Source organism: Hypanus sabinus, chromosome 11, assembly GCF_030144855.1.
Source record: "Hypanus sabinus isolate sHypSab1 chromosome 11, sHypSab1.hap1, whole genome shotgun sequence".
NCBI classification, from domain to species: Eukaryota; Metazoa; Chordata; class Chondrichthyes; order Myliobatiformes; family Dasyatidae; genus Hypanus; species Hypanus sabinus.
This window is the reverse complement of record NC_082716.1, coordinates 49,679,838-50,833,270: the sequence shown is the minus strand read 5'-3', so window position 1 is coordinate 50,833,270 and position 1,153,433 is coordinate 49,679,838. Positions and strand designations below refer to the sequence as shown.

The window sequence follows — 1,153,433 nt, the reverse complement described above, 5'->3', positions numbered from 1 at the left end:
ATTTATTGAATTTGCCCATAAGAAAATCTCAGGGTTGTATATGGTGACATATATGTACTTTGATAATAATTTTACTTTGAAATTTGAATTTATCTAAGGAAGAAGGTACTGGCAATGGAGAAGGTTCAGATAGGGTTCATGAAAATGAGCTTGGAAAAGAAAGGGTTAAGACATCAGGAGCATTTGATGGCTCTGGGCCTGACTTGCTAGAATTTGGAAGAATGAGCAGGGGTGGAGCTTATCTCACTGAAATCTACAAATATTGAAAGGCCTAGACAGAGCGGATGTGGAGAGGATGTCTCCTATAGTAAGGGTGTCTAGGACCAGAGGGTACAGCCTCAGACCTGCCTTTAGAACAGAGGTGAGGAGGAATTTCTTTGTGCAGAGAGTGAAGAATCTGTGGAATTCATACCACAGATGGCTATGGACACCGAGTCATTGAGTATATTTGAAACGGTGGTTAGTAGGTTCTTGATTGGCAAGGATATCAATCCTGGTCTGATCAGGGACAGTCAGCATGGCTTTGTGAAGGGCAGATCGTGCCTAACAAGCCTGATAGAGTTCTTTGAGGAGGTGACCAGGCAAATAGATGAGGGTAGTGCAGTGGATGTGATCTACATGGATTTTAGTAAAGCATTTGACAAGGTTCCACACTGTAGGCTTAATTAGAAAGTCAGAAGGCATGGGATCCAGGGGAGTTTGGCCAGGTGGATTCAGAATTGGCTTGCCTGCAGAAGGCAGAGTGTTGTGGTGGAGGGAGTACATTCAGATTGGAGGGTTGTGACTAGTGGTGTCCCACAAGGATCTGTTCTGGGACCTCTACTTTTTGTGATTTTTATTAATGACCTGAATGTGGGGTAGAAGGGTGGGTTGGCAAGTTTGCAGACAACACAAAGGTTGGTGGTGTTGTAGATAGTGTAGGGGATTGTCGAAGATTGCAGATAGGCATTGATGTGATGCAGAAGTGGGCTGAGAATTGGCAGATGGATTTCAACCTGAAGAAGTTTGAGGTGGTACACTTTGGAAGGACAAACTCCAAGGCAGAGTACAAAGTAAATTGCAGGATACTTGGTAGTGTGGAGGAGCAGAGAGATCTGGGGGTACATGTCCACAGATCCCTGAAAGTTGCCTCACAGGTAGATAGGGTAGTTAAGAAAGCTTATGGGGTGTTAGCTTTCATAAGTAGAGGGATAGAGTTTAAGAGACGCGATGTAATGATGCAGCTCTATAAAACTCTAGTTAGGCCACACTTGGAGTACTGTGTCCAGTTCTGGTCGCCTCACTATAGGAAGGATGTGGAAGCATTAGAAAGGGTACAGAGGAGATTTACTAGGATGCTGCCTGGTTTAGAGAGTATGGATTATGATCAGAGATTAAGGGAGCTAGGGCTTTACTCTTTGGAGAGAAGGAGGGTGAGAGACATGATAGAGTTGTACAAGATATTAAGAGGAATAGACAGAGTGGACAGCCAGCGCCTCTTCCCCAGTACTGCTCAGTACAAAAGGACATGGCTTTAAGGTATGGGGAGGGAAGTTCAAGGGGGATATTAGAGGAAGGTTTTTCTCTCAGAGAGTGGTTGGTGCGTGGAATGCACTGCCTGAGTCAGTGGTGGAGGCAAATACACTGGTGAAGTTTAAGAGACTACTAGACAGGTATATGGAGGAATTTAAGTGGGGGTTATATGGGAGGCAGGGTTTGAGGGTCGGCACAACATTGTGGGCTGAAGGGCCTGTAATTTGCTGTACTATTCTATGTCAAAAGTTACAGGGAGAAGGCAGAATGGGGTAGAGGAAGATAGAAAAGATGAACAGAGTCAATGGCCCAAATGGCCTTAATTCTGCTCCTATGTCTTGTGGTCTTATGGTCTGTGTTGTTTTGTAATGTCCTGGTAATTTGCCGTCCCAGCTGTGACCTCATTGGCAGAGTGTAGGTGCTTGGATTACCTGCCTCAGTGTCTGGGATTTTACCTGATCTTCCTGTTTTACCACCATCAGTCTCCTCCAACGGCCCATGTGTTTTAGCTCAAAGTATGTCACCTCCAGGTTTTTACGTGCATGCATCAAAGTTGATAGCAAAAATGGCAAATGGATCTGCTGATAAACAAACAGCTACATATGTTAAAAGTCTTGAGTGGGATCTGAAAGTGCTGGAAATACTCAGCAGGCCATGCAGCATCTGTGGAAGGAGAAGCGTTATTACCATTCCAGTACAACAGCCTTTCAGTACGGTCCAGATCTAAGCAATTACGTCTCTCCCCAAAAAATGCTGTTGAGGACTTACTGCATTTTTATTAAGTGAAGCCTTCTTGTGTCAGCTAATACCCCTTGTACTTCCCCATGTTCGCATATCACCTGCTAAAGCACACGAGGCAGCTTTGCCCATGGAAACCAAGAGTGACCATGGCAGCAAGATTAGTCTTCACTTGGAGATGCTGAATGTCAAAATGATGGGAAGTTCTTCAATTTGAAAAGATTGCAGATCAAGACAAAATTAGTGGAACTGATGATAGTTTGTGATCAGACTAGGTTCTGACAGTCAGTGGAATCTAGACCAACTTTCTTCAAAACTGATCTAGTCTCATCATCAATTTTCAATCAATTCTACGCTGTAGTCTACTGGGGCAGAAGGGTGAGAGCAGCAGATGCCAAGAAGATCGATAAGGAAGGCCGGTTCTGTTCTGGAGGTGGAACTGGATTCCCTGCTGGTTGTGTCTGAGAGGAGGATCCGGAAGAAGCTACGGAGCATTATGTACACCCCCTGCATGACACACTGGACAAACAGAGGAGCACTTTTAGTATCAGACTGATTCCACAGAGGTGCCCCTCTGAACGCCACAGGAGATCCTTTCTCCCTCTGACTATAAGATTCTACAACTCCTCATTTAGTGTGTAAGTATATGGTTTCATTGCACATATTGTATTTTTTTCATACCTCAGTGCTTACATTTTGCATTTTAAACTATATATTTCTGACTAAGCAACATTGCTACAATAATTTCCTTCCGAATAAATGAAGTTTTGTCTTATTTTATATGATGTGCAAACATCATTACACAAAAATCAGTATAAAGTTGGATACAGAGGATGGTTATCGCTTCATACAAATAGTTAATAGTTAATAGGTCTCAATCGGTACATTTAATATCAGAAACATGCATATAATACACATCCTGAAATTCTTTTTCTTCACAAACATCCATGAAAACAGAGGAGTGCCCCAAAGAATGAATGACAGTCAAATGTTTGGACCCCAAAGACCCCCAGCTCCCCCTCCCACACACAAGCAGCAGCAAAGCAATGACACCCCTCCCCACCAGCAAAAAAGCATTTACACCATCCACTGGGCATCAAATGTGCAACAAAGCATCAATAAAGACACATACATGCAGTACCCCAAAGTCTACTCATTCACCCAGTAATTCGACATAACACTGGCTGTCCCTCTCCTTAATAAGGGAAAAAGGGATGTCCCTGCTAACCGCAGCAACTTTGTGTTACTAAATTTTGATGCAATATATATCAGAAAGACACTAAATCAAATGGATGCCTATCTCATCTCTTGTGTGATGTTCTGATTTTAAAATATATGTTTGCTTTACGTCCATGCAAAATAGTTTTGGACTTTTTGAACTAGTTTTGAATTGTTGGCATAAAGATTCTCAGTAGCAGGAATTCAGTGCAAAGGGACAGTATGGCATGGCAGACCATGTGCACTAAAACAAATTAGAAAAATGCAGTTCTTTTAATATCAATGCAATTGTCATGGAATTGAAATATGAACCAAATTCCATACAGTACTAGCATTCAAGAGGCTCCTGGATAGGCACATGAATGTGCAGAAAACAGAGGGTTATGGATTATTGCCGAAAGTGAAGAAGTTGATATAGTTAGGTATTTCATTACTAGTTTAATTAGTTTGCTACAACATGGTGGGCTGAAAGGCCTGATGCAAAGTTGTAATGTTCGATGTGCTACATTCATAATTCATGTCACGTCACTTTGACATTGCAACTGAATTTAAATCAATTACAAAACTAGTAATTTAGGAACTTTCAAGAAAGACAATGTTGACAATTTCTTCATTCTGGAAGAAAGGCAGCAGTGTGGAAGGGTTTGCAGAATTATTTAACCCAAAGACATCATGTCAAAATCCACCATTAGCTAACTATTGTGAGAACTGAACCCAGAGCCATCTGACACAATTATGAAATGTGCAGATTAGAATGCAAGTGAATGACTTTTGCTCTGTCTTTGCTAGAATACATATATCTGAAGGCTAATTATTTTACCTCACTTCCTCCTCCCTTCATACTTGGGGAATCAAACCCTTACAGATCTACAGGAAAAGTAAATCCTAACACTAAAGTAGAGGACTTGCCTCATGAAATGAAAACTCTGAAGCATTTCAAAGAAAATAAAACTCACGGAATTGCACCATAGCCGCTCTAATATTATGACTTATCAGGGAATACAAATATCTGGAGGTATTATTAATTCCTCGAGTTTCTACTTTTCTTATTTTCTTTTCCGGTTTCATTTAAAGGATCTGCTTTCAATTAGCATTGGGTATTTCATGCTGCTTTCTCCTTACAGAGTGTCCACTATTTTTTCACAAAAACCTTTATAAGTCATCTGAACCAGATGGTTTTTAAGCACATGCAGATTACTTTTTGTCAGTAGGTATTGTTTGGTAATTGTAGAACCCCTGGGATTGTTGTTAACCCCACACAATGGGCTTTATTAGATCAGGGTGGGGGGCCATGGTTACAAATTTAAAACTGAAAAATGTAACCCTATTCTAACGTGTTGCACCTCTTGGGACACTTTAACATTTTATGACATTTAAATTAAGCTCCCACAATGCGATGACTGTAGGTTTGAGCAGCCAGCTGCAGTGATGAAAAGAACATCGACTTCCCCCTCCACTTCTACACTAGTTCTCAGCACCTCTGTGAATCCTGCTGGACATAATCTTGGAGCCATGAATGACATCTTCTCCCCTTTTGCTTCCAACTCCTGTCTTCAATCACAAACAAAAGAAAATCTGCAGATGCTGGAAATTCAAGCAACATAAACAAAATGCTGGAGGAACTCAGCAGAACTCACCAGGCAGCATCTAAGGAAAAGAGTACAGTCAACGTTTTGGGCTGAAGGGTCTCGGCCTGAAGCGTCGACTATACTCTTTTCCATTATACTGCCTGGCCTGCTGAATTCCGCCAGCATTTTGTGTGTGTTCCCAAGTGATTGGTAGGTTCTGAGGCTTTGTAAGACATTAGGAAGACCACATTTGGTCTGATCAATTTGCGAGCAATTTTGGGCCCCATATCTAAGGAAGGATGTGCTGACATTGGAGAAGGTCCAGAGGAGGTTCTCAAGAATGTTACTGGGAAATGAAAGGGTCAACCCATGAGGAATATTTAATATCACTGGGCCAATACGCACGAGAGTTTAGATAGATTGGATGTGGAGAGAATATTTCTAATTGTGGGGAAAGTCTAGGACCAGAGGGCACAGCCTTAGAATAGTTAGGATTTAGTACTGAGTTGCAGAGGAATTTCTGTAGCCAAAGGGTGGTGAATCTGTGGAACTGCTTGCCACGGGCAGCTGGATATATTTAAAGTGGAGGTTGATAGGTTTTTGATTAGTAGGTCTGTCAAAGGTTATGGGAAAAAAACAGTAAAATGGTGTTGAGAGGGGAAATATATCAGTCATGGTTGAGTAGCAGAGCGGACTCAATGGGCTGAACAGCCGAATCCTGCTCCTATGTCTTATGATCTTATGTCTTATAATTCTCAGCATCCTTACTTTCAAAGATCACTGCAACTGATTCTTGCAGCCTTCAGACCTCTCCCACAGGATCTCACAGACTGGCAACAAGCCAAAAGGGGAGCAAAATTAAGAACCCATAGAGGCCCAGTTGTTAAATCTGGATCTCTGCAACTTCCAGCTTTACTGACCCCTTTCTCACTATCCTGCTCCCACATGCTTCTTCATAAGTATCATGATCTTTGTGTCTGACTAGGCCGAATATTTCCTCATTTAATCTATGAATTATTTTCTATCTCTGGGGTAAAACCTTGTCTTGGTCAGTTCTGCAGGTGATGTGGTGATATTGCCCTGCTGACCACACCCCCATTAGATGCCCACATGATGACCCTTCATTTCAATACCATGCAGATGAGGGAAAGAGAACAAACACAAGAATGTGATGTGTTGAAGAATAAATTATTCAAAATATACTTCCTTTGGTAAGCTAAGTTACACCATTTGCTGATTTTCTGGAAAAGGCAAATTTGCTGTCCAATCTTTCAATGATGCAGGAACTCAGCAGGCCTGGCAACGTCTATGCTGGGGAATAAACAGCTGAAGTTTCAGCCCGAGTCCCTTCGTCAAGACTGGAAAGGAACCCCACCTTCTTATTCCAGCTTCCTCCCCCTTCCTTTCCAGTCCGGATGAATGGTATCAGCTTAAAACATCGATTGTTTCTTCCCTACCATTGATGCTGCCTGACTTGCTGAGTTCTTCCAGTAATTCGTGAGTGTTCCAGTATCTGCAGGATCTACTACTTGTGTGTGATTGGCTTTTACTCTTTGGACCACTGTGCTGGAGTTTTAGAACCTGGCTTTTACAAAGAAGTACAAGAGTAAAATTGTTTCAAGCAAATAAAATTCTGTATGAAAACCAACTCCTCAATTAAAAATCTTGCCCTATGCATTATTTTGGGCATTTTTGATTTCCCTTGACACAGTTAAGGGTTGATAGGGTGTGATGTAAGCAAGGTGTCGGATTAAATAATCGAAGGACCCTCATATCCCCTGTATAATTCCAGTAAGGACTGGGTTCATGTCCTCTGTATTGCTCAGCAACTTAACCTGCACACATGGCAGAGAGCAAATACGTGCCGCAGTGTCAGATTGCTTTCAAAATAAAATGATCCTGAGCTATTATTTCTCCCCCTCCTTGCCCTGAGGACTAAACTCTAGACACTAGCCATTCCCAAGGAGAGAATTTTAAAAACAAATTTGAACAGTGTGTTGTTGAGGAAAATATTCTAAATGTTATCTTTGCCAGTATGGAATGCAGAAGATAGGAAATAGATTGATAGATTAAAATCACTGCTCACCTGCCTCTCTCTCTCTCTCTCTCTCTCTCTCTCTCTCTCTCTATATATATATAGAACCTTTTCCAGCACAAATATTTTTTATTTCAAAACTGAACTTATTCAAAATAAAAAAGGTAGACAAAAGAAGAAACTGTGCAAAAAAACTTTTACATTCATTGCCATTACATTCACTAGTGTAAACTTTTTTTTTCTAATAAACAAACATAGCACAAACAACTTTTATTGCACCCACCCTCCGGAGGTGCTATATTCTTTTCATAGTTGAAGGGATTCTGCATCTAAATTCTGCCTTTTCAGGTGCATGAAAAAGGATCCCAGATTGCCGTCCATCCCCACAGAGAGTTAGGGTTGGTAGCACCAAGTTTCAGTGCGACCCTCAGCTCTTGGAGATGTAGTCTCATCCTACTTCTGTTCCTTCAACCTGGAACAACTAGCAGTGAAATGTTCCGCTTTATATAGGCATTCTCTGCACTGCATTCTACTTCTCATCGCAGGCAGACATCCAGCTAGCACATAGGAACGAAGTCCGGTGATCAACAAGAATGAAGCAGCATATCCCGATACCTGTCAGATCATGGCAGGGGGCTTTAATCAAGCAGGATTAGAAAAGTCCCATCCTAACTACTATCAATGCATCACCTACAAAACCACACTCATCCACTGCTACACCACCATCAGGAATGCCTACCGCTTCACCCCTCACCCACACTTTATCAAATTTGACCACTTGGTTGTGCCTGTTCTGCCCGTGTACAGACTGAAGGGTGGGGCCTGGTAAAAGACTTTGAAAGGCTAGATGCCAGGAATAGAGGAATGAATTTGGGATTGTATCAAGACAATGGATTGGACTGTGTTCATCAATTGTTTTGAATAAATACGCTGAAGTTGTCACTGAATTCATTAGGACATGTGAGTGTGTACCTAAGCAACATTCCAAGTCTTCCCAATTTGAGATTGGGTAACATAAGTGATGAGGCACCCAGATGAAGTCAATGCATTTTATGTGCTCTTGACAGGGTGAACTATGGCACACTCATGTGAGCTTCTACATGTCCAGATGACCCTGTAATCTCTGTGTCTGGAGATGATGTCTAGACATCGTTCAAGAGGGTGAATCCACAAAAAGCATATCTAAACAAGTATTAAAATCTGTGCAGACCGACTGGCTGGAGTATTTACGTACAAAGTCCATCTCTCGTTTCTACACTCCAAAGTTCCCACTTAATTCAGAAAGGCAACTGCTGTACTGATGCCCAGAAAGAGCATGGTGACCTGCCTCAGTGACTGCCATCTGGTAGCACTTACATCAACCATGATGAAGTGCTTTAGGTGTTAGTTATGATGCAGATCAACTTCTGTCTCAGAGGTGACCCAGATCCTCTGCAAGTTCCGCTTGTTCTTCACTCCACGCCAGGCTGTATGAACAACAGAAGCTCGTATGTCAGGCTGCTGTTTATCGACCACAGCTCAGTGTTCGACACTATCATCCCACCCAAACTTATCATCATCAATCTTCAAACTTGAGCTTCTGTACTTCCTTCTGCAACTGGATACTCTAATTTCTAAACAGTAGACTTCAGGTAATGAGAAATAGCAACATCTCCTCCTCACCGGTCAGCGACACAGATACATTTCAAGGTTGCATGTTTCGGCCCCTACTCTCCTCTCTATAAATAAATGACTGTGTGGCTTAGCATATCTCCAAAGCCATCTTCAAATTCACTGAAAACACTTCTACAGTTGGATGCACCACAGGTGATGTTGAGTTGCCTGCATGAGTGAGATAGTATAGCTGGTTGAGTGATGCCAGAAAAACAATCTCTTGCTCATTGGTAACAAAACTAAAGAGCTGACAGTTGATTGAAGGAAGGGGAAGGAGGATGATCATGTATCAGGCACATTGAGGGATCAGTGATGAAGAAAGCCAGCAGCATTAAATTCCTGGATGTTAGCTTATTAGACAACCAGTCCTGGGTCCAGCACATAGATGCAATCATAAGGAAAGTTCACCAGTGTCTTTACTTCCTAAGGAGATTTAGCAAGTTAGGCTTGTCACCAAATACTCTAACAGATATCTACAGATGTACTTTTGACAGTATCCTGGCTGGTTACATTTTGCTCTGGTATAGCAATTTGAATGTTCAGGAACACAAGAAGCTCAGAGAGAAGTGGATTCTGCCCAATACTGCCCACTGGCATATTCCTCCCCACCATTGGTAGTGTCTACTTGAGACACTGCCTCAAGAAAGCAATATCTATCATTGAAAGTCCCTACCATCTGGGCCATCTTTTACAACTACCATCAGGCAGGAGTACAGAAGGCTGAAGTTCCACACCACTAGTTTCAAGAACAGCTTCTTTCCTTCAGCCATTCAGTTGTTGAACCAGCCAGAAAGAACCCTAATCACCAGTACAATTTAACAACATCAGTCTTATCACCTCACACTAAAATGGACTTCTTTTTAATTTTAATTGTGTGCTTTTTTTGTAAAAATTGTGCCTAATTTATGTTTAATGAATGCTTTTCTTGTAAATGCTGCTTGTACGATGTTCTGCACCTTTGACGCTGCTCAAAGCAGGTTTTTCATTGCACTTGTGCGTGTATGTGTACATGTACTAATGACAATAAACTCAAAATACTCCTGGAGCCAGGAGTGTGTCAGTGTGCAGCATTCCCTTACAGACATCCAGTAAACCCAGAAAATCCAAGAAAACTTGTTGAGACAGTGGATGGATAGCTGGACCCTCAAAGCACTTTTTGGTGAGGCTGAGTTAGCTATGCTTCCCGCCCTTTTAATCACTACTTAGTGACTGCTGCCTGAAGGCATAATTATACTGTTTATGAAGAGCTGATTTTGTTCTGCACTGCACTCCTGACAGAGCCTTGCCTGTGGAGGTAGGGAAGGGAAGATCTTGGTAATGTAATGTAATTTTCATTTCAATATTTTGGTTGACGAGTAGAAGCTGACATTGTTACAGGCTGCTTTGCACCTGGTATTAGGGCATTCCCATCCAAATGAACATCAGATATTGTGAGTAGGGCATTCCTGACTTGACATAGGAGAGTCTTATTTTTGAGTTGATCTCAGCTCTCTATGCAATCTTAGACTCCCCAGTGCCAAAGCAGTTTCTGTCTACTCTATAACCCCTCTAAATGCATAATTTCCAGAAAAGTACACTACTAATATAGTAACTTACAGCATAAGCACTTTCACATGATTTATCTGTTTATTCATTTACATAACTTATAGTAATTTTTATGATTTGCACTGTGCTGCAGTCACAAAACAAATTTCAGTGATAATAAACGTGATTCTTATTCTGAATCTAGAACTTTCATCCTCAGTCTGTAACATCTGATATAACAATAGCTGGTTCTGAAATTTACCTCTGTTAACTTCAAAGTAACTGAATATTGGAAATGAGATATAATGATCAAGCTCTATTATGAATTATTGTTTCGTGCTTGCAAAAGAAAATAAATTTCTGTGTGACCCCTGAGCTTAGCCAATTTCTTGGTCAGGTGATAAAGTGTCTTCAGATCTATGAACTTTAAGCATATTTTTCTGTTATAGCCATCTCCTAATGTCTGCTGGAAGGCTGTAATAATGACACTGGTTGTTGTCCCATTATAGACAGTATATCATGGAAGATTTACTCTTTATATGTCACTGCTAAGTTTCATGCTCACATTATCCTTAATAATAAACTAATACTTTTCCCGATGTTAGCCTAACTCAAAATTCCCATAGTTTCCATCATACATATTAGCATAACATTCACCATTTTCAAATTTAAAGTAACATTTCATTGGGGACTTCTTCATCGAGCATCTTTGCTCCATCTGTGTAACAGCCAAGATCTTGGGTGGCCACTCATTTTAACACCACTTCCCATTCCCACACAGACATGCCTGTCTATGGCTTCTTCTCCTGCCAAGTTAAGGCTAGATGCAGATTGGCGGGTCAACACCTCATATCTGTTTTGATGGTCTTAAACCTGATGGAATCAACAGCGATTTCCTGAACTTCTTTGTTGCTGCCTTCCACTTTAGTTTTATTTCATTCCTCATCCCTTCTGTTTCCCCTCCCCCTCCTTCCCAACCCGCCCATCACCCACACCTTCCTTTCTCTGGTTCCCCACCTTCTCCCCTTCATTCCATGGTCTACCGTCCTCTCCAATCAGACTCCATCATGTTCAGCCCTTTGCCTCTCCTACCTATCACTTTGCACTTTCTCACATCACTCCCACTTCCTGCCTCCACCGACCTATCTATCTTCCCCCCTCATCTGAATTCACCTATTACCTCACAACTTGTGCAGCTCCCCCTCCTACCATCCTTTATCCAGGTTAAAGGGTTCCAGTACTGATGAAGGGTATCAGCGTAAAGCACTGATTGCTCATTTCCCTCCATTGAACCAGCCGAGCCTGTTGAGTTCCCCTAGCATTTATTGTATGTTGGTCAATACTTGACATTGGGATTTAAATATCCCTGGTCGAATATAAGGTGTTGTTCTTCCAGTTTGTTTATGGGCTTCATCCTGGCAGTAGAAGAGACCAAGGATAGACAGGTCAGTGTGGGAATGGGAAGGCAAGTTGAACTGGTCTGCAACTAGGATCTCAGGATAGCTATTGTGGACAGTGTGTAGGTGTCAGCACTTAGAACTGCCAATTTAGAGGAGGCTATTTGAACTCTCTGGATTTCTTGTTTAGTAACAAAACCTTTTTATGCCAAGACCTGCAATCCTTTCAGCGAGCCAGGAAATCAGAATTCCCCTATTTACACATACTTTAAGATGTTTCCTGAGTCTTTAGAAGTTTGTGTGACCTGTCACTTATATCAATATATTAACACAGTTAATTGTGTTCTATATTTGCCTCGTTTATCCTGTCAAGCAGATTTGGAGGCTGTCAGCAGCATTGGAACAGCTGCATACACACAGGATTAGTGCAGTTATAATTCACAGGGTGATCCATAGAAACCAACAATGTGAATAATTTCAGCACATCCCAGGACAGGTCAACACGGCAGCTCCAATAACAACCATTACCTTTTGCCCTAGAGAAATGCCGACTACCTCACTTATATCCAAGCACAGCCAACGGTTACTGCTGCATTCTAACTGTGATAAGGAAAAGATTCAGTTCTGTTGCATGAAAGGGTAACATATGCTATGTTGCAACAATAAACAAATTAATCAAGATCATTGCCCAAAATTTACTTAACCTGATGTGCTCTTCAATTAGATGGTATCTTCCTTAAATAATTTAACTGACATTGCTATGGGAATGGAATCAATAAATATTCCATGTGACCTCATATATTTTACTGAAATGCCAGAAGAGAAATTCTTTTAGATATATACGATAGTTGTGGTATCAGTTCTTGAAAGGGAGATTTTGTTTAAAGTTATGCTTGGCATGCAGTTTCAACTGTTAAAGGCTACTGTGGCATCTTTGCAAAGACAGCAGTAACTGGATATCCTGATCACACATGCTGAAGGCAAATTCTGATGGCTTGGCAAGACTCCAGAACAAACACTGTAGATTTCTACAAAGAACTCCAGAGATGTGTGATCTGTGCCAGACTGTCATTAGTTCTGGATAGATGAGAGCTTTGGGTGGTCAAGGATGAATTGGGTAGGATTTGAGGTTGGACAGGTATTGTTCAGTTTTATTAATTGTCCTTTTGGTATAAGGAGAAAAATTTCAGAAACTTTGCTGGGGAGTCATTTGGTTATTAAGTCACTGGTGGCAATTGTAAAGCAACACAGAAGTAAATGAGGTAAGTAACACACACAAAATGCTGGAGGAACTCACAGGTCAGGCAGCGTCAATGGAAAGGAATGCAGGTGACATTTTGGGCTGAGACACTTCATCAGCCTGAAATGTCCACTCTTTATTCCTTGCCTGATACGCTAAGTTCCTCCCGAATTTTGTGTGAGTTACTCTGAATTTCTAACATCTGCAGAATCTCTTGTATTAGTAACTCAGGAGACACTCTAGTTGCAAATTGATTGAGTTCATGTAAATTTCACAAACACAGGAAATTCCTAGGCTTTTCTTCCTAGTCCAGTATCTCTGAAGACTTCCAAGGTGTATCTCTGAGCCATCATCTCTTTCCCACCGCATTTTATATCTTATCATCTGGAGATGGGATTGAAATCTATAGGAAAACTGTTAGTACTCCTATTCCTACCCACCATCACTCTAAACGTGTTCATTGGCCCTGCACTGTCACATAGCTGTACTATGCCAGTTAAAAAGAAATTTCAATTTTATTATCTTCAACCCCCCACATGAGTACCCCTTTCCATGGATTTGATCTCCCTTTCCAGCCATTTATTCAATCTCCACTATTCAATTTGCATTTGTGGCATTTTATTTGAACTGCAGCTTAATATCTAATCCCACATCTCATACTTCCCTTTTTGAGTGAAGAAGGGCAACATGATAGTTTTTATTATGTGTGAAATGTTCATATTAAAAAAAATCACAATGTGAGTATCATAACCTAGTTATCATGATTATTGATGATGTAGAAAGAAGGGTTTGTGTTTCACGTTTGCAAGTAATACCATCCAAACTTCTGGATACTGTTGCAGAGCTGTAATTCAGTCCCCTGAATCTATTAATTTGAGCTCAGGGTCATGAAGTGCATGAGTATGCCACACAATCCGAAGAATCCAGTACTCAAGTAGTTAACTGATTCTGTCCAAGGCTGAGGCTGTCTGCTGTAGATTCAATGTTAGTGGCATTAGGGCTGTTGAAGGACAGTTTCTGTTCAATAGCAAAACATTAGGGACTTTCCATAACTCTACAGTCAAAGTGCCTGTGTGCATCTGTCTGTGTAGGTAATTGTGTGGGAAGGCAATTGTTTTGCTCAGTATACAAAGTGACCTTGAAAGGCATATGAGAGAAGAAAATTGGAGACAATAAGTGCCTACAAGTTTCTGGTTAATGTAGTACTCTGATATTTCCATAGCAGCATGACTTGAGAAGCAGCCTGGGGAAAAATTTATAACAAATATTTTTTAAGGTCTAAAATATTAATATTACAGAATTAATGCTTTTTCATCCTAGACATCCAGTGACTGGAAGAGTTGCTTTTAATTCAAGTAGGTAAATGATAAATATCATAAAAGCTCATCTATGGAGATGCAGCAGTGTACAGATTGTCAGTTTTATATGAAATTCAAATAACTGCAGATACAGAAAGCCTGAAATAAAAGCACAAAATGGTGGAAACACTCAGCAGGTCAGGCAGCATCTGTGAAAAGAAAAAAAACTTAAAGTTTCAGATCAAAGATATTTTCTCAAAACTTGAAAAGAATGCTTGCCAATAATACAAGAGGGTACCAAAAGATTTTTTCAAATATATACAGTAAAGAGTAAAAGAGAGGTGATAGTGTATATTAGACAGCTGGGAAATGATGCTGGTGAGGTAGTACTGGGAGACAAAGAAATGGTGGACTGTTACAATGAGCAAAGGAAGCGAACCCAAGTGCAGGACACAGACACAGAGATTCAGTTTGGATGCTTACACGGGTGTAAATGCCAAACAGCAAACAGGAGGGATCTTAACACAGAACCCTGATATGGAGTCTCACAGGTAAACCTTGAAACTGGAACTAAACTTAAAACAAACGGTTCTAAGCGGTCGGGAAACATAGTTATCTCACAGGAAAAAGACCAACGAACTGGCGACTAGTGGTTGTGATGCCAGAGTTCTTATACTGCAGTTCTTGATGGAATTCAGGTGTGCAGTCATCAAAGCGAATGAGAAGCAATTGGGAAATTAACCATCAGAACCATGGCACAATCAACGGAAATTACGAGCAAGATAGGGAATAAACGATTGGGACCATGACATAGACAAACATAATATGTACCTTGCTGTAGAGGAAACTAGCAGTACAACAGAAATTTGAGAGTGTCAGGGTTTGGAAGTGAGTATATTTGCTCTTACTACGAAGAACATGCTTGGGTAGCTGAAAGGTCTGAAGGTTAATAAGTCACCTGGACCAGATACACTGCACCACAGGGTTCTGAACAAGTTAGCTGAATAGATTGCGGAGGCATTACTAATGATCTTTCATTAAATGATTCCAGAGGACTGAAAAATTGCAAATAGTACTCTACTCTTTAAGAAGTGGGGGAGACAACAGACAGGAAATTATAGGCCAGTTAGTGGACCCCAGTGGTAGATGAGATGTTAGAGCCCATTATTAAGGGTGATGTTTTGGGGCACCTAGAGGCACATAAGTTGAAGTCAACATGGTTTCCTTAAGGGGAAGTCTTGCCTGACAGATATGTTGGAATATGAGGAAATAACAGACAGGATAGACAAAAAAGAGTTAGTGGATGATTTTCAGAAGGCCTTTGACAAGATACCATGCATGTGGCTGATAAAGAAAATAAGAGCCCATGATATTACAGGAAAGATATTTACATGGATAGAAGATTGGTTGACTGGTAGGAAGCAAAGTGTAGGAATAAAGGGGGCAGGTGACTAATGGTTTTCCATAGGGATTGGAGCTGGGACCGCTTCTTTTCAGATTACATCTCAATGGTTTAGATGATGGAATTGATAGCCTTTTAGCCAAAGTTGCAGACAATACAAAAATGGATGAATGAGCAAGTGTTGATAAAGGTTAAGTCAGTAGCAAGGAAGGCAAATGGAATGTTAGCATTTATTTCAAGAGAACTAGAATATAAAAGCAAAGATGTAATGGTTAGACTTCATAAGGCATTGGTCATACCACACTGAGTATTGTGAGCACTTTTGGGCCCATTATCTAAGAAAGGATATGCTGGTGCTGGAGAGTGTCCAGAAGAAGTGTATGTGATTGATCCCAGGACTAAAAGGGTTAACATACATATGAGGAGCATTTGTTGGCTCTAGGCCTGTACTTGCAGGAGCTTAGAAAAATGGGTGGAGGGGAAGTATGATCTCATTCAAACCTATCGAATAGTGAAAGGCCAAGAATAAGTGGATGTGGAGAGGATGTTTCCTACAGTGGAGAATCTAGGCCTAGAGGGCACAGCCTCAGAATAGAAGAACATCGCTTTAGAACAGAGTTGATGAGATATGCATTTGGTCAGAGAGTGGTGAATCTGTGGAATTCATTGCTACAGATGGCTGTGGAGGCCCAGTCACTAGATATATTTAAAGCAGAGATTGCTAGGTTTTTGATTAATATAGGTGCCAGATATTATGGGGTGAAGGCAGAAGATTGGAGTTGAGAGAGATTCTGATTCTGATTCAAATATATCAGCCATGATGAAATGGTGTAACAGACTCGATGGGTCGAATTGCCTAATTCTGCTCCCATGTCTTATGATCAAGTCAGTTTTAAGATATAGAGAATCTCAGGGAGGGATATACAAGTTGGATAGAATATCTGTGATATGGTGAGTCAAGGATGGCGATGGATTAATGGGGGACGTTAGAGTGGGAAGCTGGATACAAGGGACTATAATCAGTTGCAAAATGCTGAGCTATAGGGCATGCCAAGTAGGTCAGCCTATACCAATATCATAGATAGATGACTCAATATAAACCAACCATGCAGCCCCACTTCCTCTACCTTCGTTGTAACTACAGTGCTGGCATTAAAGTCAAGGGTTCCTGAAGCCCATTTTGGAAGCGAAGACAGAATGTGGACACCTTATATGGAAGTAAGGTTAAAGACTTATGCAGAGCCCAATCCTTCAATCTATGTTCTCATTGCATGGGAAATGATGTTTTCAGGTTCTATACTGTTGGCTGCAGTACAACTTCTACTGTTACTGAAAATGGTCTCTTATTTGTTGGCGGTGATTCTTTCATACATTATGGGTTTGTTCCCAGAATAACAGGCAGAGTATAACTTAGTTGCAGCATTGGTGAAGTTGTATCCCAGTCCTTCTGAGGTAAGAAGAGAAAGAAAGAGAGTGTTAATGCCAAGTATTGCATCTGCAGCATGACTATTTATGGTGCAGCGCTGCAGGGGGTGGGAGGTGGGGGTGGCCCTTGTGGAATAAAGTTTGAAGCTGTGTCTGCAACAGAAGCATGGAGAGAAATGAGACATGCTAACTAAAAGTTTGAAATTAAAGTTGTTTATATTATAGGCAAAGTATATTGTGAAGACTAACATGATCTGGATAGCATTATTTGCAAAGAAATGTTTAAGTTTCAGTCTTACTAATGCACACAATAATTATTGGGCTTTTCACTCTTGTGTAACAGTAATCTTTACTTAATCAATCAAAAGCAAATATTTATCTGAACTGATGTTCATTTCACTGCTTACTAAGACTGTACAGTCTTCTTAAATTCTCCATCTGTTCTTAATACTTCAATTTTTTAACACCATTTCTCTCCTCCTCCTGTGTTGACAGTTTCAAAGTCACCCAGAGTCCTACCTTATCACTTCTGCTGGAAGTTCATTGACTGAAAAGCTTACTCTCCTTCTCTCTCCACAGATGTTGCCTGACCTGTTGGCTACTTCTAATATGTTCTGCTTTGCTTTCAGATTAGAACATTCTGGCATCTATGTACAAGTACAGGCGTGTTGGTGCATGGCCAAGTGGTTAAGGCGTTCATCTAGTTATCTAGTTTGAGCCTTGGCTGAGGCTTGCATGTGTGTCTGTGGTAAACTATGTATACCTGTCTGGACACACCCCTCTGCTGACTGCTCCCGTGGCTCCTTCCATAGAACTCTGTATAAAGGCACTGCTCCCCCCACTTAGTCTTTGAGATGCTGTGCTTCGTTTTGCTGCTAATAAAAGCCTATCGTTCACCTCCCGTCCCCGAGAGTTATTGATGGTGCATCAGTGTCCTTGAGCAAGGCACTTAACCACACATTGCTCTGCGACGACACCAGTGCCAAGCTGTATGGGCCCTAATGCCCTTCCCTTGGACAACATTAGTGGCGTGGAGAGGGGAGACTTGCAGCTTGGGCAACTGCCGGTCTTCCATAAAAAAACACCTTTCCCAGGCTTGCGCCCTGGAAACTTTCTAAGGTGCAAATCCATGGTCTATCGAGACTAATGGAGGCCTACACTACTACTACAAGTACAGGCAGGCAGAGAGGCTTCCTGCATTCAGCTGCCAGTTAAGATTCTGTACTTTCCAGCAGGCATCACTAGTTTGTCACCAAATGCGGAAATCTTGGGGCATTGAAATCATTTGCAGCATAACCAAGCAGCATGTCTGCTGAGATCAGCTGAAGAGAGTGGCGGCTGATTCCAGTGCTAGTCTGCAGGATTCATAACTAGACAATATACCTGAGCCAGCAAAGGCTCCGAAGTTGGAGTCAGGTCACATTTTCCAGGCCTCAGTGAAACTTTAGTAAGATGTATCTGCAATTTGTACAGATTATTTAAAGCATGATGCCATACGCTGGATTTGCCAGTGGCAACCTATCTTTGTTATCACATTCCGCATTTAACCATATTACATTGCCAGGCCTTGAAGATGCAAAGCTGAGCCTCAAATGTAAGCATAAGAATGGGTAATCAGTTCTTTTTTTCTGTCCATTGAGTGTCGAGAGGGATTGCAGAAACTGGCAGTGCTGTAACCTCGGTTTTACTTATGAGTTAAATATCAGAAGGAAGAAAAGAAAATGTGGATAAAAGTTAAAATGAAATGCACAAATTGCCACAAAATGCTGCAAAGTCTATAAACAGGCCTTTTGCTACATAATATGCAGTGGAGAAACAAATGGTCCTTGGAACAAATTTAAAAATATCTAATTTCAGTTTTGACAAATACAAAACACATTCCTGTCAATTTCTGTCAACGGCGCAGAAACAGATCACCGTGTCCAAGCTGCTGACAGAATTTATTTCTGTCAATTTCTGTCACCAACACTTGATCCATTGTCTCCTGTGCTTTGGAAATTCAAGAATGCATCCATTTTGCGTGGTTTAAAAAATTTGAAAATATCCTGATAATCACTGGCTGGGAATTTTTTGTAGCACCCCTCCTGATGTGTTGCATTGCTGGAGGAAGTGTGGTGGAAATAACAACAACCCCAAGGCCATTAATTAACCTTCATCATGTGGTCTACAGAAATAAAATAACACTTCAATGCAACAATGAATTGTCACCACAGCAAGCACTTCAAACCAGCCTCTGGTGCAGACCCGAGATGCAAATGTTAATTTATGATTTCATCCAATAACTAATCTGGGTCTGGAAGGTAGTGCTTGAAGTGTGATGAAGGGGAAGTTCTCAAAGGAAAATATGCCTTTGTTAATGCTTCTGTCCAGCTGTCTTGAAAGATGATTTTAAAAAGCTGCTGATAGCTACACACACAAAATGATGGAGGAACTCAGCAAGTCAGGCAGCATCTATGGAAATGAATAAACAGTCAATGTTTTGGCCCAAGACTCTTCTTCAGGACTGGAAAGGAAGGTGGGGGAGTTGAAGGATGATAAGAAGGTGGTAGGTGAAGCCAGGTTGGTAGGAAAGATAAAAGGCTGAAGAGAAAGGAATTTGATAGGAGAGGAGAGTGGACCATAGGAGAAAGGGAAGGATGAGGGGACCCAGGGGAGGTGATAGACAGGTGAGAAGAGGTAAGAGGCCAGTGTGGCGAATAGAAGTTGAGGGAATGGGAAGGGTATTTTTTTTACTGGAAAGGTTGAAGGGTAATTATTTCTGAACCTTGTGGTGTGAAGCTCCTGTACCTTCTTCCTGATCACAGCAGATAGTAGAGAGCATATCATGTGTGGTGGGGGTCTCTGATGATGGATGCTGCAGCATTTCCTGCAACAATACTTTGTGTAGATGTGCATGACCTGTCATAGACTCGGCTGTATCCACTACTTTTTGTAGGATTTTCCATTCAAGGGCATTGGTGTTTCCATACCAGAATGTGATGCAACCAGTCAATATACTGTCCACTACACATCTGTCAAAACTAGATGTCATGCCAAATCTCCACAGACTTCTAAGAAAGTAGAAGTGTTGCCGTGCTTTCTTAGTAATGGCAGTTGCATGCCAGGCTCAGGTCAGGCCCTCCGAAATAATAACACCAAGGAATTTAAAATAAGGACCTATCAGTGGTGTCAACAGAACTCTGCGAACTAAATAAAAGTACAGAAGGGGTAAGCAGAGCAGCCATTGTTGGGAGTAGACCAGTGGCAAGAGTAAAAGTGACAGGCATTGGCTCAAAATAGGCTTCAGCAAAGAAGAGGAGGCATCGGCTCTGTGTAAAGTGTCTGTTAAGATTTCCCTTTTTTCCCCTCTCTTGTACCATTTAAAATGGTTGTTGTGTGCTCTTTGTGCCAGATGTTGGAGAACTGGGAGACCCAGAGTATCCCGGGGAACTACATCTGTGTGAAGTGCATCTGGCTGCAGCTCCTTGAAGACTGTGTTGGGAATCTGGAACAGCAACTGGATGACTTTTGGCTTGTATGGGAGAGCAAGGATATAACTGATCAAAGTTACAGGGAAGTAGTCACCCCAAAGTTGCAGGAGGCGAGTAGTTGTGTGACTGTCAGGAGAAATGGAAATAGGCAGTTAGAGCAGAGCACCCCTGTGGCCATTCCCTTCAAAAACAAGTATACCACTTTGGATACTATTGTGGGGGATGACCTCTCGGGAGAATGCCACGGTGACCGGGTTACAGGCACTGAGCATGGGTCCATGGTGCAGAGGGGAAAGAGAGAGAAGAAGGGAGTGGTAGTGATGGGGGATTGGATAGTGAGGGGAACAGACGGGAGATTCTGTGGACATGAACAGGATGGTATGTTGCCTCCCAGTGCCAGGATGGTATGTTGCCTCCCAGTGCCAGGGTCAGGGATGTTTCAGAACATTTTGGAGAGGGAGGGGGAGCAGCCGGCTGTCTTGTACAGATTGGTACTGATGACATAGCAAGGAAAAGCAAAAGAGCCTGAAAAGAGAATTTAGAGACCCAGGTGGAAAGCTGAGAAGCAGGACCTCCCGGGTAGTAATTGCTAGATTGCTGCCTGTGTCACGCACCAGTGAGGGTAGAAACAGGATGATTTGGCAGATAAATACATGGCTGAAAAGCTGGTACAGGGGTCAGGGCTTCAGGTTCTTGAATCATTGGGATCTTTTCTGGGGGAGGTAGGACCTGTTCAAAAGTGACGGGTTGAACCTTGAACCTGAGGGGGACCAATATTCTCATAGGCAGGTTTGTTAGGGCTGTTGGGGAAGGTTTAAACAAATTTGGCAGGGGGGGGGGGTGGGAATCAGAGTGATGGGATAGGACGGATGGTAATAAAGTAAAGATAATGTGCAGTCAAACTGTCAGGAAGGGCAGGCAGGTGATGGGACTTATTTGCAGCCAGCAGGCTGAGTAACAAAACATTCGGGATGCAGAATTAGAAAGGAAGCAAATATGGTACTCAAGGTGTTGTACCTAAATGTGAGGAGTATAAGAACTAAGGTGTTGCACTACTACAGATTGCCAGGTATGAAGTTGTGGCCATCGCTGACTTGTGGCTGAAGGATGGTTGTAGTTGGGAGTTGAATGTCCAATGTTACATGTTGTATCAGAGGGATCAGAAGGTAGGCAGAGGTGGTGGTGAGGCTCTATTGGTAAAGAGTGGCAGCAAATCAGTAGAAAGATATGACATAGGATTGGAAGATGTTGAATCCTTGTGGGTTGAGTTAAGGAACTGCAAGAGTAAAAAGACGTTGATGGCAATTATATACAGGCCTCCCAGCAGTGGCTGGGAGGTGGACCACAGATTACAACAGGAAATAGAATAGGTGTGTCAAAAGGGCAATGTTATGGTAGTCATGGGAGATTTTAACATGCCGGTTGATTGGGAAATTCAGGATGGTAATAGATCAAAAGAGAATGAGTTTGTTGAATGTCTAAGAGATGGCTTTTTGACCAAGACATAGGAGCAGAATTAGGCCATCAGGCCCATCGATTCTGCTCCGCCATTCAATATGGCTGGTGGGAGAGTTAGGACAAGAGGGCACAGCCTCAGGATAGAAGGGCACACTTTTAAAATAGAGATGCAGAGAAATTTCTTTAGCCAAAGGCTGGTGAATTTGTGGAATTTGTTGCCACATGCAGCTGTAGAGGTCAGGTCGTTGGGTGTATTTAAGGCCGAGATTGATAGGCCCTTGATTAGACGTGCCATCAAAGGTTATGGAGAGAATGCTGAGAAATGGAGTTGAGGAGGAGAAAGAGAAAGGATCAACCATGATTGAATGGTGAAACAGACTTGATAGGCCAGATGGCCTAATTCTGCTCCTAGGTCTTATGGTCTAAAGTTGCTGACCCTCCCCACCTCTGATTCTCCAATGAGAACTGGCTCGTAGTCCTCTTGTTTCCTCCTCCTGAAGCCAATAATCAGCTCTTTGGTCTTGCTGACATTGAGTGAGAGGTTGTTGTTATGGCACCACTTGGCCAGATTTTCAATCTTACTCCTATATGCTGACTCATCACCACCTTTGATTCAGCCTACAACAGAAGGTCATCAACTAACTTGACTATGGCATTGGAGCTGTGCTTAGCCACACAGTCATCAGTGTAAAGCGAGTAGAGCAGGGGGCTAAGCACACAGACTTGTGGTACATCTGTGCTGAGGAGAATGTGGAGGAGATGTTGTTGCCAATCAGAACTGACTGAGGTCTGCAAGGTGTAAAAGTGTGGATTCTTCCATCTATTCCCAGTTTTCCAGCTGAGTCTAATTTACATTTATCCCATATGCCTTTTCCAGCAATATTTTAAGGTGATAGTGAAAGTTTATATCCTATATTTTTGAGGAACTCCAGACACTGGAATCTAGAACAAAAGCTGCTGGAAGCAATCAGTGAGAGCAAAATACAAACTTGAGCATAGCATTCTCTAATTTCTGGTAACCTGCTGTCCTTCTGTCTTTTTCTCTCTTCTCCCAACCTATCCAGTTCCTCCCATATGTGTCCAACCTGCACCCCCTCCAGAAAATTCCCCAGTCACCCTGTTTCTTTCATTCCTCCACTTACTTCATCTCCCATCCTGCATACTCTCCTTCCTCTGACTTCCCTCCCCATTGTTCCCATGTTACCTTCTCCCCCTCCTTTATCTGGTTTTGTACCCCACAATCCTTTCCTATCAGATTCCTTCACCCATAGCCTTTTGTTGCCTCCACCTATCACCATCTCGCTTCTGCAGCTTTTTCCACTCCTCCCTCCTCTATCAGCCTATCACTCCATCTCACCTGGATCAACATACTGCTTGCCAGCTTCTACTCTTGCCCTTCCCTAATTTCCTTATGCTGGCTAACTCCCCATTATTCTTTCAGTTGAGATGAAAGTACTCAACCCAAAATATCAACACTCTTCCTGATCTTGACAGCTCATTGTTTGCTCTCGTTTTTGGTGATACAGGTACATGGTCAGATCAAAAATGGCTGACTCATAATTCATAGGATGGGTGGTGTTGGGTGCTATTATTGAGAAGACCTCATTGAAAATGTTGCTATTAGTGTGAGAATAATGTTCTTCATCAAAATGCAACACAAAGCTAATGCCGGCTCTGCTAAATTGGAATTCAAGACAAGAACTTATCTTAACGATGTGATCAGTAGCCCGAAACAGGCCTCTCCAGTACATGTTAGGGAGATCACCAAGTTGTTTTTTTTTATTAGCCTTTGGCTCATGTATATATATTGTGTTTGGTGCTTAATTGATCTCTTTAAAGTTGCTGAAGTCCAGGGGGAATGATCTGCCACGTGCTGAAGGACTTCGTCCTGACTTGAAAGCTTTTTGCATGACTTTGCTGCTCCCAAACATGGTTCTATAAACAGACATCACAAGACAAGGAAGGCAGGGAAGTATTGATGAATGCCAATTCAGCCATAAATGGACTACTGTAAGCATAAGATTTTGTAGATGCTGGAAATCCAGAGCAACACATAAAATGCAGGAGGAACTCAGCAGGCCAGACGGTATCTATGGAGAGGAATTCACAGGTGAATTTCTGTCCAAGACTGTTCATCAGGACTGGAAAAGAGCAGAAACCAGAATAAAAGGTGGGGGGAGAGGAAGGAGTACAAGCTGATAGGTGAGACCAGGTGAGGGGGAAGGTGGGGGAGAAAGGATGAATTAAGAAGTTGGAAGGGATAGGTGGAAGAGGTAAAGGGCAGAAGGGTCGGGGAGAGGTCAGTGGACCATGGAAGATGGGGAAGGAGGAGGGGCAGCTAAGAGAGGACATTGGCAGGTGAGGAGAGGAGAAGGGGAGGAGGGAGGCCAGAATGGGGAATGGAAAAGAGAGAATGGGGATGGGAAGTTATAGAAATCGGTGCTCAGACCATCAGGTTGGAGATACACATAAACAGGTGTTGAGGAGATGCTCCTCCAACCTGAAAGTGGCTTCATCATGTCAGTCAAGGAGGTCATGAACCGACGTGTTTATTGTGTCCACTTCTGGCTGCCAAACTTTAGGAATGACATGAAAATGCAGAAAAGATTTACTGGAATGATTGCAGGTATAAGGAATTTTAATTACCTGGACAGTCTAGATAATCTGAAGTTGTTTTCCTTGAAGCTCAGAGGAGATTGTGGGAGGATTTGAGAGAGATATGTAATATCATAGGGTGTCTGGACAGAGTAGATAGAGAGGAACTGTTCCCATTGATGGAAGGATTTAAAAACAGAGAGGGTAATTGGTAAAAGGACCAAAAATGCCACAAGATAAAACTTTTGTTTTACTGCTGTGCATGATTAGGATCCTGGAATGCACTGCCAGGATTTCGGTAGAAGCAATTCAATTACTTCATATATAATACAGATAAGTATAGCACTTGAAAGGAACAAAGGGAGGAAAGCAGGGAGAAAGCCTTTTTACAGGTGACCACATATTTCAGGTCAATTTTCGTACCTGGATCTCATTGGGGTATTTTACAGTAGATACTAGTGATTCAGTAAAGAAATTTGCCACTAGCTCTAGCTACTTTCTACCCCCTCCCTTAGAAGACTTGTTTGCCTTGAAGAGGCAGAGACAAAATTGAAGCAGTGCAAACCTCCCTTAATTTTCAAAGTTCAAAAAGTTTAAAGTTCAAAGTAAAATTTATTATCAGAGTACATATATGTCACCACATACAACCCTGAGATTCTTTTTCCTGCAGGCATACTTAGAAAATCTATAGAACAGCAACTGTAAACTGTAAGAATCAGGAACTGTAAACTGTAAACAAACTGTGCAAATGCAGATATAAGCAAATAGCAATTAATAACAAGCATGAAATAACAAGATAAAAGAACCCTTAAGTGTGTGTAGCTATCCCCTTTTATTCAATAGCCTGATGGGTGAGGGGCAGTAACTGTTCCTGAACCTGATGGTGTGAGTCCTGAGGCCCCTGTACCTTCTACCTGATGGTAACAGTGAGAAAAGAGCATGGCCTGGGTGGTGAGGATCTTTGATGATGGATGCTGCTTTTCTACGGCAGCGTTTCATGTAGTTGTGCTCAATGGTTTGGAGGGTTTTACCTGTGGTGGACTGGGCTGAATCTACAACCTTTTGTAGGATTTTCCACTTAAAGGCATTGGTGTTTCCATACCAGGCCGTGATGCAGTCAGTCAGGACCCTTTCCACCACACATTTATAGAAGTTTGCAAGGTTTTCGGTGACACGCCAAACCTCCACAAACTCCTGAGGAAGTGGAGGTACTGTCATGCTTCCTTCACAATACTATTTATATGATGGGCTCAGGACAGATCTTCTGTCAGAGAGACACCCAGAAATTTATAGTTACTGACCCTCTCCACTTCTGATCCTTCGATGATTACTGGCTCATGTACCTTTGGTTTCCCTCTCTTGAAGTCTACAATCAGTTCCTTGGTCTTATTGACATTGATATTGTTATGACACCACTCAGCCAAGTTTTTATTTTCTTTCCTGTATACTGATTCATCTCCCCCTTTGATACAGCCCACAACAGTGGTGTCATCAGCAAACTTGCGTTTGGTGTTGGAGCTGTACGTAGCCACACAGTCGCAGGTGTAAAGCGAGTAGAGCAGGGGGCTAAGTACACATCTCCGTGGGGCTCCTGTGTTGATGGAGGTAGTGGAGGAGATGCTTTTGCTAATCTGAACTGACTGGGGTCTACAAGTGAGGAAATCCAGGATCTAATTGCACAAGGGGGTATTGATGTTCACTGATTAGTTTTGAGGGGATGATGGTGTTAAATTTTGAGCACTCAGCTGAGGCACGGTTAGCACCAGATGCCATTGAGTTAATTAGTGGCATGAAGCTGAAGCACAGGAAAGTCCCACATTGTATGGACTATTAAATTTGTTGATTTACGTGTTGAGGAAATGTGCAATTTAAAAAAAAACTCTATAGTTCCATTGAATTTTAAAGGGCTATCTGTCTCACTAGACTTTTTACCAGGAAGGCAAGCTGAAAGACAAAGGAAATGAACCTGCTCCGCTGGCTGGTTTTGATGCCCAGAAAACAATCACTGGTTACCTGAAATTCCAAGGAGTTATGTCTTTTCCGTTCCTCAAATGCAGTAGAATCAGAGCCAGCCTAGGCTAATTCTATCAAATGTGCATTAACGTTCAAACACAATACTGTTAGAAATTCTGGAAAATCTTGCTGAATATGAATTACTTAGGGGGCTTAGAGAAAATTCCTTCCTGCAACAGCTTTCTAGAGTACCTGTGTGTGACATGAACATCGGCTCAGCTGTCATTGGGAAAGTCAGTTCTTCTGAAATACTTCTGATAGGGCTCCGAGACATCCTTCTACCTATTCCCAGATTCCTGTTGTGGTCACTCCACTTCTTGAACCATAATATTTTTAATGTGCCTGGATTGCTTGCTGAAATCAGTTCAATCTTTTATTCCTGAACTATGACTACCCTAACTATGATATACTTCATGGTAAAATAGCAAGCTGAAATACAGAGTCCCACATATATGGACATGTAATTGGGTGGGATGTGATAAACTGAAGGACTTATGAACTTCATCACAGCATCTCAGAGGAACAAATAAGTTGTGCCTCTTACACCCCTTTCAGAGAATATCCCAATTATTTCACAACCATTTGAAATGCAATCATTGTTTTTGTACATTACAGGCATTTTGACCATAGCTATAGTTCCCAAATAGCAATATGATAGTCTTTTCATGTATTTGTGGGGTTTTTTGGGCCGTCACAGAAAGGCCAGTCTTTATTACCCCTCTCTAACTGCCCATGAGAAAGTAGCATTCAGTTTTCTTCTTCAACTGATGTTGTTCTCAAGGAGGTATCCCTGATGAGAATGCTGTTTCAAGATTTAAACATGGTAATGACAAAGGAAGAGGAATAAATTAGAATGGTGCAGAATTTGAAGATGGTGGTGTTCTCGTGTAGCTGCTGCCCATGTGTTCGTGATTTGGGAGGTGCTATTAGAGTAGTCTGGGCAAGTAAGAGCAATGCATTTTATAGATGGTATTCTCTATGGCCATGATGCTTAGCTGTTGGAGATAATGAATTATCAGTGTAGTTGATGGGATGCTGGCTAAATTTGCCTCCTTTGTCCTTAATGTTGCTGGGCTTCTTGAGAATTGTGCTAATTTCACTCCAACAACCTGATGATTAATATCAGTGAGTACACAAGGAATAAACTTTCTCTGCCTTTCCAAAATAATACCATGGAATCAATTAGTAATGAAGACCAGTGCTCAGTTTAATCCCTCATTAGAAAGATGGGATTTCTAATCCTGCAATAGCCCTTCAGGCCTGGACAGAAATGTCAGCCAAGAGCTTTCTGTTTAAGTCTCCTTAAGGAGGAGAATGCAGTTATGATGGTTTCCAGTTCTTTACTGATATGGATGAGCTATGAGTCCTGAGGAATGAGTAAACTGGCTTATCTCTGCACCGTTAAACTATTCACTCGGAAATGCTACTGAAAGGTTCAAAAGATAACACAAGGGAGCTTCGTAAAAAAAACCATTAGTGTATCAGTGCAGGAGTACAGCCAGCCACAAAACCATGTTAAGCGGTTCTGAGAAATGCCAGTAGATAAAGCTGGTGCCAGGTGGCAACTGTTTCTACAAATATGTCAAGGTTTGTTTTCATTTGATTCTTCTTTGCACCAAGTGACTCTGATATGCAGAGAAAGGAGCCCCATATCCAATATAAATTCTGACAGCATAGCCACTGATGGCTTATAATTTGAATCTAGCATCCGGCCACCCTGATAAGTCCTAACTGAATGCACGGAGGCAAGTTATCGTGGCTTCAGTGAAAGAAAATATTTTGGTGCACACATTATCATGAGCATTTTAGTCAATATTTCCCAGTCCAGTCATTCAGTGATAGGAGAAAGCAGAGATTTACCATAACCAAAAAAAAAACTGATAGATGACTTCAGTAAGAGTTGAAGCTCAAAACATTGATTTTAGTGGAAGAGTTATTAGACTTTCTATTCTTATGATTTTGTTATTTTCCCCTTTTCTCATTGTAAAGATGCTGATCTGTGGTGAGGCTGGCTTCTTTCTATACCTTATGCAGATTATTCTGTGTTTGGAACCCTGCACCAAAGTTGCTTTGAAGCACAACTCTACCTGAAAAGATTTTAATGATACTGATCAGCTTTGGAGAAATTTAGCCAATTTCCTGTCTTGTCTGCCTGGAATTCCCAAAGGCAGTTTTACTGTATGAAGGTCAATGTTCAGATCTCAGGACTTGTAATTAGATGGGGTTTTGTTCAGTGACAGAAACATATACATACAGACTGCTGAGCAAATTTGCATCCGAACGGAACTTTATCACAGTGATGCAGACCATGTAAACTCAGCTGAAGGTTTACCAGTAGAAACTCGACTGACTGCATCAGGGAAAGAAGCCATTAAGCCCATCTGGTCCCAGAAGCGCAACCTCAATCCTTGTCTCTTTATATTCTCGATAGCTCAACAACCTATTCCCTCTTATATTCACATCATCTCCCCTTTTAACTCTTTTTTTGCCAATAGCTTACAAAGTTCAACGTTCAAAGGAAATTTATTATCAAACTACATATGTTTCACCATATACAACCCTGAGGTTTGTCTTTTTTTGTGGGCATACTCAATAAATCCATAATTAAATAATAACCATAATAGAATAATGGAAGACTGGACCAACTTGGGCATTCAACCAGTGTGCTCAAACCAATGAACTGAGCAAATACCAAAAGAAGGAAACAATAATAATAATAAGCAATACATATCGAGAACACAAGATGAAGAGTCTTTGAAAGTGAGTTCAAAGGTTGTGGGAACATCTCAGTGATGGTGCAAGTGAAACTGCACAACTTATCCTGTTTGGCTCAAGAGCCCGATGGTTGAGGGGTGATAACTATTCCTGAATCTGGTGGTCTGAGTTTAGAGGCTCCTGTCCTTCTTTCTGCTGGTAGCAGCAAGAAGAGAGTATGACCTGGGTGATGGGGGCCCTGGTGATGGATGTTTCTTTCCTGGGATGCTTCACGTAGAGGTGCTCAGTGGTGAGGAGGACTTTACCCATGATGGACTGAATCATCCACTACTTTTTGTAGGGTTTTCTGTTAAAGGGCTTTGGTGTTTCCATACCAGGCTCTGATGCAGCCAATCATTATACTCTCCACTACACATCTATAGAAGTTCATCAAAGTTTTAGATGTCATGCCAAATCTTTGCAAACTCCTGAGGAAGTACAGGCACTGCTGTGCCTTCTTTGCTGGGCCCAGGACAGGTCCTCTGAAATTGAGGAGTTTAAAGTTGCTGACCCTCTCCGCTTTTGATCTTCTGACGAAGACCGGCTCATGGACCTCTGGTTTCCTCCTCCCAAAGTCAATAATCAGCTCCTTGATCTTGCTGACATTGAGTAAGAGGAAGTTGTTATTGCAACACTCTGTCATATTTTCATTCTCTGTCCTATATGCTGACTCATCACCACCTTAGACAAAGGCCTGTGACAAAGGTGTCATCAGCAAACTTAAAAAATGGCTTTGGAACTGTGCTTAACCTCACAGTCAGAAGTGTAAAGTGAGTAGAGCGGGAGGATAAGCACTCAGCCTTCTGACGCACTTGTGCTGATGGAGATTGTGGAGAAGTTGTTGCCAATCTGAATTGACTGGGGTTTTCAAGTGAGGTAGTTGAGGAACCAATCGCACAAGGAGGTATTGAGACCAAGGTCCTGAAGCTTAATGATTAGTTTTGATGAGATGATGGTATTGAATATTGAGCTATAGTTGATAAAGAACATTCTGATGTATGCACCTTTGCTGTCCAGATGTTCAAAGGTTGAATGAAGAGCCAATGAGAAGGTATCAGCTGTGGACCTGTTGTTCTGGTAGGCAAATTGGAGTGGATTCAAGTTGCTACATAGGCAGGAGTTGATATGTTTTATCACCAGCCTCTCAAAACAGTTCATCATATTGGATGTAAGTGCTACTGGGTGATAGTCATTGAGGCAGGTTACCATGTTTTTCTTAGACACCAGTATAACTGAAGACTGTTTGAAGTAGGTGGGTAGCTCAGACTGCCGAAGCAAGAGGTTAAAGATCTCAGTGAACACTCCAGCTGGTTGATCAGCATAGGTCTTTAGTCCTTGGCCAGGTACACCATATGGGACAATAGAGATGGTTTATATTTGCTAATTAACCGCCAGCACATCTTTGGAAGATGGAAGGAAACTGGATCATCCAGGGAAACCCTCATATTCACAGGGAAAATGTACAATCGCCACACAGAGAGCACCAAAAATCAGAATTGCTAGAGTAACTGCTCATGCGCTGGGAAGTCACACTTACTTGAGCATTTGATGTGCAAAGAATTCATTTCAGCTACGATTCAACTTGCACTTGAAAGGGCTGTTAATGTTTACTGAACAGACTGCCTACTGGACAATAGTTTCAGGTGAGATAACAGAGGCCTGAGCTGCTGATGGAACTGCATTTCAGCACAACTTACTAATTCCATGTGGAGCGATGGAGAGTGCTGGGGTAAAGAAAACTAGCTGTTTGGTACTCAAGATGTTTTTGCCAGTTACACAATACAGGCAATTTCTGTAAATTTAATTTGGGTCACAGCATTTTTATGTTATAATTTCAGTTAAATTATTCTTCAGTTAAATCTACTGTAAAGCATACTGAAAGCTAAAAGCAGAAACCATTAGTCATAACTATTGTTAGCTAAATTTTTGGATTCAGTTTTAATGTCCATAGGCAATATGTAAAATATTGCCTACATACACAAAATATAAAAATATATATGATTTCCTTTTAATAACTTGTATTTAAGAATAATTTGACAGAGGAATTTCAATGTTGCAATGATGCAGATGGAATGTGATTTATCTCCCAATTTGGGATTCACTCATATTCAAATATTGCATAACTGCTCATTGCTTGGAACAACAGACACCTTGACACCAATCTTGGTCCACTGAGAGAGTACTGGGCCGGAGATGGTCTGTTTAAATAACAAGTGTGTGCACTTTGTTCTGGAGCCATTAACTGGAAGACGAACATCATCTTCTAAGGGTGTGTTTCACTGTCCAGAATAAACTGGTCTGGCAGTTCAGTGACTCCCCCGTAGAATTAGTAAACATCATCTGACCATTTGGCTCACTATAACATAGAACTAACACACTATATGGTCATTAGTGCATAAGCCATCTATTTAGAGGTATTGTGGACTCTGTGACAGCTCCAAGAATATTTCAGGAAGCAACACCTGTCTTATTAGGATTCACTAAAGCCTTAAACCATCAAATAGAATTGGCTATGGAGCATCCTCCTTAGATTCAGCTGTCCTTAGAAAATTGTCTTCATGATGACACACAAGTCATGATATTTACCAATTAAATGCAATGGAACCAATCTCAGTGGTGTCAAACAGGCTATATCTTTGCTTCCAACACTTTTCATGGTTCTTCATCCATTGACTATCACAAATCACAGACCTATGATATTCAACATAGAGAAGGCGTAGTTGGGCTGGATTAAGAACTTCAAATCCATGCATTGGAAGCAACAGATCCCCAAATCAGTGGCAGAAGGAATAGACAATCTCTTATATACCCACCCCAACAGGTATCTACTGCCCTTTCTATAAAGAGTCTACAGTGTTTAGGGATACAGTGTAGAACAGGGCCTTCCAGCCCAATGAGTCTTACCACCCAGCAACCCACCTATTTAACACTAGCCTAATCACAGAGCAATTTACAATGATCAATTAACCTACTACTGGTATGTCTTTGGTGAAAACAGGAGCCTGGAGGAAGTCCACGTGGTTCACTGTGAGAATGTACAAACTCCTTACAGACGGCACCTGAAATGAACTCAGATCTATAAGAGTGTTGCATTAACTGCTATGCTACTGTGGCGCTCACATTAGCCTCTTCTGACAGCCAAGTCTCATAAAACTGGAGTGGAGGCTAGTTATCCTTGATCCAGAGGCATTGTCAGAAAAGACAAGGAAAATGTTTGCACTGACTGCTGGAAAACTTGAAGGAAAGGAAATTGCATTTTGCAGCAGATAAAATGAATGCTGTTCAGAAAATATTCTCCTAATGTGATTAGCTAGGAGAACAGTTGCATTTTAACCTGGCAGAAACCTGAAAGAGAGGCAGTCAGATACTTAAGGGAACTTATCTGTTCCTTTACCAATCTGACCCAATGGCCTAGAATTTTATTATGTAGACAGCAAGGACTTTTACCCAAGCAAACATTAAATGTGAAAGATCAAACGTCAATAATCATTTAACCTTTGTCTAAATCATTAAACCCTTTTGGGGTCTGCAAGTATTGTTTCTTTTCTTTTTCATGTTGGGGAGAGGAGTTGATGTCTTCTTTCATCAACACACATGGTCTTTCTGTGTTTAATGGCTATCTGGAGAGAACAAGTATCAGAGTTGTATTGTACATGCTTACTCTGACAATAAAATGAACCTTTGAACCTTTTTGAAGAGTAGATGCTTTTTGTTAAAAGAGATATTCAAAATTCTGCAGAGATGCAGCTTCCTGATTATTTGCAAATGCAAGAGCAATCAAAGCTTTCTTCATATGCACCAATAAAAAAACTGCCAATACAATCTCAAAATGTGCAGGCACCATTTGATCAATGGGATATTGTCCAATACTTTCTCTTTATTTATTTTAGTTGCTGTTGATTTCTTAATTATTAGGACGGAAAAGTAAATTTTGGAATCAATCTTCCAGTCTCTGCAATACTAACTGACATTGGCCAGGACACATAAAGCAACTTCACTGTGCTCCTGAGCACAAAGTGAAAGATTCCTTTGGGGTTCCCATTCCTATTATGATCCATTCAAACTTGGTGTCAATTTGTTGTGAGATGGGGAAAGATTCAATGCTAAAGTATACAGCAGGATTCACCTGTAACAAAGATACCAGAAAACTATTCAAACCTCAGTGTCACCTCTGTTCTGCAACTAGTGCCTAAGGAGCAGAAACGGTGGTTTTGAAAGCAAACATAAAAGATAAAGAAGGAAAGTATAAGGGAAGAAAAGCTCGGCAAGATTGGCTGGTATCCACTCCTTCTATTTATGGGTCTAGATGAAAATAATTCCCATTTGAACAAAGACTTCAGTTCACAAATAAAGCCAACTTGGACTTGATCCCAGAATAGATCAGGTCCAAATGAGCAGTACGAGTACAGGATGAACTGAGAGCAATGCTTTAAGTGCTTTTGCTTGGAACTGCCACCAATGTATACTAATGATTTACTGGCCTGTAATATAATGATAGCTTGCTCCTATCACTTCTGATGACTAACAGCATTAACCCATTAAGGATATGTTTGCTAGAAACTGGATTTCACTCATATTTAGAGTTCTATATGCACTGAATTTTGTTAACGGCCAATTAGTTCACCAGCAATGTATCACAAAATTGACTAAAAACAGGTATAAAAAATGTCTGGGAAGGTATGCACTCATCAACATGTTTTAAAACAGGACCTACAGGGACCTCAACCAATGTACTGTACTTGTAAATGATTGCTTGCATGCCAATAACAAGAGGATGGTAATCCTTAAAGGTACATACCCCATTAGAGGCTGACAACAGGAATGCAAATTCTGTCTGCTAGGAAGGAGAGCTAGATAGATCCTGGATTCACCAGAGGGATGTTGAGGTTCCAGTGCTTCAAATAGACTCAAAGTCATATAGCAGTACAGCAGATATACAGACCCTTCAGCCAATGAGACCATGCTGACCATGTTGTGCACCTAGCTAATCCCACTTTTCTGTGTTCAACACTTATTCCTCCAGGTCCCTCCCTTCTGTGTACCTATCCAACTGCTTTGTAAATGATACTATTGAACCTGCCTCAACTACTTCCTTTGGCAGCTCTTTCCACAGTCTTACCTCCCTCTGCATGAAATAGTTCCCCCTCTTAAATTTAAATTCTTCCTCTTCAAGCCTAAATCTATGCCGTCTAGACTCCTCTACCTCTACCCAGTGGAAAAGGCGGATATTGTACATCTTCCATAATTTTAAACATTTTTAAGAGGTTTCCCTACCCCCACTTTTCTCATACATTCCAAGGAATGAAGAGCTACCTGACCAACCTCTCCCTATAACTCAGGCCTTCTAGTCCTGGCAACATCCTCATAAGTCTTTTCGACATTGTTTACAGTTTAGACATATCTTTCCTATAGCACAGTGACAAAAATTGTATTCCAAGTGTGGCCCATCCCGACTGCTGAAGGACAGAGTACTAAACACCCTTTCCACCACTCTGCCTAGCTGGGACTCTGCTTTCAGCGAGCTATGCGCTTGGACCACTTAGTCCATCTGTTCCATTACAGTCTCTTTTGCCCTGCCATTCATAGTACAAGTCCTACTCTGGTTTAACTTTCAAAATCTATCTCTGCACACTTTTCCATATTGGAATTCATTTTCCACTCCTTGGCCAACTTCACTAACTGATCAAGTTTCCCCTGAAATCTACAATAAACTTCATCACTATCAACACCAACTCTTAATTTTGTGTCATTTATAATCTTGAAGATCAAGCCTTGTGTATTTGTAACCAAATTATTTCTATGAATAACAAATAGCAAGGGGCCCAAAACTGACCCCTGTGGTATACCATGAGATTCAGATTAATTTACTTATCACATGTACTTTGAAACATACAGAGAAATACGTTGTTTGCTTAACAACCAGCACAACCTACAGATGTGTTGCTAGCAGCCTGCAAGTATCACCACACATAGTGGAGTCAAAATTGCAGGCCAACAATCTTCAGAGAACAATACAAGCAACAACAACATGAACAGCAACAACAAAAAATGTCCCTTTTCTCTCTTCCATGCGCCAACACACACACACACACACACACACACACACACCTCTAAACCCCAGGCAGGAGCCTCCAGAGTCTGACTTCGGACACGTTGACCCAATGGCTTTAACCATTGGACCTTGCCCTTTGGGCTTGCTGACTCTGGTCTTTAACTTTTGGGCTTTGACCTCAAGTTCAATTATCATCCTCAGCTTCCTATCTCTGAGCCAATTTTGAATCTACAAACGGTGCTTAACTCTCCCTGGATTACAGACTGACCTACTGGATCAACCTTCCAGACTGACCTACCAGTCCGACCTACCACGTGGGACTTTGTCGAAGGCCTTGCTAGAGTACAAATAGACAACTTGCACTGCCCTAACCTTATCTACCCTCAGGTTACCTCTTCAAGGATCTCTCAAGGATTCATCAAACACAATTGCTCTCACACAAACCTATGCTGATCCCTCTTGTTCAGACTCTATCTGTCCAAATGCAGTTACATCCTATATCTCAGAATTCCTTCCAGCAGCTTCTGTACTACTGCTGACCAGCCTATCATTCCCTGGTTTGTCCTTGCTACCCTTTTTAAACAATGGAATGACATTAGCCACCATCCATTCTTTAGGAACTTCACCAGTTGCTAATGATAAACAAGCATCTCTGCAAGTGTTTATGTGGTTTCTGCTCCAGCCTCATACAAAGTCCAAGGATGCAATCAGTTAAGCTCTGGGATTTATCCACTTTGATGTACTGTAAGGGTGCAAATACCTTCTCCCTCATTATATGATTGTTCTCCAAAATATCGCCTTAAATCCTGAGCAGCCAAAGTTTTTTCCTCAATAAACACCAAAAAGACATGTTCAATAAAAACCCCACCCATCTCCTGCAGCTCAAAACGCAGGTAGCCCTGTTGATTTCTGAGGGCAATCAACTCTCTCTCTCTTGCCACTTTCTTACTCTTAATATACTATATGTATAGAACCTCTTGATATTTTTTGAACATTACCTGCCAGGTCCATTTCATATCCTTGGTTTACCTTCCTGATTTCCCTCTTGAGTGCATTCTTAATCTTTTTATAGTTCTCGAGGAATGCACTCATGCACGAACTAAACCAAATGTGTGTTTCCTTCCTTTTTTTCTAGAGCAGAGTGTTAACACCTCTCAGCAGCCAGGTTTTCCTAAATCTGCTAGGTTTGGCAACGTGCTTCCCTTTGGCTTTTCTAACTCATTCTTAAAAACTTCCATGCCACTCATTCCTTCCTTTCAGACAGATTGTCCTGCTAGATCCTACTTAGTTCCCTCAAAATTAGTCCTGCTCCACCTGAGGACACTAACCTGTGGAGTTGATCCATCCTTTTCCATTGCTATCATAAAACCAGTAGAATTATGTTGCTAGAACCAAACTGCTCCCTGACTGCCACCTCAGTTACTTGCTCTGCCTCACTCCACAAGAGGAGGCTGAGTATTGCATCCCTCTTTATATTGACTCAGGCAGAATTGCTAAGAAGTGAGGTATCTGCACCAGGAGAGTGGTAGAGCAGTAAGCTGCCTTAGAACTCCCCTAAGCATGACATGGCTGACAAGCTGTTAGCTTGTAGTGAATGTCCTTTAAGCATAGAATAATGCCAAAAGCAGTTCCATGATTTGCAGTATATGTAAAAACGAGCTGTATAGCCAGTTAAACTGCTTCTACTTACTCTCTTACATCCATGCACTATTAACGTTCCCAATTTTTCACCATCCATACATAACTCAAGCTTCCAAAGAGTATGTAAAGTATCCTCAATGTCCTACATCTCCTCCAGTTAGACAAACGGTCCAAAAAAAATAATAGTTTTCTGGTGCTCTCTGTAATCTGCGAAGTAACATTTTATGTTGATTACTACTTCCTCTTTGTTTGATTAACTGTTCATATTGTCACGACCCTGTGCACTGCTGCTGCAACATCACAGTATATTTGCTGCAGCTTACAAGGCATGTCATTGACAAGGTGAGGAGGAGATGGTGAAAGAGGAGACAGGGGGAGGTGCTCACTGATTACAATGAAGGAGGTTATACTTTGAGTGGGAGGCCTGAGGCCCGCAGAATAATTAGTCTGCTGAAGCTGCCTGTAATCTGCAAAGAAACATTTCATGATGATTGCAATTTCCCTTTTGATTAGCTAGGAAACAGGTTCTTAAAGAGTTCAGGCAGATTCAAAAGTATCATTTAAGAAAGCAAAGGAAGCAAGCAAATGTGGTCATGGAATAATAGAGGCATTGAGAAGATCTGTATGGATACAAGCCCTTCAGCCCAATGAGTGAACGCTAACTATGGTATCCACCAACATCTCCCTATTTCCTGTATCCCATAAATATCTGAATCCAACCCCTGTGTATACATCTTAAATGATACCATTGTATCTACCTGAACCAATTCCTCTGGCAGCTCGTGGCATATACTCACCACCTTCTGTGTGACAAAGGTCCCTTTTAAATCTTTCCCATCTCATCCTAACCTACTCCCCCTAATTCTCTATTCTCTTACCCTGGAGAAAAGGTTGTTACCTTATCTACACCTTTCATGATTTTAAACATTTCTATGAAGTTATTCATCATTCTCTTACATTCCAAAGAATAAAAACCTTGCCTATCCAACCTCTCTTTATAACTCAGACACTCAAGTCCTGGGAATATCCCCACAAATCTTTTCTGGACTGTCTCCAGTTTAACCACATCTTTTCTGTGACAGGGTAACCAAAACTGTACACAATTCACCAACAACATGTACAACTGCAACACTATGAGGGGTCCTCTTTAAATGTGAAGATAAAACTTCAATGACCATTTTAACCATTGTCAGTGTGTAGTTTCTGAAAGACTGTGCAGCCCAACTGATGGAGATGCTAACGGATATATTCAACATCTCTCTGAAACAACCTATAGTCCCCTCGGTTTACAAGGTGGCTACCATCATTCCAGTGCCAAAGAAGGCTACAGTAACCTGTCTAAATGACAATTGTCCAGTGGTACTTACATCAACCACTATGAAATGCTTTGATCACTGGTCATGGAGCACAGTAAAGCCTTTCTCCTGGCTACAGTGGAGCCTTTCCAGTTCACGTAATGCTCAAATTGATCCACTAATGATGCAATAGCCTCTGCCCTGCACTCTGTCCTGTCCCACCTGGAAAGTGCCAGGTTGTTTTTTATAGTCTTCATTTCAGCATTCCACACATCGTACCCCAGAAACTGATGTGAAAACTGTCCTAGCTGGGACTTAACACCTCCCTCTGCAATTGGATACTAGACTTCTTAAAAGTAAGGCTGCAGTCAGTCCATGTGGACAGCAACGTCTCTAGTCCCATTACACTGAGCAGTGGTGCTCCCTGAGGCTGAGTGCTCAGCCCACTGCTGTTCATACTGTTGACGCATGACTGTGTCACAGGATTCAACTTAAACCATGTCATCAAGTTTGTGAATGACACAAAAGTCTTTGGTCTTATCAAGAACGATGATGAGATGGAATATAGAGAGGAAGTGGAGCTTTTGGTGGATTGGTGTGAGAAGAACAGCCTAAGCCTGAATGTGGAGAAGATAAAGGAAATCATTGTGGACTTCAGGAAAGTGCAGACAAAACATCTCCCTCTCGAATACCTGGCTTCTCTGTAGAGACAGCTCAGTGCACCAAGTTCCTGGGAGTTCACATCACAGATGACCTCACCTGATTCCTTAACATCACCTCCCTGAACAAGAAAGCATAGCAGCGCCTCCACTTCCGAAGAAAATTGAGGCAAGCAAGGCTCCTGCAGCCCACCACCTTAACTTGTTTTACAGGAGCACCCTTGAGAGCTTCCTGCCAAATTGCATCTCCATCTGGTATGGGAGCAGTCCAGCATCAGACATGAAGTCCCTACAAAGGACTGTGAGAACAGCTGAGAGGATCATAGGGATCTCCCTACCATCCATTGAGGATGTTTATCAGGAGCACTACTTACACTGGGCCCTTAGTATTATTAAGGACCACACCGATCCATCCACCATCTTCTTTGACTTTCTACCATCAGGCAGGAGACTCGATGCATAAAACAAGAACGGTCAGGATGAGAAACAGTTTCTTCCCCCAGGCTGTTGGGCTTCTGAACTCCTGGTCACATCGTATTAAAAGTGTCGCTGGTTAATCTGTTCCATCCTTTACAATATTCAATATTAATGGACTTTAGTTTGTTATTTATGTGTCATTCATCTGTAGATTTTATCCTTACTTTTATAAGTTATCGTGTGTTATGTGTTATGTGCTTTACACCCAGGTTGAAAGAAACATTGTCTCATTTCTATATACATGATATGGTTATATATGTTATATACATGTTACATAGTTAAATGACAATAAACTTCATGTGACACTTAACTAGATGCAAATTTCATGAAATAGTCCAAGTTCCATTTTGAAGGAATCTGAGGGACAGGAGGGGGAAGTGCAGAGAGGAGTGTAGTCACAGGGAAGCAAGAGGGCGGGAAGGAGAAAGAGTGATGAAGTTGAGCACTGTTCATCATTATTTTTGAAACCAAACTGCAAGGTCTCATTCTGCGACCAGTAAGGGATGAGTAAATTTTGTTAGAGGGATACACACCATAGGGAGATACATCAGGTGCTGAGAGGCTACATTGGTTACCAGGTGAAGGGAATTTTTTATTCTAAGTGAAAGAGAGCAGCTTTCCAGCAACCAGACTGAAGTCTCACAGGGACATTGCAATATAATGCTGAAACCTGTTAATCCATATACAAGACCATGAAATACTAAATACCAATGTGTAAATAGAAAAAGATATATTTTCCATTGATATTTAACTCCATTTGCAATTGACAAAATTTTTTCAATGTACTGACACTAATGAAATGCATTTTATGCAACTATGAGGGATGATTGATAAGTTTGTGGCCTAAGGCAGAAGGAGTCAGTCCAGCACATTTGTTTTTCAACATGGTCCTCTCCTACATTTACACACTTAGTCCAGCGGTCGTGGAGCATACGGATCCCTTCTTTGTAGAAGTCAGCATCTTGGAACTCCAGAAGTGGTCCACAGCATGGGGTGATTGATAAGTTCATGGCCTAAGGTAGAAGGAGATGAGTTATTACCTTCAAAATTTCTGCATAATCAATCAAAGAGTTGAACTGCAAGTGCTCCTTCTACATTAGGCCAAGGAAACAAATCTCAGGGCTGTGAATGATGAGTTTGATAATAAATTTATTTTGAGCTTTGTATACACTGCTATGCCTCACCTGTTTTTTATGCTATGGATCTTAAGCTAATGTGCCTGAGCATAAGGTTAATTGGTATGATGCTCTTCCATTAAGCTTATCGTCTTATTGCCATGATTGTGAGAGAAATACACTTGTATCACTGCTGCAGAATTGGTCTGGCGACGATTGTGTGTGTGACTTCTGATGCAAAGTTTGTTACTACCTGACTATGACTCATCTTTGATTATTCAGCTCTTAGAAAGTTTATCATGGACATTGTTGAGTGTTATATCCGCAGCCCCCTCCTTTGTGAGAATCACAAGAGCACTAGTTGAGGGGGGGTCAGTAGACCCAGGAAATGGGAGAGAGAGATGTGCCGAATACCTCGTTCCACCGCGATGCAAAATAATGCGACATTGACCATTGTCTCCTGGAGACCACGTTTGTGGATTGGGGACTATGCTACGTGCAAGCCCTTGGGCAAAGTGGGCTGGTTGAGAGAGAGATTGCATCATCCCAACCTGATTGACATCTGAGACCCCCTGAGGAAGTATAAAAGAGGGTCTGGGGGAACAACCCCTTCAGATGCACCAGAAGAAACGCTAACGATCCCGTAGTAGCGGGAAGCCATTTGAAGGTAGCCACGTGCAAACGATTCTGCTGCTGGAATCGGTGACTGGAACCACGGAAACCAGATTTTAGCTAACAACAGGGAAGCCCCCTCCCCTGATTCAACGGATTTGCTTCTTAAAAGAACCGGGCAAGTTTCTTTTCTCACCAATCTCTCTCTCTCTCTCCAACAAGTGAAAACCCAGTGGTCCTCAAAAGGCTGAAGCCTGCAGGAACTGAGTGACTTTTATATTTCCATCGGACAATGTATTATCCCCTAGACAAACGATTGAGCTGTTTCTTATTGATGGTTATTATTAGACCCGCGCTTTTAGATTGAGTAGTGACGACATATATTATCTGGATGTTTGTATTAATCTTATTTTTGTGCCCCTTCATAAATAAAGACTTTTAAAAATAGTACCATCAGACTTCAACGGACCTCTCTATCTTTGCTGGTAAGTGATCCAGTTACGGAATTTCATAACAGTTGGGGGCTCGTCCGGGATTTGACTCCAAATTGGAGGGCCAGTGAATCGGGCTTGTAGGTCCAAAACTTGGATCTGGTTACGCGAGTAGCCAGACGGGAAACCAGCAAAGATGGATGTGGGTGAATTTATAGAAAACCCAACTCTGGAGGCGCTGGAAGTGGCCTCCAAATGGGACTTGATAAAATTGGCGAAGGAGTTAAACCTCGCAGGGGTGAGGTTGTCATTGAAAAAGTGGGAGGTGCAAAGGGCAATAACTCAGTATTATATTGGGAAGAATGTGTTTACAGCTGAGGTATTGGAAAATATCCCTGAAAAGGCTCAGTTAGAGTTGGAGAAATTAAGGTGGGAATATGAAATTAAGTTAAAACAGCTGGAAGCAACTGAGAAGGAGAAGGAAAAGGCCGAGAGGGAGAAGGAGGCAGAGAGACAGAGGAAACATGACTGGGAGATGGAGAAGTTAAGGCAAGAGCAACGAAGTCAGGGGTCGGACCGAGAGGAACGGTTTGATGTCAGTTGGGCATTGAGGTTAGTACCCCCGTTCGAGGAGATGGATGCTGATAGTTATTTCTTGCTTTTTGAAAAGGTGGCAGTGAATCAGAAGTGGGTGGCGCTGTTACAAAGTGTGTTAAAGGGGAAGGCCCAGCGGGCATATGCGGCGTTGTCCACGGAGGGGTAAGGGGAAGAGAAATATGACCAAGTAAAGGCGGCCATTCTCCGGGGTTATGAGCTAGTAGCTGAAGCATATAGACAAAAGTTCAGAAATTTATGAAAAGGGTGGAATCAGACGTATACCGAGTTTGCCTATAAGAAAGGTGTGCTCTTGGACCATTGGTGCACCGCAGAAAAAGTGGACGAGGATTATGGGCGTCTCAGGGAGTTACTTTTGATTGAGGAATTTAAAGCTTGTGTTTCGGAGGACACCTGGATGTATTTGAATGAGAAGCCGAATAAGTCCATTTCAGAATTTGCTAGGTTCGCGGATGAATATGCCCTAACCCACAAGACAACGTTTTCCTCAAATAAAAGTTCCCAGAGAGACCGCGGGAACGATCGAGAAAGTCCAACGAGTGAGGCAGAGGTCCCAACGGGAGCTAGCAGTAAGATTGAGGGGGAAAGGGAAGACGGCCAGAGGTTTCCGGGCTTGACCTGTTTTAATTGTGGAAAGGGAGGGCATATTGCATCTCGATGCTTTGCTCCGAGGAAAGAGATAGTAAAAGGGAAAGCCGCAGTCCCTATCGGGTGTGCCGTGGTAATCAGTAAATCGACAAGAGAGCCCCGGGTAGACAGAGTACGAGAAGGGTCTGAGACTTGTCTGACCCTCAGAACCGTGTATTTGAGGAAGGGGGAACCACCAATTCCCGTACGAATCTGGAGAGACACGGGGGCTGAGCTGTCGTTGATCAGCAGTAAGGTACTAGAATTTGGTTGAAAAACGGGCATGGTAGCGGTAGTGGGAATCAGTAAAAAGATAGAAATGGTGGCCTTTACATGAGGTCATTATGGATTGTGAGCTGGTGTCTGGACCTGTTGAAATAGGGGTGCCATCAGAGTTCCCGAGAACTGACGCGGACGTCCTTCTCGGTAACGATTTAGCAGGTGGTAAGGTTTGGGCAGCCATGATGCTGACCCGCCGACCGGCGAGTGTGGTGGCCCCGCCCCTAGAGTCCCAGATCTATCCCACATGCGTGGTCACCCGCAGCCTGTCGAGAAAGGCAGCTGAGAACAAGAGCAGTTTAAATCTGGCCAGTTTTGATTTGGCCGAGACGTTTCTACCGACCCTGTACCACGAGGGTTTAGAGGGTGGTAAAACGAAGAGTGGTAAAGTGAAAGAGGGTAAGGGAGAGGGGGTAGATCTGCCTTTAGTGAGGAGAAAGGTCCTAGAGGCAGAAAATAAAGATGAGGAACTGATAGAGCGGTTAAGAGGTCCAGAGTTGGACATGGATGATCTGTCTGGTTTGGCAGAACTGTTTGAGGAAGTTGAAACTTCTAAAGGTGTTCCCGATAATGAAATGAGGGCAACCCTAGATGAAAAGGGTGCTATTACCTCGAAGAAATCTGCTGGGTTGGCAGATGAGGTTGTTTCAGCCCGCGGGGTTGAGTTTACTCTGGAAGGGAGTTGCCCGGAGAGTACCTGGGAGAAACGGAGGAATTTAGAATTTAAAAAGGGTACAGGTATTGAAAGCCTGGAAGAGGCCAATGTCCCATTTGAGTGTGTCCAAGATGGGGATGCACGTGGTACTGAACCTAGTAACGGAGCTCAGAAGAAGTCTGAGGTACTTGGTTCAGTGGAAAAAGGGTTAACCTTGGTAACCATGGGAAGTGGGAGTTCCCAGGTGTTTGTACTTGAAGGTGTGTTCAAAGTTAATGCCGAATTTAAGAATGGGGAGATGAGGATTATTATTGAAGGAAACGGAAAGTCGGTAGTTCCCAAGTTGAATGAAGAAATTGTAAACCTGGCAGATCGCTTACAGAGTGAGCCGGGAGATAGCGGGGCCCTCCACTCTATTGTTATGCCAGGATGGGGTGTGAAGAGGCCGAATTTGAAATACTACTTGAACGAAGAGTTCGAATTAAAAACCAATAGCCTGAAGGGTCCTGATGAAAGGGCTAGCCACCTGGGTAAAATTAAAGAATTGGGTGGAAATGGTCTAAGTTTGGGACACGGTGTTGATAAAATAACCCTTATGAATGAGGCGGGCGGGAGTTTACCACGCCAAATTACTCAAGTTCCCCACGGGGGGGACTCACCGGAAAAGAGGCAACGGTTAACGGGGATGCCATTTTAAACAGCAAAGCAGGTTGTACGGGTTTGCGCCAAAGCCTGTGAATGATAAAGACAGCCCCTTTGGAAACCTGCCAGTTAAGTAAAACGACCGAAACGATTAGTATTCGCATAAACTTTTGTAGAGGCACATAAGCGAAGATCACAACTCCTTAGTTTTGTTGCTGAAAAAAAAAAATAGGTGGTTATTAAGTTGAAGTCTGATGCTACGAGACTTTAGGAAGGTACAAGATGTTACAATATTAAAGGAAATGCCACTGTAATCGTTAACCATTTGGATGTTGAATTAAATGTATACCTGTATTGCTCTGTAGTGACAAGAGAAGCTTGTGTATTGTGTTAGATTCAAAAATCCTGTAAGACTCTGTAAGAATCCTTTTTTAACCGCTTGTAAAAATCGCCTTTAAGAGGGGAGGTGTTATATCCGCAGCCCCCTCCTTTGTGAGAATTGCAAGAGCACTAGTTGAGGGGGGGTCAGTAGACCCAGGAAATGGGAGAGAGAGATGTGCCGAATGCCTCGTTCCACCGCGATGAAAAATAATGCGGCATTGACCATTGTCTCCTGGAGACCACGTTTGTGGATTGGGGACTATGTTACATGCAAGCCCTCGGGCAAAGTGGGCTGATTGAGAGAGAGATTGCATCATCCCAACCTGCTTGACATCTGAGACCCCGTGAGGAAGTATAAAAGAGGGTCTGGGGGAACAACCCCTTCAGACGCACCAGAAGAAACGCTAACGATCCCGTAGTAGCGGGAAGCCATTTGAAGGTAGCCACGTGCGATCGATTCCACTGCTGGAATCGGTGACTGGAACCACGGAAACCAGATTTTAGCTAACAACGGGGAAGCCCCCTCCCCTGATTCAACGGATTTGCTTCGTAAAAGAACCGGGCAAGTTTCTTTTCTCACCAATCTCTCTCTCTCTCCAACAAGTGAAAACCCAGTGGTCCCCAAAAGGCTGAAGCCTGCAGGAACTGAGTGACTTTTATATTTCCATTGGACAATGTATTATCCCCTAGACAAATGATCGAGCTGTTTCTTATTGATGGTTATTATTAGACCCGCGCTTTTAGATTGAATAGTGATGACGTATTTTATCTGAATGTTTGTATTAATTTTATTTTTGTGCCCCTTCATAAATAAAGACTTTTAAAAATAGTACCATCAGACTTCAATGGACTCTCTATCTTTGCTGGTAAGTGATCCAGTTATGGGATTTTGTAACATGAGAAAGTGAGCCTTCGGGGATGCTCAGAGAGTGAGGCTTTGGAGAAGCAGAGTAACATGAGGGCAGTTGCATGGTGTTCCACTGCGTCCTTTTCTTTGAGAGCCACCTGTTATGTGAGGCATTGAAAGGGATGTGAAGTAATAACTTTTGTCAGGAAGCATTGCACAATGTTAATTAGAACATATTGCTGAGAGCTGAATGAAATTCTGCTTTAGCTGTTGGTGGCTCCCTTCGCTCTCCCTTGAATGTCAATCTGATCAAAATGTTGTTATTACTCATGAGTGCTGTAGTTATATTTCCTGCTGGTTTTGAGAGTTCACTCATCTAGAACTGTTGATGAGATCCAAAGCCAAGAAAAAGAATAAAACCGGAACATGAAATAAACTTCATCCAGTGAAACCACACAACTAAAAAAAAATTCAAAACCCAAAAGTATATCCCAAAACACAACTAGGTAAATGGTTTACCCAAGAGCATTTGAAATGCTGATAGGAACGATGACCAGTCAGTGAAAGTCAGCCTGAGATAGGTTGTCAACAAATTGTTTCAGCTCACCTTAACACCTCACTCCTGAACATGATAACTGTGCTATTATGTGTATACATAATAAAGAACTTCAGTTCCCAATGGGCAATGCTTGTGGTTCACACGGAACCGAAAATACATGGGTGTTTATTGCACACACTCGGGCTGGAGAAATAGCTATTGCTATAAATGTGTAAATAATATTGTTCTCGTGTTTTTACCCATGCTGTTTGGCTTTACCAAGGATAAACATAGCATGGTGTCAGAGTTGGCATGATGTCAAAATACAGACAGTAAATGAATACCGTGAGCGACGGAAAAAAGAGATACAAATACACAGTGAGTGAGGTCGACCAAGGAGGTGGCATAGCTGATTGTGTCCAGAAGTTCACCAAAAGATTCAGGTGAGAGAAGGCAGAAAAATTCTGTTATGCACAACTTAAGTCCTTCCACACCTATGTAGTTTTTGAGCAACATACCGGATAACTGGAAACACTTCAAACAGTGATTCAATGTATATTAGTGGCGAGTAGAGCCGGAGGGTGGATGAAAAATTGAAAGTGTCTACTTTTTTGCTTGTAATTGGTGAATATGCTTTGGACATCTATAGCAGCTTTCAAATTGATGAGATAGCCAAAATGCACCTGTAAAATTTCACTGGTCTAGATTTGACCAGGGATCACCCCTGAAGAAGTTGGCAGAGTTGTCATTGAAACGCCAGTTATAACCGATACCCGCACCCTGCTGTAAACCTGAGAAATGTCTGCTCCTGACGAGACAGCCTTTATATTGGACTCTCTGATGAGAAAATTTGAGGAGTATTTTGTCCAAGTAAAAAGGTCAGGTTAGAGAGTTATATTTTCCTGTGACTAGAAACAAGTTGTTAGCTCTGGTCAATACTTTGCTGAGCTTTTTACACTATGTAAATCCTGTGAGTTTGGAGATTTGAGAGACGCACTAGTCAGAGACAAAATAGTTTGTGGAATCCCAGATTCCACAAAGAAAGCTCAAAGAAAGCTTGCTCCGTGAAAAAGATTTAATGCTGGGAAAGGCTGTGAATATGTGTAGGGCAGTGGAGACCACACGAACAAAGCTGGGGCAACCAAGATAAAGGTGAACATGGTTGCTGAGGAAATAGAGGAAGTGTTTGTGGATTCCCCTGCAGACTGCTGGTGCTGGTATAATAGAATGGATTGTTCCAGTACTGTGAATGAGACAGTAATTCCATTTGAGCTTGACACCAGAGCCCAGGTAAATCTGTTATCCATGGATGATTAGAAGATTCTCAAAGTAAAGAGCAAGATTTGCTCAGTGAAGTTAAGTGACAGGCTATACTGGAGAGAACGTTCCAGTAAAAAGGGGCAGTAAAATAGTGATCTTCAGGCACAAGGGGCAGCACCTAAAGGAACAGCTACAGATTGTAGAAAAGGGAGTACAGCCAGTCTTTGTTCTGAATGCATGTGAAAGGCTCAACCTGGTAGGAAGAGTTTTTGACATCGCTTCACAGGTAGCCATGCAGCATTCATGGAAGAGTATGCAGATGTCTTTGAGGGAGTCAGATGCTTACCTGAGGTAAATTGAGGAACTCATTACAGCATCCATGAGAGCTCAGAGAGCTTATCCAAGAGAAGCACAAGAACTCCACCTTCCATAGATATCTGTACGAGCTACAGTCAGAATGCCAGTGCTGAACAGAGTGATCATGATGACAAAGTTGCCAGACTTGCTTCCACATCATGCTGTTTTGGTTCAACATCTGTTTCTCATCAACTTAAAGTTAAAGACTGGAAACCAAAACTATCTCCATGATCCTCTCTGAAGTTGAAGAGGAAAAATAAAATGGAAGATGGGGTGACCACATGGAGCCATAGTTCAGAATATCAACAATTGTTCAAAACAAGCCAACAGGATGAGATGCTATCTATGATACATAGCCAAAAGAAGAAGCTCTGTGAATTGAGACAGAATTCATTGGAACTTGTGCAACAACTCACTGATTGCATGGATGTAGTCCATGGATCCATTATAAGGCACAGGGAGTGAATTATGGTCACACAGCAAGAACAAAACAGAAATGAACTGATACGATCTTGAAAGAAGGATGCAAAAGAAATAAACCTATTGAACAGAGTCCTCAGAAAGACACTAATATTAACACAGCAAGTGAAAGTAATACAAGTGTGGAGGCAAATAGTGGACCAGAGAGTACTGAGTGAATAAAGGACTATATTTGCTCATTACAATTGGTTAATGTAAATATCTGTGTTCAAAAGCTCATTACAGTTGAAGTTAATAGAAATGTTTTTGTTGGAGAGGATGATTGTTTCTTGCAGGTTTATGAGGACATAGTATTGTGTTTGTTTTTTTCTTTGTTAATGGAGAAAACGTCTTGAATATTAAAAATATGAGCACATAATAAAGAATTTCAGTTCCCAGTGGGCAATTTATGTGTTTCTTGTGGAACCAGAAAAGATGTTGATGAGCTCCTTACACATGCTCGGGCTGAAGAAAAAGCCATTGCTGTGAATCTGTAAATAAAATATTTCTAGCATTTTTACCCATGTTGTATGTCTTTACAAAGAAAAAACTTAACAATAGTATGTAAGATTTGAGCAGAGGGTTGATATGGATAGGAACAAATGGCTGATGCTTGCTATCAGTCCTTCTTGGTGGTTGCAGGCTCTGATTTTCTTGTGGTGACATTGCTTGTGGCTGCGCTGATGCTGGAGGTTAGTTCAGTTGGGGTAAATCAAACCCTTGCAGGAGGAGATGAAGGCCCAGCTCTGTGCTTGATAATCTTCCCAATGAACTTGTTGTGCTGTCAAGAGCACATGGCTACAACTGGTTGATGTGGCGACACCGGTGATGTTTGTTTATGATAACTTTGTAGAGCACTTTCCCTATTTGTTTGATAATCTTACTTGATATCCAGTGGTCGTGCCCATTGCAGGACTGTCTGGCCAACTCTGCAGCTCTGAGTTTGAATGGCCTGTGGCTGCCTTTATTCACCTGACCATCTTCTGTCTTGAATTTTGACATTTTGGAGCATTACATCCAACACTGTGCGGTTTTCTTCCCAAAAGCACTTCAGCTGCAGACTTCCCCTTGAGGCTTGGACATTGTGTAATGCGATACGTCAGCAGAAATGTATTGAGCGTCTCAGCCGATGCTTCTTCCCTTCTTGATTTCAGAAGTGACCATTTGAAAGTATCAACAACCCTCTTCGTTTGGTTGTTGGACTGAGGATGATATGGGAGTGAGTGGATGTGGATAATTCTGTTGCTCTAGAAGAATGCAGCAAACTGCAGCGAACTGAACTGAGTGCTATTGTTGAGAAACAATTGTTTCTGGCAGCCCAAAGTGGCTAATGATCTGCAGCAGATGTTGAGCCTCTGTTGTTGTTGACTTCATAGATAAGACTTCTGGGCATTTGGAAAAGGCGTCAACCAGGACAAGACAGGTACACCCATATGTACTCGACTCCAAAGTCTGGTGGCCTGAGGCCATGGTTGGGGATCGACTCTACTTGGATTCTTTATCACCAAAGAGCACTGTGTATTCTGCTTGCACGTCGATGTGATGTCTTAGGTTCACCAGGTTGATTCCAGAGATGAGGGGGTCAGACTATGAGGGGAGATTGAGTCGCCTGGGACTGTACTCACTGGAATTCAGAAGAATGAGAGGATATCTTATCGAATCATATAAAATTATGAAAAGGCTAGATAAGGTAGAGGCAGGAAAGTTGTTTCCACTGATAGGCAAGACTAGAACTGGGGACATAGCCTCAAGATTCGGGGGAGTAGATTTAGGACAGAGTCGAGAAACGGCTTTTCTCAGAGGGTGGTGAAGCTGTGGAATTCTCTGCCTAATGAATCAGTGAAGGCCACCTCAGTAAATATATTTGAGACTAGCTTAGGAATTTTGCATAGAAGGGGAATTAAGGGTTATGGGGAAAAGGCAAGTAGGTGGAGATGAGTCCATGACCAGAACAGGCAGGATCTTATAGAATGTCAGAGTAGGTTTGACGGGCCAGATGATCTATTCCTGTTCCTATTTCTTATGTTCTTATGTTATGTTCTTCGTCTATGCCCAGCCAGTACATTGAGTTCCTTGCCAGAGCTTTCATTCAATTGATTTTCATATTGTGTATTGTTTCAATACTCTTGGTCGAAGTGCTCATGGAATCACTATTCTGTCTCCAATCAATAGGCAGGAATCCATGTTTGAGAGCAATGCATGAAGTTGGTCGATGGATATGACATCTTCCTCAATCTTGATTGGCCATCTGTCAATGTGTTATTTGGAAATACACTGAAGAAGATGATCTGCAGTTGTTTCTACTCTGAACTTGTCAACCATGACTGGAAGATCTTCAGCAGCATCTGATACTACATGATGGACGTCACAATCAATTGAAATCACAGCCATAATGGTGCCTTTGCTTTCAGTAACCTGCTGAGTCATGAGTCAGGAGAGGGCATCTGCCTGACTAAGTTGACATGAACTTGATTTCAAAATCACAGGCTAATAACATCATTGCCCACGTTAGTAGATGGTTAGCTGTATACATAGGATCCCTTTCTTAGACTCAAAGATGGACAACAGGGGCATGTGATCAGTAAGGAGAGTAAGGTGTTTGCCATAAGCATCTTGTGGAATTTCTTCATAGAGAAGATGATTCCCAAAGGTTCCTTCACTATTTGTGCAAAGTTCCTTTCTGCTGTATGCATGACAGCCTTTTCAGAACCATCAGGGAAGATCTAGGATATAATAGCTCACAGCAGGATGTATCCTTCATCAATGATTGGCAACAATTGGTATTGTACTGTGTTTTGTACTGGTTTTTCAGGACAGAGGATGAGCTTTGCATCTGGACAAAGACTGAGTTCTGATTGCAGTTTGGTGCAGCAACGTAAGTCTTCTTGAAACTCTGTTGCATAGCGTTATTGCTGCTGTTGTTGTATGGTTTCACATATAATGAGGAAGCAGAGCTAAGTAGTTATGGTGCCCAATGGTGACTCCTTTGCTTGCATCTTTGAAAACAGCTCTATTCCCATATTGAGTATCTCTATTTTTCCCTTTCAGGTTTCTTTTGAAGACCCTGACCTGGAGTTACATGCTGACTATGGTTCTTTGCAGGAATGGGACCTGCTCTCCGGGTTCCACAATCGGCCACTATTCAGCATGCCAAAGGCTTGGCCTAAGATTTCAGCATGGATTCAGAAGCCTGGGATCTTGAGGAACTGGAGACGGGCGGATCAAGGGTCAGTGTCGCCACAGGAGACTCATGTGTCATTGGGGCGTCGGAACATCTGCTGTGTGATTTGTGATCTTCAGGCACTGAGCTCAGAAAAAGCAACATAACGGACTTTTAACATTGTAAACCAGACAGGCAGGCAGACAGACAGACAGACATACTTTATTGATCCCGAGGGAAATTGGGTTTCATTACAGCCGCACAAACCAAGAATAGTGAAGAAATATAGCAATATAAAACCATAAATAATTAAATAATTATGTTAATCATGCCAAGTGGAAATAAGTCCAGGACCAGCCTATTGGCTCAGGGTGTCTGACACTCCAAGGGAGGAGTTGTAAAGTTTGATGGCCACAGGTAGGAATGACTTCCTATGATGCTCAGTGTTACATCTCGGTGGAATGAGTCTCTGGCTGAATGTACTCCTGTGCCTAACCAGTACATTATGGAGTGGATGGGAATCATTGTCCAAGATGGCATGCAATTTGGACAGCATCCTCTTTTCAGACACCAGACGTCAGAGAGTCAGAGAGTCAGAGAGTCAGAGAGTCCAATTTCACCCCCACAATATCACTGGCCTTATGAATGAGCCAGCATGTTGTTTGTTATGCCCTCCACTCATTGAAAAATGGAGTCACCTCTTTCTCCCTTATTAGGAGAGAGAGAGAATTATCGGGTGAACAATGTAGTCTTTGAGGTAACTGTAAGTCTGTGTCTTTGCTATTGCTTTGCTCACACTTGAGTGCTGGTAGCGGGTGTGCTTTATTTTTGCCAGTGGGGGGAGGGGGATTGTTGATCGCTGCTGCTTACACACAGGAGGGAGGGGAGCTGGGGGGGACTTTGGGGTTCTAACATTTAACTGTCATTCATTCTTGGGGCACTCATCTGTTCTCATGGATGTTTGCAAAGAAAAAGCATTTCAGGATGTATATTGTACACATTTCTCTGACATTAAATTGTGCCTTTGAACCTTTGATGGTGGTACAGTGTCAACATGATCTGAACGGCCAGTGTCTTCATACAGATCTCATCCAGAGGGACACTCCAGAGACCAAGCTTGTCCATCCAGTCAATGCCAAGGACATTCAAATCTGGCTGGACTGTTAGGTAACACATAGTTTTGACTTGGTTATCATTCAGCATCACCATGCAGTGAGCTCGTCAATCAGCTGAAGGGTTCCACTTGATTCACTACAGGCAGAGTGATGAGTTGATTTGACTGCTGGGCACCCAAGGGCCTGCCACATGTGTTTGGAGATAATGGTGATGTCTGATGCTATATGGAATTGTAGTTGTAGATTGTTGATAAATGCACTAACATATCATCTCTTGGCGGGGTGAAGTCAACTTTGATCATGACCATTTATCTCCTTGTAGATTTTGATGGCTTTTGAAACTTCTTGTGTTTGTGTTTTACTGGCCTAGAACACAGTGAAGGATGGAAAAGCCTTCTTTGTGACCATGGCATCGGCATTTGCTGAAAATGTTTTTCTTGTACTGGAGGTTTCTTGCGTAATACCACGCACCACAGTTTCAACACCACTAGTCTCAGGCCTCCAGTCAGAGAGGGAACCATCTACAACCACTCTCTGGCTTCCCCCACAAAGCCAATGTCTAACATAATTAACTACCTTATCTTGAATGCCAAGCAACTGAACCTTCTTGATCAGCCTCCTACATGGAACCTTGTCAAAGGCCATGCTAAAGACTATGTAGGCAACATTTACTGCCTTCTCTTCATCAACTTCCCTGGTAACTTTCTCAAAAAACTCTATAAGATTGGTTAGACACAACTTACCATGCAAAAAGCCATGCTGACTATTTGTAATCAGTCCATGTCTATCCAAATACTTATATATCTGGTCCCTTAGAATACCTTCCAATAACTTCCCCACTACTGATGTTAGGCTCACCAGCCTATAATTTCCTGTCTTATTCTTAGAGCCTTTCTTAAATGATAGAACAATATTAGCTATCCTCTAATCTGCTGGCACCTCACCTGTGGCTAAGGATATTTTAAATATCTCCACTGGGTCCCTGTAATTTCTTCAATAGCCCCCCACAGGGTCTGATGGAACACCTTGACAGGACCTGGGAATTTATTCACCCTAATTTCCGTCAAGATAGCAAACACCTTCTCCTCTGTAATCTGTATATGATTCATGATCTCACTGCTGCTTTGCCTCACATCTATAGACTCTCTGTCTATCTCCCAAGTAAATACAGATACAAAAAAATATCCATTTAAGGTGTCCTCTTTCTCATTTGGCACCACGCATAGATTACTAACCTGTTCTTCCAGATGACCAATTTTGTCCCTTGCTATTTTTTTGCTTTTAATATATCTATAGAAGCCCTTAGGATTAGAGCAACCTCATGTTCCACAGGGACTGGTGTTGGGACCGTTGCTTTTTATGATATATGTCAATGATTTGGACTATAGGATTAATGGATTTTTGGCTAAATTTGCCAATGATACAAAGATAGATGGAGAAGCAGGTAGCATTGAGGAAACAGAGAGCCTGCAGAGAGACTTAGATAGTTTAGGAGAATGGGCAAAAATGAAATATAATGTTGGGAAGCGTATGGTCATGCACTTTGATCTAAGAAATAAATTAGCGGACTATTATTTAGATGAGGAGGGAATTCAAAATGCAGAGGTGCAAAGGGACTTGGGAGTCCTTGTGCAGGATACCTTAAAGATTAACCTCCAGGCTGAGTCAGTGGTGAAGAAGGCGAATGCAATGGTGGCATCCATTTCTAGAGGTATAGAATATAAAAGAAGGGATGTGATGTTGAGGCTCTTTAAGGCAGTCGTGAGACTACACTTGGAGTACTGTGTGCAGTTTGGGCTCCTTATTTTAGAAAGGCTATACTGACATCAGAGAGTGTTCAGAGAAGATTCAAGAGAATGATTCCAGGAATAAATGGATTAAGGTCTGAGGAACATCTGGCAGCTCTTGGGCTGTATTCCCTGAAGTTTAGGAGAAAGAGGGAGAGCTCATAGAAACATTCCAAATGTTAGAAGTCCTGAACAGATTAGATATGGCATAGTTATTTTCCATGGTAGTAGAGTCTAGTACAAGAAGGCACAACTTCAGGATTGAAGGACGTCCATTTAGAACAGAGATGCAGAGAAATTACTTTAGTCAGAGGGTGGTAAGCCTGTGGAATTTGTTGCCACGAGGGGCTGTGGTGGCCAAGTGAATGAGCGCATTTAAGGCAGAGATAGATAGGTTCTTGATTAGCCAGGGCATCAAAGGGTATGGGGAGAAGGCAGGGGAGTGGGGAATTGGATCAGCCCATTATTGAATAACAGAGCACACTTGATGAGCCAAATGGCCTACTTCTGCTCCTATATCTTATGCTCTTATGGCTTCTTTTAGCCCTCCTGGCTTGCTTCTTAAATGTTCTTTTGTGGTTCTTATACCCCTCAAGTACCTCATTTGTTTTGGCTTGCCTGTACCTGCTACGTACTTAATTCTTTTTTAACCAGGGCCTTAATATCTCTTGAAAACCAAGGCTCCATAAACCTGTTATCCTTGCCTTTCATTCTGACAGACAGATACAAATTCTGTACTCCAAAAATTTCTCTTTTGAAGGCCTCCCACTTACCAAGTTTGCCTTTGCCAGAAAACAACCTATCCCAATCCACAAATGCCAGATCCTTTCTGATGCCATCAAAACTGGCCTTTCTTCAATTTAGAAATTCAACTCAATAACCAGACCTATCCTTTTCCATCATTAACTTGAAACTAATGGCATTATAATCACTGAATCACTACATCACTTGGCCAACCTCATCCCCTAATGGGAGATCTAGTATCACTCTCTCTCTAGTTGGGACTTCTATATGCTGAAAGGGAAACATTCCTGAACACATTTGACAAGCTGTTTCCTATCCAGCCCTTTTACAGTATAGAAGTCCCAGTCAACAGATGGAAAGATAAAATCACCTACTATCACAAGCTTATGTTTCTTGCAGCAGTCTGTGATCCCTCTGCATATTTACTCCTCTGAATCCATGGACTATTGGGTGGTCTATAATATTATTCCATTAATGTAGAATTACATTCTTATTTCTTATTCCTCAGTTCTGCCTATCAATCCTTTCCTATTCTTCAGTTCTGCCAATAAAGCCTTTTTTCGTCAGTTCTGCTGATGAAGCCTTTCTTATTCCTCAGTTCTCCAGTCTGTCCTGACTGTCCACTGTCATGACATTTTCCCTGACAACTAAATGCCCCCGCCCCCTGTAATTCCTCCTGCTCTATCATGTCAACAACAATGGAACCCTGGAAAACCTCTGCCCCTCCTGCAACTAAGACTCACAAATGGCTACAATGTCCCAATTCCACATCTGATCCATGCCCTTTCACCTGCCTTTCCTACAATATTCCTTGCATTGAAATATTTGCAGCTCAGAACATCAGTCCCACCATCCTCAACATTTTGATTCCTGACCTTGTATGTAGTCTTAACATTAGTCCCCACAACCTCTCTACTAACTGTTCTGGCACTTTAGTTCCCATCCCCCTGCAACTCTAGTTTGAAACTTTTGTACCTCGCGACCCCCTCCCCCCCACCGGCCCATAACCTTCCCACTACAATAATATTTCCCCTCTAGTTCAGGTGCAAACCATCCCTTCTGTGCAGATCACACTGTCCTTGGAAGAAAACACAATGATCCAAAAATCTGCAGCCCTCCCTCCTGCACCAATTCCTTAGCCACATTTTATACTGTGTGATCTCCCTATTTCTGACTTTAGTAGCATGTGGCATGGGCAGCAATCCTGAGATCCTCACCCTCCAGTTAAAGAATGCTGTGGACTCAAACTGAGATGTCCCTGATCCTGATAACTGGTAGGCAACAAACCCTTCAGGAATCTACAGATCCTCCTGTCTCTTCCCCTAACTAACAAATTCCCTGTCAGACAGACATGCTTTATTGATCCCAAGGGAAACTGGGTTTTGTTACAGTTGCACCAACCAAGAATAGAGTAGAAATACAGCAAAATAAAAACCAGAAATAATTAAATAATAATAAGTAAATTATGCCAAGTGGAAAGTGGAAGGTCGCCACTTCTCCCTCCTTTCCTTTTGAGCTACAGAGCCACTTTGTGGCTTTCCTCTGCCCGGTCATCCTCCGCCCCCTCACCCCCAGCAATATCAAAGTGGTACACCTGTTGTTGAGGGAACAGCCACAGCAGTGGCTCTGCACTGGCCTCCTATCTCTTTGCCACTCTTGATGGTCATCCAGTAACCTATGTCCTGCACCTTGAATGTAACTACCTCCCTGTGTGTCCTCTCTATCAACCCCTTGGCCTGCCGAATGATCCAGAGTTCATCCACTTCCAGCTCCAACTTCTTAATGCAGATTGATAGGAACTGCGGCTGGATGCACTTCATGCAAGGGTAGTCATTAGGGAGATTGGAGGACTCCCTGTCTTCCCACATCCCGCAAGTGAAGCAAGAGGCCGGCCACTCTGTTTAATTCTATCTTATTTTTATCTGTCCTTGCCAAATGCCTAATTATGTGCAAGCCAATGTCCCCTTGGGAACTGTGGCACGCAACATGTGCTGACTGCTCCCATTCACTTCATTTCAATATTCTCTCTACGCAATCCAATGACTCCTCAGGACTGCGGCACACAAAGTGCGCTGACAGCTCCCACTTGCTTCTTTTAAACTCTCTCCCTCCCTCTACATAATCTGATGAGGCCCCAAGCCAGAAGATAGAACATGAAATAAACATCTATTTAATAAAGCCACGCAACTGTAAAAATCTCAAGACCCATCAGTTCATCCCAAAGCACGACTACTTAAATAGTTTACCAAGATCATTCAAGGCATTGATAGGATCAGTGACCAATCCACTGGGATTGATTGCCAGCTGACCAATAGGCAATCGTTGTTCTGGTTTACCATAAATTGAGCAGGGATCCAAAGGGTTTGTGGCAGATTTGTGCTATTCTTACAAGATGACAGGTCACAGAGTTCAGATCTGGGAGCAAGCTATTTCATATGTTGCATGTCATGTCAACACACCACAATAAATACCTGTGGATATATATATGATGAAAACTTGATATTTACTATTTGGATCTGGATTCTGTGATGATACAAATAGTTGGGTGTGAAGGATTACAGTATGTGAAAAATTCTGTGATGGAAAGAGCCTTTTATTTCTATAGGGTGGACCATGGCTTTGCATGCTTAATATGAAAATTATCTATACATTAGGAGTCTGAGAATTGTCTTGAAAATATTGCCTTCCTCATTCACTTCCTTCTTCTTTTGCCTCTGTAGGTCCTTGTCCTTGTTCCGCTTCATTGTGCTTTAGAATTGTTCTTCTTCCTTCCTTTGCAGCTATCTCCAAAAGGCTAGGTTATGGTGCTTGCCTCGGATAAGGTAATGACACCACATCAACCTGGACCTTTCCATCAACAAGGAAGTTAAAGCTTTAGATACTCTAAGGAAGTTGTCACTGAGATTTATGGCATTCTATACAAAGACCTTTGACCAAGCCCTTGTGATGGACTGCTCTTACCCTCAGGGTCTAAGTCACATTGACTGTCAACTTTCTTAGCATCAGGTTGTTAAAGTGACCACTATCAATGTCTGCTTCAGCACATACATCATGGAGATATTGTATTGAAAAGGAATGATTTCAATCAGAATGTCATTTACTGGGATTTGCTGGTAGTGCTTGTTTCCTATGAGAGCTGGCAGCTACTGACAATCCCTGCATGCCCAAAAGAGGTCCAATTAGTAATTTAATATTTTCATCAATGGCAGCAAGATCAGAAAGTCCTGGAAAAAAATCAAAAGGTCAGGCAATGTCTGTAGAAAGAGAAACAGAGTTCATGTTTCAGGTTAATGAAATATTGTTGGAGCAGTGTTAGTTCTAGCATATTGTCAGTAACATTGTTTCTCTAGCCTCAAATTTTACCTGACCAAATGAGAGTTCATGGCATTTTCCATTTCTATTTCATATTTCCAGCATCTGATACAGCACAGTGATTTTCTTTATATTGCTTGCATAATGGACAGATTGCTATGGGATATGAGAAGGATTTTCTTGGAACTACAGATCCTTCTTCCTGAGGTTCTGCATCATTGTCTGCATCACACCAGGACGATCTTCATACAGACTGAGCGGATGTGGAGACTTATCACCATATGTTGCATGCTGCGCAATCGAGCAAACTGAATGCAGCAGAAGAGAAGCATGGAGCCTCAACATGCAAGGGACATGAGGCAGAGTCTGAAGGGTTGCAGAAATAGAAGGAAAAAAGGAGGATGAAGGTAACTGGGAGATGTCTATGCCCAGCATCTGCAACCTCATCTCTTTGCTGGGCTATACAGCAGCAGCAACACAGTCTATGAGACTCCCATGTAGAACAAAACTTTAAATTCACAGAAGCATTGCGTCACTGACCAAAGAAACAAACCTCATTATGCCATGATGATCTCCAAGTACCTGTTCTTTTTATTAGCACTTGGTCCAGATTCCTCTATACGTTGCTGATTCAAGAGTTCATTGAGATACTTATTAAAAATTGTGGAAGTAATTGCCTCCACCTACTCAGGCAGTACGTTTGCGATTCCAGATCCATATTTCCTCCGAGACTTCTTTACAATGTTGTGCTTCCATGTTTGGGGTGTGTTGGTCTTATTTAATGAGGTCCCTCTGTTCCTTAGTACTCCCTAGGACTTTACCATTCATGTATGTCCTAACCTTATTTGTCATCTCAAAGTGCATGATCTCACACTTATCAGGATTAAGTTCTATCTGGCAACATCATATTCATCCTAAGAAATGATCAATATCATTCTGTAGTCTACAAATAAACAACACACTGATTTTGTGTCACCTGCTAACTTACTAATCACATCTTCTGCATTTACATCCAAACAGTAAAGTCCCTGTCCTTCAGGCTTCCCATTTCTAAAGGAACTCCCCACTTTATTTGTCCACCTGCACTGCATTTTCTCTATAAAAGTAATGTTGCATTCTGCATTCTGTTGTTCCCTGCTTTTCACTGTATCTTGGTACCTGTGACAATAATAAACCAATTACCATTAACTAATAGTCACTATCACCCTCTATCACTCCCCTAAGTGACATTAGATTTACTGGCCTGTAACTAACTGGAACATCCCTGCTGTATTTCATAAATAAGGCGACAACACATTTGTTTTCATCCTGTCATTTGGCATTTTACAATGTTGCCTTCAAAACTTAAAAAGAAACTCACTGTCAAGTCCCTGGCAATCATTCCCCACCCTGGAGTGCCTCCTCAGATCCTGGAGATTTATCTCACTGAGACATTTAATAAAGGGTCCTTTTTAATGTTTCCCTCCCCGAATTTTCCAACTTTGTTCTCCCTAGTAAAAGCAGATGAAAAATATGATCTCTGCCTGAACACCTTGAAGGGAAGTTCAGGAATGACCTAGCTGCTTTACACAGCATGACAAGTGAATTTGAAATTAATTTTTCATGTACTGATCAGGTTCTTAGCATCCAAGGGTTAATTTTTCACTTTGGCAAACAAGGAACACAGTCAGATCGGACTGACTACCAATTACAAATCCTGGCTGTCACACACCCTGCCCATTGCATAGATTTAGTCACACACCCCACCCATTAACTGACCCAGTATTCCTCAATTCAGCCCACAACACTGCACGTCTGGCCTGTTACTCATTGATTATTAAGAGGTCCACCCATCATATGTTTTGCCTATTCACACTCCTCATTTTACACCCCTATTACGCAATATCTTTGACATATTCCTGTTGCTCACCTTGGTGTGGTGTGAGATTCTCTTAAGAATCTCTGTTCAGGCCTATTACGTGCAGATTCTTCTTCACCCTATCCATTGTACACTGATCTTCCTAGTGGTCTATTCCTCACTCTACCCATTACACCACTGTTATATTCTTCTCTATCAACCTAACTGTTACTTATCCCACTTACATAACTTCCACACGTACTCCATCATTCATCCCATACCCATCCTTTACTTCCTTATGACACAGATAGTCCAAGCTGGCTCCCAGTGAAAAAGTCACACCAGTCACTTCTACTTATGACTCTTCAAGTCTGGACCTTATTCTCCTCATCTGCCCGTAAAACCCCCTTAATCCTCTTCCACTTACCCATGGCTGTATTTCATTAGGAGCTGGAGGAGATTTGGTTTGTCACCTAAAACACTCAAAAACTTTTACTGATGTACCATGTAGCATTCTGACGGACTGCGTCACTGTCTAGTACAGGAGGGACGACTACTGCACAGGATTGAAGTTGCAGAAAGTTGTAAAATTAGTCAGCTCCATCAAGGGTACTGGCCTCTGTCAGTTTCCAGGACATCTTCGAGGAGCGAGGCCTCAGAAAGGTGGCATCGATCATTAAGGACTACCATCACCCAGGACATGCCCACTTCTCATTGTTACTGTGAAGAAGGAGGCACAGAAGCCTAAAGGCACACACTCAGCGATTCAGGGACAGCTTCTTTCCCTCTGCCATCTGATTTCTAACCAGACGTTGAACTCATGACTACTACCTCACTTTTTTAAATTATTTTTGATTTAGTACTATTTTTAAGTAAACTATTTTATATATACTTATTGTCATTCATTTAATTTCTCTATATGTATCACGTGTTTCATTGTACTGCTGCCTCTAAGTGAACAAATTTCACGATATATGCCAGTGATACTAAACCTGATTCTGATTCTGATAATTTACAGCAGTGAATTAATCTACCAGTGCACTACTGGGATATGAGGAAAACTGGAGAGTCTGATGGGAATTCATAAGGCCACAGGGAGAAGATGCAGTTCCAGATAGATTACATCATACTGTGGCATGCATTTTGCACATCTGCTCTTCAGCAGCATGCCATCATACAACCACCCTCACTCTTCAGAGGTTCACCCACACAGCCAGTACTCCCTCCCCCCCACCCTTCACATGTCCCATCAATGTTCCTTTCAGCTACACTCATAATGGAAAAGAAAACTGTGAGATGTCGAATGGGCAGCCAATTTATGACTCAGTTTTGTGCCACTGTCTCCATCATTCACCAGTCCCACACGTTCAGCTGTTGTAATGGCCAGTGACTGTTCTGCTGTGGAATGCAACCAAGTGTCATTCACAATAATGGTGAGGCAATGGAATTCCCCCAGCTGGTGTGGGGAAAACCAGAGTCAGCTTTCCTGCAGGCCAGAATGAGAGGCTTCTATAACTGGGCAGAAACAAAGGAGCTGGTTGTGGACTACAGGGGGAATGGAGACAGGCTAATATCAATGGATCTTGGGTTAAGAGGGTGAACAGCTTTAAGTTCGTCAGCATCCACATCACCGAGGATCTCACGTGGTCCGTATGGGTTGTGTGGTGAAAAAAGCACAACAGCACCTCTTCCACCTCAGACGGTTGAGGAAGTTTGGCATGAGTCCTCAAATCCTAAATCCTTTCTACAGGGGCACAATTGAGAGCATCCTGACTGGCTGCATCACTGCCTGGTATGGGAACTGTACCTCCCTCAATCGCAGGACACTGCAGAGAGTGGTGCGGACAACCCAGCATATCTGCAGATGTGAACTTCCCACTATTCAGGACATTTACAGAGACAGGTGTGAAAAAAGGGCCCGAAAGATAAATGGGGACCTGAGTCATCCCTACCACAAATTGTACCATCTGGGAAATGGTACTGCAGCATAACAGTTATCCATAGTCATTTCATGGAGCCAGAAGAAATAGTCCCTTCTGCCAGGATGGACAGATCTATTAGTTTTTTTGAGGATGTAACTTGGCAATTTAGACATAGAAAAAAAGCAGTGGATGTATAAATAAATTTACAGGAGGTAGTCAGTATGGTAATATATCATAATTTGTGGTTCTGAGTGTATTTTTTAGGAGGGATGTAAGATTCATTAATTGGTAAATTATAGGGATTTTAGATGAGTGGGAGATTTTCATCTCATTGAAGTCATGTTAATGTTAATCGTCAACAACATTAATGCCAATTAAATGTAAGTATTCATAAACATCTGGATGCCTTTGTTAAAAAAGTCAAAGTTAGCGCAAGACATGGCAAGTCATTAGCAATATTGGCCTTCATTATAGTGAGGAATCGACTGGTACAGGGAGGCCTAATATTCTGAAAGGAATGGCTGGTGACTAAAACAGAATCATTAATTCTTTTGATAACTTTGGAATATTATCTTATTTAAATCTAGCAATATTACTTGAGTTAAATCAACCACTATAGGAGACAACAGGATTTTGCTTCCAGATGAGCTCACTGTCTTCTTTGTTCACTTTGCTATCAAAACATGGAGGAATCATCGTGAACTCCCACATCCCCCAATGATCCTATGATTTCAGTCTCTGAAGCTGTCGTGTGAGCACAAATCCATGAACAGCATCTGGCCCAGATGGGGTATGCGGCTAAGTACTACAGTCCTGCGCTGATTAACTGGCTAATGCATTCTGCACAGAGATCTTTAACCTCTTGCTTCAGCAGTATGTAGTACTTGCCTTAAAGCAGGCTTCAGTTATACCGGTGTGCAGGAAGAGCATGATGACCTGCCTTAATGACTATCACCAATAGCACTTAAGTTCACATTGATGAAATGTTTTAAGAAAATGATGATAAAATATTTACTCCTGCCTCAGAAGTGACTTAGATCTGTTCTAATATGCCTACCGGAGCAAAAGATCCACAGCAGATGTCATCTCATTGGCTCTTCACTCAACCCTGGAACATCCGGACAGCAAAGGTACATACATCAGGATGCTCTTTATTGATTGCAGCTCAGCATTCCACACCATCATCCTCTCAAAACTATATCAATAAGTTCCAAGACTGTGGCCTCAGTAACTCCCTATGCAATTGAATCCTGGATTTCCTCACTTGCAGATCCCAGTCAGTTCAGATTGGCAGCAACATCTCCTTCAAGATCATCTCTATCAACACTGGTGTTCCACAAGGCTGTGTGCTTATAGTCCCGTGTTCAACTCTCTTTGAACTTATGACTGTCAGGCTAAGCACAGTTCCAATGCCAATTTCATGTTTGCTGACGACACCACTGTTGTAGGCTGAATCAAAGGTGGTGATGAATCAGCATATAGGAGGAAGATTCAAATCAGAAGACAATGACCCAGTCTTCATCGGAGGATCAGCGATGAAGACAGTCAGCAAATTTTAACTCCTCAGTTTCAGAGGACTCAGCACATAAGCAGTGCCTCTATTTCCTTAGGAGTTCGCAAAGATTTGGCATGACATCTCAAACTTTGACAAACTTCTATAGATGTGTAGTGGAGAATGTATTAACTGGCTGCATTACAGCCTGGTATGGAAATACCAATGCCCTTGAATGGAAAACCTACAAAAAGTAGTGGATACGACCCAGTCCATCATGGGTAAAGCCCTCCCCACCACTGAGCACCTCTACACAAAGTGTTGCAGGAAAGCAGCGTCCATCGTCAGGGACTCATCATCCAAGTTGTGATCTTTTCTTGTTGTTGCCATCAAAAAGGACAGGAGCCTCTGAACTCACGCCACTAGGTTCAAGAACAGATATTATCCCTCAGCCATCAGGCTCTTGAACCAAAGAGTTCAAGCTGCATTCACATTCACTTGCCCCATCATTGAAATATTCCCACAACCAATGGACTCACTTTCATAGACTCTTCACCTTGTGTTCTCAATATTTATTGCTTATATATTTATTATTATTTCTGCTTTTTGTATTTGCAGTTTGTTGTCTTCTGCACTCTGGTTGAACGCCCTGGTTGGATAGTTTTTCATTGATTCTGTTATAGTTATTATTCTATAGATTTATTGAGTATGCCCACAAGAAAATGAATCTTAGAATTGTATATAGTGACTTATATATACTTTGATAATAACATTTAATTTGAAGTTTGAACTTTGAACATTAATAATCAATATTTCAAGCATATGCATTTTCATTCTATTACCTTCTGTTTTTTTTATGCTTTTCAGTTTTTAAAAATATTTGATTATATATTGTATTATAAAATAAATAAATACAAACAATTTAATTTCTTTTGGAATGACCTTATTAACAGCCTGGTGATAACTTTGACAGGTGGTTAAGCCAGTGAGTCCAAATTAGCCAGTTATTGAAGTTTCTCAACTGACTGCCACTCAGTACATGAAGCAATTTGTAAAAGGACAACCTGGCCATCTCAGAGGCAAGGGATTTTCAATATCCAGGAAATCCATAACCATATATTCAGAAAAATGATGCATGAATTTAGTCCTTAAAGCACAGATGGCTTCCTCCTCACTACAAAATCTGAGCCACAGAGTCCTTTGTCAGGAAGAGTTGTCCTTGCACATATAGGTTTTTGATCTTTTCCCAGCTGCCGATATTGTGAGGTGATAGCATTTCACTATATGAAGTAGGAAGAGGAAGACTCAAGCCTTGGAATATTTTTAATATGTTAAAGATGCCAGTAATTAATACTGATTGGAAATGAGAAAGGGAAAGTGATAGAAAGAAAAACAAATAAGAACTTTAAAGAATATCCAATTTAATTTCACCCTGAATCCCTACATTCTTAGAGGCTCCTTTTCAGTACTAGAGAACTGAATGTCACAATTAGCACTAAACACCCTGAGAAATGGTTATTTTTCACTTGTAATGACAAGACTTAATTTATGATGCAAAGCTTGTTTGTTTGTAACTCCTATATATTGTATATCAATGGAGAAGTAGATGACAAGATGCTACTTCCATGAAGTTATCAGCAGAGAGGAAAAACACTGCTCAGCTATTTTTGGAAATTGACATTTAAATATGCATCTGATCCTCTACTCATGTTACTGAACCGTATAACCATTACAATAATCATCAACTCTATTCGTCTCACAGTTATTTTGGTACCAAAGACTGGCTCCAGAAAATATACAAATCCTCTTGTTCTGGAAGATATCTGTTATTGATTTATTAGAAGTATTTGAACAAATTCTGGGACTCATTTACTGAACTGTTAAGGTATTTTCAACCTCATCTTATTGAGTATTTGGATTATATATGTGATGTTCAGATTGGTTAACATTGTCAAGAGCACAGAGCCACAGGGCATTTCCACAGAAAGAAGTCACAGGATATATGACTATTGTTATTACCTGTAATATCAATTTTGGATAAAGGAACCAATGGTGAATCTTCAGTGAGTAGTTAAAAGAGCCAAGATCCTTTCAGAATTAAAATTGGAATTCAAAGGTATAGTGCGTGCATGCTGTTATATTTTATAACTTCAATACACTAAATTAATTGACAAGAAAACAAAGAAGTCTGAAATGCGAATCCAACTTAATTTTTAAAAAATTAAGCAAGGTGCCCACGGAAGTGTCACCTTTTACATATAACCCGTAATGAATTATATAAATGAAGAACACTTAATCCAACAATATATTTGCAATATTACTCAAATATTAATGAAATACTAGATACACAACACTCCTCCCTTCATACTCAACTCAATAGAGAATGCAGCTCAGTATACTGTGTAATTCACAGCATAGAAGTTTTTACATTGTCCCATTCAGGCCCAAAGATTTAATCACTGTGGAGGATTTCTTACTCTTGTGGGATAATATCTTTCCTGACAAGGGGAGCCACTCTGTTCGACAGGTGAGACTTGTGGCTGTAAGACTATTTCAGGTGATGGGGCCTCCTCTGTGGTGGTTGACTCTGAGATTGCTGGAGGTGGTTCTAACAGGTCTGGACACATTTCTTGTCCATTTTCTTCTTTCTAGAATGTGCTTCTTGATCTTGGGAAAGTGTATTGAGTTCACTGGAGTATTCTCTTATTAATTCTTCTATTGCTCACTTTACAATCTGATCTCTCCTCTTGGTTTCCTCATCTACAAAGTAGATGAATCATCTCCTTTTGTATCTCCATTGATTCCTTTCTTTCTGGCCTTCCATCCATCCAGCTTGGTTTTGGTCTTTGCATTTACTATTACAAGCAGCTTTTTGTCTCGCTCTTGAAGTTCATACAATAACCTTAATACACACAGAGTAGATTCTGGATCCTTATATTCACAAAAGCAGAATGCTTGCAATTTTTCTGAAGCTCCTTGAACTCTCTTCCAGCTTAAAATCAATCCACATTTTACAAGTAACTGCCCGATTAACAAATCAGAAGCTTTCTCAGGTATGTTGCTGACAAAATCTGTTGTGGTCAGATTAGTGCTTTCATCACTTCTAGTCTTCCTTTGAGCAGCATAGTTCTTCCTTGCTCAAATATTCTTTCCAATCAAAGACATGGAATTTGACTCCAATATCCATTTCCCCACTGTTCGGCAATGGTTCATGATGTACGGCATGGAGACAGTTGTGGCGTCATCCAGTACCTTTCTTAATTCACTTTCAGTTGACTCTATTACAGGGGATGTGGCATACAAATGGCGGATGGATTGCCAACTATGTTGTAGTTGCCTCAGACAATCATGCCCCTCAACAATGCTGGCCCACCTGTTTTTACCACATACAAGCCCAATGTGGCTTGTTGATTGCTATATTTCATTTCTACGTATGTTACTCTCACAGGAGGTATCTCTTCTCCAGTACAAGCTCTTAGTTGGATATCTGCAGGCTTCCATTCAGTATCTTTGAAATGCCATACAAATTCATTTTGTGGAATGAGTGAAACAACTGAGCTAGAGTCTAAGTCCATTTTAATTAATTTGCCATTCACTTCTGATGTAAGCCATATCGCTTGTCTTTTGTATACTGTACCATATACAGTATTGGAACATGCCTATCTTTCAATGAGGTCAGCTATTCCTGTTTTTTTTAATGATTATTATCACCCTGCTCTCACTGTTTATGAAACTGTGAATTCTTCTATTTCCAGCCTTTTTTAAACTCGATCATGTCTCCCCTTCTGAAGAACATGTGTTGTGCTGCTTTTTCTTACTCAACCATTTCTTTGCACTTTAAAAGAAAACTTGAACATCTTGCTGTGCTTCATCAGGTAGGTAGTATTCTTGGGTTCATTTTAAAAGTACCTCGCTTGCACTATTATGTTTTGTGACTCCAAAACATTAAACTAATTGAAAGGAAATCAAAGAAGTCCAAAATGTGAGTCTAACTTCATTTTTTAAAATTTTAAATGAGGTGCAAACACTTACAGGGTAGAGTTATTATGTATGTAATTCATTTATTTTTGCATATAACCGGTAATGAATTATTTAAATGAACAAGAATGCTTAATCAAACTATGTATTTGCAGTATTACTCAAATATTACTGAAATATTAAATACACAACCCATGTACCCTCCATATAATATTAGATATAATGATGCATCACTAAACTTATAACAAAACATATACCTTGCTTAATTCTCTCTTTTCTACCTCACTGTCAGCATGGGCAAAGTTCAGGCAGTCATTTACATTCAATATACAGCTTTTCCCTTTTGAATTGATTTGCAAATTAATATTACAAATAGATTTAGTACCTCCTAAGTCTCTTTGATTTTCTGAAAACAATTTTCATTGTTAATATTTGATTCTCAACCTCTCTAACATTATTCTGTCCCAATGGCAAGAGGGTATGTTACAGTGGGTATGCAAGTAGGAGGGACTACCCCAGAAAGTCTACAGTTTTGAGATCAGACCCAATGAAAGCTCAATGCAATCAGTAAACATAGGCAGGGAATGGTCCTCATTGTTAAAAAAAAACTGTTGTCCCTCATGTGATGTATCGATTCTCCTCCATGCTGAACAACATCTAAAAGAAAGTTATAAAAATTACTCAGGGAAGGGATTTCAATATCCCATCATTGAGTGAATTGGTAGCATCATCACTGCTTGAGTTGAAGTCCTAAAGGACATGGCTGCCAGAAAGAATTTTAAGAACATACACGTTATGAGGGAGAGGAGCAGGACACTCAGGATCAGAATACTACCATGCTGTTTAAAACAGCTCTCTCCATGGTTTGAGACATAATTCCATTTTTGCTTCCCTTTCACTCTCTCCTCAAGATTTGATGGAACTAAACTGAGTTGTTTTCTGAGTGATCTAAGCATTAATAAGTCAGCAGGACAATGATCCTTTGTGGAATATGCCAGCAAAAATATTTCTTAATTGAGATGGCTTCATTTTCATTGATATCAATACTTTGTAAACTTGCTTTCCATACTGTTGTTTTAGGAAGGAAACCCCATTGGTAAAGAATTCATGTTACACCACCCTTTGAGTGAAGAACCTGGCGCTGATGTCCTTTTTAAAGCCCTCACCTCTGATTTTAAGTTTATACCCTCTTGATTTCAGCACCTCCTCCCAGTGAAAAAGAATATGTGTTTTTACCACGTCTATGTGTATCATAATCTTATATAACTCTATCAGGTCACTTGGCAGTCTCTTACGTTCCTGGGAATTAAGTCCTGGTCAATGCAACCTCTCTTTGTAACTCAAGTCCCCAAATCCAGAGAACACCCTGGTAAATGTGATTGATGATTATTTCATTAAATAGAAATGTCATGTAGGATCCGTTCAAAGAAAGTGCCAAAGCTATTGTGGCAAGACGTATCTTTAAATGAAACTATACTCAAGGACAGCCTCGGTTGACTCACAGTTCCTAATTCCTAATATGTAGTTCATTATAACTTATGAGGGTTTTGAATTATTGTGATCCTGTAACTTTTGCACAAATTTGCTAAACACTGTTTCTTTTTACTTGTTTATATAATATACCTTTATGCAGAGAGTAGTTAACGGACAATAGTTTTCATGTGCTCCATTGTTGCAGGCTCATTCTCACCAGTACCTTCAATTTCCACTAAAAAACATTTATACGGAATCGGAACAAAAACTAAGAAGTTTCGGGAAACATGGTGACGTAATGGTTAACATAACGCTAAAGCAACAGTGACCTGGCATACACGAGGAAATCTGCAGATGCTGGAAATTCGAGCAACACACATAAAATGCTGGTGGAACACAGCAGGCCAGTCAGCATCTATAGGAAGAAGCACTGTCGACATTTTGGGCCGAGACCCTTTGTCAGGGCTAACTGAAAGGAAAGATAGTAAGAAATTTGAAAGTGGGGGGGGGGGGGAAGGAATGTGAAATAATAGAAGACTGGAGGGGGTGGGGTGAAGCTAAGAGCTGGAAAGATGAACTCTGCCTCCTCCGGTCTTCTCCTATATTGTCCAATTAGGATTTCTTTGTTTGCTTAAATTATTCCTTACGGGTTATATGTGAATGTCTGTGAATTGTTTATGTCATCACATCACCATATCATAAGTATACACCTCACTAAAATTAAAAACAAAACTAAATGTACATTAATTATCATCACCTCCATATTTTTTCTTTCAATTAGCTTTATATTTTGGTGTTACTAAATTAATAGTGGGAATGAGTAATACTTAAAAAGAAGCATGACTCCCTTCCCATTGAAGTGAACCCTTGTTTTTCGTTGCAAGGGGAGAAAGACAGTTGAGCTAAAAAAGAACAAAAATGGACAAAGTTCATGAGTTCATAGAGAATGAATACCAGGTAAAAATAATAATATATTTAAAAAAAAGCAGAAGTGGCCAGCTCATTGAAAAGATAGATGTGTACAATTGTATGAAAGATAACTGGGGGATGTATACTAAGCAAATTCAGCAGTATTTTAAAACAAGTAGAATGGCCCTAAATAAATGAGAAATGAGTGTCAGTGTTGCTGCGTATAATCGGTGGAAAAGCATTCAGCTTGCTTAGAGGTTTGACTGTTCCAACCAAACCACCTGAAATGAGCTTTGCTGATATCATGCCAGTAAAGCAGGAACACTTAGGAGTGAAAATTTTGTTGATTGCAGAATACTTTAGGTTCCATAAGTGGAATCGAAAGGAAGGGGAGTCCATTTCAGTGTATATAGCTGATTGAAGAGATGTCCGAGCATTGCCATTCAGTGATAGGCTTAATGATGCAATAAGAGATCATTTAGTTTCTGGATGCTTACAAAAAAGCTTTCAGAAACAGCTCCAAACTGAAGCACAAGTCACATTTAAAAGAGCAGTTGAACTTGTATCAATGGAAAAAGCAGGTAGAGATGCAATTGAATTGCAGTTAGGAGCGAAAGTGAGGATGAACAAAATTACAGAACAGAAACTGGCCTTGCTGAATGAACTGTGTTACCATTGTGGCAGGAGTTCATGCACACCAGAATGCAGGCTTAAAGACAAAACGTGAAGAGAATGCAACAAAGAAGGACATATACAAAGAGCATGTCAGGCAGACAAAAATAAATGTTCTGCACAAAGAAGAAATAAAGATAAAAAGTCAAGTTGCAGTTTCAAAAAGGGCACGAATCTGCATGCTGTTGATGAAAAATGGTGAAACAGGACTGGGTAGCGTCGAGGTTTACAATGTGAAAACTAATAATAAGTGAGCAATATGGTGTGCATCACAAGTGAACGGCAAATTAATTAAAATGGAATGGGACACTGGCTTGACTGTTTCGGTCATTTCACAAAATGAGCTTAAGCACCATTTCAAGGATACCGAACCAAAAGTCCAACCAAGAAATTATACTGGAAAAAGATTATTCCTGTGGAAATGGCATCTGCACCGGGGACAAAGAAGAACCAACAAGCCACTTTGGGTTTGTATGTGATAAAAACAGCAGGCCAACATTGTGGGGCCATAATTGGCTGACACAATTACAACTTGATTGGAAATCCATCCACTATTTGCATGCCACATCTCCTGAAGTAGAGTCAACTGAAAGCAAATTAAGAAAGGTACTGGATGATGTCACAGCAGTGTTCAAGAACGGCATTGGAAAACTCTAACACAGTGATTTCCAATGGGCATAGTTACATGTCCTAAGGGGGTGGTAGGGAAATAGAAGTTGGTGGGGGGCATTCAAAATTCTTGGGTGGGCGTCAGTAAGCCCCTGACTGATGGAGACATGACTGATCATGTCAACTCGCTGCCATCCTCAACTAAGATAGGCATTCCCAGTCTGTGTTAATTTTTTATTTTAATTTAGTGCCAATAATGATGTAAAGATGTAAGGCACAGTCTCTGTAAGTCTAAAGGTGGTGAAACCTCAAATTCTAATCCTGCTAAGAAACAAAAACTATGGAAAGTGCATCAATATAATGTCACATATAATTTTATTCCATTCTTGTCAAGTCAGCAATGCCCCATGTATCTTATTTGTAATACTGTACTGTCTACTTGAAGCCATGAAACCATCAATATTGCAGGAACACTTCTGTAAAAGACACCCTGAAAAGGCTACTTATGGTATTGCTCAGTTCCAGAAGATGTAAGAAGCATTTGAAAAGTATTGCACACTCAAATCTTTTACCTCGAAAGCTAAAAATGACCTTGATAGTTGTCCCATTGCTTCTATAACATTTCCAAAATGATAACAAATTGTGGGAAATGTCAAATTGTGGGTTGGTAAAAGATTAAGAATGCCTGCTATGTCAGAAATGGTGACTACTGCTCTCAAAATGGATACCAGTATTTAAAAATCAACTCCACTGCGTAATAACTCTATACTTCGTCATATTGATGAAATGAGTGAAAACGTTGAATATCAACAATGCATGGAGCTACAAAAACAGAATTTGGCATACAACTGGATGAGTCAACTGTTCAAGATGAGGCATTGCTACTGGCAATGGTTTATCTAAAATTGAAAAGTTTACAAAGAGATTCTCTTTTGCAAAAAGTTGAAGACATATCAATAGAGAATCAATCTATGATGAGCTCAAAATATACATTCAGGATAGATGTATTCCAATTAATGCATTCCTGTGCAACAGGTGGAGCACCATATACAGTGCCTATAAAAAGTATTCACTCCCCCCCCCAACCTGGAAGTTTTCATTTTTATTGTTTTACAACATTGAGTCACAGTGGATTTAATTTCCTTTTATTTTGGCACTGATCAACAGAAAAATACTCTTGTGACAAAGTGAGAACAGATCTCTACAAAGTGATCTAAATTAATTACAAATATAAAACACAAAATAATTGATTGCTTAAGTATTCACCCCCTTTAATGTGACACACCAAATCATCACAGGTGCAGCCAATTAGTTTTACAAGTCACATAAATAGTTAAATTGAGTTCACCCCTGTGCAATCAAGGTGTTTCAATTGATTGTAGTAAAAATACACCTGTATCTGGAATGTCCAACAGCTGGTGAGTCAATATCTTGGCAAAAATTACACCATGAAGGTAAAAGAACACTCAAAACAACTCTGTGAAAAGGTTATTGAAAAGCACAAGTCAGGAGATGGATATAAGAAAATTTCTAAGTCACTGAATATCCCCTGGAGTACAGTTAAGTCAATTATCAAGAAATGGTGAGAATACGGCATAGCTATAGATCTGACCACAGCAGGCTGTCCTCAAAAACTGAGTGACTGTGCAAGAAGGGGACTAGTGTGGGAGGTCATCAAGAGACCTATGACAACTCTGGAAGAGTTACAAGCTTCAGTGGCTGAGATGGGAGAGACTGTGTACCCAACAACTGTTGCCTGGGTGCTTCACCAGTTGCAGTTTTCTAGGAGAGTGGCAAAGAGAAAGCCACTGTTGAAAAACTCACATGAAATCTCAACTAGAGTTTGCCAGAAAGCATGTGGGAGACTCTACAATCAGCTGGAAGAAGGTTCTATGGTCTGTTAAATCCAAAACTGAGCTTTCTGGCCAACAGACTAAATGCTATGTTTGGCATAAGCCAAACAACGCAGATCATCAAAAACACTCCATCCCTACCATGAAGCATGGTGGTTGCTACAAAATGTTGTGGGGATTTTTTACTGCAATAGGCCCTGGAAGTCTTGTGAAGGTAGAGGGTAAAATGAATGCAGCAAAGTATGGGGAAATATTGGAGGAAAATATGATGCAGTCTGCAAGAGAACTGCAACTTGGGAAAAGATTTGTTTTCCAGCAAGGCAATGACCCAAAGCGTAAAGCCAAGGCTACACAGGAATGGCTTGAAAACAACAATGTTAATGTCCTGGAGTGGCGAAGTCCAAATGAGAATTTGTGGCTGGACTTGAAAAGGGATGTTCATTTATGATCCCCATGAAATCTGACAGAGCTTGAGCAGTTTTGTAAAGAAGAATGGGAAAAAAATTGTGTGTCCAGTTGTGCAAAGCTGATATGGACCTATCCACACAGACTCAGGCTGTAATTGCTGTCAAAGATGCATCTACTAAATGGTGTCTTGAAAGGGGTGAGTAATTATGCAATTAATTATTTTGTGCTTTATATTTGCAGAGATCTGTTTTCACCTTGACACAAAAGCATCTTTTCTGTATGTTCTGTATCAAAAAAGCCAAATTAAATCCAGCCTGCTTCAATGTTGTAAAACAATAAAGCATAAAAACTTTCGGGGGGAGGGGTGAATACTTTTTAAAGGCACTGTATGACTGGTCGTCATGCTGGTTTAGTGACATTTATGTTTAGTGCCACTCTCAGTATCCTCTGAATGAAGACATTTCTGCTAATGTTTCCCTTAAACTTTTCACCTTTCACACTTCATCCCCCCAACCTCAGTGGAAAAAGCCTGTTTGCATTTAACCTACTTATACCTCTCATAATTTTGTATACTTCCATCGAATCTCCCTTCGGTCTTCTACAATCCAAGGAATAAAGCCCAAACCTATTCAATCTTTCCTTGCAATTCAGGTCCTCCAGTCCTGGCAAAATCCTTGTAAATGTTCTCTATACTCTTTCAACCTGTACTCTTTCCTGCAGGTAGGTGACCAAAACGGCACAAAATACTCCAAAGTAGGCAAAAACAATGTCTTATACAACTTCAACAGAACATCTGATCTCCTGTGCTCAATACTTTGATTTATGACAACCAATGTGCTAAAAGCTTTCTTTACTAACCTACCTACCTGTGCCACCATTTTTGATAAATTATGGATCTATATTCCCAGATCCCTTTGTTCTACTGCACTCCTCAGTGCCCTATCGTTCACTGTGTAAGACCCACCCTGGTTGGTCGTACTGAAGTGCAACACCTCGCACTTGTCTGCATTAAATTCCATCTGCCACTTTGCAGCCCATTTAACCAGGAGTCTCCTAAACTGTGACCTTCCTCATTCTCCTGCCCACATTTGCTAGTACTTGCTTAGGGTTAGCAGTCATTTTGCTTAGCAATGCTGCCCATTCCTCAAACTGCTGCTGTGGTCACCAATTCCATCTTCCTACTTGCCTCAAAGGATAATTTTGGGTTCTTTACATACAGGGCCTTTCCCTTTTTCTCCACAAAAGGTCTGCCTTTTACTCACTTGTAACCAATTTGTAATGTATATGTGTATGCTTATTCTAATCGCAAGGGATATCTGAACTACCTTTCAAGAGGGTGAATTCTTGCAAAGCGTCAGGCTCCGGTAGTGCACCTGGCAGGCCATTGGAAACCTGTGCCAAACCATTGGCTGGAATGTTCAAGGACATCTTCAATCTCTTGGTGCTGCTGTCAGAAGTTCCCACCTGCTTCAAAAAGGCAGCAATCATACCAAGCAATTTACCCAAGCAGGGAAGGATAATTTGCTTCCGTGACTATCACCCAGTAGCAGTCTTATCTACTATGATGAGGTGGTTTGAGAAGTTGATAATGGCTAGAATTAACTCTTGCCTAAGGAAGGACCTGGACCCATTGCAATTTGCCTACTGCATTATAGGTCTACAGTGGATTCAGTCTCACTGGTTTTCCACACAGCTGTATACTGCCTAGACAATAGCTATATCTATGTCAGGCTGCTGTTTATTGATTATAACTCAGTGATCACCATTATCATCCCTTCAGTATTATTCAACAAGCTCCAAAGTGTGGGCCTCTGTACCTCCCTCTGCAACTAGATTCTTGACTTCCTCATCAGGAGGCCACAGTCAGTGTGGATCAGAAATAACCTGTCCTCCTCACTGACAATCAACATTGGCACAACTCAAGGATGCATGCTTAGCCACTGCTCTTTTATCTCTATACACCCATCTGTGTGGCTAGGCACAGCTCAAATTCCATCTATATATTTGCCAATGACACAACTATTGTTGGCAGAATTTCAGATGGAAAAGAGGAGGTGTAGAGGAGTGAGGTAGTTTCTTGAGTGGTGTCACAGCAATAACCTTGTGTTCAATGTCAGTAAGAACAAGGAACTGATTGTCAACTTCAGGAAGGGGAAGTCAAGGCAATACACACTAGCCTTCATCAAGGGATCAGAAGTGGAAAAAGTGAGCAGCTTCAAGTTTCTTGGTGTCATTATCTCTGAAGATCTATCCTTGGCCCAAAAGATTGATGCAAATAAGAAGTCATGCCAGCAACTGTATTTCATTAGGAGTTTGAGGAGATTTGGTATGTTACCAAAGACTTTAGCAAATTTCTACAGGTATACTGTGGAGAGCATTCTAACTAGTTGCATCACCATCTGGTTTGGAAATGCCATTACATAGGATCAGAAAAAGCTGTAGAGGGTTGTAAACTCAGACAGTTCCATCTTGGGTACTAGTCTCCCCCCACACTGAGAACTTCAAACAGTGATGCTTCCAGAAGGTGGTATCCATCATTAAGGACCCTCTCCATCCACGATGTGCCCTCTTCTCATTATTTCCAGCAGGGAGGAGGCATAGAAGTTTAAAAACACACACTTAATATTTACAAGCAGCTTATTTCCCTCCACCACCATATTTCTGAATGATTTATGAACCTCTGTACACAATTTTGTTTTCATTTTACATTATTTATTTTTTAAATTTAATATTGTAAATTATAGATTTTGTATATTTTACTGCTGTATAGCAACAAACCATGACATATTTTGATGATAGTAAACCTGTTTCTGATTTTTCTCCCCCCACCTTTTAAATCTGCTCCTGTCTTTTTTCTTCTCCTGTCCTGCTGAAGGGTCTCAGCCAGAAACGTCAATGGTACTGTCTTCCATAGATGCTGCCTGGCCTGCTGAGTTCCTCCAGCATTTTGTGTGTGTTACTTGGACTTCCAGCATCTGCAGATTTTCTCTTGTTTGTGATCAGACTTTTCTGTTTCTGATTCTATAATGAATAGCTCAGCAACAAAGAGAATGGCTAATACATGTTCACCTTGTTTATTCAAACTCTTCACTTACCCTGAGCATGTGCATATACACATCACACTTTGACAAATGTTACAGAAGGTCAACAGCTAAAGAAAATCCAAATCTTCACCTCAATTCCTTTTCAGTTTTTTTGATTGCTACTCAGGGCTCACAAGGCTGGAGTAAAGTAAAATACTTTCCCAACTGGAATTAATTTCAAGTAATGCAATGAGGAAAAACTACTGTTAGTAAAATGTTTACAAACTGTGTGGGGGTTCTGAAAGAGGCAACAAAGCTCTTTACTTTTCATTTGCTTTTCTAATGATTCGCTGCTGTTAGCACTTCACTGTTGTGAATAAGCAAGCCCAGTTTTGCTGAATCAGGTATTAACCTCATAAAGAAAACCTCCTCCATGACCACTATCTTTATTTCTTTTCCAGTACTTGCCATTTTATTCTTTCCAGCTGTACCTCCTGTACAAAACACATTTGTTTCTAATTACCTATGGTTATTTCCTGCTGGAACACTTTTATTCTCGTCTAGGCAAGGGATTTTTATAAGGAAGGCAGAACACTCTCCTGCTTGTAACTCTGAATATCAGTGTCAGATTATCAGTCTTCAAGTTTTTGTGCAAGTTATACATAAAGTAGTGTTTCCTCTGTGCTGCATTGACAATTGTTCAGTCACACAGAGGAGCTCTACTAGTGGTCCCAGTATGTCGTCTACTGTCCACTGCATCAGACATTCCAAAGGTACCAATGGTCCAGGTTACCAATTTAGTGCCAGTGTCAGCAAAGCTGTTGACAATTTAATGCTATCAATGCACTTCAATTTACAAACTGGATAGACACTAGTTGCTGAAGGCAATGAAATTAGTATCAGTCTAATAGTAAGTTTATAAGCATGTTCACAGACATAAACTCAGTGGAAAGAAGCTCCCACTAAGCATCTGCTGACAATTAGCCATCAATTTGCACTAATTCTAGATTAATCCTATTTTACCCTTTCAGTTCTGATGTTCCTTTTCAGTTCACTTCTTTCATTGTTGTCAATTTATTTCAACAGAATATTCACCTTCACGGCTTGGTGCATTACAATATAGTACTTCTTCTACAAACCTGTTATTTACATGACCAAATCTGACTGCCATTTTGTTAGCTGTTTTCTTTATCTTTCCAGTGGTAGATATTTTCTGCAATATGACAAAATATGTATTGTGAATCTGCTAAAAAGACCATGGAATGAAATGTCAGCTCCCATTTGGGTAACCTGCAAAATCTATCAAGAAACTGATGATAATAGATTAATTCTGATGAAAACAATTGGTTTGAAACATAAACTGTTTCCATCTCTACAAATGCTGCCTGACCTGCTGAGTATTTCCAGAACTTTCTATTCTGAGCAGCAGCTGTAGATTTTTGATTTTCAAACAAAAAAAATAGCTTGTGCGTTTCACACTGAATCATAGGCAAAAGCTTTGTTGGCCTTGTTCCCAACAGCTGCTTCCTGCAGAGATCACAGCTGTCACATCATTGCCACATGGTCTGCTGGGAAATTAATCAGACCTCAAAGAACACTCTCCTTGGCAGCCACAGCACTGCAGCATAAATTGCTGTCACTGTAATTTGGTAAAAGGAGAAGAGGATGGCTTTGGGGTTGGGTGTGACTGGGAGCATAGCACTCTGCTGTGTATGTAAGCACCCTCCATGCAATGGTCTGTTCTGATCTGCCCTTGTGACCTCACGATACTGCAGTTTACAGGTTCTTCAGGAGGTTAGTGTCTGCAGCAGTATGCATTGAGTGTGTGTGACATAAAAATGCCAATATCTTTAGCTGAGAAGCTTGCGGACTCAAATGAACACAAATTAATAGCTTGACAGAAGACTCCAGAAAGGCACTGATGTTTATGTTGACCTGTAGGATTTGTTTATGTGATGACAAAATAACAGTAGACACCCACACTTTAACAGCCATTTGGTTTTTGTCAGTAACTGGTGGAATGGCCACACCACACCAATAACGTAATTAAATGTTTACCTGACATCAGACATGCCAAAGTGGTCCATGCTGAGTCAACAACAAGTCCACAAATGAATGCTTGCACTAACTATCACCTGCAAAGAGTATGTCGGTGCAAGTTAGAAGTTGTTTTTTTTCCCTAATAAAATAACAAGGCCAAACGAAGACACCAATGAAATTTTAGTAAAACTTGATCTAAAACAATGGGATCAATTGTGGTCTTTTATTTGTAGAGATGGTAGAATGTGGTTTAATTTGTTTTCACATCAAAAGGAAACAATTACTACAAATGAAAATAGATTTAATGTAGATGTGGCTTTAACACACTACTGTATATGTTAATTATGTGGAGGTACTGAACATATAAAGCAATATATATGTCTACAAACATCATCATTTGTTCTGTCGTGCATTTCTTTGCATAAGATAATTCATTTCTGCCTTTCAATTAGTTGAGGGCATTACTCTAAACAGATTTGTAGGGAATGCCAAATTTTCAGACTGTAAACTGCTTAAATCAAATTTTCTCTGTGCTGTGCTATTAAACTTTCACTAAAGATAAATTTAAAACACAAAGCTCCCAGGTCATTTTGTCCTGCAGGAGTATGGAGTGTTTTGTGTATTTTATTAACACACTGGAAAATATTGCAACAAATAATTGTTTTATGCTGTGGCATAGTTTTATTTTCTCTCCAAATATATTTTGCTACAAAGATTTGCCTCTGAAGTTATAACAGATGTTGGCAAAAATGATTTCTTTCCCTCTCTCTGGGCAGTTTTTGCTGAGCATTTTCACTGAGGACAAATCACATTTGAAACAGATCATATTCCATGAAAATGTGCTTTGCTTTAGTTGCATTTGAACCAGAAGATGAGATATTTTAAATTGTCATTATTTTTAATTTGTATCAGGATCTCTGGTTTTCAACAGCTTCATGCCATTAAATTAATGCTTACTTTTTTTCATTCCAGGAGATGACATTCTAAGGGCCTCGCTGCTTCTTTGCAGCAAAGACATAATATTGATTTTTTTTATGCCACAAAGTAACTTGATCATTACTGCATTCAATTGACTGAGATGTGCTTGAAAATGATTAATGGATGATTTGAGTTTTGAAAAATAGATGGGGGGGCAATTAAAAGAAAATAATTTGTTCCATTAATTTGGATTACTATGTAAAAAGGGAATTTGGAACAATTTATTTTTTATCTGAACCCTGAGTTGAGATTACATAGTTCTGTAATCATTCCTTCCTAACATCTGTCTTTTGGAAACAGTCTGGGAAGAGTGACAGTGACTGGACACTGAGGGTTTTCAGAGAGAATCATGGATTTGTAGAGCACAGTAAAGATGGTAACACTGAATGATTAATATTTTTTCAAGAACCAATGGTGGGCAAAGGAACACTTGTGGATACTATTTATGCAGGCTTCCCAACGGTAACTCCAGAAAAGACTTTACTAAAGTTAAGGCTCTTGGAATTATTAGCAATTTATTGACTTAACTAATGGAGTGGCTGTTGAGCAAAAGGCAGTAAGCGTGTAGAATAGACAGGTTGGTAGAATATTACCAGACATGAAAGCTGTAATCTCAAATATTTGTATCAGAACTTGAACTATTCATCTTATTTCTAAATGACTGAATTAATGTATTCAACAATAGGTTCAAAAAGGATATGACGAATTGGCAGCTCTGGTGACTTTTATCAAGTTAGCACTGTGGCGGAAACTTAATTGAATATTTTCAGTCCTATTCCACTATTATCATCAATTGCTGACATTAATTTGCAAGCAAGAATCCTTTGTGAACATTGCATGGGGAATTAAAATACAATGCACTGAGAGAGACCATTAATCAATAGATATCGGTCCAACTTCAAACAATCCAAATTTATCAATGTTGGGTGGCAAGCTGGAAGTCCCTCCACTACCTCAACTTCTCAAAGATCCAGTGCTGTCACAAGCTCAGTTCTTCTGATCATCTCTTCAACTCTCCACCTTATTCCCAATTCATCGTCACATCCCTTGCTCCTGATTATATTCCAGATTCCCAGTCACATACCATTACTTAGTTACAACACCACCTTCTGATTTTATTCCTAGTTCATAGTCACAACCCCCTGTCTTGATCATGTCCCACTTCCCTTGACTCTGAATCAAATCTCTGACTGTAGATCTCAACTCCAATTCCTGATCTCATCTCTAATTCACAAGCAAATCCTTCACTCTCCGTTACATCCTGGCTCTTAATAACACTGTGACTTCTGACTCCTAAACTCTGGATCTACCCCATACCCCTGATATTCCCAAGACCTGATCACATCCTGGATTCCAGATCTCATTTCAAAATCCAAATTTCATTTCCATCTCCTGATCACACCTTGATTTAAGGGCACATACACAACTCACAATCTCGCCTTGACCCCCAATCACATCCTGACTTTCAGTCTCTGCTGTAGGTTCCCTGTACTTTCACAGTCCCCAACCTCACCCTGGCTTCCAATCAGAGTGAACTGACACAGACTCTTACTTTTTATCCATCATGGAGTCTGCCTGGGCAGTCTTGGATATGGGTGGACTGTGAATTATTAGAAAATCTTTGTGGTAAAGTTATGAACCTTACTAAAACAGAAAATGATAGAGTTCTAGACCTCTTCTTTGATAAATGGCCCCAGTTGTTCATTGACTCTGGACAGCAAATCTAGTATTTGTCCAATTTTGTTCAGATTATATGCGAGTCACCAATCACCCAGGATCTCACTGAGTAGTGCAACAGGCTGTGTGGATAAATAATCAACTCCAGTTCCTCTGTTTTCCCTGTTCTGATGTTTATACAGCCATCTTTATCTTGTAAAGTTGTGTGGGTAATTTTGACTCGGAGCTGGTTTCCAGTGATTTAATTTCCTATTTGCTGGTGATAGCAGGACAATTACAGTGACTTTTATCCAATTGTTTAAAGACGCTGGTTCACCACCTGCCCTGAATGAGTCACCAGTCAGTGGTGAGGAAACAAAATGGTGGTGCTGGTTATCTGCCGGCTGCCATATAGGTGGTGGGATAGAATTGCAGTCACTTCATCACTGGGTAGAGTGAGAGGATGGAGTTCATGGCCTTCCTTTTTGGCTCCTCAAGAGCTTGCATTGGTTTCTATAACATTTCTACTCTTGCTGGTCTGCCCTTGTCCTGAAGATAGACTGCTTCCTTTCTTGGTCTAGATACCTAAACCACTGATATTCTGTTGACTTCCTGAAATCCTGATCAAATAAGTTCACTCAGGTCCTGACTGCTTCAGTACACCTGCCCTTACACTTCCTCCCTCACCACCATTCAGGGCCCCAGACAGTCCTTCCAGGTGAGGCGACACTTCACCTGTGAGTCGGCTGGTGTGGTATACTGCGTCCAGTGCTCCCGGTGTGGCCTTTTATAGATTGGTGAGACCCGACGCAGACTGGGAGACCGTTTCACTGAACACCTACGCTCTGTCCGCCAGAGAAAGCAGGATCTCCCAGTGGCCACACATTTTAATTCCACATCCCATTCCCATTCTGATATGTCTATCCATGGCCTCCTCTACTGTCAAGATGAAGTCACACTCAGATTGGAGGAACCGGCTGATTAGCCTCCAACCTGATGGCATGAACATTGACTTCTCTAATTTCTGTTAATGCCCCTCCCCTTCTTACCCCATCCCTGATATATTTAGTTTTTTCTCTCTGCCCATCACTCTGCCTGTTCTCCACCTCCTTCTGTTGCTCCCCTCCCCCTTTTATTCTCCCTAGGCCTCCCATCCCATGATCCTTTCCCTTCTCTAGCTCTGTATCACTTTTGCCATTCACCTGTCTGGCTCTCAGCTTCACCCCACCCCGTCCGGTCTTCTCGTATCATTTCGCATTTTCCCCTCCCCCTTCTACTTTCAAATCTCTTACTATCTTTCCTTTCAGTTAGTCCTGACGAAGGGTCTCAGCCCGAAACGTCGACAGCACTTCTCCCTGTAGATGCTGCCTGGCCTGCTGCGTTCCACCAGCATTTTGTGTGTGTTGCATGACAGCTCTCCAACCAGCAAAATTCTAGAGGTTTACAGTTGGACAAGTTCAAGATCCATGTGAAAAGCAATTTGCTCCATTTCAATTCCTGCTGAACTGGAGATATCGCAGGTGCATTAATGTCAAGCCTACCTTGTAGTTGCAGTGTTATGTTATTTACTGAAGACCTATGCATTACTGTGTGCAAGTCTTTATCTTCCTGAGCTCATGCAATAACTTCCACATTGAGAGAACACTGAAAGTTTGCAGTGTTACAATGCAAGAGTGCTTAATTTAATTAGTTAAACATGCTGTGACCGAAAAGCTTCACCACAATAGAATGAGGGCATTTTACTACAAAGGTTTGTTACCCATCAACTGTTGGCCTCCGCCCACAAACAACACTCTGTTCATCCATTCCTAAACCTTATCAAAGTCTGTGTCAAAGTGGCAATGTAGAACAGTCAGATCAGTAGCATCTTCAAACAGGATACATGCTCAATTTCTTCACAACGCTGGGCTCCCAGTGTCAGCTTTACTCTTGTGGGAAGGAAGTTCAACAGGAAACAAAAAGCAGAAGGAAAATTGTTCTTGGACACCAACCACAAACATTCTTCTGATTGGTTCATTGAAAGGAATAAATTTTCTCCACCCATTTGGATGTGGATATACAAGGCCAATGGAATTGATCTAAACGAGGTTCAAACATTTCAGTAAATTTTGGTATTTATAAATAAAGATAGGAACTTAGATATAAGAAACCAAATTGTAATGATAAAATATCTCATTTAAGAATCTACAGAATTATCAACATATTTGCTTCTGAAATCTCTGTTAAACTTCTGTTGATAATTTTTATAGAAAAAGTGATATAAAAGTATCAGCACCAATTTTTACTAGTATATTACCATTAATCATTAGAAAAAAGTCTGTACTTTTTGAGTTATAAAATTGAAACCGTGTTAAAATTTACTGGGTGTAATGCTTCAATGGAAACAATTATGTTAAATTACACATTGCAATGGAAAAATGTATTGGTGCTGATGAATTATCCTAATTTGCCTCTAAATATCTTTCTAATAACATACAGCTTAACGTCCCTTAAATCTTAAAACAAAGGACAGATTGAAGTAAAAAGAAATCTGAAAAATCAATCTGCAAATTCTGTTTAAAAACATGCATCTTCTGCAAAATAAATCGGATTTACAAATATTCCTTCAAAACAATTTGATACTCAGTTACTAAACTTTTGGAAATTGAAATGTACAGTTCCTTAATAGCTAATTTGAAACATTTGAAAATGTATTGTTCGCTGAATTTTAATTAGTTGACTGAGGATTTCCAGCACTCGGCTGTTAAAGGAAGCTGTGGATTTCGGTTCTCCAGGTTTTGGTTTAGGGTTTTGGCTAGGTATAGCTCAAATACCATCTATAAATTTGTTGATTCTACCATTGTTGGTAGAATCTCAGATGGAGAAGAGAGTGAGATATACCAGTTAGTTAAATGGTGCCATAGCAACAACCTTGCGCTCAATGTTAGTAAGACGGAAAAACTGATTGTGAACTTCAGGAAGGGTAAGATGAAGGAAAATGAAACAATCCTCATAGAGGGATCAGATGTGGAGAGAGAGAGAGAGAGAGCAATTTCAAGTTCCTGAATGTCAAGATCTGAGGATCTAACCTGGTCCCAACATGTTGACAAACAAAGAGAAAACCTGCAGATGCTGGAAATTGGAGCAACACACACAAAATGCTGGAGGAACTCAGCAGGCCAGGCAGCATCTATAGAAAAGAGTACAGTCAACACTTCGGGTCGAAACCCATTTGGCAGGAAACTATGAAAATCACTTACCTTCTCTCACCTGATCTCCTTGCCCATCCATTGCCTCCCTCTGGTGCTCCTCCACGCTTTTCTTTCTTCCATGGACTTCTGTCTCTTTCACCAATCAATTTCCTAGCTCTTTACTTCATCCCTCCCCACCCCCCACCTTTTAAATCTACTCCTCAGCTTTTTTTTTTCCAGGCCTGTTGAAGGGTTTCGGCTCAAAACGTCAGCTGTACACTTTTCCATAGATGCTGCCTGGCCTGCTGAGTTCCTCCAGCATTTTGTGTGCCACCCAGCATATTGATGCAGCTATAAAGGCAGCAAGACAGCGGCTATATTTCATTATGATTTTGAAGAGATTTGGCTTGTCAACTAAAACACTGAAAAAAATCTCCATAGATGTACCATGGAGAACATACTGATAGGCTGCATCACTGTCTGGTATGGAGGGGTGGAGAGAGAAGCTACTGCACAGGAGCGAAAGAGCTGCAGAAAGTTGTAAAATTAGTCAGTTCCACCTTGGGTATGAACCTCCGCAGTACCCAAGACATCTTCAAGGAGTGGTGCCTCAGAAAGGCGCCACACCTTTATTAAAGACCCTAATTACCCAGGGCACGCCCTCTTCTTATTGTTACTGTAAGGAAGGAGGTACAGAAGCCTAAAGGCACACACTCAGCGATTAAGGAACAGCTTCCTCCCTTCTGCCATACAATTCCTAAATGTGCATTGTCGCCATGAACACTACCTCACTTGTTAAAAATGTATATTATTTCTGTTTTTGTATTTTTTTAATCTATTCAATATACATACTATAGTTGATTTACTCAGTTATTTATTTTTTCTCTTTCTATATTATCATGTATTGCATTGAACAACTACTGCTAAGTTAATACATTTCACGACACATGCCAGTGATGATAAACCTGATACCCATGGTTTTAGAAGGTATGTTGCCGGTTTTGGCCATCTTTGTTTTCTGATAATGTGAACTAAAGAAATACATTTGAGATCACCCCAACTTGAGCAGAGATAAAATATAGTATGGTACTTATCTGCATGGACCTTCAACCTGAACCTGGAAGTTTATTGTGAGACAAGTTGATGAGTATTTGCTGAAGAATTTAATTGCCTGTTTAAATATCTCTTAAATGTAGTGACTGTATCTGAATCCTTTCATGAGATCTTGATGTCAACTAGTCTCTGTGTTGGGGAGAAAAAGCTCTCCACTCAAATCCCCTTTCTGATATCTTCCTTTCACATTAAATCTATGCACTCTTGATTGTGGTATTCCCAATAAATATTTGACTATTTAATGTATCTATAGAACTTTGCTTTGTCTCTATTAGACAACTTTCCAGCCCCTTTCCCTCAAGGGAAAAGAAGTCCAGCCTGTCGTGCTACAATCCAGTCAACGTTCTGGTCTCCTCTGCACTCTCTCCAACATAACCACATTTTTCCCATAGTGAGGCGACCAGAATTGCACTCAACAACCTCCAGACTCCAAAACAGTTACTTTCCCCAAGCAATAAGGATGATCAACACTAACCCAGCCCATCACGATCCCCCCACAAACACCACTTCAACATTTCCTATCAGAGTCACTCTTATGTCTATTGTAATTTTATTGGCATATAGTCAACCTATGTATATAAACGATCTGTGTATTTACAGTTTATTTATTGTGTCTTTTACTTATTGTGTTTTTTTTGCGCTGCATTGGATCTGGAGTAACAGTTATTTTGTTCTCTTTAACATTTGTATGCTGGGAATGACATTAAACAGTCTTTATCTTTTTTCATGACAGTGTAGTCTAACCATTGCTTTGTAAAATTGCAACATGATGTCACAGCTTTATGAAGGCAAGCATGCCATCTGCTTCTTCACTGTTCTATTTGCTTGTGTTGCCACTTTCAGTGAACATGAACTTGATCCCCAAGGTCCCTCCATTCATCAACATTCCTTTGAAGCCTACACTTACTGTACATGTCTTTCCCCTATTTCCCATCCCAAAATGCATCAGCTCACACTCCCTGGGAATAAATTTCATCTGGCAATGTTCCACTGAACATTCTGTCTGATCTACACTCAGTGGCTAGTTTATTAGGTACACCTGAACACCTGCCCGATAATGCAAATATCTAATCAGCCAGTCATGTGGCAGCAACTTTATGCGAAAGGCATGTAGACATGGTCAAAATGTTCATTTGTTGTTCAGAACAAACATCAGAATGGGGAAGAAATGTGATTTAAATGACTTTGAAAGTATACTGATTGCTGGTGCCTGATTAGGTGGTTTGAGTATCTCAGAAACTGCTGATCTCCTGGGATTTTTGCACACAACATTATCTAGAGTTTACAGAGAATGATGTGAAAAGCAAAAGAAGAAATCCATTGAGTGACAGTTTTGTGGGTGAAAACCCCTTACTATAAGAGAGAGGTCAAAGGAGAATGGCCAAACTGACTCAAACTGAGAGGAAGGTGCTAGTAACTGAAATAACAATGCATTACAACAGAAGAGCATCTCTGAATGCACAACATATTGAACCTTGAAGGGTATGTGCTACAGCAGCAGAAGACCATGAACCTACTGTCGATAGTCACTTTATTATATACATTAGATATGCTCACTGTCCACAATACCAACTTTTGTGCCATATACAAACATACCATATCTCTTATGTTCACTAACAATGGTTGCAGCACTAATCCCAGTAGTACACCTCTAATTACTGACCTCAACCTAGAAAAGCATTTGCCACTAAGCCAGATGTAATTAACCAGACCACCTTTGATCCCGTGTGCCTTAACCTCTGGACCAGCCTACCATGCAGGACCTTGTCAAGTGCCCTACTAATGAGCATAAAGACAAAATCTACCAACCTGCATTCTTCACCTCAAACGTACTCGGCCAAATTAGAGAGTTAGGATTTCACTTGCATAAAGCCATGCTGAATATCCTTGATCAGCCCCTGCTTTACTAATAATGATCGTATCAGTGATGTAAGGCTCACCAGCCAGTAGTTACTTGGCTGATCCTCACTGTCATTCTTAAATAAATAAAGGAACACCCTCACCTATGGCTGAAAAAGATGCAACCATCTCCCTTGGGGAACCAGCTGTCTCCTCCCTATGTCCCATTGCAACCTGAGATTCATCCCATCTGGCTTTAGAGATCTATCAACCCTTGTACTTTCAGCTTATAGAGAGAGGAGGTGCAGCGGCTAACGGACTGGTGCAGAGCCAACAACCTGTCTCGGAATGTGAACAAAACAAAAGAGATAGTTGTTGACTTCAGGAGGGCACGGAGCGACCACTCCCCCCGCCGAACATTGACGGCTCCTCGGTAGAGATCATTAAGAACACCAAATTTCTTGGTGTTCACATAGAAACATAGAAAATAGGTGCAGGAGTTGGTCAATCGGCCCTTCGAGCCTGCACTGCCATTCAGTATGATTATGGCTGATCATCCAACTCAGAACCCTGTACTTGCTTTCTCTCCATACCCCCTGATCTCTTCAGCCACAAAGGCCATATCTAACTTCCTCCTAAATATAGCCCATGAACTGGCCTCAACTGTTTCCTGTGGCAGAGAATTCCACAGATTCCCCACTCTGTGTGAAGTTTTTCCTCATCTCAGTCCTAAAAGGCTTCCGCTTTATCCTTAAACTGTGACCCCTCGTTCTGGACTTCCCCAACATCAGAAACAATCTTCCTGCATCTAGCCTGTCCAATCCCTTTAGAATTTTATACGTTTCAATAAGATCCCCCCTCAATTCCAACGAGTTTAAGCCTAGTCGATCCAGTCTTTCTTCATATGAAAGTCCTGCCATTCCAGGAATCAATCTGGTGAACCTTCTCTGTACTCCCTCTATGGCAAGAATGTCTTTCCTCAGATTAGGGAACCAAAACTGCACACAATACTCTAGGTGCGGTCTCACCAAGGCCTTGTACAACTGCAGCCCCTGCTCCTGTACTCAAATCCTTTTGCTATGAATGCCAACATACCATTTGACTTTTTCACCGTCTGCTGTACCTGCATGCCCACCTTCAAAGACTGCTGTACAATGACACCCAGGTATCGTTGCATCTCCCGTTTTCCTAATCAGCCACTGTTCAGATAATAATCTGTTTTCCTGTTCTTGCAACCAAAGTGGATAATCTCACAGTTATCTACATTAAATTGCATCTGCCATGAATTTGCCCACTCACCTAACCTATCCAAGTCACCCTGCATCCTCCTCACAGCTAACACTGCCGCCCAGCTTTGTGTCATCCACAAACTTGGAGATGCTGCATTTAATTCCCTCGTCTAAATCATTAATATATATTGTAAACAACTGGGGTCCCAGCACTGAGCCTTGCGGTACCCCACTAGTCACTGCCTGCCATTCTGAAAAGGTCCTGTTTAATCCCACTCTTTGCTTCTTGTCTGCCAACCAATTCTCTATCCACATCAATACCATACCCCCAATACCATGTGCTTTAAGTTTGCACACTAATCTCCTGTGTGGGATCTTGTCAAAAGCCTTTTGAAAATCTAAATATACCACATCCACTGACTCTCCCCTATCCACTCTACTAGTTACATCTTCAAAAAAATTCTATAAGATTCGTCAGACATGATTTTCTTTTCACAAATCCATGCTGACTTTGTCCAATGATTTCACTTCTTTCCAAATGTGCTGTTATCACATCTTTGATAACCGACTGTAGCATTTTCCCCACCACCGATGTCAGACTAACTGGTCTATAATTCCCCGGTTTCTCTCTCCCACCTTTTTCAAAAAGTGGGGTTACGTTAGCCACCCTCCAATCCTCAGGAACTAATCCAGAATCTAAGGAATTTTGAAAAATTTTCACTAATGCATCCACTATTTCTTGGGCTACTTCCTTAAGCACTCTGGGATGCAGACCATCTGGCCCTGGGGATTTATCTGCCTTCAATCCCTTCAATTTACCCAACATCACTTCCTTACTAACATGTATTTCTCTCAGTTCCTCCATCTCACTAGACCTTCAGTCCCTTACTATTTCCAGAAGATTATTTATGTCCTCCTTAGTGAAGACAGAACCAAAGTAGTTATTCAATTGGTCTGCCATGTCTTTGTTCCCTATGATCAATTCTCCTGTTTCTGACTGTAAAGGACCTACATGTGTCTTGACCAATCTTTTTCTTTTCATGTATCTATAAAAGCTTTTACAGTCAGTTTTTACGTTCCCTGCCAGCTTTCTCTCATAATCTTTTTTCTCTTTCCTAATTAAGCCCTATGTCCTCCTCTGCTGGTCTCTGAGTTTCTCCCAGTACTCAGGTGGGCCGCTTTTTTTTGCTAATTTATATGTTTCTTCTTTGGACTTGATACTATCCCTGATTTCCCTTGTCAGCCACAGGTGCACTACCTTCCCTGGTTTATTCTTTTGCCAAACTGGGATGAACAATTGTTGTAGTTCATCAATGCGATCTTTAAATGCTTATCATTGCATATCCACTGTCAACCCTAAAGTATCATTTGCCAGTCTATCTTAGCTAATTCACGTCTCATACCTTCAAAATTTCCCATCTTTAAGTTCAGAACCTTTGTTTCTGAATTAACTATGTCACTCTCCATCTTAATGAAGAATTCCACCATATTATGGTCACTCTTACCCAAGGGGCCTCGCACGACAAGATTGCTAACCAACCCTTCCTCATTGCTCAATACCCAATCTAGAATGGCCTGCTCTCTAGTTAGTTCCTCGACTTGTTGCTTCAGAAAACCATCCCGCATACGTTCCAAGAAATCCTCTTCCTCAGCACCCTTACCAATTTGGTTCACCCAGTCCATATGTAGATTTAAGTCACCCATTATAATTACTGTTCCTTTATTGCACGCATTTCTAATTTCCTGTTTAATGCCATCCCCAACCTCACTACTACTGTTAGGTGGCCTGTACACAACTCCCACCAGTGTTTTCTGCCCCTTAGTGTTATGCAGCTCTACCCATATCAATTCCACATCCTCCAAGCTAATGTTCTTCCTTTCTATTGTGTTCATCTCCTCTCTAACCAGCAATGCTACCCCACCTCCTTTTCTTTCCTGTCTATCCCTCCTGAATATTGAATATCCCTGGATGCTGAGCCCCCATCCTTGGTCACCCTGGAGCCATGTCTCTGTGATCCCAACTATATAATATTCATTAATAACTATTTACACATTCAATTCATCCACCTTGTTACGAATGCTCCTCGCATTGACACACAAAGCCTTCAGGCTTGTTTTTACAACACTCTTAGCCCTGATACAATTATGTTGAAAAATGTCTCTTTTTGCTTTTTGCCCTGGATTTGCCTGCCTGCCATTTTTACTTTTCACCTTGCTACTTTTTGCTTCTACCCTCATTTTCCACCCCTCTGTCTTTCTGCACTTGTTCCCATCTCCCTGCCACATTAGTTTAAAGCCTCCTGAATAGCAGTAGCAAATGCTCCCCCTAGGACATTGTTTCCAGTCCAGCCCAGGTGCAGACCGTCCTGTTTATACCAGTCCCACCTCCCCCAGAACTGGTTCCAATGCCCCAGAAATTTGAATCCCTCCCCCTTGCACCATTTTTCAAGCCACATATTCATCTGAAATATCCTCCTATTTCTACTCTGACTAGCACGTGGCACTGGTAGTAATCCAGAGATTATTACCTCTGTGGTCCTACTTTTTAGTTTATCTCCTAACTCCCTAAATTCACCTTGTAGGACCTCATCCCATTTTTTACCTATATCGATGGTACCTTTGTGCATCACGACCACTGTCTGTTCACCCTCCCATTCCAGAATGTCCTGCAGCCGCTCAGAGACATCCTTGACCCTTGCACCAGGGAGCCAACATACCATCCTAGAGTCTCGTTTGTGGCCGCAGAAACGTCAATCTATTCCCCTTACAATCGACTCCCCTATCACTAAAGCTCTCTCACTCCTTTTCCTTCCCTCCTGTGCCGCAGAGCCACCCATGAACTTGGCTGTTGCTGCCTTACCCTGATGAGACATCTCCCCCAACAGTATCCAAAACAGTATATCTGTTTAGGAGGGCGATGACCTCAGGGGACTCCTGCACTACCTGCCTACTGCTACGCTGTCTAGTGGCCACCACTTCCCTTTCTGCCTACGTAGTCTTTACCTGCGGTGTGGCCAACTCACTGAACGTGCTATTCACGACTTTCTCAGCATCACGGATGCTCCAGTATGAATCCAATCGCAGCTCCAGGCGCTCAATGCGGTCTGCCAGAAGCTGCAGTTGGACACACTTCCTACACACATAGTCGTCAGGGACACTGGAAGTATCCCTGATTTCCCACATGCTGCAAATTCACCTGGTGGAGAATCTCACCTGGTCCCTCCTCACCAGCTCCATAGCAAAAAAAAAAGACCAGCAGCATCTCTACTTTCTGCGAAGGCTGAGGAGAGTCCTTCTCCCACCCCCCCATCCTCATCACTTTCTACAGGGGTTGTATTGAGAGCATCCTGAGCAGCTGCATCACTGCCTGGTTCGGAAATTGCACCATCTCAGGTCGCAAAACCCTGCAGCGGATAGTGAGGTCAGTTGAGAAGATCATCGGGGTCTCTCTTAAACTACGTTTATACTACATGCTGGATCCGCAAAGCAAACAGCATTATGAAGGACCCCATGCACCCCTCATATTGTCTCTGCTCCTTTCTGCTGTCTGGGAAAAGGCACTGAAGCATTCGGGCTCTCACGACCAGACTATGTAACAGTTTCTTCCTGCAAGCTATCAGACTCCTCAATACCCGAAGCCTGGACTGACACCTTGTCCTATTGTCCTGTTTATTATTTATTGTAATGCCTGCAATCTGTTTTGCACTTTATGCAGTCCTGGGTTTGTCTGTAGTCTAGTGTAGTTGTTGTGTGTCTTTTTTCTCTTTTTTTTGCGTAGTTCAGTCTAGTTTTTGTAATGTGTCATGTAACACCATGATCCTGAAAAATGTTGTCTCATTTTTACTATGTACTGTACCAGCAGTTATGGTCGAAATGACAATAAAAGTGATTTGACTTGACTTGAATAACATCTAACAAATCCTCCCTCTTCTGACTGACCTGCTCTAGATTATCCGCAAACCCCTTCCTGAGCTCATTATTTTCCGTGTCCTTCTCCTTGGCAAACACAAAGGAGAAGTATTCACTTAGTCCTTGCCAACTCACCTGGTGCCACAGCTAGATTGGCCTTTTGCTCAGAGTTAGTTGTTTCCTTGATTATCTCAGTGTTCAGGATGTTTGATGAAGTGACAATCAACCAGTGTGCTTGGTGCTGAAGGTGTTAACCCCTTGATTTCTGGAATTGTGCTCATCCAGGCAAATGGAGAGTATCCCAGATACTCTTAGTCTGTGCTTTGTGCATGGTAGGAGCACTTCATTGAGTCACCCACCACATGATAGACAGTCTCTCATCTACTGCCACAACAGTTTCTGGTAAATTGTGACTTCCCTCACCTCCTCCGCAGAACATTGGTGATAGGAAATGCAAAGATGTTAATACAACAAATGTTATTGGGAAATACTCTTGTTGGAAGCTGTCACTGCCTTATGTTACAAATGATAGCCAGCAATTTACAACCATCAGTCAGAATACCCACTTCTAAACTAATATGAAAGGAAGGTCATCGGTGAAGCAGCTGGAGATATCAATCCAACTCGACCTTGGCAAAAATCTTGGGATGAAATTCATTGGAAAAACATTTATTTTTAATTCCAAATAGGTTTGTTCACTCACTTTCTGAAGGAGTAGAAACGGCTGCAGCACTTGCCACATCCTTCAGCACTGATTCTAACTATTGGTGTAAACAAATCTGCCGACAGTACTGTCATTTTTTTTGTACCACCATCTTGCTTTTCCATTCAATTCTATCATTGTGTTTTGGATTTTAGCACAGCTGTTCTTCCAAGAGTACTCTCAAATCTCTGTTTCTCCCATCAACTATAAATTTAGAATATTAGAATTTTTTAGAGCAGAAATTAACTCTTTCATCTACCTTGTCCATGCCAATTGTAAGGCCTATCCTTGTTAATAATCCTATTTACCTGTGTTAGGCCCATACCCCTCCCTCGACACCTTTCCTATCAATGCACCTATCCAAATTGTACCTTCTGATGAAACCTGAAAGATGGTCCTTACTCACATCATCCATAGATTACCCTTTTCACAGGGCAATTTACAATGAACGTTTAACCAACTGGTACATCTTTGGACTGTGGGAGGAAACCAGAGCACCTGGAAGAAACCCATGTGATCATGGTGAGAACCTACAAACTCCATACTGACGGCACCGGAATTGAAACCCAAACTCCAGTGCCACGAGCATCATGCTAAATACTGCACTTCCTTGAGATTAATTTTTCTGCCGAGATTCACAGAAAAACAATGAAGTCCAATAGAATCAGTGATAAACTACACATAAAGATCGACAAGCAACCGATGTGCAAAAGAAGACAAACTATGCAAATATAAATAAATAATACTGAGAACGTGAGTTGCGGAGACCTTGAACGTGAGCCCATTGGTTGAGAAATCAATTCAGTATTAGTGTGAATGAAGTTATCCATGTTGGTTCAGGAGCCTAATGGCTGTAGGGTACTAACTATTCCTGAACCTGATGGTGTGGGACCTAACACTCATGTGCCTCCTTCCTGATGGCAGCTATGAGAAGAAAGTATGGTCTTGATGGTTGGTGTCTTTGAAGATGCTGCTTCTTGTGTCAGAGATCCTGGTCCATGTGCCCAAAGGTGAGGAGGGCTTTGCCTGTAATGAAGGTTTCAATAGGTAGATTTAATGTCAGAGGAATGCATACGATGTACATCCTGAAATTTACAAACATCCATGAAAACAGAGGAGTGCCCCCAAAGAATGAATGACAGTCAAACGTTAGAACCCTAAAGCCCCCCCAGGTCCCCCTCCCACCCACAAGCAGCAGCAATGACCCCCCCATGAGCAAAAAAAGCAATGACCCCCTTTCCCCACCAGCAAATACCAACAGCACCCCCCATCAAGCACTGAAGCGTGCAGCAAAGCACCAATAAAGACATACTTGCAGTATCCCAAAGACTAATTATTCATCTGGTATTCAACATAACATAGGCTCTCTCTGTCCTAATGAGGGAAAATGAGGTGTCCCCATTTCACAGTGAGAGGGGAGACATAACTCGCTGATTTATGTTGTTAAAAGTCTGTTGCTTCGCTTCTTCCGAGTTCTGTGCCCAAAGAACTCAGGTCTCCAGGCACACAGGCAGCAGCCAGCTTGTTGTTTTCAATCTTCTGTCTCGCACAACACACCAGATTTCTGTGGCGGCACTGTCCTCAAGTCGGCCCAACTCCAGAACCCTGAAGGTGTGCTAGTCTTCTAGGCTGTGTCCTTGGCATATTGAATAGTGCCTAGTCGTGAGACCCCAAGAGCAGGTCTCATTTCCTCAAAGAACCAAAATCAATGTAGAACTCCAGGTCAGGGTCTTCAAAAGAACTCTGAAAAGCTGTTTCCGAAGATGCAAGCAAAGGAGTCGCCATTAGGCGCCATCATCGTTCTGAGCTCTGCCTTAGTGTAACAGCTACAGAGAAAGTGCAGCAGCTAGACAACAAGATAAACCATAATCAGGTAGATTGTGAGGTCAAGAATCAATCTCATCATACTAGTAAATCATTCAATAATCTTCTAAGAGTGTAGAAAACTCATCTCAATTTATTCAAAAGTCTTTTGCCTGTGTCCTATTTTGCATAATCAAGCTTGACTGTTGCTTCTATCCTTTTGGTCTAATTCAGATCTTTGACTCCACAGCAACAATTTAAAATTCTTTCTTTGGCTTAAATCAGGGGTGGGCAAACTTTTTGACTTGTGGGCCACAAAGGGTTCTAAAATTTGACAGGGGGGCCGGACCAGGAGCAGATGGACGGAGTGTTTTGGTAATACACCTCATAAGAGAAAATAAAATATCATGGGATATGTAGAAAACATGTGCTTTAATTTCAATTGAAAATGAACAAATGCATTACAACAAAATATCTGTCTTTGAAGTCCCATGGCATTTAGCTATTTATTGAAATGACTTTTAAAACACTGAAAATTAAATGAATAAAATACAGCTTTTTTTAATAGTAACAGTTAATATTTTAAAGCATTGAAAATTCTGTTATCCTTCAAGATACTATCATCATCACTCTCCTCCTGACTGTCTTTATTTCAAAAACAGTAGGAGATGCAGGTCCAGTTGTCCTGCTCCTTCTTATTCAATTGTCCCCTGTGCCAAAACTCAACAACGACCAGCACAAGGACAGAACAGTGATTTATATGCCAGTATGCCAGTATGCGGAGCGCGTTATTTGATCTGGAGCACATTTTTTATTTTGAGAACGTACGTGCACCTGCGCACTACTCATGTCCATCACTTAACAGAAATGACATGTAACATGTAAGGCTTATTGAAAAAAATATTTTCAAATGCATTTTTTACATAACACAACAAAGAAACTTATTTTTAATTTCAGTGGGAACAGTGTTGTTGGTCTCCCTTTTTAGCCAGCGCATCAAAGTCTGGATTTAGTTTTGTTGTGGCGATTCTCAGGATGGATCTGAGGTGTTGGTCAGTTAACTTGGATCTGTGGCTGGCTTTGTTGATGTTCATGACGCTGAACGCCTGTTCACACAAATAGGTCGAGCCGAACAAAGAGTAAAGTGCAAATGTGGAGTAATACGCTGCACCTCAACAAAGGTCAATGTACATAGAGTGCATCATCTATTGGGAAAACGCCAGAATTGCGGGGGAAAAACGTTAACAAGGTTTATTAATATAATTTCATCAAGTTCTGCGGGCCGGATTAAAAAGCTTAACGGGCCGCATATGGCCCCCGGGCCGTAGTTTGCCTATGCCTGGTTTAAATACTTCACCACTCTATTTCTCCGAATCTTCAGCCTCAATTTGAAATCCATAATTGTAATGGTGCTTTTTCATAGTCTCTTCACATAACTTCTTGTCTAACCCTGAGTTCTTGAACACTCAACAATATATAACTGAGTATCAAAGTAATTACAGAGACACTTAAGCTAAGATTATTATTTCTAAGTGTGAACAGGTAAACTAAAAGTCAAATTCATAGCTCATTCATTCTAGCATAATGTGTTCAACTGGAATAATCATGACAAATTAATGTTATTGATAATTTTGTTCAACATTTGGAAAGTCTATAATAACTTTTAATCCTATTAATTATTATTTTCATTCTCTATTAATTAGTGTTTTGTCTTCAACACTTCCAAGCTATTTTAGTTGCCTGCTCTGCTGTCTTCGGAAGAGATATAGTCATATTGGAGTATGATATATGGAGGAGTCCATTACTCCAAAAACTGGATACATTAAGAGAATAAAAATAATATTATTTTGGCAATTAAGTGGAGCAGATACACCCAGGCCGATTAAAACAGCTGTCAGTTTTTGCTATGCACTTTTTTTTGTGTCGTGTTGATTGCCAGTATAGGGGTGGGTGTTAGGAGGTGAAGATAGACTGAGATCTGTAATATAATGTAGCCTTGACGTTGCATCCCATAAGTCCAGACCTGTTTTGCTAAGTCCCTAGTTACACAGCAACAATTTTAAAACCGATCCTAAGCATTAAAACTAGCCTGTACTCTCAAATATAACACCACTCCATATCTTACATCTAGTTGGTTTCAGATTTGTTCCAGAAAAGTCTCGATAGTCTTGGGTCCTCTGGGTATAGGGTGTGGTGTTAAACAAATTCACCAAGAACCAGGATCTTCTGCAGACGTTTATTCCAAAGACTTACTCCAGAACAATCTACAAACAATGATGCAAGAACACCGTGTCATTGAGTCATGGAGTTGTAGAGTTTGGAAACATGCCGCTTCACTCAACTCATCCATGCTAACCAAGGTGCTTAACTGAACAGCCCTACTTGCCTGCTCTTGGCCCATATCCCCCTAAACCAGTTCTATCTATGTAATCATCCAAATGCCATTTTAACATTGTAGTTGTACTCATCCCCACCATTTCTCCTGGCAGCTTATTCAACATACTCTCTACCTACCATCTGTGTTATGTGGGGGGTGGGGAAAGTTGCCCCAGGTTCCTTTTAAATCATTCTTATCTCACGTTAAACCTATGCCCTCTAGCTTTGGAATCCCCAACCCCAAGAAAATGACCGAGACCATCATGACTCTATACGGTCACCCGACAGCCTCCTGTACTCCAGGAAAAGAAGTCTTGGCTATCCAGCCTTTTCCCTATAACTCAAGCTCTCAAGTCCCAGTTTGTTCTTTGTAAATCTTAATTGTACCCTCTCTAGTTTAATAAATTCCTCCATACAGTGCGGCAACCAGAACTGTATGTGATAATCTAAGTAGGAGTTGGGGGTCTTATGTTGCAGTTGTACAAGGTGTCGGTGAAGCCACATTTGGAGGTGCATGTTCAGTTTTGGTCACTCTATGATAGGAGAGAATGACAAAAGGAAGAGTATAGAAAGGTGTTGTCAAGACTTGACAGACAGTGTTACAGGAAAGTTTGGGTGGAGTTGGAACTTTATTCCTGGAGCATAAGAAACCAAGCAGCGTATAAAATCTTGAGGAACATCGATAGTGTAAATGCACTCAATCTTTTTGTCAGGGTTGGGGAATCAAGCACCAGAGTGAGAGGGGCAGTTTTCCACAGAGATTGTGGTACATATATAGAACTAGTTGTCATAGGAAATTTATTGAGAATACAATAATAGCATTTAAATGGCATACGGACATCTACACAAACAGGAAGGATTCAGAGGGACCCGGGTTGAGAATGGGCTTAGATGAGCATCTTGGCTAGCATGGACAAGTTGGGCCAAGGAGCCAATTTATATTTGAAATCACTCCAGGTTTCAATTTCTTGTACATCTGTAATATCATGTCCCAAATGTTGTAACCAATAACATGCTTCGTAAGTTCATTGTCTTAAAGAAATAATTACCCTTTACAACCAATAGTTTATAGGCTTCAAGGCAAGAATTGTTGTTTCATGTTATATTATTGACTTGTATATTTCTTATAATCAGACATTGACATTTTGTTATCTCAAGTTCTGTATTACCATCTCAAAAACAAAATATTTTTTCCTAAAAATGTCATGTTTATGAACTTCTGCTCAGATAGATCTGATCTGATAGGTGAGTATTTGCCTCAATGATTTTTATCCCCATGAGGAAAGAGATCTGTATTCAAATGCAGTACTAATATTTAAGAGGTTGCTCCTTGGGCATGAACCTTGTAAGTCAGCTAAAAGAGCAAATCAAAAGTTTGTCCTCATTAGCAGATATCTCTTCAAATGAATGTGAGTTAACTTTAACATTCCTGAATCCTTTGTACTCATATGGATGTTGGCAAGTTTAAAAAAAATCATAACTTCTCCCACCATTTTAGTACAGATTGCTGACCATTGGATATTACTTTATATTTGAAAGAATGTGGAACATTTCATAAATGGTGTAAGATATTGTCATTAAAACGATTGAAGTGGGTTTGGAGCTTCCCCTCCGAATGACTGCTGTGTAGATTAGTTCTGCTTCAATAGCCTTGTGTGTGGGCGTTTGTGTGGTTTGTGAAAACAACTCCAGAAAGAGTTAGAAAGAAGGTGGTAGTAAATGTCAACAAAATACGCACAAGCAGTATGCATGGCCCACTGGCAATATGTCACCTCACTTACTGAAAGGCCAGAACAAAATCCGTGTGGGTTTTCAATGTTGGGTAGCTCAGTGGGGATCCCAGTATGCATGACATCACATTAGCACGCACATCCTCAGGAAGCTGAGGTTGACCTCATAGGTCAACACTACGATTGGATTCTACATTTAAGAATGAGAAGCAAGCATTTAGTAATATGGTTTATAACTTCTAAGTCCAATTATTGCCTCTATGTCTTGAGAGCATATTTATTGTAGTCATCAGAAAGAAGAAAAGCACAAAAATCTTCTGAACATTAGATAAGTTTTCTTTCCTGTTCTGCTAACTTCTGAAAAAGATGATTGTGGAATTACCTGCTGACAATATTGACGGTTGTAAATTCTGTGACTAAGGCAAAACTTGGGTGTTTCCAGCTTTGTTGTTCTTCTGAAGAAGGAGTCATACTGACTTACCTCTTCGCATATTCCAGCAGAATCTCCCCAGGCTGCTGCCTATTTAAATTGATCATACTGGAAGGCTGCAATTCTCCAAAGAATGGGCTGTGAATATCTACATATTGATATAGAGTTCAGTGAGAATTTGTGCCCTTGGCAAAAAAGACTCACATTTGACCCTCTGGATGTGTTTTGTAGATACTCGTGAAGGTCGCTATTCATGCAGATTTCCTGCCCATCTTCCAAAACACAGTGAACTTCTATAGTTAATGGCTTCTGATTATGATTCCCATTTTCATCATAGCATGGGGAATACTCCAAATGTACAAACATTCAAGATTCAGAAATCCAAAGCACATTTATTATCAAAGAATGTGTAAATTATATAGCTTAAAATTTGTTTGTTTATAGGCAGCCACAAAACAAGAAACTCGAATAACGCAATTTAAAAAAGACCAAAGACCTCTGCACAGAGGGGAAGAGAGAGAGAGAGATACACACACATTGTGCAAACCATAGAAGCAAGCCAACAACATCCTGAACCCGATGCACTCCTGGAGCAACCTGAGTAGGCCCAAGCCTACTGTTCAGTTCTGCTACTGTATTTAACTCAATATGTTGCCTAATTTTTAATCTCTTTGAAGACCCTGCCTATGGGCAGCACATGGCACGATTAACTGAAATGCTGCCTCACAACCCTGCTGAAAAAGGTTCAATCCCATCCTCTGGTGCCATGTAGAGTTTGAATGTTCTCCTTGTAACTGTGTGGTTTGCACTGGTGCTCCTGTTTCTTCTCAGATCACTAAGACACATAGGTATGCAGATTAACAGACCATTGCCAATTTCTCCTGGTACCTCTAGAACCTGGAGAGAGTTGATGGCAATGAGTGAGTGAAGTATCGGTTACTGGGAAAATCAGTGACAAGAGATAGCTCTGTTAGCTGACAAAGAGTCACTGGGTTGAAATGTCTTTTTTTCCTACATCCTACGTAACTACAGAAATACAAATTATTTGTTCTTTGTTCAGTGGCTGCCAGTTCCTCTTCCATCTCCAAATTTTTTTCTTTACTTCCTTTATATTCCTTTATATATGGGTAGCTTATCAAATGCCTTGCTGAAATCCATATACACTACATCTACTGCTCTACCTTCATCAACGTGTTTAGTCACATCCTCAAAAAATTCAATCAGGCTTGTAAGGCACAACCTGCCTTTCACAAAGCCATGCTGACTATTCCTAATCATATTATGCCTCTCCAAGTGTTCATAAATCCTACCTCTCAGGATCTTCTCCATCAACTTATCAAATACTAATGTAAGACTCACTGGTCTATAATTTCCTAGGTTATCTCTACTCCCTTTCTTGAATAAAGAAACAACATCTGCAACACTCTAATCCTCCGGAACATCTGTCCCCATTATGATGTAAAGATCATTGCCAGAGGCTCAGCAATCTCCTCCCTCACCTCCCGCAGTAGCTTGAGGTGCATCTCATCCAGTCCCGGAGACTTATCCAACTTGATGCTTTCCAAAAGATCCAGCACATCCTCTTTCTTCCTGTCAATATGCTCAAGCTTTTCAATCTGCTGTAAGTTATCCCTACAATTGCCAACATCCTTTTCCGTAGTGAATACTGAAGCAAAGCATTCATTAAATATCTTTGCTCCTCTGGTTCCATACACATTTTTCCACTGTCACATTTGATTGGTCCTATTCTTTCATGTTTTATCCTCTTGCCCTTCACTTACTTGTAAAATGTCTTGGGGTTTTCTTTAATCCTGTTCGCCAAGGCCTTCTCATGACCCCATCTGGCTCTCCTAATTTCATTCTTAAGCTCCCTCCTCTAGCCTTTTAATCTTCTAAATCTCTATCATTACCTAGTTTTTTTGAACCTTTTGTAAGCTTTTCTTCTTGACTAGATTTTCAACAGCCTTTGTACACCAAGGTTCCTGTACCCTACCATCCTTTCCCCATGTCATTGGAATGTACCTATGCTAAATGCCATGCAAGTATCCCCTGAACATGTGTCACATTTCTGCCATATATTTCCCTGAGAACATCTGTACCTAATTTATGCTTCCAAGTTCCTACCTGGTAGCTTCATATTTCTCCTTACTCCAATTAAACACTTCCCTCACTTGTCTGTTCCTATCCCTCTCCAATACTATGGTAAAGGAGATAGAATTGTGATCATATTCTCCAAAATGCTCTCCTGCTGAGATATCTGATATCTGACCAGGTTCATTTCCCAATACCAGATCAAATACAGTCTCTCCTCTTGTAGGCTTATCTACATTTTGTGTCAGGAGACCTTCCTGAAGACACCTAACAAACTTTACCCCATCCAAACCCCTTGCTCTGGAGAGATGCCAGTCAACATTGTGGTTGTGACTAGTGGTGTGCCTCAGGGATCTGTACTGGGTCCAATGTTGTTTGTCATATACATTAATGATCTGGATGATGGGATGGTAAATTGGATTAGTAAGTATGCAGATGATACTAAGGTAGGTGGCATTGTGGATAATGAAGTAGGTTTTCAAAGCCTGCAGAGAGATTTAGGCCAGTTAGAAGAGTGGGCTGAGTGATGGCAGATGGAGTTTAATGCTGATAAATGTGAGGTGCTACGTTTTGGTAGGACTAATCAAAATAGACATACATGGTAAATGGTAGGGCATTGAGGAATGCAGTAGAACAGAGTGATCTAGGAATAATGGTGCATAGTTCCCTGAAGGTGGAATCTCATGTGGATAGGGTGGTGAAGAAAGCTTTTGGTATGCTGGCCTTTATAAATCAGAGCATTGTGTATAGTAGTTGGGATGTAATGTTAAAATTGTACAAGGCATTGATGAGGCCAAACTTGCAGTATTGTGTACAGTTCTGGTCACTGAATTATAGGAAGGATGACACCAAAATAGAGAGAGTACAGAGGAGATTTACTAGAATGTTACCTGGGTTTCAGCACCGAAGTTACAGAGAAAGGTTGAACAAGTTAGGTCTTTATTCTTTGGAGTGTAGAAGGTTGAGGGGGAACTTGATAGAGGTATTTAAAATTATGAGGGGGATAGATAGAGTTGATGTTGATAGGCTTTTTCCATTACGAGTAGGGGAGATTCAAACAAGAGGAGATGAGTTGAGAGTTAAGGGGCAAAAGTTTAGGGGTAACACGTGGGGAAGCTTCTTTACTCAGAGAGTGGTAGCTGTGTGGAATGAGCTTCCAGTAGAAGTGGTAGAGGCAGGTTCGATTTTGTCACTTAAAAAAAAATTGGATAGGTATACGTACAGGAAAGGAATGGAGGGTTATGGGCTGAGTGCAGGTAGGTGGGACTAGGTGAGAGTACACAAAGGGCACGAACTAGAAGGGTTGAGATGGCCTGTTTCCGTGCTGTAATTGTTATATGGTTATAATATTTGGGAAATTTAAAACTCCCACCATAACAACGCAGTTATTATTACATCTTTCCAGAATTTGTCTCCCTATCTGCTCCTCTATGTCCTTGTTACTATTGGGTGGTCTATTAAAAAACACCCAGTAAAGTTTTTGACCCCTTCCTGTTTCTTATCCTTTTCCATAGGATTGTAGATACCATTCAAGTGAGAGGGATTTAACTAGTACTTCATTATCCTTCTAAGCTGTAAGGTTAAGGGTCAGGTGCAAAGTGCTTCCAAATCCTCACTTCAGCACCTTACTACCCCAATTGTTCAAGTGAGACAATTTTGGGGGTTAGCGTTTGAATAGCGCACCTGTCTCACCTCAACTGTGACTCATTGGTGGCTCCATAGAGACTGCCAGCCATCACTCATCTCTTGTCAAACCATCATCTTTACTTCTCCCTCCCGATATATTATTGTGCATTTCTGACATTTTCTCTTTTTATTTTAGATTTCCAGCATGTACAGTAATTTTGTGTACTGTGCTTTTGTGCAACATTTGTGATTCTGGTAACTACAAAAGAGAATTCATCCATCAAAGCCCCTCTTACCATTATATCAGTGACCCATTATACCTAAATCTTGTGGATAAAACAGCAAATTTTCAATATAGTCTCTTCAAGCAATAGTTATGAGAATCAGGAAAGTCTTGAATATTTGGGTTCATAATGGGGAATTTTTGTGGCTTCTTTTTGGTTGCTGGATGGTTTGTTAATTAAAATGGTTCACGGGTTTAACTAATGATTCATTTGTTAGGTGTTAAACTTACAAAGGTTCAGCCACCAACTATTTGCATGAAGTGCAACAAAGCAACTTTGAAGCACACCTACAAACAATTCCTGAGTTCTTTTAGTGTAATTACCCTTTGCAGAAACCATTGAACTTGCACGCTGCAATCAATATTTCAACAAGAAAATACAGCCTGATTTTCAAAAATAATAGAATGCCTTTTGGATTAAAAGACCATATTACATAAATAGGAATAACAGGATTTTATTACTATCTAAAATAAAGAAGTGCAAGTGCTGAAAATTGGAATTAAGAGCCAAAAGTGAGGGCAACATTCAGTTTCCACTGAGAGACAAGGAGAGTTAACGTTCCAAAGACCACCTTCAGGCTTTTTATCACAAACGTCAACTTTGTTTTCCTTCCTCAAATGTTGCCCAATTTTCTGAGAGTTTCCAATGTTTTCTGATTTTATCTTCATTCTTAATTTTTCACTTATTATGGATGACATTCTTATGTCATAAACTCTTGCCCTATCCCACCAGTTCAACACAGCATCCAGAGTTAGTGGCATAGTGACTTATAATGAAGAGGATTAGCCTTTTGATCCACTACTTCAGGTCCAGATCTTGAATAACAATACGATATCCAACATCTGATGTTTTATCACATTAAACCAGCACAAGGAAACCTTATGGTAATTATTCCCCTCCCTTGGCTAACAAATCAGTACAGTTCTATGTTGAACGCGACCTCAAAGAAGCACTGAAGGTATCAAGACCTCTGAGGATAACAAGATGTTCACTTTCAAAGTAAATTTATTATCAAAGTACATATATGTCAATATATACTACCTTGAAAATCATTTTCTTACAGACATTCACAGTAGGACAAAGAAGTACAACAAAATCACTGAAAAATATATACAATTAAAGATGGACAAAAAATCAATGTGCAAAAGATGAACAGTACAAAAACAAAAAGAAAACAAATAATAAACAAATTTAATAAATATACAGAGAACATGAGATTTGCAAGTGAGCCCATAGGTTGTGGAATAAGTTCATAATTGAGGTGAATGAAGTGCTGGTTCAAGAGACAGATGGATGTAATCTAATATCTGTTTCTGAACCTGGTGGTGTGGGACCTAAGGCTCCGGTACCTCCTTCCCGATGGCAGCAGCAAGTGGAAAGTATGGCCTGGATAGTAGCGGTCCTTGATGATGGATTCTCCTTTTTGTGTGGCAGTTCTCTTATTGATATGCTCTGTAGTGGTAAAGATTTTTTCCTGTGATTGAATGGGCGTAGTCCACTACTTTTTGTTGGCTTTTCTGTTCTTTGGCATTGGTGTCTTCATACCAGGCTGTTATATTAATGGGTTGATTGCAATGGCTATCAACAAGAATATCTCAGAAGCTGCACTACTGAGTGAGGTGGTCAAAATAGAAAGGGCACACAATGCTCAAAGGGTCGGGCAACATCTGTGGAAAGATAAACAGAGGGAAATTATATCAAAGATCATTTATCAGAACTGGGTAAGAGAGATGATCGGGGGGGTTTCAAACTGAAGAGAACTTGTTGAGAGATTGTAATTTGTAACATGTTTATTAGTGTTATAAGTACCAAGGCACACCGTAAAATACATTTTGTATGCTATTAATACAAATAAATTAAAAACATGTAGGGGCAAAACATCGGGATGTGTTATGATTACTGCTACAGAGAAAGTGCAATACAGCTGGACAACAGAGTGAAAGGCCATAAAGAGGTAGTTTGTGAGATCAAGAGTTCATCTCTCTCATTCAAGAGTCCTGTATCACTAGGGTAGAAGTTGTCGTTGAGCCTGATGGTGCAAGCTTTCAGTCTTTTGTCTCTTCTGCTTGATGGGAGGAAACAGAAGAGAGAATCTCCGGGGGGGGGGGGGGTGGTCTTTGATTATGTTTTCCCAAGATAGCAGGAAGTAGACAGAGTCCGGAGTCTAAAGATGGGAGGCTGGTTTTCACGATGGATTGAGCTGCGTCCACAATTCTCTGCAATTCTTTTGCAGTCTTGGGCAGAGCAGTTGCCAGTCTGGAGCTCACGGGAGGTGGTAAACCATTACAAAAGTCAAAACGCCTTTGAGCTCGCTTGCTATGTTACAGATACAAATCACAGGATCATAGTCGCAGAGGCTTGCAGCTTGGAAGCAGGTCAATTGGCCCAGCTTGTCCACATCAACCAGTCAGCAGCCCTCCATGTTAATCCTATTTCCCAGCGCTTGCTCCATGACTAAGTATTTCAAATGCTCATTGAAGCCATCCTTAAATACGACCAACAACCCAGGTTCAGTGACAAGATTGGAGCAGTTCAACGAAAACAATGGAGGAATTCAGCAGGTCAGGCAGCATCTGTGGAGGGGAATAAATTGTCAGAGTATTGACCCAAGACTCATAAGTGCTGATATAATCCTGACATAAGACCAGGAATAAGTGAATGGCCTGCCTGCTGAATGTCCAAAGCCTTTCTACCATTTACAGAGTGTATGTTAAGGTTAATACATTGCAGATGTAATAGAACATGGTGACCGTGAAATGATCCTTTTATGGGGAAAAATAAAAATGCAGATTATTATTTAAAAAGCACTGATTGGAAAATATTGATGCACAACAGAATTAGCCATGTAAAATAGTTAGGAAGAAAAATGGTACACTGGTGTTCATTGAAAAGGATTTTGAGTACAAGATGCCTTGCTATGTTTGTACAGGATCTTGATGAGGTTACACTGGGGGTTTTATATACAAGGTGGATCAATCAGGCATGTATGCATTTTAGAGTGTTTTATAATGTATTTTATCATTCACCAAAATGAAAGGGAATATTGTTATGTTTTGTAACTCCGGAAATTAATTGAAAGATAAATATGGGGAGCCTGGGGATAAATGTGTCGACTTTATTTTTATTATTAGTGAAGAGCATACATATGATTTGGTGATGTGATGACGTGTGCTATTCATGTACTTTTACGTAAAACCTCTAATGAGTTATGTAAATGAGAAAGAATGCTTAATCAATCAATATATTTACAATGTTACTGAAATACTAAATACACAACTGATCTCACTGAAATAGTTTCAATACTATCAGTGAGTGACGGGCTAGGAATAAAATGAAAGGAGCTTCCTCTGGCTGGGTTCCAAGGGTCACAGGTTCAAGTTATGGGGTAAGACCAAACCAGTGACCATTTCTATCAAAGACAAATAATTGTCACCAAATTCTTCTCTGAGTAGCATGCACTCTGACTTCAACTACATCGATGTACCTTCACTTTCACTGAATCTGAATTTTGGAACTTCCCACCCAATGATAGTGTGGGTGTGCTTTTACCACAAGGACCTAGCTAATCGCCACCTCCTTGAGTAATCAGCATGGACAGTATCTTTTGACCTTGCTAGTGACGCCCACATTTCATAAACGAATAAAAAATCCCACTAATGAAGGATGCTAGTGGACATCTGATTTCTAGAGTTAACTGTGGTTAGTGTGGGATGCTCAAAAATGTTTCTGACTGGAAGTAAAGAAATGTTCTGAGAGTCAAGATATTTCTGCACAAAATGTTGTAGCATAGATAACATGTTGCTTAGAAAGGGGTGAGTTGGATTTCAGTATCGACTCATGTAGCTGCATTCAAACCAACAATGATGGCAATCTGCAGTTGCTGGCATGTGGAATCTATCTCATAATATATTTTCTCATTCACAAAATGCGCTGTAGTTACTCATCTCTGCTGCTTCAACAGCACCTTCCCAACACATAATCTCGATGATCAGGAAAGATGAGGGCAGCCAAAACAGGTCGCCAACACCTGCAGTTTTCCTTCCAAACCACATACCATACTGATACCACAGAGAAGTACTTGCAGGACTGCTCTGAGACGATGGACTGGATAATATTCCGGGATTATCTTCAAGTCTGAATGAATCCACTATAGTTGTCACTGACTTCGTCAAAACCTGTGTGGATGTGTGTGTGCCTTTGAGAACACACCGTTCTTACCCAAAACTAAAGTTGTAGATGAACCACTGAGGACTAGATCTGTGGTATTCAAGAGCAGTGATCCAGGGCTATGCAAGAAGTCCAGGTAGATCTACAGAAGGCTATTTTAAGAGTGAAAAATCAATTCCAATTGAAGTTAGAGATACAATCAGGGCAGGGTTTGTATGCCATTACGAAGGACAATGTGAAACCTAACATCATGAATAGTTGTGGTACTTCACTTCTAGATGAGCTCAATGTTTCTAATAGACACTTTGATAGGGAATATTAAACGGCATCAGTGTGAATCTCGGCAGCATTTAGTAATCCTGCGATCTCTGTCTCGGAATTCAACATCAGAACATCTTTCAAGAGGATGAACCTTTGCATGGTGTCAGACCTGATGGTGTACCTGGCAGTGCCCTGAAAACCTCTGCTAACCAACTGACAGGGGTGTTCAAGGACATCTTCAATCTCTTACTGCTGCAGTCGAAGGTTCCAAATTGCTTCAAAAAGGGTGACAATTATACCAGTGCTCAAGAAGAGCAGGAAGAGATACCTCGATGACTATCACCCAGTGACACTCACACCTATTGTGATGAAATGCTCTGAGAGGCTGGTTATGGCTAGAATCAACTCCTGCCTGAGCAAGGAGGTGGACCCACTGCAATTTGCCTACCACCACTATAGGTCTACAGTGGATGCAATTTTACTGGCTCTCCACTCGGTACTGAATCACCTGGACAACAGTAATTTCAGATCGTGATGAGGAGACATACAGGTACAAGATATTTAGATCAGCAGGTTGAGTGTTGTTGCAAAAACAGCCTTGCACTCAACACCAGTAACACCAAAGAACTGATTGTGGAAAGGGAAGTTAAGGGAACTCACACCAGTCCTCATTGAGGGATCAGCAGTGGAAAGGGTGAGCAGTTTCAAGTTCCTGGGTGTCACACGTCTGAGGATATGTCCTGGGCCCAACGTATTGATGCAGTTACGAAGATGTAGCTATGTTTCATTTGGAGTTTGAGGAGAATTGGCAAATCACCAAAGGCACTAGCAAATTTCTCCAGATGTACAAAGGAGAGCATTCTAACTGGACGCCTCACTGTCTGGTACGGAGGGGCCACCTCAGAGGATCAGAAAAAGCTGTAGAAAGTTGTAAACTCAGCCAACTCAATCATGAACACATTTTGAAAGCCGATGCCTCAAGAAGTTGGCATCCATCATTAAGGACCACCATCTCCCAGCATGTGCCCCTTCTCATCGGTGCCATCAAGGGGAAAGTACATGTGTCTAAAGTTCAGGAATAGCTTCTTACCCTCTGCCATCAGATTTCTGAATGGTCAATGAATCAATGAACACTACCTCAGTACTTTTTCCTTCTCATTTTGCATTACTTATTTAATTTTTTCATTTTTATCCATACTTATTCTAGTTTATAGTTTTTATCATTATGCATTGCAAAACAGCAAATTTCACAACATAGGCTACTGATTCTGATCTGCCACTGAAATACCAGTGTAGCAAAATTATCATCAGAAAGGCAAGCACCAGCTTTCTGCAGTACATCCTTTGGAAATGATGCAGTAGGGATTTGGAGAAAGCTACAGGATGAAGTTTAGGTGGGCTGTTCTGTGCTTAAGTTGCTTGGTATCATTTATTGCCTTGGCTGGGATGGTTTGTTCCAAAGCACAGTCAGTGCTCTGACTCTGGATCCTCCCCAGTGATCGAAGAAGATAAGAGAAATGAAGGTAGAAATGTAAATGCACAGGTGTAGGCACAAGAAGGAGTTGATCTGATATGCTGCTCTTATGCAGTGACAACAGTATTTAGACATTAGGACATTGAGGGGAAATGCTAAAGTACCTTAATTGTGCAACATATTTCACCCCCTGACCACCCACACTGAGAAGAAAAAGGACCACTTAAGTTAAGAGCAACATGCACAAAATCCTGGAGGAACTCAGCAGGCCAGGCAGCATTTATGGAAAAAAGTCCAGTCGATGTTTCGGGCTGAAACGTGGACTGTTCTTTATTCCATAGATGCTGCCTGGCCTGCTGAGTTCCTCCAGGATTCTGTGTGTGTTGCTTGGATTTCCAGCTTCTGCAGATTTTCTCTTGCTTGTGTCTTACGTTTATGCTAAACAGGAAAGACCAACAGTCAACAGGTCCAGTTTATTTTTTAGTTTCTGACAGTAAAAATTGGAGCAATGGTTTGCAGAGGTGTGGTAACAGTAAAGCAAAAGGTATTATTATGGTAAAATCCTTTGGGGGTTTTTGGGTTAGGAGATGGTTTTTTTGCTGTTTGTTTCTTCCCCACATTTCTCTCCTTAAGAAGGCTTCCTTATTTGCTGCAATATCAAAAATCCCCACCAGCTATGATGGAATCAAGGTGGTGAGCTGAAGTGAGTAATGAGTTGTATAGACCTTCAGTATTATGAGTGAGTTTGCCATCTTTCATCATTACTCCATTCACTGGTATGCATTTTCTGTTATTTAGGCTAGTGGGAAAATGGAGACATCGCTCTCTCCCTTATTAGGGAGAGAGAGAATCTGCAGTATGTCAAATACTGGGTGAAACGCTAAGTCTTTGGGATAACCGCAAGTCTGTACCTTTGCTATTGTTTTGCTCACACTTGAGTGCTTGGTGGCAGGGCTGGTTTTTTATTTTGCCAGTGGGGGGAGGGGGGGATTGTTGCTCGCTGCTGCTTAGGCGCAGGAGGGGGGAGCTGTGGGGGGTGACTTTTAACTGTCATTCATTCTTTAGAGTACTCCTCTGTTTTCATGAGTGTTTGTGAAGAAAAAGCATTTCAGGATATATATTGTATACATTTCTCTGAAATTAAATTGTACCTTTGAATCTTTGAACCTTTGAAGTTCAATGGCAGTATTTTTGAAATCCAAGAGTTCTAATATTAATTTGAAAATATAAACAGAAAATGCTGGAAATAAATAATAGGTCAAACAAAATCTGTAGTGGGCAGCAAATTCTGCTCTCTGACGATATCTCATATTGTTCATATTTCAGAATTTTCAGCATTGGCAATAATTTGTATTTAAATTAAGTTTAATTTCAGGTAAGTAGTGGGCCCAGCAACCACTAATGCATTTTCACTCATGGAAAAACCCTAGTAGAGATATTCAAAATGTCCTGATCAACAGGTAAGGTACCAGAGAATTGGAGGATAGCTAATGTTGTTTCGTTGTTTAAGAAAGGTTCAGGGAATAAGCTAGGAAATTATAGGCTGGTTAACCTCACATCAGTAGTGGATAAATTATTGGATAGCATTCTAAGGGCCTAAATATATAAGTACTTAGATAGAGAAGAACTGATCAGGGATAGCTTTGTGCATACTAGGTCGTGTCTAACTAATGTTAGAGTTTTTCACGGAAATTAGCAGAAAAGTTTATGAAGGCAAGGCAGTGGATGATCTCTACATGGATTTTAGCAAGGTCTTTGACAAGGTTGGTCAAGAAGGTTCAGTTACTTGGGATTCAAGATGAGGTAGTTAATTGGATTAGGCATCGGTTTTGCAGCAGAAGCTAGAAACTGCTAGTAGATGGTTGCCTCACAAACACCAGAAAAACTGGAGAAACTAGAATTCCAAAGGAACAAGAGTGGTAAAGTATGCAGCATTTTGACACAGCCAGTAGTTCAAGTCTGGAATGAACTGCCATGGAGTTTCAATTGTAGTGCTTGAAAGAGCTGGATAAGTATCTGGAAAGAAAGACATTGTGGGGTTATGAGGACGGGGTAGATCATGCGATGAGATGAATTGTTCTAATGCAGAGCAGGTACAGATGATGTCCTTCTCCTGCAATGTAGTCATTCTCTGATTCCATGAATGTCAGCTGTTACCTTTACAAGTGTGTGAATACCTGAATCTGGAAAATGCTTTCAAATAGATAACTTATTGCTTGAATGAGAAATTCTCTGGTACAATAGACTTTTGATGCCTTTTATGAGTAAAGTAGAAACAGAATATCTCAATGTTTATAATCTGAATGAGTCAAAATACTCATTTTGGTATCTGAATAAAACCTGGTTCATGCACATTTTCTTCAAAACTTTTATCAGATCATGTCTTAGCAAACCCTGGTCATCATGCTTCTTTTTAATATAGCTCTCTTGGCTTTGGTTTGTAAAACTTTGCTCTGGCATTCTTTCCCACACTCAAAATGTCACAAGAGTTAAAGCAGAGTTTCTTATTTGCTGCATTCATTAAGTGATAACCAGAGGCAAGGGACTACCCCAAGCAGCAATGGTAAACTACATCCAGGACTCTCCCACTGTTTAGGCAGTGGGTTGACAAACCAAGTGGTACAGTGAGGCAACTGATTACTGTATTCTAGAGCCCTGTTCAGATCACTTCTCAGAACCATACTTATCAGCGCAGTGAGAAAACTTTTTTTCAAATTTTGGGGAGAATGCAAAGCAGACGAAATGCTTTTTATTTTATCACAATGATGCCAACTGAAACACTCAGAAAAACTGTTTTCACAGAAATACTGCGAATATAAAGCTTTTTTTTTTAAAGAACAAACAGTTCAAGATTATCTCCCATCACAGTTTTCACTTACCAAGATTAATTGGAAAATGCAAATTTCTATTATGATGATTAAGTCAGGAAGTAATATACAGCTATTTAAAAATTAACTCTTTTTGATTTAAAAAAAATAGCAGCAGACACAGGAAAGATTGCAACCTGCACTGAAGTGCCATTGAACAAGTTGCAAGATGCTTAGTATGCGGAGATAGAAGCTAGCAGACGCTAGTAGTTTGTTCAGCATACGGTCACTCTGATGCAACAGAACCATGCTTGGAGCATTCTGGTCAAAACAAATGCCATGGAAAATGCCTCTAAGGGGCAATCAGAGATGGACCCTTCCAGACAAAGCCTGACAGTTGAAGCTGCAGAGAGGAAGAGCACAGGCGCATGAGAATCAAATACCAATGGCACAAATGGGACTGCAGAGGATGTGTTCCCCAATGGTTGCATTAAATGTGCAGGTTTCTCCAAAAGGAGCAAATGCATTTATCAGTGAATATGAATGATGATCAGCCTCAGGAGTTACAGGGACATCCTGAGGGACAGGTCCCAGTAAAGCAGGAGGTAAGCCTGAGAGAAAGCACGGCACAGAATCAAAAAGACGTCTTGAGACAGCCCATCGTCATTGTCCAAAGCAGATGTGTGGGAGATGCTGAGCACATCAGCATTGAAGAAAAGATCTCAGAATGTTATGAAACCTGAAATATGCTGACGAGTGTTATTATATGTTTTTGCATACATAAATGCTCAAAGGTAATTATACATGTGTGTGAAATTAGCCATCTTAATGTGCTTATTGATTATATTTTTCATCACTGATTATCCAATAATTCTTACCTTAGAAACTGATCATATCATAACTGACAGAAACAGAAGTAAATCCTGATTCTTAGATACACTACAGTTGTCCAAGCTTGATGCCATTACAATTATCCTGGAAAGAGGACTGGGATAGTTTATTGCTCTGATGATACCATCTGAATTTAAATTGGTCTTGTAACAATGATTGTGTAATTGAATGAGAGAAATATTCTGAGAGATCTAATTTAAGGAACTGTCACCATTTATTCTTTGATAATATCCATCCTGCATATAAAAAGTATCCATTATTAATGCAAAATACCAATGTAGTTTATATAAAAAAATCCTTATGAGTTTTGTCATCTTCGCTCAAAACTTGTTTTAAAAATTTAGTTTGACCATTCATTGCTTCATCAATGACCTTCCTTCCATTCTATCATCCAAACTGGGGGTGTTCACGGTTGAGTGTACAATATTCAGTTCTGCTTGTTACTTCTAAGCAAATGAGGCAGAAATACCTGGAGGCATCAGGACCAAGGCAACATTCAGACATGAGCTGATAACTTTTATCTCACAAATCTCCCTGGCAACAGACATCTCCATATCAAGAGACAAATCATCTAAATTTGAGTCCCAAAGAATAAACTTCCTGGGGGTTAATCAGAAGCTTAAGTGGACCATCCACATAAATACCGTGGCTGCATGAGGAGACTGGAGGCTGGGTATTCTGCAGCAAATGTCACATGGACCAGAGTGTGACAAAAATCTTCTCATTTGTCTGGATGAATGTGGTTTCCAGAAATACTCGAGAAGCTTGAGACCACCTCAGACAATACAGCTCCAGTAGATTTTCAGTGACCTCCACCACAAGAAAGGCAAGGACTACAGGCCCTCAAGTACATCACCACCAATAAGTTGCATCCTAAGGCATATGTCATCCTGACTTAGAAATACATTACTCTTTCTTCATTATCAGTAAATCACGGAAACCATTACAGACAAACTCTTCTCCCTCCTGTCATCTGGGAAAAGGCTCCAAAGCATTCGGGCTCTCGCAACCAGACTATGTAATAGTTTCTTCCCCCAAGCTATCAGACTCCTCAATACCCAGAGTCTGGACTGACACCAGCTTACTGCCTCTACTGTGCCTATTGGCTTGTTTATTATTTACTGTAATGCCTGCACTGTTTTGTGCACTTTATGCAGTCCTGGGTAGGTCTGTAGAGCATTTTTTTCTGTGTTGCTTTTTACGTAGTTCAATGTACAAACGTGTAGTTTTTGTACTGTTTCATGCAGCACCGTGGTCCTGAAAAAATTTGTCTCATTTTTACTGTGTACTGTACCAGCAGTTATGGTCAAAATGACAATAAAATGTGACTTGACTTGACTTGAAGTTGCAGCACAACAACACTGTGAGAATACCTTTGTCAGAGCACTGCAACTGTTCTACAAAGAAGCCTCCTTCCACCTTCTCAAGGGCAATTGGGATGGAAAATAAATGTGCACAGATCTCAAAGCATTAAAAAAGTTAATCTGGCAGTTTTAGCTACACGAGAGAATGCAGATACTTGAAATCTTGACAAATGCACATAAAATGCTGAAGGAACTCAATGGGTCAGGCAGCATCTATGGAAGGAAATAAACAATCAGGCTGGGTCCTGATGATGGGTCTCAGCCCAAAACATTCACTGTTTATTTTCCTCTATCAATGCTGGCTGACCTGCAGACTTCCTCCAGAATTTACTTTGAACTTTGCGCTTTGAATTTTTCAGGATTATTGTCAAGTGCAGTAGGGGATGAATATTACACCTTTGTCTCTACTTACACACTGCCATGGCCCTGCCGCTCCCCCACCCCCACAATGTTCCAGTATCATTGAAAAGTCACCTTTATCTCATCTACGAGGGGTGATTGATAAGTTTGTGGCCTAAGGTAGAAGGAGATGAGTTACACAGCTCTCGTTACATGCATGTGCAGTTGAATTCTTTGAGTGATTATGCACAACGTTTGTTAATAACTCATCTGTTAATAACTCATCTGGGGTGATAAGTTTGTGGGCTAAGGTAGAAGGAGATGAGTTATTAACTTCCACTCAAAGAGTTGACATTCACGTACATGTAACGAGAGCTGTATAACTCACCTCCTTCTACCTTAGGCCACAAACTTATCAATCACCTATCTGCGGACACTTTCTGGAGGTCCAATATCTGTATGCTCCACGACCGCTGGACTAAGTGCGTATGTGTAGGAGGGGACTATGTTGAAAAATAAATGAGCTAGGTTTTTTAAAATTGACTGCTTCTACCTTAGGCTGCAAGCTTATCAATCACCCCTCGTATAACAAAATGCAGAACTTTTCCACAAAAAGAAAATAAACAATACTAGGCTAGAAAACTGTAATAAAGTCTACCTTAGCATATAAGTTACAGCCGTTTTCTAACTGACTGAGACAGGACTAGTTTTGTTTAGAAATAAACATAGGTTATGCAAAAGTGGAAAAAGCTTTTTTTTAAATATTATGATTATATTCTGTTACACTTTGATTAAAAGTTAAAACACAAGTCTTGATTATTGAGCAATTCCTTCACAAGTGCAAGGGAGTTTGACGTGTGGCTCTAGATCTTTACACTGTTAGCTCAGAGAAACAAAGTGAATGACTAGCACTAAGGGAGAGAGTAAATCAGCCATTATGTAGATGGCTGTTCACAGTCTGACTTTCTTTCATCTAGTAGCCAGAACAGCTTGTGGATTTATGCATAAGAACTGCCCACTGAAGCTCTCGGTATTCGATATTGGAAGATTAAAAGTTCACTTGCAGATCAGGTGGTTAATAAGAGAAACAGCTATTGTCTCAGTTTGAACTTAAGAAATATTTTTAAAAATATTGAACTTAAGGTTTGATTTTGAATATGGCAGGTCAACGGATGAGTTAAAATAAATTACTACAAAAGAACCCCAGAATGCAATTTGCAGGTAAACTTCACAGTTGAAATTTGGGATAAGAATCAGAATCAGTATTTGCTTTATTATCACTGATTTATAAGTCATGAAATGCGCTGTTTCAGGGCAGCAGTACAGTACTGTACAGAACAATACAGGAAGAATATATTGAAATTAGTGTAAGGAGTTGTGTAAATGGGTGCTTGATAGTTCATGCACACCCAGTGGGTTGAAGGGTCTATTTCTGTTGGTCAGCTTAGCTCTATGATGCTCTATTGACTATCCCAGTATTACCTATCAGCTTACCCATAAATTGGTCACAGCAGGGTACCAGATTCCATTGCTCAAAGGCATGCAGCTCTTAATGAAGGCAGGGGAATAATTCTGAATTATTTTTCCTTGTATGACTTTTAGAGATTCTTTTCAATGAAGCCCAAGTTAAGTAGTAATAAATACTGAGCTTTTTAGTGTCGTTTAGAAATCTGACAAAAGGATGAAGAAGTAGAATATTCATCTACGCATACCATCAAAATGTACTCTCTCTCTCTAGAACTCTACCCAATTAAAAAAGTGCATTTCATGTAGAGGTGTGTCACCTTATTGTGTATATCAGACAGCCACAGTCATAACACACCTGGTAACATCCCATTCTTCACTGGGAGAGTGCTTGGCTACAACTTCCATAGGGTGACCTTATGGAGTTTAGAACGTAGCAGTCTTTCTAGCATGTTCAGCCTCTTGACAAGATCATTGCTAAGATGTTTCTTCTACCGCTGGAAACGTTTCACAAGGCCCTCCATTGACTTTACAGTTAAAGTTAGTTGTAAATATAATTAGCATCACTATTTGTGACAATTATTTCACCCCAAATGGTCCTTTTCAGGACCTAAAATACCAGTTGGACTGTTTCTCTGCTTAGAGCCAAAGAAATACATGATTTTCAATTGGCTAGAGTTCTGGAGAGGCAGAATATTTTGATGGTATACATAGACAGATATCCTATTAGCAGGCACAGTTAGGAGATCAGGCTATGCTAATAGATTTTAACAAATAGAACCTACAAGAACTGGAACAAAAGATAAGCAATCGCCAAAGTAGATTTCTGCTCTTTGTTCCACTAAAGATTCTTTGATGTGGAGCTAAAATTATTTCTCTGATTGAATAACTTAACCCACCAACCTATTGATTTCAATTATGTATTAAAATGGGTTTTCAGCTTTTTAACAAATGAAATGTTAAGTAGTTGGATCGATGACTTACCTGGGATGGCCTTTGTGCACCAATATTTTTTAAAGTAAATGATAAAATATTACAAAGAGCACACTCACTTAGATTAGTATGCATTTTACGTTATACAGCTAGACTTTCTGACAATGAAATTGAACAACCTGGTAAAGTTCTTTCAACCATTTTTGAACTAAAGGGAAAGAACAATAGGCTGAATCACAACCACATTTTGCATAGGATAGGATTTGTTTGACTAATCTTTCAGAGGGTAACTGAATATATTGATAAGGAAGTCGACCGGCTGGATTTCAAGCCTGAAAACCTGAAATGTGTAACTTCTGAGAAGCCACACAGTTGTTACGTTGGGCGGCACTCTGGCACAGTGAGCGCTCTGCTGCCTCATCTTTCCAGGAAGTCACTTTCAATCATTCATAGAACATGGACAATAGAACAGTACAGCACAGGACAAGACACTATGGTCCACAATGCCTATGGAGACCCTAACTAATTCCATCTGCTTGCATGTGGTCAATATGCTTCATTCCCTGCCTGCTCATGTGTTTGTCTAAATCCCTCTTAAGTATTGCCATTGTATATGAGACTACCACTTTCCCTTGCCAGCATGTTCAAGGCACCTGCCAGTTTTGTGTAGAAAACTTAACCTGTTTTAAAGATATACCCCTCTTGCATTGCTATACCTCCAGCATTTGACTCTTTCATCCTGGGAAAAAGACCCTGACATCTGCTCTACCTACTCCTCCTGAGATATTATGCTTCTATCATGTCACCTCCTCAGTCTCTGATACTTCAGAGAAAGCAATCCAACTTTGTCCTACCTCTTCAAATAGCTAATACTCCCTAATCCAGGCAACATCATGCATCCTCTGCAACTTCTTTAAAGCCTCGACATCCTTCCTGCAATGCTGTGACCAGAAGTACACACAAGAATCCAAATATGGTCTAACCAAAGATTTATACAGTTGCACCATGACTTGTGTACTTTAAAGTACTCAACACCCAGACAGAACATGACAAGTATCATGTATCCCTTCCTTACTACCCTATCTACTTGTTTTGCCACTTTTCAAGAGCTGTAGCACTTATCAATACTGCTAAGGCTCCAACTATTTACTGTATAATTTCTACTTACATTAGACCTCCCAAATTGCAACACCAACACGTTAACCTCTATCCATAATCTGTTCACATTTCCATCTGGTTTATATCCCTCTGAATCTTTTGAGAACCTTCTTCACGAACCACAATTATTTCAATTTTTATGTCATCTGCAATCTTTTTAATCAGCTCATCCACATTTTTGTCAAAATCATTTATATGCATCCTGGTACTGATCCTTGTAGAGCCTCACTGTTCACAAACCTCAAGCCAAAATATCACACCTTCACTACTAACCTTTCTTTTCTGAGGCCAAGCTAATCTTGAATCCAATCTACCAAGTCTTCATTGATCCAATGCGATCCTTTATGATCTGTATCAGCATGCCAAGAGGGACCTTGTTGAAAGCTTAACTGTAGTCCATGTAAACACCACTTACTGCCTTTTTCAGTATTAGAGAACTTATTATGTGTGTGGTGGGGAGGGGGGAATGGGGAGTTTTGCTGTTGTTGTTTCATTGCTTGTTGTGATCTGTTTTGTTAGTGTTCGGTGCTGTTCTGCCGAGCATTGTGGGCATGTTATGTTAGCACCAAAATGTGTGGCAACGCTTGTAAGCTGCCCTCAGCTTACCCTTGTTCAAACACAAGGAAATCTGCAGATGCTGGAAATTCAAACAACACACACAAAATGCTGGTGGAACGCAGCAGGCCAGGCAGCATCTATAGGGAGAAGCACTGTCGATGTTTTGGGCCGAGACCCTTCGCGAAGGGTCCACCAGAATTTTGTGTGTGTTGTTTACCCTTGGTTACGTTGGTTATTAGCACAAATGATGCATCTCACTGTATGTTTTGCTGTTCATGTGATGAGTAAACTTGAGTCTTGAATTCTGATCCTGAACCATACACAATTTCTTTTTTCTTTTCAACTAAATCTGCAGCATCTCTCATCATCTCAAACCTTGAAATTTTAGTCTTTTTTTTCACAAGAACATGTTTGGTTTGAATTCTGAACAACCGGCCTTGAAATGACTCTCACAAGTCATATGTTGGCCTGTCCACTAACAGCTATTCCCAGTCTGCTCTGAACAGCTCTCGCTCAAGCCTTTCTCCAGGGTCAAGCTGAAAATTTGTGGAATGCTGGAGGGACTCAGCAGGCCAGGCAGCATCTATAGAAAAGAGTACAGTTGATGTTTTGGGCCAAGACCATTCAGAACTGGAGAAAAAAAGATGTGGAGCAGATTTAAAAGGTGGGGGGAGAAATAGGCATATTTTCATTGAAATATGTCATGAATTTTCAGGCTGAGACCCTTCAACCTGAAAATTTATGGATTATGATTACTGTTGCACAAATGCTGTCCTATTGAAACTCTGAACAGCTGGCCAGGTTTATTTCCCAATATAAGGTGTAGTATGGCTATTCCTTGGCTGAACTAATACAGCGTAACAAAATACAGCACCCCCTTCAAGATCAGGGTTCAATTCCACCATTCTCTATAAGGAATTTTACGATCTCTCTGTGACCATGTGGGTTTCCTCTCAAAGTGCCAGTTGCCCCCCACATTCCAAAGACGTATGAGTTAGGGTTAGTAAGTTGTGGGCATGCTATGTTGGCACTGGAAGCATGGCAAAACTTGCAGCCTGCCCATCCTAGCATAGCTCAGACTATGTTGATCGTTGTTTCCGAACAATGTATTTCACTGTATTTTTCGATGTACATGTGACAAATAAAGCTAATCTTTCTTTTAAACACGGAACATATTCTGCCTCATCTATGACTCTGGCACCAAGGGAGTCCCAGTTACTGCTAGGGAAACAAAATCACCAACTACAACTACCTGTTGCTTTTATTTTTCCATAATCTACCTACATATCAGTCCACCTTTTTCCCACTGGCTACAAACAGCTCACAGGAATCGAACCTTGCCTTAACCTTGGAAGGGCCTGGATATGCATTCCTAGGGTTCAATGAAGCAGTCAAATATAGCAAGGAAAGTGTTCCAAAGGAAGGAAAGGAAGTAAGGAAGTGCCATGCCAAAGGAGATAACTACACTCATTCTATTTCTGGTGTTCCCACAACCAATGGTCTGACTTTAAGGACTATCTTGCCACTTCATGCTCTTTCATTTCATGTTATTTAAGACTTGTCATTTATTGATAATTATTTATATTTGCTTTTGCACAGTTTGCTGTTTATTGATCCTGTTTACAGTTACTGTTCTATAGATTTGCTAAGTATGCCCACAGGAAAAAGAATCTCAGGGTTGTATGCAGTGAAATGTATGTACTCTGATAATAAATTTTACTTTGAACTTTGAACTGAATGAGACTTACAAAGACTCTATTAGAGCTATTGCATCATTGATGATAGCACATATGGAACAAGCACAAGGGACAAGTTATGTGACACCCAACCTGTAAAATTCTTCATGGTTTTAGATCTCACCTAGTGCACATCGGAACAATGGAGTTATTGTACGGCATTCTCTGTACATAGCCAATTCAGCAGCCTGATATTTAGGGAAATACTCATTGGCTTTACTTCAGATAAAGAAATATTGACGAATGTGATGCATCTTGTTGATGGTTTAATCCATAATTGATAATAGAATGGGAAGACAAGATGGAGAGCATAGTATCTTCCATCTTTTAAAATTTTGGAAACATTTTTAATGAAGTGCAACATCAAAAAGGATAACATCAAACTAAAAAGAAGCCAATGTCATTTAATTGGTTCTTCACTCAACCCCAGATCACCTGGACAGCAAAGGTGCATACATTGGGATGCCCTGCATTGACTACAGCTGAGTATTCAATACTATCATCCCCTCAAAAGTAATCAATAAGCTTCCAAGACCTTGGCTTCGATGCTGCTTGTGCAGTTGGATCCTCATGGGCAGATTTCAGTCAGTTTGGATTGACAACAACATCTCCTTCACAATCGCCATCAGCACAGGTGCACCACTAGGGTATGTGCTTAGCCCCTACCCTGCTTGCTTTATGACTGTTGTAGACCTCAGCTTCGCTTCAAGGATCTCTGCAAGCATGACATGAAAGCCTTAAAAATCAATGCAGAGTGCTGGGAGGATACGGCAGATGACCACAACAAATGGCGAGGTACTCTTCAGCAACACCTAGAGCAAGGCGAAGGAGTGAGTTTGAGGAGCGGAGAACTAAAAGGAGAGCACAGCGGACAGCAATTCCACGACGCCCTGCACATGCAGCAACTGTGGCAGAGCCTGCCGTTCCAGGATCGGCCTCAATAGCCACAGTCAACACTGCTCGACAAACCAGTGACTACCAGAGGCACAGTACCCATGGTTGACCACGACCGATGGAGGCCACATACACATGTTTGGTGAAGCACAGCTTCAAAGCTGTATTCAAACTTGCTGAAGACAGTGCTGTGCTAGGCCAATTCAAAGGTGGTGACAAATCTGCGTACAGGAAGGAGATTGAAATTCTGGGTGAGAGGTGACACACAACTTCTTACTCAATATCAGCAAGACAAGAGAGCTGATTATTGACACTAGGAGGAGAAAACTGGAGGTTCATGAGCCAATCCTCCTCGGGGGGTCGGAGCTCGAGAGGGTCAGCAACATTAAATTCCTTGGTCATCATTTTAAAGGACCTGTCGTGGGTCTAGCAAGTCAGTGCAATTATGAAGGAAGCATGAAAACACCTCTACTTCTGCAGAAGTTAGCGAAGATTAGGCATGATATCTGAAACTTTGGAAAACTTCTATAGGTGCGTAGTGAAGAGTATATTAACGGGCTGCATCACAGCCTGGAATGGAGACACCAATGCCCTTGAATGGAAAATCCTACAAAAAGTAGTGGATATGGCCCAGTCCATCCTAAGTAAACCTTTCTTCACCACTGAGCACATTGACACTGAGTGCCGTCACAGGAAAACAACATCCATCATCAAATACCCTACCACCCAGGTCATGTTCTCCCCTCACTGCTGCCACCTGAAGGAAGATACAGAGCCTCAGGACTCTCACCACCATGTTGGAACAGTTATTACCCCGTAACTATCAGGCCCTTCAACCAGAGGGGAGAACTTCACTCAACTTCTCTTACTCCATCACTGAATTGTTTCTACAATCTATGGACATATTTTCAAGGACTCCTCATCTCATGTTCTCGATAGTTATTGCTTATTTATTGTTGCTTTATTTCCTTCTTTTTCATTTTGTATATGCACAGTTTGTTGGCTGCTCGCCCTGTTGGTGCAGTCTTTCATTGATTCTCTTATGGGTTATTGCATTTATTGACTATACCCGCAAGAAAATGATTGTCAGGGTTGTATATGTACTTCGATCATAAATTTACTTCGACCTTGGAATTTTTGAACTTTAGTAGTTGAGATGGATTGTTTTTAAAATGGTTGCAGGGTTTCTCTGCGACAATCAACAATATCACGAGTTGTCGGATGAACCTAGTTAGGGGCCAAAACAAAACGGATAAGAAATATGAAAAATCATCACTGGACAACCAGCAGAAACTATCCAAACAGGAAAACTGTAAAGTGGTACACACCAAGAACAAAAATAAAGCATAGGAAATTATTTTGGATGGTAAACATTTTAATGCAGTGACCAGGGAAAGGATGTAGATTAGCACAGATCCTCAAAATTGAAATAGTCAGGTTGAAAACAGGATATAGTAATCAGATGTGATAGTAGGAGGAATCATTCAAAGATGAAGGGATGCTGATGGAGACAATGTTTAGGGATACTGCGTGCAAACTTAATAAAGAGATGGCACTGGAGAATAAATGATCAGATATAAGGAATCAGAACTACAGGGAAAGATTAAAACAACCATAAAGATAGCTTCCAGCTGTAAGTCATTTCCGGTAAAGCTTAATAGAGATATTTCACACAATGAAAGAAATTGACAAAGTTACAGTATTTCACATAATTTCTGGATATACTAGAGGCTAACTTTAGATAAGCCCAAGATTTATACTGGCGAGATTAGAAGAGTCATTTTTCTTCCAAATGGTTTGCAGAAGATAGTGATGGATGTTAATATACAATTACAACATGAAAAATTTGAGATCATTTGGTTAATATAAATGATAAAGTACGAACATGGAGTATATTTCTGAAGAAGGCAGACTGATGTCTATTGAGCTTTTTAATGTGAGCTATCAAAGAGGGGCTTAACTTTGTGAAAGGAAGAGGTCTCATTAGGTCTCTTGCCCTAATGATTATATTAAATTGTAGATTTGGTAGTCTGAGAATTTTGGGTAAAATTTAAAAAACTGAACGCAATCTCTGTCTACCTCTTCATTGTTAGTGCAGTTTCCTCATTATCTTACGACTAAAAAGCACAAGACACAAGTAAGAGATTACTAGTATAGAACCCCCAAATGCATAATGTCACCATCCAGTATTTTCAATGGTATATGTTACAAGCAACATCTCGAAAAAGCAATACACCTTTTAGCTTCTCTGGGTCTGTAAAGTGCAGAGATGAGATTAACTACTGATCAAGATGATATCACTTTGATTCTTCTTTAAGCAAATCATATTATTATAAATGTCTTTTACCGTGTTTTCACATATTCCTCATTTTAAAACTGATTTTTCACGGACTGTTTTTCTGCCGGGCTCTGTCTGTTTACAGCTGATTGAAATGTCTGTGTGCATTTCTAACAGCACAGGGCAAGTTAAATTTGAGTTTGCAGCTACAAGAAACAGGCACTTACAGCCAACCAATGGCAGAAAATTAAGGTCCTGTCAGGGCTGTTGCCTGATATAATTAGGTCTTGGCCTATAGGTTATTTAGGGCCAGTGGAATGTTATTTTAAGAGCTTTTAAGCAGATTACCCACCTCCCTTATTGCAAGACAGGGTGTGATCAGCTTCAGGTTAATCAGAGGTAACGCTTCTTTCTTTTATCAAATTAATACTGTTGCTGCTATCTTTAATAACATTATCATTAGTTAATATTGACTTTAATAATGGTTTTTGCTCAAAGGTCACACATTTACCAAAGTCTGCACAGGCAGAATTGAACATGTCTCCACAAACATGTTTTCAGCAGTTGTCATGTGATTGAATCAAGGGCAGAACCCTGTCAGTTGTTTGATGTAAGAGTTTATTCATGTAGCTGGGCTGGGCAGAATTTCTAACTATTAATTTAGAGGATTGCAAATTTATGGGCATTGGATTTCTAAATTTCCACATTAGAATCACGTCTGAACATGTCCTGTATTGCAGCAAGTGCAGACACATTTCCCTGGAGGGATCACAGATAGTGCTGAGGACCAGACTGACGTTCTCCATCTTATTCCAATTATAATGCTCTCATTGGAAACCCAGCTGAAATCAACTAACTCAGCATATATTACCACACATGGACTTTGAGTGTGACTTGCAGTATAGCCCTCAAGTGTAGAAAGTGTGATAATTACCTCCTTTGCAGCCGAGTATTGGTGGGAAGTGAGCTAGGAACCAGCTGAGAGAAGAAAAGAGATTGAATCTTGATTTGTACAGCAGGGTTTCCCTGGGTAACATCACTAATTGATCCATTATGAGCGGCTAAAATAAACTAAGGGAAATAAATGAACTAGTTATTTCTAGGGGAATGATGAATGATGATAACCTTTAACTTAATACATGGATGTTGGTTTACAGATGATAAATGTTCTGTGCATTATTTCACTCATCCTGATAGAGGTACAGGAGCAGAGTCTAAATTTTACTGCCAGGAGATGAACCAGGCTTTGTGATTTGGTTACAATTACTGCATTTCTTTTGTGTCTGTCAGGGGTAACTGAAGAGAAAATTGGCCAGGATGTATAACAGCTGGTATGCTCACTTTTGCAGAGCCTCATTTCTTCTTTTATCTGTACTCCATATACTGAAAAATTAAAGAAGAACAGAACATAAAGAATTCTTATTGACATAACTTTATAATGATTCCTTCAATGTAAAAACAAAGTGGTATTGTTTTACCATTTTAATTGATTTGCAGATTTGAAAATAGTATCTTGTTCTTTGAAAGCACATTTAAGAATAGGTTATATACTAGAATTATGTGCAGCATTAGCTGAGTGAACAAGAAGGTTGATAGTTCAAGGAGTTATTGCATAGGTTGCTGAACAGGTTTTGCATGTGTGGTAATGTGTGAGTATTCCAAATCTCTTCAGCGAGAAGTGGCTTGTATTAGTTACAACACTGGCATTTACAGACACCGTTTAGCACTGGTGGTCTGGGAATGAGAACCAATGAATCACTTATTCGTCTTTCAACTTTTAAATACAGGTTATTGTGCAAGCACAATTTTTACTGCGAATGCAAAACTACAGACATCAAAGAGAAACAGTTTGCTGCTTACAAGTAGTTCTTAAAAGCTGAGGTATCAGAAAACTTACCATTTGAGCTTCAGAATTTTAATCATAACCGCGAAAAAGCAAATCAGTCACTGCAGCTGAGGAGAAGGCCAGGCAGTCACCTTCAAGTAATGCTATTTATGTTCTAATAGATAAGACCTAAAGTGTTGATTTATTTCTTCTCTTTACACATACAAAGGACTTTTTTTCTTATTCTGCTGCTTTTAATTTCATATTTCTTTCATTTTTGATATTTGATTTATATAAACCTTAACTTCTTTAGGGCTGAATTGCCCTAACAAAGTTATAACTTCAGAACCCCCCGCACCCACCACCAGGGATAGTGTTCCTCCTGTCCTTAACTACCACTCCACTAGCCTCCGAATCCAGCACATAATTCTCTGTAACTTCCACTATCTCCAGAGGGATCCCACCGCCAAGCACCTCTTTCCCTCCCACTCCATTTTCCGCTTTCCTCAGGGATCACTCCCCATGTGACTCCTTTGTCCATGTGGTGAACTATGTGCCTGTCGGGACACGCCCCTGCTGACTGCTCCTGTGGCTCCTCCCACAGGCCCCTGTATAAAGGAGATCTGAGGCCTGACGCTCGGCCTCAGTCTCCAGGACATTGTATGATAGACACTCACTCCTGGTTCCTTCTTCCAGTCAATAAAAGCCGATATCTCGCCTTACGTCTCAGTGTGAGTTATTGATGGTGCATCAGTCCACTTATCCCTCCCCATTGATCACCCTCCTGGTACTTACCCTTGCACGTGGAACAATTACCTGCCCCGTCACTAACAGTCAGGGCCCCAAACAGTCCTTCCAAGTGAGGCAACACTTCACCTTAGAGTCCATGGGGGTCATCTACTTTATCCAGTGCTCCCGGTGTGACTTCCTGTACATCGGTGAGACCCAGCATAGGTTGAAAGACCGCTTTGTCAAGCACCTTTGCGCCATTTGCCACAAAAAGCGAGATCTCCCAGTGGCTACCCATTCCCATTCTGACATGTCAGGCCATGGTCTCCTCTGCTGCCACAGTGAGGCCACACTCAGGTTAGAAGAGAAAACCCTTATAATCTGTCTGGGTATCCTCCAACCTGATGGCACGAGCATTGATTTCTTGAACTTGCAGTAATGCCTCCCACTTCACCATTCCCCTTTCTTGCTTCCCTCTCACACCTTCTCTTCTACCTTGCCCATCACCTCCCTCTGGTGCTCGTCCCCCTTTCTCTTCTTCCTTTATCTTCTGTCCTCTCCTGTCAGATTCCCCTTTCTCCAACTCTTTGTCTTTTTCACCGGTCAACTTCCCAGCTGTTTACTTCACCACCTCCCTATCTCCTGGTTTCTCCTATCACTTGCCACCTTGTACTTCTTCCTCCCCTCCCCCCACCTTCTTACTCTGACTCCTTCTCCCTTCCTTTCCAATGCTGATGAAGGGTTTTGGCCTGAAACATCGACTGTTTGCTCTTTTCAATAGGTGCTGCCTAGCCTGCTGAGCTCCTCCAGCATTTGTGTTGCTTTGGAATTCCAACATCGGCAGATTTTCTTGTGTTTGTGCTGTATCATGTCTAGTTCAGTTTCCGAGCAAGAAGTAATTCACCGTTTTGTATACACTGTTATGTGCAAGTCTTATATGTTTATTTTTATTATTTATTTATTGAGATATAGCACGGTATAGGTCAGAATGGCCCTTCAAGCTACACTGCCTAGCAACCGCCAAGATATCCCTAGCCTAATCATGGGAAAATCTATAATGACCAATGAACCTATCAAACAGTGGGTCCTTGGACTGTGGAGGATACCAGAGCATCCGAAAGAAGTGCACATGGTCATGGGTGAACTTACAGGCATTGGCTGGAAATGAACCTAGGGCTCTGCCACAGTAAAGCATTGTACCAGCCACCACACTACTCTACCACTCTGCTCTTAACAAGGTTGTGTATCTAGGAGCCTTTTAATTGCAATGATATTTTATTCTGAACCTTCGGTAGTTCTTGCCTAAGCATAGTTCATTGTATTCCCCTAAGCAAACTCAATGGGTCCTAGGAGCAAATTCCAAATGTATTAACCACCATCCCCAATCTATCTGACATTTTTTATGTCCCATGTTTCAGAGGCAATACTTCTTTTCTGCTTAGTATCCAGGCAAACAGAAGTACAGTAAAGGATTACAATAGAGATTCATTACTAGGCATGGTGGCTGCTATGATGTTTTATATCACCATGAGATCCTTCCCTTTTCTAACAATAAATTAAATACACACTTAATCAAGTCAACATTCAGGGCTTGTTCCAGCAAATATTGCGAAGACATGTTGCAGTTTAAAAACTGGCTGTGTTTCCCTGCTGTCTGGAGCCACCTCAAAACACTAAGCTTTACTACCAGGCCTAAAGCAAATGCCCAAGAGAGAGAAGAATGAAATAAAAGATTAAACTCCCTTTGTCATATTAAATACATAGGTGGTCTTTTGTTTTGGAAAGTCAAATGAAACCATTGCCAGAACTCCCAATTAACACTTACAGTAAGATTCCATACTTTGTTTCACTTAATAATTCAACAAGTTGCATTTCACAAGAACATAATCAGGCAGAAGGTGAGATTAGGAGGGGTGATTAAAACTTAATAAAAGGGATAGAGTTGAATAGGCTCTTACTAGAATGGAAAGGATACACAGGGGAAGTAAATCGAGAGTTTAGAATCCGCACAATTGAAGGCAGTGAGGGGGAAGAAATGTTTGAGACATCTAGTAATTCAGTACTGGAGGAATAAAGAATACTCAATAGTCCCAGGGCTGGGTGAGTTATGAAGCTAGCCGGAGACCCAGTGAAAAGATCTGAAAACAAGATCGAGGATGTTGATGAGCCGACACTAAAGGTTGGCCAGAAAGAGCAGAGCCAACTGGTGTACAGATGTGGCTGTACACCTTGGGTACTAGCCTCTGTAGTACCCAAGACGTCTTCAAGGAGCAGTGTTCTGAAAGGTGGCCTCTCTTATTATGGACCCCCATCACGCAGGACATGCCCTCTTCTCATTGTTACCATCAGGAAGGAGGTACAGAAGGCAGAAGGCACACACTCAATGATTCAGGAACAGTTTCTTCCCCTCTGTCATCCGATTCCTAAATGGAGATTGAACTCATGAGCACCACCTCACTTTTTTATTTCATTTCTGTTTTTGCACTATTTTTTAATTTAAATATTTAATATCCATATATATGCTAACTGTAATTGATATACTTTTTTGTATGTTATCACGTATTGCAATTGCAAGGCTCTCAGTACCAGTAACTGTGGGGATGCTGAACAAATTACACGACATATGCCGGCGATATTAAACCTGATTCTGATTCTGTAGATAAAGAAAGAGGAAGCAGAGTACACTCAACCGCCATCAACCCATCTGACTTTGATTTTTTTGAAATGAATGGCAGGGACAATGCTGGAATCCACAACAGAGGATGTCATATTAAGAAAGCTCAAGGTTGAACAGAATCCTGCTCCTACTGACCTCATAGTTCGCACAACCCCGACTCCCCAGACCACACTTATCTCTTCCCCTGGCTTCCTGTCAGATCCCAATGGTCCTCCCACCAGTCCCCAGCCTTACATTGTTCCCAGCCTTCTCTCTCTTGACACCAAAATTGTTTTCCAGCCTCCTACCACTGTCTCTGTCCTACAACTACCAATCCCTACTTTCTCCCGTCCCACTGCTCTCCAGAATATTTTCTTGTAGCATTAAGGCATTCTTACACACATCAGTAATGCTAGGAGATAAATTTGACAGGCAGTGCATTTAAACTCTTTTGATCTTTGTCCTGGTGATATCTGATTTCAAAGCGAAGGGCTTTTATTCATTTATTTATTTATCTATCTATTTGAGATATAGCATGAAATGGGCCCTTCCAGCACTTTGAGCTGGGCTGCCAAGCAATCCCCTGATTTAATCCTGGGACAATTTATAATGGCCAATTGACCTACCAACCGGCACATGGGAGGGAACTGGAGAACCCACAGGAAACCCAGGCTGTTAGAATTGTTTAGACTTAATTAGGGATTTCCCAATTCAAGAAGTGAGATTCAGAATGTAAATAATTTTACTGTAAATAATGCTGTGATTATAAAATGGGAAATCCTACTTTGTACTTCATTAAATATGACAACCTATTACTATAGACAATTTTTTATGATTTAGATCACCATGCACTCTGGATCACTAAGTGGTCTGGACTGTTTGTTGTTTATACGACAGCAATAGATGCAAAATTATCTTTTCAAAATTTTATTCTAGAATATCAACTGAATATTTTAATTTTCTTCTCTAAATCCTTCCCAATGGCAATAGGCCATTGAGTTAGGTACTAACAAAGACAATGGAATCAGCAAGATAGGCTGATATTACTGATAAGGTGTTATGCTTTCTATCAGTGTAAAAACTTATTTTAATAAATCATTTTTGATACTCTGAGGGGTATTGCAGTAAAGCAGTGCAGCCAGCTACTAATATATCTTTGGATGGACAATATATAAAGTATACGTGTTGTTAAAAACCTGGACTCCTATAATATTATTAAAGCATAGCAGTAGCATATTCAGAGCAGGCAATTAAATTTTCTGTGCTTTGTCTGTTTCTGTGTTGTATCCCTCTACAACTAAACAGGACCGGTCTTCACAGTGATTTATCTTTAGAGTGCAATTACTGAACCAGATCTTGATATAAATTATGGTTTCAAAGCTCATAGCCTAACTGAATAATGCTTCGTCCACTTATTGGCAGTTGATCTGAATTAGTATTGAGTCCCTGTACAGTTGCACGAAAGAGCAATGCTTTTACAGTGTACAAATTACTTGTTTTTTGCCTTTGGAGTCTACTTTCCTTCAAGAACATTCAGCTACAGATGGTGTTTGTATTATGCAGATGAATGTCATTTTTGCGATTGAATTCAGTTCAAAAAGTGTTTTATTGTTTGTTTTGAAACTAATAGTTATTTCACTGTCTTCCCATCTGACGCCAGTTGTCTCCACCAGAAAAGTTTTGATGTGGAGCTGGCTACGATCAAAATTTCCCTTAAGCTGTTCTTGATACTAGAATTTACTTCAGCTTTCTGTTTCTGTTTAGTACTCTAACTGCTTGGTTAGTTTGTACAAAAGGGAAGCAGGAAGTCTGACATTAAAACTCAGAATTAAATTGTTCTCTGGGGATTTTGTTCATGTACAAATTCTACCTAGGGTTTCTACATAATATATTCTTGTAATTCAATATTTATTCTGTTGAATTGCTATTATTCGGACTTAAATAATCTGCCAAGTTCCAGCATTAATACTTTTCTGGAATAACTGTTCTATGTGATCCGTTTAGTTCTTCCAACGAGTTCTTCTCCCTAGTTCTTTCCTGTGTGAAATAGAGATGTTCTGGCCACCACAGACAACAAGGATGTAATTGGAAATCATCATTCCTGAAAATTATTGACACTGCAATCTACAAGACTATTGAACAGCACCATTGGTTGTATTGTAAGCTTTGTGATAATCATACAAGAGTACTATCAAACATCTCTTTGCTAAAAATAACTTCCCTTTTGATGATTTTGCATGATTTATCTCAACTCCCTCACATCAAAAAGTTCCTGAGGTGATTTAAACCAGAATCTGAACAGGTCCATAGCAGACCAAATTCCAATGCAGAATGGTGTTAATGGTTGTGACATCGACTTAACACGTCTATCAATCACTACAGTACTGCACCTTATCACCAAACTGTCTGCTAGAGTGGAGCTAATCTACAGGGCAAATGGGGAATTGTACAGGTTCTGTTGCCTGCACTCTAAAACTAAGGACAGAACCAGTTTAAGTCATTGAACTTGAGGATTGTGCTTGTAATGCATGCATTCAGAGGCTGAGCTCCAAACCAACATTTCCATTTTCAGTGAAGCACGTAACAGAACAATCTTATTACTTAATATCCTAAAAAAGACACCTCTGTGCATTTGTTCTACAACACTATCTGCTGATTTTAAAAATTTGGGAAATTATTTATTTATCTTGGGAGCTGTTGTAACATGAACAAAGTCACCGGTGAGACGTAGCTGGTAGATAAATTTTTTATTCAACAAAATGAGATACAGATCTGAAGATTGGTGGCTGAAGTTATTTCCTATAGGTGCTAACCCCAAAATTGCTCTAACTGTAGCCATCTTCTAACAAAAGCAGACAGAGATGATGAAATTCACCATCATGTTGAATCCCTCAGTGCAACCTTTGGCCATCTGAATAAAAAACAACACCAAGCTTATTGTCTATTTGGCAGCAATGATCCCCGCCCTTCCTGTATGCTTGTGAAACCTAAACTAATTGCAGAAGATATCTGATTGCACTGGAGCGAAATCACCAACAATATCCCCACAAATCCACAGACAAACTAAGTGAACAACTATCAGCGCCCTTTCACAGGACAACATTCCCATCACTGATATTCTAATTACTTTTGGATAGCTCTGATGCACAGACAATATTACTTGCATTCCTGACCCCTACTATAAGAAACATCTTCTCCATGTCCACTTTATTGAGGTTTTTCAGTATTTGATGTGCTTTCATGAGGTCCCCCTCATTCTTCTAAATTCCAGTGACTAGAGACTCAGAGTCACCAAACAATCTTCATATGCCAACCTTTTCATTTCTGCGATCATTCTCGTGAATTTCCTCTGGACTCTCTCCAATGCCAGCACAACTTTTCTAAGATAAGGAGCCCAAAACAGCTTACAATGCTCCAAGCATAGTCTGACTAATGCCTTATAAGACCTTGGCATTACATCCTTGCTTTTATATTCTAGTCTTCTCTAAATAAATGCTAGCTTTGCATTTGCCTTTGTAACCGCTGAATCAACCTGCAAGTTGACCTTTAGTGAATCCTATACAAGGACTCCCAGGTCCCTTTGTCAAGTCAAGACAAGTCAAGTCAACTTTTATTGTCATTTCGACCATAACTGCTGTTACAGTACATAGTAAAAATGAGACAACGTTTGTCAGGACCATGGTGTTACATGACACAGTACAATAAACTAAACTGAACTACGTAAAAAAAAACACAGAGAAAGCTACACGAGACTACAGACCTACACAAGACTGTGTGAAGTGCACAACAACAGTGCAGGCATTAAAATAAATAATAAACAGGACAGTAGGGCAAGGTGTCAGTCCAGGTTCTGGGTATTGAGGAGTCTGATAGCTTGGGGGAAGAAACTGTTACATAGTCTGATCGTGAGAGCCCGAATGCTTTGGAGCCTTTTCCCAGACAGCAGAAGGGAGAAGAGATTGTATGAGGGGTGCATGGGGTCCTTCATAATGCTGTTTCCTTTACAGGCGCAGCAAGTAGTGTAAATGTCCGTGACGGCAGGAAGAGAGACCCCAATGATCTTCTCAGCTGACTTCACTGCAGGGTCTTGTGATCCGAGATGATTCTGAACCAGGCAACTTTGTATCTCTGATTTCAGAATTTTCTCTGTGATTAGAAAATAGTCTCTACCTTTACTTCTTCCACTGAAGTGCATGGTCATACACTGTCCAATACTATACTCTATCTGCCACCTCTTTCTCCATTCTACTTAACCATTTAAGTCCTTCTGCAGAATTCCTGCTTCTACAACACTACCTGCCCCTCCACCTATCTTTGTATTGTCCAGAGATTTGGCCATAAAGCCATCAATTCTGTCATCCAAATCATAGTGTGAAAAGAAGCGGCCCCATCACCAGTAGCCACCCGCAGTCAACCAGAAGAGGCACCCTTTATTCCCATTCCTGCCAGTCACCAATCTTCTATCCATGTTAGTATCTTTCCTGTAATACCATAGGCTCTTAACTTGTTTGGCAGCCTCAGGTGTAGCAGTTTGTCAAAGGCTTTCTGAAAATCCAAGTACACAACATCCACTGACCCTCCTTTACCTGTCCTGCCTGTCATTTCCTCATAGAATTCCACCAGATTTGTTAATCAAGATTTCCCCTTAAGGAAGCCATGTTGACCTTGGTCAATTTTATCATGCACCCCAAGGATCACTATGGAAGCATAGCGGACAGTGTAATGCTATTACAGCTTGGCATGTTGGAGTTTGGAGTTCAATTCTAGCATCCTTTGTTTGTATGTTCTTCCAATATGAGCATGTGTTTCCTCCAGGTGCTCTGGTTTTGTCCCTGCAGTCCAAAGACATACTGGTCAGTAGATTAACCGGTTATTGGAAATTGTCCTGTAGTTAGGCTAGACTTAAAAAAGGGAGTTGCTGGGTGTGGTATGGCTCACTGGTCTGGAAGGGCCTGTTCTTTGCTGTATCCCTAAATAAATTTAAATAAATAAATAAATAGATAGATAGATAGATAAATAAAGAAAGAAAGAAAGTACTCAAAAACTTCAGCCTTAATGCTGGACTCCAACATCTTCCCAACCACTGATGTCAGGCTGGTCCATAATTTTCTGTCTTTTGCCTCCCTTCCTTCATAAAGATTAGAGTGATAACCCAGTCCTCCAGTAACTGGTGATTCTTGAAAGATCATTAATAATGATTCCATAATCTCTTCAGTTAACTCTTTCAGAACTCTGGGGTATAGTCCATCTGGTCTAGGTGAGTTATCTACCTTCAGATCTTCCAGCTTCTCAAGCATTTTCTCCTTGGTTATAGTAACTACAGCAACTGCTGCTCCTGACTTTGTTGAAATTCTGGCATACTGCTAGTTTCTTTCACAGAGAAGTCTGACACTAAATACTTAAGTTTGTCCAGTGTTTCTTGGTCATCCATTGCTATCTCTTCAGGATCTTTTTTCAGTGGTCTGTTATCTACTCTTGCTTCCCTTTTACTCTTTACCTATCTGGAAAAACTTCTGGTATACTTTTTTTTAACTATTTTTAACTTAACTTTCTATTCAATCTTTTCTGTCCTTATGATTTTTTTAGTTGCCTTCTGTTGGTTTTTAAAAGTTTCCCTGTCTGCTAACTTCCCACTTATTTTTGCTATATTGTATCCCCTCTCTTGCTCTTATATATTCTTGTCTTTAATTTTCCTTGTCAGTCATAGTTGCCTCATCCTCCCTTTAGAGTAATAATTCTTCTTTGAGATATATTTATCCTGCACCTTCTGAATTGCTCCCAAAAATGCCAGCCATTGCTGTTCTGCTGTTGCTCCTGCCAGGGTCCCTTTCCAATCACTTTTGGCCAGCTCCTCTCTCGTGCATCTGTAGTTCCCTTTACTCCATTGTAAAACAGATACATCTGATTTTACTTTCTCTAGTGGGCTCTTAAAAAGCCAACTCATAGGCATTCTGTAATGTTAAGGGTTTGATCAGTAAGTTTATGGATGACATGAACTTATTCATCTATATCAATGTTATTGTTCATCACCTTTATCAATCATCTGAATGACAATGTGGTTAACTGGATCAGCAAATTTATAACCATATAACAATTACAGCATGGAAACAGGCCATCTCGGCCCTTCTAGTCCGTGCCGAATGCGTACTCTCACCTAGTCCCACTGACCCACACTCAGCCCATAACCCTCCATTCCTTTCCTCTCCACATACCTGTCCAATTTTACTTTAAATGATAATATCAAACCTGCCTCTACCACTTCTACTGGAAGCTCGTTCTACACAGCTACCACTCACTGAGTAAAGAAATTCCCCCTCGTTTTACCCCTAAACTTTTGCCCCCTAAATTTGCAGATGACACCAAGATTGGGGCTGTTGTGGACAGTGAGGAAGGCTAATATGACTTGCAGAGAGACCAATAAATTGGGCTGAGAAAATAGCAGATGGATTTTAATGCAGACAAATACAAGATTTTGCACTTGGTGGTAGGACCAACCCAGATAAGTTTTATACAGTTTTAGGGCACTGAGAAATGTGTTAGAACAAAGAAGTCTGGGAATTCAGGTCCATAGTTTGTTGAAAGTGGCGTCACAGGTAGATAGGGTAATAAAGAGAACTTTTGGTACATTTGGCCTTCATAAATAAATACATTGAGTACAGGAGATAGGATTTTATTGTATGTTGAAGTTGTGTAAGATGTTGTTCAGGCCTAATTAGGAGTATTTGGTTACCTACCTACAGGAAAATTGTAAACAAGGGTGAAAGAGTACAGAAAAATTTACAAGGGTGCTGCCGGATCTGGAGGACCTGAGTTATAAGGAAAGATTGAACAGGTTAGGACTGTATACTTTAGAATGCAGAAGATTGAGAGGAGGTTTCATAGAGGTATACAAAATTCTAAAGGGTATAGATAGGGTAAGTTGTTTTTTTCCACTGAGGTTGGGTGGGACTATAACTAGAAGTCATGGGTTACGAATGAAAGGTAAGAAGTTTAAGGGGAACGTGAGGGGAAAATTCTTCCGTCAGAGGGTTGGGAGAGTGTGGAATGAGCTGACAGCACAAGTGCTGCATGCAAGCTTGATTTCAATGTTTAAGAGAAGTTTGGATTGGTACAGGAATAGTAGGGGTATGGAGGGCTGTTGTCCTGGAGCAGGTTGATGGGAGTAGGCAGTCTAAATGTTTTCAGCATGGACTAGATGGGCTGAAGGGCCTGCTTCTGTGCTGTACTTCTCTATGGCTCTATGATTCTATGGCAGAAATGTTGATAATGTGAAAGGTAGCCTTAGGCTGCACAGGGATGTCCAAGTGTTGGTGAAATGAGCTGAAAAATTGCAGACGTGTTTAATCCAGAGATGTGTGAAGTGATTCATTTTGGGAGTACCAATAAGTCTAGGATGTATATAATGTAGGATCGTAAGGAGCATGGATGCCAGAGGGACATTGGATTACATGCCCATAAATCATTGAAAGCGCCAACACAGGTAGTGTAAAAATTGGATATTGGCATTATTGGCATTCAGTACAGAAGTAGGGAGGTTATGCTCCGGCTTTATAAAACCTTGGTCAGAGCACATCTGGAGTGTTGTGCGTACTTGTACTCACCATGCTATAGGAAGGATGTGATAGTGCTGGAGAAGGTGCAGAAGTGGTTCAACAGGATGTTGTCTGGGATGGTGCAGTTCATTTCTGTGGAGAAACAGGAGAAGCTAGGCCTATCCTCCCCAGGGCAAAGTAGAACAAAACTGAGGTCTATAACTTCATGAGAGATACTGGTAGGGCAGACTTTGGGTTTAGAGCAAGGAAGAAGAAGCTTAAAATGAATCTAAGTGGAAGCTTCTTCACCCAGAGAGTGGTAAGTACCTGGAATGCACTGCCTGAGAGTGGGTAAATTTAGGTTACTGACAGCATGTGGTCTAGATGTCCACAAAACATGCTACAGCTTAGAAGGCTATGGGAAATGAGATTAATAAAGAATGGTGCCTGCTGTTTGGCATGTTTATATTGGATTAAGTAGCCTGGTTCTGTACTATACTACAGTATAACTTGATGATTGTGCCACCTCTCAAACTATCCACCTCAGTAAGCACTCTGTCATTATCTGCAGAACCCACAGTCACCTTGTCTGCCATCTCAAAACCTACGGGACTGGAATGGAAGCAGGTAATCTTCAATCCCAGGGGACCACCTGGCAGGAAGAGTTACCACCGGGGCTAATGCAGACTTAGAAAGTGTTAGAGATTTGTAGGTTTATAGTTTGATCATTCTTGCCTAAATCACTTCGGCAGATGCAAGTCTGAAAGTCATATTTGCCAGCAGTCTAATAGGCAAATCATAGAATTATTATAGAAGGACAGTCTGCAAAATACTCAGGCAAGTAAATGGAACAAATCAATAACTGGACAGTTATGGACAATTATGGACAAAATTCAATTATAATTCTCTTTGTTCCCTTTGTATATAACTACTGAGTCATGCTGCAGTCACAAAATTTGCAAATATGGACAGTTCCTCTTTTATGGTTGTTCTTTTATAAAAATAGAGGAACTTACCCTTAATTCAAAAAAAGGAACCACACAGCAGGCACTTAATAGAGTAGTGTCTGTAGTGTTTGTTTGTTATCTGACATCTGAAAAAGGAAGCACATTACTATGAAAAGTCTTTGACCTTAAGTGTTAATTATTTCCCTCACTATAGATGCTGCCTAACCTGTTGACTGTTCCCAGTATTTTTGCTTTTATTTCAAATTCCAGCATCTGGAGTATTTTGCTTTAGCATTCCCATGAATATGTCTACTGTGAAATCTATATCTGATTATACACAATGGGGTGTATGCACTCGGAATGCTAGATTAGGAAGCCACTGAAAAATGTTCATGAAGACCATGATGTGAAACTAACTGTTGATTGTAATCCATGCCTTTTACCGAGTTCATACAGTTTGATCGTTACATTGCTTTCATTGTGCATCTGTCTCTATCAGTACCATTCATTAATTGTCATTGCTGTGAGCCCAACCTAGCACCACTTAGCTAACACCAATAAAAACCAGCCTGCATTAAGTAAAGTCAACCTATAACATGCATTGTTACTGGAGCAGCTGTTAATAAGCATTCAAAATCCAATATATATCCAGAAGATACCAAAATAGGCAGGTCTGGCAGTGTCCATTGTCTGAGGAACTGAGTTAAGGTCGTAGGTCAAAAATCTACCATCACATTTGATTTTCATTCGAAAATTTAAGTGGTCAGACTCAACGTCCGAAGAATGGGTTCCATTCTTTAATATTGTTGCATAGGAGTCTTGTTACAGGAAGGGGTTTGGGAGAATGTTCTGTTACTGTGGGGGGTAGATAATCATTGGAAAATACCCTCAGAAGGAAGGGGGGCAAATGATATTAAAAGTCATCAATGATTTGAACATGTCTTAAGAAATTCAATCGCCATATATAGTCATGGTCAAAGTCAGTGAGTGTGTTCACCAAATGCAGCACTAACCTCATACACAGCTTAATTCTTTATATCAGCATCCTTCAGCTGCCAATAACCTCAACCAGTCAGATCTCTCTATCCGCATCCCTCACCTGCCAATAACCTCTACCAGTCAGATCTCTCTATCCGCATCCCTCACCTGCCAATAACCTCTACCGGTCGGATCTCTCTATCCGCATCCCTCACCTGCCAATAACCTCTACCGGTCGGATCTCTCTATCCGCATCCCTCACCTGCCAATAACCTCAACCAGTCAGATCTCTATATCCGCATCCCTCACCTGCCAATAACCTCTATCGGTCGGATCTCTCTATCCGCATCCCTCACCTGCCAATAACCTCTATCGGTCGGATCTCTCTATCCGCATCCCTCACCTGCCAATAACCTCTACCGGTCGGATCTCTCTATCCGCATCCCTCACCTGCCAATAACCTCTACCGGTCGGATCTCTCTATCCGCATCCCTCACCTGCCAATAACCTCTACCAGTCAGATCTCATACATGTCCTTGAGTGCTCCAGAGTTTATAACAGTTGGTGAATTTATGAAGACAAGTTATTTAAATCTGTTTTGTCAATCTATTATTATCAACAACACAATTATTATTTTGTTCTTCATCTTTTGTGTATTTTTGGGCTGCGTCGGAACCTGAGTTACAATTATTTCATTCGATTTATACTTGTGTACAAGGAATGACATCAAACATTAAACAATCTTGAATCTTAAACAATCTTGAATAATTTTGCATCTAGAAGCTCACAGATGTTATAATCATATTATTCAGAACACCAAAGGGATTCCATAGGATGTTATATGATCTATCACTTTTGATAAGGAGATCTAGAAAAAATATATATTTTTAAAATGAGAGCCCAGTTAACCATTTCTTCACACAAAGCCTGACAGAATTTTTGGATTTATTCTCCAGCCACTCTGTAGAAGCAAGGTCACTATGCCAGCTGCTGGAAAAATATTATCTGATGGCCAGGTTTGTGAGCATATGCTCAACTAGCGGGGAATAATGGCACCTTGGAATCTTCAAGAACAAACTCAGTATCGATTTAACAGGATTAGAAGTTTGGGTAATTGGAGTTAGAGAATAATCAGTTGGAACATACTTTCTTCTCCAATGTGAGTTGGTGGCATGAAATTTCGCATCGCAAACGTGAGAACATTTGCAGATGCTGGAAGTCCAAGCAACAGACTCAAAATGCCAGAGGAACTCAGCCAGCCAGGAAGCATCAGTGCAAAAGAGTAAACAGTTGACATTTCGAGTCGATGTGGCGTTAGCTACGAAGAATTATATACTGGGCGCAGAGGCTAGTGGGATGGTGGGTGAGGAAACCAGGAGCAGAGATGGGGTGAAGTAAGGAGCCGGGAAGTTGATTGGTGAAAGAGACAAGGGGCTGGAGAAAGGAGAATATAATAGGAGAGTGTAGAAGAGGGAAGGGGGAGGAGCACCAGAGGTAGGTGATGGGCCGATAAGGAGATAAGGTGGAAAAGGAAACAAGAATGGGGAATGATGAAGGAGGCAATGGGAGAAATTACAGGAAATTCAAGAAATCAATGCTCATTCCATCAGGTTGGAGACTACTCAGACAGAATATAAAGTGTTGCTTCTCCAACCCGATTGTGACCTCATTGTAGCAGTAGGGGAGGACTGACATGTCATAATGGGAATGAGACGTAGAATTGAAATGAGTGGCCTTGGGGAGGTTCCATCATTTTTTGGCAGATGGCACATAGATACTTGGTGAAACAGTCTCCCAATCAATGTCAGGTCTCATCAATATACAGGAGACCACACCTGGCCACTGGCTAACACTTTCAAGGTAGCTTTGACAAGCTTCTTGCGAACAATGATGCAGCCTTCATTATGTAGGGTCAGGCTCACCCTGCAGAGGACAAATCTGCAGTTGCCTCCTGCTCCAACCATAACATAATATAGATTCACCTCATTCTATTATTAACGTTCTCCTGCTCCACAACATTGGAAATGCACTGTTTTCAGCATTTATGACTTCATGCATCAACTCTGCACAAAAAGAGAGATAGCACATTTATGTAGTTTATGAGGAAAGAAGAGAAAATTTTCCCAAACTTTAGCAGGAGTGCTATTACAGAATCAATGCACCAAATCAAACTGAGCTAGCAGATTTAAATACAGCATCAAGTCAAACCAAGCAAAGTTATTGGCCCAATTCTTCACATAAAATAGAACAGCACGGCACTCAACAGGCCAGGCAGCCCATCGTGTTGTGCTGATCTTGATGCCAATTTATACAAAATCATAAATAGTTAACCTATTTGTCATTCATGTTGCCCCATCCCTTTCATATTTATGTGTCTAATTAAAAGCCTCTTAAACTCCAGCAAACTACCTGATTCTACTGCTAATCCTGGTAATCCATTCCAGGCACCTCCCACTCTCTGCATAAAAAACTTGCCCCTAATGTCACCCTTAAACTTTATACCCCTCTAACCTTAAATGTCTGTCTATGGAGCTTGACCTTGGAGAAGATTCCAACTGTTTATCCTATCTATGCCTCTCATTATTTTGAAAATCTCTGTCAGCTCTCCCCATTCTCTGACTACAAGTAGAACAATCCAACCTTCCCTTTTCAGCTCATAGCTTCTAATCCTGGCATCTTGCTGGTAAACCTGTTTTGCACCTTTTCCACACTTTCTCTGTGTTTTCTGTGGTCGTGTTCCCATTCCTTTTCATCTGCAGGTCTTTATCCATCAAGAGAGGTTAGAAGTGAAAACGCAGGCTGGTATTCATCAGTTTAATTCTCTCTAATAACACTGTTGCTGGGTAGGATTGATCCTTGTTCTGTCTGCAGGTGACACTTATAGTTTAACCTGAGTCCGATGTTTCCTCCTGCTGCCTCACTAGGTCTATGCACATTCACAGGTGTCATTTGTCAGAAGCACCACCTGTGGCCTATCCACCTGGGAGTGAACCCTGACTTTTCAGGCAGCTCTCTTACCATGAGTTGGTCACCCGGCTGTGGAGAGCTATCTTCCCTCCCTCAAGCTTTCTGTGATCAGTAGTATGTTGCTGCTGTTTTGCTTGATCCCTCAACGTGTTAACCTGGCTGCAATGGTCCTTCGCTCTCCCAAGTAAACTTAATAAGTTATTGGCCCTAGCAGTTCCTTTCTCTTCTGTTGCTGTCATCTCATGATTCTCTGTTACCTTGTTTGCCCTTATATCTACACACTCATTCTTTTTTTTTGCTCCTTGCTCCCCCCTCTCCGTTGTATCTTTACTTTGATTGCTATTAACTCTGCAGGAAGCCACACTGTTTTTAACACTTCTTGACTGAGCCTGGCCCTACCCTTGGAACTTCCTGACATGATTCATGCACATTGTCATGTATCCTGTCCCTGCATGGAGCCTCTGCCTTTCTGTGGGCTGTGTTGTCTGCTCTGGGGATAAGACATGTTCACCGTCCCTGTCTTGCCCATGTTATTTCTTCCTTTCTTGAGTCTATGATAGCATTTGCTTTACTTAGTGTGACTATCCCAGGACAGAACCCTCATTGTTTGGACAAACCCTCAAATCCACAGGAAGCTGTTCTCTCTCATCTCGTACCTGAGGCTCACTTCTCTCTGCTCTCATTGATACAGCTTCTGCACTGGTCATTGGCAATGACAGATCAGTTCTCGATGCTGACCCATGACTCCATTGCTGGCCCCATGTGTGTATCTGAGGATGGCCACTACTGGCAATGGAGGCTGCAATCTGCTGTTTGATTGAACTGGATACTGTCCTCATTAGCTCTATAATCTGATTGGTAGTCACAGTAGACAGACTGGGTGCTGATGGGGTGGGAGATTGCACTCTGTTGTGGTTTCTGCCTGTTTTGGTGAACAAATCTCCCACATTCCTTCTTTTAAATGGCACTGCACCTGATAGGCCATAGCTGTAAAATATCTTCTCCTTTACTTTTCTATGTCCAGGTCAACAGTTCGTTGCTAGGTGCCATGATTGCAGGCACACAAAACAAATCCTCTGTGATGTCTCAGCTAATTCCATTGTAATCACTTAATGACTTCTCTCCCCCCCCCCCCCCCCGGTTTATCTCACCACCCCATGATACTATCACTGGGTAGATCGATCCTACTGCTGTCCCCAAATCTAAAATCCTGGTGCGTTGAGGCCGTAATTCAATATTTTCAGGAAGACTGAAACATCTCCCCCAGGGGTCCAACCCTGAATACTCCTGTGGTGAACTACATATACCTGTCTGGACACCCCCCCCCCCCACCCCGCTGACTTCTCCTGTGGCTTCTCCCACTGATCGTGGCTCCTCCCACAGACCCCGGTATAAAGGCGATTGGGGACTCCACCCCGGTCTCAGTCTCCAGGATGCAGTGTAGTGATCAATTACTGCTTGTTCTTTCTTCCAGCCAATAAAAGCCTATATCTCACCTCACGTCTCCAAGAGTTATTGATGGTGCATCAACTCCTCATCTACTTGATAGTTACACTCTGCATAATCCATGGCAGGCTCATCAGTTCTCTAAACTGCTGACATCATCATTTTCCAGTTATGCTCACCTCCCCCCAGTCGCTGCCTCAATTCCCTCTTAAAGCAAGGATATCTCCCCTCGTTACTGTCATTCTTGCTCGTTGCCCCATGCACCATCCCTCACTCCCTGGGCCATGGTCCCACAATTTCCTCAGGCATTTTGCTTTTACCAACATGTGTCTAGCTTTTGGGTGCTTCTGACGAGTTTCAATCATTTCTTCAAGCTTACGACAGAATTCTGAGTTCTCACAAATACCTTTAAAAGAGGGCAACTCTGATAAAAATATTTCTTCCCGGGGGTGAATGGTTTATGGATGGTGGTAATCAGAGTCAAGGGGTCATCAGGGTTCTTCTCCTGCCATCATCTGACCTCAACAGGTGCAATCCAACAGATATATCTGGGTATAACATCTCCCTCAAATATTTCCACACTAGTTCCCAGATTAAACAAAATATAAGGGGTGGAGAAGACCATAAGACCAGAAGATATAGCAGTTCTGTTAGGTCCACAGACTCTGCTCTGCTATTTGATCACGGCAGATCCATTTCTGTCTCAATCCCATTCTCCTGCCTTCTCTCCATTACCTTTCACATCTGCCTTTCAAAAATCTATAAACCTCCACCTTAAGTACATCTAATGACCTGGCCTCCACAGCTGCAACCAACTCCACAGATTCACTACCTCCTAATCTCCATTCTAAATGGACGTCCCTCTTTTCTGTGGCTGTGCCCTCAGGTCCTCGACTCTCCCACTATAGAAAACATCCCCTCCATTTCCACTCTATCTAGGTCTTTCACCATTCAATAGATTTCAATGAGATAGTACCTCATTCTTCTAAATTCCAAAGAGTACAGGCCCAGAGCCATCAAATGCTCCTCATATGATAAGCCTTTCATTCCTGTAAACATTTTCGTAAACCTGCTTTGGACCATTTCCATTGTCAGTACATCTTTTCTCAGTAAAGGGTCCAAAACTGCTCAGGATACTTCAAATTAGACTTCCCAATGCTTTATAAAGCCTCACATTACATCTGCTTCCTCAACACTACCTACTCCTTTACCTATCTTTGTATCATCTGCAAGCTTGGCCACAAAGCCATTAATTCAGTCATCCAATTCACTGACGTAAAACATAAAAAGAAGCAGTCCCTACGGAACACTACTAATCACTGACAGCCAATCAGAAAAGGTTCCCTTTGTTCCCACTCTTTGGCTCCTGCCAATCAGCTAATGTTCTATCAGCTAATGTTGGAATTTTTCATATCATACCATGGGCTCTTAACTTGTTAAGCAACCTCATGTGCACCACTTTGTCAAAGTTATTCTGAAATTCCAAGTACACAACATCCACTAATTCTCTTTTGTCTATCCTGCTTGTTATTTTCTCAAAGAATTCCTACAGATTTCTCAGGCCAGATTTTCGCTTTAAGGAAACCATGCTGACTTTGGCCTATTTTATCAAGTGCCTCCAAGTACCCAAAACCTCATCCTTAACAGTCGACTCCAACATCTTCTCAACCACTAAGGTCAAATGAATTGCCTTTTATTTCCTTTCTTCTGCTTCCCTCCCTTTCTGAAGAGAGGAGTGACATTTTCAATTTTCCAGTCCCCTGGAACCTTGGAAGAATCTAGCGATTTTTGAAAGATCATTACTAATAACCCAACAATCTCATCAGAACTCTGGTGTATAGTCCATCTGGTCCAAGTGACTTCACTACCTTCAGACCTTTGAGCTTCCTGAGAAATCACAAATGCACTCACTTCTGTCGCCGACACTCTCAAACCTTTGGCATACTACTAGTGTCTTCCACAGTGAAGAGTGATGTAAAATATTTATTCAGCTCGTTTGCCCATTACTACCTCTCCAGCATCATTTTCCAGTGGTCTGATATCTACTTTTACCGCTGTCTTACTCTTAAAATATCTGAAAAAATGTTTGGTATCTTTCCTCTTTGATATTATTGGTTGGCTTGAATTCCAAGTTTTACCCTTTTTATGACTTTTTTAGTTGCCTTCTGTTGGATTTTAAATGCTTCCCAATGCTGTAACTTTCCATTAATTTTCATTCTATTAGGTTCCCTTTCTTTTGCTTTTATGCTGGCTTTGACTTCCCTTGTCAGCCAAGGTTGTGTCACCCTGCCTTTGTTATGATTCTTCTTTTGGATGTACCTGTCCTGCACCTTCCAAGTTGCTCCTAGAAAATTCAACCATTTCTGGCCTGCATCATCCCTGCTAGTGTTCCCTTCCAATGAACCTTGGCCACCTCCTTTCTCATGCCTCTGTAATTCCATTTACTCAACTGTAATACTTATATATTTGACTTTATCTTCTCTCTCTCTCAGATTGCAGAATGAATGCTATCCTATTTTAATCACTGCTTCCAAATGGTTCCTTTATCTTAAGCTCCCCAATCAAATCCAGTTCATTACACAAAAGCCTAATTCAGAATAGCCGATCCCCTAGTGGGCTCAACCACAGCGGCTCTAAAAAGTCGTTTCATAGTCCTTCTACAAATTCTTTCTTTATGGATCCAAAATCAGCACCAACTTGATTTTCCCAATCTACCTGTACATTGAAATCCCCCTTGACTATCATAACATTGCATTTTCTATTTCCCTCTGTAACTTATAGCCAACATCCTGGCTACTTTTCAGAGGCCTGTATATAACTCCTATCAGGGATTTTTTACCCTTGTAGTTTCTTAACTCTATCTGATAATATACATCATCTGAACCTATGTCACCGCTTTCTAAGGGTCTGATTTCACTTTTTACTAACAGAGACACGCTACCCTTCTGCCTACCTGCCTTTCCTTTTGATACAACCTGTATCCGTGGATTTTAAGTCCGAACTGTAATCTACTTTCAGTCAAGACTCAACGATGCCCACAGCATTATACCTGCTGATCTGTAATTGTGCTACAATATCATCTACCAGTATATTCCATATACTGAATGCATTCAGATATAGTTTGTCACCTTTTACAGGTTCATCCCCTTGTAACACTGCAACTCATTCTATAGATTCATCTGTCAAACCATCCTATTCTTACCCTCACTGGAGTGTGGCACAGGCAAAAGTCCAAAGGTGACTGACTACCCTGGAGGCTCTGCTTTTCAGCTTTCTACCTAGCTCCCTAAATAATCTCATCAGGACCTTCTCCCTTTTCCTACCTATGTCACTGGTTAAAAGTTAACCTGTAAATACTTAAAAAATAGAGTGTGTGTATTCTGCAGTTGTCTACTTGTGAGCCACTGAAATCATGATGCCTGTTTTTTTGCCTTTCGTATAAAAGTCTATTACTCTAAAGTTTCAAACTTATTCTTACAAACACACAAGTACCCTCACAAACAAATATGCTACTATAGAGTAACACTGAACATGTCTATAAGAACCCCTCTGTATCCTGGGCAGTCAGTAACCACCTTTCGCAACTCATGGCACTGTCTCACAAAGCTACCCAAAAATGTCTGGTCCCTTACACAGACACATGTACACACCCCACACTTTTATATCTACCAGTTCAGCTTGCTGCCATGATCCTGTGGTTGTTGGCCTGAACAAATTGAAGCATAGGTTCTATTCTTAAAAATATTCACGCCCTTAGACCATTGAAGTTTATGGACACACACAGAGGGTCACAAACGTATCTCAGACTCGTTCCAGAATCTTGTAAGTGTGAACTCAGTCACCAGAAGACACTGAAATTGGTGATGTAGAAGTCCTTACTCATCACAACAAGCAGGCATCATTTTGGAGACACTCTTAGGAGAAGCTCACAAGCTCAAAGTGTATCACATTTTTTATACTCTTAAGGTCAATGCTAACCGTAGGTGATATAATACAGTTTCAATAGATACAATAGTACTGTTTACTTCAGTTTACCATGCTTCCTTTCAATTACATTTCTTCAGTGAGAGATAGATCTGAATGTTCTAATACCTTGGCTCTGACACTTCCCCACTTCCCTGAATTCCCTCAATGTGCAAATTCCTTAAACCCACAGTTGATGCAGGGTGATTAACAAAAGCCCATCATCTTAATGTATGGCTGATGCTTATGCAATTCTGTCTGAACAGCAGCCTCTGCTTTTAACTTCAATTTACTACTTGCAATTTACAAAGAACTGAAGACTATTTGCAAGCTTCTTGGCCTTTTTTACATTTACAATAAGAGATGAACCCTGTTTTTTGTTTGAATTAGTATCTACTATATTTACATAATTGCAGAATGCTCCCTATCATGTACCATCAGGTCCACGAGACTTAACCATTTTAATGCTTTTCAGAAGATGCAGTACAATCTCCTTCAAATATCTCAGCATATTAACCTACCCTCACCCCCATATCATATAATTTTTTCTCCTCAATAAATACTAATACAAAGAACTTCTTTAGTACCTCTGTCTCCAAATTTCCTCCTTTATCTTTGAATGGACCTACCTTCCATGTACTTTTTCTTAATGTAAGTTCAAAATGCCTTAGGATTATCCTTAACCCTGCTCACTAATAGCATTCTATAAATATGTAGTGGAGAGTATACTGACCAGTTGCAACACAGCCTGGTATGGAAACACCAACAACTTGTCTGGAAAAACCTACAAAAGGCTGCGTATATGGTCCATTCCTTCCTGGAGAAAGCCCTCCCCATCACTAAGAACATCTACACAGAGTGCTGTTGCAGGAAAGAAGCATCGATTATCAAGGACCCCCACCATCCAGACCATGCACTCTTCTCTCTGCTGCCATCTGGAAGAAGATACAAGAGCCTCAGGACTCACACCACCAGGTTCAGCATCAGTTATTACCCCTCAGTCATCAGGCTCTTGAATCAGAAGGGAAAACTTCACTTAACTTCACTTGCCCTATCACTAAACTATTCCCACAACCTACTAACTCACTTTCAAGGACTCTTCATCTCATGTTCCTGATATTTATTGCTTACTTACTTACCTATTCATTCATTCATTCATTCTCAGCTCAAGCTGGTAAAACCCGAGGTGCAGCCAGAGCCAAGCACACTCATTTCTTAATTGCTACCAACTTTCCGACTACCCTAGTGGCATTTAGTATTATGGCTTTCTGGATATTTACATAAATATTGGCCTAATTGTTTAATGCTATTGTGTAGTGACTTTGGGATGATGCCAGTTGTAGATATTACAATCGGGACAATGCCTTGTTCATAGTCTTTCAATTTCCTCATCTTATTGCTGGTGTTTTTCACATAGATTATTGTATGTTTTGTTATTTGGAATGGTGATATCTATTAAGTAAGTTGCTCTTGGTTGTTTATCCTTTATAATTATATCAGGATGATTATTATAGATTATCTCTATCTGTAATAATGGATCAGTTGTAACATAATTTTTTGGACACTGACTCTAAAACTGGATCGAGCTTGTATTTATAGTAAGGTATGGTTTTGTTTGAGATTGTATTTTGAAACAAGACTTTGGTGAATGATATTTGCCATTTGATTTTTTTGCCCGCTTAAGTAAATCAGATTGAGTTAAACTGCTGCCAGACCCTGCAATGTGTTGGATTGGTTTTGGGTTCTCTTGGCATTTTCTAAATTTATCATCTTGAATTGGTTGGTCTTTTATTATGTACTTTTGCTGATTTTTTTTTTGTCAACCACCTGCTCCTCTATTGCCACAAGAAACCCTTCTAGTTCTGGGAAGATGTCTCCAATTCTGAGCCAGGCGTTCGACACTTCCTCTTTGATATCTAGTCTGCTCAGATCATTGGAATGTCTTCTGTGGAGGGTTAAGCTCTTCTATTGATTAACTTTTCTTCAATAGTGGTAGTTTCTTCACTTTTCTGAGTTGTGCTTTAATTTAATTTTAGAGGTGTGTACTTCTTATCAGAACTGCATACTGTATGCTTGCATGGAGTGTGGAATCCTGTTGCTATTAATGAAAGTATATCCTTGGAACTTTTATCTGACTGTTGTGTAAGTTTTTTATGCCCGATATTCCTCTTCCTCCTTCTGTCCCAGGGAGGGTTAACCTAAGTACAATCGAGTTCAGGAAAGCTCCCTTAATCAGTATGTGAGAGTCATAACAAGAGGGTGTATGATACTGGATCTGTTATTAGGGAATGAGACAGGGCAGGTGACAGAAGTTTGTGTAGGGGAACACTTTGCATCTAGTGATCACAAGGCTATTAGTTCTAAAGAAAATATGCAAAAAGGGAGGTGTACTCCATGGGTTGAGAATCTAAATTGAAGAAGGGCCAATTTTGTTGGTATCAGAAATTATCTGAAAAGTGTGGATTGGGACGGGCTGTGAAATGGCAAAGGAGTACTTGGTAAGTGAGGGCCTTCAAAGGTGAAATTTAGAGAGTAGAAAGCTTGTATGTGCCTGTCCGAATCAAAAGTATAGATAACAAATGTCGGGAACCTTGGATTCAAGAAAAATTTAGACCGTGGTTAAGAGAAAAAAGGAAGCGCTTAGCAGGTGTAAGCAGCTAGGAACAAATAGGGTGCTTATGGAGCATTATAAATGCAAAAGAACATTTAAGAAAGAAGTTGGGAGGGCTAAAAGTAGGCATAATGTTCCTCTAGCAGATAAGATGAAGGAGAATCTGAAGAGGTTCTGCAGATATGTTAAGAGCAACCGGATTGCAGGAATCAAAACTGGTCCTTTGGAAGATCAGAATGGTTATCCATGTATGAATACAAAACAGATTAGGGAGATCTTAAATTTTTTTGCATATTTATTTACTCAGTAGACAGACACAGAGTCTATAGAGTGAGGTAAAGTGGCATCTACTTCATGGACCCTGCAGTGATTACAGAGGGCAAGGTATTTGCTATCCCAGAGGCAAATCAGAGTGGATAAATCCCAGACTCTGACTTGGACCTGATGGGAGGCAAGTGTATAAATTGCTGAGGCCCGAGCAGAGATAATTAAATCATCCATGATGACAGGAGAAGTACCAGAGTATTGGAGGATAGTCAATGTTGTTCAGCTGCTTAAGAAAGTCTTTAAACATAAACCAAGAAGTTATAGGTGAGATGAGTGGACAAATTCATAGCAGATGCAATTTAATGTGAATAAATGTGAGGCTATCCACTTTGGTTGCAAGAACAGGAAAACAGATTATTATCTGAACAGTGGCCGATTAAGAAAAGGGGAGATGCAACGAGACCTGGGTGTCATTGTACACCAGTTATTGAAGGTGGGCATGCAGGTACAGCAGGTGGTGAAGAAGGCAAATGGCATGTTGGCATTCATAGCAAAAGGATTTGAGTACAGGAGCAGGGAGGTTCCACTGCAGTTGTACAAGGCCTTGGTGAGACTGCACCTAGAGTATTGTGTGCAGTTTTGGTCCCCTAATCTAAGGAAAGACATTCTTGCCATAGAGGGAGTACAGAGAAGGTTCACCAGATTGATTCCTGGTTTGACAGGACTTTCATATGAAGAAAGACTGGATCGACTAGGCTTATACTTACTGGAATTTAGAAGATTGAGGGGGGATCTTATTGAAACATATATAATTCTAAAGGGATTGGACAGGCTAGATGCAGGAAGATTGTTTCCGATGTTGGGGAAGTCCAGAACGAGGGGTCTCAGTTTAAGGATAAAGGGGAAGCCTTTTAGGGCCGAGATGAGGAAAAACTTCTTCACAGAGAGAGTGGTGAATCTGTGGAATTCTCTGCCACAGGAAACAGTTGAGGCCAGTTCATTGGCTATATTTAAGAGGAAGTTAGATATGGCCCTTGTGGCTAAAGGGATCAGGGGATATGGAGGGAAAACAGGTACAGGGTTCTGAGTTGGATGATCAGCCATGATCATACTGAATGGCGGTGCAGGCTCGAAGGGCCGAATGGCCTACTCCTGCACCTATTTTCTATGTTTCTATGTTTCTATAGGCCAGTGATTCTGACATCAGCTGTGAGAAAGTTATTGGAAGGTATTCAAACAGATCTGATATGAAACTATTTGGATAGACTTGGACTGATTAAGGATAGGCAGCATGGTTTCATGCATGGCAGGTCATGTCTAACCAATCGTATAGAGTTTTCAAGGCCATTGAGGGTGTCCCACATGGGAGGTTGGTCAGGAAGTTTCAGTCATTCAGCATTCAAAATGATGTAATAAATTTGCTTTGTGGGAGAAGCCAGAAATTTGTAGTAGATGGTTGTCTGTCTGACTGGTGGCCTGTCAGTAGTGGTGTGTTGCAGGGACTGGATCTAGTGTTGTTTGACATCTATATCAATGATCTGGCTGATAATGTGGATAAGTGGCTCAGCAAGGTTGTGGATAACATCAAGATAGGTACATGGATGGTTGTGGTATGGAAGGCTATGGTCCCAGTGCAGGTCAATGGGAGTAGTGCTTTTGGCACTGACTAGATAAGCCAAAAGGCCTATTTCGTTGCTGTACTTCTCCATGACTCTATGACTGTACATAGAGAACTCTAACATTTGCCATTTAAGTTCCTATTTTTCTTTCTAAATTTTCCAAATTGGTTTTAGATGAAGATATTATGCCAAAAGTGTATGTTAATATAGGTATAGCAAAAATGTTGATTGCCTTTGGTATATTTTTACCACTGAGCTCTGTTCAGAAGATTTTCTTAAGCCGTGAAATAAATTCTGTCAGAAGTTTTCCCTTTATTGCACTATGATCTATTTTCTTTGCTTGTTAGTATTCCAGATACTTATATGTTTCATTTTCATCTATTGCACCTTTCTTTATGTTTAAGGTTTTGTACTTATCTAGTCCAAAGTCCAAGTTTATATCTTTCAAAAATAGTTATACTATTTGAATTAATTGCTTTAGCTTTTCTGATGAAGGAGCATATTATTTCAAATCATCCAAGGTTTAATTTGTTTGGTTGTTTCTGATTTGATAACCATTTTTAATCTGATTCACTGAATTAGGGAGCAGGTTTAAAGCTGGATAAAACCATAGTGGGCTTAGTGATGCCCCTGAAAGTGCTCAGTTTATTTCATTACTGGAGGTTCTTCTTTATAGGAGTTAATAGAGAGAGTGATTATAGTACGCCAATGTGTCATCAGATATTGAAAGAATTTTACAAATATTCTTTGTAAATATATATATATGTATATATTAAGATCTTTTGTTAACCATGAGTCTGGGACAAAATCAAATGCTTTTTGTTAGTCAATATAAGAACATGAATGATCTCTGCTCTTCCGCTGGGCTTGATTTAGAATTACAGAATCTATTATCAGTTGTTCTTTACATCCTTTCATACCGTTACATCATAATTTCTCATTTTCTGTAAGTATATTGTGGTTATCTAAGTGAGTGGAGATTAATTGCAAGATGCATGATATTACTGTTTTGTATATAGTTATTATTATTCTCTAAATTTATTTTTTTCTCGGTTCATGTTCGTGAAATTTGAGGTATGGACATAGCCATGCACACTCATTTCTCAATTCCTAGGAACTTTCAGACTATTCTAGTGGTGTTTAATACTGTGGCTTTTTGAAGAGTTACACATATATTGCTATGTAACCCTAATTGTTTAATGCTATTGTGTTGTGACTTTGGAATGATACCCATTGTAGGTATTACTAGTGGGACATATTATGTTCCATAGTCTTTTAATTTCATCTTTCAATTCAGCATATTTCTGGTGTTTTTCACTTTCTGATTTCTGTAACTTATGTGTCTTTGGAATGGCTTTATCTATTAATTAAGTTGTTCTTGTTTGTTTACACTGTGTTATTATATCTGGACTGTAATAACAGATTGGTTGTCATATAATTTGTGGTGTTCTGACTCTAAAACTGGATTAGGCCTGTATTTATAGTAAGGTATGATTTCTTTTGAGTATGTATTTTAAAGCAAGATTTTGGTGAATGATATTTGCCACTTGATTGTACCTGTGTAAAAAATCAGATTATGTGAAAGTACAACGGGATTCTATGCTGTGTTGGATTGTTGCTGGCTTTCCTTGGCATTTTCTACATTCATTATCTTGAATTGAATTTATTACTTACATCCTTTATATTTGAGGTGTAAAAATCTTTATGTTACATCTCCATCTAAATGTGCAATGTGCAATTTATAGTAATTTATAATAACAAGCATTTACAACAGGATAATCAATATAACGTAGAAATACATTTATGTCAACATGAGTTAAGTAGTCTGATGGCTTGATAGAAGAAGCTGTCCCAGAGCCTGTTGGTCCTAGCTTTTATGCTACAAAGCCATTACCCGGATGATAGCAGCTGGAACAATTTGTGGTTGGTGTGACTTGGGTCCCTAATGATCCTTCAGACCCTTCTTATACAGCTGTTTTTGTAAATGTCCTGAATAGTGGGAAGTTCACATCTACAGATACGCTGGGTTGTCTGCACCACTCTCTGTAGAGTCCTGCGATACAGTTCCCATACCAGGCAGTGATGCAGCTGGTCAGGATGCTCTCAATTGTGCCACTGTAGAAAGTTCTTAGGATTTGGGGGTCCATACCAAACCTCTTCAAATGTCTGAAATGAAAACGGCACTGTTGTGCCTTTTCCTCCACACTGTCAGTATGTACGGACCACGTGAGATCCTCGGTGATGTGTATGCCAAAGAACTTAAAGCTGTTCACCCTCTCAACCCCAGATCCATTGATGTCAATAGGGGTGAGCCTGTCTCCATTCCTCCTGTAGTCCACAACCAGCCCCTTAGTTTTTGCAACACTGAGGGAGAGGTTGTTTTCTTGAAACCACTGTGTCGGGGTGATGTCTTCTTCTCTGTAGACTGCCTCATTATTATTTGAGATTAGGCCAATCAGTGTGGTGTCATCGGCAAATATAATTTGGTCTTTTATTATGTATTTTTAAAAATAATTTTTTTGTGTGTTAACTGCCTGGCCTTTTATTGCAAAAACAAACCCTTCTGTTTCTGGAAAGAGGTCTTCAACTCCGAGGCAGACGTTCGATGCTTTCTTCTCGACATCTAGTCTGTTCCGATCATGGAGGTGTCTTCCATGGTCATGTTGTTCCATGGGTTAACTTCTTCCTCAAACATGATAATTTCTTCATGGTTCTACATTGTGCTCTCACCTAAGCTAAGTAGTGTGTACTTCTTATCAGAATTGCATATGCTCACGTGAATACTGTTTCCATTGATGAAAATACATCTTCAGGAGCTTTATCTGACTGTTGTGTAGATAGTTAATGTCTGTTATTTCTCTTTCCTCTTCTGTCCTAGATAGTGTTCATCTCAGTGCATTTGAGTGTACATACAGCTTTCTGAAATTTGTCATTTCAGTACTCATTTTACTTTGTAAATTTTCCAGATCGGTTTTAGACCAAGCTGTCATGCCAAACAAAAATGTTAATATTGGTATAACCAAAGCATTTATTGCCATTCTTATATCCTTATGGTTGAGCTCTGTTTGGCAGATTTCTTAAGCCTTGAAGTAAATTCTAACACAAGTTTTTCCTTTATTGCACGTATAATCTGTTTTCTTTGCTTGTTGATACAGCAGATACTTATGTTTCATTTCATCCATCAGTTGTAGTATATCCTGCTGTTCTGTTCTGTATTCTACTAGCTCTTTTGCACCTTTCCTTATGTTTAATGTTCTGCACTTATCCAGTCCAAAGTTCATGCTTATATTTTTTGAAGATAGTTCCATTATTTGAATTAATTGCTTTAGCTTAACTGATGAATGAGTTAATAAAGATAATTATAATAAGTATAATAATACATACAGTAAAAATAAATATATACTAATATTATTATTCTTCTTTTTCTTTCTTTTTGTATTTGCACGGTTTGTTATTTTTTGCACATTGATTGTTTCTCCGTCCAGTCGGGTGTAGTTTTTTATTGATTTTATTATACTTGTTTCTTGTATTTATTGTGTAAGCCCACAAGACAATGAATTTCAGGGTTGCATATGTTGATGTATAATGAATTTCATAATAAATTTAGTTTGAAAGTTGAACATTTCAAACTTTGAACAGTCTACAGCCTTAAATAACACTGTGTTTAGAATGAATAACATTGAATAGGGAAGATATTAAAATAAACTTTGCACATATCTTGATAAATACATTTGATACAGATAAAAACATATTAAACATTTACAATTTCATGTAGAACACAAAACATAGAACATAGAACAGTACAGCACAGTACAGGCCCAATGTTGTGGCAACCCTTTAACCTACCTTAATGAACTGTCCATCTAACCATTCCTCTCAAATAGCACTTAATTTTTCTTTCATCCATGGGCCTATCAAAGACCCTTTTAAATTTTCCTAAAATATGTGCCACTTCCACCATCCCTGGATGGTCCTCGCACTTTCTTGTGAAAACCTACCTCTGACTTTCCCCCTATACTTCCCTCCAAAGATCTTAAATGTATGCCGCTTCATAGTAGCCATTGCCACCCTAGGAAAAAGTCACTGGCTGTCCACCCTATCTATGCCCTTTCTAATGTTATATATCTTATTGAAAATTGTTTTGTCAAAATGTCCTCCAAGTGATGCAATAAGTGATGCTATCTGAATAGCCTATTTGAAACAAAAGTATTTCTGAACATTTGGAATAAACTGCATGAACTGCAGTAGATCTTTGTCTACTGTCAATAGAGATTATGCCACATACTTGCAGACATACATTGTATCCTATTCAGGTCTATTGGCTTTAGTTTATTTAATCAATATATGTACATATACAGATTTTTAAGGAAAATTTCACATTTAGAGTGCTGCTTCTGCTAACTAAATAAGTTACTTGAATAAAATAACTTAAAATGTGCTCCTGTAAAATACAAAACTCAGGGTTTATACTGCTGTAATTATATTATATTGAAGATAATAGCCAATTGATGATACTCATATTTCTGGAGTTCTTAGTTTATTTCCATTTAGAGAGAAGGTTTGCTTCTTTCCAAGTGAAAAATTCAGGCTTTTCTCAATTGTGGATTTATGGTTAGCATTCTGGGAGTCTGAAGAACAAATAAATGCAAGGAATTCTAGCCTAATTATCTTAGGTAATATCTTCCATTTATAGTGTTGACTCCAGGACTAATGCATTAATGTTACTTCAAAGGGTATTGTCTGAATCTGATAAGGTGGCTGATCAGCAAGTTTTGCAGATGACTGCCATCAATAATCTGGCTGTACCCAAGTCAAGAAGTATATCACCCCCATATCAAAAATGTTATTATCCAAGTATAAACATTGCTTGAAGAAAAACCTGTTGTAGAGTTCCTAGTTTATTGAACACTGCTTTAGCTCTCAGAGAAATGGAATCAGGTTATCTTTGTGTTATCATCCTTTGTACTGATTCCAGCTTCAAAGACCAAAGATGTTACAACCATTGCCCCAGATCAAGGTTATTTCAGTGACTGCCTGTTTAAGAAAACATACAATTAGCTAGAGATAAATTTCCAGCATTTGCTTTTGTACTTGTATAAACATCTAATTTTGCATTTAAGCACCACATTACAGGTCCCCAAAATAACGTGATTACAATTTTCAGGAAAAGAGTGAGGTTGTCATCGCACTCAATTTTCTAGTATTTATACTTTAATTAGCATCACTCAGAAAGTCTAGTCATGAATATATTAATGTTTGTGGGAGCAATGTAACTTTGTTGCTGTATTTTTTGCATCAAAATAGTGCCTATGCTTCTGAATTTCTCCACTAGCTGTTAGATTCTGCAAACGTTTGAGAAAAATGTTATGTGAATAGCTATTTTTTATGTTTTTAATTGTTCCTTTGAGCCTGCTGTCATTCAATGATGATATGTAATAATTCTATTTTTCTATTCTTCCTCTAATATTTGATTCCACCCTTATCAAGGGGGCCAGAACTACACACAATGCCATAACATTTCATTGTTTATATAGTCCAATCACTCCCTTGGTGTATCTGGTTATTAAACTACTTTACAGATACAGGGATAATCAGGTTCCCCTATATGCCAGTGCTTCCCACTTAACAGCAACAAGCATCCTGCTGGAGGAACTCAACGGATTTGACAGGATCTGTAGGAGAAAATACATTGTCGACATTTTGGGTTGAAACCTGCATCAGGACTTTCCCTCTCCTCCACCTTTTAAAAATTAATCTTCCTTTCTATTTACCACGTTTATACTTTCGCAAGCAACATGCTAAATTCCATCTGCTAATTCCTTGCCCAGTCATGGAAGACCTTATATTGTTGCATCATCCCCCTAGTTTAGCTTTATGTTATTAACTAAACTGAATACATTACACTTCATCACAGGCACTCATACATATACATAACTGTGGGCCAGGCTAGTTACAGACTGCCATCCTGAAAATTACCTTCTTATCCCCTATCTCTGTCCTCTTATCCATCTAGTGATTTCCCAATTGTTGCAACCACATGAGACCTAATTTGTTTAATTAACCTTGTACATGGAGCTACGTTAAAATCACTTGAAAAATGAAATATGTTGCATCCACTGGGTCCTCCCTATCAGCCTGCTAATTATAAATTCATACAACTTAACAAATGTTCCAAACTAAAATTCACTCTGTTAGTTCTGTATTGACACTGCCCAATCATATTATTATTATATTTATTGTGTTTCCATTAACAGATTCTAAAATTTTCTCTCTTATTCATGTTGGATTAACTGGCCTAAAATACTGGTCTCTCTTTTCCTCTTATTTTAAGAGTAGATTTGTGTTTAGTACCTTTACATCTGCTAAGGCCATCGTAAAATCTAGCAAATTTTGGAAGATCAAAAATTATTGTTAATTCTTTTAAGTACTTGACCCTACAAAACGTAACAATTTAAATGTCTATTAGAATTTTGTGAGGTTTAGAATAGGTTCTGTGGTTCAGTTAAAATCAACTCTTTTTTTAGTTCATTTTGACCTTTTTCTTCACTCTGAGGAATATGTTCTGTTGGAGTGTAATTAGTCCATTAATCAAGGATGATTAAGAGCACATGATGAACGTCATCAACAAAAAACCTCACAGAATATTTGTCTTTGGTCCAGGATCTCGAGGGATACTAATTTTATTGTGACAGCACAGAAGAAATCAAGCTAAGATGAAATGCTCAAAGAGACCAGTTGTTACTTCAACATTAAACCTGGAATCAAAATTAGTGTGGACTTAAATACAGAAGAGCAAACAGCCTCCACAGTAGCTAAGTTTTCTATACTTCATGGAATATATAAACCTGACATCAAATTCTCTTTGCAGCTATTTAACTTTCAAAAAAAATGTTCTACATTAAAATGAATAAAACTCATTACCAAGCCTACACGATAATCAGAAAAAAATTGGATTGAATTAAAATTCTTTTTAAGTGTTATTGAATAATAAAACTTTATTACTTTATTTAGTCACATGTCTAGATTCCAGTTATAATCTCAAATTGGCCTACAAACTGTAAAATTATTACTGGATGTCTCACCCTCTTGGCAAATGGACCATTACCAATAGGAACCAGCAACAATTCAATCATTGTGACATCAGTGTATCACCTTCCTAGGAAATGATAATTAATTATAATGGAATAAGGCAAACATCCTGTGGTAGAGGCAAAATTAATTAATTTGTGTAAGATTCTAAGACAGCAAAAGGAAGTCTTCATAATGATACATTCAAGTATACTATTATCCATTTGCAATCTATTTTCTTAATCAGCATAAACACATTCTTGGCATATAGCATAATCTGTCACAAACACATGGATTTCCAAAATTCAAATCATTAACCATTAACCAAACCTGCTCTTCCATTTACAATAAATTGCACTGTGATTACAATAGATTGCACAGTGATTACAATAAATCACTGTGGTATATCTCATGCCATTTACAAGCACACAACAGAGGGTAGTAATTCCAAGTTTGCAACTACTTATGATTATTATTAATTATAATTTGTTAGAAGTGGCCTCAAATATTGGATGAAGCATCAATAAGATTATTACTGAGATTTTGTTTTGCACTTATTTTTTCTCCTGTCACTTCCATGTTTATGGTTGATATGACTGACATGATATCCACACTTAAGTGAAGAATATTTGATTCTTGACAAAGGGTCTTGGCCTGGAACATCGACTGTACTTCTTCCTATAGATGCTGCCTGGCCTGCTGCGTTCCACCAGCATTTTGTGTGTGTTGCTTGAAGAGTATTTGAGTTCGTTTCCCAATTGCCAGCTCACAATTTTCAGATTTGGAGCTGCTTCTGCTGGCCTGATAAAAGAATCACCCCTCTCTCCTGAAACTGACCTGAAGGAAGGGTAAACATTGTTCTAAATCAATGGCCAGTAATCTGTATGTACAGTACTTCACTCACCAGAAATTTCAGGACGAGTGACCCCAGACTCAACCACTTGACTCCTCATTGCTGTTGAGTGATGGTTGTTCCAATTACATGAGAAGCTCTCCTAGATTTCCAAACATTTCAAAACCATTTTTTGTGTCTTTTTTCCGTATCTAGCAAGCTAGTGAGGAAACACCCTTTGCCATGGCAGATTATCAACAATATTTAAATGTGACACAGATCTAGATGTGGTTTTGATGAAGGAATGGCCACTATACCAAGCATGCCACCATTCTAGATAGAGTCTCATCATGCCCTGTGAGATACTTGATCTTTGAAATTAGGAAGTATATGAGTTGTTCCTGGACTGTCAATATCAATATTCCTAATGATAACTCAGCTGCTCTGCAAGTGGAGTAAGTAAACATGATTATCTGGCTCATCAAAGGGTTGTCTTGTTTGTAGTCATTGAACATAGAATCATGTTCTCAGAGTGTCTGTTGATGCTAGAATATCAATGATTCTACTAGAAGTATCACCACTTTATCTTACTGAGTAGACTTTACATTGCCCTCAGGTACATGGATAAACCTGTCTCCCTGACCAAATAGATTTAAACTGAAATGCGGTATTCCCAGTATAATATTAACTTAAACTACCAAATGAAAAATGCCAAAACAAAAGATACAAATACCTGCCTGCTCTCCTATCATGTCTTTATCCTCCTCATACTTTTATATAAATCTTAACTCTCTGCATTTAAAGTTAACATTTTTAGCTAATCTATTGTAATACCCTGGTTAAGGTTTCTACTGCTAAGCTGTGAGGTAGTTTATCGTGCAAACACAAGGAAATCTGCAGATGCTGGAAATTCAAACAACAACACACACAAAATGCTGGTGGAACACAGCAGCATTTTGTGTGGGTATTTTATCTTGGCAGCTTTCTCAAAAAGCAGTGTGCCATGCTGGAAAACGTGCTAAAGACAGGACAACCTGGGAATGTGAGTCATCCAGTCAAGTTTGGGAGATGTGAGAGAAGGTTCTAGAGAGCTCTGGGGAAGGGTTTTCTGAAGGACAGTAGTCTGGTTCGGGAGCAGTGAGTGGGACTTTGAGGGAAGATGCCATTGGAAGGAGAACCCCTGTTGCACAAAGTGCGTTGTGCAGATGAATGGCTCCAAGGAGGAAGGGACAATACTCCTGAGAGAACAAAATGGTTCAGGTTGGATTTTGAGTGAAGTTTGGAATATGGTGAGTGCTTTCACACAAACTATGTGTCCAGTGTGTGAGTAAAAGATGACTCTAGTATGAACTCCAATTGTCAGTGCACATTGTACTGGGTTAGCTGGAATGGGCCTTTTCTTTTTTTCTTCCTATTTACTGTTTGATAAAGCTGAAATTGGTAAGTATACTCACTTTATAACTTTACGCAGTGCACGATCTGCTGACCAATTATTGTGTATGGGCAGTATTTACACAGTATTCGCTCATGTTGAGGTTTCTTTAATCGGAATATCCCTACGTTCCTGTTTGGTTGAACCCCGAATCATACCAACCATAGATGTATATTGCTTATGAAAGGTGGCCTTCACGCCACTAAGTCACGAGGCTGTTAGCAGAGTTGGATAACAAGCCAAGTTTGTACACGAGCCCAGTGAGAGGGTTACACTATTATGTTTTTATTTAGTTATTTGTGCTTTTGGAAGAAGCCAAAAGGTTTTCATTTGGTACTTCCCAGGGGTGGAATCATGTGACCAGTCACAAAGCTTCAGACTCCTCTTAAGCACATTTCTAAATAACTGTAAAAAGATGCAGGGTAAAAATTAGTTGGTTCACTTCCACACCTGCAGATGGCAAAAGACTTTAAAAAGGCTATGAGTTCTTGAGGTAGATTTTAAAATTATTGCTCATATAATTTCTTTTTGACTTGTCTTACTTGGGATCAGTGTTAATTGCTTTCTTTCTGCTTTGCTCAATTCCCATTATTGATATGAAAGGACTTCCTACCAGAAATCTTGAATCCTTGAGAAGGATAAAGAACAGGCTCTGACATCTGCTGTAATAAAACCGACAGGATTGCAAATCACTATGCAGATAAGAATAAAGAATAAAGGGGGAAATTGAATGTCCTGAGCTACCAACACCTGAATGAAGGGCATCCCATACATATCCAAACACTTGGAAACTAGGGAGAGGTATGGGGATGGATTTACCAGCTGCTGTATGGGTTGAAGACACCTTCTTCAGGTGGGAACAGTACATTTCTGTGTGTCTTCTCTCCCCAATGCCTGCACCTCACTCTCCCCTCCAACACACACACACACAATCTCGCTCTCTCTCCCCCCGCCCTCCTCTCCCTCCCCTCTCCCCCGGAGAGCTAAGCAGACTTCCTCACTGAGTCCCTGAGGCTGGCCGGTGACCATTCTTCCTATGCCTGCTTGCTCTCCCATCACACCTGCTTCTGTGACCCTTTCTAACACTCTGGTTTTGTTCACTGGACTCAGGTGAGTCAGAATGCAATGAAAATCAAATTAGAAATGTTTTACATCCTAAGGCAAAAATTACTTTCACCTGTATTTTGTTTTAAGGTTGCAAGTATTGATTTGACAAGTTGAGGGGGTGGGGACCTGGAAGGGTGAGTTGAGAAAGTAATTTCTGATCCCTGAGAAATGACATTTCACACATTCTGTGTGATGTGATCATCTCAGACTGACTCTTCTCATATGCTGGGGACCTCAGATTCTTGAATTTAGTTTTTACAGATGTTTGATTTCTATTAATAATTTCAAGCTCTTCATCAGATATTAAGTCACACTATGAAGATGCATAAAAAGAGACCACGATGTGCCATACATGTGAATGAGATAAAACATATAGAATGGTGCAGTATGGAAAATGGACCTTCAGCTCACATGTCTGTGCTAATTTGACAAATCGCATCAATCTCTACATTCTCTCTTCTCCATGTTAATCTCCATCTGCTATTTCTCCACCCAAATTTCCAACAGACTTATACCTTGCTGTATCCTTTGACAGTCTTTATCATTATCCACAATTTCTCCAATTTTCAGGTTGTGTGCAAACTCCCAAATCAGATAAACTGTGTTTTCATACAAATCATTTATATTTCGAACAACAGATGTTCCAGCACTAATTCTTGTTAAGGTACAGAAGCCTGAAGTCCCTCACCACCAGGTTCAAGAACAGCGATTTCGCTTCAACCGTTCTTGACTCATCCTGTACACACTTAACCCCAATGCGATCACTTAGCACTACAATGGATATTGTTTTATTTTGTTCAAATTGTTTCTTCATCATATAATTTATTTGGCTGATTTTAGTTTTCTCATGAATGCTGTGTATCTGATGCCTTGTGCATGTGATGTTGCAGCAGGGTGGTGTGCATACAACGTTAGACAAGACCACTGATTACAGAGCTCCAATTAAAATAAAATTAGTATTAAAATTACATTTCCACCAATACTTTTTATCTTCTATGACAAAGCCAATTTTGTAAGCCATTTACCAACCAATCATAAATCCCATGTGACTTCATCTTCTGGATCAGCCTACCATGATGGACAATGTACACAGCCCTTCATTACCTCCTGAAGAAAACCCTTGAGACCTGTGCTGTACAAAACCATGCTACAGCTTTAAAGGAATAATCCAATTAGTTCGTTTTCCTGCTCTTTCTTCCTTTGTTGAACAATTGAAAGTGAATTTAATGTATTTTCTTCTGCCACAATTATAGAGCATTCCAGGTTGTAATAACTTAATGGGTAACGTTATTCTTCCCCAAATGCTTCCATTTCTTTTGTCAAATGTCTTAAGTCAGTGTCTTTTGGTTTCTGGAACAGATTTCTTCAATTTATTGCATGAAAACTTTTCACAATTGAGAATGTTTTGATAAATATTCTCACTTAAAGAACATCTCCAATTTCACAAACTTTTTTTTATATCTTTGATAGCATTCTAGTTTTATTTTTTCCTGCATCTTCTCTGAAATCCTGCTTGTATTTTCTAAGGCATTGTACATAGAATGAGACACAAAATTCCGGATGGGCCATAACAGAAATTTTTAGCACAACATACTACTTGTGTACTTAATGCCTCTTTGTAAATATGCACACTTAATAGTCTTTTTCAACATAATTTCTTCATCCCTTTTGAAATGCACCACCTCACTCACTACATTCTAACGAAAATGAATGATTTAATACATTACCGCATGATTTCTTTCCATGTCACTTCGAAATCCATTACTTAGGTTATTCCAGCTCCAACTAGCACCCCCCCCCCCCCCAGTGCCCCTTGGCACTTGATTCGATATGCCTGGTATTCTTCAACTTCCCCTCTCCCCACCCATCAATCATCCTGTCCCGTGTCTTGCAATTCCCTTCCCCATCCTTTACCCTTATTCAGTCTTTCAACCTGAAATATTGACATCTCCTTTCCCCTCACAGATGAAACTCAACCCACTGACTTCTCCAGCAGATTGTTTGTCTGCAGTTTGTTACATCTTTACTAGATTTATGCTGTACACGTGTCAGGGAAATAAAGATTTTTTTTGAATTAAAGGGTTGATGGTGGGCACAATGATTTTGTGCTTTAAAATTCTGCCAGTGAGTTCCATATGAAAGTTTATATGGAGTTCATGGGATTGCATGTTTTGAGGGTTAATTCACTGGGCAGAAAACAGAAATAAGCAGATCAATTCCAAACTTGTAGGCCATAACCAGATTACAAGATCCAGCGTGGGCCTCAGCCATATCAACGACAGGGAAGAGATGACCAAGATGAACTTATCAAGGTTCCTTATTGATATGAAGCTAAGTAGGAAAGTGAGCAATGAAATGTTCACAAAAATACCAAAGGGATATGGATTTGTCTGGCAAGTAGACAAGAATATGTTACATGAAAAATAATCACTTTGTTGGGAACAATGAAAAGGCAGAATATTTTAGAATGGTGTGATACTGGGCGATATTAGTATTTACAGAAACATCAGTGTCCTAAGACATGAACAACAGGCAGTTATTCTGAGTCCGATAGTAATAGACAGCAAGAGGACACAGAAAGATGGGCAGAATGGACAGAGAAATAGGAGATATAGCATAGAAGAATGAAGTGATACATCTTTCAAGGAAAAATGGAGAGAGAATACAGAGTAAACAGCACAGTGTGTTGGAATAGAGTCTCGTGTATATATACAGATTTTTTTTGTAATTCAAATTTTTATTATTACTTATTCTTATTTTACAAAGCACCACAGCATGTCATAGAGCAGATACAGTACAGCATATTTATACTGCCATCACATGATAGAAAAACATACAAAACTAAGAAACAGAAAAAACTTCTAATTTAAGTTTAAATTAACATACAACCACACGTCTTGCATATATTTTTAAATGTGGAGAAGAAAATTAATTCATAAAGCACATAGGATTCTGAGCCTCTAAACTAAACACATACATTACATTATTTCAAGCCTGTATAAAATATTGGCAGAGCAAAAACTGGAGTATTGAATCCAATACCAGCCAACGTGCCTTGGATAATGTGAGTAGTCCTAGAAATGGTACAAAAGAGAATTATTAGAATGGTTTCAAGGATAAAGGTTTTCACCTACTAAGTTTGATCGGAGAGGCCAGAGCCGTTCCCTTTGGGGCAAAGAAGCTGAGAGGAAATTTGATAGGTGTACTTAAACTTACTGGCTTTACATAGAGTAAACAGAGTGATGTTGTTCCCATGGGTGGATGACTGAAGGACAAGTTAACACTGATACAAAGTGGATATGTGAGACCTTATGCAGGAAAATGCTGTCCGGGAGAATGGTAGAAACAGAGTCAATCAGAAAATTTCAAAAGTGTATTGGAGACAGCAGGGAGAAACAGGAAGTGGAACTGAATGGTTGATCAATGTGGAGCTAGAAGTGCTCAAAAGGTTGAATGGCCTCCTGTGTCTGAACTATTCTAAAATTCAATGCAGCAAGCAATTATGAAAACCAAATTGAATGTCAGCTTTTTGTACAAAGGGAGCATAGAAGTAGAAGGGAGAAATTTTTCAATGTTACTTAAGTACAGTAGACACAGAACTTTTTATGTAAGTGTACTAGAAATAATGTTCTGTAAGGATATTTTGTTGGTCATGGAGTTATACAGTATAAAAGCAGACACCTTAGTCTGCTGTCTTCATACCAGTCTTTGTGCTCACTTGATTACATTAAGTCCATATCCTTCTGAGCTTTACTCATTCAACCCTGCCCACATCCCCCTGAAACGTTGTTACTGTCAAGTCACCACCCCTAGGGTGTAATATTGAACAGAAAAGGCCCTTCCTTGATGAGTCGTATTACTGTGGAGCCGATAGAGGAGATCTCTTAGACTGGAGTCAGTAGGGGCATGGGCAAAGATGAGAGAGAGTGTTTTTGTGTATGGGAAACCAAGCCAGTCGGCATGGCTGCTGACTGAAGATAAAGCCACAGGCCTGTAGTCAGTAGAAAACAGAATCCGTATGGTGGGATGGGGGTTGGTGAAAAGAGCTGTGCAGATGCAGTGTTGGGGAACAGAAATTAACAAGGGTTAGGGAAGAACTCAGTCAGATACAAGAACAGGGACCTTAGAGATAGCGTCAGTGAGTTTTGCTGTGTAGGAGTCACAGCAACAGAGCATGTGAGTTCAGGCTACCTCTAACATATTGAAATGTGCCTCAGTTCTCTTCCTTATATCTGTGGTATCTGAGGTCTGTGGTGATTGCAGGCATTATCTATGAAGCATAAATCTGCATGGGATATCAAATTTCTCGATATGCGCCACCGCTGAATGCCCAATGACATTTAGTGAACTGGTTTTGATGTAATTCAATCACATATTACACAAGAACATTATGGAGAAAAAGAATCTAAGCCAATGGGTTTTGTGTAATTACTCTTCATAGTTCTGGCCTTATTACTCGGGTAGAGATACAAATGATTTGTAGCAAATGTACAAAGGTATATTTTAATCCCCCTTCACACTCTCACTGTGGTGCCACCTATGGCTTCCCTTACTGCTTCAGGGAAGCCCCATACATTACTCTGCAAAAGTCTTAGCACACACATACATATAGCTAGAGTGCAAGACTTTTTCACATTACTGTAGTAATTTTATGTTAAGAAAATGACATATATAAATGATGATAAACCTGATTCTGATGTGGGTCTCTATTGTGGGCTGGGAGTGGGAGGGATGCAGGAAGAAGGGAATCAGGTTTGGGAATAGGGGAAGGGAGAGGGAATGGAGCGGGAAGCACCAGAGAGACATTCTGTAATGATCAGTAGGCAAATTGTTTGAAATCAGATGACGTTGCCTGGTGTTTCAGGCTGGGTGTGTCTCTACTGGTGCCATACCTGCCCCAGGCACTCCTCCTCTGCCACTGTCCCACACCCCTCCCATGGCACTCCACCCTTGCCAGTCCCAACATCCTTTGCTCCTTCCAGATTTACAAACTCACTCTCCACTCCATGTTAACAAATGCAGTACTGTGCAAAAGTCTTAAGCACCCCACCTGTGTGTATGTGGCTAAGAATTTAGCACAATACTGCATGTTTTAATTGCTGGTTAATCACTTGCTCTGTATTTATAACAGATGGTCAGTTCTGTGGTGGGTTATCCATTTGTAATAATTATTCAGGTTCTTGCTGTCCACAGACATTGTCAGATCTTTTGGGCATTTCTGCCCTGATCCCTTTGGTTTCATTTCTCAGCAACAGCTCTGACTGCATCTCACAGCTTTGTTTATATTCATAGAGAAAGGAGCTTAAAGTTCTAAATACATCATGTAGACATGATACAACCTTGAGATTCATCTCCTTGCAGGCAGCCATAAAACAAAGACACCTCAAAAGAATCCATTAAAAAAGACTGAAAAACACGTAGTGTGCAGAGAGAGAAAAAAATCATGCAAACAATACAGTAAGCAAATGGCATTCAGAAGTGGAGTTTTGTGAAAGACATGAAGCCAGGCATCAGAGCAGCTGGAGCAGAGCACCGCCTCGGTACAGCGCAGGTCTGAGTAAAGGTTGTGAAGCAGAGAGCAGAGCCAGGCTGAGCAGGCCTGTCCTTTGCCTCTGGACCCAAAACTTAGACCTTTTCAATCTGGCCCAGCGCTTAAATTGTGCGAACATTTTGTCATTCCTCGCTCTCGGACCACCCAAGGGCCTGAACCCCGCTTTGGGCCTGGACCCAGCCTTTCCAATTCAACCTGGTGCTTTAATTGATCAGAATTTCGGGAATTTCTTCACTCCCATCTCTGCTTGCCTCCACCATCCCTCCTCCTCCTCATCCTGCATCCTCTCACACAGCCTCTCCATTGTTAGCGGTGATCATTATCAATGAAGTGATATTAATATGTGTGTGGCATCCGTTACCCTCGTGAGACCATGGATCTGCGCCCTCTCCAGGATGCAGGCCTGGACGAGGTTGTATGGAAGACCGACAGTTGCCCATGCTGCAAGTCTTCCCTCTCCACGCCACTGACATTGTCCAAGGGAAGGGCAAGGGCCGATACAGCTTGGCATCAGTGACGTCGCAGGAGTTGCCAGAACGAGGATGAAGACAACATTGGACTGCCTTAGGGACTCGAGCTCCAGATTTGTCCTCAGGATTTACTCCCGAAGACTTTCCCATAAGTGGGTATGGCCGCTAGGCAGCGGAGGTTTGAAATCAGAGTTTTCTCTCTCTTAAGTGGATTGCCTTCCCGGGCTGACGAGTTCCTTCTACGCCTTACTAATATGGTGTTTAGTAATTTACTTTGTTTTGTGTTTTGCTGCTAATAAGTAGTCGCTGGGCATTACCAGCGCCACCTTAAACCAGAGTCAGAGTTGAGATGGTGAATCAGTGATATATGAGGCCAGCACAGTAGTTAGCACAACGCTTCACCACTCCGGCTGCCCAGGTGCCCCTTAAACATTACTCAACTCCCGCTACTCTCAATAAGGAGTTTGCACATTCTCCCCATGCCTGCATAGGTTTTCTCTGAGTGCCCCAGTCCTCCCACATTCCAAAAACATATGGGTCGGGTTAGTGAGTTGTCAGCATACTATGTTGGTACCAGAAGCACAGCGACACTTACGGGTGCTCAGCACAATCCGTGCTGATTTAATTTGATGCAAAGAAATTCAAGTTTATTGTCATTCAACTGTAAACATGTGCAATGCCCTGGTTCATATTTTTACTGTTATGCTGTATGTATTTCATTTAGCAATTCTGTGAGAGCTGTTTTCAGCTTATTCAGGTTACTGTTGAAGATAAAAGATGAACAGAAATGTGTGACATCCAATTAGGATGCTCGAATTAAGGGGGGGGGTTTCTTTGGTGAGGGGCACTAAGGTTGGTCTTAGGCTTTTGTCTGAGAGGAGATGAAGAGGGAAGATGCAGGACAGAAGAGGTCGTAGGATTTGACCTGAAGCAGGACCATGATTCGACGAAGCCAGGGGTGAGATCGATTGAGGATCAGTGACTATGGAGAAATGTAGACCTCCAACTTGTGCACATTTGACTGTTTTATTCAAATGGGCCCTAGAATATTACTGCTCAATACAGGCCCTTCAGCCCACAACGTTGTGCCAACTTTTCTCTTTTTGTTCTTTTCTTTACTAACCCTTTAGTCAAATTAAGATTCATAAATATAATTCCTTTAATCTTATGTGGTGTACTATCTGTTACTTCGTGGCACTAATTTGTAACTAAATAGCAAATTACACAGCATCCACACAACCCAGAGTTTGGAGTGGGAGAGCGCCTCTATCTCACGAGTTTGGTGGGTCTTGAGAGTGTCTTCCCCAGACTTAGACAGCCAAGGAAACCAGGGCGATACAGCTAAATGAAACAACATTCCTCTAGGATGAAAGTACAAAACACAATACATATTAACAGATATTAAAAGTATTCTTTCAGATGTACAAGTTAATAAAATGTGCATATATGACATATAATTAAATATATGACAGTATAATGCTATTGTCACTGTCCTAAATGATGTGTACTGGGTGGTAACAGAGATCAGAAATCGTGCATCCTGGGGGAGGAATCAGTTACACAACTTAACTGTCCTTGTTCTTATACTGCAGTACCTACTGCCTGATAGTAGCAGGTCAAAAAGATTGTGAGATGGATTGGAGAGGTCCTTCACTATGCTGAGGGCTCTGGTAGCACATTACTTCTGGTATATGCCCTGGATGGAGTGGGGAGAGGGGAAGAGACCCTGATGATTCTCACAATCTGTTGCAGGGTCTTGCGGTGCGATGCCTTGCAATTCCCATACCAGACGGAGATTCAGTTGGTCAGGACACTCTCGAAGGTGCTCTAGTAGAACACAATAAGAATGGGTTTGGGAGCCTCGTTCACCTCAATATTCTTAGGTAGTGGAGGTGTTGCTGTGCTTTCCAGGCTAAAGAGGTGCTGTTGAGAGACCAGGTGAGATCATCTGTGATGTGCACTGCAAGAATCTTGGTGCTCCCAAGTGTCCCTATGATGTGCAGTAGGGAGTGGCCAACCTGCACCTTCCTGAAGTTCATAATTATCTTTTAAATCTTGTCCATGTTGAGACTCAAGTTGTTGTGTTCACACCAGTGCAGAAGCCACTTAACTTCTTCTCTGTATGCCAATTCATTGTTGCCAATGAGGCCAACCACTGTTGTGTCATCAGTGAACTTAACAATGTGGTTAGTACTCGATCTAGCAGTGCAGATGTGAAGTTTACTCTATAGTCTGATGTAGAGGTGACAAATAAAGCTAATTTTTTATCTTTTTAAGTAAATGATCTGACTGAAAAGTTACATGAGTGGCTTAGTAAGCTTGCTGATGGTGGTGCTGTGGATAGTATAGAAGATCAGCAAAGGACACAGGTGGGTGTAGATCAGTTGCAGATAACCATATAACCATATAACAATCACAGCACAGAAACAGGCCATCTCGGCCCTCCTAGTCCGTGCCAAACTCTTAATCTCACCTAGTCCCACCTACCCGCACTCAGCCCATAACCCTCCACTCCTTTCCTGTCCATATACCTATCCAATTTTACCTTAAATGACACAACTGAACTGGCCTCTACTACTTCTACAGGAAGCTCATTCCACACAGCTATCACTTTCTGAGTAAAGAAATACCCCATCGTGTTTCCCTTAAACTTCTGCCCCCTAACTCTCAAATCATGTCCTCACGTTTGAATCTCCCCTACTCTCAATGGAAGCAGCCTATTCATGTCAACTCTATCTATCCCTCTCAAAATTTTAAATACCTCGATCAAATCCTCCCTCAACCTTCTATGCTCCTTCTACGCAGTGAAATAGAACATGGAGTTCAACCCAGCAGAATGTGAAAGTTGCATTTTAGGAGCTAAAATGTGAAGGAGCATCACTCTATTAATGGTAGTGTTGATGTGCAGAGGGGTCCTGGAATCCAAATTCCCAGCACTCTGAAAGTGGGTGCACAGATTGATATAGCATGGTAAAGAACACATACGGGATGCTTGTCTTTGTTAGTTGAGACATTGACTTCGAGAGTTAGGAAGTATGTTGCAGAGTTGTAAAACACTAGTTAGGCCATAAATTGCTTTCAGCTCATTATAGAATCAAGACTTTGGAGAGGGCGCAGAAGAGACTTATCAAGATGCTGCCTGGATTAATGGGCTATAAGGAGAGGGTGAACAAACTTGCATTATTTTCTCTGGAGCAGCGGAAGCTGCAGGAAGATATGACAGAAGTTCGCAAGATTATGCGAAAAATAGGTAAAGTAGAGAGCCAGTAGCTTTTTCCAGGAATGAAATGTGTGATACCAGAGGGCATGCATTTAAGAGGAGAAGGGGTAGGTTCAACGGAGATGTGTGGGGTAAATTTTTACACAGAAAGTTGTGGGTGCCTGGAATGCACTGCCAGCGATGGTGGTGGAGGCAGATACGATAATGACATTTAAGGTAGGAACATTGGCACATAAGTGTGCAGGGAATGGGACATTGTGCAGTATGTGCAGAAGCAGTTAAACACAAAAGGTATCTGCAGATGCTGGAAATCAAGAGTAACACATCGAGGATGTTGGAAGAACCCAACAGGCCAGGTAGCATCTATGGAAAACAATGAAGTGTCAAATTTTCAGGGCTGCACCCTTCATCAGCACTGGAAAGGAAGAGGAAGAAGTTAGAATGAGAAAATAGGGGAAGGGGAGGTACAAACTAGAAGGTGATAGGTGAAGCCAGGTGGGAGAGGAAAAAGGGGATGAAGTGATAAGCTGGGAGGTGATAGGTGGAAAAGGCAAAAGACTGATAAGGACAGAGTCTGACAGAAGAGGTGAGTGCACTTTGGGAGAAAGAGGAGGAGGAGGGGCACCGGGGGAGGTGATAGGCAGTCAAGGAGAAGAGAAGAGGTAAGAAGAGAGCAAGGGTGGGGAATGGAAGAGGAAAGGTGGAGGGGGAGAATTACCAGATGTTATACAAATTGATGTCCATTCCAGTCGCTGGGCTGAGACCGTTCATCAGGGCTGGAAGTGAAGTCAGTATAGGAAGGTGGGAGGAGGGGAATGACAGGAAAATTGGTGATATCAGTTGAGGGGGAAGGTGTGTGGGTGAGGGAAGAGGTTGAAGTAAGAAGTGGGAGGTGATGGGTGCAAAAGGTAAAGGGGTGAAGACGAAGGTATCTCATAGGAAAAGCCAGTGGACAACGGAAGAAAGGGAAGGAGGAGGGGAATCAGAGGGAGGTGCTGGGCAGGTAAAGAGAAGAGAAGGGGTGAGCGGGTAAACAGAATGGGAAATGGATAAAGAGAGAAGGAGGAAAGGTGGAGAAAGCAATACCATATTGACTTTTGATGAGCTGTTTTATTTCCTTTCGTTTCAACTGGAGTTAATTTCCAACTGTACGTACAGAGACAACACTGAACTGCCTCAGCATGGGTGCCTCCAGAGGTACCAAGAAAAATTATGCAGGACGTCTTCCACTGTCTTCCCCTAGAGGCCCCAAGAGAACAGAATTACACAACTGCTAAGAATGATGCCACTGTATCAATGGACAGTAATATAAGAGTGTGCAATGTCACAGATGGATGAAAAAAAACAAAATCTGTCTCTTCTCATTGAGTTTTCAGCCCTTGCCTCACAGTTGTACTGGTGACCACCCAGTTCGGAATGAACGTGACTTTCACCCAAGTATCGACAATGGGTTGGGGTTTCTAATCAGCCTATGCTCACCTGTGAGCAACAGAATAAAAAAACGCCACTCTTCACCTTGTAGATTTCTTGATGTTGACATGCTGGTACATGTAGTCCCAATCCTAAATGGCAAGGCCTGATACGGCATCAGGGCCTACCTGATTTAATGCCAGCAGTTTGGCAGGCTGATGCAAGCCCCATCCACAAGTCTGCTGAGAAAGCATTGACAGCTGGCAAAACCACACACCCCAGGATATCAGAGCTGTCAAAAACTATGAATGTTTCTAGAGATTCCTGTTGTTAGAAGCATTGCAGAACTGCTCCCATTTATTGAAGCCATACAGAACATTGACAATTATTAAAATTGTAGAAGACAATAAATAAAACAAGGTAGTTAAAACATATAAACAAATAAAGTCATCAGAGCAAATGCATGAAAATTAGTTTATAATTCCTCTGCTCTCCCAGAGTAATCACAGAGCCATGAAGAGAGACAGCATGGAAATAGGCCTGTCTGCCTATGTCTGTCAACCATCAACCAGCTACTTATACTCATCCTGTAGTGTTCACATTTTATTCTCTCCACATAATTACCAACTCTCCCAGGTTATATTGCTCAGCTGCACATCAGGGGCAATTAATAGTGACCACACAGCTTTGGAGTGTGAGAGGAAATGAAAGTGTACCTGGAGGAAACACTGTGCATCACAAGGGAGCAAACAGACTCCACACAGTCTGAACCCAAGGTCAGAACTGAACAAGTCTCTGACACCACGAGGCAATGGGTCTATTAGTTGTGCCACACCAACAGTCATCTCTCTCCTTTTATCCTACTCCATACCTGGGGTGGGTACAGAGACCAAGTTCTTGAGTGTAACTGGTGAAGAATTAGAGCAAATTTGTGCTTCAGACCCTAAACATTAGAAGTTGGAAATTTACCAGAAGCTCAGAATCACAATCAGAATTAGAATCTGGTTTAATATCACTCATATACATCATGAAATATGTTGTTTAATGGCAGAAGTACATTGCAATATGTAATAAAATGATAAATTGCGAAATGAAATACATATATTTAATTATATATAATTAATTAAATGCAAAGTAGTGCAAAGAGATCAAAAGATAATAAAGAATAGGGAAGTGGTGTACAGGGGTTCACCTGGTGATAGCTAGAAAGAAGGTGTTCCCAAACATTGAGCGTGTGTCTTCAGCCTCCTGTGCCTCCGCCTTGGTGGCAGCAATGAGAAACAGCTAGCAACAAGAACAACTGGATTACTCAGTTTTTGGTAATGTGGTGAAAGAATATTGCCTAATTAACTTTAACCGACATGCAACCATTAATGCCCACAGATCATAATTGCAGGCAGATAGAATCTCTCCTTTCCTTCTTACTCAGAAAGACAGCAACTAAAGCCAGAAGGCACAGAGGTGAAAATCAACCTAAAACATTTATTTTCTTTCTCTACAGACGCGAGCTTACTTATTGATATTCCTACCATTTTCTGATTTTATTCAAATTAAAATATATCGACCTAAAACATTTCTTTCTTTCTCTATGAATGCGAGCTTACTTGCTGATATTCCTAACATTTTCTGATTTTATTTCTGATTTTTATTTTATTTATTATTATTTAAAAACCCAACTAACCCATGCCACCCAATTACACCCATGTGACCAATTAATCTGCAAACCCATAAGTCTTTGGAACGTGAGGGAAACCGAAGCATGCAGAGAAAACCTGTGCAGTAATGAGGAGAACATACAAACTTTGTACAGACACAACTCTGTGGAACTGAACCCAGGTTGCTGGTGCTGCAAAAGTGTTATGCTCTCCTGCCGCCCCAAGATTTCCAGCATCTGGGGATTGATCTTTTGCTTTTTGCCAGTGCTGCAAAAGTTAAAACTTCTATAATAGGTGAGAGAGCAGCTCTATTATGAGCTTCTAGGAAATGCAATTCACTTTGAAATGTGTTTAGCTCATCCATTTTTGGGCTTGACAAGTAAGTTATCGATGAACAATAAATGAGGTATATCTTTCTTGAAATACACCCAATTTTGAGTATTCAGTGCAACAGAGAATCTGAAAGCAAATTAGCAGGAGAACAGTGTTGCGTTTGTTCCATTCTTCATAACCTGCAGCTGAGACTGAGCCGAGTTCAGACTGGATGATCTCCTAACAACCATTTACAAAACATGGTAATGTCACAGCACCTCAGATCCACTGAAAATATATTCTACAACAGACTGCGAGTATTTCTGGAGTACTTCTCCTGTCTTTTATTAGGCTCTATTGACAGCCGTGCAGTCAGTTGGCAACACCCTATATTCCCTTCCCACTTACTGCCTTCCCCTTAAACCATTACTTCTGATAGCTTTACCTGCATTTAAGGACCATTTCTCATTTACATTTTATAGTTGGCATCTTTAAAATTTAAAGTACGTGTATGCAAATTGGTGTGTTTTGTTTAAACATGAGGCAGACAGCGTAGGTTTAAGATGAGGAGCATAATGCTTAGAGGGTGATAAGAAGAGTTTATTCACTCAGAGGGTGGGTGTAATCTGAAATGCACTGACTGAGAGAGTGACGGAGGAGGTGGTTCTCTCAACATTCAAGAAGATTCCAGATAAGCATGTCAATTGCCGGTGCATGGAAGACTACTGACCATGTGCCAGTAAGTGGTCTTATTCTAGGAGGGTATGTTGTCGCATCAAGGTCAAGTCAGATCTGTTGTCATTTGCACAAGTACAGGGAGGTGCAAGTGCAATGAAAAACTCGCTTTCAGCAGCAGCACAGGCACAGACAGTACTGTGCAAAAATCTTCGGCACATATACATAGCTCAAGTGCCTAAGAGCTTTGCGCAGAACTGTGTTAATTTTATGTACCCCACAAATTTCATTCCATATGTGAATAATGATAAACATGATTCTGATATGGGTCTTTTGAGCATGGGAAGGGGGCAGGGAGAGGGGAATCATGGTTGGGAAAAGGGGAAGGGGGAGGGTGGGAGTGGAAAGTACTAGAGTGATATTCTGTAATGATCAATAAACCAATTGTTTGGAATCAAGTGGCCTTGCCTGGTGCCTCAGGCTGAATGTGTCTGTACCTTTGCCATCCCCTGCCTCTGGCACTCCTCCTCTACTACCTGTCCCACGCCCCTCCTGCAGCACTCCGCCCTCGCCATTCCCAACATTCTTTGCTCCTGCCAGATTTACAAATTCGCTCTCCGCTCTGCATTGGCAAATGCAGCACTGTGCCAAAGTCTTAGGCAGCCTCGCTATATAAATATATGTACCTAAGATGTTTGCACGGTACTGTATATTCAGACAACACACAGGACATAAGCTATACAGAAATTGCACAAGTAAGTGAAGAAAAAGACTGTTCGAAACAAGAGATTGGTGCAGAAATTGCAATCAGAGTGCAAGAGGTGGACCATTGTGTTTCTTCGCTGAGGTAGGATAAGGGCTGTGCAGATTAGGTAGACCAGTGTGGAGGGCCTCTTTCTCTGCTTTACAGATGTATGATTTTACTTAATTGTAATAAGCATTTGGTAAGTGAGAAAAGGTTTTACAATGCAGAACCATTCCTTTAATTTAACTGTGGAAGTCCCCGTCTCCTGTGGTTCTGGGACAAAGATCAGTAGGAGGTCCTAAAGGTCACACAGAAAGTAGGTCACTGGCTGTACGCATTTGTTCTCAGCCTAGGTGGAAGAGAAGTTGGGAATGGAATGACGTCACATAAAATTTGGCACTGAAACACTTCACTCTTTTTTTCCTTCTGATTCAGATCAACAAAACTAAAAGGAGCAATTTAAACAGCACAAAACAAATTTGACAGAATGCATCAGTCAAGGTTATCTCATCTATCACATTTTGAACTCAAACATTATCAGCCTTTACTGATCTTGATTACAAACTTCTTTTATTTATTTGTATGATTTTAAATTACTTCAAAGGCAGCTTACATATGCTCTGACTTGGGAATACAATATCACACTTTGCAGACCAGGTCAAAAACAGTGGTCTGCCTCCAAAGGGAAAATTCAAAACAGATGTGTAACAAAGAGCATTCTATAATACACTGGGTTGTGAAATGTCCCTGAGGGAGAAAAATAAGCAAAAACAGCATGATCTCTTAGCAACATGTGCTACAAAGTAAGCAACGGCTTGGTTGGCATCTGGAATTTGAGGGTTTTTTTCTTGCTCTTTGCACTGGAAAAAAATAACATTGGCATGTTTGGCCAAGTTAACATTTTCTACTATTGATTATAAATATACAAAACTTTCTTTGTGTATATTTGGACCAATTGAAAATCAAGATTATGTTGTATCGGGAAATTGAAATCAATCGTGTGTAGTAAACTAGCGCAAACATGGGGTTGTGGGGTTCCCCTGTGGTTTTTCTTTGTGATTGAAAAAATATCTCAAATCAACCCAGTCAACTAAAAGTAAGGGTGTGTGTATGGATCAGTGATATGTAATGATTTTGTGCTGTTTTCAAATGAAAGGAGAAAGGATACGAGTAATACACTTCCCCATTAGACCACAAACTTCATAATCTCTTTATCAACCTAAATATAACAGACTGTAACAGAAGCAGGTCAAGAATTGTCAAATAAAACCTTTCCCTGATTCCTGCTCTTCATTGATTGCATCATCTACTTACACGCTGTTGAAACGTGCTTCATATGCAGCAGCAAAGAGACTGAAGTCAAAATTATAATGCAAGTTATCTGAATTAAAGGGTTCGGAGAATATACATATTCTCCGGTCTATTGTTCTCCAGATAGCAATACATGGAAGTTCAAGACTGGCAGTATTTCCAGGCAATAGAAAGTAATACCCGCTCTGACCCTCGAATGTCTATTAACGTACTTTACACAGGTTTCCACTTGTCATGTTAGTCAGTGGATGAGCAGTTGGAGGCTGAGGTTGGAGCAGACACTAAATAGATAATATAAAAATTAAATGAGAAATAACTAATTGAGTCATCATCTGCAAGTCAGTCGGAGTGAAGAAAATGACATGACTTAATTCTCTGGAAATCTGGTGGATTAGCATGTATTCAAATTCTTGAGTGATAACAACAATATTTGGAAAGCTGTTATCACCTATCCCTAAAGGCAGATGAAAAATGGATCCCTTATCAAGAGCTGATAAATCCAGTGGAAGGATCATCCAAATAATAAAGTTTGAGGAAAATAAATTCCACTTGCAGAGTAGTAAGTGAGGTAAAATAAATGGCACAGCTTGGCATTTCTGTTAGAAGAGGATGTTGAGCCCAAAACCCGATTGGCAGCAATATGAAAATGTAGCTGATCCCTTGGACTGTTCAAATTGGGAATTGAGGCCCCCAGCTTCCAGGTTGAAAATCCTTGCTGGGCAATGTCCACCAGGCAAAAAAGTTTCTGTTGTTTGTGTTAATTGAGCATTTCAATATCTCAGTGAAAAGTTTAGCATAATATGCAATTACTGCTCTCAAATTTCATCCATTGAAAAAGAATAATATACCTGCTTCTGATATTACGCAGATTAATTCTGAAAGTGGTTTTCAATGGAGAAACATGGAACCAAATTTCAGAAACATAGTTTAAAACACGTTTTTGGTGCACTTAAATTATACAACAGTGGGCAGTTTTCTGCACTACTATGTCTTATTTTACAGTGAGATATTCTCTGATGTGATGACTTGACCTGATAGTAGGATCATGCAAAAATTTAACACAAAAACAGCCATTCTTCACAAAAATTACATAAATTAGACATTGCACATTTAGACAGAGACATAACATAAAGGTTTTTACTCCTCATGTAAATGAAGGATGTAAGTAATAAAGTCAATTCAGTTCAATTCTTTTCTTGGGCGTTTCACCTTAATTTCAAATTTCTATTCAAAGCAGGGCTAATTAGCTTAAAGGACCAAATGATAGGCCTCTATGAAAGGCAATTCTGTAAGTAATCTTTTCTGTAGAAAAACTAAAAACAAAAATCAGTAAGTTATTAATAAGATGCTGATTATTCATGATAATGCAAATTATTAATAGCCTATTATGGAGCAAGAGTTTGATTGTCAAAGTAGCCAACCTTTTTCCTATTTGCATGTTTTCTGTGGTATTAATTACCGCATAATGATCCACAGAACCCTTCATGTCTTGGAATATTTTTAAATGTGACTAATCAACTTTCTAACTTGATGCTCCTGTTCAAGAGAATGTACAGTATCAGAAACAGGAAAAGGAACAATTATTCTGAGAGACTACATGGAATTTGAGAACAGTAATTATTTGTTGCACTTAACTTTATGATCAACTCAAAAAGTAAAAAATTGACTTAATTAATTTACAGTGGGGTGCCATGGTAACATAGAGGTTAGCACATGCTATTACAGCTCAGTGTGTCGGAGTTCAGAAGTTCTCTGTAAGAAGTTTATATGTTCTTTCCCTGAGCACATAGGTTTCCTCCAGGTAATTGGATTTCCTTCCACATTCCAAAGGCATACCGATTAGGAGTTTAATAGATCATTGTAAATTGCCCTGTGATTAGCGAGGGTTAAATTGGTGGGTTGATGGGTGGTGAGGCTCATTGGGCTGGAAAGGTCTGTTCTACTCTGTATCTCAAAATAAGTAGTCATATTGAACTTCCAACATGGTTAGGGAATCTCCATAGAATATTTTCCCAACAAGTAATATGGTTTTGGAAATGCTTCACAGATACTTTATTTTCTGCATAAATTTTAAAGAATTGTGAAAATACTTTGCAAAAGGTGACATTTTTATTTTTTTCCCAAAGCGTGGCACTCTAGAATATATGATGACTAAAAGTTTCAAGTCTGTCTACATATTTAGAATAAAGAAAATAAGAACTAATCCTTTTCTTTTATAGATTAGATTAAATAAGCAGAAGTTGTTCAGGACCATTTATTTGGATTTACTGAAAGATGTCTTAGCAGGTTTGGTACTAGGGAAGGACACAACCATGTTCTGTGGCAGCTTAACAACACCCAGTGTCCAACCCAGGTCAAGACACAAGCTTTACCTTTGGTTTTGTTTCCAACATCATTACTCCTATAATTCTTCCCTCGGAAAACCCCTTTCTCATTACTCATTGCTCCTGTTCTCACAAGAAAGTTCTTCTGCAGTCTGAAAGTCTTTTCCTGAAAAATCAGTAATAAGCCCTGAATAATGTTGGTAATGGGGCAAAGGATATTTCAAAAGATGCTTGATCTTTCTGGTTGAAGACATTCACGGCATTCTACAATGCTAAACGCACTGTCACATTTTTGCAATAGATTCCTTCATTAAGGTTTAAATGCTTGGATACTTGAACGACAAAATAATTCTATTTTCATGAGAGTGAAGTCAGAGGCTTTGTCCTCAGTTGTCGGTTCACAGCAAGCTTGTAATCTCATTTAATTTTCTAAAACTCCATCGAAAGATTCCACCTGTATTTGATACAGAACGCTGCAGCTGGAACAACTCATGATTACTGGTCCACCAGTGTGCTGGGACCATTTAAGGAAATCAGACAGTCATTCAGAGCATTACATATAGTTCCTGTTAACCCTTAGAACTCTCACTGGCCCTTGCTGCTTACGTAAGTTTTAAATTACAAAATATTAATTGGCATGATTGTCTGAAAATGTTGGTTTTGATTAGCCATAGAATAGTGATTAATTCAGAAATAAGAAGCTTGAATTTTTTTTATTCCCCTACCCCCAACCTATTTTATCTCCTTAAATCAACAATTTACCATGTGAACACAATTTCATGGGTGGCAGTATTTTACCCCCTGGCAACTTTCCATCTGTGAGTTCAATATTACAACTCCAGATGTCCTAATTTGGTGAAGGCTAGATAATAAGTTTTCAAAGGCCATAAACAGCACTTATCAAAATCATTAATAATAAGTCTGTGACAAAGGTAATTTATATTTCTCCACAGAATATCTCCAAGAATTCCATATCCAATTTTCCTGTTGTGTGGGACTGCATTGGCCAGACAATTAGACTGTAGGACTATATCTGTCCAGACAAAACAAAAGAATCACATGGGAAGATTTCCCGCCCCACCTGCTATGTCTGGTATCACCCAAGAATCCATCTTCAGTTCCTTTCTGTGTAAATTATCATCAACCACTCTGCTCTCTAGTGACATCATCTAAAAATACAGTTTTGGTTTCCATATATAGGCTGAAAATACATTGGACACATTGAGAATTTTTGCTACCTTAAAGGCACAAATAAATTGCTGTTGAATTTGAATTCTTCCTCATTTACAATGGCTGGGTAATTTCCAGTGAAGGGAGGATAGATCTTCCACCCACATGCTCTTCCCCATTAAATGACTCTGCTGGGGAAATCCCTGGACTAACCTGGAAAGTTCCCCATGTCTCAGAGTAACACAGGATCTTCTACATTACATGGCATCACTTCAAGTTATTGAGGCCACTTCAGAGGCATCTTGGTGACCAGCAGAAACCATTAAAAAATTAATGTATCTCTAGAATTTGGAAAGTTGGTGCAGATAGCTGTTCTTTTATAGCTGAAGTTGTGTCCCTGGTATGTCTCAGTTTTTCTTTGGAATCTTCAAATCTTATGAAGGGCTTCCCTCTTCATTGGCACTGTCATGTACAGAGGAATCAAAGGAAGCAAGACCGTGGGAAACTTCAGTCATTACGGCCTTCAGATGAGTGAAAGTGGGCCATACAATCTCTTTGTGAGCCATCATTTTTTAAATTAAGTTTTTAATAGGACCTCTTATCAAAGGAGCCTTGAAAAGCATGGTCAAAGTATCGTACAGGTGTGGGATTGTTCAGGCATATGAGGCAGCTGGCTGTTGGAGGTGAACCTGTGGTGATGCTGATGACTCTAGTTCCCTGTTAATTAAATCTCCTACTGATTCCACTCCGATTAGCACCCAGGGGCATTTGTGAGTGTGATCCAAACACTGAGCCACAAAGTATTTCAGGATTATTAACATTGCATCTCTACTCCTGAAAGGCACAACTCTGCGTTGCCATTGTGAAAAATTAAATGGAAAAACCATACATTTGTTTGGTGCTGCTTCCCAGCTGTAGGCTCCTACCTGACACTCACCACGATAAAAAACAGATGGTGCTATGTGCAAACTGACACTGCAAATGTGCAAAATTTATAATGTTGCAAATATAATCAGATTTTACAATTACTCTAGTGAAGTGTCATCAGGGATTCTCCATAATTCTGGCAGATCTATGTAAACGTTGTATTTGCTTTCATTCTGATTTTTACCCATCATACATCAATGCTACAGAAGATGATTGGTTGAGCCTCAGGAAATTTAAGGCTAACAAATGAACTGGGGTGGACCATGACTTATTCTTGAAATAACAGCTTGTCTTCACAGTTTAGTTTAGAGTCAAGTATATTATACCCTCCCAGCTTCAGACCCTGAGCTCTGCTAAATTGGTTTATAACTGTCTCAGAGCGGTAAGGTAATTACTGGTTTCATTGTCCAGTAGATTTGACGGAAGGGAATAATGAACTACTTTATGTTCCCTGCCTTAACTTAGGTTAAAAGTATGCATAAACTGCAATGCCCATCTCTCACCCGCAACACAAGGTGAAACATTTGTGTAATTTCATCATCAATGGTGGACACTTGGATGAGGTTCTGAAGGACCAAAAATGCTCATTAGAAGTATAGCAAAATGAGAAGGAGAGAAACGTGTGGCCATAAGATTTGGTATATCGCCGAAGACTAGCAAATTTGTGCAGACGTACTCTAGAAAGCTGCCTTGTTGCCTCAGTTGGATGCTCCAATGCACAGTATCAAAGGAAGTTGTAGACGGTTGCAGACTCAGTCAGTTCCATCCTTTGTTTGCACTGAAACTCATTAATAATTTGCAAGCACGAGCTCTGATATTTAGTGTTGCTGAGAGTTGTCCGCGGTTAGAATCTATTTACTTATTCAGATACAGAACAGAATCAGCTCTTCAGGCCCTTTGACCCCCTGGTTTAACCCCAGCCTAATCACAGGACAGCTTACAATGACCAATTAACCTACTAACCCGTACCTCTTTGGTCTGTGGGAGGAAACTGGAGCACTCGCAGGAAACCCACGTGGTCACGGACGGAACGGTCAGCACTTTAAAGTCAGCAGTAGGAATTGAATTCGGATCACTGGTACTGTAAAGCGCTGCAATAACCACTGCACTACTGTGCCGCCTCAATAAGCAGCTCAAATGCTAACCTGTGGATCCCAAACAAAACCAAATAATAACATCAAGGGCAAAACTCTTCCCATCATCGAGGATATCTTCAAAACATGGTCCCTCACCATCTGGGACATGACCTTTTCTCATGCTGCCATTGGAAAGGTGCTACAGGAGCACGAAGAATCATACTCAACTTTCTAGGAAGAGTTTCTTCCCCTCTGCCATTAGAGTTCTGAATGGTCCAAGAAGCATTTCTCCTTTTCACTATCTATCTGTTGTAAATTCCTATGATTTTTAAAAATGTTTTGCTCTGTACTGCTGCCATAAAACACACATTTCACAACATACTGTATGTCAGTGATAATAAACCTGATTTTGATTCTGATGTGCATCGGTAAAAGTAGTTGCTGAGTTGTGTAGAAAAAATTGCCCTAGTGATTTTACGAGATATTTAACTCACTTTGTCATTGGTAATATACTGCATTATTCATTTACAGCTCCATGGATTTTACTTCAGAAAAGAAATTAAATCAAGTTCTCAATTAGTGCTATTATCAAATCAGTGTTGAACAGGTGACATTGAGTTCGAAATGCGAACTTCATTTATAAGGCAGTAATACATCTATGCAGTTGCACACAGATAGATAAGTATCTAACATATCAAAACATAGATCTGTAATATATAGAAATCAGAATAAATAACCACTCCTTCTAAATTTAAACCAAGCCAGTCAAAGATCAGAAGGTATAAATTTATTTGAAGCTTATGGAAGACCAAGACAACCATAAACCAAAGTGTGGACGGTTCAACTGAACTTGAGGATAGTTAGCAAACCCACAATTATCTGTGGCTTATTTACATGAACCCTCTGTGTTATACTAACTACATCCAAATCATTAAATTGACCATGTGCCATGTTTCGTCATTTTGTTGGCACCTCGTGTATTTAACTTTAATACTGGACTATTGATTAATTTGCACAGAGCACTCATTTAAAAAAAAATAATTGTGCTGCCCTGCATATGCGTTGTATCAATTTGCATTTGGGACCATCTGGTTTTCATCATGGTGATTGTCAAGTATGTATCCGTGGCTATGACTACCACAGCAAACCCAGGTGTAAGTTTTCTGCACTAACTTCTCATATTATTCAGTGGTACTTGCTGGGAAATGCCAGTAATTCTGTGCTGAAAAGCCACTATGATATTATTGAACTTGATCTGCCAGGGATTTCTCGTAGCTTTCTGACGTAGGGTTCCTATGGACTTTAGTGTTAGAGCACAAACTTGCTCAATGTTGTCGCAGCAACTAAGAATACAACTATGATGTATAGTCTATGAAAGCAACCAGCTCAATCTGCTTACTGTTAGATGAGATATTACAAATTTTGCATGAAGTACATTTGATCTCTTTATTAGGACAATACACCAATCCCATTGCACCTTTATATTGAACTTCAGTGAATAATTTATGAAAGAAAGGATAACCTTGTACTGTACTCATGTAGTACCCTCATGTCCTCAAGACAGCCATTTGGTCCCTTTTTGAATCACATGAGCATGACTGCTAAGAAACTTGCAAAAGTCACCAAAACAACAATGTGCTGCTAGCCAGATAATCATTTTCAATGCTGCTAACTCAACGAAGTTATTCTCGACAGTACCAACACAATGCCCCTGCTCTTCCTCAAGTCAAGACTTGTTACATCTATCAAAAAGGGAGAACAGTTTAATCCTAATACACGGTTATCATGTGTCCTGATTTGGGCAGCATTCTCTTTAAACTTTCGGATTAAGTGAGGATAGATTCAATGTTAACATTGACGTGGCAGGTAGGCAAATATACGTACTACAAAGAATTCTATTTCCATAAGATATTTCAGGAGATTCCATTAGAGTAAGGTGGTCTCATAAGATCCAAAGTAGGATTGGCCACATTTAGGGCAAGGCGTAATGTTAAAGGATATGAAGCCAGCACTAGCTCTGGCCACCAAGAGATTTGGTTGTCTTTGTTGATTCAAGTGCTTGCTGATTTATATTTTCCTATCAGTGACTAGTGATTTGACAGTTAAGTTGCCATTGATAAGGTTCTAAACATTATTTATGTAGAATACATAACACTACATATACTCTTGTACAGTTTATCCAGATCATCAACCACTTCAGCCTTCCTCTTTTTTTTCTCATTAAACATTTGATTTCTCTCTCCTTAAACATTAATCTAGTCTCTCTAAAGTCTCTGAAATTGTGCTCCATGTGGGTAGTCATTAATTGTCAAATTGTACTTACTCTACGTAGCCCTGTCAGTGTGACTATCCTTGAAGCCTTGCTGCTTTAGCTGCTGCCCCATGAATCTGTAAGCGGGAGCTAGGCCTCAGGCAGAAGCTCCTGAGGCCTCACTTCAACACTCCCAGAACACAGAGGCCAAAAAAGGCTGTTATTTTGAGATCAGGATTTCAGAAGAGAGTTATTTCTTTATCCAGAGAGAGTTGAGAATGTGAATCCTTCCACCTTCAGGAACAAGTGTGGTAAACAAATTAGACCATGTTTATACAAACAAACATGGTACTTACAAAGCAATCCCATGCCCTGATGTTGGCCTTTCTGATCACATCTCCATAATGTTAATCCCAGCATACTGACCACTGCTGAAAACCGAAGGACCAGACAAGTGGACCATCACCTAGTGAAGCAATCTCTATGCTTCAGGGCAGTTTTGAAAGGGCTAACTGGCAGAGGTTCAAGGAAGCCGTAACAAATGGAGAAGAGACAAACCTTGAGGAATATGCTTCATCTGTCATTGGCTACATCAGTAAGTGTGTAAATGACACTGGTACCTCAAGAAACATCATCTTACAGCCCAGCCAAAAGCCCTGGTTGAATGCAGAGGTGAGCTCCCTACCTAAAACCCGAGACACTGCCTTCAAGTCCAGTCACAAAACAGCTCTCAAAGTAGCCAAAGATAGTGTGTATGGCTGTCAGAGGTTACAGCGGGACATCGATAGGATACAAAACTTGGCTGAGTAGTGGCAGATGGAGTTCAACCCAGATAAGTGTGAAGTGGTTTATTTTGGTAGGTCAAATATGATGGCAGAATATAGTATTAATGGTAAGATTCTTGGCAGTGTGGAGGATCAGAACAACAGTTTGGCACAGACTATATGGGTGAAGGGCCAGTTTCTGTGCTGTAGTGCTCTATGATTCTATGACATCACCAGCTAATCAGCTATTTGACCTTGCTGATCAAACAGTGAGAGTATGTTCAAAACAGCTTCTTCCCTTCTGCCATCAGATTTCTGAATGGTCCATGAACTCTACTTACCATTCCACTTTTGCACAAATTATTTTGTTTTTATTGTAATGTAGAGCTTTTTTTCTGTTTCGCATGGTAGAAATTTGGTGGTAATTTTTTTTATGTCTTGCACTTTAGAAATTTTTTAGTCTCTGGTGACATACCAATTTTCCTCTAATCCTGAATGAAGCATAGCCTCTGATATGCCTTCTCTGTGATTGCATAAATAGGTTGGGCCAGGATAGATTTCTGAGATGTAAAGCCCAGGAACCTGAAACTGCTACAGATGTGCAGTGGAAAGCATTCTGAATGGTCGCATCACTGTCTGGTATTGAAGTTCCAATCATCAAGATTGCATGAGGCCACAGTGCGTTATACACTCAGCCAGCAATAGCACCGTCATGAGCCTGCTCACCATCAAGGTCATCTTAAAAAGGTGATACCTCCAGAAGGCAGCATACGTCCTTAAGGGCTCTCAACATCCAGGACGTACCTTCTCTTCCTTACTACCATCAGGCAGAAGGTACTGGAGTCTGAACATTTTAGGACCAACTTCTTCGTCTGTGCCATCAGATTTCTGAATGGTGTATGAACTCATCAACACTACCGCATTATTCCTCCTTTGCATTATTTATTTTAGTTTTTTGCTGCAACATACAGCCCTTTACTTTATATTTTCTTTGTCTTGCACTGTACTGCTACTACTGGACAACAAGTTCCATGACAGATATCAGTAATGTTAAACCGAATTCTGATTCTGATTCTATTTGCCTCAGCCTAGAGAGGCTCACATTGAAGAAAAAGAGAGAGCACAATCTCCCAACACTGCCATAACTGTTCGGCTCTGTAACCCAGTTCTTCCAGAATTAAATCTCTGTGCCTGGTTTACAATTGTATTTGTGTTTTTACCTTGTAAATCTACCATTGATAGTTTATGTGTGTTCCCACTTAAACTCTTAATGGTTTATGTTTGTTCCCATTTAAATTCTGATTGTTCAAGTATTGCAACTCTTATTTTCCCTATCAAATTGAAAATCTGTGTTGTAAAATACTGTGCCAAATCTACATTCATTCTTCAAGTTTATCAAGTTCTTTCCTGCAGTCCTAATTAATAATAACTATTTCCCCTACTTTGTGCAATCTGTATTTTTTTCTAGAAATAGTGCTTTTTGTTCTTAAACATAAATGGTTACTATAAGATTCGATCAACTTTGGTCTCCACACAGATCCTTGTCGAAACAAGCATTTTTTTCTTCTGCTACTTTGCATGACAGTCCTTTATCCCTACACTCTGTATACTGCCTTGAAGTCTGCAACCCTTTTATTTGCTGGGTATTTGTTTTAAAGGGATACTCAAAATCTCAGGGTTATTGCTGCTGTGTCAGTGGAGAAGACCTCTGAAATAATGGATAGTCTATCAAGACAGCACTAACATATTCCTTGGAGTGCAGGAGAATGTGGGACAACCTTAAAGGAGTGTTTAAGACTATGAGAGTTGTAAACAGGGTGGATGGTAAGAATATTTTGCTCAGGGGAGGGGAGTCTAAAACTAGGGTACATAGATTTAGGGTGAGAGGGTGGAAAAATTTAAAAGCAACCTGAGGGACATCTTTTCACACAGAGGATGGAAAGAGCTGACAGTGGAAGTAGTTGAGGCAGGTTCCATAGTATCATTTAGGAAACTCTTAGATAGGTACATGAGGGGCAGTGCCTAGATGAAATGGGCCAAGTGGAGGGAATTTGAACTAGCTGTTTGGCATGAGCTTGTTCCAGGGTTAATTATAAGCAGTTTTCTCTGCATTAACTCGAGTGCAAAAACATCTTTCTTTAAATATGGAGATGAAAAGCAGATGCAGTACTCCAGGGGCTGTCTCACCAGTGTCCTGTAAAGTCAGATTAATGTTTCTCTATATCAATACTCCTTTCAATTTTAACCAACATTCCAATAGACTTCCCAATTACTTACTGTGCCTGCAAGATAATCCTTTGTGTTTCTTGTACTAGGATCATCAGATCCTTGTGTTTTATAACACTTTATAGTCTCACTTTCATTTAAATAATAATTTGCTCTTACATTCTACCTTCCAAAGTGCACAACCTCACATTTTTCCACATTATATTTCATCCACCAACTTCTGGTTCACCCTTCTCACTTAATTTCTTCATCGTCCTCATTACTTATTTTTCGATCAACAGCAAACTGGCTGCAGCACACTTGGTCAACTTCATTGTTAACCCACGTTAATGTTAATTTCTGAATAAAACAATGTAATTGCAACATTGAACTGATTACTTTTGATCATGATTTACTGTTCTGCATTTGATGGTTTCCCAGCATCAGATATCAAATTAAGGATGTCAGCTATCATGAAATGTACACTCCAAGTCTTCGTAGCATTAAATGGATCTCCCAGAACGAGGTTGGTAGTCACAAGAAGCCAAGGGCCACAATCGACATCAAGTTTCATCCAGCCACCCTGGGATGATGCCTCTGGGGTTCCAGCTTTGTGCACTGAGGAAGAAGAAATCTAATTTCTAAGTAATACACTGTTCCACAGTATGATCGGTAAGATAGTTAACCCTAGGGTAGATTTAAATTGGGGTAATTAGAAACTGGAACAAAATTTCTGAGATGAACTCTGACTTTGAATCATGTAAGACATACTAACAAGACAAGGATTTGGCATGTTCTCAAGTTTTTATCAAATTTCCCATCAAAAAAATTCTAAAGAATTTCTTGACCCTTCTTTGGTTGCAGGATCACCAAATTACATCTAATGGAATTCATTGTGTTGTTGCACCTCCTTTTGCCTTCCCTATTTAAAAATTATATTATACTGCTTAGTGAAAGAAATATTTGCATTTACATAAAGGCCCTCGTGTTAAGGAAAAATTAAGTACATCTGAAGTATAAAAAAGTAGGATGTCATGATGTAGTTAATGCTGAAGCCAATTCACATGAACAGCCATGTGATACCAGACACTCTAATTTTAATTGTGCTGATTGAGAGATAAATGGTGGTCAGATGCGTGGGAATAGTATAAGAAACAGGCATGATCTCCGCTTAGCTTTTCTTCTGAAAGATTCTATCTCTAGACATACAGCATTCAGTCAGTATCACATTGATGTGTCCATCTGTATTTCGACAGTCAGGTGTTCACTGTGGAGCATAAGCACAAAATATCTTACTTATGGGCAAGGTCATAACTTACTATCGGTTAATGCTGCTGAATCAGGCTATCATGGTTTATTCCAATCCTTTCAAATTTGCTGGTGGCCTTCATTAAGATAGAATTTGGCTCTTCTGCAAGAATTTGCAAAAAGGAATGATGTAAAGAAACAGCTATAAATTTTGAAAGATAATGACACTAACAAAGTTGTCAGAAAAGTAACAGCAAGCTAAGTATCTCGAACAGAACATGCACTTCCTGGTAACTCCTGAGTGACTTCGCATCACTTATGCAGCAACCAGTAATTTAATCATGTGTCTTCAATCATGGCATGTAGTAGAGGTATGAGTCAGCAGTAGGAATCGATAGATTCAAATAATAGGGCCCATTGCTAACACACTTAAGGCCAGTTTTGTATCATCTGCTTGATTATCTATATCCAAATCACTACCAATTGCAACACCGAGCAATATCTGCCCTTTCTAAATGATATATTGTCATGACAAACCACCAACAATATCACCACCCATTGCTTTTATGCTGCTCACCACCTTGTGGAAATACAACTCTGGATTCACCCACGCCAGGGGTGAAATTTTATTTAATATATCAGAAAAATCAGTGTCAAGTTCTTGATCACTGTCTTGTATTATGTAAAATGTTTTGTTTTGTGGCAGCAGCCAGTGCCAAGATTTATAAATTACGAAATAAATAAATAACGCAAGTGAATGGAATAATGAGATTATATTAATGGATTCGCTGACTACTCAAGAGTCCAATGGAAGAGGGGAAAATGTTGATTTTTTGATTTGGTGAGTATAGATCTTCAGACTTCTGTACTTGATGGTAGTAATGAGAAGATTTCACGTCCCAGATGGAGAGAGTCGGTAATGGTGGATGCTGCCTTCTTGATGCACTGTCTCTTGAAGATGTCCTCAATGGTAGAGGTGGTTTGTGTTTGTGATGAAGCAACTTCTTATGGTCCTGTGCATTAGAGCCTCCCTACCAAGCTATGATGCAACCTGTCAGAATGCTCTCCACTGTGCATCTAGAGAAATTTGCAAGAGTATGAATGCAATGAATAATTTGTTACTCGAGCCCAAATAATGCCTTACCTGTTAGGGAAGGAAAAATAGCTTACAAACAACTTCAATTCAACAACTTCTATGTTTCTATGCTTTTAATTCCACTTTATATGGAAGTCCACATTCATGCTAGGGAACTAACGACACAAACTAAAAGTAACTACTGGAGATCTGAATCAAGATAATCCTCTGCAACACACACAAAATGCTGAAGGTACTCAGCAGGCTAGGCAGCAACTATGGAAAAGAGAACAGCTGACGCTTGGGCCAAGACCCTTCTTCAGGACTGGAGAGAAAAAAGATGAAGAGTCAGAGGTCGAAGGTGGGGGAAGGGGACTATGAAACACAAGGTGACAGGTGAAACTGGTGGGGGGGCAGGGTGGGTGGAGTGATGAAGTGAAATGCTAGGAACTTGATTGGTGAAAGAGACACAGGGCTGGAGAAGGGGAGATCTGATAGGAGAGGACAGAAGACCATGGAAGAAAGAAAAGCGGGAGGAGTACCAGAGGGAAGCAATGGGCAGGTAAGGAGATAAGGTGAGAGAGGGAAATGGGAATGGGGAATGGTAAAGGAGGGGAGCATTAATAGAAGTTCAAGAAATTGATATTGAAACCATCAGGTTGGAGGCTACCCAGACGGAATGTAAGGTGTTGCTCCTCCAACCTGAGTGTGGCCTCATCTCAATAGTAGAGGAGGCCATGGACCGACATGTCAGAATGGGAATGGGAAGTGGAATTAAAATGGGTGGCGGATGGAGTATAGGTACCTACACTTTACAAAAGAGGGGGGCAAAAGCTTCTTTACTGTGGATGATCATTTTAAAGAGGACGTAAGTAGAAGGAGGTGAAGGAAAACTGGAACCGTTAGATATACAATTCTGCTGATGCTGAAAACATGAAATAAAACCAAGCTGGTTAGAAATATCCAGCGGCTCAGACACCATTGAGACTGGTTATCTCAAATTGTTGATATTTTTATCAAATCTAAAGGGCTATAATGTGGAAAGTCTGAAGATACTGTTCTTGAGCTTATATTTGTTCAAGTAATGTGAGAAGTTAAGAGTAGGGAGAAAAGAGGAAAAGAGTGGGTGCAGAACAGAGAATTAATGTGACAAGCAACTGGAAGCTCGGGATCATCCCTCAAAATGAATGGAGGTGTTAATCCGCTTTTGGTTTCTACATTGAAGAGAGGTTGTTGAAGTCTACATTGATATTGATAAATGGCCTGAGGAGATAAATACATAGTTTGTCATCTACAGCTAGGATATTAGGACACTATATCAGATATACAGTCTTACCTTTTATGAGGTAATTATGTGGATTACTGTATCACATCTGCTGTCACTTTCCTTTGACCATTGTCAATTGCCTGTAATGTCCATTCACTTCAGTTTTAGAAGAACCTCAGAAAAACAGCTCATCATCAAATGCTGCCCTGATAGCAAGAGCAGTAACAAGTTAACTCATCTCTAGAGTTGTTCTTTTAATGTAGGTGGTGTTGTGTTTGGCAGTTTGACACTTCTTTTGCATAACCTATCTCCTGAGGAAGGGTTTCGGCCTGAAACGTCGTCACTACCTCCTCCCATAGATGCTGTCTGGCCTGCTGAGTCCTGCCAGCATTTTGTGTTTTCATTTATTTCCAGCATCTGCAGATTGACTCGTGTTGCCTATTAACTTTCTGAATTGTTTTTATTAGCTTTTGGCCTATCACTGGTCCCCAGTTTGTTCTTTGCCCTCATCCCTTTACAGGCCTGGGCAATAAACATTTCAGTCATTGGCACTAAATGACAGTTCAGCAAAGTTTTCACTTTAAAGAGAGCAACAAAGGCTTGATTTTCTTTGCTCTTTTCCCAGTTATCCAAATGAAATACGTCAAATTGTGCCCAGACTCTCAGTTCCATTGGCCATGGATAGTCATGTGGCTGGATTCAGCTTTATTGAGCATTGATGTTACCTGAGTGTGTGCTGGCAGCTTATCCGAGCCTAACATACTGTATCCCTTGCTTTCATTTGTTTAAAGGCAATTTTGCTTCTGAGAGTCTCTCTGTGCATCAGAGGATTTGAACTATAATGTGATGGGTAAAGGAACATTTGTAGCAAGAACCAAATAAATTTAGTATTACAAATTAGGCTTTAAAATAAATCAAGTAATGCAGAAACCATAGTTACACCTATTATATATGCAAAAGCATATCATTAATACTAAACCCAGTTCTCCCAATGCTTATTCCAAACTAGTCAAGACTTCACCAACTCTCCTCGGGTTACTCCAAGCAACATGTGTAATGCCTGAGGGAATTTGCTTTGTTGATGAAAATCACCGAAGGGAGTTTTCTTGGGAAGCTATTAAACTGTCCAACCTTGCAGTGCACTTGGCTGAAAGAGATGTTTAGTTACATGTTGAATGGTATGCTGTTTGTATTAAAGTATAATTACAAGCTTTTCAGTTTTTGTTGGACCCCTCCCTGTTAATGAACTTAAAAAATTGTTTGCAGGTTCCAAATGGTTTATCCAGTTTATTTTATATCTTGTTGATTACCGCTGTTTCTAGGCAAAGCCACAAGCTGTAATCAACAGAGCATGATTTACCCTTTCCACACAGTCACACAACACTCTGTCAAAGTGCACACTGACATTAGTTTCAGTAGTTGCTAGTTTTCAAATCATTGTGGTAAATAATACCACAAAAAGAAATTCACAAGTAGGTTATCTTTTGAGGATAGCTTCAGTAGTTCAGCTCCATGTTTTAACATGTATTTTTTTTTTAGTTTTAGTCAGAGGTACAGGCATTATGGTTGGTATGGACTCATTTCTAAACTGCTAATTTTTTCAACCTAACATTGCATAATGCTTTCAATACACGTGCTGTAATTTAGCATTTGTACATTTAATGAACAATTTGTAAATGAATTGCAAGTATTCAGGAGCAGCACAGTAGCACTGTCCCAATGGTCAGGGCACTATCGCTGTGGAGTTGGGACAATACCCCTGTAACCACTTGGATTTCCAATGGGTACTCCAATTTCCCTCGCATTTTTGAAGCACAAGTTTTGATAAGTTGATTAGCCACTGTAAGTTATTGTTATTATGTAGATGAGTGATAAAATCTGTCAGGAGCTAATAGGAATGTGGAAAAAAATGGAAACAGGGTGCAAGGAGATTAGCATACATGGTGCTTGATGGCCAGTACAGACTTGGTGTGCTGAAAGGCCTAATCATGTTGTGTGACTCTATGACACTACATATATTTAGTATCATGACTATATTTATGTTATGAAAATAACACCTGTTAGTAATTTAGAAAAATATTTCAGTTCTCCCACTAATCCTCCTCAATGTTAAAATGCTTGGCTGCCCTCTATCAGGCAAATGAATAGCTAGGTAATTAAATATTCCAAATGCCACAACAGCCTGAGTTACACCAATAACATGCAACAATGTTTTAATTTATCCAAAAATTTGTGATTCAATCTCTGGACACAAGCTTTAATTACTTCTTTGCTTGTTAATGTGTTAATTACTTTTTTTTATAAGATTTATTTTTAAAAATATTCTAGTTTAATTGAACAGCTTTTAAAAGTCTCTGCAAAGGCATTTACAAACTTTGCAATAGTCTTTGTAGTTATTAAGCTATGAGAGTGCTCTTTGGCTAGGCCCACAAGATAGGCTGCCTGAGGCCTAGTTGATCACAACTCTCTCCTCCTGAGGGATGTTAAAGGCAGCAGGCTGGGAACTAGATGACTTAACCCCATGTCCTGTCATCTACAGGAAATTGATAAAAAAAAACAAAGCATAAACAGAATTATTACAGAGCTTCACTCTGTTTTCTTTGTGAACCCAACCGTAACTTCCATGGCTGTATATACCTTTACAAAAGACTTCTGCAGTCAACTTTGGACTTCAAATAAGACAAATAATGAAAAGTCAGGAGTCAGGTACGAGGGCGGATGTGGTGATTTTTTTTTACATTTGTATTTTTCATGAGCAACAGAGTGGTGTGAAAACCATAAAAATATTTTTTCTGTTTAATATTTTACTTTTTTTCTTATTATTTTCTTATTTATATTTTCAGGGTAATTTCTTATTCTTTCTGCTACATCTAGTTTAATATCCAACACCAAGAGATATTTGTGTTGTTATTGAGGAATTTATCAGGTAATGGATGATTTAGGGAGAAAAACTACCAAAGAAAGAGATCTGAAGCTTCTCCTTTAAGTATTGACGAAACAAAATGCTCTGATTGTGTATTCCTGTTTATTTTTAGTCTAACCCCTTTTCCTATTGAAATATATGGTGAAAGACTCAGTCGCATTTCTACTTTTAGAATTTAAGAGTACGGTGTAAATGGGGAAGGGGGATCAGTCCTGATGAAGAGTTTTGGCCTGAAACGTCGACTGTACTTTTTTCTATGGACGCTGCCTGGCCTGCTGAGTTCCCCCAGCACTTTGTATGTGTTGTTGGCAGGATCAGGTTTTGCCCAAAATTCCTCAATGACCAAGACTTTCTTTTCATTTTCAACAAATTCCAGGATTTTGAGTCATCATTTGAGAAAGCCTGAAAGTATCCCAAGTTAATTGTTCAACTGGACTTCTTAAAATCTCTTTTTGCTGATTGAATGTATCTACCACCTGGCCAGTTTCTTCCCACAGATAACTACACTGGTGTCCCTAAACTGTAGGGGGGGAAGGGAGAGGAAAATTAAATGCCTTCTCTGTTAGCTATTTGGAGCCCTATCATGGAAATTTTTTGTTAGACATTGATTGAAGACAGAATTGAGTTTAGCTGTGTTATCTCATGTGTGTCAATTAATTAGTATCTCTTCAAGGACATTTCAGTCTCTCACACCTGCGGTCAGAGGTTCCCACCTGCTTCAAAAGGGCTACAATCATACCGGTGAACAAGAAAAATAGAGTGAGTGGCCTCAACAGCTATCAACCTGTGGCACTCTCATCAAATGTGATGAACTGCTTTGAGAGGTTGTCATGGCTACAAGCAACTTCTGCCTTCAATCTTTTTGGCTCTCCACTTGGCCTTGGATCACCTGGATGTTAGTAATACCTACGTCAGGCAACTGAATACTTGGGAGATCTCAGTCAATGTGGATCTCCTCCTTGCTGACAATTAACATTAGCACATGTCAAGGATGTGTGCTTAGCCTACTGCTCTGCTCTTCCTACACCCACAGTTGTGTGGACAGGCACAGCTCAAATGCCATCTATAAATTTGCTAATGACTCAGCTATTGTTGGCTGAATTGCAGACAGTCATGAGGTGTGTACAGGAGCGATATAGATCAGCTGGTTGAGTGTAATCTCAACAACAATCTTGTACTCAGTGACCAAGGAATTGATTGTGAACTTCAGGAAGGGAAGTCAAGGGACGACACCTGTCCTCATTGAGGAATCAGCAGTGCAAAGGGTGAGAAGTTACAAGTTCCTGGGTGTCGAAATCTCTGAAGATCTATTCTCTGTCAGACATATTTATACATTTACAAAGAAGGCACAACAGCAGCTATATTTCATAAAGAGTTTGAGGAGACTCTTGCAGATATCTACAAGTGTACCTTGAAGAGCATTCTGAGTGGTTGCCTCACCATCTGGTATGCAGGGCCCACTGCACACAATCAGAAAAAGCTACAGAAAGTTGTAAGTTCTGCCAGGTCTATCATAGGCACTGGCTTCCCCAGAGGACACCTTCAAAAGGAGATGCCTCAGAAGGGCAGCATCCATCATTAAGTACCCCCATCACCCAGGACATGCCCTCTACTCTTTCCTACCATCAAGGTACAGGAGACACACTCAACGTTTCAGGACCAGCTTCTTCCCCCCTGCCATCAGACTTCTGAATGGACAATGAAACCATGAACATCACCTCATTATTTCTTTCCTTTCTTTTAGCATTCCTTTTTATTTTTTTTTATGTATGCTTATTGGAATTCACAATTTTTTTATCATGTATTGCAATGCATTGCTGCCATAAAACAACAAATTTCAGGACATATGCCAATGGTATTAAGCCTGATTCTGATTCCCCCCACTTGAAGCATTGCCATACGGTGAGGATTTTTGAAATCTGTACACCCAGCATCAAAGAGCCCTTTCATGAGAGAAAATAAAATTGGGTAGAAAAATTATTTGACAGTGCCCCGAAATGGTCCTGTGCAATAGCAAGCAGTAACTTCTCTGAACTTCACTGCTGCAGCTGTGTACACAAGGACACCAGGAAGATTTAACTGTTTAAATATTCTGGTTTTCTGTAGAATTTACTTTTGACTTGGGCTGGGTTTGGCATCAGAGAAGTTCTGAGGGAAAAAAAAGAATCTGATGCCAGTGACATTTCAATCCAAGGAATGCTGTGTGGGAGCAGACTGCAGTTCAATCTATCTCAGAACATTTGGCCACCTCTGAAGTGTTATTAAAGTGACAATTTTGATGTGTCATGTTGGAAAGGTCAACGAAAGTGAAAGAAGTAGGCCACATAAGCAAGGAATTTGCTTATCAAGTTTCCTGACTGTGCTGTGTACGATTTGTCCCCAGCTGCCCACAAGCCTTCTCGGCTAAGCCCTCCAGGGACTTTCGTTTGTCAAAGAGAGCAAGTTGTGCACATCTGATACTGTCAGTTTGGCAGTGGAACATTTCTCGCTGTATTTCCAAATCTCCCTACCCTGAATCAGCATACAGACAAACAATTAAAGGAAGATTCCCACTTTGGCAGCTGAGTCACGTGAAAAGCTGGAATTGTTTACAATCACATAAAATGTTTCCCTCTTTAAAAGAAAGTACCATAAAGTCCTTGTTTCAGAAAAACCTCTTTGTTTGTAACTGAGAATTTAAAGAAACAATTCCCACAAAATATATGAACCACTTTTTGTGTGATTGATAATAATGCACACAAAGTTTTAAACAGCAATAGAACTGAATAAATTAAAATGTTCTTGTTCACCCGGCACATCGTAGAGCCTCATGGGTAGAGGAAAAAAAGAATCTAGTTACATTCATGTGGCTCATGAAACAGGTGGATGGCTGTTCCTCGAACATGAGAGATTTGTTTTTCAGGAAAAGGTACATAATATTTACAGTTGTCAACCAAGAGAGATTTTACACATTAGATTGATATTGATATTTACAGAAACCATGCTGAATGATATAATTCACTTAACCCTGGACGTGATCAAGTCTTTGGATGATATGAAGATAGGTGGAGGGGCATGTAGTGCTAAGGAAACAGGGAGTCTGCACCTGCCTATTCACCTCCTCCTTCAACTCCATTCCGAGCCCGAATCAGTCCTTTCAGGTGGGGCAACACATCATCTGCAAATCCATTGGGGCCATCTACAGTGTCTGGTGCTCTCAATGTGGCCTCCTCTACATTGGTGAGACTGAATGTAAATTGTAGGACCACTTTTCTGAGCTCCTACACTCCATCTACAAAAAGCAGGATTTCCCAGTGAGATGAGACCACACTCAGGTTGGAGGAACAACACTTCATATTCCATGAGGGTAGCATGAATATCATTTTCTACAGCTTCTGGTAATTCTCCTCACCTGTCTATCACCCCCACCCCCCAGGTGCTTCTGCTCTTCCTTCCCTTTTTCCCATGGTCACTGCTCCTCTCCTATTAGATTCCATCTTCTTCAGCCCTTTACTTTTTCCACCTGTCACCTCACAGTTTCTTACTTCATCCCCTCTCCCACACCCACCTAGCTTCACCTATCACCTTATAGCTTGTAGTCCTTCCTCTCCCCTTCTTATTTTGGCATCATCCCTCTTCCTTCCCAGTCCCGATGAAGGGTCTCAGCCCAAAAAGTCAACTGTTTATTCCTCTCCATAGATGTTGCCTGACCTCCTAAATCCCACCAGCATTTTGTGTGTGTAGTTAGGGAATGTGCAGAAGGACTTTGACAGAGTAGGAGAAGGGGCCATGATGGAATGATGGAGCAGGCGTGATGGGCCAAATACCCTAATTCTTCCTCTATATCTTATGGTCATATGGTCCTATGGTCTTTCCTGGATCATAAAAGAGGATTTTACACAGACCAGGACTTCAGGAACTCACTCAACAGTTTTTAAAGAAATTATTAATGTTGAGAAACTGGGTGTGAGGGTTGTCAAGGTTGTTGTAGGAATCTGTGAAGTTTGTGGTGGAACCAGTTTTTGAAAGAGTCTTAGTATTTGATTTATATTTTAGTTTATTTTGGACTCTGCTTTTGCAGATCACCACCAAGTCCATGTTAAATATAGATAGGGAAGGTCAAATATTGCATAGAATATGGTATTTCCCACATTCCTGTGACATATTGTTGAAGGATGCTTAGGAATAGTAGAAATGTACGTGTCAATGTGTTATGCTGAGCAGAAACAACCAATGCCAATTGTCCAGCTGACATGCAATCTGAGAGGACTTCCACTGTTTGGTCATTGTTTCTATCAATGTCACCAATGTTCTTGGATGTGCTGTTGAGTTTTGAATTTTGAGATTTTTGAAGTTGTGTGGTTTTACTGAATAAATGTTTATTTATTGTCCCAACTTTGTTCTGTCTCCTGGCTTTGGGCCTCATCAGAAGTTCTCGGCGAGCAAGCACAACAAATTGGTGACGAGATGCTGTATTATATCAGCTTGGTCATTTCAGCAGATGACATACATGCAACTTCATAACAGCGGCAAGCTCAGTTTGAGGTGCCCCAGCTGAAGTTAGTCAAAACCTTGACCAGCAGTTATCAGTGAGTCCAATGACGTTGGTATCAAACGTTGAACAGAACTCATGCTAGTCAGTTGCATCCATTGCCTACTTCAGGTTTGATGCCACTTCAGGGGTCACATTTGAATCATGTTTCAAATGTTACAAAGGCATATTCTGGGTTGAGTACGCCAGTGAAGATGATTCATAGAAGACTTGCCCTCTGCTCTGAAAATTGGGTACTGTTGAACATGAACATTATTTCAACTTCATTCTCTCTTAGATCCTGCGTGACCAATCATTTGACGAAACCATCCAACAACTAGGAAGCATTTCTGGAGAGCAGTCATCTTTTTTCAGTGTTTGCTACCAGTGCCTAAAACTTGAATTGAATTGACTTGAATTGACTTTATTATTTACATCCTTCACATGCACGAGGAGTAAAAATCCATTAAAGACATTAAACAGGACACCAATGACTTCAACACACACGTCAGTGTCAGCAGGCATAAATGAGAAAAGTTTGAGTTGGGTAACTTGACTGAATCACAGTTCAATTGTCAATTTTTTTTTCAGGCACCAGGCACTGGCAATGCCACATTGCAAACGGCTCATGGCTAGACAGGAGCAAAACCCTGAAATGACTCTACAAGCTGTCATTCAATTTTTTCAGTGTTTGTTCAACCTGAAACATGTTTCAAACCTGGTCAAACAAAACCATGTTAATGCACTTTCCAATAGCCCAGACATCATCACTCAACATCCAAACACAACTTGTTTGAACTGTGGTGGATGGCATTATACAAGAAACTGCAACTACAAGAAACACATTTGCAGCAAATGCCAATGCCATGGTCACAAAGAAAGCTTTTGCCATCTTTCACTGTGTTCTAAGCCAGTAAAACACAAATACAAAAAGGAATTTAATGGTCACGTTCAATCAGCCTGGGCCCCTACCAGTCAAATCAGCTCATAGCTCTGCCTGCTGTGTGTTGCATAGAACCCTCCAGGTGATTGACAAGCTCACTGCATCGCAAAGCTGAACAGTAACCAACTCAACAGTGTGTGCTACATAACTGACCAGCCAGATCTAAATGTTCTTGGCACGAACTGGATGGATAAGCTTAATCCCTGGACCATCCCTCTGGATGAGGTCTGTATGAAGACATTGGCCGTTCAAACCATGTTGACACCATACCACCTTCAGTATGTGAGACCATACAACGACAACTGCAATTGCGCTATGCAGCTCCAGTAGTCATTATCAAGAAAGCCAATAGTAGTGAGGTTGTGTGAAGACCTCAACTGGTTTCAGTGCAGCTCTGGAGACACATCAGTTCCCATTACTGGTGCGGTAAGATGTCTTCACAAAATTGAATGATGGTCACTTCTTTGTGAAGTCAAACTAGGCTGAAGCCTACCTCCAGGTAGGAGTGACAGAAATTTCACAGGAGCTTCTCACCAATAAAACACGCAAGGGGTTGTTTTCCTTCCTCTGCCTGCCTTTCAGAGTAGAGGTGGCTCCTTCAGCTGCCCAACAGTTTATTGACATCCTGCTGAGAGGTATTAATGATGTTGCAGCTCACCCTAATGACATCATTGTGATGGGCACGGACCTGACAGAAGTATGCCAATGACTGGATCACATTTTGAACAAACTACAAGACTTTAGATTGAGACTTCGGGCAGAAAAATGCAACCACCAGGCCTCCTCAATCAACTATCTGGGATTCATCATAGATGAGTACGGTCATCACACAGATCCTGAAAACATCACTGCTCTCTTAAAGATGCCTCTACCATCAGATGTTAGCACTTTATGATCATTTTTGACCTTGATCAGTCATCATTCAGCAATTCTCCCAGCCATGCACCGGCTGAGAGAGACACTAAATGCCTTGTTCAACTAGGGTGCCACATAGCAATAGTTCGAACATTACCAGGAGGCTTTTAATCAGCTGAAGAATATGCTGGCATCTGACCGTCCTTTGACATATTTTAACCAAGAGTTACCAATCATCATCGTAACAGATGCTTCTAACTATAGGGTGGGAATGGTTATGTCCCTAATGTCCCTGAAGTTTCTGAAAAAGCTATCATGCATGCAACCACATTACTGGTGGCAGTAGAAAGAAACTATGGATGAAGAAAGAAGAAAACCTTGGGAATAATCTTTGCTATGATGAAATTCCACAAGATGCTTATGGCAAATGTTTCATTCTCCTTAAAGATTCAAAGGTTCAAAAGTCCAAAGGTTCATTTCATTGTTGAAGTCTGCATGTACAATACAACTCTGATATTTCTCTTCTCCAGAGAGCCATGAAATACTGAAAGACTATACATCAACTCCCAACATACGAGAATGGAAAAAAACCAAAACACACAGATCCCAAAATCCCCCGCAGAAACGAACAGCAACAATAGCAACAAATCTCCACACCCATAGAAAAAAACAATGATAATAACAATTCTAAACCCTCTTACGCAGAGGAAAACACAGTGACAATAACAAGCCCTGACCCCCTCACTCACAGAAAAAAACAGTGACAAGAACAATCCCCAACCCCCTCACTCACAGAAAAAACGTCACAATAACAAACTCCAAATCCCTCACTCACAGAAAAACAACAGTGACAATAACAAGCCCTGACCCCCTCACTTACAGAAAAAAGTGACAATAACAATACCTGACCCCCTCCCTCACAGATAAGACAGTCACAATAACAATCCAGACAACTGCATACCAGGTCAGATTATCAAAATGAACGGGGCAAGTGCTCTACGAAGTTATCATAGAAGGACTTTGCTGGTGTCACCACATCAACCCGTTGCAGTTGTGTGCTCCTGAAGGCACAACAAGTCCGCTGGGCAGGTCATCAAACACAGAGCTGGACCTTCATCTCCTCCTGGAAAGGTTTGGTTTACCACAACCAAGCCAACCCTCAGCTCAAATCATACAGGTAATCATCTTCAAAAGGAAGGTGTTATGATGAGCCAAAATAGGCAACGCCTACTGGTCAGCTGACAACCAATTATTTGGCCTAGCACTTAGATCGGTCAAACCTCGGGTCTTTCCTCACTCTTGGATATGGCTGATTTTCACTGATTGGCTGTAGTTCCTATCGATGTCTTAGGTAAACCATCTGTATAGTTGTTTTTTGAGATTTTTGCAGTTGTGTGGTTTTACTGAATAAAAGTTTATTTCGTGTTCCATCTTTGCTCTGTCTCCTGGCTTCGGGTCTCATCAGTAGTGCAAAGCGAGCACACACAACGAGATGTATATTAATTGTCTTTTGTTAGTTTTCTTTGGGAATCGTAAGGGTTCATAAGGAAAATAGGATGTTTGCAGTTTTCACCATGATTAAGTGTAGCATACATACCCTCTGAAAGGAAAGGATATACTGGCTGTGCTGCATTTGGTCAGTGCTATCTTGCTGCTGCCAGCATTTATTTGCATTGTATATTCCCTCAGTGCAAACAAAATAGCCATTAGTCTGAAAATGCCTGAAACAACGCCAAATGGTTACTCATGTCATCTATTACACAGGGGGAAATGAGAATATTGATCATTTTCAAAGTAATAGAATCATTACTCTATACAGTAACAAATACAAGACTAAGTCTTGTGATTTTGTTTAGTGTTATTGAGGTTTGCTGAAGTCTTAGCTATACTTCAAAGGACTGTCTAAATAGTATTTCAAACCATTGAATTTGGACTGGGCAGACTTCAAGAGCCAAATCCAAAATAAACAGTGAAATATAAATATTAAAACCCTTTCAAAAGCTGTGTCTACCACAAGCTCATGGACTCCCATAACTCCCTTACCAAAACCTCCCACACAGCTTCCTATAAACATTTTTTCCTTGTAGTCTCTCTGCCTCTGGTGCATCTGTTCTGACTGCACCAGCGTCCACACCAGTGCTTCCAAGATGGCACAATCTCTCCCTGGACTGAAGTTCAACAGTGTCTGTTTTATTACCCATTCATTTTCTCACACCTCCTCTCCTTCTGAAAAGATCAGGGACAGGTTTCCCAGTGTCCTCAACTTCGACTTCTTCACATTGAACTCATTATCATCCAACACCTCCAAAGAGAAGCTATCCTTTGGTGTTGCACAGGGTCACTCTTCCATCTCCCTTTCATTGCATCTGCAGGAGGTACAACACCTACCCCTTTACCTCCAACCGGCTACACAGGTCTTCAAACACTTTCTTTTAGATGAAACAGCCATTTGCCTCCAGTACAGTGCGCTGTATTTAGTGCTGAGTGTGGTGTCCTCTGTACAGGAGAAACTAAGTGCCTATTGGCTAAACGGTTCTAATCAGTACATTAGTATGAACCCAAGTCTCAAGATCCTTACCATTATATATCTCCATCCTACTTCATAGGAACATAAGAACAAAATAAATAGGAGCAGGAGTAGGCATCCGGCCCATCGTGCCTGCTCCGCCATTCAATAAGATCTTGGCATCTCCATCTACTTGCCTTTTCCCCATAACCTTTAATTTCCCTACAATGCAAAAATAAAACCCTTTCTATTCTGATGTTCTTGTCTTTGGCCCCTTCTATGTTCTAATGAAACCCATCGTACAAAATAAAAGCAGAAAATGCTTGAAATACTCAGCCAGTCAAGACAGCAGCTGTGGAAAAAAAACAGTTAATGTTTCAGGTCTGACACCCTTAATTACAAGTGAGGAAGAGAAAAACAAGTTAGTCCAGGTAGCAGAGAAGATGAAGGAGGGCAATGAGTTAAATAAAAGGAATTTCTCTTATACGGCGTGATTACATGACAGTTAAAGAGCAGTTAAGCCCCAATGCCCATGTAGTGTTTTGCAAATGTTATAAGACTGGTGTAATGTTGTGAGTGTGGCCAGTACGGATGTGCTGAGCAAGCCAGAATATACAAATGAAACCAAAAGGAAAATTCAGGATGGCAGGCAAAAATGGCCAGCCCTAACAGAAACAGAAAGAAAGTGTAGATTGCCTAACACTGGAGAATTTGATCTTCACTCCTGTTGGTTGTAATGTTCCCAGATGAGGTGTTTTTCTTTGAGCCTGCCTGCTATTTCCATTTTCTGACCAAATTTCACAACATTACCGAGACTTGCTTCTCTCTTGTTTACAACTTGTTTCTCTTTTTCCCAGTTCAGTCTCAGATCTGAAATGTTTACTGTTTCACTTTCCGCAGATGTTGTTTGACCTGCTCAGTGTTTACAGCATTTTCTGGCTTTTTTATTTGTACGCTGGAAGGCTTCAGAGGCCAAAGCAAGAACATCTGAATAAGAGTGAGATGGAGAATTACAACGGCAAGGAACTGACAAGTTGAGATCTTGCTTATGTACTGTATGGAAGTGAGGAGATGAGATGCTGTTGCTGTTCTTCAAGCTCACGTGGTGCCTCTTTGAGACACACCATGGGGCTAAGTGATCAGAATGGGAACAGGATGCAGGCGTTTAAAGCTCATGAGGGTATTCTCCACAACAATTATCCTGTTTGCATTGGATTTCCCCATTAAAAAACAGAAGACCGCCTGAGAATCGAGTGCAGTTTATTCAATTAGAATGGATGCAAATAAATTACTGCTTCATTTGAAAATAGTAGTGAGAAACCTAGGCAGCAGCAAGAAAGGAAAAAAAAGAGGACGGGTAGGGCACACAGATGTGCAAAAAGCTGCAATGAAAAAAGGAGTAGTTATTGATGATAGGAACCAAAGCGCCTTGGTTCCATTAGATTACTGAAAGATGAGGGAAGCAGATATACCTGGTGGTTGCAACATATTACACCATTGATAAGGTTCAGAAAATGTACCCATTTTGCTTCATATACTAAGATAAAGCAAAATGAAGGGAGATCTTTACAAAGAGATGAATGAGCAGCTTGGGGTGTATTTCATTTAAAAAAATTTAGTATTCTGTGAGAAATTGGTGGAGAAAGAAGGGAGAAATTATTTTCTTTAGTAAGTGGATGAGTAATCACTGGTCAAAGGTTTAAAGTAATTAACAAAAGCAATAGCATTATGCTGAGGGGGACAATTTCTCTGCAGAGTGTTGTTGAGATCCAAAATTCAGTCACTAAAAGGGTGGTAGTTCAGGTTACACTGCAGCAAGTTGATTAAATGAGCATTTGAATCGAACTAACTTAAAGGACAAGGATGAAAGGAGGCCTTCAAAATGAATAAAAGATAAAGACAACAAGTGTAGGGAATCTCAATTTTCAGGAGATATTGAGGCTCCAGTTAAGACAAAAATAGAGGTGCATAGCTGATGCACCATCAATAACTCTCGGAGACGTGAGGCGAGATATAGGCTTTTATTGGCTGGGACAAAGAACAAGCAGCAAATGACCATCACACTGCATCCTGGAGACTGAGACCGGGGTGGAGTCCCCAATTGCCTTTATACCGGGGTCCGTGGGAGGAGCCACAGGAGCAGACAGCGGTGGGGGGCGGGAGGGGCGTGTCCAGACAGGTATATGTATTTCACCACATTCACCCCCCCCTTATTTTAAAAGAGAGTTCGCATGGGGCGAAGATTCTTACAAGTATATTTACAGGTTAAGTCTATCAGGTGGTCGAATCTGTCGCTGCGATCTACGTAGCACCGGCTGTGATTGCACATGTGCCGGTGGTGATTTCACCGGAGACGGTGGCTGTGCTGGTTCCGGCCTAACTGGAGGTGTCAGCCCACTAGGCATAAGTGATCCCTCATGCGTTTGCAAAGCGCAGGGTATATGCGTGTGCGAGACGCCCAGTATAGGAGTGTTGTGTGGAATCTGTGTAGGGCTCGGTGTGCGCGGTGTCACCTCGGGTACAGGGTTCATAGTTACCGTGGAGTGTTCGGGGTAGTGGTCTGCTGCTCCTGCGGGCGCCAGGTCGTGGACGGAGACCGTATCCTCCCACCCATCAGGTAAGACCATGTAGGCATACTGGGGGTTCGCATGTAGAAGGTGAACCCTCTCGACCAGCGGGGAGTATTTATTGCTCCTCACATGTTTCCGGAGCAGCACTGGCCCTGGGGACATCAGCCAAGCTGGTAGGGTGGTCCCAGTGGCAGACTTCCTGGGAAAAGAGAATAGGCGCTCGTGAGGGGTGGCATTGGTGGACGTACATAACAGGGAGCGGATAGAGTGGAGTGCCTCCGGGAGGACCTCCTGCCATCGAGAGACCAGCAACCCTTTTGACTTAAGGGCTTAAAGTGTGGCCTTCCACACTGTGCCATTCTCCCTCTCCACCTGTCCATTTCCCCGGGGATTATAGCTCGTGGTCCTACTAGTAGCAATGCCCCTAGCCAGCAGGTACTGGCGCAGCTCGTCACTCATAAAGGACCCTCTATCACTGTGGATATAGCAGGGATATCTGAACAGAGTGAAGAGCTCGCGCAGGGCTTTTATGATGGATGTGGCAGTGGTGTTGGGGCAGGGGATGGCAAAGGGGAACTGCGAGTACTCGTCGATAATGTTAAGAAAGTAGACATTGCGGTCGGTGGAGGGAAAGGGGCCCTTAAAGTCAACACTCAGTTGCTCAAAGGGGTGGGTGGCCTTGATAAGTTGTGCCTTTTCGGGACGGTAGAAGTGCGGTTTGCACTCAGCGCAGACTTGGCAGTCCCTGGTCATCGTCCTGATGTCCTCAAGGGAGTACGGCAAGTTCCGGGCTTTCACAAAATGGTAAAATCAGGTGACCTCCGGGTGGCAAAGATGTGCATGGAGGGCGTATAGCTGGTCGAGCTGTGTGCTGGCACACGCTCCCCGGGATAGGGCATCAGGGGGCTCATTGAGCCTTCCAGGTCGGTACAGGATATCATAGTTGTAGGTGGAGAGTTCTATTCTCCACCGCAAAATCTTATCATTTTTGATTTTGCCCCGCTGTTGGTTGCTGAACATGAACGCAACTGAGCGCTGGTCGGTCAGCAAGGTGAACCTTTTGCCAGCAAGATAGTGTCTCCAGTGCCTAATAGCTTCCACTATGGCCTGGGCTTCTTTCTCCACCGCGGAGTGCCGAATTTCAGAGCCTTGGAGGGTGCGAGAAAAGAATGCTACTGGCCTGCCTGCCTGGTTGAGGGTAGCAGCCAGTACGAAATCGGAGGCGTCACTCTCTACTTGGAAGGGAATGGTCTCGTCCACCACATGCACCGTTGCTTTGGCAATGTCCCCTTTAATGCGGCTCAAGGCCACGAGGGCCTCGGCAGGGAGGAGAAATGTGGTAGACTTGACCAGGGGGCGGGCCTTGTCAGTGTAAAGGGGGACCCATTGGGCGTAATAGGAAAAGAAGTCCAGGCACCGTCTGAGGGCTCTGAGGGTGGTGGGAAGAAGGAGTTCTAACAGGGGGCGCATACGGTCAGGATCAGGGCCAATGACCCCGTTCTCCACGACATACCCAAGGATAGCGAGTTGGGTGGTTCCGAACACACCCTTGTCCCTGTTATAAGTAAGGTTCAGGGCTTTGGCCACTTGGAAAAATCGTTGGAGGTTGGCGTTGTTATCCAACCAGTCGTGACCACAGATGGTGATATTATCCAGATAGGGAAATGTGGCCTTCAGTTGGCACTGGTCCATCATCCGGTCCATTTCCCTCTGGAAGACCGGGACACCATTTGTGACACTGAAGGGGACGCGCAGGAAGTGATAGGGCGGTGTAGGGACGGTCCTCTGGGCGGATGGGGAGCTGGTGATAAGCGGATTTCTGATCTATTGTCGAGTACACCTTGGACTGAGCTATCTGGTTGACCATATCCGTGATGCGGGGTGGGGGTACACATCAAGCTGCGTGAACCTATTGACGGTCTGGCTATAGTCCACGACCATCCTATTTTTCTGCCTGGTCCGAACAACAACCACTTGGGCCCTCCAAGGGCTTGTGCTTGGTCAATGATCCCCTCCCTGAGCAGCCGCTGCACCTCCGACTGAATGAAGGCCCTGTCCCCCGCGCTGTACCTCCTGCTTTTAGTTGCCACAGGTTTACAGTCGGGGGTCAGGTTGGCGAACAGCGGTGGGGGAGGGATCTTGAGGGTGGAGAGGCTGTAAGTGTTGTCAGTAGCGCAGCTGTCGGCATGGTGCTGGGTGGGATGTGTGGGTCGGTGTGTGTGTGTGGTCAGTAGTGGGGTATATGACGAAGTCCCACAAAACTGAGGATTCCTGACAGTGAGTGGTGGGAGGGGCCCGTCATATGCCATAGTCACACTTTTGAGGTGGCTCTGTAAGTCCAGCCCCAATAGCACAGGCGCGCACAGTTGAGGCATGATCAGTAGCGCAAAGTTCCGATATTCTGTGCCCTGCACCACCAATGTCACTACACAACCCACCCGGATGTCTGTGGAATGCGACCCAGAAGCCATGGTGACCCTCTGGCTTACCGGCCGTGTCACGAGTCCGCAGCGTTGCACTGTGGCCGGGTCAATAAAACTCTCAGTTCTGCCCGTGTCAAACAGGCAGCTAGTCCTGTGCCCCTCCACCAGGATGTCCATCATTGGCCTTGCAAGCTGGTGTGGGGAGCTTTGGTCGAGGGTTACAGAGGCCAGAGTTGAACCGCCGTCTTGGTGCCCGGTAAGCACCGGTGGGTAGGGGCGGGGCATGTTGGCGCCGACAAAGATGGCCGCCCCCATGTTTTGCACGAGGAGGGCAGGCAAGATGGCGGCCCCCATGCCTCACACGCAGCGCTGCCCGACCCCGCTCGTGGTTCAGACTTACAGACCCTGGCGAAATGGCCCTTCTTCCTGCAGCGGGGGCAGGTCGCTTCTCGGGCTGGGCAGCGTTTTTGGGCTGCTTTTTGAGTTCACAGAAGTAACACTGAGCGGACTTGTGACTGGCAGTGGCGGGTGGCGGGGTCTGCAGTGTCCATGGAACCGGTGTGGGATCGCACGGCTGGATAGCGTCAGCGTTGTGCAGAGCAGCCTCCAGCGTGTCGGCCATCTCGATCGCCGTGCGTAATGTAAGATCGGCATTTTCCAGCAGCCACTGGCGCACGTACACTGACCTGATCCTCGTAACGAAGGCATCTAGTACCAGGAGCTCCACATGCTGTTCCGCCGTCAGTCCTTTGCAGTCGCAAGTTCGCATGAGTGTCTGTAGGGCTCGGAGAAACTCAGCGCTTGACTTGTCGGGTCGCTGTCGCCGCGTCGCTAAGCGATGTCTTGCATAGACAGTGTTCACCGGCCGCAGGTACTGTCTTTTTAGGGCATCCAGTGCCTCTTGGTAGGTCGGCAGGTCCCTGATAAGTGAGTAAACTTTGGGGCTGACCCTTGAAAGTAGGATTCTGTGCATAATAGCAGGCTCAGTCACACGAACCTCCTCCAAGTATGATTGGAAGCATGCAAGCCAGAGTTCAAAGGCAAGAACTGCTTCTGATCAAGGTCTAATTTTTCCGGACATAAAATGCTTTCCATGTTTTAAAACTTCCAGCCATTAAATTTGATGCACCATCAATAACTCTTGGAGACATGAGGCGAGATATAGGCTTTTATTGGCTGGAAGAAAGAACAAGCAGCAATTGACCATCACACTGCATCCTGGATACTGAGACCGGGGCGGAGTCCCCAATCACCTTCATACCAGGGTCCGTGGGAGGAGCCACAGTCAGTGGGAGGAGCCACAGGATCAGTTAGCAGGGGGGGGCGTATCCAGACAGGTATATGTAGTTCACTTCAATAGCAGATGTAGGCAAGTAGGAACAAATGAGATGCTTATGGAGTACAAGAAATACCAGGGAATATTTGAGAAGGACATAAAAGAAGGCATGAGGTTGCTCGAGCAGACAAGGTGAAGGAAAATCCTAAGGGATTCTACAGATATGTTAAGAGGAAAAGGATTGCTTGGGACAAAATTAGTCCTTTGTAAGACCCAGAATGGTAATCCATGTGAGAAGCCAAGACAGATGGTTGACATCTTAAAAGCATTCTTTGCATCTGAATTTATTCTGAAAACAGATACAGAGTCTTAAAATTTGAGGCCAAGGGGCATCAACTTCATGGACTTGTACAGATTACAGAGGAGGCAATGTTTACCCTGAGGCAAATCGGGATGGATAAATCCACAGGATTTGACAAGGTGTTCCCTCAGACCCTACAGGAGACAAGTGCAGAAATTACCAGGGCCCTAGTGGAGATATTTAAAACATCCTTAGTCAAAGGAAAAGTACCAGAGGATTGGAAGAGAGCCAATGTTGTTTGACTGTTTAAAAATGCCTCTAAATAGAAAGCAGTGAGTTACAGGCTGGTGAGTCTGACATCTTTTGAAAGAAAGTTATTGGAAGGTATTCTAAGGGACTGGACATATATGTATTTGGATTTACAGTAACTGATTAAGGATAGTCAGCATAGCTTCGAGCATGGTATGTCATGTCTCACCAATCTTATAGAGATTTTTGAGGAAGTTACTAGGAAAGTGGATGAAGGCAAGGCAGTAGATGTTGTCTACATGAAATTTAGTAAGGCATTTGATAAGGACCTGCATGGGAGGTTGGTATAAGCAAGTTCAGTCACTCAGCATTCAGGATGAGGTAGTAAATTGGATTAGACATGGCTTTGTGGGGGAAGCCAGAGGGTGGTCCTAGAGAGAGTTGCCTCTTTGTCTGGAGGCCCCTGACTAGTGGTGTGCTGTGAGTATCAGTGCTGGGACCTTTGTTGTTTATCAGCTCACTCAATGATCTGGATGATCATGCGTTTAACCTGATCAGCAAATTTGCGAATGATACCAAGATTAGGGGTGTCGTGGGCAGCTATCAAGGCTATCATGGTTTGCAGAAGGATTTGTATCAGCTGGAAAAATGGGCTGAAAATGGCATATGGAACTTAATGTAGACAAGTGTGAGGTTTCACACTTTGGTAGGACCAACCAGTGTAGGTCTTACACAGTGAGCAGTAAGGCACTGAGGAGTGTGGTAGAACAAAGGGATCTGGGAATACAGGCCCATAATTCATTGATAGTGGTATCACAAATAGATAGGGTCATAAAGTAAGCTTTTGGCACATGGGCCTTCATGAATCAATGTATTGAGTTCAGAAGATGGGATGATATTGGAGAGGCCTAATTTAGAGTATTGTGTCCAGTTTTGGTCAACTACCTACAGGAAAGAGGTAAACAAGTTTGAAAGAGTGCAGAGAAAATTTACAAGAATGTTGTCGTGTCTAGAGGAGCTGAGTTATATAGAAAAATTGAACAGGTTATGACAAATTTCTTTAAAATATAGAAGATTGAGAAGGGATTTAACTGAGATATACAAAATTATGAGGGGTACAGATATAAATGCAAGCAGGCTTTTTTCCATTGAGGTTGGGTGGGGCTACAACCAGAGATCATGCCTTAAGGGTAAAAAGTGAGAAGCTTAAGGGAAACATGAGGAAAAACTTATTCACTCAAAGGGTCATGAGAGTGTGGAATGAGGCACGAGCACAAAACTTTCCCAATGACCCTAAGTATAAGGTGGTGCAGGACACCTACCATATCATGAATGTAGAAGGCAAAGTCTTCCCAAGAGTTTAAAGAGAGTGATGCTACATTTGTGTGTGAAAGGGCTCCAAATGTGGAGGACTATAGTCCCATGTAGATTGTTGGGAGAAGGCAGTTTAAATGGTTTTCAGCATGGATGGGCAGAATGGCCTGTTTCTGTTCTGTACTTCTCCTTGACTCTATGATGGAAAAGATATAGTGTGAGCCTAAAGTGAACGTTTTTCTTAAAGACTCCAGCCTATGAATGAAGGGTTGAAAGAGATTTTTCTAATTTGTAAGATCACATGACAGATTATATGCCTCTAGATAAAGAGGTGTCCCTTTAGAACAGAGATTAGGAGGAATTCTTTTAGTCAGAGATTGGTGAATCTGTGGAATTCTTTGCCACAGGCAGCTGTGGAGGCCAAATCTTTATGTATATTTAAGGCAGAGGTTGATAGATTCTTGATTAATCATGGCATTAAGGGATACAGAAAGAATACAGGAAATTGTGGCTGAGAGAAAAAATGGGTGAGCCACGATGGAATGGTGCAGACTCATTGGGCCAGATGGCCTAATTCTGCTCCTATACATTAGGGTCATACTGTAAGATCATATACTTGACCAGCTGCTATCGTTTGGTCTCTCTCATTGGAGCAATGGTTGGTATCTGAAGAAGAGCGGCATAATGCAGAACTTTGAAAGAGTGGAGAGAGAAATTGAAAATTAAAGATAAAAAAATGGAAAATGTGATCATGAATATTCAGTACAGTAGATCTATAAAGATAGCGTTTGCTCAGTTGTCTATCATTTGAAGTTTAACTGTCAGGATTTCGTGATGTAAGCACACAAAGACTGACTCAGTTTCAAACATAGTGTGCAGCAGTCTCCAGTTGTGTTGCTGATCAGGGCAGCTGGCCACAGCCTGCTTCAAAATGAAGGATCGGATGAAACTGAAAGGTGGCTGTTCTACCATATTTAATAGAAGATCATAATGATAAATTTAAACTAAATGAATCCACTCAACTAAAGCAAAAGCAGTACTTAAGGGTGTTGAAGCAGCAGCTGGTAAGTATTTGCCCTTTAAGGCATGTTTTGAACAGTAGTTAGAGGCTTTTGTTAGGTTATTTATTTCATTTCAATGCAGGTTCTATTTGTATAGAGTTCTGTTGAATATACTATTAGATTATAATAAAATATTAGCTACAACTATATCAAATGTAGAGCTGCATCAATTAGCATCCATCCTGTCGATGTTAACCACACCAAGATCCAGGCCACTGATCATTCTCAGGTGACGTTGGAGTTTCGTTTTGGACAGGGTATTTCCTTCCATAATCCACTTTAGCACATCTGGCCTTTTCCTAGCCTCAAACCTGTACATAATAGACACAACATTCACGCCTATTTCTGGTCTCTTCAAATAAATTGCCAAAAGTGCAACCTACGATCATCATGGAACAGTTACTGCAGAATCAAGATCACATGCTTCTGCTGTTTTGTCCCTCTCCTAACATCAGGCAAGCTAATTAGCAGCTTCAGAGTTGACTAAGTTCTGCTCAAGCACCATTTAAAGTCCATAGAGAGTGCTACATGTGGTAGTGAATGCTCTCTTTAGTTTTCTGCTGCTCATACTGCTGTTCCCATTGCATACCGTCTTCTTTCCGTTGAACAGCAAACAATTTCCTGTTATTAAGGAAATTAAAGGTCAACATCCACAGTTATAGAAATAACATTTTGCCTGATAGCAACACACACAATACGGCTGGAGGGACTCAGCAGGTAGAGCAGCACCTATGGAAAGTATTAAACAGTCAATGCTCAGGGTCAAAACCCTTCTTGAGGACAAAAAGGAAAGGGGAAAGAATGCTGAATAAGAAGTTGGGGGAGGGGAATGAGTACAAGCTACATAGAAAGTGCCAGGTGAAGCTAAGTAAGTTAGGGAAAGGGGATGAAGTAAGAAAATGGGAAATGATGTGAGAAAGGTAACGTGCTGAAGAAGAAGGAATCTGATAGGAGCAGAGTGAACAATGGAAGAAAGCAAAGGAGGAGGAGCAACAGGGGACATGAAAAGCAGATGGGGAGACGAGAATAGATAAAAGGGAGCCTGGGTGGGGAATGAAAGAAGAGGGAAGGGGGAGTGGGGAAGATTACCTGAAATTAGAGAAATCAATGTTCTTGCTATCATGTCTGAGGCTACCGAGACACAATGGTCCCCCATCTTACATGGATCAGTTTTACACGGATTATTAAGAGCTGCTGGGGGACAAAATTGGTATTGTTTTTGCCAAACAAAGAGCCAGTCCGAGCGATGAGATCCTAGTGATGGAGCAAAGTGATAATGGACAGGGGCAAATATGGATTCAACACGATAGAAATATGATAGCCTAGATTTCCATAGCTCCAATGAAATTGACAAGTCACTTTGGAAAATAGGACAAGATCCAAGCAGACTCTGTGGCCATACTGCTGAACTCTCTTCTTACTATATATACATCCCAATGCTCTCATGAAATTGGCAGAGCAAGGCTAGAACAATCAGCCCAGTAGTCATTGTCTAAACCAATGATCAATATGAAATGTTCTGGAATACTCAACAAAAAGAATAAAATTGGGCCATATGGGACCTTATAGGAAGCCAACCTGTAATCATTTGGTTGCTGGGATGTAAGGGCAGTACATATATGAAATGCAAGAACTTAGGATGTTTGAGAACTTCAAACATTCAGCTCTCTTGAGAGATAATTTTTAAGAATTCATAACTTACTCTGGAGATGCTGGATGTTGTGTCTTATTTACAGGAGCAAAAGAAATAGAAAAATAACTTTTACTTCTGATGCTTAATAATTTATGTTAAAATGTGGATTCTACTGAACAATATTTGACTCATTAAGAACTGTAAAAAGCTGAAACTTTAAAAAAATGTTGTAACTGTACAAGTACCTCTATAAATGTATTGTTCATCAACTGCTTTTATTACCCTGTCGTACACTACTTACTAACATTGTTCACTTCAGTAGCTGAGATTTCTGACATAAATATTTGACTTGAGTCCAATTTATAGTGAGACCTGTTGCTTGGTTGCTTGGTTTTTATGAAAAATAATGCTACATTTGGAACAACCCATGTAGATCAGAAAATTATGGCAACATTTCAACATTTCTGAATATGTTATAACAGTTGGAATAAAGAATTGAAAATGAAAGGGAGTGAGGATTTCAAAACTTCACCTTCAGTATTAGTTGAGTTTTCACTTCGCCTGTTGTTTCTATTAAAAAGTCAGTAGAGGTATGTGATAAGATGAAACATTGGATGCGCTATGAATAAAGCAGTATTTGGGTGCCCTGTTCAAACAAATCATTTTCGTCAGAATTTTTCCATTGCCACCTTAGTGTTTATATTGTGAATTCTAAACTCATTTTAGAACTTGGCTGTACTATGTTACACAGATGCTCTGCTGAGATATTGGTATATAATGGAATGTAAATCTTAGAGGCAGTCTGCCATTAAAGTGAGTAATAAGAACTCAGAGAATTATTTGAAGCACAATGGATAAATATCAATCAACGATCTTCCCTCAGTCAATAAAATCAAAACTAAATAATGTGGCCATTCACCGTGAATCATTGCACACTGTAAAATATTACTGTTTACAATCTGATTAGGGCTTTAACCATTGTAACAGCAGGAACTCCACTTCAAAGTATTTTTATTATATCTGTAACATTTTGTGAAGCTTCCTGCTGAACTGATAACATAACTTATAAATGATATACAAATGGGACTTTCTTTTACCTTTGTTATTTGTATTCTTTTAATGGGCTCAGCTTTCCAGTTTGTTCCCTATTTGGGCTGATCATATCCATAAACCTAGAAATAAAATATATTACTGGATGAAAGGGAGCTAACAGAACTAAGACCATCCTCTTGTTAGACCTTTTCAACCATCTATTATTCGTCTCTTTCCCAGTTCTGACAAAGGGTCTTCAATCTGACGTACAAACCATGTTTCTCGTCCGCGGATGTAACTTGTCTCGCTGAATGTTTCAAACATACTTAGTTTTTGTTTTAGACTTCCCAGATCTGCCGTCTTTTTTTCTTCTGATTTTTTATTTATCTTCAGCAGGCTTGCACTCTTTTCAGCTAGCATTCAGTAAATTCCTCATTTCTATTCACTTATCATCTCTCAGTGCATGGGGAGATTGAAAAAACTGAGGTCATTGTAACACCATCCCCTCATTATGATATCAGCTCTCTTAACAAGTACCAGGAATTGAATTTGAGTCATTTCTGGTTGCTGTGGGTCAGTGCATGATCACATAAAGCATTTACAGGAGAGGTTGTAAAATTGTAATTATTCATCTCAGCTGGACCATGCTAAAGTTGCTTACAGATTTATTGCCTACAAATGAGAAATGGGGAAGAAAGAGAAAGGTTGATAAGGATTTCTATCTGTAATATGTCTGGAAGGTGGGTTGAGGCAAAATTGCAACCAATTATGTTATCTCCAAACTCTTAAAGCACTCACTGTCAAGGTTCCTTCCCAAATCCCAGAGGGCTGTCCACATCCAGAGAACGTTGCCACTGTGGGGTTCAGTTTTGTGGAAAATTCATAGGTGAGATGGATAGGGCAGGGTGGGAGAAATGAAATATTACTCCATTGGCAGGGATCTGATGAAAAATGAAAGCTCTGGACTTAATGCCTATATGCCTAGACATCCAAGACCCTAACTTAATCATAGGATGGAGTGGGGTGGAGTATGTACCAGGTTAGACTGTGGCCCAATTAATTTTGATTGAGATTGTAAAGCTACAGCACAAAGAAGTAAGTAATAAGTTAATGTTTTTGTTTATTTTATTTGCATTATTAGTTGATAGTACATGTTTTGAAAATCAATATTTTTAAAGCAAGTTCATTGTTACATTTTAGTTGCTTTTAAATATTTCCAAATTTTCAAAATGTTATAGAGTTCTAACACATTTGATCGCAAGGCTGAGCTCAAAGTTTCCAAGGCTCTTTCAGTGGTGGCAAGCCATCTCCAGTGTGATTTTGAAAGCTTGGTTGCTGTTTACTCCGAGATGTTTCACTATGCATGATCACAGCAATGTGATCAAGTATATACAGAGTTTCCAGTAGGAAGGATTTCCAGCATAATGAGATTAAGATTCCTTCTACTTTTGTCCTTTTTTTCACAAAGTTACTCCAGCACAGGTGGGTAGCAGATGTATACCAACACACATGCAGAGTTACATTGTTTTTGGGAGGAGATGGAAGACAACAGCAAGGCAAAATTCATCCTTTTCCTGCAGTGTTGAAGAAATAATCAATCATATGACAGAGACTTAAAGGGTCATACAACCCACTCAATTTCCCAACCATTAAGCAGCCATTTATTCTAATCTCACACTAGTCCCATTTTATTCTCTCTCCACCACCCCGCCACCCAATTCCTTTCAGATTCTTTCTCTCAACCACATAACAAGGGCAATTTACAATGACCAATTAATTAGCCAACCCACATACTTCCTGGGACGTGGGAGAAAACTGGAGTACCCTGAGGAAACCAGTGTAGTCCCAGGGAGAACGTACAAAGTCCACACAGAGAACGGCAAAGGTCACAGATTGAACTTGGAGCATTATCTTGACCAACTACACCATTGTGCTGGCCTTGGACATGCAGTTACATACAGACCAAAAACAACATAGATAACAGGTTTCCTTCCTTGACACACATTACTGAACAAACCCAAGTTTTACAATTTGCTTTTTGTATCCTTAATTGATTTACTGAGTTTAAATACACACTTAAATTCACAGTATTTAATTCACATCCTGTGAGCTTCTCATCCAAGTTATAATCAGGCCAGCTTACTTGCTTGATCCATAAATTGTGGATAACAGCAAATGTTAAAAGCCCAGGACACCTTATTTTATAGTAATCATTTTCCACAGGTTATAGTAGTCTGTGTCTTCAACTTTCTTGCTGAAGGCTATGGATTATGCTTTGCTCTGAAACATAATCAGTAAAAATCTGTATGAGATTGATAACATTACACTGGACAGAAATTTTTTTGAAAGTGTTGCTTCCTCAGAATTTTTTTTGTTTATGATTGGCCGCTTGAAGCAGAACACAAAAATAATTTCAGGCTACTCGGATCATGTAGGAATTTGGAGAAACAAGAAATTAACTTTTATTGAATGTAAATGCATAACGGTGCTGAAGCTTTTCAATAGTCCAACTAAGCTAAACACATTTTGTTGATGATCTTCATTTGTACTCAGTGTCTGAGGCTTCTCGCTTAAGTGTCCAACAATAATTAGCCAGTATTAATCGATTCCAGTTGCCCTGATACTGTTTCTCCATGACTGCAATGTCCTGGTGAAAGCTTTCACCATACTCGCCATTGACAGTGCCAAGATCTGTACGGAAAATTCTAAATGGGAATGCAGAAAATGAATCTTTAGTGACATGTTACATTTCAAGGTTTTGTATGCTTGAAGCATGTTGTCAACCAGCTGCATGTAGTCTGGTGTTCTGTAGTTGCCAAGAAAATTTTCAACAACATCCTTGAATGCCTTCCATGCAATTTCCTCTGGTCCCACTAAAAGTTCTTCAAATTGCCTATCATTGACGACCTGCTTGATACGTGGATCAACAAAAATGCTTTCCTTAATCTCAGCACCAGTTATTCTATGGGAACATCTGTCTCAAGTATTGGAATCCTTCACAGAATTTGTCATGCCTGATAAAAGCACATTTCGTTGTTGCAGTCTTGAACCCAGTGTTACTGCTTTTGCCTTTGACAAACCCAGATGTCTGACCAGGAATTTTAACTCAGATTGAGATATCAGGTGAGGCTCACTCAACATCAAGTGTTCAAAATCTCTGTCAGTATCAGTCTCATATTCCATTCCTGTCTTGTGCATCATGGCAATTTCGTCTGCCTCTTCGAGACTCCATGTGTCTGGTGGCTTTGGTACTGGAAGACGATTATCATGCAGTACAGGTCTCATGGATAAAGGGAGATTGTGGTTTTCAATGGATCTCTTGTTTTTAGCAGAGAAACCAGAAGCAGTGGTCAAACAGAAATAGCAGTTTTTCACATGATTGTTCTTCTCTCGCCATAATTTTGGGACAGTGAACAACATTGACTTCTGAATACCTGTGAGCCAAGCTCTAAGATCAACATTGTGTGTTGCATAACAAATGAGAGGAGCCCAGGCTTTGTCTGGTTACCAATTTTACATCCAAATTAGAACTCACAGGCTTTCTTAATAAGAGCAGTCATGCTCTGTCTTTGAGATTTAAACAAATACTCATCACAAATATCACAGGAAGTATTGTGGCTGTTGCAACATTGGTGATACATTTTGCTATCATGAAAGATCCTAAAAATACAATTATTTTATTATAATGAGTACACACATTATAATAGAGCATGCATATCAACGTGATTGCAAACCAATATGCACGTAAACGCAATGTATAGAACAGTGTGTGTGTGAGATGCTTTTATAGCCATTCTAAACCCCTTCCTGCCATGCAGCACATGCCCAGCCTTGCCTGGACAAGATAGAAAACATTTTAATTGAATTGAATTATGAATTGAAATAACAAATATCTGCAGTTTTTAAAAATGGTGCATGATAGGGAAAGTTCATGATGCTTTTCATGATCAGCAGCCCAAAATCTATGAGATACATGCAGAAGTATTCAGGAAGCAAAATCTTTGTTGTCCAGTATTATTGATAGTTGAACAAATGTTTAATAAATATGGTTGTATGATTACATTTGAAAGATTTGCTCAGTGTTAATGTCATAATGAAACAAAAATCAAATAACTGTATTGAAACATTGACTAATCTCCCTGTTAGATGATTATTAATTCATTTATTTAGAAATACAACACAGAATAGGCCCTTCTGGCCCTTTGAGCCGCACCCCCAACAACCCCAGGCCTTATCATGGGACAATTTACAATGACCAATTCATCTACGTGGTTCATCTTTGGACTGTGGGAGGAAGCGGAGCACTCAGAGAAAACACACACCTTCCACAGGAAGGACATGCAACGACCCTTAAGGTGGACCCTTGCATTTACATATATATCCATTTGCAATCACGTTGACGCACAGAGACCCTTAAGGAGGACCCCAGGATTAGACTCTGAACTCCAACGCCCTGAGTTTCTAAGTGTTTTCTGTGGCTCTAGTTTAGATTTCCATGATACACTGTTTTCCTTTTTGCCATCCACTGCCATATAGCGCTCGAATATGGATTCACATGTGCAAATTCCTTCATGTTGAGTTACTAAACCCAGCTGGGCTGTGTGACGTAGGTTCAATCTCAGCATTAAAGTCCAGCTGTCTTCCCACAGGGAAGGGTGGGGTGTGTGGCAGCAGTTGTAACGTTCATCTTGAAACTACTCCCATGCACATCTTTATGATTAACATCCTGGGTGGCTGGTCAATAACGTATGTCCATTGTCTTTCACTGATTCTCATATGACCTAATGAGGAAAAGGAGCTCAGAAAGCGAGTACTCTCATTTAATACAGAAAGTTTTGTAGGTGTGAAATGTCAAGCGCTCAGAAAAAAAAAGTTTGCAGTTCTAATTATTCACACTTCAGCTGTAATTGTGTACTCCCATATTTCCTTTTGGCATAGAAAGAGGCCAAATGGCTCACAGACCAAATTTGCCAGACAGAAAGCTCGCCAGCAAATTTTCCCTGCAACTTATTCTCTCCACATTCCTAACAATACCCGTCAAATTCCAGCATTCACCTGTACACTGGGGGTTCTTTACAGTGGCTAATTAATATGGCAGCCGGTAAGTCTTTGGGATATGGGAGGAAATGGCAGCAGCCACAAATTCCACACAGACATCACCAGGGGTTAGAATTGTAAGGCACAGCTCTACTACAAGGCTGCCCCTGCCATGTTGATGTGGTGGTTTTGTATTTAATATCCTAACTACTACATCAATGAGTAAATTTGTAACTTATCACTATTTTCATTAATCTCCCTCACATTCAGTTTTATGATACCCTAAGCATCAAATCCGCCTATTTAATATCAATGACAGATACTGTATAAATTACAATAGTGTAGGAAATGGAGGAATAGATCAAAGGGCAACTCTATAGAATGCATTACATGTACTGTAAGTAGTTGCAATGTATTATCTACAGGTTTAGATTGAGGTAATCCTCTCCATAAATGTGATAATTGCCCACCTTGAGTTCTTGCCAACTTTTTCACTGCTGGAAAGATTAGTAAGATTTCTACAATGAGTTAGCTGGAGTTCTAAAGAACAGTATATTGAAAAAAAATAGATAATTTAATAGGAGATTATTAATATTATGTGCCTTGAGCTGATCTATTTGCATCTCTGATTATTAATTGCAGAATATATGAATGTTATTTTAAAAACTGGTAATAAAAACTAGAACTGTACCAGTGGTAAATTACAAATATACTTTGAAGTGAAATAGTACTTTTTAATTAAATACACTGTAAGCTTCAGATCCCTATTTATTTTATCTATGGGGCATAGTACATCCTAGTAAACATTTTAAAAGCTTTCTCATGTAGAGACAGAACAACCTTTAATATTTTACAGATTTCCTCATGCATTAATGTGGAATAGTGAGGCGTACATGGATAGCTCCAGTCAATGGAAAATAAATTCAAAAGTTAGGTTAAGCCAACAAAGGTACTTAACAGAAACCTTAATAATATTTTCTCCCTTTAATCCTGGACTAGTTAAGGTAATTTATTCAAAAATTCTGTTACCACAGTCTCCTACAAAATTGTTCGTTATGAACTTTAACTTTCATAAAGCTTGCATCAGGCAAAAAAGCTCAGCTCTTAAAAGGTAGCAAATTTCTTCCACAGGATTGTTTTTAATTAAAATTTAAGTCCTAAAACCAAAAATGTTAAGGCCATATACAAATCAGTAATGGCCAATGAATTAAATTTAATTAACAAACTAACAGTCTGCAAATATGTGTAATTTTGATTATAATGTGTTCAGTAAAATGTTCAAAAGGGAAATATGATAAACTAGGATTCTAAATTTAAGCAGGATAATAAACTATACAGTTTTGTTAAGGACACACAAAAGTAGAGAAGTGGCAGAGACTCCAAAAAGAGTTTAATAGGTTAAAGCATGTTATATTTAAAAGGCTTAGGTATATTTGCCAAAACGGTCATCAATTGTAAGAACAATGTAGTTACAATGTGCATTGTAACTACATGCAGCATAAAAATAGTCAAGTAGTTTCACAATGATGGTATCAGAATTGAATCAGGTTTAATATCTTTGGCATATGTTGTGAAATTTTTTGTCTTTGCAGCAGCAGTACATTGCAAAACATAATAATAGAGAGAAAAAGCTATGAATGACGGTAAGTATATATTGCTGTTCAGTCATTAAGTCATGTCCGGCCCTTTGTGACCTCATGGACCATAGGGTCCATAGGGCTTTCATGGCAAGATACGGAAGTAGATTGCCAGGCCTTTTTTCCATGCAGATACTGCTGCTGTCCAGGTTGGGACCTGGCTGAGTTTGAGCCCAGGACCATCTGCCTTGAAGTCTAGTGTTGATGTCTCTACACCACCAGCCGGCCCATACGGTATATTAATTAGTTAAATTTAATAAGTAGGGCGAAACTAAAAATGTAAGAAGTAGTGAGGTACAGTTCATGGGTTCAATATCCATTCAGAAATCGGATGGCAGAGCGGAAGAAGCTGTTCCTGAATCATTGAGGGTGTAGCTTCAGGCTCCTGTACCTCCCACCTGATGGTAGCATGTCCTGGTTGATGGGGATACTTAATGATGGATGCCACCTTTTCGAAGCATCGTTCCTTGTAGATGCCCTGGATACTATGGAGGCTAGTGCCCATGATGGAGAAGACTAAGTTTGCAGCTTATTTCATAGTCTTGTTTCAATGGAGGAATCCATCCAGACCATTGAGTTCCTGGCACAGCAATTCTATTAGTCTCATTTTTTCATTCTTCCCTCCTATTCTGACAAATTATTCACATAAGTGTACATCCAGTTCCCTTTTGAGTGCCCTGATTGACTCTGTTGCCAATACTCCTACATACAGGCCATTCCAGATCATGACTCAACCTTGCATTAATGTTTCCTCAACATTTCCCTTTTGTGTTTTGATCAAACGAATGTCTCTGATCCTTAAGCATCACCTAATGGTAATAGTGTACTTCTATTATTTATTTAGAGACAAAGCGTGAAATAGGCCCTTCCAGCCCTTTGAGCCACAACCCCCAATTTCACCCTAGCCCAATCTCAGGACAATCTACAATAACCAGTTAACCTACTAAGTACATGTTTGGCCTGTAGTGTGCTGTAGATTTTCTATGTTTACTAACTGGTACATCTTTGGTCTGTATGAAAGAAACCAGAACATCTGGAGGAGACCCAGGCAATCCATGGGGTGGACATATAAAATAATTACAGAGAGCACCAACTCCAAACTCTGAAGCCCCAAGTTGCAATAGCATTGCACTAACCACTATGTTATTGTACACAACCTAAAACAAAACATACCAATCGTAGCGCTATACACTGCTAGTGTATTGGGTTACAAAGCAATTTAGAGGTAAGGGGACAGGATGGGTGAGTGGGGCAAAGCTAGCTTTCTTTGTATAACATGGATTCAAGGGAAAGAATGGCCTCCTTCTTAGCTATACCTTTTCTTTGATCAAATTTCATCCAAATCTGCACATTTTTGAGGGGATCCAAATTTTATCATATAAGTTAAGATAAAGGTAAAGTAGTTTTTTGGTCAATTACTCTGAGTCAGATTAACATCAGAAAAAAATAATTTCATGTTCCCATCCCAAGAGAGAAAATAATGTATCAGGGAGAGGGACTCATTAAAATTAATATAACCTGCAATCATGAAAATACTAATGGCAAAAAAATTAATTTCTTCAGGAACAGGTGTTTTCATCTCAGGATATAAAGAAAGCAATTAAATCATGCAGATTCCCTAACCTTAATCTGCCAACAATTCTCTTGTTTCGGGAGTTAATCCTGTAGATGCCATTTTGCTATTGAAAAGAGCTAGGAAAGGGAAATCAAGGGATTCCAGAAGAGGCAATAATCCTAACAATAATTATGGGGAATTTTTCAGAATCTAGTAACTATCTTGCAAAGTGACTACTATGCAAATTGTTAACTGATTATAGAAACCTAGCAATAATATATAAAGGGATGTTAAAAGCTGATGGAATTGATTTAAATTTTTGAAAGGATGAGTAAAGTAGTTGATGGGGAGCCATCTCTGGGTGTGTTTGATACAAACATTAAGAAACTCTCACAGAAAGCTTGGTTAGCTAATCTTGAAGCGCTGGGAATGAAGATAAATTATTGGCCTTTTCTTGAAATTGGCTGAGTGGCAGTAGAAGAGAGCATGGAAAATAAAATAGTTCATGACTAATGTTCTGCAAAGATTTGTATGTCAATGTCAACTACTCATGATACTTATTAACAACTTCTATAATGGGAAAGAACATCTCTGAAAATAATTTACTAATTAGACCAGTATCATAAAGATAGGCAAAGTTGAACATATTAACTTCATAAATGCATTAAGGAACAATATCTAGAAATCTTTTGCAACTTCAGGTTCCTCCACCTTCAGTCTGCACTTTCCAGTCAATGGCAAATTGGCTCTTCCATCCAATGAAATTATTGTATCTTCATACAGAAAACTACAAAGAGGCAGAAAATCCAACAAATTGGTTTCAATTCAGGTAAATGTAGGGTCACACATTTATACCCAAAATGAGTATCAGACTAGTTTGTAAATGGTGAAAAGTTGGAAACAATGAGTGTCAGAGGTCCACATGCATTATAATGTCACTGGAAGCCATGAAGACATTCAAACGTGCCGTGGAATGCTATTCGCTATATTTTAGGTGATACTACAATGAAATAAATCCTTCATTTGACCAACCTGGAGCATAGTGAATTATCCCAAGGTGTGGTATTTTGCCCTTGGTGGATCTGTAGAAGAGACAATGGAGATAACAAAAACTAATGAAGATGCTGGAAAGTTGAAACTAAAACCATGCCTGCTGAAAACACTCAGCAGGTCCAGCAGTACCTGTTGAGAGAATACAAGTCAACATATTGGTGGCAAGAAGGTAAAGAACACTCCAGGCAAAAACCTGAATGATAGCCAAACACATTGAGTCAGTTTACATCTAGGGAGACAAAACCTGCAAGTTGACACTTCAGGTCAAGAACCTGCCTTGGGACTGAGAGGGAAGAAGGGAGATTGCAGTACATATGGATGGGTAGGTGGGATGGAGGCTCATAGCTGATGGCTGGAGCTAAATGGGGATCGCATTTGAGGCATTGCACAGAACTGGAAAATATTATTTATGGACACAATCGATTGCAAAGAACACTAAGAGCAAATAAACAACACGTTGGCCATGTAGACAAGTTAACATGGAATGACCTCTGAAGAGAAAGGAACTAGATGTTTTAATGCACGTAGGACCATCTGCCTATTTCGTAGGAATTGTAGGAATCCTTACATTCACAATGAATAAGTGTTTTGTGGGGCCTGAATCAGTGTGAAGGAATTTAATGCAAGTGGCTGTCTACCCAGTCTGCAAACTTAGACAGTGATGTGGGAAGATGTGTGAGCAGGTTAACTACTTGAATAAAGCTCAGTTATGAAGTGGAATATAAGTTGCAGTAGTTATGAATTGTGCAAATACATACTCATCTCCAAACCACTGATCACTCTCTTGTACTCTTGTAAGCTTAAAAATTGTTTACCCAAATATATACCATTTTGTATTTATGCCTCAGAATAAAATTGGCCTCTTTGTATTGTAAGCTTGGGTTCACCCACAGAAAGATCACATTATTCAGGACATCCTCCACAGTGCAATTAAATCTTTTAATTAATTGTACAGTTGCAACATACTGAATAAATTTAACCTTCATTCTCAATTGCATAAACAAAATCTACTTTCAATGTTTAGCTAAGCTGTAAAATGTGTCAAATGTGTGAAATATTATCAACAAAGTTAGCAGGACATTCTGTACCAGGAAAGACTGTGAGTGTCTGAAGCATGCATGTCTGGAACCAAAATATAGCAAGGCAAACTTGTATTTTCTTTCCATCTTCCAAAACAAATTGTGAATGTTCTATGGATACAAATCTAGCTGTTAGTAAATACACGTTTAAGTAATGCCAACGGAATACTTGAAAAGCTGAAAGCTAAATTTAACACTGAGAGAAGACTTGATGTGCAAATTCTTGAAATGTGATAGATTTGTGTTGAAGTGTTGATTATAACAGACATGGCATCTCAGTAAAAATTCATGCTTTGGGAGGCTGAGTACTGTTGAAAAGCGGCTGATGGCAAGGTCAAGGCTTAGAAGTACCACGGTCTTTGTTGAATAGACTGTACATTCACTGGTGTGCATTGTAACCCAATTGGGCTCTCTGTTGATTTGGTTCCAGAGATTAATGAGCCAGTGAAATTACCCCTCATTCCACGATAGTGGCAATGAATTAATGAGCAGTTGATAGGCAAGTATAAAAGTGAATAGGGTACACAGAAATAAGGAGAAGAACAAGACACATGGAATTGTTTCCCTGGAGCCTGCATGGATTTGATGGGCAGAATGGCCTCTCTCTCTCTCTCTGCATAATTATAAGTTTAAGATCAGCTGCCTGTTTTGAATCTCGCCCGTTGAAGTTGTGGGGGAGGAACGGGTGAGGTCAATATTAACCTTTACTGCCTTAACTCACATATGACAAACAGCCATTTGGATGAGGTACCAGCAGGCTGGAAAGTTGTCAGGAAATCTGTACAAGAAACCGATTTACTCAAGCTCAGAACATATTTTCTGTCACACAGCATCTGCTGAACCATATCCCAGCTACAGTTACACTTTCAGATGAAGAGCGGAGTAAACTGATGAAATAGCTTGCAAAACTTTTAAACGTCTTTATAAAATTTCCAAATTTTAAGACCAATTAACAGTTATGTATGATGTTACTTTTCAAGAAATTTATTAATTTAAATGTAATTTGTGGGTGTGAATGGTTATAAATACATGGGACCACTGAGTCACTACACAGAATGTTAAGATAACCCTCCATTAGATACTATTCACTAAGGATGAAGTGCAACACTTACCCAGAGACCAAAAAGAACACGTTAACCCTATCCAATTCTTTAGCCTTGTCATTTCTCCAAATATCTTAGTTCTTGGCTCAAAATAGCTACATGTCAGCCATGGATCAGTTGCTACTTTCTCCCCCTTCTGTCAAAAGATCGTGGCTTCAGGTTCCACTCCAGCAACTTGAGCACAAAATTTGTCTTGATATCCCAGTGTCACATATCACTGAGATGTTCTCTATCAGTGGTGGTGTTAACCAGTGATCAGGGAATGTGTAAGTTATCCATGGCACTACTTGCAAGAAAGTTCTCCTAGTTTTGTGGCCAACGTTTATTCATCAATCCTAGGTACAGAGGAGATGTCAGGGGTAAGTTTCTTACGCAGAGAGTGGTGAATACATTGAATGGGCTGCCGGTGGCAGTAGTGGAGGCAGAAAGAATAGGGTTTTTTAAGAGACTGCTGGATAGGTGCATGGAGCTTAGAAAAATTGAGGGCTATGGGTAAACCTAGGTAGTTCTAAGATAAGGACATGTTTGGCGTAGCTTTTGGGCTGAAGGGCCTGAATTGTGCTGTAGGTTTTCTATGTTTCTATATCATAAAAATAGATAATCTGGTCAATATCTCTTTGTATTGAGTAGAAATTTGCGAATTGCCTGCCATGTATCATGTATTGTTGCAGTGCACGTTTCAAGTTTTTAACTAGTTGTAAAGAAATCTCCAAATTTGTAACTATACAAACATAAGTACTGATTTCAACAAAAAAATCACTTCATAGAGTACCTTTAATGTAGCAAGAACATCGAAATACTTCACAGAAGTGTTATCAAACAAAATCTGGACAACAAGCTACCAAATGAGATATTGCAGCATCTTACAAGAGGAATGAGCAACAGAGATTTTGGGGTTAGAACCTAAGGATTAAATGTCATGACTGCATGACATGCACTTGACTTGGAGGCCAGTATGGGAGAAATATATTACCTGAAAGACCAGGCTAGAGGAAAGTACCAATATAGAAAAAGGGGTGAAGCAATCAGGAATCTAGAAATTAGCCTTGAAAGGTTTACAGTTGTGTCTTTGCTTAATCAGAAGCCAATATATGGTAGTTTAACAAGTACATGGGTAAAAACAAAAACAAAGAAACTCTGGAAAACCCAGCAGATCAGACAGATAACATCCACAGAAAAAGAATAGTAGGATGGCACTTAGGTATGAGTTGGGACCTGAGCAGCAGAATTTTGAATGATCTTGAGTGTATTCAGGTTAGGATTGGAGTGCACCAGAATAGATTAAATCAACCAATAACAAAAACATGGGTTTTCATCTGCAAAATTAGCCTGGAGTTAGCCAGTGTTACAGAAACTGAAATAGGCCATTTTAGGCTTTGGTCTAAATATCTATCTCCATCTCAGAATTAAGTATCATACTAAAGCTCTATATTATCTGATATACCTTTGGATGGTCCCAAGAGAGTCAGAGGGAGTAGATAGCTCAGGAATGGAACTGGCAGTGGAATTAGTTTTCTTCATCTTTCACCAGAGAAAACTTCTGCTCAGCAAGTATGGAGTGTTAGACAAACAGTCTGATGATATCAAGACAGTGAAGGTCTTCAAGATACTCAATGCATGACGGCAGGTCATCTGTCTGATGCTTTGCTTTGAGCTGAATGAAAAATTAAGGACTTCTGTTCTATAAAACAAGAAACTGTTCTTCGAATAAATCTTAAGCCTGAAGGTTTGGTCATGAAGACTTAACTCAACAAAGAAAACAAGCTTTTCCTTGTTTTGAGATGGCACAGACACAGCCATATGGATCCAAGTTTTCACATTGACATTAAGCTGAAGAAGGAAACAGCAATTTTATTAGATCTAATCAAGGTTTGGTTTTGCTGCTCTTGGCTGAGTTTGGGTCAAATGGTACAGAGAACGTTACTTATTTTTTAAGACTTCTAAAATTCTTATTTATTCCCTTTTCTCTTCAGCCCTCACTGAGTCATACTAGAGTATGGTTCCAAGGTGGTAAGCAGCTGTCCAGTGCTTCATCTAACTGCCCATCGTTCATGTGTGAAGCCAGTCAGTGGCAGCTGGTGACTTCACAGTGGTGACTGGAGGAAGCCAGGAAGGGTGGTGGAAATATCACAGCCCAGTCTGATGCTCATCCAAAAGCTACATTTGTGCACTTTGTGCAGGGTTACTGGGTGTGAAGGATTAGGATACTTCCAACTTATTTTCCCACATGTTGCAATGTCCACCCCTGAATTGATTCTCAGAAAAGACAGTTGTTAGACTGTCTCAGCCTTTAATGGGTTCTGTGGTTCAATATTACTAGAGAGAATTGTGAAATTCTAGTTCAAAATTTCCTTAGTTTTTGGCTGTGACACATTCAGTTGATTCTCAGAAACCTGAAAGCAACTCATCCCTGACCACTTGTAAAAGTGAGTGGCCAACTAGAAAGTCGGAACATAGACTTCCAAGGATTTCAATTCTTTCTGAATACTGATCATAACTGCCAGCTCTCGTAGTGATACGACCATTCTGTGTCTCGCAAAGAACAGAAGTGTCAGTTCTAACTCTCCCCCTCCGGCAGGAAAGAAATGAGTGAAGTAGTTAGCATGGAGCAGCTCTGTTTTCTGGGCTGGTCTTACAAATGCTGATATTAATATCACAGTTTTGCTGGTGGACAAGTTTCCAGTAGGAGCCTGTTAAGAAAAGAAATGTGGCTCTATGACATATTTGGAAATTAGATAGAATTTTAATATAGCCTGAAGAAGGTCAACCTGTTAGATGGATGCTGAGAAACTTGCATGGTTACTGATAACACATTAAGAAAAAAATCATCTTAAAAGAAGTCCTATTAGTGCAAGTGCATAGGTTGTCGAAAGCCCGATCTCAACAAGACAGGGTGGCGAAAAAGATACTCAGAATGCTGCCTTCATCAATCATGGCACTGAATATAGGAGTTGCGACATTACATTGCAGTGGTATAGGTCATGGGTGAGGCCACACTTAGAACACTCTGTACAGTTTTGGTCACTCTGTTCTATGAAAGATATGGTTAAACTGGAAAGAATGCAGAAAAGATCTACAAAGATGTTATCAGGAGCAGAAAGCCAGAAATATAGAGAGAGGCTAGTCAGGCTAGTGTTACGTTTTGTAAACATAAAACTAATTGAAAGAAAAACAAGGGAGTCCAGAATGTGTGTACAGTACATTAGTTTTACTTTTAGTGAGGCGCATGTACGACATGGTGGTGTGATGTTTTATGCCATTCACATACTTTTACATATGAATTATGAAATTTTACGTAATGAAATATTTAAATGAACAAGCATGCTTAATCAAACAATATATTTACTGAAATCATAGTCTCTTTTCTTGGTAGAACAGGAGAATTAGGGGTATCCTTATAGAGGTTTATAACATTATGAGGAGCATAATTAGGTGGATAGCAGCAGTCTTTTTCCCAGGGTAGAGAATTCCAAAACTAGGGGGCATAGATCTAGAATGAGAAGAGAAAATTTTAGAAGGGTCTTGAGGGCAACTCATTCATATAGACAGTGGTGAGTATATGCAACTTCCACCATTTGGAGGAATTGGTTGAGTCAGGCATAATACTATTATTTGAGAAGCAGTTGAAGAGGTACATACAGGAGTGTCGCTTCATGCGATATGGCCAAAAGCAGGACAGTGGGACTATATAGGTGGGCACCATGGTCAACATAGACTCGTTGAGCCAAAGGCCCTATATTCATATTGTATTGATCGATGACTCCAGCATCCATGAATGTTTCTATTACCTCCAATATAAAAAGTTAACATCTACCGTCAATTGTCACCTACAACATTTAGATACTTAGCACTTTTAATATGAAAAAATGTTACAAAACACCATGATTTGACATAGAAGAAGATATTAGGTCAGAAGAGGTAAGGAACATCTCAAAGGAAAAAACTGAGTTATAGAGGCACAGGTTTAGGAAAGGATTTTGATAGCTTAAATCTTTGGGAGCTGAAGGTACAGTGCCATTGGCAGATTGATTTCAGTCAGTGGCTTAATCATGAGCCAGGATTGGAGGAGCCCAAATTGTCTGAGACTGTTGTGGCTTGTGGAATTTACAGAGATTGGGAAAGTCATTGGCTAGCAAATATGAAACTAAAGGTAAAATGTTAATATATGCTCAGGGATAGTGGATGAATGGGAATTTGTGAGAGTTCTGATACAGGCAGTGCTGTTTCAGATAAACCAAACTTACCAAAAGTGGAAGATGGGAAGATAGGCAAGAGATCATGGATATAGCTGAGTGTGAAAGGCAACATTCAAATGAGACCAGGCCATTATAGTCTTCCAGCCTCTAAATCAAATTCCCCTATATAATTGTTCCTGAATCCCACTGGGCCTCAACCAAGAGTTACTATTAATTCTGATAATCAGGAATATAGCAAAAAACAGTCAATCCTGTGACAGGAATTGAGGGAAATTTGTGGGCTTTGGTGGGAACCCTATAAATTGAACCATCATGTAATTGTAAAACAAATCATGAAATAGATATATTTTCCCCATCACCAAATGGAGGAAGTGGCATGTCCTAACAAAATAGTGAGCCAACTTGTATAAAAATGTGACCTCTTTTGGGTACAATGGAATTTCCATTGGCATCAAGTTATGTGATCAGAGCAAAGCTATTTAAATGTTTCAGACAAAACCATTTACAGATGCAAACCTCAGGTACCCCATTGTGTAAAGGAGTCACTGGGCCAATTGCTGAGCTATAATGTCGGCAGTATTAATACCAGAAATTGAGTGGCTTGTGCGTGTTTTTTTAAATCTGTTAGCACATTGTCAGGTTGCTACATTAGAGATTGTATCTTATTCTGAGGGAGGATTGGGATGCAGAGCTTGTTCAATAACAAAATGAAAGAAAAGTTAGTGAGACTATTTCATATGTTTGAGTATTATATCAGATATCAGAAAAGACAACATCCAGGAGAATTTATGGAAGAGTTAATATTTGAAAAGTCGAGCTCCCAAATTCAATTTATTGAGTTTCCAGGTAGCATAACTGCAATGATGATGAATGATGCCTTCATTCCTCCTATTCAAGGTCTTGTCTCAATGATATCATCAGCTTTGTAACAGAATATTAAGTAGACATGCCAGGATCTGCACTGTCTGTTTTCAAACAGTATGGTACCGGCAGAAAAGCTATCTTGCCAGAACAGTCTAAAGAATTCTTCTTAGAAAGCATGGTGGGTCAGGAGGAGAACTTTCCCCACGGATATTGCAAGTGTTCCTGGGTCATACCAGTTCAGCCTCTTTCATAAATGAAGGGCCCCATCTTCATGTCAAATACCTCAATAATAATCAGGGATTGTGACTCTTATCTCAAAATTCCAGGGCATGTCCCCCAATCAGATTATGAACATGACTAGACATTTAGAAGTTTCCAAGATTTTTTATTGAACTGAGGTTCTGTGTCATGTGGTGGCAAGCTCTGCAAAAATCCCTCACCTTGTGTGTTCCAATCTTAATACTGGATAGAAACAAGTAGAAACAAAGCACTGACCCACCTTAATCAGATGATCACTGAAACAGACAGCAATATGCTCACTCTTGTAAGAGTAATGCTTAGTTCCAAATCTCGGCTTTTTGTCCATAATCTTGTAATTTTCTCATGCTGGTATTGGTCAAATCCCTTCTAAAGCTACATGTGAAATCAGCTCCCATCTTTTCAGGTAGAGTATTCTAGATTCTATAACAAAAATAGAAAATAGTTCTTCCTTTGCTCTTTCCACATCTTGTGACAATGATTTTAAAATGGTGGCTTCTTGACAAAAAGAACAATCACATTCCACCTCCTATAAACCACTCGTCACCATGTATATCTCTACTGGCAGACTTACCCCTCCTAAAGAGAAGTGTCATAACTTTTTCAGCCCTTCCTCATAAATGAATTTCTCTGGCCATGACAATCCTTTGGTAAACTCATTCTGCTGCCTTTCTAAAGAGTACAGTCCAGAGTTATCCATAACACTATGCCCAAAGTCTAGCTGTCAAATTTAGCATGATTTCTTTCAATTTCTATTTCTTCCTCCTCTTTATAAATGCAAGTACGTCATATGTTTAATTAATCAATGTACAAAAATGTTCTATAGACATCTACACAGAGAAAAAGAGAACAGGATTTTGCATAAAAATCTTGAAATTTGGAATTAAGATGGTCAGACAACAAAAAAAATCTTTATTGATCATGAATGAAATATTAAATAATTACCTTGTAATGGGTACTGGTGAGGCCAGATCTGGAGTACCATGTGCATTTCTGGTCTCCTTACTTGTGGAAGGATATACTGGCTTTGGAGGTGGTGCAGAGGAGGTTCACCAGGTTGATTTCAGAGATGAGGGGGTTAGACTATGAAAAGACATTGAGTCGCCTGGGACTGTACTCGCTGGAGTTCAGAAGGATGAGAGGATCTTATAGAAACATATAAAATTATGAAAAGGGATAATAAGATAGAGGCTGGAAAGTTGCTTCCACTGGTAGGTGAGACTAGAACTTAGGAACATAGCCTCAAGGTTCTGGGAAGTAAATCTGGATGGAGATGAGGAGAAACCGCATTTCCCAAAGAGTGGTGAATCTGTGAAATTCTCTGACCAATGAAGTACTACCTCAATGAATCTACCTCAGTAAATATACTTAAGCAAAGTTGAACATAATTTTGCATAGTAGGGGAATTAAGGGTTATGGGGAAAAGGCAGGTAGGTAGGTGGAGATAGGCCTATTCCTGCTATTTCTTATGTTTTTATGATCTTATGTGCCTTATATCAGTCTTTAATAAGAGGATATTGCTGGAGACTTAAAAGGTAAAGATAGTTGAGAAAGAGGAGGTATTAAAAAGCCCTTGAAATGGCTAATTCATCTGGTGCAAATACTTCTCAAAATATCAACTCATGTTTGGTTTTTGTCTGTCTTGAAACATGAAGCAAGTGACAGCGCCACTTGCTTCACTTGCTAAGGTATTGTGAATGGAAATGAACATTATGGAATTATCAACAAACTTTAATATTTCTGAATTTATGATGAAGGATTATTGTTGATGAAGCAGGTGAAGAGGGTTGAATTTAGGACATAATCCTGAAGGTGTCCTTAAGTAATACTATAACTTGAGGCTGGGATAATTGACCATCAGTAAACACAGCCATCATTGTTTCAGGTTATGACTCCAACACTTGGAGTATGCTCCTTTGATGCCTATTATCTTCTAATTTATCAGGCTGTCTTGATGCCACACTCAGTCAAACACTGTCTTAATTTCAAAGATAGTCACTCATGCCTCAGGCCTGGAATTCAGCTCTTGGTCCATATTTGTGTCATGATTATGATGAGGCCTGGAGTTGAGTTATCCATGCAAAATCTGAATCCATTATTACAGAGTGTTGTTTCTGAATTCTGCTTGTTAGAAACCATTGTTTGGTGAGTTTGTGGGTTTATCAAGTGATACTATCTGTGAGTCTGGTGGTGTATCTTACAATTGAGGAAGAAAATCTGTTTATTTACTTGGACAATGTGTATGAGGTTGAGGATCCTATCCTACATCCAAGTGCTTAGCTATTTGCCTGAATTCTCCAACTGGTGCTTCACAGAATATCTTGGGAAATGCTCATCCCCGGTATCTTTCTGCATCATCCTCTCAGCTGGCATCTGAAAAATGGAGACACGCTTCATTTTGTGTTATTTGTAAGCATAAATCACCTTCCCTTCAAGGAATGCTACAAATGTCGAGGTAACCACACTCATTTCTAAATCCAGTAAAAATGTGATGAAGACTAGTCAGTTGCTGCAAGCACAGCAGTGAGTACTAAGCATGAATTTCTCAAACTATCTCCACCTAAAATAATCACACATTAATTTTGTATTATGAGTTCTTCAACAGTATCAGATCATAATCCAATATCCATGCTTATACATTTACATAATGTTTTTGGGTTCGATTCAATGTTGTCTGTTAATCTTTTCTCATAACCTGGCTTTATCTACTGTACAAACATTCTCAATTCCTGTCCCATACATTCTGTAATCTTCCTGCTAACTAACTGAGCTTTACCCCTGGCATTTGTCAAAGGCTTCTTTTTTCTGTTTTATTTCAACTTTTATTTCCTTTGTCAATCAGGCCGCATTAACTTTGAATGCTCTCTGTGATTCCCTGAAAGGAATATGCCTAGTTTATAAATGTACTTTCTCTTCACTGTAAAAGGAACAGAGATAAAGTCAGGCTGCTCTCCAGAACTAACCAAATTCTGAATGGATTTGTTGTCAAGAGCCTGGCTGAGGCCCTAAAGAGAGAATTACAGGTTCCAGAACAGAAGAACAAGAAGACAAGTTGACCTGCTGGACTCCTTTTCCTAGTCTGCATTTTGTAACTTGCAACTCCTGCTTTTTTTTAAGTCTCTGTTCTCACACTCCTACTGCTCCCATGTACTTACTGACCAGATAACCAATACACACTATGGTCACCCTGGTCTTACCTTATCCACTGGCCTCCCTACAGTTTGACAAACTTATTTTGTCCCTGTTTCCATTCTGATGAAGTGTCTCCAACCAGAAACCTTGACACTTTTCCCACAGGACAGGCTTCATCTGCTTAATATTTTCAGCACATTGTTTTTGTTTTAGGTTTCCGGAAAACTGAATTGTTTTGATTGTCTTTTCTATTGTTGGCCAAGGTTCTATGCTTCTCAAGGAGAAGAGAATAGTGAGACTATGTTTGAAATCTGGCCATTGGACAATGTTAAATGTGCACCAGCTGTCACACTTAATACAATTTAGTAGGTAGGATTTGAACATCAATTGAATGTTCAGTCCTTGTATTAGTGACTGAGATTTGATGCATTAATCACATGGCCTAATCCTGCTCCTGTCTCTTTTGCCCTTATGCTGATAAATTTATATAAAATGCAGTTTTCTTTCACTTCTAGATATTACAGGGTCTGTACCAAACTGCTTCTGAAGACCTTCCTGCACTATGCGTCTGGTGGGTGATTCATGCATAAGTTAAACATCCAGTAAGCAACACAAACAGAGGTTTAATTGATCTTATTTCTTCTGCCTTCTTCCTCTCTGTCTTATCTCACCAATTTTCTCCCCTCCTTTTTAAATTGAGGTGCTAGGAAGTTCTAGTGCTGCAATGAAGCCTTATAATCCAGAAAGGGGATTTGCTGTCTTCTCAGACCCATCAAGTTTCAAGCAGCCTACAACAGAGAGACACATTAATGCAAGGAAGGGTTTGGCGTATGCATTTTATGTGTTAAAGTCAATCACTTAGTAGATTTTGTCTTTTGCTGTTTAATTGTAAGTCAGGAACCTCATCGATGTACAATTCCATTGCCTAGGTGCATAAAGACTAACTTACTATAAACGTAGATGCATCTTTAATGAGAGCAAAAGAGACCAGAAATAAAATCTAGCATGGTGCATAAAATTCAGAGAAGAAGTGGATACATAAGAAATACAAACATTGAAATATTGTTCCCCTTTTTCTAACAACTTCCATTAAATTTGTGAAAGAAAATGTCATTGTTTCCTTTACTGGTGAAGTACCCTCATGTCAGAATTTCACTCATTTGTGATATGAACTAAACTTAATGCATATAGTTAAGCCTTATACTTACTATTGGAATAATATTTATAATGGATAATAAGCATTAATCAATCTCTTTGGCATTGCCCGGTAAAAAGTACAATCTTTAGCATTTGAGGAGAGATAGTTTTTAAGTTTCTAAATTTAAATTTAAGAAGAACTTTTATATTCTTTCTTGATCCAATCATTCAATTTACTTTTCTGTATTTGATTTGACATTGAACTTCCTCTTTCTAATCCACATTCTTTCTCATTGGTTCCACTATTTATTTCTCATTCTTTCTATATCTGCAGCTAAGGTCATACCCTGCTAGTTAACCTGTTGACTTGGGTCTCAGATGCTTTATTTACCTCATCAGTTTGGATTTACAACAGGTTTGTTAATAAGTACTTGTTGGGCTGAACAATCTAAAAAACATCAGATTCCTGGCTTAACCAAACTCCGGATTTCCAGCAGCTGAGCAGCTCTTGTGTTGTTGACTTGCTGCTGCAAAGTGAAGTCTCTTCGAAGTATATCTTGATGATTAAATTTTCTCTTTGATGTGAGTTCAGTGAGACCCTCTCTCACTGCTCCCCCTCAGAGCTACACCTTCCCCTCCCCTTACCTTCTTGTTCTGGCTTCTTCCTCCTTCCTTTCCAAACAAGATGAATGGCCTCGGCCTGAAACATTGACTCTTTCCTCCTTTCCGTAGATGCTGCCTGACCTGCTGAGTTTCTCCAGAATTTTGTATGCGTCACTCTGGCACAATATAGTTGCCACTGGATGCTGTCCAAGTTGCATGCCATCTTGGACAATGTCTCCCATCCACTCCATAATGTACTGGTTAGGCACAGGAGTACATTCAGCCAGAGACTCATTCCACCGAGATGTAACACTGAGTGTCATAGGAAGTTATTCCTGCCTGTGACCATCAAACTTTACAACTCCTCCCTCGGAGTGTCAGACACCCTGAGCCAATAGGCTGGTCCAAGACTTATTTCCACTTGGCATAATTTACTTATTGTTGTTGTTGTTGTTGTTATTGTTGTTGTTGTTGTTGTTGTTATTATTATTATTATTATTATTATTGGTTTTATATTGCTATATTTCTACACTATTCTTGGTTGGTGTGACTGTAACAAAACCCAATTTCCCTCAGGATCAATAAAGTATGTCTGTCTGTCTGTCTGTCTGTTCATCCCCAACTTAGAAGGAACTATAAAATGTGTATCAACAAACAATCATCTGGTGAAGCTCAGCAGTTTGAGCAGTATCTGTGGTTGGCAGTGGGGGATGAGCTGTTAACATTTCAGGTCAAAACTGCATCAGGGTTATTGGTTTTAATAATCTTTACAAAAATTCTCTAAGGGATACAAAGAAAGTCTCACTGTTTGCAATTAATTCAAGCCACCATGAAGCATCATCGTTTAATTAGCCTTTGGAGCAGCAGGACATCATTTCTTGTCCTGCACCCAAATTTCTCAGTTCATACTAATTTTAACATTTTTTTGAAAATTAGCTTGTATGCTATATCAGTACATGGAGTTCCTGTGTGAGAAGAGATTAAGCAGCTGAGGCCAAGTATCAGTAAAATCTTAAGTTTAATCACTATCAAAGTTTTATTAATCTATTATATTCCTTCAACAAAATCGATACTGAAATTCACTAAAATACATAAGGTTTTTCATACAGTATCAGTTCTACTCAGTCTAATTAATCACAAACATTTTTCCATCTCATTCTTTTGAGGCTCATGTTTAAACTCATTAATTTGTCTGTGAAGTATTAGGAGAGCAAAAGTGAGTTTAGTTCTGCAGAAGACAAGACTCTAGCCTTTGAATTTTCAGTTTTGTGCTTATCAGAGATCAACATGTTAAGGTATAGAAATAGAAAACATTTCTCCTTAGACACACAGCTAAAACACATTTCAAAGACACAACCCTTTGGCATGACCTATTATTTGCCTAATTTCACAAATGCCCTTATTACTTTCTCAGCACGACAATGTTTCTGTTTCAGTAGTCAGCTTGTGACTTTTCTAAATAATTTGCCATGACTCCCTATATTTTTCTTTTTCTTTCTCTGCTCCACAAGTTTCCGTTAATCCAGAGATCTGTGTGTGTACCCTAACTTACACGGTCTAGTTCAGTCTTTAGTTCTGTTTTCATTTAACTACAATAACACCTGATTCAGTGAAACTTCAGATTTACAATGCCCCCGTACAGTACATGTTTAAATCTATCCATGGCTTCACCCATTGTGATTTTATTCACTTAGGAAGTATGTCTGTCTGTTTGTCTGTTAAAGATGAAGGCACATACAAAAAATCAGGACAATCTTATAGAAGGGGGAAGGAATAAAGGGAAGAATAGCCCTTATCCGATATAAGCCTTCAGTAGAATTAATTTTCACCTACTTCACTAAGTAGCAATGCTTGAGATAACTTTGCTTCTGTACTGATTTCCTGACATGCCACCAAGCAACAATGTTAAGATGACACTGCTTCTACACTAGTTTGCTGGCATACTACTTCCAAAAACATATGGTTATGAAGAAGGTTCAGAGCTGCATTGCCATTAACGGTTAAGGTCATGACTGGAGGTCATCTCATCTGCAGCAGTTTGCAGTGTGCAATGTACTGTTGTTTTACGGACTTCATAAACTGGCTTTTAACTGTGAAAGCAGATTTCATTATGTTCTACCTTAGCAAAGTGCACCAGGCTGATTCAACATATAACTTCACCAGTTATCCAAGCTATCCAATGATACAGAACATTATTGACTGTGCTAACATCACCTTGAGGGCATTTCCGTATCATTAGGAGGAGGAAAACTCATACAAGGAGGTACAGCTGGTGAGAGACCATATCAAGCACATCATGATCTTTGGCATCCAGATAGCAGTTGTAACCTTTTCATTTTGCACCAGCCTGCTGTGGGCTCCATTAAGCCATCATATCAAACCAAGGATTGGCTTCTGAGTGTTAGGTCTATTCTTTGACCATCTAGTTCTTAGCTCTGTGTAAAACTCACACACAAAAGTATACTGTACAGATGACAAAAGACATCTTGCTAACTGTAAATTTATTGAGCAACTGTGGAAGTAATCATTGGAACACTGACAACAAAATCTGTGGCTAGTAGTGGGGATAAGAACACTGAAGAAAGACAATGCTCAAATCTAATTCTTCCCACATCGATCTCAACCTCACCCATGTGCAAAAGGACTTGGGCATCCTCGCAACACACAAAAAGTGCTGGAGGAACTCAGGAGATCAGAGAGCTTTAGTCTGTGGAAATGACTGAACAGTCGATGTTTTGGGTCACAACTCTTCATCAGGACATGAGAGTCCAATTGCAGGCTTCTCTAAAGGTTAACTTGTAGGTTGAATTAGTAGTGAGGAAGATAAATACAATATTAGGATTTATTTCCAGAGGTTTAGAATATAGAAGCAAAGATGTAATACTGAAACTTTATAAGACACTGTTCAGACCACGTTTGGAGTATACTGAGCAGTCTTTGGCTCCATATCTAAACAAGGATGTGCTGGCAGTGTTGATAGTCCTGAGGAGTTTACAAAAATGATCTCAGGAATGAAAGAGTTAACATATGAGGAGTATTTAGAGGTGCTGAGCCTTTACTCACTGGAAAGAAGAATAAGTGGAGATCTCATTGAAAGGCCTAAACAGAGTAGACATGGAGAGGATGTTTCCAATAGTGAGAGAGTCTGAGACCAGAAAGCATCAAAAAGAATGTATGTGTTCGCCCTCTCAGCCCCAGAACCATTGATGTCAATAGGGGTCTCCATTCCTCCTGTAGTCCACAACCAGCTGCTTTGTTTTTGCGACATTGAAGGAGAGGTTGTTTTCTTGACACCACTGTGTCAGTGTGATGACTTCTCTGTAAGCTGTCTCATTATTATTTGAGATTAGGCCAATCAATGTAGTATCATTAGCAAATTTAGTCAGCAGATTGGAGCTGTTGGTGGCGACACAGTCATGGATATACAGAGAGTAACGGAGGGAGCTTAGGACACAGCCCTGAGGGGCACCCGTGTTGAGAGTCAGAGAGGCAGAGGTGAGGGAGCCCACTCTTACCACCTGTCGGCAATCTGACAGGAAGTCCAGGATCCAGCTACACAAGGCAGGGTGAAGGCTGAGGTCTCTGAGCTTCTTGTCAAGCCTGAAGGGAATTATGGTGTTGAATGCTGAACTGTAGTCCAAGAACAGTATTCTCACATAAGCATCCTTCCTCTCCAGATGTGTGTAGAGCTGTGGCTATTGCGTCACCTGTTGATCAGTAGGCAAATAGTGGGGGGTCCAGTGTAACGGCTGCAGATGTAGTCCTTGACCAGCATCTCAAAGCAATTCATCCCGATGAAGGGTTTCGGCCTGAAACGTCGTCACTACCTCCTCCCATAGATACTGTCTGGCCTGCTGAGTTCTGCCAGAATTTTGTGTTTTTACCTCAAAGCATTTGCTTATTATTGAGGTGAGTGCGACAGGTACAGGATGCACCTATTAAGTGTCATTGAATGGAGGTTGACAGATCAGTATGGACATCAAAGATTATGGAGACAGATCAGAAAAATGGGGTTGAGAGGGAAAATAAATCACTTGTGATCAAATGGCAGAGAAGACTCGATGGGCCAAATGTTTTAATTCTGCTCCTATGTCTTATGGTCTGATGGCCTATCCCACAAAGATTTGATTGATTCACCAAGGATGATACATGTAAGCAATTCTCAGACTCTTTCTTCCCACCTCAGCATAATGAATGTCTTCTGATTTTATGTTTTGCTCTCAGATGGCAAAAAAAATCAACTTAGCATATTGCTATTGAACAGCAAAGCCAAATATGCCATCACTTAATCTGATATTCCCAGTTTCCAGCTCAGTTATAGGTGACATTTTACAAGGGAGAAAAGACTGGCTCTGGGCAAGGAAACAGCTTAGGCATAAAGGGGCCTTTTTTTGGTTGCAAAATGTAACAAGGGCATGACACAAGGATCAAAGTTGAATCCTCAATGTTTTATGTTTTGCATCAGTTACTTGAATGAGGTGTTGTTACTAAATTTTATATATTTATAAATATGTGTGTGGCCTATTTCAATGGTGTACTAGAGATTGTGGGCTACATAAAGGTTAGGACTTCAATCAAAGTGATTATTGGAAGGTGAGTATCGGGAACCCGGCGGATTGAGAGGTGATTGAAACAATTAGTATGCCCACAAGAAAATAAATCTCTTGGTTTGTTTATGGTGACATACTGTATATGTACTTTGATAATAAATGTACTTTGAAATTTACTTTAGTATGGTTGACAGAAGATGAATTTTGAAGAAGGGTTAAACTGCGAGGGTTTGAAAAAAAGAGCATTGCCTCTCTTTAATGGTCTTAGCTTTACTATTGGCCAAAAGTTTGATAATGGGTGCCCCAACTAAAGCTAGAATTCTCTCCCCTGCAGGTACAGGATAGTATCAGCTGACCTTCATCACTGAAAGTCACTTGATAATACTTCTCTCACCCACATGGGGAAAATGCTAACTTTATTGAGGCATTGATTTATACTCCTTTGAAGTGTTCAGCACCATGCATTTCAATAATATCATACATTTGGTGAGTATCAACTGATAATATCTCTCTAACTCCCATGGAAAGAATTGACATTGACATGTCTTTGACCCCCCTCAGACCTGAGGTGAGAGAAATATTAACTGCTGACTTTCAGTGATGAAGGTCAGCTGATGATACCCTCTACCTGCTAGGGAGAGAATTCTAACTTTAATTACGGCACCCGTTATCAAACCTTTGGCCAATAGTAGAGCCAAGGCTATCAACGAGATGCAATCCTCACTTTTGAAACCTTTCAGTTTAGCTCTTCTTCAAAATCATCTTCTGTCAACTATACAACTAGCTTCAATATCTGTTCAATCTGCCAGTTTACCCATACTCATCTTCCAATAACTCTGGAAATATAAATAGTATCCTGCTTGCAAATAGGCTGCATTTCAAAAGTAATCAATTTTCATCAACTCCATGTGGGACATACAAAATGATAGAAGTATGGAAGCGAATTTATTTATTTCCCTATTTCTATCCTGCTCAATTTCTCCACTTCAGCAGTGAAGACCTCCAATATGGATCAGAAGCATTGGTTGCCTCCTCACACCTCTCCCTTTCATTCCATTCAGCAAGATGGAATGACGTAGACAGTTGCTTATCCACAATGCATCTTGCTTTTGACAGGCCCAGACTGGTTTTAATCAGGACAAGCTGGCATCAGTGTAATTGCCACTTATGAAAGTGGATCCAGTAATAGAAGGACAAGCCAATCAGAGGCATTGGATAGATGCTGAAATCATGATAAGGAGCATGGAGCATGCATTTCATGCATCATCTTCATGGGTTGTGGGTTAATTAACAATATGAGAGCATTTTCCAACACTTCAATCTATTCTGCATTGCCTTTCCCATATAATTCTCTTCTTACTGCAGAGAAATGTTCTTAAGGGGCGCTTCATCACTTGGTTGTTCATTGTTTTTACTTGAGAAACTACCTCAACATGCTGGAGGGAATTTGTTCAACCACTGATGCACCATTCAACCTCAACCTGCTTTCAAATAGGCCTATGTTTCTCCCTTGGGAAGTGACAAAGGGACAAACTACTTGAACTAATTCAGATCATGTTTGGGTTGAGGCTTATTATTTTGTTGGTCAATGCTGCAAATTATACTGGAAATTAATCAACAGAATTCATGGTAGCTCAATAATGTTTTGAGGAGGCATCACTATCCCTTAATATTGTCCTCATGCACAATATTCAGTCTTACCCAATTTGAATGTATGAATATAACAGAATTTGAGAGCAGAAGGTACAACTATGTCTTGTAAATTGCTACTTTTGTGTGAGTAGACCAAGCTTTGTATTTTGCAGTAAACATCATACCAATATGCATATTGAATTTCTGTGTATAGATAGATGAAGCATAGCCAAATTTTTGACTTGGAAGGCCAATTTGAGGTTGAAAAGTGAGGTTGTGCTCTGTAGCAATCTCTTGGCGTGTCAAAGGATGTGAAATACTCATTAAATAACACTTGTGCAAAGTTCTATTGCTTATACAAGAAATTTGCAATCATTAAAACAAGTCTTGCCTGGAGGACTGAAGCTGCTTCTGTCTTAATTAAAGGGTTGAGACTTCTCTGGAATACTGCTAGACAGTACAAGATATCCAACTTCCTCTCGTTCAGGACCTCCTTTAAGATTTTATCTGTGGGCTATTGATCTTATATAGTCCTTGGTAATGTTCTCTGTATAGCACTCACAACCAAACATCTAATCAACACCTATTCCAAATAATCTGACTGAACTCTCAAGAATCCACCCAAATCCAGCAGTTTGATTCTCCTGATCATTTTCATGAGCGCTTCCCTTATAGTGTCCACAAACTGTCTTGTTATCTACCCAGTACATCTCTGAACCACCAGTTCCATCCCCAACTCATCTGTTCATCTGCCAGGCACACCAAGTGATCTGCTGAAACCTCTCTAACAATATTGTTTTCCAAATCTTGGATAGTGTGGAATCAGCTATTGTATCATGGCTGCAGCCCTCATGTGTTTCTAAATGACACACAAAATATTTTTGCAGACCAAATATTGTCTGTGGGCTAATGTTTGGACACTTGTGATATGATGCACTATGATAACATTTTGCAGTCATATAATTCTGAAAGAAATAACTATTTTGATTGCTTCTCCGGAAGAGAGTCCAAGTAATGGAATATTTCCTATTGCAGGCTATGAATATGTATTCATGAGGAAATCTGCAGATGCTGGAAATTCAAACAACACACACACAAAATGCTGGTGGAACACGGCAGGCCAGGCAGCACCTATAGGGAGAAGAACTGTCAACGTTTCGGGCCGAGAACCTTCGTCAGGACTAACTGAAAGGAAAGATACTAAGAGATTTGAAAGTAGGAGGGGGAAGGGGAAATGCGAAATGATAGGAGAAGACCGGAGGGGTGGGAAGAGACTAAGAGCTGGAAAGGTGATTGGCGAAAGTGATACAGAGCTGGAGAAGGGAAAGGATCATGGGACGGGAGGCCTAGGGAGAAAGAAAGGGGGAGGGGAGCACCAGAGGGAGATGGAGAGCAGGCAGAGTGATGGGCAGAGAGAGAATAAAAAACAACAAACAACTAAATATGTCAGGGATGGGGTAAGAAGGGGAGAAGGGGCATTAACGGAAGTTAGAGAAGTCAATGTTCATGCCATCGGGTTGGAGGCTACCCAGCCGGTACATAAGGTGTTGTTCCTCCAACCTGAGTGTGGCTTCATCTTGACAGTAGAGAAGGCCATGGATAGACATATCAGAATGGGAATGGGATGTGGAATTAAAATGTGCCAATTTGCCAATCACCTTTCCAGTTTTTAGCTTCATCCCACCCACTCCAGTCCTCTCCTATCACTTCGCATTTCCCCCTTCCCTTCCTACTTTCAAATTTCTTAGTATCTTTCCTTTCAATTAGTCCTGACGAAGGGTCTCGGCCTGAAACTTCGACAGTGCTTCTCCCTATAGATGCTGCCTGGCCTGCTGTCTTCCACCAGCATTTTGAATATGTATTCATATTTGGATGCAGAAAAAAAAATTAGAATTGGCTGATCAATCTCAAAAGATCATCCCCATATATGTCAATTTGTTGTTTTCCATTTCCAAATGACATTGTTATTCCTTCTTTTCTCCTTTCCCTCCCTGCTGCTCTTGTACTTGATCTCATTCTTGCATGACAGCATCACTTGCAATGCTCTGGGTGGCTTATTGGATTATCTAATACTGTATTCATGAAGGACATGTTTACCACCCTCTTTTGCTCACAGGAATAATGTGGGAGAAGTAGAATATTCATTTGCCGCAACTTACAGTGCATTTCAGTTCTCGAAGGGTTAAAATTGTAATTGTTACTGGCTTTTCAGAACAATACTGTTTTACTGCCACTTTATTCCCTGTTATGATTTTTTTTACCAGAAAGGGACTGAAGTTAGATGATAATGTTGGTAATGATGTTAGCATTAGGTGGATGATTTCCCGGTCATCACAAGATCTGCAGTGCAATGAACTGCTTCCAGTTTCAGGCCTCTGTCCAATACTCATCGGTCTGATGCAACATTGCAGGTTGCACAGTAATGCTTAATAAATAAAGATGGTGACTTCATGCAGCGTGTCTTATCAGCTGGAACTCTGAGCTTTCTGGATGGTGGCTGGCTCTTTTGTTTGATTCAAGTATAGATGAATCTGTTTAAAGATCTATTTATTTATTTTATTAGAGATGCAGCACAGTCACAGGCCCTTTAGGCCCACAAGCCCACACCACCCAATTACACCCCTGTGACCAGTTACCCTACTAACCCATAGATTTTTGGAATGTGGGAAGAAACCGGGAGAACATATAAACTCACAGACAGCGATGGGAATTGAACCTAGGTCACTGGCGCTGTAATAGTTATGCTGACTGTTACACTACTGTGCCACCCCAACAGTTAATGCTACAGCAAAAATTTTCCGTCTTCATGCTTGCAGCTCATAAAATTGATGTGCTTGCAATTTATTTCTATTGAACTAATTAAAAAGAGATTTGGATAAGTATATGGATAGATGGGATATGGAGGGCTGTGGTCTGAGTTCAGGTTCACAGGACTAGTCAGGCTAATAGTTCAGTAAGACCATAAGACATAGGAGCAGAATTAGGCCATTCAGCCCATTGAGTCTACTCTGCCATTCCATCATGGCTGATCCCGGATCCCACTCAGCCTCCTCACCATAACCTTTGATACCCTGACCAACAAGGAAACAAACACTTTTCACATTAAGTATATACACAGTTTTGACCTCCATAGCTGTCTGTGGCAGAGCATTCCACAGATTCACTACTCTCTGGCTAAAAAAAATCATCCTTATCTCTGTTCTAAAGGGCCGCCTCTCAATTTTGAGGAAGTGCCCTCTAGCTCTGGACTCCCCCACTATAGGAAACATCCTCTTTACATCCACCCTATCTTGTCCTTTCAATATTTGGTAGGTTTTAATGAGATCACCCCACATAGTTCTAAATTCCAGTGAGTACAGACTCAAAGCTGCCAAATGCCCCTCATATATTAACCCCTTCATTCCCAGAATCATTCTTGTGAATGTCCTCTGTACTCTCTCCAATGACAACACATCCTTTTGGGCCCAAAACTGTTGAAAAGAGCAAGGATGTCCTTTTGCATTTGTACAGGGCCCTGGTGAGACCACACCTGGAATATTGTGTACAGTTTTGGTCTCCAGGTTTAAGGAAGGACATTCTGGCAATTGAGGAAGTGCAGCGTAGATTCACTAGGTTGATTCCAGGGATGGCAGAGCTGTCTTACGCAGAGAGATTGGAGAGATTGGGCTTGTACACACTGGAATTGAGGAGATTGAGAGGGGATCTGATTGAAACGTTTAAGATAATTAAAGGATTTGATAGGATTGAGGCAGGAAATATGTTCCAGATGTTGGGAGAGTCCAGTACCAGAGGGCATGGATTGAGAATAAGAGGTCAGTTGTTTAAAACAGAGTTGAGGAAAAACTTCTTCTCCCAGAGAGTTGTGGAGGTGTGGAATGCACTGCCTCGGAAGACGGTGGAGGCCAATTCTCTGGATGCTTTCAAGAAGGAGCTAGATAGATATCTGATGGATAGGGGAATCAAGGGATATGGGGACAAGGCAGGGACTGGGTGTTGATAGTGAATGATCAGCCATGATCTCAGAATGGCGGTGCAGACTCGAGGGGCCGAAAGGTCTACTTCTGCACCTTTTGTCTATTGTCTATTGAAAATACTCCAAGTACAGCCTGACCAGTATCTTATCGAGTTTCAGCATTATCTCCTTGTTCTTGTATTTTATTCCACTTGAAATGAATGTCCACATTGCATTTGTCTTCTTCACCACAAACTCAACCTATAAATTAATCTTCTGGGAGGACTCCTAAGTCCCTTTATACTTCTAATGTTTGAATTCTCTCCCCAGTTAGATAATAGTCTGCACTTTGTTCCTTTTACCAAAATGTATTATCATATATTTCCCAACACTGTCATATTATATTTCCCAACTTTTTCTATATTACATGCCCATTCCTTGGCTTTTATGCAGTTCTTAACTTTCCTTGTCAGCCATAGTTGCCTACCTTTGCCATTTGAGAACTTCTTGTTCTGTGGGACATATCTATCCTAATCCTTGTGGACTATTCCCAGAAACTTCAGCCACCTCTGCTCTGCCAACACCCCTGCCAGTATCCTCCTCCAATCCACCTGGGCAAGCTCCTCTCTCATGCCTCTGTAATTCCCTTTATTCCATTATGATTCTGATACATATGACTTAAGCTTTTCCCTCTCAAATTGCAGTATGAATTCAATCATATTATGATCACTGTCTCCTATGTGTTCCTTCACCTTAAGCTTGCTAATAACATCTGGATTATTACACAACACTCAATCTAAGATAGCTTTTCCCTGAGTAGGCTCAAGCACAAGCTGCTCTCAAAAGCCATCTCATAGGCATTCAACAAATTCCCTTTCTTATGATTCAACAGCAAAATGGTTTTCCCAATCCCTTTGCATATATCCCTTTGCAAAGTTCCCCATTACAATTATGTCATTACTTCATTACATGCCCTTTGCAATCTCAACCCCACAGCTTGGCTACTATTAGGAGGCCTATATATGATTTCTATAATGGTTTATTTACCCTTGCAGTTTCTTAACTCCACCCACAAGGATTCAACCCTATGTCACCTCTTTCTAAAGATGTAATTCCATCTCTTCCCAGCAGAGCCACGCCACCACCTAAGCCTCTCTGCCTGTCCTTTAGGTACAAAGCATAGCCTTTGATGTTAAGCTCCCAACTATGGCCTTCTTTTAGTCATGATTTAGTGATGCCGACGTCATACTGACCAATCTCTAATTGTGCCATGAGTTTTCCCACCTTATTCCAAATACTACATGTATCTAAATACAACACCTTCAGTCCTGCATTGTTCTCCCCTTTGAATTTTGAATTTTGCTTCTCTGATACAATTTAACTCTTTGCACTGTCTGCATTTGCACCCAGTCACTGCCTTGTCCTTCTTTACCTTCATATGACACCCATCATCTACTTGTAAACCTGCTGGCTCAACTTCAACTCTATTGTACCAGTTCCCATCCCCCTGCCACATCCAACAAATCTATCAAACCTGCCCACAAGGATATTGGTACAGTCTAGATGAACCAAAGGGCCTATTTCTGTGCAATAGAACTCTATGACTATCCTGTTCTCTTTGTCTCTCTCTCAGAGGAATTTTCAGCAGATTTAAGTTTGCTGACGCTAATTGCAATGAAATTGGCTATTGGAGGACAGATTAGGAATGCCTATGATTTCACTTCTTTGAACACTGAGCAAAAGTCTTTACACTGTGGTTTTCTAAAAATAAATGACAATATCTTAGATTTTTTTAAATTTGTACAGTCCATGCTACTTTAAAGACCCATGTACCGTTTGTATTTATATGGACTAGTTCACCAAAGCATCTGAGACAATGAATTTGTACACAGCATCAACAAGGCTAAGATCCTCGATCAACCAGTCCCTGTTATTCTATGACAATAAAGCTTCAAGGTGATATCTGAGGAAACACACAGCAGTTCCCATATCTCAGTAGCCACATATCAGTAAAGGAATCATTACAATGCGACAGTGCAGCATTTGGTCGATTGAGGAAGAAGTTATTTGAAAATGAAGCCTTGAAAACCTCAAAATAGATGGACTGAGAAAAAAGTTTCAAGGATGTGTGGTTCTGAAGAACTGCATAATCTCCTCTGGCTCTGGGAAAGCTCTGGTCAGCGCCCATTGAATCTATGTTCATAGATTCAGCCTAACTGTGACAGATAATCGCTCCTCTTTCATGTTTGCTTAGCTTTCTTTCTAAATAGCAGCTGCCATTTTAAAGGTCACAAATACTTGTAAGTAAATTTCCAACTATATTTCTTCATTAACTTCTGGTTGTAAATGGAAGCCTGTCTTCAGTTCTTAATATGTAAATAGAAAGCTTGAAGATTAAAAATAACATTCTTAGTAGAACAGTTTATGAGGGGTGATTGATAAGTTCATGGTCTAAAGTAGAAGGAGTCAATTTTAGAAAACTTAGCACATTTATTTTTCAACATAGTCCCCTCCTACATTTACACACTTAGTCCAGCGGTCGTGGAGCATACGGATCTTATACCTCTAGAAAGTGTCCACAGCAGGGGTGATTGATAAGTTCATGGCCTAAGGTAGAAGGAAATAAGTTAAACAGCTCTCGTTACATGCACATGCAGTTCAACTCTTTGAGTGATTATGCAGAAAGTTTGAAATTAATAACTCATCAGTTAATAACGCATAAGGGATGATTGATAAGTTCGTGGCCTAAGTTAGAAGAAAATGGGTTATTAACTTGTAGAACCAGATAGGTTCTACCATTTAATTTAAGACTAACTAATGTGTTCACAGTTGAAAGGTTTATGTACTCATAGGTTAGCTTTACAGCATGAATGGTAGTTAGCAAAGATCTATGTCTATGCTTTTAAACTGTTTGTGTTAAAAGGGCAGTGCTGTGCAAAAGTCTTTGGCACCCAAGCTGTATATAGGTGCCGAACACTTTTGCACAGTACTGTATTTGTCAACCTGAAGCAGGGAGTGATTTTGTAAATCTGGTGGGAACAAAGAATGTTGGGAATGGTGAGGGTGGAGCACCATGGGAGTGATGTGGGACAGGTGGCGGATAAGGAGTGCCAGGAGTGGGGCGTGAGCAGGTACAGACAGCACCCAGCCCTAAGACATCAAGCAAGGTCATTTGATTCCAAACATTTACTGATTATTACAGAATTTCTCTCTGGTGTTTTCCACTCTCTCCTCTCTCCCTTCCCTTTTCCCCATCATGACACCCCTCTCCCTGCCCCCTTCCCACTCTCGGTGCATAATAGAGACCTATATCAGTATTTTAAACTACAGTGCTAGCTGGAAGTATCTTCTTGGTAGTGAGGGGGGATCTGCCACTTGAATAGTAAGTATTGGCAGCTAAACTTGCCGTGAAGCAAAATAAACTAATCTTTGAAAATTGGGTAGTAACAGTATAATCTCCCTTTAGTGAGAGTACTCGTGGCTATTTTAATCTGATAGGGTTTAAAGTCTTTGAGTTTAGAACTTCAAAGTCAGCAAATCCAGTACCAAGACATGTCCTGCTGTGTTCCTCGAGTACTTCAGTACTTCTTGGGTTTGGAGCATTCATTATAAAGAAAGCGAGATAAACAGAGGGAATAAGGCATCATATATATTATTTATATGTTACATACTGAAACATTATGTGTGTGTGTATATATATATATAAGTAAACACTAACAATAATTAAATTCTGAAGAACTGAGATCCAAATTAAGAGTCATATTGATATTCTGATTTTAAAAAGACTCATATACAACTGAGTCCTAAATTTCTCTGCCTTGTTTAATTGGTAAATGCTGCAACTTAATGCCCATAGATATAGTTTTCAATGCCAGCTCAGTGATAAATCACCGTTTCCTTTATGCAGCAGGACAGACAAACAGTCAACAGCTTCTGGATTTCAGTGTTTGTGCATGTGCAAACTACAGAAGTTGCTGTTGGATTCATTCCATAATAATAATGCCAGCACCAACTATGGACTTACAGTTACGTAGTCATAAATGGAAGCATAGACTCTTACTTGTAGTTAATTTTGCATTTCAACCGATTGCTGTGCAATTCTATTAATCTATAGTATGTGGAATGAAGGAGGCCTCCGGTTAACCATGCAAACAATTACTTTTGTACTTTTGATGTTTGTTTACAAGTAAACACAAACTATAATTTCAATCAATGTTTTTGAACGGATGATTCCCAAGTATGTTAACAGCTACTAGAGAAAATAACTGAAAGTACTTTCAAAATTAAAGGAAGGGGAAGTTTAAAAAAAAACTTCTAATGTAAATAAAGGAGTCAGTGACTCAGCAAAGTATCAGTTGCCACTACTTGCAAGGACACTGAAGTATTTCCTTAAGCTATTTTTTGCTGGAGAAAATCACTTGCTGTACCCTGCAATTAATCATCAGCAACTCTGCTTAAAAAAATAACATAATGCATTTTTATCTTTGTGTGTGTACACCTTTGTCTGCATTTCTGCCTCATTCTGTTTTGGCTAGATTTCATACCCTTTTACCTTCTGCTAATTTATCTAAATTCCTAGCTAATGAATTTTGTAGAAATTAAATGTTTCATGATTCTTTTCCAATAATATATGGTGTTGAGGTAAAAGATGAACTATGATATTATGGCGCTCAGAGGGGTGTGGTCGACAGCTCACCCCAGCATTCCTAGCGGTCAGTGCTACTTACTGTTCTTTTTTTAAAATACAAGAACAATGGTTAGATGTTAAAGTTCATTTATAGTTACATTTTAGCCTGGGTTACACAGTTGTTCGCTTGCGTATTTGTGGGTCACCCTGACTGTAACGGGGTGGGGGGGGGGGGGTGATAATCACCTCTCCTGTCTGTATGTGACGGGGTTGGTTTCTCACTGAGCGATGGCACTCTGTCTGTTGTTGTGCCTGTCGCAAGCGTCTGCAGTAAAATGGCAATATGTCCGGCAGAGGAAAAGGAGGCAAAGAACTCAGCAAAGGTGGAGCCAAGCGGCACCATAAAGTGCTCCGTGACAACATCCAGGGCATCACCAAACCGGCCATCCGCCGTCTGGCTCGGCATGGCGGCGTCAAGTGAATCTCCGGTCTGATCTATGAGGAGACCCGTGGTGTTCTGAAGGTTTTCCTGGAGAATGTGATCACCTACACGGAGCATGCCAAGCGCAAGACGGTCACTACCATGGATGTGGTGTGCATGCTGAAACGCCAGGGCCGCACTCTCTCTGGGTTCGGAGATTAAGGAATTCCCTTGGCTCTAAATACAGCTTGTCACAAACAAAACCAGGTCGTTGTCGCCATTACTGTCCTTCGTAAAGAAGTTCTTTCAGGTCAACGCCTTTGACCATAGGACCATCAGGCAGTCATCAGCAAGTAAGGTCCTGCAGGAGAAGGACGTGATGGACACAGTGGGGTGGTTCCCTGAGCAGACTGTCCAGTTCATCTGTCAAATGCCTCATCGTCAGACCTCACCAACAGGCACCAAGACCTCACCTGGCTGTTGGTGAGAGGGGCCCTCCCAGTCTGATCCCTCCTGTACACCCGGAACATCGTCTCCACACCCCTCTGCCCACGGGAGGACTGCAGTGAGGAGGAGTCGGTGACCCACCTCTTTGCACACTGTGGGTTCGCGGAGAAGGTGTGGAGGAGGATGGAAGGGGCTGTGTTGTGGTTCATCCTCAGCAGCTGCGTAACAGAGGACTCTCTGATCTACGGGCTGTTCCCGGGGACACACACGGAGAACAACATCCAGTGCTGCTGGCAGATCATCAACTCGGTGAAAGATGCTCTTTGGTCGGCCCGAAACTTGTTGGTCTACCAGCACACGGAGATGTCCGTGGGGGAATGCTGCCGACTGGCACATTCTCGGCTGCAGGAGTACGTGCTGAGGGACGCACTCAAACTTGGTGCAGCCACCGCAAGGGCCCGGTGGGGAAGGACCACAGTCTAGGGTTCTTCTCCCGTGGGAGTTGAGGGGTACGGGGGGGGGGGGGGGGTGTATACCCCTAAACAAGTGTATGTAAATATGGAATAACAGAGTGTCACGTGGGTGGCGAAAAGAGAGAAAATGTAAAGACAGCAATGGAGACAGTTGTAAAGGATTGAAAGTCATTGAATGGTTTATTGTATATAATTTTATTTTTGAATAAAGTATATTTTGTTTAATAAAAAAATAAAGCCAGCAGTGCCGGACTTCAGAGCAAAGGCTCCTGAGTTCGAATCCAGCCGGCTCCCTTGCCCGCCTTCCATCCGTGCTGGGTTGAGCGTCAAACTAGCAACTGGGCCTCGTAAAAATAAGAAAGCCTGCTTAAAAAATATAATACCAGCAGTTGAGATAAACAAGCTCTTCTCTTTGTCATTTTGGACCGAATGCTTGCCACATTGACATCAGGAGTGGGACTAGAAATTGACAGCAAGATTGAAGAGCTTTGATGTTGGACTTAAGACCCAGGGAAGAAGTCAAGGGCCCAACCAGTATGCCTTCCTCTCATCCCTGGGCCGCACTCCCGAATATGGGACAACCACCCAGAGTGATGACTTAGGAACTGAACAGCTTACCTTCCCAGGGAGTCCTGATGAGGTGAGTGCACCCAAGCTCCCCAATCCAGGAGACACAGCAGAGGGTAACACCCACCTTCTTCGCGGCCCATGGCGGGGATCCCTGGACAGACAATGCAACAGACACAAGGCCACCTAGAAAGAAGGGGATCAACAGGCCCCAGCAATTAACCCCACAAGGTTCACCCTGAAGCTCCCCAGATACAATGGTATCTGCTGCCTGGAGCCTTGCCTGACGCAAGTCAAACTTGCTACATGGCACAACAGGTGAAGCCTCACCAAGATGGAGATGCACCTTGCCCTGGCCATAGAGGGAGATGCCCTGTGAGCCCCAGCTGAGCAGTGTACCTACAGGGCCCTCGGTGGCACTTTGGACAGAGGCCATTGAAGGAAGAACTGGGCAGCAGGCAGAACCATGTGTGAGAAAGCCTGAGGGTGTTCATGGCAGAATTCCACCACAGTGCTCTCAGGAAGAGCTCTCCCTCCATGCTCTTGTCAAAGCTCTGACGCTGGAGTGCCTTCGGCAGCACGTTCACCTGACATCACTATCAAAGCTGGCTGAAATGGAGAGGGCAGAAGCAGCATTAGTCCGCATGCGGCGAGGTCCAACCTGAGCCACGCCGCCCTGCCGCACGCCACAGAGCATCTTTCAGAAAACGCCGAGCGGGTGGCATTGCCCAAGACCTCCAGCAGAACCCCTTCATTATCGCTTCTCCAGCTAGACCGGTTGTGTGAAGATCAAGGCTTATGCATGGACTGTATGGCGGAGGGCATCAAATTCCATGCGGGGTCAACCATCACCATCATCCATATGGGTGGACAATGACAGTGGTGCGGCTGACTATGTTCACCTGTGACTGTGCGGTGAAGAGAGGGAAGAGGAGGCTGCACATCACTGTGGGGATAAGCACAGTCTCACAGTCGCCCACCGCTGTGCAGCACACCTCGCAGTGGGTCCGACACAGCACGGTGGAAGCAAGGCCAAGCTGCAGGTGGTGACCCATGGTGAGGCAGACATCCCCACCATTGACCAGCAGGAGGTGAGCAGTGAGCAGGAGAGTGATCCCACGCTGGCTTGGGTGAGGGGATGGCTGAGCATGGGACAACGGCCAAAGTGGGCAGAGGTCCAGAGACAAAAGCCTACATTCTCAGTAGTGCACTACCGGTTGCTATTTCAGCAGTAGCAGAATTCCAATGGCGACAGACACCTCCTGGAGCTGGTGGTCCTTCGTGGTCTCTGCACTACAGCACTGGTGGTGGGGGGCTGGCCATTTTGGGGTCACAAGGACTTTGGGCAAGCTGTGCCTGGGTGTAGACAGGATGTGGAGCTGGTTGGGTAGTTTACGTCCCAGAGGAGCCTGGCCACCAGTCTAAGGTGCCAATGTGGCATTATGGGTTTACTGCCCCACCAGGAAGACGGCACTGTTCCCCCAGGCTTGGAATCCACTGGAATGGGCAGGAAGAGGTACCCATCTGCATCTCCAATGTGGTATGCTGGGTGCAGTTGCTTGAGTGGCATAAGGCAGTCATGCTGCACCAGGACCAGCTGGCATTGTATCGGCCCTTGGTCACCACCAGCCCAGCGAGGCTGAAGGAAGGAAATGACACACTCTGGGTGCCCTGCCTCTTGCCTCTGATCCCTCAGGTGGGGGCAGTGTGGTTCTCTGAGGGCGTGGCCGACAGCCTGCCCAGCATTTCTAGTGACCAGCGCTACTTATTTTACTCGTTTTAAAATGCAAGAACAATGGTGAGATGTTCATTTATTGTTTCATTTTGCTGGGGTTATACAGTTGTTTGCTTGTGTGTTTGTGGGTTAGCCTGACTGTAAGTAGGGTGTGTAATAATCACCTCTCCTGTCTGTCTGTGACTGGGTTGGTTCTCACCAAGCAATGGCGCGTTGTCTGTTATCACAATAAAACCAGCAGCTGAGGTAATGAGCTCTTCTCCTCTGTCATCACAGACAGGATGCTCGCCCTAATATTACTGAATGAGATTTAAGATGGCACTTGTGAAACTCAGTAACTTCTAGTTGGTGACCAATGAAACAAAGAAAACAACCAAATGCTTCATTTAATCACTCTTTTTTCTGATAAACGATCATCACAAACAATAGTCTGTAACTTCCCTTTGGTCTTGGATGCAATTTGATGTGGCAGAGACGAGGTGAGGTTGCTAAGAGTGAGAAAGAACGATCGATTTAAGCGCTGGGCTGAATCAGAAATGTCGGGTACAGGCTGAATCGAGGTGGTGGGCTCCGGGCCCCGAAGTGTATTGTTTGATTTAAGCGCCAGGTCGATTGAAAAGTTTCGGGCCTGAGGCAAGAGACAGGCTGGTTCAGCTTGCTGCTTCTCAATGACTACTCAGCTCTGTGCTGAACTAAGGGTCTGTGGATGGACTCTCTTTCTGGACTTCAGTTTGAATACTATTTGATTGATTTTATTTTTGCATTTTTTTTCTGTACATTTGGTAGTCAACAGTCTTTTTTAATAGAATCCTTTTGGGTTTCTTTGTTTTGTGGCTGCCTGTGAGGAGATGAATCTCCAGGTTGAATCATGTATACATACTTTGATAATGATGTTCTTTGAAATTTGAAAACTTTGAATGATAGCGCTAACATATGATGCCAGATATTCCTGTTTCCCTTTCTAATGTTTTTATATTCTTACATTACAGGAAACAATTTAATAAATTCTTTTTTTTTTCTCATTTAGTTTCATATGGAGCTCAGATTATTTGAGGGTATAATTGTTCAGTCCCTACAGTGGAGACATTTGGGCTCAATAAATGTCCAATACCATACCAAGCATCTTAAATACAGAAACACAAGAGATACTTCACTTGCTGGAAATCCAGAGTAACACACAGAATATGCTGGAGGAACTCAGCAGGTCAGGTAGCATCTATGGAGAGGAATAAACAGTTGAAATTTTGAGCTGTGATGTTGCATCAAGACTATTTGTCTTAAATACAGCCCTGATTATTCTCTGCCTTACTTGTGCAATTAAGTTGGACTCTGACATGCAGTAGAAAACAGCAGGATTTTCTACTGAGCCAGAACCCTGATCTTTGCTGTCCAGAACACAGGGATTCTCAACAATATGGCCTCTTTGGAGCAATAGTTTATCAGTTGCCTTTCTCTGGTTGATAGGGAATTTACTCTCACTGAAGTTTCAATGATGACACAATAACTTTTTAGTCTTCTTGCAGGAGCAAGAGCAGAATCACACAATAGTCCCCTTCAGACCAGTGAAGTTGTCCAGGGATTTTTGAATTAACTATGGTGTTGCACCGTTACGTTCAGAATTTTCTTGTGATTTTAAGGTTTTTACTATGTCCCAAGTCTTCCAGAATTTTCAGCAAAAGTGCCATTAAAAAAGCTGGACTAATGTTACTGGTTTGACCACGTTTTAATTCGTAACTATTGCTCAGCACTTACTGCTGATTCATGGTTTCATATTGAGTGCTTTCTTTCTTGCCTTTTGATATGTAGATTTCGATGGTATTTGTCACTATTCTGCAAATACGCAATTCGGAGCAATAACTTTACATTAAAAGACTTTGCTTATTTAGGATGTCATAGGATCAAGATACTGAATTCTATCAAGGGCAATGAAAATGTATTCAGTCGATATGTTTTATTAGATTGCTAGTCGGAGATGGATAACAAGTTCTACAAATGGTCAATGATAGGAATTTATTTTAAAATATCGCTGAGAGACTAGATTGTGTAACAAGAGAGCTATGAATGGTAGTGAACCGAACCCTGATCCTGACTCCGATCCAAAGGTGAAATCACAAACAGTGGTACTAGAAATGGAATTCCTACAATTGAGCACTGAATTACAGCATGAGGCCTTTGTGTACAGACTTCCTCTGAAGGACTGTGGCAGGCAATAATTGGCAGTCTGAGTCTTAAATTAACTAGTCTGCAATGAACCATACTCTGGAGAACTGGAGTGCCAAACTTGGATGCCTGCTGCTGTTCAGTTGGGACCATGGCAGATTGGGCCTTGCTTCAGTATGAAAGCCAGCACACTGCCCTGCAGCTTAATTCTGCCAAAGCCTTTTAAACTCTTTTTAGATGACTGATAATCAGACATCAAAATCAGCACAAATTAATTAATATATTAAAAAGGTGTGATTCAAAAGATCAATAAATAATAAAAATACTAAAAGTCTAAAAAACTGTAAACCCCTAATATGCACTTTTCTCATCAGTATCAAAGCCAGTCAGAAGTTTGGATCAGCTTGCATGTTGGTCAGCTCTGACACATCAAACAACTTTTTCACACTGAAACTGATACATGCATGGAATGAGCTTGCAGAAAAACTAGTAAAGGAGGGTATACTAATACTTAAAACACACTTGTACAGTTGTATGGATAAGAAACATTTAAAGAGATGATGCTCAAATGTGAGCAAGTGTGATTAGCTTAAATAGGCATGGATGAGTTGGACAACAAGGGCTCTGTCTGTGTTTTATGACTGATTTTTTCCCACATTAATCATGCATCCTCCTATGCCTTGCCTATTTAAGTGACTGTCCCAATGTCTCTTAAACACAGTGATTCCACCACTGGCAATGAGTTCCACACACCAACAACTTTTTGTATTAAAAATATACTTTCCTTTCAAATAGTCTTTAGATCCGCTGCCTCTCACATTAAATATATGATCTCTTGTTTTTGATACAACTACCAATGGAAAAATATCTGATTATCTACTCTGATAATGTAGTCATGTTCATTTAGGGATAACAAGTTGAACCTGTCCAGTCTCTCCCCATTACTAAAGTACTGCAAGTAAGCCAACATCCAGGTGAATGATCTCTGTAATTTCATCAGTGCAATCACTGCCTTCTTATAATGTGGCTCCTAGAACTGCACACATCACATTAAGTATGGTTTTACCTGTGTAGGGTTTTCACAAATAAAATGGCAGAGGTGTTTATGTTTAAGAAAAACCATAACAACTCATTTATTCATACCAAAAACTGAATGCAAAGTGTGGTAAAAGTCCCTTACATAATTCCTCATCACTTCGGACCACCCTCTTAAAGTGAACCCAAGCCAATGTTGGTGGTTGTGAATTCTGTACGTTTCCACCAATTACATCACTCTAAATCAGTATTTTGTAAAGTTGCAACATAATGTACAAGCATGAGAACATCTACAGATGCTGGAAATCCAAGCAACACACATAAAATGCTGGAGGAACTCAGCAGGCCAGACAGCATCTATGGAAAAAAGTAAACAGTCAATGTTTCTGATCCATGCCCTTCATCAGGACAGCATTTTGTGAATTGCAACATACTGCCCCTTCTTTCGTATTCTGTGCCCCGAACTATAAAGGCAAGTAACTATATGACTTCTTCACCACTAGTGTTACCACCTTTAGGAAACAATGGATTAGAATTCAAAAGTTTCCTCTGTTTATCCACATTCCTTTGTTGATATATTCTATCCCTATATGACTTCCCAAAATACAAACTAGGGATAATTCTACAGCAACCAAGATTTTTTTGAAGCATGTCTATTTATATTATAGATTACATTTAATGCAATAAACCTATAATGAATTTCAACTTAATTTTTAAAACATTAACTCTGCAAAAGTTGGCATTGTTACAGACAACTCCTGTGTACCTGACCACCATTGTTCCAAAATGTAAACATTTTCAGAGAAAATTTTGTGAACATCCTGCAACAAACACTTCACATTGCAGTGACAAAGCCATGAGATAAGTAATTACTAATTTCACTGTACAGCAGATAAATCTGGCACGTACGTTTTCTACTGGTTGTGGAAACCTCATTTCAAAAAACCTCGGATACTTTGAACATCAACATTGAATAGTTGCTTTTCTTTTTGAAGTCTGTTAAAATGTTTACATCTGGGTGAATATATCTATAAGATCTAAAGAAGTTACATTCATTCACCAGGTATATACAAACAAATATTACACAACAGTTAATTATTAGAAGGAATGTATAATCATCCCAGATCTATCTGCACATGTGGGAAACCATCGTATTGTCTAATTGTAAAATGAAATTTGATAGTTTTAGTGGTTTAAGAATGCTTGTAGATACTAGAATAGTTATTAACCTTAAATTTGCTGGTGACATTTGTGGATGATCATGAAGCTGACATTCATATCAGATGTAGAATTAGGAAGGATACATTAGTTTTGACGTAGCCAAATGCTATGAAGGTCAGTTGTTCATACATCAAAAAAAGTACAAACTGCAATACAATTAATCATTGAAAATGAACATTTAGTATTCAGGACAGAGCTGTACCATACTCTGTTTTCCTGTGACTCATTTATAAAATGGATATAAATTGAAATGTTTTATTAGCGTCTTCTTTAACCTTATTCTGAAAGAGAATTGAGTGGCTGACATCCAGTTCACATTGCAATGGGAGACTTTGAATATGTTAGCATTCTTGGACAACCAGACAGCAATAAAATCTTCACTTGAATGTCTATTACGTTGGACATCAGGAAGAACTGGAAATGGATTCCAACTCTGTTTAAAATAAGTAAACAGGATCATGAGGTGAACATAGAATTGGGCTGCCTTCTGTGAAGAATAGCCAGGAAAAATTCAATGTTTAAGGTCACATGAACAATGTTTATTTGGATGATTAAACGAGAGCATATTGAATAAACAGAGAAAGGACATGAGTAAGATTGAAATATAATTCATAATAGGAATCCATTTATCTGGGTTTTCAAATAAAACTATACAAATTGCAAATCCATCTTCTGCTTTTAAGAGCTTCCACATCTGCAGATGCTGAAAATCTTGAACAACGTGTACAAGATGCTGGTGAAACTCAGCAGGTCAGGTAGTATCTATGGATGGGAATAAGTGGTCAGCATTTGGGGGTAAGACCCTTCAGAGGTCCTTATACTGTCCTGACATAAGATCCTTCATAAATGAATGACACACCTCCGAATGCCCAAAGCCTTTCCACCATTTGCAGAGTATATGTTAAGACAGATGACAGATATAATATAATATGGATAAATGTGACGTTACCCATGTTATTGTGAAAAACAGAATGCAGATTATTATTTGAAAGGTGCTGATGGACAAATATTAACACAGGGTCATGAAGGGTCTTAATGAAGGGTCTTGGCTCAAATCTTGACTGTTCATTTTCTTCCATTGATTCTGCATGACCTCATGTGTTCATTAAAACCAATGTGGTACAATAGACTTGGGAACACTTGATTATTTTGCCATGAATTAAGACTACCGTTCTAGTGCAAGAAGACCCTAAGAAACAGAAGCCATTCTTCCCTCACACCCACTCTACCATCCAAAGGGCTTGTTGCTGATTTTCTACCTCAACATCATTTTATAGCACTGATCACGTGTTCCTCAGTTCGCTTAATATCAATATACCTATTGATCTTTATCAATAGATTTTGTTAAAGAAGTTTCTCCTCATCACAGTATAGAATAGACAATCTCGTATTTTGAGATTGACATAAGAATGTAGAAATAGGAGAGAAGTAGGCCATCTGGTCCGTCGAGCCCGCTCCACCATTCAATAAGATTATGGCTGATATGGCCACGGACTCATCTCCACCTCCCTGCCTTTTCCCCATAACCCTTAATTCCTCTACTATACAAAAATCTGCTATGTTAGCTCTGCTCCTTGATATGCCACCCCGTCCCTGGTAAAAAAAAAACAAGTACTAGTCAACCCTTGCAAGAACTTTTCTACATTTCAGTAAGTTCACTACTCACTCTTCAGACCTAAAGAGAGTATCTGCCTAATGTGCTCTACCTTTCCTCACACAATAAATCCAGTATCCCTGGAATTATACTACTAAACATTATTGCACTCCCTCTATTAAAATGATATACTTCTTTAGAATGAGAGATTAGACCTTGTAATTGTATTATCATCAATGAACTACTCATTTTTCTCCAAATAATGGAAGTAAGGTCATCAATGAAACAGCTGAAGATAGCTGGACCTGTGACCCCGTCCTGATGAACTCCTATAGTAAGATATGGGGGTGCAGGGAGTCAGCTCCACTAACTATCTCTTTTTTTGTGAGTTGTGGCTCTACGTACTGAAATGCCTTTCTATTGATGCCTGATGTCTTCAGTTATATCAGAGCTCTTTGGAACCACACTTAGTTAAATGTTGGCTTGATATCATGGAGAGGCATTTTCACCTTAACACTGGAATTCAGCATGTTAGTCCACTTAGGCTTTAGTAATTGGAGTTCTAACATTTAACTGTCATTTATTCTTCGGGGCATTCCTCTGTTTTTGTAGATGTTTGTGAAGAAAAAGAATTCCAGGATGTATATTGTATACATTTTTCTGACATTAAATGTATGTACTGAACCTATTGTATGCAGCAGTGTGATTTTGACCTTAATCCTAGAAAACTATGGAAATTATGGAGGTGGTTAGTGACTGTCTCCTGACTGTAAATGACACCTCCATGTTCCTGACAGAAGCAATAAAAGACACCAAATTACTGTATATGAAAGCCACAGCAACCCTGCAGATGAAGCATCACACATGTCAGATCATGGTACGGTTAAGTCCAATTCTGGATCGGCTTCAACTTTGTGTCTACGACACTCATGGTCAAGTTGTCGGTCACACCATGGACCAGAAGGCTGGCCAAGATACATGGAAAATGAATATAAACTGCTGACCCCAGAAAATGTTGAGGAACTAAAGAGGAGATATGCAGTTTGAAGAAGCATAGAACTTCTCTTTCACTCCCTGATGCAGCTATGCAAAGCAATCATGGAGATCTTCAAAAGGTTCTTGATTCTCAGATATATTCAGTCATCCAGATGGAGTCGGCATGCAGAATCTGTAGCTCCCATAGTGAACGGATGTGTAGGGGGGATGTCAGAAGTAGATTTTTTACACAGAGTGTGGTAAGTGCATGAAAAGTGCCTGAGGTAGTTGTAGAGGCAGATATGTTATGGACATGTAAGAGACTCTTAGACAGGCGCATGGATGAAAGTAAAATAGAGGGCTATGCAGGAGGGAAAGGTTATATTGATCTTCAGTAGGTTAAAAGATTGGCACAATATTGTAGGCCAAAGTGCCTGCACTGTGCTATATTGTTCTTTGTTCTATGAATATTTAATGTAAATGCAGTACTTCAGCAGAGGAAGACTGCTAAATAACTTCATGACTCCTATAGAAGAAAGCAATACAATCATATTTTAAAATAAAACTATTTATACCTAAATGTCAATCTTGCATGTTCATGTTCCATGGCTCATGTCCCAGAACAATTATAAGTCTGAAGTTTACTGCTTTACATATATTTTTATTAAGTTGCTTTTATGAATTCTTGAGCTATCCATCATAATGATAGCATTGTTGTCATAAATTTTGTCTAATAATATGAAGACATTTTATTATACAAAAATGCCTATTTATAATATGGAATAGATTCATTCCTCTTCTTATTGTTATCTCAAGCTAATATCACAATCCTTGGAGTCTCCTCACTGTGCACAAGCATATTAAATTTAGATAGAGCATTTAAAAAGGAAGCCATCAGAATTGACTTTAATTTTGTAGAGTTGCTGTCAAAATTCAGTTGATTTTAATGGAGTTTCTGTACATTATTTATTAGTCTTTTAAAGGAAGGCAGAATATACAGCAGATGGAATTTAATTCTGACAAGATGAAGTTCTTGGATTTTTAGAACTCAGATAGGGTCAGGACATACTTAGTAAATGGTAAGGGAATAGGTCATGTTGATAAACAGGAGAATTTCAAGTCTATATTTCCCTGAAACGTGGATAGGGCTATGATGAAGGCATATGGCAATAATTTGTTTTATAACTTGAGGTAAGGAATAGAGAAGTTGGGATGTTATGTTACATGTGTGAGACGGCTCTTGAATTTTGTGTGCAGGCTTAATTGACACAATATAGGATGGATGTGGTTGCATTGGAGAGAATGCAGAAGAGATTCACCGGAAGATTTCCTGGACTGGAGAACGTTAGTTATGTAGAGATATCAGATAGGCTGAAGAGATTGTTTTGAATGGAGTAAAGGAAGCTGAGGGGTGACAAAATCAAAGTATATAAAATGTTAATATGTGTAGGTAGGATAAATAGAATATTTTCCATGATAATGCTATTAAAAGCAAAGGATGAGGTGAGGAAGGAATTTTAAAGGGGATTTGTGGGGAAAGCTTCTTACATAAAGGATGATTGATGTCCAGAGCTGACTGTCAGAGGAGTCAGACACAATTACCATGTTTAGGAAACTTTCTGACAGACTCAATAGGCAAGGCACAGGAGGATGTGGACGTAATATGAGCTAATGGGATTAGTGTGGGTAGGCTGAAATGTTGGCATAGAGGTGATGGCTGAAGCACCCATTTCTGCATTATAGTACTCCATGAGGGAATTATTTTGTTAAATAAATTGCGGCATATATTATGCAAGGTGTTTGAAGCCTCATTGCCTAGTGATTTTGATAATGTTGTTAATTAGCTTGGGGAACAAAGGCAAGTAAGGACAGCACTCTTTAAAGAGTTGTGCAATTTGCTGTAATAGGTGATTTATTATTCTATGCTGGTCTCAAGGACAAGTAGAAGCTGGGACGAAAGCCAATATAGGACAGTAAAATACTTTTACCTGGATTAATTTTTAATTTAAAGAAATCACTTAGTTCTGAATATTACCAGAAGAAGAATGCCACCTCATATTACCATAAATGAATTGCAGTAACAGCAAAGCTATTTGCATTACCATTTCCTGCAAAGGTTAACAGTGATATACCACATCAACCTCATTAAGCTACCATAATATTTGCTTGGACTGGATTTGATCTGAAATAATAACAAAACTTTCAGAGGGCAATCTTTGAATTTGTCTGACTTGTAACCTGTGAGAGTAGCTTGCCAACTCGTTTTGGAATTTGTCTGATTCAAGGCAGTATCAATGAGAACCACAAGTGATGGGTTCTACTTGCAATAGGTGATCCAGTCCACTTCCCAGGAAAGACTGAACTGATGGTCTCATTTCTCAAGAAAAAAGAAATGGAGACTATAGATAGAGGTTTTTTAAATCAGGAAATGCTTTAATAGGGGAGATGCTGAAATTAGGTTTCCGTTCTCTAGGATACAAACAATCTAATATAAATAATGTATAAGAATGTCTCTAATAAACTAATAAGTAATTCAGGAATAACGTCTTTGCCACTAAAGAGTTAGAAAGTGAGTGTTTCACATTCTTACTATTCAGCGGCAAAGACATTGAAAGACATAATGGGATTTAATTGAAGTATACGTCATAATGGCACTCGGGGAGCATGAGCTGGATAAGCATCAGTGGAAATGGCATAGAAGGTTATGCTGATTGAAAATGGATTGGACAAGGCACATACGAACTGTGAATAATTGTAATAGCCAGCTATGCCAACATTTTGTTTAGAGCTGAATGTTCTGTTTAATCTGTTATGGTTTACATGGCAAAGTTCAGAACACAATTCTAAATTTTTATCATCTTGGCTTGATGGCTCCACAGTTGGCTTTGATGCAGAAGGCTTATACTCCATTCTAGCATGTTCCTGAATTCAGGTGAAGCCAGCATTTGAGCAAAATGTGCTTATTCCCTCACACAATTAGTAAACGTCCTGTCAATGCAATAGTCACTTTATTATTCTAATACTCTACCAGTTAGCTTCCAAGCCTGCAGCTACTGTAAATGCCAATTCATTCAAAACAACTCCAACTCCTTTTACAGGGAATTTCTTCCTTCAAATGATCACAGGCTTTCAGTGTTAGTCCTGAGTTAATGGTAATATTCTTGCCTGTAAGTTATGCGGTTAAGTTCCAAAAACATTCATTCATATGTATGCGGTCTTTTACAACCTGGTAAGGGCCTGTACCCTTAAACTAAATATCTAAGTAACAGATGCCAGTCCTGATGAGGGTTTTGAATAAGAACATCAACTGTCCAGTTCTTTCCACAGATACCCAACATACGGAATTCCTCCAGTACGTTGTGTGTTGATTCAGATTTTGGGCCTCTACTGTCTCTTATCTCTAAATGTCAGTGAAACTTTTTTTTCAATTTTTCAAATGCTTCATAATTGTCACACAGATATTTTGATTTATTTCATGTGACACTCACAAAACCTTTATCAGGGTCCCTTTATTATATTCCACTGTGGATCATGTAGCATTATATATCACAACAGCCTCTCACATCTTATAATCAATGTAATCTCAGCTGCACTTTTAACAGTCATTAGCACTGTTTTCAATCTACTGATGCTACAGTATGTATTATTTAAAAAATGGTACTGAAAGGATGTAATTTCACTATAGTGCTCAGATGACATCCAGAAACCAGTTGAGTTTCTTTCTCCTGATTTATGATATCATCAGAGCCCCTTGAGAAAATTATAACTCTGATTACTCACTGAACCATACCTAATTAAATATGGATGGACAATCATAATTTTTCTTTTCTCTCGATTTTTACAGTATAATTCTGTTCATGTTCCTGATACGTCAAATTACTGTTAATTAACTCTAATTGGAACACTCTAGAAATGTTGTTACCTTTATTTTCTAACTTGTACAAAACACTGATAACCTTTTAATTATATTACTACTTGAAGCCATTTATGAGTTTAATATGGCAGACTTTATGCATGGTATAACCTGAATGCACATTGGTACTCACATGCTCTTACGCACGTGCAATGGAGAGCAGCCTAAAGTGCTGCATCACTGCACGGTACGTAGACTGCACTCTGGTGGACAGGAAATCTCTACGACAGCCAAAACTGTCCAAAGTGTTACTGGAACCAGCCTGCTTACTCTCAAGGTCATATATCCAGAAAGGTACTGGAAAAGGGCCTGTAATGTCATGAAGGCTCCCACCCACCCTATTTTCAGACCTTTCAGGCTGTTGTGTTGAATGGATAGTTGCCACTGCAGATCATACAATGACCTCATGTTACAATGACCAGATTTCCTTTTCATTGGTGCTTGATGCTGTCACAACCACAGATTGGGCAATTGCGCTCGTGAATGCGCACGTATCCGCCTATTATATTTCATTGTGATAGTATTTAACTCCCTTCATTCCGTTGCAGTATTTGTCGAGACTTGCATGTAGCTATGCACGTAGCATTCTGCCTTGCCTGAGAAATTGGACTGTCGAGTCAACTGAGTCTGAAGACTAGTGGTATTTGTTTAATTCTTAGTTGCTCTTTTCAGCCACAGTGTAGGTTTTGTTTTCCATTTGAGTGTTTTAGTCAATAGCCCTGTTTGGCCTCGCGTTTATTGATTTATTTTTTTCTTTAACGTTGTTCGTATTAAAGTCTGTGAGCTATCAACCTGCTTCAGTGTCTCTCTGCACTTGGAACATATCCGAACCTGGTGACAGCAATTCCCAACCACAGAAAGATGGACCCAGCAAGGAGAAAGAATCTGACCTTGGCCATGAGATTCATTGGTCAGAGTGATCCGTCGAGGCAACAATGTTCTGTTGGATTCCTATGTATAAACTCTTGTTTCTGTCGCCAGTGTGACAGAAGGATCTTGCCAACTAATGGACCCAGCAAAGTTTGAACAGTGACATTTTGACATAGGTGGCTTGAGGAGAGGGTGCCTTCTATTCTCAGTGCAGGTCCTGAGAGTCCCAAATCAGCATACTGAGCTTCTCTAGTCTACATTGAGTTTCTCCGGTATCCATTCCAAGCTTTTCAAGTCACAAGTACCCAGGTTCCCAGCATTGTGGGCCCATGACTCAGGTCTGGATACAAATGAGCGCTTCAAGCAGGCTTTTCAATTGATTCAACAAATCATCATTCAACAGTGTAGATCCTGGTAGAGTCCTACTCCAAAAGCTGATCCCTGGCTGGAGTGTGCGAATACTCAAGTAAAGTAACGATATCAGGAGTTCTTTAGCTTCTTGAGGAAAGTCATGGTACAGACTTGGAAAATTGAACTTTCATGTAGCAAATTAAAAAGATCTACAGAGAACCAGCCAGCTTAGTGATGAAAGAAACCTGTCTATGCTTTCTTGGTCTGTAAAATTGAGAGTATATCCTAATTGCCTCTGGAAAATTTGTGAAAGATAAAACACTGAGCAAGATTTGAAAAGGTTCCTTCTCTAGGTTTCAAGTTTCATAGTTTCAAGGTTTCCCAAGGACTTTTATCTATGTTCCCAGGGTTCACTTTTTCTGATCATTTCCAAGACTTATTCAATGTGTTTAGGGTTTTTCAGTGTCCTCCCCATCTCGAGGACTCCCAAGCCCGAGGTTTCTTGATCTAACCTGAGGCTCCCTGGCTCTCGGCCCTTCAGGATTCCTCAGACTCTCAGTCTGTTAGATCAAGAAACTCAGGTCTCTTGATTTTCGGGTCTTTCTGGGCCATCAGGTGCCAGCGATAGGGATGGGGGTCCTGTAGGGTTCTTCAGGCCTGTGCAGGGCATCAGAGGGCACTGGGCTCTGAGGTTTTTAGAGCACCTGAACTGGTTAATTGTTGCTTAACAGTTATTAATGGTTTTAGAGTTTCTTGGGTTTCTCTTGAGCAACTCACTCTTTGTAATTTGGTTTCCTGGTGCTTTCTGCTTAAGTTTGTTTATTTTGATAAGTCCAGATTCTGTGTTATTTTTATTCTTGAAATGGATGCTGGATTAGTTCCAATTGAAGGGTCCTCTCTTTAAGAATGATTTGTCTCATGGTGTCACTTGGTCGAGCTACCTCTCTCTAAGCTCTTGTTTCTGTCTCTACATGGAAGTCTTTGGCTCCAATATTGGCAGGGCACACCATGGCACTTATCTACCAGCATCACTGATGGATGTGTTGGACAAGTCCCTCATTTGGACTTTCAGCAGACACAGGTCTGTGGCACCTCAGGGGCTGCGCCTAAAGGCGGGGGGTGCCTGTCACACCCATGGATTCGGCAGCACAGCAGATTGGGCAATTGCACTCGTGAATATGCACGTGTCAGCTTATTATATTTCATTGTGATAGTATTTATCTCTATTCACTCCGTTGTAGTATTTGTCAAGACTTGGACATACCTGAGCTTCGTTATCTGCATTCTACCTTGCCTGAGAAATTGGACTGTCCAGTCAACTGACTCTGAAGACTAGCGATATTTGTTTAATTCTTAGTTGCTCTTTTCAGCCACAGTGTAGGCTTTGTTTTCCATATGAGTGTTTTAGTCAATAGCCCTGTTTGGCCTCGCGTTCATTGATTTCTTTTTCCTTTAACATTGTTCGCATTAAAGTCTGAGCTATCGACCTGCTTCACTCCGCACTTGGGTCATATCTGAACCTGGTGATAGATGCATTGAAAAAGTGACTTCCTCTTAAGTATATGTAGCTGGGTTTGTTTCCTAACACGTGCAATGTAATGGGTTAGCTTCATTTTATTTCTTCCACTACAAGTTATGTAATATTCCAGGTGAATAACACTTATATTGCACCCTCAACAAAAATTTAACAACCCTGAAGTAGCTCACGGAAGCCGATGATTGTTGGTGCCATTCAATGCTGCTGCTGGTCTTGGAGTCAGCAAACACTCAATTCAATATCCATTGTAATATGCCTTCTGTCTCCTTAAAGAAGAAAAGCTGCAAAGTTTCCTTCAGAGTTTGCAACACGTAAGCAGCTGCTTCACTTATGATATCTGCAAACGGATGAGTTGAGAGCATTGTGCAAGATCAATGTGTCATCTCGGGTTTTTACTGGTTCTCTTTTAACAAGCAATAACCAGAAAATTAACAAATGTCATGTCCACATTACTAAATGACAGTATCAAACACCTCTAGCTAAAAAGTACAGGAGCATTTCCTATCAGACACATAACCAGAGGTTCCCATTGAAGGAACTTGTACATTTGCCCCATTCTGAATTGATGCCAACATAAGACATAATGCTAAAAGCAATTTCCAGTTTAAATTAACCCAGGCAATCCTGAGAGTACAAAAGGCCAATATGAAGTCCATAATGCATCCTTCAGCAATTCTAGTTCAGCAAGTTTGGTTAAAATTGAATTTGAACTTTCATATTTAAAGGACAGAGTTCCAATCAAGGTAAAGGTCCCAGCCATTAAAAGCTTTACTTATTGTAATCTATGCACTGTTACAAATTTCTCAGTCTTGTATCATAAATGCATGAATATATTAAAATAGAATGAGTTATATAGGGATAATGGCTCATCTACACAAACATATTACAGTACCTACAAACAAGAAAAAATCTGCAGATGCTGGAACACTGAGCAACACACACAAAATGCTGGAGGAACTCAGCAGGCCAGACAGCATCTGTGGAAAAAAGTACAGTCGACATTTCTCCAGTACTATGTGTATATTACAATAGTCTTTGTTGTATTTAAGATAGTTGTCTTTTCCATATACCAGCTGATCTAACCAGATAGGGAAAATGTTCAGCTTTCCATTCTGCAATCTAGGTCTCCATTGATCTAGGTCAACCATGGATGTTATGTCCTAGCTGTCTACATCGAAGCTGATACTCAAGCCAGTATGCAACCCAGGCAGTACCATATGGAGAGAAAACTGTTGCCCTCTCCGCAAAGCTGATGAATTCAAAGGAATGGCAGATACCGGTACTGTTTGGCACCAGTGGCATTGCAAGAGTTGCCAGTCAGTGTTGAACCCAATATAGGACCGACTGACTTTGGGACTCCAGAATTTTCCTCTGGGTTTGCTCCAGTAACTGTCCCTATAAGTGGATATAGCCAGCCACAAGGCAGTGGAGGTTTGAGATCACAGTTTCCATTCTCTCAGGTGAGCTGCCAACCACAGCTGGTGAGCCCCATCTCTCTGCAGCGACTGGTCTTAAGTTGTCAGTAGCCTGTCTTTGCCCCTTCTCTTGTCAATAGAAACAGTTCTACCAGGCTGTGTAGCTAAGCGACATGGGAAGGCCAGGAGCTGGGCTTGGTTGTCAGTGGCTATTTGAAATACATGCCATTAGGAGCACTTAATAGGCAGTTGGAGCTTATCCCCATTGCCCCCACCCTGGCTACGACAACCTTAAGGAACCAATTCTGCAATGCTGCACGCAAATTTTGAGATTATGGAGCTATTGATTGCTGTTCTTTTGATTTCAATATAGAATAAGAAAACTTTTGGGATAAAAGAACAGGAATTTATGGTATTCATGGACAAAAGGTTATGATATGTTCACAGGAATTCGTTAATCGTGAAATCTAATTACCCCTTATCAGATAATAATTATGTGCCAAATATTCAAATCAATTTCATTTTCACTGTGTTATATGAGGTGATGCTTGTCGTTTTGTGGCAGTACAGTACAAAGGCATAAAATAAAATAAACTACAAAACAAGTACATAGTCCAAAAGAAAATAGTGATCATGAGATCATGGACCATTCATAAATCTGATGGCAGAGGGGAAAAAAAGCATGAGTAAAGGTCTTCAGGCTCCCGTACCACCTCTGTGAAAGCAGTAATGAAAAGGGAGCATGCTCTGGATGCTGACGGCCCTTAACTTGGATGCCATGGTAGCGTAACAGTTAGTGCGTCACTAGTACAGCTTGGGGCATTCCGGAGTTTGGAGTGCAATTCTGTTGCATTCTGTAAAGAATTTGCATGTTCTCCCCAGGAACGGCACGGGTTTCCTCTGGGTGCTGCGGCTGTTCCCTCCTACAATCCAAAGGCATACGGGTTAGTAGGGCATTGTAAATTAGGCTAGGCCTACATAGCTGGGCTGCTGAGCAGTGCGGCTCATTGGGCTGGAAGGGTCTGTATGTCTAAATAAATAAAGACACAATGATGAATATGATCTTGTTGAGATACTACCACTTATATCTTCCAATATCCTCAAATTATGTTAATTATATTGAGTCCCGTAGACTCAACAGGCCCTTTGGCCCATTTGCTCCACACCTATATAATTTAATCTGTATATTCCCATCAAGCTACAATAGTACCATAGCCCTCCATACTCCTACCATCCATGTACCCACCCAAAACTCTCTTCAACATTGAAATCGAGCTTGCATGCATCACTTCGGCTGACAGCTCATTCCACATTCTCACGACCCTCTGAGTGAATGAGTTTCTCCTCATGTTCCCCTTAAACTTTTCACCTTTCACCCTTATCCTGTGACCTCCGAGGTTGTAGACCCAACCCAATCTCGGTGGAAAAAGCCTGGAAAAAACCTTATCTATACCACTAATAATTTTGTATACCTCTATCAAATCTCCCCTCAATTTCCTATGTTCCAAGGAAAAAACTCCTAGCCTATTCAATCATTCCATTTACCTCAGGTCCTCCATTCCCTGCCACTTCCTTCTAAATTTTCTCTGTACTCTTTTTACCTTATTTAAATATTTCATATTGGCAGGTGACCAAAATTGCTCACGAAACTCCAAATTAGACCTCTCTAACATCTTATACAACTTCAACATAATATCCCATCTCCTGTACTTAATGCATTGATTAATGAAGGCCAATGTGCCATAAGTCTTCTTTACGACCCTAGCTACCTGTCACGCCACTTTCAACGAATTATGGACCTGTATTCCCATATCTTTACAGTCTACCACACTCCTCAGCAAACTACTGTTCACTCTGTAAGACTTATCCTGGTAGGTCCTACCAAAGTACAACACATCACACTTGTATGCATTAAATTCCATCTGCCATTTTTTTAGCCCGTTTTTGCTGTTGAAGCATTCAGATGTATCAGTATTACAGTGGAGTAAAGGAAATTACAGAAGCATGAGAGGGGAGTTGGCTGGAATTAATTGGAAAAGAACACTGGCAAGGCTGACAGCAGAGCAACGATGGCTAGAATTTCTGGAAGCAGTTTGGAAGTCACAGGGCATATACATGCTGAAGAGGAAGAAGTATTCTAAAGGCAAGAGAAGTCAAAGCCAACGTAAAAACCAAAGAGAGGACATGTAACAGAGCAAAAAACTGTGGGAATTTAGGAGACTGGGAACTTTGGAGGTACATGATAAAATAGGTTGTAGTCAGCATGGTGTCCTCAGAGGAAAATCTTGCCTGACAAATCTGTTGGAATTCTTTGAAGAAATAGCAAGCAGGATAGACAAAGGAGAATTAGTTGATGTTGTGTATTTGGATTTTCAGAAGGCCTTTGGCAAGGTGCCACACATGAGGCTGCTTAACAAGCTATGAGCCCATGCTATTAAGGATAGATGCTGCTATGGATAAAGCAGTAGATGATTGGCAGGATGAAGAGGATGCAAATAAAGGGAGCCTTTTCTGGTGGACTCCTGGTGACTAGTGGTGATCCACAGGGGTCTGTGGTGGGGATGATTATTTTTAAGTTATATGTCAATGATCTGGATGATCGAATTGATGTCTTTGTTGCAAAGTTTGCAGACAATACCAAGATTGGTGGAGGGGCAAGCAGTTTTAAGGAAATAGGGAGGCTACAGAAGGACTTAGTTTAGGAGTATGGGCAAAGGAGTGGCAGATGGAATACAGTGTTGGGAAGTGTATGGTCATGCACTTTGGTAGAAAAAATTGAAAGGGTTTAATATTTTCTAAATTAAGAAAAAATGCAAAAATCTGAGGTGCAAAGACATTTGGGAGTCCTTGTGCAGGATTCCCTAAAGGTTAATTTGTAAGTTGAGTCTGTGGATAGGAAGGCAAATGCAGAGTTAATACTTATTTCAAGAGGACTAGAATATAAATAAATCTAATCAAGGATCTAATGTTGAGACTTTATAAAGCACTAGTGAGGCCTCACTTGGAGTATTGTGAGCAGTTTTAGACCTCTTATCTTAGAAAGGATGTGCTAACTCTGGAGAGGGCTATGAGGTTGACCCAAAAAAGATTACAGGATAAAATGGGTTATCATATGAAGTGCATTTGATTGGTGTATTCACTCGAACTCAGAAGAAAGGTGGGTAACCTAATTGAAACCTATTGAATGGTGAAAGGCCTTGACAGAGTGATGTAGAAAGGATATTTCTCATGATGTTTGTGTCCAAAGCCAGAGAACACAGCCTCAAAATAGAGGGGCATCCTTTTAGAACAGCTATAGAGTGGTGAATCTGTGGAGTTCGTGGCCACACCTGGTATGGAAGCCAAGCCTTTATGTATATTTAAGGCAGAGGTTGTTTAATTCTTGATTGGTTAAGGCAGGAAGGGATATGAGGGCAGGAGGGAAGACAGGAGATTGGGCTGAGAGAAAAAATGGATCAGCCATGCTGAAGTGGCATAACAGACTTGATGGGCCAAATGGCCTGATTCTGATCCTATGTAGTTGCGTGCAACGGGCTACTAAAGAAACACATGGAGGCAGAGAGAGCTGAACTCAGAATGCCTTTACTGATTCAAAATCGCGCACTTTTATCTCCCCTCCCATAGTCCCCTACGACCCGAGGGGCAGACGTGACGTCAGACTGTCCCCGGAAGGTCCGCCCCGAGTGGGTAGTTCCAAACGTGGTACCTCATGTCTGCCAGCGGCTCCCGATGGCAGTTCGAGTCCCACGTGTGCCACCCGCCCCCCACCAGAAACGTCCATCGGAGGAGTGCAGCCCCCAGTCTGTGTGGTAGCCTGGGTGGCCGGCCTCACCGGCGTGGTGTGGGTCCCTCACTGGTTGCTCAATGTCCAAGTGCGCCGGTTTGAGGCGGTCCACTGTAAAAGTCTCTTCCCAGCCACCCACCTCCACCACACACATGGTTCCATTGTGCCAGATCACCTTGAAGGGTCCCTCGTACGACCGCTGTAGAGGTGACCTGTGCATGCCTGTGCCTGTGAATAAAAACATACTCACAGTATCGGAGGTCTTTAGGGGTGAAGGATGGCGTGGGACCATGCCTGGAGGTCGGGGCCGATGCCAGGGTCCCTACCTTGTCCCGCAACCACGTTAGCACCGCTGCTGGAGTTTCTTCTGAACCCTGGGCCTCTGGTACAAACTCGCCTAGGACTATCAGGGGGATGCCGTAGACCAATTCCGCCGAGGAGGTGCCCGGGTCCTCCTTGGGGGCTGTGCAGATGACCAGTAGGACCCAGGGAAGCACATCTGTCCAGTTGGGGAACCCTGAGGCGCGTCATCAGGGCCGACTTGAGATGCCGGTGGAATCGCTCTACCAAACCGTGGAACTGGGGATGGTACGCTGTGGAGTGATGCAGCTGGGTGCCCAGGAGCTGTGCCAGTGATGTCCACAAACCAGACGTGAACTGCGCCCCTCTGTTGGAGGGGATGTCCATTGGGTGGCCGAACCTGGAGATCCAGTTTGCAATGAGCGTCCTGGTGCAGGACTCAGCGGACGTGTCTGTGAGGGGTACGGCTTCCGGACATCTGGTGAACCTGTCTACCATGGTAAAGATATACCTGGCACCCCGGGAGGCTAGCAGGGGGCCGACGATGTCCATGTGGATGTGTTGGAACCTCCTGGGCTGGAACTGCTGGAGGGGAGCCTTCACGTGTCGCTGGACTTTGGCGGTCTGGCAGTGTACGCAGGTCCTGGCCCAGTGTCCGACCTGTTTGTGCAAACCGTGCCAGACGAATCTGCCCACTACCAGTTTGATGGATGCCCGGATGGACGGGTGGGCCAGGTCGTGCAGCGTGTCGAACACCTGGAGCCTCCACGCTGCTGGAACCACGGGTCGGTGTTTGCTGGTAGACACATCACACAGGAGTCGATCCACTGCCAGCCTGATGGAGACATCTTCCAACTGGAGCCCCGAAACAGCGGTGTGGTAAGCCAGGATCTCGGTGTCCGATCATTGTGCTTCCACCAGCGCTGCGTAGTCTATTCCTGAGGATGATATGCCTACTGAGTGGAGGCAGGAGCGAGACAGTGTGTCGGCGACGATGTTGTTCTTCCCTGCGATGTGGCGGACGTCCATGGTGAATTCTGAAATAAAGGACAGGTGCCTCTGCTGCCGAGCCGACCATGGGTCCCCTTGGCCAGTGTGAAGGTGAGGGGCTTGTGGTCCGTATACACAGTGAACTCCCTTCCCTCAATGAAGTACCGGAAATGCCGGACAGCCAGGTAGATCGCTAGCAACTCTCTGTCGAAGGCACTGTACTTCACCTCTGGTGGCCGTAGGTGCCGGCTGAAGAAAGCGAATGGTCGCCACTGGTCCTCGACGAGCTGCTCCAGGACTCCACCAACTGCCATGTCGGAAGCATCGACTGTGAGTGCTGTGGGTACATTGACTCTCGGGTGCACTAGGAGGGCCGCCTTCACCAGCGCCTCCTCGGCCTGCTCGAACGCCTCCGTGGACTCCACGTCCCATGCCACTCCTTTGGCCTTGCCAGCCATCAGGCAGAACAAGGGTCTCATGATGCGGGCCGCCGCCGGCACGAACCGATGATAAAAGTTGACCATCCCTACGAACTCCTGCAGGCCTTTGACCGTGCTGGGCTTGGGGAACTGGCAGATGGCCTGGACCTTGTCCGGTAGGGGAACTGAGCCATGTCGGTTGACTCTGTGGCCCAAGAAGTCGATCTCCGTCAGCCCAAACTGACACTTCACCGGATTGATTTGCAGTCCGTGGTCACTCAGGTGTGGGCAGAGCTGGCGCAAATGTGCCATGTGCTCTTGGTGTGAACTGCTGGCCACCAGGATATTGCCCAAGTAAATGAAAATGAAATCCAGGCCGCGTCCCACCGAGTCCATGAGCCTTTGGAAAGTTTGAGCTGCATTCTTGAGATCGAAAGGCATCCTCAGGAACAAGCCGAACGGGGTGATTAGGGCTGTCTTGGGCACGTCGTCGGGATGCACTGGGATCTGATGGTATCCCCTGACCAGGTCGATTTTTGAGAAGATGGTCACTCCGTGCAGGTTCGCCGTGAAGTCCTGGATGTGGGGTACCGGGTATCTGTCGGCAGTTGTGGTGTCATTGAGCCTTCTGTAGAATCCGCAGGGCCTCCATCCTCCTGCGGACTTGGCACCATGTGCAGCAGGGATGCCCGCGGGCTGTCTGAGCGGCGTACGATTCCCATCTCTTCCATCTTACAGAACTTCTCCTTGGCGAGGTGGAGCTTGTCGGGTGGGAGCCTGCGAGCTCGGGCGTGCAGCGGGGGTCCTTGTGTGGGGATGTGGTGCTGCATGCCGTGCTTGGAGTCGGCCGTGGAGGGCTGTGGGGTGACTATGTGGGAATTCCACCAACACCCCGGCGAATTCATTACCCGCGAGGGTCATGGAATCCAGGTGGAGGGCCGGTAGCTTGGCTTCTCCGAGCTGGAAAGTCTGGAATGTCTCGTCATGGACCAAACGCCGGCCTTTTAGGTCAACCAGGAGACAGTTGGCTCGTAGGAAATCTGCCCCTAGTAGTGGCTGTGGCACCGCTGCCAACGTGAAAGTCCAAGTGAAACGGCTGGACCCGAAATGCAGTGAGATAGTTCGTGGGCTGTACGTCTGAATACTGGTACCATTTGCAGCAGTGAGTTCGGGGCCTGGGACCGCATTACAAGTGTCCATGTTCGAGGGGGGAGTACGCTGACTTCGGCCCCGGTGTCTACCAGGATGCGTCGCCTGGAGTTTCGGTCCCAGAGGTACAGGAGGCTGTCTCGGTGGCCAGCCATCGTAGCCATTAGCGACGGCTGGCCCCGACGTTTCCCGGAAAAGCACATGGTGGACGGCAGCGGCACACGCCTGAGCCCCATCTTTGGTGATAGAAACACCATTGTTCCGAACTTTCGTCTTTTCCCCCATGGGTCTCGACGGCTTCGGTTGCGGGGCCTGGGCTTTGGGGTGTGCAATCATGGCTAGGCCAATGGAGGCTGCTCCATGTTGCTTGCTCTGCCAAAGGGTGTCTGCTTTAGCCGCAAACCTGTGAGGGTTGCTGAAATCTTCACTCTCGAGGAGGCGAATGTCCTCTGGCATTTGCTCGAGGAACAACTGTTCAAATAAAAGGCACAGCTTATGGCCGTCCATGAGCACCAGCATATTGTTCAGGAGCTTGGATGGCATGTGGTCACCAAGGCTGTCCATGTGTAGGAGCCAGGCGGCCTGTTCACAGCAGGGGAGTCCAAAGGTATGTATCAGGAGCGCCTTAAGCTTAATGTACCTGTCCTCCGTTGGTGGCTGGCGTGGGAAGTCGATGATCTGGCCTGCCGTCTCCTGATCGAACATGCTGACCACGTAGCATTGGCTATAATGTCTCTGATATTGAACTGGGCCTCAGCCTGCTCGAACCAAACGTGGGGCTGAGTGGCCCAGAAAGTCAGGAACTTCAGAGAGACCATGCTGTGTGAGTTGCTCAAACTCATGGCTGGTCACTGAGTCACCAGCTCCAGATGCCATCTGGAACGTCGGGGTCACCAGTGTAGTTGCGCGCAAAGCACTACTAAAGAAACACACAGAGGCAGAGAGAGCTGAACTCAGAATGCCTTTACTGATTCAAAATTGTGTGCTTAAATCTCCCCTCCCATAGGACCCTGCGACCAACGAGGCGGAGACGATGTCAGACAGTCCATGGAAGGTCCGCTCGAGTGGGTAGTTCCAAACGCGCTACCACATGTCTGCCCGTGGCTCCCGATGGCGGTTCAAGTCCCACGTGTGCAGGCCTCCACACCCATATCTTATGGTCTCCTGGTCTTCTCTGCACAGGATTCACGAAGATGCTGCTTTATTTTTTCTAATCAAAGGCACATCAGTAACACTGTTTTTACACAGTTATCATTAAACCTGAAAGGGATTTTGAATTAACTTCATTTGATACAACCATTGTTGGCAGAATCCCGGATGGAGATGAGAGGACATACAGGAGCAAGATATACCCACTAGTTCAGTGGTGTTGCAGCAACAACCTTGCACTTGGTCTTCAGAAAGGGAAGGATGAGGGAAGACAAACCTCCTAGAGGGATCAGGTGAAGAGTATGAGCAATTTCAAGTTCCTGGGAGTTAGTTTCTCTGAGGACCTAACCTGGTCCTAACATATCAATACAGCTATAAAGGAGGCAAGACAGTGGCTATATTTCATTAGGAGGTTGAGGAGATTTGGTTTGTCACCTAAATCACTCGAAAACCTCTACAGATGTAGCCTCTGACTGGCTGCATTATCATCTGACATGGGGGGGGGGGGTTGCAGGTGGGTTATTGCACAAGATTAAAGTAAGCTGCAGTGACTTGTAAAATTAGTCAGCTCCATCGTGGGTACTAGCCTCTGTAGTATCCAAGACATCTTCAAGGACACCACCACCCAGGACATGTCCTTCTTCTCATTGTTACCATCAGGAAAGAGGTCCAGAAGTCTGAAGACAAACACTCAGCTTTCTGCCCTCTCCCATTTGATTTCTAAGTGGACCTTGAACCCGTGAACACTATCTCACTACTTTTTAATTTCTGTTTTTGCACTACTTATTTAATTTAACTATTCAAAATATATATATACTTACTATAATTCAGTTTTGCCCCTTGGTATTTGTCCTGTATTGTACTGCTGCCACTGTTAACAAATTTCATGATATACGGTGTGGTAGTGATATTAAACCTGATTCTGATTGATAGGACAAATATCTTCTGGTTTCAAATAACATTAGCCAGCATCAATCCAAATTCTAGACTCAGCTGGATTCTAGAAGAAAACTATTTTGAATACAATAACACCACTCAGAGCCTATAACATTAATAGTGAATGCAAGGACATGGGGAACAATGTAAAAGGAATTAGAGTCTACAATTATAATGTCATACTGAAGAATATTGATGTTGACACTGGATGTCTAAAATGAAAAAAAAACATTTTTAATTCTATCAATATTGACAATCTCCACTAAAACATATTTAAATTATTTAAAAGTATTGTGAATGATTGTCATCCATTATAAAGTTCCTATTGGTCACAAAATGCAATAAAACAGGCAGAGAGAATATATCCAAATAATTTCTATTACCAAAGCATTTCTCATTTAATATTATTTATTTCTTCTGCAAAATAATTTAGGAAGAGCAAAAAAAGCATACAATTTTGGAAAAAAAAGGAAGGACCTGATGGAAAAAATAAGTCTATTCTGTGGTTATTCTTAAATCATACATATTAATATATTTATGGCTTTAAACTCTCTACAATGGATCATTTCAAAAGAATTGTCCATGCTGTACGGTAAAAGCATGAGGCAGGATGGTGGATGCAGAATGCTCCAATTCCCGAAGGACCAGCTGAAATAAATGATCATTGCCAGAGCTGCATTGGCAGCAGTTGCACACACATACACAGTGCAAGATGAAATGAAGTGGTAATGTCTGGGAAACTATATAAAATCTATATAGTATAGTGAGACTATAATTATCCAGTTTTCGGTATTGCTATATGAATGTGTGAACTCTAATGTCTGGCCTAAGAGAATAGCATTTTGCTTTCCAATTGGGATTTCTGCTGAACTATACAGTCAAAGTTATAAAGGCTAATTGGGGGAATGGCATATACTTAGCAGTCATACAAATGCACTCAAATAGCCTCTGACAACCAGGTCCAGCTCTTGGCCTTCACATGTGGCTTAGCCCAGCAGAACTGTTCCAACTGACAGGAGAAGGGGCAAAGGCAGGTTACTGGCACCTTAAAACCAGTTGCTTTGGGCAGATGGGACTCGTCAGTCGTGGTTGGCAGCTCATCTGGGAGAAGGAAGTCTCCGATCTGAATCCTGTGCTGCCTTGAGGCTATACCCGGTCATGGGGAAGGCTTCGGGAATAATCCCCGAGGGAGAATTCTGGAGCTGGAGTCCCTAAGGCAGTCCTTCATTGAGTCCTACAGATAGCTGGTGCAGCTCCTTTAAGGGTTCAGGATGGTTTCACTAATTGGTAATCATGTTTTGGCTACCAAGAATTGAGTATTTGAGAAAGAGCTGGACTGAGGTTTGGTGGGCAATTGGAGGCCTACTAGTGATTTTGTCTAGTGTTGGTTTTGTGCTCAGTTTCAGTTTAATATCATGTCTTGAACCTTACTTCAGAAACTCCAGCACTTGGGTCCAAACCGTCCTTGAACAGGACTCCTGTCACAGGTAGCCAGGATCATAGCAACATGAGTAGCTGTGCTGCACAGGAGGGCAGGAACAAGAATAGATAGGGGATGCCATGGTAAGTAGAACAGAGAAGAGCTTCTGTGGACTCCCTAATGATGTGTTGCTTTCCAGGTTGATGCACCAGCAATAACTCTAGGAGACTGGAAGTGAATGATAGGCTTTTATTAACAGTGAAAAGGGAGCACAACCATGTTGAAGACAGAGGAAGGAGCAGTGCTCCAATCGCCTTTATCCAGGGGTCTGTGGGAGGAGTTACAGGAGCAGTCAGCAGAGGGGTGTGTCCAGACAGGTATACATAGTTTACCACACAGGTGTAAGAGTTAAAGATACATTTAGAGCATCTGCAGGGTATTCTGGAAGGTGAGGGTAATCAGCCAGTTGCCATGAAGCATGTAGGTAGCAGTGATACAAGAAAATAAGCTGCAGGAGGTCCTAAAAGCTGAATTTAGGGAGCTGGGAGATTAGTTAAAAAAGGACCTCAAAGCTAATAACTTCTGGATTGCTCTCTGTGTCATGTGCTAGTGGGAATAGCAGCATAGTTAGGATGGATATAAGGCTTGAACAGTGGTGTGATGGGGGGGCGGGGTTCATATTCCTGGAGCACTGGATCCAGTTCTGTGGGAGGTGGGATCACTACAAACCAGATGATTACACCTTGGCAGGTCCGGGATGGAATGTCCTATTGAGATTGTTTGCTTGTTTGCTTGTGCTGTTGGGGAGGGTCTAAACTAATATGGTAGTAGATGGGACTCTGGGCAGAAAGGTCAGAAGGATGCATCCAGAGACCCAAGGTAAGTTTAGGAAGGAGAAAAGTCAGAGTGGAGTGCAAAACAGTCAAATGCACACAAAGGTTTCTTGATTCTGAAAAGACAATGAGTGTAAGGGCACTGTATCTGAATCCAAACAAATCAATATCAAGAAGTATGATTCAGTGGTCATTAGAAGTGTGGTTGAGGGTGGAAATGATTGGGAATTAAATATCCAAGAGTATCAGATAACATGGAAGGATAGGTTTGAAGTTAAGGGAAGTGGTGCAGCAATCTTAAATAAAGATGAGATCAGTGTGACATTGACAGATAATACAAGATGGAAGGAGGAGAATGTTTTGTCCATCTGGGTAGAGAATAGGAATAGCAAAGGAATGGTGGACATTGCCTATAGACCACTGAATAATAATATTGCTGTAGCACAGGCAATAAACTAAAAATATCTGACACATGGTAAGAATGGAATGGCACTTGTCATGAGAGACATTAACTCGCACATAGATTGGTTAAGATGGTAGAGGCAGCATGTTAGTGAACAAACAAGAGGAATTGCTTTCATAAATCTGATCTTGTGCTTTCATTGGTCAATCCTGTAATGAAGGTTCCTCTTGAAAAGAATGATCAAAGTATGACTGAATTTATCATACAAGTGAAGGGTGTAAAAGTTCAATCTAAACCAGTAATTTATGCCAAACTAAAGGAGACTACAATGAGATGAGGGAGGAACTAGCTTGTGTAACTGGAGCTACAGGTTATATGGTGGGACAATTGAGGAAGAGTGGAAAACTTTCAAAAACTTTTTTCACAGTGTTCAACGAAAATATAATCCAGTTAATTGCAAGGACAGTAAAGGTGGAGAGAGCTGGTCTTTGATAACTGGAATCAGAATCAGGTTCAATATCACTGGTGTATGTCATGAAATATATTGTTTTATCTCAGCAGTACTTTGTAATACATATTGAAAAAGAACTACAATTTAAAATAAGAAATATGAATATAATAATATATTAAGTAGTGCAAAAGTAGTGAGAGAGTGTTCATGGGTTCATTATCATTCAGGAATCTAGGTGGTGGGGAAGAAACTGCTCCTAAAATGCTGAGTGTGTATCTTCAGCCTCCTGTACCTCCTCTGATGACAGCAATGAGAAGAAGGCATGTCCTGGGTGATGGGTGTCCTTAATGATGGATTCTGACTTTTTGGAGGCAATGGTCATTGAAAATGTCCTGGATGCTGGGGAGGCTAGTGCCCATGATGGAGCCGGTATCGTTTGCAATTTTTTGCAGCTTTTTCTGATCATGTGCATGCCCCCATGGTGATGCAACCAGTTAAAATGTTATCCATGGTGCATCTGTATAAATGTGTGAGTCTTTGGTGACATGCCAAGTCTCTTCAAGCTCCTAATGAAATATAACTGCTATTGTGCCTTCTTTTTAATTGCATCAATCTGTTTGGCCCAGGAGAGATCTTCATAGAAGTTGACACCCAAGCACTTGAAGCTGCTCACTCTCTTGATTGCTGATCCCTAGATGAGTACTGGTGTGTGTTCCCCCAACTTCCTCTTCCTGACGTCCACAATCAATTCCTTGGTCTTACCGAGTGCATAGTTGATGTGGGTAAAGCTCCCTTGGAAATGAGAAGGGAGATTAATATTGGGTAATATGGAAATCGTCAAGGCATTGATCAACTACTTTCTGTTAGTTTTCACTGTGGAAAACACATCTAACATGGCAAAGAGAGAAGTTATGGATGGGATGGGCAGCGAGGACCTCGATATAATCATTGTCACTTAACAGGTGGTGATGAGCGAAGTCAAGAAGATGAAGGTAAACAATTCCACTTGTCCCAAGGTACTGAAAAAATGGCGGAATTTATGGTAGATGCCTTTGTGATAACTTACCAGAGTTCTCTGGATGCTGGGAAGGTTCCAGCAGACCGGAAGACAGTAAATGTCATGGCGTTGTTTAAAAAAGGATGTAGGAAAATATCGGGTAACCAAGAAGAGGTTAGCTTAAAATCTGTAGTTGGGAAAATGCTTGAAGCTGTCATGAAGGAAAATGTAAGGAGGTATCTGGATGGCACAGCATGGATTCATGAAGAGCAGGTCCTGTTTGGCAAACTTACTGGAGTTCTTTGTGGACAGAATGAGCACAGTGGATGGTGGAGAACAGATGCATGTTGTATACTTGGAAGTTGTTTGATAAAGTGCTGCTTACAAGGCTTATCTATAAAATAAGAATGTGTGGAATGATATTGAGGATTGGTTAAGGAACAGAAGGCAAGAGGTTTCAGATAAATGGGTGTTTCTCTGGTTGGCATCAGTGGTGAGTGGGTTGGTGCAGGGATTGGTTGGAAACTGTTCCTGATATATTAATGATTTGGAAAAGTAAATCAAATGTAGTGTATCCAAGTTCACTGATGATGCTAAGTTGGGTGGCAAAGAGTGGGAATAAAGCGGTCCTTTTCTGGATGGCTGCTGATGACTAGTGGTCAGAGGTTGGTGTTGAGACTGCTTCTTTTCACGTTATATTTTTATGATTTGGATGATGAAATTGTGGCCAAATTGGCAGGCGATTCAAAATTAGGTAGAAGGGCAGATAGTCTTCAAAAAGCAGGGAGTTTGCTAGTAAACTTTGGTAGATGAAATAAAGGCATAGACTATTTTCTGAACAAGAGAACATTCAGAAATCAAAGGTGCAAAAGAATTAGGGAGTCCTTGTGCAGGATTCCCTAAAGGTTAGCTTGCAGATTGAGTCAGTTGTAAGAAATGCAAATACAATTTTAGCATTCATTTCAAAAGGTCTAGAACATAAAATCAAGGATGTAACGCTGAGGCTTTACAAAGCATTGGTCATACCACACTTGGAATATTTTGAGTAGTTCTGGACCCCTTACTTAAGAAAAACTGTGCTAGAAATGGAGACTGTCCAGAGGAGTTCACAAGAATTATTCTGGGAATGAAAGAGTTAATGTATGAGTGGGCCTATACTCACTGGAGTTTAGAAAGTTGGAAGGGGGGAAGTGGAATCTCATTGAAATCTATTGAATATTGAAAGGCCTAGTTAGAGTGGATGTGGAGAAGATGTTTCCCATAGTTTGGGGGGTGGGGGAGCAGTCTAGGTCCAGAGGGCACAGCCTCAGAATAGAAAAATGTCCCCTTACAACAGAGATGAGAGAAAGTTTCTTTCGCCAGAGGCCATATTTAAAATTGAGGTTGATAGGTACTCGATTAGTAAGAGCATTAAATGTTATGGAAAGAAGACAGGAGAATTGGGTTAAGAGGGATAATGTATCAGCCAGAATTGAATGGCAAAGCAGACTCAATGGGCCAAACAGCCCAATTCTGCTCCTATATTATGGTCTGATGACCCACCAAGAGATATAGATAGGTTTAGTGAGAGGGAGAGATTCTGGCAAATGGAGTTCAACATTGGTGAATGCAAGGTCAATCACTTTGGAAGGAAAAACAGAAGATCAGATTATTATTTAAATGGTGAGAGTTGACTTGGGAGTCGGGAGTGCTTGTGCTTGAATCACAAATGATTAAAGCCACATGCAATTTTGGCCGCCTTTGCTAGGGGAATTGAATTTAAGAGCAGGAAAGTATAGTGCAAATGTATGGGCTACAGGTGAGGCCATACCTGGAGTATTGTGTGGTCTTGGTCTCCTTACTTGGCTTTGGAGGTGATGCAGAGGATGTAATGAGGGTGATTCAGGAGATGAGGGATGAAGAGAGGTTGTGTTGCCTGGGATCATTCGCACTGGAATTCAGAAGAATGAGGGGGGCCTAATAGAAACTTTTAAAATTAAGAAAGGGATGGATGAGATAGAGGCAGGAATGTTCTTTCCACTGGACTAGAACTAGGAGACATGGCCTCAAGATAGATTTAGGACAGAGATGAGGAGAAACTCCTTTTCCCAGGGAATAGTGAAAGCTGTGGAATTTTATGCCCAAGAAAGCAGTAAAGGCTACCTCATCAAATATACAAGGCTCAGTTAGATAGATTTTTGCATAGCAGATGAATTAAGGGTTATGAGGAAAAGGCAGGCAGGTGGAGTTGAGTCCATGGTCAGATCAGCCATGATCTTATTGAATGGCAGAGCAGGTTCGATGGGCCAGCTGGTCTATTCTTGCTCCTACTTCTTATGTTCTTACAGTATTTCTTTGAACTTTACCCACCTCTGAAAAAAATTAAAAAATTCAAAAGGAGAATAATAAAATTTTTGAAATCATAAATAAGAATAGAAATTGTGCATTTCCTGTATCTGTTTCTTCATTAAAAGCTACCGTAGATTTTGTTGCTATGGATATCTGTTTTGAATTTCTAGTTTTTTAATCAACCTCTGCCTCTCTTCTTGAGTTATGTCATTCTTCCCACTTGTTATTGCTGCACCTATTCTTTGAATGATTACTCCTTCTTAATTTTATCAATCCCACCCACGCACAAATTTTATAGCAATTTTGCCTAATACATCTATATTTTACTAAATTATATTAAGAATGTTTTCTGAATTTCAAACTTCTGTTCTTGCTCTATCCCAAATTTCCAAAGCTAGATGTTCTGCTTTGATTTCAAGTAATTCAGTTAATGTGGAAATGCATGCTGTTTTCAAGTTATTAACTGAAGACAGTATGCCAAGACTGGGATGGGGATGAAGTGATATGCATAACACATAAAACAGTCAATTTCCTCAGGAAGCAATGCCTTTTTAAAGAGTGAATGTAACAGAAACCACAGATACAGATTTTGAATCTTTTATTTATCACAGATACATCAAAATCTACAGTGAAATGTGTATTTGCATTAACAACCAACACAATCTAAGGATGTGCTGGGGACAGCCCACGATTATCACTACACATTCCAGTGCCAAAACGTCATGCCCACAATGTTCTGCAGAATAACACAAGCAACAACAACGTAATGGCAATGCTGCTGAGTTTGTTCATGTCTTTTTTTTCTCTCTCTTCAAACTTTATATGAAGTAATGTCCTGACCAAAAATATAAAGGTGTTTTTTTTTGCATTACTCCTTCCTTCTGTATATAGTTACTTTTTATCATGAATTAAGTCACTTTTTGAAATAAAATAAAGCTGACTCCTGATTGCATTGGAGGGAATGTAGCATACTGCATGGAGCCAGGTCCTGCAGCCAGATAGAAATTGTGGTGCAGCAAAGGAGCCCAGACAGTGGTGCAGCCAACAAAGCCACTGCCTCACAGCCAGAGACTCTGATTAAATCGAAGCCTTCAATGCTGCCTCTGTGGTGTTTGCAAGTGTGTGTTTCCCCAATAAAAGCAGCAATAAAAACTATCTCTTCCCTCAGAAAATGCAGCAACTGCTAAATAGTTACATGTAAATTCAGCGCATAAAGTGGATCTCAGTTATTTACAATACCACTTTGGCCACCAAGCCTATTTAGAGTTGTAGAATCATAGAAAACAACCGCACAGAAATAGGCCCTTGGCCATTCAGCCCATTTAAAAGGATTAGTTCCATCAACCTGCACCCAGACCTTAGCCCTACATACCTCTCCCATCCATGTATCTATCCAAACTTCTCTTAAACTTTGAAATTGAAATCTCATCCACCACTTGTGTTGACAGCTCGTTCCATACTCTCACCATACTCTGAATGAAGAAATACGTACAACAAGCTGGAGGAACTCAGTAGGTCGGACAGCATCCATGGAAACTAGCAGTCAATGTTTTTGGGCCTGACAAAGGGTCTCAGCCCGTAACATTGACTGCTCGTTTCCATGGATGCTGCCCAACCTGCTGAGTTCCTCCAGCTTGTTGAACGTGTTTCTTTGACCCCAGCATCTGCAGTGTACTTTGTGTTCTGAATGAAGAAGTTTCCCCTCATGTTCCCTTAAACATTTCACCTTTCACTCTTAACCCATGGCCTCTAGTTGTAGTCTCAACTAACCTCAGTGGACAAAGCCTGCTTGCATTTACCTATTTATACCCCTCATAATTTTGTATACCTTTATCAAATTCCCCCTCAATCTTGTATGTTCTAGGGAATAAAGTTCCAACCTATTCAATCTTTCCCTGTAACTCAGGTCATCCAGTCCCAGCACATCCTCTATATTCTTTCAAACTTATTTGTATCTTTCCTGTAGGTAGGAAACCAAAACTACACACGATACTCCAAATTAAGCCTTACCAATGTCTTGTAAAACTTCAACATAACATCCGAACTCCTGTACTCAGTACTTTGATCTATGAAGGCTAATGTGCAAAAAGCTTTCATAATGGCCCTTTATATCTGTGACACTACTTTCAATGAATTATGGATCTGCATTCCCAGAACCCTTTGTTCCACCACGCGCCTCATTTACCTGCTGTTTACTGTGTAAGACCTACCCTGGTTGATCCTCCCAAAGAGCAACACCTCACACTTGTCTACATTAAACTCCATCTGCCATTTTCAGCCCATTTTTCCAGTTGGTCCAGATCCAACTGCAAGAATGATAGTGTTCCTCACTGTCCACTACACCCCAAGTCTTGAAGTTATCTGCAAATCTGCTGATTCAGTTAACCTCATTATCATCCAGATCATTGGTGTAGATGACAAACAACAACAGACCCAGCACCGACCCCTGCAGCACTCCACTAGTTACAGACCTCCAGTCAGAGAGGCAGCCCTCTAGTACCACCCTCTGGCTTCTCCCACAAAGCCAACGTCTAATCCAATTTACTACCTCATCTTGAATGCCAAGTGACTGAACCTTCTTGATCAACCTCCCATGCAGGACTTTATCAAATGTCTGGCTGAAGTCCACATAGACAACATATACCATCTTTCTTTCATTGACTTTCCTAGTAACATCTCTGAAAAACTCTATAAGATTGGTTTGACATGACCTACTGAACACAAAATGATGTGGACTATCCCTAATTAATCCCTGTTTATCCAAACATTCATCCAAAGTCTCTTAGAATAACTTTCCCACTACTAAAGTCAGGCTCACTGACCTATCATTTCCAGGTTTATTTTTAGAGCCTTTCTTAAACAATGGAACAACATTTGTTATTTTCCAATCCTCTGATACCTCATCGGTTGCGAAGGATGATTTAATTATCTCTGCTATGGCCCCTGCAGTTGTTGCATTTGCCACCCACAGGGTCCAAGGGAACACCTTGTCAGGCCCTGGGGATTTATCCACCCTGATTTGCCTCAAGACATCAAACACCTCCACCTCTGTAATCTGTATAGGTTTCATGACCTCATTGCTGCTTTGCCTCACTCTATGGCCACTGATTCCGTCTACTGAGCAAATACAAATGCCTTTAAGATCTCCCCCACCTCTTTCAGCTGCATGCATAGGTTACCATTCTGATCTTCCAGAGGACCTGTTTTGTCCCTTGCAGTCCTTTTGCCTCTCCAAGAGTACCACAACCTTGTGGTCTGGAGGTTTGTGTGTCTCAATGATCCAGAGAACAATGCTGGCTGGAATCAGGGCTTTATGCTTTGGCTCTTGGCAGGGTCACCCCTGCCCAATAGATCAAAGGGTAGAGTCCAGACTAAGACTGGTCCACTGGTCCTCCAGGTTCCAGAGGTGGAGAGTTTCAGCTTACGGCTAACAACCCGAATTGGTTAAACAAAATAGATATGGAAACAGCAATGAGGAATCTTTCTATATCTGAGTGCAACAGTATTCCTGAGTCTCCACCTGGGACTGACAGTGGTTAAAAACTGAAAGGAGGCAACTGCATGTTGAAGGAAGCGCTGAAGACCATCAGAGATGAAAAAGTAAGTTATCCTTTTTCTCTTAACATACCTGTAGAGGCCCTTAGGATTCTTCTTCACCTTGTTTGCTAGGTCTCCTGACTTTTTTCTTAAGTGTTCTCTTGCATTTCTTATATTCCTCAAGTACCTCATTTGTTCCTAGCTGCCTATACATATTATGCATCCTTTTTTTTTAACACGCCTTCAATGTCTCTCAGAAACCTTTTATTCTGACAGGCCCTAGAGAGAATGGTCCTGGTTCAACCGAATCCCTGGTTGGATCAGCCCTCGATCCCCTATGGTTTGCCCACCAGGGGCACATAGCAGTCAACGATGCTGTCATTTACCTGCTTCCATTTGGATAAGCTGGATGGCACTGTGAGGATCATGTTTTCATTTCTCAAATGCCTTCAATACCACTCAGCCCTCATTGTTGGGGGAAAAGCTCCATTCAATGCAGGTTATCACTTCCATTGTATCCTGGAAGAAGGACTACCTGGCTGGCGGAGCACAGTTTGTGTGGCTTCAGAACTATGTGTCTGACGTGGCTATAAGCAGCTCTGGGGCCCCAAAGGGGATTGTATTGGCTCCCTTCCTATTTACCCTGTATACCTCAGACTTTAGATACAACACTGAATCATATCATCTGCTGAAATTCTCTGATCACTCAGCAATAGTTGGGTGTATAAAGAGTGGACAGGGGAATGAATACAGGGCCCAGGGGGAGGACTTTGCCAAATGGGGCAAGCTGAATCATCTGCAACTCAACATCAGTAAGACAATGGAGATGGTGATGGACTTTAGGAAGACTAAGCCTGCTCTGCTCCCTGTTACTATTGATGGTGACAACGTGGGTGTGGTGAGGACCTACAAGTACCTGGGGGTGCACACGGATTGCAGACTTGAGTGGAGCACCAACACAGAGGCTGTGTACAAGAAGGGCCAGAGTCGCCTTTATTTACTGAGGAGACTGAGGTCCTTTGGAGTCTGCAGGCATCTCCTTCACATATCCTACCAGTCCGTTGTTGCCAGTACAATCTTCTACATGGTGGTGTGCTGGAGCAATGCAATCAACATGGGTGAGGCCAACAGGCTCAATAAACTGATTAGAAAGGCTGGCTCTGTTACGGAGTCAAACTGGGCACACTGGAGGCTGTGGTAGAACAAAAGACACGATGGAAAATCCTGGCAATTTTGAACAATGCTTCTCACCCTTTGCATGCCACCTTGGCTGAACAGAGGAGTCAGCCTATTGTTGGGGAAGTGGTAACCCCTCCTGTTAGACTGTTAATAACCTCTGTTTACCAGAACTCTGTTTAAGTTCTGTTTAATTCTGTTTTTTTAAAAAATTATTTCTTACTTCTCTTCTAATATTTGTGTATCTGTACACTTTAAACCTACTGTGACATAATTTCCTTAGAGAGCCATGAAGTATATATCTATCTACAAACTTTATACTCTCAAAATTTCACTTTTGAAGGCCTCTCACTTACTAAGTACACCTTTACTAGAAAACAGCCTGACCCAGTCCACCCTTGCCAGATCCTTTCTGATATCATCAAAATTGACTTTTCTCTAATTTAGAATCTCAACCCAAGGACCAGACCTATCCCTTTCTGTAATCATTTGAAACCAATGGTATTATGTTCACTGGATGCAAAGTTTTCTGCTTCACAAATTTCTGTCACCTGTCCTATCTCATTCCCTAATAGGAGATTAAGTATCACACACTCTTTTGTTGGGACTTCTAAGTACTGATTAAGGAAACCTTCTTGAACATATTTGATAGACTTTATCCCATTCATTCCTTTTACATATTGGGAGTCCCAGTCAATATGTGGAAAATTAAAATCACCTGCTATCACAAACTTACGTTTCTTGCAACAGTCTCCAAACTCTCTATAAATTTATTCCTCTAAATTTTGCAGACTGTTAGGTGGCCTGTAATATAGCCTCAATAATATGGTCATACTTTTCTTATTCATTTGTTCCATCCACAAAGCCTCACTAGACAAGTTCTCCAGTCTGTCCTGACTGAGCACTGCTGTTAGATTTTCCTTGACTAGTAATGCCACGTCTCACCCTTTAATCCCTTCAGCTCTATCATGTCTAAAACATCAGAATTTTGGAATATTGAGCTGTCACCCTTTCCCCTCCTGCAACCAAGTACAATATCATAATTCCACATGTTGATCTGTGCCCTGAGCTCGCCTGCCTTTTCTACAATAATTCTTGAATTGAAATACATGCATCTCAGAACAATAGTCCCACCATGCTCAACCTTTGCTTCCTGACTTTGTCTGAGGTGTTAACAACATCTATCTCCACAACCCCTCCACTATGTGTACTGGCACTCTGATTCCCACTCCACTAATTTAATTCCCCCCTCACCCCAATGCAATACTAGCAAACCTTCCTACTAGGATATTAGTCCCCCTCCAGTTTTGGTGCTAACTATCTCTTCTGTACAGTTCCCACATTTTCTGGAAGAGACCCCAGTGATTCAAAAATCTGAAGCCCTCCCTCCTACACCAATACTCTAGCTACATGTTGAACTGTATCATCTTCCTAATTCTGACCTCATTAATACTTGGCACATGTAGCAATCCTGAGATGACAACTTTGGAGATCCTGTCCCTTAATTTAACACCTAATTCCTTGAATTCATTTTGCAGAACTTGGTGTCCCTCTTCCTAAACATGCTTTTGGTACCAAAGTGCACTATGACCTTTGGCTCCTTACTCTCCCATTTAAGAATGCTGAGGATTTAATCCAAAATGTTCTGGACCCTTGCAGCTGGGACACAACATTACATTTCAGAAATACACACAAAATGCTGGAGAAACTCAGTAGGCCAGGCAGCATTTATGAAAAAAAGTACTCGACCCATGTATTATTTTCCATAGATGCTGCCTGGCCTGCTGAGTTCCTCCAGCATTTTGTGCATGTTGCTTGGATTTCCAGCATCTGCAGATTTTCTCTTGTTTGTGATTACATTCGGGAATCTTGTTCTCAGAACAGAACAGAATCTCCTTTCTGTTACCCTAACTAATGAATTGCCTATCACCACAGCTTGCCTCTTCTCCCCTTTCCCTCTGAGCCACAGAGCCAGACTCAGTGTCAGAGACCCCACCACTGTGACTTTCCTCCGCTACGTCACCCTCTTCCAACAGTATCCAAAGTGATCTACCTGTTGTTGAGGGGGATGGCCACAGGGGTACTCTGCACTGGCTGTTTAACCCCTTTCAGCCCCCCATCACCCTGTTTCCTGTGCCCTGCATCTTGGGTGTGAGCACTTCTCTATATGTCCTGTCTATCACCCCTTCAGCCTCCTGAATGATCTGGAGTTCATCCATTTCCAGCTCCAACTCCTCAACACAGAGTGTTAGAATTTATGGGAATGATTACATCACCTCCAAAATGTCTGTAGCTTTGTCATTATATACAACTTTTAATTTGGTAGTGGATACTTAGCTGCTTCTGCTTTAATTATTCTTTTTAAATAGCTTTCTGCATTTTAGTCTTTTTTTTCTCTTCAGTTGGCTGTAGTCTCAGCACTTCGTGGGCCTTACAGGTTGCAGCTAAAGTTGGGAAACATTGCATGAGTCGGATACAATTACAGTTTCATTGACAACTTAAGTGGTATATTTGGTCTTGACAGCATATAAAGTGCTCTTGCAGATCACACCACTCCAGATGTCAGCAAACACTTGTTTTGCTGCTCCATTTATTCACAGACACTGCAGCTATCTAATTTAGAGATAAATTCAGATAGAGGCTGTTTGTTTCTGTAAATATTAAGATCACATTTTTTTTCAAAAACTGTTTTTCACTTCTACATTCAATCTTCTTTCCCTTTGTTTTTCTATTTTGTTTATATTTTATATGTATATTCTAACTTCCAAATCTTTCTGTAGAGTGTGCTGTCTTGTTTTGGCCTTTGGTGATGTTGTTTGATCATTGTTGACCACAAAATACTGGATATTATCTTTACATTGCATGCCAACTAATGCTATCCACGTTGGGAAGGAATCAAAATGATAAATAATTTATTTGGTATTATTGGCATGATAAATATACTCTAATGCGCTTCTCCTTGATAAACCTGTAAAATATGTATATCCTGCTACATAATTTAAGATGTTGAAATGCTGTACTACTGGTTGCAGAGGCTGTGGAGGCAGTCTTTTCCTAACAAGTCTTTCATTGGAGCCTTGAGCTTCTGGGTGCAGGATCTTAGTACGTCCTTGCAACAAAGGGCTGCCAAAGATGCAGTGATAGTGTATACCACCCACAATCTGCTTGTTCCTCAGTCTGCGAAGGTACAGGATGTTCCCTTGTTTTTGCATGCTCTTGGTACTGGATAACTAAACGGTACATAATAGTTTGCACATGCGCTTCCAGAGACTGTGGGGACTTTTTCAGTCTCTTCTGGTTTCATCCCAAATTGAAAAGGCATGCAGATTGACTGTGTGGCTTTGTTGTAGAATCTGGGAGAGGATGGATTAACTGGCACATGGGAAGAGTAAAATGGAATCACCATTAGATCACAGTAATTGGTTGTTTTGTGATTTGAATGTGATTGGAATGTGGAAAGGCCTGATTCCATTCCGTGTGACTCTATAACAAGAGCAGTTCAGAGATCACCTCCAGTGTAGTGTTATTTAAAACCATTTTTTGACAACTGTGCAGTGATAAGTTAAAATATGGCAGTGTTAAGTGTTTGCCAATCTTCACTGGAAACAAACACGGTTTTTAAAATAACTATGTTGAATTTTTACGTGCCAGAATGTATTACATTCATATTCTCATTCACATTTGTACTTAGATACAGCATGGTCACCAGCCCACCTTTCCCTATAAGCCCGCACCACCAATTGCACCATTTCTGAAGACTCATCATTGAAAATGCCTCTAATGCAGGTTCCAGACTAAAAGCAGTATCAGTAGTTAACAATTCCTGGGCCATTAAAAAGGCCAGTGCTCTGAGTCGGCAGTCTCTGAGATCTTTCCTCTTACTATTTCTACTAGCTCTACAAAAATGAATTGTGAGTTGGTGCAGTTTTCACAAAGTGAATCTATCGTATCTGGGCTATATTTTTTTTGGAGATAGAGGAAATATTCGAATCTGTTTACTCTTGCCTCGTCATCTTGAGAATAACACAAGGGGAGAAAAGTTCTAAGATTTATCTTCTTTTCAGAGATGATGGACCAGATGTTGCAGCTGTAATAACAGAGCAAATGTCAACACTCACTGTTATTACTTTTAGAGACTGACAGAAGCTTCTGGATTGCATACAGGTTCACTTATAAATGAAAATCTTGAGATTTCTATTGATGATACCTTACACCTTGACAGGGGTTGCTGTGGTGTTCTCTACCCAGAATCAGTGAATTAAAGTTAATTAAACTTTTTATGCTGACTGTTTTTGCTTTAACATAAGTAAAAATGATACAGCATATTGTATGTTAAATATCTGAATTTTAAACAGTATGCAGTCATAATTATAGCAGAGCAATTATCACTAAAAATATTTTATCCACTGGGGTTTAATTTCTCAGGATAATTACTTCAAAATTCCTTGAATTCTCCAAGAGTAAAAAGTGATTCATTTTAAGTTTATACAAACGTGTATTTCAGCCTCTACTTTCTGTGTATTTCCCAGTATTTATTTTGCTGTGTGTGAAATGTTACATGAAAGTGATCTTTTTTTACTTCCATTTCTGAGAATTATACAATCCAAATGGCTCTTCCATTTAATGATATCCATGACAGTGCATGCCCTGGATCCTTTACAGAAAGTACTAGACTCTGATTTGTCAAAACATATCCACATCAAAGTGCCAATTTCAAACAATTAAACAATAAACAATAAACTATGGGTGTTCTGCAGTTATGCATTTACCAAGTTTTACAAGTGTAGGAAAGTAAAAGTCTACAATACAAAATTCAGCAGTCCATCTTATAGATTGCCACTATGGACAAATACAACCCCAATTTTCCTGTTTTGCAAAATCAAGATGAAAGGTTAAATGTGCTCATGGAATGAATTGTCCTGATATGATATGAATTCTGGTGAGAGTCCTTCAGCTATTCATTTTCTCCCTTCATCCTGCACTTGTGTACTTAGCCAGTCTAGGGTAACATTAGTATAATGTGATGCATTTGGGATTTTAGGACCTTGTAATAAAACTGCCAAAGTCTGCATTACTTCTTTTAAGAGGGAAAAAAATCTTTATTCATCATTTTAACCTTTTGTATATTAAAGTAGTATTTCTGCAACAAAATGAAAAAATATAACAAGATTAAGACTTTTCCATTTTAAAAGCTTTGAAGGAGGTGAGAAAACACATAAAACAAGTGCGTCCAGTCTGAAGAAATGTCAGCATGAAATAATTCAGTCTGGGCAAAGTTCACGTGTATGTGCGGAATACTAAGATTATAATGCAGGGCATTTTATCATTTCTGAGAAAATCCGCAATATTTCCTAGACTGCTATTAATCAGCTCAGTAATAAAAGTAAACTGTATTAAAAGTGAAATGTAAGTTCACAGCATAATATTAGGCTGTATTTCTAACACTATTTTATCACTTTACAGAACATCAAAGATAATAAAATGTGCAGTTTCCCAACTGCTTTAACATTTTAGAAAACATGTTTTGAATTTCTATTAATTCTTCATAGAAATATATACGATGGTACATGATAAAGACTATCAGTAATCAATGTACCATCATGAACCAATTTATATCTTTCTGTGATATCAGAAATTTTTAATACATTTTGAACACGGATTTATCAGATGATGATGTATCCTATGATCCTAACCATTTTTTTTTACTCCAGAACTATGCAGATACACAAGAGAAACCAAGGTATGAGTGAGGAAGACCAATTCCTGAAGAACAAATGAAGTGGAGCTGGAGGGACATTTGGGACCAGAATTGACACAGGTGAGTGAAAATAAAATACAAAAATATAATCAGAGAACTCAAGGAGATGTGCAACAAGAACACAATTAATGCAAAAAAGGCAAGGAGCTTGAACAAGAGAAGTACTGAGGGATGATGAGAGGTACAGCTGGCAATCAACATAAAACTCTGTAGTTCGGAAATGGGGCTTGAGATTTGAATAATGAAGTTAGAAGCAGGAATATTACCTGGACACTCAATAACCTGATGTTTTTCGTTTCCCTGGGGTGAAAGATGATAAGCAGCCATTTCTGGGTCATTTTATCCTACTTAGAACATTCAAAAAACACTTCCTGTTGAAGGTCACAGAATTATATCAACTTATTTGCATTACATCACTGGATTTATTGGTGATCTTTATACTGAGGGTCTCTAGTTATGGTCTTCTCCAGAAGTTAAAGCATTTTCTCTATATCCATGCTATCAAAACACTTCACTGATTTAGACACATCCGCTAGGTCTCTTCAGAGACACAACAGATTGCAGATGCTGCACCTGAAGTAACACAAAGGGAACTGGAGGAACCAAATGGATCAGGCATCCCCTAAGGAGGGAAATGAATGACCGATGTCTTGAGTCATGAAGTCAGAGAGCAAGACAGCATGGAAACAATCCTTTTTGCCCAAATGGTCCATGCTGACAATAGCGTTCTCCCCACTAGTCCCAGTTACCCACATTCAGACCATAACCCTCCAAGCCCCTCAGCTCCGTGTACCTGTCCAAATGTTGAAATAGTACCTGCATTGTCCACTTCCTCTGACAGCTCATTCCAGGTGCTCTAGCAGCGTTTATATAAAGAAATTGCCTCTCAGATTGCTTTCAAGTCTTTCCCCTCTTTTCCTGTATCTCTGCCCTTGAGTTTTGGACTCCCTAACCATAAGAAAAAGATTATGACTATCCAGTTTATCCAAACTCCTCAAGATTTTATAAATTTCTGTTAAGTCACCTCATATTCTCCTGTTGTCCAGGGAATAATAATCCAACATAACTCATCCCTCCCTATAGCTCAAGAGCTTATCTGTTGGCCATACCCCAGTAAATCTCTTCTGCATCCATTCCAGCTCAACAATGTAATTTCTACAACAAGTTGGACCAAAACTACATAATTCTTCAAATGCGGCCTCACCAATGACTTACTTCACTGAAGTTTCATTTCCCTACTCCTAAACTCGATGTCCTGACTGAAGGCCAGCATATTGAACACCTTCACCACTCTGTGTCCTTGCGTGGCCACTTGCATCAAACTGTGCACCTGTATTCCCAGCTCCCTCTGTTCCACAACACTCGTCAGTACCTGCCATTGTATAAATCCTACCTTGGTTTGAATGTCCAATATGCATCAAAGGGGAAAGGCTTATTTACCATACAGAAAACATTCACTGTCCTACATTCATCTCCTGTGCCTCTTTGGTATAACACCATAAGATAAAGGAGCAGAATTAAGCTATTTGGCCCATCGAGTCTGTTCCATCATTTCATCATGGTTGATCCAATTTTCCTCTCAGCCCCAACCTCCTATCTTCTCCCCATATCCATTTATGTCGTGAACAATCAAGAATCTATCAATCTCTGCCTTAATTATACATAAATCTTGGCATCCACAGCTACCTGTGGTAAAGAATTCCACAGATTCACCATTCTCTGGCTAAAGAAATGGCTCTTCATTCTGTTCTGAAAGGGCACCCCTCTATTCTGATGCTGTGTCCTCGGGTCTCAGACTCTCCCATCATTGAAAACAATCTCTTCACATCAACTCTATCAAAGCCTTTCACCATTGACAGGTTTCAATGAGGTCACCCCTCATTCTTCTGAATTCCAGCGAATACGGGCCCAGAGCCATCAAATGCTCTTCATAAGAGAAGCCATTCAATCCTGGAAATATTTTTGTGAAACTCTTTTGAACTCTCTCCAGTTTCAGCATGTCCTTTCTAAGACAAGGGGCCCAAACCTGCTAACAATACTCCAAGTGAGGCCTCACCAGTGCTTATAAAGTTCTAACATTATTTCCTTGCTTTTATTTCTAGTCCTTTCAAAATGAATGCTAACATTGCATTGTCTTCCTCACAGACTCAACCTGCAAATTAACCTTTAGGAAATCCTGCATAAGGACTCCTAAGCCCCTTTGTAACTCAATTTTTTTTTTGTATTTTCTCTGTTTAGAAAATAGTCATCCCTTTCATTACTTCTACCAAAGTGTATAACCATACACTTCCCAACACCGCATTCCATTTACCATTTCTTTGCCCATTCTCCTGATCTGTCTAAGTGCTTCTGTAGTGTCTCTGCTTTCTCTTATGTTTTGGTCTTCTCACATATTCCAGGGATGTGAAAATTGATTAATTTGTTGTGGCAAATTACGCATTAATATAGATAAGTGGCAAAAGAATTAAAGGGGAGTTCATGGACATGTGAGAGAAGATGTTTCAGGGCTACAAAGAAATTATAAAAGGAGAATGGGATGGATACGTTGCTTTGTTGGGAGTTAGCACAGGCCAAATGAAGACCTTCTGTACTGCAGCAAGTAAACTTGTTTTGGTAGTGTCATTGTATCTTATGAGAGTTAGAAGAGGCGATGGTAGGATACGGGATATATGGGGCTGCAGGACTAATTTTGACTGCTGTAGCTAAACATCAGTATAGATGGATATTTGTGTCCTGATGTAATAGATAAATAGATGTTTTGTATACTAAAAAGTCACTCTTTCCAAATGAAAAACAGTAGATGAATTTCATAATGAAAGGTAATAGAACAACAGGGATGTACGTTTACACTGGATGTAACTATTGAAACCAATGGCCTTTAATCGCCAAAGCCCATAACCAGGAGTGGTTCAGTAGCACTCGATTGAGCATGTAAAATCCTCAATGATTTTTGCAAGAGGGGACTTATGGGAGATGGTGATAGAGCCAATGTTAAGGAAGAATCTATCTAACCTCATCAATCTACTTGTAAACGTCTTTTTCTGCAGTAAGTACACCCATCACTCAGATATAGTGAAGGGAGCATAAGAGATACTGTACCTGAAATAAGGTGCCAAGCCGGTAATCTATCAGGCAGGGCAATGTGTAAACTAACTGCAGAAGCAACTTGCAATACAGAGTTAAATGATTCCAACCCAATAAATCTGATAAAAATATGCACTTATAAACATAGGATAGTTTACAAAATAAATGATTCTTGTAACATACCCATGCTCAATGACATGAAGCTCAGCAAAAGAGTACAAAATACTGGATCAAATAGACAATTGTTGACTCAGATCTAATGAAGTGGTTCAAAAGATTTGTTATAGCTAGAATTAAATCCTGCTGAGCAAGGACCGGGATACTTCCTCATTATTCCTTTTATGTATTGTATTAACTTACACTGCAGTTTACAGTAATTTTCTTCAGCTACCACAAAAACCAAGTTTCACATCATATAAGACTGTGATAAACCTGATATTGAAACATCTTCAGCCAGAAATAAACCTTCTCAGTTTCCTGAGACCTTCCAACTACACACCTATCTGAAACACTTAACTCGAGCCAATTCAATTCACACTTTGTGAAAACAAAATTTGATTCACAATTGAACTTGACAGAATACCAGTTGCTGTTTAGAAAACATGCTCCAAGATAACCAAATCTCTATACATGCTGATCCTAAGTAACCACACCATTTGTATTTACTAACACATGGGGAAAATTACTCAAGCATGTTACAATCATGGTAAAAAGGCAAATCCAATAGTCAATTATCATAAACACAGGAAATTCTGTAGATGTTCTATCCATCAGAAGACGAATTTCTCGGTGGCCAACTATTTTAATTCCTATCCCTATCCCATTCTGAAATGTTGGTCCACGGCCTTCTGTTTTGCCACGATGAGGCCACTGTCAGAGTGGAGGAGCAACACTTCATGTTCCGCTTAGGTAGCTGAAAACCTGATTCCCTGACCATTGATTTCTCCTTCTGGTAATTTTTTCCCCTTCCTTCTTCTTCTATTCCCCACTATGGCCTCTTACCTCTTCTCCTCACCTGTCTATCACCTCCTGTTGCCCCTCCTTCTGCCCTTTTACCCATGGTGCTCCACCGAAACCACTCTGTCCTGAAACCTGTACACATAAAAGAAACTGGTGAGTTTTAAGGATAAACAATTCATAGAAGATCACAGATACTTCCAGTGGCTCGAGTGAAAAGCATCACATGATGAATTACTGTCTGAACACAGTGATGGGAACAGCACCAGGCAAGGAACAAGCGAGACTAGCAAAATATCCACAAATATTTATTAATCTCAATGGCTGGCATTTATTTATTGAGACACAGCATGGAAAAGCCCTTCAAGCCTCACCACCCAACAATTCCAATTTAATCCCAGCCTAATCATGGGACAATTTACAATGACCAACTGGTACATCTTTGGACTGTGGGAAGTGTGGTGAAGTACGTGTGCCTGTCTGGACACGCCCCCGGCTGACAGCTTCTGTAGCTCCTCCCACAGACCCCTGTATAAAGGCGATCGAGGCCTGGGGCTGGCCTCTTAGTCTCCAGGATGTAGTATGGTGGTCACTCACTGCTGGTTCCTTCTTCCAGTCAATAAAAGCCGATATCTCGCCTTTATGTCTCAGGGTGAGTTATTGATGGTGCATCAGGAAGAAACCAGAGCACCCAGAGGAAACCCATGCAGTCACACAGATGTACAAACTCCTTAAATTGAACCCAAAGCACTGTGCAAACCACTATGTTACCATGCCAGCTGAGTAGCAACACACTTAGTACAAGAGTCTGGCATCTAGGGCCACAGTCTTAGAATAAAGGGCATCCATTGTAATCAGAGATAAGGAGGGATTTAACCAGAGAATTTCCAAGCAACACAAACAAAATGCTGGAGGAACTTAGCATTTTGTGTGTTGTTCAGGAGGAATTTCTTCAGCCAGATGGTGGTGATTGTGAAACCTGATGCCACAGAGAACTGTGAATGCCAAGACACTAGGTATTTTTAAGCCAGAGATTGATAGGTTCTCGATTGGTGAGGGTGTTATGGGGAGATTACAAGCGAATGGGACAGAACAAAAACAAACATGATTGAACAGCACAGCAGACCCGATGAGCCTAGATATCTAATTATGTTCCTACATCATATGGTCCCTTACCCAGTCTCAACCCAAGCAGAATATTGGATGTATGAAAAATTACGAATTTGAAACTTAAAAGCTTCAATGATTCAATACAGAAGTAGATTATACTGCGTGGTTCTGCCTCACCGCAATTTTGAAATTAGGATTAGAAAACTGGAGGGTTAAAAGCAAGTTTGGACTTTAGTTAGTAGTTCCAGTGCCGAGCGGGTGCACCGGGCCGATACAAGTCACAGGGTCGATGGGCTTTCCGTAGTGCGCAGGAGCCGGCTGGACCTGTCCTTTCTCGGCCGCCGACCACGTCCCCCAGGTATGTGATTTCCGTGAGAACACGTCCCACGGGAATGTGACTGAGCCGCCGCCGCCAGCGCGGGAGCGCGTCCGCTGCGTGCACGCGCACCTCGCGCTCCGCCTCGCCATTGCCAGTGGGAGCCCGTCGCCACTCGCCCCCGTCTCCCCGACCCGCGGCGGGCCGGAGCAACGCCCGTCCACCACTTCCTCTGTCGGCTGCCGATCAAACCCTGTTGTACTCTTTCAGACCAATATTTCAGATTTGGCCTCAGCGACATATTATACAACTTTAACGTAACATCCAAACTCCTGAACAAAATACTCTGATTTATGAAGGCTATTATTGTAAAGCTCTCTTTACAACCTTTCCCCCGGAGTTGCTATTCTCCTCCCTGACTACTAATTGTTCTTGCACAATATTCTGTATACTGTACTGAGAACTTGAAATAATAGAACATGCTACAAATATTAGGCATCTAGTAACAATGAACGTGTTGCTTAACTCACTGTGGCTATTGGACAGTTACCAATTCCCAATCCAGGTGGTTCACTCCTCTCCTGGAGTAGGACATGGCTGTTAATGAAAATTGAATTAGATGGGCTTGATTTTGAGGAGAATGCATTGTCAGAAGATCCACTCTTAGTCAAATGGGATAGTAATCTTGCATATGGTCTGACTTAGACGTAGGCAGGGGTCAGGGAATGTTCTGTAGCAAGGACATGTTGTGTGGCACTGCATAGTGCTAAATTGGATTGACTCGTAACATATTTGGCAGGTTATACTGGGCATCCATGTGGGTGTTTGGCAGCATACATCGCAATCTGTAACTTTGTGTTCTGGTACAGTCTTCACTTTGCCCTTATTATCAAGCCAGGGGATCTGCTGTGATTTAGTGAGGAATGCTGGGAGCAGAATCATGCTTGTCAAAAAATGAGGTGCCAATAGAGTGAAACTAAAGCACATGACTGCAGGCAAGCATTAAAAATAGAATAGAGTAATGCTTTTCCAGTAAATAGAGCAAATTAAAAGTTCTGGCACGTAAAAATCTGCTTGCAGTGGATGGCTGAATAGTTAAACAAAGGAGATCATATCCTCAATAGTCTTGTGTCCAGTCATTAAATGATAAAACCAAGCCTGAAATATTCACAACCATGTTTATTCAGAAATGGCAAATACATTACTAATAACACCTTTACTGAATTAAGTTATGGTAAATTAACACCACAATGACGAGGTGAACCATGCTGGTACGTTGCAGAATTGACATAGTTGGAGTGAGCCATTTGGAGAGGAGAAGTCGAGGCAGGGGAGTCTCATTGCCCATACAACTGGCCAGCCCAGATAGACTGGAAAGACAGGGTGTTGGGATCAGAGGCAAGATTTGATTTTGCTTGCTCTCCTGTGATGTCCACTCCTCTCTCCATGGTGCTGAGGCTATTAAGTCTGCCCCAGCTGCCATGCTCTGTACCTGCTAATCTGATGAACTAATACCAAGGCTTTGGGCCTTCTCCAGCTGCTCCGGGGTTTGGATCTAAGGAGTCATTTTGGTTTGGAATGTTGTTACTCACTTCTACTGTTTGCATGATGTGTGTGTTTTTTTCCTTTCTCTGTGCATCAGGTGATGGTACTTACTTTTTAAAATTGGGTTCTTTCAGGTTTCTTGCTTTGTGGCTTTGAGCAAAGAAATCTCAAGGTTGTGTAATTTATACATTATTTGATAATAAATATACTTCGAAACATGATCTATGCTTTATCCTGAAATCTCAATCAACACAGGAGCCAGTTATCAGTTAATTCACTCCAGTTATTATAAAGAGTACCAAATGCAGCAGTTGCTTTGGGTCCAAACCACATAAAGCTGAGCTCCAGCATAAACTTTGCCTTGAGCCAGGCTGTTCCACTTCAGTTACTACAATGGAATCTACCCAACAAATGTGGAAAACGGCCCAGATAAGTTCTGTTTGTATAAAAGCAGGATACATCCAATCAGGTCAGTTAAGTAGCAACTGGACTCCACTGAGTTGTCAGCAAAGTAACGGAAAGTGTCACGTTGTCATTGACAGTCATATCTTCAGAATCAGGTTTAATATCACTGGCATATGTTGTGATATTTGTTAACTTTACGGCAAAGAAATATATGCTAAATGTGGAGGGAAAAATCTGAATTACAGTAAGTACATATGTCTATTAAATAGTTAAGTTAAAATAAGTCATGCAAAAAAAAACCCCAAAAAGTAGTGAGATCACCTTCATGGGTTCAATGTCCATTTAGAAATCAGATGGCAGAAGGTAAGAAGCTGTCCTTGAATCACTGGGTGTGTGTGTTCAGCCTTCTTACCTGCTACTTACCTACCTACTATGTGCAGTTCAGCTACAGACCTCATTACAGCCTCAGTCATAATGCTGTTTCACCTTTGGAATTCAGATTTATTCATATCTTGATATAAATGATATCTTCATTTATAATTCCTCCAGGCTTCATATACTTGATTATCACAGATGAAGAAATGTTTAACACACCCATTGCTTATGGTGCAAAGCTTATGTAATAACTTGTTTTTGCATGCCACCTCTTTCCTTGAGTCAACACACATTTGGCAAATATGCTTTTTTAAAGCTGTTTCTAAACATGTTTACACAAATGCAAGTGTCATATGAAGAAGTTCGCAGTCGATGCAAAAATTAGCCATGGTGGTTGATATTGAAGGAGAAAGATGCAGGTTGATGGTATACAAAGGGAAGGAACTTCAAAGAAGTGTAAGGTAATAAATGTGGGAAAGGGAATATACAATAAATGATTTGATACTTTGAAGTATGGAGGGAATAATGGATTATGGATTGCATGTCCACACATAATTGAAAGTAGCAAGACAGGATGGAAAACTGATGAAGAGATATACAGTATTTTGTTCAAATTACAGAATATAAGATCGATATAAGATTAAGATGGTGCTGATAAATGGTGACTGCGTGTAGCTCCAACGAGAATCATCAAATATTCCTGTTTATGATTACTACAGTTGAAATGCATAGTCACAGCCACAAGTACTTCAGTAAGCAGTGTCATTTGAACACGTTCAAAAAATCCATTGATACTCAAAATTGGCATACCCCAGATGGTAGACTTTGGTAGTGAATGCAGTTCCCCTTTAAGGGAACAGAAGCAGGGATGGTGTGCTGGGCTACAGGTATGATTGAAACGGAGAGGCTTTAGAGTCCCAATTCCCAACTATTCTGCTGGCGATTGTCCAGTCTCGGAGATTACATTTGAAGACTGTGGTGGTTCTGTCGTAGTTCTGCTCACCTGACCTGGAATATCTAGCAGTCAAATATCATCCTTTTTATCTCCCAGGGGAGCTTTTCATCATCATCCCAGTAGCAGTGTACATTTCACCAGTGTCTACTGTCAGGCAGCCACTGGAGGAGCTGAGCAATGTAATCAGCAGGCATGAAATGGCACATCCTGATGTCTTCTCATCATTGTAGGGGATTTCAACCAGGCCAACTGGAAGAAATCTCTGGAACCTGAGGAGCTACACCTTTGACCGCTTTATCCCTCCATCAAGCAAGCTTACTGTGCCTTCCCGTGCCCATACTTTGGAAAGTCCTATCACCTGGCTGCACTTATATTCCCAGCAGAGATTAAAGATTTGCAACACCATTGGTGAGGACCAAGAGGTATAGGCAAGGGAGGCAGAGGAGGGCTGACAGGACTGCTGTAAGTTGGTGGACTTAAAATGACCCGTGGAAGGTTATTTTAAGAGTGAAGAAACAAATCTAATTGACGTTAGAGATGGAATCAGATGCAAGTCAGTTTGCAGGCTGTTACAAAGTGAAACCTAATATCATGAATGGCTTGATGCGTCACACCTAAGTGGGTTTGATGCACTTTGAAAGGGAGAATAAAACTACACCTGCGTGAATCCTTGCAGCATCTGGTGACCCTGTGATCTCTGTCTCGGAAACTGACATCCGCCAAGAGGGTGAACCCTCGCAAGGCATTATGCCCTGGTGGTTTACTTGGTAGGGCTCTGAAAACCTGTGCCAGCCAAATGGCAGAAGTGTTTAAGGACATCTTCAATCTCTCACTGCTGCCGTTGAAGGTTCCACCTGCTTCAAAAGGGCGACACTCATTCCAGTGCGCAACTAGAGCAGGGTGACTAGTGGCAGTCACATCTACAGTGATGAGATGCTTTGAAAGGTTGGTTATGGCCAGAATAAACTTCTGTCTAAGCAAAGACCTGGACCCACTTCAATTTGGCTATTGTCACACAATAGGTCTACAGCAGATGCAATCTCACTGGCTATCCACTCAGTTTTGGATCACCTGGACAATAGTAACACCTCTGTCAGGCTGCTGCTTATTGATTACAGCTTAGCATTCAACACAATCATACCCACAGTCCCGCCGAAGGGTTTCGGCTCAAAATGTCGACTACTTTTTTCCATAGACGCTGCCTGGCCTGCTGAGTTCCTCCAGCATTTTGTGTATGTTACTCGAATTTCCAGCATCCGCAGATTTTCTCTTGTTTGTTCTTATTGCCAGGCTCCAAAATTTAGGGTTCTGCATCTCCACAACTGAATCCTTGACTTCCTCACTGGAAAACCACGGTATGTGTGGATCAGAAATAACATCTCCTCCTCATTGACTGTCAACACTGGCAAACCTCAAAGACGTGTGCTTACCCCACTGCTCTACTGTCCCTACAACTACAACTGTGCGGCTAGGCACAGCTCCAACACCATCTATGAATTTGCAGATGACTCAAATATTGTTGGCAGAATTTTAGTTGGTGTCAGGGAGATGTACAGGGGTGAGATAGATCCACTGATTGAGTGGTGGTGTAACAGCTATGCAACCATGCACTCAATGTCAGTAAGACCAAGGAATTGATTGTGGACTGCAGGAATGGGAAGTCGAGGGAACATACACCAATCCTCATCAAGGGATCAACAGTGGAAAAGGAGCTGGTTCAGGTTCCTGAGTGTCAACATCTCTGAAGATCTGTCCTGGGGTCCAACATATTGATGCAGTTACAAAGAAGACACAACAGCAGCTACGTTCATTAGGAGTTTGAGGAGACTTGGTATGTCACCAAAGATGTGCAAATTTCTGCAGATGTATTGAGGTCAGCATTCTAACTGGTTAGATAACCATCTGGTATGGAGGGGCCACTGCACAGAATCAGTGAAAGATGCGGAAAATTAGCCAACTCCATTATAGGCACTAGCCTCTTTCAGCGTTGAGGACACTTTCAAAATGCGATGCCTCAAAAAAGTGGCATCGATCAGTGAGGACCCTCATTACCCAGGACATGCTCTCTCTCATTGCTATCAACAAGGAGAAGGTACAGGAGCCTACAAACGTACAACATCTTAAGAATAGCTTCTTCCCCTCTGCCATCAGATTTCTGAATCGTTAGTGAATCCATGAACCTTATTATTTCTCTCTCCTTTTTGCACTACTTATTTAACTTAATATTTTGTATATACATTGTAATTTATATTTTTTTATAATTATGTATTGCAATGCCTTTCTGCTACAAAACAACAAATTTCATGACATGGTGCCAGTGATGTTACACCTGATTCTAATTCTAATTGTGTCATTTTGTCAATAAGTATAAACACAACGAAGGCAACACGAGTGAATCTGCAGATGCTGGAAATAAATAAAAACACAATGAACATGTGTAAAAGGAGCAGTTGGCCTGTCAGTTCCTTACACACTTTCTTTCAATAAACTTATGGTTTATCTGATTGTAACCTCAGCTCTACATTTCTTGGTTACACATGAAAACCTTTCACTTGCCTGTACATCAATATTATATTCAATTCTACCTTAAAAATACTCAGTGATTCTGCTAAAACTACAATTCCAAAGATTCACAAATCTCGTGTGTGGGAAAAAAATCATCATCTTTCTTTTATTGGGGAATACTTCATTTTTCAAATAAATATAGGGTCCTCTCTACAACCACCCTTTCAAGACTCCTTAGGATCTTAACAGTTTGAGGCTCCTCATCTATCTTCCAGCTTACAGTGAGGACAAACACAGTTTCTGTCCAACCATTCCACGTAGATAACTTGTCCATTTCAATTATCCAGTTAGGTCATAGATAGAGGACTGAGTCCATCTCTGGTTATCACGTTAAGTAAAAGCTGTGAAGATGAACAGAAGTTTTACAAGAGTAGAGAATTTCCATTATGAGAAATGATTGGCTAGGATGGAGTTATTTACTTCGGAGCATTGTAGGTTTTGCTAGGTTTATAGAGAGAGGCAGAATTTACTCTCCTTAGCAAAGACATTACTAACTAGGGGCATATATTTAAAAAAAGTTGAGGAAATTTATTCTAACTGAAAAGTTGCAGTTTCTGGCAATTCAGAATAAAATACACAAAATGCTGGAGGAATTCAGCAGGTCAGGCAGCATCTATGGAAAGGAATAAAGAGTCAATGTTTTGGGCCAAGTCCAGTCATCAAGTATGTGTGTTACTGTTCATTTAAAAAGTACTTTGCTGAGCCTCTTCTATGCTGTAATATGCTATATTTGATACATTCTGTAATATTTTGATTTTAAATAGAACTCCCTTCTTTGGAGCTTTCAGTTTTCCATTTCTTGCCTCCAGGAGGTCAATTGGATCTATTTGAGGATATTCCCAAAAATGCACCTTTTGTTATGATTGTCAAGTTGCTGTCTCCTTAGCCTTGCATGGTGACTTGAAAGTAACTTGCCCCCACCCCACCCCACTGCTAAACCTGAAGGCCAAATTTGTGCCCTTTAAAAGGGAACAGTACAACAAACAAAACTATCTTAGGTTGATTATTGACCATTGTTTGAAAGATTCAAGTTAAATGGCAAACATTTACCATTCCATATGCAGAATGCTGCTTTATTGTAAATGCAGCTGATGAATTAAGTGCTGATAACAATCTGATAACAATATTTTGCTAAACAAATTTCAAAATTGCTAAACAAAACAAATTGGAGGGAAGATAATTTAATTCAGTAAAGCAGTTTCAGTTGAGTATTTATTATGGAATTTCCTCTATACCGCAGGTATATTTCTTTGTTCACAGACTGGTAAAGCTGTATTTATTCTCCATTTGTAGCTGTTTCAAGGTTGTGGTTGTTGACTCACTGCCTTTATGATCATTGTGCTTCCATAACAGTGTAAAATAAGGACCTTCAGATATTGATTCAACTTGATTTATGTTCAGGTGAAGATAATAGGTGACTTGGAGAGAAACGTGGTGTGGTTAAGATATGGATGTTCCATGATAACTTTGTTCTTTTCCTTTTCAGTGTAAAGCTTGTGATAAAGGGAGATAGTAAAGGTATAAACTTTCACACTTCCCTTTAACATAAATCAAATGAATTTAAGAAATCATGAATTTATTTTCAAGAAATACTGATCTGTTTTCCATTTGAAAGTTTCATTTACTTTAAGGCTGTAATATTTTAGGAGTGTTAATTCGGCTTATTTGTTGATCTTAGAGAGAAAAGATTTCAAAAGCTCCAACATTGCCCCAGCTTTGAATGTTCTCAATTGAGTGGGTTGAAATAAGAAATTAAACATAGATCCTCCCAGCTTATTAACTCCTGACTTGTGTATTGCCCAAACAGTACATACAAACAAGGTTTTTAGAGATCAGTGGGATTGATTTTTGTGGTGCTGCAGGGCTGCCAGCATTCTCTGATGTACAAACTTGCTTTAGGACCTTACTTTTGACTTGCAAATTGTTCACGTTACAAACAGTTCTCAGGAATGGACTCCTGTCTTAACTTAAAAGCTTTTTCTTCTTTTGAAAAACCAGACACCTCTCAGTTAGAATATTGAAAACAGCTAGGAGGACAGCAAATGTTATCACTTTACAATCTAAACTGAAGGCAGCTATTCTCATTCTAAGCAAGAGAGTCTGATGATGATGTATCAAAGTCAGACTACCTAGTATACTTGGTTCTTAAAATACACTTAGGACCATATATACTAGAGAGTATGATTAGTGAACCATTTTGAAACTACCGAAATTGATGATAATCTTTGAAAAATTCTCTCGCGTGCCATGGTAATTTTGAGAGATCATCTTTGATGAATGAATTAGTAACAATAATTATGGACTTTTTTAAGGAAAAAGGACGAGTCCTGTTTCTTATTTATGTGTATTCATTGTTTTATATGAATAAAAGTATAATAGAGACAGAAGAATAATTTTGGAAAACCTGTTAAAATATTATTCATATTAATCTTTTAAAAGAGACATGAAAAATAATCCCTTTTGTAAATAGTGTTATTATTATAACTGCTTACTGTCCAAATCATCCAAAGTTGCATGTTCTTGCAACCGTCTACCTGGCAGTAAGCCAGCATGAGACATGTCTTGTGAAAACATCTCATTGCTCACAAAATTCATTTGCTGCTTCATTGAGCAATAAAGGTAATTATTATGTATCTTTTTATCATAGGTGGGGTTTAAAGAATTGAGTGGGCGGCTCTGCTTGCCGTGTGCCAGTAAAAATTTCTGCATGCCATCTTGGGCATATGTGCGTAGGTTCACCGCCCTCACAGGTGTTTAGCTGAAGGATAGTACAGACTAGTTGGACTGCCTGAAGAAAAAAATTAAAGCAGCTGACCAACAGGAAAAAAAAAGATTTACTGTGATATATATTGCTTAAAAATGCCGAGAATAAGTATTTCCCTCGTTAATGGTTTGGTGAAACAGCTGAGTGACAATGACTAGAAATATCCCAGGATTTATTCTCCAGTCTGTGGTCTCTCAAACTTGGCATTTATGTGATGTTGGTACAAAATAGTTAAACTTAAAGTATTGCTGCATGAGGTACAAGGAAAATAACCAGATTCACACTACTGATTTCTCAGTGACCCCTGCTGGAAATGATATATTTAAATTGTTGTTGGGAAAAGAGGATGATACTTCATTTTAATATTCCCAACTTGAATAGCCAAACATCTTAGGTTTGAAAAATTCTGATTTGGCTAAGGTGCTGGTAGGTGACCAGCACTTGTGTGTTCAGCATCAAAGGAAAAGAGAGAGAAAAGAATCAGTAAGGATAAATAAAATGTATATAAAATAAACAGCAAAAATATTCAATGAAGTGCAGGTACAAAGAACTGCAGAAATGACATGTAAGAAATTAGCAACTGAATGATAAAGAAGAAATTGAGGAACAGCTTAACTGATAGTTATTCAGAGAAATTGAACATAACCCATCAAAAACAATACCAGACATTATTCCAAGAAGAAAATGTAATCAGCAGTATGTATCATAAATTCATTAGATTAAATTATTACTTCATAGTCTTTAGTCAAGGAAAACATTAAAACAGTTAAATAAGACTTTATTAAAAGTTACTTTATGAAGAAATACAGATATTACAATGAAAATTTGAGTATGTTATTGGTTGAAAAATTGACACAACGTACTGAGTCTTCAAAATAACAAACACCCCACGTAGGCAGACTGTTACAATCAGAAGGACACTATCTACAAAATGGATAAATGCAAGCATGTTGAAATCCTTTACCTGTGTTTAAAGTGGACACTGATCATTTTTCCATGTTCTTACTCTTGGTTAAGTTCTCTTACAAGGCAGGTTTTGGCTGCACCCAGTGATACATCCACTGAACAGAACACCTGCGTTAAGGACTGTAGCTTCCTTTCATGTAGTCCCTGAATGAACAGGAGTATTCATCCCAACATTAGATTGAAAAATTTTGCAGATCATTGCTACTTTGAACCATTGGAAGTCCAAGTCCTCAAGAATTTTCTCCTTGACACATGTTTGAGAAAAGTTGGAACAGTAGCTTATATCTTAACTGTATATGTACTTTGCTGATAGGCAGTCCTCCACGTTGTCTCTGAGGCCCAGCATTACTACAGTGGGGCATAAGCAAGTCATGATTGAAACTGGCCGCTGTAATCTTTTGCTGCAATACAAAATTCTAATAGGTATCAATGACAGATGTGGAAATTAAGTTACAAGCATTAGGATTTGAGTTTTATGTTCTGGGGATTAGAGTTTTTGTGCTGTCAGGAAGATTCGACTTTGTCTTTTTTTTTGCATTTTTCATGAGTTTGGAACCAATAAAGTTCTGTTTTTTTTAAAGTCAAGCCTGGTTTTGCATGGTAACAGTAGAAATATTTGAAGTATGAAAATAAATGTAGCTGCACAAACTTGAATACAACAATGCATGTAAAGTTAAAATGAATAGATTAATTCTTTCTGTTAAAATAGTGAATATACAACAGTAAAACAAATTTGCTACATATCCATCTGGTGCTATCTGTATCAGTAATTTATAACCAATTTGTTCCTTCTGAACTTTTCAATGGAAGAAGATAATCTGTTTTGGAGACACAGGGAGATAGTTACGCTCAAGGTGCAGGATGCAGGTAACTGGGTGACAGTCAGGAAGGGGAAAAGGGATAGGCAGCCAGTGCAGAATACCCTTGTGACCGTTCTCCTCAGTAACAGGTATACTCTTTGGGTACTGTTGGGGGGAATGACCTAGCAGAGGAAATCCAGAGCAGTCAGGTCTTTGGCACTGTCTGGCTCTGTGGCTCATAAGGGAAGGAGAGAGAAAAGCTGAGCTGTTGTGATAGGGGATTCATTGGTTAGGGGAACAGACAAGAGGTTCTGTGGATGAGAATGAGATTCCTGAATGGTATGTTGCCTCCCAGGTGCCAGGGTCAGGGGCATCGCAGATCGAGTCCACAGCCTTCTTAGGTGGGAGGGTGAACAACCAGAGGTCATGGTCCACATTAATATCAATGACATGATCGGAAGGGTGATGAGGTCTTGCAGGGTGAGTTCAGGGAATTAGGTGCTAAGTTAAAGGACAAAACCTCCATGGTTGTGATCTCTGGTTTGTTATCTATACCACGTGCTAGTGAGGCCAGAAATAGGAAGATCATACTATTTAGCATGTGGCTAAGGAATTGGTGCAGTAAGGAGGGCTTCAGAATTTTGGAACATTGGGCTCTATTCTAGGGATGGTGAGACCTTTACAGAACAGGTGGCTTGCACCTAAACTGGAGGGGGATTAATATCTTCGTGGGAGGGTTTGCTAGCACTGCAAGGGGGTAGAGGGGTGGGTAGTGTTTAAGCTAGAGTTGCAGTGCAATGGGAATAAGAGCACCAGAGCAGATAGTGATGGTTGTGGGGAAAATGTTATTTAGCCTACGTACAAAGTCAGGAATTGAAAGGTTGAGTATGGTGGGACTAATGTTCTGAGTTGTGTATAGTTCAATACAAGAAGTAGGAAAGGCACATGAGCTTTGGGCAGGAATCAGCATGTGGAACTATGACATTAGTGAGACTTGGTTGCAGAAGGGGCAGGACTGGCAACTTAGCGTTCTAGGATTCCGTAGCTTTGGATGTTACAGAGCAGGAGGGATTAAAGGGTGAGAAGTGAGAGAAAATGTCACAGCAGTGGTCAGGCAGGACAGACTGGAGAGCTCACCTACTGAGGCTATATGGGTGGAAACTGAGGAATAAGAAAGGGATGACCATGTTAATGGGTTATATAATAGACCACCCAACAGTTCACAGGATTTGGAGGAGCGTATTTGTAGAGAGATTGCTGGCTGTTTTAAGAAATATATTGTTCTGATAGTAGATGATTTTAATTTTCCACATATTGATTGGGACACCAATCAATTAGATGAGATAGAGCTTCTCAAGTGTGTTCAGAAAAGTTTCCTTAATCATTACATAGAAGTCCCAACTAGAGAGCGTGCCATTCTGGATTTCCTGTTAGGGAATGAAACAGGGCAGGTGACAGAATTTTGTGTAGGAGAACACTTTGGATCTAGTGATCAGAATGCCATTAGTTTCAAGATAATTATAGAGAGAGTATGGCTGGTTCTGGAGTTGAGATTCTAATTTGGAGAAAGGCAAATTTTGATAGAATCAGCAAAGATCTGGGGTGTGGATTGGGCCAGTTTTTTTTCTAGCAAAAGTGTATTTTAAGGTCATGAAATGTATACAGATTACAGAGGGTGGGACAACTGTGAAATTCATTTCCAGTGATGGCTGTCAGGTCACGTTATTAAGCATATTTAAAGTGGAGGATGGTAGGTTCTTGATTACTAAAGATGTCAAAAGGTATGGAGCGAAGGCAGGAGAATAAGGCATAAAACAAAATCGGCCTTTATGGAATGGTAAAGCAGACTTGATGGACCAAATGGTCTAATGTTGCTTCTTTGTCTTATGGTCTTGTGGACTGCGCTAGATCCAACAAAATGATTGTGAATACTACTACCAGAATACTTTCCATCTGCTATCTTCAATTCTTAAATTAATGGAGAATTTACCTGTTTGGATACATTAGTTGAATATGTTCCATTAGTATTTTCAATCTTTAAGTTGTCTCAGTACCATCTAAAATGTCATATTTTCATGCATTCATCAATGTCTTTAATTGTTCATCTGCTTGATTAAGTAATCTTGCACTTAGATATATACCGTACCATTAAATACATCTGGACTAACCTGACTCCTTGCTTGTTTATTATCCAATGTTTGTTCACTTGTTTTTCCAAGTTCACTTAGTAATCTCTTGCCAACCATTTCAGTTCTGCTTTTCTCTTTGTAAAATCAATGCTCAACTTCCCACTCCCACTGCGACAAACTTCTTTAAACACTCTACAATAACGTCAGCAAATCTGCCTGTGAAGATGTTGGTCCTTATTGGGATGCAACTATTGTGGTTTGTGCAGTTTTCATCTTCCTCAGAATTGGTCCCAAAATATTTGAGGCTAAATATCTCCTTCCTGAATGAACTGTTTCTGTGCCATTTATTCACCTTCCCTGTCCTATTTCTTTACTTACTCGGCATGGGGAACAATTGAGATATTCCAATTTTTGGTCTTGTAAGACCTCAGGCAATTAGTGTGTATTCTCTGAGCAGAAACCTTAAAAAATCCACCTGCTACACTTCATTCACCTTTTGGCATTGGCGTAGACCATGATCTCTGACAAGTCTCTCTCCCTCTGCAGAATGTTCTGTAGAAATTTAGGAACAATGCAATGGAAATGGGATCTCTGTTTGTCATCTGCATATGCATGCATTCCACACAGCTATGAAAGCTAATCTTCCTGTATTTATACCATCTGATTTTTCCAAATATCTCCGTCTGCCTCTGCTGATAATAATTAACAGGCAATCTTCCTGACCACCTTTGTGATGGCACAAATGTCACCAGCAAATAGCCTTTTATCACTGATTAGAACTATAAAATGAACTACACATCAAGGCCAGTTTAATTAACTGCTAAGTTATCTACATTATAAAAAGAGATTTAATGCTAAAAGTTAGAATTGCCCCATCGACCCAAATCACTGATTTGTTTTTTGCATGAAAAGTAATGCCTAGAAGTTGTCTTTGAACACCTTACTTGTGCAGCAGTCAGGCTATAGCATGTAAACAGGTATTGCCACTTTACACAAACATGCAAATCCATTCCTCCACACAATATAACAGCATAGTGAGACAAATTGTAAATGTAATCATGCTGTGTGTAGAGGGGAGGGAAGGGGCAGATTGCTTTCTTAGAAAATGGGCCATATTATGATTTTCATTAATGTGAAGGCACACTATCTAAGCATGCTCCAAAACAAAGCAACCTTTGGTGTTTATTTTTTTTAACTAAGTTAAGTGAGAGCAAATTTTATCCCATATGTCAATTTTTTTGGGCAGTAATTTATGAATTCTGTAAGGACTAATTTCAGTTCCTGAGTGCCAATTAGACTGGGGTTGCCTGTTATGGGTACTTAGCTGAGTTGCCCAGAAATTTACTTACATTTGATTGCATTGTTAGCTACTGTTCTGTTACATCGCTGGCATTTAGGGCATCAATGAAGGTCCACCATCTCCCTCTGGTCAAAACCAGTTTTGTTTTTCGTCTTGGCAGTGTTCAGGGCTTCCTTCATCATGCCGGTTGCTTCCCCTCGGTTTTCACTACTGTTAGTCATGTAAATGTCAGGTGGAGACTCAGGAATATCGTCATTCCTGTTTCCGTAACAATTTTTTTTCAGCCCTGAGCTGAAATGCGAACCCAGAGGACCAATAGACCACTCTTAGTCTGACTTCTACCCTTTGACCTGTTTGACCATACCAAGAGTCAAAGCACAAGGTCCTGACTCAAGCCAACATAAATCTCTGGGTCATTGAAGCATGCAAGCCTCCAAGCCCTAAGACAAGGTTGTGGATTCTCTTGGAAGATTATTTTAGTGTTGTGTAAGTAAAAGTCAACCACATCAGGGTTGCAAGAGTGATTGATACACAAAAAAAAACTCTCAAGATAAAATTTTGGAGAGATGTAAATTAGCCTAGAAACATCAGTTATTGTACTTTGGAAAAATATCCAGTTGTCTAACTAAAATTTTATATTTTGCTGGAGCAAAATGCAATAACTGATGTTTCTAGACAATTCTGCATCATTCCGAAGTTTTTTTTTTGACAATTTTGGTTGTGAATCACCCTTACAACCCTAATGTGGTTGACTTTGGAGTAATGCAGAGTTACAGTATTTATGTTGTCCTGGCTATCATACTAGAACAATGTTGTCTTTGGGACACTTGGTTGGTATATAATTGTGCTTATTGGAGGTCTTCCTTGCTTGGCAAAATTCCAATTAACCTGCTGCTCTCTCTCCCATAATGCTCAATAATTTCCAAACCAACTACTATCCCGTGATCCACCTGGCCCACTGAAAATATTGATCATTGATTAGAATGGTCAATGGCCCATCTGATCTTAATTCTAAAATTCCCAATGTACCCCTTTAAAATAAATAGTTTATTGATATGCTCCCTTCAAACAATGCTGCCTTATTTTCCTTGTTCCTGCTTCATGGTATACAAGTATGAAGCACAAGGCTCCTTTTCCAACAGTGCAGATCTGATTTCCCACATCCACTCTTTTAGCCACAGCATAAATTGGATTGCCTACAAAATTGTGCAACTCTGGGCCTCTGGAGGAAGTGAAGTCTTCTGTAAAGGGACAATGGCCAAAATAATTGTTGCCATTCAAATGACATACAAAAATTTCTGTGATTTTTTAAAAAAAATTAAGAATAGCTCTTTACTAGTTATACTTAAATATTCATTTCTACCAAAGCAATACCATGACTACTCAGAACATGCCCTCTTTTCATCACTACCATCAGGGAGGAGGCACAAGAGCCTGTAAATCCACACTCAACATTTTAGGAACTTTCTTCCTGTCTGCCACTAATTGTGAATGTTTCATGAACCCATGAACATGGCCTAGTTATTGCTCTTTTGCACTATGTAACTTCTCGTAATTTGTTATGTCTTTCATTGTACTGCTGCCACAAAACAACATGTTTCATGACATGTCAATTGTAATAAACCTGATTCTTATTCTGACAAGAGTGTTCGACAAATGGTTAACATATTCATTTAGGGAAGTATCCATATTTCAGTGGCTGCAGCTGGTGCGTAAGAAAATAAATTTCATGACAACATCCAAAAAGCTGCAGAGATTAATTTAGAAAATCCTTATTTTTTTATAGAACATAGAAATTTACAGTACATTACAAGCCCTTCGGCCCACAATGTTGTGTGGACCGTGTAACCTACTCGAGAAACTGACTAGAATTTCTAAGCTTCATGTACCTATCTAAGAGATCTCTTAAGTGTCCCTATTGTATCCACTTCTACCACTGCCACTGGTAGTGAATTCCAGGCACCCACCACTCTCTGTGTGAAAAACTTACCCCTGACATCATCTTGGTACCTATTTCCAAGCACCTTAAAGCTATGCCCTCTCGTGTTAGCCATTTCAGCCTTGCGGAAAAAAAGCTGGTCATCCACACAGTCAATCCTCCTCAACGACTTAGACACCTGTACCAGGTCATTTCTCATCCTCTGACACTCCAAGGAGAAAAGGCCAAGTTCACTCAGCCTTTTCTCATAAGGTACGCCCTCCAATCCAGGCAACATCCTTGTAAATCTCCTCTGCACTCTCTCTATTGTATCCACATATTTAGTATTCCTGTAGTGAGGTGACCAGAACTGAACACAGTACTCCAAGTGGGGTCTGACCAAGGTCTTATATTCACTTATTTTTTATGAATTAAGTACAAAATTAAAACATAACTTGTCTTCTAAAAATCAGGAGCTCATTATGACAGTTCACTGTTGCAAATAATAAATAGTTGTATGAATTGGGTCTAATTTATTTCTGTCCTCCAAATGATCTGATTGATACATTGTCTTCCATTTGTGCATTCAGATTTAAGTAGTTTTTAATGATAACTACCCAACACTGAAAAAAGTCACAGCACCAAACTGTTACATTACTTGAAAAGCTCATTGTTGACATAAGAGGTTCACAGTTGCCATGTATGTAGCTTTCGAGTTTCAGCCAAAACTACTAATTGAGATTATTTTGAAAAAGTTGGACTTGGAAATTCTTTCTGGAACTTATTGATTTCCAAACAAGGGCAGAAGCAGAAATGTCTGTGAGAGGTTTTATTTCCAATGCACAACACCATTCCTGGGTTCTGTCCATAAATGAGAAGCTCTGTGTTTGAGATGGCCTAGTATGGATCCAACATTCTGAACTTTTATTAGTGCCACACTGTTTTTATGTTATGCAGTAACATTTCATATGTATAACTGACAATGCTCTTTGGTCTGTAGTAGGAGTGATATCACTTGTTGAGCAACAGGAAACAATTTCGTATTTTGAAAATACTCTGCACTCCATCCTTTGAAATCTTAAAGGAGTGACTTCAAAACATAGATTGGAGTTTAAAGAATTTTGGTTTTGTTCCTTCAATAGTCTATGTGTCACTTTTGCATGGCAGTTATTTTCAGTACCTCAGTCTGAATGCCACTAGATAACTGGATTTCCAAGGTAAATGTAGCTGTTTGGCTATCAGGCTTTGGCTTTGGCATCTTGTGCATTGCCATCGTGTGTCACCAGCAAACCACGGAAGTAAATCAAAAGTAAAATACTGCGGATGTAGAAAATGTGGAAATGCTCTGAAGTCAGGCAGCATCTGTAAAATTAAAAATAATTAATATTTCAAGTTGATAAACTCGCTTTAGTTTGACCATCAACTTACAACTTTAACTCATTACTTTTCTCTTTTTTTTCTTTACTTGATGTGTTGAGTATTTCAGGAATTATTTGTTTATGAATGGAGTTGAGATTAGGGTGAAAAGAAGCACAAGTAATGGAGGGTGATCAGAGTTGTGAATAGGTACCAGGGATTTAGCAAGGGAGCAGTGAGGAAGCAGGTGAAACCGTGAGAAGATAATGTGTTGAATAGCAAGGAGATAGTGGAGGACAGAGAGATCTAAAATAGTTATCCATCTAAAACATGACAAAAATTTGATTATGTGTGGTCAAAATAAAACATGCCTCTTGAGATTAGTTCTCCGAAGCAGCGTGGATTGTAAATTTGACCTTCTCTGCTAGGATTTGCACCATCAATCTACCCTGTTTTTTTCATGTTACAATGAATTTGCAGTGAGCTGTGAAGCACACAGTAACCTCCAAGAAATACTTTAAAAGGATAAACAGTCCAGTTTTTATCACTTCCCAATTTTTATCAATACACCATAGAAAGCATCCTGTCTGGGTGCATTACAGCTTGGTATGGCAACAGCTCAGCTCATGACCACTAAAAAAACTGCAGAGTTGTGAGCACAACTCAGTAAATCAAGGAAACCAGCGTCCGATCTACGGACACTGTCAGTACTTCTCGCTGCCTTAGAAAGGCAACCAGCATAAATAAAGACCACGCCCACAGTGGCCGTGATCTCTTTTCCCTTCTCCCATTGGGCAGGAAATATTGAAGCCTGAAGGCGCATACCAAGTCTCAACGGCAGCTTCTACCTTGTTGTTATATGATGATTTGAATGATTCCCCAGTATGATAAAATGGGCTTTTGATGTCAAATCAGAGAGAATCTGCAGATGCTGGAAATCCAAGCAACACACACAAAATGCTAGAGGAGCTCAACAGACCAGGCAGCATCTATTGAAAACAGTACAGTTGACATTTTGGGCCAAGATCCTTCAGCAGGACTGGAGAAAAAAAGATGAGGAGTTGAGATAATGGTGGGGCGAGGGGAAGGAGAAACACAAGGTGACAGGTGAAACTGGGAGATGGAGGGGTAAAGTAGAGAGCTGGGAATGATATCACAATTTACATTGTTAAGTTCTTACACATTATTCTTCTGCCTACACTTTCTCTGTATCTGTTACACTTTATTCTACATTCTGATACTGTTTTATCTTGTACTACCCCTGTGCGCTGTGTAATAATTTGATCTATATGAACAGTATGCAAGCTAAGCATGTGACAACACTAAATTCCAATTTCAAAAGCGCTCACTGAGGTAAATGCCTTTCCTTTTCCAACACTCACTTCTAACAGGTCTCAATTCAAAAAGATTTATGGAGTCCATTAACTGTGATGTCACCAATCTGGCTGAGCAGCCAGTCACAAAGAAATTTCAGTCAGCACATTGAAAAGCAAAATGAATAATTGATTAACTTTTAATTAACTGTAAAATATTATACTACTATGAACAGAACATACATATGGTTATCGTGGAATATAAAATATCATAAGTAAATATTTAAAGTTTCATTTTAAAATCACTTTGCGTAGAAAATGGATTGTACAGAGGTTTGTCCTTGTGAGTTTGTGGATTTATTTTCATAAAAATAAAATATAATTTAAACTTAGATTTATCAGATGGATCATGTCTGTGAATTTTGTTCTCATTCCTTCATGCACAGATCAATCAATGTGTAATGCATGCCTCGGCAACAGTTAGTTACTTTTACTGATGCCTGTATAGTCCATGCCAACCAAACAAATCATTCATCTATGACTAAGCTTTGAAAGCACCTAATAGACTTAATCATTATTACTTAAAGGAAAGGTATCAATAGCACCAATCCTCTGCTTACAACACAGTAATTTTATACACAGTAATTTTACAGTACAGTTGATAATTATATTTGCCTTGTATAACAGATGAACATTTATTTATCATATATAGGCATCCATTAGTCTCGTGAGATCATGGATTTGCGCCTTGGGAGGTTTCTAGGGCGCAGGCCTGGGCAGAGTTGTATGGGAGACTGGCAGTTGCTCAAGCTGCAAGCTTTCCCCTCTCCACGCCACCGATGTTGTCCAAGGGAAGGGCACTAGGACCCAAGCAGCTTGGCACTGGTGTCGTCGCAGTTAAGTGCCATGCTCAAGGAAACAATACGTTGCTTCAGCTGAGGCTCGAACCAGTGACCTTCAGATCACTAGACTGATGCCTTATTCACTAGGCCGCGCACCAGTACATTTATTCATTAAGCTTGTTATGAATTTACATCACTGAATTGGAGTACCAGAATGAAGAACAATGTATTGTTGAAATTATTTTTTTTGAGGACTGCAATTATGCCTTACTTTAATAAGCATTTGAAATTTTTCATGATAATTTCATTTAATAGCTATAAAAGCTTATCCATAGCTCCTTTTGAAATGCAGCAACAACTTTGGAATTATAAATTATCTGTAAATTTATTACTTCCCTGGCTTCCTCTTTTTAGTTTGAGTAAGGAACATTATATGGAACTTTGACAGGAATTTCAGTAAACTAAAAGTAACAAAAATGAGATATTTTATATTATCCCATCATTACTTTATTATAAATGATTTCTCAAATGTTTCTTATTTGTGACTTACTTACTTCATAGATTGACCAACATGCGCTACTACATGGGGATTGATGTTGGGACTTCAAGTGTGCGGGGAGCACTTGTAGATCAAAACGGCAAAGTGATGATCCAGGCTGAACAACCAGTCCAGATCTGGGAGCCACAACCAGATTACTATGAGCAGTCCTCTGCTGAAATCTGGGCAGCATGCTGTACTGTTTCAAAGGTACATATAAAAAAACTGTGGGACTTTATTGAACAAAAGAACTATTCATAGAATAAACTGTATTTTTGTAGTACAGGAATCCAGCACCTTGTCTACTCTGTTTAAGTCATTTAACTCTAACACTATAGTTTTATGTCAACTCTCAATGCATTTGTAAATATTAAATTCAATGATACATGTAATCTTAATCCTTACACCAGCTGGCATGAGGTACAGTACATGATTATTAATGCAGAATTTTGAACTTGCTCTTAAGTGAGCAATTGGCAAGTAGTTTCATCTATAAAACTAAACTTTGCTGACTTGATATGTTGACCCATTATGGTTTATTTTCTGGATGAGTGGAGGCACTAGAAAATAGCACTGTTATGATTATTTCTCAAACTACCTCAATTTTTTCTCTCAGTGCTGTTCTTCTACATTCTATTTAATTGTTTCTCAATGGCCAGAAATAGACTTTGTTACCAAGAATAATGTGTTTACTCTGGAAAGTGAGAGACCGGAAATGATGCCCACTGCAGTGATTCCATTTGTTTGTCAGGTGTTTCACAGTTTCTCATCTGCCAGAAGGACCAGTACACTTCAGGGCTGGTTTTCATGAACAAATTAAATAAAACAACAAATGTAATCAATGTATAAAAAAACAAGCACATTATTGCTTCTGATTTATTTGTGACATTGCTATGTAGTCTTTCAGTGACTTAATCCTAAACTGGTGTGCCAGGGCCAATTTTTAGACTCAGTCATTTAGTGGCAGTACATATTGTATTTCAGTAATTCACATGTAAATGTGAACCATAAAATGGTTCTCCCTAAAATGGAACCATATTTTAACAGGATATTTGGGAAAAATGATGCCCTCAGGATATGAAGCCTGAAATTTGTCTTTGACTATATACATAGTTATAACTAAATATCAAAGTTAGCAGTCTTTCGATCTCCATTGCTTTGCAGTATGCTGCATATTTTCTCCCAGCAGGTAATTTCATGTGGATTTTAAGAGAAAATATTTCATGGATAGAACATGAAGAGGAGAGACTGTGGAGGAAAATGGGGAGAAAGTACAGCCGAGATTTATTCAAATAATGCAAAATTTTGTGATAAGAATCTCTACTGTTTGGAATTACAGGCCCCCCCCCTTTACAAAGGTAGAGCGTTCCTATGAAACCTTTCTTAAGCCGAAATGGAGTAAAGCAAAGAACCATTAATTTACATGGGAAAAATTTTTGTAAAAGCAGAAATCCTCTTTGTAATGCAAAAACAGGTTACTAATGTAGATCTTTTGTAAAAGTGAAGTGGTGTAAAGCGAACATTCATAAAGCAGGGGACACTTGTATTTAGATATCTGCACAGGTGAATTAGGAAGAACGTATTAGGGAGAATTAAATAAAATTTCCAATCAGTATATAAAGAAAAATATAGAATATAATGGCAAAAACAGCTTTCAGTTTTATTAAATTTCTTTTGATCTTTCAGAAAATAACTCAGATGGTTGATTTGAGCCATATCCAAGGCATTGGCTTTGATGCCACCTGCTCTCTTGTTGTACTTGATGAAAACTTTGAACCTCTAGCTGTGAATACAGAAGGTAAATATTGTTGCTTCATATCTGAAAGATATATATCGATCTATTATATAATACCATTCAAAATATTTCAAAGGCATGGTAGCTGTAGTTGTGCTGCAAAGTTAACAAATTTCTCAACATATGCTGGTGATATTAAACTTGGCTCTGATCTTGAACAGTGTTATATTACATAAGCAGCTTTGCCAAAAGTTAAAAATCTATCATTAGAGTCATGCTGTGGAATATCTCCTAGAAACTGGACTGCACAGTGTTGTTTTCCAGTTATGGAAAGAGATTACATGCTTTGTGCATGGTAGGTCATATCTAACCAATCTCATAGAGTAGCTGTTGTCTACGTGGTCTTTAACAAGGCATTTGGCAAAGCCCCACATGGGAGGCTGGTCAAGAAAGTTCAGTTGATAGGCATTCAAGATGAGTTGGGAAATTGGATTAGATATTGGCTTTGTGGGAGAATCCAGGAAGCGGTAGTAGATGGTTGCCTCTCTGGTTGGTGGCCTGAGCCTAGTGGAGTGCCGCAGAGATCGGTGCTAGGTCGGTTGTTGTTTGTCATCTATATCAATGATCCGAATGATAATGTGATAAAATGGATAAGCAAGTTTCTGGATGACACCAGGACTGAGTGTGTAGTGGTCAGCGAGGAAGACCATCAAAGCTTGCAGTGAGATCTCGATGAATTGGAAAAATGGGCTGAAAACTCACAGATGGAATACAATGCAGGCAAGTGTGAAGTGTTGCACTTTGGAAGGACAAACCAGGGTAGGACTTACACAGTGAGTGTTAGGGCACTGACGACCACAGTAGCACAGAATAATCTGGGCATACAGATCCATAATTTCATTGAAAGTAGCATCGCAGGTAGATAGGGTCGTAAAGAAATCTTTTGGCATATTCGCCTTCATAAATCTCAGGATTAAGTACAGGAGTTAGGATGTTATATTGAATGTGTATAAGACATTGGTGAGGCCCAGTTTGGAGTATTGTGTGCAGATTTGATCACCTACCTTCAGGAAAGATGTAAATCAGGTTGAAAGGGTGCAGGGAAAATTTATAAGAATGTTGCTGGGTTTGAAGGAGTTATAAAGAAAGATTGAATAGGTTAGGACTTCATTCCCTAGAGTGTAGAAAGTGAGGGGATATTTGATAAAAGTATACAAAATTATACATCCCTAAGGATGTATAATTGGATTGGATTTCAAGATTTAAGAGAAATTTAGATAGTTACATGAATGGGAGGGGTATGGAGGGCTCTTGATTCAGGTACAGGTCGATGGGACAAGGCAGATTCATTGCTCAGCACAGACTAGATGGACCAAAGGCCCTACTTCTGTGCTGTGGTGCTCTATTACTCTAATTCTATAGATTGGCAGGATTGCTATAAACCCATCCAAACCATCCTAATTTTTCTACTTATTACCTACACTAGGGATAAATTATGGGAACCAATTAATCTGCCATCCGATGTTCCTTTGGGATGTGGGAGAAGCTCGTACCTAGAGAGAGAGCAAGCAAACTTCACATGGATGCCCCTGAAGGTTGGGGTTGAATTCAAATAGAACTTTGAGACAACTGTACCAGATCAGTGCAAATCAGTTACTTGCTTCAAAATCAGTCTTAATGCTGATGAAATTGAAGTGTTAACCAGGCAGATTTAGTAAAGAATGAATCAATTCATCATATAATTTCAAATCTTGCATCTTCAAAGATTCACTTCATTGCCAAAATTAATTCTCGCTTTTACAGTATTGAACATCTAAATATGTTTTCTAAGACTTTCAATTGCTTAATAATTAAAAAAAATCCAGATCACTTATACCACTGTCTACATTTATTTTTTTTAAAGATTTTGACTAAGGAGTTGCCTTTGTACGGCATGTGGTAAATGATTAGCAAAGTTTTTGACAATGTGTTTGATATTTGGATTACAGCTTTTTTTGACATATGGAATTATGCTATTAAGGTATCTGTCATACTATGGTTTTAATGCTTTTTTGCTACATATGATGCAGGGGTGAACAATAGGAATGTTATCATGTGGATGGATCATCGAGCGGTTGATCAAGTAGACCGAATAAATAAAACTAAATACTGTGTGCTACGTTATGTGGGCGGAGTGATGTCCCCAGAAATGCAGCCACCAAAGCTTCTTTGGTTAAAAGAAGTAAGTCTTTATCTTTAAACTTTTTTTCTTTCTAGCAATGTGCTTCACACAGGTAATACAATAAAAAGATTGTAAGTGCGATCTTTATTACATGAATACAATATAAGTGAAACAAAAGTTCATAAAATATGGGTCATAAATATTCATGTTCTTTATTTTGCTCTAGAAGGCAACCTTGCTAGACTTATTATTTACAGCCATTTCAGCAACATGTATGATTAAGGAGAAAATTTAAATCATAAGCATTTTGCATTTTGAGCTGTAAACCTTCCAGTTTAAGATGACGCTGGTGAAATACCCCAATGCCTCACTGACAGCAAAAAAAACTACTAACTACTCTATTAATCACACTTTTTTCTGGAAAAATATCACTGCAATCGATAGCCAATTGAAATCACTTTCGGATTTGAGCTTTTGGACTGCATGTATGACCTGAACTTTTTGGGGTGTGAACTGAAGTCTCAAAGATGCAGGACGGGTGCAGCGCAGCCTGCTGAGGCCAGACGAGGCTCAGGGCCCAGCCTGAGTGTGAGGATAAGCTAATGTTTGACCATTGCTGGAGTGGACTTGGAGATGATTGGAAGTGCAGAACCAAGGCAAGGCAAAGAAGGACCAAGTCCAAGAATTAACCCAGCCTGTAGCTCACAGACACAAGGCTGCAGATGCTGTAAAGTAAAACAAAAATCAAACTGTTGGAGAAACTCAACTGATTAGGAAGCATCTGTGACTGTAAAGGGGTAGTTAACTTTTTGGATCAAGACCCTGCATCAGTGCAGTGAGTGTATGGTGTTACGTATCCTGTAACTGGATAACCTACCAGCAAAGATAGAGAGGTCCATTGGAGTCTGATGGCACTATTTTCGAATGTTTTTATTCATAAAGGGGGGCACAAAAGTAAGGTTAATACCAACATTCAGAACATATGCATCGGCAAAACTCAATCTAAAGCGCGGGTATAGCAATAATCATCATTAAGAAATACTCTCGACTGTTGTCTAGGGGATAATATATTGTCCGTTGGAAATATAAAAGTCACTCAGAAGTCTGCAGGCTTCAGTCTTTTTGGGGAATCGCTGGGTTTCACGTATTGTAGAGAGATTGAGGAGGAATGGAAAAACTTGCCTGGGTCTTTGATGAAGCAACTCCGTTGAATCAGGGGAGCGTCGTTTCCCTGTTATTAGTTCGAAGTCCTTCTCGGTATTCTCAGCCACCCGCTCCCCAGGCAAAGGAGTTACGGAGCGCACGTGGCTTTTGAATGGCTTCCAGCTATCACGGGAGCGCTGAGCGATGGAATCCTTCTGGTGCGTCGCTGGGGTACCGCCTCCTGCAGTCCCCTTTTATCTTGACTAGCCGAGTTGTAGATGTCCATCAAAGTAGGGTGATCCAATCCCCACCCCCACATTGCCCGAGGGTGTCCATATCCGTGGTAGCTGTCACGTAGCAGGGTCATGCCCTTCACACAGGTGTCTCTAAGAGCAATGGCCAAAACCGTTACATTGTCTCTCATTTTCCTGGGTCCGAGACCCGAATTAATAGTGCTCTTGCGATTCTCCGGAAGGAGGGGGCTGCTCCCGCCCCTTCGGCCCCTCAGAGCTGTGGTACATTCATAACAATGGGAAGGTAACTAGAACCAGGATGCTGCCTGAATTAGAGCCAACGTCTTCTCGGGATAGATTGAGCAAGTTAGGGCTTTTCTGTTCAGGTGAAGCTGGATGGGATGTGATTTGATAGAAGTGTACGAGATGTACGAGCCAGAGACTTTTTTCCCCAGGGCAGAAATGGCTAATTTGAGCAGACATAATTCCAGATGATCGGAAGAAAGTTTAAAGGAGAGGGGTGGATGTTAGAAATATGTTTTACACAGATGGAACATGCTGCGGGGAGGTAGTATGTAGACGCAGATACATTAGGTACATTTAAAAAACTCTTAGGCACAATAATGAAAGAAAACTGAAGGCTATGTGGGAGGGAAGGTTTAGATTGACTTTAGAGAAGGGTTAAAGGTCGACAACATTGTGAGCTGAAGGGCCTGTACTTTGCTGTACTGATCCATGTAAATAGGTGAGAAAGAGCGGTGTGGTTGGGGCTGGTACACTGATGATAAGCAGAACCAGGTAAGGAGGGGGATGATGGACAGATGGAACTGGAAGGGAAAGGTGTTGAAGAGTGTGGTTGGGAAATCAGTGGCTGTGGATTATGTAGGCAGATGAGGGGGGAAAAAGGGCAGTTAAACCCCAAGTTACCTGGAAGATGTAGGTTATTGAATCAAGACAAGAGAGGCATTTCTGGTTTAGCCTTAGATCCTGGCCTAGATACAGCAAAGGAAAGTTGATGACTAACATTGTCCTGAAATGTTAATTCAGCTTTTCTCTCCAAAGTTTCTGCTTAATCTCCTGAGTATTTCTAGTATTTTCTGTTCTTTTGACAAATATTGGCCTCTTTCTAGATAGATCTAAAAGAGCAGTTAGTCAAGTCATTTTCCATTTTTTTCCTCTATTTATTGTCATGTGGGCACCAAAACAACATGTCAAACAAAAATTTGGCATGACTTTGTTCTCAGATATTCTGACAGGAGAGGGGCCATTAATTTTCTTTATGTATTTTAGTGTTATTTTCTTTATATAGTATTTTTACTGTTAATTATAATATTTTAGAAGTGTTTTAGTTATTTATCTCACTTTTTAAAAACCTCTTTAATGTTTTAGAATGCCAAAGATTGTGAATATTTGATAACCTTGACACCAGAGAGCTTTTCATGCTCAATCTGGCCCACATGTTACTTTCACCTCCTGTAATTGTTTTTTTAAGTGGGTGGCTCTTAGCATCCCATGAGGTCGCATGATCTGTGGGATATGACCGGGACTCAGGCAGCATAGATTACTTGCTCATGCATTCAGCAGGTCTTTTCCACAGTCTATAAGTGTCTTTGTTGATTAGAGATATTGCAAATTAGTGGAAGTACAATGCAAGTAATTTGGAGACACAAAAACTTCTAAATTAAAAATATCAAGTACATCTAGCCCCTTAGCTTAGTACAAGCAGTAGTCTCCTCCAGACAATGCAGTAGGTGAAAGGTCAGATAATCCAGCATCTGACCTTCAGCCTTTTCTCTACTTATGTAGTTCTGGCTGCAGGAATAGAATCCTCAAATGAGCTGACATGAGCTATATAGGTAGCTAGCATTTTCCCTTGGTGCCATTAACTAGCTGTCAGTGTGATCTGACTCATTAGTTGCATTCAAAGCTAAGATTGATTTTTGGTCCACAGAGGAATCAAGGATTATGGGGTTCAGTCAGTAAATGGAAGTTGAGACGAAAAATGTGATGAGCCTTGATCTTTTTGAAGGGCAGAGCAGGCTCAAGGGATTGTAAGTTGAACTGCTTTTTCTTCTTAGTTTTTTTCTTTATATTTTATTGCTTTTTCTTGGGTCATTTATGGAGCAAAGAAATGAACAAAAACTGAAGGGAATGAAAGAAGCTGAAAGGAGAGTGGAGGAGGTGACAGGATTTGGCTAGACGAGAGTATGAACACTTTCCCATTTTCCCCACTGCCGTCTCTTCTGTGTCTTTCTTCCTACATTTCTTCTTTCTCTCCTGCACAACATTACCTCTGCATCACTGTACTTACTTCCTCTTGTGTTTTTCAAGAAAGGCTCTAAGAATAAACCGGGAAATTATAGGCCCGTGAGCCTGATGTCAGTAGTGGGTTAATTATTGCAAGATATTCTAAGAGACAAGATGTATAAATATTTGGATAAACAGAGCTTGATTAGGAATAGTCAATGTGGCTTTGTATGTGGTATGTCAGGTCTCATCAATCTTTTAGAACTTTTTGAGGAAGTTACCAGGAAGGTTGGTGAAGAAAAAGCGGTGGACATTGTCTACATGAACTTTCACAGGGCCTTTGATAAATTTCCGCATGGGAGGCTGGTTCAGAAGGTAAATTTGCTTGGCACTCAGGATGTTGTAGTCAATTGGATCTGACAGTAGCTTAGCAGAAGAAGCCAGAGTGTAGTAGTAGATGGCTGTCTCTTTGACTGGACGCCTGTCTGCACAGTGCTGGGTCTGTTGCTATTTAATATCTATAATTAATGATTTAGATGATAATGTGGTAAACTGGATCAACAAATTTGTAGATGACCCCAAGATTTGGCGGGGGGGGAGGGATGTAGGTGGCAGCAAGAATGGCTATCAAGCTTGCAGCGTGATCTCACCAAACTGGGAAAGTAGGTTGAAAAATAGCATGTGGAATTTAACATTGACAATTGTCAGGTATTGCAGTTTGGGAGAACAATGCATGATAAGATGTATACAGTGAATGGTAGGGCTCTGAGTTGTGCAGTAAAACAAATGAGCTTGGGGGGCAATATAGATCGATAATTACTTGAAAGGTGCATCACAGCTAGATAAGGTAGTAAAGATAGCTCTTAGCACGTCTGCTCTGATGAAGTGCTTTGAGAGGTTGGTCATGGCCTGAGCAAAATCTTGACTATCACCACAATAGGTCTAAAGCAGGTGCAATCTCACTGGCTTTCCACTTGGCCTTAAATATCTTAGACAATAGCAGTACCCATGCCAGAGTGCTGTTTGTGATTACACCATCATACCCTCAGTACTAATAAACAAGCTCCAAAACCTTAGCCTCTGTACTTCCTTCTGCAGCTGGATCCTTAACTTCCTCATTGGGAGACCACAGTCAGTGTGGATCAGAAGTAACATTTCCTTGCTGACAGTCAACACTGGCACACCTCAAGGGTGCGTGCTTAGCCTACTGCTCTACCCTCTCTAACACCCACAACTATGTGGCTAGGTACAGCTCAAACACCATCTATAAATTTGCTGACGATATAACTATTGATGGCAGAATTTCAGATGGTGATGAGAAGGCATACAGGAGTGAGAGAGATCAGCTGGTTGAGTGGTGTCGCAACAACAACCACATGCTGAACATCAGTAAGACCAAGGAACTGATTGTGCACTTCAGGGAAGGGAAGTCAAGGGAACACACACCAGTCCTCATTGAGGGCTTAGTAGTGGAACAGTTTCAAATTCCTGGGTGTCAGTGTTTCTCATTATCTGTCAGCATTTTAATCAACTAATCAATATATTAATGTAATTACAAAGAAGGCACGACAGCAGCTATATTCATCTGGAGAATTGGGAGATCTGGTGAGACACCAAAGACACTTGCAAATTTCTACAGATGTACTGCGGAAAGCATTCTTTCTGGTCTCATCACCGTCTGGTACAGAGGGGCGACTGCACAGGATCGAATAAAAGCTGCAGAAAGTTGTGAACTTGCCAGTTCCATCGTGGACACTACTCTCCCCAGCATCCAGGACATTTTCAAAAGGTGATGCCTCAAAAAGGCAGCCTCCATGATGAAGGACCCCATTATCCAGGACGTGCCCTCTTCTCATTGCTACCATCAAGGAGGTGGTGCAGAAGCCTGAAGACATACATTCAATGCTTTACAAACAGCTGCTTCTCCTCTGCCATTAGATTTCTGAAATGGACAATGAACCCATGTACACTATGTCAATATTTTTGGTTCTCTTTGTACACTACTTACTTAATTATTAAAATATATTTCTTATTCTAATTTATAATTTTATTATTATGCATTGCAATATACTGCCGCAAAAGAACAGATTTCATGACATAGGCCAGTATATTAATCTGTTTCTAATTCTGATTGGCCTTCATAATCAGGGCATTAGGTCCAGGAATTAAGATGTTTTGTTGAAGTTGTTTAAGATGTTAGTGAGGCCAGACTTAGAATAGTGAATGTAGCTCTGGTCACATACTTATAGGAGAGATATCAATAAGCTTGAAAGAGTGCAGAGAAAAATTACAGGGATGCTGCTAGGACTTGAGGACTTTAGTTATAGGGAAAGATTGAATAAATTATCACCTTATTCCCTGGAGCACAGGAGAACTAGGGGAGATGGTGCATGTGGAATGAGCTGCTATTGGTTGCAGTGAATGTGGGCTCAATTGTAATGTTTGAGAATAATTTGGATAAGGACATGAATGAGTGGTTTAGAGAGATGTTCGGCACAGCCAAGAAGGGCCAAAAGGCCTGTTTCTGTGCTGTAATGTTCTATGGTTCTATATGGTCCTATATGGTCCAAGTGCAGTCAGGTATGAAAAGGCAGAAAATTGGGTCAGTATAGACTGGGTAAGCTGAAGACCCTGTTTCTGTTCTGTAGTATTCTATGATTCTGTGACTCTATGCTGCTGGACTTGTTGAGTTCCTCCACCAGTTTGCTTGTTGCTTTTGCCTTTAGATGCTCTATATAGTCGGGTTTGAGCACTGGTGGTGCTCTGGCTTTGCTTCAGTATGTTTGTTCTGATTCTATATGCCTTTTGCAGGAATTCAAGATATTATTTCTTAACACCACTGTTTATCTACGTAAATGTTAAAATGTTCAAAAATTGTATATCAGTATTAAGGTGTTGATTGTCATTTCTAATTCTAATTAAGTGGAACTTCCAAAGAATTTAATATTACCAATATTTACATAACTGCACAAATGCAACAGCAGAAATGCACTTGCTCGCAAAGGAGCTCGGGCAGGGAATGGGAGGAATAGCGGCGAACGTACCTGCGATCCACTTTACCACAAACCCAAAGGTTGGCTGCTCAATATCGACCTGCAATCCGATTAGATCCCCTTTAACCTGGTCAGTGCAATGTAGGCAGAAACACTACTCACATCGAATCAGGACATTAGATTTGTTGTCCTATAATTCAGTCGAACAATTTTTATTGACTGCATGCTCTTCTGTATTGACTGCATGTTGAATGGTTTTAGTAATGAGGAGACAGTGTGTTATAAGTGACTGGGAACAGCTGACAATGGAACTGACTACACTTCTTTGAGTTTGTTTTCATATTCAAGCTATAAGTGAGATGTATATTATTTTAATTCCCATAAATTATTTAACCAAGTATAGATCACAGAAGCATCTTGTTTATATTGTATTCACTGTGGTTGTGAAAGCAATTTATTTTGTTAAATATATTGCTTGACTGCAACTATTGTTTGCAATAATTACTGAACTATATTAAATAGAAATTTAATAACATGTTTATGTTTAAATTTTGGAGTTAAATTGATCCCAGGCCATAAACAACATATTAAGCCTTTCATGTTGACATATGGATTGTAAGTGTTTGTCAGATGCAGGCTAAGATTTGCTTCTTTTTGTTTCTTACTATCCTATCCAGAATAAGTTTTTTTTTCTTCATCTGGACCTAATAATGCCTGCAGCTGTGTTAGTATGTGCCAAATGTGAACTAGTTTCTGTTTGCTTTGAGCAGCTGGAGTCTTCTAACTTTATAAACATAGAAAAGCCACAGTAACATGGTTCAGGATGTGAAAAATCAACAAAGATAAGGGCCTAACCTTAGTCCCTTAGAGAAAACCTTGCATCAATTCTCCATGGGCATTTCTGAGCATAGTACAAAGCAACACAATGAGAGAGGTCCCAGGTTTGATCTCTAATCTGTGCTGAGGTCAGTCAGAGAAGGATTTTGAGTACTACATTTTGTCTTATTATTTGTTGTATTAACCAATCCAGCCTGGTATAAAGTCCCCTGTATGAATTGCAGATGTGATGAAACTTCCACTCTTTTGGTAGTTACATCTATGTTGTACTTTCTTTTAAACAAGCACATTGTGTTGTGATTTCAGGTTGTATACTGTATACATTCCCTGATAATAAATGGAACCGTTTGAACCATTTGGGCATATACTGTACTGTAACATAATTAGATTAGGAAGCTAAAAATTTATGTATTCATATGACCTAGTAAATGTAATTTGGGGCATAAGCTTACAGTTCTATTCTTAGAGCTGATCTTGTGAGAGTTACTGTGAATATATGAACCTTGCACATTCACTATTATTGATGTGCTAACAAAATTATATCTTGTGTTAGATTAGGATCTGAATTGTTATTTTTCTTGTAGTTTAATTTTATACTTGCTTATATGTTTGTTTAATCACCTGCTTAATCATGTGCTTACTAAAGTACCCGTGGCTGCCAATGTGGATTTCAGTTGGAATAGTCCTAACAGGAATATTTGATGAGCTGCACACAAAGCGTCATCTCTTTTGTGGGTTTGCAGGCCATTACTGCCTTCAAAGCAAAACCTAATATCATGGATGGCTGTCATGCTTCACTCCCAGATGTGCTCAACTCTTTTTATGCATGCTTTGAAAAGGAGAATAAAACTATACCTGTGCGAATCCACGTGGTATTTGGTGACCCCATGATCTCTGTCTTGGAGGCAACATCAAAATATCTTTCAAGAGGGTGAATCCTTGTAAAGCGTCAGGCCCTGATGGTGTACTTGGTAGGGCACTGAAAACCTGTGCCAGCTAACTGGTGGGAGTGTTCAAGAACATCTTCACTGTTGCGGTTAGAGGTTCCCACCTGCTTTAAAAGGATAACAATCATACCAATGTTCAAGAAGAGTAGGGTGAGCGGACAAACAAGCTCCAAGACTTCCAAGACCCCCATCATCCAGGACATGCCCTCTTCTCATTGCTGCCGTCAAGGAGGAGGTTCAGGTGCCTGATGACACACACTCAACATTTCAGGATCAGCTTCTTCCCCTCTGCCATCATATTCCTGAATGAACAATGATCCCATGGATGCTACCTCACTACTTTTCCCCTTATTGCTCTTTTTTTGCACTACTTATTTAGTTTATAACATATACAGATATACTACACACACACACACATATATACACACTCACACTTGTAATTTATAATTTTTAAATTATGTATGCAATTTATTGCTGCCGCAAAACAACAATTTTCATGATGTATGGTGGTGATTTTAAAACTGATTCTAATTCAGATTCTACTTGTCAGTAAATTATAGTGTATTGCTCTTGTACCTATGTAGCTTCTTTGTAAGTCTGAGATGTCATGGCAGAGTAAATTATAACTCTCAATGTTGTTTCACAGACTGTCCTTATTAGAGAAGACTCCCAAATCTAATCAGTTCAAACTAGCGTGCAGTATAAAGGGGAAATACAAGGTGCAGTGCTTTGATACTGGCCTTCCTGCTTTTCCTCTTACTGCTATTCTTTGCTGCTACTCTGTGTTTTACATTTTACTTCATGTTACTTACCTTTCACGCTGTTTGAAGCTGACTCTGTCTTACCTGTACAATGATGAGCATCCAATATAACAGCTCTAACCATAAGATCTGTACCTCATTCTTGACTTCCTAAGAATCTTTTGGACAATATCATCTCCAGATCCAGCACTTGCTGTTTCTTAAGTGTTTCAGTCACAACAGCTGGGTAGTTAGATCTTTTTGTTTGTACGATTACTTGCAGTGGGAAGAATCTGGCGTAGGATATCTCCTAGCTTTCTAGGATTGTGATATACAATTGTACTAAACAAGGTGTCAATCTCCTCCTTCCAGGGCTGACAAGTACTTCACTTTCTACATTGACCTCAAAGTCAAATAGGGAAATTGACTACCATTTCCAGCTTCTCTTTTGTGTGGGATGACTACATATGTATATTGTCAACAGATTATCCAGAATACTGGTCAGCAGAGAAGGAATTACTATTTACTGAAATCACTGAAACAAGATGCCAAAGCAGCTTTCATAGTGTCTCCTTGTGACATTCAATTTTACGAATAAAATGGAATGCCCAGTCAGGAGCAAATGAAACCCTGTGCATAACAAGCCATCAGCATCCACGTACCACTCAATGTAGCAGAGTTGTGGAGGTGCTCCAAGAGAGAGTCAAGTGTTTGGTAGCTCCTACCAATGCACCTTATATTTGTAGTGGTGTACATTATGAAGGAGACATGGAATAGATGAGATATGACATCAACAACATTTGCGTTCAGTTAATGAAAACCACAGTGAGGAAACAGCAAAGGAAAAAAATCCAATTAAACACATTGAGGAAGAGGAGCAAGAGCTGAGTTCATCATAAAATAATTGTGTGACTTGCCTGTTTTCCTAAACTGAAAAAGTACACTGCATTTATAATTCTTGTTACAACATTCACCCTCCCTTAATTCTATAACAAAGAACATTGAAACCATTCAGTCAGCTCATATATCAATGACAGAAGCTGACTTAGTGTGACTGAGTGTGGACTCAGAAGCTGACTTAAAACCACATTGCAGACTACAGAGCCAAAAGTGATCAAGATGACGTATTTCTTCCCCAGTGTAAGAATTGATTTCATTTTGCCTCTAGTTTAGTGTCAATTCATGCTGCATTCATATAAAGTGTATTAAGTTAACTGTTCCAATGTATACCTCCCCTAGCGGCCCAGGAAAGGTGGTGGATGGCTGTTACTCATGCCAAAATATTTGAGATACTTTGATATTTGATATTCACAACTTGTCTTTTCTTTGGCCATTGAATGGCAAATGACAAACCCTTGTGTCTTGGCTCTTTTAGTCCTTTTAATCCAGCTAATTCCATGATACTGCACATGTTCAGCTGGAGTCTTCACATTTTTAGTCTCAACACTAAAGTTCCTTGGAAGGACTAGAGTTATATAACACCTAGTGAGAGGAAAACGCATCGTGTACTGGACAATAAAAATAGCACCAATGCTGTCTTCTCAAGATCCTCCAAAGTCACTGGAATGAAAAGTCAGTGTCTCCCAGTCCAGCATCCACATTACTGAGGCCCTAATTCTGGAAATGGACTCAAACTGCATTGGACATCCAGGCAATGGCAACTGTAAGACTGCAGCTTTTCAAAAGTACTATTTTCTTAAAAATGTGAGGCTTAGTAAGATGATGAAATCTGCTGGAAAGATGTGCAGAAGTAATGCTTCATGACCATGGCTGAGAAGTTCCTTCCCAAAAACTCTAAAGAATAGCGCAGTATGTTTAATTTTAGAAACCTATTTGACTAATTTAATAAAACCTTGGTGTCTGACTGTCTGCTGTGAATTCAGTTCCTGACTTTTTGGCATGATTTAGATATCCTAACTTCGGAGAAGATAACAACAGTAGTACTCAAAATTGGGTTTTAATGGCATTTGTCTGTAAAATAAGCACTTCTATTTACTCACAGAACAAATCAACATTCAATCAGTAATAAAGACTGTCTCATGTGTTTTTACTGTATTTCCTATGGAGGTCAGAGTAATGATCACTGGCTGAAAAGATTACAGGGAAATAAATGGGAAATTATAATTGACAGGATTGCTGTCACTGGTAAATCTATACCAGTTGCTGGTATAAATTTAGTGGTCCATTTGGCTTCCTTCCATGTTATAAGGAAATATGATGTCTTTGGTGTAGAATCAAATTGGCTTTTGCTAATCACTGCTACTTCACATGGTTTGTTGCTTATTACTATATTAAGGAGATAAAACACTCCTTTATGAAAGTGAGAAAGCTTCATCTGCTCACAGGTATGTGCATTTTCCCGCATTGCATGCTTTTTCCTAGTGCAGGTAATCTTAGATTGCACTCATGTCTTTACAGAAATGTCCCTGACAATTTCTGTCAAGACCACCTGGCTAAAAAGCCAGAATCAGAATCAGGTTTGTTATCACCGGCATGTGACGTGAAATTTGTTAACTTAGCAGCAGCAGTTCAATGCAATACATAATCTAGCAGAGAGAGAAAAAATAATAATAAATAAAATAAAACAATCATAAGTAAATCCGTTACATATATTGATTAGATTTAAAAAATGTCCCTAAAGATGTCCTGGGTACTTTGTACTAGTGCCCAAGATGGAACTGACTAGAAATACAACCTTCTGCAGCTTCTTTCAGTCCTGTGCAGTGGCCTCTTCATACTAGATAGTGATGCAGCCTGTCAGAATACACAATACAACTATAGAAGTTTTTGAGTGTATTTGTTTGCCTGACAAATCTCTTTAAACTCCTAATAAAGTATAGCCGCTGTCTTGCCTTCTTTATGACTACATCGATATGTTGGGACCAAGTTAGATCCTCAGAGATCTTGACACCCAGGAACTTGAAGCTGCTCACTCTTTCCACTTCTGATCCCTCTATGAAGATTTGTACGTGCTCCTTCGTCTTATCGTTCCTGAAGTCCACAATCAGCACTTTCGTCTTTCTGATGTTGAGTGCCAGGTTGTTGCTGCAGCACCATTCCATTATTTGGCATATCTCATTCCTGTACACCACCTGAGATTCTACCAACAATGGCTGTATCGTCAGCAAATTTATAGATGGTATTTGAACTATGACCATCCACATGGTCATGTGTATACAGAGAGTAGAGCAGTGGGCTAAGCACACACCCCTGAGGTGCGCCAGTGTTGATCATCAGCGAGGAGGAGATGTTATCACCAATCCACACAGACTGTGGTCTTCCAGTTAGAAAGTCGAGGATCCAATTGCAGAGGGAGGTACAGAGGCCCAGGTTCTGCAACTTCTCAGTCAGGATTGTGGGAATGATGGTATTAAATGCTGAGTTCTAGTGGATGAACAGCATCCTGACAGAGGTGTTTGTGGTACCTAGGTGGTCTAAAGCCACATGGAGAGCCATTGAGATTGCATTTGCCATTGAACTATTGTGGCGATAGGCAAATTGCAGTGGGTCCAGGTCCTTGCTGAGGCAGGAGTTCAGTCTAGTCATAACCAACCTCTCAAAGCACTTCAGTACTGTTGATGTGAGTGCTACCAGGTGATAGTCGTTAAGGTAGCCCACATTATTATTCTTTGGCACTAGTATAATTGTTGCCTTTTTGAAGCAAGTGGGAACTTCTGCCCGTAGCAGTGAGAGGTTGAAAATGTCCTTGAAACTCCCGCAAGTTGGTTGGCCCAGGTTTTCAGAGCCTTACCCAGTACTCCATTGGGACCTTCCACCTTGTGAGGGTTCACTCTCTTTAAAGACAGTCTAACATCAGCCTCTCAGACTGAGGTCCTCAGGTGCAGCAGGGATCTTCACAGCTGCAGTTGTGTTCTCCCTTTCAAAGCATACATAGAAGGCGTTGAGTTCATCTGGTAGTGAAGCATGGCTGCCATTCATACTATTGGGTTTCCCTTTGTAGGAAGTAATGTCTTGCAGACCCTGCTAGAGTTGCCGTGCATCTGATAACGCCTCCAACCTCATTTGAAATTGTCTCTTGGCCCTTGAAATAGCCCTCTACAATTCATACCTGGTTTTCTGGTACAGATCTGGGTTGCCACATTTGAATGCCACAGATCTAGCCTCCAGCAGATGACGTACCTCCTGGTTTATCTATGGCTTTTAGTTTGGGAATGTACAGTAAATTTTTGTAGGCATGCACTCATTCACATAGGTTTTAATGAAGTCGGTAACAACTGCAGCATATCCAGATTCAAATATGAATCCTTGAATACAGTCCAGTCCACTGATTTAAAGCAGTCCTGTAGGCGCTCCTATGCTTCCCTTGTCCATACTATCTTGGTTCTCACTACTGGCGCTGCAGTCTTCAGTCTCTGCCTGTACTCAGGGAGTAGAAGTACAGCCAGTTGATCAGAATTCCCGAAGTGAGGGTGTGAAATAGCACGGTAGGCATTCTTGATGGGGTGTAGCACTGGTCCAATGTGTTGTTTCCTCTGGTATTGCAAGTGATCTGTTGATGATAATTGCTTAGTGATTTTTTCAGACTGGCCTTGTTGAAGTCTCCCAAAATGATGGGTTCCTTGAATAAAGACCGTGCTCCTTGAAGGCACTTACTTTCACCAGCCTACATATCAGCAATTTCTGGGGAAAAACCTTCAAACCTTCTTCCTACTATTGCAAAATCCATTCACCTAGTAGCAATACTTCCCCAGAATTTGTAGAGTACTTCCTGTTTTATGTTCCTTTAAGAGCTGACTGCACAGAAAGCTAAACACTTGCAGTAAATAGCTGAAAATGTTGTAGTAAATAAGTGTTATACTTGAGTCCTACAGCAGCAGGTTCAAGAATAGCTTCTTCCTTCAACCATTTGGTTCCAACCCAACCAACAAAAGCCTAATTATGCTCCTTCTCATAAAAAAGTGTATAACGTATGTTTAATGTACGTTTTTCTTGTGAACGCTGCATATATGAGTTTACGTGCCTGTGATACTGTTGCTAGTAGGGTGTTCATTGTACCTGTGCATACATGCACTTGTGCATATGACTATAAATTTGACTGACTATGAATCGGGTGCTGTCAGTTTCAGTGTTACACAGGGAAACATGCCCAGATTTGTGGATCGTGTTCTTAATGTGACTTTCCAAACAGCCTTAAGTTGACCCACAAAGACACATCAATGTCATTAAATGGCAGTCATGCAATTTCTACACCTTTATCCTTATATTTAACAATAAAAATAATCCATTAATACGTGTTATGTACTTACTAAGATTTTGCTTTGTTGTTTGACTGATACGTGTGCACAACTCAATGGGTGTAGACTCCTTTCCAACATATTTATTCTTCTTTTCAAAGGTCAAAACACCATCTGGTGAATTTTAAGGTAGTTATTGGACTGATATTTTTGAATGTTGAAACCTTGATAAATGCTTTTGAAATGTTCAGATGTTCAATTTATTTTGCAGTATTTTAAATTCTGTTGAAGCATATTACCGTATTATAGAATTGAGCACACAGAAGTTAGTACAGCAGGCAGCCACCACTGTTGTACAGGTTTTATTCGTTGTCAATCAAAGTTAATGCATCCTCCATAATTTAACATATGTTAAATCGTTTAAATTTAACACATTCATGAAGGTGGGATGAATGCTAATCATCATATCTATGATACAAGTTTCAGCAACTGTTCATGGGCTACTTACAAGCAGAAGCTGAAATTAGGTTTGTAGTCTTTTTTATTTGGTATTAACATATGACAGAAGAAGATTCCAAACGAATAGAGTAAAATCGTTCTTATTGAGTTGAGATCAGTCAGAGGCAGTAAAAGTTAATAACAATGCAATGTACTCATCTTGAAGAAAGCTGCCCTTATAAATTTTAGCACCTCCCAACTGTCAGTTTCGGCATTTCCAATGTCAACTGGTTTTCATGCCTCTTTTTTTTTGAGGATCTCTGGTATCCAGCTTTTGTGTTATCGGGTGAGCTGAGCAGCCAATATTCAAGAAATTGCCAGGAAACAAAGTAGAAAATATATAATTCTACTTTTGGGAAATCAGAGATTCATTGGCAGTGGTTTTGGATTTTTGTGTTTAACAACAATCTTTTTAGTGGGTTGAACAGCATCTGTTGGGGGTGAAAGGAATTTCCAGCCCAAACCCCGCATCAGGACAATACTAGGGTTTGAGCCCACACTTTGGCAATTCCTTTCCCCCCTCCTGGTATTATTAGACTAATTGAGTTCCAGTAGCAAGTTGCTTGTTGCTCCAGATTCAGGCATTAGAACCTGGGCCTCTGTATCTCCCTCTGCAATTGGATCCTCGATTCCTAACCGGAAAAACACAATCTGTGCCTGTTGGTGGTAATATCTCCTCCTCAGTGGCAATCAACACTGGCACACCTCAGTGGTGTGTGTTTAGCCCACTGCTGCACTCTCTCTACACCCATGATTGTGTGGCCAGGTGTAGCTCAAATGCCATCTATAAATTTGCTGATGATAATACTGTTGTTGGCAGAATCTCAGATGGAGATGAGAGGATGTACAGGAGTGAGGTATACCAGTCAGTTGAGTGGTGTTGTAGCAACAACCTTGCACTCAGCATCAGTAAGCCCCAAGAGCTGTTTGAGGAGTTCACGATGGGTAAGACAAGGGAATACTGTTACGAAACCCCGTAACTGGGTCACTTACCAGCAAAGATAGAGAGGTCCGTTGAAGTCTGATGGTACTATTTTTGATGGTACTATTTTTAACGGTATTTATTGATAAAAGGGGCACAAAAATAAGATCAATGCAAACATACAGATAATATATGTCATCAATACTAAATCTAAAAGTGCAAGTATAATAATAATCAATAAGAAATAGCTCTATCGTTGTCTAGGGGATAATGTATTGTCCGATGGAAATATAAAAGTCACTGTTAGTTCGTTCAAGCTGCAGCATTTTGGGTTTAAGAGAGAGACGGGTTAAACTTGCCCAGTTCTTTGATGAAGCCAATCCTTCGAGTCTTTTGGGAGTTGGTTTCCCCGTTGTTAGCTAAAAGCCGTTTTTCAGTGGTAAAAGCCACCGGTTCCAGGCAAATGGAACCAAATGCACGTGGCTTCCTCCCAATGGCTTCTGCTATTACGGGATCGCTAGCGTTTCTTCTGGTTCGTCTGAGGGGCTGTGCCCTCAGACCCTCTTTTATCCTGACTCACATGATCTCAAATGTCAATCAGGTTGGGGGTCATGCAATCCCTCCCTCAATCAGCCCACTTTGCCTGAGGGCTTCCACGTAGCCCAGTATGGCAATACACAAGTTTGGCTTCAAGAGACAATGGCCGTGTCCCGTAGCTTTATATCGCCGGGGAACGCGACATTCCGCATGTCTCTCTCTCATTTCCTGGGTCTCCTGACCCAAATCAATAGTGATCTTGTGATTCTCCCAAAGGAGGGGGCTACAGGCGTAACAATACGAACAAATCCTCATAGAGGGATAAAAAGTGGAGAGAGAGAGCAATTTCAGCTTCCTGCGTGTCAAGATCTCTGAGGATCTAACTTCGTCCCAACATATCAATGCAGCTATAAAGAAGGCAAAATACCTGCTGTATTTCATTAGGTGGTTGAGGAAATTTGGTTTGTCACCTAAAACTCTTGAAAACTTCTACAGATGTACTGTGGAAAGTTGTAAAATTAGTCAGCTTCATCTTGGGTACTAGCCTCCATAGTAATCCTAGACATCTTTCAGTGCCTCAGAAAGGTGGTGTCCATTATTGAGAACCCCCATCACCTAGACCATGCCCCCTTCTCATTGTTACCACCAGGAAGGAGGTACAGAAACCTGAAGGTACACACTCAGCAATGCAGAAACAGCTTCTTTCCTGATTTTGAAAATAGACATTGAACCCATGATCACTATCTCACTATTTTGCTTTTGTATTATTTCTGTTTTTGCACTACTTTTAAATTAACTGTTTATTATACATATATATACTTACTGTAATGATTTACTGATTTATTTATTCTCTATATTATCATGTATAGCATTGTACTGCTGCCCCGTTAACAAATTCCATGATATGTTGGTGATAATAAACCTGATTCTGATCCTGATCTGCAGCCCTTTGTATCTCTTCAGTGTAAGACATATCTCTGGTAGAGATGTTGTTGCTAGTGTCAGTGTGTTAGGAACAACTAATGGCTACAGTTTTGTTGTCATTGAATTGCATAATCTGACCTACACATTTACCTTTTCTTGATGGTTCTATGGAAGCCAAAAATGAGCCAGAAGCATCTTATGTGCTTTACCACTGACTCAGCACCAAGTTCAGCTTTGGAATAAGAATGCACCGAGCTGCGGCTTGATGCATTTTGATGTCTGGCCATTCAGCTTTATTGCCAGTGTTGGGTTGACAGATGTAACTTTTGAATGTGTTTATTGACCTTCATTAAAAACCTAAGTGCAGATCAGAGAAATGGTTACCTTTCTTTATTGGATGCTGTATTTTAATTAATTCATAATACTTTGTGTTTTAAAGTAATTTACTTTCTGAAATATTGTTTTAATTATGTCAATATATTGAACTTCTTTATATTTTTGGTTGAATGACTGTTTAAAAACAATATGAAGATCAAAAAGCCATTAATTCAATTCAATTTCACCTATGGAAATGCCATTTGAAGCCTGGTCATTCTTTGATTTTTGATTTGCATTTTAGGATGGCAGTTTGGCCTCCAGCTTAATTTAATGCTCCCGAGCACCACAAAAACAAAATGCAAAGCATGGGTAGATGACCATGTGGAAGATGGTTCTGCCCAGTGTTTCTTTATTCATATGATCAGTTTCCCACTTGGACTGTATTCAACTGTAATATGCAGAACATTGAAGAATGATTAAAATTTTGAAAAATGTAATGGCTAGAAACTCATTCTGTCTTAATTGCATCAACACAGTATTTTTCCAGAATATTCAGTTAAAACAAAATAATTTTTTTTGCTAGAAGTTTTGAAGGAATGTGATTATCTTTATGTTAGTTTAATCTTTACATTTTTAATTGTGATTTAATATACTAACAAATGTAGATATCTTTCTAAGTGGATTAATGTAACAGTTTAAAAAACTGTGATATTTAGTTATACTGTAAATATTCTGCACAGCAGCACCTAAAGTATAAGAGACCAAAATATCTGCTAAGTATCACATGGAAAGGATATTTTCTTGTTTTAGAATGAAGTTAACTGTATTTACTGTTTGAACTTGACAGAAACTGCGAAGCATTTGCTGGGAAAAAGCTGGTCATTTCTTTGATCTCCCTGATTTTCTGTCTTGGAAGGCCACAGGTGCAACTACAAGGTATTTGTTTACATAAAGTCTGGTATTGCTGCAATAAAGATTGTTCATTACTCCAGTGGGAACCTTCAGGGAGAAAGAAGTAAACCATGCCAAAATGGTTGGGGGTGTTGCAGATGTAGTTTTGGCAATTTTCCAGTTGGACATTCTGAAACTAAGCCAGAAGATGAGATCATCCTGAAGCTTGAGGACAAGTTAATCCTGGACAATGTGCCTTAATTTGACAAAGTAAAGATTGTTCAATGAAACAGTCTTTCTAAATTCCCTCATGGGGTGTAGAGTGGGGGTAGAATTTGCAGGTGATGTGGATTGGACCCATACTATGAAAGAAAGCTGCTGTTCTCTTGGCTGACATTTGCAAACTCCCCCCTTCCACTGCCTGGCATGACTCAGTGTGTCTGCACTCTCAGTAAAATAGTGGTTTCATGTGAAATATGAGAGGCATATGCAGTTTTCTATTTCAAGAAAATGATCTCAAGGAGTGAATGTGTTTCTGTTAGTTCTTATACACAAGATCAGGATGAAATGGTTTAATGATGGGAAGATGAGAGCAAACATTGATACTTGTCACCATATGTAATGTTACCTTCTGAGCAAACAAAATAGTAACCGGGACAAAGAATAATTGTAGGTTTGAACAAAAACAAAACAAACTATTTTTGGAAATTCTGTTGTTGCATACAAGTATTTTAGAGAATATTTGACAGCTTTTTAGAATAAAAAAAATTGAAATATGATTCAAACTTTGGCATTTCAAGAAAACAATGAATTTTTATATTTCACTAATGAAGTTACTCTAACTTTCAAAATCACTCTTTTATGCAAGTAAGTATATTACAATTTTGTAACATTGCTGAACGTGTAATTGTCTTTGTGAAGCTAGTATAAGTTCTGCTGTGTGCCAGATTATAGAGCCCAAATTTTAGTTGACATTCCAAGGCAATACCAGCAGAATGTTGACCATCAAATGAATTTTCAACGAGTCCTTTTCTCCCTTCACATGTAGATTTAAAAACTCTTAGACACTAACCAAAGAAGAACAGAGCTGTGCAATATTTCCCGAGTGACACCTTGCCTTTGACTATCATTATATATCTTAAGTATATCTGGCAGACTGTCCTTTAAAATTCAAGTAAAATTATTATTAAAATACATATTTGTCACCATATACAACCGAGATTGATTTTAAAGTTCGAAGGTTCATTTTAATATCAGAGAATATATGCAATATACAACTTGATATTCTTGCTCTTCACAGACATCCACAAAACCCCAAAAATGAATGATAGAAACATCAAAGCCCCGAAGACTGCCTCCCCCTCTCTTATTGACCCTCCCCTCGCCCACTTGCTCCAACAGAAGCACCAACCCACACACTCCATCATGCAAGTGACAGCAAAAGCCGTCAAAGAGACTTTGATCTGGAGTCCATCCAAACTACAGTCCGTAACCCAACATTTTGGTACCTCAAACAGGCTGTCTCTCTCCATCGAGGGAGAGAGTGGTTGCTCCTGCAACAATGAGAGCAGAGACCAGCAAATCGCTGTACAGATGTTACAATCTTCTGTGTTGCTTCTCCAAGAACCCTCCCCTGCCCTCCCAAATCGTCTCGAGGACCGACGAGCTCTCACTCACCATCAAGAGAGAATGCGAGAGGGAGAGGGCTTCCTTTAGTGCAGGATCCTTCTTCTGGTAACAGCCAGTGATCAGCAAACACACTGTCTGCTGCTCGATGGTTTGGTCTCCCACGATGCCTCATTCGGTGAAATCAGGGAGGAACTGTGGCATCCACAGGGCCATTCCCCGAAGATGTACCACTTCCAGGCTGTTCCTGGAGATAGAAAAGCGCTAGGCCGCAGACTAAAATCCACTGCTTGCGAAAAACTGTAGTTTGAACTGCAGATTCCTGACTCTGACAGAACCCCAAGCACCCTGAAAAGAAAGGAAAGGCATAAGAGAAGAAGAATAAGCTGTTTCTTGGACAAAGTGGAAGAAGTTGCCTGTGTCTGTAAAAACTGCTGGTGCCATCTTTCCTTGCTCCTCCCTCTTGTGTTATAGGTATTCCTAGTAAATTCAAGAAACACAATAGAATCAATGAAAGATCACACCTAACAGGATGAATGAGGGACCAATCTACAGAAGATGACAAACTGCAAATACAAGAAGAAATAGTAATAATCATAATAAAAAATAAGCAATAAATATTAAGAACAAGAGACGCAGAGTCCTTGAAAGTGAATCCACAGTTTGTGAGAATGGGTCAGGGATAGGGCAAGTGAAGTTGAGTGAAGTTAACCCCTCTGGTTCAAGAGCCTGTTGGTTGAAGAGCAGTAACTGTTCCTGAACCTGGTGGTGTGAGTCCTAAGACTCCTGTACCTTCTTGATGGTACCTTCTCAATGGTGGGGAGGGCTTTGCTTGTGATGGACTGGGCTGTATGCACTACTTTTTTGTAGGGATTTCTGTTCAAGGGCATTGGTATTTTCATACCAGGCCATAATGCAACCAGTCAATGTACCTTTCACTGGACATCTGTAGAAGTTTGTCCATATTTTAGATGTTTTAGAGTGCGATGAGCAGGTTTGAGCCCCTTATCTAAGAAAAGTTCACTGGCATTGGAGAGGGATCAGAGGAAGTTTATGAGAATGATTCAGAGAATGAAAAGGTTAATGCATGAAAAGTTACTTATGGCTCTGGACCTGTACTCACTGGAGTTTAGAGGAATGAGTGCGGATCTCATTGAAGCCTATTGAATATTGAAAGACTGACAGAATCGATGTGGAGAAGATGTTTCCTATAGTAGTGGAGTCGTGGACCAAAGGACGCAGCCTCAGAATACAGGTCGTCCATTTAGAACAGAGATGAGGGGGAATTTCTTTAACCAGATGGTAGTGAATCTGTGAAATTCATTGCAACAAGCAGTTGTGAAGACCAAGTTGTTGAGTGTATTTGAAACGGAACTAGGTAGGTTCTTGATTAGTAAGGATGCCAAATGGTTATGGGGAGAAAGGAGGAGAATGGGTTTAGAAGGATAATAAATCATCCAGGATGGATTGGCAGAGCACACCTAATGAGCTGAATGGCCTAATTCGAATTCTATATCTTATGGTCTTATGGCTTACCAATTCCCACTCCCTCTTTGCCTCCAGTGCTGTGCTCTCTTCTGACTCCCTCCCTCTGAATACTTGTTCATCCTCGCTGAAACAGAACAGCCAGAATACCTCCTGGAATTCAACTCCTTTTTCTCTTTGTCACCTCCCTTCCCATTACAAATCGACTGTTCTAAAGATGCCTGCCCACATCTAGCACTGTAAGCCTGGTCTTGTGCAAGGAAGGCCAGGTAGCATGCATGTACACACCATCTGTTGTGACTGAAGATTTCCACTTTGGTTGTAACTGATGTTTGATACTGTGGCTTAGTACTAAAATAGTTGTTGGCCCACTGCATTTGTGCTGATCCAATGGATGCACTAAAATTTCTAGGCTACTGTAATTATCAGTATGCCATTGTTTCTGCAGACTTGCATATTCAAATTAGTTTTACTTTTCTTGCATTATATCAGTGACTAAGCTCAAAAACACTTTAACTCCTGAGCACGTTGGTATATCCTTAAAAAATACCATGAAAGGTGCTATGTAAATGCATGTTCTTCCACTGAAATAAATGACCAATGTATTATTTAAATAAAGTCATCTTTTAACTGCTCTTTCCAGGAGTGTTCACAAAATATTGACACAAAGCTACAAAAGGAGATGTCAGGACAAATGCTTGCTCAAAGTGTAGACATGGTTTGCAGTAAGAAAGAGAACTAGATGTTTAGAAATGGATTCCACAGCAACAAAATACACAGTTATTGATAATTTAGTGATTAAAATGTGTTTGGGCAAAGATGCAGACATCAGGATGATCTGTATCAACTGTAGCTATCATCTCCTCAGAACTAATCAATGAGCTCCAAGACCTTGACCTCAATACATCCTTGTGGAATTGGATCCTCGATTTCCTCACTTGTAGAACCCAGTAAGTTCGGATGGGCAACAGTATCTCCTCCACGATCTCCATCAATACAGATACACCACAAGGCTGTGTGCTTAGCCCCCTGCTCTACTTGCTTTACACTTATGACATTGTGGCTAAATACAACTCCAATGCCATATTCAAGTTTGCTGATGACAACACTGTTGTGGCCTGAATCAAAGGTGGTGATGAATCAGCATGAAGGAGAGACATTAAAAATCTGACTGAGTGGTATCATAATGGCAGCCTCTCAATCAATCTCAGCAAGACCAAGGAACTGATTATAGACTTCAAGAGAGGGGAACCAGAGCTCCATGGGCCAGTCTCATCAGAGGATCAGAGCTGGAAAGGGTTAGCAGCTCTAAATTCCTAGGTATTGCTATTTCAGATGATTTGTCCTAGGCCCAGCACGTATGTGGAATTAGGAAGAAAACTTGGGAGCACCTCTACTTCCTTAGGGGTTTGCGGAGATTCGGCAAGACATCTACAAATTTGACAAACTTCTGTAGATGTGTAGTAGACAGTATATTGTCTGGCTGCATCAGAGCCTGGTATGGAAACACCAATGCCCTTGGATGGAAAATTCTACAAAAAGTAATGGATTTGGCCCAGTTCATCACGGGTAAAGCCTTCCCAACTGTTGAAAGCATCTACATTAAACACTGTCATAGGAAAACAGCATCTATCATCAGGGATTCCCACCACCCAGATCATGCTCTCTTCTCACTGCTGCCATCAGAAAGAAATTACAAGAGCCTCAGGATTCACAGGATTGAGGGTTACTATCCCTCAACCATCAGGCTCTTGAACAAAAGTAGGTAACTTCACACAACTTCATTTGTCCCATCATTGAAATGTTCCCTCAACCAATGAACTCACTTTCAAGGACTCTTCATCTCATGTTCTCATTATTTATTGCTATTATTTATCTTTGCATTTGCACAGTTCTGCATTCTGGTTGATTTCCCTAGTTGGTCTGTCTTTCATTGATTCTGTTATAGTTACTATTCTATGATTTTGTTGAGTATTCCCATATGAAAATTAATCTCAGGGTTCTATGTAGTGACATATATGTACTTTGCAATAAACTTTACTTTGTATTTTGTACATTGAAAGATTGGAGGTACTACACCAACAAATTGTGCATAACCCATGTTGCAGTTGAAAAAAATGTTGAATTGGTAATGAATACATCGCTGTATGGTCTTTATTTTTGTTCTTGAAGATAAGCATTCAGGGGGTTCTCTGCACACCATTGTTGTGATGTGTGGCTACTTGAGTTACTGTCTGCTTAAACCACTCTGGCCATTCTCATTTGACCTCTCACATTTAACAAGAATTTTTGCCCAGAGACCTGCTGCTCACAGGATGTTTTTCTGTTATTCACACCATTCTCTGTAAACTCTAGAGACTATTATGTGTGGGGTGCCATGGAGCATAATGGTTAGCGTGACACTATTACAGTTCGTGGCGTTCTGGAATTTGGAGTTAAGTTCCAGCACCGTTCTATAGGGAATCTCTGTATTTCTCCCCTGTGGAATGCGTGGATTTTCCCCGAGTGCCCTGGTTTCCTCCTACAGTCCAGAGATGTTATAGTTAGTAGGCTAATTGATCATTGTAAATTACTCTGTTGTTAGGTTAATCTGGATAATGCCTGTCTGGCATCAACAATCATTCATGGTCAAAGTCACTTCAATCACATTTCATCCCCACTCTGATGTTTGGTCTGAACAACAACTGAACTTCTTGAACATGTCTACATAATTTTATGCATTGAATTGCTGCCCCATGATTGGCTGATTAGATATTTGCGTTAATGAGCAGGTGTACAAGTGTACCTAATAAAGCGACCACTGAGTGTATATTTTATTACTAAAATTAAGTTAATTCATTCATTTATTTCTTGTTCATTTGTAGTATCAGTTCAAAATGCATTCTTGTGATGTTGTCATTGTGTTTTTGACAATCTAAGTACTCTATATGTCTGAAATGAGTGATTTTGTGCAAATTGATGCTTTCATTGCTTTTGAAAGTCTTGGCTTTTTGTGAAGATAAAATATCTGTTGTCACTAAAAAAACAGCATTGATTTTTGTGTAATCTAACTGTTGCTTAATTCCCATTGGAAAATGCCTCACTAATGTGATATTTTTGACATTGTGTGCCCAATGCTTGCACTACTTTGGCACAAAGGGAAATACATAAGCATTCATAAAATAGAAAAATAATGTAAAAGTGATTAAAAATATACATACATTTCACCAATTATACCAAATCAATAATTATACTTGGGAGCCATTTGACATCACATTAAAACTTTTAAATTGCTTTCCATCTATTATTTTTGCTGCATCTGTTGGGTGCTAAGTTTGGACTAAAACTAAATTAAGGATCATGAAATGTTTTATTAAATAGGGCCATTCTTGCATTAATAAATCATTATTGTTGTTTCTTCCATTTCTAAGTACCCAGGTGTCACCCGCTTTACGAATGTTTGCTTTACACCACTTAGCTTTTACAAAAGACCTACATTAGGAACCTGTTTTCGCATTACAACGAGGATTTTCGCTTTTACGAAAATTTTTGCCATATAAATTAATGGTTCTTCGCTTTACGCCATTTCTGCTTAAGAAAGCTTTCATAGGAACACTCTATCTTTGTAAAGGTGGTGGGGGGTGGACACCTGTAATGCACTTAAATACTCACAGTCTGCCATCTCATTCATTCATCACCTGTTGGGAAGCAAGTTAGTGTATCAAAGTGTACTCTCCTTATTGGCAGAATGTTTAAGAATAGAAAGAAGGGAATGGAAAATGTTAGGAAGGTATGTGTGGGTAAGGAACAGGTAACCAGTGATGGAACAGGTGGAATTCAGAGAGAGCAGAAAGGTGAAATAAGGTATTGTACTCTGATGGGGTATCCTGTATTTTGTAATGTGCCAGATTGAGTTACTGTCTGGATATTGCCATTGCAACCTGCGCAAAATGCTGTAATCTTTCTTAGAGATGTTTCTGAGCAAAAGAGAAACAACTGAAAATCAGTGAAAATAAAATTTATGTCCCAACAGAGATCATATATATGCTCCTGACTTGCTGTGTGATTTACAACTTGTTTAACTGGGTAGAGCTCAAGGAAAGTCATCAAGGGTGACTCCTTGATTCAGTTTCTGCTTGATCAGTCAGAAACTGTTGCCATACACATTTATGATCTTATCCTGTATGTGAATGATGACAGGATGATGGCATCAATGCAAAGTTAAATCAGTACAATAAGCATTCAGCGCAACTTTCTGATGGGTAGAACTTTGACAGAAAATGGGTGCACATGTTAAGATCTGCACTTAAACTTTTTGTGTACAATTAATGCATATAAGAGATGTATTTTTTCAATCCTACTTTTAGCCTTTTATAATTGAATATTTCAAAAGGTTCTCTGCAAATTTTCTGATTTTTTTAAATTATAGAGATGTGCAGTTTCAGATAAACCCTTTAAGCTTTCTGATCTAGTACTCTACCAAAGTGGAGTCACTGGCTAAAAGTTGTGTTATTTTTGGCTGAGTGGAAGTCTCTCTGAGAGTCCAAAATGCAGCTGATATGGCAGTTGAGTTCCTGCTGCGTTTTATGTGTGTAAGAATTTCCGATGTTGTATTACAGTAAAGTACTGCTGTTAAGTAACAAACATTAATCGAGTGCCATATTTGCTTACAAAATAAAAGTAATTAGAATTTAAAATTTTGGACTGTGTCGATGTACTCTGAGGACATAGTATTGTGGTCAGTGTCTTGAATAGGAATATTTGTGTAGCTAATTATCTGCAACAGAATATGCTGTACAAAAGGAACTGTCCTTACACATTTGCAACTGCTGGTAAGTGATGTAAGAGATAACACTTCTGTATCTCATGTTAATTCATCTTTATCCTTCTTTATATTGGAAGCAAGCTGAGTGAAGGTTTGCCAGATTTGCCTCCTGATAATTGTGTCCTCCGTGATACAATTCTGTGCAGCACCCCAACACTCTCTGAAACTAACTTCTAAGTTTTTGATCAACACATTTTTTTCTGAATACAGTCTGAATCCTTATCTGCAGGTTCTGCATGCGCTGATTCAACCAGCTGCGGATTGGGAAAACCGAGAAGTTCTCTCTCCAGCACTTGTTGTTTGAGCATGTACAGACGTTTCTTTCTTGTCATTATTCCCTAAACAATACAGTATAACAACTATTTACATAGAATTTACATTGTATTAGGTATTTTGAGTAATCTAGAGATGATTTAAAGTATACGGGAGGATGTGCATGTTTACCGCGGATCGGGAATTGAAAATAAACGGAAGTTCTCTAAGTCAGAACAGGTACATTTTCGGTATTATTTAGCATCAGTAAAACGTTTGTCTCAGTATATAGTATACATTTTACTTTTCTATGCATATAAAACACTTAAAAACATATGTATTTCAATAATTAAACCACTGCATTGGTTAGTAATAGTTGTAGCTTTCATCGGGGCATGGCCTTTACATGCTCCATTATTCTCACTTTGTCCTTTAAAATTGTTCTGATTGTTGACCGACTATAGCCTAATGCTTTTCCAATGACCGATGGCATTTCACCTCTTTCTGATAACTTTATTATTTCTACTTTATTTTCAATCGTGATCGTTTTCCATCAACAGAATAGAAAGCAGCCGCGGGCGGCGGGTCCTGAGCTCTGCCGGGTCTGAAAGTCCACCTGCACTGAGACAGGTTAAATAAGGTTTGGAGCTCTCCCGGGTCCTAAAGTCCACCCACACTGAGACAGGTTAAATAAGGTTTGGAGCTCTCCCGAGTCCTAAAGTCCACCCACACTGAGACAGGTTAAATAAGGTTTGGAGCTCTCCTGGGTCCTAAAGTCCACCGCACTGAGACAGGTTAAATAAGGGGCTTGAGCATCCATGTTTTTCTGGAATCTGCGGGAGGTCCCAGAACCAATCCCCCGCAGATAAGGAGGACCGACTGTACTTGTATCTTTTTTACATTAGGGATGGTGTTAATGTTGGTAATTGTGTTAAGAAATGCAATGGCTCGAGAAGGTATTTTACTATCATCTTGGGCATCCAATGATGAAATAAAACTAGATGAAAATAATTTTAACAAAGACAAAGGTCTCGCTCTAATTAAGAATCTGAATTTGATTGTAAACAAGGTGGGACAGCTGAAACCTGATTGGATGAGGAGTAACCAATCTGGCGGGATAGATGTTGTAAATGTCACTGAACTAGACATGCACAGACATCATCCGTGATGAAGATGGCAGAGTTTATTATCAAAACGTCAGTTAAAATCTATAGCTGTACCCGGCTGGAAACCCAAAAAGAGTTCGTCCGTCAGGGCCTGATAGTCTGCATCCCAGGGTACTTAAGGAGGTGGTTCTGGAAATCGTGGACGCATTGGTAATCATTTTCCAATGTTCTATAGATTCAGGATCAATCCCTGTGGATTGGAGCGTAGCTAATGTTATCCCACTTTTTAAGAAAGGAGGGAGAGAGAAAACAGGGAATTATAGACCAGGTAGCCTGCCACCAGTGGTGGGGAAGATGCTGGAGTCAATTAGAAAAGATGACATAGTGGCACATTTGGATAGCAGTAACAGGATTTACGTCAGCATGAGTCAGGAAATCACGAAGGGGAAATCATGCTTGACTAATCTTCCGGAATTTTTTGAGGATGTAACTATGAAAATGGACAAGGGAGGGCCAGTGGATGTAGTGTACCTGGACTTTCAGAAAGCCTTGGATAAGGTCCCACATAAGAGATTAGTGGGCAAAATTACAGCACATGATATTGGGAGTAGGGTACTGACAAGCATAGAAAATTGGTTGGCAGACAGGATACAAAGAGTAGGGATTAATGGGTCCCTTTCAGAATGGCAGGCAGTGACTAGTGGGGTACCGCAAGGCTCGGTACTGCGACCGCAGCTATTTATAATATACATTAATGATTTGGATGAAGGGATTAAAAGTAACATTAGCAAATTTGCAGATGACATAAAGCTGGGTGGCAATGTGAAATGTGAGGAGGATGTTATGAGAATGCAGGGTGACTTGGACAGGTTGGTTGAGTGGGCAGATGCATGGCAGATGCAATTTAATGTGGATAAATGTGAGGTTATCCACTTTGGTGGCAAGAACAGGAAGGCAGATTACTATCTGAATGGTGTCAAGTTAGGAAAAGAGGAAGTACAACGAGATCTAGGCGTTCTTGTACGTCAGTCAATGAAAGTAAGCATGCAGGTACAGCAGGCAGTGAAGAAAGCTAATGGCATGTTGGCCTTCATAACAAGGGGAGTTGAGTATAGGAACAAAGAGGTCCTTCTGCAGTTGTACAGGGCCCTGGTGAGACCACACCTGGAGTATTGTGTGCAGTTTTGGTCTCCAAATTTGAGGAAGGACATTCTTACTATTCAGGGTGTGCAGCATAGGTTCACGAGGTTAATTCCCGGGATGGCGGGACTGTCATATGTTGAAAGATTGGAGCGACTGGGCTTGTATACACTGGAATTTAGAAGGATGAGAGAGGATCTGATTGAAACATATAAGATTAGTAAGGGATTGGACACACTAGAGGCTGGAAACATGTTCCCGATGTTGGGGGAGTCCAGAACCAGTTTAAGAATAAGGGGTAGACCATTTAGAATGGAGTTGAGGGAAAACTTTTTCACCCAGAGAGTTGTGGATCTGTGGAATGCTCTGCCTCAGAAGGCAGTGGAGGCCAATTCTCTGGATGCTTTCAAGAAAGAGTTAGATAGAGCTCTTAAAGATAGTGGAGTCAAGGGATATGGGGAGAATTATGGGGAGAAGGCAAGAACAGGGTACTGATATTGGATGATCAGCCATGATCACAGTGAATGGCGGTGCTGGCTCGAAGGGCCAAATGACCTACTCCTGCATCTATTGTCTATTGTCTATTGTCATATATGCTGGGAAAGCACTAGATCTGAAGGATGAGGGGGATCTCTGTGAAATCTTTTAAAAGTTGAAAGGCCTAGACAGAGTAGGTGTGGAAAGAATGTTTCCCATGGTAGGAGAGTCTAGGACAAGAGGGCACAACCTCAGGATAGAGGGCACCCTTTCAAAACAGAGATGCGGAGAAATTTCTTTAGCCAAAGAGTGGTGAAATTGTGAAATTTGTTGCCACATGCTGCTGTGGAGGCCAGGTCTTTGGGTGTATTTAAGGCAGAGATTGATAGGTTCTTTATTGGACATGGCATCAAAGGTTATGGGGAGAAAGCCAGGAACTCTGGTTGAGGAGAAGATTCAAAAAAAGGATCAGTCATGATTGAGTGGCGGAGCAGACTTGATGGGCCAAATGGCCTAATTCTGCTCCTATGTCTTATGGTCTCATGGTCTTATAGATCTGTAAAACCAAAAGCTTCTTTAATTCCATTTTATAAAATTTTAAATCACAGAAAGAGCTAATTTGTCTCTATGCTGCCAATTTTAAAAAGGTATCTAAATTATCCCAATCTCTTGCTGTTTCCCAGAACCTGATTTTTGAGAGCTTTAAAGTGCCAAAGGCCCTTTGACCTACAGTATTACTTTTATTGTAACTATAGTAATTTTATTTTCCCTATTGAACATTTTTCTCTGGGAATGACTGCTTAGGGTTTATATAATGAAATCCCAGTGAAGAAGTACAGCAGGCATTTGAGTTTTCTACCAAACTCTCTTATTTCTACTGACTAAGTTAGACCAGGAGGGATGGATTCCTATGTTACCATTATTAGTTTCTGGTGAATAAGGATTTACTCTAGAATTTGTTCTGGTTCAGTGGGTTTAAAATTTGATATTTAATAGAATCAGAGGGGTTAAAATTTCCGGTGCTGTGGTTCAGCTCCTGTGGAAATGCAGAAACAAGATAGGCTGTTATCAGTCATCATATTTAAAACATTTGAGGGAAGCAGTGTTAAGTTAGCAGTCCACAGATAATGTGTTCAAATAAGTGCACTTAATTTGTAAGAAGTTCAATAGCAGCTGTAGGACCAGCCTTAATCTCTTGGCTCCATTTATAGTGATGAAAGCATGCTATTCTGCATCTTCACCTTCTAAGTTTGGGTTTTCTCAAAATTCACTTCTTTAGCTGAATTTTCTTGTTAAAAGAAAGCTGTTGTTTCCTTTTTTGGTTTAACCAAAAAAGATTGGTATTTGCCTAACATTCAGAGTTAAAAGTAAAATTGGGCCTGTAATTTCTTCTGTTGGTAATGTTAGTAAAAATGCATGCAAGAGAAGGGAAAGAAAAGACAGAAACCTGCTGTATGTGCTTGACCACTGTTGTAAATCTGGTTTCCATCCTTAAATATGTTCATAGAGATGAACAAAAACATTATGACTGGATAAAGCCTATTGAGTCTTTATCAAGAATTATGTAAAAAATAAACATGCAGAATTAAGGTAGGATGTACAAGGAAGATGTGCGATCCAACCTGTTAGAAATTATGTTAGTTTAATTAAAAAGAACATTTCTTGTTATCAATAGTGATGAAGTGTTTGTATAGTATGATAATATTATATTGACTAGTCTATGTTTTGTTTTGCACTTGTCAAGGAGGCAAGAAGCAAATATGCAAAACAAATGGGAAAATGCATGATTCATGATTTTTTAATGTATTTTGCTGAAAATTGATGAGTAAATATTGGTCCTTGTTTTCCAGCTCTAAATAGTCACTATAGTTTTGGCCACTTGTTGTATGTATCCCCTCCTGATACTTGCTTCTGCTAACTTCAGTGGAGCTAAATATCACGTGAAGAGTAAAATGACAGCTATTAACCACATTTATGCTGGTGCCTAAATTCAAATTTCTAACTGTGGTCCTGTACTTTATAAATTACCTTCATACTTTTTATCTCAATTAACATGTTTACTTTTTCTCTGTGTGCAAAATCAAAGTGAAGAATTTTAAGCCCTGTAAATGAATAGATTTGGAAGCTGATATGTGGTTAAATATTTACATAGAAGTTGGCTTTGAGTCAAATACCCTAGACAGATTTGACAAATTTTTGTATTTAAAAGTAACACACAAGACTGCTATAGGAAAATGTCCTCTGTAGAAACATGGAATCAATTTAAATATGTTAATCTCTTATACTAAAACATTGATGTCAGTTTTGGAATCTGGCACAAGTATTGTAGCTATGCAGGTACTTTCTTAAGGGTCTTTGTGAAAGCTTTTCTACCTAAGAATTGCTTCATTCTTTCTTTGGGAAAGCTTGGACCATTGCACTTAGTATCTATTGCTTTGAGGCTGCCTACTTGATGACAGTATTCAGCAGTGGCCAGAGCCTTGGTCATAATGGATGCTATGAGAAGGGATCTTTTACTTGGCCAACTTGGCATGAAATTGCTGAGGTTGCCACAGTCCTCTTCATTAGCAAGGCCAACAAGGACAGAGGTGATGATAATGTTATCTTCTTCAACCACTGGGATTTTCTGGTAAAAGAAATGTGACTATGCTGTTATGGAGGAAGTTCCAGTGACCACGAAGACATGCCATTGAACAACTTGAAAGCAATGGTTGCACGAAAGGTTCTGAGACTAGGCAATAAGATACGAGATGAAGGAAGAGTGGTAGAATTTGACAAGATCATGCGTGGTAGGTTAGTTTGGAAGGTTGAGACTCATAGGGTCGAGGTTGAGATGGCTAATTGTATCTAAAATTGGCTTTACTGACAGGAGATACAGGTTAAACGTAGAAGGATGCTTTTCTGATTCGATGTATGTGACCAGTGTAGTACCACAGGTGTTGGTATGGGACCTTTGTTATTTGAAATACAGTGCATAATCATGATTTTGATCTGAATGTAGGAGGTATGAATAGTAAATCTGTTGATGAAATGAAGTTTGATGAGTCAGTTAGCAAGTTTCTGGTTTTATAGATAATGAGTAAGGTTGTCTTAGATTATAGCAGGGTATAAATCAGATGGAGAGTTGGGCAGAAGTGAAGTGATGCATTTTGAGAAGTCAGATAACACTAGAACATCTACAGTAAGTGCAAAGATGCTAAGGGAGTGTTACTATCAGAGGAATGCTGGGTTTCAAGACCATAATCCTTGAAATTGGCAACATGGGTAAATAGAAATGGGCATACTTGTCTTCATAGATAAATGCATGTAATATAAAAACTGGGATATTACAACTTGACAGAATTGATTGGGCTGCACTTGGAGCACCTTGTGCATTTCTTGTCACCTCCTAAGATTGCACTGGAGATTGCAGGAAAGTTTCACCAGGATACTACATGGATTGGAGAACTATGATCATGGGGAGGACTTGTTTTCCTGGAGCAAAGGAGGCTGCGATGTGATCTGATAAAGCTGTATCAAATCACAAGAGACATAGATATTGTCAATAGTCTGAATCTTTTTTTTCTCATGGCAGGGTTATCAAAAACAAGAGGGAATCTGTCTAATGTGAGAGGAAGGAGTATTACAGTGGATTTGAAGGGAAGATTTTTACATAAAGTGGTTGATATCAGGAACTCACTACCAAAAGAGATTGTGAAATCAGATAGTCACAATGTTTAAGAGCCATGTGGACAAGCACTTGAGTAGGCAATTCATAAAATGATATGGCCGAGTATGTAAAGCCTAGATGGACCGAAAAGGCATTATGGATGTGGTGGGTTGAAGGACCATTCCTGTGATCTTCTGAATGCTATAACTGATGTCCCAGCTGTAAAAACTAGCCAGACTGTTCTTATAGATTTGAAGCATTGGGTAGCCATCAAAAAAGGAATATATCAAAATGTTGCAGTGCAGTCTGCAGATGGTGCATTCTGTAGTTTTGGTGCATCAGTTTAGTAGAATAGGGTGTCAGTCAAGCAGGCTGCTTGTCTTCAATGCTTTGGAGCTTCTTGATTGATAGTAGAACTGCACTCACCCTATAATCAAGCTGTCATGGTCTGGTCTGGAGCCCGTATTCCGGGTCTTGATCTGGTCCGCAGATTCTGGACTCCGGGTCTTGCAGCCGTCCCTCCCGTCACCCTTAGGATCAATTAGGATCCTCTTGGCTTAAGGAGGCACACCTGTTGCCTATTCAGCTGGCAGGTGTTTATAAGGGGTCCTGGGACTGAGTCCAGTTGGGGGGTTGTCTTGCTCTTGACTTGTTACCCTGCTTGGAACCTGTTTGGCCTGTTTATGCTGATCCCGCTGCTCTGTCCGGTTTGCCTAGTTTGTGCTGCTCGCCTGTCTGTCCTGTCCTGACCCTGGTCGTCCTGTTTCTCTGCTCCAACCCATGTGTCATGTTTGTCCAGCCTGTGCTGTTCGCCTGGTCTCGTTCTGTTCCTCCCGGCTTGGAGTCCCCACTGCTCACCTACTAGTTCTGCCAGTCTGTTCCCATCATCACCTTGGACCTAGTTCCCTTTTGTTCCCTTGCCTCTGTTGGGTAAGCAGGCCGGACTGCTGTTGCCTGGCAGGGGATATTCTGTCCCTTTTCTACCCCTCTTCTCTGGAGGGGTGCCCAGGATTATGCGGCCTGCCCTGAGGTCTCTGCCCCTTCCTACCCCTTGCTCCCGAAGGGTTGCGCCCCACACCTGCCCAGGTGTTCCGCGCCTTGCCCAAGCCTCTGTGTTCCTGCCTGGGAGGCAGCCCTGCCCAGGAGTGTGTGGGTCACCCAGGGGGCTCTCCTCTGAGCGCCCCTTGTCCCTCAGACCCATCCGCTCCCTAGCCAAGACCCTGCCTCGCCATGAACTCCGGGATCCCGCCTCGCCTGCCTGAACCCCAGTGTTACCTCTGCACGCCATGTCCCCCTTGCACGCCATGGTCTCCCCATCTTGTTCTATCCTTTAGTTATTCCTGTCCTGCCCCTAGTACTTAAGTGCCTGCGTCCTGCACTTGGGTCGATTCCATGTCCCCCTGTGACGCAAGCATTCCTTTGGACTCCTTGTGATTTTAACTTCCCAAATATTGACTGGCACTTCCATAATGTAAAAGGATTAGATGGGATAGAGTTTGTCAAATGTTTTCAGGAAAGTTTCCTTAATTGGTACGTAGAAGTTCCAAAGACAGTGTGCACAATACTTGATCTCGTATTAGGGATTAAGGCAGGGCAGGTGACAGAAGTTTGTGTGGGGGAACACTTTGCATCTCGTGGTCACAGTGCTGTTAGTTTCAAGGTACATATGTGTGGTGAACTACATATACCTGTCTGGACACGCCCCCTGCTGACTGCTCCGGTGGCTCCTCCCACAGACCCCGGTATAAAGGCGATCGAGGCCTGAGCCCGGCCTCAGAGTGAGTTATTGATGGTGCATCAATATGGAAAAAGCTAGGTCTAGTTTGCAGCTTGAGACAGTCAATTGGAGAAAGGCCAATTTTAGTGGTATCAGAAATGACCTGGTAATTGTGGATCGGGGCAGGCTCTTTCCCGGTGAAGGAACACTTAGTGGGAGGCCTTCCAAAGTGAAATTTTGAAAGTACAACGCATGTATGCGCCTGTCAGATTAACAGGTAATAATAACAGGTTTAGGGAACCTGGGTTTTCAAGAAATATTGAGGCCCTGGTTAAGAAAAGAAAAGGTGCGTAGCAGGTATAAGCAGATAGGAACAAATGAGGTGCTTATGGAGTAGAAGAAATGCAAGAGAACACTTAAAGAAATCAAAGGGGCTAAAAGAAGGTGTGAGGTTGCTCTAGCAGACAAGGTGAAAGCGAATCCTGAGGGCCTCTACAGATATATTACTAGCAAAAGGATTGTAATGGACAAAATTGTTCCTCTGGAAGATCAGAATGGTTGTCCATGTGTGGAGCCAAAAGAGATGAGGTAGATCTTAAATGCATTATTTGATTCTGTATATACACAGGAGACAGACACAAAATCTATGAAAGTTGGGCAAAGCAGCATCAACTCCATGGACCCTATACAGTTTACAGAGCAGGAGTTGTTAGCTGTCTTGAGGCAAATTAGGGTGGATAAATCCCCAGGGCATGACACAATGCCCCCTTGGACCCTGCGGGAGGCAAGTGCAAAAATTTCCAGGGCCTTAGCAGAGATATTGAAATCATCCTTAGCATCAGGTGAGGTACCAGAGGATTGGAGGATAGCCAATGTAGTTCTGTTGTTTAAGAAAGGCTCTAAAGATCAATCAGGAAATTATAGACTAGCGCGACTGACTTCAGTAGTGGGAAAGTTATTGGGAATTGTTCTAAGGGATCGGATATATGAGTATTTGGATAGACATGGACTGATTAAGGATAGTCCCCGTGGTTTTGTGCTTGGTAGGTCATGTTTAACCAATCCTACAGAGTTTTTAAGGAAGTTACAAGGAAAGTTGATGAAGGCAAGGCAGTAGATGTTGTCTACATTGACTTTAGCAAGGCATTTGACAAGGTCCCATATGGGAAGTTGGTCAAGAAAGTTCAGTCACTTGGCATTGAAGGTGAGATAGTAAATTGGATTAGAGATTGGCTTTGTGGGAATGGTAGCAGATGGTTGCCTCTCAGACTGGAGGCCTACAACTACTGGAGTGGTCCTGGCAAATCCTAAAATGAACAGCAGTGAGCAGGTTACTGGAATAAGGGCCAGTTTAAGTGAATAAGTTAATCTGATAGCATTGTTAAAGCTACTATCAATTACTTTGTTGATGCTTGTAAGTAAATTGATGGTATGGTATCAACTGGAATGGATTTGCATTTCTTTTTGTGGACAAGAGACTTACCTGGGTGATATCCAAAATTATAAGGTTGAAGCCAATGTTGAGACTGTACTTGAATAGTTTGACTAAAGCTAGTTCTAATGTGTTCAGACCTACAGTTGAATGTTTTATTTTTTCATTGTCTTTCCCGAATCCAGTGTTCTCAGCCATTTTCTGATATTGCCTGGAATAAAGAATGCTTTTGTGTTGGCAAGGACCTTAGGAAGAGATTGAGACTGATCATTTATTCTACAGCCTAAATATGGTTTCAAATGATTTAGTTTTGTCTTTGGCACTGACATGCTGGGCTCTGCCATAGTCGAAGATTGGGATGTTTTGTCTTCTCTCATTAAATCATTAATTGTCTACAGTACTTCATGACTTGACTGCAGTGATTTCATCTGATCTATTGGATGTGGAATTACATTGGCTTATCTGTTGTATAACATATTTGCTGTTTAACATACATATTTTACAGCATCTCTCTGGGATAAAAGTATAAGAATGCTTGCTGCTATCATCCTATCCTTCTCCATTCTTCATTGACCGAAGATTGATCCCCTGGTTTGATTGCAAATGTTGAATCAGACTTATGTCAGACTATGAGGTTACAAATTGTGGTGGCATATATTCTTTGTGTTATTGATAATCCATGACACCTCATGATTTACCATTTTTAAGCTGTCCTGGGTAGTGTTACACAATATCTTGGAGGATGTCTTTGGTGTGAAGGCTGGACTGTGCCTCCATAGAAAATGTATGATTTTCACTTTGATTAATGCTGTCACTGACAAATGCATGCTTAGCTGGTAGATTGGAAAGGATGAGGTCAATTAGCTTTGAGAACCTTGCTTACACAGTGCAAAATATGTGAAAATGTTAATGGACGCATTAGTAATTTGAAAGACCATAATTATCGATATTGCATGCAGTTTTACATTACATCATGTAATTTGTTTTCCTTCTTACTTTAAGATATGGTAATTTGCAGTATTCACACCTTTTGTGAAATGTAAATTATGTTAACATCCTTCGTTTCACCCACCACAGTATCCTTAAATAGACATGGTAATTTTGTAAATGCAGTTGCATGTAATTAATTTCAAATTTCTCCGTACTTGAGAGTAATGAGGTAACTCATAAAAGTTGGCACCATTTTAGACACAATTTTCTTTTTACTTGCAGTATCTGATAAAGGTTATGGACATCCTAATATATAGCGCAGAGCGGATATATTATAACTTTGCGTCTTATTGAAATCTGCACTAAATCAAATTTCATCCATTATTCTTTTTTCCGCCCACTGTTTCCATTTCATTAGTTGTCAATGCAAACTGCCAGAAAATAGTGACATTATAAGCAAAAATGCCATTTTTTATCAATTCATAAATGAGTTTTAAATAGCATTTTCAAAATGTTATTTTTCTTAGATGAGAATCCATGTGCAAAACCCTTTTGGTTTTTCTTGGATACAGAATGAATTATCAAACCTAAAATTTATGCTGCAGGGTGAAGTACTATTTCTCTCTCCATAAGGAATAATATGTAGCATTACCTACAGACTCATTGATAATATCTGGGTCAATCATTGTTGGATGGACTGTGCTGCATCTATGGTCAAACTTCAGTAATTGTTTTTCCAATCATTTGGCATTCAGCTCACCAAGTGCTATTGCGCATCCTTTTAATTAACAAACAGGGGCTCAGGATTCCCATGATCCCTTCAACATGCTAGCATTAAAGGTTCTCACATTCCATTCAACATACTAGATCCCAATAGAAACTTCAGCATGCTGTGGTCCAAGGCTCCCACACCCCCTTCAATATATTGGGAACCCAGTTACCAGCTTTCCTTTAAATTTTCCAAGCCCCTTATCCTGAGCTGTCTTGAAATTCACCTGGTGCAGTTTCTTGCATTGCATTTAACCTTACTGGGTTCCTCAGAAACTTTATTAACTGTGTCTTGTCGAAAAGCAGTGAATGAGAAATGTGTAAGAGTATCAATTGGAAATGAAAGGACTAAAATGTAAAAGCAAGAATGCAAAGCTCAGACATTGGTCAGACCATATTTGGGGTATTGTGAGCAGTTTTTGGCACCATTATCTAAGAAAGGATGTCGTGGTACTGGATGGGATCCGGAGGAGGTTTACGAGAATGATCCTGGGAATGAAAGGATTAATGCATGATGAACAATGGCTTTAGGCCTGTACTCACTGGTGTTTAGAAGAATAAAGCTGGGATATCATTGAAACCTACTGAATATTGAATAAGGCCTAGGTAGAGTGGACTTGGAGAGGATGTTTCCAATAGTGGGAGAATTTAGGACCAGAGAGCACACACTCAGAATGGAAGGACATAGATGAGGTGGGATTTAAAACAGAGATGAGGTGAAATTTCTTCAGCCACAGGGTAGTAAATCTGTGGAATTTATTACCATGAATGGTTGTGAAGACATAGACGTTGGATATATTTAAGTGAGGTGGGGGGAGGGGCTTGATAGGTTCCTGATTAATAAAAGCTTTAAAGGTTATAGGGAGAAGGCTGGGGAATGGGGTTGAGAGGTAAAATAAATCAGCCATGATCTCGTGGAATGGATTCAATGGGCTGAATAGACTAATTACGCTCATATGTCTTGCTGCCTTACTATTATTATGTTTCTTGTTGACCTTTCTGTGCATTGTCATGTTGTTTCATTTATTCAAATCATGCAGAATGAAAAGGTGAAATGCCAGCTTATTCATACTAAAGTGAGAAAATACCAATGAGTTAATTTTTTAATTATACCTTAATTTATTTTCTGATAACGCTAAATCGTCATCTAGGCAGAGAAATTGAAGGTTTCATGAAAGTTTAGCGGTTCTTCTTCTACAGATGTGAAGACAAATGTGCAAAGACTCTTCATTATAATCTTCTCATGTGAAAGCTTTTTAAAAAATTTAAACTACATTCACAGTGGTCACAGTGACATGAAGGCGCCCTACTTCATTCTTTTTTCCTGTTATTTCTACAGTTCAAGGGAGATTGTTTTATATTACATTCTCTCTCACTTCTTGTTACAACTCTTCCTTTCTAAATTGAAGCTTCATTCTAGTTACTCATGCAGGTATTATTTACTGTCCTTATTTCATGTGAATTTCCTTCTTCTTTCCCGAGTTTATATTGGTACTCTTTTTCTTCCATTTTTTTTCATGTTTGCGTTCTTCTCCCTTTTACAATGAATTTAATCCATCTAGCCTTTTCCCCTCGTACAAGCTCCCACACTTTTCAAAAACAGGTTTCTCAATTTAATGATACCAGTATCATTAACACTGGTTAACATTGGTATTCTTCACTTTCCTCAGCCTCTTTCCATTTAACATTGGCACTTTCTTTGTTTCCTGGCTGACATGTATTCTTAATCTTTCAGTTTCTTCTTGTCACCTTCATTCATATCATTCAGCATCTTGGGACAGCAGTAGATGGAAAACTTGCAGTGTGCTAGTTGCAAAGGAGCCAGAAACAACACTGAACACCGAAGCTAGAACCAACAGTAGTTGGGACAAGCAAATACTACAATTTTTTATCCACTAGTGTAGATAATCAGAAACAGCACTAAAAAGGCTACCTGTTGTTACGAATTGGAGGTTCTAATCTTACATGAAATAAGAAACGTATTTGATTTTCCTCTTTCTAAGCCTAAAAGCTGTGATAGTTAGGAAAATCTGTATTAAATAAAGATGAATAATTAAAACACATTTGAAGAATTTTATAAGTAGGTGTTGCTGTGCCTGGATCAAAATGAATTGACCTACTACAATAATTTAGTATCTGGCTTGGCAGTTTCTTTCTGGATTGCTGTTACCACTAAGATCACAAGAAAGGGATTCAAAGCCAAAGCTCAAGTGAGAAGTAAAGTGAAAGGTGCCTGGGGGATTTCAGGCTAGACCAGGAACAAAATATTTTAAGTAATTAAAAGGCATAAAAAATACGCCAGTGCCGGAAAACAGAAATGAAAACAGAGAACGTTGGAAGTACTAGTAGGAGGTAGAGCATCTGTTAATCTTTGCTCATTCAACAGCATTGCTGCCTTAAACCACTATTCATTCATCATCTCTGTCTTCACTGACCTACGTTATTTCATTTACAATATGTTTCTTTCATGGTGTTTTCCATTCCAAACTTCATAGCATTCTGCAGTGCTATAACCTTCATCTTTGGTTCCACTGATGTGCTTTCACTTCCCTACTGTCTCACCAAGCAACATACACAAAATGCTGGAGGAACTCAGCAGGCCAGGCAGCATCTATGGAAAAAAATAGAGTCGACGTTTCAGGCCGAGATCCTTTGGCCTGACTGTGTGTGTTGCCTTGATTTCCAGCATCTGCAGATTTCCTCTTGTTTATGTCAAATCAACCGGTAGTTCCAGTTGCTTTAGCCCAAAAGTCTGGAATTCCCAGTTTAAACTTTTCTGCATCAAGAACTCCCTCATTTTTTTGGAACTTTCCTTAAAACTCCTTTGGCAAGTTTCAATCAACCTTCCAAATATTTTATTCTTTGACCTGGCACCCATTTGTTTAGAGTATGGCTCTGTGAAGTAACTTGGGCTTTGTAATGCGAATGACTGTTATCATGGTAAGGGTTTCATTCCTTGAAAAGAGTCTATATCACTATTTCCCATTATGAAAAACAGTGGCATCTACAATGTGCTGAATTTTTATTTACTTTTTTTTAACATAAAATTCATATGAGCACATTTTTATTCCAAATCCCAAAATTTTTGATAAAATTTGTAAATTATGTATGGGCAAATTTCCATTATATTAATGAGAGTACATGACAGTTGCCTGTAAATGCAGTGGTGGTCTATTTCAATGTACTCCATTGACGAAGCACAGCAATTAAATTTGAGACTACCTTCAATCTATTTATGTCTAATCTGCAAATGTAAGGAATTAATTTGTTGACTAAAATTTTACTAATGGCACAATCAGCATGGCTAGAAAGTTCTTGCCAGATATAATACACATTACAATTTCTCAAATGGACTCAATATATGGATTTATGTAAATTATACTGATTACAGTGCAAGTTTTCACAAATGCCAAATATTATATACACGTATGTATTGACAATTTAGTGACATGATATATTGATTCAGAGAAACAGAAACCAAATTCCCCAGTAAGTTGCATAATTAGCAAAGGATCTGAAGTCAAATTCTGATAGGATATATGGATAAATGGCAGGAATCTTAGAAGTGTTGATATACAGAGGGAGCTGGGAATGCAAGTTTATTATTCATTGAAAGTGGTCATACAAGAAGGGCAGTGAAGAATGTATTTTGTATGCTTGTGTCCATCAGCTGAATTATTGAGAATGAGAGATGGCATAATGTATCAAGTTACAACAGTAACAGAAAGTTGTAAATACAGCTCAGTCCATCACGGGTAAAGCTGAGCACATTTACACAGAACATTGTCGCAAGAAAGCAGCACCCATCATCAGGAACCCCCACCCAGGCCAAACTTTCTTCTCGCTGCTGCCATCAGGAAGAAGGTACGGAGCTCACACTACCAGGTTCAGGAACCGTCTTGGCCAGAAACATCGACTGTTTATTCATTTCCATAGATGCTGCCTGACTGTTGCTTTTTTCATATAAATTTTGTTTTTGATGTTTGTATTTTGTCTTCTGCAAAAGTGGTTCTGCAGAAAAGAGCAAACGTTAGATTTCCAAACATTCATTTTCCAAAAATAATGTTACAGTGAAAGTTTTGTATTTTGTTAAAGATACATATTAAGCAATAGACCACTTTTTACATAAAACTTGATTATTTTGTAGGTATATAATCCATAACAATTAGGATGCTAATGATCAATGACATGATAAACTAAAACGGATGAACTCAAACAAAAACATTTGTAGAATGAATCAAACTGGGTGACAGACCACCAAACTAAAAGGTGAGGATGTGGCAGATGCGACTGTTTAACCTTCAAAAAAATCAATTCTTACACCATGGCAGAAGTGAACGAAGTACCAAGACGCAGGTGGTCATCCTGTGTGAACAAGGTCTCTCTCAAGCAGAAATTTTGTGGCAGACTGGAGCTTCACGATGTGTTGTCCAAGCTCTTCTGAAGAAGAACAAAGAAACAGGCAAGTTGAGGACCAGAAATGCAGTGGTAAGCTATGGAAGCTGAGTGCAGCAGATGAGAGATACATCAAACTGTTGTGCATTCTAAATCAGAAGAGGTCCAGCATGGATATCATCTCTGAACTCAAAGAAACCACTGGAATCCAAGTAAACCCAGAAGTCTTGTCAGAAAAGTACTTCATGGAAAAGTTGCTGCCAAAAAGCTATTCCTTTGAAGTTGAAACAATGTCAAGAGATTCAACAATGCACAAAACACATCGATTGGAGAGCTGAACAATGGCAGCAAGTGCTCTGGAATGACTAGTCAAAATTTGAGATTTTTGGCTCAAACAATTGGCTGTTTGTCCATAGAAGAGCTGGAGGGTGCTACACAGATGAGTGTTTGCAGCCAACAGTGAAACAGTGGAGGTTCCCTGCAGGTTTGGGGCTGCAATTCTACAACTACAGTTTGTGATCAGGTCAGAATTAATGGAATCTTCAATGCTAAGAAGTACAAGCATCTACCATTAGATGCCATGAGAAAGGCATCTGATCAATCCCAACTTCATTCTGCAGCAGGACAGTCACCTCAAATACACGACCAAGGTCATAAAGAGCTACTACATCTCCAGGAAAACAAAGAACAGGGAATTTTGCAACAGATGGTACGGTCTCCACAGAGCCCTGATCTTAACATCATTGAAGCTGTCTGGGATTATCTGGAAAGACAGAAGCAAATGAGACTGCCAAAATTTACAGAACAACTGTGGCAAGTTCTTTAAGATTCTTGGTACAACCTACCAGCTGACTTTCTTAAAAAGCTGCACGGCAGTGTGCCTATGAAAATTGAAGCAATTTTAAAGGCAAAGTTGGTCAAACCAAATATTGATTTGATTTAGTACTTTTACCATTTACTGCTCTCTGTAGTAAATGTATTGATATTTAGAAACTTTTCATTGCATTATTTTTGAAAGCATCTTCAATTTGCTGAATTTTTTTACATGTGCTTAGGACTTTTGCACTATACAGTACACAGTCTCTAATTTCAGGACAGGCTGTCTTCAGCCTCCAGAGGACATGTGGATTTACAGATTTAGGGTTGAGGTCATTGGGCCTCAATTTACGATCCTCCATTTGGCCTTCAGACTTCGATCTGGACCTCTGATTGACCTTTGGGTTTTGATCTGAGTCAGCTATTGACCTTTGGGCTTTGATGCTAGGAAAGGTTTAGAGGGATTTGAGTCAAATATAGGTAAATAGAAAAAGTTGACGAAGATCCTTCATCAGCATTAACGAGTTGGACCTGTTTTTGTTTATGGGTCAAATTTTAATGCTTTATAGTAATGACTTTATTTTCTTCACCTGCAAGTATCATAAGGTATTACTATTATCACCAAAACTTTTGGAGTATAATTCCCCTCAATAATAATACTTTTAATTTTTAGTAGTAATAAACCTATTTAGGTTGTGCATGGTGATAGCATTGTTTTCCTTCAGTTTTTAAATTGATATTGTCTCTTTCCTGAACAGAAAATTTTGCAGCCAAGTGGATTAAAGGGTGACCCAAAGTTTTGCCTGATAGGAGAATAATTCAGATAATCAGACTATGATGGTGGAGTTATGCATCTGAACCACATTTCTGCAAGTGTGGCTTTTGTAACGCAGGGATGGAGTGACAGATCTGCCTAGGTGCTGTTGATGCTCTTTTTTACAAAACACTTGTGTTTTCTTTTCTGCTCACTTACACATTTGTGTATTTTATTTATATAATTTGTATAGGAAAAATTACCACAAGGGCACAGATATAATCTGTTTATAATATTAAAAAAGTTATAGATAATGTTGAAAATGGGAAGGAGTGATATACAGGATGATTCCTATCAAATTTGGAGTTGAACAGATAAATGTTAAATTAAATTTAATATTGATAGACAATAGACAATAGGTGCAGAAGTAGACCATTCGGCCCCTCGAGTCTGCACCGCCATTCTGAGATCACGGCTGATCATTCACTATCAATACCCAGTCCCTGCCTTGTCCCCATATCCCTTGATTCCCCTATCCATCAGATATCTATCTAGCTCCTTCTTGAAAGCATCCAGAGAATTGGCCTCCACCATCTTCCGAGGCAGTGCATTCCACACCTTCACAACTCTCTGGGAGAAGAAGCTCTTCCTCAACTCTGTTTTAAATAACTGACCTCTTATTCTCAATCCATGCCCTCTGGTACTGGACTCTCCCAACATCTGGAACATATTTCCTGCCTCAATCCTATCAAATCCTTTAATTATCTTAAACGTTTCAAACAGATCCCCTCTCAATCTCCTCAATTCCAGTGTGTACAAGCTCAATCTCTCCAATCTCTCTGCTTAAGACAGCCCTGCCATCCCAGGAATCAACCTAGTGAATCTACGCTGCACTTCCTCAATTGCCAGAATGTCCTTCCTTAAACCTGGAGACCAAAACTGTACACAATATTCCAGGTGTGGTCTCACCAGGGCCCTGTACAAATGCAAAAGGACATCCTTGCTCTTGTACTCAATTCCCCTTGTAATAAAGGCCAACATTCCATTTGCCCTCTTCACTGCCTGTTGCACTTGCTCATTCACCTTCATTGACTGATGAACTAGGACTCCTAGGTCTCTTTGCATTTCTCCCTTACCTAACTCTACACTGTTCAGACAATACTCTGCCCTCTTGTTCCTGCTTCCAAAGTGGATAACTTCACATTTATTCACATTGAATGACATCTGCCAAGTATCTGCCCACTCACCCAGCCTATCCAAGTCTCCCTGTATTCTCCTAACGTCCTCTTCGCATGTCACACTGCCACCCAGTTTAGTATCGTCAGCAAATTTGCTGATATAGTTTTCAATGCCCTCATCTAAATCATTGACATAAATCGTAAAGAGCTGTGGTCCCAATACAGAGCCCTGTGGTACCCCACTAGTCACCTCCAGCCAGTCCGAGAAACACCCATTCACTGCTACCCTTTGCTTTCTATCTGCCAACCAGTTTTCTATCCATGTTGAAACCCTGCCATGAGCCATGAGCTCTGATTTTACTCATCAATCTCCTATGTGGCACCTTATCGAATGCCTTCTGAAAATCTAGGTACACAACATCCACTGGCTTACCCTCGTCTAACATCCTTGTTACACCCTCAAAAAACTCCATCAGATTAGTCAAGCATGATTTGCCCTTGGTAAATCCATGCTGGCTCGGCCTAATCCTATTACTGCCATCAAGATGTGCCACTATTTCGTCCTTAATAATGGACTCAAGCATTTTTCCCACGACTGACGTTAGGCTAACAGGGCGATAGTTCTCCGTTTTCTCCTTCCCTCCCTTCTTGAAAAGTGGGATAACATTAGCCACTCTCCAATCTTCAGGAACTGATCCTGAATCTATTGATAAATGTCATATTGAGTGAAAAAGTGTGCATCAGTCATCCATTGCATGATGAATTAGCACTGGGAGAATATAAAAATAACCTGGAGTCTACTGTAGACTCTGTTTTTTCATTGTCTAGACATGATGGTGCAATAATTAAAGTGAATAAAATGTGGGAACACAGAGTTTGAACAGTTGGAACAAGGTTTCTTTAATACACTAGTCAAATTAGGACTGTGCAAAGTTTTTTTACCAAGCTAAAAATGGAAATGTATAGGTTAGACAGGTTTAAAGAAAAATGAATTCAAGTGTAAAGGAGGATGAGCTTCAATAAAAATGTTAGATAAATATATCGTCTAGAAAAGCATTTCTGAAGCTTATAAATTTTAATCATATATATCCTGCAAATCTAGCAATTTACCACAGAGTAATATGATGAGAAGGTTAATTTACAATAAAATAAATATTGTTTCTCCTAAATTTGAAAATGTTTGGAATATCTTGACTGGATATATTGATAGATGTATTCACATTAGGAGACTAGACAATGGAAATGTGTGTTAGCTGTGAGGGTCTGGCTAGGTAGTATAAATGACCTCTTTTTAACTTATCGTGTTTCACTGTCCTTATATTTTGTCTCAAAACAAGAGTTATCAATCTGGAACATCCACAAATGTTCAAGTGTAAATTTAATTTTGATTTGATTTTTAAAATAAGAATGTATGCAGTACCTTCACCTTCAGAATGTCTGAAAATTCATTTTAACAATTCTGAAATATTTGAACCAAACATGGGAGCTCATGTAAAATATCACTCCATTAACACCATTGAGATAAATGACCAATTGATTTATATTTGATGGTGTTCATTAAGGATTAAACGACACTGGATAAAATTTCCTGATGCTACTTACATCTTTGGATCAATATACAAGATCCTCTCAGGAGGCTGCTTTTGTCAGGAGTGTACCGAGCTTCGCAAAAATACTAGAATAAAAATAAAGGAGAAAATTAAGTGTTTTAACTGGGTGTGCTGCACCTTTCTAAACCATGATGGAAAAGCAAAATCATCTCTTTACATCTTAACATTAAATGTCATATTTCTTTTTCTTTCTATCGCAAATAGCATGTAATACAAACACCAGGCAGCATCACTTTCACTACTTCACCGCCTCTCATTGGGATGACCCTTTTAAACTTTCCATCTGTATTTTGTGCCGGGCTGAGCTGTACATCTGATCATGTTTGACACACACTCAAGCTTACCCCACATTTTCCTTGTTATTATTTTTACCATAGGGTTCGCACTTGTTCTTTGATTTGAGATTGTTCTCAGAAAAGTCTTGTGATCTTCTGCAGTTACTTTCTGCTGAAGGTCTCCACATAGGAAATAATTATTGTAGCACATCATGTGACATCATATAGAAGATCTTATTTTTGAAGTTCCTTAATTTTGCTATTTCTCCCAGTTCCCAGGCATTCCAGTATTTTTCAACATAGGAAAGAACAAGTTGTTTCAGTTAGTTTTAAATAGTGTTATTCATTTGGAATCTTGGGTTTCAATTATTTTCTTATTGTAAGCCATGAAAAAATAAATTTTGCACACAGAGTATGGATTTTTATTTATGAATGATTAAAAGAACAATTTTAGTTGGGCATTATATAGCAGAAGTTTATATCCATACATACTTGATTGTCAGTAGATATTAGCCACTGAGTGTGGGAAAATGGAACTTTACTAATTAGCTAGTTTCTATATGAAGATTCTAAAGAAAATGTTTTTAACAAAGACATAAAAGGGACTGCAGATTCTGGAATCTGGAGCAACTAACAGTCTGCTGGAGGAACTTAGTGGGTCAGACATTTTGGGTTGAAATCTCAGGTCCTGATTCAAATTTTTGAACTGAAATGTTGACAATTCCTTTCCTGCCACAGATGCTGTTCAACTTACTCAGTGCTGCATTGGTATTTACCCTTTATGATCTCAGCAAAAATGGTAAGCATTTTTGAAAATCTAGCAATGGTATACAATAACCCTTCCCTGTGGCATACAATTACAAAGTAGTTAAGAACAAGAAATAGGAGCAGGAGGGAACATTTGGTCTGTTGAGACTTTTCCATCATCCAATAAAAGATCATGGCTTATCTGGTGATTAACTCACATCCATCTATCTGCCTTTTCCTCATTGCCCTTAACTCCCCAGTTATGCAAAAATTCAGTTTAACTCTCTTAGATATTTTGAATGAGGTAACTTCTACTGCTTCCCTGTACAGATAATTCCATAGACTTACTACTCTCAGGGTAAAAAACAGCTTCTTCTCATCTCCATCCCAAATCTGTTTCCCCTGAATCTTAAGGCTTTGTCCTCTAGTTTTAATTACCAGTGGAAACATCTTTCCTGCCTCTATCTTATATATCCCCTTAATAATTTTATGTTTCCTTAAGGTCCCCTCTCATTCTTCTGGGTTCTAGTGAGCATAGTTCCAGGTCACTCTAGCTCTCCTCATCTCTGGAATCAACCTCATGAGCCTCCTGTGCACTACCTGCAAAACCAGTATGATCTTTCTCAAGTGAAGAAACCAGAAATGCAAACAATAGTCCAAATGCAACCTTGCCGTACCTATACAGTTGTAGCATAATCTCTCTGTTCTTACATTCAATCCTTCTAGCAATGAAGGCTAACATTCCATTTGCCTTCTTGATAGCCTGTTGCACCTGCAAACCAACCTTTTGCAATTCATGCACCAGCACTCCCAATTCCCTCTACACAATAGATTGCTGTAATCTTTCACTATTCAATTAATAATCTGGTCTTCTATGTTCCTTCCAAAGTGGATGGCCTTGTGTTTATCAATGCTGTATTCTATCTTCCAGACCCTTGTCCACTCACTTAACCTATCCGCATCACTCTGTAGACTCTCTTCATCCTCTGCACAGTTTGCTTTTCCACTCAGTTTAGTATCATCAGCAAACTTAGGTTGTGCTACACTCCTGGCACTTCCTCCATATTGTTAATGTATATTGTGAACAGTTGTGGGCCAAACATAAACCTCTGGGGCACTCCACTTACCACTGACTGCCAACCAGAGAAACATCTCTCTCCCTTCTATTGGTTAACCAATCTTCCATCCATGCCAATACATTACCCCAACAGAACTTCCCACCACTTGCATGATATTCCAGTTTACGAAATTTAATACTTATCTCTGATTTTTTCTTGCATGATTTGTAAGAACTTTGTGGCAGATTGTCTAAAGAATAAATGGAAATAGCAAAAAAAAACTTAGTTCCTTGGAATCTCCTGGATTTCTTACTTTTCTCAGCATTTATAAGAATGGAGATGCAAAGATATCACACAACCATCTTGTAACTTATACCAGATAGAATAAGTTAATATCAGGGACCATCAACTGATCAATAAAATTCCAACATTTAATCTGATATTGAAAGTGTGGGATCTTTGTGTTCTTTATTAAAATTCAAAGGTGACAAATAACATGACAAATGCTTATTTTTTTTAAAGATATAACTGGAATCTTAGTTCTTAGTATATCGACACATGGTTTCCACCTTCTAACTGAACAAAATCCTTACTTTTGAGGCAAGACTATCTTATAATAATCTCATCTATATAGAGCATGGTTTCTCATTTATCTTGCTGTACTCTTTAGTGACAATACATAGATTTCAGCCTTGAAAGAGACTGAGGCCACCCTTCCTTTAACTGATAGCACTAACATATCCCAAGGCAAAAGCTATTCAAATTTTCCATAGTAGCATGAAGCCAAGAAGAAAACTACTGAGAAATAGACTAAGATAACTATTAGGTCATTTGGGCAGCATTTCAGAAGCAAGATGGATGTTGATAAAATGTTTTTTGCTCTATGTTAGCCTTCAGTAGAACTGTGTAAGTACAAATGTTATTCGTCATTGGATATACTTAAGATATGTGGCACAAGTTGTACTTGATAACTCTGTTTCTTTAGTGTGAAGTAGTGGTTCAAGTTTCATATCATAAATTTAGAATTTTATTGTTTTCCCTATTAGCATGGTGCAGACTGAGTAATTTTCTGAGAATTGCAAGTCACTGATATCAACTAGTTTTGACTGATGTCATGCTTCCACATTGTAACAAGGAGATAAATACTGAATCAAGCTACAGATGTTTTTTTTTCATAAATCTGTGTGAACTCTTGGAGGAAAGCAACATTCATCATCAGGGACCCCCACCACTCAGGTCCTGCATTCTTCTTGCTGCAACCATCAGGAAGAAGGTCCCTCAGGACTCAAACACCAGGTTCAGGAACAGTTATAACCCTTCAACCATCAGGCTCCTGAATCAGTGGGGATAACTTCACTCAACTTCACTTGCCTCAGCATTAAAATGTTCCCACAACCTATACACCCATCTTCACTGCTTATTTGTCTCATGTTCTCATTATTATTATTATGTCTTCTTGTATTCTTACAGTTTATTGTGTTCTACATACTGACAAAATGCCCTTTTGGTGCAGTTTTTCATTGATTATATTATGGTTTTTGTACTTATTGAGTATGCCCACAAGAAAATGGATCTCAGGGCTGTATATGGTGACATATGTGTACTTTGATAATAAATCTACCTTGATACTCCAACTCAAGACCTGAAAAATGGCAGCAGAGGAACAGAGATACCAAACTGAAATTGTAGGGAAGGCTAAGGAGAAAACTTTATCCCTTGCAGAGTTGTCTAAGACCAGATGACATAGGTTTAATGTTCAAAGGAAATTTATGTCAAAGTGCATATATGTCATCATATACCGGCCTGAAACTTATTTGCTTGTGGGCATTCACAGTGGAACAAAGAAATACAATAGAAATGATGAAAAACTGCACACATACCAATATGACTGACAAACAACCAATGTGCAAAAGAAGTGAAACTATACAAATACAAAGGTAAATAAATAAACAAATAGATAGATAGATAAATAACAAACAAACAAACAGAAAACATGAGTTGTAGAGTCCTTGTAAGAAAGTACATAGGTTGTGGAATCAGTTCATTGCTGAAGTGAATGAGGTTATCCAGGAGCCTGATGGTTCAAGGGCAATAACTGTTCCTGAACCTGCTGCTGTGAGACCTCCTTTCCAATTGGCAACAGCGAGAAGAAAGCATGGCCTGGATGATGGGGGTCCTTGATGATGTCTAATTTGAGGACTAAAAGATTTAGGGGGATTTCAGGAAGAATTTTTCCAGCTAAAGGGGGTTTGTAATGTGGAATGCACATCTGAGAAGGTGGTAAAGGCAGATAATCTCACAGCATTAAAGAAACGTCAGTTGAATTCCCAAGGAATAGTAGGTTACTGACCAAGTACTGGTGAATAGGACATGGATCGATAGAGCTTACTGGTTATGATTGAAATGATGGAGTGAAGGGCCTTTTTCAATCCTTATGTCTCTATGAAAAGTGGATGGCTGCATAAGAGTACAGTACTCTTATATGATCACAGACAGGAACCACAACTGATGCAGGAGGAATTGACCCGAGAGACCAGTGTCTAAAGTGAGCTTCATAGCCTAGACCTAGTGTTTCAAGAGGTCATCCAGGCCAGATGTGTACTTAGTAGCCCATTGCTGTACATACACAGGCATGTCATTGCCATGACACAATACTTACACATCTTGCATATTACACATATTAACATAAATGAATTTACTAACTGACCATCGTGCCGCTGGCATTTAGGGAAGCAGTGAAGATCCTCCATCTCTGGCAGCATTCAAGGCTTCCTTCATCATGTTAGTAGCTTCCAATCAGTTTTCAGTACTGTCAGTCATACAAATCCCAGCTGAACACTCAGGAATACCAATGCACTCAGATTCTTCATCACTGTTTCTGTAACTATTTTGTTAGGGTTGTTAGCCCTGAACTGAAACCCCGAAACTGGAGGACCGGTGGACCACCCTTAGTTTGGCCTCTACTTTTTGACCTGTTTGCCATGGGTGACCGTACCAAGAGCCAAAGCATAATGCTCTGACTGCAGCCAACTTAACTCTCTGGGTCATTGAGGCATGCAGGCCTCCAAACCCTATTACAAGGTTCTAGTCTTCTTGGAGGCAACAGTAAAAGAATAAACTTGCTATAGAAAAAGTGCAGTGAAAATTCACAAGATAGGTTCCTAGAACAGCATGTTTCTTATAGTATAAGTAATTGGTTATACTAGACCTTTATTTTCAGGAGTTTATAGAATAGGAGATAACCTCATTGAAACATCTTACAGGGCTTGAACGAGAACACTTTTGTGTTAGCTGAAAAGTATAGAATTGGAAATAAAAGAAAGTCATAAAATAAAGAGGGAAAAACAAATGGCCACAGTAATTAAGGGGGTCAAGCAGCATCTGTGGAGGGAACAGAATGGTCGATATTTTGGGTCTAGAGTCTGCATAAGGACTGAGAGCAAAGAGGGATGATAGTCAGTATAAAGAGGAAGGTGGGGTGCAGGAGCTAGAGAGGACTATGGAGAGTACAGCACAGCAGTGGGCCCTTTGATCCGCAATGTTGTGCTGAACCAGTTAAAAAGTAAATTGAAAAAGCAAAAATTAATCCCTCCTACCTAAACAATCTCCATATCACTCCATTGTCCTCATTCATGTGCACATCTAAACATCTCTTAAAAGCCTCCACTCTGTTTGTCTTTACCACCATACCAGACAGCACATTCAAGCATTCATCACTCTGAGTGAAAACTTACCCCTCTGGTATTAAGCATTTCTACCATGCGAAAAAATAATCCTTGTCTACTCTATCTATGCCTCTCATAATCTTATAAGACTCTATCAGATCTCCCCTTAGCCTCTATAGCTCCAGAAAAAGCAACCCAAGTTTGTCCAGCCTTTCATGATAGCTCATGCCCTCTAAACCAGGCAGCATCCTAGTGAACCTCTTCTGCACCCTCTCTCCAAAGTCTCAACTTCCTTCCTATAGTGGAGCAACCAGGAATGTATACAATACTTCAGATGTGGCCTAACCAGAGTTTTATAAAATGGCAATATAACCTCTTGACTTTCGAACCCCAATAAAAGCAAGCTTTCAATAAGCCTTGTTTACAATCCGATCCACATGTGTTGTCACTTTTAAACAGCTATGAACTTGGACCTCAAGATTTCTCTGCTCAGCAACACTGTTAAGGGTCAGTGTGCTATCTGCTTGTATTTGCCCTACTAAGGTGCAACACCTCACATTTGTCTGTATTAAACTCCATCTGTTATTTACCTGTCCCTATCTACAACTGATCTATATCGCGCTGTAATCTTTGCCAGTCTTCTACACTATCCTCAACTTATCAATCTTGGTATCATCCGCAAACTTACTAACCCACCCATCTACATTTTCAGCAAGGTCATTTATATACATCACAAACAGTAGGGGTCCCAGCACAGATCCCTGCAGGACACCGCTAATTACAGACTTCCAGCTTGAATACGTCCCTTTGACCACTACCCTCTGTCTTCTATGCACAAGCTAGTTCTGAATCCAAACAGCCAATTCACCATAGTCCCCATGCATCCTAATCTTCTGGATTAACCTTCTGTGAGGGATTTTGTTAAATGCCTTTCTAAAATCCATGCAGACTCTACTGCTTTAGCTTTATCACTTCTCTCTTCAAGTTGTCAAAGAACTCAATCAAGTTGGTAGGACATGACTTATCCCCACACAAAACCATGCTGGCTCTCCCTAATTAGACAATGGGCTTCCAAATGCTCATATATCCTACCCCTAAGAATTCTCTCCTGCAGTTTCCTTGCAACTGACATGAGACTCACCAGTGTATAGTTTTCAGGCTTTTCTCTTGTTTGCTTTTTAAATACAGGGATAACCTTTAATATGATAATACTATCATATTTTGATTACTGTCTCATAAGGGTTTCTTTGCCTTCAGCTCCCTAATCAATTCTGGATCATTACATAAGACGTAATCCAGAATTGCCCATCCCCCAATGGGCTCCAGCAAAAGCTGCTCTAAAAAGTCAAGTTATAGGCATTCTTCAAATTCCCTCTCTTGGAATCCAGCACCAACCTGATTTTCCCAATCTACCTACTATGAAATCCTCCATGACTATTGCCAGTTTGTCCTTTTCTCTTGCCTTTTCTATCCACTGTTGTACTTCGTAGCCCCTTTCCTGCCTACTGTTCAGAGGCCTGTATGTAACTTCCATCAGTTTCTTAACTCTACCCACAAGGCTTTTACATCTTCCAAACCTCTATTGCCTCTTTCTAAGGATTTAATTTCATTTTTTTTTTAACCAACAAAGCCATTCCACCCTCTCTGCCTACCTGACAATCTTTTTGATACAATGTGTATCCATGGATGTTAAGCTCCCAACTATCTTCTTTCAGTTACGACTCAGCAATGGCCACAACATCATACCTGCACATCTGTATCTGTGCTGCAAGATCATCTACCTTATTTTGTATACTGTCAGCATTCAAATATAACACTTCCAGTCCTGTATTAATCAACCTTTTTGATTTTGGCCCCCCCATACACTTTAACTCATTCCATTGAATGCAATTTTGCCATATCATCTGTCTGTCCTTCCTCACAGTCTCACTACACATTACATCTAGTTGTTTATCAACTGCCACATCCTCAGCCCTATCACTCTGGATAGCATCCCCTTGTAAGATTAGTTTAAATCCTCCCCAACAACTCTAGCATACCTGCCCACAAGGGTATTGGTCCCCCTCAGGTTTAATTAATTTTTTAGAATCTTTTTATTGGAACATAATCTTCTACAGCTATAAGATGATACAAAACTGCAACAAATTAATATATATACAATTGATAAAGCTGAAGAAAATACAAACTAATGGTAACATATAAAAATGAAAAAAAAATTATATGTGAAGAAAAAAAAGAACCCCATCTAACTAAGGAAAAAAAACCCACTGACTACAAAAAAAAGGGAAAAAACCCATTAGGAACCAACCCCCGGAGCAATACGTCTTACCATCCTCTATGTATATATAAAGAAAAAGAATCATCAACCGCCAATTTTTATATTTATTTATTTATATAAAATAAGATTGGAAGGAAACCATATAAAATAATTCAAATTAAATGATAATATTTGGCAAAAGAGTGCCATCTTCTCTCAAAATCAAATCGTGGATCAAATGTTCTACTTCTAATTTTTTCAAAACTGAGACATAACATTACTTGAGAAAACCATTCAATTAATGTAGGGACAGAAGTATCTTTCCATTTTAATAAAATAGCCCTTCTTGCAAATAATGTAATAAATGCAATTGCATGTTGATCTGAAGATGAAATACCCTGAATATGATGCGGAACTGTTCCAAATAGAACACTCGATCTATTAGGTTGTAAATTAATTTTCAGAACTTTAGAAATTGTAGAAAATAACAATTTCCAAAATGGTTTTAATAAAGAACATGACTGGAACGTATGTGACAAAGTAGCTACTTCAGTTTTAAACCTATCGCAGTGGTTATCTATACTAGGAAATATTTTAGTTAATCTCTCCTTTGTTAAATAATAACGGTGAACAATTTAAAACTGAATTTAACAGTGATTGGCACATATAGAAGAAGAATTTACGTTTTTCAAAACTCACAACCAATCTTCATTAACAAAGGTCATGTTAAGTTCTCTCTCCCAATCTTGTTTAATCTTTAGTGAGAGGTTCTCTTTTTGCAACAAAAGTAAATTATAAATTCTGCTAATAGAACCTCTCACTAAAGGATTCAACTTCAAAATGGTATCCAACAAATCAGATTCTTGCAAATATGGAAGCTTAGATAAATATTGTTGTAAAAAATGTCTAACCCGAAAATATTGAAAAAGATGTGTATGAGTGAGAGAATATTTGTTAATTAACTCTTCAAAAGTCATCAATCGACCATCACAAAATAAATCTGTAAAAGAACAGATCCCTTTATTTCTCCATAGGAGAAAAATGGGATCAATTATTGAAGATTTAAATAAAAAGTTTCGATATAAAAAACTAGACAACTTAAATTGTTTAAAATTAAAAATATTGTGAAACTGAAACCAAATCCGTAAGGACTGTTTAATAACAGGGTAAAGATTTAAATTTGGAATTTTAGAGAGTTGTAGAGGTAATGGAGCTCCTAATATTGAAGTTAAATGAAATTGTTCAACATCTTTTAGTTCCAAATCAACTCATAGTGGTTTTTGGCTCTTGTCGAGCCAATATAGCCAAAAACATTATTGTCTAATATTAACAGCCCAATAATACAGTCTTAAATTAGGAAGTGCAAGTCCACCATCATTTTTAGATTTTTGTAAATGATACTTATTAATTCTTGGTCTTTTATTGTTCCAAATAAAGGAAGAAATAAGAGGGTCAGTTTGATAAAAATATTTTTTAGTTAAAAAGATAGGTATATTTTGGAAAATATATAAAAATCTAGGTAAAATCATCACTTTCACAGCATGGATATGGCCTATTAAAGAGAGAGTAAGTGGATTCCATCTAGAAAATAATTGTTTCATGGAGTCCATTAAAGGAACTATATTAGCTTTATAAAGATCTTTATATTTTTTAATACCTAAATACTTAAAAGTATTAACAGTTCTAAAAGGAATATCATTACATATAAAAACAGGGACATTTAATGGGAACAGTTCACTTTTATTCAAGTTAAGTTTATATCCTGAAAATTTACCAAAGTTTTTTACTGTTTCCAAAAGATTAGGAATTGATACCTCAGAATTCAAAATAAACACCGAAAGATCATCTGCATAAAGAGAAATCTTATGCATGGTTCCATTCATAGAGATACCATGAATGTTTTTGGCTTCACATAGTGTTATAGCCAAAGGCTCCGATACAAGATTAAATAATAAAGGTCTTAATGGACATTGCTGTCTAGTACCATGAGAAAGTGAAAAAAAGAGGACCTGAAATTATTAGTAATAACAGTGGCAATAGGATTCTTATAAATCATTTGAATCCACCTATTAAAATTATTACCAAAACCAAATTTTTCTAATACTTTAAACAAATATGGCCACTCAACTCTATCAAATGCCTTTTCTGCATTGAGAGAGATAACACATTGAGGTTGCTTAGATATTGGTGAATATATAATATTCATCGATCTCCGAACATTAGAGATTGAACATTAGAACATTAGAGTAATGGCCTTTAATAAAGCCTGTTTGATCCATAGAGATGATTTTAGTTAAAATATTTTCCAAGCGGTTAGCCATTACCTTAGAGAGAATTTTTGCATCCACATTTAATAGTGAAATAGGTCTATATGATGAACATTCAGCAGGATCTTTATCTTTCTTAAGAATTAAGGAAATAGATGCCTCATAAAAGGAAGAAGGTAAACTACCTTTCTCAAAGGATTCATGAAATATTTCTAATAGATACGGAGAAAGTAATCTTTCAAATTTTTTGTAAAATCCTACCGAATAACCATCAAGTCCAGGAGCTTTACCTGATTGCATTAATAAAATAGCTTTCTGAATTTCATGCTCGGTAATTGGAGCATCAAGCATCTGTTGATCTTCAGCAGAAATTTGAGGAAATTTAATCTTATGTAAAAAAGCCTCCATTTTGGAGGAATCTGCAGGAAATTGAGATCTATAAAGATCAGAATAAAAATCTTGAAAAATATTATTAATGTCTTCCTGGTTACTTGCTATATCTCCATTATTTTTATGAATCTTTAAAATTTGCCTTTTAGCTCTAGCTGCTCTTAATTGGGAAGCTAAGAGCTTATTATTTTTATCCCCGAAAATATAAAACTGACTTTTCAATTTAAGCAAATATCCTTCAATAGGATATGTTAATAATAAGTTACATTGTGATTGTAATTCTACTCTTCCTTTAAATGAAACAACATTTGGAGAGATTGCATTAATGTTATCTAATTCTTTAATCTGTTTAGAGATTTTATCTAGTACTATTTTTGTTTGTTTCTTCAGTTTAGCTATATACAAAATAATCTGACCATGTAAATAGGCTTTTAATGTATCCCAAATTACTAACTTTGAAATGTCTCCTGTGTTATTAAAGAGAAAAAAATCTTTTATCTGAGTTTCAATAAACTCAAAAAATTCTGAACTTTGTAACAAGTGTTCTGGAAAATGCCAAAATGGTCTTCTGGTAGAAGCGACATCTTTCAGTTCAAATATTAGGTTTAAAGGAGCATGATCAGAGATAGCAATTGCATCATACTCACATTTCTGAACATTAAATAGAAGTCGAGGGTCAACTATAAAATAGTCAATTGTAAAATATATATTATGAACATGTGAGAAAAAAGAGTATTCTCTATCATTAGGATGCATTTGCCTCCATATTTCAATTAGACCATAATCAATTAAAAAGGAGTTAATAAGTGATGCCGAACAATTAGGGAGTTGATGTTTGGGTGATAACTTATCCATTAAAGGATTTAAACAAGTATTAAAATCACCACCCATTAGTAACATATATTCATTTATATCAGGTAACAGAGCAAAGACAGCTTTAAGAAAAGAGAGATCATCTACATTTGTTCCATAAATATTAACCAAAATCATTTTCCTATTATAAATTAATCCTTTAACAATCAAAAATCTACCATTAATATCAGCTATATTGTCCTCCTGATTAAAAGAGATATTGGAATCAATAAAAATAGAAACACCTCTAATTTTACTCTGAGAATTTGCATGAAGCTGAAATTTCTTCCAAGATTTAAAAAATCGATTCTTATCACATAACCTGATATGCGTCTCTTGAGCAAAGATTATATCAGGGTGGAATCGGTTAATAATTTTAAATGTTTTCTTACATTTAATAGGATCATTCCAACCATGGACATTCCAATTTAAAACATTTAACTATTTAGATATCATCATGAGACTTTGTATCTAAAAAGAGTAGTTAGATGCTTGTCAGGATAAGATAATCGAAAATGGTGGAGATGAACAACAATAATAATAATTTGTGTATGCTCTGGGATTCCATAATGGGGATAAAAAAATGAAGAAAAAAACTCACCCAAACTAAAAAGCCCAGAAATAAGTCAATGTCAATCGACACAAGCCCCAAGAAAAGCAAAGAAGCGATAATAAACTCCACTTACCTAAATAATTAAAAAAAATGAAAAAAGGAATCTCTGTCTCCCTCTACCGAACATAAAGCTGATTACAGTCAACATGAATCTCAATATAATTAAATTGAAAGGAACAGTGTTTTTTTTGTAGACCAAAATGACCTTTAATTTTGAAAGTAACCTTTATAATATTAGATAAGGGAAGAAAAACACATCCAAAACAATTCTTGAACTATTTGCACAAAAGAAAAACAATCACCATCTTAAAATTATCCAATCTATCTTTAAAATGTAAAAAAAATCCAAGTAATTACTTAAAAAAATCTTTACAGAAGTATACGGAACAAAAAAAAACAGATAGTTCATTTAAATGCTGCAGAGAAAAAATTCTAGATGGTTCAAAATTATCTACAGTTTTTCAACAGTTCTCCCGCTATGTCTTCTGAGGTTAAAACCATCCAAACCAGTCTTTTTCAGAGATAAAAATGCATTTTAAGGTAAAGACTTTCTATAACCATCAAATCTTCCAATTTCATCACTCCTTATGCCACGAGACAATCAAACTGTTGTAGATCATTCAAACTTCAGGCTTCAGACTCGTCATCAGACTCGTCAAAGAGTTAATAAAATGCAATGCTTTGTCTGGATCATCAAAAATACGAGCTCCAGAATTTTTGACATAAAGCCTTAATTTGGCTGGGTATTGTAACAATGGGAAGAGTTTTTTTGATACGCTAATCTCATAGCCGAGGTGAATCCAGCATGCTTCTTGACAATTCCGCGTGGAAAATCTTCAAAAAAGCGAATCTCCAAACCTTGAAATTTAAACAACCTTTGTTTTCTTGCAAGCTTAATAATGCAGTCTTTGTCTCTAAAATGGAGAAAACACACAACAATATGCCTGTTTTTACCTTCATCCAAAAGTTTTAAAGCACCAGTTCTGTGAGCCGTTTCAATCTCCTGGAGTTGCGAACAAACCTCCGGAAATAAAGACTGAAACATTTTAGCAAAATAATCCAGTGTGTCGGCAGATTCTGATTACTCTTTTAATCCAACAATTTGAATATTATTACAACGCGATCGAACTTCCAGATCCACAATTTGTTGTTGAGCCTTTTCCAAACGAGAAGAAAGGACAGTTGCATTTTGACTAACTTCTTTAAGATCGAGGCTCAGAGAGTCAATTTTTTCTTCAAATTTCTCTTTTAATTGAGTTATTTCAGTACCAATACTGCTGATTTGAGACTCTAATCTCTTCACCCAAGAGGGTTCTTCCGAGAACTCATCAGCTTTTTTAGACTTTCTGTTGGCTGGGTCCAGATTTTGCCTGGTGCCTCTTAAAGTAACCATAATTATAAATGTTGCTGTGCAGATCCGACTGAGTAAGTTGAAATTTCAAAGTTTAAGTCAGAAAAGGGAGAGATTAAAGGCGGACAGAAAGCGACTGTGTCTTACATGTCCGTGAGAATATTTATGGCCCTGGTTTAGGTCTAACCCATTCTTTTTGTACAGGAAGAGATCCTAATGATCCAGAAATCTGAAACCCTGATCCCTGCACCAATTCGTCAGCCATGCATTGATCTGCCAAATGATCTTATTCTTACTCTCATTGGTGCATGGCAGAGGCAGCAATTCAAAGAGGTCCTGCTGTTCAACTTTCTACCTAACTCCCCACATTCTCTCTTCAGGATGTCCTCCCTTTTCCTACAACTCACAAGTTTATTTTTGTTTATTTTTATTTTATATTATGTTTCTATGTCTTTGTTTCAAAATAAACTGAAGCAAAGAAGAATTTTCTTCAGTAATGAATTTTTGGAATCCTGTATTCAAAAGGACAGTTTAGATTAGATATTGCTTTTATTCAAAACTGAAATTTCTGTTGGAGGGACTACCATTGCATGCTGCATGTATGGTTTAGTTATAAGTGGCTACAACATAAATGAACCAACTACAGGTTCATGTAAGGCTTGGATTAACTTCCTGCTTACGGATGAATCTACTGTAACTGCAGAACTTTAAGATGATCATTGTCACCTGACACTTCCTTTCTCACTTCCTGCTCCTGCTCCAGAGCGGGGTAGTAAGGCTCTACCCTTATGACTGACTGACAGCAAGTAATAAGTAGGCATAAGACTTGTCCGGCAGAGTACAGGAGGACATTCTCTGAGAAATTGTTACAGGGTGTCATGCTGTCTGTGAAGGATCAGGTGGCTTATGGCATCCAACTCAAACTGGATACCTGAGTGAAACTGCAGCCATGCTCATGAGCAAGGACTAGAGAAGGGGTTCCCAGCCTTATTTATGCCATGGACCAAAACCATTAAGCAAGGGGTCTGTAGACCTTAGGTTGGAAACCCCTGTACTTAGAGCAAGGAGGTAAAGCTGAAAGACTTAATCTTTGATCCTTGAGCTGCACATCTGTTCAGCACTGTGACTGAAACATGGCGGACATAACAGGCTGTCTGAGAATGGTTGTGCTACATGCACTTACTTGATGTATAGAACTGGCTGTCGCTATTTTCTGGTGATAGTCACCCATAAACAGTAAACTCAGGGAATGATGGCATTTGTGTTTCAAGAGGAGCTGCAAATTACTGTATGGATCATGGGTGTGCCAGAATCAGTTATTCCCAGTTTCTTCAGAAATTCTTTAATCCTGACACATCTATCCCATACTTGAGGAGAAGGAAATAAACTGATTTTTGATAGAGTCAAAAGCATTCCTTTGGTGTATATGCAAGATGTCAAATGTGATGAATATCAGATACTACTTCTGGAAGTTCATGATGGGCCATCTACGGATGTGTGGTTGGATTCCTGCTTTGAGAAAATAAATCGAATTTCAAAAGTTCCAAGTAAATTTATTATCAAAGTATGTATATGTCACCATATACTGCAATGAGATTCATTTTCTTTCAAGCATTCATAGTAGAACTGAGAAATACAATAGAATCAATGGAAAAACTACACATAAACAAAGACCAACAAGAAAGGCAAACTGTGCATAAATAAATAGAACCATAGAAAACCTACAGCACAATACAGGCCCTTCGGCCCACAAAGCTGTGCCAAACATGTCCCTACCTTAGAACTACCTAGGCTTTACTCATAGCCCTCTATTCTTCTAAGCTCCATGTCGCCATCTTGGGGTCTCTTAAAAGACCCTATCATTTCCACCTCCACCGCCACCGCCGGCAGCCCATTCCACGCACTCACCACTCTTACAAAACTTACCTGTGACATCTCCTCTGTACCTACTTCCAAGTACCTACAAACTATGCCTTCTCGTGCTAGCTATTTCCACCCTGGGGAAAAACCTCTGACTTTCCACATGATCAATGCCTCTCATTATCTTGTACACCTCTATCAGGTCACCTCTCATCCTCCGTCGCTCCAAGGAGAAAAGGCTGAGTTCACGCAACCTATTCTCATAAGGCACGCTCCCTAATCCAGGCAAAATCCTTGTAAATCTCCTCTGCACCCCTTCTATGGTTTCCACATCCTTCCTGTAGTGAAGAAATAAATAATGCTGAGAACATGAGTTTTAGAGTCCTTGAAAGTGAGTCTACAGTTTGAGGAATCAGTTCAGTGTCGAGATGCCTAGTGTTATTCATGCTGGTTCTGGAGCCTGATTGTTGAAGGGTAATAAATGTTCCTGAACCTAATGGACCTAAGACTCCTATAACTCCTTCCCAACAGCAGCAGTGCAAAAAGAGTATGTCCTGGATGGTTGAGGTCATTGATGATGAATGCTACTTTCTTCTGACAGTGTTCCTTGTAGTTGTGTAGTATGGTGTGAAGGGTTTTGTCTGTGATGGACTGGGCTGTGTTCACCACGTTTTCTAGACTTCTCCATTCATAGGCATCGGTGTTTCCATACCAAACCACGATGCAACTCTCCACTGTGTACGTACAGAAGTTTGTCAACTTTTAGATGACATGTCAAATCCGCACAAACTCCTAAGGCAGCAGAGGTATTGTTTTGTCTTCTTTGCGATTGTACTGATGTGCACTACTGACACTATAAACATTGTTGCTCAGGCAGCTGAAGGTTGAAGTATGACTCCTGGAAAGCTGTTAATGATTGGCCCTCTGGGGCAGACAGTCTTCTTCTCTCCTTCAGATTTTTTGGTGCCTTCACCTTATGACCTCTCTATTGTTGATGCAAACCTGACCTCAGAGATCATTTAGACACTGCCAATAACTTCTAACTGGAGTGCTCTGGCCAGGAAATGAAGTGACTTTCATTCCAAATAAGTCCACAATAAACTTATTATTGACTAACATCCATTTGACTATCAAGGATCCGTGATATATGTTTAATGTTAAGGCCTGGTTTCCTGTGTTAACTACACAGCCATGATTCATTTTCACAGGGAATCTACCAATAGGCTATTAGGTAGAGACTGCTGTCCAATTTAATGGCCATGTGCTCTGTGATGATGTGTCATAGGTAAAGAAGCTCATGATCTTAGTTCACATTATGAGCAATTAGCATCGTTAAATTTGAAATGTGCCTACAAGTCTGTGGATTTGAAAAAAGTATGTTCAAATTCTCACTCCAAATTTGGTAATTTGCCCAGGTTTCTCATTCTCATCTTTAGATGAGACCAACTAATTGCATGCGGAAATCATGATCCTTCAAAGCTAATTTGTAATTTATGCAGTTTATGTTTAAATTCTCTATTTGTTGCTCAGCATCAGGTAATGTCACCTACTTGTGCTGAAAGTACAAGCTAGAAACTCTGCAGTCAGTTCTGTTCACATTATCACTTCTATGAAATGGAAGCCAGAGTAAGCCTGCTCAGACAGACAAGATGATCATTGTTCCTTTATTTCAGAATGACTTTTCTGCAGTTTCTCTTTATTCACTTGATATTCAACGAACTATCACTTTCAGGCTTAAATGCACTCAGTTATCAAGTCTCCAAGGTCCTCTTCCTCAGAGAATTCCATAGATTCATCATTGTCTGTGGGAAGCAATTTCATTTTGGAATGCCTGATCCCTTGTTTTGAGATAGTTACTCCTGGTTCAAGTGTCCTCCGGATAAGAAACATGACCCCAACATCTACCTGTCAAGTCCTATAATTCTCTGTGTTTCAATCGGATCATCTCTAATCTCTCTCGAGAGAATCAGAATCAGACTCCGGTTTATTATCACCAGCATGTGTTGTGAAATTTGTTAACTTAGCGGCAGCACTCAATGATAATATAGAAAGAAAATAAATAAAATCTATCAACCAATTACAATGAGTATATACATATGTGTATTGAATAGATTTTAAGAAGTGCAAAAACAGATATATATATATTTTTTTTTAAAAGATAGGTAGTGTTCATGGGTGCAATGTCCATTTAAGAATCATATGGCAGAGTTCGTGGGGGTCCTGAAGAATGGGCGTTGCCTTTCTGAGGCACCATTCCTTTCAGATGTTTTGGGTACTATGGTGGCTAATACAGAAGATGGAGCTGACTAATTTTACAGCTTGTTACAGCCTGTGCAATAGTACCCCACCCCCATACCAGACAGTGATGCAGCCTGCCAGAATGCTGTCCATGGTATATCTGTAGAGGTTTACCATTATTTTAGTTGACAAACCAAATGCCTTTCGACTCCTGATGAAATATAGCTGCTGTCTTTCCTTCTTTAAATCTGCATCGATACATTAGGACCAGGTTAGATCTTCAGAAATATTGACACCCAGGAACTTGAAATTGCTCACTCTCTTTTCTGATCCTTCTATGGGGTTTGGTTCTTGTTCCCTCGTCTTACCCTTCCCGAAGTCTGCAATCAGCTCTTTAGTCTTGCTGACATTAAGAAGATGACCAGACTGCTCCATATTATCCTTAATATTTCAAACACAAATTTTTTGGTTGGTGCCCCATCCCAGTCCACCATTCCACATCCCTTGATGCCTCTCAATGGTGAAGATTCCCTATTTTCTTACAAATACTGATCATTAATGAAGATTATACCCACCCAATCTCCCCTCCAACCTTAAAAAGAAAATAAAGTTTTGGTCATCCTCTTTGGTTGATTCCTCTTCCATTTGTTAAACCTGGGTCCGAAACATTTCTGGGAATTCAACATATTCCAGCCCACTGACTTTCCTCTGTAACCATGTTAGGCTCCTAGTCTCTGCTTGTCCTGTCAACCTTCCCTCACCTGTCCTAATTTGGTCACAGATAGCACTTTTTACATTATGAAAAATATGCAGCAACTTCTCCTTGGTGTTAGTAGCTTGTGATCTTAATGGCCAGTGAATGGTCAATAATAATCATTCACTGCTCTCAAATTTAAGGGTCATCATACCCTTGATCTTTAAAATGACCTGCTAAAGGGTCTCGGCCCGAAACGTCGATAGCGCTTCTCCCTATAGATGCTGCCTGGCCTGCTGCGTTCCACCAGCATTTTGTGTGTGTTGTTGTTTGAATTTCCAGCATCTGCAGATTTCCTCGTGTTTGTTAAGTTTAAATGTTCTTTTTTTTTGTAATATATTTTTTTATTGAAGTTCATCAAACAAATATTTCCATAAGATGTATTTCAAACATTGTACATATATATCATATAAAATGTCCAACTTAAATTCAAATCTGTAGCTCACCAATATTAAGTGATCAATCTTTTTGAAAATAAATTGGAACATTGGGGTCATCGTCTCTTAGATTTAGAAATACAAAAAGCCTTCTTGAAAAGCTGCAAGACTGTTTACTCAGACTAAATAATTAGCTGCTTAAAGTTGGAAGACACCAGTTTTTTTTTACTCAAATTGTTTTGAATCTTTACAATTTTCTACCCTGGTGGGTGATGAATCAATACTGAAATCAATTGAACTTCTGATATGAATTAAGTCAAGACATTACAAATTTCAGGGCAGTTGATATGAATCTTCAGCAAAGTTCTTATTGAATGGCACATTAGCCTTGCTGGTTCATATGCTAGTTTATTTTTTTTTATTTTCTTGGATTTTGTACCATCTAAAAAAGTAAAACTTCAAGTGCCATTATGAAGGTTAATGAAATGCATGAATAAACATCTATCCATAGGTAATATTTTTACCAACTTAATCAAAATGCCAACTATGTGTCAGTTCACATCAGTCACCTTTCTTTCCTTTATTACTTAAGAAGTTAGATGAGTACTAAAATATGGACAATAGTACTTAGATGATTGGCAAAAATGTTGAAATGAAAAGTGGATTGATCATTCATTATTCATGAGACCAGACTGTATAAAATGGCTCTTTACTTACCTAATGGAGAATAGTGACAGATCCTTTGAAAACAAAGCTGTATTTGGTTTGAAGCCAAAAGACAGTATTCCCTTTAGCATTTCCAGACAGATGGATTTGAGATGGTCAATAATTAAACAAACTGTCTATAATGTAATGTATGCATCCTGTTCATCAAATAATTTGAGATATTTTTGTTGATTCAAAGGCTCAAACTGTTTCTTGTTTGAAAGCAGAAAGAATTTTGGGTGTTTATAGTTAATTACCAATTGTATTGTGTTTAGTTAGTTTTTTTAATAAAGCACAGTTGTGTGGAATTTAATACTTCAGAGACTGAAAAATCCATTCCTACTGTTTCTCATTCCTGTGCAAAACAGCCACATTACTCTGAATGATTTGTTGACTGGTCAACAACAGAACCTAAAATTACAAAAATGTTTTAAAGTCACCTATTATGATAATTCTGTTACAATGGGTGGTATAATCAAGATACAACATACATCTATTGGGCTTTCAACTGGTCTTGATGAGAAGTTACTTGTAGCCTTGTGACTAAGGACACAGGATGTAGAACACAGCCAGCTAAATAATGGATTAGAAATTGCTATTAAACAAATGGTTAATGGTGGAATATGTGAAAGTGTGTCCCACTAGATCACTGCAAAATCCACTGTTACTTAGTTCCATTAACAATTGCAAACTTCATTGCATGATATAGTTAATACTGAGTAATATGCAAAACTTCAGAAATGATGTTCCAATGATAAATCAGCTTACATTAGGTTATTATGTTGTTTGCCATTTTAGTAGGATAAATAAGGACAGCACTTATTCTGTGCAGAAGAGCAAAAGGATATAGATTCACAAATCATTAAAAGTAGCAACGAGTTAATAAAGCCATCAAAGTGCAGGCCTGGGATTCAAAAACTGAGAAATTTTGTTAAACTTGTGTTAGACCAACATCAAAAAGATATTGTGCATGAGAGAAATTATGCATATCTTTTATGCATGATAGCAGAACTAAACAGGTGGCAACTTAGCACGTTTCTGTAGAAGAGGAAAGACCAAAAGTAAATGTGGTAGATCTTCACTACTGATTTGAATAGCATTGTCGGTGGCACAGTCGTTAATGCTGCTGCTTCAAAACTCTAGAGATCTGGGTTTGATACTGACCTTTTGTTGTCTGTATAGAGTTTACATATTCTCCCTGTGATTATGTGAATTTCTTCCCATATTCCAAAGATGTGCTGGCTACAGTAAGTTATCACTTAGTGTGTTAGTGGCTGGAAGGATTGAAGTGTTGATGGAATTACATAAGAACAAATAAATTCCAAGGAAATTACGTGAAGGAGAATTGTTTTTTTTTCCTTTGGGATCTGGCATGGACCTGGTGGGTTGTATTTCCTTTTGCATTGTCATTAGAAAAAAAGCAAGATATTTCAGGAATAGTAGTTGTATATATAAGGGAAAACAATCAAAAGCATTGTTTGGCTTACATGGAGTCTAATCACCTGAGCAGCTTCGTTGGGATGAATATTCTTTTCCTGTGTTGCAAATTCTGTGTGATTAGTACAGTTTACATTAACGCTAGTCAATAATGATAAAGCAACATCTGTTTATGACTGTTAATTGCTGGAAGCAAATCTGCAGTCAAATACAGACAAAAAAATACTAAGTGGTAGCAAATCAACCACTACACTCCTTCTCCCCCCCCCCCCCCCCACACACACACACATGGAAATTATTTTCTGTTTCCAACTGAAAATTTAGAGAGTGACAAAATAAACTTACCACCATATTCAGGAAGAAGTGGGGAGGTACCAGATGATGTTGATAACTGTGTGGAATCAACCAGAACACAATAAAATAGAAAGAGTACTCAGCCTATCATCTATCAGGAGCAGGATTAGGCCACCCAATTTCCCTTAACAACTTTTCAAAGTGATTTTGTTTGATCTCTCCCAGGCCTTTTCTGTGCTGTTTCCTCATGGCTCTGTTTCTCAGTCCTTCAAAAATTTATCTTTATCCTTTTAATATATAGCCTCTGCAACTCTCCAGGGAAGACGATTCCAGAGATACACCATCATCTGTGAGAAGCATGGCAAAAGTAACATCATCATTAATATTGATGATGTCTATACCCTGATTAGCAATCAAACAAATGGATGTTTTGGCTGGGAGTCAAAATGGACAGACTAGATATCAGTGAATGACTTTCTTCTGACATCCCAGAGTCTGACCATCTATAAGATACAAGTCAAGAGCATAATAAAATGCCCGTCCACTTAATTGGATGTGTGCAACTCCAACAAGATTCAGGAAGCTGAACATCATGAACATTTGTCTCTTCCACTACTATTGTGCCATAGCTACAGTGTGTACTATGTAAAAAATGCTTTCTAGTTACTCATCAATCTACATTAATAGGATCTCCCAAACATACGATTTCTATCATCAAGAAGGACAAAGGCAGGAAGTGTATGGGAACAACACAACTTGCAAATTCCTCATTGTGGCACTCAATATTCTGGCATTCTTTCTTCATCACCAGCTTTATGTCTGAAAACTCCAACAAAGCATCCCTTCGGGATACTTTCTCTCGAACAATGACTCATTGGCAATGATTGTTTACATTGTTGCTTCTGCCTATAATCCGTAAATAAATTATACAAAAGAATGCTAGAAACCAAAGGATACCATGAGGTATCTTACAATAATTGGGAAATATGTGAGTCTTGGAATTGTTAAGGAAAGTTAACATGGAATGAATTTTTAAGATCAGGAGATTTTGCTAAATAAGTTGTTTTGCCAACTATCAAATGAAGCATATAGTAAGGCAAAAATTATAAACTATAATTTTCTCAACCTTATAAGAAAACAAAGTTGCCCTACAAATTTGTTAGCAAGGGATTGTGCTTATTAGATCAGAACCACATGTACTGTTCTGTACCTCATTTTTAAACATACTTTGACTTGCCTGAAATAAACAATCAAAAGGAATAATATGTTACATTACAGGTGCAACATACATCAACCAGACGGTGTCTAAAATTAGGAAACAAATTACAGCAATTATTTGGCATTCCACTGAATGTGCTTCATGAGTTTATTTTGGGAGCTGCTAACTCAGTGATAGAAAAACTGAGAGTGGTAAAAAATTTTGCTGGAATGTGATAATTATCAATCACTACCAGAGCTGTAGTCTGATTTTTTTTTTGCTGGCATGAAAAATCAATAAATAACACAAGTTTTCATTTCAAAATATGTATCTGACTTATGCTAAGTGTTGCTGATTCTGTAACCATGACACTAAAACCTAATTACTATTTCATGATTTATTCTGCAACAACATTTCTCTCTTACTGTTTAACAATTTATTCTGCAACAGCATTTCTCTCTTACTTTCGTTCTACTTTTTCCTCCTTCCTCCATTTACACTCCAATTTTCTCTGTAATCACACGCAGTTGTAACTATTTGGATGTGTTCTACTACTTGTAATGCACTGTTTTTCTATTCTATCTTTTAGACTCTCCTCATAACCCAGGCCCTCGAGGAGTATAACACTAGCAGCCATAGGTTTAAGTGACAGGACAAATTTAATGGGTATCTGAAGGGCAGGTTTTTCACACAAACTGTGCTCATTCCATATAGTATTTGTATATACCGGAGGAAATGGTAGAGGTGGGTACAATTACAATGTCTAAACGGCATTTGGATAGATGCATAGACTGGAAGGATTTGGAAGGATATAGGTCAAATGCAAGAAAATGGGACTCCCTCAGGAAGGTCCTTTGGTCAGAATGGACAAAAGGCCTACTTCCATGCTGTGTAATTCTGTGACTATAAATGTGATCCATTTCTAAGTCTATCTTCTTTTCTTCCCATGCTTCCCATCCATTTCCCACACTTCCCTTCTCAAATTAAAATTCTTATCTTTTTATGTTTGCCTTTATGGCCTTGTTCTGTGTATTCTTTTCTGACCCTGCAACCACAAATTGGGTGCAAAGAACATGTTTTCCTTTGGGCCCTTGCAAGACGTGATTCCTGCATTCGGGATAATGTGGCTGCTCAACTTCATCAGGTTGCATGGGATGATTCACTGTAATGTTGTTGCAATCCAAAGGTGGCTGAGCTAGCCATGCAAGAGATCAATTCCCCAAGAATTAGGATAGGATTTCATAGAAACATAGAAAACCTACAGCACAATACAGGCCCTTCGGCCCACAAAGTTGTGCCGAACATGTCCCTACCTTAAAACATGTCCCTACCCATAGCCCTCTATTTCTCTAAGCTCCATGTACCTATCCAAAAGTCTCTTTAGAGACCCTGTTGTATCCGCCTCTGCCAACATTGCTGGCAGCCCATTCCACGTGCTCACCACTCTCTGCGTAAAAAACTTACCCCTGACATCTCCTCTGTTTCTACTCCCCAGCACCATAAACCTGTGTCCTCTTGTGGCAACCACTTCAGCCCTTGGAAAAAGCCTCTAACTATCCTCATGATAGTCCCACAATCCATCTTAGCCTAGAAGTAACTAGAACTGCCTTGCTGTATTGAGTTGCTAGAATAGAATATGAATTTCAAATGGTTACCAGTAAGGGTATTTACTGAGTCAGAATGCTGATATGAGTTTAATGGTTCTGTGCATTTTAGCGATATCATAGCACTGTAGAATCGTAAACTGCCTTGTTCCTAGTGTTTTCGTTTGCCAAAAATCAATAACACAATGCCATTCAAGTTCTTATCCAGCTAATTTTCAACTCTAGTGAGACTAACTTGAGGAATGTAATTCCAGACCCCAGTAATAGTTGAAGGGAGTTTCCACATACCCTCTCATGTTAGATTTAACTGATCCAGTCTTAAATGCGAGGGCCAGAATTATGAAGCTTGTTGAGACTAAATGAGGTAGAATGCTCTTGGTTATACAAGTAGATATAAATAAACTGACTAGATGGACACAAAGTGCTAAATCTGAAAAACTGTGAGAAAATTCATTTTGAGAGATGACAAAGGATAAGAGAATACAAAATAAGGACGTGGAGAACCATACTCACAGTGCCTGTTCACAAACTTTTGAGGGTAGCAGGGCAGTTAAATAAGACAGGTAACAAGTCATGTGGGATCCTAGCCTGAATTGGATGAGGATGCATTAAATCTTCCCTCAGCCTCCTCTATTCCAGAGAAAACATCATCAGTTTCTCTTTACAACTACAATTTCCTAGACCTGGCGTCATGCTTGTAAAATTTTTCTTAACTCTCATTATCATATCCTTCCAGTAGGTTAGTGACCAGAACTGCTGGTGGGACTTTAATTATTTTCTTATGAATGCTGTGTACTGTTCCATGGATCATAGTTACTTCTTCTACTGATATTGGCTGTTATTTTTTTCAATTCCAGATTTTTTTTATTTGCATGATCTTAAATTACCAGCTCCCATATTGAGATCTGAAACCAAGTCACTAATCAGTACTATGCATGTAAACCCAGTAGCTTAACCACTGTGCATAGAGGTTAAGTTACTGGCTAATATATATATTGATGATGGCTGACAAAATAGAATATAGAACGTAGAAATCTACAGCACATTATAGGCCCTTGGTTGTGCCGACCATGTAACCTACTCTAGAAACTGCCTAGAATTTCCCTACCACATAGCCCTCTATTTTTCTAAGTTCCAGGTACCTATCTAAGAGTTTCTTAAAAGACCCTATTGTATCTGCCTCTACCTCCGTCACTGGCAGTGCATTCCTTCCACCTAACATAAAATAATTGGCTGTTTAAATGACTGACCTCTTGTTAGTCAGTCTATGCCTTTCTCCCTTTTTAAGAACAAGAGGAATAGACAGAGTGGACAGCCAGTGCCTCTTCCCCAGGGCACCACTGCTCAGTACAAGAGGACCTGGCTTTAAGGTAAGGGGTGGAAAGTTCAAGGGGGATATTAGAGGAAGGTTTTTTACTCAGAGAGTGGTTGATGTGTGGAATGCACTGACTGAGTCAGTGGTGGAGGCAGATACACTCGTGAAGTTTAAGAGACTACTAGACAGGTATATGGAGGAATTTAAGGTTGGTGGGTTATATAGTGGGGGCAGGGTTTAAGGGTCGACACAACATTATGGGCTGAAGGGCCTGTACTGTGCTGTATTGTTACATAGAACATAGAACAGTACAGAACATTACAGGCCCTTCGGCCCACAATGTTGTGCTAACCCTCAAACCCTGCCTCCCATATAACCCCCCACCTTAAATTCCTCCATATACCTGTCTAGTAGTCTCTTAAACTTCACTAGTGTATCTGCCTCTACCACTGACTCAGGCAGTGCATTCCATGTACCAACCACTCTCTGAGTGAAAAACCTTCCTCTAATATCCCCCTTGAACTTCCCTCCCCTTACCTTAAAGCCATGTCCTCTTGTACTGAGCAGTGGTGCCCTGGGGAAGAGGCGCTGGCTGTCCACTCTGTCTATTCCTCTTAATATCTTGTACACCTCTATCATGTCTCCTCTCATCCTCCTTCTCTCCAAAGAGTAAAGCCCTAGCTCCCTTAATCTCTGATCATAATCCATACTCTCTAAACCAGGCAGCATCCTGGTAAATCTCCTCTGTACCCTTTCCAATGCTTCCACATGCTTCCTATAGTGAGACAACCAGAACTGGACACAGTACTCCAAGTGTGGTCTAACTAGAGTTTTATAGAGCTGTATCATTACATCACGTCCCTTAAACTCTATCCCTCGACTTATGAAAGCTAACACCCCATAAGCTTTCTTAACAACCCTATCTACCTGTGAGGCAACTTTCAGGGATCTGTGGACATGTACCCCCAGATCCCTCTGCTGCTCCACACTACCAAGTATCCTGCCATTTACTTTGTACTCTGCCTTGGAGTTTGTCCTTCCAAAGTGTACCACCTCGCACTTCTCCGAGTTGAACTCCATCTGCCACTTCTCAGCCCACTTCTGCATCCTATCAATGTCTCTCTGCAATCTTCGACAATCCTCTACACTATCTACAACACCACCAACCTTTGTGTCATCTGCAAACTTGCCAACCCACCCTTCTACCCCCACATCCAGGTTGTTAATAAAAATCCCAAAAAGTAGAGGTCCCAGAACAGATCCTTGTGGGACACCACTCGTCACAACCCTCCAATCTGAATGTACTCCCTCCACCATGACCCTCTGCCTTCTGCAGGCAAGCCAATTCTGAATCTATCTTGCCAAACTTCCCTGGATCCCATGCCTTCTGACTTTCTGAATAAGCCTACTGTGTGGAACCTTGTCAAATGCCTTACTAAAATCCATGTAGATCACATCCATTGCACTACCCTCATCTATATGATTGGTCACCTCATCAAAGAACTCTATCAAGCTTGTTAGGCACAATCTGCCCTTCACAAAGCCATGCTGACTGTCCCTGATCAGACCATGATTCTCTAAATGCCCATAGCTCCTATCTCTAAGAATCTTTCCCACCAGCTTTCCCACCACAGACGTAAGGCTCACTGGTCTGTAATTACTTGGGCTATCCCTACTACCTTTTTTGAACAAGGGGACAACATTCGCCTCCCTCCAATCCTCCGGTACCATTTCCGTAGACAACAAGGGCATAAAGATCCTAGCCAGAGGCTCAGCAATCTCTTCCCTTGCCTTGTGGAGCAGACTGGGGAATATTCTGTCAGGCCCCGGGGACTTATCCATCCTAATGTATTTTAACAACTCCAACACCTCCTCTCCCTTAATAGCAACATGCTCCAGAACATCAACCTCACTCATATTGTCCTCACTGTCATCAAGTTCCCTCTCATTAGTGAATACCATAGAGAAGTATTCATTGAGGACCTCGCTCACTCCCACAGCCTCCAGGCACATCTTCCCACTTTTATCTCTAATCGGTCCTACCTTCTCTCCTGTCATCCTTTTGTTCTTCACATAATTGAAGAGTGCCTTGGGGTTTTCCTTTACCCTACTCGCCAAGGCCTTCTCATGCCCCCTTGCTCTCCTCAGCCCCTTCTTAAGCATCTTTCTTGCTACCCTATATTCGTCAATAGACCCATCTGATCCTTGCTTCCTAAACCTCATGTATGCTGCCTTCTTCCACCTGACTAGATTTTCCACCTCACTTGTCACCCATGGTTCCCTCACCCTACCATTCTTTATCTTCCTCACCGGGACAAATTTATCCCTAACATCCTGCAAGAGATCCCTAAACATCAACCACATGTCCATAGTACATTTCCCTGCAAAAACATCATCCCAATTCACACCCGCAAGTTCTAGCCTTATAGCCTCATAATTTGCCCTTCCTCAATTAAAAATTTTCCTGTCCTCTCTGATTCTATCCTTTTCCATGATAATGCTAAAGGTCAGGGAGTGGTAATCACTGTCCCCCAGATGCTCACCCACTGACAGATCTGTGACCTGACCCGGTTTGTTACCTAATACTAGATCTAGTATGGCATTCCCCCTAGTCGGCCTGTCAACATACTGAGTCAGGAATCCATCCTGGACACACTTAACAAATTCTGCTCCATCTAAACCCTTGGAACTAATCAAGTGCCAATCAATATTAGGGAAGTTAAAGTCATCCATGATAACAACCCTGTTATTTTTGCACCTTTCCAAAATCTGTCTCCCAATCTGCTCCTCAGTATCTCTGCTGCTACCGGGGGCCTATAGAATACCCCCAATAGAGTAACTGCTCCCTTCCTGTTCCTGACTTCCACCCATACTGACTCAAAAGAGGATCCTGCTACATCACCCACCCTTTCTGCAGCTGTAATAGTATCCCTGACCAGTAATGCCCCCCCTCCCCTCCCCCCCCCATCCCTTTTAAAGTACTGAAATCCAGGAAAATTGAGAATCCATTCCTGCCCTGGTGCCAGCCAAGTCTCCATAATGGCCCCTACATCATAATTCCGTGTAGGTATCCAAGCTCTCAGTTCATCACCTTTGTTCCTGATGCTTCTTGCATTGAAGTACACACACTTTAGCCCTTCTACCTTATTACCTTTATACCCTTTATTCTGCTGCTTTTTCCTCAAAGCCTCTCTATATGTTAGATCTGGCTTTACTCATGCGCTTCTTTCACTGCTCTATCGCTCCGGGTCCCATCCCCTTTGCAAATTGTTCTATAAGGGAAAGAGGTAGGAGTGATTCTGTTGGTACCTCATGGCTGTGACCCTTTTCCTCAATGCCACTTGACTGTCATTTTTGTTTTTACATCGGGACATTACATTAGGAAACGTCCTGTCCCTGTCCTTAGGCATGACATGCACTACATGGGAAAGTGGGAGGTGGTTGCTTTACAAAGGCAAAGGTAGTATAGTTTGACAGAGTGACTTAGAATGGAAGTGTTATAGCAGTTAGTGATGCCATCTCACAGCTGCGGTGAGTCTGGTACATTCCCCGCATTGTGTTTGCATGTTCTCCTACTAGCTGCGTGGGGTTTTCCCTAAGTGTTCTGGTTTTCTCCCACATCCAAAAGATGCTACATTATTTGACACTGTAAATTAGACCTAGTACAACTAGGTGCTAAGCAATCGATTCAGAGGAATTGACAATTATATGAGAGGAAATGCACTGTGGGAAATAAGATTGGTGAAATTGCTGGTTGCCAGCAAGGAGGTGATGGGGGCAGAAAGAACTTCATAGTAATATTGTAGGCAAAGAGGTATAAGCCCTCCTTACTTACCCTTGTTGCCTTTCTTGTTTATAAACTATTAATCAGGATTGTTAGTCGCTCTGGCAACAGGGAAGAAAGGTTCACTTGACAGCTTGGTTTCTTTTTCTAGCTAATTTGTATTTTTGAAAAATCATTTTCTATAGGCCAACCCAATGCTTCTTGCTTATCACATTCTGAAGGAGAATCATTGGCATGATAACTCTGTTTCTCATTCCCTGTATGCTGACTGACCTGCTGAATTCTTTGGGAGTTTTCTCATTTTGTTTTGAACCCCCTGCATCAGCAATTTATAGCTCCAAATCTTGGCCTGGCTGTTATTGTATTTAAATAGATTTGTCACTGAATCAGATTGCTATATTAAAAGGCTGGGTGGTGGGGTGGAGATACGTCTCTACCAAAGGCGGTGTAAAGTGCTGCTTCCCTCCACTAGTCTGCAGGCCACCCTTGGACAAAGCATAGCACCTGCTTAGCCACCCTGTTCAGGGTCATATGAAGCAATAGGTGCAGGTGGTGGATGATCGTATGAGTAGCTAGTGCTTATCATAATTCCTGATTATGTGACCACTGATACCAGGCAGACCATCCCTGAAGAGAATTGATAATGACACTGCCCAGAAAAAGGCAATGGCAAATCACTTCTATAGGAAAATTTGGCAATAATTATCATGGTTATGGAATGACCATGATTGCCCATACCACACAACTTGGCAGGTAACGAAGACATATTAAAAAATAACAAGATGGTGAGGGTCTTATATAGAGAAACTGCTGGAAAATCTCAACAAGTCAGGCAACATCTGCAGAAAGAGAATTCAGTCAATAACTGAGATTTTCAGCTAATATAGTTCAGCTTTAATTTTCCTTTAAGAACAATGAATTGTTGTGGAACTAAACTTTCAGTTCCTGGGTATTTATAAGAAGTGTTTATCAGTTTATTGACAGTATGACTGCAATATTTAGAGTGTCAAATGTTCAATCTCCAGTGAAAAGGAGAATGCAGCACCAGATGGCAAGGCTTCCCTAGAGTGCAGGACCTCACACTCATGTTACTATCGAACAACTCTCAGGCGTTTGTCCAAACTGTGGCAGACCAAACAGAATGAAATAATAAAGGTGAATACTGTATGTGATATCTTAGCAGTGTCTACAGCCCCTTCATTTTTATAGCCTTCACTTTGTTGCTACAATTTTAGGGAGCAGGCGAATGAAATGGCTGGATTCCAAGATGTGAGGGTTATTGATACCAGCAGAGAATCCTTAACAGGCAAAACACTTTTGGAGATACACAGATTAGGAATGCTGAAACAAAGTCTGCGATCCTGATTTGACGGTTGGAGAATTGCTGCACAAGCCCAACATTGTATCAGGAATGAATTGGATCGGCTATTTAAAGCATCCAGAATTATAGAGAGAAATGCTGTCTAGTTAAATAAGGTAAATGATCTGCAAGTGGAAGAGTTGGCAAAAACAGCCAAAGTTAATGTACAATCCCATTCCTTGATTTGTATAGAGCCGTAAAGGAGTAGTTTTCTCTTTAGAGATCAGTAGAAAACTGGAGAAACAGCCATTTGCTCTTAAAGTGAAAACCATTTCTCTTTAATCTTCTTAATGATATATCGGTCCTGTGAATGACATCGTTTGATGTCATCCCTGTCAATGTTATGTCACACATTTCAACAACAAATGCAGCATTAATTTTTCTGCTATTATGGAGTCAGCCTTTACATTTGAAGTTGTCCCACTGTGCTTGTCTTCTTATTTATGAAAGTAAAATACCTGAAAGATACCAACGAACATCATAATCTGATAGTTGCAGAGGAAATAATCTTATCCAATGGTGATGTATTCAAGTAACTTGCTATGTCATAATGGTAAATGATGTTAATTCAACAATCAGCAATAGATTTTGACATGGATAAAATTCGAGAGTATAAGGAAATACTAGAACAATGTTTGAATTTCACTGCCAGTGAAGAAGACAATATTATCACATCCCATAGTGGGTGATATTGACTAAATATAATATCTCCAGGCTTTTCCCCATTTATTTAAGATAAATATTTTATCATTGGATTTTATATGAGTACAAAGAAATATTCAGTCTTGATTCTCATTCTTGTTTTGGATGCCCAGTTCTTAATAATTAGGCCTACTGTACTTTGATTCATAGATTTAATTTAACTATGCTAGCTGATTTTCTACCCTATTTCAAAATTCAAAGTACATTTATTATCATAGTATGTTCGCATTATTCAGTCTTGAGATTGGTCTCCTTACAGACAGCCACAAAACAAAGAAAGCCAAAAGAACCAATAAAAAAAGAAGATTGTCAAATACCCAGTGTGCAGGAGAGAAAAAAAAACAAATTATCCAGACATTCAGGACAAATGCGAGTCCTTAGACACAAAGCCTGCCACAGCTGGAGCAGGCCACAGCCTTAGCCTCAGTTTGGTGCAGAGCGAGTAGACATCACAGAGCCTGGAGCAGGCCACAGCCTTAGCCTCAGTTCAGTGCAGAGCTGAGTAGACATCACAGAGCCTGGAGCAGGCCACAGCCTTAGCCTCAGTTTGGTGCAGAGCGAGTAGACATCACAGAGCCTGGAGCAAGCCACATTCTCAGCCTCAGTTCAGTGCAGAGCTGAGTAGACATCACAGAGCCTGGAGCAAGCCACATTCTCAGCCTCAGTTCAGTGCAGAGCTGAGTAGACATCACAGAGCCTGGAGCAGGCCACATTCTCAGCCTCAGTTCAGTGCAAGGCTGAATAACAAAAGTTAGACTTTCTAACATGCTTATTCTCTCTGAATTACATTCAGCTAAATATGTAGGATGCTAATTTTATACAGAAGGATACCCTGGACTTTATTAACCAAACATCAGGAAAATGGAAGATGGTTGAGAGGATTGTGGTCAAACTTAGAAATACAGAAACAAGTAGCATATGTTCTTACATTTTAATCTTATGTCATCTTTAACCATGTCAACCCTTTAAATCACTAACTCTTCCCCAATTCCCATGCTTGGTACCCTACCGTATCATAGTTGAGTATCCTGACTTATATACTGTTGTTGTCACTGTAGATTACTCACACCTTGGAGCCCTCTAATGTGCAATAGCATTTGCAATTCTTTTTAATGGGAAGAGAGAGAGAGAGACAACAGGTATATTGGAACACATTAGCAGTCACACTTGAAGGCAGAGGGGAATTGAAAAAAAAGAAGCTGTTTGAGCTGATTTTTTTCATCAACAAGCAGCGACCTCAAAATTCTTTCAAAATAAAATCGTCTACCCTGTGAGGTAAATGGAGGCTGTTACAAGGTATTGTGCTCCACAGATGTTTTCGGTTTGATCTTGCAGTTTTTTCCCCCCGATAATCATAAGTGATTTGGTTTGTCACAAATAAACATAAAAAACACTGGTCTATGCAGCCTGACTTTGATGAGTTTTTCCACCATTTTCTGTCACTTGTAAATTTGTAAATCATTTATCAAAATTGTTTATGATAATGACTCAGTGGAAAATACTTTATCTTAATTCTGCTTCCTTTACCTTATTTTCTAGATCTCTCTGTACCTTGGTTTGTAAATGGACATACTCTGCACAAACGGGCTGGGATGACTGCTTCTGGAAACAAATTGGACTCGAAGATTTAACAGTCAATAATCATTCTAAAATAGGTACATTGCAATAATAGTTGTTAACATGAATGTGTTTCTTTGGGTATTTTAAAATGGGATATTTCGTACTGGCATGCTGTTTATCATATAATAGAGATGTGTGGTTTGGCACTGTTGCTATATATAGTTCTTATAATGAAATAAAATCCCTGGCTGATGCCTTGAGTACAGGAGGTTCTCTGATATACTTGTGTAAGATTGTTTTAGGTTCCCTCCAGTTGGCTGACCCAGGGAACATTTTGCTTTATTTAGAATGTTAGAAGCCTGTAGATCCATTATTGGTCCTGTAATCTAAGCTTGCTACTGAAATAAATGCAATTGCACTTCTGCAAATCAAGATTAACCTTTTGGCTGAAATCTGGGCTTAAACTTTAATAAATATTCAGTTTGCTTCAAACTGGAAAGTCAAAATGAAAACATAATGCCTTTCTAATCAGAATAATGTGTAAGTAATATGATAGAGCAAAGGTTAACACATCAGCCACAATTTTGCATTTGATTTTACTTCATATCTAAAGCTAATAGAAAATTACGGCTATTTTTATCGTAACTGTGATACCCATATAGCCCTCACAAGAATAATTTTACACTGCTTTCATATTTGCTCTTGCAGCTACAGTACTTTCCACTCCCATTTGATGCTGATGCTAATATAAAGTCAGAATGTGATTTTTAAAAGAAGTGACTGTTATTGCAAAGAAATATGAAAAAAATGCAAATTATTCCTTTTATGATCTGACTTCCTGTCCAAAGGGAGGAATGAGATTCTCTTCAGTTTTAGGATATTTGTCAAAAAATCAGAGGTAACTAATTATAGCAAAACCAGGAATACTGTCAATATACTTTTGGATATGCAAGATGAAAAGCACAACTTGAAATAGGAATCTTCAGAGCAAGACAAGATGTTCTTTGCCATATTAAAAATAATCTAGTACACTGTATGCTCACCTCTTATGCATGGGATTTGAGACTGGACCAACTAATGAACATCTTCTGTTTTTGCTGGCTGAAGAGAGTCTGTTGTGAAATTAACTTGACTAACATCTTTCCAGCTCATTGTCTATAATTCTGGAGAAGAAATCATTTAAAGAATTAGTAAGTACACTTGATATAGGGAATGGGAAAAATACATCAAAAGTTATTTTAGCAGAGGTATAGGGTGTGAGTCACAGATTGCAGCAGAAGTATAGGGTATGAGTCAGAGAATTATTTTCATCCCAAATTCCCTGTAGGTCTCTTCTTCTATGGGTTTATTTCTCACTCAACACCCACTCCAACTATCCCCTACTATTCGTCACTGTTTTGTTCTTCATTGCCCCTTGCCCTTTAAGGGAAGTTATTCATAGAGTGGATGAATCTTTTCATTAAAACATAGTCATAGAAAATAGGAACAGTGCACAATTGAGCTCTATAGAATAGTTCCATCTTTCAGTAGAGTAATAGCTGATCATCCACTTCAGTACCCTGTTCAGCTTTCTCTCCACTTCCCTTCTCCCCTGCAGCACTAAGAAACTTAACTGTTCCCTTTTGAACATTTTTAACGACTTGACTTCCAGTATCTTTTGTAGTGGAGACTCGCACAGATTCACCACTCTTCAAGTGAGGAATTTTCTCTTAACTTTTTTTTTAATGGCAGAACCAATATCTTGAAGTTGTATCTCCTGATGTACTATTTTCCAGTCACCAGGATCATATTCCCTACATCTATAATCTGTCCCAATTATATAGGTTTCTCTGAAGGCTCCTTTCATTCCTCTATATTTCCAGGAATAGATGATGATGGGATAGATGACTTTGTTACCAAGTTTTCAGATGATACGAAGATTGGTGGAGGGCGGGTAGTGTTGTTGAAACAGGAAGGCTGCACAAGGACTTTGAGAGATTTGGAGAATGGGCAAGAAAGTGGCAAATGAAATACAATGTTGGAAATTGCATGGTCATGCACTTTAGTAGTAGAAATAAATGTGCAACTATTTTCTAAACGGGGAGAAAATCCAAAAATCTGGGATACAAAGGGATTGGGAAGTCCTTGTGTAGAACACCCTAAGGGTTAAATTGTAGGTTGAGTTTGTGGTGAGGAAGGCGAATGCCATGTTAGCATTCATTTCAAGAGGTCTAGAATACAAGAGTAAGGATGTGATGCTGAGGCTTTATAAAGCACTGGTGAGGCCTCACCAGTGTGGACAGTTTTGGGCCTCTCACCTTAGAAAAGATGTGCTGGCATTGGAGAGGGTCCAGAGGAGGTTCACAAGGATGATTCCAGGAATGAAAGGAACGTTTGATGGTTCTGGGTCTGTACTCATTGGAATTCAGAAGGATGAGAAGGGATCTCATTGAAATCTTTTGAATGTTGAAAGGCCTGGACAGAGTAAGTGTGGAAAGGATGTTTCCAATGGTGGGAAAGTTTAGTACAAGAGGGCACCGCCTCAGAATAGAGGGGTGCCCTTTCAGAATAGAGATGCACAGAAATTTCTTTAGCCATAGGGTGGTGAATTTGTGGAACTTGTTGCCACATGCAGCTGTGGAGGCCAGGTCATTGTATTTAAGACAGAAATTGATAGTTTCTTGATTGGACATGGCATCAAAGGTTATGGGGAGAAGGCCGGGATCTGAGGTTGAGGAGAAAAAAAAAGGATCAACCATAATTGAGTGGCGAAACAGACTCAATGGGCCAGATGGCCTAATTCTGTTCTTATGTCTTAAATATGGGCCTAATCAAATCAATTACTTATTATTTTATCAGTTCAAACTCCTGAAATTAATCATTGCTTGTGCTCTGTCCATGACAAGGAAGGCACTAACTCTACTTGAAGTCTCTTCAAAGCCCATTTGCAATGTATCACTTGCCTTTTTGGCTGCTTTGTCATTGCTTTTAATGACTGATGCTTACGAACACCTTGGCCTTGCTGTATCCCCTCCTATCCCAGTCTATCATTATTCAGATAATAATCTGTCTTTTCATAATCAAAGTGAATTACCACACACTTGGTGACTTTATACTGTATCTGCCAACTTACCTGTCACGCATTAGAGCTTCTTTATACTCTAATCACCCTCAAATATCATCCCATCACCCTGCTACCAGTTTTGCAAAACTGGAAGTGATACATTTAGTTCCTTATCCAGATCACTGAGATATGTTGATGCTACTGTGAGTAACTGTGGTCCAGGCACTGATTCCTGCAGCTCTTCCCTTTCATCCCATCCCATGATGGGATTAATTTTCCACATTAACTTCTAATGTAGGGCCTTATTGGAAACATTCTGGAAGTCCAAATACATTACATTCTCTTGTGTCCATTCCATTAGTTACATCCTCAAAACATTCCAGAAGATTTATTCAGAATAACTTATCTTCCATAAGTACATGCTCATGTTCAAGTTCAATTATCATTCAACCACTCATGAATACCCATGAATACAGCCAAACAAAACAGTGTTTCTCTGGGGTCAAGGTGCAAAAAACAGTACCAACAGACGTACACAGCACAAGGCACATATAGTACTATAAGATCGCCGTAAACATACTGTCACACAAAAAAAAGACCATGTCTCTGAGTTCATGAATGTTATCAGCAAGAGCAAGCCCACAGCAGTCTGTATATGAATATAATCCAGATTGACTTCCACTGAGTGAAACCAGTGAACCAGATTGCAGCATTCCACGTTACCAATGTCCTACAGTAATCACAACAAAAATTACTAAGACAGCGACTTGCATAGCGCCTTCACGCAATGATTCTGTTGCTTCTCTGTAGCAGGCAGCGACGTGGTCTTCACCAGGTCCTTTTTAAGACCATAAGACAGAGGAGCAGAATTAGGCCATTTGGCCCGTTGAGTACTCTGTCATTTGAGCATCTTCTCCCTTGTAATAGTAACTGGATTCACTTCTCTTCCCTCACACCTTTAACATCTGACACACTGCTGGTGTCTTCCACAGTGAAGACTGATGCAAAATACGCATTTGGTTCAGCTGCCCTCTCCTTGTCACCCGTTATTATTTCTTCAGCCTCATTTTCTAGTTGCCCTATATCCACTTGCCTCTCTCTTTTATTTTTTACATACTTGAAAAATCTTTTACTAGCCATTTTGATACTGTTTGCTAGCTTGCTTTCATATTTCATCTTTTCCCTTCTAATGATTCTTTTAGCTGCTCTCTGTAGGTTTTTAAAAACTTACCAATCCCCTATCTTCCTGCTATTTTTTGTTTTGTTGTATGCCCTCTCTTTTGCTTTTATATTAGCTTTGACTTCCCTTGTCTGTCATGGTTGTACTATTTTGCATTTGAGTATTTCTTTATTCTTGTAATACATCCATCCCGTACCTTTCTCATTTTTTCCAGAAAGTCACGCCACTGCTCTCTGCTGTCATCTCTGCCAGCATCTCCTTCCAATTTACTTTGGCCAACTCCGATCTCATACCACTGTAATTTCCTTTACTCTACTGAACTACTGCCATGACAGACTTTACTTTCTACCTATCAAATTTCATGCTGAAATCAATCATATTGTGATTATTGTCTCCTAAGGGTTCTTTTACCTTAAACTCCCTAATTGCCTCTTGTTCATTACACAACACCCAATCCAGTATAGTTGATCCCCTAGTAGGCTTAGTGACAAATGGCTCTAAAATGCCATCTTGCAGGCATTCAACAAGCTCACTCCCTTGAGATCCATTACTATCCTGATTTTCTCAACCGACCTGCACATTGAAGTCTCTCATAACTATCATAACATTGCCTTTTTGAAACGCATTTTCTATTTCCCTTTGTAAACTGTGGTCAAAATACCAGCTCCTGTTTAGAGGCCTGTATATAACTGCCATCAGGGCCCTTTTACCCTTGAAGTTTCTTAACTCAACCTACAAGAATTCAACATCTTCTGATTCTATGTCACATCTTTGTAGTGATTTGATGCCATTCTTTACCGGCAGAGCCATGCCACTCCCTCTGCCTACCTTCCAATCCCTCTGATACAATGTGTAACCTGGGACATTCAGCTCTCAACTACAGTCATCCTTCAGCCATGATTCAGTGATGGCCACAGTATCATACCTGACAATCTGTAATAGTGCAATAAGCCTTATCCGCCTTATTTCTTATATTCTGTGCATTGAGTGACAGTGTATTTGCTACCCTTTGTGATCCCGCATCCCTAATGCACTGATACTCACCCTGCTGGCTGCAATTTTGTCCTATCATCTGCCTGCCCTTCCTCACAATATGACTGCACACTATCTTTGCTTTAGGTAGTAGATTTGCCTTTGCCACTCTATAGTCTACAAGTACTGTTCCACAGATGTTTGGAAGATGACCACAATTGCATGTATTATTTCCAGATCCACTTCATAGTTCAGCTGGATGCAGATAATCAGACCTGATGATCTGTCAGCCTTAAATCCAGGTGTTTTTCCCAGCACTTTTTCTTTAGTTCTCCTCTTTATTTTGATTCCTGCCTGTCACCAAGCCCTGATTTCCTAATATATTTAGGTAGCTATTTATATCCTTTTTTTGTGAAATGTTTAATTCTTTAACCAGTTTTTTTTTCATCCCTATTATAATTTCCACTGCTTCTGACTGCAGAGGACTTGATCCTTTTTTTCTTCACACATTCCTTGGCCTAGAGCCCTGAAAGTTAGAATGCAGGTAAAACAAATAAGATATTGGCCTTTATTGCGGAGAGATATGGGCAAAAGTCTTGCTAAAACAGCTGAGGACTTCTGCTATACCACACTTGGAATACTTTATCTAACTTTGAATATTGGAAATCATCCCTGGGTGGCAAGAGACTTAGCTGAGGTTAGTTAGTACCCAAGTGCTGGAGTATCTGAAACCAGAATTGAGGCATGATACGAGACTGAAATGAAGACTGGGTTCTAAACTGGACACTAGATGAGAATCCAAAGTTGAGCTGATGATTGAGCACTGAACCTCAGTTCAGGTTAATTAAATGGAGTTTTAGGTGTTAGAGCATCTAAATCCTGCAGACTGGCAAGGTTGGATATGTGGCGTAACAGCCAGATGCTGTTTGATATTCTCTCAATTGGGGGAATCAAAAATTAGATAAATTTCAGGATTAAGGGATCCAATTTAAAATTGAGATAAAGAAGAATTCCTTCCCTCACAACACTGTAAATCTTTGAGATGCTGTATCCTCGAGAGATATGGATGTACAGTCGGCCCTCCTTATCTGCGGGGGATTGGTTCCAGGAATCCCTGTGGATACCAAAAAACATGGATGCTCAAGTCCCTTATTTACCTGTCTCCGTGCGGGTGGACTTTAGGACCTGGGGAGCTCTGAACCTTATTTAATCTGGCTCAATGCAGGTGGACTTTAGGCCCTGGGGAGCTCAGACCTGCCGCCCGCCGCTGCTGCTGAATCCGCAGTGATTCTGTTCCATTGATGGAAAACGATCACGATTGAAAATAAAGTGGAAATAATAAAGCGATCAGAAAGAGGTGAAATGCCATCAGTCATTGGAAAAGCGTTAGGCTACAGTTGGTCAATGATCGGAACAATTTTAAAGGATAAAGTGAGAATAATGGAGCATGTGAAAGGCCCTGCCCTGATGAAAGCTACAGTTATTACTAAGCAATGCAGTGGTTTAATTATTGAAATTCATATATTTCTTAAGCATTTTATATGCATAGAAAGGTAAGATGTAATCTATATACTAAGACAAACGTTTGACTAACTGACGCTAAACAATACCGGATGTACCTGTTCTGACTTATGTGTAAATCCGACCTAAAGACTGCTTGTACTTTAAATCATCTCTAGATTACTTATAGTACATAATACAATGTAACTGCTATGTAAATAGTTGTTATACTGTATTGTTTAGGGAATAATGACAAGAAAAAAAGTCTGTAGATGCTCAAACAATGAGTGCTGGAGAGAGAACTTCCGGGTTTTCTCGATCCGCAGTTGGTTGAATCTGTGCATGTGGAACCAGCGGATAAGGAGGGCCAACTGTATGTTCATTCCTTGAATGTTTTCAAGTTCAAGATAGGTGGACATTTGAACTATAAAGAAATTAGGTGTAATTAGGATTAGCCAGTGGAGTGGAGTTGAAGTCAATAATCAAAGTCGTAATTTTATAATTATATATCAATGCAAATTCAATGACTGCAAAGCTTCATTCAGCCTCATATTCTTATGTTATTATACTCCTGATAGTCATTGCCTTTTCAAGTTCATGTGCCAGAATTATAGATTTTGCAGGACTTGCTATATTGTCTTTTTCTTATCAAGCAAATAGGCTAATGACATTAAAGGTTTAAATTTTATACAGTACTACTATGTATACAACTAATCTCAATTAAGAGTTTAATAAATAGCTGTTGCTCTGAATCATGATTTAGTACACATTGGTTTTAATTTTCGTATAGAAGAATATTCGCACTCATAAGTTTACAATTCTACTTGGAAAATTAATTTCAGAACTTAATGGATATTTAGCTGAGATAAAATCCATGGTAGTCTACAGCGCACATTGACTGTCCCAAATAATAATATTCTCCAATTGGGAAAATATTGCAGTAAAATATTATGCTTTTACAGTTGTGATTTTTTTGCTTTCAAGGAATTCTGGAACAGTCATGCTGGAATATCTATTCCATGGTTTAACTTTAGATTGGTACATATTTTTTTACTGTAAGTACACAGCTGACCTGCAGTTAACAGACTTGTTATTTTGTATGAGAATCATTCAGTATTAAAGTTCAGGAACAATGAAATGCACATTCTGTTTTGTACACCAGTTGAATTATTTTATAAAGTGCAGGCATGAATTTTCATTGTATGTACTTAACATTTCTGAGAAGCTTGAACCTTCATACATTTTACTTATGTAGGATTCTGAAGCAATAAGTTATTACTTGTGAATATTATTAGCAGGATTATATGAAATCTGAAATAAAGTGAGAAAGCAATCATGTTTAATGTTGCAAAGGAAACAAAAGGAATCTCTGTGATAGAGAATCTACCATGATCACAATGTCAGAAGAAGTTGAAAGGACCGAAAGGCTTACTCCTGTTCCTTTTTTAATATTTGTATGTGCTAAATCCACATCTACATCAATGGAGCTGTAGTGGAGCATGTATCAAGCTTCAAATTCCAATGATATCACCTGGTCCCTTAACTCCTCCATCCTGATCAAAAAGGCACAACAGCGCCTTTATTTCCTGTGGAGCATCAAGAAAGCTCACCTCTGTCCCAGGATACTGACGGACTTTTACCGCTGTACCATTGAGAGCATACTCACCAACTGCATCTCAGTGTGGTATGGCAATTGTCCTTTATTGGACTGCAAAGCACTCCAGCCTGTGGTGAAAACTTCTTAGTGGATTATCGGCACCCAATTGCCCACCATTGAGAACGTCTACCATAAACACTGCCTGGGCAGGGAGAAAAGCATTATCAAGGATGCATCTCACCCTAACCATGGACTTTTTACTCTCCTCTCATCCGTTAGGCGCTACAGGAGCCTCCGCTCCCGCACCAGCAGGCTCAGGAAGAGCTTCTTCCCTGAGGCTTTGACCCTGCTGAACCTCACATCACAACGCTAAGCAATATCGCACTCATATTGTACTGTCTCAGTACTTCTATATTTGTGTGCTGTAGCACTTAATTTTTATTCACAGTTATTTTGTAAATAACACTATTCTTTGCATTTCTGGTAAGATGCTAATTGCATTTCATTGGCTTTGTATCTGTACTCGGGACAATGACAATAAAGTTGAATCTCATCTAATCTAATCTAAATGCAGATAAGGAGAGAATAGGTGAGAACGGAGTGCAGGAAGTGCAGCAAGCGTGATTGCTGGTTCTGTAGAGGGAAAATCATGGCTAAAAACTTACAAGGCTGTATTTTCTCCCATCCTGCATTTAGGCATTTACTCTATATAGTTTCTATGACTCTGTTGTAGCTGCTTTGCTGATGAAACTTCCCATGCCAATGCTTTTTGAATGGCTTCCTTTTCTGAAGAAAGATTGGGCAGGGTAAGCATATAAGCACTGGAGCTTAATAGTGTGAGAAGGGTTTTAGCTAAAAGATATCAGGTTCTGAAAGATCTTGACAGGGTGAAAGACAGGCCTATTTTTCCTCTTTAAATATTATTGGTCTTTGGAACACTGTTCTTCAAAGGACAATGGAAGCAGAGTATGAACATTTTAAGGCAGAAGTAGATAAATTCTGAATAAGAAAGGGGTTGAATGATTATGAGGTAGGTACAAATACAATGTGATCTTCTTGAATGGTAGAGCAGACTGAGGGGTTTGCTCCTGATCCCAATTTGGATAGTTGTATATACTTTGGGTCCCAGCTGTAGTTGTGTTTCCTAAAGTCAAAATGCCATTTAAGTTGTTGGAAAGAGTAAAATAGATGTTAAAATGACGTTAAGCAGCAAAATGGATACCCTATATTCATCAATGGATATCCACTGTCCCTTATATACAAAGTAAACATATCTTGGTTTGGGAAACAATTAATAGCTGTAAGGACTTCATTTCTTGAAAGATCAGGGTTAATTAGTCCAAAGGTATCCAAACAATATGTGAATTCCTGAAGAACGATGATATTAGACACTCCAGTCATTGTCATTTATGGACAGAGGGTCATTTTCCAGGGAATTAGTACCCCATTCTCAACAGGTAATTTTCGCCGTACTCTATCATTGATATCTGCAGATGCTGCTACAACTTCTTGCAACAATTGTGTGGAAGTGCCCTAAAATCTTAGCTGACTTCAACTGAATTTATAAATGCACCTTTCATCCTCTCAGCTACAGTACCTCAACTGCATATCCACAAAGCACAGGTTTTGATCTTGGGGTATCCATTCCTTGCCCATAGATATGTACCTTTTAAACGTACATTTATCAATATTCAGTAGTTCAGTCTATTTTTGTACTGTGTCATGCAACACCATGGTCCTGAAAAATGTTGTCTCATTTTTACTATGTACTGTACCAGCAGTTATGGTCGAAATGACAATAAAAGTGACTTGACTTGACTTGATTCTCCTTTAAAAAATGACTTACATTGGTATATTGCTTTTTTAAGTCAACGTCCTTTAGAGATGTGGCAACCATTTTGTTTTATAGAGGTTTCAGAAGGAGCAATATGAATATAACCAGCTAATCTGTTTCAGGGATATTAGCTGAGGGATAAAAATTGTCCAGGACCTTGAGCTGAACACCCCAGAGCTTTTTATTGATTTAACTGTAAACTGCTATACTCGCAGGTCTTCTTTTCTACAAAGTTTGTTGATTTTCTAATTTGATGCGAGCCATACACTTTAAGTGTTCACTTCTCCTTAGCAACTGTTCATTTTTATTGTGGTGGGTGAACTGTTTAAATTGTACGGTTCCATCCGTCCAACAGAAGAAAGCTGTAAAAAAAATCTTGTTGGTAGAGTGTTTCAATGAAGATTGAGGCTCCTCTGTTCCATTGCAATCATCATAATTATTGGATTATTGGTGTCCCAACTCTATTATTTACAATAAATGAACTGGAAATATAAATTGTTATGATTACATTGAGGTGGTGGGGTGGAGATATGTCTTTACCAAATGAAGTGTAAGGTGTTCCTTTCCTCTGCTAGCCTGCAGGTCACCCTTGGGCAAGATGTAACACCTGCTTAGCCCGCTGATCAGAGTCTCATGAAGCCATGGGAGTGGATGGTCGTGTGAACAGCGGGTACATAGTACATATCACAAGTCCTGGTTGTGTGACCACTGATGCCAGGCAGACAATCTTTGAAGAGTATTGATTTCGGCTGGGCTCACCCGTCGTGTAAAGGCACTGCCCAGAAGAAGGCAATGGCAAACTACCTGTGCAGAAAAATTTGCCAAAAATAATCATGGTCATGGATAGACCATGATCACCTACATCATAGGACATGGCACATAATGATGATGATGATGACGATTATGTAACATGTCCTAGATGTTATGAAATTAATAATTCCAAAATAAACATTCCTGGTGTAAGGAAACTGAAATTCTTATAAAATATTGTTAGTTTAGTTTAAATGTTGATGAAGATTATAATGATTAGTGACATAATGTTTGAATTGTAGGCTATACTGACAAATTGCTTAAGTCTTTGCTTTGTGAGACAATATTTGTGCAATATTTTCTTCATTGACATTTTATTAACTTGGTCATTTCCTTTGAGTCAGCAATAAATTTTGTTTCTAATTTCACCAGTGTAAATTAAAGTTGCCAGACAGTATAATGATCAGTAACCGGTTTAAACAGGGTTGCTCCTGATCTTGTAAAATTTCACAATACTTCTTCAATTCTAAGTGGTATTTTTTTTGGCAGTAATAAGTGCACGTTATCTATCTCCTGACTATGCTATAAAATAAACATAATGATAGATGCAAGGAATCAGCTGCAATTAAGAGTGCTTAATAATTCTACTGCAGATTTTGGATAATGGATTAAAAAAAATGATGAAAAGAATAGTTGCTTCTAAATACTCCACAGTAGTATTTTGGCTCTTCCAAACAGTATCACATTAAGAAAATTGAAAATCTATTGAGTGCTCAGAGCTGAAAAATCAAATCAACTTTTACCTTATTTTCCAAGAACAAAGGTATGTTGCCCTTTTCCAATCCAGATAAAGGGTCTCAGCTCAAAATGCCAACTGTCCATTTTGCTACACAGATTCTACCTGATCATTTAATTCCTCCAGTGTCTTGCTAATTGCTTCAACTTTTGGCATCTGCAGTCTCTTGTGTTTCCTTTGATGAGTTGGCATCGGGTTTCTCTGTCTGAAACCAGCAAATTGACCTGTTAACTATATATAATACACCTATCAAAAATACAGCTTTTTTTCACAGAATCTGTTAGAATGCATTCGGTTTAATCTGCACATAACTCCTTTTGCCACTGAACTGTCCAAATGTGAGTCCTGTGGCCCGTCTTTCTGTGGCAGCTGTAAATCTGAATAGTCTGAAAGCTCACTAACAGCTGTGCTTTTTTTTAACAAAACTTTTAGAATTGGTATTTAATATTTAACTTATTGGAAGTTGTTGTTGTGCCATTCACTTTAGATCTTTTTATCTCTTTAGCAGCAGCTCATTTTTAATGTGGTGAATGAACGGCTTAAATTATAGGGTTACATCCTTTCAACAGAACAAAGCTGTTAAAAAAACTTAGTGGTAGAGTGTTTCAGTGAATGGAAGTGATTGTTGTACCATTTAACAAACTTGGTTCTTGACAGTCTCTGCCTTGGCAGTCTCCAGCACTTTTACCCCTCTTGCAAATTTTCAATAAAACAACACAATATATTGTCACAGAGAATCTACACAATTGTGGCAACTGCTGATATGAATAACGAAGTTTTATATAGACTAATATTTCAGAAGTTAAATTGTTTCCAATTATCTTTTTACTAAGTTAAGAAGATTCTTGAGGAATGAATAACAGAGGTGAGATTCTGTGGATACAATAGAGACCTGGAAGGTATGTTGCCTCCCAGGTGCCAGGGTCAGGGATGTCTCGGATTGGGTCTACCATTCAAAAGGGGAGGGTGAGTAGCCAGACATCTTGGTACAAATTAGCACCAATGACAGAGGTAAAAAGGTTGGAGGTCCTATTAATTTCTAAGGTAGGGACATGTTCAGCTCAGCAGTATGGGCCGAAGGGCCTGAATTGTGCTGTAGGTTTTCTATGTTTTTATGTTTCTAAATCTGAACCTCTGTCCCCTACACCAGTTCCTCAACCATGCATTCATCTTTCATATCATCCTACTCGTACCCTCAGGGGATGTGGCATAGGCAGCAATCCAGTTATTATTACCTTGGAGGGTCCTGTTTATCAGCTTTCTACCTAGCTCCATAATATAGCATGCAAAAAGCAATGACTGATTGGCAAAGAATTAGAATAAAGGGAGCCTTTTCTGGTCGGCTGCCAGAGACTAGTGGTGTTCCACAGTGGTTTGTGTTGGGACTGTCAAATTTATGGACAATATGAAGGTAGGCAGAGAGGCAGATAGTTTTGAGGAAATAGGCTACAGAAGGACTTAGACAGATCAGGAGAATGGGTGAAGAAGTGGCAGATGGAATACAGTCTTGGGAAGTGTATGGTCATGAAGAAATAAAAGGTTAGACTATTTTGTAAGTGGAGAGTAAATTTAAAAATCTGAAGTGCAAAGGATCTTGGGAATCCTTATGCAGGATACCCTAAGGGTTAACCTGCAGGTTGAGTCAGTGGTGAAGAAAGCAAATACGATATTAGCATTCATTTCGAAAGGACTAGGATATTGAAACAAGGATCTAATGCTGAGGCTTTATAAGGCACTGATGAGGCCTCATTTAGAGTATTGAAAGCACTTTTAAGCCCCTTATCCAAGAAAGGGTGTACTGACATTGGAGAGGGTTCAAAGGAGGTTCACGGAACTGGTACGAGTTTGAAGAGCATGAAGGAATACAGGGAGAAGGCAGAAGATTGGGACTGACAGGGAAAATAGATCAGCCATGATGAAACAGCAGAGCAGATTCAATGGGCCAAATTACATAATTCTGCTCCTATATCTTATGGTTTTATGGTCTTTTTTAAGATGGAAGACAATGGCCACAGAGATCAGAATTTACAGATTAAATTGGGTAAAATCTTGCAAGTAATCACAGAGGAATCTGCAATATATATAGGTAATGAGAGAAGTGTCTAATTCATTTACATAAGTAACTTCTGATTTCCGGGAGAATCATTTCCATTTGGTGTTTTGTAGAACCTCTCATGATAATTCATATAAACCTGGATTTTACTGAGTGGATTACTGTAGAACAGGGCTTTACAACTTTGGGTCCACAGACCTCTTGGTTAATGGTAGGGGTCCGTGACATAAAAAAGGTTGGGAACCCTGTTGACAAGGTCTATTAAATCTCTTGGGCATCACGTGTTGTAATTTTGTCATAAAAGTATATGACATCACTGAAAACTTTCAAACATTACTGTATGAGTACTATACTGAAGTACAAAACTAAGGGTGGGAATTTAAGCCTGGAGTGAAAGAAAGTGTGCAAGGCAAAAAGAGTACCTCATTTCCATTTTTATAAGGAGAAGAAACATTATAGTTAATGAGATCACTGGTGGATATGCTGTTATTCTAGGGCATGTTGGAGTCACAAATGCGACATTTAAGCTCTTCTAAAACATTTAAATGGATAAAGCGCCCAGGGTGTGATGAAATCTATTCCAGGTTAATGAGAGCATCAAGGGAGGAGATTGCCGGGGCCTTGTCAGGGATATCAAAATCCTCTTTAGCCACAGGCAAGCCCTAGAGGACTAGAGAACAACCAGAATGTTATTCTTCTCTTTGAGAAGGGCAATAGATACAAAATGGGAAATTGTAGGCTGGTGAGCTTTATATCAGTGGCAGGGAAATTACTAGTGGAGATTCCCAGGGATAGGTTTTACTCACATCTGGAAAAACATAGGCTTAATAGGAATAGCCATCATGGGCTTGTATGGGGTAAGTCATGTTTTACAAATGTTTGAGTCTTTGAAGAGGTGTCAAAGATAATTGATGAGGGGAGAGCGATAGATGTTGTATACATTGACTTTGGTAACACTTTTGATAAAGTCCTTCATGGTAGGCTGATTCATAAAATGAATGCATATAGGATCCATGGTGACTTGATAGAATCGGTTTAGCAAATTGCTTTTGCTATGGAAGACAGAGGGTAGTGGTGGAGGGTTGTTATTCTGACTGGAGGTCTTGTGTAAGGATCAGTGCTGTTCACGATATAAATAATTTGAATGAAAATGCACACGACACAAGAAGGGGCAAAGTGGTAGAGAATGAGGATGTTTGTCAAAAGGATTCACAGGATATCAACCGTTAGAAATGTGGGCGGAGGAATATGGCAGATGGAGCTTAACCTGGACAAGTTCGAGGTGTCCTCTTTGAGAGGTCAAATGTAAAAGGAAAGTATACATGAAATGGCAGGATCCGTAAGAGCGTTGATGTGCAGAGGGATCTTCGAGTGCAAGTCTGTAGTGGCAACACAAGTGCATAGGATGGTAAAGAGGGCATGTGATCTACTGTCCTCATAGCTTGCAGCATTGAATATAAAAGTAGGGAAGTCATGTTGCAGCTGTATAAGACTCAGATTAGGCCAAAATTTTGGAGCCTTGTGCATTGTTGTTTGCTGCAGAAAGAATGTGAAGAGTTTGTAGAGGATGCAAAAGAGGTTCACCAGGATGTTGCCTGGATTAAAGAGGAACACACCCAAAATGCTGGAGGAATCAGCAGGTCAGGTAGAATCTATGTTGTCATTTTAGGCCATAACACTTTATCAGGACTGGAAAAGACTATCCAGACAGAATATGAGGTGTTGCTCTTCCAACCTGAGTGTGGTCTGATTGTGCCAGTAGAGGAGGCCATGGATCAACATTTTGGAATTGAAGTGAGTGGCCACCAGGAAATCCTGCCTTTTGTAGCAGATGGAGCAAAGATGCTCAATGAACTCTCGCCAATGTTGACTTCTTTGTCCACTTCTTTGTACCCACTGATCTCTGTCCTGGAACTTATCGCTGAGGGGAGACAAGTGCTACACCTACCCCTACAGCTCTTCACTCACCATTATTCAGGACTCCAGTCGCAACCCTTTACCTGTGAGTCTGTCAAGGTCACCTACGGTATCCGGTGCTCTCAGTGTAGCTTCCTCCACAACGCTAGTTTCTCACCCCCTCTGGATTTTCTGAGTTCGCTGAAGTTTCAGTAACTGGCTTATAATTATTTTTCCTTCCTTTTTAAACAATAGTACACGTTAGCAGTCTACCAATGCTTCAACACCACTCACACAGTTAGGGATGTTTAAAAAGAGCTTTGGCAAATTATTCCCTTGTTTCTTTAATATCCTGCGATACATCTCATCTAGACAAATAATTTCAACACTTTTAAAGGTGATTTCATCCGTTAAAACTTATAATCAATATTTCATATACCTCCTCCTAATGTTAGCAGTTGTATCAGAATCCGAATCAGGTTTAATATCACTGGCATATGTTGTGAAATTTGTTGTCTTTGTGGCAGCAGTAGAAAGCAATAAATAATAATAGAGAAAAAAAACTGAATTACAGTAGGTATGTGTATATATTAAATAGTTAAATTAATTAAGTAGTGCAAAAATAAAAAAAATTAATAAGTAGTGAAGTAGTGTTTATGGGTTCATGTCCATTCAGAAATTAGATGGCAGAGGGGAAGAAGCAATTCTTGAATCGTTGAGTGTGTGCCTTCAGGCTTCTGTACCTCCTTCCTGATGGTAACAATAGAACAGGGCATGTCCTCTTCATGTCATCTTAAAACTTTGTTTTTTACCCATCTCTCTGTATTGAGCAAATTTAAGAACTTCATCATTGGCATCTTCTTCCATGTCACTTTAATGAATTGTAAAAAGTTAAGGCCCAGCTCAGATCCTGGTGGCACATCACACATTATATTTTGCCAACCAAAGCAAGACCCATTTATGCCTACACTTAGTTTCCTGTTTGCCAGCCAAACTTCTGTCCATGCCAGTATGTTATGGCCTACATCATGAAAGTTTCCATGTAAAGTTTACAATACAGCTCCCTTATTAAGTACCTTATGGAAACTAAATATATTCACCAATTCCCTAGATCCATAACACGTGGTACTTTTTCAAAGAACTCCAATAAGCCAGTCAAATATAATTTCTCTTTTTCCAAATCATATTGACTTTGTTTGATTACCTCGAATTTTTCAGTGTTCAATAATAAATGCCAAAGTTCCAAGTTCTATGATTTCCCTTTGAATCTCTACTTCCCACACACACACACACACACACACACACACACACACAAACAAACACACACACAGACCCTTGTTGTGGAGGAGTTCCACCATTTTGTGAAGCTGCCCTTCATATCCCCTCACTGGACTGTTTCTTAGCTCTGTATCACGTTGTGACAGAGTTTGGCAGTGAGATTGTGAGAACAAGAAAAAAATGGATTGTGATTGAGGCAGAATAAAATAAGAGGACAATTTCAAAAATGGACTGTAGTCTTTAAAAGATGTTTGTGAAATGTTATCTCATAATATTTATGATCTTACAATGAGTCATTTCCTGTGTGTTTGAATCACAATAATATTTAAATTAGCAATCGAATGTGAAATAGCTGGTTCAGGCTTAGCACACATCCATATTGTCACAGTTATAGTGCACTTGCTCCAGAGTTCTGTTATCAATGCTTTGTTATTATAATAACTGGCAGTAGAAATTGGATAACTAAATGAGAAGACATGCAAATATGATAGCAGAAATATATAATTCTTCTTCATTTAGCTATTCATTTCATAATATCCTGCCTTAATTCCAACTTTCTTTTTCTCAAAGCCTATGGGTTTTTTCCCCAAAATCTAATATTTTCCTAATGGAATGCAGTCCCTGTGTCAGTACTTTCTGCACATGTTGATAAATCTATCCTATAAGTTAAAAACCTTAAATGCAGTGAAGCTTTTTTATGTTATATTTAATTTTTGGAGTCCTTTTGACATGCATAAGTGTCCTGAGCCCTAAATGAATACTAGCATTTTGAAGCAACTTTGAGTACTAACCAGGATGCCCATCTGCTTCCTGTAATTCATTATTAGGGTATTTGCTTATACTGAAAAGACCTGACATGATGGGTCTCTGCAGTTGTATTTTTTTCATGTAGAGATTGCCTCAGGAGTGAGATGTCTTGTATTAAGAGCTTGTTTCCCAGTGCTTCAATGTGGTCAACTGCAGCATAGCCCACTGCATTCACAAAATGGCTTTGTAAGGTGCTGAGGCCTTCCTCCTATGTCTCCCTGCCTATCAAATTGGAACCATTAGTGGAGCAGTTATTTTTTGTCAATGTTGTTGGCTTTCTAATGTGTCCAATAACACATTGGATCAATTGATAAATTTAAAACAGTTAAAAATCAGAATCAGGTTTAATATCACCGGTGTACGTCATGAAATCTGTTAACTTAGTAGCAGCAGTACATGATAATATGGAGAAAATAATTAAGTAAATCAATTACGATAAGTGTGTGTGTGTATATGTATAAAATTTAAAATAGTGCAAAAACAGAATTAAAAATTAAAGTGAGGTACTGTTCATAGGTACAATGTCCATTCAGAAATTGGATGGCAGAAGGGAACAAGCTGTTCCTGAATCACTGAGTGTGTGCCTTCCAGTTTCTGTACCTCCTTTCTTGATGGTAACAATGAGGAAGGAGTATGTCCTGTGTGATGGGAATCCTTAATAATGGATGCCGCCTTTCTAAGGCACCGCTCTTTGAAGAATTGTTGGATATCATGGAAGCTGGTACCCATGATGCAACTGACTAATTTTACATGTATATTTGACATCAATATATTTAAATTGATAAATTTACACAGCATTTTAAAGATATTTCCCTCACACACTAAAATCAGTTGTAAACTTTGAGACTGTCTGAAATAAATAAAGGTTGGCAGGGTAGCATACTGGTTAACACAATGCTTTACAATACCAGTGACCCAGGTTGAATTGCTCCCACTGCCTGTAAGGAGTCTGTATGTTCTGTCTGTGGCCGCATGGGTTTCCTCTGGGTACTCTGTTTTCCTTCCACATTTCAAAGATGTACGGTTGGTATGTTAATTGGTCATTGTAAATTGTTCTGTGATTAGGCTAGGGTTAAATTGGGGTTGCTGGGCAATGCAGATCAAATGGCTGAAAAGGCCTATTCTGCACTGCATCGCAATAAATATAAATAAATAAATAAGCTCTGCTTCTCTTTTCCCTAGCAGTAGGTGTCTCCCATTAATTTGAATATGTCTTTCATCAGGTTTAGCCTATCATGGGTTGAGTGGGCAGGTTGCAAGTCTTGTCAGTTGGGAAGTCTGTGATGATTCCTGTAGCCCCTGTAGGACCCAACTGGTCCAGCAGAGAGGCAACTAGCAGTCCAGGGCAGGGTGGAAGATATCATTGCCAGATCAGGTCCACATCATTGCTGGAGACCTTTGTAGTGAAGCAGGAAAAAACTTGCATTACTGCTAGAGTGAATTTATTTAATTTTATTCTGGAAGTTCCAGACTAAGATGAAATAAACTTCCTTACCTTTTGCTTCTTTTGCCAGTACTTCATCACAGAGCATTCGTATTTTTTGTCTTGTATTCAACCAAAGCCCAATCATGAAAAGCTACTGAAGTTAACATCTTGGATTAGCAGTTATGTAAACTGGGAAACACAGAGCTATGGAAAACCTGATATATTTTTTTAAAGTATTCCTTTGGAGCACTGATTTGTCTCAAATGCTTTAAGATTTTATCCAATCCAGCCAGATGGGATAAAGCTGTCTCAGACTGCAATTGAAGCCACAAGTGACATTTATGCTTTCCTAAACCATCTAAACTCATGACACAAACTACCTTCCAACTCTGTTCAGTTATTCAGCAGGAGTTATTATTTACACAGCTTGGTGGCAAGATTATTAAGTTTGCTGTCCATCGGATTGGTATTATTGAATACCTGATTTACAAATCTGTGATGCATTGAGTACTTTTTACAGGTAGAAATTCTGTACCCTAATTGGTATTCTTGGCAAGAAATGACAGGTTAAGAGTCGTGCATCACGTATCATATCTTAGCATTTTATTTTTCATTTTGATGTAAATGTTGGCTCTGAAATTATATGTTGGATATTCATCAATGCAAAATTCCTCACTGTATGCTACTTTTGTTATAACATGAATTATTTTGTTTAAATGGGTTAAACATGTATTTACAACTGCACAAATACACTCTAATTGTATTTGATTATGTAAATATTAGACAGAATTGGAAGATACCTTTTTAATGAACTGTTCATCATTGCTACTTAGCAAATGATGCTAAGATCTGTTTCCACAAGTGTTGCTTTCTCATTTGTATTTTTCCAAATGGCCGTTTTTCAAAACCAAAGCTGGCTAACCTAGCTAATCATACAGGACCATGGAGTTATGGAGATGCCCTCAAGCAACTGCTATGGCTGTCAATCAATAATAGGAGCACTAATTGAACTTCACATACCTAATTCAAGATAGGTAGAGTAAATATAGTGTTCAGTTCTGACCTTACTAACCCAGCAAAGACATAATATCACTAAACAAGGCATGCTATTTATCCATTAGAGTATCAAAAATCCTCTATCAGGGTTTAGTAAAAGAGTTAAAACACTGCTTGAATGACTGCTGGAGATGGAAAAAATGAGAAGATGAGTTCATATTTTATTCTTCATTCTTATTTTGAGATTCCTTCATTGCCATCTCTCAAATAAGAAAGTGGACACACCGACTAAACCGAGATGTGTAAGTTAATTGATATATAGGAAATGATAAAATAGCTTAATTACCCTGTCTGTCTTAGTTTTATGAACGTGCATTGCCAGCATTGAACAGTGTGATTGAAGCCATGCAAGAAATGTTTGTGAGGAGTCAAGCAAAGTCAAAAGATCTTTCCAATAAGAATAAAAGCTTACCAATACCAGCCAGGTTCCAGTTATACACTTGAATGGACAAACCTCTGCAATTCAGATACAGTAATCTACTATCCAAAATGAAGTTATAAATTCATTTGCATAGAATATCCCCCAGGTAAATTGAGGTGAGATTGGATTTACAGAACAGAACTTAAATCCAGCATAGATATGAGTGCAGATTTTTTTCGTACTGACTTTGTTTAATTGTGGGATACAAGCCCTTAATCTGAACTGGTATTTACTTACTGTTAAGTTTTGTAATCTTGGAACACACATTCAGCTTTTCCACCCAGTTCTGGTTCCAAAACAAGTTTAAGGATATTTTGTTATCGCATGTTGTTTGTGATGGATACAAATCTCTGTTGCCATGGAAAAAAAACCACAACTGTTTTATTTAAAGGGTGGAGCCTTGAAGGTAAAACACCTTCAACTGGCTCCTTGCCATTCTAATGCAGTTGTTTTGCTCTACAGCTCTTACAACTTGACATTGTACTAAACTAAGCTTGAATGGATTTATATATCCTGATTTCCAAAATTAAGTCCTTACTATTATTTTGTTCACTTTGGAGAGAGTGTCCATGTTCATTAAAAAGTATAAATATGCTGTATTCTCAATTGGTAAAAACAAAAAAAATCGTGAAATAAAATAAGCTGTGCTTGAAATAAGAACTGGGCTACTCTGCATATTCAACATGGGAATGTACTGTATATCTAGATCTCTTCTCTAAGGTTCCATTTAGGAAACTGTGGTGTGTGTGTTGTCCAATCACAGCCAGGATATAAGATGTATAGTTGATTTTTAAGTTGAGCAAGCATGCTCCTTCCAACAACTTACACAAATGACTTCCGAAATTCCAGTCACCTCTCCCAACACTTGCCGTACATTGCATCTGGTGGTCTTCATGTTAAGAAATCAATGTTAGGCTGCCCTGGAGGTATCTGCAGTTCAGCAGTCTCATTAGCTCAGGCTTAGGGTTTAATATAGTGTATATTACAGGGACACCCATCACAGTACAGATATTGCTTCTGATGTTCAGTTTTTTCTGCATACCTGTTTTTGGTCAGTTTTTACTGTAGGATAATTGTGACACAGTTTTAAAACACAGAAGCCATGCACTACACTAAGCCATTGGCCCCATTGTATTTATGCTTGACGAGAAAGCTATTGAATGCAATCCAGCCTACCAAAATAGGGCTGTAGCTCTACAGATTATGGCTCCTCCATTACAAATCCAGGCACTTTTTAAATGTAAGCAAGAGAATATCTGCAGATGCTAGAAATCAAAGTAATACACATAAAATGCTGGGGGAACTCAGTAGGTCAACAGCATCTATGGAAAAGATGGTTGTGTCATACTCCCTTTAGAATGCTTCTTCATGTTTATGATGTATCTAGCCTGTGCCTTCCAACTTGCCCCCAGAAATTCTAGTCACCACTGTTCTGCCATCATCTCTGCTAGTGCCCCCTTCCAATCAACTTTGGCTAGCTTCTTTCTCATGCCTATGTAATTCCCTTTACACCACTGTAACGCTGATATACCTGTATTTAACTTTATCTTCTCCCTCTCAATCTGCAGTGTGAATTCTGTCATATTATGATCACTGTCTCTTAAGTGTTCCTTTACCTTAAGCTCACTTAAGGTAAAGTGTTGACACCAAGATTGGGTTGGCCATGATCTTATTGAATGATTAAATAGCCTCCAGGTTCTGACAAGGCAAAAACTGCTTGTGTTTTAAGTAAGTAAGCATAGGAAAAAAAGAGGAATGGCAAATAAAATCCGAAGTTCATTCAGTGGCAGGAAGAAGAGGGCAACACAAGAATCACTACAGATGCTGCAAGTCTGGAGCAACACACAAAGGTGCTGGAAGAACTCAGCAGATACAGCAGTACCTACAGAGAAAAATGGACAGGCCAGATGAAAGGTCATTCTAAATCATCAACTGTGCATTCCCTCTGTTGGTGATATCTGACTCAATGAGTTCCTTCAGTGCCTTGGTGTTTTGCTGCAGGAGGAAAACAATGTTGATTGTCAGGTAATTTTGCTTCTTGAAGGCTTTTACCTCAAGGCTCCATTCTCAGTTCCATCCTTCCTGTCATACATTTTAATGACTTAAGTTTATATGCATGGAAATAATAAAATGTTTGTAAACAATACACAAAATACAGTTAGCAGATAGGAGGAAAGCTTTCAACATCAGGTAAATATACTTTGTGTGATTGGTGAGTGCAAATTACTTACTCCCTGGGAGGATGTTGAAGGGAGAAACCCTCATACGTTTAAACACACAAAATGCTGGAGGAACTCAGCAAGCCAGGCAGCATCTATGGTAAAGAATAAACAGTTGATGTTCTGCGCTGAGACTCTTCATCAGGACTGAGAATGGAGGCTTGTGAATCCAGCACTGGTATCAGCCTTTGAGAAGCAAAATTACATGACAATCAACATTGTTTTTTCCTGCAGCAGCACAGAAAGGCACTGGAGAAACTCAATGAGGGATGATTAGTGTGAAGTACCATGATTGGCAACCTTTTAAAAACCAACAGATGCCAACTAAAAAGCCATAAGGAAAGAAAAAATGACATATGAAAATAAGCTGACCAATTATATAAAAGCGGATACCAAGGTGTTTTCAGATATATAAAGAGTAAAAGAGAGGTGAAAGTTGATATTGAAGAGCTGGAAAATGACACTGGAGAGGTAGTAATGGGGACAAAATCGATGGGCGATCTTAATAAGTATTTTGTGTCAGTCTTCATGTGGAAGACGCTAGGAGTATGTTAGAAATTTGATAGTATCAGGGGACAGAAGTGAACATAATTGCTATTACTAAGGAAAAGGTGCTTGGGAAACTGAAAGGTCTGAATGTAGATAATTCACCTGGACTGGATGGACTACACCACAAGGTTCTGAAAGAGGTAGCTGAAGAGATAGTGGAGGCATTTGTAATGACCCTTCAAAAATCACTAGATTCTTCAATCATTCCAGAGGACTGGAAAATTGTAAATGTCACTTCACTCTTTAAGAAGGGAGAGAAGCAGAAGAAAGAAAATTATATGCCAGTTATCCTAAATTCAGTGCTTTTGGAGATGCTGGAGTCCATTATTAAGGATGAAATTTCAGGGTTACTTGGAGCACATGATATAATAGGCCAAAGTCAGCATTGTTTTCTGAAGGGGGAATCTTGCCTGACAAATCTGTTTTGAAATTCTTTTAAGAAATAGCAGGATAGACAAAGGATAGTTATTGGATATTGTTTACTTGGATTTTCAGATTGCCTTTGACAAGGTGCTGCACATGAGGCTGCTTGACAAGACAGGAGCCTATCGTATTACAGGAAAGATAGTAACATGGATAGATTAGCTGAATGGCAGGAGGCAAAGAGTGAAAGTAAAGAGGGCCTTTTCTAGTTGGCTGCCGTGACCAGTGGTGTTGGGACTGGTTCTTTCACATTATACGTCAATTACCTGTATGACAGAATTGATGGCTTTGTGCCAAGTTTCAATAGGTACATTTAATGTCAGAGAGATGTATACAATATACATCCTGAAATTCTTTTCCCTCGCAAACATCCATGAAAACAGAGGAGTCCCCCAAAGAATGAATGACAGTTAAATGTTAGAACCCAAAGATCCCCGTCAACTTCCCCTTCCCACATGTAAGCAGCAGCAAAGCAACCACACCCCCCACCGAGCACTCAGCATGCAGCAAAGCATCACTAAAGACACAAACTTGCAAAGACTACTCTGTCACCCGGTATTTGACATACCACAGGCTCTCCCTTTCCCTAATAAGGGAGAAGAGATGTCCCCATTTCACAATGTGAGGGGAGATGTAACAAAACAATTTGCTGAATTGTGGTGTTAAAAGACTTTTGTGTCGCTTTTTCCCAGCTCTGTGCCCAAAGAACTTGGGTCTCTGGGCACGCTGCCAGCAGCCAGTTCACTGCTTTCAATCTTCCGTGTACTCCCACGACACATTAGGCGGCGATACCAGCCTTGAATCCGCCTGCCTCCAGAGCCACGAAAATCCGGCTCCCTGAAGGCACGCTTACCTTCCAGGCCACGTCCTTGGCATATCGAAAAGCCCTGAGAGCAGTTTCCATTTCCAAAAAGAGCTGAAGTCAGCATGTAACTCCAGGTCGCTTCTTCAAAAGAACCTTTGAAAGGGAAAAAAGAGATGTCAACGATAGAAATAAAGCTGTTTCCGAAAATGCAAGCAAAGGAGTTGCCATTAGGCGCCATCGTTCTCCTAAGCTCTACCCCCCCCCCCCCCCCCGAGCTCTATGTTTGTGGCTCATACAGAGGTAGATGCAGAGGAAGGTAGTGATCAGGAAGCAGGAGGTATTTAGAAGGCTTTAGACATATTGGGAGAATGGGCAGATGGGATATAGTGCAGGGGAGTATATGGTCATGTACTTTGGTCAAAGGAATAAAGATACACACTATATTCTAAACAGAAAAAGTAATAATCAGATGTGTAATAGAACTTGGGTATCCATGTGTAGAATTTCCTAAATGTTAACTTGAAGGTTGAGTCATGGTAGGGATGGCAAATGCAATATTACCATTTGTTTCAAGAGAACTAGTATATAAGGGCAAGGATATAATGTTGATACTTTATGAAGAATTGGTGAAACCACGCAGAGTATTATGGACGGTGTTAGGCCTTTTATCTAAGAAAAGAACAGTACAGCACGGTACAGGCCATTCGGCCCACAATGTTGTGCTGACCCTTTAACCCTGCCCCTCCCCCATATAACCTTCCACCTTAAATTCCTCTATATACCTGTCTAGTAGTCTCTTAAATTTCACTAGTGTATCTGCCTCCACCACTGACTCAGGCAGTGCATTCCACGCACCAACCACTCTCTGAGTGTAAAGCCTTCCTCTAATATCCCCCTTGAACTTTCCTCCCCTTACCTTAAAGCCGTGTCCTCTTGTACTGAGCAGTGGTGCCCTGGGGAAGAGGCATTGGCTGTCCACTCTATCTATTCTTAATATCTTGTATACCTCTATCATGTCTCCCCCATCCTCCTTCTCACCAGAGAGTAAAGCTCTAGCTCCCTTAATCTCTGATCATAATCCATACTCTCAAAAACCAGGCAGTAACCTGGTAAATCTCCTCTGTACCCTTTCCAATGCTTCCACATCCTTCCTTTAGTGAGGCAACCAGAATTGGACACAGTACTCCAAGTGTGGCCTAACCAGAGTTTTATAGAGCTGCATCATTACCCCACGACTCTTAAACTCTATCCCTCGACTTATGAAAGCTAACAGTTCATAATCTTTCTTAACTACCCTATCTACCTGTGAGGCAACTTTCAGGGATCTGTGGACATGTACCCCCAGATCCCTCTGCTCCTCCACACTACCAAGTATCCTGCCATTTACTTTGTACTCTGCCTTGGAGTTGGTCCTTCCAAAGTGTACCACCTCACACTTCTCCGGGTTGAACTCCATCTGCCACTTCTCAGCCCACTGGGAGAAGGTCCAGAGGAGGTTCTCAAAAATGGTTATGGGAATGAAAGGGTTAAGATTTGAGGAGTGTTTGATGGCTGTGGGCCTGTACTTAGTGGAGGTTAGAAGAAAGAGGGGGATTCTCATTGTAACCTGTCAAATATTGAAAGGTCTAGATAGAGTGGATATGTAAAGGATGTTTCCTATTATGGGTGAATTTAGTACCAGAGGGCCCGGTGTTCTGCCCTTGTCTCTCTGGGGAGAGGCTGTTGGAATAGCATGGGAAAGTAACTGTGATCTGTTTTATGGACAGTAGACACAACTGCCACTGTACGTTGTTGGAGGGAATGAATGTTTAGAGTGGTTGATGAGGTGCCAGTTCAGTGGGTTGCTTTTCTTGGAAAGTGTCAAGCTTCTTAAGAGTTGTTGCCACTGCACTTATCCAGGCAAGTGGAGAGTATTGCATCATGCTCCTGACTTGTGCCTTGTGGATGGTGGAAAAGGCTTTGGAGTGTCAAGAACCACATGCCACAAGATACCCAGACTCTGACCTACTCTTGTGGCCACATTTATGTGGCTGGTCCAGAAGAGACACCAGTCAATGTTGACTCCAGAACACTGATGCTAGGGTGTTCATTGAGGATGACAACATTGCTGTGGCATTTTTCCAAAATAGTTTTGGAAGGGTTAACTGTATTATGGCTTAGACTGGGAACCTACAATCAGTGAAAGTTAACCACAAAAGGTTTTAATATGGATCTTCTCTGTTTTTCCTTTTAAAAATAACTAAGACATGTATGTTTTCTGACTCTTGGTTGAAGATAAATTACACTTACAAAACATAAGACATATGAGCAAATTTAGGCCATTCAGCCCATCAAGTCTGCTCCACTATTTCATCATGGCTGATCTTATAACCATATAAAAATTACAGCATGGAAACAGGCCATCTCAGCCCTCCTAGTCCATGCCGACGCTTACACTCACCTAGTCCCACTGGCCCTCACTCAACCCATAACCCTCCATTCCTTTCCTGTCCATATACCTATCCAATTTTAATTTAAATGACAATACTGAACCTGCCTCTACCACTTCTACTGGAAGCTCGTTCCACACAGCTACCATTCTCTGAGTAAAGAAATTCCCCCTCGTGTTACCCTTAAATTTTTGCCCCCTAACTCTCAAATCATGTCCTCTTGTTTGAATCTGCCCTACTCTCAATGGAAAAAGCCTATCCACGTCAACTCTATTTATCCCCCTCATTATATTAAATACCTCTATCAAGTTCCCCCCTCAACTTCCTACACTCCAAAGAATAAAGACCTAACTTGTTCAACCTTTCCCTGTAACTTAGGTGCTGAAACCCAGGTACCATTCTGGTAAATCTTGGATCCCACTCAACCCCATACACCTGCCTTCTCGCCATATCCTTTGATGCCCTGACCAATCAGGAAACAATCAACTTCCACCTTAAATATACATAAGCCCTTGGCCTCCACTGCAGTTTGTGGCAGAGCATTCCACAGATTTACTACTCTCTCACTAAAACAATACCTCCTTACCTCTGTTCTAACAAGTCGCCACTCAATTTTGAGTCTGTATCTTCTAGTTCTGGATACCCCCACCATAGGAAACATCCTCTCCACATCCACCCTATCTTGTCCTTTTAGTACTTGGTAGGTTTCAATTAGATCCTCCCACATTCTTCTAAATCCCGGTGAGTACAGGCCCAAAGCTGTCTAACATGCTCATACGTTAACCCCTTCATTCCTGGGATCATCCTCATGATCCTCCTCTGGACTCTCTCCAATGACAACACATCCTTTCAGAGATATGGGGCCCAAAACTGTTGACAACACTCTTAGGTGCAGCCTGACTAGTGTCTTATAAAGGCTCAGCATGTTCTCCTTGCTTTTATATTCGAACATGTTTTTATACTGCTAAAAATAGCTTTATATGCACTGGATGCTTCCATTAACCAAATGATTCAGTTTTTGCCTGTGTGCCAATGTGAATAAGATTGGAGCTAAGTCCAGACATATCTTTTACCTATTCCTGCAACTTATCAAACAATTCCTTGCTAAAGGCATGCAGTATTAGGGAAAGGTATTTTCATCAAATTGTGCAAGATCTAAGTACTTAACCCACAAAGATTTTTTTATTACGATACATTGTCCAAAACCATTTAGTGACACATAAACAAGGATAATATACCTTCCCTCTGCAATTGGTGGGGTGAAAAAAATGTAAAAGGTGCATATAGAATGTTAAAGGAATTCAGAAGGGAAATATATAAACACAACCATTGGAAAGGGGAGCGAAAAATCTCACAAAACTGACCTTACTCCTTAAATGGAAATAAAAATGCCTTTGATCATTTAACTGAAAAAAATTTCATCCTAAATTGATTTATCCAGCCAGACAGACTGAGCGCTTTTCCAGTTAACAAAACAAATATTCCGAGTGACATGAAAACCCATCCAGGTGACTCTGATGAGTAGTCCAAACCTCAGACTAATGCCTTTTGCCAAGAACATTTCTCTAATTTATTCTTGGGAGGTGGTTGTCTCTGGCAAATTGAACAGTTATTTTCCATCCCTTGTTTTCCCCAGCGGATAGCAAAAGGACTTCACATTGAACCACGGCAAACCATGGGGTTGAAAACAGCTGAGCCACTTAAAAGTCAACCAAAATGGTATGGAACTGGAATTGTATACAGGCCAATCTGGGTTAATAACAGGAAGAATTTCCTTCCTCAGAGGACACTAATGAAGTCATTGGTTTTTTAGAAGAATTTGACAGCTTCAGTTGATGGATAGTGGCCCTTTTATTTTGAGATACTTTTGGATACAGTGGAAAAAGAACTTTTTAGTTCTTTTTATAATGTTCTTTTTATAATAATTTTTATTATGAAGAAATGGTTTGATACTAGTTAATTATCACTGAATCTAAGTAAAACTAAATTCATAATATTTGGAAATCATGTATCAAACTCATATAGTAAACAGAATAAATGATGTTGAAATTGATAAGGTATCTGAAACAAAATTTTTGGGAGTGGTAATAGATAATAAATTAAGCTGGAAACCACATATAAATTATGTCAAAGCAAAAATGTCAAAATCTATTGCAATACTGTACAAAGCACAAGATTTCTTAAATCAGGAATCTTTGTATACATTATACTGTTCACATAGTCCCATACATGACTTACTGTGTGGAAGTATGGGGAAATACATACAAAACAAATACAAACTCAATTTTTCTACTCCAAAAGAATGCCATACAGATTGTAAATAAGACGTTATTATGAGCCAACCAATCCACTATTTATTCAACTAAACACTTTAAAATTCAGAGATTTCGTAGATTTTAAAATAATATAAATTATGTATAAAGAAAAAATGGACAGTTACCACAAAGTATCCAAAGATTGTTTAAAATGAGAGAAAGTCAACATGATTTGAGAGAAACATGTATATTTCAAAAACAAAGGATAAGAACAAATGTAAAAAATCATTGTATTTCAGTCAGACGGGTGAATCTATGGAACAGTTGTGGTGAGAATTTAAAACATGCACCACATTTAACAAGTTTAAAAAAGTATTTAAAAATAATTTAATGAACAAATATAAAATACATGATTTAAAATGAAAAGGAGTAATGTAAATAGATTCTTGGAATTGGATTTTGTGTTAAAAGATCATGAAATGTTTTGTTTTGATTTGATGATTGACACCAAATATGTTTTTGTATAAGTAAGAGGGGTTGGCGTAATGAGGTCTAGCTTCAGCCTATACTCTTTCGGTCTGTTTTAAAGATTTTTTATTATTTAATTTTGTCTTATGAAATCATCGTTATGAAATCATTGGTGAAAATGATGCTTTTTGTTATGTTTCTACTGACCAAAATAAAATTTCATTCATTTCATTCAGATTTAAAAAAATAGAATAAAGATTCTCAAATGGTGGCATCAAATTATGTTACTAGATTAGTAATCCAGAGTTAATAATTACTCAGAAATATGCAATCAAATCCTACCATGATTTGGGTGAGTGACAGTCAAATCACACACAAAAAGATCTATATATTTTCAAAAAATTACTGCACACTGATTTGGCACCTCATTCACTGTCTTAACTATTTTCTCACTCCACCATCAGCACATCATACTTGCCACCTATATCCTCTGCAACGTTCACAATGACAACTTATCAAGGCTTCTTTGACACCATTTCATCAATGCTTGACTTCAACCATTTGGGATGACGAGGAGAATAATTGCATGGGAGCATGACCATCTGTAATTCATACACTAACTTGACTTGGAAATATATCATGGCTACTTCATTTCATCGAGTCAAATTCATTGAACCTTTACCACATGGACTGAACTGTCTATATATTTATATAGCCTGGAAATAGGATCTTCAGCCCATCTTATCCATGTCAACGAAGATATCTGCCTCAGCTAGTCCATTTGCTTAAAATGTGCCCATGTTCCTCTTATCTTTTTCTATCCACGTACCTGTCCAAATGTCTTTTCAGTGTTGTAATCTTACCCAGTCTACAGCTTCCTCTGGAAATTGTTTCATATACCCACCACTCTCTGTGTGAAAAGGTTGCCCTCAGATCCATTTAAAAACTTTGCTTTCTCACCTTAACTCTATGTCCCCTATTTTAGACTCCTCTACTTCCAGAAAAAGACTGTGAGCACCTATTTCAAGATTCAGAATATATAAGGTCACCCCTCAGACTCCTGCAGTCCAAGATAAAAGTCCCAGTCTATCCAAATTCTCTTTAAATCTCAAGCCCTTCAGTCCTGGTAACATCTTTGTGAACATTTTCTATACCCTTTCCCGTTTAATGACATCCTTCCAAGAGCTGGATGACTAGAAATGCTTACAATAGTCTAAATGCAGTCTCACCAATGACATGTATACCTACCCATTGCATTGACCGATGAAGCCAAGTGCATCAAATGCCTTCTTCACCACTCTGACTATCTGTCTTGCCACTTTCAGGGAACTATGTACCTTTCCCCTAGGTCTTTCTGTCTGTTGGGTATTTAATTTTTCAGTAATATTTGAGTAATCTTATGTGTGTATATGTATGTGTGTGTGAAAAGGCAACCTTTTCACACGGAGAGTGGTGGGTATATGAAACATATATATTTTGATTAAGCATTCCTGTTTGTTTAAACAATTCATTACGGGTTATATGTACAGTGGTGCTAAAAAGTTTGTGAACCCTAATTTTGCATAAATATGACCTAAAATGTGATCAGATCTTCATGCAAATCCCAAAACTAGTTTTGCTTATATGATGAACAATATATTGGAACATTTAGAACGAATCCACTGTTGATTGCAAAATTCATTAAATTTCTTAAGTGGAATCAAAAGGAAAGGGAGCATAAAAGGAAGCATATGCTGCTGAATTGAAGAAATTGTCTGAGCTTTGTAAATTTAATGATGTACTGAGAGATTATTTAGTTTGTGTAATCTTACAAGAAAGCATTAAAAAAAGGATACTATCTGAAGCACAGCTTACATTTAAAAGCACAGTTGAAATAGCTGTATCAATGGAAAGAACAGCCAGAGTTGCAATTGAGTTGCAGTCAGGAATAAAATTGCAACGTCTAAACAGAACCATGCCTGGCTGAACAGATTACAGTTCTGTTGTGCAGGGGCTGACATACAGAAGATCAATGTAAGTTTAAAGGCAAAACTTGCAGAAAATGCAACAATGTAGGACACAAATAAAGAGCATGATGAGCAGACTAAATAAGTGTGCTACACAGAGAAGACAAAGATAAAGATCAAGTTTCAGTTTCAAAAGGAGCACTAATCTGCATGCTGTTGTTGAAAAACCTGATACTAATAATGAGAGTGATACAGGACTGACTAGCCTTGAGATTTACAATGTGAAAACTGAAAATAGACAAGCAATACAGCGTATACCAGAAGTGAATGGCAGTTTAATTAAAATGGAATTGGACACTGGTTTGGCTGTTTCAGTCACTCTACAAATGAGTTTGAGTGGCATTTCAAATATACTAGAAATTGTGGCTGCAGATATCCAGCTAAGAACCTGTACTGGAGTAAAGGTAACTTCTGTGGGAATGACATTCATGACAATGAAATACAGCAACCAACAAAGCATATTGAGCTTGTATGTGGTAAAAACAGGAGGAACTGCATTGTGGGGGTGTGAATGACTGAAACAACTACAACTTGGTTCGAGATCCATCCACTATTTGCGTGACACATTACCAGCAATTAAGCCATAGGAAAGCGAAATGGTGCCACAGCAATGTTCAAGGATGATTTTGGAAAACTCAAACATATCAGGGATAAAATAGTGTTAAATGAAAACCTGCATCCAGGTTTTGTAAAGCCCGTCCTGTTCCTTATACCATCCATGATAAAGTAGCCAGTGAGGTAGATCACAAGGAGGCTGAAAGAACTCTTTCCAAGGTTGAGTGGAGCCCACTGGCAATGCCTGTGGTCCCAGTTGCCAAGAAGAATGGGTCTGTCGGGATCTGTGGTGGTTTTAAAGTCACCATCAGCCCAGCACTGAAAATAGATCCAGAATGAAAAGCCAAGAAAAGGAGAAGAAAAGTGTCCAGGTCCATAAGAGCTACTTCCTGCAGTCTCAGTCAATACCTATAACCATCATGGAGGAGACCCCAGAACCTGAGATTGTTTCACAGCCACAAGTCTCAGCCGCCAAGCAGAGTGATCCCTTTGTCAGGAAAGATGTTATCCCACAAGAGTAAGAAAGCTTCCACAGTGATTAAATCTTTAGGCCTGACAATTTAATATTTGCTATGATGTGGATATCTATATATAATAGTATATTATATAACATACTATGTGTATAGTTGAGATGCGTTCTCTATTGAGTTTGAGTCTTTAGCTAAGCAGAGAAGAGTGTTGTGTATTTAATATATTGGTTCATTAAGTATTCTTGTTCATTTAAATAATTACGGGTTATATGAATAAACTAGACAACCGGGTGACCCGTTGGGGCACCCTTTGAGAGAAAGGTAGTGCAGTCTGATGTGATGTGCTTTGGAAATTAAAGAAGAAAAACTCAGTTTATTAAAGAATAAAGACGTGGAAAGACAAATATAGCTCCTCCTCATTTAACGAAGAACACTTTTGATGGCAACATTTCTGGTTGATCTGCCACCCTTCAAGAATACTCTAATGTTTTCATTTCTTTATCCCTGGCTTAAAGCCACATACAGCTGAACATGCTGGAATACCGGTTTCTCCAGATAAATCAACACATTCTCCATGGTTTGGCCTTGCACCTTATGTATAGTCATAGCAAGGCATGACTATATTGGGAATGGCTCCACTGAAGAGGGACATCTTCCCCTTCTGATAAATTGAGAGTTATTCTTGAGATCATGACAATGTCATTTTTTGAATGCACCAATGTTTATCTTTGCTATGAGGAGATTGTCATGCATTTCTTCCACCATCATTTGCATTCCATTGCAAAGCCTTGGTGGATCCAAGTTCCTCATTGAAATGATGGGAGATCCCCTCCAATTCCAGTTTATGTTGTGGCAATCCAGAGAGTTCGACCGAATAAAGGAATTCTGTTGGAAAATGAGTGGCATTAGTTCCTTCACTTACGGCATTGAAGGAACACTATTCTTTCATGATTCCAGCAAGCATCTAATGCATGTGAAGTTTATTTTTTTGCATCATTTCATTGAGAGGAACCAAGATAGAATACCTCGAGAACAGTTCTGCAGGATTGTCGAATGTCGGGTAGATGATATCAATGCATTCTTCAAATAGAATGGCAGAATTGTATCTTCAGGTAATTCGATTTCATTGTTTTCATTTTTCTCAATCTTGTGTTCTCCAACATCCAATAAGAACTCATAATATTGTTCTTCTCCCTCACTCAATCGCATGTTTCTCTTCAATTGAAACTTGAAGCTTCTCCATAAGTAGGATTTTTTATGCATGGATTCTCCACATCAGCATCATTTCCTCATTTCACAACTGCTAGAAGCTGACAGAAATTGCCACAACAAATGGTTAACATACCCCTGAAAGCCTCATTCTTGCATACATCACGAAGAGTCTGGTCCACAGCTTTGAAGCTCTCCATCCTAATCATGGGGCACTCATCCTAGACAATAAGCCTTGCATTTTGGAGTAATTTTGCAGTATTGTGGTTTTTATCGATGTTACAAAGGGCATCTTCATTGACTTTGAGGGGTATTTTGAATGCACTGTCCTACCACCAGGCATCAATGTTGCTGCAATACGTGATGATGCTACAGCAATAGCAATACCTCTATCTCCTTAACTTTAGCGAGAATCAAGTTGATGACAAATGTCTTGCCTGTTCCTCCTGGTGCATCAATGAAAATCGTTGAAGAGAGATTCCTTTCCTAGCAGTTGCACATATATTCATATACTTCTCTTTGCTCATTACTCAATAGGGGCTCCTTCTGTGAAACAAATTCCTGCTGTTTTTTCTCTGTTGTATTGCAATTCAAGCAATAATTCCAGATTACCAGCACTTTGAGTAATAGTACCGTTTTTTGGTGTTGGCAAGTTATATTCTTCAAGTGTTTTGCCCAAGTTCTCAAGTTTCTCTTGGAAATATAGAAGAGCTTGTCCCTGGTGCCTCTCATCGATCATGATATTAGGATCATTGATAATTCTGCTCTCCATTTGTAAGAAATCTTAAGACATTGCATTCTTGAACCTATTCCATAATTGCTGTGGATTGTTGATTTCAGTCTCTCATTGCTCTGGGCATTTTTGTTCTCTCTGCTTCTTCCATAGTTTGCTGCCAATGAGCATCAGCTTGCAACAATCCTCTCTTTCTGCAGACGTCTTGAATGATGGAAGGATATCTCCATCATATGTTTTCAATGATTCGAAAGATACTGGTCCCTTTATGTGATGATGAAGAAGAAGCCTCAAATAGTAGAGGTCACCACTTCATGGAGAAATGATATACATTCGACCCAGAACATTTGCTTCAAAAATCCCAGAGTACTCCTCCACTCTTTTCCCCATTCTCCTTCTTACCCATCTCTTATTAGTCCAAGTGTAGAATCTGGGAATATCCGCATAGTACAGGGTTCTTGCAAGTGGATCACGAGTGCAAAGATCCATGAATGCTGTTAAAGTGGTTCTTGCCTTATCAACATTCAGTTGCACAACAGCATTAACTCGAAAGAATACTTGATGCTGTTGGGGAAGGTGCTCTTGAAGGTGAACAACGGCTGGTTCCCTCTTGTGAATTAGAAATCCAAGTATCGATCTAACAGCTTCAGAGAGCCCCATATATCTACCTGTCAAATACTGTGTGATTTCGTCTTCTCTATTCACTCCAAAAATTGCCTGATCACTCCCCTTCATGGTATACTTCATCACATAATTGATGGACTTGACAGATGAGCATTTTTCTACATTTAGATGACAATTGAACAGCTTCAATAGTTGGGCATTATAGGGGACCACCCATTCAGAAGTTATAGTTCGACTTTGTCGTTCCACTTGATGACCTTCGAATCCTCCCAGTTCCACAGACCGTCTCCTATGCACGGGATATGAATCATCCCCACACCTTGTATGCTCAACAAATGGCTTTGGGTACCTCTTACTGCATGTACCGTTTTGCCAACATGGTGATTTAGTGGTTCAGTACGGACCATGTATCATGTGCTTCAATACCAATTCATGCAGCTCTGGATCTTCATTTGGGTCTGGTATTTCTGCTTGCGCGCATCTATCATAATCTTGTGGTCTCGGCTTGGATGCCTCACCGAGCCACAGCAGACAGTGCAAATGAGGCAAACCCTGCTTTTGGTATTCCACACTTACAATCTAAGCGATACACCTACCAAAGAGCCCATCTGTTCCAGTGAGGTACTTCATAAACAACTGTCTATTCAAGTCAAACACTCTCGCGATTAAATCTGGCCGATTGTTTGGTTGCTGATGCAAAAAAAGATGCTGTCGGATTTTAGGCCAGTTTGGATTGCATGTCATTGTAATGGACAATGAAGCATTACCATACTTCCATATGTACATCATGGCATCCTGACATCGTTCCATCATGTATCTTGGTCCACCGACAGAGGCTGATGAGCCTTCCGATGTTCCTGAAATCATCACCATCATTCCGTTCATCAGTCAGGCCTCTGTACGTTGTTGATCTCAAGGTTGCTTGATTCATTCGGATGCAGCTCAGCATGTCGTCTTCAATCTTAGCAGCCATATCGACCAGGTATTGTTGGAATAGATGTCCTCCTCTGAAAACGTTATTAAATTCATCTTCATGGTTCATTATTCGATTGGCATAGTAATGCATTGCCATCAGTTTTTTGTTGTTCGTCATTCGGAGTTGATGGTGCTAGCTATTGTCTCCAAGTGGAAAGAAAAGTACGTATTGAAAGCTGTCATATGAGCGATGGGTCGCTGATGTAGTGCAATATTCGTTACACTACATACACTGCGAATATTACAAGAAATTTCTAAATTTTTAAGGAAGTAATTTCCTGAGATAATGTTAGATATTTTATGGCATTAAGCCAGTTTTTTTTGTAATGAAGAATATCATCTTTGTTGGGTTTTTCTGAAGAATAAGTGGGGAATATTATAACAGCCAAAATAAGACAAAATAAGTTCATGATAAATGCATTGTCTGGTAATGGGTAAGCTGTAACTTGGCCAAGATAGTGGATTTAAGAAAGGTAAGTCTACTGTTTGAGGTCTGTAGCTCCCAATGATTTCTGATGGAAAATGCACACCCATGTTTGGTGCAGAGAGAATGAAGCTAAGATTTGAGCAATGAACACAAAGTGTTGGATTAAGGTACCCCATGCAAGGCTTACTGAGAAAGTAAGGAGGCATGGGATCCAAGGGGACATTGCTTTGTAGATCCAGAACTGGCTTGCCCATAGAAGGCAAAGTGTGATTGTAGATGGGCCATATTCTGCATGGAGGTCTGTCACCAGTGGTGTGCCTCAGGGATCTGTTCTGGGACCCTTCGTGATTTTTATAAATGACCTGGATGAGGAAGTGGAGGGATGGGTTAGTAAGTTTGCTGATGACACAAAGGTTGAAGGTGTTGTGGATAGTGTGGAGGGCTGTCAGAGGTTACAGTGGGACATTGATAGGATGCAAAACTGGGCTGTGAAGTGGCAGATAGAGTTCAATCTGGATAAGTGTGAAGTGGTTCATTTTGGGAGGTCAAATATGATGGCAGAATAGAGTATTAATGGTAAGTCTCTTGGCAGTGTGGAGGATCAGAGGTATCTTGGGGTCCGAGTCCATAGGTCGCTCAAAGCAGCTGCACAGGTTGACTCTGTGGTTAAGGTGGTGTATGGTGTATTGGCCTTCATCAATCATAGAATTGAATTTAGGAGCCGAGAAGTAATGTTGCAGCTATATAGGACCCTGGTCAGACCCCACTTGGAGTACTGTACTCAGTTCTGGTTACATCACTGCAGGAAGGAAATGGAAGCCATAGAAAGGGTGCAGAGGAGATTTAGAAGGATGTTGCCTGGATTGGGGAGCATGCCTTATGAGAATAGGTTGAGTGAACTCAGCCTTTTCTTCTTGGAGAGATGGAGGATGAGAGGTGACCTGATAGAGGTGTACAAGATGATGAGAAGCATTGATCATGTGGATAGTCAGAGGCATTTTCCCAGGGCAGAAATGGATGCCACAAGAGGACACAGGTTTAAGGTGCTGAGGAGTAGTTATAGAGGAAATGTCAGGGATAAGTTTTTTACTCAGAGAGTGGTGAGTGCATGGATTGGGCTGCTGGCAACGGTGGTGGAGGCAGATACAATAGGGTCTTAAAGAGATTTCTGGATAGGTACATGGAGCTTAGAAAAACAGAGGGCTATAGGTAAGCCTAGCAATTTCTAAGGTAGGGACATGTTCAGCACAACTTTGTGGGCCGAAGGGCCTGTATTGTGCTGTAGGTTTTCTATGTTTCATGTTCGATTTTCTAACTCAGCAGGTCAGGCAGCATCTATGGAGGGAAATGAGCAATCGGCATTTCAGGCCCAAGCATTTTATGTGTGTTGCTCAACATTTCCAGCACTTGTAGAATCTCTTCTGTCTCCCTGAAGATTGATTTTGATGTATTGAGTAGATGAATACTTTGTGGGTTATCATTATCTGATTTCAAATGAACAATTCCAATTGTGGAGGAACCAGGTGCTGCTGCAAATATGAAACCATGCCCTAATGAGAAATAAATACTTCAGACAACAAGTGACTGCTGTACATTATAAATTGAGTTGAGGAGGTTAGTGTCTCTGCTTCACAGCCTGACTGATTTTTCTTCCACTAATAGATTATTATTTGGATATAGGGCTTGCAAGTACTGTGTTTTTTTAAGTGGAACTAATAATTGTTTCCAGTAATCAAGGCACTATTATGTTGCAAAACACCTCAGGAATTCAAAAGTTAAGGGAGATTTTGCAAGAGAAGCAGGTGCAAATATCCAGTTTATGCATTTCAAAAATGTTGACATCAGTAAGTTCCAATAACTTATCTAAATGCACCTGTCTCTGGTGTACATGAATATGATGCTTGTTCTGCTACCCACAAATTTCTTTTTCTGTCTGATCCAGGGAATCACGTGTTGTCTCCTGGAAGCCGAGTCGGAAATGGCTTGACATCAGTTGCTGCTCAAGAACTGGGATTACCCAAGGGAATTGCTGTGGCAGTGTCTTTGATCGATGCCCATGCTGGAGGTTTAGGTATTCTTAAAAATAGCAGTTACAATCTAATTAGTGAAAGATTTTAATATTATTTTAAGGAACATTATTTTATTGGATCATTTCATCAACTATATTTTTCATTAATCTTAAGGAAATTGTTCTTTTTAATGATGGTGCAACATTAAGAAAAGGATGAAAGCTGAAAGTGTTATATAACAGAATTAAAATCATGGTAAATCTGGGAAGTATAATGGAACCATACTTTCCAGATGTTATTAGGTGTTCAGTTATTTATCCCTTTCAGGATCAGTGTTGCTGTAATCATATGCCATGGGCTAAGAGGAATGATAGCAAAAACAGATGCATTTAGTAAACACTTTGTTGTCATAATGGAGAGATTATAGATTCTGAATGAAGGTTCGAGAATGGATTGATTTTCTTCATAATCTTGATGAATATGAGGCACATATGCAGACGTATGAATTTATGTGTGGTCTACAGCTCTGGAAGAATTTAAGCATTTAAATTGCTTTGGACATGTTTATATACCTGTTATTAACCAAATAACATTACATGTTCTTTCACTGAGCCATCAGCACAGGCAATATATACACTTTCAGTGTCTTTTCCATTTGTGCCGCACCGAAAAAATCAGGTACAGACATCTTCAGTATATATATTTGCTTTGTCACTACTTAGTAACATGTACTTGCATTGAAATCTTTTATGTCTAAAAAGAGCTGTCCTCATGTACTCTCTGCTATCTTCAGCATCTGACAACTTCAAAGACTTGGATAGCTTTTCCCATAATTTCTAGGTCACCACTGCAATACGTTTCTCTGTAATAGGATCTTTCCCAGGCACCACCAGGGAAATTTGCCAGGTAGTTCAGACAGCAGATCATTTCTGTACAAAGTAAGTGACTGATGCCTTGAATACAGGAAAACACCTTCAAACTTTCCCAGTAGAAAGATGATATTAACTCGAAAGGGTACAGAATATTCATTGCCTGGCAGACTTTACAAGTTCATTCAGACTGTTATATATAGAACACATGCAGCTTTCAAAGCTCCATACTATAACTCCAAAGCACAAATCAAAGACAGTGATCCACTTGTTAATATGTTAGAATTTTTGTGCATGTCAATGTATATTTATAAGGAAAATCCATGACTTTTAAAAAAATTTGATAGTAATTTACAATGCCTGATGACTTTAACAATTCTCAGAGAATGATTAGACCAGTAGTATTTTTTGTAGCCTTGGTTCTTGATTCAGTTTGGACCCCCTACCCATCACAGAATAGCAGGCACCTTGGTGTCCATTGTTAGTGCATCATAGTGATGTTTTGCATTGATATTTTTTAGTTATCTGAAATTGTCCACACAAGTTACACACAGTTAATATTTACTGATTCAAAGATAATTGAGAACATGGTGAGAAAGTTGAGACTCAAGGTACACAATAGAGTTTGAACGTAAGATTAACATGGACTGAGCGAATTCAAAGATGTGAAAATTGGTTTGGAATTGTGAGGGGTTGCAATTTTTCTCCAAAACATATCTTGTTGCACTATATTTCAGCTAACATGGAACGGAAAATGTTTGGCGAGAATGAGTTTTGATATGAGAATAAGTGTAATGTTCAAGGACGTTACAGCAGCAGACAGAGTTAAAGGAGTCAAGTAGAATTAATAGCAAACAATAAACTGTTGGAAGAATTCAACAGGTGAGACGGCAACTGTGGAGGGGAATGGATGATTGGCATTTTGAGTCAAAACCCACCATCTGGACTGAAAGAGTAGCAGGGAGATAGTCAGTATAAAGGGGTGAGGTTGCCTGTGTAGAATACAGACAGGAAGTATGTGTGAGGCTGGTGTTCTGTGCTCAGTGTTAGATGTGGGAAATCCTGGAGACTGCCAGCCTCCCGGATGGCCACATCTGCGCCAGGTGTATTGAGCTGCAGCTCCTTAGGGACTGTGTTAGGGAACTGGAGATGCTGTTCGATGACCTTCGTCTATTCAGGGAGAGTGAGGAGGTGATAGAGAGGAGCTCTAGGCAGATAGCCACACTGGGGACTTGGGAGGCAGATAAGTGGGTAACAATCAGGAGAGAGAAGGGTAGGAGTCAGATGCTAGAGAGTACCCCTATGGCTGTCCCCCTTTACAATAAGTACTCCTTTTTAGTATTGTTAGTGGGGACAGCCTACCTGCGGGTAGCAACAGTGGCTGCACCTCTAGCACAGAGTCTGGCCCTGTGGCTGAGAAGGGTAGGGAAAAGAAGAGGACGCCACAGTAGGGGACTCTATAGTCAGGGCGTCAGACAAGCAGGAAAGAAACTCAAATGGTAGTTTGCCTCTCAGGTGCCAGGGTCGCGGATGTTTCTGATCGCGTCTACGATATCCTGAAGTGGGAAGAACAGCCAGAGGTCATGGTACATATTGGTACCAACGGCATAGGTAGGAAAAGGGAGGAGGTCCTGAAAACAGACTACAGGGAGTTAGGAAGGAAGTTGAGAAGCAGGACCTCAAAGGTAGTAATCTCGGGGTTACTGCCTGTGCCATGTGACAGTGAGTATAGGAATAGAGTGAGGTGGAGGATAAATGCTTGGCTGAGGGATTGAAGCAGGGGGCAGGGATTCAGATATCTGGATTATTGGAACCTTTTGTGGGGCAGGTCTGACCTGTTCAAAAAGGGTAGGTTGCACTTGAATCCCAGGAGAACCAATATCCTGGCAGGAAGGTTTGCTAAGGCTATTGGGGAGAGTTTAAACAAGAATTGCTGGGGGGTGGGAACCAAACTGAAGTGACGGAGGAAGAAGCGATTGGCTCATAAATCGGGAAAGCATGGAGACAGTGTGAGAGGGAGGATAAGCAGGTGATAGAGAAGGGACACGCTCAGACTGATGGTTTGAGATGTGTCTATTTTAATGCTAAGAGTATCATGAACAAAGTGGGTGAGCTTGAAGTGTGGATCAGTACTTGGAGCTATGATGTTGTGGCCATTACAGAGACTTGGATGACTCAGGGACAAGAAGAGGTCAATAACTTGACTGGGTGTTTTTTATAGACCTCCCAATAGTAACAAGGACATCCAGGAGCAGACAGGGAGACAGATTCTGAAAAGGTGTATAAATAACTAGGTTGTCATGGTGGGAGATTTTAATTTCCCAGATATTGATTGGCATCTCCCTCGAGCAAGGAGTTTGTTAGGTGTGTTCAGGGGGGTTTCTTGACACAATATATAGATAAGTTTACAAGTGGAGAGTCTGTACTTGATCTGGCATTGAGAAATGAACCTGGTCAGGTGTCAGGTCTCTCAGTGGAAGAGCATTTTGGAGATAGTGATCACAATTCTATCTCCTTTACCATAGCATTGGAGAGGGATAGGAACAGACAAGTTAGAAAAGATTTTAATTGGAGTAAGGGGAAATATGAAGCTATCAGGCAGGAACTGGGAAACATAAATTGGGAACAGATGTTCTCAGGGAAATGTACGGAAGAAATTTGGCATATGTTCGGGGATATTTGTGTGGAGTTCTGCATAGGTACATTCCAATGAAACAGGGAAAGGATAGTACTGTACAGGAACCATGGTGTACAAAGGCTGTTGTAAATCTAGTAAAGAAGAAAAGAAAAGCTTATGAAAGGTTAAAAAAACTAGGAAATTATAGCAATCTAGAAGATTATAAAGCTAGCAGGAAGGAGCTTGAGAATGAAATTAGGAGAACCAGAAGGGGCCATGAGAAGGTCTTGGTGGACAGGATTAAGGAAAATCCCAAGGCATTCTACAAGTATGTGAAGAGCAAGATGATAAGACGTGAGAAAATAAGACCAATCAAGTGTGATAGTGGAAAAGTGTGTATGGAAACAGAGGAGATAGCAGAGGTACAGAAAAGGATCTTGGTGATTGTAGGGATGACTTGCAGTGGACTGAAAAGTTTGAACATACAGATATTAAGAAAGAGGATGGGCTGGAGCTTTTGGGAAGCATCAAGTTAGATAAGTCACCGGAACCAGATGAGATGTACCCCAGGCTATTGTGGGAGGCAAGGGAGGAAATTGCTGAGCCTCTGGTGATGATCTTTTCATCATAAATGGGGATGGGAGAGGTTCCGGAAGATTGGAGGGTTGCAGATGTTGCTCCATTATTCAAGAAAGGGAGTAGAGATAGCCCAGGAAATTATAGATCAATGAGTTTTACTTCAGTGGTTGGTAAGTTGATGGAAAAGATCCTGAGAGGCAGGATTTATGAACATCTGGAGAGGCATAATATGATTAGGAACAGTCAGCTTGGCTTTATCAAAGGCAGGCCGTGCCTTACGAGCCAAATTAAATTTTTTGAGGATGTGAGTAAACACATTGATGAAGGTCGAGCAGTAGATGTAGTGTATATGGATTTCAGCAAGGCATTTGATAAGATACCCCATGGAAGGCTTATTGAGAAAGTAAGGAGGCATGGGATTCAATGGGACATTGCTTTGTGGATCCAGAACTGGCTTGCCCACAGAAGGCAAAGAGTGGTTGTAGATGGGTCATACTCTGCATGGAGGTTGGTAACCAGTGGTGTGCCTCAGGGAACTGTTCTGGGACTTCTACTCTTCATGGTTTTTATAAATGACCTGGATGAACAAGGGGAGGGATGGGTTAGTAAATTTGCTGATGACACAAAGGTTGGGCGTGTCTGGATAGTGTGGAAGGCGGTCAAAGGTTACAACGGGAGATTAATAGGTTGCAAAACTAGGCTGAGAAGTGGCAGATGGAGTTCAACCCAGATAAGTGTGAGGTGGTTCATTTTGGTTGGTCAAATATGATGCTAGAATATAGTATTAATGGTAAGACTCTTGGTAGTGTGGAAGATGAGAGGGATCTTGAGTCCGAATCCATAGGACACTCAAAGCTGCTGCGCAGGTTGACTCTGTAGTTAAGAAGGCATACAGTGCATTGGCCTTCATTAACCGTGGGATTGAGTTTAGGAACTGAGAAGTAATGTTACAGCTATATAGGACCCTGGTCAGACCCCACGTGGAGTACTGTGCTCAGTTCTGGTCGCCTCACTACAGGAAGGATGTGAAAACCATAGAAAGGGTGCAGAGGAGATCACAAGGATGTTGCCTGGATTGGGAGGCATGCCTTATGAGAATTGATTGAGTGAACTCGGCCTTTTCTCCTTGGAGCAATGGAGGGTGAGAGGTGACCTGATAGAGGAGTACAAGATAATGAGAGGCATTGATCGTGTGGATAGTCAGAGGCTTTTCCCTTGGGCTGAAATGGCTAACACAAGGCGGCACCAATTTAAGGTGCTTGGAAGTAGGTACAGAGGAGAGTTGAGGGGTAAGTTTTGTATGCAGAGAGTGGTGAGTGCATGGAATGTGCTGCTGGCGATGGTGTTGGAAGAGGATACGATAGGGCCTTTTAAGAGACTCCTGGATAGGTACATGGAGCTTAGAAAAACAGAGGGCTATGGATACCCCTAGGTAATTTCTAAGGTAAGGACATGTTTGGCACAGCTTTGTGGGCTGAAGGGCCTGTATTGTGCTGTATGTTTTCTATGTTTCTAGAGATGGTAAGAGCTGGCTAGCAATATGTGGATCCATGTGATGAGTGGTCAGTGGCAGATGGTGTCTGGTGAGGAGTGGTGGGCAGATGTTGAAGATAGGGACCAAGTTTTTAGGTGATAAGTGAAGTCAAAAAAAAGGCTGCAGATTACGGAATATGATATGACAGGAGGGTGAAGAGTGGAACCAAATAAGGGAGGAATGCTGGACAGATGTGAAGAATGGGGAACGAGGATAGAGGATTCAGTGGGTGGAGGGTACAAGTGAAGAGCAAATGGGATAAATGGTGAAGGGAAAAGAAACTAGGTAAGGGGGGCTTGTGATGGTTTTGGAAAAAAGGGAGATTGTGAGAGGACCTGGACCAATAAGGAAAGTGAAGAGCAGGTTATCTGAAATTGGAGAACTTTATTCATGCCATCAAGTTATATACTACTCTGGTGGAATATAAGGTACTGTTCTTCAGGGGATACATTGAATGTATTTGACCTCATATGCATGCCCAAAGACCTGCATGTCTAATACATAAAAAACCTGACAAATTTTATGAACGACACAATCTGTGTAGTGACTTTCTTTTAGATTAAATTAAACTAATAAATTTTTCTTACAAAAATCTTACTGTGATGCCAAGAAATTTTGATGCGCCTGGACATGTAAAAATGAACGATTAAACAGTACATCTGGATGTTATACACTCTCTAAGTGAGAATAATCATCGAAACGTTTCACAGAATCTTAATACTTGTTAGTTTTGTTATAAATTGTGGAGAGTTTATTCATTGCTGGAACTTGATCTCAGTTGTGTCTCATTCTGTATTGTATCACTTAAAAGTATTAAGTGTTCAAAATAACGTGACTAAGTGTAATGTGAAACAAAACTATCCACTGGCCTTGGGTTATATTGTTCTTAGTGTTTCTGAGTTCTGATATCAAGGTTACTGACTTTTGGTTTCTGTCCCAGAATGATTCACCCACAGCCACATTACTCACAGAGTACCACTTGTTTGAGGGACTCACCCTCTGTCTGTGCTACTGAGGAACAGAGCTCCCTTTCCTATCTGCATATCTCGGACAGGATGCAGAGGCATAGAACACTACCACTGATAACTGCCTGCAGGGACTGGTACTACCACCTGGGATTACAAAGAATAGGACATTATTTCAGGAGACTTTCTTAAAAAAAACAGCTTAATTTACATGCTTCATGCTTCAAATAATGTCTATTAATAATAGTTTATCATCTCCCATGTGCAACCTATTCCTTTTTATTTATTTTTGCATGTTCTTCTTTGTTTTTAATGTAGCCTTAAAATTGCTCTTTGTTTGCCCCAAGTTTAAGCAGCACTGCTGACCCAAGGCAATAAAAATTGTGCAGGGAAGGGAATGCATACTGACAGCACATGGAATTTTTATTTGTTATTTTCTTGACAATTAGGCTGTACTCAATCTTTCTGAGTACAAAAACATCAAATTTCCAAAGTAGGGTTTGAAACAACTTTTCTTTTGCCAATGTTTTGATGCTTTGGAGCATTTACAGTGTTTGATATTGCACTGAGTGCAAGTTTTATTTCCTTTTACTCCAAAGTAGGTATTAGAATGTAATGTTTTGACTCCTATTGGATGAGGAAGAGAAAATTTTACAGGGATCATCTGATCTCTGATAAAGTGAATTTGCTTTAAAATTGAATAATTACACCAATCCCAGTGCCATGGATGGAGGAGAATCCTCAAAGGAGAGAGAAATTGCAAACTCCGAAAGGGAGAGTTTGCTTGAGGATAGAATAATTCATGGCATGACACTGCAAATGTCAGGAACATGAAGTAGATATCAAATGCGTAAAACGTGTAATAGGAGCCGAGTCTTCACTGGTATTTAATAAGGTTCTTCGAATCAGAATCAGATACATTATCATTGACATAAGACATGAAATTTATTGTTTTGCGGCAGCAGAACAGTGCAAAGACATAAGAATCTGTAAGTTATAGAATTAAATAAATAGTGAAATGAAAAGGAATAGAAAATTTTCGTAGATTCATGGACTGTTCAGAAATCTGAGCCACCACAGTACTTAATAATCCTAACAATTGGCATATGGAATATAATCGGTAACTGGACAGCCACAGCTGATAGGAGCAGAGTATTCCAAAGATTTAATAATACTTCAAGTGAACATATTGTATCTTTCCCCACCTCAATCCTAGGTACCTGGTTACTTATTGTGAGATTGAAATTTGAGCTCATAAATAAGTATTTCGATGTAGTACTCGGCACCTAGTCAGTGCACCTCCTCCAGCTAGAAAGACCACCAAAATTGGGTGATTTACTATCCGAGTAGAAAATTCGGGTTGAAACAAATTCTTATTGGAATTCTAAGACTTTTCTTCTTCTTCATAGACAGTCCCTAGGAATTGAGGCTGGCTTGCTTTGATTTCAATTTTATGCCCACACATTTGGTTGATGATGCCGATATTGGAACAGCTGACTTCCACAGATAGGGCAGGAAGTAGCCAGTGGGGGGACAGGTGGATAACCTTTCAGGTGTTCTCCTTCCACTGCTTATGCAGGTCTTCTGTGTGTACATTGCATGGACTTGTGGTTCAGAGTACCTCACAGAAAGCTGCTTATTAAGTGGTTGTGGACCAGATACTCTCAGGTGTTAGTGTGATGTTGCATTCCTCAAAAGAGACTTTGAGAACATACTTCAATATTTTTCTCTGTCTGCCTGATAATCTCCTCCTTCAACAGAGGTCAGAATGATATATCAGTTTTGGCTGTCTGATGTCAGGCATTTGAACGGCTTGTCTTGTTCAACATAAACAACTGAGAACAATTATTAATTTGGAATTTTTCTTGGTAACGGATACTGCTGTCAGTATACTTGTCCTTCCAATAATTTTAGATTTAACAGGGTTGAACATCTACCACCAGAAAGCCAAGTGAAAATCCCAAGCTCCTGTAGAAAATGTTTTGTTCATTCTAAAGTGGGAGGGCTTGTATTGCACGGTTGCTAACCTTTTGATGTGATGGGTGGAATGGTAGGAAGTGGGTTAGCAAACAGTTCTCTTATGTGTCATGCATAAATGTATGCTGTTTATGAAGTGAAAAGAAAAATCTTCCTGCAACACTTGTCATATATGAAGTAGAGATAATAGTAATGTTGCTATTACACCAGCTGTCCATAGATAGGTTTTTGCTGACTTAACTGGCGACTACATGATTATGAGCTTTTTTGTGTTTAGATAAATTTGCAAATTTACTTATTACGAAGAACCCCCACCCAAACATTCAATTCACAATGAAATAATTCAAGAAAAGAAAATGTTGATGAAGACAATGGAGTTGATGTAATATTAATAGGCTTCCAGAAGGTTTTGATGAAATGCCATGGGATAAAAGGCAACCTGTAAAAACAGTTTTCTTATGGAGTGAGAAGAGAAAATCAAGTTGAATAGTTGATTTTCAGACAAAATTATTTAAATTAAGAAATTTTGTGAGTATAGAGTAGAAGGTAAAAAGATTTCAAAAGGATAAGGACTCAATAAGTTGGCAACAGCAAAGCTGATGGGATATAGAATGGAAAAGTGTGAGGTTACACTAAACCAGGCAAGCAAAGGATTTGTTAAGTGATAAGAGCTTGTACGAGCCAGTATGCAGGCGCAGTGCTTGGTTAAAAGTGCAAATGATATGTTAGCCGTTGTCATGGAATGATTTAAATACCAGAGTAAGTAAGACTGTTTTGCAATCACTCAGAAAATTGGTGAAACTGCAGTTGAAGTATTACGTGTAGTTTTGGTTTGTTTACCTTAAAGTCTCATTTGCCACAGAGGGAGTACAGTATTGCACCTGAGGAAAGTTCACATAGTAATTATAAAGTATTACAGTAATTATAATACTTTTCAGCATCAGAATTTTGGACTTTAATTTTTAGTAAGTTGTTGACAGTTGTTAGAATTTTTCCTTTGATATGACATGATACACAATATTTTGTAGATTAGCTCAAAAAAATCCTACTTCAATATATATAAAATTTAGAAAAGACAGTAAAATGTGAAAGTTGTTGCAGGAGCCGAATACATTTTCAAGGCTCTGTATATAGTGCCTTCATAAACTCTGAATATTTCTAATCTCTTCATAGCCAATGAAGAATACAATATATTGTACAAAACTATATGCTGTAATAAGCTATACAAAAAGTATTGTCATTATTGGAATGTGCCCAACAAACTTCCACAAAGAGCACTATTGATAATGACTGGATAATATGTTTTACTTATTGAAGGATAAATATTAGCCATGATACCTGATTTTAATTACAAAGCTCAGGTACCAATGTCTTCCAAACTTTCTCAGTTAGGAGAAATAAGCTAAAGTTCTTTGAAATATGTTGAACAGAATATTCAAATGTTGCCCACAAGTCTCTGAGCTTAATGCATTGATAATCGTAATATCAGTCTCAAGCTCTTCGTGTCACTGGGCTATCTATGCCACAGCATTCTTCATATATCCCATGACAAGACAAACACCCTTTACATTTGCTATATATGAAAGAACATCTAATAGTAATCACAAACCGACAGCGTCCTGGTAAGTCAGTTGAGAATCAAACACAATGTGAGAATAGTAGCATAGCAAATGTGTTAATTTTGTAACTTTTCATAGTTGTGTGTCTGGTTTCCCTAGGTGCTCCAGTTTCCTCTCTTATCCCAAATTTGCGTTCTTTAGTGTAAATTACATACTGTAAATCATCACTTTGTTGACTGGGAAAAGAAGATGTTGAGAATAAGAGAATCAGAGGGAAGTCAGTGAAATCTGAGGGAAAATAGATTACAAAGGAAATTTATCAGGGAATGGGGTTTATTTGGATTGCAGGCATAGATACAGAGGGATGAATGGATTCTTTCTGGGTCAAAAAAGATAAAATGGGTTGCTATTCATTTGGAACAGATGGAGAATTTAACCCATTACTCTACACAGACAGCAAGGATTTTTGACATTGCTATTGAGCATCTCACAAGTTTATTGTTTTGCATCAGCTTTCACTGTGGGAGATAGTTATTTCTCCCTTATAGTTTTCAGAATCTTTTGGTTTTTCTTAAATCATGTTTCACAACATGGCTCCTGCAAATTCAAAGTAATTTTTGCAAAGAAAGATTCAATTAAGGAAAGTAAACTGTATTACAGAATTAAAGTTTGGCAGTGAAAAAATTGAATTATCAGACAACTTGAATGATATGACTAATAAATAAAATACTGCATATTTTCAGGGAAAATATTTGCAATCCATTGTTTATATAGGTATATCCACGTTACCTACTTGCAGTTGATAAACCAGAATATTACTCATATTATAAACAAAAGAGATCCTGCAGATCCAAGAATTCTAGAGCAATACACACAAAATGCTGGAGGAACTCAGCAGGTCAGGCAGCATTTATGAAAGTAAATAAACAGTTGACCTTTCGATCCAAGAACCTTCATCATTTGTCTTGAAAAGTAATCTTTTATTGTTTGCATTCTATATTTAATAGACATGCTAAGATATTCAGGCAAATTATACTTGCAGCATTGAGATTATTTTGGGATGTTGACACCATTACTACTGGAGTTTATTTTGCCCTTTTGTCTACTTATGTTTCTGGTGAAATGCTCTTAATGTACTATTCTTTTGTGTTGTAACTCTGAAATACTGTGTGAGATGCTAATGGAATAAAAGTTGTCCAAAATGCAAGAAAGTAGGGCTGATGCAGTAAGTATAATGTTTTGCGTTGATGTGGTGGGCCAGATCGTCTGGTTCTGTGTTGTATGAGTGTATGTATTTCAACAACATTTTATCAGTTTTTCAGGTAATGTGTTTTGTTTCCATAGGTGTGATTGGAGCAGATCTAAGAGGTTCCAACTTGCCTTGTGAGAACAAGCCAATAACTTCAAGGCTTGCTCTCATCTGTGGAACATCCTCCTGTCACATGGCGGTAAGGAATTTTATGCTGATGAAAAACTAATTCTAATAGCAGAATCAGAATCAGGTTTATTATCACTGGCATGTCTCATGAAATTTGTTAACTTAGCAGCAGCAGTTCAATGCAATAAGTGATATAGAGGGAGGGAGGGAAATAAATAAACAAACAAATAAATAACAGTATACATATATTGAATAGATTAAAAATTGTGCAAAAAACAAATAATATGTTAAAAAAGTGAGGTAGTGTTCATTGGTTCAATGTCCATTTAGGAATCAGATGACGGAGGGGAAGAAGCTGTTCCTGAATCACTCAGTGTGTGCCTTCAGGCTTCTGTACCTCCTATCTGATCGTAACAGTAAGAAAAGGGCATGCCCTGGGTGCTAGAGGTCCTTAATAATGGACACCGCCTTTCTGAGTCACCGCTCCTTGAAGATGTCCTCGCTACTTTGTAGGCTAGTACCCAAGATGGAGCCGACTAAATTTACAACCCTCTGCAGCTTCTTTCAGTCCTGTCCAGTAGTTCCCCACTCCATACCAGACAGTGATGCAGCCTGCCAGAATGCTCTCCACGGTACATGTATAGAAGTTTTTGAGTGTATTTGTTGACATACCAAATCTCTTCAAACTCCTAATGAAGTATAGCCGCTGTTTTGCCTTCTTTATAACTGCATCGATATGTTGAGACCAAGTGAGATCCCCAGAGATCTTGACACACAGAAACTTGAAGCTACTCACTCTCTTCACTTCTTATCCCTCTGTGGGGATTGGTGTGCATTTCTTCATCTTACCCTTCCTGAAGTTCACAGTCAGCGCTTTCGTCTTACTGACGTTGACTGCCAGGGTTGTTGCTGCGGCACCACTCCACTAATTGGCATATCTCGCTAGTTAATGAATAAGCATCTGTGTTCACCAAAATAGAATGAAGGTATTTATGCAATGGTTTATCATTCAAATATTTAATCAGCTAACTACAAGCTATTTTTCTAACAAGTAAATTAATGTATTATAAATTCAGAATTTGACTATGTGTCATACACTTAGCTAATATATAAATTTAATTTCAAAATACAGTACACAAAAGTTTGAAAATGTATAGGTGGCAAAAAGCAGCAATGACTGACGTTTACCTTTCTTACCAGTTTGCCAAACCTGCTTTCATTAATGACGAGTGAATACAATTTTGGGAATTGTGAGATGGTTTGTTAATTGATAAATACTGGTGATGCACTAAGCTACGCTCAATTAAGACTTCTAGAATTTAATTTAAAAAGTTAGGGATAGATAAACAGAGTTCCAAGTGAAAATGTATGTTTTTGTGGGTATGTGCTATGTAGGCTCTGTACACTGTTTCCCTGTTTACCAACTGGGTGTAACCTGCTGCACCAAATATACAACAGCTATCGCTGAAAAGAGTGAAAATTAGAAGTGAAGCAAATATGATCAACCCACACTGTTCCAAACTCCAGAGCAGGGTTTCTCAACGGGGGAGGCCACAGAGCCCTAGGTTCCGTAAGAGACTATAACTTTAAAAAAAATCTTTTTTTTTTAACTTAGCGCAATGCACGATGCTAGTACATGTAGTGGTGGGCATTGACTGATGCACCATCAATAACTCTCTCTGAGACGTAAAGGCGAGATATCGGCTCTTATTGACTGGAAGAAGGAACAAGCAGTGGTTGACCACCATACTACATACTACAGACTGAGAGGCCGGGCTCAGGCCTCAATCGCCTTTACTCCAGGGTCTGTGGGAGGAGCCACAGGAGCAGTCAGCAGGGGGCAGGTATATGTAGGTATAGACAGGTATATGTAGTTCACCACATTGACCAAGCAGCCCTGAGATAGAAGAGGAGAATTCTAGGCCTAGGGCTAGGCCTGCGGACAATTCTGATAAGAGTAATGATGAAGAATTACCATCTTCTGAGACTTCACTGCACTAGTCCAAAAGTAGACACCAAAAATATCCGTCTCTACAATGAAAGCTACTTATCAATGGGATTTACATGGATTGGTGATCCGCGTTGCCCTATTCCATTGTGCCTAGTCTGTGTCAAACTTAGAAATGTAGCAGTGTCTCCAGCAAAATTGAAAAGACACTTAAGTACAAATCACAGTCATATAACATGTAAAACTGCTGATTATTTTAAAGTCTATTAGAACCTCAGAGCAAACAGTTTAAAGATTTTGAAAATAAAGTCACAGTGAGGATAGAGAATAAGGAAGCAAGTATTTTCATAGTTTTAAGACCAGTTTACTGGAGAATATTTAAAAGACTGTGAAAACCTGGAGAAAGAGCACACCAATCTCCTGCTCCATACAGAAAACCAGTGGCTTAACAGAGGAAGAGTTCTCAACAGGGTGCTCGAGCTGAAATCTGAATTGCAGGAGGACTTTCAAGAAAATAGTAGGCCAGATTTTGCTGAGTGCTTTGAAGGTGAAGAGTGGCTGCAGAAACTAGCCTACTTAACAGACATTTTTCACCATATGAACTGTTGAACAAGTCTCTACAAGGCCCTGGAGAAAATGTTTTGACTTCAAATGACAAGATCCTTGGATTTAAAAGGAAACTGAATCTTTGGAAAAATCATGTTGCAAAAGGAAATCTTGAAATGTTTCCACTGCTGCTTGGGCTTGAGAGTGAGGAAGGATATCAGAAATCTCAAGACTTATTGAAAACCACCTGTGAGAACTTCAGAACAAAATTTAACAGTATTTTTTTCTCCCTTTCAGCACAAATGTATGAGTGGATGAGGGATCCTTTCTCTGAATCTTCTGCTCAGCTTGATAACTTGACTTTGATATAAAAGGGAGAAGTTTGTGAGCTGCACTTTGATCGTGCACTCAAGATGAGATTTACTGACCTGCCCCTGGACAAGTTCTGCATTTCTGAGAAAGAAAGATATCCCGCGATTCATTGGAAAGCAATGGACATTTTGCTGCAGTTTTCGACTTCTTACCTTTGTGAGCAAGCTTTTTCTTGTTTAACAAGCATCAAGAGCAAAGATAGAAATCATCTTATTTCAGCTGAAGGTGAAATCTGTGTGGGGTTATCTCAAGTTCAACCCTGATTGAGAAATTTATTATGTTTGCCTAATCAATTTTCAAAATCTATGAAAGGGAAATAAAGAGATTAATTACCAGGAGCAGTAGATACAATAATATTTATGCAGGGATTCTCTGAGACCTGAAGATTATTTCAGGGATTCCTCCGGGACAAAAGGGTTAAGAAAGGCTGATCTAGAGAGTGTAGGCAAGTCTTTTCAATTTTTCCTCATAGAACACTTGGCCAACCCAGGAATCAAACTTTCTTTCATTTCCTGTAGCACAATTATTTCAGTAAAGCCATGATAATCCAGCAAATTTGGAAACTTTTACTGCTGATTGACTGGCAGATTTTCTAGACAATTGGATATTATTTCTCATAACACCACTAACTTTTAATTCACTTACTTTTTTCAGTGTTACACAACATAATAGACAATAAAGAGTGAACCGGGTGCAATAAAAGGGAATGAAGGAACTACAGGCTGGGTACCACAGAAGCTGCACAGTAACAGGGATCCTGGTGATTGGAAAGGCAGTGTAGGAATTGGAGCACAATGACTAAAAAGGGAGTGTCAAGGCTGAGGTCCTGGTGAGTGGAAGGGGAGAGTACGAACGAACCAAGGTCCCAGTGAGTGAAAGGGGAGAGTAGGAACCAAGGTTCCAGTCAGTGGAAGGGGAGAGTAGGAACCAAGGTCCCAGTGAGTGAAAGGGGAGAGTAGGAACCAAGGTTCCAGTCAGTGGAAGGGGAGAGTAGGAACCAAGGTCCCAGTGAGAGAAAGGGGAGAGTGTTGTGGTTTCTCGTGCCCCACAAATGACCAGGAAAAGCAGAAGATTCTTCAAGAAGGGTTAAACTTTAATTTGCAAATCAAAGCTGAGACAGTCATTGAGCTAGTTGCTGATTGCCCACCGATCCTTGGACATAGCATGTTTTATAGGAATCTCCTGGTTTAGTTGCATTAGCATATGCAATCGGTCTATAGTTGCATACCACACGTACATCTGCCCCTATTGTTTCTACCCATTAACTTAATCATGTCCTAATCTACATCTCTTAGCTACCTCTCATTAACACACCGGTGTCTTCTACATTCTTAATATTTTGTTCTCCTAAATTGGGTACATGCATAGCAAATAGCAAACTCAGATTACATAATTTACATCTCTTAGCTTCCTCTTATTAACACAACATTGTCTTCTACATTCTTAGGATTTCATTCTCTAGCAAATAGCAAGTTGCAACTTTTATACTCCAATAAGAGTAGGAACCAAGGTCCCAGTGAGTGAAAGGGGAGAGTAGGAACCAAGGTCCCAGTGAGTGAAAGGGGAGAGTAGGAACCAAGGTCCCAGTGAGTGAAAGGGGAGAGTAGGAATCAAGGTCCCAGTGAGTGAAAGGGGAGTGTAGGAACCAAGGTCCCAGTGAGTGAAAGGGGAGAGTAGGAACCAAGGTCCCAGTGAGTGAAAGGGGAGTGTAGGAACCAAGGTCCCAGTGAGTGAAAGGGAAGAGTAGCAACCGAGGTCCCAGTGAGTGAAAGGGGAGTGTAGGAACCAAGGTCCCAGTGAGTGAAAGGGGAGTATAGGAACCAAGGTCCCAGTGAGTGAAAGGGGAGTGTAGGAACCAAGGTCCCAGTGAGTGAAAGGGGAGAGTAGGAACCAAGGTCCCAGTGAGTGAAAGGGAAGAGTAGCAACCGAGGTCCCAGTGAGTGAAAGGGGAGTGTAGGAACCAAGGTCCCAGTGAGTGAAAGGGGAGAGTAGGAACCAAGGTCCCAGTGAGTGAAAGGGAAGAGTAGCAACCGAGGTCCCAGTGAGTGAAAGGGGAGTGTAGGAACCAAGGTCCCAGTGAGTGAAAGGGGAGTGTAGGAACCAAGGTCCCAGTGAGTGAAAGGGGAGAGTAGGAACCAAGGTCCCAGTGAGTGAAAGGGGAGAGTAGCAACCGAGGTCCCAGTGAGTGAAAGGGGAGAGTAGGAACCAAGGTCCCAGTGAGTGAAAGGGGAGAGTAGCAACCGAGGTCCCAGTGAGTGAAAGGGGAGTGTAGGAACCAAGGTCCCAGTGAGTGAAAGGGGAGAGTAGGAACCAAGGTCCCAGTGAGTGAAAGGGGAGAGTAGGAACCAAGGTCCCAGTGAGTGAAAGGGAAGAGTAGCAACCGAGGTCCCAGTGAGTGAAAGGGGAGTGTAGGAACCAAGGTCCCAGTGAGTGAAAGGGGAGTATAGGAACCAAGGTCCCAGTGAGTGAAAGGGGAGTGTAGGAACCAAGGTCCCAGTGAGTGAAAGGGGAGAGTAGGAACCAAGGTCCCAGTGAGTGAAAGGGGAGAGTAGGAACCAAGGTCCCAGTGAGTGAAAGGGAAGAGTAGCAACCGAGGTCCCAGTGAGTGAAAGGGGAGTGTAGGAACCAAGGTCCCAGTGAGTGAAAGGGGAGAGTAGGAACCAAGGTCCCAGTGAGTGAAAGGGAAGAGTAGCAACCGAGGTCCCAGTGAGTGAAAGGGGAGTGTAGGAACCAAGGTCCCAGTGAGTGAAAGGGGAGAGTAGCAACCGAGGTCCCAGTGAGTGAAAGGGGAGTGTAGGAACCAAGGTCCCAGTGAGTGAAAGGGGAGTGTAGGAACCAAGGTCCCAGTGAGTGAAAGGGGAGAGTAGGAACCAAGGTCCCAGTGAGTGAAAGGGGAGAGTAGGAACCAAGGTCCCAGTGAGTGAAAGGGGAGAGTAGGAACCAAGGTCCCAGTGAGTGAAAGGGGAGTGTAGGAACCAAGGTCCCAGTGAGTGAAAGGGGAGTGTAGGAACCAAGGTCCCAGTGAGTGAAAGGGGAGAGTAGGAACCAAGGTCCCAGTGAGTGAAAGGGGAGAGTAGCAACCGAGGTCCCAGTGAGTGAAAGGGGAGAGTAGGAACCAAGGTCCCAGTGAGTGAAAGGGGAGAGTAGCAACCGAGGTCCCAGTGAGTGAAAGGGGAGTGTAGGAACCAAGGTCCCAGTGAGTGAAAGGGGAGAGTAGGAACCAAGGTCCCAGTGAGTGAAAGGGGAGAGTAGGAACCAAGGTCCCAGTGAGTGAAAGGGGAGTGTAGGAACCAAGGTCCCAGTGAGTGAAAGGGGAGTGTAGGAACCAAGGTCCCAGTGAGTGAAAGGGGAGTGTAGGAACCAAGGTCCCAGTGAGTGAAAGGGGAGAGTAGGAACCAAGGTCCCAGTGAGTGAAAGGGGAGAGTAGCAACCAAGGTCCCAGTGAGTGAAAGGGGAGAGTAGCAACCGAGGTCCCAGTGAGTGAAAGGGGAGTGTAGGAACCAAGGTCCCAGTGAGTGAAAGGGGAGTGTAGGAACCAAGGTCCCAGTGAGTGAAAGGGGAGTGTAGGAACCAAGGTCCCAGTGAGTGAAAGGGGAGAGTAGGAACCAAGGTCCCAGTGAGTGAAAGGGAAGAGTAGCAACCGAGGTCCCAGTGAGTGAAAGGGGAGTGTAGGAACCAAGGTCCCAGTGAGTGAAAGGGGAGAGTAGGAACCAAGGTCCCAGTGAGTGAAAGGGAAGAGTAGCAACCGAGGTCCCAGTGAGTGAAAGGGGAGTGTAGGAACCAAGGTCCCAGTGAGTGAAAGGGGAGAGTAGGAACCAAGGTCCCAGTGAGTGAAAGGGGAGTGTAGGAACCAAGGTCCCAGTGAGTGAAAGGGGAGTGTAGGAACCAAGGTCCCAGTGAGTGAAAGGGGAGTGTAGGAACCAAGGTCCCAGTGAGTGAAAGGGGAGAGTAGGAACCAAGGTCCCAGTGAGTGAAAGGGGAGAGTAGGAACCAAGGTCCCAGTGAGTGAAAGGGGAGTGTAGGAACCAAGGTCCCAGTGAGTGAAAGGGGAGTGTAGGAACCAAGGTCCCAGTGAGTGAAAGGGGAGTGTAGGAACCAAGGTCCCAGTGAGTGAAAGGGGAGAGTAGGAACCAAGGTCCCAGTGAGTGAAAGGGGAGAGTAGGAACCAAGGTCCCAGTGAGTGAAAGGGGAGAGTAGCAACCAAGGTCCCAGTGAGTGAAAGGGGAGAGTAGCAACCGAGGTCCCAGTGAGTGAAAGGGGAGTGTAGGAACCAAGGTCCCAGTGAGTGAAAGGGGAGTGTAGGAACCAAGGTCCCAGTGAGTGAAAGGGGAGTGTAGGAACCAAGGTCCCAGTGAGTGAAAGGGAAGAGTAGGAACCAAGGTCCCAGTGAGTGGAAGGGTGCCTGGAAGTTAGGGCCCTGATGAGTGGAAAGACATTGTGAGGACTGGGACCTCAGTGAGTGAAAAAGGAATGTATCAAACATGACCATGATTCAGATTGGAAACAGTTGGCCTCCTGAATAGTGGATGGTGTATCACTGAGGCTGTGCTCTATGTGGTCTACCCATATAGGGAGATTATACCTAATCCAGCTGAGGTCTAAAAAGGGTCTTATGTAATTTTAGCAAGATATTTTTGTTCTTGCACCCAGGTCCATTTGCTCTAAGCACTTCATTTGACCTCCGAACTCTTGTAGTACCTAAATGTTATTGCAAGATTTGTGTACAAGGAATTCCATGTCTCTCTGAACACCAACACCTTTTAAGTCTCTCACAATTTAAAAAAAAATCTCTGCTTTTCTATTTTGCTATCAAGGTAATGACTTAACGTTTATTCTTATTATGTATACCTTCCACCATATCTTTTGTCCATTTACTTATCCTGTCTATATTATCTTGAGCCTCTGAATCTTTAGACCTGCCCTCTTAAACACATTTTGTATCAGAGACAACAACTGAGTACCTTTTTAACAAATCAGAGTGAAGTATTCTGAAAATAAACAGTGCATTTTCAGAACCAGGAAGTTAAAGATATAAAAGTGAATTAATACAAAATCAGGTAGAAAGGGGAATATAAAAAAAGAGAAAGAATGTACTAAGAGAAGAAAAAATAGGGAAAGCTTTTAAGACATAGTTTTGAAGATTTGAATCATGTAGTACCATGTTCTTTTGCTTCCTTTTACTATTACTATTCTTTTACTATTTATTTTTTGAAATACAGAGTATATAGTTGAATTGCAGCTGGATTGCAAAATCCAGTTTCCTTTCTAGACTTTCATGCACCTGAACACTATTGCAAAGAACATTGACATGCATCCTTTAAGTAAATTACTTCTCTTGCTCTCTCTGATCCCTTTCTTCAACAGCTTCTCAATCCACAATTTTGCGAGCCTTGCTCAAATATCCCTCCAGCCCATCCTGTGAACTTTTCACCTGAACTGACCACATCCACCTCCCCAACTGCCAAATGGAAAAGCCCATTTACCAGTCACATTCCACAATAGCCAACTCTGTACTCCAACCTGTCATGCTTTCTAGCTTCTGTCCCACAGCAAACTCCTATTCTTACCGGTTGCCACCAATCACTCTCTTCCCTCATCCCTTCTGATCCCCGACACTCCCTTGCTCCTTATCTTCCCTGTCCTGCCTTCCCCTAATCGAAGTCTTGGATTGACCTTAGTTTCTTTGCAACAGGGAGCTTGAGGGGAAAGGGTTTTCATCATTGATTCAGTTTCAAATGTGGTTTGGACCTTAAGAGGCCACTAAATTTCTCAGTGACAGATTCCTCAATTCAGATGTTTGCAAAGCTCTATTACGATTATAGGGGGATACCAGTTTCAATCTGATAGTTAAAAATAACTAGTGATGATTATGTTTATGCTAGGATTTCATACAACACCATCTAAACCAAAGCTCGAGAAGGTTCTAATCAACATATTGCATGAAAAATGGTACATAGACCAATACAGCATAGCAACAGGCTTTTCAGTGCACAATGTTGCGTCAAGCTAAATAAATTAGTAATCAAGTGCCCAAGTAAACTAATCCCTTCTGCCTACACAATGTCCATATCTTTCATTCCTACACATTGATGTGCATACCTAAGAACCTCTGAACGCCCCTATAGTATTAGCCTCCATCACCACCCCAGGCAGTGCATTCCAGCCATTCACCATCTTGCGTAAAGCACTTGCTCCGCATACCTCCTTATCCCTGCCCACCCCAAATGCACAGCCTCTGGTGTTAGACATTTGAACACTGGGACAAATCTACTGGCTGTCTACTCTATCTGTGCCTCTCATAACCCCTGTCACAACTCCCATCATCCTTTGCTGCTCCAGAGAAAACTACCTAAGTTTGTCCATTGTCTCCTTACAGCACATGCCCTCTAATCCAGGTAAACTTCTTCTGAACTCTCTTCAAAGCTTTCATATCGTTCATATAATGGGCAGTCAGAAATGAATGCAATACTCCACATGTGGCTTTACTAGAGTTTATAAAGCTGTAACATAACTTCCCAACTTTTTAACTCATGGTAACCATGCTATATGCCTTCTTTACCACTCTATCAACCAGTGTTGCCATTTTCAGGGAACTTGGAGCTTAAGATCTCTCTCCTGAACAACACCTTTAAAAAGTTTTGCCATTACAGTGTTCTGTCTCATTACATTTGATCTCCCAAATGCAATACTTCCCATTTTAAACTCCATCTGCCATTTCTCTACCTATATCTGAAATAGATTTGTATTGCACTGTGTCTTTTGCCAGTCTTCTATGCTATCCACAATACCACCAATTATTGTATCATGTGCAAACTTACTATACCACCATCTGTGTTTTCATCCAGAGGTCCCAGTATGGATCATTGTGGAACACCACAAGTCACACCCTCCAGCCGGAATAAGCCCCATCAACCACTATCCTCTTTCTTCTATAGGTAAACCAGTAAAAATTTTAAATGGCCTTTTCACTGTGGATTACTGGATCAGCCTCCCATGTAGGGCCTTGCCAATGCCTTACAATCCATGTAGATAACTTCATTATCTTCATCATCTTGGAAAAACTCAATCAAGTTAGTAAGGTATGATTTGCTTCACACAAAGCGATACTGACTGTTGCCAGTTAGGTCATGGATTTCCAATTGCTCATAAATCCTATTCCTAGGAATCCTCTCCAGTACTTCTCTCACTGACATGAGACTCACCAGTCTATAGTTTCCAGGATTATCCCTGTTTACTTTCTTGAATAATGGAACAAGATTTGCTACTCAACAGTGCTCTGATACCACACTTGTGGCTAGAGAGGAAGTAAACATATTTGTCAAGGACCCAGCTATCTCATTCCTTGCCTCTCTCAGTAACCAAGAGTATACCCCATCAGGCACTGAGGGGTTATCCACCTTAATGTTTAATATTCTTTCAGGAGCAATAAGATGTGATTGCACTGAAATGCCTGAACATCAATTTTATACGGATTTACAAAAATGTTGCCAAAATGGCAAGATTTTAGATTTAAGGAAGACTGGAAGTGCTTGTTTGTTTTCATTGGGACAGACAGAGTTGTAGAAACCATTAATTAAGATGTATAAAATTATGAAAGGCACAGACATACAAAATAGGAAGAATCCATTTCCTTTAGCACAGAGTCAAAAACAAGGTAGAATAGATTTAAAAGGAAGGAGAGAGAAATAATTTCAAAAATGGGACGTGAGGGACTCACTGCCTGAAAAGGTGGTAAGTAGCAAATAATAAATATTTAATAACTATTCTGACATGTTCCAAGAGCCTTCATTTCCAGGTCTACCAGGTGGTGGACAGTGGGATAGGGTTAGGTAGTTCTTCTTCAGCTGGAATTAACACAATGGCCAATGTCACCTTTGGATTTATTTATTTTGTATGACTATTCAATGAAAAAATGGAACACCATACTTGTAATAGTTAATTTCAGTGCAGTAATTAAAAATCATCTTGTTGTTAAAAATATTCTTAAATTAAAATGGACAAGCCCTTACATCCTGTGTCTGACTTACTTTGTATGTACGAACAAGCAAAGTAACTTAACGCTATTCTGCGTAGTTGAGTAATGAGTCACATGGCATGACAGCAAAGCCCAGGGTAGAACCTTTCTACTGAAAACAACGCTTGCATTTTGTTATTTGAATATTGATCTGCACTTATCTGAAGTTATGGCTTAATATTTATTCTCACTTAATTCTACTAATTGCCAAATGCAAAAGGTTCTTAGTTGTAATGCATACTTTAGGTGTGATTTTTAATGTTCCTGCCACACAGGTTTGCAAAACCCAACAATTCAAGGTCATGTTTTGTTTCAAAGTGCCCCAAGGCAGTGGTGATAAATGCTTGGAATTAATTTACTGCAATCAGAGGCATGTCTGATCAAGCTGGTGTTCAGACTGCTTTTGATCAGCTTCAGGCGTAGCCAGCCTTAATGTATCACTAACAATCACACCTTTGTAAAATGATCTGCAAAACAGAGCTGCTCTGTACATGAACTGATGGGCTTGTATTATCCTAGTCAAGCAAATAAAACTGTGTATTGATTAAAGTAGCAGGAGTTTGAAAAATGATAGGGCAACAATTGAAGACTTTAATGATGAGACCATTCGGCAAATCCTAGTTCTGCTATGGATTTTAAAATTCAGTAAATTCAAGTGCTGAAAATGATTTAGATAAATTCATTATTTCTTAGTGCTCTTTACTTTCTAGTTGATTGTGTGAGTGACCTGTATCTTGTATCTACTGGACAGCTGAAAACTACAAATACCATATTTCAAGTGAGAAATGAGGCAAATAGAAATTACAGTTATTCTCTGTCCATTCATAGCTAGTAATTGTTTTTAATATTTGCAAAGTTAGATGTATGCCTTTAGAATAGAATTTTTATTTTTTTTTACCATGTAAACATTCAGAAATCCAGTTGAATGTTTACATTAGTTAGTAACTAAGTCCTTAAAAGAACTCCTGGGGGTATTTAGCTGTGAAAAGCACGGTTAAAATTACGGTGCTGCTGCAAGATGGAATAAAATAGCTGACATGTAGAGACATCACTGTCAACCATTTGGTTGGTGTGGTGGCAGGGACCGGGTAATGACAAGTCTCAGTCAAGTATATTCCTGAACTTTGAAGGTAGGTAAGCCACTAAAATTATACATCCAGAAATGACAGTCGAATACTCTGAGAAATCCATTTATTCTCAACCTACTTCTGAAGAAAATAACTTATTCACCTGCTATAATCAAAGTATATTAAAACGTGTCAAAACTTAAAAGTACCATAGAAATGTGGACTCTGTCATTCCGTAGTTCAAAATCTTAGAAATTTTATTTCAATTTACTCAACAGTAATGAATATCAAGAGTGGGGTAAATTGGAAAGCTAAGCAAAAATACCCGGTGGCCACTTTATTAGGTACCTCCTGTACTTAATCTGGGTTACTGTTGCCTTCTTGTTAGCTTGAAACTGACGTTCTCCTCTGACTTATCTCATTAACAAAGCATTTTCACCCATAGATCTGCCACTCACTGATTTTTTTTTTGTTTTTGCACCATTCTTTGTGAACTCTAGAGACTACTGTGCATGAAAATCCCAGGAGATCATCAGTTTCTGAGGTGTTCATACCACCCCATCTAGTACCAATAATCACTTTACAGTCAAACTCATTTAGATCACATCTCCTCCCCATCCAGATGTTTGGTCTGAATAACACTTGAATTTCTTGACCATGTCTACATGCTTTTATGATTGAGTTGCTGTCATGCGATTGGCTGATCAGATATTTTCACCATGAAAAAGATATTTTAGTTTATTTTCACCACTGCCAAATTAAAACTTTCTCCATTGCTCGTGTTTCTCCAATAGTGCCATTTTGCAGAGGTTCATGATCATTATGAAATTTTCAATTCTGAAGTCCTGTCAAAAGCACAACCTACCATTTGTTGAAAGCAACATCCAAGGCCAGAAAAGGAGTGATATTGAGCATGAAAATAAAGGTTGATTGAAAATCGCTTTACCTTCCAATCTAAAACACATAATGTCTCAATAAAGATTTAGGCACTTACCATTCCTTATACATTTTGAAGTTTTATTTCTCAGTTCCTAAATTGTTGATGGGGATGTAATAGGCTAAATTAGGTAGCCCCCACAGTTTATCCTGTTGAAGCAGACTCTGCTCTTTCTACCAGTCATGCAACAACCCAAGAAAAAGGCCTATTAATGCAATCGTGTGGAAGTCTTGAAAGAAAGACTGCCTCTTGTACAATCGCACCCAACCACCATTTAAAATCTAATTAAAACTAACCTCCGGATTGTTAGAAATACATTCTATCTAACACTAATGAGATTTTCTTACTACTGCTGAAGATATGTTCAGTTGTTGGAGGCTTTAGCTGTAATGCTGAGCTCCAATTTGCAGTTCCAGTGTCAAATAGTACTACTGGATCTGCCTATTCTGCCTATTTCAACCGATGCCTTTACCACTACAGCAGTCAATGCGTTGGAGGCCACAAATGTGCACCTGTGATTTGTCTTGTCACTGGTAGTACTGCACGTAGCAGATGTGATGTGGCTGAATTATGTATCTACAGTATTTAAAAATAGATGAAAAGTTACAGGTGACAGGTGAAGAAGTAATTAAAGGTGTTTGAATGCATTACTCTGAAGTGAATTATGTGTAACAAATAGGTGTAACAAAACCTGAAGCCATATTGTATAATCGCTCAGATTGGAAACAATTGGCCTTTGTAACTTTGAAACTGATAATACTCTTGAAGACAGTATTGTACATATGTGTGGGTTAGAGTAAAGCTGCAATCTTCAAAAAGCTTCAAGTATACCACTTCAGAAGTTAGAGAATGCCAGTTAAGTGATGTGCCCTTCCGCTTTTATCCATTGTGACTACGTTATTGGCTGAATCAGTCGTCAAGTTTGTTGTGTCGTCAAGTTGTTGTGTCGTCAAGTTGTCAAGTCTGAAGTGAATTATGTGTAACAAATAGGTGTAACAAAACCTGAAGCCATATTGTATAATCGCTCAGATTGGAAACAATTGGCCTTTGTAACTTTGAAACTGATAATACTCTTGAAGACAGTATTGTGCATATGTGTGGGTTAGAGTAAAGCTGCAATCTTCAAAAAGCTTCAAGTATACCACTTCAGAAGTTAGAGAATGCCAGTTAAGTGATGTGCCCTTCCGCTTTTATCCATTGTGACTACGTTATTGGCTGAATCAGTCGTCAAGTTTGTTGTCGTTTAACTATATGCATGTATATAACATATACTATAACCATATAATGTATATAGAAATGAGGCCATGTTTCTCTGAACCAGGGAGTAAAGCACAGTAGTACACAAAACACATAATAACTTATGAAGGTATGAATCACACATAAATAACAAACTAAAGTGCATCACTGCCCCAAGAGGTCTTTTGAAATCTGAATGTTGTATTTTACAGCCCCCTTCCTTCAACAGTGTGCAGGACAATAGCAATATTATTTTAGTTAACAGAGCTTTGATATGATATCTACCCAGGATAGGAAGGTGGTAGGAAATAATAAAACATCTTTCATATAATTTGTATCATAAATGCCTGTCATGTAGTAGAGTGCCAGAGATTTTGAAAGTGTTCTTTTTGTGCACCTCCTTCCACGTGGTTTAACTCCTCTGATAACAGACCCACCAACCAGTTTGGACATGCATCTGCCAAAATCCCAAGCTCTCTGACATTAATGCTGCTGAATGCCGAGTGTTCTGGTCAGAACTGCTGGTGTTTGCCAGCACCTTTTGGGAGAACAAACTATAGTGCAGAGGTGGATTTTGTGCAATAGTCCATAGACTCATCTTCCTGCATGCAATTTGGTAACATTCTAAAAAAACTTTGCTTAAATTATCATCAGATGTTCAAGTTGCCACTTCAGAATTCTGTTAACCATTTACACCCTTAAAACCTGTTTGTTTAAAGAGATAAGCTATTGGTTTTTGATGGCTGTTATTAATTTTCACTCAGTCATTTATGGCAGAAAATTAATTAGAGATGAATGGTTGAGAATGCGGCTGTGCTCCAGCAAATCTGAGTACATTACTGCCTTAATTTTGAGCCTGGTGACTAAGAATGTAAAGGTAAATTAAATGTAGCTGGTAAGATAGTTGAGCAGTGCAAAACAAGGAAATTGTTTTAAAGATATCAAGTCTATTAATTCCACTGTGTAGCATACAATGTTGTGATGCACAGAAGGTGCCAGTTATGCACAGTGAGGTGCAGTTTCTGATGTCACTTGAACAGAAATAGTTCTGTGTTTACCATAGCAATGTAGACCTTGACTGGAACACCGAGACCTGCTTCAGCATTAATTTATAAAGTGCTGATATTAGCTGGTTTGCTGTCAGGTGTCTGAGCTGCCCATTGCCTTCGAGGTAAATTCACAAGTTCCTTTCTGTTTCCTCTCCATTGCTTTACATTTGGTGTCATTTTGTCATATTCCTCCGCTAATACCCTGCTCATATTTATTTCTCTGCCTAACCTCATGATGTTGTCACAAAGCTACATCAGATTCAATGACCTGGCACAATTGGTCAAAGTCAGAGGACACATCTTCAAACGCTTTATCCAAACAATAGCTTCACTAAGTTGATGCACTGCTCATTCACCTCACTAAACTCACTGTATATTACTTACTAATCAAAATACTCTGTCACACATGATAGCTAATGTTTGCAAGCTCTACCATACCGAGGCAGTTAGAAGTGCTGGAAGCTAATCATTGGCACATGACAGCTGCAAGTTTTGTAAGTTAACTAAGATGGATATTCTAACACCCAAACATTGGGCATTAAATATCCATATTTTATGCTGGCAATTCTTAAGGCAATGTCATGTCCATTTTAGTTAGCATAGCATAATTATATATCAATTAGCCTCAATTAACCTAAGTAGCTCATGTTAGAAACTGTTTGTCTGCAAGTCAAATGAGGTCAAGTTGTTTGTTCGCTGCTGCACGCAACGGGTGTCAATTTGGGAGAAGTATTGGAGGATTGCCAGTGTTCTCCAAAATATACATCAGCATGTAACAGCACCTTTACAAAAGAATGTCCAAAAACAAAAATAACAAAGCAACCAGTTAATTACTATTTTTTGCCAATTCTGTTTTTACTTAAGTACACACAAATGATGAGTGATACTAACATTTCTTATCATTGTGGACAGTTGCATGATTATTCAAATATAGCAACTGGGTACATAAGAATTTATAACAAGACTGGACCTTGTGTATTTCTCGTATGTGCCATACAGTGAGACCATAGAAGAATTTGATCTTCAGAGGTATCTCCACTTGGCTGTCTAGCTTCCATATTTGATTATCCCATTGTCCAAATGTCTTTCTATTTCAACCTTCAATATATTTGATGACTCAACAGCCAAAGCTCTCTGGGTTGAAAATTCCCTCTAGGCGATTGAATCTGATGCACATACTGTTCTATCCTTCTTTCACAGTGAAGGAGAGAATAGTTTCGTCTGTTGTTATATTGGTTGCTGTCATAGCTTCGCATGGTGTGGAAGTGCTTTACCATGATCTCAGAACATTGAGTTTTCATCCCTTAAAAATGAAGGGTTCCCTGATCTTGCAATATCTTCATTGGGCAGTTTAAATATCAATGAAAGTCACCAATTACAAATTGTTGACTTCATTATTTAAACCTAGTACTGAAAGTTGAACTCCTCAAATGAGCTGCATTTGAGAAATGGTTTAATGCATATTGCACAATTTTTATTCTTCTACTACTGAATATTACCCAGCTTTTATTACAGATTTTAAATGTTTGGATTATGCTGCTTGAAAATAGAACAGCAATGTTTGAAGATATGGATTAAAGGGGGATTTGAGACCTCATTGTGGATTACCATAATTTGAATTCCAACGGATGCTAAAATATACAGCTGCAGGTTTAGCACTCAAGTGCTGATTGGGTGCAAAATTCATTCAGCAATATAATGTGTGCTGTTTGTACTTCATCTAATGAAGGAGTCCCTTTGGATCAAGGATGACTTTCTGAATTTCAGTTGGTTCTGATGCAGTTAATGAGGCTAATGTGGGAGCTGCAGATCCTTTCACAGATGGAACATGCAATAGTGAGTGCTCCCACTGTATGGCCACGAGTTTCTCAACTGCTTGTCTTCCAATTTGAATGGTGATGATCATAAATACATGTTGCTCTTCTTCAAGAAAACCTTGAGCACACCCTTGAGTCTTTTTCTCTGTCAAGTTATGTCTTGGTATAAAATGTTCATTTCTTGAAATTGGGCATAAAAGTAATGAATCTTGTCCAGTGCAGCTGACTGGGTGTAGAAGTGACCTCAGCGCTTGGAGAGGACCCTGACATTGGTTCACATGCCTCAGTGAATGAAGAAGAGTTTGTGAAGATAGCTTTGTTGTTATTTCACCAGTACTTTGACATAATTGCTAGAAGTAGTTCAGGAAGCGTATAGGAAGACAAATACCCTCCACTAACTTGTCCCTACTGCACAATACTGTCCTATTGACAATAATGGTTCATGACAAGGCCATGCAAGATCCTTAACATTTGACTGTGGACACATTTCATTTCATTCCTTATATATTGTCTATGCTGAGCCTAAAAAAAACTTTGATTCCTTTACCAAGATGGCAACTCTAACTAAACATTAGGTGAAACTGGCACTTAATATTGACAATATTTTTGATACCTGTCTTTGAAATTAACTAACATTTCATTCAAGCATCCCTAGTAGAGAGGTTGTTATTCAAGTAGCATATAAGAGATCGAACTCTGGTTAGATCTGCTTTCTGCCAGGCTCAACATTCCCAAATTAAAAAACCTTAAATGCAGGGAAGATTTTTCACTTAGCTGATGAGTTCAAGTACAGGGGACATCATGGGATAGGCAATTAAAGACAAAAACAAGTGGAAATTTTGTCTCAAAGAGGATGGAGAATCTTTGGAATCTACCCTAGGGGCCCAGAAATCATGTTCATTAAAAACAGATTGATAGATGGCTGGAGATGAAGAGAATCCAGGGATATAGGTGAGTGATATAAAATGGTGTCGAGAGAAGAGTAACCATAGACTTAATGACTGGAGATGCAGTGTTGAACGGCCTGCTATGGCCTACTTCTGTTCCTAGTTCTTACATGCTTAACTTCTAAAGTGAGGTCTGTGTTAACTCAATCTGAAATAAACATCGACTGAAGTGTAATGGTATCATTTATCTGGTATTTATCAAGGTGGTTTAAAATAATAAACGACTTATCATGTTACTTTGGCAAAAAGCAGCAGTATGGATGAACAATGTCCTGAAAGTAACAATGAATTATATCACCAGTTAATCTGTTTTTAAAATCCTATTATTGGAGACTGGGATTTAGCCACCGAGTTCTTTTTTAAACAAAGGCATGAAGATATTCTATCACTTCTTTGATCATTGATATAAATCTTTAACATTTTGTTGAGCCACTTGAAAAGTCAGATAAATTTTCATTTAATTGCATATCAAAAAACACTGAGTTATATTGAGACTTTTATATGGATATCCAGTAGTGACAACTTGTGGAATACGAAATCTAATTTGATTTTCAGCGTTCATGAGCAGCCGCAAATGAGTGGATCCATTACAGAGCACAAATTGCCTAGTTTAGAAGGCAGCCAAATTCCCTTGATCCACCACAAAATGAATAAAAATGTAACTTTTTTCAAAAATCTCTTGCTATGAATAAGTTAAATTTGATTTTATTTGTGTGCACATCATTAGAACTAATCAGTAAATTTAACATTACAAACCAAACCTAATGTTGTAAAGGGACGGTGCTGCAGCCACCTTTTGGAAAGTCCGCTGCCATTGTGGCATCAGGAGTGCCATAGTGAAGTGGGTTTGTATGAACCAGATTAGTTTCTGAGCCGGTTGTGTTTGTTTACTCAAACTGAAAAAAAGGGCTGCTGCTTCTAATAATTTAATGCACCATTCAATAAAGTACTTTGGTGTCAGCTTTCTTTATGTTGTGTATCTCAAGCCCACACTTAAAGATTTAGAAATAAAAATACTATCATTCATCAAACTGTGCTGATGGGATATTGCATGGAATACAGGATATAAGTTTGTGATTAACACAGGTTTTAAGATGCAATCATGATTCCTTTTGCATAACAATTGAAGAGGTTCGAGGAAGCAAAAGAGATACTAGGTAATTTTGTTTTCCTACCCTGAATATTTGGCTAAATTATCAACATTTTTAATTTGGGCATTTCTGTAGAGGTGATTTTTTTGAAGTACAGGTTAGATTTAAAATGTTAAATGGTATGCATTTTTCTATTTCAATAAGCATCCTTAATTATATGTTTACACCTACAAGCAACAACTTTCAGGACTAAAGTAGAAAGCATAGTGTGGGCTCAGCAACTGACACTCTATTAATGATATAATTTAATTTAATATTAACATTTTCATCTCTATCCTCAGATTAGTAAAAGTCCCATATTTGTACCTGGTGTTTGGGGTCCTTATTACTCTGCTATGGTTCCTGATCTATGGCTAAACGAAGGTGGACAAAGTGCAACAGGAAAACTGGTAAGAAAATTGCTGAAACTGTGGTGAAATCTTGAGAGAGATTTTTTGCGTATTTTGGTTACTTGCTGAAATATCTATACACTCTGAAGGTCAATCATGGCCATATATTTTTTACTACATATGACAAAACTATTTTGGATTAATAGTAAATGGTAGAAATTTTATTATTTCAACCTTCTGGATTAACAATCATTTCTACAGATTAACAACATTGCTGCTCTCATCTGTCTATGTACCTTTAATTTTTTTAAACAAAAATCTCTTTACCATATAACAATTACAGCACAGAAGCAGGTCATCTCGGCCCTTCTAATCCGAGCCGAACACTTACTCTCTCAGCCCATAACCTCCATTCCTTTCCTGTCCATATACCTATCCAATTATTTTTTAAATGCCAATATCGAACCTACCTCTACCACTTCTACTGGAAGCTCGTTCCACACAGCTACCACTCTCTGAATATGGAAGTTCCTCCTTGTGTTACCCCTAAACTTTTGCTCTTTAACTCAACTCATGTCCTCTTGTTTGAATCTCCCCTACTCTCAATGGAAAAAGCCTATCAACGTCAACTCTATCTATCTCCCTCATAATTTTAAATACCTCTATCAAGTCCCCCCTCAACCTTCTACACTCCAAAGAATAAAGACCTAACTTGTTCAACCTTTCTCTGTAACTTAGGTGCTGAAGCCCAGGAAACATTCTAGTAAATCTCCTCTGTACTCTCTCTATTTTGTTGACATCTTTCCTATAATTCCTATAATTTAACTAAACTGTCTTTCTACATCACGTGTTTTCTATTTTTCTCTTGTGTAACATGTTAATTGTATTGCAATATTTAACCACCTCTATAGATTCATAAGTGTTAGTTATGCCTGGAAATTAATTAATCAACCTTCAGTGGTGCCAAATAGTCTTTAATAAATAATACTGTGCCTCAACATTACTAATATTCTGTGGTCATTTAATATCATCAAGTAGCCATGAAAATCTAGATACTGAGGCCATATTTTGAATGAATTGTATGGAATTGTTTGCCACACGGAGCAGGGTGTCAGGCTTGCACAGCCAGGCACCTCCTGATCTTCACCAAGCTAACTGGAATTACCTGTCACTCATTCTCCACTCATCACCTGCAGCCTATTTAAACCCAACTCTCATCCACAGTCCCTGTTCACACATCGAACCAGCCAGCCTCAGCCAGTTGCTTCTAATCTTGTTGCCTTGTTGTGTTCAGTATGTGTTCCCTCTTTTGAAGCCCCTCAGGCAAATTTTTATTAAAAATTTTTGCTAACTGCTAGGTCATTTCCACTGCTCTGCTTTGGGTCAAGCCTCCTGTACATTTCCTGCCAGGGAATGAACTTTCAATTAACACAGCAGGGTATACTTGCCTAAAGAAAGTTGTCTGTTCATGTGAGCATAAAATATAGAAGCAGCAGGATCTGTTCGTCTGTTCACTACTCTCTTTCAACTCTGCATCTTGATACAGCAATCCTGCAACAGTCAATCTCCTCCCACTGAGCCCCAGGTTCTGGGGTCCAAATGGTTCAACAAGTCCCGAACCCACTACCATAATTTCTTGTCCCAGTGTGTCTTACACTTTGAGTTCCAACCATCTCTGTGTTTTACAGACCGAGATAAGATTGCCTTTGTCATCTCTCTGTTCACTGGGTGAGCTCTGACCTAGGCCACCACTAACTGGAACAATAAGTCACCATTTGCAATAAATATGAGCTATTCACTGCTGACATTCATCAGGTTTTTGACCATCTGGGAAATGGAAGAGGAGCAATGGATAAGATACTTAACCTGCGTCAAGGCTCATGCTCGTTGCTGAATTACACCATAGAATTCAGGACCCTCGAGCAGAGTGCAGCTGGAATCTGGAAGTGCTGATGGCCCAATACCATCATGTCCTCTTGGAGTATTTGGAAGATGAGCTGTCTGCCCTCATCACTCTGGCCCTCCAAATTGAGTGCCCCTCCAGATCGTCAGCCAGAACCTCGGTTCCATTCCCCAAAACACTTCAAGCTGCGGTAACTTCATCATCAATGCTTTCAGAAGCCATGCAGTTATGGAGAGCTTCCTTAGCCCCCAAAAATGTGAGTGTCAGTGGAGAAACAATATGTGCTTTTATTGTGGCTGCCAATCACCCACATAACAAATGATCACTGTGTCCAGGAAATGGCACCCACCAGGTAAAGACAAGGGGCCTTTTTATTTAGCTTTCCCTGGTCCCTTGTTCCAGCACCTTAGCCCAACTCACACTTTCTGTCCTCCTCCGCACCCCAACAGCTCTACACACACAGGAGGCTTTAGTGGATTCCAGTACAGCAGGCAACTTTCTAGACTGGACTCTGTGTGTGCAGTTTAGACTCCCTACCGAGCCTATCTCTCACCCCTTCTGCATCACAGTCATTGACAGACATCCTTTGGAGTCTTGAATGGTCAGAATGTACGTGCAGACTACGCATGCGAGCATCGGAGAACACTGCAAGTCACCTCAATTCCTCCTGATCAACTCACCCAACACTCCTCTCATCTTGGATTATTCTTGGTTTTCCATTCATGACCCTCGCTTCGCCTTGTCATCCAGCCGACTCCTGGGTTGGGGATCCACCTGCCTGCAACTTCAGTTGACTTCACCCTGTAAATCCAAGGAGAGGGAGGTAAAAATGGACCCCACTGAACTCCCATAGGAATGCCACGACTTAACCATTGTTTTCAGTATAATGGAGGGCAGCACCTTGCTGTCTCACAGTGCACATGGCTGTGCAATCGACCTCCTCTTGGGCACCACCACTCTGCAAGGCTGCCGGTTCACCCTCACCGCTCCTGAGACCCAAGCCATGATTGACTACACTGCCGAAGCACTTCATTTCACTATCTAGTTTCAAGCCAGTACAGGGTTTTTATTTGTCAGAATGAAAGATGGTGTCTCCGTGCCTGCATTGACTAACCTGGACTCAACAAAGTTACCCTCTCCCTTTTATGGATAGCACAAATCACTCTGTAGGGCTCAGATCTTCATCAAACTGGAGCTACAGAGTGCATACTATCTGGCAGTGGGATGAATGGAAGATCGTGTTCATAACACCCATTTGCCACTCTGAATACTTGGTTACTTGGTGATGCCTTTGAGCTTTCCAACAGTCCAAGCAATTTACAAGCCTTCATTAATGAGACCCTATGTGACATGCTACACTGGATTGTGTTTCTCTACCTCGACAACTTCCTCATTTTCTCCAAGGATCCCTAAGACCACGTCTGTCATGTCCATTCAGTCCTTCATCTTTTCCTTGAAAAGCAACTGTACTGCAAATTAGAGAAATGCCAGTCCATACCCTTGTCATTTCCTTCCTGGGTTACATCCTTTCACCTCAATGCCTAACTATAGACCCAGAGAAAGTGCACCCATCGCTAAATAGCTCCAACCACGCTCACTCAAATAGCTATGGTGCTTCTTCCACCACAGTTTCATCAGAATCTACAACCAAATAGCTGCTCCTCTCATATTCCTCACCAAGTCATCTACTTCACAGGTAACCTGGTCTGCTGCTGCAGACACGTTCAAGGAGCTTAAGAGATGCTTCACCACCACTCCTGTTCTCCACCATCCAAGCCCTCCAGACCTTTCATGGTAGAGGAGGATGCATTTTTTTGTGGGCACCAGGGCCATCCTCTCCTAGTGAAGACCAGACTGCAAGACACATCCTTGTGCCTTCTTCTTGCACAAGTTCAACTTGTGGGGCCGTCTTCTTCGATCAATTCAACTTCACCATCTCCTACTGACCCAGCTCCAAGAGCGCTAAGGCAGACTCCCTGTCACAACAGTTGACCCAGAGAAAATAGAGGTCAGACCATCATTCCATCCTCACCCCAATCTTCTGGGACCTTGAAAACCAGATCTGCCTGACCCCACAATACAAGACTGATCTGGCCAGCACACACCTGACAGCCACATATACATCCAGCAGCCATGTATTCTGGGGCATTCCAGTGGGTCCACTCTTCAATCCCCTACCACCCACCCACTCCCCAGCCATCCATACCATGATAAATTCTGGATTTTCTGTGACACTGGTTCTCGTAGTCCACCATGATCGCAGGTATATGTCGGTTCATCACTGCGTGCCCTCAATGTGCCCAGTCTAGTTCCTCGATCCACGTAGCTCTCTGGGCTCCCACTGCCTTTCCCTGTCCACTGTTGCCCCAGTCCCACATTGCCATGGACCTCAACATGGGCTTGCCATCTGCTGATGGCGCCATGCTGATCATGCTGTGGACTGGTTCTTCAAGGCCACTTCATTGCCCTTCCCAAGCCTCCTTCAGATGCTGAGATAATGGACTTGGTTCTCCAACTTGTAGTTCGCCTCCACAGCTTTCCTCAGGACATTGTGTCATACCAGTGTCCACAGTTTGACTCTCACTTCTAGCAAGGCTTCTGCTCCCTCCTCCGCATCTCACCGATATTGTCCTCTGACCACGAACACATCTTGTTCTCTGGCAATCGCAGACCAAAGGTCAATTAGAAAGAGCTAGTCAGCATGTGGAGATGTTTCTGTGATGCTTCATCACCTCTACCCCTTCCACATGTAAGAAGTATCTGCGCTGGGCCAAGGTTTCCCACAGTTTACACACATGCTTTGCCAAGGATATGTCACTCTTTGAAGGGCTTTATAGCTACTAATGGAGGAGCCAGTGGTGGAGGTCCCATCCGCCAGGACCCTGGCTTGTCAATGACGGAATGCTTGGAAGAGGCCACAGAGGATCAACCTAGCTGTCAGCCACACCTCTTGCTGCCAAGCTAACCACCATCTGCAAAGGATGGGCATAGACAAATCCATTATCTCTGGAATTACTGACTATCTGACAGATAGACCTCAGTTTGCACAGCTGGGTAGCTCTCAGTCTGAGATGATGGTGAGTGGTACTGGAGCATCACAAGGGACTGTCCCAGCGCTGTTTCTGTTCACACTGTTTACCTCAGACTTTCAGTACAAATCTGAGACTTGTTACTTGCAAAAGTTCTCTGATGACTCTGCAGTGTTTGGGTGTATCAGAGATGGGCAGGAGTGAGGACAAGTCTGTGGAGTGGTGTAGAAGGAATCACCTGCTCCTGAATGTTGCCAAAACCAGGGAGATGGTGATTGATTTTAGGAGGGAGAGGACTATGACGAATGCTCTCTACATTCTAGGAGAAGAAGTTGTGGTGGTGGAGGAGTATAAATACTTGGGTATTCACCTCGACAGCAGACTTGATTGGAAAACCAACACCAAGGCTGTTTACAAGAAGCAGACTCTATTTTCTAAGGAAACTCAGATCCTTCAATGTGTGCAGGATGTTGGAGATCTTTTACCGGTCTGTTGTAGTGAGTGCAGCTTTATGTTCGGCGAACAACATCGGTGCTGGTGAAGCAAAAAGACTAAATAAACTCATCAAAAAGTCTGGATTCATCCTTGGCTACAATCTGGACTCTTTTGAGTTAGTGATGGAGAGGCAGTCACTAAACAAACTGTTAACTTTTATGGACAATCAGGCACATCCTCTCCATGACCTACTGAATAAGCAGCAGAGTACCCTTTCAAACAGACTCATTGAGCTCCGCTGTACCAAGGATCGTCACAGACAATCATCCTACCAGATGCGATAATCATATACAAGAATTCATGTCTGTGTGACAACAGAACACAGATCATAATACTATAGTCTGCTTTATATTGTTTATATCTGTTTATTATTTATTGTAACGTTTGCACTGTTTTTGTGCACTTTATGCAGTCCAGTGTAGGTCTGTAGTCTAGTATAGCTTTCTCTGTGTTCTTTTTATTACATAGTTCAATCTAGATTTTGTATTGTGTCACGTAAACCATGGTCCTGAAAAATGTTGTCTCATTTTTACTATGCACTGTACCGGCAGTTATAGTTGAAATGACAATTAAAGTTGACTTGACTTGACTTGATATTGTTCTGTACATTATTATTACACGTTATTGCACATTGGTGAATTATTATTGTGTATATTATTATTCTATACTTCACTGTTAGTTAGGTCTGCACACTGCTCAGTGTGTTTTTAAATTTTGCTGCTGTAACAAAATAATTTTCCACTCAGGATCAATAAAATACTCATTATTTTATTATTATCATGATGATGATGATGATAATAATAAAATAATGAGTACTTTATTGACTGACTGTGTCTGACTGTAGACCCAAGAACCACACTTGTGTGCCCACTCTTACAAGCTCTCACCCAATTCATTGATCCCTTCAAGATTACCCATCATAGCAATCTGGTCATTTACCATTTCTAGTTGTCACTGTCCCTAAGGATCACAACTACCTTCCATGCCTCAAGCCCATTGTTTTTGGACCACTCAACCCACCCAAACCTATAACTGTACCTCTGGAATTTTGGATGGTGGAAGCTGGTCCAGTATACACGGTTCAGTGATTGATGGATTCACATCATCGAGGATGAGTTGTGCATACCTCATTGACTGGGAAGGGTATGGCCTGGAGGAGAGTTCTTGGGTGCCATCCAGTTTAATCTTGAATCCATTACTCCTTAAGGAGTTCCACTGGACCCATCTGGATAACTCTGGGCCATTGGATGCTGGTCTTAGGAGGGAGGGAGCGGTGCGCTGTCCTGTCAGGCCTGCACAGACAGGCACTTCCCAGTCTCCACCCAGCTAACAGGAATCACCTGCCACTTGTTTCCAACATCACCTGCAGCCTATTTAAACCTAGCTGTTGTTACAGTACATATACATACATCGAACCAGCCACTCTTAACCAGTTGCTCCTAATCTTCAGGTACCTTGTTGCCTTGTGTTTTTGCTAACTGTTTTCTCTTGTCTTGTAGCCCTCATGGCTTGTTACTTTGTAGTTTATCATTAAAGTCATTGCTCACTGCTAAATTGTCTCCGCTGCTCTGTTTTTGGGTTAAGCTTCCTCTACATTTCCTGACACAATGTGTAAATAAGTTGCTATGGTTAGTATAAAATGGTGAAAGGAAAATTAATTTAATTTCATTTCATTTACTGAAGTACTTATAAATGCTGCTGTTTTAAACTTCATACCGCAGGAGGTCATGCTTTTAAATGTGTAGCCCTGAGCTCTTCTCCTTTTCTCTACCTCTCTCTTAAGATAGTTAGTAAAGCCTAAATAAAAATGCGTCAGTTGTTGTTTAATAGCCCTGCGAAATCTCTTGGGACATTGTTCTAAATTAATCATGTAGTGTAAATGGAAAATATTGTTATTTAAACAAGCATGTTAGCCATTGATTAAGGTTGAATTGTTGGTCAAGATGCTGTTTTCCCATCCCTAGGATTTTAAAATAGAGACAATGGATCTTTGATTTCTACCTTAAAAGGTGAACAGAAAAATATAAAACTCTGAAGATCTAGCATCCTCTATTTCAGCACTAATTATTGCTTAAGGTTTGGAGTGAGACTTGAACTCATAAACATATGGTTTAATAGCAGGATTAACAATGTGGAGACAAATAAATGTTTTTATATTGGATTTTAAAGTTATATTGGCAATATGTGAGAAGATTTTCTGTCCTTCAACAACCTGAATCAAAAAGATAAGATTACAAGTATGACATGAGAATATCAATGTAAATTGCTTGCTCAATCCATAGACAATGTCTTGAAACACAATGCTTTTTCTAATGGCAGACATAAGAGTTCAACCAATGGAGCAATGATTTTGCTGAACTAAATTATGTTAGGTATGATTGATGGAACAATATGAATCATTGTTGAAACAAAAAGAATTTGAAGATTGGCTCATATACATTGAAAAATCCCTCAAATTTCACACATAGTAACAGTCAATCCACTTCACACAATCATCATTATTGTATATTGTAAATATGCTGTTTTCATCTTGAAACTTAATATGGTTACTTATTCAAAGGTGTTCAAAGATCCTAAATTTCAAAAATTCAACCAGAAAACTAGTTTTGTGCTGTACATGAAAAATTGTTTATAACAAACTTCAAGACACTTCCAAAAAGCACAGAAAAGAATTCTCCATTCATCAGCCAATAGTGCATATAATTATTTGAACTTTACAGATCTCATGTATTCTGAAAACTAACAACTTTCTATTATGTGCATTTTTGTCTTAGATAGAACACGTTGTTAAAAGTCATGCTGCATTGCCAGAGCTGGAGTCCAAAGCCAAGGCCAGGTCTGTCTCACTCTTAGAGCCTGGTTAAAAAGGTTATTGAATGCTCCTCCTCTGAATGAAAGTTTTTCTACTGTGCAGGAAAGTGTACTTCATTGCAAAATACAGCATACAGTATAAGTGTACTTCATTGCAAAATACAGCATACAGTATAAGTGTACTTCATTGCAAAATACAGCATACAGTATAAGTTTGCATTAAAGTTGTATTTTCTTTATGTACAGTTGGTCCTCCTTATCCGCGGGTTCCGCATGCGCGGATTCAACCAACTGCAGATCAGGAAAACCTGGAAGTTCTCTCTCCAGCACCTGTTGTTTGAGCATGTACAGACTATTTTTTTTCTTGTCATTATTCCCTAAATAGTACAGTATAACAACTATTTACATAGCATTTACACTGTATTAGGTATTACAAGTAATCAGAAATGACTTAAAAGTACAGGCAGTCCCCGAGTTATGAATGAGTTCCATTCCTGAGTCTGTCTTTAAGTCGGATTTTAGGTCAGAACAGGTACATCCGGTATTATTTAGCGTCAGTTAGTCAAACGTTTTTCTTAGTATATAGTACATATTTTACCTTTCTATGCATATAAAACACTTAAAAAAACATACATATTTCAATAATTAAACCACTGCGTTGCTTAGTAATAATTGTAGCTTTCATCGGGGCAGGGCCTTTCACATGCTCAATTAAAATTATTCCAATTATTGGCCGACTGTAGCCTAACGCTTTTCCAATGACCAATGGCGTTTCACCTCTTTCTGATCGCTTTATTATTTCCACCTTATTTTCAATCGTAATCGTGATTATTTTCGTGAACAGAAACACTGTGGATTCAGAGTGCGCCACTGGGTCTTAATGTCCACCATACTGAGACAGGTTAAATAAGGGACGTGAGCATCTGCGTTTTTGGTATCCGCGGGGGGGTCTCAGAACCAATCCCCCACGGATAAGGGGAGCCGACTGTAGTTATATTTTGAACCATTTTTTAAGACGTGAGTTGGACTGGCAAGACCAATGTTTTGTGCAAACTATAATCACAACAATTTGAATTTCATATCCAAATGTTTTGAAGTTGGAATAAAATGTTGTTTTGATCTAAAATGGTATACAGGCTTAGTCACAGCATGTTTGTATAGCATTCATGCAAATGTCCAAGGAAAATTCATATGAACATGCTAAGCATTAGTTCACTAGCATTTCCAAAAGGAATTAATGACCTTATGTATATGTCTTCATATATTGAGAATGGCATGTGAAGCATACCAGAAGACCAATTTTCTGCAAATATACTCCTAACATAGCTGTCTCCATGAAACGAAAGCAGATCAGGAAATAATAGGCCTATTAGCAACTTTCTTTGAGACATTAATTTTCCAACTTGCAGCCTCATAACAAACTCTTAAGTGTCCAATGTAATATGAATGTGATGAGATCATGCTTCATGTAATTGTCATATAAGTATGTTCAAATCTTCTTCTATAAATCATCCAACATTTTCTGTGTATTTAATAATTTCTTGTTTATACACTTTAAACTTTTTCTCTCACCAGTCACATCCAGTTCTATTTAAGCATTAGGACAGTTGGAGTTGGCCTTTTTAAAAAAAATTCTTCTTTTGATGAAGGCCCAACCAGTCCCTGTCCACTTCTGTCATCCTTTGGCTGAAATTAGATTAAGCAATTTCACTTTTGACTTTATTCACTTTCACTAAGTAAGCAAGATGGACTTTATTAGTCCTCCCCACATCAGTCTTTTCATATGGATCATATTGTATATTGTTGTAGTTCAACTCGTCACCTCTCTCAACTACTTTTCCAATATGTTGATTGCTATATTGATACTGCTTCATTCCAAATGCTGCTTCACCACTCTGAGCAAGAAAGACCAGGGATTTCCAAGTATCAGAGCAGATGTGTGTATTCTCAATGAGGCTTTGAATCTTGTTAAATCTTAACTTCTCTGTACCTGATAATCTCTCCCTATCAAGGGCTCAGAATAGAGTCTGTTTTAGCAGGCTGATGTCAGGTGTGCAGATACAGTGGCCTACCCAGTGGAGCAGAGTGATTGAAATGAGGACCTCAGTGCTTTGTTAAATTCAATTGTATGCCATCAGATGTTGTGATGATTAGTAGGAGAGGAAACACAAGATGTTTTATTGTTGGTGAATGTGGAAGTGAGCTTGCAGTAATCAGTATTACTCTTTGTTCTGTTTATAACTATCGGCCAGAAAGATAGCAGCTAGGTTGCTTCCTGTCTTACTCTTCATATTTAAGATCTTTAGCTGCTAACTGTGGAGTTGATGACAGGTTGCTTATGGTTGTGATACTTAAGAGTTCAAGGTAACTGCTACAGAGCATTTATATTATATGATAACTATCGATGTATGGATGATGCGTGTGTGGGTTGTTCTCAGATGGATTCCACCATGTCATTAACAGAGGGCCTTTGTCGCCCAACAGACAAGTTTACTAGGTAAAGTTGCAGCTGGCGCAGTAGACTACAATTAGAACGAAGACACTGGCTGCTGCCTGCCTTCTGGCATTGACCTGCTTCATTTGTTGCATAGAACACTCCAGCTATACGAAGGGAGTGAATCTCTGTTTCAGTGCAGTTGATCTGCACAGAGTTACTGACACACTGCAACATGAGGTGCCCTGCAATCCGAGCAGCATTAGCTGCTCTCTCACCTCCTGCTCTCCTGCAGATCACAACAAAATGTACTCGGCTCTCTTACTACAGAGAGAGACAAAAGACAGCAAATAGCATGGTGTTACATAAACTTTGAGCTCTTCCTTGGAAAGAGCCTGAGGCATGTAATCTCATTGTTGTAGTTCTTGTAGCTCTGTGGTTATAGCTGTGTCTGCACAAGCAGCAGGGTTTGTTCAGAATGTCTTCAGTAAAACTTGGACATGAAAGAGAACTACTCCCCAATTCCTCAAGTAGATATGGCATTTTCCCCTCTTCCTCCTGCCTGTTTCAAAAATTTATCCTTCCCTGAGTGCCCTCTGTCTATGCAAGGAATGTTTAGAAGTAAATAATTTGTGAAGAAAGTCCATCAATACCTGCCACACCCTCCCTGCAGTCTGTAACAACTAAGTCAACTATTGAAAGCTCCAGGCATATTGAATTATAGTAATAAGCTGGAGTTGTAAATCATCAATTAACTGGAACAATCTCTTCAGAACACACTGTTGTTGCTGGTGAGTGGGACTTTGATGTTAATTCAGGTGGAGCTTATTGAGAGGTTGGGGAGGAGAGCATGGCAATTGTCTTGAAGTGTCTTGTGAGTGAAAAATGTATTCACTCATCCATGGAAAGGTATTAGTGAGAACTTTAAGCATCAAAAGTTGTACAGCATGTGCTGCATGTGAGTTATATACAATACCATGGCCTATATCTTTAGTATCTTTATATCTTATATTTAGTAAGCATGCAGATGATACTAAGATAGGTGGCGTTGTGGATAATGAAGTAGATTTTCAAAGCTTGCAGAGAGATTTAGGACAGTTAGAAGAGTGAGCTGAAAGATGGCAGGTGGAGTTTAATGCTGATAAGTGTGAGGTGCTATTGTGCCTACTTCTGTGATAATAGTGCAGTGTGACTCACTGATAAAATTCGATTTAAAATATGTAGTTCAATATATACATTAATACATTATTAAACTTAAATGGTATGTAATATTTTACAGCATGGTTTTACCTCAGAAGAAATAGGAGGTGCATTTTAGACTTGTACTTCACTATATATGCAAACAAGAGTGGTAGTAATGACAGAAAAGGAGGACTCAGGACTCATACCATCAGGTTACGGACAGTTATTACCCCTCAATCATAAGGCTTTTGAACCAGAGGGGATGACTTCACTCAACTTCTCTTGCCCCATCACTGAAATGATCCCACACGAACGAGAACGCTTCATCTCATGTTCTTGATATTTATTATTTATTTATTTATTATTGTTATTTCTTTCTTTTTATATTTGCACATTTTGTTGTCTTTACACACTGATTGAATGTCCAGATGGGGTGGTCTTTCATTGATTCTATTATGGTTATTATTCTATAATGGATTTATTGAGAATGCCCACTAGAAAATGAATCTCAGGATTGTATATGGTGACATATATGTACTTGGATAATAAGTTTCCTTTGAACTTTTGTGATTGTTTAAAGTATCTGTTGAAGAATTTATGCTGTCAGTAAATTCCACCAAACATGAAAACCTTATTCATGAATAAGTTATGAGGTCTTTTACTCTTTATTAATCAGGCCAGTATTCATTCCTAAATTTACAGTACTTCTCAATACTTGCCGAGACCTGTGGATGATACATTTCCAAAATTCCAACCACTGTTCATTAATGTGAATTCAACTTCTTTGGGGAAAGGCTGTGAGAGCAGTTTGTTTATTTTCCAAAGGAGCACCCCATACCATTAAATCCAATTCATGTGAGTGACTTAACATAGAAGACCTTGATAGCCTTAATTTCCAATTGCATCTATGTTAAAGATTATTTTTGGCCACTTTGTTTACTTTCATTCTTGATCTACTATATTTCTCATGATCAATTTAAATGCTACCTCTTACAATTAAGGATAGAAAACAGTCACAAATAAATGCTCACTTAATTTTCTGAGTGCGGACCTATAGCAGCAAAATTATCAGGATTATCAAAGGTACTTTTCATGTACGCTATTGAAAACCTGGACTGCATCATTCACTTCTAGGAGTGTTTATCTTGCACAATTTCTCATGGCCTCAGAAAACATTCTACACGCTCTAGAAAGCTCACTGATGTCTCTACTTTCTGAGAAGGCTGAAGCAAGCTGGACGATGTATGTCAATATTCATGATCTTCTACATATGTATAGTTGAGAGCATTCTAATATGCTGCATGCCTATGAGGTACAGAAACTGCTATGCAGCATGTAGGAGGGCTTTACAACAGGCAGTCAAAATTGCCTAGTGCATCGTCGGCACCAGCCTACCTGCCATGAAGGACATATATACAGAAAAATGCTGGAAAAATGCCAGAAACATCATGAAGGATCCCACCCACTTTCCTCATGGATGGTTTGTTGTATTCCCATCAAGGAAGAGGCTGTGCAGCATCCACACCTGGACTACAAGACTCAAAATTACTTCCCCTAAACTGTCAGGCTAATCAACAATTCCACACATTAACCAATCCACCACCACTACATTATTGATGTAATCTGTAATCTGCACTTGATGTGATACTCTTAGCATCACCTTATGTACATACGGTCTATGTATATAAGCTAACTTAATGTGTTTCTGTTCATTGTGTTCTTTATATTTATTGTGTTCTTGTGCTGCATCAGATCCAGAATAACAGTCAATTCCCTCTCCTTTACCCTTGTGTACTGAAAAATGACAATGAACTACTTTGAATCTTGAACCTTGATAGCACAATTAAACCTCATGACCCAGAATTTCCTGAAAACCTTTACATACCACGTGTATAGTACAATACCAATTCCTGCACAGAAGATGAAGAAAATTATTAAATAAGTTAATTTTGCCAGATTTTTTCATACCTGAATATCCCAAATCATCTGTGTTGATGAAAAAAACCTTGTATTTATTTCATTTGTAACTGATAACTACAATTATGTCATCATAATTTAAAATAATTAAAAGATGAATAATTTATGCAGTTACATTTTAAAAATGTTGTGTATAAATGTTGATTTGGTGACTTCAAATTTAATTTTCTTACAAAAAGAAGAATTAATTGAAGGATATACTATGAAGTATCACAATTTCCTTGACTTCAAATCACTTACATTTCAGAAGATGGCAGAAAATTTAGCATTTGTGCTTTTTTGCAAAATTGGCATAGAAATTGTTGTAAACTTTGGTATGATTTCTCAGTTATTTTAGATTTTGATTGAATAATCATACATATACTTGAAAGTCATAAAACAGCACGCAATACAAAAGAAGTCTTTCTGCAGTCATGTGAACAAAGGTATACAGTGAAAATTGGACTGCAATGAGACTTATCTTCAACTCTGAGATCCCTATAATAATAAACATTGATTTATTTGAATACTCTGTGCACCAGGATTTTGTACTCTTGGAAATGCAGTTAACAACAAATTTAACGCATTTGTTAACCAACATCTTAAAGTGTATTAGCCTGCAATAGCCTTCACAGTTACAAAACTTTTTAATACAATGTTCACAATTATTGTAGTTGATTATAAGTTGGATATTTTTATCTATTTTATTGAAGTATTTTCTCTCAGTTTATACCACATTCCACAAGATGAACTGTTTAATTTTTGTGTCAAGCAGGTCAGTAGACAGAACAACTGGTGAAGTAAGATATAAATTGGGTTGCCAGTCTTTTTATCTTTGTTTTCTTTCCTCCTGTCTGAATAAAGTTCTCTTTTAATCAATCCAGGTTACGACGTGCCTGTACCATGGTTATTAGTGTTGGGTGTAGGATGGTTGTTGGGTTGTTTGAAAAATGGAACATTCAACAAACTAACTTGTCAATTCATTGAGAGGGTAATAAGTATGAATAATCATTTCTAGAATAACTCCTTAAATGCAGCAAGAATTTTTGTCTGAAGCAGATATCATCTTAAATACTACAACTTCAAATAAATTTGAACATTTTAAAATAAACAGTAGGGAAGACACTTCACAGAGGACACACAGTGGATTCTGATTAATTGAGCCATCAGTTAAATGGGGAAGCCACTTATTTAGGACATTTCTTGGAGAACAAACATGAATTAAGAAAATATCTGGATTCCTTTTGTTTATTTGGGACACCGTGCCACTTAATTGGGACAGGCACTGTTGCCGAGCCATCAGTTGTGTGCACATGCGTGGCCGTTAGACACTACACAATGCTTAGAGTGAACAGATTTTAAATAGTGCCAGCTGCGTGTGTTTCTGTTCAAAAAGTAATGATATTTTTGTCACTGATAGCTGGAAAGAAATAAGCAGTAAGACAATTCAGAACTGATGTGCTCGCTGTGGTTTCAAGCATCCAGGCTTGGAGATGCCAGAGATGTCCAGGAGTGAAAATGAAACAATTTCACTACCTCAACATGTTAGAACTATGAAGAGTTTGAAGGTATCGAGACTCATCTTGAATGTTACAATGAAAATTAAGATTTGGAGGCTGCAATCACAAAAGCATTGTATGAAGGCAGTCTGTTATCTGAACTAGGTCTGTTCTGATTTTGTTCAATCAAACAAAAGGATGTAGCAGCATACACTGGATAAATTCCATCATCAATAACTATTAAGAACTAATGTGCGGTATTTTAGTACTGTAGTACTTCTGGTAATGTTCTAATTTGTTCTGTATTTCATTTAAATACATGATTTTTTATTAAGTTAAAGAATAGTTTGGTTTTCTTATATCTTTTCAACTATTTCCATGAAAAGTTGGCTATTTGGGTCAATATGTAGTGGTCTCAATGATGAATTAATGGGAACCCACTGTATTTCGTTCTTGTGCATATTTGCATTTGCATACATGCTTTAAATGTGCCTCACTGACTTTAGAGTGTAAACATGGGCTCTTACATTTTTTTTTCAATGTCAAATATAATCTCAATGTTAAAAAATCTCATATAATTTTATTCCCAAAATGACAGCAATTAAATGACCAGTTTTATTCTTGGCTTATTACTGAGCAATGTTATAGTTATAAATGGTTGATTTCAGAATGTTTTCTTTTCTTTTAGTGGGAAGAATGTCTATATGTACTTAAACTGTCACCTGGAGTCCATTAAAAAGTGCTCTGCTGTGGGCATGCTAACAGAAGATTTACATGTTTGGCCAGATTTCCATGGTAACAGATCTCCCTTAGCAGATCCTACCCTAAAGGGCATGGTAGGTATATTTCAGTGTTACAAAGACGCCTTTTACAGCTTTGGTTTGAAACAATGACAGAGTTTTCTGAAATATTGTATAAAATGTGTTTCTAACTGCCAATTTGATTGATTTTTGTTGACGTCATTTCTTTTTGCCAATGTGTGCTGACATATTTTATTTCATTAGCTGCCTTTTCCGATTTATTAGACGTAAGATTGCTGTCAGTTTCATTATTGTTTTCTGCTAATCCAGAATATCTGAGTTTTTTTTTACTTTTAATGTGGGGTTTTTTCTGAACAGCTAAGTGGGAGAGTAATAGTTGCCTTTTTCCTTAACAGCATTGAAGATGTAAGTTTTCAGAGAACAATGGGCGTGACAGGAATGTGATTAGATTTTTTGGTATTTGTCTTATTTATTTAGTATTTCTGTCAAAGGCCCTCTCATGTGTTTGGCCTATTGAGAAAAGCAAGGATGTACATGTTTGAATCACCTGTTGAATCATAGTCTCCTAACAAACAGCTGAATTCTAGCAGCTCAGGATTACTAAAACATAAGAAGAAATAGCAGCAGAAGTAGTCATAAGGCCTCTTGAGCCATTCTCTATTCAATAAAATCCAAACTAGTCTAACTTTATTACTTTCTGTGGCATGAAAGGACACCATGGACAAAAGCATGTCTCTCTTGTCCTTGACACCTTCAATGATTCTGCATTTAGAGATATCTGGAGTAGATCATTTGAAAGGTTCATGATCCTCTGTGTAAAAAAAATCTGTTTCATCTCCATCTTAATTGAACAACCAGTGCCCTTTGATCTAAACTATGCCTTCCATTTCTGGGTTCCTGCATCCAAGGAAATATCCCATCAGAATCTTATGTTTTAATAAGATTACCTCTCATTCTTAAATTTGCAGCTGAATATGGGTCTCACCTAGTAGCTGTAGTGCAATTGCTCAAGTTGAGTAAGATGTTCTCCTAAGGAGTTGTCTATTTGGTGGTCCTCAGATGACTGTAGATGTTAATAGACAATAGGTGCAGAAGTAGACCATTCGGCCCTTCGAGCCTGCACCGCCATTTTGAGATCATGGCTGATCATCTACTATCAGTGTCAGTCTGGGATCCATATATTCTGGCGCAGTGTGGACACGGGTAAGTGATGGCTGTGGTTAGTGGTTGGGTCATTCAGTTGTTCATTCTCTCCTTCCGCAGTTACTGCTTTTTCTCTGTGGCATAGCAGATGTTACTCTCGTGTAGCACAGCTCCCTCTCAGAGATTTCCTCCAGGTGCAGTGTCTTCCCAGTGTTTAGACTTAATGCTGTACTTCTTCAGGCTGATTTGGATGTTACTTTGAAGTGTTTCCTTTGCCCACCAGGGGTTTGCTAACCTTCCTTCAACTGGGAGTAAAGGCTCTGCTTAGGGCGACATGAGTTAAGCATCAGGATGACATGACCTATCCATTAGAGTTGGTGCTGCTTTATCGTGCTGGAGAGATGGTTCATGTTGGCCTCCTCTAGTACACTGGTGTTAGTGCTTTTGTCCTTCCAGCTGATCCTCAAAACCTTTTGTAAGGTTCTTTGGTAGTATTATTCCAGGGCTTTCAGGTGCATATTGCCGGTGGTCCATGATTCAGTTCCATACAATAATGTAGGAAGGACAACTGCTCTATTGACTAAAGTTTTGTTTGGACCTGTAAATCGCCATCTTCAAAGACTTATTTTCTTATTCTTGAAGAGACTCCACTAGCCATACTCAGATGGTGGTTGATCTCTTGAGTCATTTTCTATCTGTTTTTGAGGAGAGAATGCTGCCATGGTAGGGAAGGTGGTCTACATTTTCAGGGGCAATATCATCAACTTTTATGGAGGGATGGATAAATTGCTGGTTGGGCAGTGGCTGAGATAGGACCTGTGTCATTTTCATTTTCAAAACAAGACCCTACGCTCTATATTGCTTGGCAAAGACGTTCAGGATACACTGGATGTCTCCTTCAGAGCATGTTGCAATGGTGTTGTCATCTGCTTCATAATAGTGATGGTGCTGCCCTTGTTCTTGGCCTTGAGCTGGTTGAGGTTGAAATGCCTGTTGTTCATTCTATGCATGATTGAGACTCCCTGTGGTAGGTCTTGGCCAGTGAAGTGAAGGATAGGAGCAATAAAGATGGCAAATAGGATGGGTACAGTGATACAGCCCTATCTGACCTGTCTTCACAGTGAAGGGTCCTGATTCAGTGCCACCATTTCTGAGTACTGTGGCTGACATTGCCATCACTCAGTAGCTGCAGTATTCATAAGTTCTTGTCAGGACAGCCATATCTTAATAGGATACGCCAGAGAGCTTGACTGTCTACTGTATCAAATGCCTTTGTCAGATCTAAGAAAGCCAAGTACAAGGGTTGACTTTGTTCACGCCATTTTTCCTGTCATTGGCATTGCCATGCTGTGAAGGTTATGATCTGTGGCACCTGTAGCTGGACCCTGACCGTGATCTGCCAAGGATCGTGTGGTAGCTGCCCATGGTTCAGGGTCTCCAGTCTGCTTACCCTACTTGAGGAAGGGGCTGGAAAAGAAGTCCTAAAAATAACCTTCCTCAAAACCTCCTGACTGGATTACTGTACCCTGAGGGATCACCATATGTGGTCAGACAAAAAAGAAACCTTTTGGAGCCTGGAAAGTACAGACTAGGATAGATAGTGCAACCTGTGATCAACCATAAAGGAAAACAGTGATCATCGCCAGAGAACTGAGGAGATTAATTTAGGTACTCTTTCTGAAACCTGTCTGGCATACAAAGGGCAACTGAAGGAGGGAAAGGGTGCTTACATGTTCTTGGGGAAAGCCTACGAGCCCAGGATCCATGGTGTTATGCCTCACGTAATTAACCACCTCAAAAACTAATCCTTTATTCCCAGGAGTCAACTGATGAACTTTGAGCTTCCTCCAAAGTAAATATAAGAAAGCCTAAACTGTAGACAGGATTCCCAGTATCATCTCGTCAATGTGAACATGCTCTTCTACATGTATTCTCCACCAACTTTGCAATGAAGGCCAACATTTCAAATTCTTTTCAAATTATTTGCTGTGCTGCGTGTTAGCCTTCTGTGTTTTGTGTGCAAGTAAATTCAGATCCTTTTGTACTGCGTTCTGATTTTCTGTTCTTCCTACCAAACTGGATAATCTCTCACTTCTCCCCATTATATTCCCTGTAGCAAACTTTACCTCCATGCCTACCCTTTTGCACCCTTCTTGCATTCCTATCAGTAAATCTCAGCACTTTAAACAATGTCATTGGTATAAATTGTAAATAGCTGAGGCTCCATCTTTGATCTCTCAGGCACCATATTGGTAAAGTTTGCTGTCTGAAAATAGTTCATTTGTTTCAACTCATTTTTTTTTCTTGATTAGCTAGTTCAGCCATGTTAATATATTACTCCCAGTGCCATTATATTTTATGTGACAGATCAATATATGTTTTTCGGTGCTTCAAATGCACTGAATCAGAATCAGGTATAAAATCACTAGATATGTTGTGAAATTTGTTGTTTTGCAGCAGCAGTACATTGCAATACATAATAATTAAAAACTATAGATTACAATAAGTATATATAAAAAAGAAAATTGCATTAAAGAAGTTGTAACGTTCTCCTTCGGGTGTAACGAAACGCCGAATTTAACGTCCGGATAAACCACAGCCAATGCAAACCAGATCGCAGTAAGATTAACCATTTACTGTTCACTCTTCACATTAACATATGGTGAAAACTGTTGATAAAACAATACAAGATTGATACAGTATTTGTTCCTTCCTTAATATCACATTTCAAGTGTAAATACTTGCAAAGGTGACTATAACTACATTACACTAAGGTGCAGTATACAGGGAGAGTTTACCTGCTCCATTGACTACTTTAAATACACTTCCATGCAAACTATCCGCGACTCTTTAACTAACGAAAGCATAAACATTATCTACCGTCGTTACCTCTAACAGGATCAGCATTAACATCTTAGTTCAATATATCGATTATCTATTAACTTACAGCGTTGCTCTCACTGTGATTTCTCATGCCTGCAAAACTGCTTCTGCTCAGGTGAGCCTCGTGGAAAGCCCCCACCCTCGCGCTAATTTCAAACCGGTGTTTTCCCACAAGACGCGGCGAAACCGGATGTGACGTCATCACATGCCGATATATTTTACATGCAATGAATATACTTTAAACACTTCTAATTCTAACTAGAAAATACTATTGAATGAATCACTAAGCGAAAATATTATAAACTAAATAACTGTCGTAAAGACAGCACACTCCCCGCTTGACCTTCGTAAGGTCACAATGAGCAGAGTACAAAACTTAGTCTCTTAATCAGTCATTGGGTAGAAGTAGAATAACTTCTGTAACTGGCCCTTGGTAAATTTTCACATCGCCTTGGTCGGTAGTCTTCAATTCGATCTTCCTGACATGTCCATCCCCGATAGGGAATGTAGCAGTGATTCTGGCCGTTGGCCAGCTGTTGCGAGCGACTTGCTTGTCCCTGAGCAGGACTAAGTCTCCAACTTGAAGATTCCTGCGGGGTTCTGTCCACTTTCGTCTCTGTTGCAACGAGGGTAGATATTTCTGTCTCCAGCGGGACCAGAACTGATTTGCCAGAGCCTGGACTTGTCTCCATTGCTTTGTGTACAAATCCTTGTCTGAGAAGTCTCCTGGTGGAGGAGGTGCTCCTGCCTTCTGCGTAAGGAGCGTTGATGGCGAAAGTATAAAGGGGTTTTCTGGGTCAGAAGACACAGGTAGGAATGATTGTGCGTTTATAATGGCTGTGACCTCTGCCATTAGGGTGCACAGTACCTCGTGGGCCAATCGGGTGCGTTGCTGTATCTCAGGTTTCCTTTTCCAGGTTTTCCGTAAGGACGTGAACCGTTTGACTGCCTGCTCTTTGTTATCTGGTGAGCGCTGGCGTGGTTCTCTGATTGGCAATGGGGCAACCCCATTATTTGCTTCATCTCTGAAGACCTTGGTGTCTTTGATTTTTAAAGAAATGGTATCTTGAGCTGATTGTGCAAGTTTGTTGTCATACTTCGTTAGAGCGAAGACTGACTGGCCCAGCGACTCGTCGCTTGCCTCGCGCTTGTTAACGCCTTGTTGTGCTTCCTTGATGCACGGGACACTCGGGCAGGGTTGAAAGATTGAATGGCGGCCACTCTCTAGCACATTGGTCTTGAGTGTGTTAACCATCGGTTTGTGTACGTCACCGAGACACACCTCTCCTATCACCACCCAGCCCAGATCCAGACGTTGCGCGAAGGGGGCGTTGAGTGGTCCATTGATCTGCTGCCTAACCTTGTGTACCTGGATAACATCTCTTCCTAATAGCAGGAGTATTTCCGCTTTCGGATCCAGTTCTGGGATGTGTTTGGCGATGTGGTGGAGATGCGGCTGGTGTAGCACCGCACTTGGTGTCGGGATCCCAGCGCGGTTATTCATGATTTCATTGCACTCTAAGAGCGGAGGGAGACAGATGACGACTTTACCATCCAGGGACTCGATCTGGATGCCTTCTGCCTTCCTTCCTTGGGTTTCCATGTTGCCTGAGCAAGTTTTGAGGTAGTATGGGAACCGCTCACTCTCAATGTTGAACAATTTAAAGAACTCTGGACTGACTAGTGAACGATTGCTCTGATCATCCAGAATCACATAGGCTTTGATGGCCTTGTCTTTGGCTCCTTTAGGGTACACCTTAGTGAGGCAGATCTTGGAACAAGAACGACTTGACTGAGCTTGACCGCAAACTTCTGTACAGTTCGTGCTGACAGCTATTGACCTAGAGTGAGCCTCTCCCTCCCCGCCGTCCTGTTGTGGGGGTGAAGGAGCGCTCTCGGTTTGTGGTGACAGGTCGGGATGCATGGCCTCGACGTGATCTGGGCTGCCACATTCCGGACACTTCACGGCGATCGTACACTCTCTGGCGAGGTGAGAGGTTGAGGAACAGCATCTAAAACATATTCTTTTCTCCTTGAGAAGAGCCGTCCTCTCTTCAAGGGGTTTTTCCCTAAACATTCTGCATGCTTTCAGGGGGTGAGGTTTGTTATGCAATGGACAATACTTGCCAGGGTCGTTGTTAGTTGTAAGGGCTTCGGTCTTGAGCACTGACACGGGTTTATCAATGTTGAAAACATTCGAAACGGATCTGCCTGGCTTGGTGTAAATCGAACTGCTTCCTGGACCTACAAGGCTAGGGTCGTTTCGCCTCTTCGCCTCCTTGCACACAAACCTAGTGAGGTGCTTAAAGGGAGGAAATCGACCATCGTGGTCTTCCTTGTACTCTGAGGCAACAGTCAGCCACTTGTCCTGCAGCCCAAATGGAAGTTTGTCCACAATTGGTCTAATCCCGGATGGAGTATCTAGGAATACTAGACCAGCTGAATAGCCATCTTCTTTGGCGCCTTGGATCTCCATGAGTAAATCTCCGAATTCTCTTAACTTAAAGTGATCTTTGGCTGACACCTTAGGAAAGTTTTCCAGACGTCGATATAGCGCCGCTTCAATAATGTCGGGGGCCCCATATCTCTCCCAAAGTCTCTCCCACGCTTCGCTTAAGGCTAGCTCAGGTTTGTTGATGTACACTGAACGCATGCGTCTCACCTGGTCGCGTGATTCTTTCCCCAGCCATTTCGCCATAAGGTCCAACCTTTGGGTTGCACTGAGCTGGATCCCGTCAATCACGTTGGTGAATGTGGAGAGCCAAGCACGGTAATTTTCGGGTTTATCGTCAAACTGGTACAGTCCCGAAGTGACGAGATCCCGTCGTGCTAAATACTGCAGCATGGGATCGGCTGCAAGCGGCATGCGGGCTGGAGAAGTACGTTGACGCCTATATGACTGAGAACGCACGTTTCTCATGGAATTTGCCATCCTGGATTCAACCTCCGCGTCTCTTCGCATCGAACTTTGTAACTTTGGTGTCAAAGTATATCGGTTGTCAGCTCTTTCATTCTTGACTTCATCGCGGGGCCGCGAGGGTAAATTCTCTTCCTCGTAGCTGGGGAAGTTATCGAATAGGTATGGAGAGGGGAGACGGGCCTGCCTGTCTGCTTGATATTGTACATAGTCGCTCGTGCGTTCCAGTCTGGTCCTTTCTAAAGCAGAACTTGTTTCGGTCAGATCACGCGACCCTTCAGCTTCTTCTATGTACTCTGCTTCCACCATGGCAGCTTCTCCTTCTCTTTCTAGCTGCAGCACATGCAACTCTGTCGATATTTTTGTCATTTCCAACTGGGTTTCGGCTTCTCTGGCAGCCTCTTCTCTTTGTCTGGCAGCCTCTTCGGCTTCTCTGGCGGCCCTTTCTTTCTGGATTTCGGCTTCTCTGGCAGCCTCTTCTCTTTGTCTGGCGGCCCTTTCTTTCTGGATTTCGGCTTCTCTGGCAGCCTCTTCTCTTTGTCTGGCGGCCCTTTCGGCTTCTCTGGCGGCCTTTTCTTTCCGGATTTCGACTTCTCTGGTGGCCTGTTTCATTTTCAAAACTGCTTCTTGTTTGGCGTAATGCAGTCGCATCTTGGCGGCTTCTGCCTTGGCTCTTGCCTGTGTGGACTTACTTGATGTTGTTCTACTGCCCTTGTTGCTGGGCGCCATCGACTTGATCCCGGATCGAGCTGACATTGCAGCACTTGGAACACCTGATAACGCCCGGGTGGGCTTACTTGATGTCGGTTTACTGCCCCTGTCGCTGGGCGGCGTCGACTTGATGCTGGATTGAGCTGACATTGCAGCACTTGAAACACCTGATAATGCCGCTTTTTCACTGTAACGTTCTCCTTCGGGTGTAACGAAACGCCGAATTTAACGTCCGGATAAACCACAGCCAATGCAAACCAGATCGCAGTAAGATTAACCATTTACTGTTCACTCTTCACATTAACATATGGTGAAAACTGTTGATAAAACAATACAAGATTGATACAGTATTTGTTCCTTCCTTAATATCACATTTCAAGTGTAAATACTTGCAAAGGTGACTATAACTACATTACACTAAGGTGCAGTATACAGGGAGAGTTTACCTGCTCCATTGACTACTTTAAATACACTTCCATGCAAACTATCCGCGACTCTTTAACTAACGAAAGCATAAACATTATCTACCGTCGTTACCTCTAACAGGATCAGCATTAACATCTTAGTTCAATATATCGATTATCTATTAACTTACAGCGTTGCTCTCACTGTGATTTCTCATGCCTGCAAAACTGCTTCTGCTCAGGTGAGCCTCGTGGAAAGCCCCCACCCTCGCGCTAATTTCAAACCGGTGTTTTCCCACAAGACGCGGCGAAACCGGATGTGACGTCATCACATGCCGATATATTTTACATGCAATGAATATACTTTAAACACTTCTAATTCTAACTAGAAAATACTATTGAATGAATCACTAAGCGAAAATATTATAAACTAAATAACTGTCGTAAAGACAGCACAGAAGTAGTACAAAAAAGAAGGAAGTTGAGGTAGTGTTCATTGTCTATTCAGAGATCTGATGACAGAAGGGAAGAAGCTATTCCTGGACATTGAGTGTGTGTCTTCAGACTTCTGTATCTCCTCCCTGATGATAAGAGGGCATGTCCTGGGTGATGGGGGTTCTAAATTATGGATGCCACCTTTTTGAGGCATCGCTTTTGATGATGTCTTGGACGCTAGTAGACTTGTTCCCATGGTGGTATTGGCTGAGTTTACAACTTTCAACAGCTTTTTCTGATCCTCTGCAGCGTCCTTACCCCCCCCCCCCCGCCCACATATCAGATGGTGATGTAACCAGTTAGAATGTTCTCCATGATACATCTGTAGAAATTTTTGAGTGTATTTGGTGACCAAGTTCTCCTCAAATGCCTGATGAAGTATAGCCATTATTGTGTCTTCTTTGTAATTGCATCAATATGTTGGGGCTAAGATAGATCTTCAGAGATACTGATATCCAGGAACGTGAAACTGTTCACCCTTTCCTCTGCTGATTTCTTGATGAGGACTGGTGTGTTCCCTCAACTTCCTCTTCCTGCAGGCCACAATCAATTCCTTGGTATTACTGATGTTGAGTACAAGATTGTTGTTATGACACCACTCAACCAACACACTCACTCTCTCTCACTCTCTCTCAATACAATACCTGCACCCATTGACTCTGTGTCGGCATGGCTCTTATACTACGAGAGACAATTATCAACACTCCCAACCCTATTCAATGGAGAAACTCACCAACAGTTTCTCCAGTTCTGCTATGGTTCTTGGCCTGGAGTGAAGCAGGGTGGTCCCTCAGGGATTGCAAAAAAAAAAGAAAGGGTCCAGCACACGTGGCACCCTTTATAGTGCAGCAAGGCCAGAGAGTCCCACCCAGGTAATTCGCAGGAAGGCCAATGGCTCGGTGCCAGCAGAGTTAAGCTGATTACAAAGGCCAATACAAGGCTAATTAAAGGGGCCAGTAGTAAAGTGTGCATTGATGGGCAAAGAGGGGTCAAACCTTGATTGGCAGGTGGTGTGCCTTCCGACCAGCTAATGGGCAATGTTGTCACATGACAGTCACAACCCCTCCAATACAGTAGATCATACCTGGACTTTTATATAGTTCTGGATTATTGGTCCTGAATGCCACAGATCTAGCCCTCAGCAAACTACACGTATCCTGGTTCATCCATGGCATTTGATTTGGTAATGCCTGGTATATTCTCAAAGGCACACACTCACCCACACAGGTCTTGATGAAGTCGGTGACAACTGTGACATATTCATTCAGACTTGAAGGTGGATCCTTAAATATTGTCCAGTCCACTGACTCAATGCAGCCCGATATGTGGTCTTTTGCCTCCCTTGACTATACCTTCTTGGTCCTCACCTGTACACCTCCAAAGTGCGGGCATGGGATGGCACAGTAAATGTTCTTGATGGTGATATAACAATGGCCAAGTGTGGCACCTCTGATTCCACAGGTACAAAGTACAAAGTAAAATTTACTAACAAGAGTATATACAACATATGTCATCACATGCAACCCTGAGTTTTTTTTTCTGTGGGCATACTTAACAAATCTATTGAACAGTAACTGTAAACAGGATCTGTAAACTAAGCGTCAGGAGCTGTAAACAAAACAAGCTGCGCAAATGCAGATATAAATAAATAGCAATAAATAAATAAAATGATAACAACATAAAAGAGTCCTTAAATGAGTGTAGTTATCCCCTTTTGTTCTACAGCCTGATAGCTGAGGAGTAGTAACTGTTCTTGAACTGGTGGTGCGAGTCCTGAGGCACTTGTATCTTCTACCTGATGGCAGCAGTGAGAAAACAGCATGGCCTGGGTTGTGAGGATCTTTAACAATGGATGCTGCTTTTCTGCAGCAACGTTTCACGTGGATGTGTTCCATGGTTGGAGGGGGGGGAGGGGTTTACCTGTGATGTACTGGGCTGAATCCACTACCTTTTGTAGGATTTTCTGCTCACAAGGCATTGGTGTTCCCATACCAGGCCATAATGCAGTCAGTCAGCACACTTTACACCACATCTGTAGAAGTTTGCCAAGTTTTTTGATGATATGCCATATCTCCGCAGTCCTAAGGAAGAAGAGGTGGTGTCATGCTTTCTTCATAATTATATTTACATGATGGGTCCAGGACAGGTCCTCTGAGATAGTGACAACCAGGAATTTAATGTTACTGACCCTCTCCACCTCTGATCCTACGATGTTTACTAGCTCATGGACCTCTGGTTTCCCTCTCCTGAAGTCTACTATCAGTTCTTTGGTCTTATTGACACTGAATGAGAGGTTGTTGATATTACACGACTCAGCTAAATTTTCAATCTCTCTCCTATATGCTGATACTGTCCACAACAGTGGTGTCATCAGCAATCTTGCATATGTTGTTGAAGCTGTACTTAGCCACACAGTTATAGGTAGAGCAGGGGCCTAAGGAAACATCCCTGTGGTGCTCCTGTGCTGATGGAGATTGTGGATAGATATTTTTGCCGATCTGAACTGACTGGGGTCGATCAGCGAGAAAATCCAGGATCCATTTGCACAAGGGAGTATTGAGGCCCAGGTCTTGGCTTTTACTGATTAGTTTTGAGGGGGTGATACTGTAATCAATAAAGAGCATCCTGATGTATGCATCTTTGCTGTCCAGATGTTCTAGGGTTCTATGAAGAGCAAAGAGCTGATGAGAGTGCATCTATTGTAAACTTGTTGCTTTCAGTAAGCGAACTGGAGTGGATTCAAGTTGTCACTCAGACAGGAACTGATGTGGTTCAACATCAGTCTCACTTACATCACTGTGATGTAAGTGCCACTGGGCAATAGTCATTTAGACAATTTACCACACTCTTCTTGGGCACCGATATGTTGGTGGTAGTTGCTTGGAGACTTCTTCAAGCTGGCCTGATGGAAATCTTGAGCAATAACAGGGAAAGTATCATTTTGCACAGCTTTGTGCCTGCTTGTTACATTGCTCAGCTCCTCCAGTCCTTACCTGACATTGGCCTGAGGTTGGTGATAGCTGATAAAATGGATGGTGTTTGGTTACTGGATTTTCCAAGTCGGATGACCAGGACTGAGATGGAACCACGGTGAGTTCATCCGAAAGCATACCCTGACTCCTCTGCCTTTAAAAGACCATGCTGTCTTGTCTTTGCAGAGAATGGTGAAACCATTGAGTTGCAGTGCTGCGTCTGAAATGGCAGGCAATAGCTGTTTCTGTGAAGCAGACAACACAGCAGTCCCTGATATCCTTCTGGTTCAGCAATCTTGCTCTGAAAATCTTCAGTTCTATTTTTCAGAGACTGTACATTCACTAGGAGGAGTGGAAGTGGAAGTCTAAGGCCTCTGATACTTCAATTGTACCTGTAGACTGGCACGGTGTCCCCACTTCCAGTTTTTCAAAGGGGAACTGCACTCACGGCCTATCAATTTTGATAGATTTTTTAGAACTTCTGAAACAATGTTGCTTACTGAACTACCAACGGCTGTGAATGTGGATTTCACTGTATGGACTCGTTCTCCTTCATCCATCTTGCTCTTTGCATTCTCAAAGTATTTTGCATCGCAAAGACCTATTGATGCTGCTTGATTGTATGAAAATTTTCTAAGTATTCTGCCATTTTCTTCTCTATGTCCTGCTGATTTTTCCAATGACAGATGTCAGACTCGTAGACCAAAATTAGAAAAATGAAACCCCTTCCTGGTTACCAATGCTTGATTTAAATCCCCCCCCCCCATCTAACAGATTGAATTTAAGACAGGAAGATTAGAAGAGAATAAACAAATTATGTATTTTAAAAGTGTGGTGGGGTGGTGCTATGTATCTACCAAAGGAGGTGTAAGGTTCATCTTCCCTCTGCTAGCCTGCAGTCACCCTTGGACAAGGTGTAAGCACCTGCTTAACCCCACCCCCACCCCAATCAGGGTCACATGAAGCCATAGGAGCGTGTGGTGAATAGTCATATGAGTAGCTGGTGCATATCACTAGTTACGTGACCACTGTTGCCAGGCAGACAGTCTCTGAATGGATGATGTAAAGACATTGCCCAGAAGAAGGCAATGGCAAACTACTTCTGTAGAAAAACTTGCCAAGAGCAATCATGATCATGGAAAGACCATGATCACCCATGTGTTCTGACACAACACATAATGAACGAATATTTTAAATAGCTGATGTGGATGGGGGGGTTCTTGTCAATTCTCTCCCCGCGCCATCCCAGTTGTGTCTCTATTATGATTAGGTATTCATTTAATTCAATGGCAAGTTTCCCACAAATACATGTTATAGTTAATCGTGTTTGTCTTTTGATTGAGAGTGTTTCCAGCAGCTAAATCACCATAACTGCTGCTATTTGATGTGTACAAAAATTTGTAATTACCAAAACAGATGAATTTTAGTAATATGACAACAGTTGGACAGTAGTATCAAAATCTAAACAGGGGTAACTTCAGCAAGGATAACAATATCCACTGTTTGCTTCTAAAAAACAGAATGCTAAGTTTTTTAAAAAATCACTTATTCACATTAAACTTAAATGAGTTTCTTCAAGACAGAGATTTTGATTACTTAATGAGAGGTGTTTAGTCTTGTGGAACAGGAAAATAAATGCGCATTCCAGAAATCTCCCTGGAGGTTTCGAGATACCATTTTACAAAACTCTAATAATGCAACAATTTTGAAATCACATACCTGCTCACCAGGTGTGGTTTGCCATGCTCCATTTCAACTCACCAGGGTGCTGGTTCCCTGGTCGAATTTAACCCACTAGGAAATAGTTTGTTCACAAATATTAATGATTTGTTGAAGAATGTAGGCATGATTGGGATGGTTGTAAACGACACCAAAATTGCTGATATGGTGGACAATAACAAAAGTTGCCTCAAGTTACAACAGGATTATAGATCAACTGGAAATATGGGAAGGGAATCCGCATAGATAACTTCTTCTTAACTCTTAATAATTAAGTCTTTGTCTGTTCATGTATAGCATTTTGTAAAATTCTATTGTTTTTTTCCTGTAAATGCTTGAAAGAAAATGAATCTCAGGGTAGTGTATGGAAACATATGTGTATCATACAGTAACTATATTATATATATGATTACTTTAAACTTTGATATGGAATTTAACTTGGACAACTGTGAAATGATGTACCCCAAGGTTATGAAACAAGTAGCTGGAGAGTGGAGGCATAAGTAGTGATAGTCCAAGATATTTTGTATTGTGGGATAGTTCTGGAAGACCGGAAAATCACAAATGTCACCCCACCTCCACATAGAAGGGAGGGAGGCAAAAGATAGGAAATTATAAGCCAATTAGCCTGTCTTTAATGATTGGTACAATGTTACAGTCCATTTTTAAGGATGAGGTTTCAGGGTACCTGGAGCTACTTCGGGATACTTGATAAAATAAGCCAAAGTCAACATGCTTGAGAGGAAATCTTGCCTAACAAATCTGTTGGAATTATTTGAGGAAGTAACAGGCAGGATAGACATAGGAGGGGTAGTGGATGTTATTTATCTGGATTTTCAGAAGGCCTTTGACAAGGCACTGCACATTAGGCTGCTAAACAAGATAGGAACCCATAGTATTATAGTGAAGGTACTAACATGAATAGAAAATTGACTGGTAGAAGGTAAAGAGTGGGAATAAAGGAGGCATTTTCTGGTTGGCTGCTGATGACTAGTGGTGTTCTGCAGGGGTCAATGTTGGGTCAGCTATTTTTCATATTATTTATTAATGATAGAATTCATAGCTTTTTGGCCAGGTTAGTGGATGATACAGGAAAAGTTGGAGGGGCAGGTGTGTTGAAGAAGCAGAGAATCTGCAGAAGGACTTGGACAGATTAGAAAAATGGGCAAAGAAGTGACAGATGGAACACATTGTAGGGAAATATATGGTCATGCACTTTGGTCGAAGGAATAGAAGCGTAACTGCTATCTAAAAGGAGAGTGAATTCAGAAATCAGAGGTGCACGTGCCACTGGTATTACTGGTGCAGGATTCCTTAAAGGTTGAGTTAGTATTAAGGAAATCAAATGCAATGTTAGCATTTGTATCAAGAGGTCTAGAATATCAAAACAAGAATGTAATTCTAAGACTTTATCAGGCATTACTCAGATCATATATGGTATATGGTGTGCAATTTTGGGCCCCATATCTAAGAACAAATGTACTGGTATTGGAGAGGTTACAGAAAAGGTTTACAAGAATTATCCTAGGAATGCAAGGGTTAATGTTTGAAGAGCATTTGATGGCTCTGGCATGTACTTGCTGGAGTTTAGAATAATGAGGGTGGATCTCATTGAAGCCTGCATTATGTGAACATGGAGAGGATGTTTCCAATATTACGAAAGTCTAGGACCTGGGGTCACAGACTCAGAATAGAGAGACATCTGTTTTGAACCCAAATGTGGAGGAACTTCTTGAGACCAGAGGATGGTGAATTTGTAAAATTCATTACCATGGGTTGCTGTGGAGGCCAAATGATTGGGTATATTTAAAATGGAAGTTGATAGGTTCTTGATGAATAAGAGTATCCAAGGTTACAGAAGAAGGCAAGAGAGTGTTGATAGGAAAAATAAATCAGCCACAATCAAATAGCAGAGCAGACTTGTTGGATCAAATGGCCTAATTCTGCTCCTATGTCTTGTGTAGATATGTTTCCCTTCTTCTGTTGGAGTACTGAGTATGAGAGGTGGGATGTCATGTTACTGTTGTACAAAACATTGGTGAGATGATGAATGGAGTATTGCACACAGTCCTGGTCACCATACTTCAGGAAGGATGTAATTAAACTAGAGAATATACAGGAAAGATTTACAGGAATATCGCCCGGACTGGAGACTTAAGTTAGAGTAGAGTTTGGATAGGTTCGGACAGGACGGTTTTCCCTGGAGGGAACGAGATTAAGAGCTGATCTTACAGAGGTATTAAGATTATGAAGGACATAGCTAGGAAAGATGGTACAGGGGTTTAAAAATAGAGGGCATAGATTTAACATGAAAGGGGAAAATTTTGAAAAGGACCTGAGGGGGAGTTTTTCACATCAGTGATGGGGGTGTACAGAATGAACCGCCAGAGGAACTGGTAGAGGTGAGTCCAGTTACAACATTGAGGGATATGGGCCCAACAGAGACAAACAAGGTTAGTGTCAATAATTCGTCAGCTATTTTTGTGCTGCATAACTCTTATCACCTATGAATCAATATAGAAAGTGTGTTGAGATATTAATGGGTCAATAATCAATTGTCCAGAGAATCTGCTGGTCTAGCATCACAAGAATGTTGAGAATGCAAGATGATCAGAATTTTACTTTATTTGAATGCAGTATTCAACTTCTAATCTTTCCACCCAAGCTTTTCCAGTTGTAAGCTTTTGCTGTTAATTTCATGTTGATTATTAAGGAGTAGCAATGCCCCCCAAGAGGCCTTTTTTAAGATCATTGTTTCCTGATTAACCCAAAATGAATTTTAAAAGGTAGCAATTGTACTTTTGAACTAAGTGGCATTTCTCTCTTTCATCAACAGATAACCGGATTAGCACTGTCCAACAGTATTGATGATCTTGCTAAGCTATACTTAGCAACAATTCAAGCAATAGCAGTAAGGTTTTACATTATTCTATATTTTGAATACTGTGTAAACTTCCACTGAGTAATGACATTTTCTTATTATTATCTTCATTTTTTAATAGTGATCATAGAATAACAGAATTAATTGCCAAAAATCAGACCGCAGGTACCTAAATTCACCAAATGCCTGCTAGAAAGTTTCTGCCACATTTATCTTTATGGGACATCTTTACTTCTAGTTTGCACTACATCACTGTAGTTTAAAAACCTGAAGAAATTTGGCAGGATAAGTAATTTTTAAATACTTATAAGGGAATTTTGTAACACACATCCATATCTCGGAGCAATTAACAATGCCGGAAAGTCACATTACAAAGGCTTTACGCCCATTTAGATCACAAGGTAACTAAAAATGAGAAATGTTATTGGTCCTAGTTCAGTACATGGAACCAGACATTGCTTCTTGGATGATTCCAAAATATTAATGCCACCACTCTGGATTTATTGATGAATCCTTTGGGAAGAATTTCCTGGTATCAGTTCTAAATTATGTTTGCACTAAATTATGCTTGTTGAACCTCAATAGTAGTTTATGCCTAATTGGTAATTGGAGATAAGACTAATTAAAGATTGATTTTTCTTAAAATTATTAGAATTCTAACTTCCTTCACTAATACTATTTATAATTATTACACCATCCTGGTCTCATCAGTGTGGATTCTGACATTGTCCATTTAACAATTGCATATCAATGGTACTTGGGCCAAAAACCTAGGGTTTTTGCATTTATATTTTTCAAAAATATGAATCTAAAACTAAATAAGCTAAAGTGTGGAGTTTCCACCTGTAAACTTTTAACCCCTTATTTCATTCAGACCAGTTGCTTGCAGTGAGTCAGAATGCGCTGCAGTCTAGCCAGCAATAACATAGAGATAGACTGTGGATGTGGCGAATGCAGTGCTGGTCAAGAGCATATGCATCTGAATCCTTGCTCTTCCCTCTAAGTTCACTGGGATTTCATTAGTTGGTGAGCTGAGGAGCTGGACATACTTCTTTCAAAAAAAAACAAATTGCTGGAAGAACACAGCTTCCATAGAGGAAAATAGATATCTGTATTTTGAGACGAGACCTTTTATCTGGACTAAAAGTATAAAGTGACTCCACTTGGACACATTTTATATCTCGTCTACGATCTCATGTCAGCCATTGCTGGCATTTCTCAGTGAAAGAGATAAAATTCTAATGCGGCTTGACAGGATGGGTGCAGGAGTGATAGTTCTCATTACTTGGTTGTCTAGTATTAGGGGCTATAGCCTGAAAATAATGAGAGCTGAGCTGAGAAAGAAATGTCTTCATAGAAAATAGTGAATCTTGGAAAGTCACTACACATGAGGTCTGTGGAGATTCAGTCACTTAGAATATTCAGAACAGAAAATTATAGATTTTTAAATAATGAGGGAAGCAAGAGATATGGGATTTGTACAGAAATGTGGCATTGAGGCAGAAGATGAATCAAGATCTTATTGAAGGGCATGCAGGTATGAGGTATGGTCTACGATTGTTGCTCTTTTCTTAACAGGTCACCAGCCTTCATTTGAAAGGTTTAGGTTAGCTTTTTGAATAGTTTTCATTCTTTTACAGTGTATTTAAATTTTTATTTAATTAGCAACCATGTATTATGCTCCTAAATATTTTCATTCTTCATGTTAAATATCTCTGATTTGGAGAAAATGAGCAGGGCTTTAGAAAGCAGAACAATAAATTGTATACCAGAATCAGAGTGGTCAGCTATGTGTGGAACCGAGGGAGATGGGAGAGATTTTGAATGATTTCTTCTCTTTGGTATTCACTAAGGAGAAGGATATTGAATTGTCTAAGGTGTGGGAAACAAGTAAGGAAGTTATAGAACCTATGACAATTAAAGAGGTGGAGGTACTGGCGCTTTTAAGAAATTTAAAAGTGGATAAATCTCCGGGTCCTGACAGGATATTCCCCAGGACCTTGAGGGAAGTTTGTGTAGAAATAGCAGGAGCTCTGACGGAGATCTTTAATATGTCATTAGAAACGGGGATTGTGTCGGAGGATTGGCGTATTGCTCATGTGGTTCCATTGTTTAAAAAGGGTTCTAGAAGGAAGCCTAGCAATTATAGACCTGTCAGTTTGACATCAGTGGTGGGTAAATTAATGGAAAGTATTCTTAGAGATAGTATTTTTTAATTATCTGGATAGACGGGATCTGATTAGAAGTAGCCAGCATGGATTTGTGCGTGGAAGGTCAAGTTTGACAAACCTTATTGAATTTTTTGAAGAAGTTACGAGGAATGTTGACGAGGGTAAGGCAGTGGATGTAGTCTATATGGACTTCAGCAAAGCCTTTGACAAAGTTCCACATGGAAGGTTAGTTAAGAAGGTTCAGTCGTTAGGTATTAATGCTGGCGTAATAAAATGGATTCAACAATGGCTAGATGGGAGATGCCAGAGAGTAGTGGTGGATAATTGTTTATCGGGATGGAGGCCAGTGACTAGCGGGGTGCCTCAGGGATCTGTTTTGGGCCCAATGTTGTTTGTAATATACATAAATGATCTGGATGATGGGGTGGTAAATTGGATTAGTAAGTATGCCGATGATACTAAGGTAGGAGGTGTTGTGGATAATGAGGTGGATTTTCAAAGCTTGCAGGGAGATTTATGCCGGTTAGAAGAATGGGCTGAACGTTGGCAGATGGAGTTTAATGCTGAGAAGTGTGAGGTTCTACATTTTGGCAGGAATAATCCAAATAGAACATACAGAGTAAATGGTAGGGCATTGAGGAATGCAGAGGAACAGAGAGGTCTAGGAATAACTGTGCATAGTTCCCTGAAAGTGGAGTCTCATGTAGATAGGGTGGTGAAGAGGGCTTTTGGAATGCTGGCCTTTATAAATCAAAGCATTGGGATGTAATGCTAAAGTTGTACAAGGCATTGGTAAGGCCAAATTTGGAATATTGTGTGCAGTTCTGGTCACCGAATTATAGGAAAGATATCAATAAATTAGAGAGAGTGCAGAGACGATTTACTAGGACGTTATCTGAGTTTCAGCAATTAAGTTACAGAGAAAGGTTGAACAAGTTAGGTCTCTATTCATTGGAGCGTAGAAGGTTGAGGGGGGATTTGATCGAGGTATTTAAAATTTTGAGAGGGATAGATAGAGTTGACGTGAACAGGCTGTTTCCATTGAGAGTAGGGGAGATTCAAACTAGAGGACATGATTTGAGAGTTGGGGGCAGAAGTTTAAGGGAAACACGAGGGGGTATTTCTTTACTCAAAGAGTGATAGCTGTGTGGAATGAGCTTCCTGTAGAAGTAGTAGAGGCCAGTTCAGTTGTGTCATTTAAGGTAAAATTGGATAGGTATATGGACAGGAAAGGAGTGGAGGGTTATGGGCTGAGTGTGGGTAGATGGGACTAGGTGAGATTAAGGGTTCGGCACAGACTAGGAGGGCCAAGATGGCCTGTTTCCGTGCTGTGATTGTTATATGGTTATATAGAGAGCGGTACAAGCAAATGTGAAACTTTTTTTTAGTTGTCTCACCCACATTTACACATGTAGAGAAAATATGCACAATGTTTTTGAAGTGGAAATGTGTTAACAATGCATAACAATACATAACAATACATAACAATTTAATTACATTTAGACTTGCTCAATTCATTCATTACAAATTGTCTATTGGTGGAAAATTAAGAACATGCTTTTATACCAAAGTCTTACTTGAGTAATCTAACTCTTGTCCAGCATATCAAATTAATTCACCTCAATGGAAGCTTACAGTTTTTTCCACAAAATAATCGGACTGTCCTCCCAGTTTATCTTACTATCCTTTCTGTGATATGAAACATTCACAACCTTATTCAACTTTAATTGCTGAATAGGTCCCCACCTTCATAGATCTGTCTAAAGCCAATTCAGTATGTTCTATATGACACCAATAAAAGGGCTGAGAATTCACGTGTTTAAAAGAAAGTCCACAGAACCTATTTAATTCCAGCTGTAGTACTAAAGACCTGCACTCCAGAACTTGCTGTGACCTTGAACCAAGCTATTCCAGTCAACTTATAACACTGACATCTACGGAACATTATGGAAAATTGCCCAGGTTTGTTCAGTTCATAGTGACCAGGATAAATCCAATCAAGCTGGTAACATCTATGACCATCTTGCTACTACATTTGCTCAGGAGGTACAGGAGCCTTAGATCCCACAGCACAAAGTTCAGGAATGGCTCCAACTCTGCAATCATCAGGCTCCTGAATCAGAATTTATAACTTCACTCAGCACAACTCTGAACTGTCCAAAACCTAAAACATGTTCTTAGCAATTTTTTATTTTTTATTTGCACAGTTTGACTTTTTCAAAATTTCGGTTCAAAAACTTTTTCAACCAAAATGGGTGTTTGCCATTCTTTGGTTATGTATTTTTTCATACTGTATTTCTTTATTTTCCTGTAAATGTATGCAAGAAAATTAATCTCATGGTACCATACCATAATGTATATGTACTTTGATAATAAATTGACTTTGACTTGGAATCAATTGCATTGCACCAGACCTCACCAACTCATGGTCCGCATATGGACCCAATGAGGTGAATGATGAATGAGTACATTTGAGCACCATCTGGCCCACTGTGGCATCAAGCAGCCCCAGTAAAAGTGAAATAATCAGGCAGCAAGAGCAACGCTTTGATAGCACTGTATTTAAATTGATCATTGTATTTTCTTTTATCCAGTTAGGAACCCGCCATATTTTGGAAACTCTGCAGAATGCAGGACATCAAATCAATACCCTCTTTATGTGCGGTGGATTGAGCAAGAATCTCCTGTTTGTCCAGATGCATTCCGATATCTCAGGTTAGTAAGCATGATGACCTGAAGGTAAAGAAGTAAGCTTTCCTGAATCACTAAGACATATGCAAGAGCTACATAATCAAATTCAAGTTTATTGTCATGCAACTGTATACATGTACTGCACCAAGCAAAGCAGTGTTCCTCTGGACCTAGGTGCAAAGCATAGTATATATAATTTACACACAGCTTAAAGTAATAACACCACAAATATACTGCAAATAGTAAAATATGTTCAAGAAGATTGACATTTAGCATAAGGTGCATTTACAATACAAGTTTAAAAAGTAAACAGTATAGTCCTACTGACACTTCATACATGATGACACCTGGATAGTGGCAGGGAGTTCAGTAGTCTTAGAGCCTGGTTCTCAACCTCACAGTCCTTGTCATAATGCTATGGTCCCTGCTGCCTGATGGTAGTAAGCCAAAGAGATTGTGGGATCAATGGGAGAGATCCTTGGCAATGCTAAGAGCTCTGCTCCTGGTTAAGATATTTTGGATGGGTGGAAAAGAGACCCCAATGATCTTCTCAGCAGCTCTTGCAATCCTTTGTAGAATCTTGCAGTATTAGATTTATGCCATACATGCTTCGTGTTGAGGCTAAAAAGTTCCAGCTTAGTCTCATCTGACCATAAGACCGTCTTCCACATCCTTACAGTATTTTCTAAGTGATGCTTTGCAAAGTCTTTAGTGGACAGGATATGCTTTTTTAGACTTACGTGTGGCGTAAGTCTAATACTGTGCATCAGCCAGGTAACACCATCGCCTCTGGTTCAAGTAGCATCATGCTATGGGGATGGCTTTCAGCAGCAGGGACTGAAAATCTGGTCAGGCTTGGTGGGTATATGATTGCTGTTAAATACAAAGAAATCCTGGATGAAAACCTACTAGCCTCTAACAGAAAGCTTAAACTAGTGAGCAGGTTTGACTTTCAGCAGGACTGGCCCAAAGCACCCTGCCAGAGGAGCCATGGAGTGGTTTCAAAAGAAGAAAATTGATGTTCTTGAGTAGCCCTGTCAGAGTCCTGACCTTAACCCAATCGAACATCTTTGGCAAGACTCAGGATGGCTGTCCACTGCTGCTTCCCAACCAACCAGGCACAGCTTGAGCAATTTTACAAGAGGAATGGACAAATCTTGCGCCATCACAATGTGCAAAGCTAGCGGAGATTTATTTGAAGAGTCTACTGTCTGTAATAGCTGTGAGAGGTGGTTCAACTAAGTACGCAACAAAAGGGGATGAATACTTTTGAACTGCTGACATTTCAGCTTTTGAATACTTAGTTTATCTTGCTTTAGAATTTTCCCTGTTTTTAGGGCTCTATTGTGAAAAAAGGTGCATGTTATTCATGATAAAAAAAACATTCTCAGTTAAGTTGATCAAAATCCTTAGCTGTAAAACTCATTTACGTGAACAAAGGATTGGGGCCTGAATACTTTTACAAGGCACTGTATGAAGCAAGGCTGGCATCATTTCTGAAAGGGGAAAGGTAGGATGAACCTTTCAGGTCAATAACTTTCTCTGTCATAACATGAAGATGAATAAGCTTTAAGGAAGTTCAAAGAAATTAAAATGAGAAAGGATGCAAATATTCCTTCTCATCAATACTTCTATTCTGCATTCTTTATTACAATGTTATCAACAAACACATGTTCCTTTCCTCACTTCTTAAAATACCATGGTGGTGCCTGATCCAATTCCTCATCACCCAACATCTGCTTCTCATTTTCTTAGCAATTTTAGATTGTGAATGCAAGATGATAATGAATTGAGACATTGTGAAATTTTGGGAGCAGAGCACGAGGTGACCTGAAGTCAGTACAGGATTGAAGCTGAGAGATACTTGGAAGTCATTAGAATAGCCAAATAACCAACCTTGGAGGTAAGAAAATGGTCAAATAGTCCACTATGAATTAGCGAGTCTGATTTTGAAGTTCTGGACAGTAACTTCATGGTAAACTAACATACACTACATCAGTTTCTCTTTTTACAAATGCTTCCTGAGATGGAGAGTATTTCTAATATTTTCTGTTTTAAAATCAATCTTCTAGCATTGATGGATAGTTTTTTCTTTGCTAATACCTCATATGTCTCTAGCAAGGGAAAATCTGCAGGTGTTGGAAATCCAAGCAACATGCACAAAATGCTGGAGGAACTCAGCAGGCCAGGCAGCCCCTATGGAAAAGAATAAACAGTCGATGTTTCGGGCCGAGACCCTTCAGTCCTGCTCGAAACATCTCGTCCTGAAACGTCAACAGCACTTTTCCGTAGTTGCTGCCTGACCTGCTGAGCCTCTACAGCATTTTGTGTGTGTTGCTTCAAATGTCTGATTGTTTTCTGTAGTGACTGTTTTGCAATCCTGAATTTGGCAGTGACTATATCTTTGGTTTTAATAGAACAAGAAGATTGTATTTTCTATTTTAAAATTGTTATCATCCAGTCAAAAACACTTAAAAGGAGTGAAGATCTGCTTGATTATATGCGACTACTTACAGGAAACACCTATACTTCACAAGGGTTCTTTGACAGACTTTGTACTTTATTTCTGCACTTTAGTGTTTATAGCTTAGCAAACATCCGCTGTTCCTTTACAATCCAAAGTTAGTATAACAGGCTGAATTGCGTGCATCTGTGCACTGCCAGCACACTATGCCATCAATTGCTGTATATTGTTGCTCAGGGTCCTGGACTATTTATATTTTTTGAGTGGATATGCTTCTTTGCTCAATACTTTGAATGTTTGCTTACTATTTTGAATGTTTTGCACCTTGGCCTCAGAGGAACGGTGTCTGGTTCAGCTGATTGAATGGTTTGAATGATAATTAAACTTGATTTGATTTGATTAGAATGTAGAAATTAGAACAAAAAATCTCATTTTAAAACAAAATGTTTAAAAATAATGATTTGGCATTAAGTTAAAACCAGAGGTTTTGATAATGCTGAAAATTCTCCAGTTATCCAAACAAAACTTAGAACAAAGGTCCTGATTTTGAGACATGGAAATCCCCACAAAGCAAACCTGGAATTCAAAGTGCAAAGGTCAGAAGCCAAAAACTCTCCTGTCTGATCCTGTTTTAAAAGATTAGCAAAGAGTAAATCTGGAGATTCAATTTCTCTCTACATCAGCAGACTACTCTTTGATGCTGTTGCAGTGTTATCTATTTAAGAAGTGCAATTCTTATCCAAACAAACAAAAATTCCTAATAGTAATTGAGATTCATTTCTGCTGATATATTTGGGGAAGCAAGGTAGTTATCCTGGGAATATATACAGTAAAGAACGTTTTTTGAATGCTAATGATACCCTTTAGCTGCGTTGGGGGATGTTTTTTCACTTGAGTTATTTTCATTTCTTTCAAAGTTAACTTTTAAAGTTCCTTGCAGCTAATTTTTAACTGAACTAAAATTAAAATACTGAAGAAGGAATGAAAATTGAATTTTAAAATGAGTAAAAAGCTTGAGAATTAAATATAATTAGCTAAATGTTTTAAAGCAATAAATTTTAAGCAAAATGCAAGAATTTTTTTTTCCCAGGGGAGCATTAATCATTAGACTGTGGACTATAATTGAGAATGATCTCCAACAGCATATGTTTTTAATCAAGATTACATTTATAATTAAAGGAATAATTTTGTTTTAGGGTAGTTAATTGAAGATCAAATTAATATTGGTCTACATTTTGAATTTCTATATAAATCTGACAGTTTTCATTTGTTTTTAAAAGCACTAGATACAGAAATTCAGAGTATTATGCATATTTTTGGGGCTCTAAAGTTAGTTTTCAAATGGTGTCTCATACAAATGTGCACACCTCGGGGGCTATTTACAGCTGGAGATATACTGGTGAAGAACTTGGTACACACACGCAATTGACTGTATAAGCAGACCCCTCAGCAGGAAAACAGCTGCACATTGCTACATGAAGGAATTATTAACTTCCTTTTCAATAGTGGAAATTTCCTTACGATATATGAACTGGATTGTGCTGATTGCTTGCTGATGGTTCCATGGAGAACCATTTGCTAGTTACAATGTTCAGGTTAACATGTTCCTGATTTCGATTTGCATTGCGTTGGTCAAGACCACAGTGAAAATCAAATATCAGTGCACTCGACTTCCCTTTACATCATAAGACTCAGCAGTGAGTCCAAAGATGGAGCAGCAAGTACTGTGTTGAGAGGCCTAATACGCTGCTTCAGGCTGTACATTTGAATAGGGTCACTGACATGAACTGGAAAAAGTAATTGCAGCTACATGATTTTTTTGGTAATTATTTATTTTACTCAATGTTAATTTATTTTACTTAACTTCAAAACTTAAACTTTTTTAAGATCTTTTAAAATTATTTATATCTTATCCAGCCATTATGAATTTTTTTGTTATCATGTGCATTTAGAAGTACGTTAAAAGATCTGTGGTGGCAGTGAAACATTAAAAGTCAATCAGGCTGGCCTGGCTTGGAATCTTGGGGTCTATCCCCTGAAACCTCGTTGTTCCTTGCGGGCTGCTCCACCACAGAGAATGGCCGTGGTAGTGACCTCCAGCTGAATAGGTGAAGCCACAGGGATAGAATGTTCAGGCTGACATTTACATGCAATTGTCTAGATCAATCACAAATTGGTGACGCATTAATTGAAGATATCATCAGTGGACCTACTCCATTCACTAGCTCCCAAACTTCTCCAATGATCTGAAAGTGACTCCTTTTTTCATAAACTTGTCATTTTGACACAAAACATGCATGAAACCTCTACATGCTCAGTTCTACCATTATTGAAACACCTCTTTGTTGTATTAGCAATATTTAAAAGCCACCTGGACAGCTGCATGGATAGAAAAGATTTAAAGCACAATTGGGAAAATGTGGGGAAATGGAACTAGATTAAATAGGAATCTTGATCAGCATGAACCATTCAGGCTGAAGGATCTGTTTCTGTGCTATATGACTCCATGACTCTGCCTCAGGCAGTCTGGTTCTGAAACAGTCTTCATTATCTCATTAAACATTAAATCGGTTTAATTATTGTACTCCTCATTTCCAAATCCCTTTATAGCTTCACCCCACTTTTCTCCCAGAAACATACTTGTGCCCCTCCATGTTTCATCCCGTGATCATCTCCAAGTTCAATCAGAGCAAATTTGGCAGCTGTGCTTTAAACTGCCAAAGCTATAAACCTTTGAATTCCCCTGAAAAGTACTCTGCTTCACAAACACTCTTTCTTCCTTTAAGACACTCCCTAAATTGTACCTGTTTGATTCATTCCATCCAGTATCTCATTTGGTTCAGTGTCATTTTCTTTTGAGAACACTTACATGAAACATATTGGGATGTTTTACTAGGATAAAGTTGATAGTAAATATGTTGATTTTGGAATAGTTTTTAGATTGTTACTGCGTGATTTGTCATTCTACAAATGTTTGGTACTTGCTAGAACTCTTTGAAGTTGCTCTAGTCTTTAGGCAGTGTGGAAGGTACTGAAGGTCTTTGACCAGATGGACCAAGACTTAGGTACACAAGTAGCATGTCTCCTTAGCTAAGAATGAGATGATGTAACACAGAGCAGAGCAAACTACAAACCCCATTCAGAAAAGTTGGGATATTTTCCAAAAAGCAATAAAGACAAAAATCTGTGATATGTTAATTCACGTGAACCTTTATATAACAGACAAAAGTACAAAGAAAAGATTTTCAATAGTTTTATTGACCAACTTAATTGTATTTTGTAAATATACACAAATTTAGAATTTGATGGCTGCAACACACTCAACAAAAGTTGGGACAGAGTTAAAATAAGATTGAAAAGTGTACAGAATATTCAATTAACACCGGTTTGGAAGACTCCACATTAAGCAGGCTAATTGGTAGCAGGTGAGGTATCATGACAGGGTATAAAAGTAGAGTCCATCAAAGGCTTGTTCTTTGAAAGCAAGGATGTTTACCATTGTGTCTTTCCTTTTAATAACAGTTTGTAAGTGTACAACTAAGCAGAGCAAGGTGGGGCATGGCACCCACTGACTGCATCAATGAGTGTGCACCTTTCAGTACATACCAAGTACTCCCTAACCAGAAACCCTGGATGAACCTGCAGATTCACACTGCTGTAGTGTAGCTCTGTGGAATTCAAGACTGATGAATCAGAACTCTATAAGAAGTCCAGGTACAACCTGTGGAAGGCGATCATGAGAAAGAAAAGGCAATTTCATGTGAAAGTAAAGACACAATCAGATGCAAAACAGCTGTAGCAGTTTGCATGCCGTTGCTTCCTATGAGGCAAAATCAAACAGCATAATTGGGAGTGATGCTTTCCTCTATGATGAACTCAATGCCTTTATGCAAGCTTTGAAAGGTAGAATAAAACTACATCTGTGCAAATGCCCACAGTATTTGTCCCAGAGACCAACATGAGAACATCCTTCAAGATTGTGAACCTTTGAGACATCTGTGCCATCTATGACTGGAGTGTTCGAGGACATCTTTAACCTCTTACTACTGTAGCTGGAGGTTCCCATCTACATTGAAGGGGCAGCAAGAAGACCAATGTGAGCTGTCTCAATGATTATTGACTGGTAGCACTCACATCTATTGAGATGAAGTGCTTTCAGAGGTTGGTCATGGCTGGAATTAATCCCGCTATATTCTTCCTGCCACCACAACAGGTTTGCAGTGAATGCAATCTCATTGTCTCTGCTCAGCGAACATCAGGATGCTGTTTATCAATTACAGCTGGTGTCCTACACTATCATCCCCCAGTACTATTTAAATATCTAGGTCTCTATACCTCCGTCTGCAACTAGATCTTTGATTTTCTTTTCGGGAGACTACAGTCAGTGTGAATCAGTAATAACATCTCATTGTTAACAATCAACACATGTGCACCTCAAGGATGTATGTTTAGCACACTACTCTATTCTCTCTTTGCTCATGACTGTGGCTAAGCACAGTTGAAATGCCATCTCTAATTCGCAGTTGATACCACTGTTGTTGACAGAATCTCAGAAGGTGACGATCAGACATACAGAAGTGAATTAAATCTGCTGGTTGAGTGGTGTCATAGTAATAATCTTGAACCCATCATCAGCAAGAGAAAGGAATTAATTATGGACTTCAGAAAGGGGAAGTCAAGAGAACACATCTGAATTTTCTTTGAGGGGTCAACGATGGAAATTGTGAGTAGCTTTAAGTTCTTAGGCATCGACATTTTGGTGGATCTATCCTTGGCCCAATATATTGACGCAATCATGAAGAAGGCACACCAGCCACTTCATTAGGAGTTTGAGAGATTTGGTATGTCATCAAAGACTATTGCAACGTTCTACAGCCATATGATGGAGAGCATTCTAACTGGTTGTAACACCGTCTGTTATAGAGTTTCCAATGCACAGTACTCAAAAGCTGCAGAAGATTTCAGATTCAGCCAACTCCATCATGAGCATAACCATCCCACCATTGAGGATATGTACAAGAGACAGTGCCTCAGCAAGGAAGCATCTATTAAGGACCCTCACCTTCTGGGACATGACCTCTTGATATCACCATCAGGGAGGAAGTGAAGAACCACATGCAGTATTTTCAAAATAGCTTCTTCCCCTCTGCTATGAGATTTCTCAACTGTCTGCAAACCCATGAACACAATCTCATCATTTCTGTTTTGCACTATTTTCTATTTGTGTACCATATAGTGATTTTTATGTCTTGCATTGTATTGCTGCCACAAAAAAAAAAATTATGACGTATGTCATTGATAATAAACCTGATTTTGATTCTGTCTTGCATTAGAATGGAAACAGTTCTGAGGAGGATGTTGATCAGCATTGTTATTTTCAGTATTAAGTTCAAATTCAAGTACAAGTTCAGTTTATTGTTATTCAACCATACATATGTGTACCACCAGATGAAACAATAATCCTCTGGACTAAGGTATACAACACAGTGCTATAACTCACACACCTAACCTAAAGTACTATTACCACTTGTAAATTAACAAATAATAAGGTGCATTTATGACACAAGTTAACAAGTATCAGCTCAGCTTTGATGAGTGAGAATTTTTCTCCATCATCCTTACTATTAAATAGCAGGAATAAGAAACCAAGACAACTACCTTCCTGTTGAAGTGCAGTGAAATGATCGCATTTTTAAAACAGTGCAGCAAGACATTCGAATTTGTGACATCCGAATAAATGGTAGGGCATTGAGGAATGCAGAGGAACAGAGAGATCTAGGAATAACAGTGCATAGTTCCCTGAAGGTGGAGTCTCATGTAGATAGGGTGGTGAAGAAGGCTTTTGGAACACTGGCCTTTATAAATCAAAGCATTAAGTACAGAAGTTGGGATGTAATGTTCAAATTGTACAAGGCATTGGTAAGGCCAAATTTGGAATATTGTATACAGTTCTGGTCTCCAAATTATAGGAAAGATATCAATAAATTAGAGAGAGTGCAGAGACGATTTACTAGGATGTTTCCTGGGTCTCAGCACTTAAGTTACAGAGAAAGGTTGAACAAGTTAGGTCTCTATTCATTGGAGCGTAGAAGGTTGAGGGGGGATTTGATCGAGGTATTTAAAATTTTGAGAGGGATAGATAGAGTTGACATGAATAGGCTGTTTCCATTGAGAGTAGGGGAGATTCAAACGAGAGGACATAATTTGAGAGTTAGGGGGCAGAAGTTTAAGGGAAACACGAGGGGGTATTTCTTTACTCAGAGAGTGATAGCTGTGTGGAATGAGCTTCCTGTAGAAGTAGTAGAGGCCAGTTCAGTTGCGTCATTTAAGGTAAAATTGGATAGGTATATGGACAGGAAAGGAGTGGAGGGTTATGGGCTGAGTGCGGGTAGGTGGGACTAGGTGAGATTAAGAGTTTGGCACAGACTAGGAGGGCCGAGATGGCCTGTTTCCGTGCTGTGATTGTTATATGGTTATATGAATTTCTTTAAAGCACATATTTTTCTTTGCAAGAGGAGAAAGACATTCAAGTTTAAAAATGGCAGAAAATGGACAAATTCACTGGTTCATAAACGGTGAGTATTAGTTGATAATAATCAAATTATTAAAAAGAGCTGAAATGGCTGGCTAGATTGGAAAGATTGATGTATTCAATTGCACAAAAGATAACTGGCTGATGTACACTGAGTGAATCAAGCAGTATTTGGAAGCAAATAAAATAGCCAATGAGAAATGAGTGCCAGTTTTGCTGAATGTAGTAGGTGGAAAAATATACAGTTTGCTTAGAAGTTTCACTACTTTAACCAAACCAACCAAAATGAGCTTTGCTGATATCATAAAAGTATTAAGGAACATTAAAAACCAAAACCATTGTTGATTGCCGCATGCTTTAGGCAGAGATGCTATCGAGTTGCAGTCAGGAATGAAAGTGAACATGAACAAAATTGCAGGATCTAGACAGAGGCTTCCCTGGCCGAAAAAATGGTGTAAAGGGCTCACATACAGCAGACCAATGCAGGTTTAAAGACGAAACTTACAGAAAGTTCAACAAAATAGAACACAAAATAAAGAGCATGTTAGGCAGACGAAAATAAATGAACTACACAGGAAAAGGAAAAAGCTAAAAAAAATCAGTTGCAGTTTTAAGAAGGGCAGTAATTTGCATTAAAATTTTCATTACAATGGAATTGGACACTGGCTCAGCTGTTTCAGTTATTCCACAAAATGAGTTTGAATGGCATTTCAAAGATACAGAAGAATGAAGCCTGCAGATATACAACTAAGAATTTATATTGGAGAAGAGATAACTCCTCATAACAGTGAAATACAACAATGAACAAGCCACATTGGATTTGTCTGTGGTAAAAACAGGAGGGCCAGCCAGCATTGTGGGACTGTGATTGACTGAGACAACTACACCTTGATTGGACATCCATCCACCAGTTTCACGCCACGTCCTCTGCAGTAGAGGTAACTGAAAGCAAACTAAGAAAGGTACTGGATAATGCCACAACAGTGTTCAAGGATGGCTTTGGAAAACTCAACTGTATCAAGGGTAAAATAATGTTAAATAAAAATGCCATACCCAAGCCCATCTGGTTTCTTATACCATCAACAATAAAGTTGCCAGTGAGTGATATTACATGAAGGAATATTTTCCAAGGTTGAATGAAGCCTGTGGGCAATGCCAGCAATTCTAGCAGCAAAAAAGAATGTCTGTCAGGATCTGTGGTGATTTTTAGCTGACCATCAACCCAGCACTGAAGGTAGATCAGTATCCTTGGCCCAGGTTAGGGGATATCCTTGCAAACTTGTCTGGAGGGAACACTTCAGTAAAGTGACTTGGCTGAGGCCTACCTACAGATGGAGATGGAAAAAGAGTCCAAAGTGTTTCGCACCATAACTCACAAAGGGCTTTATCGCTATAATAACCTTATTTTTGGAGTAGCATCTACAGCTGCACTCTGGCAGAAAGCTGTGGACCAGGTGCTGCAAGGCTGCCCAGGCACTCAGTGTTAACTGGATGAGATCATTGTTACTGGTGACAAGGAACATCTCCAAAATCTCAAGACTGCGCAGTATTAAAAAGGTTAGAAGATTACGGGCTCGGAGTACTATGTAACAAGTGTGAATTTTTAAAACCAATCTATGACCAAGTGAGCTGAGAAAGTGCAAGCAGTGATGAATGACTCAAGCCCAAGGAACATATCACAGTTACAGTCCTTTTCAGGATTTGTCAAGTACTGTAACAAGTTCCTACCAAACCTGGCTACTGTGCTCCAGTCCTTGAACTTACTACTACAGATTGGGAAGAAATGGCAATTGACAAGGCAGTGTGAGGTGGTTTTCCAAAAAAAAAGCAAAGGTAATAGTGACATCAGACACAGTGCTCACACATTATGATCCACATTGTCAAGTGGACATGTCTGTGATGTTTTGCCTTATGGTACAGATGCAGTAATGTCATGTTATGAATGATGGAAGTGAATGGCCCATAGCCTTTGCATCGCGTTCCTTTACTGCTGTAGAGAAAAAATCTGAACAGATTGACAGAGAGGCCTCGAGTCTGGCTTGGGGTGTGAAGTATTTCAACCAGTATTTGTATGGGAGAGAGTTTAACCTCAGTGCTGATCATCAACTACTGGTGTCCACTTTCAATTTGCAGAAGGGTGTTCCAGTAACAGCAGCAGCATGAATGCAGAGATGGGCTCTGTTTCTTGGAGGACACAATTACAATATTGAACTCAAGAGGACAGCCAATCATGGTAACGCTGCTGGATTATCCTGTTTACCCTCAGAAAAGGAAGTAACTGAAAAAATTACAAAGGACGACACTGACCTTGTTGTATTATCACTAATGCAAACGTAAAGTCTCCCTGTAACGGCACAGATGATCCAAAGAGAAGCCAGAAAAGACTCCGCACTGTCTCAGGTCTACATGGCCACCCGAAATGATATGTTGAGAAGCCTCTTCTCAGGGAATGGAGTTCCAGAACACATAGTGACAATAGACCACAGTATGTTGCAAAACAGTTTCAGTCGTTCCTGAAATGAATGGAATAAGACATATTAGATCTGCACCATACCACCCAGTTACAAACGGCTTGGCAGAAAGGTTTATCTAAAGTCTAAGGAACACAATGTGAGCAATGTCAATGGAGCACACTACACTAACACTGAATCAGAAGCTCACCAATTTCCTCCTTGCATAGCAGAATGCAGCACACTCCACACCCAGAAACTCACCAGTTATACTGTTCCTGGGTTGCGTCTTGTGCTTACACTTGAATCTCCTCAAACCCAGTCTAAGGAGTATGCAGATCAAACAGCTGATTGAATGCTCATCAAACAAGGAGGTTTGATGTTTCACTCCTAGGCAAGCAGTCCTGGCGAGGGACTACAGAGGTGATCAAAAGTGGGTACTTGGAAAGATTAAGGACAGAACTGGACCATTCTCCTGCACAGTGGATGTCATCTAGAGACGGCGCATCAATTGATTGAGGAGAGCAGTCAATTGTTAGAGAAGAAAGGTGCCCAGAGTGGTCAGAACTACATTCTGCAGTCCCAGAGTCAACTCCTACAACCACCACGGAGAAGGCCCCAGAACCTGATACTGCTTCATAGCCAGCAGTCTCATCTCCCTTGTGAGGAAAGACCCTATCCCATAAAAGTAAGAAATCCTCCACAGTGATTAAATCTTTACACCTGATTGGGAAAATTTAAACTTTCTATACTGTGGATATGTATATAGTTGTTGTATATTATAGTAGATATACTGTACATATGTTACATATTTGAGTTGAGTTGCATTTTATATTGAACTGGAGTTTATAGCTAAGCAGGGAGGATTCTTGTGTATTTAATATTTAATATTTGATAAGGTATTCTTTCTTGTTTACATGATGCATTGCAGTTTATATGTGAAAGTACATGTGTGGCGTACATCATCATGTCACCACGTCATAAGTGCATGCCTCACTAAGTAAATCAAAACTAAGACACACATCTCCCACCTCCATGATCTTCTTTTAATTGGTTTTACATTTTGGAGTTGCAAACCATAACATCAACACCTCTAACAATTCAGTATTATAGTTTCCTCTGGTACTATAGTAAATTGAGTTTTAACTTAAATTTACTGATTCAGAGCATACCATCAATGAGCTAAACTAACTGTTCACATTTTCAGCTATGTTGGAACAACAAGTTATTTGTTAATATAAAGAGAAAGAAAATGATTCAATGCTATATATGAATGAGTTGTTCTATGTTTTTGGCAGTTAGCTACACAGTACTTCAAATTTTATAAAGTACATCAAGCTCTCTTGACTAGACATGTGTTGTCCACTAAGCCAATTAAGGTTCCCAAGATATAATTAGACATTGACTACAATAAAAAGAAGTAGCATCTGAAATGCACTTCTACTGATTGATGCACTTAGCTAATGGCTCAGATAGCTGCCTTTCCTTACTGCACCAAATTCCGGAAAGGAAAAAAGGGATCCATGTCCTTCTTGTTCACTCCTCATCATGTACAGAGGATTTGCAATCTGGAGCTGGATCTGCACCTGTAGCTGCTGCAGGCCTTTAAGTATCTTGAATGACTTATGATGTGTATAATAAGATCCCAGCTTTCTTCGCTGCTTTCCAGCACAAATACAGCTCAGGTGTGTGGTGTTCTAGGGAAAGCTTAGGAACAGGAAAATCAAAGGCAACACAAATGAAACTGCAGATGCTGGAAATAAATGAAAACACAAAATGCTGGCAGAACTCAGCAGGCCAGACAGCATCTATGGGAGGAGGTAGTGACGACGTTTCAGACCGAAATCCTTCAACTGTCAGATAAAAATACAGAAGGACTCTGTTCAGCCCATTCAGCTCTTTGAAAGTGTTATCCCCAAAGACTGTATAAGACATCACAATATAGGGGCTCTCAGTTATTGTCACTGTCTTCCAGTTCATACTGTTTAACTTCAAATGCCATGTTTTGTCCTCAAATGCATTCTGCTGTTTTGATGCATTTTAATTTAGCTAATTAATCACAAACAAAACCACAGTCAGTTCTTATAGACCCATTTTATCTGCTAAATAAAATATTTCCCCTACAGTACTATTGTGCAGTGTGTCTCTGTTATAAGAATTCCTTTTGGTATTGCAAATTTTGGACAAGGATATGAATGATCATAATAATGTGTCAGACAGTCAGTTTACTCCACGGACATTAAGTAAAAAAGAATGAATGGTATGCTTTCACTTATACAGCATCTTTTATGTTGTTTTTTGGTTACTCAAATTATATAGTGAATGAAAATTTTTGACTTGTAGTCACTGCTGCAAAGTTAGAAATTCAGCAACCAGTTGGTGCACTGTGAACTCTGTTGTTTAGCATTCTGATCCTGGTCACATAGTCTCCTTTACTGCTATAGAGTCGTAGAACACAACAGCACATTAACAGGCATTCAGCCCATCTGATCTATTCTGAACCATTAATCTGCCTAGACACAGCAACCTGTATCCAGATCTTAGCACTCCATATCCTTCCCATCCATGTCCCTATCCAAATTTTTTTAAATGTTGAAACCAAACTCATATCTACCACTTCCACACTCTCACCACCCTCTGAGTGAAGACATTCCCCCTCATGTTCCCCTTGAATATTAAATCTTTCACCCTTAACCCATGACCTCGAGTTCTCGTCTCACTCAACTCTGGAAAAAGCCTGCTTTAATTTACCCTTGTTATACCCCTCATACTTTTGTATCCCTCTTTCAAATCTCCCCTCATTCTTCTACACTCTCAGGAATAAAGTCTGAACCTATTCAACCTTTCCCCATAACTCAGGTCCTCAAGTCCTGGCAACATCCTTGTAAATTTTCTGTGAGCTCTTTCAATCTTATTGATATCTTTCCTGTAGGTACAGTAGGTGACCGAAACTGCAGACAGTACTCCAAAATAGGGATCACTAGCAGGTTATGCAAGTTCAACATAACATACCAACTCCTGTATTCAGTACTTTAATTTATGAAGGCCAATATGCCAAAAGCTTTCCTTATGACCCTATCTACCTGTGGCATCACTTTCAATGAGTTATGGATCTATATTCTCAGATCCTTCTGTGTTGACTATTATAGAATATTTTAATTCAATTTAAGAAAGGAGTTCCATTTTAATATTTCTCTGAAAGACAACAATTCTGGCAATACAGCACTCTGTTAATTCTGCCACAGATTGTAATCTTGTACATGCCTCACTGTAACCTTAACAACTTTTGCTTTCTGTGACTCCACCATTTTTTTTGTGTTGTCTAGAAAATTTCTATTCAGACCACAGACACTCAAACCCAGGTGATTTTATATATATATATATATATATATATATATATATATATTAGAAATAGTAAAGATGTTAGCATCAATCCCTGTGGTACACCACTTTTATTTATTTTGTTCTATTTATTTAAAGATACAGCACAAAATAGGCCCTTCTGGCCCTTGGCGCTGCTGATTGGCCCATTGATTTAACCATGGCATAATCACAGGACAATTTACAATGACCAATTAACCTACCAACCAGTATGTCTTTGGATTGTGAGTGGAAACCAGAGCACCCAGAGGAAATACACGCACACACACACACACACACACACACACACACACACACACACACACACACACACACACACACACACACACACACACACGCACACACACAGAGGAAGGAATGTACATACCTGCTAACAGAGGACAGAGGTATTGAACTCTGAACTCCGACACCCCAAGTTATAATAGCACCGTGCTAACCGGTATGCTATCTTTATGCTTCACTTGTACAATTCTGGTCAGAAAAACACCCATCCATCACAAACCTCTACCTCGTATGCAGTCTGTCAATAACCTTTAGAACCAATATGCCTTAACTTTTTGAACCAGCCTTATCATGTAAGATCTTGTCGAAAGCCTTTATGAGGTCCATACAAAACAAGGCTACTGCATTGGCTTCTTCAGTTTTCTTCATTACCTGCTCAAGAATCAGAATCAGACTGGTTAGCCATGATCTTCCCTGCACAAAGTCATGCTGACTTCTAATCAATCTCTGTCTTTACAAGTGAACATAAATCCTGCCCTTCCGAATCTTCTCCAACAATTCCGTTAACATTGATGTAAGGCTGACTGGTCTATAGTTTCCAGTCTTATTTCACGTTGAGTTCATTTCATGACCCCTTTGTTCCCTCCTAATTCCTTTCTTGCTCTCTCCTGTATACCTTAAAGTATGCATTCGATACCAGTTTAAAATATGTGATATACCCTTCCTTCTTTTCACTGAAGAAGTTCGACTACCTTTTGTTAGCAAGGGTTTCCTGAACTTAACATCTTTCTGTCTCCCCCTTACAGGGACATGTTGACACTGCACTCTGTCTCTCTTTTAAATGTCTTCACTTATTAATCATTGTTGTCCCACTTACCGCTGCTCCCAATCTTCTTAATCTACTTATGCCAACACCAGTCTTCTACTATCGAAACCTACCTTCACCCACCTTTGGGACATAAATTGAGGAATAACATTATTTTTATCCAGGACTAACTTGAAGCTTACCATAGTTGGCAAATGGTCCCTCCACAAGCACCTCTATTTCTTTTCTATCCTAATTCCTTAAGATAAGGTCCTTCAAACCCTAGTTGGTTTCATAGATGATGTCATGATTATGTAATAACAAGGTAGAGCAACTATATTAAATGTGCAATATTTATCAGACGTGCACTGTGCAGTCACAGTTCCCATTTTATCAGAATTAGTATAATGCTACTATGTAATATGTATAATTATTATTATCATGCAAAATATACTTTTTGTCCAGGGTATGACCGGGAGACAGGAAACTGTAGAATGCATGAAATGCACTGTCAGCCCTACAGGGAGGCTTAAACTTGTCTTTGCATGTGGCTTTTATCAGATTGTTTGAAGAAAGATCTCTCACAATACCCCTATCTATCATTAATCATGTGCTGCAAATTCATTTTGGATTTAAGTTGTTTAAGCAGTAAACCATATAAGTACTCTGCCCTGGATCAATAACACAATTATTCAAGCATTGGCATAAAAGAAATATTTTAGCTGCAATTTACAATTAAGGCACATTCTTTCTTTATTTTGCTGGACATATGAACAACAGGTGGGAGTACAGTGGGAATGTTTGGGGTACTCTATAATCCTAAAGAAAACAATGCAGTTGGACTGATCTGGTCTTTTCTTTGCCCCAAGAGAACTTACCAATTTTCTTTATCCTATTGCCAGAAGTGATTCTATTTATGCCGGTCAGGAAAACAGGAGCGGAAAGAGTTTTGGCTTCGATTTGTGGTTATCAGTTTTAAGCAATATACAGCAATAGATTAACTTGTTGCTGGTGGTTATATGGAATCAATTTATCCTTTGTTCTACTTTTTCTTTTCAAATTCATCAAATTCTACGTTGCTTTGACTTCCATTACCTCTAATATTATTTAGCATATTTTAGGCATGAGGAAAAGTAAAAGCTATAAGCACCGGGCAATGTGATATACTCACTCTCTAACCAGGGTTCCCAACTTGGGGTCCATGGAGCCTTCGGTTAATAGTAAGTCTCCTTGGCATAGATGCTACTGCTCTAAACCCTGCAGTGGTGGATGATGATTTAATAAAGGCATACCCCCATACCTGGGAGCAAAGAGCAAAATTGAAGCCATAGATTTTACATAGAAACAAAGAAACATAGAAAACCTACAGCACAATGCAGGCCCTTTGGTCTATAATGCTGTGCTGAACATGTACTTACATCAGAAATTACCTAGGGTTACCCATAGCCTTCTATTTTTCTAAGCTCCATGTACCTATCTAGGTGTCTCTTAAAAGACCCTGTTGTGTCCGCCTCCACCACCATCACTGGCAGCCCATTCCACGCACTCACCGCTGTCCCCGACATCTCCTCTGTACCTACTTCTAAGCACCCTATAACTGTGTCCTCTCATGTTAGCCATTTCAGCATTGGGAAAAAAGCCACATGGTCAATGCCTCATCATCTTATACACCTCTATTAGGTCACCCCTCATCCTACGTTGCTCCAAGGAGAAAAGGCCAAATTCACTCAACCTACTCTCGTAAGGCATGCTCCCCAATCCAAGCAACATCCTTGTAAATCTCCTCTGCACCCTTTCTATAGTTTCCACATCCTTCCTGTAGTGAGGTGACCAGAACTGAGCACAGTACTCTAAGTAGGGTCTGACCAGGGTCCTATATAGCTGTAACATTACCTCTCAGCTCTTGAACTCAGTCCCACGGTTGATGAAGACTAAATAACCGTATGCCTTCTTAACCACACAGTCAACCTGCTCAGCTGCTTTGAGTGTCTCATTGTTACTGTCAGGAAGGAGGTACAGAAGCCTGAAGGCACATACTCAGTGATCCAGGAACAACAACTTCCCCTCTGCCACATGATTCCTAAGTGGACAATGAACCCACATATTTTATATATGCTATTTCTGATTTGCACCATTTTTAATCTATCCAATATACTTACTGCACTAGATTTATTTATTTATTTGTTCTGATTTGTGATGTATTGCATTGAACTGCTGATGCTAAGTTCACAAATTTCACCACACATGCCAGTGATAATAAACCTGATTCTGAGTTTGATTCTACATTCCGTGTACTATGCAACGTTCCTTGGCTAAAGCCCACATACTAGTTTGACTCTCAATGAATGCTGTATGACAGAGGGGTAAAACTCGCTTCAAGCAGGAAATATCATACCAAAACTGCCAGGAAAAATTGGCAGGGAAAATGTCCTGCCGAAGGGCTTCGGCCCAAAATGTCGACTGTTTGCTCTTTTCCATAGATGCTGCCTGGCCTGCTGAGTTCCTCTAGCATTTTGTGTGTGTTGCTCAGATTTCCAGCATCTGCAGGTTTTCTTGTTTGTGAAGGGAAATTTTAAAAATGTGTCCTCTTGTGAAGGTTGAGCAGTTATTTGGTAACCAGGATTTTTGAAACGCTGTTAGAAATTGGGTCCTACTGCATCAAAAATTCACATTTAGATGGCAACCTGTCTCACAGAAACATGGATGCTCCCACACAAAAATAGATGCTAGAAGAAAGAATATTAGGATTAGCAACTAAAGCCTCAAAAGACAAGACTGAGATGGAGAGACAGAGCTGCTTGCAATAGATCCGCAAGAAAGGAGACTTCAGGAAGAGCAATAGGACTGGAGAATATTGCAGAAAAGCAGGAGCAAAGAAGCTGAGAAATTTTCATTTAAAGCACAGAGGGACTGGAAGCCAATGTTTTTATAGGGTTAACAGGTCAGGCTGAGGCAGGTAAATTTACTGACGTAGAAGATGGTGTTGCTTGTGAGAAAGAAGATATGAAGTTGAAGTTCAAACTCAAATTGGATATCAAAATTGTGCATTGTTTGAACCTGAGAGCTTGGCGTAAGCTGGAGATGGAATGAGTGAATGAAGTACAAATGATTCTGGATTTCAAAGTTGATGGAAGTTAAATCCAAAAGTCTCAAAAAGAGATAGCAAAGAGTGATTAACAGCCCACCACCCCTTCCCCCATTGATTAAAATGTAGGCAACAGAGCAGATCAATAACTTGAACATCCGGCCAACACTAAACACACTGCTTGTTAGCTGTTTATATTGTATCAGCAAGCTACCAATATCTTCCAGTTAAAGAAGTTGGACAATTATTAAAGCTTGCTTTCATCTCTTAAACCATTGTACTTGGAGCAGGAGCCTGCAGTTCTGACCTGAGTAAATATGAAGGGTGGCACAACTGGGATAAGGTGGGGATCCAGTTTTTTCAGATGCACCACTAGAGGCCAGGGTGGAAGAGGTGAAAAGCAGGAGAGCTTTCATTCTTTCCCATGAGATCAAGAGCTCCTCCTGGGAGAGGTTCAAAATGCATTGGTAACAGATAGCATCTGAGTCACACCAGGATACAAGACTCGAAGACAATGTAATTCTGCAAGGCGCAACAACCTTTTGCAAATGGTTATAATACATCTTTGAGAACCATAACACAGCTGTCACATTACTAGCTTCAGGCATAGTTCAATTCACCACATTACCAGCACTCAGCTGCCGACATTCCATCAGTCCCAAATGATACTTAGTGTTTCTGTGCTATGCAGCTTAGCACTTTGGAAGGCACCCACCTCACACAGGTTGTACACATTGCCAGTTTTCCTACCATGACAACAGCATCACCCAAACAGATTGTACATCTCTCAGCAGTGCAGTTCCCTCTATTTTGTAGAATAAAATGATGCACAACCAAAGGCAGCAGGAGATAACTAGTGGGGACATTTACATCTCAACTCTGAGGAAGTTACTGCTCTGGTTATGATAGGTACAGCTATTACTAATGCTGTCTCCATCGCTTGGATTGAATCTGTAATGGATGACAGTATTTCTCACATCCCACCCCACCTCTGCCCACACACACACTGCTGACTTACAAGCCACAGATTGTGTAATCAGTCACCTCCTACTTCTTCCTGCTGGCTTCAACATCCTTATAGTTCATTTTCTTTTTCATTTTAGACACCCAAGGATTACGACATGTTCTATTTGCCCTTTGTTTATTTTCATAATCACCTATATTCCAGAAGTAGTGTCTGCTAATGTACCCACATGGTGAGCAGCTAGTTTAAGCAACTGCTGTGATATCAGCTAATAGTCTATCATCGTCTGCATCATCATTGCCACATGAAAAGCCACTAGAAAATGCCAAACACTTGCGGAATCTTAGCAACAACAAGAGGAAATCCAGAAGCAAGGGGTTTGGAGTCAAAATGTAAGGATTCTTATGTATTTATTTATTGCTTCAGTAAGACTAGAATACTGCAACCTTTTCACAGTAGGAGTGTCAGACATTAGCTCAAAGGAGGCTTTGGCTTGAAAGAGGCATTGGCTCTGGGTAAGTTTCTGTTAAGTTTCCCTTTCTCCATATCCCTTGCTGTATTTAGTGTAGTAAATGGCCATTGTGTGTTTTTCGTGATGGATGTTGGAGTCCTGGGAGACCCAGGGTCTCCAAGGGAGCTACATCTACATGAAGTGCATGCAGCTGCAGCTCCTTGAAGACCGTCGTAGGGATCTGGAGCTGGAAGACCTTCAGCTCATACGGGAGGGTGAGGAGATAATTGATCAGAGTTACAGGGAAGTTGTCACCCTGAAATTGCAGGAGGCGAGTAGCTGGGTGACTATCAGGAGAAATCAAAATGTGAATAGGCAGTTAGTGCAAAGCACCCCTGTGGCCATTCCCCTCAAAAATAACTATACCACTTTGGATACTGTTGTGGGGGATGACTTCCCAGGGGAATGCCATGGAGACCAGGTTACTGCCACTGAGCATGGGTCTGTGGTGCAGAAGGGAACAAGGGAAATGAGGGCAGCAGTAGTGAGAGGGGACTCAATAGTCAGAGGAACAGACAGGAGATTCTTTGGACTTGAATGGAACACCCAGCTGGTTAATTGCCTCCCATGTGTCAGGGTCAGGAACATCGCGGATTGCATCCACAGCATTTTAGAGAGGGAGGGAGAGCAACCAGATGTCTTTATCCATATTGGTACCAATGACATAGGAAGGAAAAGCAATGAGGTCCTGAAGAGAGAACATAGAGAGCTAGGAAGAAAGCTCAAAAGCAGGACCTCCATGGTAGTAGTTTCAGGGTTGCTACTTGTGCCACATGCAAGTGAGGATAGAAACAGGATGATTCAGCAGATTAATGCGTGGCTGAGAAGCTGTCGCAGGGGGCAGGATTTCTGGTTCTTGGATCATTGGGATCTCTTCTGGTGGAGGTATTATTTGTACAAAAGTGACAGGTTGCACCTGAACCTGCGGGGGACCAATATTCTCGTGGGCAGGTTTTCTAGAGCTGTTGGGGAGGGTTTAAACTAATTTGGTAGGGGAATGGGAAATGGATTAAAGGGACTCAGGATAGGACAAATGATAAAAAAGCAAAGATAGAATTCAGACAGACTGTCAGGAAGGGCAGGCAGATGATAGGACAAAATTGCAGCCAGCAGGGTGAGTACCAGTGCCTTAGGGATGCAGAATCAAAAAGGGTAGCAAATGTAGTACTCAAAATGTTATATCTGAATGCACGGAGTATAAGAAATGAGGTGGATGATGTTACGAAACCCCGTAACTGGGTCACTTACCAGCAAAGATAGAGAGGTCCATTGAAGTCTGATGGTACTATTTTAAAAAGTATTTATTGATAAAGGGGCACAAAAATAAGATTAATGCAAACATACAGATAATATACGTCGTCAATACTAAATCTAAATCAATAATAATAACCAATAAGAAATAGCTCTATCGTTGTCTAGGGGAAAATGTATTGTCCGATGGAAATGTAACAGTTACAGTTAGTTTGTTCACACTGCAGCGTTTTGGGTTTAAGAGAGAGGCGATTTAAAACTTGCCCAGGTCTTTTATGATGCCAATCCGTTGAGTCAGGGGAGTGGGTTTCCCCGTTGTTAGCTAAAAGCCGTTTTCCGTGGTTCCAGCCACCAGTTCCAGCAACGGAAATGAACGCATGTGGCCTCCTTCAGATGACTTCCTGCTGTTACGTGGTCGCTTAACATTTCTTCTGGTGCGTCTGAGGGGCTGTTCCTACAGCCCCTCTTTTATCCTGACTCGCAGGGTCGTAGATGTCAGTCAGGTTGGGGTTGATGCAATCTCTCCCTCAACCAGCCCACTTTGTCTGTCTCAATCCACAAATTTGTCACCAAGAGACAATGGCCATGTCCCATAGCTTTACATCGCTGGGGAAACGAGACATTCTGCACATCTCTTCTCTCATTTCCTGGGTCCCTTGACCCCACCCAACAGTGATCTTGCGATTCTCACAAAGGAGGGGGCTACGAACGTAACAGTGATCATGTTGCGCTGTTACAGATTGTCAGATATGATGTGGCCATCGCTGAATCGTGGCTGAAGGATGGTTGTAGTTGGGAGCAGAATGTCCAAGGTTACACTTTGTATCGGAGGGATAGGAAGGTAGACAGAGGGGATGGCATGGCTCTGCTTATAAAGAACAGCATCAAATCATTAGGAAGATGTGACATAATTCTTGTGGGTTGAATTTAGAAACTGCAAGGGTAAAACTGATGGCAGTTATGTACAGGCCTCCAACAGAAGCAGGGATATGGACCGCAGAGACCAAAAAGGGAAGGCATACAACAAAGCAAGAATTAGTGGGAAATGGAGGATTGGGAAGCTTTTAAAAACCTACAGAGAGCAACTAAAAGAACCATTAGAAAGGAAGAAATGAAATATGAAAGCAAGCCAGCAAACAATATCAAAGTGGATATTAGAAGCTTTTCCATGCAAAAAAAAAGAGAAATGAGAGTGGATATAGGACCACTAGAAAATGAGGCAGGAGAAATATAATAAGGGGTACAAGGAGATGGCAAATGAACTGAATGAGTATTTTGCATCAGTCTTAACTATGGAAGACACGAGCAGTGTGCTAGATGTTGTAATGTGTAAAGGAAGAGAAGTGGGTACAGTTACAAGGGAGAAGATACTCAAAAAGCTGAAAGACCTAAAGGTACTTAAGTCATCCAGACCAGATGAACTACACCCTAGGGTTCTGAAAGAGGTAGCAGTAGAGATTGTGGAGGCATTAACAATGATCTTTCAAAAATCATTGCACTCTGACATTGTGCCAGAGGACTGAAAAATTGTAGATGTCACTCCACTCTTTAAGAAGGGAGGAAGGCTGTAGAAAGGAAATTATAGACCAGTTAACCTGACCTCAGTGGTTGGGAAGATGTTGGAGTCAATTGTTAAGGATGAGGTGATGGAGTACTTGGTGACACAGGACAAAATAGGAGAAAGGCAGCATGGCTTCCTTCAGGGAAAATCTTGCCTGAAGAGCCTGTTGGAATTCTTTGAGGAAATTACAAGTCAGATAGTTAAAGGGGATGCAGTGGATGTTGTATATTTGGTCTGTCAGAAGGCCTTTGGCATGGTACCACACATGAAGCTGCTTACCAAGTTAAGAGCCCATGGTATTACAGGAAATTTACAAACATGGTTAGAGCATTGGCTAATTGGTAGGAGGCAGCGACTGGGAATAAAAGGATCCTTTTCTAGTTGGCTGGCAGTGAGTTCCGCAGGGGTCCATGTTGGGACTGCCTCTTTTTATGCTGTATATCAATGATTTATATGATGGAGTAGGTGGCTTTGTTGCCAAATTTGCAGATGATATGAAGATTGGTGGAGGAAACAGGAAGGATGCAGAAGGGCTTAGGCAGATTAGTAGAATGGCCAAGAAAGTAGCAAATGAAATAATGTTTTAAAATGCATGGGCGTGCACTTTGGTAGTAGAAATAAATGTGCAGATTTTTTTCTAAACAGGGAGAAAATCCAAAAATCTGAGATGCAAGGGGAGTTAGGAGTCTTTGTGTAGAATACCCTAAAGGTTAACTTGCAGGTTGAGTCAGTGGTGAGGAAAGCAAATGCAATGTTAGCATTCATTTCAAGAGATCTTGAACACAAAAGCAGCAATGTGATGCTAAGGCTTTATAAGGCACAAGTGAAGCCTCACCTTGAGTATTGTAAACAGTTTTGGGCCCCACATCTTAGAAGAGATGTGCTGGCATTGGAGAGGGTTCAGAGGAGGTTCACAAGGATGATTCCAGGAATGAAAGGCTTATCATACGAGGAACATTTGGTAACTCTGAGTCTGTACTCACTAGAATTTAGAAGGATGAGGGGATATCTCATTGAAACCTTTCAAATGTTGAAAGGCCTAGACAAGAGTAGATGTTGAAAGGATGTTTCCCATGGTGGGAGAGTCTAGGACAAGAGGCCACAGCCTCAGGATAGAGGGGCACCCTTTCAAAACAGAGATTTGGAGAAATTTCCTCAGCCAAAGGGTGGTGACTCGGTGGATTTTGTTACCACAGGCAGCGGTGGAGGCCAGGTCGTTGGGTGTTTTTAAGGCAGAGATTGATAGGTTCTTGATTGGACACAACATCAGAGATTATGGGGAGAAGGCCAAGGAGTGAGGTTGGGGAGGGGAGAAAAGGATCAGCCATGATTGAATGATGGAGAGCACTTGATGGACCAAATGGCCTAATTCTGCTCCTATGTATTATGGTCTTATTATGGTCTTTTCAGTCTCTATGTCAGAGGAAGTATAAATTGCCTTACAGTCAAAGACAAAGTCAAGTTTCTTGATAAATGAACAAGTACATGAAAGTAAATCAGCTGGCCAGTGGTGTAGTGGCATCTGAACCGAACTTCGATGTGAGTGGTGCGAGGTTCAGATCTTCCTGGCTCCTTGCACACTTTCCATCTGTGCTGGGTTGTGAATCAAGCTAGCAACTCGGCCTTGTAATGAAAAGACAAATATGCAAATGAAATTGGAAGATTGTCACCCAATGCACCACAAGGTGTGGAAAGGAACAACAACAACATCAAGTCAAGTCAGGACACTTTTTATTGTCATTTCGACCGTAACTGCTGGTAAGGTACACAGTAAAGACAAGACAATGTTTTTTCAGGACCATAGTGCTACATGAAACAATACAAAAACTACACTGAACTACATAAAACAACACAAAAAAAGAACTACACTAGACTACAGACCTACCCAGGGCTACATAAAGTGCACAAAACAGTGCAGGCATTACAATAAGTAATAAACAAGACAATAGGCACAGTAGAGGACAGTAAATTGGGGTCAGTCCAGACTCTGGGTATTGAGGAATCTGATGGCTTGGGGGAAGAAACTGTTACATAGTTTGGTCGTGAGAGCCCGAATGCTTCGGTGCCTTTTCCCAGATGACAGGAGGGACAAGAGTTTGTATGAGGAAAGCAAAGATGAAAAACTTACTTGCAGTGGCATCACAGGTACATTACATTAGAGGCACAGCATTTGCAAGAAAAATGTAAATTAAACATACATTATACAAGAAGAACACAATTAGAACAATAGTCTGTAGAATCCTGTAATGATTGGATTATATAATGAAGTGAAGAGAGAAAGACTTATCAATATACTCTCAAGTTTAAAAGAATGAGCAATGACCATAAAAGATTCTGAGAGAGACTGGCAGGATAAGTGCTGGGAGACGGAGAATCTGGAGCTCATAACTGTAATCCTGGGATAAAGAGATTGCCCTTTAGGATTGGGGTGAGGAGAAATCGGTTGTTTGGAGAATTGTAATTTTGAAACCCTCTATCATAGTGTGTCTTGGGTACAAAGTCACTGAGTACATTCACGACGGGGATCAATAGATTTTCTTTGACTCAGAAAATCCAGCAGTAAAAAGGGATCAGGCAGGAAGGTGAAATTAATGTGAAGGATTTTGTTTGGTAATGGAGCAGGCTTTTGTGCAAAATAGCCTACTTATATTCTCATAAACTTAAACCTAAATTACAGACAAAGCTTTTAATAAAGTGTAAAATACTCCAAATATTGAATGGGCCAATGGAGAAAGTAATAGGTTAACTTTTCAGAAAAATGTCCCTTCATCAGGAAAAGAAAAAATTCTGAAAAATGCATTTTTAAGTTACATGGAAAGACATGAATTAGACAGAACAAATACACTACTTGTGGTAGAGATCAAGGGTTTCTAGGTGGCACAACTCACGATTATTTTCAGTGCTATCTGGTTTGTCATTCTGTGGGAATTACAGACTGATATGAATGAGGAGAGCTCAGAAGCAAAACAATAACATAATATGGAGACTTTGAGTCCCTGGTGGCAGGAATGAAAGTTACACACTGGCTGCAGTTGTAAAAGGAAATGGTTGCCAGAAATGGAAAAGCAAGAACTCAGTGGTGTAGATGTCCTTTGCTCAAAGGTTTGATGATAACATTAGAGTTGATCTTGGGTAGGCTGAGCGCTGCAGTACTCATAGAAAAATTCAAATGGTTAATGTTGTGTCAGCAGATGATACATTATTAATTGAAAAGTGAATAGTTGCAGAGTCTGCAAATTTGAAATAAAAATAGAAAATGCTGCAAATAGTCAGCATGTCTAAGAAGGGAGAAACCATTATATTTTTAGTTGATGGCTTTACATCATAACAAGGCAAAATTAGAAAAAGAATGAATTAAGTTTTGAGACCTTAAGTATTACCGTTGTTTCATTCTCCACAGATTCTAGCTAATTTGTGAGTGGTTCCATTATTTTATATATTTTTTAGAAACATAGAAAACCTACAGCACAATACAGGCGCTTTGGCACACAAAGTTGTGCCAGACATGTCCCTACCTTAGAAATTACTAGGCGTACCTATAGCCCTCTATTTTATTAAGCTCCATGTACCTATCCAAAAGCCTCTTAAAAGACCCTATTGTATCCACCTCTACCACTGTTGCCGGCAGCCCATTCCACGCACTCACCACTCTCTGAGTAAAAAACTTACCCCTGACATCTCCTCTGTACCTACTCCACAGCATCTTAAACCTGTGTCCCCTTGTGGCAACCATTTCAGCCCTGGGAAAAAGCCTCTGACTATCCACACGATCAAAGCCTATCATCATCTTGTACACCTTTTATTTCAGATTTCCAGCAGCTGTAGCATTTTGCAATTATATTTCACTGTATTGCTTATTTATATTTCTGTAGTTTAGCCCTTATTCTAATCTCTCACTTATTAAAAATCTTATCCATCACTTGGTCATTTACAATGTCACTGGTCTGCTGGGTGACCTGTTACCTTCAACTCATTTATCTGCAGTTTGTCTAATTGGCCCATCACTCTGATCCTTACTGTTCCCCTCGCTATAGAGTGGAAATACTCATTTCCTCAGTTACCTCCATGGTTTTATTCCCTGCAAAATTACAACACCAAGACTTTCTCTGTAGCTTTATAGTGCCTTATAAGCCCTGGCACTTTGTAAGTTCCTTGCTTTTATCTCAGCATTGGCATCAGAGGCTTTGTTCTCCAAGTCCTGTCTTACCAGGCTTCAATTCTTACTGTCATAAATATTATTCTCTGAATCAATTCCATCAACTCTATCTTTAAGATTCCCAATTCAAAATTCAAATTTATACAAATCAAAACATACAGTGAAATGTATCACTTTTAATCATCTTCCCATCACCTTCTTCTACAGCAGTGGTTCCCAACCTTTTCTATGCCCCACACCCCTAGGAAATGCTTGATTAATGTTTGCACCCCCTACAAAAGTTAGATTGTGGCGACCCATTTCCTGGCGCATCCGAACCGACTCACAATTAGATAGCCTACGGGGGTTTGCGAGCACAGAGCTTTGGAGCCTCTGCGCCATGGGGGGCTGGTTGAGGGAGGCTTAAAAGTGAGGCTGAAGTTTTCGAATAAAGTTTTTTCCTTCGACTGCAGTTACCGACTCCGTGTCGTAATTTTAGCGCTGCGTGTAGCACACCGCTACAAGATCACATTTGAAGATGAAGAAATCTAATTTGTAATTTTTGAACCACATACAATACTGCGGGTGAACAAATTGAACTTAAAAAAATAAGCTTTTAACTCAGTGCATAAAATGCAAATGTAAATTCAGCAATTAGATTCTAATTTAGTCAGAAAACATCGTAAACAGTAAAATCACTCCCAATTGTGAACATAAAATTCAATGACTTCTTTGCTCCTGCTTCTCATTCATGATTTTGTCAAAATGTGGAACTTTCTTGCTAACTGCGATCCGCAGGTCTGCCTGTGGATTCAGGCGATTCCTAGATTTTGTCTTGATTGACAAAAGAGAACTGAATCCAGATTCACACAAGTAAGCTGTTGCAAATGGAATGAGGACACGCAGTGCTTTTCCACCAAGTCTTGGGAACATATCCAGAGCTGCACACCAAAACTCCTCCAAACTCTTGCTTTCAAATTGCATTTCAAGAGCTCGATTTGTCCGCAAATCAATAAGATCTTCTTTCAGCTCTTCATCATCTGAAATTTTCTCCAAATTGTAGGAATATGGATTCATGATCCATTCTTCTGAAATCTTCAGGTCTCCAGCAGCAAAATATCTATCAAATGATTCTGACAGCATTTCCAAATGAGCCACAATTTCTTCACGCACAGTAGGAGTTACGGATCCAGCATCATCAACCATCTCTTCTAGTGAAGGAAAGTTTGAGAGACTGCCTCTTTCCATCCTTCGACACCAAAGACGTAACCTTTCTTTGAAGGCATTCAACTTTTGGCTAAGATCAAGTGGAGTTCCCTTGGGATACACAACGATCAAAAGGCAGAGAAGGTTTTGCACTGACGCAGGGGTGGATCCTAATACTAATTGGCTCCCAATCTAACACCCCTTTCCAGCGACAACAACGACAGTTGTGAAGAGGATGGCTGAAGAGAACAGCGCATCGGCCCGAGGCCTGGGCATCAAGAACACTGTCTGGCTGACAGTGTGACACCAGAGCGAGGGCAATGGATTTACCAGAGTGACCTTCATCCAGAAGGTCCTGATGGATGGTTGCGGTTTCACGATCGACGACATCTACTGTGTCCAGGACTTTGCTGGGTTCTTTGATGTCACCTTCCGACGACCCGCAAGGTGGCAGAAGTTGCTCCAGCTGTTCCAGGAGAAGGGGAGAGAGGCGCCACTGTCGCTGCTACAAGCACAGCCCCTCTTTGCTGCCACCCAGCAGGAACGGACTGCCACCGTGCACGTGTTCAAACCGTACGAGCTGGTAGCTGACATCCTTACATTCTTCGCTCGGTATGTGGAGAGCGTAGGAGCTTCTCTGGACATGAAGGACATCCTGGGGTTCTGGACCAGCAGGCGGCAGGTGAAGGTGAAGCTGAGGGTTGACTCCACGGCTGTGTCATCCACCCGCCCTCGGTCTTCGCCATCGGAGGGAACCGAGGCTACCTGGTCTACGCCGGGCAGCCCAGGCTGTGCCGCAACTGCGGCAAGGCGGGGCACGTCGCAGCCCAGTGCAGGGCTATCATCTACAAGAACTGTAAGGTGGAGGGCCACCTCACCAAGGACTGCACGCAGGCCAAGTCCTGTAACATCTGTGGAGAAACCACTTGTACAGGGCCTGTCCAAAACGTGCTGGCACCTATGCACAGATGACCAGGGGAGGTGCTGGCACTGGAAGGGCCCCGGCAGGATCGGATGTACCCTCCACCCCTCCAGAGGTGACGCCCGAAGCAATGGAAGACGCCAGCAGAGGAGAAGGCGCAGCCACCCCGAGGGCCCCCACCCCCTTGCAGACCCTCCAGGACTCTCCACAGGAAAAGGAGGAGGAGTCCATGGAGGAGGGGAGAGTCAAGGGGGAGGGAGGCTGGAGCGTTGTGGGCAAACGAAAGAAGGCCCAAAAAGCTCCGGCCAAACGACAGAGGGTGGAACTGAAGGAGCAGGTGAAGAGAAGGGCAGGGGACCACGCAGCCTCCAGCAACCTGTCCACATCAGACGAGGAAGGAGCTGAGGGAGGCCAACAGCAACCCCAGAGGACAAAGCGGCGGGCAAAGCAAGCGGAGAGGAGGAGAGAGTGGGGAAAGTCTGCTGGCCACCCCCAGGCACAAGCACAGGAGGCGGAGACCACCAGAGACCCCCAGTTCCGGGAACCTGGGAGCGGAGCCATGTATGGCGCCTGGCAGCCTGAAGGGGCAGCAGGCCTGGGAGACACCAAGCCCCCAGGCACAGAACAGGAACAGTCACACCCAGGGGAGAACAACCTGCAGTTCCTGAGCCCACAGAAGGTGAAGGACTTCACAGAGGCTGTGGGCACAAAGGCTCAGGACTGCGAAGGTAAGCACAGTGTGCTTCTGAAATAAGGAACTTTAAATGGCAGACATTTCACTGGCATCTGTCAATGTGCGCAGTCTGAAGAGTACTGGGCCATGCGTCAGCACGCTGCAGTACTTGGACTCGGTAAAGGCCGATGTGACCTTCCCCCAGGAGTGCGGACTGCCACACCTCGGCAACTACTGGAGGTGGTCGCGTTGGTGGACCCGGGGTCTGTCGGTGTGGTCAGGGGGTAACGACGGTCGCGCTTCCGGCCTGGGGATTCTGCTACGGGGAGGCAACTTCACAATCACCCAAGTCAAAGAGGTGGTTGCCGGGCTCCTCCTTGTAGCAGATGTCAAATAGCGGGGCACTCCGCTCTGGCTGATCAACGTGTACGCGGCTCCCACGGCTGCTGGTGGCAGCCCAGCCGGTCGTTCTGGCCGGAGACTTCAACTGTACCATTGGTGCGGCTGGACGATCCGGCAGCGCCGACAGCAGGCTGGACGGTACCTCCAGACTCCTGATGGATACGGTAAAGACAGCCAAGCTATGCGACGCCTTTGGCGCCCCCACAGGTGGAGCTCAGCCGCAAGCCACCTGGACACGATCGGATGGCTCAGCCCATTCCCGGATCGACTGCCTCGCCCTGTCAGAGCCCCTCACGGTCAGAACCACCGACGTCACGCCGGTGTTCTTCTCTGACCACTGCCTCCTGCGAGCCACCTGTCACCTGCGGGAGGACCAGAAGGCAGGGAGGGGGCCGTGGAAGCTGAATGTCAAGCTGCTGACCACAGAGAACATTGAGGAACTAGAGAAAGAGTACACAGGTTGCAGAACCTTGAAAACCTTCTTTGATTCCCCGGTTCACTGGTGGGAAGCCACCAGGAGAACATCAAGAGGTTCTTCATACGCAAGGGTATCCAGAAAGCAAGGCAGGGGCAGAGGGAACTGCGTAAACTCCAGACAGAGTTGCAGCAACTCCTCCTTCTGCAGTCAAGGGGGGTGGATGTCAGGGAGGAACTGCGGGAGGTGAAGGGCCGGCAGGCCCAGCAGTTTGCCACCGAGTCCTCCAAGATCATCTTCCGATTGAGGGTCCGAACCGTGGAGCAGGACCAGACGTGCTCACGATTCTTCTTCCAAAAGGTACACAGGGGAGCTCTGTGACCCACAACCTTAAGGAAGAGGACGGCTCAGTCGCGTCCTCGCAGACAGACATACTGAGGATCTGCAGGTCCTTCTATGCCAGTCTGTACGGAGAAAAGGCCACAGACTCCACAGCCTCCCGCAACTTCCTATCGTCTATCACGCAGGTCTTAGACGACGGCAAGCGAGAGAGCCTGGAGCAGCCGCTGACCCTGGACGGGCTGACTGGCTCCGTCCGTTCCTTTGAGTCGGGTAGGACTCCCGGAAGCGACGACTTACCGGTCAAGTTGTGTTCGGCTCTGTGGAACCGGATGGGCCCCAACCTGCTGGAAGTGTTCAACGCTACGCTTCTGGCAGGCAGCATGTCAGAATCCATGAGGGAGGTGATGCACCATCAATAACTCACACTGAGACGTAGGCGAGATATCGGCTTTTATTGACTGGAAGAAGGAACCAGGAGTGAGTGTCTATCATACAAGGTCTTGGAGACTGAGGCCGAGCTTCAGGCCGCAGGTCTCCTTTATACAGGGGCCTGTGGGAGGAGCCACAGGAGCAGTCTGCAGGGGCGTGTCCCGACAGGCACATAGTTCACCACATTCACCCCCCCTTCATTTGAAAAAGTCCTCATGTAGCGAAGGTTCTTACAAGTCAAGCCGATCAGGCGGTCGAATCTGTCGCTGCGATCTACGTAGCACCGGCTGTGACCGCATAGGTGCCGGCAACATTGGCGATTGCACAGGGGACGGGGGTTGTGCGTGTTCTTGCCCACTAGGCGCCGGTGATCCCTCATGCATGTGCGAGGCGCCTGGTATAAATGCGTACGAAACGCCCGGTATACAAGTGTCGTGAGGAGTCTGTGTAGGGCCTGGTGAGCACGGTGTCAACTCTGGTGCAGGGTTCATAGTTACCGGAGAGTGTTCAGGGTAGTGGTCTGCTGCACCTGCGGGTGCCAGGTCGCGGATGGAGACCGTGTCCTCCCGCCCATCAGGTAAGACCACGTAAGCATACTGGGGGTTCGCATGTAGAAGGTGAACCCTCTCCACCAGCGGGGAGTATTTATTGCTCCTCACATGTTTCCGGAGCAGCACTGGCCCCGGGGACGTCAGCCAAACTGGTAGGGTGGTCCCAGTGACAGACTTCCTGGGAAAAGAGAATAGGCGTTCGTGAGGAGTGGCATTGGTGGACGTACATAACAGAGAGCGGATAGAGTGCAGTGCCTCAGGGAGGACCTCCTGCCATCGAGAGACCGGCAACCCTTTTGACTTAAGGGCTAAAAGTGTGGCCTTCCACACTGTGGCATTCTCCCGCTCCACCTGGCCATTACCCCGGGGATTATAACTCGTGGTCCGACTGGTAGCAATGCCCCTAGCTAGCAAGTACTGGCGCAGCTCCTCACTCATAAAGGAGGACCCTCTATCACTGTGGATATAGCAGGGATACCCGAACAGAGTGAAGAGCTGGCGCAGGGCTTTTATGACGGACGTGGCAGTGGTGTCGGGGCAGGGGATGGCAAAGGGGAACCGTGAGAACTCGTCAATAACACTGAGAAAATAGACATTGCGGTCAGTGGAGGGAAGGGGGCCCTTAAAGTCAACACTCAGGCGTTCAAAAGGGCAGGTGGCCTTGACAAGTTGTGCCGTGTCAGGACAGTAGAAGTGCGGTTTGCACTCGGCGCAAATTTGGCAGTCCCTGGTCATCGTCCTGATGTCCTCCAGGGAGTACGGCAGGTTCCGAGCTTTCACAAAATGGTAAAATCGGGTGACCCCCGGATGACAAAGTTGTGCATGAAGGGCGTACAGCTGGTCGAGCTGTGTGCTAGCACATGTTCCCCGGGATAGGGCATCAGGGGGCTCATTGAGTCTGCCAGGCCGGTACAGGATATCATAGGTGTAGGTGGAGAGTTCTATCCTCCACCGCAAAATCTTATCATTTTTGATCTTGCCCCGCTGTTGGTTGCTGAACAGGAACGCAACCGAGCGCTGGTCGGTCAGCACGGTGAATCTTTTGCCAGCAAGATAGTGCCTCCAGTGCCTAACAGCCTCCACTATGGCCTGGGCTTCTTTCTCCACCGCGGAGTGCCGAATTTCAGAGCCTTGGAGGGTGCGAGAAAAGAATGCGACTGGTCTGCCTTCCTGATTAAGGGTAGCAGCCAGAGCGAAATCGGAGGCATCACACTCCACTTGGAAGGGAGCGGTCTCGTCCACTGCATGCATCGTAGCTTTGGCAATGTCCGCTTTAATGCAGTTGAAGGCTGCGCAGGCCTCAGCAGAGAGGGGAAACGAGGTAGACTTGACCAGGGGGCGAGCCTTGTCTGCGTAATGGGGGACCCATTGGGCGTAATAGGAAAAAAACTCCAGGCACCGTCTGAGGGCCTTGAGAGTGGTGGGAAGAGGGAGCTCTAACAGGGGGCGCATACGTTCGGGATCAGGCCCAATAACCCCGTTTTCCACGACATACCCAAGTATAGCAAGGCGGGTGGTACCAAAAACACACTTGTCCCTGTTATAAGTAAGGTTCAGAGCTGCGGCCACTTGGAGAAACCGTTGGAGGTTGGCATCGTGATCTGGCCTGTCATGACCACAGATGGTGATGTTATCCAGATAGGGAAATGTGGCCTGCAGTTGGTACTGGTCCACCATCCGGTCCATTTCCCTCTGGAAGACAGAGACACCATTCGTGACACCGAAAGGGACGCGCAGGAAGTGATAGAGCCGGCCGCCCGCCTCGAAGGCGGTGTAGGGGCGGTCCTCTGGGCAGATGGGGAGCTGGTGATAAGCGGATTTCAGATCTATTGTCGAGTACACCTTATACTGAGCAATCTGGTTGACCATATCCGCGATGCGGGGTAGGGGGTATGCGTCAAGCTGCGTAAACCTATTGATGGTTTGACTATAGTCCACCACCATCCTATCTTTCTGCTCAGTCCGAACAACAACTACCTGGGCCCTCCAAGGGCTTGTGCTCGGCTCAATGATCCCCTCCCTGAGCAGCCGCTGCACCTCCGACTGAATGAAGGCCCGGTCCCCCGCGCTGTACCTCCTGCTTTTGGTTGCCACAGGTTTACAGTCGGGGGTCAGGTTGGCGAACAGCGGTGGGGGAGGGATCTTGAGAGTGGAGAGGCTGCAAGTGTCGGTAGCGCAGCTGTTGGCCTGGTTCTGGATGGGATGTGTGTGTCCGTGTGTGTGTGTGGTCAGTAGCGGGGTATGTGAAGAAGTCCCACAAAACTGAGGATTCTTGACGGTGAGTGGTGGGAGGGGCCCGTCGTATACCATAGTCACACTTTCGAGATGGCTCTGGAAGTCCAGCCCCAATAGCACAGGTGCGCACAGATTAGGCATGACCAGCAGTTCAAAGTCCCGATATTCTGTGCCTTGCACCACCAAAGTCGCTACACAACCCGCCCGGATGTCTGCGGACTGCGACCCAGAGGCCAAATGGAACCTCCGACTGACCGGCCGCGTTGCAAGTCCGCAGCGTTGCACTGTGTCCGGGTGAATAAAACTCCCAGTGCTGCCCGTGTCAAACAGGCATCCAGTCCAGTGCCCCTCCACCTGGATGTCCATCATGGACCTTGCAAGCTGGTGTGGGGCGCTTTGGTCGAGAGTCACAGTGGCCAGAGTTGGATCGCCGTCGGGGTACCCGGTCAGCATCGGAGGGTCGGGGGCGGGGCATGCTGACGCCGACAAAGATGGCCGCTCACATCCGGGGTACCCGGTCAGCATCCGAGGATCGGGGGCGGGGCGTGCTGACGTCGACAAAGATGGCCGCCCACATCCCGGCATGCAAGATGGCGGCCCCCACGTTTCACCCGCAGCGCTGCACCCCGCTCGAGGTTGAGACTTACAGACCTTGGCGAAGTGGCCCCGCTTTCCGCAGCTGGAGCAGGTCGCTTCTTGCGCTGGACAGCGTTGTCGAGGATGTTTCTTTTGGCCACAGAAATAACAAAGCCCGAGTTTCTGACGGGCCACAGCCGTGGTCTGGGTCGGGGAGCGCGTGGAATCGCGACTGGCGGCGGCGTTGGCGAATTCGCTCCCGGGAGCCGGTGGTGGCGGGGTCTGAGGCGTCCACGAAACCGGCGGGGAATCGTGCGACTGGACAGCGTCGGCGTTATGCAAAGCAGCTTCTAGAGCATTGGCTGTCTCGATCGCCGAGCTTAAGGTAAGATCTGAGTTCTCCAGCAGTCGCTGGCGCATGTACACTGACCTCAGTCCCGTCACAAAGGCGTCTCGCACCAGCAGCTCCGCATGCTGTTCTGCCGTGAGCGTCTTGCAGTCACAAGGTCGGACGAGGGTCTGTAGTGCTCGGAGAAACTCAGCGCACGATTCGCCAGGCCGCTGTTGCCGGGTAGCTAAACGATGTCTTGCGTAGACGGTGTTCACCGGCCGCAGGTACTGTCGTTTGAGGGCGTCCAGTGCCCCTTCGTAGGTCGGCAGGTCCCGGATAAAGGAGTAAACTTTGGAGGAGACCCTCGAGAGTAGGATTCTGTGCATAACGGCGGGTTCAGTCGCACGAAGCTCCGCCAAGTACGATTGGAAGTATGCAAGCCAGTGTTCAAAAGCGAGAGCTGCGTCAGGGTCCTGAGGGTCCAAATCCAACCGGTCCGGACGCAAAACGGGTTCCATGTTTTAAAACTTCCAGTCAATAAAATTGATGCACCATCAATAACTCACACTGAGACGTAGGTGAGATATCGGCTTTTATTGACTGGAAGAAGGAACCAGGAGTGAGTGTCTATCATACAAGGTCTTGGAGACTGAGGCCGAGCTTCAGGCCGCAGGTCTCCTTTATACAGGGGCCTGTGGGAGGAGCCACAGGAGCAGTCAGCAGGGGCGTGTCCCGACAGGCACATAGTTCACCACAGGAGGGAATCATCACCCTCATCTACAAGCAGAAGGGGGAGAGGGAAGGCATTAGAAATTAGAGGCCCATCTCACTCCTGAATGTGGACTACAAGATCCTGTCCAAGGCTATCGCCAACAGGGTCAAGTCTGCACTGGAGCAGGTGATCCACCCGGACCAAACCTGTGCTGTACCGGGCAGGTGTCATGGTTTCTCGTGCCCCACAAACGACCAGGAGACGCAGAAGATTCTTCAAGAAGTATTACACTTTAATTTGCAAATCAAAGCTGAGGCAGTCATTGAGATAGTCGCTGATTGCCCACCGATCCTTGTACATAGCATTTTTTATAGCAATCTCCTGGTTTAGTTGCATTAGCATATGCAATCGGTCTATAGTTGCATATCACAAGTACATCCGCCCCTATTGTTTCTACCCATTGACTTAATCATGTTCTAATCTGCTTCTCTTAGCTAGCCTCTCATTAACATACCATTATCTTCTACATTCTTAAGATTTCATTCTCCTACTAAATTGGATACATGCATAGCAAATAGCAAACTCAAAGCTGACTACATAGTTTTTGTTACACAGCAAACAATGCAACTTTTATACTCCAATACAGAGAAAGAAGACTAAGAGTCCACGCACAAAAGCCCCAATAAACTCAAGCACTTATTCCCAAATCTCGGGTTAAACTATAATTTTCTGTGCCAAGACCTCAAAGTATTCTCTCCCTGTTACCCTGGGCCGCTGAGCCAAAAACCTGTCCCTTTGTACCTGAGACAGGGAAAAAAACTCAGAAACCCTTACAATCTACTCCCACACTGTCGTTTTGCTCTTGTTCATCCTGCAGGTGTTGTAGGCTGTAACGATACATTTTTGGTGTTTCTTTCTCCACTAAGCTTGCTTCAGTAATTGCCACGAGCATCGGAAATTGTTTGGTTGCAGCACACACTACAAGAGACTTGAGACAAGGAAGAAAACAGCACAGCACAAGCGCACAGCTCAACAGTACAATACTGACAATTATTGCCATTTTAGTCAGCCATGCTCCCCATCCTCCGAGTCTACGTTCTAACCAGTCAAATAACTGATGTCCGAACCCTGCATTCTGTGCGCATACCTTGCACTGTGACAAGACAAAGTCCACTGAAGCCTGTAAATAAGGTGACCAAAAACCATCCTTCTTTATTTTCTTTATCACTTCCCCCTTGCACAATGGTCAATCCCATGCGCTTCTGAAATCAGAATCGTCAGTAGAGGGGTGGGCGCTACCAACAAACCGTCTTCATGCTCCACAAGCCTTCCAGGTTCTGCTTGGCCCCCCTTCGTCTCCACATTGTCTGTTCTGCCAAAGTTGCCTTACCTTGTATTTCAATTAGGTCCTCTACCACAGGTTCTGGAGCTAGGCTTACCTGGGGGGCAATGACAGCTGATGTACACCCAGACGCTTTTCTGGCTGCCTTGTCCGCAGCTTGATTTCCCTTTGTTATTACATCATTTCCCTTTTTATGTGCCTGGCATTTTACTATAGCCAATGCTTTAGGTTTCATTATGGCTCTTATTAAGTCCAGAATTTGCTGACAATGTTGTATGGGATCTCCACTGTTTTTTTTTTAAAACCTCTGTTTCCACACTGCCCCTAACAAATGGCATACTCCATGAGCATATGCCGAATCAGTATAGATGTCTACTTTCTCACCTTCCATCATTTCACACGCAGCTGTCAGGGCTTTGATTTCTGCTAGTTGGGCAGAACACAGTTGGGGACAGGACTCCATCCTAATAATCTTATAGCTCGACTGATCCTGCTGCACTACTGAGAACCCTGCATGATTTCCATCATAGTCCCTATAACAAGAGGCATCTACGAACAGAACCTTTTTATCTGCATCCTCTAGTGGTTCTGACCGTAAATCTGCTCTCAATTTGGCAAATGTCATTGTCTTCCCTACACAATCATGGGGTTCTCCTTCATAGCCCAAAGGGACAAAATTGGCTATATTACTGGTAGCACATCTCTGTATAGTTATGTCTGGAAATGTCAATAGCATCTGGCTGGCGTCAGCACAAATTTCCCTCTTTCCAGCAATTCTGCTACTTTGTGGTGTGTGTACAGAGTCACAGGATAGCCCAGGATTACAGATGATGCTTTTTCATATGCATAGTACAGCACCGCCAATCCCTGATAACCCCTGAGCCACCTCATCTAGTCTTGTACTGTAGTATGCTATTGGCTGCTTTGCTTTTCCTGAGCCTGTCTCTTGTGTTAGAACCACTGTGACATAACCCTCCTGTCGGTTGGATACATACAAATGAAAAACCTTCTCGTAGTCAGGCAAAGCTAATGCTGGTGCTGACTGCATTTCCTGCTTAATAATATTGAAAGCTATCTCCGCCTCTCCATTCCACTGTAAGCCGTTCTTCAAATTTGTATGACCTGCTTCTTTCATTATCTTTCTCCAAGGTGCCACAATCTCAGCATATTCTCCTATCCAATCTGAGCTGTACCCTGCCTTCCCAAAAACATCATCATCTGTCCTACAGTCTGGGGTTTTGGGGCCTTAGTTATTGCCTCAATCTGATCTGGTGCTATCACCTTCACTCCCTTGAATATTACCCTGCCTAAGTATTCCACTTGCTGCTTGCAAAATTGCAGTTTCTTTTTGGAAACTTTATGTCCTCCGTGCGCCAGCTTCTCTAACAGAGTTATAATGTCCTGCTCACACTGTTCCTTACTGTGGGAGCAAATCAACAGGTCATCCACATACTGTAACAATGTACTTTCCAATGTTATGCCCTCTAGGTCTGCCTTCAACACCTGATTAAAAACGTGTGGTGAATGTTTAAACCCTTGCGGCATTCTGGTATAGGTATACTGAGCACCTCTGTAAGTAAATGCAAACAGATACTGATACTGATCGGCTAGAGCAGGGGTCAGCAACCTTTACCGCTGAAAGAGCCACTTGGACCCGTTTCCCACAGAAAAGTAAACACTGGGAGCCGCAAAACCCGTTTGACATTTAAAATGAAATAACACTGCATACAACGTTTTGTTTTGCCTTTATGCTATGTATAAACAAACTATAATGTGTTGCATTTATGAAATTGATGAACTCCTGCAGAGAAAACGAAATTACATTTCTGCATGCAACAAAAACATTTTGAACTCCGAAAAAAAGACGTTGGGTTGAAGGTTACTTTTAAGTAAAATACTCAACGTCTATTTGAGTCCTTCTTGTATTTATGAAAAACGCCAAACTTAAATTTGCCGCCAGCAGCAAACCAAAAATAACGTCAGCCAGCTGTCAACCTGAAAAATAAAAGGACTATTTCACTGAACAATGAAAACATATGAATATACGTAAAATAATAGGCAATTAAAATATATATCATACTTGTTCAGGTTGACTCACACCTGACAATGCAGTCGTATTCAGTAGGGATGGATCGATGCTTAGGGGAGTGACCGGGAAGGATAATGTGTTTTTTTCCTCTCTGAACTCACAGAAGCGTTTCCCAAACGATGTTTGCATTGCGATGATTGCAGAATGTAAATACTCCGAATTTATCATGTCGTGACCTTGTTTGAACTCTCTCAAATTGGGGAAGTGAGACAAAGTGCCTTTCTGTAAATCTCTGGCAAGCAACGTCAACTTGCGCTCGAATGCCAAAACATCCTCCAACATGTGCAGGGCTGTACGTCCTTACCCCGTTGAAGAGCTGTGTTCAGCGTGTTCAGGTTCGCTGTCATGTCTACCATGAAGTGTAGCTTTTCCAGCCACTCTGGCTGTTCCAGCTCAGGAAAGGTGAGCCCTTTGCTGCCCAGGAAAGTTTTCACTTCTTCCAGACACGCGACAAAGCGTTTCAGCACCTCCCCTCTGGACAGCCAGCGATAAAAACACGTTGTAGCGGTGTGCTACACGCAGTCAGTAAACTGCAGTCAAAGATAGCTTTATTCGAACTAAACAGCCTTGCTTTTAAGCCTCCCTCAACCCGCCCCCCCATGGGCGCGGATGCTCCAAAAGACACGTACTCACAAACCCCCGTAGGCTATCTCCCTTAGCCTGAACGCTGGCTAATTGTGAGCCGGTTCGGATGTGTCAGAAAATGGGTCGCCACAACGTCTTATTTAGATTGTACAAGATCACCATAATCTTCAAATTTAGATTTACATTTCAAAAACTAACAAACTAACATAAAATACATTTTAATTAAATACTGACCATGTAGCGGTGTGCTACACGCAGCGCTAAAATTACGACACGGAGTCGTTAACTGCAGTCGAAGGAAAAAACTTTATTCGAAATCTTCAGCCTCACTTTTAAGCCTCCCTCAACCTGCCCCCCCCCCCCCCATGGCGCAGAGGCTCCAAAGCTCTGTGCTCGCAAACCCCGGTAGGCTATCTAATTGTGAGTCGGTTCGGATGTGCCAGGAAAAGGGTCGCCACAACCAATTATTTCCCAAAGCAACAGGGAGCCGCAGCACAGACGTAAAAGAGCCACATGTGGCTCCGGAGCCGCAGGTTGCCGACCCCCGGGCTAGAGGAATGCTGAAGAAAGCCGAACACAAGTCAATCACTGAAAAGTTACTTGCTTCTGGTGGAACATTAGTCAAAAGCGTGTGTGGGTTGGGGACTACCGCTGGCCAGTCCTCTACCACATCATTTACCGCTCGCAAATCAAGCACCAATCTCCACTTAGATTTATCTGCTTTTAAGACCAGCAGCAACAGGGTATTGCATGGACTGTTGTTTTAAGCACTCCTATTTCAAGCAACCCCTACACTGTCGATGCTATTCCCTCTTCTGCTTCTGGTCTTAGAGGGTATTGTGATCTCCTGGGTGGAATTGCTCCTTTTTTTAGCCTTATTTCCACCGGACTAGCTGTTTTTATTTTCCCTACGTCCGTGTCATGCTGTGACCACAGAATAGATGGCAACTCATCTAACCTTCTGTCTTTCTGCTGGCCTCTTTCCTTTCCCAGCAATGGCATGTGTGGTTGGGGAGTTATTTCGACCTCTCTCACTGTCCCTACCATATCTACACTTACCATTATTTTAATGCAATTGTTGTCTTCTGATATCCACACCTCTGGCGTGACTTTCCTCCAAACTGTTACGGTTTCAGCACTCTTAACTAAGGGTCCTAAGTCTTCAGACTGATATCCCTTGTTTACCAACAACGTTACGTGGGGTGCAGCCTCCGGTATCCTGTGCCATTTTTCTAAAAAGGTGTTCCACTTAACTTGTAAAGCTGCCCCTTGCTTTCCAATTATCACAGCCTTCCCTTCCAGGTGTTGTTGGGTACATGCCTCCAGGTGCCATCTCTCCTCTAACTCCCTGTTCTGAGTCTCATCAAAAATCACTGTACAATGTAGTTCAGATTTGGGCATTACAGCCCTGGGTAATATAGCCTGCACGCCCTTTTTCCATTTTGCCCAGGTCTCCTGAATCTGATCTGCGATGTTTCCTATCCAAAAGACATTAGCCTTCTTGTCTTCTCGTACTATCAATTGAGCCCCTGCTCTTTCCACACTCAGCCCATTTCTGGTGCATTCTAATTTTAATACCAGTTTTAATAAGACATCTCTGCCTAATAAATTAATCGGAGTTCTGTTAAATACTAGCACTGGCAAAACAATTCCTTTATTTCCCATTCTCAACTGCACTGGAGCTATGCACTGTGTCAACTGTGTTTTCCCCAAGAACCCTACCATCTTAATAAACTTTCCTGACATGGGAAGGTGAAGGGCATACTGTGGCTATACACAAGTGTATGTGGCTCCAGTATCTATCATCATTGGTGTCAGTTGCCCTTCTAACATAACCTGAACAATGGGTTCCTCGTCTGCCTCCCTTGTTATCATTGGGTAATGTCCCTTCCCACTCGAGTTCTCGGGGCACCCCTAACACCTCGCTTAGGGGTTCACAGTTGCGTATCACAAGTACACAGCAAACAATGCAACTTTTATACTCCAATACAGGAAGCTCTCAGACAGCCTCGCGCTGCTGAGGGACACCATCGCCTACGTGCAGGACAGGGGAGTGGACGCCTGCCTGGTCAGCTTGGACCAGGAGAAAGCCTTCGACAGGATATCGCACACGTACATGGTGGATGTACTCTCCAAAATGGGATTTGGGGAGGGAATCCGGAATTGGATCAATCTGCTCTACATGGACATCTGTAGCACAGTCCAGGTCAACGGGTGGGAAACAGACAGCTTCCCCATCAGGTCTGGAGTCAGGCAGGGCTGCCCTCTCTCCCCTGCCTTGTTCGTGTGCTGCATAGAACCCTTTGCCGAAGCCATCAGGAGGAATGGGGGCATAAGAGGGGTGACACTGCCAGGCAGTGGAGGGACCCAAGTCAAAACCTCCCTGTACATGGATGACGTCACCATCTTCTGCTCCGATCCGAGGTCAGTTCGCAGGCTGATCAGCATCTGCGATCAGTTCAAGCAGGCGTCGGGGGCCAGGGTCAACCGCACAAAGAGCAAAGCCATGCTCTGACAACTGGCCTGACCGATCCAGCGTCCCCTTCACCATCAGGGCTGATCACCTGAGGGTGTTGGGGATCTGGTTCGGAGGGGCCAAGGCGGGCAACAGGAACTGGCGGGAGCGGACTGCCAAGGTGAAACAGAAACTGGGGCTGTGGGGAGGGCGCTCCCTATCGATAGCAGGCAAGAACCTGGTCATCAGGTGTGAGGTGCTCTCAGGGCTGCTGTACTTGGCACAGTTGTGGCCAGTCCCCCGCTCCTTCAGCTCAGAAATCACCCGAGCCGTCTTCAGATTCGTCTGGGGATCCAAGATGGAGCGGGTCAGACGGACCACCATGCACAAGTCCCTGGGGCAAAAACGTCCCCAATGTCACCCTCACCCTGATGGCCAGCTTCGTGTGTGGCTGTATCAGGTATCAGGTTGTGTGTGGATCCCAGGTACGTGGGCACCAAGTACCACTACGTGCCCAGATTCTACCTGTCGCCCTGGCTACGAAGGATGGTCTGGCCCCTTTCCTGCGCAACACCCCTGTCAGCTGGTCGTTGCCGCCATACCTGTCCTTCGTAGAGAAGTTCTTTCAGGTCAACACCTTTGACCACAGGACCATCAGGCAGTGGTCAGCACGTAAGGACCTGCAGGCACTGCAGGAGAAGGACGAGATGGACACAGTGGGGTGGTTCCCTGAGCAGACTGTCCAGTTCATTTGGCAAAATGCCTCATCGCCAGACCTCACCAACAGGCACCAAGACCTCACCTGGCTGGCAGTGAGAGGGGCCCTCCCAGTCCAATCCCTCCTGTACGCCCGGAACATCGTCTCCACACCCCTTTGCCACGGGAGGACTGCAGTGAGGAGCCGGTGACCCACCTCTTTGCACACTGTGGGTTCGCGGAGAAGGTGTGGAGGAGGATGGAAGGAGCAGTGTCGAGGTTCATCCCCAGCAGCTGCGTAACAGAGGACTCTCTGATCTACGGGCTGTTCCCAGGGACGCACACCGAGACCAACATCTGGTGCTGCTGGCAGATCATCAACTTGGTGAAAGACGCTCTTTGATCGGCCTGAAACTTGTTGGTCTACCAGCACACGGAGATGTCCGTGGGGGAATGCTGCCGACTGGCACATTCTCGGCTGCAGGAGTACGTGCTGAGGGACGCACTTAAACTCGGTGCAGCCACTGCAAGGGCCCGGTGGGGAAGGACCACAGTCTAGGGTCCTTCTCCCGTGGGAGTTCAGGGGTGGGGGGTTGGGGGTATACCCCCCGAATGTAAATATGAAAGAACAAAGTGCCACATGGGTGGCAAAACATTAGAACTTTGAAAATGTAAAAACAGTAATGGTACCAACTGTAAAGAATTGAAACTCTTGGAATGGTTATTGTATATAATTTTATTTTGGAATAAAGCATATTTTGTTTAATAAAAAAAAACTTCCTAGGTAACACTGATGAGAATCCTCAACTCTGAGGTGTAACTCCTAGGTAACACTGATGAGAATCCTCAATGCTGACTCAGGCAGTGGGAGACTGGAGTGAGTTTACGTCTCTCTCAACTCGGGCAGCGGGAGACTGGAGTGTGCTTGGGACAAACGTTACTACCACTTCTCAAGGCACACTGGCAGCTGGCTGAGTGATGCCTCGTGACTTGTCACTCAAGGACACAAGCCACTCTTTGTCGCACCCCCTAGGGGTGCGAGCACTCCAGGTTGGGATCCCCTGTTCTACAGCTTGATGATTTCTGCCAACCACATTTATTTTTATACCTAAAGCCACTGCATAAATGCAGATAGTTTGTTTTTGTTGATGTGATAGAAATTGTTGGCAAAATGCTTGCTTTGCAAATGCTGAAATAAGACTGCTCATAACTATGCAACAGTTGATGAAGAGTAAACGTAAATGTCACTATAAATGTATAAAATAAACAAAATCAGAAGACCATAAGAGATTGCTGCAGAATTAGATCATTCAGCCCATCAAGTCTGCTCTGCTATTTCCTCATGACTGATCCATTGTCCCTCTCAACCCGTAACATTTCCTTCTGCCCATGACCTTTAATTCCCTGACAAATCAAGAATCTATCAACCTCTTCTTTAGATCCAACCAATGATCTAGACTCCACAGTCACCTGTGGCAACGAAGTCCACAGCTTTCAAACCCTCTGAACAAAGAAATTCTTCAACATCTCCATTCTGAATGGTGTCCCTCAATTCTGAGGCTGTGCGCTCTATTCATAGACTCCCTCACTATAGGAAACATCCTCTCCACATCTACTATGTTTTGGCCTTTCAACATTCAGTAGGTTTCAATGAAATCCCTCCCACCACTCCTCATTCTTTTAAATTCCAGCAAGTACAGGCCAAGAGCCGTCAAACTCTCCTCATATGGTAACCCTTTCATTCACAGAATCATTCTCATTAACACCTCCTCTGAACCCTCTCCAATGTTAGCACATCCTTTCTTAAATAAGGGATCCAAAATGGAACACAATAGTCCAAGTGAAGCCTCTTCAGTGCCTTATAAACCCTCAGCATTATATACTTGCTTTTACATTCTAGTCTTCACAAAATGAATGCTAACATTGTGTTAGCCTTCCACACCACCAACTCAACCAGCAAATTAACCTGCAAGGAATCCTGCACGAGGACATCTAAGTCCCTTTGTGCTTCGGATTTTTGAAAATAGGCTGTGCTTTTGTCCCTTCTACCAAAGTGCATGACCATACACTTACCAACACAGTATTCCATCTGTCACTTATTTGCCCAGACTCCTCATCTCCCAGTCCTTCTGCAGCCCCCCGCTTCCTCAATACGACCTGCCTCTACAACTATCTTAGTATTGTCCAACCATAAAGCCATCAGTTTAATCATCCAATTCATTGACATATAACATAAAAGGAAGAAGTCCCAACACTAAACCCTTCAGAAAATCTTTAGTCATCACCAGCCAACCAGAAAAGGATCCCTTTATTTCCACTCTTTGTTTCCTGCCAATCAGCCAATCCTCGGTCAGTGCTAGTATCGTTCCTGTAATACCATGGGTTCTTGTTAAGCAACCTCATATGTGGCATCTTGTCAAAAGCCTTCTGAAAATCCAAGTAGAGAACCTCTACAAATTCTCCTTTGTCTATCCTGCTTGTTATTTCTTTAAAGAATTCCAACAAATCTGTCAGGCAAGATTTTCCCTAAAGGAAATCATGCTGACTTTGGCCTATTTATCATGTGCCTCGAAATACCCTAAAATTTCATCCTTAATAATCGATTCCAACATTTTTCCTCCCATTAAGGTCAGGCTAACTGGCCTATAGTTTCCTTTCTTCTGCTTCCCCTTCTTCTTGAAGTGATATTTTCAGTTTTTCAGTCCTCCAGAACCATGCCAAAATCTAGTGATTCTTGAAAGATCATTATTAATGCCTCCACAATCTGTTCCACTACTTCTTTGAGAATCCCTGGGTTCTGATCCAGATGATCTATCTACCTTCAGACCTATCAGCTTCATGAGCTTTAGTACATCAGCCAATGTGTTTTAAGGAATGAGTACTACTGAAAGTTGTAGTTTATACCAAAAAGTTAAATATTCATGAATTACATCAAATAGATTCAGTGTGTTCCTTGTTTCATGGAATCCTGGTTAACCCCTTCTGTACTGGATGCAGCAATTTGGATCGACAGGTTTACTATACACCGTCAGGATAGATCTATAGAGTCTCTCAAAAGCAGAGGTGGAGGAGTATGCCTCATGATCAACTCTTCTTGGTGCACAAATATATCACTGCTTTCCCAATTCTGCTCAGCAGACCTGGAATATCTGGCAATTAAGTGCCACCCATTTTACCTACCACAAGAGATTTTTGGGATCATTTTGGTAGCGATATACATTCCACCTCAAGCAAATGTCAGTCAGGCTTTAGATGATCTGAGCAATGGGATCAACATACATGAAACAGCGCACCCTAACACCAAAACCATTGCTTTGAGAGATTTTAACCAGGCCAGTCTGAAAAAATCACTAAGGAATTACCATCAACAGATCACTTGCAATACCAGAAGAAACAACACACTGGACCGGTGTTACACCACCATCAAGAATGCCTACTGTGCTAGTTCATGCCTTCACTTCGCGAAGTCTGATCATCTGACTGTACTTCTACTCCCTGAGTATAGGCACAGACTGATAACTGCAGCACCAGCACTGAGGACCAAGAAGGTATGGACAAGGTAGATTTTCTGAGGGCTGTTTCAAGGGCAAAGAGACAATTTGGAGGTGACATCAGATGCATGGCAACTCTGGCAGGGTTTGCAAGACATTACTTCCTCCAAAGTGAAACCCAATAGCATGAATGGCAGTGATGCTTCACTACCAGTTAAACTCAATGCTTTCTATGCCTGCTTTGAAAGGGAGAAAATAACTACAGCTGTGAAGATTCCTGCTTCACCTGAATGCCTGAGGCTGATGTTAGACTGTCTTTAAAGAACGTGAACCCTCACAAGGCAGAAGGCCCCAGTGGAGAACCTGGTAAGGCTCTGAAAACCTGTGCCAACCAACCGGCTGGAGTATTCAAGGACGTTTTCAACCTCTCACTGCTATGGGCAGAAGCTCCCACTTGCTTCAAAATGGCAACAATTATACCAGTGCCTAAGAAAAATAATGTGAGCTGTCATAATGACTATCGCCCAGTAGCACTCACACCGACAGTGATGAAATGCTTTGAAAGATTGGTCATGACTAGACTGAACTCTTGCCTCACCAAGAACCTGGACTCATTGCAATTTGCCTATCGCCACAATAGATCAATGGTAGATGCAATTTCAAAGGCTCTTCACACGGCCTTGGATAACCCTGGACAATACAAATACCTATGTAGGGATGCTGTTCATCGATTATAGCTCAGCATTTAATACCATCATATCTGTAATCCTGATTGAGAAGTTACAGAACCTGCGCTCTGTACCTCCCTCTGCAATTGGATCCTCAACTTCCTAACCAGAAGATCATAATCTGGTAGTGTTCACAGGTTCAATTTCCATTTAGGAATTGGATGGCAGAGGGGAAGACACATGTAGCTGAATCATTGAGTGTGTACCTCCTACCTGATGGTAACAGTGAGAAAAGGGCATGCCCTGTGTGCTGGAGGTCCTTAATAATGGACGCTGCCTTTCTGAGACACCGCTCCCTAAAGATGTCCTGGGTACTTTGTAGGCTAGTACCCAAGATGGAGCCGACTAAATTTACAACCCTCTGCAGCTTCTTTCAGTCCTGTGCAGCAGACCCACCTCCCCCCCATACCTGTCAGAATGCTCTCCATGGTACATCTGTGGAAGTTTCTAGTGTATTTGTTGACATCCCAAATCTCTTCAAACTCCTAATGGAGTATATTTACTGTCTTGCCTTCTTTATAACTGCATCAATAAGTTGGGACCAGATTAGGTCCTTAGAGATATTGACATCCGGGAACTTGAAGCTGCTCACTCTCTCCACTTCTGATCTCCTTATGAAGATTGGATGGTGTTCCTTCATCTTACCCTTCCTGAAGTCCACAATCAGCTCTTTCGTCTTACTGACCTTGAGTGCCAGGTTGTTGCTGTGACACCACTCCACTAGTTGGCATATCTCACTCCTGTACACCCTCTCGTCACCATCTGAGATTCTACCAACAATGGTTGTATCGTCAGCAAATTTATAGATGGTATTTGAGCTATGCCTAGCCACACAGTCATGGATATAGAGAGTAGAGCAGCGGGCTAAGCACACACCCCTGAGGTGCGCCAGTGTTGATCATCAGCGAGGAGGATATGTTATCACCAATCCACACAGACTGTGGACTTTCGGTTAGGAAGTCGAGGATCCAATTGCAGAGGGAGGTACAGAGGCCCAGGTTCTGTAACTTCTCAATCAGGATTGTGGGAATGATGGTATTAAATGCTGAGCTACCGTCAATGACCAGCATCCTGACATAGGTGTTTGGGTTATCCAGGTGGTCTAAGTCTGTGTGAAGAGCCGTTGACATTGCGTCTGCCATTGACCTATTATGACAATAGGCAAATTGCAATGGGTCCAGGTCCTTGCTGAGGCAGGAGTTCAGTCTAGTCATAACCAACCTCTCAAAGAATTTCATCACTGTAGATCTAAGAGCTACCGGGCTATAGTCATTATAACAGCTCACATTGTTCTTCTTAGGCACTGGTATAATTGTTGCCTTTTTGAAACAGGTGGGAACTTTCGCCCATAGCAGTGAGAGGTTGAAAATGTCCTTGAATACTCCCACCAGTTGGTTGTCACAGGTTTCCGGTGCCTTACCAGGTACTCCATCGGGACCTTCTGCCTTGTGAGGGTTCATTCTCTTTAAAGACAGTCAAACATCAACCTCTGAGAAAGAGATCAGAAGGTCATCAGGTGTAGCAAGGGATCTTCACAGCTGTAGTCATATTCTCTCTTTCTAAACAGGCATAGATGGCATTGAGCTCATCTGGTAGTGAAGCATTGCTGTCATTTATGCTACTGGTTTTCGCTTTGTAAGAAGTAATGTCTTGCAAACCATGCCAGAATTGCTGTACATCCGATTTTACCTCTGAACTCATTCGAAATTGTCTCTTCACCCTCGAAGTAGCACTACACAAATCATACCTGGTTTTCTGGTACAGGCCTGGGTCGCCAGACTTGAATGCCACAGATCTAGCCTTCAGCAGATGACCTACCGCTTACCATTAGGGTGCGCTGTTTCGTGCATGTTGATCCCACTGCTCAGATCATCTAAAGCCTGATTGACATTGGCCTGAGGTGGAATGTATATAGCTACCAAAATGATCTTGATACTCTTCCATGGTAGGTAAAAAGGACGGCACTTCTGCTAGATATTCCAAGTCCAGAATTGGGACAGCACTGATATATTCGTGCACCAAGAAGAGTTGATCGTGAGGCATACTCCTCCACCTCTGCTTTTGAGAGAATCTATAGATTTATCCTGATGGTGTATAGTAGGTTTAACCCATCGATCCGAATTGCTGCATCTGGTACAGAAGGAGTTAACCAGAATTCTGTGAAACAAAGGACACACATGGTCCTAATGTCCCTCTGATTCAGCACCCTAGTTCTGAGATCATCGATCTTATGGTCTAATGTTCCCAATTTAGTCAGGCAGATGCATAGACCAAGACGGCAGTGGAAAAGCAAGACATTGAAGATGTGGCAGTCTGGAGCAATATACACCTCCTGGAGGAACTCAGCTATTCTGTGGAAGCAGAGAGAAGATCCTGATGTATGGCTGCAGCTTGAAACATCAATCATCCCTCTGCCTCCACAGATACTGCTTGACCTGCTGAGTTCCTCCAGCAGTTTGTTTTTCACTCCAGACCAGGAGTGTCCCAGTTAATAAAGTCTACTTGTAAGCTTTCTATTTGGTTTTCTCCTTGTTTCATTGGAAATTTACAGCACAAGTTGTAGATTGCACAATTTTACTCCAATATCTGCCAGAAAGGCAGAAATGGCTGCTCACACATCAATGATGTCATATTTTGTGCAAATAATGTTGCAGAAATGATACTCTCTGCAAGGATAGATTGAGACTGGGTGTGCTCTGTCCATTTTCACAATGTGTAGGATTGCAACCAGAAGTGAATTAAAGATATACACCAAGCAAATTTTATGCAGAAAGCAAGCACATATTTAGGTTCAATTCCCAGGCTGTTATGTTTTATCCCCATTGCCCTGCTGTGGATGATTGGCATAGAACTTTTCTCAATAACATATTTTGTATTGGTTCACTTGATATACTGCTGAATTGTGAGTGCTTTTACTCACATGCTTGAATACAGTTATATTTACACTGACTTTTCATTTGCTTTGCTTCTATTTTTGTAGATTTCTCATCTGCTAGGCGCTCAGTATGTAAGAGTTCAACATTTGAAAACAGCAGTGGTGGAATTAACACCTTGATCAACACTTAAATTCAAATGGATTACAATAATATTGGCTGGATTCTATGGGGAAATCTGAAGAGTTCTGCATGGAACTACTGGAATTTCCTCTTCTAACTGGCAAAAGTTCTTGCTTTTTGCGTGTCTTTGGCAATACTGGTAATTTCTTTTGTGTGCTCCAGAGATAGAGTACAAAGTTACAGTCGCAGTGGATGTTGTTGACTTGGATTTTCAGAAGGTTTTTGACAAAGTGCTGCACATGAGGCTGCTTAACACGATAAGAGACCATTGTATTATAAGAAAGATACCAGCATGGATAGAAGATTGGCTGATTGACAGGAGGCAAAGTGTTGGAATAAAGAGGCCCCATTCTGTTTGGCTGCCAGTGACAAGTAGTGTTCTGCAGTGGGCAGTATTGGGACTATTTCATTTTCAAGCTACGGTATATGCCAATCATATGGAGGACAGATATGATGGCTTTGTGGCCAGGTTTGTAGACTATACAAAGGTAGGTGGAGGGGCAGGTAGTGTTGAGGAAGCAGGAAGTCTGCAGAAGGACTTGGACAGATTGGGAGAATGAACATATGGAATGTGGTGCAGTGAAGTGTCACTTTTGTAGAAGGAATAAAGGTGTAAACTATTTTCTAAATGGGAAGAAAGTTCAAAAATCAGAGGTGCAAAGGGACTTGGGAGGCCTTGCACAGAATTCCCTGAAGGTTAATTTTCAGGTTGAGTCAGTGGTGAGGCAGACAAGTGCAATGTTAACACTCATTCTGAGAGGAGCAAGAATGTGATACAGAGGCTTTATAAGGCATTGGTCAGATCATACTTGGAGTATTGTGAGCAGTTGTGGGGCCCCTTTCCTAAGAAAAGATGTGCTGGTATTGGAGAGGGTCCAGAGGAGGTTGACAAGAATGATTTCAGGAATGAAGGGGTTAACGTATGAGGAGCTTTTGATGGCTCTGAGCCTGTATTCACTGGAGTTTGTAAAAGCATGAGGGTGGGGGGAGGTCTCATTGAAACCTATTTAATGTTGAAAGCCCTAGGACTGATTGGATGTGGAGAGGATGTTTCCAATAGTAGGTGAGTCGATGACCAGAGGGATATCCATTTAGAACAGAAATGAGAAGGAACTTCTTTAGCCAGAGGGTGGTACATCTGTGGAATTCATTGCCACGGATGGTTTGGAAGCTAATCACTGAGTATATTTAAAGCAGAGGTAGCTAGGTTCTTGCTTAGTCTGGGTGTCAAATGTTGCAGGGGGAAGGCAGGATAATGGGTTTGGGAGGGATAATAAATCAACCATGATGGAACGGCAGCGAGACATGATGGGCTAAGTAGCCTAATTCTGCTCTAATGTCTTAAGGCCTTATGGTCAGTTATGCTGGGGAATCCTTTAGATTCTGTACTCAGAATGTGTTAAAACTGGCCCAGGATCACCAGATCCTTTTTTGACTCAAAAATGTCTCCTTCATTGACTTCAATAGAGAAAGGCCACTATGTGCTAATGTATTAGTGCTTTAATAATCCTTTAATTAATTTGAATATTTTAAACACATAGTGTTAAATATTAAATGTCTTAGTTTCATATTTGCTTACATTTCAGTAATTCTGAATGTGCAAAACATTCAGAATCATTTATGCTCTTTTGACAGCCATCTTTGTTAGGAAGGCAAAGTTAAACTGGTTGTCAGTTATTTTATGTTCAGGATTTTGGTGACTGTGGCTTGTTTTAGCCCCTCAATATTTTTTCTTTAATTTAAAAATAAATGTTATAAATTCGGAACAAGAAGGCAGCGGGAGAGCACCTAAGGATTTCCAGCGGGAAAACACTTTGAGTTCTCGGGGGAAGAGAGAGGCCAGACTGCACAGGCGCGTGACGTCAACCAGTTGAACGTGAACAGTTTAAAAAGAAGGCAGCCATATCCAGCGGGCAGCGGAGTGAGAGGCAGCAGAGTGAAAGGGCTTTGGCGGTAACGGGACGAGGTGAGGCAGTTGTTGATTGCAAAAGGAGGTAGTATGTGTGTGAGGCCAATTTTCTGTGGTCGGTGTCAGATGTGGGAGATCCTGGAGTCTCCCGGTGTCCCAGATGACCATATCTGCACCCGGTGCATTGAGATGCAACTCCTAAGGGACTGTGTTAGGGAACTGGAGCTGCAGCTCAATGACCTTCGTCTGGTCAGGGAGAGTGTGGAGGTGATAGAGAGGAGTTACAGACAGGTGCTCACTCCAGGGTCACAGGGGACAGAGCAAGGGTCACAATCAGGAGAGGGAAGGGGAAGAGTCAGGTACAAGAGAGTACCCCTGTGGCTGTACCCCTTGACAATAAGTACTCCTGTTTGAGTACTGTTGGTGGTGGGGGGATGGGACAGCCTACCTGGGGGAAGTGACAGTGGCCATGCCTCTGGCATAGAGTCTGGCCCTGTGGCTCAGAAGGGTAGGGAAAGGAAGAGGAAGGCAGTAGTGATAGGAGACTCTATAGTCAGGGGTTCAGACAGGCATTTTTGTGGACGCAGGAAAGAAACTCAGATGGTAGTTTGCCTCCCAGGTGCCAGGGTCCGGGATGTTTCTGATCGCGTCCAAAATATCCTGCGGTGGGAGGGAGAACAGCCAGAGGTCGTGGTACATATTGGTACAATGACATAGGTAGGAAAAGGGAGGAAGTTCTGAAAGAAGCCTACAGGGAGTTAGGAAGGAAGTTGAAAAGCAGGACCTCAAAGGTAGTAATCTCGGGATTACTGCCTGTGCCACGCAACAGTGAGAATAGGAATAGAATGAAGTGGAGGATAAATGCCTGGCTGAGGGATTGGAGCAGGGGGCAGGGATTCAGATTTCTGGATCATTGGGACCTCTTTTGAGGCAGGTGTGACCTGTGCAAAAAGGACAGTTTGCACTCGAATCCCAGGGGGACCAATATCCTGGCGGGCAGGTTTGATAGAGCTGTTTGGGAGTGTTTAAACTAGTTTGGCAGTGGGGTGGGAATCAGAATGTGAGTGCAAGGATTAAGATAGAAGGACAAGGGCATGATGCTAAGAGTTCTGAGTTGATGAGGAAGGACAGGCAGGGGACAGAACATAATTGTAGCCAGTTAAAGGGGTTGAAATGTGTCTGTTTCAATGCCAGGAGTATTAGGAACAAGGAGGATGAACCTAGAGCATGGATTAGTACGTGGAACTACGATGTTGTGGCCATTACTGAAACTTGGTTGGAGGAGGGCAGGATTGGATGATGCAGGTCCCAGGCTTCAGCTGTTTTAAAAGGAATATGATGGGAGGTAGAAAAGGGGAAGAATGACATTGCTGGTCAGTGATAGTATCACAGCTATAGAAAGGGAGGACGCTGCAGGAGGACTGTCCAAGGAATCAGTCTGGGTGGAAGTCAGAAATAGGAAGGGATCAATCACTGTGCTGTGAGTAGTCTGTAGGCCCCCAAATAGCCCTCGGGACACCGAGGAGCAGATAAGCAGATTTTGGAATGGTGCAGGAAATACAGGATAGTAGTTATGGGTGATTTCAACTCCCCTCATATTGACTGGCACCTCCTGACTGCAAGGGGGATAGATGGGACTAAATTTGTCAGGTGTGTTCAAGAGGGACTCCTGACATAGTATGTGGACTGGCCGACGAGAGGAGAAGCTATACTGGATCTAGTTCTGGGTAATGAACCTGGTCAGGTGACAGACCTCTTGGTGGGGGAGCATTTTGGTGAGAGTGACCACAACTCCCTTAGCTTCAGCATAGCTATGGAAAGGGATAAAATCAGACGAAATGGTAAAGTTCTTAACTGGGGAAGGGCTAACGTTGAAGGGATGAGGCAGGAACTAGCGAGAGTAAATTGGAAACAGATGTTCAAGGGTGAAAGCACAGAAGTAATGTGGGAGAAGTTTAGGGACTACTTGAGCTGGGTTCAGGATAGGTTTGTCCCACTGAGGCAAGGAAAAAATGGTAGGAAAAGGGAACTGTGGCTGACGAAACGTGAGGCAACTTGTCAAGAGGAAAAAGGAAGCATATGTTACACATAAGAAGCAGGAAGTAGAAGGGGCTTATGAGAAATATAGGGTAGCCAGGAAGGAGCTAAAGAAAGGACTTAGGAGAGCTTGAAGGGGGCATGAGGCCTTGGCACATAGGATTAAGGAGAACCCCAAGGCATTCTATGCGTATGTGAAGAATAGAAGGATGATGAGAACGAAGGTGGGACCGCTAAAGGATAAAGAGGGCAACATGTGCCTGGAAGGAGAGGAGGTTGGGGAGGTCATAAATGAATACTTTGCTTCAGTATTCACAAGTGAAAAGGATCTTGATCAGGATGAAGTCGAAGTAGAGAAGAGGAGGTTCCCTTTGTAAAGGGAAGATCGTGCCTCACAAGCCTGATTGAGTTTTTTGAAGAGGTAACAAAAATAATTGATGAGGGTAGGGCAGTGGATGTGGTCTACATGGACTTTAGCAAGGCATTTGACAAGGTCCCTCATGAGAGACTCATCCAGAAAGTCATGAAGCATGGGATAAGTGGAACCTTAGCTGTTTGGAGAACAAGTCATATGAAGCAAGGTTAGCAGAGCTAGGTCTTTTCTCTTTGGAGCATAGAAGAATGAGAGGTGACTTGATAGAGGTCTACAAGATTATGAGAGGCATAGATAGGGTGGATAGTCAGTACCTGTTTCCCAGGGCACCAATAGCAAACACCAGAAGGCAAATGTACAAAATTAGGGGAGACATTAGGGGTAAGTTTTTTTTACACAGAGGGTTGTGAGTGCCTGGAATGACTTGACAGGGATGGTGGTGGAGGCTAAAACATTAGGGGTATTTAAGAGCCTCTTGGACAGGCACATGGATGAAAGAAAAATGGAGGGTTATGGGGTAGTGTGGGTTTAGTACTTTTTTTTAAGGATTATATGGGTCAGTACAACATGGAGGGCTGAAGGGCCTGTACTGTGCTGTAGAGTTCTATGGTTCTATAAAAACATATACAGCAAATACAATACAATCAGCACACATTTTACTACATCCACAGTGTCTCACCTAAGGACAGCATGTATGAATGAAATATCCTGCCATGTTCAGCATCTTATCACTGACAAGTTGACATCAGGTATTCACTTTAGGGCAATGCTATCTTTTCTCATTAGGTTGTTAAATAACAAACAGATTTTGAGTTCATTATGAATAAATGAAGATAAAAGTGCAAGTATAAATTGTGCTGAGGATTAATATAAGACAGGGTTTCTTAAACTGTACTCTTGTTCTGTATTGCACATAACACAGACATCAAAATATCTTATTTAGGTATGCCAGTCGTCCTTGCCGAGGAGGTGGAATCAGTTTTAGTGGGTGCTGCTATTCTGGGAGCCTATGCCTCAGGGGACTTTAAGTCTATTCAGGTATGGTTTCATGAGAAAATTTTGTTATTTGTTTCATGTTGAAAGTATTCCTATTGTTGGGTCTATCTGTATCATATACACAACTATTCAATGTCCAACTAATGATCAGCTGTTAACTACTTGATTTTCATTGCTGAACACAGGGCATTCTAAAAGTGAGTGACATTACTTGCCATCCTCATTGTTTCTTCTTAATGGTTATTAATGAGGTTTGTGACAAAGGAATGCCCTGTGGACCTGTGTGTTCTTGTGAACTGTACCATAAAATAGGAGTTCAAAGTAATGGCTTATTTTGCAGTTTCATCCACATTAAATTTCCAATCACAACCTTGCAACCAGGTGCCAGTTGGACTCAGTATTTCTCTAAAGGGAAGCCTCTAAGTCTAGCCAGCCTGAGTTATTTGAGTACATTACCCAGCAGGCAATGACACAGCAAATAATTGGTACAAGTGCCTGATGTGCAACTATACAATTAAGTAATGGTTGACACTGCAAAGGAAAGAAAAGTACAGTATTAAAAATTGAAGAATATTGAAAATATTACAAAAAAAACAAGGTGTTATAGTATTTTGGATAGTTATGACCTGCCAGAAGAGGGATTATCTCTTTAAAAGAAGCTGAAAGGGATATTGGAGTGTGATGTTTTTCAAAAGACTGAAAGAACAGAAGCCCCTTGTGCTTTTGCTGTTTACAGATACCTGACACCAGCTGACATCTGTTGCCCTTCTCTTCTAGTGGAAGCTTATGGCATTTAACATTTACACATGTACACAGTCCAGAAGTGCATTGATATAAAATCTCATAGATCATTATCGTAAAAGTAGCTTGTGAATCCTGCCAGACTTGGCATAGTCTGCAGATGCCACAGTTTATACCATGCTTAGTCACTGACGATAACATGATATCTAACAAAAACAAAGAGTGTAATGTGATCCAATATCTGCCTTTGCTTTAAAATACAAGGTCTTTAGAGGTCTTGGTAACATGTATAACTTGGTAACATAATTTAATTTAAGTTTGAAGAAGTCCTCCACTTTTTGAGATTTTCATTAATTTCCTAAAAATTTAAGGTAATTTGAAATGTTTTATTGCTCTGTATAGTACAAAGCATGCATTCACAACACTATTTTAGAATTTACATATATACTACAATAGTTAGAAAAAGAAGCTAGGGATAGTGATTTGTTTTTAAGTTTCTCCTGAAAGTATATTAATATACAGTCCTGAAATTCATACAATTCCTCTACAACTTAAACCAAATAGTGCTTGTGTTTGAACCTGGCCATAACTATTGGGAGGGCATTCTAATAAGTAAGAATATCTTCACTCATGCCATTTCATAAGGAGGGGGAAAGCATTTGACATGGGTGGAAAATGGAAACCAGCTTTGCCCATCTTTAGCGAACATTACCAAAGCCAATTTACTGCCTGAGACCATAATTAAAAAATATTAAACCATTCAAACACCATCAACAAATAAAAATACTGTATCCTTTGAATAAAATATCTATGGAAGAAAAAAATTCACTATACGGACTGTATTAAAACTGGACTGCACTGAGTGTGAGATCTGGACAAAAATGTCGACTGCACTGCTATGCTTCATATTCCGCAAAATACAACACAGGGTGACACACCTTTGGACATTTCCAATCCTGACGCATAAAGCAGTTTTAACCAACATTGGCAAGAAAAAATAACAATGGTTAATGCTGAATGACTCCTGATATGAACACCATTTAACAAGTGTAACCTATTATTTGGGTAGAGTACTTGTTCAAGCTAAGGACTCGGAAAGGCTTAATCAAGACACAGCTAAAGCTAGCCTGAGAAACTGAATTGCAGACTTAACGAAAAACAAATATCCATTGACCTTATACTGATTTTACTGCAAACCAACATATAATAATCTTATATTTTGATTTTCTAACCGTTTCAATATAAAGAAAGCCAAAGCAGTGCAAAGGATTTCAAATTAATAGTAATTCCAGAAATTCTGAGACATGATGGTATCTTAGTTTTAATGTTTGTTCTATCAGCCAGTGTTAATTTTTACTAAAGCTATATATCTTTGAGTCATAGTGAATAGTGCATTCTCTGGTTCAGTGGTAGGTCCTCCTAAATTCTTGTGTCACTAAATCATCATGTAAAAAGGACCATCTGAGCAGTGACACAGAGAAAAGATAGATTATGAATTTTTAATGAGAAAGCTATGGTGAACAGTGAACAAGAGATGGAAGGAAGCCTCTCAAATTCCTTACTTTTACATGAAGCTACTTTCAGAAATTTTGCTTCTATCCTGATTTTAATTCCTTCAAGTGTCCTCTGGTATTGTTGATAACCTGATGCCCTGTTATTTACAAAGTACTTACTGTTATACTTTATAACTCCAAAACTAATTGAAACAAAACTCAGGGATCTTGAGGATAAACGTGTATTTTAGTTTCCTTTTTCACTTTACTGAGCCATGCACCTGTGACATAGTGGCATAATGATGTATGCCATTCACATATTTTTACATATACACATAATGAAGTATGTGAACAACAAAGAATGCTTAACCAAACAATATTACTGAAATATTAAGTACAAAACACTCCTCTCTGTTTAGCTATAAACTCCAACTCAATGTAGAATGCATCTCAACTCAAATATGTAATGTATTGCTCTCTTACTGTATATAGAGTAAGACAATGAGACAATAAGATACAGGAGCAAAATTTAGGCCATTTGGCCCATCGAGTCTGCTCCAGCATTTCATCATGGTTCATCCATTTTTTCCTGTCACTCAATCTCTTCTCTTTCCCCTATATCCCTTCATGCCATGACCAATCAAGAATCTATCAACCTCTGCCTTAAATGTACTGAACATAAAGACTTGGCCTCCACAGCTGCCTGTGGCAATGAGTCCCACAGATTCACCACTCTCTGGCTAAAAAAATTACTCCTCATCTCTGTTCTAAAAGGATACCCCTCTATTTTGAGAATGTGTCCTCTGGTTTTAGACACTCCCACCATAGGAAACATCTTCTACATATTCACTCTTTCAATGCCTTTCACTATTCAATAGGTTTCAATGAGCTCACCCCTCAATCTTCTAACTTTCAGCAAGTGCAGGCCCAGAGCCATCAAACACTCTTCATATGACTAGCGGCTTAATCCTGGAATCATTTTTGTGAATCTCCCTTGAACCTTCTCCAGTTTCAGCACTTTCTTTCTAAAATAAATGCTCAATACTGCTCACAATACTCCAAGTAATGCCTCACCAGTGATTTATAAAGTCTCAGCATTATTTCCTAGTCCTCTTGAAATGAATGCTAACATCACATTTGCCTCCTCACCACAGACTCAACCTGCAAATTAACCTTTAGAGGACCCTGCAGAAGGACTCCCAAATCCTCTTGTGCTTTGTAATAATTCTTAAAATTTGGTAATTGTAACCCTCCTAAATCAAATTTCCATGTCAATTTTTCCAACAATATTTTTGACATCTTACTTTTCCAAAGGAGTTTCCTCACACATTTACTTAACTCTTGAAAAAACATCTGCGGTAATTGTATTGGTAGTATTTGGAATAAGTATTGTAATCTAGGGAATATATTCATTTTTACAGCATTGACTCTACCTATTAATGTTATTGGTAACATCATCCATTTATCAAGATCCTCTTGAATTTTTTTCAATAATAGCAAATAATTTAATTTATATAAATTCTTTATATCATTATCAACTCTTATACCTAAATACTTTATACCATTTATCGGCCATCTAAATTGAGTTATTAATCAACATTGACTATAATCTCCTTTAGTAAGGGGTAGAATTTCACTTTTATCCCAATTTATCCCAACATTATTTTTACTAGGCGATATTGAAGGAATAAAATTGAAATCTAAATTGAATAAATATCAGAAAGAATTCATAAAAATTGCATTGGCAGTAGCCAAAAAGGCTATTGCAGTTACTTGGAAATCGGATTCATACTTAAGTATAAGTCATTGGAAGAATGAAATTTTTAGCTGCATTCCACTTGAAAAAATTACTTATAATTTAAAAGATAAATATGAAATATTTCTGAAAATTTGGCACCCTTATATACAAAAATAGGATTAAATATATAGGTGCTCCGAAGATAAAATTGTATCTGGGGAAAGAAATAAATATACATTTTAAAGCTATTATGAACTCCATGGAGCATGTGGGGATCTTCCGATGTCCAGGCATTCTTTCTTTCTTTCTTTTTTCTTTCTTTCTTTCTTTCTTTCTTTCTTTCTTTCTTTTTATTCTCTTTTTTTCTATAGGGATATGTTAGGGGGGAGGGGTTAAGGGGAGGGGGGAAGGGTTGATAATATTTTTTCTTCTGTAACCTATTTGAAAATTCAATTAAATTTTTTTTTAAAAAAAGAAAAGGCTCCCTTTATTCCCACTCTTTGCCTCTTGCCTATCAGCTACTACTTTATCCATGCTAGAATGATTCCATCCAGTCTTCCAGAACCATTTCAGAATCTAATGAAATATCATTACTAATGCCACCGCAATCTCTTCAGCTACCTCGTTCAGAACCCTGATTTGTACATCATCTTGTCCAGGTGACTTCAGTACCTTCAGGCCTTTCAGTTTCCCAAGAGCCTCCATGTGATCTAGCTCACTGCTTACTTAATCATGGACGGAATAAGGACCCAGGCAGGCTTTATAAAATTAGGTGTGGCATTTTCATTGAACACTATTTTACCTTTGACATGTTTGAGTTTTCCAATGCCATCCTTGAACACTACCATGGCATCTTTCAGTACCTTTCTTAATACAGTTTCAGTTGACTCTGCTGCTTGGGATATGCCATGCAGATGGTGGATGGATCGCCAATCAAATTGTAGTTGTCTCAGCCACTCATGGCTCCACAATGCTTTTTGACAACATACAAGCCCACTGTGGCTTGTTGGTTGTTATATTTCACTGTTAACCAGTGTCATTCCCACTGGAGCTATCTTTGCTCCAGAATAAGTTCTTAGTTGGATATCTGCCGGTTTCAGTTCAGTATCTCTGAAATGCCACTCAATCTCATTTTTGGAATGACTGAAACAGCTACGCCTGTGTCCAGTTTCATTTTAATTAATTTGCCGTTCACTTCTGGTGTAAACCATATTATTGTCTCCTGGTAATTATCACATGGCAAATCTCAAGCCTACGCAGTCCTGTTTCACTCTCAACATTATCGGATTTTTTAATCAACAGTAGGCAGATTAGTACCCTTTTCAAAACTGCACCTTGAGTTTTTATCTTCTTCTCTTCCCTGTGCAGTCCATTTGTACTTTGACATGCTCTTTGTATGTGTTCTACCTTGTTGCAAGTTTCACCTTAAAAGCTGCATTGGTCTGATGTATGTGAGCCCCTGCCATAACAGTAAAAGGCAGGTTTCTGTTGAGATGTTGCCCTTCTGTTCATGCTTACATTCATTCCTGACTGCAACTCAGTTGCATCTCTGCTGTTTCCATTGATACAGCAATTTCAACTGCTCTTTTAAATGTGAATTGTGCTTCAACTAAGAGCCATTTGAGAATGCTTTCTTGTAAGATTCCACAAACTAAACATTAAGACTATCATTGAACTGGCAATACTCAGAATATTTCTTCAATTCAGCCATGTAAACAGAAAAACACTCCCTTTCCTTTTGATTCCACTTAAGAAACCTAAAGTTTTCTGCCATCAATGATATTTTTGGTTCTAAATGTTCCTGCATTACTTTCATGATATCAGCAAAGCTTATTTTGGCTGATTTGGTTCAGGCAATTAAACTTCGAAGCAAACTTCCTGTTTTTCCACAAATTTCACTTAGCTGAACTGGCACACCTTTTTGTCATTGGCTATTTCATTTGATTCAAAATACTGCTCAATTCATTCAATATGCATTCCCCAGTTATTTTTTTGTGCAATTCAACAAATCTTCCTTTCCAATGCAGCCATCCATTTCTACTTTTTTACCTTCATTTATTATTATGAAATGGTACTCACTTTTCAGCACACTTCTCTCTTAAAAACAAGTACCCCATTTAGGAATAAATAATTATAGAACATAGTACAGCACAGTACAGGCCCTTCAGCCCACAGTGTTGTGCCAACCCTTAAACCCTGCCTCCCATATAACCCCCTACCTTAAATTCCTCCGTATAACTGCCTAGTAGTCTCCTAAATTTCACTAGTGTATCTGCCTCCACCACTGACTCAGGCAGTGCATTCCATGCACCAACCACTCTCTGAGTAAAGAACCTTCCTCTAATATCCCCCTTGAACTTCCCTCCCCTTACTTTAAAGCCATGTACTGAGCAGTGGTGCCCTGGGGAAGAAGCACTGGCTGTCCACTCTATCTATTCCTTTTAATATCTTGTATACCTCTGTAAGGTCTCCTCTCATCCTCCTTCTCTCCAAAGAGTAAAGACCCAGCTCCCTTAATCTCTGATCATAATGCATACTCTCTAAACCAGGCAGCTTCCAGGTAAATTTCCTCTGTACCCTTTCCAATGCTTCCACATCCTTCCTATAATGAGGCGACCAGAACTGGACACAGTACTCCAAGTGTGGCCTAACCAGAGTTTTATAGAGCTGCATCATTACCCCACGACTCTTAAACGCTATCCCTCGACTTATGAAAGCTAATACCCCATAAGCTTTCTTAACTACCCTACCTACCTGTGAGGCAACTTTCAGGGATCTGTGGACATGTACCCCCAGATCCCTCTGCTCCTCCACACTACCAAGTATCCTGCCATTTACTTTGTACTCTGCCTTGGAGTTTGCCCTTCCAAAGTGTACCACCTCACACTTCTCTAGGTTGAAATCCATCTGCCACTTCTCAGCCCACTTCTGCATCATATCAATGCCTCGCTGCAATCTTCAACAATCCTCTACACTATCCACAACACCACCAACCTTTGTATCATCTGCAAACTTGCCAACCCACCCTTCTACCCCCACATCCAGGTCATTAATAAAAATCACGAAAAGTAGTGGTCCCAGAACTGATCCTTGTGGGACACCACTAGTCACAACCCTCCAATCTGAAAATACTCCATCCACCATGTCCCTCTGCCTTCTGCAGGCAAGCCAGTTCTGAATCCACCTGGCCAAGCTTCTCTGGATCCCATGACTTCTGACTTTCTGAATAAGCCTATTGTGTGGTACCTTGTCAAACGCCTTACCAAAATCTATGTAGATCACATCCACTGCACTACCCTCATCTATATGCCTGGTCACCTCCTCAAAGAACTCTATCAGGCTTGTTAGACATGATCTGCCCTACACAAAGCCATGCTGACTGTCCCCGATCAGACCATGATTCTCTAAATGCCCATAGATCCTATCTCTAAGAATCTTTTCCAACAGCTTTCCCACCGCAGGCATAAGGCTCACTGGTCTATAATTACCCGGACTATCCCTACTACCTTTTTTGAGCATGGGGACAACATTTGCCTCCCTCCAGTCCTCCGGTACCTTTCCCGTGGACAACGAGGACATAAAGATCATAGCCAGAGGCTTAGCAATCTTTTCCCTTGCCTCGTGGAGCAGCCTGGGGAATATACCAACAGGCCCCAGGGACTTATCTGTCCTAATGTATTTTAACAACTCCAACACCTCTTCTCCTTTACTATCAACATGCACCAGAACATCAACCTCACTCATATTGTCCTCACTGTCATCAAGTTCCCTCTCATTGGTGAATACCGAAGAGATGTATTCATTGAGGACCTCGCTCACTTCCATAGCCTCCAGGCACATCTTCCCATCTTTATCTCTAATCGGTCCTACCTTCACTCCTGTCATCCTTTTGTTCTTCACATAATTGAAGAATGCCTTGGGGTTTTCCTTTACCCTACTCACCAAGGCCTTCGCATGCCCCCTTCTTGCTCTCCTCAGCCCCTTCTTAAGCACCTTTCTTGCTACCCTATATTCCTCAATAGACTAATCTGATCCTTGCTTCCTAAACCTCATGTATGCTGCCTTCTTCCACCTGACTAGATTTTCCACTTCACTTGTCACCCATGGTTCCTTCACCCCACCATTCTTTATCTTACTCACCGGGACAAATCTATCCCTAACATCCTGCAAGAGATCCTTAAACATCGACCACATCTCGTTAGTACATTTCCCTACAAAAACATCATCCCAGTTCACACCCGCAAGTTCTAGCTTTATAGCCTCATAATTTGCCCTTCCCCAATTAAAAACGTTCCTGTCCTCTCTGAATCTATCCTTTTCCATGATAATGCTAAAGGCCAGGGAGCAGTGGTCACTGTCCCCCAGATGCTCACCCACTGAGAGATCTGTGACCTGACCCGGTTTGTTACCTAAAACTGGATCTAGTCTGGCATTCCCCCTAGTTGGCCTGTCAACAGACTGTGACAGGAATCCATCCTGGACACACTTAACAAATTCTGCCCCATTTAAACACTAATCAGGTGCCAATCAATATTAGGGAAGTTAAAGTCACCCATGATAACAACCCTGTTATTTTTGCACCTTTCCAAAATCGGCCTCCCAATCTGCTCCTCAGTATCTCTGCTGCTACCAGGGGGCCTGTAGAATACCCCCAATAGAGTAACTGCTCCCTTCCTGTTCCTGACTTCCACCCATACTGACTCAAAGGAGGATCCTGCTACATTATCCACCCTTTCTGCAGCTGTAATACTATCCCTGACCAGTAATGCCACCCCTCCTCCCCTCCCCCCCCCCCATCCCTTTTAAAGCACTGAAATCCAGAAATGTTGACAATCTATTCCTGCCCTGGTGCCAGCCAAGTCTCCGTAATGGCCACTACATCATAATTCCATGCATGTATCCAAGCTCTCAGTTCATCACCTTTGTTCCTGATGCTTCTTGCATTGAAGTACACACACTTTAGCCCTTCTACCTTACTACCTTTACACCCTTTATTCTGCTTCTCTTTCCTCAAAGCCTCTCTATATGTTAGATCTGGCTTTACTCCATGCACTTCTTCCACTGCTCTATTGCTCTGGGTCCCATACCTCTTGCAAATTATCTTAAACCCTCCCAAACCATGCTAGCAAACCGAGGATATTGCTCCCCCTTGAGTTCAGGTGCAACCCATCCAATCTGTAGAGGTCCCACTTTCCCCAGAAGAGATCCGAATGATCGAAAAATCTAAAACCCTGCCCCCCACACCAACTCCTCAGCCACGCATTCAACTGCCATCTCCTCCAGTTCTTACCATCACTATCACATAGCACTGGCAGCAATCCTGAGAACGCCACCCTTGAGGTCCTGTTCTTCAGCCTTCTGTCTAGTTCCCAAAACTCACAATTCAGGACCTCATCCCTCTTCCTGCCTATGTCGTTGGTACCAATATGTATCAGGACTTCTGTTTGCTTTCCCCCTCGTAGCAGAATGTTGTGCACCTGGTTAGTGACATCCTGGACCCTGGCATCTGGGAGGCAACAAACCTTGCTGGTGTCCTTCTCACAACCACAAAACCTCCTGTCTGCTTGCCTGACTATAGGGCCCCCAATGACAACAGCTCTCCTCTTCTCTGTCCCACCCATCTGCACCATGGGGTCAGACTCAGTACTTATTATTCAGGGGAATGGCTATAGGGGTGCTCCGCACTACCTGTCTAGTCACCTTCGCTTTCCCTCCGACTGTCACCCAACGACCTGCTTCCGGCAGCCTAGGTGTGACTACTTCCCTGTAGCTCTCTTCTATGACTGCCTATTCTCCCTTACGAGTCAAAAGTCATCCAGCTGCTGCTCCAGATTCCTTACACGGTCTTCCATATTGCCCAACCGCATGCACTTCTGGCAGATGTGACTCTGTGGGAGAGGGGAGTTCCCCCACGTCTGCCACATCTCACATGGGAGGCACATCACTGTCTCAGGAGGCATCATAAAGCCCAACTGGGAGTAAGCTCGTCCTCCGCCTCTTCTCGTCAAAGCCTGTCAAGTGGCCTCAAAGCTCCACTCCTTCACTGGGCCACCCACTCACTGGCCGCTTCTCTTGAGCTACCCCTCTATTTATTTGTTTGAGCTTTTCATACTGCTTTCTTCAAAGCAATTAATAATTTAATGGAGGTTTTGGTTCCTTTAAGATCAGTGAGGGGCCTGATCTCCTGAGCTCCTGGTTATTCTCTTCACATATATCTTAACTTGTGTCTTTGTAGAGTTTCCTTTGGTCACCCTGAAAATCCACATTTGTGAAATAGAAGTACACAACTTATTTAGGAATCAGAAGTGGAGCTTTCATACCTAACTTCCAATCTGGTTGAGTAGATAACCAAGTTTCACTACCTCAATGCTTGTGACACTGTTTTTAGCCTGAGGCAATTGCTAGTACAGTGTTCTTCCTGCTTAGTTTGGAAGCTTAGCTTGGTAAAATAAATTTTTGCTTATTTTAATACCCCTGACTGGTGGTTCTTTAATTAAAAATAATACCGGGAAAACTCATAGAAATTTCAGCATTTATTCAATTCACTCCATAAATTGTCAGGAGCATATGAACTTTCAAGCGAACAATGCAGACCAGGTCCTCCAAGAGGACCATAACCTTGTTGTGGTTTGAAGGCTTATGTTCCTCAATGATCTGCAGAGCTATGTTGGCTGGAGTCAGGGATTTATGCTTTGGCTCTTGGTAGGATCACCAATACCAAACAGGCTAAAGGGTGGAAACCAAACTAAGAGTGGCCCACCAGTCCTCCAGGTTCAGGGCTTCATGTCAGGGCTAATAACCCTGACTGGTCAACCAAAACCATTAGACCATAAGACATAGGAGCAGATTTAGGCCATTTGGCCCATTGAGTCTGTTCTGCCATTTCATCTTTGCTGATCCATTTCCCATGAAATATTATGGAAAGAGCAATGAAGAATATCAGTCTTCACCCGGGACTTACATGGCTGACAGTAGTGAAAACCAAGAAGACGCTACTGGCGCAATGAAGGAAGTGCTGTACACTACTAAGATGAACACCAAATGACCAAGGGCAAAGAGAGATTGAGGACCTTCATTACTATCCCAAACTCCAGTGGCATGATGGGCAGTAAGTATAGAAGACCACAGCTTCTCAGCACAGAGTTTCTGGCTGAGCTATGATGTTGGATTCCTCTTAAAAGTTCAGAAGCAAACCGTTAACTTCTTGCAGTTTTCCAGCAATTAAACCAGGGAATCTGATGGGGGCTATGTACCAGGTTACTATGGTGCTTGTTCTGTGACATCATTCATTTGAATGGGGGGAAACTGCAAGTAAACAAATTAAGTAGCAGTTAACTTTTATTTGTTTTAATAAACTTGATTTTTTTAATTAATCTGACATTTTGTGGTATATTTCAATGTTTAAACTTATTTATTTTTGTGATTATGACTAATTTCTAATAGTTTCTGAGTATTTTGAATGTTTGCTGATAGTTTCTGCCAAAGCATTACTGTGGATGGGTCTTGCCATAATGGCTTGAGGGCTCTGTACTGGGCAAGGTGACATTGACCAAGTTGGACACAGTTACTGCTGGAAGATCCACTGCAGCTAAGTAGGTACCCGGAGGGCTCATTTGCTGCTGTCGAGGAATTCCTAGCGAATAATTAGAGATGATTTTCTAGTAATACCAATTTCATCTGTTCTCTTGGTCTAGAGCAACTTTAACTTCAAGGTAAGGTTCCCAGTACAAATGATCGAAGTACCTTAGTGCATGTCTGAATATGGGAGCCAGTCTTCAGACAGTGGACTTGCTTGTCACCCTGAATGTCCTATTAATCATTGACCAAAGAAGCTGATGAACAAAACATATTTGCTTAATTGATCCATTTATTTATTCTTCGGTCTGTTAGTGTTTAGTGTAAAAAATTTAGGGGGAAATTTTGTCTTATTACATTTGAACAACATTGAGAAAGGAATAGAACATGGAAAATATAACAAAAAAGTACAGATATTTTCAGTGCAAATGAAAGATTGATTTGTGTTCCATTCAAACATTCCTGGCAAGCGTACTACACACTTGGTGCTAATCTGTGTCCTTTTATCTAGACCAGTAGTAATCAGTGTCACAGTTTTAATACCTCCCTTTTCACTCCTGTAAGTAATCAATCACTCTGTTTATTTGTTTGGTTCTTTGGTTCATTAACTATTTAGTCATCTCTATTTTCATCAAATACTTTGCAGATGAATCTATGCATAATCTCTGTGAATGCGTATGTGACTATTTCCAAAGGATTGTGGATATTTTAACTAATGACCAGATTTGATGTAATCCCTCACCATGTGAGAGATAATGCAGAGACCTTGACATTCCTTCCACTGGCATTTAGGGGCTTAATGTCTATGACAAAAAAAACACCTCTAACATTGCAAAAATTATCTATGTGAAAGATGTCAGTTGTTGGATTTGCCTTTGTAACAACTTGCAACACACTATTGATTTATCATTAACTAAGCATATTAACACCACTCAAGACCAGAAAGTGGAGTGCAAATGACTGTAGATGAGTATGAATGAAGTAGGACAGGTTAGATCAAGGTGCTTTTCAAAGTATTCTCTTATTTTAGGCAGTACAATTCTGCATGAAAATCCATAGTCCAGGTAGAAAACACATATAATTTGTGTGGTATATTAAGAACAAGAATCACACATAAACTTCATAACCAACTCATAATGAAAGAAGAGCATTACCCATGAATTTAGGTGACAAAGGAGACATCTTAACGTGCAAAGGTCTGTCCCCTGTAATTTACAAGATGCTGTAGAGAACATAGACTCAGCCAGCTCCATCACTGGCATAACCTTCCCCACCATCAAGAACATCTTCAAGAACCAGTCCCTCAAGAAGGTAGGATCTGTCACAAAGGACCCTCACTATCTGGCAGAAGCCCTTTTTTCACTACTATCATTGAGGAGGAGGTACAAGGTTCTGAAGACCCGTGCTCAATAATTCACAAACAGCTTTTTCCCCTCCACTGTCAGATTTCTGAATGATCCATGAACACTACCTCATAATTCCTATTTTTGCATTATTTATTTCTTTTATAATTCATAATAGTTTTTATCTCTTTGCACTGTACTGTTGCTACAATTTTTTTTTTAAATCATGTCAGTGGTAATAAGTCTGATCTAATTGTGAAACTGACATGTAGTCTTTGGTCAGAATGAATGTAGTTCAATGTGATTCAGTCTTTACTTTGCAATGAGAAACCAGTAAGTTCAGCAACCAAATCCTTGTTGATCACTCACCAGATTTTGCACCAACATCAAGACTGATAAAATTTGGGAAGTATGCAGTGAGGGGAGATTCCTTGATTTATTCAATGAATGGGAGATCACAATGGGTGATTATCTTCTTATATTATCAGCGCAGCCCAGAGAATGAACTTGCAATGGTGGACATGAAGAGCTTGTAAAATGTTGTTGGCATCTTCAAGTAGTGCCATTCCTTTTTCAAGACCACATTCTACTAATTTGCTACATAGAATTATTTGTGGAAGCTGCCACACCATTTCCTTCAATGAAGCTACTGTACTTTAGGATGTTTGAGACAGATATACATTAATGTGGTCACGGAGTGTCCTTTTCGCAAGGAGGAGGAAGACCTAGTGTGACATATCTTCACAGGAACCAGAAGATTAACATTAATGTAAATGTGTAAAATGTACAAAGTAGAGTAGCCAAAACAGATTCTCTAGTTAGGCTACATTTTGAATACTGCATTCAATTCTGATCACCCCATTATGTAAAAGATGCTAAAGCTTTAGAGAGGGTTGCAGCTATAAGAACAGGGCATAGTCTGAGTGGTTGTGGTCCATGATGATGGTTGCTACTTTCCTGTGGCAGCATTCCTTCTAGATCTGCTCAGTGGTGGGTAGGCCTTTGCTTATGATGGACTGCACTTTATCCACCAGTTTCTGTAGGCTTTTCCATTCTTGGGCATTGGTGTTTCCACACCAGGCCATGGTGCAACCAGTGAGCGTATTCTATATCTGTTGAGGTCTGTCAAAGTTTTAGATGGCATGTGAAATCTACAGAAACTTCTAAGAAAAGAGAGACACAGTTGTTCCTTCATTGTGATGGAATTTATGTGTAACTCAAATCCTGTGATCTGAGAACTCTTAAGAAATTTTAAGTTACTGACACTCTCAACCTCTGATTTCCAAATGAGAACCAGCTCATAGGTTTCTTCATCCTAAAGTTAATAATCAACTCTTCACCTCTGCGGGCATTCAGTGAAAGGTTGTTGTTGTGGTACCATTCAACCAGATTTTCAATCTCGCTCCTATTGGAATTGATATTCACTTTCCAGAGCCCAAGGTTTAGTGCTAAAGCTCAGCTTTTGAGGATGCTGCATGACCTTTCCAAAGGTCAAATTGGTGGTGATAAGTTAAACCTTCAACAAATATTCTTTGCTCAGCTTTCTGTTGTAAACAAGGGCCACTCCCCAGTTCTTAATATAAATTGCAAGCAAAAATCAGTTTGAAGTTGGAAGCACAGCTTTGTAACATAAAGTGACCAGCATGCTTGTCTCCATTAGCCAAATACAAGACGATGGGGTTATGTAATGTAGCACCTCAAACATGGTTACAATTTGGGATGTTTGGGTACTTAAGGGGTCAGCCCTCACAGCATTAATTGTGGAAGACCATCTGTGTGAATTACTTCGTCCCAGCAAAGGTATCTGGAAAACGTCACATGCAAATGATACAATCTGGTAGAGAATTGCATAAATATCAGAAATATGGGTAGATTGACAAGAAGAATGACAGGAAGATGGGGATTATAGGAAAAAGAACTAGAATTCATTACTCAACCTTTGGGTTCTACAATGGACAACTTGTCCGTCTGCAACTCAGTGCTATGTTCTAATTCATAAGAATTGTACCATTGCTTAGAAATCCATTGTAGTTTATAAATCTTTTGTAATTCAGAGATCATTTATAAATTAGAAATCCTCCGTGAGTGTTAAATGTGTATTAAGAAATACCTGCCTAAATTTAAATGTATATCATTAAAAATAAAATAAATTGTGTTTAAACTCTTTGTTAGCTGGAAGTATCTGCTCCTTAGTAGGGAGGAAGAACCCACCATTCAAGCAGTGAGTTTTGGCAGCTTAAAATTTCAATGCAGAGACCCCCCTTTGTAAAGGTACCTATATATATAAAGGTCTTAACATTTTCTTTTGAGTTTCAGACTTTGTGGAGAGGGATCCCAATATCATCATACTAAATGGCTGCTTTGGAATCACATTTGATTCGGCCAGCAGTAGCAGAGTCATCAGCAAACTTATTGGAGCTGTACTTAGCTATATTTTAAGCAGTATACATTGCAAGACACTATTGAACCATTTTATATTTTTCTTTATGCATTTTATGAAGATTACTTAAACAAAAAAGATTGTTACCATATTATTCTAACTCTTTAATTATCTGTGTTCTGAAAATCAATGATCATTAAAAGCAAAGTGAGAAAGTAACTCATTAAGGTTCTTAGTCACAGTACAAAACTACTTTAGAGCTTCCCCTTTTATTCAGGTTTAGATCCATTGTACATTTATTTGCAATAACTACACAATAATGCCACCTGCTGTAAAGTACTTAAAATTACAGGTACTTTTTTTTGCCGGAAGCATTGGAAATTGAGCACTGGAATTAATCTATCTTTATTAACCGAATTCAGGCTACATGCAGAATTTGGGCAACAGCTATATGAGCATAAATTCAGCAACCAATTTAATAAGCCCTGAGTGGTTTACTGCCGTGGTGCATAACCATTGAGTTCAATTTTGTTAGTAGCTAGCACCAGTGTGAATGTTAGCAGCATTGATCACATCCTGAAATTCAGGCTATGGAGTTATTTTGAAGACTATTGCACATTGCTGGGAAGAATACTGGAATGTAGCTATCCATATTTTGTAGTACAACTTGATCAAAAAAAAAGATAAAGAAAAGTTGTTTACCCACTGGGGCCAGGAAATTCTCCAGGCAGAAAATAAGTAACAATCTGTGGAGGCAACAAATGAGTTAAATATAAAACATTAAGCACAAGCAAGTTTGAAGACTGCACACTGCCATTGCTAAACAGACGCTAGACAGCCTTTTGTATATTGCAGCCAGATACCTTAAAATAAATATCAGGATGAATAATTCATGACTGCTACCTGCATATTAAACAACTATCAACCTAATCATTCTCAAGTGATTAGAGACCAGCAAGATATTCAGGCAGCAAATCTGTTGCAGTTCTTGTGCATCTCCAATTCTTACTAGAAACTCTGGGGCAAAGTGTCTATAAATGGTGGATCCCTGCATTATTGGGAAGATCCCAAATGAGAAAATAATGAATCCACTTTCCTAGAGAATAGACTATTTTTTACCTTCTTTATGCAGTATAATGATGCAAATTGTAATATGTCTCTGATTTTACCATTACAACCTGGATGGGCCCAGAGACAAAGAAATTAAATTTTTAGTGCTATGGCAATGTGATTCCAGTTCTGCTTTCTGGGTGTAATGCTTAATAAATCTTTCAAGGATGAAAACCTCGTGGCATTATTCCTCACCAAGCCGAATGTGGAATTGTTCCCTAAAATACCTTAATAGGTAAGCATTTCTGTTAAGCACCTTTTTTAGACCTCATTCTCCCTGTTGCTGCAAGTTGTCCTGGTCTGTGGATTTTTTACTTCATTCCCCCTTGGGTAGTGTGAGCCACCCATGTCCTGATGTCTGACAAAAGCACTCTCTCATGTTTCCCCCCCCCCCCGACAGCAGTGAGTCAGCAATTCTCCAACATTGAGATTTGTAGAGTCTCAGTTACTAAGTTTGTTTAAAACAGAGAACATAAGAACCAGAAATAGGAGCAGGCCATTCAACCCCTTCACCATTCAATATGATCACGGTTGAGTTTATTTGTTTGTTTGTTTGTTTATTGCGATTGTTTGTTTATTGCGACTGAATAAGTCCTCATGGCTCTTTGAGCCGTGCTCAATCAAGGAACAATTTACAATAACCAACTAACTTACAAACTAATACGTCTTTGGACTGTGGGAGGAAATCAGAGCATCTGGAGGAAACCCAAGCAGTCACTTGGAGAACATACAAGCTCCCTACAAAAAGCAGGAGGAATTGAACCGAGATCACTGGTACTGCAAAGTGGTGTGCTAGCAACCATGCTACCATGCCTTCCCAGCATTACTTTCATCCAATAATTCCATGTCGCCTGATTACATCAATATCTAAAATTTATTGATCTGTCTTTTATATATGTTGCTGCCTCCCCAAGTGCTCTTGATCCGCTGAGAATTTTCAGCATATGCTTTTTTTTAAATTTGTAACAGTAGATATCCAGTTGGTAGCCAAACCTTACTCTTCCCACTGTTACCTTCATACAGAGAACAGAGAAGGTGATGCTGGGAAAGAAAAAGCAAAATCCCACATGGGGATTTCTGTTATTTTCTATCACAAACCTTACAAATATTGGACATAAATATGAAGAGTGTCACCCCATTGTCTGTGTTTTCCTTGCATAGATCCTGTGGTGTGCCCCAGCTGAGATGAGTTGAGCCAAATGGAGTAACCAAACTGAGAATATTCTAATCTGCAGGTAGAAGATGCTCCCTCAAATGGCAGGGACAGGAAATTTGATTATATCCTTGTCTGTTTATTACTGATCATTTCATCATAAATTCTTTCTAAGAAATTACTTAATTGTTGCCCCGAATCTAGCTGTTTACTTTTAGAAAATTGTTGTTTGATAGTGAAATTATCAAAATAAGTCTAGTGCTACGTGATTTACAAAGCAACACACAGAAAATGCTGGAGGAACTCAGCTGGTCAGGTAACATCCATAGAAATGAACAAACAGTCGACGGTTCCGTCTGAGACCTTCAGGACTCTCTCACTACTCTGTAGTTAGTTTTCTCAAATAATAGCAAATCTACTTTTTTTATTCTAAGGTGAATTCTGCCAAATGCTACAGATTAAGCACCCCTTATCCAAAATGCTTGGGGCCAGAACGGTTTCAGATATCGGATTTTTTGTATTTTGGAATATTTTCATCCGCATAATGATATGGCTCAGGGTTCAGAGTCTTGCCATCTTCAGAAGTTTTCTGATGACTCTGCCATAGTTGGATGCATCAGTAGGGGAGATGAGGCGGAGTACAGGGCTACGGTGGGAAACTTTGTCACATGGTGCGAGCAGAATCATCTGCAGCATAATGTGAAAAAGACTAAGGAGCTGGTGGTGTACCTGAGGAAGGCTAAGGCACCGGTGACCCCTGTTTCCATCCAAGGGGTCAGTGTGGACATAGTGGAGGATTACAAATACCTGGGTATACGAATTGACAATAAACTGGACTGGTCAAAGAACACTGAGGCTATCTACAAGAAGCGTCAGAGCCTTCTCTATTTCCTGAGGAGACTGAGGTCGTTTAACATCTGCCGGACAATGCTGAGGATGTTCTACGAGGCTGTGGTGGCCAGTGCTATCATGTTTGCTGTTGTGTGCTGGGGCAGCAGGCTGAGGGTAGCAGACACCAACAGAATCAACAAGCTCATTCATAAGGCCAGTGATGTTGTGGGGGTGGAACTGGACTCTCTGATGGTGGTGTCTGAAAAGAGGATGCTGTCCAAGTTGCATGCCATCTTGGACAATGACTCCCATCCACTCCATAATGTACTGGTTAGGCACAGGAGTACATTCAGCCAGAGACTCATTCCACCGAGATGTAACACTGAGCGTTGTAGGAAGTCATTCCTGCCTGTGGCCATCAAACTTTACAACTCCTCCCTCGGAGTGTCAGACACCCTAAGCCAATAGGCTGGTCTTGGACTTATTTGCACTTGGAGTAATTTACTTATTATTATCATTTAGTTATTTATGGTTTTATATTGCTATATTTCTACACTATTCTTGGTTGGTGTGACTGTAACAAAACCCAATTTCCCTCGGGATCAATAAAGTATGTCTGTTTGTGGACCCAAGTCTAAACATGAAATCTATTTGTATTACATATGCAGCTTATACATATACCCTGAAAGTAGTTTTATATAATATTTTAACAAATTTTGTGCATGAACTAATAAGCACAGATAATAATCACCATGAGTAATGCACAGAGGTCTAGCTATGTTGACCGCTGAAAACCAACTAGCTCCAACAAGGCGCCACTCAGAGTATGTGAGCTCACTTCTCAGTACTGTCTGTGGTGCGTAGAGACCTGTGCATCTCCTGGGAAGCTTCCCAGTACCTTGTGGAAATTTCCAATTGTGGCGATATGTCAGTGGTCAAAAAAACTTTCAAATTTCTGATGTTTTCAGATTTTGGATTTTTGGATAAAGGATGCTCAACCTGAAGTAAGTTGACCCAGGCAAAACTGTCAGGTAGCAGCTAAACACCTGTAGATACAAAGATCAGAAGTCCATAGTCTCCAGATCTCCATGCATGTTACTATAATATTTCCTGAGCGGAACACCTTCAGAATCAGAACCAGTTTCAGAAATCGCCTGACAACGTTAGTGTATGGTGTTAGTGTGACTCTTCTTTCTCCTGATTATCCTGACCTTCACTACCCAATGATGATTGGTGGAGTACAGTTTCCCAGACTGCACTCTTTCTGTAGGGCAAGCTTATGAATGATGCATTACAGGACCTTGATGTGGGAAATTCACTGATGGGTTTGGTAAGGAGTTCCAGTACTTGTCCACCATATTTCTGCTTTAATATCTCTGACAAGACAGTGTCTCTCATTCCACCAGGTTGCAGTTCCTAATGCAGGTTGCTGCACTGATTTAAGTTTACAGGTTAAAAAGAAATCTCTGACTACACTACCCAAGAAAAACTGAAGAATCTGAGATTTGGCCTGTATTATTCCTGCAGTGGGTGTATTTTGTCACCGGCAAGCATCTCTCCTGATTGCATTGTATCTGTTGGCACAAGTCCTGCTGATGCTGGTTCCCGAGGATTTTGGTGCTGTCCTCTTCTTTGGTTGTTGCTGCATCCAAACAAAATTGGAACGATAAACAATACAGCTTTCTGAAGGTACAAAATGTTTAAAAAGGAGGTAATGAAGTGATGTAGGCACTCGGTCCTAGCAATCCAATTGTGACATGAGTGTACAGCACTGCAGAATCCCCTTTGAGTACTGCATCAAAGGCTTTGAACAGATTATAGGCAGGATTTCCATTTTAAGAATAGCACTAGGCTCTTGAATTGCATCTTAAAGCAGCTGAGCACACTTCATTATTGAGTTTAGAGTGCTGGAAACACATGAGCTATTTGGCTGTAAGCACTCTAACATCAGTGTAAACAGAAGGTGTGGTTTTGGTACTCAGCCTAAGGAGGATATTGGATATTTTAGTAAATGGAAGTCATTTTCCCCTTGCTAAATGCCTTTCCAGAATTGGAAAGTTAAGATAAGTAAAAAAAATTCTTGACATATGCCAGTGATATTAATTCTGATTCTGATTAAGTGATAATCATTTTGTTTTCAGCCAGTAGCTGGTGAGTTTGTATCTTTTTTCCCCCACAGTTGTTGATGATAACCAGTTCATTCTTTATCTGTGAATTGTGGGCAGTGGAAAATGCACATTGTGATCGTGTCAGGCATTTCTGAACAGTTATTATTAACGTAGAATGACACTCTTTCAAATCAATTTTATTTTTGTACTTCATTTCTCTTACTTTTAACTGAATGCTAATTGTATATAAAAGGCAAAACGAGTGAATCTGCAGATGCTGGAAATAAATAAAAAAACACGAAATGCTGGCAGAACTCAGCAAGCCAGACAGCATCTATGGGAGGAGGTAACCACTACAGATGAAGGGTTTCGGCCCAAAATGTCGTTATTACCTCCTCCCATAGATGCTGTCTGGCTTGCTGAGTTCTGCCAGCATTTCGTGTTTTTTTATTTGCTAATTGTATATAAAATATCTGTTTTCATTTATGTAGGACAAAATCAATTATTTAGCAGAATTGTATTCCATCTGCAGCTGTTTAGGAGAAAGCATGTTGTAAGATAAAATGAACTCCAATTTACGCCCATACTTAAAAATAATTATTACATATGGATTACAGTGATTGAAGCATTGATAATTTTCTGAATAGTTCATGATCTGCACAGAGGATAAATTGCTAATGTCATAGTTTTATTGCTGCTAATGTAATACAGGGATACCCACATCCCACAACTAATTGTGAACTTGCCTATTTATGACTTAACCACAATAGATTCAGGGTGGGTGGGATAACAATGCAGCCAAGTACCACACTGTGCAGTGACACCTCAGTAATTATAACACTTGAAACCTCATGTATCGGAGCCTTCTAAATTTACTGGTGGTTGGCTGTATATCCAAGCACTCTGCCTCTCTCTCCCTCCTCACTGCCACATCCCTGCTTCTGGTTCTCTCTACACAGTCCACTAAGTAATTACCATACACACTGTCTTGTTCCTTTCAAGCCTGCTTGAGCCCTGCCATACCACCTTCCTTTCAAGTCTGTTTGAGTTCCATGATGTCATCTCCCTTTCAAATTTGCTTCTCAACCATCTCTCTTCCTTCAAGTCTGATTAAGCTGCACCTTGCCGGAACTGCACCCCGTTTACCAGATCATCCCGCTGCTTCTGCAATTCTCCCTGCCACCCATTAACTCTGTGCCCAAAGAAGTTCACTCCGACTTTGCTCTGCTTTCTTAGCCTGTTTGCATTTCACCCTACCTGGTGTGCTGGCTCATCACCCTAATCATCCTGCAACACTTCACATATTGTTACACTTCTAGTCACCCTGCTTCACCCTGTAGCGATTACTGTTGCTATTTCCTTGGTTCATTGTTCCTTCACTCTTTGCATCCATACAGCTGGTTTGCCTCACAGGTCTGCTTGACTAATCTCAGGTATTGCATGTGTCTCACCCCTTGATCTCCCTTTCGGGTCCGTTGAAGTCCACCGGCTTTCAGGTTTGTTTGAGTTCCACCCTGCCTGGTCTCTTTTAGTTTCCAATATCATTTGTAAGGTACTTTTATAAATATTTAGTGCTGAATGATCCTGATTCTAAAAGGGGAGTATCTTAGATACTTAACTCATTTGTTAGGAATAATAAAAGATAATTTAAATCAAATCTATAACAAATAAGTTGTAATCTTTTCAGGTGTATTTGGTGCTGACAAATCTGAGAATTTGAATAGATTTGATGACTTCCTATTTTTGGCACTTCATCTATCTGATGATCTGAAATATCTGTAAATTGTAAAGACAGAGATTCTTCAGGTGGATACCCAGATTTCTGGTTTGAATTCCCTATAGATCAGGTTCGGTACTGCAAGCACAAATTCATAAAGTTAGCTCTTGGGTTTCAAAAACATTTTTTTTTTCATTAATGGCCCTCTCCAGAGATCAGCTGATTCCCAAAAAACAGATCACGTCAGACAGTCTTTATTGCCATTGAGCTTCAGACTTTGAAGAACCATCTTTATTTTCTCTGTTTAAGAATGAGAGAAGTAGTTTACTTATGCATCAGAATGAGGAATGAATATTTTCAAGGTCTGTGGCAGTACACAAATAGCCCTTCAGATAAGTGTTCATATCTTATCAATATCAAAAAATGTAGCCCAAATTACGAAGACCAGTATAGATTAACCTCAGGCCACAATACATTCTTTGAGAGTAAGCTTGGTTAAATTGGTTGGTGTATTATATTGTCTCATGGGCTTCTAAATACTGGCATGCATCATTTTTGTCATTGTTTTCATTTTCTCCAGACAGTTATTGAGATTACTTGAGCTAAAGTAGAAGTAAAATGGCATTTTGATCTTTACCAACCAATGGCATCTTTGTTCCAGCACTGGCAATAGCAAGCTTGCTTTGGAATACTATGCAACAAAGACACAGTCATCATGAATACTCTCTGTTTATACCAGACTCTCTTTTTGTCTAAAGTATTTTTGAAGTTTTATTTTCTTCCCAGAGTTTAACCTTGGATTATAGCCAGTCAGTCAAAATGTCATCAGAAATTTTTATAGATTTTTTTCCCTTTTCAGAATAACAACAGCTACTTAAGTGAAATATTGAGCTATTTAAAACTAAAATGAAAAGAAAGGGAACTCTCAGACAATGATTGGTTTGTAATTGAGATGCTTATTATCTGTTTTTGCACAGTCTTTAACTCTTTTATCACTAAGAATTTTAGGAATTTACTTGTTGTTTTATTACAATAAACAATTAAAATCATTTGATCTATTTGATCCTAATTCATAAGGAATGGGTTAAAATCTCCCTGAGGCATATTATTAAAATATGAAAGGTACACAATAGCTTGTTGTAACGGAAAATTGATCAGGATCAGATCTTGCAGCATTTGTTTCTCAATATTTCATTTATAATTATCTAACTCCATGTAATACACCAAGAGGGAAGTCATAGACTACAGAAAGCTATTGAACAGTTTTGAAAGATGGGTGGAACAATGGCAGATATAATTCAGTTTTGAAATTTGCAAGGTGATGTACTTAGTGAATACTAATTGTCGGTCGGACATACATACACCATGAATGGTATGATTAGGGCATATTAAAGAACAGATATACAGATCCAAATATCCCTGAAGGCAATAGCACAGGTTGATAAGGAGACGAAGGCATATGAGATACGTCTTCATTAGCCAAGACTTAGAAATACAAGCAGCGAGGTTATGGTACAACTTCATAAAGCATTGCTTAGGCCTTGTACAGTCCTGGTTGCCACAATGGAAGAGGCATGTTACATGGAATGGGTGTTTAACTTAGGAGGATAGAATGGGATGTGTTTGTTTTCCTTGGAATCCAGGGCAGGAACCTGAGAGGGGTCCTGAAAGCCGTATAGAAAATTACGAGGGGCAGAGTAGATTAGAGGAAACTTTCCCCCGTAGGAGTGGAAGCAAAAGCTAGAAGGCAAGTTTTACATAAGTGAAAATTTTCAGCTAGAGGGTGGTTGGCATCTGGAACACACTGCTTGAGTGGAAGAAGTAATTGTCAAGTACATACAGTACATTTCACCAAATACAAGATTGAGATTCATCCTCCTGCAGGTCTTTACAGGAAACTAAAAAAAAATTAGAATCAATGTAAAAAAAAATGCATAAACATACAAAGACTGACAAACCACCAAGGTGCAAAAGAAGACAATCTGTGTAAATAAGATAATACTGAGAGCATGAGTTGTAAAGAGTCCTTGAAAGTAAGTCGATAGGACTTAGAATCAGTTCGTTGTATTGGTGAATGAAGTTATCCATACAGGTTTAGGAGCCAGATGATTGTAGGGTAATGACTATTCCTTTATTTTGTGGTGTGGAACCTCAGGCTTCTGTACCTCCAGCCTGATGGTAACAGTGAGAAGAGGGCATGGCCTGGATCGTGGAGGCCTTTTGCTGAAGGATGTTGTGTTCTTGTGGCAGCACTCCATGTAAATGTACTCAGAGGTGGGAAGAGCTTTGTCTGTGATGGACTGGGCCGTATCCACCACTTTCTGTAACTTTTTCTCTTGCTGAGGATTGGTGGCCCCTATCAGGCTATGATGCAACCAATTAAGGTACCCGCCACTCTGCATTTATAGAAGTCTGTCAAAGTTTTTGGTGACATACCAAATCTAAGTGAACTTCTTAGAAAGTAGAAGCGCTGTCATGCCTTCTTTGCCATGACATTTATGTTCTGGTGGCAGGACAGATCCTCTGATATGTTAACACCAAGCATAGAGGGCTATCAAAAAATCTAACATTTCAAATTGAAACTTAATAATATGCAACAATATCATAACTTTGAGATAGTTATGAGACTTGTTGAATATACAAAAAATATATAGTGCTCAGAAAATGTGAATAAAAATTGAGATGCATTTGAAGCCATATTGGATGGCATTGAAAACAGAAGCTAGAATTACGATACACATTAAACATGCTTCCATTGCAGCCTGATCAAATTTGTCTGCAGCCTCATTAGAATAGCTTCAGCAATCGGGCAGTACTAACTGTGCTGGTTATTGCCTAGCGCAGGTATTGATAGAGTCCATTACCACCAGCTCAGGTGAACCGGCAATGACTAAATCTTGAAATCTTGTCTGAATCTTTTAAGGAGATGAGTTTTGGTCATAACTTGTGAAGCAAGTCATTCCACAGGTATTAGTTTCCTGGAAGATAGTCAAAGATGGTGAGAGTGGGTACCCAAGTTTTCCAAAATAGTTTCCAAAGTCTTTACTAACAAGATTGAAAGGAGGTGAGAACTCCTGTTAAGCTGAGTATGGATGCAGGGAGAACAAGTACAGGGATGGTATAACTGTACAGGGTACAGGGTAGGGTATAGGGTACAGTACAGGGATGGTATAACTGTACAGGGTACAGGGTAGGGTACAACTGAGTATAGGGTACAGTACAGGGATGGTATAACTGTACAGGATACAGGGTAATGTATAGGGTACAGTACAGGGATGGTATAACTGTACAGAGTACAGGGTAGGGTACAACTGAGTATAGGGTACAGTACAGGGATGGTATAACTGTACAGGGTAGGGTAGAACTGAGTGTAGGGTACAGTACAGGGATGGTATTACTGTACAGGGTAGGGTACAACTGAGTATAGGGTACAGTACAGGGATGGTATAACTGTACAGAGTACAGAGTAGGGTGCAACTGAGTATAGGGTACAGTACAGGGATGGTATAACTGTACAGGGTACAGGGTAGGGTACAACTGAGTATAGGGTACAGTACAGGGATGGTATAACTGTACAGGGTACAGGGTAGGGTGCAACTGAGTATAGGGTACAGTACAGGGATGGTATAACTGTACAGGGTACAGGGTAGGGTACAACTGAGTATAGGGTACAGTACAGGGATGGTATAACTGAGGAGCACATGATGAGGCAACGCTCAGCGGCCTGAGTGCAGAGCTGCGTGTTTAATCATCTCACATGCGCTTGTCAGTGAGCCTTCGAATGCCATTTCCCACCAATTCATGCAGTATTCTGAACAATGTAGCTCCATCACTCAACCAACCAAGACTGAGACCTCACTCTTATCATTACTCCAAATTCCACACCATACCTTGCAATTTGCACAATTGCCAACTTGTCACCCATACCCTGCACTTTACTCTGTTCCTCACTAGCACACTAAACTCTCTCCTGAAAGAAAACATGACATTAACTGGCACCGATAGCATTAATTTGACTGGGAATGAGCTTGGATTTAATGGCTCTTCATCCTGAATGATGCTGCCCATTACAGGAGGAGTTATCCAGTTACTGTTCAGGAGGCATTGCAAATGAAAATATGTTCAGGCCTGATTCTTTCTCACATCCTACAACCCTCTCATCTTAATAGTCTCTTCTGACTCACAAGTTTCAGCAGATGGTATTAGCACACACTTTTCATTTGTTTCTCTCTACCACCGTCACTCACTGTAGCCTCTACTCTTGTCCCTTTTTGCTTTTTAGTTAGCCAAGCACTCACCAATGGTGAGCCAACAGCAGCTCAGCATAGGAGAGCATTGAAGATGGCACACCATCATTCAATCTAGCATTTGCATCTTAGGTGCTAACTCACTGGTAAGAGTTCCACTGTGTAGATTGTCCCGCTGTATGAATGTGTGTGTAAATCAAGAGCCAGGGTCAGAAGATTATCCTTGTCTCTAAGGAGTTTCGACAATGCGACTCAAAGATGAAAGACGCAGCAGAATATCACAAAAATGAAAAAGTTGTGGCTTTTCCCTGATCTCAGGATTCATAATCTCAGAGCTCTGTAGTCTACTGGCAACAAGATTTGTAAAAAGCTTAAACTTTAGGATACAGTGTTAACTTTGGTTATACCACTCATTATAGATTTCTGAAGCTGTTACGAATTCTCCAATTTGGTACTTGCTTACAACAAATTCCCCTTCAAATTAACTGCAAGCGCAGTTGATATAGTGCCTTTATGTCCCAATGTTGTCCCAATGAGTTTCACAGATGGTTGAAAATGGTATGAAGTGAGGACAGCTGCCAGTTGAATGCTTTTTTTTTATTAATGTGGTATTTATAACTGCTGGCCACATACAGTAAAGTTACTTTCATTTTTCAGGCCACTTCTCCTTTACTGCCCAAAAGGAAAAGAGGGTTGCTCATGTTTTAGTAAGCCCAGAAAATTACAGTGAATTGGGCCCTCAGTTAATCAAATCACTACTTATTTAGAACAACTCTTTAAAAAACAAAAACTAATTGGGAAAATAGCCACGATTCCCTTCACTGCTGCTGAAGTTTTTAACTAGTTTCAGTCCCCTGCACTTGAGTGGCCATTAATCACTAAACTGTATTTTGAGCAGACAGTTTTAAAATAGTATCAGTTGCATGTCTTTGTGTTCGAAAAGCAGTGTTTTTTGTACTGAAAGTTCATGAGCAAGACAATTTGGAACTCCTTTGCTCATTGTGATTTCAAGCATTTAGGTTTAGAGATCCCAGAAATAGCCAAGGGTGAAAATGAAATGATTTCACTATTTCAGCAAGTTAGGAACTATGAAATATTTGAAGGTATTGACCATCATCTTGAATGTTAAAATGAAAATTAAGATTTGGAGGATGCAATCATCAAAAGCATTATATGAAGGCAGTCTATTATCTGCAGTAGATGGCTGCGCTGATTTTGTTCATTTACAGTCAATCAAAAGAACATGGCAATGTACACTGGATGAATTCCTCCATCGATAACCATTAGGAACTACAGTTTTATAGTATCGTAGTAGTCTTGTTATTGTTTTAATTTGTTCTATATTTCATTTAAATACATAATTTCTTACTCAGTTAAACAGTAGTTTGTCTTTTTTTGTATATGTTTTGAACTATTCCCCTGAAACTCCAGCTAATTGGGGCAGCTGCTTAATTGGACCAAAATGTACTGGTCCTGATGTGTCTCAATTAATTAAAATCCACTATACTCCCTTAGAATTGAAACATAATTTGGCTAGGTCTACTCAGCATGAAAGACCTATATAAGTATTGTTTACTTAAGAAGAAACCAGCAACATAGTACAGAGAATAATTTGGTCGAGTCTTAGCCTGGAATAATTATTTTTATCAGATAGCATTTCACCTGGACTTGTAGCACAAAATAATTGAAAGAGAAACTTGAGAACCACTGCCAATACGGTCACTACCTACAAACTCTTAAATACAACATAAAGACAACTGCAAACTCAAGTAATTAAAACAATGTCATCTTTCTCCACTATGCTCCCAATACTCTTAAGTGCTCTAACAGTGTACTGCTAAACCATTAATTAAAAACACATCTTGGAAATAATGATCAGCAGAAAGGAAATAGACTGTATTTTAATTCAAATAACATATAGGTTAATGGTGAATGGTTTTCATCCAACATTTATAATAAATTTATATGCCAATCTATCAGACAGTATAAGATGACAAAGGATACAATAGTTACTAATGCTCATGCCACTCACTCTTTTCATTATACTGTATTAGTTCCTATGTCAATTGATTGATGGTAGTGGCCAACGACTTCAGGTGGTGAATGGTGACATTTAATAATAGGAAGGTTTGAAAACTTATTTCTTGTCATAAAGAAATAAAAGTGGTTCTCCAAAGAAACAAGTGACTCAGATTTATTTTGCATTTTAAACAAACATTAATGCATCTTATAGGTTATGAAATATATATAACAATGCAAAATCAAAAAAAGCTGGCATATTTAAGTCAGGTAGCTTCTGTGGAGTGAGAGGCAAAGGTAATATTTTGAATTGGTAATGTTTTATTCTTCACTTAAAAGGAAGATCTTAGAACTTCTTTTAACAGGGAAGGCTTATAGATAGTGTCCTAGAAAAGGTGTGCTTTTTGAGGAGTTCGAAGTGTATTAGGGCCAAGAGCAGTGCAATACACAACACTTCACACATCCCAATGTATTAATCAGATAATCCAGTGACCTCAGCTACATTGCTCCCTCTCCCTCTGTCTCTCTCTCTCTCTCCTCCCCCTCCCTCTCTTCCCCTCCCTCCTCTCTCCTCCCCCTCCCTCCCCCCCCCTAGCATCTGTCAAGGCAGGAGGATAGTTGGTGTTTCAGCTTGACACCTCACATCACAGTCCCGACCTAAAGCATCAGTCATCCCTTTCCCTCCTTAGATGATATCTGACCCACTGAGTTCCTCCAGCAGTATGTTTTTTCATTCCAGGTTCCAACACCTGCAGCTTTTGTATCTCCATATAATGAGAAACCTTTTTTTTTCCCCAATGTATTCAACAGGAAGCTATGGAAAAAATGGGAAAAATTGGAAAAATAATTCTTCCAGACCTGGAGCAAAAGAGGTAATTAAGTTTTAAATCTTCATTCTTTGAGTTATTTTTCATTTTACTCTCATTTGTGAATATTTCCCAATCAAGAGAACAAGTAGTCCCATTTGCTGATGCCTGATACATGATACGCTCTATGGCACAGTCATCAGTTTCATTACAGAGATGGCAGAACTGCTTATAAATAGGTTCAGAGCCAGAAGATAGGAAACAGGGAGAGTAACATATAAACTAATGGGGGCATATCAAATGATCTTTTAAGGGGGAGGGATATATAGAGCAAAGGAAATATCTGTAATTTGGCAACACTCAGATTGAGTGGTGATGTTAATGGAGCAACTGGCTTGATATATCACTGAGAAAATAGGAACATATAAAAGCAGTAAAATAATAGTAAGAGCTGTAGGAAGTATACAGCAAAACAAAGAGTGTCAGCGCAGAGAGAGAAAAGCTGAGTAAGTATTATGGACGGATAACCTACAGCAGAACTGTCCTGTTCTAATACTAATAAAAAAACTAAAGTACCAGAATAACTGTTCTGATACTAAGGGAAATAGTATATTACCTCAAACTTCTGATTTTATATTGAGTCCCAAAGGTTGCAATGTTGCTAGATGGAATTTGTAAGATTGAACTTGTATTTAGCTTCATTAGAGCAGCACAGGATGCCACGTTGGTTAGGATTCATTACAATGAAGAGCTTCATCTGTGGGGATTGATTAGGTCCCTAAGTAATGTGAAGGGAGGAGATGAAAGGGCAGGTGCCATGAGAAGCTGGAAATGGAAGAATGGACCAAGGAATCAGGAAAGGAAAGGTCCCATCAGAACAGTGAAAGGTGAGGTTAGGGGAAAATATGCCTTATGCGAGAATCTCATTGAAGGCAGTAGAAATCATGAAGGTTGAATGATGGAGAGTAATGACCTAGAAAACTGTCTGTGCTGTAGGAGAAGGAGGTGAGAACCGAGGTGTGGTTCCTCGGTTAATGGCAGTCACAGTTAAGGGAGAAGGAAATACATCTCAGAGGTACCAGGACAATTGAATGGAGTCCTTACAGGGTGGCTGTTTGGTGTTCTGGGCTTGTAATGAACATTTATCACTCCCCTATCATATGTGATAGAGAGAGATCCAGAAAGGGAGAGGAAATGTCAGAGATGGATCATGTGAAGATGAGAGCAGGGTGGAGATTGGTAGCAAAAGTAATGAAATTTTCAAATTTCACATACCTCACAAAAAGGTTAATATAGCGTTGAAATACACTGCATATTTAATCAAGTGAGTGTGAGTGGAGGAGAAGTTGTTCAATGTGAAAATGTCTGGACACTGGAGCAGGGATCCACTCACAGACCCAGTACTGTGCACACAGTGATATTAATTGAGTAACAAATCCCAAGGTACAAACAAAGTCAGCATCAAAGTTCAGGTAGAGATCAAAACATCTAGGGAAATCCAAAAACCAAAATCCAGAAACAGGCAGAGTCAATATTCAGAAAGAGAGTACAGATACAAATGCTAGAAGGGCTTAGGAAAATTCACTAGTACAATCTGGCAACAAACAGGTGAAAACACAGGACTGAAATACACTGAGCAATAAACAGAGAGGCAGATGATAGGTGGCGTACAATGAGACACAAGTGGCAACAATACAGGTAATAATGAGAAACAGGTGAGAGACTCAGTAATACAGGAGCTGGAGTGGAGCAGGAGCACATGGCAATACAAAACCACAGACTGACAGCTAGGGGCAAACATACAAAAAGAAAGAGTTCAACTGGAGGTACTGACAGAAAATCAGATTAGTCTAGCAAATGCATTTATTAAGGAAGGACTGGTTGGGTACTCTGTTCAAGGAAGAAGCAGAGACCTCTGCAAGACAAAGATCAGTTTGAAGAGATTGCACATCCATGATAAAGGTGAGATTTTGAGACCAGCCAATTGGAGTCAGAGTGGTGACTGGCATCAGTAGTGTCACTAGTGTTTGGGAAGGGATTGGACCAGAGAAGAATGGAAGGAATCAATATAGGAAGAAATAAGTTTAGTAGGAAAAGAGCAGTTGAAACAATGTGTTTGCCCAAATAGTTCTTAATTTTAATCTTGGACAGAATGTAGAAATTGGCTGCATTGGGTTGAAAGATTGTAAAGCTGAAGGCTGTTGGAGGGAATATTCTCTGAAGAAATAGGGTCTGTGAATGTCTGAGACAACATCGCTTGATGTTCAGTGATGAGGTAATGGTCCTGAGGGAGGTACTTCTGAGCTAAAGTTTGGTCTCTGCTAGACCGAAGTCAGTTTGTCAGATCACAAGAACATCACCTTTGCATTGAGAAATACAGCAGTGAAGCAGATCCTTCAGCCACTGTTGTCTATAACTACACGTGTGTGTCTGTAACTAATTCCATTTCCTAGCACTTGGTTAGTCATCCACCATGCCATGGTTTGTCATGTGCTCATCGATATACCTAAATGTTGTGACTGTACCTACCTCCATCACCCTTTCAAGTGGTGCATTCTGGATTTTAGTCACTCTCTGAGAGAAAACAATCTTCCTCAAGTCCTCTGTAAATCTTCCTCCTTGTACCATAGATCTTTGCCTTCTGGTTTTGAAGATCTGCTAAAAGGCTAGTTTTTCATAATGTTGTAGTTCCCAATCAGAAATTCCCTTCATTCTTTTTCATTTAAAGGAAAAGAGCCCAGTCCATCTAGTTTCTCTTATAACTGAAGCACTCATCCTTGGCGAAATGCTGATGAATTTCCAGTTCCAATGCACAATCTCCAGTGAAATTATGTATTTCCTATAATGTAGCACCAGAACAGTACACAGTATTTTAGCTTTAGCCTAAATTGCTAAATTATTCTAAATTGCCCTGGATCTCATCATCTCTTTCCTTTTGTTAATGGTTATGATAATGATATCAGGGACAATATTAGTCCTCCAGTCTTACCAGGTTATTGACCATATGTTCTATCACTGCTATAACCTTTCAGCTATTAATCCCTTCCCTTCACACATCCTTTCTCTAACGTAAAACTTACCAACTAACTTGTTTATTCTCTTTCCTGATTTTGACAGAGACTTCAGTCTGAAGTATTAATTTTGCTTCTCTTCCCACAGATACAGTCTGACCTGCTGGGTGTTGCCAGCATTATCTGTTTTTATTTCAGATTCCTAGCATCTGCTGTTTTGGATTCCTTTTACCAGAAGATCCTATGCCGTTTTTTGCACATATTCATCCCCAGGGACAGGAAATGAAAACCGAAAACTCTCATTGGATAAAGAGATGGTTAAATGACCAAAAAATAAATAATGGTACAAATAATAAGATAAATTAGACACAAAATATATACCCAAAAGAACTGTGAAATATTATAATAAAGTAGCAGTGATGAAAGTTATGATCAAAACTCTGGCAATACAGAAGAGTTAACACTGTCCCTATAATGTGTTTCCACTTGCATAAGTCCCAACTATATGATCTATCCTGTACAGCTTTGAGTATTAATAGCATGTTGATAATAAATATACATCAACAATACATATTATTGCTTGCCTCCTGGCATGTGATCCATAGTTGTCTAATTACAGGATCAATTAGTGGTTCAGGCAAATAAAGGTTTGATGGTGGAAACTAACATTATTAATAATACTTTAACAATACAAAACCTCAGAAGTGTATTACCAAGAGGAATGTATACTTACTAAGAGCAGTGCTTCAAATTATGGAAAAGGAATGGGTATCAAGCAAAGCTTTGTAAAACTTGCAGAGTTTTACGAGGGAATTTGTAGAGATGCTCTAGGACACACAAGAATGAAGAGGTCATCCTCTGTTTCTGCACGTAATTACATGGTAAGTTTGTGAAAAGAGTTATTGTCATTAAAACCCTTCAGGATGCTCTGCTATGAGCATTACTCAAGACATCCAAACAATATAATGCTTTAATTTTTCTAAACCAGAAATTAATGAATGTCAATTGTTATCAAATTAGCTGTCATTAAGACTTTTTATACTGATTTGGTTTAGACGATTGCACATATGAAGATCTTTCCCAATTAGCTTTGAAAATCCCATTTCTTTTACTATGAGTATCTTTTTGAATTCTTATCCTCTGTAAAGTTACCCTCACATATTATTTCCACAATTACTTAAGGTTCATCCCACACACCAGGATACTACAAAGAGCTGGTATAAACTCAATCAACCAAATGCTCTCCCTCTGTGCCATTATGACTCTGTAACAAAAATGCTATTACTGCATTTTTCTACCTGGATGTAGCCAATTGCTGTCAATGCTGTCATTGCCACTTCTATGAAGAGCCCGCAAATCAAACAAGAGCTGGCAACTTGCTGCAGTGAGAAATAGAAAAATAATTTTTCTTCAAATGTCAATTTAGCCATCACATGGATCAGACAAATTACATTCAGGAGGAAGTTGCCATATGTGATGAAGTTAGACATATGCAAGTTATTTCTTACCTGTCTTCTTTAAAATGGTTATTTAATCACTTTTACCTTGACTTTCTCCATGCTCCCCCTTTGTTTAGAAAATCCCTTGATCTTTGCTTGCAACACAATGTGATTAGATTTCTGATATCAAGGGTCTCTAGACCTTTTTCTTCTTCTTTGGAAGTAAGCAAACTTCCCCAGTAGAAAGCAAAGTTGGTCTGTCTGCCACAATAACATCTGATGTAGTGAAACAGGTTTTCATCTGATCAATCACATAAAACCAAAGGAATTTCAGCTCTGTTTCAAATTTCATCTTCACAATCTATCAAGTATAAAACACAACACTTCTAAGCCCTTTGAAGTGAGATTATCAAACATATTTAATTGCACTCCAGACATGTACACAATTTACAATGGGAAACAGATGTCCTTGGTACAGTGCTGGATATCCTGGCAGATGATAAAACTCCACATCCTGGTATCATTTTTACAAACATGTAAACCACACAGATCTTTTTTACATAATGGCACAACATAGTTTATTAAATCAGGGAAACAAACCCATTTAATCTCTCAAGCAATTTCTGCTAGCAATTTAAAGTTCATTACACTGCTCCTAAAGTTTCTCAGTTTCCAACTATCATATAAATTGCACAATCAATAATGTCAATAAATGAAAAATAAAGTGATTTTAGACCTTTGATACAGTATTATAATCCATTTGATGGTTGGTTATCATTTGAGTTTTGTTGTTAAATTGAACCTCTTTATTAGACTTCAACCTAATATGAACCCGTTTATTAGATTGCAGTTGAAATTCATTTCCTGCCCACTGGCTATTTACTCTTCACAAAATGACTTTCATGTATCTTTCATGCCTTTTATAGATAATAGGTGCATTTACAGTTTTGGTTTTGTGTTCTTTATGTTGGTTTCACAATAAAAATTGCAAATAGCCTGAAGCATTTGAGTAAAAGTTACACAGCCACTGAACGCTACAAAAAACTGCTGGGACAAGGCAGTTTTTCAACCACCATTGAAACACAACACAGGAAACATCTGGGGCCCAAACTTCTGCAGGCACGCATGTTGTGCATCATTCCCATGTGTCTGCTCATCTATGCTGCACAGAGGAAATCTCAAGGGAAATGGGTTTTAGCCTAAGGACCAATAAAGTTTGTCTGGTATTGTTATTTGCCTGCTATAAATATGCCCAATCATCAAATAGAGAAACACATTTCTGTAATGAAATATCATTTAAATCACATCGGCAATTTTTTCTAAATGAAACAATCAGACCAAAACAACCAGAATCACTTTAAGGATGCTATTTTTTATTATTAAAATAGTTTTACTACATTTTTGTAGGTATTATGACAACAAATATAAAGTCTTCCTGAAGCTTGTTGATCACCAGAGGGAATACAGAACTATTATGCAAAACGTCTGATTGTCCCAGCATTCTAGAGAAAATGGCCAAGTGAAATTCACTCTTTCCAAGTGAAATTACTATTACTAGAGCACTGCCTTTATTCTTTATGTGAAAGATTATACTGCGTAAAATGTAAACTTAAATTCTGGACAATTCAGTTGGAAAAATGTATATTGGATATGTTTAATAAAAAAAATCATTTAATGTAAAAACTGTTAAAATGTGCAAGCAGTTTCACTTTTGTTATAACATTAAACTATCTTGTAAATCAGAGGTTCATACCAGGGAGATTCACACAGATGTCATGTTGTTCTCTGAATTGGGGTTCAAGCTGCATATGCATTGAAATTGTAAATGTACACAAAAACATGTTCAATTATTGTTTGCCATTGATTTATTATTTGGAAGAAAGGACTTTACAAGTTTATAATAAATCAATGCTGAAGGTCTTTAAATGTGGGAAAATACAACACCTCTTTTAACACTACCCCCATATTAGGAGCAGGCTTGGTTTGCTGGGATCCAGGGGGTATTCAAAATAATGGATAGGACACCTCATACTGCTCTCCCAACACATTTGTGCCAGCAATCAATATAATTGTAATGTTTCCTGCGATTTTTTGGCCATCTACATGCAGACTCTTCGTTACATAATTGTCAGGTTGTTAAGACCTGACACTATCCAATCTACAGTTTACAACAGCTGTACTGAAGCCTGATCACTCCCACCTTCCTCTACCCCAGTGATTAAAACCAGAGGAGGCCCAGGTAAACTATTACTTTTATTTCTGTAAAGTTGTCTTGTTGACTGAGAAGAATATCCCTGCAGTCATGGATCCATGATTTTCTGCTTTGCTCCTGTCTTTAATCCACTGGGAGAAATTAGAGTGTGTTGTCTGAGTTTACAAGGCAGGAAGTTCACATGAGCCTCCTGTTGTGCTTCTCTGTGCACCAGGCACATGCTTGCATACTTAAGGCTTGATTTCAGATTGAAACTAAAGCTGTTCATCTATTTCATAATTTCAGAGTGAAAACACAAAATTTGGAAACATAGTCACTGGACCTCAGACAGTGGATTATGATCAGGCTCTTGAGGGTTAGTCTGGCCCTATACCGACCACCAAAAGGCCACTCTCCTTGTTGTCCCTCTCTATGACTGATATTGTTTAATACTTCAATGTGGAAGAGAGCAGATTAGGCTAACTGAAAGTAATGGAAACCACTAATTTCTTCTTCACTCGTTCGCCTGCCCTTTCCTAGTACAGTGCTCCCATTGTGGGCACTTTGAACCTGGTAGATACACTCAAGATACATTGAGTGCCATTGGCAAAGGAAGTTGTTTCTGATGGTGAAGTATTGCAGGGTGGATTATCGCTTGGTTAACTTCTTGCTGAAGAAATCCATAACTCTAAACTCTGCACTGGTTTCATTCCTGCACAGCATAATCCTTGAACATGCTTCTCAACAGCTTGTACTGTCTCGGTAGCAGTAATGGAAAGGCAGAATTGAATGAAAAAGCAACTTTATCAAATGGGATAAAGTTGTTTATCAAACCATGTATGAGAGAAACAAATATGAGAGTCAGCAAAGGGACCTTGTTAAGTAATCTAAACCTGTACTCTGAGAGGCATTTAATTCACATCAGGAATTACCATATCGATAATAATGGTGGCATTCACAACTGTAGTCACTGAAGTATTGTATAACAATGAATCTATTACTGACATCAATACAAAGACAATTATTATTCAAAAGTTAGTGAGTGATAGTCAAAATGGTGTCAGGAAGTCTGGAAGAAATTTTCATCTAAAAATAATATATTTGCTTCCTGATAAAACAATAAAATCTATGTTTACTTGGATCTAAATACCTTTAGGACCTAAAATCAGTATCACAGAATATTTGATGAAAAAATGGTGAATCTCAAAGACATTAATTGCAGATACAAGTATGAATGTGTTTCTTAATTTCCTCCCTTACCCTTGTTACTGTTAAGGCAGCCAAATGCCTTTTTAATACTCCAATAGCAGTACGGTGGACATCACTGGTACACTACTGTAATCATGGGTGCTTGCTATTATTGTAACTAAATGCATATCAGAGTTTTGGATGAGCTCATGGCAAAATTCAAGCCACAAACAGAGCCCCATTGTAGTCAATTTACACAGGTTTCCTGAAACATGTTCAAGTTCAGCTGGCCTGCCTGAAAACAGGAACAGTGGCATGAGAACAGCCAACTGAGTCATGAAGTATGCAACTGGAACAATTTTGTGGGTTTGCCTTTTTAAAATTGGATAGAATTAGAATATGGGTGAGAACCATGAAGTGTGGATCATAACTAATATCAATATCATTTAGTCTGCATCTTCCTGATGTGGTTCGATGCCTCTACTCAAAATTAATGGCTTGGCAGGATCAGTGATAGGAGCTGAAAATCCAGTTAGTTTCCCTCTGTCAGCAGGGCCATGATAGATGAGAAATGCAGCCAGCAGCTGACTTGGGACATAATCACCAAAAGATTTAGACAGCAAGAGCCTCATTTATACATTCACCAGCCAGCTTTCATGTTGGGGATGCAGTCTCCTAGGAGTGTACTGGGTCACAGTGGACACATGGGGATATTTTCTTCTTTTTAGCACTCTGATTTATAAACAACAATGTTGTATGAATTGGACAATAGAAGTCACAAATAAATACTACCTTATTGTTTTCTGTGTCATCCTCTGCCTCTTCATTCACGCCTTTCCTAGCTTTTATTTTATTAAAGTTTCCCAGTAATTGCCAGGCTCACTTCCTGAATGGACAGCTACTCCATAAATTGCTTCTTCAATTAACTCCAAACCTTCTGGGTACCTTTCCTAGATATTTTCCGACTTCATTGTGACTCATTTGCTTGGAGCATACTGACAGCATGGCTTCATTTTCCTGTTTTACTTTCCAAAAGGACCAGTTTGAAAGTGAGCTTAACACTCATATAGAACTATAGAGCACAGGAACGGCCTCTTCAGCCCAGTGCCAATCTGAACTAATTCCATTTGCCTGCACTTGGTCTGTATCCCATTATTACTTGCCCATGTATCAGTCTAAATGCTTCTTAAACGTTGCTATTGTATCTGTTTCTCCTACCTACCTTGGCAGCATGTACTGTCTGTTAAAGAACTTGCCTCATTAATCTCCTTTAAACTTTTCCCCTTTTACCTGGCTTCCAGTACTTGACATTTCTACTTTGGGAAAAAAACTCTGACTACCTACCCTATCTATACCTCCCGTAATTTTACATATTTCTATCAGTTCTTCCCTCAGCTTCTGATGCTCCAGAGAAACCAACCCAAGTTTGCCTTCTTGGACCAAATTCACTCAAAATTTCAAAATAATACTCGTTTTTTTTTTGGTTTCAAACAGATGTTATTAAATAAAGTTAATTATGGAATTAAAACATTTTCATTTTGGACCTTCAAGGTTTTTAAAAATGGATTTTATACCTATTAGTCAAATGCATAAATAGTTTCAGATTTATTAACATAAAAACAGTTTAGAGCATCTTGTTATTTTTTTACAAACAAGGATATTAAATACTAAGCAATGGTAATATTAAAAATGTGTGTACAGGTATCAATTCAAATTACTAAAGCATATTTACAGTTTTCCTTGAACATTTGTTAGAAATGGTTCACATATTAAGTCTGGTTAGACGCTGAGTTGTGGCATTTGTTCAAGTCGCTTCCTCTAGCCCCATCTGCTGGCAAATATTAATCATACAGAAAAGCAACAGGATTACAACTGTCAAATCATCAAAAGTCCTCAAGATCCCATTGAACGTTTCAGGTATAATATCAAGAGGAGAAGTAAGGTGGATGATGGCTCCAAAGAAGCATATTGCAATCCTTAAACGGAAGATCCACACTAATCCCGCCATCGTCAAGAGCCCTCTGAAGGCCATCTGGAGCAAAAGTGGCATGTCACAGACATAATCTGCAAACTGATCAAAAGCATTAGATATTATGGGGAACAAGAATGAAATGACAATGAGCAATAAATAAATTACAATTAGGAGTATTTAATGGTGAATAAGAAAATGGTAGCAATAATAAATAAATATTTTGTGTCTCTCCTTGCAGAGGAAAACAAACAAAAATGATAAAGCTAAAAAGTCTAATGAGAATAATAGAAATTGATGATAATGGACAGAATTTACTAATGAAATTCAAAAGCTGTAAGTTATTAAAACCTGATTATATGCATTATATGCATTATATCCCAACATTTAAAAGGTGAATTCTAGAAAGCTCAAGGATTCCAAATTCTATAGGTTCTAGAATGTTCCCGGCATAAAAAGTGTTGCTGCAAAACCTGGAGGTCTGCGGAGTTGATCTCTTTTCTTAAGGATGTACTCAAAGAAATTATGCATTCTCTGTTCACTAACCATGTCAATTTCACTTATTAGGTGATTTTCTAAATGATCTGTTTTCTGCCTTCTTATCTGAAACCTTTGTAACGCACACTTACTTCAAACAATTGAAAACCTCATTGTGCTTAAAAAATCTTAGGGTCCTATGTCACTCTTACAATTGTTATTTAGATCATCAATTGCTGGTTTTACCAGTTCTTTAGAGTAACAGGTGCAGAAATACTTACATATCTGCATTGTCCATGAACTCCATTGACAGCACATGTTCTAGCTTCCCTAAAGAATATCCTCCTGTTTGCTTCCCAGCTCTCCATATTACCACACCATCTCCACTCCTCCAGATTTTTGCTCCATATCTTGTACATATCAGCTAGCAGCTACACAGACCACTGGCGCTGTGATTATAATATTTACCGTAAGTGAGGCATACTCTATCCAGAGATGTTGTCTGACCCATGAAGTATTTTGAGGATTCTGCATTTTTATTTTATATTTCTGTCATCTGCAGTGCTTTATATTTTGATTAAAGAACAAGTTATTCATGCATGCAGGTTCCTTTGCTGAGTAACGGAAGAAAGAAAAGTTTGCCAGTTCAAACTTAACCTGAGAATAATAAGAACAGAAATGCTGGAAATACTCAGCAGGTCAGGCTGCAAGTGTGGAAATGCAAATTGGAAGCGTTAATTCTCTTTCTCTTGCCCCAGAAATAGGTTCACCTGAGGAATATTTCCAGCATTTCTGCTTTTAATCTCAATTTCCAGCATCTGCAGTTTCTTTTTGTTCATTTTGCTGAAACATCATAAAGTAGATTATAAAATCTTGACAATTCCTAAACATTTTCATTATTCTTTGGATTTTTCTTATTATATAATTCTAAAGATTTGCTTTGATTTGCCTTAATTTGTGAAATTAAGTCTCATGAGATAACATGAGCATGAAATTGTAGTGCTTCTCCTACACTGAGGATAGATCTACTTTCAAAGAGTTGGCTTACGGGTCGAGGCTGGCCAGAGAAACGCTTGTTGTATTCTCTGATATCTCGGAGGATCTGCTGCCCCTGCCACTCCTGGTGATTCTCATGGGACAGTCCACAGAGCAGGCTCACCTGAAGTAAAGAGAAACAGAATTATCCCTATTCTTATGAGCACAACATAAAAGAATGACGTGGGCTTTTGCTTTTAAACAGTAGCAATATACAGTATGTTCAGAGGGATTAGAATAATTTATTGCAACTAATTTAGCATTCCCACTCTTAATTTGAATTTTACTAATGAGAAATCTGTTTTATTTTTTAATACACAAAATACATTGAATTAGTGGCACTAATTATTCATTAACATAATATTTAGAAAACATATGATTGATTATGATAATAAGAAAAGAGTTAAATTTCTATCATTGAAAATAATAGTCATTTCAGAATGTACAAACATGGTGACCATTCCTTGACCAGCACCATCCCAAGATGTTCCAATAATTCATTTTGTCATTCACCGTGAGCTCTTTTTCTTCATGCCCAGTTTGGAAGCATATTAGATGTGGAAATTACCAGCCACCATATCTCTATCAGAAATTTAAAAATCATGTCCAATAATATTCTGTAGATGTAGCACTAATCTGTGAAATAGGAGCTGGTCAAAGCTTTCTAGTCTGCCATAAGAACTCTTGAATGAGTCCTTACTTTAATGAAATCTATATTATTAAAACCTATAGATCTCTTATTAGGTATGTTTCTTGCAAATGGCTGTGACATTTACACCAGCCAAGCAATTTTTTTTTTGCAGTTGATGTATACCTTCCAAATTGTCTTTAGTGAGGCCTTGTAGGAATCAGTTAGACTGAATCTCAGAGCCATTCCTTGTTGCAGTGTTTTTGTCAGTACTGAGTTGGTTGCAGGCCCAGCCTATGACCTCAGAACACTCTCTCTGCTGGTACTTTAGTTAATATTTAGTGCAAGTTGCATTACAACAGACTCTGCTTTTCAGATGAGGTGTCAACTTTTAAAATTTGGAAAAACGTATAAATTTACCCATTGATATGTTTGACAGATAATTGAGTGAAGATTTTATTTTATGGGAAAGTTTGTGAATTTTCTTGAGGCTATCCTCCATTATGCTGGGGTGGTGGGGTGGGGGGAGGAGGTGGGGTGCAGCACATGTCGACCAGATACCCAGTGTTAGCAGAAACCATGTATTGAATGAACCCTTTTCTGCCCCTACAAGGCCAGGAAGAGCTAGCCCAGCAACTTGTTTTTTGTTTGAGATGCTGAGACCTGACAAGGGGCTAAATGCTGATACTCTAAATAAAATAAAGCTTTTCAACCTCCAAAGGGGTAAATCTGTGCCTCACACGGGAGCCTGGCATATTGTACTACCTTCAGATGCACAGGCATGTTCTGATTTCTAAGATGACTTTACCCCTAAAACAACCCAATTTTATTTTTTTTTTAATTAATTTGGCACTACTGGTGACCGTAGGATCTAGCTGCTTGTAAATTAGCTTCCATATTTAACACTTAGGGCAACCTTGTGACTACACCCTTCCTAGGCTTAATTTCAAATCAGCCTGAAGCCTTGAGTCTGGGCAGGTACTTCAGCCATATTGCTAACTTCATATTTAACAAGAAGCTTGAGGAATTTGCACTCCAACATTTCTTTTAGTAGAAATGATGTATGACTATAACTGTGCTACCACTTCGGCCTCCATTTAAAATGTAAATGGCTTTATGTTTAATTGCATTTATTAATTTCAATTTAATTAACAATTTATTTTCATTCATACCTTTCTTCGACATAGAGGGCAGCTTACAGGTCCTAACCAAGACCCATGTTTCCAATATACAATTAAACATGGCCCTGTTGGTAAAAGAACAGCAGAAAATAGCACTGTTTAATAACTGAGCTGAAATATTGTTCTTTAACTTCTAAAATCAAGGTTTAAAATCAGTTCAATCTGATAGGATATTTTGATAATTTTAACCTAAATCTAAAGAGGCCTGAGTCAGTGTATTAAATGTCCAGAAGTTTGGCAAAGACTGGAACTAAAATTGTGATGAAACTTCAGTACATAATAATCAGCCTGCAACTCACTCACAAGAATTGCTTAGCCCCGTATAATAAGCAACTGCATAATGTTTGATTACATGGATGTTATATAAGTTAGAATCCAAGACAAGTCTCTATATTAAAGTTTTATCTTGAATCTTGAATCTTAAGGAGGAACTCCTGCAAAAGGGGAGCTCCTGCAAACATTTTGGAACTATAACTACAACTTTAATTTCAAAAATAGCTGTTTAATTCACACAATTGCATGCAAACTTCAAGTACTCTGACACTGGAATTGTGCAGAAATGTTTTCATTTTTCGCACTGTTGGCCGAGCAGTCAATAGTATAACATCCATGAGGAAATCTGCAGATGCTGGAAATTCAAACAACAACACACACAAAATGCTGGTGGAACACAGCAGGCCAGGCAGCATCTATAGGGAGAACCGCTGTCGACGTTTCGGGCTGAGACCCTTCGTCAGGATTAACCAAAAGGAAAGATAGTAAGAGATTTGAAAGTAGTGGGGGGAGGGGAAAATGTGAAATGATAGGAGAAGACCGGAGGGGGTGGGATGAAGCTAAGAGCTGGAAAGGTGATTGGCGAAAGTGATACAGAGCTGGAGAAGGGAAAGGATCATGGGACGGGAGGCCTCAGGAGAAAGAAAGGGGGAGGGAGCACCAGAGGGAGACAGAGGACAGGCAAACAACTAAATATGTCAGGGATGGGGTAAGAAGGGGAGGAGGGGCATTAATGGAAGTTAGAGAAGTCAATGTTCATGCCATCAGGTTGGAGGCTACCCAGCTGGTATATAAGGTGTTGTTCCTCGAACCTGAGTTTGGATTCATTTTGACAATAGAGGAGGCCATGGATAGACATATCAGAATGGGAATGGGACGTGGAATTAAAATGTGTGGCCACTGGGAGATCCTGCTTTTTCTGGCGGCCAAGCGTAGGTGTTCCGCGAAACGGTCTCCCAGTCTGTGTTGGGTCTCACCAATATATAAAAGGCCACACCGGGAGCACCGGACGCAGTATACCACACCAGCCGACTCACAGGTGAAGTGTCGCCTCACCTGGAAACATGGCTGACTGAGGTGGATAGCTTTTATTCCTACCAGCAAAGATAATACTTTTATAATTTTTACTCTTTTGGATTGTCAGTCAGGCTTGTAAAGTAAATTAAAATTACCAACAGACAAAACAGAGTAATATGTGATGGCAAATTCCCTTTCCTAAAAACATATCAGTAAACTAATTGGGATTTGCTGAATGTTCAGCAGTTTAAAGAATAATTTTTCTTAGGTTTTGTTGAAGCTAATTGAATTCATGATTAGTGGAGTGCAGGGCCACAAGTATAATCACTATTTACATGAACGTTCTGATAAATGGCTCATAGGAGAATTAATCACACACGGATTAAAAACCAAGTATTATGAATGCTTGCCTAAACTCTCCTTTTGATTTTTTTTAAATGCTGTATATCTTAAGATCTTACAACAAGGCAATATTTATCATCAGTATAAAGGGTTTTTGGTTATTCAATATAGAGAAGTCAATTGCAGTCACAGATAACTAGAAATTGTCTTAGTATTTCTCTCGCTCTCTTTATCTCTCACTAAATTGCTGGGAAATAATCAGGACTTCAGGCAAACAAACAAAGGTAACTTATTAAACAGAAGAAAAGATTGCAATGTCAAATCAACATGACTTTCTTCCACAGAAGTAGAAAGACTTTCTGGCAAGTTCCACACTAAACATTGTTGCAACATGCAGAGAGTAGCTAATCAAATGGCACCATTTTTGAAATAGTAAAACTTTAACACAGCAATAATTGTTAACCAAAGTTCAAAGTAAATTTATTATCAAAGTACATCGAGTATATATCACCATATAGTACCCTGAGATTCATTTTCTTGCGGTCATTCACAGTAAATACAAACAAATGGTACAATCAATGAGAAACTGCACACAGCAAGACGGACAAAGAATTAATTTGCAGAAGGCAAGAAACTGCAAATATAAAAACAAATCAAAATAATAATAATAAATAAATAAGCAATAAATACTAAGAACATTAGATGAGTCCGTAAAAGTGAGTCCATAGGCTACGAGAACAGTTTATTGATGGGGCAAGAGAAGTTGAGTGAAGTTATCCCCTCTGATTCAAGAGCCTGATGGTTGAGGGTAATGACTGTTACTGAACCTAGTAGTGCGGGTCCTGAGGATCCTGTACCTCCTTCTTGATGGCAGCAGCAATCCTACATACAACACAAACCTTTCACCCTTCTTTTAAGAAAGAAAAACTAAACAGAAAATTTAAAATGCACAAGTAGCCAGGATAAGTGTTGTGTCCATAAGAACATAAGATATAGAAGCAGAAGTTGACTATTCGGCCCAACAGGTCTGCTCTGCCATTCAATCCTGGGTTGATCCAATTCTTCCTGTCATCCCACTCCCCTGCCTTCTCCCCATACCCTTTGATACCCTGGCTAATCAAGAACCTATCTATCTCTGCCTTGAATTCTCTCAAGGACTTGGCCTCCACAGCTGCTCGTGGCAATGAATTCCATAAAATCATCACCCTCTGACTAAAGTAATTTCTCCGCATCTCTGTTTTGAAAGGACGTCCTTCAATCTTGAAGTCGTGCATCTTGTCCTTGACACCCCTACCATGGGAAATAACTTTGACAAATCTAATCTGTTCGGGCCTTTTAACATTTGGAATGTTTCTATGAGATCCCCCCTCATTCTCCTGAACTCCAGGGAATACAGCCCAAGAACTGCCAGACATTCCTCATACAGTAACCCTTTCATTCCTGGAATCATTCTCGTGAATCTTCTCTGAACCCTCTCCAACATCAGTATGTCTTTTCTAAAATAAGTCCAAAACTGCATACAATATTCTAAGTGTGGTCTCACGACTGCCTTACAGAGCCTCAACATCACATCCCTGCTCTTTATATTCTATACCTCTAAAAATGAGTGCCAACTTTGCATTTGCCTTCTACACCACTGACTCAACCTGGAGGTTAACCTTTAGGGTATCCTGCACAAGGACTCCCAAGTCCCTTTGCATCCCTGCATTTTGAACTCTCTCCCCATCTAAATAACAATCTCCCCGTTTATTTCTTTTGATACAAAGTTGGATCATCCATAGCTGAAATTAAATGTTGACTATCTTCATTACAGGGTAATCATTGTTTGTCTTACTGAACTGCAACATAAAGGATGCATGCTTAGTATGTCACTGTACCCTCTCTACACCTATGACTCTGTGGCTAGGCACAACTCAAACACTATGTGTAAATCCACCAAAGAAACAACTGTTGTTGGTAGAATCCCAGGTGGTGACAAGAAGGAATATAGGAGTGAGATAGATTGGCTTGTTAGAGGGATATCACAGCAACAACCCTATTCCCAATCTCAGTAAGACCAAGGAATTGATTGCAGACTCCAGGAAGGGGAATTTGAGGGAACACACACCAACCAGTCCTCATCAAGGGATCAGCAATGGAAAGAGTGAGCTGTTTCAAGTTTCTGTCTGTCAACATGTCTGAAGATTTATCTTGGGACAACATATTGATGTAATTACAAAACAGGCAAGTTAACGGTTATATTTCATTAGGAGCTTGAGGAAATTTGGTACATCACCAAAGACTCCAGCAAATTTCCACAGATGTACTGTGGAGAGCATTCTGACTGGCTGCATCACTGTCTGGTACAAAGGTATTACTAATTCACAGGATCAGAAAAAGCTGCAGAGTTGTGAACTCTGCCAGCTCCATCATGGGCACTAGCCTCCCCAACATCAAGAACACCTTCAAAATACAACGCCTTAAGAATGCAGCAACCAACATGAAGGCCCTCACCATCAAGAACGTGCCCTCTTCTGTTCACTATCATCAGGGAGGACGTACAAGATCCTGAAGACACATGCTCAAGCTTCTAGGAACAGCTTCTTCCCCTCATGAATGCATGAACATTACCTCAATATTATGCTCTCTTTTTGCTCTATTTAATTTTTAATATTTCTCATTGTACCTTACAGTAATTGTTACTGTACTGCAGCCACAAAACACATCTCATGACATATGTCAGTGATAATAAGTGATTCTAATGCTGATTCTGAAATGGACACTACCAACTCCATGCATTCTGTCTTGTGTATGTTAATGCATGTGATATATGAGCATTGACAGGAAGTACTAGTAATGGCATTTGAACATAGCGGAAGGCATAACTCAGCCTGATTCTATTTTTGGACAACATCCAAGCATGTTTCTAGACAGAAGCTAACAGCATCTGTGCTAAGTAGTTCTGAATTAAAAACAGGAATTTACTCATCTATAGAGCACCATTTAGTGATCCTAACACTACAAAAAATGATGGCATCAGTCATTTTAGATTATTTCTATATTCCAATGTATAAGATCACCAAAGGAATAAAATATATTGGTTACATTTACCTTACCAAAACTATGAGGAAGTTCTAAATTAAAGCTAGCAGCTTCAATTTTTTTTTTAAAAAAGAGAGAAGAGCAATGGCTATATATCGGATGTGATTGGTATCATTGGTAAGATTGAATTAGGGGCACAGGAAATGGACGGAAGGAAACATCTATTCTTCACATTCTCCAAAAACAAACAAACATTTGAGAATGGTGTGGAGAATGTAACTTCACAGAGTGAAACCTACCACAAAATAAATGTCCACAGCTGGTTTCCACAGGAAGCATTGGATCGTGGAGACAAATGGGACAGTGCAGATCACCTCGGAAGCGAGACTTTGAACAGGTTTGCAATTCCTGCCACAAAACAAAGAAATATGAAATGGATGGATTCTTCAAATTGTAGGTTGCCATAGATCTTGCCTTTCTGACAATGAGAACGTTTGCAGTAACCCCTGTTGGATTCTGGTGCTTAAATCCAAGGATCTTTCAGAAGTCAGGAAAGAGACACAAAACTTGTTTTATCATCATTTTATTAAGAGTTGATAGAACAAAGAGAAGCTGAACGGAAAGTGACAGAGGTCTACCAAGCAAAGAGAGAGAAACAAAGGAACAAAAATGGCACCTAGTGTAGAACAGCTATTTTTATACGTCTGAGTCCAACAGTCAGAGTTGCCCATGGATATTGCACCCTAGCTATCCAGATATGCAAACCTGGGCAATACAATATGGAGAGCAAGCTGTTGCCCATGTAGCAAGCTCCCCCTCTCCATGCATCTGATGAACCTAAAGGAACGGCAGAGACCGATACAGTTTGGTACCAGCAGCATCACCGGAGTTGCCAGTCAGCAGTGAACTCAACATAGGAATGTCTTAGGGACTCCAGCCCCAGATTTTTATCTCGGGGTTTACTCCTGAAGTCTTCCCCATGAGTAGGTATAGCCACAAGGCAGTGGAGGTTTAAGATCCGAGTTTTCCTTCTCCGAGATGAGCTGCCACCCTCAGCTGATGAGTCACATTTGCTGAAGCGACTGGTTTTAAGGTGCCAGTAATCTGCCTTTGCCCCTTCTCCTGCCAGTAGAAATGGTTCTGTCGGGCTTAGTAGCTAAGCCACACATGAAGACCAGGAGCTGGACTTGGTAGTCAGAGACTATTTGAGGTGCACACCATTGGCAATATTTCATAGGTAGTAGGAGCTTTCCCCCATTACCACCCCAGCTATAACAACCTTAAGGGATTTTTATACGTCAGAGATACGAACACATTCCATTCAAATCTATAGATAAAACTTAACCGATTAGAAAGCACTTATTCAAATACTGCAGAGCCAAGTTAACCAAGGAGAAAACATTTATTTAAACAATACGGAACAAAGAAACTTCAAGAGCTTCCAGGAATTATACTTTGTGTAGTCACTAGAGGCACATTAACCTGTTATATGCATGTAAGAAATACTAAAATACAGGCAGATAATTAATTGTTAAACTGTGAAGAAAATAACAATTAGACAGTCTAATATAAGAATTAAACAGTTATATCCAAAACTCCCCCCTTTGATTCTAAATCATATGTTTAAAATCATTACATCAGAAAATTTAGAGGCAGAAAACATTATATATAAATAATATTTTAAAAACTGGTATGAAACATCAAAGGATAAATATTCTTCAAAGTATTCATAAGATAATGTCATGATTAGGCGGATTAGTAAGCACACTTAAAAGAATTTGAACTATTAATGGACACCTTTAAACAAGTAAACACATGTAAATTATGATAAGGCATGTTAATATGAATAATAGGACTCCTAATACTGAGAAGCTGCAGATTCCAAGACTTGAATGGATTTAGTCAAAGACATCCCTTCCATTAGACTGATGAATTTCAGCTGCTTCTTTACAGATATAATCAGCCAAATCAGCCAAATGTCTTAAGATATGGTCAGGTATTTAAGTATAGCACTCCTTGCCTATAACTGGACATTCCCCCTTAACTACTCGAAAAATCTAATGCCATACAATCTTGAAGGACCAACTTACACATGGAAACCACTTCTGTTACTTTTCTCATGACTTCAGCAGAGTCATTGCTTAATTTTTCTAAGGTCCCAGCAACATTTAAATTTCTCCTTTACTCCTTGTAACATCATAAAATGGGAATAAAATTGATGCAAAATGTTCTCCTTCTGAAATGTCTTGTTTGCTTCCATACTCGGGAGGTAAAGGTAAGATGTGTACAGTGTGTCAAGTGGCAAGGAAAACACATCCTATATAACAAAATGTGTGAGCTCCATTTCCGCACATAAAATACATATCATTCCATGAACTTAGCCCATCTCTTATTGCTTGAACTTTGTTGAATTGTAAAATTTGTCTGATCGACAATAAGAATTTCAGTCATTACTCCATTTAGGACAATGTCAAGTGTTACTGCATGAACTATGCCCTGCTGGAATGGTACTTTCTGAACTCAAGCAAAAGGTAGTTTTGACTGTGAACATATGAACAGATTTCATAGCCTTGTCATGAATATTAGATGTGGATATATCCCAGGATAAAACATGAGCAGGTCAGATAAGATACTCCCTAAATCATGCTGATTATATTTACAGTTTAAGACAGTATGTGGGGGCATGATCATTTATGTTTTCCTTGAGAGTGAATCATGGGCAAAATGACAGCATCACCATTGCTGTAATGTTTAATAGAGAGGGTTCATATTTGTTCTGAACCTGCAGGTATGCCTAGCTCAAACCCTCAGTTATCTTTTCCTATGCAACTGGAGATTCTGTAGTTGGTTTCATGATTTTGGCCATTATTTTGATCTTAGTTCATACGTACCTTTTATTAGTTTGACCACAGTCTCAAAATGTTAATAGCTTGCAGCCAAAATTGTAATAGGTTGTCCTGCAACCTGAATTTAATTCTTTTCTCTCCATGCTCATATTTAACTTTTCTCACGCACTCTACTGGTTTGCATGAATTTATTATCTTTTTATCCCTGCTCCATTACTTGTATAAATTGAATATTTTACACTCCACTGCCCTGCATATTTAATCTGTACTCTACTGGTTTTCCATGTGGCTCCACCAGCTTGCATATTTAATCTGTACTCTACTGGTTTTCCATGTGGCTCCACCAGCTTGCATATTTAATCTGTACTCTACTGGTTTTCCATGTGGCTCCACCAGCCTGCATACTTAATCTGTACTCTACTGGTTTTCCATGTGGCTCCACCAGCTTGCATATTTAATCTGTACTCTACTGGTTTTCCATGTGGCTCCACCAGCCTGCATATTTAATCTGTACTCTACAGGTTTTCCATGTGGCTCCACCAGCCTGCATGTTTAATCTGTACTCTACTGGTTTTCCATGTGGCTCCACCGGCTTGCATATTTAATCTGTACTCTACTGGTTTTCCATGTGGCTCCACTGGCCTGCATATTTAATCTGTACTCTACTGGTTTTCCATGTGGCTCCACCGGCTTGCATATTTAATCTGTACTCTACTGGTTTTCCATGTGGCTCCACTGGCCTGCATATTTAATCTGTACTCTACTGGTTTTCCATGTGGCTCCACCAGCCTGCATATTTAATCTGTATTCTACTGGTTTTCCATGTGGCTCCACCAGCCTGCATATTTAATCTGTACTCTACTGGTTTTCCATGTGGCTCCACTGGCCTGCATATTTAATCTGTACTCTACTGGTTTTCCATGTGGCTCCACCAGCCTGCATATTTAATCTGTATTCTACTGGTTTTCCATGTGGCTCCACTGGCTTGCATATTTAATCTGTACTCTACTGGTTTTCCATGTGGCTCCACCAGCTTGCATATTTAATCTGTACTCTACTGGTTTTCCATGTGGCTCCACCAGCCTGCATATTTAATCTGTACCCTACTGGTTTTCCATGTGGCTCCACCAGCTTGCATATTTAATCTCTACTCTACTGGTTTTCCATGTGGCTCCACCAGCCTGCATATTTAATCTGTACTCTATTGGTTTTCCATGTGGCTCCGCCAGCTTGCATTTCTTTTTGACGGAACTTTTCATTAAAACATCAGATCCTCACTCCTAATTCCCATTTGATATCTGAAGCCAGAATCTGTTTTTCTCTCAGACAACAGATGAACAGGGAAGTTCTTACCCTATTTGTTTAGGCGCTGAAAATCCCACTTTTGTCTTCGTTTATTCTGAGTAACTTCGAAATCCTGCTGACTACGCCACTTGTTGGATTCTGATGTTTAAATCCAAGGCTCTTTCAGAAATCAGGAAAGAGGCACAAAACTTGTTGTTTCACAATTGTTTTATTAAGCGTTGATAGAACAAAGTGAAGCTGAACACAGTGACAGAGTTCTACTGAGCAAAGAGACAAAAGAATAAAATGGGACTTAGCATAGAACAGCTATTTTTATATCACAGAGATGGATGCCATAGAGGGAAAGAGGGTTTAAAAGAAGCGAACAGGGGCAGTCAGCACATTTTGCGCACCACAGTTCCCGAGGAGACATTGGATTGCATAGAGGGAGAGAGAGTTTAAAAGAAGCGAACAGGGGCAGTCAGCACATTCTGCGCACCACAGTTCCCGAGGAGACATTGGATTGCATAGAGGGAGAGAGAGTTTAAAAGAAGCGAACAGAGGCAGTCAGCACATTCTGCGCACCACAGTTCCCGAGGAGACATTGGATTGCATAGAGGGAGAGAGAGTTTAAAAGAAGCAAACAGGGGCAGTCAGCACATTTTGCGCACCACAGTTCCCGAGGAGACATTGGATTGCGCATAATAAGGCATTTGGCAAGGTCCATTCAAAAGAAATTGGATTTTGAGCAGTAAGGATTCTAAGCAGGAGAACGGAATGCTCTTTTTGCTGAACATGGGAAGGCAGAGACATCTCCAGTGTCACTGATGACTACACGTACAAGAAGTGCATCCAGCTGCAGCTTCCAACAGACTGTGTTAAGGAGTTGAAGCTGGAACTGGATGAACTCTGATTCATTCGAGAGACTGAGGGAGTGAAGGACAGAACATAGAAGGTGGTAGTTACACCCAGGGCACAGAACACAGGTAACTGGGTGAGTATCAGGAGGGGAAAAGGGATAGGCAGATAGTGTGGAGTACACCTGTGGCCGCTCCCCTCAACAACAGTTTTAGATTGTTGTTCACCTGTTGTTTGCTTGTGGGTCTCTGGGACTGAGTCTGTCTCTATGGCTCAGAAGGGAAGGGGAGAAGAGGCAAGTTGTAGTGATAGGTGATTCATTGGTTATGGTAGCAGAGTGCTGAAGAAACTCAGCAGGTCAGGCAGCATCTATGGACATGAACAACCAGTCAATGTTTCAGGCCAAGACCTTTCTTCAGTACTGGAAAGGAAGGGGGAAGATGGCAGAATAAAAAGGTGTGGAGAGGAGAAGGAGGGTAGCCAGAAAGTAAGAGGTGAAGCCATGTGAAAGGGACCAGAGAGGAAGGAATCTGATAAGAGAGGAGAGTGGACCATTGGAGAAAGGGATGGAGGAGGAGCCCTAGGGGGAAGTGTTAGGCAGGTGAGAAGTGCAAAGAGGCAAGAGTGCAGAGTGGGGAATTGTAGAAGAAGAGGGGATGGGAAGGGACTTTTTTTAACAGTGGGTTGGAGGCTACCCAGATGGAATATAAGGTGTTGCTCCTCCACGCTGAGGATGTCCTCATTGTGGCACAAGAGGAGGCCAACATGTCAGAGTGGGGAATGGTAATTAGAATTAATATGTTGGGTCACTGGGAAGTTCCACTTTTGGCAGAAGGAGCAGAGGTGTTCAACAGAGTGGTCCCCGATTTACCACATGTCTCACCAATGTAGAGGAACCCACATCAGGAGCACCAGATGTAATAGACAACCCGAGAAGATTCACAGGTGAAGTGTGGCCTCACCTGGAAAGACTGTTGGGGTCCTGAATGGAGGTGAGGGGGGGAGGTGAATGGGCAAGTGTAACACATTAGCCACTTGCAGGGATAAGTACCAGGTGGAAGATCAGTGGGAATGGATGAATGGACAAGGAAATGATGGAGGGAGCAATTCCTGCAGAAAGTGGAGGGGGGGGGGTGTAGGTAAAGATGTGTTTAGTGGTAGGATCCCTTTGGAGTTGGCAGAAGTTGTGGAGAAAGTTGTGTTGGATGTGAAGACTCATGGGGTGGTAGGTAAGGACAAGATGAACTTACTGTTAAGGCAGCGGGAAAATTGGGTGAACCCAGATGTCCAGGAAATGGAGAAGATCTGAGTGAGGGCAGCATCAGTGATGGAGAAAGAGAAACCCCGTTCTCTGAAGAAGGAGGGCACCTCTGACGTCCTGGAAAGGAAACCCTCATCCTGGGAACAATAGATAGGGTCATAAAGAAACTTTTTGGCACATTGGCATTCATAAATCAATGTATTAAGTACAGGAGTTGGGATGTTATGTTGAAATTGTATAAGATGTTGGTGGGACCTAATTTGGAGTATCGTGTGCAGGTTTGGTCACCTACCTACAGGAAAGATGTAAGTAAGAGTGTGCAGTAAATTTACAAAGATGTTGCTGGGACATGAGGACCTGAGTTATCGAAAAAGAATGAATAGGTAAGGACTTTATTCCCTGGAACATACTGTAGAAGATTGAGGGGAGATTTGATAGTGTTATACAAAATTATGCAGAATATAGATAGGGTAAATACAAGCAGGTTTTTTCCACTGAAGATGGGTGAGATTACAATTAGAGGTCATGGCTTAAGGGTGCAAGGAGAAATGTTTAAGGGGAACATGAGGGGGAATGTCCTCTGAGTGGAATGTCACCACTCAGAGGGTGGTAAGAGTGTGGAACAAGCCTCCAGCGCAAGTGGTGGATGTGGGTTTGATTTCAACATTTAAGAGAAATTTGGATAGGTACATGAATGGTATGGAGGTCTTTGGTCTGGATGTAGATCAATGGGACTAAGCAGGTTAATGCTTCAGCACGGACTAGATGGGCTGTAGGACCTATTTCTGTGCTGTAGTGTTCTATAATCCTTTGACTCTATAAGAAAAAATTGCATTCAAAGCTATAGATAAGAATTAACCAATGAGAAAGCACTTACATAAATAATGCAGAACAAAGAACTTGCAGAGCTTCCTCAAATTATACTTTGTATAACCGTTAGAGGAACATTAAGCTTTTATATACATATAAGAACAACTTAAAAAACAAGTAATTCATTGTTAAACTGCTAAGAAAATAACAATGAAACCATCTAATCTAAGAATTAAACAGTTGGATCTAAGACCACAAATGTTTCTGAATATTAAGATAATTCATTGATTTCAAACAGAGCTTTCTGCTAATTAGATTCAAGGAATCCTGTTTCTAATAAAAGTTACAATGGATTGATTTTTGTGTCCAGCAGGGGCTCGTAGAGAGGATTTGCCCATTCTTGTGCAATGACCTTTACAGCATCAAGGTCCAAAGTGATCTTGGCCTGTAGATTTCTGAGGATTTTTGACAGTTGTGAAGTACAGAAGGGTGCATCAGGAGGGTTAGTGTTCATTGAAATCCTCAATAATATGAATGTCACATTAACATATTAGCAATGTGCTGTTGCCTAAGGAAGTAAAGGCAGTATGGCCTGTTTCTTGCATTGTCCACATTTATCAGGTTGATGAATTTCTTGAAGTAATTGTAGAAGTAAGAAAGTTGGTTCACTCTCAGTTTCTCTGCAACATTTCATTAAGGGAAGACCTTGCATAATAAATCTGTTGAGTTCATTGAGAAAGAAACAAGCAGGGTAGAAAAAGGGGATAGATTTTCAAAAGGCCATTGCAAGGTGCTGCACGTGACCATGGTAAACAAGGTAAGAGCCCACTGAGTTAGAGGCAAGGTACTAGCATGGACAGAAGATTGGGCAAAGATAAAGGTGAGTTTCTCAGGATGGCTGCCGGTGACTGGTGGAGTTCGCTGGAGGTCAGTGGTGGGACCACAACTTTTCACTTTATCCTGATCTGATTGGCAAAACTGATGGCAAAGTGGCTATGTTTGTAAATAATACCAAGATAGGTGGAGTGGCAAGTCGCGCTAAGAAAGCAAGGAGTCTGCAGAAAAATAGCTGAGAAAATGGCTAAAGAAGTGACAGATGGAATACAATACAGGGAAGTGTTTGGTTATGCAGAATAAAAGTACAGACTTGTTTCTAAATTGAATTCTGAAATCTGCGGTGCAAAGGAACCTGGGAGACCTAGTGCAGGATTCCCTAAACGTTAGTCAGCAGGTTGAGTCGGTAGTAAGGAAGGCAAATGCAATGTTATCATTTGTGTTGAGAAGCCTACAATATAAAAGAAAGGGTACTGAGAGGATTTATAAGAATTTTGCTCCAAATCTATTTGGAATAATGTGAAGCCCATATCTTAGAAATGATGTGCTGACCCCTGGAGAGGATTCAGAGGAGGTTCACAGGAATTATCCTGGGAATGTAAGGGGGATTGTATGCGGAGCGTCTGGTGACTCTGGGCCGTACTTAATGGAGTTCAGAAGGATATTAAGGGAATCACATTGAAACCCCATAAATTATGGAAGGCCTATATAAAGTGGGTGTGGAGAGGATGTTTCTATTAGTAGGATAGTCTAGGATCCAAGGACACAACCTCAAAAGAAAGGGACATTACCTTGGAACTGATATGAGAAGGAATTACTTTTTCCAGAGTGTGGTGAATCTGTGGAATTCATTGCCATGGAGAGCTGGAGAGGCCAAGTCATTGGGTATATTACGGAGATCAATAGGTTCTTGATTAGAAAAGGGTTAAGGAGAAAGGCAGAAAGCCATGTTTTAATAGCTGAGCAGACTTGAGTGGCCAAGTGGCCTAATTCTGCTCCTATATCATATGCTGTCACTGTTCACAATATGTCTTCTGACATTCCATCTCTTTATCAGCTTGCTGTTTCTCTTTAGCATTTCAGCAAGGGTTTTCTTTGAGATTCTTCCCTACCATTTACCTGCTACTCCAATAGAAAACATTCAAACGGTTCTTTATCATTTCAAATAAGCTGTTTCCAACTGCAAGCAGTAATTAAACTTAGTTTTGAAGGAGGTTTTCCATTTCCCAGTTACAGTACTGATAATTGTGAAAATCAGAATAATATGACTTATACCTAAGAGTTCCACACTGCCCATCCAGATCAAGTTAGTCCCAACTTTCACATGAAATAAGAAAAACAATTAACCATGGGTTCCCTGCTGAATTGAAGGGGCAGAAGACTGTGCAGGATAAGGTGCACAGAAGATTCACCAGATGTTGCCTGGGATGGAGCACTTCATTTATGAGACTGAGTTTATTATCCTTGGGGTGGAGGGTGGACCTGATAAAGGGTTACAAGATTATAAGGGTCGATAGTTGGATACTTTTCCCCATGGCAGAATGGATGAAAAAAAGAGGGCATAAACAGCAAGAGTATAGTTTTAGAAGGGATCCGAGGAGGAACTTTTTCAATCAGCCAGTGGTTGAAACCTGGAACTAAGAGGATGCTGGAAGCAAGTACTCTCACAACATTTAAGTCTCCAGGTGACCTCTTGAACCACAAAGAAACAAAAGGCCCTGGATCAAATGCTAGTAACTAGGATTAGTATAGATTAGTAGAAACATAGAAAATAGGTGCAGGAGTAGGCCATTCGGCCCTTCAAGCCTGCACCGCCATTCAGTATGATCATGGCTGATCATCCAACTCAAAACCCTGCACCTGCTTTCTCTCCATACCCCCGATCCCTTTAGCCACAAGGGCCATATCTAACTTCCTCTTAAATATAGCCAATGAACTGGCTTCAACTGTTTCCTATGGCAAAGAATTCCACAGATTCACCACTCTCTGTGTGGAGAAGTTTTTCCTCATCTCGGTCCTAAAAGGCTTCCCCTTTATCCTTAAACTGAGACCCCTCATTCTGGACTTGCCCAACATCGGAAACAATCTTCCTGCATCTAGCCTGTCCAATCCCTTTAGAATTTTATACGTTTCAATAAGATCCCCCCTCAATCTTCTAAATTCCAGTGAGTCTTTCTTCATATGAATGTCCTGCCATCCCAGGAATCAATCTGGTGAACCTTCTTTGTACTCCCTCTATGGTAAGAATGTCTTTCCTCAGATTAGGGGACCAAAACTGTACACAATATTCTAGGTGCAGTCTCACCAAGGCCTTGTATAACTGCAGTAGAACCTCCCTGCTCCTGTACTTGATGGTCAGCATAAAAGCAGTGGGCCAAAAGCCTTGTTGGTCAGCTGAATGACCGTATAACTCTATGATTCAAAGATCATTCTGAATAAACAGCTTTTAGTCCATCAGAACTGGTCACAAGTAAATACATGAGTTTAAGTCACAAAATGTAGGAAACTTGCATTAGCCATTAATGTTTATAACAACATCATAAAGAAAAGACTGAGCATTATAGTTTATTACTAGATAAGCCTCAGCGTGAGAATTGAAAGCACACTCACTGGGTAACTACTGTTGCAACTGTCCATTGGCTGGCCTGAGCACTTTTTCATCAGAGCTGTTGCATTCCTGTTGCTGTTAGTATGATTCAATCTGAAAGACACCATGTTTTAAAAAAGAAAGGTAAGCCTTATGTGAAGTAAGCTTATGAATTTCATTATATAAAAAGAGCTTAACCAACACTTCTATTGATAACTGGAGTTTTATTTGAAATTTGAAGCAAAAAAATATTTTTTCTTTTATTAATGAAACTAAAAGATTTAAAGTGATTGCAAACCTTCCTGCCCTAAGCCAGCTTCCTCCTTCCGTCCACCATCGAGAGAGACATATTGTAATCGAGTCTGGCATGGTAAACGATAAGCATTGTTGCAAATTTGATGCCTTGGGGTTTCCCCTTTGAAGTTTAAACTGGACGAACTGAAGAACTGGTGTGAAAATTTATTGTATATTTCAATATTTAATTTGGCTCGGTAAATAGGCTTTGAAAATGATTTCTTCGGGGCATTCTTCAGGGCATTCTTTTATGTTGTTTTTACCATAGAAAGTTCAAAATTATTTGGAACAGCAATGAAAATTCTTAAACAGCTATTTAATTTTCATTCTCAACCTATATTTAGATTTTGCAACTATTAGTTGAATCAGTGAGTTTATACAAAATTTTGGAAGAATTACATAATTCAGAGGAAGCTACTTGGTTTTTTCACTCACCACATTGCTGTAGGTGAAACTTAACCAGAAGAAGACATGATACATTTCCTGACATGACAATCGTGGTTAGACTCACAACACTATAAAGGTGTTCTATGTAAATGTGGTTTCTCTTCAGCTAAGCAGCCTGCGTTTTGTGATCCCAAAACATTATGAAAAAAATGGTAATTTTCACCTACTTGTCTCTTGAGTTCTACTCAACTTAGATTTCTTAAGAAAGATTTTCTCAACGATAGAATACTTTAAGAAGTCGTTATACAGCATGGGATTGGGTTTTTCAGTCCAACTTGGTCCATGCTGACCAAGATTTGCTTCCAAGTTAGTCCCTTTTGTCCAGGTTTAGCCCATTTCCCTCTAAAGCTTTCTGTCCATGTACCTGTCCAAGTACAACTTCCTGCGGCAGCTCATTCCATAAAAGTTTGGCAAAAACATTTTTCTACTGCACCCGTCAAATACCCCCACCTCAAAACACAGATATACGTAGAGGCACACAGATGCAGACCACACTTTCTCAAGATGAGTCTTATCTGGATCAGATTTCTAGCAAATTATAACACCTAAATTATACAAATTTTATTATTGGCTTGTAAGGGTTCCATAAAAACATGGAAATAAGAGCACAAATCAGCTATTTTGCTCCAGGCCTACTCTACAATCAATATAATAGCAGATCCTTTAAAATCTTTAAGCCTTCTTTCTATATCCTTGATCCCTCTCAAATTCCTTCATCAATATATGAATGATATGGCATCAGTTTCTTTCTGAGGTAAAGAATTCCACAGGTTTACCATCTCTTCATCTCAGTTCTGAATGGGTTACTCATTACCAATACAACGTGACCTTTGATCTTGAATTTTCTACCACTGGGAACAATCTTCCTGCAGTTAATCTATCCAGTCCAGTTAGAATTTTGTAAGTTTCTATAAGATCCCCACTTGTACTTCTAAACTCTAGTAGAACCAAATCTCTCCTTACATGTCAGTTTTTCCAGACCAGGAATAGATCTAGTTCTGTTTGAATACTGCAACCAAATTAAAATTCTGTTAAATCGTGCCTGTAATATTAAAAAATATCCAGTTAGTTTGCTGAAAAATTAACTTTGATTCCAGTCATTTATTCCATATGTGATCTTGTAGTCCTTTCAGTGTGGAATTATTTGCTTGCTGAATGTAAAATATCTAGTGACTCTTGAACTCAGGCTCAAGTTTATTGTCAGAAGCATACACACTCAGCCTAACAATGCTATGAAAATTAGCTTTTTGCAGCATCAACACAGTAGATTACATATATGACAAACATGCCTACATAAACTTAAGTTGTACATAAATCCATACAATGCAAGTGGTTGCATTGACTACCACATTAAAACAACAGCCCAGTATCTCTCATTTAGGAAGGGGATTCTTGTTCTCAATGATATATTGATTATTTTTTCAACCAAAAGTAGTCCCAGACCTGAACTGGAAATGTGTGCATGACACATGAGGGCAGAATTGTACTCATCTGTCAATGTGCCTAAAATATCTCTTCCAGCATTCAGACCAGGCAAAGATGGTGAGATTGCAATTATTTTACATACAATATTTCACATCTCAGTGTCTGTAAAGACATCCTCTTTACAAACACTTAAGTAACTTGGAAGCACAGTAACTAGTGCAAGTTAGGAGATGTGGCAAATTTATGTTGATGTTCTGATGACACCATAAAAATAACAAGTCTTCTCTCGGAGCAAGAACGTTCAGTTGTTGAACTAGAAGTCTTGCTTTCTCTCGGTTTACAGTCACTGAATGACTCCCTTATTGATAATTGGCAACATAAGTGTTGCTTGCTCTTTGTGAGATTTTGGATATTTTTTCTTCTGACGCTGTGGATCTGCATGAGTTACCATGATTGGATTAACTGAAGCAGTTTTTTTTTGAGATTCCTTCAGTTGTGCCGTGGAATAGTACGTCCAAATGATCATAATTGTTTATACAAGCATTTACAGCTGTGGACAGCACAGTGGTACATCAGGTAGCACTGCTGCTTCCCAGCTCCTGTGTCAGGAGTTGAGTTCTGATCTCTAGTGTTGCGTGCTACACCATGAATTGAATAGATGGAATGAAGGGTACACTTTTTTTCACTACAAATAACATTCCAGGTGGGAAAAAGAAGTCTTTATTCTAACACAGGCTACCATAAAAGCAAATGTAATATTGGCCTTCATTTCATGAGGGATTGCATCTAGGCTCAGTGAGTTAATGCTACAACTGTACAGGCTACTTATGAGGTCACATCTGGAATACTGCGTGCAATTCTGGTCTCCTTACTTGAGGAAAGATACACCGTTTTTGCATGGCATTCACCAGCTTGATTCAAGAGATGAGGGGCTGAGCCTATGAGGAGAGACTGGGTCATTTGGGAGCCTACTCACTGGAATTCAGGAGAATGAAAGAAGACCTTATCGAAATATATAAAATTATGAAGGGGGAAGATAAGACAGATGCAAATAAGTTGTTTCCACCAGAGGTGGGGAATAGATTTAGGATGGATCTGTGGAATTCTCTCCCCAGGAAAGCAGTAGAGGCTACCTCATTAAATATATTTAAGATGCAATTGGATAGATTTTTTGCATAGTAGGGGAAAGGCAGGTAGGTGGAGCTGAGTCCATGGCCAGATCAACCATGATCTTACTAAATGGCGGAGCAGGCTCGACAGGCCAGATGGCCTACTCCAGCTCCTATTTCTTCTTTTCTTACATACAAGTCAATGAAAAGCCATGCTGACTCCAGCCAAATCAGAAGATAAGACCTTCAGAGACTAGGCTAAATTACTTGAGCAGGATTAATAGAGTCAGAGTTATAGAGTGCAACTGGTCCATGCTGATCACAGCATCTTCCCTGATCTCCTCTCTTATTTTGTATAGGACCCTGGTCAGTCCTCACTTGGAGTACTGTGCTCAGTTCTGATTGCCCCACTACAGGAAGGATGTGGAAGCCATAGAAAGGGTGCAGAGGAGATTTACAAGGATATTGCCTGGATTGGGGAACATGTCTTATGAAAACAGGTTGAGTGAACTTGGCCTTTTCTCCTCGGAGCGACGGAGGATGAGAGGTGACCTGATAGAGGTGTATAAGATGATGAGAGGCATTGATCGTGTGGATAGTCAGAGGCTTTTCCAAGGGCTAAGGTGGTTGCCACAAGAGGACACAGGTTTAAGGTGCTGGGGAGTAGATACAGAGGAGATGTCAAGGGTAAGTTTTTTTATGCAGAGAGTGGTGAGTGCGTGGAATGGGCTGCCGGCAACAGTGGTGGAGGCGGATATGATAGGATCTTTTAAGAGACTTTTGGATAGGTACATGGAGCTTAGAAAAACAGAGGGCTATGGGTAAGCCTAGTAATTTCTAAGGTAAGGACATGTTTGGCACAACTTTGTGGGCCGAAGGGCCTATATTGTGCTGTAGGTTTTCTACGTTTCTATCTGTGCCCTCAAGTTTTGGAGCCCCCAGCCCTGGAGGAAAGACCATGATTGTTTGCCTTATCCATTTCCCTCATCCATTACCATCTCCAGCTTGACAATATCTTTCCTGAGACAGGGTAACCAAAACTGTGCACAATTCTTCAACTGCAGCCTTGCCAAGTACTTACATAACTGCAAGATAATGTCCCTGCTCCTGAACTCAGTATCCAGTCTGATAAAGGCCAGCCTGCTAAACATCTTCTTCACCACGCTGTCTACTTGCCTGGCCAAATTCAGCACACTGTATTCTTGTATGTCCAGGTATCTCTGTACTACAACACTTGTCAGTGCACTGCCATTCACTGTATAAATCCTGCCCTTATTTGAGTGTCCAAAATGCATCCCCTCACTCTTATCAAAGCCAAAATCAATTTTCCATTCCTCGACCTGGCTCTCTATCTAATCAAGATTTCTGCAATTCATTGTAATCTGCTTCAACAAGGCCCTCCAATTCAGTAAAATCAGCAAACTTGCTAATCATGCCTTGTACATTCATATCCAAATTGTTTAGATAAATAGTGATTATTAGAGGTCTCAACATAGATCCCTATGGCACCCCCACTACCACAGGCCTCCAGTCAGAGAATCAATATTCAACCATCATCCTCTGATTCCTATCATTGAGCTCATTCTGAATCTACCTCGCTGGTCGCTCAAGGCTTTCATACAACCTTACCTTCCTGATCAGTCTGCCATGTGAGACCTTATCAAAGGCCTTATTAAAGTCCGTACCAACCATTCTAACTGCATCTATCCCCTGCTCCCTGATCCATGTGGCAGTGATTCAGATTTAACAGCCAAAATCAGTATCCAGTTTGAAGTGTCACAAACACTGAGACCCATTCCTGAACCTTTGAATATGATCACAAACAAGGGAAAGTCTGCAGATGCTTACTTAGATTGAGACCTTTGGCTTTGTTAAAATTCTGATTCTTTTGTCCCATTTCAATAGTTTCCTTACCAGATGATCCTAAAAGCCATTGTACAGTAGTTTTACACCGGTGAAGTCAATCCTGTGGTCACTGCATATGCAATGTTCTGCTACTGTCGGTTTCTTCCAGTAACCCAAATGGATACATCTCCGATGCTCCTTGATGCGAGTTTCCACCATGCATGCCCACTGCTCTGCATTCACAGGATATCCTGTAAACGCCAGCTGGCCTGAGTCCCAGGTCCTCTTTGACCTGCATAAGCTGGGATTTGAGCTCCCTTACGAGTTTGTGGATGGTATTATTCTAGTATTTCTTCAGGATCCTGGCGATCCTTCCAGAAACTGTGGAAATATTGGAAAAACAGGCGGCAGAGACAGGTTCTTCCGTGTTGTTCAGTTTCCTGGTTCGTCCGTCAGCCCAATTGATTTTCCTCACCTTGTAGCCATTCTGTAGGAATGTTCTGCATAATTGACTTATTTCCTTCTGGACAAAATTTTCATGCATGAACTGCCACTTAATGGAATTTTTTTGTTTCGTGCACCATCACCATTCTCTATAACCTATTGTGCATGAAAATCCCAGGAGATCAACAGTTTCTGAGCTACTCAAAACACCTTGTCTGGCACCAACAATCATTTCATGGTAAAGGTCACTTAGATCACATTTCTTCCCTATTCTAAACAACAAATAAATCCCTTTATCATGTCTGCACACTCTTGTGCATTGAGTTGTGGTTACATGATTGACTGATTAGATATTTCAATTAATGCTTTGAACTGTATTCAGGGATTGAACTCCGAATCTGGATGAGTTACTGACTTCATTAAAAACTGTGTGGATGAGTGTGTGCCTATGAAAACTCTCTGTACATTCCCAAACTAAAAGCCATGGATGAATCATAGGTACGTCATCTGCTGATCTAGCCCTGTGGTATTTAAGTCTGGTGATCCAGGTCTGAACAAGAGAATGAGGTATGACTTGCAGAAGGCTATTTCAAGAGCAAAGAGACAATTCTGAGTGAGGTCAGAGGCGACAACAGATGCATGACAACTCTGGCAGGATTTGCAGGACATTGCTTCCTACAAAGCAAAACACTCGAATGGCAGTGATGCTTCACTATCAGATGAGCTCAATGCCTGCTGTGTCTACTTTGAAATGGAGAATATAACTACAGCTGTGAAAATCCCTGCTGCACCCGGTGATCTCTGTCTTGGAGGCTGACATCAGGCTGTCTTTAAGGAGTGTCAGTCCTCACAAAGCAGCAGTCCCTGATGGAATACCAGTAAGACTCTGAAAACTTGTGCCAACCAACTGGCAGGAATATTCAAGGACATTTTCAACCTCTAACTGCTATGCTCAGATGTTTCCACTTGCTTCAAAAAGGCAACAATTATACCAGTGCCAGAGTAGTGTGAGCTGCCTTACTGAATATCACCCAGTAGCACTGACATCTAAAGTGATGAAATGCTTTGAGAAGTTGGTCATGGCCAGAATGAACTCTAGACTCAGCAAGGACCTGGACCCACTGCAACTTGTCTATCGCCACGATAGGTCTATGGCTAAAGCAATCTCAATGGCTCTTCACACGGCCTTAGATCACCTGGACAATACAAGCACCTATATCAGGATGCTGTTCGTTGACTATAGCTCAGCGTTTAACACCGTCATTGCCACAGTCCAGATCAATAAGCTACAGAATCTGGCCCTCTGTATTTGCATCTTTGACTTCCTAACTGGAAGACCACGATCTGTTTAGATTGGTTATAATATCTCCTTGCTGATGATTAACACTGGCGCACCTCAGGGGTGCATGCTTAGCCCACCGCTCCACTCACTTTACCCATGACTGTGTGGCTAGATATAACTCAAATACCATCTATACATTTTCTGATGATACAACCATTGTTGGCAGAATCAAAGATGGAGATGAGAGAGCATACAGGAGCAAGATATACCAACTAGTTGAGTGGTGACACAGCAACATCCTTGCACTAAATGTCGGTAAGATGAAGGAGCTGATTGTGGATTTCAGAAAGGGTAAGACAAAGAAACACAAACCAATCCTCACAGAGGGATCAGAAATGGAAAAGATAAGCAATTTCAAGTTCCTGAGTATCAAGATCTCTGAAGATCTAACCTGTTCCCAGCATATCAATGCAGCACTAAAGAAGACAAGACATTGGCTGTCTTTCATTAGGAGTTTGAGGAGATTTGATTTGTCAACTAAAACACAAGAAAACTTATACAAATGTACCTTGGAGAGCATCCTAACAGGCTGTATCACTGTCTGGAGTGGCGAGGATGGCTTTGGCTCAGGACCAAAAGAAGCTACAGTAAGCTGTAAAATTAGTCAGATCAATGTTGGGTACTAGCCTCTGTAGTATTCAAGACATCTTCAAGGAGCAGTGCCTCAGAAAGGCAACGTCAAATATTAAGGACCCCAATCACCCAGAGCATGTCCTCGTCTCATTGCCACTCTCAGGAAGAAGGTGCACACTCAGAGATTCAGAGACAGCTTCTTCCCCTCTGCCATATGATTTCTAAATGGAACTGAACCCATGAACACTACCACACTTCTCTTTAATATATATTATTTCTGTTTTTGTACTATTTTAATCACCCAGTATATTTATTTATTTATTTACCGTAATTGATTTACTTTTTTATTCTATATTATCACGTATTGCATTGAACTGCTTCTGCTAAGTTACCGAATTTCTCAACACATACCAGTAATTATAAACCCAGTTCTGGTTCTGATTTTAATGAGCAGGTGTGCAGGTGTACCTAATAATGTGGCCACTGGATCTTCGTACCACCTGCAAACTTCCAGATCATAAATCGAGGGGGATGACTGAGAACAGAGGAGAAAGACAACAAAAAACTTCTGAATGAAAGATTTTTAAAACCTACTCTTGCTTGAATTTGGAAATAAAAACAAAACACTAGAAACTCTCAGCCTATTGGGATAAAATTGGACCAAGGTGTTGAGGAAGTCTTCACTTGGTTAATTCGGTCTTCTATCAAAACTTAGCCAGATAAGAATACAATTTCATTAGATTAACTGGGTGAGAAAAAAGAAATGCAACAAAGACACACATCTTGGGCTGTCACGTTTTTTAAAATATTCTGTTCTAATGACTACATTTTATTAGTAACAGTATGTACATGCCAGAAGAATGACTACTTTCAATCATGTAAGGAAATATGATAGAGACATCTTTCTAGTATAGATGGAAAATAGCAAAAAGATGCATTGAAATTACACCAAAAGAATGCAATCTTAAAACTGAAACATAATCACTATAGTCATCCCTGTAAAATAAGCTCAGCTAAAGAGTATGTTAATGCATTTCATTGAAAAGCTGCAAAGTAAATTTGACCATGCACAAAGCTAGGATGATTCAGTAAAAATTAGGTGGTTTAGAAAAATAATATCCAGCAGAAATATAATGATGAATTTTGCCTCATTAACATTTTCCAAGAATCACAATTTCTTACCTTTTTTCCTCACTGTTGGGACAAAGGTAATGTTGCCGCAACATCCTTGAGTAGGATTGTTGTAGGATAGCAAGCAGAATATCCACAGTTCACTGCAACTGCCTGATAATATTCTCCAAACTTCAAATGATAAATTCTTTCATCTCAATTAAATATTAACAAAATTAACATTAAAAAGGCATGAATGCATTTTACAGGAACTGCATTTAATTCAAATCCTTGGTTAATGACTGACAGAACATGTAAGATGATGAAGCAGCTCACTGTTCAAAGATTAGCTCTAGCCCTGAAGCAGAAGTTAAGGTATTTTGATCATGTGACATTTGACCATTAAACTTCAAGTTAACTGCAGTCTAAGCAATGGCTACATTTAAATTAGTACAATTTGCAGGTAATCTATAGACCTTTTTTTTAATTAAAACATAGTAATTGCAGAAAGTAAAAGCCAAAAACATTTTATTTTTGCTTTTGGCTTATGAATCAGTACATAATTTTGAAGAAGTACCCCAGGAAATGTGAATCTCCCTGGTTTTTGGACAACTTGTACTGTTGCATTATCAGCTTTGTGAAGAAATTAGCTTACCCTCAATTGCTCTCTATTTCAAAAGATTGCTGTATTTTTGTAATATTTTTTTATTTATTTAAACTTCACATAAAAAGTTTTAAATAAACGCCCTTGTATGTATAGATGTATAAAATGTACCGTATGAATACCCATCTAACAATAATAGCAAATATTAATGCACGCTACTAGTTCTTTGAGCCAGAAAAGGGTTGTGAATTATTAGATTATTAAAATATCTGGTATTCTTTTTGCAAGTCTTTTTTTTGGTTCTATCTTGATCCCAATTTAATTTTTTGTATTCCTGCTTCTTAACAGATTTAACACATAGCTCTTCCTTGGGCCTCACCCTGTTCTCAACCTTATAATATTATTGTTTAAGGAAATGCATTATTTTCATTTTTTTACTGAGATTTCAAATGCCTTGATGTCTTTACAGTGATCTGCAGGATCTCTAGCAACACTGCAGGAAAATCATTTTCAAACTAATAATGTCTAATTATCAATGTGCCCCATGTGGTACTCTACTCTAGCAATTCTGGATAAATTACTCTTACAAAAATAAATACTATTGTATAGGAATTATATTCACAAAGTAGAATGCAAGTTGTTTAAACAAATTGATAAGTCATTAGGCAACAGTTCGATAAATTTACAGGCATAATGTTGCTTCTCTTTCGAAATACTATTTGGCAATATAAGTTAGGAATTCAAGATCAAAGCAGCTGCATTTGTATTAGATAAAAGTCAGTAATAGTTTCAGAGGTTGCACAATACTTTCTGTTGGTGTATTTCCACTGGTTCTAAGCAAACAAGACATGTTCCTGAACCTTTCATTTAAGGTTACTGAGATTTATAAAAGCAGTTTAAACAAATATAGTAGGCTATTGACCTACAATCAGAGTTATGAACATGGCTGCCACATACAAAAGAACCTGCAAGTCAATATGAAAATGAAGCAATTTCTATTGCATTCTTTCTGAAGAATGACAAAAGGTACCTTTCAAGAAACATTTTACTTAAAAGTAATTTCTGAAGTGACAAAGCAATCACCAAGGGACCAAAGCTAAATCAACCGCATTTTTCAGACTTAGTTTGAAAATAATCCAGTTGAGGAGATTTTGCAATTTTAAATTACAAAACGTTGGCAGCTTCTATACAAATACAATACTTTGAGATGTTATCAAGCCAGTCTGGGGAGTAGAATGTCTTTGCTACATTCTTGATTTTGAATTTGAGCTTCAATCTCCAATTTATATGGATCCACACAAAAGCTGTGCTTCAAATTCATTGTTTTGCAACCAGGGCTAGAAGTAATTCCTCAGGTTTGAAAAGTGAAAAAAAAGCTGTGTAAATCAAAATGAGAGCAAAGATCCTCACTTGCAGATGTAGTTCAGAAACCCTTGATTGATAAAATGGATTGAAGAAGAAAAGTTCTTCACCCATAAGGTTAAAGGAAGGACTCCAGACAAATAGCCAAGTGACAATGAGAGGTTACTACTGATGAGCTGCATTACAGGAATGAAGACCCAAAGTGCCAACATATTGGCATTAGGACTGTAATTACTAATGTTCTATAAATGTTAATGTTTTGCTTCCTCTGCTATTGTAAGCCTCCATTTGTTATGGATCCTATTTGCCCTTTTAACCACTTTCTCAACCCGTCCTGCCACATTCACCATTCATCCCGTATATATCCCCAAATTTTATCCCTCATTTATATTTCTTCATTTCATTCTTCCTACCCAAATGTCCTACTACCCAGCACAGAATTGTTAAACAATTACTAAATTAGCCACTCTGTAGTCAGGCCCTGGAAACACATCCATCTAAATGCACTTCATCTCCTCCTTGTTAATTTCTATGTGGTCCAAGACATCACCACTCATTTCCCTCATTTCAAGAAATGTGCATTAAAAATTACCCATTTCCTTGGGTTCCATACACAACCAGTCATGTTGACCTTTCAGTAGATATAATCTCTCCCTATCCATCCTTTTGCTCTTAATATATCTTGCCTCACTGTGCCTGCCAGATCCTTCTCATATTGATTTTGCCCTCCCACCTTGTCACTTAAGTGTGTTTCTACACTTTTAGTAGGCATCAAGAGATTCACTAGTTCCCAATTGCATATGCTCAGTTCTTAGTTCTTGCCTTCCTCTTGAGCCTCGATATCTCTTGCCAACCAGAGTTCTTGTAAACTACCAGCCTTGCCCTTCATCCTAACAGGAACCTACAGCCTCTGAATTCTTGATATCATACTTTTAAAAGCCTTCCATTTCACAGATCCTGCCTAATAACCTCTCTCTCTCTCTCTCTCTCTCTCTCTCTCTCTCTCTCTCTCTCTCTCTCTCTCTCCCTCCCTCTCTCTCTCCCTCTCCCTCTCCCTCTCCCTCTCCCTCTCTCTCTCCTGTTCCAGCACAGTCCTGACTTGGCAGCGACTTACATGGTCCTGTTGGCTGGAGCCAGCTTGTCTGCCCTTGGAGGCAGGACTGGATGTCCTAAAGGCTCCAGGTTAGACTGCACAAAGGTCTGCCTCCTCATTGGCCGCTTGTCTCTGGCAAGTCTAGGGATCAGAACCCTAAACCAAAAATACACCCTCTTGCACCTGGACATGTTATGATCTTTCCTTATATTTCATGGAAGGGTTATGCTTTGACAGCCAAGGGTGCCTGAAGATCAGGGTTATGTGAAGAGAATTGAGGATACAGAAGCACTTGTCCTATGCATTTTCCTCTATCCTCATCTGTAAATGCAATGTCTGCTGTAGGATCTACCCAAAACCAAGAGGACGACCTTCCAGGCCCATTGCAGGTATGGGCTGGCTCTACTCCTGCCCATATGTTCCACTGATGAGCAGTCGCCAAGTCCAGGAAATTACCGGCTGCCCTGGAGTCCACAAATGCATTCACTTCTTGTCAGTTCTTACCCCAGGAAATTTGTACCTTCAGCCTGAAACCAGAATCCGTAGGGTTGGGAATAGTGGCTGTTACCATCACCGTCCTTCCAATACCGGACGGTCTTAGCGGTTTCCCAATGGCTGCAGCTTTGGACATTCAGCCCTCAGATGACCTGCTTTCCCGTGGTAATAGCAACAACCTCGACTCAAATGCTAGGGCCTCTCATTGGTGAAAAGACTTGTGCAGCCAATTTGCATGAGCTTGACAGGATCTTCAACAGGAAATAGGCTGCTTATTGTTCGAGGTCGGGACATGGAACTGCGATGTAATGAGGGTGGACTTGGGATAGCCCTCTTCGTCCTCTTGAGGTAGTCCCACTCTCGCTCCACCAGGTGATTATCAAGGTGAATGGACTGATTGATCCTTTATTTTGCCTCAGAATCCGTGGTTGTACAGTGTGGTCAAGGCCTCCCTGTTCCAGGCACTCTCTTGAACCAAAGTCTGAAACTCAATAGCATAGTCAGCTTTATCAGATGATCTGAGACTATGTTTGTTCCAGCGGGATGATGGAACACCCTCCTCTTGGCGGCCATGAATACCTCCAAGTCCAACCTTCACTCCCAATGCACAGTGGCTTAAGCCAGGGCTCTCCCAGTCAGGAGAGAGATCATAAAGGCCACCTTTCTAAACTCCATAGGGCATCGAGACAGCTGGAGTTCAAACACCAATGAACCTGACTGGGGTCGGAAGGTGGACTGGCTCCGCAGAACAACTGGCAACCTCACCCAAGTGATTCTGGTTTCCTTCTTGCGATAGCTGATGCATGGCAACCTGGAAGTTGTGTATCTCTAGGCTCCGTCTCGAAATGGTCTCTCTGTGGCTGCCCACAGCTGACGAGAGGCCCTGGTACCCCGCTGGGTCCACTGGGTCCAGTGACGAGAGACCTATGCAAGGATGACTAGGATCCAAGTACTGGAGTATGAGTCTAGGATTGAGACACGATACAGTACTGAAATGAAGACTGGGTTCTAATCTGGATACGAGATGAAAGTCCAAAGTCGAGCTGATGATGGAGCTCTGAACCTCATTTCAGGTGCTCTTTAAATATTAAAAACCTGGCACCAAAACGACATCACCAATTAACAGGGTGGGCTAATTAGCTTAATTTAAAGAGACCGCACCAGCTATCCATATTCCAGAGAGTTAGAGCGCCTAAACACAAGGTTAATTCCCGGAATGGTGCGACTGCCATAGGTTGAAAGATTGGAGCGACTGGGCTTGTATACACTGAAATTTAGAAGGATGAGAGGGAATCTGATTGAAACATATAAGATTATTAAGGGATTGGACACACTGGAGGCAGGAAACATGTTCCCGCTGATGGGTGAAACCAGAACTAGAGGCCACAGTTTAAGAATAAGGGGTAGGCCATTTAGAACAGAGATGCGGAAAAACTTTTTCACCCAGAGAGTGGTGGATATGTGGAATGATCTGCCCCTGAAGGCAGTGGAGGCCAAGTCTCTGGATGCATTCAAGAGAGAGTTAGATAGAGCTCTTATAGATAGCGGGGTCAAGGGATGTGGGGAGAGTGTAGGAACTGGGTACTGATTGTGTATGATCAGCCATGATCACAGTGAATGGCGGTGCTGGCTAGAAGGGTCGAATGGCCTACTCCTGCACCTACTGTCTATTGTCTATAAACCCCAGAGGCTGGGGAAGTCAGGTGCCTGTTGTCACGTTGAACACTACAAGCAATCTGGGTACCACGAATTTAAAATGAACTTTTTTGTTTAAAAGGAAACATAATGTAAATTTACCAGAATGATATTCAAACTCCAATAGTTAATCCACACAAAGAGGTAATGCAACTTGGTCTTCTATTCTCAGGAATTTAGAATGCTTGAAGCATGAATTAATTGTAGTTTTTAAGACAGGCAGGACTCTGCTGGCGAGGTTGGGGAATCTGTTCGGGGGGTATGGTGTAAAAATTGGAGCCAGATCCAATGACACTGGTCACTAACAACAGTCACCAGAAATTTGTTCCATTATTGATATTTTCCCAGGATTATCATCTGGGGAACAGCAAATATAAAATAAAATACATTACTCAATTGTTCTGTCTTTCTGCAAGCCTTTAATTTCCCAGCCAGCTGTGCTGATTAATTATAGCCAGACTACAAGTAGGATGACCTTAGAGGCCACCTAAAAGAAGCTATAGCAATAAACCTGTTCACTCTCTTGGTTTCTATTCAACATTTCAATATTTTTTAAAAAATTTCTGCTTTGTTTGAAGCAATGTCTTTCAGAATTTTAGGGAAAACGATTCCTAGCAAGTTTCCGGGTATTGAATATGCAATTCCAGGTATTGGGTCTCTGAATATGAAGAATATGAATACAACCCCTGTAGAATGTGATGAGGATGGGGTGTGGGAGATGGACTTTCCTCAGCCTTCGCAGAAAGTAGAGACGCTGCTCAGTTGTATGCCTTCCTATTGCACAAAAGGAGACTGCAACCTAGTTGTGGAACATATCTCTCCACAAAGATTTAAGCTTACATTATGTCTCACAATGTTTTATCACAATGCACCAGGTGCACTTGTGTTCGTAGTGTCAGTGAGTTCAGTGAGTTCAGGTGGCCTAGTTTCGCTGACAAAGGTTTGTTTGCCTTTTTGAACATAGAACTGTACAGTACAGTCCAGGCTGTCAGCCACAATGCTGCTTTAATCTGCTTTAATCTTTAATGCACTTTAATCTGCTCCAAGAAGGGTTTCGAGAGGCGCATCATGAGGCACATCAAGACCCTGCATGCCCTCCTCACTGGACACCCTGCAGTTCACGTACTGTCCCAACCGTTCAGCATTCAACACAATCATACCTCAGAAACTGATTGGAAAGCTGAGCCTACTGGGCCTGAACACCTTCCTCTGCAACTGGATCCTAGACTTCCTGACTGGGAGACCTCAGTCAGTCTGGATCGGGAGCAGCATCTCCAACACCATCACACTGAGCACGGGGGCCCCCCCAGGGCTGCGTGCTCAGTCTACTGCTGTTCACTCTGCTGAGCCACGACTGTGCTGCAACACACAGCTCGAACCACATCATCAAGTTCGCCGATAACACGACTGTGGTGGGTCTCATCAGCAAGAACGACGACTCAGCATACAGAGAGGAGGTGCAGCGGTTAACAGACTGGTGCGGAGCCAACAACCTGTCTCTTAATGTGAACAAAACAATAGAGTTGGTTGTTGACTTCAGGAGGGCACGAGTGACCACTCCCTGCTGAACATCAATGGCTCTACGGTAGAGATCATAAAGAACACCAAATTTCTTGGTGTTCACCTGGCAAAGAATGTCACCTCAACACCAGCTCCGTTGCAAAGAAAGCCCAGCAGCATCTCTAGTTACTGCGAAGGCTGAGAAAAGTCCATCTCCCAACCCCATCCTCATCACATTCTACAGGGGTTGTATTGACAGCACCCTGAGCAGCTGCATCACTGCCTGGTTCGGAAATTGCACCCTCGGGTCGCAAGACCCTACAGCGGATAGTGAGGTCAGCTGAGAAGATCATCGGGGTCTCTCTTCCCGCCCTTCAAGAACATTTACACTACATGCTGCATCCACAAAGCAAACAGCATTATGAAGGAGCCCACGCACCCCTCATACAAACTTTTCTCCCTCCTGCCGTCTGGGAAAAGGCACCGAAGCATTCAGGCTCTCACAACCAGACTATGTAACAGTTTCTTCCCCCAAACCATCAAACCTCTCAATACCCAGAGTCTGGACTGACACCAACTTACTGCCCTCTACTGTGCCTATTGTGTTGTTTATTATTTATTGTAATGCCTGCACTGTTTTGTGCAATTTATGCAGTCCTAAGTAGGTCTGTGGTCTGGTGTAGTTTTTTTCTGTGTTGTCTTTATGTAGTTTAGTGTAGTTTTTGTACTGTTTCATGGAGCACCTTGGTCCTGAAGAATGTTGTTTCGTTTTTACTGTTTTTACCAACAGTTATAGTTGAAATGACAATTAAATGTGACTTGACTTGGCTTCTCCCCCCCACCCCACTCCATTTTTCTTTCATCCATGTGCCTAACAAAGAGTCTCTTAGATGTCTCAATGTATCTGCCTCTCACACCACCCCTGGCAGGATGTCACACACACCCACAGCTCTTTCTCATCTGAAATCCCCCCATACTTTCTACCAAACACTTTAAAGTTATGCCCCTTCATATTAGCCTTTTCTGTCCTAGGAGAAGGGCACTGCTTATCCACACTACCTATGCCTCTTATCATCTTGAACACCTCTATCCATTCACCTCTCATCTTCCTTCTCTCCAGAGGAAAGCTCTAACTCACTCTGACTATCCTCATAAGACATGCTCTCTAATCCAGGCAGCATCCTGAACATCTGCTTCAGTAATGTTACACTGTTCTAGGCATGACAGCTCACCTTTGTCAGACTCTGTGTTGTCTGATTCATTTTCACATTCAGTCATTTTATGCCTTTGTTTAGTTTTGTATTTGAAACTTTTCACTCTATGTTGTTTTTTTCTTCAGTTTAGCTTTTTGTCGGAGTTGCACAATCTCTCTATGTGGCCTTGTCTGTGACATTTTCTGCTAACATTTTCTTTGAACCAACAGTTATTTGCATCATGGAAGGATTTGCCACATCAATAACATTTTTGGCCTTTTCCATCATTCAGGGACATTTTGTGTGGTTCACATTCTAAACTCTCTTTCTGTATTTCTGAAACATCCTTTGCAGCTGTCTCCATTTATATTGCAATGATCAATGACCATTCTAAGTTTAGGTTTCTTTCTGACAGTAGTTCCTTTCGAGTGCTTCGACTATGCTTGTCACATACAAGTCTGTTCCTTAGTGCATCAGAAACTCCATCTCTAAAGTCACAGTACTGTGAAAGTTTGTGCAGTTCTGCAATGTATTCGGAAGTGCTTTCATCCTTTGACTGGTTCCTTTTGTAAAATCTAAATCTAGCAGCTATTACTAGTGGTTTTAGGTTCAAGTTGATTTTGTAAATTTTCAACAATTTCATTGACTGACTTGTTGGTTTTTCAGGAGTTATTAAATTGCGTAACAGACTACATTTTAGCACCCATTAATCTAAAGAGTGTTGAGACTATCTTTTCCTCATCCACATTATTAGCATTACAATACAGTTCAGCCCTCCTGATATACAATTCCCAGTCCTAATTAGCACTATCAAGTTTGTCAACTTTCCCGACTAAGGCCTTCAATATGTTAGTTTCACTTTAACTTTGTTACTTGTGCATCTCTCACTGCGTACTTTACACTGTCAGTCACGTATCCCTGTGCTCGCATCCGTGACTCTCTCTCTCTCTCTCTCTCTTCCTTCCTCCAGGTTCTGTCATCTTGTGACTCTCAGTGCAGTTGGTGATATTCACTGACATTCAGGTTTGTACTTGTCAGCAATTTGTGTGTCTGTACAACAACATATCAAATACATAAAGGTATGCACTGAGAGGTGGAGTTAACTTGTATATTCACTTTACAAAGGAAGCAGTAAATCAATACACATGGGGAAGTTACCAGTCAATAATTAGTGCTGAGGGCAGTCATTGTCCTAAAAGAAATAGAGAGGTTGAAATGTTCATGATTATTCAGGGCATGAAAGGCAACGGGGAGAAGGCAGAAGAATGGGGTTGACGAGGAAATGGATCAGCCTTGATGAAATGGTGAGCAGATTCAACTGGCCAAATAGACTAATTCTGCTTCTGTGCCTTATGCTCTTATGGTGCTTCTAAAATTCATTGGGACATTTTTGCAGGAAGTTTTGCTAGCACTGTGCTGGGTGTGTGGGTGTGTTTAAGCTAGATTTGCAGGGAGATGGGAACCAGAGCATCAGAACAGATATTGGAGTGGTTGTGAGAAAAAATATGTTGTTAAACCTCAATATAACTTTGGAATCAAAATGTCTAGCATTGTGCGACTAATGTTCTGAGCTGAGTAATGTAGGCAAGGTGGATAAACTCGGGGCATGGATCAGCTTGTGGAATTATGCCATTGTAGGAATTAGTGAGGCTTGGTTGCAGGAGAGACAGCTCAAAGTTTAGGAGTTCCATTGTCTTAGTTCATGATAGATCAGGAGGGTTACGGGGAAGGGGTGGCATTACTAGTCAGAGAAAACGTCATGGCTGTACTCAGTCAGGACAGACAGGAAAGCTTGTCCAGTGAGGTTTTAATGGGTAGAACTGAGGAATAAGAAAGGTATGACCATGTTAATGAGATTATATTATATATATACCATTCATCAGTCCATGGTGTGGGGGGGGGGGGCGGTTAGAGGAGCAAATTTGTATGGATTTTTGCATCTGTATTTACCTGGGAGACAGAGTCTATAGATGTGAGGCAATACAGCAGTGAGGTCATGAATCATATACAGATTACAGAGGCGGGGGTGTTTGCTGTCTAGAGGCAATTTAGAATGGCTAAATCCCCAGGGACTGACAATGGACCCTGTGAGAGGCTAATGCAGAAATTGCAAGTGCCATAGCAGGGGTATTTATAACAGCCTTAGCTATGGGTGGTATGCTGGAGGATTGGAAGATAGCTAATGTTTAAGAAAGGCTCTGAGAATAAGCCAGGAAATTATAGGCCAGTAGCCTAACATCAGTAGTGGAAAAATCATTGGTATTCTAAGGGACAGGATATATCAGTATTTAGATAGCTAGGGACTGATTAGGGATAGTCAACATGGCTTGTGTGTGGCAAGTCGTATCTAACTAATCTTACAGAGTTTGTTGAGAAAGTTACCTGGAAAGTTGGTGATGATAAGGCAGAAGATCTCGATTCTACTCTCATATTAACCCTCAATGTGACAGATGTCACTCAGAAGTTGCTTCATTGACCCACATGTTTTGGTCATGTCCCACCTTATATAATTATTGGAAGGACATATTTGCTATCATTTCCTCAGTTTGGAATATTGATTTACAACCCCATTTTATCACTGCAATTTTTGGTACACCAAATGAGGATGGTAATCGGTTTTCCCCTTCAATTAGACGAATGATCGCCTTTGCAACCCTAATGGCCAGAAGGTCTATATTACAAAATTGGAAAGAAGTAAACCCTCCTACCACGTTCCAGTGGTTCTCTCAAACTATTTCTTGTTTGAGCTTAGAAAAAATTAGAAGTACTATTTTTGACCCACCAATTAAATTTGAAGAAACTTGGGGACCGTTTATTCGACATTTTCATATGAGTTAATTTGACCTCTTCCGGACCTTTTCTCTTTTTATCCTTGTTCTGGTATGGAGTTCCGGAGTTCTTGACACTTTCATGTACATATAAACTATTATTATTGCCCATGTTAGTCTAGGTTTATTTTTTTTCCTATATATATTTTTTCTTGTATTTTTTTTCTTTCTTTTAGTGATTATTCTTTTTCATGTATAATCAATATAGGTTTGACTGATTATTGTATGATGTTTTTTTTGCTGATATTTTAATAAGATATTGATATCTTATTACTAATTTAACTTCAAGCCTAATGTATTTACAACCTATTCATTATTATGTTATGTTATTTTTTTATATATGAAACTCAATAAAAAGATTGAAAAAGAAAGAAAGATAAGGCAGAAGATATTGTCTACATGGGCTTTACCAAGGCCTTAGAAAAGGATCTTCATTGGAGCTTGATCAAGAAGTTTCAGTCACTTGGCATTCAAGATGAGATAGTAAATTGGATTAGACAATGGCTTCATGGCAGAAGTAAAAGAGTTCTTGTAGATTGGTTGCCTCTCTGACTGGAGGTCTGTGTCTAGTAGTGTGCCACAGGGATCAGTGTTCAATCCATTGTTGTTTGTCATCTATATCAATGATCTGGATGATAATATGTCAATCTTGATCAGTAAATTTGAGGGTGTAAATAAGATTGAAAGAGTGCAGAGCAAATTTACAATGATATTGCCCAGACTTGTGGAAAGGTTGAATAGGTTAGGCATTTATTTACTATAAAGTAAAGATTGAGGGGAGTTCTGATGGAGGTATACAAAATTATGAGAGGTATAGATGGAGTTAAGGCTTTTTCCATGGAGGTTGCATGAGGCTTGAACTGGAGGGCATGGGTTGACTGTGAAAGGTGAAATGTTTATGGGGAACAGCTTGAGAAGGAGAGGATTCATGGGCTTTTTCAGTTTTCAGTTTTTCAGTTGGGCCAACCAATTGGGAGTGGAGGAGCTGAAGATAGCCGGTCAGCTAGCGCACTATAAAAGAAGTTAGTCTAGCAAAGCGGCCATCATCGTAGCGGCCATCGTTGGAGTGGACTGAGTCAGAGTGGGATGGCTTTGGCTCAACAAGCTTCTGCGTGAACAGGCAGAGGTGAGGGTAGGTTCTGGTAAGTTGTTTTTTTCTCATTCGATTTCTTTTTTAACTAGTAAGTTCAGAGACAATGCCAGGCAGGATGTTGGAATGCTCCTCTTGCAGGATGTGGGAAGTCAGGGAAACCTCCAGTCTCCCTGACAACGACACCTGCAGGAAGTGCATCCAGCTGCAGCTCCGAACAAACCACATTAGGGAACTGGAGCAGGAGCTGGATGACCTCCGGATCATTCGGGAGAATGAGGAGTTTATAGATAGTAGTTTCAGGGAGGTAGCTATGCCAAAGGAACAGGGCACCGGTAATTGGGTTACCATCAGGTGAGGAAAGGGGAAAGGCAGAGCAGGGCTCCCCTGTGGACATTCCCCTCAACAACAAATATACTGATTTGGATACTGTTGGAGGGCATGACTTACCTGGGACAAGCTGCGGCAGCCGGATCTCTGGCACTGAGTCTGGTTCTGCAGTGCAGTAGGGAGGGGGGAAGAAGAAGAGAGCAAAAGTGATAGGGGTCTCAATAGTTAGAGGTACAGACAAAAGATTTTGTGGTCGTGACAGAGACTCCCGGATGGTTTGTTGCCTCCCGGGTGCCAGCGTCAGGGATGTCTCTGATCGCATGCACAGCCAGAGGGTGTGGGAGGGTGAGCAGCCAGATGTCATGGGACACATCAGTACCAATGACGTAGGAAGAAAGAATAAGGAGGTCCTGAGGAATGAGTATAGAGAGTTTGGTGGAAAGTAAAAAAGCAGGACCTCGAGGATAGTAATCTCAGAATTGCTACCTGTGCCATGTGCCAGTGAGGGTAAGAGTAGGATGCTCTGGAGGATGAACACTTGGCTGAGGAACTGGTGTAGGGGGCAGGGTTTCAGTTTTCAGGATCATTGGTACCTCTTCTGGGGCAGGTGGGACCTGTGCAAGAGAGACGGGTTACACCTGAACTACAGGGGGGACCAATATCCTTGCAGGGAGGTTTGCTAGTGCTAATGGGGAGGGTTTAAACTAGAGTTGCAGGGGATGCGATCCAGAGCAGATAGTGGAGCGGGGGTGAAAATAAAGGATGTTAGAAGTTCATGCAAAGTCACAAATAGAAGGTTTGTGTGTGATGGTAATAATCTTCTGAGGTATGTCTATTTCAATGCGAGGAGTATTGTGGGAAAGACAGACGAGCTGAGGGCGTGGATTGACACATGTAATTATGACATTATAGTCATTAGTGAAACTTGGCTACAGGAGGGGCAGGACTGGCAGCTTAATGTTCCAGGGTTCCAATGTTTCAGATGTGATAGAGGCAGAGGGATGAAGGGTGGGGAGCTGGCATTGCTAGTCAGGAAAAAATGTTACAGCAGTGCGCAGGCAGGACAGATTAGAAGGCTTGTCTACTGAGGCCATATGGGTGGAGCTGAGAAACAGGAAAGGTATGATCACATTAATGGGGTTGTATTATAGACTACCCAATAGTCAGAGAGAATTGGAGGAGCAAATCTGCAGAGAGATAACAGACAACTGCAGGAAACATGAAGTTGTGATAGTAGGGGATTTTAATTTTCCACATATTGATTGGGACTCCCATACTGTTAAAGGTCTAGACGGGTTAGACTATGTAAAATGTGTTTAGGAAAGTTTTCAAAATCAATATATAGAGGTACTGACCAGAGAGGATGCAATATTAGATCTCATATTAGGAAACGAGTTAGGACAAGTGCCGGAAGTGGGTGTAGGGGAACACATTGGGTCTAGTGATCATAACGCCATTAGTTTCAACTTGGTCATGGTTAAAGATAGATCCGGTCCTCGGGTTGAGGTTCTAAACTGGAAAAAGGCCAAATTTGAAGAAATGAGAAAGGATCTAAAAAGCGTGGATTAGGACAGGTTGTTCTCTGGCAAGGATGCGATTGGTAAGTGGGAAGCCTTCAAAGGAGAAATTTTGAGAGTGCAGAGTTTGTATGTTCCTGTCAGGATTAAAGTGAATAAGAATAAGGAACCTTGGTTTTCAGGGGATATTGGAAATTTGCTAAAGAGGCGAAAAAGAGATGTATGACAAGTATAGGCAACAAGGAGCAAATAAGGTGCTTGATGAGTATAAAATGTGCAAGAAAATACTTAAGAAATAAATCAGGAGGGCTAAAAGAAGACATGAGGTTGCTTTGGCAGTCAAGGTGAAGGATAATCCAAAGAGCTTCTACAAATATATTAAGAACAAAAGGATAGTAAGGGATAAATCAAGACGTACAAAAAGGCTGGATGAACTCAGCAGGTCAGACAGCATCCGTTGAAAGGAGCAGTCAACGTTTCGGGCTGAGACCCTTTGTCAGGATTAAAGAAGGAGGGGGCAGGGGCCCTATAAAGAAGGGGGAGGGTGGAAGGTGCCAGGTGAAAAACCAATCAGAGGAAAGATCAAGGGGTGGGGGAGGGGAAGCAGGGAGGGAATAGGCAGGAGAGCTGAAGAAGGAATCTAAGGGGAAAGCACTATGAGTAGTAGAAGAAGGCAGAATCATGAGCGAGGTGATAGGCAGCTAGAAGAGGAGACAGAGTGAAGGTGGGATGGGGAAAGGGAGAGGGAGGGAATTACTGGAAGTTGGGGAATTCGATGTTCATACCAAGGGGCTGGAGACTACCCAGACGGTATATGAGGTGTTGCTCCCCCAACCTGAGTTTGGCATTGTGGCAGTAGAGGAGGCCATGTATGGACATATCCGAATGGAACTGTGAAGCAGAGTTGAAGTGGGTGTAAACCGGGAGGTCCTGTCTATTGTGGCGGACGGAGCGTAGGTGCTCGACGAAGCGGTCCCCCAATCTGCATCAGGTCTCGCCGATGTAGAGGAGGTTGCACCGGGAGCACCGGATGCAATAGATTACCCCAACAGACTCACAAGTGAAGTGTTGCCTCACCTGGAAGGACTGTTTGGGGCCCTGAATGATGGTAAGAGAGGAGGTGTAGGGACAGGTGTAGCACTATCGCTTGCAGGGATAAGTGCCAGGTGGGAGATCTGTGGGGAGGGACGCATGGACCAGGCAGTCGCAGAGGGAACAATCGCTGCGAATAGCAGAGAGGGGTAGAGAGGGAAAGATGTCCTTAGTGGTGGGGACCTGTTGAAGGTGGCGGAAGTTGCAGAGGATAATATGCATTATTATTATGATCCATAGCCTGGTGGGGTGATAGGTGAGGACAAGGGGAACACGATCCCTGGTGTGGTGACGGGAGGATGGGTTGAGGGCTGAAGTGCAGGAAATGGAGGAGATGCGGGTGAGGGCATCATTGATGACAGCAGAAGGGAATCCATGATTCTTAAAGAAAGAGGACATTTGGGATGTCCTGAAATGGAAAGCCTCATCCTTGGAGCAGATGTGGCGGAGATGAAGGAACAGGGAATAGGGAATAGAATTTTTGCATTTGGCAGGGTGGGAAGAGGTATAATCAAGGTAGTTATGGGAGTCAGTGGGAGTTAAGGCATCTTCAATGATGCCCTCACCTGCATCTCCTCCATTTCCCACACTTCAGCCCTCACCCCATCCTCCCGTCACCACAACAGGGACCGTGTTCCCCTTGTCCTCAACTATCACCCCACCAGCCTCCAGATCCAGCATATTATCCTCCGCAACTTCTGCCACCTTCAACAGGACCCCACCACAAAGCACATCTTTCCCTCTCTACCCCTCGCTGCTTTTCGCAGGGATCATTCCCTCCCCACAGATCTCCCACTTGGCACTTATCCCTGCAAGCATAAGTGCTACATCTATCCCTACACCTCCTCTCTTGCCATCATTCAGGGCTCCAAACAATCCTTCCAGGTGAGGCAACACTTCACTTGTGAGTCTGTTGGGGTAATCTATTGCATCCGCGCGGCCTCCTCTATATCGGCAAGACCCGACACAGATTGGGGGACCGCTTCATCGAGTACCTACACTCCATCCGCCACAACAGAAAGGATCTCCCGGTTGCCTCTCACTTCAACACTCCTTCAGATTCCCATTCGGATATGTCCATACATGGCCTCCTCTAATGCCATGATGAGGCCAACCTCAGGTTGGAGGAGCAACACCTCATATACCATCTGGGTAGTCTCCAGCCCCTAGGTATGAACATTGAATTCTCCAACTTCCGGTAATTCCCTCCCTCTCCCTTCCCCCATCCCACCTTCAATCTGTCTCCTCTTCCAGTTGCCTATCACCTCTCTCATGATTCTGCCTTCTTCTAGTACCCATAGTGCTTTCCCCTTAGATTCCTTCTTCACCTCTCCTGCCTATCCCCTCCCTGCTTCCCCCTCCCCACCCCTTGATCTTTCCTCTGATTGGTTTTTCACCTGGCACATTCCACCCTCCCCCTTCTTTACAGGGCCCCCGCCCCCTCCTTCTTTAGTCCTGACGAAGGGCCTCGGCCCGAAACATTGACTGCTGCTTTCAACGGATGCTGCCTGAACTGCTGAGTTCATCCAGCCTTTTTGTACATCTTGATTTGACCACTGCATCTGCAGTGTACTTTGTGTTTAGTAAGGGATAAAATTGGTCCTCTTGAAGATCAGAGTGGTCGACTATGTATGGAACCAAAAGAAATGGGGGAGATCTTAAATGGGTTTTTTGCATCTGTATTTACTAAGGAAACTGGCAAGGAGACTATGGAAATAAGGCAAATAAGTAGTGAGGTCGTGGAACCTATACAGATTGAAGAGGAGGAGGTGCTTGCTGTCTTGAGGCAAATCAGAGTAGATAAATCCCCAGGACCTGACAGAATATTCTCTTGGTCCTTGAAGGAGACTAGTGTTGAAATTGCAGGGGCCCTGGCAGATATATTTAAAATGTCGGTATCTACAGGTGAAGTGCCGGAGGATTGGTGCTCATGTTGTTCTGTTGTTTAAAAAAGGCTCTAAAAGTAATCCAGGAAATTATAGGCCAGTAAATTTGACATCAGTAGTAGGTAAATTATTGGAAGGAGTACTAAGAGATAGGATCTACAGGTATTTGGTTAGCAGGGACTTATTAGGGAGAGTCAACATGGTCATGTTCATGTTCATGGTCATGTTCATGTTCATGTTCATGGTCATGTTTAACCAATCTATTAGAGTTTTTCGAGGAGGTTACCAGGAAAGTGGATGAAGGGAAGGCAGTGGATGTTGTCTACATGGACTTCAGTAAGGCCTTTGACAAGGTCCCGCATGGGAGGTTAGTTAGGATGATTCAGTCGTTAGGTATACATGGTGAGGTAGTAAATTAGATTAGACATTGGCTCAATAGGAGAAGCCAGTGAGTGGTAGTGGAGGATTGCTTCCCTGAGTAGAGGCCTGTGACTAGCGGTGTGCTAAAGGGATCAGTGCTGGGTCCATTGTTATTTGTCATCTATATCAATGATCTGGATGATAATATGGTAAATTAGATCAGCAAATTTGCTGATGATACAAAGATTGGAGGTGTAGTGGACAGTGAGGAAGGGTTTCAAAGCTTGCAGAGGGTTTTGGACCAGTTGGAAAAATGGGCTGGCAAATGGCAGATGGAGTTTAATGCGGACAAGTGTGAGGTATTGCACTATGGAAGGTCAAACCAAGGTAGAACATACAAGGTAAATGGTAGGACACTGAGGAGTGCAGTAGAACAGAGGGATCTGGGAATACAAATACATAATACCCTAAAACTGGCATCACAGGTAGATAGGGTCGTAAAGAGAGCTTTTGGCACACTGGCCTTTATAAATCAAAGTATTGAGTTATAAGGGTTGGAATGCTATGGTGTATAAGACATTGTTGAGGCCGAATTTAGAGTATTGTGTGCCGTTTTGGTCACCTAATTACAGGAAGGATATTAGTAAGGTTGAAAGAGTGCAGAGAAGGCTTACAAGGATGCTGCCGGCACTTGAGAAACTGAGTTACAGAGAAAGGTTGAATAGGTTAGGTCTTTATTCACTGAAGCGTAGAAGAATGAGGGAAGATTTGACAGAGGTGTATAAAATAATGATGGGTATAGATAGAGTGAATGCAAGCAGGCTTTTTCCACTGAGGCTAGGGGAGAAAAAAACCAGAGAACATGGGTTGAGGGTGAAAAGGGAAAAGTTTAAAAGGAACATTAGGGGGGGGGCTTCTTCACACAGAGAGTGGTGGGAGTGTGGAATGAACTGCCAGTTGAAGCGGTAAATGTGGGCTCACTTTTAACACATTGGAAAAACTTGGACAGGTATATGGATGAGAGGTGTATGGAGGGATATGGTCCAGGTGCAGGTCAGTGGGACTAGGCAGAAAAATGGTTTGGCACAGCCAAGAAGGGCCAAAAGGCCTGTTTCTGTGCTGTAATGTTCTATGGTTCTCACAAAAGGGGGAATCTCTTCACTCAGAGGGTGGTGAGAGTGTGGAACAAGATGTCAGCACAATTTGTAGATGCAGGGTTGATTTCAACATTTTAGGAGAAATTTGGATAGGAACATGGGTGAAAGGGGTGTGGAAGGCTATTGTCTGTGTGTAAGTTAATGGGACTAGGCAGCTTAATGATTTTGCAGTAGCTAGATGGGCCAATGGGCCTTCTTCTGTGCTGTGCTCTTCCATTACTTCATAAAACTATAACTATGACCCACTTCCTGTTATCTCTAATCTCATTACGTCTCCATTTCTTGTGGTCTCTTTAAACTTAATGTGACTTGTCTTCCGTGTCTCTTTAAACTCGCATGGTTTACTGGAAGAATGTGATTGTACAACTCCGTGACATGTAATGAAAAACAATTAATAGCAGGTTGAAGTATTTATAGTTGCAATATCCAACAAATCAGATAATCAATCAGTTGTGCACCACCAAAGCCCCAAGGGTGCCACATCGTTTATACTTGGATTTCCATAAAATTTATGATAAGGTGTTACTGCATAAGATAAAACAGCATGGTGCTGTGGGCAATACGGGATTGAAAAGAGGAGTGGTTAAAGGAAAATTAGGATAAATATGTCATTTTCATCTTGTTAATCCGTAACTATTGATGCTGCAGGGATCAGTGCTAGGTCTTCAGCTGTTTGCAATTAATGACATTGAAGAAAGGACTGAGTATACAGCAGCCAAATGTTCTAATGTACAATGATAGGAGGAGAATAAAAAAACTGAAAAGTGTTGAGTTTGTTATTGAGGGTTAGTGCAGAGCACACAAGGACACCAGCATGCAGGATACTCAACACAGTATGTGAACACTTCTCATGTGGGAGCGGCTAACTGAGTGGTATAGGAAAAATGCTATTAGTTACCACCACATCTACCCTTCTTGAAAAAAAGAAAAACCAGGTATATATTTCTTGTCTATACAATTGAATTGAAATTATTGTCACTGAAATTGACTGATTCAGTTCACTTTACCCATAGCATGTAACTTACTTAACTTATATAATATAAAAAAGAATTTCCAACATTATAACTGTCTTTCTCTTTATTTTTTAATGATCTCTCAATCTCTTTGTTTTCCACCTTTTTTCAAAAAATCCTGTTTTTTAGGAAAAGTCAAATTTTGTAAAATGCTTTCAACATTAGAATTCTTTTTAAGAAACACTAAATCTAGAAGAGGTCAGGGTGGAGTACCTGAAAACACTGGCAAAGTGAAAGGATCATTCTGCCTCTTTGACAGTATTACAAGTTGCTTGTGATCTGTTTCAAGTAGGAATTTAGTGCCTAAGAAGTAGCAGCTGAAGCAGGCACAAGCTCACACAAGAGCTCACAAAACGCTGTTCAGTAGGAGTCATTGCTCTTGGTGCACTTGACACTGGTTTCCATACGTGACACCTTGTCATAGAAAAGCAGCATCTCCCAACACCCAGCTCATGCTCTTTTCTCGCTGCTGCTATCAGGTAGAAGTTACAAGTACCTCAGGACTTGCACCACCAGGTTCCAGAACAGATCCTACCCCTGAACTATTAGGTTCTTGAATAAAAGGGATTAACTACATTAACTTAAGGACTTTTTTATTTTGTTATTTCATACTCATTATTTGTTGCTATTTATTTATATCTGCATTTACACAGCTTGGTGTTCATTGATCCCGTTTACAGTTACTGTTCTATATAGATTTGCTAAGAATGCCGGAGAAAAAGAATCCAGGGTTGTATGTGGTGATATGTATGTACTCTGATAATAAATTTTACTTGGAGCTTTGAACTTCAGACCACTGCTGCAGTATTGCATGAGCACTCCCCCCTAGAAGAGGCATCTGCTACGACCTTAGCTGCTTTGTTCAGATCAAAGAAGCCAATGTTAGTGGAGTGATAAGCTCTACTTTAAGTGATGAGAATGACTTCTCCCATGGTGTGTCCCAGGTCCAGATGTTTCTCTGACAGAGGGCATGTAGTGGCTTTGTTTACTCTGCCAAATCTAGAATGAACTTTCCCAGCTTATTTACCAGGCCAAGGAAGCTGCAGATCTCTGATACATTAATAGGTTGTTCCACGTTCCGATCTCCAGCTAGCTTGTCTGAATTTAGTTGCACTCCCTCTGAGCATAGTTGGTGACCTAAGAACTTCACCTTCGACTTTGTAAATTTACATTTCTTTTTGTTCAGGGTGATTGCAGCCTGTTTCAGTCTCTCCAAGGCTGCTTCCAGTCTTTTGTCATGCTCCTCACTTGATGAGGCATCTGTGTGGCAGACTATCCATGCAGTCCCTCCAAAATTTAGTTCATCCTCTTATGAAAGACTTTATGGGCTGAAGAGATGCCAAAAGAGGGTCTCTTGGAAGAGTAGCATCCATATGGTGTGATAAACATTGTAAACTTCTGTGACTCAGAAGCAAAACACATCTACCAGAACTCTGAGCTTGTATCTAGTTTGGTTGAAGAACTTTGCTCCACCCAGCATACCCAATGTATGCTCAACAGGGTGCAAACCAGTTCGTTGGTCCATTCACTCTAGTTGTAATGTCAAGCACTTCTATTCTCTCAAGTTCAGCTTTGACTTTTTTCATCAGTGGTGAAAAAACACATCACATCTTGCTGTGGTCAAATAGTAAGGCATCATTCCTGGCCTCAGATGAATAAGGTACTCTTATTACATTGCCCCCAGGCCTGTGTACTTCTCCTGCCACTGAGCATTGTTTAGCAAGTCCAACCCTGCAATGATGTTCAGCTTCTCGATGACATGTCATCCCAGTAGTAGTGAGGAGAGATTCTGAACAACATGGACTTCCTCTTTTAACTGTTTCTTATTTTTATGGATGGAAGTAGCAAGCATTCCTTTCACACTAAGCTTATGTTTCCCATGACAATGTTCTTTGTTAAGTATAGTGTAATGCCTGTTTTCTTTGTCAGATCTGTGAACATACATTCAGGGATGCTTATGGCATCTGCTTCAGTGTCCATTTTGAACATCACTGCATTATTTTGCAACTGAACCATGGTACACCGGCCTTGTCTATTTGAATCTAGAGCCCCAAGGAAAGCTCTCTCTTTCTCTAAATCATGGTCTTCTTTGACCTCCTGAAGAACTGTCTTTGAGTAGCTCTGTTTGATGAACCCTCCGTTCTGTACAGGTTCGAGCTTTACCTCAGCATAATTTTTGTGCCTGAGTTCTGCCTGTTGTTGATGAACATTCTCACTCAGCCTGACTATAGTAATAGCTCTCTACAGTCTGAGATTTGCCTGCAATTGAAGTCGCTCTGATAATTTGGTGTCTGGTAGCCCAATAACGTCCTCTCTCTTAAGAGCTCATCTCTCAGGTTTCCATATGCACAGTGTATACAATGTTGTGATGAAGTAATTTACCTTTCATCTAGCTTCAGTTTTCTTGAGTTGAACTTTGCCCTCTTTTGAATTTAAACTTTTCAGGAGTTTAGGCATCTGTTCTCTAAAAGTTAGCAGACTTCTGGTTTAAGATGGCATTACTGAAGGGGAATGATAACTCACTGATAGTTTGAAAGCAAGAAATTCTACTAAAACATTACTAATCTCACCTTTTCTCAAGTAAATTGTAATAAACTATCACTGCAAACATTGAAGAAGTGAGTAAAGGCAAAGGGAGGGATGAGCTGTGCTGGTGCATTACAAAATTAACACAGATGGAGTTGGTGAGTGATTCAGAGAGGAGAAGTCAAGGCAGAGGAGTTTTGATGCCCATCCAACTAACCTGGGTGTGAGGTTGGAACACTCTAAACACCGAACTGATTTGGGGAGTGTGTGAACTCCTCTTTGGTGGGAGGGGCTAACTGAGTGGCATAGGAATAACAGAATACCACAACAGAAAAATAGGTGAAGGTGAGTGATCAAGAAATTGGCAGAAAAAGTACTTTATAGGAAAATGTTGTGTTATTCTTTTCGTAAGGAAAAAATAAATAATTATTTAAATGAATGCAGTGAGACTATAATGTATTGTAATAGGATCTGGTGATCTTAGTACACTTACGATTGGTAACCAACAACTTGCACTGCACCTTTGAGGGATCTATGGATGTGAACTCAAATGTCTCTCTGTTCCACCACACTGTTAGGAGTCCTGCCATTAATCTTGTATTCTGCCTTCAAGTTCTTGATCTTCCAAAGTGAATCACTTTACACTTTTCCAGATTGAACTCCATGAATCACTTCTCAAACCAGCTCTGCATCCTATATCTCACTGTAATCTATGGCTACCCTCACCATCCACAACACCGCTGACCTTCATGCCATTTGCAAACTTACTAACCCACCCTTCCACTTTCTCATCCAGTCATCTATAAAATTCACAAAGCGCAGAATAAGAGAATGCCTATTGTGAAGAATGTGGTAATTGGTTCTCTGAGTGACATGAGTCTTTGAGGTTCCTCCTTCCAGAGAGCCCGAGATGGCAGATTATTCGTTATTTACAAACGTTGTATTTACAAGGGAGTTGCGAGCGAGAGAGCAGAAAAGTAGCGTTGAGTAGTGGGCGGCATGCTTCAGTGAGCTACGATTTTACTGAGCATGCTCGAGTGCCAGGTTGGCCTATTCCTGCACTTACTTATAATCAAAGAAAGTAGAGACTAATCATTCGGCGTCTGGTAAAGTAACATTTAAATGCTGCAGATCGACGCCGTTAGGTTAGAGCTTTATTTTTAAGTCACTTTCCACGGTATTTTCTCGCGCTCTGTTTAAAGGTTTAGACTCTAAATCTTTGTAGAAGCTGGATGGAAGGGGGAGCCTGTGTTTTGAATGTCGCGTTTGCTGAGAGTCGCTCGAGGTTTGGCCGTGCCGAGACACTGTAGTCGCGCTGGCCGCCGTCTCCATCTTCTAGCGGCTCGGGGGCAACAGGACGCCAATAGAACTGGGAGCTGTGGCTTCACTTCCTCCCGTAACACCAGTAGGCAGGCCTGCCGGCCCTCGAGAGTCTTCGGTCTCCGGGTAAGATGCCCATTGCCTGGAGTTCCAGGTGCGGAGAAAGCAGTGGTGGGAAACGCCGCCCCCTCACCCTTCACTGGGCGGCTGTTGCTGTCAGAGCGAAGGGGAACCACTGCGGGTGGAGCAAACCGACGCATGCCCCAGATGTTCGGTCCGTGGAGCATCTCCGCCCTCTGTCTCAATGCCAGCTTATTCCCATAATTCAGCATCATGCCATTGTGCTTCCAAAACATAACTTGTGGGGGTAGATGCGCAATGAAGTAACTTAATATCGGGCTTCTTTTTCTGCACGGGACTGTTCCAAGTTTACATGAGTCATCTCAGTGCTAGTACGATTCGGTTGCATAGTTCAGTTATCCATCCAATAAACTCCTCTGTGTGTTTATAAAGCCATTTTATTACACAATTCAAAAATTCATTCTATTTTCTAAACTGTAGTGTAAGATATCACTGAGATTGTAACAAATGATATCACTCATTACCAAAAAACTCCATTCTTACACTTTGGAATTGTTGGCAAGAGTCTGATTAAATCCTTGCTGAAAGTGAGGAAGTTTGCTGTTTTGCCTTTTTATAAGAACATAATAGAAATAGGAGTATAAATGACTTGATCCTTATTTTGATACTGAAACTTTGGTTTTAGACATCCAGCTGGTGGAAATGCCAACCTGAAACCCACTGAACTTTGTGAATTTCATTGATTACTGCTTGCTCTTGGAAATGTTGGAATAAAATTGAGTTTATTGTTAAATACAAAGATATGATGCATAGGTGTAATGGAAAAAAAAACTTACTTGAGGCAGCATCACAGGCATTCCCAAGATAAACAGAAACTATAACCAGTTTTTACCAGAAGAAGCAAAGCCCATTTTGGTGCAAAGTGATCAAAGCGGTCATCGCGTGGTTGTGATTAGGGTTGTGCTAGGTTGTTCAAGAGTTAAATGGTTGAAGAAAAAAATAATTGTGCTTGGGCAAGGGGATGTGGGCCTTCAGATTTCTGTACCTCCTGCTTGATGGCAGTTGTGAGAAGATGGCACGGCTTGGATGGATGTTGATTTCTTAAGGGAGTGCCTCCAGTTGCTACTATCAATGGTGGGGAGGCTTGTGCATTGGACTGAGTTCACTATTCTCTGCAGCTTCTTGGATTTCCATGCAGTTGTCAAACCAGATCGTGATGTAACCAGTCAGGATACTTTCAACAGTACATATGTGGATGTTCATTGGTAAACTGAGTCTCCTTCACCTCCTAAGAAAGTAAAGATGCTGGCAAGCCCTCCTTGTAATAGTATCTATGTGCTGATCCTTAATCTTGGGTGACATAGGAGACTTCCAGAAACTCCCGATACAACACTTGCACTAGTTCCCCTTCATTAATTCAGTTAATGATAACCCTAAACTATATTCAAACACATTCAAAAAAAGATTATATCAGTTTCATAAATTCATGTTGACTGCACAATCTCATTATTTCCTTATTGCTCTGTTATCATTTACCTTTTTTAGCCATTTTCTTTTAACATCAGAACATAAAGAACAGGATCAGATGTTGTGTAATTGACCACTTAAGACTGTTCCACCATCCAGTCAGATCACAGCTTCGCTGAGCTTGGTCTGGGCCAACACTCTTGAATTCTGATCCATACCTTTGGCTCCCTTGTAGTTAGATATCTGTTACTTCTTTGACTAGATTTGTTGACTCTGCCTCCACACATAGAGAATTCCAGTACTACTGGAATAAAGATCTAGTATACAATTCATTTTGCCAACATGGCTGAACCATAATGCCATAGATTACTTCTTGAGTTTATGTGCCTAAAAATGACCATTATGTCATTTAAAAAATAACCATTTCTTATCTACTGTCATTATTTTTTATGTATCCATTCTACCATAATCATTTTATACATCTTACTTTTATAATTTACTTTGTTTACATTTAAGACTTTGGTTTTGGATTCATCTACATTAGTATCAGCGTTATTGTAAAAAAATTCTCCAGTTGTGTCACTCCCTCCTAAAGGTTCCAGAAATACAAAATGTAATTACTTCTTCTCAGTGCACAATACTTAGCTCAAGGTAGCTTTATGCCTTGTTGATTGACATATTAATCTAGAAAATCAATTTGTTTGTATTTCATGAATTCATTTCCATTTTATATATGCTAATTTGGACAGAATATTCAGATTTAGGTTGAAAATAGCTTACAATTTCTCAGTTTTCCTGACAATTCCAGTACAATTTGCTTAATTACATCAACAACAAATTTCATTTCATGTTGCAGCTTCAATGTGTAAATGCTCACATGCTACTTTAGAAAAATGTAACCAGACAAAATCAACCTGGAATTGACTACAAGTTTGGTCAGAGATCACACTTTAGGAAGGGGTAGGTGGGAAGGTGTCCCATTGTTTTGAGTATGGATGATTGGAATTTGGAGTTGGTTTATCGTTGTCACATAAGTTGAGGTACAGTGAAAAGCTTGTCTTCACTACTGTTCCCACAGATAGTTTATTACACAGTGCATCGAGGTAGTGTGAGGTAAAACAATAACAGAATGCAGGATAATGCCACAGAAAAAGTGCAGTGCAAGTAGATATAACAAGGTAGATAGTGAGATCAAGAATGTATGTAAATGTACCAAGGAACCATTTAGTAATCTTTTAACAACGAGGTATAAGCACTATTTGAGCCTAGTGGTATGTGCTTTCAGGCTTTTGTATCTTCTGCATGATGGAGGAGAGGAGAAGAGCGAATGTCCAGGGTGAGTGGCTCTTTGAATATGTTGGCCGTTTTACTGAGGCAGTGAGAAGTATTGACAGAGTCCACTGAGGGGAAGCTGGTTTCCATGATGTCTTGAGTGTTTTGTAGGCATGCACAGAGCAGTTGCCATGCCTAGCTGTGATGCATCCAGATAGGATGCTTTCAATTTGCATCAATAAAAATTGGTAAGCGTCTATTGTGACGTGCCATATTTCTTTAGCCTCCTGAGAAAGTAGAGGCCTTGGTGAGCTTTCTTGGCTATGGCATCTACATGGTTGGACCAGGACAGGCTGTTTTTGAAAGCATTATTGATGGTACAAATAATTTTGGCAGTGCACCATAGTTTTAAAATAATTATAGAAAAAGATAAGACAGATCCACAGGATAAAATCCTGAACTGGAGCTGGACCAACTTTGGGAGTGTACAGCAGGCTCTAACTGGGGTTGACTGGGTGACTATTTAAAGGCAAAGGAATAGTTGGCAAATTGGAGACTTTTAAAACAATCATATCAAGAATCCAGGGGTAGCATGTTCCCTGTTAAGGTGAAGAGGAGACAGACCAAGTTCAGGGAACCCTGGTTGATGAGAGAGATTGAGGCTTGAGTAATCTCCAAAAAAGTTAGTAGGAGCAGTCAATACATTTTGCATGCCACAGTTCCCAAGGAGACATTGGATTACAAATAATTGTCATGAAATTTGGCACATAATTAGTTAGGGTTAAGTGGACTAACCATAGTGTAAGTGGGCAGTGTTGGAGAGGGGAGTTGAGGCTTTGGATCATCAAAGCTTAAGAGAGGGGTAGACCATAGGTAGATTTTTTCATTGTTTATTTTTCTTTCTTATTGTACATTTAGAGCATTGGGGATGCCAGGCAGGATAGTGGAATCCTCCTCTTGTGGGATGTGGGAAGGCAGGAACTCCAGTGTCCCTGACAACTATGCCAGCAAAAAGCGCATCCAACTGCAACTTCGAACAGATCATGTTAAGGAGTTGGAGCTGGAACTGGATGAACTCCGGATATTTGGGAGGCTGAGTGGTTGATAGACAGGACATATGGGAAGGTAGTTACATCCAAGGTGCTGGACACCTAATATTGTCAACAGTTTTGGGCCCCGTATCTCAGAAAGGATGTATTGTCATTAGAGAGAGTCCAGAGGGGTTTGCGAAGGTGATGAGGAGAAAATGTTTCCTGTGGTGGGGTATCCAGAACTAGAGGGCACAACCTCAAAATTGAGGGGTGACCTTTTAGAACAGAGGTAAGGAAGATTTTTTTTTCAGCCAGAGAGTGGTGAATCTGTGGAATGCTCTGCTACAGACTGGTGGAGGTCAAGCCCGTAGGTATATTTAAGGTGGACGTTGATAGTTTCCTGATTAGTCAGGGCATCAAATAATATGGTGTATATGGGTTGAGTGGGATCTGGGATCAGCCATAATGGAATAGTGGAGCAGACTTGATGGGCTGAATTGCCTAGTTCTGCTCCTATGTTTTATGGACACAGGTAACTGCGTGACCATCAGGAGAGGGAATGGGGATAGACAGCTAGTGCAGGGTACCCTCTGGCTGTTCCCTTGAACAACAGTATACATCTTTGGATGCTGTTGTGAAGGAAGCCACAGGAGTGAGGTTTTTCACACTGTCTGCTTCTGGTTTAGAAGGGAAGTGGGGAGAGAAGAGCCAAGCTGCAGAGGTAGGAGATCTGTCGGTTAGGGGAACAGAACTAAGGTTCTATGAATGAGATGAGATTCCTGGATGGTTTTTTGCTTCCTGTGTGCCAGGGTCAGGAACACCTCGGACTGAGTCCACGGCATTCTTAAAGTGGGAGGGTGAGCAGCCAGAGGTTGTGGTCCACATCGGTGCCAATGTCATGGATAGGAATAATGAAACCAGAGGATATGGCTTAAGGGTGAAAGGGGACAAGTTTAAAGCGAAAATTAGGAGGGATTTCTTCACACAGTGGTGGGAATGTGGAATGAGCTGCCAGGTGAAATGTTAAATGCGGGCTCATTTTTAACATTTAAGAAAAACTTGGACAGGTACATGGATTAGAGGTATATGGAGGGATATGGGCCAGGTGCAGGTCAGTGGGACTAGGCAGAAAAATGGTTCGGCACAGTCAAGAAGGGCCAAAAGGCCTGCTTCTGTGCTGTAATGTTCTATGGTTCTATGACATCCTGCAAAGTGAGTTCAAGGACAGGACAGGAAAGGAGTGGAGGGTTATGGGCTGAGTGCGGGTAGGTGGGACTAGGTGAGATTAAGGGTTCGGCACGGACTAGGAGGGCCAAAATGGCCTGTTTCCGTGCTGTGATTGTTATATGGTTATATGGTTATAAGTGTTTAGGTGCTAAGTTAAAGGACAGGATCTCCAGAGTTGTCATCTCAGGATTACTACCCATGCCGCATGTGAGAGGCCAGAAATAGGAATAGCATACAGTTTAACACATGACTAAGGAATTGGTGCAGGAGGGAGCACTTTACATTTTTGGATCATTGGGCTCTCTTTTAGAGAAGGTGGGACCTGTACAGGATGGTCAGTTTGCACTTGAAATGGATGAGGGATGAATACCCCAGTAGGAAGGTTTGCTCGTGCTGCATTGGTGGGTTAAACTAGAGTTGCAGGGGGGTGGAAACCAGAGTGCCAGAGCAGATAGCGGAGAGGTTGTGGAGAAAGATGCTTTAAGCCTATGTACAAAGTCAAGAATCAAAAGATCTAGCATGGTGGGACTAAAGTTCTGAGCTATCTATATTTCAGTCCAAGGAGTATTGTAGGAAAGGTGGATGAACTTCGGGCATGGATCAATGTGTGGAATTATAACTTTGTAGCTATTAACAAGACTTGGTTGCAGAAGGGCCAGAACTGGCAGTTCAGTTTCCCGGGGTTCTGTTGTTTTAGACATGATAGAGAGGAAGGGATTAAAGGTGGAGGGATGATATTACTTAGTCAGGGAAAATGTCACAGCAGTACTCAGTCAGGGTAGACTGGAAACCTCGCCTAGCGATGTTTTTTAGGTAGAACTGGGGAATAAAGATGTTTACGACCACGTTAATGGGATTATGTTACAGACCACATAGAAGAGCAGATTTGTAGAGTGATCCCAGACTGTTGCAGGAAACATAAAGTTGTGATAGTAGTGATTTTAACTTTCCACATATTGACTAGGACTCCCTTACTGTAAAACAGATGTATGGGAAAGAGTTTGTCAAGTGTGTTCAGGAAAATTTCCTTAATCAGTACATAGAAGTCCCAACTAGAGAGTGTGTGATACTAGTTCTCCCATTAGGGAATGAGACTGGGAAGATGACAGAAGTTTGTATAGGGGAATACTTTGTATAAGACCATAAGATGATGGCTGGTTCTTCACTTGTGAAGATCAGGAGGGAACTTTATCGCTGTAGAACTTTTTTTCCTGTCTGTGCTGCCTAGGTTTATAGTGAAGATCAGTGCGCGCTCTTTAGGCTGGGGGATGTTGCAAGCTGCGACAACTACAAGGCTGTAGTTTGAGCATCAAGAGTTGTCCTTCTCCTAGACAGACTGCCTGGCAAGGCCAATGAGTCACACCTACCCAGTTTGGAATCAGAGTTCTTCCTCTAGGCTGGTACCAACCAAGGCTAATGAGCCCAGCCTGTTTGCTCAGTTATACCATTGGACACTTGGTCCTGCTGTGACATAGCAAACTCACTAAGATCAGGGATGCTGTGTGAAGGCTTTACTGTGGGCACAGTAGTGTAGGAAAGGCCATATGCGAGTGACTTCCTGCATGGCAAGCCAAACAGTGGTCCTGCGGCAATCACTGCACCTGGAAAGGAGAGGCTGTGGGAGATGCTTCACCTTCCGTTAAGTAAGCAGGATGTCCAGCTCAGAACTCACCCATCCCCGAGATCAAGTACTTGAAGAGTATAAGGAATGAAAGAAATTTAAGAAAATCAGGAGTGCTAAAAGAACACAGGAGGTTGTATGAACAGCAAATGTGAAGGAGAATCTAAGGGGTTCTACAGATATATTAAAAATGAATGGATAACAAGGGAAGAAGTTAGTCCTTGGAAAGAACAGGGTGATAATCTGAATATGAAGCTGAAAGAGATGTTTGAGATCTTGTATGTTTTCTTTGCATTTGTATTTACTCGGGAGATGGACACAGTCTATAGAAGTGAGACAATGTTGCCCTGAGGTCATGGACCCTATATAAATTACAGAGGAGGAGGTGTTTAATGTCTAGAGGCAAATCAGGGCAGATAAATCCCCAGTGGCCTGACAAGGTGTTCCCTCAGACCCTGGGAAGACTAGTGCAAAAATTGCTGGGGCCTTGGCAGAGATATTTAAATTATCCTTAGCCATGGGTAAGGAGCCGGAGGGTTGGAGGATAGCTAATGTTCTGTTGTTTAGTAAAGGCTCTAAGAATAAGCCAGGAATTTATAAGCCATTGGACTGACATGACATTGGTTGTGGGAGGGTGACTGGAAAGTATTCTAAGGGACCAGATATACAGTGCCTATAAAAAGCATTCCCCCACCCCTGGAAGTTTTTATGTTTTATGAATTACAGTGGATTTCATTTGGGTTTTTTTTGACACTAATCAACAGAAAATGACTCTTTCATGTCAAAGTGAAAACAGATTCCCCTAAATTAATTACAAATATAAAATGCAAAATAATTGATTGCATAAATGTTTACCCCTTTTAATACGATCCACTAAATCATCTCTGGTGCAGCCAATTAGTTTTAGAAGTCTCATAATTAGTTAAATGGAGATCACTGTGTGTAGTCAACAATTGATTGTAGTAAAAATACACCTGTATCTGGAAGGTCCACCTGTTGGTGTGTCAGTATCGTGGCAAAAACTACACCATGAAGACAAAAGAACACTCCAAAGTAACTTTGTGAAAAGGTTATTGAAAAGCACAAGTTAGGGATACAAGAAAAATTTCAAGTCACTGAACATCCCTTGGTGTACAGTTAAGTCAATTGTCAAGAAATGGAACGAATATAGCACTGCTGTAAATCTGCAGAGCAGGTTGTCCTCAAAAACTGAGTGACCGTGCAAGAAGAGGACTAGTGAGGGAGGTCATCAAGAGACCTGTGATAACGCTGGAGGAGTTACAAGCCTCAGTGGCTGAGATGGGAGAGACTGCACAAACACCTGTTGCCTGGGAGCTTTATGGGAAAGTAGCAAAGAGGAAGCTACTGTTCAAAAAACTTCACATGAAATCTCAGCTGGAGTTTGCCAGAAGACATATGGGAGACTCTGAAGTCAGCTGGAAGAAGGTTCTATGGTCTCATGAAACCAAAATTGAGCTTTTTGGCCATTAGGCCAAACACCGCACATCATTAAAAACACAACATCCCTACCATGAAGCATGGTGGTGGCTGCTTCATGCTGTGGGGATGCTTTACTACAGCAAGCCTTGGAAGGCTTGTGAAGGTAGAGGATGAAATGAATGTAGCAAAATAAAGGGAAATCCTGGATGAAAATGTAATGCAGATTTTGGAGAAGAGTTGTTTTCCAGCAAGACACTGACCCCAAGCATAAAGACAAAGGCTACACAGAAATTGCTTAAAACAATGTTAATGTCCTGGAGTGGCTAAGTCAGAGTCCAGACCTCAATCCAATTGAGAATTTGTGGCTGGACTTGAAAACGGCTGTTAACTTATGATCCCCAAGCAATCTGACGAAGTTTCAACAGTTTTGTAAAGAAGAATGGTGAAAAATTGCAGTGTCCAGATGTACAAAGCTGATAGGAACCTATCCACACAGACTCATAGGCTGCCAAAGGCATACCTACTAAATACTGACTTGAATGGTGTGAATACTTATGCAATCAATTATTTTGTGTTTTATGTTTATAATTAGATCACTTTGTAGAGATCTGTTTTCATTTTGACACAGAAGAATATTTTTCTGTTGAACAGTGTCACAAAAGCCAAATAAATCCACTGTGATTCAATGATGTAAAACAATGAAACAAAACCTTCCAAGGGGGATGTGAATACGCTTTATAGGCACTGTATAAGTAATTGGAAATATAGGGACTGTTTAGGGATTGTCAACATGGCTTTGTGCCAGTCTTGTAGTGTTTTTCCAGGAAAGTTGATGAAGGCAAGGTTGTTGATGTTATCTACATGGACTTTAACAAGGCCTTTGACAAGGTTCTGCATGGGAGGTTAGTCTAGAAGGTTTAGTTGTCTGCCATTCAAGGTGAGATAGTAAATTGGTTTAAGCATTGGCTTTGCAGAAGAAGCCAGAGAGGTCTTGTAAGATGGTTGTCTGTCTGACTGGAGGCCTTTGACTAGTGGTGTGTCACAGGGATTGGTGCTAGGTCAGGTCAGTTGTTTGTCATCCATAGCAGTAATCTTGATAATAATGTAGTAAACTTGATCAGCACCTTTGCAGATGACACTAAGATAAGGGGAGTAGTGGACAGCGAGGAAGACTATCAAAGCTAACAGTGGGATCTGGACCAGCCGTAGAAATGGGCAGAAAAATGGCAGATGAAATTTAATGCAGACAAGTGTGAGGTATAGCACTTTGGGAGGACCAACTAGGGTAGATCTTACACAGTGAGTGGTAGGGCACTGAATAGTGCAGTAGAACAGAGGTATCTGGGAATACAGATCCATAATTCCTTGAAAGTGGTGTCACAAGTAAGTAAGGTCGTAAGTAAAGCTTTTGACACATGGGCCTTCATAAGTCAATGCATTGTCCCATGATTAGGCCAGGATTATATCTGGGGTTGCTGGGCAGTGTGGCTCAGGGCCGGAAGGGCCTATTCTATGCTGTAGCTCAATAAGTAAATAAAATATTGAGTACAGGAGTTAGGATGCTATGTTGAAATTGTATTATATGTATAAGACAATGGTGAGGCCTAATTTGGAGTATTCTGTGTAGGTTTAGTCACCTACCTATAGGAAAGATGTAAATGAGGTATAATAAAGGGAACTTCTTCTCTCAGAGGATGGTAAGAGTGTGGAACGAGCTACCAGTGCAGGTTGTGGTTGTGGGGTTGATTTCAACATTTCAGAGAAATTTGGATAGATCCATGGATGGGAAGGGTACAGAGGGCTATGGTTAGTGTGCAGGATGATGGGACTAGGCGGATTAATGGTTTGGCACATACTAGGTGGGCCAAAGGGCTTGTTTCTGTGCTGTACAGTTCTATGACTGTGGCTCTAATATCTTTAGACTGCTAGTTACAAATGAATATATTAGTGGATATAAAAAAATCGAACAAGCTTAAGAGGAAAATCTGGAGGGTAAAAAGAGGGTATGAAATTGATTTGGCAGGCAGCGTTAAGAATGATTCTAGGAGGTTCTTCAGTTATGTTCATGTAAAAAGGGTGTTCAGGGTAAGAAGACAAGATCCTTTTAAAGACCCTCAGGGCTGGCTATTTGTGGAGACAGGAGATAACTGAGATTTTTGATGTCTATATCTCTTTGGTGTTTACGAAGCAGAATATAACGGATGCCAAAGAAATGAGAGGAAAAATAGCGAGGTCTTGGATCGTATGCATATTAAGGCAAAGGTGCTATTTGTAACGTTGAAGTGCAGTAAGGTTGGTACATCTTCAGGGCCTGACCAAGTGCATCCCCAGACCTTATGGAAGCCTGGGAAAGAAATTGCAGAACCCTTGTATAGATATTTGTTTTGTTAGCCTCTGATGAAGTTACAAAAGACTGGAGGTTAATGTAGCTCTGTTGTCCAAAAAGTATAGCAAGGTCAGGTGAGTGAACTACAAGCTGATGAGCTTGACTTTTGTTGTAGCCAAGTTACTGGAGGGAATTCTGAGGAACAGGATCTGCCATCACTGAGATAGTCAAGGCTTGATTGCAGGAAAGCAGCATCCATCATCAGGAACCCATATCACCAGGTCATGCTCTCTTCTCGCTGCTGCCATCAGGAAGAAGGTACATGAGCATCAGGACTTGCACTACCAGGTTCAGACACAGCTATTACCCCTTAACCATAAGGTGCTTGAACCAGTGGGGATGTGGGCGACTTCACTTGTCCCATCACTGAATTATTCTCACAACCTATGGACTCATTTTCAAGCTTTCTTCATCTTATGTTCACAATGTATATTGCTTATTTATTATTATTATTATTATTATTGTTATTTCACTTTTGTCTTTGCTTATTTTGTTGTCTTTTGTACATCGTTTGACCAACATGTTGGGTGCAATCTTTAATTAATTTTGTTATGGCTTTTGGATTTAATAAGTATGCCTGCAAGGAAACAAATCTCAGAATTGTATATGGTGACATGTATATACTTTAGTAATAAATTTACTTTGAACTTTGAATAATTGCCGTGGTTTTGTGTGTGTGAGGTTGTGTAGGATGAATTATTTGGGGGTTTTCAAAGAGAGAGTTAAGGGGATAGATGAAGTTAGGGTAGTGGATGTTGTCTGTATGAACTTTAGTAAGGCCTTTGATAAGGTCCAGCATGGTAGGTTGATCTGGGAAGTTAGGTCACAATGGTTTTAAGCAGAGCTAGTGAGGTGGATTCAAAATTGGCTAAGAAAGAGATGATGATGCTGAAGTTTGATTCTCCAACTGGAGGCCTATGACTGGTGGATGTCCCAGGGGTCAGTATTGGGACCTCAGTTATTCATAATTTATGTAAATGATTTGGATATAGCTAAGCATGGAATTATTATTGTTTGCCAATGATATTAAATTACGGGTCTTGTTGAGAGTAAAGCCAAGTATAATAAATTGCAAAGGGATCTTGATAAGTTGGAGAGATGGACTGAGGAATGACCAATGGATTTCAACTTAGTCACTTAGTGTGTGGTGATGCATTTTGGACAGTCAAACTAGGGTAGGACTTGTAAATGGCTGTGCGTTGATGTGTTTTTCAATAGAGGGACCTGGGAGTATAAATGCACAGTGTGTTGAATGGCTGTGCAATAAACAGGTATTGAAGAAGGTAGTTCAATTAGAGCAGAAGAGTTTCAGAGCAGTGACGTTATGTTGCAGATACAGTATTGTTGGTGAGGCTGCACTTGGAATACTGTGAACAGTTTTGATCACCCTTTTATAGAAAAGATATTGTCAAACCAGAGAGATGCAGAAGTGAGTTATGGAATCACTTAAGTGCTGAGGTGAGTGAAATTATCCACTCTGGTTCAGGAGTGTAATAACTTCTTGGACCTGGTGAATTGGAACCTAAGGCTCCTGTACCAACTTATTAATGCAGTAGCAAGAGAAGAGCACAGCCTGGGTGGGGAGGGGTGTGGTCCTTGATCATACTTGTAGATGTGCTCAGTGGTGGGGAGAGCTTTGTCTGTGTTGGACTGGACTGTATCCACCAGGTTTTTTAGCCTTTGCCATTCTTGGGCCAAAAGCAGGCAACTTGGACTAGAATGGAGGATGCTGTGGTTGGCAAAGACCAGTTGGGTCAAAGGGCCTGTTTCCATCTGTATTACTCAATGACAGAAGCAAGCAGAGTTCTCAATAGATTATAAGGTTAAAGATAACAAGTTATCGTCATGTAAGCATGAATGGCAGAGTTTTAACTTGGAAGGATTAATGTCCCAAGCTAATTTTGCTCTTTGCATAAAGGAAGGATGGGTTTATGCTGCTGAAAAAGATGGATAGATGTAATAGATGTAGAAAACAGATAGATGTAAATAGATGAAGTGTACTTTCTGGAGGATTGAAGGATGGCGTCTAGTCAGGGAAGTTTTAAGATAGTTCAAACTAGAAATGAGTATGGGTATAAATAAGTTTTTTAGCAGCACGTGACAAGAATCAGAGGTAGAAGTAGAAATGATTATTATGTTTGGATGCTTTTCTGAGTGAGTTGATTTTTATTTGAAATGTAGTTTCTGCTTCAGCCTTATGTTTCAATTTGTTTCAGATAATACACAAGTGAATTTGACATGGAGAATATGGAAGTCAAAGCTAAAGGTGAGTTAAATTGTGTATAGTTCTGGTTGCATGTCAATAGGATGTATGATTTTAAGCTGGAAAGGGTGTAGAAAGATTCATAAAGATGTTATCAAGACTGAGGATTTCAGTTATAAAGACAGGCTGTATAGGCTAGGCTATTTTCTCCGAAGCACTGCAGGGTGAGGGGTGACCTTGTATACGTGAGTAACATCACAAGGGGCATAGGTAAGGTGAATGGTCACAGTCTTTTTCCTAAGAGAAGGAATGGCATAAGTTGAGAGGGGAAAGATTTCAAGGGGACCTGGAGGTTCAAGTTTTATATATGGACTGAACTCCCAGAGGCAGAAGTGGGTGCAGTTAAAATATTTAAATAATATTTTAACATGTACATGGATAGAAAATGGGCATTGAGACATGGGACTAGCTAAGGTAGTCAACTTCTTTACATGATGATTTGGGCCTGTTTCAATGCTGTATAACTCTGTGACTTTAATAGTAAGTATATTATAAGCTCATGAATATAGATACATTAATTTTGATCAAGCTAATTTTTTCCCCAGATTATACATTCCATAAAGAAAGCCATTCCAATTCAGTGTTTCATTTGACACGCGAACACCTTGAATTGTTAGTAATTTGGTCACACTGTCATGGCAATCAGTGCACATTTACCCCAATTTGGAGAGAGATTATTGAAGAACAACAAAATGGAGTCCTGGCAATTCTGTGGGAGTGTGAAGCTGGTCATTCTTACCACTGGTGGACTGGAGGAGTGTGTCAGTTACCATGTGATCAAGAGAAATCCAGAGGTCAGCTGCCTGTAAAATCTAAATATTTGGAAGATGATTTGGTAATACCTGGACAACTCCGAAAGGCACATAGAGTTAAAACTAATAACAATGATTTAGCCAAAGAACCGGATTCATCTGATGGCTCTTCCAAATCTTTTCTACCAACCAATGTTAAGGCAGCTCAGAATGGAGCACCAGTTTCACAAGTACTTTCTACCCATCATTCATGGAGAGAACCAGCAGTTGCTAGTGACAGAGGAAAATTGGGTGTCAGTGCTACAATTGGTAACACATCAACTGATAATGGAGCTGAAATTGTGCATATAAAAACTGAAAGAGAAGAAACCACAGATTTTAATAAGCACTGTGATATCAAAGATGAAAATAGAAGTCAAAATCAAGAGCTGAAGAAATATCATGTGAGCAATAGTTCCTTGGTTGCAGGGCAATCTTCTGGACATTACTTATCTTCAGCTGACACATGCAGTCCATCGAATGGCTGCAGAAAACGATCTTCTTCATTTACTGAAGACCAGTGCTCTGATCCATCACTAATTTCTCACTGTAATAGCAGCAAAGTTCATGTTTCAGAGCACCACTCCCCTCATCCAGTTTCCAGAGGATCTTGTTTAATGGAGAGCACCATGAAGCCATCAGACGCATCAGCAGGGCATTATTCTATTGGGTCAGCAAAGCCGACAAATCAAGATCAGAGTGGTGCAAATATTGGGCCGCTTTTAGATTCTGAATATGGTCGATCTTTAACCCATAGTCATATAAATTCTGATGTTCATGAATCTGAATTGCAGTGCGACAGTCCAGTATTTGGGCAGGAGGGCGTTGTAGGTAAGTGTGTTTTTCTTTTTGTAACTTTGCATTTGTATTGTCACTGTTTCCAGAGCCTCTTTATTGTGAAAATCTATGATCATAAACTATACTGTATGTTATAGTTAGGAATAGTCAGGAGGGTTGTGACTAGAGGTGTCCCACAAGGATCGGTTCTGGGATCTCTATTTCTCATGGTTTTTATTAACGACCTGCATGTGGGGGTAGAAGGGCGGGTTGGCAAGTTTGCAGACAACTCAAAGGTTGGTGGTGTTGTGGATAGTGTTGAGGATTGTCGAAGATTGCAGAGAGACATTGATATTTTGCACAAGTGGGCTGAGAAGTGGCAGATGGATTTCAGCCTGGAGAAGAGTGAGGCGGTACACTTTGGAAGGACAAAGTCCAAGGCAGAGTACAAAGTAAATGGCAGGATACTTGGAAGTGTGGGGAGCAGAGGGATCTGGGGGTACATGTCCACAGATCCCTGAAAGTTGCCTCACAGGCAGATAGGGTAGTTAAGAAAGCTTATGGAGTGTTAGCTTTTATAAGTCGAGGGATAGAGTTTAAGAGTTACGGGCAATGATGCAGCTCTATAAAACTTTGGTTAGGCCACACTTGGAGTACTGTGTCCAGTTCTGGTTGCCTCATTATAGGAAGGATGTGGAAGCATTGGAAAGGGTACAGAGGAGATTTACCAGAATGCTGCCTGGTTTAGAGAATATGCATTATGATCAGAGGTTAAGGGAGCTAGGGCTTCACTCTCTGGAGAGAAGGAGGATGAGACATAATAGAGGTATACAAGATATTAAGAGGAATAGATAGACTGGACAGCCAGCGCCTCTTCCCCAGGGCACTACAGCTCAATACAAGAGGACATGGCTTCAAGGTAAGGGGTGGAAAGTTCAAGGGGGATATTAGAGGAAGGTTTTTTACTCAGAGAGTGGTTGGTGCATGGAATGCACTGCCTGAGTCAGTGCTGGAGGCAGATACACTAGTGAAATTTAAGAGACTACTAGACAAGTATATGGAGGAATTTAAGGTGGGGGGGGGGTAATATGGGAGGCAGGGTTTAAGGGTCAGCACAACATTTTGGGCCGAAGGGCCTGTACTGTGTTGTTCTATGTTCTATGAACCCTTCTTTATGGGGGAATTAAAGTGTGTTGTAAAAACTGGATATCCATGGCGAAGATGAAGGTTTGGGGGAAGGTGGAGGACATGTGAGGTGTTACAGATGGGTGGGACTGGTTTGGACAAGGGGAGACAGGATGGAGTTAAGGTATGAGAGGTAAGTTTGGTGGGGCAAGAGTAGACAGAAACAGTGGACCTACTACCAGGACAATTCTCCTTGTGGATATTAGATAAGAGGTAGAAGTGAGAATAACGGGATTGGGACATTATCAGGTTAGAGGCTGTTGAAGAGAGATCTCCTGATGTAATAAGATCTATGAAAGTGTGGGAGATGATAAAATAACTGTACTATATTTGGCAAAGTCTTTGTTGAAAAACAAAATGTCATATAAATTTAACTGCTTTGCATTTGCTTTTCTGTCACTAGGAATGCTTTTAGATTAGCATTTTAAGCAGAAATATATTCAATATGAGATAAATTCATATGGTATATGCATAATGATGTTACCTCATAAGGTACATTTTACAAAATTTCAGTTATTGGCTGACCTAGTTTAGAGGTCGGTTTCCTCACTACTTGTTGAAGTTGCTGTTAGTCAAGTCACTCTTATTGTCATTTCAACCATAACTGCTGGTACAGTACATAGTAAAAATAAGACAGTGTTTTTCAGGACCATAGTGTTACATGACACAATACAAAAACTAGACTGAACTACGTAAAAAACAAACATAGAAAAAGCTACACTACAGACCTACACAGGACTGCATAAAGTGCACAAAAGCAGTGCAGGCATTCCAATAAATAATAAACAGGACAATAGGGCAAGGTGTCAGTCCAGGCTTTGGATATTGAGGGGTCTGATAGCTTGGGGGAAGAAACTGTTACATAGTCTGGTCGTGAGAGCCCGAATGCTTTGGAGCCTTTTCCCAGACGGCAGGAGGGAGAAGAGATTGTATGAGGGGTGCATGGGATCCTTCATAATGCTGTTTCCTTTGCGGATGCGGCGTGTAGTGTAAATGTCCGTGATGGTGGGAAGAGAGACCCTGATGATCTCAGCTGACCTCACTATCCGCTGCAGGGTCTTGTGATCCGAGATGGTGCAATTTCCGAACCAGGCAGTGATGCAGCTGCTCAGGATGCTCTCAATACAACCCCTGTTGAATGTGATGAGGATGGGGGGTGGGAGATGGACTTTCCTCAGCCTTCGCAGAAAGTGGAGACGCTGCTGGGCTTTCTTTGCTATGGAGCTGGTTTTGAGGGACCAGGTGAGATTCTCTGTCAGGTGAACACCAAGAAATTTGGTGCTCTTTACGATCTCTACCGAGGAGCCGTCGATGTTCAGCAGGGAGTGGTCGCTCCGTGCCCTCCTGAAGTCAACAACCATCTCTATTGTTTTGTTCACATTAAGAGACAGGTTGTTGGCTCTGCACCAGTCCGTTAGCCGCTGCACCTCCTCTCTGTAAGCTGACTCGTCGTTCTTGCTGATGAGACCCACCACAGTCATGTCATCGGCGAACTTGATGATGTGGTTCGAGCTGTGTGTTGCAGCACAGTCGTGGGTCAGCAGAGTGAACAGCAGTGGACTGAGCACGCAGCCCTGGGGAGCCCCTTGTGCTCAGTGTGATGGTGTTGGAGATGCTGCTCCCAATCTGGACTGACTGAGGTCTCCCAGTCAGGAAGTCTAGGATCCAGTTGCGGAGGAAGGTGCTCAGGCCCAGTAGGCTCAGCTTTCCAATCAGTTTCTGAGGGATGATTATGTTGAATGCTGAACTGAAGTCTATGAACAGCATCCGAACGTATGTGTCTTTTTTATCCAGGTGGGTTAGAGCCAGGTGGGGGGTGGTGGCAATGGCGTCATCTGTTGAGCGTTTGGGACGGTACGCAAACTGCAGGGGGTCCAGTTATTGAAATAACTTGGATATTGCATTGCTAATTATCTGTTATAGTGTCAGTAAAGAGGATACTTTTTTTTCTCTTTTTTCATGTAACATTGATTGTGCTCTGTGAAGAATTTGTGCTACAGCTAGAATAAAAATTTCACATCATTACATGTGCATATATCCACTCTTAATAGGTGAATTATAATAGGCCTTGTGGGATTGCATAGTGAGTGTCATAGAGTTGTACAGCAGGGAAAAGGCCCTTCAATGCATGTATGTCATGCTGACCAAGATGTATATTCAAGCTAATCCCATTTCCCACCACTTGGGCCATATCTTCTAAACACTGGTCATCAGTTGATCTGTCCTTGTACTTAAATGCATTTAATGTGCCTGCTCAACAACTTCCTCTGGCAACTGGTTCTGTATACCTACTACTTGCGTAATGAATAATTTCCCCTCAGGTTCTTATTAAACCTTTCACCTCTATCCTTAAAAACTATGTCCTCTAGTTTTCAATTTCTCAAACTCTGGAAAAAAAATTCACTTATCTATACTTTTCATTATTTTTTTTTCCCTCTAAGTTCACCCCTCGGTCTCCTTTTCTCCAATGAGGAAGGGCTCAGCCTGTTTAACCTCTGTCTATAATAGTTGCTCAAGTTCTGGAAACCTTCTTGTAAATCTTTTTTGCAGTCTTTCTGATTTAATCACATCTGTATGATGTTGAAAAATAGTTTGAGTTAATGAAATCTCTACTTTGTTTATTCTCCCCACCTTGTTTTTAGTAATGCAGTGCTCAAGAAATGGATTGTTACTGTAAATCATTTATAGTAGTCCATTTACTAATTACTGCATTATTTCAAGTTAACATACATTCCATGATAGCAAATTATGATTGTAGATTTAATTGCCAATTGATCAGGAAGAGGGGGCTCAGGAAGAAATAAAATGAATGAATGCTTGCAAGAATTATACCAATTTTAGCAACAATATGCAACACTTAAACAGAAAATGTGGGAAACACTAGGCAAGTGAGATAGCATTTCCCTTAGATGGAGAGGGAGAGCAGAGTGAAAGTGTCAGTGTTAGAGGTCAGTCATTTTTCATTGTTGCTGGGAAAGATTAAAAATAAAAATGTATGTTTTAAGATGCAGAGAAGGAGGAAGGAAGGAGAAACTTCAAGCAGGTCTACAATAGATTGTTAGGCAGGGTTGATTAAATGGAAAATGGATGAGAGATGTTATTTATTTTTTGAGTACCACAGCACAGAAATGGGTCCTCTGGCCTACCACAACCAGGCTTGTCTACACTGATTCCATTTGTCTGAATCTTGAATGTGTCATTCTGTGCTTTGCTTGTTTAAGTCACTGTATAAATTTCTCCGAACTGTACTAATTGTATCTGATTCCATCTCCTTCCCTGACAGTGTGTTCCAGACATCAATCACTCTTTTTGGGGGAGAAAAAAAATTCCCTTTTGCATCTCTTACTTTTCACCTTAAAACAATGCTGTATTGCTTTTGATCTCCCTACCTTGGGAAAAGAGATCATGACTATCTGCCCTACCTGTGCCTCTGATAATTTTATATACTTCTATCAGATCACCTTCTAGATCTCTTGGTTTCAGGAAAAGAAACCCAGCTTATCCAGACTCTCTCCATAATGAAAGTTCTAAGAAAGTAACAACCCCACTTGTATATTCTATGCCTGGACACGAAGGTGAGCATACCATCCACCTGTGTTACCACTTTCAGGGAACTATTTAGACTCCAGGTCTCTCTGTTCAACAACATTTCTTATTTCCCTATCATATTCAATTGTTAAAAGGCCTGAACAGATTAGATATGCCGAAGTTATTTTCCATGGTAGGGGATTCTAGGACAGAAGGGCACGATTTCAGGATTGAAGGACATCTTTTTAGAACTGAGATGTGGAGAAATTACTTTAGCTAGAGGATGGTAAATCTGTGGAATTTGTTGCCATGAGCAGCTATGGAAGCCAAGTCATTGGGTGAATTTAAGGCAGAGATAGATAGGTTCTTGATTAGTCAGGGCATCAAAAGGTATGGGGAGAAGGCAGGGGAGTGGGGATGACTGGAAGAATTGGATCAGCTCATGATTGAATGGCGAAGCATACTCGATGGGCTGAATAGCCTATTTCTGCTCCTATATCTTATGGTCTTGTCATGTACATCTTACCCCTGTTTGACTGCCTTGCACTTGTTGGGATTAAATTCCATTTGCCAGTGCTTTGGCATTTATCCGGTTGTAGGCTTATACAACCTTTCTTGTTATTTATAACACCACCAGCTTTTGTGTACTCTGCAAGAATTGGGGCTGCTGCTGGAGGGGAACCAGCATCTGATAGGTACTTCAGTGACAGATAGTAAGAACTTAGAATCAAATGTGTCCATATAAGTGTAAGACACAATAACAGTAAGTTTAAGAAACCTTGGGTATTGAATGTTTGTTTGGGAAAAAAGAGGAAATGTAAATCAGGTACAGGAAATTGGCATTGAATGAATCCTTTGAGGTCTATAGGAGAAATAGGGGAGAAGGAAGAAATTGTGAGGGCAAAAATAGAGCATGAAAGATTTAAGAGAATCCTTGAAATTTTTAGAAGTATATCTGAAATAAACAAGTGGCTAAGGACAGAGTAGGCCTCCTCAGGGTCTAAAGAGGTAATCTTGTGTAGAGCCAGGCAATATGGCCAAGGTAATGAACAGTTCTCATTGGTATTCACTAGGCAGAAGGATGTGGAAGCTGGAGAGTTAAAGGAGGGATATGTTTATATTCCAGAACATGCCTGCATCAGGAAGTATGAATTGTAAAAAATATTGGAGCCAATTAGGGTGGATGAATCCTGAGGGTCAGATGAAATCTGTTCCAGAATGCTGAAGGAAACAAGGGAAACAAGAGAAACAAGAGCAGGGTTTTGACAGACATTTTTGCGTCTTCCTTTATATTATCATGGACAAATTATTAGAAGACTTTTGGGTAGCTTATGTTCTCCCTTTATTCAAAAAGAGCAGGAGGCTAAACCTGAAAACTTAACAGCTGGTGAGCCTTGCGTTAGTGCTAGGGAAATTGTTGGAGAAGATTCTCAGGAGCAGGATTTATGTTCGGTTGTAAAGTCAGGAACTGAATCGAAGGGTTAGAATAGTTTTGCACCGGAAAGATCATGTCTCACAAATCTGATTGAACTTTCTGAGGAAGAAAGGAAAAAGTTGATGAAGTCAGCATGGTAGATATGTTTATGTAGACTTAAATAAGGTTTTTGATGAGGTTGCACTTGGTAGTCTGGTCCAGGGAGTTAAGGTACAAGAGATTCATGGTATGTCAGCAAGCTAGATCCAAAATTGGCTTGATGATAGGTAGAGCATTGTGGTGTATGGGTGTTTTTCTGATTGGAAGCCTGTAACAAGTGATGTTGAGCAGGGCTTGGTGCTGGGACTTTTGTTTCTAAATACCGTATATAAATTACTTAGATGAGAATGAAGGTATGATTAGTAAGTCTGCAGAAAATTGTGGAATTGTAGATATCAAAGAAGATTGTCTAAGTATGTAGTAGACATTGGTCAGCAAGAAAATTGGGTGGAATGGTGGTAACTGGAATTTAATGCAGGTAAATATGAGGTAATGCAGTTTGAGATGTCAGATTCTGGTAGGATATATATAAAATAAATGGCGGGACCTTGGGAGCATTAATGCACAGAAGGCCACATTCTAGAACCAGTGTATCCTACAGGCTATGAATGCCATTTATTCTATGCTGATTCTGGGAGATTGCTTTGCAGCTGAGATTATTAAAGCTGATGAGGCTTTTGTTGGCTGGAGATTTGTTATGAATCCTTTCAAGGCAGTATATTACATAGATACAGGTCGGGCTATTCATGCTATATTTATTACTAGTGGCAGAATACTTGGCTGGGGAGGGGTTGTGTTTTTCTGGCACTCTTAAAAATGTATTCTTCAATACAAGGAAAATACCCCAGAGGTTATTGAAATGTTCACTCAAGGTGTTTTCTAAATTAATTTTCAAAGGAACAATAATACAAAGTTTCATCAATAGCGTGCCAGAGGGTTATGTACTCCATATTGCAAAACTCTGAAAATTAGGGTTTAGTGTAATTGGTTGTGTGATTTGAAAATTCTTTGATTAGTCATATATACATTCACCACAGCAGTTTATAAAAGCCTGAGTAGAATTCCTGAATTTTTATTTTGCCAGAGTTTTTGCATGCTATTTTGAAACCTGATGTCGTGGATGAGATCTTCTCCAACGCTCGATTAGCAAATGAAACTGATGTTGAAGTTTTGACAGACAATCTCAGTGGGAAAGAAACTGTTCTACTGGATCCTGGAATTCAGTCAAATGCACAAATGTATTTCAGTGCTGGTGGATGGGCAGCTGTTGCAGCAACACTTGAAGTAATAGGAGGTGAGTGAAACTTCCTGTTCTCTCATTAACAGTGCAATATTGCTCCAGTTTACAGATTGTAGGCAAAAATATGTTGCATGGAATGCATTTGACTCATAAATTACAGGTCAAATGTCAGGTATTTTAACAAATGTTTTTTCATGAATCACTTTCATTATAGGGAATTGATGGCCCTTATTTCACATTTTAACCTTTCCTAGTTAGAATCAGAATCAGGTTTATTATCACCAACAGGTGTCGTGAAATTTTTAAATTTAGCAGCAGCAGTTCAATGCATAAATGATAATATAGAAATAAATAAATTACAGTAAGTATATATAATGAAAATGAATAGATTAAAAATAGTACAATAATACATGGAGAGGTAGTGGAAAGTGTGGAAAACCTGAAGTTCCTTAGAGTTATGTTGTCAAAACAGCTGACATGGACCACCACCACCTCGCTGACATGGACCACCGACACCTCGCTGACATGGACCACCAACACCTCGCTGACATGGACCCCCGACACCTCGCTGACATGGACCCCCGACACCTCGCTGACATGGACCACCAACACCTCGCTGCTGATAAAAAAAAGGCACAACAAAGACTCCTCTTCCTCAGAACGCTGAAACAGGCCAAACTCCCACAAAAGCTGTTGCTTAACTTCTACAGAAGCACAACTGAAACCATCCTGACCAACAGCACCACAGTGTGGTATGCCAGCTGCACAGCCGCTGAGCGACAAGACCTGCATCGCGTGGTGAAGGCGGCCCAGCGAATTATCAGGATGGAGCTCCCAGGACTGGACACCATCTATTCCAGCAGACTCAGGAGGAAAGCAATCAGCATAACCAGAGACACCACACACCCCAGCCACTCCCTGTTTGACCCGCTGCTGTCCAGCAAAAGGTTCAGGACACTAAAAACCAGAACAAATAAAGTGACGAACAGCTTCTACCCCACAGCTGTGGCCTCCATCACACCACTCCCACAGAACAATGACAAACTGTGAGCACACACATGCACACACAAGGACTCAAATACTTGCACTAATGGCACTTTGTGCATTACTGTGATATTCTGGTGCTGCTGCAACTTATTTTCTGCTATTTATCTATTTAATACTTTTTTTTATTATTGTCTTGTTTTTATCTACCGCTTTATTTAATTGCCTGAGAAGAAGCTAAACAGAGTTTCATTGTACCTATGTATAATGACAATAAAGATTATTCAATTCAATTCAATCTGGAATCTGACTTGTCCACTCCAGGACATTAACTTTGTTGTTTATAAGCCATCTCTTTGTAGCTTTGGCTTTATGCTTGAGGTCATTGTCTTGCTGGAAAATGTGTCTTCTTCCAAGTTGCAGTTCGCTTGCAGACTGTATCAGGTTTTCCTCCGTATTTTATTGCATTCATTACATCCTCCAGCTTCACAATCTATCCAGAGTCTGCTGCAGAGATGAATCCCTGCAGCATGATGCAGCCACCACCTTGCTTCGTGATAGGGAACACACATAAAATTGAGACCCTTCAGCAGATCTTGGTCCAAAACATCGACTGTACACTTTTCCATAGATGCTACCTGGCCTGCCAAGTTCCGCCAGCATTTTGTGTGTGTGTGTTTGGATTTCCAGCATCTGCGGATTTTCTCTTGTTTGTTCACAGTAGGGATGGTGTGTTTTTGATGTTGTGTCATGTTTGGCTTATACCAAACATAGCATTTAGTCTGATGGCCAAAAATTTCAATTTTGGTTTCAACATACCAGAGAACCTTCTTCCTGCTAACTTCAGAGTCTCCAACATGCCTTCTGGCAAACTGTAGCTGAGATTTTGTGAGTTTTTTTTCAATAGTGGCTTTCTCTTTGCACTCTCCCATAAAGCTACATCTGGTGAAGCACCAGGGCATCAGTTGTTGTGTGCGGAGTCTCTGATATCTCAGCCACTGAAGCTTGTAATTCATCCAGAGTTGATGGCCTCCCTCACTCGTCCCCTTCTTGCACAGTCACTCAGGTTTTGAAGATGGCCTGTTCTAGGCAGATTTACAGCTAAGCCATATTCTTTCAGTTTCTTGATGATTGATTTAACTGTAATTCAAGGGACATTTAGTGACTTGGACATTTTCTTGTATCTATCTTCTGACTTGTGCTTTTCAACAATCTTTTCACGGAGTTGCTTGGACTTTTCTTTTGTCTTTGTGGTGTAGTTTTTGCCAGGATACTGACCCACCAGCAGTTGGGCCTTCCAGATACAAGTGCATTTTTACACCTTGATTGCACATGGTGATTTCAATTTAACTAATTATGTGAATTCTAAAACTAATTGGCTGCACCAGTGATAATTTGGGGCGTCATATTAAAGAGGGTAAATAATTTTGTGTTTTATATTTGTAATTAATTTAGGTCATTTTGTAGAGATAGGTTTTCACTTTGACACAAAAGAGTCTTTTACAGTTGATCAGTGTCAAAAAAAGCCAAATGAAATCCACTGTGATTCAATGTTGTAAAATAATAAAACATGAAAATTTCCAAGGGGGTGAATACTTTATACAGACTCTGTATATTAAAAAAGAATATGAGGTAGTGTTCATGGGTTCAGTGTCCATTTAGGAATTGTATAGCAGAGGGGAAGAAGGTGTTTCTGAATCACTGAGTGTGTGCCTTCAGGCTTCTGTACCTCCTTCCTGATGGTAACAATGAGAAGAGAGCATGACCTGGGTGATGGGAGTCCTTAATAATGGGTGTCACCTTCCTGATCTTCCTTGAAGATGCCTTGGGTACCACGGAAGTTAGTGCCCAAGATGGAGCTGACTAATTTTAAGACTTTCTGTATCTTCTTTTGGTCCAGTGCAGTTGCCCCTCCATACTAGACAGTGATACAGCCTGTCAGAATGCTTTCTGCAATACATCTATAGATGTTTTCGAATGTTTTAGTTGACAAGCCAAGTCTCTTCAAACTTCTAATGAAATACAGCTGCTGTCTTGCCTTCTTTGTAGCTGCATTGATATTTTGGGTTCTAGGTTTCATCCTCAGAGATCTTGACATGCAGGAACTTGAAATTGCTCACTCACTCTCTTCAGTTCTTATCCCTCTATGAGGATTGATTTGTGTTCCCTTGTCTTACACTTCCTGAAGTCCACAGCCAGTTCTTTCATCTTACTGACATGGAGTGCAAGGTTGTTGCTGCTTCACCTCTGGTATATTTCATTTCTGTACACCCTCATCTCCATCTGAGATTCTACCAACAATGGTTGATTCATCAGCAAATTTATAGATGGTATTTTACCTTTACCTAGCCACACAGTCATGGGTATAGAGAGAGTAGAGCAGTGTACTAAGCACATGCCCCGAGGTGCACCAGTGTTGATCATCAGTGTGGAGGAGATATTATCACAATTTGCACAGATTATGGTCTTCTGGTTTGGGAGTCAAGGTTCCAATTGCTAAGGAAGGAACAGAGGTATAGGTTCTGTAACTTATCAATCAGGAATATGGGAATGCTGGTGTAGAACATCAACAAACAGCATCCTGACATGGGTGTTTGTATTGCCCAGGTGATCTAAGGCCGTGTGAAGAGCAATTGAGATTACACCTGCCATAGACCAATTGTGGCGATAGGCAAATTGCAGTGGGTCCAGGTCCATGCTGAGGCAGGAGTTCATTCTAACAATGACCAACCTTTCGCAGCATTTCATCACCATAGATGTAACTGCTACTGGGTGATATTCATTAAGGCAGCTCACACTGCTCTTCTTAGGTACTGGTATAATTGTTGCCTTTTTGAAGCAGGTGGGAACTTCAGATCGTACAAGTGAGAGGTTGAAGAAGTCTTTGAATACTTCAGCCAGTTGGTTAGAACAGGGTTTTGGAGCCTTACTCATACTTCATTGGGGCCTGTTGCCTTCTGAGGAATCACCCCCATCCCTAAAAGACAGCCTAACATCTGCCTCTGAAATAGAGATCACATGGTCACTGGATATAGCAGGGATCTTCAGAGCTGTAGTTACATTCTTCCTTTCAAAGCGGGCATAGAAGGCATTGAGCTCATCTGGTAGTAAAGCATCGCTGCCATTCATGAATCTGTGTTTTGCTTTGTAGGAAGTAATGTTTTGCAAATCCTGTTAGAGTTAATGTACATCTGATATCACCTCCAGCCTTGCTCGGAATTGTCTTTTTGCTCTGGAAATAGCGCTCCACTAGTCATATTTGGTTTTCTTGTACAGACCCGGGTCCCAAACTTAAATGCCACAGATTGGGAACAGCAAGTTTTTATAGGCACACACTCATCCATACGGGTTTTAATGAAGTTGGTAATAACTGGCATGCTCATACCGATTCGAAGATGAATGCCTGGAAACAGTCCAGTCCACCAATTCAAAGCAGTCCTGTAAGCACTCCTGTGCTTCCTATGTCCATACCTTTCACATTACTTCTTTAATAAAAATTAGTTGTGACACAGATTAGTGACCTAAGAAATCATATGGTCATAATGACTATTCTATTTAAGAGAGGCTGCATGAAGACATTAAATTCAGAAAGTAAGTAGGGCAGAAGATGACAAAAGAACTCAATTTGGAAAAGTAAGAAATACATTCAACGAATAGAGATATGATGAGGAAATACACAAGAGACAATATGCAGTAGTGTAGTAGGTAGCACAACTCTTTACAGTACCAGTGACCTAAGTTTAATTACTGATGCAGCCTGAAAGGAGTTTGTACGTTCTCTCTGTGACCGTGTAGGTTTCCTCTGGGTGCTCCGGTTCCCTCCTGCAGTCCAAAGACGTACCAGTTGGTAGGGTAATCGGTCATTGTAAATTGTTCTGTGATTAGGCTAGGATTAAACTGGGAGATTGTTGGGCAGTGCGGCTCGAAGGGTCACAAGGGCTCATTCCACGTAGTATCTCAATAAAATAAAAAACAAATAAAATCTTTGAAATCTACAGCATAGGTGAAAGGCACTGGTGATATGCTGAAAGATTTCCAGATTATTTGTTTTTAACTCTTTGGTTTGTGGGTTCAACCTCCATTCTGCCTCCATTACTCTTTCACTCTCCAAGTGAATTATTTTTCCTCCCAATTGTCCTTTAATTCTCTGGGTTGTCTTGAATTGATGACTCTTGATCGTTCACCTCACTGGTATATGAAGCAGGCTGTTCTCATCCATCTGCAACCCCATACTCTTATGTACTTTCATTGAAACTCCCTCAACATTCTCTATTCCAAATAAAGGGGCAGCAACCAACCAAACTTCTTTCATTATAACTAAAAATGCCTTTCTGTTAATTTGCTCGGAGATCTCTTACTGATTCTGTTTGATGCTGGATCTCTTTGATAGTGTGTAGTGATCAGAGCTCGAAACAATACTCCAGCTATGATCCAACTAGGGTTTTACAAATTTCTCTGTAACCTCCTTGCTTTTTTTTTGGCTTTATCCATTAAAGATAAGTCTCCTAGATGCTTTCATAAGCTTCTTATCTATCTGTTTCTCTACCTTTAGGGGTATCTTGACATGTACTCCAGGATTTATCTTTTCCTCTGTGCTTTAGAGCATCCTATTGCTTCTTGTGTATTTCCTTGCTATGTCTCTATTCCTTGAATGCATTTCTGTCACTTTTCCAAATTGACTTCTTTTGTCATCTTCTGCCCTACCTGCTTCCTGACCTTGATGTCTTCTTGTAGCCTCTGTTCAGTAGCATAGTGGCTATGTCCATATGGTTTCTTAGGTCACTAATCTGTGTCACAACTGATTTTATTAAAAAAAACCGGTAAAACATCTATTTCGTTGGGGGAACAGGCACTTCAAAAATTAAGTAGAATTGTTTTAACTTTAAAATTGAGTTTACAGAATAATATTTTTAATAACGTTGTTCTTAATAACAGAGGCCTTGGAAAGGAACAAAGGTTGCCAAGATATGGAAGATTCAGTAACAGAAGGTAATTTGTATCTTCGCAAGTATTTTTTATTATTTTAGTCTATTGAATTTTCACTGCAGGTTCTTCCCATTATGAATGTTGATATAAGTAACCAAGTTTACTTAAACAAGTTGAGGTAGAAATTCAAAGTTTGCTACTTTCATTGAATGCCCTTCAACGATTAAGGTTGCTCATTTTACTCTACAACTGAAATTTAACCCCATCGAAGTTAATAAGAAAAAATTGCTGTACCTTTGTAGTTGCGTCATGAGACCTTGCTGCACACAGTCGTCTACCATATCTCCCACTATGCAACTATGTCTATATTGCAAAATTGCTTCCTTAGTTATTAAGCACATTGTGGAAAAGGCAATATATGTAAATACAGACCTTTTAAAATTTGAAATGTATGGTTATTGATTAGCAGTATTGAATGCGTATCCAACCTAATGTGGCCAAGTTTAATCTTCTCCTTTATTGCAAATTTTTTTTTTCTAATTTAGCTAATAATTAAGTAAGCTGACGCTGCGGTCTGGAGCTCGGAGATAACAGCTTGACAGTTTGAAAATTTGCATTTGGTCTGTTTTAGAAAGTAAAGTAGTAATAGCAATGAATGACTATGAAGCTCAAAGAAAGTCAAGTGGATCAGTAGAGCCTTTTGTGTAAGGGGCTTGAATTTTGACATATAGTGGTACATATCTGGTTGTCTGCTAACTGCCTTTTGAAGTAATCCTAACCAGCTATTCAATTGTATTAAACAGTTTGCAAAAAAACAGTGGAAAGGACCCCCTTAGCTGCCATCTAGATATTAAAGCAGAGCATGCTGAAAGCCGGCACAGCATGCAGGATCCTGGATTATTTGGAAACTGGTGCCAGAATTGTTGGAGTCTTTTGGCTACTGTTGTGTCATCTTGTCTAGAACACTTCTTCCTCTTTGGGATGTATATATCCTGTGTCTTCCGAATTACTTCCAGAAATTCCAGCCATTGCTGTTCTGCTGTCATCTCTTCCAGTGTTCTTTTTCAATCATTTCTGGCCAACTTTTCTCTCTTGCCTCTGTAATTCCCTTTACTCCACAGTAATACTGATACAACTGACTTTAGCTTCTCCTTCTCAAAATTCAGGGAGAAGTTGATCATATTATGATCACTTACCCCAATGGGTTCTTTTACTTTAAGCTCTGTAATCAATTCTGGTTGATTGCACAACGCCCAATCCAGAATAGCTGATCCCCTAGTGGAGTCAATCAATAGCTGCTCTAAAAAGCCATCTTTGTAGACATTCTAGAAATTTCCCATGTTGGAAACCAGCACCAACCTGATTTTCCCAATCTACCTGCATAATGAAATCCCCAATGACTATAGTAACATTGCCCTTCTAGCATGCATTTTCTATCTCCCTCATGTTGGAAATAAATTATCTCCTAATGGTTGGACGTCTGTTATCTCAGTGCCAGAGCAAGTCTTAGACTGTTCAGTAGTGTACCTTCAAATGCTGCATCCAGCTATTTTCAGCTTCCTCATCAGCCACCTTGAGATCAGAAATCGAGTCATTTGGTCCTCAACATATTCTTTTCAAACTGCAGTCTTTAAGATAATAAACTACCCGTCCATTTAAAAACACTAGTGTTGACAATTGGTCAGTAACATAAGTTACGGTCTCCAAAAGGGAAGTCTAACAATATTGCCTTGAATTCACATCATTGAATTCTCTCTATCCCCATTTATCACCATTTTGAATTAATGGTGACAAGAAACTGAACTTGGCATGCCACATATTTCCACAGTTACCACAAGCTGGTATTCTTGGCGAGGAGGCAGGCTTAGTTTTTAATAATTTACAAGTGTCCTAGCTAGTTTTCTTAAAACATTATCTTTAATATTCTATGAAGCAGGTTTTAAATGTCTCTGAATGCCATTAAATGACATTGTTTTTAGAACCACAGAGTCAAGAAAGGGTTTTTCTTGGCTATCAAGGCTGTCACGGACTTATGAGACAGGACTTATAGTTATTATTTGGAGACCCTGCAGTCCTTCAAACTGATGTCACTGCAGTATAGAACACGGCCAGCAGGATAGGTTCTCAGAAATGATGTGGTAAAAATGCATTTTGAGATTATTCTGAGTAGTATATTTAGAGATGATATGTGATCCGTTCACGTTCTGCTTGTAAACTCAAACTATAAAAAATTCCATGAAATATCAGAGGCTTCAGAATGTGGGTGCATTGCAGAGTAACAATAACTAACCTGTTTAGTTATGGCAATTACCTGAAGATGTTATCACATTGCACTCATATATCTCATTTACTGCTTCCTTTCTTTGGGAGGTGGAAGGTATGAAGCAGTTTCTCTGCGATATACAGCCATTGCAGGTTCAGTCTGTTGACTGCCTTTTTCCAGTGCTACAACTACTTAAACTGGTGACATCTTGACTCAGCTCACTGTTGACTTGTGTCTCTTTAGTTGATCCTACTTCCACTCCTGAAATAAATATATCATATTTTCTTTCAGCTTGTTCTGATAAGTTTCTCACTACAATTTTGGTATATAGTCAATCTAGGCACTTTAGAATTCCAGGTGATGCAGACTTGTACTATCTCACCAGTATCCCACTTATGAGTGTTGTACTTGCGTATTGGTTTTAACACTCACCTTCTCATTATTTGAAATGCTTTATGCATTTTCTCAATGACTTGCTGCAATATAAATCATAATTCTACTTTTGTTTCAGCTGCTGCCTTTCCACTCTCTACTCTAAGCTAGGCTATACCAACTTTGAGTGTATTCAAAGTCTATGATGCATCAACGGCTCTGTTGGGATGAATCTTGTCCTAGAATAAATGTAATTGTATCAAGTTAGCAAACCAATGATTAAACTGGAACAACTTTGGAAAACTTGCTTTTTCAAGGCTTTTTTCAGAAAACAGGTGTTCTGCCTGCACTGGTAGATGTTTAAATGTATGGGAGAAAGTATCAAATCTTTGGTACCATTGTATCACGTGAAATGTTCAAGCAAAGATATGGTGAACTGTAGTGCATTGTCTGACACCAATTATTCAGGTATATCATATGCCTCAAAACCCAACTCAGTTCCTCAATAATGGAATCCGGTATTGTGCAAAATCCACAGATCTACCTTCATTCCATTTTGAGAAGTTATCTGTAGGTCTTGTCATTGTCTTTTGTGACAGAGATCAATGCAGACTCTTCAGTAGTGACTTTGATGACTTGTACATCTGTTATGATGTCTTTAATGGTTTGTTCTGTACTCTTGACAGATTCTAAATGATGACATTAAATCTCCCGGAAATAGTCTTCATTAGTTACACTGACAGTTTGTTCTAAATGTAATTTTTCCAAAATCTGTTTTCTTGGAGGATATGGGGGATAGCTACTATATTCATTATTATTAATGAAGTGACAGCATGATGATCATTGGAAAATCATTGGGGGGTGGAGTTTCAAGATGGCGACGTAAGCATCTGCCTTTTAGGCGCTCTTTATTTTTTCAACTATAATCACCCTTTAATTAAATCTTTTCGAACTTAATCATATGAGTTGCTACTTCTGATTGACCCTTTTTTCCTAAAATAATATTTGATCTAATCTTGTCAAACTTAAAATGGCTACAAGTAAGAAATCGGCTAAGGATCCTTTATCTATCGATACAGTTGCTAACCTTCTGGATTCTAAACTTGCGGGTTTGGAAGGCAGACTAGAAGGTAAGTTGGATAGTAAACTGTCAAGTTTGGAAAAAAGGCTTATCACGAAAATATCCGATCTTGAAGGAGTTGTTAGATCGCTTGAAATTAAGTTTCAATCGCAGGCGTTAGATGTTCAGCGGCATGAAAGTAAGATCACGACTCTTGAACAATCAATTTGTGAAAAAGCACGTACAATTGAAGTGTTGGAGAAGAAGATAGAGTCGACTGCTAAAACTTTGGATCAGTATAAGTTTAAAATTACTGATCTTGAAAATCGATCTCGCAGACAGAATTTGCACATCATCGGGTTTCCCGAAAAAGTTGAGTCCGGTGATTTAACTGAATTTTTCTCTAAATTACTGTGGGAAATTTTCGGTGGTGAAGGTTTGCAAAATGAACCTGTTATCGACCGCGCTCACAGAGTTGCGAGGTTTTCGTCTACGAGTGATAAACCACGAGCGGTGATTGTTCGTTTTCATTATCCTTGTGAGAAAGAGCTTCTAATTCGATTAGCTCGTAAAAAAGGTATGATCTCTTACAAAACCTATTCATTTCGAATTGTTGAGGATTATTCTTATGAAGTAATGAGAGCCAGAATCGCTTTTAAACCAGTGATGGCAGAGATTCACTCGATTGGACTCAAACAAGCTTTAATGTATCCAGCGAAGCTTAGAATTGTGCTGAACGACAACAGTTTACGATTTTTCAACACTCCGGAAGAAGCGAAGAAATTTGTTGAAGAATATCGATCCTCTAGTGCAACTTGAACTATGAGTTACATTGAAGATTTTTTTTTTGGAGAGAGGATGCCATTTCATTTTAAGTTTTAACCCTTGAAGTTGGGTTATAACTTCTTATTTTGATCTATGGGTCTGGGTTTTTTTTTACTACTATTATCATTGCTTATAGATGCTGTTTTAATTTTTATAATATCCTTTTTTATACACGTTTGTATTTTGTAATAATGAATTATTTTTTCAAAATGTCGTTTCTTCTTCCCATAAGTCTCTGCTTTTTATAAGCGTTTATTTGCTTGCCTGTATTTAGAAATGGAACAAAGGTTTTGAATTCTTTTTTTTAGGCTTTTTTTTATATATGTTGTAGTGTCTATTAAATCTTTTTTTTAAAAAAATTCTATTTTGATAACTTTTTTACTAAATTTTCTTATTAGATTGCTGAACTTATATTCATATTTTGTAATATGGCTTTCTCAAAATGTCGTTTCTTCTTCCCATAAGTCTTTGCTTTTGAAACGTCATCTTTGTATTTGAATTTGGAATTTTTTTTTAAAGGTGTATTACACTTTTAAATTTTAATGTTCATTTTTTTTATTAATGATTTTTCTGGTTTTACTATTTTAGTTTTTTTTTAACCTGACTGATATGTGTATGTATGTGTGTATGTATGTATATATATATATATATTTTTGCAACTCTATATTTTAATTTGGGTGTTATATAGTTTTTTCTTAAAAAAAATTTTCTTATGGAGCTGCCATCTTGAAATGGGGGTAATATTAGTATTAGTTTATGCGCCTGCCACTTGGCTTTCTTTCAAAGGGTGGGGGGAGGGGGGAGGGATCTTTTTTCACGCTTTTGCTTTTTATTTTTTTGCTTTTAGTTTATGGGCCGACTTTAAATTATTAATATTGTTGAGGTGTCATGATCTCCGGTTGCTCCTGATTCAATTTTCCTTCTTCCTAAATTGTGGGTTATGTGTCTTTTTAACCTTTTATGATACACACAATTAATATTGGTATGATGGATAAATCTATTAACTTTATCTCGTGGAATACTAATGGTTTAAATCATCCGATTAAACGTAAAAAAATATTTAAAGTATTCCATAGATTGAACGCTAATATTATTTTTGCACAGGAGACCCATATTAGGAGGGAGGATAATCAACGTTTTTTTAGGTTCTGGAAAGGGCAACAATTTCACTCGAATTGTACCGCTAAAATTAGGGGTGTGTCTATTTTTATAGACCCCTCAATTTCGTTTACACACTATGAAGTTATTTCTGATCCACAGGGTAGATTTTTGTTGATAACTGGTTCACTTTTTAATCGGAAAGTTGTTTTAGTTAATATTTATGCTCCAAACTTTGATTGTCCTGAATTTTTTAAACGTTTATTTACTTCCCTTCCTAACTTGAATGAATATATGTTGATAATGGGTGGAGACTTTAATTGTTGTTTGAATCCTTTGATGGATAGATCTAAACCTATTCGAACTCTTCCGAATAGATCAGCTTTACTTATTAATTCTTTTATGGTTGATTCTGGAATTACTGAAATATGGCGGTTTTTGAACCCTAAAGATAAAGAATTTTCATTTTTTTCACATGTATATCATAGTTATTCTAGAATTGATTATTTCCTTATTGATCATCGTTTATTAACTGATGTTATTGATTGTAAATACGATTCTATTGCTATTTCGGATCATGCACCTCTGAAGTTATCTATCAAGATTCCGGACTCTTCTATCAATACTAGATCTTGGAGACTTAATGCTACTTTGCTTCAAGATCCAGAATTTATTACTTTCATAAAACAACAAATTGACTTATTTTTTTCAACAAACTATACTGAAGAGATTGACAGAGGAATACTTTGGGACTCTTTCAAGGCTTTTATTCGTGGACAAATTATCTCATATTCCGCTGGTAAAAGAAAACAAAGATATTCAGATATAGCTTTATTGGTGGATAAAATTAAAGAAATTGATAAGATTTATTCCGTTACTCCTACCAAAGAACTTTATAAGAAGAGAGTTGAGCTTCAAATGGAACATAGTTTATTATTATCTTCTTCAATTGAGAATCAATTAATTAAGACCAGGGCTCAATTTTATATTCATAGTGATCGAACTGGTAAATTGTTAGCTAATCAATTAAAAGCTATTTTGACTAAGCGACAAATTATTAAAATTCGTAAACAAGACGGTAATTTAACTACTGATTATAAAGAAATTAATAACACTTTTCAAGATTTTTATAAATCTTTATATCAATCAGAATTTGACGGTGACCGGTTTATGATGGATAATTTTTTTAATAACTTGAATATTCCTAAACTGATAGATGAAGATTGTAGCTTGCTTGATGCTCCTATCTCTATGGATGAAATAAGAGAGGCTATCTCATCAATGAATTCAGGGAAAGCTCCTGGTCCTGATGGTTTTATTGTAGAATTTTTAAAAACTTTTTCTTTATTGCTTTCTCCTTGGCTATGTGAAATCTTTAATGATGCGTTTGTTAAGAAGAGATTACCTCAATCTTTTTATGAAGCTACTATTTCTCTAATTCTTAAAAAAGATAAAGATCCTACTTTATGTGCATCTTATCGCCCTATATCATTATTAAATGTAGACTCTAAGATTCTTACAAAAATTTTAGCCATTAGATTAGAAAAGATACTACCACAGATTATTTCAGAAGATCAAACTGGTTTTATTAGGAATCGGTATTCCTTTTTTAATATTAGAAAATTGATTAACATAATTTATACTTCATCACCTACAACCCCAGAATGTGTTATCTCATTAGATGCTGAAAAAGCCTTTGATAGAGTTGAATGGACATATTTATTTAATGCATTGAGAAACTTTAATTTTAGTCCTAATTTTATATCATGGATTAAATTAATATATTATAAACCTGTTGCTTCTGTTCTTACAAATAATTATAGATCCTCTTTTTTTCAATTATCTCGTGGTACGAGACAAGGTTGTCCTTTAAGTCCTTTATTATTTAATATTGCATTAGAACCTTTAGCTATTGCTATTTGTGAGTCTCCTAATATTTTTGGTATTACCCGTAATGAGAAGTTATACAAATTATCACTTTATGCTGATGATTTGCTGTTATATATTTCTAATCCTAATAGGTCTATTCCTGCTATTTTATCCTTGTTGGCTCAATTTGGTAGTTTTTCTGGTTATAAGCTAAACTTAGATAAGAGTGAGTTATTCCCTTTAAACGCGCAAACCTTATTGAATGACAGGATGCCATTTAAAGTTGTTACTGATAACTTTATCTATTTAGGTATAAAAATCACCAAGAAATATAAAGATTTATTTGGACTGAATTTTTTACCTATGCTTCATCAAATTCAACAACTTACTACAAGATGGTCTCCCTTATTTTTATCATTAGTTGGTCGGATTAATGCTATTAAAATGATGATTTTACCGAAATTTTTATATTTATTTCAAGCTTTACCAATTTTTATTCCTAAATCTTTTTTTGATAATATTGATTCAAAAATTTCCTCATTTGTGTGGCAAAATAAAAACCCTAGGTTAAGCAATATTCGTAACCTAATGTACTGGAAACTAGATTTGGATTCACCTGTGTGCCCACAGTGGGTAAATTTGGAATGTAGTGAGGTAAAGGGATATTCTATATTTTCCGTTCTTGGTTCTTTTCTTCCTATTGATTTAGCTAAATTCAATAAACAGATATCTAACCCTGTTGTCAAACATACACTACGAATTTGGTTTCAATTTCGCAAATTCTTTAATCTGAAAAACTTTGTTCTGGACAGCCCTATTTTATGTAATTTTTTTTTCAAACCTTCACTGACAGATCAAGCTTTTAGCATATGGAAAAGGAAAGGTATAAAATGTTTTCGTGATCTTTTTTTTGAAGGTACTTTGATGTCTTTTGATCAACTTTCTAACAAATTTAAATTATTTAAATCTAATTTTTTTAGATACTTACAAATTAGAAATTTCTTACATAAAATTCTTCCATCTTTTCCTAATTCAACTCCATCGGATTTTTCAGATTTGATTTTTACTTTTAATCCTTGCCAGAAGGGATTAGTAGCTTTTATTTATAACATGATTATGAAGATACAGCCAGAAATATCGGATAGAATTAAACAAGAATGGGAAAAAGAACTTCGATGTAATATATCAACAGATAAACGGGAAAAAATTTTACAAATGGTTAATTCCTCTTCTATTTGTGCTAAACATGCTTTAATACAATTTAAAATTGTACATAGAGCTTATATGTCTAAAGATAAGCTTGCTCGATTTTACTCGCATATCAACCCTCAATGTGACAGATGTCACTTAGAAGTGGCTTCATTGACCCACATGTTTTGGGCATGTCCCACTTTACATAACTATTGGAAGGACATCTTTGATGTCATTTCCTCTGTATGGAATATTGATTTACAACCTCATTTTATTACTGCAATTTTCGGTATACCAAATGAAGATGGCAATCAGCTTTCCCCTTCAATCAGACGAATGATTGCCTTTGTAACATTAATGGCCAGAAGGTCTATACTACAAAACTGGAAAGAAGTAAATCCTCCTACTACATCTCAGTGGTTCTCCCAAACTATTTCCTATCTGAGTTTGGAAAAAATTAGAAGCACTATTTTTGATTCTTCAATTAAATTTGAAGAAACCTGGGGACCATTTATTCGACATTTTCATATGAATTAATTTGGCCTATTTCAGATCCTTTTCTCTACTTATCCTTGTTCAGGTATGGAGTTCCGGAGTTTTTTCTTGACACTATCATATATTTATAAACTGTTATTATTGCCCATGTTAGTTTAGTTTAGTATTTTTTTTTCAATATATATTTTCTTCTATATATTTTCAAATTTTTTTTTTCTTTTTTGATGATTATTTTTGTTTTTTTTTCATATATATTTATATAGACTTGATTGATTTATGTACCTTTTGTTGATTGATGTTTAATAGGATATTATTATCCTATTACTAATGTAATTTCAAGTTTATTGAATTTGTAATCTATTCATTATCATGTGTTGTTTTTTTTATATATGAAATTTAATAAAAAGATTGAAAAAGAAAAAGAAAGGAAAATCATTATACAATCTAGTTGAGTTAGCATGGCATTACATGACAAATTAAAGAAATCTATTTAGGATGCTATCAAGTACGAGGTGTTGCACTTTGGTAGGACCACCTAGGGTAGGTATTACACAGTGAACGGTAGGGCACTGGGGAGTGTGGTAGAACAAATGGATCTGGAATACAGGTCCATAATTCTTGAAAGTGGTGTCACAGATAGACAGGATTATAAAGAAAGCTTTTGGCACATTAGCCTTCATAAATCAATTTATTGCGTACAGAGGATATGTTGAAGTTGTATAAGATGTTGGTGAGGCCTAACTTGGAATATTGTGTGTAGTTTTGGTCAGCCACCTACAGGAAAGACGGAAATCAGTTTGAAAGACTACAGAGAAAATTTACAAGGATGTTGCCCGGTCCTGAATTATAAGGAAAGATTGAATAGCTTAAGACTTTAAGACTGAGAGGAGATTTGATAGAAGTATACAAAATTATGAGGAGTCTAGATAGGGTAAATGCAAGCAGACTTTTTCCATTGAGGTTCGGTGGGATTATAACCAGAGGTCATGGGTTAAGGTTGAAAAGTTTGAGGGGAACATGAGGGTAGTCGTCTTCACTCAGAGTCGTGAGAGTGTGGAATGATCTGCCAGCACATGAGGAGCTCGATTTCAGTCTTTTAAGAGAAGTTTGTATAGGTACTTAGGTAGTAGGTGTATGCAGAGCTGAGGTCTTGTTGCAGGTCGATGGAAGTAAACAGTTTAAGTGTTTTCAACATGCATTAGATGGGCAATAGGGCCTATTTCTCTTTGACTTTAATTCCTTATTGATTGTAATGAGGATGGAGGGTCAACTCAAGTTTATTGTCATGTGCACAAGGAATGAAGGTACAGGCGACATACAGAATATAAATTATACATAACATTATACTGTACCACAGAGAAAAAGACTGAAACCAGACTGGACAGCCAGTTTTACCATTTAGCATTCAAGCTGAAAACTCAAGGCATGAGGGGAAATGTATTAAAATGGATGGAGGATTGGCTTACTAACTGACAAGAGAGTCTGGATGAACAGGTAATTTTCACATTGCTAGGATGTCATTCATGGGATGCTGTAGAGATTAGTACTAGTGCCTTAACTGTTTACTGTGTATTCTTCAATCTATAGTTGTCAATCAGGTTCTGATTTAGGCATATGCTTACTTATTTTTGTGGGGATATGGTGCTTTGGAGAGGTTTCACTAATTTGAATCCTGGGATGAAGGGGTTCTTCAACGAAAGATTGAAGACATTGGATCTGTATGCAGTTTAGAAGAATAACCATGTAACATAATTTCAGAATAAGAGTTCATCCATTTAAAGTGGAGATAGAAATGAATCTTTGGAATCCTTTATCCTAGAGGATTGTGGAGACAAAATTATTAAACATATTCAGGATCAAGCTAGGGTAGTATTTCATGAATAGGTGATTTGCGAGCCATTGAGAATAGTGGCAAAATAGAACTGAGGCCAAGGTTAGAGCAGTTGAGTTTTGATCTCATGGCAGAGCAGGCTTAGATGGTGGGGGCAGGGTGGGGTGGGCATATTCTCCTACTTGCAATGTTTTTTACTCCCCAATTCAGATCCTTAGTCAGCTGACAGTCATCTATTATCAAATCACCATTTTACATATTTATCTGAATCTGTCCAAACTTTAAGATTACTTGTAAACTTGTTTTGGAAGAACATGATGCTATCTTGACAATGGCTTAATGCAGCTCTGACTGAAAAGTTATCATGTAGTTTGTCATTGTTAAAATATGTGCTTGAAACTGTCAATATCTTATATGGTCTTATAGATAAAACTTCTGTTTTTAAACAGTTTCATTAATTGATCTTTGATCTTAACTGGGTCCTACCCAGTAATGTTACTCACTCAGTCAGCAAAAAGTATCAGTGATCAACATTGTAACTTTAAAATCTTCTATCTTTTTAGCATTGCGATTGTAGGACAGTTGTCAATCAAATCAAATTCTGCATTATCTGCATCTATTCTGATGTTCTACAAATTCCCTCTGTACCTTCTTATTAGAAAACATACCAATCTGTGCAAATGCTATAGATTGGTATACAGCTGTGGATTTGGCTGTTGGGCATAAGACTAAGACACAGGAGCAGAATTAGGCCATTTAGCCTATCGAGCCTGCTCCACCTTTCCATCATGGCTGATCCTGGATCCCACTTAACCCTATACATCTGCCTTATGGCCATATCCTTTGATGCCCTGAGCGATCAGGAAACGATTAACTTTTGGCTTAAATATACACATGGACGTGGCTCTACCGCAGTCTGTGGCAGACTTAAATATGTGGCATTCCACAGATTTACTACTCTCTGGCTAAAAGAATTCCTCATTGCCTCTGTTCTAAAGGTTGCCCTGCAAATTTGAAGCTGTGCCCTTTAGTTCTGGATACCCCCACCATAGGAAGCCTCTTCTCCACATCCACTCTATTTAGACCTTTCAACATCAGGTAGGTTTCAATGAGATCCCCCCCCCCCCCCCCCACCTCCGCATTCTTCTAAATTCCAGTGAGTACAGGCCCAAAGCTACCAAACATTCCTTGTATGTTAACCCCTTCATTCCCAGAATCATCCTTGTGAACCTCCTTTGAACTTCTCCAATGACAGCACATCTGAGAAATGGGGCCCAAAACTGTTGACAATACTTTAAGTGCGGCCTGACTAGTGTCTTATACAGGCTCAGCATTCTGCCTTTGTTTTATATTCTATTCCCCTTGAAATAAATGCCAACATTGCAGTTGCCTTCTTTACCACAGACTCAACTTGCAAATTAACCTTCTGGGAGTCTTGCACAAGAGCTCCCAAGTCTCTCTGCACCTCTAATGTTTGAACCTTCTTCCCATTCAAATAATAGTCACCCTATTGTTCCTTTTACCAAAATGCATTTTCCAACACTATTACTGTGCAATCGCATTGCTTCCTTAGCACTACCGACCCCTCCACCTGTCTTCATATCATATGCAAACTTTGTCACAAAGTCATCAGTTCCATTACCTAAATTATATGCAGTCCGTAATTTTGTTTGTCAGCCACGGTTGCCTATCTCTGCCACTTGAGATCTTCTTCCCTTGTTGGGACATACCTATCCTGCGCCTTGTGAGCTATCCATAGAAACTTAAGCCATCTCTGCTCTGCTGTCATTCCTGCTGGTATACTCCTCCAATCCACCTGGGCAAGATCCTCTCTTATGCCCCTGTAATACCCTTTATTCCGTTGTGATACTGATACATGTCAGTTATGCTTCTCCCTGTCAAATTGCAGTATCAATTCAATCATATTATGATTACTGTCTTCTAAGGGTTCCATTACGTTAAGCTGACTGATAAAATCTGGTTTATTACACAACACACAATCTAAGATAGCCTTTCCTGAGTAGGCTCAAGCACAACCTGCTCTCAAAAACCATCTCATAGGCATTCAACAAATTCCCTCTCTTGTGATACAACACCAACCTGATTTTCCCAATCGCTTTACATATTGAAGTCCCCTATTACAATTGTGTCATTACCCTTATTACATGCCTTATCCAGCTCCCTTTCCAATCTCAACCCCACATCTTGGCTACTATTTGGAGGCCTATATATGATTACCGTAATGTTTTTTTTACCCTTGTAGTTTCTTAACCCCTCCCACAAAGATTTGTCATTCTCTGACCCTATGTCACCTCTTTCTATAGAAGTAATTCCATCTCTTACCAACAGAGCCACACGACTGTCTGTCCTTTCAATACAAAGTATATCCTTCGATGTTAAGCTCCCAGCTATAGCCTTCTTTTAGCCATGTCTCAGTGATGCCCACAACATCATGCCAACCAATCTCTACAATTGTGCCCCAAGTTTGTCCACCTTATTCCGAATGCTACATGCATTTATATACAGCATCTTCAGTCTTACGTTCTTCGCCCTTTTGAATTCCACTTCTGGTACAATTTAACTATTTGCTGTGTCTGCATTTGTACCCAGTTTTTGGCTTGTCCTTTCTTACACTCGTGTTAAACCCATCATCTACTTGTAAAACTGCTGGCACATCTTCAGCTCTATCATACTGGTTTCCATTCCCATGCTATATTAGTTTATACCACTCCCAGCAGTGTTAGTAAATCTGCCTACAAGAATATTGGTCCCCAATATTGAATTGGCGATTCAAGTTCAACCCGTCCCATTTGTACAGGTCTCACCTGTCCCAGAAATGGTCCCAATTAACCAGAAATCTGACTCCCTGCTCCCTGCTTCAATTCTTCAGCAACGCATTTATCTGCTACCTCATTCTGTTCCTATCCTCACTGTTGCGTGGCATAGGAACAATCCCGACATTACTACCTTTTGAGGTCCTGCTTCTGAGCTTCCTTCCTAACGCCCAGTACTTTTTTTTAGGACCTCCTTCCTTTTTGTTCCTATGTTGTTGGTACCAATATATCCCACGACTTCTGGCTGCTTACCCTCCTTTTTCAGGATATTGTGGACACGTCCAGAAACAACTTGAATCCTGGTATCTGGGAAGGAAACTACCATCCACGTTTCCTTTTTGCATTCACAGAATCATGTAACTGTTCCCCTGACTATAGAGCCCCCTATTACTGCTGCCATCTTTTTCAGTTCCCTACCCTACTGAGCCACAGGGCCTGACACAGTGCCAGAGGCATAGTTGCTGTTGCTTCCCCCAGGTAGGTCATCTCATCCAACAGTATTCAAAATGGAGTACTTATTGTTCAGGGAAATGGCCACTGGGGTGGTCTCCACTATCTGATGTTCTCCCCTCCCTCCTCTGACTGTTTCCTGTAGAGTTGGGGTGACTACCCCCCCCCCCCCGGAGCTCCTGTCTATCACCCCTTCACTTTCCCTAACAAGCCGATGGTGGTCAAGTGTAGCTCCAGTTCCCTAATATGGTCTTTAAAGAGCTGCATCTCGATGTACCTGGTGCAGATGTGGTCATCGGGGAGGCTGGGAGTCTCTTGGAAATCCCACATCTGACACCCAGAACAGAAGCCCTGTTGAGCCAAAGACTTATTACTCTTGATTCAGGACTATGAAGATGACCGCTCTCACAATATCTGCTTCTCTGGCTATCTTTTATAAAGACTGGGTTTTTAAAAGCTCTTTGTTGGATCTGCGCGGGTATGCTCCTGTTGCTTCTGCAAAGTATTTTAATCAATGGCTTCTGTTGGAAAAACTTCCTGTTGCCATTGTCCTTTTTTGTGTTGTGTGTAGCACTTTGTCTTCTTTAAAGAACAAGCATATGGTGAATGGCTGATACTAGCGAAGAATTCATGTAACTTGTACTGTACTCACCCTATTTCTAGAAGGAGGCTTTCTCTACTGTTTTTTTAACTGTGCATTTCTGTTATGTTTGTGCTTAGTGATGGATGAAATCATCAGTATTTTTCATTTCTATTTGTTTTGATTTCTTAAACCAACTCAAAAGTGAAATTTGTGCCTAATAATCGAGACTGGATTCAACTGCACACCCTTCATATTTTTCAAGATATGGTAGTGCAGGTGTAGTCTCAGCAGTGTCCTTTACAGTTGTTTGAAAGTTTCCTATTTAGCCTGACATTTGACCACCATCTGTCTTATTTGTTTGCTTAATCGCCTCTTTGACCCAGGAAAGTCTTTTGACACTTTTGCTGCTTTCTCTCTTCAACTGCAGAGTCTTGAGGTCTCATGGAGAGTGCCAGCAATTAGAAGTCTTCTGTAGGTGCATCAAGGAGTTGATTTTTAATCTGCATTTTTTCTTGAACAGAAAGTCTGTGCCTGTTGTGATTATACTATTTGTGTATTTGAACCAGCTTTTGTAAGCCAGTTTTCTAATGCTGTTAATGTTTATTGTAATAATCTTTGGGAGAAACTAAGAGCTCTAGAATAAGGGCATATTCTGTACTGCAGACAACAACTAATGTGTATGCTTGCACTGTATATGACATTACATTATACACTTATGAAGAATTACATACCAGTTTCCAAAGGAAATTGATATATTTATACAATCCCATTGTGGGGAGAAGGCCTATATAAGTTAAAAGGGGCTATTTGACGCTTTGAGACTGTATTACTATTCGTTGAGGCCATGATTAATTTCTGACTTAATTCCATACATTTAGTTCCTATTAACTTTTATTTAAATTAAATTAAAATTAATTATATTTAAAATTCATATTCAAATCAGAATCAGTTGGCATTTCACAGTGCACGGTCAATTGTCTACACACAGTTTGCATGTAGATTTATTTTTATACCCATATTCCTGAAAAAAAACCCCTCTAATTTTAGGCTCTGGTGTCATGGTCAAAGCTTTTAATTGCCCTCTGTTCCTGAAGGCTAATTTCAGCTTTCTCGCATCTTTCCTGGGAGGGTTTCAAGAAGTTGGACAAAGTGAAATTTGTAGCTGCCATTTGTATTATGTAAAATTGTTATTCCTGGCAAATTATCTGAAATTCGTCAGCTCATTAGCAGTACTTTGAAATGAAGGCAGCTTGGCCCACAGCTCAGACACTTGGTTGTAGAGTTGGAGCTATTGCAGTTGTGAACTTAATTTTCTTTTTGGAAGGAAGAACCAACAAACAGATTTGCTGAATTGATTTACTGGAATCTGAGTGTTTGTTATTTGGAAAAATAAAATTAACTTTTATAGTGTTAGTATCCCTGCGGTGAAAATAGATACCTCTCAGAATGTTCTAAATGTTATTGGGTGGAACAGAGAAGTTCTTTAAACTACTGTCATTTTGTATTTTACTATTTTACTAAGACAGTTAAGGTCTGTTTCATTCCAGTGAAAGTGTTGGCAGGATGCCTTAAGTAATAGCACTGTGCTTTGTTTTGGAGAGGTTAAGCATGATGATCCAAATTTATGGCAAGTTTGAAACGTGAAGGAATGTCATGGCAGGGGGGGGGGCGGAGGTTCTTATCCTTTGATGGATATGAATCCTATTTCTTTAGCAGGCACCATGAATCAAAGCATTTTTGTAACCGCCACTTGGAACTTTATAACTTGAACGAACAGTTAGACACAGAAACCCCTTTCTTAGAGACAGAATTTGCAGAAACTGTTGCTATTAGCTGATGAATTTGGGAGTCTCTGAAGTACCTCTAGCTAGTTGAATGATTCCTGAACATCACTCCCTAATATCCACCACATTTTGGGCAAATACATTAGGCTATGAGGGATATGGATTTGATGTACATAAATAAATGGTACCCCACTGATCAAGAGCAATCCCTGTTTTGTTCCATAGCACTGTGCAGAAGTCTTAGGCCTATCTAACAAAATTTTGAAAAAGAGAAGATGCTCTCAGAAATAATGAAATGTAAGGTTCCCACACATCAAATAAAATCTATAATTTGCAGTGAACGGGTAAAGAACAAAATCAAGGCAATATTTGATGTGACCACCATTTGTCTTTTAAACTGCATGAGTTCTCTTCGATATATTGTCATGCAGTTTTATAAGGCAATCGACTGCTAGCTTGTTCCAACCATTCTGGAGAACTTGCCACAGTTCTTCTGCAAACTATGGTTGTCTCATTTGCTTCTTTCTCTCCAGGTAATCCCAGAAAGCATTATTGATGTTGAGATTAGGACTCTCTGTTCTTCTTTTCACTGAAGATAGTTCTTTATGACCTTGGCCATGTGTTTGGGATCATTGTCTTACTGCAGAATGAAGCTGGGACCAACTAGATGCGTCCCTGATGGTATTGTGTGAAGGATGAGAATCTGCTGGTACCTGTCAGCATTGAGGATTCTATTAATTCTGACTGGTTCACAAACTCCATTTGCAGAAAAACAGCCCTAAACCTGCAGGGAACCTTCAATGTGCTTAATTGTTAGCTCCAGACATTCATCCATGTAGTGCTCTCCAGCTCCTTCATGGACAGATCGTATCTGTTTTGAGCCAAAAATTTAAAAATTTGACTCATCAGTACAGAGCACTTGTTGCCGTTGTTCATCATCCCAGTCCTTGTGTTTTTGTACATAGGTGAGTTTCTTGGCTTTGTTTCCACTTTAGGAGGATTGGCTTTTTGGCAGCAACTCTTCCATGAAGACCACTTCTGACAAGACCTTACCGGACTATAGAGGGGTGTACTTGGGTTCCAGTGGTTCAGAGCTGATAGCAGTGCTGGACTTCTTCTGATTTAGAAGGGACATCAATTTGCTGTATCCCTCACCTGCTGCACTAGTTTCCATGGCTGACCACTGTGTTTCTGGTTCTTAACCTTGTCCATTTCTTTATGCTTCTTCAGAAGAGCTTGAAGAGCACATTTTGAAACTCCTGTTGGCCGCAAAATTTCAAGCTTGTGAGAGACCTTACTGATGCAGGATGACCACCTTGTTGCTGTGCTCACTCTTGCCATGGTGTAAGAATTAATGATTTGAAAATTAAACTGTCACATCTGACACACTCTCACCTGGTTTGGTTGTCCATCACCCAGTTTGATTCCTTCTACAACTGTTTCCGTTTCAGGTCATGTTTAGTTCATTCAACTCGTGTTGTTGATCATTAGCATCTGTTTGTTATAATTGTTTTATCATGCTCTGGGCTATATAAAAACAATAATCTACAGGCCCTTCAGTCCATACCGTTGTACTGACCATGTAACCTCTAGGAGCTGCCTAGAATTTCCCAACTCTATAGCCCTCTATTTTTTTAAGCTCCATGTACTTATCTTAGAGTCTCTTGAAGACCCTATTGTATCCACCTCTAGCACCTTCACTGGCAGTGCATTCCACGCACCTACCACTCTGTGTGGAAAAACTTATATCTCCCTTGTGCCTACCTCCAAGCACCATAAAACTATGCCCCCTTGTGTTATCCATTTCAGCCCTGGGAAAATGGCTCTGGCTATCAATGCCTTTCATCGTCTTATGCACATACTTTATATACCTATAAAGTAATCAAGTTTTTATTTGAGGAGCGGTGTATTACTTAATTTGTTACTTCCTTTACAAAATATAAAAATTGCTTGGTATCATTTAATTTTTTTGGAATATAAATGTTTGGAAATCTAAAATTAGCTGTTTCTCCTTCATACTAATGCAGAAGACAAAATAAATAGTTAAAACTAAATATTATTAAAAAATATAGGTACTCTATATTAAAAATCTAAGTACTGTAGAATTCTGCACAGTACTTGTAAATTAGGTGTACCTGGATGAAAGGGTCAAGCAGGAGGGGAATATTTTGGTCAGTTTTTTGTTGCAATTATAGTACAAAATATAGGATATTGTTCGGATGGAGATTTCAGCGCTGGGACAGATTGAAAAGGTCAGGGTGGCGAGGAGCGAGCCAGTTCAGATTGGCTGCTTGAAGCGGCAGAGCCTGATGTTCAGAAGGAGAGTTAAGCACCAGGCCAGATTGAAAAGGTCAATGTGTTGGGGCCCGAGGCAAGGTATGGGCCGATTAGGATCACTGCTCCACGACGTCTACTCAGGTCTGCATTGAACTATGGGTCGGGGACACTTCTTGCAGACTTCAGTTCAGAATCGCTATTTGCTTGCAGTTACTGTTTGCATGATTTTTTCCATTACACGTTAGGTATTCAGTAATCTTTTTATGAGTTATTCTTTTATTTTCTTATGGGCATGGTGTTTTTTGTTCTTTGCACATGGGGGGGGGGGTGTGTGTGTGTGTGTGTGTGTTGTTTTTATATATATATATATATTTTCATTCTTCAGTTCTGCGGGAAGCCATGAAGCTAAGGAAGAAAAGTAGGTCAGCGTGATCATCATCGCCTTAATCCCTCCTCTAACACAAAAAAACATGAACAAAACAGATCAGGCACATCGACCCTGAATTTCCTCTTCCCACACAAAAAAGTGAGAAGATTGAGCAAAAAGAAAACACCAATATAAGAACCATAATACTGAAAAACATGTCCAAAATCCAAATCCAAAATGCAGAAAAACCCAGGGAAAATTCTCCAAGCCTGATGGCAGACCTTTCCCTCTCCTGTGCAGAGTGATCAAAAGACAGGCAGTGGGCGCTCACCCTTCCACACTTGCTCTGCTTCTTCAACCTCCCTTGTTGCATTAGTCAGCAAACAGTGGGAGCTTTAATTGGCCTGTGTCTCATCCTGCAACTGGCCCACCATGAGGTTCCCTACACTGTCTCTGCTTTCCAGAATCTTCTCAGAGTCTGCAGAGTGCTGGCACACCCAAACTATCTCCAAACTTCCACACTCGTCTTTATGTTTCAAACTCCTCTGTCACTTTAATCGGCAAATAGAAGCTATAATCAGAAAGTACGGTCAAACATTGGCATGCACACCAGCCTTCCCCCTACCTCTGCCTTCCAAAATCCTCTCAGAAAGTAGAGCACTCAAGCACCCAATTGAACTCCAAACAGCAAAACACAGGCTCCAGCAGTTCCATAATCACATTCAAGATGAGAAGCAAATGTAAAAGATAGAAAAGAAATGAAAAATATAGTTTCATGATTTATCAAGGTGTTGACCAAAGAAGAGTTGTATGTAGGCGCCATCTCGACAAAGCATCTAAATATTGTGGTAATAAATGTACTTTGAACAATGGATCTGTAAAGTTCAGAGGTTAAAAATAATGTTAGAAGTTTATGGCTCTGACTTAGGAGCAAAATGGTTTTCTTGATGGAGCTTAGTTCACAAACCGAGGCTTGGTAGAAATTTTCAAATACACAGTTAGGAACTTGCTTTTTACCCCAGAACTCTGGCATTTGATTGATGCGATTCAAGTTATTCTTGAGAGGATATTGTAGCTATGATTATTGCTCTGAGAATTGAACAAATGGGACGTAAGCATGGTATTCTTTCTACAAAATTTCAATAAGTAGAGAGAAGTGTAACTGTACATTTGAGCAGATGTTTTGCAGATTGATTGTGTACTTGTTTACACAGGATATATTAAAGCAATTTCCTAGATGTGTTTCTACACTGATGGCTATCTAATGCTATCAGCAGACAAATGAGTTCTTCACTATCAATATGTCCTATTGTTGTTAGAGAAGTTATAGCAATAATGAAAGTATGAAGTAAATTGGGGTTGTCTTCATAAATCAATGTACCTTTTCCCTGGAATTCTTATTTTATTATGAGAGTGTTGTACCTATACTATTCAATTGCCAACAAAATCTCATTTTGTTATTCCCTGGTTTATTATTTATGAATAATTCCTTAGAAACATTTTTCTATTCATAAAAAAACTGAACATTGCCACTGCTAGTATAGAATAATTGTTAATGGGGTATCCATTTGTTCAGTAATCCCAATGGCCTAACTCACTCCACCTTTCCTTTAACTTCACTGGTGCCTTGTTTCCAACACTTGTCATTCATTAGGACTTGTTGCCATGTTCTGCATAAACTAACTAGTGATCTCATTTCTATGCTTTTAAACTCACCAGAACAAAGTTCTCCTAGATTATTTAGGCTCAACAAGACTGTTCCCACTTCCCTGTTATTCTCAACATAGCGTCTTTCCATGCTGTCTTTAAACTAATTTGATTCACTGAAAAATATATTATACTACGTACCATATTGTGCAACAACTTAAAGAAATGTTTGGTTTTTGATTGCAGTAATATACAGCAGTCTGGAAAATCTGCCAGTCCAACACCACCAAAGTTCCAAGGGTTGTGGATTATCAGTACTTTACGTTACTGAAAAAAAGAACAGTCTTCCTCAGCTCCAGATGCATTTGCATTATAAAAACCCTCATGCAGAATTTGCAGCACTGCTTTGCTCATCTTCTAATTAAGAAGCTTTGCTTTTAATGTAGTTTTAAGTTAATCAGACAATATATTTTCACATGTAAATTATCTGATTCCTTTTTTCTCATGTTAGTCAATTTTTAAGTTTCAGATTCTGGACCAGAATTAATGATCACAAATCCATATCCATCTTGTAATCTACTTAATGCTACAGCAGTGGATGAAGGTACAGTTTACTTCAATTGAAATTCCTCTATTAACCAAGTTACAAAATTCCAGATGTACATTTTAAACACAAAATATTTTGCAAATGCTGGAAACCTTGACAACACATAACATGCTGGACGAACTTAACAAGTCAGGCAGCATCTATGGAGAGATGTAAACAGACAAAGTTTTGGTCAGAGAGCCTTTATCAGGATATTTTTTGTTATAACCCTGAAAAGAAACTAAAATTGCAAACTGTGAAATTGTTACTTCAAATAAAATGTTCTTTAACGTATTTCTTTAAATAGGTTGCTTGCAGAATTTAATAATGTGTAAATAAGTTTTTTAAATTTTAACTTTGTCCAAGTAATTTTTCCCGTTCACTGTGTTTTTCCACTGTTTCTGGGATGATTTTTCTGTATCTTTCTTGAAGAAAAATATTTTTTTAACTTCTTCCATTTTATCATTACTCAGCACAATTTCTGTTGCTTCTGTATAAAGGACCCACTGAAATGTAAGATAATTTTCCTTCTTGTAGGTTTAATTCAACTTTTACAGTCTGCGTTAATGTTTATCATTGGACTGCCCTTGCATTCTGTTTTCCCGTTGCTTATCAATGTCTGCATCTGCCTTCATCGAATTCTGAAATTTTCCTCACTTGTAGACTTAGTGGTTTTTATTTTTATCTTGAAAGCTATGGTTGTATCACTTTTCCTATTAGAATGTTTGCCTTAAAGGCATATAATATTATAAATGGTGTATTGAAACCAAATATAACCATTGTTGCCATACTGAAATTCATTGTGAAAGGCAACTGTTTAAATTAATTTTTCTGTGTGGTCATAGAGCCTCCCATATATTCCCAGTGAAAGTAGATCTGATGATCTGTTCCCTTCCTTCCCCAACGTTCTACATCCATAGCCTATTTCTGATTGTTATTTAGATCAGCTGTACAAAGGAATTAAGAAGGAAAGCATGATTTTCTACTGAAACAAGCCAAAAGATACAATTTAATACCTATCCAAAAATAGGGTTGCTGTGAAATGATAATGATATAATTAAGTTTTGAAGCAGAGAAATGAATGTACATAAGTGCAGTTGGTGCAGTTAAGATCTGACCAATCTAGTATAGAGATGGAATTAAGCACCCATACTTGGCTCTAAGGACCATGGATTGTAACATAAGAGGGATGGGTGGCTGCTTTTTGACTGGCACACGTACAATGGGTTGAATAGCCTGCATGACATACAGTAAATTTTGATCAGTCCATGAAATTAGGAGTAGTGGTCCACATATCCTCTCAAGCCTACTTAATTATTTAGTACAGCATTGAAAATGATTACATTTGACCTCAGTTTTATTCCTCTGCCCAAGTCCCATAATCATGAAAGTGTAGGAGCCAAGTATCCATTTTCTGTCTGTTGGGGGCATGTATCTTTTTTGTCTTCATTGTAGTTTGTGACGTGTTTATTATGGTAATCTGTCACGTGGGTTGGGGTGTGTTAAAAGCACATGAGTACATTCTCGTTAGTTGTTTAGTGGAGAGTGAGTAAGTCACAGGAAATGATCATTTTTGTTGACTGTTAATTGGAACATTATGTGACTGCTTAAATATGCTAATTAGTTAGGCTAATTTTGTTACTTTACTACCTTGATTGCTAAGTAGAATGCTATTAGAACACATAGTTACGCTATTCACCTGCAAGTTAGACTGTTTATTGCTCGCTTAGTTTCATTAGTTTTTTTTATTGCTACAAGATTGTTCATCTTTGCTGGTTTCATAATAAAGAAAATTTATTTGGAAGCTCTTCAGTCAAGTACCTTGGCTTAGCCTCTGAGCAGTTTTGATTTGTTTTCAAGTAGCCACTATTTTTTGTCAACAAAAAAAATAGTTACACAATACGAATACCAGTCTATACAAAGGCTTGCCTTGGACCCGTTGGCAAAATTTGGAATCGTGGCACTGAGAACAACACACCGGAAACAGCAGTAGCTTTCGGTCAGATTATCTGCGATCTTTTATTGATTAATTTTGTATGTTTGTGGTTGGAACACAGTCTTGAATGGTCAGTGCCGCCTGTCCATTGGGGATTGTTGCTTGATAGTGTGTTTGCCTGAGGGTTCGACGCTTTGTTTCATTGAAGTGCTGAAATATTCTGGTTGCAGACATTTGAATTGAAGGCCATTTGTTTGGTCTGGTTTAAGCCCTGTGGATGCATGGACATTTTTTTTTATTGTCTACGTTTATTGAAATGAATATCACCAGTGCTGCAGGTGAACAAAAGATTAATTCAGCCATGCAACCAGAGAAAGTAATGTGAGTGTATTGAAGCATGGAATTGGTGCCAGTGACCCCGTAGTTGGAGCTTGCAAAAGAGAAATTAAAGCTAAGGGTAATCCAATTGAAAGTCTTCAAAAGGAGTACAAAACAAATGTGAACAAAATTAAAGATTTAATACCATCAATTAATCTTATGAAAATTCCATCTTGGGGACCTGACTAATCTCTGTGAAGCTGTTGCAAAGCAACAACACATGCTAAACTTATTACTTCCCAAAGCTGAACAAGAACAACAGAACCAATATTTTTCAAACATTGATTGCTATTGCAGTGCATGCATAGAGGATACGAAGCAATGGTTGAACCAAACATGATTAATTGAATGTGATGTTGCTGCAACGTATGAATATTTGTCTCACCTTCCACGAGACAATTTTTCTCAAATTCCAAAGTATGTTTTGATTGCACACAGAACAGGTGACCCACAGAATGGCATGAAACTGAACAACAGGTGGTCTAATGTCAGTGCTTGAAGTTCTGCTATAGGAATAAAATCTTGTGTATCTGCTATCTCCTCTGCACACATTAAAACAGAGGCTGATTTTGCTGCATTAATTGCACATCAACAATTATTGAAGGACAAACATGCACTGGAAGAGCAAGAAGGACAACCATGGAAAAAGGAGGAACAGTTTAAGTTGGAGAAAGTAATTGCTGCACATATGGCCAACGTTAATGAGCTAAGGGCTTCAAGAGTGGCAAGTGCTAAAAATTGTCCTGCGAGACAGTCCTATGGTGTGACTTCCTATATTGAAAAGGCACAAAGGAAAACAAAAGCACCCAATATCAATGGTGATTTATTTGTTCCTCAAGTGTGTGGGAAACGTGGACAAGATTCCTATGAAATAGTTCAGGGAGCTTCCTATCATCCTGCACTAATGAGGCACTCTAAACCTATGTCATATCCAAGGGCTCTCAGGCTCATGGGGTCGTTAACTTACAGCTTGGAAATACTTTTGTTTTAGGTGATAAGAGGTCAAAATAATACTATTGAGGAAGCAAAATAAAATGACAGTCTTATTGGTACAACAGCAACACATTTCATCTTTTCCCAAATGAGAGATTTAGATCTTCGATGGTGAGCCATTGCTCTATCATGCATTCATGAGGGCTTTTGAAAACAGTGTTGAAGGCAAGACTGAAAGCTATAGTGATTACTTCTATTTCCTTGAACAATACATTAGAGGTCACACTAGAGAACCTGTCAGAAGTTGGCAGCATGTTGACCCTAAGAAAGATATCTAATACTTAACGCTTTACTACAGAACATTTCAGTAATGAACAAAAAAAAAACATCTGACTACATGCAAGAAGCTCTTTCTTGGGTACCTGTCAAATCTGAAGACATGAAACTTATTTAAGTTTTTCTCTTAGAGGCTGTTGCAATGTTGTGGAAAAATTGCAGTACATGCGCGAGCTGGACATGTCTACTAATATGTTAGTTGTCATATAGAAATTGCACTATATACTTTGGGATAAATAGAGAACAGTAGCCTATAAACTGCAAGAAATGCACAACCATAAAATTACATTCATTGATGTTGAGGCAAGTAAAGATTGCTGTACATATGGTGATTGGAAATATATAGAATGCTGTATCACCTGCAATAAGCAAAGATAAGAACAAAACTAAGTCACAATCTCATTCTAAGGCTGAAGGAAGCAGCTTTGCTACTTCTGTAGCCACAATGGGAAGTAAAGCTATAACTGAACCTGGAATTGATGGAAGGGAAATGGACTCTTGTCTGTTCTATGGGAATAAATATACATTGGATTCGTGCCCTCTGCTGGAGAAAAGGGCTCATAGTGAGAAGTTTGCCTTCCTAAAAGAAAATTGTATCCGCTTTGGCTGTTTGTGTACAGGACACTTCAGCAAAGATTGTAGCAAGTGCCTTTCAAGCAAGGTATGCAGTGGTAAGCATCTAGCATAACTCTAATGAAAAGGGCGCAGAATCAAAAGAAGCCATTAAAGAATCAGGCACAGCAGTGAGTAGTGCCCTAGAATAAGATGTAGGAGCAGAATTAGGCCATTTGGTTCATCGAGTCTGCTCTGCCATTTTGTCACGGCTGATCTTATTTTCCTCAGCCTCAATTTCCTGCCTTCTCCCCATTTCCCTTCATGCCCTGATCAATGAAAAATTTATCAATCTCTGCCTTAAATATACATAAAGGTTTGCCCTCCACAGCTTCCTGTGGCAAAGAATTCCACAGATTCGCCACTTTCTGGCTAAAGAACTTCCTCTTCATCTCTGTTCTAAAATGAGACTCCTCTATTCTGAGGCTGTGCCCTCTGGTCTTAGAGTCTCCCACCATAGGAAATATCTTCTCCACATCCAGTCTATCAAGACCTTTCACCATTCGATAGGTTTCAATGAGCTAATCCCTCATTCTTCTAAATTCCAGTGAATATAGGCCTGGAGCCACCAGATGCTTTTCATATGAGAAGCCATTCAATCTTGGAATCATTTTTGTGAACCTGCTTTGAACCCTCTCCAGTTTCAGCACATCCTTTCTAAGATAAGGGACCTAAATTTGTCAGCAATATTCCAGGTGAGACCTTGCCAGTGCTTTATAAATTCTCAACGTTACATCCTTGCTTTTATATTCTAGTCCTCATGAAATGAATGCTAACATTACATCTACCTTCCTTACCAGTGTCGCAAACTGCAAATTAACCTTTTGTGAATCAAATCTTGCACAGGGACTCCCAAGTGTCTTTGCAACTCAGTTTTTTGTATTTTCTCTCCATTTATAAAATAGTCAACTGTTTCATTTCTTCTACCAAGATGCATGACCATACACTTCCTGACACTGTATTCCATCTGCCATTTCTTTGTCCTTTCTTCTAATCTGTCTTAAGTCCTTCTGTAGCCTCACTACTTCCTCAAAGTTACCTGCCACTCCACCTATCAAAGACATGAAGGATTTGGTTTTGGATCAAGATTTACCTTCAGTGAGGATAGTACTGGGTGTTCAATGGTGCACTCAGGCTGATACTTTCAAGTTTAAGATCATGATCCAAGTTAGACCACTCACGAGAAGGGGGATCCTCTCCACAGTTATTTCCATCTATGACCCTTTAGGAATCTTAAGTCCAATGGTGCTATCTGCTAAGAATATCCTACAAGATCCATATAAGAAAGGATTTGGCTGGGATGACACTATCAACATCTGTTGGTCACGTGTGGACAAGCTGGCTGGAAGACCCCAGGGTTGTTAGGTGTTCGAAACCCCTGTATTTTGGAGAAGTTACTACTGTACAGTTGAACCACTTCACAGATCCAAGCAAAGATGGCTAAGGAGCAGTGACCTATCTATTGTTGCACAACAGGCCCTATCAGGTGCATGGTGCTTTTATCATGGGAAAATCTAGGCTAGCTCCATTGAAGTCAGTTTCCATCTCTCATATGGAGCTCATCACTGCTATGATGGCAAGCTATATGGACACATTGTAGAGGAAGGAGTTGCACATGTAGATTCAGGACTCAGTGTTTTGGACTGATAGAGCTTTTGTGCTGAAGTGTGTTGGTGCGTGGCCAAGTGGTTAAGGCGTTCGTCCAGTGATCTGAAGGTTGCTAGTTCGAGCCTTGGCTGAGGCTGCGTGTGTATCCTTGAGCAAGGCACTTAACCACACATTGCTCTGCAAAGACGCAGGTACCTGTATGGGTCCTAATACCCTTCCATTGGACAACATCGGTGACATGGAGAGGGGAGACTTGTAGCTTGGGCAGCTGCTGGTCTTCCATTAAAAAAAAACACTGCCCAGCCTTGTGCCCTGGAAACTTTCCAAGGTACAAATCCATGGTTTATTGAGACTAATGGAGGCCTGCACACTGTGCTGAAGTATATCAAGAATGAGTCCTGATGAAGGGTCTTGGCCCAAAACGTCAACTATTTACTCTTTTCCATAAGTGTTGTCTGGCCAGCATTTTGTGTGTGTTGCAAGAATTAAACTGCTAGGTTCCAACATTCATTGTAAACGTAGTTTCAGAAATTCTTAGGTCTCAAAAACATCTCAATATGACATATGCATTGAAAGGGTTGAAGGTGAAAGCATTCCTGAAAAATGAGCAATAAGTGACAGGCCTCGGTATCTTCTTCAGACTAAAAGCAATGGCCTGTGAATCCCAATTATTGTGGTGAACTTCTGCTAGATAATCCAGAGGTCAAGAGGAGGGTTGCAATGAATTCCATGCAGATTGAAAAGGAGGTGGACACTTCTCATCTTGGACCCACTTGAAGAAGACAGTGGCCTGGATCCATCGAATTAGGAACCTGCTCTTGTTTCTTTGTAGAAAGAGGAAGCAAGTGAACATCACTCTTGCTCTGTCAGACTTGGATGAAGAACAACAAGAGTATTCTTTGGAGAGAATGATTGAGAGTTCCAAAGTTCAGATTGTCTCTGAGTGGAGGAGCTTAGAAAGGCTAAAACGGAGATCATTGGGTTTTCCCAAGTTTTCAAAGGGGAGAAAGTATGAAAAGCATCAGCCATATTTCAAGGTCAATTCATTACTTGAAGATGATGTCTTGAGAGTTGGTGAATGGCTTAGTAGGGCAGCTATACCTGAAGAGTCTAAACATCCTGTAAAACTGGAAAAGGATCTTAATGTCTCAGACTTCATTCTGAGGCATGTACATCAAGTTGGACATGGTAGCCAAAGCCACATGTCATCCAGGTTGCACCAAAAATACTGGTTTACTGGTGTGCTAGTAGAGCCATAAGAAGAATCCTGTCTATGAATGTTGTTTGTCAACAGTTGCACGCAGTACTAGGATGCCAGCATGTGGCAGGGTTTCATCAAATAAACCTCCATTTACATGTGTAGGAGTGGACTACTTTTGACCTTTTGAGGTGAACATCAGAAAGAGTACAGTAAGAGGTATGGGGTCATCTTTATATGTCTGGCTATACAAACTGTTCACATTGAAGTGCCGTCTTCTTTAGACATAGATTCCTTTGTTAATGCACTTCAACGCTTTATAGCAAGATGAGGACAGGTTCGTGAACTGCACTCTGATGCGACAAACTTTGATAGAGCTGAACGTGAGTTACAAGAAGCCATTGAGAAGTGGAATCATTCACGAATCAGTGATCTCCTTCTTCAAAAAGGATTTAAGTGGATTTTTAACTCCCTGCCTGGTTCATACCTTAGAGAACATGTCAAAGATTGATAAAGTCAGTGCAAAAGGTCCTCAGTTCCACCATGAACGTACAGAATCTTGACAAAGATGGTTTTCCATATAGTCCTTTGTGAAGTAGAGGCTATCATCAGTGGTTGTCCAAGTACTAAAACATCCTTTGATCCCAGTGATTTGGAAGCACTAATTCCCAAGCAGCTGTTGCTTCTGAAAACCTCACCATCCTTACCACCAGGATGGTTCAAAAGGAAGAGGTTTATGCTCATTGTAGATGGAACCAGGTCCAATACTTGTGGAACTTGTTTTGGAAATGGTGAGGCAGAGAGTATTTTCTACAGTTATGGGAATGTAAGAAATGGTCAGATGTAAAACTCAATTTCCTCCTAGGAGACATTGTGCTTACATTTGATGACACAGCCCCTCAAAGCTCATGGAATGTGGGAAAAGTCATTCAAGTATTTCTAGACAGAAGAGGATTTGTGTTGCAGGTGTGCATCAAGACCAAGAGCAGGTGTCTGAACGGGACTATAATTCGTTATTTCACTAACTAGATCTCTAATTGGAATGCTATTACAACACTCAGTTACATTATTATTGCTATTAGACCACTATATAGCTAATTTAGTTTTAAAATCGCTACAAGATCGTTCACCTTCGCTGATTTCATAATAAGGAATCGAATATACCTTTATTGATTTGGATATTCATTATTTGGAAGCACGTAATACATTGTCAAATACCTTGGCTTAGTCTCTCAGTGGCTTTGGTTTGTTTTCAAGTAACCACTATAAACAGTATGTTCAAACTGTAAGAAAACTCTCTTGATTCTTTCATCACTCATTATAATAATGCATTGATAATTTTCTAAAAGAGATGATAAGCATAGAGATCATTGAATGACTATCCACTCATTATTAATATTTACCCTAAATAGAGGGCCTGAAATACTTTCTTCAAAGTCTCAACTATGAAATGGTGATGGGGAAACAAAAGCGTAGATGAAAGAAATTCTGCAGATGCTGGAAATTCAGAGTAAAGCATACAAAATGCTGGAGGAACTCATGGGTCCCGATGAAGGGTCTCAAAACGTCAGCTATTTATGCCTCTCTGTAGATGCTGCCTGACCTGCTGAGTTCTTTCAGCAATTTGTGTGTGTAACAAAAACATAATAATGGTAAAAATTGACAATGTTGCTAATTTCATTGGACTCTTTGTATTGTCATGGTACAAGATGCATCAAGTAATAATAACAAGTATATAACAATGCTTTCTTTATGTTTCAGAACAAATTGTTGTCGCCCATGTACCTGCTTTGCTCCCCTCAGCAGATGATAAAAAGAGGAAAGTTAAATATCCTGTGACCAAGGGAGAAATTAGAAGGCGCATTATTCCCCCTGAAAAAATGTCCAAGACAGTCATTAAAAGCTATCTGAGGTTAAGAAGGGATAACCGCTTTGATATCCGCCAACTTCTGGATCTACCTGTAACCGGTTATGACCGAACCCTTCATACATCTTTTACTCGACTCTGTGAGGGAGAGGCAAAAACACTGACAGAAAACTTTCACCAGCTGAACCTTGGCTACTTTCCTGTTGATGAATGTGCCAGCATGATGGCAGAAAAAGCTGCAGCATCAGAAATATATGCAGCAAGGCAAGTGGGTAATCTCTATTTAATTGAGAACAACAGAAGTTAATTAGCTAATAAGAATTAAATGTTGGAACCATCCGGAGGACCTGAGTTTGAATCCCAAGCTTAACTGACATTTGTATTCCTTAAGAAGGTAAGTTTTAAAAGATGTATAGTAGTTAATTCCCTTTTAATAGAAGTGGCGGAGAGTGGAATTTTTTTAATCCCTTCTTCCATTCTGTCAAGAGACTTCCATCTTAAATGTTTCCATTAATTGCTGCTCCATAGTGTCCAAATTCTGAACCATTTTGTCACACCAGTTGAAGTGATGGAATAAATCCAGGCATGAAAAATGGAGTTAAATGCAATGGTTGAAATGTTCTAAAGATCTGTTTTATTACATATGACATCTTACAGAAGAAATTGCTTACCTGATAGGTTGTGTAAAGTTAACCATAAGATTTATACCCTTGATTAGTCAGTAATTTGAAAACTATTATGGGCGATCGTACAAACTTTGAAGGTGTAGAATTGAACTAGTAGTTGTTTGATTTATAATTTAGGTAAATCATATTCTATGTGGGTTTACAGTCATAAAATTTTTATTTCTGCCCCTTGTAGTTGCTTGTTGGGATTTTTGCTCAACTTTATTTAGAATATGTTAAACAGCAGTTTTCTTCATCACAGTTTTCATCATTCCTTTTTCTGTTAAATTTAATTTTCATAGGTTTTTGATTTCTCAGAATTCATTATACAATGTTTTGGAATTCAAAAAATTCTGAATACATAATATATGTGGTATTTTGGAGGAGCAATTATCAGTATTCAAACAATTAAAGATTATGGGATGGAACAAATGTGATGATAAGATTATAGATAAGGACATCAGAACTTGGAAGTATTAAGCTAAACTTTGAGTTACATCCTGCAAAACTTGCCATCAGCTTCTACATAGCGGATTCCAATTGAAATGTTCTGCATAAAAATGAAATCCTCTCCAATAACTAGAAAATGTTTAAAGCAAAACATTTTCATCATTTTTAGATTGTCCTTAATTTTCTGGATTCCATCCATTGGGCAGTGATTTTAAATCTGTAATGTCTGCCTAAATTCATTGTATTAATGCACGGTGTCTAAATTTTATTAACTGGATTTTTCCCACAGTAAGACAATAATAATCAATATTCAAATAGAGTGCAGAGAAGGAAAATATTAACATCACTTTCAGTAATCATGTGTTAAATCTTCCAAATCAAAAGTAGCACTATAAAGCTCAGATTTGCCCACATTTCTCCATGCTTCCAGCAAATATCTGAGTTAATCTTGGCATCTTTCACCTCGTAACCAATGACATAGTCTGCCTCTGTGTTGTCCTTAATGGAGTCCAATACAGCAATGTAACCCTCCAGAAGCCAAATCTATAAATCTGTTGCTAAATTGCCTCAAGTACAACAGTCCCAATCATATGACTGTGAGCAATTGGCTTTATGAAAACAGAAGTTATTTCTAGTCAATTTAAATGTATTTCTATTGCTTTATTTTTGTATTTATTTTATGTCGGGTCCCAACTCTTAAACATTGTTAATAACAATGTCAAGCATATTCAAACATGACATCTTTGACAGGTAGTGAGTTAAGAGTGAGGCTGTGCTGGTAGTCCAGGCTTCTCTCTGAGTGCATCTGAGTAGCTGACTTCATTGAGATGTTCTTCACACTGCAATTGGCACTGCAAAATGCAAGGTACTGGCATCTTGCAGTCAGCTCATCATGGGCCATATTTGAAGAAACAGGATCTTGGGATGACAGATGGTGATCTCTCTCTAGTCAACAGAGCATCAGTATACTATATGTTTCAATATCATCCCTAACAATATTGGGATTATTCATCGGTAGTTTGACTGGGAAATAACAGCCACTCACATTAAATAAGTTGAAATTTGTTCAGTTGTGTCTGAATGGTAGCTTTTGTTTGGGCCTTTGCAGGAGTGACCAGCACTGCAATACCAGAGAAAATCTAAGACAAACTTGAGACTTGTATCACAATATTTGCAATCTTCCCTTCACTGTTTTTAAGGATGGCTTGAGTGGGAAGTTGAAAAATAAAACTAATACATATGGGGGTGAGTGAAGAACATTTTACCTTTAATCTTATCATCTGACCCTATTCCCTAATGCCAATATGTTAGGTATTCAAAATAGAAAAAATATACTGTTTTTCCCTTACTGAGCATTCATAACTTTTTTAAATAAAATGTATTCTGCAGATATATGCCTTCATCTTTCTAATCTGGCACCTAGTTTTTAATATTTACATTGGGAATAAACACTAATGTCATGCAGTTTGGATTAATTTTAGGAAAGACATAGATTCAATCATTCTCCATCATAAATTAGTTACTTGCAATTGGTTTCTATCTGCCTGCAGCGATTTTTAGTTTTTTTTCTAAACACCTGGTCAAAGTAAAACAAGACTCAAACTACATTTTTCTTAAGTTTTAGTTTTAAAGCACAGTTTGCATCAGTATATTTATATTCTGTCATATTTATTTTCTTTACCTTCATCTTGCATAAGGCAGTTGCAAGAAATATTAAATATTCTAAACAATTAGTTTTTAGGAGCATTAGGATTATTTAAATCAATTAGTCCTTGACAATTAAAATAACTTTTTTCATGAGGATGTCTGTTTTTACTAAATATCTGGTCATTTTAAATATCTCTGTAGTCGATTATTTCTTTCCCTCATATTGTATATTTGGAGACCTTTTCCTAATATAACATCACAATTTACAGCAGGAACATAAAAAGAATAAGTTAAGCAGCATACTTAAATGAACAAAATATCATAATGTCACATGAATTGTGATTGTGGTATAGGCACTAGGACTTCAACCGATCTATCAGAAAGAATGTAATGACAGATATCTCACAAAACTAATTGCTAAACAATTGATATCTAAGTGCTTTTGACATTTTGAAATCTTTACCTTATAATGTCTGCCAGTGGTAATAACAAGATATCATTTTGCACAAAGTTGACCAATTAGCTCCCCTGCATTTCTAAGTATTTCCTAATTAGCATTAGCAGGACATTTTATTGGAATGTTTTTAACATCTTTTCACAATGCCGTTGTGAATGAGAATTTGCTACTCAGAATTTGTTACTTTTGATCCTGGATTTTCCTTCTGAATCTATCCTTCTGAAACTTGGAAATAAGGGCTCTTATAAATTATATCTGCAATAAATGCGTGTCAGAAATGTTTATCTGCAGAGAAGATTTGAGGGAAGATAAAACTCTCAAATCAGATGAGGAGCCATTGGTCTGTTGAGATGACATTGAAATTACCAGATGAGGAGCACTAAGTTGTGTGTGTGTGTGAAGAAGGTATGATATCTTCCAGAGGAATACTATATGTGGTTTGGATATGTCATACCAAAATATGTGAATGCAGAAATATGTTATGCAGACAGGATTGCAAGTGATTGAATCAACCTATCACGAGAGACCTTAACAAATGCTTTAGTGAAGTCCATGTGGATGATGTCCAATGCTTTACCCTTACCAAGCTCCTTCGTCATGTCCTCAAAAAACTTGATTGTTTGTATGGCATGACCTACCCTGCACAAAGCTGTGTTGATTGCCCCTAAGCAGACCATGTCTTACCAAATGTGCATAATTCCAATAGTTCCACTAACACTGATATGAGGCTCACTGGCTTATAATTATATGAAGAAAGGTACAATGGGATATATCCTATTAGACCCTTGGGATTTATCCAACTTGATGCTTTTCGGAAGACCCAGGACTACCTCTTCCTTAATCTCAAAAATTGCTAGCACATTGGCATGCTTCACTTTCCACCTTTACCATCCCCCAAATTCTCATTTAGAACCTCAGCCATTTGCTCTGGGTCAAGGGCAAATTCCCTCCTTTATCCTTGAGTGGACCTACCCTCTCCTTAGTTAATCTTTTTTTCTTAACATAAAATCCCTTGGAATTCTCCTTGACGTTGTTTGATATTTCATGGCTCGTTTTGGCCTTCCTAATCGCCTGCTTGAGCACTTTCCAATTATCTTTATATTGTTCAAAGGCTCAGTCTGATCTTAGCTTTCTAAACCTGTGTGTGCTTCCTTTTACTTCCTGATTAAATTTACAACCTCCTGGGTCATCCAAGTTTCCCTTACTTTACCATTCTGTCTTGCTCCTTACTGGAACTTGTTGATCCTGAACTTTGATCATTTGGTCCAAGAACAGTTACTACCCCTCAACCATTAGGCTCTTGAACAAAAGGAGAGAACTTCACTCAACTTCACTTGCCCCATCTTTTAAATGTTCCCACAACTAATAGACACACTTTCAAGGGCTCTTCATTTCATATTCTTGATATTTATTGCATATTTTTTATTTTTGCATTTGCAGTTTGTTGTCTTCTGCACTCTGGTTGAACACCCTAGTTGGCTGGCCTTTCATTGATCCTGTATAGTTACTATTCTATAGATTTTGTAGAGTATGCCTGCAAGAAAATGAATCTCAAGGTTGTATATGTTGATATATATGTACTTTGATAATACCTTTTATTATCTTTGAACTTTGATCAGTTGCTGTTGATACTATCATGTATTAGATGTGGCTTTGTCTGACAGCAGCTGCATCCAGTCAACTCTCCATCAGCTTCCGTTTTGTCCTGTCAAAATTTGCCCTCCCCCAATTTAGTACGTTACCACAAGATACAATTTTATCCATACTCACAATGATCTTAAAGCATAATGAATTGTGGTCTCAAGCCCCACAATTTTCAGCCAGTATCCCACTGTTGGGTATGTCACCTGGCCTTCTGAAATCCCAAAACCGGATCCTGTATTTTTTTTCTCTTCTAATTGACTCTGCACATATTTCTCAACTCACTAGCACATGACATTAGTAGTAATCCAAAGATTAAAATCTGGAAATCCAGCTGTTTAGCTTTCTACCAATCTCCCTAAAGTTCCTATGCAAGGTATCATCCTTGCTGCTGCCCATGTTATTGGTACTTACATGGCTATATGCTTCACGGAAGGGATGGTGTGTTTTTGATGATGTGCCGTGTTTGACTTACTCCAAACATAGTGTTTAATCTGATGGCCAGAAAACTCAATTTTGGTTTCATCAGAGTATAGAACCTTCTTCCAGCTGACTTTAGAGTCTCTCACATGCCTACTGGCAAAGTCTAGCTGAGGTTTCATGTGTGTTTTTTCTCAACAATGGCTTTCTCTTTGCCATTTTCCCATAAGCTGCAATTGGTAACGCACCAGGGCAACTGCTGTTCTTTGCACAGTCTCTCCAGCCACTGAAACTTGTAACTTTTACAGAGTTGTCATAGGCCTCTTGGTGGTCTCCCTCACTATTCCCCTTCTTGCGTAGTCAATCAGTTTTTGTGGACGGTCTGCTCTAGGCAGATTTACAGGTGTACCATATTCTTTCCATTTCTTGAAGATTGACTTAACTGTACTCCACCGGATACTCAGTGACTTGGATATTTTCTTATATCTATCTCCTGACGTGCTTTTCAATAACCTTTTTCACAGAGTTGCTTGAAGTGTTCTTTTGTCTTCATGGTGTTTTTGCCTAGATGTTGACTCACTAGCATTTGGACCTTCCAGATACCCGTGTATTCTTATTACAATCAATTAAAACACCTTGACTGCATACAGGTTTCCAAGAAAAGTTCTCCAGTTAACTAATAATGTGACTTCTAAAACCAATTGGCTGCACCAGTAATGATTTGGTATGTCAAATTAAGTGGGGGGGGGGGGGGGTGGAGAAATTGAATACTTATGCAATCGATTATTTTGTGTTATATATTTGTAATTGGATCACTTTGTAGAGATCTCTCTTCACATTGACACGAAAGTATTTACTTCTGTTGATCAGTGTAAAAAATTCAAATTAAATCCACTGTGATTCAATGTTGTAAAACAATAAAACATGAAAACTTCCAGGTGTGAGGGTTGGGGGGGGGATGTATTCTTACTTTAGGCACTGTATTTTCTATGAGAAATAGTTATTTTGTTGTAAATTTATCATAATGATGTATCTCAAAAGGGGAGATAAAAACTTTTAAGCTTACTAACTTTTAATTTAAATTTTTTGCAGAAAGGTGATTGAAGATCTTGATTCAATCATGAACAATTTTATGTGGCAGGAACACCCATATAATTTAATCACACATGGATTTGGGCCTCAGAACATCAAGGTGGTTTTGAACTTGATAAAGCTACTTCTACGAGAATCACTACGAAAGTCCGCATCCTAATGCAAGCAGACCAGAATTTATATATTTTTTTAATCAAAATAGTGAAAAACATTTTTGTGTTCTGTCTGTTCATGCTATTCACGTGTTTCTAATTCTGTAATGATAGTTACAGAAATGTTTTATGATGATGTAATTTATACAGAAGCCCTTCTCTATTAAACCGTCAATGGGACAGCTGTGTAAAAAAAAAAATTGGAAAATGGAACAGAGAAGGCATCTCTTGGGTTTGTTAGATAGTTAGAAAATTGTTTATTTGTTGTAGTGAATGGGTACTGCAGAATAAAATGTACATCAAAAATAGTGTAAAATGTGAAATGTTTACATGAATCAAATGAACTGTGTTGTTAAATGGTTAAAATACCAAAATCATTGTTTATTCAGACAAGTATATACAGATAGCTAACTGAATCTCATCTAAACATAGCAAATCCTACCTGAGATTTGTAAAATTCCTTCCTGTGCACAGAGGTGCAAATTAGCATGAAAAGAAAATGACCATTGATCGAAAGAAAACAAGAAACAGTCTAGTTAATCTTTATTCAGGTTTGCCACTGTTGCTTAGTAATCAAATTACTAAAGTGTCCTGTGTCAGATCAAGATTTGACACTTCACTTCTGCTCAATTGACATTAGTGTAATTAATCCAAGAGGTAAAAAAAACATGTTTTTGTTATCTGTACAATGAACATATAAACTGGAAGCAGTAAAATGTGGAGTAAAGAACTTACAATTAGTTATTTCTCATCTGTGCATTGTAATTCTCAAAAATATGTGTTGTAAACAACTTCAGGTGAGAAAATGTGGATTAAGTCAAAGATTTTAATGAAATACCAATGGAAGACTTTATAAAGAGTTAAAGTAGCTGGAAAATGTTGATCAAAATCAGTGCTTTTCTTTATCGGCCATTATTGTATTTATTACATGGCACGTTCAAGGATAGAGCAGACTTGAAATGACAGGAACATAGGATATTGTCAAGACACAGCAGATGTTTTCTTGTACATCATGTGACCTAATTTTAAAAAAGGGTTTGGAGATTTTTAGTATCGGTAAAATTGTAATTCTTCTCCAAAGATCAATGGTGAGTATGAAATATAATGCACAATAATTGGCACTGACAACCATATCTGTTCTTTGTGCCTTGTGAAACTTCCAACAGCTATGGCTAATTCACGGTACAGATTCTATCTTTAGAATTACTTTTAATATTGTTACTGCTTTAGTGAGATTGCCAGAATTCCGAATAGTGTTGTTGCAGAGAAAATTGAGATAGAAATAGATCATTCTTTGGGATGAGTCAGGTATGCTGGAATTTGATTTTGTTGACCCTTGAAAAGTTATTGTGTGAACTGTAATATAAAGTAAGAGCAAATGCAGTGCTGTCAGGAAATGACAAATACACTTTCATCTTCTGCCAGGCTGCTTCACTCTTCCATCTTCATCAGGTAACAAAGACTTGAAGAAGGGTTACAAGGATGACAATGCCATTCCAGCTCATTGTTCTTTGTGGGATCAGGATAGTGGGTCTTAAATATTTTTATTGTATGTGCATTGAGCTTCTGAGTTCTTTTGTCACTTTAGATAAAATTTTAATTTAAATAACTCACTTAACGCTAATTCATAAAGGTACATTTATAAAATTACATAAATGGCTAAAATTTTCATGTTATCAGTCAGCACCATTACAAGTTAGCCTTCAATGCAGTAAACATATATGAGATGGTCCCTTCAGCAAGTGGTACTTTGTGAATTAGCTTTAGAGAGTGCTGGTAATTAAATGCCAGAAATGGCACAAACCAGTAGAGTGAGCACATAACCTGCAATCTGCTACAAAGCTGGTTATTGATGCACATATTTCACAGGAAAAAAACAAATTAAGCATAAATCATACATAACATTTACAAAAAAAAAACAAAGAAAAAGTCCATTTCACTGCAAGGTGGTTAACTGTAATGATTAGGGTTTTGACAATTTGATAACTGAATGGTTGAAGGGAAGTGGCTGTTCATGTGGTGGCGTGGGACTTCGGGTTTTTGAACCTCCATCCAAAGGTAGCCTCCAAAAGATGGTGTGGCCTGGTGCAGACCTTTGATATATATTGCCCTTTTGAGGCAGTGCCTCTTGTAGATACTACCAGTGATGGGGAAGGATGCACATGATGAATTGGGCAAAGTCCACAACTCCAAAGCTGCTTCTGTTCTGCATTCAAATTGCCATACCAAACCTTGGATACAGCCTGGATGAATAATACTGGACAATTTTGGTAAGTTCTGTCAAAGAACCATTACAGTACTATTTCTGAACTACGCCGTAAGAATTTGTTTTTCTACATGGATCTGTGATGAACATCACTGCTTATAATTTACTTGGTCTGTTATTTGTTTGTCTTAAACATATTGATTTCTCCCTGCTACACAATGCTGCAGAATTTACTGACACTTGTGAAATAGTACCAATTGATCTATGACTGCATAGAACATTTAAAGCATATTATTTTTGGAATTCCATGACCAAATATGCATGTAAATTATTTTAAACCCATCTTCGTAAGTTGTTTCAAAGCTTCCATAACACTAGTCAAACATTCATTTTGTGATAAAGTATCCTAAACAAATTCTGCAGGTGTTGCCTATGGTGGAAAATAAACATTTTTTAAGCCTTATTTTAAATACCTACTGCATGAAAGGATTAATTAGTATGATATACTCCTGGTGTTAGAATCTTTTAAGCTATCAGGATATTTGCAAAATTTATAGTTAAGATGGCAGGTAAAAGCTTAATGAGGTTTTCTTTAGTTAGGCAAGTTGCGGTTTGGGTCTCAGTTCTGCCCTCCTCAAGAAAAATCTTTTCAGTGGAGTAGTTATTAATTGATGACATCTAGTGGTGTTAAGAAGCTGTACGCCACTTCACAAAACCAAAATTATCCCTGAGGACTTTGTGTTCTTTTTAATTCATAGTCTAAAACACAGTCTAAATATTACACAGGTTAATTGGGTATAGGGAAAGGATAATGCTGAGCAAGAATTAGGAATATTCTTATTGATGTATATACCTTCACTCTGTTGGTAAATAAAAGCTCCGGGAAGTCACTTAGTGTAATTAAGCATAAACATATGCTTATTTCAAATGCTATAGGTATAGTATGATGCCACAGTTTCTTAATTGAAGTTGTTACATAGATAAAATGTATATCCTTCAAAATATTAAATATTTCAGCGATGTATTTTTTTAAAAAAATGATATACACTGTAGACATTTATCTCTGTGGATTTACAATTATCCCTTTATAGCTGAGGAACCAGTGTTTCCATGATTCATTAGAAAGTTGTGGTCTAAATCAACCACTGTAATAGAAAAATTGTACAACCATCTTGTCTTCAAATCTTGTGATAATGTAGTTGACCAGTTAATTATACATAATATACAAAAATGAATGTAATTGTGTGTAGCATGAGGAATTGAACATATTCTGCCTTTGCCATTCCTCATTTTAGTTTTTTAAGAATAATAATTTGAAATAAGCATATGTTTATGCTTAATTATACTAAGTGTTTAACTGAATAAACATATGCTTATTTTGTGGTGTATATTTCATAAAAATTGGCTGTAAATAGAGCATTTGTGACTTGCTGTGTGTTCAGTTTGAAGTGTTATTAAAGTACTTGAAGTGATGTTTTAGCAATAACAAATTATCACTTGTACTGCATGTGTCAATCATCTTTATTTCTAGCAAAAAAAAGCTGGAGGAACTTCATGGAGCAAGCAGCATCTGTGGGGGAGGGTTGGAAATTGTTGTTTTGAGTTGAGACACTGCATCAGGACTGAGAGTGGAAAGAGAAGGTAGCCAGTATTAAGAGGAGAAGGGAATGGGGTGAGACATGGGCCAATAGATGTCCCACCTCTCTTAATGCTGGGTATCCTCCCTCTCTACTGTCAGTCTTGATGTAGGGGTTTCACCTCAAACATTAACAATTACTTTCCCTGCAAAGGTACTGTTCAGTCTGTGGCATTACTTTAGCAGTTCGTTTTTTTTTGCTTTATATTCCAGCATCATCGCTGTTAAAAAAAAAAAAATCCTTCTGTACTAGATAGTTTTGAAGAACGTATTTTCATAATGCTAATCTGTCTTCCATTTTCCAGCATTAATATATATGAAAATTATACTTGCTTGAAATTATGGCTGCAGCTGAGTATGATGAGGCCATCATCCACTGCAGTTGAGTTGTTAACACTCTTGACCCCAACTCCCAAGTAACCCACCAAAGATGCAAGAAAGAAAGGTAACCACCTGCCCAAACATACATCATTTCCACTTATCTCATGAAAGTAACATTGTGGGCATTATTTATCTTCAAATTAAATTTTATAACCAGCATTATTTGGTTTGGTTGAGAGTATAATTGTTAAAGAGCAGTGTTTGGATAATGTTGAAGGGTTGCTCCCGCCACACTGGAATTGCCCAGTCTAGTAAGACAGACAATAACTGTTTGATGCAGTGGAGTCAAAAACACAACATCATTCAATGCCCTTCCCCATCCTGAGTAATTCTGTTTAAGTGCCTTTTCTCACTCTCTGGCATACTCCTCCTAATCTTCTACATCTTTATCAGGTAATTTTAAAGTCCAGTTTTAACAATACAAGGATACCCTTACAAGGATATGCCTTTAGAACAGAGATGAGGTGGAATTTCTCCCTTTAGAACAGAAATGAAAAGAGATTTCTTTAGGTGGTGAATTTGTAGAAATGATTGCCACAGACAGCTGTGGAGGTCAAGTCGAGTTTGATAGGTTCTTGTAGGGTATGAGGAGAAGGCAGGAGAGTGGGGTTGAGGGGGATAATAAAACAGTCATGATAGAGTTGTGGAGCAGACAATGATCTAATTTTGCTTCTGTGTCTTATGGTCTTGTAGTCTAACCAGCTTTTGAGCACTTTATCATAATATGATTCAATTCAGACTGCAATATGAAAGGGAGAAGCATAAGTCACATGTATCAGTATCACAATGGAATATAGGGAATTGCAGAGGCCTGAGAGAGAGGAGCTTGCCCAGGTGGATTGGAGGAGGATATTGGCAGGGATGACGGCAGAGCAGAGTTGGCTGAAGTTCCTTACAAATAGTTTGTAGGATAGATAATGACCCACAGAAGAAGTTCTCAAGTGGCAGGGGTAGTCAACTGTGGCTGACAAGGGGAATCAAGGACTGCATAGAAACCAACCAGAGGCAACTAAAAAAGCTGTAAGAAGAGAAAAAATGAAATAAGAGGGAAGACTAGCCAATAATATAAAGCAGGATACTAAAAGATTTTTCAGTTATATAAAGAGTAAAAGGGAACTGAGAGTTGATATTGGATCACTGGAAAATTATGCCTGTGAAGTAGTAATGGGGGACAAAGAAATGGCAATGAAGTTAATGTGTACTTTGCATCAGTCTTCACTATGGAAGACACTAGTAGTGTACCAAAGGTCCATGAGTGTCAGGGAGCAGGAATGTGTGCCATTGCTATTAACAAAAGAAAAAATTGCTGGGCAAACTGAAAGGTCGTAAGGTGGATAAGTCACCTGGACCAGATGGACTACATCCCAGAGTCCTGACACTACAAAGTCAGCTTGGTTTCTGTAAAGGGAAATCCTGCTTAACAAATCTGTTAGAGTTCTTTGAGGAAGTAAACAAGCAGGGTGGACAAAGGAGAGGCAGTGGATATCATTTACTTGGATTTTCAGAAGGCATTTGATAAGGTGCTGCACTTACTGGAAAGATACTGGCATGGATAGAGGAATGGCTGACAGCCAGGAGGCAGCGAGTGGGAATAAAAGGGTGACTTTTCTGGTTGGCTGCCATTGACTAATATTCCTCAGGGGTCAATATTGGGACAGCTACTTCTGACATTGTTTGTCAATGATTTGGATAATGGAATTGATGACTTTGTGGCAAAGTTTGCAGATGATACAAAGATAAGTGGAGGGGTAGGTAGTGGTGAGAAAGTAATGCGATTACAGCAGGACTTAGACAAGTTGGAAGAATGGGCAAATAAGTGGCAGATGGAATACAGTGTTGGGAAATGTATGTTAATGCATTTTGGTAAAAGGAACAATAGTGCAGACTATTCAAATGGGGAAAAGGTTCAAACATCAGCACTGCAGAGGATTTAGGAGTCTTCATGCAAGATTCCCAGAAGGTTAATTTACAGGTTGAGTCTGTGGTAAGGAACACAAATGCAATGTTGGCATTTATTTCAAGCAGTATAGAGTATAAAAGCAAGGAGATAATGCTGATCCTTTATTAAAATACGAGTCATGCCGCACTTGGACTATAGTCAGCAGTTTAGGGACCTGTATATCAGTAAGTGTGTGTTGTAATTGGAGTGTAGAGGAGGTTCATGAGGTTTATTCCGGGAATGAAGGGTTTAACATACGAGGAGTGTTTTGCAGCTTTGGGCCTGTACTCACTGAATAGAGAGTGTGGAAGGATCTCATTGAAACCTATTGAATGTTGAATGGACTAGATAACATGGATGTGAAGAGGATGTTTCCTATGGTGGGGGTATCCAGAACTACGGGGCAGTGCCTCAAAATTGATAGGGAACCTTTTTAGAACAGAGGTAAGGAGGATTTTTTTTTTAGCCAGAGAATAGTGAATCTGTGGAATGCTCAGCCACAGACTGTGGGGAAAGCCAAGTCTAGGTATATTTAAGGCGGAAATCGATGGTTTCCTGATCGGTCAGGGCATCAAAGGATATGGCGAGAAGGCAGGTGTATGGAGTTGAGTGCGATCTGGGATCAGTCATGATACAATGGCAGAGCATACTTGATGGGCTGAATGGCCTAATTTTGCTCCTATGTCTTATGGTCTATCTCATATTGTCTTAAAGATTTTCTCTCGTTTCTTCAGGTGCCCTGGATCATTTGCTCTCCTAAAAGCTCTTCATAAATGTGCTGTTGTACAGAGTGCTAAAGATCTGTATTGTCTATTTTGCTCTGTTAAAATTGTTATCAGCCATTAGTTGACATCTACCATGGAGAGTGTTAAAGATAGCATCAAATGTTTATACATCTCTTAATTGGTTTATTGCAGGTATAACTATTTATCATCACTGAGATGTTTATTTAGATGTACAGTATATACTTATTCAGTAAAGCAATAACCATATTTCTGGAGAATGGCAAGTAGAACTACCAGTGTCATCGCATGTGACTATCAAGTTCGGGAAGGCCAGAAAGGGAAAACTCATGCTTCCAAAAAGACTTGCTACTCGCATTCCAACTTTTCTGACTGAAGACCGGCGTTGGAATTCTGACTTGCTGGACAATCTGTCCTTGTGACTCCACTCCTTTCAAAGAAAAATGGTAGAGGATTTATTGTGTGTTGCAGTGGTAGAGGAAGGAGAGGTAAGGTGTGGGTTACTTCCATTCCTTTTATTATGTTAACTTGAATGTAATTAAGTGAATCTCGTGGTATAAAATATGTTAATTTTTAATGTTTTTGTTATTTTGTTCTTTAAGTGTTGAATGTTCGGGATACAAACAGATGCCACAAATATTCAAGTTCTTTCCATTTAACCATATAACTATTACAACACGGAAACAGGCCATCTTGGTCCTTCTAGTCCAGGCCGAACGCTTACTCTCACCTCATCCCACCAACCTGCACTCAGCCCATAACCCTCCATTCCTTTCCTGTCCATATACCTATCTATTTTTTTAAAATGACAGAAGCGTGTCTGGGACTTCGCGGCCGAAGCATTTGTCTGGGCGGAGTTAATAATTTTAATTTGGAAAGCCCTGAAGTGTAAACTATTCGTTTCACATTACGCGAGATAACTTTCATAGAAGTTACATTCTTTGTAATTGCAGTTAAAGAGTTTAAAAGTTTATTTGAAGTAAAGGAAACGTTCCATTGTGGATGTTAATGTGGTTTGTATTATCCGCAAAAGAGCAACTTTAGTCTTAAAAAATTCCCAGAAACTTGACGCAATATGGTAACAATTTTATTGCTGGATCTGTTTGCTTGCAAGCGTCATTTCCTGTTAATTATTAGTTTGTGAATTTACCAGAAAATAATAACGCCCGAATATTATTTTATTTTCCAGTCTATGTAATTAGCTAGATCCTTGTGGTGGTTGGACCAGCAGCAGCTCATAAATTGTAAACATCTGCGATGTAGCTATTTGAAAGTTCTGCACTTAGTTGAGATGTGCCACTGGAGCCTGCGTTACCAATTCCGTGTTTTCTCCTGGATGGGGATCATTCCAAACCACTTCCTCATTTGTAACGAGTAAAGATTGGCAACTGTTGAACCAATTAAATCAATCGAAGTAACGATTTAAAGGTTTAATCCCTCCTGCAGATTAAATTAAAATATGACACAAAATTTTCTGCTACGGCAATAGGCATCCAGGTATATTTTGTAAAAAAAAGTTAAGAAAATGCATGGTTCTTCCGCATTAAATTGCAGTGTTAATATTAAAGAAGACATCCTTTTTCGACAATTTTATTGAAATGTGCTGCTGGAATAAGCATGAAAAATATTACAAGTAGTTTTCACTTGACCTGAGCCAAAAGGCCGAGACCGAGTTTTCAATTTAAACATGAATCTCCGGAAAATTCATTTGTCTGTCTATCTATCTATCTATTTATTTATTTGCAATCTACCAAAATATTTACGTTCACTTTAAACCATCGCAACCCCAACTCCACATTCTGTCACAGTTTACCTGTCGTGAGAGGAACGCCTCAAGGAGAATGAAGAAGGAGGGGTTGGGGTTTCTGTTACGATATGGCTCCTGAATGGATACTGAAAGAGTCGATCAACACAAAGACAGCCAATCCTAATACCCAATTTCTCTTGCTTTGAGCAGCCATTCAAGAGGCGTTCTGTGTCATAATTTCCTAGCTGGCTCAGGTGTTCGTAGACGGAAGAGTGCAGACGAGAGTTAACATAAGTTTGTCGCTTTTAATGATCTGATATTTTTGGTCAAGTAGCTTAAACCAATGGAAGTAAATAAAGCCGACCTGTGCGATAGTTTGATAATCTGGGTAAGTGAATCCTCAATAACTGTAGTCAGCCAACGTCAGTTCGCAGGTCCCATGTTCACTTACTCACCTGTGGTGTCCTGTACAGGTAATGCTTGCAAACAGCCATTATAACCCTGAGTAAACGCGACTGCAACAGCTTTCATTTTCTGCTTAAATTACTAATTAATACAATGTAATTACTAAGTTTATGGTGTGTTTGGCAAACTGTGGTAAAATAGTGTAATTGCAACACCGTACAAAATGTTTTAATACTAAAGAGAGTCACTCTGCAGGCCTACACTCATGGATAGAACTTCTCCTTTGCTTTTACTAATGATATATTGCATCATTCAGTTAATACTAACCCTTTCCCTTTGTGACGATTAATTTTGCTTTAAAATATAGAACAGTTATGAAATTCAGCGTTTTCTGGACTTTGCTGTATAATCTAGCAGTTTTTTCTAGACTTGAATATTATCTCAATGGTCTTGTAATTTAATTTTTTTGTATTTTACAATGTACCACAGTTAATTTTTCAGTAATCAGTAAAGGTAAAATGGATGGAGGAGCCAGAGCTGCGTGAGTGGGATATGGGAAGGGAATGCGGAAAGCATCACTTGGTGAACCAGGGGCTAAATCATCAAGATTTCTACAGAATAGATAATGTATTTAAGTGGTTTACTGTAGTTGATTAGAATGGTCTTTTTGACAAACCCAGTTCTGTTTTTAATTTCTCTGGTCAACTTTGTCAGGTAAATTCAAATGTATGCTATAGTACTTGAACTATGCATTGTATAAAAAAGTTGAGTTCTGCTTTAGTCTGATGAATCTGCTCCTATTGCAAAATGGCATAATAGGTGCAATTTTTTTTGTTATGAAAGAAGATTTACTTTTAACTTTAAAAACAAAATCACACTGGAGCCATTGAATATCAATCCCATATAAAACCAGCTCATTCCACTAAATTATTGACTAAAAATAAAATTCATTTACTGTTTGTCCGTTGTCTATAAGCTCATTTTCTTTGCACTGTACTAATTACTTTTGATGAAAATAAGTTTGTATAACTGTAGAATAACAGATTGCACAGAATTTTTTTTTTCACAAAATCCAGTTGTTTTAATTGTAAAACACCAGTCTTCAGTCTGAAATCTAACTCCATTTAACTCACTACTGATGCTATCTGGCCTGATGAGAACATAAACAGAACCAGCCTTTGGCTCTTCATGCCTTCTCCACTATTCAATAGGACTGATCATCTTTCTCAGTACCTCTTTTGTGCATCAAGTTTTAACCCTTGATTCAGCTAATATTCAGAAATCAATTAATCTGCCTCAAATTACTACAGATTCGTAGACAATCATCACAGTTGCAGTCTCACAAAGACCCTATACATTTTCTGCATTAAATCATTATTCTTATATTCTAATCCTCCTCCAATTAAGGCCAACATTCCTTGTTGAACAGAAATATTAGTGATTTATATGCATGGACATTTAGGTCCTTCTGAACAATGACACATACTAGCATTTCAGCATTTATTTCCATTTTATTTTCTACTAAACTGCGAAAGGAGCTCAGGGGCATGTGGTCTCTTCGCCTGGTGGGATCTCAGCCAGATTCGATGTTTCTAAGGTGGTTCTGGTCCCAATACCTTTGTCTGCACCCCTTAGGAAAATGTGCTTCGTGCTCTTATTGTTACGGAGAGCAGAACTGAAGTAGGTAAATTATTAGAAGGAATACTAAAAGATAGGATCTACAAGTATTTGGATAGACAGGGACTTAGTAGAAAAAGTCAGCATGGCTTTAACCAATCTATTAGAGTTTTTTGAGGAAGTTACCAGGAAAGTGGATGAAGGGAAGGCAGTGGATGTTGTACACATGGACTTCAGTAAGACCTTTGACAAGGTACTGCATAGGAGGTTAGTTAGGAAGATTCAGTTGCTAAGTATACATGGAGAGGTAGTAAATTGGATTAGACATTGGCTCAATGGAAGAAGCCAGAGAGTGGTGGTAGAGGATTGCTACTCTGAGTGGAGACCTGCAACTAGTGGTGTGTGACAGGGATCAGTGCTGGGTCCATTGTTATTGGTCATCTATATCAATGATCTGGATGATAATGTGGCAAATTGGATCAGCAAATTTGCTGATGATACAAAGATTGGAGGTGTAGTGGACAGTGAGGAAGGTTTTCAAAGCTTGCAGAGGGGTTTGGACCAGTTGGAGGCTGAAAAATGGCAGATGGAGTTTAATGCAGACGTGTGAGGTATTGCACTTTGGAAGGACAAACCAAGGTAGAACATACAAAGTAAATGGTAGGACACTGAGGAGTGCAGTAGAACAGAGGGATCTGAGAATACAGATACAAAATTCCCTAAAAGTGGTGTCACAAGTAAATAGGGTCGTAAAGAGAGCTTTTGGTACATTGGCCTTTAAAAATCAAAGTATTGAGTATAAGAGTTAGAATGTAATGGTGAGGTTGTAAAAGACATTGGTGAAACCGAATTTGGAGTATTGTGTGCAGCTTTGGTCACCTAATTACAGGAAGGATATTAATAAGGTTGAAAGAGTGCAGAGAAGGCTTACAAGGATGTTGCCGGCACTTGAGAAACTGAGTTACAGAGAAAGGTTGAATAGGTTAGGACTTTATTCCCTGGAGCGTAGGAGAATGAGGGGTGATTTGATAGAGGTGTATAAAATTATGAGGGGTATAGATAGAGTGAATGCAAGCAGGCTTTTTCCACTGAGGCTAGGGGAGAAAAAAACCAGAGGACATGGGTTAAGGCTGAAGGGGGAAAAGTTTAAAGGGAACATTAGGGGGCTTCTTCATGCAAAGAGTGGTGCGAGTGTGGAATGAGCTGCTGGATGAAGTGGTAAATGCGGGCTCACTTTTGACATTTAAGAAAAACTTGGACAGGTATATGGATGAGAGGGTTTTGGAGGGATATGGCCCAAGCGCAGGTCAGTGGGACTAGGCAGAAAAATGGTTCGGCATAGCCAAGAAGGGTCAAAAGGCCTGTTTCTGTGCTGTAATGTTCTATGGTTCTAAAGTTGACAATTTCATATTTTTACACATTGTGTTCCATCTGCATTGTCTTTGTCCATTTATTTCACTTACATCATGAGTCCAGGGACAGGGTGAGAGATCAACTGCTGCTGTATCTGAGAAGCATTTGTCATACTTGCATTGCGCTGTCATAGAATTCCAGAATGTGAGCTTGCAACTCGTCAGCAGACTCGCACTGGCTGGCCATTAACTTGACCTGGCACCTTATCCAGTTCCATATTAAATTTGCCTCCACTGCCCTCCTTCACAGAATATCTGTGACTAATTGAAGTGTCCAGGCTTTAAATTACAGCCCCTTGCAAGAGCATAAATCAGATGATAAAATCAGTGTGGAATTTTAAATTTAGATTCTTAAAATCTGCCTTCAGATTCTATCTGCTCTAGACTCCAGAGACACAATGCCACTTAGCCTTCCTACTTGGTGGTATTGATATTAATCTGCTTACTGAATTTTACTGTGGCAGAGTTACCTTTATTAATTGAGGTCTAACTGTACCCAGATAAAACACAATGGAAGATAGGTAAACAATGTACAGTGTGGATTCTAGGAATACAGATTGAATCCTTGAAAATCTCAAGCTATGGACGTGTTATAATGAACTTTTCAATTAGAAGTGCCCCTTACACAACCCACCATAATTAATTCAGATATCTGTACTCCAACATGTCTCCCTCAACAGCGTAACTAAAGTAACCGAGTATCATTACACCAAACTTGGATTGCATTCCGTCTTTAATGTTTAAGCAATCAGCCAACACGAGGCACTTTGAAATTACTTCTTTTTTTTTGGTCTTTCCAGCAGAAACTAACGACAGAGGTTTTAATGGTGTTGAGGAAAAAATATTTCACCCAGTGAGTGGTGGTTATCAACTTTCCATCATAAAGATGATTGAGGTAGAAAGCCTTACAATTTTTAAAACTGAAATACTTGGATGGATACTTGAAGAGCCATTACCTATAAGGCTATGGGGCCAAGAGCTGAGAAGTAGGATGAGCCGAAAGTTCAAGGTTGGCCTTCTTCGACACATTGCACCAATTTGCCTCTTTGTCTGTAAATTTCTGTGATCCTTTTGTAGGAACCAGAATTTCTATCTATTGTTAGAAATCTCAGAACCAGCAACAAAATGCATTGCAGCTACTGTTTTAGAAAACATATGGATCTCTGTCCAAAAAGAGCACTGATAATGATTTCTGTTGGACTGTTTGAAAGGATTTAGTATGTGGAATATGTCATGGTTTTTTAAAATCAAAATGACTAACATCTTCATGATGTAAATAATCAAGACAATGAAAGCTTTTGATCAAATTTGTCCTTGTTTGATATGAAAGAAGTTTGGAAAGATTGCTGAAAGCATGACTTATGATGCTTCTTGATGGATTGACACCCAACCTGCTTAGCCTGTTCTTCAATGCTCTTTATATATATTCAATGGTCTTACCATTCTACATCCCTGTGATATCCTTCAGCCCTTCAAACATTTCAAATATTTAAGATATGATTTTAATCACTTTGCTAATGGTGATCACATCTTCAGCTACATTAGCTATAATTTCCAAAATTAATATTTTCAGATTTCATATTTTCTTATTTTCATTTTGATATAAAAGGGAGATATTTGGTCCATTGAGTCTATGCAGATTCTCAGAGCAATCCCATAATTTAACCTATTCTCTTTCACATCTCCATGACCTCATGCCACCTCCTTCCCATTCTCATTCCAGCAGGGTGGTTTACAACAGTCAATTACAACAGACCTGCCTGCATGTCTTTGAGACATGGGAGGAAACCAAAACACTCAGGGGAAACATATAAAATCACATTCTCTATCTGTGTTTCAATGAGTTAGAGGTTGATCCTTAAAAAGGGATATCACTGACGAAGCTTTAATCATTTGTCAGAATTTTTTTTGGCTCACTCTCTGAACTTGTTTGATAACCATCTGGTGCAGTACCTTTTGGTTGTTTTGCTGTGTAAAAGGTACAACATATATAAATGTTGCTTTTACATTCAAAAATCAAAACATTGAATCTACCTCAAAAATAAAATAGAAAAGAAGGTGATTATTTTTATTTTCTTGAACAGTTTCAGACTATTTCCATCTGTTCTAAGTTTACAGCTCCGGGCCAAGACCAATCCATGAAGTGAAGTTTCCCTCATTTGTCGTATAAACCATGTTCAGAATGTTCCATGAAGTATCCAAATGAGTAATGGATATTAATAATTTTTTTTAAAAATGAGCGTGCAACTCAAGTAGTTAGGATTCATTTCTGTTTAATGTAAATATAACAATAAGTTGAAACCAAGTGTATAGCTTATAAGCAATTACTCTACTATCCCATTGGTACTGGTGAAGTTCCATATCAGACAGTATGGGGATTTTTGAATCATTTATAGATTATGGACATTTCTGGCAAACCCATTTTTCACTGCCCTGGTGAGGATGCTGTAGCTAGTGAGCTGCAACCTCTGACCAACCTGATCCATGTACTAAAGGCACTATTGGATAAGGATTATTATGTACTTAAGTGATTTAACATACTGGAGGTGTCATGCAACATAACAGAGAATATTGTCAGGGTGAAGACAGAACTTTATCAAAGTTATCTTATTCTCTTCAGTCTTTCTCTCTGCCTAATCTAGTCTCTACGATATATACCTGTATTAGCAGTGATGCTATGCCTCTGTGTATAATGGCACATTGAAGGGTTTCTGAGCCAGGTGCCAAAAAATAAGTTCCCAGGAATGAAGCATATTCAGGCCATTGTGTTTATAGACTGCTGATTATCTTCCTAAATAAAATTCATGAGTCACATGAATTTTTTGGGAAAAATGCAGTTGTCAAGCAGTCCTTAATTCTTAAATTAATTATTTGTTCTTAGCCGCTATTCTGGGATTTGAATTTGTGTCTTTGATTCGATGCTTGTAGTTATGAGTATGGTGACAATCTTCATGCTAATGTGTAAATGATGAGTTAATAAATCCTAAAAATGTCAAATGAACTTGTTACTCTGAACTTGTTTTCTGTTCTTCATTGGAGGGAGATATGATATAAATTGCCATTCTCAAAATGTTATAGATATCCCATTCTCATTCTAACATGTTAGTCCATGGCGTCCTCTGCTGATGTGACAAGGCCACTCTCAGGCTGGAGGAGCAACATCTCATTTTCTATCTGTAGCTTCATACCTGATGTCATGAACGTGGATCTCTTCCCCTCACCCTTCTCTCCTTTTTCCATTCCCTATTTTGTTTCCCCTCTCACCCTACCCCTCATCTCCCTCTGGTGCCCCTCCTCCTCCTACCCTACCCTCATGGTCCACTGTCCTCTCCTTCAGCACTTTACCTCTTCCAACTATCACCACCCAGTTTCTTAATTCATCTCCCTTCCCCCACCCATCCATCTTCCCTCTCACCCAATTTCAATTATCACTTGCCAGCTTGTATTCCTTACCCTCCCATCATCTTTTATTCTAGCTTCTTTACCCTTCTTTCAAGTCATGATGAAAGGTCTCAGTCCAAAGCATCAACTGTTTATTCCCCTCCATAGTTTCTGCCTGATTTACTGAGTTCCTTCAGCATTTTGTGTGTGTTCCTCAAATGTTAAAAAGGCAATTTAGAAAATAGTTGTAAAATATTTGAGAGCAATTTGATTTTCTGGAACAGCAATGCATAGTTTAATTTGAATACCACATTCGCCGGAATTGATGCCTGCAAATTGAAGCTGCACAGAAGAAAGAGTGGAAGCCAGGTTGAATTTTAAAATGATGAGAAGCATAGGTAAGATGAATGGTAACATTTTGTCCTCAGGGTAAAGGAGTCCAAAAACTTGAGGGTATAGATTTATGGTGAGAGGGGAAAGATTTTAAAGGGACCTGGTGGGGAACTTCTTATTCACAGAAAAAGAAAGGAAGGTTATGGAATGAGCTGCCAGAGGAAGGTTTTGAGATAAGTACAATAGTATAATTTAAGAAGTAATTGGATAAGTTCATGGAAGAGCGAGGCCTGGAGGAATATGGACAGAAAGCTGGAAACTGGGACTAGCTGGGTAGACAATGCAGTTGGCATGGACTTGTTAGGCTGAAGAGCCTGTGAAGGTGCTGTATTTTTCTATGACAGTATTTGCATGGCAAAGTGTTTCCTAAATTTACTCCTGCTTTGGTTTGCCTCATGTTGATCTCCTCAACCAATGGAGATTGTTTTCCTTTGTATGTTCTCTTTAAAGTACTGAACAATTCAATAAAAGGGCTCTCTAGCTCTCCAGAGAATTCAATCCTTTTTAATTTAATCCTTATATTCTTGGTGATGTTCTAAACAATCTGTCTGAGATCAAGGTAATTTTTCCAATATGTAATCACTAATGTTGCACACACTTTGGCATGCTCTTGTCAGAGATTTGTACAACTTTAACAAACCATTACTCACTTGTATTCCAGTTGTATATTCATTGTATTTTCAATGATATTTTCATCAACTTTGGGTATAGATCACTCGGTTTCTTTGAACTTCCTTGTGCATTAAGATAGTATTCTCTCCCATTTAGATATAAAATGGATAATTTTATGATTGTCAACTTTAACACACATTTGTTGTAGTTTACACATTCACTTAATTTATTATATTCGCTTTGTATGGGATGTTCATTTCTCAGTATTAGCTGTGGCTCACTTTATGAAATATAGTATTCACTTCAGAGTTTAACATTTCTGAATTAAATTCACACTCTAAAAGTGAGAGCACAAGAATGTACTTCATTGGAATAACAAGGAATTGTTGGATTGTTGGAGGGTCGCTTTCAGATGAAAAGCTGAATTAAGGCCCAAATTCTCTAACCTGGAGATCAAGGCTCAAAGATGATGGCACTACTTTAAAAAGTAATGGGAAAGAGAGATGAATATCTATAGAAGCTTATTTCTAATTCAACACGTGCCTGCCAAAGGTGCAGGAGGGAGCAAAGGATAAATGTTTGTGGACAGATTCATTTAACTGATTAGCCTGATTCATTTTAAAGTTTCCTGCAGCTTTTTCTGCAATTCACCTGCAGGATCATATATTGTTCAAGTCCCAGTTTAAGTTTTATGTGGACATCAATAAATTTTCCAATAAACTAGGAAATCTTACAAATTTACACCAAATAAAGCACTTTTGGACAATTTGATGTGCGAAAGGTGTTCTGGAAAGGCTTTCATCATTCCTAATAGAAATTGAAAACATGCATATTACACTTCTGTGGGTGTATCGTCGTCATTTTGAGTTCCTGAAAGATATATAAACTGACACACCAGAGACAAGGAAGTATACTGTGACTGTCACTGTGGCATCAAAATATCTGGCAGATTGACAGAGCTGTATTTCTCTTTGTAGGGTCGTATATTATAAAATTTAGATATTTAGATTAGCTATAGTGTTAGTCTGCTCCCAGGAAATTTACACCAGGCTGATGGAACAGTAGCTTTGTTTTGCTTCCTTAGTTTGTTGTCTAAAACAATCCATGCATAGATCTTATTACACTAATCAAATAGTCTATTCAGTCATACTACACCATCATGGATCCTGTTTTCAGACCTGCAACTGAATACCATATGTATATGCTCACTATCTTTCCATAATGATTGAGCTGACAGAATGACTTTACTGTTATGAGTTGTTTGTCTCATGGGAATTTAGTATTTATGTCAATGCATGTGTGTGTTTTTAAAGCATAATTCAATTTTTATAATGGTAACTGATCTATATAAAGACATAGACAAGCACAAAGCATATGAGCTTTTGAATAATCCAGAAACCTCATCATACATTTTGTTTTTATATCATGTGATCTGTGCATCAGAAACATGCTACACAATGTATAATCAATATTTCAGCAAATATCTAATACTGCTGATTAAAGATGATGATATTTTGAAGGAAACATAATAAAAATAGTTCAGTGAAGTAACAATAGTTCAAAAATAACAAGGCAGCTTGCATGAATATCCAAGAAATTTCAGATGTTGGAAATCTGAAATAAAACAAGAAAGTATTGGAAAAACTCACAGCTGAAGCAGCATCTGTGCAGAAACAGAATTAACAGTTCAGGTTCAAGATCAATGTTTTTAAGGATTCTGAAGAAATGTCTGGAACCTAAAATGTTAGGAAACTTTCTTTTTCTACAGGTGGAGCTTAGGACCAACATTTTCTGTTTTTATAACCAATTTAGATGATTACATTGATCCATCTATTTATTCAATAAATCAAACAGCAAGGGTTGTTCATCATAAGAAATTTGCCTTAGTTCTACAATAATTAAATAAATCCTTAATTAGCCAAAACTATTTTTGTTTTATTTCCTTGAATCAAGATTTTCATTTGAAAGTGTCTATCTCTCAGTCCCTCTCTTTCTATGTATATATGATTTTTATTTAAGGGTGGACGTAAATTTATCATGGTAGAAATTATCTTGGAATTCAACAGCTTTCTCATATTAGTTTGTTTCCTGCTCTTTCATCAATTCAAAGCAGCCCTTTTTTATTGTCCATTATTTTGTTTAACTTTGCGTCTGTCTCTTTTTCATTCTTAGGAGTTCTTCATTATGAATCCTGTCTTCACTTAAGAATGCTGTGTGAAGAACTGCTGGCAATTTAAGTTAGTTCATAATGGGGAAGAAATGAGGCAACTTAATTTGCTAATTTTGGTACTGGGGAGTCTAAAGTGAATGACAGGCTTTAAAGTGTTATGAAATTTCTATAAGTTTTTTTAATGAGAAAATGTAGGTAACACAATTCATATGATTTCTTATCCTGCAAAAATAAATTCTATCACTTGAAATTGGTATAAAAATAAATACTAATACATTTCTAAATACTGTATATTGGAAATTAAACACCTACGATATATGAGCAGAATTATCTCATTTGGTTTGTTGTGTTTGTTCTGCCATTTGACCATGGCTGATCTATTTTCCTCATCAAACTCAATCTCCTGCCTTACCCCATAACCTTTCAATTTCTTACTAGTCAAGAACTTATCAACTTTTGCTGGAAATATACTCAATGACTTGGCCTTCACTGCCATCTGTGGCAATGAATTTCACACATCCATCACCCCCGGCTAAAGAAATTGCTATTCATGTTATGTTCTAAAAGGATGTCCTTTTATTAGGCCGTACTCTCTAGTCCTTAGTTTTCCACTATTGAAAACATCCTTTCCACATCTACTCTATCTTGTCCTTTCAATATTTGGTAGGTTTTAATGAGATCTCCCTTCATTCTTCTAAAATCCAGTGAGTGCAGGCCCAGAGCTATCAAACGCTCCTCATATGTCAAAGATTTGTGAGGCTAAAACTAAAGTAATATTATTTAAGAGGTGTTAAAGAGCATAGTGTATTTAATAAGTAGAGTGGGGGAGAAGTGTGAATTTTGATTTGTATCAAAGGAGAGCTTAATAGTTTCCATACTTCTTCCTGTTTCTTTAGTATTAAATATCTCATAATATTTTCTGCTTCTTTGTCAGGTCTCCTCTTGAATCTAAATGTGACTAAGCATTTTACTGCTTTGAATACTCTAAAAGTTCATTTTGATATAATCCTCCCTCACACCTACCAACTTTTAACCATCTTGGAGAGAGATGAGAAGTTTGAGAAGTTGCAAGGAAATCTTTAACAGAAGATGTATTAAGTGGTTAAATTGGATTAAAGGATGGCACAGTACATCCACTGCCTTACAGTTCCAGGGGACTTAGCTTCAATCATTACCTTTGGTGCTGTCTTTATGAAGCCTGTATATTAACTCTGTGACTGTATGGGTTTTTACTGAGGCCTCCATTTCCCCTCTATGTTGGTAGATTAATTTTATTGACCATTATAGAGTTCCCTTTGCGTGCAGGTGAGTGGTAGACTCTTTGGGGAGCAGACGTTAATATGGGCAGAGTAAACTGGGATTACTTTAAATGTGTGAGTATAGATTTAGTGGACTGATGGGCCTGTTTCTGTTCTATATAGCGTTGTCTCTAGATTACGGTTGATTACATACCAGGCATGGAACCCCTCTCATAAATGAATCAAGAAAAACAATTGAAGAAATTCTCTCATTAGAGCAGTGATTAAAAGCATAGGCAAATATGTTGAACTTTGTATGATACAATATTTTAAAACAGAAATTTCATGTCAGTTCAGACCCAGAAATTATTTTTCCATCCAGAGTTTTGGATAAATATAACAAAGTACAGAATCTTCCATAAGTTTGGTTGTGCAGCCACCTATGATAATGAGAAGAATTTAAAAGAAAATGTACGTTACCCTGAAACAGGGGCAGGTTTTTGCATATTTTCCTATGAAGGAATTAATGGCTGTGTAAAACCCCAATCATGAGATTACCATGAGGCAACCCAGTAATGACTTTATTCAGACTACCCAAACCAAATCTGTGCCTTGCATGGTATATTTTTCACATTAATCGATCGTTGTATGGAACTCAATAAATATTCCCCAGGATCCCATCTTTAAAGAAAACTCACATAAGCTCACAGCCATTGTCACTCACTTTATTTGCCCATACTTCTGCCCCTGTTGTCAAATGCTGAGATGCCAGTGGGTATACTAACTTGCAATCCTCTTCAGATGGTGGTTGTGTTTTGCCAACACCATTGTTCTCAAACTGGAAGTCTGCTTTCCAAAACACCTTGTGTTTCCCCACTTAGGCCACATAATCTGTGCCACCTCTCCATCTGGGGATGAGAAAGCCTGAATTCCTAGGCAAGAAATTTTGGTATTACAGATCTGTTTATTTAAACTCTAGTCAGGGATAATTATAGATTTAAATATTCCAGAATTGGTTATCAAACATTTAAACTATCCAACATTGGGGTGGCTGAATAACTGGAGTAGTCATGATGTACACCAATCTGTAGCTTATTGGTTGTAAACTCATTATATATTCAGCAGTAAGGCTGCTGCTTCCTGGAAGTAATTTGATATGTATGATCAACTCCAACCAATGCTTGACATTTTAGAATAATAATTACTTGGGCACTAGACGCAACTGAAGGATCAGATGACTTTTAAAGGAACAAAACCCAGGTGATTCCTGTCATAAAAGTAGTAATATAATATTGAAGCTCAGGCAGCAGCTGTGCAAGTACTTACTGTTTGTTTGATTTATTCTTATCTAGACCTGTAATTGAAAGAAATCTTGCTTAGGAACCAGTGTGATTCAGTCTCAATAGAATAACGATACTTTATCATGTTATAGAAGAAAATCATGAAAAGAAACCATCATAAAATGCAAAACAAGAGCATTGTCATAATTGTTAGAAGAAAATGTATCTTTCTGACACTATAATAAATTGCTTGTTAATTTACAATGGCTAATGGATGATATGTCCAGTCATCATAATAGTGTTGACATTGTTGATCTCAATGGATGTAATTTATACTCAGATTGTCAATGTTTCCTTCACAGCTACAGACGTTCAATGTTTCCTCAGCATGTGGAAGTGCTCAGGATTTAATCAGCGGAGCTACCATGGCACAGGTTCTTAACCAAATGTGAGTCATTAATCTTGAGCTAGATGTTGAATCCCACCCAAATCTTGGTGTGGTGCACATGCTCTGTATCTAATAAAGCCTCATTGAGATAGACCCCAGGAGCAGCAACTGGCAGTGATAACTCCAGACACGGTTAAACTGTTTTGGGAGAAGGAGGTTGGCCAAGGGACTCCCGTTATTTCAAGGATTGGGTGATTGGGAGAAGTGATGGGTGAGGTGGAAGAGAGTCAATTTGTAATTACAGTTTTATTTGTAATTAAAGCAATGTGGCTGCTTGCAACTTTAATGTAGAACTTATAAAATGTTACCTTGGCTTCCAATGGAAGGACCATTATTAGGCCACATCCAGGATACTGATTGTGATGCTCTGCCCATAAGCACCTCAGGAATGCCCAGTTGTGGGAACCAGGTTAATTCATTACCTACCCCTGGCATAATTATGTGTGCTGCACTATATGATAAGAATATTCTTGTGCAGTAGCTGTTTGCTGAATTATTTATGGAAGTATCAGAACATGTCAAAAAAAAACCAAAATAACAAACTGGAAAAATTCTAATCCTTTGTGTTTACAATGGTTGTGATTTTTTTGCTTTGTTATGTCCTGTACATTTCCTGTCCTGTGTTTCCTCTTTAACCTGTGATGCAGTTCCCTGGGACACCTGCAATTACCCTTCTGTTGCTGACACATGCTGGGGACTGCTTGAAAACAAGGCCACCCCCCCCCCCCCACCCCACTCGCTCACTCTCTCTCTGCCATTCTGCAGAAGGTACTACCACACCGCAATCACACTTTTTCCCAGTACCTTAACTTACTTTAATGAATATCATAATGAGAGCAACCTTTTTTAGGGGTGGGTGTGCCTGTGTGTCCTCTTTATCCTGTGTTAAAGTTTCCTGGGTTGCCCTCCCATTCTGCAGAAGACACTACCACACTACATATCACCTTTTTTCCCTTTATCATATACCTTTGTTTGTAATTCCTGTTGTGGCCTGACTCTTTTGTGTTACTTTCCGAGAGCAGAAGTTGTAACAGTGTTTAACCTTTCTTTCTGCAATCCTTGCAGAGACCCATCTTTTTTCAATGAATCGTGGTTGAATCGCATTAAAAGTGATGTGGGTGAGAATTCTAGATTGAAGGTACAGTTCTGAATGCTATCAAGCTGATATTTTTAAGGATTAAAGCATCATTGGGATGTTTTGTGTAATAATTAAAAATATGGCATGCACATTATTTTAGCAAATAATTTAATTCATTCCTCTTCTAGTAGCTCTAAAATGAACATGTTAAACTGGATTCAAATTTCTGTGAACTTTAGATTTAATTTTGTAATGGTAAAACATTGGAGTGTGCAGTGGTCTTTAACAGAAAATATAGAAAAGTTTGGGACAAATTCTCCGCAAATTTTAATAAATTGCAAAATAGCATACTTATTAAACTAGTATAATTCAACTGCCATACACATAAAAAGCCCATTTATACAACTTGATCCAAAAAAAAATCAAATGCAAAGCTATGCTGGTTTCACATTTCTGTACTAATTATTTATCTGCCTTGACTTACAAATGCAAAGTTTCTCTTCATAGCAGTCTTCAAGGATTTATATTATTTCTTATGTGTATGCTATTCTCCACAGCTGAATAATCTAAAGAAGGTACTTCAGATGGTTCTCAGTTATTATCATGAGGTAACTTTTTAAATTACTGTGGTTTTGATGCATGTGGTGGGGAAATGGAAGTAGGAGAGCTATCCTAGAACATATGCCCACGTGTAAATTTTCACCCTGGCATTAGAGATGCATGCCTCTCCAAAGACCAGCACATCTGAATGTATTCCCTTTAGTTTAGAAACTCAGAACTTTGCTAAGTAGCAAGATTAAACAGTTGTAAACTTAAGGCTTCCTTTTCCTCTTAAAACTTTCATTTTCCTGGAGTTCTGCCCATTCTATTAAACTAATGGGTAAAGGGTGTTTTTGTAACATGGCTGCAGTGTTTGTTCAGACTGAACTTGTCAATGTAATTCTGGTTAGAAAGTTAAATGGCTTCTGTATTGTTTAAATTACCTACAATGTAACTATAGCTTCCTAACCTTCATGCAAGTCTCAATTCTGCTTTCACTTAAAGCACTCATCCATAATTTTATTAGCTCTTTGCTTCCCCATTTGCCTCTATATGGGGTACTAGACCTTCAGTCTCCATAGATTTCCCCCCCTGAATCTGGAAGCTGAGTAAGATCTGCTTGCCCAGATCTTGCTAATTTACAAGATTTCTTTGTTCTCATGTATCAAAGTCAAATTTTCACTCCTTTTGTAATTCATTTTCTTGGCTTCTTTGACCGTACATCAGCACTGGTAGTTTCCTAGTGCCTTCTATTAATTCTCATTCTCTGGCTATCCTTTTTTCCATCTTTCGAATAGTGAAAAAGACCTTGGCTTTCTTGTCCCCAGGCACCCTCCAATTTGCCTTTAGTTTTTATTGCCTAAGTCCATCCAACACACTATCTCCTCAGTCCTGATGCAGGTTTTCAACCCAAAGTAGTTCCTTTCCTTCCACAGATGCTACTTCACTTCTCAGTTCTTTCTGGAAATTGTATGTTGCTCCAGATTCCAACATCTGCAGACTCTTGTGTTTCTACTCCCTGTTTCAAATCCTTTATCTCTTTCTTTCTTTCCTTCTGTTTGTTTAGAAGATTTGTGTGAACAATATGCAAGACAAGCTTTTCAGTGTACCATATAACCATATATAACCATATAACAATCACAGCACGGAAACAGGCCATCTTGGCCCTCCTAGTCCGTGCCGAACCCTTAATCTCACCTAGTCCCACCTACCCGCACTCAGCCCATAACCCTCCACTCCTTTCCTGTCCATATACCTATCCAATTTTACCTTAAATGACACAACTGAACTGGCCTCTACTACTTCTACAGGAAGCTCATTCCACACAGCTATCACTCTTTGAGTAAAGAAATACCCCCTCGTGTTTCCCTTAAACTTCTGCCCCCTAACTCTCAAATCATGTCCTCTAGTTTGAATCTCCCCTACTCTCAATGGAAACAGCCTGTTCACGTCAACTCTATCTATCCCTCTCAAAATTTTAAATACCTCGATCAAATCCCCCCTCAACCTTCTACGCTCCAATGAATAGAGACCTAACTTGTTCAACCTTTCTCTGTAACTTAATTGCTGAAACCCAGGTAACATCCTAGTAAATCGTCTCTGCACCTATAAAATGTGTCAATAATGAAACCAATTGCAATCCCAGATTAGGGGATAATAGTTCTTCAATTTTCTTTTTTTTTCCATAATGCTTTTCCAAGCTTTCTGTGTCCACCCCTTTGCTCTCAACCTACAAGAATGAAAAATCCAAATATCAGAAAGTATATATTGATAATTGAAGAATTCAGGAAGTTTGCTTGTCTGAATAAGTTCCGCTCATTTAGGCTTCCACTCTTTATAGAAATGCAACAATTGTGTATGAATTCTGTACCTCATCTGTAGAAGGGATTATATTCAGAAGAAATTAGTTTTAAGACTGGACTTTAAAACAAAACATCTATCTTTCCAAGTGGAGACTACTACTTTTAAAAACATTATTTTCATCCTTGATTTTCTAAAGGTAAAGGTTTGAATGCTTTGAGGGGATTTTCTGTGTAGATGGCTGTTCTTCATCTGGAGTCTAAACTGTAAATGATAACAGATTACATTCAAATGTAGGAGCCATTTCTGCTGAACCTAATCATATTCTCCAAATGTTCATACATGCATAACTTCCATTTAGTCATTAACAACTTAATGAAGTTATTTTAATACTCTTCTTTTTTTTTGATTTCTAACTTCAATTAATTTAGCACAGGTTTTCAAATTAAATCTGTATTTTAAAGATCTGGATGGTCTCATTCTGTTTTCAATAGTATATTTGCAAATGGACTGAGATTCATCTGTTCAAGATTTCAAAGTAAATTTAATATCAAAGAATGTATAAATTATACAACCCAAAAGAACACAATTTAAAAATAAAGACCAACACCCAATGCGCAGAAAAAGTGGAAGAAGAACACACACCATGCAAACAATAGAACTGAACTACAGTGAGTCCTCAGATCTAAACCCCAGAGCAGCCCGAAGCAAGCCCAATGCCTTGGTATGAGACCATCATATTAGTGGACATAGAGCACTGCAGCCACGGGGTAGTTTTCATAGCCTCTCCATAGTCATGGAAAGAGAAGTGAACGTTCACAGGAGTGAGTGAAATCCGCTCCTGCCCCCGATCCCTGCCTTTCCAATGTATCGTTTAGATTGTCCAAACACCATATCATACTTTGCACCAGGACCCAGGGACCACTGCCGTAAGCACACCATCCAGGCCTAGAGCACATCACATAGTGAATCACTCCGGGCCCAGATTTTCCCACCTAGCCTGAAGCCCCCCTTAATTTCTCCAAATCGGCTCAGCACCCAGAGCGATCCAACCTCACATCTGGTCCATGGGGATCAAAACTCTGCTGCCTTGGCTTTTCTGCTCTGAATGGCTCACTCCATTTGCATCAATTCTACAAAGTACCAGGGCATTTCATCCCTCGAACTCACTTTGCCTTCGCTTGCCTTTTCATTGTTTATGATGATAATTTTTCACAATTTACTTCATAAAAGGTGATATTAGTAATGGTTTCAGTTGAATTTATTGCCTTTTGAACTACTAGTGGGCTGTTGCACGCGTTCGGTAGCACCATCTTGAACACTTAAAGTTCAGGTGTGTTTGGTGTCAATTAAATAGTTGATAGACAGTTGAGAATTATTTGTTTCACTTGTACAAGAGATGACATGTCTAACAGCTACACTATTAGTAATTGAAAACAATTTGCAGGTACTCGGTCAACAGATTGCAGAATCTCTTCACCCAGATTTGAGTCTGATTGTAGATCATGTCGATGTAGTGGGACTCGGCAGATTGCTCCAACTGATTTTGGGGTGTGCGGTAAACTGTGAGAGGAAAGAGGGTATGTGTATTGAACATTTATAATTTTGATTTTTCAGAGCATTGCAATCAGTTGTATGTGCTCCCTTAGGGCTGTATTTATATAGAAAAGGACATTTCACATTAATTCACCTACCCAACTCCTGAAGAAATTGATTAATGCTGAGATATAATTTTTAGGAAAATCCTTAACTCTGCCTGTATCTTTTAGTGTAAGCTCAGATGGTTCTGGCAACTAGACAGTGGGAACATCATAAATGAGGTGATGTTGTTTATACAGCATTCCCACACATGTGCACAGTTGCTACAGTAGCTATTGAATACTCTTCCTGACTGAGAGAACTTATTTCAAGCATATCAGTCTTGCTGACACGTTGGCAGATAACTGTTGGTTTAATGCAAACTGGGAGTTGAAACTGCACCAAGTGTCTGGACATCAACTTTTTGTCATCCAACAGAAAATATAGAGCAGCATAACATAGAAACAGGCCCTTTGTCCCATCACATCTATGTCAGTGTAACTAATACATCTGCCTATGTATGACCCATATCCCTCTATCCCTGTGATATATGTATGTCCAACTACCTCTTAAATGTTGATATGGTATCTGCTTTTACCATTTATTCTGGCACTTGCCACTCTCAAGTCTATAAAATAAACTTCTTCACATACCTCCTTTAAACTTGCCCCCACTCACTAGTGTTTGATTTTTCTACCCTGGGAGAATTACTCTGACTATCTGAGCCTCTCATTATGTTATTTTCTCAGATAAGCTTTCCCTTCAATCTCCAATCCTCCAGGAATAACAACTTATGTTTGTTCAACTTCTCCTTGTAGCTAATACACTCAGCCCAAGCAGCATCTTGTAGAACCTCTTCTGCACCTTCTCCAATGCCTCCACATCCTTCCTGCACTTTGGCCACCAGGACAGAACATAATAGTCCAAATGTAGACCAACCAAAGTTTTATATAGCTGTAACAAGGTTTGCTAACTTTTATATGCAGTACCCCAGCTGAAGAAGGCAAAGATCCAGTGTGCCTTCTTGGCCACCCTATTCGCATGTGCCACCTTCAGAGACCTATAGACTTGCACCTCATAATCTTTCTGTGCATCAGACTCCTAAAGTCCTTGCCATGTACTGTATAATTTCCACTTACATTTGACATCCCACTTCTCCAGATTAAACTTCAGCTGTCTTTTCTCTTCCCAAATATCTAACTGATCTGTATCTTACTGTATCTTTTTATGCACAAAGCTCCACCATTTTTCAGTTGATCAGTAAATAACTTATGCAAGTTATAATATGTATTGCAAATAGCAGAAATCCTGATAAATCACCTGATCACAGATCTACAGATCAATAACACACCATTCCGCCACTACCTTCTATTGTTTATAACCAGTTTTTATCTATTTTACTAGTTCACCATGAACCTCATGTGAATTAATCTTCTGGGAAAGCCGACCTCACAAGACCCTGCTAAATGCTCTACTGAAGTCCATTTAGACAACATTGTCTGTCCTACCCTCACGGGCTGTCTTCAGATTTTTAAATACACAGTACAAGTAGAATTATTAAAAAAAATTCCTGAGTGAACGATAAAGATTTAAGAAATACATTTTTAACTGTGGTACCTGAAAATATTTATCTTCTAATTACAGAGCACATCCAGATCATAATGACACTGGAAGAGTCTGTGCAACATAATGTGATGACCGCCATTCAAGAAGTAAGGAAACACAGATCCAAGTGTATCATGATTTTAGTGCAGGCAATAGTTTGTTGAATGTAATAACCTTTCATAGCTGAGGGGGATCAGGATAGAATGACAAGGTCTAACTTGGAACCTGTCCTTACCTTATTGAAGCTATTTGCGACTCCAACCCTATGTCAGTGTGCTTGATTCCTAAGGTGCCTTAGTGAAGTACTTAGATGGTGCAGCATTATTAATGCTATCTGCATCAATAGAGGCCACATTTGGAAAAAGAATAGCAGTGGAAAAAACATTCTGCATACAATATACTTCTGTTACCATTTACCATTTTTTGCCATCTCCTTCCCCTTTCCTGATCTCTCTGTTTCCATTTATGGAGACAAGCTGTCGACCAACATCTTTTATCGATCTACCAATTCCCACGGTTATCTTGACTACCTCTCCCCACCCTTTCTTCTGTAAAAATGATACTCTCTTTTCTCAGTTCCTTCACCTCCGCCATATCTGTTCCCAGGATGCAGCATTCTGTTTCAGGACTGATGCACCATCAATAACTCACACTGAGACGTAAGGCGAGATATCGGCTTTTATTGACTGGAAGAAGGAACCAGGAGTGAGTGTCTATCATACAATGTCTTGGAGACTGAGGCCGAGCGTCAGGCCGCAGATCTCCTTTATACAGGGGCCTGTGGGAGGAGCCACAGGAGCAGTCAGCAGGGGCGTGTCCCGACAGGCACATAGTTCACCACAAGGACGTCAGAGAGTGGGGTTGCCCTTCCACCACCATCGATGCTGCTCTCAACTGTATCTCCTCCACTTCTTGAACATCTGTGCTCACCCCATCTTCCCACCTTCCTAACAGTGATAAAGTTTCTCTTGCAATGACCTGCCACCTCATGAGCTTCCCATCATCCTCTGCAACATCAATCATCCCAAAGGGACCCTACTACCAAATATATCTTACATCCACACTCCCCCCACACTTTCCTCAGGGATTGTTCCCTCAGTGATTCTCTTGTCCATTTGTCTCTCTCCACTGATCATCTTCTCGGCACTTATCCCTGCAAGTGGCCTATGTGCTACACCAATGCATTCATCCACTCTCTCACCTTTCAGGGCCCCAAACAGTCCTTCCAGGTGAGACAACACTTCACCTGCGAATCTGCTAAGGTTGTTAATATTGAGTCTGGTGCTCGCAATGTGGTCTCTTCTACATTATCTGTTGTAAATTGGGGGACTGCTTCATCGTGCTTCTCCACTTCATTCACAAAAAAACAGAGCTCCCAGTGGCCAAGAATATTAATTACGATTCCCATTCCCATTCCAACATATGCCAAGGTGTGGCCACCCTCAGGATGGAGGGGCAACACATTATATTCTGTCTGGGTTGTCTCTAACCTGATCGCTTGAATATCGATTTCTCATTACAATAAAAAATAATTTCCTTCTCCCTATCCTCTTCTGTTCCCCACTCTGGTCTCTTACCTCTTCTTACTTGTCTATCATCTCCCACTGGGTCTCCTCCTCCTTCCCTTTCTCTTATGGACAACTCTCCTCTCCTATCAGATTCCTTCCTTTCCAGCCATTTATCTTTCCTACCCACCTGGCTTCACCTATCAACTTACTTTCCAGTCCTGAAGAAGGGTCTTGGCTCAAAACATTGACTGTTTATTCATTTCCATAGATGCTGCCTGGCCTGCTGAATTTCTCCAGCATCTTGTTTGTGTTCCGTTAACTATAGTAAAAAAAAATGCACATCACAAAATCCTGAAAATACTTTATCAGAAAACACATAATATAGTGAAAGAGCATGCAAAAAGAAGATTAAACAAAAAATGCTTTTTCAGTTTTCTTGGATATTGCATTCTTGAAATGTAAAAAGGTGAATGCAAATGTGAAATATCAGTTCTAATGTAGATACCTAGATTGTTTTTTTTAAAACAAAAATAACAGTTTGGAACTTATGTAAGCATGTTTCTTTAAAAAACATTATTAAAGATTCAAGAAAGCTACTAATATTGATGAGTACCATGGGAAAACAATTGACATTTGGTAAATCTTTGCCACAATAAATAAAAAGTAGTAAATCACCAATGAGATGCATAAACTCAATTTTTAAAAAAACAAATTGCTTCCATCTTTAATTGGAACAGATACAGGTTTTTTAAATCATATATTTGGACCTCTAAATTGGCATGCCTGTTGTGTGCTTTGATGACTTGATATTGACATCTAGATTAATTAGCATACTCTAAATTAGCTGATGAGGATATGAGTAACTACCACTGCAACACCTATCACATCCCAAATCATCCATAATGAAAACACTGTTCCCCTTCCAATCATCTTCAGAAATTCCTAGTCTTTGTTGCCAGCCACAGTCCCTCATGCGTGTTGATGTTCCTGGTGCTACAGAGCACTTTCTGTATTGGTATGTACTTTGTATTTACGTTATCTGGTATTGCGAAGAGAACTATTAACTTATCATATTATGACATAGAATCAGATTTATTATCACTGACATTCGTCATGAAATTTGTTGTTTAGTGGCAGCAGTATAGAGCAATACATTAAAAAATACTCTAATTTACAGCAAGAAATGTATTACTTACTTAGAGATGCATTATGGAACAAGCCCTTCCAGTCGTTTGAGCCACACTCCCAAGCAACCCCTTTATTTGGAAAAAAAAAGTGTAAAATGAGAGCAAAATAGTGCGGCAGGGTTCATGGAACATTCAGAAATCTGGTGGCGGAGGGGAACAAGCTGTTCCTAAGACATTGAGTGTGTGCCTTAAGGTTTCTTCCAGATGGCAACAACAAGAAGAGGACATGTTAATGGTCTCCAAAAATGGATGCCACCTTCGTGAGGCACCACCTTGATAGTGAGACTAGTGCCCACAATGAAGGGAGCCAGTATATTGATTGGTCAACTTTGCATTGCAGCTCATGAGTAAAGAACTGCCAGGACTATATGGTGAAGCATCTGGAGATTTGGAACAGCAGGTAATTAGAAAATATGATTAAATTTTACTTGGCTTACATTTGATTATTATGTCCAGAATTTATTCTAACAAATCTAGGTTTAAGCCATTCCTGTAAAACCTAAACAGTAGTATATTTTTAAAGTTAATTAAAACTCTATATTTTAATTATTATAATCAGCTCTATTCTCAGGCATGTGGACTCAAAATAATTGATGGCACTAAGCTTTTTTTGAAAGTAAGCGTTTTAATTTGAGCATGAAATGATAGAAAGCAGAACTGCACTGACTGACCGACCAAAAAGATTTCAGCAAGCAGTCATTAAATTGAATGACTTGAATTCCTGTTACAATTTTTTAGTAAAGAGCAAATATGTTAGTGCATTATAAAGACTGGCAGTTAGATATGAGTCATATAATTTGGGTAGGAGAGGGAAAATTAAAAGAAACTTGGTTTTTGACAAAGGAGAAGATCTACAACATGGGGATGGTCAGGGGTGCAGGTGGAATTCCAACAAGGATAGAATGGTAATGCAGACATGAAGGTGGAGCAGAGATTCTGCAAATACATTACTCAGTGGTCACTTTATTAGGTAAAGGAGGCACTGAATAAAGCGATCACTGAATGTAAGTTTATGGTCTTCTGCTGCTGTAGTCAATCTACTTCAAAGTTCAGCATGCTGTGTGTCCAGAGATGTTCTTCTGCACACTACTATTGTAACATTGGTTATTTGAACTACTGTCGTCTTCCTATCAGTTTGAACCAGCTTTGCCATTCTCTTCTGACCTCTCTCATTAATAAGATGTTTTTGCCCAAAGAATCAGCAGCAGTCATTCCACAGACAAAGTCACTTAGAATATATTTCAAGATTCAAAAACTTTTATTGTCATTCTAACCATACATCAGCTCTGCAGGGCAGAATGAAACAGCGTTTCCCAGGAGCAGTGCAATCATAACATAACAAGCGCAACACTAAATAATAAACATAACAATAAATAGTAAAACACAACAACCACGTGTCAGTTAAAAACAAGTTATAAGTGTCCAGTGCAAGTTAAAAGTGTCCAAAGCAGAGTCAGGTAGAGCAGCTATTTAGCAGTCTGACTGCCTGTGGGAGGAAGCTGTTTAGTAGCCTTGTGGTTTTAGTTTTGATGCTTCTGTAAAGTTTACCTGATGGCAGAAGAACAAACAGTTCATGGAAAGGTTGTGAGGGGTCTTTAATGATGTACCGTGTCTTCTGGAGGCATCGACTCTGAAAGAAGTCTTGGACAGAAGGTAGGGAAACCCCAATAACCTTCTCTGCTCCCCTAACCGCCCTCTGCAAGGCTTTTTTGTCGGCAGCACTGCAACTGGAGGACCAGGTTGTGATGCAAAAGGTCAGCACACTCTCAACCTCGCCTCTGTAGAATGTAGTTAAGATGTTAGTGGGGAGTGATTCTTGTTTAAGCTTCCTCAGAAAGTACAATCTCTGCTGGGCTTGTTTCACAATCCCAGTGGTGTTCCTGGACCAGGTGAGATTGTTCGAGATCTGCACCCCAAGGAACTTGATGTTTTCCACTCTCTCCACTGTGGAGCCACTGATGCTGAGTGGTGTGTGCTCAGGCTGAGACCGTCTGAAATTGACGATCATCTCCTTGGTTTTGGTGACATTAAGCATCAAGTTGTTGTCACTGCACCAGCTCTCTAGGTGTTTGACCTCCTCCCTGTACATTGTTTCATCAATTTCTTTCCCATTCTGTTGTTTGGTTTGAACAATTAAACCTCTTGACCAGCTCTGATGCTCTTATGCATTGAGTTACTGCCATATGATTGGCTGATTAGATATTGGTGTACCAATAAGGTAGCCACTGAGTCTATATCTTTAATTTCTTGAAATAATTTTGGATGAATTCAGATAATCAAGATTTAGTCATTAAAATATTTTTCAATGATACATTCCTCTCCAGCTCTGATACTGCTAATGCCTTCTCAGCATAGATGTACCAAATGAACTCTGCCATGTCAATGTTAATTTTAATCAAAAGAGGCACCGTGTGAATTTGGCTCGTGCTGCCTTCTGATGTTATTCATGCTAGTTATTGACACTCTTGACAATGGGTATTGGTTAACTTTGATAAGATGGTGGCGCGACGCAGATTGCAGCGGCCACTCTGGAACTGATTATCTGTTATTTGTGAAGTGGGGTGCCGTGCGCAATCATAATTGATTGAAAATGGACGTGGGAGCATGGAGAAACATCAGGAAATCTCCAGGAAGTCCTTCTTCATTGCTGCTACTGCTGTGAGGTTCGGGACTCTGCTGGGAAGAACAGGCCCCCAGTCCTCGGGGTCGCGTTGCTGATGGCCATTGATGGGCCCGTCTTAATACGCTTGGCAGAGGATAATGCTTGGAGAAGCTGTGTCGGCTCGAAGGTTTAACGGACTCGGAGTCCTTTCGATGGACTCAGGTCACTTTTGGTGTGTGCTGCATCTGTGAGGCTGGTTTCGACGGAGTTTCCATTGTGTGCTGCGTCTGCGAGGCTGAGTTGGGTGGCGCCTTGGAAGTCCATAGTGGGGGTACTCCCTTCTGCCACCGGCGTGGGATGGCGAGTCTGTCGGGACCCTGGGGACTTGTGGAAACTGTGGTGATTTCTTTTGAACTTATAGTCCTTTAACATCTTGGACTATTTTTACTGTGCCCATCGTTTTTTTTATCAATTATGTTATTGTTTGCACTGTTGTAACTATATGTTGTAATTATGTGATTTTGTGCAGGTCTTGTAGCTTTAGTTTTTGGTCTTGTTTTTGTCTGGTGGATTTGGAGCTCCTTTCCAGGGAACGCGCTAGATGGTAGTGCAATATTAATATGCAGTAGCCTCTCCGGACTCTGGATTGGGGATTGCCAAACGTTATGTGGATTTTCTATTGTAGTCTGTTTTGTCATATGCTTTTGTGATATCATTCTGGGGGAACGTTGTCTCAGTTTTTAACTGCATTGTATTTGTGGTTTCTAAATGACAAACTGAATCTGAATCTGATATTCAAGTTAAATTTTTGAGTCAGTCTTCCAGGATATTAGAAGGAAATGGAATGTTGTGGTGGGGTGAATCAAGGGTGGTTCTTTTTTGAATTTGAGTCCAGTAGTCTGTCAGGGATGGTGTTTTAGAATTTAAAAGGCACTGCAATTATGGAACAGATTACCTGTGTCACCAGGGGCATCACAGATTAGAGAGAATGGGGATTTCATTCAGAGCAACTAATTGCAAAGAAGGTAGAAGTAGAAATATATTCAGAATGAATGTTCTAGTTTGTAGACAACATCCTGGCGATCCTCTTCTACACCCTCTCCAAAGTCTCCACATCCCTTCTGTACTGTGCAAACAGAATTGCACCTAGTTCTCCGAAGTTCAATGTGGCTGCAATATGACGTCCCAGCCAGTGAAGGTAAGCATGTTATGCACCTTCATTGATGCCCTGAAGACTTGTGTTGCTACTTTAATGGAATAATAGGCAAGCAGTAATTTAAATTAAAATTATTTTTCTTGCCACTAGGAGGCATAAAGCTTAAGAAAACAAAAAAGTTTCTACTTTTGATGAAATTAGTGATTGCAATCTAATAATGTCCAATGTTGGTCTTGCTGAAATCTTTTACTGTTGAGTCTGAGCACACTCAGTTGTATAAAAGCATGTAGTCAGGCAGTAGAGAAGCACAAAGTTTAAAGAAAAGTTGATTTGTAATGACCTTTTCTAACTTATAATTACAAAATTAAATGTTTTAATGTTGACTGCCAGTTGACGGAATACATCCTTCCTCTTTGTAAAAAGTGCAGGAATATTTGTAGTTTATGTTTTCAGCTGCAACATTCCTTAGAAGACCTGAATGAGGCTTTGGTGGAGAAGAAAGAGTTGGCACAGCGGTGCCAGGAATTGGATGCTCAGGTCAGTGTACGGAAAGCTGCTTTATAATGAGCTTCAACCATGACTGTAATTATACATCCGTGTGTTCAGCCAATGTCAATCTTAGATTATGTGGGAGTGAAGATGTGAAAGGAAGAAAAAATAACGTTCAGTTATCTTTGTGTTTATAAAAGCCTATAAAGTAGATTGGAAAGAGGTGCCACTCTGCTTCTTCAGTTATAGCTGAGCTGTTACTTGCCCAGTGTCCATATGAAACAATAATTACCCCTCAAATGAGTGTTTGGTGAGAATAATGAAATGCTTGTGTTCTTTTTGATTTGTATTTGCATTCTGATTACATTGAAGAATATTTGATTACTGCTTATTTGCTAAGGCAATTAATTCTGCTTCTATATCATGATTTTAATATAACACTTATGCAGAAATGTATTTGACCTTGTACGGTACCAGTTAAATGCTGAACTATTAATATCTATTTATAAATAGTACTATGAAATATGAGGTGCAGCTATGTTTTTGCTATAACTAATTATCTTAAATTTAAAAATATATAAAATTGCAGTGATGAGTTACAAGGCTGAGGTGTGGAAATCTGGCGGTTATTTGTTCTGATGGAACAAATAAATAGATTCCTATTTATCCAACACCTTGTTTGATCTGTTGATGGAAGGGAAGCCTCATAAAGTTTCTACCTGAATCTGATGGTAGCTTCATTAATCTGTATTGGACCAAGGAAAGGGAGGAGGAATGGTATGGCCTTGGGAAATGAAGCAAAACCAATGGTTTGGGAGCACTGTATTTTGTTACTTCATGAGTAATCACAGGCACCAAGAAGAAGAGGTTGAAATTTGATCTTTGATGTATACTTGCATTGTGCTGGCATTTTCATGCTGTAAGCCACCTCGGAAATTTGTTTTCCTCAAAGTTTCATTTTCTTGCATTTCACTGGACTCATTTTTTGGGAGGAGCTTTAGTCAGAATGGTTTTCAAGAGGCCCAGAAGCTTGAAGGGTGAGTGCATTACAAATGCTTTATCATATTCCCCACTAGACCTTGGATAACATTTATGTGTTATTTTATCTATGTATGGGTGACACAGCAGCACAACTGGTGAAGTTGCTCTCCCACAGCTCCAGTGGCAATTTGTACTCTTCATATGGAGTTAGCTCATTTTCCTTGTTGCTTTGAGAGCTTCACTGAGCACGTTACTTTCTACCCACATTCCAAACTCAGGACTGTAGCTTTATTCACCATTGTAAATTATCCTAACATGATAGTTAGTGTTGGATGGGGATCTTTGAGAATAAAATAGGAAAATAGTGTGGGATTAATGTAATGGGTGCTTGATCATTGGTCAGAATCAACGATCTTATGTTCGCTTTCTGTGCCGTGTATCTCCATGCATTTTTTATTATGTATTAATCCAGTGATATGGACTATGTAGACATGAGCAAATATTTAATTTCCTGTCTCTAATTGCCTTTCAGAGGTGGTAGAAAGCTACCTTCTTGAACTGCCATTGTTCTTGTGGTATGGGTATACTCACAAAACTGTTAGTGAGGGAATTCTAAGATCTTGACCTACTGAGGGTGAAGGGGGGTGGTTTGGTATATTTCCAAGTATATATAGTATGTGGCATAGATGTTCCCATACTTTAGCTACCCTTTTTCTTCTATCTGGCAAAGGTCATGAGTTCTAAAGGTGCTGTCTAATAGTCTAGGTGACTATCCTACAGTATTTGGTCCCCACATCTTCATATGAAAAGAGTGAAAGGAAACCTGCAGTTTATTGATAACAGCTCCCTTTGTGAATGATTGTAGCTTTAGCAGATCACTCGTTTCACCAGAATAAGATGTAAATACTTATTGAATTCTTGGATGGGTCATTTTTTCTTGGATCTTCTGATGTCTGGATGCTTTCTAGGACCCTATTAGCATTTATTGGAACACTTCCAGATACGGAAAAAAAGCTGCATTGTTTTAAAATGTCTTAACATTAAATAGAATTTCAAAAATCAAAAAAAAAATCTTTTTGAGGTGCTTTGGTAATTAAGCAAGCAACATTTGTCTACTTATGATATTTAATGCATTAGAGGTAGTGTGTTAGTACATCCATACACAACTGCACAATGCATAACATGACCCTTGCTGCCTGGGAGATGAGGATAAAATGAAAATACATATACCTGCGTTTAACTACAACCCCTTCACAGTCAACTTAACACTCTTTTCACCTTGTGCAGAAGGGGAGAGGCCTGGGGACATATCAAGCTCCTCTAATGCATTTCCTGTATCTTTCCCAATATTAACATCAAGATTTTAAGCACATCACATACACAATCACAGGGAAAGGGGAAGTCAGTATTTTTAAAGAAAAAAGATTCCAAAATGAGTGGAAATTGTTTATTAAAGGGATATTCCTCCTTTATTTTGTTCTGCACATTTTATTTAGAAATTCAGATGTTCATCACATCATTCAGAAATGAGAATAAATGTTGAGCAGATATTGCTGCACCAGTCAGTGTCATGACATCATGCTTTACCAATTCAATTGTAGCCCACATAAAAATATGATTTGGCTAAAATGAAAAGTTTTCCAAGCTATATTTAATATTGGATTTACTTTATTAATTGTAATACACAATGCAATCTTGCTAGAAGTCATTTCAATTGGGTTACTTTTTTGATTTTCATTATTACGTCATTTTGAAACTCTTTGAAAGCAGTAAAATTGAATGAGTGTAATGGCTATTCACAAAAATGATTTTATTGATGACTGAAGAAAAATGAATGCCATAAATCAAGATTATGACTGAGAATCATGTAAGAACTGTTGGAGCCCACAAAGGGCACTGATTTTAATTTTGTAAACAAATTAGTTTTATCCTAATGGCAAGAGGAATAGGGAAAAATATAAAGAGAATGGCAAATTGGCCATTAGTATCATATCTGCAAAATGTATACTGTATTTTCTGTAGCTACTAGGGTATGGTCATATGATAGAGATGTACATGTTGCCGTATATTCATAATACAAAGTCAAGCATGGATAGTGTAGAGTTTTCTAACGTACTTTGGGCATTGAGTTTCAACTCAGAAATACAACAGTTTGTTAAGATAAAATTGTACACTTCAATTTATTTATCAAATTATAAGGAAAGTGCCATAAATCTTGATAATTGGGACACCATGTACCCATGCAAGGAAATCAACAATATTTGAATTCTAGTTGGGCAAACAGGGAGAAGAAATAATGAGGTACTTGTCTGAAAAACGGTGTTTTGAGACAAGCGGAGATTAATTTAAATGATTTGAGATTAATTTAGATGAGGCTGGTACTCTCTTAAGCTGAGAAGATTAAGTGGGGATCTCATTGAAAGATTGAAAATTTTTGCTGAGCTTGACAGGATAGATGCAAAGTAACTGTTTCCCCTGGATGTGGTGTCCAGAACCAAGATCCCAGTATCGACATAAATGCTTATCATTCAGTACAGAGATGAGGAGAAATTTCTTCACTGTAAGCACAATGAATTTTTAACCCAAGATATATGTTGAGGACCAAGGTCAAAATGTTTATAAGTCTTAAGGAATTGTGGAATACAAGAATAGTGCAGAAAAGAGGCTCTGGGGTAAAAGAGCTTATTAAATGGCAGAATGGGCTACACCTACATATGCTTCTTATTTTATGTTATTTCATCTGACTATGTTGGTGTTCCTTTTGTGATTCCAAATTTGTTGTCTACGGTGATTTGCCATGATACAGAAGTTATTTCTAAAATATTAAACATAAATAAATTATTTTAGAGGCCATTATTTATTACTTCTTAAGATCATACTCTGTGATTCATTCATTGCTTTCCCCTTTGTTTTCCTTAAATATGTCTAGCCTTGATTGAAACTATGGTAATGTAAACAAATATTGGAGAGCCCCCATCTTTGTTTGAATTTCTACTAGACTTATGATAAGTTAATCCGATGAAGTTCTTTACCCAATGTGTTCAAAATGTTGTGCATATTACCAGTTAGCATAGTTGTGACAATTTGTCTCGATGCACTTATATGGTAGTTGGTCACAGGAGGGAGAAAGCAATAGAAGGAAATTCAGAGAGGATGTCTGGAAACAAACTGTGAGGATCCTCATTTGACACAGTAAGCTGAATGGCTTCCTTAAAAATCACAACATTCCATGAAATGCAACGTCAAGTTATTTTTAATGCCTCATGACTTTTCTACAATTGAACTGTAACTAGTGTGATATCTTCAGTTCAAGAAAAATTTCATGGTATTGTGAAACAGTTTTATTGATCACCTTTTAAAGAGACTATTGCCATTGCATAGAATGGAGAGAACAACTCGATCTTTGTCACTTTATTTGAATGGAATTGTTTGATTCATTGCAAAAGGCAAAGCTGCAAGATGCCATTTTGCTTCTTCAAAAGTGTACTATTAATGATAATTGTCCATGGAAGTAGTGCTTTGTAAATCTAGCCAAATGCTTGGTTCTATATTGTTGTAATAGTGCTATTGTTGTAATCACCCAAGGTGTACCTATAATTAACACCCACACCTTCCATATGCTGGCTGACTTGGTCATGGATGTGACTGTTAGAGCTGTCTGGCAAAGACAATAACAACAATGCAAGGCACTGTTACATGGAAACATGATATTACTGGGCAAACAAACCTTCTTGCCATCACAATGTTCTGTTCTTCATAGCCATGTAATTTCTTGAATGCAGAGGGAAAGAACTGGAAGCAAACACTTTGAGGAAATTAATTAACAAAATCCAAGTGAATGTCTCGCGGACCCTTCGGACAATCCAATTATTCAGGAGATTGCATTGATTATTTTTGTATTAACTATTAATCCATGTAAATAGATTTAGGTATTTGAGTTAAATTGTTAACATGTCAAAAATATGTAACTACTTTTAGGTTTCTGCTCTACAAGAAGAAAGAAACAGTTTGTTGGCTGATAATAGCCTTCTAACAGAGAAAATACACCAGATGGATGCATTTGATGACCCACAGCTTGCAAGCAAGTACTTTAATGTTCAACTTCAGCTTGAACAAATGCAAGAAGAGAACTACAGGTTTGTGGTTCATTTTGGTTCATTTAATCTGTGCAGTAAACGTGAGATGCAGACATCAATATCGGAACCAAACCTTTCACAAAGGAGAAAGGCTGTTGAAGTCAAAGGTCAATGCCCCTAATCCCAGGGCATCACTACAGGGGCTCCTCAGGGCAATGTTAGCCCATTTTCTGCTGTTTCATCAATTGAAGATTAAATATTAGCTTTATTTGTGACAGGGACATCGAAACATACAGAGAAATGCATCATTTGTATCAACAACCAACACAGTCTAAGGATTATGCTGCGGGCAGCCCACAAGTATCTTCCTAGCATCATAAGCTCAGAGACGGGGGTGTTAACTGATGACTACACAATGCTCAATTCCTTTGTCAACTTCTTAGCTCACAGAACCCTTGTCTCAAAGTTATCTAGATTTTGTTTCATTCAAACATGAAAATGGCTTCATGAAACAGGACCTAGATAACTTTTGGGCAAAGCTGGCAAGTAATAATCTGGCTACAAGAGGTGCTAGGCTATGGCCATCTTCAACAAGAGGCAACCTAACTGTAAGACTATAAGACCATATGACATAGGAGCAGAAATAGGCTATTTAGCCCATTGAATCTGCTCCGTCATTCCATCATGGCTGATCCTGGATCCCACAAAACCCCATACACCTGCCTTTTTGCCATGTCCTTTGATGCCCTGACGGATTAGGAAAAGATCAACTCTCGCCTTAAATATGCACATGGATTTGGCCTCCACCATAGTCAGTGGCAGAGATTTCCAGATTCACTACTCTCTGGCTAAAAAAAAAAATCCTTCTTACCTCTGTTCTAAAAGGCTGCCCCTCAATTTTGATGCTGCACCCTCTAGTTCTGGATACCCCCACCATAGGAAACATCTTCTCCACATCCACCCTATCTAGACCCTTCAAAATTCAGTAGGTTTCAATGCGAACCCACATTCCCACATTCTTCTAAATTCTAGTGAGTATGGGCCCAAAACTGGCCAATGCTCTTCCTGTGTTAACCCCCTCATTTCCAGAATCATCTTCGTGAACCTCTTCTGGACTTTCTCCAATGACAACACATCCTTTCTGAGATATAGGGCCCAAAACTGTTGACTATACTCCAAGTGTGGCCTGACTAGTGTCTTATAATAGCTCAGTATTATCTCCTTGCTTTCATATTCTATTCCCCTTGAAATAAATACCAACATTGCATTTGCCTTCTTTACCACAGATTCAATCTAGTAAATTAACCTTCTGCAGGTCTTGTATGAGGACTCCCAAGTCTCTCTCACCTCTAATGTTTGAATCTTTCCCTATTTAGTTAATAATTTGCACTATTGTTGCCTTTACCAGAGTACATTATCATACAATTCCCAACACTACTCCATCTGCCACTTTTTTGCCTATTCTTCCAATTTGTCTAAGTCCTGCTGCAATCCCACTGCTTCCTCAGCACTACCTACTCCTCTACCTAGCATCATATCATCCGCAAACTTTGCCAAATAGTCGTCAATTCCACTGCATCTCCTTTGTCCAGCCTGCTTGTTACTTCCTCTGAGAAATCTAACAGATTTGTCAGGCAGGATTTCCCTTCACAGAAACCATGCTGACTTTGACTTATTTTATCAATAGTCTCCAAATACCTCCAAGTCTCATCTTTAATAATAGACTGCAATATTTTCTCAACCACTGAGGTTAAGCTAACTGGCTTATCATTTCCTTTCTTTTGCTTTCCTCACTTCCTAACGAATAGATTGACATTTGCAATTTTCTAGAATCAAGCCAGAATCAAGAAGTGATTCTTGAAAGATCATGACCATTGCATCAACCTCTCTCAGGGCCCTGGGAAGTAGTCCATCTGGCCAGGTGACTTATCCGTCTTAAGACCTTTGAGTTTGCCTAGCACTTTTCCTTTGTAATGGCAAAAGCACTCACTCCTGCTCCCGAACACTCACGGACCTCTGGCACACTGCTAGTGTCTTCCACAGTGAAGACTGATGCAAAGTTCATCTGCCATTTCTTTGTCCTCCATAACTATGTAACCAGTATCATTTTCCAGTGGTCCAATATCAATTCTCATCTTCCTTTTACTCTTTATATAACTAAAAATGCTTTTAGTATCCTGCTTTATATTATTGGCTAGTCTGCCCTCTTATTTCATCTTTTCCCTTCTTATAGCTTTATTAGTTGCCTTTTGTCAGATTTTAAAAGCTTCCCAATCATCCAACTTCCCACTCATTTTTGCTACATAATATGACCTTTCCTGGGCTTTTATGTAGCCCTTAACTTCCTTTGTTAGCCACAGTTGCCTATCCCTGCCATTTGTGAACTTCTTCCTCTGTAGGATATATCTATCCTGTGCCTTGAGAACTATTCTCAGAAATTTCTGCCATCTGTCTCACCAGTATCCTCCTCCAATCCACCTGGGGAAGCTCCTCGCTCACGCCTCTATAATTCCCTTTATTCCATTGTGATACTGATCCATGTGAGTGATGATCCGTATGCTCCATGACCGCTGGACCTAGTGTGTAAATGTAGGAGGGGACTATGTTGAAAAATAAATGTGCTAGGCTTTCTGAAATTGACTCCTACCTCGGGCCGCGAACTTATCAATCACCCCTCGTATGATTCCCATAATGGTTTCTTTTACCCTTCCAATTTCTTAGCTCCACCCACAAAAATTCTTCATTCTCTGATCCTGTGTCATCTCTTTCCTAAAGATGTAATTCCATCTCTTACCAACAGAGCTACAGCAATGCCTATGCTTTCCTGCCTGTCCTTTCAATACAAATATATCCTTTGATGTTAAGCTCCCAACTATGGCCTTCTTTTAGACACAACTCAGTGATGCCACGAGTTTATCCACCTTATTCCGAATGCTACGCGCCTGCATTCAGTCCTGCATTCTTCGCCCTTTTGAATTTTGCCTCTGTGGTACAATTTAACTCTTTGCTCTGTCTGCATTTGTACTCAATCATTTGTTTGTCCTTTCTTACATTCACGTTACACCCATCATCAACTTGTAAACCTGCTGGCTCATTCTGAGCTCTATCATACTGGTTTCCATTCCCCTGTCATATTAGTTTAAACCACTCCCAACAGCACGAGTAAATCTGCCCGCAAGAATTTGTCCCCTATCGGATTCATATGCAACCTGTCCCTTTTGTACAGGTCCCACCTGCCCCAGAAAAGGTCCCAATTAATCAGCATTCTGAATCCTGCTCCCTGCTCCAATTTTTCAGCCACGCATTTATCTACTACCTCATTCTATTCCTATCCTGTTGAGTGGCACCGACAGCAATCCCGAGATTACTACCTTTGAGGTCCTGCTTCTCAGTTTCCTTCCTAACTCCCTTTATTCTCTTCTCAGGACCTCCTCCCTTTTTGTTCCTATATTGTTGGTACCAATATGTACCATGACTTCTGGCTGCTCAGGATATTGTGAACATGTCCAGAAATATCTTGCACCCTGGCACCTGGAAAGCAAACTACCATCCATGTTTACTTATTGTGTCCAAAGAATTGTATGACTGCCCCCCTGACTATAGAATTCCCTTACTACAGCTGCCTTCCTTTTCATTTCCCTACAAGGCACAGCTGCTGTTGTTTCCCCCAGGTAGGTCATCTCCCCAAACAGTACTCAAAATAGAGTACTTCTTATTGAGGGGGATGGCCACAGGAGTGCTCTCCACTATCTGAAGTTCCCCATTCACTATCCTGACAGTCACCCATTTATTTGTCTCCTGTAGCCTTGGGGTGACTAGCTCCTGTCTCACTGCTTCACTTTCCCTAACAAGCGGAAGGTCATCGAGCTGCAGCTCCAGTTCTCTAACACAGCCTCTAAGGAGCTACATCTCAATGCATCTGGCACAGATGTGGCCATTCGCAGATGTGGGAATCTCCTGTAAATCCCACATCTGACACTCAGAACAAAACACTGGCTCTGTAGACATACCCTCTATTCTGTCAAGAATTAAGTAAGAAATAAGGAATGAACTTACCTACTTATTTTGCCTCTGCCTGTTCTTGCCGAAGCCTTGTTGAGCTGAAGTCTTACTACTCTGCCTCAGACTACTCCAATGACAACTGCTCCCATGGTGACAACTCCACTAGACGGTACCTCTCTCTGTTATAGAAATTGTGCTTCCTATCGAAAATCTTTGTCAGACCTGCGCGGGAATGCTCCTGTTGCATCTGCATTGTAGTCCAATCAACCACTTCTGTTGAAAAACTTGCTGTTTTTTCAGGCTGTTCGTCAGACCTGCACGGGAACACTCCCCTTGCATCTGCACAGTATTCCAATCAATTACTTTGACATTCAATGGCTTTACCATCACTGAATCCTCCTCTCTCAATATTCTGGTTGGAATTTAGTGGGGTTAGTGGGTGAATGATCACCACTGAACTTCAAAGAGGCAATTCATTATCACCTTTTCAAAAACAATGTTGGACTTGCTGGGAACTGTGGCACTCTATACTTTTACCACCAGATGGAGCTCCAGTTACTCCCAGTGTTGCAGATGATTGTTCCTACAGCAGCTCTGTTCTACTAACTTCACCAGCCTTTCCACACTTCACACATTCCTGACCTTGTACTTAATTACCAGCAAGCTCAGAGCATCACTTCCCCACATTCTGTATTCATTGCATCATCAAATCAATACATTAGCTCATTATGCATCATGTTTTCCCCTTAAACAATAAATAAATACCATGAACATTTTGCATTCCTTGCTATTCCAGAAGCAATTTAGCTTCTCTTATTTACGGCATTCATTTAAAGAGTTCAGTTGGGCATTTCTGTTCACTTTTAAAATTTTTCACTGGCTTTTCAACTTGCTTGTCATTTTATGCACATACTCTCTTGCATTCTTAAAACTTGTACTGGTTTACTCTGGAAGGAGGTCTATAAACTCAAGAACTTGCAGTCATAACAGTCTGACAATCTGTGAGGAACGTTTTGGGAGATCCATTATCTGGTATATCTCCATTCTAAGTCACAGAAAGAAAGTGGCTTAAGTTATGAATGACTTTTAAATAATAGCTTTGACCCTCAGCAGTGACTGCTTTGCCAAGTCAAAATATGTTAATGGTACATGATATTAATTTTGGTTCATTTTTATTTAGCATAAATTTATATTTATTTACAGTTATTTAATTACATATATTTATTTCTGAGTTAGGATATCCTTTTTATTTGACATAAAATGCCTTTGGTTTTTTATCAATTACCTTTAATGCATAGCTTGCCTACTAGCAGAATCAGTGTTTCCTTTATTCTTCTCATTACTATTACTTAATTACTTTCTTCTTTTCCCATGACATTTTCTTTCAGTTTTGATAATTTTGGAAATCAGGTAAGATGATATTAAAACCAGAGGTCAGCAAGTGTATGCTTTATACTATGTTGTTTTTGATAAACTTTTGTGGTCATCTTGTGTAAACATAATTGTTACTTAATGATATAGGTAAGAATTGTCCAAAAATTACATTATTCAGATACGTAAAGATAGTAGGTGGGATGTCCTTTCCTTAGTAACTTCCCCTGTCATTTCCCGTAAAGAGCTATTAGTGTTTGCCCTGATGGCATTCCCTTGATTGCGAACATAGCATGTGACGGAATTGTGGCAGTGTGGACGTGCTAATGGAGCATATTATGTTTCACATTGTATTGTCAGGTGTGCCTGTTGCTTAGATTTGAACCCTAATGCGAAGTAGGAAAGTGGATGTGCAAAGGGAATGGGAAGTCTACTGCACGAGTGTTCTTTTTCTTTTGCAGGAGGCAGATCGATCTGACCCAACAGGTGATTGTCAAGGACTCCGGTAGCAACTTACTTTAAGTCAGCATATTGGGAGGCACTTGCTCAAGATGTCCTGACAGTCTTTAATAGTTTGTCAGCTGTCAAAGGCTTCTCAAGAAGTTTTAAACCCATCTGCTATTATTATTTACACTCAGTGTTCCCTACGGTGACACTGACGGCATTGAAGTAAATGAGGCTCCAGTTATACATTCTCTGTTGTGTGGAACTAAAAATTGGATGTAAAGAACATCCAGGCTCTCCTTCGCAAGTTGCTCAAGTGAACTTCATTTCAAAGGCTGGTTGTGACATAGATCAAGGTCAATAGGTTCTTGGTTCTTGGAAATAATTTGTATATTTGTATTTTACGGAAGCTGTTTTTGTTGTGAATCTCTCCAGGCTTGAAGCAGCAAAAGATGACTATCGTATTCATTGTGAGGAGCTCGAGAAACAACTGATTGAAGTACAGCACAGAAATGATGAATTAAACAGCTTGGCAGAGGAAAATCTCGCTCTTAAAGATGAAATTGATGTTCTGAGGTAATAAAAATCTCCACCTACATTGAGTTAAGTAAGAGCACAAAATATTACAGCAGGAGCAGAAGTAACCAAATGGTCCCTTGAGTTTGCTTGGTTGAGTATGACTAATCTGATCTTGGCTTCAAAGGTTCAATTTAATGTCAGAGAAATGTATGCAATATACATCCTGAAATGCTTTTTCTTCACAAAACATCCATGAAAACAGAGAAGTGCCCCAAAGAATGAATGACAGGTGAACGTGAGAACCCCAAAGTCCAATTCCTAAGTGGCAGTGAGCAACAATTTCCCCCTCCCCCACCGGCAGAACAAAAATTGCACCTGCTTCCGAGCACAAGCGTGAGCTAAGCAATAGCAAAGACACAGACCTTGCAGTTACTCCAAAGACTATCGCAATTCATCCGGCATTTGGAAGCCCACAGATTCTCTCTCTACCTAATCAGGGAGAAGGAGGCGTCCCTCATTTTCACAGCGAGAGGGAGACTGATGCACCATCAATAACTCTTGGAGACTGGAAGTGAACAATAGGCTTTTATTAACAGCAAAAGGGAGCACGACATCTTGAAGACTGAGGGAGGAGCAGTGCCCCAATTGCCTTTATACAGGGGTCTGTGTGAGGAGCCACAGGAACAGTCAGCAGACGGGCCTGTCCAGAGAGGTCCAGACAGGTATACATAGTTTACCACATTCACCCCTCCTTTGTTTTAAAAGAGAGTCCCACGAGGCTAAGTTTCCTACAAGTATATTTACAGGTCAAGTCTATCAGGTGGTCGAGTCTGTCGCCACGATCTACGTAGCACCGGTGACGGTGGTTGTGCTGGCTCCGGCCTGACTTGAGGTGCCAGCCCGTTAGGCATCAGTAACCCTTCATGCGTGTGCGTGGTGCCCGGTAAGGGAGTGTCGTGAGGAGTCTGTGTAGGGCTTGGCTTGCGTGGTGTCTCATGTGTATATACATGGGTGGGTACGGGGTTCATAGTCACCGTGGAGTGTTCGGGGTAGGGGTCTGGTGCTCCTGCAGGCGCCAGGTCGCTGTTGGAGACCGTGTCCTCCCGCCCATCAGGTAAGACCACGTAGGCATACTGGGGGTTTGCATGAAGTAGGTGAACCCTCTCGACCATCAGGGAGTATTTATTGCTCCTCGCATGTTTCCGGAGCAGTACTGGCCCTGGGGACGTCAGCCAAGCCGGTAGGGTGGTCCCATTGGCAGACTTCCTGGGAAAATAAAAGAGTTGCTTATGAGGGGTGGCATTGGTGGACGTGCATAAGAGGGAGCGGACGAAGTGGAGTGCCTTGGGGAGGACCTCCTGCCAGCCAGAGACCAGCAATCCCTTTGACCTAAGGGCTAAGAGTGTAGCCTTCCACACAGTGGCATTCTCCCTCTCCACCTGTCCATTCCCCCAGGGATTATAGCTAGTAGCAATACCCCTAGCCAGCAGGTATTGGTGCAGCTCGTCACTCATAAATGAGGACCCTCTGTCACTGTGGACATAGCAAGGATATTCGAACAGAGTGAAGAGCTGGCGCAGGGCTTTTATGACGGATGTGGCAGTGGTATCGGGGCAGGGGATGGCAAAGGGGAACTGTGAGTACTTGTCGATTATGTTAAGAAAGTACACATTGCGGTCGGTGGAGGGAAGGGGGCCCTTAAAGGCGGGTGGCCTTGATAAGTTGTGCCTTTTCAGGACAGTAGAAGTGCGGTTTGCACTCAGCGCTCGACTCTCTGGCCCACTGCTGCTGTGTCGCTAAGCAATGTCTTGTGTAGACGGTGTTTACCGGCTGCAGGTATTGTCTTTTGAGGGCATCCAGCGCACCCTGGTAGTTCGGTTGGTCCCTCTTCATGGAGTAGACCTGTGGACTGAACCTGGAGAGGAGAACTCTGTGCATCGTGGCAGGCTCGGTCACTTAAATCACCTCCAGGTACGATTTGAAACATGCTAGCTGTGGTGAACTATGTGCCTGTCTGGACACGCCCCCTGCTGACTGCTCCTGTGGCTCCTCCCACAGGCCCCTGTATAAAGGCGATCTGAGGCCTGACGCTCGGCCTCAGTCTCCAGGACATGGTATGATGGACACTCACTCCTGGTTCCTTCTTCCACTAGCCAGAGTTTGAAAGCATTGCCGGCTTCCTGGGATTGAGGGTCGAGATCCAATCTGTTGGGTCGTAAAATACTCTCCATGTTTGAAAATTGCTGTTAATAAAATTGATGCACCATCAATAACTCTCGGAGACTGGAAGTGAATGATAGGCTTTTATTAACAGCAAAAGGGAGCATGGCATCTTGAAGACTGAGGGAGGAGCAGTGCCCCAATCGCCTTTATACAGGGGTCTGTGGGAGGAGCCACAGGAGCAGTCAGCAGAGGGGCGTGTCCAGACAGGTCCAGACAGGTATACATAGTTTACCACAGAGACGTAACAACAACCCGTTAGTTTACGATGTTAAAAAGTCCATTTTGCTGCTTTTTACGAGCTCCGTGCCTGAAGATCACAAAGATCTCAGGTCCTTGGGCCCACAGCGAAAGATTTTCTGGCCTCCCCGACAACACACGAGTCTCCTGCTGTGACACCGACCCTTGATCTGCCTTTCTCCAGAGCCCCAAGATGTTTGGTTTCCAAACACTCGGCCACCTCTCAGGCTGAGCCCTTGGCGTGCCAAACAATGGCTGGTCCTGAATCCCCAAGAACGGGTCCCATTCCCGCAAAGAACTGACGTGAGTGTGCAACTCCAGATCAGGGTCTCCAAAAGAACCCTGAAAGGGAAAAATAAAGATATTAAAGATGGAAATAAAGCTATTTACGAAGATGCAAGCAAAGGAGTCACAATTCAGCGCCACCTTAACTCCGCCGCCTTCATTTACACTTTTTCCTTGCTCATGATTACACTTGATGACTCTACAAAGATCTTGTGAATATTTTAATAACTCTGCCCTCATCGTTCACTGGAGGAGAGAATTCTGGAGATTCATAATCATGAAAATTCTTGAGAACTTCCTCCTCATCTTTATCTTAAATGGGCAGCCCCTTAACCTACAGTGAGACTATCCCCTAATTTTAGGTCCCTTTTAATGTGTACTGTCTAAATATTATTAAACTAACCAACAGCAATAATTTTGACCAGGAATTGTTTCATGATCTGTGTCATCAAAGAGATTTTTGTATTCAAAATAAGAGGATGGATAAATCGCTCCATTGTATTACGCCTCTTTCATAGGAGACCGGCACAGAATGCACTTTCAAGCTGCTAAGCCCACCTACAATAATTAGCTCCAATTTTGGATGCTAAAGCAGGAACACACACAAAAATAAGTGCTGGAAAATGTATAAGCACCAGCAAGTTTATTGTTCCTGTACAGTTCTCTGCAGTTGTCTGACTATATGCTCCTATATTGGACTGTGCATGTAATCCAATCGTGAAGTGCGAGATTGTGTTCAGAATTTGAAATCCATCAATCACTCTGCACCAAGTGCAGGAACAGCTTCTCTCTCCTTTAGAGTGGAACAGCTGTGAGAAACCAAACAAAGCTGAGATAATATATACTTTTCAATTATTTTGGTTAGTTTATTTTTACATATGAATAGCTTCACATTTTAACAGTTTGAACATGATTTGATGGTTTATATTTTGAATGCTTTTGCCCGTGAAACATTCACAGTGCTCTAACAGGGGTAAGTTGAGTCACAACTAAACTGTAGTTTTGAGTTTTTTCTGCATTTTTGTAGGTGGGTCATGTTCTCCAACTCCTTACCCTCTCTTACCTACTTTACAGGGTTTGCATGGTGAAAGCTCTGTCACAGCAAAGACCCTGGCCCCCAATGAGTGTGGAGCCTGCTTCTGTCCAAGGTTGAATTGTGCTGATTTTGATCGGTGGTCTGCCTTGCATCTAATGCATACAGGGCAACTGAATCTTCACAGCTATATAACATTTTTTAATACTGTTCAGAATCTGGGAACATCAAAAAGAATGTGGTCTTGTGTTTTAAAATGAACTTCTTGTTTATTCATTGTGGTAATGTTACCCATTCCTATGCCTGTATCTGTATCTGTATCTTATCTAGTTCACCCACAACTGCTTGGCTTTTTAGTAAATTTATTTGAAACTTTTCTAAATACCGAGTTTTCTACTCCTATGTATGCTAAGCTTTCCTGATTACAGATTAAGTAGAGAGAAGCTATTTCCATTGTGCAGTGGTTCAAGGACTAGAGTCACGAATTTAAAGTGATGATTGAAGCACGCCAGGGAGCATCTTTATTATTACGTCGAGAGTGATTATAAATTGGAACACAAGGGTGGTGTAAACATCATCAGTTAGGGTTTTCTAAGGGGAAATGTGTAGACACTTGACGACAAATTAATTTCAAGTCTGAAGTGGAATATGACTGACAGGATTTCTGCTCCTGGACTAGTGTGGACAGTTTGAATGGTTGCATCATGTGCTGTACCAATCTCTGATTCTATGATTTGTTCTCTTCAGGAATTATTCAGATAAGGTAGTCAAGCTAGAGACCACAGTGGAGACATACAAAAAAAAACTGGATGATCTGAATGACTTGAAGCGACAGATGAAGTTATTGGAGGACAAAAACATGATGTACATGCAGAATGTAGTGAGCCTGGAGGAGGAACTGCGTAAAGCTAATGCAGCTCGTGCTCAGTTAGAGACATACAAGAAACAAGTAAGCACAAATCCTGTATCTGAGTTTATGTTGCAGTTTCATGAATTACATTAATATACCATCTATGTTATAATTTAATCTACAAGTCATTTAATAAAATGCCATCTAATGCGATACACGAGGAAATCTGCAGATGCTGGAAATTCAAACAACAACACACACAAAATGCTGGTAGAACACAGCAGGCTAGGGAGCATCTATAGGGAGAAGCGATGTCGACGTTTTGGGCCGAGACCCTTCGTCAGGACTAACCGAAAGGTAAGGTAGTAAGAGATTTGAAAGTAGAGGGGGGAGGGGGAAATGAGAAATGAGGAGAAGACCGGAGGTTGTGGGATGAAGCTAAGAGCTAGAAAGGTGATTGGCGAAAGTGATACAGAGCTGGAGAAGGGAAAGGATCATGGGACGGGAGGCCTCAGGAGAAAGAAAGGAGTGGGGAGGGGGAGCACCAGAGAGAGATGGAGAATAGGCAAACAACTAAATATGTCAGGGATGGGGTAAGAAGGGGAGGAGGGGCATTAACAGAAGTTAGGGAAGTCAATGTTCATGCCATCAGGTTGGAGGCTACCCAGCTGGTATATAAGGTGTTCAATCTAATGCAATACTTAGTCATAAGGTTCAGAAGATCCCACATTTGATTTGTGGTCTGTTGTGGAAGTGACCTCTGTAAATAACAGGTACATTATCATTCATTGTATCAGCATTTCTGAAATGGAGCTGAGAAAGATACCTTCCTTACTGGAGAGCAGACTTGTTAACATTTTTAACAACTTAATTTGTTTGCATTATTCCAAAAATATGGTAGTTGAAGAAAGGTTGTTGAAATTTCCTGTAATTATTTCTGTTCGTGAAAAATGCTATCCACAGATCATTTTATACCTTACTGAATTCCAAATATGGAATAGCTTGGAGAATTCCCTATCCAGTTGTTTGAAATAACATGTGGCTTGGCATTTGGCACACTAGGAAATGTTTACTGCAGCCCCTCCGAACTCTCCAGGGTCTAAGTTAATATGCTCCCTCCTACTCACAGAGTTTCTAGTTCCCTTGATCCCTTTAAACTGAACAAGCCTTGTTTTCTGTGCTTCATTTAAACAAAGAGCTTCACTAGAAAATTTATTACCATACTGTATAATAAATTTAAGAAATGAATTTAAAGTATGCTGGTGTATGACTATGGAAAATTTGTTGGTCTGGCAAGACCAAAATCCTGAAACTGCCAGATTAATGGAGTTCTTACTGCATGTGGAGGAGCAACTGCTGTTCCAGTGGGAACAGGTAACTTGAAATGGGTTATGAATTGATCTGAGGACTTTACTATTCTCTTTAGCTTCTGCTATTTGTGAGGTGTGCATTTCCCCATTACATCACTGAAGATAATTACCTCAATGTATTATAACTGTGCCAATTGATCTAGTGACTTCACATTAACACTGGATACATTTTGTTATTCAAGGTGCAGGAACTCCACAACTCATTGTCTGGGGAAACGAGAAGAGCAGACAAATTGGCTTTTGAGCTAAAACAGATTGAGGAAAAGCATGAAGCATTGCTGAAGGAAAAAGAAGTGAGTGTCTTTGCATTCAGATAGAAAGGGGCATCATTGTCCTTATATTGCCCTTGAATTGGATTGCGTTATTGACTGATATACTGTCATGCCTTGATTTGCCACAAGATTTTTATAAAGGCTTTGAACTTTGTTTTCTTTGATCCATGTACTTCTTGCTGGTGATAAATTGTAACCTATTTACTCAGATGTGACTTAATTTACACTATTTATAAGCAAACATACATATTTTAGCCTAGCTCCCTAAACGTTCAGTCAATAAAAGTGGATCAGATATTTTAATATTGGCTGAAGTAGCTAAATCTAAATATTGAAAACAACATTGTCAAAGTTTGTACATTTCCTATTTTATTCAGTACTTCAGTTTCCTTGCTGTTAAATTATTTCCAGTATTGCAAACTCTGTTTGCACAGAACTTGTGTTCTAGCTTCTTAAGCTAGGGGAATAAGTGTTTCTTTTTCAAATCCCTTTCCACAAATAATTGAACAGCATGATAATAGCAGCTTAAAGAACCTGTTTCTCTGCTCTATCAGTGTGGAATCAATTTGCCTTTAGTTATCAAAATTGGCATTGGAATCTAGTCAGCTGTAAACTTCTGGGTGCATACTCTAACAGTCAACACAGTCAAGCTGTTAGGTGATGAGGCCAATAGTTCAGATGCTGTGCTCAAAATCCAGCATTGCAAGTCATAAAATTAGATTTAACACATCTGTGTATTGCCAACAGATACACAGTGTAAGTGTGCTTAAGAAACTCCAATTGATAGACCACCGTCAAGAAGTGATATTCTCCATAACCATGCAAATGGCCAAGAGAGGTATTCATCATCATAAAGTATCAGTCATAGTAAATCAATAATGAAATCTAGGTTTGCTCACAGAATAAATAATATTTGCTTTATTGTGTAATGTACAATCATATTGAGATGGTAATCATTGCTTATTGTTGTCACTCATTGTGAATTACCTAATAATGTCTTTCATTTACTTCCATGTGGCTATTATTTATTGGAGTGTGTCTTTAACCTACAGCGGTTGATTATTGAACGTGATGCTCTTAAAGAAACCAATGAGGAACTCAAATGCACACAACTACAACAAGACCACTTATTGCAATCAGGTAAATGTCAATTCCTTTTATCATTCACACTCCATGCTCAGTAATTTTTGTAGTTTTTCAGCATCTGAGTTAATGTATGTGTTATTTAAAATTCCTGCACATCTCAGTTTTTAAACTTTTATTGAGTTTTATTGAGTTCAAAATTTTATTTTGAATGATGTTAACTATTTGTAAATTAGACTTTAGACATCTACCTATTGCTTAATCCTAACACCATAAGCAATTAGACTGTGATTAGCTCAAATTGCATTGATAACTATGAAAATAATCATTATATAGAGCTTACGCAAGCCTTTTTTTGTAAAAACCTTTTATCATGATAATTAAATGTGATATGGAACTATGCATCAAGGAGATGCAAATGGGGTCAAAATATAAATATAGATTAATTATCCACATTAAATGGTGAATAATCTTAAGATTCTGATCTATAGGTAAATTCACGTTGGCTTCGCATGACCATCTTGCAGCTGAAATTCTTCCTGTGGAATATAGGTATAGCTGTTACATTTCCGCTTTGTTCAGAAATTGATATCTCTTAATCTTAATAGTGAAACTTAGAAAATAACAACTTTGAATATGCTTCAAATTTAAAAGCACATAAGACATATAAACATAGAAAGGATAGAAAACCTACAGCAATATAGGCCCTTCGGCCAACAATGCTGTGCTGAACAAGTACTTACTTTAGAAATTACCTAGGGTTACTCTATTTTTCTAAGCTCCATCTATCTATCCAGGAGACTCTTAAAAGCCCCTGTTGTATCTGCCTCCACTGTCGCTGGTAGCCCATTCTACACAGTTAACACTCTGTTTTTTTTTAAAAAAAGCTTACCTCTGACATTTCCTCTATGCCTACTTCTAAGCACCTTAAAACTGTACCCTCTCATGATAGCCATTTCAGCCTTGGGAAAAATCCTCTGACTATCCACATGATCAATGCCTCTCATTATCTTGTGTACCTCTATCAGGCCACCTGTCATCCTCCATTACTCCAAGGAAAAAAGGCCGAGTTCACTCAACCTATTTTCATAAGGCATGCTCTCCAATCCAGGCAACATCCTTGTAAATCTCCTCTGCACCCTTTCTATAGTTTTCCCATCCTTCCTGTAGTGAGGTGACTAGAACTGAGCACAGTACTCCAAGTGGGGTCTCACCATGGTCCTAGATAGCTGTAACATTACCTCGCGGCTCCTAAACTCAATCCCACGATTGATGAAGGCCAAGGCACTGTATGCTTTTTTAACCACAGAGCCAACCTGTGAAGCAGCTTTGAGCGTCATATGGACTCGGACCCAAGATCCCTCTGATCCTCCACACTGCCAAGAGTCTTACCATTAATAATATATTCTGTCATCATATTTGACTTACAAAAATGAACTACCTCACACTTATCTGGGTTGAAATCCATCTGCCACTTCTCAGCCCAGTTTTGCATCCTATCAATGTCTCACTGTAACATCTGACAGCCCTCCACACTAACCACACCTCCAAACTTTGTATGATCAACAAATTTACTAACCCATCCCTCCACTTCTTCATCCAGGTTATTTATAAAAGTCACAAAGAGTAGGGGTCCCAGAACAGTTTCCTGAGGCACGCCACAGGTCACAGACCTCCATGCAGAATATGACCCATCTACAACCACTCTTTGCCTTCTGTGGGCAAGCTAGTTCTCGATCCACAAAGCAATGTTCACTTAGATCCCATGCCTCCATACTTTCTCAATAAGACTTGCGTGGGGTACCTTGTCAAATGCCTTGCTGAAATCCATAAACACTACATCTACTGCTCTACCTTCCTCAATGTGTTTAGGCACATCCTCAAAAAATTCAATCAGGCTTGTAAGGCATGACCTGCCCTTGACAAAGCCACGCTGACTATTCATAATCATATTATACCTCTCCAAATGTTTATAAATCCTGTCTCTCAGGATCTTCTCTATCAACTTACCGACCACTGAAGTAAGACTCACTGGTCTATAATTTCCTGGGCTATCTCTACTCCCTTTCTTGAATAAAGGACCAACATCCGCAACCCTCCAATCCTCCATTGATGATGCAAAGATCATTGCCAGATGTTCAGCGATCTCTTCCCTTGCCTTCCACAGTAGCCTGGGGTACATCCCATCCAGCCCCAGTGACTTATCCAACTTGATGCTTTCCAAAAGCTCCAGCACATCCTCTTTCTTAATATCTACATGCTCAGGCTTTTCAGTCCGCTGCAAGTCATCTCTACAATTGCCAAGATTCTTTTCCGTAGTAAATACTGAAGTAAAGTATTCATTAAGTACCTCTGCTATCTCCACTGGTTCCATACGCACTTTCCACTGTCACTCTTGATTGGTCTTATTCTCTCACGTCTTATCCTTTTGCTGCTCACATACCTGTAGAATGTCTTGTGGTTTTCCTTAATCTTGCTCATCAAAGCCTTCTCATGTGGGCTTCTGGCTCTAATTTCATTCTTAAGCTCCTTTCTGCTAGCCTTATAATTTTCTAGATCTCTATCATTACTTAGTTTTTTGAACCTTTCGTAAGCTTATCTTTTCTTGTTGACTAGATTTATGATAGCCTTTGTACACCATGGTTCCTGTACTTAACCATCCTTTCCCTGTCTCATTGGAATGTACCTATGCAGAACGCCACACCAATATCCCCTGAATATTTGCCACATTTCAGCCATATATTTCCCTGCAAACACCTGTTTCCAATTTATGCTTCCAAGTTTCTGTCTGAAAATTTCATTATTTCCCCTTACTCCAATTAAATGCTTTCTTTATTGTCTTACTCCCTCTTATTATCCCTCTTTCTATCTTTCCTTTCAGTTAGTCCTGATGAAGGGTCTCGGCCCAAAACGTCAACGGCGCTTCTCCCTATAGATGCTGCCTGACCTGCTGTGTTCCACCAGCATTTTGTGTGTGTTGCTTGAATTTACAGCATCTGCAGATTTCCTCGTGTTCGCTTTCTTTATTTGTCTGTTACTATCCCTCTCCAGTGCTATGGTAAAGGAGATGAGAATAGTGATCATTATTTCCAAAATGCTCTCCCATTGAGAGACCTAACACCTGACCAGGTTCATTTCCCAATACCAGTTCAAGTACAGTCTCTGCTCTTGGAGGCTTATCTACATATTGTGTCAGGAAACCTTCCTGAACACAACTAACAAACTCCACCCCATCTAAACCCCTTGCTCTAGGGAGATGCCAATCAAGATTGAGGAAATTAAAATCTCCCATCACAACAACCCTGTTATTATTGCACTCTAAGGAGTCATTCCTGCCCCTGAGCCATTCAAGTCTCTGTAATGGCCACAACATCATAACTCCAAATACTGATCATCTAAAGCTCATCCACTTTGTTCATAATGCTCCTTGTATTAAAATAGACACATCTCAAACTATTGGTCTGAGCGCATCCTTTCTCTATCACCTACTTATCCTCTCTTCACGCTGTCTACAAGCTTTATCAATTTGTGAGCCAATTGCCCCTTCCTCTGTCTCTTCAAGTTTGGTTCCCACCCCCCAGTAATTCTAGTTTAAACTCTCCCCCTGTAGCCTTAGCAAACCCCTCTGCAAACCCCTCTGCCAGGATATTGGATCCCCTCGGATTCAAGTGCAACCCATCCTTTTTGTACAGGTCACACCTGCCCCAGAAGAGGTCCCAATGACCCAGAAATCTGAATCCCTGCCCCCTGCTTCAATCCCTCAGCCACACATTTATCCTCCACCTCACTCTATTCCTATACTCACTGTCGCGTGACACAGGCAGTAATCCCGAGATTACTACCTTTGAAGTCCTACTTCTCAACTTCCTTCCTAACTCCCTGTAGTCTGTTTTCAGAACCTCCTCCCTTTTCCTACCTATGTCGTTGGTACCAATATGTACCACGACCTCTGGCTGTTCACCTCCCCACTTCAGATATGGTGGACACAATCAGAAACATCCCGGACCCTGGCACCTGGGCAGCAAACTACCATCCCTGTTTCTTTCCTGTGTCCACAGAATCACCTGTCTAACCCCCTAACTATAGAGTCCCGGATCACTGCTCCCATTGTCTTCTTTTCCTTACCCTTCTGAGCCACAGGGTCAGACTCTGTGCCAGAGGTGTGGCAATTGTTGCTTCCCCCAGGTAGGCAGTCCCCCGCAACAGCACTCAAACAGGAGTACTTCTTGTTAAGAGGGTCAGCTACAGGGGCACTCTCTATTATCTGACTCTTGCTCTTCCCTCTCCTGACTGTTACCCACTTATCTGTCTCCGGAGGCCCCAGTGTTAATTTCAGGCAAGTTCAATATTATTCTCTTTGCACCTAAATTCCCATGTGTTCTCTCAGTTTAACATATATTTGATTATTTACTCTTTCTTTGGAGATTCAGTTTACCTCTTTCAATAATTTGTGTAGGTTCTCAGGATAGTCCACATAGCTTGCTGTGCTTAAAATAAAGATCAAAAGCAAAAAAAGACTAATATGGAAATATCCAAATAAATTTATTTACAAAGCTCCAAATACACATTTTTGTTGTAGTTGTCAAACTCTGATATTCTTTAGTTAAAACCAAACTCAGCAATGATTCTAGAATAAACCACTTCTCAGCCAGCAGAGTAAAAATAATTCTTGTACTTGATGGGCTGATGATGCTTATTTTCTCTTGGCAATAGCCATTCCTGCAGTCGCACTCACCTTTTGCAGTTCAATAAAATTGATTGACCTGGAGCTCTGTTGGACCATCCTGTTAGCCATATTTAGGTCACAATGACAGAGCCTGATTTCCCCACCCCTGCAATGCCCTAATGACTTTCGGGCAGACTTCTGGCATCAAAGTTATGGTTTCACGTGTATTCAATTATTTCCTTCTATTTTACTGTTACACATCTTTAAATTATTTTTTAAAGTTTCAAATGTTTGGAAATATTTCAGATTATTTTGAGGAGTAAGAAGTTAACAAATAATTCTGGTAAATTAAAAAATATGGACAGAATGCTTTGTGAAAATGTTGGTGGAGTGTGTGCCTGCGCACAAAGAGCGAAATGCCGTATACAGTGGTGAGAATTGTTTCTGAAGTTGAATGCACAAAAGGAATCAATACTACTCAATAGTACAGATTCATAAACTGAGCATTCGTTAATTGAGTGTAAGCTGAATACGAGTGCAAGATGTATTGAGATGTATTGAGAGCACTTGCCTGAGCAATAATAATTCAGTTTTCTCTGGACACTTAGAGAAAAGTTCATTCGGCTGCAGCATGAGAACAAGATGTTACAACTGCAACAGGAGGGATCAGAGAATGAGCGGATTTCAATACTGCAGAAATCGTTGGACGAAGCAAATCGGACAAAGAATGAACTGGAGACAGAAAATAGGTTGGGCTGTGTTTTGAATATGACCTGGCTTGCCAGACAACTGCTACTTTCTTCAACTATTTTTTTTAAATGATGCTCTGATTACAGTATCCTATGAATCTCCAGTTCAGTTCTCCTTTTGCTTTTCATGACGAAACTTAAGTTACACCTTTTGATGTACAAGCTTCATTTTTCAAAATTCAAACTAAAATTAATTTTTATGTCACCACATACAACCCTGAGATTCTTTTTCAGTGGGTATACATAACAAACCATAGAACAGTAGCAGTAAACATCAGGAACTGTAAACAGACTGTGCAAGTCAGATATAAACAAATAGCAAGCATGAAATAACAAAATAACAATCCTTAAATTAGTGTTGCTACCCCCTTTTGTTCGAGAGCCTGATGATTGAGTAGTAACTTATTAAACCTAGTGGTACAATTCCTGAGGCACTTGTATCTTCCACCTGATGGCAGTCGTGAGGAAAATAAGTATGGCCTGGGTGGTGAGGATCTTTGATGATTGATGTTGCTTTTCTACTGCAACATTTCATATAGTTGTGCTCAATGAATGATGTACTGGGCTGAATCCACTACCTTCTGTAGGATTTTCCACTCAGACACTGCTGTTTGAATTTGTTAATTATAATAAGAAAAAGCACACAATTCTGAATATTAGTGACATGTAGAAGTTGAACTATCAGTTTGATGACATTTTAACAAGTAGTCGATGGAAAATGTCGACGTTACAACTCTTTCCAGAATCTGTCTGACCTGCTGAACGTTTCCAGCATTTTATTTTGGACTTCTAGAACCAACCCCATTTTTACATGTACAACAAAGTTGGTGTTACAGGAATGCTAACTAGATTAAAAATGTTAACACAAGACAATAAATTATGATTATTTGAGAGGTTCTTTAGAGCGGATTTAGTGTTAATTCCTTCATCAGTGGATTGCTAATCTGGTTCTGAAAACAAAAGCACATTAGTGAATTGACAATACAAAATAGACTTTGTTACCTGTTTTGAAATGAAACAAGCAAAAGTGAATTCAAAGTGTTAAGAATGAATCATAATTAATTTCACTAGGATATAGAAGGAACTGGTCTCAATGGACAAGTGGGACATGCCATAGAGGACTAGCTGAATCAAATGATAATGCAAAGGAAGAACAGAAAAGTTAGGGAAGAATATAATAGAAGAATAATGATCAACAAAAGTCAAAGTAACAAGGGGTTTAATAGAGAATTTAAAAAATGACAGTCATGCTGAGACAACTTTGAGATGAAGAGTTCTTCACCTGTATGAGTGAGAACAAGATATTTTGCTTTTGACTTCTGCCAGACCATTAATATAATTTTTATTTTCTGATAAATTGGTATCCTCTGACATGAGACCATAAGACATAGCAGCAGAATTAGGCAATTGGCCCATCGTGTCTGCTCCGCCATTTCATTACGGCTGATCCATTTTTCCTCTTAGTCCCATCTCCTACCTTCTTCCCATATCCCTTCAATCCCTGATCAATCAAGGATCTATCAAACTCTGCCTTAAGTATATGTACAGACTTTGCCTCCACAGCTGCCTGTGTAACACATTCCATAGATTCACCACTCTGGCTAAAGAATTCCTCCTCATCTCCATTCAAAAAGCATGTCCCTCTATTCTGAGGTTGTATCCTCTGGTTTTAGACTCCCCCACCATAGGAAACATCCTCTCCACATCCACTCTATCATAGCTTTTCACCATTCGATAGGTTTCAATGAGGTAACTCCTCATTCTTCTGAATTCCAGTGAATACAGATCAAGAGCGATCAAACACTCTATATATGACAAGCCGTTCAAACCTGGAATGATTTTCCTGAGCCTCCTTTGAACTCTCTACAGTTTCAGCACATCCTTTCTAAGGGCCCGAAACTACTCACAATACTCCAGTGCTTTATAAAGTGTCAACATTACATCCTTGCTTTTATACTTTAGTCCTCAAAATTGAATTGAATTGACTTTATTTCTTACATCCTTCACATACAAGGATTAAAAAACTTGATGTTATGTCTCCATCTAAATGTGCAAAGTGCAATCATAGTAATTTATAATAATTTATAATAAATATAACAGTTAATGTAATATAGAGTACACTCAAATCAGCGTGAGTTCATCAGTCTGATGGCCGGATGGAAGAAGCTGTCCAGAAGCTTGTTGGTCCTGGCTTTTATGCTGCGGTACCACTTTCTGGATGGTAGCAGCTGGAATAGATTGTGGTTGGGATGGCTTGGGTCCCCAATGATTCTACATATCCGTTTTACACACCTGTCCTTATGAATGTCCTGAATCATGGGAAGTTCACAACTACAGATGTGCTGGAAGGGAGGTTCAGTTCCCATAGCAGGCAGTGATGCAGCCAGTCAGGATGTTCTCAATTGTGCCCCTGTAGAAACTTCTTAGGATTTGGGGGCCCATACCAAACTTCCTCAACTGTCTGAGGTGAAAGAGGTGCTGTTGTACCTTTTTCACCACACAGCTGGTGTGTACAGACCACGTGAGGTCCTCGGTGATGTGGATGCCGAGGAACTTGAAGCCGTTTACCCTCTCAACCCCAGATCCATTGATGTCAATGGGGATTAGCCTGTCTCCATTCCTTCTGTAATCCACAAACTGCTCCTTTGTTTTTGCGACATTGAGAGAGAGGTTGTTTTCTTGACACCACTATGTCAGAGAGATGACTTCTTCCCTGTAGGCCACCTTGTTATTGTTTGAGATTAGGCCAATCAATGTACTGTCGTCGGCAAATTTAATTAGCAGATTAGAGCTGTGGGTGGCAATACAGTCATGGGTATACAGGGATTAAAGTACGTAGCCATGAGGGGCTCCTGTATTGAGAGTCAGAGGATTGGAGGTCAGAAAGCCCACTCTTACAACCTGCCGACAACCTTCCTGGATCTGACAGGAAGTCCAGGATCTAGCTGCACAAGGCAGGGTCAAAGCCAAGGTCTCTGCGCTTCTTGTCGAGCCTGGATGGAACTATGATGTTGAATGCTGAACCAAGAACAACATTCTCACATAAGCATCCTTCTTCTCCAGATGTGTAAGGACAGTGTGTAGAGCTGTGGCTATTGCATCATCTGTCAATCAGTTGTGTCGGTAGGTGAATTGTCGAGGGTCTGGTTTGGGTGGTAGCAAGCTGCAGATGTAATCCTTGACCAGCCTCTCAAAGTATTTGCTTATTATTAAGGTGAGTGCAATAGGACACCAGTCGTTTAGGCATGTTACCTTGGTCTTTTTTCGGTACAGGGACAATGGTCAGGACAATGGGACAATGGACAATTTGAAGCAGGAGGGCACTCTAAACTGGGAGAGGGAGAGATTAAAAATGTCTGTAAGTACACTTGCCCATTGTGTGCACACATCCTAAGTACTTGCCCTGGGATGCCACGTGGTCCTGCAGCCTTGCGACTGTCCACTCATTGGAAACATCTGTGTACCTCAGCCTCAGAGTTGACCAGTTTGCAGGTTGTAGCAATGGCTTTCCTCAGAGGCTCAGAGCTAGTGACCCCGAACCTAACATAAAAGCGATTGAGTTCATCTGCGAGAGAGGCGGCGATGTTTTGCCTTCCTCACCACTGACTCAACCTGCAAATTAACCTTCAGGGAATCCTGCACAAGCACTCCCAAGCCCCTTTGCACCTCAGTTCTTTGTATTTTCTCTCCATTTAGAAAATAATCAACACTTTCATTTCTTCTACCAAAGTGCATCGCCATATACTTCCTGACCCTGTGTTCCACTTGCCACTTCTTTGTCTATTTTCTAATCTGTCTGTCCTTCTGTAGCCTCTCTATTTCCTCAGAACTACCTGCCTCTCCACCTACTTTCATATTTTCTGCAAAATTTGTATCAAAGCCATCAATTCCATCATCTGAAGTCATTGATGTATAATGTAAAAAGAATCAATCCCAGCACAGACCTCAGTGGAACACCACTAGTCACCGGCAGCCAACCAGAAAGGGCTCCCTTTATTTCTTTGCCTCTTGTAAGCCAATCACTGCTTTATCCATGCTAAAATATTCCCTGTAATGCCATGTGCTCGTATCTTGTTAAGCAGCCTTGTGTGATACCTTGTCGAAGGCTTTCTGAAAATCCAATTACAAAACATCAACCAATTCTCCTTTGTCAACCCTGTTTGTTATTATACATAGAAAGCATAGAATTCAAAGAGTTCCGACAGGCAAATTTCCCTTGCAAAAACCATGCTGACTGCAGGCCATTTTATCATGAGATCTCATCCTTAATAATCAACTCCAACATCTTCCCAACCACTGAGGTCAGACTAACTGGCCTATAGTTTCCTTTCTTCTGCCTCTCTCCCTTCTTGAAATGTCAGGTGACATTTGCAATTTTCCAGTCTTCTGGAACCATTGCAGAATCTAGTGATTCTTAAAAGATCGGTACTAATGCCTCCACATCTCTTCAGACATCTCTTTCAGAACGCTAGGCTGTACACCATCTGGTTCAGCTGACTTAACTACCTTCAGACCTTTCAGTTTCCCAAGAACCTTCTGTCTATTTATGGTAACTTCCCACACTTCATGCCCCCTGACGCCTGGAACTTCCACCATACTGCTAGTGTCTTCCACATTGAAGGATGCTGCAAAATACTTGGTTCATCCGCCATTTCCTTCCCCCACTTTACTACCTCTCCAGCATCGTTTTCCAGCAGTCCGATATCCACGCTCACCTCTTTTTTACACTTTATGTATCTAATGAAACTTTTGGAATCTTTATTATTGTCTAGCTTACTTTACTTTAGAATTCCAACTTTATCTTTTTAATGACTTTTTATTTGTCTTCTGTTAGTATTTGAAAGCTTATTAATCCTCCAACTTCCCACTAATTTTTGCACTATTATATGCCCTCTCTTTGGCTTGTATGTTAGCCTTGACTTCTCTTGTGAGCTACTGTTGTCTTCATGCCTTTAGAATACTTACTGTTTGGGACGTATATATCCTGTGCCTTCCGAATTGTTTCCAGAAATTCCAGCCATTGCTGCTCTACTGTCATCTCTGCCAGTGTTCTTTTCCATTTAATTCTCAGCTTCTCTCTCATGCCTCCGTAATTCCCTTAACTCCACTGTAATACGGATACATCTGACCTTAGCTTCTCATGGTGAAATAATTGAACATGTTGAAATTATTTTAACACTTGCCACAACAGCATAGTTAAAATTATATAGAATTAACAGCATCGGATGGTATTTCTTAACTTTGGCCCCAATATTTCGTATTACCACATGTACAGAATTAACAGTTCTATCTAGAAGCAAGAAATTAAGGCCAAGTAAATATATGAAATAAAACATGAAGTGCTGAAAACATTAATCAGCATCTGTGGAGCAAGAAACAGGGATAATCAGATCTGGGCATTTACAGCATTTTATTTTAGAAAGCAAGTTAATTTTAATTCATTGAAGCACAAGGAGAAAGGTGGGTGAGGCAAAGGGAAAAGCACTGAGACAATGAGGTCAGTGTGTAATTGACATTGATTTTTAATGAAGTTCTATAGTTAAAAGATTAATGAGTGCCAGTTGAAAAAGAGAGAGGAAGAATAAAGGGCCATATGAAAGCTGTGAAATGTAAATCACAGCTGCAGCTTGACCTGAAAACAATTGAAAATGCTTGAAATGTCCACCACATCAGGCTTGTCTTGAGAAAAAAGACTGAATTAATATTACAGATCAAATTTCAAAGCTACTTATATGCCACCTTTATACAATCCTGAGACTTACTTTCGTGTGGCCATTCACAGGAAATACAAGAAACTCAGTAGAATCAATGAAAGCTCACCCCCAAAAGGATGGACAAACAATGAATATACAAAATACAACAAATGGCACAAATGCAAAAGAAAAAAGTATGACATATATAGAACCTGAAATGAAAAATCCTTGAAAGGCAGTCCATAGGTTGTGGAAGCAGTTCAGTGATGGGACAGGTGAAGTTATCCCCTCTGGTTCAAGAACCTGGTGGTTGAAGGGTAATAACCGTTTCTGAATCTGGTTGTGTGAGTCCTGAGGTTCCTGGACCTTCTTCCTGATGGCAGCATTGAGAAGACAGCTTGGCCTGGATAGTCGTGGTTCTTGATAATGGTTGCTGCTCCATGTAGATGTGCTCTGTGGCGGTGAGGGCTTTACTCACAATGAACTGGGCTCTTTCCACCGCTTTTTGTAGTTTTTTCATTCAAGAGCATTTGTGTGCCCAGACCAGGCTGTGGTGCAACCAGTCAATATTCTCTCCACTACACATCTATAGTTTGAAACAGCGAATACATCTGAGTGCGATGAAGGAAGTCTCCAGCTGGGACTTGCATGACTAACCATAGTGTAAATGAGTGAAAGCTACTAATACGATGAAGGAAGCCCTGAATACCACCAAAGATGGAGGATCTTCATTGCTGCCCTAAATGCCAGTGGCATTACAGGCATATATTATATATCTATAGAAGTTTGTCGAAGTTTTAGATGACATGCCAATTCTTTGCAAACTTCTAAGAAAGTAGAGGTGCTGTCTTGCTTTCTTCATAATGACACTTGCTGGAACCAGGGCAGGCCCTCTGAATTGATAACTTTGAGAAATTTAAAGTTGCTGGCCCTCACCACCTCCAATTCCACCCTCCCCCCCCCCCCCCCCCCCGCCCAGTGCAGACTGGTTCATGGACCTGTGGTTTCCTCCTCCTGAAGTCAATAGTCATTTTCTTTGTCTTGCTGACATTGAGTGGGAGGTTGTTGTTGTGGCACCAATCGGCTTGATTTTCAATTTCCTTCCTATACGCTGATTCATCACCATCTTTGATATGGCTAACAACAGTGGCACCATCTGCAAATTTAACTATGACATTGGAGCTGTGCTTAGCTTTGCAGTCATAACGTGAGTAGAGCAGGGGGCTAAGCATACAGCCTTGTGGTGCACTTGTGCTGATGGAAATTCTGGAGGAGATGTTGTTGATAACTCAAATTGACTGGCCTGCAAATTAAGAAACTTAGGATCCAGTTGCATAAGGAGGTATTGAGGCTTAAGGTTTTGAAGCTCTTGATCTTTTGAGGGGATGATAGTATTGAATGCTGAACTTTAGTCAGTGAAGAGCATCTGGATGTATGCATCTTGGCTGTCCAGATGTTTCAGAGTTCAGTGAAAAACCAATGAAATAACATCTGCTGTTAATCTGTTGTGACAGTAGGCAAATTAGAGTCAGTCCAATTCACTTCTTAGGCAGGAGTTAATATGTATCATCATCAACCTTTTAAAGAACTTCATCACAGTGGATGTAAATGCTGTTGGATGACCTTAAAAACTTACGGCAGAACTGCCTCATTCTGATACAGAGTCCTGAAGGTCGCAACATGCCAAGACAGGGGTTGAGGTATTGTTCCTCAAGTTCACATTAGACCTATCTGGAACAGTCTCAGAGCCTATTATGCTTTTAGATATGATTGTGTAAGTAGAAATGTAGGCTCATGTAAGAGCCAATTTGGAAATACATTTGTTGGGAAACCAAAATACCCAAAAATAAATAAGAATGAATGTAGGGAATAAGAACCGAGAACAGATAACTTTAATTAAAGATCCTAAATGGCAGGAAGGTCCAAAGTAATAATTGGTTTAAACAAGCAATTTTCTATTTGCTTTTCTTTAAACATATGCAGGCTTGAAAATCAGCGTGTGCAGGAACTGCAACATCAAGTAGAAGATCTCCAGCGATTATTGCAGGAGCAAGGCACAAAGTCTGAAGAAGTGAGTGAGTAAAAGTAAATTAAGGTTAAATAATGTTTAAAATGGAAGATATAGTTTATTGGACTTATCAGCTATTTGAAGAACATTTTTCAGAATTTATGACAGAGCAGATGTTGAATCTATGTGTGATGTTGAGTAGCTGAGTGGAGATATGTCTCTACCAAAGGAGGAGTGAGGCACTCCTTTCCTCTGCTAGCCTACAGGTCACCCTTGAGCAAGTTGGAGCACTGCTTAGTCCCTCTGATCAGGGTTATATGAAGCCATGGGAGCAGGTGGTGGATAGTCACATGAGCAGCGGGTGCATATCACAAGTGCTGGTTATGTGACTACTGACACCAGACAGACAATCTCCGAAGGATATTGATAATGGTTAGAGTCACCATTCTTACAAAGACACTACCCAGAAGAAAGCAATCGCAAATGACTTCTATAGAAAAACAAACATGAAACAAACTGCAGATGCTGCAAATCCAAGCAACATGCACAAAATGCTGGAGGAACTCAGCAGCTCAGTCAGCATCGATGGAAAAGAACAAGCAGTAGACGTTTTGGTCCGAGACCCTTCATCAGTACTTGAAAGGAAGAGGAGAAGTCAGGGTAAGATGGTGGGGAGAGGGGAGGAAAAAGTACAAAGTGGTAGGTGATAACTGAAACTGGGAGAGAGGAAGGGGGTGAAGTAAAGAGTGGGAGTGTTGATTGGTGAAAGAGATAAAGTACTAGAAAAGGGGGAATGTGATAGGAGAGGTTAGAAGACCATGGAAGAAAGGGAAGGATGAGCAGCACCAGAGGGAGGTGATGGACAGAGAAGGAGAAAAATTTACCAAGAAAAATCATAGACATGGAAAAACCATGATCGCCCTACATGTCATACTACACAGTGCATAACATGCCAACAATATGTGATGTTGGATACTGATCTGGACTGTATTAGAATGGTAATAACAAATTGGGTGCCAGAGGCAGTCTCAACATTTTACAATGTATATTAATTATTTGGATAATGAAACCAAGTCTTCTAGAGCCAAATAGGCTGATGATGCAAAGGTTACTGGGTTTGCAGTTGTGAGGAGGATACAAGGAACCTGATCATAAACACGAGAGATTCTGCAGATGTTTGAAACCCGAACTAACACATACAAAGTGCTGGAGGAACTCAGCAGGTCCTGCAGCATGTATGGAAATGAATAAAAAGTCAACATTTTGAGCTGAGTCCCTTCATCAGGGCAGGAAAGGAAGGGGGAAGAAACCAGAATGAATCTACTGTATGTTGAAGGAAGAGAGAAGAATTTGGCTTATTCCCTCTTTCTTTATAGTCCTGATGAAGGGTCTTGGCCAGAAGCTTTGACTGTTTATTCCTTTCCATAGATGCAGCCTGACCTGCATAACTCCTCCAGCACTTTTTAATGTGGTATAAGGAGCATGAGAAGCGATATAGATAGGTTAAGTAAGCAGGTGCAAAGTCCATGGTCACAAAAAATTATTATGCAAATAAGTATAATAGTAGTTAGAAAAGCTGGATGAAGTGTTGGCCTTCATTTTAAATGGTATGATTGATAAAAGTAGGGATTTTTTGAGGGTTCTTTCAGGGTTCTGGTGAGACTGTACCCGGGTACTAAGTGAGTTTTAGTTTCCACATTCAAGGAATAATGTGTATAACAGCAGGGAGCATTCACTGAGTCAAGTCCTGGATCCAAGGGACTGCCATATGAAGAAGGCATGAGCAGGTTGGACCTGTACTAATTGCAGTTTAGAAGAATGCAATGTGATTATTGAAACCTACTGAGTGGATTGACGGGATGGACACTGAGAAGATGTTTACATTAGTTGGAGGTATCTAGAGCTGAGAAGGAGGGTGGTATGATTTCCAATTAAGGGTTATCGTACTTCAGAAGCAGATAAGCAGTATTTTGCAAGTCTTGGGAATTCTTTACTCACAGCTTTGGAGACAATGTTATTGAATATATTGGCTAACAGTTAAATTACAAGGAAATCAAGACATGAAGAGAGGTAGAAGGAAGATTTTGTTGCATTAACCATGGTGTTATTGGATAGTGGAGCAGGCTCAAGTGGCTGATTAACAGATCCACAGATTTTCGATGATGTTTTGGTCGGGGGACTGTGAGAGCCATGGCAAACCTTCAGCTTGCGCCTCTTGAGGTAGTCCATTGTGGATTTTGAGTTGTGTTTAGGATCATTATCCTGTTGTAGAAGCCAGCCTCCTCTTTTCTTCTTCAGCTTTTTCACAGATGGTGTGATGCTTGCTTCCAGAATTTGCTGGTATTTAATTGAATTCATTCTTCTCTCTACGAGTGAAATGTTCCCTGTGCCACTAGCTGCAACACAAGCCAAAAGCATGATTGATCCACCCCATGCTTAACAGTTGGAGAGGTGTTCTTTTCATGAAATTCTGCACCCTTTTTTCTCCAAACAAACCTTTGCTCATTGCAGCCAAAAAGTTTTATTTTAACTTCATCAGTCCACAGGTTTTGTTTCCAGAATGCATCAGGCTTGCATAGGTGTTCCTTTGCAAACTCTGATGTTGAATTATGAGGTGAGGATGCAGGAAAGGCATTCTTCTGATGACTCTTCCATAAAGGTCATATTTGTGCTGGTGTTGCTGCACAGTAGAACAGCGCACCACCACTCCAGAGTCTGCTAAATCTTCCTGAAGGTTTTTTGCAGTCAAACAGGGGTTATGATTTGCCTCTCTGGCAAATCTACGAACAGTTCTCTAAGAAAGTTTTCTTGGTTTTCCAGACCTCAACTTGACCTCCACTGTTCCTGTTAAGTGCCATTTGTTAATTACATTACAAACTGAAAATGCTTTGCTATCTTCTTATAGCCGGCTTTTTGGGCATTGTTTGTTTTAATTTTCAGAGTGCTAGGCAGCTGCTTAGAGGAGCCCATGGCTGCTGCTTGTTGGGACAAGGTTGAGGAGTCAGGGTATTTATAAAGCTTTAAAATTTGCATCACCTGGCCTTTCCTAACAATGACTGTGAACAAGTCATAGCCCTAACAAGCTAATTAAGGTCTGAAACCTTGGTAAAAGGTTATCTGAGAGCTCAAATCTCTTGGGGTACCCAAATTTTTGCATAGTGCTCCTTTCCTTTTTTTCACTCTGAAATTCTACAAAGCAAAAATAATACATTAATTTTGCTTAAAATGTTGAAAAGAATGTTTTGTCTTTAACTTTATGATGTTTGGAGATCAGTTCATCTTCTACTCACTGAACTATTCACAGTAACAGAAATTTTGACCGGGGTGCCCAAACTTTTGCATGCCACTATAGATTTGTCACCTGCAACGCACCTGTTGTGGCTCTCTATAATTCATTCAAAATTTGCTAAGTGCCTGTTTTCTCTCCTTCACTTGTGGTAGGCAAACTTTAGGCGACATAGGTACAATCACCAGCTAGAGTTTCCAGATATGGACTTCTGCCTTTGTGTGACCACTAGTGAGGTCTGTTAGTTGCCAGACCTGATTTGTCTTGCATGTTTATTGACAGTCTATTAGTTGATTTATGATGAAGGAAGTAGAGCTGCAGAGTTTTACTTGTATATAACACAGAAATGATTAGAATTACATCAAATGCACATTGTCACAGGATTCATTTTGCGGCAATGCGCATTTCATATGGTTGACAGCAGTATGTGTTGATGAGTGTATATTGAAATGTTCATAAAGTATATCTTAGAAATTCTAAAACATGAGGAAGGTATTTGAATTAAAATCAACTCTGGGCAATTTAATTATTTTCATATCGCAAATATGCAATCTTGATGTCTTTCAGCAGTCTATGTTTTATTATCATATGCCACTAACCTTAAGAAAGAGGTATAGGAAGAGTAGACAGATGTAATCGCAACTAAACTGAAGTTGGTACATTTTCACTACTTGCATTAATCATGACGTGTTTCTGCATTTTGTAGCTTCTTGTAATAACTGCTTTATGAATGACTGCAGTCTGTAAGATAACTATAAACATAATAATTTCATCTTAATCTGCTTTGTATAGCTATAAAGTCAATGTTGACTTGTTCATTAGCACAGAGTTGTTTAAATATGATTAAATATATTTGAATTAGACACTCTACAGTTGAGGAGTATCATGTGAAACTACTTGCTTTGTCTTATTTTACAGTGTAGTGAACTAAAGAAATTGGATGCACATCTGTAAGTAAACTTTTTAAAAATCTTATTGTCCATTTAATAGTTCCCAAACTATCACTGCATTTGAAGGTATGTAGATTTAATTATAAAGGAGACATAGTATACTGCAGATACTAACAAAAAAAAACAAACTGCTGGAAGAACTCAGTGGGTCAGGCATCGTCTGAGGAGGCAGAGGTAGAAATGACATTTCAAGTTAAAATCCTGCATCAGGACAGATTTAATTATTGGAATCGGGTTTAATATCACCTGAATGTGATGAGAAATTTGTAGTTTTGTAGCAGCAATACATAGTAATAAAAACTGTTCATTACAATAAATATATGTATGTATTAATATGTGTGTGCGTGTGTGTATTTATACTCATTTCCTCTGTTCCTTATCTAATATTATGTCTGGTTGGTTTGTCAGTATTGCTGATAAGTCTGTATTTGGAAGTCCCACAGGATCTTAGCTCTGCTATTCTCCACTACCTTCTCAGGTGTTTCCCATTTGGACTTGGGAGTGTCCAATCGATACTCTGCGCAGATATTCCTGTACACAATTCCTGCAACTTGGTTGTACGTTCGGTGTACTTGTACGCTGTCCCTGCCTGCATCTTGCTTCTTGCTACTATGTCCTGGATGGTTTCACTGGATTCCTTGCACAATCTGCATCTTGGGTCTTGTCTTGTGTGATCAACCCCTGCTTCTATGACTCTTGTGCTCAGCACTTGTTCTCCTGCAGCCATGAGCAGCACCTTTGTTATGTCCCTCAACCCTGCCATTTCCAGCCATTGGTAGGTCTTTCTTATGTCAACCACCTCTGCTATCTGGCACTTGTACATCCCGTGCAGTGGCTTGTCCTGTCAGGCCTCTGGGTCAGCGAGGATACTGTGCCGAACCCTCAAGCTCCCAAGCCTCTGCAAGAGGACCCAAGATTGAAGGGAAAGCACACATACACACTACACTTAATGGGTGAGAAAATTATTTAAATTAAATAAGTAGTGCAAAGGTGGACAAAAAAGAAAATACCGAGGTAGTGTCATGTGTTCACTGTCCATTTGGAATTCTGATGGTGGAGGGAAAGAAGCATTGTTTCTCTTCAGGCTCGGTAGCACCTCCTTGATGGTAGCAATAAGAAGACCGCATGTCTTGGGTGATGGGAGTTCTTAATGATAGATGGTGCCTCTTTGAGGCATTGCCTTTTGAAGATGTCTTGAATGCTAGGGAGGCTAGTGCCCATGGTGAGCCTAACTGAGTTTACAACTTTCTGTAGCTTTTTCCACTCCTGTGCAGTGGCCCCTTCATACCAGTTAGAATCCTCTCCATGGTACATCCAGAGAAATTTGCAAATGTCTTTGCTGACATGCCAATTCTCCTGAAACTCCTAATGAAATATAGAACTGTCTATCTCTTTGTAATTGCATCAATATGTTGGGCCCAGGATAAATCTTCAAGAGATGTTGACACCCAGGAACTTGAAACTGCTCACCCTTTCCACTTCTTATTCTTCAATGAGGATTGGTGTATGTTCCCTCGACTTCTCATTCCTGAAGTCCACAGTTAATTCCTTGGTCTTACTGATGTAGAGCGCAAGGTTATTGCTGTGACACCAGTCAACCAGCTGATCTATCTTGCTCCTGTATGCCTCCTCATCACCATCAGAAATTTCGCCAACAATAATAGTGTCTTAAACAAATTTATAGATGGCATTTGAGCTGTGCCTAGCCACACGATCGTGGGTGTCGTGAGTCAAGCAGTGGGCTAACCACGCATCCTTGAGGTGTGCCAGTGTTGGTTGTCAGCGAGGTAATGTTACTTCCAATCCACATAGATTGCAGTATCCTGGTGCGTAAGTCAAGGGTGCAGTTAGGTTGGGTGGTACAGAGGCCCAGGTTTTAGATATTGTTGATTGGAACAGAGGGTATGATTGGGTTAAACGCTGAGCTGCAGTCAATCAGCAGTGGCCTGATATAGATGTTGCTATTGCCCAGGTGATCCACAGCCGAGTGGAGAGCCAGTGAGATTGTGTCTGGGGCAGACATATTGTGGCGATGGGCAAATTGCAGAGAGATCAGGTGCTTGCTAAGGCAGGAATTGATTATAACAATGACCGATCTCTCAAAGCACTTCATCAAAGTAGATGTGAGTGCCACCGGGTGATAGTTGTTGAAGCAGCTCACCCTGCTCTTCTTGGGCACTGGTATGATTGTTGCCCTTTTGAAGCAGTGAGTGATTAAAAATGTCCTTGAACACACCTGCCAGTTAGTTGGCACAAGTTTTCAAAGCCCTACCAGGTGTACCATCAGGGCGTAACCCTCTTGAAAGATGTTCTAAAGTTGGCTTCCAAAACATAGACCATAGGGTCACCAGATGCCTGTAGTTTCAATTTTCTGTTTGCCTTGTCATAATCCAATTACTATAATATTTCTTCTTATACATGTGCACCAGTAGGTAAAAAGCACAACTAAAGAATCCATGTTCTCTGCATTTATCATTCCTGTATAATTTCCATGATCAGGGAAAGCTCAAACTAGACTGATCTCAATTGCTTTCTGCTTTATGTGGAAATGAATATGTCTCACAACATACTGACAAATGTTTAATTGCTCTGCATTCACATTTTTTCAAGCCTTTGACTTTAAAAGTTGTTCGTTGTCCCCCTGGCAGAATTGATCTTACATCAAGTAAGTTAGCCATCAATTCACCCAACATTTAGAAAACTAGTTTTTAAAGCTAGTAGAATGGATTTGTTTCACAGAATGAAGAGTGTGAAATTGGTTTAAACATATGGGAGGTACTGGATGAAAAATTGTAGTTTAATTTACCTTTCATATGGATTCTTAACATTGAGGCATTGAATAAAACACAAATTGTTTTATGTGGACTCTGTGATTTTTATCCATTAACACTTTTTGTCAACGAGATTATATTGAGCAAGCAATGTTTTTCTCATCCAGTTTCATTGCCTTTAGAAACTAAAGGGCATAATATCAGGATAAAACATTTTTTTTTTAGGACGCAGATTAGGAGAGATTTCATCACATAGGGGACTGTGAATCTCCATCGTTCTATATGACAGGGCTGTGGGTTTTACATTCAAGCTTTCTATTGATCATATACTAACAAGTAGAGTGGACAAGGGAGAGGCAGTGGATGTTATTTAGTTGGCTTTTCAGAAGGCATTTGATAAGGTGTCACACATGAAGCTGCTTAACAAGATAAAATCCTCTGGCATTACAGGAAATATATTGGCATGGATAGCAGAGTGGCTGACAGGCAGGAGGCAGCAAGTGGGAATAAAAGGGGCCTTTTCTCGTTGTCTGCCAGTGACTAGTGGTGTTCCTCAGGGGTCTGGGATTGCTGCTTTTCACATTGTTTAACAATGATTTGAATAATGGAATTGATGGCTTTGTGGCAAAGTTTACGGATGATACGAAGGTAGGTGGAGGGATAGGTAGTGCTAAGGAAGCAGCACGATTGCAGCAGGACTGAAACAGATCGGGAGAATGGGCAAAAAATTGGCAGATAGAATACAGTGTTGGGACAAAGGAGCAACAATGTGGACTATTATCTAAATGGGGAGAAGGTTCAAACATCAGAAGTGCAGAGGGTCTTAGGAATCCTCATGCAAGACTCCCAGAAGGTTAATTTACAGGTTGAGTTTGTGGTAAAGAAGGCAAATGGAGAATAGAAAATAAAAGCAATGAGATAATGTTGAGCCTTTATAAGACACTAGTCAGGCCACACTTAGAGTACTGTCAACAGTTTTGTGCCACATGTCTCAGATAGGATATGTTGTCATTGGGAGAGAGTCCAGAGGAGATTCATGAGGCTGATTTCTGGAGTGAAGGAGTTAACATATGAGGAGCGTTTGGCAATGTTGGGCCTGTACTCACTGGAATTTAGAAGAATGCTCGAGGATATAATTGAAACCTACTGAACATTGAAAGGACCAGATAGGGTGAATGTGGAGAGAATGTTTCCTATGGTGGCGGTATCCAGAACTAGAGGGCACAGCCTCAAAATTGAGGTGTGACCCTTTAGAACAGAAGTAAGAAGGAATTGGTTTAGCCAGAGAATAGTAAATCTGTGGAGTGTTCTGCCACAGACTGCTGTGGAGGCTAAGCTTGTGCATATATTTAATGCAGAAGTTGATCATTTCCTGATCAATCAAGGCATCAAAGGACATGAGGAGGCAGGTGTATGAGATTAAGTGGGACCTGGGATCAGCCATGATGGAATGGTGGAGCAGACTCGATGGGCTGAGTGGCCTAATTCTGCCAATGTCTCATAGTCTTATGGTTTAAGAGGATCAAAACATTTGTAACTTTTCAGCTGCTTTCAGTTTAGTTTGTTGTAGCTTGTAGCTACTGATAAAGCCAATAGGTTTGATGGCTTTTTCACAACTTGCCGCTGACGGAACTGAAAATGAAATTGGCATGCGTGATGAACAAAGGCTATTTAAGCTGAAAAAATGTGTAATTAGCTCACATCCAAGCAAGACTTTCTCATAGTTTAAATTGTTCAATATTTTGTTTTTAGAGAGAAGTTTCATGAAACTCAAGATGAGCTACAGAAAAAGAATGAACGTATTGAAGAATTACAGCATGAAATACAGCAGAGATGTAAGTATAAACATCACTACATTCGAGACATCTAATCTTCCAAATGAATTGTTGTCATAATGTTAACAAGAGTAAGCAAACTATAGGAGTAATGGAAAAAAATGAGGTTTAATAACATTTATGCAAAAAGGAAGGCAGGCATAATGATTCATATCTTTGATCTTTTGTTAGGATTGGGAAGTGTTGTGTATGAGATTTGGAAAAGATGGTGCAGGATAGAACAAAAACACAAAATTCAAAGTAAAATTTATTAACAGAATATATACATGTAACCACATAATACCCTGAGATTTTATTTCTTTTACTGCAGGCATACTTAGCTAATCTATAGCACGATAACTATAAACAGGATCTATAAAGTGTAAACATCGGGCACTGTAAACTAAACAAACTGCAAATACAGATATAAATAAATAGCAACAATATAACGAGCCCAGCACAAAATAACAATATAAGAGTCCTTAAATGAGTGTAGCTGTCCTCTGTTGTTTAAGAACCTGATGGTTGAGAGGTAGTAACTCTTCTTGAACCTGGTTGTGCAGGTCCTGAGGCACCTGTACCTTCAGCCTGATGGTAGCAGTGAGAAAAGAGCATACCTGTGTGGTGAGGATCTTTGATGATGGATTCTGTTTTGCTACGGCAATATTTCACATACATGTGCTCAATGCTTTTACTTATGAGGCACCAGTCCAAATCCACTGCCTTTTATCGGATTTACCATTCAAAGACGTTAGTGTTCCCAAACCAGGCTGTAATGCACATTTCCACCACATATCTATCGAGTTCTTAAGTCATTGTAACACATAAACATGTTAAGAAAATGATCTTTCAAATGAATTGCCAAGTTAAGAAAGCAGACTTTAAAATGAATAAGCAGCAAACAGAAAATTAGCAAATCATTTGTGATAAAGGTAAACAATGAAAAGAAACATTAACGACAGGAAGAAAGGAAGAAATATGTTGGGATGCCATGAAATTGTGCAAGTTGCTATGTAAAATAAAGTTCTTCTCTCCTCTGTTTATGTGCTTTATCAGAATAACATGAAATAATTACATTTAAATTCATACTCACTGAGAGATATTTTCCTACTACTTAACTATCCCAAATATCGATTGGCATGTCCCTAGAACAAGGGGTTGAGATGGGGTGGAGTTTGTTAGGCGTGTTCAAGAAGGTTTCTTGACAAAATATGTAGATAAGCCTACAAGAGGAGAGGCTGTACTTGATCCGGTATTGGGAAATGAAATTGGTCAGGTGTCAGATTTCTCAGTGGGAGAGCATTTTGGAGATAGTGATTGGAGATGGAGAGGAACAGACAAGTCAAGAAAGCATTTCATTGCAGTAAGGGGAAATATGAAGCTATCAGGCAAAAGCTTGGAAGCTTAAATTGGGAACAGTGTTCTCAGGGAAATGTACGGAAGAAATGTGGCAAATGTTCAGGGGATATTTGCGTGGAGTTCTGCATAGGTACGTTCCAATGAGATGGAAAGGATGGTATCGTATAGGAACCACGGTGTACAAAGGCTGTTGTAAATAGTCAACAAGAAAAGAAGAGCTTACGAAAGGTTCAAAAAACTAGGTAATGATAGAGATCGAGAAGATTATAAGGCTAGCAGGAAGGAGCTTAAGAAAGAAATTAAGAGAGCCAGAAGGGGCCATGAGAAGGCCTTGGCAGACAGGATTAAGGAAAACCCCAAGGCGTTTTACACGTATGTGAAGGACAAGAGGATAAGATATGAGAGAATAGGACCATTAAGATGTGACCGTGAAAAAGTATGTATGGAACCGGAGGAGATAGCAGAGGTACTTTAATGAGTACATCTGTATTCAGTATTTACTACAGAAAAGGATCTTGGCAATTGTAAGGATGACTTGCAGCAGACTGAAAAGTTTGAGCATGTAGATATTAAGAAAGAGGATGTACAGGAGCTTTTGGAAAGCATCAGGTTGGATAAGTCACTGGGACCGGACGAGACGTACCCTAAGCTACTGTGGGAGGGGAAGGAGGAGATTGCTGAGCCTCTGGCAATGATCTTCGCACCATCAATGGGGACGGGGGAGGTTCCCGAGGATTGGAGGGTTGTGGATGTTGTTCCTTTATTCAAGAAAGGGAGTAGAGTTAGCCCAGGAAATTATAGACCAGTGAGTCTTACTTCAGTGGTCGGTAAGTTGATAGAGAAGATCCTGAGAGACAGGATTTATGAACATTTGGAGAGGTATAATATGATTAGGAATAGTCAGCATGGCTTTGTCAAGGGCAGGTTGTGCCTTACGAGCCTGATTGAATTTTTTGAGGATGTGCCTAAACACATTGATGAAGGTAGAGCAGTAGATGTAGTGTGTATGGATTTCAGCAAGGTATTTGACAAGGTCCCCCATGCAAGTCTTATTGAGAAAGTATGGAGGCATGGGATCCAAGGGAACATTGCTTTGTGGATCGAGAACTGGCTTGCCCAGAGAAAGAAAAGAGTGGTTGGAGACGAGTCATATTCTGTATGGAGGTTGGTCACCAGTGGAGTGCCTGCGGGATCTGTTCTGGGACCCCTACTCTTCGTGACTTTTATAAATAGCCTGGATGAAGAAGTGGAGGGATGGGTTAGTAAATTTGCCGATGATATCAAGGTTGGAGGTTTTGTGGATAGTGTGGAGGGCTGTCAGAGGCTACAGCGGGACATTGATAGGATGCAAAACTAGGCTGAGGAGTGGCAGATGGATTTCAACCCAGATAAGTTGAGGTGGTTCATTTTTGTAAGTCAAATATGATGACAAAATATAATAGTACTGGTAAGACTCTTGGCAGTTTGGAGAATCAGAGGGATCTCGGGGTCCGAGTCCATAAGACGCTAAAGCTGCTGCACAGGTTGACTCTGTGTTTAAGAAAGCATACAGTGCCTTGGCCTTCATCAATCTTGGGATTGAGTTTAGGAGCCACGAGGTAATGTTACAGCTCTCTAGGATCATGGTGAGACCCACTTGGATTACTGTGCTCAGTTCTAGTCACCTCACTACAGGAAGGATGTGGAAACCATAGAAAGGGTGCAGAGGAGATTTACAAGGATGTTGCCTGGATTGGGCAGCATGCCTTATGAGAATAGGTTGAGTGAACTTGCCCTTTTATCCTTGGAGTGATGGAGGATGAGAGGTGGCCTGATAGAGGTGTATAAGATGATGAGAGGCATTGATTGTGTGGATAGTCAGAGGCTTTTTCCCAAGGCTGAAATGGCATTTGTGAGAGGGTACAGTTTTAAGGTGCTTGGAAGCAGGTACAGAGGAGATGTTAGGGGTAAGTGTTTTATGCAGGGAGTGGTGAGTGTGTGGAATGGGCTGTCAGTAACGGTGGTTGAGATGGATATGATAGGGTCTTTTATGAGACTTCTGGACAGGTATATGGAGCTCAGAAAAATAGAGGGCTATGGGTAACCCTAGGTAATTTCTCAGGTAAAGACATGTTCGGCACAGCTTTGTAGTTCCGATGGGCCTATATTGTGCTGTTGGATTTGTATTCTGTCCCATGCTTGGTCTTTATAAACCATTCAAATCCTTTATAAGTATATATATTATTTAATAGGAGTTCATTGCAGTTCATATAAAACAATTTTTACAATTTAAGTTGCTGTTCAACTTCCTATTGTATGACACTTTTATAAAATTTTTCATAAAACATGAAGATATAATGACCCTTTACTAACAATTTAATGTATCAAAAATCAGACCTGTATCATTTACCCTCAAATGCAATTAAATTTTATTGCAATTAAACAAGTTTAAATTGCAAATCTTATCATTCTAGCTCAAAGTATTGAGGAATTGCAACGTGGATTAACTAAAAAAGATGAAGATATGCGGGCAATGGAGGAAAGGTACAAAATGTACCTCGAGAAAGCTCGTAATGTGAGTGCACGTTTCAAGATTACTTGTGGATTCTGATTTGCCAGTTATTCTTCATTTTTATATTGATGCTCCCCATTGCTTCTTTTTCATTTTTAGTCTGAGAGTTGCCTGATAATAAATATACATTTTAAAAAATGCCAGACTGAATGGATCTGAGATGATGTATGGAAAGTAATTTCATTAATTTATTTTACTGATAACTGATTTTTTTCTTGGTAAATAATAGATCTCATGGGCAATGGAGACATTGTATTTTTTATTCCCATGTTAGTTTTTCCAAGTTGAACACATCAATTTCTCTACTTTTTCCTCTCACTTGCTGCCTGATGTTGGGGAAAATGCACTCTTTTTTGTTGATTATAATTAAAACATTCCAGATCGTCTAGTCCATCAACCATGCTTCATTAAAACCATCCAAAATCTCAACTCCATATAACTTTAGTATTTGACATTGAACATAAAGCATGTTAAGATTTTGTGAAGAATACAGCTTTCAAAAAGAGTTACTTATCTGATGGGACTGTTGTCCTCAACTTCAGTTGTGGGAGATAAGATTAAATAGAATATATACAAGACAATCATAAAATTAACTCCGTAGAGTCAGTTACTTTTTTAATAATAGTGGGTTAAAATAACTCTGGTAGTTTGTGCTTCAACTCTTATGCCAGGAGGACCATGAGTTGTGACCCTTTGCTAAATATTTATGCTGAACATGCCCAGGATATGTGGGAGCCAAACTGAAGAGATGGAGGAAGGGGTGGTTGGCTTACAAATCGAGAAAGCTTGTAGACAATGTGAGAGAGAGGATAGGCAGATGACAGAGAAGGGATACGCTTAGACTGGTTTGAGAGTATCTATTCTAATGCAATGAGTATCATGAACAAAGCAGATGAGCTTAGAGCGTGGGTCAGTACTTGGAGGTATGATGTTGCGGCCATTACAGAGACTTGGCTGGTTTGGCTACTTAGAGTGCCAGGCTTTAGATGTTTCAGATCGGACAAGGAGGGAGGCAAAAGGTGTGGGGGTGAGGCACTGCTGATCAGAGATAGTGTCATGGCTGCAGAAAAGGAGGAAGTCATGAGGGATTGTCTACTGAGTCTCTGTGGGTGGACGTTACAAACAGGAGGGGGCAATAACTCTACTGGGTGCTTTTTTTTAATAGACCACCCAATAGTAACAGAGACATTGAGGAGAAGATAGGGAGATAGATTCTGTAAAGGAGTAATAATAACAGAGTTGTTGTGATGGGAGATTTTAATTTACTTAATATTGACTGGCATCTCCCTAGAGCAAAGAGTTTTGATGGGGTGGAGTTTGTTAGGTGTGTTCAGGAAGGTTTCCTGACTATGTAGATAAACCTGCAAGAGAAGAATCTGTACTTGATCTAGCATTGGGAAATGAACCTGGTCAGGTGTCTCTCAGAGGGAGAACATTTTGGAGATGGTGATCACTATTCTATCTCCTTTACCATTGCATTGGAGAGGGATAGGAGCAGACAAGTTAAGAGAGTGTTTAATTGGAGTAAGGGGAAATATGAAGCTCATAGGCAGGAACTTGGAAGCATAAACTGGGAACAGAAGTTCTCAGGGAAATGTACCGCAGAGATGTGGCAAATGTTCAAGGGATATTTACGTGGCATTCTGCGTTCCAATGAGATAGGGAAAGGATGCTAGGGTACTGGAACCATGGTGTACAAGGGCTGTTGAGAATCTAGTCAAGAAGAAAAGAAAAGCTAACAAAATGTTCAAAAAAACTAGGTAATGATAGAGATCTAGAAAATTATAAGGCCAGCCAGAAGGAGCTTAAGAATGAAATTAGGACAGCTGGAAATGGCCATGAGAAGTCCTTAGGGAGCAGGATTAGGGAAAGCTCAAAGGCATTGTCCAGATATGTGAAGAGCAAGAGGATAAGACACGAGAATTAGGACTAATCATGTCTGACAGTGGAAAAGTGTGTATGGAACTGGGGGAGATAGCGGAAGAACTTCAGTATTCACTATGCAAAAGGATCTTGGTAATTGTAGGGATGACTTGCAGCAGACTGGAAAGCTTGAGCATATAGACATTAAGAAACAGGATGTGCTGGAAAGCATCAAGTTGGCTAAGTCTCCGGGACCGGATGAGATATACCCCAGGCTACTGTGGGAGGTAAGGGGGGAGATTGCTTAACCTCTGGCAATGATCTTCGCTTCACCAATAGGGATGGGAGAGGTTCCGGAGGATTGGAGGGTTGCAGATGTTGTTCCCTTATTCAAGAGAGGGGGTAGAAATAGCCCAGGAAATTGTAGACCAGATAGTCTTACTTCAGTGGTCGGTAAGTTGATGGAAAAGATCCTGAGAGGCAGGATTTATGAGCATTTGGAGAGGCATAATATGATTAGGAATAGTCAGCATTGCTTTGTCAAAGACAGGTTGTGCCTTATGAGCCTGATTGAATTTTTCGAGGATGTGATTAAACACATTGAAGGTGGAGTAGTAGATGTAGGGTATATGGATTTCAGTATGGCATTTGACAAGGTAGCCCAAGCAAGGCTTATTGAGAAAGTAAGGAGACATGGGATCCAAGGGGACCTTGCTTTGTGTATCCAGAACTGACTTGCCCACAGCAGGCAAAGAGTGGTTGTAGATGTGTCATGTGCTGCATGGAGATCGGTCACCAGTGGTGTGACTCAGGGATCTGTTCTGGAACCCCCGACTCTTCATGATTTATATAAATGACTTGGATGAGGAATGATGACACAGATTGAGTGTGTTGTGAATAGTGTGGAGGGCGGGACATTGATAGGATGCATAACTGGGCTGAGAAATGGCAGATGGATTTCAACCCAGATAAGTGTGAGGTGGTTCATTTTGGTTGGTCAAATATGATGGCAGAATATAATATTAATGGCAAGATTATTGGCAGTGTGGAGGATCGGGGGATCTTGGGGTCTGAGTCCATAGGACACTCAAAGTGGCTGCACAGGTTGACTCTGTGGTTAAGAAAGCATATGGTGCATTGATGTTAATCAATCATGGGATTGAGTTCAAGAGTCAAGAGGTAATGTTACAGCTATATAGGACCCTAGTCAGACCCCACTTGGAGTACTGTGCTCGATTCTAGTCACCTCACTACAGGAAGGATGTGGAAACCATAGAAAGAGTGCAGAGGAGATTTACAAGGATGTTGCCTGGATTAGGGAGCATGCCTTATGAGAATGGGATGAGTGAACTCAGCCTTTTCTCCTTTGAGCGATGAAGGTTGAGAGGTGACTTGATGGAAGTGTATAAGATGATGAGAGGCATTGATTATGTGGATAGTCAGAGGCGTTTTTCCAGGGCTGAAATTACTAGTGCAAGAGGGCATGGTTTTGAGGTACTTCGAAGCAGGTACAGAGAAGGTGTTAGGGTTAAGTATTTTACGCAGAGAGTGGTGAGTACGTATAATGGGCTGCTGGCAACGATGGTGGAGGCAGATAGAATAGGGTCTTGTAAGAGACTCCTGGATAGGTGCATGGAGTTTAGAAAAATAGAGGGCTATGGGTAACCTGAAGGTAATTTCTGCAGTAAGTACATGTTCAGCACAGCATTGTGGGCCGAAGGACCTGTATTGTGCTGTAGGTTTTCTATGTTTCTATATCAAAATGTCCAAAGGCATTGCTGAGTACATATTTGGGCTGTGGCCTCCAGCTGCCCCTAAATTTTCTAAGTATATTTCTCAACTTCTCTGCAAATGAATCATTGGACAAAGTATTGTTTTTACACCATGGAGACTTATTATGATTGCTGCCTGTCACTCATCCAACTGGGTTAAGCATCCGGACTCCTCATCTTTAGCAGCAGGTGGGCACCATAAATGAATTGACGGTGGTACAGGCTTCTATTGCCATGACTAAAATGAATTAGTATTCCCTAACTGTATGCCCTTGGCATGGACAATTCCAGGAATTAGTTTTATTGCTGGCCCATGGATAAGAACAGAGCAAGTCTGAATAAAGTCTGGAATGACCTTTAACTTGAAGGATGAAGAACATTAGAAGCAATAGTGATATTTTGGGATGAATATATTCTACTTTATAAAAAGAGTAGATATCTGTTACAGTGCTTTACTTTCTTGAATATTTGTATTTAGAGTATGCAGATTGTGCTGGAGCAATTTCCTGAGCTGCCTCTGGGGGCTGAGAGCCTTGTCTGCCAACAATACACAACAGAAAATGCTACATTGTCACTTCATTTTTTTAAATATAAATTTGGGACAAAGTTAATCAGTTGATTCTTGTTGATATTAGTTAAGCAAAAATGAAAATATTTTACACCATTAACTGAGATTTATATTGATCTGTGAAACAGGGAACTGTGAATGCTAAGTTATTAAATACATTCAGGACAGGTATTAAGATGCTATGGGATAGGACTAGTAAAAGAAGGTGGAGTTTTTGGTCAACCATGTTCTTATTGAAAGCAAAACTAACTCAAAGGACCAAATGGACCCTGTTAATTAAGTTCGTACCAGACGTCATAGATGACCAAATTTTCAGTCTAATTTCTTAATTTACCAAGAGCTTCTGTGATGCCATGACTATGACAGAAGTTGCCTGTAGTGAATAACAAGTTGAGAAACCTCAATGAAAGCCCTTCCCACTCTCCCCACACACTAGTGAAATGATGGTATGTTTCATAAGTTTTTATAGAGGATAAAATTATTACATCTGTTTATATTCCATAAATAGGTAATTAAAGCTCTGGACCCAAAACAGAACCCCGTGACTACAGAAATCCAGGCACTCAAAACCCAGATCATTGAGAGGGACAAAAAAATACAAATGCTGCAGGTATGATGATGTTTGTAATTTTGGGATAAGAATAAGAAGGAGGCTGTCAACAGAGGAGGAATATGTGGGCAGTTTCTGAAGTATACATACATATGGTTAAACATGGAAATCCGCAAGAACAACACATTTCATGACATATATTAGTGATATTAAACCTGATACTGAAGTTGTTCTGTGCTAATCTACTTTTCACAGAGTGTGATGTGCTGTTGGTATGGAGTCAGTTAGAAATCAATTATTTTAGCATATTATATTGCATGCTGTTGCAATCGATTGCATTGTTGAAATAGTTGTACCTGTTTTAAACAAGATACCACCCAATAATTACTGCTAACCAAGATTTTCAACCTAATATCTAATTTTTTGACAGGAGTCTAATTAACTCAAAGTGAGAACAGGTTTAAGGAATCAGCCTCAGTTAGATTTTCATTAAAGTTCTAAGTACATTTATGTCACTATCTGCAACTCTGAGATTTGTTTTCATGTGAGCATACATGATATATCCAATAACCATAACAAAGGTCATGGAAAAACTGCACAAAACAGGGTGGACAATGAGTTTTCAAAAGACAACAAACTATGGAAATACAAAAGAAGCAAAAAGAAAAAAAATAATAGTAAAATGAGTCTATAGTTTGTTGGAGCAGTTTAGTGATGGAGTAAGTAAAGTTGAGTGAAGTTATTCCCTTCGATTCAAGAGCCTGATGGTTGGGGAAGTAACCATTTCTGAACCTGATGGTGTGAGTCCTGAGGCTCCCGTACCATCTTCCTGATGGCAGAATAATGAAGAGAACATGACGTAGGTGGTGGAGTCCCTGATGATGAATCCTGCTTTCCTGCGACAATGTTTCTTGTAGATCTATTCAATGGTGGGAAGGACTTTACCCGTGACGGACTGGGCAGTATCCACTACATTTCTTATGATTTTCCATTCAAGGCCATTGGTGTTTTTATACCTGGTTGTGATGCAGCCAGTCAATATGCTTTCCAACACACTTCAATAGAAGCTTGTCAAAAGTTTACACTTCATGGTGAATCTTCACAAACTTTGAAGAGAGGTTTCACATTCTTTGTCAAGTCTTGTTCCTGTGTAAGTGCTCCAAACCAGTCTGGGAGATGGTGTTGTCCAATGGTGTTCAAGATATATTTGAATGCCAATGTACTTTGAACACTACTAGACAACGGGAGAAGCATCAGCAAGAGCAACATTACAGAGGACAATAGCACACTCATTTTTAACTGAGTTTACTCTTATTTTATGCCATTTTTTATGTTTCAGGGTAGCAAAGAAATTCAGCAAGACTTGGGTGCAATATTCCCATCGAGCAATTTAAATTATGGAACAATCTGAGATACTTATTATTGCCTTTACTGATTTTACTATTTAATGTCACAGTAAATGCAGTATTCTTCCATCAAAATAGATTTAAAATGCATAAGGTGTAGAAAATAACTGTACATTTCCATCTTCAGAGCTCCGACTTAGAAATACGTTATTTATACATTGGAAATATACTATCTTTAAAAGAAGACTTGAGTGTTTTCTCTTTCTGTGTTTATACTAGCATGATTGTGAGCAAGCAAAACTTCGTGAGCATGAGGAGAAGCTGTTAGTAACAGCGTGGTACAATAAGGTAAATCATTAACTAAAGGTGACATACCACATGGCACCTTATCAAAGAATCTGTGCATTTCTTACTCTGTCGTGAAAGCCCTTATGATTTTTCTTTAGGTTTAAATCTAACTCCCTCTTGAAAACTGAAATTGCTTCTGTCCTTAAGCAATAAATTTCAAATTCAAACTCATGTTTATTTTAAAGCATCTCAATGCATGTAATAATTATTTATCTTGGTTTGCTTTTTGATCCTTAGCCAATCATTAACTATCTGTGAACTTTGGTAATGGCTCCTCTACTATTAGTGTAAAAACTACTTTTGAACATTCTACTTTCTCTGGTCAATTCCTGTGTTTTGATTCTCTGAATTCATAAAGTCCCTCATTCATTTATAAATCTCATGTGATGAAAGTCTAATCTCTTGGTTTTTAAAGCTTACCCATATTATAATATAAAACAAATAATTGTGCACTACTTTCAGAGTTTGGCATTTCAGAAGATGGCAATTGAAGCTCGACTTGAAGACCTCGGTTCAAGTAAGAAGCGGTCCTTCTTAGCACAACAACGACAGGTCACCAGTTCGCAGAAAACTCTCACAGTTGCTGTGGCTGCAGCACCTCCCAAATAGAACAACTTGGAATCTATTGAATATGTACAGAATGGGTCTACATTAAAGTAGCTCAAAAGTAGAAAGCAAACTTATGATATACATCAGTGTTTAATAATTCTTCTCCTTCAAAAAATAGGTTTCCTTTCTAATGGAAATGATTACCTTTAACGTAAAGAATTGCTTTTCTTTTTGAATATAGTAGCACAAAATGATAAGGGCAAAAGATGGGGCAGAAAAAGCATATTCTTAGGATTTCTTCGTATTAAGATTAAAATGTATATGTAAAATTCGTATATATAATATTTTAAAATAGGTGAGAATGTAATCATATGTTCAAAATTCATCTGTTCTTTATAACAAATTTTCACATGTAAATAAAAGATTTAATTTTTTATTGAGAGAATTGCACTTAATAAGACCATATGAAGCTTAATTATAAATTCTAAATCTTATTTCTATAGTAACATATTTAAAATGCCTGAGGTTTTATTAGTTTCATATTTTAATTTTTACTTCAGAAAATAACAATTTTATCTTGACTGATTATTATTGTTGAGTCTTTATCGAAGTTGATTATTCCATTAATCTGAGTAGACTGCAATTAAGAGATTGCTCAATATTTGTGTTTGTATTTATATCAATACAACTGAATAGTTTTTGAAATTTTTGATATATTTGGGGTGTTAATTGATGAACAGATTGCATAGATCTCAAGCAAATAAGGAATATATTATTTAAACTTATTTACTTACCTGTGAAATTTGTTCATATTGGTTGCTTACAATTTTGGATTGAAAAATTTGATTCTTTTTTCTCTGAACTGGACTTGGAGTACTTAATTATTCTTCAATCTCTGGTACTTTAAGAGAAAACAATAGACAATATGGATGCTTTCTATATTTGCATGTAATGAAATTTTAAATTACTCATTTCAAACTTAATTGTGTCTGCAGCCAAAATTATGTGGTGGTTGTTTTATTATTCAATTGCCACTAGATGGTCATTTTGAAATATTTAGTTTATACTGGGGCAAAATACGAGTATAAATTGATAATAATGACATTGCATGTACTTACAAAAATTATATACATTTTTGTTTGATTTGAGCAACATTCTACGACAGTTCTTGACTTAGAACCACAGAACTCTACAGCACAGAAAACAGGCCATTTGGCCCTTCTAGTCTGTGCCAAAACTTTATTCCATTAGTCCCATTGACCTGCACATAGTCCATAGCCCTCCAGACCTCTCCCATCCATGTATCTATCCAATTTATTCTTAAAACTTAAGAGTCAGCCCGCATTTACCATGTCAGATGGCATCTCATTCTACACTCCCACCACTCTCTGAGTGAAGAAGTTCCTGCTAAACCTTTCCCCTTTCACCCTAAAGCCATGTCCTCAAATATTTATCTCTCCTCTAATCTAAGTGGAAAGAGCCTATTCGCATCTAATCTGTCTATACCCCTCATAATTCTGTAAACCTCTATCAAATCTTCTCTGATTCTTCTACACTCCAAGGAATAAAGTCCTAACCTGTTCAATCTTTCCCTGTAACTAAACTCCTGAAGACTCAGCAACATCTTAGTAAATCTTCTCTGCACTCTTTCAACCTTACTGATATCCTTCCTATAGTTAGGTGACCAGAACTGCATACAATATGCCAAATTTGTCCTCACCAATGTCTTATACAACCTCACCATAACATCCCAACTCCTATACTCAATACTTTGATTTATGAATGCCAGAATGCCAAAAGCCTTCTTTACAACCCTGTCTACCTGTGACACCACTTTCAGGAATTATGTATCTGAACTCCCAGATCCCTTTGTTCCTCCGCATTCCTCAGTGCCCTACCATTTACTGAGTATGTCCTACACTGATTTGTCCTTCCAAAATGCAACATCTCACTCTTGTCTGCATTAAATTCCATCTGCCGTTTTCTGGCCCATTTTTCCAGTTGGTCCAGATCCCTCTGCAAGCTTTGAAAGCCTTCCTCGCTGTCCACAATGCCTCCAATCTTAGTGTTATCAGCAAACTTGCTGATCCAATTTACCACATTATCACCTAGATCATTGATATAAACAACAATAGTACCAGCACAGATCCCTGAGGCATACCACTAGTCACAGGCCTCCAGTCTGAGAAGCAATCATCCACTATCACTCTTTGTCTTCTCCCACACAGCCAATTTCAAATCCAGTTTATAATCTCTCCATGGATACCTAGTGTCTGAACCCTCTGAACTAACCTCCCATGTGGGACCTTGTCAAATGCAGACAACATCCACAGCCTTTCCTTCATCTACTTTCTTGGTAACCTCCTCAATAAACTCTACAAGTTCATTAAACATGATCTGCCATGCACCAAGCCATGCTGACTATCCTGAATCAGCCCAGGGCTGTCCAAATACTTGCTTTTGCATTATTATAGATATCATGCATGTACCATTTCCCTGAATCCAGAACTCAGTTTCTAGAGATTCCTGCTGGCAGCTGATGGGGTAACATCTTTTTAAAATTGCTCCTACCTTACCTATCACTTTGAAACCTTATTATAAATCTTAATATTGCTCTAATATGTCTTTGAGAAAGACGAAAGCCACTGCAAAAGAAAAGGAGGACTCTCCAACTACTTTGGAATCATTTGGAGATTTCCTTAAAAAGCAAAGAACAGAACTCTCTGAGGAATTTCAACATCTTAATGTCAAGTTGGATGTTATTCAACAAACTTTAAACAAACATGAAAAGCGAATTAAAGAGAATAAAGAAGCTTTGTCATTACGGGAAGCGGACTTAGACGACATGAGTAAGATCTGCAAAAAACTATCATTATCTAATGACAAATTAACAAAGAAGATTACCAACCTGGAAAGCAGAAGCAGAAGGAACAACCTATGTATTCTGGGTCTTATGAATCAATTGAAAGTGACCACCCCATGGAGTTCTTTGCAAGCTTTTTGAAGCAGCTATTCCCTGATTTATTGCCGTCCGTACCTAAATTGGACCACACCCATCAATCACTGTTCCCGAAACCAAAGGCAGGAGAGCATCCCAGGTCAGTCAGTTTATGCTTTCCTGAATTTCACACTAAGGAGCTTTTAATCTGACATATCCGTCGAGCCGGAATGATTGATTTTGACGGGAACATGATTAGATTCGTGGAAAATTATGCACCGGAGGTTATGGCTGAACGTGTTAAGTATAAAGAGGTCATGTTGCTGCTTTATAAGAAAAGGTTTAAGCCCTCTCTGTTTCCCCGCACATCTTAGAATCGTTTTGAAAAACGGCGAGCGGAAATGACTGGGATCGGTTGAATATGCACTGAAGTTTCTGGAAGCAGAAGATTAATTGAGTTATATCTCTTACAAGAGCAATTATCTTTTAAATGTTGGACAGAATAAGGTTTTAATAAACATGTTTTGACCATTTATATATCAATTTTTAAACATTTTTTAACTATTCTTTTCTGTGAGGGATTGTATATATTTTTCTTTTGAAATTGTTAAAATGAATCCTCTTACGTTTTGGATTTTTGATATACATTTTTTCTTTTTTTGTCTGGTTAGGGAAAAAAAGAACCTTCAAAGTTTGGGAGTTTTGCCAGCAGGATTCCTTGGGGAGGGTTGTCTTTAGGGTTAGTGTGCTGGCTTTTTTGGCTTTGGGAGGGGGAGGGGGTGGGGTTTCTTTTTCTCTTTGTTTTCTGGAAGCTGAGTTGGACTACCATCCAGATTTTCTGCTTGAGTGCCTTATTTTATGGTCTGTCTTTTGGATCTAATAATTTATGCTTGGATCTTTTAACTCTTCTGTTAATTACAATTTAAAATGAAGCAAAATATTAATTTACTTAGTTTTAATGTGAAAGGGTTAAATCATCCTGTGAAACAGAGTAAGATCTTTGCTTATATCAAAAAGTGAAGGCCTCCCATTATTTTTCTCCAAGAAATGCATGTATGTAGTTGTGATAATGCATGCCTTTTTAACTGGTGGAGGGATTTACAATTTCATTCTTTATTCAGAGCAAAATCTCGAGGGGTCTCGATTTTTATAGATAATACAATTTCTTTTGTTCAACATAAAGTTGTCTCTGACCCTAGTGGGTGATTTGTCATAGTGTCAGGGAAACTGGAGAATAAATTAATTGTATAATTGTATTTGCTAATGTGTACACCCCCCCCCCCCCAATGTGGATGACCCAGGTTTTTTGAGCGTTTCATTTCATTCTTGCCAGATTTGAGCTTTTATTCTTTAGTGATGGGAGGAGATTTTAATTGTTGTCTAGATCCAGTATTAGATCGTTCTTCTCTTAAATTAGCCACACCTAATAAATTAGCTTTATTTATTCAATCCTTTCTAACAAAATGTGATATTGTTGATATCTGGTGTTTTCTTCATCCAGCAGAATGGGAGTATTCATTCTTCTCTCATGTCCATCTTTCCTATACTAGGATTGATTATTTTTTTTTATTGATAGTCAAATGATTCCATTAGTTTGATCCATTGAATATATAGCTGTATCCGACCACTCTCCTGTATTTCTATTTTTAAATCTTCCTGGTTTCACTCATATGAACAGATCCTGGCATTTTAATTCAACTCTATTATCTGATAAGGACACTCTAAGATTTTTGAAGAATGAAATTACTCTTTTTTTGAAGAAGAAGAAGATGCGTTGGAAGAGACTTCTGCTCTAATCATTTGGGATGCTTTTAAGGCAAATATCAGAGGACAAATGACCTCCTATATTGCATATATTAAGAATAAGCTAATAAAGAGAGAACTGATTTAGTTAATCAATTAAAACAGTTAGATCAGAAATATGCTTTGGCACCAGAGCCTGAACTATATAAAAGACGTATTGAAATTAAAACTAAATATGATCTTCTTGCAACATACCCAATTGAAAGCCAAATTTTAAAAGATAGAAGCCAATTCTATGTACATGGAGGAAAAAAAAGTAAACTATTGGCTAATTAATTGAAGATCTTTATAGCTAAACGACAAATTAAAGAAATTTGCAAAACCAATGGTGATACGACAACTGACCATTTTAAAATAAATGACCCTTTTAGAGAATTTTATTCTAAATTGCATAGTTCCTATTTTATTAAAGATAATACTACAATGAACAATTTTTTAGATCAATTAAATATTCCTGGACTTTTGGTTGATAATCGAAAGCAGTTGGAGCAACCTATTTCTCAGGAGGAAATCAGTGAGGCTATAAGTTCATTGCATTCTGGGAAATCTCCAGGGCCCGACAGATTCTCTGAAGAATTTTATAAGGCTTTTTCCTCATTGCTTATATCTTATTTATGTTGTACCCTTACTGAGTCCTTCAAGGTTGGTAGGTTGCCACAGTCTTTTTAAGAAGCTTCAATTTTGCTTATTCTTAAAAAGGATCAAAATCCCACTGAATGCTCTTCATATGGACCAATCTCTTTACTCAATGTTGATACTAAGATCTAAAGTTCTAGCCCATAGATGTGAAAATATTATACCTTCTATAATATCTGATGGTCAGACAGGATATATTAAAAATCGATCTTCCCATTTTAATATATGGCGACTGTTCAATGTTATGCATTTTCTATCCAAGGAACTATCAGAGCGTGTGATTTCTCTGGATGCAGAGGAGGCTTTTGATCGAGTTGAATGGAATTACCTCTTTAAAACATTAGAAAAATTTAATTTTGTGCCGAATTTTATTCATTGGATCAAATTACTTTATTTATCTCCCTCTGCTCGGGTCCTTACTAATTTTCAGATTTCCAGAACAATTAAACTCCAACGTTGAACCAGACAAGAATGTCCGTTGAGTCCTTTGCTTTTTAATTTGGTGCTAGAACCTTTAGCAATTGCCTTTCGAGAGTCTAAAGATATCACTGGTATCTTAAGGAAAGGTACTTTATGCTGATGACCTATTGCTTTTTATATCTAATGTTACAACTTCTGTATGCTCTGTTTTGTTTATTGACTAATTTTAGTCAGTTTTCAGGATATAAATTGAATTTACATAAGAGTGAATTGTTTCCTTTAAATAATTTGATACTAACCGATATTAACCTTCCTTTTAAAATTGTAAGAAAACAATTTGGGTGTAACAATAACTAAGAATTACAAAGATCTATTCAAAGAAAATTTTTAACCTTAATGAATTATGTGAAAAAGACACTTTCTAATTTCTCGCATCTCTTTTTATCATTGATTGGTCGAATTAATTCTATTAAAATGAATATCTTACCTAAATTTATATACCCCTTTCAAGCCATACCTGTTTTTATTCCTGTCTTTTTTTGATTCTCCAGATTCGATTCTTTCTTCCTACATATGGAAGAACAGAAAACCTTGATTAAATAAAGCCTACCTTCAAAAAAGCCAAAAGAATGGTTGCCTTGCTTTACCCAACTTTAGGTTTTATTATTGGGCAATTAACATACAAAATTTTACATTCTGGTTATATTAATTGTGAGGATTGTCCTATATGGGTATATTTGGAAACCAATTCTGTTACGAAATTTTCTATTATTTCTCTTCATGGATTCTCTCCTCCTTTATCTGTAAATAAATTAACTGACAGTTAAACACACTTTGAGGATCTGGCTACAGTATAGAAAACATTTCGGTTTATTGAGATTTTCTCTTTCCAGTCCTATCATTTTCTAATTATTTTAAAACCATCTACGACTGATCTGTTTTTAGAGAATAGGATAGATTAGGCATTAAGCGATTTCAGGATCTATTTGTTGGAGGGAATCTCTATTCTTTTGAGCAGTTCTCAGTGAAATATAACCTATCAAATACCCACTTTTTTGATATCTACAGATTAGAGATATTTTAATATTTAAACTACATATATTTCCTAGAAACCCAAATAAGAATTTAATAGATGTAATTTTTAATTTGAAATCTTTTGAAAATGGCTCAATATCTTATATTTATGGTCTGTTGTTGGGATTGAGAATGGCTCCTTTAGATAAAATTTAAAAAGATTGAGAAAAGTATTTAAAGACTTCTTTATCTGATAAGACCTGGAGGGTTATTTTCAAAATGGTTAATTCTTCATCATTATGTGCTTGTCATTCCCTCCTACAATTTAAAGTAATAAATAGGGCTCATATGTCTAAAGACAAGCTCTCTCGCTATATTGCAGATATATCTCCTTACTGTGACAGATGCAATAATGGAGAGGCTTCATTAATTCATATGTTTTGGTCATGTTCGAGCCTTGAAAAATATTGGTAAGATACATTCCAAACTTTTTCTGTACTTTTTGAAGTTAGTTTTAAGCCCAATCCTTTAACTGCCTTACTTGGTATTGTTGAGGAAAGAGTTATAATTTTGGAGCCTTCTCATTCGTGGGTACTGACTTTTATTTCTCTTATGGCTAGGAGGGCAATCTTGCTTAAATGGAAGGAGGATGCTCCCCCCCCCCCCCCACACACACATGCTCAATGGTTACGTGATGTTATGTCATGTTTAAATCTAGAGAAGATTTGTTTTTTGATTTCTGGTTCTAACCAAGATTTTCAAATGTCATGGGGACCTTTTCTGAACTATTTTAAAACTCTTTGAATTGTTATTAAAATATAGATCTAGGCCATTATTATAAAACACTGTATGGTAAAGTACTCTTTTCTTTTTCTCTTATTTTTTTCTCCCCAACCAGCTTTGGCTTGGTAGATGGTGTAGATTTTTAAAAATAATATAATTAACTGTGCTAGTGTATTTCATCACTCAGTTTTTTTTATTTGATTGATCATCACTATGGGATACTGTGATTGTATGCATTTTGTGCTATCTTATCTTGATTTATAATAAGTATCCTTATGAACTCTGTATTTGTATATATGAAATTTAACAAAAATATTGGAAAAAGAAAGAACTAAGTTTCTGAGTCTATAATATAGCTTGGTTACAGATCTGGGTGGTTCATCCAGAAACATGCATATAGTTTGTGACATTGCACTAAGTATTACAAGCAACATGTTATAAAAGGTGACTAACATGGGTGGATCTATTTGATGATCTAATGTGTCCTATTTTCGTTTTCAAGAAAATAATTGATGGAAATGGGGAAGGTAACAATTAAGTTGTCAACAGGCAGGTCCATCTTTTAAATCAAATCAAATTCAATTTAGTTATTATTCAACCTTACATGGATACAGCCAAATGGAAATGAGGCTGCTTGCCTCAAAGTTAACCTTTGTTTAACAAACAGTTCCTGTAGTGTTCTTGCTCGGGTGTAATGGAACGCCGAACTAAACACCGAGATAAACCGTAATTAATGAAAACAGGGTTGCAGTAAGATTAAACATTTACTGTTCACTCTTCCTCATTAACGTATTGTGAAAACTGTTGATAAAACAATACAAGATTTGTACAGCATTTGTTTCCTTCTTGATACTACATCGTAAATACTTGCAAAAGTAAAACTACAACTACTACATTACATTAAAGTGCAGCATACAGTCAGAATCTACCTACGCCATTGACTGCTTTAAATACACTTCAACACAAACTATCCGCAACTCTTTAACTAACGAAAACATAAACCTTATCGACCGTCGTTACTTTTAACAGAATTGGCGTTAACATTTTAATTCAACATATTGATTATCTCATGACTTACGGCGTTGCTTCAACTATGTTTCTAGTGTGTAGAAAGACAACCTTTCTTGTGCTGGATTCGCACACGTGTGGCCCCCTCCTTCCCATTTCTCCAAACCGGTATTTTCCCACAGGACGCGACAAAACCGGATGTGACGTCATCACATGCCACGATATATCACAGACAACGAATTTACTTTAAACAATCCTAACTTTAACTAGAAAATGCTAGCAAACGAATTACTAAGTGAAAATATTCTAAACTAAATAACTGCCATAAAGGCAACACAGTTCCTAAGGCTCAAGTTTCTTGAATAATAGATACATGGTGAACACAAATGACCAAACCAGTCAGGGAAGCTGATATACTTGTTCCTAAAGAAAACAAACTTAGCATGGGTAAAAACACCAGCTTATTTTATTCTCAGCTGTGTTCGACAGTCCAGCCCAGCCGTGTGCATGGAAGCACCTTACTCATGTCCCTTCTGCTCCAAGGTGACCCACCCGCATTGCACACTGCAAACTGAAATTCTTTGTGATGTATGCACGTAGTAACACAAAAGTGTTTGGAATGAAAGGAGTAATCATGCTTCACTTCACCCTCTAAGCAAATCAGAGTCAGCTGGGAGTGGACTGAAGGTGAACTGGACAGGTCTCTATGGGAGATGTGGAACATCATGCAGTAAAAGAATCAGCCAGACTTGAGTAGGAGTTGAGTTGGACATTGGCATGAGTTGATTATTGTACATTGAGATGAGGTTAAAAGCTTTTATTTTGCATTTGATCCAAACAGATAATGAAATGCATAATTACATCGAGGCAGCTAAAATTGGTTGTGAGATACTATAGAAAGGGTGCAGAGGAGATTTACAAGGATGTTGCCTAGATTGGGGGGCATGCCTTATGAGAATAGGTTGAGTGAACTTGGCCATTTCTCTTTTGAGTGATGGAGGATGAGAGTTGACCTGATAGAGCTGTATAAGATGATGAGAGGTATTGATCATGTGTATAGTCAGAAGCTTTTTCCCAGCACTGAAATGGCTAACACGAGAAGGCACAGTTTTAGCTTGGAAGTAGGTACAGAGGAGATGTCAGGGGTGAGGTAGAGAGTGGTGAGTACGTGGAATGGGCTGCTGGTGACAGTGGTGTAGGCAGATACAATAGGGTCTTTTAAGAGATGCCTGGATAGGTACATGGAGCTTAGAAAAATAGAGGGTTATGGGTAACCCTAGATAATTTCTGAAGTAAGTACATGTTCGGCACTGCACTGTGGGCCGAAGGACCTGTATTGTGCTGTAGGTTTTCTATGTTTCTATATCAAAATGTCCAAAGGCATTGCTGAGTACATATTTGGGCTGTGGCTTCCAGCTGCCCCTAAGTTTTCTAAGTATATTTCTCAACTTCTCTGCAAATGAATCATTGGACAAAGTATTCTTTTTTCACCATGGAGACTAAGGCACGGCATTGTGGGTCGAAAGGCATGTGCTGTCAGGTTTCTATATTCCTATACCATCAAAAATGCTATAATTACACACCTAGGCCTCTTTGGTAGTATCTCTCAAATTGAGAGCTCGGTCAGCAAGTGTATGAGAACAACTCCACCTGCAGATTTCCTTCCAAATTATACACTGTTGAGATTTGGAAAATCATCACTTGTCTTGTTTCATTGCTGGGACAAAACATGGTCACCAACAGCATGTTTACTAGGAAAATGAGAAAATCTGAAGTTGCTGAAAATCCAAAGCAATACACACAATATGCCGGAGGAACTTGGCAGGCCAGGCAGCATCTATGGAAAGGAGTAAACAATCAACATTTTGGGTTGAGGAGGGGTCTCGGACTGAAACATCGACAATTTATCCTTTTCCATAGATGCTGCCTGGCCTGCTGAAGTCCTCCAGCATTTTGTGTGTGTGATACTTACCAGGAAGCAGCTCACCAGCACCTTCTCAAGAGTAATTTCAGATAATCAATAAATTTGGTTCATAGCCAGAAAATGGTCTGTTTGTACTCAACCTTGGAACTCGATTATCAGTCTTACTGTAGTGACTGGAACTGTTCGCGAATATTTTTTGCAGGTGGTATCCCAGGGCAATGAAACATGAATTTAAAAATAATCCAGTTATGAAGCAGCAAATCTTGAATGAATTTGAGTAATAACTTCAGCAAAAGTAATTTCAATAAAGTTAATTTCCATTTTAAAATAATAGGTATCACAAATATTAAAAATATCTGAAGCAATAGGTCTATTGTAGATGCTATCTCATTGCCTCTTTACACAACCCTGGAACATCTGGACAGCAAAAATGCATATATCAGGATGCTATTTATCGATTACAGCTTGGCATTTTATACCATCATCCTCTCAAAACTAATCAGTAAACTCCAAGGCTTGGGCCTCAATACCCCCTTGTGCAATTGGATCCTGGATTTCCGCATTTGTAAACCCCAGTCAATTCAGATTAGCAAAAACAACTTCTCCACATAATCTCCATCTGTACAGGAGCACTGCAGGGATGTGTACTAATCCCCCCCCCCCCCACCCACACACCCTTGCTCCATTCAAGTTACACCTATCACCTATGACTGTGTGGTTAAGTACGCCATATACAAGTTTGCTGACGGCACCACTGTTGTAGGCTGTATCAAGGGGGATGATGATCAATATACAGGAGGGCAATTGGAAACTTGGCTGAGCAGTGTAATAACAACAACCTCTCACTCAATGTCAGTAAGTCCAAGGAACTGATCGTAGAATTCAGCAGAGGGAAACCGGAGGTCCATGATCCAGTAATTATCAGACGATTAGAGTTGGAGAGGGTCAGTAACTTTTAAGTTCCTGGGTGTCACTATTTCAGAAGACCTGTCCTGGGCCAATCATATAAATATTGTTGTGAAGAAAGCATGACAGCACCTCTAATTCCTCAGGAGTCTGCTGAGTTTTGGCATGTCATCAAAAACCTTGGCAAACTTCTTTTAGATTTGTGATGGAAAGTGTGCTGACTGGCTGTATTACAGCCTGGTACGGGAACACCAATCCCTTGTGAGCAGAAAATCCCACACGAGGAAGTGGATTCAGCCCAGTACACCCCAGGTAAAACCCTCCTGACTATTGAGCATACCCATGTGAAAGGTTGCTGTAGAAAAGCAGCATTCATCATCAAAGATCCTCACCACACAGGCCATGCTCTTTTCTCGGTGCTGCCATCAGGTAGAAGGTACAGGTGTCTCAGAACTTGCACCACCAGGTTCAAGAACAGTTACTACCCCCAAGCATCAGGCTCTTGAACTAAAGGGGATAGCTACACTCATTTAAGGACTCTGTATTATTGTTATTTCATGCTTGTTATTTATTGCTATATATTTATATCTACATTTGCAGTTTGTTTACAGTTAACAGTTCCTGATGTTTACGGTTTCCAGTTCCAGTTCCAGTTCCATAGATTTTCAAAGAATGCCCACAGGAAAAGGAATCACAGGGTTGAATGTGATGACATGTATGTACTCTGGAAATAAATTTTACTTGGAACATTAATTTTTACTTTGTCTGAACAACTGGTGTCCTGTCGCATTCACCTCAACAATAAACAAATGCTTTGAGAGGCTGGTCAAGGATTACATCTGCAATATGCTACCAGCCATGCTGGACCACCTACAATTCTCCTAAATGACACAACTAGTCGACAGATGACCCAGTAGCCACAGCTCTACACACTGTCCTTGCACATCTGGAGAGGAAGGATGCTTATGTGAGAATGCTGTTCTTGGACAACAGTTCAGCATTCAACACCATAATTGCCTCCAGGCTTGACAAGACCTCGGCCTTCACCCTGCCTTGTGCAGCTGATCCTGGACTTCCTGTCAGATCTCTGGCAGGTGGTAAGAGTGGGGTCTCTCACCTCTGCCCCTCTGACCCTCAACACCGGTGTCCCTCAGGGTTGTGTCCTAAGCCCCCTCCTTTACTCTATATCCATGACTGTGTCACTACCCACAGCTCCAATCTGCTAATTAAATTTGCTGACATTGATTTGCCTAATGTCAAAGAATAAAAGGCAGCCTACAGCGAAGAAATCATCACCCCAACGCAGTGGTGTCAAGAGAACAACCTCTCCCTCAATGTCATAAAAAAAAGGACCTGGTTGTGGACTGCAAGAGCAATGGAGACCCTATTGAAATCAATGGATCTGGGGTTGAGAGGGTGAACGGCTTTAAGTTCCTTGGCATACACATCACCGAGGATCTCACGTGGTCTGTACGTACCAGCCGTGTGGTGAAAAAAGCACAACAGCTCCTCTTTCACCTCAGACAATTAAAGAAGTTTGGCATGAGCCACCAAATCCTAAGGTCTTTCTACAGGAGCACAGTTGAGAGCATCCTGACTGGCTTCATCACTGCCTGGTAGGGGAACTGTAATTCCCTCAATCGCAGCACTCAGCAGAGAGTGGTGCGGACAGCCCAGCACATCTGTAGATGTGAACTTCCCACTATTTAGGATAGTTACTGAGACAGGAGTGTAAACAGGGCCTGGGGACCCCAGTCACTCCAACCACAAACTATTCCAGCTGCTACCATCCGGGAAACGGTACCACAGCATAAAAGCATGACAGCTTCTTCCACAAGGCCATCAGACTGATTAACACTGATACAATTGTATTTCTATGCTCTGTTGACTGTCCTGCTGTACATACTATTTATTACAAATTGCACATTGCGATAGCGATGTAACTTAAAGATCTTTACTCTTCATGTATGTGAAGAATGTAAGAAATAAGGTCAATTCAGTTCAATAAACTTTGAAAATATCCAATTAATTAATGGTGGGTGCCTTGCATTACTACTTTAATGACATGTTATATCTTGATAATTATGTAAACCTTTTAACTTGGCAGAGCTTCAGCAGCATTCCATTTTTCTTGGCATTAGTTTTTGCCAAGTCAAATCAAGAATGCTGATTGGACAGTGTCAAAGGAAAACAAGTTTAGCCTCATTTTGATTTATGGCAACCGACTGGAAAGTACAATTAATTACCTGTGAAAGCACTTCTGGTTTAAGCCTGGATCTCATCACAACTTTTACAGACTTGGAGTTCACATAGGCTGTTGAATCTCTTTTGCTTTCTGCATGATCTGAAAAGGTTAATAACTGAGTGATCTTGTAAATTGGGTAATCTGAGTTTGGCTGTTTTTCTAAACAGCTTTTTAATCTGTTGGAGAGACCGTACAACAGTGCTAGCCGAGAATGGAAGTTCAGAATCTTTCCTTTTTAAATGTGTTGTCAAAAGAGGTGTGGACCCTTGCAGTGTTTTTATTTGTTTTTTTGATTGTGTTTGATGTTCTCCATACTCGTGTTCCCAAGAATTTTCCACCTGGTCCCTTTGGACTGCCATTTTTCGGTAATATGCTTCAGCTGGACCTAAAGCAACCTCATCTCCAGTTTTGCAAGGTAACGCACACCATCGAGGAAATCTGTTCAGAAAAGTAACTGCTTGTACTGCTGCCATAAAACAGCAAATTTCACATTAAATGTCAGTGATAATAGATCTGTTTCAGTTTCCAAAAATATTTCATAGTTATAAGATAATTGCAATAAAAAAATGGTAACAACTGTATAAATCTGTCAACACCTGTCAAGACTATACCATTTTATTTTGTGAAACACGTAACTTACCTGATGGCATGAACCTCAATTTCTCAAATTAACAAAATTTCCAGTAACGTGCCTCCCGCCTTCACCATTCCCCATCCTCATTCCCTGTTCGCCATTCCCTTTTCCCTCTCTCACCTTGTCTCCTTGCCTGCCCATTGCCTCCCTCTGATGCTCTGTTGCTCCTCCCCACTTTTCTTTCTTCCATGGCCTTCTGTCCTCTCCTTATTAGATTACCCTCTCTCCAGCCCTGTATGTCTTTCATCAATCAACTTCCCAGCTCTTTACTTCATCCCTCCAACTCCCAACTTCACTTATCACGTTGTGTTTCTCTGTCCCTTTCCCCCACCTTTTAAATCTACTCCTTATCTTTTTTTATTCTCCACTCCTGCTGAAGGGTCTAGATCCAAAACAGTGACTCCATCATCCTCTCAGAACTAATCAGTAATCTCTAAGGCCTGGGCCCCAATAGCTCCTTATGCAATTGGATCCTGGATTTCCTCATTTGTTGACCCCAGTCAATTCAGATTAGCAAAAACTTCTTCACAACAAAATCTCTATCTGTACAGGAGGACTGCAGGGATGTGTACTAAACCGCACCCCCAACCCTTGCTCTATTCAAGTTACACCTATGACTGTGTGGTTAAGTACGCCATGGAAGTTCGCTGAAAACACCACTGTTGTAGGCTGTATCAAGGGGGATGATGACCAATATACAGGAGGGCGATTGAAAACTTGGCTGAGTGGTGTAATAGCAACAACCTCTCACTCAATGTCAACAAGTCCAAGGAACTGATTGTAGAATTCAGCAGAAGGAAACCAAAGGTCCATGAGCCAGTAATCATTGGAGGATTAGAGGTGGAGAGGGTCTGTAACTTTAAGATCGAAAACATTGTCTGTACTCTTTTCCATAGGTGCTGCCTAGCCTGTTGAGTTCCTCCAGCGTTTTGCATGTGTTATTTCCAAGAATATACCATTTTGCTTTGTGGCACATATATTTACCATTTACTGTATATGGTAATTCACAAGTGTAGAAAGTGCAGATTATTGGGTACCTCACTACAAAAATACAGCAATTATTTTTAATCTATGTAGGTCTTTTTTATTTTGTTTCATGTTTGAGTTTAGCTGTTGAGCAATTAGAACTTTGTATCGTATCATTAATTTGAGGATTGAAGAACAGTAGTAATAGCAGAGGAAGGTCAAGATGTTTCGATTTTCAATAGTAGATTAACTCATTAATAACTTGCTGACTAAAATCCAGGCCTGGTGTTTTCAAGTGCTAAAAGATTGGTTTAAAATTACACATCTTACTAAATAATGTTCAGAATTATTTTCATTTGAGACATGCAAGTGTCCCCAAAATTTTGTATCTGACATAACAAGTCAAATATTAATAGTATATCTTTTACAGTTTGCAGAGAAATATGGAGATATTTTTAGCCTGAGGATTGGATATTCTTACCTTGTTGTCATAAATGGTTTAAATGCTTTTAAAGAGGCTGTGGTTCACCAGACGGATGTTTTTGCAGGAGCAGCAGCATTTCCACTTTTTGATGATCTTGTCAAGGGACATGGTAAGTAATTTGTTTAATTGTATTATTTATTTGTTCAGAACTGGATAATTGTAGGAATTTCTAATTTATGAAGTATGTTATCTGTTACAGAATGATGTAGGCAGGATTTTCACCAAAAAAATAAAATGAAAATCTTTATACTTGGGAAGTATTCCATTTCTTCAGTGTGCATATTTTTAACACAACAATGAAACCTTTAGAGACAGGAAAATATGTGTTCCAAGAGTAGTACTGAGTTTCAAATAATGTTAGGCTGCTTTGACTTGTTTTAGGCATCAGAGTTGTTTCTCTCAGTTTTTGACATTGTACTACAAGATTCAATTTCTATTTTATTGAAACTCACAAAGTACTGTGGTCAAATATCAAGACTGTCTCAGAAGAAACGAAGGGATGAAATAGAACTTAAGTTGATTCTTAAGTCTCTTTCACAAAGATGTCAACAGAATACTTGCAATTTTGAAGGAACACATATTGCATATAAATTAATTGGTCTCTTTGGCGATGTGGGAGAGTGAAAAGAATGCTTGTGTGTGAATCTAAAAGCAGATACCGAAGGTTTCAATGGCAAACATTATCTTTTGATATAAACAAGAAAGTGGAATAATTCAGAAATGCTAAAAACAACAAATGCTTGAAATCTGACATAAGAATGGACAATGTTGGAACTGTACCGCATGCTAGACAGCATCTGTGCAGAGAGAAAAGATGGTGATGAGTCATGTTGAAGACCCGTTATCAGAACTCAGAAATGATGGAAGTTGAACATGTTTGAGTCACACATAAACAGGAGTGATGGAGACAAGGAAAGGATTACCTGAGATAAAGGTGGAAACTGAGGGAATAAACAATGAACAATCTCTCTTGCACTTATCTGTTCGTTCACTCTGCTCTTTCTCCTCCTCTGCAACTCAAAACATGTTCAACTTGTAGTATTTCTTAATTCTGTTGTTTAGGTCTACAAACTAAAATGTTAATGCCATTTTTCTTTCCACAAATATTGCATATTTCCCATTTTTTTTGTTTTTTTACTTACAGTGAGTGGAATTATTCCACATGAAGTGGAAATGAGTGTGCTATATATTCGTTCTCCATGCTCGGTTATGCAGATAATCCCTTATGCTTTTCAGAACTCATTCAGCAAGTGAAGATTGTTGAAGCAATTTTCAACAGTCCTCATAAAATCCATTGTTTTTTCATAATATTTTAATATGTTATGAAGTTGAACAGCAAATTGGAGATAAGAAATTTCTTCCATCACAGGATTGTGAATCTACCCAAGAAGCAGTAGAAGCAAAGTTACTGAGTATATTCAAGAAAAAGATTAATAGATCTTTGCAGGCAAAGGCAATCAAAAAGTAAGAGTTCAGTGCAGGAAAGAGACACTGGTTCTCGAACAAGAGCTCATTGTTCAGAAATAAGATGTTCACCCATTTAAGACGGGTAAAGTTTTCTCTATTAGAGTCATGAGTGTTTAGACATCTTTTCCTCAAAGCAGAGTGAAAGCAGGATTTTTGAATGAACAGACGCCGGATAAGTAATGGAGTAGAGGAGAATACCATATTGAAGTTTTAATCAGCACAGCATTGATCTTATTAAATATCAGAGTGGACGAGAGGCAGGGTGGCCTTCTAGTTTTAATTCATATTTTTTTATCATTTTGAATTGAAACACGGGTGTTAAGATTGAACTTCCATCTTCTATGTTTCATGTTCTTTTGCTTTTTGTGCTGTTGTCACCAATGGAGTGAATGGAAATATATGCACTAGCATTCTGGGAAAACCTTCACCCACTAATCTTTCTGCTCCTCAGGAGTTCCAGCTTCATGGCAGCTGGCCTGTAGATTCTGAGAGGCCATTAGCACAAATTGTAATTCTGGTCTGAGGAGAAGTCCAGTGAGCTAGCTGGCTCACTTTTCACTCTTGGAGTATATGATCTCTATATGACCTGTATTCCTACATAATCTAAACATATCAGTCAGTGTAATTCTAAAATTAGTCATTGTTCTTAACAATAAATGCATTGTCAAGTCTTTACAATGTCAACTGAATCAACCTCGCTCGTCTCCAAAACAAACAAGTTTATCCCATCAGATCATATTTCTTTATAAAACATAGGAGCAGAATTCGGTTAATCAAGTCTGCTCCACCATTCAATCATGAATGATTTATTGTTCCTTCTCAATCCCATTCTCTTGCCTTCTCCCCATAACCTGTGATGTCCTTACTAACTACATATCTATCAACCTCCTCTTCAATATACCCAATGATATGAACTTCACCGCCATCTGTGGCAATGAATTCCATAAATGCAAGACTATCTTGCTGAAGAAATTACTTCTCATCTCTGTTCAAAAGACAAGTCCTTCTGTTCTTCCCTCTCTTCCAAAACTGGAAACATCCCTGCCACGTCCACTCTATCTAGGCCTTTGAATACTCAATGAGATTCCCTTTTCATTTTCTAAACTCCAGTGAGTACAGGTCCAGAACCATTAAATGTCCCTCATACCATAGCCCTTCATTTCATTTCATCAACCTCCTCTGGGTTCTCTCCAATGCCAACATATCCTTTCTTAGATATGGGGTCTAAAACTGCTCAAAATACTCCAAGTGTGGTCTGATCAATGTGTCATAGAGCCTCAGTGTTACACTTTGGTCCTTATATTCTAGTCCTCTTGAAATGAATGCTAACATTTCACTTGCCTTCCTTACTGTTGATTCTATCTGCATTTTAACCTTCAGGGATTTCACAGATTCATCACTCTCTGGTTAAAAAAATTCTTCCTCATCTCCATTCTAAAAAGACACCACTTTATTCTGAGGCTGTGTCCTCTGGTCTTAGACTCTCCCACCACAGGAACATCCTCTCTACATCTGGTCTATCAAGACCATTCACGATTTGATAGGTTTCAATGAGGGTACCCCTCATTCTTCTGAATTCTAATCAATACAGCCCCTGAGCCATCAAATGCTCTTCGTATAACAAGCCATTCAATCCTGGAATCATTTTCGTTAACCCCCTCCAGTTTAAAGATAAAGGGCCCAAAATGGATCCAAGTGGGTCCTCACCAGTGTATTTTAAGCCTCAATATTACATCCTTGCTTTTATATTCTATGCTTCCTCTTGAAATGAGTTCTAACTTCACATTTACCTTCCTCACCACAAACTCAACTTGCAACTTAACCTTTGGGAATCCTGCACAAGGGCTCCAAAGTCCTTTTGCACCTCAGATTTTTGTATTTTCTCTCCATTTAAAAAAAAAACAGTCTATCCATTTAGTTCTTCCACCAAAGTACACGACATAAACTTCCCAACATTGTATTCCATCTGCCTCTTCTTTGCCCATTCTTCTAATCTGTCCAAGCCCTTCTGTAGCCTCTCTGTTTCCTCAACACTACTTAATCCCACCCCCCCCCCCCCAATGTTTGTATCATCTGCAAACTTTGCAATAAAGCTATGAATTCCATCATCCAAATCATTGGCATATCATCCAAACCATATGCATGCAAAGTAATGGACCCAACACCTACTCCTGTGGAACACTGTTAGTCATTGGAAGTCAACCTGAAAAGGCTTCCTTTATTCCCACTCTTTGTCTTCTGCCAGTCAGCCAATCTTATGTCCATGGTTCTACCTTTCCTGTAATACCATGTGGTCTTGGCTTGATTAGCAACTTCATATTTGGCCCTTTTTCATTGGTTTGATAACCATTTTAGTGAACACTTATGTTTGCCTAAGGAATCCTCTCTGAATTATATCAATGGTGATGGTAGAGCATGGCATGTGCCAATGGGTAAGATATAAAATCTGTTGGGATAATTTTTGGCATTATTTTTTGTGTCCTAAAGACAATGTCGAATACAGAAGTTTGGTTACAATGGTGGCAGACACTATTTGTGCTGATCCCAGATGTGAGCTTAACAATGAATGAGTTTTGAAGTCAACAATTAGTTTTCATCAGCAAACTCAGAACAGAGCCAAGAAAACACAGCACTCAGCTGGGTTATTTATAATCAAATATAAGATATCCTTACACCAGCTGGTGGTGCAGTGGCATCAGCATCAGACTTCGGAGCTGAGGCTCCCGAGTCCGAATCCAGCCAGCTCCCTTGTACGCTTTCTATCCGTGCTGGTTTGAGCATCGAGCTAGCAACTTAGCCTCGTAAAAACATGAAAACCTGCCGACATGACGTCATCCCGATGGCTCCACTCAGAGTTAAGGTTTTCTTTTCCTTCTATAAGGTATCTTTACCCATTAGGTTGTTGGGAAGGTTTACTATTCATATCAATTTCTTTAAAAGGAATTCTCTTATTTCTCCATCCAGGCTACATAGGCCACTCATAAATCATTTGTTTTAAGATGTATGATGAATCATAGAAGAGAGTGCTTTTTAATTCAATATTAGAATTACCAGAAAGGGTGATTACAAATGCCACCCGTATTTCACTGCACAGGTATACAGTTCTCAAATGGAAATGTATGGAAAGAGCAACGCAAGTTTGCACAAATGACTTTAAGAAGATTTGGTGTTGGACAGAAATCTTTGGAAGCACAAATTCTTGAGAAAATTAAAGATCTTCAAGATGTGTTCAAAAGAGAGAAGGGTAAGTTTATTCTACTTATTGTTTTAGATATAATGCCATTGGAATGGATTTTGTGTAATGATGCAAAATTATTTGTTGATACCAGTGGTAAAAACAGACAGCAATTTCTAGAAGATATGTGTTGCCATTTGAACGTTTCATTCCTCTAGACCCGTAGGCTCTTCAAATCAACATCCGTTTACCTTGCAAAACTGATGAGAGTTTCCACCCTAACAAAAGTCTCAGCCAGTGCATTGCAAATTCCTATTACTCTCTGGTTAAATAAATTTTCCTCATTTCCACTCTATTTGTTTTACCTATGAATTTAAATCCATGCTCATTTTTGTCTCTGGTACTACATGAAATACTATATGACCTTGTTATTTAGTCTATCTGAGTTTGCAATTTCAGACAACTCAATCAACTGTCCCAAGCAGAAGAGCTGGAGCATAATAATTTTTGCTCATAGCTGCATATTCCAGCTTTTTTAACTCCTTCATGGGTTACCAGATATCCTTTCAAATGGATACTTTTTGTAGTCGATACTGGTGTGATGGAAAACTCCCAGCACAGATTACTACGTTCTTAAGGGCAGCAAATAGTGATATAACTTCTAGTGCTTTTTAAAAATATCTTTTTAGTAGTGATGCACCATCAATAACTCTTGGAGACGTGAGGCGGAATGTTTCTTCCAGCTTTTATTGGCTGGAAAGCCAATTTTCTTTATTGGAAAGAACAAGCAGCAATTGACCACCACAATGCATCCTGGAGACTGAGGCTGGGGTGGTGTCTCCAATCGCCTTTATACCGGGGTCCGTGGGAGGAGCCACAGGAGCAGTCAGCAGGGGTGGGGGAGGGGGCGCGTGTCCAGACAGGTATATGTAGTTCACCACAAGTAGGTAGTCTGTAAAAAGAACCAGCAAGTTAGTTAAAGAGTCTGAGATCCAGATACCAGGAATCAATTTATTTATATAATTTAGCAACTAAAAGTTCCTAGCTGATTTTCTGGGGCCTTCCTTACTCACACCTCTTCACTGCTTTGTTACATTCAATCTCATATCAACACTTCGTACTTTATTAAAGATTTTAATATATGCCCTGTTAGTGCACATAAACTATCAAATTGAAAAGTGAAGCAATAATCTGAACTGTTACCTCTACATCAAAACAAATAATTTTGAAACATTCAGCAGTTGGCACGTTGGGGAAAAAAAAAGCTAATGGTTGGAGACCTTTAGTCAGCATACAGAATTCCAGTCTTTGACCTCAAATATTGACTGTGATTTCTTTTCATTGTCAGATTTCCTGAGTATTTCAGCAATATCTGCTTCTGTTTTAGTTTTCGGGAATCTACAGTTCTTTATTAGTAGTGTGAACACTCGAGTAAAGTATGAAGATCTGTACAAGTTACCTATTAGTGGATCTTCAGGTGGCTGTCAGAGGACTGTGCAGATGAAGGGTTCAGTCTGAAACGTCAGTTGTCCATCTCCCTCCATAGATGCTGCTAGACCCACTGAGTTCACCAAGTGTTTTTTTCTGTGTTGCTTCTGCTACAGAACTCCAGTGTGTTGACTTACAAAACAGCTCACTTGCTGTGAACATGTGAAAGCTCTATATGAATACAGGATTGGCAATTCCTCCTCCAGTGAAAGAAAAATCATGTGGTGGCAATTGCAAGGGTAAATGACACAGAAAGCATGTGCCTGGAGTATGGGTAAAGCAAAAGAAAAATCTAATAACCTTCAGAACCTTTGGTAGCAACGTGACATGGAACACAAGGAACGACTTTGCCAGCATTAATCAGAATAAACTACAGCAGATCCCCATAGTAAGAAGAATGTGCAATGAGTAGTTGTTGCTGCCTTCTGGTGCTTACTTGAGTTGATGTCTGAATCATTTACAATTTCAAAGAATGAAGTTTCTTGTTCAAACAGTGGATGGGAGAAAACAGTCAGTGGAATCAGCAGCAATCTGCACATATGTGCAGCATTAGAAGTTTACTTGCGTCTGTTTTTGATCTTTCAAGTGGTAGTTGCTGCGTGTTTAGAAATCAAGCTTAGAAAACATAAGATCTCCTACCCAGGACAATGAGTATCCATCTCAACATATAAATATTTTTTAAAAAGACATAAAATTTATCTGATGGGCTGAGTTGTTCAGGTTCTGATGTCACTGTTTCAGTGGTGTTATTCCAGGGAAACCCCTCCTCCCCATCCCTTTTCTCAGAATCTGGAAGGAAAAACTAAAGGCCTCAGAGCAAGAGTGCAGTGCCAGCAGGACACCGGGAACTGTTATGCACACTGTTCCACAGACCCGGCTCGCCCTCAGCATTTCAGACAGAGCACTCCAACCTCAGGGCTTCACCTTCCACCACATAGACTGGACAGCAGATTCGGGCAAATGCAGAGGTGGTGGTATTTGCTTCATGATTAAAGTATCATATTGCACAGAGGTGGCATTTCTGCCTCATTCCTGCTCCCCTGACCTGGAACATGCAGCTGTCAAACATCATCCATTCCATCAGCCAAAGGAGTTCTTCCACCGTTATCTTGATTTCTGTGTACATTCCACCACTGTCAAACATAAAGAGAACACAGGAGGAGCTAAGCACCATTATTAGCAGTCACAGATAGTGCACCCTGATGCCTTCCTGATGTTCGTTTCTTAATCCGTCAGGGGATCCAAAGATATGGCAAGAAGGCAGGCGAACGGGATTGAGTGGGATCTGGAATCAGTCATGGGCTCAGTGGGCTGAATGGCTTAATTCTGCTCCTATGTCTTAAGGTTTTAAATTACAGCCTCAGTACCAATCAACAAACTTCAAAACCTGGGCCTCCATATGTCCCTCTGCAATGCGATCCTCGACTTCCTAATCGGGAGAGCATGTTCGATGCAAATCAGTATTAATCACTTCCTCCTCACTGACAATCAACACTGGCACACCTCAAGAATGCATGCCTTGCTCGCTGTTCTACCCTCAGCACACTCATGATTGTGTATCTAGGCACATCCATACATTTGCTGATGTTGTTGGTAGAATCTCTGGTTGTGACAAGGTGGCATACAGGGGCGAGATAGATTGGTTTATTGAGTGGTGTCACAACAACCTTACACTCAACATCTGCTAGATCAAGCAACAGATTGTGGACATTAGGAAGGGAAACTTAGGAGTGCACACACCAGTCCTCATTGAGGGGTCAACACTGGAAAGGTCGAACAGCTTTAAGGTCTTAGGTGTCAACATCTCAGATGATTTACTTTGACACTAACTCATTGATGCAATAATAAAGGCACACTGTCAGCTATTCATTATTTGGATTCTGAGGAGATGTAGTATGTCACCAAAGACTCTTGTAAATTTCTGCAGATATAACACGGAGAGCATTCTGACTAGTTTCATCACTGCCTATTTCCAGAATTCAAAGAAGCGGCAGAGGGACATGGACTCAGCCAACTCCATCATAGGCACAACCCACTCCACTAGTGTAACCCCCTGGGTCGCCTCAGGTTTGCTCAGCTCGTTCTTATCTAGGGGGAGCAGCCTTCGGCCCCGCCAAACTGGGTAATCAGCTGGTGTGGATGCTGTGTGATGTCCCCACCTCGCCCAAAACCAGACAGTACACCATATGCGATTAAATGAGTACAATTTATAAAGGTTACTATAACTAAGTGATTAATAACGATACAGTATATATGAAGAGAAAATTAAAGAAAAGGCGCCAAACTTATCAAAGTCCAAACCACTTCGTGCACAACCGTTGGAGCTCAATTACTGAAGTCTTCTGGCCACCATTCGATCCCCTCCGAACTCCTCGACTCGTAGCTCAGGACCCTCCGAACTCCTCGACTCTCCAAACAGCTCAGGACCCTCCGAGTGGTCAACCAAGCACATCTGGCTTCATCCCCCACCCTCAGAGAATCTCCCGGCCTCGGACCCCCCTTTGGGGTCCGATCCTCGCCCAGCTTAGAGCATTGAGTCCTCTCTCTCGACCCCCTCGCGCCGATCTGCCCAAAAGCCCGTCAGCAAAAGTTTACAGACTCAGAAGAAAGAACATTAATCCCCATTTGGTTTACAAAGGAATACCATTCTCGTTATCAGTAAATTAGCATTCCTGCTAGTTAACAAAAGGAAACCCTTTCCCAACAGTAACAAAGAAAAAAAAAGAAACCCCCTTTACACTAGCAAATACCTCAAGAAGGTAGCATCTGTCATTAAGGATATCGGGGACAAGTCTTCTTCTCATTACTATCATTAGGGAGAAGGCCCATGAGCCTGAAGACCCACATTTAATGTTCTAGGAAGAGTTTCTTCCCCTTTGCCATTAGATTTCTGAATGGTCTATGAAAACTGCCTCATTATTCTTCTTTTATTCTATATATTTATGTAATATCATAGCTTATAATAATTTTATGTCTTGCACTGTACTGTTGCATTAAAACAACAAAGATCATGACATATCAATAATTATAAGCTTAATTCTGATCCTTCCCTTGATTTTAGTCATTGCTTCTATTTCTGTCATCGTGGTCCACATTGCCAATGCATGCAAAGTGACATTCTATCCCATCTCCATTATGCTTGAATACTGTCCTATTTCCCTGCAAATTCTTGAAGGGAAGATGCTGTGTATGGATGAAGGAGTATGAGGTTGCCTGATATTCTAGCTAAATGTTATGAAGAACTGTATATATTGATACCTCCAACATGTCCTAAATCCACCTGTTGGAGCATGCAGGAACAACTAGTTCCTATTGTTTTTTTGAAGACTGCCTGAATCAAGTAAATGTGATGCAATATCCTAGTTACTCAACTTTAATTATTAGTTAGCTTTGAACATAAATTGCAAACTACATAAACCATATTTAAAAAAGTATGTACTACATTCATACATTGTGAAATGAATGGGCTATTGAGAATAGCTTTTAACATTCAGTGTGTTCTGTTTTCAGGACAACCATTCAATCCCCAAACCAAGATAAATATATCAATTGTAAATATAATCTGTTCAATTGTTTTCGGAGAACAATACGACGGTACTGGTACCCATGCTGATTTACAAGAAGTCCGTCTTTTAGTTGACAAATTTTCAAATCTTTCGGAGAGTATTTGGGTTCAGGTATGGTTATATTTGTGAGTAATATTTTTAAATATTGAATTTTGGAAAGTGAAAAAGTATTTGACTGAAATTAAATCTTTTAATATGAAAAGAGTTTATGCTACCATAACTAATCATGCACAATCTATGGAAATTCATGAGATACATTTATGTTAACAATTTATAAGTCTAATTTCAAACTCTAGTTTCAAGTTGTAGTGCAGGATGACAAACTTATGGCACACATGCCCAAGATAGCACGTGCAAAATTTTTGTTAGCATGTGACATTCAGTGCCGTTCCTCTATCCTTTAAACCTCACCCATAATAAAAAGATACATAATGATTATCTTTACTGCCAAATGAAGTAGCAAATGATTTTTTACAACAGAAGAAAAGTGAGATGTTTTCACAGGAAATGTCTGGTTTCACATTGGTTGCAAGAACATGTAATATTGAATGGTAGGTTTTGAAATACCTGCAAATCTGGTGGACACACCAGTATTTGGTTAGTAAATGATTGGGACAATTGCCATTGGTTCTGGTTTGCTTATAATTTTTCTTCTGTCATTTGTGAGTGAACACTGGATATTTGGTGATAATAATGGTAAATACTGCTTGAGGTTTAGTGACTCCATGAATATTTGTTTTTAGCAATAACAAATTGTCCCACCAGCATTTTGTGTGTGTTTGAATTTCCAGCAGCTGCAGATTTCCTCGTGTCTGTTCTTTACATTGAACCACTGTTCTATTTTCACATTTTCAATACTGCTTTATTATCAATTTTCCATATCTGCATCAGAAACTTTGGAACTCTCCACCCGACAATTCCACGTAGTCTGTATTCAAGAAGACAGGTTATTGTAAAATTGTCCTGAACAGTAAGAGCTGAGCAATAAAGCTAAAATACTCAAAAGAACTCCAGAATGTTGCTTTGCTTGAGTTGTGCTGATTCTAACTTGAAAGTAAAATTCCCCCATTTTTTAATGAAAATCAGGGTAAACTTGTTATTGTCTTCAGCTAATCAAGCATGCTGAGTGCACTTTGTGAAAGGAGTGCTCAGGGAAGACTAACCCTGCCTGGAATGATGTGGTGACTTCTGCAATAGAATCAGATATATTGTGGTTGAGAAGATGCCAATGAACCAAGCATCGCATTAATCTGAGAAAGGGACTGTAGGTGACCTTCATAATAGACAATAAATGCCAGTGAATTTCGTTCATACAGACTTCCAGAAGACATTTCATAATGCCTCTCACCATAGATATTTAACGTATTGAGTGAATAAAATTAATCTGGGTATTAAATTGGCTGAAGGCACAGCAGTTAGTTTACCTATCCCAGTAACCCAGGAGCTTAGGCAAATGACCTAAAGACTGAGGGGGAGTGGGGGGGGGGACCCACAGTGGTAGTTACTGAATTTAAATCCAGATTAATTAAACCAGAATTTGACTTTAACAATAATAGTGATGGCCACAGAAAACTCTGGGTTGTTGGTAAAAAAAAATTCTACTTTACTAATGTCAAACACAACAGCAAGGGGGAGAGCCAGTCCCTTCTTACCATCTGACCAGCCAGCTCCAATCATTGATTCAGAGCAAACACCGAGGACCCTTGCCAGGGTTAACCCATGAAAAGCGGGATGTCCCGACAACATCCCTGGACGTGTGCTCAAGCAATGTGCTGATGTATTAGCAGATGTCCTGAAAGACATTTTCAACATCTCCCATTGTCCCCAGATGCTTCAAAACCTCCACAATCATCCCTGTATCAAAGAAATCAGTAGTAGCCTGTCTAAATGATTACCGTCCCGTCGCCCTGACCCCCATAGTGATGAAATGTTTTGAACGGCTTGTCAAGCCTCATATCACAGACAGCCTCCCCTTATCGCTGGATCCTCTACAGTTTGCTTATCGTCCAGATCTCTCCATAGAGGACACAGTATCCACCACACTGCACACAGTTCTCTCTCACTTGGACAACAAAGGCACATATGCCAGAATCCTGTACATTGATTTCAGTTCAGCATTCAATACCATCATCCCACAGAGACTAGTGGAGAAACTTTCGCTGCTTGGCCTTAACACTGCCATGTGTCACTGGATTCTGGATTTCTTGACAGAGAGACCACAGTCAGTCCATGTTGGCAGGAACATCTCTGACTCCATCACACTGAGCACTGGATCCCCACAAGGCTGTGTACTTATCCCATTGCTGTTCACACTGCTAACACATGACTTTGCAACCAGACTCGAGGAGAACTTGATCATTAAATTTGCTGATGATACCACAGTGGTGGGGCTCATCAGCAAAAATGATGAAACAATGTACAGGGAGGAGGTTAAACACCTAGAGAGCTGGTGCAGTGACAACAACTTGATGTTTAATGTCACCAAAACCAAGGAGATGATCGTTGATTTCAGACGGTCTCAGCCTGAGCACACACCCCTCAGCATCAGCAGCTCCACAGTGGAGAAAGTGGAAAACATCAAGTTCCTTGGGGTGCAGATCTAGGACAATCTCACCTGGCCCAGGAACACCACTGGGATTGTGAAACGAGCCCAGCAGAGATTGCACTTTTTGAGGAAGCTTAAACAAGCATCACTCCCCATTAACATCTTAACTACATCCTACAGAGGCGTGGTTGAGAGTGTGCTGACCTTTTGCATCACAACCTGGTACTCCAGCTGCAGTGCTGCCGACAAAAAAACCTTGCAGAGGGTGGTTAGGGGAGCAGAGAAGGTTATTGGGGTTTCTGTACCTTCTGTGCAAGACCTCTTTCAGAGTCGATGCCTCCAGAAGACACATCATTAAAGACCCCTCACACCCTCTCCATGAACTGTTTGTTCTTCTGCCATCAGGTAAATGTTACAGGAGCATCAAAACTAAAACCACAAGGCTACTAAACAGCTTCCACCCACAGGCAGTCAGACTGCTAAATAGCTGCTCTACCTGACTCTGCTGTGGACACTTTTAACTTGCACTGGACACTTATAACTTGTTTTTAACTGACATGTGACTGTTGTGTTTTACTATTATTGTTATGTTTATTATTCAGTGTTGCGTTTGTTATGCACTGCTACTGGGAAACGCTGTCTCATTCTGCCTTGCAGAGCTGATGTACGGGTTAGAATGACAATAAAGTTTTTGAATTGAATCTTGAATCTTCTTAAGGGGTATTTGGCAGGTCCAGGTGGTGGTCAAAATAGAACTATTAATTGCCAAGTGATGTGAATGGATCAGACAAAAAATAGTGAGAAATGGTGCAAAACATACATTCACATCATAACTGAAATAAAGAGAAAAGAGGATTTTCTAAATTATAAAAGCCTTACATGAATGGTAATGCAGACAGATGCACAGAGATTATTAGAATCTTATGTATAGTTAAAGAAAGGAATCAAATAAATGAATGGAATGCTGCATTTTACTTATGAATAGTTAGTCACAAGAATGCATAGGTAATGTATGTCCAGACCCTATACACCTTCAATGTTCATCAGGAGAACTTCAAATAATAGTGTTCATTTCAAAGCATCCTACTTCAGCAGGAAAATATTGACCGTGAAGCTAAGAATGTAGTGTAGATTTATAATGATGATAGCTGAATTCCAATGTTTGAAACATGAGGAGAGATCAGACTCAGTGGCCAGCTTATCAGATACAGGATTGGAACCCAGGGTCGTCTTCTGCTGCTGTAGCCTATCAAGTTTAAGATTCAACATATTGTGCGTTTTGAGGGGCTCTTCTGCACATCACTGTTAGTACATGGTTATTTTAGTTACTGCTGCTTTCCTGTCAGCTTGAAACAGTGTGGACATTCTCCTCTGACCTCTCTCATTAACAAGTTGCTTTTACCTACAAATACTGCTCACTGAATGATTTTTGCACCATTCTTTGTAAACTCTAGAGACTGCTGTGTGTTAAAATCCCAGGCAATCAGCAGTTATCGAGATACTCAAATCTCCCCATTTGGCACCAACAATTATTCCACAGTCAAAGTCACTTAGATCACATTTCTTCCCCGTTCTGATGCTTGGTCTGAACAACAACTGAATCTCTTGACCATCTATACATGATTTTGTGCATTCAGTTGCTGCCACATCATTGGCTGATTAAATATTTGTATTAATGAGCAGGTGTATAGCTGCATCTAATAGCATGGCCGCCTAGTCTATGTTGTATTTGTGAAAGTTTTCACATAATAAAGAAATTGTCAGGCGCATTGGAGAAACAATTTCTGCTGTTCAGGGAGCTTTTGAGTTGGAAGAATAATTTGAAAGTTTGATCTTGCGAAAATGAAGTTAGGAAACACTTCAAAGTGAAAAGTGTAGTAAAAGTGTAAAACTCTCTTGTGATGCAGGGTCAGGTAAGCTTTGCTCACTTTGAATGAACTAAAATTTGTTTTCTGCTTAAATCAGTCAAAGCTATAAGGTTGCCCTAATCTTTTCACTTAATTTTTTCTACAGCTATATAATTCATTTCCAAAATTAGTGAGACATCTGCCAGGCCCACATAATGATCTGTTTGCTTTACGGAGAAGTTTAGAGGACCTTTTCCAAAAGAAAATCAAGCAGCACCGGGAGAGACTGAACCCATCAGAACAAAAGGATTTCATTGACTACTTCCTATTACAAATGCAAAAGGTGAAGCTTTATGTAAACTTAAATTTTGAGATAGGAGGAATAGAAATAGTGAATATCATTTAAAGAGAGTGAGTAAAGGACTCTGTTACAGACAAATCTGGGTGTTCTCAGGTATGACACGTAGATTGTTAACGAGTAGTTAAGAAGGCATTTATAATTCCTGTCTTTGTAGCAAAGTTGCTGAAGTACAGAAGTTAAGAAGTCTTGCTAGAATTGTACAGGATGTTGGTAAAATCATGCTTTGCGTTCCCTTTATTATGTAGGGATATGCTTACATCAAAATGGTTTTAAGAAGTTGAACTGGGTGGATTTCTGGGATGAAATAAATCTTTTATGTGGAAAGGTCAAAGTACCGATGAGACTTCAGGAGAATAAATATGGGGCATCATTCCTGAATAAGTGTTAACTATTTAAGATTGAGGTGAGGTGGATTTTCTACTCTGTGAATCAGGAACATTTGGAATATTCACAGCCAAGCCAGGATAATATTAGGTTGATAAGGGAGTTGAGGATCATGTGGAATTGGGAGAGTTGGTCTCAACATTAGATCAGCTCAGCTGGTACCCAGTCTCTGGAGGGTTCATATGACCGACTCCTATTGCTATGTTCTCATACCCCTATTTCAGACTTTCTTGATTCTGTTATAAAATTTTTGCTGGCCTTCCTCATCGGGACTCTTATCCTAACCAGGACAACCACCAAGAGTATATCTATGACACTGTTTCAGAAATGTGAAAAATAAAAAAAAATACAGATACTAAATACAGAAAGCTAAAGGAAAATCACAGACGGCCGGAACCTCTCAGCAGGTCAGGTGGTATTTCTGGAAAGTGAAACAGTTAACATTTCAGCCAAAGATCAATCATCAGGGTTACGTGGATTGCGGGATGTAGGTAAGTCTCTATCATAGGAGGTGTGAGGTGCCCCTTCCCTCTGCTGGCCAGCAGGTCAACTTTGGGCAAGGTGAAGCATCTGCTTAGCTCCACAATCAGGGTCACATGAAGCCATGGGACCAAGTGGTGGATGGTCGTATGAGCAACTGGTGCATATATCAAGTCTCAGTTATGGGATTACTGACGCCAAGAAAACAATCTCTGAAAAGTACTGATAATGGCTGTGGTCACATTTCTTGTTAAGACACTGTCCAGAAGGCAATGGCAAACCACTTCTGTAGAATATGCCAAGAACAATAACGGTCACAGACTATGATCGCCCACATCATGCGACACGGCACATAATAATGATGATGACAAGGAATTAAAAATAATGACATGACCAATTCTGATAAAGGTCATAGACCTGAGAAGTTTATAGTGTTTCTATTTTGACAAATGCTGAGTATTTCCAATATTTTTTGGTTTGTTTTAGAAGCATATCTTGCAGTGGTGTCTGGCAATGCTATTACCTGTGGTAGGGGATTCTAGGACAGGAGGGCACAACTTCAGGATTGAAGAATGTCCTTTTAGAACTGAGATGTGGAGAAATTACTTTAATCAGCGGGTGGTAAATCTGTGGAATTTGTTGCCATGAGTGGCTGTGGAGGCCAAGTCATTTGGTGTATTTCAGGCAGACATAGATAGGCTCTTGATTAGCCAGGGCATCAAAGGGTATGGGGTGAAAGCAGGGGAGTGGGGATGACTGGAAGAATTGGATCAGCCCATGATTGAATGGCAGAGCAGACTCAATGGGCCAAATGGCCTACTTCTACTCTTATATCTTCTGGTCTTATCATCTAAGCAATGGGGAAGTTATCACCTTCTAGTTGTCCTTAAATGTTTTGACTTCCTATTGTCCTTTAAACAAACTTACAATGCTTTTTTTCACATAGTAAAGCTCTCAGTGTGAGTCTTTGTTCAAAGATGCTATAGATTGAGGTTGTGGAATGAGGAGCAGTAAGTTTAAAAGTACTGATATGTCGGATTTTGGAAGCACAAATCCTCAAAGCATTCTGAGAATTTTAAGGTTGCTTATTTTTCTAATATTAATCACAAAATGCCCCTAACTTCCTGAAAACCTAATTTTTGAGTTAGTTGTGAAATATTCGCATTCCCTTGCATCAAAAATACAGGGAATTTCTGTTTGTTAAATCTATTTACAACTAACAAATGTTTTGGTTTAATTCCACTACTCTTCAGATTCACTCTTCATCACTACTTTTTTTGCTAAACCAAGCTTAGAATGAATAATAGTTAATCCACCTATTTACTCCAAAAGACACCAATTCCAGAACTAATTAACTCAGCAAACTTCCTATTACCAGAGCAGGCATTGGTTGAGGTGGCAGCAAACTGATCCAAACACCATTGAATGCAAACAAGCATTGGATTCCACTCAAATCAAAAGAATGAGTGGAGCTGTGACTTTGCACCCTTGTTGATCATTGAGAGAACAGACACATAGGGTGGGTTTGCCATCTTTGCTCAAACAACCAGCAGTTTATTATAGCCAGCTGTAATCACCCACCCCCATCAACTCCTGGTACCACAGGCTCAGTAGGTGAGATTGCACCATGTAATCAGGGAAGCTAAAGCTGAAACTCATTACATATTACTTAAATCTGTTGTCACTTAAATATATTTCTTGTTGTTTAAGGCTGCTCCTAACTCTAGTTTTAATGACCAAAATCTGCTGTGTACCTCATTGGATCTTTTCTTTGCTGGATCTGAGACGACAAATACCACATTACTTTGGGCACTGCTGTACATGGCAGGGTATCCAGACATTCAAGGTCAGTAACTCAGGAGAAATTTAGGAAGTTCTCGATTTCTGCCTACGACTTCTGAATTCCTGTGATTATACTTAATGAAGCTTCCCGGTGCAACCTCCTCTGCATTGGTGAAACCCGCCGTAGAATTTAGGAGGACTATTTGGCCGAACACCTTCACTCCATCGGCAACAGGGAGGATCTCTCAATGTCCAACCATTTTAATTCCTCTCCCAATTCCCATCCCAACACGTTGATCCATGGCCTCCTTTTCTGCCATGATGAGGCCTCTCGGAGGTTGGAGGAGTAACACCATTTGGACAGCCACCAACCACTCAGTATGAACATTGATTTCTCCTACTTCCAGTAATTTCTCCCCCCTCCTCCTTTTCCATTCCCTACTCTAGCTCCCCTCTTACTCTTCTTCTCACCTGCCCATCACCTCCCTCTGGTGCCCATCCTCCTTCCATTTCTCCTGTGGTCCACTCTGTTCTCGTATCAGATTACTCCTTCATCAGCCCTTCAGCCACCTCCAAGCTTCTCATTTCATCTCTTCTCCCTCTCCACCTACCTTTCCTCTCAGCTGCATTTCCCTATCATCTGCCCCACCAAAATTATATCTGCATACCCTTGTCCCACCAACATTATACAGTATCTGCACACCTCTGCCTACTGAAATCATATTTGCATACCTTGGCTCTGTTTTATCATCCACCCCACCCCCAACCCAGTTTAGTCTCTTCCTTCCTACAACTGTGACACTTCACACATTCTGGATCTTTTCAATGACTTCAAATTCCCTGGCTCTGAATATCTTATTTTCACAATGGATGTCCAGATCCTATACACCCCTACCCCCCGCATCAGGACTGCCTTAAAGATCTCTGCTTCTTTATAGGCAACAGACCTAACCTGTTGCCCTCCCCTACCACTCTGCTCCATCTCTCAATAATTTCTCCTTCGGCTCCTCCCACTTCCTTCAAATCAAATGTGTAGCCATGGGATTCATATGGGCCCCAGCTATCCCTGTCTGTCTGTTGGCTACATGGAGCAGTATGTTCCAAACCCATACAAATATCACTCTCCAACTTTTCCTCTGCCATATCAATGACTGCATTGGGACTGCTTCCTGAACCCATGCTGAGCTTGTGACTTCAACTTTGTCTCCAACTTCCACCCTGCCTTCAAATTTACCTGGTCCATTTCTGACATCTCCCTCCCCTTTCTCGGTCTCTCTGTCTCTGGAAACAGTTTATCTACTGATGTCTTTTTATAAATCCACTGATTCTCACAGCTTACTGGACTATACTTCTTCCCACCATGTCACTTGTAAAAATGCCATCCACTTCTCTCAGTCCAATTTCTGCTGCATCTGCTCTCAGCTCAGGATAAGGTTTTTCATTTAGAACTAATTAAATGTCCTCCTTCAAAGAAAGAGGCATTCTTTCCTCCACCATCAATGCTGCCCTCACCCGCCTCTCTTCTATTTCGCGCCCATCTGCCCTCAACCCATCCTCTTGCCATGCCACCAAGGATAGGGTCCTCACCTACCACCCCACTAGCTTCTCTGCCAAGCACATAATTCTCTGTAACTTCTGCCATCTCCAATGCGATTCCATCAACAAACACATTTTTCCTCCCCCCAACTTTCTACTTTCCACAGGGATTGTTCCATACGTGACTCCCTTGACCATTTGTCCCTCCATGCTGATCTCCTTTGTGGTATTTATTTTTGCAAGTGGACAAGGGCCACACTTGCTGCTGCACCTCCTCCCTCACTACCGTTGAGGGCTCCAAACAGTCCTTCCAGGTGAGGTGACATTTCACCTGTGAGCCGGTTGCGGTCATCTGCTTTATCCGGTGTTCCCAGTTTGGCCTCCTATAATCGGTGGGACCCATCATAGTTGGGAGACTGCTTCGCTGAGCACCTGTGCTTCATCCGCCAGAAAAAGTGGGATCTCTCAGTGGCCACCCATTTCAATTCTACTTCCCATTCCCGTTCTGACATGTCAGTCCATGGCCATCTCTTCTGCCACGATGAGCCCACGGTTAGATTCGAGAAGCAACTCTACTTAGCCAGACAATGATGAATCTGTGGAATTTTTTCCCACTGGCAGCTGTGGAAGCCAATTCTTTATGTATATTTAAGGCAGAGGTTAATAGATTCTTGATTGGTCAGGGCATGAAGGGATATGGGGAGGAGGCAGGAGATCTGGCTGAGAGGAAAATTGGATCAACCATGATGAAATGGCAGAGCAGACTCGATGGGCCAAATAGCCTAATTCTGCTCCTATACCTTATCGTCGTATGGTCTTATAGTCTGTCTGGGTAGCCTCCAACCCAATGGCATGAACTTGCAGGAACTACACCCACCCTCTCCTTCACCATTCCCCATTCCTGTTTCTCTCTCTCACCTTTTCCTCTTACCTGACAGTCACCTCCCTCTGATGCTCCTCCCCTTTCCTTTCTCCATGGTCTTCTGTCCTCTTCTCCCTTCTCCACCCCTGTATCTCTCACACCAATCAACTTCCCAGCTCTTTACTTCACCCCCTCCCCGCTCCCAGTTTCACCTACTCACCTATGACCTACCACCTTGTACTTCTACCCCCACCCTTGCTCTGACTTCTCATCTTTTTTTTCCAGTCCTGATAAAGGGTCTCGGCCTAAAACGTTGACTGTTTACTCTTTTGCATAGATGCTGCCTGGCCTGTTGAGTTCCTCCAGCATTTTGTGCGTGTTGCTTGGATTTCCAGCATCTGCAGATTTTCCTGTGTTTTTGGTTTACCTATCACCTTCCAGCTTATATTCCTTCTCCTCACCCACCCCCTTCCTTTCTAGTTCTATTGAAGTGCCTCAGCCCAAAAACAGCAGCTCTTTATTTCTCTCCATAAATGCTGCCTGACCTGCTGAGTTCCTTGAGTATTTCGTGTGTGTTACGATGATCTTGCCTGATTTTAAATTGGTGAACAGTGATGATTTGTACCAAGATACTATATGTCTAGGATATTGGTGCTGTGAGTTATTGATACTTAGAATTATCTAAGAAACATGATTTGGAAAATTAACACCAACGAAAAATGTTATGAAGTATGAACCATTGTTTCAATACTTCTGAGAATAATGAGTGGCCAGATTAATTTAATAACTATTGTAGTTTCCATTTTGATAGTCCCAGCTGTCTCATTTACACCATGGATATCCAAACTTTCCATATCTCCACATGTCCACCTCCTACCAGAGCAGACTGCTGGCACTTCACTTCCTGAGTGGAGGCAAAACTAGTCCTTATCCTCCATCATTGCCAATCTCCTGTACCTCACCTTTGTTACACATTGAACAACTCCTCACTGTCTCCAAATATAGGCTGTTGCAATGCAAATCTGAGTAGTTTATAAATATAGTTACCTTATTTGTGGATTGCAAATTTGTTTTTGCTAACATCTTCCAACCCATCAGTCTTGACATTCAATGAATCCACTATCTCCTTCATAATGCTTCCACTATCCTTTTTACTTTTCCTTTCAAAATTATAATTGTGTCTCTCCCTTCATGATACCCCAGTTCACTTCTCAATCCCTCCTGCTCTCAATGCATTCACTTCCCACAACACCTTAATATCCTATCATTTTATCTCCTTGCTTCCAGCCATTCAGATCTTTTACAAGTGAAATTTTCATTTTCTTGCACTGCGTTTTCCAGCAGTTTTGTATATGTTTTCTATTTAAGTGGCTGTGGAGCCTCAGTCATTGGGTATATTTACAGGGAGGTTGATAGAAACCATAATACTATAAAGTATAGGAGCAGAATTAGGCCATTTGGTCCATCGAGTCTGTTCCATCATTTCATCATGGCTGATTCTATTTTCCTCTCGGCCTCTATCTCCTGCCTTCTCCCTGTATCCTTTCATGCCCTGACCAATCAAGAATCTAACAACCTCTGCCTTAAATATACATGAATAGTTGACCACAAATTCCACAGATTCACCACTTTCGAGCTAAAAGAATTCCTCCTCATCTCCATTCTAAAAGGACGCCTCACTATACTGAGCCTGTGTTCTCTAGTCCTAGACTCTCCCAACATAGGAAACATACTCTCTATAACCAGTCTTCACAATTCTATGGGTTTCAATGAGGTCACCCCTCAATCTTCTGAATTCCAGTGAATAGAGGCCCAGAGCCATCAAACATTCTTCATATGTCAAGCCATTCAATCCTGGAATCATTTTTGTGGAGCTCCTTTGAACCCTCTCCAGTTTCAACACAACCTTTCTAAGATAAGGGGCCTAAAACTGCTCACAGAATTTCCAAGTGAGGTCTCACCAGTGCTTTTATATTCTAGTACTCTTGAAATGAATGCTAACATCACATTTCCCTTCCTCATCACAGTCTCAACCTGCAAATTAACCTTTAGGTAATTCTGCACAAGGACTCCCAAATCCCTTTGCACCTCAGTTTTTGTATTTTCTCTCCATTTAGAAAATAGTCAACCCTCTCATTTCTTCTACCAAAGTGCATGACCATACACTTCCCGACATTGTATTCCATCTGCCATTATTTTGCCCATTCTCCTAATCTGTCCAAGTCCTTCTGTACCTCTGTACTTTGCAAAACAATCTAACCTTTCTCCTATCTTCATATCGTCTGCATACTTTGCAACAAAGCCATCAATTCCATCATCTAAATCATTGACATTTACCGTAAGAAGTATTGGTTCCAACACAGAACCCTGTGGAACACCACAAGTCACCATCAGACAACCAGAACATGCTTCCCTTATTCCCACTCTTTGCCTCCCGTCAATCAGCCACTGCTTTATCTATGCTAGAATATTTCCTGTAACAAGGTTCTTGATAAGTAAGGATGTTGAAGGTCGTAGAAAGAAGGCAGCAGAATAGGGTTGAAAGGGAATAATAGATCAGCCATAATGAAATGGTGGAGCAGACTTGAATGGCCTAATTGTGCTTTTGTGTCTTATATTCATTTGGCCTGAAACACATTACCATTAGCAAGGTGTTTATGTGTAACTTAACACAATAGCCATTTATGTAGCTGTTAAGGTTTCACAAATCCTAGCCCATAAAAAAACTAAGTAATGGCCTCGAAATTCTTCTACATGTGATAAGGATCTGTGACTGTGTACACTGTGGCAGGCTCTGCATGCTTTATCTAAATGTTTTCTGTTGTAAAATTGTGCTGTGCACAAGGCATTGTATGCAACTTAACCAGTCTTACAAGTTTAATGCCAGGGTATGTCTGCTCACTTTCTTTTCAAAGTGAGTGAAGCTGTTAAGTATTGGGACAAGGGAGGGAAGAATAGGGTAATTTTCCAGGGAGGAATAGTCAAGTTTGTGCTGTCAGACAAGCTAAGACTCTTTTTTAAAATTAGCTTCATTTGACATACATATATATTGAAACATTAAAACATTCCCTGAACTGTGTCATTTGCATCAACAACCATCACAGTATGAGAATGTGGTAGGGGAAGCCTGCAAGTTTTGCCCTGCATCTGGCAGCTACATATCATGTCCACAACCTACTAATCCTAATCTATATATCTTTAGAATGTATGAGGGAGCTGCAGCACCTGCAAGAAACACACATGGTCATGGGGAAAACATGCAAACAGCAGGAATTGAGCCTGGATCGTTGGTGCTGTAAAGCATTATGTTAACACTATGCTATGTGCTGTCCAAAGAGAATTGGTTGTCCTAGATCACAATGGGCAAGTGTGTGGAGACAGGTAGAGCGTGAGGATTGAAGGAAATGAGAAGAGATGAAATAGTGAGGTTTATGAGACTGTAATTTGTTGGAAGCTTGGAGGTAGTTTTTACCTTAAAGATACCTACATACAGCTGGTTCCCATGGTTTGGTTCCCTGGGCAGGTTTCCTCAGCTAGGTCCCTCCTGAGCATTGCCAAAGTAGGCGTCACCTTGGCAATCATTCATGAGTTTAAGTAAATTTATCAAGTGATATGATTTGCTATGAAATTCTACCACATAGAATACAAATATCTCATCCTACACAACTGTGCCTTTAGAATTCAACGTACCATATGAGGTCATTTAAACTCTAATATTCCTGCATGAAAGGTTTGGTGTGGTCATAGGGCCACTCGGCAAGCTAACAGGCCACTCGGCAAGGTAACCGGCCACTCATGGTAGAAACATGAAATCATGAGAAGTGGAGATATGGTAGATAGTGAGACATTTTTCCGCATGGCAGAGATGTTTGAGACCTTAGGACAAAGGTTTAAGATGAGGTGTTTGAGGTTCAGAGGAAATCTGAGGAAGATTTTCATCAATAGGATCATTACAATTTGGAACACTGCCTGAGAAGGTGACAAGGGCAAATACATTCACAATATCAAAGAAGCATTTGAACAATTACTTCAATCGCTGAAGCTGAGTAGGCCACGGATGAAGTACTAATAAAAGGGATTAATATTGATAGGACCTGATGATCAACATGACTTGGTGGGCCAAGGCCGCCGCCTTTGCTGTATGGCACTGAGCACATGACCATTAGATCTTCCTTTTGTAAAGTCAACCCTTCTTTCCACTGAGACTGCCTAATGGACTGAGTGTTGCCTGTCTGTTAAGATACTCTTTTATGTTGGTTTGTCTTTTTCCCCCATATCTACTAGAGCTTTGCTTGGGGCACGGTGGCATGTTAAAAGCTTAATTATTATTGTTAAAAAAAGTAGCATTGTCATGGTCATCTGGATATTCTGTACCCTTTCTCTTTCTTTGCAGAGAAAGTCCATGATGAGATTGTGAGTTTAATTGGCCAGCGAGATCCTATGATGGATGATCGAATCAATCTTCCTTACACCAATGCAGTTGTTCATGAAATACAGCGAAAAGGCATCATAGCCCCATTGACTCTTAACAGGGAAACTACTCGAGATACGACAGTGGGAAAATATTTCATACCAAAGGTAATTGAAACACAGGTTTTGAACATGAAAATATATTGAACGAACACAGAGCACAATATAAATCAGATGAAAGAATCAAGAAAGATGATTATAAGAGATGGGTGATGTGGGTATTCACAGTTTGAGAGATTTGCTAAAGCTAGGGTGTGTTTTGATCTGAATAATTCATTTCTTGACGCCTATTGAGGCATTTCCTTCCTTTTTACTATTCTGACAAATACTTGTGTTATGGATTAAAACTAAAAATCTATCAAGATATCATGACAGCCTCACAGGCAAGAAATACCATTCATAATCAGTCTATCTTAATTTATCTATTTAAACAAATCTCCTGTCAAAATGTTTCTTTAATAATTCTCTCTTCTATTTGGCTCCATACAAACATTTGGTTATTCACTATGATTAAAAACTACTTTATGTTTTAGAACTGGCTTTTTCTGACTTGAATCTCTCTCCTTGTTCCATTCTCAAAGTCCAGTCTTTATCCTTAGCTTTCCTCGGACCATGATGTGAAAAATAGATAACACCACAAATCTTTTAGGAGTAAAACATAGGTGCAGAGAAACAATCTATGATGTGATGAAGACCACAAGGATAATTTGCTTGTTATTGCCTTGCATCTTAGAAAAATTGGTTAACAGTTAGAGTTTGCATTTTTCAAGCTACAATGACCTCATCCAGATCTGCAGCAGAAGAACCACGCTGATGGGTTTCACATTAACACCTTAATTCTGCTTCTCCATACTCCCTACATAAACCACTGATTTGCACCATCCACCTGTATACTGAGAGCTGTAGAACCATTCTCTTTTGTTCAGCAGGGAGGTTGGTTCCAAGTTTATAAAACATTGGTTGTACTTTGGCTGGAGCACTACACTACATACAGTTCTGGTTACCACACTGCAGAAAAGATGTGAAATTGCTGGAGAGGGTGCAGAGGAAATTGACCAGGATGTTCCCTAGGATGGAGTGTTTCTGTAATGAGGAGAGACGGGAGAGTCTGTGTCTGTTCTCCCTGGAACAAAGGAGGTTCAGGAGTGACATGATTAAGATATATAAAATTATGAAGGGTGTAGATAGGGTAGTCTGCAGGCAACTATTCTCCATATCAATGATAGACACACTTAAGTCAGGACTGAAGGGTCTCGGCCTCGGTCTCGGCCCAATACGTTGACTGTTCATTTCAATGGATGCTGCCTGACCTGCTGAGTTCATCCAGCGCGTTTGTACGTGTTGATTTGACCACAGCATCTGCAGTGTACTTTGTGTTGGATGAGCATTGAATTGTTTGGGCATAAGAGAATATTGGTCATGCTGGAGAATGGGATTAAGGCACAGAAGCAGAATTAGGCCATTCAGTCCATTGAGTCTGCTCCACCATTTCATAAAGGCTGATCCATTTCCCTGTCAACCCCCATTCTCCTGCCTTTTTCCCAGAACCTTTCACCCCTCACTAATCAAGAGCCTATCAACCTCAACCTTAAACGCACTCAGTGACCTGGCCTCCATAGCTGCCTGCGACAACAAATTCTACAGATTCTTCACACTCTGGCTAAAGAAATTTCACTTTATCTCTGTTCTAAATGGGTAAGTTGAAGCTATGCTCTCTAGTTGTTGAAGCTCTGCACCAAAGAAAACATCCACTTCATATCCACTCTATCTCGGCCTTTCAACATTTGATAGGTTTCAATGAGTTCTCTTCCCCCTCATTCTTCAAAACTGCAGTAAGCTCCGGCCCAGGGCCTTCAATCACTGCTCATATGATGACCCGTTCATTCCTGGAATCATTCTCGTGAGCCTTCTCTGAACCCTCTCCAATGTCAGCACATCTTTCCTTAAATAGGGGGCCAAAACTGCTCACAGTACTCCATGAGGTTTCACTGGTGCCTTATACAGCTCCAGCATTACATCTTTGCTTTTGTATTCTAGTCTTCTTGAAATGAATATTAATATTACATTTGCCTTCCTCACCACTGATTCAACCTACAAATTAACCTTTAGAGAATCCTGTGTGAGTACTGCCCAATCAGTTTGCACCTCACATTTTTTAATTCTCTCCCCGTTTAGAATATAGTCTAATAGAAAAAACTGTTTGCATGACCTACCTTTATCTTTAACCATCTCTCTAGTGAAAACAATTGCACTCACTTCTGCTCTTTGATACTGTGAAACTTCCAGCATACTTACTACTAGTGAAAATTGATGCAAAATACAAGTTCAGTTCATCTGCCATTTATTGGCTAACTTTCTTTCATAGTTCATCTTCTCCCCCCACCCCCACCACAACCAATGTTTTTTTAGTTGCCTGCTGTTCATTTAAAAAAATTCTCAGTCCTTTAACTTCCTGCTAATTTTTATTCTATTATATGCCCTGTCTTTTGCTTTGACTTCCCTTGTCAGCCACAGTTGTTTTATCCTGCCTTCAGAATACTTTCTCTTCTTTCCGGTGTAATTGTTCTGTGCCTTCTGAATTGCTCCCAGAAACTCTAGCCATTAAAATTCTGCCATCATCCCTGCAAGTGTCCCCTTCCAGTCAAGTTTGGCCAGCTCCTCTCTATGTCTCTGTAGTGCCGATACATTTGACTTTAGCTTCTTTGTTTCAAATTGCTGGGTACATTTTATCACAGTTTCCTAATGGTTCCATTACCATAAGCTCAAGTTCATTTCACAACACCCAATTAATATGGGTGGATGCCCAAAGGTCTTGATGGACATTGTGTGCTAAATGGCTGTTTACACGTTCAATGGTCTCCAACTCACCCAGACTCACCCTGGGACTTTTGCTGGCTCTTGAGCGGAACAGACATGCAAGAACTCAACTAGTGAATGTTGTTGATTTGCATATTTAATGTTTGCAGCATGCAGGTGTAATGATAAAACTCAGCAACCATATTAAGATGGTCCCTTGGGCTTCTGTTCAGTTGTATCTTGGTTTTTAATGAGTTGAAACCATATATATCTTGTAACCTTTCCTCATATCCAAGCTTAGATATAGAAGATTGAAACTTTCTATTTTGTTATGTATCCCGTAACTGGATAACTTACCAGCAAAGATAGAGAGGTCCGTTGAAGTCTGATGGCACTATTTTCAAACGTTTTTATTTATAAAGGGGCACAAAAGTAAGGTTAATACAAACATTCAGATAATGCACATCGTTAATACTCAACCTAAAGCGCGGGTATAGTAATAAGCATCCTTAAGAAATAATCTCGACTGTTGTCTAGGGGATAATATATTGTCCGTTGGAGATATAAAAGTCACTCAGAAGTCTGCAGGCTTCAGCCTTTTGGGGAATCGCTGGGTTTCACGTGTTTTAGAGAGATTGGTGAGAAAAGGAAAAAACTTGCCTGGGTCTTTATGAAGCCACTCCGTTGAATCAAGGGAGCATTGGTTCCCCGTTGTTAGTTCGAAGTCCTTTTCGGTGTTATCAGCCACCCACTCCCCAGGCAAAGGAGAAACGGAACGCACGTGGCTTTGTATGGCTTCCTGCTAGCACGGGAGCGCTGAGTGATGGTGTCCTTCTGGTGCGTCGCTGGGGTACCGCCTCCTGCAGTCCCCTTTTATCTTGACTTGTAGAGTTGTAGCTGTCCATCAAAGTAGGGTGATGCAATCCCCACCCCCACATTGCCCGAGGGTGTCCATATCCATGGTAGCTGTCACGTAGCTGGGACATGCAATTCACACAGGTGTCTCTAAGAACAGTGGTCAAAACTGTTGCATTGTCTCTCATTTCCTGGGTCCGAGACCCAAATTAATAGTGATCTTGCGATTCTCCGGAAGGAGGGGGCTGCTCCCGCCCCTTCGGCCCCTCAAAGCTGTGGTACATTCATAACAATTTCAATTGACATATATTTCTTGTTTGGTCATTAGGGCACACAGGTATTGACAAACCTCTACTCAGTGTTGATGGACAAATCAGAATGGGAAACACCTGAGGAATTTAATCCTGAACACTTCCTGGACAAAAATGGGAAATTTGTTAGAAAGGAAGCATTTGTCCCTTTCTCTAGAGGTAAATAGTTTAATTTATGTCACAGTATATGGCAGAAATTAGTAATTAGTTGAATACCTTAGTAGTGAGTGAAAGAAAGAAAGCTGCTTCCTTGTTATTTATTTGGTTCAAGTTACTTGGATTGTATCATGTCCATTTCTGTCGACCCAACAGATTAACCTTTTACACGTGGATCCTTCAATATTTTTGATAGAATGAATACTACAAATTGGAGAATCTTTTAAAACAATTGAATGAACAGAAGTTCGTAATCTTTATGGGGAAAGTGGCTATGAACTTTTAGCTTCATAATGCTATTTTGTGCTAATAAATAACACAAATGAAAATCTTCATATTCACTGTCATTATTCTGACATTTTATCTAGCCAACTAGAAAGGCAACTTTAATCTCATTTCTGAATATATTATTGCTTTTCTAAGATAAGAGCCTGAAAATATTGAGGGAACAGACTATTTTAAAAAAGGATCTAGTGCTTTCCTGGTATATATGCCAAATAAGCTCTTCTTGAGGTTCCAGGTACAGTTATTAGTTATAACTGATGCTTCAATGACAAACTCTGCCATCTTCATCAGGGATGATACCTGGGCTTGTCTAGTTCTGTGGTATTTGTGTTGTTTATCAAATAGATTATTTTAGCTAGATCATTTCCCAACTTCTTTGGTTTGTTATGGTACGATCCAATTTATTTAATCCTTCTAGGAGATGTTCTACATGAATAGTCTTGGGCCTTCTAGGTACCAGGTGCAGTTCCAGAAAGTGGAACCATTTCAGTTTCCCCAATACTGTGACTGCAATGTGCCTGCTGTGCTGTTCAAACCATATACCTCCTTCCAATACACACCGGATATGGTCAAATTTGAGCTGCCATTATATATGAAGCATTTGATCATGCTTATTTATCTCTGTTGTATTAGTTCCTTCAGGATAATTCTCCCAGCCAGACCAAACTATTACCATTGAAATGTGAAGTTAGTTTGGTTTAAGAACAACTGCTTTTTTCACTTAAAACAGTTAAATATATTCACTTTTTTTTTTGAGAAATGGTATTAAAATTAAAATGATAGAAATATCAGAAGATGGATTTCCTTGACATCTTTTTAAATGGATACAAATTAAAATGAATGTGTACTAAAATTAAGTTATACCAACTTCCTGCACTTGCAGTAAAATACTGTACATCCATTCATATTTTTAAATGGTGTTCATACTGGAAACCAAGCAAATTATTTCTATGCTTCATTCCTTTCTAATCCAAGTAATGCATTCTGAGGCAATTGCTGATCCAATTGATTCAAATCCAGACTAAGGTAAACCAATGAAAGAAACTTTATTTGTGAATTTATTTTCTGAATCTTATTCAGGAACCACAGATTGCAAGGATTATATTTCAGCCCCAAAAATGATGTTATGATTGATCAGATAAAGTGGAGATTGTGCTGGTTATTTATACTTGGGGTGCTTCAATATTTATTCTCAACCCCGATGAATAGGAAGATTATTTCACATGCTTGTGATTATATAACGCATATGTCTATTCATTTGCAGGAAAACGCAACTGCATGGGAGAACCACTGGCTAGAATGCAATTGTTCCTTTTCTTCACTTCTTTACTGCAGAAGTTCAAATTTGTTTTTCCTGTGGGTGTCAAGCCAAGTTTTGATGCTGTAATGCGTATAGTACGTCGCCCTCAGCCATATGAGATATGTGCAATTCCACGCTGAACCGAGAGAGCAGTAGTATCCATTGTATGACCTTGGCTCCCAGAACCAGCTTTCTATCCTTCCTCTTTCAACTCTGAATCCTCTTTAACTCAAGATCACTTAGAAATCTCCCTTTTAAAATCAATGTTTCAATATATTTGTTATTCTAATGCTTTGTGGAAACACAAGGAAAGGAAGCATTCAATTGTAAAGAAGATCAGAACATTCCCTAGATTTAACACTTCTGAAGTAACTAAGTATTTCATTCTGTGTCAGCTCTTCCTGCTAATCAAGGCTAACAACAATCATCCAACTTCTCTTTGGTCTCTCCCCACATCTTTACATCCAACAACTGTACATTGACAGCATCATCTGAAGGCATAAGCCAGTTTTCAGGTAGAAGCCATTATAATACCTCTAAATACTCATATTTTAAACTTCTGTATGTCCTGATAAAGGGTGTTAGTCCATTAACTCTTTATTCCTCTTCATAGATGCTGCCTGACTTGCTGAGTTCCTTCAGCATCTTCTATGTGTTACTGTGGATTTCCAGCATCTACAGAAACCCTTGCATTTAGCTCTTCCTTCTCTTCTGTATAAGCAGTAATTTCCCATTTTCACAAATCGGTCTTGCTACAAGCATTTCAGCCAATGCTGATTCCACTTCCTTCTCTAATACTTGTCTGAATTAGACCATTCTTTAAACCTTCGATTAGATTAGTGGGGTGCCACAGGGCTCGGTATTGGGACCACAGCTGTTTACGATTTACGTCAATGATTTAGATGAAGGCATTCAGAATAACATCAGAAAATTTGCTGATGATACTAAGCTGAGTGGCAGTGTGACATGTGATAAGGATGTTAGGAGAATTCAGGGTGACTTGGATAGGCTGGGTGAGCGGGCAGATACTTGGCAGATGACGTTTAATGTGAATAAGTGTGAGGTTATCCACTTTGGGAGTAAGAACAGGAAGGCAGATTATTATCTGAATGGTGTAGAGTTAAGTAAGGGAGAAATACAAAGAGATCTCGGAGTCCTTGTTCATCAGTCACTGAAGGTGAATGAGCAAGTGCAGCAGGCAGTGAAGAAGGCTAATGGAATGTTGGCCTTTATTACAAAGGGAATTGAGTACAAGAGCAAAGAAATCCTCTTGCATTTGTACAGAGCCCTGGTGAGACCACACCTGGAGTATTGTGCACAGTTTTGGTCTCCAGGGTTAAGGAAGGACATCCTGGCTGTAGAGGAAATGCAGTGTAGATTCACGAGGTTAATTCCTGGGATGTCTGGACTGTCTTACACAGAGAGGTTAGAGAGACTGGGCTTGTACACGCTGGAATTAAGGAGATTGAGAGGGGATCTGATTGAAACATATAAGATTATTAAGGGATTGGACAGGATAGAGGCAGGAAATATGTTCCAGATGCTGGGAGAGTCCAGTACCAGAGGGCATGGTTTGAGAATAAGGGGTAGGTCATTTAGAACAGAGTTAAGGAAAAACTTCTTCTCCCAGAGAGTTGTGGGGGTCTAGAATGCACTGCCTCGGAAGGTAATGGAGGCCAATTCTCTGGATGCTTTCAAGAAGGAGCTAGATAGGTATCTTATGGATAGGGAAATCAAGGGATATGGGGACTAGGCAGGAACCGGGTATTGATAGTAGATGATCAGCCATGATCTCAAAATGGCGGTGCAGGCTCAAAGGGCCAAATGGTCTACTTCTGCACCTATTGTCTATTGCCTATTACTTAGGTATTCCTAAGCAAAAATACTTACTTCTACTGCAGAACAATAATATTGAGGCCAATTAAAAAGGAAAGCGGCCAGTGAGTGAGTGGGCCAGTGAAGGAGTGGAGATTTGAGGCTTTGACTCGAGAGGCTTTGACGAGAAGAGGCGGAGGCCAAGCTTGTTTTTGGACCATTGGGATCTCTTCTGGGGAAGGTGGGACCTGTACAGATTGGATGGGTTGCACCTGAACTCGAGGGGGAGCAATATCCTTGCTGGTAGGTTTGCTAGCCTGGTTTGGGAGGGTTTAAACTAACTTGCAAGGGGGATAGGACCTGGAGCGATAGAGCAGTGAAAGAAGTGCATGGAGTAAAGCCAGATCTAACATATAGAGAGGCTTTGAGGAAAGAGCAGCAAAATAAAGGGTATAAAAGTAATAAGGTAGAAGGGCTAACGTGTGTGTACTTCAATGCAAGAAGCATCAGGAACAAAGGTGATGAACTGAGAGCTTGGATACATACATGGAATTATGATGTAGTGGCCATTACGGAGACTTGGCTGGCACCAGGGCAGGAAGGGATTCTCAATATTCCTGGATTTCAGTGCTTTAAAAGGGATAGAGAGGGAGAGGAGGTGTTGGAGTTGTTAAAATACATTAGGACAGGGAATTCCCCCGGGGCCTGATGGAATATTCCCTAGGCTGCTCCACGAGGCAAGCAAAGAGATTGCTGAGCCTCTGGCTAGGATATTTATGTCCTCATTGTCCATGGGAATGGTGCCGGAGGATTGAAGGGAGGCAAATGTTGTCCCCTTGTTCAAAAAAGGTAGTAGGGATAGTCCAGGTAATTATAGACCAGTGAGCCTTACGTCTGTGGTGGGAAAGCTGCTGGAAAAGATTCTTTGAGATAGGATCTATGGGCATTTAGAGAATCATGGTCTGATCAAGGACAGTCAGCATGGCTTTGTGAAGGGCAGATCATGCCTAACAAGCCTGATAGAGTTCTTTGAGGAGGTGACCAGGCATATAGATGAGGGTAGTGCAGTGGATGTGATCGACATGGATTTTAGTAAGGCATTTGACAAGGTTCCACACAGTAGGCTTATTCAGAAAGTCAGAAGGCATGGGATCCAGGGAAGATTGGCAAGGTGGATTCAGAGTTGGCTTGCCTGCAGAAGGCAGAGGGTCGTGGTGGAGGGACTACATTCAGATTGGAGGGTTGTGACTAGTGGTGTCCCACAAGGATTGTTGAAGATTGCAGAGAGACATTGATAGGATGCAGAAGTGGGCTGAGAAGTGGCAGATGGAGTTCAACCCGGAGAAGTGTGAGGTGGTACACTTTGGAAGGGCAAACTCAAAGGCAGAGTACAAAGTAAATGGCAGGATACTTGGTAGTGTGGAGGAGCAGAGAGATCTGGGGGTACACGTCCACAGATCTCTGAAAGTTGCCTCACAGGTTGATAGGGTAGTTAAGAAAGCTTATGGGGTGTTAGCTTTCATAAGTCGAGGGATAGAGTTTAAGAGACACGATGTAATGATGCAGCTCTATAAAACTCTAGTTAGGCCACACTTGGAGTACTGAGTCCAGTTCTTGTTGCCTCACTATAAGAAGGATGTGGAAGCTTTAGAAAGGGTACAGAGGAGATTTACCAGGATGCTGCCTGGTTTAGAGAGTATGGATTATGATCAGAGATTAAGGGAGCTAGGGCTTTACTCTTTGGAGAGAAGGAGGATGAGAGGAGACATGATAGAATTGTACAAGATATTAAGAGGAATAGACAGAGTGGACAGCCAGCGCCTCTTCCCCAGGGCACCACTGTTCAGTACAAGAGGACATGGCTTTAAGGTAAGGGGAGGGAAGTTCAAGGGGGATATTAGAGGAAGGTTTTTCACTCAGAGAGTGGTTGGTGCGTAGAATGCACTGCCTGAGTCAGTGGTGGAGGCGGATACATTAGTGAAGTTTAAGAGACTAGTAGACAGGTATATGGAGGAATTTAAGGTGGGGGGGGGCGTTATATGGGAGGCAGGGATTGCGGGTCAGCACAACATTGTGGGCCGAAAGGCCTGTACTGTGCTGTACTGTTCTATGTTCAATGCAGATGATTTGAAGAACTCACAATTACTAGAGTCATAAGAGCAAACACGAGGAAATCTGCAGATGCTGGAAATTCAAAGAACACACACAAAATGCTGGAGGAGAAGCTTCTCCCTATAGATGTTGTCTGGCCTGCTGTGTTCCACCAGCATTTTGTGTGTTTTACTAGAGTCATAAACTAACTTGAAGCCATTAGAAGCTAATTAACTCTACCCTGATTCTTGCCCAGAGCAGAATCAGGGCAATGTTTTGGGCTTAAACATCTTCAAATGCTTAATTCTTAATCATCCTTGCCTGCAAATTCAAATTGCATTTGAATCCTTTGAGATTAGTGCAGTGTGTATGTGCTTGCATAAACTTGGACAGCATTCGGCTCTGAGCAGGTAAGTAGCAAGTTATGTTCACAATGCATAAGCACGCGGTTATAAAAATCTACAAGTGAAAGTCTCACTGCTGTTCTTTGACTTCCAATAAAATCACTACTGTTAAATCCCCAATCAGCGAGATACTTGGAAATACAGATTGGATTGGTTAAAACTTAACTGGATTAGTTAACTAAATACTGCGGTTACAAGAATAGGTCAAAGGCAGGGTATGTTATGATGCATGACTCCCATTTTGATTCCCTCAGGCCACAACTCAGGAGAGCAATAGAAGGCAAAATGAGTGTATCTCCTCTGTCATTAAGACATTTAAAACCATTCCACATACATGTAACTCATTTGGTTATCACCACATCCCCCACTCTTGTACATTTATTCTCTCCACTATCAGCAAACACATCTTGACTATAATGTACATCATTACAAAATCATTATTCGGACGTACAAGGTTTGTTTGGTAACATTTCCCATACCCTTAGCCTCTATCTATCTCAAAAGAGAAAATAAGAGATTTTATAGGAATATCAACACCAAGTAGCTTCCCATCAAGTTTCATATCATTCTGATTCAGAAAGTTTTTTATGTTCCTTGGTTCATTAAAATTCTGAACTCTCTACCTGACAGTACATTTGGTAAACACAAGGAATGCTTCAGATGTGGAAAATCCAAAGCAGCATGCACAATGCTGGAGGAACTCAGTAGTCAGACAACATCAAACAATCAACATTTTGGGCTGAGACCCTTCTTCAGGACTGGAAAGGAATAATGAAGATATTGGTTGGCAGTTCGTTTCTAGAGGTTGAGGACAAGATGTCAGAAATAAATCAGGTGAATTTAAGAGCTGGGTGGATGTTGAAGACAAAGTTCATGAACTTGATAAGCTCAGCATGGCGCATGAAGCAACCCAAAACAGGTATCAACGTAGAAGAGGAAGAGTTGAGGAGTGTTACCAGGGAAGGCAAGGAATATTGACTGTTCTACAAAGCCAATGAAAAAGCAGGCAAAGCTGGGGCCCATGTGGGTGCTCATGGTCACCCCTCAAGTCTAGAGAAAATGGAAGGAGCTGAAGGAGAGATTGTTGAAGACGAGGACAGTACTGCCTGCTGATGGAAGGTGGTGACAGAGCGAAACTGGTTGGTCCTTCTATTGACAAAGAAGCAGAGAGTTTTAAGGCCTTCTTGATGGGGAATATAAGTGTCTAGTGACTGGACATCCATGGTGAAAATGAGGTGGTCAGGGAAAGGGAATTGAAATTTAGTGAGAAAAGCAAGAGCATGAGATATGTCATGGATGTTGGTGGGAAGGGACTGAACCAAGGAGGATAGAATGATGTTGAGGTATAAGGACATAAGTTCAGTGGGGCAGGAGCTTGATGAGATCTGTGATGGTCTTGCAGACAGATTTCTGATGGTTCTGAGTGGAGTCCTCTTCAAGGGGTAGGTATGAGGAGGTGGCGGAGAATTGTTGCCAGGCTTCATCAAGATAGAGTTCAGTGTGCCACACTGCAATGTAATCCCCTTTGACTGCAGGTATTGATGGCAAGGATAGGACTAGTGCATAGAGAGTGGAGAACAGTGTCTTCAGAGTGAGTAAGTTTTGAGGAGAGAGGAGTGCTAAGGTTGAGCCAGCTGATATCTCATTGGCAGTTAGAGATTAAAAGATGCAATGAAGGCAGGGAACCAATATGGGGGATCCAAGAAGAGGAGGAGCATTGGAGATGGGAGAAAGGATGATCAGTGAAGGGTGGGAAATTCTTGCCAAAGAAGTGGGCTTGAAGGTGGTGGTGATGGAAGAAGAACTTGGTGTTGGTGTGGGCAAAGGGAGACAAAGGCAAGTCCCTTGCTGAGGACATCTCAGGGAATGGAATGGTGAAGACACAGCAGAGGTTAAATCTGGCATTAGAATTGGAGGTGTCATAGGAGGGGGAGGTTTGAGGTGTTCAGGGAAGGTAGGGTGGGAGGAAGATGGTGGCTCTGAGGACTCAAGAGTTGACCTTGGAGCCTGAGGGACCTAGAGTTGGAGAGTGGTGGTGGGGGATGGGGAGACTGGAGGCCCAGCAGCAGCAAGGTAGGTTGAGGCTTTGCAGTCTGATAGCGTCTGGGGTCATAGGAACCAGCACTGGTGATGATAGAATCTGAGGTCTGGATCCCCTTAGATCCAGGACAATTGGTATATCCTTATCACAATTCAATTATGGGATATTGTTCAAAACTATGCATTGCCATCACTTTCTCAAACGTCCCTCTGGGGTAAGTGTGACGTGCTGGACTTGCTGTCAATACCCATATCCCATAACTGAATTTTAAAAAATAGCTTCATCACTTGCATATTTACCTACTTTACTTAATGTTGTCCTGCCCCTTCTTTCACCACCTCCAATGTGCAATGTGCTGCCATGTTCACCTTGTCTACATGAGCACTCCGACATTGTGATTCAGTCCCAATGATCCACATCAGCTCATGGCATATTGAATAAATAGCCTTAAATCTTCTTGTGCTTTTCCCCTGCCCTGTTCCTGTATACCACTCAGCACTCCACCTGTCTGCCCTCTCCATGCTCTGGTTCTTTAGTTCCGATGCTTTGTACATCCAGTCCCCTCTTGGTATTAGCCATCCAGTCCCAAATATGTGGAATTTTCTTTCTTAATGCCTAGAGTTCCTTCTCCAATCTGATATAAAAAGAAATATTGCTGTTCCTCTCTTCTGAGAATTCTTTGGTTACTTTCAATCTCTCCTGCAGAAGCATCAGATTCTTGATGACAATCAGTGAAGCAATTCCAGACACTTAACTGGAAACAAATATTGCAAGTTTCTGCATATTACCCTTGTTACATTATAACATTTAACTAGTCACAGGAAGGATCTTTTTTAATTGTTGTGAGTAGATTTGAAAATGTAGCATTCCTAACATTGGGAATACAGTAGAGACTTTGAATTTGGGTATGGAAATCACATTTAATGTATAAGCATACAGTTTCTGAGGAGAGCATACATTACATTCCAAGTCTTCTCTTCAGTGTGCAATGAATCCCATGTCTGGCTTCCAGCGGCAATGTGTAATCTGGCTTTGAAAACTCTGACATTTAAAGTGTAGCTGATATTGTAATCTAAAGAATTTATGTAAACAATATGTGCTAATAGAACAGAATACAGCTTATTTTAGATGTATCCTTTTGTCTACATGTTAAATGAGAACAAAAGCAAAGCTAATTCCTGTGCATAGGGCAGCTATCTATAGAATGGGAAAACATTACTATAAAGAATCAACCATCATACCAGCAGTGTTTTCCATTGCTGTGTGAAAATTAGACAACATACAGGACATAACTTAAAAAAATTAGTTGTAAGCTCTTCTCAAAAATTGAATCTAGTTCTTCTTTCACATACTTTACATTGAATCATGTGAAGTTGTAGATATTACCTTGCAGATTGAATGTATTAGTATATTTGGACCTTCTGTAAGTACCCATTTAATATTATGAAGTGTCATTAATAAAAGTGAAATAACCTCTCTGGCAATGAAAATCAAATTTTCATCTGTGTAGACTGATTTTTCAGGTTTTAACAATTGTGTGTGATTTAAAATAAAACATTAAAAAAGCAAAAAGCCTCAAATTTACACTTTATCAGTTAATTTTAAATAACTTGTTCTTTCCTTACCACTCTTCAAGGGCAAGAGGTAGAAGAAAGGAAACTATAGGCCAGTTAGTCTGACCTCATTGATGATGTCAATTATTAAGGATGAGATTTCAGGGTTCTTGCAGGCACATCATAAAATAGGCCATAGTGTGCATGGTTTCCTCAAGGGAAAATCTTGCCTGACAAACCTGTTGGAATTTTTTGAAGAAATAACAAGCAGGAACATTGGCTGATGTTGTGTCCTTGAATTTTCAGAAGGCCTTTGACAAGATGCCACTCATGAGGCTGCTTAACAAGCTACAAGCCCATGGTATTACAGGAACGGTTCTAGCATGGATAAAGCGGGTTCTTCTCCCACAGGAGTTGAGGGGTAGAGGGGTGGGGTGTATACCCCTGAACAAGGGAATGTAAATATGGAATAACAGAGCGCCACCTGGGTGGCTAAAGTGTGAAAGCGTAAAGACCGTAATGGAAACATTTGTAAAGGACTGAGACTCATTGAATGGTTCATTGTACATAATTTTATTTTTGAATAAAGTATATTTTGTTTAATAAAAAAAACCCAGAAGCCATGGATGACCGCAGAAGTGCATGTGCTGCTGTGGACCCATGACTCCGCCTTCAGAGCAGGCGACAAGGCAGCCCAAAGAACAGCAAGGGCCAGACTGTCCCGGGTCATCAGAGAGGCAAAGTGTGCACATGCCCAGCAAATCCACAGCCACTTCCAGGACAGCAGCGACAAGCGGTGCATGTGGAAGGGCATTCAGAACATCACCAACTACAGGAGATCATCACCTGACTGTGCAGATGATGCCTCCCTCCCAGATGCGCTGAACAACTTCTACACTCGTTTTGAGTCAGAAAAAGATGTGGCGGCGAGGAAGTTCACCCCTCCTCCAAATGACCAGGTGCTGTGTCTCACCATGGCCGATGTGAGGAGAACCCTGTGCAGAGTCAACCCATGGAATGCTGCTGGACCAGACAATATTCCTGGCAGAGTGCTTAGAGGATGTGCAGATTGGCTAGCAGATGTTCTCACCTTTTTCACTGTTTGCAATGGACCTGTCCATTATTTCATCCTCCATCGGATCCATGCAAGCAAGCGCCGTTTCTTTGACTTTATCATGTCCTGCAAGGATCGCAAGATCTTCCATCTGCAGACTCCAGAACATGGACTTCGTATCGCAGCCCCGGGCCCGGCCGTCGATCTCGGCTGCCCCAGCAACCCAGGGAATATTCAAAACCCGGACTCCAGCACCATCAACACGGGTTCCAATGACCATGGATTGGCCCCGGCAGTCGATCTCAGTTACCATTCCCTCCGGCCTTCAATTCTCTGAGGCAGAGTGCACTGTCCTCAGTAAGGGCCTCACCTTTGTCCCCCTTCGACCACACCTCAGCGAGTTCCACGTATGCCATGATGCCGAACTCTTCTTCCGCTGGCTCCACCTCTGAGCTTACTTCTTTGGCAAGGACTCTCCCACCCCCACTGATGACCCCTTCTCCCGTCTTCAACCCTCCTCCTCTTCATGGACACCCTGCTCTGGTCTTCTGCCTGCTCTGGATCTCTTTATTGCTAATTACCGACGGCACATCAACCATCTCAACTTCACCATACCGTGTTCCAATTCCAACCTCTCTCCTTCCGAACAACACTCTGTTCTCCGCTCCCTCCGCACCAATCCAAACCTCACTATAAAACCTGCTGATAAGGTGGGAGCTGTTGTTGTCTGGCATACCGACCTCTACCTGGCAGAAGCACAGCGACAACTCTCTGATACTTCCTCTTATTTACCCCCTGATCATGACTCCACTAAAGAGCACCAGGCCACTGTCTCCTATACCATCACCAAACTTATCAGCTCTGGGGATCTCCTATCCACTGCCACCAACCTCATAGTTCCCACACCCCGCAGTTCCCGTTTCTACCTCCTACCCAAGATCCACAAACCTGCCTGTCCAGGTAGACCCATTGTCTCAGCCTGCTCCTGCCCCACCGAATTCGTTTCTGCACACCTTGATACTGTTTCATCCCCCCCTTGTTCAATCCCTTCCCACCTATGTTCATGACACTTCTCACACTTTGAATTTTTTCAATGATTTTAATTTCCCTGGCCCCCACCACCTTATTTTCACCATGGACGTCCAGTCCCTATATACCTCCATCCCCCAGCAGGAATGTCTCAAAGCTCTCCGCTTCTTTTTGGATTCCAGACCTAACCAGTTCCCCTCTGCCCCCACTCTCCTCCATCTAGCGGAATTAGTTCTTACTCTCAATAATTTCTCCTTTGGCTCCTCCCACTTCCTCCAAACCAAAGGTGTAGCCATGGGCACCCGCATAGTTCCCAGTTATGCCTGCCTTTTCAGTTCATGTTCCAAGCCTATATGGGTATCCGTCCCCCTCTTTTCCTTCGCTACATTGACGACTGCATTGGTGCTGCCTCCTGTACACATGCTGAGCTTGTTGACTTCATTAACTTTGCCTCTAACTTTCACCCTGACCTCAAATTTACCTGGTCTATTTCTGACACCTCTTTCCCCTTTCTTGATCTTTCTGTCTCCATCTCTGGAGACGGCTTATCTATTGATATCTATTATAAGCCTACTGACTCTCAGAGCTACCTGGATTATTCCTCTTCCCACTCTGTCTCTTGCAAAAATGCTATCCCCTTCTCACAATTTCTCCATCTCCGCTGCATCTGCTCTCAGGATGAGGCTTTTCATTTCAGGATGAAGGAGATGTCTTCCTTTTTTAAACAAAGGGGCTTCCCTTCTTCCACCATCAACTCTGCTCGCAAACGCATCTCTCCCATTTCCCGCACATCTGCCTTCACCCCATCCACCCACCACCCCACTTGGGATAGGGTTCTCCTTGTCCTCACCTACCACCCCACCAGCCTCCAGATCCAACGTATAATTCTCTGTAACTTCCACCACTTCCAATGGGATCCCACTACCAAGCACATCTTTCCCTCCCCCCCCCCCCCCCCGGCTTTCTGCAGGGATCGCTCCCTACGCGACTCCCTTGTCCATTCATCCCCCACATCCCTTCCCACCAATCCAATCTCCCTCCTGGCACTTATCCTTGCAAGCGGAACAAGTGCTACACCTTCCCTTACACTTCCTCCCTCACCACCATTCAGGACCCCAGACAGTCCTTCCAGGTGAGGCGACACTTCACCTGTGAGTAGGCTGTTGTGGTATACTGCGTCCGGTGCTCCTGGTGTGGCCTTTTATATATTGGTGAGACCCGATGCAGACTGGGAGACTGTTTCACTGAACACCTACGCTCTGATCACCACAGAAAGCAGGATCTCCCAGTTGCCACACATTTTAATTCCATGTCCTATTCCCATTCTGATATGTCTATCCATGGCCTCCTCTACTGTCAAGATGAAGCCACTCTCATGTTGGAGGAACAACACCTTATATACCGGCTGGTTAGCCTCCAACCTGATGACATGAACATTGACTTCTCTAACTTCCGTTAATGCCCCTCCCCTTCTTACCCCATCCCTGATATCTTTTTTTTCTCTCTCTGCCCATCACTCTGCCTGTTCTCCGTCTTCCTCTGGTGCTCCCCTCCCCCTTTTTTTTTCCATAGGCCTCCCGTCCCATGATCCTTTCTCTTCTCTAGCTCTGTATCTCTTTTGCCAATCACCTGTCTGGCTCTCAGCTTCACCCCACCCCCCCAGTCTTCTCCTATCATTTTGCATTTTTCCCTCCCCCTCCTTCTTTCAAATCTCTTTCTATCTTTCCTTTCAGTTAGTCCTGACAAAGGGTCTCAGCCCAAAACGTCGACAGCGCTTCTCCCTATAGTTGCTGCCTGGCCTGCTGTGTTCCACCAGCATTTTGTGTGTGTTGCTAGATGTTCTCACTGACATCTTCAACATCTCCCTGAGCAGTGTCGTTGTTCCAACGTGCTTCAAGGCCACCACGATCTTCCCTGTGCTGAAGAAGTCTTCAGTGTCCTGTCTCTGTGACTACTGTCCTGTTACACTCATATCCGTCATCATGAAGTGTTTCGAGAGGCTCGTCATGAGGCATATCAAGACCCAGCTGCCCCCCTCACTGGACACACTGCAGTTTGCGTACCGTCCCAACCGTTCAACAGATGACGCCATTGCCATCACCCTCCACCTGGCCCTAACCCACCTGGCCAAAAAGGACACATACGTTCGAATGCTGTTCATGGACTTCAGTTCAGCATTTAACTCAATCATCCCTCAGAAACTGATTGGAAAGCTGAGCCTACTGGGCCTGAACACCTCCCTCTGCAACTGGATACTAGACATCCTGACTGGGAGATCTCAGTCAGTCCGGATCGGGAGCAGCATCTCCAACACCATCACACTGAGCACAGGGGGCCCCCCAGGGCTGTGTGCTCAGTCCACTGCTGTTCACTCTGCTGACCCACGACTGTGCTACAACTCACAGCTTCAACCACATCATCAAGTTTTCCGATGATACGACCGTGGTGGGTCTCATCAGCAAGAATAACCAATCCAGTCTCTGAATGTGAACAAAAGAGATGGTTGTTGATTTCAGGAGGGTACGGAGCGACCACACTCCACTGAACACCGACGGCTCCTCGGTAGAGATTGTTAAGAGCACCAAGTTTCTTGGTGTTCACCTGGCGGAGAATCTCACCTGGTCCCTCAACACCAGCTCCTTAGCAAAGTAAGCCCAGCAGCGTCTCTATTTTCTGCGAAGGCTGAGAAAAGTCCATCTCCCACCCCCATCCTCATCATATTCTACAGGGGTTGTATTGAGAGCATCCTGAGTAGCTGCATCACTGCCTGGTTCGGAAAATGCACCATTTTGGATCACAAGACCCTGCAGCAGATAGCGAGGTCAGCTGAGAAGATCATCAGGGTCTCTCTTCCCACCATTACAGACATTTACACCACACATTGCATCCACAAAGCCAGCAGCATTAAGAAGGACTCCACGCACCCCTCATACAAACTCTTCTCCCTCCTGCCATCTGGGAAAAGGCATCGAAGCATTCGGGCTCTCATGACCAGACTATGTACAGGTTTCTTCCCCCAAACTATCAGACTCCTCAATACCCAGAGTCTGGACTGACACCAACTTACTGCCTCTACTGTGCCTATTGTCTTGCTTATTATTTATTGTAATACCTGCACTGCTTTGTGCACTGTATGCAGTCCTGGGTAGGTCTGTAGTCTAATGTAGTATTTTGTGTTGTTTTACGTAGTTCAACAGACTCACAGGTGAAATGTCACATCACCTGGAAGGGCAGTTTAAGGTAGTTAGGGAGAAGCTGTAGGGGAAGGTGTAGCGCTTGTTCCACTTGTAAGGGTGAGTACCAGTAGGGAGATTAGTGGGGATACATGAATGGACAAGGAAGTCGCGTAGGGAGCAACCTGCAGAAAGCAGAAGTGAGGAGGGCGGAGGGAAAGATGTGCTTGGTGGTGGGATCCGGTTGGAAACGGTGGAAGTTGCAGAGAATTATGTGCTGGATGAGGAGGCTGGGGGGGGGGGGGGGGGTGGGTGGTAGGTGAGGACAAGACAAGAGGAACCCTATTGCTGGTGGGGTGGCAGATGGACGGGGTAAGGGGAGATGTGTGTAAACTGGAAGAGATGAGGGTGAGGCCTGTGCTGATGGTGGAGGATGGAAGGAAAACCCCTTCCTTTGAAGAAGGAGGACATCTCATTAGGTCTGAAATGAAAAGCCTCATCCTGAGAGTACATGTGGCGGAGACAGGAATTGAGTGTAGGGGATGGCATTTTTACAAGTGGCAGGGTGGGAAGGGATATAGTCCAGGTAGCTATGAGAACCAGTGGGTTTATAAAATATATCAGTACAGCAGCTGTCTCCAGAGATAAAGACAGAGAGATTGAGAAAGGGGAGATACTCATTGGTTCTGGCCCAGGGCTACAAGTGTATTGCTTTATGGCCCTTCTCCTTCAGCCTTGTGCATTAGGTGACATCTTTTATTCTGTCTAACTCAGATAGGTTCAAACTAGTTCAACCAAGTTAGTCAAACATTGGGCCCGGATGGCCAGATAGCGGGCTCAGAAACACAAGAAATTCTGCAGATGCTAGAAATCCAAAGCAACACAACAAGACTCAAAAATACAACTGCAGATGCTGTGGATCAAAGAATACGTACACAACGCTGGAAGAACTCAGCAGGTCAGGCAGCATCCATGAGAAAAGTGTAGCCAACGTCTCGGCCCGAAACGTTGGCTACTCTTTACAACAAAACTCAGCGGCATCTATGGAAATGAATAAACAGTTTCAGGCTGAGACCCTTCTATGAAATAAAATGCTGCCTAATCTGCTGAGTTCCTCCATCATTTTGTGTGTGTTGCATCTGATAACAGGCTGTGACTTCTGCAAGCCTACATTTTACATAATGTGGAGCTTCTTATCTGAAAATAACCTCAGCAGAAAACTCACTGTGCTCACGTTCAGTTGGTCTGATTAAGTTATCCCTGAGAAAGAACCAGTCCACCAAACATTTCACAAAATGACAGCTGCAAGATGAGTCTCACAAAATGCCAGCCTCTATTCCTGCTTTGTGCACTGCTTCTCTTTCTATTTTACCCAGCAACCAGATGGAAAGAATAAAGACTTCTGCATTGTCTGTTTTCACCACTCTTACCTCATTCCCATTCACTGATTTGTAGATTATAGTTACTTCTGACCAACATTATGAAGTGTATTTCTATTCAATAGTAAATATGTTGATTGAAGGCATACATTCCATGAGTGTAGCCTATATCCCATGCCTCCTATCCCTTTAAGCATTTAAACTGGGATTAATACAAACAGAAATTTTAAAATCCTATTTTCATAAAAAAATGGAATGCCTGGGTTTACATGTAATTTGTGAATAAGCAATGAAGAATTCCTGATAACATTTCTTTTTCAATCTTTCATTGATTTATCTTTAACCTGCATCCCCTTACCACACAACAGTTCACCAGCATTTATTTTATATATTGTAACCAACTTAGTATATGCATTGCTACTGTTCTGATAATCTTATTAGCTTCAAACATGCTGAACAGACTATTAATCAGAGTTTCTGGAAGTCCAGATATACATCCAGTATAATTCCTTCATCAACTCTTGTACTTGTGAAATAATTCATTCAAGTTAAGGATTCAAACAGGTTTATTACATAGCAATCAGTATTGCCTGCTATTTACCAGCCCAGGTTCTTGTAAGCGGCGTTTAGTTCTGTCTCAACTGGGGAAAATAGAAGGAGTAGCAATGGACAAAGGCTTCAGGACAAAAGTCAGGATGTACTCCTTGGAGTGACCCACACCTGCAGCCCTTGGGTGGGAGTGAAGTGGAAAGAATGGGAGGAGGAGAGGACAATCGGGGAGTAGTTGGTTTAGAGTGCTCATAGATGCAAACACAACACATTCCCTCAGCTGGTCACTTTCAGCAAGAAGAATCACATGACCAGTCGTGCTATTTTTAATCCTGTTCATTTAAGGTAAATTTTGTTTGCAGTTTATACACTGTATGTTTTGTTCTATATATGACAAATAAAGCTATTTTTTAAAAAATAATCTTTTAATCTTTAGTCTGAGTTTTCAGTTTACCATGGCTTTGCTCAGGTCTGCCCTCATGTGGGCTTTCAATATATTACTCTTTGAATCAATCTGAAATCTGCTGCATCTTTCCAATATTTTTCCAAAAATGAACAAGACCAAAACATATGAGTTAAAGACGCAATTTCAGATTGACATCTATCACAGATAGGACTAATATAAGAGTAAAAATGAGCTAATTTATCCTTGGACATATGGCCAATTTACAATTTACGACCTTAAATTGTATTAATGAATGTTTGGCACATATCGATGATGTATTAACTAATTGAAGAATTCTATCCCAATTCTCACTAGAAATAATAAGGTTAAGCTCTCTTTCCCAATCCTTTTTGGTCTTATAAAGGGGCTCTGAACGTATCTTCATAATTATATTATAAAGTTTTGAAATAAGCCCTTTTTGAAAAGGGTCTAATTCAAGTAAACACTCCAAAATATCTGAAGGCACAAAATTTGGAAACGTAGGGAGTACAGAACTTAAAAAATGTCTAATCTGTAAATATCTAAAAAAATGAAATCTGGGCAAGTTATATTTGTTGGATAATTGCTCAAAAACATAAAACAATTGTCCAAAAATAAATCAGAAAATCTTAGTAATCCCTTAGTTTTCCAAGCTGAATAAGCTTGATCTATAATGGAAGGGTGGAAAAAACAATTAGGTACAATAGGACTATTTAAAACGAATTGAGTCAACCCAAAAAATCTCCGAAATTGAAACCATATACGTAAAGTATGTTTAACTATCGGGTTGTCAATTCGTTTCGGCAATTTAGAAAGAGCAAAAGGGAGAGAAGTCCCTAAAATATTGGAAAGATATTTTTGATATTATTTCTGGGGTTTTGAATATTGATTTACAACCTCATCCTATTACCACAATTTTTGGTTTACCGATGTTAGACTCACTGCATTTATCTTCTTCTGCCCGTCGAATGATTGCATTTCTAACTCTGATGGCTAGAAGATCTATATTGTTGAATTGGTAGGAAATTAATCCTCCCACTGTACTTAATTGGTTCTCTCAAACTATGTTATGTTTAAATTTAGAAAAAATTAGAAGTGGTACTTTTGAGACCTATTAAATTTGAAAAGTTATGGAGACCATTTATTCAACATTTTCGTATGATGTAATATGACCCTGTTCCAAGTTCATTTGACTTCCCAGCTTTTAGCTTATGTATGTTGAGAGGACCGGAAGTGACGTCATTGATGAATATTTATTCTTGTGAGATATTATAAACAGCCCCCTTTTTTTTCTCTTTTTTATTTCTCTTTTTTTTCCTTTTTTTTTGCTTGCTTGTTTTTTCTTCTTTATTAGTTATTAGTTATTAGATTAGTAGATTAGCCAATTTTGCATTATATTTTTTTCTTTCTTTTTTCTGTTTTTTTTATATATCATATATTATGAAATATTTAGACTTACCATGTTCATACATATATTGTATGGTTTATGTCTTGGTAAACTCATTTATATTGTAACTATTGTTTATGTTTTTTTTTCATCTGTAATGGAAATTGTATGTTTGTAATTTCTTTATTAATATATCATTTGTATTCTGTCCATATTACTAATAATAATAAAAAGATTTAGAAAGAAAGAAATCTGCTGCATGCTCATTGCAGGATCAAACCAATGTTCAATACGCTGACTAAATTTCCATGGTATATAAGAACCAAGGAACAATTAGTTTGACTTCTATATGAAGACATGCTCTTAATTTTGGGGTGGAGACTTTAATATGAGAGTGTTATAGGTCTCATTGAGCAGTGTCAGTCAAACCTGTGCATAAAGCTCAAGAAAGTTGTAAAGTTTATCAAGTTACAGAGCCACATGGTGCTCTCATTTTATAAGGTCAGAGCACAATAGATACCGTGCACTTTTGGCACCTGTTCTCCAGTCTTAACTGTGGTTGTAGCTAATCGTTGATGTCATTAGGCCTTTAATATCTCCAGTTTCTTTCAGTCACAAGCATGAACACGTTGCCAAGATCCTGTCTGCAAAATATTCCAGAGGAATATATGTGCCCGGTTGTTTTTGTCACTCTCAGTGCAGGCAAATTGACAATAGATATGATAACCACTTCGCATGCTTATCTTTAGAAACTGTTACTCTGTGACCCAGGCCTTAATTCATTGAACTCAGAGTTCACAAGCAGGAGAGAATTTCCTAAAGTATTTCATCTAATGTCCCACACACCTCTTTTCAGTCCTTTGGGTTGTCAGATCTAAAACTATGGGGGGGGGGGGGGGGGTCCCGACATCTGCTGTCCTCCTGACCTGTCAAAATCATCCTGATTGCTGACCATCCACCTGTTACCAGCTCTGCAGGGCTGTTAATTCTTTGCAGTGCAATAGAAAGGTAGATGCTGGAGCTGCTGATGAGCCTGATTTCTGTTATGGGAAGTGGATAATGATAACCTGGTACCAACACTCTCTCCCACAATATGTCCATAATGCAAAACATGATAGGAAGTTAAGTCCTTTCTCCTACTTTGCTCATACAGTTTAGTGTCTCCTCCCACTCTTTTATCCTTATGTTGAGCTCTGGCCTCTGTTCAGGTCTGGATTGAAGCCCAAAGGTCAATTGGAAGTAAGGTTTTTTATGGAGGTTTTGAATCAAAAATTTGCTGAACTACAACAATTTTTTAAAGAAGATATAAAGGTTTTTCAAGAGTACATGGTTAAGACGGATTTAGTAATTAAACAGCAACAAGCTCTTATTACGTCTCTGCAAGAAGAAGCTCGGAAGCGAGATTTGACTATTGGAAAACTGCAACAGGATTTAATTTCGACCATTAAGCTGATGGAAGCCCTTAAAGCCAAGAGTGACGATTTTGAGAATCGCTCCAGAAGACAGAACGTACGTATACTTGGTCTTCCAGACGGCATAGAAAAAGATGACCCTTCGAAATATTTTGCTCAACTTTTAAAAGAAGCGTTTCCGACAATTTTCCCGAATAACCCCCCTTTATTGGATCGGGCACATAGAATTCGGCGTCGATCACTGAGTGTTACAGACAAACCTTCGGTGATAATTGTCCGGTTCCATTATGTACATGACAAAGAACAAGTTATAAGAGCAGCTCGTCGACTAGGAATGATTAAAATCAAAGATTTTTCCTTCCGCCTGATCGAAGATTTTAGTTCAGATCTTTTAAAAAGAAGGCTTCTTTTTAAACCGTTGATGGCTGAATGTTATGAGAAAAATCTGAAACCTGCGCTTCTATACCCTGCGAAGCTTCGAATTTCTCCGTCGAATGCTCCACGACAAGTTTTCCTTTCAACTTCAGAAGTGAGAAAATATCTGGAGGAGAACTTCCCTACTGCTACAGACACCAGTCTTTAATAAGTGAATGATTCTGATCGTATAAGATGGTTCTCGATCTCTTAAACCAGAATTATAATCTGGTTATTGGTGTAGGTTCATCCTACACTTTATACTCAAGTTAAAGTGTGTTTGCGTCATGTTAATTGTTTTGCCTTATACACTTTAATCACTTAACTACATACTTGTCTATTAACTTTGTTCCTTTGAAGGTATATTTTTAATTCTTTGAAGGTAAATTTTTCCTTGATTAAGATGGTGGTTTTTTGGAAAAGATTTTTGGTTTTGCTTAAGATGGCATTATGTTTATATTTTTCGTGTTTCTCCCAGACAATGGTATCGCTTATCTCAGCTTAAATATTTTTTGTTTTGTCTGGGCCAGAGCCCGAGTTATAATTGTTTTTAGTGATTATATTTTTATTCTTTTTACAACTAACTATACTTAGAAATATGGTTTTTATTATAGCGATTTTATTTTTAAAGTCGGGGTGATTCTTTTATATATATCCTTTTTATATGGAGTGTTCTTCAGCTGACATGGGGGTAGGATTAGTCTTACTTTTTCTCTTTTTAAGTCATATTTTGGCTTTTTCTCTTTTTCTCGGGGGGTGGGGGATGGTCTGTTTTCTAATTCTATTTTTTTTGTACCAGTTTGTGTCAGTTTTTTTATTCGGGCTGTTTTTGAACTTCAAATATGTCTGTGTTGTCGTCACTTCCGGGTCTTCTCACTACTTTTGTTCCTCTTCCGGGTGCATGAGTTTATAAGTTGGTTAACCCTTTCTATACCAAAGGGTTGATTATAGAATTATGGCTCAGACCATTAATTTTGTGTCTTGGAATACTAATGGTTTAAATCATCCAATTAAACGAAAGAAGATTTTCAAAGTATTCCAAAGACTTAATGCTCATATCATTTTTGTACAAGAAACTCATGTGAGGAGGGAGGACAAATTTCGTTTTTTTAGATTTTGGCGGGGTCAACAGTATCATGCAAATTCGAATGCTAAAGTAAAAGGAGTTTCAATTTTTATTGACTCCTCTATTTCATTTGTTCAACATGATATTTTTTCGGATCCGAATGGCAGATTTTTGTTAATTACGGGTTTACTTTGTAATAAAAAGGTTGCTTTGGTTCATGTTTATGCTCCAAATGTGGATTGTCCTGACTTTTTTAAGTCTTTATTTACTTCTTTACCCAATCTAAACGAATATAAGTTAATAATGGGTGGTGACTTTAATTGTTGTTTAAATCCTCTGATGGATAAATCTTTATCTATTCAGACTTTACCTAATAAGTCGGCCACTTGTATTAACTCCTTTTTGACTGACAATGGAGTTTTTGATGTTTGGAGATTTCGGCATTCTAATGACAAAGAGTTCTCTTTTTTCTCACATGTTCATCACTCTTATCCAAGAATTGATTATTTTTTTGTAGACTCTTGTTTTATTCCATTGGTAATCGGTTGTAACTATGATATTATAGCTATCTCTGATCATGCTCCGTTATTACTTTCTATGAAATTTACGGATACAGCTTTTAATGCTAGACAATGGCGATTTGACTCTACCTTGTTGCAAGACTCTGACTTTATTAAATTTATGGAGGAGCAGATCGACTTCTTCTTCTCAACTAATTCTACAGATGATATTTCCTGCGGAACACTTTGGGACACTTTTAAAGCTTATATACGTGGACAGATTATTTCTTATTCTGTTGGTTTGAGGAAACGTATCAAGATGGAAACTCTTTTATTGGTTGATAAAATTAAAGAGATTGATAAGAAATATTCGATTGCTCCTAGTAAGGGGCTTTACAAACAAAGGGTTGAACTTCAAATGGAACATAGTTTATTACTTACATCCTCAATTGAAAATCAATTAATGAAAACTAAATCTGATTTTTCTATACATAGTGATAAATCTGGTAAACTGTTAGCTAGTCAATTGAAGAATGCTCTGGTTAAACATCAAATCACTAAGATTGGTCAGCAGAATGGGAATCTGACAGTTAATCATGATGAGATAAATAAGGCATTTCAAGATTTCTATACCTCCCTGTATCAATCTGAATTTCCTCAAGATTATAATACCATGTCTGATTTTCTGAGGAAATTAAATTTTCCAAGGTTATCATCTGATGATCTTTTGATATTGGATACTCCTATTACAGATGTAGAAATTAAAGGGGCTATTTCCTCAATGAATTCTGGGAAAGCACTGGGTCCAGATGGTTATACAGTTGAATTTTTAAAATTTTTTTCCGCTACTCTTTCCCCTTGGTTAGGTAAGGTTTTTGAGGAGGCCATTAGATTAGGGAATTTGCCACAATCTTTTTATAGAGCTTCCATTTCTCTAATATTGAAGAAAGATAAAGACCCTACTAATTGTGCTTCTTATAGACCTATATCTTTATTGAATGTAGACTCCAAGATTTTTTCTAAGTTACTGGCATCTAGATTGGAGAAGGTATTACCCAAAATTATTTCAGATGATCAAACTGGCTTTATTAAAAATCGTTATTCTTTTTTTAACATTAGGAGATTGTTGAATATTGTTTATACTCCCTCACATGATACTTCAGAATGCGTGATTTCATTAGATGCGGAGAAAGCATTTGACAGAGTTGAATGGCCTTACTTATTTAATGTGTTGGAGAAGTTTAATTTTAGTCCGATATTTATATCATGGATTAAATTGATTTATCATACTCCAGTAGCCTCAGTGGTTACCAATAATCAAAGATCTCCCTTTTTTCGCCTATTTCGGGGCACTAGACAGGGATGTCCTCTTAGTCCATTACTATTTAACATTGCCTTAGAACCTTTGGCAATTGCCATCAGACAATCACAGGATATTTTGGGTATTAATCGTGGGACAGATATTCATAAGTTATCTTTGTATGCAGATGATTTATTACTATTCATTTCTAACCCGGAGAAATCCATTCCAGCAGTTTTATCATTATTGGCTCAATTTAGTGAGTTTTCTGGGTATAAGTTAAATCTTAATAAAAGTGAATTGTTTCCATTAAATAAACGGGTCCCAATTTATGGAAATTTACCCTTTAAATTAGTTAATGACTCTTTTACTTATTTAGGGATCAAAATCACAAAGAACCATAAAGATTTGTTTGGATTTAATTTTTTACCCTTAATTGATCAGATTAAAGGTTTGTTTACTAAGTGGTCACCTTTGTCTCTATCTCTAATAGGCAGGATTAATGCTATTAAGATGGTTATTTTACCTAAGTTTTTATATATTTTTCAAGCGATACTGATTTTTATCCCGAAATCTTTTTTTACTAATGTTGACTCTAAAATTTCTTCAGAGATATGGCAATATAAAAATCCCAGGTTAGGTAAAACATATTTACAGAAGACAAAAAAGGAAGGCGGGTTAGCATTACCTAATTTCAGATTTTACTATTGGGCAGCTAATATTAGATATTTGTTATGCTGGTTGAAAGATGGGGATGGATCTTTTGGCCCTTGTTGGGTGAGTTTAGAAACTAAATCGGTATCAGCTTATGCTTTGGGTTCTATTTTAGGGACTTATCTCCCTTTTGCTCTTTCTAAATTGCCGAAACGAATTGACAACCCGATAGTTAAACATACATTGCGTATATGGTTTCAATTTCGGAGATTTTTTGGGTTGACTCAATTCGTTTTAAATAGTCCTATTGTATCTAATTGTTTTTTTCACCCTTCCATTATAGATCAAGCTTATTCAGCTTGGAAAACTAAGGGATTACTAAGATTTTCTGATTTATTTTTAGATAATTGTTTCATGTCTTTTGAACAATTATCCAACAGATAAAACTTGCCGAGATTTCATTTTTTTAGATATTTACAGATTAGACATTTTTTAAGTTCTGTACTCTCTACGTTTCCAAATTTAGTGCCTTCAGATACTTTGGAGAGTTTATTTGAATTAGACCCTTTTCAAAAAGGGCTTATTTCAAAACTTTATAATATAATTATGAAGATACGTTCAGAGCCCCTTTATAAGACTAAACAGGATTGGGAAAGAGAGCTTAGTTTTACTATTTCTAGTGAGAATTGGGATAGAATTCTTCAATTAGTTAATACATCATCGTCATGTGCCAAACATTCACTAGTACAATTTAAGGTTGTACATAGGGCCCATATGTCCAAGGATAAATTAGCTCATTTTTACTCTCATATAAGTCCTATTTGTGATAGATGTCATTCTGAAATTGCGTCTTTAACTCACATGTTTTGGTCGTGTTCATTTTTGGAGAAATATTGGAAAGATATTTTTGATATTATTTCTGCGCTTTTGAATATTGATTTACAACCTCATCCTATTACCGCAATTTTTGGTTTACCAATGTTAGATTCACAGCATTTATCTTCTTCAGCCCGTCGAATGATTGCATTTCTAACTCTGATGGCTAGAAGATCTATATTGTTGAATTGGAAAGAAATTGATCCTCCCACTGTATTTAATTGGTTCTCTCAAACTATGTTATGTTTAAATTTAGAAAAAATTAGAAGTGGTACTTTTGAGACCTATTAAATTTGAAAAGTTATGGAGACCATTTATTCAACATTTTCATATGATGTAATATGACCCTGTGCCAAGTACATTTGATTTCCTAGCTTTTAGCTTATGTATTTTGAGAGGACCGGAAGTGACGGCATTGATGAATACTTATTTTTGTGAGATATTATAAACAGCCCACTTTTTTTTCTCCTTCTCTTTTGTTTGTTTTTCTTTCTTTTATATTACTTATTAGTTATAGTTATTAGATTAGATTAGTTAGTTTTGCATTATATAATTTTTTTTTGTTTTTTTTTTCTTTTTTTCTTTTTTATATTATACATTATGAAATATTTAGATTTACTATGTCCATACATATATCTTATGGCTTATGTCTTGGTAAACTCATTTATATTGTAACTATTATGTATGTTTTTTTTTCATATGTAATGGAATGTGTATGTTGGTAATTTCTTTATCAATATATCATCTGTATTCTGTCCATATTACTAATATTAATAAAAAGATTTAGAAAGAAAGAAAGAAAGAAAGAAAGAAAGAAAGAAAGAAAGAAAGAAAGAAAGAAAGAAAGAAAGAAAGAAAGAAAGATAGATAGATAGATAGATAGATAGATAGATAGATAGATAGATAGATAGATAGATAGATTGATTGATTGATTGATTGACTGGATTTCCAGATAACCATATAAAAATCGCAGCATGGAAACAGGCCATCTCGGTCCTTCTAGTCTGTGCCGAACTCTTAATCTCACCTAGTCCCACCTACCCGCACTCAGCCCATAACCCTCCACTCCTTTCCTGTCCATATACCTATCCAATTTTACCTTAAATGACACAACTGAACTGGCTTCTACTACTTCTACAGGAAGCTCTTTCCACAGAGCTATCACTCTCTGAGTAAAGAAATACCCCCTCGTGTTTCCCTTAAACTTCTGCCCCCTAACTCTCAAATCATGTCCTCTTGTTTGAATCTCCCCTACTCTCAATGAAAACAGCCTATTCACGTCAACTCTATCTATCCCTCTCAAAATTTTAAATACCTTGATCAAATGCCCCCTCAACCTTCTACGCTCCAATGAATAGAGACCTAACTTGTTCAACCTTTCTCTGTAACTTAAGTGCTGAAACCCAGGTAACATCCTAGTAAATCATCTCTGCATTCTCTCTAATTTATTGATATCTTTCCTATTATTCAGTGACCAGAACTGTACACAATATTCCAAATTTGGCCTTACCAATGCCTTGTACAATTTTAACATTACATCCCAACTTCTGCTCTCAATGCTCTGATTTATAAAGGCCAGCGTTCCAAAAGCCTTCTTCACCACCCTATCTACATGAGACTCCACCTTCAGGGAACTATGCACTGTTATTCCTAGATCTCTCTGTTCCACTGCATTCCTCAATGCCCTACCACTTACCCTGTATGTTCTATTTGGATTATTCCTGCCAAAATGTAGAACCTCACATTTCTCAGCATTAAACTCCATTGGCCAACGTTCAGCCCATTCTTCTAACCGGCATAAATCTCCCTGCAAGCTTTGAAAACCCAGCTCATTATCCACAACACCTCCTAACTTAGTATCATCGGCATACTTACTAATCCAATTTACCACCCCATCATCCAGATTATTTATGTATATTACAAACAACATTGGGCCCAAAACAGATCCCTGAGGCACCCTGCTAGTTACTGGCCTCCATCCCGATAAACAATTATCCACCACTACTCTCTGGCATCACCCATCTAGCCACTGTTGAATCCATTTTATTACTCCAGCATTAATACCTAACGACTGAACCTTCTTCACTAACCTTCCATGTGGAACTTTGTCAAAGGCTTTGCTGAAGTCCATATAGACTACATCCACTGCCTTACCCTCGTCAACATTCCTCGTAACTTCTTCAAAAACTTCAATAAGGTTTGTCAAACATGACCTTCCATGCACAAATCCATGCTGGCTACTCCTAATCAGATCCTGTCTATCCAGATAATTATTAATACTATCTCTAAGAATACTTTCCATTTACCCACCACTGATGTCAAACTGACAGGTCTATAATTGCTAGGCTTACTTCTAGAACCCTTTTTAAACAATGGAACCACATGAGCAATACGCCAATCCTCCAGCACAATCCTCGTTTCTAATGACATCTTAAAGATCTCCGTCAGAGCTCCTGCTACCTCTACACAAACTTCTCTCAAGGTCCTGGGGAAATCCTGTCAGAGATTTATCCACTTTTAAATTTCTTAAAAGCGCCAGCACTTCCACCTCTTTAATTGTCATAGGTTCCATAACTTCCTTACTTGTTTCCCACACCTTACACAATTTAATATCCTTCTCCTTAGTGAATACCAAAGAGAAGAAATCATTCAAAATCTCTTCCATCTCCCTCGGCTCCACACATAGCTGACCACCCTGATTCTCTAAGGGACCAATTTTATCCCTCACTATCCTCTTGCTTTTAATATAACTGTAGAAACCTTTCGGATTTACTTTCACCTTATTTGCCAAACCAACCTCGTATCTTCTTTTAGCTTTTCTAATCTCTTTCTTAAGATTCCTTTTACATTCTTTATACTCCTCGAGCAATTCCTTTATTCCATGCTGCCTATATCTATTGTAGACATCCCTCTTTTTCCGAACCAAGTTTCTAATATCCCTTGAAAACCATGGTGCTTTCAAACCTTTAACCTTTCCTTTCAACCTAACAAGAACATAAAGATTCTGTACCCTCATAATTTCACCCTTAAATGACCTCCATTTCTCTATTACCTCCTTCCCATAAAACAACTTGACCCAATCCACTCTCTCTAAATCCCTTCGCATCTCCTCAAAGTTAGCCTTTCTCCAATCGAAAATCTCAACTCAAGACCAGTCCTGTCCTTCTCCATAATTATATTGAAGCTAATGCTATTGTGATCACTGGACCCGAAGTGCTCCCCAACACATGCATCTGTCAGCTGACCTATCGCATTCCCTAACAGGAGATCCAACACTGCCCCATCTCTAGTCGGTACTTCTATATATTGTTGCAAAAAACTATCCTGCACACATTTCACAAACTCTAAACCATCCAGCCCTTTTACAGAATGAGCTTCCCAATCTACGTGTGGAAAATCAAAATCTCCCACAATCACCACCTTGTGTTTACTACAAATATCTGCTATCTCTTTACACATTTGCTCTTCCAACTCACGCCCCCCATTAGGTGGCCTATAAAACACTCCTATCAGTGTCACTACACCTTTCCCATTCCTCAATCCCACCCAAATAGCCTCCCTAGAGGAGCTCTCTAATCTATCCTTCCAAAGCACCGCCATAAGATTTTCTCGGACAAGCAATGCAACACCTCCTCCTCTGGCCCCTCCTACTCTATCACACCTGAAGCAACTAAATCCAGCAATATTTAGTTGCCAATCACACCTTTCCTGCAACCGTGTTTCACTAATAGCTACAACATCATAATTCCAGGTAGCATTCCACGCTTTAAGCTCATCCACCTTTCTTACAATGCTCCTAGCATTAAAATAGATACATTTAAGCCCAAAGGTTGATTGGACGTCCAAATCAAAACCTGAAAATTACTTAGAAGTTCAGATCGAAGCCCAAAGGTTGATTGGATGTCCAGATCGAAGGCTGATGTCGACGCCCAACATACCTGGCCTCAAATCTGCAAACCCCTGCAAGTCCACTTGGTAAGTCAAAGACTCAATGTCTGCAAATTCATAAATCTGCTGGAGGGTGAAAGCCAAAGAAGATGCCCGATCTTGGGATTAGAGGATTGTGTATTGGTGTGGGTGCCAGAGAGGAAGAAGTTTTGTTTTGCTGTTGTTGTTTTTTCACTTGTTCTGCTCTATTTTGTTGTGTTCTGTGTTGTTCTGCTGATCATGGTGGGCATGCTATGTTGGCACTGGAATACATGGTGATACTTGCAGGCCGGCCACAGCACATCTTCGAGCGTGTTGGTTGTTAGCTCAAATGAACCATTTCACTAAAGTACATATACATAAGAACATAAGAAATAGGAGCAGGAGTAGGCCATCTGGCCCATCGAGCCTGCTCCGTCATTCAATAAGATCATGGTTGATCTGGCCATGGACTCATCTCCACCTACCTGTCTTTTCCCCATAATCTTTAATTCCCCTAGTATGCAAAAATGTATCCATCCTTGTCTTAAATATATTTACTGAGGTAGGCTCCAGAGCTTCATTGGGCAGAGAATTCCACAGATTCACTACTCTCTGGGAAAAGCAATTCCTCCTCATCTCCATCCTAAATCTACCTGCCCTGAATCTTGAGGCTATGTCCCCTAGTTCTTGTCTCACCGACCAGGGGAACCAACTTTTCTGCCTCTATTTTATCTATCCCTTTCATAATTTTATATGGTTCTATAAGATCTCCTCTCAATCTTCTGCATTCCAGTGAGTACAGTCCCAGGTAACTCAATCTTTCCTCATAGTCTAACCCCTCATCTCCGGAATCAAACAGGTGAAACTCCTCTGCACCACCTCAAAATCCAGTATATCCTCCCTAAAATTAGGAGACCGAACTACACGTAGTTCTCCAGGTGTGGCCTCACCAGTATGATGTACAGTTGCAGAATAACCTCCCTGCTGTAAATTGAAACTCTCTAGCAATGAAGGCCAACATTTCATTTGCCTTCTTGATAGCATGCTGCACCTGCTAACCAAACTTTTGTGATTCATGCACAAGCACTTCCAAGTTTCTTTGCACAGCAGCATGCTGTATTTTTTAACCATTTAAATAATAATCTGCTCTTTCATTTTTCCTTCCAAAGTGGATGACCTTGCACTTACCAACATTGTACTCCATCTGCCAGACCCTTGCCCAATCACTTAGCCTATTTATATCTCTCTGCAGACTCCACATCTTCTGAACAATTTGCTTTTCCACTCAATTTAGTATCATCAGCAAACCTAGATACACTACACTTGGTCCCCTCTTCCAGATCGTTAATGTTTATCGTGAACAGTTGCGGGCTCATCACAGCAGCAGACCACTCACCACATTGCCAACCAGAGTACCAGCCATGTATCCCGGTTCTCTGAACCTGGTCAGGTGTCAGATCACTCAGTGAGAGAGCATTTTGGAGATAATGATCATAATCCTGATTCCTTTACAATAGCATTGGAGGGAGATAGGAACAGATAAGTTAGAAAAGTGTTTAATTAGAGTAAGGGGAATTATGAGGCTATCAGGCAGGAAATTGGAGGCTTAAATTGGAAACATGTTCTCAGGGAAAAGTACAGAAGAAATATGGCAAATATTCAGGGGATATTTGTGTGGAGTTCTCTATAGGTATGTTCCAGTGAGACAGGGAAGTTATGGTAGGGTACAGGAAATGTGGTGTACAAAGGCTGTAATAAATCTAGTCGAGAAGAAAAGAAAAGCTTACAAAAGGTTCAGAGAGCTAGGTAATGTTAGAGATCAAGAAGATTATAAGGCTAATAGGAAGGAGCTTAAGAAGGACATTAGGAGAGCCAGAAGGGGCCATGAGAAGGCCTTGGCATGCAGGATTAAGGAAAACCCCAAGGCATTCTACAAGTATGTGAAGAGCAAGAGGATAAGACGTGAAAGAATAAGACCATTAAGAAGTGACCGTGGAAAAGTGTGTATGGAACCAGAGTAGATAGCAGAGGTACTTTAATGAGTACCTCTGTATTCAGTATTTACTGTGGAAAAGGATCTTGGCAATTGTAAGGATGACTTGCAGCAGACTGAAAAGTTTGAGCATGTAGATATTAAGGAAGAGGATGTACAGGAGCTTTTGGAAAGCATCAAGTTGGATAAGTCACCGGGACGGGACGAGACGTACCCTAAGCTATTGTGGGAGGGGAGGGAGGAGATTGCTGAGCCTCTGGCAATGATCTTCGCACCATCAATGGGGATGAGAGAGGTTCCCGAGGATTGGAGGGTTGTGGATGTTGTTCCTTTATTCAAGAAAGGGAGTAGAGATAGCCCAGGAAATTATAGACCAGTGAGTCTTACTTCAGTGGTCGGTAAGTTGATAGAGAAGATCCTGAGAGACAGGATTTATGAACATTGGAGAGGTATAATATGATTAGGAATAGTCAGCATGGCTTTGTCAAGGGAAGATCGTGCCTTATGAGCCTGATTGAATTTTTTGAGGATGTGCCTAAACACATTGATGAAGGTAGAGCAGTAGATGTAGTGTGTATGGATTTCAGCAAGGCATTTGACAAGGTCCCCCATGCAAGTCTTATTGAGAAAGTATGGAGGCATGGGATCTAAGGGAACATTGCTTTGTGGATCAAGAACTGGCTTGCCCAGAGAAAGCAAAGTGTGGTTGGAGATGAGTCATATTTTGTATGGAGGTAGGTCATCAGTGGAGTGCCTGAGGGATCTGTTCTGGGACCCCTACTCTTCGTGACTTTTATAAGTAGCCTGGATGAAGAAGTGGAGGGATGGGTTAGTAAATTTGCCGATGATACAAAGGTTGGAGGTTTTGTGGATAGTGTGGAGGGCTGTCAGAGGTTACAGCGGGACATTGAAAGGATGCAAAACTAGGCTGAGGAGTGGCAGATGGATTTCAACCCAGATAAGTTGAGGTGGTTCATTTTTGTAAGTCAAATATGATGACAAAATATAATATTAATGGTAAGACTCTTGGCAGTTTGGAGAATCAGAGGGATCTCGGGGTCCGAGTCCATAAGACGCTAAAGCTGCTGCACAGGTTGACTCTGTGTTTAAGAAAGCATACAGTGCCTTGGCCTTCATCAATCTTGGGATTGAGTTTAGGAGCCACGAGGTAATGTTACAGCTCTCTAGGACCATGGTGAGACCCACTTGGATTACTGTGCTCAGTTCTAGTCACCTCACTACAGGAGGGATGTGGAAACTATAGAAAGGGTGCAGAGGAGATTTACAAGGATGTTGCCTGGATTGGGCAGCATGCCTTATGAGAATAGGTTGAGTGAACTTGCCCTTTTATCCTTGGAGCGATGGAGGATGAGAGGTGGCCTGATAGAGGTGTATAAGATGATGAGAGGCATTGATTGTGTGGATAGTCAGAGGCTTTTTCCCAAGGCTGAAATGGCATTTGTGAGAGGGTACAGTTTTAAGGTGATTGGAAGCAGGTACAGAGGAGATGTCAGGGGTAAGTGTTTTATGCAGGGAGTGGTGAGTGTGTGGAATGGGCTGCCAGTAATGGTGGTTGAGATGGATATGATAGGGTCTTTTATGAGACTTCTGGACAGGTATATGGAGCTCAGAAAAATAGAGGGCTATGGGTAACCCGAGGTAATTTCTCAGGTAAAGACATGTTCGGCACAGCTTTGTAGTTCCGATGGGCCTATATTGTGCTGTTGGATTTGTATTCTATCCCATGCTTGGTCTTTATAAACTATTCAAATCCTTTATAAGTATATATATTATTTAATAGTTCATTGCAGTTCATATAAAACAATTTTTACAATTTAAGTTGCTGTTCAACTTCCTATTGTATGACACTTTTATAAAATTTTTCATAAAACATGAAGATATAATGACCCTTTACTAACAATTTAATGTATCAAAAATCAGACCTGTATCATTTACCCTCAAATGCAATTAAATTTTATTGCAATTAAACAAGTTTAAATTGCAAATCTTATCATTCTAGCTCAAAGTATTGAGGAATTGCAACGTGGATTAACTAAAAAAGATGAAGATATGCGGGCAATGGAGGAAAGGTACAAAATGTACCTCGAGAAAGCTCGTAATGTGAGTGCACGTTTCAAGATTACTTGTGGATTCTGATTTGCCAGTTATTCTTCATTTTTATATTGATGCTCCCCATTGCTTCTTTTTCATTTTTAGTCTGAGAGTTGCCTGATAATAAATATACATTTTAAAAAATGCCAGACTGAATGGATCTGAGATGATGTATGGAAAGTAATTTCATTAATTTATTTTACTGATAACTGATTTTTTTCTTGGTAAATAATAGATCTCATGGGCAATGGAGACATTGTATTTTTTATTCCCATGTTAGTTTTTCCAAGTTGAACACATCAATTTCTCTACTTTTTCCTCTCACTTGCTGCCTGATGTTGGGGAAAATGCACTCTTTTTTGTTGATTATAATTAAAACATTCCAGATCGTCTAGTCCATCAACCATGCTTCATTAAAACCATCCAAAATCTCAACTCCATATAACTTTAGTATTTGACATTGAACATAAAGCATGTTAAGATTTTGTGAAGAATACAGCTTTCAAAAAGAGTTACTTATCTGATGGGACTGTTGTCCTCAACTTCAGTTGTGGGAGATAAGATTAAATAGAATATATACAAGACAATCATAAAATTAACTCCGTAGAGTCAGTTACTTTTTTAATAATAGTGGGTTAAAATAACTCTGGTAGTTTGTGCTTCAACTCTTATGCCAGGAGGACCATGAGTTGTGACCCTTTGCTAAATATTTATGCTGAACATGCCCAGGATATTTGGGAGCCAAACTGAAGAGATGGAGGAAGGGGTGGTTGGCTTACAAATCGAGAAAGCTTGTAGACAATGTGAGAGAGAGGATAGGCAGATGACAGAGAAGGGATACGCTTAGACTGGTTTGAGAGTATCTATTCTAATGCAATGAGTATCATGAACAAAGCAGATGAGCTTAGAGCGTGGGTCAGTACTTGGAGGTATGATGTTGCGGCCATTACAGAGACTTGGCTGGTTTGGCTACTTAGAGTGCCAGGCTTTAGATGTTTCAGATCGGACAAGGAGGGAGGCAAAAGGTGTGGGGGTGAGGCACTGCTGATCAGAGATAGTGTCATGGCTGCAGAAAAGGAGGAAGTCATGAGGGATTGTCTACTGAGTCTCTGTGGGTGGACGTTACAAACAGGAGGGGGCAATAACTCTACTGGGTGCTTTTTTTTAATAGACCACCCAATAGTAACAGAGACATTGAGGAGAAGATAGGGAGATAGATTCTGTAAAGGAGTAATAATAACAGAGTTGTTGTGATGGGAGATTTTAATTTACTTAATATTGACTGGCATCTCCCTAGAGCAAAGAGTTTTGATGGGGTGGAGTTTGTTAGGTGTGTTCAGGAAGGTTTCCTGACTATGTAGATAAACCTGCAAGAGAAGAATCTGTACTTGATCTAGCATTGGGAAATGAACCTGGTCAGGTGTCTCTCAGAGGGAGAACATTTTGGAGATGGTGATCACTATTCTATCTCCTTTACCATTGCATTGGAGAGGGATAGGAGCAGACAAGTTAAGAGAGTGTTTAATTGGAGTAAGGGGAAATATGAAGCTCATAGGCAGGAACTTGGAAGCATAAACTGGGAACAGAAGTTCTCAGGGAAATGTACCGCAGAGATGTGGCAAATGTTCAAGGGATATTTACGTGGCATTCTGCGTTCCAATGAGATAGGGAAAGGATGCTAGGGTACTGGAACCATGGTGTACAAGGGCTGTTGAGAATCTAGTCAATAAGAAAAGAAAAGCTAACAAAATGTTCAAAAAAACTAGGTAATGATAGAGATCTAGAAAATTATAAGGCCAGCCAGAAGGAGCTTAAGAATGAAATTAGGACAGCTGGAAATGGCCATGAGAAGTCCTTAGGGAGCAGGATTAGGGAAAGCTCAAAGGCATTGTCCAGATATGTGAAGAGCAAGAGGATAAGACACGAGAATTAGGACTAATCATGTCTGACAGTGGAAAAGTGTGTATGGAACTGGGGGAGATAGCGGAAGAACTTCAGTATTCACTATGCAAAAGGATCTTGGTAATTGTAGGGATGACTTGCAGCAGACTGGAAAGCTTGAGCATATAGACATTAAGAAACAGGATGTGCTGGAAAGCATCAAGTTGGCTAAGTCTCCGGGACCGGATGAGATATACCCCAGGCTACTGTGGGAGGTAAGGGGGGAGATTGCTTAACCTCTGGCAATGATCTTCGCTTCACCAATAGGGATGGGAGAGGTTCCGGAGGATTGGAGGGTTGCAGATGTTGTTCCCTTATTCAAGAGAGGGGGTAGAAATAGCCCAGGAAATTGTAGACCAGATAGTCTTACTTCAGTGGTCGGTAAGTTGATGGAAAAGATCCTGAGAGGCAGGATTTATGAGCATTTGGAGAGGCATAATATGATTAGGAATAGTCAGCATTGCTTTGTCAAAGACAGGTTGTGCCTTATGAGCCTGATTGAATTTTTCGAGGATGTGATTAAACACATTGAAGGTGGAGTAGTAGATGTAGGGTATATGGATTTCAGTATGGCATTTGACAAGGTAGCCCAAGCAAGGCTTATTGAGAAAGTAAGGAGACATGGGATCCAAGGGGACCTTGCTTTGTGTATCCAGAACTGACTTGCCCACAGCAGGCAAAGAGTGGTAGTGGTTGTAGATGTGTCCTGTACTTCCTGGAGATCGGTCACCAGTGGTGTGACTCAGGGATCTGTTCTGGGACCCCGACTCTTCATGATTTATATAAATGACTTGGATGAGGAATGATGACACAGATTGAGTGTGTTGTGAATAGTGTGGAGGGCGGGACATTGATAGGATGCATAACTGGGCTGAGAAGTGGCAGATGGATTTCAACCCAGATAAGTGTGAGGTGGTTCATTTTGGTTGGTCAAATATGATGGCAGAATATAATATTAATGGCAAGATTATTGGCAGTGTGGAGGATCGGGGGATCTTGGGGTCTGAGTCCATAGGACACTCAAAGTGGCTGCACAGGTTGACTCTGTGGTTAAGAAAGCATATGGTGCATTGATGTTAATCAATCATAGGATTGAGTTCAAGAGTCAAGAGGTGATGTTACAGCTATATAGGACCCTAGTCAGACCCCACTTGGAGTACTGTGCTCGGTTCTAGTCACCTTACTACAGGAAGGATGTGGAAACCATAGAAAGAGTGCAGAGGAGATTTACAAGGATGTTGCCTGGACTGGGGAGCATGCCTTATGAGAATGGGATGAGTGAACTCAGCCTTTTCTCCTTTGAGCGATGAAGGATGAGAGGTGATTTGATGGAAGTGTATAAGATGATGAGAGGCATTGATCATGTGGATAGTCAGAGGCTTTTTTCCAGGGCTGAAATTACTAGTGCAAGAGGGCATGGTTTTAAGGTACTTCGAAGCAGGTACAGAGAAGGTGTTAGGGTTAAGTATTTTACGCAGAGAGTGGTGAGTACGTATAATGGGCTGCTGGCAACGATGGTGGAGGCAGATAGAATAGAGTCTTGTAAGAGACTCCTGGATAGGTGCATGGAGTTTAGAAAAATAGAGGGCTATGGGTAACCTGAAGGTAATTTCTGCAGTAAGTACATGTTCAGCACAGCATTGTGGGCCGAAGGACCTGTATTGTGCTGTAGGTTTTCTATGTTTCTATATCAAAATGTCCAAAGACATTGCTGAGAACATATTTGGGCTGTGGCCTCCAGCTGCCCCTAAGTTTTCTAAGTATATTTCTCAACTTCTCTGCAAATGAATCATTGGACAAAGTACTGTTTTTACACCATGGAGACTTATAATGATTGCTGCCTGTCACTCATCCAACTGGGTTAAGCATCCGGACTCCTCATCTTTAGCAGCAGGTGGGCACCATAAATGAATTGACGGTGGTACAGGCTTCTATTGCCATGACTAAAATGAATTAGTAACCCCTAACTGTATGGCCTTTGGCATGGACAATTCCAGGAATTAGTTTTATTGCTGGCCCATGGATAAGAACAGAGCAAGTCTGAATAAAGTCTGGAATGATCTTTAACTTGAAGGATGAAGAACATGAGAAGCAATAGTGATATTTTGGGATGAATATATTCTACTATATAGAAAGAGTAAATATCTGTTACAGTGCCTTACTTTCTTGAATATTTGTATTTAGAGTATGCAGATTGTGCTGGAGCAATTTCCTGAGCTGCCTCTGGGGGCTGAGAGCCTTGTCTGCCAACAATACACAACGGAAAATGCTACATTGTCACTTCATTTTTTTAAATATAAATTTGGGACAAAGTTAATCAGTTGATTCTTGTTGATATTAGTTAAGCAAAAATGAAAATATTGATCTGTGAAACAGAGGGAACTGTGAATGCTAAGTTATTAAATACATTCAGGATAGGTATTAAGATGCTATGGGATAGGACTAGTAAAAGAAGGTGGAGTTTTTGGTCAACCATGTTCTTATTGAAAGCAAAACTAACTCAAAGGACCAAATGGACTCTGTTAATTAAGTTCGTACCAGACGTCATAGATGACCAAATTTTCAATCTAATTTCTTAATTTACCAAAAGCTTCTGTGATGCCATGACTATGACAGAAGTTGCCTGTAGTGAATAACAAGTTGAGAAACCTCAATGAAAGCCCTTCCCACTCTCCCCACACACTAGTGAAATGATGGTATGTTTCATAAGTTTTTATAGAGGATAAAATTATTACATCTGTTTATATTCCATAAATAGGTAATTAAAGCTCTGGACCCAAAACAGAACCCCGTGACTACAGAAATCCAGGCACTCAAAACCCAGATCATTGAGAGGGACAAAAAAATACAAATGCTGCAGGTATGATGATGTTTGTAATTTTGGGATAAGAATAAGAAGGAGGCTGTCAACAGAGGAGGAATATGTGGGCAGTTTCTGAAGTATACATACATATGGTTAAACATGGAAATCCGCAAGAACAACACATTTCATGACATATATTAGTGATATTAAACCTGATACTGAAGTTGTTCTGTGCTAATCCACTTTTCACAGAGTGTGATGTGCTGTTGGTATGGAGTCAGTTAGAAATCAATTATTTTAGCATATTATATTGCATGCTGTTGCAATCGATTGCATTGTTGAAATAGTTGTACGTACCTGTTTTAAACAAGATACCACCCAATAATTACTGCTAACCAAGATTTTCAACCTAATATCTAATTTTTTGACAGGAGTCTAATTACCTCAAAATGAGAACAGGTTTAAGGAATCAGCCTCAGTTAGATTTTCATTAAAGTTCTAAGTACATTTATGTCACTATCTGCAACTCTGAGATTTGTTTTCATGTGAGCATACATGATATATCCAATAACCATAACAAAGGTCATGGAAAAACTGCACAAAACAGGGTGGACAATGAGTTTTCAAAAGACAACAAACTATGGAAATACAAAAGAAGCAAAAAGAAAAAAATAATAGTAAAATGAGTCTATAGTTTGTTGGAGCAGTTTAGTGATGGAGTAAGTAAAGTTGAGTGAAGTTATTCCCTTTGATTCAAGAGCCTGATGGTTGGGGAAGTAACCATTTCTGAACCTGATGGTGTGAGTCCTGAGGCTCCCGTACCATCTTTCTGATGGCAGAATAATGAAGAGAACATGACGTAGGTGGTGGGGTCCCTGATGATGAATCCTGCTTTCCTGCGACAATGTTTCTTGTAGATCTATTCAATGGTGGGAAGGACTTTACCCGTGACGGACTGGGCAGTATCCACTACATTTCTTATGATTTTCCATTCAAGGCCATTGGTGTTTTTATACCTGGTTGTGTTGCAGCTAGTCAATATGCTTTCCAACACACTTCAATAGAAGCTTGTCAAAAGTTTACACTTCATGGTGAATCTTCACAAACTTTGAAGAGAGGTTTCACATTCTTTGTCAAGTCTTGTTCCTGTGTAAGTGCTCCAAACCAGTCTGGGAGATGGTGTTGTCCAATGGTGTTCAAGATATATTTGAATGCCAATGTACTTTGAACACCACTAGACAACGGGAAAAGCATCAGCAAGAGCAATATTACAGAGGACAATAGCACACTAATTTTTAACTGAGTTTACTCTTATTTTATGCCATTTTTTATGTTTCAGGGTAGCAAAGAAATTCAGCAAGACTTGGGTGCAATATTCCCATCGAGCAATTTAAATTATGGAACAATCTGAGATATTTATTATTGCCTTTACTGATTTTACTATTTAATGTCACAGTAAATGCAGTATTCTTCCATCAAAATAGATTTAAAATACATAAGGTGTAGAAAATAACTGTACATTTCCATCTTCAGAGCTCCGACTTAGAAATACGTTATTTATACATTGGAAATATACTATCTTTAAAAGAAGACTTGAGTGTTTTCTCTTTCTGTGTTTATACTAGCATGATTGTGAGCAAGCAAAACTTCGTGAGCATGAGGAGAAGTTGTTAGTAACAGCGTGGTACAATAAGGTAAATCATTAACTAAAGGTGACATACCCCATGGCACCTTATCAAAGAATCTGTGCATTTCTTACTCTGTCGTGAAAGCCCTTATGATTTTTCTTTAGGTTTAAATCTAACTCCCTCTTGAAAACTGAAATTGCTTCCGTCCTTAAGCAATAAATTTCAAATTCAAACTCATGTTTATTTTAAAGCATCTCAATGCATGTAATAATTATTTATCTTGGTTTGCTTTTTGATCCTTAGCCAATCATTAACTATCTGTGAACTTTGGTAATGGCTCCTCTACTATTAGTGTAAAAACTACTTTTGAACATTCTACTTTCTCTGGTCAATTCCTGTGTTTTGACTCTCTGAATTCATAAAGTCCCTCATTCATTTATAAATCTCATGTGATGAAAGTCTAATCTCTTGGTTTTTAAAGCTTACCCATGTTACCTGTTTCAATGCTCCATACTTTTGTTTATAAACTGAAGGATCTCATGTTGCCTTTAATAAATTATCAACTTCTTCTACAATTTACAAACGTGTGAGTCCTTCTAATGCGCTGGCCATCTGTTACAAGCACCTGATTTATGGACTGCCCTACTTATGAGTAAGCTTCCTTAATATTAAATTCAAAGGTCCAAAATACATTAATTCCAAGGAATTTCATAACTATTTTCTACTGTTAGTAATTGTTCTTTATTATCAATCTTTGTACATCTGATGCCATTCATTACAAATCTCTGGAGGTGGTTACCATAGGGAGTAATTTTTGTGTATTGAGGACAAAATCAACTTGTAGATGTCTGTGTAATAAAACCTGTTTGTTACTTGGGATGGCCTGTTTGTTTCATTGTGCTCTGTAAAAATCTTTACTTTGCACCTTTATGGGTCACATTTCATTTCCTAATTTTTGCATTCTGTCCATATCATCCTAACATTTGCTACTGTCTCTTCAGTTGTTTACTAAACATCTGAGTTTGGTGTCATCTGAAACTTGAAATACTGTCCTCCTTATTCTCCTGGTTATGAATAGCAATTAATATTGATCCCCAGAACTACTTTATAGTTGTTTTTCCAAATTGAAAAGCAATTCATCATCTTTCTTTTTTGTCTCCTCGTGTTTATTTCTGTGTATATGATGCCCCCCTTTCTTTGTTATGGGTTTCAGTTTTGCCAGCAATGAGCTACTTTTATCTCTCATTTGTAATTTAAATCTGGTTCTAACCAAGATTTTCAAATGTCATGGGGACCTTTTCTGAACTATTTTAAAAATCTTTGAATTGTTATTAAAATATAGATCTAGGCCATTATTATAAAACACTGTATGGTAAAGTACTCTTTTCTTTTACTCTTGTTTTTTTTTCCCCAACCAGCTTTGGCTTGGTAGATGGTGTAGATTTTTAAAAATAATATAATTAACCGTACTAGTGTATTTCATCACTCAGTTTTTTTTATTTGATTGATCATCACTATGGGATACTGTGATTGTATGCATTTTGTGCTATCTTATCTTGATTTATAATAAGTATCCTTATGAACTCTGTATTTGTGTATATGAAATTTAACAAAAATATTGGAAAAAGAAAGAACTAAGTTTCTGAGTCTATAATATAGCTTGGTTACAGATCTGGGTGGTTCATCCAGAAACATGCATATAGTTTGTGACATTGCACTAAGTATTACAAGCAACATGTTATAAAAGGTGACTAACATGGGTGGATCTATTTGATGATCTAAATTGTCCAATTTTCATTTTCAAGAAAAATAATTGATGGAGATGGGGAAGGTAACAATTAAGTTGTCAACAGGCAGGTCCATCTTTTAAATCAAATCAAATTCAATTTAGTTATTATTCAACCTTAGATGGATACAGCCAAATGGAAATGAGGCTGCTTGCCTCAAAGTTAACCTTTGTTTAACAAACAGTTCCTGTAGTGTTCTTGCTCGGGTGTAACGGAACGCCGAACTAAACACCGAGATAAACCGTAGTTAATGAAAACAGGGTTGCAGTAAGATTAAACATTTACTGTTCACTCTTCCTCATTAACGTATTGTGAAAACTGTTGATAAAACAATACAAGATTTGTACAGCATTTGTTTCCTTCTTGATATTACGATTACATCGTAAATACTTGCAAAAGTAAACTACAACTACTACATTACATAAAAGTGCAGCATACAGTCAGAATCTACTTATGCCATTGACTGCTTTAAATACACTTCAACACAAACTATCCGCAACTCTTTAACTAACGAAAACATAAACCTTATCGACCGTCGTTACTTTTAACAGAATCGGCGTTAACATTTTAATTCAACATATCGATTATCTCATGACTTACGGCGTTGTTTCAACTATGTTTCTAGTGTGTAGAAAGACAACCTTTCTTGCACTGGATTCGCACACGTGTAGCCCCCTCCTTCTCATTTCTCCAAACCGGTATTTTCCCACAGGACGCGACGGAACCGGATGTGACGTCATCGCATGCCACGATATATCACAGACAACGAATTTACTTTAAACAATCCTAACTTTAACTAGAAAATGCTAACAAATGAATTACTAAGTGAAAATATTCTAAACTAAATAACTGCCATAAAGGCAACACAGTTCCTAAGGCTCAAGTTTCTTGAATAATAGATAACATGGTGAACACAAATGACCAAACCAGTCAGGGAAGCTGATATACTTGTTCCTAAAGAAAACAAACTTAGCATGGGTAAAAACACCAGCTTATTTTATTCTCAGCTGTGTTCGACAGTCCAGCCCAGCCGTGTGCATGGAAGCACCTTACTCATGTCCCTTCTGCTCCAAGGTGACCCACCCGCATTGCACACTGCAAACTGAAATTCTTTGTGATGTATGCACGTAGTAACACAAAAGTGTTTGGAATGAAAGGAGTAATCATGCTTCACTTCACCCTCTAAGCAAATCAGAGTCAGCTGGGAGTGGACTGAAGGTGAACTGGACAGGTCTCTATGGGAGATGTGGAACATCATGCAGTAAAAGAATCAGCCAGACTTGAGTAGGAGTTGAGTTGGACATTTGCATGAGTTGATTATTGTACATTGAGATGAGGTTAAAAGCTTTTATTTTGCATTTGATCCAAACAGATAATGAGATGCATAATTACATCGAGGCAGTTAAAATTGGTTGTGAGATACTATAGAAAGGGTGCAGAGGAGATTTACAAGGATGTTGCCTAGATTGGGGGGCATGCCTTATGAGAATAGGTTGAGTGAACTTGGCCATTTCTCTTTTGAGTGATGGAGGATGAGAGTTGACCTGATAGAGCTGTATAAGATGATGAGAGGTATTGATCATGTGTATAGTCAGAAGCTTTTTCCCAGCACTGAAATGGCTAACATGAGAAGGCACAGTTTTAGCTTGGAAGTAGGTACAGAGGAGATGTCAGGGGTGAGGTAGAGAGTGGTGAGTACGTGGAATGGGCTGCTGGTGACAGTGGTGTAGGCAGATACAATAGGGTCTTTTAAGAGATTCCTGGATAGGTACATGGAGCTTAGAAAAATAGAGGGTTATGGGTAACCCTAGATAATTTCTGAAGTAAGTACATGTTTGGCACTGCACTGTGGGCCGAAGGACCTGTATTGTGCTGTAGGTTTTCTATGTTTCCATATCAAAATGTCCAAAGGCATTGCTGAGTACATATTTGGGCTGTGGCTTCCAGCTGCCCCTAAGTTTTCTAAGTATATTTCTCAACTTCTCTGCAAATGAATCATTGGACAAAATATTCTTTTTTCACCATGGAGACTAAGGCACGGCATTGTGGGTCGAAAGGCATGTGCTGTCAGGTTTCTATATTCCTATACCATCAAAAATGCTATAATTACACACCTAGGCCTCTTTGGTAGTATCTCTCAAATTGAGAGCTCGGTCAGCAAGTGTATGAGAACAACTCCACCTGCAGATTTCCTTCCAAATTATACACTGTTGAGATTTGGAAAATCATCACTTGTCTTGTGTCATTGCTGGGACAAAACATGGTCACCAACAGCATGTTTACTAGGAAAATGAGAAAATCTGAAGTTGCTGAAAATCCAAAGCAATACACACAATATGCCGGAGGAACTTGGCAGGCCAGGCAGCATCTATGGAAAGGAGTAAACAATCAACATTTTGGGTTGAGGAGGGGTCTCGGACTGAAACATCGACAATTTATCCTTTTCCATAGATGCTGCCTGGCCTGCTGAAGTCCTCCAGCATTTTGTGTGTGTGATACTTACCAGGAAGCAGCTCACCAGCACCTTCTCAAGAGTAATTTCAGATAATCAATAAATTTGGTTCATAGCCAGAAAATGGTCTGTTTGTACTCAACCTTGGAACTCGATTATCAGTCTTACTGTAGTGACTGGAACTGTTCGCGAATATTTTTTGCAGGTGGTATCCCAGGGCAATGAAACATGAATTTAAAAATAATCCAGTTATGAAGCAGCAAATCTTGAATGAATTTGAGTAATAACTTCAGCAAAAGTAATTTCAATAAAGTTAATTTCCATTTTAAAATAATAGGTATCACAAATATTAAAAATATCTGAAGCAATAGGTCTATTGTAGATGCTATCTCATTGCCTCTTTACACAACCCTGGAACATCTGGACAGCAAAAATGCATATATCAGGATGCTATTTATCGATTACAGCTTGGCATTTTATACCATCATCCTCTCAAAACTAATCAGTAAACTCCAAGGCTTGGGCCTCAATACCCCCTTGTGCAATTGGATCCTGGATTTCCGCATTTGTAAACCCCAGTCAATTCAGATTAGCAAAAACTTCTTCTCCACATAATCTCCATCTGTACAGGAGCACTGCAGGGATGTGTACTAATCCCCCCCCCCCACCCACACACCCTTGCTCCATTCAAGTTACACCTATCACCTATGACTGTGTGGTTAAGTACGCCATATACAAGTTTGCTGACGGCACCACTGTTGTAGGCTGTATCAAGGGGGATGATGATCAATATACAGGAGGGCAATTGGAAACTTGGCTGAGCAGTGTAATAACAACAACCTCTCACTCAATGTCAGTAAGTCCAAGGAACTGATCGTAGAATTCAGCAGAGGGAAACCGGAGGTCCATGATCCAGTAATTATCAGACGATTAGAGTTGGAGAGGGTCAGTAACTTCTAAGTTCCTGGGTGTCACTATTTCAGAAGACCTGTCCTGGGCCAATCATATAAATATTGTTGTGAAGAAAGCATGACAGCACCTCTAATTCCTCAGGAGTCTGCTGAGTTTTGGCATGTCATCAAAAACCTTGGCAAACTTCTTTTAGATTTGTGATGGAAAGTGTGCTGACTGGCTGTATTACAGCCTGGTACGGGAACACCAATCCCTTGTGAGCAGAAAATCCCACACGAGGAAGTGGATTCAGCCCAGTACACCCCAGGTAAAACCCTCCTGACTATTGAGCATACCCATGTGAAAGGTTGCTGTAGAAAAGCAGCATTCATCATCAAAGATCCTCACCACGCAGGCCATGGCTCTTTTCTCGGTGCTGCCATCAGGTAGAAGGTACAGGTGTCTCAGAACTCGCACCACCAGGTTCAAGAACAGTTACTACCCCCAAGCATCAGGCTCTTGAACTAAAGGGGATAGCTACACTCATTTAAGGACTCTGTATTATTGTTATTTCATGCTTGTTATTTATTGCTATATATTTATATCTACATTTGCAGTTTGTTTACAGTTAACAGTTCCTGATGTTTACGGTTTCCAGTTCCAGTTCCAGTTCCATAGATTTTCAAAGAATGCCCACAGGAAAAAGAATCCCAGGGTTGAATGTGATGACATGTATGTACTCTGGAAATAAATTTTACTTGGAACATTAATTTTTACTTTGTCTGAACAACTGGTGTCCTGTCGCATTCACCTCAACAATAAACAAATGCTTTGAGAGGCTGGTCAAGGATTACATCTGCAATATGCTACCAGCCATGCTGGACCACCTACAATTCTCCTAAATGACACAACTAGTCGACAGATGACCCAGTAGCCACAGCTCTACACACTGTCCTTGCACATCTGGAGAGGAAGGATGCTTATGTGAGAATGCTGTTCTTGGACAACAGTTCAGCATTCAACACCATAATTGCCTCCAGGCTTGACAAGGTTCAGAGACCTCGGCCTTCACCCTGCCTTGTGCAGCTGATCCTGGACTTCCTGTCAGATCTCTGGCAGGTGGTAAGAGTGGGGTCTCTCACCTCTGCCCCTCTGACCCTCAACACCGGTGTCCCTCAGGGTTGTGTCCTAAGCCCCCTCCTTTACTCTATATCCATGACTGTGTCACTACCCACAGCTCCAATCTGCTAATTAAATTTGCTGACATTGATTTGCCTAATGTCAAAGAATAAAAGGCAGCCTACAGCGAAGAAATCATCACCCCAACGCAGTGGTGTCAAGAGAACAACCTCTCCCTCAATGTCATAAAAAAAAGGACCTGGTTGTGGACTGCAAGAGGAATGGAGACCCTATTGAAATCAATGGATCTGGGGTTGAGAGGGTGAACGGCTTTAAGTTCCTTGGCATACACATCACCGAGGATCTCACGTGGTCTGTACGTACCAGCTGTGTGGTGAAAAAAGCACAACAGCTCCTCTTTCACCTCAGACAATTAAAGAAGTTTGGCATGAGCCACCAAATCCTAAGGTCTTTCTATAGGAGCACAATTGAGAGCATCCTGACTGGCTTCATCACTGCCTGATAGGGGAACTGTAATTCCCTCAATCGCAGCACTCAGCAGAGAGTGGTGCGGACAGCCCAGCACATCTGTAGATGTGAACTTCCCACTATTTAGGATAGTTACTGAGACAGGAGTGTAAACAGGGCCTGGGGACCCCAGTCACTCCAACCATAAACTATTCCAGCTGCTACCATCCGGGAAACAGTACCACAGCATAAAAGCATAAAGGCTCTGGGACAGCTTCTTCCACAAGGCCATCAGACTGATTAATTCACACTGATACAATTGTATTTCTATGCTCTATTGACTGTCCTGTTGTACATACTATTTATTACAAATTGCACATTGCGATGGCGATGTAACTTAAAGATTTTTACTCTTCATGTATGTGAAGAATGTAAGAAATAAGGTCAATTCAGTTCAATAAACTTTGAAAATATCCAATTAATTAATGGTGGGTGCCTTGCATTACCACTTTAATGACATGTTATATCTTGATAATTATGTAAACCTTTTAACTTGGCAGAGCTTCAGCAGCATTCCATTTTTCTTGGCATTAGTTTTTGCCAAGTCAAATCAAGAATGCTGATTGGACAGTGTCAAAGGAAAACAAGTTTAGCCTCATTTTGATTTATGGCAACCAACTGGAAAGTACAATTAATTACCTGTGAAAGCACTTCTGGTTTAAGCCTGGATCTCATCACAACTTTTACAGACTTGGAGTTCACATAGGCTGTTGAATCTCTTTTGCTTTCTGCATGATCTGAAATGGTTAATAACTGAGTGATCTTGTAAATTGGGTAATCTGAGTTTGGCTGTTTTTCTAAACAGCTTTTTAATCTGTTGGAGAGACCGTACAACAGTGCTAGCCGAGAATGGAAGTTCAGAATCTTTCCTTTTTAAATGTGTTGTCAAGAGAGGTGTGGACCCTTGCAATGTTTTTATTTGTTTTTTTGATTGTGTTTGATGTTCTCCATACTCGTGTTCCCAAGAATTTTCCACCTGGTCCCTTTGGACTGCCGTTTTTCGGTAATATGCTTCAGCTGGACCTAAAGCAACCTCATCTCCAGTTTTGCAAGGTAACGCACACCATCGAGGAAATCTGTTCAGAAAAGTAACTGCTTGTACTGCTGCCATAAAACAGCAAATTTCACATTAAATGTCAGTGATAATAGATCTGTTTCAGTTTCCAAAAATATTTCATAGTTATAAGATAATTGCAATAAAAAAATGGTAACAACTGTATAAATCTGTCAACACCTGTCAAGACTATACCATTTTATTTTGTGAAACACGTAACTTACCTGATGGCATGAACCTCAATTACTCAAATTAACAAAATTTCCAGTAACGTGCCTCCCGCCTTCACCATTCCCCATCCTCATTCCCAGTGCAGATTATTGGGTACCTCACTACAAAAATACAGCAATTGTTTTTAATCTATGTAGGTCTTTTTTATTTTGTTTCATGTTTGAGTTTAGCTGTTGAGCAATTAGAACTTTGTATCATATCATTAATTTGAGGATTGAAGAACAGTAGTAATAGCAGATGAAGGTCAAGATGTTTCGATTTTCAATAGTAGATTAACTCATTAATAACTTGCTGACTAAAATCCAGGCCTGGTATTTTCAAGTGCTAAAAGATTGGTTTAAAATTACACATCTTACTAAATAATGTTCAGAATTATTTTCATTTGAGACATGCAAGTGTCCCCAAAATTTTGTATCTGATATAACAAGTCAAATATTAATAATATCTTTTACAGTTTGCAGAGAAATATGGAGATATTTTTAGCCTGAGGATTGGATATTCTTACCTTGTTGTCATAAATGGTTTAAATGCTTTCAAAGAGGCTGTGGTTCACCAGACGGATGTTTTTGCAGGAGCAGCAGCATTTCCACTTTTTGATGATCTTGTCAAGGGACATGGTAAGTAATTTGTTTAATTGTATTATTTATTTGTTCAGAACTGGATAATTGTAGGAATTTCTAATTTATGAAGTATGTTATCTGCTACAGAATGATGTAGGCAGGATTTTCACCAAAAAAGTAAAATGAAAATCTTTATACTTGGGAAGTATTCCATTTCTTCAGTGTGAATATTTTTAACACAACAATGAAACCTTTAGAGACAGGAAAATATGTTTTTCCAAGAGTAGTACTGAGTTTCAAATAATGTTAGGCTGCTTTGACTTGTTTTAGGCATCAGAGTTGTTTCTCTCAGTTTTTGACATTGTACTACAAGATTCAATTTCTATTTTATTGAAACTCACAAAGTACTGTGGTCAAATATCAAGACTGTCTCAGAAGAAACGAAGGGATGAAATAGAACTTAAGTTGATTCTTAAGTCTCTTTCACAAAGATGTCAACAAAATACTTGCAATTTTGAAGGAACACATATTGCATATAAATTAATTGGTCTCTTTGGCGATGTGGGAGAGTGAAAAGAATGCTTGTGTGTGAATCTAAAAGCAGATACCGAAGGTTTCAATGGCAAACATTATCTTTTGATATAAACAAGAAAGTGGAATAATTCAGAAATGCTAAAAACAACAAATGCTTGAAATCTGACATAAGAATGGACAACGTTGGAACTGTACCGCATGCTAGACAGCATCTGTGCAGAGAGAAAAGATGGTGATGAGTCATGTTGAAGACCCGTTATCAGAACTCAGAAATGATGAAAGTTGAACATGTTTGAGTCACACATAAACAGGAGTGATGGAGACAAGGAAAGTATTGCAAGAGATAAAGGTGGAAACTGAGGGAATAAACAATGAACAATCTCTCTTGCACAATCTCTCGTTCACTCTGCTCTTTCTCCTCCTCTGCAACTCAAAACATGTTCAACTTATAGTATTTCCTAATTCTGTTGTTTAGGTCTACAAACTAAAATGTTATTGCCATTTTTCTTTCCACAAATATTGCATATTTCCCATATTTTTTTGTTTTTTTACTTACAGTGAGTGGAATTATTTCACATGAAGTGGAAATGAGTGTGCTATATATTCGTTCTCCATGCTCTGTTATGCAGATAATCCCTTATGCTTTTCAGAACTCATTCAGCAAGTGAAGATTGTTGAAGCAAGTTTCAACAGTCCTCATAAAATCCATTGTTTTTTCATAATATTTTAATATGTTATGGAGTTGAACAGCAAATTGGAGATAAGAAATTTCTTCCATCACAGGATTGTGAATCTACCCAAGAAGCAGTAGAAGCAAAGTTACTGAGTATATTCAAGAAAAAGATTAATAGATCTTTGCAGGCAAAGGCAATCAGAAAGTAAGAGTTCAGTGCAGGAAAGAGACACTGGTTCTCGAACAAGAGCTCATTGTTCAGAAATAAGATGTTCACCCATTTAAGACGGGTAAAGTTTTCTCTATTAGAGTCATGAGTGTTTAGACATCTTTTTCTCAAAGCAGAGTGAAAGCAGGATTATTGAATGAACAGAGGCCGGATGAGTAATGGAGTAGAGGAGAATACCATATTGAAGTTTTAATCAGCACAGCATTGATCTTATTAAATATCAGAGTGGACGAGAGGCAGGGTGGCCTTCTAGTTTTAATTCATATTTTTTATCATTTTGAATTGAAACACAGGTGTTAAGATTGAACTTCCATCTTCTATGTTTCATGTTCTTTTGCTTTTTGTGCTGTTGTCACCAATGGTGTGAATGGAAATATATGCACTAGCATTCTGGGAAAACCTTCACCCACTAATCTTTCTGCTCCTCAGGAGTTCCAGCTTCATGGCAGTTGGCCTGTAGATTCTGAGAGGCCATTAGCACAAATTGTAATTCTGGTCTGAGGAGAAGTCCAGTGAGCTAGCTGGCTCACTTTTCACTCTTGGAGTATATGATCTCTATATGACCTGTATTCCTACATAATCTAAACATATCAGTCAGTGAATTCTAAAATTAGTCATTGTTCTTAACAATAAATGCATTGTCAAGTCTTTACAATGTCAACTGAATCAACCTCGCTCGTCTCCAAAACAAACAAGTTTATCCCATCAGATCATATTTCTTTATAAAACATAGGAGCAGAATTCGGTTAATCAAGTCTGCTCCACCATTCAATCATGAATGATTTATTGTTCCTTCTCAATCCCATTCTCTTGCCTTCTCCCCATAACCTGTGATGTCCTTACTAACTACATACCTATCAACCTCCTCTTCAATATACCCAATGATATGAACTTCACCGCCATCTGTGGCAATGAATTCCATAGATGCTAGACTCAATTGCTAAAGAAATTACTTCTCATCTCTGTTCAAAAGACAAGTACTTCTGTTCTTCCCTCTCTTCCAAAACTGGAAACATCCCTGCCATGTCCACTCTATCTAGGCTTTTGAATACTCAATGAGATTCCCTTTTCATTTTCTAAACTCCAGTGAGTACAGGTCCAGAACCATTAAATGTCCCTCATACCATAGCCCTTCATTTCATTTCATCAACCTCCTCTGGGTTCTCTCCAATGCCAACATATCCTTTCTTAGATGTGGGGTCTAAAACTGCTCAAAATACTCCAAGTGTGGTCTGATCAATGTGTCATAGAGCCTCAGTGTTACACTTTGGTCCTTATATTCTAGTCCTCTTGAAATGAATGCTAACATTTCACTTGCCTTCCTTACTGTTGATTCTATCTGCATTTTAACCTTCAGGGATTTCACAGATTCATCACTCTCTGGTTAAAAAAATTCTTCCTCATCTCCATTCTAAAAAGACACCACTTTATTCTGAGGCTGTGTCCTCTAGTCTTAGACTCTCCCACCACAGGAACATCCTCTCTACATCTGGTCTATCAAGACCATTCACGATTTGATAGGTTTCAATGAGGTTACCCCTCATTCTTCTGAATTCTAATGAATACAGCCCCTGAGCCATCAAATGCTCTTCGTATGACACGCCATTCAATCCTGGAATCATTTTCGTTAACCCCCTCCAGTTTAAAGATAAAGGGCCCAAAATGGATCCAAGTGGGTCCTCACCAGTGTATTTTAAGCCTCAATATTACATCCTTGCTTTTATATTCTATGCTTCCTCTTGAAATGAGTTCTAACTTCACATTTACCTTCCTCACCACAAACTCAACTTGCAACTTAACCTTTGGGAATCCTGCACAAGGGCTCCAAAGTCCTTTTGCACCTCAGATTTTTGTATTTTCTCTCCATTTAAAAAAAAACCGGTCTATCCATTTACTTCTTCCACCAAAGTACACGACATGAACTTCCCAACATTGTATTCCATCTGCCTCTTCTTTGCCCATTCTTCTAATCTGTCCAAGCCCTTCTGTAGCCTCTCTGCTTCCTCAACACTACTTAATCCCACACCCCCCCAATGTTTGTATCATCTGCAAACTTTGCAATAAAGCTATGAATTCCATCATCCAAATCATTGGCATATCATCCAAACCATATGCATGCAAAGTAATGGACCCAACACCTACTCCTGTGGAACACTGTTAGTCATTGGAAGTCAACCTGAAAAGGCTTCCTTTATTCCCACTCTTTGTCTTCTGCCAGTCAGCCAATCTTATGTCCATGGTTCTACCTTTCCTGTAATACCATGTGGTCTTGGCTTGATTAGCAACTTCATATTTGGCCCTTTTTCATTGGTTTGATAACCGTTTTAGTGAACACTTATGTTTGCCTGAGGAATCCTCTCTGAATTATATCAATGGTGATGGTAGAGCATGCCATGTGCCAATGGGTAAGATATAAAATCTGTTGGGATAATTTTTGGCATGATTTTTTGTGTCCTAAAGACAATGTCGAATACAGAAGTTTGGTTACAATGGTGGCAGACACTATTTGTGCTGATCCCAGATGTGAGCTTAACAATGAATGAGTTTTGAAGCCAACAATTAGTTTTCATCAGCAAACTCAGAACAGAGCCAAGAAAACACAGCACTCAGCTGGGTTATTTATAATCAAATATAAGATATCCTTACACCAGCTGGTGGTGCAGTGGCATCAGCACCAGACTTCGGAGCTGAGGCTCCCGAGTCCGAATCCAGCCAGCTCCCTTGTACGCTTTCTATCCGTGCTGGTTTGAGCATCGAGCTAGCAACTTAGCCTCGTAAAAACATGAAAACCTGCTAAAAGAAAAACGCCGACATGACGTCATCCCGATGGCTCCACTCAGAGTTAAGGTTTTCTTTTCCTTCTATAAGGTATCTTTACCCATTAGGTTGTTGGGAAGGTTTACTATTCATATCAATTTCTTTAAAAGGAATTCTTTTATTTCTCCATCAAGGCTACATCGGCCACTCATAAATCATTTGTTTTAAGATGTACAATGAATCATAGAAGAGAGTGCTTTTTAATTCAATATTAGAATTACCAGAAAGGGTGATTACAAATGCCACCTGTATTTCACTGCACAGGTATACAGTTCTCAAATGGGAATGTATGGAAAGAGCAACGCAAGTTTGCACAAATGACTTTAAGAAGATTTGGTGTTGGACAAAAATCTTTGGAAGCACAAATTCTTGAGAAAATTAAAGATCTTCAAGATGTGTTCAAAAGAGAGAAGGGTAAGTTTATTCTACTTATTGTTTTAGATATAATGCCATTGGAATGGATTTTGTGTAATGATGCAAAATTATTTGTTGATACCAGTGGTAAAAACAGACAGCAATTTCTAGAAGATATGTGTTGCCTTTTGAACGTTTCATTCCTCTAGACCCGTAGGCTCTTCAAATCAACATCCGTTTACCTTGCAAAACTGATGAGAGTTTCCACCCTAACAAAAGTCTCAGGCAGTGCATTGCAAATTCCTATTACTCTCTGTTTAAATAAATATTCCTCATTTCCACTCTATTTGTTTTACCTATGAATTTAAATCCATGCTCATTTTTGTCTCTGGTACTACATGAAATACTGTATGTCCTTGTTATTTAGTCTATCTGAGTTTGCAATTTCAGACAACTCAATCAACTGTCCCAAGCAGAAGAGCTGGAGCATAATAATTTTTGCTCATAGCTGCATATTCCAGCTTTTTTAACTCCTTCATGGGTTACCAGATATCCTTTCAAATGGATACTTTTTGTAGTCGATACTGGTGTGATGGAAAACTCCCAGCACAGATTACTACGTTCTTAAGGGCAGCAAATAGTGATATAACTTTTAGTGCTTTTTAAAAATATCTTTTTAGTAGTGATGCACCATCAATAACTCTTGGAGACGTGAGGCGGAATGTTTCTTCCAGCTTTTATTGGCTGGAAAGCCAATTTTCTTTATTGGAAAGAACAAGCAGCAATTGACCACCACAATGCATCCTGGAGACTGAGGCTGGGGCGGTGTCTCCAATCGCCTTTATACCGGGGTCCGTGGGAGGAGCCACAGGAGCAGTCAGCGGGGGGGGGGGGGGCGGGGGGGGAGGGGGCGCGTGTCCAGACAGGTATATGTAGTTCACCACAAGTAGGTAGTCTGTAAAAAGAACCAGCAAGTTAGTTAAAGAGTCTGAGATCCAGATACCAGGAATCAATTTATTTATATAATTTAGCAACTAAAAGTTCCTAGCTGATTTTCTGGGGCCTTCCTTACTCACACCTCTTCACTGCTTTGTTACATTCAATCTCATATCAACACTTCGTACTTTATTAAAGATTTTAATATATGCCCTGTTAGTGCACATAAACTATCAAATTGAAAAGTGAAGCAATAATCTGAACTGTTACCTCTACATCAAAACAAATAATTTTGAAACATTCAGCAGTTGGCACGTTGGGGAAAAAAAAAGCTAATGGTTGGAGACCTTTAGTCAGCATACAGAATTCCAGTCTTTGACCTCAAATATTGACTGTGATTTCTTTTCATTGTCAGATTTCCTGAGTATTTCAGCAATATCTGCTTCTGTTTTAGTTTTCGGGAATCTACAGTTCTTTATTAGTAGTGTGAACACTCGAGTAAAGTATGAAGATCTGTACAAGTTACCTATTAGTGGATCTTCAGGTGGCTGTCAGAGGACTGTGCAGATGAAGGGTTCAGTCTGAAACGTCAGTTGTCCATCTCCCTCCATAGATGCTGCTAGACCCACTGAGTTCACCAAGTGTTTTTTTCCGTGTTGCTTCTGCTACAGAACTCCAGTGTGTTGACTTACAAAACAGCTCACTTGCTGTGAACATGTGAAAGCTCTATATGAATACAGGATTGGCAATTCCTCCTCCAGTGAAAGAAAAATCATGTGGTGGCAATTGCAAGGGTAAATGACACAGAAAGCATGTGCCTGGAGTATGGGTAAAGCAAAAGAAAAATCTAATAACCTTCAGAACCTTTGGTAGCAACGTGACATGGAACACAAGGAACGACTTTGCCAGCATTAATCAGAATAAACTACAGCAGATCCCCATAGTAAGAAGAATGTGCAATGAGTAGTTGTTGCTGCCTTCTGGTGCTTACTTGAGTTGATGTCTGAATCATTTACAATTTCAAAGAATGAAGTTTCTTGTTCAAACAGTGGATGGGAGAAAACAGTCAGTGGAATCAGCAGCAATCTGCACATATGTGCAGCATTAGAAGTTTACTTGCGTCTGTTTTTGATCTTTCAAGTGGTAGTTGCTGCGTGTTTAGAAATCAAGCTTAGAAAACATAAGATCTCCTACCCAGGACAATGAGTATCCATCTCAACATATAAATATTTTTTAAAAAGACATAAAATTTATCTGATGGGCTGAGTTGTTCAGGTTCTGATGTCACTGTTTCAGTGGTGTTATTCCAGGGAAACCCCTCCTCCCCATCCCTTTTCTCAGAATCTGGAAGGAAAAACTAAAGGCCTCAGAGCAAGAGTGCAGTGCCAGCAGGACACCGGGAACTGTTATGCACACTGTTCCACAGACCCGGCTCGCCCTCAGCATTTCAGACAGAGCACTCCAACCTCAGGGCTTCACCTTCCACCACATAGACTGGACAGCAGATTCGGGCAAATGCAGAGGTGGTGGTATTTGCTTCATGATTAAAGTATCATATTGCACAGAGGTGGCATTTCTGCCTCATTCCTGCTCCCCTGACCTGGAACATGCAGCTGTCAAACATCATCCATTCCATCAGCCAAAGGAGTTCTTCCACCGTTATCTTGATTTCTGTGTACATTCCACCACTGTCAAACATAAAGAGAACACAGGAGGAGCTAAGCACCATTATTAGCAGTCACAGATAGTGCACCCTGATGCCTTCCTGATGTTCGTTTCTTAATCCGTCAGGGGATCCAAAGATATGGCAAGAAGGCAGGCGAACGGGATTGAGTGGGATCTGGAATCAGTCATGGGCTCAGTGGGCTGAATGGCTTAATTCTGCTCCTATGTCTTAAGGTTTTAAATTACAGCCTCAGTACCAATCAACAAACTTCAAAACCTGGGCCTCCATATGTCCCTCTGCAATGCGATCCTCGACTTCCTAATCGGGAGAGCATGTTCGATGCAAATCAGTATTAATCACTTCCTCCTCACTGACAATCAACACTGGCACACCTCAAGAATGCATGCCTTGCTCGCTGTTCTACCCTCAGCACACTCATGATTGTGTATCTAGGCACCTCCATACATTTGCTGATGTTGTTGGTAGAATCTCTGGTTGTGACAAGGTGGCATACAGGGGCGAGATAGATTGGTTCATTGAGTGGTGTCACAACAACCTTACACTCAACATCTGCTAGATCAAGCAACAGATTGTGGACATTAGGAAGGGAAACTTAGGAGTGCACACACCAGTCCTCATTGAGGGCTCAACACTGGAAAGGTCGAACAGCTTTAAGGTCTTAGGTGTCAACATCTCAGATGATTTACTTTGACACTAACTCATTGATGCAATAATAAAGGCACACTGTCAGCTATTCATTATTTGGATTCTGAGGAGATGTAGTATGTCACCAAAGACTCTTGTAAATTTCTGCAGATATAACACGGAGAGCATTCTGACTAGTTTCATCACTGCCTATTTCCAGAATTCAAAGAAGCGGCAGAGGGACATGGACTCAGCCAACTCCATCATAGGCACAACCCACTGCACTATCAAATATCTTCAAAGGGGGGTCCTCAAGAAGGTAGCATCTGTCATTAAGGATATCGGGGACAAGTCTTCTTCTCATTGCTATCATTAGGGAGAAGGCCCATGAGCCTGAAGACCCACATTTAATGTTCTAGGAAGAGTTTCTTCCCCTTTGCCATTAGATTTCTGAATGGTCTATGAAAACTGCCTCATTATTCTTCTTTTATTCTATATATTTATGTAATATCATAGCTTATAATAATTTTATGTCTTGCACTGTACTGTTGCATCAAAACAACAAAGATCATGACATATCAATAATTATAAGCTTAATTCTGATCCTTCCCTTGATTTTAGTCATTGTGTCTATTTCTGTCATCGTGGTCCACATTGCCAACGCATGCAAAGTGACATTCTACCCCATCTTCATTATGCTTGAATACTGTCCTATTTCCCTGCAAATTCTTGAAGGGAAGATGCTGTGTATGGATGAAGGAGTATGAGGTTGCCTGATATTCTAGCTAAATGTTATGAAGATCTGTATATATTGATACCTCCAACATGTCCTAAATCCACCTGTTGGAACATGCAGGAACAACTAGTTCCTATTGTTTTTTTGAAGACTGCCTGAATCAAGTAAATGTGATGCAATATCCTAGTTATTCAACTTTAATTATTAGTTAGCTTTGAACATAAATTGCAAACTACATAAACCATATTTAAAAAAGTATGTACTACATTCATACATTGTGAAATGAATGGGCTATTGAGAATAGCTTTTAACATTCAGTGTGTTCTGTTTTCAGGACAACCATTCAATCCCCAAACCAAGATAAATATATCAATTGTAAATATAATCTGTTCAATTGTTTTCGGAGAACAATACGACGGTACTGGTACCCATGCTGATTTACAAGAAGTCCGTCTTTTAGTTGACAAATTTGCAAATCTTTTGGAGAATATTTGGGTTCAGGTATGGTTATATTTGTGAGTAATATTTTTAAATATTGAATTTTGGAAAGTGAAAAATATTTGACTGAAATTAAATCTTTTAATATGAAAAGAGTTTATGCTACCATAACTAATCATGCACAATCTATGGAAATTCATGAGATACATTTATGTTAACAATTTATAAGTCTAATTTCAAACTCTAGTTTCAAGTTGTAGTGCAGGATGACAAACTTATGGCACAGATGCCCAAGATGGCACGTGCAAAATTTTTGTTAGCATGTGACATTCAGTGCCGTTCCTCTATTCTTTGAACCTCACCCATAATAAAAAGATACATAATGAGTATCTTTACTGCCAAATGAAGTAGCAAATGATTTTTTACAACTGAAGAAAAGTGAGATGTTTTCACAGGAAATGTCTGGTTTCACATTGGTTGCAAGAACATGTAATATTGAATAGTAGGTTTTGAAATACCTGCAAATCTGGTGGACACACCAGTATTTGGTTAGTAAATGATTGGGCCAATTGGCATTGGTTCTGGTTTGCTTATAGTTTTTCTTCTGTCATTTGTGAGTGAACACTGGATATTTGGTGATAATAATGGTAAATACTGCTTGAGGTTTAGTGACTCCATGAATATTTGTTTTTAACAATAACAAATTGTTCCACCAGCATTTTGTGTGTGTTTGAATTTCCAGCAGCTGCAGATTTCCTCGTGTCTGTTCTTTAAATTGAACCACTGTTCTATTTTCACATTTTAAATACGGCTTTATTATCAATTTTCCATATCTGCATCAGAAGCTTTGGAACTCTCCACCCGACAACTCCACGTAGTCTGTATTCAAGAAGACAGGTTATTGTAAAATTGTCCTGAACAGTAAGAGCTGAGCAATAAAGCTAAAATACTCAAAAGAACTCCAGAATGTTGCTTTGCTTGAGTTGTGCTGATTCTAACTTGAAAGTAAAATTCCCTCATTTTTTAATGAAAATCAGGGTAAACTTGTTATTGTCTTCAGCTAATCAAGCTTGTTGAGTGCACTTTGTGAAAGGAATGCTCAGAGAAGACTAACCCTGCCTGGAATGATGTGATGACTTCTGCAATAGAATCAGATATATTGTGGTTGAGAAGATGCCAATGAACCAAGCATCGCATTAATCTGAGAAAGGGACTGTAGGTGACCTTCATAATAGACAATAAATGCCAGTGAATTTCGTTCATACAGACTTCCAGAAGACATTTCATAATGCCTCTCACCATAGATATTTAAGGTAGTGAGTGAATAAAATTAATCTGGGTATTAAATTGGCTGAAGGCACAGCAGTTAGTTTACCTATCCCAGTAACCCAGGAGCTTAGGCAAATGACCTAAAGACCTGAGGGGGAGTGTGGGGGGGGACCCACAGTGGTAGTTACTGAATTTAAATCCAGATTAATTAAACCAGAATTTGACCTTAACAATAATAGTGATGGCCACAGAAAACTCTGGGTTGTTGGTAAAAAAAAAATTCTACTTTACTAATGTCAAACACAACAGCAAGGGGGAGAGCCAGTCCCTTCTTACCATCTGACCAGCCAGCTCCAATCATTGATTCAGAGCAAACACCGAGGACCCTTGCCAGGGTTAACCCATGAAAAGCGGGATGTCCCGACAACATCCCTGGACGTGTGCTCAAGCAATGTGCTGATGTATTAGCAGATGTCCTGAAAGACATTTTCAACATCTCCCATTGTCCCCAGATGCTTCAAAACCTCCACAATCATCCCCGTAGCAAAGAAATCAGTAGTAGCCTGTCTGAATGATTACCGTCCCGTCACCCTGACCCCCATAGTGATGAAATGTTTTGAACGGCTTGTCAAGCCTCATATCACAGACAGCCTCCCATCATCGCTGGATCCTCTACAGTTTGCTTATCATCCAAATCGCTCCATAGAGGACACAGTATCCACCACACTGCACACAGTTCTCTCTCACTTGGACAACAGAGGCACTTATGCCAGAATCCTGTACATTGATTTCAGTTCAGCGTTCAATACCATCATCCCGCAGAGACTAGTGGAGAAACTGTCGCTGCTTGGCCTTAACACTGCCATGTGTCACTGGATTCTGGATTTCTTGACAGAGAGACCACAGCCAGTCCATGTTGGCAGGAACATCTCTGACTCCATCACACTGAGCACTGGATCCCCACAAGGCTGTGTACTTAGCCCATTGCTGTTCACACTGCTAACACATGACTGTGCAGCCAGACTCGAGGAGAACTTGATCATTAAATTTGCTTATGATACCACAGTGGTGGGGCTCATCAGCAAAAATGATGAAACAATGTACAGGGAGGAGGTTAAACACCTAGAGAGCTGGTGCAGTGACAACAACTTGATGTTTAATGTCACCAAAACCAAGGAGATGATCGTTGATTTCAGACGGTCTCAGCCTGAGCACACACCCCTCAGCATCAGCGACTCCACAGTGGAGAGAGTGGAAAACATCAAGTTCCTTGGGGTGCAGATCTAGGACAATCTCACCTGACCCAGGAACACCACTGGGATTGTGAAACGAGCCCAGCAGAGATTGCACTTTTTGAGGAAGCTTAAACTAGCATCACTCCCCATTAACATCTTAACTACATTCTACAGAGGCGTGGTTGAGAGTGTGCTGACCTTTTGCATCACAACCTGGTACTCCAGCTGCAGTGCTGCCGACAAAAAAACCTTGCAGAGGGTGGTTAGGGGAGCAGAAAAGGTTATTGGAGTTTCCGTACCTTCTGTGCAAGACCTCTTTCAGAGTCGATGCCTCCAGAAGACACATCATTAAAGACCCCTCACACCCTCTCCATGAACTGTTTGTTCTTCTGCCATCAGGTAAACGTTACAGGAGCATCAAAACTAAAACCACAAGGCTACTAAACAGCTTCCACGCACAGGCAGTCAGACTGCTAAATAGCTGCTCTACCTGACTCTGCTGTGGACACTTTTAACTTGCACTGGACACTTATAACTTGTTTTTAACTGACATGTGACTGTTGTGTTTTACTATTATTGTTATGTTTATTATTCAGTGTTGCGTTTGTTATGCACTGCTACTGGGAAACGCTGTCTCATTCTGCCTTGCAGAGCTGATGTACGGTTAGAATGACAATAAAGTTTTTGAATTGAATCTTGAATCTTCCTAAGGGGTATTTGGCAGGTCCAGGTGGAGGTCAAAATAGAACTATTAATTGCCAAGTGATGTGAATGGATCAGACAAAAAATAGTGAGAAATGGTGCAAAACATACATTCACATCATAACTGAAATAAAGAGAAAAGAGAATTTTCTAAATTATAAAAACCTTACATGAATGGTAGTGCAGACAGATGCACAGAGATTATTAGAATCTTATGTATAGTTAAAGAAAGGAATCAAATAGATGAATGGAACACTGCATTTTACTTATGAATAGTTAGTCACAAGAATGTGTAAGTAATGTATGTCTAGACCCTCTACACCTTCAATGTTCATCAGGAGAACTTCAAATAATAGTGTTCATTTCAAAGCATCCTACTTCAGCGGGAAAATATTGACCGTGAAGCTAAGAATGTAGTGTAGATTTATAATGATGATAGCTGAATTCCAATGTTTGAAACATGAGGAGAGATCAGACTCAGTGGCCAGCTTATCAGATACAGGATTAGAACCCAGTGTCGTCTTCTGCTGCTGTAGCCTATCAACTTCAAGATTCAACATATTGTGCGTTTTGAGGGGCTCTTCTGCACATCACTGTTAGTACGTGGTTATTTTAGTTACTGCTGCTTTCCTGTCAGCTTGAAACAGTGTGGACATTCTCCTCTGACCTCTCTCATTAACAAGTTGCTTTTACCTACGAATACCGCTCACTGATTTTTTTTTTGATTTTTGCACCATTCTTTGTAAACTCTAGAGACTGTTGTGTGTTAAAATCCCAGGCAATCAGCAGTTATCGAGATACTCAAATCTCCCCATTTGGCACCAACAATTATTCCACAGTCAAAGTCACTTAGATCACATTTCTTCCCCGTTCTGATGCTTGGTCTGAACAACAACTGAATCTCTTGACCATCTATACATGATTTTGTACATTGAGTTGCTACCACATCATTGGCTGATTAAATATTTGTATTAATGAGCAGGTGTATAGCTGCATCTAATAGCATGGCCGCTTAGTCTATGTTGTATTTGTGAAAGTTTTCACATAATAAGAAATTGTCAGGCGCATTAACCATATAACCATATAACAATCACAGCACGGAAACAGGCCATCTCGGCCCTCCTACTCCATGCCAAACTCTTTATCTCACCTAGTCCCACCTACCCGCACTCAGCCCATAACCCTCCACTCCTTTCCTGTCCATATTCCTATCCAATTTTACCTTAAATGACACAACTGAACTGGCCTCTACTACTTCTACAGGAAGCTCATTCCACACAGCTATCACTCTCTAAGTAAGGAAATACCCCCTCGTGTTTCCCTTAAACTTCTGCCCCCTAACTCTCAAATCATGTCCTCTCGTTTGAATCTCCCCTACTCTCAATGGAAACAGCCTATTCACGTCAACTCTATCTATCCCTCTCAAAATCTTCAATACCTCGATCAAATCCCCCCTCAACCTCCTACGCTCCAATGAATAGAGACCTAACTTGTTCAACCTTTCTGTGTAACTTAAGTGCTGAAACCCAGGTAACATCCTAGTAAATCGTCTCTGCACTCTCTCTAATTTATTGATATCTTTCCTATAATATGGTGACCAGAACTGTATACAATATTCCAAATTTGGCCTTACCAATGCCTTGTACAATTTTAACAGTACATCCCAACTTCTGTACTGAATGCTCTGATTTATAAAGGCCAGCGTTCCAAAAGCCTTCTTCACCACCCTATCTACATGAGACTCCACCTTCAGGGAACTATGCACTGTTATTCCTAGATCTCTCTGTTCCACTGCATTCCTCAATGCCCTACCACTTACCCTGTATGTTCTATTTGGATTATTCCTGCCAAAATGTAGAACCTCACATTTCTCAGCATTAAACTCCATTGGCCAACGTTCAGCCCATTCTTCTAACCGGCATAAATCTCCCTGCAAGCTTTGAAAACCCACCGCATTATCCACAACACCTCCTACCTTAGTATCATCGGCATACTTACTAATCCAATTTACCACCCTATCATCCAGATCATTTATGTATATTACAAACAACATTGGGCCCAAAACAGATCCTTGAGGCACCCCGCTAGTCACTGGCCTCCATCCCGATAAGCAATTATCCACCACTACTCTCTGGCATCTCTCATCCAGCCACTGTTGAATCCATTTTATTACTCCAGCATTAATACCTAACGACTGAACCTACTTAACTAACCTTCCATGTGGAACTTTGTCAAAAGCCTTGCTGAAGTCCATATAGACTACATCCACTGCCTTACCCTCATCAACATTCCTCGTAACTTCTTCAAAAAATTCAATAAGGTTTGTCAAACATGACCTTCCATGCACAAATCCATGCTGGCTACTCCTAATCAGATCCTGTCTATCCAGATAATTATTAATACTATCTCTAAGAATACTTTCCATTAATTTACCCACCACTGATGTCAAACTGACAGGTCTATAATTGCTAGGCTTACTTCTAGAACCCTTTTTAAACAATGGAACCACATGAGCAATACGCCAATCCTCCGGCACAATCCCCGTTTCTAATGACATCTGAAAGATTTCCGTCAGAGCTCCTGCTATCTCTACACAAACTTCTCTCAAGGTCCTGGGGAATATCCTGTCAGGAGCCGGAGATTTATCCACTTTTAAATTTCTTAAAAGCGCCAGCACTTCCACCTCTTTAATTGTCATAGGTTCCATAACTTCCTTACTTGTTTCCCACACCTTACACAATTTAATATTCTTCTCCTTAGTGAATACCGAAGAGAAGAAATCATTCAAAATCTCTCCCATCTCCCTCGGCTTCACACATAGCTGACCACCCTGATTCTCTAAGGGACCAATTTTATCCCTCACTATCCTCTTGCTTTTAATATAACTGTAGAAACCTTTCGGATTTACTTTCACCTTATTTGCCAAACCAACCTCGTATCTTCTTTTAGCTTTTCTAATTTCCTTCTTAAGATTCCTTTTACATTCTTTATACTCCTCGAGCAATTCCTTTACTCCATGCTGCCTATATCTATTGTAGACATCCCTCTTTTTCTGAACCAAGTTTCTAATATCCCTTGAAAACCATGGTGCTTTCAAACGTTTAACCTTTCCTTTCAACCTAACAAGAACATAAAGATTCTGTACCCTCATAATTTCACCCTTAAATGACCTCCGTTTCTCTATTACATCCTTCCCATAAAACAACTTGATCCAATCCACTCTCTCTAAATCCCTTCGCATCTCCTCAAAGTTAGCCTTTCTCCAATCAAAAATCTCAACTCTAGGTCCAGTCCTGTCCTTCTCCATAATTATATTGAATCTAATGCTATTGTGATCACTGGACCCGAAGTGCTCCTCAACACATACATCTGTCAGCTGACCTATCGCATCCCCTAACAGGAGATCCAACACTGTCCCATCTCTATGTATTGTTGCAAAAAACTATCCTGCATACATTTCACAAACTCTAAACCATCCAGCCCTTTTACAGAATGAGCTTCCCAGTCTACGTGTGGAGAAACAATTTCTGCTGTTCGGGGAGCTTTTGAGTTGGAAGAATAATTTAAAAGTTTGATCTTGCGAAAATGAAGTTAGGAAACACTTCAATGTGAAAAGTGTAGTAAAAGTGTAAAACTCTCTTGTGATGCAGGATCAGGTAAGCTTTGCTCACTTTGAATGAACTAAAATTTGTTTTCTGCTTAAATCAGTCAAAGCTATAAGGTTGCCCTAATCTTTTCATTTAATGTTCCTTTCTCCAGCTGTATAATTCATTTCCAAAATTAGTGAGACATCTGCCAGGCCCACATAATGATCTGTTTGCTTCATGGAGAAGTTTAGAGGACCTTTTCCAAAAGAAAATCAAGCAGCACCGGGAGAGACTGAACCCATCAGAACAAAAGGATTTCATTGACTGCTTCCTATTACAAATGCAAAAGGTGAAGCTTTATGTAAACTTAAATTTTGAGATAGGAGGAATAGAAATAGTGAGTATCATTTAAAGAGAGTGCGAAAAGGACTCTATTACAGACAAATCTGGGTTTTCTCAGGTAGGACACGTAGATTGGTAGCGAGTAGTTAAGAAGGCATTTATAATTTCTGTCTTTGTAGCAAAGGTGCTGAAGTACAGAAGTTAAGCAGTCTTGCTAGAATTGTAAAGGATGTTGGTAAAATCATGCTTTGCATTCCCTTTATTATGTAGGGATATGCTTACATCAAAATGGTTTTAAGAAGTTGAACTGGGTGGACTTCTGGGATGAAATAAATCTTTTATGTGGAAAGGTCAAAGTACCGATGAGACTTCAGGAGAATAAATATGGGGCATCATTCCTGAATAAGTGTTAACTATTTAAGATTGAGGTGAGGTGGATTTTCTACTCTGTGAATCAGGAACATTTGGAATATTCACAGCCAAGCCAGGATAATATTAGGTTGATAAGGGAGTTGAGGATCATGTGGAATTGGCAGAGTTGGTCTCAACATTAGATCAGCTCAGCTGGTACCCAGTCTCTGGAGGGTTCATATGACCGACTCCTATTGCTATGTTCTCATACCCCTATTTCAGACTTTCTTGATTCTGTTATAAAATTTTTGCTGGCCTTCCTCATCGGGACTCTTATCCTAACCAGGACAACCACCAAGAGTATATCTATGACATTGTTTCAGAAATGTGAAAAAAAAATACAGATACTAAATACAGAAAGCTAAAGGAAAATCACAGATGGTCGGAACCTCTCAGCAGGTCAGGTGGTATTTCTGGAAAGTGAAACAGTTAACATTTCAGCCAAAGATCAATCATCAGGGTTACGTGGATTTCGGGATGTAGATAAGTCTCTATCATAGGAGGTGTGAGGTGCCCCTTCCCTCTGCTGGCCAGCAGGTCAACTTTGGGCAAGGTGAAGCATCTGCTTAGCTCCACAATCAGGGTCACATGAAGCCATGGGACCAAGTGGTGGATGGTCGTATGAGCAACTGGTGCATATATCAAGTCTCAGTTATGGGATTACTGACGCCAAGAAAACAATCTCTGAAAAGTACTGATAATGGCTGTGGTCACATTTCTTGTTAAGACACTGTCCAGAAGGCAATGGCAAACCACTTTTGTAGAATATGCCAAGAACAATAACGGTCACAGACTATGATCACCCACATCATGCGACACGGCACATAATAATGATGATGACAAGGAATTAAAAATAATGTCATGACCAATTCTGATAAAGGTCATAGACCTGAGAAGTTTATAGTGTTTCTCTTTTGACAAATGCTGAGTATTTCCAACATGTTTGGGTTTGTTTTAGAAGCATGTCTTGCAGTGGTGTCTGGCAATGCTACTGCCTATGGTAGGGGATTTTAGGAAAGGAGGGCACAACTTCAGGATTGAAGAACGTCCTTTTAGAACTGAGATGCGGAGAAATTACTTTAATCAGCGGGTGGTAAATCTGTGGAATTTGTTGCCATGAATGGCTGTGGAGGCCAAGTCATTTGGTGTATTTAAGGCAGAGATAGATAGGCTCTTGATTAGCCAGGGCATCAAAGGATATGGGGTGAAAGCAGGGGTGTGGGGGTGACTGGAAGAATTGGATCAGCCCATGATTGAATGGCAGAGCAGACTCAATGGGCCAAATGGCCTACTTCTACTCTTATATCTTATGGTCTTATCATCTAAGCAATGGGGAAGTTATCACCTTCTAGTTATCCTTAAATGTTTTGATTTCCTATTGTCCTTTAAAACAAACTTACAATGCTTTTTTTCACATAGTAAAGCTCTCAGTGTGAGTCTTTGTTCAAAGGTGCTATAGATTGAGGTTGTGGAATGAGGAGCAGTAAGTTTAAAAGTACTGATATGTTGGATTTTGGAAGCACAAATCCTCAAAGCATTCTGAGAATTTTAAGGTTGCTTATTTTTCTAATATTAATCACAAAATGCCCCTAACTTCCTGAAAACCTAATTTTTGAGTTAGTTGTGAAATATTCGCATTCCCTTGCATCAAAAATACAGGGAATTTCTGTTTGTTAAATCTATTTACAACTAACAAATGTTTTGGTTTAATTCCACTACTCTTCAGATTCACTCTTCATTACTACTTTTTTTGCTAAACCAAGCTTAGAATGAATAGTAGTTAATCCACCTATTTATTCCAAAAGACACCAATTCCAGAACCAATTAACTCAGCAAACTTCCTATTACCAGAGCAGGCATTGGTTGAGGTGGCAGCAAACTGATCCAAACACCATTGAATGCAAACAGGCATTGGATTCCACTCAAATCAAAAGAATGAGTGGAACTGTGACTTTGCACCCTTGTTGATCATTGAGAGAACAGACACATAGGGTGGGTTTGCCATCTTTGCTCAAACAACCAGCAGTTCATTATAGCCAGCTGTAATCACCCACCCCCATCAACTCCTGGTACCACAGGCTCAGTAGGTGAGATTGCACCATGTAATCAGGGAAGCTAAAGCTGAAACTCATTACATATTACTTAAATCTGTTGTCACTTTAATATATTTCTTGTTGTTTAAGGCTGCTCCTAACTCTAGTTTTGATGACCAAAATCTGCTGTATACATCATTGGATCTTTTCTTTGCTGGATCTGAGACGACAAATACCACATTACTTTGGGCACTGCTGTACATGGCAGGGTATCCAGACATTCAAGGTCAGTAACTCAGGAGAAATTTAGGAAGTTCTCGATTTCTGCCTACGACTTCTGAATTCCTGTGATTATACTTAATGAAGCTTCCCGGTGCAACCTCCTCTGCATTGGTGAAACCCGCCGTAGAATTTAGGAGGACTATTTGGCCGAACACCTTCACTCCATCGGCAACAGGGAGGATCTCTCAATGTCCAACCATTTTAATTCCTCTCCCAATTCCCATCCCAACACGTTGATCCATGGCCTCCTTTTCTGCCATGATGAGGCCTCTCGGAGGTTGGAGGAGTAACACCATTTGGACAGCCACCAACCACTCAGTATGAACATTGATTTCTCCTACTTCCAGTAATTTCTCCCCCCTCCTCCTTTTCCATTCCCTACTCTAGCTCCCCTCTTACTCTTCTTCTCACCTGCCCATCACCTCCCTCTGGTGCCCATCCTCCTTCCATTTCTCCTGTGGTCCACTCTGTTCTCGTATCAGATTACTCCTTCATCAGCCCTTCAGCCACCTCCAAGCTTCTCATTTCATCTCTTCTCCCTCTCCACCTACCTTTCCTCTCAGCTGCATTTACCTATCATCTGCCCCACCAAAATTATATCTGCATACCCTTGTCCCACCAACATTATACAGTATCTGCACACCTCTGCCTACTGAAATCATATTTGCATACCTTGGCTCTGTTTTATCATCCACCCCACCCCCAACCCAGTTTAGTCTCTTCCTTCCTACAACTGTGACACTTCACACATTCTGGATCTTTTCAATGACTTCAAATTCCCTGGCTCTGAATATCTTATTTTCACAATGGATGTCCAGATCCTATACACCCCTACCCCCCGCATCAGGACTGCCTTAAAGATCTCTGCTTCTTTATAGGCAACAGACCTAACCAGTTGCCCTCCCCTACCACTCTCCTCCATCTCTCAATAATTTCTCCTTCGGCTCCTCCCACTTCCTTCAAATCAAATGTGTAGCCATGGGCATTCATATGGGCCCCAGCTATCCCTGTCTGTTTGTTGGCTACATGGAGCAGTATGTTCCAAACCTATACAAATATCACTCTCCAACTTTTCCTATGCCATATCAATGACTGCATTGGGGCTGCTTCCTGCACCCAGGCTGAGCTCGTGACTTCAACTTTGTCTCCAACTTCCACCCTACCTTCAAATTTACCTGGTCCATTTCTGACATCTCCCTCCCCTTTCTCGGTCTCTCTGTCTCTGGAAACAGTTTATCTACTGATGTCTTTTATAAATCCACTGATTCTCACAGCTTACTGGACTATACTTCTTCCCACCATGTCACTTGTAAAAATGCCATCCACTTCTCTCAGTCCAATTTCTGCTGCATCTGCTCTTAGCTCAGGATAAGGTTTTTCATTTAGAACTAATTAAATGTCCTCCTTCAAAGAAAGGGGCATTCTTTCCTCTACCATCAATGCTGCCCTCACCCGCCTCTCTTCTATTTCGCTCCCATCTGCCCTCAACCCATCTTCCTGCCATGCCACCAAGGATAGGGTCCTCACCTACCACCCCACCAGCTTCTCTGCCAAGCACATAATTCTCTGTAACTTCTGCCATCTCCAATCCGATTCCATCACCAAACACATTTTTCCTCCCCCCAACTTTCTACTTTCCACAGGGATTGTTCCATACGTGACTCCCTTGACCATTTGTCCCTCCATGCTGATCTCCTTTGTGGTACTTATTTTTGCAAGTGGACAAGGGCCACACTTGCTGCTGCACCTCTTCCCTCACTACCATTGAGGGCTCCAAACAGTCCTTCCAGGTGAGGTGACATTTCACCTGTGAGCTGGTTGCGGTCATCTGCTTTATCCGGTGTTCCCAGTTTGGCCTCCTATAATCGGTGGGACCCATCATAGTTGGGAGACTGCTTCGCTGAGCACCTGTGCTTCATCCGCCAGAAAAAGTGGGATCTCTCAGTGGCCACCCATTTCAATTCTACTTCCCATTCCCGTTCTGACATGTCAGTCCATGGCCATCTCTTCTGCCACGATGAGCCCACGGTTAGATTCGAGAAGCAACTCTACTTAGCCAGACAGTGATGAATCTGTGGAATTTTTTCCCACTGGCAGCTGTGGAAGCCAATTCTTTATGTATATTTAAGGCAGAGGATAATAGATTCTTGATTGGTCAGGGCATGAAGGGATATGGGGAGGAGGCAGGAGATCTGGCTGAGAGGAAAATTGGATCAACCATGATGAAATGGCAGAGCAGACTCGATGGGCCAAATAGCCTAATTCTGCTCCTATACCTTATCGTCGTATGGTCTTATAGTCTGTCTGGGTAGCCTCCAACCCAATGGCGTGAACTTGCAGGAACTACACCCACCCTCTCCTTCACCATTCCCCATTCCTGTTTCTCTCTCTCACCTTTTCCTCTTACCTGACAGTCACCTCCTTCTGATGCTCCTCCCCCTTTCCTTTCTCCATGGTCTTCTGTCCTCTTCTCCCTTCTCCACCCCTGTATCTCTCACACCAATCAACTTCCCAGCTCTTTACTTCACCCCCTCCCCGCTCCCAGTTTCACCTACTCACCTATGACCTACCACCTTGTACTTCTACCCCCACCCTTGCTCTGACTTCTCATCTTTTTTTTCCAGTCCTGATAAAGGGTCTCGGCCCAAAACGTTGACTGTTTACTCTTTTGCATAGACGCTGCCTGGCCTGTTGAGTTCCTCCAGCATTTTGTGGGTGTTGCTTGGATTTCCAGCATCTGCAGATTTTCTTGTGTTTTTGGTTTACCTATCACCTTCCAGCTTATATTCCTTCTCCTCACCCACCCCCTTCCTTTCTAGTTCTATAGAAGTGCCTCAGCCCAAAAACAGCAGCTCTTTATTCCTCTCCATAAATGCTGCCTGACCTGCTGAGTTCCTTGAGTATTTCATGTGTGTTACGATGATCTTGCCTGATTTTAAATTGGTGAACAGTGATGATTTGTACCAAGATACCATATGTCTAGGATATTGGTGCTGCGAGTTATTGAAACTTAGAATTATCTAAGAAACATGATTTGGAAAATTAACACTAAAAAAAAATGTTATGAAGTATGAACCATTGTTTCAATACTTCTGAGAATAATGAGTGGCCAGATTAATTTAATAACTATTGTAGTTTCCATTTTGATAGTCCCAGCTGTCTCATTTACACCATGGATATCCAAACTTTCCATATCTCCACATGTCCACCTGCTACCAGAGCAGACTGCTGGCACTTCACTTCCTGAGTGGAGGCAAAACTAGTCCTTATCCTCCATCATTGCCAATCTCCTGTACCTCACCTTTGTTACACATTGAACAACTCCTCACTGTCTCCAAATAAAGGCTGTTGCAATGCAAATCTGAGTAGTTTATAAATATAGTTACCTTATTTGTGGATTGCAAATTTGTTTTTGCTAACATCTTCCAACCCATCAGTCTTGACATTCAATGAATCCACTATCTCCTTCATAATGCTTCCACTATCCTTTTTACTTTTCCTTTCAAAATTATAATTGTGTCTCTCCCTTCATGATACCCCAGTTCACTTCTCAATCCCTCCTGCTCTCAATGCATTCACTTCCCACAACACCTTAATATCCTATCATTTTATCTCCTTGCTTCCAGCCATTCAGATCTTTTACAAGTGAAATTTTCATTTTCTTGCACTGCGTTTTCCAGCAGTTTTGTATATGTTTTCTATTTAAATGGCTGTGGAGCCTCAGTCATTGGGTATATTTACAGGGAGGTTGATAGAAACCATAATACTATAAAGTATAGGAGCAGAATTAGGCCATTTGGTCCATCAAGTCTGTTCCATCATTTCATCATGGCTGATTCTATTTTCCTCTCGGCCTCTATCTCCTGCCTTCTCCCTGTATCCTTTCATGCCCTGACCAATCAAGAATCTAACAACCTCTGCCTTAAATATACATGAATAGTTGACCACAAATTCCACAGATTCACCACTTTTGAGCTAAAAGACTTCCTCCTCATCTCCATTCTAAAAGGACGCCTCTCTATCCTGAGCCTGTGTTCTCTAGTCCTAGACTCTCCCAACATAGGAAACATACTCTCTATAACCAGTCTTCACAATTCTATGGGTTTCAATGAGGTCACCCCTCAATCTTCTGAATTCCAGTTAATAGAGGCCCAGAGCCATCAAACATTCTTCATATGTCAAGCCATTCAATCCTGGAATCATTTTTGTGGAGCTCCTTTGAACCCTCTCCAGTTTCAACACAACCTTTCTAAGATAAGGGGCCTAAAACTGCTCACAGAATTTCCAAGTGAGGTCTCACCAGTGCTTTTATATTCTAGTACTCTTGAAATGAATGCTAACATCACATTTCCCTTCCTCATCACAGTCTCAACCTGCAAATTAACCTTTAGGTAATCCTGCACAAGGACTCCCAAATTCCTTTGCACCTCAGTTTTTGTATTTTCTCTCCATTTAGAAAATAGTCAACCCTCTCATTTCTTCTACCAAAGTGCATGACCATACACTTCCCGACATTGTATTCCATCTGCCATTATTTTGCCCATTCTCCTAATCTGTCCAAGTCCTTCTGTACCTCTGTACTTTGCAAAACAATCTACCCTTTCTCCTATCTTCATATCGTCTGCATACTTTGCAACAAAGCCATCAATTCCATCATCTAAATCATTGACATTTACCGTAAGAAGTATTGGTTCCAACACAGAACCCTGTGGAACACCACAAGTCACCATCAGACAACCAGAACATGCTTCCCTTATTCCCACTCTTTGCCTCCCGTCAATCAGCCACTGCTTTATCTATGCTAGAATATTTCCTGTAACAAGGTTCTTGATAAGTAAGGATGTTGAAGGTCGTAGAAAGAAGGCAGCAGAATAGGGTTGAAAGGGAATAATAGATCAGCCATAATGAAATGGTGGAGCAGACTTGAATGGCCTAATTGTGCTTTTGTGTCTTATATTCATTTGGCCTGAAACACATTACCATTAGCAAGGTGCTTATGTGTAACTTAACACAATAGCCATTTATGTAGCTGTTAAGGTTTCACAAATACTAGCCCATTAAAACAAAACTAAGTAATGGCCTAGAAATTCTTCTACATGTGATAAGGATCTGTGACTGTGTACACTGTGGCAGGCTCTGCATGCTTTATCTAAATATTTTCTGTTGTAAAATTGTGCTGTGCACAAGGCATTATATGCAACTTAACTAGTCTTGCAAGTTTAATGCCAGGGTATTTGTCTGCTCACTTTCTTTTCAAAGTGAGTGAAGCAGGTAAGTATTGGGACAAGGGAGGGAAGAATAGGGTAATTTTCCAGGGAGGAATAGTCAAGTTTGTGCTGTCAGACAAGCTAAGACTCTTTTTTAAAATTAGCTTCATTTGACATACATATATATTGAAACATTAAAACATTCCCTGAACTGTGTCATTTGCATCAACAACCATCACAGTATGAGAATGTGGTAGGGGAAGCCTGCAAGTTTTGCCCTGCATCTGGCAGCTACATATCATGTCCACAACCTACTAATCCTAATCTATATATCTTTAGAATGTATGAGGGAGCTGCAGCACCTGCAAGAAACACACATGGTCATGGGGAAAACATGCAAACAGCAGGAATTGAGCCTGGATCGTTGGTGCTGTAAAGCATTATGTTAACACTATGCTATGTGCTGTCCAAAGAGAATTGGTTGTCCTAGATCACAATGGGCAAGTGTGTGGAGACAGGTAGAGCGTGAGGATTGGAGGAAATGAGAAGAGATGAAATAGTGAGGTTTATGAGACTGTGATTTGTTAGAAGCTTGGAGGGAGTTTTTACCTTAAAGATACCTACATACAGCTGGTTCCCATGGTTTGGTTCCCTGGGCAGGTTTCCTCAGCTAGGTCCCTCCTGAGCATTGCCAAAGTAGGCTTCACCTTGGCAATCATTCATGAGTGTAAGTAAATTTATCAAGTGATATGCTTTGCTATGAAATTCAACCACATAGAATACAAATATCTCATCCTACACATCTGTGCCTTTAGAATTCAACATACCATATGAGGTCATTTAAACTCTAATATTCCTGCATGAAAGGATTGGTGTGGTCGTAGGGCCACTCGGCAAGGTAACAGGCCACTCATGGTAGAAACACAAAATCATGAGAAGTAGAGATATAGTAGACAGTGAGACATTTTTCCACATGGCAGAGGTGTTTGAGACCATAGGACAAAGGTTTAAGATGAGGTGTTGGAAGTTCAGAGGAAATCTGAGGAAGATTTTCATCAATAGGATCATTACAATTTGGAACAGTGCCTGAGAAGGTGACAAGGGCAAATATATTCACAATATCAAAGAAGCATTTGAACAATTACTTCAATCGCTGAAGCTGAGTAGTCCATGGATGAAGTACTAATAAAAGGGATTAATATTGATAGGACCTGATGATCAACATGACTTGGTGGGCCAAGGCCACCGCCTTTGCTGTATGGCACTGAGCACATGACCATTAGATCTTCCCTTTTGTAAAGTCAACCCTTCTTTCCACTGAGACCGCCTAATGGACTGAGTGTTGCCTGTCTGTTAAGATACTCTTTTATGTTGGTTTGTTTTTTTCCCCATATCTACTAGAGCTTTGCTTGGGGCACGGTGGCACGTTAAAAGCTTAATCATTATTGTTAAAAAAAGTAGCATTGTCATGGTCATCTGGATATTCTGTACCCTTTCTCTTTCTTTGCAGAGAAAGTCCATGATGAGATTGTGAGTTTAATTGGCCAGCGAGATCCTATGATGGATGATCGAATCAATCTTCCTTACACCAATGCAGTTGTTCATGAAATACAGAGAAAAAGTGTCATAGTCCCATTTACACTTAACAGGGAAACTACTCGAGATACGACAGTGGGAAAATATTTCATACCAAAGGTAATTGAAACACAGGTTTTGAACATGAAAATATACTGAACGAACACAGAGCACAATATAAATCAGATGAAAGAATCAAGAAAGATGATTATAAGAGATGGGTGATGTGGGTATTCACAGCTTGAGAGATTTGCTAAAGCTAGGGACTGAGAGCCATAGAACCATCCCCTTTTGCTCAGCAGGGAGGTTGGTTCCAAGTTTATAAAACATTGGTTGTACTTTGGCTGGAGCACTACACTACATACAGTTCTGGTTACCACACTGCAGAAAAGATGTTAAATTGCTGGAGAGGGTGCAGAGGAAATTCACCAGGATGTTCCCTAGGATGGAGTGTTACTGTAATGAGGAGAGATGGGAGAGTCTGTGTCTGTTCTCCCTTGAACAAAGGAGGTTCAGGAGTGACATGATTGAGATATATAAAATTATGAAGGGTGTAGATAGGGTAGTCTGCAGGCAACTATTCTCCATATCAATGATAGACACACTTAAGTCAGGACTGAAGGGTCTCGGCCTCGGTCTCGGCCCGAAACGTTGACTGTTCATTTCAATGGATGCTGCCTGACCTGCTGAGTTCATCCAGCGTGTTTGTACGTGTTGATTTGACCACAGCATCTGCAGTGTTCTTTGTGTTGGATGAGCATTGAATTGTTTGGGCATAAGAGAATATTGGTCATGCTGGAGAATGGGATTAAGGCACAGAAGCAGAATTAGGCCTTTCAGCCCATTGAGTCTGCTCCACCGTTTCATAAAGGCTGATCCATTTCCCTGTCAACCCCCATTCTCCTGCCTTTTTCCCAGAACCTTTCACCCCTCACTAATCAAGAGCCTATCAACCTCAACCTTAAACGCACTCAGTGACCTGGCCTCCATAGCTGCCTATGACAACAAATTCTACAGTTTCTTCACACTCTGGCTAAAGAAATTTCACTTTATCTCTGTTCTAAATGGGTAAGTTGAAGCTATGCTCTCTGGTTGTTGAAGCTCTGCACCAAAGAAAACATCCACTTCATATCCACTCTATCTCGGCCTTTCAACATTTGATAGGTTTCAATGAGATCTCTTCCCCCTCATTCTTCAAAACTGCAGTAAGCTCCGGCCCAGGGCCTTCAATCACTGCTCATATGATGACCCGTTCATTCCTGGAATCATTCTCGTGAGCCTCCTCTGAACCCTCTCCAATGTCAGCACATCTTTCCTTAAATAGGGGGCCAAAACTGCTCACAGTACTCCATGAGGTTTCACTGGTGCCTTATACAGCCCCAGCATTACATCTTTGCTTTTGTATTCTAGTCTTCTTGAAATGAATATTAATATTACATTTGCCTTCCTCACCACTGATTCAACCTACAAATTAACCTTTAGAGAATCCTGCGTGAGTACTGCCCAATCAGTTTGCACCTCACATTTTTTAATTCTCTCCCCATTTAGAATATAGTCTAATAGAAAAAACTGTTTGCATGACCTACCTTTATCTTTAACCATCTCTCTAGTGAAAGCAATTGCAATCACTTCTGCTCTTTGATACTGTGAAACTTCCAGCATACTTACTACTAGTGAAGATTGATGCAAAATACAAGTTCAGTTCATCTGCTATTTATTGGCTAACTTTCTTTCATAGTTCATCTTCTTCCCCTCCCCCCCCCCCACCACCAATGTTTTTTTTTAGTTGCCTGCTGTTCATTTAAAAAAAATTCCCAATCCTTTAACTTCCTGCTAATTTTTATTCTATTATATGCCCTGTCTTTTGCTTTGTCAGCCACAGTTGTTTTATCCTGCCTTCAGAATACTTTATCTTCTTTCAGGTGTATCTGTTCTGTGCCTTCTGAATTGCTCCCAGAAACTCTAGCCATTAAAATTCTGCCATCATCCCTGCAAGTGTCCCCTTCCAGCCAAGTTTGACCAGTTCCTCTCTATACCTCTGTTGTGCTGATACATTTGACTTTAGCTTCTTTGTTTCAAATTGCAGGGTAAATTTTATCACAGTTTCCTAATGGTTCCATTACCATAAGCTCAAGTTCATTTCACAACACCCAATTAATATGGGTGGATGCCCAAAGGTCTTGATGGACATTGTGTGCCAAATGGCTGTTTACACGTTCTATGGTCTCCAACTCACCCAGACTCACCCTGGGACTTTTGCTGGCTCTTGAGCGGAACAGACATGCATGAACTCAACTAGTGAATGTTGTTGATTTGCATATTTAATGTTTGCAGCATGCAGGTGTAATGATAAAACTCAGCAACCATATTAAGATGGTCCCTTGGGCTTCTGTTCAGTTGTATCTTGGTTTTTAATGAGTTGAAACCATATATATCTTGTAACCTTTCCTCATATCCAAGCTTAGATATAGAAGATTGAAACTTTCTATTTCAATTGACATATATTTCTTGTTTGGTCATTAGGGCACACAGGTAATAACAAACCTCTACTCAGTGTTGATGGACAAATCAGAATGGGAAACACCTGAGGAATTTAACCCTGAACACTTCCTGGACAAAAATGGGAAATTTGTGAGAAAGGAAGCATTTGTCCCTTTCTCTGGAGGTAAATAGTTTAATTTATGTCACAGTATATGGCAGAAATTAGTAATTAGTTGAATACCTTAGTAGTGAGTGAAAGAAAGAAAGCTGCTTCCTTGTTATTTATTTGGTTCAAGTTACTTGGATTGTATCATGTCCATTTCTGTCGACCCAACAGATTAACCTTTTACACGTGGATCCTTCAATATTTTTGATAGAATGAATACTACAAATTGGAGAATCTTTTAAAACAATTGAATGAACAGAAGTTCGTAATCTTTATGGGGAAAGTGGCTACGAACTTTTAGCTTCATAATGCTATTTTGTGCTAATAAATAACACAAATGAAAATCTTCATATTCACTGTCATTATTCTGACATTTTTATCTTATCTAGCCAACTAGAAAGGTAACTTTAATCTCATTTCTGAATATATTATTGCTTTTCTAAGATAAAAGCCTGAAAATATTGAGGGAACAGACTATTTTAAAAAAGGATCTAGTGCTTTCCTGGTGTATATGCCAAATAAACTCTTCTTGGGTTTCCAGGTACAGTTATTAGTTATAACTGATGCTTCAATGACAAACTCTGCCATCTTCATCAGGGATTATACCTGGGCTAGTCTAGTTCTGTGGTATTTATGTTGTTTATTAAATAGATTATTTTTGCTAGATCACTTCCCAACTTCTTTGGTTTATTATGGTATGATCCAATTTATTTAATCCTTCCAGGAGATGTTCTACATGAATAGTCTTTGGCCTTCTAGGTACCAGGTGCAGTTCCAGAAAGTGGAATCATTTCAGTTTCCCCAATACTGTGACTGCAATGTGCCTGCCGTGCTGTTCAAACCATATTCCTCCTTCCAATACACTCTGGATATGGTCAAATTTGAGCTGCCATTATATATGAAGCATTTGATCATGCTTATTTATCTCTGTTGTATTAGTTCCTTCAGGATAATTCTCCCATCCGGACCAAACTATTACCATTGAAATGTGAAGTAAATTTGGTTTAAGAACAACTGCTTTTTTTACTTAAAACAGTTAAATATATTCACTTTTTTTTTGAGAAATGGTATTAAAATTAAAATGATAGGAATATCAGAAGATGGATTTCCTTGACATCTTTTTAAACGGATACAAATTAAAATGAATGTGTATTAAAAATTAAGTTATACCAACTTCCTGCACTTGCAGTAAAAAACTGTACATCCATTCATATTTTTAAATGGTGTTCATACTGGAAACCAAGCAAATTATTTCTATGCTCCATTCCTTTCTAATCCAAGTAATGCATTCTGAGGCAATTGCTGATCCAATTGATTCAAATCTAGACTAAGGTAAACCAATGAAAGAATCTTTATTTGTGAATTTATTTTCTGAATCTTATTCAGGAACCACAGATTGCAAGGATTAATTTCAGCCCCAAAAATGATGTTATGAATAAGCAGATAAAGTGGAGATTGTGCTGGTTATTTATACTTGGGGTGCTTCAATATTTATTCTCAACCCCGATGAATAGGAAGATTATTTCACATGCTTGTGATTATTTAACGCATATGTCTAATCATTTGCAGGAAAACGCAACTGCATGGGAGAATCACTGGCTAGAATGCAATTGTTCCTTTTCTTCACTTCTTTACTGCAGAAGTTCAAATTTGTTTTTCCTGCGGGTGTCAAGCCAAGTTTTGATGCTGTAATGCATTTAGTACGTCGCCCTCAGCCATATGAGATATGTGCAATTCCACGCTGAACCGAGAGAGCAGTAGTATCCATTGTATGACCTTGGCTCCCAGAACCAGCTTTCTATCCTTCCTCTTTCAACTCTGAATCCTCTTTAACTCAAGATCACTTAGAAATCTCCCTTTTAAAATCAATGTTTCAATAAATTTGCTATTCTAATGCTTTGTGGAAACACAAGGAAAGGAAGCATTCAATTGTAAAGAAGATCAGAACATTCCCTCGATTTAACACTTCTGAAGTAACTAAGTATTTCTTTCTGTGTCAGCTCTTCCTGCTAATCAAGGCTAACAACAATCATCCAACTTCTCTTTGGTCTCTCCCCACATCTTTACATCCAACAACTGTACATTGACAGCATCATCTGAAGGCATAAGCCAGTTTTCAGGTAGAAGCCATTATAATACCTCTAAATACTCATATTTTAATCTTCTGTATGTCCTGATAAAGGGTATTAGTCCATTAACTCTTTATTCCTCTTCATAGATGCTGCCTGACCTGCTGAGTTCCTTCAGCATCTTCTATGTGTTACTGTGGATTTCCAGCATCTACAGAATCCCTTGCATTTAGCTCTTCCTTCTCTTCTGTATAAGCAGTAATTTCCCATTTTCACAAATCAGTCTTGCTACAAGCTCTTCAGCCAATGCTGATTCCACTTCCTTCTCTAATACGTGTCTGAATTAGACCATTCTTTAAACCTTCGATTAGATTAGTGGGGTGCCACAGGGCTCGGTATTGGGACCACAGCTGTTTACGATTTACGTCAATGATTTAGATGAAGGCATTCAGAATAACATCAGAAAATTTGCTGATGATACTAAGCTGAGTGGCAGTGTGACATGTGATAAGGATGTTAGGAGAATTCAGCGTGACTTGGATAGGCTGGGTGAGTGGGCAGATACTTGGCAGATGACGTTTAATGTGAATAAGTGTGAGGTTATCCACTTTGGGAGTAAGAACAGGAAGGCAGATTATTATCTGAACGGTGTAGAGTTAAGTAAGGGAGAAATACAAAGAGATCTCGGAGTCCTTGTTCATCAGTCACTGAAGGTGAATGAGCAAGTGCAGCAGGCAGTGAAGAAGGACAATGGAATGTTGGCCTTTATTACAAAGGGAATTGAGTACAAGAGCAAAGAAATCCTCTTGCATTTGTACAGAGCCCTGGTGAGACCACACCTGGAGTATTGTGTACAGTTTTGGTCTCCAGGGTTAAGGAAAGACATCCTGGCTGTAGGGGAAGTGCAGCGTAGATTCACGAGGTTAATTCCTGGGATGTCTGGACTGTCTTACACAGAGAGGTTAGAGAGACTGGGCTTGTACACGCTGGAATTAAGGAGATTGAGAGGGGATCTGATTGAAACATATAAGATTATTAAGGGATTGGACAATTTAGAGGCAGGAAATATGTTCCAGATGCTGGGAGAGTCCAGTACCAGAGGGCATGGTTTGAGAATAAGGGGTAGGTCATTTAGGACAGAGTTAAGGAAAAACTTCTTCTCCCAGAGAGTTGTGGGGGTCTGGAATGCACTGCCTCAGAAGGTAGTGGAGGCCAGTTCTCTGGATGCTTTCAAGAAGGAGCTAGATAGGTATCTTATGGATAGGAGAATCAAGGGCTATGGAGACAAGGCAGGAACCGGGTATTGATAGTAGATGATCAGCCATGATCTCAAAATGGCGGCACAGGCTCAAAGGGCTGAATGGTCTACTTCTGCACCTGTTGTCTATTGTCTATTACCTAGGTTTTCCTAAGTAAAAATACTTACTTCTACTGTAGAACAATAATATTGAGGCCAGTTAAAAAGGAAAGCGGCCAGTGAGTGAGCGGGCCAGTGAAGGAGTGGAGATTTGAGGCTTTGACTCGAGAGGCTTCGACGAGAAGAGGTGGAGGACAAGCATGTTCCCAGTTACTCTTTGCAATGCCTCCTGAGACGGTGAAGTGCCTCTCCTGTGAGATGTGGCAGTCTTGGGGGACTCCCCTCTCCCGCAGAGTCACATTTGCTAGAAGTGCTTGCAGGTGGGCGATCTGGAAGACGATGTGAGGAATCAGGAGCAGCAGCTGGATGACCTTCAACTGATAAGGGGGAATGAGGCAGTCATAGATGAGAGCTACAGGGAGGTAGTCATACCTAGGCAGCCGGAAGCAGGTGGTTGGATGACAGTCTGAAGGGGGAAAGCAAAGGTGAGTAGACAGGTAGTGCAGAGCACCCCTGTAGCCATTCCCCTGAACAATAAGTTTACCGTCCTGGATGCTGTTGGTGCGGATGGCTGACCAGGTGTGAGCCACAGTGGCAGGGCCTCTGGCACTGAGTCTGACCTTGTGGTGCAGAAGTATGGGATGGAGAAGAGGAGAACTGTCGTCATTGGAGACTCTATAGTCAGGGGAGTAGACAGGAGATTTTGTGTACGTGGGAAGGAAACCAGTATGGGTTGTTGCCTCCCGGTTGCCAGGGTCCGGGATGTCTCTGACCGGGTGCATGATATCCTGGTACGAGGGGGAAGCAACCAGAAGTTGTGATACATGTTGGAACCAACAAAATAGGCAGGAAGAGGGATGAGGTCCTGAAGTGTGAGTTTCGGGAACTAAGCAGAAGGCTGAAGAACAGGACCTCAAGTGTGGCGTTCTCAGGATTGCTACCAGTCCCACACGATAGTGATGGTAAGAATTGGAGAAGGCAGTTGAATGTGTGGCTGAGGAGTTGGTGCAGGGGGCAGGGTTTTAGATTTTTGGACCATTGGGATCTCTTCTGGGGAAAGTGGGACCTCTACAGATTGGATGGGTTGCACCTGAACTCGAGGGGGAGCAATATCCTTGCTGGTAGCTTTGCTAGCATGGTTCGGGAGGGTTTAAACTAATTTGCAAGGAGGGTGGGACCCGGAGCGATAGAGCAGTGAAAGAAGTGCATGGAGTAAAGCCAGATCTAACATATAGAGAGGCTTTGAGGAAAGAGCAGCAAAATAAAGGGTATAAAAGTAGTAAGGTAGAAGGGCTAACGTGTGTGTACTTCAATGCAAAAAGCATCAGGAACAAAGGTGATGAACTGAGAGCTTGGATACATACATGGAATTATGATGTAGTGGCCATTACAGAGACTTGGCTGGCACCAGGGCAGGAATGGATTCTCAATATTCCTGGATTTCAGTGCTTTAAAAGGGATAGAGAGGGAGAGGAGGTGTTGGAGTTGTTAAAATACCTTAGGACAGGTAATTCCCCTGGGGCCTGATGGAATATTCCCCAGGCTGCTCCACAAGGCAAGCAAAGAGATTGCTGATCCTCTGGCTAGGATCTTTATGTCCTCATTGTCCAAGGGAATGGTACCAGAGGATTGTAGGGAGGCAAATGTTGGCCCCTTGTTCAAAAAAGGTAGTAGGGATAGTCCAGGTAATTATAGACCAGTGAGCCTTACGTCTGTGGTGGGAAAGCTGTTGGAAAAGATTCTTAGTGATAGGATCAATGGGCATTTAGAGAATCATGGTCTGATCAGGGACAGTCAGCATGGCTTTGTGAAGGGCAGATCGTGCCTAACAAGCCTGATAGAGTTCTTTAAGGAGGTGACCAGGCAGATAGATGAGGGTAGTGCAGTGGATGTGATCTACATGGATTTTAGTAAGGCATTTAACAAGGTTTCACACAGTAGGCTTATTCAGAAAGTCAGAAGGCATGGGATCCAGGGAAGATTGGCCAGGTGGATTCAGAGTCGGCTTGCCTGCAGAAGGCAGAGGGTCGTGGTGGAAGGACTACATTCAGATTGGAGGGTTGTGACTAGTGGTGTCCCACAAGGATCTGTTCTGGGACCTCTACTTTTTATGATTTTTATTAACAACCTGGATGTGGGGGTAGAAGGGTGGGTTGGCAAGTTTGCAGATGACACAAAGGTTGGTGGTGTTGTAGATAGTGTAGAGGATTGCTGAAGATTGCAGAGAGACATTGATAGGATGCAGAAGTGGGCAGAGAAGTGGCAGATGGAGTTCAACCCGGAGAAGTGTGAGGTGGTACACTTTGGAAGGGCAAACTCCAAGGCAGAGTACAAAGTAAATGGCAGGATACTTGGTAGTGTGGAGGAGCAGAGGGATCTGGGGTACATGTCCACAGATCCCTGAAAGTTGCCTCACAGGTAGATAGGGTAGTTAAGAAAGCTTATGAGGTGTTAGCTTTCATAAGTCGAGGGATAGAGTTTAAGAGACGCGATGTAATGATGCAGCTCTATATAACTCTAGTTAGGCCACACTTAGAGTACTGTGTCCAGTTCTGGTTGCTTCACTATAGGAAGGATGTGGAAGCATTAGAAAGGTTACAGAGGAGATTTACCAGGATGCTGCCTGGTTTAGAGAGTATGGATTATGATCAGAGATTAAGGGAGCTAGGGCTTTACTCTTTGGAGAGAAGGAGGATGAGAGGAGACATGATAGAGGTGTACAAGATATTAAGAGGAATAGACAGAGTGGACAGCCAGCGCCTCTTCCCCAGGGCACCACTGCTCAGTACAAGAGGACATGGCTTTAAGGTAAGGGGAGGGAAGTTCAAGGGGGATATTAGAGGAAGGTTTTTCACTCAGAGAGTGGTTGGGGTGTGGACTGCACTGCCTGAGTCAGTGGTGGAGGTGGATACATTAGTGAAGTTTAAGAGACTAGTAGACAGGTATATGGAGGAATTTAAGGTGGGGGCGGTTTTATATGGGAGGCAGGGATTGAGGGTCAGCACAACATTGTGGGCCGAAGGACCTATAATGTGCTGTACTGTTCTATGTTCAATGGAGAAGATTTGAAGAACTCACAATTGACTGGACTCATTACTAGAGTCATAAGAGGAAACACGAGGAAATCTGCAGATGCTGGAAATTCAAACATATGACTCTGGTGTTACTAGAGTCATAAACTAACTTGAAGCCGTTAGAAGCTAATTATCTCTACCCTGATTCTTGCCCAGATCAGAATCAGAGAATCAGAATCAGAATCAGGGCTTAAACATCTTCAAATGCTTAATTCTTAATCATCCTTGCATCGAAATTCAAATTGCATTTGAATCCTTTGAGATTAGTGCAGTGTGTATGTGCTTGCATAAACTTGGACAGCATTCAGCTCTGAGCAGGTAAGTAGCAAGTTATGTTCACAATGCATAAGCATGCGGCTATAAAAATCTACAAGTGAAAGTCTCACTGCTGTTCTTTGACTTTCAATAAAATCACTACTGTTAAATCCCCAATCATCAAGATACTTGGAAATACAGATTGGATTACTTAACTGGATTGGATAACTAAATACTGTGGTTACAAGAATAGGTCAAAGGCAGGGTATGTTATGATGCATGACTCCCATTTTGATTCCCTCGGGCCACAACTCAGGAGAGCAATAGAAGGCAAAATGAGTGTATCTCCTCTGTCATTAAGACATTTAAAACCATTCCACATACATGTAACTCATTTGGTTATCACCACATCCCCCACTCTTGTACATTTATTCTCTCCACTATCAGCAAACACATCTTGACTATAATGTACATCATTACAAAATCATTATTCGGACTTACAAGGTTTGTTTGTAACATTACCCATACCCTTAGCCTCTATCTATCTCAAAAGAGAAAATAAGAGATTTTATAGGAATATCAACACCGTAGCTTCCCATCAAGTTTCATATCATTCTGATTCAGAAAGTTTTTATGTTCCTTGGTTCATTAAAATTCTGAACTCTCTACCTGACAGTACATTTGGTAAACACAAGGAATGCTGCAGATGTGGAAAATTCAAAGCAGCATGCACAATGCTGGAGGAACTCAGTAGTCAGACAACATCAAACAATCAACATTTTGGGCTGAGACCCTTCTTCAGGACTGGAAAGGAATAATGGTTGGCAGTTCATTTCTAGAGGTTGAGGACAAGATGTCAGAAATAAATCAGGTGAATTTAAGAGTTGGGTAGGAAGTTGAAGACAAAGTTCATGAACTTGCTAAGCCCAGCATGCGTGCATGAAGCAGCCCAAAGCAGGTATCAACGTAGCAGAGGAAGAGTTGAGGAATGTTACCAGGGAAGGCACGGAACATCGACTGTTCTACAAAGCCAATGAAAAAGCAGGCAAAGCTGCGGCCCATGTGGGTGCTCATGGTCACCCCTCAAGTCTAGAGAAAATGGAAGGAGCTGAAGGAGAGATTGTTGAAGGAAGGTGGTGATAGAGCGAAACTGGTTGGTCCTTCTATTGACAAAGAAGCAGAGAGTTTTAAGGCCTTCTTGATGGGGAATATAAGTGTCTAGGGACTGGACATCCATGGTGAAAATGAGGTGGTCAGGGCAAGGGAATTGAAATTTAGTGAGAAAAGCAAGAGCATGAGAAATGTCATGGATGTTGGTGGGAAGGGACTGAGCCAAGGAGGATAAAATGGTGTTGAGGTATAAGGACATAAATTTAGTAGGGCAGGAGCTTGATGAGATCTGTGATGGTCTTGCAGACAGATTTCTGATAGTTCTGAGTGGAGTCCTCTTCAAGGGGTAGGTATGAGGAGGTGGCTGAGAATTGTTGCCAGGCTTCATCAAGATAGAGTTCAGTGTGCCACACTGCAGTGTAATCCCCTTTGACTGCAGGTATTGATGGCAAGGATAGGACTAGTGCATAGAGAGTGGAGAACAGTGTCTTCAGAACGAGTAAGTTTTGAGGAGGGAGGAGTGCTAAGGTTGAGCCAGCCGATATCTCATTGGCAGTTAGAGATTAAAAGATGCAATGAAGGCAGGGAACCAATATGGGGGATCCAAGAAGAGGAGGAGCATTGGAGATGGGAGAAGGGATGATCAGTGAAGGGTGGGAAATTCTTGCCAAAGAAGTGGGCTTGGAGGTGGTGGTGATGGAAGAAGAACTTGGTGTTGGTGTGGGCAAAGGGAGACAAAGGCAAGTCCCTTGCTGAGGACATCTCAGGGAATGGAATGGTGAAGACACAGCAGAGGTTAAATCTGGCATTAGAATTGGAGGCGTCATAGGAGGGGGAGGTTTGAGGTGTTCAGGGAAGGTAGGGTGGGAGGAAGATGGTGGCTCTGAGGATTCAAGAGTTGAACGGAGCCTGAGGGACCTAGAGTTGGAGAGTGGTGGTGGGGGATGGGGAGTCTGGAGGCCCAGCAGCAGCGAGGTAGGTTGAGGCTTTGCAGTCTGATAGCGTCTGGGGTCATAGGAACCAGCACTGGTGATGATAGAATCTGAGATCTGAATCCCCTTAGATCCAGTACAATTTGGTATATCCTTATCACAATTCAATTATGGGATATTGTTCAAAACTATGCATTGCCATCACTTTCTCAAACGTCCCTCTGGGGTAAGTGTGACGTGCTGGACTTGCTGTCAATACCCATATCCCATAACTGAATTTTAAAAAATAGCTTCATCACTTGCATATTTACCTACTTTACTTAATGTTGTCCTGCCCCTTCTTTAACCACCTCCAATGTGCAATGTGCTGCCATGTGCACCTTGTCTACATGAGCACTCCAACATTGTGATTCAGTCCCAATGATCCACATCAGCTCATGGCATATTGAATAAATAGCCTTAAATCTTCTTGTGCTTTTCCCCTGCCCTGTTCCTGTATACCACTCAGTACTCCACCTGTCTGCCCTCTCCATGCTCTGGTTCTTTAGTTCTGATGCTTTATACATCCAGTCCCCTCTTGGTATTAGCCATCCAGGCCCAAATATGTGGAATTTTCTTTCTTAATGCCTAGAGTTCCTTCTCCAATCTGATATAAAAAGAAATATTGCTGTTCCTCTCTTCTTGAGAATTCTTTGGTCACTTTCAATCTCTCCTGCAGAAGCATCAGATTCTTGATGACAATCAGTGAAGCAATTCCAGACACTTAACTGGAAACAAATATTGCAAGTTTCTGCATATTACCCTTGTTACATTATAACATTTAACTAGTCACAGGAAGGATCTTTTTTAATTGTTGTGAGTAGATTTGAAAATGTAGCATTCCTAACATTGGGAATACAGTAGAGACTTTGAATTTGGGTATGGAAATCACATTTAATGTATAAGCATACAGTTTCTGAGGAGAGCATACATTACATTCCAAGTCTTCTCTTCAGTGTGCAATGAATCCCATGTCTGGCTTCCAGCGGCAATGTGTAATCTGGCTTTGAAAACTCTGACATTTAAAGTGTAGCTGATATTGTAATCTAAAGAATTTATGTAAACAATATGTGCTAATAGAACAGAATACAGCTTATTTTAGATGTATCCATTTGTCTACATGTTAAATGAGAACAAAAGCAAAGCTAATTCCTGTGCATAGGGCAGCTATCTATAGAATGGGAAAACATTACTATAAAGAATCAACCATCATACCAGCAGTGTTTTCCATTGCTGTGTGAAAATTGGACAACATACAGGACATAACTCAAAAAAATTAGTTGTAAGCTCTTCTCAAAAATTGAATCTAGTTCTTCTTTCACATACTTTACATTGAATCATGTGAAGTTGTAGATATTACCTTGCAGATTGAATGTATTAGTATATTTGGACCTTCTGTAAGTACCCATTTAATATTATGAAATGTCATTAATAAAAGTGAAATAACCTCTCTGGCAATGAAAATCAAATTTTCATCTGTGTAGACTGATTTTTCAGGTTTTAACAATTGTGTGTGATTTAAAATAAAACATTAAAAAAGCAAAAAGCCTCAAATTTACACTTTATCAGTTAATTTTAAATAACTTGTTCTTTCCTTACCACTCTTCAAGGGCAAGAGGTAGAAGAAAGGAAACTATAGGCCAGTTAGTCTGACCTCATTGATGATGTCAATTATTAAGGATGAGATTTCAGGGTTCTTGCAGGCACATCATAAAATAGGCCATAGTGTGCATGGTTTCCTCAAGGGAAAATCTTGCCTGACAAATCTGTTGGAATTCTTTGAAGAAATAACAAGCAGGAACATTGGCTGATGTTGTGTCCTTGAATTTTCAGAAGGCCTTTGACAAGATGCCACTCATGAGGCTGCTTAACAAGCTACAAGCCCATGGTATTACAGGAACGGTTCTAGCATGAATAAAGCGGGTTCTTCTCCCGCAGGAGTTGAGGGGTAGAGGGGTGGGGTGTATACCCCTGAACAAGGGAATGTAAATATGGAATAACAGAGCGCCACCTGGGTGGCTAAAGTGTGAAAGCGTAAAGACCGTAATGGAAACATTTGTAAAGGACTGAGACTCATTGAATGGTTCATTGTACATAATTTTATTTTTGAATAAAGTATATTTTGTTTAATAAAAAAAACCCAGAAGCCATGGATGACCGCAGAAGTGCATGTGCTGCTGTGGACCCATGACTCCGCCTTCAGAGCAGGCGACAAGGCAGCCGAAAGAACAGCAAGGGCCAGACTGTCCCGGGCGATCAGAGAGGCAAAGAGTGCACATGCCCAGCAAATCCACAGCCACTTCCAGGACAGCAGCGACAAGCGGTGCATGTGGAAGGGCATTCAGAACATCACCAACTACAGGAGATCATCACCTGACTGTGCAGATGATGCCTCCCTCCCAGATGCGCTGAACAACTTCTACGCTCGGTTTGAGGCAGAAAAAGATGTGGCGGCGAGGATGTTCACCCCTCCTCCAAATGACCAGGTGCTGTGTCTCACCATGGCTGATGTGAGGAGAACCCTGTGCAGAGTCAACCCATGGAAGGCTGCTGGACCAGACAATATTCCTGGCAGAGTGCTCAGAGGATGTGCAGATCGGCTAGCAGATGTTCTCACCTTTTTCACTGTTTGCAATGGACCTGTCCATTATTTCATCCTCCATCGGATCCATGCAAGCAAGCGCCGTTTCGTTGACTTTATCATGTCCTGCAAGGATTGCAAGATCTTCCATCTGCAGACTCCAGAACATGGACTTCATATCGCAGCCCTGGGCCCAGCCGTCGATCTCGGCTGCCCCAGCAACCCAGGGAATATTCAAAACCCGGACTCCAGCACCATCAACACGGGTTCCAATGACCATGGATTGGCCCCGGCAGTCGATCTCAGTTACCATTCCCTCCGGCCTTCAATTCTCTGAGGCAGAGTGCACTGTCCTCAGTAAGGGTCTCACCTTTGTCCCCCTTCGACCACACCTCAGCGAGTTCCACGTACGCCATGATGCCGAACACTTCTTCCGCTGGCTCCACCTCTGAGCTTACTTCTTTGGCAAGGACTCTCCCACCCCCACTGATGACCCCTTCTCCCGTCTTCAACCCTCCTCCTCTTCATGGACACCCTGCTCTGGTCTTCTGCCTGCTCTGGATCTCTTTATTGCTAATTACCGGCGGCACATCAACCATCTTAACTTCATCATACCGTGTTCCAATTCCAACCTCTCTCCTTCCGAACACTCTGTTCTCCACTCCCTCCGCACCAATCCCAACTCACTATAAAACCTGCTGATAAGGTGGGAGCTGTTGTTGTCTGGCATGCCGACAGCTACCTGGCCGAAGCACAGCGACAACTCTCTGAAATCTCCTCTTATTTACCCCCTGATTATGACCCCACTAAAGAGCACCAGGCCACTGTCTCCTATACCATCACCAAACTTATCAGCTCTGGGGATCTCCCATCCACTGCCACCAACCTCATAGTTCCCACACCCCGCACTTCCAGTTTCTACCTCCTACCCAAGATCCACAAACCTGCCTGTCCAGGTAGACACATTGTCTCAGCCTGCTCCTGCCCCACCAAATTCATTTCTGCATACCTTGACACTGTTTCATCCCCCCTTGTTCAATCCCTTCCCACTAATGTTTGTGACACTTCTCACGCTTTGAATTTTTTCAATGATTTTTAAGTTCGCTGGCCCCCACCGCCTTATTTTCACCATGGACGTCCAGTCCCTAGACATTTACACCACACATTGCATCCACAAAGCCAGCAGCATTAAGAAGGACCCCACGCACCCCTCATACAAACTCTTCTCCCTCCTGCCATCTGGGAAAAGGCATCGAAGCATTCAGGCTCTCACGACCAGACTATGTACAGGTTTCTTCCCCCAAACTATCAGACTCCTCGATACCCAGAGTCTGGACTGACACCAATTTACTGCCTCTACTGTGCCTATTGTTTTGCTTATTATTTATTGTAATGCCTGCACTGCTTTGTGCACTTTATGCAGTCCTGGGTAGGTCTGCAGTCTAATGTAGTATTTTGTGTTGTTTTACGTAGTTCAGTGTAGTTTTTGTATTGTTTCATGTAGCACCATGGTCCTGAAAAATGTTGTCTCATTTTACCTGTGTACTGTACCTGTAGTTGTGGTCAAAGTGACAACAATAAGTGACTTGACTTGACCTTCTTTGGTTCAGTTCACACGCACGTAAATTTAGACAATTGAGTATTTATGTGTGCACTCACTTGGTTTCCCTGACCCTCCAGCAGCAGTTAAAGAAGAGAAACATAATACCTAGGAAACTGACTCTACGCTGGTCTTCATCCCAACATAATCTTCACATTTTCAACTTAGAATCATCCACTTCTGCAGTAGTTGCTTTCCACGTAGCTGTTGGTTGCTGTGCTCCTCAGATCCTCCATTTGTATTCTTTTTCCTTATCAGATCAATCTATCCCCTTTCAATTTCATCGGCTCAAGACTGTCTGACACAAAATGCTGGTGGAACTGAGCAGGCGGGGCAGTATGTATGGAAAAGAGTGAATAGTCAACGTTTCAGGCAGAGACTCTTTGGCAGGACTGGAGAAAAAGATGAGTAAGAAGAGTAAGAAGGTGGGAGGGAGGGGAGAAAGAAGCCCGAACTGGTAGGTAGTAGCTGAAACTGGGAGAGGGGAGAGGAGGAGCCATAAAGTAAAGAGCAGGGAAGTCAATTGGTGAAAGAGATAAAGGGCCAGAGAAGGGGGAATCTGATAGGAGAAGGTAGAATGTCATGAAAGAAAGAGAAGGGGGAGGAGCACTAGAGGGAAGTGATGGCAGGTAAGAAGATAAGCTGAGAGCGAAATGGGAAGGAGGAATGGTGATGCGGGTGGGGGAGGCATTATGGGAAGTTCGAGAAACCAATGTTCATGCTATCAGGTTGGAGGCTACCCAGGTGGAATATAAGTGTTCCTCAACCTGAGTGTGGCCTCATTGCGGCAGTGGAGGAGGCCATGGATTGACATGTTGGAATGGGAATGGGAAGTAGTATTAATATGGGTGGCTAGCGGTAGATCCCGTTTCTTATACTCCAAGTAGGTGCTCTGCGAAGTGGCCTCCCAATTTATGTTGGGTCTCATCGATATTCAAGAGGCCTCATTGGGAGCACTAGATACAGTATATGATTGCAACAGACTCACAGGTGAAATGTCACATCACCTGGAAGGGCAGTTTAAGGTAGTTAGGGAGAAGCTGTAGGGGAAGGTGTAGTGCTTGTTCCACTTGTAAGGGTGAGTACCAGTAGGGAGATTAGTGGGGATACATGAATGGACAAGGAAGTCGCGTAGGCAGCAACCTGCAGAAAGCAGAAGTGAGGAGGGCGGAGGGAAAGATGTGCTTGGTGGTGGGATCCGGTTGGAAACGGTGGAAGTTGCAGAGAATTATGTGCTGGATGAGGAGGCTGGTGGGGGGGGGGTGGGTGGTAGGTGAGGACAAGACAAGAGGAACCCTATTGCTGGTGGGGTGGCAGATGGACGGGGTAAGGGGAGATGTGTGTAAACTGGAAGAGATGAGGGTGAGGCCTGTGCTGATGGTGGAGGATGGAAGGAAAACCCCTTCCTTTGAAGAAGGAGGACATCTCATTAGGTCTGAAATGAAAAGCCTCATCCTGAGAGTACATGTGGCGGAGACAGGAATTGAGTGTAGGGGATGGCATTTTTACAAGTGGCAGGGTGGGAAGGGATATAGTCCAGGTAGCTATGAGAACCAGTGGGTTTATAAAATATATCAGTACAGCAGCTGTCTCCAGAGATAAAGACAGAGAGATTGAGAAAGGGGAGATACTCATTGGTTCTGGCCCAGGGCTACAAGTGTATTGCTTTATGGCCCTTCTCCTTCAGCCTTGTGCATTAGGTGACATCTTTTATTCTGTCTAACTCAGATAGGTTCAAACTAGTTCAACCAAGTTAGTCAAACATTGGGCCCAGATGGCCAGATAGCGGGCTCAGAAACACAAGAAATTCTGCAGATGCTAGAAATCCAAAGCAACACAACAAGACTCAAAAATACAACTGCAGATGCTGTGGATCAAAGAATACGTACACAACGCTGGAAGAACTCAGCAGGTCAGGCAGCATCCATGAGAAAAGTGTAGCCAACGTCTCGGCCCGAAACGTTGGCTACTCTTTACAACAAAACTCAGCGGCATCTATGGAAATGAATAAACAGTTTCAGGCTGAGACCCTTCTATGAAATAAAATGCTGCCTAATCTGCTGAGTTCCTCCATCATTTTGTGTGTGTTGCATCTGATAACAGGCTGTAACTTCTGCAAGCCTACATTTTACATAATGTGGAGCTTCTTATCTGAAAATAACCTCAGCAGAAAACTCACTGTGCTCACGTTCAGTTGGTCTGATTAAGTTATCCCTGAGAAAGAACCAGTCCACCAAACATTTCACAAAATGACAGCTGCAAGATGAGTCTCACAAAATGCCAGCCTCTATTCCTGCTTTGTGCACTGCTTCTCTTTCTATTTTACCCAGCAACCAGATGGAAAGAATAAAGACTTCTGCATTGTCTGTTTTCACCACTCTTACCTCATTCCCATTCACTGATTTGTAGATTATAGTTACTTCTGACCAACATTATGAAGTGTATTTCTATTCAATAGTAAATATGTTGATTGAAGGCATACATTCCATGAGTGTAGCCTATATCCCATGCCTCCTATCCCTTTAAGCATTTAAACTGGGATTAATACAAACAGAAATTTTAAAATCCTATTTTCATAAAAAAATGGAATGCCTGGGTTTACATGTAATTTGTGAATAAGCAATGAAGAATTCCTGATAACATTTCTTTTTCAATCTTTCATTGATTTATCTTTAACCTGCGTCCCCTTACCACACAACAGTTAACCAGCATTTATTTTATATATTGTAACCAACTTAGTATATGCATTGCTACTGTTCTGATAATCTTATTAGCTTCAAACATGCTGAACAGACTATTAATCAGAGTTTCTGGAAGTCCAGATATACATCCAGTATAATTCCTTCATCAACTCTTGTACTTGTGAAATAATTCATTCAAGTTAAGGATTCAAACAGGTTTATTACATAGCAATCAGTATTGCCTGCTATTTACCAGCCCAGGTTCTTGTAAGCGGCATTTAGTTCTGTCTCAACTGGGGAAAATAGAAGGAGTAGCAATGGACAAAGGCTTCAGGACAAAAGTCAGGATGTACTCCTTGGAGTGACCCACACCTGCAGCCCTTGGGTGGGAGTGAAGTGGAAAGAATGGGAGGAGGAGAGGACAATCGGGGAGTAGTTGGTTTAGAGTGCTCATAGATGCAAACACAACACATTCCCTCAGCTGGTCATTTTCAGCAAGAAGAATCACATGACCAGTCGTGCTATTTTTAGTCCTGTTCATTTAAGGTAAATTTTGTTTGCATTTTATACACTGTATATTTTGTTCTATATATGACAAATAAAGCTATTTTTTAAAAAAGAATCTTTTAATCTTTAGTCTGAGTTTTCAGTTTACCATGGCTTTGCTCAGGTCTGCCCTCATGTGGGCTTTCAATATATTACTCTTTGAATCAATCTGAAATCTGCTGCATGCTCATTGCAGGATCAAATCAAGTTTTGAAACCTAATGTTCAATACTCTGACTAAATTTCCATGGTATATAAGAACCAAGGAACAATTAGTTTGACTTCTATATGAAGACACACTCTTAATTTTGGGGTGGAGACTTTAATATGAGAGTGTTATAGGTCTCATTGAGCAGTGTCAGTCAAACCTGTGCATTAAGCTCAAGAAAGTTGTAAAGTTTATCAAGTTACAGAGCCACATGGTGCTCTCATTTTATAAGGTCAGAGCACAATAGATACCGTGCACTTTTGGCACCTGTTCTCCAGTCTTAACTGTGGTTGTAGCTAATCGTTGATGTCATTAGGCCTTTAATATCTCCAGTTTCTTTCAGTCACAAGCATGAACACGTTGCCAAGATCCTGTCTGCAAAATATTCCAGAGGAATATATGTGCCCGGTTGTTTTTGTCACTCTCAGTGCAGGCAAATTGATAATAGATATGATAACCACTTCGCATGCTTATCTTTAGAAACTGTTACTCTGTGACCCAGGCCTTAATTCATTGAACTCAGAGTTCACAAGCAGGAGAGAATTTCCTAAAGTATTTCATCTAATGTCCCACACACCTCTTTTCAGTCCTTTGGGTTGTCAGATCTAAAACTATGGGTGGGGGGGGGGGGGTCCCGACATCTGCTGTCCTCCTGACCTGTCAAAATCATCCTGATTGCTGACCATCCACCTGTTACCAGCTCTGCAGGGCTGTTAATTCTTTGCAGTGCAATAGAAAGGTAGATGCTGGAGCTGCTGATGAGCCTGATTTCTGTTATGGGAAGTGGATAATGATAACCTGGTACCAACACTCTCTCCCACAATATGTCCATAATGCAAAACATGATAGGAAGGTAAGTCCTTTCTCCTACTTTGCTCATACAGTTTAGTGTCTCCTCCCACTCTTTTATCCTTATGTTGAGCTCTGGCCTCTCTTCAGGTCTGGATTGAAGCCCAAAGGTCAATTGGAAGTAAGGTTGACTGGATTTCCAGATAACAGCCCAAAGATTGATTGGACGTCCAAATCAAAGCCTGAAGGTTAATTAGAAGTTCAGATCGAAGCCCAAAGGTTGATTGGATGTCCAGATCGAAGCCTGAAGTCGACGCCCAACATACCTGGCCTCAAATCTGCAAACCTCTGCAAGTCCACTCGGTAAGTCAAAGGCTCAATGTCTGCAAATTCATAAATCTGCTGGAGGGTGAAAGCCAAAGAAGATGCTCGGTCTTGGGATTAGAGGATTGTGTATTGGTGTGGGTGCCAGAGAGGAAGAAGTTTTGTTTTGCTGTTGTTGCTTTTTCACTTGTTCTGCTCTATTTTGTTGTGTTCTGTGTTGTTCTGCTGATCATGGTGGGCATGTTGTGTTGGCACTGGAATACATGGTGATACTTGCAGGCCGGCCACAGCACATCTTCGAGCGTGTTGGTTGTTAGCTCAAATGAACCATTTCACTAAAGTACATATACATAAGAACATAAGAAATAGGAGCAGGAGTAGGCCATCTGGCCCATCAAGCCTGCTCCGTCATTCAATAAGATCATGGTTGATCTGGCCATGGACTCATCTCCACCTACCTGTCTTTTCCCCATAATCTTTAATTCCCCTAGTATGCAAAAATGTATCCATCCTTGTCTTAAATATATTTACTGAGTTAGGCTCCAGAGCTTCATTGGGCAGAGAATTCCACAGATTCACTACTCTCTGGGAAAAGCAATTCCTCCTCATCTCCATCCTAAATCTACCTGCCCTGAATCTTGAGGCTATGTCCCCTAGTTCTTGTCTCACCGACCAGGGGAAACAACTTTTCTGCCTCTATTTTATCTATCCCTTTCATAATTTTATATGGTTCTATAAGATCTCCTCTCATTCTTCTGCATTCCAGTGAGTACAGTCCCAGGTAACTCAATCTTTCCTCATAGTCTAACCCCTCATCTCCGGAATCAAACCAGTGAAACTCCTCTGCACCACCTCAAAATCCAGTATACCCTTCCTAAAATTAGGAGACCGAACTACACGTAGTTCTCCAGGTGTGGCCTCACCAGTATGATGTACAGTTGCAGAATAACCTCCCTGCTGTAAATTGAAACCCTCTAGCAATGAAGGCCAACATTTCATTTGCCTTCTTGATAGCCTGCTGCACCTGCTAACCAAACTTTTGTGATTCATGCACAAGCACTTCCAAGTTTCTTTGCACAGCAGCATGCTGTATTTTTTAACCATTTAAATAATAATCTGTTCTTTCATTTTTCCTTCCAAAGTGGATGACCTTGCACTTACCAACATTGTACTCCATCTGCCAGACCCTTGCCCAATCACTTAATGTATTTATATCTCTCTGCAGACTCCACATCTTCTGAACAATTTGCTTTTCCACTCAATTTAGTATCATCAGCAAACCTAGATACACTACACTCGGTCCCCTCTTCCAGATCGTTAATGTTTATCGTGAACAGTTGCGGGCTCATCACAGCAGCAGACCACTCACCACATTGCCAACCAGAGTACCAGCCATGTATCCCGGTTCTCTGAACCTGGTCAGGTGTCAGATCTCTCAGTGAGAGAGCATTTTGGAGATAATGATCATAATCCTGACTCCTTTACAATAGCATTGGAGGGAGATAGGAACAGATAAGTTAGAAAAGTGTTTAATTAGAGTAAGGGGAATTATGAGGCTATCAGGCAGGAAATTGGAGGCTTAAATTGGAAACATGTTCTCAGGGAAAAGTACAGAAGAAATATGGCAAATATTCAGGGGATATTTGTGTGGAGTTCTCTATAGGTACGTTCCAGTGAGACAGGGAAGTTATGGTAGGGTACAGGAAATGTGGTGTACAAAGGCTGTAATAAATCTAGTCGAGAAGAAAAGAAAAGCTTACAAAAGGTTCAGAGAGCTAGGTAATGTTAGAGATCAAGAAGATTATAAGGCTAATAGGAAGGAGCTTAGGAAGGAGCTTAAGAAGGACATTAGGAGAGCCAGAAGGGGCCATGAGAAGGCCTTGGCATGCAGGATTAAGGAAAACCCCAAGGCATTCTACAAGTATGTGAAGAGCAAGAGGATAAGACGTGAAAGAATAGGACCTATCAAGTCTGACAGTGGGAAAGTGTGTATGGAACCAAAGGAAATAGCAGAGGTATTTAATGAATACTTTACTTCAGTATTCACTATGGAAAAGGATCTTGGTGATTGTAGTGATGACTTTCAGCAGACTGAAAAGCTTGAGCATGTAGATATTAAGAAAGAAGATGTGCTGAAGGTTTTGGAAAGCATCAAGTTGGATAAGTCGCAGGGACTGGATGAGATGTATCCCAGACAACTGTGGGAAGTGAGGGAGGAGATTGCTGAGCCTCTGGTGATGATCTTTGCTTCATCAATGAGGATGGGAGAGGTTCCGGAGGATTGGAGGGTTGCAAATGTTGTTCCTTGATTCAAGAAAGGGAGTAGAGATAGCCCAGGAAGTTATAGACCAGTGAGTCTTAACTTAGTGGTTGGTAAGTTGATAGAGAAGATCCTGAGAGGCAAGATTTATGAACATTTGGAGAGGTATAATATGATTAGGAATAGTCAGCATGGCTTTGTCAAAGGCAAGTCGTGCCTTATGAGCCTGATTGAATTTTTTGAGGATGTGACTAAATACATTGATGAAGGAAGAGCAGTAGATGTAGTGTATATGGATTTCAGCAAGGCATTTGATAAGTTACTCCATGCAAGGCTTGTTGAGAAAGTAAAGAGGCATAGGATCCAAGGGGACATTTCTTTGTGGATCTAGAACTGGCTTGTCCACAGAAGGCAAAGAGTGGTTTTATTCAGGTCATATTCTGCATGGAGGTCAGTCACCAGTGGGATGCCTCAGGGATCTGTTCTGGGACCCTTACTCTTCGTGATTTTTATAAATGACTTGGATGAGGAAGTGGAGGGATGGGTTAGTAAGTTTGCTGATGACACAAATGTTGGAGGTGTTGTGGATAATGTGAAGGGCTGTCAGAGTTTCCAGCGGGATATTGATAGGATGCAAAACTGGGCTGAGAAGTGGCAGATGGAGTTGAACCCAGATAAGTGTGAGGTGGTTCATTTTGGTAGGTCAAATATGATGGCAGAATATAGCATTAACGTTAAGACTCTTGGCAGTGTGGAGGATCAGAGGGATCTTCAGGTCCGAGTCCATAGGACGCCCAAAGCAGCTACGCAGGTTGACTCTGTGGTTAAGAAGGCGTATGGTGTATTGGCCTTCATCAATTGTGGAACTGAATTTTCCATGAGTCGTGATAATGTTGCAGCTATATAGGACCCTGGTCAGACCCCACTTGGAGTACTGTGCTCATTTCTGATCGCCTCACTGCAGGAAGGATGTGGAAGCCATAGAAAGGGTGCAAAGGAGATTTACAGGGATGTTGCCTGGATTGGGGAGCATGCCTTATGAGAAACGGTTGAGTGAACTTGGCCCTTTCTCCTTGGAGCGACAGAGGATGAGAGGTGACCTGATAGAGGTGTATATGATGATGAGAGGCATTGATCGTGTGGATAATCAGAGGCTTTTTCCCAGGCTGAAATGGCTGCCACAAGAGGACACAGGTTTAAGATGCTGGGGAGTAGGTACAGAGGAGATGTCAGGGGTAAGATTTTTGTTCAGAGAGTGGTGAGTGCGTGGAATGGGCTGCCAGAAACGGTGGTGGAGGCGGATACGATAGGGTCTTTTAAGAGATATTTAGATAGGTACATGGAGCTTAGAAAAATAGAGGGCTATAGGCAAGCCTAGTGATTTCTAAGGTAGGGACATGTTCAGCTCAACTTTGTGGGCCGAAGGGCCTGTATTGTGCTATAGGTTTCTATGTTCTTTGTTTCTAAGTAATGTCCATGTTCTCTCTATCCACTGCACTCGTTATATCCTCAAAGAACTCCAGCAAGTATGTCAAACGGGATCTGTTTTAGCTGAATCCATGCTGCATCTGCCTGATGGATCCATTTCTTTCAGGATGCCTCACTATTTCTTCTTTAATGATAGCTTCAAGCATTTTCCCATCTACAGATATTAAACCAGATGGCCTATAGTTATCTGACATTTGTCTACATCCTTTTTCTGAACAGTGGTGTAATGTGCATCGTCTTCCAATCTGCCTGGACCTGTCCAGAGTCCAGTGAATTTTGGTAAATCATCACCAATACTATAACTTCCACCATTTCTTTCAGTACCCTGGGATGCATTCCATCAGGACCAGGGGACTTGTCTATCTTCAGGCCCACAAGTTTGCTCAGCACTACCTCTTTAGTGATAGGCATTTTATCAAGGTCCGCACCTCCTGTCGCATCCATAACATCTTTCTTTGGCGCGTTGATGCCTCCTCCATCGTGAAGACCAACACAAAATAGTTATTGAAAGCCTTGGCCATTTCCTCATTACCCAATATCAACTCCCCCTTCTCATTCGCTTTCAAGAAGGAGCTAGGTAGGTATCTTATGGATAGGGGAATCAAGGGATATGGGGACAAGGCAGGAACCAGATATTGATAGTAGATGATCAGCCATGATCTCAGAATGGCGGTGCAGGCTCGAAGGGCCGAATGGTCTACTTCTGCACCTATTGTCTGTTGTCTATTGTCATCCTCCAAGGGACCTACATTCACTTTAGCCACTCTTTTCTGCTTTATATAATTATAAGAACTATATATATTTTTATATTTTGTGCTAGTTCATTTTCATAATCTAGACTCCCTTTCTATATTGCTCGCTTACTGGTACATTGGTGCTTCTTAAATTTTTCCTAATCTTCCAGTTTCCCACTACCCTGGGCAAGTGTATGCATGAGCTTTTAGTTTGATGTCTTCTTTTCAGAATCAGAATCAGGTTTGTTATCACCGGCATGTGATGTGAAATTTGTTAACTTAGCAGCAGCAGTTCAATGCAATACATGATATAGAAAAGAATGAAAAATGAAATAAAAATAATAATAATGAATAAATAAGTAAATCAATTACCGTATACGTATATTGAATAGATTTAAAAACATGTAAAAAACAGAAATACTGTATATTAAATAAGTGAGGTAGTGTCTTAAGAGTTCACTGTCCATTTAGAAATCATTTGGCAGAAGAGAAGAAGCTGTTCCTGAATCGCTGAGTGTGTGCCTCCAGGCTTCTGTACCTCCTACCTGATGTTAACAGTGATAAAAGGGCATGCCCTGGGTGCTTAGTTATTTCCTTATTTCCTTAGTTATTCAGGGCTGGCTCTCCCTACCCTTACTGTCCTTGCTTTTAACTGGAATATGCTTTTGTTGAGCACCGTGAAAAAATCTTTTTGGAAGTCTTCCACTGTTCCTCAACTGTCCCACCGTATAGCCTGTGTTCCCAGACTACACTAGCCAAATCTATTGTTTAGGCATAATGTACTGGTTTTAGATTGAACGTTTGCATCCTGCATTTGTGTGAGAAATTCAGTCATACTGTGATCACTCTTTCCAAGAGGACCCTACCTACAAGATCACTAATTTTACTTGTCTCATTGCACAGGACCAGATCTAAGATAGAACATTCCCTTGTAGGTTCAGTAACATGCTGTTCAAGAAACCACCATGGATGCATTCTGTGAAGTCCTCCTCAAGACTGCCTTGACCAACTTGATTCACCCAGTCTACGTGCAAGTTAAAGTCCCGCATGATAAACGCTGTTCCATTCTCACATGCCTCAGATATTTCTCTGTTTATTGCCTGTGCCACTGTCATGTTATTATTCAGTGACCAATAGACAAATCCCACCAGTGATTTTTTCCCTTTTACTATTCCTAATCTCTACCCAGATGGATTCAATATTCTGCTCCCCAGATCTTATATCATCTCTCACTATCACCCTGATTTTATCTTTAATTAAGAGTGCTACCCTACCTATGAAAATGTAATTAATTATTGAGATACAGTGTGGAACTGGCCCTTTGAGCCATGTCCCCCAGCAATCCCCCAATTTATTCTGAGCCTAATTACGGGACAATTTACAATGACGAATTAACCTACCAACTGGTACGTCTTTGGACTGTGGGAGGAAACCCTCGTGGTCACGGGAAGAACATACAAGCTCGTTACAGTCAGTGTTGGGAATTGAACTCGGATCACTGGTACTGTAAAACCTGGTGCTAAGCACTATGCCCCTGAATCTGACTCCTTGGTTCATCAGCAGAATTCTGTGGGGAGAGCCCCAAGAATTCTGATTCAGTGGGTGGAGACTTTAGAATAGAGGTTGATGGTGGAAAAATACATCATTCTTTACCTGATCCTGTGGTCTGCCAGTGTGGGACATCCTGCACTCTACCATGGTTGTATAAACTCAGGGAGAGAAGGAGACCATTTAGCATATTGTGCCATACATTTAGGTTAGTCCCACTTCCCGGTCCTTAGTCCATGTCTTTGAAAGTTATGGCTCTTCAGAAGTTCATCCCACAAGCTTTTCAATGTTCTGAGGGTTTCTGCTTTCACCATATTTTTCAGACAAGTTACAGACGGCTGCCATTCATCTCCAGTGCAATTTCAGAGACAGGCACAGAGGAACATGTCAGTGCAGCATCTTGCATATCTTCAATGAAGTGGCTAAACAGTGAGCTACGACACAGGCCCACAAACCTGTTAGAGGGTTGAAGCAGCTTACTCTGGTCAGAGTTTGGCAGCAAAGTGGCACAGCTCCCTGAGCCACAGCCTAACAGCTCTAGTGATCTGATCTACGGTGAGAAATGTCTGCATTTCCTCAGTGACTGGATGGGCTCACTCCATGCGCTTCCCCTATTCCCAAAGATGTGTGCTTTGATAGGTTCATTGATCACTGTAATTTGTCCTTACTTTGTAGCTGGGTGGTGGGTCTAGTATTTTGGGGGCATGGCTGTGGGTTATGTGGGAAGGATAAACTGGGATTTATGTAAATGGGTGAGCCAAAGGCCCTGCTTCCATGCTGCATGACTGAGAATTTATAGTTAATCTGTGGATGAAGTATCTATTTATTTGTACTTAAGTCTGAGTTTATCTTGATCTACTTTCTCCTGGGTTAGAGACTTCTTTTGGTGTAGCTTTCAAAGTTACAACAGCCCATATATTTTCCACAGAGGGGAATCTCAGCCAGACACCCACGGTGTAATTCACTGTTGTATTGAAGTGACAATGGGGATCTCTGTGAGAGGAACAAGTTTTACACCTGACCCTACACCTCCTCCCTCACCACCACTCAGGGCCCCAAACAGTCCTCCCAGGTAAAATGACACTTCACTTGTGAGTCTGTCAGGGTCATCAACTCTTTCTGGTGCTTCTAGTGCAGTTTCCAATGCATCTGTGAGACCCAAAGTAGATTGGGGTACTAATTTACGAAGAACCTTCACTCTGTTCACCACAGAAGGCAGGATTTCTTGGTGGCCACCTATTTCAATTTGACTTCTGATTCTCATTCCAACATGGCAGTCCATGGCCTCCTCTACTACCACTATGAGAGTACACCAAGGTTGGAGGAACAACATCTTATATTTCATCTGGATAGCAAGAAGATCAGTTCATCCAACATCTGGTGATTTCTCTCTCCCCTCCTCATCTCTCTTTTTTTGCATTTACCATTGTCCTTTCTCTTACCCCTCCTCTTCCCCTTGCCTGCCCATCACCTCCCTCTGGTTTCCCTCCTTTCTCTCTTCCTTCCATGGTTCACCATCCTTCTCATTCAGCCCTTTGCTTCTTCCACCTATTGCTTCCCGCTTCAACTCCTGCCTTACCCACTCACCTTCCCCCTCGTCTGGTTTCACCTATCACCTGCCAGCATGTACTCCTCCCTCCTCCACCTTCTTATTCTGACAGGTCTTGGCCAGAAGTGTTGACTGTTTATTTCCATCTATAAATGCTGTCTGGCCTGCTCTTTTCAGGAATTGATGATATGGAATAAAAGATCATGGATGTTTATACCTTGTGAGAAGGATGTTAGGATAGTGTGCTCGTTGTGCCTGTGCTGGCTGAAAATGAGCCACTTACTATCTCTTATCTGTGTCCCTGTGTCCATCCATATACTCTTTAAATATGATGCAGATTTCAAACACCATTACAGGCAGTGAAATACAGATCCCAGTTTTGAATGTGAATAGTTTCCTCAACTCCCTTCAAATTTTTCTATCACCTTAAGTTCCTGGCCCCTGTTTATTTTTACATGTTATCATAGGTTTATCCCTTGTCATCTTATATAGGTCTCTCATAATTTTACCCCTGTTAAATGTGTGTAATATTGTACAAGAAACAAAGAAACAAAATGTGAAATGATACCAAATTGCTTTGAGGTCACCTGATAATAAATGAAAGGACTATTTTAACAGAGCAATGGTGTAAAATGAATTTTGTTTTCATTGAATTCAATATCTTTTGTTTAAAGCTGCTACGAAAGTCAAATTTGCACACTAGAATGACAAATCAAAGCCCCAACAGCGAATCTGCCAATTTATCCTCCCTGGAGGATTGACTCTCGCCCAGATTGGCCAGCACTGCCTGATGCATTTAGAGTTTATACTTCGCAGGTGGCTGGACAATGAGGCAAATGTATTGCAGGTGCCACAAACTCAATCATCTGCAAACATTGAACATACATTCCAGTATTCTGAGCACAACCTCAGGACACCTGTGTCACTGACAAGCTGCATGAACCACAAGCGTCACTGTTGTTCTCCATTAGCGCAGGACAATATTCCTGTTGCATATATAATTATCAGCATTTGTTTTTAAAATGTCTGAATCAGGCGCAAGTTTATTAGAAATCTATTTTTAAAAAAATGATACGTTTCAGTGATTTGCTATTGTTCTTAATTGCTAGCTTGTTTTCCCCCCTTCTCTTTCACAGCTGTTGGCCACATTTCACAGTAGACGTCATTAATTACTTGATACCAGGATAGAGTCTTTTATCGCTGGTTTCCATCTTAGTACATGAATGCAATCCAATGCTTCTGTTTTTTTTGCATTTGGGTCATGAAGTTCACCAGCTGCAACAAATTATCCAGTTATAGCTTGTAACTTATTAGAAAGTCGTTCTGCCATATTTACTTACAGCTGCGTTGGCTTAATTTTCATCATGGTTAAATATGAAAATATATCATCCAATTAGTGGAAAATTATTGAAGATCTTATTCTGCAGTTGATTTTTTTTTGTTATATCTTCTTGTTTACCTTTTTTCAGGTTTTGGTGTCTATTGGTGTCTTTGAAGGACAAAAGAAATATTATTTTCAGATACTTATTGGTAATAGATGAAACAGAGTATTTAAACATTTGTAGTTTCTGATGGATGAAGTGACAGTGTGATCCTTTAATGGTTGATGAGAAAGTTGTTCCTTTGTTGATACAGTGCACCCAGAACCAGAATCTTAAATAAAAGGGCACCACAAACCAGCTTGTCATACATTCAGATCATAATTGATCCTGTGCATCACTGGGTAATATGCTCTACAGTTAACTACAGCTTGCAATGTAATCTTGCTTCTTTTTTCAGAAGTTTAAAGTTCAAAGTCCATTTATTATGTATACTATATACACCCCTGAGACTCCTCTCCTCACAGGAAGCCTCAAAGCAAAGAAACCCAACAGAACCTATTAAAAGAGACCATCAAACACCCAGTGTGAAGAAAAATAAAACAAATCATACAAACAATAAAAGTAAGCAAATAACATTCAGAACTGAAATTCACAAAAGCAAGTCCACAGCCACAAAGTTGGTCACAGCTGATCCGTTAATTGCAGGCCACAGCATCAGCTCAGCACAGAGACGAGTAAACCTTGTGGAGCAGGGAGCTGAACACTGGCCTGACTCTCACTTCCAGCACCAATGCCTGACTTTTACAATCTGGCCCAGTGCTTCAAATGATTAAACCTGGGGTCATTCCTTGCTTTCGGGACCTGGGCCCTGCTGCTTTCATATGCTCTTGGGCCTGGGCCCCGCTGCCTCGACTCAGCTCGTACACAGCCATTCCAATCTGACCCGGCTCTTAAATCGGCCAGTCAGTGAGTTGTTCTTCGATCTGAGTCCTGGGTCCGCCACCTCAGCTCTGCCTCGCCTTGGTTCCTTTGCTTTAAATCTGCTCTAAGCCCACTCCAGGAATGGCCAAAAAATTGTCTCATTCCCCAATCTCGGGCCAGGCCCCGCCGCTTCAATTTGTCCCGTATATGCCAAGCTGCAAACATCCTGCACCTTCAAGACTTCAGTTCATACTGCAGAAATGCCAGGTCATACAGGCAGATCGAAAGCTCAGCTCCAAAAGGGAAGTTACAGGCTATTGATTGCAGTGGTCGTTTTTGAGAGAGAGTGTGAGTAATAACCTAGTTGATAGCTGCATTTGCTGCCAGCAAGTAGCTACAGTGCTAAACTGGAAGTCACGTTCTTTCTGCCTACTTTCTCTCTTTGTGTTTGCCTCATTCTAAATCCTGGAAGGTTCAAATGTTGGACCACTCAGTTTTCTAACTGTTCTGGGCAAAACACAAAGCCTGCTATGCTGGATCTGCCAATGTCCCACCTGATGCTCACTGCCAGTGAAGTCTGCTTTAACCCTAGAATGTTTCCAGGTTAAACATCAACCTGTCTGAGTAGAGGCTGCAGGTGCTTTGCAGTGCAGTCTACAAATGTCCTTTCAGGAATTTGTGGGCGCTGACCAAACTCTCATTTGTTTTTCCTCTCTCTAGCCTAGATCAGTGGCCCAATTGTAACTGATCATGTGTATAAATGTGTATAAATGGCCTGTATAACTGCCAGTTTACCTTCCTCTGAGGGGTCATTTTATACACTGCTGTAAAACTTTTATTCCCACCCAATGACAATGACCTCTTTAAATAAGATGCAAGAGCAGAATTAGGCCATTTGGCCCATTAAGTCTGCTCTGCAATTTCATCATGGCCGATCCAATTTTGCTCTCAGCCCCAATCTCCTGCCTTTGGAAGCTCCTTTTAATAAGGGATTTAAATGTCCTTTTCTTTACAGCAGCCAGTGGTAAACTCTGAGACCACTTAAGATAATGACTGCAAACTGTAATTACATTCCTTCATTGCTTTCTGAGCAAGACTGCCTCATTTCCTTATACGCATTGATTCAGACTTGTTCCTATAAAGCTACATTCTTCAAAACCATGCATCTCTGAGATTGCCAACATTGGATGAGAGCTTGAAGGTTTATATGAGATAGTTCCATTGTAATTGAATTTTTCGTCAAGGACAGAATATCTTTTATTAACAATATTATTTACTACTAGTTAGTAGCAAGTCCCGCAGCCTTGCTGGGAATAAGGAATGGACATTTGAAAACTATCTGGCAAACGCATTAAAAATAGTGGGATCTGTGACATAAATAATTCATGTTTGCAGGGAGTTGGGTTCCAGGCAGTATTGCAGAACTACAAATTTTATTTCTATTACTGCAGGCTTCAAGTCTCCCTTTAAGAAAAGCAAGCTTAAAGGCTTCTTGTGAGTACTGCAGGAACATAAATAAAATATGCCAGCTCGTTTAAGTTGGTCTCAGACCCACATGCTACTTTGTCATCAGGTTTCACTTTCACTTGGTGAGAAGTTAAAGGGTCAAATGTTCTGAGTAATGTTGCTAGATACTAATATTCATTATTTATCTTAGACTAATATTTCCTAGTGGGGCATGGCCCTCAAGCTGATGAAGACCAGTTGTTTGAATGGCTGTGGATTGATAACACTGAGAATGTGGTGGACTGTCTACAATGAATAAAACTCTTCCCGGGCTTCCAGCCGGGCACCGGTATCGATTATAACTGACATTTTGATGACACACTCAGCCATCTTCATCGGTGATGATTGCCTACTGTTCACCATTCCCCATGATCTTTTTGAATGGTAAGAATTAGCTTCAAATGCCAGAAATGAGCACAAACCAACATTGCAACCAATTGAAAATATGAGGAGGTCTCATGTAGTCATTGGGTGAAACGTTAAAAATAAATATTAGTAAAGTTTGAAGAGGACCAGTTGAACGCAAGAAAGGGGTTTCAGTAATTTCAGTTTTCATCCTTGTTCAAAACTCCTTCCAAATGTGGGTTTGCAAACATTATCTTATTACAAATATGATTATTTAATTATGGTTTTTTTTATCAAAACCATGCTTAATTTTAAACAGTAACATGGATGGAGTAACAATGTGGGTATGAAGTGCAGAAGTTATGAAATTGAGTTTACAATTGGAAGCAGCTTATTAACATGACTTGGCTGTCATCATCATCTAATACCTTCATTCATTCACATGAAAGTCTAAACAAGCCATAGATGCTGGAAACGACATAATTTTTTAAAGTTCAGAACAATAAACAGGCGAGACACATCTGTAATAAAGAAACAATATAATGCAGTTAACCCTTCATTATAGTCAGAGAGCAAGTTATCATATTCAATGGTAGCAATATAACCAACACAGGAATGCTCTGGTCATAGCCTATCACTATTACAGAGAATATTTGTGTCACTGATTGGAGAATGGAGAGCCACTGCAGAGTCAGGATCTAGACTGGGGTGTCGAATGTAGGTCTAATATTTAGCCTTTAATGAGAGTTAACCATTTCTGTTGCAGTATCATTGGCTGTGATGCTTAGTGTGGATCGCAATGTCCATTTCCTTCCAGAACCTTGCCTGGGACATCACAAGAGTCAGTCATGCACTTAAGGTAACTGAAGTTCATTCACTATCCTACCCACTGCCTCCCTGCCTGTCAGGCATCATTGTCAGCTGAGCCAATCATTATCTACATTTCTTGCTTACCCAAGGTGCATGAGATCTCTCAAAATACCAGTTCACTGCTGGGGTGTCAGATTGACATTTAGAGTCAGGTGCTTGGGCATTCAGCTGACTGCATGATGCTGCATGAAGTAGTTAAAGTCTGCCCATCACTCTCGTAGGAATTGTGAGCTTGTCGCTTTAAACCATGTAATTGTGACGCTGTTGCTTTAAACAATGCTTGTAGACATACAATGAAAAATGAAATCGAGGAGGGCAGAATATTGGGAGGCAAATGAAAGAATGTTCAGTTGAAAGGATTAACTAGTGAATAAGTTAGTGCTAAAGGGAAGCCATCTGGTTGTGTCAGTTGTTGTAGTATGCTGCAGACTGGTGTTCGAACCAATGTAATTTATCATTTCAATAAATTACCTCAAGCTGCAGGCAGTTCAAAGGTGTCTATATTTTCAGATGACAGCAAAACAGCAGCAATGACAAATGATGAGCAATAGTGTGCACAAATTCAGAAGCATCTATAAATTTTTGGTGAAAAGGGTAATGTAGTGAATGCCATTTTTTTTCCTTCCATCAGATATAAAATTGTGTGATTACCAAAAAAGGATAAAATAGGAGACACATTTACTAGAAACATATCAAAAGACCTTGGAACCTTGACAGATTGATTACTAGCACCAGTACCCTGAAGTTTCCAGGTGCTAAAGCTAATAAATAAAATGGTGAACTGCATTAAAAAGAGGATAATATTTTAATCAAAATCTGTCAGTGTAATTGCTGTGAACAGCATAGTGTGTTGTTAAATATTATATTTAATATGGTGAGTTCCTACAGAAAGCAAGGGTAAAGATTGTCTAGTCAGGACAATAGTCTTACCTACTGTAGTGTATGTACCCAATATCATTTCTCATTTATAAAGTGTAAAGCATCTAAGTTGTCTTTTTTGAAATGGTGTGCAATATTACGAAATGTGTGTGTATTTTATAGGAATGATAGTAGAGTGATAGAGGGGGTAAAGTTGTTGCCTCTGAGCTCCACTGACTAAGGATAAATTTTTCCTCTGATTTTGCATGCAGAGAGTTTGCAGTCCTCTAACTGCACCGTTTCCTCCAGCATTCCAAAGATTTGGGAGTTGGTAGGTTGTTTCAATGTGTTCCAGAATTTAGAAGTTAATGGGAATGTAGAAAGAATGAAAAGGGATTAGTATAAATAGGTGCTGGATGGTGGACACAGATTCAATGGACTGCAGGACCTTTGCCCTATGCAATTTTAACAAATCAAAGCAAAATTGCATTTTTCTAGATGATGGTGAGCAATTCAAGATTTAACGTATACTCCGAACTACAGCTCTCTGGATGTTTTGTATTTTTTGTAAACTCTAGAGACTATTGTACATGAAAATCCCAGGAGATCAGCAGTTTCAGACCACCCCATCTGGCACCAGCAATCATTTCTTGGTCAAAGTCACTTAGATCACACTTCTTCCACATCCTGATGTTTGGTCTGAACAATAACTGAACCTCTTGATCATGTCCGCATGCTTTTATGCATTGAGTTGCTGCCAAGTGATTAACTGACTAGATATTTACATTAACAAGGTGTAGACTTGTACCTAAAAAAGGTACACTGACTGTGTATTCAACTGACAGGTTTATTATGTGAATGAGTTTATTTGAGGTTTAGGTCTTCAAGTGGATTAAGATTGCCCCAGGGAGTTCCACCTTTTTCTGTTGTGCTAGTTGATACATTCCAAGCCATGAGAACGGCAGTTCAGGTTAACTGTCAAACAGACAGACAATCACTGGGAATTATGATCAGCTCTTAAATAACTACATATATGGTTAGTGTGTTACTCTACATAGATCGAAATGTTGCATGCCATGAAGTAATTAGGTTGAACTGAACAGAAGATTTAGTTCAAGTGGAGTGAGGCAAGTTTCATAGTCATTTGCTTTCCTGCTTGAGATAGTGAGGCAGTTTTTACAACTCCATTGCAATTCTCTCATATTAGTCTACTGACTATCAGAGCAGGATTTGAGTCCCCCACCTCAGGACTGTTGGACAGGTACAATATTAACCAAGTTATGTTAATTATGGTTAATGGTCTTCTCCAGTTTTTTTTAGGCAGTACCTACCAAATCTTATTACACACCATTATTTGTACTATTTTTGATGATTGACTATCTGTCTAAAATGTTAGTTTTTAAAAGGAGCAAATATGAGGAATATCTATTCAGAAAATCTTAGGTTTGAGCTGGAATAGCATTTATTTGTTCCTTCATTGATACATAGGTACTTGCATTTTAACAATTCATGTTATTGGGTCCAATTTATTAAATTTTACATATTTGAGAAGTGGATGAGGGAAAAGCTGTTTTTGGCTTAGAAACATAGAAAACCTACAGTACAATACAGGCCCTTTGCCCACAAAGTTGTGCTGATCATGTTCCTACCTTAGAAATTACTAGGGTTACCTATAGCCCTCTATTTTTCTAAGCTCCATGTACCTATCCAAAAGTCTCTTAAAAGAGCCTATCGTATCTGCCTCCACCGCCGTTGCTGGCAGCCCATTCCATGCACTCACCACTCTGCGTAAAAAAACTTACCCCTGACATCTCCTCTATACCTACTCCCAAGCACCTTAAACCCGTGCCCTCTCGTGGCAGCCATTTCAGCCCTGAGAAAAAGCCTCTGAATATCCAAAGCCTCTCACCATCTTATACACCTCTATCAGGTCACCTCTCATCCTCCGTCGCTCCAAGGAGAAAAGGCCGAGTTCACTCAACCTGCTTTCATAAGGCATGCACCACAATCCAGGTAACATCCTTGTAAATCTCCTCTGCACCCTTTCCATGGTTTCCACATTCTTCCTGTAGTGAGGCAACCAGAACTGAGCACAGTACTCCAGTGTGCCAGTGTCCTCCTGCAGGATGCCCTGTTTAGCCAGGTGACTCCCAACATGCTGCCAACCTTGTCTAATCCATCTGGTGGCAGTTCAGATTTCAGTGAGCCAAGGACCAGGTATAGTTTGAAGGGCCAAATGCTTGGCCTTAATGGAGTAGCAAGCATGGACTCCTACATTCAAGTGGGATTACCGAATTGTGTTTTAAACTTTATTTCAAAAAATGTGTAAATTAATTTAAAAAACACTTGAATGTGGACTTTACATAAAATTGACATTGAATTTTTAAAATACTGCTTACATGCTCTTGAACTATTTCTAAATGTATGATGAATATAGGAAAGATGTCAACAAATTAGAGTGAGTACAGAGGAGATTTACTAGAATGTTACCTGGGTTTCAGCACCTAAGTTACAGAGAAAGGTTGAACAAGTTAGGTCTTTATTCTTTGGAGCATAGAAGGTTGAGGGGGAACTTAATAGAGGTATTTAAAATTATGAGGGGGATAGAGCTGAGGTGGATAGGCTTTTTCCATTGAGAGTAGGGGAGATTCAAACAAGAGGACATGACTTGAGAGCTAAGGGGCAAAAGTTTAGGGGTAACACGAAGGGGAACTTCTTTACTCATAGAGTGGTAGGTGTGTGGGATGAGCTTCCAGTAGAAGTGGTAGAGGCAGGTTCGATTTTGTCATTTAAACAAAAAAATTGAATAGGTATATGAACAGGAAAGGAATGGAGGGTTATGGGCTGAGTGTAGGTAGGTGGGACGAGGTGAGAGTAAGCATTTGGCATGGACTAGAAGGGCTGAGATGGCCTGTTTCCATGCTGTAATTGCTATATGGTTATATATGACTGGAGACCTTTAGAAAAAGTGATAAGTTAGCATAATGGTCAGAGTGTGGGACCTGAGGTTCCATCACTTGCAGCCTAGTCACTAATAGTGACTCCAGGGTCTAGAATGGGGGATCAGGTGTGCTGGTCTCGGACCTCCAACATATCTTGTACATCTGCATGGCAATACACAGATGCAAGAGTTTAAACTGCACCTGATGTGAATATTGCAATTGGTTAGCTGTTCTCCGTGGAACAGATTATCCATCCGGATAACTAGCAGTTTTGGTGCTTAATGTATCCTGTGGCATCTTTTGTCCACTGCAGTTTATGTGCACAGCTTGCTGCAACTTATTTTTCCAATATAAATCATAATAAAAATGAAACTGCTGTAAACCCTCAGGTCAGACAGTATTTATGGAAAGAGAAATAGTTAACTGGGAAAGAGAGAAAAAAAGATAGTTTCCATTGTAGAGCAGGTGGTGGAAATGTTAGTGTAGAACAAAGTGAATAACTGATACGACAAGACCCCAATGACTTAAACTGGCAGGTGGAAGCACATTATGATTTTTATCTGCATCATGTGTTACTAATAGCAAAACCATTGGATATGCTTGGCAGATCAAATCAGCAAGAGAAAACTGAGCCAAAATGATGATAGACAGAAATCCCCAGTTCTAATACAGACAAAGGGAAAGTGAGTTACAAACAGTTGGAGATTCAATTTTGAGTACAGAAAAAAGATGAGATGTTGTTACTCAGGCTTGAGTTTCTCTAGTTTTAATAACACAGGAGGCCACAGACAGGACAAACTGGGAGTGGGATAGGTATTAAATAGGCAGGAAACAAAGTAGAAAGTCTAATATATCTATCAGTAACAAGGATAGCACAATGCATCCTGTAATAGTAGATTTACATTGCAGCTGTTTTGAAACTTAGCAGGATATGAATCAAAGCAAAGTCTGTAAATGGAGCAAATCAAAGTAATTTGAAGCATGTTAATTGTTAACTCTCTTTTGGTACAGTGTCAGCCCCACAGAGATTTCAAATTCATGGCATAAAAATTCATGCTTTCTTGACTATGATCACTGAAATAATCTAAGGCTAGAAACATCACACAGCAGGCCACAACAGCATTTATCTATATAATGGAAGTTTAATTGCACCTGTCACATCATTTAGTTTACAATCTGACATTAGTTGTAGAGCCTAAAAGATAACAAGGGTTTATAAAACATTTGTAAGTTGCATAGATTTATGTATGACTGGTTTAAAGCTATTGACAGTATTATTCTAAAATACCTTATTGCACACAAAACACTGAAAAGCACAGAAATTAAAGCAGAAAATACTGGTAATACTCAGCAGGTCAGGCAGCATCTGTGGAGGGTGAAACAGTTTATGGCTTAGGTTGACGAATTATTAAAGATGAAGAGTCTTCAGCCAATATTGACACTTCATCTTTCTGTGGATGCTCCCTTTCTATGGATGTTGTTCCTAACATTTTCTGCTTTAGAGTCATAGAACACTACAACACAGAAACAAGCCCTTCAGCCTTCTGGTCCATGCCAAACTATTAATCCGACTAGTCCCTTCAAATCCACACAGATCATAGTCTTTCATACTCTTCACATTTGTGTGCCTATCCAAACTTCTTTCAAATGTTAAAATTGAACCCGCAAACACCACTTCTGCTGGCAGCTTGTTCCACACCCTCACCACACTCTGAGTGAAGTTGTTCCCCATATGTTCCCCTTAAACATTTCATCTTTCACTCTTAACCCTTGAGCTCTAGTTTCAGTGTCACTCAACCTCAGTGCTTCTATTTACCTTATCCATACCTTTCATAAAGTTGTATACCTCTATCAAGCCTCCCCTCATTGTATGCTGTACAGACTGAAGTCTTAACCTATTCAACCTTTCCCTATAATCCAGATCCTCAAGTCTTTGCAACATCCTTATAATTTTACTCTGCGTTCTTTCAATCTTGTTGATACATTTTTTGTGGGTAGGTGACCGGATATGCACACAATACCCCAAATTAGGCCTTACCAACATCTTACACAACTTCAACATAACATCCCATCTCCTGTACTCAATATTGGTTTATGAAGGCCAATGTGCCAAAAACTCTCTTTGTGACCTTATACAAAATGCTGGTGGACGCAGCAGGCCAGGCAGCATCTATAGGAAGAAGCACTGTCCTTCATCCTGACATAGGCTCTCGGCCCAAAGTGTCAAAGGTGCTTCTTCCTATAGATGCTGCCTGGTCTGCTGCATTCCACCAGCATTTTGAGTATGTTGCTTGAGTTTCCAGCATCTGCACATTTCCTCGTGTTTTTGATCTTATTACCTGTGATGCCACTTTCAAGGAATCATGGATCTGTATTCCCAGAACCCACTGTTCCACCACACTCCTCAGTACCCTACTGCTCACTGTACAAGTCCAAACCTGATTTGTCCTCCCAAAGTGCATCACCTCACACTTGTCTGCACTAAATTCCATCTGCCATTTTTCAGGCCATTTTTTCCAGCTGGTCTAGATCCTTTTGCAAGGTTTAATAGCCTTCCTCACTGTCCACTACATCCTCAGTCTTGGTGTCATCTGCAAACTTGCTGTTCCAGTTAACTACCTTATCATCTAGGTCATTGACATAGATGACAAACAACAAGAGATGAAAGGACAATGGGCTGGGAATGCTTATCACTGAAGTTCTCAGGACTACCTGATTTTTAATCCATATTTCCAGTATTTGACTGTTTCCTTGATTTAAAAAAAATCATGCTAAGCTTACATGAGCAAAGTTTTACAGCAGCATGATATCTAAGAATTTCCAAAGAATAGTTAAGCTATAAATTGCTTATTTAGGCTTAATGTTGATTCTAACTATTACTAATTAGAACTAAGTGAATAGGAATTTTATAGTTTTGAAAAATTAATTATTTCATTCATGAAAGCTACATATTTGTTTGGGTACCACTGCTGTTGGATTACACTGTTTAATTTTTATTTTAGCTGCAGTTTAACAATTCATTGTGAGCTGGTATTTCATATAAATTGTGTAATGTGTCCCCTAGTGCTTATACTTGTATGATTCTGGAAACGACTTTGGTGCTAAGTTATTTGAATAGGGAGTATCTGATTGGTTAACTCTTATTAACAAATTTGAGTGTAATTTCTCTTATCTATGGTATAAGGAGGACAGAATACATCGGGTTGCTATCTTTTCTTTAACTTCTTTTTCTTAGCTACTGAATTTTTTCGACTCTCTCTGATTCTCTTTGATCTATTAGTGCTTAATAAAACAATTGTGAAGCAAGAGGTTTGGTGCCACTTTCTTGACTTCCAAAAGAATCTTGGATCAAAAACATCAGAATCTACAATGTGCTTGGCTAAAGTATGAGAAATGTTTGCAAATAGCTGTAAAATTGATTGCTATACAGGAGCAAAGGCATTGCCATAATCAAAATGGAATCCAAGTTCTTGTTTAGAAAGAATGAATTTCTTCAGATGGAACTTACTTATTGGAAGATCAAAACCATTGTGTTGATAGTAACACACATAAAATGCTGGAGAAACTCAACAGGCCAGGCAACATCTGTGGAAAAGAGCAAACAGTTGACGTTTCAAGCTGAGACCATTCTTCAGGACTGGAAAAGAAGTCAGAGTAAGACGGTGGGGAGAGAGGAGAAAGAAGCACAAGGTGGCAGGTGATGGTGAAACTGGGAGAGGGGTAGGGATGAAGTAAAGAGCTGGGAAGTTGATTGGTGAAAGAGATAAAAGGCTGAAGGAGCAGAAACTGGTAAGAGAGAATGGAAGACCATGGAAAAAAGGGAAGGGGATGGAGGGAGGTGATGGGCAGGTAAGGTGATAAGGTAAGAGAGGGAAACAGGAATATGGAATGGTGAAGGGAGAGCAGTTACTGTAGGTTTGAGAAATCGGTTCATGCCATCAGCTGGGAGGCTACCCAAATGGAATACAAGGTGTTGCTCCTCCAACCTGAGTGTGGCCTCATTGCAACAATAGAGGAGGCCGTGGCCTGACATGTCAGAATAGAAATGGGAAGTGGAATTAAAATGGGTGGCTACCAGGAGATCCCACTTTCTGTGATCGACAGAGCTCAGTCTCCCAATCTATGTTGGGTCTCATTGATATACAGCAGGCCATACTAGGAGCACTGGATACAGTAGATGACCTCAACAGACTTGCAGGTGAAGTGTTACTTCACTTGGAGGGACTGTTTGGGGCCCTGGATGGTAGTGAAGGACAAGGTGTAGGGGCAGGTGTGGCATTTTTTCCTTTTGCAAGGATAAGTACCAGGAGGGAGATCAGTGGATAGGGATGAGTGGACAAGGGAGTTATGTAGGGAGTGATTCCTGCAGAAAATGGGGGGGGGGGAGATGTGCTTGATGGTGGGATCTTGCTGGAGATGATGCAAGTTGCAGATACTATGGGGTGGTAGGCAGTAGTGGGAGGATGGGGTGAAGACAGATGTGCACAAAATGGAAAAGATGCAGGTGAGGGTAATGTTGATGGTGGAGAAAGGGAAGCCCTTTCTTTGAAGGAAGAGGATGCCTCATTAGTTCTGTAATGAAAAGCCTCATCCTGAGAGCAGATGTGGTGGAGACGGAGGAACTGAGAGAAGTGGATGGTATTTCTACAGGGGACAGTGTGGGAAGTGGTATAGTCCAGGCGCTGTGAGAATTAGTGGATTTATAAAAGATATCAGTAGATAGACTGTCTTCAGAGATAGAGACAGATCGAGAAGGAAGAGCGAAAAGTCAGAAATGGATCAGGGCAGGATATAAGTTGAGAGGCAAAGATGATGATGTTGACAAGCTCAGAATGGGTGCAGGAAACAGCACCAATGCAGTTGTTGAAGCAGCATTGATAGTGTTCATTTAACAAGCAAATTCCTCAATCACTCTCATAGAACCTTAGAAAATTACAGCACAGAAACAGGCCTTTTGGCCCTTCTTGGCTGTGCCAAACCATTTTTCTGCCTAATCCCACTGACCTGCACCTGGACCATATCCCTCCATACACCTCTCATCCATGTACCTGTCCAAGTTTTTCTTAAATGTTAAAAGTGAGCCCGCATTTACCACTTCATCGAGCAGCTCATTCCACACTCCCACCACTCTCTGCATGAAGAAGCCCCCTAAATGTTCCCTTTAAACTTTTCCCCCTTCACCCTTAACCCAATCCTCTTTTTTTTAATCCCCTAGCCTCAGTGGAAAAAGCCCGCTTGCATTCATTCTATCTATACCCATCATAATGTTGTATACCACTATCATATCTCCCATCATTCTTCTAAGTTCCAGCAAATAAAGTCCTAACCTATTCAGCCTTTCTCTGTAACTCAGTTTCTCAAGTCCCAGCAACATCCTTGTAAACCTTCTCTGCACTCTTTCAACCTTATCAATATTCTTCCTGTAATTCGGTGACCAAAACTGCACACAATACTCCAAATTCGGCCACACCAATGCCTTATACAACCTCACCATGACCTTTCAACTCTTATACACATTACTTTGATTTATAAAGGCCAATGTACCAAAAGCTGTCTTTACTACCCTTTCTACCCATGACGCTACTTTTAGGGAATTTTGTATCTGTATTCCCAGATCTCTCTGTTCTACTGCACTCCTCAGTATCCTACCATTTACTTTGTATGTTCTACCTTGGTTTTTCCTTCTAAAGTGCAACACCTCACACTTGTCTATATTAAACTCCACCTGCCATTTTTCCACTGGCCCAAATCCCTCTGCAAGCTTTGAAAACCTTCCTCACTTGTCCACTACACCTCCAACCTTTGTATCATCAGCAAATCTGCTGATCCAATTTACCACATTATCATCCAGCTCATTGATATAGATGACAAATAACAATGGACCCAGCACTGATCCGTGTGGCACACCACTAGTCACAGGCCTCCACTCAGAGAAGCAATCTTCCACTGCCACTCTCTGGCTTCTTCCATTGAACCAATGTCTAATCCAATTTACTACCTGTCCATATATACCTAGCGACTGAATCAGCCTAACGAACCTCCCATGCAGGATCTTGTCAAAGGCCTTACTGAAGTCCATGTGTGCAAAATCCACTGCCTTCCCTTCATCCACTTTCCTGGTAACCTCCTCGAAAAACTCTAATAGATTGGTTAAACGTGATCTACCATACACAAAGCCATGTTGACTCTTCCTAATAAGTCCCTGTCTGTCTAAATACTCGTAGATCCTATCTCTTAGTACTCCTTCCAATAATTTACCTACTACCGATGTCAAACTTACCAGCCTATAATTTCCCAGATTACTTTTAGAGCCTTTTGTAATCAATGGAACAACATGAGCTATCCTCCAATCCTCCGGCACCTCACGCGTGGATACCGACATTTTAAATATATAGACAATAGGTGCAGAAGTAGACCATTTGGCCCTTCGAGCCTGCACCACCATTTTGAGATCATGGCTGATCATCTATTATCAATACCCGGTTCCTGCCTTGTCCCCATGTCCATTGATCCCCTATCCATAAGATACCTAGCTAGCTCCTCCTTGAAAGCATCCAGAGAATTGGCCTCCACTACCTTTTGAGGCAGTGCATTCCAGATCCCCACAACTCTCTGGGAGAAGAAGTTTTTCCTTAACTCTGGCCTAAATGACCTACCCCTTATTCTCAAACCATGCCCTCTGGTACTTGACTCTCCCAGCATCTAGAACATATTTCCTGCCTCTATCTTGTCCAATCCCTTAATAATCTTATATGTTTCAATCAGACCCCCTCTCAATCTCCCTAATTCCATCGTGTACAAGCCCAGTCTCTCTAACCTCTCTGTGTAAGACAGTCCAGACATCCCAGGAATTAACCTTGTGAATCTGCGCTGCACTTCCCCTACAGCCAGGATGTCCTTCCTTAACCCTGGAGACCAAAACTGTACACAATACTCCAGGTGTGGTCTCACCAGGGCTCTGTACAAATGCAAGAGGATTTCCTTGCTCTTGTACTCAATTCCCTTTGTAATAAAGGTCAACATTCCATTAGCCTTCTTCACTGCCTGCTGCACTTGCTCATTCACCTTCAGTGACTGATGAACAAGGACTCCTAGATCTCTTTGTATTTCTCCCTTACTTAACTCTACACCGTTCAGATAATAATCTACCTTCCTGTTCTTACTCCCAAAGTGGATAACCTCACACTTATTCACACTAAACATCATCTGCCAAGTATCTGCCCACTCACCCAGTCTATCCAAGTCACCCTGAATTCTCCTAACATCCTCATTACATGTCACACTGCCACCCAGCTTAGTATCATCAGCAAATTTGCTGATGTTATTCTCAATGCCTTCATCTAAATCGTTGACATAAATTGTAAACAACTGTGGTCCCAATACCGAGCCCTGTGGCACCCACTAGTCACCACCTGCTATTCCGAGAAACACCCATTCACCCCTACCCTTTGCTTTCTATCTGCTAACCAGTTTTCTATCCATGTCAATGTCTTCCCCCCGATGCCATGAGCTTTTGATTTTACCCACCAATCTCCTATGTGGGACCTTATCAAATGCCTTCTGATAATCGAGGTACACTACATCCACTGGATCTCCCCCGTCTAACTTCCTGGTTACATCCTTGAAAAACTCCAACAGATTAGTCAAGCATGATTTACCCTTGGTAAATCCATGCTGGCTCGGCCCAATCCTATCACTGCTATTTAGATAGGCCACTATTTCATCCTTAATAATGGACTTTAGCTTCTTCCCCATCACCGATGTCAGGCTGACAGGTTGATAGTTCTCTGTTTTCTCCCTCCCTCCTTTCTTAAAAAGTGGGATGACATTAGCCATTCTCCAATCCTCAGGAACTGATCCTGAATCTAAGGAACATTGGAAAATGATTACCAATGCATCTGCAAAATCCAGGGCCTCCTCCTTTAGTACCCTAGGATGCAGACCATCTAGACCTGGGGATTTGTCAGCCTTCAGTCCCATCAGTCTACTCATCACCGTTTCCTTCTTAATGTCAATCTGTTTCATTTCCTCTGTTACCCTATGTCCTTGGCCCATCCATACATCTGGGAGATTGCTTGTGTCTTCCATAGTGAAAACAGATCTAAAGTACTCATTAAATCCTTCTGCCATTTCTCTGTTTCCCATAACAATTTCACCCAATTCATTCTTCAAGGGCACAACATTGTTCTTAACTATCTTCTTTCTCTTCACATACCTAAAAAAGCTTTTGCTATCCTCCTTTACATTCCTGGCTAGCTTGCGTTCGTACCTCATTTTTTCGCTTCGTATTGCCTTTTTAGTTAAGTTCTGTTGTTCCTTAAAAACTTCCCAATCATCTGTCCAATATCTGCCAGGGCCTCTGAAATTTCAATACTAGTCTCCTTCAAGGTCCAAGGGAATACTGTGTCAAGTCCTGGGGATTTATCCACTCTGATTTCCCTCAAGATAGCAAGCACCTCCTCTTCAATCTGTATAGGTTTCATGACCTCACTACTTATTTGCCTTATTTCCATTGACTCCATGCCAGTTTCCTTAATAAGTACAGATGCAAAAAATACCCATTTAAGACCTCCCCCATTTCTTTTGATTCCATACATAGCCGACCACTCTGATCTTCAAGAGGACCAATTTTATGCCTTATTATCCTTTTGCTCTCCCTGACTGACCAGAGGTCTCCCTGACTTCACACATCCTGCAAGAGGAGCATTCCAACATCCTGCCTGGCATTCTCTCTACTCTAAACGAACAAAACAAAACTTACCGGAACCTACCCTCACCTCTGCCTGTTCACGCAGAAGCCTGTTGAGCCGAAGCTGTCCCACTCTGACTCAGTCCACTCCGACGATGGCCGCTACGACGATGCCTGCTGTATGTGGCGATCTTTTTTTAAACCTTTGGCGCGCTATGTCACGCACCTGCATAGTCTAGCCTCTTTTCTCCGATCAGTAAAAAAAAGGCTTCTCTCCGAGATGTCTTCAGTCCTTTGCTCTCAGCCTCTAGCTTCGATTTAAAAGACTGTTGAAAAATTCCTCTCCTTTTTAAACCTTTGGCGTGCTATGTCAAAGGTCTTGTAATTAATATTTTTACATGCATCATGCTTTTATATTCAGTGCTCTGAAATGCTGTTGGTGGGAGTAGTTTAATTTTTAATCTCTCCCTCTCCCAGTGTAGAGTGCCCTCTTGCTTCAAAACATCCACCATTGTCCCTGTACCAAAAAAGACCAAGGTAACATGTCTGAACAATTGGTGGCCTGTCACACTCACCTCTATAAAAGCAAATGCTTTGAGAGGCTGATCAAGGACTACATCTGCAGCATGTTGCCACCCACACTGAAACCCCTACAATTCGCCTACCAACACAACCGATCGACAGATGATCCACAGATCTTTATACCACCCTTCCACACCTGGAGAAGAGGGATAGCATCATAATTCCCTCCAGGCTTGACGAGAAGCTCAAAGACCTCGACCTTCCCCCTGCCTTGTGCAGCTGGATCCTGGACTTACTGTCAGATCGCCTGCAGTTGGTAAGAGTAGGCTCCCTCATCTCTGCCCCTCTGACCCTCAGGGCTATGTACTAAGCCCCCTCCTTTACTCCCTTTATACCCTTGGCTGTGTTGCCACCCACAGCTCTAATCTGCTAATTAAATTTGCTGACAACACTACACTGATTGGCCCAATCTCAAATAATATTGAGACAGACTACAGAGAAGTTGTTACCACTGACACAGTGCTGTTAAGAAAACAACCTGTCCCTCAATGTCACAAAAACAAAGGAGCTAGTTGTGGATTACAGGAAGAATGGAAACAAGCTAACCCTATAGACATCAATGGGTCTGGGGTTGAGAGGGTCAACAGCTTTAAGTTTCTGGGCATAAGCATCACCAAGGATCTCGCGGCCTGTACACACCAGCTGTGTGGTGAAAAAGGCACAACAGCACCTCTTTCACCTCAGATGGCTGAAGAAGTTTGGTATGGGCACCCACATCCTAAGAACTTTCTACAGGAGCACAATTGAGAACATCCTGACTGGCTGCATCACTGCCTGGTATGGGAACTATTCTTCCCTCCATCGCAGCACTCTGCAGAGAGTGGTGCAGACAGCCCAGTGCATCTGTAGATGTGAACATCCCATTATTCAGGATATTTGCAAAGACAGGTGTGTAAAAAGGGCCTGAAGGATCACTGGGTACCGGAGTCACCCCAACCACAAACTGTTCCAGCTGCTACCATCCAGGAAACGGTACCACAGCCAGGACCAACAGGCTCCAGGATAGTGTCTTCCACCAAGCCATCAGACTGATTAATTCATGTTATTACAATAGTATTTCTATGCTATATTGACTGTCCTGTTGTAAACTGTTTATTATGAATTACTATAAATTGCACATTGCACATTTAGACAGAGACGTAACATAGATGTTTACTCCTCATATATATGAAGGATGTAAGAAATAAAGTCAATTCAATTTATTCCAAAGCTCAGAATGTCATTGTTATTAACAACCGAGTGAAATAATAGTGTAAGCCATGAAGACTGTGCTTAATATTGCACAGACAGGTAGGAATTGTTTTTGTCAATCACTATTTTCTTCTGTTCCATGTGAGTAATTTGCATTCCTTTGCTCCATTAACCATGCAAGGTTTCTTTGTGTAACCCAGGTTAATCAAACCCAAAGTTGTAATGTTAGAAAGTTCTACCTGCGGATGGATGAAAATGAGGTTTACTGATTTAAGAAAAAGAGAATTTGAAAAAAAACACTAAATGAGGGAGTGGTGGGCTGGACTCAGGATGGACAAGGAGAGAAACGCAGCAACAATTAGAAGCTGAAGGCATGAACTGTTAAGAGTGGAATTAGTAGTGAGTACAGTTACCCTACTAACTTGTTACTCCTGGAGGAGAGACAATAATGATAAAAGATTTATTGAAGCTATAGCACACAGCAGCTATAACGAGACAGTTATCAGCAGAGATGAGTGTCCAAAAACCCATACTGTGTAGTTTGGCATTAGTTCTGCAAAATCATATCAAGGGATTTGGTCAAGTTTTTGTACAAATTTGAGAATTGACTTGCCGTGAATGATAAATTATTTCATTCCAATGACCCAAGGAACAAGATGGCGAGCCACCCAACATAAAGAACCAGTGCAGGAACGAAATGCAGAGGATTTAATATGGTTGGATGTATAAGTTTATTTTCATTCAAAAAATCTGAACTTGATTTTCTGCAAGAACTTATTATCTTTGCAAAGACTTTGGTAAGTTACTGAATGAGATTTACTTTGTTTAAAAGTTGTGATGTTGGAGAACTGTTGTGAAAGATGTATATACTTTTTGAATTTTAATTTAAATTTGTAGATATATTGCCTGGAACTGAAACTGAAGTTAACTATAATACTTGAGAAAAGAAATTATACTTGGTTTTCTAACTAACTAGGGATAAGTAAAAAGGTAAGTTTAGTTGGAAAACTTATAAATAGGGGATAATACTAGATCTAATTAGTTAGAAAAATTGGAGTAACAAAGGTTATTCTAATGAATCTCAGTGATGCTAACTAAACAGGAATTTGGAACCTAAACAGAATGTTGGGATTTTGAATTGTTCTTACTCATGTAAATATTTTGTACATATTGTTTTTTTCCTATAAAAAATACCTTATTTCCAGAAGTCTGTGGTTTCTATTCACTGCCTCCCAATACCAGAATCTTCTGATGGCTTACCAGCACCTAGTGTAGTACTATGTAATTTGAATTCTCAGAGTGTGGCAACCAGTCACACATGATAAGACTGGTGATACACAGACATTACATTTGTGTCAGCCCTGGAAATTGAACAGACACATCAGGGTGTATCTTGAGGCCTGATGTGATTTTTGCACCAGGAGAGGGCAGAGTGAAAACATTATCTGTATAATGCTTTTCCTGAAACAGTGCAGGATTATCTCTGGGACTGTGTGGCCTAGGAATGTTTATCACTGATTTCCTCAGGACTATCCAGTTTTCCCAGCATAGGAGTGGCAAGTCACCTACATACCTATTATTCTTAAGTAATCGCCTTCATTTCCCTCCACCTCCAATCACTTTCATCCATCAGCCATCTATCACTGTGCCAGTGTCCCGTCAAGAGGCAGCCGACACCCTCCCTGCTATTCATTATTGAAGTGTTTACATTATTCCTTATTTAGTCATTCACAAATAGCTCATTACATTACAGATCTAAAAATAAAAATATGGTTAGCTCTACCCAGTTAAAGTTTGCATCTGGGGCAATGTCTGAATCTGGCATATTCCCATCAGGGTGCAGTATATTATTCTTAAAGAATACTTTTGATTCACTAGAAACACCAAGTATCAAATGCAGTCCTGGACAAACTGACAAAATTTCTTTAATTATGATAAGGTCATTCTTACTTTAAAAGGAATTGTAGTTATTAACTAGGGTGGGATAGGGAACACCACAGTTGAAAGAACATTAGATAAGATACTGAGCACCAGACACAGTTGAAAGAACATTAGATAAGATACTGAGCATGCCACAAATTAATCATTCCACCTGTTCTCAAAAGTTAAAATTTTAATCTCATTTTAAAATGCTTTAGGGGTATTCTATTATGAGGCACTTCTGTTCACTTCTGCATCTAGTTCCTGGTTTTACAATTGGCAAGGAAAGCAAAACAAAGGCATCCAAATGCGATTTTAATTGATCAGAGACATAAACTGATCAGAGATAGAAGTAATGGAGTCTGGTGTTTTTGACAACTTTGGCAGTAGCACAGTACCTTGAGATGATTTTTTTAAAAAAGGAACATATGTATAGTCTTCTAATATAACTAATTAGATACAAAACTACTGACACTGCATATTGCATTTGATAAGATGTTCACAAAAACATAACCTATTTTGTGAATGATAATTTAAACTCTTGAAAGAGAAAGGGAGCATATATATCCCTCCCGTTTCTCATTGCACTTCCTGCTCACCCATTTGCCCTTGCCCCGGACCAGAGCACAGTTAGACTGCATATTTCCAGCTAGCAAAAATTTTCTTTTCATCCAGTTTGTAAAAGTTACTGGCCTTCCATTTGTCCACGTCCATTTTCCAGAACCAGTTTCATCTATTAAACCTGCAAACAGGTATTTTGGGAAAAACATCAATGTAATCTATCTTAGTCACATAATTTTCTAAACTTAACACTTAAAAACACTACCTTAACATATTACTCATTAGTGTGAATAAACTAAATACAGACATGCTTATAGTTCTGGTTATATTACATCTATTAGCATTCCAATGTACAGAGTTATGCTCCTTAATTAAATTACTCACCCATCTGCTTTATTCTATAGATAATAAAACATAGGACACTACATGTCCTTCCACTCTCAATGTTGTGTCAAACTATATAAATGTACTGCACAACCAATCTCACCCTTCCCTTCTACGCTGCCCATTTTCCTTGCATTCACATACTGTAGCTATCTAAGGACTTTACAGTGACCCTACTGTATCAACCTCTACTAGCAGTGTATTTCAGGCACCCAGCTCTCTACAGATTAATAAAAATCCTACCTCCAAAAACTCCCATACACTTTCCCTCACTCTCTTTCAATTGATATCCTCTGGTATTAGCCATTGCCACACCAAGAAAGAGATGCTGGCTGTCCACTCTATCGAGGCCACTCACACTCTCATATCAAGTTGCCTCTCATCCGCCACGGGTCCAAAGAGAACAGTCCTACCTCACTCAACCTCTGCTCATAAGATTTCCTCTGACCCAGTCAGGATCGTGGTAAATCTCCTCTGCACCCTCAGAGTTTCCACATCCTATAATGCAGCAACCAGAACTGAACACAATACTCTAGATGTGGTCTAACCAGTGTTTTATAGAGCTGCCTCATGGCTCTTGTGCTCGATGCTTGCATTTATGCTCAGTTAAAGTGGTAATCCACCTGAAATGCTGGAGGAACTCAGCAGGCCAGGGAGCATCTATGGAAAAGAATACAGTCAATGTTTCAGGCCAAAACCATTCAGGTCCTGCTGAAAGGTTTCAGCCTGAAACATCGACTGTACTCTTTTCCATAGATTCTGCATGGCGTTCTGAGTTCCTCCAGCATTTTGTGTATGTTGCTCGGATTTCCAGCATCTGCAGATTTTCTCTTGTTAGTTATCCACCTGCTTTATTTTGTACAATATAATGAAGTCCAGCCATCTTAATCTTAGGGACTGATACTTAGCCATGGGCTTAATGCTTACAAAGATAAAAATCCACTGTGTTTATTAAGCATATAATTAATATTCATTTAGTGATTTTGACTGGAGGTATCTCATATTTTGATAGACTAACATTATCTTAAGTCAAGGTACACTTACAATTTTCAGATGCTGTTCAAGTTTCAGAATATTTTCTATATGTTGCCATTATACTTAAACAAAAGCTTTGTTAGCTGTCAGATCACTACGTCTGAAATTCTCCATGTATACATACCAATCCAGAATGGCCGCTTTTTGGCAAAGTTCCAAAGCCATTTAAATTCCTTCTTTGAATGTACACTGACTAAGTTGGCATGAAACCTGAATATTAGAGGAAAATATTTATAAGTATAACCTTCAATGAAAAATATCAGTTGAATAAAAGCAAAATAGCTAAACTATGATATGAAAAAAATTCTGTTTGAATGATGTTATTGGAGTTAAAAAATAATTGTAGGTATTGAAGGGAGAACACTCCTGCTGTTCTTCAAAGATTATGATGCATCTAATGAAAAACACAGGACCTTGGCACTTACAACAGTAGAACATCTTGCCAGTTTACTTTTCATGGTCCAGTCACTTGAAATGGTGACCTATTTTTAACTGAAAGGGAGAAAGTGCTACTACTGAGCATTAGCTTCCATGTATCAGAGCAGCCAGTGAAAAATAAGCTCAATTTCATTAATATTGATCCTTGATTTGTTGCATACTATTTTCAGCTATCTTTTTGCTCCATTCAGCAAACATCCACTTAAATTATTTTATCAAAATAATTGTCGCAACTTTCTTTTATCTTGGTGCGGAAACCAATCACACCATCTCTTACATAATTCAATCCCCTTTGGTATTCGGAGTCGTATCTCCTACATTTTTGTTCATAGGTTTTACACTATTACCTTTAAAAATCCAAATCTGGCTTTACTTAGTGAGTGCTTTTGAAAAAAAAATCTCTTTTTACAGTGTGGTTCAAATAATGTTGGTATCTAAGGTTGTGGAGGATTTTATCACATAACCTACAATCCAATATACAGAACAATTGCAATATAGGATAATTGGTTATGCATTTATGAGATTTAACAAATCCAGTGACAAATTAAAGGTCATTTCATTAAAATTAATTGAAAAAGTCACAAAGTTTTAAAGACATATTAGACCTAGACTTTTATTTTTTTTAACCTTTGGAAGAGTTTGCAGCTTTTAAATAATATACATTGCTGGAAATTACCTGTAGCTATGTTAATTTTGGAAATTTCATTCCTGTAAAGAGTCACAAATGTATCTTTATTATTCCATGGCACCCTTTGAAACTGTTGCTGCCTACCATTTTTAATGTGTTTTATAAGAAAATTATATTTATTTTGAATGAAAAGAGGCCAGAAAACTACAGTACCGAAATATTATTGGAAGCCTGTAATAAAAATAATAAGCACATGCACATGTTATCAACTAAAACCACTTTGTATAACAACAGGAACGTGCTTGCGATCTGACCCACTTCCCTATGAAGGTGGAATACCTATAGTGAAACATTTGCCGTTTGAACTATGTTAGAATACAATGTCCATTGTTCTCAATAGAGAAGTTTTTGGTTTCCTATGGCTTAGTGTCCAGTGGATTTCTGTTTGACATGATGGGAAGTTTATTTCAGAATTGAGGAAAGTTGCTCACATTTGCCTACAGGCCATTTCAGCTCCTTCCCAGGTTTTGTTTCTCTCAGGATTCAGCAGGTAACAATGTTTCTTGTGAACAGTCCAACCAGAAGGACATTCCATTTGTTGATTACCCTGTAAATGCATAAAATTATTATGCTCCATAAGATTTCATTTGTTTCAAATAAGTCATAGTTCAACAATTCTAATTACAAAATACCTCTTCTGGATTTAGATTTAGGCCATTACAAAAGAAAACTGTCGGGTGCCTCAGAATATAGCTCAGGAAACGAAAAAAAATGAAGCCAGGATTCAAACCTGCTTTCTGTTCTGAGTTAGTGTGTTTCAACTGAGGCACAAGAAGGAAGCATAGCAATTATTCACAGGACCCTGAAGCTAAGGAAGAAAAGCAATTAGTCAAATTGCTATCCTGATCATGAACCAGTGTGACTGCTTGGATATCAGATGTAAATAGAAGCATGGAAAACCTAGAGCACAATACAGGTCCTTACCTTAGAAATTACCTAGGGTTATCCACAGCCCTCTATTTTTCTACACTTCACGTATCTGTCCAGGAGTTAAAAGAACCTATCGTATCTGCCTCCACCAGCATCGTCGGCAGCCTATTCCATGCACTCACCACTCTCTGCGTAAAAAAACTTACCGCTGACATCTCCTCTGTACCTACTTCCAAGCAGCTTAAAACTAGACCCTCTTGTGCGAGCCATTTCAGCCCTGGGAAAAAAGCCTCTGACTATACACGTGATCAATGCCTTTCATCATCTTATACATCTCTATCAGTTCACCTCTCATCCTCTGTCACTAAAAGGAGAAAAGGCCAAGTTCATTCATCCTATTCTCATAAGGCATGCTCCCCAATCCAGGCAACATCCTTTGCACCCTTCCTGTTGGTTCCACATTGTTCCTGTAGTGAGGCTATCAGAACTGAGCACAGTACTCCAAGTGGGGTCTGATCAGGATCCGATAGAGCTGCAATATTACCTCTCGGCTCTTAAATTCAATTCCACGATTATGAAGGCCAATACACCGTATGCCTTCTTACCACAGAGACAACCTGCACAGCAGCTTTGAGTGTCCTATGGAGTCAGACCCCAAGATCCCTGTGATCATCCGCACTGCCAAGAGTCTTACCATTAATACTATATTCTGCCATCATGTATGACCTACGAAAATAAACCATCTCACACTTATCTGGTTGAACTCCATCTGCCACTTCTCAGCCCAGTTTTGTATCTTAGTGATGTCCTGCTTTAACTTTTGACAGCCCTCCACACTATCCACAACACCCCCAACATTTGCGTCATCAACAAATTTACGAACCCATCCCTCCACTTCCTCATCCAGGTTATTTACAAAAACATGAAGAGAAGAAGTTCCAGAACAAATCCCTGAGACACACCAAGTTTTGTGCACTTTATGCAGTCCTGTGTAGGGCTGAAGTCTAGAGTAGTTTTTTTTTGTCTGTGTTGTTTTTACGTAGTTCAGTGTAGCTTTTGTATTGTTTCATGTAGCATCATGGTCCTGAAAAACGTTGTCTTGTTTTTACTGTGTACTGACCAGCAGTTATGGTCGAAATAACAATAAAAAATAACTTGACTTCACTTGACCACTGGTTACCAACCTCCATGCAGAATATGACCCGTCTACAACCACTCTTTGCCTTCTGTGGGCAAGCCAGTTCTGGATCCACAAAGCAATGTCCCCTTGGATCCCATGCCACCTTACTTTCTCAATAAGCCTTGCATGGGGTATCTGAAATATAAGGTACTTATTTTGCTGAAATCAAAATAATTGCTGAAATTATTCAGCCTTGCTGAAATCCATATACACCACATCTACTGCTCTACCTTCATCAATGTGTTTAGTCACATCCTCAAAAAATTCAATCAGGCTCATAAGGTACGACCTGCTTTTGACAAAGCCATGCTGACTATTCCTAATCACATTATGCCTTGCCAAATGTTCATAAATCCTGCTTCTCAGGATCTTCTCCATCAACTTACCAACCAGTGAAGTAAAACTCACTGGTCTATAATTTCCTGGGCTATCTCTACTCCCTTTCTTGAATAATGGAACAACATCTGTGCCTTCCAATCTTCCAGAACCTCTCCCATCCCCATTTATGATGCAAAGATCATTGCCAGAGGCTCAGCAATCTTCTCCCTTGCCTCCCACAGTAGCCTGGGGTACATCTCCTTCGACCCCGATAACTTATCCAATTTGATGTTTTCCAAAAGCTCCAGCATATCCTCTTAATATTTACATACTCAAGCTTTTCAGTCCACTGTAAGTCATCCCTACAATTGCCTACAATATAATTAGATCCAGTTGTCAAATACACCATGGTTACATGGTGAACCAACTTCGAATCTCTAAGTAAACACATGAAAAAGCCTTATTAATAAGAGGACAAATATTAGCAAATATTTAAACTTTGCAATTTTGATTAAATAAAGCAGAAGTATTACATAACAGCACACTTCCAGTCCATATTGCAAGTTGTTTTGCTTTTTCATTAGCATAACCATAGCTGTTATTTTATTCAACTAAACTGCTGCTTCCCTCTTGCACTTCCATCCAAGATCAGCTAACAATGTACATCTTTATAATAAAGTTATATACTGATGCTGGCTTTTCTAACTAATTCTTGCAAGGAAAGAGTTAAATGTGATCCCTCCTTGGTATATGCTAAAATAAAATGCAAGTCTATAAGACAAAATGGTGTTATCCTGGAATGGGATTGTTTTGAGAAAGTACAAGAGCACCAGTCCACAACAATGTTGTTAGGAAATGAAGCAAGTACAATTCTACTGCCACTTGAGTGAAAAGAGGTGAAAACATGTTTGTCTGGTCTGAAGGCTATAAGAGATAAGGGCGGGGGGGGGGGGCGGGTATGCAGCTGGTACTACCAAGGGATGGAAAAGTACTGGAGTGATAAATATATAAAGCTTTGAAGGAATCTTAATGGGTGTAAAAATGGGTACTTTCTTTGTGCAAGTGGGAGAATTTTGTCTTATGCTAGATCATGGCTGATGCTAGTGCAAAGGAGATAGAGGCAAGTACATCAAATCAGAGGTAGGGAGAGACAGAAAATGGGCAATGTGCAAGATTGCCAGATCTGTAACTCACCTCTGCCATTGCAGAGATTGGCTTTTTAAGTGAATGATAAGTACTATTTTTATTTCTGTACTGCTACTACTGTAGACTTTTGTTTTCCTTTCCATATCGCACGTGATAGTTCTAACAAAGTGTCTTCTTGTAGCCTTGAATACACGTGTAGTGTTTCCTTCATTTGGTAATGCATATGTGAGTATTCTGATGTGAATGAGAAAATAACACATAATGGATTTTAAAATATTTTTGTTACAAAATTGGTGTAGTCAGCAGGATTCTGCCTAACAGGTGCTATGATGTGCAAGCTACAGGGATGAGACTGAGATTAAGGTACCTATGGTTTTGTGGCAATGGCCAACATATTGTCCGCGAGTTGCCCTTCCACCTATTGGAAGGTGCTGGTGGACCTGGGTTTCCTGGATGAGGATGATGAGTTTGAGGGGTTGGACAGGTTTAGGTAAGGATGAGGAGATATTGAATCAGGGGGAATAGAAACAGGATTAAAAATGCAAAAACGAGAGTTAGAAGTCTGAAGTCAAAGGAGGAAATGGGAGACATTAGAAGTGTTCTGCAAGTTCAAGGAGTGTCCTGTGGAAGGCTGGGCACAGGTGTCACACATTTGATTATAAGCAGGAATCCTGACTACTATATTGATTACATCATGCAGTTCATTTCACTTTCCTTCCCTAGTCCCAGCAACTATACCATTTTAAATTAGGACACAAAGTGCAAGTTCTAGTTTGAGGACTTATTGTACATGAGAGTGCCCCAGTAGAATCAAAACCCCTGGTAAATGCCTTAACTCCTCTATTGAAAGTCAAAACATTGACCAAGAATAATTCTAGAAATTTACAGTGGTATAGCTTCAAAATCAGCAGTTGTACAAAAAGAAAACACCTACCTGATCCAGGTTGCCAGATGACTGTGTATTTTTAGCTACAAATGGAAAGTCTTTTTGAAGCAGGTCATGCCTTTGAGTTGGGACCAAGTGCCATCCATTGATTTGTGATGGCATAGAGAAATCATAGGTACTTCTTGGCACCATCTCATGGTACTGTAAAATAGCAGAAAGTGCTGATTATTTTCTTCAGTCCAAGTGGCTTATATTCAAACTCTTTCTCTCATAAAGGTTCCCTCACTGAGGTAATTTTTGTAATGTTGATTAAAAAAACATTAATTGAACAATGAAAAAAACTAACTAAAAAATACGAAGAACAGAAAATGCTGGGGATACTTAATGGATCAGGCAGCAACTGTGGAGAAATAAAGTTAACACATTAGGGAGATGACCTTTCATTAGACCTTCTAATAGAAGGCTACTGAAAAGTTAACTCTATTTCTCTCCACAGATGCCAGTTGATCAACTAACTATCCCCACCATTTTCTGGTTTTATCAAGAAAAAAATTGTAAAGAATGAATGTTAAGAAAAATCTTAACTGTCAATACAATCTCTCAGTTCTCTTTTTGGAATTTTGATGGTGGTCTGAAAATAATGTGTTAATTAGTTTCAAACCACATTCAGCAAATGACATAAAAATAAAATTCTGAGATAAAAAATGTCCTATTGATTTCCTATTTTTAAGGTAGTTCAGAGATTTCTGCATTTTCATTTTACATCAAAAGTAACAATGTATAATAACTCTTATTGTCATAATAGGGTATCTTTGGTATTAACATACCACTCTGCTGCTTGCCTGAAGTTGTGCACTGGGAACAGCCTGAGCAATATCATCTGAGATGAAAGTTCCACGATGGTCCAAAAAGTGGTTGGACTGAGGGACATCACCTCTAGGAGGAGCAGTATTGTGATCCCAGTATGGATTAGGCTGAGTGAATGATCTTTCTTCCAGATGGGATATTATTTTTTCACTAGTAATTGGCTTGGAAGATGTATTTGGCATATCACTTACAATGCTGTCAATTTCACTGTCAAAGGTATTTTCACCACTTCTCAGATCAGTGGGATTACACTTCCCTGCAGCAAGACAATTTGAAATATTTACTCAATAAAAAATTAAGAGCCATTCTATTCCATGCAAAATTCCTCAGGAAGTGAAGTGCATGCAGCAAAACCAAGGCATGAACTGTTCAGTGACAAGTAATATTTGGCACAATCCTGCAGACATGTACTATAAGGAGAGGGTAGACAAGTTTGTTTTTTCTCTCTCTGGAATGACGGAGGCTGAGGGGAGATCTGATAGAGATTTAAGATTATGGGAGGCATTTTTCTTTTTCCGAGGATTGTCTAATACCACAGAGCATGCATTTGAGGTGAGGGAGCTAAGTTTAAAAGTGATGTTGGGCAAGTATTTTTTTTAGATAAAGAGTGGTGGGTGCCTGGTATGCACTGCATGGGATAGTGCTGGAGGCTAATCTGTAAGGGGCATTCAGGAGGCTCACAGATAGGTGGGAGATGAATGTTCTGATAGTGGAGACTGTGTAGGCAGAAGGGATAAGTTTAGTTGCGTAGTTGATTACTAATTTAATTAATTTGGCATAGCATTGTGGGCCATAGAGTCTGCTCCTGTGCTGTACTGTTCTATGTTCTAAAACTCCAATGAATTATTACCTCCATTAAGAATCACCTACACTTGGCAATCATTGGGACATCACCAAGTTCCTCCACTATTAACACTTTGTGGAAACGGATGTGGGCTTAACTGAAGCTTAGCAGAAGTTTAACTGAATTAGCTATTAAAAACTTTCGATACAAGATCAGTTGAGAGTCAGGGCATGCTGCACAGAGTAGCCTACCTCCTGACTCTTTTTAGGCTGAGGCTTCATAAGGCATAGGTTAGACCACACTTGGAGTATCGTGAGCAGTTCTGGGCCCCTTATCTAAGAAAGGATGTGTTGGCATTGGAGAAGTCCAGAGGAGTTTCACACAAAATGATCCTGGGAATGAAAGGGTTAACATCCCAGCATTTCATGGCTCTGGGCCTGTACTAACTGAAGGTTAGGTGAATGACAGATGATCTCATTGAAACTAATCAAATTTTGAAAGGCCAAGATAGAGTGGACATGGAGAAGATGTTTCCTGTATTGAGGTAGTCTAGAAATAAAGGGCACATCTCAGAATACAAGGGTGTCCCTTAAGAACAAAGATGAGGAGGAATTTCTTTAGCAAGAGGGTGGAGAATCTATAGAATTAATTGTCACGGATGACTGTGGAGGCCAAATCATTCGGTATATTATGGATTCCGGTTAATCAGGGCAGCCACTTATTTGGGATAATTCTTAAAGAACTAAAATGAATTGAGAAAATAGCTGTTGCCCTGCAGTTTCTAACTAATGCCTGTGCTGGCACTTGTGTTGCCGTTAGACACTACACTGTGCTTAGAGTAAACAGTATTTAAATAGTGTAATTGTATGTATTTATGTTCAAAAAACAGTGATTTTTGTCACTAATAGTTGGCAAGAAATAAGCAGTAAGAGAGTTCAGAACTGTTTTGCTCACTGTGGTTTCAAGCAGTCAGGCCTGGAGATGCCGGAAGTGGCTGGGAGGGAAAATGAAATGAGTTAGGGTCAAGTGAGGGACTACAAAGAATTTGATGGCATCATCAATCATCTTGAATGTTGTAATGAAATTGAAGATTTGGAGTATGCAGTTATCAAAAGCATTGTATGAAGGCCATCCATTTTCTGCACTAGATGTCTGTGTTGATATTGTTCATTTACTGCGAATTGAAAGAACACAGCAATGTATGCAGGATGAACTCCTCTGTCGATGACTATTAGGAACTAATATGCAGTTTTATAGTACTGTTGTAATGTTTTAATTGGTTCTGTATTTCATTTAAATACATACTTTGTTACTTAGTTAAATAGTATTTTATCTTTCTTATACATTTTCAACTATTTCCATGAAATTTTGCAATTTGGGTCATTCACTTAATTGGGCCAAAGATATTGGTCCTGATTTAGCCCAATTAACAAGAATCCACTGTATTTAAAGCAGAGGTTGATAGGTGCTTGATTAGAAAGGGTGTCTGAGGTTATGGGGAGTAGGCAGAAGAATGGGGTTGGGAGGGATAATAAATCAGCCATGATGGAATGATGGAACAGACTCAATGAGCCAAATGGCTTAATAGGTCTCCTATGTCTATGTCTATGTCTATGATCTTTATGTATAAGGTGTATGGAGGGAGTGTACTGGAATACTCCCTATTTGATTCCAACAATGTTCAAGAAATGACACCATTTCGGTCAAAGCAGCCCACTTGGCTGACACCCTACCAAGTTATCATTGGTTTCCTTCACTAGTAGTTGTAATGCTACTAATTACACAGTAGTTGTAATGTTTGCCATTTATGAAATATACTGCATTTGGCTGTTACAACAGGATTTCCAAAACCAAGAAGGACAAGTCAGTAGGAACATGGGAACAACACCATCTATGTGTTATCCACTATCTTGAAGCACTCTGCCTATGTATTGTGTCTTCACTAGAGGAGTACAGTAGTTGAAGAAGGTGCTCACCAGCTGTTGTAATTAGGAATGGGTACTTTTGCTTACCTCGCCAGAAACAATTCCATCCTGGAAAATGGAAAGAAACTCCCATAAAAGAACAATGAGTACAAAGAATTAGCAATATTTCCTTTGGGATATAAATTTGTAGGCACTTAATTTTGAAATATCAAGAACAAAATAAATTAAAATAGTATGTTTCAAGTCAAGTAGGTAAACATGATCTTACTTTGCTACTTAGTAATATGTGACTGTATGCAGTTAGCATGCAACATCAGTCAGTAATCCTAAATAATGTTTCTATTCCAGATCACTTAATGTTGGAACCATTCTATCTGAAGTCCTTTTGAATTAGGTTGTGATTGCACAAGAAAGAGTGCAGAGATTCCCTGGATGTTGTCTTGATTTGAGCACTTCAGTCACTGGGAAGGATTGGATAGGTTAGACTTATTTTCCTTCAAGTCAAAGAGGAGAAGGAGTAATATGAGAGAAGTACATAAAATTATAAGAAAGCATAGATAAGGTAGATAGTTCAAAGGTTCAAAAATTCATTTTTTATCGAAGTATACAACTCTGAAATTCTTCTTCTCCAGGTAGCCATGAAGCCAAGAAAGATAAGAAAGGCAGCACACCAAAATCCCCCCTCCTTGCACAAAAAAGCCAAACTCTCTTTCCTATATACTGTATATATAAACTAGAGGTTTAAGGTGAGAAGAAGGAATTGTAAAGGGGGAGAGGGGCTGTTAGGAAGAACTTTTTAATTACACAGTGGCTCTTATCTGTTAGGCACTCTCACAGGAAGTGGTGGAATCGGTTACAAATAATATATTTAAAAGACACTTAGACACAAATTGGCAAAGCATAGAATGATATGGTTCTAATGCTTGAAAATGGAACTGATGCAAGTGGGCAAAATGATTGCATGGATCTGGTAGGCCAAAAAGCCCATTACAATGCTGTATAACCCTGTGATTCTATTTATAATTCATACCTTCACGTGTATCTATAATTTCCACTAAGGAGGTATGTTTCTGTCCAATGATGGCATTCACTGGTTTCATTAGCATCACTTGCAGTTTTTCATGGTTTTCTTCAAGTCCATCATCTTTAATAAAAATATTCCACATCTTCATAGAAATACCTGTATCCAGAGATAAAATATTAATCATACAGAAATTTACATACTAATTTCACACCTCAAAAGTGTAGAAACCTGAATTAAGTAAAGGGAATTAGCTAGGTAAGTGGGCCAATGAAGTGGCAAATGATGTTCAATTCAGATAAAAGCTGAGAGTTGTTGCTTTTTCATAAATAATACAAGAATAGGACTTTCATATTAAGTGTACTGGGAGTGTTGTAGAATAAAGGGAACCAGGAGTGCAAAGTACATGGTTCCCTGAGAGAGGCATCACAGGTAGGCACTGTGGTGAAGAACTCATTTGGCAAGCTAACTTCCATCAGTCAGAGCACTGAGTATAGGTATTGGAATGTTGTATTGCAGTTACTGTATACAAGATGGTGGTGAGGCTGCACCTAAACTGTTCTCTACAGTTTTGGCTATCCTTTGAAAGGAATTAAGTCATTGGATTGGAAAGAGTTTAAAGAAGATTAACAATAATGTCACCAGAATTTAAGGAGCTGATTTATTGGGAGAGGGAGGTCAGTCCAGAACTGTATTCCCTAGGCTCATTGAGACTGAGAAATGTCATAATAGAGGTGTATAAAATCATGAGGGGTATAGATAGGCTGAATGCACACAGTTCTTTTCCCAGGGAAAAACAATCTAAAACAGAGGGCATAAGATATATGGGGAGAGGGGAAAGATTTAAAAGGGACCTGAAGGGCAACTAGAAGATGAAAAATTGCAAGTCATAATTGTGGCAACTATTTTTGTTAATAAATGGATGGTTGCAGTTCCAGAATGGCCTGTTTTATGTGTGCTCCTGCTCCTCTCCAGGACAGTGCTATGCATGAGTTTGATCGGGTCCCATGCAGCCCATGCATCTGAGATGATCCCAGTCTTGTTTCATATGAGGGCATTTTTTATATTGGGTCATGCCAGATCATGTGCTGTGCATGTTGTAGTCAGGTTTCTTAAGCCCAAAGCAACAAAATTGACTTGTAGTGACTAGGTTCCAGCTGGATGTCATGTTGCATCCAGTCTATTTGGGATGAGCCACATGGAATGGGAGACATTTCATGACTGTTATTTCCCTAGGCCTGTATATTCCTTTTTAATGATGAAGTTATAAGAGGACGCAAATGGACATCATGGTCAAAATGCACAGAAGTAGGACTTTTAACACACCCATCCATGCAAAATCACTTCTAAAAATCTATTTTTCCTTTTGCCTTTGAGCCTATCTATTCATTTATACTGATCTCAGCACTTGATTTGTAGCTATTGTACCGTGGCAATTCAAGAACTTGTCAAAAATCTTTGCCCTCCACCACCATCTGCAGTGCATTCCAAATTCCAGTCGCCTAGGTCCCCTCAAACCTTCCATTCCTTACGTTAAACCTACTCTGTCTGGTTACAGGCCTGTTTGTTATGCCAGTGGGGTGGGGGTGCTGGAAAAATCTGCGACACTCTTTCCTAATAACTTTGTACACCTCTTTTGTGTCACCCCAAAGCCTTCTCCTCTATTCCAGGCAACAGTAGAGTTATACAAATTGTAGGATTGTTCTCTGGTTATAAAATTTCCTTGAGATTTTCATATCTGTAAGCCTTTGAATAGGTTGGGTGGGGTCGGCATTGCTGCCTTTTGTCTCTTGGTGCCTGTATTTACCTGGGCCTAACAAGAGCCTATTTTGCTAGGCCTCCATCTCAGGCAACATCCAGGTGAGTCTCCACTCCAGTGCAACTATAAGACCATAAGATATAGGAGAAGAATTAGACCATTCTTCCCATCAAGCCTGTTCCACTATTTCATCATGGATAATCCATTTCCCTCTCAAACCCACTCTCCTGCCTTCTCCCCATAACCTTTCACACTCTGACAAATCAAGAATCTATCAACTTCCACCTTAAATATGCCCAATGACGACCCCACTAGCTGCTTTTGGCAATGAATTCCACAGATTTACCTAACTTTGGCTAAAAAATTCCTCCTCATCTTGATTCTAAATGGATATCCCTCCATTCTGAGGTTGTGCCCTCTGTTCTTAGACTACCCACTATAGGAACCATTCTCATGTCAACACTATCTAGATCTTTCAACATTTGATGGGCTTAAATAAGATCTCCCTTCATTCTTCTCAATTAGTATAGGCCCAGAACCACCAAACACTCTCTTTGGGACTTCCTCTTCCTACCCCTATGTCATTGGTGCCAATATGTACCCAAACTTCTGGCTGCTCACCCTTCCCCTTTAGAGTGTTGTGGACCTGATCAGAGACATCCCTGACCTTGGTACTTGGGAGGCAGCATACCGTCTGAGTGTCTCTATCACATCTACAGAATCTTGTGGCCACTCCTCTTAACTATTGAATTCCCTATCACTACTGCAGTCCTCTTCTCTCCTCTTCCGTTCAGAGCCACAGTGCCAGAGACCCTGTCACTATAGTTCCCCTGGGGAGGTTGTCCCTCCAATAGTATCCAAAACGGTATATTTATTATTCAGGGGAATGGTCACAGAGGTATTCTGTATTGGCTACCCCTTCCTTTTTCCTCTCCTGACATTCACCCCAGTACCTGCCAACTCCAACTAAGTGGTGACTACCTTCCTATAGCTCCCATCCATCACCTCAATTTCTTGCATGAGGCAGAGGTCAGCGAGCTGCAGCTCCATTTCTTCAACACGTTTTCTGAGCTCAATGCACCTGGTGCAGATGTGGTTATCTGGGAGGCTGGATGTCTCCCAGAATTTCCACATCTCACTCAAAGAACACAACACAGCCCCTGGAGGCATTCTCTCTTCTCAGACTATGTACTAACTGTTGAAGAATGAAGAAGAAGCTTATCATATATGTATCTCACCCAAGCCTCCCCATTTTAACACTGGTCCACTTACACAATGGCTGCTCCACTTGTCCCTGCCCTATTTTTATTGGTATTTGCTAATGAATTGCAATTTGATTGGGCTGCCGGAAAATGCCAAGAACTCACAAAAACTCCTTTTTAAAATCTCAATCATGGACCTATGTCTCTGTCTCTCCATCTCTGCCTCCCCCTCTCCTTCTCCCTCACTTACAATGCAGAGGTGATCACAACTGCATAGCATATTTTATCCAAATATGGTCTCACCAGTATATAACAATCTATTTGCTTATATTCTATTCCCTATCTAATGAAAGCCAGCATCCTGTATGTCATCAATGCTGCCCTTTAAGGATTTGTATGCCATGGTCACTCTGTGTGTGGATCCCCCTTGTATGATTTAAATGCCAGAAACTGAGATGATGGAAATCTGAAGCAAAGATAAAGGAATTGTTGTAAATAATCAGGAGAGTTAGAATTCAAAAATCTGCTGATTCTAGTAGGGTTGCAGGTCAGCAGATCAATGGGAAAAAGACAAAATTAGATTTTAGGAAGTTAGAACATCGAACACAGTTAAGTACAGCATAGGAACAGGCACCTTGGCCCCTGTTCCAACTGATAAAAACCAAAAACCCTCCAAAACTAATCCCTCCTATGTCCATACCTCCCCATCCTCCTCACATTCATGTGCCTATCTAAACCACTATCAGATCTCTCCTCAACCTCCGTAGCTCCAAAGAAGGCAACCCAAGTGTGTCCAACCTGTCAAGATAGCTCAAGCCCTCTAAACCAGGCAGAATCCTAGTAGAACCCTTTCCAAAGACTCAACATCCTTCCTATAGTGGGATGACCAGAACTGTATGCATACTTAAAACTAACCTAACCAGAGTTTTATAAATTTGCAACATAACCTCTTGACTTTTGAACTCAGTGCTTTGACTAATAAAAGCAAGCATTCCATAAGCCTTCTTAACCACTGTATCAACCTGCGTAGTCAAGTTCATGAAGCTATGAACTTGGATACCAAGATCTCTCTGCTCAGCAACATTGTTAATGGTCTTATCTTTAACGATGTTCTGTCTCCTTTCTTTTGCACTATCAAGCTGCAACAAACACTTCAAATTTATCTGGCTTAAACTCCATCTGCTATTTCTTTGCCCATATCTGCATCTGAAGTATATAGCACTGTATTCTTTGCCAGTCTTCTTCACTATCCACATCTCCACCAATCATCTGCAAATTGCTAACCCACCCATCTACATTTTCATCCACTTCATTTATATACATTACAAACAGCAGGGGTTCCAGCACAGATCCCTGTGGAACACTACTGATTACAGACCTCCAACTAGAAGATGTCCCTTCAACCACTACCCTTTGTCTTCTATGCACAAGCCACTTTTGAATCTAAACAACCAATTCGTCAACCATGCACCTTAATCTTCCGGATTAGCCTCCTATGAGGGACTTTGTCAAATGCTTTACTAAAATCCATGTAGACAACGTTCACTGCCCTGCTAAGTCCCCTCTGTTACTCTCTGTATATCCATGACTGAGTCACCACCCACAGCTCCAACCTGCCAATTAAATTTACTGATGACACTACACTGATTGGCCTAATCTCAAATAATAATGAAGTCAGCCTACAGAGAAGAAGTCATCAGCATCATCACCCTGACACAGTGGTGTCAAGAAAGCAACCTCTCTCATAATGTCGCAAGAACAAAGGAGCTGGTTGTGAACTACAGGAGGAATGGAGACAGGCTAGTCCCTATTGACTTCAATGGATCTGGGGTTGAGAGGGTGAAGAGAGCCTCTTTCACCTCAGACGGTTGAAGAAGTTTGATGTGGGCCCCCAGTTCCTAAGAACTTTCTATAGGTGCACGATTGAGAGCACCCTGACTGGCTGCATGACTGCCTGGTATAGGAACTGTACTTCCCTCAATCGCAGAACTCCGCAGAGAGTGGTGCGGGCAGCCGCACACATCTGTAGATGTGATCTTCCTACTATTAGGACATTTACAAAAACAGGTGTGTAAAAAGGGCCCAAAAGATCATGGGAGACCCAAGTCATCCCAACCACAAACTGTTCCAGCTGCTACCATCTGGGAAACAGTACAGTGGCATAAAAGCCAGGACTGACAGTCTCCAGGACAGCTTCTTCCACCAGGCCATCAGACTCTTAATTCATGCTGACACAACTGCATTTATATGTTATATTTGCTGTCCTGTTGTACATATTATTTGGTTATAAATTACTATAAATTGCACACTGCACATTTAGATGGAAACGTATCATAAAGATTTTTACTCATTTTACTCATCTCCTCCTACCTAAGGCCACAAACTTATCAATCACCCCGATGAGTTATTAACTTCAAAATTTCTGCACTCAAAGAGTTGAACTGCATGTGCATGTAATGAGAACTGTATAACCCATCTCCTTCTACCTTAGGCCATGAACTTATCAATCACCCTTTGTAGTTCACAGGATTTTACCTTGTTCCCTTCTTAAAAGGAGGCACAATATTAGCTACTTTCCAGTTCTCCAGGATGTCGCCTACGCCTGGAGAGGTTAATGGCCAAGCAAGCTCTTCTCTTGCCTCCTTCAATAACCTAGCATAAATCCCATTGCATCATGCCCAGGGGACTTATACACCTTAATACTGATTAGGAGGCCCAACACTTCCTCCTCATTCATCTCTAAATACCCTAACATATTTATGCACTTGGCACTGATCTCCTGGTCCTCAATGTCCTTTTCCTTGGTTGATACTGAAGCAAAGTGCTCATGAAATGCCTCACTCACATTCTCTGCATCCAAGCAAATATTACCCCTACTGCCCCACCACCTTCTTCCAAATGATCCTCTTGCTCTTGATATATGGATACAATGCCTTGGAACTCATTTTAATCCAACTTGGCAAGGACTTTTCATGGCCCATCCTGGCTTTCCTACTTACCTTCTTTAGTTCTTTTTGGCTTCTTTATCATTTTCATGTGCTCTCTTTGACCCCAGCTTCCAAAGCTTTTCCTTCCTGGACATCAAGGTTCTCTAAACTTTCCATCCCCATCCTTCCTTCCAACAGGAACATACATTTCCTGTACTCTGTGCAATTGATCTTTAAATACCCTCCACATGCCTGATATGGACTTGCCAGAAAAAAAAGTATGCCCAATGAACTTTTCTTAGTTCCTTCCTAAAGCCCTTGTACTTTGCCCTACTCAATTTAAAACTCTCCTGCAAGGATCATACCTGCCCTTATCTATAGCTATCCTGAAAGTTAAGGAGTTGTGATCACTGTTCCTTAACTGATCACCCAGTGAAAGGTCAGTCACCTCCTGGATATGCGCAACAAATTCTGCCTCTTCTAAACCCCTTTATATTAAGGAAGTTTAAATTTCCCCCATGACAACAACCCTATTATTTCTACATATTTCCTTAATCTGTTTACATATCTGTTCCTCAATGTTCCGGTTGTTATTGGGGCCCTGTAGTACAATCCCATCAATGTGATTGCACCCTTCCTATTCCTGAGTTCAACCCAAATGGACTCAGTGTCTGAACCCTCCATTATGTCTTCCCTGTGTGCAGTTGTAATATTGTCCTTGGTTAGTATTGCAATCCCCCCCACCCACTTTACTTCCTTCTCTATCTTTTCTAAGACTTCGAAAACCTAGTACGTTAATCATCCATTCCTGCCCCTCACTCAAACATGCTTTTGTAATGGTTACAACATCATAGTTAAACGTACTGATCCATGCTCTAAGTTCATCACCTTTACCCATAATACTCCTAGCATGAAAATATACACACTTCAAACTACCTGACACATCATACCTGTTATTTTGATTTTACTTTACCATACTTTCCTTGGTATCCACCTTCTGGTACAATCCTTCCCTTATAGACCAGTTCTCAGCCCCCTGCAAAACTAGCTTAAACCTTCCCAAGTAGCATGAGCAAACCAGGATATTAATATCCAGGATATTAGTTCTCCTCCAGTTCGGATGCAACCTGCTGTCTTCTCTTGTACAGGTCACCCCTTCCCCGGAAAAGGTTCCAATGATCCAAAAACTTAAAACCCTGCCCCTGCACCATTTCCTCAGCCACCTATTCATCTGTGCTATCATCCCACTCCTACCTACACTAGCCTGTGGCACAGGTAGTAAACTGGAGATTACAACCTTGGCGGTCCTTCTCTTCAACCTCTTTCCTAACTCAATATACTCACTACGTAGGACCTCTTCTCCTTTTCTGCCTATGTCATTGGTGCCAATATACACTCCAAACTCTGTCTGTTCACTCTCTCCCTTGAGAATATCCTGCAGCCACTCTGATATATCCCGGACCCTTAGGCACCTGGGAGGCATCACACCATCTGGGTGTCTCTTTTGGGGCCACAGAATCTCCTGTCTGTCCCCCTAACTATCGAGTCCCCTACCACTACCTGATTTTACCCTTCCCGGCTGAGCATCAGAGTTGGCCACAGTTCCACTGTCCTGGCTGCTGCTGCTGTGCCCCGATGATTTATTTTATTATATCTGCTTGGTTTTCTAAGTTACAAAGCTGTTAAAATTGAAGGAATCAAGATATGACATGTCTTTTAATACCAGAAACATTTAAAAGCTGTTGAATTTAATGACAGTTGTGACAACGGGGAAAGCTGTACTGCCAGTTTTGCTCTGCCTAAGCCTGTCAGGATATTCTGGAGCTGGAACTTCTACAACATTTGCTGCCGAATGCCTGGTCACTAAATCGGCTTCCCTGCCTGCATGAAGAGTGCAGAGACCTGGCAAAATCAACTTTTCCCATTAAACACATCACCAACGGACAAAGGGTTTCAATGTCTGTCCAGTACAGCCTAGTCAAAAACTCGCAGAACTTTTTAAAGCCTGAATATAATTCTGCAATTCATATAAATTAATTGTCTGTAGATATTTTAATTTCCTTGGCAAGATAATGATAAAATATATTTCATCAAATTTTAGTCAAATAACCGACACTTACCAGGGTCAAACTGAATTAAACTTGCTGTGTGATGAGTGAAGTCCCTGCCAACTGTTGCTGTTAACTCTTGAACCTATAGAAGGTAAACACTGAATTAATATTCAACGCAGAGACTGATCACATAATATCATGGAGTCATCATACTGTGAAGAGAATGCAACTTCATGATGTATCTTTATTATGTGCAATAGAGCATAAATATGTACAGTTATATAGAGAACATCCACAATGACTGTGCAGACTTAGGAATGGAACCAAGATTTCTGTGAGAAAGAGAAAAAAATAGAATAAATAAAAATTTGGGTTGTGAATAGTAATTGTTGCTATATACAGTATATGTTGCCCTTTAAGAATTGCATCAAGGGGCATTCCAGTTTAAGATGGCGCTACCGAAGGTGTGCGACTGTTTATGGGTGGTTCGAAAGCAAAGAAATTTGATTTAAAACATTACCAATAATACTCTTTCTGAAGTACATTGTGGTGAACTATCACTGTAAACAATGAAGAGGCAAAGACAAAGAGAATTTGAGAAATGTGCCCTGCTGGTTGTTGCAAATTTGCACACTTGGAATTGGAGCCATGCTGGTGAACAAGACCAGGAGTAAACAATTCAGAGAGAAGACGGGACAGAAGAGTTCCTATATCCTTCTAACTAATCCAGGTGTGAGGGTGGATCACGCTAAGTGCAGAGTCAGTTTGGAGAGGTTGAGAACAGCTTCTTCAGCAGTGGGATCTAGGCCTAAGGCGAATGGTTGGGCAGCGCATTCTAGGTCTGGAGCGATTTGCCATGGCAGGGCCTAGGTCCCAATGTGAGGCACAATCTGCAGTTTGGACAATTTAAATGTCGGCCCAGATAGAATGGAAAGGCAGGGTGTTAAAAGTGGACGAGGGTTGGATTGCTCTGGGTGCCAATCCAATTTGGAGAGGTCAAGAGCAGCTTCCTTGGCCACAAAATTCAGGCCCAGAGCAATTTGCCACGGCAGAACCTGGGTCCTAATGTGAGGTATGATCCGTTGTTCAGACTATTTAAATGCCAGTCCAGATAGACTGGGGTCTTCTCTCTACATGACACTGAGGCTGTGAGACTGCCCCAGGCTGCCATGCTTCATGCCTGTGAAATTTGTGGCAATTTGCCCCATTAATATGATGAACTGATTACCAAGCCTTTGGGTTTGCTCTGGACTGCTCTGGGAATTTGGATCTAAGGACTCAATTTGGTTTGGAAAGTTGTTGTTTTGCTTGCTTCTGTTGTTTACATGATTTGTGTTTTTCTTTCTCTTTTTGTGTGCATTGAGAGTTGGTCTTTATTTTCTTTAATTGGGTTCTTTCGGGTTTCTTGCTTTGCGGCTGCTTGAAAGTAAACAAGTCTCAAGGTTGAGTAATTTAAGCATTAGCTGATAATAAATGTACTTTGCATCTTGAAGTGATTTATGCTCTTTGGTTCACAGTACACATGCAAGAAGTTTCAGACTTCGTTATGAAGAGTCAAATAAACTTTGTGCATGCAAGACACAAAATGCTCAGGGAACACTGCAAGTCAGGAAGCAGCTGTGAAGGGGAATAAAAAGTTGATGTTTTTGGCGAGACACTTTCTCGGGACTGGAAAGTTAATGGCAGAAACCAGAATAAGAAGGTTGGAGGAGAGGAAGATGGCAGGTGACAGTTGAGTCCAGGTGAGGTGGAGGTGTGTGAGTAGGGGAGGGGAGATGAATTAGGAAGCTAGGAAAGGATTGGTGGAAGAGGGGGCCAAAGAAGAAGGAATCTAATAGAACAAGATGGTGGACTGAGGAGGGAAGGAAAGGAGGAGGGGTACTGAAGGGAGGTGATGGACGGGTGAGAAGACAAGGAGTAGAGAGTAACCAGAACAGGAAAAGTGAGGGGGGAGAAATTATTGAAAGCTGGAGAAATCAATAATTATCTTCTTCTTCAACCCTTTACATCCCCCATTTCCCCCACCCATAGACCTCACCTGGTCTCACCTGCTAGTTTGTACCCCTTCCTATCCCTCACCTTCTTATTCTGGATTCTGCCCTCTTTCTTTCCAGTTATGATGAAGGGTTTCAGTCCAACTGTGTATTCCCTCCATAGATGCTGCACGACTTCCTAAATTTTTGTACTTTGAGCTCCTATGTTCTCATGTGTTTCGGTTTACATTTTCTGCAGTGATATTTGTTCAAGGTTTAAAGAGCTCTTTGAGCACACATACTTTACATTGGCAACAAAGATTGGTGGTAAAAAATCACAGTCAAAAGTGAAGACGCTGTCCTGGACGTCAAGGAACTGTGTGGGGCAAATCTGCGGAGCTCACAATTAATGACAGGAAGTCTAAGGTGCAGACTTTAACACAAAAGAAAATGGTTCCACATGGAAAATTTGTTCCAAATAAAATTGCAAACCTGCTTGTAGTTATAGTATCATCTAGTACAAAATAGCAGAGGGGCTTCAGACTGATTAGATTGGAAAGCTTAATCATCAATAAAAAATATACATCCTGGGGGGTGAAGGTGATCTTTGAGTAAATTATGTTGTTTAAGTGGAGGGTGTGGTGAAATTGTTTGGACAGAGGCCACCTGCAAATAGAAGGCCATCCTTTTGGTGGAAATATGGCAGTTACAGTATTTACATGATGCTGGCAGATTTGCTGTAGGGTGAACAAAATTAAAACCCAAAACCATTTCAACCCAGTGCTGTCAGAAAATGTGCAAGTTATTAGTCTGTAACCCATAATCAGCAATGAAGACTGATGATGAGCAATGACACACCTTTTCTAATAAATCTACAGTCTAACAAAAGTAGAGTTAGCGAACTGAAAATGAAAATCAAGGCTTCACAATGCATTGTGACATAGATGCTGACCGCTTCACTGTGGAAATGTACATGTATGGCAAAATGGTTTAAAGTTAACAAGAGTCCTGAAAAAGTGTCTCGGCCTGAAACGCCAACTGATTATTTATTTACAAAGATGTTGCCTGATCTGTTGAACTCCTCCAGCATTTTGTATGAGTTGCTCAACATATTTTGGTGACAAATAGAATGTTTAAAAATTGAAAGAAATTTTATTCTAGCTTCTTCTCCCTTCCTTTCCAGTCCTGAGGAAGGGTTACAGCATGTCCAGCAGCATCCATGAAAATGAATAAACGGTTGAACTTTTGACCAAGACCTCTATCAGGACTGGAAAGGAAGGAGAAAGATACCAGTATAGAAAAGTGGGGACTGAAGAATTTGAATTGAATTGACTTTATTTCTTACAACCTTCATGTACATGAGTAAAATTATTTTCGTTATGTCTCCGTCTAAATGTGCAATGTGCAATTTATAGTAATTAATAGTAAATAGTATGAATAACAAGCCAGACAATATAACATATAAACGTATAGTGTCAATATGAATTAATCAGCCTGATGGCCTGGTGGAAGGGGCTGTCCAAGAGTCTGTTGGTCCTGGCTTTTATGCTGTGGTACCATTTCCCAGATGGTAGCAGCTGGAACAGTTTGTGGTTGGGGCAACTCAGGAATTGCAATGATCCTACAGGCCCTTTTTACAAAGCTGTCTTTGCAAATGTGAATAGTGGGAAATTCACATCTACAGATGTGCTGGGCTGTCCACACCACTCTCTGTGGAGTCCTGTGATTGAGGGAATTACAGTTCACATACCAGGCAGTGATGCATCCAGTCAGGGTGTTCTCAATTGTGCCCCTGTAGAAAGTTCTTAGGATTTGGAGGCCCATACCAGACTTCCTCAACCATCTGAGGTGAAAGTGGCGCTGTTGTGCTTTTTTCACCACACAGTCAATATGTGCAGACCACATGAGATCCTCAGTGATGTTTATGCCAAGGAACTTAAAGCTGTTCACCCTCTCAACCCCAGATCCATTGATGTCAATAGAGGTTATCCTGTCTTCATTCTTCCTGTAGTCCACAACCACCTCCTTTTTGCGCCATTGAGGGAGAGTTTGTTTTCTTGACACCACCATGCCTCCTTCTCTGTAGGCTATCTAATTATTATTTGAGATTAGGCCAATCACAGACATCCCACCCTGAAAAAATTCATTTCAGGGAGGTAGCACCATCAACTTGCGGGAGACTCCTGGGAGAGGTGGGATCTCTGCAGTAGAGTAACTCCTTAGCAGCAAGCCAGCTCGTTTAAATAACGTTAGCTATGCTAATGAACAAATGACACCTGTTAAACTCACCTCAACGTCTTTTACGTTTTAAACCACCATGGGCAACAGAAAAATCACTGTTGCAAACAGTGCAGTGAGGAACACTGTCATTATTTTGACCCCTATTAGGCAGGGGTACACTTTAGTGTAGTCTGGGGTGAAGTACATTTTTTTGGAACACTCTGCCATCTCTCTCTCTCTCCTTCCCCCTCCCCTCCCCCTCCCTCTCTCTCCCTCTCTCCCCCTCAAAAAAAAATCTATTTCCAGGATATTGTATATAATTTGCGTGTGTTGGGAAGCTGCTATCAATATATGGGAGACTCCCGGAACTTCTGGGAGAGGTAGGATGTCTGCAATCAGTGTAGTGTCGTTAGCAAATTTAATTAGCAGATTGAAGTTGTGGGTGGCGATACAGTCATGGGCATACAGAAAGTAAAAGGAGGGGGCTTAGGACACAGCCCGAAAGGGCTCCTGTGTTGAGGGTCAGAGGGGCAGAGGTGAGGGAGCCCACTTTTACCACCTGCTGGCAATCTTACAGGAATTCCAGGATCCAGCTACATAAGGCAGGGTGAAGGCCAAGGTCTCTGAGCTTCTTATCGAGTCTGGAGGGAATTATGGTGTTGAATGATAAACTGTAGTCCAAGAACAACATTCTTGGACTATAAGGGAACAAGCTAGAAGGAGATAGTTGAAGACAGGTGTGGTGGGAAAGGTAAAGAGCTGGAGTCGAAGGAATCTGAAAGGAGAAGTGAGTGGACCATTGGTGAAAGGGAAGAACGAGGGGAACCAAGAGGTGATAGGCAGGTAAGGAAAAGAGGTTAGAGGCCTGTGTGGGGAATGGGAGAAGAGGGAAAGGGGAGAAGAAAAGATTTTAAAAAAGGGAAAAAATTACCAGAAGGAGAAATCGATGTTCATGTCATCAGGTTAGGGGCAAGATGAGGTGTTGCTTCTCCACTCTGACAGAGGGTTCATTAGGGTGGAAGAGGGGGAAGAGGAGAAGTGATATGTTGGAATGGGAAGAGGGATAGGATTTTAATTTGTTAGCTACTGGGAAATTATCCTTTTGGTTGATGAAGCAGATGTGCTCAGCTTGGGAATAATTTTCTGAATAACCAGAGGGTGGATGAGGTAAAAAATACATCTTTAGTGTGAATAGATAACATCCAGTTTTAAATAAGCTTCTTGAATAATATGGAACAATTATTAAATAAGGATGTCATGTTAATGCAGCACAGCTCAAGTGATCCAATTTGATTCTCACCTCAGGTGCTGCTTGTGTGTAGTTTTTATATTCCCCTTTTACCCACAGGTGTACAAGTTCCCTTTCACTTCCTAAAGATGTGTAGATAGGTTAACTGATTACTGTAACTTGCCCTTGGCATGAGAAGGGAGGGTAGCAGGATAATAGTGAGGGAGAATAACTTGCCTGAACATAATGGGACTGATGAGTGTGATCTGAGGGCCAGCGAGAAAGAGACCTCCTTCTGTGACAGTGTTTAAAATCAAAAGATACCACGTAACGTGGGCCTGAAACCAAATTTCAAACTGATGGTAAAGTGGAAATGCTCAAACATTAAGTAGGAAAAAAAAAGAGTCCACCATGACGGTACAAAAAGCTGCATGATTCTGCAAACATTATGAACTGATATTCAAGCAAATGATGGATGACAATTAATATCCACTGTTTATGTTTGAAGATTAGTGTCCCAAGTTGTCAGCTCTTCTGTAAATTACAACTACGTCAAACCAATGTTCAAAATAATGTGGATAGAAAGGCACCGGTAGCTGAGTATTAAGATCCACAATGGTTGTACTCCTACTTCCAATGTTACTGTATTAGGTAAAAATCATCATCTTCAAAGGACGTGTGGTAACTGGGGCCTCCACGTGCTTGCAGGAGTGCAGGGGCTATTCACACCAGACTATCGTTCCCCAAACATCTATTAATTCACCAGAGCCATGTTCTCACATTCTTCTGAAATTTGGTTTGCTCTGTTTCCTGAGCAGCAAACTCAGAGTTCTGGAGGAACTCAGCAGGTCAGGCAGCATCGATGCAAGGGAATAAACAGTTAATGTTTTGGGCTGAACCCTTTCTTCAGGACAGCTTTGATCAGAATCCTTCATCATGTGTTGTTCTGCTCCTTACACTCCATTGAAACTCATTGATTTCACTGAAAAAAATCAATTACATTACATCGTAACATCCTAAAAAAAGGTGAATTAAAATGTGTTAGAGTATTATTTGGAATAATATTTAATGGAATAGAAAATGTGCCAATGCAGCGACACTAATGTTCTGCACCTGCCAAATTAAATAGTGTTTTACTCTAACACTTCTGAGGAGAGGAATGATGAAATAGAGAGTTGGAAAATACTCCAATAATATTTGGTTGAACTGCATGTTAAACAAGGATAACTCCTGTATCACAGTAAAGATCTCAGAAAAGATCAAATCTTATTCATATTTGTAAAATTTCAAAATTGTTCTTTGTTTTGTTTATTTTGAAAAGGTAAATGTAATATTTATGATATTAGTTATTAACAGTAATAGTTGACATAGCACTGATACCCCTTAAAGATTATGCAGTGTGTAATTGCTCCTGGATTGTAAAACTGCAGAGAAAGTTCAAATGTCAATGGCTTGGAATAAACTACATTTACAGTGCCTATAAAAAGTATTCACCCCCTCAGGAAGTTTTCATGTTTTATTGTTTTACAACATTGAATCACAATGGATTTAATTTGGCTTTTTTTTGACACTAATCAACAGAAAAAAACTCTTCCGTGCCAAAGTGAAAACATTTCTACAAAGTGATGTAAATAAATTACAAATAGGAAACACAAAATAATTGATTGCATAAGTATTCACCCCCTTTAATATGACACACCAAGTCATCACTGGTGCAGCCAATTGTTTTTTGAAGTCACGTAGTTAATTACATGGAGATCACCTGTGTGCAATCAAGTGATTGTAGTAAAACTACACCTATATCTGTAAGGTGTAACTGATGGTGAGTCAGTATCCTGGCAAAAACTACACCATGAAGACAAAAGAACACTCCAAGCAACTTTGTGAAAAGGTTATTGAAAAACACAAGTCAGGAGATGAATATAAGAAAATTTCCAAGTCACTGAACATCATTTGGAGTAAGTTAAGTCAAACATCAAGAAATGGAAAGAATATGGTAGTTGTAAATCTGCCTAGAGCAAGCCATCCTCAAAAATTGAATGATTATGCAAGAAGAGGATTAATGAGGGAGGCCACCAAGAGACCTATGACGGCTCTGGAGGAATTTCAAGCTGCAGAGGCTGAAATGGGAGAGACTGCGGACACAACAGCTGTTGCCTGGGTGCTTCACCAATCGCAGCTTTATGAGAGAGTGGCAAAGAGAAAGCCATTGTTGGAAAAAAACCTCACATGAAATCTCTGCTAGTGTTTGCCAGCATGCATGTGGGAGACTCCTAAGTCAGCTGGAAGAAGTTTCTATGGTCTGCTGAAACAAAAATTGTACTTTTTGGCTATCAGACTAAACTCCATGTTTGACATAAGTCAACATCAACAAAAACACACCACCCTACTGTGAAGCATGGTTGGGGCTGCATCATGCTGTGGGGCTGCTTCACTGCAGCAGGCCCTGGAAGGCTTGTGAAGGTGTGTGGGTAAAATTAATGCAGAAAAATATGGGGAAATCCTGGAGGAAAACCTGATGCAATCTGCAAGAGAAATGTGACTTGGGAGAAGATCTGTTTTCCAGCAAGACAATGATCACAAGCATAAAGTCAAAGCTACAAAGGAATGGCTTAAAAACAACATTGATGTCTGGGAGTGGCCAAGTCAGAGTCCAGACCTCAATCCAATTAAGAATTTGTGGCTGGACTTGAAAAGGGGTGTTCACTCATGATCCTCGTGCAATCTGACAGAGCTTGAGCAGTTTTGTAAAGAAGAATGGGGGAAAAATTGCAGTGTCCAGATGTTCAAAGCTGATAGAGACCAGTCCACACAGACTCAGGCTGTAATTGCTGCCTAAGGTTCACCTACTAAATACTGACTTGAAAGGGGGTGAATAATTATGCTATCAGTTTTTTTTGTCTTTTATATTTGTAATACTTTATACCAATTTGTATTCATTTTGACATGAGAGAGTCCTTTCTGTTGTCAAAAATGCAAAATGAAATCCACTGTGATTCCATGTTGTAAAACAATAAAACATAAAAACTTCCAAGGCAGGTGAATACTTTAAACAGGCACTGTACATACCTTGGTTAAGTTCTGCATATGCTATAATTATCAACCTCTATCGTATTCAGAGGTTAAAATCTCACTGAAGACACACATTCCATAAGCTAGGAAAGAGAGTAGGCCATACTGCCCCTCAAAAAAGCTGCTCTGTCACTCAGTTTGATCTTGTACTGAAGTCATCTCTCTATTATTATCAAAATTCTACAACCCTCAGATTTGAAAATATAGAACATTCATTTTTAATTGAGAGTGTTGTATACCTTTGAAACATTTTATCTCAGAGAACCTTAGTTGCTCTGTCATACAGTGTTGCTAGAGATCACGAGATTTTTGGAGCAATATACTCAAAATGCTGGAGGACCACAGCAGGCCAGGCAACATCAATGGAAAAAAGTACAGTCAATGTTTCAGTTCATCAGGACTAGAAATGAAAGGGAAAGAAGTCCGATTAAGAAGGGAGGTCTATTTCCTCCTCTACTGCCATGATGAGGTCACTCTCAGGCTGGAGGATTAACACTTTGTGTTCCATCTCGGTAGCTTCCTACCTGATAGCATGAACATCAATTTCTCCAACTTCCAGTAATTTTACCCCATCCCCCTCCCCTCTTCTTCAATTCCTCACTCTGCCCCTCTCCACCACTTCTCACCTGCCTTTTGCCCCTCCTACTTGCCTATCTCCCATGGACCCCTCTCCTCTACCATCAGATTCCTTCTTCTCCAGCTCTTTGCCTTTTCCACTCATCACCTCCACCTTCCTACATCACCTCCTCTCCCCCACCCACCTAGCTTCACCGATCACCTTCTAGCTTGTTTTCCTTTCCCCACCCCTCCCCACACCCACCAGCATATTTTGGCTTCTTCTCCCTTCCTTTCTAGTCCTGATGAAAGTTATTCATCTCCATTGATACTGCCTGACCTGCTGAGCATTTTGTGTGTGACTGGCTGAAGTTCTCTCTGGCATGCATCAACCAGACTTTTACTAAATGGCAGAATAGGTATGAAGAACTATTTGTCCTAATACTACTTACGCTCTGATTTTCTTTCAGAAGTGTTGAACCAAGTCCAGCAGGAGGTTGATATAATTACACATGTGCAATGATACAAAAGAGCAGAAGCATAGAATTTAAAACAGAATATGAGAACCCAGAGGGTTGGGTTCACATTTTACTGCAGCTCAACATGAAGAGAAAGGTCTCACACTTGTAAACAAATTCTGAACAAATTTCACGACATATACGGATAAACCTGATTCTGAAAACACTATCATGTCGTAGTGGTGTTCCAATATATGAGCAGCACTGTAGCATAGCAGTTGGCACAGTGTTTTATAGTACCAGCGACCTGGGTTCAAATCAGCCAGTCAATATAATTTTCCATTACACGTCTATAGGTTTGTCAAAATTTTGGATGTCATACCGAATCTCCACAGACTCCTAAGGAAGTAGAGTCACTGTTATGCTTTCTTTGCAACTACGTTTATATGATGGGTCCAAGACAGGTCCTCTGAGATAGTAACACCCAGGAATTTAAAGTCATTATACAATCCACTGGTAAGTATATTATCACATCTTGTACAAATATAGGCTGAATTTACAAGCTTTTGTTGCGCTTATAATGGATACAATAAATCCCTGGCATATTCCCCTCATAAATATTGAAAAATCTGACTATTTCCTGAAGGACTAGAGATGTGAGTGGAAGAATAGCATTCAAAGAATGATGGTCCAGGGCAGAACCGCTATTTAGTCCATTTATCTCTTCATCATGGACATTGTTTGGATTTTCTTAGTCTCAATGACCTCTCCATGGATACTGAAGAAATCACCAGACAAATCAGGAATCAAAGGTATTTTGCAAAATATAAGTAATTGAAGTTAGCATACCTTTATAGTAACATAAGAGGGGTCGGCACTGTATCCTTTCCTGATCACGTTAATGGAGAGAGTCCCTATGTCTTCGCAGACTCGATAGCTACTGGAAGCCATTTCAATCTGGGACCACTTCAGCTCCATTCTGGAGAAAAATTAAATTTATTTTTAAGAAAGATACAGATGCAATTGTTGCTCAAAGGAATTAAAGAAACCAAATACTGTACATCTTAAGGAAATCTCAAGTTAAATCTCTGACCATATTGATACATCCAGGGCGTTTTTCAAAGCCCAATTACCTTCAGATTTGTCATTGATGTCCTTCCAACCATCAAATCAGAAGTGAAAATGTTCATTATGTTCAAGTCCATTGCAACTGCTCAGTAAATGAAGCAAATCATTTTGGCATGCAGCAAAATCTTGACAACCTTCAGTCATGGTCTGAGACCTGGCAAATGACATGTTTATCTTTGAAGTGCAGGAAAAGACTGTGCTGCTTACTCTAATGTGGAGTGTTCCAATGAGTTCAAGGTAGCACAAACTTTCTTGTACCATCCATGCATTAAAATATTCACGTATGACCCCATGTGGGAAGTTTAACCATCTACCCCTGGTATTCATTGGCATTATTACTGCAGAGTCCTCTAACACTTCAGCATCAACATCTGAAGGATTACCATTGACTAGAAGCTCAATTAGACCAGTCATCTGAGTACCATGGCTGCAGGTGCAGGTCAGGAAGCCTGATTTTACTGCATCTACAATCTCTAATACCAGATAGACAAGTGCAATAGGCACATTGAAACAGGTTCCTCTAAGTTATGACTATGAACGACGTTGCCAATCTTTCATTCTGCACTCTGCGGCATGGTAGCATAGAGACTAGTGCAATGCTTTACGGTCACAACCCTTACTAATTGCAAGGATGGTGGGGGGGGGGCGGGGTTGTGGAGATATGTCTCTACCAAAGGAGATGTAGGACATTCCTTGCCTCCTCTAGCCTGCAGGCCAGTCTTGGGCAAGGTGTAGCACCTGCCTAGCCTCCACCTCCCCCCTTCCCCACCAATCGGGGTCACATGAAGCCATCGGAGCAGGTGGTGGATGGTCATATGAGCAACTGGTGCTCATCAGAAGCCCTGGTTATGTGACCACTGGCACCAGGCAGACGATCTCTGAAGGGTATTGATAATAGCTGGGATCACCTGTCTTGTAAAGATACTGCTCAGAAATCACTTCTGTAGAAAAATTTGGAAGAACAATCACAGTCATCGATAAGCTGCCTCCGTCGTAAGACATGGCACAAAATAATGCTGAACTGTAAAATGTTTGTGTATTTTTCTCATGACAACGTGGAGGTGCTCCAGTTTTTTCCCACATTCCAAAAGATGTCCAGGTGACACTTGCGGGCTGGCCCCAGCACTTCTTGGACAGCATTGGACGTTGATGCAAACAAAACATTTCAATGTATGTTTCGATGTGACAAATAAAGCTAATCTAAAATAAATAGAAATTTAATCATCATCGGGTCCAAATAACCATATAACCATATAACAATCACAGCATGGAAACAGGCCATCTCGGCCCTCCTAGTCCGTGCCGAACTCTTAATCTCACCTAGTCCCACCTACCCGCACTCAGCCCATAACCCTCCACTCCTTTCCTGTCCATATACTTATCCAATTTTACCTTAAATGACACAACTGAACTGGCCTCTACTACTTCTACAGGAAGCTCATTCCACACAGCTATCACTCTCTGAGTAAAGAAATACCCCCTCGTGTTTCCCTTAAACTTCTGCCCCCTAACTCTCAAATCATGTCCTCTCGTTTGAATCTCCAATCCTGAAGCTCTCTCTCCAGCAGCATATCGAGAGCACCTTCACCACAAGGGCTATAGCAGTTCAAAAAGATGGTTCCCTACCATCTTCTCAAGGACAATCAATGCTGGACTTGCTGACATCCCAGAAATGAGGTTCAATAAGAGCACAATAATTTTGACATAGCATCTGAAATTCTCCCAGTTTTATATAACTGATTATTTGCCGTGAAAGGATATTCTCCTCAAATGTTATCTGCAAAAGGGTGTGTATGCCTACCCAACAGTGAAATTACCCTATGTAAAAATGTGGAGTTTTGTCAATGGACATGAAGGTCATTGTAGTCCTTTGGTTAAATGGATCATGCACATTCCAGACTCTCTGCTCACTCTAATTCGGAGGGTTCCATGGTGTGTTAGGCAAAGCAACCTCACTTGTAGCCATTCCTTGTTCATTACACCCACTTTAGAGGAATGAGCTGAGACAAGAACATAACCAGTATTTACCTTATCTAACAAAACTTCTATGATATTTGAAGAACATTATTATATCTACATATCTATAAGTAGCTGGGTTTAAACAAGATCTAGCAGAAGAAAACAATGATTATATTGGAGGCATGGAATGTGTACTCTTGGGCAGATTTACTTTCCAGGCGTTAATCACACAATTTGGAAGATGAAAACATCTGATATTATCGGAGACACATACTGGCTTAACACGTAGCATGACAGTTACTCATAGTCACACTACTGTTTCTCATTCTGTTCTAGTGCTGCCTTCTTGCAGCTGTAAATAGGTAAATCCTCTTTGCATCCTTTATAATACATCAAGACATCCATGATACACCAGTCAAATACTACTTGAATTGTTTGTAAGAGCTTTAGGCTGTCTTTTAGATCTCCTTTGCTTGAGAGTCCTTTCTATCCTTGGCTGTTAACAAGACTAAGTGCCTTTTATGGGTACAGAGTTGTTGCTGCATCTTATTAATTTTCACTTGTTCTGCAGTTTTTTGATATTGACTCTGCCCCAATTAGGCAGGCATATACTGTAAATGCATTGCATTTTCTTTGGAATATGATGCACTTACTGGCTAATGAGATTTCCTGCCAGCATTATCAAATTTAATCAGTGTGACGCACATCTGGGGCACCAAAGAGCCACAGAACCAGGCATTGACTCTCCCTATATGGTAATTTTGAAATGTTCACTAAACAGACAGACAACACATAAGGAATGATGGAGACTCACTTTTCATAATACTCCAATGCTGTTCATGTTGTGTTTAATATGGCCTGTCCCTCTTTAATAAAGATGTCAAAGAAAGAATTAACTTACTGTATACAAGTCCTGCCTGCTACAGTGGCATTCAAGCTTGGAATGTTAACTTGTATCCCGATAACTAGTAACTGGAGAGGAGTGTCAGGATATATTGGGAATGCCTGAAGTTTCCTTCTTTTTGTCTCCTTTATTCAGCCAGCTTTCCATTTACAGCATGAAAGCAGCCCTTTCCTACCTTGCATTTTATTGTTGAAAGGTTCTTTGATAGCCAGATGCGGTGTCATCTTTGAATAATAGCTACTCTTCGTTCATAAGAAAGGCTAAAGGATACTCAAATGAGCAGCACGTATTCCACAGGCTAGATTGCCACTGATTAACATGGAAGTTACAGCTGTGGCAATGCAATTACTGACACCTGAAGCAATTATTCAGGTTGTACTCATACAGAAGGCAAACAGATAAAATGTGCCTTATCTGCACTGATGAATTCCTTATACATGTAATGGTGTTCGCCTCTTTCAACATATTACACCTGAAGAAGATTGTTCCGATCCCAAAGTGACAACCTTTCTTTAGTGCGGTGCCTGTATGTTATTTTTCGGATCAAATATTTTTTCTCATTGGGAACTTGAATTCATAATCACCATCAGTTTCAAATAATTCCTGTAACATCTCTGTGTAAGAGTCCACTGCTGAAATTTGTATGCATTCCTTTAAGAACTGGTCACTCTCTATTAAACTTGCAGCTTCATCAGAGTTTCTACTCTCATTGGTATATTCTTTCAGCACTAAGCACAGATTTCAAATCTTATACAGTAAATCCCCACGAGAATCTTCTGTACACAAGGAAAAGTCATACTCACAATTCGATGTTTCATAACTCTATGCAAGTTTAATTGTTATTAGTAGAAATATAATGAAATTGTGTTCTTTTTAAAGCAGCAGATCAGGAAAATTTCTGCTCTGCATCTTTATAAACAATAATTCTTTTCATTAAAGATTAAAATCCTGTACCTGCTTTATACAATGTGATTTCTTTGGAAGATTAAACATGCTCTGCACTTACATTTCTGGATCATTAGAATTTCCGGCACTGTCAGATATTTTGAACTCAAAGCTGTCAGATGTCAGATCTATAGAGGGATTGATTATATAGCGAATTTCACGTCTGTCTACATTTTTCTGGGTGAATGTGCCTTGAATGTGTTCACCTAAAATAAAATAAGCTCTTTAATGTTACTGGTGAAAGATGTATTAGTACAATTAATTAACAAATTTACTTGCAAAATAAGGAGGATGTTCAATTTTCCATTCTACAGAGGTGGAACCAGTGAGACGGGAGCTCTGTTGGTTCTCTGCCGGCCTATTGTGTACTGAAAGCAGTATGTTGCCAACATTTTTGTCATGCAGTAATCTCCCTTGAAATGGAGAATGTCTAATTTAAATATGAGGAATCGTGCAAATCACGCTAAATAAACCACAGCCTCATAATCCCCAATGCTTAGCTTTGGCATTTACAGGAACCTTACAAAATAAAATCAAATGCCATTTGATGAGGAGAGAAAACAAAAGAACAGAAATAAAAGGAGAATAGAGCCATAATATTAGGATAACATTTTCAGTGTTTTTTACTTGGAACCATCTGAACATGATGGGTGGAGAAGAGAGAAGGTACTTCCTTTATCTATCAGAGATTTTAAGAAAATTGGGCATGTATGCCATTTGACTGACCTAAGCTGGTAAAGTCTACCTGAAAATATGAGCAGAAAAACAGAATTAAAATTATTGTCGAATATATAGCTGATTGTGGAATTCCACATTATCAAGAAGTAAAGAACCATCGCTAGTTATAAACAATAATCATAGTTGTTGCAAAATGTTTAAATTATTCTCCAAATTTCGCATTTGTTTCAGTCATTTGAATACCTGTGTTTGCCATACCTGTATTTATGCTTTCCAAATATCCATAATAAGGTGGGCGGAGAATCATGTAGATCAACTCTTCATCTTTACTGGCCAGATCTGAGGCCTTTAAGTTGAGTGTGGTGATATAGATACCGAATCGTCCATCTCTCAGATTATCAACTGTGGTTGGGCTTTGATTGATCAAGATAAAGGGAGGAGCCTTGTCAAGGTATTCCATCTGCAATTAACACAGTGTCTGTTACTCTTTAACCAATGATTCAGAATTATCTTTAGTTCATCATGTTATGATCTATGGGATATCCTTAGTTTCTTACTAGGAAAAAAATAGTCCAATAATTTATGTTAGCTAAATGTTTTTTTTATTTTTAATCTATATGGAAATTACAATGTATTGTTTTCAGGATATACCAAAAACCCCACGCATTCTCATCTAAGGTCTCCTTCAAATTAGATTTTTTTCCTGTTCAGATTTGGGTTTGTGTGTATAGTTCTTGCTCCATTCAGTTTCCACTCAAGGTACTGATTTACCAGACAGGAAAAAACTATGGTCACAGAGGAACAATGTGATAGTGAGTGACTGAGGCGCACAGCAAGCTTTGAGATTGCTTATGAATGGAAAATTTGAGGATGGGGTTACTGGAATTACAAATGGATGAGGTATTTTGTTACAGAGATCAAAGTGAAAAGGGTCTGTCCAGGTTGTCTCTTCGCTGATAAATCAAGCCACGGTAAGTTGCATTGAAAAGTTGGCCATTTCTCTTGGGTATTCCAATTAAATTTGTTTGCATTACTGCTTCTATACATAACTAGAACAATAGCTGCTGCCACAGCTGCTTCTGGAGAATCATCTGGAATCCTCACCAGTAGACTGGAGCATCTCTGCTTGTGACCATAAGAAACTGCAGCGAGTTGTTGACACAGCTCAGCTCATCATGGAAACATGCCTCCTCTCGATGGATTCTGTCCATACTTCTCACTGCCAGTATAGATAAAGATCCCACCCACCTCAGATATTCTCTCATCTCCCCTATTCCATTGGGCAGAAAAGCCTGAAAGCAAAGCAAGGGCAGCTTCTAATCCACTGACTATTGAATAGTTCCCTAGTACAAAAAGTTTGAATCTTGACCTTACTATCTACAATACCTTAAGATCTTGCACCTTCTTGTTTACCCTCACTGCACTTTCTCTGTAGCTGTTACATTTTATCTTGCATTGTTATTATTTTTTACCTTGTACTACCTCAGTGTACTGTGTAGTGATCTGATCTGTGTGAACAGTATGCAGGACAAATGTTTCGCTGTATCTCTACATGTGATAAATAAGAAACCAATACTAGTTCCAATGGGCTGAAGGGCCAGAGAAGAGGCATTGAAGAAGTGGTGGAGATCAGAGGTTAATTACTGTCCTATTGAGAGAGGGCAACAGGTTCAACTTCCATGGAGCCACTGGCAGCCCCAAGGACAATCCTGTTGTTCCTTAAATTTGCTGTGTCACTGTGAGTCTTGTTGTTCAGTGCCATCCACAGCCATCATGTCAGAAGACAAGACATCCATGGTGGTCTGCATAGCTTGCAGAGCAGTTGTCTGAAGATTTATTCAGCACCCATGGATGACTTCTGTTTGTCCCCAGCAGACATAACTTCCAGTCCTATGCTGAAAATGATGGGTTATGGCCTAAACCCTGTGCAGTTTGGTATTCAAAAGTACAAAGTTCAAAGCAAAATTTATTATCAGGGTTGCCACATCCAACCCTGAAATTCTTTTTCCTGTGGGCATATATAACAAATCTATAGAACAGTAAGTCTAAACAAGATCAATGTACAATCAACTGTGCAAATGCCATTATAAATAAATAGCAATAAATAAAGAGTATGACATGACATGAAATGAAAGAGCATGAAATAACAAGATAAAGAGTCCTTAAGGTGAGACCATCGGTTGTGGGAACAGCAGAATATAGTTACCCCTTTTGTTCAAGAAGCTGATGGTTAAGAGGTAGTAACTGTTCTTGAAGGTGAGTGCAAGTTCTGCGGCATTTTTACCTTCTACCAGGTGGCAGCAGCAAGAAAAGAGCTTGGCCTGGGCATTCGGGATCTTTAATGATGGATGCTGCTTTTCTTTGACAGCATGTCATGTACAGTAGATGAGCTCAATAGTTTGGAGGGCTTTACCTATGATGTACCTGGCCAAATCTGCTATCTTTTGGAGAATTTTCTGCTCAGATTCATTGGTGTTCCTGTATCAGGCTGTAAAGCAGCCAATTAGCACACTTTCCACCACATACCTATCGAAGTTTGCCAAGGTTTTTGATAACATGGTGAATCTCTGTAGACTCCCGAGGAAGTAGTGGCACTGTTGTGCTTCACAGGCAATATAATAGTGTTTTAGTAGGCAGTTGGATGCATCAAATTTGGCAGCATCCACAATTCAGTTTTTTACTCATTTTACCCAAATTCTCTATAGGGAAAACCTACTTGTGCTCTTGGCCTCCAAAAAAAGGCACTAATATAACCCATGTTCTTGCCTTGACTGCAAGTATGTGTCCAATGTTCACCTTTGTGTTTTATATTGTTGCCCCCAATTTATGCATGTGTCAGCGTCTGAGCTGGTAGCTGCAAGTGTGAAATTGAGTGACAATGCATCAACATCCCTGTCTTCCATATGCTTGGCTGGGTTACAATTCCTGAGTATCGGTAAGGATACTGGTGCAAAGTAAAGCTGGTGGTGAAGGGTGTCAAAGTGGGATGTTCCGGTTTCTATCCTCTGCAGAACGCAGACCAGGGAAGGATGATGGGAAAGGCGAGGAGGAAGATGAGGTAAATGATAGCTTCAACTCATCTGGTTGTGTACAACCTCATCCTGGAAGTGTGTCAGTGCAAGTGGCTTTTAAGTGTATAGGAGTCAAGGCTGTCATGGCTGAATAGCTGGCTATGTGTACACACTCAGACATGAGCATGAGGTTTGTGGCCACACTAACTTGAAGCAAGTGAGTTCCGTTTGGCAGAGCTTGTCAGTAGGCAAGCAATGGGGATACATCAATTGAGCAGTGTCTGAGGATAGCGGTGCAAATGTAAAAATAATGTTTTTGATTATGTGCTCATTGATCCTGACCAGATAATTTATGTTGCCTAACCTATTAATTATAAATCCAGGAACCCAAGGCCAGCTTTCAGGCAATTATAGCCAAGGTTATCTGTACACATTATTTTGCCTCTTGTAGAAACAGGACACTTCTATTTTGCACCAATATTTTACATACAACACTTAGAACCTACTGAGTCTTTCCTTTCATGCGGTACCATTCTTCCATGCCTGTCAGGTCAAATATATTTTCTCCAGGAGTCCAAGCATTTCTGCCAGCCTCAGGGAACCTCTAGTTCAGAAGGTGCATCTTGGTTTTAAGTGGTGCAGTCTAGCTTTGAAAGGACTCCATATTAGCCCTCTCTGATCCATGTTTGCATTGCATTTAAAGGAAGTGATTTAACAAGACTCACACACACACATTAGCTTCATATTTCCTGGGCTACCTCAGTATTTTCATCTCTCAAATGTCAGGGTTGGACATCTGTTCCTTTCAGGTGTTGAGGAGTTTAATTAGTGTGCTACAAAATGTCAGTACTTGCGGAATAAGAAACGGTAAAATTTAGGAACTAATCTGCTTCAAGTTTAATTTTTTAAATCAAATTGTACAAGATGAATTTATGTGAAAACGAAAGGGTATATTGTAGAAATCAACATGTAAAAGAAGAAAAGATTTAGCCACTAAATAGCCAACAGGTGAATGGGAGCCAGAGGTAGCTAATTGAATGCATATTTCATGTCAGAAGCAAGGCCAGTGACCTGAACTGATAACTCTGAATTTCTCTCTCCACAAATGCTGCCTGATCTGCAAGGTATTTCCAGCATTTTCTGCTTTATTTCAGAGTTTCAGCAGGTACAGTTTTTTTTAGTTTTTTGATGAATGTTTATATATTTAACCTCGGCTAAGCATCTTCACAGGAATCAATGAGAAAGTTCCCTCTCATTGTCTGGAGGATGCTGGGAAAAATCTTTTTCTGATGTTCCTGGAAATACTCCAAGAATATGCAACGTTTGTGTACGTAGAATTAACTCATGGAAAACTGGAAATACTTGGAGAGCAATTTGCATTTACAGAATATCTTTAAATAGCAAAATGTCCCAAGGTGCTTCAAAGACAATATCAAACAAAAATTGACAGAGTCAGACAAGAGCTAAAGAGGGAACTGCCAGAAAAGTTTATCAAAAAGGCAGCATTCAAGGAGTACTTTAAAGGAGCAAAGAGGCTTGAGAATTGAAGAGTTTAGGAAGGTTAATTTCAGAGCTGAGGGCGTACAACTGCTGAAGATTAAATAACTAAAATCTGAGATGTCATGTAAGCTGGGTGGGGGGGGGGGGGGGGTTGCAGATATCTCCAATGCTATCTCTGAGACAGAGAGGGGCTCAGGTGGCAACAAATTAGAAAAGATGAGAATTCGAATATTCAGAGAATGAGAAATTGTTTTACTGCGTGTTATTGGAAACTGAGGGGAAGGACAGTTGAGACCAGAATGGCATCATATTTGTGGAGGTTGGGATGGGAAAGGTTGTTACTGGAATGGTCAAGTCTATAAATAACTAAAGGATAGACAAGGATTTCAGCAGGAAGGAAGCCAAGGTAGAGGAATAGTCAAATAATGTTTCACAGAGCTGTAAAAGTTAGGGAAAATGGACTTATCCTACCAAGTCATTTTTCCTAATACTGGCTGGTGACAGTCTTACTCAGAGTTAACCTTGGTCCTTGGTCCCCCACAACGGGAGGAGGCAAGAAATCTTTCACAGCATTTAGAAAGGCAATTTAATGAAACATCTGATTTATGTAGCTGCTGAAAACTACCCTTCATTTTACTAAACTACTGCCAGGATAGTGAATGTCAAGGAAAGTAACAGATCCTTTTGGGTACTGTTCAACTACAAACCCAGTCCTCCGTATGCCTTACATCTAACACGATGACAGTGTAAAAGCCTGATTAAATCCAGGTGCACTTGCTGCAGAAGATGCTCTGGGACACAAAAATCCACCCATTTTAGCCTTCAACTTTGATGAGAATGCATTACAGCAATCTCTGATTCACTAAGCAACTGGCTATACTTTCCATTCTGAATCCTATATTAAGCCAAATTACACAGGGACATGCAATAAAAGCAGCCATTGATTTTTAAGATCACTATCCCAAGCTTCTCACCACCTTGACTCTGATATGGCACATACTAGGGAGTTCACTGGGGCATTTCACTTCAATTAGTGACTTCACACAGGTCAATGTTTTCATTACTGGGTGAGAAAAGTGGAAAGAGGGGCACTTAAGGGGAGGTTCAGTAATATTAATACACGTGTTTAGAAAAGCATTATTAAAACATCTGATTGATGTAGCTACTGAAATGTACCCTTCATTGAGTTAAACTATATTCAAATTTAAAGAGGTATTGCAACCTTTGGATTAGGGCTCATGAGATTCACAGAGTTAATTTATTCCAGAACATTCACTTTTGGAGTTTTGCCAAATGTGTCTCTCAGATTCAGTCTACATCAGCACCTACTCAATTAACCCATGTAGGTACTAAACAGACACCCTCTGTACAGGAAACCAACTTGTTTTTTCCAGTCACTTACATTTAGGTTTATTATGTGAGAAATTGCCGTTAAATGAGATAAAGATGGATTTAATTATTGAAGTAGTTATGCTGGCCTGTGACATGCAAATATGTACATAATACAAGTATTTGGGAATTGTATTGCCTGCCTATCATCTCACAGAAATAATAAATTTAATAAAAGAGCAATGAATATTATAGGTAAGTGATGAAGTGAAAAAAATAATCATAGAAAATAAAACTTATCTTTAAATGCTGATCATTTAAGGGCCAATTTTAAATTACATGACTTTCATATTTTTCTTTTGCATATGTGGCTAATGAGAGGGTGTCCTTGTTAAACTAATTTAACTTAAATACATATTCTAAGCTGCTTAAAGATAATTTTCTGTTATTGATTTAAATATATTTGCAGAGTTGGTAGATATATTCTTAAAGTTAGATAGTTTCTCTCTTACCTTCAGTTTGCAAATCTCCAGTTTGGCTTCAATGTCACCCTTGATTATGATTGATAAAATAACAATGCCTTTGCTGTTGTAAATCCCTTCTCTTGTTTTAATACATTCCGTTAGATCACCTTTCATTTTCCTTCATCCATTTTTATTCACAATGTGTTATTGTCTGCAATTAAATTTCACTACCTGGAAATCCCTGAACTGTCCTGCAATTGCCTTTTATTCATTCAAGGAGGGGGGCATCAGTTCTATGCGACAATCGATATTCTGTCCCTGACAAGGTGTGTCTCAGATCTTCTGGCTGATGTTTATATCCCCTCTCTAGTCAGCATCATATGGCAGTGATTGAATTCTTACTTCATGAACTACTGCAATTATAGCTTGATTCTAAGCGATTAATTAGATCAGTTAAGAGTCAATCATGAACTGGAGTTCATGTACAAGATGTACATTTACAGTTCTTTAAGGACTAGCTGATGAACCAGTTGAGTTTTTACATCAGTTGAGCAATTTTACCAATACATCCAATATACTGATGCACTTCAACAGTGTGCTGGATTGGCCCTGGTACCATTCTAGTCGAACCCATAAATACCAAGGTTTCCAAGTAAGCCTTCTATGTGATAAAATCAGAGAAGTGAATGGGGAATAGGGTCTTGCTATATTGAGAGATTGCCACTACTAGTTCAAAAGAGGCGCTCCATCCTTACATAAATGACCTCTCATAGTCAATTCGATGCAAAGATATTAAGTAAATTTTGCTCTGGCCCTTTACACATGAACACATTAGGAACATAAAACAGCGCTCTATACCCATACAAATGGCATCTTTTGTTGTTCCCCCAAGTCCCAATAAGGTCAACACAGCTCCAGAAAACTAAATATGGCTTCTTCTGAGGTAATTATTGAGCTAGAGATTTTTTTGTCATCTATTGACTTTAGTAGGAACCACTGCATTATTTTAATCTGATGTTTAACCAATACATGTAAAAACATGACAAATAAAAAAAATGATGTAATTTTACAAAAAAGAAAATTGACACAACCTATTAATAAACACTTGGCATTCAATAAATTAATTTATTGGAATATTAAAGCAGTAATTATTTGTGTGTGATTCATGTTTTAGGGCAATTCTAATTAATTTACATTAAGAGCCAATGGATAATGTCATTAATTAAGCAAGTTCACAAACAACCTAAAATAAAAAGGTGTAAAAAAAGAAAGAGCAAGTTAATTTCCTTTTTTTGAACAAAACTGTTATAGGTTTAATAGAACCTGGAGATCTTGATTAGTGCAGGAATACATTCGTAGAAAATGAAACACTTGTACTCTCATGATATACAAACTCGAAACAGCTCTTATCTTGTGATAACTTAAAGTATTCTTTCTGTAACACTTTTCATTTTCAGAATTGAATGGGAGGTCTTTAAGTGCTGAGACTCACTCTAGAAGGGAAGTAATTGAGAAAAATAATGCTGCATTTTATGATTACACAACTGCTTTAATTACTTTTAGTTCAGAATGAATATATCTGGTAAGCAAATTGTAGATCTGAAAAATGATCAACACTTCCTGGCATATGTTGGAATCAGAATTAATGCCTGTATTAAGAGATAAATTTGGACTAAAGCAATGTTTCTAAGTTTCATTTGCGTAACTGCTACACTCACTAATGTATATATCCTGTGTTTATTTTTGTACATATGTGTGAGCATGTGTGACAGAACATTTGTCATTGCAGTTGTAAAGAACCTTCAAAAGGATGGTGATAGATTTTCAGACACTTTCAAAGGAATATGTTTTTTTATTATTAATTTCTGGTCTTTAAGTCATTAAAATATTCAAAACAGGAAGTAGCCTTTTAGCCCAAAGTGTCTGTGTTGGGTCTTTGAACGAGCTATACAATTAGTTCCCACTTTCCTTCTTGCTGGCTGTACCTTATAAATGTTTTCCTTTCAGATATACAGTACATTCAATACAATTTTCAAAGCCGTACTGGATATGCTTCCAAAATCTTTTCATGCCATGCACACCCGATCATAACGACTCATTGCTTAAAAACAAGTTGTCCTTAATTCCTCTTTGCTTCTTTTGCCAAGTGTTTGTTAATAGGCTTTTTCAAGATTCTTTTCCTCTCTAAGAATACATTAAAATTCACCATTTGTTGAATTTCTACATTTATGGCTAGATGGAATGTATTGAAAGATTTGGGTAGAATTTTTTTTAATATATCTGAAGGGATTTTTTAAGTAAAGCAGCTATATTTTTGAGCTTTAGTCAATAACATGCTACAAGATGGAACATTTAGAACTGAGACATTGATTCCTATAAAAGCCTTAATGACACTTACTCTAAATTGCAATAAATAAAAGCTAATAAATACATGGAATTTTTTAATGAATTGGTTTCAAAATGAGGAAATAAAGCCATTTTCAAGAATTAATACTGAATTAAATAGTTATTTAAATAAGATCTAATTTTTTCTGAAAATGTTATAATACAATTGATCTGTACTGTGCACAGAACTACTCAAATTATATTACCCATAAGGGTCTGGTTCTTCAAAACTAATTTTTGGCTGTGAACGTAGTTTGGGATTTTATTTATTTATTTATTTGGAGATACTGTGTGGATTAGGCCCTTCTGGCCCTTCGAGCCAGGCTGCCCAGCAACCCCTGATTTAACCCTAGACTAATCACGGGACAATTTACAATGACTGATTAATCTCCTAACTGGCACAGCTCATCACTGTGGGAGGAAACTGGAGCATCCAGGGAAAACCCATGCATCCCAAGGGGAAGATATACTTACTCTTTACAGATAACATCAGAATTAAACTCCGAACTCCAATGGTCCAAGCTTTAATAGGGGTGTGCTGACCGCAACTATTATTGTCATGAGATGTAAAAGTCCACTTAAAGGATTTGAAATTTAAATTAATCAGTTTGCTTTAGTCAAGCCAATGTCTTTATCCAAATGATATCCACATACCTGTATATTGAATACAATGGGCTCCTCCCTCATCTGGCCATTGACTAAAAACCCGTGATTGGTTCCATCAGACGCCATGAATGTAAAGTGATCTAGCTCAAAGGGCCCGATATTGTGCTTGTATGAAATCTCCAAATTATTCACATCCAGCTGTGTGAAGTGACCCTGGGAAAGAATATTCCTTCTTAAGTATAGATTGCCATACTGAGGAGGTTGTGTAATAATGTATGTTAAATTTATCAAAGGTGTGTCGGGATCCGAAAGTTGAAGGTTATTAGGAGAGATGACCATCATGGCTCCATCTTGTAAATGGAGTCCTTTATTAATAACCAGAGTAGGCAGAACACGGTCAGTGCGTTCAATGTTAAACTTCATGGAGCTGTTTTTAACAGTCATTCCATTGCTGACAAAAAATCTGTGGAAAAGAAGAGTTTGAATGAGAGAAGCTTTAATTTTACCATAAGATAACAACATCTGTTAGGAGTTCTCATTTTTTAGTGTAATTATCCCAATCAATCGTGATGAAAAGGTTTTCACTTTAAATTCAAATGTCTGTGCCAAGGATAGTCATTTTGTTAATCATCTGCATCCATCATCTGTGGATGTTCTTTAGACATTGTTCCCCTTGCTCACAAATAGAAATACACATCTTTCTTTACGACCAAGGCGTAACACAACCTCATTGTCGATAATAGGATTATTCTGTAATCTTTTAGACATTTTGATGCCGGTCGCTTTGAAACTTAAAATATAAAGCAAATTCTGTGTACTCGTTGTATCAACGTGTTTTTATATAAAAATGAATTATTCTCTATCTCTTGCACCCAGCCTGTGTCTGTCAAAATTGATCAGTGCTCCAACAAGCCCTAATAAGATTTTTTTTTGCATCTCTTTTCAAGCTTTAGAATCTGTCACAATTGGTATTAATCTAATCTGAAAGAGAATTGTCAAGTGTTGGTGCATGAACAGGCCTTGACAGTTTGTCTTTCTGCAAAGTACAGACAGATTGCGAGTTAGGAGCTGCCGAACAGATGGACAAGTTAGGAGTCGCACAATAAAAAGTAATTTAATAAATCACCTGGAGCCAGATCACTTCCAAATGCTGAGGATGAATTATAGCAAAGCTGATAGGGAGCTGGGCTTTGGCACCAGATTATGCCAGAAGGTACCAGCTATAAAAAGTGATAAACATTCATGAAAAACATCTATTCCATCATAGTCAAAGACTGGGGGCTCATACAGGCCACTATAGTCTAAAAAAACAACATACTTTTTGTGATAAAATAGATATTAAATTGTAATATTTGGATATATTGAATTATTATCCACAACTTAGATTTCAATAATTACAGTTAATGAACTAGGCATGATTAACACAATTGTTCCCCTATAGAAAGCAATTAAATACTACCATAGCATTACACATAGATACAAGTTCATACCCAGTATGGCCTATGAACTCTCAGTGGTTAGTCATCCCTGACAAACATATTCTATTTGACTAACTTTATAGCATTGCAAATTACATTGGTGTTATTTCAAAAGACAATTTGAGAAGCTTTTGGAAGGGCAATTGTAATTTCCTGTAGGACTGAAAAACGACAACAAAATAAAAAAAGCAGTAATTGTCTTAAACATTGTTCGTATGCACATTTTCATTTTCTGACACTCGTTGCATTTAGCTAAGGATATGAATTTTTGAAATCTGTTCTTGTTATTAAACATACGCTGCCTCAAAAGAATCATAAATCTTCAGTTATGCTCAGCTTTTTCTGTTTTAAATTATACAGTTCTTGTTAGGAGAGCCAGATTATAACAGAACAGGCCTCCTCACCTGAATTCATCCGTGTTGGCATCACGACTGTTGTCATGGTTGTAGCAGACCTTCTGGGCTGCTACCTCCAACTGGCTAAAACTGGAAATGGCCAATCCAGGATAATTGATGTACTCGATCTGACCATGTGCAGGTGGCACAGAGATGGCATACAACAGCTCTTCGGGTTTGCCAGTGCCATCTGTTGCCATGAGAACATCTGTCGTCAAGGTGACCCTGTCACCCTCTGTTAAAGTTACAGGTTTGGTGAATACGACAATATCACCTATAGAATTAAAAACAAGGAAAAGAAGGGAGAAAAGAGAAAGCAAAATTCATATATTGTTGACCACGAACAAAGCCTCAGCTGTGTTAGTGATGAATTAGCTTAATTTAATTGGTAAAATGCAGCTCTCCTCTTTCATTTGGAGGTGGCTTTGATTTTATGAACTCCCTAATGTCAGCACGATGCAGCAGATTGAGTAAATGTTCAGGATTTACAGTTTGCAGATGGCACTCCTCATTTTCACCAGTTGTGACTGTGAATGTTCGTCAGAAAACAGTGCCAGGCTCAGCCTCCAGAGAGACGGTTGCTTCCATTTCTCTCATACCAATCACTTGCTGGCAGCTCTGCTGTTCAGCAGAAGCTGAACCCAGTTCTCTAAGTTGACTGACACCATTTCAGGCAAATTTACCAGATTTTCTAAACTTGCAGCCATCAATCATGAAGATACTCAGCTTACGATATGAAAGGATATATTAAATGATTATATTCACCTCATAAATTTTGACGGTGTACAACAGAACCATTAAAAGTGGAAGATCAAAAAGGATATTCAGTGTCAAGCAGCTTGATATGACATCACTTTCTGAGGGTTTTCTTACCGTAGGCTTCAGTACATTAAAGGTGAACACATGGGTTCTGTACACCGCTTCCAGCTGGTGCTCCACAGAGCACAGCCAATTTGCAATGTATGAAAAAAAAATCAATATGCCACACAGTTGGGCTAAACTCTTATTTCTGATGTGCCATTGAGGGCTCCTACAGTGCTTTTCAATGAATTAGACTTGAAATAATGTTACCATTAGGTTCCAAGGCATGTCTTAGAGAGCAACAAAAATATTGCAGATGTTCAAAACAAATTTGCATGCAGAATATTTTATTCCCTATGTTATTCTGTTATTCCTAAGGTTTTCCATAGCATTAGATTATATTATTATTTCATTTGATAGATAATTGAGTTTTCCAGCAAATATGTTATTTTTGTGTCTGATTAACGAGCAGTTAAGTGTATAAGAACAGAATGAAGTAGAGGTGAAAAAATATATATATAAACCTGAAATGAAATGTGTTAGGAACAAAGAGCAGTTCAAGCTGATGGGTGTGATCTCTGATGAGTTCTGGCAAAGACATAAATTTATTGTCCTTTTGGAACTGCTGAATTTTAAGACAAGTGGTGGTAATTCTGATTATTTTTGCCTTTAGCTTGTGTGTTTGCTATATTTAATATATTATTAAGTAAAGTTCTCTTTTCAGTTAATATATGATTAATGGCTGGCTTGTGCCAGCAATGGTAATTTATGCATGCTCCAGACAATGGTGTTTTCAGATGTTGGCTCCAGTCCCCTCAATGGCAATGGATTTTCATTATCAAGCGCATCAGTAATTTTGTTTTTTTTATATTCAAATGCTATGAGGAAAATACCTCATTTGGTTATAGTTGAGATGACAGCACTTGGCGATAAGCAGTTTAATTCCACTTCAGCTGACTTCTACAGAGAATACTGTACCTGTCAGAAGCACTTGACAAGACGTCTTCATAAAATAATAAACCAATTGCTTTATCTGATGATCAACAATGATAGCACATTTTCTGTATTAATTAAAATTAATGAAACTTGATGTATGATCTTTGTCAATTAATACACATTGGCACTAAGATTAAAGTTTTGATTTGAGGGGTAACACAGAGGATATTTTATTATTCTTAATTAAATACTCTACCAGTTAGGTAAACTTTCATTGATAATTTAATTTTGACAAGAATGGTGATCAGCTGAAAATGTTTGAATACTGCAAGGCTAGAATTCAATCGTTTCCTAAAGTAGGCATGGGGCCCATTGCTTCCAATGCAGGCTACATGCCAAATTTGTGCTGCATGCTTATTTGCATGATAGCAGTGTGTAGCCAGTGCTATTCATTAGTTGGACATCTAAACAAGAGGGCAATATCCCATGTCTAGCTCTATTTAACACTATCCTGTACGACTTAAAGTCAGCGATCACCACTTAGAAATGAGGTGCACTGCTACTGCCACGAGTGACGGCTGTCACTCAAGAACTCAGTCTCACCTCGGAGTCAGCCCAGGATAGAGGTCTCCAAAGTTCCCTTACATTGCATTGTAGGTTTTGGTGAAGGACACATGGAGAAAAGATAATAACCCCTGCAAATATATTTTGTAAAGGTGGTGTGAGCAGACTGAAAATAGTGGTTACTACGTAAGAGCAAAAACAATGGTAGATAATATAGGGCCAGATTTTGCAAGCCTGCCTACAGTACACCAACATCCATACTTACTTAGTCGAAAGATAGACTTTGGCTTCTGTAGACGCAGAGTCCAAAAGAACTGATGCAAGCTATAAAACAGTCTTCAACAACGCAATGAGTACAGGCTCAGTGGTGCTGTCAGCTGTAAATGCTCTTTACCAATTTTAAACATTTTTGATATTCAAAGACAACTTAAAAAAATTGAATAACATGTGGAAAATTTAAAATTGTTTGACTTTTTAAATAATGTAATTAAAAGAAGTATAACTGCTGAAAAATATTTATGGATATTGAAATGAATTATAATTTATTTTCTACTTTCTCCTTGCAATCCTATTGAAATTACTGGGACCTTCCTTTCTTTGCCACAACCTGAAGGGTATAGCTGAGAAATTCAGGCTGAACAACTCTCTGCTGCAAAGCAAACCAGCAGTTACGTCTTCCAATTAAATCAGAAATCTTGCATTTTTGAAATTGATAGTGGATATGTTTGACTTTGTTACTTAAACCGTTAAATGTTTGGGATTTCATATGTCTTTGCTGGCAATATCCAACAGGATTCACCCTAAAACCTCCACGGCTAACCTTCCATTTTAATTTGCCATCATTCCACACTTTTTCAATTTATAAGCTGTAGAGTGTGCCCATGTACTTCTTATTTTGTTTAGGGCCTACTGCTCAAGCTTGCATCTGTTCTTTGCCTTTAAAAGTCCTAAGAAATGGATCCTGGCCTGTGAGTCCCCAACATTTGAGGGCCATGGTGTATTCAGAATGTCAAAGGGTCAATGGCCAGAGAGGGTGTGGGTTGATAACAAGCGAAGAACAAGCAGTGTACAAAGATAAGAATTAATACAATTCTAGAGAAATGAACTTCCAATGCAATTATCTTTCTATATGTAACCAGGCGACCATTGAATGCTATTCATTATAGTTAAAAAGTGTACTCAGGCATTCATCCGGGTAATGCGAGAATAGTTATCTGTGCCTTTAAGTGGGGACGGTGATGTCATTATGCGCATGCGGGATAGCGGGGAAACCATTTTGCTTTCTGCTGCAGGAGCTGGTGGGGCTTTGGGATCATATTCCCCCAGAGGTGCAAAGCATGGTGAGAAAAGGTGAGCGTTAATTTACAATATCCATGTAAATTCGTTTATGCTTGTTGGCAAATCGAGAATATTGGTAATTTGACATGTTTTACATGTAGATGCTTTAGATTTTCACGAGTAAAGAACTCGACGCTGGATAGTGTGGCTTGCAAAGTTCCTCACCAGCCAAGTAGGTCAGTCTTCTTGTAATTTAACTACCAGGCAATATCTTGTAAAAGTTGTGCCAAAGTGTACCTTTTGTCTAGCTTTTTTGTATCATGACTGATTGTGCATGTAACCGCGTAACGTGAATGCTTATTCTCCCTCCGGAAGTTCAGCACATGTGTACTAAAAAGTAGTAGATGTCTTAAATGAGATGTATTCACTTACATTTTTCACTGTGATGTATAAGGTTCAGGGTTGAGGGGATTCTAATGTTGTTTGTATTGTGTTTCTTCAGAATTGCCACTACCGTATTAGTTCTGTATTAGTACTGTCTCAGTTTTGTGCGGTTTTCTTTGTATTTTTATACTGCATACGCAATTGGTAGACACACAAGTGTGTGGATCGAAGGTTAAACACAGATTGTAACGGCAGAATCTGATTGTAAAGTCATTTGTTTTGTTTTAAGACCCTCTTCTAGCACTTAAACATCTAAAACAGATAAAGGAATTAAAACCCGAATAAGTAGTTGGTGTCTTGAGTGTGTATTTCTCCCTGGGCTGCAAAATATATATGCAAGATCAAAACTCAAGATTATAATACATGATCCTCAATAACAAATATATCAAGGAATATATTTCCTAGGAGAAATTATAATGTATATTTGCTCTAATGTGTAATAGCTGAAGTAAGTAACATTGACTTATTGAACAAAGCGCTGAATAAATCAGAGTGAGGAAAAAATGGAACGATATATCAATGGGCTAAAATAAAATTGAGGGATTTGAGTACAACATAAATATCAGTGAAGATCAAATGGACTGAATAGCACTTTTCTGTGCAGTAGAAATTCTTTGCAAGTCATCTTTTCTAAGTAATTAATTCCATTAACTAGACAACTAATAGAAATACTGATTAACATCAAGTCATGGAGTTAATTGCTGCTAGCCAAACACTGGCAATAATATAGATACTATAAGATCTAGATGCATTTATAGACTGCAACAGTTGAAGGAGGAAACAAATCCATCTGGAACTTAAGTTTACTAGGAAAAATATTTCTAACACAGCAACAACTTTTTAATCAGGCATGATTGACATAAACACGTGGTGTACAAATATTAGAGACCTGAAACAAAGAATCTATAGAGCTGATATAACACAGTGTGAAGACGGAGATGTAGAAAGCCAGGCAACTGCAGGCAGAGCTAGTCCTTAGCATTTGTGCTAGGAAGGGTGAAAGAATTTGGAATTTGGAGTGATGGTATGAGGCACCGTGGGTGCAGAGGCTAGAGAAATGTTTATGTGGAAACAAAATGTCCAAATACCATCTGACAATTGAGAGCCACTTGCTTTGAAGCATTGAAAGGTAGAAAAACAAGAACAGATGGAATGCAGAGAAGGAACTGTAAAATGGGAACTTCATAACAAGCAACAAAAAAAGAACTCAAATGTGAGCTAGCATATCAGTTCAGGCATCAAGTGAAAGCTATTGGTGAGGGACATAAAGCACTGCAGGTGTAGTATTTATGGGGAAAATGATGCAGGGTGGAAGAAAATATGGCAGTGAAGTCAAGAACCATTGGTGCAGTACTGACTACAGCTATCTTTTAGCATCAATGCTGGCTGTCAAAACTTATACCAGTTAATATCCATAGGGAAATGGGTTCAATCTATCAATTAATCAGCCTCAGAGATCAATTTACCTCACCTCTGCTGTGCCACCTTCAAGATAAACATATCCTTTTCTACTTAAGACTAAAAGTATCTGCAGTTAAATCTTATATATTGTTCTTTCATATGCACTTCTCAACATTAAAAAAAGTTTATAAAATTGCCCACACTCCTTATTAAAAGGTATTGATGACAGCACCATTCCTGTTAATTATCAGTTTCTTGCTCTTTCTGTCGTCACCAATTCAATTTTAACAATTGTGCACAGTGATAAAATAAAAACTCTGAACAAATGAAAGTATTGTAAAAATTATCTGTCTGACCCTTACTTTCTTGTCTCTATGAATGTCAAAACAACCGAAGTACAAAAAAATATATAAAGTTTTTAAATTCATGCCTCTTTGTGAGTAATGGGAGTTGGAAATGTACGTTCTCTATGGAATGGTCAAATAGTTGCCCATAAAATTCTAATACACACAGTTAAATATTATTAATGTTGAATACATCATTAACTTGAATCCAGAACAAATCTTTCCAGCTCCTCAGAATTCAGATTCATCAGGAGTATTCAATGGATAGTACAACAGCTTAAATGACTTTAGCAAGAAGAACTGAAAATTAACAGCCCTCCATACTGAAGAATGCCTACATTCAGCAAACTGCTATGTGGAGACAATCCAATGGTTAAATGTTACTACATCATGAAAGGATAGAATAATGACAGAATTGGTGTTACTCTGAATGGGATGTTCGCAATTGCAAATGACTCCAAAAGGAAAAGAGCAAAAAGTATATCTTTCCTAGTCATAACTTGGTTAAATAAGATGGATCCATGAAATATTATCAAGGGATTCTTCTCATTTATGGTGTTCAAAAAAGAAAGGATTAATATTTATACTGAATTCTTCTTCAACATTTCAGAATGGTAGTAAAAAAAAACAGTGGTTGTTATCCTCAAAGGGTAATTGCAGTTTACAACAAATTTCTATTCTTCCAAAACATAAAATCCCAACAGGAAAAGTGGACCATTCATTGCTAACAAGAGAACTTAAAGATATTGTATTTTTATCTCAAGAGCATTGTGCCGTTGCCAAAGAGAGAAATAAACTTATGACTGGGAACATTTAGTTCAAGAACCAATCTATAAGGAAGGTGTTGTCAGAATATTGGAAAGCAAACTAATAAGAAATGTATAGACTATAAAAGCTTCTATAGATAGGAAAAAAATATAAACTAATTCCGCTCTCTGCTTCTTTTTGGATTCCAGACCTAACCAGTTACCCTCTACCACCACTCCTCCATCTAGTGGAATTAGTCCTTACGCTCAATAACTTCTCTTTTGGCTCCTCCCATTTCCTCCAAACCAAAGGTGTAGCCATGGGCACCTGTATGGTTCCCAGCTATGCCAGCCTTTTTGTTGGTTTTGTGGAATAGTCCATGTTCCAAGCCTATACCGGTATCCATCCCCCTCCTTTCCTTCGCTAAATCGACGACTGCATTGGCATTGCCTCCTGCACGCATGCTGAGCTCATTGACTTCATTATTTTGCCTCCAACTTTCACCCTGCCCTCAAATTTACCTGGTCCATTTCCAACACCTCCCTCCCCTTTCTTGATCTTTCTGTCTCCAACTCAGGAGATGGCTTATCTACTGATATCTATTATAAGCCTACTGACTCTCACAGCTACCTGGACTATTCCTCTTCCCACAGTGTCTCTTGCAAAAAGGCTATCCCCTTCTCACAATTTTTCCATCTCTGTCGCATCTGCTTTCAGGATGAGGCTTTTCATTCCAGGACAAAGGAGATGTCTTCTTTTTCTAAACAAAGGGGCTTCCCTTCCTCCACCATCAATTCTGCTCTCAAATGCATCTCTCCCATTTCACACACATCTGCCTTCACCCCATCTTCCCACCACCCCACTTGGGGTAGGGTTCCTCTTGTCCTCATCTACCACCCCACCAGCCTCCGTGTCTAACATAGAATTGTTCGTAACTTCCGCCACCACTAACAGGATCCCACTATCAAGCACATCTTTCCCTCCCCCACCTTTTTGCTTTCTGCAAGGATTGCTCTTTAAGCGACTCCCTTGTCCACTCATCCCCCCCATCTCTTCCCACTGATCTCCCACCCAGCACTTATCCTTGTAAGCGGAACAAGTGCTACACCTGCCCTTACACTTCCTCCCTCACCACCATTCAGGGCCGCAGATGATCCTTCCAGGTGAAGCAACACTTCACCTGTGAGTCGGCTGGTGTGGTATACTGTGTCCGGTGCTCCCAGTGCAGCCTTTTATATATTGGTGCAGACTGGGAGACCATTTTGCTGAACACCTACACTCTGTCCGCCAGAGAAAGCAGGATCTTCCAGCTGCCAGACATTTCTATTCCACGTCCCATTCCCATTCTGATGTGTCTGCCCATGGCCTCCTCTACTGTCAAGATGAAGCCACACTCAGGTTGAAGGAACAACACCTTATATACCGGCTGGGTAGCCTCCAACCTGGTGGCATGAATATTGATTTCTCTAACTTCCGTTAATGCCCCTCCTCCCCTTCTTACTCCATCCGTTATTTATTTATTTATTCATTCCCCCCTCCTTTTTTTCCTCCTCTCTGCCCCTCTCACAATCACTCTTTGCCCGTTCTCCATCTCCCTCTTTTGCTCCCCTCCCCCTTTCATTCTCCCTAGGCCTCCCGTCTCATGATCGTTTCCCTTCTCCAGCTGTGTATCCCTTTTGCCAATCGACTTCCCAGCTCTTAGCTTCATCCCTCCCCCTCCAGTCTTCTCCTATCATTTTGGATCTCCCCTCCCCCTCCTACTTTCAAATCTCTTACTATCTTTTCTTTCAGTTAGTCCTGACGAAGGGTCTCGGCCCGAAACGTCAACAGTGCTTCTCCCCATAGATGCTGCCTGGCCTGCTACGTTCCACCAGCATTTTGTGTGTGTTCTCTGACTCTCACAAAGCTTGACAGGTAGATGCAGGAAGGACATTTACCCTGGATGCAAAGTGTAGAATCAGGCTTCACAGTCTCAAAATAAAATGTCAACCATTTAGTATTGTGAGACTGTAGGAAGAAGAAAAACAAATCACTAGTGGATGGTGATTGCTTGGGATTCACTGACTAATAGGGCTCTGGTGTCAATAGATATTTGGATATTAATTGACTCTGGGGATATGGGTTATGGCAGAAACTTGGTGCTAAGACTGAGTATAATCCATGAACATACTGACTAGCTGAGCAAACACAAAGGACTAACTGGCCTATTCATATTTTGTTTCTATGTTCTTACATTCTTAATGTCCCAACGCTCTTTATAATCTAACAAGATATGTAACCACTTTTGTTGAATAGAAAATGCAGCAGCAATGTTTGTATAGCAAGCTCTCCCAAACAATATAATAAAGCATATTCTGAATTTTATGGAGCTGATGGAGGGATAAATAATGGCCAGGAACACGGAGATAAAATCCCTGCTCTTCTTCAAAGTAACACCCATGTGAGCTTCACATGTAGCTGAGAGAACAGATGGAGCCAAGGCTTAATATCCCATCTGAAAGATTGCATCTCTGTCAGTAGTGCATCCCAGCAGCATTGCGAAGAAGAGTTAGCCGAAATCTCTGTGCTCAGGTCTCTGGAGTAGACTTTGATTCATTAACCTTATGGTTCAGAAACATGAAAGTCACTAATTGAAACACAGCTGATATGTTCGGCGCACTGAAGCCCAAAACACAAATTTTGTAGGCCATAGCAAAACCATTCAACTTGAAGTTCTAAGTTTTCAAACACAATATTTTTCCTACACCACTAAGATAAAACCTATCATTTAATATTTTGCAACAAAGCAGAAGAAACATGGGTCCAAAATTATTAACTTACTCACCTTTCTTCATATTTTTCAATGATATAAGAAAATTCTGGGAAGGGGAGGAATGATCCCCATCTGTAACATGGAAACGAAAGCTGTCACGGCCTGTTGATCCCACAATGGTGGTGTGGAGATACCAAAGTCGGTTCATATCGATATCTTCTTGACTAAAGTTCATGCCTGGGTAAAGTCTTATCCATTCAAACATAGTCTATTTAACATGAATAAATAAACCAGATTAATACATGATTTTAATACCAATTATATCATTGTATTTAGCCCTTGATTATGAAGCCTGTAATTTCCCTGGAGTGGAGAGCTGTCTCCACTGAATGATTGCTTCCCTGCTAAACTCATTCTCTGACCTTGAGCAAATCATATAGTGAAAACTTCCTCAATGGAGCCATCTCTAACCTATCGCTGAGGTCCTGCCAATCACAGGCATGCTTGGAGACCTGGTTTAGCCATCGCTGCTGGTTGATCCAGCCATCGTGTGAATAAACACTCAAAAACCATAAAAATCTGAGCAATATTAAAATGCAAAACATTTAGTAATAATGAAGTACATATGCTTTAACATTTACAATGTAGAAGGAAGATATCCCTGTGTATATTCTCAGAAACTACAGAAAGCTCACTCTCCATTACATGAGAAGTGCAAGGTCAGAGCACAATTTAAAGACAAAAGTTCGGGACTTTCACATTCACATATGCTTGCATGACAGTGCCAAGGTCCTTGACAGTAAATGCCAGCAACTCCATATGGAACTGTCAGGCTTTTAAGAAGAAATAATTGCAGGCTGTAGCCAATTCCCCTTTCACATCATTCCCATCCTATGAATTACAACAATAGAGCATTTAAATAGCACCAGGGTATGACAGCAGTGAGATGAAAATTCTTTCTGCACATTTTAAAATATTACTGTTCATAACTGACATACAGTAAGGTTAGTTTCTTTATACCAACGCACCAACTTTCAGCAGTTAGGATTCTATAGCAATAAAATATGTAACTGGCTAATGTGTTTTAGTAGTCTTGACTGTAGAATGTGCTTTGAGCAAGGCACCATGAAAACCATCTGTTCTTGTCCAAAATGTTTTTTCGATCCACTTGAGCAGGCAGACAAGACCACTATTTCATGTTTTACCTTTAAGTATTTTGTAAGTTCGTTAAGCTAACAAAGTCCATGAACACATTGTCACCTATAAAGACCATTAGCTACTTTACAACAGTGTCCAGTTGTTTTTTAAATGTTCAATTGATCTTGCTTTCACCATCATCTGGAAATCTATTATGCACATCAAAAGCTTTTTGTGTAAAGAATATTTTCTTAATATGATTAATTTTATTAGTTTGATTTTTTAAACCTCAAAATAGTTTCTGATGTTATTCCCTTCAAACTTTATTACCCTAAAAGGGGACCAAGACAAGTTCAAGCTTTTCTTGCTTTATCCTCTCTCAGATCCTGAACAGTGAGTGAAAAATTGTAGGTGCTGGAAACTTACAATAGAAAATGCTGGACACACTCAGCAGTTCAGGCAACATCTGTGGGAAGTAAAACTGAGCCAATATTTCAGATTTCAACGTTTTAGAGTAAATCTAAAATGTTGACTCTCTTTCTTTTCCAACAGGTGCAGCCCATTCTACTGAGTATGATCGATCTTTAAAACTAAACCTGATTCAAGTCCACAAGGAGTTAAGCATTAAACCATTTTTTATCTACACCTTTGGCTTGTTCGATGCGTTTCATAGAATGTGCAACTCAACAATTTCTGCTAACTAATCACGGCATTCTGCATTTGCTTACATTAAGTTTAACTAATCGTCTTTCATTCCTGACACTTGAAGTTGACATCCATTCTAATCTAGATTGTATTTTTATTCATTAGGAAGGTTTAGGCATCTGGGAAGACAGCATATTTTGCCCATTTCTAATTGTCCTTGAGAGAATGCTGATGATTTGCTGTCTTGAAATGGTGCAAATTGTGTCCTGAAGATACTCCCTCTTTTATTCCCCTCTTTTCAATCAGCCTTCCCAATATTACAACTCCTCTTTAAAATCCATGCATGCCTCAGCTCATCCTTTGTGTCTCTCAGTAACCCTTCATCTAGAATTTACTTTTTTAGGGACATGCTTTTCTCAAGCTAATGTAGAAATTCAGGCACTACAGACCTCCCTCATTATAGCACCAGATAGTCTGTCTGGGTTCTGTACTCATGCTGTGGTGGGTATGAGCACATAATCCAATGACTCAGATGGAAAAGTGACAGCAGTTGAGGCAAACCTGCACCCAAGTCAACACAGGTAAAAGACTCTGGACTAGAAACTCAATTGCAGAATGCAGCATTTACATGTGTCACATGATAGGATATAAACTAAAAGCCAATCGCTCTGCTCTGCTTGATCCATAGCAACTTCCTGAAACTGAAAAGTTCAATTTTTAATTGACATTAATTAAAGAGGTTTGCTGGGGTATGTTTTGGTGGTGCAATTGGGCTTGCTAAATACGATAACTGCCACTTTCACCATGTGATACTGCAAGTAGGTACTTGGGCCTGCTTTACAGCACCTGATGAGACCATGTAGCACTGGCCTACTCCTGTCTCACTTACAGAATTTGCCTCATTTGGAATTTTGCCAGGAAGCCCAACTTTGACGGTTTCACAGTGGCAATCCTAATGATTTCCTCCTTAATGGAAGTTCATCTTTTTTTTCCTTTTAGGATGTGCAGCAGAGGGGACAATCAGGTTTTCATCATTATGACACCTGCCATTTTCTAAGTCTCGTTTCTTGTCATTGTCACAAGTGAATATCTATAGGGGTGCAATGAAACTTACTTCGCAGCGGAATTACAGGAACATAGCTTCTGTTACCCAATGCTCACAAGAAAACCAAATTAAATATAAATTACACACAATTGTACACGAAGGGACTCTCAATTAGAGCAAACGTAGTTATCAAAGTGGTTATAGTTGTTGCTATTCTGAGGTAGTAATTAGGGTTGAAGGGAAGTAGCTGTTCTTGAACCTGGTGGTGTGGGACTTAAGGCTTGGTGTTAGTGATGAGAAGATCACATGGCCTGCATAGTGGGAATCTTCGATGATGGATGTTGCCTTCTTAAGGCAGCACATCCCGTAGATGCTACCAGTGGTAGGGAGGGATGCATTGGGCTAAATCGACTACTTCCTGCAGCTTCTTATGTTTTTGTGCATTCAGATTGCCATGCCAGATCGGTCAGGGTACTTTCAATAGTACTTCTGTAGAATGTTGTTCAGTGACAAACCAAACCTCTTTGACCGTCTCAGAAAGGGAGGACACTGGCATGAGCTTCTTGTGATTGTATCCATGTGCTGGGCCTAAGAGAGGTCAGGACAGCTCAGGAATGATATTGAGAATAGATGCTTTGAGAGATCCCACCATGAAAGGAAATTGCAGAAACTGCAATATAAACAGAAACATTCTGGAAACACTCAGCAGTCCTGACAACATATGTGAAACAAAAACAGAGATGATGTTTTAAGCTGAACACTCTTCATCAAAATCCTTTGTTCTGGTGAAAGGCCCTTAACCTGGAACTCTGTTTCTCTTTACACACATGCTACCTGACTGTTGAGTGTTTCCAGATTTTTCTGTTTTTACTTATGATTTACAGCATCTGCAGTTTTCTTCCAAGTTGCATTGCTTGCCGGTTTAGTCCTATGCCTCGCTTCCTTGCACTGGAGTTTGGAAGTACTGGATCTAGCACATACAAAGGAATGCGCTGTCTGTGTAGGATATTGCTCTTCAGATGCCCAGAATAAAACTGGCGTGGCCCTCCCATCCAATGGCACATCAAATTGTGTTTTCACACATAGAATTAAAAAGCCAGGGTTAGCAAAAGAAGTAGGACACCACCTTTATTTGCATGGTGACACTAATGCACATTCAGCTTAAAGGGAACATTTGTCGTCTGGACAAATTTGAACTGCTTGAGGTCACAAGAGCTAAGAAACCTGTGTTACATTGCTCAGGTCCCTGAACTCTGAGCTGCTCTGCTGGGCACGTGCCCTTGTAATCCTGACAGAGGTACTCAACACTGAGTAATAACCCTGTCTCTTGAAGGTGAGACAAAGGCATGGCGAGGACAAAATGAAGACCATTCTTCACCCTACTGCTGTTCCAGCAGCACAATAGCACTGCCAGAATTATTAAGCCTCTTACACTGGTTTCCCAAGTCAGTTGAATGAAATTATAAAAGGGAGGAGGAGGAGGACAAATTTGTTTGGTGTCGGTGATGAGCATTATTATAAAGGAAGATACGTTTTTCATGCAGACTGCCCGTGGGTTGTGTTTTCAACATGCTGGTGTGTCTTTCCTCCTAAACACTTATTTAATTTCATTGGAACCACTGACCACAGGGAACCTTCAGCAAATCGAAGAAACCACTGTAGAAAAGCAGCAGAGGAAATCTTTCCCTCAGGTGCCACCACAATTTAAAAATAATCGTCCATGAATGATTAATGAGCCTTGCTTTTCTGAGGAGAATAATCACAGTTCCTGCATGGTGCAGTTATTTAAAGCCAGGAATTAGTTTTTCTCTGAATACCTTCCATGTGTAGCATATGAGAATATACTGAAGTTTTGTTTCAGGTTTTACCTTTAGCTGCAGCTGTCCAAATACAGGCACACTGTTGATGATATAGTGGAGCTCGAATCGTGGTGTGTCCTTATCTTCAGCCTCTAAAGCCACGCTGGATATCACCTTGTTTTCTCCCATTTCCACTTCCAATCCTGTGTTCCTAAACACACAACTGTCAATGTAAATCCGTCTCGTGTTTCAGTAGTTTGTGAATTAATTCACCAGCACAGTAATCTCTGGAATATTATTAATTTTCTTTTAACCACTGAAAGCCACAGCACAGCTTCCTAAATCTACTAACTACTACTCCGACAATGGATAAATTTTACTGAAGTGAGCACATTCGATCTTTTAACATTTTAAGACCATAGTCACAGTGAAAGGATTTGACAAACTGTATGTTTTGGTATTTATCAATTAGTTGGATGGTAGACGTCAGATATCTAGAAACTGAGCTCTGTCTAGTGAGCTTTAGATATATCGTAAGCAGGCTGAACATCCTCACACATACATTTGCCAGCAAATGTTACTGGAAAGCAATGCAGTAAATGGAAAGTTTAGCAGATTTCCCTTTCCTTCGCTCTGTGTGCTGAAGCCAACTGCACCAGTGACACTAGTATCCCAGCTGAAATCAGTCAAGTCAGCACAGGAACTTGGAACTTCCTTGGCAGAACTGCTTGAGTTTCACACTGCAAAGTTCACATAACTGCTGGACCAAAAGAATAACTGAAACCATCAACTTGAACATAGGATAAAACGATGATTTAAGCAGTAGCAGCTAAATCTATTTTATAAGTTATTACTTATAACAGACAATGTTGTCCTTTGATTCACTCAGATATGCACAGGAGTGTGGGCTTTGAATAATCTGTTTCCTAATCTGATACCATTATATTCCTTGATGCCCTTATTTTGAATTTTTTATACACATTTTGATAAATTTGCCAATCACAGTGAAAGTAGCTTTAAAAATTCTTCATTAATTCATGCTAAATAAAAATGCAAGGAACTATCCCATTTTTGATCATTACCTAGTGGTTCCAAATGAAAAAGGAAGAAAACTGAATTAAACTTCATGAAGTAGCCAACTAATCATTTCTCACCTCCCTCAAAGACATGCTTACTCACTGCTCCTGTTGAAACTACAGAAGGAATTCATGCTCTGGATCTCTCACCAGAGAATCAAAGCTTACTTTGAAATAACTGGTTCCTCGTCATTGACTGATATAACATTGATATATACTGTGCCGTGGACCATGTGCTTGCCATCTGTCAGCTGGATGGTAAAAAAGTCCTTCAGGGTTTCTGTGTCATCGTGCATGTACATGAGCTTCATTCCTGCAAAAAGAAGTTACAACGAATCAATGAGTGCATGTGACCCCCAAAACATCTAAGCTCTCTACTATCACACAGCACTTCATTAAGCATAGCGTATTGTTCAGTACAAATATGATGAAAAAATGCCTCAGGGTAAATTCACATGGCATCACATGAAAGACAGTTCCAGGTTTTACTTGCTCAGGTGCCATACTTTGATTTTATTTGGTTTCATCTATTAGACAACTTTTGAGGAAGTTAGTTGAGAGTTACATCAATTAAAAAAAGTTACAGCAGAAAATAATCTACAATATTAACAACCTGTATCCTAGGATGTCAGGCAAAACATGAAATGTAGGTATCTAACAAGGAAAACAATGCAAAAATACTCCTTAGATGTAGGTTCCTCCAGGCAATTAAAGTCAGTAAAAGATGCAACCTTATAACAACATTTCCTCCAGCAACAGCCATTTTCATTTCTCACCCCACCAAATGTCAATCCCCAGATAAAGGAGTAAAAATAAACAAATAGAGATTGTTCTATAACCTTTGTTTGAGCTGTCAGACCTTGTTTAAGTGTACACGCAGCCACACTTGGGCTACAGGAAGAAATTGTCAAATATCTTCTACTATGAAGACAAGATATCCTGACTGACACCCTGTAAAGTAACCAACTGGAGGACATGAAGTTTACCTTATAGTGAAGTCGTGGCACATGGACTGAATATTATATCACGTTTTGTGGATCTACCGTTTCTACTTCAGGGCAACTAACATATCACCATCCTAAATTAGGAAAAATGAACTTTCAAATAATAAGAAAATGCTAGAAATACTCAGAAGGTCAGGCCATATCAGTGGGAAGAGAAACAACGCTAATGTTTCAGGTTGTGGGCCCATTGTCAGATTTGCACAGGAAATCTCCTTCCCAATTCTGAGGGACAACCTGAGAAACTACTAGAGATGTGGCCTGACTTCGTGAATACTTTCCAGCATTTTCTTTGTTTTTTTAATTTTAGATTTCCGGATTTCCAGCACCTACAATTCTTTTGAGCTGTACATCTCCATTTGTGGAGGTTGCTGTGGAATGCCAATTAGGACAACTCCCTTAAATCCGTATCAGAAACCACTCTCCAGCAGTATGGGAGTTCAGCTCACTCCATTTCCTGCCACAGTCCACTTTCTGCTTTAGTATATTTTTCTCCATTTTGTGTTTTATTCAAATCACTTTTTGTTCCATTCAGGGTCTTTTCCTTTCTGAGAAAAAGCAAGTTTATTTCTGTATGTGGTTGTTCACTTTTACCCCCTGTTGACTGTTTTAGCACACCTATCATCTTGTAGCCAGTTATCTTTAAATGTTTGCATTCACACCACTGTGCAAGTTCTCAGCAGCATGTGCATCTCACATTGCAAGTCTATATGAAAGTGCAATTGTGACCAACCCCAGGAGATCTGGCAAAATCTGAAATCAGTCTTGCAGAGATTCAATTATGGAAAAGTTTGGAAAACTATCACATTACTGTAACCAGCCCTCAACTTGTTTCAGCCACAGCCTTAGCTATTATAACATCATTTATTATTCACACCACTCAACACATCTTCTTCATTTTGCAGTTTACACTTGTTTGTATTAAATTTCATCTTCTCTTGCTCAAAGTTAAAGTATATTTATTATCAAAGATCCAAGATGGCAGCACGACGCAGTTTGCAGCGGCCACTCCGGAGCTGATATCTGTTATTTGTTAAGCGGGGTACCGTGCACAATCCTAATCTGATGAAAAAGGGATGTGGGAGCACGGAGGAACATCTGGAAATCTCCAGGAAGGCCCTCTTTTTTGCTGCTGCTGCTGCTGTGAGGTCCGGGTCTCTTCTGAGAAGAACAGGCTCCCCAGTCCATGGGGACGCGTTGGCGGAGGCATCTTAATACGCTGGGCAGAAGATGGTACTTGGAGAAGCTATGCTGGAGGGGATGGTTGGAGGCTCAGAGGTTCGACAGACTCTGAGTCCGCTGCGGTCGGGCGTTTTCACTGCATGCTGTGTCTGTGAGGCTGGGTTCAACAGTGCCATGGAAATCCATAGTGGGGGTATTCCCTTCTGCTGCTTGCATAGGGTAACGAGTCTATCGGGACCCTGAGGACTTGTGGAAACTGTGTGGTGGTTTCTTTCGAACTTGTAGTCTTTTAACATCTTTGGACTATTTTTACTGTGCCCATGGTCTGTTTTTTTTAATCAATTATGCCATTGTTTGCACTGTTGTAACTATATGGTTTTGTGCAGGTCTTGTAGCTTTAGTTTTCAATCTTGTTTTGTCTGGTGGGATTGGAGCTCCTTTCTGGGGAATGCGCTAAGATGGTAGCATGATATTGATAAGCAGCAACCTCTCCGGACTCTGGATTGGGAATTGCCAAACGTTATGTGGATTTTCTGGTGTAGTCTGTTTTGTCATGTGCTTTAGTAATATCATTCTGGAGGAACATTGTCTCATTTTTTAACTGCATTGCATTTGTGGTTTCTAAATGACAATAAACTGAAACTGAACTGAACTGAACTGAGCTAAAAGTACGTATGCAGTATACAACCTTGAGATACATCCTCCCATAGGCAGCTATGAAATAAAGAAAGCCATGGAACCCATTCAAAGACAGACATCAAACTCCACCTCCCAAAGTCCAAAATAAAAGTTTGCAGTAAAAAAATGAGTGACAAATACAAAATTTAAAACACCAACCCACAAAGTCATCATCAAAAGTGTCCAGGCATATTCAATTCAGTTCAGTCTAGCGCTGTGCCATTCCTTATCTGCAAGCGACCCTGATCAAAATCTCACAAAATAGCAACAAAAAAGGAGCAACCAGAAATACATCATAACATGAACTACAGAGTCCAATCAACAAACCGTGTTGATTAAATCTTGCCCAACCTCTGGCACCATCCTCTGTCAGCATCGAGGGAAAGAGAGGCCATTCAGCTGCATGGACTTTCTTCCCAGAACAGCGAGTGAGAGGGAGAGACAGACCATCGTGTGTAGGCACCTTCCTCTGGCAGCAGCAAGCCCGAGCCTGGTAGACAGTGCTGAACACCCACTCAACCTCACACTTGCCTCGATGATTTCAATCTTCACCTACACTTTAATCTGTGAGATTGGCAAGAAATGGAGGTGATTGTGGGCCCACACTCCATCTCCAGGCTTCTTGACCTTGAAGCTGCATGTTTCACTCAAAAGCTCACAGAGCAGCCTCAGAGACAGCCAGATTGCTCATTCAGCTGTCTTCACTTCCACATTTTACCCAACTCATCTCGAGGTTCCTTCCTGCCTGTCGGACTTTGGTCCTTTTAACTATGTTTAATTAAAAGTCAAGCCCAGCTTGTATGTCTTGAGTTGTATAACAATTGGGAACCAAGTAAGAAATGTAAGGTATGATAAAAGCTTGCACAGGATGTCTCAACTTCTGCATAGAAACATATGAGATTTTCTGCCTAAATTGAGTTTCTCATTGAAGATGTACTACTTTGCTGTTGATGCTGAAAATAGTTTAGGTATTTGCTAGGTACCTGACTGAGGAAATTCTGAAAGAAAGTCTTGTTTCATTGCAATGTCTCAAATTCTTTGGATCAAATTTCTTGTACACTCCTGTCTCAGTCTATCCTCATGTTTTATAGGAAAACTCCAGGAAAACATCTGCAAGTCAAGATGGAGATAGATTGAGCAATTCCAAATATTCAAATAAAATGATATTAGTGGATGACAGCGATGTTTTGAATCATTGCTAATTTAATTAATAGTGATATGAAAACATATTCAACCACAATGTAATTTAAGAAATTGTTAAATATAAAAATACTGAAAGAGTGGTATATTTATTTCAGCAACTATAATTTGCAAAGTGAATGCTAATATCATTAAAATGGAAACACAAGAGACAGCAGAAGCTGGAATCTGGAACAAGAAAAATTGAACTGTTCAAGGAACTCAGTGGGTCAAGCAGCATCTATGGTGAAAAAGGCACAAGTGAAGTTTCAGGCCAAGTTCCAAGCAGCAGTTTGTTTATCACTCACTGAAAAATTGAAATTACCAATATATTTTCTCTTGACTCTTCATTATTTATGTTCTGAACATTTAAAGCACTTTTTAAATGCTTTTGTTTTTCTTTTTGTAATGCACCCAGCTAGAGTTCAATAGCACAGTCAGATAGGCATCAAAACATGCTATCGCATCAAACTGGTAATCAAGAATACTAAGTTACTCCTTAATATCCTATTTTTTTGAAGTTAAGTTCACCATTAGAGCATTGTAAGCTTTCAAACCCAGATGTCATTGCTTGAAATGCTCTTATCAGTGCTTGTTGACACTGCAAGATCTGTGCTTGTGAATTTTAACTTAATTTGCTTTGTTAACATTAAGAATCGTGTTAGGACTATAGAATAGAGCTTTTTATACAGCTTCTCTCTTTAATGCAAAGTGCTGAAACACAAAAAAGTAATTATCTGCAGGCACATACTATTGGCCACATGGGAAATTAATATCATGATTCTTTTTAAGCTGGTTGTGGACTACACCTCAGATGGTTGAAGAAGTTTGGCACAAGTCCCCAAATCCTAAGGACTTCCTACAGGGGCACAATTGAAAGCATTATTTAACTATGACTGGCTGCATCACTACCTGGTATGGAAACTGTAATTCCCTCAATCGCAGGATTCTGCAGAGAGTGGTGTGGACAGCCCAGCACATCTGTGAACTTCCCTCGATTCAGGACATTTACAGAGACAGGTGCGTAAGAAGGGCCCAAAGGATCATTGGGGACCCGAGACATCCCAACCAAAGAACTGTTCCAGCTGCTACAATCTGGGAAGTGGTACCACAGCATTAAAGCCAGGACCAACAGGCTCCGGGACAGCTTCTTCCACCAGGCCATCAGACTGATTAATTCATGCTGATACAATTGTATTTCTATGTTATATTGACTGTCCTGTTGTACATACTATTTATTATACATTACTATAAATTATACATTCAGATGGAAACAAATATAAGAATTTTTACTTATAAATGTGAAGGATATAAGAAATAAAGTCAATTCAATTGAACTTAAGAAAATGTCTCCATATTTAAGAAAATATGATCAAACCCCTAGTCATGGTGAAAATGCACAAGGTAAAATGAATCCATATTGCCTTAATAAAAGGTTTATTTGGTCAACACGATGAGAGTTGAACCATTTTATATTCTTGAAAATGCTGTAACACTTTGATTCAGGTGATGAGCCACTTGCAGCTCTCTGGTGGTTCTTTTTTAAAAATGGTCAGTGGGGAACCGTGATTTGTCACCTGTAATTCCTGGGATCATGCACCATCTTGAACTGCATTTCTCAGTTTGGGAAATGAGAGGGGAAGTTACAATTGCTCACATTTTCCCTGGCTGAGGCAGAAGAAGGAGCTTGTCAATAATCCAACGATCCTCCTGGAAAGTTCAACTACATGCTTGCCAGCTGAGAACAGGATTGGCTCCTGCTGCAAGTCTGGGCTGGTTGAACAACCGGCTAAAATCCATAATTTTGGCTCCGATACAATGGCACCTGATGGTATTTGAGACTGTAGGAGCGACACTTTCAGTTAAGTTATTGGAAAATTAAAAAAGAAAAACATTTTGTATTTTTATTCTGTAAAAATAAGAAGCAAATTCTTAATTTCACTGCTCAATCACTACATCCCTTTTCACATATATGCACACCTAGTGGTAGTCTTATTTAAAACAACAGCTATTTCAATAATCAAGGTTAAAGAGTTATTACTTTTAGCCTACATTTCAGATGAGCTCCTCAAACATTTTACTGCTTATCTCAGTTTTTACAGTCCAAATTAAGACAGTGAGTTAACACAAGAATGGTTATAATACTGTAATTGTAAAATATCAAATATATCAGTTACAATTTGTTATAATATGGTTAGTTTGTTGGAAGTTCAATACATCAGGAAATATCTACATTGTATGAAGTTCTTCTTAATTTTGATTTAAATTAATTGGATGAATACTGAAATCAATTATTTTCTACATTGAATTTCCGTATTCCCTAAAATATAGTACTCCCCAGTCTCTAACCAATATATGATTTATGATATACAATATATCTCAAACTCTTGTAGCCCTGGACCAAAATATGGCACAGCTAAAGTTTGACAGCACCTGTTTGACTCTGTGTACTTCCTGCTGCCATTCTTAACTGTTAGTTAAAGGATTATTTGTATCTCCTAATGTTTTAATGAGAATGGATAATCTCTTGGCATCAGTTAACCCCAAAGGAGATCCTAAATGTCTAATGACTCACAAAATATGTAACATCTGACGAGAACACCTCAGGCAGCCATTGTTTGCAATCTTTATCTGGTAACACACATTCAGTGGCCAAGTTATTAGCTGAACCTTCACACCTGCTTATTAATGCAAATATATGATCAGCCAGTCTTGTGGCAGCAACTCAAAGCAGAAAAGCATACAGACATGGTCAAGAGATTCAGTTGCTGTTTAGCCCAAACATCAGAATGGCAAAGAAATGTCATCTAAGTGACTTTGACTGTGGAATGACTGTTGATGCCATATAGAGTGGTTTGATACCTCAGAAACTACTGACTGATCTCCTGGGATTTTCACGCACAACAGTATCTAGAGTTTATGGTACAAGAAACGAGAAACACCCAGTGGGCGGCAGTTCTGTGAATGAAAATGCCTTGTTGATGATAGAGGTCAGAGGGGGATGGCCAGACTGGCTCAAACTGATAGGAAGACAACAGTAATTCAAAGAACCAGACACTACAACAGTGGTGTGCAGAAGATCATCTCTGAATGCGTAACACATCTAACCTTGAAGTGGATGGGCTACAGCAATGGATGACCATTTTATTAGTAACAGGAGGTACCTAATAAAGTGGCCACAGTGTCTATATAGTTTTTATATTAAAAAGGAAGTAATTAAAATAATTTGTACTCCTTACCAGACGCTGATTTTCAACTCTTATTGATAGACAATCTGCCAGAATTCTTATCTAAAAATCTGTAGCGCAAGTTATGGATGAAAGAATTCCAAATTATTTTCTTTTGATTGCAGACCAGATGATTTTTTGCAATTGCATTTGAACCCATATTTTCAGCCTGAACTATAACACACAAGAAACACGAAGAGGAGATATAGAGCCATGTAGTAATATTTGGTGTCCAGCAGAGGACACCTGCAGCACACAGTAAACAAACCTTGTCTGAGCTCATCCATGCTGAAGTCGTGTACCAGCAGACTGTGATATAGCACTTCAGTACTCAGCCGTTTGTATGTGGCAATATCGGTGCCATAGATAGCATTCAGGAGCACTCCGTGGGATGGGGGATTAATCACTGAGAAGATGAGTGTATCACGAGGGACATCCATATCAACAGCATTCAGCACTCCAGGACCAATCTCACATGCATCGCCTTCTAAAATCTGCATCAAAATAGAGTTTAATTTAGATCCAGAATCTTCTGATAACACAGGAATATATAACAGATTCCTTAACAAGCATTAATTTATGAATATTATATGTTTTATGGTAGTGCTTGAAAATTTTGGCCAACCATCTGTGTGAAGAGGTATGGGTGGAGAAACCACCATTGTCACTATGGTGGAGAGAGCACGGTCGTGAATTCAAATCAGGATCCCTGAATTTCCATCTTATCTTGGGTCCCCAAAAGTTCTCATCAACAAACAATATCTGAAGTATTCAGAAGGTACAGTATCAGTAATTTTGATTAGGAAATGATTTTGCAACCCAAGTTCTAAACCACAGAAAATGCTAGATTCTCAAAAATATGATCATTGAAAAAAGGATATTAAGAGGAATCTTAAGGGGAGAGAGGAAACAAGAAGGGAGAAAGGAGAAGGGGGAAGGTTGAAATGATAGGTGGAGGGGTAGGGAAGAGGAAAGGGGACTGGAGGGAATGAGGAGGAGAGGGGAAAGAGAGGAAGGAAAGGGATAGACAGGGAAGAGGGGATAGAGGGGAAGAAAGGTGGAAAAGGGATAGGGGAAGAGAGGCGAGAAAGGGATAGAAGGGAAAGGAAAGGTGGTGGTGGGAGAAGGGGTGGGAGAGGGGTTGGGAGGGGGTGAGAGGAGAAAAGTACAGATATAAGGATCCCTGTAACCCTGTGATGTCTGTCTCAGAGGCTGACGTCAAGTTGTCTTTCAGGAGGGTGAACCCCAGCAAGATGACAGGCCCCAATGGAGTACATAGTAGGGCTCTGAAAGCTTGTACCAACCAACCGACAGGGGTGTTGAAAGACATTTTCAGTCTCTCATCTCTACAATCGAAAGTTCTCAATTGCTTCAAAAGGGCAACAATTATATCAGTGCCCAAGAAGAGCTGCCTTAACAACTATCATCCAGTAGCACTCACGTCTACAGTAATGAGGTGCTTTGAGAAGTTGGTTATGGTTAGATTCTACTTCTGTCTCAACAAGAATCTAGACCCACTGCAATATGCCTATCATCACAATAGGGATATGGTGGATTCAAATCTCATTGGCCATTCACATGGCCTTGGTTCACCTGGAAAATACAAATACCTATGTCAGGATGCTGTTTATTGAGTACAGCTGAGTGCACAATCATTCCTACAGCTCTGATCAAAAAGCTCCAGAACCTGGCCTTTGTAACTCCTCCTGCAGCTGGATCCTCGACTTCCTAACCCGAAGACTACAATCTGTGCAGAATGGCAATAATATCGCCGCCCCACTGACAATCAACACTGGTGCATTTCAGGGATGAATGCTTAGCTCACCGCTCTCCTCTCTCTACACCCACAACTGTGTGGCTAGATATATCTTAAATTTGCTGATGATGCAACTACTGGTGACAAAATTTCAGATGGTGCTGAGAGGGCTACAGGAGCAAGGTATATCAGCTAGCTGAATGGTGTTGCAGCAACAACCTTGCACTGAATGTCAGTAAGACCAAAGAACTGCGTAACTGTAGGTTTCAGAAAAGGTAAGTTGAAGGAGCACACACCAGTACTCATAGAAGGATCAGAAATGGAAGTAGTGAGCAATTTCAAGTTCCTGGTCATTAATATCTCTGAGGATCTATCTTGGACCCAACATATTGATGCAGCTACAAAAGGGACACAACAGCGGCTATATTTCAAGAGTAGCTTGAGGAGATTTGGGATGTCACCAAAGACACTTGCAAATTTCTACAGATGTATCATGGAGAAAATTCTAACTGGCTGCATCGTGAGCTGCTATGGCGGGGGGGCAGGCGGAGGGGGGGGGGTCGAATGGGGCTACCGCACAGGATCAAAATAAGATACATAGAGTTGTAAACTTATTCAGTTCCATCATGGGCACTAGCCTCCACAGTATCCAGAACATCTTCAGAAAGGTGGCACCCATTATTAGGGACCCCCATCACCCAGGTCATGCCTTGTTCTCATTGCTACCATCAGGAAAGAGGTACAGAAGCCTGAAGGCTCACACTCAATGATTCAGGGACAGCTTCTTCCCCTTTGCCATCTGATTTCTGAATGGGCATTAAACCGTTGAACACTACCCAATGACTTCTTTATTTCTATTTTACCCTACTGATTTAATTTAATGATAATATGTATTTACTGTAATTCATATGTCTTTCTATTATTATGTATCATATTGTACTGCTGCCACAAAGATAACAGATTTCATAATGTGTGCCGGAGTTATTAAACATGGCTCTGATTCTTCACTTAGCTTTAACAACTATCAGTAGAAAATCAATAGAAGGGCTGTGGATTTTTGGATCAATGGGCTCTCTTCCAGGGAAGTTGGAACCTGTGCAGAACGGTTTGCACCTGAACTGGAAGGAAATAATATTCTGATGGGCAGATTTGCTCTTGCTGCATTGGGAGGGCGGCAGTTTAAGCTAGATTTTTAGGAAGATGGGAACCAGAGGATGGTTGTGGAGAAAGATGTTGTTACATACAAAATCAAGAATCAAAAGATTAATGTCATGAGATTAATGTTCTGAGCTGCATATATTTCATTGCAAAGAGTATAGTAAGGTGAGCTTAGGACATGGATCAGCACGTGACATTGTAGCATTAGACCATAAAACCATAAGATGTAGGAGCAGAATTAGGCTATTTAGCCCATTGCATCTGCTCCACCATTTCATTATGGCTGATCCATTTCCATCCCAACCCCAGTCTCCTGCCTTTTCTACATATCCCTTCATGCCCTGATTAATCAAGAATATATCAACCTCTGCCTCAAATACACCCAATGACTTGGCCTCCACAATTGCCTGTGGCAACGAATTTCACAGATTTACCACTTTCTGGCTAAATAAATTCCTTCTCATCTCCATTCTAAACAAGCTTCCCTCTCTCCAGAGGCTATGTCCTCTGGTCTTGGCCATCCATAACAAAGGAAACATCCTCTCCACATCCACTCTATTGAGGCCTTTCAACACTCGACAGGTTTCAATGAGATCACCCCTTATTTTTCTGAATTCCCATCAGTACACTCCCAGATCCATCATATGTTCCTCATATGTTAAGCCTTTTATTCCTAGTATCTGTTTTATGAACCTCCTCTGAACCTTCTCCATCCTTTCTTAAATAAGGGGCCCAAAACTGCTCACAATACTACAAGTGAACCCTCACCGGTGCCTTATAAAGACTCAACATTACAGCCTTGCTTTTATATTCTTATCTTCTTGAATTGAATGCTAACATTGCAGTTGCCTTCTTCACCACAAACTCAACCTGCAAATTAACTTTCAGGGAATCCTGCACAAGGACTCGCTAGTCTCTTTGCACCTCAGTTTTTTTTTTGTCTTTTCTCTCCATTTAGAAAATAGTCAACCCTTTCATTTCTATCGATGTGCCTGACCATTTACTTCCCAACATTGTATCCCATCTGCCATTTCTTTGCTCATTCTCTTAATTTGTCTAATTCCTTCTGTAACTTCCCTACTTTCTTAAAACTACATGCTCCTCCATCTATCTTCATATCATCTGCAAACTTTGCAACAAAACCATCAATTCCATCATCCAAATTATTGACATATAATGTAAAAAGGATCAATTTCAACACAAACCCCTGTGAAACATTACTAGTCACTGGCAGCCAGCAAGAAAAGACTCCCTTTATTCATCAGCCGCTACATTCTCCATGCCTTCCTTGCCACTATGTGGGGTATTGTGAGAGTTTTGGTCACGGCCCTAGAAGAAAGATGTAAATAAGGTTGAAAGAGTACAGAGAAAATTTTACAATGATATTTGCTGGGTCTAGATGATCTGATTTATACCGAAAGATTGAATAGATTATGACTGTATTCCTTGGAACATAGAAGATTGAGAGGAGATTTGATAGAGGTATGCAAAATTATGAGGGGTATAGATAGGGTAAATGCAAATAGGCCTTTCCCACTGAGGTTGGGTGGGACTAGAACTAGAGGTCTTTGGTTAAGGGTGAAAAGTAAAAAGTTTAAGGGGAACATGAGAGGAAACTTCTTCAGTCAGAGGATTGGGAGAGTGTGGAATGAGCTGCCAGCACAAGTGGTGCATGCGAGCTCAATTTCAACTTTTAAGAGAAGCTTGCACAGGCACAGTACATGGACGTAAGGGCTATGATGTTGGTACAGGTCGATGCAAGTAGGCACAGATGAGATGGGAGAAAGATCTGTTTCTGTGCTGTACTTTTCAATGGCTCTATTACCATTGACTCAACCTGTAAGTTAACCTTCAGGGAATGCTACATGTAGACTCGCATGTTCTTTTGTGCCTCAGATTTTTGAATTTTCTCTCTGTTTAGAAAATAGTCTATTTCTTCTACCAAAGTGCATGCCCATACACTTCTCAATACTGCAGTCAATCTGCCATTTCTTTGCTCATTCTCCAAATCTGTCGAAGTCGTTTTGTGGCCTCTCTACTTCTCCAATGCTACCTGCCTCTCCACCTAGCTTCGTATTGTCCACAAATTTAGCCACAGGTGAGATTTGGTTGCCGGAAGGGCAGGACTGGCAGCTCCATGTTTTGGGGTTCCATTATTTTGGACAAGATAGAGTGGGAGAGATTAAAGAGTGCTGGATGGCATTACTAGTCATGGCAGTGTTCAGTTCAGACAGACTGGAGAGCTCGCCCAGTGAGGTATTATGGGTAGAATTGAGGAAAAAATGAGAAGTATGACCACATTGGTGGGATTATAGTCCATGGGATTTAGAGAACCAAATTTGTGGAGAGATCAAAACTGTTGCAAGAAACATGTTATGATAGCACAGCAGGTGATTTTAACTTTGCACATATTGACTGGGACTCCTATACTCTAAAAGAACTGGATAGGAAAGACTTCATCAAATGTGTTCAGGAAAGTTTCTTTAATCAGCACATTGAAGTGCCATTAAGAAAGAGTGCAAACACGAGGAAATCTGCAGATGCTGGAAATTCAAGCAACACACACAAAATGCTGGTGGAACACAGCAGGTCTGGCAGCATCTATAGGGAGAAGCGCTGTCGACGTTTCAGGCTGAAACTCTTCGTCAGAAAGAGTGCAATATGGATCTACTATTTTGGAAAGAGACAGGGCAGTGATGCAGTTGTTAGGATGCTCACTACTGCGTGCCTGTAGAACTTGGTCCACATCATCACTGATTTGGATAGTCCAGCTCTCTTTGACCTCCTCAAAAAGAAGAGGTGTTGGTGAGCTTTTTAGACTGTGCAGGTTGTGTTCTGGGACCATGAGAGGTTGTATGAAATTTGCTCTCCCAGGAGTTTGAAACTTCTTGGAGTTTCCACTGCTGTGCCACCAAAGAGCCATGTGAGTGATGTGCATTCCCCTGAAGTCAAAGACCACCTCCTTTGTCACACTTACATTGAGGAATAATATATTTGCCTGGCACTAGGCCTTGAGATCTTCCACCTCCTCTCTGTAAGCTGTCCCACAGTTTCTGGTGACGGGGCCCACCGCTGTCATGTCATCGGAGAACTTGTAAGTGTGATTAATTGGGTGCATGGCTGTGCAGTTGAGTGTGAGTGGAGTGTACAGCAGCGAGCTTAGCACTCAGCTCTGTGGGGAGGGAGGAGCAGTTGTGCATCCTGACTACCTGATGTCTGTTGGTTAGGAAGTCCAACACCCAGTTGTACAGTGTTGAATGCCAACCAAAATATGGTGTGTGTAACTAAACATAGGCCTCCGGTTGTGTTTTAATGTGGGATGCCTACATGTATGAGTCCAATCATTCAATAGCTACATGTAAATGAACCGCAAGAATTTTAAGGGATGCAAATTTCATGAGCTATTATAAATTTTAAAACAATAATTTTACATGGATTAATAGTTTTCAAAAGTTAGTATTAGTTAAATTAGAAACTATATTAGTTCACTAAGATGCTTAAAGTGTTCAAAATACAAACTAACTCATAGATCACAAAAACAAAATCTCCAGTGGTATTTCTGCTGCTTTTTTTGTTTATTCTAGAATGGCAATAATTATTTTTTTTTGAACCAGATGTAAATGCAGCATTGTAATTCGAATTTCAACACTAATTTCTTAGCATAAATATCTTTCAAGAACTTGCCTCTGGTTGATTGTGTACATAGAAATCAGTGGAACTAAACCTCAGAGGCACAACACCATAAACTCACCATAATAAACAAAGCACTTACTGTTACCAGATTGGGGTGAATTTCCAGTCAACGCTGCAGCAACTTTGCTTTAAACTTTAAACTTAAACTTAGTTTAAAATGATTAATCATGCCTACATAACCTTATTTGCAATTTGTTCATTTATTAATTATCGTGTCGTATTATATGAGCAAGCATGGTCTTCCATGATCATGGCAAGTTTTTCTTCAGAAGTGGTTTGTCAGTGCCTTTTTCTAGGGTGTGCCTCTACAAGACCGGTGACCCCAGCCATTATCAATACTCCTCAGAGATTGTCTGCCTGGTGTTGTCAGTGGTCACATGACCAGGTGCTCATTTGACCATTCACCATGCTTCACGTGACCCTGATCAGGAGGATAATCAGGTGCCACACCTTGGCCAAGGGTGATCTGCAGGTCCACGGAGGGAAGAAGTGCCTTACACCTGCTTTGGTAGAGACATACTTTCACCCTGACACCCATTTGCTATAACTTCTAAAACACTGAAAATCCTGCTTTATTGCAATGATCCTGAAACCATGAGATGCAAAATAAATAATAGCCACAGAATTTCTTATAAGAACTTCTAGATGTTAACTGTAACACTTACCGAAACTTGAATACACTATTTAATCTATGTAATTTTAATCAATTACAGTTTAAGTTCCAACAATTGATCAGAAATCCCGTTGAAACTCAACCTTCCAAAACTGCAATATTTAATAACTTTTCAAAATGCACCAAAGAATTAATCAATCTGATTCTATTTTAATTTCATACATTTACTATTTGAATTTGGCTGACAGAAGACTGTGGGAAAGACATAACATTACAGCAGAACATAATCCTCATTCCACAAAGTAGCTACATAAAAACATCTTCCAGACTTATAAAAGAAAGTTTGCTCTTAGACTGTGTTTTTAACAATCTGAAGATATAGTTTACAGCCAACAAATTGCTCTTAATGTTAAGTAATGACTTAATGTAGAAAAATAGCTAATTTAAACATAGCCAGCTCCCCCATGTAGCAGTATATTAATGACCTGATAACTTGTTTTATTGATGTTGATTGCAGATTAAATATTAGCTACTATACTAGTGATAATTCCATGTATCATGACTGATCTCCAGAACTTTTAGAAAAAGTTTTTTAAGCAAATCCCAGTTTGATATAATTTAACTACCAATTGATTTAGCTCTATTAACATCATTATTTTGTTTTGCCTCATTGCAAGGTTTTGTTATTCATGTAAACTGCAAAATAAGGATTGAAAATTATGAGTTGCCTAAATTTGGAAGCATTGGGAAAAATTATACAATTGTCTTTACATCACACAGTAAAAATGAAAACAAACACTGGGTGTTTACACTCCATTGGCATGTGACACACGCAACTCAGTGTTCTAGAGAATAAGCTCATTTGTATTTCTTTCTCACAATTTCAAACAACTAAATGTGATTCAACTGGCTGATTTTCAGATTTTCGGTGAACTGGTATAAACAATGAAATGTGGCAAAATGGAAACTAATTTTTTAAATGTTACATGGATTAAAATATAAAATGAAGTCTGAAGTAAATAGCATAGTTTCTGAATAAACATGAATGGTATTTTTTTTCTTTTCTATGTCAATACTCACAGTGATGTTTCCCAGCTGCAAAAATGGAGTTTCATCGTTGGTAGGGTTAATGATGACATAAAACGGAACTGCCATGGATTTATGTGCAGTGTCACTAACAGATACCACAAAATGGTCAGCTGTGGGCTCCATCTGGTTATGCCTGCACTGGACATAGTTGATGTAACCTGCCCTGAGGTGCTGTAGACTGAAGGAAGCTTTAAAGGAACAGATTAAATCAAAAATCTCCAGTTTCAAATTGCATAAAATCATAAAGAAGATCTCCCAAATAATTCACATTCGTGTCACATTCCTTTGTGTGGGATCATGGGAAACTGTCACCAAGTTTCTGTACTCTACAAATAGCCCACTTCAAGCACCTTGCTGAAAAGATCAGCAAAAGGAGATGATTTTTAACAACTAGGACAGAATATACACAAGAGTGCATGGATTTAATCTGATAAAAGACTGAAGGTACTGAACTTCAGTCCTGTCCGTTCAAATACCTATTGAAAAATTAATTTGATCTCTTAGGGCTTAATCTGTTGTTCTTAAGTATAGAGTATCTGCTCCATTAGCTTGTGGGTCAGAAGTTTTATCACAGTGTATTCCAGAGCTAGTCTCATTTGCCTGTTTTTGACCCATATCTAAGTAAACATTCCTACCAAGGTACCTGTTGAATTTTTTTAACATTGTAATTTTACCCACCTTTCTAAATTCCTCTGGTGGTTTCATATACCCACTACCCTCAACTCATGCACCTTTTAAATCTTTCTCCTCTCGACTGAAACCTAAGCCCTTTAAATTGAAACTTCTCTATATTGGGGAAAGCCTGTGAAAATTGGTCTCATGCATGTCCCTCATGATTTTAAAAAGTCCATAAGGTCACACCTCAGCTCTTTTACTCCAGGGAAACCAGTCCCAACTTATTGAATCTTTCCATTTAACTCAAACCCTCCAGTTCCAGCAACATCCTTGTGAATTTTTGCCACACCCTCTCTAGGTAATCATATTTCTCTTAAAGAATGGCGAGCAGAACTACACACATACTCCAGGTAGGGTCTTACCAACATCTTGTGCATCTGTGACATAACACTCCAATTCTTTTTTATTCAGTGCTCCGTCTGATGAAGGCTTTCTTCACCAACATGTCTATCTGTGTCTTTTCTTTCAAGGAATTATGTACTTTTACTCCTTGGCTTCTCTGTTTTACACCTATCTGCAGGCCCCTGCCATTCACTGTGTAAGTCCTGCCCTGCATTCACTTCCTAAAAAGTATCACTTTGCCCTGTCTGAGTTAATCTGCATCTGCAATGCTTAACTGGCAAGTCGTTCACCCACCTAAATACTCTTTCCACCTTACAAAGGCTGAGTGTGAACTCCAATAACTCACCGAGACTTCCTTGAGAACATCTCACAAATCTGTGACTTCTATCATCTGAAAAGGCAAATACAGCAGCAATATGGGAACACCAGCACCTACGGGTACCCTCCAAGTCACTGTATAGACTTGGGAATAGACATCTTTCCTGCATTGTCACTGGGTTGGAATCCTTATATTGATATATGTTGCAGCACTGTGAGAGTAATTTAACCACAAGGTTTGCCCTACTTCATTAATTGTTAATCATTGCTCATCTCGTGTGGGCTGTAAATGTTGCGATGAAGAGCCATCCCCATATCCTATAAAAGTCATGTGGAAAATATGTCATGTAGAATATGTGGAAAAGTCATGTAGAATAATTTTATTAGGAGTCTGAAGAGATTTGGCATGTCAACAAATACACTAAAAAACCTCTACAGTTGTACCGTGGAGAGCATTCTGACAGGCTGCATCACTGTCTGGTATGGAGGGGCTACTGCACAGGACCGAAAGAAGCTGCAGAAGGTTGTAAATCTAGTCAGCTCCATCTTGGGCACTAGCCTACACAGTACCCAGGATATCTTCAGGAAGCAGTGTCTCAGAAAGGCAGCATCCATTATAAAGGGCCTCCAGCACCCAGGGCGTGACATTTTCTCACTGTTGCCATCAGGTAGGAGGTACAGAAGACTGAAGGCACACACTCAGTGATTCAGGAACAGCTTCTTCCCCTCTGCCATCCGATTCCTAATTCCTAATTGAAGCTTTGGCCACTACCTCACTTTTTTTAAAATACGCAATATTTCTGTTCTTGCACATTTAAAAAAAATCTATTCAATATACGTAATTGATTTACTTGTTTATTTATTATTATGTTTTATTTTATTTATTATTATTATTTATTTTCTCTCTACTAGATTATGTATTGGATTGAACTGCTGCTGCTAAGTTAACAAATTTCACGTCACATGCTGGTGATAATAAACCTGATTCTGATTCTGAATTAGAGAATAAAATGCACCTCTTCAGAGAACAGGGTGGAGATAATTTTTCTTCAATGAATAGGCTACTATAATGTCCATCAACTGCATAGTTAAAGCTAATTATACTTCAGGTTAAAGAAAATAAATTTGAAATACAGAATGACACAAATGGCAACTGTGCGTCCTCTGTACTGTTAAGATTGACATCGAAAGCACATAAGGGTAATAAAAAAGTATAATCAACAAATATGGAAAGAATGTAACTCTGCCATTTGTAGAAGTTAATGTGTATATATACAATGTATATTAGAGTCTTGAATTATGGGAGTTCTATAGGAGCTCTCTCAGAGATTTACCAGGATGCTGACTGGACTAGAGGGCATCTCTTATAATGAAAGGCTGGTGAGCTAGAGCTTTTCTCTTTAGAGTGGAGGGTGATGAATGGTGTCTTGATCGAGGTACATAAAATTATAAGAGGCTTCACTAGTTGGTGACGCACTGGGGTCAACCAGCGGTGTTATTGCATTTTTTAATTATTATTTTACAATCGCAAGACACTGCTGGACATCATGTACTGCAGGTCCACCCACCAATGAGTTGCTCATTTGTGGAGAAGCTGGAGGAGCTGGACGCGGTGTGGACCGTTTTGCTGCTTGGTGTATGAAGGCTGCGTGCAGTCCAATAGTGAATGATTGGCCTAGTCACTTCTCTTGTGATCGTAAGACCCTGTTGGACATTGGTAACGTAGAATACTGCAAGTCTGTCTCACTGGTTTATCGTTAGGACTGACAGTGGGGGAGCTGTGTGGCCTTGGTTGTAGTGTGGAGTAGGCCTCAGTTGGAGTGTGGAATAGGCCTGATGCCATGGTGTCTCCTGTTGCAGTGGCTAAGGAGGGGTTAAACTGGAGGCAATGTGGTATGGCATCCTTGCTGGCATCAGTGCTGCCCTCTAGTGTTTGCTCAGTGGAAGACAAGCTGGATTGTATTTGTCTGCAGACAGCTGCGGGCTTGTTCTTGCCAACAACATCCATGGACTCAGGCACTTGTGCTGTATTAGTTTTTGTTGTGACTGTATGATTACTGCTATTTTATATGTGCGATATGTGTTCTGTCCTGTGTATGATTGTTGGCACCTTGATCTTGGAGGAACGCTGTTTAATTTGGCTGTATTCATTGGTATTCATGTGTGGTTGATTGACAATCAAACTTGAACTTGAGATAGAGTGGTCAGTCAGTGCCTCTTTCCCATGGCAGAAATGGTTAATACAAGGGGGCATAATTTAAAGGTGATTGGAGGAAAGTATAGGGACAATGTCAGTGGCAAGTTCTTTGCACAGAGAGTGGTGGGCATGTGGAACACCCTACCAGGAATGCTGTTAGAGGCAGGTATATTAGGGACATTTAAGAAACTCTTAGACACATGAATGGTAGAGGAATGGAGGACTATGTAGGATGGAAGGTTTAGATCGATCTTAGAGTAGGTTAAGATATCAGCACAACATCATGGGTCAAAGGGCCTGTTTTGTGCTGTAATTTTCTATGTTCTATGTTCTATGTTCTCATATATACGTATGGGCTTCTATAAATTGTGCATTTGTAGCATTGCAAGGTCTATAGATCTATATTTTTGCAGTTACTTTAGTTATTAGGTGGAAAAATTTCAATGTCTGTTCACTGTATTTGAGATTTGGAGTAGCACAGCAGCCAGCAACATGGGTTCAATTCCTGCCACTGCTGTACGTTCTCTGGGTGCTCTGGTTTCCACCTACAGTTCAAAGACGCACCAGTTGGTAGGTGAATTGGTCATTGTAAATTGTCCCATCATGAGGCTAGGGTTAAATCGGGGGTTGCTGGGCGACATGGCTCAAAGGGCCGGAAAGGTCCAGTCCACACTGCACCTCAATCTTTAGATAAATAAGTTAATTAAAATGTTACAGCATACCTATGTTTATTCCAGCATTGCTCTTCTCATATCCTGGTGATGGCAATATGTTCTCCAGATACCCATATTGGGGCAAACTTTCCAGTTCAAAGATAAGTTCTTCTGAGAGAGTGTCCTCATCTGTGGCAGAGAGGAAATCTAACAGCAAACTGGTTTGCGATGCTTCATCCACTATAAACATGTCTCCTATAAAAGAAAAGATTATACAGTGTATAGCACCAAATTAAGATCTGCAATACCAATATAAAAGGAAGTCTCACAGTTCTGCAAGGAAAGGACTGACACATTTATACAGCAGAGTTTGCACTCTATTTTGAACTAGCAAGAAACTCATCAACAATAGATTCTTACCCCTCACCGGCATCATTGCTTCTGACATCCTCTAAGAATTTATCTTTGCCTTACTATTCTTCCAGAACATGCTGTCTTCAATCACTCATTTTATTGACTACAAGTTTGAAATTACACAGGATTCCACTATTACAGCCAAACTTGTAAAAAATACTGTTCCACTGTCATCTTCGTGCTTTTACTTTTTTTTACAAATTTTATTTTTTTTAAGCTATTGGTGAAATTGGTTCCTCAGGGGAATTCAGTCGGAGGCAGAAGCATGGCAACATGAGAAGAGGAAAGAGGGATGACAGAGCAAAGGCATGGTGGGTTCAATGATGAAGATGAATCCTGGATGGTATATGGTCTCCCTGGTGCCTTGTTTACAGATGTGACTGAACGGTTACAGAGCATACTGAAAAGGGAGCTGGAGATCCAGAAGATGTGGTCCACATTGATTCCCATAACACATGATAAGAAAATTCAGGTTCCTGCAGGTACATTTTCGGAAAACTAGAAAGAAAGATTAAAGAGTTGAACTTCAGGGGTGGTAATCTCACAATTACTCACAATGCTACACGATGACAGGTACAAAATTGTGAAGGTAGAGTAAATAAATATGTGGCTGGAAAGATTATGCCAATGGGAGAGAGTTCTGAGGCACAGGGACAGAATGGTGTATTCTATAAAAATTGAATAGGTCACTTCTTATCAATACAGGACTAAAATACCACAAAGTGGGATTTGAAATGCCTCTGGGGAGAGTTTAAACATGTTCGATAAGAAGATTCTGGAAGGGGAGAAAAGTAGATGGAAATGGAATGTTAAAAAGTAGTAGATGAAGTAAGTTGGCAGCAGAATTATCAATACATCAGCATATGATATCAAGGTATGAAAAACTCCTAAAATGTAAATATTCAGGATGTTATATGATAATGTTTAGAGTATACACAACAATGTAGATGAATTGATGATACAATTGATGAAATAAATGACCCAGTTGCCATTATGGAAACACGTTTGTGGGGGGACTAAAGCTGGTACCTAATGCTCTACATTTAGGAAGCACGAGCAAAACGAAATCAGAGGGAGGATGTTGACGGTAGAATTAGATCTTGTTTGGCTCAAGGTAGGAAACAGAAAAAGGGCAGAAAACATTGATAGGACTTATTTATAATCCACAAAATGGTAGTTTAAATATTGGGCAAGGCAGAAAATTCGAGGAGTGTGTGAGAAAAGATTTTAAATTACGTGAATGAAATTCGCTTTGAGAAGATGAAAGATGAATTCACAGAATGTATACAAGATAATTTTCTAGATCAAAATGCTGATGAACAAATTAGGGAAAACTAGTTTACAATCTCAATTGATGCACTGAGGAAAGTTTAATTAATAATCTAGTTATAAAGAAACAATTGGGGAAGTGTGACCATCAAATAATGAAACATTACAAAGAAATTTAAAGTGATGTGGTTCAATGTGAAAATAGCACCTTAAATCTAGACAAATGAAATTATCAAGGCAGAAGAGGAAAATCGTCGTGGTTGATTAGGATTTATATTGAATAATAAGATGAAGAAAAGGTAATGGTTAGCATTTAAAGAAATAATGCATAATTTGCAGAAAATCTGCATTTCTTTAAGGCATAAACACTGGACAGGAAAAGTGGCTGATCCATGGTTGATAGTAGCAATTAAAGGTAGTTGTAATTGCAAGGACAGGGCTTGTAAATTTGCTTGTAAATGGCTTGCGACCTTCTATAGATCTTTACAAAGGGAAAGTTTCTTAAGAGTACCTTGTGAAGCCAGGAGAAATTTAAACGGGTAATAAGGATATTATGAATCATTTTAAAAAATACTTGGCGTGTGTTTTCAGGGAGAAAGATCCAGTGAGAATGAGGTACTGAAGAAGTATCAGTATGAAATCGGCACTTGAAAGCATAATGGCACTGAAAGCCATTAAATTCCATGGATTAGATGATCAAACCAGAGTTCTGTAAGAGATAACTATAAAGATAATGGATATTCTGGGTATCATCTTCCCAAGTTATGTGCATCTTGTAATAGTTCTTGTGGGTTGAAGGAAATTAGATGTGACCCCCCTCAATTTAAGAAGGTATAAAGAACAGTTGCCAATATGTTGGTCTGATTTCAGCTAAGTGTATGATGAAGGAGAAACTTTCTAGTTTCAGCATGTATTTATGAAACAGAAATGATATTTTACTAGTCCACTAGAGTTCTTTGAGAATGGGACCTACCGAATAAGGAAAACCTGTCAGCTTGTTGAACTTGGATATTCAAAAAACTTTTAATAAGGTAGCTAATAGGATTTTTAATAAACAAAACTTGTTTGTGAAGAAATATTATGACAGGTTGCCAAAAATTAGATGGGTTTTAAGGTATATCTTTAAGGAAGAGGAGAAATAGAGATTTGGCAGATGAAGAGCTTTAGGTACAGAATTCCAGAGTTTCAATTTTAGAATTAATCATGTATACTGTTTTGACAACAGTTAAACAATTCTATCTTTGCATTTTGGGATGGGAGAAAAATTTAGAAGGATAAAAATATTAAAATCTTAGATGTTCCAATGTAGGGGCATTTATTTGCTGTTTAATATTTCTTTTCTATTGCACATATTTAATCACTTTATTTTGAGAAAGGCTCACACTTAGCAGATATTCTTGATTCTGCGTAATAACATTTCATTAATACCAAACAGAATTGTAGTGTTGGGTACTATTTTGAAAATCTATTTCAATAACTTCAGATTTATATCTATTTATCTAAATCAAAAGCTGCATGTGGGTGTTTGCCTACAGCTCCCATATGGGGCTCAGCATCTGTGTCTGGTGGCTACAATACTTCCAGATTCTTAACTCTGCATATAGTGGACTTAAAAACTACTCATATGTATTAATATTTCCTGTGACTTCGCAATCTAGCAGATGGATTGCTCTGTCACTAGTGACCTTGATCAGCTTTCTGCATGAATGCCCAATTGCCCAATCTAGCTCCTTATCCTCTCTAAATGATATGAAAGAATCACGTTTCATTCCTGAGTCACAGCTGAAAGAAGATCATAGTTGGGAGCTTAACATCTTTACTTCTGGGGCGCTATACACGGGCAACATGAAACAGCAGCTCTCATTGATTCTGATTCTGATTCACACTCTGTATGTTGTATTGAAAGGCCAGGCAGGTAAGCCGAGGAATGGGATGGCTCTGTTGGTAGAAACTGAAATCAAATCCTTACAAAGAACATAAGAACATAGGAATAGGAGCAGGAGTAGGCCATCTGGCCTGTCGAGCCTGCTCCACCATTCAATAAGATTATGGCTGATATGGCCACGGACTCATCTCCACCTACCTGCATTTTCCCCATAAGCCCTAATTCCTCTACTATACAAAAATCTATCCACATTTGTATTACAAAGGTGTGACAGAGAATGGAAAGATGTGGAACCTTTGTGGGTAGAGTTAAGAAACTACAAAGGTAAAATGACCCTGTTTGGAGTTATATTCAGGCCTCTGAACTGTAGCCAGGATGTAGGATACAAATTACAATGGGAGATGGAAACAGCATGTGAAAGGGGAAATGTCATTGTACTGTATGGCCAACAGTATAATAAGGGACTACTTTATGTTGTAGGGACATGTCGTTGCATGCGTTATTAAGTGTGTATTGATCTGTACATGTGTGCTGAGTTCGGTTTCTGCCAGTAAAGAACCATGAACCTTAGCTCCCATTTCCAGTGTTTTTATTAATAGCATTGTTGTGTAACCAGAACCATACACAACAAATTGGTGATGAGGTTAGTGAACCTACATCTTATTGGAACGCTGTGTTTTAATTGATAACGACACTTGGAGGAAGAGTACAAGGAATGAGACAAGGAGCGGGAGAAGGAGGCAGAGCGAGGCCGCAAGTCCGAAAGGAAGCGGGAGCACAGCCGGGGTTGGGAACGTCGGGAGACCAAGAGACATAGTCGGAGTTGCAGCACATCCAGCCGGAACCACAGCCGGCGCTGAATCCCAGGGCCTGAGGATCTGCTTGCCCCAGAAGGGAGATAAAAAGGAGTGACACACACATCTAGATGGAGTTCAGTCATGGCACCAGCAAAAAGAACACATGAATCAAAAAGGAAAATAAGGGGAGAACAGTGCTTAATTAACATAACAAAGATGGTGATGATTGGAACCATTATAGCATTCGATAGTGGCATTGAAGACTGGGTAACTTACATTGAAAGAGTGGAGATAAATTGCGAGGCTAATGGTGCTAAGGATGAAAAGAAAGCCAGCGTCTTGCTCAGTATTATGGGGGCAAAAACATACAGGCTGCTACTGAACTTGTTAGCAGCTGAAAAGCCAGCTGACAAAACATTCTCACAAATAGTAGGTACTCTCCCACATCATTTAAACCCCAAACTATTGGTCGTTGCTGAAAGATATAAATTTCACAATTGGAATCAGAGCAAAAATGAAAGCATTTCTGAATATTGTGCTGAATTGCGCAAATTATCAGAACATTGTCAATTTGGAGTTGGTCTATTGGAGGCATTGAGGGACAGGTTAGTGTGTGACATGCACTGTGAAACCACACAGAAGAAGCTTCTGAGTGAAAGAGACCTTACATTCAAGAAAGCACTAAACATTGCAATATCAACAGAAACAGCAGCACGGGGTGCTTCCAAGATACAACAAAAATCTCTGGAATATGCCACAAATAAAATGTCACTGAATGGAACTGAAGGAAAGAAATGTTATCGTTGTGGGAACAGGTCACATGACCCGGATGACTGTTGGTTTAAAGACAAAGAATGCAGAAACTGTGGCAAACAGGGCCACATTGGCAGAGTAAGCAAAGCTAGTCGATAGCAGAAAAAGGGCAAAATACAGAGAAACAAGAAACCCTAGAAAGGAAAATACAACAAGGTACATAAAATTAAAGAAGGCAGTTCTGATGAAAATGACTCTGGCAAAAGTGAATTGTCTTGTCTGCAACTTCACAGCGTGAAAGAGACAGATGATCGAAGAGTAATGAGGAGTTCCACAAGTGGCAGGCGTGAGACTGAAAATGGAGTTGGACACAGGCTCAGCTTTAACAATGATCACTGTACACGACTACAAATGACTGTTTTCGCACATAACTCTGAAATGAACTAAACTTCTACAAAAGGCTTACACAGGACAAAAAGTGCATCCTGAAGGCAAATTTAAAGTGGCAGTGACCTACAGAGATAAAACACAACAACTGAACCTCTACGTACTGAAAACTAGAGGACCACCATTGCTGGGATGTGAATGGCTCAGGAAAATCCAGTTGATTTGGCACACCATCAAGGCACTAGATGTGTCAGCAAAGGAGGGCAGCAAGGCTACATCTGAGAGACTGTCACAAACACTTGCTGACTCTGAGGAAGTGTTTATGAAAGGAAGAGGAACACTTCAGGGCATGAAGGCAAAGTTTGAGATTGAGGAAAATGCATGTCCAAAATTTCACAAAGCCAGACCAGTGCCATATGCAATCTGTCCTACAGTAGAGGCTGAGCTGAAAAATCTGCAGCAGACTGCAGTCCTGTCAAAGGTGGATTGGAGTGAATGGGCCAGACCTATTGTTCCAGTGATGAAGAAAACCTCCAGCACAAAACCAGGAAAACCAAGCAAGGTGTGCATATATGATGATTTTAAAGTAACTGTTAACCCAGTTCTCCGCACAGTACAGTATCTGTTCCCTTGTATTGAAGACATCTTTGTTTCCCTCTCACGAGGGGAACATTTCACAGATATTGATTTGAAGCCAGGCTTATCTCCAAATGGAAATCAATGAAGCATCTGTTAAGCCTGTGCCCAACTCTGAGGGGCTGAAGGGTCCAAAGTAGCCCCCTCCTTTTCGAGAATCGCAAGATCGCTATTAATTCAGGTCAGGAGATCCAGGAAATGAGAGAGAGACATTTGGAATATCTTGGCCCTCAGCGATACAAAGCCATGGAAAACGGCCATTGTCTCTTGGAGACAGAATTGTGTATTGAGTACTGTACTTCATGGAAGCCCTCAGGGAATGATCAGAGGGGGTTGGTGGAGGGATTGCATCATCCCGACCTGATTGACATCTGAGACCCTGTAAGTCAGGATAAAAGAGGGTCTGGGGAACAGCCCCTTTAGACGCACCAGAAGAAACGGTAGAAATCCTGTAACAGCGTAATAGCGACAGCCGGTGGACAGCCCACGTGCGTCCATTTGCCTCGGAATTGGTGGGCCTTACCATGGAAGAACAGCTTTAGCTAAAACAAAGGAGAAATCAGCCCCAACGACTCTCAAAGGATTGACATCATAAAAGGAATGGGTAAGTTTTAAACTCTCTCTCTTGACTCCAACCAAAGGCTGCAGCCTGCATGAACTTGAATGACTTTTATATTTCCATCGGACAATACATTATCCCCTAGACAACGACAGAGCTATTTCTTAGTGATTATTATTATACCCGCGCTTTTAGACTTAGTATTGATGATGTATATTGTCTGTATGTTTGCATTGATATTATTTTTGTGTACTTTTATCAATAAATACTGTTAAAAATAGTACCATCAGACTTCAACAGACCTCTCTATCTTTGCTGGTAAGTGACTCAGTTATGGGGTACGTAACACATCCAAGAAATACCTGACAATAAATACACACAAAGGACTTTACCAGTACAACAGGCTGGTGTTTGGGATAGCAGCAGCTCCTGCAATCTGGCAAAGGGCAATGGACCCGGTCCTGCAGGGGATTCCAGGGACTCAGAGTTACCTGGATGACATCATTGTCACCGGCAAAGATGACGAGGAGCATCTTTCTAACCTTGAACAAGTGCTCACCAGGTTACGAGAATATGGGCTCAGAGCTAATAGAAAGAAATGTGAGTTTTTCAAAAAGGAAATCTCATACTGTGGGCATGTGATCAACAAGGATGGCTTACACATGTCTCGAGACAAGATAGAAACGGTGCTTAAGGCACCACCACCCAAAAATGTGCCTCAGCTGAGAGCATATCTTGGACTAGTGAACTATTACCACAAGTTCTTGCATAACCTATCCACAGTCCTACACCCACTAAATGCATTATTACTGCCAGGAACACAGTGTGAATGGACTGAGAGCTGTGAGAAAGTGTTTCAAGGAACTAAAAGACTTCAGAAGGGGTGCTCGTGCACTTTGACCCCACCTTACCAATCCAAACAGCTTGTGATGCCTCACCCCATGGAGTAGGAGCTGTGTTATTGCACAAGTTTCCAGATGGCCCAGAAAGACCAATATCCTTTGCCTGAAGAACGCTTACTTCAGCTGAACTCAACTACACATGGATTGACAGAGAGGCCTTAAGCCTGGTGTGGGCAGTCAAGATATTCAGTCACTATCTGTCTGGTCAAAAGTTTACCCTGTTGACTGATCATCAGCCTCTCATGTCAATCTTCAACCCAAGGAAAGCTGTTCCAGTGATGATAGCACAAAGGCTGCAGTGATGGTCTCTGTTCTGAGGAGGTCACAGGTGTGACATTGGACACAAGGGGACCAAGGAACATGGCAACGCAGATTGTTTGTCACGTTTACCACTGCTGACTTCTGAGATAACTACACAAATGGATTCAGCAGAGGTCTTTCACACGACAATAGTTGAACAATTACCAGTGACAAACAGCCTCATTGAAAGGGAAACACATAATTACCCTATGTTGTCAAAAATGTATGATATCATGGTAAAGGGATGGCCAGTGCATGGTAACACACTGTTTCCAGCCTTCTCAGCGAGGAAGGAGCAGTTGTCCGTGTGTTGGGGAACACTAATGTGTGGCTCACGAGTTGTGATTCCTCCCAAGCTACGCACCAGAGTGCTGGAGGAACTGCACGACGGGCACCTGGGTACTGTGGAGATGAAAGGTCTTGCCCGTGCCTATGTGCGGAGGCCAGGAATCAATAAACAGTTTAAGGATGTGACTAAGAACTGCTCTGGATGCCAAAAGATCCAGAACACACCACCACAAATCCCTCTCCATCCATGGGAGTGGCCCTCATCACTATGGTAATGAGTGCACATCGACTTCGCATGGACTCATTCTTTTTAAATTGCTGTTGATGCACATTCCAAATAGCCAGAGGTCATCAAAATGAAGACAACCACAACGGAAAAGACCTTTACAGTTCTGAGGGCCATGTTTGCCAGGAATGGTGTACCAGAACAAATCTGCACAGACCACGGATGACAATTTGTCTCCAAAGAATTCCAAAGTTTTGTGAAGAACAATGGAATCCAGAACCTTATATCGGCTCCTTACCATCCATTCACAAATGGCTTGGCAGAAAGGTTTGTGCAGATATTCAAGAAAGCCATCAAGGCAATGGACAGCAAAAATCAACCACTACAACACAAGATAGACAACTTCCTTCTTACCGATCATACTGCAATACATGCAGCCACAACCAGACTCCAGCGATGATGTTTCTGAACAGAAACCTGAGGTCCCGCATTGATCTTCTCAAGCCAGATGTACGACTTGATGTGGAGAACAGATAGTTCAAACACTTGAATGCTAAGTCAACACGAAGCTTCAGTGTGGGACAGTCAGTTCTTGCACGTGATTACCGGATTGAAAAGGGGCAGCCGGGTACAATTTCTGCCATAGACGGGCCACTGATGTACAGAGTGTACAGGTGGGAGAGAACGTATGGAGACGTCATTGGTCCAAATCCTGGATGCTCAGGTGAAAAACACAACACTTTGCCCGGACTCCCCTGACATAGAAGCAAACTCTCCTGCTGTGACTACATCAGCGTCCTCCTCAGATAAACCTGTCATCAGTGCTGATGACACACCTGATGTACCTGTGGAGACTCATTCCCCAAAGCAAATGTTTCAGGACAGATGTTACCCGGAGAGGCAGAGGAGATCTCCCCAGAGACTTGAGTTATAGATGGGTCTTAGACCAAAACTAAAAAAGTTTAAAAAAAAACAAAAGGAAAAAAGGGGCTTCTTATAATTTGATATTATTATGTTACTTTGTTATGATTTGATATTATTAAATTACTAATTAAACAAATGGTAGATATTTGTATGCTAAAAATAGACATATTTGTTTAGCATAGTGACCCAGTAAAAAAACAATTGATACACTATTAAAATAAAAGGGGAGTGTACTGTATGGCCTACAGCATAATAAGGGACATTATTATATGGTATTATATTATTATTATATGTCCTTCATGTTGTAGGGACATGTCGCTGCATGTGCTATTAGGCATGTATTGATCTGTACTTGTGTGCCGAGTTCAGTTTCTGCCAGTAAAGAACCATGAACCTTAGCTCCCGTCTCCAGCGTTTTTATTAATAGCATTGTTGTGTAACCAGGCCACATACACAACAATTACGATAGTCATGGGGGATTCCAATAATCAGGTAACTTGGGAACATCAGTTTGGTGCTGGATCCTGAGAGGAAGTCTGTAGAATGCTTATGAAATAGTTTTTTTCGAGCAGCTTGTGGTTGAGCTTTCCAGGGGAAAGGCAATTTTGGATTGGGTGTTGTGTAATGAACCAGATCCAATTAAAGAGCTTAAGGTAAATGAATCCTTATGAGGCAGTTATCATAATATTATAGAATTCACCCTATAGTTTAAGAGGGAGAATATAAAGTCAGATGCATCAGTATTACAGAGGCTTGAGAGAGGAGATGGCAGAAGTTGATTGGTAGGGGTCACTGCAGGGATGATGACAAAATAGAAATAGCTGGAGTCTCTGGGGTCAGTTCAAAATGTGCAGAGAGATACTACCCACATGTATGAAGAGTTCTAAAGGGAGGATGAGGCAACTGCTGAAGGTAAAGTGATATCAAAGTTTGAGAGATAGAGACCGAGAAAAAGAGAGATGAGAGTGGACAACGGACCACTGAGAAATAAAGCTGGAGAAGTAGTAGTGGGAGACAAAGAAATGGTGGACAAATTTAATAAGTTACATCAGTCTTCACTGTGCAAAACACTAGCAGTATGCCAGAAATTCGAAAGTGTCAGGGAGCAGAAGTGAATGTATTTGATATTACTCTGCAGAAGGTTCTGGGGAGGCTGAAAGGTCTGAAGGTAAATGGGTCAAGTGGACCAGATTGACTACACTTCAGGGTTCTGAAAGAGATAGCAGAAGAGATTGTGGAGGCATTAGAATTGATTAAGACCATAATACATAGGAGCAAAATTAGGCTATTTGTCCCATCAAGTCTGCTTCACCATTCAATCATAGTTGATCCTTTTCTCCCCTCCTCAGCTAATCTCCCCAGCATTCTCCACGTGACCCTTGATGCTATGTCCAATCAAGAACCTATCATCTTCACTTTAAATACACCCAACGACCTGGCCTACACAGCAACCTGTGGTAATAAATTCCATAAATTCGCCACCCACTGGCTGAAGAAATTTCTCTGCATCTCTATTTTAAATGGATGCCCTTCTATCCTGAGGCTGTGGCCTCTTGTCTGATACTCCCCCACCATGGGAAACATCCTTTCCACATTGAAAGGCCTAGACAGAGTCAATGTTCGAAAGGATTCAATGAGATCCCCTCTCATTCTTCTAAATCATCCTTGTGAACATCCACTAACCCTCTCCAATACCAGAACATCTTTTCTAAGATGAGGAGCTCAAAACTGTTCACAATACTCAAGGTGAGCCTTCCCCAGTGCCTTACAAGCCTCAGTATCACATACATCCCTGCTCTTATATTCTAGACCTCTTGATATGAATGTTAACATTACATTTGTCTTCTTCACCATTGACTCAACCTGCAAGTTAGCCTTTAGGTTGTTCTGTGCAAGGATTCCCAAGTCCAGATTTTTGGATTTTTTCCATGTTTAGAATATTGTCTGCACATTTATTTCTACTACCAAAGTGCATGATCATGCATTTTCCAACATTGTATTTCATTTGCCACTGTTATGCCCATTCTCCTAATCTGTTGAAGTTCTTTGGCAGCCTACCAGTTTCCTCAAAACTACCTGCCACTCCTTCGTATCATCTTTGAATCATCTGCAAACTTGGCAACAAAGCCATCTATTCCATCATCTAAATCATTGATATACAGCATAAAAAGAAGTGGTCCTAACACCAACCCCTGCGGAACACCACTAGTCACTGACAGCACCTCTACCAATCAGCCAATGTTCTAACCACACCAGTAACTTTCTTGTAATACCATGGGCTCTTAACTTAGTAAGCAGCCTCATGTGTGGCACCTTGTCTAAGGCCTTCTGAAAGTCCAAATATACAACATCCATTGCATTCCTCAAAGAATGCCAACAGGTTCATCAGGCAAGGATTTCCCTGAAGGAAACCATGCTGACTTTGTCTCATCTTATCTGTGTCTCCATAACCTCATCCTTAACAATTGGCTCCAACATCTTCCTAACCACTGAGGTCAGGCTAAATGGTTTATCATTTCCTTTCTGCTGCCTTCCTCCTTTCTTAAAGAGTGGAGTGACATTTACAATTTTCAGTCCTCTAGCACCATGCCAGAACCAAATGATTTTTGAAAGATCATTACTATGCCTCCACAATCTCTACTGCTACCTCTTTCAGAACCTTAGGATGCAGTTCATCAGGTCCAGGTAACTTATGTACCCTTAGATCTTTCAGCTTTTTGAGCACCTTCTTTCTTGTAATAGTAACTACACTCACTTCTCTTCCCTCACACCTTTCAACATCTGGCACGCTGCTAAGTGTCTTCCACTTAGCAGCGTGGAAAATATGCAAATAATGATGCAAAATATTTAGTTCACCTGCTATCTCCTTGTCCCCAGTTATTATTTCTCCAGCTTCATTTTCTAGCGGTCCTTTATCCACTCTCATCTCTATTATTTTTTACATATTTGAAAAAGTTTTTACTATCCACTTTGATATTGTTTGCTAGCTTGCTTTCATATTTCATCTTTTCCTTCCTAATGATTCTTTTAGTTGCTCTCTTTAGGTTTTAAAAGCTTCCCAATTCTCTGTCTTCCCACTAATTTGTGCTTTGGTATTGTGGTGAACTACATATACCTGTCTGGACAACCCCCCCCCCCCCACCCCCGCTGACTTCTCCTGTGGCTCCTCCCACCGACCGTGGCTCCTCCCACTGACCCGGGTATAAAGGCGATTGGAGGCACAGCCCCTTGCTCAGTCTCCAGGATGTTGTGTGGTGGTTGCTTGCTGCTTGTGCTTTCTTCCAGCCAATAAAAGCATACCTTAACTCAACTCACGTCTCCAAGAGTTATTGATGGTACATCAGGTATATGCCTTCTCTTTTGCTGTTACATTAGTTTTGACTTCCTTTGACAACCACAGTTGTACTATGTTTGTAATACTGAGTTGGTAGGTTTTGGTTTGACCGTACTTGGAGTAATGAAGGAGTTTTGGACCCCTTATCTAAGAAAAGATATGCTGGCATTGGAGAAGGCACAGAGAAAGTTCTTGAGAATGATTACAAGAAGGTAAGTGTTGCCATATTGGCAGCATTTGATGGCTCTGGGTCTGTACTCACTGAAGTTTAGAAGAATGAAGGGATGATCTCATTGAAACATATCAAATATTGAAAGGCCAAAATAGAGTGGAAGTTGAGAGAATCTTTCCTATTATGAGTTAGAATAGGAACCGAGGGAACTGCCTCAGAAAAGAGAGATGAGATCTTTAAAACAGAGATGAGGAGGAATTTCTTTAGCCAGCAGGTAGTGAAGCTGCTGAATTCATTGCCACAGATGGCTGTGCAGTCCAAGTCATTGAGTATGTTTAAAAAGGAGGTTGATAGGTTCTTGTTTAGTCATCAAAGTTTATGAGGAGGCAGGAGAAGGGCTGAGAGGGATAATAACTCAGCCATGATGGAATGACAGAGCAGACTCAATGGGCCAAGTATCCTATTTCTGCTCCTATGTAAAAGATTTATTGCTTTCTCTTTGGTGACTATCCAACCTAAACACAAGTATAATTTTATTTTTAACCCTCATCTTCATAAAATAATTTAGTACTGCAATCTATAATACCGACATTATGGAATAGGACTTTATTCCAGGAAGAAAATAAACTGTCTGTTTATGGGTATACTTTCCTTGTAAATGTTTGAGCTGTTCAAGTTCAGCATTACGAATGAACCATTTACAACTATTTGGGGCTGAGCATTATTACAAAGTATTCATTCACTGGGGATAGAATTGTATAAAATCAAAGCTCCCTGTATCATGTTACTGCAAGCATCAGATTATACATTTTACAGTTATCAGATCTCCTAAACTAGATACAATTACATTGAATCCAGTTCATCTGCAGAATGATGAAGGTCCCATGGGAAGTAAGAAACTACACAATTAACTATGGTACTCAAATATTCTTAGTCTGATAAAAGATAAATTATCAGGGCAGAAGAAGTTGGATACATGTTGAAAGCAATGCTGCTGTAAGGAATTGTGAACATATAAATTTGGTTTTGGAATATAGGTTGGTAAATGTAATTTGATAAAGATTCAAACTGTACCATGTCTGGGACTCTTAAAGGACATTAGCCAAGGAAAACAAAGCAGAAACAGGAAGTCAAGCAAATGAGCTAACACAATTTAGTTTGGTGACCACTAATTTGGATGCTTACTGGTCCATTCACCCCACTCTTTAAGAAGGGAGGGAGGGAGGCAGAAAGAAAGAAATTATCAGCTAGTTAGCCTGACCAGTGGTTTGGCAGATATTAGTCCATATTTAGGATTAGGTTTTAGGGTATCTGAAGACACATAATAAAATAGGCCAAAGTCAACATGGTTTCCTTCAGGGGATATCTTGCCTGACAAATCTTCTGGAATTTTTTGAGAAAATAACTGGCAGGATTCACAAAGGATAGTCAGTGCATATTGTTAACTTGGATTTTCAGAAGGCCTTTGACAAGGTGCTGTATGTGAGGCTACTAAACAGGATAAAAGGCCAAGGTATTACAGGAAAGATACTAACATGGATAGAAGATTGGCTGACTGGCAGGAGGAAAAGCATGGAAATAAAGGGAGCCCTTTCTGGTTAGCTGCCAGTGACTACTGGAGTTCCACAGGGGTCCATATTGGGATTGTTTCTTTTCACATTATATGTCAATAATTTGGTTGATGGAATTGATGATTTTGTGCCAGGTTTGCAGATGAAATGAAGGTAGGTGGAGGGGCAGGTGGTGTTGAGGAAGCAGGGAGTGTACAGAAGGGTTTAGATTGGGAGAATGGGTAAAGAAGTGGCAGATGTAAAATAGTGTAGGAGATCCAAAGTGGATCAGGAGCCCTTATGCAGGATTCCCTGAAGGTTAAATTGAAGTTTGAATGGCAAGAAAGGAAAATGTGAAGTTAGAATTCCTTTTGAGGACTAGAAAATAAAAGCAAGGATGTAATGCTGAGATTTTATAAAGCATTGGTCAGACAACACATGAAGTACTGTGTACTTTTTTGTGTCCCTTATCAAAAAAAAAGGATGTGCTGGCATTGTAGACGGTCCAGAGGAGTACACGAGAATGATTCTGGGAATGAAAGGGTTAACATATGAGGTATGATGGCCGTGGGCCTCTATTGACTGGAGTTTAGAAGAATGAGGAGGGATCTCATTTAAACCTATAGAATATTGAAAGACCCAGATAGAATGGATGTGGAAAGGATGTTTCCTATAGCAGGCAAAGCCTCAGAATAGAGGGATATCTCTTTAGAATGGAGATGAGAATGAATTTATTTAGTTATATGGTGATAAATCTGTGCATTACAGTGTCACAGCTGATTGTGGATGCCAAGTCATTGGGTATATTTAAAGAGGAGGTTGATAGGTTCTTGATAATTAAGGGTATCAAAGGTTACAGGAAGAAGGCAGGAAGATGTGGTTAAGACGTATAATAAATCAGCTGGAATGGTGGAACAGATTTGGTAGGATGAATGGCCTAATTCTGCTCCTTTGTCTTATGGTCTTTTGGTCTAATTTTACTCGGTAGACAACAATGAATGCTAATAAACTGCATTATGTTTTAATATGCTTTAATATTTTAATATGCATTTGCTTGTTTTAAACCAAAGTGTTCTTTGCTTACTTAGCCTGCTCTAAAATCACAACAGGCTATATATCAATAGAAATAGGCCCACACCATAATTACTAGCACCTATTCCCATCTACAACAGATGAAATGGTCACCAAGATATTTAGAACTGTATAAGAAGCAAATAGTTCATAACTTTGTTTTAAACTAAATAATGAAATAAGATGAGAGGGCAGGTTGAAGTGAGTGAAATGCAAACAATCATCTCAGAATATGTGACCCCAATAAATGTGAAGTGTTGCACCTTGGTAGGGCAAATGCAAGAAAGCAATACACTGTTAAGGGCATGTTCCTTAACAGTGTTACTGAGTAGAGAGATCTTGTGATCCAAGTTTGTAGCACCTTGGAAGTGGCTACACAGGTCAATGGGGTGGTTAAAGCTTATGGAATGCTTGCTTTTATTAGTCAAGGTACCGAATTCAGAAGTCAACAGGTTACAGTGCAACCTTATCAGATTCTGATTCGGCCACACCTGGAGTATTGAATACAGCTCTGGTTACACTTCCCCACCCCCATAGGAAGGATGTTGAGATTTTGAAAAAGGTGAAGAAGAGGTTTACTAGGATGCTGCCTGGTTTAGAGGGTATGAGCTATACACGAGGCTGAATAAACTAGGGTTCTTTTCTCTAGAGCAGCAGAGGCTGAGGGGAGATCTGATAGAGGTTTATGAGATTATGAGAGGCATTGATGGAGTAGACGGTGTGCATCTGTTTCCCAAGGTTGAAATGTCGAACACCAGAGGGGATGCATTGAAGGTTAGAGAAGGTGAGGGGGTAAGTTTTTACTCAGTGAATCATGGATGCCTGGAATACGCTGCCTAGTATGATGGTAGAGACAAAAACATCAGAGGCTTTTATGTGACTTTGGATAGACACATAGATGTAAGGAAGATGGTGGGATATAGACATGGTGGAGGTAAGAGAGATTAGTATTCAGGTGTTTTTGATTTGCTTTTTAGTTGGTTCAGAATAACATTGTGGGCCGAAGTGCCTATTTCTCTGCCGTGTTGTTCCATGTCCTATATTCCAATATACTGCACTCCAAAGACTATATATAGATTGCAATTTGAGATAAAAGAGCAGAGAGATATTCTTTGAAATATTTAAGAAAATTGAATGAAATAATGACCACAACAACATGATTTTGCAGTTTTTCTAATCCATTCCCCAATTTTCTAACTACACCAACAAAATCTGCATGTCATCAAACTATTTACAGATGTACAAGACTGTGGACTAACCGACTTTAATTGTTGGAGGTTGATTGTTGACTGGCATTACAGTGATGTTCAGATCATAGACAGGGAGAGAGCCATGGAGTGGTACTGGTGGCGGAAGAGGTCTGTCGTAACAGCAGCCATCCACCGTGCCACTTTCTGCATCAGAGACGATTATTGTTACAGTGTCCACACAAGGACTATATCCTATTTCACCACCTAGGAAGAAGAGATGATTAATGCTTGGCATCACTGTGGATCAATATTCTCAACTAAAACTAATGTCCCAAGCACGCCCAGGTGACTTTAAGTAAGTTTCTATCTCGACTTATTAACTTATTGTGCAGCAAATTGTTGGGTTTGATGGAGGTTTAGCCATTCACAGGCAAGTACCTCCTAGAATGGATCTGGACAAGTTCAGTGATAGACGTCATCTCATCCATTTCAATCTGACTCCTGGTCTGAAAAGAGAAGGTAGTTATCACTTTATTATTTCAAAGTGTTTTATTTGTTTTTGAATGCATTATTTACAACATTGTTAATAACTTAGAATTATATATACACTGTCAAAAGCTGTTAGTGCATTCTAGGTCTCAGCGGGCATCTTATTAGCCTCACACACACTGTGGTGAACTACCTGTCTGGACACGCCCCCCCCCCTGCTGACTGCTCCTGTGGCTCCTTCCACCGACCCCAGTATAAAGGCACAGCCCCTTCCTCAGTCTCCAGGATGTTGTGTGGTGGTCGCTTGCTGCTTGTGCTTTCTTCCAGCCAATAAAAGCCTACCTTAACTCATGTCTCCGAGAGTTATTGATGGTGCATCACACACAAACTGTTGGAAGAACTCAGCGGGTCAGGCAGCATCTATGGAAATGAATAAACAAGCAATGTTTTGGCTGCATGTTGCTTTCCTCCAGCATTTTGTGTGTGTTGCTTTGGATTTCCGGCATCTACAGATTCTCTCATGTTTATCATCTTATTAGCATGCCTGTAGTGAAAAAGAGTGAAGCTTCACTATAGAGTACTACCCAGTCCCCAGGGACGGAACGTCAGCTCAGTTTACCTTCTGCATCACGTTCGCGCAAGTGCAGGTAGGTGGATGCCACAGGCAGTGAGTTCAGGTGCTAGGGCTGAATGCAGCTCATTTCAGTCCATTATTTCAAACCCTCAGCAGAAAATAGGCCTGCAGGTGATGCAGGAATGCTGTGGGGTCAAATGATGTATGTAGCAGCACATTTAAAAAGCTGTTCCTGTGTTTTAAAAGACACAGATTTTGCTGATTTGCATGCTGCTGCTGGCAAACATAAGTGAAGTAAAATTAAAATTTCAGGGAGGAGAAATAGAATCCTAGGTCAAATGTATTGAAGATGCCTTGCCTCCTTTAGGGCACAGGGGAAATCGGTGCAATGCCCCATTGCCTGCCTCAGGAAAGGTGAACTTCGCATTAAGCAATTCTGCTGCATTTGCAAACTGTTTCTGTGACAATCTCTTGCCTTGTCATTCTCTGAGAAATGGAGAAGATCCCAGAGTAATATCCATACAAAGATAATTACGCATTTAGGGTAAAAAGAATTTTAAAATTTCAGGGAACTTCAAATTATTCAAAGTGACACAAATAAAATGTCAATGTTAGTACAAAATATGTAAAACAGAAGAAACATTAAAACAAAACTTAACAAATAAAAATAATTATTTTCAAAAAATCCAAAGCACAGATTGAAGGAAAATAAATGGAAGGAAAGGGTACAAGGAATGAGTTGTGATCTGTACAAGGAATGAATAACAATGTTTTTGAGAACTAATGATATCCATGAGGTCAGAATCATCTCAGGCTTAATGTCACTGCTTATGGTAGGCAAGCTGTTGTCTGGTGGCCACAGTACAGTGCAAGACATTAAAAAAACTAAAAATTACAATAAGAAATAAAATAAATAATTAGTGCAATGAGAATTAGTGAGGAAGTGTTCATGGCCTGTTCAGAAATCTCGTGGCGGAAGTGAAGTAGCTTGAACAACCTCTCCAGTCCCTAAATATGTCACAGCATAGAGCCATTGCTGAATAGACCATAGGTCAAGACACTCTGGAGACTGAAAACTAAGTTCAGCACTCCTTACCTGTGGTGAAGATAATCCATTAGAACTGAGAACAACTGGACTGTATACATCAATGTTGACTTAGAAAACTTTGTAATTAAGGACTGCTCAGAGTAGAAAACCCATAGATTGCATTCTACAATGTATATTTATTATCTAAGTATGTATACTGTGGACAACCTTGAGATTCCTCTCCATCCAGACAGGCCACAAAACAAAGAATCCCAATAAAAAAAGACTGTCGAACACACAATGTGCAGGAAGCAAAACAAACCGTGCAACAGCTGAGAGCATCCTGACTGGCTGCATCACTGCCTGGTATGGGAACAGTACTTCCCTCAATCGCAGGACTCTGCAGAAAGTGGCACGGACAGCTCAGTGCATCTGTAGATGTGAACCTCCCTCTATTCAGGACAGTTCCAAAGACAGGAGTGTAAAAAGGGCCTGAAGGATCATTGGGCACCCGAGTCACCCCAACCACAACTGTTCCAGCTGCTACCATCTGGGAAATGGGACCGCAGCATAAAAGCCAGGACCAACAGGTTCCGAGACAGCTTATTCCACCAGGCCATCAGACTAATTAATTCATGCTGACAGGACTGTATTTCTATGTTATATTGACCTATGGTCCTGTTGTACATATTATTTATTATAAATTACTATAAATTGCACATTACATATTTAGACAGAGATGTAATGTAAAGACTTTTACTCCTCATGGGTATGAAGGATGTAAGTAATAAAGTCAATTCAATTCTATTCAATAGAAGTAAGCAATTAACATTCAGAACTGAAGTTCACTGCAGCTGATCCAGGAGCCTGTTAGCAGCAGGCCACATCCTTTCAGTTCAATGCAGAGATGAGTAAACATGATGGAGCAGCAAGCTGAACTGGCCAATTCCTCGTTATCCTCAACACCCTAAGCTTTTCAATCTGGCCTGGTACTTAAATTGTCCAAACCTTGGGTCATTCCTTGTTCTTGGATCTGGACTCTGTCACTTCAATATGCTGTTGGGCCCAGGCCATGTCACCTCAATTCAGCCTCTACCCAATCTTTCCAATTCGGCTCGGCACTTAAGTCAATCAAACCTTGGATCTTTCCTCAGTCTTGGGCCTATACCTGAGCAATGCCACCTTGGTTCCATTGCATTGACTTGCCTCCAAGTGCACTCGAGCAATGGCCAAACATCGGCTTCTTCCACACTCTCAGGCCTGGGCTCACTGCCTGGATTTGCTCTATACACACCAGACTGCAACTGTCCTGCACTTTCCAGACTTCAGTTCACACCACGAAAATGCCAGGTCATACAGGCAGTTCAAAAACACAATGCTGACAGGGAAGTTACAGCTTTTTGATTTCATATGTTCCTCATATTTTCACTCCCAGTATCATTCTTGTTAACCTCCTCTGGATCTTCTCCAATGTCAGCAGATCTTTCCTTAGAGAAGGGGACAGAACTGCTCACAATGCTCCAAGTGCAGTCTGACCAAAGCATTATAAAGTCTTAGTATCATATCTTTATTCTTTTATTCTGGTCCCCTCAAAATGAATGCTAACATTGGATTTGTCTTCCTCACCACCAGCTCATCCTGCAAAGTAACCTCCTTTAGGAAATCCTGCAGAAGAATTCCCAAGTCCCTTTGTACCTCTGATATTTGAATTTTCACCTGTTTAGAAAATAGTCTATGCCTTTGATCTTTCTACTAATTTGCATGACCATACACTTCCCTACACTATATTCCATTCTCAACTTCTTTGCCTATTATACCAATCTGTCCAAGTCATTCTGCAAATGACCTGCTTCCTCAACAGTTAGTCCCAATACCAATTCCAGTAGAACAGCACTTGCCCATGACAGCCAGACAGAATGGACCCCATTTATTCTGACTCTTTGCCTCTTGTCAAACAACCAATCTTCTAACTATGCTTGGATCTTTGCTGTATTACCATGGGCTTGTATCTTGTTAAGCAGCCTCCTATGTGGTGCCTTGGGAAAGACCTTCTAAAAATCCAAGGAAACAATATCCATTAACTTTTCTTTATCTATCCTTCCTGTTATTTCCTCAAAAATTCCAAAAGATTTGTCAGGCAAGATTTCCACTTAAGAAAACCATGCTAACTTTGCTCTACTTTATCACGCATCACCAAGTACCCTGAAACCTCAACCTTAATAAAGGATTCCAACTCCCAACCACCAAAGTCAAGTTAATTGGCCTATAATTTCCTTTCTTCTTCTTCCCTTCCTTCTTAAAAAGTGGAGTGACATTTGAAATGTTCCAGTCCTCTGGAACCATTCCAGAATCTAGTGACAGTGACCCTTAAGAGATTATTACTAATGCCTCCACAATCTCTTCAGCTACCTCTTTCAAAATCCTGGAGTGTGGTCCATCTGGTCGAGGTGACTTATCTACCTTCTCAGCTTCCCATGCTCTTTCTGCTTATTAATAGTAACTATATTCACTTCTGCCCCTGGCACTCTCGAGTTTCTGGTACACCACTTATGTCTTCCGCAGTGAAGACAGATGTAAAATATTATTAGTTCATCCGTCATTTCATTGTCCCCATTACTCTCTCTAACATCATTTTCCAGCAGTCCAATATCCACTCTGCCTCTCTCTTACATTTTATATTCAGTATCTGAAGCAAACCTCCTTGATATGCTCCTTGATATTTTTGGCTAGTTTATCTTCATATTTCTTCTTTTTGCTGCTTATGTTTTTTGTATTAGTTGCCTTCTGTTGGTTTTAAATGTTTCAGGCCAGTGGGCTTTCATCAGAAGACAGTACATTGCAAGCTCTAATCAAAGATCTTCAACCTGAAATATTGACACCACTTCTCTCTCCTCAGATACTGCCAGACCTACTCAATATGCCTAGCATTTTCTGATTTGTTTTCTGGTTTTGCTGATATAATTTATGCTTATCCATTTATTCCATCTCTTGCCTTATTAGACCCTAAGACATAGGAGCAGAATTAGGCCATTCAGTCCATCAATTTTTCTCAGCCATTCTGTCATGTCTGATTTATTATCCCTCTCAACCTCATTTTCTTACCTGCTTCCTGTACCCTTTGATACCCTTACTAATGAAGAACCAATCAGCCTCCGCTTTGAATATACACAATGACTTAGCCTCCACAGCAGTTTATGACAATGAATTCCATATATTCACCACTCCCTGCCTAAAGAAATGCAGCTGCATCTCTGTTCTAAAGAGACATACCTCTATGCTGTGGTTGTGTCCCATTGTCCTAGACTCCCCCATAATAGGAATCATCCTATTCATGTCCATTTGATCTAAACCTTTCGATGTTCGATAGGTTTCATGATATCTCCCCCTTATCCTTCTAAACCTGCAACTTCAGCTCTAGAGTGATCAAACACTTCTCATACATTAATCCTTTCATTCCTGGGTTCATTCTTGAAAACCTCCTCTGGACCCTCTCCAATGCCAGCATACCTTTTCTTAAGTAAGGTGCCCGAAAACTGGTCACATACTCTAAGTGCAGTCTGATCAATGCATTATAAAGCCTCAGCATCAAATCCTTGCTCTTATATTCAGGTATTCTTGAAATGAATGCTAGCATTGCATTTCCTTACCACCAACTCAACTTACACGTTAACCTTTATGGAATCCTGTATAGGTGCTCCCAAGTTATCAAAAATATTCCCTTTTTATTTTGTTGTCTGTTTGCTCCATAACTTATATTCTTTACATTAAAAACTTTCTCGGTAGTGTAAATCAGTAACTTAAATGTAAACAGTTCCTTTCTCCAATGAATATTTCATCCTTTTTCCACTTGCATTTTAATGGAGCATTGTCAGTGTTGATCAAAGACAACTTTCCTACCAGTATGCCAATAAGAAATTGACCCTTCGATGATATCCAGTTGTGAGAATTTGTCAACCATGACATCGTTCCTTTGTACTATTCCATAGGATGGTGAGCGAACAATTATATACATCAGTTTCATATCATCACTATCAGCATCTGTAGCAGAAAGATACTCGGAGGTAATCAAAACCCTTTCTCGCTCATAACATTGTAGTCCAGATTTCAAGTGTGGTTGTAGCTCTGGAGGCTCATCATTAATCGGTAAAATCTTGGGGGATAAAAAAGATCAAGGAGTTCAAGTTAATTAAATGTAAGGACAGATTTTTTTTTACTATCCTAACAGCCCCAGCATGCTGCCTTCTCCCTCCATCCCACACTTACAATTACAACAATAGCAAATTCCCTCCAATGCTCATGAAAGGAAGATGTTAAAACTAAGAATCCATTCTCGGACCTTCTTCAAATGAACAAAGTCAGATGGTCAGAAAGCCTTACAGCACAGAAACAGACCTTTAACATAATCTTTATTTCAGAAAGAAGATGACCCAACACATCTGCGCTGACTATTCTGTCAGTGAGCTAGTCCCATCTGTCTGTCTTTGGCCCACGGCCCTCTAAACTTCTTCTACTTAATGTACTTATCTCAATGGCTTTTAAATGTTGCTTGTGTGCTCCCATCAGCCTCTGTTTCTGGCAGCCTATTCCAAACAAGCACCACTCTTTGTAGAAGAAGCAGTCCATAATATTCCTCTTTAAATCTCTTGCCTCTGACCTTAAATCTGTCATCTTTCTTTGCATCTCCTCCCTGCAAAAAAAGACTACGAACTTTTACACACAAAAAATTGGAGGAACTCAGCAGACCAGGCAGCATCTATAGAAGTCCTGCTGCAGGGTTTTGGCCCAAAACGTCGACTGTACTCTTTTCCATTGATGCTGCCTGGCCAGCTGAGTTCCTCTAGCATTTTGTGTCTGTTGCTTGGATTTCCAGCATCTGCAGATTTTCTCTCATTTATGAACTTTTACTCTGTCTTTGCCCTTCATGATCTATATACTTCTATTAGGTCACCACTCAATCTCTGACATTCCAAAGAATAAAGTTCTAGTTCACACAACCTCTCCTTGTAACTCAAGCCCCCAAATCCAAACAATATCTTGGTAAATCTTTTTTAGTGTAATAATATATTATCTATAGCAGAGTGACTGAAACTCCGAATACGGCCTCACCAATGTCTTATTCAAGTACAACATAACTTTCTAACTCCCATACTCATGCTCACACTGATGAGGCAAGCATGCAAAATGCTTTCCTCACCATTCCATCTACCTGAGATGCCGCTGTCAGCAAACTATGCCCTTGTACTTATAGATCAGAATGGGAATCTGATTTATTATCTGCAGGGGCTTCAAGAATTGTGAGGAACAGGCAGAAAAATGGAGTCAAAGATCAAATCAGCTAATCAAATGCAGATGATACCAAAGATCAAATCTTGGTAAAGATCAGAATCAGAAGATTTTTTTTTTACCACTGTTTTATATAACATGAGATTTGTTGTGTTGTGGCAGCAGTACCGTGTAAAGATAACAGTCCATAACTTACAAAAATAAACAATAGAGCAAAAACAGGAATAGGAAGGTTGCATTCATAGGTTGACAGTGTTCAGAAATCTGTTGGCAGAGGAGATGTAGTTGTTCCTAAACCTTTGGTTGTGGGTCTTCAAGCTCCTGTACTTCCTCTCAGATGGAAGTAATGAGAAGAGAGCAGTGAGATTGCATCTATTGCTATGGTAGACAAACTGCAATAGATGCAGTTACTAACTCAGGCAGGAGTTAATTCTAGTCGCAACCAACCTCCTAAAACAGTTTACTAGAGTGGGCCTGTCTGTTACATAACACTCCCTAGGACTCTGCCATTCATTACAACTACTACATTAGTTTGATCTCCCAAAATGCAATATCTTACATTTATCTGGATTAAAAGTAATTTGACAATCTCAGCCCACATACCCTCTGTAATTTTTCATAACTTTCTAAGTTTTTTTACAGCACTAATAGTTTTAGTTTCGTCTGCAAACATACTAACTATGCCATGTACATTTAGATCCTAATCATTTATATAAATTGCAAGCAACAAAGGTCCCACCACCGACTCCTGTAGCACAGCACTGACATGGGATCCAATCCAAGAAAAAACTCTTGACCATCACCCTCTGCTTCATAGCACTGAGCCAATTATGAATCCTGTCAGTTAGTTCACTCGAATAGCATGTGATCTAACCTTTTAGTCTCGATGGCCATGAAGGACATGGTCAATTTAATTCTGATTTTTCCATTAAAAAAGGTTAGTATTCTTTCATCATGTCACTACAAATGAATGGCCTATCATCATCTGCATTTGGTTCTATGAATTGTTTTGGGTTTTGTATTATCAAAAAAACTTTGCTGGGCTGCTAAAATAAGTGAGGAATAATATCTATTAGGAAAGACTGAATGGCTTAGGCTTCATGTTCCAGAGAAAAAAAGACTGGGGAGTCTTCCACTATATCCAAGGCTTTAATGATGTTGAGGAAAGCATTTAGTGGGATTTTGTGAATGAACTCCTTAATGGGGGCTACAAACAAAGGCCAATCATTACTATCTCCAGGGGGATTACTTTACCTTGTTTGGTTAGAAGTTGAAATTCACTTCTACAGGAAGGAGCTGATTAGATTAGACTAGATTTAGATTTGCTAATAAGAGTTACATTGAAACATACAGACAAATGTGTTATTTGCATTATCAATCAACACAAAGTGAGGATGTGCTAGGGGCAGCCCACCAGTGTTGCCACCCGTTTTGGCACCAACATAGCATGCCCACCGTGTTCAGCAGAACGCAACACATCAGTAAATAATATAAATGCATGTAAGATGGAACAGATGAGGGAGAAGGAAATGGAATGTAATGTTGATAATTTTGATGAGAATCTGAAAAAAGATTAATATCAAAAACCTGCACAAACTTATAGGCTGAAGTCGTTTATTTATGTGTTGTAAATATTTTGTAATTAAAACACATGCTGCTAAATCTTTCACTAAAATATTTTGAACACTGTAATGTCTAGTCGGAAAAAAAATATTAAACTATGTCTCTGACAACAGGTTTGAGGGAATCAAATGCCAGTTCAGTGTTATGCATCTGATTTAATGGATTTCTGTCATGTCACAATTTATAACAGCACTTTTCTTTGTCCTTACCTTTACTTCCAGCACCCCATCTGCAGTGTTAAATCCATCTGTGGCTGTAAATATGACTAAATCATCTAGTGTCTCTGAATCATCATGTTCATATCTGTGAACGGAGAAGAAACCATGCCACAGATCAAACCACAATACAACAGTTCAAATGCCTTGTTCATTAAACTAGGCTGCAACACAACTGTAATCAGAGGGAAATAATCAGAAAACAGTGTGTACCACTTTAACAGGCCAAACACTGAAAACATTAATCTGAAAGTTTGCATTAAGTGATTATGTTGGATTGATACAGCATTATGCTAGTACAAATAATCCAGAGGCCTGCAGTAATAAACCAGAGACTCCAAATTCAACCTTAACAATTGTGAAGGTAAAAGAAAAACCTGCTATTGGTAATGATGACTGCAATTCATGGTATGTATCACTTCATACTTCCCTGTATTAAATTTCATCTGCCTTGTATACTCACTCAGTTCACATATTCCCAGTCAGTGGCCACTTTACTAGGTACACCTGCTCAATAATGCAACTACCTATCAGCTGATCATATGGCAGCAATTCAAATGCATGAAAGCATCCAGACATGATCAAGTGGTTCAGTGTTGTTCAGAATGGGGAAGAAAAGTGAGCTAAGTGATGTTCATGAAATGATTGTTGGTGCCAGACAGGGTGGTTTGAGTGTCTCGGAAACTGCTGATCTCCTAGGATTTTCACACACAACAGTCTCTAAAGTTTACAGAGAATGGTCTGAAAGAAAAAAAGATCAGTGAGTGTCAATTCTCTGGGCAAAAATGCCTTATGAGTGAGAGAAGTCAGAGGCGAATGGCCGAACTGTTCCAAGTGGCAGGGAAGGTGACAACAACGGTGTGCAAAAGAGCCGAAAGCACAAAAGCTCGGAAGTTGAAGTAGATATGATACAGCAACAGTAGACCACCCAGTGGCCACTTTGTTAGGTATGTCTCTTCACAACCTTATACCACAATCTTCCTCATTGTTGACTGCATTTCCTCAGGTTTGTAAACGTTTGGAAAATTTGGAATATTTACTCCGTATACTCCTACCTAAGTCAATGATTTATTTTTTAAAAAGCATAGTAGCTCTGACACTGAATAGGATCAGTAATCTCCATCATTTTCCATTAACATTCCCTCTAATTTTTAATTTACAGCTGTGCACACCAACCATTGCTCTGAGGAGTACATTTTTATATGGCCTGAAAACTGTGCAATATTTTAAGTGCTTTTTTTTTGTAATATGCACGTCAAACAAGCACAAACCACAATTCACAACACAAGTAAATGATGTCAGGCAGTCAAAACAACTGACAGGCGCAATCTCAGGTAACATTTTTTGACTAGATGGTGTCAGCATTCAGCGGGCCAGGAGTTTATTAATAATAAACAACTAAATTTCATTCTGTATTCATTGTTACAATTTTTTAAACAGTGTTGTAACTTGAAACACTGATGGTGTAAATAAATTGAACCTCTGAAATATTTTAAAGTAAAGGTTATTATTAAGAAAAGTTGCAGATTATATTCATTAACACAAATAATTTTAGGATATTTCACAAATATGTTAACATAGACTTAAAATTATATAGGGATGATTTTAAAATTGTATTAACATAATTTCAAAATATTAATATTGTATGAAAGATAATTACAGCTGCGCGCCAACAGCAGCTATGTGCATGGAAGCATTTCCGTTACTATGTGGCCGTGCACCTGCATAGCTTTGGGGGAATAGTGTATCTTCATTATGAAAAATATTTACCACAACTCATAAACAGATAGAGTTAAAGCAGATGCTGGAAACCTAGAGTAGCAGACACAAATTTATTGGTGGAATCCAGCAGGTCAGGCAGCATCAACGGAAGTGAATAAGTAGTCGATTTTTCAAACTGAGTCCCTTCATCAGGACTGGAAGATGCCAGAATAAGGAGGTGGTCAGAGGAAAAGAAAAATAAGCTAAAAGGTGATAGCTGAAGCCAAGTGGGTGGGGAGAGGGGAATGAAACAAAAAACTGGTGGTGAAAAAACAAAGGGCTGAAGAAGGAATCTGATAAGAGAAGAGAATTGACCATGGGAGAAGGGGAAGGAGTAGAGGCATTAGGGTGAGGTGATAGGCAGGCAAGGGGAAGAGGTAAGAGACCAGAGTGGTAAATTGAAAACTAGGGAAGGGGGGAGGGGAGAAAAGTTATCAGAAATTGGAGATTATTCATGCCATCAGATTGGAGACAAGCTAGATGAAATATGAGGTGCTTCTCCTCCTGCCAGAGAGTGATCTCATCGGAGCAGCAGAGGAGACTATGGATCAACATGTCAGAATGGGAATGGGGAATGGAATTAAAATGAATGGCCACCAGGAAATTCTGCTTTTTGAAATGGAGTGGAGGTGCTTGACAAACCGATCCCCAAATCTACATCTGGTCTCACCAAGATAGAGTAGGCTGCATCGGGAGCCCCGGATACAGTAGGTGAGCCCAAAAAATGGGTAGGTGAAGTTTTGCCTCACATGGAAGGACTGTTTGGGGCCATGAATGGAGGCACCAAATACAGAAGACGACCCTCAACAGATTCACAGGTGAAGTGTTGCCTCACCAGGGAGGACTGTTTGAGACCCTAAATGGAGGACACTACCACAACTCTTCATTTCCATTCTTTAAGCCAGTTTTTTTATTCATACCACTTCATGGGCCTTTATTTTGCACACCAGCATTTTGAGTAAGACCTCACATCTTTTGAAATCCCTTTATACCACTCCTGTTGCACTAGCATCATTAGCTTTCTCTGTCTATTCAAAGATTTAATCAGGCTACTCAAACACAATTTGGTTCAAGAAACAAGTGCCTCCTCCCCTTTACCGATTTCTCCAAGTGCTTATTCTTTGATTAATAATGTCTAAAAGCATTCACACAACAGAGATGAAACTGACTGGCCTAAGGACCAACATGTCCTTGTATCTCATTTGAACAAAGGTTTCCATGCCAGTCATCTATATTGGAAGGCAATGGAAAGCCCTTCTTCTCTTTTCCCTATCAGCTTCCACAACCCAGAAAGCAGCACATCTGGACTTGAGACACGAGGCTGCAGATACTGGAGCAACAAACCAACTGCTAGAGGAACTCAACAGGTCAAGCAGCTTCAGGGGAGGAAAGGAATTGTCAGTGTTTCAGGTTGAAGCTCCGTATCAGAAGTGAGAGTGGGGAGGAGAGATGGACAGAATAAGGAGGAAAATGGAAGACTGAGATGAAAAATGTGTTCAAATAGACAGTAAGCAGCGGAAACCACAAAGGGTGAGCAGCAGTGGTGGTGGGCTCGCATTGCAGAGAGGAGGAAAACTTTTTAAAAGTTGATAAACCCGGGACAGACTTTGCAGTGGCGTAGTACAATGCAGACACAAGAGACTGTATTATTTTCCTTGTTTTATTTAGCCTTTCTCATACTTATTCCTATACTTTATTAAAGTAATGAATGTGCCAAAATGTTTTACAGGAGAGCATACAGACAAAATTTGATCCTGAGCCAAGTAAGAAGATATTAGAGCATTTAATTAAAAGCTAAGTCAAAAGGCTGGGTTATAAGTTGGATCTTAAAGTAAGAAGAGGCCACACAGGATTTAAAAACAAAGATGAGAGTTTTAAATTTGAAGAGCTGCTTAATTCATCAGTCAGCACAGAGGAGACAGGCAGATGGATTGTGTTTCACTCTCCAAGGACTCTGTTTGGATTGCTGAGGATTTCCAGATTTTTCCTGTGCAAATTTCAGGTTTCCAGCATCCACAGTACTTTATATTTGCATTGAAAGATTTTGGCTTGGCCCTAATTTTGAAATGTATTTAACATTCTGGAAGCAGTTAAAGACCAACATCTAATGTTACAAAGACAACAAATAGGTACGTTCCTCACCTGACTTGAAAGGATTTGAGGTCATCTAATGTAAACATGTCACCGACTAACATGATATTTCCATGCAACCTGATCTCTCCGTGCTGTGGTTTTTGTTGTAATTGGATTCGGAGATCCTCATCAATTGTATCATTGTCCGTCACCATCAGATTGTCCCCAGTGATCAAGCAGACTGAACCTTCCTCTGCCTTTATTTCATTGGTGAAAATCTATCAAATAACCAACAAAGGTACCTTTGTGTTTTTTTTAAATGTAAGAGCCCAGGTCCAAATTCAGAAAACATGAGAGCAGCTTATTGAACAAACGCAAAAAAGGGAAGATAGAAAAAGAAACAAGGTATGTGACATATATATACTTCACCTTGCCACATACATACATACATATATAAAACATCTGAAAGATATTTGTATTCTAGTATGGTCACAACTGGATGCTAAACAGATATAATGACATATATGTTACATTTCACATACCAAATGTCCAAAGGTAATTTGAAAGATTTGATTAGAGAGGAAATTCAGAACAGGAAAAGTTAGGTTTTTATTCTGAGTGGGGTCCAATTGAATGAGGACAAGAGTACAATATTGACTTGTTAGAGAATAAGATAAGATGATAAGATTTCTGAGAATTTGATTGAGGTAAAACTCTGGTGAACTTTGAAGAAAAACTTAGAGAAATCAAAATGACTTGTATAGCAAAAGTTGAGAAATTAGTTGCTACATTTAAGGAAGACAGTGGGTGATGAATTGGATATTGTGCTTTAAGATCCTTGCAGGGTGTATTCAAAAAGGATATTGTGTCAGGATGAAGTTTCTAGGATGAAATGAATATGAAACTAATGTGCAAAGGTCTCAATTAAAATAGTGGAAGAACAAAACAGGAAACATGAGAGACATAATTTGGAGCCCTATATACCTCAGGTGACTGGTTGTCCACAGGCATAATTGTTATGTTGAATACAAGTCCAGTCAATGAACCTCCCTGTTGGTCGTTGACAGAAAATACAAACTGTACTAATAGAGGATGAGGTCCAATATCCACTTGAGGAGGCATGTATGCTACTTTCATGTGGTTTACAGCATGCTGCAATACAAAGTGAACAAGTTGAAACAAACACAGAAGAAGCCTCATAGGGAGGGAAATTATTACCATACAAGAATTCTTCATTCGCTGCATACCATATTTATAGGTCAAAGAGAATAACATACGTGAATGGTTTACATAATTTATCCATTCTTCAGTTCCTTTATAATTTTGTAAAACACCGCAGCAATGGTCATTTTGCAAATCTGTATGGGTATGGAAGCTCTAAGATCGATGAAAAATCTATTTGCTTAGCACAAGGTTTTAGTTCACTACACAAAGGAAATTGATCTAAACACTAAGTAAACACTGCACAGTTTCCAAAGCATATCTCACAGGTAAAGTTTGAGTGCATCTTAGAAGAGACCATGGATGTCAAGTAAACCCTGACACGGTGACACAGTAGCATCATGGTTAGTGTAATGCTTTCAGTGCCAGCTATAGGATCAGTTTTCAATTCCTGCATCTGTCTGTATGGAGCTTGTATGTTCTCCCCATGACCACATGGGTTTTCTCCAGGGGCTCTTGCTTCCTTCCACATTCTAAAGACATAACACTTAGGGTTAGTAAATTGTGAGTATGCTATGTTGCTGTCAGAAACATGGTGACCTTTGCAAGCTGCCCCGGTGGGTTTAGACTGGACTGGTCATTGATGCAAAAACAACACACTTCACTGTATGTTTCGATGTTGTTCCTCTCCACACTTCATAGTGCAGTGAGTGGCAACCTTACCGTTTCTTTATCGTTTGTCTGTTTCTTGTGAGGCTAAGTTACTAGCTCATTGCTCCAGCCAGCAAGGATGGAAAGCTTGCAAGCTGCCAGCCAGATTCGAACCTAGGACCACTCACCTTGAAGTCAAGTGAAGATGCCACTACACCTACTACCGGTTTATGTTTCAATGTGCATGTGATGAAAAGCTATTCTTTTAGAAACAAAAGATCTTAAGTACAAAATCCAAAAGGTGAACTGATGCCTCATCTTTCTGTATTCTCCTGCATCCAGGCTGATGTACAGCTGTTTGCCTTCAGACCAAATGTAGAGGTCAGGAGGCTGAAGCCATGATACTGAGAAACCCAGGGGCTCCATAATTTTGCCTTGGCTTGCTTTCTGCAGTTGTCATATGTGACAAGATTGAAATCTGTTCAATTTAATTATAACTAACTGCTCAAATAATTTTTAAAAGAGGTAAAATAATTTATTTAATGTGAATATCATTCCATGTTGTGAAAAGGAAAAGGATATTACTTGCAAAATGTGCAAATCTGTTTAGTTGAAATTGTGAGACTCTGTGTGCAAGACATTCTTTTATAGTATCATGCAATGAATCTGCCAGTGACTTGTGAGGGCTCATATTCAATCTTCAGCATGCAATTGATTGCTTGTGCCTGCCAGAATGCCGTGGAGGTGGGGGGTGGGGGTTGTGCAGTACATACTGTACTCATTCACTAAAAAATGACTAATGCATGAACAGTACAGCATATCTGTATTTCATTTGCCATATCACTTTGTCATGAGTACTACATATGCAGATGTGTTGTCCAGCATTAAAATAACACCAGAAATAAAAGTTCCCTTTGAAACACCCATTGAGTTTTGTCAAGAACAGAAAATATAGGCAGACTCTGATGATGTGAGGGAACACTGGGTTTCATCTTAAACTGGTCAGCTCCTGGCTAGGAAGATGCAGGCACAGTCCACTTGCTTCAACGGGTACTTGGAGTTTAGAATCTTTGCTCTAAAAGCAGAGGAAATCTATTGCATCAGGCAAGCAATTGAAAACAAGGAAGATGCCAGCTCTTTGATTTCAAGCTGGATAGTTAGGACCATGGATGATCTGCAGATAGTTGATAACACCCTATAAGACTGCTATTTCGGACATATTGAAGATCAACATCAAATTCCATTTTTAAAACTACTATTTCCAGGAGCTGGGCCTCACTAGAAATGTGAGCTATCGTTAATCATCCTTAACTGCCCTTGAGGAAGTGGTAGTGAGTTGCTTACAACAGAGTCTATTTCAGAGTCAACCACATGGTCCACCCCCCATGAGTTGGGCTGGAGTCAAACATAAGCCATATATAAAGTGCTGGTTGCAGACAATGGTGAAGCAGGTAGGTTTTTTTTTATATATACAACAATGGGTTACCACTATTAACACTAGTTATTTTAATAGCTCAAATAGACACTAGCAATTTAGGATGAAAATAGTTAAAATGATTGTAGGATGGCATCAGCAGGAATTTGAAGAACTTAAGGAAGTGCATACTCATATGGATAAGAATTAGAATTGAGGCTGTATGAAGGTAATATAGCAATGTTTAGGGGGTATATGAAGAAAGGTACTGAAAGGTAGTTCACGAGAAGACCAGCTTCAGTGCCTATCACACACAATATGACCCAGATCTCTTTAAAGTTGTACCAGTGGCAAGATGTAACCTTTGAAAGGTTCGCATTTGAAACAAAAAGGCCAATTCCACACCAATATCTGCCATACCATCTATCCAAATAAGAACCATCAGCACCATAATTCCATTGCGGATATCTTCTCCATCATTCCTTTGCAAAGTAGAGAATAAGTAGCAATTAAAATATTGCATTGTTGCAGTTGATAGATGATGGGTGAAGTTGCACATGGAGCACTGTGTAAAACGTTGGTCACCCTTATAGGGAAGATGTGGTTCAACTCGAAAGAGTGCAGAACCGATTTATGAGGATAATGCCAGGAACAGAAAGCCTGAGTTATAATGAGGGATTAGCCTTAGATTCCTTAGAACATAGGGGAATGAGGGATGTTTAAAATTATGAGAGGCATAGATAGGGTGGATAATAACAGTCATTTTCCCAGGGCTGGGGAGCCCAAAACTGGTGGGCATGGATTTTCATGAGAGGAGAAAGATTCAAAAGGGACTGAAGAAGCAACTTTTTTTACACAGAGGGTGGTAAGCATACTTGTTGAGTGGAAGGGTCTGTACCCATATTGTTGGACTCTATGACTCTGAAAATATAGGAAACTGGAAGAAAAGAACATTGAAGAAAAGAGCATCCTGGTAAATCTCCTCTGTACCCTTTCCAATGCTTCCACATCCTTCCTATAGTGAGGCAACCAGAACTGGACACAGTACTCCAAGTGTGGTCTAACCAGAGTTTTATAGAGCTGCATCATTACCCCGTGACTCTTAAACTCTATCCCTTGACTTATGAAAGCTAATACTCCATAAGCTTTCTTAACTACCCTATCTACCTGAGGTAACTTTCAGGGGTCTGTGGACATGTACCCCCAGATCCCTCTGCTCCCCACACTTCCAAGTATCCTGCCATTTACTTTGTACTCTGCCTTGGAGTTTGTCCTTCCAAAGTGTACCACCTCACACTTCTCTAGGTTGAACTCCATTTCCCACTTCTCAGCCCACTTCTGCATCCTATCAATGTCTCTCTGCAATCTTCAACAATCCTCAACACTATCCACAACAACACCAACATTTGTGTCATCTGCAAACTTGTCAATGCACCCTTCTACCCCCACATCCAGGTCGTTAATAAAAATCATGAAAAGTCGAGGTCCCACCCAGAACCGATCCTTGTGGGACACCACTTTCTGCAGCCAAGCCAATTCTGAATCCACCTGGCCAAACTTCCCTGGATCCCATGCCTTCTGACTTTCTGAATAAGCCTATTGTGTGGTACCTTGTCAAATGCCTTACTAAAATCTATGTAGATCACATGCACTGCACTACCCTCATCTATGTGCCTGGTCACCTCCTCAAAGAACTCTATCAGGCTTGTTAGACACGATCTGCCCTTCACAAAGCCATGCTGACTGTCCCTGATCAGACTATGATTCTTTAAATGACCATAGATTCTATCTCTAAGAATCTTTTCCAACAGCTTGCCCACAACAGACATAAGGCTCACTGGTCTATAATTACCTGGACTATCCCTACTACTGTTCTTGAACAAGGGGACAACATTTGCCTCCCTCCAATCCTCTGGTACCATCCCTGTGGATAATGAGGACATGAAGATCCTAGCCAGAGGCTCAGCAATCTCTTCTCTCACCTTGTGGAGCAGCCTGGGGAGTATTCTACCAGGCCCTGGCAACTTATCCATCCTAGTGTAGTTTGACAACTCCAACACCTCTTCTCCCTTAACATCAACATGCTCCAGAACATCAACCTCACTCATATTGTCCTCACCATAATCAAGTTCCCTCTCATTGGTGAATACCGAAGAGAAGTATTTATTGAGGAACTCGCTCACTTCCACAGCCTCCAGGCACATCTTCCCACCTTTATCTCTAATGGGTCCTAGCTTCACTCCTGTCAACCTTTCGTTCTTCACATAATTGAAGAATGCCTTGGGGTTTTCCTTTACCCTACTTACCAAGGCCTTCTCATGCCCCCCTCTTGCTCTCCTCAGCCCGTTCTTAAACTCCTTTCTTGCTACCCTATATTCCTCAATGGACTCATCTGATCCTCGCTTCCTAAACCTCACGTATGCTGCCTTCTTCCACCTGACTAGATTTTCCAACTCACTTGTCACCCTACCATTCTTTATCTTCCTCACCGGGACAAATTTATCCCTAACATCTTGCAAGATATCCCTAAACATCAACCACATGCCCATAGTACATTTCTCTGCAAAAACATCATCCCAATTCACACCTGCAAGTTCTAGCCTTATAGCATCACAATTTGCCCTTCCCCAATTAAAAACATTCCTGTCCTCTCTGATTCTATCCTTTTCCATGATAATGCTAAAGGCCAGGGAGCAGTGGTCACTGTCCTCCAGATGCTCACCCACTGAGAGATCTGTGACCTGACCTGGTTTGTTACCTAATACTAGATCTAGTCTGGCATTCCCCCTAGTTGGCCTGTCAACAGACTGTGAAAGGAACCCGTCCTGGACACACTTAACAAACCCAACCATTGGATCCCCCATCATGGTAGCTTGTCTCTTCTTCCCCCCCCCCCCCCTTCCCTTCTGAAGTTCACAGGAGCTCTGTATGATCTTCGCAGTCGTCAATTGCAGATGAAAAGCCATGAACAATGGAAATCTGATATGTTTCCCCTCACTGACCTCACCGAAGCATTGGGTTGGGTGAGTTGGGTACATTTCCCTCCGACTACGAAGTGACTACATGATGAGGCTGCCTACTGAGATCTGCTCTTCTCATGAGAAATGAGTAATCACTAGGTACAACTGATAAATTCCAGGCTTTCCAAAGTGCACAGCAGGTCAAACATCTGCATTCTGATATTAACACACGTTAGGCATGTTCTTCTCACAGCTGTCATGATGTGCATCAGAACACTTGAAAAGCTGTTCATTCTTTCATAACCGAGTGCCAGGTCACCACAGTCGAGATGCCCCATATCAAAGGTGCCAGGCCAGTGTCACCTGCGATAGGCATACTCTCCAGTGTTTGCATTGACCAACAGCATCAGGAAAACAAATGTTGCCCTGGAAGGCAAATAGCAGCTTAGGTTGCTGCTATGCTACCAAGAGTTAGTATTGAGAATGTGTTACTGGAAGTTGTTGACAGCTTCACAGATCAAGGCTCCACAATCCCCAGGAATCTGTCACTTGATGCTGAAATCAACACACACATTACAAAAGCTGCGACTTGTCTCCCCAAGCTCAGCAAGAGTGTAGACCAACTGCAAACTGGTGGAAAACACCAAACTGAGTGCACTCCTTCATCCTTAATACACTCCTTGCAATATAACCATATAACAATTACAGCACAGAAACAGGCCATCTCGGCCCTTCTAGTCTGTGCTGAATGCTTACTCTCACCTAGTCCCACCGACCTGCACACAGCCCATAACCCTCCATTCCTTTCCTGTACGTATACCTATCCAATTTTACTTTAAATGACAATATTGAACCTGCCTCTACCACTTCTACTGGAAGCTCGTTCCACACAGCTACCACTCTCTGAGTAAAGATGTTCCCCCTCATGTTACCCCTAAATCTTTGCCCTCTAACTCTCAACTCATGTCCTCTTGTTTGAATCTCCCCTACTCTCAATGGAAAAAGCCTATCCACGTCAACACTATCTATCCCCCTCATAATTTTAAATACCTCTATCAAGTCCTCCTTCAACCTTCTATGCTCCAAAGAATAAAGACCTAACTTGTTCAACCTAACTCTTACAGCAGTTATAGATGACAAATAAACAAAAGGCACACAAGTGCTGAAGAAGAGTCTCGGCCCGAAACATCGACTGTTCTCTCTTTTCCATAGATGCTGCCTGACCTGCTGAGTTCCTCCAGATTTGTGTGTGTGTGTGTGTGTGTGTGTGTGTGTGTGTGTGTGTGTGTGTGTGTGTGTGAGTGTGTGTGAGTGTGTGTGAGTGTGTGTGAGTGTGTGTGAGTGTGAGTGTGTGTGAGTGTGTGTGAGTGTGAGTGTGAGTGTGAGTGTGAGTGTGAGTGTGTGTGTGTGTGTGTGTGTGTGTGTGTGTGTGTGTGTGTGTGAGTGTGAGTGTGAGTGTGTGTGTGTGTGTGTGTGTGTGTGTGTGTGTGTGTGTGTGTGTGTGTGTGTGTGTGTGTGTGTGTTGCTTTGGATTTCCAGCATCTGCAGATTTTCTTGTGTTTACAAGGAGGCTTAATATTCTTCACCTTCACTGCCTCAGATACAAATTATGTATCTTATGGATATTAGAGCATGCCAATTCTGTTAGCATGCTTTTTTTGTTAAGTCAATGACAGAGACAACTCTGCTATAAGAGCCTTTGGGAAGGACCAATGGAGGACTCAGAGAGGAAGGTGTAACAAAGTTTATCTGACCGAACGAAGACTCAGAGAAAATAGAGACCAGCATCTGCAGATTTTCTCGTTTGTGACCAGTAAAGTTTGCACCTTCTCAAGCCCTGGCTTCATCTGTGGCAAATGCAGTAGAGACTGCCATGTTCTGACCACATGAGATAATGTTCAATAAGTAATTGACCCGCAAACTACAAGAAACTACCCTCTGAGACAGAAGGCTGCTTACGGGCGCAAAGTCTGTTAGGCATGCAGAGCGAAACCTAATAACATATAATGCAAGTTCTTACATCACTGAGATAAAACAGTGCAAGTCACTCACATGTCATCCACTAACTGGAGATGTCAGGTGTGACTGCACGAGTTAAAGGTGACTGTTTCTTTAGCTAGAGGGTCTAAAGCATTGATCTTGTCAAGTAGATCCTCTAAAATTTTTACTTGCTATTTACTTCCACCTTCCATCTCTTATCCCCCACAATTTGCTGCTGAAATTGTTTGGGTCCCCATTGACAGACTGCCCAGCTGGATACCAATGGAACCAGGCTAAAAATGTATTTCCCAACTTGTCCTTGTTTGAACATCACAAATGTGTTCCCTCAATGCCTTGGCTCCTACGTCCAGAAACACTCTGTCCCTGATACCAATTCTGACTTTGGGTCTGATCCATCCAATCCTCTTCCAGTCCTTTCTCTGCAACCTCGAGTATGAACTATTCCGAAAATCAAAAATCCAAACATGCTGGAAATCAAAAATAAAAATAGGAAATACTGAAACTATTCAGTAAGTCATGTAACATCTATGAAAAGAGAAAGAGGACTGTTCTTCCTTTGCTCTTTTTATCTCTCTGTCACTGCGTGGTTGACCGTCTTTTTGTGTGTAGTGTTTCATTGATTCTATTGTGTTTCTTTGTATGTACTGTGGATTCCCACCAAAAAAATCTCAGGGTAGTATATGGTGACATGCATGTACTTTAATAATAAATTTTCTTTGAACTTTGCTTTCATTAGTCCATCAGCTCAAATAGTTCATCAACAAGTTATCCCCATGACTGAGAAGAAGCAAGTAAAGTCCAAAGAAGAAAGTCAAAAGGCTACATATACTATACCAGATCCCAAATTCATGGATATCAGAAAATTTTTAAAAATGGTCAGAATACTTTATGATGGTAATGGGCTATTGGACTTGCTCCCTGGTCCAGCTCTCTGGTCATCACAAAGGCAGCTAAGCTTTTTGTTCTTCACCTGCAATATTTTACTGCATCTCATGTTACTTGTGACACTGGGTCCCAGTTACCAGCATCGACTGAACTTTAATCAGTACTCAACAATGATGTTAATCATCTCTTCATGGATCTTCTAATAATGCTACAATCAATATTGTCTAAACCACATAATAAGGGTCACACAAAGGGAGTCTGGTATGAGCACTCAGAAAAACTTGCATAATTTGTAGGGTTCATTAGTAATTTCTATAAGGGTTTATTAATAACCAGCTTGGTTGCATTGTAATTATGTTCACAACAGCAATGAAACTTCATACACAAAATGCTGGTGGAACACAGCAGGCCAGGCAGCATCTATAGGGAGAAGCGCTGTCGACATTTTGGGCCGAGACCCTTCGTCAGCAATGAAACTTTGTTGCATTTTACTTAAATGGATGTTTTGGTAGTAGGCTCAATGAGTTTCTAGAAACACTAGGAAGTATATAAAACTCTAGTTAGGCCACCTTTGGAGTACTGCGTCCAGTTCTGGTCGCCTCAGTATAGGAAAGATGTGGAAGCATTGGAAAGGGCACAGAGGAGACTTACCAGGATGCTGCCTGGTTTAGAGAGTATGGATTATGATCAGAGATTAAGGGAGCTAGGGCTTTACTCTTTGGAGAGGAGGAGGATGAAAGGAGATATGATAGAGGTGTACAAGATATTAAGAGGAATAGACAGAGTGGACAGCCAGCGCCTCTTCCCCAGGGCACCACTGCTCAGTACAAGAGGACATAGCTTTAGGGTAAGGGGAGGGAAGTTCAAGGGGGATATTAGAGGAAGGTTTTTCACTCAGAGTGGTTGGTGCATGGAATGCACTGCCTGAGTCAGTGGTGGAGGCAGATACACTAATGAAGTTTAAGAGACTACTAGACAGGTATATGGATGAATTTAAGGTAGGGGGTTATATGGGAAGCAGGGTTTGAGGGTCGGCATAACTTTGTGGGCTGAAGGGCCTGTACTGTGCTGTACTGTTCTATGTAAAGAAAGATTTGGGCATAAATTCAGCTGGTTGCTAAGATTTTCAATACAAACATTCACTGATACTTGTCCCCTGCTGCCCATGAAAGTGAAAATCACACTTGTGCTAAAGTTTTTAACTCTGGATCATTACAGATCACTAACACATACCACAGTTCACATCTTAATGTATGAGGGGTTATTGAGAATCTTACGAGAAAATAAATCCTCAACTCTACCTGTCACATCCACTCTCTGTTACATCATCAAAACTCTCCAGATAATATGATTATACTTAATGTCCACTTCAACAGAATATTCCTGCTCTCCTTTATTGGTCAATACTTACAAACTTATCCAGATGGTTGCTATTTTTTTTCTATCATCATACTTTTTAAATATTTCCTACCCACTGACCTTCAAGATAGCAGAAAACTAAAAAAAAAAGTGGAGAAACTGAAAATCTGATCTGAGTTCTAATGATGGTTACTGACCTGGAAAATTTGCTATTTCTGTTTCTACAAAAAAATCTGATCTGCAGATTATATGCAGAATTTTCTGTTTTTATTTGACATTAAGGATCAGCTTCATTGATTGCAACGTTTATCCCTTTCCCTTTTCTGAACAAAGGTTTAACATTTGCAATCATTTGGCACATTTTTTTGGCATGTCATCTTCTCTGATAAACACTAAACAGCCTTCATAGACACCCTCACCTTGTGCTTCTCCATTTTGACATTTAATCAGTGACGCTGCTCTGACAACAGGACCTCTGGATTCTTCTTGTAAATAGAAACAGCCAATCTATCTTTATCCTGTTTCCTTATCGCATTTTATATTAACTGTAAGATTTTAATACTCAGCCCAGGACTCCCTGTATTATCAAGCAACCATCTGTGTTTGCTTTTTAATCCTACTCTGACTCATCATCTGATCTCAACTCTGACTTTAAGGGCACTATGATACTTGCCTAACTTCATGCCATTCAATGTCCACTCTGAGTTATCGTCAGTTCTGTCCTTTGGGGGGAAATAGTGGCTTTTCCAGTTTGCAGAAGCACAGGCAGGATTTGGAGTAACTCCAAGATTGAATAGCACAACACAGGTACAGACTTTAGGCCCATGATGTTGCGTTGAACTAATTAAACTAATGACAGCTAATCCATTCTGCCGGCATGCGGTCCAATCCTTCCATCCTTTGCATATCTACGAGGCTCTTAAATGCCTTTGTTGTATCTGCTTCCACCACTGCACCTGCTAGTGCTTTCCAGGCACCCACTGCTCTCTGAGTAAAAATGAATCTGCCGCACAATTCTCATTTGAACTTTACCCCTCTCATCTTAAATGCATGCCCTCGGGTATTAGACTATTTCAAACCTGAGATTAAGACATTGGGCTATCTGTGCCTCTCACAATTTTATAAATTTGTATCAAGTTCAGCCTCAGCCTCAGCCGCACCAGAGAAAACAATACTAATTTGTCCAGCTTCTCCTTATAGCACACATCCTCTAATCCAGAAAAATAAACCTTTAGCGGACTCTCTTCATAGCCTCCACCTTCTTCCTACAAAGGGGCAACTAAAAATGAATGCAATACTTCAGATGAGGCCTAACCAGACTTTAACAAAAGAAGAACATTACCTCCTGACTTTCAAACTTAATGACTCAACTGCTAAAGGAAAACATGCCAAATGACATTTTTTTAAAATCACCCTATTCACTTGTGCAGCCATTTTCAGGGAGCTGTGGACTAGGGCCCTAAAATGCCTTTGTACTTTAATGCTGTTAAGGGTCCTGTTAAAATGAAAATTTATGGTATATTTAAAAGCATTTCCATTAGCGCTGTATTGTCTACCTGCACTGCACTTTTTCTGTAACTATAATACCATATTCTGCATTCTGTTATTGCTTTTCCATGACACTACCTCAAAGTGCTATGTTTTGAAATGATCTGTATGGATGGTTTTCAAAATTAGAATTTTCACTGCATCACAAAGCATGTGACAACGATAAACTAACAGCAATAATGGCTAAAACTGCACTAGCTGTAACAGAATTTGATACACAAGGCAGTTACGTTCCTTCACACATGGCTAGATTCAATGGAAAGAATTTGTCAATATTGCATAGCTCTGAGACAGCTTGCCTTAAAGTGTAAAGCTTCTGAACTGGACCTAAAATGTAAAATTCCTGAGCTTGAGCAAGTGATCATTGAAAACTGCACATCAACACTAGTTTGGCAGAAATCATTTCAACAGTTGATTAAACTGTGTAAGCTGCTTGAGTTAGCAAAAGCAATGTCATTCGTTGCAAAAGGATAAAACATTTCACTTCAGCTGAGAACAGCAGAAAGAAAAATGATCAACCATTTTGCAAAACAGAAAATACAGCACACCTGAACTACATGTAGCAAGTTCCAGTTTTAACGAAACTTTTGACCTGAAACATTAACGGTTCCTTCTCCCACTGTGGCAGCCTGACATTCTGCCAGTTTCCAGCAGTTTCTGTTTTATTGCATGTAGGAAGTGATAAAGCCAATGCAGATATCAACAATAATTACGACCCTGAGTACATACAGTATCTACAATGCATTACAATCATGAGCGCACCAGAGATGGATGAAAACTGGTATTTTCAACTTGCATTACATGTGATGAATATTAACAGTCCAGGTCCTGGACACTTGCTACTTTGGTTTTTTAGGACAGCAGAAGAAACTATCTATAGTTCAAGATGATTATCCTTAAAATAGTTTACATTTCTAATCTATAATCTTTTCTCATTCTCTTGTCATCATCAGCAGAAACAACGCTGTCCATGTTGAATCCACTAAGACTGTAATGTAATCAGGAGCAACAACATTGTTGATGATAACTTAATCAAAGTGCTCCATCCAAATGAACTGATCAATGCAGTTATGAAATGTTTCATGCAAATTAGGTCATTACCAGAGGGTTGGTTAAAAATGATATTAGATGGCAGTAGGTATTACTGATATAGACATAGTATCCAGTCCTCAGCCTGGACCTGAGATGGATCTCTCAGAAATTCCTGCTGCAGCAGATGACTTGCCCTCTGTACCACACTAGTACCATTTTCTAGTTTCTAAAATATGCATTTGGGTTTTTGAAACACTTTCTAGAATAATAATCACCGTAAGAATTTAGTCCTCAAATAAGATGTACTCAATTTAAAATATCACCTTTAATCATATTCATTAGCCAGAAGTATGTCCTCTTTGGTTGGGAAGGAGGACCACAACTCAAAATAGTGATTACTGACAGTTAAACCCCTCCAGAAAAGAGATTATTTATGTAAACTAGTCTTTGAAATATAAGTTAACACAGTATAATGTCACTGAATGTCCCTTGATATTCAATGGCATCACCATCACTGAATCACCTACTATCAACATCCTGGGGCTCAATATTGATAGGAAATTGAACTGGTCTAGCCATATAAACACCGTGGCTACCAGAACAGGTCATAGGCTAGGAATCCTGCAGTGTGAAACTCACCTCCTGACTCCCCAAAGTCTGCCAGCTATCTACAGGACTCAGGTCAGGAGTGTAATGGAATACTCTCCACTCACCTGGATGAGTGCAACTCCATCAACACTCAAGAAGCTTGACACCATCCAGTACAAGGCAGCCCACTTGATCGGTACCCCTTCCACAGGCATCAAGTCCCTCCACCACTGACAAACAGTTGCAGCAGTGTGTGCTATCTACAAGATGCACTGCAACAACACACCAAAGCTCCTAACGCAGCACCTTCCAGACCCATGACCATTATCATCTAGAAGGACAAGAACAGCAGATATCTGGGAACAGCACCACTTGGAAATCCCCCTCCAAGTCACTCACAGTCCTTACTTGGAAACATATTGCCGTCCCTTCATAGTTTTTGGGTCAAAAATCATGGCAGCACTGTGGGTGTACCTACACCTCAGGGACTGCAGTGGTTCAAGAAGGCAGCTCATCACCACCTTCTCAAGGGCAACTAGGGATGGGCAATAAATGCTGGCTTAACTACTGATGCCTACATCCTGTAAACAAATTTTAAAAATACACTGAAATGAGGGTTTTAGTAGACATTTATAACTGGTAAGAATATAGGACAGTACAGGCCCTTTAGCTAACAATGTTGTGCTAACCCTTTAATCTATTCCCTGATCAATCTAACTCTTCTCCATAACCCTCCATCTTTCTTTCATCCCTGTGCCTTTCCAAGAGTCCCTTAAATGTCCCTAATGTATCTGCTTCTACCACCACCAGTGAGTTCCTTATATATAACATTCTCTGTGTAAAAAATCTACCTTTGACATCTCTCCCCTCAAATTTACCTTTGACCTCCCTCGAGTCACCTGAAAAGTATATCCCTCACATTCGACATTTCTGTCCTGTACACTCAATCTATGCCTCTTATCATCTTGTCCATCTCTATCAAATCACCAGTTGTCCTCCTTTGCTCTAAAGAGAAAAGCTCTAGCTCTATCAGTCTATCCTCATAAGACATGCTCTCCAATCCAGGAAGCATTCTGGTAAATCTCCTGTGCACCTTCTCTAAGGTTTCCTCATCCTTCATATAATGAAGCAACAGAAAATTAGAACAGTACTCCGAGTGTAGTCCAACCGGAGTTTTGTAGAGCTGCACATTACCCTGTGGGTCTTGAACTCAATCCCCCCTCCCAACAAATGAATGCCAACCCACCATACTCCTTCTTAACCATTCTACCAACTGGCACAACAATTTTGATATAGGCCACAAAATTCTCTCTGTTCCTCCACACAACCAAAAATGCTGCCGTTAAAAATGTACTCTACCTTAAAGTTTGATCCTCCAAGTGTATCATTCAACCTTCCACTTCCTTGTCCAAGTTATCTATAAATTCACAAAGAGCAGGGGTCCTAGAACAGATTCCTGCAGCACACCACTGGTCACTGAACTCTTTGCAGAATGCATTCCATCTACCACCACTCTCTAGCTTATGTGAGCAAGCCAGTTCCAAATCCACACAACCAAGTTTCCCTAGATCCCCTGCCTCCTGAGTTTCTGATGAGCCAACCATGGAGAAACTTGTCAATTTCTTTACTAAAATCCATGTACACCACATCCACTGCTCTACCTTCACCAATGATTTCTGTCACTTCCTCTGAGAAGTCAATCTGGCTTGTGAGGCATGACCTGTACCTTATAAAGCCATTCTGACTATCACTGATCACTGACTATGCTTCTCAAAATACTCATAAATCCTGTCTCCAAGAATCCTCCTCAGTAATCAGCCCACCACTGATGTAAGACTCATTAGCCCAGGTTTATTCCAACTACCTTCTTTGAACAAAGGAATTACATTTGCCATTCTCCAATCTTCTGGTACTGCTCCTTTGGCCAGAGAGGACACAAAGATCATGCCAATGTCAGCAATCTCTTCCCTCACTTCCACTAGTAACCTGAAGTATTTCCCATCTGGTCCTGACGGCTGTGCAGGCCAAGTCATTGGGTATACTCAAGGCAGAGGTTGACAGGTTCTTGATTAGTAAGGGGCTTCAAAGATTGCAGGGAGAAGGTAGGAAAACGGGGTTGAGTGCATGTTTGGTATCTGGGAGATGGCTAAAAAAAGAGAGTAACCATTGCTTACACTGTGCTCAGCAGGGAGTCTGTATAATTAATTATTGTTACTAAGGCCAAGGCATTGCAGTTTACATTGTCCAATTCCTGAAGACAATGTACCAAATGTTGTCAACACTTATGCATAAAGTGCGTTTGCCATCATTAATGTGGGTGCAAACACAGCCGAATAGCCTGTGCTTTGGTTGGTTGTGGACACACACACACACACAGGGTATCACATCTGACCTTCCAGTGAGAATATTTGGATTCACAGAGCCCTGTGTAAATAGTTGCCTGCTAGATTGCACAATTCGGTTACAATATCACTGTTCATTTGGAACTGAATTATTCACCTTGGAATCATTCATTTCCAGCAAGTAGGCAATATTTTCATCAGGCAACACACACAAACTGCTGGTGGAACACAGCAGGCCAGGCAGCATCTATAGGGAGAAGCACTGTCGACGTTTCAGGCCAAGACCCTTTGTCAGGACGAAGGGTCTCGGCCTGCAACATCGACAATGCTTCTCCCTATAGATGCTGCCTGGCCTGCTGTGTTCCACCAGCAGTTTGTGTGTGTTGCTTGAATTTCCAGCATCCACAGATTTCCTTGTGTTAATATTTTCATCAGAGTCCTTGCAAGTGGAGACTGGAATGCTGTTTCGAAAGAGTGCACTCAAAGTAAGTAAATGCATGATAAGGTCTCAACTATACCTCAAAGTCTAGATGTACCTCCTACACATTCCTGTAATCTTTTGTTATCATTGTGCAAAATATAATGTGCATTAGATTCCAGGGGAAATGGATTAGCACATAATGAGCAGGACAGTTTGCCGCTCTCAGGGCAATGGTAGCTATAATGTTGTACTTTCTAGGTAGCAGATTATATTGATGACAAACAGCTGTCAGTCATCAGTTCTGCTTAAGCCTATTGTCCAAGCTTCAGGGTTATTTAGCACTGCCAATGACATGCAGACATTACGTGCACCATCCTTTCCTGTCTCTTTTAATAGTGACAATTTTGGAACTCAGCTGAAGAGTGTGGAAATTGTTTCATGACTGCCTAGAAGTAGCAGCTCTTTTTCATTAATCACAAGAAAAACACACAGAAAATAAGAGCAGGAGTAGACCATCTGGTCCTTCATACCCACCTTGCCATTCAAATGACTATGGCTGCCACAGGCATCAAACTCTCTCTCTCTCTCTCTCTCTCTCTCTCTCTCTCTCTCCCCAAGGTCCTCACAACACTTAACTCTTTCAAAAATATATCTGCCCACTTTTCAGAAACCTCTAGCAACATAGCTTCCACAACCCAGAGAGGCAGTGCCTCTGCAAGGAAAAAATCTGCACCTCAATGTAAAAATAATACTCAAGTGACTACATCGTCTGGTTTCTGTTCAAACTATTCAATCCACCTTCATCTCCCACCTTCCCCTGCACCTGTAGGAAAGAGGTACAGAAGCATCAGGACTAGGACTGCCAGACTGGGTAACAGCTTCTTCCTTCAGGCTGTGAGACTAATAAATTCCCTGCCAGCACTGAGATTTCATCACTGGGACAGCCAGCTGTTTTCTGTTTAGCTGTGCTGTACGCTGCATACATTTTAAATTATATTTTATGAACATATTCCTGGTGAAATTTTGTTTTATGTGCTGTAGGTGATATGTGCGTTGTGGGTGCACTGTGGGCCAGAGGAACATTGATTCATTTGGTTGTATAGTTTGTAGAGTCAGATGACAATAAACTTGAAATTGAATTTCAACTTAATGTACACTGCTATTTAACTTGTCTATATTTTTCTGAACCACACTGTTACACACCACACAGCACACTAACAGCATCCGTACATATATTCTGGAATAACTATAATATGACTCCAGGCAGTCAAATAGTTGCTTCTCAACTCTAGAAAATTGCAATGGACTTTGTTCGAATGATGCTCATTATTTTACATTGAGAAGCTGGAGAAAATCTGCAGATGCTGGAAATCCCAGCAACACACAGAAAATGCTGGAGGAACTCAGCAGGTCAGGCAGCATCTATGGAAATGAGTAAGCAAAGAATCCTGATGAAGGGTCTTGACACGAAACATCGAGTGTTTACTCTTTTCCATAGATGCTCTCTGGCCTGCTGAGTTCCTCCGGCATTTTGTGTGTGCTGCTTATGATTTGCATTGCTGCTTTTTTACTCTAGTTTAAGTTTCCAGGTGTAAGGCTACATTTAGAGGTGAGCATTAACCCCCTACTTCACTGAATGATTTTATTTTTCAAGTTCAAATTCAGGTTGATTGTCATTCAACCATACTCACATATACAGCTAAATGAGACGTCGTTCCTCGGGAGCCAAGGTGCAAGACACAGTAAATATAATCATACACAGCACATACAGTGCAGTCACAAGTCCCTGAGAGGCTCAGCCTGAAGATTGACAGGTTGACATAAAGTGCAAGGTGTATGTTTATGTAAAACACTAGGATGTAATTTATAGGCAACGTTATAATAAAACAAACAGTAGTATGAATATGTGAAACAGCAGTAACGAAAGATGAAGAAGAAACCAGTGAAGGATGTGAGTTGGGGATTGATGGGTGTGGCACTGGTGGAGCTTAGAATATTCAGCTGGAGTGTACAAGTGCGCTGGGTGCAGAAGAGTGTTAAGAAATCTAACATTCTGGACGGAGAAGCTGTTAGCCAACCTGACAGTTCTAGTTATTAACTATTTCAATATGGAGATAAAATTCCAGTGCGCTCAAGATAAGGAAATACTCTAAGGATTGGCTCAGGTCACTGGTTCTATTTTCTGCTTTTATGGGATCTTTCTCACCTCCAGAAGGCAACTGAAGGGCAAAGCTGAGATGCTGGTCTAGGATGTAACATCAAACACACATTTTGAAGCATTTACTGTAAATACGAAATAAGAGCAAGTAGACAATGCATAATGTTAAACTTTTTTGGTTTTGTATATTGCAAAATATAATAAAAATATTTACAATATAGCATTGTTAAGCTAAGCTAATATTCTATATTATCCAAGAAATCCATCTTCATATACAGGTTATGATTTTTTTGTTCACTCAGAAAATTGTCTAAAATGCACTTAAAAATTCAAGATGTGACTCATAAATAAATTGTATATTATGACTTGTGTCTCTTAGATTCTCTTTCCAACATTGTAATCTAATGAACTGAAACATCAGTCTGTAATTAAACATATCTTTTCACGTCTAATGTTGTGCAAGAGAATTAAAACCAATTTCATCATGCTAGTCCTCAGATAAAACTATTTATCCTTTTACATTATCCAACATGCTGAAATCAATTGTTGGAACATATACCTATGGAACCAGGGGAGCCAACACACTTGACCACTGTAATACCAAGTTTAAGAACACTTACAGTGCCATCCCAAGCCTGCACTCCAATCACCTAGCAGGACTTCTACTTCCACCGTATAAGCAGAGATGAAAGGCCTCAGCACCAGTGGTGAGGAACAAGAGGTATTGATCAAGAGATGCGGAGGGACACTTACAATACTGCTTTGAGTTGGTGGAACATAAAATATTCAGGGATTCATTTTTGAGTCTGAATTAATATGCCACAGTTGTCACCAACTTAATCAAAACCTATGAGGAGGAGTGTGTGCCCTTGAGAATGTACCAGACATACCCAAATCAAAAGCCATGGATCAAACAGCAGATTCATAGTCTGCTGAAGGCAAGATCTATTGCATTCATCTGTGGATTTTTTTTTGCCATTTGTGCAATTTGTTTTTTTTTGCATGTTGGGTGTTTGATATTTTCTTGAATGTGTTCCATGGTGTTTCTTTGTTCCTTGGATGCCCATGGGAGGACGAATCTCAGAGTTGTATTCTGTATGCATACTGTATTCTGTACAGTATTGTATTCTGTATGCACTTTGAATCAAGACTGGCGATCCAGAACTACTCAAGTCGTCTAGGCATGACCTATGGAAGGCTATTTTAAAAACAAACAAAAAAAAAAATTCCATTGAAGCTAGAGACAGAATCAGAAGCACTTAAATTTTGGCAAGTTTTGCAGGTCATTATTTCCTACAGACCGAAACCTAACATCATGAATGGTTGTAATTCTTCACTTCCAAATAAGCTCAATGCATTTTATACATGCTTTAAAAGGGGGAACAGATCTACATCTGTATGAATCCCTGCAGGATCTGGTGACCTATTGAAGTCAGAACATCTTTCATGAGGGTGAATCCTCACAAGGTTTCAGGCTCTGATGGTGTACCTGGTACAGCACTGAATACCTGTGCCAAACAACTAGTGGGAGTGTTCAAGGACATCTTTAATCTCTCACTGCTGCAGTTGGAGGTTCCAAATGCTGCAAAAGGGTGATAACCATACCAACGACCAAGAAAAGCAGGATGGGTTTCCTCAACAACGATCGCCCAGTTGCACTCACACCTACAGTGATGAAGTGCTTTGTGAGCTTGTTCAAGGCTAGAATCAACTCTTGCCTAAGCAGGGCCCTGGACCTACTGCAAGTTGCATATAGCTACAATAGGTCTACAGCAGATGCAATCTTATAGATAGCAGGGTCAAGGGATATGGGGAGAGGGCAGGAACGGGGTACTGATTGTGTATGATCAGCCATGATCACAGTGAATGGCGGTGCTGGCTAGAAAGGCCGAATGGCCTACTCCTGCACTTACTGTCTATTGTCTATTGCAATCTCACTGGCTCTCCATTCAGCCTTGGAACTTCTGGACAATAGCAAAACCTACATCAGGGTACTGCTTGTTGATTACAGCTGTTTTCACACCATTATACCTTCAGTACTAATCAACAGACTCCAAAATCTGGACCTCTATACCTCCCTCTGCAACTGGATCCTTGACTTCCTCATCAGGAGACCACAGTCAGTGTATTTTGGAAATAACAATTCCTCTTTGATGACAATCAACACTGGCACACCTCAAGGATGTGTGCCTAGCCCAAAGCCTTACTCTCTCTACACCCACATCTTGTGGCCAGGCACAGCTCAAACACCTTGTATAAATTTGACAATGACACAACTAAGGTGAGCCAACTGCCTGTCTTTTGTACCAGAGAGGGGAGAGCCTGCGTTGCGAAGAGTGTTGTCCAGGTTTTTTCAGCATTTAGAATGTGGACTTTGGACTATAGATTCTATTTTTCAGTCTTGTAGTTTTTATATTCTGTGTTCTTTTACTCAATCTTCTCATTTTTTTTTGTGTAGGAGAAGGGATTTGGAGATCAATGTGCCTGTTCCAATTTTGTTTGTTTTTTGTGTGGGGGAGAGGGACTTGTGGGTCAATGTGCAGGAGGAGGGATTTGGGGGTCGATGTGCCTGTTCCGATTTTGTTCATTGCTTTTGCGGGGAGGTGGGATTTGGGAGTTGGTAATTCTTTTCTTTCTTGCTTTCATGGCTACCCAGAGAATTGAAGAATTTTGGAGTTGTATACTTTGATAGTAAAGGAACTTTTGAACCTTTGAACTATTGCTAGCAGAAATTCAGATGGAGATTAGGAGGTGTACAAGGAAGAGATGGATCAGCTGAATGAGAGGTGTCACAGTGATAACCTTGCACTCAACATCAGTAAGAGTAAGAAGCTGATTGTGGACATCATGAAGGGGAAGTCTAGGGACACACACCAGTCCTCATTGAGAGATCAGCAGTGGTAAGGCTGAGCAGTTTCAAGTTCCTGGGTGTCAACATCTCTGAAGATCTATCCTGGGTTCAACACATTAATGCAATTACAAAGATGACAATATTTCTTTTGGAGTCTGAGTAAACTTGGTTTGTCACCAAAGAGTCTAGTAAATTTCTAAAGATGTACCATGGAGAGCATTCTAACTGGTTGCATACTGTCTGCTCTGGCAGCAAGAGGCACAGGATCAGAAAAAGCTGCAGAAAGTTGTAATCTCATCCAGCTCCAAGATCAGCACTAGCCTGCCCTATATCAAGAACATATTCAAAAGCTGATGCCTTAAAAAGTTATCATTTGCCATATAAACCCCCATCTCCCAGGATATGCCCTCTTCTCATTGCTACCATCAAAGAAGCCTGAAGACACACTCTCGATGTTTTAGGAACAGCTTCTTCCCCATTGCCACTGGATTTCTGAATGGACAATGAACCCATGTACACTACCTTAGAATTATTTTCTCTTTTTTTTACTCTCAGTTTGCACTACTCATTTAACTTGCATTTTTAGGCCTGTTTCTTATTGTAATATATAGATTTTTATTATGTTTTGTAATGTACTGCTGCCACAAAACAACATATTTCATGATATATGCCAGTAATATTAAACCTGAATTAGATTCTGACTCCACCATTAGCCATGCATCTAATCTACATAGAAAGCATCTTTAGAAGAGACATCTTTGGCACTGTCGATTGGTATCCCTTTTAATACCCCAACACATTTTTAATTCATGTTTTTAGAGCTTTGCAGCACTGGCTGTAGGAATGAGGTTCCATTCCACCACTGTGTGTAAGGAGTTTGGGCATTCTCCCTGTGACTGCATGGGTTTTCTCGGAGTGCTCTGGTTTCCTCCCACATTCCAATTATGTACGGGTTAGGGTTAGGTGCTGGAAGCATGGTCGCACTCGCCCAGGGTAATCCTCGCAGACTTGACTTGAAGCAAATGATGCTTTTCACTGTATTTTTTATGTACACGTGACATTCAAAACTAAGCTTTAAAGAATTGACGCAGAATGAAACCTCCAGTGAACCCAGTGCCAGGAATTGAGTCCTTGGTGGGTTCAAAAGGAGGGTGGGGAATATAGCCTCAGTAATAGGGAGTGTGAAAATTGGAGCAAGACGCCCTTCCCGGCCCCGACACCCGTGTTCAGAGGAAGCACCACGAAAATCATCTGCTGAGCCAGATGCTGAACCAACATGAATAATTCAACAGTAGAGTTTTATTGCAAACAGGCACTCGTAGATTCACCACAGCACATAAAAACCTTGTAAGGATGGACGACTGTGCACTATATTTATATATTGACTGAATTGCTTCCTTTCCATTTCTCCAGTGGATCTTAACCTAATGGATCTGGAATAAGAAGGTACCGTTAAAATCCATGAATATTTGAGAAAATGAAAATGATACTGAATGTTTTGCACTGTTATTCAGTGCTAAGGTGCAAATACTTTGTGCTTGCCTAAATTAAGTGCTAATGAGATAATTAGTATACCAGTGTTCATATCAATGAATTACAAACTTCTGTTAACTGAGCATGGAATAACCTTGAAACAAAGAAAACATAATGCCAATGTTTATTCTATTAGTCCTAAACTGAAGAGTGATCTTTGAATGTCAAATTCATTAGCTTAATGATCACTTTGATTTAGCTGGACAGTATCATTCCTGAGAAATTCAACAAATTTCTAGAGGAGTAAACGGGAGGTCTGTGAGCCAGTCCTCAGCAAGAAGGGGTCTGCAACTTTAAATTCCTTGGTGTTATCAATTAACCCAGCGAGTAAGTGCAATTATGAAGAAAGCATGCCAGCACCTTTACTTGCTTAGAAGTTTGAGAAGATTCAGCATGACATCTCTCGACACCCATGACTGTATGGCTAGGCATAGCTCAAATGTCATCTATAAATTTGCTGATGATACACTCATTGTTGGCAGAATTTCAGATAGTGATGAAAGGCCGTACAGAAGCAAGATATACCAGTTAGTTGAGTGGAGTCACAGCAACAACCTTTCACTCAATGTCAGCAAGGCCAAAGAGCTGACTGGAGACTTCACAAACCAATCAGAAGTGGAGAGAGTGAGCAATTTGAAGTTACTGAGTGTCAATATCTCTGAGGACCTAACCTGGACCCAACATATCAATGCAGCTATAAAGGAGGCAAGACAGCGGCTAAATATCATTAGGAATGTGACAGCATTTGGTTTGTCAACTAAAACACTCAAAAACTTCTACAAATGTACCATGGAGAGCATTCTGATTGGCTGCACCAGCATGTGGGATGAGGGCTGGGCTACTGTACAAGATCAAAGCAAATTGCAGAAAATTGTAAAATTAGTCAGCCCCATCATCTCCTTTACTCTCTGTGTACCCATGACCGTGTCGCCACTCACAGCTCCAGTCTGCTAATTAAATTTGCTGACAATACTACATTGATTGGCCTAATCTTAAATAATGATGAGGCAGCCTACAGAGAAGTCATCACCCAGAAATAGTGGTATCAAGAAAACAATCTCTCCTTCAACTTTGCAAAAGCAAATGAACCACTTCTGGACTACAGGAGGGATGGAGACAGGCTAATCCCTATTGGCATCATTGGATTTGGGGTTAAGAGGGTGAACAGCTTTGTGTTCCTCGGCATACATGTCACCGAGGATCTCACGTGGTCTGTACACACCGGTTGTGTGGTGAAAAAGGCACAACAGCACCTCTTCCACCTTAGGCAGTTGAGGAAGTTTGGTATGGGCTCCCACATGCTAAAAACTCTCTAGAGGGGCATAATAGAGAGCATCCTGACTGGCTGCATCACTGCCTGGTATGGGAACTGTACTTCCCTCAAACACAGGACATTGCAGAGAGTGGTGCGGACAACCCAGCATATCTGCAGATGTGAACTTCCCTTTATTCAGGACATTTACAAAGACAGGTGTGTAAAAAGTGCCCAAAGGATCATTGGGGACCTAAGTCACCCAAACCACAGACTGTTCCAGCTGCTACCATCTGGGAAACGGTACCACAGCATAAAAGCCAGGACCAACAGGGTCCGGGACAGCTTCTTCCACCAGGCCATCGGACTGATTAATTCATACTGATGCAATTATATTTCTATGTTATATTGACTGTCCTGTTGTACATACGTACTATTTATTATAAATTACTATAAATTGCACATTGCACATTTAGACAGAGATGTAACATAAAGATTTTTAATCTTCATGTATATGAAGGATGTAAGTAATAAAGTCAATTCAATTCAATTCATTAGTACTAGCCTACGTAGTATCCAAAACCATCTTCAAGGAGCAGTGCTTTAGGAAAGCATCGTCTATCATTAAGGACTCCCATTGCCCAGGACATACCCTCTTCTCATTGTTACCATCAGGAAGGAGGTACAGAAGGTCAAAGGCACACAGTCAGTGATTCAGGAACAGCTTCTTCCATTCTGTTGTCTAATTTCTAAATGGTCATTGAACCCATGAACACTACCTCGCTACTTTTTTATTTCATTTTTTTCTGCACTACGTATTTTTTTTGTTTATTTAATAGACATACATACTTACCATAATTCAGTTTTTTTCTCTATATTTATTAGTCTTGTACTTCATTGTACCGCTGCCGTAAAGTTAACAAATTTCATGACATGTGCTGGTGATATTAAACCTGAGTCTGATTCTGAAAACTTTAACCAACTTCTCTCGATGTGTGGTAAAGAGTATATTGACTGAAACTTAGTCAGCTTCATCATGGGCACTAGCCTCCATAGCATCCAGGATGTCTTCAAGGAGCGATCCCTCAAAAAGGTAGCGTCCATCATTACAGACTCCCATCACCCAGGACATGTTCTCACAGCTACCATCAGGAAGGAGGTACAGCAGCCCCAGGACTAGGTTCAGGGACAGTTATTACCCTTCAACCATTGAGGTAACTTCATTCGTCCTATTATTGAACTGTTCCCACGACTGGTGGACTCACATTAAGGGCTCATCAACTCACTTTCTTGATATTTATTTATTATTATTATTTCTGTTTTGTATTTGCACAGTTTGTTGTCTTAGATTATTTGCCCATGCTGTTGGGTTCTGTCTTCCTTTGACTCTATTATGTTCCTTGTATTTACTGTGTAAGCCCACAAACAAACAAATCTCAGGGTTGTATATGGTGACATATATGTACTTTGATAATAAGTGTACTTTGAACAATCTAATTTCTCTGGATTGTCCAACTCAAAGCAATCTAAACTGTTTGTCGGACACTTTTCTTTGAAAATCCAGCTCAAAGTAAGCTTGGGTTAATGACTGGAGTACTACAGAAGAGATCACTAGTAACTAGTGATGATAAAGAAGATTGTTCAACTGAAAGTTCTTAATTCCTTCATTAATCTTGTGATTTAAATGTAACTGCCAGCAAAACCAGCAAGTTCCCGTGTACAACAACATGAACATTTTCATGGTCTACAGCAGGTTTACCACCTGGTTAAAAAAAAACAAAATTGAAGAAGTATCTTAGGAATGGACATCACCAGTAGCACTGGGAAATTGCAGATATCACAGTTCCTCTGAAATAATCATAGAACCTTACAAAACAGATAGAATCTGTTCAGAGCATCACATCTCCTTCAGTTCTTTGTAAGGCTTCAAAAGTAATCGACCTGAAAAGTTATCCCTGATTCTCCTTCATTGGTGCTTCCTGACCTGTTGAACATTTTCTTTGAGTAAGATGTACAGTTAGTCCATTCCCTTTTAGCCCTGCAGTGTTTTTTACTCTGTTTGAAATTAAAAATATATTGAACATTTATGGCAAGATATGTCACTTAAATGACTGTATGGAATGTCTTCATAGTCATTTCATGAGTAGCTGACCAATGTGTTCCTTTAGTTGATTGAACTCCCATAAAAATTCTCCAACTAATCTACACATAATGATATTACCAGAGCTCATGGAGGAAATCAGAGCATTTTTATTTTCATTATAAAACAGAGCAAACTGTGACCAAATTCTGGCAGCAGCAGCCTAATATAATTAAACAAAAACAGAAGCAGCTTAACCCCTCTTAATTTCCATTACCTTTAATACCAATTATCAGTACAATTCTAACAGTACAAGACACAGTAAAGGACACTGTAAACTTATGTCTTATGTGGTTCCTGATGGCAACAACAGAATGCATTAAAGTATTTGAAAGAATGCTATAGTTATGAATTGTTCAATCCTTTTGAAAATATATTCATATTTTAAACGATGCATTGCACATATCACATTAACTTAAAATGTAGAATTCTCTCAGAATACAATCTAGCATTTTACTCAAGGTACCTGTGTAAAGGATTTCAGCATGGGAACAGAAGGATCCTTCATCATATTTTTTGTGGTGTCTGTGAAAACAATTTTGCCTGCATCAGGTATTCTGTAATGCAAAACCAGGACAAATTTCTGAATCAAATAAACTTTCTCCACATTATAATTGTACATTTTCTTAGTTCTAGATCTTATACCCATAAGGAGGCACATATCTAATTTTCAATCATACAACCTGATTTTTGGATTTACTGTCCTGAAATTCTAAAGTATGAATCAGACATTAGAGTCAAGTTGTAAAGGATATTTTTCAATAAATACCTTCTATGACAAAGTATTTCAAGCAATTGTTATTACTGACACAGCTTTGCAAATCTTAGAATTCATCGCATTGGGTCCTATTTCTGTCCCATCCTGACATCACATACGAACTTCGCAAAAGGTAGCACAACAAAATAAACAATCGACTGGAGGATCTCTGTGGGTTGAGCAGTATCAGTGGGAGTTTTGGGTTAAAACCCAAGGTTTCAAAACTCGGGGATTTGATCTAAATGTCAAAAATGCCTTCCCTTCCATAGATGCTACTCAACCTACTAAGTTCCTACTGCGGATTGTTTATTGCTGTTTATAAAGTGTTTCTGACATAGAACATAACATGGATTTTCCATCTTATATTCATGCTATTCCAAGGGATATTTAAGAAGGATCTCAGTATGGATGATGAGAGATGTGATTGATAACCATGTTGGCACAAAATTCTGTCAATTCTCAATCAATGTGATACAAATCTAAAATTTATTATTGGAGACAAAATATAATCCATTGACTAACTATTGGATAAGCCATACTAAATTACTGTTAAATACAAAAGATGAAACCAGGAAAGAAGTGGGATTAGAAGAAATCACATTAATTGATGAATATTTATTTCACAAATTTGTTGTATTAAATATGAATATGTTCTATTATCACCAAAACCATCTGATAATTCAATACAGTAACAATCAGAGGAAAAGGTTATATTTATCTTCTGTATACGTCCAGACTGCTGACCCATGCAGCCCGTTTATCCTGTATTCTGCTGTATTTTTTCTACCCCAATTCCTTTTTATCAACATCAAGCAATAAATCCCAGAATTTTATTCATAAATTACCATCAGTGCCATTCATATTTCCTCTATAGTTTGGAAAAAAAGATCTACTGAAGTAGTCAGCACCCACTCTGAATTTATTATGGCTTGCAATAAATTAACCAGCATTCCACTATCTGCACATATAGGCAGTTCTTCGAGCTACCTCCAGAAAATAAGCTGGAACTTTTGTTCACAAATCACCAAGCCACATGTTTTGAGAGATTCCAAGTTGATATATAAATATTTGTAATTCATTAAGTAACTTCTTGTAGCTTCCTAAACTAACCTGAAAATAGAAAAGTGATTTGCAATGATTTAGAATCAAGTTATTCATAGGCAGCAATTAATAGTTAACTTAAAAGATTCGATTGTTTGTTGTCATTCTTCAGTACATGAGTGTAAAGAGGAAAATTGTTTTAAGATAACCTCTTTTAATTAGATTTATCATTTTGACCACAGTATCTCATTTAACTCTAAGGATGTATATTTTTAAAACAAAATTATTGTGAAGAATTTTGAATGCAGGCAAGAGCAAAGTATATTTCAAAACAGATGCAATTTACGGGGAAAAAAAACTTGAGCCATGACTTTCAATTTCATCCAAAGCAGAAACCCAGCCCCATTAAACTAGGAGATTAAAATGAACAACGAAGATTCTCTGTAACACTGTGAAAATCATCCATCGCATTCAAAGAAAGGAATATATTGAATGGAATAAACTAAGTAGAAAGAATTGGGTAGCCTACCTCTGCTTATTTGAAGAAAAACAGGGTTTGGTTATTATGAACATCAGTTCACTCTCTGGGGACTCTGTGTCTTTGAAGTGTAGATGAGCTTTGGTAATGTGTTTGATTTCAGTTTCTTTCACTATCAGGTAACGTGTTGCACCATCAACTTCTTTTGGCAACTGGTCCTTCACTGCAGTCACATGAATAAATGCCATCTGGAAAATAAGAAAATGACATAGGAAGCTTGATATTGCTTCATGGACAACTGATAATAAAATATGTCCTCCAAAAAAACAAGTGGTATTTGGGTCTGTAACACCCATTGTTGGCATTGTACAGTAACTGAATTGCATGGTTTGAACATTTATAGCATAACTTAGACAATCTCTTCCACTGAAAAGTACAGTATGACCATGTTGAGTAGACAGACTGTGATTTGATCCCTTGGGACCAAAATAAGTTTGTTTGGTAGCCAGCTTTTTGTTAAGATTACAAGAAAGAACTGGTATTTGGAAGCATAAATAAGAACACTGGTACTCCATGAATACATTAAGGGTAAAGGAATAACTTTGGTGGGGGGGGGGGGGGAGAAGTTGGACCCATTAGGAACAACATAGACAATCTGCGCACAAAGCCAAAAGGTATAGGTGAGGTTATCATCAGTATTCACAAAGGAAACAGACTTTATGATTGGAGAATTTGGTGAAGGAGTAGGTGAAAGTCTAATGTAGGTCTTCCTCAATAAAAGGACATACTCCCATATCTTAGAGATGGGAGTTTGTATCACTGGAGGGGAAGAAATTGCTGTGGCTCTGGATGAGATTTTTAAATCTTCATTGGACACAAGTGATGACTAGAAGACAGTGAATTTTGTCTCCCCCTTTCAAGAACGGCCGCAAGAAAAGGCCTTGTAACTATAAACCTGTGAGTCTACCACATGTGGCAGCAAAGGCGCAGGAAAATATTTTGAGGAAGAGGAATAATGACCATTTGTAAAGGTATGGACTAATCAGAGTCAACATTGTATTGTCAGGGACAGATGTTGCCTTTGAAGAGGTAACAAAGTGTTTTGATGAAGGCAGAGTCATAGATATAATGTACATGATCGTGGGTGAGGACTTTCACAAGGACCCACAGGGAAAATGGTTCAAAAGCTTTGGGACCATGGAATCCAGGGGATTTTGGCAAACTGGACCAAAAATTGTATTGACAATAGGAGAGTGATGGCAGACATGAAGATTAGTGGAGTGATTAAAAGGGCAGAAGTTTGTCAGGCTGCAGAGAGATGTTGATGTGTGATGACATGAGTTGAAAATGGCAGATGTAGATTGACCCAGAGAAATCTAAGGTGATGCATTTTGGGAGCACCAGTGTGCCTGGGACATACACCTGGGATGATGAAGTCTTAGGGGGTACTGGGAAATCAATGGACCTTGGAGTACTAGTTCAAAGATCTGTAAAAATGGGAACACAATAAGATAATGTGGTTAGAAAGACAGAATGGTCATTGCATACTAAAGTAGGCAGATTATACTCCAATTAGTTCTCATTAAATCTGGGGTCAATATTGGAACTGCTTCTTTTCATGCTATTTATCAGTGATTTGGGTGATGGAATTGATGACTTTGTAGCCAACTTTTCAGACAATACAAAGATAGCTGGAGGGGAGGGGTAATGTTGAGGAAGCAGGGTGCCTGCAAAAGGACTTGGACAGAACTGGGGAATGGGAAAAGAAGAGGCAGATGGAATATAGTGCAGGGAAGTGCTTGGTCATGCACTTTGGTAGAAGAAATAAAGGCAAATACTATTTTCTAAGTGGGCAGAAAATTCGAAAATCAGAAGAGCAAAGAGATGTGGGAGTCCTTTTGCAGGATTCCCTAAAGGGTAACTTGTAGGTTAGTGGTAAGGAAAGCAAATGTAATGTCAGCATTCATTTCAGGAAGATGTGAAATACTAAAGCAAGGATGGCTTTATAAGACCATAGGACATAGGAACAGAATTAGGCCATTCAGCCCATCAAGTCTGCTCTGCCCTTGCATCATGGCTGACCCTATTTTCCTCTCTGCCCCAATCTCTGAACTTCTCCACATATCCCTTCCTGCCCTGACTAATCAAGAATCTATCAACCTCTGTCTTAAATATACATAAAAACTTGGTCTCTACAGCTGCCTGTGGCAAAGAATTCCACAGATTCACCACCGTCTGGCTAAAGAAAATCCTCCTCATCTCCATTCTAAATGGACACCCCTCTATTTTGAGACTGTGTCCTCTAGTATTAGACTCTCCCACCATAGGAAACATCCTCTTGACATCCACTCTATCAAGGCTTTTCACCATTTAATAGGTTTCAATGAGGTCACCCCTCATTCCTCTGAATTATAGTGAATACAGTCCCAGAGCCATCAAATGCTCTACATATGACAAGCCATTCAATCCTGGAATTATTTTCGTGAACCTCCTTTGAAGTTGAATTATTTAAAGAATTATTTTCGTGAACCTCCAATTTTAGCACATCCTTTCTAAGATAAGGGGCCCAAAACTGCTTACACTACTCCAAGTGAGGCCAGTGCTTTATGAAGTTTCAACATAACATGCCTGCTTTTAAATTCTAGTCCTCTTGAAATGTATTTGCATTCCTCACCACAGACTCAACCTGCCAATTAACCTTTAGGGAATCCTGCACAAGGACTCCCAAGTCCCTTTGCACCTCAGTTTGTTTGTATTTCTCTCTCCTTTCATTTCTTTTACCAAAGTGCACAACCATACACTTTCCGACACAATATTCCATTGACCATTTCTTCGCCCATTCTCCTAACCTGTCTAAGTCCTTCTGTAGCTTCACTACTTCTTCAAAGCTACCTGCCCCTCCACCTATCTTCAAATCATCTGCAAACATTTCAACAAAGCCATTAATGCCATCATCCAAATCATTCACATATAACACAAATGTATCAGTCCCAACACAGACCCTGTGAAACATCACTAGTCACCACAGCCCAAAGATAAAGCTCCACTCCTTGTCTGTACCAAGCAATCAATTCTTTAGTCATGCTAGAATCTTTCCTATACTACCATGAGCTCGTAGCTTTCTAAGCAGCTTCATGCATGGCAACTTGTCAAAGGCCTTCTGAAAATCCAAGTATATAACATCAACTGATTCTGCTTTGTCTGTCCTGTTTATTATTTCTTTAAAGAATTCTTGCTTGACAAATTGGTTAGATCTTCTCTTGAGGGAACCATGCCTATTTTATCATGTGCCCTGAGACCTCATCCTTAGTAATCGACTCGAATATCCTCCCAACCACTGAGGTCAGACTAACTAGCCTATAGTTTCCTTTTCTCTACCTCTCTCCCTTCTTGGAGAGCGGAGTGACATTATAAGGCACTGGTTGGACCACACTTGGAATATTGTGAACAATTTTGGGCCCCTTATCTAAGAAAAGATGTGTCAGTATTGGAGAGAGTCCAGAGGAGATTCACAAGAATGATCACAGAAATGAAAGGGTTAACATAGGAGAAGCATTTGATAGATGTGGGCCTGTATTTGCTGGAGATTAGAAGAATGAGGAAGGATCTTATTGAAACCTATCGAATATTGAAAGGTCTAGTGTTACGTACCCGTGGGTATCTTGTGCCTGTCACATGACCATGATGTAATTGAGGCTATGGTGGGCATGATGTAATGGTGGAATGATGTAATTTTCCCGCCAGTGAGAGGTCATGTGATAGTTTTTTTCAACAGGGTAAAAAAGGAGAACCCCTCCCTGTGATGCAGGGGTAGTTTGAGGTTGAATTCACCAGTGACTCAGTTTTGCTGTGTATTCAATGTTTTGTCGCATTTTTGTTTTAAAGTGGAGTTTTACTTTCTGCCTTAAGTCTCAAAGGTTATTGCTACAATACTGCCAGTTCAGTCCAGTTGGAGAGTGAAGATTTATCGAAGTTCGAGAAGCTGGAGGATCAAGGAAAGTTGATGTTGGCAGTAAAACTGGTTCAACCTTTACTTAATCTTCATACAAGGAATTAGTAACTTGTGTCCAAGATAACTCCTGCTTTGCCAAAAGAGCAGAAAGAGTTGGATGCAGAGTTTCAGCAAGGAAAGATCAGTGCCTTTAAGCCGTTTTATTTCCTTCAATCGTAAATCCCTCGGCAAAGCATACTTCGGCTGGGATCAGCAGTAACGTCGTGAACAAGGAAAGTCTCTCCTAACTAACTGTAAATCATTTTGGACTTTTTTGCAATTCTACTTTAAAGAACTGTGTTCGCATTTCTTGCTTTAAGAACTGTTCGAGCTGCTGTATCGCAGCTGACTTCCGGTTAAGTTAGTCATTTGTTTACTTTTGGGTTTTTTTTTAAAGCAGCGTTTAATAAATGTTTTACTTGTTATAAAAAACCAGTCTCAATTATATATTCATTGTTGCTGGATTGTAACACTAGTTAGAGTGGATGTGGAATGATTGTTCCCTAAGTTTGAGGAATCTCGGGCCAGAGGGCACAAGCTTAGAATTGAGGGATGCTCATTTAGAACAAAGATGAGGAAAATTTCTTTAGTCAAAGGGTTGTGAATCAGTGGAATTCATTGCCATAGACAGCTATGCAGGTCAAGACAATAGGTATATTTAAAGCAGAGATTGATTGGTTCATTAAAGTTTATGGGGACAAGGCAAGAGAATTGGGTTTACAGGGATAATAAATTGGCCATGATGAAATGCCAGAGCAGTCTGAATGGACTGAATGGCCTACTTCTGCTACTATGTCTTATGTTGATCGTTTTTCAGAACCTGAGGCAACTCTGACAGTCTGCATTGACTGCTTTTGCTGAAAATCCTTGAGTATATTAATTTCAGACTTCAAAGTGTTCCTCGTGACAAAGGTGCTTGAGTGCATTTCTGTTTAGTTCAGGCAGTTAGAGAGAATGAAGGTGAGCATACAGAATTTAGCAACCTGGCAGAAGAGGGAGGAGAAGGCAGAATTCTAATGAGTGTATTTAAGGAGAAGTCTATTTTGCAATGTATCTATGTAGTCTGTATTTCACAGAAGAAATGCTAATGGAGATTTGCCAATTTTCATAGATACAACTGTAGTAGCAGAGAAGGGATAGAAATTCCTCTTTTGCACTATTTAATTATTTTTATTGAAACTTATTGTCATTTTAAAATATTTTTACTGCACTGCTATAAAAAAACAATAAATGTCATGACACATCAATGATAATAACCTGTGCAGAAAGAGGAGATCAGAAACAGGTTATCATCATTAGTGTGTCATGACATTTGCTGTTTTGTTATACCAGTGCAGTAAAAATATTTTAAAATGACAATAAGTTTCAATAAAAATAATTAAATAAATAGTGCAGAGAGCAAAAGCATTCGTTAGGATTTCAGGATTACTAACACTGCAGGATGTCATTGAATTCACCTGCTTCTCACTAAAGACTTCACATTTGGACATTATGATCACTCTACTGACCTGCACTCCCTGAATGTAGAGCTCATCTATGATGCAAGTGATCACTGTTGGGTGTCGTGCTTTTATATTGTGTTAGTATGCATTGCCTCTGACTTGAGTCACCATGCCAGACCAAAGAGTTCTGGACAAAAGAAGATTCTCCAAGCGCTAAATCCTGACTTCAGTGTCTAATCCACGCACAAGCACAATTTACCTTCATCAAGACCTACCCTGCCATTTGTAACTTCTTTAAGAAAATCATTGATGTAGTTAAAGAAGATTGCCATTTCTAAGCTATTCGGGAGGCACATTGCAGTAAAGGCAATAACAAATCTTAGTGTTCATGAAGTTACATGGGAGTCTGCAGATGCTGGAAATCTGAAGCAACACTCAAAATGCTGGAGGAACATTGCATCTATGGTGGGAAACATAACACCAGTCCTGATGAAGGTTCTTATCTGAAACGTTGACTGTTCATGTCCTTCCACAGATGCTACCTGACCAGCATTTTGTGTGTGCTGCTCCACTTTCCTGGCTGTTGCTGTACAATAGGAGCTTTTTCATGGTCATGCTGTCTGTGATTATCTAATTAAAAGGAGAGTATAACAACTTCTCATAACGTCATTACTCCCATTTAGTTTGTCTAGTTCATTGGAATTAAAGACAAAATCAAACCATCGTTCCAACCACATTTATGATACAAACCATACAATTATTGAGTGATTAGCTCAAGCAATACAATTGGTAACAAAAGAACATAAAGCATGAAGCAGAAGTAGGCCATCCAACCATTTGAAGTTGCTCTGCCATTCATCAAGATCATAGCAAACCCTCTATTCCAGCACCATTTTCCTGCAATATCCTCATATCAGTCAATTACATTTAAAATTCTGAGTTATCAGTTTCTGTGACAAACCTCCACACCACTCCAAGGTAGGGAACTCCAGAGATTCACTGATTCGGAGTAAAGAGGTTTCTTTGTTTCTCAACCCTAAGTGGCCCACCCAATTCCAAGACCATGACCACCACCATGTTGCATCTAGAATCAACAGCCAGGGAAACAAACTCCTTGCATTCACCCGGCTGGGTTCTCCAAGAGTTTTATATGTTTAATTGAGATTACTTATCATTCGTCTAGACCTTGGATGATAGAGGCCTAGTCTACTCTACTCTAATCTAATCTACCTATTGTGACAAACCTGTTACCCCCAGGCACCAGAAAAGTGAATCACTATTGCACTCCCACTGATGCAAGTAACCCTCTTTCAGGAAAGGAATGCAATACCCTGGGTGCAAAGCCCTGCTTAGCACCAGTATGAACTCTTTAATCTTATTCTTAAATCTTCTCACAATAACTGTAAACAATACTTATTTTTGCAACACAAGTCTTCAAATTGTTCTTGACTGTCCCACAATGGGGCAGCTAACTCGAAAAGGTATGACATGTTTGGTGTATGGACAGAACAGCAGGAAAGCACATAGTGGGTCATTGTGCATCCTCTGAGTCCTGCACAGGAGTATTAGGGCATGCTTTCAACCAATGGAGAACTGGCAACAGGGCTATATTTCCATATAACCATATAACAATAACAGCACAGAAATAAGCCATCTCGGCCCTTCTAGTCCGTGCCGAACGCTTACTCTCACCTAGCCCCACTGACCTGCACAGCCCATAACCCTCCATTCCTTTCCTGTCCATATACCTATTCATTTTTTTTTAAATGACAAAATCGAACCTGCCTCTACCACTTCTACTGGAAGCTCGCTCCAGACAAATACCACTCTCTGAGTAAAGAAGTTTCCCCTTGTGTTACCTCTAAACTTTTGCCCCTTAACTCTCAACTCAATGTCCTCTTGTTTCAGGAGGAATATAAGATTAATTTATTTGCTGATGATGTTCTGATTTATCTAACAAACCCATTGCATTCGTTGCATAAACTATCTTTTAGATTGGAAGAATATGGGAAAATATCAGGGTATAAGGTAAACTGGGATAAAAGTGAAATTTTATCCCTTACTAAAGGAAATTATAGTCAACGTCAATTAGTAACTCAATTTAGATGGCCGATAAATGGTATAAAATATTTAGGTATAAAAGTCGATAATGATATAAAGAATTTATATAAATTAAATTATTTACCATTATTGAAAAAAATTCAAGAGGATCTTGATAAATGGATGATTTTACCAATAACATTAGTAGGTAGAGTTAATGCTGTAAAAATGAATATATTTCCTAGATGACAATATTTATTCCTAACATTACCAATACAACTGCCAAAGAAGTTTTTTCAAGAGTTGAATAAATGAGTGAGGAAGTTTCTTTGGAAAGGTAAGATGTCAAGAATATCGTTGGAAAAATTGACATGTAAATTTGACTTAGGAGGGTTACAACTCCCAAATTTTAAGAATTATTATAAAGCAAATCAACTTAGATCTATTGCATCTTTTTTGATGAAGATAAACTGGCATGGATTAGAATAGAGTTAGATAAGATAGGAGAAAATATACCAGAAGATTTTATATATAAATGGGAATACAAATGGATATGGGAAAAGAAAGAATCTCTTATATTAAATCATTTGATTGATTTATGGAATAAGATAAATGTTGATGATGAAATAAAGAAATCTTTGTTAGCAAAGAGAACCCTAATTTAAAATAGACTCATTCCTTTTACAATGGATAATCAACTTTTATATAATTGGTTTCAAAAAGGGATTAGATATATAGGTGACTGTTTTGAAGGAGGTATATTGATGTCGTTTGATCAACTAAAGAATAAATATAAAATATCAAACAACACTCTTTTCTGTTACTTTCAATTAAGGGCTTATTTAAGAGATAAACTGGGTCAAACGATGTTAATGCCAAAGCCTAATGAAATAGAAATTTTAATTCAAAAAGGAAAAATTAAAAAATTTACTTCTTGTATGTATAATTTGATTCAAAAACAGACAATTAAACAAGGAATTCATAAGTCAAGACAAAAATGGGAAACTATTTGAATATTAAAATTGATGAAACAAATTGGTCAAAACTATGCCTTGACAGTATGACAAATACAATAAATGTCTGACTTAGATTAGTACAATACAATTTCTTACATCAATTATATATTACACCACAAAAAATAAATAGATTAAACCCAAATTTATCTGACCAATGTTTTTGATGTAATCAAGAAATTGGTACTTTTTTACACTCTACTTGGTCTTGTTTTAAAATTCAACCTTTTTGGATAAATGTAAGACTTTTACTGGAACAAATTATTGGAATACAACTTCCACATAACCCAATATTATTTTTATTAGGTGATATTGAAGTGATAATACCGAAACCTAAATTGAATAAAAATCAGAAAAAATTTATAAAAATTGCATTGGCAGTTTTTTGGAAATCAGATTCATACTTAACTATGGACCATTGGAATAATGAAATATATAGCTGCATTCCACTTGAAAAAATTACTTATAATTTAAGAAATGAATATGATATATTTTTGAAAATTTGGCACCCTTATTTACAAAAGATAGGATTAAATATACAGGTCCTTCGAAGATAAAATTATTAGCTATTTGGGGAAAAAAATAAAGATATATACTAAAGCTATTTTGAACTCCGTGGAGCATGTGGGGATCTTCCGATATCTAGGCAATCTTTCTTTCTTCTTTCTTTCTCTTTTTTTTCTCTTTTTTCTTTCTCTTTTTTTTAGATAGGGATGTTAAGGGGGGGAAGGGTTAAAGGGAGGGGGAGGGCTGACATTAACTTTCATTACTCTATTATTCTATTCATTTTATGTAATTTTCTTAAAAATTTAATTTTAAAAAATGTCCTCTTGTTTGAATCTCCCCTACTCTCAACGGAAAAAGCCTATCCACATCAACTCTATTTATCCCCCTCATAATTTTAAATACCTCTATCAAGTCCCCCCTCAACCTTCAAAGAATAAAGACCTAACTTGTTCAACCTTTCCCTGTAACTTAGGTGCTGAAACCCAGGTAACATTCTAGTAAATCTCCTCTGTATTCTCTCTAATTTGTTGACATCTTTCCTATAATTTAGTGACCAGAACTGTACACAATCCTCCAAATTTGGCCTCACCAATGCCTTGTGCAATTTTAACATTACATCCCAACTCCTATACTCAAAGCTCTGATTTATAAAGGCCAGCATACCAAAAGCTTTCTTCACCACCCTATCCACATGAGACTCCACCTTCAGGGAACTATGCACCATTATTCCTAGATCACTCTGTTCTACTGCATTCCTCAATGCCCTACCATTTACCATGTATGTCCTATTTTGATTAGTCCTACCAAAATGTAGCACCTCACACTTATCAGCATTAAACTCCATCTGCCAACTTTCAGCCCACTCTTCTAACTGGCTTAAATCTCTCTGCAAGCTTTGAAAACCTACTTCATTATCCACAATGCCACCTATCTTAGTATCATCTGTATACTTACTAATCCAATTTACTACCCCATCATCCAGATCATTAATGTATATGACAAACAACATTGGACCCAATACAGATCCCTGAGGCACGCCCACTAGTCACTGGCCTCCAACCTGACAAACAGTTGTCCACCACTACTCTCTGGCATCTCCCTTCCAGCCACTGTTGAATCTATTTTACTACTTCAATATTAATACCTAACGATTGAACCTTCCTAACTAACCTTCCATGTGGAACCTTGTCAAAGGCCTTACTGAAGTCCATATAGACAACATGCACTGCTTTAACCTTGTCAACTTTCCTAGTAACCTCTTCAAAAAATTCAATAAGATTTGTCAAACATGACCTTCCACGCACAAATCCATGTTGACTGTTCTTAATCAGATGCTGTCTATCCAGATAGTTATATATACACTATCTCTAAGAATACTTTCCATTATTTTACCCACCACTGACTTCAAACTTACAGGCTGATAATTGCTAGGTTTACTCTTAGAGCCCTTTTTAAACAATGGAACCACATGAGCAATACGCCAATCCTCTGGCACCATCCCTGTCTCTAATGACATTTGAGATATTTCTGTCAGAGCCCCTGCTATTTCTACACTAACGTCCTACAAGGTCCTAGGGAATATCAAGGGATTTACAAGGGAGTTACAAGTCAACATGCTCAGCAGCTTGAGTATTTGCTGATGGCACAAGTGAACTAAGCTTCCAGTAGTCAGGGTGCCAGTAACAGAGCTGGTGGCTGTAAGTGTCAGATCCAGTAATGTTGGTCTTTCTTTTGAATCCTGCTACTTAGCAGAAGAGGCCTGTTCAGCTGGGGAGTTCTGAAGTGTAAGAAATTGAAAAGAATAAGGGGACAGCCCACTGAGAGGTATGGCCTACACCTGCACATTGCAAATCAGTTTGGGTCAATGATGAAGTAGAGATAAAGAATGCAGATACTTAAGTAGTCTCATTATTGCCATTGATAACAGAAAATGATACAGCTGTCTAGTGATAATCAGCATTCTTCTCACGAGGTGTGCAGATGAAACAACTGCATGTTTGTTTGGCACTGTAAGTTATACACTATTCTCTTTACAAAAAAAAAGAGCAAGGCAAGTTAGTGATGTGCACAAGACAATTGGAACAGGTGATTTTCTATATAAGCTATGAGTTTTGCATATCAAGCTTAAGCATTCAAAGGTGTGACGGAACAGGTGAACTTTAGCCCTGAATACTGATGACCATTAATATTGAGCAATGAGTAATAATAATAATAATAAATAATATGTAAAGCTAATGGTTCAGATAAAAGATGCAATGTTTTCATTGACCTTGACCAAACATGTAGTTCAACTAAAATTCTTTTGACATGCTGGGGTTGTACTCATTGACTTGACTTTGGCAGCTGCGTTTCCCCCACCACTGCTTCAGTCTGTGCCTGGAAGGTTTCTCTGTACCCTACAGGGACAAGAATTCTCTCCTCCTCTACACTTGTTTACCAAGGCCTTCGATGTTGCATGAGAAACCAAAGGGCTTGACTCTGCTAATACTTAGCCACATCAAAGTGCTGGGACTTCCGAAATTTCTTCCATTACTAGTCCCAGCTACATAGCACTTCCAAAGTTTAAAGTAAATTTATTGTCAAAGTACATATATGTCACCATATACAACCCTGAGATTCATTTTCTTGTGGACATTCACAGGAAATACAAGAAACACAATAGAATCAATGAAAGATTGCCCCCAACAGGATGAAAAAAAATTAATGTGCAAAAGACAATAAACTGTGATCATACAAAATGAGAAGAAAAAACAAAATACTTCTAATAATAAATAAATAATAAATATCAAAAACAGTTCCATGATGGGGCAAGTGAAGTTGAGTGAAGTTCTCCTGAGTGGTTCAAGTGCCTGATGGCTGTGGGTTAATGAACCTGCTGGTGTGGGTGCTGAGGCTCCTGTACCTTCATTCTGATGGTAGCAGTGAGAAGACAGCATGACCTAGTGGGTGGGGTGGGGGGGGATCCTTAACAATGAATGCTGCTTTCCTGCAACTTCACTTCAGGTAGATGTGCTCAATGGTGGAGGGCTTTACCCATCATAGGTTGGGCCATATCCATTACATTATTGGAGGATTTTCCATTCAAGGGCATTGGAGTTTCCATACCAGGCTCCAACCAATAAATACACTCTATACTATACATGTATAGAAGTTTGACAAAGTTTTAGATGACATGTCAAATCTTTGCAAACTTCTAAGGAAGTAGAGGTGCTGCCATGCCTTCTTTATAATGGCATGTAGCTGCTAGACATAGGACAGGTACACTGAAATGATAATAGCAAATGATAATTTAAACTTGCTAATCCTCTCCACCTCTGATCCCCCAGTGAAAATTGGCTCATGGACTTCTGACTTCCTCCTCCTGAGTTTGAAAGTCGGCTCCTTGGTCTTGCATTGGAGTTTTGCTTAGACTCCTAGTCATAAGTATACTGTAAGTAGAGCTGGGGGCTAAGCACACAACCTTGTGGTGCACCCGTGCTGATGGAGATTGTGGAAGAGATGTTGCTAATTCAAATTGACAGGGGTCCGCAAGTGAAGAAATTGAAGATCTAGTTGCACATGGAGCTACTGAGGCCTGGGTCTTGAAGCATATTGATTAATTTTATGATCAGCCTTTAATCAGCTCTAATCAGCATGAGTCGATACTGGGCCTAAGAAAACCTGTAAATTCACTTTGGCTTCAAATGGCAGGCTTCTTGAAATCATAACACCAATGAAACAATATGAATTTAGTGTGTTGTTAAAAGGAATTATGTTTCAGTACTCCAGAACAATAACTGCTTGAGGTTGGAAGGAGAATGCTTTCAGTGCAATATTTAACTGAAGAATCTGAAGACCATACTACCATAAGATATAGGAGCAGAATTATATGGTCTATCAAGTCTCTGCTGCCATTCAATGATGGCTGATTTATTATCTCTCTCAACCCTGTTTGAGACCCTTACAAATCACAAACCTGTTAACCTCCGCTTTAAATATACCCAATGATTTGGCCTCCACAGTGGTCTGGATGCAATTAATTCCACAGATTCACCACCTTCTGGCTAAAGACATTTCTCCTCATCTCTGTTCTAAAGGAACATCTTTTTATTCTGAGGCTGTGCCCTCTATAGGAAACTTCCTCTTAACATCCACTCTGTTTAGGCCTTTCAATATTTGATAGGTTTCAATGATATCCCCCCCCTTCTTCTAAACTTCAGTGAGTACATGCCCAGAGTCATCAAACATTGCTCATACTCAAATCCTTTCATTTCCAGAATCATTGTTACAGACCCCATCTGGACCCTCTTCAATGCCAGCACATCCTTTCTTAGATGAGGGGCCCAAAATTTCTCTCAATAGTCATAGTGCATTCTGACCAATGTCTTATAATGTTTAAGTATTACATCCTTGTTTTTATATTCTAGTCCTCTCAAAATTAATCGCATTTGTCTTCCTTACTAGTGACTCAGCCTGGAAGTTAACCTTCAATGAATCCTACATCCCTTGTACCTCTTAATTCAAAATTTTCCCCTTATATCCAAGTACCCTGAAGCCACATCCTTAATAATAGACTCTATCATCCCAATTACTGATGTCAGGCTAGCTGACTTATAATTTCCTTTCTCTGCCTTCCTGCCTTCTTATACAGTCGAGCAAAATTTGTGATCTTCCAGTTCTCCAGAATTTAGTAATTCTTGAATGACCATTACTATTGCCTCCATAATCTCTTCAGCCAGCTTTTTGAGAACCTGAGGTCCAGTCTATCTAGACCAGGTCACTTCGCCACCTTCAGAACTTTCAGCTTTCTGAGCACTTTCTCTTTGGTAATCTTGAGGAGCTTCTCAAGCATCTTCTGCATTCTTTCTAATGGCAACATGATAAAGCTGATCATATAAACAGTTCATAAAAATGATCATGACATTCGTGCTGCCAAACTGATAACATAAGGAGGAACACAAGGCAAGTCGCAAGAAAGCACGAATACCAGGTGTCTAAGAAAATAATAGGAAGTGAAGGAACTTCTTCACTAAATCAATGTTCAGGCTCTTCTGTTCTTGCAACATTTTTAGCTACTTCAGTGGTGAATTAGATTGCAAACTTGTATTTCAGCATAAATGTGACTCTTTTTTTCCCCAATTCAATTAATTCAAAATGTATTAATTCAGTATGTTAGTAAAATATCTCTTTTCCAGTTCCTACAAAATGTCTTGGATGTGAAATGTTTACACTTTTTCTGTTTCCATGTTTTGTTTTTATTATACTTGTATTGGACTTCAAAGCATCACAATGATACACAATACAGTGATAAAGTATAAAGAGTTAAATTAAGTTTTGCATTGTCCACATTTTAGCATTGTGTAATAAGAATCCAACATGGGATCCAAAGGAAGTCAGCAAGGTACAGTTCTGGTGAAACTATTTGGGTAAATAGATGTAATAATATCCAGCCATACACAGACAGGGCATCAGAATTCCAGTCATGGATTGTTTCTTATCCTGACAAGAGCACTAGTCTTGAACTCTAGGAAGCATTTTACTTCCTTCTAACTTCAGTAGAGAATCTTTATTCCACAAAGCCTAATATAGCAACTGGATCACCAAAAGAGACATGGATAGATACCAATGCCTCGGGCTATCAAGAAAAATGATAGCTCTTGCTGGTTCTGGCCTCCTCAATCTTACAAGAAATACAAGGAATAGTTAAGATTGCATCTGTTATGAATTTACCAGTGATAGGTTTTGTTCATCTAACCACTGTGTTCAAGTCTAAATTGCTGTGCTGCCTTCTCAAATTAACAAAACTCAAGAGAAAGAAGTGATATAATTCAATATGGCACTGATCTAGGTCATTGATACTGCAGAAATATGTAAAGACACAAAAATAGCAAGTTCATTAAAAGTGAGTTTAGAAATAGCAAAGCAATTCTTTTTGCTATATTGCTGAATCACATAAGGCACTTCTGTAACACTCTGCATTCAGTTCAACAGCATCCAAAGCACAGAACAAGCTTTATACTTTTAAATGACTTTCTGAGGACTACTAACCTATAGTGAGATGACAGGACTGGTCATCTTTAGACCAGAGAAACCATTTTCCTATGACCTTACTATACCAGGAATGTTTGATGGCTCTGGGTCTGTAACTTGCTAGAATTCAGAAGGATGAGGGGATTTTCATTGAAACCTTTTGAATGTTGAAAGGCCTAGACAGAGTAGATGTGGAAAGGATGTTTCCCATGGTGGGAGAGTCTAGGACAAAAGGGCACAGCCTCAGGATAGAGGGAACCCTTTCAAAATAGAGATGTAAAGAAATTCCTTTGTGGAATTTGTTGCCACATGCAGCTCTGGAGGTCAGGTCATTGGGTGTATTTAAGGCAGAGATTGATAGGTTTTTGATTGGATATGGCATCAAAGGTTAGAAGGAGAAGGCTGGGAACTGGGGTTGAAGAAGAGAAAAAAAAGGATCAGCCTTGTTTGAATGGTGGAGCAGACTCGATGGGCCAGATGGCCTAATTCTGCTCCTATATCTTATGGTCTTATGATCATAAGTCCTGGTTATGTGACCACTGATACCAGGCAGACAATCTCTAAAGAGTATTGATAATCAATCATCTCATAAAGACACTGCCCAGAAGAATGGAATAGTAAACCACTTCTGCAGAATGATTTGCCAAGAATAATCCTGGTCATGGAAAGACGATGACCGCCTACATCATACGACAAGGCAAAGAAACAAACAAACAAATATAAGAATGAGTTGCCTCATTAAATCTGCAATCATTCTTACCTGAGTCTCAGAATGATTGGGAGGTTCATGGCTATCAGATAGAACGAACTCAAATGAATCCTCAAAGATCTCACTTCCAAAATGCTGATAACAAATCAGACCAAGGAACAGATCTCGCTGCAGAAAACTATTTACAGGATGACCTTTGGAGATAAAGGAAAATGAAACAGTGAGAGGAAAATTCATTCCTCTTTATAAGCAATAGGTATGAAGGAAAAAAATGGGAACAACGTAAAAAATATCTTTGATATGCATGTACCTTTTATTTTATACAGTTTAAGATTTTTTTTCTGGTGAGATAGATACTCTATTGATACCAAAGTAAATGACATATGTCACAGTAGTATTACAAGTACACAGATATAAATATCCGAAGAGAAGTAGAAAGAATAAAAGACAAGTTACCACAAACAATCTAACAGGAGGGAGTCATCACTTCCCTGACTATGGATTAACTCATTTTAGAGCCTAATGGCCTAATGTAAGAATGACCTCTTAGAGTGCTCTTTGTAGCAGCGCAGTTGCCTTGGTCTATTACTGAAAGTGCTCCTCTGTTCAGCTAAGGTGGCATGCAAAGGGTGAAAAACATTATCCAGAAGAATTGCCTGGATTTTCCGTAGGGTCTTTTGTTCTACCACAGCCTCCAGTGTGTCCAGTTTGACTCCTATAAAAGTGTCAGCCCTTCTAATCAGTTTATTGAGCCAGTTGGCATTGCCAGTGTTGAAGCCATTGCCCCAGCACACCACCGCATAGAAGATTGTACTGGTAACAACAGACTGGTGGAACATGTGAGGGAGAGGCCTGCATACTCCAAAGGAACTCAGTCTCCTCAGGAAGTAGAGGCGACTCTGGTTCTTCTTGTACACAGCCTCTGTGTTGGTGCTCCACTCAGGTCTGTCATCCAGGTGCTCCCCCAGGTACTTGCAGGTCCTCAGCACATCCATGTCCTCACCATCAATAGTAATGGGCAGTAATGCAGGCGTAGTTTACCTAAAGTCCATCACCATCTCCTTTGTCTTACTGATGTTGAGCTGCAGCTGATTCAACTTGCACCATTTGACAAAGTCCTCCACCAGGGCCCTGTATTCATCCTCCCAACCCACCTTTATGCATCCAACTATTCCTGAGTCATCAGAGAATGTCTGCAGGTGACAGACTCAGTGTTGTATCTAAAGTCTGAGGAATACAGGGTATACATGAAGGGAGCCAAATTAGTCCCCTGTGGGGCCCCAGTGCTGCTTATAGCCATGTCTGACACACAGATGACATATCCAGATGGAGTTACTTACCAGACTTACTTGTGAGCAAAAATAATACCCCCCTACCTCGAGCAAAATGTCTTTATTCTTCCCAATACAATGGATTCAGGTTAATTAGGACACATCAGGACCAGTACATTTTAGCCAAATTAAGCAGTTGCCGCAATTTAGCTGAAGTTTCATGGAAATAGTTAAAAGATATAATAAAGATAAGTTACCATTTAACTGAGTAACAAATTATGCATTTGAATGAAATATAGAACAAATTAGAACAGTACCAGTACTACAACAGTGTTTTAAAACAACTTATTAGTTCCTGATAGTTAATGATGGAGGAATTCATCCACAGATGTGGTATTTTGATTGACTGTAAAGGATCAAAATCTGCACAGACATCCAGTGCAGATATGGACTGCCTTCATACAATGGTTTTCAATAACTGTGGCCTCCAAATCTTCATTTTTGTTTTAACATTCAAGATGATTGTCAATACCTTCAAATTCTTTATAGTTCCTAAATTGTAGAAGTAGTGAAAACATTTCATTTTCCCTCCCAGTCATTTCTAGCATCTCCAAGCCTGAATGCTTGAAATTACAGTGAACAAAACTGTTCTGCTTTTTGAATGCAAAGACACACACTGATGATATTTTAAAACTGTTCAAAGCATAGTGTAGTGTCTAATGGCCATGTAATTGCATGTGTGATGCTACTTTGAAGCTTTTGGGCAACAGTCTCCTGTCCCTTTTAAACAGCATTGTGTTCCAAATAACACTGTTTTCTTGATTAGCTTTTGTTCTTTAAGAGTGGTCCTATGTAAGTGGAGCTGTGCTTAGTGTAAAGAGAGTAGAGCAGGGGGCTCAGCACACAGCCTTGTGTTGCAGCTGTACTGATGAAGATTGTAGAGGAGATGTTGTTGTCAATTCAAACTGACTGGGTCTGCAAATGAGGAAATCAAGGATCCAATTGCACAAGGATGTATTGAGGCCAATGTCTTGAAGCTTATTGATTAGTTCTGTGGGGTCAATTATATTGAATGCCAAGCTGTAGTCAATAAAGAGCACCCAGGTGTATATATCTTTGCTGTCCAGGTTTGAGTGAAGAGCCAATGCAATGGCATCTGCTGTGGACCATTTGTGCTAGCAGGCAAATCAGAGTGCATCCAAGTTGCTTCTCAAGCAGGAATTGATATGTTTCATCACTAACCTCTCAAAACGCTTCATCACTGTGGATTTAAGTGCTATTGGACAATAGTTAGTGAGGCTGGTTACCATGTTCTTCTTAGGCACCAGTACAAGTAAAGTCTGCTTGAAGCAGGTAGGTATCTCAGACTGCTGAAGAGAGAGGTTAAAAATGTCAGTGAACACTCCAGCCAGCTGATTAGCATGGGTTATTAGTACTTGTCCAGGTACCCCATCTGGCCCATATTCTTTTCATGGGTTCACCCTCCTGCAGGCTGCTCATACAGCTGCCTCAGGAATCACAAGATAATCAGGCACTGTGGGAGTTTCTGATGGTTCCTCCATGTTTTGATTGTCAAAGTGAGCATAGAAGGCATTGAGTTCATCTGGAAGCAAAGCCTTGTTGTCACCTATGTCTCTTGATTTTACTTTATAAGAGGTGAAAGCATTCATGCCCAGCTAAAACCATTAAGCAGACTCCATCGATTCAAGTTCAGTCTAGAACTGCCATTTCGCCCATGAGATGGCTTTCCAGAGATTGTACCTCGACCTCTTGTAACTTTCTTGGTCACCAGATATGAATGCCTCTGATCTGGATCTCAGTAGATTGGGGATCTCATGGTTCATCTAGGGCTTCTGTTTGCAGAAGATGCTGAATAATTTTGTGAAAATGCACTTGTCTGCAACTGATTTTTAGAAGTCCGTGACAAACGTGGTGTATCCATTCAGAACCACAAGTGAGCCCTTGTACATGGCTCAATCTACTGACTCAAAGCAAATCTGTAGACACTCATCTGCCTTCGGCGAACACATCTTTGTCGTTCTAATCTCTGGAGCTTTTGCTCTTTAGCCTCTGCCTGTAAGCAGGTAGGTGAAGGACAGCTAAGTGAATACATTCCTGAAATACGATCTGGGCAAGAAACAGTAGACATTCTTTATCTTAATATAGCAGTGGTCTAGTGTGTTGGAACCTCTGGTATTACAAGCTAAATGCTGGTGGTAATTGGGCAGGGATTTCTTCAAATAAGCCTGGTTAAAGTCCCTGACTATGATTTGAAATGTGTCGGGATGGACTGTTCCTTGTCTGGAGATGACATCATGCAGCATCTCAAATGCTTGATTATTGTCAGCCACTGGTAGAACAGCTGGCATTTGATTGGTAGGTGTTCAAGACTGGTGGAACACAAATTCGACAAAACTGCCATATTGAAGTACCACCAAGAGTTTATCATGAAACACATACCTCTACCATTTGCCTTTTCCGAATCAAAAGTTTGGTCCATTCCATAAATTGAGAAACCTTTGGATCTGATTGCCATATCTGTATGCTGGGAATAAGTCATATCTCAGCGAAACGTGGAATACAACAATTTCCTGTTTCCCTCTGATTCAGCAATCTTGCCCTCATTTTCTCAAATTTTTTCGCCAGTGACTGCGAACAAGCTGCTCGGTAGAGGAGATCTCATTCCTCTGGGTTTTAGCCTACAGAATCCAACTTCTAACCGAAGTGTTTTTGGTCCAAGCTATGAACTTTACTGTTAACAATAGGATGGATAATTAATCGTCAAAATCATGGTAGGTTAATTATGCTGGCTGTCTCAGGAAGGCAGCCAGAGTAATTAAAAACCTCATTACCCTGGACAATCCCTCTTCACCCCCTCCCATCGGACAGAAGATACAAAAGCCTGAAAGTACACACCATTAGGCTCAAAGTCAATGGGAGAATAGGATTACCTTGAGAGTAGCAAATACTCAATGGGCTTAAATGGCATTTTTCACCAGAAGGAGAAGTAAAAATAGATAAAATATAGTATGTAGTATATGATAATATTGTCACTGTAATTGTAACATAATAATAGTGTCTTAGGTTAAATGATAATAGTGAAAATAAAATGATAATACAGGAAACCTACCAGGAATGATAATTGAAGGATCTACAAAATGAATTCAGGAATATTGTAACAGAAGATGACAGTTTGGCTCATTATAAAACAAATGATTCTTAGAATGTTGCTGGAAGATTATTCTGACATAACATGGTTCTTATAGAGCAAGATGAACAAAACAAAACATGAATAGGAGAAATATCTACTGTTTTCTGAGTCTCATTGATGTTTCTGAATTACAATATTTTTTTTCCACTTTAATGTCTTTTGTTCCATTTGTACTTACCTGGTAGATCAGGTGCCATTTTTTTCACGATCTCTCCAGCTCTTGGTAGAATGATAATCTTGTACAAAATGTAATCATCACTAGAGTCCATATCAGAAGAGAGTAGCATATGGTCCTCTATTAATTTAGATTCTCCTTCTGCTAGTTCAATAGCAAGGTTGTTAATTAAGAAAGGAGGACTGTCATCTTTGGGCAAAATATTAATTGGAAACTTGTGTCTTGTTGCGTGTTTACCATCAAAGATTCGGAATACAATATAATCTTTGGTTGTATCACTGTCGTCATGGTGATAGTGCACAACTCCATCTATAATGTCTCTTACGTTACACATGAATCCTTTGGTGCCTGATGATTGTACAAGTCAAAAACAGAGAATTTCCATTAAATATGAAACTAGTACAATGCATGTTGCTTTAAAGATTTATGCCATTGTCATCCATTTTATGTCAATATAGTATACAGTATTTAACAATGCACCCAACCTTTACAATAACACAGTTAGAAAATGTTAACTGGAATTTAAACAGCTGTCTGTAAATAATAGCAAAAGGCCTTCTTTAATGTCAGATCAGAATTGTGATATTATTTTTACTAGAAATATTCAGATATTGACAAACTGAAGTGTTTTTTTAAGATTTCTTAAATTTTTTGAGATTTGTAGTTTGCTGGCAACATTCAGCATACATCACCCATTCCTAATTGTCCAGGAATAGGTGGCAGTGAGGCATCTTTTAGATCCACAAAAATTATTTCAGTGAAGGTACTCTCAATCTGTTGGGCGTAGAATTTTAAGATTTAATTTCAACAATAATGAAGGAATAGTGATATATTCTCAAGTTAGGATGATATGTGACTTGGAGCTGAATCAGCAAATGGTGGTATTCCCATGCATCTGCTGCCTTTGACCTAGGTGGCAGAGATACAGATTTGGGAGATTTTATTGGTAGTACCTAGCTATGAACTTCAATTTATCTTGAAGATGGCACATACAGCAGCTAATGTTTGCCAGTTTTGGTAGGAATGAATGTTTGGTTTGGGAGATAGGGTGCTAATCTAGTGGATTGCTTTGTTCTGGACGGTGTCAAGCATCGCCAGAACTGCCCTTGTCGGGGCAAGTGAGGAACATTTCATCACACTGCTGGACTGTACCGCGCAGGTGCTGGGAAAGAATTTGGGCTATCAGAAGGTGAATCACTCCTTGCAAGTTATCCACCCTGTTACCTTGACTTGTAGCCACAATATTTACCTGGCTATTTCAATTGTGTAACATGGGATTAAAAAATAAAGTAGTTTTAATCACATTGACAAATAGTAATAGCATAGCAATTAGATCTTGCTCCATCTCCCAGCAGAATGCATGGGATCAAGAACCAGAGCTAAAGGAGTGTGTTGCTCAGCAGCTGAGCACCCTTTACTTGAATTTCATGTTGATATCATGATTTTCAGCAGGCTGATGATTTAAAACAAAAAGCTGATTCCCATGTAATGAGCTTCAGTTCTATTGCCACATTTCACCCTGTTGCAGATCAGAGTTCACTATATATGACAGTCGACTCCTTGAAACCAGTAAAGCTTGTTTTATTTTTGATTTTTAAGCTGCTTTGTTTGATATTAATGAAGATTTTTGAAATATTTTTGCATTAAATATGTGCATTATTGTATTATCTCAGATTAATTGACACTTCTGCTGCAGATACTTTCCAGAAGTGTATTTATATTAATTGCTTTCAACATGGAGAAAGATCATTGCTAAAATGTATGCTTTTTACCTCGAACAGTGAGCTGTCCATGATGCAAACCATCCACTGCTATTACACGTACAGCATTCAAATTATCATTGTCCACTATCTGGAAATTATCCCAAGTAATTGCTCGAGACTGGCCTTCCAATAAATCCAGACCTGCACAGATTGGAAAGAGCTGAATATGCAAGCCATTATTAGGAGGTTTCCAATGATTAACTACAGATATCCTGTGTTCACTTGAATAGAAATCCAGATGGAGCGGTTTTATAACTTTTACTCAACTTAAAATAAATCTGGAATTACATTGGTAATAATGTTAAAACTAAACATGAATCCAGTTGGTTCACTGATGTTCTTCAGTCAAAGCAACCTGTTATAATCCTGTTGTCTGGTCAATGTGTACATGTCAGTGTACTTGACTCCTACTGACACTCTCAATGGGCCAGAAAGGCACCCAGTTATATCGTCACCTTTTCAGGATAACAGGGAATAAACAATAAATATCTGCTTCACCAACAAAGCCCATACACTGAGAGTGAAAAATAAGTAAACGAGACTCTTGATAACCATTTTAAGGGATGATAGAACAGGCAGAAGATGATTCAAAGTTCAATGTAAATTTATTATCAAAGTACCTATATGTCACCATATACAATCCTGAGTTTCATCTTCTTTTGGGCAGTCAGAGTAAATCCAAGAAACATAATAGAATCAATGAAGGACCGTACCCAATGGGACAGACAACTAATCAGCAGAGAAACTAACTGAACAAGTACAAAAGAAATAATAATAACAAAGATGATAATAATAAAATAAGCAATAAAATATCAACAACATAAGATGGAGAGTCCTTGAAAGTGAGTTCATAGGTTGTGGGAACAGTTCTGTGATGGGGCAAGTGAAGTGATCACCACTGGTTCAAGGGCCTGATGATTGAAGGATAATGACAGTTGCTGAACCTGGGTCCATGGGTCCTAAGGCTCCTGCACCTTCCTCCTGATGGCAGCAGCGGGAAGAGAGCATGGCCTGGGTAGTGGGGTCCTTGATGATGGATGCTGCTTTTCTGCGATAGCACTCTCTGTAGTTGTGCTCAATAGTGGAGAGGGCTTCACCCATGATGGACTGGATTGTATCCACTACCTTTTGTAGGAATTTGCATTCAAGGGCATTGGTGTTTCCATACCAGGTCGTGATGCAGCAAATCAATATACTCTCCACCACACATCTATAAAAGTTTGTCAAAGTCTTGGATGTTATCACCACCTTTGATTTGACCTACAAGAGCAGTGTCATTGACAAACTTGAATATGGCATTGGAGCAGTGCTTAGCTTCACACTCATAAATATAAATTGAGTGGAGCAGGTGAGTACCTCAGACAGCCAAAGAGAGAGGTTAAAGATATCATTGAACACCAGTTGATCAAAGCATTGAATACAGGTCATTAATACTTGGCCAGTTATCCCATTAGGGTTGGATGCTTTTCATGGGCTCACCCTCCTTAAGGATGTTATTACATTGGCCTCAGGGACAGAAATCAGAGGGTCATCAGAGGCTGTGAGAGTTCATAAGGTTCCTCGATGTTTTGACTGCCAAAGCGAGCATAAAAGGCATCGTGCTTATCTGGGAGTAAAATCTTGTCACTTGGATTCACTTTGTAAGAGGTAACAGCATTCAAGCCCTGTCACAACAGTTGAGCATCCTTCATTAATTCAAGTTTGGTCCAGAATTGCCACTCAATGTGGGATTGCTTTCTGAAGATCGTCATGGGCTTCTTCTATTTTACTTAGTCACCAGACCTGAACACTACTGATTGGGCCCTCAGCAGATTGCAGATCTTATGGTTCATCCAGGGCTTCAGGTTAGGGGAAGACTGAACGATTTTGTGGGGGTACGTTCATCTACGACTGTTTTTATAACGTTTATGACAACCATGGAGTGTTCATTCAGAACCACAGATGAGTCCTTGAACATGATCCGGTCCACTGCATCCAAGCAAACCCTTAGTTGGCCTTCTGCTTCTCATATTCATTTCCTTTTTGTCCTTATCTCTGGATCCTTCTCTTTAGCCTCTGAATGTATGCAGGTAGGAGACGGCCACCCAGGTGATCAAATTTCCCAAAATGTTGTTTTGGCATGGAACAGTACGCAGCCCTTATTTTGTAGTATTGCAGTGACTGAGCATGTTGGGACCCCTGGTGATGCAGATTATTTGCTGATGATAATTGGACAGAAATTTCTTCAAACAAACTTGATTGAAGTCCCTGACTATGATTTGAAATGTGTCAGGGTGGTTCCTTTTTGGTTGGTGGTGTCAGCATTCAACATCTCGAGTGCCTGATTAAGATCAACTTTTGGTGATATGTAAACTGCGGTCAGGATCAAGGAAGAGAACTCACTTGGTGAGCAGAACAGTCCACACTTAATTGTTGGATGTTCCAGACGAGGGGAACAAGAGTACTACAAAACCACCATGTCCGAGCATCACAAAGAATATATCATGAAACACAGACTCCCACCTCTTGCCTTCTCAGAATCAGCAATTCAGTACATCCTGTGTATCAAGAAGGTCTCGCGTACAGTGTGTCTGGAGTGAGCTATGCCTCATGAAACGGAGCACAGTAACTTCTCATTTCCCTTCAATAGAGCCCTTAGGTCCTCAACTTGTTCTGCACTAGCTGTAAGTTTGTTAACAAGATGCTGGGTAGAGGGAGTTTCATTTCTCTGCATCTCAGGCTGGTTTGGAGACCTGCCAACCCGTCTCTCTATTGGCCACGGCAATGTATTTTTGTCTGCTTAAAGGTGTCATGCCTGCATGCTTGAGAGTTAAGTCCACTGAGTTCAGATGATCTTACAATCTCTTGTTCATTAAGATGGTTCAAAAGTATTCTTCTTGAAAGGAAATCACAGGCTGCCGATTACAATAAGCAGAAGAGGTACATTTAATATAATTGCTCCCCCCATCATTTCTCACTTAAATTCCCTATCTTATACCATCCATCTATTAATCACATAGGATTTATGAACACTGAAATATCCTCACCATTTTCCTCCTTCAGCTTCTGTGCTAAGCAACTTCTGATTCTCAGAGATTTTAACCTCTATCTCTGTCCTCTTATTTATTCTCTGCTCCTCTAATCCCTCTCTTTACACAAGTTCCAGTCAACATTCATGACATTTTCTTGTCATTACCACATTATAGAGCCTGACTTCTTCCACTGCTACTATTACAGATAGGGCTTGTTTGTTTAATTTATTTAGGTACAGCACAGAAATTTATCAAGAGGATAATTTTTATCCTCTCGATATTTATCGAGCAGTCAATGTTCTGGGCCAGGATCCAAATGAAGAGTCTCAGCCTGAAATATTGACTACTTATTCCCCTCCACAGATGCTGCCTGACCTGCTGAGTTCTTCTAGTACTTTGTGTGTGCTGTTCTGGATTTCCAGCATCTTCCAGAATCTCTTGTGTTTGTGATCGGCTACTTATTGTATTGTTTGTTATTCACTTTCCACTGACCCACATAATCCTCCTTAATGCCATTCAATGCTCATCCAATTATCGGAAATCATACTTGCCTGGATCCACAACTATCCATCCAACCGCAACTCCGGAAGTACATCCAATGCCTTATTTTCTGCCCTTGGTTTACCTCTGGTGATACCCACTGATCTATCACTTGCCCTCCCATCTTCATCTACTTTTCACTACCTTTTAAAAGGTATCAATTTACAGAAGCAGATACATTAAACCCAGCTCTCTATCCTAACACCCTGTCTTTACTTTCATACAGTATACTCCTTGTCCATCATCCCATAATGGATGGGCAGAGATTTCCTCCAATTAAATATTAGAACACTAAAGCTCCTTGTACCATAAACTTGTAACCTTCATAAGAACATAAAATAAATGAGTGGGAGGATATCAATTCACCCATCTTATGGCCGATCTTTTATGTCAACACAACTCTCTTCCACTAACCCTTCATCTTTCAATTCCTTTATATCTAAAAGTCCATCGATTTCTGTCCGGAATATACTTGGTTCTGGGCCTCCACAGCCCACTTGGGTTGAGAAGTTTGAAGATTCACTCCACAGTTTCTTTATTGGGTATCTTGAATGGTTGACTTTTCAGACTGTGATCCCTGTTTCTAAACATGTGTCACCTGCTAGAATTCAGAATGTTGCAATAAGATCAACTTTCATTCAAGAGAGTATCGGCACATTCTGTTATATCCCTCATTAAATGACAACTGTTCACTCCCTATCATCATGTCAACAGAAACCAATCTGGTAAATGTTTGATAATTCCCTGCACTGTACCCTCTGTAGGAAGAAACTTCATACCAATGCATGATATTCTCAAAGTACTCTTGCCAGGCCTCTATACCATTCTAACAAGATGACTCCACTTGTGGAACCTGCCTATTGACTATCAATGATTCATATACGCTGTCTTGAGATGCCACTTGGTAATACTCCTGTATAATGCCTTGCAACACTTTATACATTAAACATGTTACATAAGTTCACATGATTGTTTTAAACAAAATACAAAAGAGGAAAGAATGTGAATGAGTCCTAAGGTAAAAATCTAGTGATGTCTGTCAATTTGACTTGTGATAGCCTAGAGCTTCAACAAGACAAATCAATGTTTATTAGTGCGGGATGAGAAAGTTCAGTACAATTTTGAGAAAAAGCGTTTCAGGTTCTACTCTTACACAGAGGCTTTAGCCTTTTATTTTGGTGCAGAGCACAGAGGTAACTGGATTTTTAAACATTTATATCTAATGGAGCAAATTTAAGTAGAAGGTGAATGATTAGAAACGAAGGTTGCCTTGTAACTGGCAATTAAGCTGATAACTCTCAAAACTAATTTCATTAACTTAAAGATATCAATGAGAAATTTCACTTTGTTTGAACAAGGTTAAGCTGAATTTCTCTATTTTCATTTGAAGTTTGAATTTTCATAATGCCTAGCAGAACCTGATTCTGCACCTGGCGTCCACCCTTAGACCCAACCTGTGGTGCTTTGCCCATTTGTGCATGATTCTTGTGTGCATGAGTATAATTTCAATTCTTGATTCATGTTCAACAGTACAGTGGGGAATGATGAAGAGCTGTAATCTATGGTCTAGGAATACGGAAAGCAATTATTGGCCAGTTGGGAGCAGAGGAGAAATTGAGTAGTTCATGCAACTATATTAATTCAATGATATATTCGTAATGTAGTTACAGGAATCATAACACAGTGGATTCTGGTTAATTGGATCATCTGTTAATTGGGCAGCTGTATACATGGGGCATCTAATAAAGAAGAAAAACTAATTGAGAAGGTAGCTGGGATTCCCTTCACTTATTTGGGCCACTATGTCGCTTAATTGCGACATGAGACTGTTGCCAACCAGTTTCTAGCTAGCATCAGTCAGGTGCACTTGGGTAACTGTTAGACATTACACCATACTTACAGCAAACAGTTTCTAAATAGAGTCAGTTTCATGTGTCTGTGTTCAAATGGCAGCAATACTTGTCACTGATAAATGGTGAGAAATAAGCAGTAAGACAATTTGCAACCGTGGTTTCATGTACCAGATACAGCCAGGAGTGAAAATAAATGATTTCTAGTACTTCAAGTTAGGACCTATGAAGAATTTGAAGGTATTGACGATCATCTTGAATGTTACAATGAAAATGAAGATTTAGGGAACGTAATCATTGAAAGCATTGTATGAAGGCAGTCTATTACCGGCTTGCACTAAATTGTTCACTAAGTCAAATGAACATGGCAGGGTACACTGAATGAATTCCTACATCAATAATTATTGGAAACTAACACATGGTTTTATAGTACTACAGAGATATTGGTAGTGTTCTAATTTGTTCTGTATTTCATTTAAATACATAAATCATAACTCATTTTGTCCTTTTATATCTTTTTAACTATTTCCATGGAACTTCAACTAATTGAGGCAGCCACTTAATTTGGCAAAATGGGACCTGGTATGTCCCAATTAACCAGAATCCATTGTATATTGCAAATAAATTGGAATAGAAACAGGCTAGTAAAGTTGGTTTGACATTCAAATTAAAATTTAAACATAAAAATAAACACCAATCTCATAACACATACCCATATTCCAAGAAACTCTTGGTGCATTAGTATCTGCTGTTCTGATAGAAAAGTGAACAGTGATGGAGGCACTGGCCATAAAAAATGTATCGATAGCCTTAAACTCAACCTAAGATGTAAAAAAAACAAGCATGAACACCTACTCTGAACATCAAAAGGTCTTTAGATGCATTTGCTTACAATACATTTTTCTTCTTACCAAAATGGGAAAGAGTGGAAATTTTTTAACATTTTGTACTTTGTGTTGGCATCTAGAAGGCTGAAGCTAGCAAACACACAGATGAAAAATTGTAAGTGAAAATTATATCCCACAATTATACTTCCATTCCAGGATTCTGAAACTTGTACAACATATTGACTGAAAATACTGATCTGACATGTACTAAATGTTCATTCTTTGTTCTATCAGTGGAAGCAAAACATGATTGTTTTTATAGAGTGAGGAATCTACCTGAATAACACAAGTATACATAAGTTCTATAATAGTTGCGTAATATAGGTAATATAGGAAAATTACAAGGGATTTTGATCACAATCTTCCAAACAATAACTTACTTTAAAACCTGAAGATTTTGGAAGGAAGAATATTGAGGGAGATTAGGTATTTTACTACATTCAGATCTTATCAACGTATGAGATAGAGTAGGGAATAGTTTCATTACGTGTAAACTAAATTTCCAATTTGTTAAGGTATGGAACTGAAATGGGAATTACTCTGAGGAAATGCCAGTCATAGTTTAGAAAAATGGAAGGAAACATTAAACAGGATATTCACAGCTAAAAGCAAAGCCAGAAAAGAATTCCGTACCAAGAGATACATTTTTGAAAATCAAGAATTAAAGTGATTCAACATACCTCATAATTCCTTCTTTCAGCATGGCTAATGTTAGGTGGTTGGTATGCTATCTTCATTTCATATAAATCCTGCCAGCTGAATGAAATGACGGGTTTAGTATGATCGTCCAAATGAGTTAGGTACCCTTCATCGGGAGGCTTGGTGATGTTGAAAATCAACCTGTCCTTTGGGGTCTCGTCATCCTCTGCGTCAATTGTGGCAATGTTCATTGGTGTCAAAATAAATTGATCAACCTCCAGGATGTACATTGACATGAAGGCTGCTTTCGGTTTCTGATTTTGTATTGCACCTTTTATGACAACTTGAAGCCAAGCATTCTCTACCTGTCAAAGAATATTCTGATTTTTCACTGTTTAGCCTACTTCTTAAAAAAATATCATTTTCAAGATTTTGCTAAAATTCATGGAAGCAGAATACCGAACAATTAACTTCAAGAAGAAAACCTCTATTTCAAAACTCAACTGAGAATGTTTCAATTGGTTATTCAATATCCCAATAGTTTAAGTGCCAAACACATTCATATTTTCCAAAGGAATAATGGGTATCAAACATTACTTTGGACCTAGTTGTGAAGATTAACTTTATGAACGGGTACAGGTAAGTAAATTGAAAGCTACAAAACTTCAGTTATTTTTTACTATTGTGATGATTTTGTTTTCTGCTGTCACTTAGGTTCTCGTCATCAAGAGTAGAAATAATTTTTGCCAGAATGTGTAATCTCTTCAACACAATTACACATATTAGAGTTTTAGCAAGAGGATTCCATCATTCATTTAAAAGACTGATAGAGAGAGAAAACATTCCATCAACCGGAGATGTTAGCTCATTTATTCTTTTGACAGACATTGTCTAACCTGCTGAATATTTCCAGTATCTTATGATTTACTTCAGATTTCCAGCATCTGTATGGAGGGATACAAATTAACCATTCTGTGCTTATATAATTTGTAGTCTCATCACTAATCAATCCTCATTTTAGGAAGGTTTAAAGCATGCAGAAGATGTATTACAAAGGCTGAAAATTCAATGGCTGCATAAAGTCATGTTAAAACTTAATAACCACTTGGATATTGCTGCAGGAAAGCTAAGAATGCAGAACATATTTCAATTAGAGCAATATTGACTAACAGGTCGCATTCCCTATGTAACAAACTAACGGTGTACATTGCTGTTTCTCACAATGGCTAGGGAAATATCTTTATACGAGACAGGGTAACAGAAAATTAATTACAAGCATGTGCCATTTCCAGCCTTGACATTCAATTACCGTGCAGGTAAAGCTGTCTCATTCAATGAGAATACCAATTAACCCTAAGAAAAAATGTTGACACACACATTTTTTAAGGGTGTTGCAATGCATGTCATACATTGACCCAACAGGCAATCATTCTCACAAATACCTTTTCAGAAGTCATTCAATAAAAGATGATGATCCTTTGGATTCTTTAAAACACTTGCCTATATATTTTATTCCATAACTTGTTTCTTTTCTCTTTAATTATTCTCCTTCAATCACAGTAGAGGTTAATAAGTTGAGATACTTTGTAAAACATTCCAGAATCATTCACAATCCTTGTCTCATCAAATTCTTTAACTGCCCTTTACCTTTTAATGTTACTGCAAGCAGCAGTTACCTTCTGCCACCACAGTGAACTTCCGGCACCTATTTACTTTTTGCTGCTGGCAAGGAAGTAAGGAGAAAATAACTGTTTAATGGACCGCATCAAATGAGGGCTGCGTAGTAAGGAAATGTGGATCGTTAAATAAATCAATTGAGAGTAGAGTTTTGCAGATTTCCGTTGGAAATCAGGGAATAACCACAGAAGGTTTAAGAGTCCAGTTGACTGTAGTTTGTGCATTGTTGGTAGAAAAAATGCTCTGAATCACAGACTAAAAGTCTCAGTCGATGGTTTCTTAATAATAAGCTATCACATATTTAAACTTACACACTCCTTTGATTAACTTGAAATCAAGTACCTGAAGTGGAAATCTGCTCCTTTGATCTCTGACCTCTACTCTAATTGGAATGTAGTCCGTCTCAGGAGAGGGTGGACTGAGATGCTGATACTTCAGTCCCATTGATAAGAAATCTTCACAGTTAGTCTTTAAGAATCGCAATTCTTTAACACCAGAGGGGCACACTTTGCTATTGGGACACGAACCTCCACCCTGTCTTACTGAAGAATTAAAATTGTCAATAGTACTTAATGCACAATAACATAAATAACAATTTTCATGATTGAATAGATACATGTGGTTAACACATCTGCATATTATTTACTATAATTCTGAAAATTCACATCTTCTGCCAGGTTTTCCCCAAATATCTTTATTTAATTGCCATCTACTGTATATCATATAAGCTCAGTAAATATTTCCTGTTCTTCAGAAAATATAATTTTAGCTTTAAATGGCAAGTACCTTTTGTAGTATTTTGCTTGTGTGCAGCTCCAACGTGCCCAGCATCATAAACAACCAGCTGGCCATGGGCTGGAAGGAGAACTTCAGTCGATAGGATTGTTACTGTACAAATTGCACCTACGTTGTTTACATTGTACTTGAAAGATACAACACTTTTGTCAATGGGATTTGATATTCCATAAAATTGTTGCACCTGAATCCCAACTAATCCAAACCTGATGAGACTGGATATCGGTTCTGTAATTTTCACATTCAAAAAGAATGTTTCCATAGAAGTCTGGGATTCAGTGAATCTGAAAGTTAAAAAATAAGTTAAATGTTAGTCATCTGTACACCTTCTGCCTTCTAATTAGTGAAGTAGCATGTCCAAAGGACATTGTTATTGACCAAGGCAAATCAGCTATTTTAGAGTTTCAACATCTAACTGCAATCTTAATCTGTAACTACACTAATAGGTAGCTTGAATTGTTCTGTAAAGGAAATGCAAAATTTCAAAGACTAACTTTCAACTATTATGTCATTATATATTTCCACTCAAGCACACTAAAGTGCAAACTCAGTATTTGTAACCCATCCCAAATTATGTGTGCTGAGTATTCAATAATAGCATCCCCCTAAATCTAATCAATAAGCTTCAAGAACTTGATCTCAGTTTCTCCATGTTTAATTGGATTTTCTATTTCCTCACTTACAAACTTCAGTCATTTCAGATTGGGGAAAAAATCCTCCAAAATTTCCATCAGCACAGGTGCACCACAAGGCTGTGAGCTTAGTGCCCTCCTCTACCTGCTATATACCAATTGGAGTATGGCTAACCACAGCTCTAATGCTATATTTAAGTTTGCTAATGATGGCACTGTTTTTGGCCAAGTCAAAGGTAGTAACAAATCACCATGTAGGAAGAAGATTGAAAATCCAGCTGAGTGTTACCACAACAACCCCTTACTTAATAGCAGCAATATAAAGGACCTGATTAGTAACTTCAGGAGGGGAAAACCAGAGGTCGATGAGCCAGCCCTCATTAGGGGATTAGAGGTGGAGAGAGTCAGCAACTTTAAATTCCTCAGGTTATCATTTCAAAGGACCTGTCCTGGGTTCAGCACGTAAATGCAATTACGAAGAAAGCACAGCAGTGCTTCTACTTCCTTTGAAGTTTGTGAAGATTCAGCATGACATATAAAACTTTGATAAGTTTCTATAGATAAGTGGTGAAAAGTATATGGACTGGTTGCATCATGTTCTGGTATGGAAACATCAATGCCCTTGAACAGAAAATCCTACAAAACACAGTGGATACAATCCAGTCAATCATGGGTAAAGCCCTCTCCACCAGTGAGGACATCTACATGGACTGCTGTTACAGGAAGGCAGCATCTATCATTCAGAACCACCACCACACAGGCCATTCTCTATTCTCATTGCTTCTATCAGGAAGATACAGGAGCCCCACTAGCAGGTTAGAAACTGTTACTACCCCTTAACTATCAGGCTTTTGAACCAGTAGGGATAACTTCACTCAGCTTCTCTCACCCCATCACTGAACTGTTCCCACAACTTATGGACTCACTTTTAAAGATTCTTCCTCTAATGTTCTCAACATTATTTATTTATTTTTGTTTTTTTTTTAATTTATTTTGTATTTGCAATTAGAACTTAAATGACACTGTGGTCATACTTTCAAGAACACTTGGTTCAACAACTTTAATTGCTATATTGCCATTTATAATTGAAACAACTTTGGGATAATGTATAAGAATCTGAGTGGCCAGAAAGCAGAGGAATGGAATAATTGAAAATTATTCCTGCATTGAAACTTTAGTAGGAATAGTTCTAGATTAATTGAGGTTGAAAACTATCAAAGTTTTTAGTTGGGATATAATAACAGCACAGAATTGCTCTTGTTTTCTAAATAATTGGGAATCTCACCAGTGACTACTCAGGTGAGAAATGAAGTGCCCTGTGGTGTATCAGCAGGTTTAAGACTGAAACTGAACTATGTTGTTGGAGACAAGTAATGGGAGGATTACTGCTAAAGTTCTGCAGCACAAGTAAAATTTTGGAGAAAATCAGTGGGTCAGGCATCATCAATGAGGGAAATAAACTGTTGATGTTTTGAACCAAGACTTTTCATCAGGACTGGAAAGGAAGGGTGCAGAAGCCAAAATAATAAGGTGGGAGGGGAAGGAGTACAAGCCAGCAGGTGATGGGTAAGACCAGTTGAGGGAGAAGGTGGGTGAGGAGGGATGATGGGAGAAGCAAGGAGCTGATAGGTAGAAGAGGTAAAGGGCTTAAGAAGAAATTTGATCAGAGAGAATTGTGGAATAAAGCGAAGGAGGTGGGGAACTGCGGGAGGTGATGGACAGGTCATGAGGACAAAGAAAGAGAAGGAAAGAAGTGAGAGGCCACCAAAATGGCGGAAAAACAAACGGGAGAGGGAGGAAACATGTGGCAAGTGGCTACCAGAAGCTAGAAAACTTCCCAGCTGTTTTAATGGAATTTGAATCCAGAACTCCACATTATAACCTGTCCTTTTGGTTTACTAATATTATAACTATAGTGCCATACACCAAATGGTCATTGTTAGCAACATATGAGCTGTCAGCGGCTGCCTGAAATGAAGGGAAGTTCATACCTGACACAAAACACATATTCTTTTGATCCAATAACCATTTTTATCTGAAAAGTTATGGTTAGGTTAGCTTTATTTGTTAAATGTACATCAAATCATTGATTCAGTGAAATAAGTCATTTTGCATCTACGGCCAACTCAGTTCGAATAAGTGCTGTGAGCAGCCCAGACGTGTCACCATGCTTCCAGTGCCAATATAACGTGGCCACAATTTACTAATCCTCCCTGATCCGTATGTCTTTGGAATGTAGGAGGAAGGCAGAACACACACGATCACACAAAGAACATACAGACTCCTTACAGACAGCAGCTGAAATTGACCCTGATTGCTGGTGCTGTAAAGCATTTTCCTAGCCACTATGCTATTGTACCTTCTCTGAAGTTTTGTCTTCCCTGTAAGCAGTTCAGATATTGCAATGGTGCACAAGACTGACTAACATAACAACTGGGCTTAGGGCATCCAGTGTCAGACAGAAGTTACGTGGAGGGAGTTACAGTACTTCAAGTTAGAAACAGTGAAAATCTTCCTCAATGACAAAGAATTGAAGTAGATAATTTCACTAGCTTACCAGAAGCTAGAAAAACTATTGTTAATGTCATCAGACTGGAGACTACCCACGTGGCATATGAGGAGTTGTTCCCCCACTCCAACCTGCATTTGGCCTCATTGTGGCAGTGGAGCAGCCGTGGACAGACATGTCCGTGTGGGAATAGGAAGTCAAGTTGAAATGGGTAGACATTGGGAATACTAAAGTTCACCTTGGTGCCGATACTGAAAGCATAAAATGGTATTTGTTAACTTCTTTATTGATACTAACATCCTTAGAGGAGCTGAGCACAAAAATCAGGGGAGTGGGTGTGGATAATGTTTCAGGTCAACTAAGCATGTAACTAAATTCAAGGTATTAAAAAAAACGATAAAGAGTTCTTCCCTTCTCTGAACTTGGAGCTACAAATACACAATGTGGTTAATGTACTGAGTACACATATTCCTTATCCAATTTCAATCTATCCACTGCTGTCCCATCTTCACACGTCAAGCATGGAAATTTAAACATATCGGAGTTAGCCATAAATGATTGAGTGAAAAGTTCATTCGAGAGATAAAACACAATTGTTATTTCGATTACCTGTAAACTCTTAACATCACATTATCCTCCTTGAGTAAAGGGCAACCATTATGGGTGTACTTCACCTCATAGGGGAGGAAATGACAGTCAAAAACCTGTTCAAAAATAGTCATTAATGAGAAATTTTTGTTTTTATTTTTCACCGAAATCACTATTAATTTAATTTCAATTTTAACCAGCTTAGAGCTTTAGAGTTTCAGTTCAAACATTTTTATCACTGAGTATTCTGTTTAACAGTAGAAATAGCACAGATATGACTTAATATTTTGTATTTCAACCTGATATCACTCTTATATTCTTCAATAACCCAGATTTCTTCATGCCCATGATCTGTTCCATTTAAGGGACAACTGTGTAAGTCTCTGAAGAAAAGGATTTCTCATTATCCTGAAATTGAGTATTTGCCTTAATACAGTCTGAGATGAAATGGTTTGGAATCAGTAGAACCAATTTACCTCAAAGGATGGTGGACACTAGGATTCCCATACACGTATTGTAGATGCATTTTCATTTTCTTTAAAAGAAAGCTTAGTGAAGGCAGAACAGGGAACAGTGACATGATCTCAGATTTGACTCCTTAGTATTAAGCATTCCCAGGTTGTGGATCATCAGTTGCAATTTAGATAAAATGGGAAACTTCTGTAATGAATATTATTTATCATAATGCAGCAGGATACCATTTTGCCCCTGCTGGATCCCATCAACCCAATTGCACCTCTTATTGAAGTCTCATCAATCTAACAACCTTTTTTTATTATCCCCTACTGTCTTGTAATTTATTCTCTCTCATGTTCTTATCATCACCCTTTTTTGATTCTTCACTATTTCTACACTATTCTTGGTTGGTGCAACTATAACGAAACCCAGTTTCCCTTGGGATCAATAAAGTATGTCTGTCTGTCTGTCTTATTGCTACCAAAGGGAAATTTACAACAGCCAATTGATCTATCAGCATGCAGAATCTTTGTGATGTAGCAGGATAACAGAGCACTAGGCAGAAGCTCAGGGAGACAGGACAAACTCCACACAGACAGCAGCAGAGATTAACTGCTCGCCAGTACACCAGGATGAATGCTCTATTCAAGCTGATGTTAAGATGTCCCGAACACAACATTACGAATAGACTCTGCTAATACCTTCACCAATGTTACACCATCTGCCTAGTAATCAGATCTTTTTTTCTTGTTTACAGGGTTGTGTATTTCAATATCAAGTCGTCTTTGATAATGAAGCATGATCATGACCAGATCAGATCATGTTATTTGGAAATTTCAATTAGGTAAGTTCTTTCTGAGTCATCTTGCTCTCTGTCATTTTCTTTTGCAAGTCTTTTTGAAGTGTTACTGTGTAAGGTGGAGCATTTCGTCCTGCAGTATTCATTAAAGAATTGAACAAGACAGAAATGGACCCTTTGACTCACATATCCACACCAACCTTTTTGACCATCTACATTACTGGCTTATGTTAAGGCTATATCCTTCTATGCCTTGCCTATTTAAGTGCCATTGTTGGAAACTTCTAGATCATGTAGCCTTATTCCCATAGCACCAGCTTGGTAGACCTGAATGATCCCTCCACAATGCCATCATATCTTTGGGATGTGGTAGGAAACAGGAGCACTCACCACATTATATGTACCTGCTCAATATCCCTGTTCTCAGGAGGGCCTAGGCCCACAAAATCGTGTTCCATTCGACACTTTGAATTTCCCTTACCACATGGCCCATAATCTACTTCCTCCCATTGAGGTACCTTCCTTCTCTCCACTGTTCCCCACTCACCTTCCGACAACTTAAATGCAGGAGTATTTGCAACTTTTTACAATCCCACCAGACAATGTTGGAACATCGCAGACTCTACTTCCACCCTCTCACGTAAAAAGAATGGCTGCAAGCTCCCAATTTCCCACCTCAGCTGACTCTATACTACTCACCCCTGTGAGGGGAGAGTATGAGGGGTGATATGGAGCCACCATATCTCTTAACTTCATGGCTACAGTAACAATTAGGTCACCAATCCATGCTGGCACATCAGCTAAGCAGTTGTATCATGCTCTTATGGCACACTCCTCGTTATCTATATTTAATTTACATTATTTTTCAATTGCATTTTTATTTTATTGTGACATTCTCATCATTTACTTTGTGAAGGATAACAGCAAGTACACAAATGTTATATTCATATCTTCTACACTGTTCCTTATGAAATCCTCATCACTCAGTACAACCATGCACCAAACTGCTCTTTCTGTGTTGTGTTCAACTCCACTTAAGTGCTAACAACTAAGTTCAGATTGAATTCAAGTATCACTTCTATCCAACGTGGCATCATGGTTTCTTGATTATCTAAACTTAACCGTCCAAAATTAATTTTTTTCATCCAATGGGGATGATTATCACAGATCCTAAAAGAATAAAGGAAGCCTGATATTTGTGATATAATATACACACAATTTGTTTTATTTCATAAGTGGAAAAATTGTTTATCTAAACGGCAATCATAGAGGAATCTGATTACCAAAAGAGAGTATCTTCTCCAGATACGTGGATGAAATTATTAATTTTTATTCATTCAACCGATGTGGCTTTCAGCATTTAATTGCCTATCCTTAATTGTCCTTGAAAAGGTGGTGGTGAGTTGCTTTCTTGAATCTCAGTAGACTTTGAAAGATATTGATCCAGCAATAGTGAAGAAACAGCAGTAGATTTTAAACTCAGGTTGGTAAGTGACTTGGAGGGTCTCTTCTCGATGTTAATGTTCCCATGTTTGTGCTGTCTTTGTCCTCCTGGCTAGCAGAGCACAGTTTTAGAAGCTGTTCTCTAAAGAGCTTTGGTAAGTTGCTGCAAATAGTATAACCTACTGCTACTTCAGCAGCAAAATGTTTGAATGGTTCTGGATGGGCTTCCAATCAAGTGGGCTGCAATTAAGCTCCAAATTTTGAAAATAATGCAACTTGAGAAAACATATACAACTTGCTTTTTTTACTCAAGAATGTATTCAGGAAAAACACACACCTGTTGTTTTGATCTTAGTTCTAAGTAGAGTGGTTTTAATGAAATTTAGCCCACCTACCTGAGGAGTTAACTTGCCAACACGTTGAGTTACTGGCTCATTCAGAACAACTTCTACCTTGCAGGAATCTTTAGCCTTAGGTATGTTGAACTGCAGGTCATTATCTGTCACAAATGAATATTGTCCCCTGCCAACTATAATCCCTCCATTCAGTTGAACAAGTCTATCTGCTTTTATTTGTTCAATGCACAATTTTACCAGTATCAACAAAATTAGAAACATCTTCATTCGAAAAGATATCTTCTTTAGACCAGTCATCTTTCAAATAAGTAGCAGATGAGATTATTGTTTATCAGAATTGTAGGCTAGAAAAATATTAAATACAAGAGTTGTAATAATTTCCCATTTTGTGTAGAAGACCTGGTTGAAATAAGGTTACTTGCAGGAGAATCCACATGCCTGAATGTAGTCCAGTGGGGTTAGTAAACTGGGATGTGTTTGATTTTTTGTCATTCGGTTCCCATGCCCTGTGTCTTACGTGAATATTTTCCTTTTCATCTCAACTTTCACTTCAATTTGCAGCTGTAAGAGAAACGAATATTTAGACAATTATTTTTTTTCAAATTTTGAACACTACTCTCAAGAAAGATTTGTAGATATCTGAAATGTAAAGTGAATTCCTGCACATTTTTGAGAAAACATTAACTAGAAGACAAGTCATCATTGAATCTGCTTGCTTTCAACAGTATAAAGGTAAGCATGTGAGATCTGTACAGAAATAATATTCCCAAAGTAAAAGACTCCATGGCAACACTCAGGCTTTTGATGGATTACATCCTCCTCTGAGCAAGAGACCACAAAGTTGTCCACATTTCCACGCCATGTCAGAATTGACAACAGTATGTCTGACCATCACCTAATCCACTCTGTTACCTTCATTAACCTTGCTTCAAAGACTCAAGATTCAAATGTATTTATCACGTGTACTTTGAAACAGGCAGTGAAATGTGTTGTTTGTGTTAAAACACTTACAATAGAAATGTTGTCATCAGATCATAGTTGAAGTTCTCAGGCACTTCACAAAGCATACCTCAGAGATAACCTGATGATGGAGTGTCCAGAGCATCTTAACAGCCCTGAAGTCTCCCATCATTAGCACCTGTCATGAGACTGGCTTCTCAACCAGGAAGTTGACTGAAATCCAAACACTGTTTCCATTTCCACACATGCTTCCTGATCTGTGTTATGTTTTCTGTTTGTTTTATTTTAAATTTATATAACCATATAACAATCACAGCATGGAAACAGGCCATCTCGGCCCTCCTAGTCCGTGCCGAACTCTTAATCTCACCTAGTCCCACCTATCCGCACTCAGCCCATAACCCTCCACTCCTTTCCTGTCCATATACCTATCCAATTTTACCTTAAATGACACAACTGAACTGGGCTCTACTACTTCTACAGGAAGTTCATTCCACACAGCTATCACTCTCTGAGTAAAGAAATACCCCCTCGTGTTTCCCTTAAACTTCTGCCCCCTAACTCTCAAATCATGTCCTCTCGTTTGAATCTCCCCTACTCTCAATGGAAACAGCCTATTCACGTCAACTCTATCTATCCCTCTCAAAATTTTAAATACCTCGATCAAATCCCCCCTCAACCTTCTACGCTCCAATGAATAGAGACCTCACTTGTTCAACCTTTCTCTGTAACTTAAGTGCTGAAACCCAGGTAACATCCTAGTAAATCGTCTCTGCACTCTCTCTAATTTATTGATATCTTTCCTATAATTCGGTGACCAGAACTGCACACAATATACCAAATTTGGCCTTACCAATGCCTTGTACAATTAGGATTTCCAGCATTTGCAGTCCTTTTAATATATAAGAATCAGGACTGATCTGATAAGAATTACCAGGAGATTTAGTAATAGAGTACTAGAGCACAGAAACAGGCCTTGTGACCAATCTAGTCCATGCCGACCTGGTTTTCTGCCTAATCCTATCTACCTGCACCTGAACCATAGCCCACAGTACCCCTCTCATCCAACTACCTATCCAAATTTCTCTTAAATGTCTACCACTTCCACTGGCAGTTCATTCCATACTCGGATCACACTCAGTGAGGAAGCTCCCCCTCAAATTCTCCTTAAACATCTCTCCTTTCACCCTCAATCTCTGACCTCTAGTTCTAAATTACACAAGATGTTTTTGGATTGGAAGATCTACCATGCCCCAAGGAAAACAAAACAAGTGAGGAGGCTTTCACCATCAAATTCTCATAGATCAGTTTGAAAAGCAATGAATCAAAT

The 1,153,433-nt window shown here is 40.1% G+C and overlaps 7 protein-coding genes and 6 long non-coding RNA genes across 23 annotated transcripts; 7 read left to right on the top strand and 6 right to left on the bottom strand.

The window, feature by feature from the left end:
• Nucleotides 1-285,299: 285,299 nt before the first annotated feature.
• Nucleotides 285,300-301,234, bottom strand: LOC132401946 (uncharacterized). Its single transcript, XR_009514762.1, has 3 exons — nucleotides 301,156-301,234; nucleotides 299,927-300,003; nucleotides 285,300-285,379 (listed from the first exon to the last, which is right to left on the bottom strand). It is a non-coding gene; the product is annotated as an uncharacterized LOC132401946 (long non-coding RNA).
• Nucleotides 301,196-603,261, top strand: fggy (FGGY carbohydrate kinase domain containing). 4 transcript variants are annotated; one of them, XM_059984313.1, is made up of 16 exons: nucleotides 301,199-301,336; nucleotides 321,089-321,275; nucleotides 322,752-322,863; nucleotides 324,870-325,021; nucleotides 343,343-343,431; nucleotides 404,168-404,283; nucleotides 442,887-443,015; nucleotides 454,398-454,501; nucleotides 473,797-473,904; nucleotides 482,046-482,107; nucleotides 489,842-489,989; nucleotides 505,995-506,069; nucleotides 510,805-510,925; nucleotides 566,761-566,855; nucleotides 596,079-596,140; nucleotides 601,932-603,226. In XM_059984313.1, the coding sequence occupies exons 2-16, from the start codon at nucleotides 321,099-321,101 to the stop codon at nucleotides 602,011-602,013; spliced, it is 1,632 nt and encodes a 543-aa protein (XP_059840296.1). In that variant the 5' UTR covers nucleotides 301,199-301,336; nucleotides 321,089-321,098; the 3' UTR covers nucleotides 602,014-603,226. The 4 variants fall into 4 exon arrangements, with proteins under 4 accessions (XP_059840297.1, XP_059840298.1, XP_059840296.1 ...); XM_059984315.1 differs by lacking the exon at nucleotides 566,761-566,855 and having other exon boundaries at nucleotides 301,197-301,336; nucleotides 601,932-603,261; XM_059984316.1 differs by lacking the exons at nucleotides 301,199-301,336; nucleotides 321,089-321,275 and adding an exon at nucleotides 324,287-324,395 and having other exon boundaries at nucleotides 601,932-603,232.
• On the bottom strand, nucleotides 366,122-372,524 carry LOC132401944 (uncharacterized). Its single transcript, XR_009514758.1, has 3 exons — nucleotides 371,518-372,524; nucleotides 367,094-367,212; nucleotides 366,122-366,783 (listed from the first exon to the last, which is right to left on the bottom strand). It is a non-coding gene; the product is annotated as an uncharacterized LOC132401944 (long non-coding RNA).
• On the bottom strand, nucleotides 372,610-455,669 carry LOC132401945 (uncharacterized). Of its 3 annotated transcripts, none has more exons than XR_009514759.1 (4): nucleotides 455,104-455,669; nucleotides 428,842-428,946; nucleotides 405,232-405,351; nucleotides 372,610-373,855 (listed from the first exon to the last, which is right to left on the bottom strand). It is a non-coding gene; the product is annotated as an uncharacterized LOC132401945 (long non-coding RNA). The 3 variants fall into 3 exon arrangements; XR_009514761.1 differs by lacking the exon at nucleotides 372,610-373,855 and adding an exon at nucleotides 392,723-392,762; XR_009514760.1 differs by lacking the exon at nucleotides 372,610-373,855 and adding an exon at nucleotides 401,813-402,384.
• LOC132401942 (E3 ubiquitin-protein ligase RNF170-like) lies at nucleotides 600,926-633,107 on the bottom strand. Its single transcript, XM_059984317.1, has 6 exons — nucleotides 632,988-633,107; nucleotides 624,350-624,440; nucleotides 614,146-614,254; nucleotides 609,185-609,258; nucleotides 607,398-607,508; nucleotides 600,926-605,974 (listed from the first exon to the last, which is right to left on the bottom strand). Exons 1-6 carry the CDS (start codon nucleotides 633,029-633,031, stop codon nucleotides 605,708-605,710), a joined length of 696 nt encoding a protein of 231 aa, XP_059840300.1. The 5' UTR covers nucleotides 633,032-633,107; the 3' UTR covers nucleotides 600,926-605,707.
• A 19,147-nt stretch (nucleotides 633,108-652,254) lies between these two features.
• LOC132401940 (uncharacterized) lies at nucleotides 652,255-724,161 on the top strand. Of its 4 annotated transcripts, none has more exons than XM_059984311.1 (8): nucleotides 652,255-655,801; nucleotides 668,718-668,767; nucleotides 669,310-670,386; nucleotides 677,604-677,813; nucleotides 683,679-683,732; nucleotides 705,139-705,219; nucleotides 713,964-714,333; nucleotides 720,442-724,160. In XM_059984311.1, the coding sequence occupies exons 2-8, from the start codon at nucleotides 668,740-668,742 to the stop codon at nucleotides 720,599-720,601; spliced, it is 1,980 nt and encodes a 659-aa protein (XP_059840294.1). In that variant the 5' UTR covers nucleotides 652,255-655,801; nucleotides 668,718-668,739; the 3' UTR covers nucleotides 720,602-724,160. The 4 variants fall into 4 exon arrangements, with proteins under 4 accessions (XP_059840294.1, XP_059840295.1, XP_059840293.1 ...); XM_059984312.1 differs by lacking the exon at nucleotides 652,255-655,801 and adding an exon at nucleotides 655,809-656,102 and having other exon boundaries at nucleotides 705,145-705,219; nucleotides 720,442-724,161; XM_059984310.1 differs by lacking the exon at nucleotides 652,255-655,801 and adding an exon at nucleotides 655,809-656,130.
• A 5,298-nt stretch (nucleotides 724,162-729,459) lies between these two features.
• Nucleotides 729,460-808,481, top strand: hook1 (hook microtubule-tethering protein 1). 2 transcript variants are annotated; one of them, XM_059984304.1, is made up of 22 exons: nucleotides 729,460-729,633; nucleotides 742,116-742,201; nucleotides 743,267-743,339; nucleotides 743,837-743,887; nucleotides 747,067-747,199; nucleotides 748,842-748,909; nucleotides 751,838-751,897; nucleotides 755,709-755,792; nucleotides 760,704-760,861; nucleotides 767,054-767,194; nucleotides 771,663-771,864; nucleotides 773,318-773,428; nucleotides 774,460-774,547; nucleotides 774,982-775,042; nucleotides 779,765-779,905; nucleotides 787,582-787,669; nucleotides 791,811-791,842; nucleotides 796,366-796,448; nucleotides 800,240-800,340; nucleotides 805,049-805,150; nucleotides 806,716-806,784; nucleotides 807,247-808,481. In XM_059984304.1, exons 1-22 carry the CDS (start codon nucleotides 729,589-729,591, stop codon nucleotides 807,391-807,393), a joined length of 2,124 nt encoding a protein of 707 aa, XP_059840287.1. In that variant the 5' UTR covers nucleotides 729,460-729,588; the 3' UTR covers nucleotides 807,394-808,481. The 2 variants fall into 2 exon arrangements, with proteins under 2 accessions (XP_059840287.1, XP_059840288.1); XM_059984305.1 differs by lacking the exon at nucleotides 729,460-729,633 and adding an exon at nucleotides 739,285-739,302.
• LOC132401939 (uncharacterized) lies at nucleotides 808,132-821,743 on the bottom strand. Its single transcript, XR_009514757.1, has 3 exons — nucleotides 821,651-821,743; nucleotides 813,648-813,697; nucleotides 808,132-808,234 (listed from the first exon to the last, which is right to left on the bottom strand). It is a non-coding gene; the product is annotated as an uncharacterized LOC132401939 (long non-coding RNA).
• Nucleotides 821,036-940,605, top strand: LOC132401938 (cytochrome P450 2J2-like). Of its 2 annotated transcripts, XR_009514756.1 has the most exons (10): nucleotides 821,036-821,425; nucleotides 823,041-823,203; nucleotides 827,656-827,805; nucleotides 832,735-832,901; nucleotides 837,349-837,525; nucleotides 840,118-840,253; nucleotides 846,981-847,165; nucleotides 851,037-851,178; nucleotides 852,725-857,904; nucleotides 934,834-940,605. XR_009514756.1 is itself a non-coding variant. In XM_059984307.1 (9 exons), exons 1-9 carry the CDS (start codon nucleotides 821,222-821,224, stop codon nucleotides 852,898-852,900), a joined length of 1,500 nt encoding a protein of 499 aa, XP_059840290.1. In that variant the 5' UTR covers nucleotides 821,036-821,221; the 3' UTR covers nucleotides 852,901-860,830. The 2 variants fall into 2 exon arrangements, 1 of the variants encoding a protein (XP_059840290.1); XM_059984307.1 differs by lacking the exon at nucleotides 934,834-940,605 and having other exon boundaries at nucleotides 852,725-860,830.
• On the top strand, nucleotides 883,785-890,333 carry LOC132401579 (uncharacterized). Its single transcript, XR_009514625.1, has 3 exons — nucleotides 883,785-883,904; nucleotides 888,595-888,696; nucleotides 890,265-890,333. It is a non-coding gene; the product is annotated as an uncharacterized LOC132401579 (long non-coding RNA).
• LOC132401937 (cytochrome P450 2J5-like) lies at nucleotides 897,687-928,953 on the top strand. Its single transcript, XM_059984306.1, has 9 exons — nucleotides 897,687-898,097; nucleotides 898,784-898,946; nucleotides 903,407-903,556; nucleotides 907,814-907,980; nucleotides 914,883-915,059; nucleotides 917,647-917,782; nucleotides 924,496-924,680; nucleotides 927,084-927,225; nucleotides 928,777-928,953. Exons 1-9 carry the CDS (start codon nucleotides 897,894-897,896, stop codon nucleotides 928,950-928,952), a joined length of 1,500 nt encoding a protein of 499 aa, XP_059840289.1. The 5' UTR covers nucleotides 897,687-897,893; the 3' UTR covers nucleotide 928,953.
• A 3,700-nt stretch (nucleotides 940,606-944,305) lies between the features above and the next one.
• On the top strand, nucleotides 944,306-957,304 carry LOC132401935 (uncharacterized). Its single transcript, XR_009514755.1, has 3 exons — nucleotides 944,306-944,810; nucleotides 956,251-956,483; nucleotides 957,211-957,304. It is a non-coding gene; the product is annotated as an uncharacterized LOC132401935 (long non-coding RNA).
• A 16,260-nt stretch (nucleotides 957,305-973,564) lies between these two features.
• On the bottom strand, nucleotides 973,565-1,151,440 carry frem1b (Fras1 related extracellular matrix 1b). The gene is made up of 34 exons (XM_059983517.1): nucleotides 1,151,183-1,151,440; nucleotides 1,148,111-1,148,205; nucleotides 1,144,352-1,144,644; nucleotides 1,143,908-1,144,107; nucleotides 1,141,930-1,142,253; nucleotides 1,141,075-1,141,183; nucleotides 1,134,971-1,135,102; nucleotides 1,133,202-1,133,546; nucleotides 1,128,593-1,128,735; nucleotides 1,112,882-1,113,078; nucleotides 1,111,021-1,111,111; nucleotides 1,085,243-1,085,410; nucleotides 1,084,328-1,084,536; nucleotides 1,080,419-1,080,512; nucleotides 1,077,201-1,077,453; nucleotides 1,071,283-1,071,477; nucleotides 1,054,626-1,054,811; nucleotides 1,050,363-1,050,559; nucleotides 1,042,331-1,042,556; nucleotides 1,034,964-1,035,108; nucleotides 1,033,789-1,033,930; nucleotides 1,029,166-1,029,361; nucleotides 1,019,836-1,020,100; nucleotides 1,018,002-1,018,416; nucleotides 1,008,917-1,009,118; nucleotides 1,008,042-1,008,186; nucleotides 1,003,894-1,004,023; nucleotides 993,608-993,680; nucleotides 985,609-985,758; nucleotides 981,830-982,125; nucleotides 981,051-981,203; nucleotides 977,034-977,149; nucleotides 975,601-975,686; nucleotides 973,565-974,238 (listed from the first exon to the last, which is right to left on the bottom strand). Exons 1-34 carry the CDS (start codon nucleotides 1,151,438-1,151,440, stop codon nucleotides 974,030-974,032), a joined length of 6,438 nt encoding a protein of 2,145 aa, XP_059839500.1. The 3' UTR covers nucleotides 973,565-974,029.
• Nucleotides 1,151,441-1,153,433: the final 1,993 nt, after the last annotated feature.

Bases quoted from the DNA above. Each gene is read 5' to 3' on its own strand.
- LOC132401937 (XM_059984306.1), top strand. From the start codon at position 897,894: ATGGAAGTTCAGAATCTTTCCTTTTTAAATGTGTTGTCAAGAGAGGTG. The intron at 898,947-903,406 runs GTAAGTAATTTG...TTCACTGCACAG, and splicing joins TGATCTTGTCAAGGGACATG to GTATACAGTTCTCAAATGGG. The intron at 915,060-917,646 runs GTGAAGCTTTAT...TTGTTGTTTAAG, and splicing joins TCCTATTACAAATGCAAAAG to GCTGCTCCTAACTCTAGTTT.
- hook1 (XM_059984304.1), top strand. From the start codon at position 729,589: ATGGAAGTAAATAAAGCCGACCTGTGCGATAGTTTGATAATCTGG. The intron at 743,888-747,066 runs GTAACTTTTTAA...AACAATTTGCAG, and splicing joins TTCTCAGTTATTATCATGAG to GTACTCGGTCAACAGATTGC. The intron at 779,906-787,581 runs GTTGGGCTGTGT...AAACATATGCAG, and splicing joins GAACTGGAGACAGAAAATAG to GCTTGAAAATCAGCGTGTGC.
- LOC132401938 (XM_059984307.1), top strand. From the start codon at position 821,222: ATGGAAGTTCAGAATCTTTCCTTTTTAAATGTGTTGTCAAAAGAGGTG. The intron at 827,806-832,734 runs GTAAGTTTATTC...TTCTGTTTTCAG, and splicing joins TGTGTTCAAAAGAGAGAAGG to GACAACCATTCAATCCCCAA. The intron at 851,179-852,724 runs GTAAATAGTTTA...ATTCATTTGCAG, and splicing joins ATTTGTCCCTTTCTCTAGAG to GAAAACGCAACTGCATGGGA.
- frem1b (XM_059983517.1), bottom strand. From the start codon at position 1,151,440: ATGACTGGTCTAAAGAAGATATCTTTTCGAATGAAGATGTTTCTAATT. The intron at 977,150-981,050 runs GTAGGTGTTTTC...ATGCATTTACAG, and splicing joins CATCTGGCAACCTGGATCAG to GGTAATCAACAAATGGAATG. The intron at 975,687-977,033 runs GTGAGCAACTTT...TCTAATATTCAG, and splicing joins GAAATGGCCTGTAGGCAAAT to GTTTCATGCCAACTTAGTCA.
- LOC132401942 (XM_059984317.1), bottom strand. From the start codon at position 633,031: ATGTTGCGGCAACATTACCTTTGTCCCAACAGTGAGGAAAAAAG. The intron at 614,255-624,349 runs GTGAGTGTGCTT...GTTTTGTGGCAG, and splicing joins GTTGCAACAGTAGTTACCCA to GAATTGCAAACCTGTTCAAA. The intron at 605,975-607,397 runs GTAAGCCAACTC...GCTTTTGATCAG, and splicing joins TCTCTGGCCAGCCTCGACCC to TTTGCAGATTATGTCTGTGA.
- fggy (XM_059984313.1), top strand. From the start codon at position 321,099: ATGCGCTACTACATGGGGATTGATGTTGGGACTTCAAGTGTGCGGGGA. The intron at 325,022-343,342 runs GTAAGTCTTTAT...TGAACTTGACAG, and splicing joins AGCTTCTTTGGTTAAAAGAA to AAACTGCGAAGCATTTGCTG. The intron at 596,141-601,931 runs GTAATTAAGTTT...ACATTTTTGTAG, and splicing joins CCAGACCTGGAGCAAAAGAG to GTATTATGACAACAAATATA.
- LOC132401940 (XM_059984311.1), top strand. From the start codon at position 668,740: ATGGAGAATATGGAAGTCAAAGCTAAAG. The intron at 668,768-669,309 runs GTGAGTTAAATT...TTTTTTCCCCAG, and splicing joins TATGGAAGTCAAAGCTAAAG to ATTATACATTCCATAAAGAA. The intron at 683,733-705,138 runs GTAATTTGTATC...TCAATTTTTAAG, and splicing joins GGAAGATTCAGTAACAGAAG to TTTCAGATTCTGGACCAGAA.